The 1,149,295-nt window shown below is 43.1% G+C and overlaps 30 protein-coding genes, 3 long non-coding RNA genes, 7 other non-coding genes and 4 pseudogenes across 100 annotated transcripts in view; 14 read left to right on the top strand and 30 right to left on the bottom strand.

Moving 5' to 3' along the window:
* The window catches only part of B4galt1 (beta-1,4-galactosyltransferase 1), a 52,299-nt gene extending 3,030 nt beyond the window's left edge, over positions 1-49,269 (bottom strand). Inside the window, exons 1-5 of the mRNA XM_020156175.2 lie at positions 48,710-49,269; positions 21,323-21,558; positions 6,043-6,230; positions 2,146-2,268; positions 64-168 (exon numbers count right to left, since the gene is read on the bottom strand). Coding sequence (XP_020011764.2) covers positions 64-168; positions 2,146-2,268; positions 6,043-6,230; positions 21,323-21,558; positions 48,710-49,115 — 1,058 coding nt within the window. The 5' untranslated portion in view covers positions 49,116-49,269. The remainder of the gene's footprint in view (positions 1-63; positions 169-2,145; positions 2,269-6,042; positions 6,231-21,322; positions 21,559-48,709) is intronic.
* LOC141415913 (U6 spliceosomal RNA) lies at positions 8,524-8,626 on the bottom strand. The gene has a single exon (XR_012440865.1). It is a non-coding gene; the product is annotated as a U6 spliceosomal RNA (small nuclear RNA).
* Positions 47,617-138,926, top strand: Spink4 (serine peptidase inhibitor Kazal type 4). 11 transcript variants are annotated; one of them, XR_012440400.1, is made up of 5 exons: positions 47,617-47,880; positions 48,252-48,347; positions 126,481-126,521; positions 127,982-128,094; positions 138,720-138,926. XR_012440400.1 is itself a non-coding variant. In XM_020163856.2 (4 exons), exons 1-4 carry the CDS (start codon positions 122,079-122,081, stop codon positions 129,619-129,621), a joined length of 261 nt encoding a protein of 86 aa, XP_020019445.1. In that variant the 5' UTR covers positions 121,933-122,078; the 3' UTR covers positions 129,622-131,099. The 11 variants fall into 11 exon arrangements, 1 of the variants encoding a protein (XP_020019445.1); XR_012440393.1 differs by having other exon boundaries at positions 47,622-47,880; positions 48,252-48,415; XR_012440392.1 differs by having other exon boundaries at positions 47,623-47,880; positions 48,214-48,347.
* On the bottom strand, positions 132,232-141,300 carry Bag1 (BAG cochaperone 1). Its single transcript, XM_020163858.2, has 7 exons — positions 141,131-141,300; positions 139,535-139,663; positions 138,023-138,105; positions 135,972-136,085; positions 134,738-134,845; positions 133,734-133,796; positions 132,232-133,187 (listed from the first exon to the last, which is right to left on the bottom strand). The coding sequence occupies exons 1-7, from the start codon at positions 141,165-141,167 to the stop codon at positions 133,098-133,100; spliced, it is 624 nt and encodes a 207-aa protein (XP_020019447.2). The 5' UTR covers positions 141,168-141,300; the 3' UTR covers positions 132,232-133,097.
* Positions 141,301-142,040: 740 nt separating this feature from the next.
* On the top strand, positions 142,041-155,787 carry Chmp5 (charged multivesicular body protein 5). Its single transcript, XM_020163854.2, has 8 exons — positions 142,041-142,198; positions 142,928-143,032; positions 144,293-144,339; positions 147,304-147,397; positions 147,616-147,687; positions 150,433-150,541; positions 152,416-152,528; positions 155,099-155,787. The coding sequence occupies exons 1-8, from the start codon at positions 142,130-142,132 to the stop codon at positions 155,147-155,149; spliced, it is 660 nt and encodes a 219-aa protein (XP_020019443.1). The 5' UTR covers positions 142,041-142,129; the 3' UTR covers positions 155,150-155,787.
* A 3,080-nt stretch (positions 155,788-158,867) lies between these two features.
* LOC141415411 (uncharacterized) lies at positions 158,868-166,611 on the bottom strand. Its single transcript, XR_012440401.1, has 2 exons — positions 166,476-166,611; positions 158,868-159,033 (listed from the first exon to the last, which is right to left on the bottom strand). It is a non-coding gene; the product is annotated as an uncharacterized lncRNA (long non-coding RNA).
* Nfx1 (nuclear transcription factor, X-box binding 1) lies at positions 166,572-226,453 on the top strand. 5 transcript variants are annotated; one of them, XM_074051606.1, is made up of 24 exons: positions 166,572-166,735; positions 170,791-171,789; positions 175,737-175,895; positions 177,168-177,245; positions 181,189-181,294; positions 185,908-185,979; positions 188,485-188,624; positions 190,943-191,042; positions 191,123-191,340; positions 198,419-198,516; positions 202,347-202,377; positions 204,392-204,471; positions 205,729-205,837; positions 207,544-207,663; positions 210,195-210,274; positions 214,704-214,934; positions 216,305-216,378; positions 217,984-218,085; positions 218,705-218,746; positions 220,647-220,745; positions 221,147-221,213; positions 222,847-222,992; positions 223,727-223,831; positions 225,551-226,453. In XM_074051606.1, exons 1-24 carry the CDS (start codon positions 166,711-166,713, stop codon positions 225,621-225,623), a joined length of 3,354 nt encoding a protein of 1,117 aa, XP_073907707.1. In that variant the 5' UTR covers positions 166,572-166,710; the 3' UTR covers positions 225,624-226,453. The 5 variants fall into 5 exon arrangements, 4 of the variants coding, with proteins under 4 accessions (XP_073907707.1, XP_020019442.2, XP_073907708.1 ...); XM_020163853.2 differs by having other exon boundaries at positions 204,389-204,471; XM_074051608.1 differs by lacking the exon at positions 166,572-166,735 and adding an exon at positions 166,877-166,979 and having other exon boundaries at positions 204,389-204,471.
* Positions 226,454-238,993: 12,540 nt separating this feature from the next.
* On the bottom strand, positions 238,994-250,174 carry Aqp7 (aquaporin 7). Of its 6 annotated transcripts, none has more exons than XM_074051601.1 (8): positions 250,005-250,174; positions 249,051-249,101; positions 246,702-247,100; positions 241,402-241,528; positions 240,806-240,943; positions 240,481-240,599; positions 240,094-240,311; positions 238,994-239,763 (listed from the first exon to the last, which is right to left on the bottom strand). In XM_074051601.1, the coding sequence occupies exons 3-8, from the start codon at positions 246,840-246,842 to the stop codon at positions 239,478-239,480; spliced, it is 1,029 nt and encodes a 342-aa protein (XP_073907702.1). In that variant the 5' UTR covers positions 246,843-247,100; positions 249,051-249,101; positions 250,005-250,174; the 3' UTR covers positions 238,994-239,477. The 6 variants fall into 6 exon arrangements, with proteins under 6 accessions (XP_073907702.1, XP_073907703.1, XP_073907701.1 ...); XM_074051602.1 differs by having other exon boundaries at positions 246,702-247,052; XM_074051600.1 differs by having other exon boundaries at positions 246,702-246,816; positions 250,005-250,169.
* Positions 250,175-293,734: 43,560 nt separating this feature from the next.
* On the bottom strand, positions 293,735-299,550 carry Aqp3 (aquaporin 3 (Gill blood group)). The gene is made up of 6 exons (XM_020163830.2): positions 299,374-299,550; positions 296,319-296,445; positions 295,829-295,966; positions 295,387-295,505; positions 294,848-295,065; positions 293,735-294,759 (listed from the first exon to the last, which is right to left on the bottom strand). Exons 1-6 carry the CDS (start codon positions 299,479-299,481, stop codon positions 294,591-294,593), a joined length of 879 nt encoding a protein of 292 aa, XP_020019419.1. The 5' UTR covers positions 299,482-299,550; the 3' UTR covers positions 293,735-294,590.
* A 10,656-nt stretch (positions 299,551-310,206) lies between these two features.
* Positions 310,207-330,943, bottom strand: Nol6 (nucleolar protein 6). Of its 3 annotated transcripts, none has more exons than XM_020163850.2 (26): positions 323,846-330,943; positions 322,928-323,134; positions 322,726-322,842; positions 319,239-319,418; positions 318,819-318,987; positions 318,437-318,571; positions 318,184-318,347; positions 317,973-318,093; positions 317,695-317,753; positions 317,514-317,615; positions 317,286-317,401; positions 316,961-317,138; positions 315,954-316,076; positions 315,551-315,699; positions 315,325-315,400; positions 314,974-315,114; positions 314,639-314,756; positions 314,402-314,556; positions 314,115-314,278; positions 313,660-313,812; positions 313,336-313,433; positions 312,521-312,645; positions 312,326-312,415; positions 311,772-311,966; positions 311,579-311,680; positions 310,207-311,383 (listed from the first exon to the last, which is right to left on the bottom strand). In XM_020163850.2, the coding sequence occupies exons 1-26, from the start codon at positions 323,846-323,848 to the stop codon at positions 311,234-311,236; spliced, it is 3,390 nt and encodes a 1,129-aa protein (XP_020019439.1). In that variant the 5' UTR covers positions 323,849-330,943; the 3' UTR covers positions 310,207-311,233. The 3 variants fall into 3 exon arrangements, with proteins under 3 accessions (XP_020019439.1, XP_020019438.1, XP_020019440.1); XM_020163849.2 differs by lacking the exon at positions 323,846-330,943 and adding an exon at positions 323,635-323,816; XM_020163851.2 differs by lacking the exon at positions 323,846-330,943 and adding an exon at positions 323,670-323,801.
* Positions 330,944-331,040: 97 nt separating this feature from the next.
* Positions 331,041-418,344, top strand: Ube2r2 (ubiquitin conjugating enzyme E2 R2). Of its 3 annotated transcripts, XM_074051598.1 has the most exons (6): positions 331,041-331,798; positions 350,938-351,024; positions 389,198-389,284; positions 404,946-405,043; positions 411,276-411,410; positions 414,999-418,344. In XM_074051598.1, exons 1-6 carry the CDS (start codon positions 331,622-331,624, stop codon positions 415,216-415,218), a joined length of 804 nt encoding a protein of 267 aa, XP_073907699.1. In that variant the 5' UTR covers positions 331,041-331,621; the 3' UTR covers positions 415,219-418,344. The 3 variants fall into 3 exon arrangements, with proteins under 3 accessions (XP_073907699.1, XP_020019437.1, XP_073907700.1); XM_020163848.2 differs by lacking the exon at positions 350,938-351,024 and having other exon boundaries at positions 331,116-331,798; XM_074051599.1 differs by lacking the exons at positions 350,938-351,024; positions 389,198-389,284 and having other exon boundaries at positions 331,121-331,798.
* On the top strand, positions 367,297-367,432 carry LOC141415870 (U4 spliceosomal RNA). The gene has a single exon (XR_012440823.1). It is a non-coding gene; the product is annotated as a U4 spliceosomal RNA (small nuclear RNA).
* A 1,055-nt stretch (positions 418,345-419,399) lies between the features above and the next one.
* Positions 419,400-518,956, bottom strand: Ubap2 (ubiquitin associated protein 2). Of its 7 annotated transcripts, none has more exons than XM_020163842.2 (30): positions 518,821-518,956; positions 495,802-495,937; positions 490,298-490,334; positions 471,357-471,434; positions 469,273-469,383; positions 467,378-467,528; positions 464,537-464,614; positions 462,418-462,472; positions 460,504-460,607; positions 457,664-457,729; positions 455,755-455,810; positions 451,802-451,869; positions 447,311-447,500; positions 443,712-443,925; positions 440,524-440,798; positions 439,703-439,872; positions 438,202-438,415; positions 434,446-434,485; positions 430,936-431,119; positions 429,938-430,007; positions 425,250-425,475; positions 424,446-424,537; positions 424,093-424,140; positions 421,872-421,950; positions 421,469-421,674; positions 421,083-421,179; positions 420,892-420,999; positions 420,698-420,765; positions 420,425-420,616; positions 419,400-420,336 (listed from the first exon to the last, which is right to left on the bottom strand). In XM_020163842.2, exons 2-30 carry the CDS (start codon positions 495,879-495,881, stop codon positions 420,241-420,243), a joined length of 3,453 nt encoding a protein of 1,150 aa, XP_020019431.2. In that variant the 5' UTR covers positions 495,882-495,937; positions 518,821-518,956; the 3' UTR covers positions 419,400-420,240. The 7 variants fall into 7 exon arrangements, with proteins under 7 accessions (XP_020019431.2, XP_020019435.2, XP_020019432.2 ...); XM_020163846.2 differs by having other exon boundaries at positions 425,250-425,445; XM_020163843.2 differs by having other exon boundaries at positions 455,755-455,807.
* LOC141416038 (small nucleolar RNA SNORD121A) lies at positions 432,560-432,637 on the bottom strand. The gene has a single exon (XR_012440963.1). It is a non-coding gene; the product is annotated as a small nucleolar RNA SNORD121A (small nucleolar RNA).
* Positions 447,105-447,185, bottom strand: LOC141416037 (small nucleolar RNA SNORD121A). The gene has a single exon (XR_012440962.1). It is a non-coding gene; the product is annotated as a small nucleolar RNA SNORD121A (small nucleolar RNA).
* Positions 518,957-535,914: 16,958 nt separating the features above from the next.
* Positions 535,915-536,386, top strand: LOC109686495 (small ribosomal subunit protein uS9-like; annotated as a pseudogene).
* A 10,874-nt stretch (positions 536,387-547,260) lies between these two features.
* Positions 547,261-584,743, bottom strand: Dcaf12 (DDB1 and CUL4 associated factor 12). The gene is made up of 9 exons (XM_020163840.2): positions 584,341-584,743; positions 583,060-583,314; positions 562,266-562,472; positions 560,642-560,702; positions 555,417-555,610; positions 554,458-554,523; positions 551,297-551,459; positions 549,868-550,046; positions 547,261-549,336 (listed from the first exon to the last, which is right to left on the bottom strand). Exons 1-9 carry the CDS (start codon positions 584,416-584,418, stop codon positions 549,178-549,180), a joined length of 1,362 nt encoding a protein of 453 aa, XP_020019429.1. The 5' UTR covers positions 584,419-584,743; the 3' UTR covers positions 547,261-549,177.
* Positions 584,744-585,929: 1,186 nt separating this feature from the next.
* Positions 585,930-615,611, bottom strand: LOC141415410 (uncharacterized). The gene is made up of 2 exons (XR_012440389.1): positions 615,477-615,611; positions 585,930-586,261 (listed from the first exon to the last, which is right to left on the bottom strand). It is a non-coding gene; the product is annotated as an uncharacterized lncRNA (long non-coding RNA).
* On the bottom strand, positions 611,419-611,527 carry LOC141415942 (U6 spliceosomal RNA). Its single transcript, XR_012440887.1, has one exon. It is a non-coding gene; the product is annotated as a U6 spliceosomal RNA (small nuclear RNA).
* A 44-nt stretch (positions 615,612-615,655) lies between the features above and the next one.
* Positions 615,656-664,899, top strand: Ubap1 (ubiquitin associated protein 1). 3 transcript variants are annotated; one of them, XM_020163837.2, is made up of 7 exons: positions 615,656-615,868; positions 637,670-637,710; positions 648,121-648,245; positions 655,467-656,390; positions 662,211-662,393; positions 663,060-663,161; positions 663,777-664,899. In XM_020163837.2, exons 2-7 carry the CDS (start codon positions 637,677-637,679, stop codon positions 663,915-663,917), a joined length of 1,509 nt encoding a protein of 502 aa, XP_020019426.2. In that variant the 5' UTR covers positions 615,656-615,868; positions 637,670-637,676; the 3' UTR covers positions 663,918-664,899. The 3 variants fall into 3 exon arrangements, with proteins under 3 accessions (XP_020019426.2, XP_020019428.2, XP_073907695.1); XM_020163839.2 differs by lacking the exon at positions 648,121-648,245; XM_074051594.1 differs by lacking the exons at positions 615,656-615,868; positions 648,121-648,245 and adding an exon at positions 615,967-616,342.
* Positions 631,282-632,358, bottom strand: LOC109686501 (AKT-interacting protein-like; annotated as a pseudogene).
* A 62-nt stretch (positions 664,900-664,961) lies between the features above and the next one.
* Kif24 (kinesin family member 24) lies at positions 664,962-732,456 on the bottom strand. 4 transcript variants are annotated; one of them, XM_074051592.1, is made up of 14 exons: positions 732,308-732,455; positions 723,070-723,152; positions 704,986-705,624; positions 701,074-701,257; positions 694,819-694,916; positions 690,568-690,783; positions 687,336-687,423; positions 680,748-680,869; positions 679,816-679,921; positions 676,476-676,547; positions 673,615-673,724; positions 668,560-670,782; positions 667,849-667,942; positions 664,962-667,317 (listed from the first exon to the last, which is right to left on the bottom strand). In XM_074051592.1, the coding sequence occupies exons 3-14, from the start codon at positions 705,603-705,605 to the stop codon at positions 667,177-667,179; spliced, it is 4,074 nt and encodes a 1,357-aa protein (XP_073907693.1). In that variant the 5' UTR covers positions 705,606-705,624; positions 723,070-723,152; positions 732,308-732,455; the 3' UTR covers positions 664,962-667,176. The 4 variants fall into 4 exon arrangements, with proteins under 4 accessions (XP_073907693.1, XP_020019421.2, XP_020019420.2 ...); XM_020163832.2 differs by lacking the exon at positions 723,070-723,152 and having other exon boundaries at positions 732,308-732,456; XM_020163831.2 differs by lacking the exons at positions 723,070-723,152; positions 732,308-732,455 and adding an exon at positions 705,872-705,960.
* On the top strand, positions 696,057-696,247 carry LOC141415856 (U2 spliceosomal RNA). Its single transcript, XR_012440812.1, has one exon. It is a non-coding gene; the product is annotated as a U2 spliceosomal RNA (small nuclear RNA).
* A 195-nt stretch (positions 732,457-732,651) lies between the features above and the next one.
* Nudt2 (nudix hydrolase 2) lies at positions 732,652-746,684 on the top strand. Its single transcript, XM_020163829.2, has 3 exons — positions 732,652-732,806; positions 743,511-743,644; positions 746,090-746,684. The coding sequence occupies exons 2-3, from the start codon at positions 743,518-743,520 to the stop codon at positions 746,404-746,406; spliced, it is 444 nt and encodes a 147-aa protein (XP_020019418.1). The 5' UTR covers positions 732,652-732,806; positions 743,511-743,517; the 3' UTR covers positions 746,407-746,684.
* A 19,139-nt stretch (positions 746,685-765,823) lies between these two features.
* On the bottom strand, positions 765,824-773,633 carry Myorg (myogenesis regulating glycosidase). The gene is made up of 2 exons (XM_020170200.2): positions 773,488-773,633; positions 765,824-769,685 (listed from the first exon to the last, which is right to left on the bottom strand). The coding sequence occupies exon 2, from the start codon at positions 769,616-769,618 to the stop codon at positions 767,471-767,473; it is 2,148 nt and encodes a 715-aa protein (XP_020025789.1). The 5' UTR covers positions 769,619-769,685; positions 773,488-773,633; the 3' UTR covers positions 765,824-767,470.
* Positions 773,634-775,329: 1,696 nt separating this feature from the next.
* On the bottom strand, positions 775,330-796,956 carry Spmip6 (sperm microtubule inner protein 6). Of its 5 annotated transcripts, none has more exons than XM_020170201.2 (7): positions 796,422-796,956; positions 782,480-782,624; positions 778,674-778,795; positions 777,673-777,748; positions 777,203-777,437; positions 775,941-776,027; positions 775,330-775,479 (listed from the first exon to the last, which is right to left on the bottom strand). In XM_020170201.2, exons 1-7 carry the CDS (start codon positions 796,554-796,556, stop codon positions 775,374-775,376), a joined length of 906 nt encoding a protein of 301 aa, XP_020025790.2. In that variant the 5' UTR covers positions 796,557-796,956; the 3' UTR covers positions 775,330-775,373. The 5 variants fall into 5 exon arrangements, with proteins under 5 accessions (XP_020025790.2, XP_073907684.1, XP_073907686.1 ...); XM_074051583.1 differs by lacking the exons at positions 782,480-782,624; positions 796,422-796,956 and adding exons at positions 779,720-779,836; positions 779,942-780,285; XM_074051585.1 differs by lacking the exons at positions 782,480-782,624; positions 796,422-796,956 and adding exons at positions 779,720-779,836; positions 779,942-780,285 and having other exon boundaries at positions 777,673-777,745.
* LOC141415409 (uncharacterized) lies at positions 780,593-784,959 on the top strand. Its single transcript, XR_012440388.1, has 3 exons — positions 780,593-780,694; positions 783,281-783,416; positions 784,439-784,959. It is a non-coding gene; the product is annotated as an uncharacterized lncRNA (long non-coding RNA).
* Positions 796,957-797,090: 134 nt separating the features above from the next.
* On the bottom strand, positions 797,091-847,176 carry Fam219a (family with sequence similarity 219 member A). 8 transcript variants are annotated; one of them, XM_074051588.1, is made up of 7 exons: positions 846,805-847,176; positions 842,899-842,984; positions 803,774-803,873; positions 801,411-801,513; positions 801,107-801,187; positions 800,455-800,509; positions 797,091-799,929 (listed from the first exon to the last, which is right to left on the bottom strand). In XM_074051588.1, exons 2-7 carry the CDS (start codon positions 842,920-842,922, stop codon positions 799,771-799,773), a joined length of 522 nt encoding a protein of 173 aa, XP_073907689.1. In that variant the 5' UTR covers positions 842,923-842,984; positions 846,805-847,176; the 3' UTR covers positions 797,091-799,770. The 8 variants fall into 8 exon arrangements, with proteins under 8 accessions (XP_073907689.1, XP_073907692.1, XP_020025784.1 ...); XM_074051591.1 differs by having other exon boundaries at positions 803,825-803,873; XM_020170195.2 differs by lacking the exon at positions 842,899-842,984.
* Positions 847,177-847,403: 227 nt separating this feature from the next.
* Dnai1 (dynein axonemal intermediate chain 1) lies at positions 847,404-916,097 on the top strand. Its single transcript, XM_074051581.1, has 20 exons — positions 847,404-847,604; positions 875,521-875,553; positions 876,883-876,981; positions 877,163-877,243; positions 881,037-881,163; positions 881,432-881,547; positions 881,790-881,912; positions 882,897-882,956; positions 884,232-884,366; positions 888,796-888,880; positions 893,794-893,911; positions 894,211-894,254; positions 902,913-903,160; positions 907,818-907,907; positions 908,039-908,126; positions 908,733-908,812; positions 910,026-910,174; positions 910,263-910,362; positions 912,668-912,853; positions 915,777-916,097. Exons 1-20 carry the CDS (start codon positions 847,578-847,580, stop codon positions 915,873-915,875), a joined length of 2,088 nt encoding a protein of 695 aa, XP_073907682.1. The 5' UTR covers positions 847,404-847,577; the 3' UTR covers positions 915,876-916,097.
* LOC109690729 (bifunctional phosphoribosylaminoimidazole carboxylase/phosphoribosylaminoimidazole succinocarboxamide synthetase pseudogene) lies at positions 854,734-855,989 on the top strand (annotated as a pseudogene).
* Positions 887,740-887,903, top strand: LOC141416053 (U1 spliceosomal RNA). The gene has a single exon (XR_012440979.1). It is a non-coding gene; the product is annotated as a U1 spliceosomal RNA (small nuclear RNA).
* Positions 916,098-916,156: 59 nt separating the features above from the next.
* On the bottom strand, positions 916,157-918,217 carry Enho (energy homeostasis associated). Of its 2 annotated transcripts, none has more exons than XM_020156846.2 (2): positions 917,984-918,217; positions 916,157-916,970 (listed from the first exon to the last, which is right to left on the bottom strand). In XM_020156846.2, exon 2 carries the CDS (start codon positions 916,801-916,803, stop codon positions 916,573-916,575), a length of 231 nt encoding a protein of 76 aa, XP_020012435.1. In that variant the 5' UTR covers positions 916,804-916,970; positions 917,984-918,217; the 3' UTR covers positions 916,157-916,572. The 2 variants fall into 2 exon arrangements, with proteins under 2 accessions (XP_020012435.1, XP_073907683.1); XM_074051582.1 differs by lacking the exon at positions 917,984-918,217 and adding an exon at positions 917,656-917,969.
* Positions 918,218-931,777: 13,560 nt separating this feature from the next.
* Cntfr (ciliary neurotrophic factor receptor) lies at positions 931,778-975,350 on the bottom strand. Of its 5 annotated transcripts, none has more exons than XM_074051579.1 (10): positions 975,332-975,350; positions 966,572-966,684; positions 954,546-954,630; positions 950,084-950,317; positions 943,613-943,730; positions 943,274-943,440; positions 941,872-942,035; positions 938,459-938,639; positions 937,884-938,052; positions 931,778-937,794 (listed from the first exon to the last, which is right to left on the bottom strand). In XM_074051579.1, coding segments are annotated over exons 3-10 (1,119 nt in total). In that variant the 5' UTR covers positions 966,572-966,684; positions 975,332-975,350; the 3' UTR covers positions 931,778-937,793. The 5 variants fall into 5 exon arrangements, with proteins under 5 accessions (XP_073907680.1, XP_073907678.1, XP_073907676.1 ...); XM_074051577.1 differs by lacking the exon at positions 975,332-975,350 and adding an exon at positions 975,302-975,320; XM_074051575.1 differs by lacking the exon at positions 975,332-975,350 and adding an exon at positions 974,615-974,800.
* Positions 975,351-993,288: 17,938 nt separating this feature from the next.
* Positions 993,289-994,878, bottom strand: Rpp25l (ribonuclease P/MRP subunit p25 like). Its single transcript, XM_020176787.2, has 2 exons — positions 994,782-994,878; positions 993,289-994,116 (listed from the first exon to the last, which is right to left on the bottom strand). Exon 2 carries the CDS (start codon positions 994,075-994,077, stop codon positions 993,586-993,588), a length of 492 nt encoding a protein of 163 aa, XP_020032376.1. The 5' UTR covers positions 994,078-994,116; positions 994,782-994,878; the 3' UTR covers positions 993,289-993,585.
* Positions 994,879-996,201: 1,323 nt separating this feature from the next.
* On the bottom strand, positions 996,202-1,003,282 carry Dctn3 (dynactin subunit 3). 2 transcript variants are annotated; one of them, XM_020176776.2, is made up of 7 exons: positions 1,003,076-1,003,279; positions 1,001,401-1,001,485; positions 1,000,333-1,000,419; positions 998,303-998,386; positions 997,272-997,330; positions 996,685-996,744; positions 996,202-996,501 (listed from the first exon to the last, which is right to left on the bottom strand). In XM_020176776.2, exons 1-7 carry the CDS (start codon positions 1,003,169-1,003,171, stop codon positions 996,412-996,414), a joined length of 561 nt encoding a protein of 186 aa, XP_020032365.1. In that variant the 5' UTR covers positions 1,003,172-1,003,279; the 3' UTR covers positions 996,202-996,411. The 2 variants fall into 2 exon arrangements, with proteins under 2 accessions (XP_020032365.1, XP_073907675.1); XM_074051574.1 differs by lacking the exon at positions 998,303-998,386 and having other exon boundaries at positions 1,003,076-1,003,282.
* A 491-nt stretch (positions 1,003,283-1,003,773) lies between these two features.
* Arid3c (AT-rich interaction domain 3C) lies at positions 1,003,774-1,011,912 on the bottom strand. Of its 2 annotated transcripts, XM_020176777.2 has the most exons (8): positions 1,011,594-1,011,908; positions 1,010,437-1,010,820; positions 1,008,170-1,008,242; positions 1,006,185-1,006,368; positions 1,005,764-1,006,047; positions 1,005,021-1,005,203; positions 1,004,703-1,004,792; positions 1,003,774-1,004,265 (listed from the first exon to the last, which is right to left on the bottom strand). In XM_020176777.2, the coding sequence occupies exons 2-8, from the start codon at positions 1,010,746-1,010,748 to the stop codon at positions 1,004,165-1,004,167; spliced, it is 1,227 nt and encodes a 408-aa protein (XP_020032366.1). In that variant the 5' UTR covers positions 1,010,749-1,010,820; positions 1,011,594-1,011,908; the 3' UTR covers positions 1,003,774-1,004,164. The 2 variants fall into 2 exon arrangements, with proteins under 2 accessions (XP_020032366.1, XP_073907674.1); XM_074051573.1 differs by lacking the exon at positions 1,003,774-1,004,265 and having other exon boundaries at positions 1,004,390-1,004,792; positions 1,011,594-1,011,912.
* A 5,974-nt stretch (positions 1,011,913-1,017,886) lies between these two features.
* Sigmar1 (sigma non-opioid intracellular receptor 1) lies at positions 1,017,887-1,020,598 on the bottom strand. Of its 2 annotated transcripts, none has more exons than XM_020176780.2 (4): positions 1,020,338-1,020,598; positions 1,020,023-1,020,223; positions 1,019,797-1,019,889; positions 1,017,887-1,018,866 (listed from the first exon to the last, which is right to left on the bottom strand). In XM_020176780.2, the coding sequence occupies exons 1-4, from the start codon at positions 1,020,486-1,020,488 to the stop codon at positions 1,018,655-1,018,657; spliced, it is 657 nt and encodes a 218-aa protein (XP_020032369.1). In that variant the 5' UTR covers positions 1,020,489-1,020,598; the 3' UTR covers positions 1,017,887-1,018,654. The 2 variants fall into 2 exon arrangements, with proteins under 2 accessions (XP_020032369.1, XP_020032368.1); XM_020176779.2 differs by having other exon boundaries at positions 1,017,887-1,018,996; positions 1,020,338-1,020,595.
* A 5,826-nt stretch (positions 1,020,599-1,026,424) lies between these two features.
* Positions 1,026,425-1,040,694, top strand: Galt (galactose-1-phosphate uridylyltransferase). 7 transcript variants are annotated; one of them, XM_074051567.1, is made up of 22 exons: positions 1,026,427-1,026,595; positions 1,026,888-1,027,057; positions 1,027,295-1,027,370; positions 1,027,463-1,027,511; positions 1,027,634-1,027,763; positions 1,027,886-1,027,942; positions 1,028,065-1,028,187; positions 1,028,458-1,028,590; positions 1,028,691-1,028,774; positions 1,029,088-1,029,242; positions 1,034,780-1,034,879; positions 1,035,161-1,035,221; positions 1,036,273-1,036,442; positions 1,036,570-1,036,684; positions 1,036,834-1,036,866; positions 1,036,953-1,037,119; positions 1,037,679-1,037,842; positions 1,038,638-1,038,779; positions 1,039,098-1,039,223; positions 1,039,334-1,039,430; positions 1,039,701-1,039,783; positions 1,040,274-1,040,694. In XM_074051567.1, exons 1-22 carry the CDS (start codon positions 1,026,523-1,026,525, stop codon positions 1,040,288-1,040,290), a joined length of 2,325 nt encoding a protein of 774 aa, XP_073907668.1. In that variant the 5' UTR covers positions 1,026,427-1,026,522; the 3' UTR covers positions 1,040,291-1,040,694. The 7 variants fall into 7 exon arrangements, with proteins under 7 accessions (XP_020032358.2, XP_073907670.1, XP_073907668.1 ...); XM_074051569.1 differs by lacking the exon at positions 1,028,065-1,028,187 and having other exon boundaries at positions 1,026,426-1,026,595; XM_074051570.1 differs by lacking the exon at positions 1,026,427-1,026,595 and having other exon boundaries at positions 1,026,917-1,027,057; positions 1,027,292-1,027,370.
* Positions 1,040,695-1,040,696: 2 nt separating this feature from the next.
* Ccl27 (C-C motif chemokine ligand 27) lies at positions 1,040,697-1,041,448 on the bottom strand. The gene is made up of 3 exons (XM_020176781.2): positions 1,041,314-1,041,448; positions 1,041,047-1,041,179; positions 1,040,697-1,040,874 (listed from the first exon to the last, which is right to left on the bottom strand). Exons 1-3 carry the CDS (start codon positions 1,041,381-1,041,383, stop codon positions 1,040,718-1,040,720), a joined length of 360 nt encoding a protein of 119 aa, XP_020032370.1. The 5' UTR covers positions 1,041,384-1,041,448; the 3' UTR covers positions 1,040,697-1,040,717.
* Positions 1,040,697-1,044,903, bottom strand: LOC109694669 (uncharacterized). 2 transcript variants are annotated; one of them, XM_020176774.2, is made up of 6 exons: positions 1,044,797-1,044,903; positions 1,044,433-1,044,500; positions 1,044,156-1,044,215; positions 1,042,633-1,044,031; positions 1,041,049-1,041,179; positions 1,040,697-1,040,874 (listed from the first exon to the last, which is right to left on the bottom strand). In XM_020176774.2, the coding sequence occupies exons 1-4, from the start codon at positions 1,044,866-1,044,868 to the stop codon at positions 1,043,875-1,043,877; spliced, it is 357 nt and encodes a 118-aa protein (XP_020032363.2). In that variant the 5' UTR covers positions 1,044,869-1,044,903; the 3' UTR covers positions 1,040,697-1,040,874; positions 1,041,049-1,041,179; positions 1,042,633-1,043,874. The 2 variants fall into 2 exon arrangements, with proteins under 2 accessions (XP_020032363.2, XP_020032360.2); XM_020176771.2 differs by lacking the exon at positions 1,044,797-1,044,903 and having other exon boundaries at positions 1,044,433-1,044,790.
* Positions 1,044,904-1,050,042: 5,139 nt separating this feature from the next.
* On the bottom strand, positions 1,050,043-1,050,307 carry LOC109694670 (NADH dehydrogenase [ubiquinone] 1 beta subcomplex subunit 3 pseudogene; annotated as a pseudogene).
* Positions 1,050,308-1,072,010: 21,703 nt separating this feature from the next.
* Positions 1,072,011-1,074,063, bottom strand: Ccl19 (C-C motif chemokine ligand 19). Its single transcript, XM_020176782.2, has 4 exons — positions 1,073,793-1,074,063; positions 1,072,661-1,072,793; positions 1,072,355-1,072,448; positions 1,072,011-1,072,259 (listed from the first exon to the last, which is right to left on the bottom strand). The coding sequence occupies exons 1-4, from the start codon at positions 1,073,851-1,073,853 to the stop codon at positions 1,072,239-1,072,241; spliced, it is 309 nt and encodes a 102-aa protein (XP_020032371.2). The 5' UTR covers positions 1,073,854-1,074,063; the 3' UTR covers positions 1,072,011-1,072,238.
* A 12,158-nt stretch (positions 1,074,064-1,086,221) lies between these two features.
* On the bottom strand, positions 1,086,222-1,087,400 carry Ccl21 (C-C motif chemokine ligand 21). Its single transcript, XM_020176785.2, has 4 exons — positions 1,087,243-1,087,400; positions 1,087,021-1,087,141; positions 1,086,742-1,086,915; positions 1,086,222-1,086,663 (listed from the first exon to the last, which is right to left on the bottom strand). The coding sequence occupies exons 1-4, from the start codon at positions 1,087,307-1,087,309 to the stop codon at positions 1,086,630-1,086,632; spliced, it is 396 nt and encodes a 131-aa protein (XP_020032374.1). The 5' UTR covers positions 1,087,310-1,087,400; the 3' UTR covers positions 1,086,222-1,086,629.
* Positions 1,087,401-1,103,746: 16,346 nt separating this feature from the next.
* LOC109694677 (SPATA31 subfamily F member 3) lies at positions 1,103,747-1,110,316 on the bottom strand. The gene is made up of 4 exons (XM_074052637.1): positions 1,110,173-1,110,316; positions 1,108,847-1,108,892; positions 1,108,275-1,108,335; positions 1,103,747-1,107,590 (listed from the first exon to the last, which is right to left on the bottom strand). The coding sequence occupies exons 1-4, from the start codon at positions 1,110,314-1,110,316 to the stop codon at positions 1,103,849-1,103,851; spliced, it is 3,993 nt and encodes a 1,330-aa protein (XP_073908738.1). The 3' UTR covers positions 1,103,747-1,103,848.
* Between the last annotated feature and the right edge of the window lie 38,979 nt (positions 1,110,317-1,149,295).

The following is a 1,149,295-nucleotide window of genomic DNA, read 5'->3' as shown; positions in this document are numbered from 1 at the left end:
CCCTGCAGCCTGCACCACCCTAAAGGGGAAAGAAGAAGGGATAAGAATGAACACAGAATGTACCTCTGAGGATTGGGTTCATTTTTCTTGTCTCTTGAGTGGCGGATCATGCGACACTTCCCGACCAAAGCATTTGGGCGAGATATAGACATGCCTTTAAAAACTAATCTGCAAAGAGTAAAGGGACAAGTCTTTATTCTAGAGCTGCCATAAGGCTTGGATCCAATAGCCCCAGCTGTAAGACTGTAAACTGTAAGGCTGCCCCACCCATAAGCCTGCTAGCTGTTCTCAATCAGGGCAAACCCCAGCACCATGCTGGGACTCATGCAACCTTAGTTAAAACTTACACTCCTTCTGCTTGCCTTTTCACCAATGACTTGCAGTTTGTGGTGTTTGCCCTCACAGAATACAGTGTGGAAGCTCAGAACCTGGGGCCTTCAGTGCCAGGCTGCAGATGAGAAGGGGAAGTGGAGTGGGCAGAGAAAGAATAACTCATCTGGAGCAAGTCATGAGGATGGATGTGCAGGCAAATGCATAAAGGTGAAAGCCAACACAGTGCCCTCAAGGAATGTTAGCTTCCAGAGACTGATGGAAAAAGGGTGGGTAGGAAGTAGAAGGTGATGTGGATGGAAAGAAGAGCAAGGGACTAAGTCATGGAGGCCATCTCAGGTCATACCACTCAACAGTGCCAGTCTCTGGGACACAATGTGCAGTGCTTCCCGAATGGTTTTGGCCATGGGGACATCTCTCTGTTTCAAGAATGGAGGGCAGAGAACAAAACTGGAGGCAGCCAGACCAGGGTTGAGGATTCTTCGTTAGTCCAGGGCAATAGAATGAGGATAAAAAATTGAAGCCTTGACAGCAGGAACATCAAAGAGAGCAAGCAGGACTGGCTGACCTTGAATGACCTACAGGCTTGCCTTCCTCTTAGTGCTTATTCCAGTGCCTGGCATACAACAAGTAGCTCACAGTACTTTCATCTTTGAGAAAGTTGCTCCACACACCACACATCCCTTAGTTCCACCACCTTGGTGTGTCAATTCTAGATGTTTCCTTCCTCCCCAGCCACCCTGAATTTTTGAGGTTTGTGGTATCCTATTAACCCTGCACATCACCACAGTAGTGCAGAAGGTTCACGGAAGTGTGGTTCTGTGGAAGAGGGGTTGTTTCTGTTTGGACCTTTGTGTCCAGGTCTTCAGTGTCTTTCCCACTGGGCCTGCCTGGCACAATGTTATGTATGCAGCAGATTTCAGTATATGCATACTTGATAATCAGTTTGTATATTCTAAAACTAAAGTTTCCTTCAAGGCCTGTATTAAAGACTTGAGTCCACGTCAAGTTCTCACATAAAGGTAACGTTGGATGACACTGGGTGTTCCAGGGCTGGAATTGTGGCTGAAGCAGCAGAGCACCTGCCTTGCAAGTACAAAGTCTTTGGTTCAAACACCAGTACCACCAAAAAATAATAAATAAATAAATACATAGATGTACTCCAATTCAGGAAGGGTACACCTGGACATGTTCTGGAATCAAACTGAGTGACAAGTTCAGACTGCTCCCAGAGGGAGAAGACGCTTCTGATCTGCAGCTGGCGGGACTGAAGGCTCCACTGGCAGGGAGCACTAAATAGAATGTGGCTTCAAATGCCACCGACAGATGGCTTTTCACTACCTGCCATGACAACCCACAGCATACAGGTTTACCAGCTTAAAAAGAGTCCTGGGAGGTGGATAATTTAGCCATGGTGTGATAGCTGTGGAGTACACAAGGTTTATCTTCTTTCATGTATGGTAAAAATATTCCAAAATAAAAATATAGTACAAAAGTGCAGTGAAGAAAGTTAGGTTTCTAACCAAGGAAACTTGTTTCACACTGAAAGGGGACCACAATGAGATACTGAATTTTTCCTTCGGCACAAAATGGCATATACAATTCAAAGTAAGCATGCTCCTCTACTTGGTTCCCATTTTCCTAAAGACCCTGCTTAGCACCTGCAGGATCTACAAGAACACATGTCTAAGCATCTGGGCTGAATGGTGACTGCTTTCCTCCTAAGAGTCAATCCTTGATGAATAATTAAGTACTGATTTAAGAACTGAAAGTAAAGGTTGATAGGGCACAAAAAGATCTAAGTTGGAACATTACCTGTTAAATATGTCATCATCTTCTCCTCCCCAACCCCAATAATTATTAGGAAATCCATTGATGGCAAGAAACTGTTGTTTACTTAGAGCAGAAACGCCTCCAAAATACTGAACGTAAGGTAGGCTGGGGGAAAAAACACATACACAGAGCATCCGTGGTTAGTAAGTTTTGACAGCCCCAAAATAAAGCTTGATTAATGCATGAACACTTTTAGTTATTCTTCATTTCCTGAAAAAAATATTTATTTTGGGTGGTACTGGGGCTTGAACTCAAGGCTTCCCACTTGCAAAGCAGGCACTCAACTCTACTATTTGAGCCACACCTCCAGTGTGAAAAATTTTGATTTTTGGAGGTCTATGAGGATTTTCTTTATTTGGTTTACTTTTGTGTCATGGCTCAGATCATCCTAGAGAAGATACGAGTATCAAAATGTATACTTTTCCTCTTTCCAAGAATGCAGTGCTGTTTCTGTGGTTATCTGGAACACTAGCCTGTGACAAGAGTGGGGCATAAGCACAGTTCTTCTGCTGTGCTCAGAAATCTAATTCCCATGTGCTCTGCTCCTGCAAAGAATTCCTTATCCAAGAGGCTCTGAACCGGAGACTGCTTTAGAGTTTCCCTGTGACCACTCTACCGTGTCCTCTTTCCACCCGATCTACCAAAAGGCGTAAAAACAGCTTTAACTGTAACCTTAACAGCTGAGGCAGCATTTCTGGAAATTTGCTCCAGTAAAATATTCTTTGAAATTTCTACTTATCCTGACTTAGCAAAATGCATAATGATGAATCTATTATTATTATTATTTTTTTGTGGTACTGGGGTTTGAACTCAGGGCCTGCACCTTAAGCCACTCCACCAGCCCTTTTATGTGATTTTTTTTTTTTTTGAGAGAGGGTCTCACAAACTATTTTGCCTGGGCTGGCTTCAAACCTTGATCCTCCTAATCCCTGCCTCATGAGTACCTAGGATTACAGGCAGGCGTGAGTTACCAGTGCCCAGCTATGAATCTATTTTTACATATTTCCAAGTAGGGGACATCATCCTTCTGTACCTTTTTGTATTTCAATTATCTCAATGGTTATGAATGGTGAACTCCTGTGAGATAGAGCAAGCACTGATGAGAAACATCAAGAATCAGGATGTGCCTCAAATGCCACACAAAGGCCTTTCTGTAGGTCCTCCAGGACTTCAGTTTTGTGTCAACCTTAAGTGCAACTCCAAACCACATTCAGGCTCTTAATGAACCTCAAAGAGACTAAAACCCATCACATACGTTAAGGAAAACTCTAGTTCAGACTTTGAGAGGGAAAGTCAGCCAAACCATATAGAATATATGAAATTAAAGACATCACTGAATTATTTTCTTTTTTCACCTTTTTTTTGGGGGGTGGAGGGAACAAGGGGAATAGGGTCTTACTTTGTAGCCCTGTCTGGCCTCAAACTTCGGATCCTCCTGTCTCAGGCTCCCATGTGCTATGATTATAGGTGTACACTACCATACCCAGCACTTACTTGAGCATCCTCTCATCCTCTCTCTTTTCTTCCTTCTCCCTCTCCCTCTTTCTGAGACAGGGTACTGTATTGCATATGCTGGCCTTGAACTCATAAACCTTCTGCCTCAGCCTCAGAGTTGCTGGTATTATAGGCATGTACTACTGTGCCCAGCTTATAATAATTTTTTTTTTTTGGTGGGACTGGGGTTTGAACTCAGGGCTTTATGCTTGTGAGGCAGGCACTCTACTGCTTGAGTCACACCTCCAAGTCCCATTTTGATTTGGTTATTTTGGAGATGGGGTCATGTAAACTTCTTGCCCAGGATGGTCTTGAACCATGATCCTCCCAATCTCAGCCTCCTAAGTAGCTAAGATTATGGCCTGAGCCACCAGCATCACACCTTTAATGTGAGGATTAAATTAGAGGTGGCCAAACCAATAAATTCTTTTTTTGCTTGGTTTTTTTTTTTTTTTTTTTTTTTTTTTGAGGCAGTGTCTCTCTAGGTAGCCTAGATTGGCCTGGAACTCACTATATAGCACACTCACTATATAATTCACTATATATAGCCTTGAACTTGTAATCCTCCTGCCTGTGCTTCCTGAGTTCTAGGATTACAGAACTCAGACCAATTAGGTCTTCTGATAATTTAAAAAAAATTTTTTTTTATCTTGGCCTGGCACTATAATTCTAGCTACTCAGGAGGTAGAGATCAGGAGGATCGCGGTTCAAAGTTAGCCCAGGCAAACAGCTCCCCAAGACCCTATCTCCAAAAAACCCATCACAAACAAAAAGGGGGTGGAGGAGCTGGTGGAGTGGCTCAAGATGTATGCCCTGCGTTCAAGCCCCAGTACCACAAAAAATATTATTTTAATGCCTTTTTTTTGTTCTTTTTAAATACATTTTATTTATTAGCATACATTAATAGTACAAGGGGGGGTTGAATGGATAATAAATGTTTTTGTAGAAATAGATTCTTAGCCACTTTTGTGGAAGCACATGCTAAGTTGACAAGATTTGGTTTTTCTGTCTTTCCAAGGCCCCTAAACCTGACTGGTTCTCTGTAAACCACACATAGCACTGTGGTAAAAAAGTGGGTGATCACTTGGTCCCGATGGTGGAAGGGATGATTTCAAGTGAGGAATAATAGGTATCAGGTATGAAATTGTCTATTTCAAAAAGAAGACAAACAGAGAGGGAGGGAGGGAGGAAAGATTGGGTGTAGAGTAATTTCTGAAAAGTCTAAAAATGATGCTACATTCAAATGTTCTCCCCATAAGTTCAGCTCCTGAGTAGCTCTGACCTGGGGTAAGACTTATATTCTTCAAGGAATATAAGGCCTTCATGCCCCTAGGAGGAGGAGAGGAAGAAAGGATGAGAATGAGCCTAATAGAAAATAGTTGTATTCACACAAAGGAACTGCTGTCTGTACATACAAGCCACACTGGCTCCTCAGCCTAACCCAGGGTACCTAAAACATGGGTACCCTGCAGCACAGCTTCCTGGAGCTTCAAGTTCATTTGAAGTGAGGAAGGGAAGGTTATATTATTCAACTGATGGGTAATTAAAATCAATTTTATGTTATACAAACAAAAAGACTATGATAGATTATGGATTAAAAAAATGGACAACAAGGCTATGTTCCACATATGCCAAAGGTGGGAATTATACCTTTGCCCCTGAGGATGGGAATAACTGGGCCCTTCACTAGGGACACTTTGGTGGAAAGGTGTGAACTCCATGCTTCAGCAGAAGCCTGTGCTCTGCTGGGAAACAGAATCATGTTCCTTTTTAAAGTGCTACGGAACATCTACCAAGACATCCAACCTCAAAAATGCAGACTGAGGACTGGAAGAGTGAATCAAGTGATAGAGCAACTGTCTAGCAAGCCTGAGGCCCTTAGTTCAAACCCCAGTATACTGTCTAAAAAAAATCATTCCCTTTAGCCAGGTGCTGGTGGCTCACACCTGTAACCCTACCTACTCAGGAGGCAGAGACTAATCATGAGGATCACAGTTCAAAGTAAGCCTCGGCAAATAGTCTGAAAGATCCTACCTCGAAAACACCCAACACAAAACAGGACTGGTGAAGTGGCTCAAGTAGTAGAGAGCTTTCCTAGCAAATGTGAGGCCCTGAATTCAAACCCCAGTACTGCCTAAAAGAGTTCCTGAGTTCAACCTCTAATACCACCAAAAAAGCCCCCCAAACAAAAAAAAACTGTTCTCATCTGGATATGCAGTAGTTACAGGCATTTCTGGACTCTTCTTCCCTTCTCAAATAATATCTGACTTGGACTTAAACAACAGCCATTTCTCAGAGGCAGCATTCTCCTGCAGAACCTGGAGGCACACATTGGGGGAGGCAGAACATTTCCTATTGCACATATAAAAGAGAAACATCTCTTACCTAAATCCAAACTTGTCCATCGCAACAGAAATGTGCCGGGGCTGTGAAAAACACCTGTAGGCATTATGGTCATCCATTGGAATGAGGTCCACATCGCTAAACACAAAACAGTTGTAGTCATAGTCCTTCAAGGCCTCTTGAAAGCCAATATTGAGGAGCTTGGCACGATTGAACATAGTGTCTCCGGCCTGGTGAAGAAAAAAGAAGTTATATCAGATGCCATAAGGCCTTTAAGCAGACTACGAATGGACAGTGACCTGTCCATTATACATGGTCATTAGTCAACTGTTGGGCCTTTTTTTCTGCTCTTACTTCACAAACCAATCTTACGTATCAACTTGAGTTAGTAATCCTATTTCTAGGAGGATTTTGTCCTACAGAAGGACTTGCATGTGTGAATAACAATAAACAATGTTGTTCACTGTGGAGTGCACAAATGATAGAACTTTCACTGGACAACTGGTTAAATAAGTCATGTACATCCATACAATGGAACAGAGCTATTAAAGGAAGGAAGGAGGGAGGGACAAACAAGGTGGCATAATTCCAGCACTCAGAAGGCTGAGGCAGGAGGATCTCCAGTTTGAGGTCAATCTGGGCTACATTAAGAGACCCTGTCTTTAAAGAAAATAATAAAAGAAGAAGCTCTAAGGTAAAAAGGGCATTCAAACACATGTCACACACACACACACACACACACACACACACATATACACACAAATATATATATATACATACATATACACATTTATACAGATATACATTTTATACTATAAATGTATATATATACACACACATATACATATATATACTGTAAGTAGACTAACTCTAGGAAAGATACCCAGAAAATGGTGACAGCTGGGTGCCTCTCTATTTCTACCCTCTTTGTAAGGTTGACTATGGTTTTATTACCACATTGTATGCCTTCCATATGTCTGTCAGGCACTACACTAGGTGCTGAAGAAACACAGCAAACCCAACTCAATCTCTGCCTTCATAGTGCTCACAGTATAAGGGAGGAAGTAGCCTGATACACAGCATGACAGAATCAGGGTGTATGAGAGGGAAAAGGGGCACCTCCTTCAGGGTGCTGGCCACAGAGGGCAAAGTACCAAGTCTGCTGGTGCAAAGATACTTCATATTTTATTGACTTATCTCTTATTTTCAGCATCCCCTCTAAAATGCAATCTCAATGAAGGGTAGGATCTTTTGTTTCTTATTCACCTAGTGCCCCACTGTCATACAGTAAGAGCCTAATAGTTTCTGGCTGGCTAGATGAATGAATGAATGAACGAAGGAACTGATGAACTTCAAAATACAATGGCAGATGGCAACCCCCTCTGGGAAGCTCCAACCAAATGGCCCCTGTGGGAGTCACCATGGGGGGGAGGGGCTCTGCTCTTACCAATTCCCACGGCCCCAGATTAGTAGAGAAGGTCCAAACACTTCCATTCCTCCCCTGCCACACACACACACACACACACACACACACACACACACACACACACACACTTAGCAGTTCACAAAGCACTTCCACATGAGCTCTTATCTTGCTCTCACAGTATCACCATGAGGAAACAAGGCCTAACACTTTGGAATTGTCACTTGCTGTCCTTTTTCCCATATCTCTTAGAATCAACAGCTCAGAACCCTCTACTTTGGGTAAAAAATGTCCCACTGGGGCCTGTAATCCATTCATGGCCTCAGAAATGGTATGTGCAAAGTCCTCTCTGCATAACCATGAAAGAGGAAATTAGCATTCCACAATGCTTTCTGTGTGTGTACAGAGCACATGGATATACCACTCTGTTCACCTTCAGGTGGGCAACTCAGAAACAAACAACTTAGAGAAAGACAGGAACCAGGAAGTCAGAACTTGCAGCCAAGAGGATAGTGAACAAATTAAGAAAACATTTTATACACAAGAGCTCCTCTCTTCAACCCTGACAAAGCTCTCTAACCATGCACAGTAAAAGGAGAAGGTCACACCCAAAGGCACACTGTGTTCTTTAGCTGCCCTATCAGTTAAGAGTCTGTCTGTAATTCTGGGTTCAGCTGATTTCACGTAAGTCACAGAGTAAAAAGCTCAAAGTTTAGAAAGTGAATATGAAGTAATTGGAATTATTATTATTGTAACAACATATTGCTAATATTCAATGGGGTGGGGAGATATATACCAGGGCATGAGCTAGATGGTTCTACATGTATAACCTATTGTTTGATCATCTTTTTTTTTTTTTTTTTTTTCGGTACTAGGGCTTGAACTCAGGGCCTACACCTCGAGCCACTCCACCAGCCCCTTTTTTAATGGGTTTTTTCAAGATAGGTTTTGCCTGGGCTGGCTTCGATCCACGATCCTCCTGATCTCTGCCTCCTGAGTAGCTGGGATTAGAGATGTGCGCCACTGGTACCTGGCTCATTTTAACAGTCTTGTAACAACACTTGCCCCAAACCAGATTTACATTTCTTTCTTTTTTATTTTTAAATATGGAACACTTCACAAATGTGCACGCCATCCTTGCACAGTGGCCATGCTAATCTTCTCTATACCATTCCAATTTTAGTATATGTGCTGCTGAAGCAAGCAGCAGACTTTTCCTAACATGAAGCCCCACTGACCACTTTTCTAACAAGTAAAAGGGAGGTGGATCCCACAAAGACTTTTACACTTCAGTAGTAGACCCCATGATGGCTGCCCAGCTCACAACCTCTCTTGGCACACTCCCCAAGAACTGAGGCAGGAGTCCTTGGTGGTCATCTCTGTACCACAGGACCTGCTTGCCATGACTATTTGATCTAAGCAGATGCTTGACTGAAGTTTAACTAAGTAATGCTCTCCTTTTGGGAGCTAGAAATTTGAAACCATGAATGAGCATGAACAATGGCATCATGGAGAAGAATCCCAGGCAGGCAGGCTTCAGCCCCTTGCCTCATGGTGGCCTAAGAGCTCTATAGCTCCTTTAACCCAGAAAGGTACCCTAGCATCTGGCCCACATTTAGAACTAGTCAGGCAATTTTCCAAAATAACTTGCACTACAGATTACTCCTCCACTTGGGCCTCATCTGTGTGAACCGGTAGGGGGAAGGGCAGGGTACCATTTGCTAATGTTCCATGGGCCTCTAGGAATCCTAGCTGGGCAGGACAGATGAGGAAAGTGTGTCCTCCTCTTCCTCCCCAGGATTCCAGAAAACTGAAGCATTTTCTAGGCTTCTTTGGGTGAAATGCTTAGAAAGACAGCTTAGCAAGCCCCACACAATCTTTCACTAATAGAAGCTGTTCATCTTCCTCAGGTGTGGGAAGACCCCCAGCCTCATTCCCACCCCTCCTACCCGGCACATTAATCTAGTGCATCTGCTACTTAATTTACTCAAGTTCACTTTTATCAAGCACCTACTATCTACCAGACCAGGTCAAACACACAATCATGACAGATAACTTTTTTTTTTTAAGCCTTTTGAGAAAGGGTCTTGCCATGCAGACCAGGCTGACCTTGAACTCTCCATCCTCCTGCCTCCATTACTTGAGTGCTGAAATTTCAGACATACACCACCATGCCCAGCTTCAGACACATATTTTTGTCCCAGCAGTACCAGTTTCTTCACTATTAGCTACAATTTTGAGCAAATCACACCTCCAGGCCTTAGTTTAGTTTCCTCTTTTGGGTCATGGAGATAATACCAGGTGAATTTATTAAATGAGACCACACATGAAAAGACCTTAGCACACTGCCTGGTGCTAAGTCAGCTACTATTTCAATTGATAGAAATGGGTTAAAACTCCCACCCACCTTGAACCATCAAGACCTTTCAAAATGCCTCTCAGGGATTCATCCTGGAGACTCCACCTTTAGTGTTTGTATCCTTCCCGATCAGCTTCAAGATTCTTCCCCTAGGTCCTGCTTCTCTGAGGGCTGGAGAATTTCTCAAAAGGATTAAGGCTTCAGTTAATTAGTCTGTGGCTCACAATCATTAGGTTCCAGCAGCAGCAGAAAGTCAGAGAGCTTTAGAGCCTATAAAATAAGTGGGAAGTCACCTCTGTGAAGAGGAGCCAGCACACTGGGATAGGTGTCCTTTTGAAAGACAAGCTTTTATAGGTGGGCTTCATCTAATGTTGTTTGACCCTTTTTGCTAGGGTCAAAGGAGAAGGCAGGAAAAAAGAAGAAAGGCCAAAAAATATCCAAAAATCTCCAAATGACTAAACAGAGACTGCTGAAGGCAGAATGAGACCAGACAGACTCTGGGGACAATAATGGGAGAAGACAGTTCTAGAGGCAGAGAAAGGCAATGTGATAAGAGCATTTGTAAAGGCTGTGAAGAAAAGCAAAGGAACTACAAGAAATTCAGAATGGGTGAAGCCAGAATGAGACCTGAAGGTAGAGGCGTGTGTGTGTGTGTGTGTGTGTGTGTGTGTGTGTGTGTGTGTGTGTGTGTGTGTGTGTGTGTGTGTGTGTTTTTAAGCTTGTTAAGGCATTTAAAGGCTTTATCTTTATTTAGCCCATAGGGAGTCTTAAACTATGCTTTGCATGTCAAAGAGGAATTTGTGCTTCAATCCAAGTGAAGGTAGGAAGACCAGTTAAGAAGCTATTGTATAATGGGACTTCATAAAACTAAAAAACTTCTGCTCAACAAAAGAAATGGTCTTTAAACTGAAGATACCATCCACAGAGTGGGAGAAAATATTTGCCAGCTACACATCAGACAAAGGTCTGATAACCAGAATATGTAGGGAGCTCAAAAAACTAAACTCTCCCAAAATTAATGAACTAATAAAGAAATGGGCACGTGAACAAACAGAACTTTCTCAAAAGAAGAAATTCAAATGGCCAAAAAACACATGAAAAAATGCTTACCATCTCTAGCCATTAAGGAAATGCAAATCAAAACCACACTAAGATTCTACCTCACCCCTGTTAGAATAGCCATCATCAAAAACACTACCAACAACAGGTGTTGTCAAGGATGTGGGGAAAAAGGAACCCTCTTTCACTGCTGGTGGGAATGCAAATAGAACAACCACTCTGGAAAAAAATTTGGAGGCTACTTAAAAATCTAAACATAGATCTGCCATATGATCCAGCAATCCCACTCTTGGGGATATACCCAAAAGAATGTGACACAGGTTACTCCAGAGGCACCTGCACACCCATGTTTATTGTAGCACTATTCACAATAGCCAAGTTATGGAAACAGCCAAGATGCCCCACCACTGATGAATGGATTAAGAAAATGTGGTATCTATACACAATGGAATACTACTCAGCCATGAAGAAGAATGAAATTTTATTATTTGCAGGTAAATGGGTGGAACTGGAGAACATCATCCTGAGCGAGGTTAGACAGGCCCAGAAGACCAAAAATCATATGTTTTCCCTCATATGCGGACATTAGATCGAAGGCAAACACAACAAGGGGATTGGACTTTGATCACATGATGAGGCTAGAGCACACAAGGGAGGTATGAGGATAGGCAACAAACCCAAAAAGAAAAACCAAGATAGCACTTGATGTTCTCAATGCAAAGGAACTAAAGCAGAAACTTTAAGCGACAGAGGCCAATAGGAGAAGGGGACCAGGAACTAGAGAAAAGGCTAGTTTGAGAAGAATTAATTTAGAATGTAACACATATGTACAGGAAAGCAATGCGAGTAAACTCCCTGTATAGCTATCCTTATCTCAATTAGCAAAAACCCTTGGTCTTTTCTATTATTGCTTATACTCTCTCCTCAACAAAATTAGAGATAAGGTCAAAATAGTTTCTGCCTGGTAGCGAGGGGGTAGGGTGGGGAGAGGGAGAGGGCAGGGGAAATGACCCAAACATTGTATGCACATATGAATAAAAGAAATTTAAAAAAAGAAGCTGTTGTACAACTGTGTAAGTAGGAACCCAAGCAATAATATTGGGTAAATAGCCAGGTTGCCTGGTGGCTCACACTTGTAATCCTAGTTACTCAGTAGGCAGAGATCAGGAGGATCATGGTTTAAAGGCAGTCAGGATAAACAGTTTTCGAGACCCTATCTCAAAAACACTCAACACAAAACAGGGCTGGTGGAGTGGCTCAAGTGGTAGAGCACCTGCCTAGCAGGCACAAAGCTCTGTGTTCAAACTCTAGTACTGCCAAATAAATTTAAAAAGCAACAGTGCTTCCCCCTGGGCTCAAAGCAGATGCCTCACTTCCCTTTTCTGGCCTCCACTGCTCCCTGAGCATGTGAACTGTACCTGTACACAGCCTTTGGGGATAGGGGTGTTTCAGGACAGGTTCCCGAATCTGGTCTAATTCCTAAGAAAATCCTGAGCATAGGTAAGGAATGCAAGAGTGGCCTTCTCCTGATTGCAGTAGGGGACAGATGACCAACTGCAGAAAGCCACAGTCCAGCTTTTCCAAATCCTAAGTTTTTAGATCTGTTCTGGCTGGCTGGAGGCATGGCTCAAGTGGAAGAGTGCCTGCCTAGCAAGCACAGAGCTAAGTTCAAACCCCAGTACCAACAAGAGAGAGAGAGAGAAATGAATTGATCTGTACCGTCCAATCATCCCTTTATTGTCCAATAATTCTGCCTTCCCTGGATAGCAAATCCATATGTGTCACCAGCAGGCATATCCTCTGACCATCATGGCTTGGGAACAGACAATATTTGGCCTCTCCTCCACCAAAAGAAACAGCAGCAATGAGGATGCTTCTAAGATTCTCAGTGAATCACAGTTTTTATGATGGGAGAGTGCTGCTCCCACGCTTATGTTCTGGCCCCCATCCCCATGCCCACAGTTACCCCCAGGATCTCAACACCATAGATTCAGAGACAGGTCTGTAGCCAGTTTTTGCTGAACACCTCTGTGTGCCCCTCAGACACCAAAGAATATGGCCAAGTGAGCTGTTGAGAAGGCAGTGATAGATTGGGGCTGAGGACGCTCTGGCTGAGATTCCTGTAGGCCTAGGTGTGGATCTTAGGATAGGAGACAGGCCAGAGTTGATGCCCAGATAATTACTAGGAAGAACGTGGGATTACACAAATGCTGAGGGTTAATATCCATTTACTCATGAATTCGCAGCATTTGGGTTCTGGTTTTTAACCAGAGTAATGGTAGCCCTGGGCTTAGAAATGGCCCACAAATAAACCTGGATCTGGGACTTAAGTTTTTCACCCATTGAGTTAAAGAAGTAGGCCCTTCAGGATCAGGAACAGGCAGAGAAGCCAGCTATCTTCAGAGCAAAGTAATCAACCACTCAGAAGAGTGAGTACATCCTTGACCCCTTGTGCACAGGAACACAAGTCAGAGAAACTAAGCTCACAGAACCCCAACTCTTCTGGAGCCAGAACAGAGTGTCTGCCCCTCCTTAGGCCTTTCTGAAGAACACATCAAGAGGGGGGCTCTCAGCACTCCTAGAATATTTAAGATACAATTAGGAGAAAAGTACTCTAGCAGATAAACGCTTCTCTTTTTGAAAGCAATTTGGCCATTTTAGCAATAACTATAAAAATGTGTAAACCGTTTTTGAACCCATAATCCTGTTTGAAAATCTAGCCTGGGGAAATGATCCTAAATATGTAAAAAGCCAACACAGAATAAACTTCAGACTCAAAGATGTTCAGCATTGTATTATTTATAGTTTTCTAACAGAGGAAAGACGAATTATGGTAGAACTTAACGATCAACTACTATGAAGGCATGAAAAATAATGACTATGAAATAACATGGGAAGATGCTGATGATATGGAATTTAAGAAAAAAGCAAGATATAAATGTTTATATGCAAAAAATATGAGCTCAACTGTGATTTTATTTAAGATGACAAAAGTCTCTGAAGAACAAGCTGACTTCCAGTGATCCTGGTGTTTCCAAACGAGCCTACAGAGGCCCTGTGCTTGCCTGGGGGACCCCAGGACTGGAGGATGGCACACTCAAAGGATTATTCACACAGCTTCCCTTGTCCAGCAGGGCCTGGCTCTGGGTTGATGTGAGGACATTTACCAAGGTGATAGTGGTGGCAGCAGTGGCAACAGTAGTTAGGATGGCAGCAGTAGGTAAGTCTGCTTTCCTGTCTTTCTTTCTTTATAGGAGGCGAAAGTACAAAAGAGAAGGGAGGTGAAGAGGAAGAAGTGGATCACAGAGAGGAGCGGTGATCCTTCAGCTTGCTTCTTTTCCTCTAGAAGGAAAAGAAGAAGAAAAACAAAAGAGAGAGAGAGAGAAGGATGTATGCAAGGGAGAGAAGAGAAAGAGAGGCAAATGTCAAGGCTGCAAAAAGAAAAGGAGCCCATTCTGACCACCCTTGCTCCAGAGCAAAGGCAAAAGTCCAAATAAGCTGCATCGCTATGGTATTGATGGTAAAGTGGTGAGCATACTGCCTTCCAAATAAACTGTCATTCCTTGTCACAGAATCAAGGGTAAGCAGGGGACTGGAGGTGTGGCTCAAGTGGCAGAGTTCCTGCTATATAAGTGCAAAGGTCTGAGTTCAAACCCCAGACCCACCCAAAAACAAACAAACAAAAAAGACAGACTACGGCTGGCAGAGTTCAAGTGGCAGAGTGCCTGCTTTGCAAGCATGAGACCCTGGGTTCAAACCCCAGTACTACTGAAAAAAACAATTATAAAAGGAAACACTCTAAGGCATGACCACAATGTCACTGTTGCCGGGTGCTGGTGGCTCACACCTGTAATCTTAGCTACTCAGGAGGCAGAGATCAGGAGGACTGCAGTTTGAAGCCAGTCCAGGCAAATAGTTCTCAAGACCTTATCTTGAAAAACCCTTCACAAAAATAGGGCTGGTGGAGTGGCCCAAGGTGAAGGCCCTGAGTTCAAGTCCCAATACTGAAAAAAAAAGGGTGAGCAGAAAAAAAATGGCATTTCCCAGAATAATGTCCAGGGAGGCAATTCACCAGCAATGTGAGTACCATTAAATGATTCAACACACACCCCAGGAGAATGGAAAGGTATAGCCAGAACAGTGAAGAAGAGAGCACAGGAACAGCATTCAGACAGTAGTGAAGAGACACTCCCAGCCCTGCCATACCACCTTTACCCCTGAAGTGGATGAAGAAAGGGGAGAGAGGAACAAATCAGCCCTATTCCTCCTGAGCCCCATCCCATACACACCCATAAAGAAGGCAGAGGTAGAGCAGAGCGGCACACAGAAGACCGAGATAAAAGACAAATCAGTGAGGGCCACAAGCCCAGGTAACCATTTTCTCTAATGGGATGGTCCCATCAGGCTGCTTCACCCCAGCTAATCCTGACCCCATGAACCAGCTGCCTAGACCTGTGGTGGAGAGAGGTGTAGTGACAGATGCTCTTGCTCACTGAGGGCACAAAGGTCTATCTCCGAATACCCTCACAAGTGACCTGGAACTATCATCTAAAACAATACACACATGAAAAGGAAAGGGAGAAAAATTTAAAGCCAAAGACCCCTTAGGGCAGTGAGCTGGGCCCTCCTCCTGCTTTCCCACAGCCCTTTAGTCAGGGTCTACCTGGCAGCACAACAAGCAGCCAAGGCTCCCAGGGGCTCTGTGGCTGGTACTTGAAAGCTGCTGTCTCCCTTCTTGTGACCTAATGAGACCCACAGTGTGAGCAAGCACCATTCTGAGAATAAACATGGGAAGGTGGGGCATTCCTAGGCCTATGTGACCTCTGTCTAAGTCACAGCTCTGTTATAGGCCATCATGTACTTACCTTTGTAGCCTTCCCTCATCAGGAACAATGAGAAGTCCTCACTAGAGGATATATTGGCCAAAATTCAAAGGACCAGAGGTGGGTTTTATGACCATGAACAACACAGAGCTAAAGTAGGTTGTCTGAATTTTTCCCTGAAAAGGGAGTTACCTTGAGGGCTGAGTCACAGACTGCCTATGCCCTGGTCTGCAATGAGCAGTAAGCTTTAGGGAAAGAGTCTTCAAGGAGGGGCTGAATTTATCCGAGCCAGGAAAGAAGACTTCACTTCCAAGAGGCAGGGATCCAGAGGACTAGGAGCAAGGGGCCACGAGAATGGGTGTAAATAAACAGAAAGAGGCTTCATGTTCCAAACTTGAACCAAATCTATACTGAACTTGCATGGTCAAGAGGTGGGAGGGAATCTGGCCCTGGAGACTGGGAGTTCAGAGGTCAGGATAAGGCACACAGATAATCATTCCTTGTTGGAAAGCACCAAGTGGCCTGGGAGCAGTGGGGAAGAAGTCAGTGTTATTCCAGGAGCTCCTCAGAGCTAATGAGGTGAGAAGAGGCTGTAAAGGTGCCAAAAAGAGAATTGGGGGGAGGGGATGGGAGGGAGACATGAAGGCAGAGAGGACAACACAGACAAGGACACAGTCAAGAAAGGCAGGTGTCTACAGGTAGGTCAGGACCAGACCTCAGATGGTCTTAGATGCTAAGTTCAGGGCTTTGAGCCATTGAGGCCCTTGCCTGTGGGCAGAGAGGAATGACCTGGTCAGAGCAAGAAAGATCTCAAGCAGCCGAGTGAGGAAACCGATGGCACTGGAAGATATATAAATGGGATTAGAGAAACAATTCTTGGCTGCTGGCTCTGGGGTAAAGGATTGCCCCAGCTATGACATACCCATGTGGCCAGCTATGCCTGCATTCTTCCCCATTTTGTAATTTATATGACAGACAATCTCCAAAGCATCCTGCATTTCCTTATTTATAGCTAGTGCTGACAGGTGGAAACCAGCCTTCCTACACCTTGGGTGGTTTTATAGTTTCCTTTCCTGATTGAAGTATGAAGAAATACAGAGTGCATTCACCTGTGCTATGACGCCTTTACATCCACCTTTACATTGAGGTCTCAGTGCTGGACTTAAGACGACACTCTTAGCTCCAAGAGTAGGTTGTACTGGGACCCTAACAGGATCTCCACATAGTAGTGTGCTAAGGCAGGAAAAGGAATAGAGACCCTGAGGACAAAGAGCCTCACTTGCTCTTCTGCATCTCAAATGGTAAAGTCCCTCTCATGCATCCCTCTAACACATTTTTTTTGTGTGTGGTACTGGTGTTCAAACTCAGGGCCTCGTGCTTGCTGGGAGGCACTCTACCACTTGAGTCACTCTGCCAGCCCCAACACACTTATTTTGAGATACAAATTGTTACAGTGGTTGGAAGGACCTATACTGCATAGGGATAGTTAGCAGCTTCCTATAGACAGGAATCTGAGCTATAAAAACTTGTGAGAATTTGCTCCTGTTGGGGCGGGGGGGCCTTGAGACACAACTCTCCTCTGGAGAAGCTTATGAGACATGACATGGTCCCTGAGTCCTCTGAGATCCTGTCACCTGATTCACATCACTATTCATTATCCCCTGATCCCATAAAGGCCCTAACAAATGGAAGGGTCCTGATGCTGATACTGTGTTGGGGTGAAGCAGGAGGAAGGAAGAACAGTAAAGAATTTATCACCAGCCAGGTGCCTGTGGCTCATGCTTGTAATCCTAGCTACTTGGGAGACTGAGTTGGAAGACTGTGTTTTGAGGCTAGCCCAGGCAAATAGTTCATGAGACCCCATCTCCAAAATAACCAGACCAAAAACAGACTGGAGGCATGGCTCAAACGTAGAGTGCTCACTTTGTAAGCATGAAGCCTTGAGTTCAAGCCCCAATCCCACTAAAATAAATAAATTAAAAAAAATTTATTACCAAAGTATCCAGGAAGAATGGAGGGTAGAGAGGAAGGACACAAATCATGGCAGCAACAGCTAATATTTACTGAAGGTTTATCATGTACCAGGTGTTTTGCAGCCCAGAGAGGTAGATGGTGATTTCCTCTTCTACCTTGGAAGAAACTGAAGTCTGAACAGTTGACGTGGCCTACCCAAGGTCACTGATTGGGAAATGGCAGAGCCAGGTCTAAACCCAGGTGATCTGGGCATGGAGCTCACTCCTACCCCTAGACATCAGGCTTTGAGAAATGCTCCAGGGAGGCTAAATAGCCTCTATGAGAGCTACTGTGATACAGCGGAAGGGCATTAAACTTGCAGTCAGGCTGGGGTTTGATCTGCAGCCCTGCTATAATTTATGTGACTCTCTACTGGTCACTTTTCCTGAGGGTCAGTTTCCTCTCAGATGATATAGATGAGAAATTTTCACCGTCTGGCCTCTGGGGATCTGGGCAAGTCCTAGCAATCACTGAAGGGGAAGCTAAGGAGATAGAGATGGGGTATGACACCACTTTAAGAAAATAGAATCACTGTAACCTACTATAAATCGAGGACGGTGTAGCATTTCCATGAAATAGAAAAAAGTTCTCCACTGAAAAACCTGTTTTAGAATTCTGGAATAGATTTCCCAGAGGCCACTCTTACTTTAAGCATTCTTTCTCTCTAACCTCAAATGGGAGAGGGAGAAGAGTTCAAAAGGATGCAAGATGCATGGGGAGAAGTGAGAATTCTACTGAGGCTAGTAGATCATAAGTTTATTTGCTCAGCAACAAATAATATACAAAAGTCAAAGCCAGGGGCTGCATCTGCATAAAGCAGGTAACACAGGAAATTCCTAATTTGCAGGTGGGGTATGCTCTAGATGGAGCAACTATTTCTTTTCAAGCTTCAGGTTCCTATTACCACTTTATTATGTGTTAGATCATATTCTCTACTAGAAAGGTAGGGCAGACTTCAAGCTACTTCTTGACTTACCTGAACTCTGCATTTTCCCTAAAGGCTAACGGGGTAGAGTTGAAATGGAAGCTAGAGGATCAGTTGGGAAAGAGGAAGAAAAAGAACAATATCTTCCTAAAGTGGAATGCTAACCTTCTGAAGAAAAGAAAAAGGTGGCTAGGCATGGTGGTGCATGCCTGCAATTCCAGCTACTTGGGAGGTAGAGGTAGGAGGACCAAGGTCTGAGGGCAGCCCAGGAAAAAGCATGGAACTCTATCTGAAAAACAACACTAAAAGCAAAACGACTAGGTGAGGCTCAAGTGGCAGAGTGCTTGCCTAGCAAGCAGAAGACGTGGAATTCAGTCCCCAGAACTGGAAAGAAAAAAAAAAAAAGATGAAGAAGCTAAAGAACATACATAGTGGGGGGTGGTTCTGACCAAAAAAGGAAAATAAAGGACATATACGTGTTTGAAAAACTAAAAATAAAATATTTATTTTTTTCTTCGGCTTTTTTTTTTTCCTCCTTTTTTTGTGGGCAGTACTAGAGTTTGAACTGAGGGCCTGGTGCTTGCTAGGCAGGCACTCTACCACTTGAACCAAGTCCCCAGCAGACAAATGTTCTCTCTAGTTTCAAATAGGACAGGAAGTAGCAGCATCTCAGGCAGTGTTCAGTGTTCGCCAGCACAGTGGTACCACTGGGCCAAGTTGGCTTTGTTAGTTGTCCTGCCATCCTGGATTGAGCTGGGAAGGAGCATGAAGCTGTTGTGGGACATTAAGAAACCTATTACTTCACCAGGGCAAGTATCTCTAGAAATCATCTTACAAGAACTGAAGCTGATGGCTAAATTTTATTTAAACGGGAAAGTCTCACAGTCACCAAAAATTCAACACAGCCATATTAGCATCTTCCCCTCCAGTTTTCCTTGAACATGGCCACCTGAATTAAAAAAACAGCATTATCACCAACTCTCTTTTACTCTTTTTATCAAATATATACTTTAATCTAACTCCATGCCATGCAGTCCACAGCTGTCTGTCTTCTGCTCAGGCAGATCTATGAGAGGCCATCAGATGCCTTTCTGAATAAGATCTGATCACACTCTATCATGTATCACTGAGCTACTAGTAAAACAACTGTCAGAGAAAAACAGGTGCTGCTGGCATTGCTTATTCCTAGTAACCCTTGCTGGCCCCTGGTGCTAGTGGCTTCATCTAGGTGCTCACTGCCACTGCTCTAATAACGAACAGGCTCTTGAATCTTGCCATGACCAACATGTGCTCAATGGCAACAGGCAAGAGTTTTTTTGTTTTGAGTGTTTCTTCTGGGGGGCTTTTTTTTTTTTTTTTGGCAGTATTGGGGTTTGAACTCAGGGCTGTACTTGCTAAGTAGGTACTGTACCATTTGATCCAACTCCCCAGCAGACAATTGTTTCTTAATGTCTTGATAACTGGGCCTTCCTTAAACAAATGCCTGTTGAAGTAAGCATCCTATCTGCTCATGCTTATCTGTTCATGGTGAGGGGCACCAACAAAATAAAGGATGTTGCCTGGGAAAGTCCCACTTGCCAAAAATCAGTTGCAAGCTTTAGAACAGACGGGACTGAGACCTAGGAATTCTTTAGCACCTCCCCGCAGTAACAGACAGAGCATGCCATAGCAGTCCTCAGTGTGCTGAATGGACAGACTGCTATTTCTGGCTTCCCTTGTGGACCAAGGAAAGGCATGCAAAGCCCTTCAACTCTGATGGAAGCAGTAAACTGCCAATAATCTTTCTATCTCCAGCAGACTCAGAGTTTATCTTGAAATGATAAGTTCATTTGGGCCTTGTAGAAATGGACATTCTTTGTCTCTTCAAATGATTTCCAATGAAATTTAGAATACAGGTAAGTCAGATATGTCACTGTACTTAAGAAGTTACAGTTGAAAGGCATGAATTTAAGTATTTGGGATAAACTTGAAAGACCAAAGTTATGTTCTTGGAAAAATAATAATGTTCCTCAAGTAGACTAAAATAAACCAAGTTATTTCCGTAAAAATGCCTCTTAGAATTGTCTGATTCTCCAGACTGTGGTGATGAAGGCTGACAAGTCTTTATTACTAGTTTCCTAAGCAGAGCAAAAGCCTGACACACACATGGATCAGATATGCAGTGGGAAACTTTTCCCAGATTCAGCCCAGTCCACATGACTCTCAGATGGCCCCTGAATCAGACTTTCCCAGACATTTCACCAGGGGCTGGCATCCAGGCATGCAGCCTCAACTCAGCACATTGTCTCCTGTGGGTGCCCCAGAAGATGCTGTCTGACTGGACAAATTTTGAAGTTGCCTAAAAGTCTGACCTCTAAATGGGTAGTTCATTCTTTTAAAAGTAACAAGGAAAATACACAGCTACCAGAAGACAGGAAATAATCAGTGTCTTACTTTAGGCTAATTAGGGCTGTCTTTTTCTCTCAATTTTGGTGGAAGGCAAAAAACAAAAACATATCCCAGCAATTTCTCTTGGCTAACAGATGACATCAATAAGCAAGCACATTGTTTGGCATTTAGTTTACCTAAATGTTTAAGTAAGGATGTAGTGGTGGTAGGGCTGGCTCCTCACTGTAAAATGCCATGTATCCATGAAGTCACTCTCCTCCCCCTACCACTCATCATGCACATATTTGCACACACATACTCTCCCCCCCTCACTCCATCTTCCCAGACCTCACCTGGTTGATAACATAGATGCCATAGTCCAACTGCTGGCGCTGCAGGATTGGATGCAAGTAATACAGCCAATACTTGAGGTGCTCCTGCCGATTGCGGAATGGAATAATGATGGCCACCTTATGAGGAGAGATGCAGTCCTTGGGGGAGTAACGGCCACCCATCTTCACCTCTGGGTTCTGTTTTGCCAAAAGCTCCAGATCCACAGGAATATTAAACTCAATCAGCATGGGGCCAACTAAAGAGGTGGAAGAAAGAAGAAGTTAACAAGTCACAGGACACACCGATCCAGACTGCATCAGAAAAGCAGGACCTAGAAGCAGAGGAAACATCTCCTCCTTGGGGGAGGGATGGCTGGGGAAAGGATACACATGTCCAGCACTGGGTACCATGTCCAGCACTAGGGTAACCAATCACCTCAGAAAACCTCTCAGCACTAAAAGTCCTGCATCCCAGGAACCCATTAGTGCTGGACAAACCCAAAGGTTAACCTATAAAGCACTTCCTTGCCCAGGACCTTCCCCCTCAGGCTCCACTGTAAAATGGAAATAATTTCTACTCGGACTTACCAACAGGCTGTTGTAAAGATCAGTGAGCACAGATAAGGAAGCACTTTCTTGGAAATCCTAAAGTTGAGACTTAGCTCTGCCACCCACAGAAGTATGGTCTTAAACAAAAAACTGACATAGTATTTGAATATTTCCTAATTGGGGAAAGGGATGTGGGGGTGGCATCAATGTGGGGAGGTCAGGGTAGATGGAGGAAATCAGCTTCAAATCAGAAGGTAATAGGGAGTAGAAGGGACCTGATGCAGAGGTGAACCAAACTTGATGGGAAGGAACGGAAGCAATGAGACCCCAGCAAAAGAGACTGGGGTTGGGTGGGGGAGAGAAACATCTGGAAAGAGCATAAAAAATGCTGGGCTGGTGGAGTGGCTCAAGTGGTAGAGAACCTGTCTAATAAACATGAGGCCTTGAGATCAAGCCCCAGTTGAGAAAAAATGAAAAGCTTAGTATGGGCTGGTAAGAGGCTGGGGACATGGTTCAGTGGATAGAGCACCTGACTAGCAAACACAAGGCCCTGACTTCAAACCCCCAGTTCTGCTTTTAAAAACAATGCCTAGGAAGAGTAGGGGGATAAAGCAACCAAGGAGATCAAGAAGGATGATTCCATTTCTGGCCAAGCAGAACATGAATCCAGATTAGAGAAATGAGTCAGTAATAGAGCTCTTGGCTCAGAAGAAAACTGATGAGATGCGGACAATAGATTTTGAGATACTAACAGGTTATGAATAAGGGGGAAGGTCAAGATCCAGTTACAGGGCACGTGGCACACATGGAGTGGTCCAGGCATAGGGAGTAAGGAACAGAGCTAAGACTTAAACCTAGGTTTTTAGAACTCCCTGTACTTCGGACTTTCTCCAAATGGGTTCCAGGAGACATGAGATCCAGCAAGATGCTAAATGGAAAAACATACTCTCTTGTCAAGTCAGGGTGGGAGCCCTGCACAACTAAATTCTACATCTGGAAAAGCATGATACATAGCAAAGGTGCTGAGAAACAGGTTAACTTTATCTATTTCCCAAACTTGTTGATCACAGAACCATTTTGTTAGGGGACACATTTTGGGAACCATTCTTATAGTATAACCAGCTTTACTTGTGAAGCAAACTAGTCACCAGAACCAAGAAAGGGACCAACAGAATAGATGGGAAGGCTAATAAGCACAAGCTCAGATCAAAGTTTACCTGAAACAAATTGGTGAGAACCACCCATCTCTGCCCAGACCCAGTGTCCAGGTCCCAATCCATTCTGTTTATCAAGAACATGTGGCTCCCCCCGCACCAGGGAGCACTCCTCTTCTTGAAACAGAACAGCCTGAGACAAGGAAGCCTTGACCCTGCTCCTTTATCTGGCAGCAAGTGTGGCTCTGCAGCTGTCACTTTCTCTTCTTTCCCCAGGACCTTCCTACACCTTCCTTTCATCATCACTGACCCAGTGCTTTCATCCCAGAACCTGTTCCCATTCTTTCACTTTCCTCTAAGACACAGCTGTGATCACATCACCTTTCTGCTAAAAGCCTCCAATAGATCTAGGCTGTGCGGCCTTGTATAAGGTAAAGCCAAACCCCATAGCTAGGCAACCAGGTTCTCCAGTTAGCTGTCTGCCCACTCTTCACAACTATACACCAAAGCGATGTCCACACCTTCTACTTTGCCAGACATACCCTTTTCTCTCTCTGTCCTTGAACCAGCAAACTTTTCCATTGAAAGTTGGGCCTCAGTCGAGCTGTACCCTTTGACTCTTTGTGACCACAGGGTTCAGACAGCAGACTCCCTAAGAAAGGAAAGGGGATCCTCAAAACTCCAGACACTCTGCTTCCTTCCTGACAATGACCTCCCTTCTTGGAGGTCAGGGACCTTGCAGATCTGTCCCTCGTAAGAATGCCCCTAATCCAGTTCCCACCTAATCCAGTTCCCACCTTCAAGGATGCCCTCAAGTGAGCAGGTACAATGCTCCAGGACTAAGTCAATGGTCACCCTGAACCAGTTTTTCCCAATCCTATCATCAGAATCTACTGAGGCAACTGGTACAAACATGGAATCTCAGGTCCCTACCTTGGACAGTCCAACTCAGCAGATCTTGGGAGGCACCTAAGTGGATAATTAATAAGGAAACCAGGTGATTTTTTCCTGGGCAAGTTAAGCAGAAGGGAGCAGGGTGGCTCATCTTCACAAACCTTAGGGCTTTAGGGCAAGGAGGGTCCTCGGGGATTCCCTTCACTTCCGCCCTTCCCTATAAGGTCCATCAGGCTTAGGCTGCTCAACATCCCAACCCTGGAACAGACCTTTGAGAGACCCTGTGGCACAATGAACTTGTGAAAAACACACAAAAAAAGACCCATCACTGAGCCCTTCTCACTTTGGAGAGCCCTACATCTGCAACCCACCCCACCTTTGATTCTGAAGACACTGCTAAACATAACCCCATTTTCGGGAACCCAAGAAGCATCTGGACTGCCACGCATACCTTCTGAAACCTTAACCCAGATGACAGGAATTCACACATGGCCCACATAGACTTCCCGAAGCAGACACCTGCACACTGGAAAATGTCCTAGTGTTGCTTCTAGTGTTGCTTTTACTGAGGTAAAAAGCCTCAGACAAGGGAAGAGATGCCTGAGCTCTGCTACAGCTCTACCAGTGACTTGCTGGATGATCCTTGGACAAGTTCCATCCACCCTCAGGATACTGTGTTCCCTACTTGTAAATTGCAGGAATTGAATTAGATGAACTCTAAAGTCTCACAAAGATCTAGCATGCTCAGATACTCATTCTACTAGAAGGAAAACGGGGACCTGAACCAAAATCTGAGAATCCTTGCTCTCACTTTCTCTGCACCCAAAAGGGCATGAATAACCATGCAGACAGGAAGAAAAGAATGCCCTGTAGGGGAGACCATCACACTCACCCACATCTCCTCCTACCTTGCTTTCTTCACCTCTTTCCTTGATGTCCATCTTTGTTGACTTCTCACTGTTCTTAGACATTCTCCCATTTTGAACTCAGGTCTCTGCTTTAAACAATGACAGTTCCCCTCTGTCTCCATCCCACATTTTCTTCTGACCACACAGTCAATAAATAGGACATGGCTAGCATGCCCCAAGTGAACTCTTATTTAAGCCCATTGATAAAAACCTGGGTGGTCCATATTCCATTTCCTCTCCTCTCTCCCTAAACTAAGTCAGTCAGTCAGTCAGTCTCTCTCTCTTTCTCTCTCTCTCTCTCTCTCCCTCTCTCTCTCTCTCTCTCTCTCTCTCTCTCTCTCTCTCTCTCTCTCTCTCTCTCTCTCTCACACACACACACACACACACACACACACACACAGTGCCAACAGCATGCTGACAACCCATGGGAGCATACCAATTATGAAACCAGAGTCTTTATTCTAAAATATATACAAACATACAAACTCTCCCTGTGATGTGTGGGTTGAAGGAGGTAAGGAGGAGGGACAAGACAGTTCCAGCCTCCCAGGAGCTCCCTGTGGAACATGTAGCAGAACCTGAATGAAAACTGCCCTGGTTCACAGCTGGTCAAGAAACTTCTTCCTCCAATGGCTCTGTGCAGTTTTATCATTAGCAGCTCTTCTCAATTTCCTGTTCTGCTCTACACTTCTCTCACAACCCCCATCATGCCTCCAACATGAGAGGAGCGCCTGACCCCCAATTCACCCTCCTTGCCCAATCCGGCAATTCTTTCCCCACCTTCTCTCACTGACACCTCCACAACTTTGGGAATCCTGCAGCTCACATTTCGGAGACTGAAGAGCACACAGCAGCACCAGATCTGCAGTTGAATGCCTTCTAGGGTCCAGTGAATGCCCTGCACACCTCCTGCCAAGCTGCAGGGGCTAACCTCCAGCACACACCTAGCTTAGTCCCACTAAGAAAACCCAGAGTTCAGACTCTAAGAGGGCAACTATCAACACAGTTCAGAGTCGCGCAGCCCCAATACTAGGTCTCAGCGCCACTGCCTGGGGCCACAGGGAGTGGCAACAGGAGGAAGCACAGAGCTGAGAGCTATGTGCCAATCCTCAAGCTGGGCCAAGGTGCCCTTGCTGTGTGGCGCATGGTGTGTGCGACCACAGGCCCTCAGCCTTGCTGGGATGCCTTGTGTGTTTTCTTGGCTCTAGGAGCTAGGAAGCAGGGTTACATAAGCAGATGAGCAGATGTGAGCTGTCCTCGACTCCCCCAGCTCAAGCTCCGCCACGTGTGCCTCTCAGCTGGGAGTCTAGGTCATGGCCTTGCATGTAAGACGCTCAATAACTTCAATGTGTGAGCTCAACTCAGACAAACTCCACAACTCCCTTGCCCAGGACAGCAAACCCAAACATACACGTGCCCCTCTATCAAAAGCCGTGCTAATCTAAGCCAACCCCTGCATGGGCTCCTGCTTTGCTTTCATGCTGGCTGAGCCACTAGTTCAATCCTCTAGCCTCAGCGAAACAGGCTGGAACATCTAGTTCACTGCTTTCTAACTGATTGGTTAGTGAGTGGTTTAGGACCCAATCCTTGGCTGGGTCATGGCAATGCTTTGCCAGACTGAGAAGAAATGATTAAAGACCATGTAGGTGGTTTCATCAAGCTAATATAATCAGTGTATAGGAAAGCCCTTTCTTAAGATCAAGTGCTTCTTACTTTTTAAATGTTAAAGTGTCCTTTGCTTATGATTGTCTTAGATTTTCATATTGGATTGATTTAAAAAAAATTTTTTTTTTAAATCCTTCCAAACCAGGCACTGGTGGCTCATGCCTATAATCCTAGCTACTCAGGAAGCAGAGATCAGGAGGATTGCAGTTCAAATCCAGCCTGGGCAAATAGTTCATAAGACTCTTATCTCAAAAAAACTCATCACAAAAATAAGGATAGTAGAGTGGCTCAAGGTGAAGGCCCTGAGTTCAAACCTCAGTACCACAAAAAATTTTTTTTAATTTAAAAAAATCCTTTCTTGACACCCATAGGTCAGGCCTCTACATTTCTTCTGAAAATTTCCTGGGCAAGAAATTCCAACATTTGGGAAACATTGGGGAACATATAGAACTTGACTTGGCAGTGGACGGTAGTTCTGAGCAGTGCCCAGAACACTGTGGATCTAAAAGCTGGGATGCTGGAATGTGTTTTGGGGTCAGGTCTCAGATCTGACACATTACACAGTCCTCTTCAAAATATCTGCTCCATTGCAGTTCTGTTCCACAGGCTTATGTGGATGACCCATTTCAGCCAATACTGATTCCAAAGGGTAGGTGAGCACTACAAGCTGAACTGAGCTGAATCAAATTCCCTGGAAAAGATTCACTGGTAGTGGTCCTGTGAACTCATGGTATGAGTATCCTGTGGGTCTTTGAATAGAAATGAGAAACACCATCCATGCACAGGGCTCTTCCCAAACCCTCTCTTCAACCCTTTGGGGAAGTAAACAAGCTAAAAGTGTTTAAGGACTGTGATTATTACTGAATCCAACAGTTGCTTCACATATCACTTCTATCAGAAGTCTTCCCAGACTACAAGGTTGGTTCTTACTCTTTATCCACTTATCTTAAGAACTCACAGCACCATATCCACTCAAACATGCACACTATTAGTATTTGACCATGTGCCAGGTGGTGCCAGGCACACAGAGTGGGGACTGGGTTAAGAAGAGGTCTTTGGTGGGTGGTAAGGGAGGGGGTGGGGGCAGGGGGCAGAAATGACCCAAGCCTTGTATGCACATATGAATAATAAAAATAAAAAAAGGAAAAAAAAAAAAAAGAAGAGGTCTTTGACCTAAAAAACTAGATAGCATTTATTGTCCTCAACGCAGAGAAACTAAAGCAGATACTTTAAAGCAACTGAGGCCAATAGGAGAAGGGGACCAGGAGCTAGAGAAAAGGTTAGTTCAAGAAGAATTAACTTAGAAGGTAACACACATGCACAGGAAATCAATGCGAGTCAACTACCTGTATAGCTATCCTTATCTCAACTAGTAAAAACCCTTGGTCCTTCCTATTATTGCTTATACTCTCTCTTCAACAAAATTAGAGATAAGGGCAAAATAGTTTCTTCCAGGTAGCAAGGGGTAAGGGGGAGTAAGGGAGGGAGTGGGGGGGGTAAGGGAGGGGGGAGAGGGAAGGCGGGAGAAATGACTCAAACATTGTATGTACATACGAATAAAATGAAAACTAAAAAAAAAAAAAAAAAAGAAGAGGTCTTTGCCTTTCATGGAGCAGGGAGACCAGCAAAGCAGACAATGTTGGTATATGTGACAGTGGTAAGGTAAGAACAAGCTGAACTGGCATAAAAGAAAGGAAACCAACCTTGGGACCAGAGAAGAAAGTCAACGAAAGTTTTGCAGAGAAGCAGCTGCCTCAACTGGGCTCCTCAGCTCCTCTTGGGGAGGATTCATTATGAACATTTATGTCCACTTGCCAATGAGCTCCGTTGGCTGCCATGGACACAGAGTACAACAAAAATCTTAGCTGGGCAGACCTATTCTCCCTGCCTCTGTGCCGTTGCCACAACCAACACAGAGTTTCAATAAACTGCAGGAAAGTTTGATGATAGACCTTCAAACATCCCAAAAGGGACTTCTCAATTCCCATGTCAACATTTCTGAGTTTTAAAATCTAACTCATAAAGGTTTCAAAGGTTTCAGAAATGCGTACTTCTTAAGTCAGATGTTTGTGGTATTTTACTATACTTTTGGGTGTGTCTTTTAAATTGAACTATAAATAATTGAAACTATAACCCAAGGATAGGAAAGGTGACCTCCCTTTAGCTCTAGTCCCAGTAAGGAAGTATCTTCCAAAATAAAGATTTCAAATCATAGAACTTGGTTATCGAGAACAATTATCTATTCCTATTGCTGATATAATAAGTATTGGGCACACACACAAAATGTAAGTTTAACACCCACTATTCTTTCTGCCAATTCACCACTCATGCCCCCCTTAAGCCCTGGGGAAAGAACCACTTTTTCAACAGGAAATAGAACACTTCTGTGGTCTGAGAACCCTACATTTGGAGACATAGAAAAAAACAAAACATTTGCTCAAAAAATAAATGAGTCTGCCAAGGGAGATCTACAGAGCAAGGCCAAGTGGCCAAATGGGAAGCTCTATCATGGTGGGGCCAGTTGTTCTTCCATCCACCTCTGCACTCCAGGCAGACCTACTGTGTGCCTGAACTGCCCCATTTTGTAATCGTCAAAATATGACCTGAAAGTAGCCTCACCAGCTGTGAACCACCAGCCTCAGTGGGACTGCCATTTCTCATGCCTTGCTATCTATCTCATTAAAGTCCTACCCAATCTTCAGGCCAAGCACTCTAGTGTGCTTTCAAAGTGCCGGTGAGGCTTTCATCTCCCGCAATGGTTCTCAAACTGTGGCGTGCAAGAAGAATCATATGGGGACGTGTGTGAAACTGCAGTTTCCTGAGTTCTACTCACCAGAGATTCTGATTAGCCTGGGGCTGGGGTTCAGGAAGCTGCATAAGCACTCTAGGTTATTTTTAATTAATTTATTTATTTATGCTAAAGATTGAACCCAGAATCTCATGCATGCTAAGTATGTGCTCTACCACTGAGCTACACACCCCACCCCCAGTACTTTAGGTCATTTTAATGCAAGCCCCGGGAATATTTTTTGAGAAATTATTGATTTACAGGTTTATTCATTAACCACCACCTCCCTTCCGTGCCAGCAAGGCTCTTTAAATGAAATATCAAGAAAAACAACTTGGGGCTAAAGGTGTAGCTCAGTGGTAAGGATATGCTCAGCATGTCAAGGCCTGAGGTTTGATTCCTGGTACCAGAAAGGAGGAAAGCAAGGAAGGAACAAAGGAAGGAAGAAAGGCAACTTAAACACCGCAGAACTATTGTGTATTTCCCCTTTCTGACGATGTGTATCATGTAACAGAACATGTTTCATTTTGGACTTTTGCAAAGGGTCAGATGTAATAACTGTGTTGGGATCAATATCTCCTTTTTTTGGGCAGTACTGGGGCTTAAACTCAGGGCCTTCACCCTGAGCCACTCCCCATCAGCCCTTTTTTGTGATGGGTCTTTTTGTGATAGAGTCTCACAAACTAGTTGCCGGGCTGGCTTTGAACGGTGATCCTCCTGATCTCTGCCTTCTGAGTAGCTAGGATTACAGGTGTGAGAAACAGCACCGACTGAATATCTACATTTTAACTCTTCCTCAGTTTTAACTTTCTAAGTACCACTTATTCTTTTTCTAATTTTAATTTATTTATGTTGATTTCTTTTAGAGTATCTGTTCTTATAAGCCACTTCAAAAACTTTTATAAAAGTAATGATCCAAAGTTCAAACTAAATGTCATTTTCTCTTCCAAACTTTCTCCAAGCCCCTGGGGCTGATCAGTCCCTACTCCATAAGCCTTAACCAACTTTTCAGGCCTGCCCTAGAGCCTGCAGTGGTGACCACAGTATACCTGTTCCCCTCCTCCATTAGCCATCTCCTGAGGGCAGGGGTCATGTCCCATCCCTCTGTATGCATTGGATGGTTCCTGGCAGAGTAGGATCAGCACACACAGCACTTGCTCAGCTCAGAGTTACAAAGCTGAGCTAACAGAGCAGGAAGCCATCTTGTCTCGGATGTCTTATAATCCAAGGTTTTTGTCCTAATTACACATCTACAACCAAGGTGGGAACAAGCCCACTCATTTCTGGGTTCTAACAATGCCTTTTGTTTCCAGGTATACCACCTGATTCATCAGCTATAGGCACATCCCAATCCTCCATTTTAAAATAAGTTTTCTTCAGGCTATAGGCCTATAATTTGAGAGTCTGTGGCAGTGGATGGTCTAACCTCCTAATGAGAATGTTGTATTTCCTCATCTAAGCCTCAGACTTCCACAACAAGCAGGCCCTTCAGCCAATGGCACTCATTCCTTGAGAGAATAAGCTCAAAGCTCAAAGTCTGATGTAGGCTGTGAGATCACCAGAAAAGCCTCAGCTGCCCGTTCAGTCCAAGATGCTATCACAAAAGGTACCAAGGCCTAAATCTAAGGATGCAAAGTCATGATCAGATGCCATCACCTTGAAGGATCAGGATTTACCTCAAACCAAAGAATCATGGCAGACTAGTGCTAGAGGAGACCCCAGGGTTGCCTCCCATGAAGGAAACTGAAAGCCGAAGAGGCTGACAGAACTCCTCAAAAATAATCTCAGATTTGCAAAGAAGATGTCCTTACCTTTTCTTTAAAACCTCTTTAGGGTTCTGGTGTTCATTGATGAGTATGCATGGTGAATAGCAAATTGCAGCACACATGGCTCTACTGTCACTACACTGTGCCTGTGAGGAAACTGTCTCAGAATCTTCTCAATCTCAGGATCCAGGAAGCCAACTGAGTGAGGTGGCATAAAAGTGAATCTTATTTGTCATTGCTGAACTGAACCCTTAAGTATAATTTGTGTTTATGACTTTGGAATTCAACAGGGGAGTAGGAGCAAGGAGAGTGTAGGGAAACTTCTAGGAGACTCCAAAAATGAAGGTGGAGTTCACTTTTTTCCTGGGGTAACCCAAGGAGATGGTTTCCACCATTAGTGAAGCCACTGAGATGCTGGACACTGGAATCAAGAACCACAGCCTGGTCTTTTACAGCCCAGTTAATAAGCTTCCCAGTGTTTGGCTGTTGGGGGAATTAAAATCTCAGGAGGAATTTTAAGGCAGATTCGTCTTCACACTAGTTGGAGTCTGTGTAAGAAACTGTACCCTGCAGGAAAAAGATCTTAGAAACCCCACATTAGCACAAGAAAGATCAGCTCTACAGCAGGTCCAGGAGAGAGGAGAGGGCTTTTCAGAAAAGATGAGATCTGCATAGCCATCTAGTGTTTTACCTTCACCTTCAGGCTAAGATGGACCCCTGCCTCCTCTGGGCCCTCCTCTCTGCCTGGAGCTGGTCATTAGCAGGTAGCCCAGGGCCTGCCACTTGAGAACTCAAAAGCCACATGTACTTCAAATCCCTCCAGAGTCCCATCCATCAAGGACAAGTAAGGATGCTGGGGAGTATGTTTTGCTCTGCACCTCCTTGGCCCACCTATTAAAAGAAATGCTGAAACCAAGTGCAATTTCCAAGGGAAGCAGCATGGTGGGAAGCAGTCATAGACCAGGGCTGAAATTGCTACTTAATCTCTGAAAAGTCACAGGTGAGTTTTGGAACCTCTCTGACTTTGTCAATGATAACAGTGACCAAAACACAGTAGCTCTACAACATATATTTGCTGAATACTTGAATAACACTTATTGCAAAGCAGGCCTCACACTCCAAGTGGCTGAAAAGTCATTCTTAATGGAGAGAATCAACAGAGGCCACAGTGTCATAAAGCTGGACTGTTTACCTAGGACTTAGCTGAGTTTCACTATGCCAGCATACCTAAAACGTTATTCACATAACCTAAAGGCTATTCACGTAATTACAGAAAAATAAGAATATGCTAGAAATTATGCACAAAGGGAAAAAAAGAAGTTATGTTCTAATAAAATACAGCATTGACAAAATAAACAATATCTGAGAGCAGCAGGGATTAACCCAGGATGTATACACCACGGATATCATGATCATCAAGAAAAAAATAACAATATTGCCAGGCACTGAGGGCTCAAACCTGTAATGCTAGCTACTCAGGAGGCAGCAATCAGAAGGATTGCCAGCCTGGGCAAATAGTTCACGAGACCCTATCTCAAAAGAACCCATCATAAAGAAGGCTGGTGGAGTGGCTCAAGGTGTAGGCCCTGAGTTCAAGCCCCAGTACCTCAAAAAAACAAAAAAAAAAAGAAAGGAAAGAAAAGGAAAAACTTAAGAATGTCAGTGAAAAAACAGGCAAAGTATTATTTAAAATAAGCCATTTACCAAAACAGAATCTCAAAAGGCCATCAAGCATCGGAAGAGAATCTCAAAATCATTAAAAAGCAGAGACAAGCAAGCTAAAACAAGTCATCCCAGCACATGTATTGGTTTATTTGGGAGCTACAGAGCCATGCTCTGCTGGAAATGTGAATTGGGGCAGCCATTCTGGAGCCGTACCTGCACCCCCAAGTCAGCGTGAACACATGTTCATAAAGCACATGTATGAGGATGCCCACATAGCAGTATTTGGGAAAGTAGTGCTGGAAGCAGTCTGGCAGCCCCTTGTTACAGAAAAAAGAAAAACTGGGATGAGTGAACACCATGGAGTATTATTTGATAGTTAGACTCAACAGGATAACAAGGCACTGATGGCTCATGTCTGTAATTCTAGCTACTTGGGAGGCTGAGATTGAGAGGATCTCGATTCAAGGCCAGGCCAGACAAAAAATTCATGAGACCCCCACCACCACCCCCATCACCAAAGTAACCAGAGCAAAAAAAAAAAAAAAAAAATGAACTGGATATGTGGCTCAAGTGCTAAAGTACCTGTTTTACAGGTGCAAAGGCCTGAGTTCAAACCCCAATTCCCCCCCAAAAAAAACAAAAGTTCCATGTTACATCAAATGTTGGTGGTACTGGGTTTTGAACTCAGGACTTTATCTTGCTAGATAGGTGCTCTACCTCTTGAGCCATGCCTCCAGCCTATGTCAAACGCTTTAAAAAACAAAAATAAAAAATTAGATCAAAATGAATTATAAAATGCTATTTACATAGTTTAAAAATAATGCATGCACACACTCTCATTCCACTTACATGACATCCTCAAAAAGACAAAACAGCACGCCACTAGTGGCTCATGCCTATAAACCCTAGCCAGTTGGAGGCTGAGATCCAGAGGATAGTGGTTTGAGACCACTATCAAATAATTCATGAGACCCCATCACCAAAATAACCAGAGAAAAGTGGACTGGAGGTGTGGCTCAAGTGATAGAGCCACCTGCTTTGCAAGTGTGAAACTCTGAGTTCAAACCCCATTCCACCACTTCTGTAAATCTCAGTAAGGCTCAGTGGTGGAGTACTTGCCTGGCCTGCATAAGGCCCAGGTGTCAGGGGAGCAGAGGAAATAATTGTAGATAATAGATCAATGACTGCCTGAGGTTAAGGGTGGGAGGAGAATGTGACTTAACAAGGGGGATTTTGGGGGTGATGAAACTGTTTTGCATTTCATGATTGTGGTGGTATTTATATAAATGTTTAAATTCATAGAACTGTAGATCAAAAAAGCCAATTTTGGGGCTAAAGGAGTGGCTCAAGTGGTAGAGCCCTGCTTTGCAAGTAGGAAGCCCTGAATTCAAACCCCAGTATTGCAAACAAAACAAAAAAAAGTTAGTTTTACTGAATGTTAATCTAAAAAATAAGTGTCTTTAAGTTTAAAAAATTCACATGTATATATAAAGCAGTGGCTTCCACTTGACAAGAGGAAAAACAAATGCACACTCAAAATGACTGCCTATGGGGGACAGATGATACCTACCCAGTTTGATAGCTGGGTAGGAAAGAAGAAAGGAAGGAAAAAGTAAGGGAGTGATGGAGATGGATGATGGAGCTGGATAGATCCTTCAAGTACTGTACAGGGAAAGGACCCCTAGACCAAATCAAGGTCCCTGAAGTAGATGTGCAATATGGTATGGCATTGTCAGCCATGACAGCCTAACAACATCTGACATTAGAGTAAACTTACCTCCCTACTCTGGCTTTTGACTCATCAGCTCCCCTGGTTATACTATGGCTTTCCTTCTACAGCTGCCTGCAGTCACAGAATTCTAAGCCACTTCACAACAGTTCTATCTAATCTTCCCAGTAAAGCAGAAACTTAGCAATTCCCCAGCATGGAAGTGAGTCTCCTGGGGAGTTGTGTGACTGATTCAGCTAGTCCTTTGATCAGGTCTGGAGCACTGATGCAATTCTGAGCCTGCAATGCTAATTATAAGTACATCCTTCTCTCTTCATCTAGAACCAGACCTTAGATTACAGAAAGCCTATTGTCCCTGTGGGCCATCTGGGCAGTGAGCCAGCCTTGTATTCCTGGCAATACCTCTCTGGTATCAGAACCACTTTAAATGTAGCCAGCTCCAATTTCCTCCTTTAAGGGTAGGGGGTAATTATGTCTTCTTTCAAGTGGTAAGTGAGATAACACGTACATACTTATCACAGAGCTTGGTATTAATAGATGTTCAATAAATGTTATTTTACCTTCTTCCCTGACTCCCTGGAACTTAAAAGCTTACAGGTTATTTCAATTCTATCAACAAAAGTGGCTACATTTTCACATGATTTCAGCTCTGATCCACTAGCATCAGTGGCAGATTTGAAAATAGAATCTAGTGCCTCAAAGGGCCCCAAGAATATGATAGAAGGATATTGTAATACATAAGTGTTAAACAGTTATCCACTTGTCTTTTATTGTAAGGGACGAGTTCTAAAATATTAAGGAATCAACTTAGAAAAAAATACAGGAGAAAAAACACATAATCTTGGGATGGTGAAGACTTACCATATGTGAAAACAACCTGAAATCATAAAGAAAAAGACAGATTTAAATACATAAGAGCTTTGGGTCTCTTGTGCTAATACATGAATTTTAGGATTGATTTTTTCCTATTTCTGTGAAAAATGACACTGGAATTTGGGAGGAGGAAGAGTGAAAGGAGAAGGTGAAGCAGTGTGAATACGATTGAAGTACTTTATACACATGTATGAAAATAAAACAATGAAACCCATTAAATTCTTTTTAAAAACGAGGGTGGGAGGATAAGAAAGAGGGGGTGAATTTAATCAAAGTACATTATTGGCATATATGAAAATATCACAATGAAACCCATTTATATAATTAATATACACTGCTAAAAATGCATAAAAACTTCAAGAAAAGAAAAAGAAATTCAAAAATTCTATTGATAGCCAAAGATACCAGAGATAAAGTTAAAAGACCTGTGACACCTTCCACACATATACATATACCAAGAAAGATCAGGCCCAGATGGCTTCACAAGCAAATTTTATCAATATTTAAAGAATCAATACAAATTCACCACAGACTTCCCAAAAACAGAACAGAAGGGAAAACTCCCTTACTGTCATCAAGAGAGTATTACTCTGATACCAAAACCAGACAACGATATCACAAGGAAAGAAAACTATACATCAATCTCTTATGATTTAAAAAAAAAAAATCAACAGAACACTAGCAAACTGAGTCCAGCAACCAATAAAAAGCATGACCCAAGTGATATTTATCCCAGGTATGCAAGATTGACTTAATATCTGAAAAATCAATGTACAATACACCACCATATCAATAGAATAAATGACAAAAGCACATGACCATCTTCAACAGATAGAGATAAGCACTGGACAAAACCATCATCTTCTCATGAGAACAACACTCTACAGTCTAGAAGGGAACTTCCTCAACCTGCATAAGGGCATCTATGAAAAAGCCCCTGCTGGGCTGGTGGAGTGGCTTGAGTGGCAGAGTGCCTGCCTAGCAAGTGTGAGGCCCTCAGTTCAAACCTAAGTACCGTACCCCACCCCCAAAATAAAAGTCACCTCTAACATTATTCTCAATAGAGAAAAACTAAACATTTTCCTCTTAAGGAAGAACACAAGACTGTTCTTTCTGACCAAATCTGTTCAACAGTGCACTAGAGGTTCTAGCCAGAGCAAGTAGGCAAGAAAAGTGTTGCTGTAGGTATTCATGAAAATGATGCAACTTTTCCCACGCCTGGCACGTAGCAAGTGCTAAAACGAACATGATCTGTAGTGGGAGTAGATATGGTTGTCGTTGGAGCCTAGGACTCTGATTCACAGTGGCTTCCACTGACTGGGTTTTCACACTGACCAACTTATCTCCTGATCTACTGACTTCCTGTTTCTGCACTGGAATTATGAGGAGAGTCTAAAGTTTATGCAGGTGTGGATTTCCAGTTAAGGTTCAATCCTGGTTCTCAGGGTCCAATGACCCCAGCTTTAGGTGTCTGGCTCTAGTGGAGGCAGCAAGCATTCCAGTGTCCCACAGTGAAGCCACTTAGCCATGCACTGGGCAGAAGTGCATCACCACCCTCGGGCAGGAAAATGTGCCAAGGAGCATTCAAGCCAACACTTTCTCTACTTCATGGTAAACTGAAGCCCAGCTGAGATTACTCAGTAGTAGGTTGGCAACAGAGCTGGACTTTAGGGCTGGCCATTCTGAATTCCAACTCCAGCCCCTAGGTAGAGTACAGTAAGCTTAGGTTTTTTTCTACCAACACGCTAGACATAAACCACACACTGAATTCCCTACATACATCCTGCTGTTTTGTTTTGTTTCTTTTTCTTTTTTCTGGGACTGGTGTTTGAACTCAGGGCTCCAAGCTTACAAGACAGGCGCTCTACTGCTCGAGCCACACCTTCAGTCCATTTTGCTTTGGTTATTTTGGGGATGGAGGTCTTAGGAACTATTTGCCCAGGCTGTCTTCAAACCAATCCTCCCAATCTCAGCCTCCCAAGTAATTAGGATTACAGGCAAGAGTTACCACCATCCAGCTCTCCATTTTTTATTTTTAACATTACCTTCTTACCTTCTGAGACTCCATCAAATATCCAATGTTCTCTTCCAGCTTTTCTTGCTAACCACTCAGCTGTTTGTGGTCTGTAACTGGCAAATTGTAACCACTTAGAAAAGGGAAGACTATGTAGGGGGCCATAAAATTCTGGCATACCTGACGCATGGCAACACAGTTCAAGTTCCCAGTGTTGTGGATTCAACAAGATAGAGCCCTTCTACTTTAAAAAATAAAACAAAACAAAACAAAACCCTTCTTCTTGTGCCCAGTACCACAGGAATGAGCCAGGCCACTGGCTCTAGGCTACCCACTCACTGTCCCTAGTTCTGGTCACAGCCTCACACCTCTCCCTCTTGACTTTGCCCTGGGGCAGATGGAAAAAACTGCAGTTGGAAGAAATTTTACTGTGCAGCTTAGGGACTGAATGTATTCCTTCTGTGCCTAAGGGGATGGCACTGATCAAAAAGATAGCACACTGAGGCATATATTATATGCCTCATCTCATTTCTCCTCTTATCAACTCCTGAAGGTAAAATTATTGCCCTTACTTTACACAGGAAAAAAATTTTTCCCCAGGTCCCCAGGAACAGTAATGTGCTGAACATCGGCTCTGACCTGATTCAATGGACCCACAGTGTCCTGTTAAATCCCAAAGTGATCTGGAGACTCAGTAGAAGACGACACATGAAGTGGTAGTAAAATAAAGGGAGGAACTGTGGCAAATTGAATGTGGCCCCATCCACTGGATCTGTAAACATTCGGTTATTGAAATCACTGGCTCTAAAGTCATTCTACCATTTGTGCAACTCAGCAGGTTTCTATTAGTCTACAAAAGAGGCATGTGCTGGCATGCACAACGCCCTGGGTTCAATTCCCAGCACCTCAAAATAAATAAATAAAAGTTGGGCACCAGTGGCTCATGCCTGTAACCCTAGCTACTCTGAAAAAGAGAGAGAGAGAGAGAGAGAGAGAGAGAGAGAAAGAGAGAGAAACACACTGGAAATGTCTGTGAGGATCCAGATAAGATTCAACTCTCCCTTGGACTCCACATCTTTTCAAATCCAGGAATTTCCCATTTAGAACCTGTGAATGATTCCAAACCTCTTGGAAAGCAATGGAGCATTATGAACCAGTGCTGTCAAGATGACCATGTCTGGCCTAGAAACTCCTTTCCAGAAATTTATTCCAAGGAAGTAATTCAATTGAAGCAAATAGCTATGCTCTATAAAAATGTTCAGCAAGATTATGGCAGCAAAAACCTGGAGTGCAGAACGGGACAGGATTATCTGTTAGGAAACCAGACAAACCAGGTTGGTGGTAGAGCCTGTAATCCCAGCACTTGGCAAGGCTGAGGCAAGAGAACCAAAAGTTCAAGGTCGGCCTGGGCTACACAGTGAGACCTGTCTGAGAAAAAAAAAGAAAAGAAAAGAAAAGAAAAACAAAAAGAGAAACAAGTAAGATAGCCACAAACTAAAGGTTTGGAAGATAATGGTGGTCAAAATAACTGAATACAAAGTTTCATGTAATGATTGTAACACAGTAAGATAAGTTTTGTTGCAGCAGTAGGTAGAATTTTTAACATTTAATGTAACAATGCATTTTAAAAAAAAAAAAAAAAGGAAGGAAGAAATCCTATAAAGCAAAAGTCAACATCATAGCCGGACACCGGATGCTCACGACTGTAATCCTAGCGACTCAGGAGGCAGAGATCAGGAGGATTGCAGTTGGAAGCCATCCCGGACAAATAGTTCAAGAGACCCTATCTAGAAAAAAATCATCACAAAAAAAAGGGTTGGTCGAGTGGGTCAAGGTGTAGACCAAGTTCAAACCCCATACTGGAAAAAAAAAAAAAAAGCCAAAATCACCACAAATAAGAATGGTAGTCTCCTCCCCATTCAGTTTCATTACCCCTGGTTTCAGTTATCTGTCAACTGAGATCTGAAAATACTAAATGGAAAATTCCAGAAATAAATAATTCACAAGTTTTAAATAACTTTTGTTACAGTATATTGTTATAATTGTTCTATTTTTATTATCAACTATTGTTTCTTACTGTGCCTAATTTTAGAAGTTGTATTTTATCACAGTATGTATGAAAAGGAAAAAAACACAATATATTATGGGATTCAGTACCATCTATGGTTTCAGACATCCTCAGAATATTTGAAATGTATTCCCCATGGATAAGGGGGAATTACAGTATTACTATCATCAATGATAAATAACATATTCAAGATTGAGTATGGTGGCACATGCCTATAATTCTAGCTAATTGGGAGGTGGAGATCATGAAGGGAGGATCTCAGTTTAAGCCCAGGCTGGCCAAAATTTAGCGAGATCCCCATCTCAACAAATAGGCTGGGCATGGTGGTTTGCATGTATAATCCCAGCCATTTGGAAGGCAAAGATAGGAGGATTGAGGTCCAAAGCCAACCTTTCCAGGTAAAAGCTTGAGTCCCTATCCCAAAAATAACTAAAGCAAAAAAGGACTGGGAGGTATGGCTCAAGCGGTAGAGTACCTGCTTTGCAATCATGAAGCCCTGAGTTCAAACCCCAGTCTCACCAAAAACAAGACAGGAGGCACTGCTCAAGTGGTGGAGCACTTGCCTAGCAACAATATCACCAACAAAATGTGTGTGTATTAGCCCTTTCATGGCTACTACCTAAACCTCATGACCTCTATGAGGTAGATAGCGCTAGCCTCGCTTTACAGGTGAGAATATAAGGCAGAGAGGATAACAACCTTCTCAAACCACACAGCTAGCTAGTATGACAGAAACATTCCTGGCACCATTTCTGAGGGTCATCCCCTACTAAAACCTTTATTCTTCTTAGACAGCGATGAGAAAATCCTCAGAAGAAACCTTACCGCAAGTGCTCTGAAGTAGGTAGTGGGGGGCAAGTATTCACAAGGCATGTCAGAGGCCTTTCGTGTTGCAGATATACCCAGTTCTTTCATACATGCCCCAAACTAGAATCTAGGAGGTAGAGAAGGAAGATCAGAAAGGTTCCACAAACCAAAGGAGTCCAAACTTGTCTAAAGTGATGTGATGAATTAGGACAAGAACCACAACTCAGAACCCAGTGGCCTTCAAAGCTTGTCCCTACCCAATGCGACCATGAAACCCTTCTCTGCAGCTCTCTCCCTCCACCTGCCTTCCTTTGGTCCCTTGGCCTGCTGCCATCCAGAACAATCCCACCTTTACCACTTTCCCTTTTCTCATGTTCCCCTTACTCTGCCTTAATTTTCTTTCGTCTTCTGCTCTGTTGATAACTGCACGTAATAGCTGAGCCTTTGTCTGACAACCACTAGGGGAAACACAGGCTACTGTCAGCAGTAGCCCCATGCCCTCCCAACAAGGGACACTGTAAAACATGCTGAGAGACAGGGGTGCTCCAATCAGTATTTGGAGAGGCCCTTCACTTTTGACTCTGGACCTGGCTGAGACCACCCATCTGACTCCCTGCACCTCCTCAGTGCCTTCTGAGCACCCAGGCTTTCTCTTGCTGACCACGAGGCTGTCTACTGCTAAGGATTTCTCAAGAACAGGGGCAAGCCATGTTCACATTACGTCCTTCCTGTGTTTCTTACAATGTAGTTACCCATAGAAGTTTGCTTCAGTGGTCCATCACCTTCTTGGAGCTTCTCCTGACTTTAACATGAACACTCAATTCTACCCGTTCTTAGCCAGGCAGGGCCTCTGCTCAAGCTGCCTGAAGTACTCATTTGAGTGTCGACAGCTACCAAAGCAAGTTCCCATAATCCTGTAACACAAATACCAGCTTCTACCAGTCCCCCCTTAACTAGGAGTCCTTTCCTGTTTTTTTCAAGCTGGTGGTGTCTTGCCACACCAACAGCAGCTCTATGGTTTCAGGATGTCAAAGGCAAAAGGACATTATACAAAACAGGAAGAAACTTTTAAAGAAAATGTTAAAGGCATTTTTAGAATACACCCTGTCACGGGGCCAAGCAATTACTGCCAAGGCCCCTCCCCATGACGAGGCCCATGTGGTGGGGCAGGAAGGAGTCTGACTTCACATTGTGTGGGTCAGGCTGGTCAGATGAGCACTTCAAGCAGCCTAAGCAGAGGTTTTTCTTGGCCAAGAATAGGTAGAATCTTCATATTAAAGTCAGGAGGAACCCCAAAGAAGAGGAACCCTGCCCCTTCACTCAGTGCAGCCTCGCCGTAGCTCCCCAGGCTCTGAGCCAAATGACCCCTAGCAGACTGTCAACAGCAAACTGTCCCTCAGAAGAGAATTTAACTCCACTAAGGGCATTCAAAATGGAGTAACAGCAAAATATACTCCTTGGGAACAGCCATGTACAGCAGCCTGAGGTTTTATTGATCTAACCCACCCAGTCCTCACTGAACCAGGCTCTGCTAGTGTCTGACGTTCCCCTTAAGAGAATTCCCTGAAACCTAAATGATTCTCACTCCATGACCCCTCCCCAAAACTCAGGAACAAGTGGGAATGGAAAAGCTGTGCTGTGTGTTTTAAATCTGATTTGCTAGCTTATTTCCACTTCTCTCATGTGTCATATCTCAGTGATGTCAATAGCACTGGGTTAGCCCACTGGTATTCACCCAGCACTCAGCCCTGGAACCACAGTAGGCCACGTAAGCCTATCCAGAGAGTTGGTGGCTAAGAAAACAAATGGAGAAGTTACTGAGAAAGTTTTACCCTTACTGATTCTGTTCACAGCAGATCTCTGCCTAGCCAGATCCTAAGATCTGTCCTGCAACCTGAACCTCTGCCCCTGCCCCAGGCACTTCGTGGACCTAGTTCCCTTTTTAGTCAGAATTCTAGACACATCATTCAGTGTTAAGCAACACTCTTCTGCCAGCACTAAGCAAACCTATGATTTCCGGTGGGTCTATCCTTTGTAAGATTGCATAAAAACCTAGTGCTTCTTGCTGGGCACAAGAGGCTCATACTTGTCATTCTAGCTATTTGGGAGACTGAGATCAGAAGGATCACAGTTCAAGGCCAGCTTGGGCAAACAGCTGTCAAGACCCCATTTCTAAAATAACCAGAGCAAAATGAACTGGAGGCATGGCTCAAGTGGTACACTGCCTGCCTAGCTAGCAAGTGCAAAGCCCTGAATTCAAACCCCAGTCTCACAAAAAAGAAAAAAAAACTAGTATGTCTCAAAAACATTCATTCTTTCTCCCTTTTTAGAAAACTCTTGAAGAAGTCATCCAAAAAGTGCACAAAACTTTTTGCACAAGCCTCATCGCACACAGGGCTCTGAGGGTAGCTCACATCTGTAATCTTAGCTACTAAGGAAGCAGAATCAGGAGGATAATGGTTTGAAGCCAGTCCAGGACAAATAGAACCATCAAAAAAAAAAAAAGGTCAGGGCACAAGCAGTAAGAGCGCCTGCCTAGCAAGCATAAGGCCCTGAATTCAAACTCCAGAGTTGCCAACAACAAAAAAAGAAAAGAAAAAAACAAAAACTATTTACATATGTGTTTCACACAGTTGAGTGATAAAAATTATGGCATATTTGGTTGACAGGAGGTAATACTACTGCCATTGTGATTTCTTAAAGGCATAGGACTGATTGTAACAGAACGTTAAGTGAATAAGACTGAAAATGAGGCTTTCTACTTGAATTTATATCACTCTATCTGTCCACCATAAGGATATCAGCCATGCCAAGTGTGATAGTGCATGCCTGAGATCTCAGCACTAGAGAGACTGAAGCAGGAAGATCAAAAGCATAAGACCATCCTGGGCTACTTAGTGAGATCCTGTCTCAATGAAACAAAACAAATAAAGATACCAGTCATATTCTTAAACATATGTACAAGAAAAGGACTAGGGGAAACATATGATAACATGCTTCTCTTAGGTGACAGGAATGAGTGTGCACTTTCAACTCTACAAATTATTTTCAATGAATCTGCATTACTTTTTTTTCTTTTTGGCAAAACTAGGGATCAAATCCAAGGTCTTACCATACTAAACGAGTGCCCTACCACTGAGCCCCAGCCCCTGCATTATTTTTGATAAAAATAAGGAAGCAATTATCCCACCTCCCCAAAAAAGCAGAAGGCCCACAAGCCTTAGCCTTGACATCTCTGTGAAGCAAATCATTCTCCTCTCCCTGGGCTTTGCAGGTGTTTTGGAGAGGCCTCAGAGGGGCTAGAGAAGTAGTTTCGTAACACATCCAGACCAGACCTTAAAATCACTGTCAAAGAATTCAGCCACAGCCAATTAGATAGCCCCTGGCCTCCATTTGTGTCAAAAGGGGCGGGCTGAAGCCAAGTTGAAACGTGGAACCTGAAACACTGAGTGTGTGACTCACCCCTCTTCTTCTGAGGACGAATCCCTTCAGCACACATTCACACAGAACCAGCTCCCAGCCAAACCCTATCCCCCGCCCCCCCAAGCCGCCACAACTCTCCAACCTGAAGGTCTTTGACTTTCAGAACAGGACCTTAAAATCTCTCCTCAGACTTGTGACAGCTTCACTTCACCCTAAACAGACCCAGATAAACACAGAGGCCCCACAACTGACATAGCCACAATTAGCTCCCTGTAACTCTCACCAAGTTTAGGGACAAGAGAAGCTAGCTGTACGGAGGTCACGGAGTCCAGCTCCCCTAGAAGTCTGGGTCTGGCTGGTTGGCCTTTACAGTGACCTCGCTGCCCACGCTAAGCTATACCAGAACCAAATGTAAAATCATCACAGTACCAGACCCTCAAAGGATTTAAGTCAAAAGGCAGCCCTTTTGTCTTTGGACAACTGGAGTGCCACTCCAGTGGATAAGATAAACTGGAATTTCCAGGTGGATGTGGATTGGAGCAGAATTCTAGTCTGTCTCTTGACAGGAAGGGTCTGGGAACAAAGTATAGGAGGCACTGGATGAACAGGTAGAAATAACCAGGTTTAGCCAAAGACTATCTGGGCCCCTTTCATACACACATACACACACAGCCCAGCTAAGCCCAAGGGATAAGCCTGCTGACCTTGCTCCCAAAGTCTGAAAGTTCCCCAGAGTGGAACCTATGGAAGGTCTTGGACTGCCTGGAAATTAACTGCTCCATCACTCTCAAACCATAAATTAACCTAGTCCCAACCTGGAAATCCCTACCCAAAGACCGTAATATCCAGGCATGTGGCTGTTCCTGTCTCATTATACTCATTATAAAGCAGCAAGCTAAGATTATCCTGCAGAGCTAATGCCTGGCTTCAGAAATAGAGGAAAACTTTCACACAATCAAACAAACCCAGGGCTGAAGAAATTTAATATCAAATGTGGGTTTCTCAAAGAAAGGAAGGGAGCGTTAGTAAGAGGAAAAAAGATACACACACACACACACACACACACACACTCACTTTGGTTTCCCTAAATGCCATCAGCACTGTTTAATTACATCTCCACTGCCTAAAATGTGAGTTGCTACAGGGGAGACATTTTGTCTTCTTGTAGTTCTAGTGCTCAATACAGTACACACTGGTTTAACAAGTTACCTGATGCCCTAGTCAACAAGGATATCCAATAGACTCACAGAGACACTATGCAAGGATCTTCTTCCCACACTCTAGGCCATAGCAGGCCACCTGTGAGCCTATGCACTAGGGTTCTACTAGGAATCAACCTCAAGGAAGAATACTGGAGAGAACTATAGTTCCAACAAGCTGCAATCTGAGCCCAATTCCACTTTTGGCTCTTGTTCCCTGTGTCCCAAGGAGCTTCTACTTGGTCCACCAGAAACCCTACTGCAAAAGAAGTCTCCCACTCAGAGTCTGGGACAAATTCTTTTTTTTTTTTTTTTCATCCCAGTGCTGGGGATTGACCCCAAGGCCTTACACATGCTAGCCAAGTGATCTAACACCGAGCTACATCCCCAGCAGGTCTGGGAAATATTACAAACAGGTGTCACTTCTACAGCTATTATGCCATATGGGAAAAGGGACCAGGTTTCACCATGAAAATGAGCCATATAGTCAATCCTTTCTGAATCTCAGACTGTTAGACAAGGAGTGCCTGTGTGTGCCAATAAATTATTTCCCCTAGAAAAAAGTAATGGGCAAAGCTGGTTTTAACAACTAGTTACTTAAGCCTAAAGTTTCAAGATGTATATACAGGTAAGGATCCTGAGATGCCACCCTTAACCAGAAGGTGATGATGAGATTCCAAGACTCATCCCTGAACAGGTGGGTGAGAGAGAGCGCTTTCCCAAGCCTCACAGTATACTCTGTTCTGGGCAGCCTGCTTGTATCCACATGTGTGCATATGGAGAGAGGGATACAACATGCTTAAGAAAAATGCCTGAAAGCCAAGAGCTCCCAAGAATCTAGCAAGTGCTTCATCTTCAGTGGGCACAAATCATGGCAGAGGCTCAGCTGACAGTCCCCATAAAAGCCAGGAATATTGGCTCATGAACAAGTGCTCTCCTAGGGCCCTAACTACCTGTAGCTGCTGTTTGCTGGCCCAGACTCTAGATCAGTCTTTTCGTTTTGAACAAATGAAAGGGATCTCCTCAAAGCACAGCTAGGCAAAAGAGGGCTGTGAAGTTGAAGCAGTCCAGAATTCACTCCCTGCCCCCTCAAGAGAATTGTACTTAACTGTGCCAGGCCCCAGCTGAGTCCCCCAGGCCAGCCCTGCCTCCCCAACCAGTCTAGCCTGATGTGCTGCCCACCTACCACCACCCAGCCCTCTCTGGACTTGCCGGTGCCCCAGCCGGTCAAGGCATGTTGAGCTGTGCCAAATCTGAGCAGAGATAAACATTCCAGGAAAAGAAATGCATGGCTGCCGCTCCTCCCATCTCAGGCAAACACCCAGGTGGCCAGAAAAGGGAGACTCATTCCCAGGGTCAATAGAGGATATCCTGTAAGGCCCCAAGAGGGCCTGAGACAAGGCTATGGGGAAAGGTCTGAACTCCCTGGGAAGACTTTCTGGGGGCCTCACAATTGCCCACGGGAGAGAGAAGGGTGCCAACTATGGCTCCAAACACCAGGACCTACCTGCCCCAAGTCACACAGACAGCACACACAGAGGATTCTATCCCAAACCTATATGAAGTCTATTCAAATGCTCTGACAACCCAAGACAAATCACCAGCAGCCCATTCTGGTGCCTTACCATCTCAAACCCACCAACTAACCAGATGAGAGGGATCAAATCATCTGGCCCAGCCCTCTGGACACCAAAAAGCAGAGCCAAGTTGGCGAAAGGAACTGCAAGTAGTGAAAAGGCCACAGCTCTAAACCCCAAGGATGCTTTCTCCCACCAACCTCAAAACCACCCTGCAAGGGCTTTGACTGACACCTGCCCAGTTGAATGGACAGGCTCAACTCCCCCCCCCCCCCCGCCCACACACATACTCTAAGGCAGACTTTCAGGTGTCTCAAGACCCCTCAACCCCTCCTGGTCAGGAACCTCCACTCCAAGAGCTGCACCCAATCATTCAACCCTAAGGATTCAACTAAAATGGAGACAAGACCTCTATGCTCACTTCTGGGGTTGCAGCCTCAGTAGCAGCCAAATGTCACAGTCCCATGCAAGTCACAGATGGCAGCCAACCTAGATAAAGCCAGGGACCTCTCTCTCACTCTACCCTCTAAAAAGTTAGCTCTCAGGAAGTCCTTTTGAGCAGCTGATTTCAGAATCCATTTAGCAATGTCAATAACTGGTAACAAGCTTATCACTAGGGACATATTACAAAACAAAGCAGAACTGCAGTCACCACTGTGCCTCTCATACTTTAGCAAAAAGACCCTATACCTCAAACATCAATCTAATGAATTTTGGGAGTATTTATCTAATTTGCCAATTGATTTCTCTTCCTGCATAATGCACAGGCAACAAAAACAAAAGCAAAAAGCCTGGCTTCTCTGTGGTCTGCGGACTCACACTCTCTCTTCCTCCTTCTCTCTGTTGTTCAGAGCCATCTTCATGGGAGTATGAGAAAATGAAACTTCAAGGTCTCAAACAAATTGTATTACCATTAGCCACTGAAATGTACTGAGTACCTAGATGTGTGTATTTAAAATACACAATCTCATTTAGTCCTAAAACTTAACACTGTAAGGTAAGCATCAACAAGTCCATTTTAAATGAGGAAGAAACTGTAACATGCCTGAAACCATATATGTAGTGGTAGGACAAAGATTATACCTCATTTTTTTATAGGACTACTCTGCTTCCCAGATTAACCACCACATCCAAAGGAACTCAATTTTCTGCTTTAAGAAAGTCCCCCTCATGACCACAGTTCATGTTTGACCAATTCCAAGAGGTTCCTCCCAAACATGATATGAAAATATTGAAGTAATTACTGGAGAAATTGAGCAAGAGCATGTAGGGAGGCCTGCCTCTGCCAGGGCTCTACCGGAATGTGACAGAGCTATTGGCAGGATGCCTGCCAGCCTGCCAGGGCCCCTCACTCAGAACAACATTCTCTAAAACCTGGCATTAGAAATGAGCAGCCACCTGTCTGGTAACCCTGGAAGCAACCTGTGGCTGCCTTGGGCCTGCAGGCCTATGGGTTACAGGTGAAGGAGAGGTCCAGGCAGGGCTCAGCCTCCTCTTGAGGTAAGGAATGCAAACCCACCTACCGATCTCCCAGCCTACGCTGAAACATGCTGGAGGCCAGGGTTCAGATCACCAGGGCAAGGAGTGTGAGAAAGGGAAAGGGCAGCCCTGGTTACATTTTAGCCCTCCAGCTCCCAGGGTACACAAGCCCTCTGCCCCTGTGAGGGCACCAGGTTTTGGGAACCTTCAGGAGGAGGAAGTTGGAGGAGGGGGACCGAGGGTCCCAGGTCAGGGATATACACAGAAGAGGAAATGAACACAATAGTGACAACTTACTGAGAGTTTATCCTCATTAATCCAACTCTTATTTACACTGTTTCATTTACTCTTCAGCAACAAGCTCCTAAATAGGTACCATTTACTATCTTCAGAAGGGAGACCTTACAGACAAGTCACTTGCCCAAAGAAGGCTCAGGAGAAAACCCACATTCAGGAGAGTGGCTCCAAGAGAAGACATGAACGCACAGGTCAGATCCCTTCCGCACCGTCCACCCAAAAGCAGGGGAGTTACTCTGAGCTGCCTGTTCCCACCACGGTTAGTATGGCAAGGCTGCTCCAAGCCCTAAGCCGACTTAAACTCCAAAACTTCCTGATCCCTGAGTCACAGCAGGGACGTCTCTAAGAAGGGACTGCGGGCTTCCCTACAGGGCCCCAGTCAACCTCTCTTCCCCTATGAGGCCCCGAGCCTCTCTTTGGGCTTAAGTTCTCGGACCCCGAATAGGGAGACTGGCAGTCGTGTTACAGAGCACAGGGGAATGTCCCAGAGACCCCAGTCCGGGAAATCCGGGGGAGTCCCCGTCCTCGGACAGGCGCCGACCCGAGTCCTTACCGAGCAGCGGGGACTCCTCAGGGCAAGCGGGCAACGACAGTGCTGTGGTGGGGGACACTGAGACCGAAGTCAAGTTGCTCTCGGGGCCGGGGCCAGAATCCGCACCAGGGTTGGAGTCGCGACCCGGGCGAGGCTCAGAGGAGACGCCTATAGGAGGCGGCGGCCGAGCGCCCGGGGACCGGAGCTCCCCGGAGGACTGCCCGCTGGCGGTGGCGCCGTTTGAGCTGCCCTGCAGTGGCGTGGGGACTCCGACGAGCAGGCGGTTCAGGTCGCGGCCAGCCAGGTAGTAGACGAGGGTGACGCCGAGGTGCAGCGCGCAGACGGCCACGAGCAGGCGGCAGGCCCGCTGTAGGGTCGCGCCGGGCATCGCGGCGCTGCCGCCCAAGAGCGGCTCCCGAAACCTCATCTTCCCGCCGCTGCTTTAAGAGGGGGGGGGTGGGCCACGAGCGGGGTGGACGGCCCGCCCGCGGGCCGCCAGCCAGGCGCTACCCGACCACGGCGGCTGGGGGAGGGGCCGCAGGGGGGCGAAGGAGCAGGGCGGGTGGAAAGCCGAGACTCGGGCTGGACTCAGCAGCCACCACTAGAGCGCCGGAGGCGCGGGCGGGGGCGGGGCGGGGCCGCCGACGGGGGCGGGGCCGCGAGCGGGCTTTTCTGGGCGCTAGGGGAGGGCGGGGTCTCTGGGGCGCGGGATCGGGGGGCGGGGCACTCCGGGGGCGGGGCACTCCGGGGGCGGAGTCTCCGGAGGGGGGTTGCGGAGGCGGAGCTCTTGGGCCCGCCCTGCCGGGTGGGACTCTGGCTCTCACGCCCAGCCGGCCCGGCTCTCGTCTTCCTCAGCCTTTACCCCACGTGGGGCTTAGGTAGCCACCAAGCCGCGCCTCCTCCAGCGAGCGGCTCTCCAAAGGCCCGGCCACTTCCTGGGGTACCCAGGGACTGGGGTGCGGGCCTGGGACTGCTGCGCGGCGGCAAAGAGGGAGGAGGGAAAAGCTGGATGTTGTTTGAGGGGTTGGGGCCACGGCCGACTTGCTGCCGGTAGGACTAGGGGGTGAGAACGGTTGTCCAGGAAACAGGCTTTGACGCCCCGCGAGGACACGGACGGCGGCGCGGTTGTTCTCTGGGACGTTCGGAGCCCTCTCTCTTAGCCTAGCTGGGGCCGCGGTGTCCTGCGGTGAGTGAGGAAAGTGGACGTGTATGCCGGGTTAGGGAATCTCAGAGGCCGGCCCAGCTCGGTTCTGGGTGCAGAGGGCACCTCCAAATGCATACCATGCTGTGAGGATAAATGCTTTCAGGGGGAGGGTGACAAAAGCTTCAGTAACTCACGCTGGCAGCCGGAGAGCTGTCTGTTTTACAGTCTACACTAGGCTGGAACACAGTCCAGTCAAGTAGGAATTGTTCCCATTTTACAGATAAGAGTTCAGGAAGCCTGATGTGGTTGGTGGTGCACCCCTGCAATCTGAGCAGTTGGGAGGTGGAGGCAGGACGATCCAGAGTTGGAGGCCATTGTCTCAAAAAAAGAAAAAGAAAATAAAAGATTCAAGATCCAGAAAGTTAAGAAACTTGCCAAATATCCCACAGCTGATGGGAGGTAGAATAGAATTCTGGCTCCAAAACCCTTATTCACTCTACACACACACACATATTTGCACGCATACCCACTAACCCCCCTTTGTTGATTTGCAAATAAAGGCTGGAAGTTGTGTGGGTGAGAGACTTAAGCACTGAAGCCCCTGAACCTAAAGTTTACCCTAAGGGCTCAGACCCACCTGGTATTTGACTGACCTCAACGCAAAGAAAGACTGGTGGAGGTGCTGTCTTATGTGTGAATGGAAGCTGTGGGCTCTGGCAGCCGACTTTGAATAGGGAATGTTAGTTAACACTAGCTACTGTACTTTGAGAACTTACTATATGCCTGTGTGTGTCATAAAATAAGCATTGTTTCTGTCTCCATTTCACAGAAGAAAAAAACAGGTGGAGAAGTTGACATTTGGTTAGGATGATACAGAACCTGCTTCCTTCACTTGACTTCCCAAACGCCACGTCCTCCAGATCTTCCTCATTTCACTGGCCACTCCTTGGTCTCTTTTTTGGACTTCTTTACTTCCCAGTGTTGAAGGTCCCAGGCCATGGTCCATAATGCTGTTTCTTTTTTTTTTTTTTTCTACACTCACTTCCTACGTGTGATTTATAATATCTGTATGCCTGACAACCCCAAAATTTCTGTGTTTCGTCCCACGTTCTTGTACTAGCATCTCAAAGTCAATGCTTCCTGCCTCCAGCAACTTAACCCCTATGCTTTACTCCCATCCTTACCTCCTTCATTGTTCACCTAGTTCCCCAAGACCAGAATTTGACAAGTGTCCTTGATGTGCCCCTAATTCCAAAATGTCATTTCCAATTTCTCTGCAAGGCACCTCAGTGCTTCCTTCAAAATACCAGAATTCACCAGACATGGTGGCTCACACCTGTAATCCTAGCTATTTGGGAAGCTGAGATCAAGAGGATCATGGTTTCAAGGCCAGTCTAGGGAAATAGTTTGAAATCTCCATCTCCAAAATAACCATAACAAAATGGACTAGAGATAAAGCTCAAGTGGCAGGGTGCTTGCTTTGCAAGCACAAAGCTCTGAGTTCAAACCCCATTCCTGCAAAGTAAATAAATAAATAAAAATACACTGTTTGGTAACTCTGCTGTTAGTCATTGTGGACCAAGCCACCATTATCTTGGCCTGGGTATATGGTCACCCTACTTCCACCTCTTCCATACCCCTTCTCCAGTCTTCCTTCCTACCTGCCTCAGAGCCTTTGTACTTGCTATTCACTTAGGCTGAAACACTCTTCCCTCATTATTTCATTCAGGTCCCTCAAATGTCACCTTATGAAAAAGACCTTCATGGACTACCTTATGTAAATTAGTCTCTTGCCCAAATCTGCTTTTCCTGCTTGATTTTTTGAGACAGGGTAGCCCAGCCTGGAACTTGCTGTATATACCAGGCTGACCTCACTTGCAATCCACCTGCTCAGCCTCCTGAGTGCTGGAATACCCAGCAATATATACAATTGTCTTGATAGGAAGAGAAGGGAGAAATTATTGCAGTTATTTTAGGACAACAAAGTCAATAGTTAATCTTTCAAGGAGTTGGTAAAGGTGAAGCTGATCCTAACAACTTATATCCTACGGGAAAATTCTGCCTGGCCAATGAATCAGACTAAGGCAGATGAGTCCCCCATCTGAAAAATGAGGGGACGACTGAGGGGGGGCATGGCTCAAGTGGTAGAGCACTTGCCTAGCAAGTGTGAGGTCCTGAGTTCAAGCCCCAATGCTGCAAAAAAAAAAAAAAGAGGGGGAGAAAATGGAGATGTATATGTTGTAGTAGGTACAATGATGGCCAGGAGACAGGACTGCAGACCTGTCCCAGGACCATCTGTGGTTAGGCATCAAGGAAAAGGAACAGTACTTGCTAATTGTCTATAACTTAGGAAGATGCAGAGTCCACTGAGGCCAGAGCACCAGCTTTACCAGCCCCTGATCCAGAGGTATCTAGAATTAGTATATTTATTGCATCAAAAAGGTCCAGAATCCTCAGGACAACATTGTTCAGCTTCCAAACATGAATTAATTGGTATTAGAGAAAGAAAGACAACTTTCCCCACTGTCTCCAGATCTTTTCACTTTTTATTTATTTTTTTCTTTTGGCAGTACTAGGGTTTGAACTCAGGGCCTACACTTTGAGCCACTCCACCAGCCCTTTCTTGTGAACTATTTGCCTGGAGCTGGCTTAAAACCTCGATCCTTCTGATCTCTACCTCCTGTGTAGTTAGGATTATAGGCAAGAGGCACTGGTGCCCAGCTTCTTTTCACTCTTTGTTAATTGAAAAGTTAATCCAAATCCTTCAGGACCACATTGTTCAGCTTCCAAACATAAATTGGTATTAGAGAAAGTAACAGAGATAACCTTCCCCACTGTCTCCAGCTTTTTTCACTCTTGACTTTGTCAAGTGAAAAGTTAATCCCATCAGGTGAGACACCTGGAGAAGTTGCAGTACTGCTTGGCCAAAAGTTGGGGTCTAGGTTTGACTGTTGACCCATCCAGTGCTCATCTGCGAGAATCTCCAGCTTTCTGTTCCCTGCAGCTTGCCTTTGACTGCCGAAGTGGCTATTCCTCTTCCCTTTCATAGAATCTTCTTCTACACCTGTTAGTTTATATTTCTGTTTCACCCATATAAATCAGAAGAGTACACTAGATAGCAGTTATTTCACAGCTCTATTGCACATAGCATACCACCCAAAAATTTAGTGTCTAAAAATAGTTTCCCACAGTCATGTAGCTGGCTTGGCAGTTCTGCCTCACATGGTGTCAGCCAGCACACTGGCATAGTTGAAAGTTCCAAAATGGCCTCACATGACTGGTAGTTGGTGCTGGCTGGGGGCTGGGAACTCAGAATGGGTTGTGGGTCATGGGACCTCCATTCTCGATGTTGGCCTCTCCCCAAAGGCATTTTCATTGGCTGCTTGGGTTTCCTCACATACTGAGGGATGTGTTCCAAAAAGGAGCATTTCAAGAACAAGGCAAAAAAGATGCAGATCTCTTAAGGCCCAGAATTAAGCATCATTTCTGTGGGCATTCTTTTGTTATTAAAACAGGTTACTGGGCAGTTTAGATTTAAGGGGAGTAAAAACAGACTCCATCTATTGATGCAAGTTGGGGCAAAGAATCGGCAGGCATCTTTAATCTGTGGTTTGCCCTGTAGCCACAAATTATTTACAATCTTCCCATGGGCAAAATACTTTTTACTCTCCTCCCAAGACCCCCCGAAAGGCTCATCCCATTAAGACTTCCAGAGTCTCATCATCTAAATAGCTCCAGGTGTGGTTCCTCAAGTTCAGGGACCTATGAATTATAAAAATTAAATTGCCTTTTTCTTCTTCCTCTGTTCCCTATTCCTGAGCAATTCAGTTAAAAGTCACTAGAAGGACTCAACAAGGTAGGTAGTCCAAATGGCATGGGCAGCATGTCAAAGACAACCAGGATGAGAAGTTGGGGTGGAGACTAGGTGGGGAGGACAGCAACCAGCAAAAAGCACAACAGAAAGGTCGTCCGTGGAGTATCAGGATCTGGGCATGGTAGGTGGGGTTTCTGTGAAATAGGGCATTCCAGATCAGGCAGAGCCCAAGTGGGTTGAGAAGATTGTTAAAACAGGTAGACTGATTAAGAAGGAACTATGTGGGGCTGGAGGTGTGACTTGAATTAGGTAGAGCACTTGCCTTGCAACTGCAAGACCCTCAGTTCAAATCCCAGTACCTTCAATAATAAGTAATTAAAATAAGAGGTTTTTTTTTTTAAAGAAACTACATATAAATATGTGTATAAGGAGTTACCTAAGTCTCTGACTCTATCAGAGAAGGAGTTACAGATATAAACAGAGAAAACTAAAATGGATTATTTGGTACTTTTATTTGATTTTGAAAAAATAGCATAGAATTAATGGTTTTCAACTGGAGATATTACTCATTTATTTACTTTTGCAGTGCTGGGTGATTGAACCCAGGGCTTCACGTATGCTAGGCAAGAGCTCTACCACTGAGCAACACTTGTCAGCCCCTCAATTTAGAAACAGATAAAGAAATTAATACCGATGTAAGAGAATGTCTGTATGCCTGGAAGCAGAAACCTTCCAAAGCAATGAGCAAACATATTTAGCACACCCAAGTCTTCGTTTCCATTGTACAATAAAAGGACCTAAGTATTCTTGGAGAAAAGGCTAACTCCAGGTATGAGCCGAGGATATTATAAGGTGAACCTGGAAATCTTATGCCAAAAAGGAAGAGCTCAAAGAATAGAGATACATCAAAAGGACACAGAAGTCAGTTTGAAGGGGTTTTGCTGGCCAAATATACTACAATTTAAGCATGAAAATAAACATAGATAGGAACACTGTATGATCAGTTGAAAAATTAGGAATTTTTGAGTCCATAGTGACATAAATAATTAGAAGTTTAATGAGTAAAGGGACATGCACATAATTTAAAATTACCACTCTGTGAAATACTAATAATTTCAATGCAAAATTATTAGCAAAATCCAAATTGTTAGATGATTTATAAAATAGCCATCCTGAAATCTTCCAAAAATGTCAGCATCATGATAGTCAAGGAAAAACCATTCCAACTGAAGGAGAATAAAGAGAAATGACAACTAAATGCAATACATGGTTCCAAAGTGAATCCTCTGCTGTAAAGACTATTGCCAGGACAACCAGTGAAATTGGGCCAGGGACTAAGGGTAGGATAATAGCCACTTATTGATGTTAATTTCCTGATTTTGATAGCTGTATTGTGGTTATATTAGAAATATGCAGTAAAAGATTTTGGGATAATATGGCATCAGGTCAAACTTTCTCAAATAGTCCAGAAAATTATTTGTACTCAATTTGCGACTTCTCTATAAATTATCTTTCCCCACATCCAACATATAATGGGAAATCAGGGACAGGAAAACCACAATAGACACTCCCATCTAGAAAGGAGGTTATTAAGAGGCACATAACAGCCATTAGTAAATCTGAAAACTGATCATGTACTCATGGACAATCCTTCAGGATCCAGCTCCAAGGTCAGGGAATGAGATTGTCTATGGCTCTTATCTCTGTTCTCTAAACTCTTGGCTGAGGGAGAAAGGCTTGGAAGTTAGAGTCCTTCCTTTGTGTCATTCCTCCTTTTTCATAAAAAATAGCCCTTGTTTGCAGTAATTTCTTCAAGATGATTCACTGGGTACCCAATATCCTCTTTTCATGTGGAATTGTCTTTGATTTCTAAGGAGAAAAAAAAACTATAATCTTCCATGAATTTTATTGAATTGCACTCCATTAGATTAAAAAACAAACAAACAAACAAAGCAGCTCCAAATCTCAAGAGAAGGGAAGCCCTCCCTTCCTTTAGGCTTTGGTGAAGGATGCCTTAAGATTCTTAGAAATGCTTTTATCTAGATGAGAGGGTTGGGAGACACTGCCAAGAAAGATCTCTTTCTGAGATGTCTGCTTGCTTTTATGTTTTATATGTTTGTTTTTATTTTTTGAGTCAGTGTCTCACCAAAGAGTCCAGGTTCACCTTGAACAAGAGATCCTCCTGCCTCAGCCTCCCAAGTGCTGGGATTATAGATATTTGCCACCCAGTGGGGTCCCTATAGGTTTTAATTTGAGCATTTTCTTTTTGGTAGTACTGGGTTTTGAACTCAGGATCTCACACGTGCTAGACAGGTACTCTACCACTTAAGCCATTCCACCAGCCTTGTTTTTTTGTAAAGGGTGTTGTTGTTGTTGTTGTTTTAGATAGAGTCTCTCGAACTATTTGCCTGGGTTGTCTTCAGAACCACAGTCTTCCTGATCTTTGCCTCCTGAGCTAGTATTTATAGATGTGAGCCACCAGCACCTGACTACTTTGAGCATTTTTTTGCTGGCTACAGAGACTGTCCTGAGTCCTCTGTAGTTCCTCTAAATTTTGCTGGGAGCAATAGTTTCTTCTTCCTATACTTTTTCATAGGCAGCTAAAAGGAGTAGGATGGAACTTTGAATATGTGCTTAGAAATCTCCACTAAGGTCACAAGTTCAGTTGATACATTGTTTCTGGTCTATGTTACTCCATGTTACCACTGTGTAATTTAGGTGTCCAATAACCTTCAGTAACAATTCCTTCACTGAATTTGTATCCTCCTTACTCCTCATTCACTCTGCAAGCCTCCTGGTCCCAAAGTCAACACTATGTCTTAGGTTTTTGTTATGAAGCACCCCACTTTTGGGTACAATTTCTGTGTCAGTTATCTATGAAAGGGGTTGGAAACTAGATACCAACAGCCAAAGTCTATCTCTCTTTTCTTTCCTTCCTTCCTTTCCTTCCTTCCTTCCTTCCTTTCTTTCAACTCAGGGTCTTGCACTACCTAAGAAGGTATACTATCATTTGAGCCATGGGTCCGGCTACTTTTTTGCTTTTTAATTATTTTTTGGATAGGGTTTCTCATTTTTTGCAGGGGGGGACAGACTTGGACCCTGATCCTCCTACCTGTGGCCTCCTGAGTAGCTGGGATCACAGACACATACCACCATTCCTGACTTACTGATCAAGAGGGTCTCACTAACTTTTTGCCCAGACTAGCTTAGAATCACAATCCTCCTCTTCCCAAGCAGCTGGAATTACAGGAGTTAGAAAAAGGGTGCCCATCCCCATTTTTCTTTTTAAGTTGGTGGTGACAGAGAGCTGGCTAACATGTTCCCTGTAATGTGCAGGTATTGATTTTATGTGCCTTGTATTAATTATCCCTAGTAGGAGATTTCCACCATCATTACTATTACTATTATTATTATTATTATTTCAGTTTTCTGATCCAAAGTATTGTAGCCCCACTATGTAGCCCAGGGTGGCCTAGAATTCACTCACTATGTATCCCAGGCTGGTATCAAACTTGGGAACCTCCTGCTTCAGCCTCCCAAGTGGTAGGATTATAGGTGTACACCACCAGTTAAACTGTCACTCTTCTCTATATGGTTGGGTTAAGATAACCATGGGCTTTTTGGAGCCCATGGGGTTTGGAATAGACACAAATTTTGAAGGTACACTATTCAATCCCTAAAATCATCATGTGGAAAGAGCCTCCCTAAGAATTAAGGTGACTTACATATAGATAATCAGAGCACACTATGCCTCTGGTCACAATGATTGGTTCAGGGACCAACACGTGGCCCAGAAGGGCTAATGAGCAATGTCCACTCTTCCCCTAGAACTTCTACTAAAGTGCTTAGTAAGAGGCTCTCCCTTCCCTCTGCAGTTGCTGGTCTGGAGTGAGTATTGCATTGGGTTTCTAGGATTCCTGGGACAAATTACCACAGACTTGGTAATTTAGAACGACAGAAGTTTTTTCTTTCATAGTTCTGGAAGCTGAAAGTCTGACATCAAGGTGTCAGCAGAGCCAGGCTCCTTCTGAAAGCTCTAAGAATCCTTTCTTATCTCTTTTAGCTTCTGGTGGCTCTCAGCAATCCTTGGCATACCTTGATTTATACCTGCACCACACTAATCTAATACATGTATCTATCTTCACATGGTATTGTCTCTGTATGAGTCCTGTGTATGTTGATATGTCCTACCTTTTTCTTTTTCTTTCTTTTTTTCTCTTATTTTCTTTCTGACAAGGTCCTGCTATGTAGCCCAGTCTGACCTTGAAAATGTAGTCCTAATGGCTATGAACTCATCTTTACTTAACTAATTACATCTGCAAAGACCGTATTTCCAAATAAGTTCAATTCTGAGGTTTGGAATAGACACAAATTTTGAAGGTACACTATTTAATTCCCTACAATCATCATGTAGAAAGAGCCTCCCTAATAATTAAGGAGAGAGTAAGATGGATATACTCTGTTATACCATAGCTGACCTGCTCTGGACTGACCAGTAAGGAGCACTGTCAAATTCCTCCTTGATTTTATTTCCCTTAAGTTGATTTGAAGTAACAAAGAAACTGACTACCATTCCTCCTTTTGTAAAATTCAAAAATCATTTGCACATGACCAATGTTCCAAACATCTCCCTCTGCACTCATCCTCCAAAATCCTTTAACAGGGATTGAACAATTTCATTTGAAAGTTTTCTTAGTGCCTTGGATTTACTTCATTATGCTAGAAGATAAATTTGTTTTGAGCAGCTAAATGATCAATCTCTTATAATGTCTTTAGTCATAATTCCTTTCTTTTATTTTTATTACAGATAATTTTAAAAATATACAAATTAGAGAGAACAGTGTAATTCCCCCTGCTTCTACCATCCCACTTAAAATACCAGCATGTAGCCAGTTTGCTTTATATATACTCCCAACTTCTGTCCTCTTCCTATAGGATTACTTTAAAGCAAAACTCAGGTACCATGTAACTAGTCCACCCTCTTCAACCATTATTCTAAGCTTCAACTCCCCTTATAACTACACTTAATCAGTCCTGTCCCCTTCAAGAAAGACAATGCATGGTACTTCCCATGTGAAAATTGCCCTGAGAATTTTCAATGTCGTGGGAGTGATAAGAACCCCTCCTAGCTTTTACTGAACTTTAATGTGAATTACCTAGGGAGTTGTTAAAATGCAGATACTGCTTGAATAGGACAGGGAGGAATTCTGCATTGGGGGAGGAAAATATATATACTGGGGTTTGAACTCAGGGTTTCACTAAAGTAGACACTTTACCACTTCAGCCACACCTTTAGCACTAGTGCTTGAATTCTTATCCAGAGTAATAAGGTAAGCAAAAGAAATTAAGGAATACAAATAGGAAAGGAAGAGCTCAAATTATCCCTATTTGCAGATGATATTATCCTATACTTTTAAGAGTGTTATAGACTCTTACTTCTGATAAACACTTTTAGCAAAGTAGTAGGATACAAAATCAACATCATACAGAAATTAGTAGGTTTTTTGTTTTGTTTTTCTTTTTTCATGGTACTGTTGATTTAACTGAGGGCCTACACTTTGAGCCACTCCACCAGCCCGATTTTTGTGATGGGTTTTTTGAGATAGGGTCTCAGGAGCTATTTGCCCAGGCTGGCTTTGAGTAGCTAGGATTATAGGCCTGAGCCAATAGCATCTGGCAGCCAATTTTCTATATACTGATAATGAACATACTGAGAAAGAAATCAGGACAAAAATCCTATTCACAATAGCTTCAAAAAGCAAACTAATACCCTAGAACCAAACCTAACCAAGGAAGTGAAAGACATGTACAATGAAAAGGATAAAGTACTGAAGAAAGAAATCGGAAGAGGACACTAGAAAATGGAATGAATGCCCATGTTCATAGATCAGCAAAATTAAAAGATTCAATGCAATACCCATCAAAATTCCAATGACATTCTTCACAAAAATATAAAAATAAATCCTAAAATTCATCTGGAAGCACAAAAGACCCTGAATAGCCAAAGCAATCCTTAGCAAAAACACCAATCCTAGAGGTTTCACAATACCTGATTTCAAATTACACTATGGAGCCAGAGTAACAAAACAGCCAAGTACTGGCACAAAAATAGACACATAGACCAATGAAACAGAATAGAAAACCCAGAAATAAACCCATGCAGCTACAGCCACCTGATTCACAGCAAAAGTTCCAAAAACATACATAGGAGCAAAGATGGCCTTTTCAACAAATGATATTAGGAAAACTGGATATCCTCATGTGGAAGACTGAAACTAGATCCCTACCTTTCATATTGTACAAAAATCAACTCCAAATGGATCAAAGACATTAATGTGAGAGTGGAAACTTTAAAACTACTAGAGGAAAACACTTCAAGATACACACATAGGCAATGACTTTCTCAATATGACTCTGATAGCTCAGGAACAAGAGCAAGAATTGACAAATGGGATTGCATCAAATTAAAAAGCTTCTGCGCAGCAAAGGAAACAATTACCAGAGTGAAGACAGGGCCTACAGGCAAGGAATTAATATCTAGAGTATATAAATAACTCAAAAAATTAAACAAATCAAAACTACATCAAGGGACTGTCAGAGTGGCTCAAGTGGTAAGACTGCCTGCCTAACAAGCATGAAGCTCTGAGTTCAAATCCCAGTACCTCAAAAAAGCAAGACAAAAAGTGGGAGAAAAAAAAAAACTACATCAAAGGACTGGGAATGTAGTTCAGTTGCTTAGCATGTACCAGGCCCAAGGTTCAATCCCCAGTACTGAAAAAAAAAAAAACCTACATTGAGATTTTTGAGATTTTTACCCGAGTTGGAATGGGATGGAAGGTGAAAATGAACAACAGATGCTGGTGAGGATGCCTGGGGGTGGGGGATCCCTTGTATGCTCTTGGTGGGAATGTAAATCAGTCCATTCACTGTGGACATCAATATGGTGGTTTCTCAAAAATAGAACTACCATACAATTCAGCTATGCCTCTCCTGAGCGTATACCCAAAGAAATGCAAGTCGGCATACAATAGAGCTGCATGCACACCCATGTTTTTAACAGCACTATTCACAATAGTTAAACTATGGAATCAGCCCAGTGTTCAACTGATGACAGGATAAAGAAAACGTGAGATATACACATATATGAAAGAAATCATGTCATCTGAAGGGAAATAGATGGAACTGGAAAACATCATGTTAAGTGAAACAAGTCAGACTGAAAAAGACAAATATGGAAACTAGGCCTAAAAAAATTGGTACAAGTGTAAAATGGGGGACTGTTTGGGAAGAGGAAGGGGACCACTGGGAGAGCAGAGGAGGGACAAAAGAAGATAGTGGGGGGTGACTATGATCTACATTATATACAAGAATGAAAATGTCATAAGGAAATCTATTTTGTGCAATAAAATAAAAAAAATTCTAGAAGAGAAGGCATAGGTATGGCGTCAGTTCTAGAAAACGTGACAAAAGTTAGCAGCTCAGGATGTCTCCTTTGTCTAAAAACCTTCCTTTCTCAGGAAAGGGCCTTGGTAGACTTTTTTGTAGTGCTTCACCTCACCTAGGAACCACAGCTGATTGGACCAGGGATGAGCATCTGACCCGCACTGGGCAAATCAGATGGTCTCTCCTGAGTATTTGGATTTGAAATTCATGATAGCCTTGGGTGTGGCTGAGACTTAGATGATGTAAACATTATCCTTTCTGCCAATGCACAGAGAAGCAAAGAATGCTAGCAGAATGAAGCAGATCACAAAAAGAAGTGAACATAGAAAAGAAGACACTACCTACATTCCTGAGGCTTCCTTGTTCCTATTCTGGTCCTTCCTGAGGCCTGTTAACATTTCCGTCCATAAATTCTGTGCCTCAGAACCCAATCACCTCAGTAGCTCAGTGGTAGGATGCTTGCCTAGCATGGGTTTGATCCCCAGCATCACACCTACCCCCATCTCCTATTAAAATCTTCCAGATGTTGTACCAGTGAGTTTCAGATAATCTGGGACTGATAAATAGGCAGTTACACAATGAGAACAAAATCAAGAAAGAGGATATGGGTTTAGGAATACAAGTCAGTGTGGTCCCTAAGATAAGTAGGTAGGTAGGTAGGAGAATATTTATTACAGGAATAAAGCTTCAGACACTAAAAAAGAAACTTCTTTTCTACAGGTAGAGTGGACTATGCCTTGCTTCTAGGCTTCATTTGAGGCCACCAGGTTCATGCTGTTTTGCCTGCCTGGCAATCCCCACCTGGCAATTCTCCTTGGCCTTTCTGGTTATGTTAGAATCACTCATGCCAGAAGTCACTTTGTTCTCACCAAGAACTGAGGACCAGTGCCCCTGCTTACTGCCACATGAGGTAAATTATATTTCTGGCCCTCCTAAGTATCTGGGGAGAGCTGGTCCCACCTGGTTGTCACTCTGCCCATCTTCCTAATCTGTATGCTACCCTTTGAGTCCTGGGAGTGTGAGGTTTGATTGAACTGCAGGTGGGTCCTGAAGTCCACACCTAGTCCTTCATGTTACAGATAAGTGACCAACCTATCCTGCTTTGCCCAGAGCCACCATCTCATTTTTAAGTCCCACATCCCAGGAGCCCTCTCAGACTCTGGAAAGTGGGGAAGGTTACTCACCCTAATTACATAGTTCCCAGGGCCTGAGTACTGTATCCTAAGGACACCAAAACGCCAAGCCCCACTCTTCTAAGAATTCCCACTTATCTGGGTGCCAGGTGGCTCACAAACTATTCAAGAGGCAGCAATCAGGAGGTTTGCGGAAAGAAGCCAGCCCTAGGTAAAAAGTTCATGAGACCCTCTCTCTCAAACAAACAAACAAAAAACATTAAAAAAGGGCTGGCAGAGTGGCTTAATTGGTAAGAGCACTTGCCTAGCAAGTGTGAGACCTGAGTTTAAACCCTAGTACCGCCAAAAAAAAAAAAAAAAAGAACTCCTACCTAACTGATTTGTGTGTGTGTGTGTGTGTGTGTGTGGTACTGGGGATTGAACTCAGGGCCTCATGCATGCGAGGCAAACACTAAACCACTGAGCTATATCCCCAGCTGTAACTGAATATTTTTTGAACTGATTTCCTGAAGCCCTTGTATCTCTCCATAATTCCATAGGCAACAGTGAAGGTATAGCAGACTCGATTAAGGGTCCAGATCTGGCCAGGTGCTGGTGGCTGATGCCTATAATCCTAGCTACTCAGGAGGCAGAGATCAGGAGGATCATAGTTCGAAGCCAGCCTGAGCAAATAGTTCATAAGAACCTATCTATCTCAAAAAAACCCATCACAAAAAGGGCAGGTGGAGTGGCTCAAGGTATAGGCCTGTGTTCAAGCCTGAGTTCAAGTACTGCAAAAAAATAAAATAAAATAGAGTCCAAATTTTGGGGCCTTCTATTCTATAATTGAGTGACTTTGGGCAAGTTGCCTAACTTCTCAGTATTTTATCTGAAAAGTAGTAAGAATAACATGCCTACCCTGTTCTTGTGGAAATACTGCTTGGGAATTCCTCTCAGCCTCCTGATTGTGTTAGGACCAGCTATGCCAGGAGGCACCTTGTTCCCATTCAGCCCTTGAGGCCACATTGTCCCCACTTTTTTGCCACTTGAGGTTATAGTTTGGCCCTAAAGCAAGTTTCATTCTCTCAGTTTCAATTTCTAAAATATCTGACAATATATAATTCAGAGATTCTTATTTACCCTGCCCTAATCATTGGCTCCTCCTCCCAGGAGGACCTCTCCCCTGGGTACACTTCAGAGTGCCAGCGGCAAGGTACAGATCCTGGCACAGAGGACCAGGGGGAGGACCCAGGCTATCTCCAGAGACCTTCCCTAGTTCTTACTCAGTTTGGGCTCCAAAGGTTGGATCCTAGAGCAGGGCATGGTTTCTTTCATTACTGGGGAGAGTTCCTGATGATGGTTAGAAGGGTCTAAGAGAAAGGGGGTTTGAGGGGGCCTGGCCAGCCCTCTGGTATGGACAGAGAACTCCAAGTCTCTGCTCTTGCCACTGTAGTCAGCATGGTCCCTCAACCCACTGTTTCAGCAGCCACACTTTTACACCTGTCAGCCCAGAGCAAGGAGGGACTGAGAACTCTGAACACATTTTGTGTATGCTTGATGGGGGTAGCTGGTGAAGTCCTTGCAGCCAGCTATCCCGCCTGCCCATCGTTACCTGGGGGTAAGGTCTATCTGCCACAAAGGCAGCCTGGCTCATGTAGATTTCTTCATTGCTGTTCATTACTGGGAAGTGTATACACCAATGCAGGGTTTGTATAACAAGAAGGCAGCAAATCCCAAAGCCCCAGTGCTGGGTTTCAGGAGCTCTGAGGAGAAAACCCCAGGTGTACACAAAGGTCTCACCACCTCCCCTCAGGCCAGCCACACTGGGCCAGTTCTCAAAAGCCTCTTGTGACTGTCCTTTCTCATCTTTCCCCACTTTGATAAATGTCCTGGGATTAGCCCTTCTGTGTTTATTGGATGAGCAATTTGTGTCTGTCTGAAAAGCTACATCTGAATAATATTTGGCACGAGCTGAAGAAATGTGATCCATTACATTTCCCTTCAGCCAGCTTTCTGGAGCCAGCCAGTCTCCTGCCAACAGTGCTATACAGTTTGACATCTGAGTCTGGCAGCCTGAACATGCTTGCAGGGGGGACTGAGGGTGAGAAGCAGGGTCGGGGAAGTGCCTAGGGTGGGACCAGAAGGGCCTTAGTGAATTGGCCAAGAGTCCTGTAATGATGATTTAGGGATGTCACAGGTGCCCATGGTGGTCTCCTAGATCTGGAGACAGGAAAACCAGGCCCCCATCCATCTCAGGAGCCTGGGTGGTTACCTGAGCCCAGAGGTCCAGGTATGAACCTCAGCCAAGGGAGTCCCTTGGCATCCAGATCCCAAGTGTAGGAGGGCAATTAGTGCAGAGTTTTTCCTTGTGTATTTTTTTGGGGGGTACAGGTGGGGATGGGGTGGCAAGATGTACCAAGACTTTTTTTTGCTATACTGGGGCTTGAACTCAGGGCCTTTACCTTGAGCCACTCCACCTGCCCTATTTTTGTGAAGGGTTTTTCTTTTATTTAATTCTTTTTTTATCATTTTTACATTTACTCACGTTTATACATTGTTTGGGTCACCCCCCCACACCCCCTCCCCCAACTAAGTGTTCTGGTTTGCCTGGAGCAACTCGTTTATTCTTATTGTCCTGGTATTATCATGATTACTATTATTATTATTATTGGCAGTACTGGGGTTTGAACTAAGGGCCTCATGCTTTCTAGGCAGACACTCTACACTTCAGCCACACCCTAGTCCTGTGAAAGGTTTTTCAAGATAGGGTCTCACAGAACTATTTGCCTGGGCTGGCTTTGAACCATGATCCTCCTGAGCTCTGCCTCCTGAGTAGCTAGGACTCCAGGAGTGAGCCACCAGCACTCATCTATTGAAACTATGTAAATGACTCTGTTGGTATAGGTCCCAAAATTGGGGAGGACAGAGCTTACAGCTGTAGCAATCAGAGGGTCCAGCTGTGAAGTACTGAGAATACAGAGGAACAGGGAACTTACTGGTGTGGATGTGGGTGACCCAACAACCTCCACCACACCACATCCCCTGAAGTCTTCTATTGTGCCTCCTCGGCACAATAGAAGGCCCCATCCCTTCCCCTTGTATCCTATTACTCATGTTGCTGATTTTCTTCTACTTCTTTCCCACTCCCTGAAAGTCAGAGATTGACTTGAAGGCGGGACACCAAACCTATGTCCTTAACAAGGCGCACAGAATTGTACACTGAGGGGACATGGACATGGTTTCCTGAGTAAAGGAATGAATGAGAGAGACTGGGAGCTCAGCCATTGGTGGTTACATAGTCTCAAGAAGATAGCAAATAACACAACAGACAGAAGTGATCATGCAGAAAACAGATCAGGAGTGAAAACACGGCTGCAGTAACACCACCCTCAGAGTGTGTAGTGGGCAAAGGCCTATATGTAAAGGCAACTTTTTGTGACAGGAACCTTGAGGCACCTAAACAGCTGTGCACGCATCCCGTTGAAGATCAAATGGTGTTTCATGTGGCAGCAACTCGTCAGTAAACAGCTTGTTCCATACTCCACAGGACACCATCTGTCTCTCAAGTAGAAAAAACAAATGCACCCATAAAAGGTAAGAGCACCTGTGCTCTAACAGAGATATAGAGAGGGGGATATGAAAGTTCAGAAAAGGACAAGGTTAATTTCACTTGGAGGAGTAAGGAAGGCTTCATGGGGTTGGGGTGACATTAGACTGGCCCCTGGAACAAGGTCTACAAATGCACATGAGTGTTGTTTCCCCCTCCACACACTTGGTAGTTAGTTAGTTAGTTAGTTAGTTAGTTAGTTAGTTAGTGGTGCTGGCAATAGAACCCCGGGCCTCACGCATGCTAAGTAAGTGCTGTATGGCTGAGTTACACCCCCAACACGCACACACACACACACACACACACACACACACACAATTTGAAAATGGTTAAATTGGGACAATGCTGAATGTGAACAATGAAGGTGAGTGGGTTGGTGAGACTTGTGGGGGAGGCTTGTGAATGGGGAACAGTGAATTACATAGCTGGGAAAGAAGGTTGAGGAATTATCAGGATTTGAATTTTGCCAGGCTAAGGAGTTTGGACTCAGGCCTGCAGGGGCAGAGAGACTGGCACAGCTGTGTTCAGGAAGACATTCTGGCAACAGCGGGAGGACAGGCTGGGCTGGGAGAAGCTGGAGGCGGGTAGACCAGTCAGACAACCGTCTCCGGCAACAAGTGACCAAGGCTCCTCTAAGCTCCTGCAGCACTTGGCAAAAACATCTGTTCAGCACTCATTCCACCATCTCTCTTGGAGCTGCCTTTTGACAGCCTGACGGCCCCACAAGCCTGTGGCTTCCTTGACAGCAGGGACTGTTTGCTGCCCCTCTGGGGCCCCCTGGCTTGACATGGTTCTTGGCAGGTGCTCATTATACATTTGTGAAGTTACTGAATAGGGCAGTGAAAAAAAGCACAAGGGGCGTACAGAGAAGGGCACAGATTTCCGGGACAACATCCTGTTTAGCAAATGCAGTTCCTAAGGTCTGAGCATTGGCACAGCTGTCTTTTGGTGTGTGGAGAAGTAGAGTCATGTGCAGGCAGCACAGGCAGGGAAGCTCACTGTAGCTGGAGGGGGAGTTGTCTTTATTTTGTGTGTGCGCATGTGTGTTTGTGTGTATGTGCCAAGGAGGCATTTCAGAGAGGTGGACCTCATAATCTGTACTGTCCTAAGGTGCATTAGGGTCTACATTAAAGCTCTTTTTTAGTTGCAAGTGACAGAAACTCAATACAAGTGAACTTCGAGAAAATGGGATATTTATCGGCATATAGGGTGTATTTCAGGACAACAGAACCAGACTCTAACAGTGCTAGATTTTCTTTCCGCCTCTAATATCTGCTCCTTCTTTACACATCAGCCTCATTCTTGCAGCTGGGCTTCCTCCACGGGCTAGAAACATGACTGCCAGTTGCCTGGCCTCCCATCTGAGAGCTTTTCCACCAAAGAGGCACCAAAGGTTTCCTCTCCCGTGTCCCAATGTCAAAGATCCCAGGAAAGGCTACTGACAGGTTTTTTGTGTCAGGAGCGCCTGGCCTAAGACCAATCCTTAGCGGTGGCTAAGGAAGCAGGATTATGTAAGAAGGAAATCACCTCCACCAAAACCTCATAATTGGAATGGGGAAAAGGAGAATTTCCCAGAGAAAGAACTAAAAATAACCCTGTCTGAGTCTTTTGCATAAGTTAATTATTTTTGCAGCACTCCATCAGTATTACTTTTGTAATATGTGTTACTGTGGGCACAGAGAGGCTTAAATAAGTGCCATAGATCACTCAGCGGATAAGTGGCAGGGTTTAGTAAAGGTCTCACTAATAAATGACTAGGCAGAGATGGAGCTAAGCATGAAATCCATTCCACCCCCATTATGTTATAGCCCCATTCACTATGGAAGGAAAGCAAGCAAGGTATATGGCTGTGAGGAAGAAATATGGACAATTTCTCCTGGGAAAATCCAAAGTCTGAGCTGAGCCACCTGTGGGAAGTGATTGATCCAGTGTTGCCATAGCAAACAGGAGTGAGAAACCCCACCACCCATCAATCTCATTGGAGATATCTGAAAAGGGAATTTCATTTTGACTTCATCTTCCTTCTATTTCAACTTAAACTAGAATTCGATAAAGTCAAAAATAAATAAATGAAAGAACAATGAGGTCCCATTTTCACCTATTAAAAATTTAAGTAGTCAGTGGTATAATAGCCTTGCTGGCAATGCTGGAAAAATGGTTTTTCTTCTAAATGGCTGGTGACAGGATAAAGTGGTCCAACCTGTGAAAAACAATTTATTTGGTCATGGGGGTTGAAAGCGCTGTCTTTAGAAACAGCTCATAGAGACACAGAACCAAACCAATTAGTGCCTTGTACAAGAGATACATGTAAAGCAGTGTTCCTCAGGAAGACTGAAATTAAAAGTATGAGAAAAAATAGAAAACAAAAATGAATGCTATGTAAATAGAAGCAACAAAGGAACAAGGTTTGAAATGTTAATATTAGACAAAGTTGACTTCACAAAAACAGAAAACAAGTCACAGGAGCTTTTATTATAATAAAGCCTGACAGCTATAATGAAAATCTGTCATAAATATTTATGCACAAAATACAACAGCATTCGAATTCATAAGGCAAAAAAAAAAACAGGAAATACATGGAAAATGAACAGAAATACAATAATAATAGGAAATTTTAATTTGCCTCTCCTAGTCCATGATTGATCAATACGCCATACAATAGGAAAAAGAAATATAAAGGCTTGATTCATTAACTAGTGAAAAGGATTAAATTAAAAGATATTAAACTCCATACCTTAAAAATCTAGAATATACTCTTTTTATAAGTGCCCATGAGTCATTTACAAATGACCACATCAGGTCTCAAAAATCAAAACAAACAAAACCAAAACTTCAATACATTTCAAAAAGTAGAATGAGTACAGATAACATTCTCTAATCAAAGTGAACTAAAACTAGAAATAGCAAAAGTAGAAACTAAAAGTGATAGAAAAGTTGAAAATTAAACGAATGAAAACTGCTCTTGAATGGAATACTATTCAGGCTTTAAAAAGGAAGGGAATTCTGATCCATACTACCACATGGATGAAACTTGAGGACTTTATGCTAAGTGAAATAAGCCAGTCACATAAAGACAAATACTATATGATTCTACTTGTGAGGTACTTGTAATAGATTCATAGAGACAGAAAGTGGAATGTGGTTGCCAGGGGCTGGGGGTAGGGAGAAATGGGAGCTACTGTAATGGGAATAGAGTTTTAGTTTTGCAAGATGAAAGAACTCTGGAGGTTGGTTGCACAATAATATGAATATACTAAACCTTCTGAACTGTACACATGCAAATGAGATAGCAAATTTTGTGTTATTTGTATTTTACTACAATCTTAAATAACCTCTACCTGGAAATTTAAAAACTCTGTCTCTTTTTTTGGTGGGACTACAGTTTGAACTCAGGGCTTCATGCTCACAAAGCATGTGCCCTATCACTTCAGCCACATCTCCAGTCCATTTTGCTCTGGTAAGTTTGGAGATGGGATCTCAAGAACTACTTGCCTGGGGTGGCCTTGAAGGGAGATCTTCTTAGCCTCCCAAGCAGCTAGAATTACAGGTATGAATCTCAGGTGCCCAGCTAAGAAATTCTTTCTTACCTAGCATTCAGGAGGCCCTGGGGTTGATCTTAGCATGAGAGACAGAGAGGACAAAAAAGGAGGAGAAGGAAGAAGGAAGAAGAGGAGAAAGGAAGGAAGGAAGGAAGGAAGGAAGGAAGGAAAGAAAGAAAGAAAAAGAAAGAAAGAAAAAGAAAAGAAAGAAAGAAGGAAAGAAAGAAGAAAGAGAAAGAAGGGAAGGAGTGAGGGAGGAAGGAAGGAAAGAAAGAAAGAAAGAAAAAGAAGGAGAAGGAGGGGGAGGGGAGGGAGGAAGGGAGGGAGGAAGAAAGGGAGGAAGTTCTCTTAATGTTCAAAGTGAGAACATTTTGAAAAAAATGTTAGTTCCCAAGGAACTAATACAACAAACAAGTCAATGGAATGGGCACTTATGGTCTCGGCTACATCCCACATAACCTTCAGGTATGACTCAAAGGGTAGATTCTGGACAGTGGAAGCTCCAAGGCCAACATGCCGACCACATTAGAAAATGTCGCTTTCTTACTACACTTATTTAGGAAGTTTGGATATGCTTTGTCCCCAAGAGGTTCTGTGCTGGAGACTAGGTTCCCAGTGTGGTGGTGATGAGGTAGGGGACCTAGTAGGACCGAATAGTGGGTCATGGCAGGTAGGGAAGAGGCCACCCTCTGAAGGGATTAATGCAGGGCTAGTGGGACTGAGTTAGTTCCCCTGAGAATAGGTTTGTTTGTTTGTTTACAGTGCTAGAGATTGACCCAGGGCCTCCCACAGTCGAGGCAACTGTGTCTACCAGTGAGCCCTTGGTTTTTTGAGACAGTTTCACTATGTAGCCTAGGCTGGCCTCAAACTTGCAATCCTCCTTCCTGTGCCTCCCAAAGGTGTGAACCACCACACCCAGCCAAGAATGGGTTATTATAAGTGAGGATGGCATCTCCCTGAGTCCCTCTTTCATAAGTGTTGTTCACTGCCTTTCTTCATGCTCCACTGCCATTACCTGCTTCCACCATTGTGGTGCCATCTGCCATGAGGCCCTCATCAAAGCCAAGCAGATGCTGGTACCATGTTCTTGAACCTCAAGAATGACAAGCTACCTAAACATTTTTACTTATAAAGTACGCAGCCTTAGGTATCTTGTTATATCAACACAAAATAGACTAAGGCAACTATGTGTGCCAGACTCTATATTAGGCCCTAAAGATACCAAAAAGGGTCAAGTTCATGTCTCCTTTCAGGGAGCAATAGTTGGTGGAAGAGAGGACCCTGGAGGTGATATGAATGTGAACAGAGAAGCTAGGCTGACCTTGTCTTAGGAGCCCTGGGAGGGAAAGGAGGATGTCCTACCAGCCCCAGGACATTGGAGCTGGCCTTTAAGGGGAGGGAAGATTTTACTAGAACAGAAGGGCTGTGAAGGGCCTTGCAGTCAGAGAAAACTATAAGAACAAAGAGAACTAAGACAGAAAATCCTGTTCAACACCACTAATGAGTTCTAAGAATGAGGGTGGGGGAGTCAAAGATTAAGTCCTTCTATCTGAAGTTTACCCCTTCCTTTACCCAGGCTTCTGATTGTAGCTTCCTCTTTGTGAACTTAGGTAAATCATTTCCCCTCTCTGAGACTCAGTTTCATCATCTATAAAAATGGAACCAATAATGCCATGTGGCTTTTGTGAGGACCAAATGAGATAAAGTGTGTTAAGAGTTTAGAGTCTCAGACATCTTCTGCCGACAGGAGATACTGGCTCAGTGCTGTGGCACTTGTTTTATAGATGAAGGAGCATTCTCCAACCTAACTACATTCTTTGCTCTCTTTGAAAATATTGATGTGTATGACTCTTCTTTCCCCACAATTTTTTCCAAGAATCTCTTTACACACTTATACACCGGGTTATCAGCTTCCCAAAGAAAGAGACAAAGTTGACTTCCTGGTCTCCAGGAACTAATACTTAATCAAAAAGAATTAGGAGGGGCAGAGTTCCTACAAGGTCCCCAACACCAGTTGGGACTGTTGCCTGGTGGTGCAGTTTCAAGGGCTGGAACATAACCACAGTGGTAAAGTGCTTGCCTACCAAGGACCTGGATTCTATCCCCGGCACTGCAAAACAAACAAAAAATTTTTTTTTACTAATGTACATTTTTCAAAGATCTAGGTTAACTTCTATAAAGTAAGAAAAGACCATCAAGAAACATAGAACACACTGCATTACAGGGTTTACTATTAGGAACACAGCTCCATCAGCTTAAGAACACCGTGCTCAACATGTTTTAAGAGAAATGTTGACGATGGCCATACCTCCCTGAACGCACTCTGTCTCATCTGATCTCAGAAGCTAAGTTGTGTCAGCCTGGTTAGTACTCGGGTGGGAGAACTGTTGCTGCTCATATTTTCAATAGGCTGAAGGAAACTCATTATAAAAACCATATAAAAGCTGATGAGCTCATGCCTGTAATCCTAGCCACTCAGAAAGCAGAGATCAGGAAGATCACAGTTTGAAGTCAGTCTGGCAAACAGTTTAGGAGACTGTCTCTTGAAAAAAACGCAACAAAGGGCTGGTGGAGTGGCTCAAGGTATAGGCCCTGAGTTCAAACCCCAGTACCGGAAAAAAAAAAAAGACTGGGCGTGGTGGTGCACACTTATCATCTCAGCACTTGGGAGGCAGAGGTAGGAAGATCTTGAGTTCAAGGTCAGTCTAGGTTACATATGAATACCCTATCTCAAGATTTTTTCAAAAAATTAAAGAATAAGAGCTTCTTGACTCTAGGAAGCCCAATCAATGTCACAGCCAGGGTATAGTGCCAACTACAATGCCATTACACCAAGAGCATCACAGCCGAACACGTCAACTCCATATCCTATGGTCGGTTTTTTATTACTCCTGAAACTTGCAGATAGCATCTTTCATGCCTGAAAACTTTATCAACTAATGCATTCACCAATGATGAACCTACCATGGAATAATTTTAAAAGTTATTCTAGAGCTATGAGCAAAACTCAAGGGAACCCAGTTGGAGGGAGCATTTAAGCCTCACTGGTTTGGAACAGGATTTTAAGTCATTGGTAGAGAAAGGACATGAGGGTTTGAAGGAGGAAAATGCAGTGAGGAGTAGAGTTCAGGCCCCTGATGCTTCTTGTAAGGCTGAGCAACTGTTTCCCACAAGGTCATGCCCAGTGGCAGGAATACAGCAAATATTAGCTTCCTCTAGAGGGTTCTCTGCAAATCCTCCTCTGCTTCAGCCCTCCCACCCTTAAATCATTGTTAAGAGCTTTTTCCCTGAGGAGGACTGAGATTTGCCAGAGTCCCAGAGTGAGTGGTAACGGAACAGAAATTAGGAGCTGAATTATACTCTTAGCTTTTCTATTCTTAACTCCTAGCTTTTATGGAGCTTTGAGGGTTGAGCTACATTTAAAATGCCCACACATGGAAAACTCACCATTAGGAAAAAATAAATAAATAAATTAGAGCCCAAAGTCACAGCTGACATTAGAATAAATTCCAGATGGCTGAAAGATTTGCATGTAAAACATGAAATCATAAAAATAGAAAAAGAAGAAAAGAGGTGATATTTATAATATTGGAAGGAAGAGGGAGTATGAAAGACCATTCTAAGTTTAGTACCAAAGGCAAATAATAAAGAAAAAAATGACAGAAGTAAAAAAAAAAAAAAAAAAATCATCCATGAGGAGACCTGCAAAAGTAGAAAGGCAGGAAGGAACTCTGAAGTCAGAGTTACTGCATTCAAGGAAAAGAGTGCCCTGGATCATTTCTTAGGGTGGTTAACCGGGCAACTGCACTGGGTGTCTGGAGACACTCAGCCCTTCTGCCTCCTCACTATTGTATGATCAGCCAGCTGCAAGGAGGAATTTACTCCAGACCTAACCATAACAACTGACCCCCCACATAGGGAAGAGAACTATCCTACCCCAGGCAGCACAGGTCCTCTTTCTTCAAGACCACACCTCAAAATGGCATGTTTTCTCTCACATATGGAACCTAGATTTTAAAAAAGCGGGGCAGGTGGGGGGTGAGGGGATGGAGGGGTTGGGAGGCCGGCGGGGGGGGGGGGGACGGGTAGCAGCTGTTGGAGTGGCTCAAGTGCTAGAGCACCTGCCCTAGCAAACATGAGGCCCTGAGTTCAAACCCCAGTACTGCCAACAAATAAAGACATGAAAGTAGAAGAGGGACTATTTGGGAAGAAGGTGGGAACCAGTGAGAGGAGTGGAGGAGTACAAGAGAGGTTAATGGGGATAAACATGATCAAAGTACATTACATACATGTACGAAAATGTCATTGTGAAACCCATTATTTCATACAATTAATATATGCTAATAAAAAGAAGAAAAGAAAAAGAACCAAGAGAGAAAAGGAAATACTTGCCATGGTTTCAAATGCCAATCAAGCTCTTTGCCTGTCTGCTTTGATGGCAGGTCTGAGTCTGCACTTCCCCTGGACCACTGACCAGGCTCCTGTTTGCAGACTCACACATCCCCTGTCAATAAAGTCAGGCCCTCACACAGCCACTCCAATGAGAACTGGCTCTATTACAAATATCCCACCTCATCTTGAAATATTTTATTAACATCTATGCCCTCAATGACAAATATTAACTTTTTATTCTTTTTTAAAAATTTATGTTATCATTTTTACATTTACTCACATGTGTACCACCCTCTTGTTCTCTGATTTTGTTAAAGAGAAAATAAGAAAGATAAGGCATTTTTGCTAGTTTGAGCTAAAGATAGCTATACAGAGAGATTTCTAGCGCTGCTTCCATATTCATGTGTATTGCAACCCACACTGGTTCCTCTCTGCCAGACCTCTTCACTACTTCCCGGTCACCTTCCCATAGTGGCCTCTGGCAGGTTAAGATTACTTTATTCACTCCTCTACAGTGAGCACATTGTTAGGGCCCCCGAGAGACAGAGAGCCACGCGTGAATGCAATCAACAAAGCAGAGTTTATTGGACTGGCTAGCCAGGGTCGAGCTCCCACACGGACACGCAGGACCAGTTAGGAAAACACGACCCTGAGCCTCTTTAGGGGAGATCTTATATAGACCACTACCTGCCGTTACAGCAAAAGCCCGAGCGGCACATAGCCAATGATTTTGTAACACCACATACATTTCCAGCCTATCCATTTAAGAGTACGTGTACTTCCTAGCCTATAGAGTAAAAGGTCATTATTTGCGCGCGCATTTACGTTATCAACATTGAACAAGCAGGCAGAGCACATCTTGCACGTACACCCCGTCATCTTTCGCAACCTGCTCACATTCCTCACATTCTATAGGCCCGAGCCGAGCCCTGCTGCTCTGCTTATCTTATCTACATGGGGCATTTGGTACTGGTTTCTCCAACAGGGGGGTGGGGGTCCACTGAGACATCCTATTCCTTTCATTCCCCCCTTTTCTTATGGCCTAAATTGAGGAATCATTCTCAAGGGGATGAAGAGCCTGATATTGTTGGCGGAGGACCAGAAGTTGGATAGTATTAATTCGACTTTTGACAAAGGTCATAAGTCGGTTTAGAATCCAGGGTCCTATGGTAACAAGTAATAGGAGGACTATTATTGGCCCTGCCAGTGTAGATAGGAGGGTAGCTAACCATGGGGACTGGTTAAACCAAGACTCGAACCAGCTTTCCCCGGCCTCTTTTTCTCGTTTTCTTTGTTCTAGGCTCTTTTGAAGTTTAGACATGGAGTCACGAACAACTCCGGTATGGTTGGTGTAAAAACAACATTCTTCCCCTAGAGCAACACATAGTCCCCCCTTTTGGAGGAACAACAAGTCCAGACCTCGTCAGTTTTGAAGTACTACCTCTGACAGAGAAGTAAGGGATTTTTCTAGGTGGCTAATGGAGGTTTCTATTCTCTCTATATCTTCGTCTATGGCTGTGCGCAGCGAAGACATCCCTTTATGCTGGGTGGCCAAGGAGGCTATGCCGGTTCCTGCCCCCGCTAACCCTAGGCTGAGTAGGGTAGCAATAGTTAGTGCGGAAATAGGTTCTCTCTTTTTTCTTTTTTCAACCATTTTTGTATTCCAGTATGAGTATAGACTCTCCTCCGAATGATAGAGGATGCAGGGCAGCACAGCCACTATGACACAGAATTCTTTAGAGCTGTTAAACACCTTAGTTGATAGGCAAGGGGTGAGTCCGGACCGTGAGCATAGCCACCACCCCTCGTCCTTTGGAACTATCCAGTTAATAGTGCTGCCCCAGGTTTGATTGGCTTTAATAACAGTACATAAGTCTTGTCTACCCCTTGGCACCTTTCCTAAGCAGGTTCCTTGGCCACTTACCTGTTGTATGGTCAGACCTCTTTTACAGTTTCCCCAGGAACATTGGGTGGGGTTTTCACTAGTTGAGCTATTATAGGTGACATTTAGCCCTATTGCCTCATAGAATGGGGGCCTCACATCATAGCACAGCCAGCAGGAGGTAGTCATGCTAGGGTTGGTGTGGTTTAACGTCAGGAATGCAGCATCTACCAGGTCCCAGAGGGGGCCATGAGACTGGGCCTTACCAGGGGAGGGCTGGTTCCTGATGGTCTTGGAGTTGTGACATTAGCCTGGGCTAAGGTTGAGGGAAGGTGGTGAGTTGTGGAAGGTCGGGGAGGTGGCTTTACATAGGGCGGCCTAAGTACCTTATTAGGGCCTACTACTGTGGACGGTGGCCCTGTGGGCTCAATTTTCAATCTGACTACTATGGTCGAGCCAGCGTGTCTACCATATTTATAAAATACAATTCCCCATATCCTTCCTTGCATCCATCCTGAGGTGTCCTTTTTGCCAGCTTCAGTGAAAGTGACCTTGATTCTATCTAGATCTGTGGGCCAGCAACCGCGGTTGAAAATCGGAAGGCTTAGGCCCCCCCCCATCTGCTTCCCCATGGTGTTCCCCCCGGTGCCCCATTTACAAATGCAAATGTGAGCAGGTCTGGTTTTGGTACTTCCCATTTCCATTCACCATCGTTAGATGTGACGCATGCCCACGACTTACAGAAAGAGTATTGTATACCCCCACAGTCTTTGCGCTTTTGGTGGCCCGGGCAAGCATAAAAACCATAGCGTCGAGCTGAGTCCGGGGCGGTGGCCCCGTAGGCAGGATTGATGTCTCTGAAGCAGAATTGTAGTTCCAGCCACCAAGTTCCCAATGGGGCAGTGTGAGTAGTCTCGTTGAGGGTGGTATGTGTCTCCCCATCGGTGAGTATCCAGGTTTGTTTATAAGGCTGGTGAGGGTTGGTTTCGGCAAAGCTCCTGCTCTGGGCAATGAGCAGGATCAGGAAGATCATCCAATTCATTCGTGTCGGCTCCTGAAGACTCTGCATGTTTTTGGGGCTGCAAGAGCTTCAGCTTTAATGGGTTGTCTGGGTGCCGCCGTACAGTCCACTCTTTAGCCCCTTCTTGTTTTTGATGATTGGCTCGACGCACGTGGGAGTAATGGATCCAAGGTCTGATGCCGTCAACCTTGAGGGTGGTAGGGGTAGTAAACAGTACAACATAAGGTCCTTTCCATCTAGGCTCTAGGGTTTTGGAGTGATGCCTTTTAACCCATACCATATCACCCGGGACTATGCCATGTTCCGCGTTCGGGGTCCTCTCAGCAGTATGGTACGCTTGGATTAGGGGCCATATTTGTCGTTGTACTTTAGCTAGAGCCTGTAGCATAATCAGATAATTTGGGGCCAGATCATCTAGTCTCGGGCCTAAGGTCCTTTGAATGATGGGGGGTGGAGCCCCATACAGGATTTCAAAGGGGGTTAGCCCATGGACATAAGGGGAGTTCCAGACCCGGAAGATGGCCAAGGGAAGGAGTGTCACCCAATCTCCTCCAGTCTCCAGGGCCAATTTGGCTAAAGTCTCCTTTAGTGTCCTATTTATCCTTTCTACCTGCCCTGAGCTCTGGGGGTTATATTCACAATGTAGCTTCCAATTGGCCCCCATAGCCTGGGCTAGCCCCTGCAGGACTTTACTAACGAAAGCCGGACCGTTATCTGACCCAATTGCCTCGGGCACCCCATATCTGGGTATGATTTCCTCTAGCAAGGCCTTTGCCACTACCTGACTCATCTCCTTCTTTGTAGGAAAAACCTCCACCCAGCCCGAAAAGGTATCTATGAATACTAGCAAATATTTGTACCCAAACTTTCCTGGCTTTACCTCAGTAAAATCCACTTCCCATCTTCTTCCCGGAGCCCTCCCCCGTTCCTGAGTACCTGTGTGGTGCCCCTCCCTTCGTCCTGGTTTCATGACTGTGCAGCTGGCACAATCTTCCACAATTTGACGGACTGCCACGGTCTGGTTCGGAAATCGGAGCTGCGCAGATGTCAACAGGTCTAGTAATTTTCTCCACCCCAAATGGGTGGACTTATGTAAGTTAGCCAACAGGAATCGTCCGAGTTTTTCGGGCAGAATTAATTTGCCTTCCAAGTCGCTTCTCCATCTGTCTTCCCCTTCTCTAATGGGGGAGTGGGCTCTCATCCAGGTGAAATCCTCCGTGGAGTATTCTGGTCAGGGGGAGGTAACTAAGGGAGCTCTGGGACAGGCATGTCTACAGCCGTGACCATGGAAGGACTCACCATTGCTGCTCTCTTTGCTTCTTGATCTGCTCTGTTGTTACTGACAGCTTCTGGCGTCTTGGCAGACTGGTGGCCTGGGACATACATCACTGCCACTGCCTTCGGTTTTTCCACTGCCATTAATAGACGCTGGACCTCGGCCAGGTTCTTTAGATTTTTCCCTTCTGCTGTGCGGAATCCTCTTTCGCGATAGATGGCCCCGTGGACATGGATGGTACCGAAAGCATAGCGACTATCGGTGTAGATATTGACTCGCTTTCCTTTTGCCCTCTCCAGGGCCTCTGCCAAGGCAATTAATTCCGCTTTTTGGGCTGAGGTTCCGGGTGGGAGGGCGCTGCTCCATACCGCATTTCCTTCTTGGTCGACTACCGCCACCCCGGCCCTTCGGACTCCATCTTGGACAAAGCTGCTTCCATCAGTGTACCAGTTTAATTTGCAGCCAGACAGGGGGGTATCCTTTAGGTCAGCCTTTACCTGTGTGACTTCGGAGAGGAATTCTTTGCAGTCATGGACAGGTGTCTGTAGTTCCAGGTTAGGCAACAGGGTGGCAGGGTTCAGGGTTACGGGATCTGTGAATGTGATCCGAGGGGAATCCAACAAGAGCCCCTGGTAATGAGTGAGCCTGGCATTCGTCATCCATTTCCCAGGGGGTTGTTTAAGGATTCCCTCCACCAGGTGAGGGGCTGTGACCCAGAGGGACTGTCCAAAGGTTAATTTATCGGCTTCTCTCACTAGCACGGCGATGACCGCTATGATACGAAGGCAGGGGGGCCATCCCGCCACTACTGGGTCTAATTTCTTGGAAAGGTATGCCACCGGCCTCTTCCAAGGACCTAGTTGTTGGGTCAAGACTCCTTTGGCTACCCCCTTTTTTTCATCTACAAATACAGTGAATGGTCTTGTAGGATCTGGCAAGGCTAAGGCAGGGGCCTGTAAAAGAGCGTCCTTTAGCTGGTCAAAGGCCTGTTGTTCTTTCTCCCCCCATCTCCAATCTGGAGCCTCTTTGGTGGCCTCATATAGGGGTCTGGCTATCTCCGCAAATCCCGGAATCCAGAGTCTACAGAATCCTGCGGAGCCCAGGAACTCTCTTACTCCCCTAGTGGATGAAGGGGATGGGATAGCCAAAATAGTCTGTTTCATGGCATCAGTCAGCCATCTTGCCCCATCTGTGATCTGATAACCCAGATATGTCACTGACCTTTTACAGATGTGGGTTTTCTTGGCACTCGCCCGATATCCCAGCTCACCTAATTCCGTTAACAGGTGTTCAGTAGCCTCGTTGCATTCCTCTCGGGTTTCTGCCGCTAACAGTAAATCATCAACATACTGTAATAGAGTGAATCGCAGGTGGCTCCGGCGAAAGGGTTCCAGGTCCTGGCTCAGGGCCTCGTTAAACAGGGTGGGAGAGTTTTTAAATCCTTGTGGCAGTCTGGTCCAAGTAAGCTGTCCAGATTGGCCCCCACCCTCGTGCCATTCGAAAGCAAATAGCGGCTGGCTAATTTCTGACAATGGAATGCTGAAGAAAGCATCTTTCAAATCAAGGGTTGTATACCACACTTGCGAGGGGGGTAGGTGGCTGAGCAAGGTATAGGGATTCGGAACGGTGGGATGAATGTCCTCCGTCCGCTCGTTTACCTTTCGCAGGGCCTATAGTCCTTGCTTCCTGGCTTTTGGACGGGGAGCAGAGGTGTATTCCAGGCAGACCGACAAGGCCGCAGTATTCCTTCCTTTAATAGCCTGCGGATATGAGGGGCTATGCCTCTTCGAGCCTCCTCGGGCATAGGATACTGTTTCACCCGAATGGGAAGAGCAGAAGCCTTCAATTGTATAACTACGGGAGGGAGGTGCTTGGCAAGCCCAATTCCCGCAGTCTCTGCCCAGGCCGTGGGGAACCTTTTTAGTCATTGGGCTATGTCCCCTCTGGCTCCTGTCGGTCCTCAAACAGCCGATACTCGTTAGCCAATGATAGGGACAGGACGTGTATCGGGCTCCCCTCCTGATCAGTCACAATTATTCCATCTGGTTCAAAATAGATACGGGCCCCTACTTTGGTGAGTAAGTCCCGTCCGAGCAGGGGAGCAGGGCTCTTAGGAACGACCAGGAAGGAGTGTGTGACCTGGTGTTTTCCTAAGTTTACCTTTCTTTTGGTAGTCCATGTACATAACTGCGTACCGGTGGCCCCCTGAACGACACTTGTTCGTTCCTTGTTCAAAGGTCCATGTGCCTTGTTTAAGACCGAATACTGGGCACCGGTATCCACCATGAATCCCATCGGCTTCCCCTCCACATGTATTGTTACCCAAGACTTGGGGAGGGGGTCCGAGCCCCGTCTCCTTCAGTCCTCTTCTCTGGCTAGGAGGACTCTGGCCTGCTCTACTGCTCGTTCCTTTTCCCTGTTATCCCCCGGTCTCCTTCCAAACCCTCTTCTTCCCTTTAACTTAGGGCACTCTCTTTTCCAGTGCCCAGTCTCCTTACAGTAAAAACAGTGTTCCTTATCGGGGGTCCGAGCGTGGCTCCCTCCCCTGGGTTTGTCCCGGACACCCGCTAGGAAAATACGGGCCATTTCTCTTTGTTGCTTTCGGTTTTCCTTAGCCTGGAACTCCCTGTCCTCCTTTCTCAATTTCTCCTGGACCTCCCTGTCTTCCTTTCTCCGCCTTTCCTCCCTTTCTTCTGGAGTTTCCCTAGCAGTAAAGACCTTCTCTGCTATTTGTAGCATTTCCCTAATGGTCATTTCCCCTAAGTTTTCCTGTTTATTGAGTTTTCTCCTAATGTCTGGAGCTGCCTGATTAATGAATGAGAGTACCACAGCAGACCGGTGGAGCTCCACCTCAGGGTCAATAGGGGTGTACTGACGGTATGCCTCGTAGAGGCGCTCTAAGAAACTGGCTGGGCTTTCGTTTTCCCCTTGGACGACTGCTTTTACTTTTGCAAAGTTGGTGGGCCTTCTAGCGGCCGCTCGGAGACCGGCCATAAGAGTCTGACGGTAGATTCGGAGACGCTCCCTACCTTCTGCGGTCCCGAAATCCCAATCAGGGCGGCGTAGGGGGAAGGCCTCGTCTATGGCCGGTTGGAGAGTTGTGGGTCTCCCATTATCCCCCAAGACCTTCTTCCTTGCTTCATTGAGGATGCGCTCTCATTCCTCCATCATAAAAAGAGTATTGAGCAGCTGATGACAGTCATCCCAAGTGGGATGGTGTGTATGCATGATGGACTCCAGGAGATCTATGAGACACTTAGGGTCTTCCGAAAAGGGCGGGTTCTGCGTCCTCCAGTTATATAGATCACTGGAGGAGAAGGGCCAGTACTGAAACTGTTGTCCCCCTCCCGGTCCCCCTTGGCCTACCATCTGGACTGGAAGTGTAGGGACAGTTTCTTCCCCCTGTGTTGATGAGGAGGGCCTGTCTTCCCCCTCCCTTTCCCGGATCTCTTGGGGGCGAAGTCTTCGACCCATTCCTCCTCCTGCTACCAGTCCTGTTGAGAAGGATGAGGAAATTTCCTCCTCCGGGGCACTGGCTTGGCCAGGGGGAGTCACGTATGGAGGCGGCCGATCTTCCTCTGCCCCTGCAAGGGATGGGTAAAGGGGGAAACTCTCTGGTAAGACCGGAGATGGTAAGGGAGGTGCCCTATTCTGAGGACCGGTCAGGGTGGGAAGAGGAAGTTTCTCCTCCTCCTTTATGACCAAGGCAGGTGTGACTGGGGTTTTAGCCCCGGGAGCCGAACTGGAGGGGTGAGTCAGAAAAGCTGTTAACCAAGGGGGGGGGGTTCCTCGCCAGATCCTCCCAAACCAAAATGTAAGGGTCTTGGTCTGGATGGCCTCGATTGCCTGGCCGAAAAATGACTGCTTTAACCTTAGTGATCAGGTCTAGGGAGAGGGAACTTTGAATGGGCCATCCGACTCCGAAAGTGGGCCACTCTGCAGAACAAAAGGTGTCGAACTTACCTTTCTTGATGACCAGACCCGCATTTAAGGCCCTTTCTTTAACTTCTGAAAAGTGAGAAAGGATCAGAGACTTTGGGGTTGTTTGTCCCTGTCCCATTGTGGAAGGAGAATCAAACACCAAGAGAGATAGAGCAAAAAGGGTAAAGGCAACAATAATTCCACATACACACAACACTCTCCAGCACTCGCTTGGACCGGTCCTTCTCTCACACTGGTGCGCACCTCATTCAACCTCCTCACCGTCCAACTTGGATATCAGGCTGAAAGGCGTCCACTTGACAGGTGGTCGGTCGACTAGCTCAATTAGTTCTTCACCTGGCGCCAGGGTTCCTAAAATGCTCGAGCCCAAATGAGTGGAAAGCCTCTCCCAATAGGACCCTGTGGTCCTCCTAGCGAGATTCCCAGAATGAATCTCCCTGGGGATTGGCCGAATCCCCGCCACGGCCCAAATGGAACACTCAAGTTCCTCCAAATGAGGGTCTTGGATCCCCTCCCAACACCTAGGACTTGGGATCGCCCCTGCTTTCTCGCGGGCAAGTTCTGTCTCTCAAGAAAATGGAATCTCGCTGGGGCCTCCAAATGTTAGGACCCCCGAGAGACAGAGAGCCACGCGTGAATGCAATCAACAAAGCAGAGTTTATTGGACTGGCTAGCCAGGGTCGAGCTCCCACACGGACACGCAGGACCAGTTAGGAAAACACGACCCTGAGCCTCTTTAGGGAAGATCTTATATAGACCACTACCTGCCGTTACAGCAAAAGCCCGCGCAGCACATAGCCAATGATTTTGTAACACCACATACATTTCCAGCCTATCCATTTAAGAGTATGTGTACTTCCTAGCCTATAGAGTAAAAGGTCATTATTTGCGCGCGCATTTACGTTATCAACATTGAGCAAGCAGGCAGAGCACATCTTGCACATACACCCCGTCATCTTTCGCAACCTGCTCACATTCCTCACATTCTATAGGCCCGAGCCGAGCCCTGCTGCTCTGCTTATCTTATCTACACGGGGCATTTGGTACTGGTTTCTCCAACGGGGGGTGGAGGACCGCTGAGACATCTTATTACTTTCACACATCAACCACATTCAAGTTTTAGGTTTCCTTCCCTTTCCCTATTCTTCCTGTGCACATTCTCCCCTTAGTGTGTGACCCATGTCCAATAATATTACTACATTTGTTTCAGGTTTATAATCTGCACATAAGGGAGAACATGCAACTTTTAGCCTTTCTGAGCCTGGCTAACTTTGCTTAAGATGATGTTCTCCAGTTCCATCCATTTACTTGCAAATGACAAAATTTCATTCTTCTTTGTGGCTGAGTAAAATTCCATTGTGTATAAATACCACATTTTCTTAATCCATTCTTCAGTAGTGGGGCATCTTGGCTGTTTCCATATCTTGGCTATTGTGAATGTTATTGTGAATAACGGGTATACAGGTGCCTTTGGAACAACCTGAGTCACATTCCTTCAGCTATATCCCTAGGATTGGTATTACTGCATCATATAACAAATCTATGCTTAGTTTTTTAAGAAGCCTCCATATTGTTTTCTAAAATGGTTGTACTAGCTTACATTCCCACCAGCAGTGTATGAGAGTTCCTTTTTCCCTTGCATCCTCACCAACATTTGTTGGTGGTGGTATTCTTGATAGTAGCTATTCTAACAGGAGTCAGGTGGAATAGTCACAGGCATGAGATGTCACGGGGGAATCCACAGATGTGCTAGAGGGTTCTTGCTCTCAGAATGCTCTCAAGAATAAGAGGCTGGAGCATGGGAGTTACAGGAAGGAAAGAAACTTTATTGATAGAGAAGGGCTGAGCAGAGAGATGCACAGCGGGGTCCGGAAACCTGGTGTCCCCTGAGTGCTGGAGTGGGGGGATATATATGGCTTCTGCCCTAACCTAAAGAACAGTTCATAGTGGAATCTTGTAGGTCCATTCTTGGGGCACACAGGCCTTCTGTCCCTCCTGATCCTCTGGCCAAGCTGGTTCCTCTGCTTCTCCCAGTCGTGGGGGCTTCCGCATTCCTAAGATGTCATGGGGCTGATTTATGTTATGGGCTGCTACAGAATCTTAGTGTGGTTTTGATTTGCATTTCCTTTATGGCCAGGGATGGTGAGCATTTTTTTCATATGTTTTTGGCCATTTGGACTTCTTCCTTTGAAAAATTTCTGTTTTGTTCAGTTGCCCACTTCTTTTTTGGTTCATTGAGTTTTGGGAGAGTTTAGTTTTTTGAGCTCACTGTATATTCTGGTTATCAGTCCTTTGTCTGATGTATAACTACCAAATATTTTCTCCCACTCTGTGGGTGGTCTCTTCAATTTAAAGATCATTTCTTTTGTTGTGCAAAAGCTTTTTAATTTTATGTAGTCCCATTTGTCCATCCTTTCCCTGGGCTGCTGTAGTTCTACTGAAGAAGTCCTTGCCTATATCTATTGTTTCCAGAGTATTCCCTGCTCTTTCCTGTACTAATTGCAAGGTTTCGGGTCTGATATTAAGGTCCTTAATCCACTTTGAGTTGATACTAGTACAGGGTGATAGGCATGGATCTAGTTCCAGTTTTCTGCAGGTGGATAATCACTTTTCCCGGCAAAGCTTGTTGAAGAGGCTGTCTTTTCTCCATCATATGTTCTTGGCGCCTTTGTCAAAAATAAGGTGGGTGTAGTAGTGTTGATACATATCCGGGTCCTCTGTTCTGTTCCACTGGTCTTCATATCTGTTTTTGTGCCAGTACCATGCTATTTTTATTGCTATGGCTCTGTAGTATAGTTTGAAGTCAGGTATTGTGATACCTCCAGCATTGCTCTTTTTGCTCAGTACTGCCTTGTCCATTTGAGGTCTCTTGTGTTTCCAAATGAACTTTAGGGTAGATTTTTCAATTCATTCATTCATTTTATTTAGAGTACTGGGGTTTGAATTCAGGGTCCTGTACTTACTAGTCAAGTTTTCTACCACCTGAGCCACGCCCTCCCCCAACCCCACAAATATTTAATTGTACAATTGCTGACCAGAAAGTTCAACTCCGCTTGGCTGGTTGTACATAATAATCATAGTCAACCTCCATTCATTATTTCTGTGTGTTAGACATTGTACCCAACAGTTCATATAATTGAATCTCATTTAATCATCACTATTTGAGATAGTTATTATTATTTCCTCTGTTTTACAGATGAGGAAAGTGAAGTTTTAGTGAAACTTAAATGAGGTGACCAGAGTCAGTCAGCTAATAATTGTGTGGCCAGGACTAGATCCACTAATCTAATTCTAGAGGCCATATTAAATTGTTCTGTGATTCTCAGTCTGGAGGATGGGGGTTACAGCTAAGAGCCCGTGGATTATAGCAGAAGGACTTAAAGACTTATTTTTCAAACTGCTCATGTTGTATTTCCCTTTCCCATCCCTTCTCCTCTCCCAACTTTATCCTATTCTTATATGTTTTCCAGGTGGACTGTGATGGAGGGGAGGTCACTGCCTCACAGGGAGTCACTTTTTCTTGATGGTGTGTGCCATAGTTCTCAAGATGGAGAAATAGTTGAGAACCAGTAGGCTGAAGGGTAACTGAAAAATCCCCAAGCCATTTTTCTGTGACTTCTGCCTGAGGAACCCTTACTGTTCTGGAATAACTTCACATGGCACTATATAGCTGCAGAGTGCTGAAGGACAGAAAGCAGGCTACATATATATGTATGTAGCTATAAGTGTACATATGAAAGACGGATGCATATAAAAGTAGGAGAACATGTATATGAAAAATGTATATATACATGAAAACATGTGCAAAACATATGTACATGAAAAGTATGTGTGCTTATTAAAATATATATTTAAAATGAGTCTAGGTATACATACCCTTCTCTTCCTGTTCTAGCATCAGTGTTAGCAATTATGCAAGCTATTAAAAAAAAGACACCCCCATATATATATACCTAATCAGCATATTCTGCTCCTCCTGAAAAATTACTACATGCAGCTCAGTAAACAGAACAGAAAAGAAACAGAATGCACAATTAAAAGGTGAACAGGGGCTGGGGGTGTAGCTGAGTGGTATAGCACTTGACCATGCTCAAGGTCATGTGTTCGATCCCCAGCAACCCACCTACTTCCCCCTCCCACAAAAAAAAGAACAAGAACAAATGTCTAGAATTACTAGACATTTTAGTAAAAAAAAAAAAATCAACACTATGAAACAGACCATATAAATCCACTGTGGGACACCAGAATATGCCACCCCAAAATATGCCATTTTGGCATATGGACTATTTTGAGCTGAAGGTAACTGAGAAAAAGCATACATAAGAAAATCTCCCTGTTCTCCCCCTACTTGCTGAGAGATAGGACATAGATTCATAAAGACACAGATATCCTCCTCCCCATCTACCAGGAAGGTCAAAGATTAACCCCTGAGGCAGCTGTGGAGCTTTAACAGCCAGGAGAAGTCAATAGACAAATCTACATAGCAAGCTTTATTAACTAGTTTTTGTCATTTATTTGCCTTCCTATAATTTGCTGCCTGTAGAGACTCAAGGTCTTTTTTTCTCTGCCTTGTTGCTTCTCTAAAATTTTATTGTTTTTTTGTTAAAGATGATCTGGAAATCATCTTTAACTATTAGAGATGCACATTTTAGAGGTGAGGCCAAGGGGAAGGAAGTCAGATCATTGGAACTGCACCCTCAAATGGGATTGTGGGACTCTAGTCTCTTCCTCTTCCTCTCTTTTGCTTCCTCTGCCATGTACTCCCACCATGATGTGCTGCCTTACCACTGGCCCAAATGCAACAGGCCAACTGATCATTGATTGAAACTTCCATGAGCCAAAACCTTTCCTCTTTTTAAAGTTGATTATTTCAGGGCAAAATAGTTTCTGTCGGGTATTGAGGGGGTAGGGGGGAGAGGGAGGGGGTGGAATGGGTGGTAAGGGAAGGGGTGGGGTCAGGGGGGAGAAATGACCCAAGCGTTGTATGCACATATGAATAATAAAACAATAAATAAATAAAGTTGATTATTTCAGATATTTGTTATGATAGTGGAAAACTGACTAAAACAGGGACCAGGTTAAGCTAGAATTCAGAGCCACTTCTTTGAGAATTACTTATTTTCTGTGTACCTCCCATGTATGTTCGAAATATTCATGTTAATAAACTTTTATTTTTCTCCTGTTGATTTTTTAGTACAGGGATCCATTCCAACTAAAAGATAAATGGGGATTGAGGAAAAAAATTGTTTTTTCTTTACATCACCATCAGAAAAACTAAAAACCAAGAAACAGAATTATTAATAAGTACTAACAGAACAAGACTTTAGATCAAGTGTAATTAACATCTTCACAAGATAGGTGAAAGGATAGCTCATGTATTAAAAAAGAATCAGGTAGAAATTTTAGAAAGTTAGAACTTGACTTGTGACCCCTGCTTGAAACAACAAGTAATCAATAAGCTGAAGAAGAGGCAGAAGGAGCTGGGATTCGAGGCCAATCAGGAGCTACAATATGAAAGACTTCCAAGACCCTGGGTTTGGAGGAGGAAAGAAAAGAAAGATTATAATGGAGCTGAAATTTTTCCGTTGTCTAGTGACATCATGCAAAACTGTAGCCGGGCATGGTGAATCACATCTGTAATTACAGCATTCAGGAGGCAGGCACAGGAGGATCACAAGTCTGAAGCCAGCCTAGATCACATAGTGATGAGGCAGGCTAAATTAGGGACATTAAGGCATGGGAACTAAGAGCCAGGAGCTAAGAATAAACACTGTATTAATAGGTAACCTGAAGTCTCTCATTCTCCATTAGGCTACAAACATTCGACCTTGTTCTTAACATTGTACTAATGATTTGCCTGGAGCTCTGAATAAGTACACGCTGAGTGAATATCTCAACAAAAACATTTGGCAAAATTCATCCTTGGACTAAAAGGAGACTTTGTTAAAGGAGAATAAATATCTCCTAAAAATGGGCTTCTCTTACCTAAATAAACATCTTCTAAAAGAAAGCAACTGGAAGATTCTCAAACAAACATCACCTATGTCGGTTCTGGGAATCCCAACTTTATCAGCTTGGAGAACACATAAGATAGAATTAAAGGAGGGTCATCACAGCAAATGATTGAAAGGAAGAAGTATGCAGAGGTGAGGACCTATGGACTCCTTAACTGACTTGAGCCTTATAAATGTGCCTTACATAGAGGACTGGGTCTGTTTTCCCTGTGCCCACATTTCCAGTTCACTGTGATGTGTTTTGTTCCCTGTCTTCTGCTTTGTCTTCCTACTTTTCTGTCTTGCTAAATAAAACTTCTCACCTTACTAGACTTGTCTTAATTCTTTTCTGTGATGATGTCAAGAACTCATTCAGATCAGGGCCACAATCATGGCACCCCATGTCACAAGTTCAGCATCCTAAGATGAGATTATGTTCTGTGGAAACTTTCCTGGGTTTGAACTGGTCCTGGTTCCACTGACAGATATTATCTCAAAAAGGGGGGTGGGTTGCTGGGGATGTAGCTCGGTGGTAGAGTGTTCACCTAGTATGTGCAAGGCTCTGGGTTTGATTCCCAGCTCAGAAAAAAAACAAAAAAGGATGGCACACTACATGGACAATATTCTCATACATTCCATGGTTACCATATTTCTTGACCGTTTCAAGAGGCCGCTATGTAACTTGAATAAGTGTCCCCCTAAGGTCTATGTATTAAACAGTGATAGCCAGCCTGTGTCACTATTCAGAAGTGGACCTTTTAGAGGTGAGGCCAAGGGGAAGGAAGTCAGATCATTGGAACTGCACCCTCAAATGGGATTGTGGGACTCTAGTCTCTTCCTCTTCCTCTCTTTTGCTTCCTCTGCCATGTACTCCCACCATGATGTGCTGCCTTACCACTGGCCCAAAGGCAACAGGCCAACTGATCATGGATTGAAACTTCCATGAACCAAAACCTTTCCTCTTTTTAAAGTTGATTATTTCAGGTATTTGTTATAATAGTGGAAAACTGACTATCATGGGAACCAGGTTAAGTGATATGACCTATACCATGCAGGTTTATGTAAGTACACTCTATTTCTTGCACAGCAATGAAATTGCCTAATGATACACTTCGGAATTCATACACACTTAAGCAGCATACAACTATACTTTGTTATGGCAGCCATAGGAAGCCAATACACTCCCCTACACAAAACTTTATTCTACATCAGGTAGGAATTTCTGATTTCCAGCATGAGTTAATGAGAGACTCCCAGCTTAAATCCTGCAGGTCCAGCAAAAGAGTGAGGTGAACACAGTACCTAGGGCCCCAAATTTTGTCACTAGTTTTCTGCAAGTGCCAATCCCAAATGCCTCTGAGCAGTGAGACACCTAAGACTGTGTGGGAGTGTGTGCAGAAGTCCTACTTGAATGCTTCATCTAAAATCTTGAGTGAGTGATGCCTTGGAGCTGATTGTATTCCTCTCCTGATAAACTTTACTATCACTCTCACTGCACCCCCCCTAAAAAATGTACTACTATAAAATATAATTCCCAGCCACCTGAATCCAGGGCAGAACAAAAAGATATTTCTCACCATCTCAGAAGCCTTCTCTTTTTCTTAAGGTGGTAAAACTCTCTCTCTCTCTCTCTCTCTCTCTCTCTCTCTCTCTCTCTCTCTCTCTCTCGTACACACACCTGTCTTGTTCCCTTCCATCTATCAGTTAATAAGTTAATTCCTTATCCTATGCTGAATAAAAGGCCAAGGTGGTGGGGGAGACAGGTTCATTTTTCAAAAATCAATTGCCATAAAGTGTTATAAGTGCTATAAGAAAGACAAGGCCAAGGATCTATGAGAACTAACAGAGTAGTAGACTTGCAGGCTACAAAGGAGTTAGAATAAGAAGATAGTACCTACACCACTGCCTCTTCAACAATGAATAATTGTTAGATGAGAAGGAGAAAGGAGGAAGAGTGGCAGGTTGAATGAAGGGAGAAAGGAGTAAAGAATGACACCCAGATCACATGGGTGACGGGCAACATTGTGTAAGTCACTAAGACAGGGAAGCTCAGAAGAGAACTGATGAAAAGGACAAATGATCAATTCAGCCTTGGACATGGTGAGTCTGAGGTAACATACAGGGAAAGATGACAATACATTTCCAAAGTATGTTCTAGGAACCTTAGTTCCAGGAGATATGAATATTCCAGGAAAAAAGGGAGACCTGTTCAAGGTTGTTCTAGCCCAGGTTCCCTAGAAGACAGAGCCTGGGGCAAGGATTACATGCTGATGCTGTCAAAGGAGGTACAAAAACAGAGCATGGGAAACAATGCAAAGTGCCTGCAGGAGCTACAGGCTGCTGGCAGCAGCTAGTTAGCCTCAGAACTTCACAGTGGTCTACCACTACAGTAGTTAAGGAAAAGCAGTGTATGTGGTGGTGTGTGCCTGTAATCCTTTCTTTTCTGGAGGCAGACATAGGAGAATCAAGGTCTGAGGTTAAGGCCCCAGGCAAAAGCATAAGACTCTACCCCAAAAAACAAACTAAAGGGGTCAGGGTGTGGCTCAAATGGTAGAGCACCTGCCTAGTAAGCACAAGCTCCTGAGTTCAAACCTTAGTACTGTCAAAAAACAAAAAAAGCAAAAGGCCAGGGGACTAAGACTCAGGCAGAACTGGTAAAACCTTAGAAAAGCATACAAGAATGTGTCTAATGCAGATGTCAAATAAGTTTAGGAAATGCTGGATACTAGCCATCCCCTCTTGGAAATCTGCAATGTACTCTAGCACACTGACAGTTCTAGAAGTATCTCACCATCTGTGTCTGAGACTGGATCATTTATAAAGAATACAGATTGATTTCTAACAGTTCTAGAGTCTGGGAAATCCAAGTTGAAGGGGCTCACATCTGGTGAAGTGCTCCTTGTTGAGTTATCCTGTGGCAGAAGGCAGAAGAGAAAAAGAACACAAGTGAGAAATCAAGAGATCCAACTTACAGCCTCAAACTTTTTTTATTTTTTGGCTGTACTGGGGTTTGAACTCAAGGCCTCACACTTGCTAGGCAGGCAATGTACCACTTGGGCCACTCCACCAGCCCCCTCAAGCTATCTTATTTTATTTCATTTCATGGCAGAGTCTCACTGTATAGCTCAGGCTGGCCTTAAACTCATGATCCTCCTGCCTCCCAAGTGCAGGGATTATAGACATGTGCCACCAATAATTCATAAGGGTGGAGTCTTCAAGATCTAAACACCTCCCATTAGGCCTCACCCCCAAGTTCTTTTGCATTGGGATTAAGTTTCAAATACATACTTTGGGAGTATGTGTTCATACTGAAACTATAGCAATCCCATAGAAGATAGTAGTGGCCAAGAGAGAATGAAGGCTCCTGGCTCCAGGGAGGATTTTCTTGGCTTTTGTGTGCTTTTAGGACCAGAGCAGCCAAAGTGAGGGTGGTCTGGGTTATCAACGCCCTTCAGTGCTGCAGCGCTTTTGATGGCTTGAGACTTTACTACATTGGGAATGCTGATGCTATCTCAGAAACAAGGAGAGTGGGAGGAACAGAGGCTGGAGGGTGATCAAGGCTCAGCCAGTTGGTTCAGCAAAGTCCTTCCTCTTTGGATCCTGCACACCAAGGTGCCTCTGAGCATCCTTTAGAGAGTGGCTCTCCTCTGCCTCCTCCCTCCCCGTGTCTGGCATTCTGCTGTAGCTGGATGCCAGACCTGGAACCCACGTGCCTAACAGCCTCAGCACATCTGTGGTGCTAACGTCAGTGGCAGACCACAGTTTGTTCTCTGGAGAGAAGAGAAGGCAACATGCCCTAGTTTCTTTCGTAACCTGGAAGCTCTTTCGCCGTTTTCTGTACTAGGCCTTGGGCTGCTTTCCTGATGTGCCTCTATGCTTCTCCCTACCTACACCTCCTCAGCCCTATTCTGCCATACCAGGCTTACCCCTCTCTTGTCACCATGTGCTAAGTTGGGGGACTCTCCCTTCCTTTTCACATCCCTTACATCACTTCCTGAACATGTAAGTTGTTAACAGCCTCTCTTTCTTTACTTTCTTTCCTTTCAAATGATAAAACTGCCTTCCCAGGCAAGGATTTATTGTGCTGGGAACCCTCCCAGCTCTCCACAGTGGTGAAATTAGACAAAGACTAGTCACATGTGGGAAATTGGAGAAGGAAATGGCTCAGATTTACACCAGAGCTGCAGGACCAGAATGGAAGTGTTAGCCTATTGCAGAGGATCCTCCTGGAGGGGTGCACTCTGTAGGCCACAAAGTACCCATTTATTGCCTGTCTCAGGAGGAAGTGAGGATCTTCACCAAGCCTGGCACTTGTCAATTTGCCAATCATTGGGCCAAATTGAAGGTTTCAGTAGTCCCTCAGAGGTCTCAGGCATTCAGGGAGAGAGAGAGGGACCCAGTTCACAGTCTGAACAGGTCTTGTTCTCACTTCAGCTACTCCCACTCCACAGGATGTGTTCTTGCTACTCTGAAAAATGGCAGCCTCCAGAAAGGAGATTGAACTTCAAAATGGAAAGTGTCTGACAGAGGATATGGGGGAGGGGGCGGTAAGGGGGAGGGAAGGGACTCAGGGTACAAAGCTTGTCTAGCATACATGAAGCCCTGGGCTCCATTCCCAGTATTGTAAGAAAATTAAGAATGTCAAGCATGGTGGCTCAAGCCTAGCCTGTAATCCTAGCTATTGAGGAGGCAGAGTTTGGGAAAATCACAATGAGGTCAGCCCAAGCAGAAAGTTTACAGGACTTCATCTCAACCAATGGCTGGATGTGGTGGTGTATACCTGTCATCCCAGCTACTTGGGGAAGCATAAATAGAAGTATCAAAGGTCCAACCTGGCCCAGGCATAATGTAAGACCCTATCTCAAAAATAACCAATGCAAAAAGGACTGGCAGTGTGACTCAAGTGGTAAAGAGTCTTCCTAGCAAGTCTGAGGCCCTGAATTCAATCCCCAGTACCACAAAAATTAATAAATACATAAATAAATAAGTTCACATTGGTAGAAAGTGTCCACAGAACTTGTAAACATCCTACCAATACCCATCTCATGTCCCACACCTGGGACTCCATCAACCAATGGGTAACCATTGGTGTGAGTATCAACTCCCACCCCTACCCCAGCCCTGACTCCTTGGCCATAGCTCCAGGATTGGTACCTGGAGCCCTAGAGCCTCCACTGGGGCTCTCTAAGGCCCCTGCCAGAGTTCTCTGTGGATTCTACTATCTGGCTTTCAAATCTTTACTTACCCCCTCAAACCCTTCTCTCCAAAAATGGGCACTTGGACTTCACAGGAAGGAGGAGGCAACCGGGCCTCCTTGGTAGCCAGGAGATCCTGCTGGGCTTTCCTGTCTACAGAAATGAAAGTGGAGTCAGAAAAACTATTGAAAAACAGACTTCAGTTGGGGGTAGTTCTCGCCATGATTTCCCCTAGCTCACACTTTCCTCCTTCTCTTCCATCTGGCCATGATGCAGCTATCAGGGATGAGCTTTCATAACTACCTGACAAATGAGGAAACTAAAAGGAAAAGATGTGAGGATGGTCATTCAACAGATCAATAGCAAAGAAAACACTTTGAACTTAAGCCTCCTTTATTTCTACTCCAGCTATAGGGACTAGATGAGCTTAAAACTTCTTCTGCAGAGATAATGCTGTAATGCTGTGTTGGCTAGGGATGTAATTCAGTGGTACAGAAAGGTCCTGGGTTCAATCCCAGCACTGCAGAGAGAAAGAAGGAGGAGGAGGAGGAGAGGGAGGGAGGAAGAGAATGCTGTGACCACCAGACATAGAATGCATGTCCCAGCCCCCCTTGCATCAGGTATGGCATGTGCCTGAGTTCAACCTATGGAAGAAGGGTGGAAGAGATACACGCTAATTCAGCACCTGACCATAACATATCTGAAATACTGTAATCTTCCACAGTCTCTCCAAAGGGGAGAATTCATCTTTTATCTTCGTCTCCTCTTTTCTTTCTTTCTTTCTTTCCTTTTTTTTTTTTTCCTTTGGTACTGGGGCTTGAACTCAGGGCCTACACCTTAAGCCACTCCACCAATCCTTTTTTTGTTACGGTTTTTTTCAAGATAGGGTCTCGAGAACTATTTGCCCAGGCTGGCTTTGAGCCACGATCCTCCTGATCCCTGCCTCCTGAGTAGCTAGGATTACAGGTATGAGCCACCAGTGCCCGGCCTCATCTCCTCTTTTCACACTGGAATAATATTCCCAAGTACGTGCAGCACAAATACAATACAGATTTTGTGTGTGTTTGTGTGGTGCTCGGAGTTGAACCCAGGTCCTTGCACATGCTAGGTAATGCTCTGCCACTGAGCTACAGTCCAGTCCTTCATCTCAAGATCCTTAATTGCATCTGCAAAAATCCTTTCTTCAAATAAGGACACATTCATGGATTCCAGGAATCAGTATATAGATGTATTTTTTGTTGGGGGTTTGGGGGAAGTCTTTCCACCATAGCCACCTTCATTGCAGTGTTGACCTCAGGTTGAAGGATACAACCAAGGAGATCTCCAGATAAACAGATACCCCAATCTAGCTTTCCTTTCTTAGTCCATCTCCTGCTAGGGCTGCCATTGGATCAAACGCAACAGGAAACCAGAAAGCATGTGCATGATTGGTGGATTAGGAACCCAGAGGACAGCAGAATAGAGAAGGGCAGGAGCATGCATCCGGAGAGGCAAACAAAAGAGAGCAGCATACCATGTAAATCAAGGGAAGATTGTGCTATTTTATTTTGCACTTCAGCAGGACAGGTCTCCCTTGCAGAAAACCATAATCAAATGGCAACAGAACTGGTAGTAGTTGAGCCAATTATGTAACACACCTGTATCAGTCTGTATTTCCAACTGTTTTACACTCAGGGGAATTATGTCTAATTGCAAGCCCATGACTTCATTATATCTTCCACGGGGGTCTGTCTAGGCATTTACACTTTGAAATATGTATCCTTATGCTATAAATTCCTTTCATTTCATTTAAACAGTAATTGTGACATTTATGGTCTAATTTTTATGAAGTCATGGTATAGACTATATTATCTATAAATTACAAAATTCACTTATCATAAGAAAGGGACATTGGGTCACATAATGTTGAGACTACAGGTATAGATGAGCAAAAGTGCCAGCACTCAATAAATCGTACCTATTGTTACTAAGGCTGTTATCATCTCTCCCTCTTCACTTCCAGACACAATTAGGTTGTAGACCCTGGAGACCAGTCCTGCAGTGAGTCATCCAAGTAGAAAGGGTACAGCCCAGAGCCAGGTGGCACTGAGTGACACAAGCCTGGTCCAGTGAAACCTGGGCTCTGATGCCATGGCATTCTGTCTGGACTGGAAGTTTCCAAGGTTAGGAACTATCTCTCTGGAAGTCCCAGACGACCCTCTACTATGTATACCCACAAAGCTTCCTCTGAGCAGCCCAGCATCCTGGGCTTCTCCGCAAAGTTCTGGTGAACAGAGTAGACTTCAAAGATGCAAACATGCCCAGGCACAGCTGACATCAATGGGTCTACCAGGTGGGAGAAGAGTGGGTTGGCCCAGGAGCCAGGCTGTCGCACCCACAAAAGAAGAAGAAAGGAGGGGGAGAGGAAGAAGGGAAGTTAGGAAGGCAGGGGTAGGACAGAAACACAGGGAAGCCTGACTCAGGACAGTCAGAAGAGCTATAGGAAGAGAAGTTTATGTACTCTCCCTGTTTAATACCCGGCATTCAAGACACCTGTCTCAATCTCCATCTCATCGCAGACCATTCCCTGTCATGCTTGAGACTCTTTCCCTATAACTGCTTCCATGTTGATCCCTTCAAAGACAAGGCTAATCCATGCCTTTGTGCTTTGGGGTGTACAATTCTCTGCCTGAATTGCTTTTCCATGGTTTATCTAACTGGAAGCTTCCTGGAAAACATCACCTTCTCCATGAAGTATTTCCAGATTCACACAGAATTATACTTACCTCTGTTAAATCCATAGGTATCTAAGGTACAATAAATGGCCATTTGTTTTATTTTATTTTATTTTGTGGTACTGGGTTTGAACTCAGGGCCTACATCTTGAGCCACTCCACCAGCCTTTTTTGTGATGAGTTTTTTCAAGATAGGGTCTTGAGAACTATTTGCCCCGGGGGCTGGCTTCGAACTGACAGCCTCCTAATCTTTCCCTCCTGAGTAACTAGGATTACAGGCATGAGCCACAGGCACCTGGCACCATTTATTAATTTACCAGAGTTTCTGATTCTGATTCTGGTCTGGGTTGGGGCCAAAATTTTTAACTTCTAACAAGTTTCCTGATGTCATTGATCCTATGGTATAGGAATCACACTTTAAGAACTATTAATTTAGTACAAGAAATTATTATCCCTGTGTATGGTCAGTGTATATGTATTAATTCATTCAGTGATTGTCTACTGAAGACCTGAATGTGCTAGACATGAACTAGGTGTTAAGTATTCAATAATGAGAAAAACAGACATAAAATTTGCCCCTGTGGAGCTTCCAATCAATTGGAGAAGACATATAAGAAAATAAACATGCCATTAGTTATATAATGACAAATTGTGATAAGCTCTCTGTAATGAACAGAATATTATGAGAAAAAATAGTAAGTCAGAGGGTGTGGTGGTCACACCTGTAATCCTAGCTACCCAGGAGACAGTGATCAGGAGGATCACAGTTCGAAGCCAGCCCAGGCAAATAGTCCAGTGAGACCCTGTCTCGGAAAAAACCCTTCACAAAATAGGCTGGTAGAGTGGCTCAAGGTATAGGCCCTGAGTCCAAACCCCAAAATAAATAAATAACAAAAAATCTATTTCAGATTAGTTGGTCAGGTGAGGCCTTTAAGGGAAGGGACATTTATACAAGCATATTTTTTTTCTTGTTTTGAGTCAGGGTCTCACTATGTTGCCTAGGCTGGCCTCCAACTCCTGGGCTCAAGCCATCCTCCTGCCTCCGCCTTCCAAGTAGCTGGAACTGCAAGTATATACCACAATACCTGGTTTATTACAAGCATACTATATTTTTCCCCAATATTCCCTTCTTATTTATTTTTTCAGGGCAACATAAGTTATAATAAAAAACCTCACTAAGGGCAACATCTTTCAAGCATAATACGTTAGTACATATTGATATAATCTTCAATAATCTTTCTTTAAAAAGAAAAAAAAAGAAGGTTGGAGATGTAGCCCAGTGGCAGAATGTTTGCCTAGCATGTGTGAGGCTCTGGGTTCCATCCTCAGCACCACCCTCATTCTGTAGAACCAAAGAGCAGTCTCCGAGTTCACAGATTTCCTTCTGTTTCCCAGACACAAGAAGATCTATTTCAAGCTAGGTGTCTGTTATCTGAGACAATATATAAAGACACTACATGGCTCCCAGAAACACAGGAAGAATAAATGAGGTAATGCTTGAGAAAGGTTGGCTTTATCCATTACGTGCACAGTGTTATCCAAGAAGAGGTGCCAAACTTCTTACTTCACAGACAGATGGCGCTTCTGAAACTTGAAAGATGATAGGATGAAGATAGAAAGCAAGAAGATTCCAGAGCCTAAATCAATACAGGAAGGAGGAAAAAACAACCTTTGTCTGATAGAATAAAGAGAAGAAATTGAGTTAGGGCATAAGATGTTACAAAGATGAAGGACATGTAGGAAGGAGTAGGAAACATCAAGAAGACAGGAGCACAGCATATTTTAAAGACACTGCTATAGGGGCACCTGTTGCATTGTATTGCTAGTTTTTTTGTTTTGTTTTGTTTTGTTTTTTGTAATCCTTGAGCTCCAGGACTTGGGCTTGCTAGACAAGGACTCTACCACTTGTTATCTATTTTTAAGTTGTTTAGCTAACCATTAGGCTGTAGTGCCTTGAAAACTGGAATCTTGTCTTACTAATATTTGTGTCTTCAGTGTGCTGCAGAGTAGGGCCTTGGTAGATAGTGAAAGAGCAGATGGAAAGGTGGAGATATCATGGGAATAATAAATAAACGGACAAATGAATGAGAGAAATATCAGATGAATACATGCGTACATATATACATGCTATGGGTAAGTAGATAGATGGAGAGATGGAGGGATGAAGGGATGGATGGATGGATGGGTGGATGACGGTCTGCCAAAGCAACACAGAGAATCAAGGTTCCTGGTGGTACCAGTGAGACAAGAGTAGAAACTGAGAGAAACTTAGTTGATCCTTTACTGTATTTTAAAATCTTGTCCATCATGTAAAGTGACCACTAATGGCTTCTCCTCCCCAAAGTCCCCTTGATTACCATTGGTAAGCTCCACTGCACACATGAATTGCTGTCACCTCTTATACTTCCATGTGTGCCACAACACACTTATTTCAACACACACAACTGTCTTTTTATTTTATTTTGGTGGTACTGGGGTTTTAACTCAGGGCCTTGTGCTTGCCAGGCAGGCACTCTACCACTTGAGCCACTCCTTCAGCCCTCTTTTGGGTTGGATATTTTTCAAGATATGGTCTTATGAGCTAGTTCCTTTGGGTGGCTTCAAACCACAATCCTCATGTTCTCTGCCTCCCAAGTAGCTAGGATTACAGGCATGAGCTACTAGTGCCTGGCCCATACAATGGCCCTAAATGCTTGCCACCCACTAACTAACTGTGTACAAGCTACTCAGGGTAAGCTCTGCTCTGTGTCAGCCTTAGATGAAAACAGAGGTGGGGAAGGAAGACATGAAAGCCTTTTTCCTACCCCTCAGCCAGAAAAGGCACAGAGCTCAGGGGTGATAAGATTCTTGCTCTGATAATTTATCACATGACTTCAGAAAAGCACTTTAAATGCCATATTGTCTCTACAAATGTATCTTAGGCCTCATAAGAGGAGCAGAGTTTATTTAAAGACTCAATTTGAGACACAATGAAGAGAAGAACACTAGGGTCCCTCTGGGGTATTAAGAAATTGAAGGAGAAAAGAAAACCACGCACAGACCATTCTTTTCCCTTGAAAGGATCTCCACTTCAGATGAAAGCTCCTCCAGCTTTATTTCCTTCAGGCTTCCATACACTTGTCTCTAATCTCATCCAAGCACTTAGCCAACCCAAGCCCAGTTGACCTTGGCTGAAAGTACTCGAATTCAGTAGGGAGCTTCCAAAGAATTTAGAGGAGGGTGCAGAGCCCGTCTCCATCCAAAAGAGGCAGAATAAAGAATCTAGGACATGAATTTCCTCAGAGATTGAAATGAAATACTTCTTAATTGTAAAGGACCAGGATAGACAATTCTCAAAAGAGGACAAGAGATTAATGAATGCAAGCAAATGAATTTCTAACTCCAACAGTAACTAAAGAAATGCAAATAATGCAAGATTTATCATGTCTGCATGCATGTATGTATACAACAGAGAGAGAGAGACTTTAAACTCTAATTCACCGTGTGAGTTGAGATATCCTTAGTCTCAAGTGGGACTGAACTACTGTAATTCTTCTGAAATCACTGGACATTAGGTCTCACAGGTCTTTAAAATATTCATATTTTTCCCCAAGAAAAGAGGCTAGAACTTTACATCATTTTATTCTTAAGTCTGATCATTTATCCTAAGGGAATCACTTGAAATACAAAAACAGACAAAACAATAGCAAAATGAACACTGATCACCAGCACTGATCACATGGATGTTGATCCTTGTGTCATGTGCAATAGTGAAAGACTGGAAACAGCCTAGAAGTCCAGCAACCAAATGACGGTTGTTGGCTAAACATTTATAGAACACACTTTATCCAAGCCCAATTATGTGTTCTGCAAGGTTCTTCCCTGGGGAATGTGTTAGCAGAGATACTGTCAAGGGTACAGGCTCCTGGTCCTTCAGAAGAATACCTTGATTGAGTCCTTTGAGGCCAAAGCCTGCTTCTCAGCTTTTCAGTGTCAGAAACTGGCTTTTCTAGTACAACAGATAAGAGTGGTCTTTTGGGGACAGGCTTAGCTGATATAGCCACTGAAGGCCAATTTATTAGTTCATAGTGGATGACATCCCTTTCCAAACAGCAGAACATGTGTATCCATTGCCCAAGTCCTGCCCTCCTGCTGCCATTGGAGAAGATAGAATGAAAATCAGGAGGGTTCTTGGTGAACACATTTAAATAGAAGGTCATAGACAGTCTTGAGGGTTAGTTTTCAAATCATGGTTGAGGCCTGGGGAAATGTCTCTGACAAGTTCTCTAAGTACTGATATCCTTGCTTCTCTTGACCCAGTGTTCCTGATGCCCTGCACCCCCCACCACCACCACCACTGCCAGGAACAGGTGGGTGACCAGTTGCTTTTCTGCACTTGCTTTTCCATGTTCCATGTTCACTACTTCTCTTTTATCAAAGCAGTTTCATTCTAAGCACAGGTGACTGAGCAATTCAGGGGTAACACCAGCTAGGCAAGTCACAGTCCCTTCCCTGGATATATGGATTAGGCTTAAGATCAAAGCTCCAAATTACTCAGTTCCAAATTCACTACTTACTCTAGAGAAACACTGTGGAGAAAAGTGACCCTTCCTTCTTTCCTTCCTTCCTTCGTCGGTGTGCTTTGCTCTGCTCTGCAGGCCCTGCAGTGTGCAGCATCCTCTCCTACAGCATAGACAACTTCTTTAGTATCTAGTTCCTTTAGTGCAAGGAACTTTGTCAACATCAAGTTCCTGCAAGACAGCTGTTTTCTCCAACTTCTGATTCCTAAGAGTACGTGGTCATGGTCCAAAGAGCACATTATCCAAAAGCCAGTGGCTTCCCCTCATACCCTCCCTACCTGGTTTTGTAAAAGAGTGACTTAGGCAGATACCTCCCCAGCATCTAGAAGGTGAATTTCAAGCAAGTTCAAACAGTGTGATACCACAGTGACTTCTTTACCACCCAGTGGACCACAGACACATCCTCTTCACCAAAGTCTGGATCTTAGCTATGGGGATGGGAGAGCATTTCTGCCTTGCCTTGGTTGCTTTATCTTAGCCCTAGAGGTCGAGCTCCTTATAGATGCTCTTCCCATACTCCTTAGAGTTCTCTTTACTTCTTTGTTGGTCAATGCATCCTTATTCTAATCCCTGTTACAGTTCATAATTCTTTTTTTTTTTTTTTTTTGTGGTACTGGGGTTTGAACTCAGGGCTTATACCTTGAGCCACTCTACCAGCCCTTTTTTTTTTAATGTGATGGCAAACTATTTGTCTGGGCTGGCTTCAAATGGTGATCTTCCTAATCTCTGCCTCCTGAGTAGCTAGGATGACAGGTGTGAGCCACCAGTGCCCAGCCAGTTCATAATTCTTTATGTCAATCCTTCCTTATTCAAATTACTGAATGAATTCTCTCTCTTGCTTGGACCCTTAAAATGTAAGATTTTGTCCCTCATATGTGGACATTAGATCAAGGGCAAACACAACAATGGGATTGGACTTTGAGCACATGATAAAAGCAAGAGCACACAAGGGAGAGGTGAGGATAGGTAAGACACCTAAAAAATTAGCTAGCATTTGTTGCCCTTAAGTCAGAGAAACTAAAGCAGATACCTTAAAAGCAACTGAGGCCAATAGGAAAAGGGGACCAGGAACTAGAGAAAAGGTTAGATCAAAAAGAATTAACCTAGAAGGTAACACCCACGCACAGGAAATCAATGTGAGTCAATGCCCTGTATAGCTATCCTTATCTCAACCAGCAAAAATCCACGTTCCTTCCTATTACTGCTTATACTCTCTCTACAACAAAATTAGAAATAAGGGCAAAATAATTTCTGCTGGGTATTGAGGGGGTGGGGGGGAGAGGGAGGGGCGGAGTGGGTGGTAAGGGAGGGGGTGGGGGCAGGGGGGTGAAACGACCCAAGCTTTGTATGCACATATGAATAATAAAAGAAAAAAAAATGTAAGATTTTGGCTTTCTCTCTGAATTACTAAATTACACAGTGGTATACTTGGGAATATCAGGTGGCCACTTTTTCTATTGTATTCACTGAAAATGTAGCAGAAGCTGGTCTGTAGAGCAAATGACAAGAATGAAATAGGTATAGTGACTCCCTGGTATTCTAATAATCCTAACAATGTTCCCCCTCTTAATTTTCTCCCCAATTTAACCTAGCTCTACTATGTTTCTATACTTCTTAACCAGAAGAGACTTAACCTAATACAGTCTGAATCAGGGAGACACTGTGGTTCCTCTCAGTGTCTATTTATTTAATTAGAACATTCAGAATTTGAGAGATGTCTCCTTTTGAGACAATATTATTTATAAAAGTAAAAATGAGAAACAATTTTAAAGTCCAATAATGGATAAGTAATGAGAATAGTATAGGATTTAGGAATTCTCGGTGTGCTTGCTTCTTTTGTCTTTTCTCTCTTTAGCACTGATAGAAGACCATTGCATTGTACTAAGCTCCTGCATGAGGCCCCAGCAGACCAGACCAAACCAAAATGGAGTAACTTATGCTAAATGCGACATACTCAAACTGAAACTTTAAGGAAACAGATCTCCAAACAGACCAGTTTTTCTTGAAAGCAGAAGATTAGCACTTACCTAAGAGACTCTGGATTTAATCCCCAGCACAATGGGGTAGGGGGTTGGGGGGTAGGGGGGATGAAATTTCTAGAGTGAATTATCATAATAAGGAAGTCCCATCTAGTTTAACCCTTCCAAAGTAACCTCCTGATATAACCTAATGTTAACCAATCAGCTTTTTTTTCTATTGTTCTGTTTCCTAATTCCCACCTTACAAACTTCACTGTTCTTCTGCCCAATGGGAGCTCTTGTTCTATTTTGTAGAATGGAGGCTGCCCCAATTCGTGAATCATGAATAAAAGCCAATTTGATCTATAACTAAATGTGTAATTCTGTCTTTTTGTGGTGCTGAGGTTCTAACCCAGGGCCTTGGGCATGCTAGGCAAGTGCTCTACCACGGAGCTATATCCCCAGCCAATAATTTTGTCTTTTGACAGCACAAATCATATGGGATGTTTTTTTCCCATTTGCCCCTTTAGATCCACCATTCATTGTTTTTCATCCTTCTTTGTGCACTGGGAGATTGACCAGAGAAGAGTACTTAGCTCTCTACCTTCCAGTACCCTTCTGCCAACTGGACAGAGATGTGAAATCAGGAGACAGATGTCAGGGTATTAACTGCCCCAGCTCCCTCCCTGCCAGACCACAGGCCAGCAATAATGTGCTCCAGCACCTGAATTCCTGTCTTGCTGTTGTCTCTTCAGATCTCTGGGAAAGGCGTCACCATCCTAAGTCAGATGGTCTCCAGGGCTTCACCATTTCCCACTTGTTTGTTACCTTAGCCTTGCCATCACCCTTGCAAATCTCTTCACAGAACTCTCCAGTGACCATATCAAGTGAGCCTTCTGTTTTCCACTGAGCCCCAGCTGATAGAGCATCCACAGGCATTAGAATTTTTTACAGAGGAAACATGAAGAGAAAAACTGAGGTTTCTGACATGCAAAATGAGATTATGTAGAAAGACAAAAACCTTTGAAAGAAGGCTACTTAGATTATTGCTTCAGATTATTCTTTAGTTAGGCCCTTTGTTAATTTTCCCTATTAACCAATGTGTAGGGGTAGGGGAGAAAGGAGGTATTATGAAGGAAACTACATCAGTTAGAGATGAAGAATCGAGAAATGCCAGTTTCTCTGCACAGTCCCAGTCAAAGTGTGAGTGAAAAATTAGAACATGAAACTTACGGTCATTATGACCTTATGTTATAAACAATATGAAAATGAAAAATGAAAAAGTTTGAAATATGAAAAAACACTTCTAAGAAATTCAGCAAAATGTATAGAGGTATCTTTAGGTGATGGATATAGGAATAAGATTTTTTTTCCTTTTTTTTTCTTCTCCAAGTTTTCTGTAATGAGCATGAATTACTTTTTTAGCCAGTGTTTTGTTTCTTAAGAGCACACACATCATGTTCTGCTTATATTGTCAGGAACAAACCAGTCTGACCTTGGCAACTCCAGCCAAAGAATGTGCCTCCCAGTATGCTTGGCCTGGTAATTGGCAAGAACCTCAGCAAATTCTCAAGGTTAACTCTTTCTTCAGAAAGGAGAGCTGGAGGCACAGCCCAAGTGGTAGAGCATATACTAGTAAGAGGGAGGCCCTGAGTTCAAACCCCAGTGTCACACAAAAACAAACAAAACATGAAACACAAAAAGGAGTAGGTAGAGCTAGGCATGGTGGCACACACCTGAAATCCCAGAAAGCATTCCAGAGGTTGGAGAGTTCAAAGCCAGCCTGGGCTATATATATATTGAGACCCCCGTCCCTGCCAAAAAAAAGAAAGAATGGAAGTACTTACTCTGCCAGTCCAATGAGGTTAGGTTGGGTCACCCTGTGGTGGGCTGCTAGGAGATGGTCAGAGCTAGCTCGGTCTTTGGGAAGCAAGCATAGTACTCTGTCACCACCAATAAGCATAGGTGTCACTGTGGAAAGTGGAAAAGAACAAAAGGGCCAGCTTTATCAGCACTGTGTAGAGACATAATTTTAGTCCCCTTTTCCTCTCCAGGTGAATATTGTCCTGCCTCTAGGCTTTTACTTGGGCCTTCCCTCTACCTGAAATGACATCTCCCATCTCTCTGTCTACTAGATTCTTGCCTGACTTTCCTTCAGAGTAGTTAGGTAAAATAGCAAGAAGTCTGCCTCTTGCTGTCTTCTGGGCATTGAAGGGTCACTTCATCTTCTCTGGCTCTCTGGAGGGCATGGGCAGACACCACTGCTGAGAGAAGCCTCACACACTAGCCCTTCTTCTAGGGGCAATGGCAGGGAAAGTGCTTTAAGGAGGGTGTTGGCATCTCTACATATTTTGTTTTGTTCTGTTGTGGTTATTGATGTTGTGGTTTTCTATTTCCTTCCCTCTTAGTTACCCCCACCCCCATCAGTTATCCCCTTCATGCATCACAGGCCCAAGTCTGTGGAAAAAGCCTTCCCCGGGGTCCTTCTCAGGCCCTGATCTGAGCCCCAGCAAGCCTTCAGTCTTAGGGAGCCACAGCCTTTCCACAGAAGTGCTCAGGTCCAGACCTGCATAAAGGAGTGGCCTGTTGGGTTGGGAAGAGGTTACTCAGCCTCAAGGTGCAGATGCCCTGAATCTGCCCTTTCTGATGGGTCAGGCTGCCCTAAGTCCTCCCTGTACCTCTTCCTATGGCCAGTGTTGCAGATCAAGAGAAAAGTTTTAAAGATTCTATATACTCAGCTCTGGGCTCTGCAGCTCTGTGGCTGGCCACTTGCCTGGCCCAAATCAGAGCTAGTATCTTAGGAGGAGAGCAATAGGAAGCAGCCTATTCCTTTCTGAACCCTGCTCATTCAGGACATAGCTGGCCCTGTTACTCGTCCTTGCTTCCTGCATACCAGCACATCTGTAGCCTAATCTACTAAATCACAGTCATTGCTATGTGAGGGCCAGGACAGGAGACAAGACACTTGCTGCTGCTATCACTCTTCCTTTGTTTTCCCTTCCTGTTCCGCTTACCTGACCTACCACGGAGACCCCTAGGTTCGTCTATGTCTAAGAAACTACAAGCTTTCATTTTGGTTCTGTTTCCATTCTTGTCAAAGACTTGGTTATAGTAAGGCAGTGCCTTTCAAACCTGAGTGAGTGTAGAATCACCTGAGGAGCCTCCCAAGTATCTAGGATTACGGGTGTGAGCTACTGGTGCCCAGCTGTTTTAGAACAACTTTTAAGGCAAATTTTCTCAACAGTGTGACCAAAAAAAAAGTTGATTTTGCCCCCTGCCATTATTGGACATCTAATAATATCTGAGGACTTTTTATTTTGGTGCTGGTGATGGAACCTAGGGCCTATTACACATGTTAGGCAAGCACTTTACCACTGAACTGCATCCCAGCCCTGGAGACATTTTTGGTTGTCACAACCGAGGAGAAGGGGTACTATTGGCATAAGATGGGTGACAGCCAGGATGCTTCGAAGCAGCCTATGACACACAGGTCATCTCCCACAACAAAGAACCATCAAATGACAATAGTGCCATTGTTGAGAAACTTTGCCTTAAAAGTTGTTCTAAGGGCACCATAGCTCACACCTGTAATCCTAGCTACTTGGGAGGCTGAGATCGGGAGGATGGAAGTTTCATGCTAGTCTGGGCAAATAGTTCTTCACTCATCTCCAGAGTAACCAATGCAAAATGGACTAGAGGTGTGGCTCAAGTGGTACAGATCTGCTTCAAAACCCCAAAGCCCAGTGTTTAAATCTCAGTTCCACCAAAAAAAAAGTTCTGAAACATCATCATTAATTTAAAATTTAAATTATTGCTTAGTTTCAGCTGTTCTCCACCAAAGAATTGGGAGAAATTTATTCAAAAAAAGAAATCCACGATTATCAATTTGGAGATCCAAATCCTAGTCAATGATACTATTCAATGATGTTTAAACTACATCACAAACAATATCACTGTTTTGCAAGGAGACATAGAAGTGAAAGGAATTAGCAAATATTTCCTTTCATCTGAAAGTTTAGGACATTTCTTAAACTTAGCTGTGTTTATCACACACACACACAAGTGACACACACACACACAAGTAACACACACAAAAAAAACAACTGAAGGAAATTTATTAAGAAGAGTACAGTCAGGCATAGTGCACACCTGTAATTCCAGCACTTGGGAGCAGAAGAATGGAGCATTTGAGGCAGGCCTGGACTACAGAGTGAGTTCAAAGTTATTCTGGACTATACAGCAAGATCTTGTCTTTATATAAATAAATAAGCGAAGGATAAAGGGTATAAATAAATAAGTACAAGTAGGAATGGGGAGAATTCTGCTCCTGTCTGTATAACTAAGAGAAATTCTCACACAGGTCCATTAAGGGACTTGTAAAAGAATATTTTATCACTAGAAAATTCGTCATGGCTAGGGAATTGGATACAATGAGGTTTTCGTCATTGTATAAGTAAAATGTGATGTATGCACACTTTACAGGCTTTTTTCTTTTTACTTTTTTTTTTTTTTGTGGTACTGGGGTTTGAACTCAAGGTCTACACCTTGAACCACTGAACCAGCCCTTTTATTGTGATGGGTTTTTTCTTTTTTTTTTTTTTTTTTTTTTTTTCCAGTGAGATTTACATTGAACATTTCCTCATCTTTATTCTTTTATGTGATGGGTTTTTTCAAGATGGGGTCTTGAGAACTATTTGCCCAGGCTGGCTTTGAACTGTGATCCTCATAATCTCTGCCTCCTAAGTAGCTAGGATTACAGGTGTGAGCCACAAGCATGCCTGGCTACTTTATTTATTTATTTATTTATTTATTTATTTATTTATTTATTTAGAGATAGTGTCTCACTATGTAGCCCAAGCTGGCCTCGAACTTGAGAACCTCTGTGTCAGCCTCCAGTGTTCTGGAATTACAGGTATACACCATACCACCTCACTTGGCCTCCCAATCTCCTACCACAGCGAGGAGTAATGAACTAGATTTACTCACAGCAACATACACAGATCTTTAATACATGGTGCTGAATGGGGAAGGGGGAGCCAGGACAATACTACTGATTGAAACTAAAAATACCTACCCACAAAACAATGCCACCTGCTTTCAAAACACAGATAGAACAATTTATAAATCAATTAAACTCTTGTAAAGCAGGCACCATTGCCACCTGGTGGCAGTCACTCCAAATTCAGACATGATACAGCTCGTGTTTTAACCAGATATAATTTACATACAATAAATACACAGATCTTAAATTCAGTTATGCATTGCTGAATGAACACGACATGGTCCAAGAAATGTATCATTGGGTGATTTCATTGTTAGATGGACATCATAGGGTGTGCTTACAATAACCTAGATGGTATAGGTCAATCACACGATGTGACCTTGTGGGGCAGGCAAGAGACATAGTCGGATGTGGTGGTGCACATTTGTAATCCCTCCACTGGGAGGGTGAGGCAGAAGGATTGCCAGTTTGAGGGCTGCCTAAACTACCAGAAAAATCCTGTCTCAAAAGAAGGAGGGAGGGGGGAGAAAGAGAGGGAGAGAGAGAGAGAAAAGAGGATGCAATAAACACTAAGCATGTGAGGCTGCTACAGGCATCACATCACATAACACACTGCTTTACAGAAAACTTTCTCATAAGTAGAAGCAAAGCACTCTAAAATAACAAAGAGCATAGTCTGCTAAGTATATAAACTCATAGCATAGTTGTTTATTGTCCTTATCAAACATCACGCCCCATATAAATAATTGTATGTAGGAATGGCAGTGTTGGGTCTGGAGACCTAACGGGCAGATGAGTATCCCATCCCCCATGGAGAGCACTGTGATTCCTGCATCCTGAGAAGAAGGTGTAAACCTGCATTCCTGCACCCTGAAGAGGAGATACAGGGTCTCATAGATCTGCCCCAGGGCTGATGAGCAAAATGTCTCGAGATCGCTTCCCCTCCCCAATAAGGGACAAGCAGCCCAGTTCATCTAAGAAAGCCGGTGAATCCACGACCAATGAAAATAGCCCACCTAACCCTTACCCAAACCCAGAGTTAAAACGTCCATAAAAGCCCCAGCCTTCACTGGCCTTGAGCTACTGGTTTCCAGGCTCCACTGCATTTCTCTAGCTGTAGCCTTTCCTTTCTCTCTAATAAATCCTACTTCATATACCAGCTTTGGCTCATCAACCAGCTGCCTTACAAGCCAGTTCTCTGGCCCGTGAAGGCAAGGATCCTTGACACCGGTCTGCAACACTTCAAACCAGCACATAATAGCAGTACGGTAGGTGTGTACGCCAGCATCCATGTGAACACATGAGTAATGTGTTGTGCTGTGTTACTGTGGCTAGGACACCACTAGGTGATAGGAATTTTTCAGCTCCATTATAATTCTATGGGACCTCCATGGACTGTCTGTCTGTTGTTATGGAATACACAACTATACTCGATCTGATCCCCCCACCTCCGCAGTGCCTGGGGTCAAGCCCAGGGCCTTGCACATGTGAGGCTAGTGCTCTGCCACTGAGCTAGCCCCCCAGCCCTAATGTGATGATTTTTGACAAGTATATGCATCTGTGTAATCACCACTCTAAACAATATGGGAAACATTTCCATCACTCCGGAAGACTCCCGTTGGCCCTTTCTAGTAAATCTTCCCAAGCCCTATCATAAAAGTAGCCACGGATCTGTTTCTGTCACTGTAAATTATCTTTTCATGTTGTAGCTCTTCATACACAGTGTGTACCCCTGTGTTTACTTTCTTTTGGGACTCATATTTTTGTTGTCATATCAAGAGTCAGTTTGGGTGGGAGGGTAGGGAGAGGTGGTGGCCCTGCTTCTCCTAACCCTAACAAATAAGGGCAGGGTGGGGGGGCGAGCTTTTGCACCCCGGTGTGCTGGTTTTCTCACTGCCTTTCAGCAGGTGGAAAAGCCAGGGCCTACCACAGTTCACCATCCAGTCTGCCGCAACAAAAATTGTCAGTGGCCTCAGTTGGCCAGGGCTTCTCCTGAGGGTCTGTGTGTGTGGTGGGGGGTTGGGGGGGAGGCAGACGAGGCTGCAGGGACAGGAACCAACCTCGCCCTGTCCTGTGCACTTCCCTGAGCTGTGGGAAGTACATTGGGACCATTTCTCACATGCAATTCATTTTTATTCCTGAGTAGTATTCCACTGAATGGATGTACCACATTTGGTTTATCTGTACACCAGACATCTGGGTCATTTCCACTTTTTATTTGAAATAAAACTGCTATGAATATTCATGTATGAGCCTTTGTTGGGAACAAATGTTTTTTATTATACATCATGAGTGGTTTTTTTTTGGTGGTGGTGGTATTGTTGGGTTTTTTGGTGGGATTAAGGTTTGAACTCATGTGCTCTACGGCTTGAGCCCCACCTCCAGCCTGTGTGTGTAGGTTTTTAAGAAACTGCCAGAATAATTTTCCAAGTTAGTTGTATCATTTTACACATTCACCAGTGATGAATTTACATCAATAATAAAAAGATAAATAACCCAATGTATATAAAAAGGCAAAAAACCTTAAATAGACAATTGAAAATATGCAAATGGCCAAAAAAGCACAATGTGAAAAAAAAGTGCCCAACATCATTAGCTTTTAGGAAGTTGCAATTTAAATAATAATGAGATATCATCTGACACCCACTAGAATATTTGAGGTTGTTGTTTTTTTGAAATAGAAAGCTAAGTTCAAGATTTTGAGGATGTAGAAAAGCTGGAGGCAGTTGGGTATCACACACACACACACACACACACACACACACACACACACACACACACACACACACACCCTGAATGACAACAGCTGTCTCAGGCCAACAGCCTTCTACAAAAACAGGATTCCATGTGGCACTTGTGATTTGCACATTCTCACAATGGTAATTTTGGTCATACCTGGAAAGCTGAGAGGTCATAAGACAAACCTGTTTTCCATCAGATGGAGCTCCTGGGAGTGCCAGAGACATATCGAGGCAGGTCCTCATATTTGTTCCTTAACTTTAGTTTCTCATTTAGGAGGCCAACCTTTCAGAAGAAGGTGCCTGTGGCCCATTTAAGGAAGATAAGAGTACCATGAAGTCAAGGTGAATTAATGCCAAATGAATCCAGTGTAGACATGGCCAGGTTTTCAGTGGACCCATGTCTTCCTGGGACTGCTCACGACATGGGGTCAGCTATCATTTCACCACCCAGCCTTTCTCCACTTTTTGACAGTGGAGTTTGAACTCAGGACTTCATGCGTGCTAGGGTAGACGCTCTTACTGCTTGAGCCACTCTGCCAGCCCTCTTTTTTTTTTTATCATTAATCTTACATATATTTTTTCTAACATAATACATCAAGGTGGGTGTTATTCCTCATCACAAATAAGGGAATTGGGGTTGAGGAACTTGCTCACAGCTACATGACTAGAGAAGTAGTTTCCTGTTGCTGCTGTAACAAACTTCCACAAACTGAGAGGCTTCAAACATAGGTGTATTATGTTACACTCTGGAGACCAGAAGTCTAACATAGGTCAGTAGGGCTGCATTCCTTTTGAAGGTTCTGGGAACATATGTTCCTTGCCTCCTTCAGCTTCTAGGGGCCACTTAAGTCCTTTGGCTCATGGCCCCACATCATCTTGTCCTCTACATCTATTGTTATTACCTTCTGACTCTTCTGCTTTCCTTTTGGAAGAAACTGTGGTTCAAGCTCACTCCAATAATCCAAGATAATCTCTCCACTACAATACACTTAATTTAATCACAGCTGCAAAGTCCTCTTGGTCATATGAAGGAATATATTCCCATGTTTTTGGAGCATTATTCTGTGTGGGATGCTACTGAGTGGCCAAGGGATAATCCCAGTGCTTTCACATTCCCAAATCTGTGATCTCTCTCTAAACCACACTGCCCCTTCCTTCAGCCCTTCCACTCCTTGGAGAAGCCCTGGACTCTGAACAAGCACAGATTCCCAGAGATAAAGAGGTATTAGAAGACATCTGGCTGAACACACAGGAGCTCCTGGTGAGAGTCAGAAGACTCCTTTCCAAATCTTGAAGGAAGAAAAAGGCAGGAGGCTCCAAGGCCGGACAACATTCAGCATATAGAGAGGGCAATAGGGACAAGGGTGGCTTTCAGGACCAGGCGGAAGCAATTGGCTGGGGAGGAGGTGGTATCACCCCTGATACCTCGGCTGTCAACACACCAAGGCACACTGTACTAGAAGCAACTCACCCCTCTCTCTACCTCTGCTTGGCAAATGCCCAAAGGCTGCCGAAACTCCTTGCACTCTGGAGACAGGAGTCTCCAGAGTTTCTAATCTCAGCTATGTGGCTAAATCAAGAGTCTTCACCATTCAGTGCCTTAATTGCTGCACCTATAAAATGGAGCTAATTATACCTATTTCATAGGTTTTTCATAGGAATAAAATGAGTTTATAAGTGGAAAAGGCTTAGAACAATGCCCAGGACAATGTAAGTGCTATATAAGTGTTGATGGGGAGGGTGCAGGTGGCTGAGCTGGGTACAGTCTTTCGGGATCTCAGTGTCCAAACTCCGCCCGGCCATAGCAGCTGTAGGTGGTTGTGTCTGGGAAGATGTGAAGCTGGGGTCATGTGGACCACGCACGCTTAATCTATCATTGCAGCAGACCACATGCAGTGGTTCCTTTCACCTTTTGCCTGAACGTCTGGATTGACTGCCTTTGGGAAAGATGCTATTTTCAGGGACCTTAGCTGAGCCCACTGCTCTTGCAGTCTACCCCTGACCATTTTGCTAACTTCCTCCCAAGGCAAGGCCATAGAGACTTCTGAAAAGATTCACTTCAAATTATGTGACTCTTCTGCCTTTGCCATTTCAGTTTCTGGAACAAGGCTGGGCCACTGGGTGTGTACATTTGAAAGCAAAATCTCTGGTGTGGAGGAATCTAGGAAGAGTCTGAGATTTAAAGACAGATAGGGATTGAAAGACAGCTCTGCTGCTTATAACCCCGGAGACTTTGGATGTGCCATTTAACCTTTCTGAGCCTTAATTTTCTCATCTGTAGAATGAATATAATTACAAGGCTTACTTCATAGGGTTTTTGTAAGCATTATATAATACATGTAAAGCTTTTTTAGCATAGTACTTGGAGCATATGGTAATAAACCCCCGATATTTAATAACCAATTCTTCTGATCTAAGTAATCAAATTGCATGGCTTTCCCACATCATTCCAGTGACATGGAGAGACAAGGCTTCAGACTCATCTGTTCCAGCTCTTCCAGGGACAGGAAGACACCTCGTGGAGCCGGAAGTGTCTGTTTCATAGTGTCGGGTCTGGGCAAGGAGGCTAAGAGGAGAGCAACACTGGGAAAGAGGTCTCACTCAGTTCTTAGATCTCAGGAACTTGTTAGCAAGACAGCAAGGCACAAAGAGCAGGGAACAAAGCTGCAGTGAACACAGAGATCTCAGAAACCTTTGACTGTATCTGATGATCCCAGGTTTAGCCCTTTAGGATTGTGGAAACCTCTGTGGAAGCAAGTGGCTTCTTTTGACCTGGGTACATTTCTCAGACTTGGCAGAAGGTAGGGCTGGTATGAGGGGAACCAGGAAGAGATCTGATGCCTTCAAAGAACTCTACCTTCCCCAAACCAGCTCCACAAAGCATGGTGACCACCATGGCCACTGTGGAGATGTGCTCTCAGTGTGCCAGAAACTTGGTCACAGCATTTAAAAATTGTCCCATGAATCCTGTCCAGCAGCTGTTGATATTCACTACACAGGGAGGGCAGCAGAAAGAGTGGTGATAAAATAAGGGTTGGTCCCTGCTCTTTCCATCTCACCACTCCTCTCTTCAGTCCTGATAGGACCTGGAAATCCCAGAAAGGAATAAACAGCAGCCACTGGGCAAGTTAAGAGGAGCTGTTGCTGGGGAGGGTTCCAGCAATCCTTCTGTAGGCTGGGAAGGAAAAGACTCAGGCCTAAACCACACCCACCACCAGAGGGAGGGAAGCAGGGGTTACTGGGTAGCTTTCAGGCTGGGCTGGAGACAATCAGCAGGGAGGGGCCAACAAGACCTGACACCTCCCTCCTCCCGATCAACACACTGAGGCACAGTAAATATTTATTGAGAACTGTGGAACATGAGAACTGGGTCCTTCCCTCACCTGTCCCTGGACCAACGCCAACAGGCTGCTGAGAGCCACTGCCTGGAAATGAGTGACTACCTTGAAAGAATGTGTACCAACAGTGCCACCTTGAACACAAAAGAGGAGGGTCATGAGGAGGAAACAATTTCCAGAACTCCCTGGACAGATACTGAGGACTCTAGGGCTCTTGAGTCATATCTTTTGCTAGAGCACACAATTGCTAATTTTTTATCCTGCTCCTTTGTCAACAATAGTGTGCATGTGACCTAAATTTGACCAATCACAGAAGCCCAATTCCCTGACCACAATGATAGGTCCAAGAGATGAGCAGGTGACTTACCTAATCCAATCAGAGTCTTCTGGATTTTTTACATATTGAAGGAGGCTGTGGGAAGAGTAGAGCAGTCCTCTCTCTTTCTCTCTCTCTCTCTCTCTCTCTCTTTTTTTTTTTTTTTTGTTTATAACATTAGGATTTGCCTTGAATAGTGAGACTATAGGAAAAAAATTAAACTATAGAATAAAATAAAATTATGATTTGCAATGTGCAGCCATACCTCCTCTCCCCACAGTGTGGAGTAAGCCTGTCTATAGCAGGAGAACATGATTATGGCCTCAAAAGAGAAGTATGGGAGTAGAAGACTAGGAACAAAGATCTGGTGGATCCCAGTGCATGTCAGGATCCTGTGGACATGTCATATAGCCTGTGGAGGTTGCCACTAAATACCCTACCTGCCACCATTCCAATTCAGCACACACTGTGGTATCCAAGAAATATGATGTGAATGGTACCCCTGGAGATAAATAGAACACATTCCATACAACCACATGTGGTAACCCCCAATTACAGATGAGGAACTGAGGCTTAGATTTGAAATGACTTACCCAAGGTCACACAGACAAGATCTACAGACTTCAGAGCCCATGTTCTGAGGGCACCACTGTTTCATAAGGCACTGCACACAGGTCAGAGGGGAGGCAACACTCACATTCCAACTGGACTTCATGAGTCTGGGAGCTGTTTCTCTGTGTAGCACCCCTTTATCCAGAAGACATTATCACCTCATTGGGCCAGCCTTATGAAGCCCTGGGTTCTTGTGAATGAATTCATCCTATACATGAAGAATCAGCCTTTGGACAAGGAAGGTTTCATGACATATGTCACAAGCAACATTCGTTCTTCTGGGACCAGGGTCCCAAGTTGCTTTGGAGAACTGCTATCCTTGGACACAATCTTTGTGGGACTGTTCATCAAAGTGTCTCACCATCTCTGGTAAGAAAATGAACACATGACTCTAGGCTTTTGAAACTCAATTCTTCTTGGAGCCTAGTTCTTCAGATTTTTGTCTAACTTTTTGCATAGTGATGGTAGCATGCACTTTCAGTGTCCCACACAAGCTCCTTAACCACTTAATATTCCTGTGGATACCTGAGCTTCCATCCTCAACCCCAGAAGTCCTTTGCTTGGAGGTTGCCTTTGGAAATTCAAAGATATGAAAGGTCAATAGTGCCAGAAAGTTTAGGGTCTCTCTTCCAGGAGCCCTCATTCAGTGACTGATGATTCTGTCACACTCCAGTGGGAATAACACTGAAGTGAGTTCCTCAGTTTCCCATGTAGGACAATGTTTCTCACATGACATCCTTAGTAATGCATACTTTATTGGGTTACTTCTCTTTCCTGCCTTGCTTATCCCAACTCTCCTAACAGGGTTTCCTGGGATCACTACCCCCAAAATTATTTGAAATCCCATATCATTTTCTCAGGCTCTGCTCCTGGGTGGCAATGCCACATACTTTGTGAAATTCTTATTCTGTTTAAGTTTGCAAAATTCTGCTTCTGTTGCTTGCAACTCAAGTACCCTATGAGAATTAATAGCGGTCTGGAGCTGTGTCACATTGTACCTGACAGTGGTATCTCTGATATTTTTAAAGACCATGAAAACTGGAAGGTCTTGTTCTAGGCCCTTTTGTACGCATGTTCAGAGGACTTGGATTACTATTGATGCCTGTGACTGGAACTGTTAAGATGGCACATGGCCCAGAACACCAGGTGACTCATGCAGTCCAGTTCTGAGGTGAGGACTGCAATGATAGTTCTTCCTTGTTGGTGGTTATCAAGACAGAACTCAATGCACCAGCAGAGAAGATAGTACTAAAACTGCTGCCTGTGGGACCAGCAGACGGTCTTGGGAGATAAAACACCACATCTAGGTCTTAGGGAGATGCAAGATTCTTGGGTGCCAAGGAAGGTTGGCCAAGAACTAATAGAAAATGTGGTCTTTGGAATAGAGGACCATCTCTCATCATATTATATATATATAACATAAGATGGTCACTGGCTGGACCCTTGGAGATTTCCGAAGCCTTGAACCAGCTGACTGAGAATCTGTAACTGAGTCCATTGTTGTCCTGAGTTTTCATCCAATGCCATATGTATTCATAGTCAACATGGACATGCTAGAGCATTAGGGATATGATGTGAATTGGATGTCCCCTACCCTTCTCACTAAAGAAACATGGGAGATACTCATATAAGCAAGACAGGTTCATGGAACATTACAGGTGCTACAGGGATAGATGTCCCTGTGCAGATGTGGCACCCATAGTGAGGTGGACTGAAGGCCTGGGAAGTTAAGGATCTCTTTTCCAGGAGACTTCAATCAGTGACTGATAGGAGTTAGTAGATATAGGGTAATATAGGATCACAGGAGGCAGAAGGAGCAGAATGAAAAAAGGCATGGAAGCATGAAAGCCTGCAGTTGGTCTGTCTGATGGAGTGAAGGGCTACATGTCCAGAATGGAAAGAGAGGTCAATAATGGTCCATTTATGGAGGGACATGTATGTCATACCAAACAGTTTGTTTTTCATCTCTGAGTAATTGAATACTTTAATTGAATTGACTAATCATAATGGAACAATATTAAGGAGGGGGGTGACATAATGATTATTGTATTTCAGAAAGATAGCTCTGGAAGCAAAATGGAGTGGTGAGAGACTTTAGTAAAGAGACAATTATGAGTAATGGAGGCGAGAGTTCACAAAGGTCATAGAGGTAGTGATGGATCTGAAAGACTGTGATGGTGTAATCAGGAAGACCTGATTCCTTGAATGTAGAGGTGAGGGAGAAAGTTTAGGATGATGTCCAGCTCTGCCTCAGGTGCTAGGATGATGATGATACTGTCTGTCCAGATGGGGGACTGGGAGATAAGACTCTGGATGGAGAAGAGTTGGCAGATTGACTTTTGGACATATTGAACAACTGATCCATAGGATAATGAGGTGGAAGAAATATCTCTGTCACTATTTCCGTCACTGCTCTAACCACAGTATTTTATAACTAAATACCTGCTCAAGTGTCAGTCACCTCCCCATCGCCTCCCCACCACTGTGAACTACAAGCTCCTTGAACACAGAACTCTAAGTCTCACTCACCTCTGTAGTTCTAGGAGCTGGCACAGTGGCTAGTGCCCCACAACAGCTGCTCAACAGTGTCTGTTGTATGGAGGGGTATAAGCCACTCTTATTGTCAAGTCCTCCTTGGTGTCAGAACTCACATAAGTAGATGAAATTTCCCCTAACAGCAGTAGGAGGGGTATTCTTTCCTCCCACTAGCCCATGGAGGGGGCATGCAACTCAACAAGGCAGGAGTGGAGTGGGATCCAGACCCAGGATATGGAGTTGGGTGGCTGAGGAGCCCAGGACAGAACAGGCTGTGGAACTGGCTGCTTCCAGACCAGGCCCCCTTGGAATAGATGCCCACACGTAGGCTGCTCACAGAAGGTAGATGAGCAGGTGTGGGCACTTCAGGCTAGAGGAAGGGTGGAGCAGGATGTGAGCAGGGGGCCAGGGAAGGTGGTCTAGGGGAAAGCTGGCCATGCTGGCCTGCCATCTGGCAAGCCCAAGGCCTGCTTGAGCTCAGCTAATCTACCTTAAACCAAACAAGATCTTTGTACCCTCCATACCTCATCAGGACGTATGTCTCAGACCTAATGGATTCAGTGTTACCGTCATCAAGGAGTGGCAATACTGCTGGAGGAGCTGAGCCCAGGCCAAATATTAGCAGATAGCATGAGGTTCCTGGGTGAGGCTGGGAGTGTTGATCTGATCAAGGCGCATGCACCCAGTCTTCACTTTGATCAGCGCAGGAGATAAAGGAATAGCCAACTTCCCTGCCAGAGCCTGGTTTTAGGGCTTCTCTGTCCTAATTATATTGATCCTAGCACTTGGGTAGGCCTTGGTCTCTGCTCTCCTTCCAGGAATCTCGACTCTAGCCCCTTCCTTGGTATCACAGTGGTTGCACATCTCATCTCACATTCTTCTCTCTAGGGTTATCACAGCTGCTCTGGGAGTTAGGCTGGAGGTGGTATGGGTTGGCAAGCCCACTTCTCAAATGGAAGAACATGCGCGAGTCCAAAGAAGGGAAGGAATGGATTCATTCAAGTTCACCCAAAAAGTTGAGCAAGGACCTGTCTATGGCTTGGCTCTTACCTCCTGCCACTTACTTCCTCACTCATTTTGCTTTAGCCATAATGGACTCCTTGGTATTTTCTTCTTCTCCTCCTCCTCCTTCTCCTCCTTCTTTTGCAGTACTGGGGTTTGAACTCAAGGGCCTACACCTTGAGCCACTCTACTAGCTCCTTTTTTATGAAGGATTTTTTCAAGATAGGGTCTCACAAACTATTCACCCAGGCTGTCTTCAAACCACTATCCTCCTACTCTCTGCCTCCTGAGTAGCTAGGATTACAGGCGTGAGCCACAAGTGCCTGGCTGATATTGACTTCTTGCACATGCTGACCTTGTCCCCACTTCAGGGCCTTTGTACTTGTAGTTTCTCTGTGGCAGATGCTTCTTCCAGATCTCTGCAGGACGTCTTTCTTCTCTGCTCATAAAAGAGTAGCCTCCTCCCCTCCATCACTCTGTCCTTATGCCATTTTATCTCTTTCTTCTCCATAGCATGTCATATGTTTACTGTCATAATTCTCTGTTGTCTGCCACCAAGTAGAGTGTTAAGTGTGTAAGCTCCTTGAATCATGGACTTTCTGTCTTATTTATAGCAGAATCATTAGTAACTACAATAGTCATAAAGCATGATAGGCAATAAAGAAATTTGAATGAATGAACAAACTGAGACTACCTCTCTCCTGGTCAAGGACTATCCCCCTATACCTCTTTGCATCCCAGACAAGCCGGAGAATGGGGAGAGTGGGGGAGGGATTGGCTCAAGCTGGAGGGAAGCACCCTTTTCCTTTGCCAGAAACACACGACACTCTGACCCAGGCCATGCCACCTGGAGTCTGGTGTGTCAGGGACTAAAAAGCATGAGGGGATCAGTGGGGAAAACAATTGCCTCTCATTCAGAGCCTTTTCCTCAGATTGGCACCATCTCTACTCTAGGGATTACTGTCCTCTGCCTCCTGTTATAGCTGTCACTCAGCATTTATTGAGCACCTACTGTGCACCAGGCTCAGGACTGGAGCCAGGGAACTAGAGATAAGTAAAGCATTGTCCTCATTCCCAGGGACCTCACAGTTAGTCAGCAAGGTAGATGGCCAAACACCACCAGAGCACCTGTGAGGTGCTGACAGACAAGGAGAGGGGCAGCAGGAGTGGGACTTTCTGGGTGGGTGACAATGCTCATACTCAGGTTGACAAGGGCAGTTAGAGAAGTTTCCAGAAGAGGGGATGTTTGAGCTGTTTCTTACAGGACCAGGGTAGGGGAATGGAGAAGACACCCAGCAATGCCAGTAAAGAGAATAAATTGTGAGGAGAGTTCAGGTGAACTAAAGAAGTGCAGGAGGACCAGGGATGGTTCAAGAGCTATTCAGGAAGCAGACCTATATGCTTAGTGGGAGGGCAAACAAGATGGATGGGTCAGGGAGGGTGCTGGTGGCTCATGCCTGTAATCCTAGCTACTCAGGAGCAGAGATCAGGAGGATCGTGGTTCGAAGCCAGCCCAGGTAAATAGTTAAGAGACCCTATCTCAAAAAAACCCTTCGCCAAAAGAGCTGGTAGAATGGCTCAAGGTGAAGGCCCTGAGTTTTTGCCCCAGTATCACAAAAAAAAAAAAAAAGAGAGAGAGAGAGAGATGGATGGGTCAGTTTCCAGGATCCTCTGCTGGAAATGGTTGGGATATGGGGTGAGGGAGCAGATGTTAAGGCTGGTCTGGTCCCCAGTAACCATCCTAGGCTCATTCCATGCCCCTATCAGGCTTACTAACCTCACCTTACCCTCATGACTTCTTTGTTCTTTGGATGGGATAAATTTCTTCCTGCCTTAAAGCTCTCACATGTTCTGTTTCCTCTGCCTGCAACACTGTTCCACTAAGCTTGTCCCACCCTGCCCCTGGGTATTCTCTGACTCACCAATGGACCAGCCAATCTTAGTTCCTCTCACAGCACTGAGTATGTCTCATAAGTCCCTGGAACTCATCCCAACAGTGATAACACAATTCTGTAAAACTTTCTGATTTACTCCCTGACTTATTGATGCCCTTAGCATGGAGTTTAGCTCTTAGCTGCTCATTTAACACTTGTTGAATACTTGAATTGTGAATTGATGAATGACATTTATTCGGATGCACTGACACCTGTAGGGGTGCCGTCCAATAATAGTTGGAGATAGGAGTTAGGCTCATCCTTTGATGAGATGAGAGATTGGAAAGTTTATTACCATGAATGGATCTAGAAGGTGCTTGTCCAGTGAACGAGACCTTGGCCACGGGGATGGAGGGGCAGGCTGGCACTCAATGGATTGCCCTTGACTTCACTTTGTTTTTTTTTTTTTTTTTTGGTCTGTACTGGGGTTTGAACTCAGGGACTCACACTTGCCAGACAGGTGCAATACCACTTGAGCCACTCTGCCAGCCTTCTTGGTATTTTGAAGGACACAGAATTCAAGTGGCCTGGTCCCTCACAGCATCTAAAACCATAAATAGTCATTTCTGCCACATTGGTAGAGCTCTAAAGTTCAAAATAAGGGAGGAGACAAGTCTCTTTGCTTCCCCTCTGACCCTTTCTCACTCTACCATGGGACACTGATGGATAGCCAGGGGATCAGATGGGAAATTAAGACAGCCAAGGAGTGTCATTGAGTGCAAGTATAGAGGCAAGCAAGGGGCTAGACCTACTCAGTCTGGAGGTGCTCACTTGGGCTTCATGCAGGTGAGGAAGCCAGACACAAAACTGGTCCCCCCCTGCCCCCAAGGAATCTTAGGACCGCAGATCCTTTGTGTGAGGAAGGACTCTCTGTTCAAAGTCTTCCAACAATGAAACTGGTAGAGGTAGTGCGCTCGCTATCACTGGAGGATGAATGACTTCCTGGGGCTGCTGTAGGAAGACCTGGGTGGAACACAGGAGACTAAACTTAGATAGCCTTTCAAGTTCCCTTCCCTTTATGAGGGGATTTTCTTGCTTTAGGACCAGAAATCATCATTAACTATTTGCTTGGCTCAGCAATGGAAAGGTATGTGCCACCTGCCTCAGAGACATCCGTGGACCTGTGCAGGTACCTAAGGAGGAACAGAAGAATTTTGAAGCTGAGTCAAGGACCTTTGGGGACCTCAGGCTGGACTCCGCTGCAGATCTGGGGCCTCTGTGGATCTCTAGAAGTGGCTATCTGGCTGCCTGGTACAACTAAAGAGGCTTTTCTTGAACAAAACTCCTCCACTAATTCATTGTGTTAGTCTTACAACTTCTCTGTAGACTTCAAATCTTTCAAAACAAACAAATTACTGTTTCACAGTAAACAAAAAAAAATGTTTTAACACTGATTTTTTTTTTTTGAGGTGCTTAGGATGGAACCTAAGACCTTGTTCACATAGGCAAGCACTCCACCGTTGAGCTACATCCCCAGATCTTTAGTTTTGAGACAGGGTCTTGCTAAATTGGCTGTGGGGTTTGAACACAAGGCCTTGTGCTTGCTAGGTAGGCAGGCACTCTACCACTTGAGCCATGCCCTCAAGCCCTTTTCTGTTTTTAGTTATTTTTTCAGGTAGGGTCTTATAGTTGTGTCCAGGGTTGGCCTGGACCACAGTCCTCCTACCTATGGCCTCCTATGTGTCTGGGACCACACATACTCACCACCATGCCCAGCTTAATTGTTGAGATGCAGACTTCTTGCCTGGGCTGGCCTGGAACTATAATCTACCCTATCTCTGCCTCCTGAGTTGCTGATGTTACAGCTGTGAGCCACCACACCTGTCTTAGAAAGTGACTTTTCTGAGATCACACAGTTGGGTGGGCAAGGCACTGGCAAAGATATACACACTTCTCCAACCCCCTTTCTTTGCCACTTGCTGCTTTTTTTCTTTCTGTTGTGCCTCTTTTTATCTTTCTTTCTCTCTCTCTCTCTCTCTCTCTCTCTCTCTCTCTCTCTCTCTCTCTCTCTCTCTCTCTTTCTGCTTCAATTTCCCTTTCCTTGCTCCAACCCACAGACTGGAGTTAGCTTTGCAAGTTGTCCAAATCTTTTCTCACTCTGGACATCTGCCAGCTCCATAGCTGTCACACTTGCTTAGCATCCCTGCCTTGAACAAGCCTTTTCCAGATACCAGGATGCAGAGATTAACTTGGGGTGACGCTCTGGCCTCCAACTGGACCCAGATAAGATAAGGGTGGAGATAAGCGCTATAAACAGGATGCATACTCCCTTCCATCCATGGCCCCAGCTAGCTGAGGCCACACCAGCTCAGGATCAGCATGGCCATTCGCCTGTGGATGGTCACCCTGGCCTTGGTGGCCCTCCTCATTGTGGACAGGGGTGAGTGGTTGGTGAGAGTTGGTTTTGGTAGGTAAACTTGGGGGTGTGGGCTGAGGCAAGGTCTGGAGCTCCTTGTGAAGCCTCAGCTTTTGCATATGCCTTCCTTCTGCATGAACCCCCTCCACTGTGGTGAGCAAAGCCCTGACTGGGAGAAGAGAAACTTGGGTTCAAATCCTGACTCCAGCCCAGAATTGCCAAAGTTCCCTCCCCGTTTCTCCGGTTGTAAAGTATGTTGTTCCAGATGGAGGTTGAGGAGGCAGAAGGAGCAGATGGATCTCAGCTTTCAGAGGAGATAGACAAGTATGCTGGCTGTGGGGTGGTGGGTGCTAAGGCAGAACTGGCCTGGGTCCTCTGAGCTTCTGTTCCACTCTTGAGTAGATAGTTCTTCAGTTGGGAAGATTAAGGATCCTGCTTTGAAGAAGGTCATTGTGCACTTTTCAGATTCCTGCCTAAATTGAATGAGGGTCAAGATCAAGAGAAAACTGTAGGTAAATGCAACTTTGATACCATAGTGTTCTGAACGCTCCCTTCCCTCCATGCACTTTTTTTTTTTTTGGTGGTGCTGGGGTTTTAACTTAAGACCTCAGGCAGGCATTCTACCACTTGAGCCACTCCACCAGCCTTTTCCTAGAGATTTTTTTTCTTTCTTTCTTTTTTAGGCAGTATTGGGCTTTGCATGAGATGCTAATAATTTATTATGAGAGATTTCCAAGGCAGAGTGGAAGAAGGGAACTGAAATTGTCACCTCTCATGTGCTGTTAAGCCTGGCAGTAAGGCATCAAAATGTAAATCTAGCCTTGTCACTGCTAGCCATGTCATAATTTCTAAAACTGAAAATGACCCAAATGTCCTTCCACAGAAGAGTAGATAAATAAACTGGGATACTTCCCCACAATGGGACACTGCTAAACAATAAAAACAAACATCTGAACACACAACATGGTTGAATATCAAAAACATTTTGCCAAGTGAAGGAAAAAACACAAGAGACTACATAGAGTGGGATTCCATTTATGTGAAATTCTAGAACAAACCAAATAACCTGTGGTAGAAAACAAAACCAGAGCAGTGGTTGCCTCTGGGCACTGCATTGAGCTGTACTGCTCTGCTGCCTCTGAGCAGTGGGTGGCGGCCAGGATGGACTAGATTGGCATGAGGGAAATTTCTGAGGTGTATCTTGTTTTTGTTTTAGAAAGCAAAGATTTGTTAGGACTTAGGACACCACTGAACCCTTTCAAGGGTTGGTGAGCAGTTGTGCAAAGGAGCATAGCACCTGTTCTGTATCTTATTTTTGGTGGTACTGGGAGTTTGAACTCAGAACCTCATGCTTGTTAGGCAGGTGCTCTGTGACTTGAGCCACTCCGCTAGCTCTTTTTTTGTGTTGGGTATTTTGGAGATAGGGTCTCATAAACTATTTTCTGGGGGCTGGCCTCGAAACTTGATCCTCCTGATCTCTGCCTCCTGAGTAACTAGGATTACAGACATGAGCCACCAGCGCCCAGCCCCCCAAGGTACTTTATTGATCAATTCCTCAATACTCCCTGTGGGCCACTGACTGGGGGCAGAGATGAGAAGCTCCAAGCTCATGTTCATAAGAAGGTGGGGTTTTGTGATGAAGCCTAAATCCAAGTCTGCTCAGGGAAACTTGGGCAACAATCGGGAAGGCTTCTGAGACTTGAAAGGATGGTGTGATTCAATAGAAGGGAATGGAAATAGGGACATTTCAGGCAAGGGGAACCACGAAAGCAAAAGCACAGCCTGTTCCAGGAACAGTGAGCTAGAAAGTGAACCCAAAGAGCAAGGTCAGAGTCAGTTGATACAGTACCATAAACATAAGGCAGACTATGGAGCTCAGGTCCAGAGAGAGGCTGAGTGATCATGATGACAGCTAGAGAAGGGCTTTCTGTTTTATTCTTTTTCTCTTTGGTTTTTTATTTGTTTGTTTGAGACAAGGTCTCCTCAATATATTTCCTATGTTGGCTTCAAATTCTTGATCTTCCTGCCTCAGACTACCAAGTGCTAGGATTTCAGACATGTGTCATGACATCTGGCTTTTTAATTTTTTAAATTCTTTTCTTTCCCCTAAGAGTTGCATATCATGAAATGTACAATCTTTTCACCCAATGAATCTTATGAAGGAGCTTTGACAATGTATACACTTGTGTAACCCAAAACTCAATTAAGATACAGAACAGACCAGGAGCTGATGGCTCATGTCCATAATCCTAGCTATTCAGGAGGCAGAGATCAGGAAGATCACAGTTGGAAGCCAGCCCAGAAAATAGTTCACAAGACCCTAGCTCTAAAATACTCAACACTAAAAAGGACTGGCAGAGTGGCTCAAGTGGTAGAGTGCCTTCCTGGCAAGCATGAAGTCCTGAGTTCAGGCCCCCAGTGCCACCCAAAACAACAGAACAGGTGCTATGCTCCTTTGCATAACTGTCCACCATTCTATCCCTTTCAATGGTGTCCTAATAAATCTTTGTTTTCTTCTTAAAAAAAAAAAAGATAGACATTTCCACTGCCCCAGAAATTTCCCTCATGCCAGTCTAGTCCATCCTGGCCCCCATGGCTACCACCCATGCTCAGAGGCAGCAGAGCAGTACAGCTCAATGCTGTGCCCTGAGGCAACCACTACTCTGGTTTTTTTCTACCACAGGTTATTTGGTCTGTTCTAGAATTTCACATAAATGGAATCCCACTCTATGTAGTCTCTTGTGTTTTTTCCTTCACTTGGCAAAATGTTTTTGATATTCAACCATGTTGTGTGTTCAGATGTTTGTTTTTATTGCTTAGTAGTGTCCCATTGTGGGGAAGTATCCCAGTTTATTTATCTACTCTTCTGTGGAAGGACATTTGGGTCATTTTCAGGAAATTACGACATGTAATGGTTTTAAGCAGCACAGTGACAAGGCTACATTTACATTTTGATGCCACACTGCCGGGCTTAACAGTATATCAGGGGTGACAAGTTCAATTCCTTTCTCTCTCTGCCTTGGAAATCACTTGTAATAAATGACATCTCACAGAAAGCCCAGTACCACACAAAAATCTCTAGGAAAAGGCAAAAGCATATTGGCTGATGGAGTGGATCAAGTAGTAGATCACCTGTCTAGCAAGTGTGAGGCCCTGAGTTCAAACCCCAGTACCACCATCAAAAAAAAAATAGAAAACACAAAACACATTGCCTTGCACACCTCTGCTGATGGGGAACTCTACTTCTGGAGACAGCTTCCTTCACTGTAGCCTAATTCTCACTGAGAGAAAATTCTGCTTCACATGGAACCCAAAACCACCTCCTCCCTACTGCCTCCCTGCATGGAGGGTAAGAAGAGCCCATCTCTCCCTCAGCCCCTGGATAGCCCTTTAGAAACTTCAGGAAGCATCCTACCTTTCCCAAACTTACATGACCACCCTTCATCCACCTGTGCCTTTAGCTATAGCTCTAGTTCCCACATTGACCTGTAATGTTCACTGTCACCTCAGTGCTCATATCCTATAAGCAGTTCAGCCAAACTTCGAGGGGTTCAACTGTGTGTGTACAGTCAGGCTCTAGACAGAACCGTGTGCAAATCCTAGCTCTACCTTAACAGATGTGCCACTTGGTCTCTTTGAGACTTTGTAGGTCAGTTAAGTATCCCAGGAAATGGACCCTGAGATCTGTGTTCACCTTACTGGGGAGGTGCAGGGGAGTAACATCCATGAGTGATGAAGGAAGTTGACTGACTCTGTGAACCAAGATGACCCTGCAGGGAGCTTTGGACCTGGGTGGCTCTGAAGCAATGCTGTAAATAAACAGGAGGGTTGAGGCCTTTGTAGATACATCAATGTATCAATGATAAGGACTGTTCCAGGGTAGGGAACACTGGATAATTCCTAGGAAGGGAGTTGTGAGCAGACAACCCTCATGGCAGCTGGAAAATAAGTGCCTCAGTGCTATAGTGTGCTTTAGACACAGACCACAGCATCCACAACTACTTCCTTTCTCTAAAGAATGGCTAAAGTCATGTATTCACAATGCCTGGCATGTAGTTAACTGCTAAATTATTGTTTTGAAATATTATGGGACATACCAATTCCAGTGGGATGTGACTAATGAGAAGCAGACTGGATGGTCACCTCCCTAATTTCTAGACTTTCTGTCTCTATTCATGTAACCCAAAATGGTATCAGTTTTCTAGAGGCCCCATTGTGTGGAGACTCACTAGCTTTTCCTTAAGGAATTCCAGCATGGATCCTGTCCCTGGAGACTAGGCCCCCGGAGAAGAAGAAACAGTCCTCAGATCCTTGGACCTGGGACATAAAGCTGACATCACCTAATTTTGCTTTTTTGTCTTGCAGAAGTGCCAGTGTCAGCAGGAGAGTTCATTTTCTCGAGAATGGTAAGGCATCTGCTTGCTGTTCTTGCCTTCCCTCTGCAGAGCTGAGTCCTCTCACTCATGCTGGGAAACCAGACTTATTCTTCTCCACACACCTGCTCAGACAACCTTCAATAACCCAAACTGACCAGTGAGCCTGTGTGTTTCCCATTATCCCCACGGGGAAAAACATGCATAGCTCCCTTTCCAAAGTCCTGAGCCTGGCCTCAAAGCCCTCAGGATCTGCCTCAACCTGGTATCTAAGGCCCCTTTCCTCAGTGGGCTTTCCCCATCTGGCTCAGTGAGACTTTGCATATTGCAGACAGGCCTCAGGAGTCACGTCCAAAAGGGGACACTGGCACAGAGTACTGTAAGTCCCTACAGAGTGTGCCAGTCCTCCACTGCCCTCCCATCTCATCACTCATCCCTTCACTCTGACTGGGCAAATGCCAAGTTTCTGAATCCTGATTTCTTCTTGGCCCTGGTTCTGATGTCTCCAATGATCCCAAGGCAATGGTGCTGGAATCCTTGGGACCCTCAACACACACCTTCACATACAGCAGCCTCAGCATCTTCTCCACTAATTCCAGTCCCATTTACTTGGTGCCAGATAAAGAGTCTTTTTATTTTGTTTTTTGTGATTCTGGGGTTTGAACTCCAGGTCTTCAGCTTGCTAGGCAGGCATTCTACCACTTGAGCCATACCTCCAGCCCACGAGGCAAATACTTTACATACATTATTTCAATTAACCCTGGGAGAACATTATTATTTGTAATTTTTACAAGTGAGGAAATGGAGAGTCAGAAACTGAAAATAGCCCATCCAAGTTTACACAGCTTGTTAGTGGCAGAACTCAGGTCTCTAGAGCCTGGGCTTTCAGTGCTACGCTGCACTGCCTCCCAAGAACCTTGTCCCTGTCCCAGGCCTCAATACCAGTATTGACTTGGTTCTGATGCTTAGGCATGGCCTGAAACCCTTTCAGACTGGGCTTAATTAAGCTCTAAGCACTGTCTCATTTCCCTAGCCTGCCCATGCTGTGCAGCCTTCCTGCCAAAGGCCTGATCACGGGGACCAGCGTAAGTTCGGGAACCCCTGAGGAGTGAGACTTCTTGGCAATTATGAGTGGTTCTGTCTCCTGGGGTCAATTGGAACAGCAGCAGAGGTTCTAGTTGGACTCTCTGACAAGAGAGTCCCCAGGAGTTTGAGGGTACAAACTCACTCCAGAGACATACACATAAACATATGAACACAACTTGGATACCCACACACCTGGGCTCAGCAGACACACAGGTACATACTTGTACTTATGCACATACCCAGCCTCAGACACACGCATGGCCATGCACACACACATAAGCAAACACACCATGGGGTTCTGAGTAGTAGGTTTCATGTTCACTGGAAACACACTGGGGCCTCAGCATAGGGTCTGTCTCCACTGCTTCTCAATCCCTGAGTTCCCTTCCCTCTTCTCACTTCCACAGCCCATCTGTGAACACATGGCGGAGCCTCCAAATTGTGAACAGACACTTAACCAGGTCTGTGGCACTGATGGGGTCACATACGACAATGAATGCCATCTCTGCGTGACCCGGATGTAAGTCCCTCCCCAGCCCAGTTTGCTTGAGTGGGCCCCATCTCTGGTGCATGCAAGTCTAAAAGGAGCAAGACTTTATTGCTTCTTCCTTCACACACACTTGGCCTGGGAAGACTCTTCTGACATTTTTTCCTTACAGAATGAGCCCAAGTGTAATTGTAATTCCAGGAAGGCACATGGTTCCAAGTAGAAAGCCAGAAGCTGGTGGGGGTTGGGGTAGGGTCAGAAACTGTTCTTTTCCTTGCTCTTTCTTTCTTCTCACCAACAATTATTTATTGAGTACTTACTATGGGCTAGGCACTGAGGCTAGAACAGAGCGTAGTAAGTTAGACAGCATTGCTAGCATCCTGGAACATATAGCCAGGCCAAGGAGGAAACCAGGCTAATGGTCAGCCAACTGCAGCACAGAATGCTCATGACTCAGATGGGAGGATGTGAAGAAACAGGAACAGAGAAGACTACCTGGAGGAGGTAGCAACCTCCTTTCAGCTTTGAAAATAAATAGAAATTATCTAGAAAAAAAAGAAGGAAGAAAATTCCAAGTAGAAGGATGAACGTTCAGAAAGGCCTAGAAGGGAAAGAAAGTTTGAGGAACTGTAAGAAGTTGGATATGCTGGAGGGTTAAGTTTAAAGGAGAATGGAAAAGCAATAAATAGTAAGTAGGGTGTCAGAATATGACCTTGGTACATGAGGTCTTACTTAGTCTGTTTCCTCACCCAACGAACTCCCAAGAGTCTGCCTGAGTTGTAGATAAGATCATGGAAGAGACGAAAGTCCTTGGAAACTGCAAAGCTTTAGAAAGACGTGAGTTTGTATTGGAAGAAATATATGGACATCACCCTAGCTTAGAAAAAGGCCATGAAAATTAGATTCATGGTTAGGAGACACATTAGGGGTAGAACTTACAGGCTTAGTGTGTGATTGGGTATGAAGGTTCAGAGAGGAGGAAGGAGCACATGGTTTTCCTTTTCTTTTCCTTCTTTTTTTTGAGAAGGGGTCTTGCTCTGCTGCCCAGGCTGGTCTCAATCTCCTGAGCTCAGGTGGTCCTCCCTCCTAAACTGGGATTAGAGATGTATACTACCACACCTGGCCTTTAAGATGCTGGTTTCTAACTTGTGGACTTGGTGATGAGATGGGAATTATGGGGTAAAGAGGATAGGAGTTTTAGGGGGACAATGATGTTCACAGACAGTCTGGTATACCCTGGTGGAGATGTTCAATGGGCAACTGCACAAAAAGCAGGACAGAGATCCAGGCCAGAGACAGTTTTGGCAGCCATCAACTTGCAGTGTGGTTGAAACCCCAGGAGGTTGAAATTTCCTATGAGAAAGATGTGTAAAAGGCAGTTATGCAAGGATGTATTCATGGACTCCTGGGAACTGCCTTGCATCTGTATACTGGGAACAGACTGGGTTTGGAATGTGGAGGGTACAGTATGGTTCCTATCGAGGTGGCCTCATCCTTGTCTCCTGTGATCCTAGAAAAACCAAAAAGGACATCCAGATCTTGAATGATGGCAAATGCTGACTCCAAAGGAGCATCTCAATCTATGAAGCTTCAGGCTGGAAAACAGTAGTGGGCAGGGAGAGAATATAACCTGAAATAAAAGATTCAGCACAACTCAGAAGTGGACCAGTCTTTGGGGACTCTGGGGAGGTGATTACAGTAAAGGGTGGAGTGGTCTTTGCACTGTGCCCCCTGCTCTGAATATGATGTCCAGCTCCTCTGCATCCCTTTGGTGCTCCTCAACCTTGTCATATGTCCCCTCAAGGGTCCCAGTTATCTGCTGTCTACTTGAGAAGCCAGCCTATGGACAGTGCTTCTGCCTGCCCCAGCCTGGACTGTTATCCAGACCAAGCACATAGGTGATATTAAGATCCTCTCCCTGAGCACCAGTGGCTCACACCTGTGATCCTACTCAGGAGGCAGAGATCAGGAGGAACTCAGTTCGAAGCCAGCTCAGGCAAATAGTTTGAAAGACCCTATCTCAAAAATAATCAACACACTGGGCTGGCAGAGTGGCTCAAGTGGTAGAGTGCCTGCCTAACAAATGTGAAGCAGTAAGTTCAAACCCCAGTACTGCCATAAATAAGTAATCCTTTGCTACTAGCTACTATTAGTGTGTTTCAACCTCCCCCACCCCTTCATGGCTTTCTCCTGGGCTGTACCAGCACTTTGAAGCAAACAGAGGAATATGGCATAGGCACAACTGATATTCAGGTCTTGTAGACTATACAGTTGAATTACACATTTTAATAACAAACTAGTTCTTTTGGTGGTGGGGGGGATGGAATACTGGGGCTTGAATTCAGGACTTCACGCTTGCTAGGAAGTTACTCCACCAGCCCTCTTTTATTTTATGTTACCCAGGCTTGACTTCAAAATCCTCCTGCCTTAACCTAAGTGCATGGTGTGTGCCACCATGTCCAGCTTCAAACCAGGTCTTTAATAAACATTAAAAACCAGATGCTTCCCTAACCTACCCTGTCACCTGGAAATCCCTGGATCTCCCAGTGTCCAGTATCTAGGACAGCAGGATTATTTCTGGACCCTGCTCTTTAGGTCAACATTAGACCTGGTTAACATTATACACAATCCCAAGCACACATAACACCACGCATGCAAGGCCCAGAAGGATATAGCATCCAGAGGTACCACCAGGGATCCCAGCCCGTCTCCCTTTAGGCCAAAACCTAGATAGAGGAGACTCTCTTAGTGGTGGCAGGGGAAAGGAGTATAGAGAGGGTCCTGGCCAGGTAGGATTAGTTTCATACAGATTCAGATTTCTATTCTAGGGGGTTAAAAAGAGTAGGAAATGTTCTGGTTTACACATAACATCTGAGAGGAAAGCCAGGCAGGGAAGGTGGAAATCAATCTTCTGTGGACCACTGAAATGGGATCACTAGGCAGCAGTTGTTGCTCATAAGATTCACAGGTGGCAGGAATTGGGAAGTCATCTATAGGCTCTCTGTCACTTCTGATTAAATTTGTTTCCTACCTGAATATGAATGATGTAGATTTAAGTTTGGCTACAAGACAGAAAACCAAAATAATAGTGGCTTAAACATACAGAAGTTAGTTTCTTTCACAAAGATCTACGAAGAATGACAACTCCATGCTCCTTCTATATTGTTAGTCTGCCATCTTCATCAGTATCCACCTCAATATCTAAGTCACTGGCTCCAACCCTAGCCATCATGTCTGTGTTCCAAACCAGACAGGAGTAAAGTGTACATCACCAAACTCTAAAAACACTCATCACGAGTTGTACGCACTGTGCACAATCCAGTGGCTAAAATGTCGACTCTTGGTCATGCTTAGAGCAAGGAGACTGCTTGCTCTAAATAAATCTTTATCTGTGTTAAACTTGTTGTAGGAGGGCAAAGTAGATCTTGGAGACATCTAAAAGTCTTTGTCTTAAATGGGAAGTCTTTCTTACACCTAAGTGGCACAGATCAGCCAAGCATCTTCTCAGTGACTTTTCCTTCCCAGCGTTCTACTCATACTCTAAGGAATCATGAAGATTAAACCTGAATAATGTGCCAGACACCCCACTGGAAGAAATACCTAAATAGCCATTTATAGCTATGGACCACTCCAAAATATGTGTTGGTTCCTAAAGACTTATCTATGGCACGTGACCATGCTGTCCTGGCCAAAAGATTCTTCCCCAGGGTTTTTCAAGCAGGAAATAAAGAAACATAGGCAGTTCCTTTCTGGTAATGAAAGTGGAAGATGTGTGACATAAAAGCTTTTGGCAGCCATGTTCCTATTTTGTGGAAGAAGCAAGACCAAGAAAAAGATGAGTATGTGCAAGGAGAAACAACAGGAAGTGATTCTGGGCAACATTTGAGTTCCTAAAGCCCAGTTACATATATGTGACAATAGATAAGTGGCTAACTGCTCTGTTAAAAGTTGAGAGGGGTATGGGGTAGACCCTGAGCTTTGACTACTTGTTTACCTCTACCATTACCTGGTCTGAGGTCTTTCCCAGCAGTCCTAAATTCTGGGACTTCAGTGAATTTTTCTCAGCCAAATGATATGGGCCTTACAGTGGCCTGTTGGGAGCCTGTCTCCTGAGCACTGTGCTAAAGAATGAGGTGACAGCAGCTGACCAGTTTAAAAAGAGTTCTAGCATACAGGGCCACTCTCAACTTTATTAATCATAAATTCAGACTAGGGCAACAAAGGCTTTTCTTTTAACAAACAAATTTTTAAAAAGTCAGCATAGTGGCACACAGAAGTTCATGAGCCAACCACAAGTTCCATCCCAGGAATAGCCTCCTGATATCTCAGGACTTGGGCAAGGTAACTGAAATGGAGGACAGGGTCTTTAAACCAACAATCCAACCAGATGTTCTGGAATTAGGTCACAACAAGGGACAATGTAGACTGCCTGTGTGCCAAACAACTGTTATAAGCCATTCCCAACATTCCTGACTAGATGCAGCATTCTGGTGATTCTGGGTTTACATCGACGGTACTCTGTGATCACCAGGTCAAGAAAGTCCTATGTGTCTGAAGATCATGGTGTCCTATAAACCTGGAACTACTTCAAGACAAACAAGAGTTCTCACCAGCCCAAAGAAAACACTTGTATCAAAAGAGCTGGTAAAGAGCTTGGGGAGACGGGGTGGGGAGGGGGGTAGTTATGGCTCAAGTTGTAGAATGCCTGCCTAGCAAGCACAAGGCACTGAGTTCAAACCTCTGTACTGGGGGGAAAAAAAAAGCAAGTGAGTAAAACATGGGCAGGTAGGCCCTTGCCAGATAAGGTTACTGCTTGACAGCACAGCCACACAAAGACAGAATGAGAAAACGGAACTCTACTTAAGGTTGCAAAGACAGTACTTTTTCATTGAGAACTGGTGTAGGAGTAAGAAAATTGGCAATTGGCTAGTTGCTTCTGGTGGCTTAGAGAAATAGGCAACTTCTGTTCCAGAGAGGGCAGGGCTGTGGTGCTGCAATTCAGCTGAACTGGTAGAGAGCAGAGCCTCCAATGCACCTCACTCAGCAAGGGCCAAATTTGTAGACTGCAGCCGCTCAGTCTCCTGGCAGATGTTCTGCTCCACTGTGTCACACTCAGATAGGAATGCCTAAAAGACAGACATGGGTCAGTGAGGGTCCTCCCTCAGCGAACCAACCATTGTCAACACAAGGATCTTTGCTTAACCATTCTGGGAAACCTGTGGGAAAGACAGGCTGAGCATGGATGGAAATAGGCACCTAGTCTGGGCTCCAAGATAAGGGAAGCAAGGGAGAAGGAAGCATGGAACCAGTTTTGGACCATGCCCTAGACCAACAACTCCCTTAAAAGGTGGTACAGATAGGGAGCCTTGCTTCAGGGCCAAGGCACTGCAACTGCACAGCTGAAGGGGACACTGCACACATTAACCATGCCTCCTGGAATTGTGTGATATGCTGGCTCTATCTGCTGTCCAGTGAGCATCTTACCCTAACAGATTAAATTCAAATACACTAGATACATGAAGAGGGTCTTTTCTGATGTTCTGGTTTACGCTGATAAGCAATAACTAAAAACAGTTCATGCTAATTACCACATTTCTACATTATCCTACTTTGAACAGATAAACACACACACAAACACATTACAGTTTGTCATGCACTGCAACACAACTCACCTGAACCTTTTTCACCAAGCCTTTTCTTTTTAACCTACTGTCCTTGAAATTTTCTGGTAGGATCTATGGAAGAAAAAGTTGACACATAAACCATCTTCAGTGACAAAGACATGAGACACTTTGGAAACACATACAATAACATGAAACAGGTCATAGGTCACAATTATAACTAAATTATGCATTTTCAGGCATTATTTCTCCAAATTTGTATTTTACATGGACCTTTCCACAGCTCTCATTCCTACAAAAGCACTTTTGCTCTCAACATCTGGACCATAAAAACTGATCTGTAACATAGACTTCATTCATTTTTTTTTTTGGCAGTACTGGGGTTTGAACTCAGGGCCTTGTGCTTGATGGGTAGACACTCTACCACCTAAGCCATATCCCCAGGCCCTCAGACTTTGTTCTTTTGCTGTTTCCTAGGTATGGATACTATGTCCTCGCCAGATCATGAGCTTACTGTGCCAGAAAAAGTACCTTTTACTCTTCTTTTACAACACCCTCTCCCCCATAGAATTCCAAATCCAGGGTAGTTCACCCTCAAGAATGAAGCATCAGGCTAGAGATACCATTACTGTTATCTGTAAAAAATAACCTGGGGTCTATGATTCAATAGGCCACAAGATCCTGTTGTGCTTGAATTCTGTATAGGAAACGAGCTCAGTGGAATACCAGTTACCTGCATATTAGGGAAAATAAAGTCCTGTGTTTCTTTGACCGTGAGATCATGGAACACTTGAGTCCCACTTTCACGACTGCAGAAGCTCTTAGCATACATATACATATATACATATATATATGTATGTGGTAGAAGCCCTATATTGGTGGACTATGTCTTGCTATCTGTGTATTCACCCAGGACCTAGCACAGTGTCTGGCACACAGCAGTAGATGCTCAATATCCTCAAGTGATGAGTTTGCTCAGGCAATAGGAATGCATTACTGAAAGTAACTACTGAAGAATTCATAGAAAACTAGTTCTGAACTGCATATTTACTTACCATTGTGTCAATCTCCTCTAAGATCTTCATAAACTGCTCAATTGTACCCTTCACTCTCCTATCAAGTTTGCAGAGAGCTTCAGCTTGCAACTCCTTAGCCAGAAAACCCTGTGGGAAAATAACGCATTATTGTAAGGATTCCTTGAGGTGGAAGGAAAACTCCACACCACAGTACTGGTAAAGTGACCATACCCTGAGTTCACCATTTCCCTAAGAGACCAGACTACAACTCAGACCTACAACTTCATCTCTTGGAAAAAGAATCCCATCAAAATCAAGCTCAATTCAGACCTTCTACAAATCAACAAAAAGTCCTTTGCTGGGCTGGGGTTGCATCTCAGTGGTACAGCATTTGCCTACCATGCACAGGCCCAAGGTTTAATTCCTAGCACTGCAAAAAAAAAAGTTATTTGCCTTTCTAAACATAATATGACACCTGTACTATGAAAAGCCACTTGTTTTATTTCAAATACATGATCCTAACGTGGCAGGTGTTGCTCTCCAATGAACAGGAACAACAAAAAAAATGCTGGCTGGAGTTTGACATAACAATGACACTAACATTAGAAAGCACTTTTAATGCTCACAACAGTCCTAAGAGGGGCAATTATTCCTTTTTACAGATGAGGAACTTGAGACAAAGATAAACTTGCCCAGAGTAAGACAAAGGGTAAGGGCTTGGGGATATAGCACAGTGGTAGAGTGCTTGCAGTGATAGACAGCATAGCATGCATAAGGCCCTAGGTTCTAGCCCCAGCATTGAATTAAAAAAAGAGAGGACTGGCAGAGTGACTCAAGTAGTAGTGTGCCTGGCTAACAAGTGCAAGGCCTTGAGTTCAACCCCCATACTGCCAAAAAGAAAGAAAGAAAAGCTGGGCACAGGTAATCCTAGCTACTCAGGAGACAGAGCTTAGGAAGATTGCAGTTCAAAGCCAGCCTGCGGAAAACAGTTTGGAAAACCTATCTCAAAAGTAATCAACATATAAAAAGGCTGGTGGAGTGGCTTAAATGGTACAGCACCTGCCCAGCAATCGTGAGGCCCTGAGTACAAACTCCAGTAACACCAAAAAACAAACAAACAAACAAAACAAAGAGAGACAGACAGACAGAAAGAAAGGGTGGAGCCAGGATCTGAATGCAGGGAGTCTGACTATAGAGCCTGCCCTTGTAACCATATAAGACATCCACAATGTCCTTACAGAAGTAGAAAGTCAAAGTCTATGAAGGAAGTTACCTGCTGGATTCCAGTAAGTTCTTTAGTCAGTTCTTCTAGGTGGTCAGCAACCTTCTTCACAGACTTCTCCAAATCTTTCAGCTTCTTTAGTTCAACCTCTTCCTCTGGATTGTTCTAAAATTAAATTAGTAATCATTGGTCCTCTGTTGGGAATAAATCTGACCATGATTGTGCTAAACCACTTACCTGAAAAGAATGAACTTAACTCTGCTGCTTCTTAGAAAGCAAGTCAAAGGGTTATACATAAGGTTTTCCAGCTGGCTCACACCTGTAGCTACTTGGAAGGTAGAGATCAAGAGGATTATAGTTCAAGGCCAGCCAGAGCAAAAAATTCTTGAGGCCCCATCTCAACCAATAACTAAGCATGGCAGTGTACACCTGTCATCTCAGCTATGTGGAAAACATAAAGAGGATCGTAGCCTCAGCCAGCCCAGGTATAAACACCAGATCCTATGTTAAAACCAAAGCAAAATGGGCTAGGGGTATGGCTCAATTGATAGAATGATTGCCTAGCAAGCAGAAGGCCCTGGGTAGAAAACCCCAGTACTGCCAAAAAATCTCCCAAAACAACAACAAAACCTCATTTTCTAGCTACAAAGACTCTAGTCCAGAGAGAAGAAAACTGTTAGGAAGTAAACATAGTAAGGGTCCTGACAGCTTGGGTTCAGAGAATGGAGTCAATCCAACCTCAGCTCTAAGCTAATCAACAGCCAGATTCAAGACTGGAGGCCAAATAATCATAGCATCTTTGAGGAGTCCAGAATGGCAAGAAAGACAGAATTCAACTACTCCTATGTGGGTTTTCTGTTGTTGTTCTGAGACAGTCTTGCTATGTAGCCCAGTTGGCTCTGATTGAACTCTAGCTCCTTCCACCTCAGTCTCAGTTGAGATTAAATATTATTCCTTTAAATGGAATTCCTAAATGTTGAACTCTCCTATTTAATGATAGTGACAATGATGAACATTTTTATTGGACATTCCATACAAGCCTGGCATTATCCTAAGCATGTTACCTGTATTGTTTTTTAGCCTTAACCTAGAAGGGAGGGACTGTTTTACAGATGATGAAGCTGAGTAGTAAAGTAACCTAAGGTCACACAGCCCAAAGGAGGTGGAACAAACCAGATTTCAAATTTGGCTTACATACTCTGGGACAGTTTCTTATTGTTGTTTTGTTTTGGTGGTGCTGGGGTTTGAACTCAGGGCCTCATGCCCTCTAGGTGGGAATTCTATCACTTGAGTCAAACCCTTAACCCAAGAAATTTAGAATATTCTTTCTCTTACCTAAACAAGTAGCCAGGGCCAGAAGCTTCCTGCTTTGTTATACTATCCCCAATTGTTCATTCTTGAACAATTGTGGCCCAACCCTGAGCCCAGTCTCCTGGGAGTTCCAAGTTAGAACAAGTTAGACTTTGTTTGCCTCCACTTTGCTAATCTCTGCCCTTTCTCTACTTTGCCACCTCGAAGTAATGAAACTTCATACACTCAATAATTCCACCATGTCACAATGCAGGGCTGACCACAGCCCTCTCTCATCACCTCAGAGGCCACTGCCTTCACATGTCACCAACTGCCTCTTCCAGTCAGAGGGTTTTCCTGTTGTGGGAGATTTTAGTAAGAAAAAAGAAAAGGTAGTTAAAGGGAGACAGGTTCCTGGTACAGAGTTCTCATTTTTAATATCTATAGATTTATTTTAACAAAAAGTTGTCTTGTAAATTCCACTCCAAGTAAGGCCCATTCTAGGTACCATTTTATTCAGACTGAGAGTCTACCAACAAGTCAAAAGCCTTGTTACTGAAAAAGCACAACAGCTCCAAATTCACACCCTACAGCAAAAACTCACACCCTAAATCAACAGGAGAAATAAGGTACAAAGGACAACAAAACTGGTAAAACTGGTAATCCCATCAAACAGACTATTTGTTTAAAGAGGTGTGTTACCAATGAACAATCTGGGTTCTCAATTTGGTCTTCTAACTTCTAAATAGAAACACATATAAAAGACTTTAGTCATTTGATTCTGAGGAATTCTGGTGGAAAAAGCAATTTACCTTTTCCCCAATTAACATAAGCCGGCAACCATTTTGTATTCCAAGTGCTGACAAAGGCGTCTCCATTTCCTTCAGAGATTTTCCTGAAAAGAGAAGGTATGCCAAGTTTAAAACAGATTTCACAGGCAGGAAGATCATGAGGCCAGCCTGGGTTACAAAGTGAGACCCTGTCTCAAAACAACAAAAAAAGAAAATAGCTTGACAAAGATACAAGTGTGTTCACAAATGAGAAGAGGAGGAAAAAATGGTATAACTTTTTTTAGTGGATGTCTTGATCCAGTAATTTCACTCCCAGATATTTATCTTAAATAACTGAAAATGTACATAAACAATAACTACTATATAATAATATTCAAGAATAGGGGACTGATTAATATAATTTATATGGTACACATATTTCTGGACAGTAGATAATTTTATAGGCATAAAAGCTCATGTTTTTTCAGGATACTTCAATGTCATAATGAATGTTGATAAGCCAATGTTATAAGAAAAAAATGTTATAAGGGTTGGGGATGTAGCTCAATGCTAAGAGTACTTGCTAATGTGTTCAATCCCCAGCACTACCACCAATAAATAAATAAGTTAAAAGTTATAAGGGGTTTTAATCCAAGGGAACATTTTCCACTTTCTTCTTTTTGCTTTCTCCTATTTTGAAACATAAATTTATTTGTTTATTTATTTATTTATTTGACAGGGTTTCAGTATGTTGTTCAATTTGGTGTGGAAATCAAGATTTCCTGCCTCAGCCTCTGGAATGCTGGGATTGACATGTACTACCACCACCACGCCCAGCCTTGAAACATTAATTTCTACTGTCTTTAGAATTCAAAAGTAAAATGTTTTTAAAAAGATGAGTTGTACTGTAATATAAATACAAATAAAAATGCTTCCTATTACTAAATTCTTTATAATGACTGGCACCCTATGAGATAAATCTGCCCCTAACAGGTAAGAATAATGGGTTCCTATGGGAATGAGAAGTCAGAGGACAGGCATGGGGAGGAGGTGGGTCCCAGCAGAAATCAGCATCATCCATTGGACCTTTGATATCCAGGCCCCTATTATGTTTGTTTAAAATCTCTCTAAGTCGGAACAATGTCAAGCGCTGGCAACAGCAGAATCTCTGTTTTCACGGAGTTTGTTATCCTCACAGAGAAACCAGATATTAAGCAACTAAGAAAACTATCATTTAATAGTCATTTCAACACACATTATGCAGAAGCAGTGAGGGAGAGCATACAATGGGGGAGGGTCTAACCTAACCAGGGAGTGTTAGCCATGTGCTTCCAAAAATGGTAAGATCTGTACCATCATGTCACTTCAAAGCTGTTACTGTCCAAATGTCTGAAAAGTCCAGTACATAGAAGGTCCTTAATACATATTTGTTGAAGGAATGAATGAATAAACAAAAGTTCCAGTTTGAAAACTGAGTTACCATTATGTAGGATTAAGCAGTTTTAAATCTGTCCTTTAGCCATAAGGAATCAAAGCTGAAAGAGAAATGTCTACCCTTAAATATGAGCTTCTGAAAAGGCAGTGGAACCCCTGTGGCTTCTTCAACAACCTGGGCCAGGTCTTGGACAATTGGTTCACTGCTGCCCTCCTGTGGGGTAACATGAAGGTCGTGCTTCTCATTGCCTGGGGAGAGAAAGCAAAACATCTGATGATATGACTCTTTCACATAAACCAGTATTACATTTATTTTACTCAGCCTTCAAGGCACAGCTCATATGCTACCTACTCCAAAGTGCTTGCCCCCATCTGCCCAGCTTTCCTTTGGTGACCTGCTTAAGGATTTTTGTTTCCTCTAATATAAGAACTATTTCAATGATAGCTAACGTTTCAAACACTTATGCATAAAGGACTCTACTAGACTCATTTCATGCATTATTTTATTTAATTCTCAGAACCATGAAGCAAATCAACCTATTATTCTGTTTCATTAATAAGCAAGCAGTAGAGTTCAATCTAATTAACACATGTGTATGGGTCTAGTGGTATGGATCAAGTGGGCTCTGAGTTCAAACCCCAGTTCCACCCCCCACCCCCAAAAAAGACTTGTTTATGGAGACTGGACTGGGAGAGTCAGAATTTGACATTAGTGGCTGGTGGAGTGGTTCAAGTGGTAGAGCACCTGTCTAGCAAGCGTAAGATCCTGAGTTCAAACCCCAGTACCGACAAAAAAATAAAATAAAATTTGACCTTAGATCTCCCTGGTTCCAAAGCTCATATTTGTCTTCTGTGGCCTGACTGCCTTGTACCCTGCATTGTATTGGTCTTGTCTCCTTTGCTGTAATGGGTAAGGGACCTTTTCCTCCAAGACTGCCCACTGGGCACACCTAGGAACACCATAGCTGGTGTTTAGTAAAGACTAAGGAATGAACACTTTTCTGGAAGCACAGGTGTCATTCTTTTAGAGATAGGTGACCAAACCTTGAGCTCTCCCAATAGCTCCATGAAGTCAGTGGGGGAAGGGGTTATCAACTCTACTTCACAGACAACCAGATGCCTACAAAGGAGATATCGACCTCAAGGTCACTCAAAACTTCGATATAGAATCCTGGTTTCCAGATTCCAAGGCACTCGGGTCTCTCCTAGCTGGTTCTGAGGAAGCCTCATGGACTCAGCTTTCCAGGGTACTTTGTTAGTTCTGGAGCACCTCTAACAGGTGTCTATAGTGGAACGCTTGGACCCACGGCCCAACGGATATGCAGCACCCAACGCTGAGAAGGCAGTCAAATAATGAACAGCCCCGCCAAGCATGAAGTTCACATTCATCACACACGTAGGTGTCCAGGCACACAACAGTCGTGCCAAACACGACCCTGACACAAAGACCCACCGTAACTGCTAGGCCCATGATGTTCGGATACGCTGCTAAACCGAGGATCCAACAACTGGCCAGAGCCGAAATACACCGGCCACACGGAAAGGCGTGCTGACACCAGCCCAAGACAAAAACCCGCCAGCCCCACGGACACAGCCAAGAACCCATGCTTCCGGTCTCCAGGCCAAACAAGGTCACACGCTTCCGGAGGCAAGTGGTCAAACACACAGATCCCGCCGGACCTTGAGTGTCCCGCATCGAGCCCACCCGCCGCTCACTGTGGGTGACGGTCACGCTGAGCCCGGCTGCCGCCATTTCCTCGGCCTGGATCACCTCCTCCGTCTGGGTCACCTCCTCGATCTGGGTCACCAGCTCGGTCTGGGTCTCCTCCTCGGTCTGGGTCACCTCCTCGGCCCAAGCCACCTCCTCCGCCCTGGTCACGTCCTTGTCCCGGGTCGCCTCCTCGGCCTCGATCACCTCCTTGGCCTTGGTCACCTCCTTGGCCTTGGTCACCTCCTCGGCTTTGGTCACCTCCTTGCGCCGGGTCACTTCCTCGGCCTCGGTCACCTCCTTGTGCCGAGTCGCCTCCTTGCGCTGGGTCACCTTCTCGCTCCGGGTCGAGCGGGGACGGACTTTCTTCTTCACCCGCGGCTTGCAAGCGCCGGTGGCGGCGCCTCTGGTGGATCGGTCATATCCGCTGGCTGTACTCCGCAGAGATGAACGCTGAGAGGGAGGCGGGCCGCGCTCGGCTGGGCGCTCCGACTGGCGCAGCTCCCGGCTGAGCCGAGGTGCGCGCCGCCGGGGACCCAGCCGCTCCCGGTCCCCTCGCGGCCTTCGCGCGCCACCGCGCTCCGCCAGGCCCGCGCTTGTTGACCGCCCAGCGGTGGTAGCTGAGCGCGGCGTCTAGCAATCCCACCGGGTACTTCCTGGCCCCGCCCAGGCGCTCTGGCCACGCCCTCAGAGTTGCCCTCGCCCCTGCCCCGCCCATTCCGCCAAAGCCGCATCCAGGCCCTACCCACTCAACCACGGCCCCGCCTCATTCATCTGAACCCCCCCCCTCCACCAAGACCCCACCTCCATCAGTCCTCGTTCCCGTCCCTCCCCATGGTCCGTGCTACTTCCCCGGAAGGCGGAGCTGAAAACCCGGATAAAGGATCGGGAACTGTCAGGGAGCACACTGCGCTTGCGCTTGGAAGGGCCGGAAGTCGGAGAGGGAGTGACCCAGCTTCCGTTTCTGATTTTCCGCCAGTGTTTGGGTATCTTCGCAGTCGACCAAGATGAACCGATTCTTCGGGAAAGCGAAGCCCAAGGCTCCGCCGCCCAGCCTGACTGACTGCATCGGCACGGTAGGCACTTAACCATGCATAACTAGATTCAAAGCCTTTGACATTCCCGACCCCGCCCACCGCTAGTCCCCGTCTCAACCCCTTCACCCTGTTCCCTATCCCAGGCCCACAAACTAGGGACCTCCTTAACCTCATCACTACCTCGCCTTATCAGCACTCAGTCCGTCCACTCGCTCTCGCCCTTGGACCTGCACTGGGCCCATACGCCCTTCCCACCTCGTCTAGCCCGGCCTTTCACCCTTTTCCATCTCTCCTCCTTCGCCATGTCAGGACTTTTTTCTGTGATACACTAGAACACATCTGTAGCTCAGTCCTGGATCTCAGTAACAAAATTCAAACCTTGGTTCCTCGGATTAAGTCATCGTCCCCGATCCAGGGAAGACCAATTAGATTAGTCTTAATCGGTGTCCACTAAGCACAGGCTCATTTCACGTGCTTCCTTGTTGAGTCCTCAGCCTGACTAGTCACCGATTTAAGGGAAATCTGTCGGATCAGGGATTCTTAAATATTTTTTCTACCCCAACTTGAGGAAGACCTGATAGATCAGAATCTGGAAGTTGGAATATAGTTTTTAAAAAGTGCTCAGCATTTCTGACCAGGTCAGAAACCACTATTTTCCACCTTTCATCATTTGCTTCCCTTTGTTTTTCGTTCCTTCCTCCCCTCCTGCCTCTTCTCATTTGAGTATACTGCAATAACCAATCACTGTATTTGATATTTCCCCCCAAGGTGGATAGCAGGGCAGAATCCATTGACAAAAAGATTTCCCGATTGGATGCTGAGCTAGTGAAGTATAAGGATCAGATCAAGAAGATGAGAGAGGGTCCTGCCAAGGTAAGGTAGGAGCAACTGCTGCAGAAAGTACTGCGACAGCCTAATTTGAGCACCTATGAAATAAAGCCTGGTGGTAGGGACTGGTGAAGGATACACAAGAGATGCTCAGTTTGGTAAAGAGGATATGTCCTTTGGAGAGGAGACTTGACAGCTAGATAGGAGGGAGGGACTGGGGTTTGATCTAATGGAGAGAGGATGCTAATCACATGTGCAGAAGGTGCACTCTGGAGAGGTGGGCTGGGTCATGGTCAGGATTGATGAGTTGCCAGGCTGGTCAAGTTAGATAGGTATAATAGAGTGGTTTCCTGCTAGGAAAAAGTACTGAATTAGGCATGAAGGGCCAATGTTCTAAAACTAGTATTTACTAACTAGTATTACTACTTACTAGCTGTGACCTTGATAAAGTCACTTTATTTTCCACTTCTATTAGGTAGGAACATAAAATAATGTGTTTAGGCACATAGACTATGGATATAGAGCTATCTTGTTTTTTCCAACTCCATAGTTTAGTAACCACTGTGAGCCAGGATATCAGTGAACCTTGATTTTTCCATTGGTAAAGTGAGGATAATACATGTTTTATAGTGTGAGGATTAAATGAGGTAATTTATTTGACCTACATAGCATTATGTCTAGAACATAGTAGTATTTAATAAGTGTTAGTTATCATTGTCTGTGAGGTAATATCTGCTTTCCCTCCCTTATTGTAGGAAACAAATAAAATGATAGATGGACCAGTGTAGAAAGGGAAGAATTTTTCTAATCACCTTAGTTGATGGTGTAGCATGAAGAACAGAGGCAGGAAAGCCCATCTAGATTTGAGGAGATGAAAGCCCACACCATGATTTTGGTCATGAGACCAGAGAAGTGAGGTTGGTGGGGCCACTGTTAATTGTTTCCAAGCTGAGAAATGATGGGGGAGTTTGGGCATGTTATGTTTGAATTGATACCAGGATGTCCAAGTGGAGACTCTCCCTAAAGCAATGGGATATATAAAATGGGCACTGTTGGCACTGGAAGTGGAGATTATATGCATTAGATACAAGGAGAGTAGTTCAGAACTGAGATGTGGTATGGGAAGACAGACAGGACTAGACATTAGAGGTGTCTGTGCTTGGGAAGGGAAGAACAGAATCCAGGAGCCACTGTCTCCTCCCTTGAAGAAGAGAGTAACTATGCATGTTAGTTTGAGGATATGGGAGATTTCTCTTACCATATGTATGTTTTTCACTTTCTTTTTATTAAATCTGTTTTTCTCAGAATATGGTCAAGCAGAAAGCCCTGCGGGTTTTAAAGCAAAAGCGGATGTAAGTTATGTGCATAATCTCCTTCTTCTGGCATTTTTAACGAAAAAGGAAATAGTCTTCCAGCCTACCAGGTTTTTATTACCATTTTCTAGATATTCTTGATTTAATTACAAAATTTCAAAGTTCTAATTATTTTGTTTAATTTTGACAATTTAAGTTTAAGTAGCCACAAGTATCTAGTTAACTACTATTTTGGACTGGCCAGTCTATTTAGTATAGTAGACCCTTCGTATTCAGGAGTAAACGGTGCCAAGGAGACTACCATTGAAGAAAAACTGCACTATGTATAGAGTTCAGTACTCTAAAATTTCTCCAGTTTACCTATACTGTACATACAGTAGATCTGAGCATCCGTAACTCAAAACTGCATGGAGTAAGCCACATTACTGTCAAACCTACCGTCATACACATTGATACTGTTCACCAAACACTGGATCTTACGTTCTTTTTCTCTAGTACTGTGGGTGCTTGACTCATTTTTCCCATAATGCTGCCCAACTTCATTAGAGACAAATGTAGAATTTTTACTTTATCACTTAAATTAAGCACATTAACTTTTACCTTGTTTTTTAAGCACAGTTTGCTTTTTGAGAGGCATATCTTCACAAAATTAAGGACAAGGAAATAACAGATCATACAGCTGTTTAAACACAGCTTACCATAACGTAAGGCTAACTGTCTTTCCCCATGTTAATGCATGTGTGGGAACTTAAGATTTTTGTTTTTGAAATGTCTTTTAACTTTATTTTTGACTTTTCTTATTCAGATCTGCAAGTAAAGTGGGCTTACTGTATTCTCTTTTTGATCTTGTTTGTTTATAAAGTTAGGAATGCTAAATATTTGTTTTATCTCATCCGAATAGATTTTTTATTTTTGTAGTACTGGAGATTGAACCTAGGACTCTACCACTTGAACTATATACCTAGTCCTTTTGTTTTTACTTATTTTTTTTAAGACAGGGTCTCTCTATCTTTGCCCAGGCTGGCTTCAAACTTAAGATCCTCTGTCTCTGCTTCCTGAGTAGCTGGGATGGATTACAGGCATGCACCACCACACCAGCTTTATTCTAATTTTAAAATGACTTTTTATAATAATCAGATGCTATCTTCCTTTTTTTTTTTTTTTTTTTTTCTTAGATTAGATTACACTGGAAAGTGCCTAGCATGATCAGGGTGTGATAAAACTCTTCTTAACCAGTAGCATTGGAAGTTTTTTGTTGTCATTGGATTTTTTTTTTTTTTTTTTAATAAGTGTCTTTTTTTGGCAGTACTGGAAGTTGAACTCAGGGCTTCGCAGAGTGCTTGCTAGGCAGGCACTCTACTAATTGAGACATGCCTCCAGTCCTGTTGTTACTGTTTTGAGATAGGGTTTTGCTATGTAGCCTAGGCTGGGCTCGAATTCTTTATGGTCTCAGCCTCCTCTGAGTGCTCGGATTATAAACTTAAAACACTTTTCCCCCTTAGTGCTAGGTATTAAACCTAGAGCCTTATGAATACTAGGCAAGCACTCTACCACTGAGCCATACCCCCAGCCCAGTATTGCAATTTTTAAGTACTTTTGTAAGTAAAGAAATGATAGATTCATTAGAGAAACTTTGAAAATACATAAACATGAGCAGAAGAAAAAGACATTTACCTACATTCTTGCTACTAGAAATAACTACCTTTAAAGTGCTAAATTCTAGCCAGATGCCAATAGTTTACACCTATAATCCTAGCTACTTGGGAGGCTGAGATCAGGAAGATTGAGGTTTGAGGCCAACCAGGGCAAATAGTTCAAAAGACCCCATTTCAAAATAACCAGAGCAAAATGGGCTGGAGGTGTGGCTCAAGAGGTAGAACACCTGCTTTGCAAACTGGAATCCCTGAGTTCAGACTCCAGTCCCATCAAAAAAAAAAAAAGGCTAAATTTTAGCCAGACATTATGGTACATGCCTATAATCCCAGCACTAGGGAGAATGAGGCAAGAGCCCAGCCTGCAGGCATCTCCCCCTGCAAAAAGAAACTATTTTTTCCATTTTTCTTCTCTGCTTGTGTATGCATAGTGTATGTATACTATTATTATTTTTTAGAATAAAGCAAATTATAATGTATCTGTATAAATTATCCTTTTCTGCTTAATTTTATCATGAGCATGATCTTTTAAATATTCTATGGAAACGTCCTTTTTAATGGAATCATCTTCCATTTGGCTGCATTATTTTCTTTCTGACAGATGGTTTCCAAATATTGAATAAAGACCATAGGAACATAAGTCTTTGACATAGTGGTATACTTTAATATACGACTTGACTTTAAAGAACATATTTTGAGCAGTAGATATTATATTAAGTCAAGATAGATAGCCTAATTATGAGTATAAAATTAATAAATCAGTATACTGGGTAAAATATTTAGTTATATGTCCAAAGCTATATGTACATGGCTATATGTAATCTTACCAGCCAGGTGTGGTGGCTTATGCCTGTAGTCCCAGCTACTTAGCAAGTGGAGGCAGGAGGATCAAGGGTAGCACAGGCAAAGTTGAGAGGACTATCTCAAAAACAAAATCAAAACAAAAAGGCTGAGGGCATGGCTCAAGTGATACAGCTCTTTCCTTGAACTAGGGCCTCTCACTTTTTTAACAAGCACTGTACCACTTGAGCCATGCCCCCAGCCCAATAGTGATAAAGACATGTTGAGATATATAGCCAGGCTACACTCATGCAGGCAGATCATGAATTAGAGGCCAACCTAGGTTACCTCTAGCCTGGGCAACACTGCAAGACATTATTGCAAAAAACCCAAACATAATAGTATAACTCAGATAACATGCAAAGGAAAAAGGCTGGAGGGACTGTATTAAAGTGGTTAATTTTTAAAGTATTTTGGCTTTTTTTAAAGAAAATTACCTAACTTACTGTTAGGGATACTTTCTTCCAGTGGATTTCTATCTGGCTCACGTTATTCTCACTTGACTAAAAAGGTATGAGCAGCAACGGGACAACCTTGCCCAGCAGTCCTTTAACATGGAGCAAGCCAACTATACCATCCAGTCATTGAAGGACACCAAGACCACGGTACTCCCAAAGCACCTTTCCCATTTTTATTTTTTTACTTTCATACTTTTTGCCATGTTTTTTTTATTAGTTAATTTTTTGTTGTTTTGTTTTGTTTTTTGATAGTACTGGGGTTTGAACTCATGCTTGCTAGGCAAGGCACTCTACCACTTGAGCTACTCTGCCAGCCCTTAACCAACATGACTTTTTAAGACATTGTGTTTTCTACTTTTCTTTAGGTTGATGCAATGAAATTGGGAGTAAAGGAAATGAAGAAGGCATACAAGCAAGTGAAAATCGACCAGATTGAGGTGAGATGTGTGCAAATTTCTGCAAGAATGTGCACAGGTTTCTGAAAGGATCCAAATGAATGTGCACATGATGGGAAGAGCACAGTACCATTTACTAATGAGTAACTTAGGGAAGGGATACCAAAGGTTACCAAAGGTATCAATTTCCTCATTGTTGCATACCCGTGTAGTTATTATGTAGATGAAATAAATGAGCTAGTGTATCTGTACTCAATGCCTGGCACATAATAAGCACATGACAGTTACTTCTAACTCACTTAATAAGTATTAGTCTGTTTCCTCAATTGTAAAGTAGTGACATTGCTGTTTATCTCCCAGTTTCATCACAAATGTTAAATGAGGATACATATGTAAAGTGCTTAACAGAATTTCTGGAGTAGAGTTGGATCTTTTCCTACTAATTTACTAATTCTCTTTATACCTTAATAGTAAGTCATTAGTTCCTTAACGTTAGCATTTCTTTTGGGGATTAGGTTTTGGCCAGGGAGGTGAGCCTTACGAGCCTGGCTTTTCTCAGTTGTCAGGTGAACAGCCCAGATGGCAATCAGTGATGGGGGGTGGGGCGGCGAGTGGTGATCTGCCATAGGAAACAGCCTTCCTTTTTGCGTGTATAGTAGTGCTCTTTTCCTCTACCCTCTGACTTGAATGTCTCTTTCCTAGAGGGAAGGGACTTGATTTTGTTCACTGTTTATCCCCACTGCCTAAAACAATGCCTGGCCATAGTTGGTGCCCAGAAAGTTTTTGATGGTGGATGAATATGTGACTAAGAAACTGTTAAAGTTATACAACCCCATTCACAAGTGAGCAATTACTGTGTCCCAGGCATTTTACTGCCTACCACAGAAGTATTCTCTGGGAGTGCCAATCTCTAGTGGGAGTGAAGGGCATTCCTCCCATTACCTCTTTCCGTTACCCTCCTTAGACTGCCCATGAGCATTTCTTGTCGTCTGTAAGTCTCTGCTTGTATGGAGTCAAGCTTCATATTATCTTTTAGGAAATTCACTGAGAAAAATGTTAATGTATATTTGTCTTATTAGCATAATGCCATTTGGCAATAAAATTTGAGATGTAGTACACACCTGTAATCCTAGCACTCAGGAGGCTGAGGCAGCAGTACCACAAGTTTGAGGCCAACCTGGGCTATGTAGTAAGTTCCAGGCCAGCCTGGGCTACGTACATAGTGAAATCCTGTCTCCAAAAGAAAAAATAGTGATTGTTTAGTTTTAAGGCATCTTGTGATTTTTTGTTTGTTTTTTGGTCCCTCCTGCCCCTGTACTGGGGTTTGAATTCAGGGCCTTGTGCTCACTAGGCAGGTGCTCTACCACTTGAGCCACACCCCAGCTAGGGCTCCTTGTGTTTGAATTATAGCTATTTAATATGAGCAAAAGAGAAAATTTAGTCGTTCTAGTTGTTTTGTGTGTGCCTCCATCTTTCATCTGTGGTTGTCTGTCTCCCTTCTTTTTTGGGAGGATGGCAGGGTTGAACTCAGGGCCTCCTGCTTGATAGGCAGCTACTCTACCACTTGAGCCACGTCCCCCCGCCCTATCTCCTCTCTTAAATGTCCCTTTTCTGTCCCCTAATTGATTGCCAGCCTGATAGGTGGAAAGTTTTTTTAACTCCTTAGGCCAGGCTATTTTAATTTGTTTTGGTAGAATTATTTTCCTAAAATACTCATAAAACATTTTCGTTGGTTTGCAGCTCTTAATTTTTTAAATTTTGCCTTTGTGAATGTGTGTATAGCTATGTTTTTATCCTTTTTATTTTTAAATTTCTGTGTATTAGTACATCAATGTTCTTTTTAACTTAGTGCTTATATGTATTTGTGTTGCTGTTGTATGTTTATACAGTATTAATTTATATCAACTTAAAGACAGATTAATCTGATAATTCTTTGTGTGATGGTGATTTTTTGAGACAGGGCCTTGTTATATTGTCCAGGCTGGCCTCAAACTCTTGTGATTGTCTTGCCTTCACCTCTCAAATGCTAAGATTGCAGTTGTATGCCACCATACCTGGCTGCAAAGCTTTTACTTTACTTTTTTTTTCCCTCCATTTTACTTTCTGCCCTTTCTACTTTTATGTGGAAAAACACACCAGGAAGCTAGGAAGGAATTTTCAAATGTCTTGCATTGCTCTAAAAAATCCTGACGGAAAAATGGTGCTAATTTGGATCTTACACATTATCAACACCAATTAGTTTTGCTCTGTGTAGAATGCACATCTGCATATCCTTAGCACAATAGTAAATATATAATAGAGTGCTTAGTATTTCATAATAATTGCACTAAATCTTTATAGTGCCCCTATGAGATGGCTCTCAATAATCCCATTTTATAAATGGCCTTGGAGACATTACTTCTCATTAAGGAGTCCAAAATTTGGACTGGAGCAGTAGCTCAGTGTTGTGTGTGCATCACATGCACAATACCATGGGTTTAATTCCTAGCACCAAAAACAAAGACATTCAAGAATTACGGAATTATTCAAGCCTTTAGAGAAGTAGCTACTCAGTTGTTTGCTAAAACTAGTCACTAGCCAAGGACAGGTCACTGAGGTAAACTAACAGTTGTTGAGAACTGATTATATGCTTTGCATTTTATGTACATTATTATTTTTTAAATTGCTCATCTCTAAGGTTCAAAGGAGAATGTTGGGGAAGAGGGTAGTTAGAAGAAAATGGTTAAAAATAAAGGAAACCCTTTCTTACATACGTCATATGTGAAAATATATCCTGTATTTCTGTAGGATTTACAAGACCAGCTAGAGGATATGATGGAAGATGCAAATGAAATCCAAGAAGCACTGAGTCGAAGTTACGGCACCCCAGAATTAGATGAAGATGACCTAGAAGCAGGTAAGTTCTGAGAAAAGCAATGTATTATGCATAATTAGTTCTTGAGTCTGAAAGAAACAACTGCCTTTTCCCAAATGCTTGTGAAATTTCCTATCAGGATTACCTGATTGTTAATTTATGGTACAATCTCTGGGCAAAGAGCCTGTGAGGCAGCTGTGTATCAGACTTGCACCTGCGGGACCACTGGGGCGAAAGAACTCTGTAGGAAGGTTCAAGCAAAGGCCGATCTTCTGCTTGGTATCTATAAGTGTCCTCAACTTGGCCTTTCCCTGCTATTTTCCTTTTGATTTTGTCAATACTTGGAGTCCATTCAGAATAGCAAAGCAAATTAAGAAACAGTAGTTGACGCACACTCAGTATGGATCTAATACATGCTAGGCACCTAACTAGGTGCTAGGGATTCAGCATTGAAGAAAACTAATATCCCTGCATTTATGAAGCTTCTCCTCAAAGTGGGAGAAATATAAACTGCCTGCTGTAATTCTTAATTACGAGAACACACATAATAGGGAAGAAGTATGAGATATACAAACCTAGTCAGTAGTGGGGGACAAGCATGGGATCTGAAGGATGAGTAGGGATTAGCACAAAAATGTAGGAAGTATTGTTGAGTGGCCTCAGGGAGAGGAATCTAGCTATAGTCACAGTAGAGATGCTGGTGACTGAAACTATAATAGTGGTAGAAAATACAGAGAGAAATAGATTGAAGAAATTTTAGGAGGGTGAATGGATAAGACTTACTCCTTGCTTATATATGGAGATGTGTCAAAGATGTCTGTCAGTTTCTAGTATGAGTGTTTGGATAGATGATGGAACCACTCTACACTGGAGTTTTCTTTTGAATTTTTTTTTTTTTTCCTGGTAGTACTGGGGTTTGAACTCAGGGCTTCATACTTGCTACACAGGAGCCCTACCACTTGAGCCACTTCATCAGCCCTCTTTTTTTGTGTTGGGTTTTTTCAAGATAGGATCTTGTGAACTATTTGCCTGTGCTGGCTCCCACCTAGCGGAATCATCTGCCTCCCAAGTAGCTAGGATTACAAGTGTGAGCAACCAGCACCCAGCTGGATTTTTCTTTTGAATGATGCCCCTGTCAAGATACTGGTTTCTCCCTCTCCCTTCCTCTTCCTCTCCCTGTCCCCCCTTCCTCTCTCCTTCTACCTCCCACCCTCATTTTGTCTCCCTCCTATTTGTTACTGCCTTGAACCATTTTTACATATTCATTTGCTCTTTTATTTTGTTTTGAATTTCCCCTTATGAGGCTCAACCTGCTATTATCATTCCTCGCGTCTACTTCTAACTCACTTGCCATAGTTATTCATATAGCTTGATTTCATGTAATAGTTACATAATATGCAACAATCTCATGCCTCCTTTCACTGCTTTCTTTCATTCATTAATAAATGAAAGAGATGTTTTACTTTTATTATAGTCAGTTTTCTAGTTTAAACTAGCAAATTCAAACCATACTCTTCTCATCACATGTAGAACACTATAAACTTGTGAGGAATTGCTTGATTTGTTTTATTTTGCTTTTTATTTTTCATAAGATTTTATATGTCAATTTCCTTGACAATTTCTTTTTTTTTTTTTTTTTTTTTTTTTTTTTTGTGGTACTGGGGTTTAACTCAGGACTTCAAGCTTTATTTGGCAGGTGCTCTATCACTTGAGCCATACCTCCAGCCCCTCTTACTTTAAAAGTAGAAATTAGTAATCTTTTTCCCTGTGTATTTAAATTTTCATCTCATTACAAATAATTTGGCTAACTTTTAAGAAAATAGAAAAAATAACAAACTAATTTGACTAACTTCTAATCATTCGTTGCCAGTTTTCTTGCTTATATTTTTTTGAAATGTTGCCTGTTTGAATTTCAGAATTGGATGCACTTGGTGATGAGCTTCTAGCTGATGAAGATAGCTCTTACTTGGATGAAGCAGCATCTGCACCTGCAATTCCAGAAGGTGTTCCCACAGACACGAAAAACAAGGTGAATGCCTTTTCTGCTTATATTTCTATGTAACGTGGTAAAAGTTTTATGCTCACCAGTCTGGGAATCCAAAGGATAGTCATTTTTAAGATAGGATCTCACTAAGTAGCCTAGGCTGACCTCAAATTAATGTTCCTGCTGCCTCAACCTCTCAAGTACTGGGATTACAGGTGTGCTCCACCATGCTAGATTTTAAAAGTTATTCTTGCATTTAGAACAAGGAAAAGCAGTCCTGGTTATTATTTGCTCCCTTTTGTGTGTGTGGGATTGGGGTTTGAGCTCAGGGCTTCCCACTTGCAAAGCAGGCACTCTCCTGCTTGAGCCATATCTCCAGTCCATTTGGTTTGGTTATTTTGGAGATGGAGGTCTCATGAACTGTTTTGCCCAGGCTGACCTCAAATTTTGATCCTTCTAATCTCAGCCTTCCAAGTAGCTAGGACAACAGGTGTGAGCCACCAGCATCTGGCAGAGTTATTTTTGAGAACCCTTGAAAGCCTTTTTTTCCTGCATTAGATAATGAACAAGCTGTATAAATAGTGCCAATGAGGCTCAGGAATGTCTTTTTACAGTGATAATTTGTATAAATATACATAATCACCCTTGTGAGCTAGAACTGGGTACCATTTATGGAATGTAGAATTTCCTAGGGAAGCATCAACAACACATCTAGTATTGATTTGTTTTTGGACTTGCACTTGCTAGGCAGGTGCATCACCACTTGAGCCATGCTCCCAGCCTTTTTTTTTTTTTTTTGCTATGTTGCCAAGATGACTCAAGCAGTTGCCCAACTTCAGCTGCCCAAGTGGCTGGTACTGCAGGCATACATTACCATGCCTGTCTTTTGGGTGGCAGTGTTAAAGAAGTCCCACTCTTTAGACACAATAAATAATTACTGGGTGAATTTTTTAATCTCTACTTTTTTTAAATATAAATTTTAATGTAGAAAGAATAATTCAACAAGGTAAGGGAATCAGGATTTCTAGAACTAACTATAACAGACCACTTGTTTTGAGGTCTTCCTTGCATGTATAAAATGTAGATAATTACAAGTATGTCATATAATTGTTGTATAGAGCAACTTATGTCTTATATGTAAAGAACTTTGCAAATATCAAAGCCTGTCCTAATCTACATAGCTGTCATTATAAATATTTTACTGCTTATAACATTTTATTCACCTTAGTTCTTAGTGTAACTTCATTTTTTTCTATTTTACTAGACATTTTTGGTCCTGGTTTTGCTCATCGAGTATGCACAGTGAAGTTGACAGAATGTTGTTTTGTCTTGTTTTTTCTTGGCAGTTTTATAACTTTATTTTCACTCAGCTGTTAGTTCTCATCCACATTGACTGTAGATTTTTTAACATAGTAACAGGGACATAGGTCACCAAAGTATAGAGCTTGTTTGGCAATTCTTTATGCTTATTATGTTTTCTGGATAACCACACATAGATACGATATGGGACATTCCTTATTCCTTGGATCTAGACAGCTTTGTTGAGCCTGATATCGATGCACACATCTGGAGTCCCTATCTCCTTCATGGCAAATTTCCAGATCTCTTTGCATTTCTTAAAGCCCACTCCAGGGAGCCGCTTGTGAATGTTGATGGCAGAATGACCTTTCTTCTCGCCACCCTTCTTTGTGGGAGCCATTCTGCTGGACCCTTGACACAGTGTTTGAGTGGTAGCCAGTCTAAGCTCTGCCTTTATTCGCTATATAATTTTGAATAAATTAGAAATTCACATCTTATTTCTGAACATCATTCTTCTTGGTTGGAACAAGTAATCCTTAGGTCCCTTATAGCTGGTTTCTGTGAACATACATCTTCTTATATTCCTCCTTTCTACCTTATGCTTGGGGTAGGCAGTGTTAACTTTCTCTACTGCCCACCCATTCCATCCACCTTCTCCCACCTCTCTGGTCTCTTCAAGTTCCAAGTATGCTGGTTGCTTTAAAATAATTTTATAATTATTTAACATTTAGATGACTTTTTCATTTCTGGGTAACTCACCTTTTCAATTCCCTAGTAGATACTTTCCTAAAGCATCTGTGTTATTTCTACTTTTAGAAGATCACAGGTTCCTGGGTTTCTTTGTTGATAGTGGCATCAGTGCCTATGATTTTATAGTATAGCATGAGGTGAAAGTGACTACCCATCCAGTCCTATCTCTGGTCTTAGCACTGCCCCTTCAAGGATTTGGGAGGCTAAAAAAGGTATTATTCCACTTTAAAGGTCAAAGTGAAGATGTGAATCTAGAGGCAAGAACTAACTCTTCTTCCTTGACCCTTCCAGCCTCTTCTTTCCCTATTTAGGTTTACTCTTACAATTCTTTCTTTTCTTTCACTCTTTACCCTGCAAAGGATCACCTCTTTTGATTTTTTTCAGGTTCTTTTTCTTGTTCATCATGTCCCCCTTTACAACTTTCATGAAAAAGCTATTATTACTGTCTTGAGTGGGATTTGGCTTTCATTGATTAAACACTTGAAAATGAGTTTTGACTAATAAATGTAATTTTAAAAATATTCAAATGAATAATTTTGTCACTAAACCTTGATTCCTTTTCGCAGGATGGAGTTCTGGTGGATGAATTTGGATTGCCACAGATCCCTGCTTCATAAACTTGCATCAGTCAAGTTCATCATGTAAAACACATACATATTCTGGGACTAGGAAATGTTTCCAAATTTGCCGTAACAAATTTAGATTCCTTTTCTCTAGGAAAGGTTAATTTCACTGCTCCTTGATGATTACTTTTTCCGTTAAGAAACATTGCTTGGGGGAGCTTTCTTTGTACTAAAATTGGATTCTTTTTGTCTTAGGGCAGACTAACTTAAAAGTATCTTTGACTTTATATGACTTGTTTTCACTTATTAATAATAATCTGAAATAAAGCCAAGGAGATGAGAATCTAAGTTCTATGACAGTGTAGGTCTACAGTCTCATTGTGACCTAAGTAATTGATAATATAAAGATGAGATTTTTGAGACTATTCATATTATGACTCAAAACCATTTTCTGTTATATTATTGGTGGGTTAAAGTGGTGGCCCTTTTTGATAGATTTTCTTGTGTCTTGTGAGCAAATCATTACTGTGTCCAATATTGGAATGGAATTATCACTATTGTGTCATGAAGTGGATATTTTGGTTCTATGGTTTCCACAGTATTATAGCTTGAGTTGTAATCAATAATGAATATTTCTTGATATTTAATGTATAGGACATTTATTTATACTCAATAAATATTTTTCAAAAGGATATAGTTTTAATATCACTCCAACCTAAAATTTCTACTACAGAAATCAAATTTAACCAGTAGCATTGTCTGGGTTTGGGCCCTAGGTCTGCCATCTACTAACTATTAAGTAGTCTACTTGACTTCTGTAATGCCTGTTTCCTTATTAGTAAAATTGTGTCTTCACAAAAGCTTTTGTGAATAATAGTTGAGGTAATGGTCTTAAGAACAGTATTAACTACAATGTGCTATTTTTTAGGGGTAAACTCAGGGCTTTATGTTTGTTAGGCAAGCGCTCTACCACTTGAGCCACATCCCCATCCCTTTTTGAGTTGTAACTTTTTGGATAGTGTCTCATGTTTTTGCCTTGGGCAGGACTTTGGTCCTCCTGCATACACCTTTCTCATAGCTAGGATTATAGATATTTGCTACCACAACCTGTAGATGGAGTTTTGACAATTTATTGCTTGGACTGGCCTAGAACCACAGTTCTTTTGACCTCTGCCTCCCAATTAGCTGGGATTACACGCAAGTGTCACCAAGGCAAGACATTTGTAAGGTGCCTTGGATGGTAATATACAGCAGATCCAAACTGCTGCCCAACTTCAGGGTCTTTAATAATCTCCATTTATCATTCATTCTTTCACCAACAGCATTCTCCCTCTAACCTAGCTTGACAAATACGGTGCCACATCCATTGGCTTTTCATGTCTGCAAATCAGACTAAAAAACACTGAACATTTAACTGCATAAGTCTCTGTAGTACCCCAGAGAATACATAGTCATAGTTATACTCTTCAAAAGTTTACTCTCAACTGGGTGCCAGTGGCTCGTGCTTGTAATCCTAGCTACTTGGGAGGCTGACATACAGAGGATTGTTGTTTGAGGCCAGCCCAGGCAAATAGTTCATGAGACTCCCATCTCCAAAATAACCAGACCAAAATGGACTAGAGGTGTGGTTCAAGCAGTGAAGCCCTGAGTTTAAACCCCAGTCCCACCAAAGAAAAAAAGTTTACTGACTAGTTGTAGGTGGAGATGAGACATGTATTTAACCTTGTCCCACCCTCACTGACCTCACCCTCTCAAGAAGTGTTCCAATGGGAGCAGTGTTAAAATACTCATCATTATCTGCTTATTGGCTTCTCTGAGTTCTCTGAGTTTTTCCATTTGGCCATTAATTCTGTTTCATGGACTCTTTTTTACTTAGCCCCTTAAATATTTGTTCTGTTATAGTTCCAATTTATACTCTGCTTAAGATATCTCACACCCATTAATTTAGCTATTACTTATGCACTAATGATTCAAAATAACTATTAGTAGCCTTGGGGTTTGAACTCAGTACTTCATGCTTCCTACGCAGGTGCTCTACCACTTGAGCCACTCCGTCAGCCCTTTTTTGTATTGGATATTTTTGTGGTCAGGTCTTGCTTTTGTTGTCTGGGCTAGTCTTGAACTGCAATCCTCCTGATCTCTGCCTCCTGAGTAGCTAGAATTACAGGCATGAGCCACTCATGCCTGTCTGGTCTTGGGGTTTAATATATCAGTCCTAGTTTGGAGGTGTGGCTCAAGTGATAGAGTGCCTGCCTAGCAAGTGCAAAGACCTGGTTCAAACCTCAGAACCACCAAAAAAAAATGAACTTAATATATCACCCTGAGAGTTGGGCAGGAGTGGAAATGGTACAATAGAGAATAAAAATTTGGGGCTGGAACTTGGCTAAAGTGATAGAACGCTTGCCTAGCAAGAAAATAAAAATTCGGCACATGTACTGTTTGTTTTTGTTTTTATTTTTATTTTTTTGGCAGTGCTGGTGATCAAACCCAGGACTTCACACATGCTAAGCAAGCATTTTACCACTGAGCCACATCCCCAATCCCTGACCCATGTACATCTAGCACCCATATACCTTAACTCTGTTTTGGGATTTTTATTTTTGAGACAGGGTCTCCATGCGTAGCCCAGGTTGGCCTCAAACACAGATCATCCTGCCTCAGCCTCTTGATTAGTAGGATTGTAGGCATTTGCCATAATGTACAGCTGGTACTTGGATTTTTAAAAGCTTCCCAGGTAATTTTTTTTTTCTTTTGGTGTTCATTCTTTGAACAAATGGTAGAATTCACTAGTGAAGCTATCTGAGCCTGAATTTTTCTTTTGGGAAAAAGTCTTTGTTTTTTGGCAGTGCTGGGCTTTGAACTCAGGATCTCACACTTGCTAGGCAAACTCACCTCTATCCCTAATTGTTTTTTCTAAGAGAGTCTTACTATGTAGCCCAGGCTGGCCTCAAACTTGCCATCCTCATGCCTAAGCATCCCAAGTGCTGGGATAATAGGCATGCAACACCACACTGACTGGAAAGGGGTTTTTTGTGTATATTGTTTTGTTTTTTTGGTTTTATTTTAAGACAGGGTCTCATAATCTAGCCTAGGCTCCTATGTGAGCCTCCCATGTGCTGGGATTATAGGCATGCACTACCACACCTGGCCTTATTTTTTATTAATAAACTATTTGTTAGAATAGTTTTCAGTTCATAGCAAAATTGAGTGTAAATTACAGAGCATTCCCATATCCCATATCACCTCCTCTACTATCAGGAGAGTTGAAATCATATGGTTATATCCTGTTAAATTGCCTTCACTTGGCAATGTACATTTAATTTTCCTTCATGTCTTTTCATGGCTTGATAATTCATTCATTTTTAGCACTGAGTATTACTCCATCATCTGGACTTTTTTAAAATGATGTGTTTACAGCTATGAATCTCTGTCCAAGCACTGTACTTACCACCTGTCATAAATTTTATTGTACCATGTAAAGTGTTTTTGTATAGGACAGGCAGGATAAATGGCTTACTTACATTTATTTACAAGTTTGGAAAATAATGAGTAGGTTCTCTAGTGTGCCAGTGATAAATGTATTGCTTTTCAGCTCTAAATTCATCCTTTTTTCCTGCTCTGTGAAATTGAGTGGGGTACTTTAAACACTTATCCTTTGTCAGCTGGCACATATTAAGCTTGTCAGTCGAGGACACTGGAGAAATGATGCTGGAGGTAAGGGTTTTACTTCCTGCTTCTGGAGTGTCAGGTGACTAGGCTTCTGTGGTGCGAGCAGATTTTCCAGTGCCAGGCGCTCCTTCAGTGCACATGGCTTCTTCATTGCCTGACTGTTGCAGTGTATGGTGTCCAGTAGCTACAAACTTCTCCAACATTCCTTGCAGGTGAATTACAGTGAAGTTCCTCCACTGGGTGCTGGTGGCTCACAGCTGTAATCCTAGCTATTTGGGAGGCAGAGATGAGGAGAATCAGGTTCAAAGCCATCCCCAAGCAAATAGTTTGCAAGACCCCCATCTCAAAAATACTCAACACAAAAAAGGGCTTGTTGAGTGACTCAAGTGGTAGAATGCCTGCCTAGCAAGCATGAAGCCCTGAATTCAAACCCTGGTACCGAAAAAAAGTGAAGTGCTTCTGTGAGACACTAAGAATGACTTTCACCAGCACCCTAGAAGATGGATGTCTGGCCATTTCCTTGCCATTCTGTGAGTCCCAGGCATGTCCTTGACTCTACTCTGGGCTCTTCCTTGGACACTGTCAGCTGTCCAGGGAATGGGTGCTCCTTAGAGCTGCTTATCCTGTATTCTTTTAGAGTCCCCTTACTTGTTTACCTAGCCAATCCCCTATTACTACAACCCCTGCTTATTGTTAAGTTGTGTGTGTGTATATGTGTGTGGTACTGGAGATCGAATCCAGGGCTTCATCTTGTTAGGCACTCTACCACTTGAGTCACACCCCCCCAGCCCTAGTTGTCTTTAAATAAAACCTTTCCACAAAAAGAAAAAAATAACAAACTTAAATTACCCTATTTAAATTAATATGTGATTCTCCGTATGTTCTCCCTCATGCAGACATTAGATCAAGGGCAAACACAAGGGGATTGGACTTCGATCACATGATAAAGCGAGAGCACACAAGGGAGGTATGAGGATAGGTAAGACACCTCAAAAATTAGACAGCATTGTTGCCCTCAATGCAGGGAAACTAAAGCAGATACTTTAAAGCAACTGAGGCCAATAGGAGAAGAGGACCAGGAACTAGAGAAAAGGTTAGTTCGAGAAGAATTAACTTAGAAGGTAACACACACGCACAGGAAATCAATGTGAGTCAACTCCCTGTATAGCTATCTTTATCTCAACTAGCAAAAACCCTTGTTCCTTCCTATTATTGCTTATACTCTCTCTTCAACAAAATTAGAGATAAGGGCAAAATAGTTTCTCCCGGGTAACGAGGGGTAAGGGGGGGTGTAAGGGAGGGGGCGGGGTAAGGGGGAAGAAATGACCCAAACATTGTATGCACATATGAATAAAATAAAAATTTAAAAACAAATATGTGATACTCCTGATTGACCTAGACTCATACTCCTGGTATTTGTAAAAGCAATAAAATTTATTTGATAAGCTGACCCATCAAAATTAAGAATTTGTGGGTAGGCATGGTGGTGTTTGCCTGTAATCTTAGCACTTGGAAGGCTGAAGTAGGAGTAGTAGTTTGAGTTTGAGGCCAGCCTGGACTATAATAGCAAGACCCTGTCATTGGTGGCTTCTGCAATCCTAGATACTCTGGAGGCAGAGATCAAGAGGATTGAGGTTCACAGCCATCTTGAGCAAATAGTTTGTGAGAACCTATCTCAGAAATACTCAACACAAAAAACAGTGGCTCAGGTGGTAGGGTGCCTGCCAAGCAAGTATGAGAGAGGCCCTGAGTTCAAAGTACTACCAGTACTGCCCCTACCCTCCCCCCAAAAAAAACCCTGTCTGAGAAAAACAAGGATTTATGTTCACTAAAGGACAAAATTAATAGAATTGATGTGTAGAAGTCAACTTAAATGTCTGAAACTGCCAAGGAGTTACTGTGCACAATATACAAGAAACTGACCATAAGAAAAGTACAGCATCCCCAACAGAAAAATGGGAAATGGATATGAATAAGCAGATTAAAAAGAGGAAACTCAAAAGATCACCAAATCTTCAAACTCAGGCTGGTGAGTTTCACACCTGTAATTCCAGCACTCTGGAGGTTTAAGACAGAAGGATCACGAGTTTGAGGCCAGCCTGGGCTACATAGTGAGACCCTATCTCAAAAAGAAAAAGAAGCAAAAAAGAAAACGTCCAAACTCATTAGTGATTAGAGAAAAACAAATTAAAACAGGATACCACAATTTAGAAAAAGTTTAAAAGCTCAGTAATGGTTGTATCTCATATACATCTCAGGCAGTCCCATTCTCTCAATCACATGTGCTTTCACTCTAGTCCAAGACCACCATTGTCTTCTGCATCAGTGAAATGCAAAAACAAAACTGATCTCACTTTTTTTTTTTTTTTTGAGACAGAGTCTTCACTATGTAGCCCAACTGGCTTCAAATTTGTGATCCATCTTCATTGGCCTCACAAGTGCTGCAATTACAGCGTTGCAACACCAAACCCAGATCCCACTTCTGTTCTTGTTTCCCGGAATTCATTCTTCCCATGGGAGCAAGAGAAATCATTAGGTGTAAATTAGATACCACTTCTTTGCTTAGAACCTTTCCAGAACTTCCCAGTGCCCTTGAGATAAAAGCGTTAAAGCAGTATCTTCTCCCTAAGTATCTCTTCTGTTTCATAATGTGCCACTTTTCCTTTGCTCATTACTCTCTAGCCACTTACTAAGGAGGTTTCAGTACCTTGGACACTTCAAGCTCTTTTCCCTCCCCATAGCCTTTGCGCATGCTATTCCCTCTGTCTCAATCCTCACATGGCTTTCTCCTCATTCTTCATTCTACTCGAAGCCTGGCCACCTTTTCTGGAGCAAATCCAGAATGGCATTTGTTGCCATTACTCTCTTTCTTTCTTTTTTTTTGGCAGTACTGGAGCTTGAACTCAGGGCTTACACTTCGAGCCACCATCCCTTTTTTGTGAAGGGTTTTTTCAAGATAGGGTCTCTTGAACTACTTGGGCTGCTTTTGAACCTCAAGCCTCCTGATCTCTGCCTGAGTAGCTAGGATTACAGGGGTGAGCCACCAGTGCCTGGCCCTGCTCTGTTTATTTCTTTCATAACACTAATATAATTTGTAATTGTCTTGTTTTTACACCTTGGTTTTGTCTCCCCTATTGAACAGTACAATTTCATGAAGAAAGTGACTAAGTCTACCAGCCTAAATTTTCATGATAGTGCTCCAGCACTCAAGATAGTGTCCTAGACAGAGCAGACACTAAAACATTATGTGAATGAGCCCAGCACCAGCGGCTCTCGCCTGAAATCCCAGCTACTCAGGAGGCAGAGTCCAGGAGGACTGAGGCTCAAAGCCAGCCCAGGTAAATAGTTCTTGGACCCTATCTCGAAAAAAATACTTCACAAAAAAGGACTGGTGGAGTGGCTGAAGGTGTAGGCCCTGAGTTCAAACCCCAGTACCACTAAAAAAAAAAAAAAATTATGACTAGATCTATTTCATATTCTTGGAGAAGTCTTAACCACTAAATTACAAATGCAGATACTTCACATCTAAATGTGTTCTATTTAGTAATGCAAATATTATGGTACAGTCGGACAAAACTACATTCTATAGAATTTTTTCCTTAAATTTGTCTTTTAAACTGTCTTATATCTGAAAGTTACTTATTTCTCAAGAGTTGTGTGTGTGTTGTACCATGAGCATTTTCTCATAGAAGTTCAAAGACTGAATGACAGCAAGAGACATACACAGGTCTGATCTGAGAAGAGATTTTCTTCTAATGGAGATTGTGTCAAAATTGGAAAGAGCTTAGTACAACACTTCCTGAACTTTTAGTCTCCCACTTGTGGTATTAGGTTAAGATTAAGTTAGTTGCATTCTGGGAAATATCCTGTCAATTATTGTGATTGCTTTGTTTAGGCCACCCACACTGTGGGTGGAAGTACAAATTCTCCCTGAAGGGAGAATTCATTTGTCATTTCAGCAAAGCCTTGGATGAACAGGGAAGTAGGGAAGAATTTCTTTTTGTTTTGTTTCTGTTGTTTTGAGACAGTCTTATAATGTAGCCAAGAACTCTTAATCCTCTTGCCTCAACATTCTGAGTACTGGGATTATAGGTGTGCACCAACATGTCTGGCAGGGAAGGATTTCTTTTAGTCTCTGAGTTCATAGTAGAGAGTTTGTGAGAAGATTCTGGAAGTTTCCACTGGTAGGAATTAAGCCAATGCTCTGCTACACATGGAATTTCTAGGCCTAGAAAGAAATGAGGTCTTTTGGGATCCTAGGATGGTTAATTTTAGCGTCAGTGGTAATTGCTGTCTGCATTGCCTTTGTAATCCTCAAATTTTGTTAAACATTACAACTTGGTCTTCCTTTGCCTTGGGGATTTAAGGAAGGTTCTTGTAACTGTTTGAGAACAAGTAGAGTGAGGCATTCTGCATTCCAAAGAAGCCAGGTGAGAGTCTGCAGTAGTTCTCCCACAAATTCCACAGCAGCAAATCTTTTTTTTTTTTTTTTTTTTGCAGTACTAGGGTTTGAACTAAGGGCCACTATGAGCACTCCATCAGCCCATTTTTTTGTGATGGATGTTTTTGAGGTATGTCTTGCAAACTATTTTGCCTGGGCTGGCTTCAAACTGCAATCCTCCTGATCTCTGCCTCCTGAGAGCTAGGATTACAGGCATATGCCACCGGCACGCGGCAGCAGCAATGGTCTTAAGACAGTTAGCTTTGGAAACAAGCTTAAGCTCTGGGTCAGTTTCTTTTTTTCTTTCTGGTGTGTGTGTGTGTGTGTCTGTGTGTGCACATGTGTTTGTGCGTGTGCATGTGTCTCTGTGTGTGGATATCAGCGTGGGGGGGTGGGGGGGTGGATGTGTGGGTGGGTGAGTGTGTGTGAGAGAGAGAAAGAGAAAGAGACTGTTGCCCAGGCAAGCAACCAACTGAAGTGATACTGGCATGTAGCACCAACATGACTCAGTTCTTCTGGGTCAATGTTTGAAATAAAAAGAATTCCTAAAGGGTTTTCAGAAATGTTGGCACCTAGTAGAATGGACTTTTTATAGTCTTTGAGATTAGATATTAAAAGGAACTGCTAGAGAGTGTGAGTATGATCAAAGTACATTATATGCATGTGTGAAAAATCACAATGAAACCCCTTTGAAAACTTAATAGATACAAATAAAAAAATTTTTTTTAAAAAAGAAGAAACTATCCCTAAGACCAAAGGAGTCAGGGGCATCTTGGCTATGTTTGTTTTTTAATTTCTGAAAACAACAAAGCCAAAACTAAAGGAAAACCTTATTTTAAAAAAATTTAAGCTGCACACTGATAGCTCATTCCTAGTAAAAAGGCAGAGATCTGTAGGATTGAGGTTCAAAAACAGCCTAGGCAAATAGTTCACGAGACCCTATCTTGAAAACACCCAACACAAAAAAGGGCTGGTGGAGTGTCTCAAATGACCTAGCTAGGTCACACTTGCCCAGCAAGTGTGAGGCAGTGTGGGTTCAAACTCCAGTATAACAAAAAAAAAAATTGTGGGGCGGGACACTGTAGTTCACACCTGTGAATTCAGCGATCAGGAGGATAGCAGTCCAAGGCCAGCCTGGGCAAAAACTTCTAAAGACCCTATCTCAATCAATAAAAGTCCAGCATGGTGGTGTGCCATCCCAGCTACTTGGGAAGCATAAATAAAAAGATCAAGATCCAGGCTGGCCAGGGCATAAAATGAGAGACCTTATTAGAAAAATCCCTAAAGCAAAAAGCGCTGAGGGGCATGGTTCAAGTGTTATAGAGCCTCTGCCAAACAAGCAGGAGGCCTTAAATTCAAACCCCAATACCCGTTGGGAAAGGAAAGTTTTCTGGAGGAAACTAAACTCAGTCTTATCTATAAAGTTGGTTAATTAGGCAAAAGGAGGCTAATTAAGATTTAAGAGGTGGAGAAAGGAATTAGGGTGAAGATTCCAAGCCAAAGGAACAGCTAGGGCAAATGTACAAAGAACAAATAACACAGTGTGAGCCGGGAGATGGCTCATGCCTGTAATCCTAGCTACATGGGTGGCTGTGGTTGGGAGGTTAATGGTTTGAGGTCAGCCCAGGCAAATAGTTTGTGAGATGGCAATTCCAAAATAACCAGAGCAAAATGGACTGGAGGTTTAACTCAAGCAGTAGAGCGACCTGTATTTCTGAGCTAGGCTTTCAGAAGGATGTTCCTTCAGAAGGAAGCAGCATTAAAAGCACCCTGAATCAAGAAGAGTGGAGCAGTGGCAGTATCATAGCCAATGAGGTTTATCCAAGTGCGATTATTGCTAATTGAAAAAAAAAAAAAAGAAGAGTGGAAAACTATCCCAATAAACACATTTTGGATAAAAATTTTAAAAATGCATTTCTGGGCTACATAGAAATCTTCTCATAATTATTGCTGTTTTTTGTGGTATTGGGGATTGAACCCATGGCCTTGCTCATGCTAGACAAGCACTGTACCACTTGAGCTACACCGCTCAGCCCCCCCTCCTTGTTCTTATTTTTTTTTTGCAAAACTGGAGTTTGAACTCAGAGCTTTGCACTTGCAAAGCAGGCTCTCTACCCCTTGGGCCACACCTCCAGTCCATTTTGCTGTGGTTATTTTGGAGATGGGTTCCATAAACTATGTGCCCAGGCTCTCCTTAAACCATGATCCTCCTGATGCCAGCCTCCCAAGTGTCTTACAGGCATGAGCCACAAGCACCTGGCCCCAGCACTTTTTTAAAATATGTATTTTTAAATTTTCCTTATCAACTACACTGAATTTTATTATTATTTTGTTTTTGAGACAGTCTTACTGCTACCTTTGTCTCCACTAGTCTCAAACTCTCAGTACTCCTGCTTCTGCCTCCCAAGTAGCTGGGATTATAGGTATTCACCACTACACCCATCCTGCCCATTTATTTCCTGTTGACTTTAGAAGTCCTTTATCAAACCTGATTTGTGAAATGACACAAAACAACTCCGTCCATTCACTTAAACTTTTTTTTTTTATTGTGCTGGGGGTACATTGTGCCTCTTACAAACGTTCTTACAATATATCAAATATATCATACTTGAATTCACCCCTTTCTTCATTCTCCTTTATCTCCCCCCCTCCCCTTCCTGGAAGAGTTTCAACAGGTCTCATGTTTCCATTTACATGCATGTTAAACTTTTTTTTTCTTTAAAAACTATTAGTAACTCCAAATTTTCTCCCTGTTTGCCAATTTGCCTGGCCAAGTTCTTTATTACTTTTGATATATGACTTAACTGTTTTCTGACTGATTTATAAGAGCTGTGTACTAGTGCTGTATTTTGTTGTGTTTGTTTTGCTCTTTTGAGTGCTTTTGAGAGTCTTGCTGGGTAGCCCAGGCTGGCCTCAAAGCCACCTGAGTAACTAGAATTACAAACACTGAGGTTACATACGTGTACAACTACATTAGGCAGCCTATTGTTTTGCAGATTTCCCCCCCCCTTATACTGCTCTACTTGTTCTGTTTTGTTTGGGCGGTACTGGAGTTTGAACTCAGGGCCTAGCGCTTGGTACAAAGGTGCAGTTGCTACTCCACCAGCCCAAGGTGTTTTTTTTTAAAACCCTAATCCTAAACTATTAAGAAGGTGATGTTCGAGCTGACTCCTGAAGAGTACATGAAGTTGGTTGACTCGCGGAGCAAAACGGCACAGCTGCTGCAGAACACAACACGTCTCAAAAAGTCACAATTACGCAAGCCCCTACCCTCTCTCGTGAGATTCTCGCCACTTCCCTCTACTTGTCTCTTCCTTCCGCTCGGCGCGTGGCGCGTACACATGACGTCACGGAAGCGACGCAAGTAGATTCCGGCCGCGCAACCTCCGTGGCTGTGTACCCCACACGCATAGATGCACTTTGTCGGTGCCGGAAGTCCGGGGCACGTGACTGGGTGACAGCGCTTGCCTAGCTGCAGGTCTCGTTTTAGGTGCTGCGGCACGGGATGGCGGAGGCGCCTCCTGTCTCAGGTACTGTCCTGGCCCGCGCGGTACTGGGCCCCTCTCAGGGAGCGGAAAATCTGGTGTCAGGGAATGAAGTCTTGTGGCCTTCGGCTATGTGTATCGCGAGAGTAGGGCGTGCTAGAGTTGGGGATAGTGGCTCCGAAGGGCCAAGCCACGCGCGTTGCGTGTACGGAGACCTCCACCATCTTCAACTGGGTGGTGAAGCCTGGCAGCTGGGTTTCCGAGGATTGCGGGCTTGTCCCGGCGCCCCGTGAGTTCATGTGGGTGTCCCGTCCTTTCACTTGGCTCACTCTGGCCTTTCTGGGACAGCATTGCACCGACCCTGCCAGACGGGCGTCGGCTAAGTCCCCGTGACGGTAGCGGGCTCTGGATTCCATCGAGTTTGCGCGCTGCGCTCGGGGTGTGTTCCTAATCTCCTAGAGTGGCGGCGCGCGCGAGCCGAGCCCTAGAGGTTTAGAGTCTCAGTTTCCTCTTCTGTCAGTTGGGAGTAATAGGAATTCCTATAAAGACTCCTGCTCTGTCCTGTACCTGATCCGTGATCTTTAGTTAATTCTCTCTCCCTTCTGGAGTTGCCTCAGTGTATAGAGACGGCCTTATTTGACTGTTGATATAACGTCCATTTCCTTCAGCGTGTGCGATAGATCCGTGTTTTCCACACTTTATGGACAGTGACCACAAAGAAACATTTTGCACCACGATTTTAGTGCACACTTACATAAATACAGACGTGAACCACATGTTTCAGGAGCATTGATTTCTTTCAGTGTCAGCAATATATTATTTTGTTTGACTTTAAAAGATACTTGACACAAAAAGAAATACTTCTCACAACCCACTACATTGATTTGATTTCATGACCTACACTTTAAAAAAAAAAAAAAATCACAGCAGTTTCCAGCATGGAAACATTGGTTTGAGTCATAGTTTTGCTACTGAACAGCTACCAGTAAGATTGCATGTATTTGTGTACTGGGTGGCAGATAAGATGCATTTATTATTGTGGATCTCTGTTTTAAAAGCTGAAAAACATAATGCATACACTAGTCCTGATTTTGTTCTTGTTCCATCTAGTCCTTGACAAGACCTTCTAATTTTTTTTCTTTAGCTGTACTAGGGCGTTTGAACTCAGGGTCTCACACTTGTTAGACAGGCCATCTACCACAGATAGGGTCTTGTTTTTGCTGACTTTGGATTGCGATCATCCTGCCTATCCCTCCCCCCCATAGCCAGGATTACAAGAGTGTACCACCATGCTTGGCTTCTTTGTTGAGATGAGATCTCACTAACTCTTTGCCTAGGCTAGCCTTGAACTGTGATCCTCTCCGAGTATGATACCAGCTATTTCCACGTGGGATTACAGGGCACAATCACCTCTGGCTCCTTTACTGTTTGAAGTAGAATTGGGCAAGAGCTAGTACTGAGTCAAAAGTTTTTGACCAGTGGGATTGTGCCCCAGTTTTCTTCCTGCCCTCCATAGTGTATTCATTGAGTCCCCTTGTCTGAGACCTCCTCACTTCCTTTGATGTTTGTTTTTGCTCTAGTTCCTATTCTGTGTTATTTTAGCATATCTCTAGCTCTCACCTCCCCCCCCCCGCCCCCCCCCTTAAGGTTCTTAAACAGCAGCCTAATCAGGAGGAATCTTTTTTTCATGGGCAGATTCTCCAATGCCAACTTTGTCTCTGGATTTTATAAACTACCAGTTGGTCTTCCTTTATTCTGCTTGATTCACCTGTGTCCGCCTGCCTTGTTATCTTGGATCGCTGGTACTTACTTACATTAAAGCCATGCTGTACTGCCTCATGTCTACTGGAATGGCCCTGTCTAGATCAGTTCATTACTGCTCGATGTGACATACCCTTTTCCTGTAATTTACCATGCTGTTCCGGCCAACTTTACTAACCTTATTTCCACCCCCTCTCCAGCTTTGCCTCTTCAAGCAGGAGAGAACTGTACACCTCTTGGTCCAGTTTACCCACTATTTGAAATTATCTCCACCACCTTCTGAATTTGTCTAATCTTCTTGTTCTTTTTTAAGAACCTACACTCCACCCCCAGAACTCTGCCTGTGTGAAAGTGTTCAGGACAAATTCTAGATTAAGTGAGAGGTTATCCTGTGACCTTTATGATCTCATTCAATTCTTTACTATGTTTCTATGGTAACTGCTACCCTCCCTCTGTCAGTGTAGTGCTGTGTAAGAGCATGATCTCTAATGCTACACATTCTGAGTTAGAATTGTAAATCTGTCTTGAAATACTTATGATGATGTGGACAGGTTACTTTCTCTGTGCTGCTTCTCATTGGGAATGTAAAGAATAAATGAGTTAACACACATGAATAGTGTTAGAATAGTTTGTGCCACATATTAAGTACTTAATAAATGCTAGACGTTATTAAATCTGAAACTCACTGGCTCTGCACTGTACCCCATCTCAGCTTTAGTCTGTGTTTCACCTAATCTAAAGTCTAAACAGCAATAATAAAGTGTTGTTTTTGCCACTTTACACATGTCAGTTTGCTTTACTCTTCATAGCAACTCTTTGATGTAGAGATTATTGCTAACTCCAGTACATATAAGAAAGCTTGCATAAAGTAACTTGCATAAAAGCACAGTAAGGCAGGATTATAGTGGCACATAATTTTAATCCCACTGCTTTGATTGTTGAGGCAGGAGGATTGTAAATTTGAGGCCAGCTTAGTTAACATAGACCCTATCTCAAAAAAACAACAAACAAAAAGGCATAATAAATGATGGGCAGGCACTTAAACTCATGTCTTCCAGACTCCATTGATTCACAGTATTCTATATACTAGTTCTGATTTTGTTGCTAACTAGTTTTGTGTCTCTAGGCAAATCATTTCTTCTTTGGACTTCAGGAACTGAATTGGCTATACTAAGAATCACGGGGACAAAAATGAGTGGGTTTAAGTATGGTTAATTTTTGAGACTTGGGCATTCTAGAGGGGTTATGTGTGGAAAACCCCAAATATATTTCCAGGAGGAAGAGATGGAAATTGATACACTCAATATGCTAATATTTACTGTATGAAATTTTATTTAAATCACATGTCACTCCTTTGAAATAAGTACTGTCATCCTTTATTATAGATATGAAGGTTAAAAATAGTCAAGTGATATTCTCTCAGCTCATAAGTTGGAAAGTTAGACTTTAAACCCATTTTAGCTGACTTCAAAGTCTGTTTACTTGATGTTTCACAATGCAACTTTAGAGTTTTGAAAGACTATGTGGAACCTACTAACTGATATCTCATCCTTGTACTGTTAGCTGACTTTACTTTTTATTTACTTACTTACTTTTTATTTTTTATTTATTTAATAGTTGGATAGGGATACATTGTAATATTTACATAATGTGTTTACAATATATCCTAGTTAAATTACCACTTCCATCATTCTCCCTCATCCCCTCTTCCAACCGCCCCCCCCTTTTTTTAAAAGACAGGATTTTACTATGTATGTGATCAAGACGAGGCTGCCCTTGATCACAAAATCCTTCTGCCTCAACTTTCTGAGTGCTAGGATTGCAGCATGCACCACCATGCTTGTCCCTTTTTAACTTTTTTTTTGGTGGTACTGGGGTTTGAACTCAGGGCCTCAATACCACTTGAGCCATTCCACCAGCCCATTTTGTGATGAGTTTTTTTGAGATAGGGTCCTACAAACTATTTGCCCAAGTTGGCTTTGAACCACGATGCTCCTGATCTCTGCCTTCTGAGTAGCTAGGATTATAGGCATGAGTCACTGGTGCCTGGTCCTTTTTAACTTTTTGATAAAGTAAATGCTTATGAACCTAGTACCGGATGGCCCAGATGAGGCCAGCTCTAAACTGTCAATGGCGATCACTGTGACTGCTGGGCATGAGATTATCAGTTTTCCACAAGCACCTTGAATCCATCACCTTCACAAAGAACACAGATCTCAGTAAGAACCTGTTTTATACAGTGTCCTTAGGAAAATAATTTTTAGATGGTTCTTAGTCTTATAGACTTTATGGGTGGCACATGAATTTCTTTATTGGCATGTCTATTTCTTATGTCCTAGGTACTTTTAAATTCAATACGGATGCTGCTGAGTTCATTCCTCAGGAGAAAAAAAATTCTAGTCTAAATTGTGGGACTCGAAGACCGGACTTGAATAGAATTGGCAGAAGAAATTATAGTTCATCACCTCCCTGTCACCTCTCCAGGCAGATCCCTTATGATGACATCTCTGCTGTTCATCAGCACAATTATCCTTCTGGAAGCAAACCTAAAAGTCAACAGACTTTTTTCCAGTCTTCTTTAAATAAATCACTCAAGAACCATGGTCTTCAGAATCAACCTTGGCAAAAGTTGAGGAGTGAAAAGCACTATACCAGAGTCAAGAAAGCACAAGGGCTCAGTGACCAGACCTCAGATACAGCTAGTTTAGAAAGTGTGACTATATCAGAGAGTGGGACAAATCCCAGAGAGCACAGCCCTTCTGAGAATGAGAAGGAAGTTATCAGCGCAGATCCCAGGGGAGCAAAACCCAAAAAAGCAGCGCACTTTGTATATAGCTATGGTAGAGGACCAAAAGTCAAGGGGAAACTCAAATGTGAATGGGGTAACAAAATAACTCCCAAACCTGAGGATACTGGACCTGAAAATGCTAAACCTGTGGGGACCTCCCACCCTGATTCTTCAGATGCATCCTGTAAAAAAGGAGTATTGGATGGGTATGGAGCTAGACGAAATGAACAGAGAAGATACCCGCAGAAGAGGCCTCCTTGGGAAGTGGAAGGGGCCAGACCACGACCAGGCAGGAATCCATCAAAACAGGAGGGTCAACGACATATAAATACAGGACCCAAAAACAACATGGCTTCCATACCAAAGGATAATCTCAGTGAAAGACCAACAAAATCAGCCTGTGACAGGGGGAATTTGGCAGTCATCAACAAATCTTCCAGAAGGGTTGACCAAGAGAAAAATGCTGTAAGGAGGCAGGACCCTCAAGTGATAACCCCTATCCTTCGAGGCAAACAGAACCATGTGCTGAAGAATGTGGAAACACATACAGGTAAATGCCTAAATGGGTAAAAATATATTTTTAGATATTATTTTTAAGTAATATATTCACATAATTTAAAAACCAGAAATATTAAAAGGTACACAGTGAAGTCTCTTTTCTTCTGTTTTTAATTAGCATATTAAAAAGTCTTTATCTTGTTTTATTTTATTTTTTTTTTGGCTGTACTGGGGTTGAACTCAGTGCCTTAAGGTGCTTGCTAGGCAAACACTCTACCACTTAATCCACACACCCAGACTCTTTTTTTTTTTTTGGGCAGCATTGGGGTTTGAACTCAGGGCCTCACATTACTAGTTAGGCACTCTATTGCTTGAGCTACTCCCTCAGCTCTCTTTTTCTATCTTAATTTACCATCTGCGTTGGTTCTGCTACTACCCATTGTTTTCTTTCCTAGGAGGTAACCACTTAATTGGTGTTATATTTATCCTAAGCAAATAAAAACAAGGATTTTTTTTTCCCCCAAATAAGGTACTTTTAAAGAGTTTTTGAAAATGCAGATAATAGGTGCCAGGTGCCATAATCATAGCTACTCAGGAAGCAGAGATCAGGAGGATTGCACTTCAAAGGTAGCCCTGGACAAATAGTTGGTGAGACCATATCTAGAAAAAAACCATCACAAGAAAAGGGCTGGTTGAGTGACTCATGCATTAAGAGCACCCGCCTAGCAAGCATGAGGACCTGAGTTCAAACCCCAGATCTTCAATAAATAAATAAATAATGCAGATAATAGTTAAATGAGTTTTTTGAGTTGTGAAAGCAGAAACGGGATGATGATATGTCTACTGCTTCTGCTGGTTTCATTCTGCCTTGTCTTATCTGTCTGCTCAGTTGCAGCAGTTCCTAACTGTCTCACCATCTCTTAATTTCCCTTTTTCAGCTCATCTAAAATACATCTTGAACTCTGTGCTTGCCTTGCTTACTTCCATTTACTGGTTCTCATCACCTGCAGACTCTGGCTTCTACTTTTCTCAACAATCTCTCATCTGTTGCTTCAGTTTCTACCATTTTTATTTCCTGGATTCTATACTGTTTTGCCTTTCTGTGCTGTTGTATTCAACTCTTTCTGCATAGAGTTCCTATATTACTGGTGATTTTTTTTGTGGAGAGGGAGGCAATACTGGAGTTTAACTCAGGGCCTCATGCCTACAAGGTAAATACTTTACGACTTGATCCACATTCCCAGCCCTTGATGCCTTTTTTAGTTACTTTTCAGATAAGGTTTCCTGCTTTTTGCCCAGATAAATCCTTCTACCTATGCCTCTCCATGGAATTACCAGCTCGTTTGTTGAGATGGGGGGGTCTCACTAACTTTTTGCTCAAGGTCGGCCTTGAACCTCAATCCTCCTCATCTCCACCTCCCAAGTAGCTGTGATGGTAGGCATGTACTACCGTGCCCAGTTCCTCACTGGTAAATTCTTTTGATGTTTCAAAAGCTAGTTACATATTAATTACCTTTACTCATCTTTATAGATAGCGTTCATTTCTTCCAGCCCCTTTCTGTTATTTATACATGTTTCTGTTTCAGAATTTAACACTGGAAACCATAATTTATGTATCCCCTTGTCTATAAACCTCCCCTAGTCTATAAACCAGTTAGAAGCAAATACTGTATCTTTTTTTTTTTTGTAATCGTCCTGCATTTAAACAAGTAGCTGTGTCCTTTTGACTGTTGAGACACTACATCCTTACCTTGAACTGAAAACTTCTTTCTTATACTTTCTGTGCTTTTTGGGTTTTATCCTCTGGAGCAGCATAGCAACCAGTCTGTCCTCACAGTTTCCCTTCTCATTTCATTGCTTCTTTTTTTGGGGGCGGGGGGCACGGGTGGAGGGGACTGGGGTTTGAACTCAGGGCTTGCAAAACAGGTACTCTACCACTTGAGCCACACCTCCAGTCCCTTCCTCATTTCAAATCAGCCTCTTGCACTCTTTGAAGACATCCCTTATTTGCCTCTGCATGTAAATCATATCAAGGCTAAATAGCCAGGTGTGGTGGTGCGTTGCATATAACCTCAGCACTCGGAGGCTGAGGCAGATCAGCAGATGATTGTAAGTTGGAGGTCATCCTGGGATAGACATAATGAGTTTGAGGCCAGACTAGGGTGATATAGCATGGCCCATGAAGCTGCCATCCCCTGCTCAGTGCTCGTTCCTCTCCAGCTCCCTGAGTTCAAGTCCTGGAGCTTGAACTCAGGGCCTTGTACTTGCTAGGCAGCACCCTGCCACTTGAGCCACTCCTTCTGCCCCTATTACCTGTTTTTTGAGGGGAGGAGGGCGGCATTGGGGTTTGAACTCAGGGCCTCATGCTCGCTAGGCAGAAGCTCTTTTTGAGCCACTCTGTGAGCCCTTTTTCGTGATGGGTTTTTTTGAGATAGGGTCTCATGAACTATTCCTCCGGAGCTGGTTTTGAATTGCAATCCTCCTGATCTCTGCCTCCTGAGTAGCTAGGATTACAGGTGTGAGCCACCAGTGCCTGGCCCCAGTACTTGTTTTTAAACTCGTCTGTAGTTCTTCTAGTTGCTTGCTTCATCAAGCAATCCTTCTTGGGACCTCAATATGCATGTGAAGCAAAGCAATGTTGCGGCAGAGTGTTTTTGTTTGTTTCTTGTAGTACTGGAGATTGAATTTAGGGCCCTGCACTTGCTAGGCAGGTGCCCTACTGCTCTACCACTTGAGCTGTGCTACCAATCCCATGGCAGGGTTTTGTTATTTTAAGTTTTTGAGACAGGGTCTTGCTGTGTAGCTTAGGTTGGCCCCTAACTTGCAATCCTCCTGCCTTAGGCTTCTGAGTGCCAGATTACAGACAAGAACTGCCACACCAGCTTTAGGTTTCCCTTTAATCAGCTACACTAAGTGTCTTTATTCCAGGCATTCCCTAGGTGGGGAGAGCTATTCCAAAAACTTTGGTAAAGCCTTAACTTTCAGGACAAGAAGTTAGGAAACATACTAGATATCACTAGGAAGGCAGATGCCTTTATCCCTTCATTCACTTTGTAATTATTGGTAGACACTGGAAGTTCTATCTTGAACAAGGTCACTTGGCCTTGCCCTTGTCCACAGAATTTATAGTCTCAGGATGTTCCTTCTTTTTTCTTTTTTCTTTTTTGTACTAATCCAGGGCCTTGAGCTTGCCTACCAGTTGAGCTTGAGCTATGACTCCCTCCCCTAATCCCTTACTTTACTTTGTTTTTGAGAAAGGATCTTGCCAACATTGCTGGGACTGGTGATCCTTCTGTGTCCACCTCCCAAGTAGCTGGGATTACAGTAACTTAGAAGAAACAGTATTATAGAATGATTAAAATGTGAGTTTTTGAGTCAGATATTGATAAATTTGAATTTTAAAGTTTCTAGTTTTATGTGACTTGTGTAATCAGTCTGTGTACTCTGGGCTTCAGTAACTTTTTTTTTTCTTTGACTGTAGACAAGAAGTTTATTAAGAGCAAAGCTCCCACATGAAATGGAAAGAGGTTGCCCTGAACCTCAATTTCTTCACCTGTAAAATAGTACATGTGCTGCAGCCTTGTTAAGAGAATTAAGTAAACTGTATAAAGTGTTTTAACACAGTATTTGTATTTAAGTTCAGTGATTTTATTTATTTTTTTTAATGTGTGATTTTATTTTAACTTATTTGGACCTGAAAAACAATAGCATCCCAAGGATGCTCTAGCTGTGTTATGAGAAGTATATGTTTACTCTGATATTTTCCTGGGCAGGTTCTTGGGAATATTTCCTCAGTTATAGGAATCCTCACCTAAATGTCTCCTTTAGTTCAGCATATTCCTGCCCCTTCCTTGCCACAAAATCTGAATAGACATCTTACTCAGAAGCAAATATCCCTTAAAGTCTGCATTTAGATTCTCTTCCCAAATGACTTAATCCTTGATTAATTAAAGCAAGGAAAAGAGTTTCTTTCTCTCTTTTGTTCTGTCTTTTAAACAGGTTCTCTGATTGAACAACTAACAACAGAAAAATATGAGTGCATGGTATGCTGTGAATTGGTTCGCGTCACAGCTCCGGTGTGGAGTTGTCAGAGCTGCTATCATGTATTTCATCTTAACTGCATAAAGAAATGGGCAAGGTCTCCAGCATCTCAAGCAGGTCGTTATTTCTCTCTTCTTAAATACTTACATTCTCATTCGGGTTATAAATGTAGCCTTAAAGATACTATCTAAATCCTATTAAATACTTTATTTGCAAGTAGTGTATGTTGCCTTGATCACATGTTTCAGATGATCAGAATTAAACTGTAGATCTTAAACCATCTAAATATAACAAAATTAAAATATTTATGGAATATGGTAAAATTTTTATTGAAAATTATAGCTTTCACCAAAGTGTCAACTATAGAAAGCAATTATTATATAGTTCACTTTAAAATTTATATAAAGCAGTTGTTTAATTTCCCTCAGGATGTTGAAGTTGTTTTTGCCTTTCACAAATCTCTATAGTATATTTAGGCTTTTCCCAACATATACTAGTATTTACGGATGATGCAAATGTTACTATTAATGCTTCCTGACTGAACTGTGGCTCTCTAATTCAGAACATCTGGGTTTTCCTACATATACTCAAATAGCTTATTCTGGTTTTTTTCAAGCCAAGATTCAGATAATGTTGATACTAGGCATAGTTGAACATGGATATACCTACTTGATTCACTGTATCTTAAAGTCCTTTCAAATATAAGCCCAAATGCAGTATTTAAGCAAAACATTTTGTTTTATGAATTTGTTTCTTAAATATCTGATGTAATCGATGTTGAAATTATTGTCTCTGCCTCAATAGTGTGACTTCCTATAGAATTAAGTATTTAAAAATTTCTTGTGCTCAAGGGAGATATGAGGATAGGTAAGACACCTAAAACACTAGATAATATTTGTTGCCCTCAACGCAGAGAAACTAAAGCAGATACTTTAAAGCAACTGAGGCCAATAGGAGAAGGGGACCAGAAACTAGAGAAAAGGTTAGTTCAAGAAGAATTAACTTAGAAGGTAACACACATGCACAGGAAATCAATGTGAGTCAACTCCCTGTATAGCTATCCTTATCTCAACTAGCAAAAACCCTTGGTCCTTCCTATTATTGCTTATACTCTCTCTTCAACAAAATTAGAGATAAGGGCAAAATAGTTTCTGCCGGGTAACGAGGGGTAAGGTGGGGGATAAGGGAGGGAGGGGGCGGTGGGGGTGTGTGTGAGAAATGACCCAAACATTGTATGCACATATGAAAAAAATTAAAATAAAAAATTTCTTGTGCTCTTTGGGGCAGGGGTGCTGGGGCCTAAGCCTAGTAAAGCATACACTCTACTTCTGAGTCTTACTTGTGCATCTAGAAGAAAATTTATTTGACATACTCTCATTTTTATGACAGATGGCCAGAGTGGTTGGAGGTGCCCTGCCTGTCAAAATGTTTCTGCACATGTTCCTAATACCTACACTTGTTTCTGTGGTAAGTTTGTTTGCATACACTGGATTGTCTTTCACTTCATGCATTGTACTTCAGTGCTCAGTCCAGCAAAGGTATTCTGCTCATCTTGTTTTAGAGGTTACTAATAAGATTTCAAAGATATGAGTCTAGAAGACCATACTCATGTGGTCCACCACACAGTTAGTCATGGGCGTTTGTGCTCTTGCCATGCTGTTGTGGAGATGGGCCTTCTTGGTCTTAGCTTGAGACCACAGCTGACAAGGTGGCAGAGGCAGGTGTTGATGTGTCTCCCTTTTAGCTGTAACTGTAACAGCTTTGATATTTCTGATTCAGACAGTGTGAGTGAGCTCATTCCTACTGCTAGCCTATTTCCTGTATGTCTTTCTCATCTTTAATGACTAATCTTCATCTAGTTAATATTTCAGCTTTTGTTTCTTAACTATTTGTCTCCCTCTTTGAACCATTGAATTTTTTGCTTCTCTCCTTTTTGCCTCAATGAAACTGTATTCTTAGTCATCAGTGATCCCTCCCTGGCCTGCATGGGTCTGATTAACAGATTCTTAACCTTTTTGCAACATGTCCACCCTTGACAGCTTTGACCATTTCTTTCTTGACATGATTAGCATTTCCTATTCCTTTTTTACATACTTTCCTTAGTTTTCTAGGCATATGCTTTACAACCAATCCTTTCTCCTTGGTTTTCTAACCAATTTGCTTATATTCTTTCCATTATTTAACTAGTAGTTTTCACCAAAAGTTGGTTATTGACCATCAACTGTTTGTCTTCTAGATTCAGTCCTTTGTTGAATTCATTGACTGTCAAAATGTTCTTTCTTTTCTTATTTTTGGTGGTATTGGAACTCAAACCCATACATGCTAGGCAGGCACTCTGCTACTAAGCTGTTATTACCAGTCACCCTTCTTTTTGTTACCCTTTCTTATTTTGGCCTCTCTTTTGTTCAGAATCGGTTGATCTTATATGTTTTATTGCCAAAATCCAAGCCTTACTAGATACTAAATTGGTATTAGTTGAGAGAATGAATATTCTTTTGGGGGGGTGGTTGTGGTGGTACTGGGGTGTGTGAACTCATGGCTTTGAACTTGCAAAGCAGGTGCTCTACGGCTGCTTGAGCCACACCTCCAGTCAGGAATGAATAGTCTTGAATATAGTACCGGAAAGGCAGCATAAAACTGGAAATAAGAGATCAATAGAAAATTGGGCAAGTAGAAGAACACTAAGACTTAATTACTTTAAACAAAATTTAAATAAAGTACTGCAGTATAATTAAAAATCTTGTTAAAGGCTTATATAAAAGACTCTAAGAAGGTATAAAAGTGTGGAATGAAGGTAAAGATAATCTAGGAGGTAAAATAATGTGAGAATGCAGATAAAGGCTTTATTTACCTTATGCTTTGACCCATACTCTTCTTTCATGATATCATTAATTTTAATATAATTTCACTGAGAATTTATGAATGTACCAGGTGTTTTGAAGAAACAGGGAAATGGACTATTGATTGACTTCTCCAGAGCTTATAGTCTAAGAATTAAGATGTAGTTAATCCCAGTCCTCGGGAGGCTAAGTCAGGAGGATTATGAGTTCAAGGTCAACTTGTTCTTCATAGTGAGATCCTGTCTCAACAAATGAAGAAACAAAAAGACACAGTTAACTGATGTTTTACTAGAAATGCAAAGTACTATGGGAAGTTTTTGGGGTGAGTTATGACATCTGGCTGGATGATTAAGGGAAGCCATTGTGAAGGAGGTAGAATTGAACTGGGCATGAAAACTAGGTAAAATCTTGGTAGATACATTTTTTTGAAGAAAATAGTATAAGCAGAAGTTCAAAAACAGTAAGGCTTCTATTGGGAGAGAAGGAAGTTATCCAATTACAGAGCCCAGCCTGTATGATGGTGGAGGAGTAGGAAATGACTGGGAAGATGACTAGAAAGGTAAAGCCAAGCCTTCGATTCAAGGCTTAAATATTTTAACTTCATTTGAAGTCACTAAGAGCATCAATTTTCTTTCTCTTTTTTTAGTAGTGCTGGGTCAGGTTGGTTTTGAGCTCCTGGGCTCAAGTGATCCTCCTGCCTCAGACTCCCAAGTGTTGGAACTACAGGTGCACACTACCACACCTGACTAGAATGTCAGTTTTTGTGGAGATTAGTTGTTGGCCATGAGAGTATTTTGAAGCTTAAACAGTTTGGGGACATATAATCAAATAAAGAATAGTAAGAATCTATGATGAGTAGAATGGAAAGGAAAAGGTAAAGATTTCAGAAATAAACAGGAATTAACAGCAGTGAGAAGGGGACAACCTAAGTGTGAAAGGAAATGATTTTACCAGAGAAAAGGTAGGTCAAGAAGACTAGGTTCATTCAGCTCCAGTGGGTCATGCCTATGATTCTACCTACTTGGGAGGCAGTGATCAGAAGAATCAAGTTTTGAGGTCAGCATGGGCAAAGAGTTGGCAAGACCGTATCTTGAAAACACTCAACACAAAAAAGGCCTGGTGGAGTGGCTCAAGTGGTAGAGTGCCTGCCTAGAAAGTGTGAGGCCCTGAGTTCAAACCCCAGAACTGCCAAAAGAAAAAAAAGAGAGAGCGAGAACACCAGGTTTTGTGGGGACAATGGGTTCAGGTTATAAGTCAGTTTAAGGAATGGATGACATCCAGTGAGAGATGTCCAGTGGGCGGGTAGGGATATTTAAAGAGATGTGAGGACTTCAGGATGGTAGTTGCAGTTGAGAAGGAGTAGTTGAGACCCTAGTAGATAAAAAGGTAAGGAGTAAGAAACGGGTGTAACAGAATCCTGGCAGGGAAAAGACAACAAAGACATCATTTTGACTCAGGGAAAAGAGGTAGAACCATAAAAAATGTTAGGGCAAAACCAGATCACTTTATTGGAGTAAGAAAGAAAAGCAGCTTTTGTAATAGTCTGGAGATGAGGTTTTGGCTAGTAGTAAGGTAAGAGCAAGAGTAGGAGGGGAGATGAGGTAAGAGATACTGTAGGAAAACTTGACAAGACTTAGTAACTAAAAAATGTGGAAAAAAAAAGAGGAGTCAGCAATGACTATAGTTTTAATGAGCGTGATTGACAGTGATGGTGTCACTGACAGAAGTAGGGAACACTGAAGAGGGAGGGACTCTAGAGGAAAGATGTAAACTCTGGCTGTAGATAGTTTGAGGTGAAAGAAACCCCAAGCAGAGATATTCAGCAGGTGGTTGGACATGTGAGACTGAGACTGAAGTCTTAGGGCAGGCAAAGTAGAAAATGCAGATTTGGGAATCACTGATCTTTAGGTGTTTTGAAACTCCCAATATAAATAAAATTTCCCAAAGAAAGCATATAGAGAAAAAAGCAGAAGCAAAGGCTTGGGATGGCTATCATTTCCCTTCTAGAGTGCCTAAGTTAGGACAGATTCCTCAAGGGCAAGGAAGAGTCCTCTGACTTGGGTTTTACTCTTTCTACCTCTGTGCTAAATCCAAGGAGGATTTCAGTAAGGCTTTATGCAGTGACATTGATTTATGAAATAATATCCCTTTTATGACTTTATACCTTTAGAATAGGTGAGTTCCTACTGTTTAGGGGATTTATGTCCTTTCTATCTTACAGCTTCTTCCCTTTTCACCCAGTGCTTCCTCCCTCCCTTCTTTCCTTCCTGTGCAGGGGATCAAACCCAGGACATGGTGCATTTTAAATAAGGCCTCTACCACTGAACTGTATTCCCAGCCCTCTTCCCTTATTTCATTCTGATTCTTACCACAGATAATCCTTTATCAGTCCAGGGCTCATTTACAGAATTTTTATCTATTAGGTTTTTATCATAGATTAAAGACAGATTGTGTTTATTAATGAAAATGGCATTTTTACAAATAAAAATAACTTTTTGTCTTTTCTAGGTAATAAGTCGAGGACATAATTGAAATTTGTAGCATTAACTCTTTGATCTGATATGTTTTAGGCAAGGTAAAGAATCCTGAATGGAGCAGAAATGAAATTCCACATAGTTGTGGTGAGGTTTGTAGAAAGAAGCAGCCTGGCCAGGACTGCCCACATTCCTGTAACCTGTAAGTTGGAATGCTAGACCTCTGGGGATTCCTGGTAGACATGCTTTGCTGGTAGCTTTGAATAAACATACCTGGTTAGCATGTAACAGGATGGGGTGAAGAGTAATAAGGTAACATTTACTGAGCACTTACTCTGTACCAGGCACTCTACATAAGTTAGCTTGTTGAATTCATACCACAGCTCAGTGAGCCTCACTTTATAAATGAAACTCAGAAAGGCCAAGCATCTTGCCAGAGTCACAGTGCTAGGACATGATGGGACTGGAGTTTCCAAAACCAGTTCACTGTATTACATAGCTGACTTCTAAAAAGAAGATTCAACCAGGTGCCAGTGGCCCATGCTTGTAATCCTGACTACTCAGAAGGCAGAGATCGAGAGGATCTCAGTTCAAAGCCAGCCCGGGGAAATAGTTAATGAGACCCTATTTTGAAAAAAGCTTCATCACAAAAGGAGCTGGTTGAGTGGCTTAAGGTCCCTGAGTTACACATACACACAAAGATTCAGATAGTTTATCCCCCAGTGATATCCAGGTCCAAGAGAGTGTATAGGACAGCCTGGGAAAACGCATGATGTAGCATCCTATCTGACAGTATTTTTAGAATGTGAATTCTTCCCTATAATAGCCAGCATTTGAGTGTATCTTAGTTGCTGCCCTTTTTTTTTAGTTGGTGTTGGGGTTTGAACTCAAGGCCTGATGCTTTTGTACCACTTAAGCCATGCCTTCAGTCCCTCTTACTGGCTTCTATATGATAAGAAAACTGCATACTCATAAAAAAACAGTTGATCAGTTACAAATAAATTTCTACAGTCTTTGACTTCATACAAAGGTTTTAATCTTGGATTAGAGTCACTAAAGTAGTAATGTGACCCTTAGACAAGTTATTTAGCTTCTCTAAGCCTGAGTTTCTGCATTCGTAAAATAATAATGATCTGAATAATATTACCTCAGAAAGTCCTATGAAAATTAAATGAATTTAATGTACCTCAGAGGTTTGGTACAGAGTCTGCCAAGTAATCAAAACAGTGGTAATTCTTGCTTTATTACTCAAATCTAAGAGCAAAACACAACTTCTTCTATATGGAACTGGGGTGGTAGTGCTGGGGAATGGTCAGTGGAATTGGGCTATTTCATAGTAAGCTAACAAGCAGGATGGTTTGCAATCTGCTAGGCAGGTAGCTGCTCCCTGTCCATGGTTGCTTGCTTGGGTCCATCCTCAGGGACTTACTTACTTAAATTATTCCTTCCTATAGCTTGCATTTTAAGTAAATTTAGTAATAAGAAACACTCTTTCCAAAGTTTTTGCAGAAATGGACCCTGGTTGTGACTCGGAGAACATCAAAAGTGGTACAGATCAGATAGTACCATGTGTGAAAGGAATGGATGCCCTAAAACCTGCCCTTTTATACTTACCAGGACTAGAAGGCACAGTTGACCACTTTCTCCATTTTGGGTTGTTCCCCTATTCATAAAATTCTATAGCAGTAGTTCTTACCCTGGCTACATATTAGAATCATTTTAAAACACCAATACTGAGTCTCCATCTCTGAGCAATTGAATCAGATTCTCTTTTGGTAGATTCTGAACCTCCACAAGGCTTTTGTTTGTTTTGCTTTGTTTGTTTTTGTTGTTAGTTCTATGGTGCTGTAGATCTAACCCAGAGCCTTGAATATACTAGAAAAGTACTTTAACAATGAATTACATCCCACGCTGCCTCTGGAGTACTAAAAGCTCTCCAGGTGATTCCAGCCAAGTATTGCAAAACACTGCTAAAAGTTAAGAAAACCTTAGATTGAGTTCAAGTCTTAGAGATAAACTCTTTCCCTTCTAGAGTCTCTTTGAGATCTCCAAAGACACAAAGATTAGACCTGGTGATACTGTTGTGGTAGACTTGGGGACTCTGTCCATCTTTCCATCTTTTTTTTCTTTTCTCTCTCTCTGCTCTTCACATTTTTTAAATTCCACTGGAATTTTTTCCTTTCTCATTACCATTAGAGGCTGTTTTTTAATTGCAGATATTTTTCAGTTCCTAAATTTTTATTTGGTGATTTATTTTATTCCTGTATTTTTGCTGAGAGTTTATGTGTTGAGAGTATTAACTTCAGCTGGGCACCAGTGGCTCCCACCTGTAATCTTAGCTATACAGGAGGATCACTGTTGGGAGCCAACCTGGGCAAATAGCTCAGGAGATCCTATCTCAAAAAAAAAAAAAAAAAAATCACAAAAAAGGGCTGACGGAGTGGCTCAGTGTGTAGGCCCTGAGTTCAAACCCCAGCACTGCAAAAAAAAAAAAAAAAGTGTTAACTTCAGCCCAGCATGGTTAGCTCACTCCTTTAATTCTAGCTACCTGGGAGGATTGCAGTTTCAGGCCAGCCCTAGCAAAAAAAATTCATGAGATACCATCTAAACGGGAGGGGAGGAAAGCTGACCATGGCGGCACATGCCTATCAAACCAGCCATAGTGCAAAGCATAAAATAGGAGAATTGCTGTCCGTGCCACTGGCCTAGGCAAAAAGTGAGACTCTCTCTCCAAAATACCCAGAGCGAAAGTGTTAGCATCATCTCATACAGAATGGTTATAATGACTGCTTCAAAATCTTTGACAATTCCAAGACTTAGATCATCTTGTATTTGGCATCTACCATATTTTCTTTAAACGTTTGTCAAATTTTTCTGATTCTTATTATGTCACATATTTTTGAATTGTATTCAGGACACTTTAATTTATTTGGCAACTTTCTAGGTCCTACTATAATCTCCTGGAGAATGCTCATTTTGTTTAAACAGATAGTCAATGTGATTAGATTCAGACTGCCAAGAAATTTCACTTTCAATGTTGATGGTCCCAATCTCATTCTTTTTTCCAAGTCCTTTCCATGTTATATGGATCAGCATGATGTATGCTCCACTCAGAGAATAGTGTGAAATTTGAGTCATAATTTATATTGTCATTCAGTCCTCAAAGCCTTTACTGTGGTTTGGTGGAGCTGTTATATAAATTTCCAGTCAGGGGTGAGACCAACAGTTATGTCATTACATATCCAAAATTTGGAGATCCTTTTCTCCAGCTCTTCCTACTCTTAAGTCTTCTCCCATACTCTCCAGTTTCCAGTGACCCCTTTTCTTGGTGTAGAAAGATAGAGTCTTCTCAGTTTAGTCTTTCACAAAAAAAATGTGGAATACTTCATGAATTTGGGTGTCATCCTTAGACATGGACCATGAATCATTGCAGTTTTATAGTATGTGCTGCCAAAGCAGGTACTAAAGCTATTTAAATTGTTCCATCTGAAAAGGTTGAGGCATATCATGTGAAATAACCATTGAATAATAATACTCATCTTTAAAGAAATACTCTTATACTTATGTCTCCTATGGTTACTAGCTATGAAATCAAGTTACCTTAGAAGACTCTGCCCCTGTTTCTGGATTGTTTATACTGTTCAAACTTTGTTTAAACCTTCCAGAACTGGTTTGGGAGTTACATATAAAACTAAAAATCCCAGTCAGACTATGTAAGGCACATTTGGTTTTTTACATTAAATTTTATAACCTGTGTGATTAATTAGACTTGCCTCAGATTGATTTTAATTCCCTAAGGATTATACTTTGCCATCACTTAGAATGCTACCCCCTCCCGCAAAAAAAAAAAAAAAAGTTGCACAAGTTCAAAAATGTAAGTGATAGCATTTCTGAACCAGTGTGTAGTTTACCAGGGTGTCTGCTTAGAAGAAGACAGTATTTATCTGAATATATAAATTTCATTTTGTGATTTTTTTTTCTATTGGTCTCTGTAATATAGTTCCTATAAAAAGCATTCTCTTCAGAAGTCTACTTCTGACCCGTAGCATGTCACTAAGCTCAGTTTTTCCCATGATTCTTTGCCTCTTCTCTCCTTATGTTCCTTACCAAAGTTCCACCCTCATGTCAACCTTTTTAGTGTTCCCATTGCTAGCCTATTGCTGGTTGTTAGTTTACTAGCTGACAAGGAAGTATCTGTACTTCCCATGAACTTACTTCCTTTCTTCGTAACTTCCTAACTTCCTTCCTTCCTTCCCTCCCTCCCCCTTGTTTTTTTGTTTTTGTTTTTGTTTTGTTTTTTTGAGACAGGATCTCACAGGTAGCCTAGACTGAACTTAAAACTCATGATCATCCTGCCTCAGCCTCCCTAGTGCTAGGATTACAGATCTGCTTGATCATGCCCAGCCTCTCTTTTTTTCCCACCTCCGTCCTTCATCTTTTTAGAGGTGCTGGGGGTCAGACCCAGGGTCTACCACGTGCAAGCACTCTACCATCAAGAGAGGCAAGCTGTTTTTATCCCCACATTCTACTATAAGTGGATCAAGACCATATCTGAAAATGTCATCTTTGACTGTCAGACCCAAATAAAACCAGTGTTTTTCCTTAAGACTCTAAGATGATAATGCTGTCAGTTTTTTCTACATAAAAATGAATTGGTTTCTTTGTTTAAATAGTTTAAGCAAGTTTAGAGAAATACTAAGATATTTCATACTATGTTTATTTGTTGCCATATTCATAATAGGACCCAGTTGAGGCAGCTTTATTTTAATTTGAGTGCATGGGTGTGGTTAAGTCATTAAAATCTTTCTTTTTCAGCTTGTGCCATCCTGGACCCTGCCCACCTTGCCCAGCTTTTATGACTAAAACATGTGAATGTGGACGGACCAGGTAAAGTTAAAGAAAACCTCAGTTTTTACATGCATTATTAACTTGTGAAAAGATTAGTAAGTAGATACAAATAAATGTTAGGTGTAAATAAAGTCATCCCTTGGTATCCATGTGATTTGTTCAGGACCTCAGAGGATAAAAATTTATAAATGTTCCATCCTTATATAATGGCATAGTATTTGCTTATAACCTATTCATATCTTCTGAAGTATACTTTAAATCTCTCTATGTTATGTATATTACCTAATACAACGTGAAGGCTGTGTAAATAATTGGTACTCTATACTGTTTAGGGAATAATGACAAGAAAAATGTCTCTACATGGTCAATACAGACAATTAAAAAAATTGTTTATCTGCTTTTGGTAGAATTTAGTAATTTCCTATAAATTGTAGTTTCCTATGATACCTCTTTTGCAATTTTTTTGGGGGGTAGGTTACTGGGCTTTGAACTCAGGGCTTCACACTTGCAAAGCAGGTGCTCTACTGCTTGAGCCATGCCTCCAGTCTGTTTTTGCTCTGATTATTTTTGGAGACGGGCTCTCTAGAACTATTTGCCCTGACTGGCATTGTACATCAGTCCTTCCAGTCTCACCCTCCCAAATAGCTAGGTTTACAGGCATGAGCCACTGACGCCCAGCTACATTTTGTAGTCTTATAAGTTATTAAGTATACACAGTGAGATTGTAGCATTAACCTTTCAGGTGAACTGTCAAAATTACAGGGATTTTTTTTTTTTTTTTTTAATATCTCTAGTGAGTGACAAAACCAGGACTTGAACCCAGGCCTGTTAAGACTAGGAAGCAGGGACCATTTTTCTATGCCTAACATAGTATCTAGGAGGTTTTCAGTGAATATTTTTGCATGCAAAAGTAAGTAATCCTAGAGTCCACCTTCCTTCTGTTAAAATACACATTTTCCTGCATCATCAGTACAAGGATCACTGATGACTATGAAGTGCCTGTGAGGCCCAGGAAGGTCTTAAAATTATTTTTGAACCCTGAGACAAGATGGGATCATGCATATTTTCAGTAATGTGCATTTGTATCCTTGTGGCCTGAGATTTCTGAGTCAGAAGGTCATTATCTGAGTTCTGCCAGTTTGATCCTGAGCAAGTAAGTTGCTCACTAAACCTCATTTTTTTTATCATAAAATAGAAATAATTTTGTCTACCTCAAAGGCTGATGTTAAATAGCCATTGTTCTAGACATATTGTAGCATAATAGGCCAACAGTAGCCATTATGCTGAGTGCTGCACACTGATTATCCATGTATATAACAGTGACTTTTAAAAACAAAATATGAGCCGGGCACTGGTTGCTTACACCTGTAATCCTAGCTACTCAGGAGGCAGAGATCAGGAGGATCGTGGTTCGAAGCCATCCCTGGGCAAATAGTTCGAGAGACCCTATCTTGAAAAAACCCGTCACGATAAAGGGCTGGCGGAGTGGCTCAAGCTGTAGGCCCTGAGTTCAAGTCCCAGCACTGCAAGAAATAAATGTAGTTGAGATGGGAGTAAGGGATTGAATAAAACTCCTCCTGTAGGGGAGTAGACTTCAGACACTAAACCATTACCCTGGAAACAGACCTGAAGGCAGTGTCTAAAAGCCAATAAGTCTGCAAAATCAGGATGCTTATTAGAGCAAAGCTGGAATGATTTCCTTACCATGAATCAAATTCATATCTAGTATGTTCTAAGTATTATAGCTGCATAAAATATGAATGGGCTGAGTTTCAAGAAAATGCCATTGTGCTTTCAATCTGAGTAGGTCAGATCTGAGTATATTTTGCTGTCTTCCCTCTCCTGTCTATAAGGTACTGTGTACTGTGAGAGCTCTAGGCAAAGCTAGGACTAGAACCTGATCTTCTGCCTCCTCATCCCAGAGCTCTTTGCTCTCCTGTAGCTGCTTCTTTGAACTCAAAGGAAATCACATAGACAAATTCTCAGGAATAGCCTTCAGTTCATCAAGGATCAGAAAACAGAGGAGAGAGAAAAGCAGGGTGGGAAATAAGAGCAAAGAGGAAAAGAAAGAAAGAAAATGTGGAGAAGGAAAAAGGAAATAATAATTGAAGGAAAGAGCTCACACCCATAATCCTAGCTACTTGGGAGTATTGAGGTTGGGAGGATCACAGTTCAAGACCAGCTTGAACAAAAAGTTCACAAGACCCCATCCCCATCTTATCTGTCTTAGCTGGATGTGGTTGTATGCACCTGTTATCCCAACTGTCCAGGAAGTACAAGTAGGAGGATTGCAGTCCAGGCAAAAAGCAAGACCCTATCTATCTCCAAAATAACCAGAGTAAAAAGAACTGGAGCTATAGCTCAATTGGTAGAGCCTCTACCTACAAGTGTGAACCTCTGAGTTAAAACCCCAGTACCACCAAAAAAAAAAATTGAAGAAAGAAGATATAGAAAACCTTGGGATGGCTTGGAGTTCAGTGTTAGTTTATCTATACAATAGGAACTTTTAGAATGATGTTGTATTTATATCTACTATCTTTATAGGCACACAGTTCGCTGTGGTCAGGCTGTTTCAGTCCACTGTTCTAACCCATGTGAAAATATTTTGAACTGTGGTCAACACCACTGTGCAGAGTTGTGCCATGGGGGTCAATGCCAGCCATGTCGGATCATACTGAACCAGGGTAAGTGGTCTACACACCAGCTAACAATGCTTGTGAACTTTTCTGGAATTATATGGTATGTGAATTACCTTGCAATCAAACTGTCTTACAAAAATCCATAATAAGGAGGGAGGGTCAAAGGAAGGGGCGGGGAATCCCAAACTCATAATGAGGTATCTCATTTAGGATGGCTAAAATAAAAAGGACTAATGACAAAATGTTGGCAGAGGACAGCAACTAGAATTCTCATACATTGCCAGCAGATGTGTAAAATGGTAAAACCACTTTGGATATTTGTTTGGCAGTTTCCTTTTTTCGTTAGCTGGCCTGGAACTCATGAACCTCCTGTTCTTGCCTCCTGAGTAGCTAGGATTACAGGCATGTATCACCACATCTGGTGGCATTTTCTTATAAAATTAAACCTGTATGTATCCTAAAACCCATCCATTCCACTCTTTGGTATTTGCATACCTACATCACAACAGTACAGGAATGTGTGTTCATAAAAACTCCAAACTAGAAACAACCCAAATGTCCATCAACTGAAAAAGGGATCGGTAAGTTAGGGTGGGTTTTTGTTTGGTTGGTTGGTTGGTTTGGTTTGTTTTTTTTTGAGACTGGGTCTCACACAGGTCTTCCCCAGGCTAATCTTAAACTGAGTTGCTAGGCCTTAGGCATGTGTAAACTATTTTGGCCACATGTGCAGTTTATCTTTTTGAGTGGTAATTCTTCTGGGATCCCTTTCAGCCTTATCTGGAGATTTAATAGGCACTCCTTCTGGGTATTTACTCATATGTTGATAAAATGCTTAACATATTCATGCTGATAAAGTCATTCCTCCAGACAGTCTGGTTCCTTATTACTGTTCCATCAGCTCTAACTCATAATGCTGTTGACACCAACTCATAGTTCTGTCTCTTTTTGATACTGTACTCAGGTTATTTCCTTATTGACTAGGGACTCCATTTTGTTTTTATTGTCACAATTTTCCTACCTTTAATCAACTCAGTTCATAGCTCTCTGTTCATTACTTCTGACAAAAATCCCTCTGTTCTGTTTGAGCAGAGACTTGGCAAAGAAGCTCCCAGTTGTGGGCTTGGGGTGTGGCTCAAGTGGTAGAGCACCTGCCCAACAACCTGAAGCTCCTGAATTCAAACACCATTTGCTAGGATTCATTTACCAACTCATTGATTGGCAAATATTGTTTCCACTTCCTATATCTATATATTAATTCATCTAGTATCTTTTTATTGAATGGATGAATAAATTTTAGAACAGGAGATGAAATCAAAGGTGGGTTGTATACTTTAAAAATCTTGACTCTTGATTATGTCTTCAGTGACTTGAGACTTCTCATGTGTCAATGGACATTTTGGGTTCTGTTTAATACACTTTAATTTTTGAATATTATTTCTAATGTTTTATTAGAAACATTCTGTTTCATTTATTACATACGTGATTTTTAAGATTTGATATGTTCCTATACTATTACATTTATTCTGATGTTGATTTTCTGTGCTACAGTTTACCTAAATTGTCCTTGGAAAAAGGAAATTATCATTAGATCTATAAAATTTCAATTTAATTTCAACTCTTCTGGTCATCATTTATTATGTATTCCTGCATAGATTTATAAGCTTTCATTTTTAATAAATCATATAAAATGATACTTATCAGAAAAATTATGTAAATTGATGAAAATGAATCCTTTTTAGGACTGTTACATGTTAACACATTATAAACATAACTCCTTAAAAAGTTTCATTTTGAAACTTTTTACTTAGTATGAATTCCCAAATATGATTACTTCAAATTTAAATTAGTAGTATTTAAATTATTAAGGATTTTCTATTTTCATTATTTTTAATTTTTTTGTCAGTCACAGGGACCTTTTTTAACATTTTATGTGAACCCCAGTATATAAATTATCAAATCTATGCTGAAGTGAGGATAGGAAGTTCAAGTCTCAACCCCTTTACCACTACTACCAGCTCAGCTTGTCCATCCTCTATGGCGTCTTCCCAGGGAGCCACCCAATCCATGGTGTTCTGTCATGGCCTTAGGACCGGATTGTGTTCCCTTAATTGGGGGTTGCTTTACAATAATGCTGTTCTCAGAATGTGCTTCAGAGGCACTATGAGATATTGGCAGAGTAACAGGCCATTTTTAATTTATTCCTGTGTGAAGCTCTTAGGTGAGTCTAAGAGCTACTATATAAACCATCAGGTCTGATCAATACTTGAATGAAGAGCATTTTGTATTTTCTTAGAGATTGTTTGGAATATTTTAAGAACACATACAGGTCACTAATCTGTTGCTTTTGAAATTGTGTCTTTAAGTATGCTACTGTGGCAGCACTTCTCGAGATGTGTTATGTGGAACAGACACAGGAAAATCTGATGGATTTGGGGATTTCAGCTGTTTAAAGATATGTGGCAAGTAAGGTTTTACATTTTCCTCAGCTAGAATAAAGCTGTGTTTTATGTGACACTTATGTAATAGCTTGTTTTTCTTAATAGGGACTTGAAATGTGGCAGCCATACATGTTCTCAAGTGTGCCACCCTCAGCCCTGTCAGCCTTGCCCACGGCTCCCCCATCTGGTGCGCTTTTGCCCTTGTGGCCAAACTCCGCTCAGCCAATTGCTAGAACTTGGAAGTAGTAGTCGGAAAACATGCATGGATCCTGTCCCTTCATGTGGAAAAGTATGTGGCAAGCCTCTGCCTTGTGGTTCCACAGGTAAAAGTTGGCTTTAAAAATATCCATGTAAATGTTTGGCAGAAATAACATTTTTTTTGCAAAGTAGTATTAAATACCAGTTGTAATATCAGCAGTTCTTCTAAATATTATGATCATACTTATATGTGTAGTTTTCTTTTCCTCCTCAAAATATACTTATGAAAATACACACTTCCCCAAGTGATCTCTCCAATTCAGGTATTTTCTTGCCAACTCTGAGTAACTGGTGAGATACTATTCCATGGGGGACATTAGGATTCCTCTTAGCAGCTTACTCTGCTATAAACACTTAGTTTTATTAGTACTTTTACTAATCCAGGGTTCAGCAAGTCTTTAAGTGCCTTTTCCTCTAATAGAAACATACTAAGATAACGGGGTAGGATGTTTAAGAATTAAAATTGTAAAGTACAATAAAATTTCAGCAGTTAGACCATTCAAAGAATGTCATATAGCTAAGCTTCCCATATAGCTGAGGATAACACCTATTGAACATCATTTGGATGAACACTTCTCTAAAATTTAAGTTCGCTCCTTTAAGCAGAGGTTCATGAATGTAAATGTTTTCCCCAGTTGACTCAGAGTCATAATTTTCATGAACCTGTTTCACAGAATGCAATGATGCCTTCAAGGCCTGCTGAGATTTTCTTAGGCTCTTTGCGCCATACCACTTTGAATTGTTTTACATGCTTGTTGAAGCTTTTTGTTGTTTATTTTCTTGTCAGTACTTTTAGTATACCTGCTTGCCAGTCTTTAGTGTCTTCCCCCTTTCTTCTAATCTGTGGCTTTTGATTAAAATAGAAACCAGAAAAGGTTCGTTAGAATTAGATATAAAATAATAGACTGAGTTTCTAACTGAACCTATCTTAGTCAGATATGTACATGTGGTTTTAGCAACATATCTTCTGAGTGAGTTTTTTAAAGGCCATGAATTTAGAAAAATGAAAGTAGGCAACTGAGACTGAACAGGAAAGATACTTCTCTAACCATGTATGTTTTAGGTAAAACTAGACAGGTTTGGTTTGGTTTCCATTTTATTAAAAAGAGAGATTTCACATTGTTTTTAAGTACAAGCAGAAATCAACAGAGCACTCTAACTTTTTTCTCATCTGATTTTAAAATTATGTGTACAAGAGAAATTATTTGTTCTCATATTTTAATACTGTACTAATACAGTGAATTTTTTTCTTGGTTCTCTGCCTGTCATGAAAATATATCTATGAAATGGATATAAGATGGTTTCTAAATGAAGAATGTTAAAGGTCTTACCTTTTCAGAAAAAACAAGGGCCAGTTTTGTGAGAATTTCATATATAATGACTAGAAATTCTACTCAGGCTCACATGATTCTATTGGCAGTAAGAGAAAAGGGAAATGTGAAATAAGTACTGCAAGGACATTTGAATAAGAGTAGGGTAGTAACTGTCAGTTACAGACTTTGGGGATAAATACCAGATCAAGGAATTATAAGGTAATTCCTGTACCTCAGCAAATTTTTACCCCTGTGCTGGGGATGGAATCCAGAGCCTAGCACAGGCTGGGCAAGCGCTCTACCACTCAGCTATTTCCCCAGCCTCTAAGCAGATTTTTATTTATTCATTTTTACTTATTTTTCCTTTCCTTTTTAAATTTTCCCTTAATTGTTTTGATGAAAATGTAATGCATTCTCAGTATTAAAAACCTCAGACAAGAAAATTTGTTTTCCACACATCACCTCCTGTCTGCCCCCAGAGATAACTACTGATGAGTACAGAGCTTTCTAGCCAATCTTCTATGTATTTATATGCCTATATATTTATACTACAGATATCTAACTTTTGATTTTTCATAAATGCAATTGTACCATATGCACTTTAATTCACTTTTTTAGTTAATAATGTATCTGTTGCGGGCCAGTCGAGAGTTCTTGCCTTGTGAGGCAGCAGATTGACTCGTGGGACAACAAGGTCGGCACACAAAGTAGGATTTATTAGAGAAAGAAGGCTACAACTAGAGCAGTGCAGTGGAGCCTGGAAACTGGTGGCTCCCTGCTCAGGTGAAGGCTGAGGCTTTTTATGGACGCTTTAACTCTGGGTTAGGGTAAGGGTTAGGTGGGTTCTTTTCATTTGCCATGGATTCGCATATTGGCTTTCTTTGATAATCTGGCCTATTTGCCCCTTGTTGGGGGAAATGACCTTTAAAGCCTTCTGTTATGAGACCGTGTATCTCCTCAGGGTGCAGGGCTCATAGTGCTCTCCATGGGGGATGAGATATTCACTCACCTGCTTTAGGTCCCCAGACCCAGCATATTTTGTATAATATAATAATATATACTTCTGGTCAGTATTTTCCTAATTTCTTAGAAATTTAAATTCTTTTGGAAATGTCCAACCTTGTCTCTGTGAACAAATAAATTTAAAAACATGCACTGCATGCTGATGGCTCACACCTGTAATTTTAGCTACTCAGAAGGCAGGCGGATGGAAGCCATCCCGGGCAAACAGTTCGCAAGACACAATCTCAAAAAACCCTTCACAAAAATAGGGCTGGTGGAGTGGCTCAAGGTGAAGGACCTGAGTTCAAGCCCTAGTACCACCAAAAAAAAAAAAAAAAGTATTTGTATATGTTTGATTTAGCAAAAAGGATCAGAGTCTCTCTTTTTGGAAGTGTAAACATATCCATCTTCAGTGCCCAGAAAGTGTAATAGAGCAGGGCAATATCCTTGGGATTATTAAAAATTTTGACAGTGAGTTGGGGGTATAGCTCAGTGTCAGAGCACTTATCTACAATCCACAGCACTTCAGAAGTAAAACCAGAAACTTTGGTCAGGAGGAGTGAGTGTGTAGCTCAGTAGCAGAGTGCTTGCCTAGAATGTACCCACAGCAGATTTTTGTCATGAGAAACTGTGCTGAGTTGAACTAAAGAGCTTAAAGACAATATAAACATGACTAATGGTAACAGTGATGCTAGTTTGTTGATCTAATCTATCTAGAAAGCTTCTTTAAGTCTTTTAGTATCTCATCCAGTAGGAAATTTCTATCCCAGAGGTATAGCTTCAGTACAGGAAACTATGAGTGCAGTTCTACTCTCAGGATGGTTAGTATTAGGAGATCACCATGGTTCTACTCCCCAGCTGGATGAGCAAAGTTGAGGAAAACTATAATAAAGCAACCATTTAATGTCCCAGGGACTTGTTCTTAAGGGCATACATCAAAATGAAGAGAAATTTATTTAAGAAAATACACTGTACCTGCCAGACATGGTGGCAGATCCTTGTAATCTCAGCAGTACAGTTGCTGATGCGGGAAGACTTCAAGTTCTAGGACAGCCTAGGCTCCATATTGAGACCCTATCTGAAAAAAAAGAAAGAAAAAGAGAAAATCTACTAAAACTTAAGTAAACAACAGCAAGACTGTGGTATTTAGCCCCACTCATCCTCTCTTTCTTAACTTGACAAAACCTCCACTCAGGATGGGTTTTTTGTTTTGTTTCAGTTTTTTTTTTTTGGAGGCGGGGGCTGAGGGGGGTTGGTGGTCCTACAGTTTGAACTTAGAGCCTCATTCTTGCTAGGCAGGCACTCTTATCACTTGAGCCACTCTGCCAGCCCTCCACTCAGGTTGTTGAGTATGGCCAAGAAGATGGGACTTTCTCTTTCCTCAGCTCCCAGTCAAGGGTTATCTTATCTCACTAGGAGGGACAGACTACCTCAAATCCCAGTACCACTGAAAACAAAAAAATAAAGTCAAAGAAAGCCTCACTAAAACCACTGTGATCCTAGGGTGAATGTGCATCCCCGAGGCTATATTGTCCAAAGAATAATACCTATAGCTTCATACTATAGGATGGAAAATGGACTTCACTAAGGTAGTCTGGCCAAATCACAAAACAAATATATAACACATTTAAAAAAAAAATAAAGGTGGAAAGGGGAAACAATATCCAGAGTTGCTATAACATATTGGCTAAAATGTCTAGTTTCCAAGAAAAATTATGAGATATACAAAGAAACTGGGAAAAAAAACAGGCAACAAAAACTACTTGTAAGATTAACCAGATGTTAGACTTAGTAAAGACTTTAAAATACCCATAAATATGTTCAATGAATTGAAGGAGAAACACTGCTTAAAGAGGTAAAGGAAGATATAAAGATAGCAGAAGCACCAAATGGCTGGGTGTGGTATACACAGTTTGTAATCTCAGCATTCAGGAGACTGAGACAGGAGGATTGTGAGTTGAGACCAAACTGGACTATATAAAGATGCTATCTCAAAAAACCAAAACAAAACAAACAAAAAAGAACCAAATGGAAATTCTAGAGTTTAAAGTACAAAAACTAAAGTGAAAAAATTCATTAAAGGGCTCCTCAGTGAATTTGATCTGATAGAAGATATGATCAGTTAATCTGAGGATAGACTGATAGATACATAATCCAAAGGACAGAAAGAAAATAGAATAAAGAAAATTGAACAGCGCCTCATGTATGTGCACATAGACATACATGTGGTGGGAATATAAGAAAGAGATAGAAGAAGAGGAAAAATATTTGGAGAAATAATGGATACAAAATTTTGATACAGGTGTTTTGATGAGAAGAAAAAGCATTTGAATTTATAGAAAAAACATCAAGAAAGTCATAGAACTCCAAGTAGTCAGATACCTATATGAAACAGAACTAAGAAACCTCTTACAATTTCTTTAAGTGGGGTGGGGAGGGGGTGGAGGGGAGAGACGATGGGGGCAATGTAACTAATGTACAATATAAGACTAATAGGAATTGTCACTATGAATCCCCCCCCCCGTATAATGAATATATACTAATAAATTTATATATAAAAAAAAAACCCTCCAAGTAGGATAAACACAGAGAGATCCACACTAGACATGTAATAAAAATACTGAAAGCCAAAGACAAGGAAAAAATATTAAAAGCAGCAAGAGAAAAATGACTTATTACATACAAATGAACTTCTGTAAGACTGACAGTTGGGTTTCTCATCAGAAACAATGGAGAACATATTACAGACAGAAGATAGTGGGATGACATATTCAAAGTTATGAAAGGAAAAACTGCTGACCAAGAATTATATCTAGCCTGGTGCCAATGGCTCATGCATATAATCCTAACTACTTGGAAGGCTGAAATTGGGAGAATCACAGTTTGAGGCCAGCCTGGGCAAATCGTTTGCGAGACCCCCATCTCCACAGTAACCAGAGTAAAATGGACTGGCGGTATAGCTCAAGTGGTAGAGTGCCTGCTTTGCAGTCTCAAAGCTCTGAGTTCAAACGTCCCCTCTCCAAAAAAAAAAAATCTTATATCTAGGAAATGAAAGTATAGCTCACTTGCCTGGCATGCACTAGCCATGGGTTCAATTCTCAGATCCTCCAAAAAAAAAAAAAAGGCCAACAAAAACTTGAGAATTCACTTCTAGTAGACAGATATTTCTTACAATAAATAGTAAAAGAAATTCTGGAGGTTAAAAGCAAGTAAACCCAGATGGAATTTCAAATCTATATGAAAAAATAAAAGAGTACTGGTACAAGTAGTTATATAATTATAAAGGAGAGTATAAATATTTCTTTCTCTTCCAACTGATTTTAAAAGCAATTGCATAAAAGAGAAGCCCTTGTGTAATATATATACAGTAGTCCTATAACGTGCAGAAATATATCTGATGGTACTAGCACAAAGGAGGTAGAAGGGATCAAAATTTTATTGGAATAAGGAAATTATACCAGATGGTAACTCAAACCCCCGAGAATAAATGAGGAAAACCAGAAATGGTAAATAAGAACAACATAACAAACTATATGCTTGCTCTCTTTTCTCAGCATCTTTAATAGATACGTCCCTAAATAAAATTATAACAGTGTAGTTCTCAATTTGCAATATATATCGTATGTAAAATAATAATGGCACAAAAGGGAAGAAGGATGTAATTATTACAGGAGTAAAATTCCTATATCTCACTAGAATTAAATCTGAAATAGATTCTGATAAGATGATTATAGTAAGCCTTAGAGCAACCATTAAGAAAACAGCTCAAAAAGTGTAGTGAAAAACATTATTAAAGAAATAAAAATGGTATACTATAGAAAATACTGACTTAATGCAAAAGAAAGCAATAAAGAAGAATAGACTAACAAAAAGCATAGTGCATACAGAAATCTAAAATTAAAATGGCAAACATAGATCCACCTATATCAACAATAATACTGAATGTGAATGGATTAGACAAATTAGAAACAAGGGTTTTTCAGATTGGGTTAAAAAAAAAAAGCATCACCACCAAAATCAAACTAGATGCTATTTTTAGATAAGATCGGATGCGTTCAGAGTAGTATGGCTTTACAGACTACATGCTGTTTTTAGCAGACAGATGTTAGAGTCAAAGATACAATGAGTCTGGAAATTACAGGATGGGAAGAATACAGAAACCATAAGAAAGAGCTTCTGGGTGACCCCAGAGGCTTGTCCTAAACCTTGTTAGAATTACAAAGCTTGAGTCAGTGAGATTATGGATCATGACTTCAGTGATCTCAAATAACTTGCAGAGTCAAGAACATTTTGGTGCTGGGCACCAGTGGCTCATGTCTATAATTCTAGCTACTCAGGCAGAAATCAGGATTGTGGTTTGAAGCCAGACCAGGCAAATAGTTCGTGAGATCCTATTGAAAAAACCCATCACAAAAAAGTGTTGGAGTGGCTCAGGGTGTAGGCCCTGAGTTCAAACTCCAGTACCACAAAAAAAAGAATATTTCAGTGAAATCATCCATAGCTACATTTTTAAAAAGATCTGAATCTAATCTGGAGACTTGGGGCCTAAAGAAGGAATCAAAAGATCTATTCTTTGATTTAGGCAAAGCAGCATGCATGCCAAAGCATATTCCATAACTAATGCTGGGTTCTGACCTTGTCTGAAAAGGCCCAGCCTAATGGATGAAGGGAGGACAGGGGAAGAAGCACAGACTACTTCTTTCTTTCCTCAACTCTGATTCTGGAGTTGGAAAGAGTAGAAGTGAAAGACCATATGGATAGTGAATTTGGCAGTATAAAAATGAGTAGTGGCAATTTTCATTCCCAGCTTTTTTCATTTTTATTAAAGATTTCATTCATACCTGTGAAAAGCTCTGCCATGAAGGAGATTGTGGACCATGCTCGCGCACATCAGTTATTTCCTGCAGATGCTCTTTCAGAACAAAGGTAAATAATGCTAGACTCATTACCATCATTGCCCTTTAAAATGGTGATTATGGGAGGGAAGGAACCAAAATAACTTTAGTTTTATCCCTATGTATGATTCATTGAATCCCACTGATGTATCCTGATACACCTACTATGAGCCAGTTGTAGGATAGGTGTGGGATGGTTGCAGCACTCAAGGCTCAGAGGCTAATAGTGGGGATAAGCAGGTATTCAAATAGCTGTATTGAATGCAACTGTAAAAAGAGAAGCAATAACACTGTTACAAGGAGTTAGCAAACTTAGATGTTAGAAGGGACACAGTCCACAAGACTGTCTTCACTTCTGACACCCACTGTAAGAGTTTATTAGACAACTGATAAATTAGAACAGTCCACATAATCTCTTACTTCTAATACCAACTGCAAGTTCAGTGATCCCAAGACTACCTCAAGGCTTGATAATTTGGTAGAATGACTCATCAAACTCACTGAAATCTGTTATAGACATAGTTGCATTTTTATTATGAAGATACAATACGGATTAAAAATAGCCAAGGGAAGAAGCATGCAGGGAAAGGTCCCAAGAAACTATCAAATGTGGAGCTTCATTTGTCCTTTCCTGTGGATCAAGACAGCATTACTTTCTCAGCCTCAGTGAGCAACAGTATGCCAGTTATAGCCATCCAGAGAAGCTGGATGTTTAGAGTCTGTGTGTTTAGAGTTTTTACTGTGACTCCACTGTGTAAGTATGGATGACTACCCACATGGCCATTCTCAGTATCCAATCTCTCCAGCAGTCAACTGATACTGTGTGACACAAAGCCCCTACCCAAGACTATCCAGTGGGGTCAACCTGGTTTTAAATCATGTGTTTATAGACAATCTAGTAACCCAGTGCCATAGACAAATAATGACACACCTATCAGGAATGGTACTCCACTAGGCTTACAGACTATCTCTTAGGAGTCAAGTAAAAAAGCCAGAACTGCTGGGCACTGGTGGCTCATACCTGTAATCCTAGCTACTTGGGAGGCAGAGATCAGGAGGCTCACTGCCAGCCCAGGCAAATAGTTCGCGAGAACCTATCAAAAATACCCAACACAAAAAAGGGCTGGCAGAGTGGTAGAGGGCCTGCCTAGCAAGCGTGAGACACTTGAGTTCAAACCTTAGAACTGCCAAAAAAAATAAAAGCCTGTTATCTTTGGGTGAGGTTAATTCTTCACTGTACCACCGTCTTGTCGTTTTCTATTGTCTGCCCTGTGTAGTTATGATTGGATTGTGTGTTATAAAAGGAGCATCTAACTATTTTGGAGTTAGGCTGTAATGCCAAAAGAATCAGGAAGTCTTCCTATGAAAGTCTTTAAGTAGAGCCTCCTAAGTGATGAGCTGTCCTGCTCTTGACCTACTTCTGGTCATTTCAGAGCATGTCAGCACCTATCCCAGCCGAGCATAGACTGGGGTGGAGACAGAATTCTGAACAATTGGTTTTGTTTGTTAAATACAGTCAAGGTCTGGGCAAGAAATAATTCTGAGGATACAGTCCATAAGTTGGAAGTTAGCTTAATAGGTAAACTGCAGAATAAAAGAAAAAAAGTAGTATACTTTTTTAAAACAAAAGTTGTGCAAGCATGTGTGAGATTTTTTCTGAAAGAAGTGACAGTATGCATGAGAAGTGGATTGTTTTTTTCTTTGTGTGTGTGTGTGTGTGTGTGTGTGTGTGTGTGTGTGTGTGTTGGGGTGGTCTGAGGTTTGAACTCAGGGCCTTATCCTCACTAGGCAGGCACTCTACCACTTGAGCCACTCTCCAGCTCTGAACCACTTTTTACTTCATATATACCAAATTGAAGACTATGAGAGAGCTGAGGGTGTGGTTCAGTGATAGAGCATGTGTTTCATATCCATGAAGCCTTGAGTTCAATTGCCCTTAACCACAAATAGACAAAAAAACAGCTGTGAGATGCTGAGATTTAGTAATCACCAATTTAGCAATGCTCAAAGATGCTTTTTGTGACCTTTGTGAATTACAAGCAAGGTTAGGGCATGTAAGCTAGAAATAGCTGTTAAGTTTGCTCCTTCTCTCCAACAGTCTCATTCTCTGCTTTCTTTCATTTCATTTACTCTGTCCTCATGTGCTCTACAGTGGACCCATGGCAGTGAGTGTATTCTTGAAAGACTGAATTGATTTTTTGCAAATTAAATCTTTAATTGTTGAAGGAACTCACTATCAATATGAATTCTGTTCAACCCTTTTGATAAGGTTAAAAAAATACCTTCAGCAAGCTATCATACTCATCTCACTGTTTAACCAGATTTTTTATGAACATGGGTATTTTTCATTTTATGTATTTATTTATTGTAATGGGAGTGAATTCTCTAGATAAACAAAACTTAGCTCTTAAAACTTCAAAGATTAGTTTATTTTTATCCCTTGTAGGGAGTCTGAGAAATATATGCTGTATCTTACTACCTTTTAATTAAAAAATGCTGTATTTAAATTTTGGGAAGTTTTTTGTTGTTGTTTTTGGAGGTGCTGAGATTTGAACTCAGGGCCTTGCACTTGCTAGGCATATGCTCTACCACTTGAGCAGTGCTCCAGCCCTTAAGTTTTCATTGGTAATTGATTTGCAGGGATTTAGGGAGCTCTGTCTTTTACCCACATTTTGAGATACCACTCCAGCATATGGTTTCTTCTGTATAATCCAATGCTTGCTTTGACAAGAGCAAATACAGTTTCATGAATCACTCTTGCTTTATATGTTTGGAGAGCATATGGGGAGCTTTGACATATTGCTGATTCCAACCAACTCATGTTTTAATCTAAAACATTTATTTTCTAGCCGAGAACCTTCAATTTCTTAGATCTCTTCACATCTGTTATCAACTCCCATTACCTACTTTTTAAAATCCAGGTCATTTTTATTTACTAACAAAGAATTATTTAAAAATCATTTTGCTGACCTCTGAGTATGTGGTAACCTGTAAATGACATCAAAGCCAAATTCAGAGGTAGATGCTGGGCAACTAGCCAAGCTCATTCTACCCTAACTGTCTGACTCACTTCCCACACATCAGCCTCATCACACATTATTCAGAATCATGTCTCAACAAATAACATGTGAGAAACCTTTGGAGCTGCTTACACATAATTGAGGCCACTATAAAGATTTCCCGTATTCTACTTTGGTACACTTGAGCAGTGTTGACAGGGGCATAGGGTTGCATTAAATGGCAGCAGATTATTACCTATTTTCAGTTCTTTATTTTATTTGTCTGTTTATGTATCTATCTATTTATTTTGGCAGTATTGAAGTTTGAACTCAGGGCCTCACACTTGCTAGGCAGGGGCTCTACCAGTTGATCCATATGTCACCTCCAGTCCTTTATTTTTTCAGGCAGGGTCTCACTATATAGCTCAGGCTCGCCTTGAGCTAGAAATGTAGCCCAGACTGACCTAAAATTCACAGTCATCTCCCTCAGTCTCTCAAGTGCTAAGAGCCATAGGTATGTGCTCCTATTTTCAATTCTTAACCTACTTTTTATGGCTTTTTCTGTTGGCACCCTGATCAGGTGAATCCTTTTTGCTGTGAATACCTTCAGCAGCTCCTCTTTCTGTTCAGACTTATAATTCCTAATCTACTATGAGATTGGAGACCTGACCACAAAGATTGTTAGGATCGTATCTGTACAGAAAGACAATAAACCTGGGTCTTGTTGTGAGTAAAACACATTAATTGGTCTAGCTCTGGGCAGGTGAAGTTGGTGAATAAATGTTACAGATGATATTATTCTCTAGGCTATTGTTTCAATTACTCTTGGAGTAGCTATTGTTTCTTTTTCTTTTTTCCATAGGAGCTTCCATGTACCAGTCTCAAAAGTGAAGGTATGACTAGGAAGGGGCAGGAGGGGATTTTCTGACATGAATATAATGTTCTGTATCTTAATGGGGGATTGAATTATGTATTTGTCAAAGTTCAGTGAGGCTACCCTTAAGATTTGTGCATGACATTGTATAACTTTTACCTCAAAAGGAGAAAAATCTTAAATTGAATTCTAGTGGGTTTCTAAACAAATTTGAGCTAAATTTGCTAAAATACATCTCACTTTGAAATGTATTTTAAAAAATAATCTGATAGGTACATAGAAAAATGGACAGATATATAGGAAAAGTAATTATGTTAATGGTAGAAAGTGGACATATGGATGATTACTGTAAAATTATTTCAACTTTTTTATATGGTTGACCTTTTCATAATAAAATGTTGGGGGAGGACAAATTATACCTAATTAATACCTTTTTACACTCTAACTCTGATACTTGGTCCACTAAGGCCTGTTAGGACTGCTAGGTACCAGGAACAGGGATGCAGCCAATAACCTTCTTAACCTTGAGGCCTGGGACATTGTTTCTTCATTAGTCCTTGATCATGATTTCATGGTTCTATCCCTGTCTTGATAACCATTACATAACATAGTCTTGTTTGAGCCACCTTAAAATCTTTTTGGAAAGGTGCTAGAAGATAATATATGCAAAGTAAAAGCTTTTGTTCTAGTCAGGAAGAAAGCAGTATTGTTTAGGAAGGTTCTGAATGTTTTTTGTTTTTGTTCACTTTCGAGACAGGGCCTTGCAACCCAGGTTGCCTGGGTTGTGATTCTCCTGCCTCAGCCTCCTGAGACACCACTGTATCTAGCTTTCATTTCTTTTTATGGTAGAATAATATATTATTTCATCAGTAACCACATGTAATGTATCCATTCATTAGTTGATGGCTATTTGGATTCTTTCTGTGTTTTGGCTATTGTGAGTAGTGCTGATAAGAATATTTATACATAAGTATTTTTTGTATATCTTTATTCCTGGACCCTTATGAGATTACACAGTTTATAAGTATTTTCTTCCATTATGTGGGTCATCATTTCACTTTCATTATGGTATCCTTTGATGCACAAAAGCTTTTAATTTTTATGAAATTCAATTTATATGAGTATCTTTGGTTGTTCTAGCCACTTTTTCCCCCTTGGGATCAAAGCCAGGGCCTCACACATGCTAGGCAACTGCTCTACCACTAAACTTAACCTCTTAGCCTCCTAGCCACTTTTGAAAGTATGTATGTAAGAGTTCCTTAAAATGGAATTACCACTTAAATTATTTTTGTTGTTTTGTTTTTGGGAGTTTTGTTGTTCATTTTTTGAGCTCAAGATTAAACTCAGGGCCTAGTACGTGCTAGGTAGGTGCTCTACCACTGAGGTGCATCCACATCCAACTTAAATTTTTGAGATATATGTATGACCACCTACTAAGTATGAGAGCACCTTTTTTTTCTACACCCTTACCCATGCTGTTTGTTAATTGGTCTCACTCTTTACTGTTTTTTGACAATTTGCCAGGCAAAAAATTATACACACACACACATATATATATATCTTGCTCAGTTTTTGTTTTGTTGTTTTGGTGGTACTGGGATTTGAACTCGGGGATTCATGCTTGCAAGGCAAGCACTCTACCACCTGAGCCATACTTAGCCAGTTCATTTTCTCTGCTTATTTTGGAGATGGGGGTCTCACAAACTATTTGCCTGGGATTCAAACTGCAGCCCTCCCAATCTCAACTTCAAGTAATTAGGATTATAGGCATGAGTTTGTTTTTTGTTTGTTTTGGTTTGGTTTTGGTTTGCAGTACTGGAGATTGCACTCAAGGCCTCATGCTTAGTAGGCAAACACTTTACCACTTGAATCACACCTGAAAAATAATACTGTAGTATGCATTTCACCATCATTAATTTATTTACATTATTACATTTGTATTTCTTCAGCCTGTAGTAACTAAAAACGTGTGTTGGGTGAATATTTATATTCTTTGCATGTTTATTTTCTTTCTTTTTAATTGGCCATAGTAGATGCTACATTTATGTGTGACAAGCGGTGTAACAAGAAACGGTTATGTGGACGACATAAATGTAATGAGATATGCTGTGTGGTAAGTGGATTTATCATTTCTCAGTCTGAATCAGATTACATTCATCTGGAAGTCTTAAGGGTCAGGAGTGTGCCCAAATTTAGAAATCAATGGGAGGGCCCCCTAAGCAGCAGTCAGAGTGTTCTTGTAGTCTCCATACCCATTCAGAGATACTGAGCCTTTTCTTTTTTTTTTTTTGGCAGTACTGGGATTTGAGCCCAGGCCCTCATGTTTGCTAGGCAGGCACACTACTACTGGGCCACTCTGCCAGCCCAAAAGATTGAGCCTTTTTAGGCCTCATCCAGATCAAAAAGTCAGACAGTATCATCCAGTGGCAGTATGAAGGAAGAGAAAGAGGAAAGACAGAAGGGCTCTGACCCCAGGGCCCAAGACCACTACATGAGCACACAGTCCTGCAAGAGATTATGTGTTGTCCCAACACATACTGGCCTGAACTTTGCAACTTTTGTTGTTGTTTTTGTTGTTCATTTATTCACATGTGCGTACATTGTTTGGGTCATTTCTCCACCCTGCCTGAACTTTGCGACTTGAGCTTTGGATTTCGTATACTTGTTGGGCCAGGTCAGTAGGCAAATGAATATAGCATTTTTTAAAGGAACAAGTTTTTTATTTATTTATATTTCAATGTTTATTTCTGTGGAACTGATTACAAGAAGCACAATCTGACTATGAGTACTGTGTTATCTTGTTATTCATAATGTGTTTGTGTGTGTGTATGTGCATATAAGTATATATGTTTACGTAAATATATATGTATAAACTTGTATGTATATACAAGATAACGTATATATGTATATGTATATATTTATGTACAAACAAGATAACACAGTACCAATACAAAGGTTGTACATATATGTGTATATGTGTATATGTAAAATGTATCATTATTGTTATAAAAACTTACATATTGACAAGGTGAAGAGAAATTATGCTTTATACCAAGATGGATAGATAAGTCAGTGCTTGAAAGCCTAAAGACTTCCTGTGATAATCAAAACTTTCAAACATTTACAAAAGCAGAAACTAGTATATAGTGAGTGACATATATACAACATCCAACACCTATATGATCAACTCATGGCTAAACTTGTTTTATCCATATCTCCACCTGGCCCTCTTCCCTGATTATTTTGAACCATTTCTTTGCCATCATTTCATCCATAAATATGAAGAACTTTTTTTTGATTTATCTTATTTTTTTATGGAAAATATAAAATGAAAACCATTTTGTGAACAAGTAGAAATCTCTCCTCTTAGGATAAGGAGCACAAGTGCCCTTTGATCTGTGGGAGGAAACTCCGTTGTGGCCTTCATAGGTGTGAAGAACCTTGTCATCGAGGGAACTGCCAGACATGTTGGCAAGCCAGTGAGTGCTTTCACTCTATACTTTTCTTTTTGCAGTTACTGGGAATTAAACTGAGGTCTTCATGCTTGCTAGACAAGACCTCCATCACTTGATCTATGCCCCCGCCTCACTCTACACTATTTTATGAGAGTTTCCTAAGCTTGGCACAGTGGCACACACCTATGATCCCAGTACTGAGGAGACTGAGCCAGAAAGGTCTTGAGCCAGAAAGGTCTGTGTATATAACAAGACTGAAAAAAATAAAAATTTCCTAGAAATTCAAGCATAATATATTTTGAGAGATTCATTTACATAGATTAATGTGGATTACTGAACTAGGCCTTAATAGTGCAGCTATGTCGAGACTTTAAAAATGAAAAGGTTGTTCTCAGCAGGGCATGGTGATGCATGCTTGTAATCCCAGCACCTGAGAAGCTGAGTTAGAAGGGAGATGTAGACAATGCCTTGGGAAGAGGCCTCCCTTTAATATGTCCATTGCATGTTAACATAAATCACATCTTTTTACAAAAACTATTTAAAAAATAGAATATTAGATACCTAGTTTAATAGAAGGTAGATGGATTCTCTTATCTACTTCTGAATTCAGTCTATTGCAATATAGTTGAGGCATATGAAAGAATCCAGTCTCACATACATAGCTAGTTGAAAAACTGTTTTTAAAAATTTTTAACTAGCTAGCATTTGTTGCCCTTAACGCAGAGAAACTAAAGCAGATACCTTAAAGCAACTGAGGCCAATAGGAAAAGGGGAACAGGTACTAGAGAAAAGGTTAGATCTAAAAGAATTAACCTAGAAGGTAACACCCACGCACAGGAAATCAATGTGAGTCAATGCCCTGTATAGCTATCCTTATCTCAACCAGCAAAAACCCTTGTTCCTTCCTATTATTGCTTATACTCTCTCTACAACAAAATTAGAAATAAGGGCAAAATAGTTTCTGCTGGGTATTGAGGTGGGGGAGAGGGAGAGGGCAGAGTGGGTGGTAAGGGAGGGGGTGGGGGCAGGGGGGAGAAATGAACCAAGCCTTGTATGCACATATGAATAATAAAAGAAAAATGAAAAAAATAAAATAAAATAAAAATTTTTCAGATACTTTGAATGTTCTTTGATATTATATCAAAACTCAGGTTCATTTCAGAAAGGATGTGAGTCAGTGTTATTTTTCTCTGTCACATTAAAGTACATTGGTCTCTTTTGTACTTTGAATAGATCGTTTTACTCATACATAGTTTTTGGTTTTGTCTGGTTTGTTTTAGGTTGTTTTTTGCGATAGATTCTCACTATGTAGCCCAGGTTGGCCTCAAACTTAAAATCCTCCTGCTTCAACCTTCCAAGTGCTGGGATTACAAGCATGTACACCCAGCCATGCATGGTTTTATAATAACATACATTGATCATTTGGAAACTATTCACTGAGTTGTGCAGATCTTTGAAATATTGACAGACCTTGTATTACAATACTAAAAACTCATAGTCGTTAATATAACCTCCAAGCTAATCAGGCATGTGTTGGGAAAAGTATGAGGAAAATGTCAGGTTCAGAGTGATAATAACATATGTGTTTTTCACTAGGTGAACTTTAATAAAAGTTTAGTTAAAAAAACTTAACAAAAAAAAAGTAGTCCCCAAACCATGTATGTGTGTATAAACTTACGCACATCCCAAACTCATGAAGAATTCTTTTGTTTTACCTGCTATTCCACCAGGTTTTGATGAATTAACCTGCCACTGTGGTGCATCAGTGATCTATCCTCCAGTTCCCTGTGGTACTAGGCCCCCTGAATGTACCCAGACTTGTGCCAGAGTTCATGAATGTGACCATCCAGGTGAGTCCCATCTTGCCTCTACACCTACAACCTTATTTAGAAAGTTGCTATGCAACTGTTTTGAGTGCTCTGAGGTCATGCTGGGATAGCTGCCGCTTGTTCCTCGTGCTTTTATGAAGGTGGACCTATGATCTAGGCCCCAGGTAAGACTCACAGCATACTTGTTGCTTTACTCTGTGGATGACAAACACAACCCAGAAGACTGCAAGACACCCTAGCTACTCTTGTCTTCCAGGAATTTTTCTTTGTTTGTGACCTCCATTTTTGGTCCATATTTCAAAGTTGAGCATCTTTTTACAAAATTAAGAGTAACTTGGTTATTTTGTTGTTGTTATAGAAGTAATGTATGTTTATTAAATAAAAAATAAAGATTATATAAAGTCAGAAGACTGACATTAAGTCATCTGTTATTTTACTTTCTAAGAGTTACACATTTTTCAGGGTCTCTTTCCAAATTCAAATTTTTGCACTTTTAACCAAGAATGAACTAGTACGATCTTACTGAATGTAATGATTTTTTTTTTTTTTCTGGTGGGACTGTGGTTTGAAGTCAGGGCTACATGCTTGCAGAGGAGGCACTCTACTGCTTGAGCCACACCTCCAGTCCATTTTGCTCTGGTTACTTTGGAGATGGGGGTCTTGAACCCCAGTCCTCCTGATTTCAGCCTCCCAAGTAGCTAGGATTACTGGCGTGAGCCACAGGCACCCAGATGAATGTAATGATTTTTAGGTAGCATTTTTCTTTTATTGTTGTCTTAATTTTTCTTCTTACCAATTAACATTTTTAATACAGACTTTTAATTGAAATGGAGTGTCATGTTACATGGATAGGCCACAATTTATTCAGTCAGTCTTATGTTGCTGGACATGTAAGCTGTTTCCAGTTTTTCTCTAATAAACTGCTGTAGACATCAGGCCAAAAACATCTTGATATTGTTCATTTTCCCTATTTGTCCAATCTAGTTGCTAACTTGCATCTAAGACCATATTGGGTCCATCATTTCACTTTAACAAGCTCCAGGGACAAACCCAAAATAAGTCACCAGATTTGATACCTATAGTAAGTCTGCTGGCTGTGTGATTCAGACTTACAAATAGATGACCAGCTCTTGATTTTTGCCTAAGACTTCTTCTGTTTTTTCTTTAATTTCTAATTGTGAATGATAGTTTTGCTGGGCCGACTATCCTAGGGCTGAAGTTATCACTCCATGCCCATCTTATATATTCCTCCAGCTCTTGATTTTTAAGTTAATAGAATAAAACAGAATTAAACAAGTTCCTCATGAAGTGAAAAGTTCCTTTCTTCCTTGGGAACCTTAGGATGGCCCTCCGAGTGTAGTCTGTAAGTTCCTGCTGTGGTGTTCATACCAACATGAAGCAAATGTCCAGGCCAGTTCCCACCCAGCCCCTCTTTTTTCACTCACTTGCAGATGTTACAAATAAGAAGTCCAAATCCTGCTGGGCAATATCCTTAGGAACAGTACATTGTGTTTTGTTGGCCTACTTTTGTTCAGCATTTATTTGCATTGTCTTGAATGTCTAGTGTATATCCAGCATGGTGTCAGGCAGAGGAAACTTCAGAGGATGAAAAAAAAAGTTGCCCATGACCTAGAGGTTCTTTCTTATATTCTTGAGAGAAAGAGGAGGATGGTAGTTAAATACACAAGACATGAATAGCCTTTATGTGCGGATGGGCCAGATGGTGTGGCAACATACCTTCTGTGTGAGCACTAAGACATCAGGAGTACGAAGGAGCTCAGGGTAGAATGTGGTCAGTCAAAGAGTTTCGATGAACTGTGCTTTCTTATAGTAATGACATTGAAAGAAGTCAGCAGAAGCATTTTATTAATTTTTGGCAATATTGGGGATTAAACTCAAGGCCTCATGCTTGCTAGGTAAGCACTCTTACCACTTGAGCCACACTCCAGTCCTTTTGCTTTTAGTTTATTTTTCATACAAGGTCTAAAGCTTTTGCCTGGGACAGCCTCAGACTGCAATCCTATCTCCACCTCCTCAGTAGCTGGGAATATAGGCATGCCCAACTACTAAAGCATTTAGATGAAATAAGTGGCAAAGATATCTGAGCACCAGTGGACAGTTGCAATGTTGTAAGATAGGGCCAACAAAACAATGTAGCAGAATGGACACACCAGGTGGTTATCTGCAGATGAGGGGAAAGCTGCCCTTTCTGCTTCTGGAATTTGACATGTCTTTTCCCCCATCTCAGTTGGGTTTCTTTTTCCCACTCATGCTCATCTCTCAACGCTTGAATACAAAGCTAGGTACTTTTTATTGACCTGTGACCATCTAGAAAAAGTACTTCCAACTCCAGAATTTGTTGCATGTTTTCATTATTATTATTATATTACTAAGAATTGAAATCAGGGCCTTGTACTTGCTACCCAAGGTACACCCCTGTACCTAGCTCCAGAATATGAAAGTTCCATGTCATATGCCATTTGTAACATGCATTTGTTTTATGTGACCTTTACTTAGAAATTATTCCTAATGTTAGTCTTTTCTTTCTGCAGTGTATCATTCTTGTCATAGTGAGGAGAAGTGTCCCCCTTGTACTTTCCTAACTCAGAAGTGGTGCATGGGCAAGCATGAGGTAAGTTTTCTCTCTCACATGTTCATTGCTCCAGCTAAAATTTTTTTTTCCTCAGGCTGGGATTTGAACTCAGAGCCAACACCTTGAGCCACTCCACCAGCCCTTTTTGTGATGGGTTTTTTCAAAATAGTAGCTCATGAACTATTTGCCCAGGCTGGCTTCAAACCCCAATCCTGATCTCTGCCTCTTAAGTGGCTAGGATTGTAGATGTGAGCTACTGGCACCCAGCTCATGATTTAATAATGTAAGAGTTGTTAACCTCATCATTTCTCAACGTGAATATACTCCAAGAAGCATAATCTTTCTGTTGCCACTTTCTTTTATAGTAAAGTTTGCATACAATAATATTTACCCTTTTTAGTGTAAGGATCTGTAAGTTTCTTAACAAAAGCATCCATAAGGTCATGTAACCACGATCACAGTCAAGATGTAAAACAGTTCATTCTCCAAATATTCCTTTGTGCCCCCTAGAGTTACTCTTCCCCCATCTCTAGACCCTGACAACCAGTGATCTGTTTGTGTCTGTCCCGAGAATGTCACAGAAATGGAATCATCTCGTAGGTAGTATTTTGAATCTGGTTTTTTTTTTTTGCAGCACTGGGGCTTGAACTCAGGTCCCACACCTTGAGCTACTCCATCATCCATTTTTGTGTTAGGTATTTTCAAGATAGGGTCTTGTGAAATATTTGCCCAGGCTGGTTTCAAATCTGAGTAGCTAGGGTTACAGATGTGAGCCACCAGTTCCTGGCTCATTTTTAAATCTGAATATAGCCAAATGAAATTTAACCCAGCTGGCCTTAAGAACACTGCTGTGTTCAAAGACAACTTTTAGGTTAACTGGTATGGGGAAATATTACTAATCCAAGAAAAGGTTCTGTTTCAGTGAATATCCAAGAGTAGAGGTGACCTCTCCACTAGCAACTAAGTTCCTTCTCTCTAGGTCCTAGCTTCCCATCCTGAATGCTGGGACAATGTACCTTCCTCCAGTCTCCCTGTTAACTTTATATGGCCAGTACCCTGAAGGACTTTCACCTTTATTCTTAACCTCTAAGCCATGTTTAGCATTGTTGACTGTAAACCCTTGTTAAACACTTAATTTTTCTAATTCAAAAAGTGCAAATTTTGTACAGATAATTGAGAAGATGCATTTCTGTTGCCAAAAAAGAATTATTTGTGTTTGTTTATTTGTTTATTTTGGTAGTACTAGGGATCAAACCAAGCTAGAGAAAGAAATATTCTTAACATTCTGGTGTATAATCTACCAGGCAAGTGTGATTCATCCTTTCCCTTACCCTAAGAGTGTACTGTTTTATAGCCTGCTCTTTTTTACTTCATAACATGTTGGCCAGCATTTCTTGAAACTCTCTTGATATATGTAACATCCTTTCTCAATATAATATTCTTCACTTACCTTTGCATGGTGGTGGTTTTTTTTTTTTTTGTGGGGAGAGTTGTTTGGTTTTTTTTGGTTTTGGTTTTTTGGTGATAGTGGGGCTCACAATTGCTGGGCAGGTATTGTACCACTTGGGCCACACCTCTAGCCCTCTTTTCTTATCTTGATGGACATTGGACATATTTTTCTCCACTTATGTCCTGTGAGTGATTCTCAAGTCATAGTCCTCCATATTTATTCTTCCTCTATAAACCTCACTTTCTCTGCAAATTTATTCTAAGACATCTATTTTTAAAATTTCATTCAACAAATATTAATTTAATACCTGCTGTGTGCTAAGTAACAGGTTACTTGAAGTAATTAAGAACTCAGCAAGGCTGACATGACCCCTGCCCTTATATTGCCTTCATTCAGGTGGGAGATCCGTTATAAGTGCAGTAATGTGGGAGTAGAGTACTGAAGGGAATAAAAAAGGTTACTCTCGAGGGCATTTTGGAAGAAATTACACCCTAAAGGAGAGTAAGAATATGGATAAGTAATGTGGAGAATGAATAGTGAAGACAGATGATAAGCAAAAGTTATTCCCAGGACCTGATACAAGAATAGGTAAGTGTTTAATGGTTGAGAACTACATTCTACCAAAATACTCATCCCAAAGCAAACAGCATATATATCTTAGACTTTGGAGACCTCTTCAAAGGTAGACGTTATATCACTGGAGTGGAAGTATATTCCTCATTTTGAGGGCTCTTGAAAGAATTTGAATGACTACATAAGTATAACAATTAGGCTGAGTACCATGTCTTACAGCTATAATCCCAGCTACTCAGGAATTGGAGATTGGAAGGATCTCCAATAGTTTGAGACCACGCCAGGCAAAAAAGTTAACAAGACCCCATCCCAACCATAAAGCTGGACATAGTGGCATACACCTGTCATTCCAGCTACGTGGGAGGCATAAATAGGAGGGTCACAGTCCATGTCCACCCAGGCAAAAACATGAGACCCCATGAAAAATCACTAAAGCAAAAGGGCTCAGGATCATGGCTCAAGTGGTAGAGTGTTTGCCTAGCATGAGACCCTGAGTTCAAACCCCAGTACCACGCCCAAAATTTAAAAAGAATACAGAAGAGTAGTATGTAAGAGGCTGAGGCAAGAGGATGTCAAGTTCGAGGCCAAACTGGGCTGCCTAACAAGACCCTTTGTCAAAAAATTAAAAAGATGGCTGGGGATGTAGTAGAGTGTTTGCCTAGCATGCAACACTAGACACACAAAAATGAAGGGCACAAATCTTACATGACTTTTTCAGTTTTTTTCTTTAAAAGAAGTGAGTTGTGTACCAGGGAGTTAAATCCTTTACAGACAAGGAAAAAAAAAGAACTATGCTAGAAGCACCTTATTTATCATCTTCATCCTCCGCTTATCCTCTTCACCTTCCTCCTGTTCCTTCTTCCCTTCTGCTGCTTCAGGTTTTTCCTTTAGCCTAGTAGGTAGGAATATCATTTTCATATTTTTCCTTCAGCTGATCAACCTTCTTTTCATAAGCCTGCTTGTCACCACAGCAGTGTTGTTTCACATCTCTCCCGGTTTCTTGCAACATCACCAGGGTAGGCCAGCCTGTTCTCCTTGATTTTGGATGATAACAAGAACAGGACAAGGCCATAAGAGTCCTCTTGGGTTGGGGGGCATGGCTCAAGTGGTAGCATACCTGCCTTGCAGGCATGAGACCCTGTGTTCAATCCCCTATACCATTGGAAGGGGTGGGGGAGTAGAAGTCCTCTTCGGTGCATTGGGATCCTTGAACCTATTTTGTTTCCTTTTTAGGAGAATTACAGGTTTTCATTTCTCTTTCATAACAAGCCTTGTCCACCTTTGCTATGTCTTCATATTTTCTTTCTCTTCTACACAAAGAAGTCTTTTATTTCTTTGAGCACTTCTTAGAAAATTTTGAGAAGTTGACTGAAGCGTTTAGGCTTCTTGTGTTCCTCCTGGCAAGTTTGCATAAAGAATGCACATGGTGACATTTTGCCTCTTGGCTACTTAGGATGTCCCTTGCCCAGGTATAGTTGTGTTTCCTCTGCAGGAGCCAGGTACAGCCTCCTCACTCCACTGTAACATTACTTTCCAGCCAGTACAGCTCGTATTGGCTACTGTCAATTCACCAGGGCAGTCATAGAGTTTTTAAGTACTATGTAGTTGTCTGATTTCATTTGCTTGCTGCCGCCTTAGAAAGTTTATTCCTGGTCACACATGCCTACCACCACAAATCTTTTTAGATATAACAGCATTAAAGTTCAGGTTTGCTTTTTTAAACTAACCTCTAAAGCATTGAAAGTAAAACCAGTTGTTTTCAGAAAAAAATTTTGTTTTTAAATTGGGTATGGTTGTACAAGCTTGCAATCCCAGCACTTAGGAGGCTGAGGTGGGAGGATCTCAAGTTCCAGGCCAGCTTGAGCTATGTATCAAACCCCTGTCTCTAAAAAAGCAAGGCCTGAGGTCCAGACATGGTGGTATATGCCTGTCATCCTTCCCCTTCGAAAGGTGGAGATTGGAAGGATTGAAATTCAAGGTGAACCCAAACAAAAAGTTATCGAGACTCCATTTCAACAAAGAAGCCAGGAATGGTGGTGCACACTTACAGTCCCACCCTGCAGGAGGCATAAATAGGAGGATCACAGTCTGAGGCTAACCCAGGCAAAAAAGCAAGACCCTATCTGAAAAATAACTAAAGCAAAAAAGAACTGATGGAGAGCTGGCAGAGTGGCTCAAGCGATGGAACATCTGCCTAGCAAGTATGAAACTATGAGTTCAAAACCCAATACCACCAAAATAAAAGAACTGATGGAGTGTGATACAATGCCTGCCTAGCAAGTGTGAAGCCCTGAGTTTGAACCCCAGTACCACCAAAAAAAAAAGCTTTGTAAAAACATCATTTAATTTCAGAAATTACAATTTCAGAAATGTTTTAAGAAAAAGTAAAAATTCACCCCAGTTCCCACACGAAGATGAGAACCTGGCTACTTCTGTCTCTCCTAGTTACGAAGCAACATCCCCTGTCACCTGGTTGATATCTCTTGCGGATTGCCCTGCAGTGCCACGCTACCATGTGGGATGCACAAGTGTCAGAGACTCTGTCACAAAGGAGAATGTCTTGTGGACGAGACCTGCAAGCAGCCATGTACCATCCCCAGAGCTGACTGTGGCCACCCATGTATGGCGCCCTGCCACCCTGGCTCACCCTGCCCTGTGACTGCTTGTAAAGCCAAGGTGCGTATTGCTGGCTCCACATGGAGCATTTATTCTGAGGCTGCTAGTGAATCCAGAACCAACTGCAGTGACCCCTGAACATGCAGGTACCCACTGCCACCTGACCACAGTCCCTGCCTCCCTTAAATTACATTCCCAAGACAGTCTGATTGTCTACTCCGTTTATTCAAAAATTAATAAATGCATATTGTATACGAGATTCTGTGTGAGGTCCTGAGGCTGAACTAGTGAATAAGGCCAGTAGTCCCTTATAATTCAGTGGGGCATATATTGACTAAATAATTACTCAGACAATTCATAGAGTTGTCATAGAGGAGTTGTTACACCTCGTAGAGGTTGTTACAACAGCATGTAAGTGTGATGCTTAGCTTGGTCTGAGGGATCATAAAAGAACATCCCTAAGGAGGGTGAAAGATGAGGGATTAGCTAGAGTTGCCCAGACCTCAGTTGGACCTGGATCAAGTGTCCACCTCTGGTTCAATGGGAAAAACTTCTAGGCCTGGCCCTTTAGCCAAGATTGAGAACAGAATTAGCTAGGAATGATGGCACACACTTGTAATCCCAACACTCAAGAGACTGAGGCATGACAGTCATGAGTTTGAGGCCAGCCTGGGCTACATAATGAGACCCTGTCTCAAAAAACTAAACAAGCTGGACACTGGTAGCTCACACCTGTAATCCTAGCTACTCAGTATGCAGAGATCAGGAGGATTTTTGTGGTTCAAAACCAGCTTAGGCAAATAGTTCTCGAGACTCTATTTTGAAAAAAAAAAAAATCACAAAAAAAAGGGCTGGTAGAGTGGTTCAGGGTGTAGGCCCTGAGTTGAAACCCTGGTACCGAGAAAAAAAAAAATAGTTTCCAAGGAAACTTTTTCCATGTTGGAGAGTGGCCACTAATTGACTCTGTTCTCTGCTATGGTTTGATTTGAGAGAGACTTTAAAAGTGAAACCTGGGGCTTAACATAGTGGCTTACACCTGTAATCACAACTCCTTAGAAGGCAGAGACCTGGAAGATTGTGGTTTGAGTCCACTCCAGGTCAAAAAAGTTAGTGAGACCCCCCCCCCATCTCAACAAATGAGCAGGATGTGGTGATGCCAATCTATAATCCCAGTTATGAGGGAAGCTATAGGTAGGAAGATTATAGCCTGAGACTGAGGACAGATGCAAAACCCTATCCAAACAAAATTACTAAAGCAAAAAAGAACTAGGAGTGTGGCTTAAGTGGTAGAGTGTCTGCCTAGCAACAACGAGGCCCTGAGTTCAAACCTCAGTACTACCAAGAAAAGAAGTAAAGCCTGTTTCTTCATATGGTTTTCATGTGCTGAGTCTCTCCATGCTAAGAGTTATTCCATGCTAATCTGATTTCAGGTAGAGCTACAGTGTGAATGTGGGCGGAGAAAAGAAATGGTGATTTGCTCTGAAGCATCCAGTACTTATCAAAGGTTAGTGCTATAGAAATGTTAACAGCTGGTGGGTGTAGGTGAAGGCAATTCATAGATTTATTGTAATATCCTTGTGACTTTTCTAAAGTTGGAAAGTTTTCTTACTTGTTTTTGTTTTATTGATTTTTCTTTTCTAGTGCTAGGGATCAAGCCCAGGGTTTCACACATGCTAGGCAAGCCCACTACCATCAAACTATATTCCCAGCCTTGAAAATATTTTTTAAAATCTTAATTTCTTACTGGGTGCCAGTGGCTCATACCTGTAATCCTAGCTACTCAGGAGGATCGTGGTTCAAAGCCAGCCTAGTAAATAGTTTGTGAGACCCTATCTCAGAAATACCCAACACAAAGAAGGGCTGGCAGAGTGACTTAGGTGGTAGAATGCCTGCCTAGCAAGTGTGAAGCTATGAGTTCAAACCCCCAGTACCGCCAAAAAAAAAAATCTTAATTTCTTAGTTGGGCATGATGATTCACATCTGTGAGGTACACATCTGTGATTGTAGCCATGCAAAGAGGATCAGAGTTTGAGGCCAGCCCCCTGAAAAAACACAAGACCCTACCTAAAAAATAACTAAAGCAAAAAAAAAAAAAAAAAAAAGATAGAGCGGAAGTGTGGCTCAAGTAGAAAGAAAAGAAAAAGTGCTGCTTTGAAGTGCCTCTTCTTTCTTAACTTTAATTTGCAAAAGGATCATTTTCTTTTTCTTCTTCCTCCTTCCCCTTTCTCTCACCCTGCCCCCTCCATACCACATCACCCCATCCCACCTCCATCCCCTGTCTTTTTTTTTTTTTGTTTTATTTCCATAGTACTGGGATACAAACTCAGGGCTTCTCACTTACTAGGAAGCTGCTGTACCTACGCTTGAGCCATACCTCCAATCCTTTTTTTCTGTGGTTATTTTTAAGGTAGAGTCTCCCTTCATTTTTGCCCTGGCTGACTTTACATTGTGATCCCACTGATCTCAGCCTCTCAAGTAGCTAGGATTACAGGTGTAAGCCACCAGCTTCTCCTCCTTCCCCTCCTCCAAACCCCACACACACCCTTTGGAGCTGGGAAGGGAAGTTGTCCCAACTGAAGTGATGATTTGCTTTATTATTCCAAGACTTACTTGTTGGCACAGGCAAAGGTAAGTCCTGTGTCTCTTCCCCAGCGTGGGGGTTTCTAATTGTTCTTAGAGGTACCTTACAGCTTCTTGAAGTCTTAGGACCTGTGTGGTCATGCAAAGATCTGTGTACACTGATGGAGGTATCAGGGAATGACTTGCTGTTTGTATCTCTGACTTGATGTGAAGGTATGCCGTGGATGTAGGACCTTAAGAGTGTACAGACACTAGGTTGGCTTCATTTAAAAACCAAGAGTGGTGCACGTTGGCCTGGATGTTCAAGGGACCTCTGAGGAAATGTATTACCTCTTCATTTCCTGCGTAGCTGCTTAGAACCTAACTGAGGACATATGCCGTAATGTGTAGGTAGTTTGTAATACACAGACTTTCAAAGCTACACAAATTGTCTTCTGGTGGCTTGGCTTTGAAAGAGGTCTTCTGTATCCCTAGCATAGGGAGGTTCTTGTGAAACTGCAATGCCTCTTTTTCTTTTTTTGTATTTCAGAATAGCTGCGATTTCTATGGCCTCTAAAATAACAGACATGCAACTTGGAGATTCAGTGGAGATCAGCAAGTTAATTACCAAGAAGGAAGTTCAACAAGCCAGGTAATTTTGAAGTATATGTGTATGCTTTCTTTCTCCAGTTAGACTTAATTTCTCGAGGGCAGGGCTTATCATTTACCTCAATTCCCTCACACACACAGAAGGTATTCAACAGACTCTGATTTTTAGACCGCACACATTCCAGCCCTGAGTCCTATTCAGACATAGCTAAGACCAGAGGAGACTTTCCAGACCTCACTGCAGACAGTTAACAGTGGAAGATGTACCCAGCCCATCCTACAGGAGAACAGAGAACCATAGTGATGACTGTATCTGGAAAGGAAGAAGGGACTGTCAGAATGATATCTGCAGAGTACTTTGGCCACTGAGCTGCCAGAGAACACTCTGAAGCCCACTGAGCATTCCTAGACTCCCAGTAAGCCTGAGGACTGGTCCTTGAGAAGGACCTCATCCAGCCTCCCTGGATTGGAACCAAGAGGAGACAGTGAGATTCCTGAGGAGGGGTGCTAGTGAAACCTATAAAGTAGAAGTGACCTCATAGGCAGAAGTCCTTTGACAAGAGTTGACTGTGTTGTCAGGTAGTCTGACACCAAGACTTTATTGCTGGATAGGAGCTGTAGAGCCTGTGCCCTGACTTTGTTTTTTTCATTTGTTTATCAAGGTTGGAATGTGATGAGGAGTGTTCAGCCTTGGAAAGAAAAAAGTAAGTGGTTTCAGAGGCTTGTTATCTACTTCTTCTTGAGTCCTATAATTAATGGGAGGGAGCAGTCATTCAATCACCCATCATGTGCTCTGAATCTTTTATTGCTAACAGACAGCAGGAGAAATGTGATCATCAAGAGTTAAATTGTCTAGTCAGGTGTGGTGGCTCATGCCTGTATAAATGTCTTTTTCTTTTTTGTAGAACTGGAGTTTGAACTCAGGGCTCCACGTTTGCAAAGCAGACAGTATACTGCTTGAGCCATACCTCCAGTCCATTTTGCTGTGGTTATTTTAGAGATGGGGTTTCGAACTATTTGCCTGTGCTGTCCTCTAACCAAGATCCTCCCAACCTCAGCCTCCTAAGTAGTTAAGATTATAGGCATGAGCCACCAGCGCCCGTCTTATATGTCTGTTTTGTGTCCCATGTGTTGGTGTGTGTGTGTTGCTAGGGATTGAACCCAGGGCCTTGTGCTTACTAAGCATGTACTTTACCACTGAGCTAGCTACATCTCTAGATTATGTACCTTTTTTTTTTTTTGTAACACTGGGGTTTGGGCTCAGGGCTTCACGCTTGCTAGGCAGACACTCTTACTACTTGGGCCCCACTCCACCAGCCCTTTTTTTTGTAATGGTTTTTTTCAAGATAGCATCTTGCTAACTATTTGCCTGGGCTGGCTTCAAACCGCAAGCCTCCTGATCTCTGCTTCCTCAGTAGCTAGGATTACAGGCATGAGCTACCAGCAGCTGGCTTGTACCTTGTTCTTAAGTTAAGCCTCAGAGAAAGTCATCCCCCATTTACCATTCCCAGTGATCTCAGAAACCCAGCCTTCTCTTCTCCCAGGTAATCCAAGTCTCCAGTATTCAGCTTGCTCAGACTCATATAGATCTATTTTAAGTAGTTTCTTCTATGACGTCAATACCCATAGCTGGAGCCATGGCTCAAGTAGAGAACCTGCCTAGCAAGCATGAGACCCCTGAGTTCAAACTCCAGGACTGCCAAAAAAAAAAAAAAAAAATACCACATTTGTTCCAAGTTGTTCTTTCTTTAGTAATCTAGTTTACAGAAATGAGGAAATGTGATAACTAATGTCCACTTACCCTCAGTTTCACTCCACAGTTTTCATTATGTATAGTCAACTGAAAATATTAAATGAAGAAATCCAGAAATTAAGAAATCAAAAATTTTTAATTGCACACTATTCAGAGTAATGTGATAAAATCTCATGCCATCCTACTCACTCTGTCTTGTGAAGGATGTGAATCATTCCTTTGTCCAGTCACTTAGTAGCCATCTCAGTTACCAGCTCGACTGTTGAGGCATTACTTGTGTTTAAGTAACCCTTACACTTAGTAATGGCTCCAAAGCTCAAGAGTAGTGATGCTGGTACTTCAGATATATCAAAGGGAAGAAAAAGAGCTTTCTATAAGTAAAAAGGTGAAGGTTCTTATTTTAATAACAATCATCAGCAGCTGGTGATCTTACCTGTAAGCCTACCTACCAGGAAGCAGAGATCAGGAGATCATGGTTTGAAGCCAGTCTAGGCAAATAGTTTGTGAGACCCTATCTTGAAAAACCCATCAAAAAAAGGGCTGGTGGAGTGGCTCAGGGTGTAGACCCTGAGTTCAAGCTTCAGTACTGCCAAAATAAAATAAATAAAAACAAAAAATAAAGAACATCATATGCTGAGATTGCTAAAATCTACAGTAAGTTATTGTTAATCTCTTATTGTGCCCAAAAGTTAAACTTTATCATAGATAATGTATGCATAGGAAAAAACAGTGTTCAGGCATCCACTGGCAGTCTTAGGATGTATCCCCTGAAAATAAAGGAGGGCTACTGTGGAAGATATTTTCTCTCTCCCTCCTTTACCTAAATTTGCATACTTCTCTCTCATTTTCAGAAGATTAGCAGAGGCATTTGATATCAGTGATGATTCTGATCCTTTCAATGTACGTTCTTCAGGGTCAAAATTCAGTGATAGCTTGAAAGATGATGCCAGGTATGTAACTTGGGGGGTTTTTTGTGATTGTTGTTTTTATTATTTTTATTTGTTTTAACTTGTTATCTACTTTTTTAATTGAGGCTTATGAGAATGTTTAATAGTGTTCTTTCTGTAGTTAAGCCAAGTGAAGTTAATTTCTCTATTATAATAAATTGCATGTTGTTTAATAAAATTCATCCTTAGTTTCTCAAAACCGACACCTTGAAGAACTGAACTTGGGATTGAAGAGATGGTCCCTATGGTAGGAATGTGGGCCTACCAAGGGCTGTACTATATTCTGTAGGATTTTTTTTGCCAACATTGTCCCTCATCTGCACTTTATAGGCACAGGGTGGGTGGAAGGGGTTCCCAGAAGGACAGGAACAGATGAAATTAACTGTGATGATTTCTCATTTCAGGAAGGATTTAAAGTTTGTCAGTGACATTGAGAAGGAAATGGAAACTCTTGTGGAGGCCGTGAATAAGGTTGAAATCAAAATATCCAACTAGACGTTCCACTGAGGCCAGCCTTAGAGGAATTTAACCCAAAAAAATAAAGAAAGAAAGAATGAAGTCCAGAAACACTGTCAGCCTAGAGTAGTTGTAGGAAAAAGTCACAGCTTCCTTGAGAGTACTGATCTTTCCCAAAAGCCCAGCCATTATAACATCCATGGAACGTTCCTGGTCCAGTCATTACAGAAAAGTTAACTGCAATAAAATTAAATGTAAATTTAAAAATAAAAAAAATCCTAGCTCATGCTGGTGGAGTGGCTCAAGTGATAGAGCACCTGCCTGGCTGGCAAGTATGAGGTCTTGAGTTTAAATCCCAGTACCAAAATAAAAAAGTTGTTTAAGAAATTTTAAAATCCTAGCTCAGGGCCAAGCATGGAGGCTCAAGCCTGTAATCCTAACTACTGGGGAGGCAGAGATTGGGAGGATCATGGTTCAAGGCCAGCCCCAGCAAAAAGTTGATGAAACTCCCCCATCTCAATCAGTGACTGGGTGCAGTGGTTCATGCCTACCATCCCTAGCTATGTAGGAAAAGCACAAATAGGAGGATCAAGGTCCAAGCTGGTCTGGGTATAAAGAGAGACTCTGTCTCAAAAATAACAAACAAAAGGGCTGGTGGAGTGACTAAAGTATTAGAGCATCTGCCTAGCAAGTAAAAGGTCCTGAGTTCTACCCCAGTACTAAAGGGGGGGAAAAAAATCCTATCTCAGTGCTTACAAAGGGTGAAGAAACTCCGGACAAGGAGGGCTTACTGTGGTAATTAAATGACTGTGGGAAACTTAGAAGACCTGTGAGGCCCTCAGATCTCTGAAAAGTATGTGTGTGATAGTAGAACATACTCTTCCTTTGTTACCCCAAAGACAGGGCAGAAACTTTTGGAGAAAGTTAAAAAGCTGTATCACTAGAGCTGAAGAACAGTGACAGAGTGAGGCCCCTGTTATGGAGGCACCCAGGGATGTCACGAAGGTAGATTTATGTGAAAAAATCTTCAATTTAGGCGGAGACTGAGAGGGAAGACAAAATGACTATTTTAGCTTCATGTCTAATGATGGTCATTTTCCTTCCCATTATTTCCCTCACCCTCTTCCCATTCCCTTCCTTTCCCCCATTCTGTTACCACTTCCCAACAGGATAGTCACCTGAAGGACAAGTAGAATGCATTGTTCCTCTTCTAATCAGGAGACCTGAGTATATCTATATCTGCATACTCAGGGCTTTTAGTGTAGAACATACTTTTATAGTAAGTGAAATGTTCTTTGTTTTTTAAGTCTTCAATTTTTTTTAGTAATTTCTTGGGAATATCACTCACTCCCCAGTTACTAGCCTCCTCAGGAGGAATAATTAAGCTCTCCACTAAGTCTCAGTTCACTTATTTTTTGTCCTTAACCCTGTCTGTCTACTCATCACAACATAGGCAAAGAAGCACTTCAGCTCCCATCCACATCCCTCTGGGCTCGTGTAGCAGGTAGTAAAAGGCTATAACTGTGAACCTCTAAAATTCAGTCACCTCTTATTGGCCAAGCTACTCCTGTGGTGGTAAGGATAGTTGTAAGCATTTTTTGTTTTCAGGATTATGTTATCAATCAAGTCATCTCTTCCCTCAATACAGGGAAAGAATAATAAGAAAAGCCACTGCTTTCCTCCCATGAACAGAGACCACCGCCGGATCATCCATGACCTGGCCCAAGTTTATGGCCTGGAGAGCGTAAGCTATGATAGTGAACCGAAGCGCAACGTCGTGGTCACTGCCATCAGGTAGGTTGATCTTGATGTCGCAGGAGGAACTCCTCAGCAGGGCAGACAATCCATGAGGCAGGGTCTGTCAGTATTTGCTTTCCTTACTTCTTCTCCCTCTTGGAAGAGTAGAAGGAATTTTTCTTCTCTGGGACTGCCATTTCCTAATGATCTAAAGGTCTGAGCTAGAGGGCAAAGCTCATGCCTCATTCCAGAGCAGATACACCCCAGGTGCCCAAGTGTCATGTCTACCCTGATCCATGGCAGGTGCTGGAGGCAGCATTTCTGCAGGTGGAGGGAGCAGGCCCTAGGAGCCTTAACAGGATGCCTTCTCATCACGTCTGTCCTTTTTCTGTCTCCTGTTCCTGGGTGTGCCCTCCTAACATGATGAAAACAGAAAGAATGCTGGACTTCTCAACTCAAGGGGTCCTCTGAAAACTGTTTTGCCACTAACAGAAACAGGCGGTAGTGTGAACCTGGAGGGGACAAGGAGAACCTAGGGTCACTATCAGAACCTGAGGGAGTCAGAATTTCCCGATGAAGAGAAGTGAAGTGTGGCATATGAGGAAGCAAACAGCAGGTCCAGCAGAAGGGATGGGGTTGAATGCAAGTGACCACAACTGAGAGGATGCAGGTCATGTCAGGGAGTCCTCAACAGCATCATAGTGCCAAAGTCAAGGGCTGAGTTCTAGTTATCTGCCTATCTCTACAAGCAGTTCTTACTTTTCAGTACTCTGTGTTTTGACTCTTGTCAGAGGGAAGTCCATTTGTCCTCCTACCACGCTGACAGGTGTGCTTGAAAGGGAAATGCAGACACGACCTCCACCTCCAATTCCTCATCACAGACATCAGACAGACAAGTAAGGATTCTTCAGCTGCTTTCCAAAGGGATAGTCTGGTCAGAGAAGCCAGCAGGAGTGAAATGTCCTGGGCTGCACTAGCCATTGGTGGCCTCATTGGGCTTGGCCTTAGGGTGCTATGTTCAAATATGTAAGGTTGATTGGGGTGTCAGACACATCTGTTCAAGCAAAAGAGGCTTGATGTTTGTGATTTTAGTTCCACACCAAATGATTTAGGACTGGAATATCACATAGTTAACAATAGTTACTGTGGAGATGGAAGTGGGATTAGGGGGTAATAGTTGACAGTGAAGGTGAGTTGGGACTTTCGTGTTTTATTCCATCTGTCCATCTACTTCTATATGGTCTGAATGATTTTTACAGCAAAAACATATTCATGATTTAAAAAGAAAAGAACCTGGGCGCCTGAGACCCATGCCTGTAATTCTAGCTACTCGAGGCAGAGATCAAGAGGATCATGGTTTGAAGCCAGCCTAGGCAAATAGTTCTTGAGACCCTACCTCGAAAATCCTATCATAAAAAAGGAGGTTGGTGGAGTCGCTCAAATGTGTAGGCCCTGAGTACCCCAGTATTGCAAAAAGAGAGAGAGAAGACCCAAATTGATGAGCAGCAGGTCTGCCAGGTGTTTTCTCAGAAAGGAGCAGGGAAAGAGTACTATCCATCTGTCCCTTCCTGTTCCTTTTTGAAGGCGGTGCCCAGCAACTCTCCTGCAACCATGGCAGTGTGACAGAAAGTTGCTCTGCAATCCAGAGGAATCCTTATTTCTTTCTGGCCTTCCACACAGTCTTAGCACTGTGGAAGGCCAGAAGGATAAGGAGGACCATAATTCAAAGCCAGCCTGGGCAAATAGTTCATAAGACCCTATCTCAAAAATCCTATCACAAAAAAGGAGGCTGGTGGAGTGGCCCCTTCACTAGCCTCCTTCCTCTGTGCATCCTCCACAAAACCTGTAGAAAGGTAAACAGGGCAGTTTACAAAGTCATCATGACCGAGCAATTGGCATTCTGTGGGACTGGACAGAATAGCCAGGCATTGCCCATTAGGTACAGCCTTACTGAAGAATCTGGGACTGTGTAGCTCTACAGGACCAGTCCCTCTCTACCTATGGAAAACCAGATGACCTGGATTCTGGTTGGCATAGTCTGCATAACCACTTAGGCAGCAGTGTTCAAAATGTAAGGGATATTCCAAGACACTGCTACAGCTTTGTATAGTTCCACTTGGATACAACCATGTGGAGTCATTGGCGTCTTTATGCCATGGTTGGTTTTGTTTGTTGTTGGCGATGTTGGGGTTTAAACTCAGGGCCTCACACTTGCTAGGCAGGCGCTGTACCACTTGAGCCACTCCACCAGCCCTTTTTTTGTGTTGTGTATTTTTGAGGTAGGATCTCAGGAACTATTTGCCCAGAATGGCCTCAAACCAAAATCCTCCTGATCTCTGCCTCCCGAGTAACTAGGATTACAGGTGGGAGCCACCAGTTCCCAGCTCATGGTTGATTTGTATGGTAAACTTTAATAAGGAAACTTTTTTTGAAGTAGAGAGAATAGTATTAATGTAATGAATGCCTATCTGCCCTTACCAAATTTCAACAATTACCAGTTCATGTTTGCCAAAAAGCTTCACAAGTGGTCAATCAGCCGATTCTTAACTCTTTGAAGACTTGTTTCTGTTTCCCCCAGAGAAGAAAAGATTTATTGGTCTTTGTTTGCTTTTCAGGAATCCTGGGAGCAATAATTTTCAGAAGATAGCAAAGGAGCCAGTAATTGACTATTTTGATGTCCAGGACTGAGAAGATCAAGAGGCACTTAGATAAAAGAATGATTAGGTATAGTGGAGACTCATTTGCCAGCAGATAAATTCAAGCTTGTTTTTTACTGCCTGGCAGAATCACAGCCTCACATGCTGTCTTGTACTGATACATCCAAGGCATGAATGTGTCAGAAATTCCCTTGTCTATTCCTGTCTGTATAAAGTGTTTCTTTATACAGAATGTATGGCCAGATCTCTGATTGTATGGTCATTAGGTTTTTAGTCATGTATTTGAGGCTCCTCATACCATCACTATGATTGCTCTGATGGTTGGAGGAATATTGGACTTTATTTGGAAAAAAGAATTTTAGCCTCAAACTGGCCTTATGGCACCTAGTCGTAGTGTCAGTTGTCCAGTTGTTAATCCTGAAAATGCCTGCAATATCAAGTGGACCTCACTTTTTTTATGTGAAAAGTCACGAGCAAATCTCTCAGTCTGAAATACTGAACATTGACTTGGTACACTATATCTGGAATCACATGTCATCGTATGCTCAGTCACCTTATCTAAGTCTTTTACCAAAAGCTCTCATAAGTCTGTCTAGTTGAACTTCTTTTAGTGTTCCCCAATGCTGTCAGTTTGAGACCTAGGAGTGAGGGTCAGGTTGCTTTACAGAATTCCATTTTCTCAAGTCTGGCACCTCTCACACCACATCACCAAATCTGTCCAGTGACAGTTTGGCCATCTCCCATAATAATGGAAGACATGGAGCACGTTCTTCTTTCTACCAGGTTTGCACTGTGGCCTCTGTGTACTGACCAGTGTAGCCCTAACTCCTCTCTGGTTGATAAAGAGTCTCACATAGACAACTGTCCTGTGTTGGTTTTTCCTAGGCCTTTAGCAGCCATATTGGCTCTCCCTGTCTGAGCTCTGGACCTCTATTTGAATATTCAAAGAAGTATGTGGATAGACCAGAGCTTTGCCCAGCAGCCCACTGGAGGCATTCTTCAGCCTCCTTTGAGGAAGATGTCTCAACAGTTACATTAGTTTTACCCTCTTTGTATGGGTACCCCTTCATCATGGAAGCCAAACTTTCAGCAACTTCCTTCTGCTTGAAAACAAGCCTTGAATCCCAGAGCAGCAAAAAAGAAATTTGAGATGTGGAATGTCAAAAACAGACATACTTAATTTTTGTAGGAAGAGCAGGGCTGCCCTTTTGGTCCTCAGCCAGACAATCTGCTTTGGAAGTCATGAAGTACATACCATAGCAACTGACAAGAAAAGACAGCAACAAAACCTCTCCCCGGGCCCAATTAGTGCAGGTTCTGACCCTGACACAAAAGGACACCATACACATCTGTTGTGTCTTTCAAGCAGTGGGATCAGTGAGTAAACTCTATATGTGGGCATCATCTTAGAATTAGCGAGGTCTGACCAGATTCCAGCTTTTTCACCTAACTTGCCACTTGATGGAGTGGAGATTTCACCCTTCTCACCATGGTTGTGAGGATTGGATGAATAGCAGACATGGAGGTACCTAATCATCAGATATGGTCAGAGTTCATGAAAAGGATACTTGGTATCTGGAAAATATGTAAACACCTCCACAGCACTAGCTAAATAAAAGGATAAAATGCCAACCAGGTCTCACCTGGTGAATGTCTACATGCCTGCCCCATGACAGCTTGTGCTAAGGAAGTGTTAATCGTTTAGAATAGGCAGCCCACTGGAGGCTCAGGTGATGAGGTGAACAGGGTCAGCTTGTGAGACATGGGGGGCCACTGACAAATCCTAAAGCAGAGTGGCATGGCCAGGTTTATTACCTCTGAGAGGCCAGAGTAAGTAATTTAGACTTGTGAGACTTAGCAGTCTCTATTACAACTAGCCTTCTCTGCCATTGTGTCAACAGCCATAGACAGCATGAAATTGCACCTATGGACACTGAAATAAGACTCCATGTTTTTTACATGTCACAAAAAATATTTTGATCTTTTTGAGGGTGGGACATAGTATTTGGTTGGTTTTTTTATTTATATGATTGTACTGGGGGTACATTGTGACATTTATAAACGTTCTTACAATATATCATAGTCGAGTTCACCCCCTCCATCATTCTTTGTCCCCTCCTCTCCTACCATAGTACTTTTGTTCAGGTCCTTGTACTTGCTAGGTAGGCACTCTACCAGTTGAAGCATGCCCCCAGCCTATTTTTGCTTTATTTATTTTTCAGATAGGAGCTCACATTTTTGCCCTAGACCAGTCTTACACCGCTATCCTACCTGCATAGCTGGGTTGGAAACGTTCACTAGCACACCCAGCAACTTTTTTTCCAGCCACTTAAAAGTATAAAAATTATTCTGAGCTCATGAGTTGTATAAAAGCAGGCAACAGGCTAGATCTGACATGGAGTTAGTTTACCCAGTCTGTTCTAAGAGAAGTGCCTGATGGTAAAATTGTGTGGGAGAGATTGAGAGCTGCTTTGAGGCAAGACACTCAGCCAAGATGGTGGAGTGGCCCAAGTAGTAGAGCACCTACCTAGTATTAAGTTCAAACTTGAGTACCACCAAAAAAAAAAAAAGCCAAAAGTCTACTGAGGCAACCTGAGTGAAACGAGGAGGGTGGTGGGAGTTTGCACCACAAAGAGGAAAGAAACTCAAATTGGGGTGGTAGGGTAGGATGCCCAGGGATGAGCAGGGGAGCTATCCCCACTCTGGTCTCCAAGTAGACTCAGCAAAGGAAAGGTACTTCTCATGGCTTCTAGCCCTACAGCCTCTCAGCAAGAGTTCCTTTATGGTCCAGAACTCTTACCTCTGGAATTCCCTGTAAGTTGTCTGGCAGGGCTGGCTCCTCTCAGTGGTGGTGCCAGCTTGGTGTGGAACAGGTAGTATGTGCAAGACTGGAAATGAAAGCAGGTCCTCCTGATTCTAGGGCCTGGGAGATAGCTCTGGTTCCTGTGCTAGCTAGGACTGAAAACAGGGCAGAGGAAGAAGGAATGTCAGCCTTGAGGGGAGATGCAAAGTCTGCCAGTGGGTCCTGTAGATTTAGATTTGGGGACTTCTTCCTGTGGTGCTGGCAATCTTGTTTCATATCCAAAAGCCTGCATACCTTGTTTCTTAAGGAGAACCTGACAATGTGCCTTCTAAAAGGAGAGGCACTGCCAGACCAGGCCAGCACCTCCACTTTCACAGTTACCTTCTTAATTAATCACCCTCACTGTCATCCAAACTGGAGGGCACATTCTGCCTCCCAACCCCCACAGGGCCTCTGCACAGATTTCCCATACCATTTTCCATGGCCTTTTAGAGGTCAAGGATTCCCCCCAAGGGACTCCAGAATCCAGTCTGGTTCTTCAGCCTGCAAGGCCAAATTCAGAAGGTACAAGCTCCCTACAGTCACATAGTATATGCCACATCAGGACTGCAATCCAGGCCTGTATTCCTAACCTAGAAGTGCCCTGTACCAGGAGGAGGCTGAGTCCTCAGGGAAAAAAATGAGCTGTATCCCTCTCTGGCTTTCAAACAGCTCACTTGGAAGTTCTGCCCAGGGACCCAATCTGACCTCAACCTCAAGCTTTGTTGAGCTTACTTCCTGATGCACAGCCTCCTGGGTGTGGAGAACACACCTGAACAGGAAGGATGTCTCTTGCTGCCTCAGCTTTCTCTGTCCTTTGGCAGTTTGCTTACTGCAGGTGATGGTTTCTACATCTGTCAAGTGGGGTAATGGTTCTTGCCCTAAACCATCATGAGGAAAGTAGATAGACAGGATCAGAAAGGTTGGGAGAGTGTCCCTATGCCACATCAGCACAAGCAAGCCTCAAGCTCATACCAGAACAGTTTATAAACAGGTAACTCTTGGAGAGAAGGGAGCAGTGGTCAAGCTGCCTGCCCTGGAAAGGGCAAGGGCATTGTGTCACCTCCCCTTGCACTCCTCTCACCCACTTACCCAACACATGAGTAAGGGAGGCAGAAGTCCATCTGTGCACACTTTCCCAGGAATCTTTTCTAATGATAGGTAACAGAGTACCTAGTATACACTGAGCATGGTCTTCCACTCTTTTCAAAGCTCCAAAAGTATGTGTAATCACCCCCGTTTTACCATTGGGGATACTGAAGTTTAGAGATCTTGCCCAAGACCACTCTCTGATCTGTCTGTGTCCTCTCCACAGGGACACAGCTCATAAGAGCAGGGACAACTCATAAGGCTCAGTAGGAGTCACTGGGGCAAGGTGGTCCAGCCAGTCAGGTCAAGTGGGGAGGGAAGGTTATACAGGCTCCCCAACAGAACACATCAGGAACAACTCGGAAGACAGGACTTTTTCTACAATGGCCACTAGGGTGCAGTATGTATCCCCAAACCAGAAAGGGTAGGGGAGTGCCAGGGAGTGCACTTGGCCTCAAGGAAGCACTATTTTGATTTTTTTTTTTTCTAGTACTGGCATTTGAACTTGGTCCTACAGCTTGAGCCACTCTACCAGCCCTTTTTTTTATGATGGTTTTTTTTATTGTTTTATTATTCATATGTGCATACAAGGCTTGGGTCATTTCTCCCCCCTCCCCCACCCCCTCCCTTACCACCCACTCCGCCCCCTCCCTCTCCCCCCCACCCCCTCAATACCCGGCAGAAACTATTTTGCCCTTATTTCTAATTTTGTTGAAGAGAGAGTATAAGCAATAATAGGAAGGAACAAGTGTTTTTGCTGGTTGAGATAAGGATAGCTATACAGGGAGTTGACTCACATTAATTTCCTGTGCGTGTGTGATTGTGATGGGTTTTTTCAAGATAGGGTTTCATGAACTATTTACCTGGGATGGCTTCTAACTGCAATCTTCCTGTGCAATCTTCCTGATCTCTGCCTCCTAAATAGCTAGGGTTATAGGCATAAGCCACCAGCTCCTGCCTCAAATTTTTTAATAGCATTTACCACCAGCACTTAAAAACTCTGTCACATTTTCAACTCTTTATTGTTTCTATTTGTTGATATACAGAGTGTAAGCACAGGGGGAAAATACAAGTAATGCAGAAATCTGAAGGAAGACTACCCCAGCCAGAGGAATCAGTCATTGCAAAGGCTCTACAGTGGAAACCTGCTGTGTACCATGAAGGAACAAGGAGTGAGGCCTTTGGGCTCTAGAGGAGAGTAGCAGGAATCAGTAACAGGAAAACTTGGACTGGCAGCATGGCTCTGCCTGCCTAGCAAGCATGAAACTGAGTTCAAACCCCAGAATTACCTAAAAAAAAAAAATATATATATATATATATATATATATATGAGCTTGATGGTGTCCAGTTTTGTAGGCCACTGGAAGATATTAGGGTAAACGAGTAAATTATCTCACTTTTAAAAAGGATCACCCCCCCACTTCTGTTTTGACACTAGATTGTAGGATGCACAGAAGCAAGGGAAGAGACTGGAAGACCAGTCAGAAGACCACTGTTACAATCCAAGAGAGAGACAACAGTAACTTGAACCACAATGACAATTCGGGTGGTGAGAAGTGGCTGGATTCCAGATACACTTTGTAGACAATACCTAAAGGATTACAGACAGCTGGGATGTAGGATGTGAGAGGGAGAGAGGAGTCAGGGATGACGTCAAAGTTTTTGGGCCTGAGCGTTTAGAAGATTGAATTTGCCATTTACTGAGATAGGAAAGAGTGTGGGAGGAGCAGGCTTGGGGGATGAAAATCTGGCCAGTAGGCGGTTGTACATGGGAGCCTGTCTGGAGACAGGACTGGGCTCGGCATCTAATTTGGGGAGCTGTGGCACATAATGGTATTTAAAGGCTGGTGAGATCATGTTGGGAGGGTGGAAGTGGTTCCAGAACTAAGCCCTGGGCACTCCATCATCTGAGGGACAGGGAGCTAAGCACAGAGAAGAGGAGCTAAGGCATAGTACCTGCAGCCACTCCCTGCCTTGCCTCTTCTACCCACACTGAGCAGCCTGTGGTTAATCCTGAGCCTTTACTCCTGCTGTTCCAGTTGGAGCTGTTCTATTCCACGTCCCTAGTGAGATGTTCACAGCTAGAGATGATGGCTGAAGCTGCAGGACTCTGCTATAAGGAAGTCCTGTTTGGTGAGAGCTCTGGGGTTTTCTTCCAGGTTGCCTAGGGGAATGTGGGCTTCTCTTGCTTGTCCTGACCTGTGTGAAGCCCCTGAGAAAAAGGATTGGCTCCAATCAAGGCTCCACAGTTTTCAGGCTCCCAGAACTAGGGGAGGTGGTGAATCTTGACTACTTCCTTCCCTTTTCCCATCCCTTAAACCTGGGTGTTCTCCAGAGGTCCATAATCTCTCCCAGGGCCACCTTGTCCTGCAAACCTTCAACTGAGCTCAAATGCTATGTTTCCAACCTAGTTCCCAGTCTTTCCCTAGATGTTCCACAGGTGCCTCCAGCTCATCGTGTCTTCTTTTTTTTTTTTTTTTTTAATTGTACTGGTGGTAATGTGACATTTATAAAAGTCCTTACAGTATATCACAGTTGAATTCACCCCCTCCATCTTTTTCCTTTATTCCCCTCCCCCCTGGCATAGTTTCAACAGGTCTCATTTTTCCATTTACATACATGTGTAATATTTCCACTATATTATCTCTCCTACACCCTCTCCTTATATCCTCCCACACACACTGATCCCTACCCCCAGACAGGACCTGTTTTGCTTTCCTATTCTCTGTTTTTTGTAAAAATAAATTAATAAGACATTTTTGTTTAAGATCAGCTCAGCATCTTTGGTCTAACACCAAACACATCTTTTCTCCCCCAACTGTCCTGGTGTTTCTACCAACTTACCCAGGCCTTTAGGCAAAGACCCAGGCAACCCTCTCCCCACTTACCACAACCAACTCAAGATCTTGAGCTTTCAGCTTCTAAATCCTTCTCTTTTGGGTAATTCCCTCATCCTTATTCCCTGCCTCACTAGGTGACTCTCACTGCTCTCCTGCCTCAAGTCACTTCCTTTCTAAGCTAGCCTCCATAGAAGGCAAAGGGCACTTTCTCAGGCACAAATCTGGCTCTGCCATTACTTGGCTTAACATGTTTTGATTTTCTCCAGGAAGGTCCCAGCTGCCACCCTAGCTCTAGGCATCCCCAGCCACTCCCTGCCTTGTCTCCTGAACCCATACTGTGGATACAGTGGTTCACAACCCTGTGCCTTTGCTCCTGTTCCCTCTAACTGGAGCATCCCCTCCCTGTATCCTGGCGAACAAGACTCTGGCCTGGTGCATGTGAGAGATACTCTGGGAGCTGGGGAAGGAACACAAACTTCTAGTGAGGCTCTAGAGGGTCTCCCAGATCAGGTATCCCCTTCCCAGTCAGAAGGGGATGGACACAGGAGGGCACCATCAACATGCCTCCCTACCTCCCACCCCACAAACTGGGCCTTCCTTAATCTTAGGGATGCTTTTCCTGGAGCCAAGTGTGAGTGTGTTGGGGGAGGGGAAGGAAACCAAAGCAGAGTCTTTTTTTTTTTTTTTTCATTTTTCTTTTATTATTCATATGTGCATACAAAGCTTGGTTCATTTCTCCCCCCTGCCCCCACCCCCTCCCTTACCACCCACTCCGCCCCCTCCCTCTCCCCTGCCCCTCAATACCCAGCAGAAACTATTTTGCCCTTATTTCTAATTTTGTTGAAGAGAGAGTATAAGCAATAATAGGAAGGAACAAGGGTTTTTGCTGATTGAGATAAGGATAGCTATACAGGGCATTGACTCACATTGATTTCCTGTGCGTGGGTGTTACCCTCTAGGTTAATTCTTTTTGATCTAACCTTTTCTCTAGTACCTGTTCCCCTTTTCCTATTGGCCTCAGTTGCTTTAAGGTATCTGCTTTAGTTTCTCTGCGTTAAGGGCAACAAATGCTAGCTAGTTTTTTAGGTGTCTTACCTATCCTCACCCCTCCCTTGTGTGCTCTCACTTTTATCATGTGCTCATAGTCCAATCCCCTTGTTGTGTTTGCCCTTGATCTAATGTCCACATATGAGGGAGAACATACGATTTTTGGTTTTTTGAGCCAGGCTAACCTCACTCAGAATGATGTTCTCCAATTCCATCCATTTACCAGCGAATGATAACATTTCGTTCTTCTTCATGGCTGCATAAAATTCCATTGTGTATAGATACCACATTTTCTTAATCCATTCGTCAGTGCTGGGGCATCTTGGCTGTTTCCATAACTTGGCTATTGTGAATAGTGCCACAATAAACATGGATGTGCAGGTGCCTCTGGAGTAACAGTCTTTTGGGTATATCCCCAAGAGTGGTATTGCTGGATCAAATGGTAGATCAATGTCCAGCTTTTTAAGTAGCCTCCAAATTTTTTTCCAGAGTGGTTGTACTAGTCTACATTCCCACCAACAGTGTAAGAGGGTTCCTTTTTCCCCGCATCCTCGCCAACACCTGTTGTTGGTGTTGCTGATGATGGCTATTCTAACAGGGGTGAGGTGGAATCTTAGCGTGGTTTTAATTTGCATTTCCTTTATTGCTAGAGATGGTAAGCATTTTTTCATGTGTTTTCTGGCCATTTGAATTTCTTCTTTTGAGAAAGTTCTGTTTAGTTCACGTGCCCATTTCTTTATTGGTTCATTAGTTTTGGGAGAATTTAGTTTTTTAAGTTCCCTGTATATTCTGGTTATCAGTCCTTTGTCTGATGTATAGTTGGCAAATATTTTCTCCCACTCTGTGGGTGTTCTCTTCAGTTTAGAGACCATTTCCCAAAGCAGAGTCTTATACATGCTATACAAATGCTGTCCCACTGAGCTACATCCCCAGACCCATAAACACATTCTTGCTGACCCTGGCAGGGCTGTTTCAGGCCTGTTACAATCCCATTTTAGTAATCATCCTCGTTGGGCAATGAGGGTTTGAAGTCTCAAACACTCAGTTCAAGATTTATGGCCTCATCTGTGTGTCTGAGTGTACCTGGATCTAGACCATCTTCTCCCTCAGTTCCTGATCCAGCCTCCACTTGCCCAGGCCTCCCTGTAGGCCTAGAACATCCTCTCCAGAACCCCCGTACACCTCCATCATGGCTCCAATCACAGAGACAAGGATCTCAAGACCATTAGCTCTTGCACACTCCATCCAGCTTTGCTCCATCACAAGGAATGCTAATGGCAAAATTAAACCTGAAGCACCTCACTTCCTGTGAGCTTCATTCTTGTTTGTTTACAGGAGAGGAAACTGAAGCCCAAAGAGATTAAGTAGCCTGCCCAGAGTTCAGTGAGTAGACACTTGTTTAGTTTTTTAGATTTCGGGATTTTGTTGCTTTGTTGTAAAACAGAGTTACCCTATGTTGCCCTAGCTGGCCTCAAACTCCTGGCTCAAACAATCCTCTTGCCTCAGCCTCCTGAGTACCTAGGATAAAAGGTACCACTGCACCTGGCTGTTTTGTTTTTTAAGTACTTGTCTTGTTATTTTAACTGTACCTATATCTTATTTACACTGTTTACATGGTATACTCCACATTTAAAACCAAAAGTAGCCAAGGTTTCTGGGGTGCCTTATCTAGGGCACAGGCTTCAGAGGCACATCCACAAGGGCTAGAATCCCTACTCTAGCCCTGACAGAGCCCAGCTCCCTAATTTCAGTTTCCTTGTACATAAGGTGGAGGTGACAAGAGGACCATATGCTGTTATCATAGAAAAGTGTGCATAATCACTCCACGTAACAGATATAACCTGTCCTCACAGCAGCTCTTAAACCATCTCATCTCAGGTCATACAGCTAATGAGTGACACCGCAGGTATTTGGATCCAGGTGAGCTGACTTCATTATGCTTGTAAGTGCCGCAGTATGAAGCCCTGCTGCACATGGGATGGCTGCACACTCTAAAAACCACTGTTCCCTCTCTACAGTCAGTTCAAAGGTGGGTATGGAGCCAAGGTTCCACTACACAGCTGCAAGTGACTGTAGCCTCCTCATACTGAGGGTATCAGTACTAGGATTGAACTTGAGGTGGCTGCTCCCACCTCTTCCTAGATTGTGAGAGACTATCTGAGGGGACAGTAAGACCAGCCCAACCAGAGTGCTTCCAGTGTCCTTTGGAAGTCTGAGGAGTAATTGGGAGGAGGGAATAAGGGACTCTTCTCAAAACTGGGACCACCAGGCTGAAAAACAAACTTTTAATCTGCAAAGCCTGTCCTGTCCCATCTCTATCCTCATCTCAACTACAGCCTTGGCTGGAGAGGGAGCAGATTGAAGAGTTGGCTCAAAGTGCTGGTAGAAGTCAGCTGGGAGCCTCCTACACACACACACACACCAACAAATCCAAGTCTCATTGTGTAGATGGGAAACCAAAGCCCAGAGCCTCCTGCACACACACACCAACAAATCCAAGTCTCATTGTGTAGATGGGAAACCAAAGCCCAGAGCCTCCTGCATACACACACACACATGAGCCTCCTGCACACACACACACACACACACACACACACACCAACAAATCCAAGTCTCATTGTGTAGATGGGAAACCAAAGCCCAGAGAGGAGATGGATACTGTTCAGGTCACATTGTCAATCTGAGGGTAGGGAATTGGAGAGAGAGAGAGAGAGAGAGAGAGAGTGTGTGTGTATGTGTAGCCAGTAGTAAGATCCCACAGGGACTATGTCACCCACCCCACCCCCTTCCTTTCTCCATTCCAGCACAATGGCCCTTTGGCCCTTTCAGGGTTTTGTTTTGTTTTGCAGCAGTACTGGGGTTTGAACTCAGGACCTTGCACTTTCTAGGTAGGAGCTCTACCACTTGGAGCCACATGACCATTCACCACCTCATAGGCTTTGCACTGGCTGGTCTTCAACCTGGCATGCTCGTCTCTCAAAAATCCCTCACACTGCCCCCCCACGCCTTTCCTGTCACCTTCTCAGCAAGGCCTTCTGCTCTTCACAGCTCCCTCAACTTCCCATCTCCCCTTCCCATTTTTCCTTCTTAACACCACTAACACACCATATATTTTGCTCTTATATTCTCAACACTAGAATGGTGTCTGCCACATTGCAGGTTCTCAACCAATGTCTGCTGAGAGAATGGAAAGGCTTGCTCTGTGACTGAGGTCAGGGCCCAGCTGAGCCTGCAGGGACCAGAACCTGCAAAATGTTAGACAATAAGCCTAGTGCAAGTTGGTGACAGAGAAACAGCAGGCAAGGTTTCTAGATATATACATACATATGCTCAAAGAATATGATGGTTTTTGCTAATTTTTCATCTGTAAAACTGGAATCATATTGTATATAGTCTACTGTATTGCTTTCTACTCCTCCAAATTTTTTCCATGTTGTTACAGGTACCTGTTATGCCTTAATTTTTCTGTGTTGTAAAATATTCTTTTATGTGCAATTGAACACAAATGTGCATATCTATTACCCTCAATGGACAGTTGGGTTTCCATTGCCTCCTGATCACCCACCTTGCACCCTGCTCTCTGACCCTCCTTTCGCTCTTCCACATCCCAGCTACATCCACAAAGCCATGACTTCCATATCTCTGTCTTCAGTTCTCTGAGCTCTAGACCATACAAAAGGCTTAACTGCAAGACTTATTGAGCACTTACTCTTGGCCAGCCACAATTTTCAGCTTTTTAGGTGTTTTAGTATATTTAACATTCACAGCACTACAAATGGAAGATGATTTTTTTTTTCCAGGATTGAGGTTTGAACTCAGGGCCTCATCCTTGCTAGGCAGGTGCTCTACCACTTGAGCCACTCTACCAGTCCTTTTTTGCATTGGGATTTTTAAAATTGGTTCTTAAAAACTATTTCTCTGGACTGGCCTCAAACCTTGATCCTCCCAATCTCAGCATCCCAAGTAGTTAGGATAACAGATGTGAGCCACCAGCATCTGGCTAGTAGATGATATTCTTATCCCCATTTTACAAAAGAGAAGACCCTGGCCCAGAGAGATTGACTTATCCAAGATGGTAGGCAACTCAAACTGAACATGTCTGTAATATAACTTATCTTCTTCTCCAAACCAGTTCCTGACTGGAGGTGTGGCTCAGGCGATAGAGTGCCTGCTTTAAAGCACAAGCCCCAGTCCCCCCCCAGAAAAAATTATTCCTTTAGCCAGGCACTGATGGCTCATGCCTGTAATCCTTGCTACTCGGGAGGCAAACATCAGGAGAATCAAAGTTTGAAACCAGCCCGGGGAAATAGTTTGCTGAGACCCTATCTCGAAAAAAATAAATAAAACAAGAAAAGGGCTGGGGGCATGGCTCAAGTCGTAAAAGCACCTGCCTAGCAATCATGAGGCCTTGCATTCAAACCCCAGTACTACAAAAAAAAATTTTTTTTAAAGCCAGTTCCTCACTCATGCTCTACTCTCATTGGGGATCCCTAGCCCCCATGGCCAAGCCAGAAACTGGACATCCAACCCTGACTTCTCTCATTTCCTCTCCCTCTCCCTCATTCTCATCCATTGCTTCATCCAAACCAAGCCCAAGTTCTGCCAGGTGTATCTCCTAGGTATTGGTCAAATTCCATCTCTGTGTTCTACCCCACAGCACTGCTGCTCCTTCTGGATTATTGCTTCTCTTTACATTCTCTGTAAGCCCATCTCCCCATTTCTAGCATCCTGCTCACATGTGCTTTCTTTTTTTTTTTTTCCGGTATGGGGCTTGAACTCAGGGCCTTCACCTTGAGCTACTCTATCAGCCCTATTTTTGTAAAGGGTTTTTTGAGGTAGGGTCTCTCGCTGAACTCTGCCTGGGCTGGCTTCAAACCATGATCCTCCTGATGTCTGCCTCCTGAGAAGCTAGGATTACAGGCGTGAGACACCAATGCCCAGCTCTCATTTGTGCTTTCTAAATCATCTCACCTGATCCACCTCCAGAAGAAAGCCCAGCATCCTCTGCCTCTATCCTCTCAAACTTTAAAGTGTGGCTGTCAGCCTCAGAAAGGACACCTTTCACCTTCACTCTACTCTGCCTTCTCCTCAGGGAAGCCATCCCTAGCCTCAACCCCAGGAGGCCCCTCTGTTGGGGCCTCACAGCCTCCAAGTAGCCCACTTTCCACCACTTCACTCCTCCTCATGAGTAACTATCCTCCATCAGACTGCATTCCTCAAAGGCAGAGACTCAGCCTCGTCTATGATGCAGAGCCTGCACACAATAGGTGCTCAGAAAGGCTAAATTATAAGTGATTACAGGAACAGACAGGATAGGTGATACTCTCTTCTGAGTCCCGGAAAGCAGGATGATCCTGCTGGGTTTAACTGCCACCCATCCCTGAGCTTGTCCCCTTTGAGTCCCGTGAGGCCTTTTCTTTTCTCTTCATCTATTTGAAGGATTTTCCTCTTTGCATCTTCTTTCCCAACTCTAAAAGCTGTTGTTCCAAACCAAACCTCCCCAAGGGGATGAAAATTGATTTAGGTGTGGAAAAAGTCTTAATCTCTTATGTATAAAGCACAGATATAGTACATAAACAAATATATAGTACACATGTAGCTTTAATATGTGTAATTAAGAAAAAAGGCTGCTGAGGAGGCACTAATGAAAAAAAGGTTGAGAAATTCTGATCTAAATTCCTGGGTCTAGCCCACTCTAGTGCAAGAACTGTCTAGAGCTGGAGGAGGGGAGGACCCAGGGGAATCTAGAGCCTTAACCCAGGTCATCCTCAAGGTATCACCAAAGCTGACACCTACCACCACTACCATAGCTGTGGGTCCTTCCCTCTAATCACGCATTCCCTCCCCTATGCCTGAAAGTCCAGTATTCTGCCTGGCATCAGGTTTTCTCTCCTCCATCTCTTCCTGCCCCACCCTGCTAAGAAAGACCTGGAAGAATAATCCTAGAGTGTCCAAAAGAACCCAGGAGGGAAGTCCAACCACAGGAGGACCCCAGGAAGTGAGGGATGCTGTGGGACAAGGCTTTCTTTATTGGGGTAGTGTTGGGGGAATCACAAATAATCTCTACTTAGAAGCGCTCTAGAAGTATGGAGTCACATAAGGGTGGGGCAGGCTGGACTAAAACTGGGTAGGCAGGGGTGATAGAAGACTTGTATGAGACAGTTTTGGGCACTACGGTTGTCCTGCGGTCTTCCTGTGTCACGGAGTTCTCCAATCTCCGAGGCTCCTGTGGGATGCTGGAGCCAATGAAGACCAAATATATGATGCCACCTAGGTAAGCACCCAGGGGTGGTGCCACCAATGGCACCCACCACCAGTTGTCCCCGGCACTGCAGGAAAGAGGTGGAGGCCTGCTGAGGAGGACGATGCCTAGGATGGACTCTCATCCACCTTAGACCAAGATAGTGTAAACAGAGAAACCACCCCCGTCTATCCCAGGGGAACATTTTCACCTGGTGCCCTGGTCAGCCTCAGCCTGATTCCGGGATAGAGTTGACACACAGTCCCAGAACAGGATCTACATCCACTCTAGTCTGGGGAAACCTCAGAACCTACTCCTGCTTCCTGGGCCACTGAAGGCTCCACAGGACTCTCCCGTGCTGCTCCTCACATCACCCCCACCCCATCTGCATGCACAGCACCCCCACAAAGCTCGCAGGAGTGGGACCTGCCAAGGGCAGTACCTGAACACCTGTTCACCCCAGCCAGCAATGAAGGTGAAGAAGCGGGGAGGGAGGTCCCGGGATGGGTTGATAGCATATCCTGAGTTCATGCCTAGGGATATCCCAATGACACAAATGAGGATGCCAATCACCAGGGCCTCTGTCCCTTGCAGTGCTGGGTTGTTGTTCTTGTCCGTGATGGCAAAGAGACACAGCTGGAGAATCCCTGTTAGGAACACCTGGGGGGAACAGATTTCTTGGTAACCCATTGGAAACCTTGGTCAAGCCACAGGACTCCAAATCCAAATGCACTAGCAGAGACATGTCTTGGTTCACTCTATCCAGAATATTCTTATCCTCTTTATCATGAGGAGGCTTGGGAAAGGAGATCCACCCTGGACTACTGACCTCATCCAGGAAGCCCCGCCACAATGTCATGTGGTTAGGAAGGTAGGTGGCAAAAATGCCTGCAGTGGCTTTTGGACCAGTTACCATCAGCTCTCCATCTGCGAAGTGCTCGATGGCCGCTGTGGAAATAAAGATCGTGCTAAACCCCGATGGAGTCCCAAAAGGGAGGATATAGTGTAGAGGTTTAGGAGTTCCTCCAAGGAGTGCCTCCAAGGATTTTCTCTCTTACATGTTTTTACAGACCAAGACACCAAGATTTGATCTGCCCATATTTCAGAGGAAGAGACTGAGGCTGGAGGCAGATAACACAGAGGAAAATACTCACTGTAGAAGAGCATGTAGGTGGTGGCTGCAGCCAAGAAGGAGCCCAGGAACTGACCCAGCACATATGCAGGAAACTTCTTCCAGGGCATACGACCTAGTGCACAGCTGGTGAAGGTCACAGCTGCATTCATATGGGCCCCTGCATTCATGTGGGGAGGGAAAGGTGTAGTGGGAGAGCAAAAACAGGAACAGCAAAATGAATAATACTGAGAGCAGCAACAATAGTAAATAATAACAGCTAGTGTTTGTAGAGTATGTTTTCTGTGACAAAAACTCTCATTTAAACCCCTTACAATGACTTCAGGGACCACCATCTGCAATTTACCATTAAGGAAGGTGAGGAACAGAAGAAGGTGAATGATTTTCTAAGATGACGCAGCTAGTAAACATGATGGCTGAAAGGACCCATGAAGAGTCTTGGGAAGACACAGGCAAAGACAGGGGGTTCAGAGGCATTCTCCTTCCTCAAGGTAGTCAGCAAGGCACTAGTGAGGCACCTGCTGTGTCAGAAAAGGGACTAGCTGGAATCGAGCAGGAAACAGCCTGTGTCAGGAGGGCCTAGCTAAGCCCAGTCAGGTGAGATCTGGGATCACTCACCAGAGATGTTGCCTGCCATGTGCACTCCCATGGTGACTCCAAAGCCAAAACCCAAGTTGACACCGAGGTAGCTTCCAAGTTTTGTATCTCCTAGAACCATATGTGCCACAGAACCAAGGCCAAGTACCTGTGAGGGAGGACTTTTGAGGGGGTCTGCCTGCCCAGCAGCCCCAACCTCAGAAAAGAGCTCAGAGCTCAGTTGTAGGTCCTCGCCACTCTCCCATGCCCTCAGCCTCCCCAGTGTTGCCTTTAGAGCCCCTCTACAATGCCCTTGATCACCAGAGCACTCTCTCTCTCATCCCTGCATCAATGCCTCTCAGCCTGAACCAGGGACAGCTGGGTGGTGGGTTCAGTGATAGCCTGACAGAATCATAGGCTCTTCTGACATACCCAGGCATCTTGGTCCTAAGCCCACCTGAAGTTTGGAGTGGGAGCAGGTGTCTGGGGTGGATTGCACCCCTCAGAGCATCTCATACTACAGGTTGGCCTGAAGGAATTTTCTGATAGTATATCTGAAGGACGTACTATTATTCTCCCATTTGACAGATGGGTAACCCGAAGTTTAGAGAAACTGGCTTATTCAAGGTCACACAGCATGCAACCTGATGAGCCAGGACTGAATACCAGATGGCCTTAAGCCGAACCTTGCCTCCTGCATGCCTTACTTTCTCACGTCTTTGTGTTCTTGTAAGTGCTATTCTGCCGGGCAGCAGTGGCTCACGCCTGTAATCCTGGCTACTCAGGAGGCTGAGATCAGGAGGATCAAAATTCAAAGCCAGCCTGGGCAAATAGTTCTCAAGACTCTATCTCAAAAAAAACCCATCATGAAAAAAGGGCTGGTGGAGTGGTGCAAGGTATAGGCCCTGAGTTCAAACCCCAGTACCACAAAATAAATAAATAAAAATTTTGTTTTGATGCTGGGTCTCACTATCATACCCAGCCTGGCCTCAAATCCTTCCTCAGCCCCCCAAGTAGCTGGGACTATAGGCACATGCCACCCAACCCAACAATGGTGACTTTTTCCTTCTTTTTTTTTCTTTTTGTTCTATATTGTGTTTTAAGTTGAGAGACTGGTATGTTTATAGGCTGAGAGAGAGACAGGATGAAGATAAAGGAAAGAGAAAAGGACAGAGCTCAATACCTGAGTGGACTGGGGGATTGCTGGGCTGGGTTAGAAGTAGGAAGGCCCTCCAGGAAGGCTCGCTGAGGAGTGACTTGTGGTTGCATAAGTAGATAAAAGGTGGTAGGGCAGAATGGTGAGGAAATGGACACAAGATGCTACCTGATGATTTTCTCTGTGGAGCAGGTACTGATTGAAAAAAAAAAAAAAAGGCAGCGTACAGAGCAGCTTCAGGGAAGTCTGAGAAAATGTGGAATCGCCTAGATCAGAGGGATGAGGCAGGAGACAGGATAGGTAAAGGGGAATATGGCTGGGCTGGCTCAGGGTCCAGGAGAGAATCCAGCAGGAGCGGGCAGGAACCAATCAATGGTGGCAGAGTAAGGGCGAGGCAAGGTCAGGCCAGGGGGCTCAGGAATCAGGATGTGGAAGGTGTAAAGACTGAGGGCCCCAACTTTCATTCTCCCTCCGTGTCAAAACTATTTGCTAAAAGTAATGAAGTGAATGACCACACAGATCCTCTGTTCAGGGTTGCCAACTGGCAATACCAGCACACAGAATTAGTCTGGATAACTTGGCTTTGAAGACCAGAAGTTTCAGTTCTGAAACTTTAGAAAAAGGAGCAGCTCAGGGTAATACTGGCCTAGATTCCACCTCATGGCACCAGTCAGCTACAGCAGTGGCTACGTCCTTACACACTCTACGCTACACAGTCAGCCAAAGCCCCTACCCCTGAGTTAACTCTGCCCCTGTAGCATATGACCTGCAATCCTTACCCAACGGCTCAAGTGTACAGATGGGTTTCCAGGGCCCTGATGGCTCCTGCCCCTTCCCAGCCTGGACAGTAAATGTAGCCCAGCCCATCAAAGTCCCCTTAACAGCCAGGAAGTCAGCTCCAAGGACAACAACCTTGGAGGCAGTAGAGTAGAACAGTTCACTTCCTTCATCTCTGCAATAAACAGGGCCAAGGTCACACTAGCTTTTTTTGGCTAAACCTTTGCCCTGGTGATTCACTGACCTTCCTATCATTTGAAAAAGCTTCCACTTCTTGGCACAGGACGGGTAACTAAAAATAACAGTACAATGTCCTATATAAGCTTAAACCTTACAAAGATTTGTTATTGTTGTCCTTTTTTTTTTTTCTATACTAGGGATTGAACCCAGGGCCTCTTACTATTTGGACCATACCCCCAGCCCTTTTGTTTTGCATTTTGTTTTTAAGATAAAGTCTTGCTAACTTTGTGAAAATGAACTCAGGAAATTTCCTGCCTCCACCTCTCAAATAGCTGGGATTACATGTGTACACCACCATACCTGACTCACAAAGTTCTTTTTCAGCCATTACGTTCCTTCAATCCTCACAGCAAATCTGTGTAGCATATGTTTTGCTCCCACTCTATAGATGGGGAAACTGAGGCCCAGAAAAGGGTCTTGAACTACCTAAAGCCTGAAAATGAGGGCCTTACACCAGCTGGGGGAGAATTAACAACCAGAGTCTTAGAAAGCCCACCACCTCCAGGCTAAGGGACAGAGGAGAGAGGTTAAAAGTCAAGACTGTGATATTAGACTAGACTGGATTTAATCTTGACTTCCCCAAGTATGACCTTGGACAAGTGACTTGATCTCATGAACCTTATTCCCTGTGAGATGGGGATGAGAATAGTACCTACTTCACAGGGCCTTTGTGAGGATTTGGAAGATGCCTCAGGTAAGGCGCTTTTAACATCATAGTGCTTAGTACGCAGTAGATGCTCAATAGTAATCTAAATTTTAAAAAGAGGAAGCCAGGTAAGATGGCACAAAGATGTAATTCCAACACTTAGGATGCTGAGGCAGGAGAAATACTGAGTTAGAAGCCAACCTGGGCTACATAGTGAGGTCTGGCTCAAAAAAAAAAAAAAAAAAATCAGGCACGAGTGGCTCATGCCTGCAATCCTACCTACTTGGGAGGCTGAGATTGTGAGGATCACAGTTCCAGGCCAGCCTGGGAAAGAAAAGTTTGTGAGACCCCATCTCAATGGAAAGAAGCTGGACATGATCATTCTAGCCACACTGGGAAGCCTAAAATATGAGGATAGTGGTCCAGGCCGGCCTCTGCAAAAAAGTGATACCCTATCTCCAAAACTAATCGGAGCAAAAAGGGCTGGACGTGTGGCTCAAGTGGTAGAGTGCCTGCCTAGCAAGCACAAAGCCCTGAGTTCAAGCTTTTCTGTGTCACAAAAAAGGAGGAAAAGGAGAGGGGGGAGGAGGGCTGGGGATTTAGAGCACATACAAGACCCTGGGTTCGATCCCCAGCATTGAAAAAAAAAAAGAAAGAATGCAGATGCGGCAGGTATGAAGGGCTATGTCCCTCAGACAGCTCTCCAAGGAAGCTCCCTCCTGCCTCCCGGTTCCAAGGTTTAACAGCCCTCATGAGACTGGAATGTCTTGTCATAAATGAATTACTTTGTCCTGAATTAAGGAAGGACAGGATCAGGCTGTTATCCTCACAGCTCAGGAACCAAATCAGGTAAGAAAGGGAGGAAATAATAACTAAAAGCACCTGTCATTATGACAAGAGGCCAACCTGTGTATCACATGTGCTAGCACTTGGTCTTCTTCATACTCGTCTGTCAGCTCAATGCTAGTGTTCACCTTTGCCAGCAAGGGTGTTGGTTCTCAAGCATTAAAATGTTTGTGGATGTTGGGTGCTGGTGGCCCACGCCTATAATCCTAGCTACATGTAAACTGAGATCAGGAGGATCTCGGTTCAAGGCCAGACCTGACAAATAGTTCACAAGACCCCATCTCCAAAACAAATAGACTGGAGAGGTGACTCAAGAAATAGAATACATGTTTTGCAAACTCAAAACCCTAAGTTCACCTAGCTACTCAGGAAGCAGAGATCAGGAGGCTCAAGTTCAAAGCCAGCCTGGGCAGAGTTCGTGCGACCCTATCTCAAAAAAATCCATAACAAAAAAGGGCTGGTGGAGTGAATCAAGGTGTAGGCCCTGAGTTCAACCCCCACTACAGCAAATAAATAAATAAAAACCCTGAGTACAAACCCCAGTCTCCCCCTGCAAAAAAAAGCTTGTGGAACATCACACAGCTAGAAGACAGCAGGAACTCAAACCCAACTCCAAAGGCCATGAAGTCTGGATTCTATACTTCAGTATTAGGTGACAGGTTTGGAGCCAAGGAGAAACCTGCCCACTGCTGTTGACTCAGTAGCAGGGTCAGGATAAGAATCCAAGTGTTCAGAGACAAAACCACACACATAAATTCTCTCTGGACAATTTTTATAACCACCATCCATATTCTAATAAACTTCCCCTATTTCTTCCAGCCCAAGCACTTTGTTACCTCCTGGATTGCTCCACCTGCATTTCATCTGACTGAGTCTAAACCAACTTCACCTCTGGCTCTATGCTGAGCCCATGCTCCAGAATGGCCCCTCAGAGCTTACCCCCTATCTGTTGCTTCTTGCAGTGTCTCCTTGATCCATTGTCTACAACTCTTCCACATCCCCAGCTCCATCACCATCCTCTCTCTACCCTACGTCATGACAACAGTCTCCCTTTTTTTTTTTTTTTGGCAGTTTTGGGGTTTGAACTCAGAGCCTACACCTCCAGCCACTCTGTGATGGGTTTTTTTGAAATAGGGTCTCGCAAACTATTTGCCTGGGCTGGCTTCGACGGTGAGCCTCCTGATCTCTGCCTCCTGAGTAGCTAGGATTACAGAATGTGAGCCACCAGCATCCAGCTAAGATAACAATCTCTTAATTGGCTCTTTTCCCTCCAGCCTTCCTTGTCTTGCTTAGGTGCCACACTGCATATACAATTGCCTTCTAAAATCCAAATTCAGCCATGCAATTCCCCTGCTTATTATCCTTCAATGTCTTCATTGTCTGCAGGATTAATTCTCAAAGCCTGATATTCAAGGTTTTCATCAATCTTTTTACCCTCAGTTTTCCTTCTCGCCACTCCAGTCATGCCCCCCAGCCCCCCACCCCATGGTTTCACTCTATCCTGGCATATTATGATCCTTTTCTATCCCCAAAAATACTTGGTAAGAAAGGTCTCTCTCTTTACTTTCCTCTACTGCTTTCCCAGGCTCCCACATCAGTTGCAGAGGAAGGAATGACATGCCCATGTGTCAGAGGGATTCATGGACTACCCTTGCTGTGCCCCACCCACCCACTCACCATCATGACATATGTGCTCATAAACTCTCCCAGGAACTCTCGCACCATCTCCTTCTGCAGTATTGCTTGTATTCTTGCCAGCAGGGATGAGACCATCTTGGAGTTGTGAGTAGACCTGAAGCAGTAGCAGCCCGAGCCCATGAACAGAAAGAAGACTTAAGTCCGCCTATTGCCCATCGGCTGTTCAAGTCATGGCTGAGTTAATGGGTAACCCAGCAGCCTCTCACGTACACCTCCTCATGCCCAGAGCAGCTGGGAAAGCTGAGATGGGAAACTCCTGAATGTCACGGGGACATGGAGAGGAACTGGAGCAGTTGGTCCATCCAGGCCTCTTCTTCCTTCCAGCCAGGACTGGACAAGTAAGAAGGGAGCACCAATGCAGAGGGGGCAACTGGGGAGCTGAAAATGCAATGTGCAGTGATGGGGAGCCACTGGGGAGAGCAAGGTAGGAGAGAGCTCAGTTGTCTGTCTGCCTATCTGCAGAAGCCAGAGCTGGTGGTCACAGGCCAGGGCCTGGCAACACAAGGCATGCTGCAAACTGCATGGAATATGGCAAAGTCTGATTCCGGCCTCTATAAACAGTACTGAGTCTTGGAATGTATACCAGGCTCTACCATAGATGAGGGGAGCCAGCAAAATGCACCAGGTTCTGCAACCAGGTCAGCACAAAGAGACATTTTTGAGTGAGTAAGTAAGTGAGTGAATAACTAGATGAGCAAGAGAGGAGGGATGAAAGGAGGTACTCAGTCTTTCTTCCTGGTTCATTCTCAGTGCCACAGTGCCAGGCCTGTAGAAGTGGTACGGTAAAGATTGGTAAGTGAATGAGAACTGGGGAATCTGTTTCTTCCTTTCAACTAGATCCCAAAGCTTCCTACAGTGCCCGGCACTTGACAAACATTTGTTCAATGAATGCTTGGTTGGATGAACAGATAGATGAAAAGTGAAGAAGTGAATTTCAGGCCCCACCGTCATGTTGGGGAAGGTACAGAGGTCTGGAGAATAAAGAGGAAGAAGAGGGCAAGTGGTGGTTACATCAGCCATGGGGAAGTAGGGTGTTGATAGAAACAATGGAAGGAAGTGCACACATTCTATATTTTAGGATTAGTCTAAATGTGAGGTATGTTGGAGAGGGAAACATCAAAGATGTGGCCTTGACTTCTGGCTTGAGCAACTAAGGAGAAGGGAACCCCTAGCTGAGCTGAGACCACAGGAGAAGGAGTAGGCTTGGGGAGAACAGAGGAAGCTGTTTTCTACTGGAATCTGGTGCCTATGGGATACCAGCAGATCTTTGGAAACAGGATCTAAAACCCAGGAGGGAGATGTAGGTTGGAGACAGCAATGTCAACAGTATAGAGGGGAATCCACTTAGTCTCTCCATCCAAGAGGGCACTAACAGACAAATATTTCTGCTCGCATGGAGCTGACAGCAATGGAATGCAATAAGCAAGTGATAAGCCAAGTGCTGGTGGCTCACACCTCTAATCCTAGCTACTCAAGAGGCAGAAATCAGGAAGATGAAGATCATGGTTCAAGGACAGCCCAGGCAAATAGTTTGAGAGAGCCTATCTGAAAAATACCCACCACAAAAAATGACTGGCAGAGTGGCTCAAGTGGTAGAGCACCTGCCTAGCAGGTAAGGCCCTGAGTTCAAACCCCAAAAAAAGAAAGAAAAGAAAAAGGAAGTGTATGTAAATTTTAGAAGTCTTATGGGAAAATAAGGCAGGGAAAGGGAATTGGGAGAGCAGGGGCTGGGCATGGAATATGGTTTCAAATAGGGCGGTAGGGGTAAGCCTCATGGAGAAGGTGACATTCTAACAGACATGGAGGAGGTGAAGGAATGAGCCACATGGATAACTTCAGGAAGAGCACCTCAGGCAGAAGGATTAGTCGCTGAAGGCCTCTGAGCATGTCTGCGAAAGCAAAAGAGGTTAGTGTGGCCGGAGCAGGGAGAGTGAGGCTTTGGGCAGGGGGGCAGAGAGGTAAAGGGAACTAGACAAGCAGAGTGTTGGCCAGTGCAAAGATTTTGGCTCTTGCTTCATCCCAAATAGAGCTGCACCTGAGAAGCCAGGAGGTGGTGAGTTCAGTTCAGCTGTTAACCACCTCCACAAGAGCAGTCAGAATCCACTGACCAACCCTGGGCCCCCATCCAGGTCTTTTGCAGCCTCCCCTCTCCCCAAAGTCCAGCCTGTGCTTGGCTGTGCTATGGGGCACAAGAGACAGGTGGGAGGGGCCCTTCTTCTGGAGGGTAGGTGGGCTACTGGGTAAGTGGGAAGCAGAGGATCTGGGGGAGCAGCAGGGAAGTCACTGAGGTACACCAGGCCAGGGGGATGGATAGAGTGGGGTACTTACCGCTTTTTCCTGCCTGCTTGAGCCATATTTTATCTTTCAGGTTTTTAGATACTGTGAAGCCAAAGAGAGGTCACTACAGCTGGGGGATATAGAACTTGGCCCCACCTTCCCATCAGACCTCAGTTCCCCAGGGGAGACCCACCAGGCAGTGCCTGCTAATGCCATTCTCTCAACCCAGCCAAGTTGGCAGAGAGGGATAGGGAGGAGTGAGTGTGCCTCAGCCAATGGAGAGAGGCCCTAGAGTTCCACCCCCTATGCCCATGCTGGCTTCAGGACCCTGGACCCTGGATCAGACCTTTCAGAGTTCCCCTTGGCCTTCCCAAGTCTGCAAGCCACCCAGCTTTGGACAGAATGATGCCCAAAGTCTACAGTCCCACTTCTCTTTAAACTTCCCTTGTATACCCATCCTCCTCTCAAACCGACAGCATATAGGTAACCCTTGAGTTTTCCTCATCCTGTGTGTCCTCACTCTCTCGCCCAATTCCCTCTAGCTGCAGCACAAATTCACATCCCCAAAACTGAATGCAGACACCCTCCAGCCCAGCCCCAGCCTCTGAGTGGGAATCCAGGGAGAAAGCACTCCAGTGGCTAAACCAGCAGTTGACCCATCTCTGATTGGCCTCCTTCTGCTTGGTCCAGTGGAATTGGTCTTCAGTTCTCTCCTCCTCCCATCCCCATGCTCTGCTGACAACCCAGTCCAATACATCCTCCCAGTCTCTGGTCCTGCCAACAGCCAACTTACAGATAAGGACACTGAGGCCCAGAGAGAGGGTTAGATGTGCCTATGACACACAGCAACACAGGACTGAACCAGAACAGAAAGCTGAGTCTTCAACTTCCAGCTGGGGCTCCTTTCCTAAACAATCCCACCTGTACAATCTTCAGGGAATGGCCCTTCCAGGTTTGCACTCTGAAGAAGCCACCCTGCTCCAGCCTGCGTAGAACCCCACTCACTCTGCTGAAGTGTCTTGTTTCTCAGCCTCTGACTCGGAGACTCCTTGGTTAAAGCAGGCCTTGATCTTGTTCCTCCATGACTGTCCCAGGCACTGACTGCACCTCCAGCTGGGGCTCTGCTATCTCTGTGTCCTTAGTCTAGAGCCTGCCTCTCAGCCCTCCCTAGGGCGGGCCTGAGTGCTGCTTCAGCTCCTCCAGGGGAGAGGTCAGTAGGACAGGGGATTGGCCCGTGCCACTTGAGCCAAGTCCAGACACACGGCCCAAAATAGCATCTCTCTTCTGGCCAGTAGTGCCTTAGAGGCTGAATTCTGAGGCAGCCCTTGTGAGGTCAGAGGTGGAACTCCAGATGGGCGCTCTGGACCTCATAGTCCCAAAGACTGGTCTTACAAGCCAAGTGTTTGGCCTGTCTTTGGGGCCAGAGCCTGAGGTAGCCTGGGAAAGGTGACAGAGGCTTCTGACCTCTACCTACATGGAGAGGTAAGCAGAATGGGAAATAGAGGTAGAAATTTCTGGAGGTCAAGAGGCAGGTGGAGGGATGGGGAAGGAGATCCTGGGTCAGTCCTCAGGGAGCCCTCAATATGAAGAACCCTCAGTCTGAAAGGGGATAGGGAAACCCAGGCCTGGCCATCTGGGGCCTCTATCTGAAGCCGGAAGGAGACACCTTCCTCAGGAAAACACCTCCTCTGAGGAAGGCAATCAAGGGCTTTGCAAGGAGCCAAAGCTGACCCAGTGTGGGGCTCAGGCTCAGGGATTTGAGAGCTCAGTGACTGCTAAGGTAGGATCAGCAGGGAGCCTGAGGACCGGGTGTAGTCCAAGAGGTCTTTGTAGTAAGGGCCTGGCCAGTAGTTGAGGATTTGGGCAGGTTATGCAGGGCTGAGGCATGAAAGAGTTGTTGCAGGCCTGCAGACCGTAAGGACACCTGTAGGGATGGTAAGGACATCTGCAGAGACCATAAGAACACTTGTCACTTGTCACTGAAGTAGTGGGCAGTAAGTCGAGGGAGCTCCTGAGGCCAGCAGCCCCTTGATGGAAGAGAGTATAGGATTTGGTTGCTGAAAGCTCCCAGATGGGAATAAAACTGTCCTCTAGAGGGTGCCAAAGACCAGGCCTGGTCTGGAACCTGCACAGCCCCAGTCCACATTCCAGACACACTCAACCCAATCTACCCAGCCACTCACTGCAGGGAGAAGCCAGGGTAGGGTGCAGTGCCAGGGCTTCCTGATAAGGAACTTTCACTGCAGCCTCAGAGGCCTGGGGCTGTGCCCCTCACTTCCTGCGCAGATACCAAGTGAGCTCAGGATGCTGTTTTTCTCCCTCAGGAAGGGAGAAACAGCACATGGAAGAGGAGGAGACCTGGTTTTATTTCTGTCTATGTGTGCTGTCAAGGTCAGGGATAAGGTTAAAAGTGAGCTGGGAGGGCTGGTGGAGTGGCTCAAGCTGTCGAACACCTGCCTAGCAAGCATGAAGCCCTGAGTTCCAAACCCAATACTGAAAAAATAGTGAACTAGGAAAATAATATATATATATATATATATATATAATTTTTTTGAAAAAGAGCTAGAGGTGTGACTTGAGTGGTAGAGCACTTGACTAGCAAGGTAATACAGAAAATTAAAAAAAAAGAGAGAGAGAGAGCTGGAAGGAGCAGGCATGTGACTCACACCTGTAATCCCAGCTACTCAAGAGACAGAGGTAGGAGGATCGTGGTTTGAGGCCGGCCTGGGCAAAAAGAACCATGACATTTGAAACCACTTGAAGCCCAATGGGGTTGTGAAACCCTAACCTATTTTGGGGAACAGAGTGGCTTGCAGAAAACTGGGATTCCATGAAGGGCTTTGTCTGGTTTGGACTTTATGCTAAGGGCCAACAAGTCTCCAAAGTGTTCTTAGCAAGAAGTAGAGTGAAGTTTCCCAGCCGGGGTCCCTGAGGTCCCATGTGTCAGCAGGTAGGGACATGGTTGGGTCTGGGTTCTAGAGGAGGGAGGACCAAGCTAGAGAAGGAACAAGGAACAAGAGCTGTCATTCCTGGGCTTTGACCTCAGGAGTCCATTGGATTGATCAGGTCCAGCACTGGGAGCTGGTTAACAGACAGAGACAGGACTGGTGAAACAGGAGAAAGACTGAGGAACAGTGGGTGAGACAGACATGGAAACTCAGACACTGGGCTGTCCAGAGGCTGACAGGAGCCAGAAGGTAGCTGTGGCCCCAGAGTTGAGAGCTGGTAAGAGGCCAGCGAGACAGGTGAATGCAGAGAGCTGCCTTAATGAGCTGGTGAGCAGGGAGGGTGGCCATCGTGCTTAAAATGCAGAGGCTAAGGAGGCAGAAAGTTCAACGGTGGAGAGAGGAGAGGCAGCTACAGGGGCCAGGAGGGTGGGAGTGTCGTCAGAGTTAGTAATTCTGCATGTTAGTCTGGACAAGGCCAATGAGGATAGTGGGGGGTCAAAGAGGGGACAGCCAGGGTCCTGTCTTCACAGGATGGGCTCTGAGTAGCATTACCAGATAAAATAAAAAATGCTCAGTTAAATTTGAGTTTCAGAGAAACAGTATTTGCAATACTTAGGATATACTTACACTAAAAATTATTCATGTTTCTCTAAATTTTTTTGTATGTATGTGTGTGCTGGGGAGCAAAACCATGGCCTCTCACACACTCTACCATGAGACATACCCCCAGTCCTTGAAATTCATATTTAACTGGGCATCTCTCTCCCTCTCGCTCTCTCTCTCTCTCTCTCTCTCTCTGTGTGTGTGTGTGTGTGTGTGAGAGAGAGTGAGTGTGTATGTGTGTAATTTTATTTAGTTGGTGGTACTGGGGTTTGAAATCAGAGCCTTGCACTTGATAGGCAGATGCTCTACCACTTGAGCCTTGCCTCCAGCCCCACGTGTCTATGTTTTTATTTGCTAAATCTGGCATTTTCTCTTTCTATGCTGTAGTGAAGACCCCTCTGAGGCCTTGCATACTGAGCTGGGATTGAGTCCTCACTGACATCCAATTCTCTGTACAACCTTGGCTCAGTCCCTGCCTCAGGCCTGTTTCCCCATCTGTGAGACAGGGTTGGAGGACTGATTCCTCCACTCAGCTGCTCTGACATCAAGAAAGTATCCAGAAAAGGGATGTAAAGGCAGCAGCAGACCATTAGGTCAAAACTGATTTGGTGGTCTGGCAGAATAACTCAAGCGGTGGAGTGCCTGCCTAGCAAGCATGAGGCCCTGAATTCAAGTTCCAGTACTATCAAAACAATAATAATAGTAAATAAGTAAAATAGAAAAAAACTAATTTGGTGAAACTGATAAACTGGTTGAAAATGAGTGATAATACTGGTGCACACAGGGCAGTCTTCACAAACGTAAGCATGTGGCCGCTCCTTTACAAATGGTTTGGTTTTCTAATTCCATTTTTGTCTGCTGTGCAACTGCCCTTGCTGGTGATAGGTTGGGATCACCCAGTGCCCACTGACCTCTCACTTACTACTACACTGAAAATCTGGCAATGTGAACCAGTGATTGGGAACATTAATGTTTACCTAACCAAAAATTTAAATATTTGTGAATGCATAGCCAAACTAGTCAAGCAGACATAACTGTCTACCTTGGAGTAGAAATTTGTTAAAAATAGAAAACAAAACTTAAAATTTCAGATCCTTTTTTTTTTTTTGCAGGAGGGGATAGGATGGGGTTTTTGTCATTTTTCTGGGGGTACATTGTGACATTGACCAAAGTTTTTACAATATATCATAGCTGAATTCACCTCATCCATAATTCTCATTTTTTTTCCAGTACTGGGATTCGAACTCAGGGCCAGCACCTTAAGCCACTCCACCAGCCCTTTTTTGTGACAGGTTTTTTTTTTTTCCCTTTTTTTTTTTTAAATTCATATGTGCATACAATGTTTGGGTCATTTCTCCCCCCTCCCCCCACCCCATCTCTTACCCTCCACCCCGCCCCCTCCCTCTCCCCCCGCCCCCTTGATACCTGGCAGAAACTATTTTGCCCTTATCTCTAACTTTGTTGTAGACAGAGTATAAGCAATAATAGGAAGGACCAAGTGTTTTTGCTAGTTGAGATAAGGATAGCTATACAGGGAGTTGACTCACATTGATTTCCTGTGCATGTGTGTTACCTTCTAAGTTAATTCTTCTTGAACTAACCTTTTCTCTAGTTCCTGATCTCCTTCTCCTATTGGCCTCAGTTGCTTTAAAGTATCTGCTTTAGTTTCTCTGCGTTGAGGGTAACAAATGCTATCTAGTTTTTTAGGTGTCTTACCTATCCTCATATCTCCCTTGTATGCTCTCGCTTTTATCTTGTGATCAAAGTTGTGATAGGGTTTTTTGAGACAAGGTCTCGCAAACTATTTGCTGGGGCTGACTTCAAACCACAATCCCACTGATCTCTGCCTCCTGAGTAGCTAGGATTATAGGTGAGCCAACAGCACTCAGCTTGCCTAGTTCCATAATTCTCCTTTATTCACCCTCAGGACTGGGTTTTGAACTCAGGGCTTCATGCTGGCAAAGCAGGCACTCTACCACTTGAACCACACCTCCAGTCCATTTTGCTCTGGTTATTTTGGAGATGGGACCTTGTGAACTATTTGTGGGCTGGCCATGAACTGCAATCCTCTTGATCTCCTGATGGCTGCCTTCTGAGCAGCTAGGATTATAGACATGAACCACAGGTGCCTGGCTCAGATCCTTTTCTTTTAATATTCAATTACTTAAAATACAAGTAAGTCTAAAAAACCCTGAAGGAACCATTTCCCCTCCATGACCACTACTGTTGATATTTTGGTAGATTTCCTTTTAATCCTTTTTCTTCTTTTTTGTTAATGTAAACTAATTGTACAAAAGGGTTTCAATGAGATATTCCCATACATGCATATAATGTACTTTGATCAAATTTACCCCTTTATTACTCTCTTAACTCCCCTTCTCTATGCCCCAACCTTTTTTTTTATGAACACACAGATCCTTATTCCCTGCCCACTTTGTCAACATTAAGTAGAATGATACTTGTTGAAGTTTTGTAGAGTACTCTTTTCATTCAAATATTTATTGGAAAATTTATAGCCATGAGTGCATATATTAAAAAAACTGAAAGATCCCAAATCAATGACCTAATGATACATCTCAAACTCGTAGAAAAACAAGAACAAGCAAATCCCAAAACAAATAGAAGGAGAGAAATAATAAAAATAAGAGCTGAAATCAATGAAATAGAAACCAAAAAAAAACATACAAGGAATTAATGAAACAAAAAGTTGGTTCTTTGAAAAAATAAACAAGATCGACAGACCACTGGCAAACCTGACTAAAATAAGGAGAGAAAAAACCCAAATTAGTAGAATCAGGAATGCAAAAGGGGAGATAACAACAAACACCATGGAAGTCCAGGAAATCATCAGAGACTACTTCGAGAACCTATATTCAAATAAATTCGAAAATCTTAAAGAAATGGACAGATTTCTAGATACATATGATCATCTAAAACTGAACCAAGAGGATCTTAATAAACTGAATAGATCTATAACACAAAATGAAATTGAAGCAGCAATCAAGAGTCTCCCCAAAAAGAAAAGTTCAGGACCTGATGGATTCTCTGCTAAATTCTATCAGACCTTTAAAGAAGAACTGACACCAACCCTCCTTAAACTGTTCCACGATATAGAAAGGGAAGGAAAACTGCCTAACACATTTTATGAAGCCAGAATTACACTTATCCCAAAACCAGGCAAAGACACCTCCAAAAAGGAGAACTATAGGTCAATCTCCTTAATGAATATTGATGCAAAAATCCTCAATAAAATAATGGCAAACCGAATTCAACAACACATCAAAAAGATCATTCACCACGACCAAGTAGGCTTCATCCCAGGAATGCAGGGGTGGTTCAACATATGAAAATCAATAAATGTAAAAAACCACATTAACAAAAGCAAAGACAAAAACCACTTGATCATCTCAATAGATGCAGGAAAAGCCTTTGGTAAGATCCAACGCCATTTCATGATAAAAGCTCTAAGAAAACTAGGAATAGAAGGAAAGTACCTCAACATTATAAAAGCTATCTATGACAAACCTACAGCCAGAATTATACTTAACAGAGAAAAACTGAAACCATTCCCTCTAAAATCAGGAACGAAACAAGGATGCCCACTATCTCCACTCCTATTCAACATAGTACTAGAATTCCTAGCCAGAGCAATTAGGCAAGAAGAAGGAATAAAAGAAATACAAATAGGTAAAGAAACTGTCAAAATATCCTTATTTGCAGACGACATGATCCTATACATTAAAGACCCAAAAAACTCTACTCAGAAGCTTCCATACACCATCAATAGCTATAGCAAGGTAGCAAGATATAAAATCAACATAGAAAAATCATTAGCATTTCTATACACTAACAATGAACAAACTGAGAAAGAATATATGAAAACAATTCCATTTACAATAGCTTCAAAAAAAAATCAAATACCTAGGTGTAAACCTAACAAAGGATGTGAATGACCTCTACAAGAAAAACTATAAACTTCTGAAGAAAGAGATTGAGAACGACTATAGAAAATGGAGAGATCTCCCATGCTCATGGATTGGTAGAATCAACATAGTAAAAATGTCTATACTCCCAAAAGTAATCTACATGTTTAATGCAATTCCCATCAAAATTCCAATGACATTCATTAAAGAGATTGAGAAATCTACCGTTAAATTTATATGGAAACACAAGAGGCCACGAATAGCCAAGGCAATACTCAAAGAACAATGCTGGAGGTATCACGATAAATGACTTCAAACTATATTACAAAGCAATAACAATAAAAACAGCATGGTACTGGCACAAAAACAGACATGAAGACCAGTGAAACAAAATAGAGGACCCAGATATGAAGCCACACAACTATAACCAACTGTCTTTGACAAACGCACTAAAAATATATGATGGAGAAAAGACAGTCTTTTCAACAAAACTGCTGGGAAAACTGGTTAGCAGTCTGCAAAAAACTGAAACTAGATCCATGTATATCACCCTATACCAAGATTAACTCAAAATGGATCAAGGATCTTAATATCAGACCCCAAACTCTAAAGTTGATAAAGGAAAGAGTAGGAAATACTCTGGAGTTAGTAGGTATAGGTAAGAACTTTCTCAACGGAACCCCAGCAGCACAGCAACGAAGAGATAGCATAGATAAATGGGACTTCATAAAACTAAAAAGCTTCTGCTCAACAAAAGAAATGGTCTCTAAACTGAAGAGAACACCCACAGAGTGGGAGAAAATATTTGCCAGCTACACATCAGACAAATGTCTGATAACCAGACAAAGGACTGATAACCAGAATATATAGGGAACTTAAAAAACTAAATTCTCCCAAAATTAATGAACCAATAAAGAAATGGGCAAGTGAACTAAACAGAACTTTCTCAAAAGAAGAAATTCAAATGGCCAAAAAACACATGAAAAGATGCTCACCATCTCTAGCAATAAAGGAAATGCAAATTAAAACCACACTAAGATTCCACCTCACCCCTGTTAGAATAGCCATCATTAGCAACACCACTAACAACAGGTGTTGGCGAGGATGAGGGGAAAAAAGGAACCCTCTTACACTGTTGGTGGGAATGTAAACTAGTACAACCACTCTGGAAAAAAATTTGGAGGCTACTTAAAAAGCTAGACATTGATCTACCATTTGATCCAGCAATACCACTCTTGGGGATATACCCAAAAGACTGTGACACAGGTTACTCCAGAGGCACCTGCACACCCATGTTTATTGTAGCACTATTCACAATAGCCAAGTTATGGAAACAGCCAAGATGCCCCACCACTGACGAATGGATCAAGAAAATGTGGTATTTATACACAATGGAACTTTATGCAGCCACGAAGAAGAATGAAATGTTATCATTCACTGGTAAATGGATGGAATTGGAGAACATCATTCTGAGTAAGGTTAGCCTGGCCCAAAAGACCAAAAATCATATGTTCTCCCTCATATGTGGACATTAGATCAAGGGCAAACACAACAAGGCTATTGAACTTTGATCACATGATAAAGCGAGCTCACACAAGGGAGATAAGAGGATAGGTAAGACATCTAAAAAATTAGCTAGCATTTGTTGCCCTTAAAGCAGAGAAACTAAAGCAGATACCCTAAAAGCAACTGAGGCCAATAGGAGAAGGGGACCAAGAACTAGAGAAAAGGTTAGTTCGAGAAGAATTAACTTAGAAGGTAACACAGGAAATCAATGCGAGTCAACTCTCTGTATAGTTATCCTTATCTCAACTAGCAAAAACCCTTGGTCCTTTTGTTGCTTGTACTCTCTCTACAACAAAATTAGAGATAAGGGCAAAATAGTTTCTGCCAGGTATTGTGCGGGGGAGAGGGAGAGGCGGGGGACGGTAAGTGAGGGTGTGGGGGAAGGGGGGAGAAATGACCCAAACATTGGATGCACATATGAATAAAAAAAATATTTATTGAAGGACTTGGGGTCTGGTATAGCACTTGCCTAGCAAGCACGAGGCCCTGAGTTCAATCCCCAATACTGAAAAAAAAAAAAAGAGTAAGACTTTTTCCCCTACCAACTGGCTCACATCCCCCTGATTCTAGTGGCTTTCCAACATTCCACATGATAGATCTTCCATATTGTAGAATTCCTTACTGATAGGCATTTATATTGTCCCAGTTTTAAAGGCATCCAGCCGGGTGCTGGTGGATCACGCCTGTAATCCTAACTACTTAGGAGGCAGAGATCAAGAGGATCACAGTTCAAAGCCAGCCCAGGCAAATAGTTCACAAATCCCTATCTCGAAAAAAAATTTTTCATAAAGAAGGGCTGATAAGTAAAAGAGAAAAAATGATAAAAAAAAAAAGAAAGAAAAGGGCTGGTAGAGTGACTCAAAATGTAGGCTCTGAGTTCAATTGCCTAAAGCCCAATTAGGAATGAAATTCAATAGACATTTAAAAAGCCAGAATGAGAGCTGGCCGAGTGGCTAAGGTAAAGCAGCTGTCTAGCAAGCATGAGGCCCTCAGTTCAAACCCCAGCACCACAAAAACAAAACAAACAACAATAACAAAAAAAAAAAAACTTGAATAAAAAGCCAGAATGAAGAAACAAAAAGTTACTAAAGATGTTAAAACTTCTTGAAACTCTCCCCAAAATGCTCCCAAAAGCTTTGACACAGAAATGTAATTATTTCAACTAATTGTTTCAATAAGCATACCAGTGATTAATTTATCATCAAAACTGCTTTCTGTTAAATTGTTTTACACTTATAAGTTTTCAGATTCTTTAGAGCCACAGAACTCTTTTTATAACTAAGGTGCTGGTTTGGTGGAAGGAACAAAGATGGGAGTGGGACCCTGCTCTCTCTGGAATCACCTGAAGCCATGAAGATTTTCATTCCGCTCCTCCTAGCTGTTGTGACACACATCTGTAATCCCAGCAGTCAGGAGAATCATGAGTTTGAGGCCAGTTTGACCTAGTGAGACCCTGCCTCAAAAAAGAAAAGAAAAGGCAGGGGGATCTGGACACTGGTGGCTCATACCTGTAATCCTAGCTACTCAGGAGGCAGAGATAGGAGGATCTCGGTTTGAAGCCATCCTAGACAAATAGTTTGTGAAAGCCTAGCTCGATAAAACCCTTCACAAAAAAAGGTCTGGTGGAGTGGCTCAAAGTATAGGCCCTGAATTCAAGCCCCCATACTTAAAAAAAAAAAAAAGACCTTAAGCCTCACCCAGGCAAGTGTCTCCTGCCACTTGCCTCACCCAGGAGGCCAAGGTCCCCCCAGTGAGGGAACAGGACTAGGTGGCTAGGCAAGGGATAAGTTGGGACACTAAGCAATTGCGAGAATTGCTCCCCTCTCCCCCCCACCCCTAGACGAGAGACTCTCATCCTTCTCAGTCATAAACAGACCTCCAAGACAAAGTGGACAAAACTAAAGCACAGAATCAAGCCTGGCCACTGGCCCAAGGGCAAAAAAATGTTATAAATCAAGGAAGCAGAACTTAAACCTAGCCCTGCTCCACTCCAAAGCCCATGTTAAACTATTTAACTTAGCATCAGAAACAGGCTGGAGCTCAGAATTTTCACTTTCTAGTATAAGGTGACGTAAGAGCTATCAGAGAAGGCTTCCAGGAGGAGGGTGACTAGTGGCCAGAATCCCCAGCAAATTTGCATTTGTGAGAATCATGTGTATCTTTGCATGTATCTATGTGTGTGTGAATGGACACATGTGTGTGCACATGCACATATCTGTGTCTCTTTTTTTTAATTTTGGTTTTTGCTTTTTGTTTTTCTGAGACAGGGTCTTACTATTCCAAGCTGGCCTTGAACTCAGGATCCTGTTGCCTCCTCCCATGTGCTGGGATTACAGATGTGCACCACCACACCTGACTCTTCTGTATCTGGTTTTGCATGTGAAAGCCTCTCTGTGGACATGCACACATACACACACACACAACACAGTTGTGCACATGTGAGCATGCGCTCATTCTCCTGGTTAATATTTTCCTTCCTGCCTGCGTCAGCACAATCCGAGTCAGCAGGCAGCTTGCTGCAGGAACGTGCCCTATCTGATCCTGTCAGAGTCTGAGCGCCTGGTCCAGGGGGATTGGGTGGGCAGAGAGCCCATCTCAGCTCCCCGAAGGCAAGCTACACTCTTTCCACTCTCCTGCTCAGCCTTGAGAAGGAGGCAGGCCCAGAGGCCAGGCAGCCCCAGCATGGTGTGCCTGCCTCCCCACGCCCAACCTCCCTGCAGATGGACAAGGCCAGCTCCTTCCTGAGATAACCTTTGTCTTTGCCCAAATCCCAAGGCCTCCCACCCATAGCTGTTCTCCTGAAGACAACAAGGAGCGGAGACCTCAGGGAATGCTCACAGGGAGCCCCCCTGCAGCAGGAAAGCCACTTTGAAATGCTCATGGGAGCCAGCGGGAAGGTGAGGCTCCATGACAGCTTTCCAGGAACACAGTGGTTGCACCAAAGTTGCCTGTGAGAGTGTGGGCTGCCTCTCGGGCACCGCCATCCGCAGGCATGAGACTCAGCCAGGCAGGCTTGGTGGAACACAGGGACCCCAGATGTGTGTGTGGGAGGCCTTCCCTGTTCCTGAGCCTCTCCCTGTGTCCCTAGAGGGTCCTCCCACACCTGCACTGCTCCCTGGGGTGCAGGGCAAGGCCAACTGGCCAGGGCAGGCAGACACTATCTCTTCTGCTCTTGGCACAGTCCAAGATTCAGGGTGAGTCAAACCCAGGTGTCCTGGCTCCTAGCCTAACTTGAGGATGCCACAGTGCATCTCTGAACAGGAGGAAGAGCAACCATTCCCACTGGGTTATTCCTCACAGCACAGGCTCCGTGCTTCTTGTCCCCCTCACACTCCATCTCTGGCTAACCTCCTCCACACTAGGGCTGTATTCTGACTTTCATGGGTCCTTGATTTTTTTTTTTTCAGTAAAAATAGTTCAACTTAAAATTTGCCACCTTGCTATGTGCAGGTGGTTCACCTCTGTATTCTTAGCTACTTGGGAGGCTGAGATCAAGGAGGATTGAAGTTTGAGACCAGCCTGGGCAAAATAGTTTTTGAGACCCCCCCATCTCCAAAAATAACTAGTCTCTCTATATTGTGAATGTGGAGATGTGGAGTGGGGTAAAAAATAAATAAATAATCAGAGCAAAATGGGCTGGAGGTGTGGCTCAAGCAGTAGAGTGCCTGCTTTGCAAGTGCAAAGCCCTGAGTTCAAAACCTCAGTCCCACCCCCTAAAAAAACTGCCACCTTTTTTTAATGGTACTGGAAATTGAACTCAGGGCCTGGTATTTGCTAGGCAAGCACTCTACCACTTGAGGCATGCCATCTTTCTTTTGTTTTTTTGTTTTTTTATTTTATTTTATTTATTTTGTGGTTTTGGGGCTTGAACTCAGGGCCTACACCTTGAGCCACTCCACCAGCCCTTTTTTGTGTGTGCGTGTGATGGTTTTTTTGAGATAGGTCTCAAAAACTATTTGCCGGGGCTGGCTTCAAACCGTGATCCTCCTGATCTCTGCCTCCTGAGTAGCTGGGATTACAGGTGTGAGCCACCCGCACCCAGCATCTATCTTTTTCTTAATTCAAAAGATTTTATCAGATATAGACTAGATAATTTTTTATGAAAAAATCAGTCTGACTTCACAAGGAAAGCATAGCCACTCAAATGCTGCACATAAATTCCTGAAAAGATGGGAGGCCACTGTGCACCACTGGTCCATAGCGTTTACATATAAACATCTAAGGAGTCTCTCGTGGTTCAAAGCACTGTGGTCAGGGTGCCAGTCGGAACTGCTACAGACTAATGGTGTGTTTAGTTGAGTAAATGGAAAGCTATGCTCAGTCATTCAGAGTATCTTTGTCTACATTGATACTTGCTATGTCAGTATCTTCTGATTCCAAACTATACAAGTCTATTTCCAGTCTGAGCAAACTTTTTCCTTCTTTGTTGGCTCTTTGGAAGGCCATGATGACTGGAGTAGAAGGAGCAGGCGTCCCCTCAAGTTCCTGTCGAGCCACAGATTATTTTTAGCACCGGGAATCAAAACCTGGGCCTTGTACATGCTAGGTGAGTGCTGTACCTTTGAACTGTACCCCGGCCCTGAGCTGTAGAGGGGCTTGAGAGCCAAAAGCTTTTGCCTCTTCCATGACATGTCTGTCTTCATTTGGAGTGAAAAACGGGTAGGTTTTTTCCATCTCCACTTTTTGAATTTTTTATTTTGTTTTTTGTTTGTTTTTTTCAGACAGCTCAAGCTGGCCTCAAACTCAAGATACTCCTGCCTCAGGCTCCTGAATGCTGGGATTAGAGGTGTGAACCACCATGCCTAGACATCTTAACAATTTTTAAGTGTATAGTTCAGTAATGATAAGTATATTCACACTGTTATGTAAACAGACTTTTCGTTCTGAAAAACTGAAATTCTATACTTACTAAGCAACTCTACATGTCCTCCTAGCTTCAGCCTCTGGCAGTTACCATTCTACTTTCTATGATACTCAGGGAAGTGGAATCTTACAGAATTTGTTTTTTTATGTGTGCCTTACTTCACTTATCACAATGTCCTCAAGTTTCATCCATGTTGTATCGTGAATACTCTTCCTTTTCAAGACTGAAAAAAAATAACATAGCCTAATTTGATATACCACATTTTATTTATCCACTAATCCATCCAAGGACACCTGGGCTGCTTCCCCTTCTGGCTATTGTGAATAATGCTAGACATCTTAACTATGCTATGAAAACAAGTGTGCAAATGTCTATTTGGCTCTTTGGGATCCTGCTTTTAATTCTTTTGGAAAAATATACCCTTGCATTTTGCCTTCTGAGGTCCCTACCTCCAGGAAAAAAACAACAACAACAACAAAAAACTTGCCAGGTACCGGTGGCTCATGCCTGTAATTCTAGCTACTCAGGAGGCAGCGATCAGGAGGATCACAGTCCAAAGCCAGCCAGGGAAAACAGTTCACAAGACCCTACCTCGAAATAGCCCATTAAAAAAAAAAAAAAAAAAGCCAGGGCAAACAGTTCACTAGACTCTATCTCGAAAAAATCCTTCACACACACACAAAAAAAGGCTCAAGGCATAGGCCCTGAGTTCAAACCCCAGTACTGCAAAAAAAGAGAGAGAGAGAGAGAGAGAAGACAGGAAGGAAGGAAGGAAGGAGGGAGGGAGGGAGGGAGGGAGGGAGGGAGGGAGGGAGGAAGGAAGGAAGGAAGGAAGGAAGGAAGGAAGGAAGGAAGGAAGGAAGGAAGGAAGGAAGGAAGGAAGGAAGGAAGGAAGGAAGGAAAGAAAAAGAAGAAAACAATATTAGATAAATTGTTTTTGTGGGCCCTGGACCAGGCCTGCTGTGTGATGAAGATGTGGTCCCTGCATCTCTCTGATGTCCTTGTCCACCACACAGATGCTGCCCTCCCCAATCTGTTCCAGCCGAGAACTCACCCCATCACTTAATATGAATGATGCAGCACCTCTCGCTCCTGGTCTCTCTTTACTAACCAACATGTCTACCTTCACCTGCCCCAACCCAACCTCATCTCACCTCCCCACATCTGCCTACCTCCCAAGCCATCCCAAGTCATGCTGCTCACCGACACACCTCTGGAGCTTTCTCTCAAGAGTCTATCTGTTCCCACACCTTCCTTAGTCTGCCCTGAGGTCCTCTTCATACTTGCAGACCTGTTGCTAAAAACCTACATCTGCCTCTTCTCCAGACTGCAAATCTATCTTCAGGAGCCTCTTCGTGGGTCTCTCTGCCTACACCCCCTTTTCTTAGGAATAGTTCTCACTCCTAAGGTGCCATGATTATCCAGCTTAAAGTCTGAGCTTTCTCCATGATGCACAGAGGTCCAGCCTCACAGCCCCAACCTCCAGCACATTGCTGTTTCCACGCCTTTACACTTGTGGTTGCCCTCCCAACCTACCCGAAGAACTATTCATCTTCCTAGGCCAATCGAGCGTCCCATCCTCAGAGAGCACCAGTGCATCCTGGTTCCAGGGCACCTGTCTGCACCTTTGTCACAGCACTGACCTTCCCTCACATGCTTCTTCCTGCCTGCCTTTTCACCAAGGCTACTGAGGCAAGTGCTACATACTTGCACTTGAGCTCCCCAGAACATGGACTGAACTGGGGTTCACTGACAGAATAAGGGATAAATCACTGATGGGGGAGGTGATGGTACAAGACAATGATATGATTATGGTGTAATGATCTGATTGTGGGTAATGATCAGATGGAGGAAGGAAATGAAGACATGTTGGTGAATGAATTTACAGAGTCAGTGAGGAACCGGGCACGGTGGTTCACACCTGTAATCCTAGCTACTCAGGAGACAGAGATCAGGAGGATCGTGTTTCAAAGCCAGCCCCGGCAAATAGTTCTTGAGACACCATCTCAAAAAAACCCTTCACATAAAAGGGCTGGTAGAGTGGTTTAAGGTGTAGGCCCTGAGTTCAAATTCTAGTACCAAAAAAAAAAAAAGGAGTCAGTGAGGGTTGAGGGAAGAGACCCTTCTGAGACAGTCCATAGCTTGCTCAGCTTTAGGGTGGTGGTCTCAGTGTTCTGTTCTCCGGTGTTCTATTCTACACCCAGAAAGGCATCCAAAGACCTATTTTCCAGCTGCCACGACCCATCTTGGCTGGCTAGGGAGGGGTCCAGGTGCTTCTGGCTAGGTGCATGAGCTCAGCTCTCATCTTCCTGCCCCCTGTGGCAGGTACAAAGGTCTGTCTGATGCTCACATCTCTGAGTCTTCCTCTTAATGTTCCTCAGCCCCAAGATTGGGCATCTTAGGGCAGGCTTGGCCTGGCAGGGGAGATGAGGACAGAGGGCAGAGACTTGACAGAGCCCAGTTAGTGGAGTTAGAATGGGTAAGGGGCAATCAGAGATGCCGACTGTGCTGAGCTAGACTGACCTGAAAAGCCTTGCCTCCCTCTGAGGAATAAAGTCCCAAAGAAGGCTCCCTATCAGGTATGTGGAGGCCAGAGGAGCTAGAGCGATGGAGGTGGAATGAATAGAGTTGAGTTCCCAGTTCCCAGGTTCAGGCCAGCTCAGAAGGTGCCCAACACCAATACCTGGAGATATGCCCCACATCCCTTGATAGATAGCATTTCTAGGCAGGTGCTTTTTTTTTTGGTGGTACTGGGGTTTGAACTCAGGGCTTCACGCTTGTTAGGAGGTGCTCTACCACTTGAGCCATTCCACCAGCCTCTTGATAGCATTTCTAAATGGAAATTTCAAATGTGCAAAAATAGAGCATGGACTCCCATATAACCATGATCCAGATTCTAAAATCATCAACCTTTGGCATTCTAGTCTCATCTGTACTATTTTTTCTGTAGCTTTATTTTGATTCTGAGGTGCTGAGGATTGAACTTAGGATCTTGTACCTGCTAGGCAGGAGCTCTAACATTGAACTGTATTCCCAGTCCTTTTCTGAGGTAATTCAAGACAAATTCCAGCTACTCTGTCATCTCATTCCTACAGTGTTCATTCCTAAAATATAGAAACATTTTCTTACATAATCACAATGCCATACCTAACAAAATGAACAATTTCATGGAATGGTGAGACACCTGCAATAGTTTCAAAATGTCTTCTTGCATTGATTTGTCTTGAGTTGGGATCCAAACAGGGTTGCATGGCACATTGGATTAAATGTACTGAACAAGTGTGATTTCCCTTTCTCCATCTTTATTTGTTCATGTCACCAATATGTTGGGTAAATGTGGTCCTATAGGATGTGCCATGTTTGGGATTTTATCTGTTTCCTTCCTTGTAATGTCATTTAACTTTTCCTTCACCTCCAGTATTTCTTAGAATATATAGGAAGTTAGCTCTAATGGTATGATTTTTTACCCCACTGGGTGGAGCAGAGAGTCCTTTGTAGATGGTTCTGTGTACTTCCTTCTTACTTAGTGATTCCCACCAATCAGTGGGCTCAGGGATGACAGCCTGATCCATCCATTGTCAAGTTTCCCCATCAATCTTTTTCCTTCTAGTTTTGTTTCTGTTTTTGTTTTTTGGTGGTACTGGAGTTTGAACTCAGGGTCTCACACATAACAGGCAGGTGCTCTACCAGGCCTTTTTTGTGTTGGGTATTTTCGAGATAGGGAGAGTTTCGTGAACTATTTGCCCAGGCTGGCTCCAAACCTTGATCCTCCTGATCGCTGCTTCCTGAGTAGCTAGGATTACAGGTATGAGCCACTGGTACCCGGCTTGCCTTCTAGTTTTATCCTTTGATTTCTACCTAAATCAATTTCACAGTAAAGCATTTTAAAGAAGCTCCAAACAGCAATTTCTTAACCCACAGAAAAGAGTCTCAGGCATTGGGTTCACTGAAGCAGAGAGGAGAGACAAGAAGGACACTTTGTGAGAAGGATGAAAGAGGGCTGAGGAGTAGAGCTCAGTGGAAGAACACTTTCCTTACCTAGCATGTGAGAGGCCCTGAGTATAATCCCCAACACCACAAAGAAAAGAAGAAGAAAAAAAAGTTGAAAAGGAGTGTGGTAGTGGAGGAAGGAGCAGTGGAAAAACCCAGGAACCTCAAACCTGAGTTTGAGGCTGGTTTGAGGTTTCCTTATTCAGAGGGACTCCCCGGTCTGGATGGTGAACTGTTCATAGCTCAGGTTTTATATATAGGCCGATCTGAGCTGATCAGCTCAGCTTCTTAATCAGTGCTTGGTGATTTTAAGCAAGACACCTTGAGGGGGGGGAATGGAGAGGTGGCACAAACAATGTATACACATGTAAGTAAATGTAAAAACCAATAAAATAAAAGGAGGGAAAAAAAAAGAAGCTAGATACCTAACTGAGCGTCTTCATCTGCAAAATGAAGAGAGTAACACCTTGGACTTCGGTCCTCCCAGCGTTGTTTGGAGAAAGGGTTGATTGGTGAAGGGTGAGGCAAGTGCTTGGTAACTCCTGAGTGGTGCAGACTCCTGGGTGTTCGAGGAAGGGTCTGTAGTCCAACTCCCACACTTTTGCTTGACGCCAGCTAGAAGGGCTTATTTCACAGGAAGCAAGACCCAAGCCCAAGGGCTTCCACCTAGATCTCCTGCTGGCTGGGTCTGAGCTTCGAGCCTGGTCTTTGCAGCATTGACCGACAATACTATGAACTTGAGCTCCTGATGGCCCCTTTGGTCTGGACAATCCAGTCACCCTGTAATCGTCAGCTCAATCAACAGTCAGCTGGCTAGGGCTCACTGAGCTGCTGGGGGATCCAGGCGTGACAGGGCCCTGGGCGGGCTGCCTCCTGGAGACACCAGGCCTGCAAAGCCCGTTGGGAGCTGATTCCCAAACTATTCCTCCCTCACTGAAAACAGGTTCACAATGAGCGTGTCCTGAGAGGGACACTTGCCCTGAGTGGGAAGGCAACATACCTGGGGGGGGGGGCTTCTTGGGCCTCCCTAGGAATTTGTGACTTGAAGACCCTGAGGGGAGCAGGGGTGAGGGGGGTGGGCAGAGAGCAGGGTGCTCCTCACTCTTGTGTCAGACTGCGCCAGTCACAACTCAATCTCTAGTTGCCTCTTTCCATAGCAGCTGAAGCAACCCAGTCTAGGCCTTCAGTGCAGGGAGGGGGGAATTTGGGGGTGAAACTCCTAACCCCAAGACTCCCACCCACATTCCCTCTCACAAGGCTGGCACTAGCACCCCCTTCTGACAGTCTATGCTGACTCCTTTAGCCTAAGTTCCCTGGAGGCACCACTGGGCACCCTTACCTCCACTAGGGACTGGCAGGGTCAGACTTAGCTCCAATGTCCGGCTCTGAGGGAAGACATATAGCTCCATGCAGCCCAGCCCACACACCTTGGTGGCTTCCCAGTTTTCTTTTCCACGTCACCTATGCCACTTTCCTTTCTTGTTGTGTTGACTTTAGTGCTGTTTCTGTTTGCTCTGGCTAAGCCTACAGCTCCAGAGTGAAACTTCTGAACTCTGGAAGTACAGAACTTGAGAGGCAGCAGCTGGGATAGAGGTGGGGAGGTAAGGCAGAGGGAGGACTGTGGGCTAGTTCAGGCCTGGGGGCAGGGGTGGAAAGGACAGGACTCCTGTTCAATGCTGTTTTCCCACCTGTTGATTGGGGCCTAGGGGCAGGGATGGGTGGAGAGACTTTCTCAACTCCTGCAGGCAGGTCTTGGCCTGTCACATTGCTAATTGGTTTGAAGCCCGCCCCAGAACTCTAAACGCTTCACATTTAAAGGGTGAACACCTTGTAGGACAGAGTACAAGTTCTCTGGAGACTGCTACTTGCTGGCAGCCCCTAGTCCTTCAACTGAATGACAAAAGGAGCAACACCATCCCAGAGGCGAAGCCCTCAGAACTAAGTCTTCCTGACTTTCCATATACCTCCAATGCAAGGCTGTTGCCTTGTAACGTGGCCTCACGGGGATTACTGCCTCCTCTACATTTTACAGTGAGAAAACTAAAGGAATGTGTCAACAGTCAGTAAGTGAAAGCTTGGAGCAGCCCTCACTACCTGGCTCCTGGCCCGGACTCTTTACCCCACTTCAGGCATCTTTCAGATCACCAAGCAAGATGAGAAGGCAGCACCAGGCCCCAGGCACTGGAGAAGGGGCCAACACACTCAGCCATGGTATATGCACACAGCACACAGCACATGCCAACACACAGCCTCACAGTAGCCAGGTATATGGGCAACCTGGGCTGACATGCTCTCCCCATATTTCTGTAGCTCAGACAGCACCAGGATCCTTGCGTTTCCTGTCTGCACAGGAGGTAAGAGAAAGCTCTGACTCAATGATCACCTGTCACACTCACTGCTCCTGATCTGCCTGTGTTGTTTGTGGACTGTTCATGCCCTTTCAGTGCTCAGGTGGAGGAGCCACCCTGGCCTGCAGTTGGGAGCTTAAGGGATAAGCTTAGGGAAGCCACTACCATCACCACAGACAGGGTTCCCAGCTCTGCCGGCTGGGCCAGCCAAACCCTTCTTGGAGAAAATGAGCTGTCACCAGAGTGCACAGCACCCTCCCCCCACAACCACCACCCAGGCCTCCTCTCCCAGTGGCTCACAAGGCTCTAAAACTTCATTCCTCTTTCAGGGAGGCACCTGCATCCCTGTTCCTGTGTACTGTGCAGAGGTGGTGTTCACTCATACCATCTCTACCTCATGTCACAGGTACCCTTCCCAGCTGGGGCTTCCTATGCAGTCAGAGCCAGGCGCACATCTTAGACCCAGATGTGTAATGCAGCATATGGCCCCCCATATAGGGGAACCCATAGGAGCTATGTTCAGCATACCCCTGCCCACCCCAGAACAAGGGCCATCTGAGGTTAACAACTGATTCACCTACCAACTTATGTGACCTGCTGAGCCAGCAGGATGGGAAGCCCCAAGATCATAGCTATGGCCCCAGGGAACCAACACCTCATGTGGGGCCCACCTTACCACCAGCCTCAGGCCTTTCATCTCCACCCTTATTACTCCTTCCCACACCCTCAGCCAGGACTCCTACAAGAAAAGGCACCTCTGTTCCTTTAAAATATGCATCTGATTGGTTGGAGCTGTAGCTCAGTAGTATAGCATGTGCTCAGTATGCACGAGGCCCTGGATTCAATCCCCAGCATCAAAAAGAAGAAAAAAGGGAAAGGAAAGAGAGAGAAAGGGAGGGAGGAAGGGAGGAAGGGAGGAAGGAAGGAAGGAAATGTGGCTCAAGTGGCAGAGCACCTACTTTGCAAGAATGAAACCTGAGTTCAAACCCTAGCACCACCAAAAAAAAAAAAAGAAAGAAAGAAAACTGGGTGCCAGTGGCTCACATCTGTAATCCTAGCTACTCCAGAGGCAGAAATCAGGAAGATTGCAGTTTGAAGCCAGCCTGGGAAAATTGTTCGCTGAAACCCTATCTTGAAAATACCTAACACAAAACAGGGCTGGTGGAGTGGCTCAAGTGGTAGAGCACCTTCCTAGCAAGTGTGAGGCCCTGAGTTCAAACTCCAGTGCTGCCAAAAAAAAGAAAAAAAGTTGCAAACAGAGCTGCAACTAAGCTACCTAGTGTCTAGCACTGTGCCTCAAACTTCTGCTCAAACACAGATTTCCCAGAAGAAAGTCAGGGTCTAGCTGGACCCTGGCTGGATCTCTCTCCTCAGTCCAAATACCAAGTCACCTAACTCTGCTGCTTCATGGAAGCCGGGCCTGATGATGATAACTCACACCTTTAGCTCCTCTTAGCTCCACACACTTGAGCAGAGAGAGCAGAGAATCCCATTCTCCATCCAGATAGACTGTCCCCTCCCAACCTCTCTCACCTGTGTATTCCTTCTCCAGAATCTGTCTCCAAGAATGGAGATTATGAAGACAGAGGACAGTGCAATCTGCAAACATAGATGGAGCATAGTTCTGAGTGGAGCATCTCTCAGATGGAAGAAGCTGGTGAAAACTCCACTTGGCTCCAGCTTTGCTTCCCCAGCACACACAACCAGTCACCGAGTCAAGTCTTGTTGGGTCTAAAGAACATCCTTGCAAGCCGGGCGCTGGTGGCTCATGCCTGTAATCCTAGCTACTCAGGAGGCAGAGAGGAGGATCAAGTTTCGAAGCCAGCCCAAGCAAATAGTTCACAACACCCTATCACAAAAAAACCCTACCACAAAAAAATTGGGCTGGGGGAGTGGCTCAGATGGTAGAACATCTGCCTAGCAAGCGTGATGCCCCAAGTTCAAAGCCCAGCACCACCAATGCCTATGTGGTCAACTTTGAACATGCACTTAAATACAGAAGCAGCACTCCAATGCTCACTGTCTTTCTCATCTAAAAGTGTAAAGTGGTTTAGGGTCTGGCCTCTGAAGCTAGAATACCTGAGATCAAATCCCAACTCAGCTACTTACCTATCACCTAATCCCTCTGTGCCTCAGTTTCCTCTTTTGTGAAAAGCAACTGATACCTTCATGAAGCTATCATGAATACTAAATGAGTTAATAACACACATGAAGTGCTTTAGACAGTACTCTTAAACATTTTCTACAGTTATTCTTTCATCCTCCACTAATTTTCAGTTCCTTACAGTCTGTCCCCAGCAATCTGATCTTCACACAGTTCTCAGCATGATCTTTTTCTTTGACTGTACTGGGGTTTTTGAACTAAGGGTTTTATGCTTGCTAAGCAGGCACTGTAGCAGTTGAGCCACTCCCCCCCACCAGGCCTTTTTTACTTGCTATTTTTCAGGTAGGATCTCACGTTTTTACCCAGGACCATGGTCGTCCTATCCGGCTTCCCACTTAGGGTGAATGCCACCACACCCAGAATGTTTGCTGAGATGGGATCTCAATAACTTTTTCCTCTGGGCTGGCCTCTAACCTTGATCCCCCAGATCGCCTCCCAAGTCACTGGGATTACAGTTGTGAGCCACTGCACCTGGCTTTGTCAATGTGATTTGAACACAAATGAGATGAAGTCACTCCTGCACTTACAATATCCTGATTCCCCATGGCCCTCAGGATGGTGTCTGGCTCCTTAGCCCTGCTCAAAATACTCTTCACAACTGTCTCAGTGTTCCAGCCCCACCACTTCCCCTTGCGTGTTGCCTTGAACATCTGGACTCCCCTTAACCCTCTCTGCCTAGAACCCTCTTTCCTAAGTGTGCCAGTAAATATTTAACAACCAGCTTTTTATTTTAAACATATATGCATATGTGTGTATTATAAACTTTTACTGGAATAGAGAATAAAATTGCACATAATTTACAAACAATACTGAAGTACATAGTGCTCTGACTAGAGCATGAGGCCCTGATTTCACACCACAGTGCTGCCAAAAACCCCCAAAACACTGCAGTACCACCAAAAAAAAAAAATATGTGTGTGTGTGTGTGTATGTGTGTGTGTGCACACACACATACAGTGCTCTTTATTATAAGTTTTAGAGTAATTGCTCTGTAGAATGCTTTAATTTTTGCCAACCCTTGTAACGGCAGGCACAGGATTTTACAAAATCAGACCACGTACAAATGCATGATTACTATTCAATTCAACAAAGTCATTTATGTCATTGAGTGAGTATGGTTCCAACAACCATTGGTTGATATTTTCACTTACATTACAGAGTATTAATTAAAACCTGAAGATGCAAAATGGAGACGTAGCTCAGTGTAGAGTACTTATCTAACATATTCAAGGCCTTGGGTTTGATCCCCAGCAGTGACAAAACAAAAAAGAAGGATAAGGAGGAGGAGAAGGGTAATGATTCTCAGTTCACCATGGCCTTTTCCAGCTACCAATGTGATGTCACTAAATGAAGACCTGAGAAGGGAGGAGCAGCAGTGCCCCATTGTGTGGTCTCCATCTTAAAGACACAACAGACGCCAATACTTTGAAGAGCACAGATAATAATAAAATGTGGTCATAATTAAGAAGTGATTATATATTACCTTTGTTTTTAAAATAATTTAGTTAATTATACATTTGTATAATTTAATTTTTAATGGCAGCTGTGGTGTAATGAGCAGCTTGCAAAGTCCCTCAAGATTTCACATTCGGCACTGTGAGTCTGTCAGAATGTCTCCCCCATACACTGCCCATGCCCAAGCCGTCCCCACAGCTCTCCCTGGCAAATGCCAACTCCCTCTTAAAGCTCAGAATCCATGTTACTTTCACCCAGCTTCCCCTAGACTGGGTGTGATGACTTCTTTGGATTCCTATGGCTCTTTGCCTCTTTCATAGCCACACAAGCTAGGTTATCTCGCTGATTTTTCTTGCCTGTTTTTCTTTTGAGGCTGGGGGGGGCGGGGCAGGGGTGGTGGTGAAAGGGGAGCACAGGGAGCACAAGATCTTGCTCACTGTAGAATTCCCAGGGCTTAAAAAATGCCTGGCAGATAGGAGGCACTCAATAAATATATATAGAAAGAGTAGGAAGGGCTGGGGGCCAAATAGGGACTGTGGGGCAGAGACAGGATTAGGGAAGCATGAAAACTCTGATGAGAGGGGCTTAATCCATCCAGAGGGCTCAGAATATTTGAGAAGGCAGGATCAGGGTGTCCACCAGTTGCTGTTGGGGCACCACTTTGCCCCCAGCAAGACCAGGTGTTCCCCTCTCCCCTCCCCGACTCCGTGCAGACTGAAGCTGCGCTTCCTCTTAGCTCCCCAGGACTTCAGCAGGAGCATGTAGGGAGACTCCCCAGTTTTTGGTGACTAGATCAAGGAACACTTTGTCTCTGGATTTCCGTTGGACGCAGGGACCAAGAAGATTCTTCTCAGATGGGCGCTGGTGGCTCACGCCTGTAATCCTAGCTACTTTTGAGGCAAAGATCATGAGGATTGTAGTTCGAAGCCAGCCCAGACAAATAGTTTGTGAGACCCTTTCTCAGAAACAGGTACACAAAACAAGGCTGGCAGAGTGGCTCAAGGGTTTGGCTTAACCAAAGCTTCAGATGTCTCAGGGTTTCCTCCTCGGTTGTGAATTCCCCAGCCCTGGCACAGGGGCCATCTCTCCTGCCTTCTAACAAGGCAGCCCTCTCTCCCAAGGAGGGGTAGTTTTCCTCCTGCCTTCTCAGAAGCAGCCCAAATAAGGAGGCACCTCATTCTCCCTGATCCACCATCCATCACCTGCCCATCCTGTCAGGTAAAGCGAATCCATCTTATTTTCATGACAATGCCTTTCCTTCCCAGAAAGGGACTTTGGTTCCTACTCTAGAAGTGACCTCACCAAGTTCTACACCCTGCACCCCTCCCCAGCCCCGCGGCAGAGCCATGACCTAGCCCAGCCCAGTGTCTGTCTCTTCAGTTCCCGAGGCCATCACTTAGTAGGGCAGCCGGCCTGGAGGAGCCATTCTCCCATCTTTGACCTTTTTCTAGGATCCGCCCCATCCCCCTGCTCTCCAGGACACATACACACACCCCACCCTGAGGCCCAGACTCCACTGTCCACCTGTCCAAACTCGCCTTCTATCCTGTGGCCTGACACACCCAACCCAGCCAGTCCTCCATGGCAGAATGTCTTGTTCAGGTCAGGGAGAAAAGCAGGAAGAAGAGGCCTAAGGGAACAATTTCCCTGCATCTTCAGGGCTGACATCCCTTCTCCAGCACGGTGAACCCTGCGGCCTGGTCCATGGAACACCCTGGTTTTATGGTGGGCTCCCTGAGCGCTGGCCTGTGCCTGGAGGGATAGAGACAGAGGCAGGACTAGATCCCAGGCCAGATCCTATGCAGACTGCCCTCTCTGCACGGAAGTCTTCCTCCCACAGACAGCGTCAGTAGGAGACTCTGAGATTCTCCTGAGGACCAGGGGTGTCAGAGAAGCTACATAAAGGTGACCCAACTCTGGGAGAGGACATACTTGCTTGAAGAGTTTCAGGAGGTGGTGGCCCAGCTCAGCGCTGAAGGGAGGAAAACAGACCAGCTCACCCAGGAATCAGGGTTCCTTGCAGGTGGCATAGTAAGTATGTGTGTGGGAGAGGGGTGGGCCGTCCTCCCCTAGACTGGCAATGGGGGTGCATCATCAACAAAGAGCTCAAAAATAATAACCTGACTAATGTGCAAGGCCCTTGGTTTGATCCCATGACAAAAAAAAAAAAAAAATCCCAGAAACTAATAGTCAGTCTGTTCTCATTTGTCATCAGCAGCAGCTATTCTAAACAATACAGATGATAAAGTACACAGATGGGGTGGACTGCACCCACTGCCCCACCCGTAACTATATGTTCGTGTTCACCCCCACATTTCCGCCTGCCCAATCCACCCAATCCAACTATTTTTTTTTTTTTGAGACAGGGTCTTGTCTTGCTGTGTAGCCCAGGCTGTCCTGGAACTTGAAATCTCTTACCTCAGACTCCTGAGTGCTGAGATTACAGTGTGCCACCACCACACCTATTTCTTAAATCATAAGAATTTATTTGGGGGGGGGAGAATTTATAAGTCCTTTTTCTGAATGTCCACTTCTGAGCATCTTAAGAATGCTAAGCTGGGCACTAGTGGCTCACACGTATAATCCTAGCTATTCAGGAGGCAGAGATCAAGAGGATCGGGTTCAAAGCCAGCCTGGGCAAGTAGTTCTTGAGACCCTATCTCAAAAAAACCCGTCACAAAAAAGGGTTGGTAGAGTGGCTCAAGGTGTTGGCCTTGAGTTCAAACCCCAGAATCAGAAAAAAAAAAAAAAATCACTGGCAGAGTGACTCAAGCAGTAAGAGTGCCTGCCTAGCAAGTGTGAGGCTCTGAGTTCAAACCCCAGTACAGCCAAAAAAAAGTATTAACCTTTTTTTTTTTTCTTTCTTTCTTTCTGGTGCTGGGGATTAAACCCAGGATCTTCTACATGCTAAGCAAGTGCTCTACTACTGAGTTACATCCCTAACCCCAAGGGTACTTTCTTTGCTCATTAATCTTTCAGTCACTCACCAGCTGTGGAAGCTCTCACAAATGCTAGGTACTGGATGTGCATAGGAGAGCAAGTCTGTCTCAGTCCCGGAGGGCTTACAGGGAAGCTGAGGATGCAGGAATTAGAGGAATTAGAAGAATAAACACAGCACCTGTGGGAGTGAGAAGAGGGCAATGAATCAAACTTGGGGGTGGAGGACATCAGGAAAGGCTTCCTGAAAGAAAAGACATCCAATTTAACAACAGAGGTGAGAAGAAGTCAGCCCGGTAAAAAGGTGGGAGATATAAAGTGTGGTCCCCACTCCCCCACTTTCTCCCCCAGAAAAAAGAACTCAAGCAAAGGCCCAGAGGGAGCGTTTGAAATGCCAACAGTGAAATTCTGTGAGACGGGAGCAGGGTAGGAACTTCATGGTGCCCAGCCTGGGCCAGATCATGAACTGTCACTCACGAGAGCGATGGTGAGCCATTGAAGGTCTGTAAACGGGAGATTAGTGTCCCAGACACTTGTGAAGCAAGGCTGTGGCTGGGAAGGCTTGGGTTTCGGGTGGGCAGAGTAGAGCAGAGAAACTGGTTAGGAGGCAGTCCAGTAACAAAGGTGAAGGATGCTGTGACTGGAATAAAGCTGAGTCGTGTCAGAGATGGAAAAAGAGGCTGGGCTGGGGTGCGGTGGATGACTGACTGAGGGGTGCGGGCACAAGGAACTGTAACTCCTGGACTTCTGAATGAGGTGCCCCTCTCTGAGACCAGAACAAAAGAAAAGGAGGAACCAGCTTGGTGTGTAACTGAATCTCACTTCCATATGTCTGGTATGATTCTCTCAAATTCACGTTTCTTAAATGTGCCATCAGGTGTGGGAAGGATTTCTGGTTTTGTAAGTCAATGCAGCACCCCCCTCACCCCACACCGTCCCCCTGGGTAGGGAGGGGTTATTCGGGAGAATTAAAGTGAAAAGAGGTGAGAGATGCAGCAAAGAAGTGTGTTTAATAGCCGGGTGTGGTGGCAAAGGTCTGTAATCCCAGCTACTCAGAGACAGAGGCAAGACAATCGTGGTTTGAGGTCAGCTCTGGCAAAAGTTAGTGAGACTGGCTGGGGGCATGGCTCAAAAGATAGAGTACTTGCCCTGAGTTTAATCTCCAGCACCGGAAGAAGAAGGAAGAGGAGGAGGGGGAGGAGGAGGAAGAGAAAGAAAAGGAGAAGAAGAAGGAAGAGAAAGAAGCAGCAGCAGCAGCCAGGTACTGGTAGCTCATGCCTGAAATCCTAGCTACTCAGGAGATAGCAATCACAGTTCAAGCCATCCTAGGCAAATAGTTCTCCAGACCCTATCTCAAAAAACCCATCACAAAAAAGGGCTGGTGGAGTGGCTCAAGGTGTAGGCCCTAATTTCAAATCCCAGTACCACAAAAAAAAAAAAAGAAAAAAGAGTGAGAAGGAAGGAAGGAGGGAGGGAGGGCAGGAAGAAGGAAGGAGAGAAGGAAGAAGGAAGGAGGGAAGGAAGAAGAAAGGAGAGAAGGAAGGAGGGAAGGAAGAAGGAAGGAGAGAAGGAAGAAGGAAGGAGAGAAGGAAGAAGGAAGGAGGGAAGGAAGAAGGAAGGAGGGAAGGAAGAAGGAAGGAGGGAAGGAAGAAGGAAGGAGAGAAGGAAGAAGGAAGGAGGGAAGGAAGAAGGAAGGAGGGAAGGAAGAAGGAAGGAGGGAAGGAAGAAGGAAGGAGAGAAGGAAGAAGGAAGGAGGGAAGGAAGAAGGAAGGAGAGAAAGAAGAAGGAAGGAGGGAAGGAAGAAGGAAGGTCCACCCTTTCATTCAACACTTACCAGGTCTAGTGCTGGGAAATAGACAAGAATCCTGTCCTCAAAGACTTTACAATCTAGTAAATCTAAAAGTAATATGGGATTGTAAAACAGTGACACCTTCACATAAAACTTTACTTTTGCCTCTCTTTTGTAAATGCATAGCTTTTATTATAAATGTAATAATGCCCATCAAAGAAAATGTGAAAGCTATAAGAAGTAAAAATAAACTGTTCCCAATTCAGGAGTAACATAATGCCTGTGAATGCTGTCACTTATCCATTAATCACTCTAAGAACTCTGTTGACATAATTGAAAAGAATTCTGCATAAGCTTATCTGTATAATGCCCCTTTCACTTAATGGCATGATTCTAGAATAATCAACCCTTCAGGGCCATTATTTTAGTAACTAAGACACAAACCATACTTCACTTAGTCTGTTCTCTACTACTGGGTATTTCCTTTGTTTCCAGCTTTTCAATTTTATGTTTCATTGTTTTGATTCATAAATATACACTCACATTTTAATGTATCAATATTAAAAAAAAAAAACCTTGCAATGTAGCAACAGTAGATTGAAATGGGCAAAGGCTTTGTCTATATCATCAATTATTTTCCCACATATAAATTCTCAGAAATGTATTAAATGAAATGAACAATATGAGAACCAGCTAAGATTACTTTAATCCTTTATACAGTTACCTCTCGAATCCATCAGTTTTAGGGTGTAAGTTGAGGATCTTATTCTGCTTTCCAGAGATCAGAGGGGTCTTCTTCAGGTACCCCACCCCCCGACCACATCTTAGTAGCTTCTTCAACCTCCTCTAGAAAACAAAACACCAAGAGATGATGTGAAAGCTGGTATTCTCTTTGTCCTAATTAAAAGAAAGTGTTTTCCTTATTCGGTGAGTAATTGGATTTCTCTTAGAGTCCTCCCTTTCTGGTGAGTAACTGGAAATGGGCTTCTCTGCTTGAACTTTGTCAGAAATGGCTGTGCCCTGATAAGTTCTTGAAGTCAGGCGCCTGTGGCTCACACTTGCTATCTTAGCTACTCAGACGGCAGAGATCAGGAGGATCGAGGTTCAAAGCCAGCCCAGGCAACTAGTTCACAAGGCCCTATCCTGGAAAAAAAAAAAAAAAAAAACACCACAAAAAAGGGCTGGTGGAGTGGTTGAAGTGGTAGAGCACCTACCTAGCAAGTGTGAGGCACTTAGTTCAAACCCCAGTACCACAGGGAAATGCTCAGAAATACATAAAATAGAAACACCAAAAAAAAAGACAAAAATAAGTGTTAAGTACTTATCACAGTGCCTGGCACATGCTAAGGGCTCAATAAATGACCTTTATTCACTCAACAGAATTTACTGAGTCCCTACCAGAAACCAGGCAATGTGCTAGGCACTGGTGACCTGGCAGAGACCAAGACAAAGTTTTGCTCTCTCAGAGTGTCCTGTCTGGTGGTCAAGACACTTATCCAAATAAGTGATTATCAGAAGTATCAGGTACTAGGGGCTATCATAGGCAGATAAGTCATAGTCTGAGGGAACATTGGGAAATTCTATAAAGGGAAATAATAGTCAAAATAATAAAAAGAAATTTTAGAGCTGGGTTGGGCAGAGGCAACTGCCATGGGTGCCAGCAGAGAAGACTCAGAGCTTTTTGGCAGACTCTACCAGGGCCTAACCTAAGAATGAGGGCCTGGGCCCAGGACCCAGCCACCCTAGAGCTGAAATGAACCTTCCCTGCCAGGGCAGAAAGCAAAGGCGAGGGGCATGGCGAATCCAGGTAAGGAAGCCTGGCAGAGGCCAGAGGCCAGAAAGGCAGGAAAAATGACTCAGAGGTGAGCACATGTTATGTCCCATTTAGGAATCTAGGTGAAGGCCTGGAGACAAGGAGGATCTTTATGACAATGACAAAGAAGTAGCAAAGATGGGGAAGTGAAAGTGAGCTAACAGAGTGGATGAGAAGAGGTGGTGACAGTCAGAGGACTTAGAAGTGATAGGACTGGGACAGGGGCTAAGAGCTGGGAGAACATGTTGGAAAAGCTATGTATGACAGAGCTGTGGCAGCAAAGATGACTAGGATGATGTGGTCAGGTGAGGACAGTTCAGGTATAGGGAGGATAGGAATAGAATTAATAAGTGACTTGGCTCAGGTGGAGGCAGTTGATAGATTACAGGATTGGTCCAGATAGCAACAGCCTTGGGCATGAGGATAGGGCAGGGATGTGGTGTGTGCCACACTGGAGAAGGTAACACTGTGTTGGGAACTGGGTCACACAATAACATGGATACTTCAGGGATGATGGTGAAGGTGACAAGTGAATGACAGGGTCAGAGATAAGTGATGCACAACAAGGTGACCCAGGGTGACTGGAAGTGTGGGTGGTGATGATGTCTGTGCTGGTGTCCTCCCCTGAGCTTGTTTCACCATCACGACTGTTTCTTAGGCCGCCTGTCCCATGACTCAGGACTATGTATCAGTCACCTCCAGGATAAGATCTCCAGCCACAGCCAAAGCCAGGGGGGCTGGCCAGGTACCCATCCTGGCTGTGCCCAGCCCCATCAAGGGATCCAGGATTGTAACCTCAGTATTATCACTGCCTCCTCCCTCCTGGGTCCTCATCTACCCCAATTCAGGATTTATCAAGGTCCCCTAGCCTCCTTCTTTTTGGAGAATACGACTTGTGCTACAATTCTTCTAACCAAGGTTCTTCCATAGCTGGTCCCGTTAGACGTTATGGACCTTCAAAAGCTTTCTTAAAGGACTTGGGGCAAGGCTCATGTGGTAGAGTGCCTGCCTAGCAAGCGCAAGGCTCTGAGTTCAAACTCCAATACAGCAAATAAATATATAAATAAACAAAGCTTTCATATAATACAACCTATCCCTTGGGAGGAAAGCCAGGCTTGGTGGTACATGCGTGTAACCCTAGCACTTGCGAGGCTGAGGCAGGAAGATTGTGAATTTGAGGCTAGCCTCTACTACGTAGTGAGACCCTGTCTCAAAAAAAAAAAAAAAAAAAGGCCATAGTGGCTAATGCCTATAATCCTAGCTAGATCGGGAGGATCGCAGTTTGAAGTGAAGCCAACCCAGTCAAATAGTTTACCCTATCTCCAAAATACCCCACACAAAACAGGGCTGGGGAAGAGTGGCTCAAGTGGTAGAGCTGGTACAGCACCTGCTGAGCAAGCATGAGACCCTGAGGTCAAACCAAAAGAAAAGAAAGAAAAAAAAAAAAAGAAAGTGGGCTTTGGGAGTGGAGTCTGAATACTCCCGTTCATTCGTCCCACTCATATTTATTGAGTCACTTGCAACATTCTAAGGCTTTTATAATCGGGCTCATTTCCCTGTCAATAAAACTCCAACTGGGGGGCACAGACTCCTAGATGGCAGCCACCATCAGAGGGTTATTTACTTGTAACAGAGAAGGAAAACTGCTTTTTAAACCCTAAAGAGAGTGGATCCCATTAAAGGAACCTATGCCAGTGACCCTCTGACTCAGCTAAACTCGTAACCAAAAAATTTACATTATAGCGAGCAATCAGTAGGGAGAAACAAAGGAGGGGGTCACTGGAAGGATAAAGCCAGCCATGTGGCCAGAGGCCAGTCCTTCTACTTTCCAGAGCAGCCTTCTGGAACATTCTGCTTCAGCCACATCTCTGCCCCTTTGCTTATCCTGGATTGTCTATTTCAATGTCCCTCTGCATATTTTGTGTGTGTGTGTGTGCATGTGTGGTACTGGGGCTTGAACTCAGGGCCCTCATCTTGAGCCACTCCACTATCCCTTTTTTGTGAAGGTTATTTTCGAGACAGGGTCTCATGAACTATTTACCCAGGCTGGCTTCTAACCGTGGTCCTCCTGATCTCTGCCTCCTGACTAGTCAGGATTATAGGCGTGAGCCACAGGCACCCAGCATCCCCCTGCCTTTCTTCACCTGTTAGAATCCCAGAAAGAATCAGAGAATGCTAGGGCTGGGGAGAAAGTTAAGGCTCAAATTATCTCATGAAACAACATTTTGTACTGAGGGGGAAACTGAGGTAAAGAGTAGGAGTGGAACTTGCTCTGAGTCTTGGAGCAACCCGGAACACCTGACACCCAGGCCCCTCACCACACTGCACTCATCCATCCTGTATCCAAGGAAGATCTGGCCACCAGCTGACCACTTCCTGATTTCGTAGCCCGGAGATTGTTCTGCCCACAGTGGCCACTAAGCAAGAACACTAGGAGTCTTTGACTTCCCAGAACCTCCTCATCTGGATCCCACTTCACCTGGCCTCACCCACCTTCCCAGTCTCATCTGGCATTATAAGATCCAGCAATACTGAACTCCTTCTAGGTTTCCAGGGTATCCTGATCTTACTGCCTCTAGGCTTTTGCACAAGATGTTAACTCTTCCTGGTGCACCCACAAGTTAATTCTGTTTCATCCTTTAGGTATCACTATACAGGTTCAGGACCAGCTTCATAGGTAGGTAACTTGGGCCTTAGAAGGACACCCCTAATTTTTTCTTTTTTTTTTTTTTTTAAGGTATTAGAGTTTGAACTCAGGCCCTACACCGTGCACCATGTCATCAGCCCTTTTTTGTGGAGGGTTTTTCAAGATAGGGTCTTGTGAACAATTTGCCTAGGCTGGCTTCAACCATGATCCTCCTGATCTCTGCCTCCTGAGTAGCTAGATTACAGGCATGAGCCACTGGCACCCAGCTGACCCCAAACTTTTTTTTTTTTTTCCGGTACTGGGGTTTGAACTCAGGGCCTACACTTTGAGCCACTCCACTAGCCCTTTTTTGTTATGGGTTTTTTTCCAAGATAGGGTCTCACAAACTATTTACCAGGGCTGGTTTCAAACCCTGAACCTCCTGATCTCTGCGTCCTGAGTAGCTAGGATTACAGGTGGCACCTGACTCAAACTTTTTTTATATAAATTTTTTATTAGGATGTATTCGTTATGGGGGGGATTCATAGTGACAATTCCAATTAGACTTATATTGTACAGTAGTTATATCACTCCTGTCGTCTCTCCCCCTTAACCCCCTCCCTTCTCCACTTAAAGCAATTGATCTGTTTCATATAGGTATATGAAGTCCATCAACATATATTCTCACCGTAATCTCCTTCATTCACCCTCCCCACTCCCACCTGACCTCAAACTTAATTGAATGCCAAACAATTTTTGCTTTGTGTTTTATCTGTGTTTGTTTGTTTTGAGATAGGGTATTACTAAATACCTAGTCCAGGCTGGCCTTGAACTCTAGAGTCTCCTTCCTCAACTTCCCCAATGCTGGGATTACAAGTGTGTGCCACCAGAAGGAACCTTTATTTATTTATATTTTGTGGTACTGGGGCTTGAACTCAAGGTCTACACCTTAACCCACTCTGCCAACCCTTATTTGCAAAGGGTTTTTTCAAGATAGTGTCTTGAGAACTATTTGCCTGGGCTGGCTTTGAACTGCAATCCTCCTAATCTGTCTCCTGAGTAGCTAGGATTATAGATGTGAGCCACCAGCCCCTGACTGGAACCTTGTTTTTTTATTTTGCACTGGATCTTGCAAATTATGCAGTCACTTTTTGTTTTGTTTTTGTGCTTGGGATTGAACCAGGACCTCACACATATTAGGCAAGTGCTGCACCATTAAGCTATATCTCTCCCAATTTCCTTTGATTAATTATACTTGCAGTCTCTTCCACTAATTAGATTTTAAGTTCCATAAAGGCAGGACCACATCATAAATTCTAGTTTCATCTCTCCTAACAGTCTTCAGTTTCCTGAACTGAACAAAATGTCCAGAGGTGGGCATGTGACTTAGGTTAATCCAATCAAGATGGACATGTGATCAAGCTGATCCAATCAGATCACATCTCAACTTGTTTGCTAGAACACTGTGACAAAGATGTTCCCTCTTCCCTGCTAGACATTAACAAGGAAGCTTGTACCCTGAATACTACCACCAGGTATCTTCAAACCATGAGAGGATCCAGCCTCAGGATAAGACCGATAGCAGGGAAGGAAGAGAGAAGAGACATAAAAGATATGGATGCTAGATCAAGATTTGTCTGTAGTTTCCAGTTATGTAAAAATTTTAAATTTCCAGTTATGTAAACTAATTACCACTGTTGCCCAAACCGCACTGAATCAGATTTCCTCTTACTTACATGTCCAAGCTTCCTACTGAATATTGCTGTACGTATCTTGCTCATCGTACCTACCACAGCCTGGCATATAAAAGGTAGTTCAGTGGCGAAGTGCTTGTCCAGCCTGCATAGGAGCCTAGGTAGACTTACGCACCCAGCACCACTAAAAAAGAAAAAGAAATGCTAGAGGTGTTGCTTAAGCAGTACAGTGCCTGCCAAACAAGTGTAAAACTCTGAGTTCAAACCCCAGTATGCATAAATAAATAAATAAGAAAAGAAAAAGAAAAGTAAAAAGAAAAACAGCTGTCCATTTCTGTGCAGATATGAACAGAATCAGCAAAAAATTCCAGCTGGGTGCTGGTGGCTCACACCTATAATCCTAGCTTCTTGAGAGACTGGGATCTGAAGGATCACAGTTTGAAGCCAGCCCAGGCAAATAGTTTGTGAGATGCCATCTCCAAAATAACCAGAACAAGATGGACCAGAGGTATGGCTCAAGCAGTAGAGCACCTGCTTGGCAAGTGCTAAGCCCTGAGTTCAGACATCAGTCCCTCCAAAAGAAGTAAATCAAGTTAAATTAAAAAAATTAAAATTCTTTCTTAGAACTAGGCTTAGGCTATGACTGTAAATGAGTTATTAGTAAAATCAAGATACTGATGATACTCGTAATTTTGCTTAATTTAGTCATAAAATGCATAAGCTCTTTTGAGTTTACTTATGAAGTTTCAGAGATGAATAGTGGACAGTTTTCCAGGATATAGATTACTTCTCATTCTGCAGTAATAAAACCATGGTTTGGTTATGTAAAATTAATGGAAGAAATTTCAGAAATAAAAGACATTTATTCAAAAAATAATAATAAAAATAAAAAATTAAAATTCCAGGGACTAGCAGAGTAGCTTAAGTGGTAGAGCAACTGCCTAGCAAGCCTGAGTCCCTGGGTTCAAACCCCAGTACTGCCAAAAAAAAAAAGAAAGAAAGAAAAAGAGAAAAACATTCCAGCTTTGTAGAATTGACATTTAAGTGGGGAAAACAAAGTAAAATGTATAGTATTTTAGAAAAAACTGGAAACATTAAATGTCCATTAACTGGTGAATGGATAGACAAAATGTGGTATGTCTGTACTATGGATTAATGTTCAGAAACAACAAAGAACAAACTGATACATGGATGAACCTCAAAAACATTTTAGGTGCCAGGTACCGGTGGCTCTCACCTATAATCCTAGCTACTCAAGAGGCAGAGATTAGGAGGATCGCAATTCGAAGCCAGCCCGAGCAAATAGTTCGCAAGACCCTATCTTAAAAAAACCTAACACAGAAAGGACTGGTGGAGTGGCTCAAGGTGTAGGCCCTCAGTTTAAGCCCCAGTATAGAAAAAAAACAAAACAAAAAAAACACTTTAGGTGAAAGAAGCCAGGCACAAGAGGCCATATATGGTATGATACTGTTTATAGAAAATGTGCAGAAAAAGCGATTATAGAAACAGACTAGACTAGTGGTTGATGATAGCTGAGGGAGGGAACAGAACAGGGATTATCTGTACGTGGGCATGAGAGATCTCACTGAGGCCATGAAAATGTTCTAAAACTAATTTATGGTGACAGTTGCATCACTTGGTAAAAGTTATTAAAAAATCACTGAATTAAGAGCACCTGCCTAGGAAGTGCAAGGCCCTAAATTCAAATCCCAGTACTGCCACCAAAAGAAAAAAAAAATCACTGAATTGAATAAAAAGTGCTCAAAAGTACCTGGTGAACAAATAAGCAAATAAATCAAACCCAAGCCCTCTGGGAGACAGGCCAGGAGGCACTATTTGTTTACGAGACTTCCAGGAGCTCTTCCTCAGTGCCTACAGGTCTCCTTGATTCTTTAAAGGATCCCACATCCTCCTTCCCGGCCCAATTCCCTGGGACAGCCCAGAGCACTCACTTTCTATTCACTCCCATTCAGCTGGGCCAGCTGGGGCTTTTCTCTGCAGTCAGATGTCTCAGGGCTTAGAAGATGTACCTGAGACTGGGGATCCAAGCCTCGACTAGCCAGTGCCTTACCCAGTAGCTTCATGCAAGTCACCTGTGTTTGAGACTCAGGCTTCTGCTCTATAGAATGGCAGAAGAACATGGACCACTGACTTTAGAGGGTGAGATGGCCTGGCTGCCTGGTTGCCTAGGATTCTAAGCTTCTATGTGGCAGACAGCTCTACCACTTGCATATCAAGATATTTAGTCAATTCTGCTGTTTGCTTACCCAACAAATATTTGCTGACAGCTACTATGTGCTCCACCCAGACATTGAGACTCTCAGTCACAGTCTTGAAACTTCCAAAGCTGGGTGTAGTGGTGCACACCCTTGTAATCCCAACACTTGGGAGACTGAGGCAGAAGGCTTGTGAGTTTGAGGCCAGCCTGGGCTACATAGCAATCCCCTATCTCAAAACAAAACAAAGCCAGAGGTCGGTGACTCACACCTATAAGTAGCTACTTGGGGAGGCTGAAATCAGGAGGATCATGGTTCAAGGACGGCCTGGGCAAATAGTTTGTGAGACCCCCCCACCTCCAAAAATAACTAGAGCAAAATGGACTTGGAGGTGTGGTTCAAGGGGTAGAGAGCCTGTTTTGCAAACTTGAAGTCCTGAGTACAAACCCCAATCCCACCAAAAACAAAACAAAAAACCCTCCTGCCTCTGGACCCCTTGCTCTGAAAATCTGAATTATGACCTCAAAATCTAAAGACTTCTCAGCCTCACCCACATCTTGACCCCTACAACTCTTTCATAGTACTGCACCTCTTCTTTCTCCTTCCCCACACTTACACTCCCAAAGCACTTCCATCCAGTCGACTCGACTCAGTGCAGAGATGGGTGGCTTCTGGCCCCCGTGAGTAGAAGTGTGAGAGTGTGAGTGCACCTGAGAGTGTCTGTGGACCTGCAAGTGTACCAAGTATGCCTGAGTGTCCATCTGTGTGCATGTGTATAAGCTGATGTCAGGCTATGAGTGTGCACTTAAGAACGTAGGTGGATTGAGTGTGGAGTGAGTTAGTGCTGATGTGTCACTGAGTGAGCAGGGGTGTAAATGTGTTTGTGTGGACATGTGAACACACCAATCCTTCATCAGACACAGCAGATACACGCTCTCATTTGGGCACATGCACAGCTCCAAGAACTGAAGGTGGCTTAAGTTGTATAAAGCCTTAGTCTTATAAAGGGATGATGTTGTTCACTGGTCAGAGGTCACTGTCCCCTCCCCACCACTTATGTGAAACTAGGGATCCACAGATAAAAGTTACCTCTATCAAGAAAAAACTCCCTCAGTCTGGGGCCTGCAGCCTGCCTCCCTCTTCCCTCAGTCTGTTTCCACCCCAGCCTTGGCAGTGACCTGAGAAAAGAGGTGGAGGATGAGGGTAGTAGCTTTATATTCTAGGGGCCTCCTCAGCTATGGGGGAGCATCCCCATGGAGATGAGCAATGGGCCATGACCAGATGATTATCAGGGCTCCCAGAGTTCTCTCTCCTCCCCAACTTCTCCCAGCCAGTCCTCTTAGACTCTGAGCATAGAGAGGAAACCTGGCAAAGGCTCATCCTCACCAATCTCAGGAACCTTCAAAAAAGAGGGGGGCTATGGACCGGGGGTACAGCTTAGTGTTAGAGCACTTGCCTAGCATGTACAAGGCCCTGGGTTCAGTCCCTAGAATCTAAAAAAAAAAAAACACAAAGTGGGGGTGGTAGCTAGAATGTGGTGGGAGGGTACCAAAATAGCCTGCAAAGGGTGGGAGAAAATGTCCAGGTGATTAGGTCTGGTTTATGTCTTTCTCCCTAGAGATCCCTGAAGCAGGGAAAGGTCACACCCATCCCTTCTTAATTTTTTCATAATTTTTTATTTAGGTGTATTTGTTATACGGGGGCTGGGGAGATTCATAGTGACAATTCCAATTAGGCTTATATTGTACATTAACCCATGCCTTTTTGACACCACATCTCTCACTGTGACCTAGAGCTAGGATCAAGGAACTTGGTAGGTGGGGGAACCCAGGAGAGACCGGGTTAGTCTGTCTTCAACCCCACCCCACTGTCAATCTCAACTGTTTCATAAGACTCCTCCATTAGTGCCCCCAGTCTTCCTGTGCTTCGGCCATGTGGATGAATAAAGGTGGCACAAACCCTTTCCCTGCTCCCAAAGCTCCTGAAACTCCCAGAATGTGGATGGAAAATGTCCCCAGAATCACCATAATTGTCCTGGTTTCTGCCCCATTCTTAAGGAGCTAATGTAGGATGATCGTCAGACTATAAGAGAGACTTCATGATAGAAGGCAGTAAAACAAGAATAGAAAATACAAATTGGAAACTGGGCACCAGTGGCTCACGCCTGTAATCCTAGCTACTCAGGAGGCAGAGATGGGAAGGATTGCGATTCAAAGCCAACCGGGGCAAATAGTTCACAAGACCCGATCTTGAAAGAACCCTTTACAAAAAAGAGCTGGAGTGGCTCAAGGTGTAGGCCCTGAGTTCAAGCCCCCCTCCTAAAAGAAAAGAAAAAGAAAAAATACAAATCGGAGGGGGTGTCACTCGGAGTTAGAGTGCTTGCCTAACATGGGCCAGGCTCTGAGTTAGATTCCCAGTGCTACAGAAAAGAAAATGTATATTAGGGGGTTTTGCTTGTGCCTTCGACCTCCCTGACCCTACTCATATTACCGTTTAAACCCCTAATTCATCACTACCACCACTCTAACCTCTACCAGATCCTCTGAGATGATGGAATACCCAGCTGTCACTTTCTCAGGAGCCTGAGTATTCTGGAGATTGAGGGACGGACAGGGACTCTGGCCTCCATCTTCCCGGACCCCAATCTTCCCAGGGAAAACTGACCCCACTTAAGTTGAAGGCATTGAAGTCAGACTCCCAGGCTGACTAAAGCCCCACAGAAGCTCCAGCTCCTGGCACTGGAGGAGGCAGATGGTCTTGGGGACGCCTGGCTGCACACTGTCCCTCCTCACAGTACACATCCCCATTGCTATTGTCATGACCATCTCTTCCTCTCTAGCACTTACTCCTCCATCTGGCATTGTTCTGACACATGTGTTAACTCATTTAATCATCACCTTTGCAACTCAAAGAGGTAAGTGGTATTACTACCCCCATTTTACAGATGAAGGAGCCAAAGCATAGAGAGGTGAACACAGTCGGGGATCCAACAGGAACAAGTAGTAGCCTCAGAAGGTTTCACTGAGGACTAAGAGCAGCAACCACTACCCCCTCAACCAGATGCAACAAAGAGAGCAGTGTTCTGGAATGCAGTAGAAGCTGGTGTCCTAAAAAACTCACTAATACCCCAACCTTGCTCCCTCCACCCTCCTTGCCCTCTGATTGTTTAGCTATGCCACCTACTTGCAAACTGGAAGCCAGAGGTAAGAGGGTCCAGGAGATGCAGTCCATGAAGATTAGCCTCCTGGGCACAGAGCAGGGTGGAGACTAGAGTTGAGTAAATGGAAACTCTATCTGCCCCGGGTCCTGTGGCTGGCAAGAGCTGGCTTGGAACCCAGGCCATCTGGATCCAGAGCCCTGCCCCCAGAGATGTCACAAAGTGCTCTCTGAGGGGGGGGGGTGGTTCAGAAGACTGTTCTAGTATGGGATTTGCTCCTCTGCCCTGTGACCCTTTGTGAGCCTCTGAGCCTCAGTTTTTCCTTTGCACAAGGAGGACTCCTCCTTGGTACTAGTACTATCTGGTGCTGTTTGGTATGGTCTACAGCCAAAGTATTCAGGCCAGACACATTTGCATTACCACCCTTTCCCTTAAGTCAAATACACCTGCTGCCACAGGGACTCAAGTGGTAGGGTGCTTAACCAGCAAGTGTGAGGCCCTGAGTTCAAAATCCCAGTGCCACCAAAAAAAAATGCTTAAATTATGCTGGGTGCTGGTGGCTCATGCTTATAATCCTAGCTACTCAAGAGGCAGAGATCAGGAGAATCATGGTTCAAGGCCATGGCAAAATAGTTCACCAGACCCTATCTCAAAAAAAAAAAAAAATCACAAAAAAAGGCTGATGGAGTGGTTCAAGGTGTTGGTCCTGAGTTCAAACCCCAGTACCACAAAAAGAAGAAAGAGAGAGAGAAGAAAGAAAGAAAGAAAGAAAGAAAGGTGCCACACCAAAGGCCAAAGCCACAGACATGGAGACCTCCTTGAGTTCTTGAGGAGGTCTCTCTTAGCCGCTGGGCACTCAGGTGTTCTACTGGCAAGTGGTTTTTCAGTCTTCTTGGGGACCCCCAAATCAGTGTTATCTTCCTTTTCCCCAGGTCCACAGCTCAAGGGCCCCACCCTGGGAGGACAGACTCCCTCTTTCCAGTGAGGAGATGCAAGGTCATGCTTAAGACCAGCATCCTTGGGGGAAGGGGGGAGAAATGACCCAAACATTGTATGCACATATGAATAAAAGAAAAAAAAAAAAGACCAGCATCTTCCTAGACCCTCCTTTGGAATTCAGGCTGTCTTGTGCCTCTGGGGTCCCTGTACTGGGTGGAGTAGTGCCTTTTCTCTCTTTCCCACTCCACCCAACTCTGCCCCGCCCATGTTTCCCCAGGCTTAGGGGTGCCCCACCCAGATTTTCAGAAAAACAAAATCAAGGAGAAAGAGTTAGCAAGTAGGAGAGAGCTCATTACTAAGGATTAAGAAGGAGGTATGCCCTGGGGACTGGGCTGGCAGAAGTCACTTGCAAGTACAGGTAGGGATAGATACTGAGTACACACAGAGCATTGCTCCAAGTACACAGAGAGACGGACTCAGAGGTACGCACAAAGACCTGGCTCAATTACACAGGTCGTCCACTTAGCAGTTCACAAAGACTTAGGCAGTGACAGAGACATGGAAAGCCAGATGGTCAGCCAGAAGCTCAGACCTAAAGATATAACCTGATATACTAGGAGAAAGACAGGCCCACCAGAAGCGCTGAGCAATGCACATTTGCATGTGTGCACACAGATGCACAGAGGCAGGTGCACACAGAAACAAAAAACCTCAAGGTTTAAGGAGGCTAATTACAACTGAGCAAATCAGAACATTAAGAAAATATGGAGCCGGGCACCAGTGGTTCACGCCTGTAATCCTAGCTACTCAGGAAGCAGAGATAGGGAGGATCACAGTTCCAAGCCAGTCCAGGCAAATACTTCATAAGACCCTATCTCAAAAAAAAACATCAGAAAAAGGGCTGGTGGAGTGGCTCAAGGTGTAGGCCCTGAGTTCAAGCCCCAGTACCGCAAATAAAAGGAAAAAAGAAAGAAAAGAAAATATGGGCTCCTAGAGGGCTTGGTGCAGAAAGAAGGACACAGGCCCAACTCCAGGGGTTCCAACATGTCAAGTTCAGCCACTAGGTCAAATATGACAAAGAGATGATTAGTGGTAAAGGTCTGAGAAAGCCCTTGGGATGAAGGAATTAAGCATTTCAGCCCATCTTCCATGTTTAAACAGAGAAAGAATTGGGGGGGGGTAAGAAGTATGCAGTCTAGGTCAAAGGTATATCTCAGCATTGGTCAGGCTGGGGACTTGTCAGATAAGTCATTAGGGGTGGCTTCTACTCTTGTCTCAAGATTGATCAGTCCTGTCTTCCCATTTCTGGATTCCAATGTGACTGCAGAAGGGAATGGCTCAGAACAAAGGAGTTAAATTCAAACTGGAGGCAGAGATGCAGAATTTTATCCTGCTTTTTGTTTCCCTTTGGATATTTCCAGGCTTAAGCAAAGTTAGTACTTTTAAAGCAAAAGCAGTTTCTAAGTATCTTCTATTGGTGAGCCATGGGGTGTGGCTATCCTTCCATGGGGTGATTCTCCATGTCTACCCTGGAAAATGGATTACATGGAATGAAGAACATAGTTCCTGTAGAAGGTAAAGAGTTTTCCTTCTAGAACTTGCTAACACCCAGAACTGCTAATGGAGGGCTTGCCTGGAGGGGAGGTGGAGAGGCAGGAGCTTCCCTTCTGACCCTGGAGAGTTAGTTGCTGCATGGCTCAAGTATGCACTCACTGCTCCTGGTCTTGGCCAGGCCTTACTCTCTCTCTCCTGTGGTCTGACCCTCCAACCAATATACTCTCTTGGCTCCCCTGCCCTGGGCTTGTGGCTCCCTCTTGTCTGTCTTCTGTCCCTCCCAAGTGCCTTCTAGAGTCAGGCACAGCTACCATCCCAACTCTTCTTCCCTCCCCTTTCAGAAAATTCAGAATTATGGAAGGAATCTGAGGTGGAAGAGGATGACCTTTAAAAAACAGCCTTCAGCATCCCTCCTCCACCCTTTCCCCTACCTCTACTTCCCCACCTCATTTCTGGTTCTGGATGAAAAATTATGAGATGACATTTGGTTACCATGTGCTGGTCACTGTGTCAGGTCCTTTTCATGAATTATATTCCATTATTTTCTTTCATTAATCCCCAAGCCACAGATAAGGAAACTGAGGTTCAGGGAAAAACATGAGCCCACAAGTCACACAGCTTGAGAGAGGATATACTGGGCCTGGAATCTAGGTTCAACTTCCTATTAATCTCTGCATCTAGGCCCCGGTTGCTCACGCCTATAATCCTAGCTACCCAAGAGGCAGAGATCAGGAGGATAGTGGTTCAAAGCCAGCCCAAGCAAATAGTTCAAGAGATCTTATCTCAAATAACTCTTCACAAAAATAGGGCTGATGGAGTGGCTCAAGGTGAAAGCCCTGAGTTCAAGCCCCAGTACCGCAAAAAAAAAAAAAAAAAATCTCTGCACCAGAAGGCACTACCCCCTGACTGGTGCATGGGGCATGGGTGAGGTGGGGGCACCAAAATGGCTACAATGAAACTCTGCAGCCACATTCTCCTCCCAAGCTTTACCTTTCCTCCTCTCAGGGTCAGATTAGAGAACACTCCCAACATTCCAGACACACCTCTTGGGAGCTGAGGACAAGGAAGAGTTAGAGTTCTGAGGAGGACTTGCCTTCTTCCATCCTTATCTTCCCAATCAGAGTCCTGGCTGTGTGACCCCGGATTTGCCACCTGCCTTCTATGAGCCATGGCCTTCTCATCTGTGAAGGGGCTGGGAAGCAAGAGCAGGCTCTAAAAGTGTAGTTCTGTGGACCCAGAGATCCTCTGGCTCCCAAGGGGTTAACTCTGCAGGAGGGCTTGGGGGAGGGACACCTTTCCTTATATTCCTGGTGAAACTTAAGTTGGATCTGGTAAGGGAGGAGGAAATGAGAAGAGAAGAGCTTCCTGGGCGCAGGTGTGCCGAGCCCCTTACATCTGATACCCGTGCCTGTCAGAATAACCCCTTCCTTCCTGAGCATGGATGTGCCTCAGACTGAAGAAATGAAGCAGAGGGGGCCAAGAGTGAACACAGGAGTGGTTTCTGGGCTTAGGCAAGTGACTAGAGATGGTGGAAGAGTAAGGAGGAGCAGGAATGACTTACTTTCTGGAGGAGGAGGCATTAAAGCAGATCAGAGGATGTGAGTTGGAACTTCGGAGTGATGGTCCAAAGTAGGGAAGCCCAGGAGCACATAAAGTAGGCTGGGGTAGGGTAGATGGACAACTGTGACGGGGTGGACAGGGACAGGGGCCAAGTCCTGGAGAGCCTAGATGTGGGTGGAGGGCTTTAGACTGTCTCCGGATGGAAGGTGAGAACCCTGAAAAAGCCCCACCTTTGGCAGGGGAAGGAATCCCTCCGATGGCTGTGTGGAATGATTGGAACAGATCTGAAGACAGGGAGGCTGCTGAGGGGGTCATAGCCAAGGTCTAGATGGAGGTGATGGAGCCTAACAGCTGTGAGTTGTAGGGTTAATACACGTTCCACTCTGACTGGTCTCCTCCACAGAGAACTCACTTCTCAGTCCTCCTCTTTGGGCAGCTCTGCCTGGGGGAACCTGCCTTCCTCGGTGCAGAGATTGGGAAGATGCCCAAAAGGATGCAAGTTGGACACCTGGAAATTTGTGGTCAGATACACTGAAGCTCCTTAACCAGCCCCAGAAAAACATCAGAATGAGCAGAAATATTTGCACAATTGACAGTTTTAGGCAGATATTTTATTGCTTTTTTTTTTATAAAAGGCAAAAGAGTACATTATTGAGTAGATGATTAAAGGAGTGAAGACCCTTTTGAAAGTGGAGTCTCTCAATCTCCACCCTTAAATCTGTAACATTTTATATATATAATATATATATATTATATATATACATATTATCAAAAACAAAACAAAAGCAAACATGAAACTTATGACCTGAACTGCACACCCCCACCATGACTACATTTATGTCAGAAACATATTATACCACTCCTACTCAGGGATATCAGAGCTCCAGACCTGAGCTGTGGCCCCTTCCTCCCAGCCCCACCTCCTAAAAGCCTAGAGAAGCCCCACTTTAAAAAGGGCAGACACACATATACTCTAAAACACATATCTGGTTGGAGTCCCTGAAACATGCACACCCTTGTGCTTTCCTCATTCATATTGCTTTCTTCCTTCTTCTGGGCTCCCCCCACAACACCCCTGGAACCCTAAGCTCCTTTTCAAATGCTTGGTCCCTTGCCCTGAATATGTGGGAAACCACACACATGTATACACACACACACACACACACACACACACAAATAACTGCTGCCTTTTCTCTCCCTTTGAGAGACAAAACCACGTCTGGCCCTACTCCCTTCCTACCCAGACTTAAGGGTGGTGACCTAAGGTCCTACTGGGCAGGGTCCAGTGGAAATCCTGGAGCGAGCCATCCAGCAGGGTAGTGAGATAGGGAGCATCTCAGCCTGTGAGGTGGATCATGAGGGGGCTTCTAGGGAGTGGCCCCTACATAGTCACCAAATGCGCAAGGGAAGGGGTAGTGGAGGGAGAGGAGGTGGCCACTGCTAGCTCAGATCTGCTCCTTGTGTTTCACATGGGCCAACTTCACGTTCTCTTGCTCGGTGGAGGGTGGGGGCTGCTCCAGGTGGCAACCAATCATGAGCTGGTACACAAAGACACCCGCAATGGAGCCCAGGAGTGGGGAGACGATAGGCACCCACCACCAGTGCCGGCCGGTCCTAGAGGACAGATACATGTGATCAGAGGTTGGTGGAGCAGGGCTGAGGAGAGGCAGGCTGGGGTAAACTGGGTAGGGACTGTACTCACGTGAAGACTTCTGAACCCCAGCCAGCGAGTGCAGTGAAAAGGCGGGGACCAAAGTCCCGGGCAGGATTGACAGCGTAGCCAGAGTTGAAGCCCATGGAAGTGCCAATGACCAGGACCACAAGGCCCACAGTGAAGGCCTCCAGGCCACGGGGAACAGGGTTGTTGTATGGGTCAACAATGGCCAGGACACACACGATGAGGGAAGCTGTGCCTATGAACTAAGGAGTGGGGAGAACGGGGTGAGGTGTATTTTCCCTCCCCACTCTCTCATCCCTCCTCTGTCTTCAGCCTTGCTGAAAGCTCTTGATTCCTGTCCTCTCCTGTGCCCGGCTCTCCAAGCAGCAGAGCTAAAATATTTACCAGTAGAAGAATTCAACAGAGAAGCTACAGGCTTTATAAGGACCTGCCACCGTGTTCTGAGATCAGGGTCCCCATAAATTGAGAAATTTATGGAAATCAAGAATTGTGTCCCTCAGCCAGCCCATGAGCACTGGGCTGATCAGGGCAGCTTGGTCCTCCCTCCTGTATTCCCCTCATACCTGGTCAAAGAAGCCATTGACCATGTCCAAGTGTCCAGAGGGATAGGTTGCAAAGATGCCAGCTGTGCCATTGGGGCCCGAAACGATAAGCTCATTGTTGGCAAAGTTCCAGATTGCATCTGGTGACAGATCAGAATAGATGAGGGAAGAGCCTCCCCTTTCAAGCTGGGCCCTCCCCACTCACCCAGGGGTCACAGTGAGCAGCTTGACTGCATATAACTCTGGAGGCACAGGGGGTAGCATGAGGTAGGGTGGAGGGCCTGAGACCGTTGTTGCCCAACTTGCTTCTCACCCCTCATGCCCCTCACCTTGGGCCTGAGCACGAATCAGTGAGTCATGAGCCCTGGGCCTGGGCAGGCACCAGCTGTCTGTCATCAAAAGGCCTGGTGCCAAAAGGCCGAGGGAGGGGGCAGTGGAGGAGGGCAGGGCGGGGAATACATACCATAGTAAAGCCCAAAAACTATCCCAGCACCCAAGAAGGCTCCCAGTGTCTGAGCCAGGGTGTAGACAGGCAGCTTGATCCAGGGCTCACGAGCCAGGAAACACATGGCAAAGGTCACAGCTGGGTTGAGGTGGGCCCCTGGACAGAGAAGAGATAGAACCTATTATCCGTCCACCACAGTGAAGAGCAGGCCCCCCGCCCCACATATTCATTCTCTCTGGCCCCAGTGAAAAGGGTGCAAAGAATAGTCTCTCGTGCAGATAGCAATTGGACTATGTAACAGGCCAGCTCTGCTAATCTTTGTTCCAAGGTGAAAGTCAAAGGTTCTAAGTGTCAAGTCTTTTCTCTACCCTTATCTCCCAAGCACCCAAAGCTGAGGTCACTACTATGACCTACCCTTTCAAATGCCTCCTCCCACCTGCCTCTTCAATGGGATACCTGGTGGGGATACTGTGAGAAACAAAGACTGAGGGTAGGGTTAAGGCCTTACCAGAGACCTGGCCAGCCACGAGGATGCCCAAGGTAACAGCAAAGCCAAAGGCCAGGTTGATGGTGAGGAAACCACCATGGGTGCCCCGGCTGAGCACCACCTGTGCCACAGATCCACAGCCAAACATCTGTGTCAGGAAACAGAACAAGGCAGAGGGTGAGGCCCCCACTGAGGCCCAGCATTTTTCACTCCAGAGGGAAGCGGGGAAGTCAGAAATCTTGCTTGCTACCATCAGGAGGACTGGAGATCCTTCCTGGAATCCAAACCAAATCTTTTCTGCTGTGATTGCACACACCAGTAAAAGGAGACCTTCTCCCCTTATGTCCCAGCTGTAATATAACAGGGCCCCATGGAAGGGAATGGAAGCAGGTTTATGACTAGGAGCCTGGTTCAACCATATTCACTGATTTTTCTTTAATCTCGGAGGAAGGGAGATGCAGGAGAATAGCTTTCACTGTAGCACACAGTGAAGAGTGATGGGATCACACAGCCCCAGCTGCCTAAAAGTAGAGCTAAGGTGGAGGTGGGAGTGATGGAGTAACACAAATGAATGGGATAAGGCCAAAGTGAAGCCCAGTCTACTTCTGAGTCTAGGATGTCTGCCTGACCCTCACCATGTCCAGCACCTCACTCTCCTTGACCTGTTCCTATCCCAGTGCCTCCTCTCTCTATCTGCCCTGACCTCAGGGGTCCAGGTTTCCCACTCAAATTTGGAGGCCCCAAATATAAGGCTCTAAGAGGCTCCTCTTACCACCCCCAGTCTGGGACCCAAGGCAGGGAAAGTGAGGAGATCGGCTCTAAACATTCTGCCAAGTATGGGAGGGAGATTAAAAGGGACTAAGGTCCCTGATGTCCTGCAAGTACAGAATGAACTATATGTCAGCTGCCCTTGTTCAAATGTGAAAATCCTCTACAGCAGCTGGTGCCCTGAGACCCACACGACCCCCAAAGCTGCTCCAACCCAGCCCTGGGTCTCCTCTCCCACTTCTCCTTAATGGAAGGTGCTATGCTGGCACCAGCAGGCAGTTTCCGGGAACCGTGCTAAGGCCCTGTTCATTCTAATGGGTCAGTGCCTGTGTACTACATTGTTAAGAATTTTGATTATCATCCCTCAGAAGACCAAGAGATAATGGACAAGCCGGCAGTGGTGATGGAGGGCAAAGGTGTACAGGCAGGTGAGAGGAAAGATTGGAGATAGGGTGGGGGACGGGGCACGTGGAGGTCTGGGGCACTCTGCCAAGCCTGGCAGGCCCTGGCCTCAACTCTTTGCCTGCCTGAGGCCCAGACCTGGATCCATCCCAGGAAGCCTTGGAGGAAGAAGCTGTCAGAGCCAGTTCCACCACCTTGGAGCTAATCTTCCTCTTCCTTCTCCACCCCTCTGCCCCTAAGTTCTTGGCCAGCCCCCCAGCATGCACACACACACACACACACACACACACACTAGGTACCTCAGAGAAAGGGGCTTCCCTCATCCCAAAGTTCCCCAGTTCTGCCACTGTAGGCACTAAGTCCCCAATACACAGAGGTAAGCAAGCAGGCCCTCACCCAACCCTGGAGGGGTAGGCAGGCACCCAGGCCAGGCCCTTTCTGGTAGCCCTTGAGGTTCTGCCTTTCACTGACACCTGATGCCTCAAATCTACCTGAGCCTAAAAGCCTTAGTCACAAACCTATCACCCTCCTTTTGTGGTCTGGGATAAGGCAAATAATCCTGGGGCTCAGCATTAGGACTGGCTGCTCCTTTGGCAGCGGCGGCGGTGGGGGGGATTAGGCTGAGAGTTGGGAAGGGAAAAGGCTGTTTTAGCTGCTCCAAAACAGGTGACTGGACTCATGAATCAGGGAGTAGGGGCTCTGAGGCAGGAGGGTGATAAACACATCCCTCTATTCCTTTCTTGGCACAGGGGGGAGAGGAAGTAGAGACAATTATAGGGCCATTAGTTTTTTGAAGCCAGAAGTGAGATTGGGCCCTCCTCTCACCTGGAGAAGAGGGAATCTAACCTGCTCCACCATCACTACCATTTGGAGTAGGCTTCCCCAACCCCTACTTGCCTTAGGGGGCTGTCTGGTCCTAGGTATTACCTAGGACTGGGCCAGGGCCTGGAACAGAGTAACCTGCTCACTACAGTGGAGCAACAGAATCCAGAGGAAACAGGTGTAAACACATGAAACCACATGAGCAGCTGCAAATCAGAGTGACTGAGACAGGAAATGGAGACCACAATTGGTGCATTTGTCAGACCCAAGAAGTGCACAGACTCACCCAGGCGAAGCTGGTATAGCCAAAGAATAACTGGGACTGAGGAGAAACCCCTGGGAAGTATCTTACTCAGAGAGTCCATGGTGGGAAAAACTGTGAGAGGCCAAGGAGTAGCTCAGAGGGCCACAATCTTCTGCTCAAAAACTGACAGTCTGTCTGGGTGACTGGCCAGAGTGTGGGATCCCCTTAGCCAGAGGGGGAAGCAACTTTTAAAGCACCATGGCCTCTGTGTTAAGGCCCAGCTTCCTCCCACAGCCTCCTATGTTCAGGATCTTCCTTTCTTCCCGCTTTGCTTTTGCAGACCATGTGACCTACGCCCTCTGCCCCTACTCATGGCAAACTATCCTCACATCCCTGCAACTTTGGACTTTCTGAGGCTTAATTATTCATTAAGGGGCCAGACATTCAGGACCCAAATAACCTAATAGGGGTCCATTTGCCTCTGCCCCTCTGCCTCCTGGGGCTGGGACTCTGGAAACCTGGGGAGGCTATAGAAGGTAGAAGTAGGGATTGATGGTCCCAGACTGCAGGGGTGACCTTTCCCCTGGCCTGTGGGCTGGGTCACAAGTAGAAAGACAAAGGAGCAGAACTGCCACTAGGGAGTAACAGCTGTCGTTCTGGCGAGAGTCAGAGCTGGGGTTAGGACTGTGGGAAAGAAAGTCTGGGGGGCGGGGGTTAAGTCTGGGGGAAAGAGCTGAGGAGTCAGTCATGGCTGTCTTGAAACACAGAACCTCAGCTGAGCAGGGGACTGTGGCGCACGGGGGCTGGAGGGCGTGGGCTGGCCCAGCTCCCTCCACTCACCACTAAGATGAGGGTCCCCAGGCACTCTGCCAGGGCCTGACGAAGCAGCCGGTAGCGGATGTGGAGCATCTCCCCGCAGCGGTTCACCAGCTCCTTCTGTCGACCCATGGCGGGACAGGCGTTGGGACTGTCTGGCAGAGAGCAGGACGGCGGGCACAGCGAGCAGTAGCCTGGAGCGCCGGAGGCACCTTTTATAGGCGCGCGGAGGCCGGCCACGCCCAGAGAGCCCCGCCCACCTGTCCCCGCCCACTGCGCCTCGCGGGGTGGAGTGGCAGCCACCACCTAACCTAGGGGCGTTGGTGGGGTCTCTGGGTGGGAGAAGCTGGTGAGGACCGAGGAGGGACCTGGCGTGTGAGGAGCTTTGAGGATGGGTTGACCCTCCAAGGTACTTAGGGGAGGGAATGTCAAAAGGGCTGAGAGAGGATTGCAGAGGATCTGAGAGCAGTGGTGGCGATATAAGCAGAATCAGGACCGCACCTGGGGAGAATGGAGCTGCCAAGAAAGATTCCTCCTGAGCCCACTCACACTGAACCCTATGGGCATCCCACCAACCTTGGGGTCAGAAGGGAAAGCAGGCCCCATCCACTCCCTGCTCTACAAGATAAATGGACCCAGCAGACCCTCAGTCGCTGAAGGGGAGGAGACTGTGGGTCCCAAGTGAGAAGAGACCCTCTTGCAGTCCAGACCCAAGTAGGCACGCATGTGCTGACTGCCAGCCAGAGTTCCCAGGCCCTTTTCCTTATATTGTAAGGAAGATGTCATGTGTTGCATGTGTTGACCAACTATGTCCACAGCTGTGTCCGTACCTGGTGTATGTCCTTGATCGCACTTCTGGACATTCCAAATGGCTGTGCACATGCCTGTTGAATATGGCTGGGTTAACTGAGCTTTCACACGTGTACCTATGTGCACTGTTCACATGGCTCCAGAGTCTGGGCTGCAGTTGTCCCAACATGCCACAGGCTATATCCTGCCAGCCGGGTGAGTTCCAGCTGTTTTTAACTCTCTCCTCTCCACTTTGGCTGATCTTATGACCAAGGAAGTCTGTCCCTTTAAGAGATTAAGTTGGCCAAACTGTCCCGGTGTCATCAGTCCCATCTGTGGGCGACAGTGGGGCAAATTTGCCCTAGCAAATGCTGCTTTTTTTTTTTTTTTTTTGCAGTACTGGGGTTTGAACTCAGGGTCTACACCTTGAGCCATTCCACTAGCCCTTTGGGAAAAAACCCTGGTGGGTTTTATCGTGATAAACCAGCTGGAGCTAGCTTTGAACCCTGATCCTCCTAATCTCTGCCTCCTGAGTAGCTAGGATTACAGGTGTGAGCCATCGGCACCCTGCTTTTTGATCTGTTTTTTTGAGACAGGGTCTCTAAATGTACCACTGACTGGCCTCAAATGTATGATCTTCCTGCCTTAGCTTACTGAGTGCTGGGATTACAGGTGTGACCACCATGCCCAGCCCTGCATTTATTACTTTTTTTTCTTTTGCAGTTTTGGGAATTGAACCCAGGGCCTCACACATGCCTGAGCACATGGTGTACCACTGAGCTACACACCCAGTCTCTATGTTGCATTTATTTTTTAATTATTTTATTTTTGCAGTACTGGGGTTTGAACTCATGACCTTATGCTTTCTAGGCAGGCACTCTACTTTTTGAGCCACACCTCCAGTCCATTTTGTTCTGGTTATTTTGGAGATGGAGTCTTGTGAACTATTTGCCTGGGCTGATTTCAAATTTAAATCTTTCCAAATCTCAGGCTCCTAACTAGCTACGATTACAGGCGTGAGCCACCAGCACCTGGCTCTATGATGCATTAAATATCAGGAAATTAGACTAGAGGTATAGCTCAGTAGTAGAGTGCTTGTCCAGTATATGTAAGTCCCTGGATTTGATTTCCAGCACACACACAAACACATACACACAAACACACACACACACACACACACAGTCACTCAAATAACCAGGACACTAAGGCCTGCTGGTCTGGGGCCTGCTCCCACAAGACTGGGAGCAAATAACATGTCTTTACCCAAGTCTCCAGGGCAGCATTGCCTGAGGAGAACAAAGAAACCAATTTTCCAGAGGGACCTAATGCAGGTCGGCTAAGGACCCTGATGACTTGTCCCTTGAGGAGTGGCTTTCAGAAATGAAACGAGATGAAATTTTGCAAGACTATAGCATAGATTCACACTCATGTAGATAGGTGCGCACATATGTGTACATGCATACATAAACACACCACACAGCTTGCAGTCACACACTTGCCTATAGACATTGCTCACAAGATATGGGATCCCATTCACATGAGAGCCTGGCCATAGGCTCACACATATGGAGCCCATCCAGGAGGCTTCTCAAAGTCCTTGGCCCAGAGAAATGCACCTTCCCTATTCTTCCCCTTGGGCTGGGAGGCCCCATGGTGAATCAAGAAGCCATCACTGAGTGCTTGCCTGCTGGCCCTGTTTCCAACTTGTGACTCAAAGCAGAACCTTAGACTCTTGGTGCCAGAGCTCCAACCACAGGTTTGGGAGTCAGGGAGCAGCCCCTGCCAAACTATCCTCTGTGCTCTCCACCCTAAGGTATGCTTCCTCACTGCCTCAAATGGGCCTGCAAAGGCAGCAGAGGGCAGGAATTCCTCAATGTAGATAGAAAACTGGAACCCCTGCCCACAGCACCACCTTACTCTGCCTATCCTAGGGCAGCCTACTGGCAGTAGAGACTGGCCTGGGAACCAAAGCAGGAAAAAAAATTGGGAGCCACTCTGCCACCAGCCAACACACAGAAGGCATGTGGTTGTACTCAGCTCACATAGAATTCACATGGGAGGCACCAGGCACACACAGATCACACACACAACCATAGACTTGTGGTTCACATTATGAAGCATTTCTTTACATGTGAACATCTATATGGGCTCACCCATGTGTGCATGTATTTGTGTATCTGTCTATAATCCTGGGGCTGCAGCTCTCCATTCAGCATGTGTGACCTGCTCCAGTTAATGCAGCCCTACACCAAGGCATATGACTTTGCAAGTGAAACAAGGTCTGGATCTCAGTGTTGCTTCCCTTGTCCTCTCAATCAGAGCCAACATGCGGGACCATGACCCCATGTACTCCCATCAAACTCATTCATACCCATTAACCAGCATGCACACACATCTTCACATACACATCCATTAGGAAGGTCAGGGCTGGAGCTGGGTAGGTCTTCACGCCTTTTTTTTTTTTTTTTGTATGGGAGTTTGAATTCGGGGCCTACACTTTGAGCCACTCCACCATCCCTTTTTTGTGATGGATTTTTTCAGAATGGCTTCGAACCATGATTCTCCTGATCTCTGCCTTCTGAGTAGCTAGGATTACAAGCGTGAGCCACTGGTGCTTGGCTTCATGCTTCTTAGTAGATGTAAGAGGACCCTACCTGGAAGAACGGAAGGATGTACTGCTTTCCAAAAGCTTCTTATTGCAGTCAGCCTTTCTTAGGTCATCTGGGATGGAGAGGGGTCAGGGATGCCCATTCAGAAGTGCCAGGTTGGGGCAATGGGACTGCCTCATTGCTCACAAACTCCAGGAGGCATCATACTCACTGTAGTCAGTGCAAGTGGCACTCCTTGGAGCAGAAGGCAAAAGAAACATGGCTTCACAGAGAAGAGACAGCTTGATGAGGCCCCAACCCTCTGAGTCACAGCTTACCCAGAGCCCTCTGGGCTCCCTCTTGTGCTTGGGTAAGGACAGCCAAGGCTGAGTGTGGGCCAGGAGCCAGCCCCCCTTGGAGCTCCAGGAGGAGGCAGATGAGGAGGTCTCACCTCCTCCCAGGGCATCTTGAGCAAGGTCTGTGTCTCACCTGGGCGGGAGTTTGAGCCAGGGAAGGGGCCTGGTCCACACATCCTCCCGTGGGAGGCCATGACTCCTTTAAGGTCAGAGCTGGAGGAGTGGGTTCCCAGGAGAGGGAAGGGCTAAAGATGCAAGTTTCAGCCTGCTGGAACAGAGGGGCTGGCTGGAACCCTTTAAGGAGTGGGGGTGGCACACCCTTCATTTCCTACCCCCTAAACTTTTTCCTGCATGAATGAGAGCAACCTGAGTAGGAAAGGAGATATGAGCCTAACTGTCAGTGAGTCAGAGGTGTGGTGGAAATATAGAAAACAACCCCTCTAGAATCCCCTGAGGTCCCACAACCCTAACTTTTTCCAGAGCATTACAGTGCTTTGAGGGAGGAACCAGGCAAAACAGACATGCAGACATTTTCAAGTATAGAAAGCATTTCCTCCCACTTTGCAAAAGAAACTCCAGAAGTGGGTGTGTCCTCCCCATTTAACAAATGACCAAACTGTGGTTTAGAGAGAAGCTAAGTCCTTCAGCTACTACTGAGCTGAGATTCAAAATCCATGGGGTGGGGAGGATGAGGGGAAGAGGGTAGAGAGGCTAGGGAACAACAGATTCGAGGCACAGGGGAGCAGGGAGCCAGGACTCAAAAACCATTGATCCACTCCACACTCAGCTCTCTTTCCTGAGTGTGCTCCCACTCTTAAGTCATGGTCGGACATGATTCCTGCTTCTTGGTATCCAGGGTGGGGGGCTGGCTCTGAAGTGAAATGGGGAGTGGAGAGCAAAGATGAATCACCCTATTATAAGTATCCCCAGACTGGGGGTTGGGCAGGCAGCTCCTCCTCCTGAACCAACATAGTTACCACCACCCCCCTCCCATCTCCAGACAGGTGAGGTGGCCCAGAGTCCATAAATATAGACAAATATGAACCCCATCTCGGGCACCTTCAAGATGTCCAGCTGGACCTTGAGAAAAATCCACCTTTGCTCTATGTCCTAGGGACTCTAATTTCACCCCTGGTGTTGCTGAGCTGCCCTTAGCAGTCATTTAGGGTTAGGACAGTGGAGGGTCATGGTGATGCAGGAGAGGGATAGGATGGAGGCCTATAACCCTTGCTAGGCTGATAGGGACATAGAACTCTGGCAGACCCAGAATCTGAGCTCCAAGCATGGCTTGGCCTCTGACTAGTCAGGTGACCACCATCCCTGAGAGTCTGTTTCTTCATCAGTTACACAGAGGTTTCTTCAGTTGGAAGCACTTTCAGGAATTGAACAAGATTGTTTCAGGCTGTGCAGGATGTCAGTGACTCATACCTGTAACCCTAGCTACTTGGGAGACTGAGATCAGGAGGATTGAGGTTCGAGGTCAGCAAACAATTTATGAGACCCCCCCCCATCTCCAAAATAATCAGACCAAAATAGACTGGAGGTGTGGCTCCAGTAGTAGAGTACCAGCTTTGCAAGTACAAAGCCCTGGATTCAACCTCCAGTCCCACCAAAAAAAAAAAAAGTTTCAGGCTTTGAATACTGTACTACATTTCTTTCTGTCTTTCTTCCTTTCTTTTTTTGGTGATATAGGAGTTTGAACTCAGGGCCTCATGTTTGCTAGGGAGGAGCCACTCCATCAGCCCTTTTTTTTTTGTTGGGTGTTTTTGAGATAGGGTCTTACTAATTATTTCCCCAGACTAGTTTCAAACCTGGATCCTCCTGATATCTGTCTCCTGAATGGCTAGGCTTACAGGCATGAGCCACTGGCACTCTACCACAGAGCCACATTTCTTCATGTGTGAATATCCATGCAAATTCAGGGGCATACTTACCTCTGTGTGTGCATACATGTGCATACATGTGCCCATGGGTGTCCATGTGTACACAGTATACATCCGTGTGCCTGTGGAGGTCTATGGGAACACTCATGTGTGCCTGTCTGTGGGTCCAGTGTTTATAAAAGGCAGACATAGGAGTCAGGAATCTGTTGAGGGATCTGGAGATGATCTGCCAGACATTTGAACTTGTCCCATTCAGCCTCAGTGGTAGGGGAGTTAGTGACACTGAGTTGACACAGAGCAGGCCATCACCAGGAACAGGTCTCGGGTATCTGGAGGACTCTGGTTCACACCTCAGGGACCAGATTCCTAGAAGCCCTGCTTTCTGATTTCCCCCTTTCCCACTTCACTGGCAGGAAGCTTCTGGATCCAGGAGGGTTACTGTAGAACATGAGCAGTCAGAACTTGAGGTCAAGAAGGAAAGAAAAGCTCACAGGTTTCCTGGGGGCTCAAACTAGGTCTGAGTTAATCTCGGCCCCTGCAGCCAGGAAAGGAATGTGGAGTATCTTTTGGGCTAGGGTAATCGACAGGCTTCCTAGAATAGAAAACACTTGGCTGAGGATTTTGTGGAGGGTTTTCCAGGTGGGAGACTGTTGGGCCAGGCTCTAGAAGGATGAATGCCTGCTTGGGCATGAAAAGAGCAAGCAGTGGAGAGGTTAGGGAAGGAGATGTGGGTCTCATACTAAGGGCCTCGCTCTTATCCAGGAAGCAGGAGATATTCAGAGCCCCAGGGATCTGAAAAAGATCTCACTGAGACTGCTGCAGCCAGAGGAAGAGAACTGCTTCAGCATGTTTTTGTTTTTTGGGATTTTTTTTTTTTTTGCAGTACTGGGGTTTGGACTCAGGGCCTACACCTTGAGCCACTCCACCAGCCCTATTTTTGCGATGGGTCTTTTTGAGTAGGGTCTTGCAGACTGTTTTCATGGGCTTCGAGCTTCATTCCTACTGATCTCTGCTTCCTGAGTAGCTAGGGTTACAGGCACGAGCCACTGGTGCCCAGCTAGCCACAGCATTTTAACTCTTTTACATTGGGGTTCTGAATAAGATTACAGTTGGCAGGGGGCAGGGGGAAGGGAGGAGTAATGACCCAATCATTGTATGCACATATGAATAAAGGAAATTAAAAAAAAAAGATTACAGTTGGCAAATGTCCCCCACTAGGAACAGTACCTAATGGGAGCTCTGAAGGTTTTAAGCAGGGGAGTGACTCCATTTGCTATATGGAAGGATCCTGCCAGCTGCTGAGTGGAGGATGAGAAGAAGGGAAGACAGTGAGGCCAGGAAGCCATAAAGAAAAAAAAAATTAAAAAGAGTTCAGATGTAGGGCAGTGGCTGGAGGGAAGGAGGAAGGTATAAATTTGGGATTTAGGAGGCAGAATGATTGGGCTGGCAGAATGACTCAAGTGGTAGAATGCCTGCCTAGCAAGTGTGAGGCCCTGGATTCGAATCTCAGTATGGTAAAAAAACAAAACAGAAACAGTCAATAGGAGGCAGAATGAGGAAGGATGGACAAGAAGATGAAGAAGTTGAAGGTGGGCAGAAGTGGGTAGACAGGAACTGAAGGTTAGGGGCCTCTGGACAGTTGATCTCTGAAGGGCCTGTAGGACAGGTATTTGACAGAGGCTCTGCATCTGGCATGCCAGAAAGGTGACAAGTATGTGTGAGCCTCAGTTACTCTCCCCTCATCCTAGCCCAGCCTGACTGATAATTATAGGGCAGCCACTCCCTCAAAGGGAAAGGAGTCACAGGGAAGTATCCAGAGGAGAGGACAGGGTGCAGCAGAGATTCTGCAAAGTTCAGGAATGACTTCTTGATTGTCTCTAGTTCTTGGGTCACTGGGATCCAGGGAAACCCAATAGGTTTGGAGATGATGTGTATATGTGTATGTTTGTGTATTGGGAGGGTGTTGTGGAGGGAGATTAGGGAAAGGCCAGGATGCCATAACTTTTTTCATCCAAACTGCTGGTTGACAAGTGGAACAGGGGCTGGATCGAAATGCTTATTCAGCTAAAGTGTGATCTTGGTCTCTTCAGTCTTTCAGAACCCCAACCCTGTCCTGTGCAGGTTTCCTGTCTTGAAGAATAGAGTCCCAGGCCAGCTGCCAGGCAGGGGGCAGAAGTTTGAGTCTGAGCTGAGGTGAACCATTACTCATACTTCCACCCTGCCCTTTCCTTAACTCTGCTTCTTTGGGTTTTGCTAATAGCTGCATTCAAGGGGCTTGGGCAGAGGGAGAAGGCCAGAACAGAGCAGTGAGCCAGGATTTTCCCTCCTTCCCTGCTGTACTAGAGAGATGTGTAGCTCAGGCCTCTTCCTCTCTCTTTCTCCTTTATTCCTTCTCACCTCACCACTGGGCCCCACAAAGGCCAGGTTCAGCATCAGGTGGCATATCTGGAGCCAGGACACCACTGCAGTTTCACCCCCAGCTCCGTGTGCTTCCCTGGACAAGTTTCTACACCACTCAGCCTTATATAAATCAGAAAAACTATCCTCCCCATCCACTTCCCAGTTGAGGTGTGAGAGAAGCCTCCCTCTGGGTTTGAAACAACCCCTTGTTTAGGTTCTACTTAGTTCTCAGGGCATGCTGAGGGGCCTCCTCCCCTTCTGCAGCAGGGGGATGGGCAGATTGGCCTTTCCTGTGTAGAGTAGGGGTGACTCATGTGCCCCAGGCTTCCCCTCTTCCTTATCACTCACCTGAATTAATTTGTGACTCACAAAGCAAGTACCGGATGTCGAAGGTGGGGGGGGGTGTCACGGTGAGTCTGATTAGCTCAAATCTGACTTAATAGGTTAGGGACTGAGCAGGGCTCGGAACTTCACCGAATGTAGTCTGCTGCATGGAACCCTAGGCTTTGAGGTCTTGCTCTTTTTCCTCCAAAGTAAGGAGCTGGGTAGAAGAAAATAGGGTCTTCAGCTGTAAGGCTGAGAGGAGGTCATCAATTCCATAGCCATAAAGGACCCTTTGGGAGTTCATTAAATTGAACTAGAGAGGATTAGGTCAGAACTTGGGAAACTGGAACCACAAAAAAGGAAAAGTTTTATTTAAAGCCCTAGGAAGGAATCCAGGATTCCTATCTCCTATTTGAAAGCTTCTTCTCCTGATCTGTTCTCCAAAAACAGAACTTGAGGCAAAAACCTGCATAAAGACTAGCACATACTGATGTGTGCAAGCCAGGCACACACAGAACAGACAAATCATGCCATATGTCAGACTCCCACCCCATCTATGTCCACTACAGTTAAATGCAGAGCTCCAGAGACTCATCCATGGGGATGCACACCCAACATCAGCCTGAGCACACTGACACATGAGGCTTCCTCCAAGGCATCTCACCTCCTCCCCTACCCTCCTGCCCCCTGCCCAGGCCTTCAGTCAAAGCCTGAGCACCTCTCTACTCTAGAGCCCCAGTAGCCTGGGACTTGAATGGCTAGACAAGCATCATCTTGGATTGTAGTAAGGAGTCAAGGCAGAGTCATCTCAGGATTCCAGCCTCCTTCCGCATTTACTTCCCAGAGGAAATCAGGAAGGCAAGTTGGAGCTGCCATGTAAGGAACTTAAAGTTTGGGCAAGAACAGAGTACAGGAAGGGATGGTTGGTTTCCATGGGTTTATGAGATCTCAGCCCTCTTCTCTTGCCAAACTGGACACTAGGAACTTGACAAAGCCATTATTGTGCCCATTCTATAGGTGGGAGACTGAGCCCAGCAAGAGGAAGTGATTTGTCTAGGACCATAGTCCATTCTCCTGATTGGAACTAGTGTCTGTGTCTCATAGACTCACCTACTGTAGTCCTGCCTGTGTGTGTGGGGAGGAGGGGGAGGTGAATTCCATCTTTTCCCATACCAGGATAGTTCAGAGCTGGGTTTGTACAAGGACCTGTAGCTGCCCTGTGGATGAAGCAGGATGGTTTGAAACCAGCCACCCCCAGAGCCCACAGAAATGGGCCAAGGAATCAAGGGAAAGAGACAGAGGATGAGCCAAGGAGGACTGCAGACCATGGGCCATGGAGCTATGTAAGGGATTGGGTTACAAATCTTTTACCCAAAATAAGTGCTGGTGGCTCACACCTATAATCCTAGCTAGTCAGGAGGCTGAGATCAGGAGGATCGTGGCTCAAATTTAGCCCAAACAGTATGTGAGACCCCATCTTGAAAAAACCCATCAAAAAAAGGGCTGATGGAGTGGCCTTGTCAAGGTGTAGGCCTTGAGTTCAAACACCAGTACCACAAAAAATAAAGGAAGGTGACTTAAAAGAACCTCCTTTATAGGATTGGTATGATCCATATGACCAAATTTCCACACATAAGATATGGAAAGTAACATTTAATAGTGTCCCACACCTACTAGACAATAAATGTCAACTTTGAACTCAGAGTTCTCCTCTCTACCTCCTGAGTGTTGTGATTACAGGCATGTAATCATGGCCAGCTTAATTGCCATCCTTTTTTTTGGTGGTACTGGGATCTGAACTCAGAGATTCACACTTGCTAGACAGGTACTCTACCACTTGAGCCACTTCACACGCCATTTTTTTGTGTTGAGTATTTTCAAGATGGGATCTTTCAAACTATTTCCCCACGCTGGCTTTGAACTGTGATCCTCCTGATTTCTGCCTTCTGAGTAGCTAGGATTATAGGCGTGAGCACTGGCACCTGGCTAAATGTCAATTTTTATTATCTCTCAGGTTTTCTTGTTCACCCTCATCATCCTACCTGCTCTAGGCAGAGTTCTCAAGTTTGATTCCCATTTATTTGTGGCCTTCTGATGGTGCCTCTGGCCTCCACGTGCCTGAGTTTGCTGCTCCTTTTATGCAAATCTGTATTCTACTTTAACAAAGACCCATACTAGGTGCCATGAAAAGCACCTAGAAATCTGTGCTCAAATATGTTCCCTGAGCTGGGCACTGGTAACTCACGCCTGTAATCCTAGCTACTTTGCAAGGCTGAGATTGGGAGGATTGAGGTTGGAGACTAACCTGGGAACAGTTCGCAAAACCCCATTTCCAAAATAAGCAAAGCAAAATGGACTGGGGTGTGACTCAAGCTGTAGAGTGCCTGCTTTGCAACTGTGAAGCTAAGTTCCCACTAAAAAAAAAAAAAAAAAAAAAAAAAGTTCTCTGTCCTAATGAAGTTGTACATAGATCAGATCAGAACCATGCACAAAGGGAAAACAAGCCAGGTACATGGACAAAATTAGGCAGTTTAATTGTAAATCAGAGTTCAAGACAACAGAAGGGTTCACACTATTATGCCTACCAAATGAACTTCACAGGAGTAATTGATTTCACAGTTCACAGGAGTGAAAAGTATCTTTGGCTGGAGGTGAGGGCAGAGCCTAGGAGGGGCACTATTTGATCTATGTCTGTAACAGCCAGGATTAAGGGAGACAGAGAAGCAGGGAGCAGCTGCCGGAAAGGAAGTGTGAACTAGACTGAAGAAACAGCATCCTCCCTCCCTGGAGAACAGGACTTGGGTCTTGCTCATTTCTGCAACCCCACTGTGGGTGTGGGGCAGGGCAGTTTGTGTCATGAATGTGCAACTGCACAGAGCTCACACTGAAAGGCCAGGGGAAGCACACTTTCTTTATTTCTCCTGGACTGGGGGAATCACCAGTGCCCCTGACCCTTTCATCCACCAGCCCCTTCCTGCCTCTGTCCTTTTCCACTGTTCTCACCCTGGGAGGTAGCAGCACCAACACAGAGGGTATTGTGCCTCTTCAATGTGATCTATTCATACACAGTCCCCTTTCCACTTGAGTTCTGGTGCTGGGACCCTCAGGCAGAGCCACACCTTCTTTGGGTCTCTGCTAAAGGTCTGAAGTTGCAGTAAGGGCATATTAAGATCTTGGTACACATCCTGCCAGTGGGAGGGGACACGGTCTCCACCACAGGCATACATCCTCTTTTCTAATTGCTTCTAGAAGTCTAAGAGAGGAGAGGAAAAAAAAAAAAAAAAAAGGTCCAGACCAAGGGCTGATGGCAGATGGGTTCATTTCCTTCTGAGCCAGCTCCTACTCCTCAATCTTCTCCTGGGAATTCATGTGGTTGTCTTAGTGTGGGAGCATCAGACAGAAATTGGTGCAAGGCTTTCTGTGGGGATGAGTTAGTCAGCAGGCCATCCATGGAGGGTCCATATACAATAAGAACGGCCACCCCATCAACATCTTGCTTCAGAGCCCCAAAGACCTCTGTCTACTGCTTACTCCAGGGCTGGGATCACACAGTCCACCTTTCACTTTGGGCCTCCACAGCCTGAACAAGGCCTTCACCCAACACAGCAAAGTCTTCCAAGATTGCTTCTACATTGGGAACCATCACTAGTTCTCCACCTTGAGACACCACCATGCGCCCCTTTGTGCTGGAAGCCTGGGGGAATCAGAGAAGAAATGTAGGTTGAGGTGTCACAAAGGCATCTGAGATATCAGGTGGGATACACAGAGGTGTGGGTGGAGCAGAGGAAAACACATTTGACCCAGGGTCACTCATACAGCAGACTACACAGACAGGGAATTATGTATACACACTCAGAAATGCACATATAGCTATCACCAGCCAACACACCTTGAAAGGCTGGGGCTGGAAACTGGTGGGCTTCCACAGGACACCGATCACCTCTCCACCATGCTGGTCATAGAAGAAAAGGGCCAGATCCCCAAAAGCCTCCTAGGGAGGGACAGAACAGAAACAAGATTATGGGTGGGCACCTAAGAGCTTCCTTCATGGCTCTAGCTCCACCTGGAAGTCCTGGACCTACCCTGAGCTGGGTCAGATAGAACTGAGGAGGATCATAGCCCAGTACTGGCATCAGGGATGAGGGCCCTGGATCATTGAGCAGGCCACGGAAGAAGGAGGCAGCTGGAGCGTCCACAGCCTGGCGGTGCCGAGGAATGTGGCGGGGAGACAGGTGGATCAGTACATCATATATGTCCAAGGGTGGCCGGAACACTGTCTATGGAAGGGGGTAGGAAGAGATCAGCCTCCTGAGTTGCCCTTCCACATGTCCATTTTACTCCCCTCCTTCCCTTCCACCTGACCATCCATGACGGGACAAATGCCCATTTGAAGGCAAGAACACCAAGACCCACAGAGGGAAGCAGTTGGTGCCAGTTTCAGTCCTCAGAAGTGGAGGGTGGAAATACAGAGCCTGTGTCTTCCATGGTGCCACTACCAGGCACCATGCAGCTTCAATGCCTTCTCTGTATTGTCTCTCACCAAACAGGGGACTAGGTATCCTGTGAGGGTCCCTTGACTCCGGACTTTCAGAGTTGAAAGAACCCCCAGAGGAGATTCTGTAGGTCAGGGGCTTACCCTGATGTCCCCAGGCCCCCGGGGATCCATCAGCTGCTTCTCTAGGATAGGCAGGGCCTTAGCTGCTAGGATCACAAGCTGTTGAAGGATCTGAGGAATACAGAAACATAAGACCAGAATTGCTCTCCCAGCTCAGGCTGGGCCTGCATTCTTCTAGGGGAAGAAATACCAAATTTGGAGATAGGTATGGGGAACCTGGGCTGAGGGTCCATCCTGTGTCCACACAGAGCTTCTGCGGTCCTGGGGAGTAATGATGACCATGACTGGGAGTCGTGTCCGAGATGCTAGGAAGTTACTGCGAATCTCCACCTGCTCTTCCGCTAGAGACAAGAGAGAGTGTTGGGTTAGCCTTTTTCTCTCCAAAAGACACCTTTGACCATCCCAGGTCCTTCTACTGTATACCCAGCAGCTGCTCATCACAGGGATTTTCCAGCACCCCTCCCCCAAGCGGCAAAGATGATGAAAGGGACACCACATTTGCCTTAATGGGGTGGGGTGTTAATCTCCTAGTCTTAGCTCAGAGGCAGAATTTTCCACTGCCTGGCAACCCCCAGTCTAGTTTCTGGGCCTGTACAAGCTAAGGCCTGCCCCTGTACCACCTTGGGCTCCCACACACCTGGGGAATTAGGAATCTGACACCCTACTTTCTGCTGAGATCCAGAGCTCCTCAGATTACAACCGGAAATGGCCATTCCCATACCCAAGAGGTGTGAACATCTAGTTTACACTTCCTTGCTTCCATGAGCTCCCCTCTACTCTCCTCTGCCCCCAGGTAGCCTGCTTATCACATCAGTCCATTTTGTCAGTGATCACCACACAGGCCAACTTCTCCATAGCCAGACTTTAACCTGGGGGTCTTTCATCTGACAATTTTTTACTCCCAGATAGTCAGGCTTCAATATCTGGACTGGGGAAGGCACAGAGAAAACCTAACAGATGGACAGGGAAACCATGTCTATCCTAGTGTGCAATCCATAAAGGGGAGTTTCTGTAGCAGACCTACCACTTACCAGTGAGCTCACTGTTAAGGTTGACAATGAGGGGGTTGTTCTTCCAATCAAAGGTAGATACCAGGGAAAGGAACCGAAGGAAGCCAACCTGGGGAGAGCTGAGTAGAAAGAGTGAAAAAGAGCCCAGCCACCTCCACCCAAGCTTCCAAAACAATCTAGGGAGCCCAGATCTCTTATTGTGGATTACGGGAAGGAAGGATGTCTTAGAGGCCCCTCTACCACTTCCTTAGTTACCCTCTCCCATTTGACTAAAGGTGCAACATGAAGGATGAAAGCTGGCTCCAAAGAGAACTTCTTGGCTAGAGAAAAGGTGGAAGGAATCACCTGGGAGGAGTGAAGGGTTCAGGATGCAGAAAGAGGGCAGCAGCTACCAGGTCCAGGCTCTCATCAGTGAACCCCTCACCCAGAAGCTGGGCACGTACCCACCGCTTGGCCAGGCGAGCCACACCCGAGAAGGCTGGGTGCTGCTGCTGGAGTCTGGAGAGGAAGGTAGTACCAGTGAGATGCAGGCTCTCAGAGCCCAGGAATACCCCTACTGCAATGGTTACACGCGTAATTGCATGTTCTCCCAATAAATGTCCTAAGAGATTGATCCTAGTGTTAATCTCATTCTAGAGATGAGAAGAATAAAGCCCAGTGGAAAAGCCTGAAAGGGCCAGGATTCCAGAACTTGAACCCCTAACTATTGCGCCATCTGGCCACCCAGTGAGATAGGAAGTCAGAAGAGCAAAATGGGGCAGAAGGCTTATGACAGGAAAAGCCTGTGCAAAGGGCCTTACCCATGCAGGGCACTGGTGAGCAAGGGTAACAGCCTCGTCTCTCTCTCAAGGCGGAGAGAGGCAGGTGTGTCTCTGAGTGAAATCATCCCTTCAGGGCTCTGCACCTCTTTCAGGATCTGTGGCTCTCGCTGATAGGCCACTCGAATCCGGAACACAAACCCATCCTGTTGGAAGAGGGTATGGGATGGGAAGTGAACATTAGCCTAGGACCCTGAAGGTGTCCTCTCACATACCCTGACATCTCCAGACCCCTTTCCTGGGGATTCCCCACTCTGCACCAGCCTGACCTTGAGTACATCAGTGTGTGTGGCAGTGGCCCGGCACTGCAGACTATGCTGCTGAGTCAACAGCTCTGCCAGGCGCAGCTGGAAGGCAGCTCGGATCCGCTGTATAGCCTCAGCATCCTGAGGCCACTGACCACTGCCTTCTAGGTGACAAACCACTGAGGGAGAAAAGTGAGAGGTCTTATACTGCAGCCTAGAGCAGAAACTGCCCCTCCAACTCTCTCCCAAGATCCCTCTTACTGGTCATGGGCTCCACATAGGCAGGGCAGGGCTTATCAGGCCGAGGCAACAGAGAGGCCCGTTCCCGGAGGTGCTGGTAGAAGGAGTAGGCTGGTCGGACTGGGGTTGGTGGGAATACCTGTGGAAGAAGGGGGGCTGAGAGGGATGCTCAAGAGTCAGGTGGTTGAGCTGGAGGTGTAGCTCAAGTGGTAGAGCTCCTGCCTAGCAAGTGGCCAAGGCCCTCAGTTCAAACTCCAGTAACACTACAAAGAGTCAGGTGGTAGAAGGGAGGAATAATGGATGATTGGAGCCGGGGTGAAGAATACCGAGCAGAAAGGGCTTTCCTTATACCTCACCTCAGTGTAGCGTAGTACTGGGTGAGCTCCCTGAACAGCAGACACAGTTAGTGGGAGACCCTCCAGTCCCCACAGCAGGCGGCTGAGGTCATCGTAGCAACGAACTGCTACTGCCAGGGCCTCTTCACCTGTGCTGGAGGTCTGAAGGGAAGAAGACAGTCAGTCAGGCTGGACCCTATAAAACCCCAGCACCACATGGGATTCTGCCATGGCTCAGGCTGCAGCAGAACCAGAGAACCCCCTGCTGGACACCCTAGGAAGTGCAGTCTGGAGGGGGTGGAACAGACTCTCACCCCAGTCTTGCCACATAGATTACTTTAGAATCACTAGCTTTGACCCCAAGGCTCTTACCTCTTTCAGGCCTTGGATCAGTGCATCCAGGAAGCCACCCACATAGTGGACACATATATCTGGGATGTCAGCATGCCTGAAGGAGGGGCAGAGACACAGTGAGGGCATTAGAGGATATATGCTCCCAGCAGAAGGTAAGCTGCTTGCCCCAATCTCCTGGGCTAGACCCACCTAAAATGCTCCCCAACCCACAGATACTTCCTGGCACAAAGATGCTAACACTCACAGTGCCAAGAGGTGGGTGACCACCTGGTGGGGAATAAGGCGCTTCTGTGAGAGAGAGGCTGCCTCCCAGACGACAGCTTCCCGAATGGCTCCATCTTGGAAACGCCGAAGCTCTGAGCGGGATCCCCAGAACTGGCGGAAGTCAGCAGCCTGAAGAAAGGTAAAGAAAGGGTGGTGGGAGAGATCAAGAAGGAAGGAATAAAATTAAAAAAAAAAAGACTAGGCTGAAGACTAAGCTCAGTGGTAAAGTGCTTGCTCAGCATGCACCAAAGCCCTTGGTTTGATTCCGAGCACAGCAAAAACAAAAAAAGGACAGTCTCAGAAACTTCCATGGCAGGCCTCAACCCTGGTAACATGAGGATAGTCCCCCTACTCCTCTGAATGTACAGACTGGGGTTTCTCACCTCAGGCTGGTCCGCCTCTGGGCCGAGCTCTAGGACACTGGTTAGTCCCTCAGGCCGGAGGAGCAATCCCAGGGTTAGTGCCCCAGAGTCTTTGTGCTTTGGTGGATCTTGGCTGATGTCCCACTGTAGTGTGTAAAAAAGGGTGAATTCAACCCAAAAACTGCCACCCTGGCCTGGAAACTAACTTTCAGCTAGTTAGAAAGGTGAAGCACCTGCACACCCATGTTTATTGCAGCACTATTCACAATAGCCAAGTTATGGAAACAGCCAAGATGCCCCACCACTGATAAATGGATTAAGAAAATGTGGTATCTATACACAATGGAATTTTATGCAGCCATGAAGAAGAACGAAATGTTATCATTCGCTGGTAAATGGATGGAATTGGAGAACATCATTCTGAGTGAGGTTAGCCTGGCCCAAAAGACCAAAAATCGTATGTTCTCCCTCATATGTGGACATTAGATCAAGGGAAAACACAACAAGGGGATTGGACTTTGGGGACATGATAAAAGCGAGAGCACATAAGGGAGGGGTGAGGATAGGTAAGACACCTAAAAAATTGGCTAGCATTTGTTGCCCTTAACACAGAGAAACTAAAGCAGATACCTTGGAAGCAACTGAGGCCAATAGGAAAAGGGGACCAGGAACTAGAGAAAAGGTTAGATCAAAAAGAATTAACCTAGAAGGTAACACACACGCACAGGAAATCAATGTGAGTCAATGCCCTGTATAGATAGCTATCCTTATCTCAACCAGCAAAAACCCTTGTTCCTTCCTATTATTGCTTATACTCTCTCTACAACAAAATTAGAAATAAGGGCAAAAAAAAAAAGAAAGGTGAAGCAAAATAGTCTTTGTGTGGTCTTTGTGTCCCTGGGAACCCTGGGTTCAGCCCCAGCTAGTTAGAAAGGTCAGGCAAAAGGGATGGTGTGCCCTTTGTGTCCCTTGGAACTCTGGATTCAGCCCCATTCAGTCACATGAAATCCCAACCTACACCAGCTCACCTCTGGAACTGGGAGCCGAGAGTGAGCCAGCAGGTGCAGCCGGGACCCCAGGCCCTGCTCCAGGAGGGTGGTTAGTGGGCCCAAAGCTGCTGAGACATAGTCCCCACCATTGTCTTGCAGCTCTGGCCAGAGCTTTAGCCGGTGACATGCTGCTTGCAGGCGACTCAGTGGACGGAGACTGGAAAGGCACAGAAAGATGAAGAGGGGGAATCAGGGTTTGCTGCCCCTACACTAACCTCCTCCCTGGAAAAGCTGAGCACCTGCCCAAGGACTTTTGCCTCATCAATGGCCCCAGGGAGATAGGACCCTGTCACCCCTAACTCACTGTAGGATGTGGTCAAAAGCCTGGATCATGGGTTTAGGAGTCATCAACAGCAGCTGGAATCCATCATCAGCTTTGCTGTCCAATAATGCCATAGACAGCCGTGCCTCATGCTGAACCTGGTGCCACAGGGTAAGGAGAGACCACCACTGTACCCCTTGTTGGCATAAGGGCACTGACCTGGAGACATGCCTGACATCTGGGGGATGCAGGAGAAGGGCCCATTGGTACCTGGTGGTAAGTGGTGGCAGTGACATCAGCACAAAGGTTGAGACGGCCTGAGGAGTCCAGGAAGACAACTGGGAAGGCCTGGTGGAAGTCAGCCAAAGCCAGCTTTGGGGGTAGAGAAGCCAGTCAGGGTTGAGCCTTATCTTCAGGACTCCTGGCACAGACCTGCCCTTCTTCAACTTACCAAGGAGGGATCTGAGCTGAGACATAAACTGATCCCGTTGACTGTCAGATCTGTGGTGGCTGGAGTGAACCAAAGAAGGTGGGTATGTCAAAAGGTGCTCTTCCCTGGAGACCCAGCCTCAATGACACCCTCCCTCAGCCTGGGTGCCTACACCTCCCTGCCTCCAGGATTCCATTTGCTCATCTGTCTGATGGCAAGGAACTGAAGGATCCCTGATAAAATGAGAGGATTCATGGGATGAATGGAACTTTTAGCCTTTCTCAGGCTAGCTGTCTCACCCAGAAACTGCAAGACACTTCTCAGGACCTGGTAGCTGCTCATGGTGGTGTGGATCTTGTGCGTGGACACGAGGAAAGCAACCAGCATGGAGATAAGGAACCCACTAAACCCACCCAGGCCCTGAAAGAGAGATGGGGGAGAGGTCTGAGCTCAGAGCCAGTCCATCACACAAATGAGGCAGGAAGGCTGGGCCAACCCCAATTCACTCACCTTGTCTAGCTCCCGCTGACGCAGCCAGACCTTCAGAAGTGCCACACCATCCTTCAGCCCCAGAGCAGAGCCCAGCACAGTTGACAGCAACTGCACGTGAGACTCCAGAGCTGTATCCTGCAGGATCCAGGTGTTGTAGTGGGGAGTAGGAGGCTCTAGGCTACCTGTGAGAGGAAAAGAGAAGCCATGAAGAGAAGTCTCTATCACATCCCCAACCACCTTCCAGCAAACTTGGACACCAGTGCCTGCTCACCACCCTCTGGAGGACTCTGCCCTCGGTACCAGACAGAGCGCACATTGTTCTTAGTGGGCAGCAAGCGGCATGGACGAAAAAAATCAGTAGGAGGGCATGGATGCAGACGTACAGTGACCAGATGCTCATCCTTCCCTGGGTGGAGACAGAAAGTATGGAGACGTTACAGTTCCTGGAACCACATGGGTCCCTGCACTACCCCTCTTCTGCTGTGTGCTCCATGCCTTCCCACTTCAGAATGTGAGGTCCAACCTTTCTCCTCAAACTTGAGGCCTATGCCTCTCACCTGACTCTTTTAGCTTCTATTCCTACTCCTCTAGGCCTTAAGGACATTGTGCCTCCCCCTCCAGATTTATCACTCTGTACAGTGCCCTTAGCCCACCATGTGGCCGTAGCAGCAGAATGGGTTTCAGGTGGCAGCCATTGATGTAGGAGAAGCGAACACTGCCAAAGAGGGGGTCTCGGGCCAAGTGGTGAGCCAAGTGGGCCAGGTAAAGGGCACGCTTGCGGAAGTAGCGCTGGTTCAGCCCATCTTTATCCTGTAAGATTTCCTAAAGGGATCAGAGGAGAAAGAGGGTCAGGAACATGAGTACTTGTGCGGCTCAGAGGCTAAAAGAAAGCAAAGTGAGAATCCCAGAGCTTCTCTGCTGACTCTGGAGTGCCTGTGCCAGAGCTAGCAACACCACACCTGATTCTCAGACAAGAAACGCAAAGTTCCAAAGGGGCAGCAACGCTACCGAGGGCCCACCTAGGCAGCCTTTAGAGTAGTAGGCCTCATTTTTCCCCGAAGTCTAGACCTTACCCTGGGCATGGTTAGTGCCATATCCACATTGACGTCTGGCCGGATGCAGGTGCCCAGAAGGTAGCTGCCCACAATAGTGACCTGGGTTGGAGGCAAGAAGCGGAAAGAACCCTTCACAGCATAGGGCACTTGGTGAAGGGGTACTCGAACCTCAGCTGGGAGCCATGACTGGTCAGTGAGCTGTGGGGACAGAGATAGTGACACGTGTTGACTCTAATGTCTTCCTTACATGACCCCTTGATGTCTAGTAAGACATCTTAACACACCAATGTTTAAAACTTGAACTGTAAGGCAGTAGTGGCTTACACCTGTAATACTGGCTGAGATCCGGACAATCTCAGTTCAAGGCCAGTTTGGACAAAATAGCCAGAGCACAATGGACTAGGGGTGTGGCTCAAGTGACAGAGCACCTGCTTTGTAAGTACTAAGCCCTGAGTTCAAACCCCAGTTCCACTAAGGAAAAAAAGAGATTGGTTAATAATAACAATGCATTGCAAAGCTCAGGAGAGATTTTTTTTTTTTTTTTGCCATACTGGGGCTTGAACTCAGGGCCTAACCTTAAGCCACTCCACCAGACCTTTTTTGTGAAGGGTGTTTCGAGATACGGTCTGGTGAACTATGCCTGGGCTGATTTTGAACCACAATCCTCCTAATTCTCCTGAGTATCTAGGATTACATGCATGAGCCACCAGCGCCTAGCTAAGGAGAGAATGTTTTATGGACCATTTTTAAAATTTTTATTTTTTGCATGGTAGTTTTAATTATTAGGTTTTGTTTTCTAAAGAGACGGGGTCTCACAATATCACCCGGGCTGGCCCTGAACTTCTGGGCCCAAGCCACTCTCCTGTCTCAGTCCCCCAAGTAGTTAGATCTACAGGCATGTACTATCATGCCCAGCTTAGAGTTATTAGGGTTTTGTTTGTTTGTTTGTTTATTTGTTTTGTGGTACTGGGGCTTAAACTCAGGGCCTTAACTTTGAGCCACTCCACCAGCCCTATTTTTGTGAAGGGTTTTTCAAAATAGGGTCTTGAGAACTATTTGCCTAGGCTGGCTTTGAACTATAATCCTCCTGATCTCTGCCTCCTGAGTAGCTATGATTACAGGTGTGAGCCACCAGCACCCAGCTAATTTTTTAAATCAGTACACGTGTGTGTATGTGTGTGTGTGTGTGTGTGTGTGTGTGTGTGTCTGTCTGTCTGTCTGTCTCTCTGTGTGTGTTTGGCAGTACCAGGGTTTAAACTCAGGGCTCCAATCTGCCAGCCCAGTACCTTTTCTCCCCCTTTTCCCCCACCCTCTCCCTTAACCCTCCCCCATCCCTCACCCCTTATCCCCCCTTACTCCTCACTACCCAGAAACTATTTTGCCCTTATCTCTAATTTTGTTAAAGAGAGTATAAGCAATAATAGGAAGAACCAAGGGTTTTTGCTAGTTGAGATAAGGATAGCTATATAGGGAGTTGATTTCCTGTACATGTGCGTTACCTTCTAAATTAATTCTTCTCGAACTAAACTTCTCTCTAGTTCCTGGTCCCCTTCTCCTATTGGCCTCTGTCGCTTTAAAGTATCTGCTTTAGTTTCTCTGCACTGAGGGCAACAAATGCTATCTAGTTTTTGAGGTATCTTACCTATCCTCATACCTCCCTTGTGTGCTCTCGCTTTATCATGTGATTGAAGTCCAATCCCCTTGTTGTGTTTGCCCTTGATCTAATGTCCGCATATGAGGGAGAACATATGATTTTTGGTCTTTTGGGATGACCTCAAACTGGAGATCCTCCTACCTCAGCCTCCCAAGTGCTGATATTACAGGAGTGCACCATCATACCCACATCAGAACATTTATTTTTTTAGGGGGTGGGGGCAGGGGGGAGAAATGACCCAAGCCTTGTATGCACATATGAATAATAAAATAAAAAAAAATTTATTTTTTTTAAAGTTATGGTTTTTTTTGTTTGTTTGTTTTACCAATACTGGGGTTTTAATTCAGGGCCCTGCACTTTGAAGACAGATGCTCTACCACCTGAGCCATGCTCCCAGCCTATTTTTGCTTTAAGTGTTTTTGGGATAGGCTCTAGCTTTTATGGCTGAGCTGGCCTAGACCAAGACCCTCCTATTTACAGTTCCCTCATACCTGGGATAACTGGTGTGTACCATCATGCTCAGCCTTTTTATTGGTTGATATGGTATCTCACAAATCATGACCCTCCCGATTTCTACTTCCATAGTAGCTAGGATTATAGGTATGAGCCACTGTATCCAATCCAGATATTTATTTTATGATCAAAATATATTTAGGACTGGGGATGTAGTGATAGAATCCTTGTGGAGCAACATGAAGGCCTGGCATTCAATCCCCAGTGCCAAAAAAAAAAAAAAGAAAAGAAAAGAAAAAGGAAGTACATATTCAGTAACGAACCACTTCTCTGATTTCCATCCTAGTTTGAGATAACACCATTTTTTCAGTGCACAATAGGTATTCAACTATTTCCCCTGACTTTACCTTTGTCCCCTTCCATTCTACTGGGGTTTGAACTCAGGGCACTCTACCACTTAGCCACTCTGCCAGTCCCTGATTGAGCTTTTTAAAATAAGTAAACTTTTAAAAGGTAGAGTATCCTACTGTGCAAAAAATATCCATTAAAAAAAAAAACAACCCAAAACAAACAAATGCAGCAGTGGCTTCCACTTCACCTATAGCAATAGCCAAAGTCCTTTTTTTATTTCTTTCTTTTTCTGTAGTAGTGGGGATCAAACTCAGAGCCTTGCACGTGACAGGCAAGCACTCTATTATTGAACTACACCTCTAGCCCCCAAAGTCCTTACCTTGGCTACAAGGCCCTGCATAATGCCACTTTCTCCCATTACCTTTCTGAATTCATCTTCTTCTATCTTCCCCTCATTCAATCCAAGGAGCATTACCAGGCATATTCCCACCTTTGAGATTTTGTTTTGGTTATTTTCTTTCCTGGAATGCTCTTACTCAGATAGCTATATGGCTGACTGAACCCCTTCAAATCCTTATACAAATGTCACTTCAGTAAGGCTTATTCTGGCCACCCTATTAAAAATGCAAACCACTTCTGTCCCCTAATACTCCTTGTTGGCAATAATGGCGCTGATAGGTTTCGGTCCATTATTGCAAACACTCCTAATCCCCTTACCTTATACTACTTTTCCCATTTTCCATAGCACTTACTACCTTCAAATACTGCTATTCAGTTACTTTGTCATGCTTGTTCTCTATTGTCCATAACTCCAACTACAGAGCATAGGCTATTTTGTTTACTAATGTATCCTAAGAACACAAATTAATGCAAGACACCTAAGTGCTTATTGAGTGATGAACAGATGAATGACCATAGTCTCAGCTGCTTTCTTGCAGTGAGAATGAGCTCTCTAACATTGTGCCCCCTCAAGAGAATAGCAAGGCTCTGGCTGAGATGCCCCCATCAAAGGGCTTGCTTCCCAGTTCCCCAGGCCACTTGTCTTACCTCTGTTTCAGGGATTGAGGGCACCCTCTTGATCCGCTGGTTGACCTCCCTTAGGAAGGCATCAATCCGGTCCTTTTTCTTCTCTGACAGTCGCACTTCCTTCAGTAGCTCCTCTATCTTTAAAAGAGGGCAAGGAAGAGTCCATCAGCCGCAGAGTCCCAAGCAAGCCCCTCTAACCTAAGTCCCAGGCACCCAACAGTACCTGTAAACGAAGCAAGCTGGAGTGGAACAGGATCTCCGTCTCCCGAAGGCGATTCAACTCCTCATTGGTAGGTTCCTTGTACAGTTCAGTTCGGCTGAGCTTCACTGGCTGCAGGAGGCTCTCTGCTGGGGACCCAGCTACTGCACGCTTCCTGGAGGATGCCTTCCTTGTCTCCTTGCCTGTGCCTTCCAAAGCTTTTTCCATCACCTGTGATCATAGAGGTAAAAGACAACTAAAGTGCCACCATGGTTAAGTTGTGGGGAAAGGCTTAACCTGCTCCTGTCCCTCGTTTGAATGAAAGTCAGATTCTGTGAAACTCAGGATAACCATTACTTGGTGAATCCTGACAGCAAAAATAAGGGGCTCTATTTGGGGTACAGTGGGTAGAGATGAAAGTTTCCTGAGCACTCCGCGAAGCAATGCTCAAGCCCTTGTGTTTTCAGAGACCACTAATCGGAAGTTTCCTCTTTTGTTACAGCCTTGGGACTTCTCAAATACCTTCTTCACTCTTCCTCTATCCAAATCCTGCCAGGTACATCTCCCCTAGCAATCTGTTTTTCGGTGCCCTAAGCTGGAGGCACAGGGGAAACCGGCTCCTCCTGAATGAGCCACCCTCGTGTCCCTCCCGGACTAGCCGTCAGGCCCCGCTATCGAGGGCTCTCAAATTGAAGCATTGAGCCTCCCTTCCTCCAGTTGGCTCAACCCACCTCTGGCTTCCCCGCCGCTGCGCGGAGCTGCTCACCGGCTGGGGCTGGACCCATCATAGCAGTCTCCGGCACTTCGGATTCAAGGCGAATCTACATAGCCTACCTCCCCACGAGGACAGACATGTCTAACTCTAACAATCCAGAAGAGCCCATTCCCGCAGGACTCCACCCACCTCAGAGCCATTGGGTTAATGCCCGCTGTGTCGCTCACCATTGGTCAGACCGCCCACTGTGGGAGGGACTAAGCAGGGTTCTACGATTTACGGCCTCTTCGCGACGCTAGACCGGAACCCTGGGAGTAGTTTAGCGGTCGCCTGGTTTCTTCACTTCCCTTTCTAGGGGCCAAAGGGGAAGGGCGGAGCTGGTTTAGGTGCTCTGGTGCTGAGTGATTTCTTTATGCTAGTGATTTTTTCCCATTTTCTGCATCCATCACATCTTCTCACTTACAACTCCAAAATCTTGCATTGTATTTATTTTCGATCGTCTTTACAGCCAGGTTTAGTCCAAGTAACACTGAATGTTCTACATTGTTGTAGTAACTGTATCATTAAAAATTCAGGGCTGGCAGGGCTGGTGGCTCAAGTGGGACAGCGCCTGCCTAGCAAGCTTGAGATCCTGAGTTCAAACGTTAGTACTGTTAAAAAAAAAAATTGGTTATTAGAGACGACCCACTTTCAGTCCATTGAAAAATGTATTCCTGCCTGGCGCTCGTGACTAATGTCTATAAGCCTAGCTACACAGGCCTTGAGCTCAAACTCCAGTACCGCCAAAAAAAAAAAAAAAAACGTGTATTCCTGTCCTAATAAACTTTGCTATCATTTTCACTTACAATTTAAAATAATTATTAAATTTTGAAACACAACGATGATGCAAGAATAATATAATGAACACTCCTACCTATACCTTTCATTTGGATTCACTTAGGGTTAATATTTTGCCAAATTTGTCTTTATGTGTTTTATGTATTTTTTTTATTTACTTGTGATACTGGGGATTGAACTCAGGGGTTTTGAGCTTGAGGCAAGCACTGTACCACTTGAGCTATACCCCCCAGCCTTTTTGAGATAGGGTTTAGCTAACTTTGCAGGGGCTGGCCTTAAATACTTCTTTTTTTTTTTTTTTAACAGGGACTGGGGTTTGAACTTAGGTCTTCAGACTTGTAAAGCAGGTGCTTTACTGCTTGAGCCACTTCTCCAGTCACTTTGCTCTGGTTATTTTAGTGATGGGGTATCATGAACTATTTGCCCAGGCTGGTCTCAAACACCCATCTTCCCTATGTCAGCCTCCTAAATAGCTAGTACCTTGAACTCTTGATACTCCTGCCTCTGCCAGGATTATAAAGATGCCTCACCACATTTGGCCACTTTTACATGTTATTTTACAAAACCATTTTAAAATTAATTGCACAGAGCCCCAAATACTTGGCCATATATCTATTAAGATCAAAGTTTACCTATTACATAAGCATTCTCCATTTATAAAATGCAGGAAATTTAACTTGGTGAGTTCCAGGCCAACCTGGGCTACATAGTAATATTCAGTAAAAAAGAAAAAAATTAACCCAACCTTTTTCGTGCTACTCTACCCCTTGGTCTTGCTCACTGAGCTTCAGTAACATCAGCTTTCTTTTCCCACCATAGGGATTTCACCCAAGTTGTTTGCTCTGCTTTGTGTGTGTGTGTGTGTGTGTGTGTGTGTGTGGTATTGGGGCTTGAACTCAAGGCCTACATTTTGAACCACTACACCAGTCCTTCCTTTTTTATGATGGGCTTTTTCAAGATAGGGTCTCACAAAGTTTATTTGCCTGAGCTGGCTTTGAATTGAGATCCTCCTGCTCTCTGCCTCCTGAGTAGCTGGGATTACAGGCATGAGCCACCTGTGCCCCATGCTCTGTTTTTTTAATGCCTCCCTTCTCCCAACACACAGTGCTGGGAGAAGCAGTGCTAGGGAAAGCAGTCTACCACTGAGCTATATCCCCAACTTGTGAATATTATCTCATTAGTATTACCAGTGCCAGTGCCCTGGTCTTGGACTCATGGACTTAAGAAATCCTTCAAATTCAGCCTTCCAAGTAGCTGGGACTATAGCTGTATAACACTGTTCTGGCCCCAACATTTTTTTAGGCCCCCCTTTAATCATTTTCCCTGGTACTCTCAAAACCTGTATCAAAACCAGGTGCTGGTGGCTCATGCCTGTAATCCTTACTTCTCTGGAGGCAGAGATCAGGAGGATCAAGGTTCGAAGCCAACCCAGGTAAATAGTGAGACCCTATCTCAAAGAAACCCATCACGAAAAAGTGGTGGAGTGGCTCAAGGCAAAGGCTCTGAGTTCAAACACCAGTACTGCAAACAAAACAAAACAAAAAACACCTGTAACAATATTATTTATCTACTAACTATTTTTTGGGGGAAAGGGTTGTTGTTTTATTTAGCTTTGTCTTTTTGCAGTTCTGGGGATTGAACCTAGAACCTCAAATGCTAGGCAAATGCTTGACCACGGAACTGCACTCCTAGCCCTAACTACTTGTTTTTGGTTCTGCCATTAGAATGTAAGCTTTATGATGGCAGGGACCAATTATTTCTATCTCATTCATTACTATATCATTAGTGTTTATCCCAGGGCCCGTCACATAGGAGGCACTCAATATATATTTGTTGAGTGATGAATGAAAGAAATAATGAATGAATGGCTCTTTCACAACAGAACCTCACTGACTGGAAGAAGTAAACAAATAGCTACAGTACAGTGTGGGTGGTGCTGTGATGACACAGATTTCTTTGGCCACATTAGGCTGGAAACATTACAGTGATTAAGAACAGTCATGCTGAAGTTGGATGTGTAGTGGCTGACACCTATAATCCCAGCACTGGGGAGGCTGAGGCAGGAAGATCATTGGTTACATAACAGGACCCTTTTTTTTTTTTTTTTTTAAGGCAGCTGCAGGGTGCTGGCAGCTTATGCCTATAATCCTAGCTACTCAGGAGGCAGAGATCAGGAAGATCTTGGTTCAAAGCCAGCCCTGGCAAACAGTTTGAGAGACCCTGTCTTGAAAAAACCCATCACAAAAAAGGGCTAGTAAAGTGGCTCGAGGTGTAGGCCCTAAGTTCAAACCCTCATAACACACACACACACACACACAAATAAAATAAAAAACAAACAAAAAACCAGGCAATAAAACAGTAACAATAACAAAAACATGAAATGAGGTGGTTAACCTCCAGGTTCTTCCATTTACTGAATCTCCTTGGGTAACTTCTAAAAAATTTCTTCAAGCCTTATTTTTCTCAGTAATTCTAGTAATGACCATGGAATGGATTTTTGTGAGGACTAAATGAGATGCATGTAAGAAGCCTTTCACATGGTAATGCTTAGCAAATGTTAGCTATTATTATTAGAGAAAGATTGTGGATCCTAAGAGCAGTGTAGTCTTTACATATATTTTAACATGTTAAATTAAAAAAAATACTGGCCTCTTAAAAAAGAGTCATGAGCAGGGTGAGGGGTATTTGCTAGGGATTGATCCCAAGGTCTAGAGCATGCTAGGCAAATGCTCTACCAGTGACCTATATCCCCAGTCCAAAAGTTGTTCTTCAAAATCAAAATAACTCTTTCTCCATGTATCTTAGTGGATTCTATAGAAGTGCCCTGGTTGGTAAGTAGCAGGTAATGCCTTAGATTGAGGGTAGGTACTGTGTTTTCTTTACCACAAGAGGGCACCAATCAGTCAAGTCAATGTCTACCTGCCATTAGGAAACAACATAGAAATCTCTAGGAAGGTTTCTGCCATTCTTTGACAATTATCTTTTGATGTCCTAATATACAACAAACATTGGAGTAGCTGACATATGATTATGGAATTTCTAGTCTTGAGCACATACAATGTGCTTGAGACAGTCTACACATAGAGATGGAGGGTGGGGTTCAATGTGTTATTTTGTGATATGGATTGTCTTGGATTGTCTTGTCTTCCTGCCCTTAGCTGTAAGTCTCTGAGAACAATTACTTAGTGTCTACATTGTGTCAGATGGTGTGGTGGTTGCTGAGATACAAGGATAAATAAGATACAGTTGCAGTAGGCTAATAGATAATGTCTTTACAGGCTAGGATAAAAAGATTTGAGCTAGTTCTGAGGAATTGCAGTTCCTCTAACCTGAGAACCAAGAGCCTTGAGTATGATTCTCATTTACATATTAGACTGCCAGCCTTCCAGCTCAGGGCCATGCCCACAGTGGATACTTAGTACAAGTTTGTAAATTCAGCCCAGGGAGCAGCTACTGATCTGGGTGGCAAGTGTGTATTCCACTGGCTTAGGCAAGAGATCTATCATCCTATAGGTCAGGGTGGGGCTATGATGAGTTAATGTGGGCGAAATGCTTTGAAGATGAACTTTCTGCTTATTTGTCTACTCACAGCCTTGCTATTAATGGTGTCAACATCAACTCCCAGGTTTCCAGGTTAGCAATCGCCTTGTCCCTAAATTGAATGGTGGTGGAAGGGAAGCCTGAACTAGGCATACACCATCATTTTGGGACGAATGCTTTGACTAGGACACTCCTCTTCCTTGAGGGGAGCTCTAATTCCAGTGGAGTTTAGTCTCAAGACCTAGACAGGATTGGGGCTAGACAATGATGCTTTAAAGTACTGGGACCTCATTTATGAGGGGAAATAAGACCAAGAAAAAGAAAAAAAATGAAGGACTTCTTAGGTGGAGATTGTACATAGTGACTTCTTTCCAAATAATATAGTATAGAAGGGATGGGGGCGGGGAGGAAGAATAAGTTTACAGTAGAGGCACCTGACATACTACCTCAGCCAGGTAATTGAGGTCAACATCACATTGCTTTATTATGTGACCTTGATATGATGTGATAAAAAAAAGGCATGTGATCTTTCTCTTAAAAAAAAATCATGCCCTAAGCTGGACGCTAGTGGCTCATGCCTATAATCTTAGCTACTGGGAGGCTGAGATCAGGAGAATCTTGTCAAATAGTTTGTGAGAACCCCCATCTCCAATAACCAAAGCAAAATGGACTAGAGGTGAAGCTCAAGTGGTACAGTGCCTGCTTTGTAAATGTGAAGCCCTCAGTTCAAACTCCAGTTCTGCCAAAACAAAATAAAACAAAAACCTCATGAGGAAAAACATCACAAATCACAACTGAGGGACTGTCTACAAAATATTTGACCTAGCTGGGCATGGTGGTGCATCCCTGAAATCCTAGCACTTGGGAGGTGGATACAGAGGCTTGAGAATTTGAGCCAGCCTGGCTATATAGCAAGACTGCCTGAATTAAAAAAAAAAATCTTGCTGCACACTGGTGGTTCAGGCCTATAATCCTAGCTACTCAGGAGGCAGAGATGAGGAAAATCACAGTTCAAAGTTTCAGGGGGAGGGGTAGCAGGAGTAAATAGTTCTTGAGACCCTATCTCAAAAAAAACCCATCACATAAAATGGCTGGTGGAGTGGCTCAAGGTGTAGGCCCTAAGTTCAAACACCAGTACCACAAAAAACAAAAAGTCTAAGAAACTGTCAGGAGGAGTCTAGGAAAGCATGAAGACTAAATGTAATGGGGAGCTAGTGCCTCACATCTGTAATCCTAGCTACCTGGGAGACAGAGAGCAGGAGGATCACAGTTTGAAACCTGGCCAGGTAATAGTTGAAAAACCCAATGCAAAAAATGGCTGCTGGAATGACTCAAGCAGTCGAACCCCTGCTTTTTTTGATACTGGAGTTCAAACTCAGGGCCTACACTTTGAGCCATTCCACCAACTATTAACCCCAGCTGACTTTGAACCTCTATTCTCCTGATCTCTGCCTCCTGAATAGCTAGGGATTACAGGTATGAGCCACTGGTGCCTGGCCCCTGCTTTGCAAGCACAAAACCCTAAGTTCAAGCCCCAGTTGAGGGGGGCAGGGAGAGGATGATGGGGAGGGAAGGATTAGATAAAAATGGGAATAAAGCCTGAACTTCAGTTAATATTAATGTGTCAATACTGGTTTATTAATTGCAATAAATGTACTATATTTATGTTTACTTTAACACTGTCAGATATACAGAAACTCTACTATCTTCTCAATTTTTCTGTAAAACAGTTGTAAAAATAAAATGTGTTAAAAAAAGGGTGAGAAAGGAGAGAGTGAGATAAAGGGGGTGAATTTGATCAAGGGACATTGTATGCACATGTTGAAGTATCACAAAGAAACCCTGTTGAACAAATGATATATGCTAATTAAAAAAAAGAAAGGGTGGTATCCAGAATACAACTACGGCTTTTTAAAATTTTTTTAAACGTTCCTCTTCATGGATCATTTACCATGTATATTAAGTACCATACATAGATGATCTCATTTAATCACTATGACTGCTTGTGTTAGGTATAATTATCCCGCTTTTACTGAAGCTGATGAAACAGGGAGAGGTAATGTAAATGAGTTGGAACAAAGATCTTTCTGATTCCAAAATGGTGTGTGGGACTCTCACAGCACCCTAGGGGACTTTTCTAGGAAACAGTTCAGACAGTGATAGAATATGCTTTCCCTAAGAGAAGATTATTCTAAATTACAGGGACTGAACATGGTATACACATCCTCACTTCAGACATGATGATCTTAGAAGTTCTTCAGTTCGAGATTGGACCATCAAGCTGAAAGGCCAAAGTCCAACCACAGTACTTTTACAATAGGTAGAGCGAGGTACACCCAGAGCACTCGCCCCAAATCACACTGGGAAGGGCCAGAAACTGAAGTTGAGTCTATTATTTCTGTTTCCTCATAACTTCCCCTTTGTAGTTAGTGAGGGAAGTAGAAGCTGGCATATGTAGCCTCCTCCATTTTTCCTTCCCTAAGGTGGACAGTTGCCCAGGGGCACAGTGACTAGGGGACTAGACCTGCGGGAGACGTGTCGGGAAGACCCACATTCTCAGCATGCCCTATTCAAGCCCCTATTAAGTGCAGGGGCAACAGACTGGGTGTCGTGGAGAGGAGCCTGCAGAGTACTAGGGCTAGTCAGAGGATGGCTGCAGTGGACACACAGAGGGGAAGGGTGCGGAGCGCTCCACGACCTCAGGTCCCTTCCGGGACACGCCTCTGGAACCGTGGCGTGCAGCCGCACAACCGTCACTTAGGGGAAAAGACGATCCCTTGCGGCCTGCCCTTGGCCCCCAGTGCCGCTGTCGCCTTTAAGAGTGGGGGCACACGCGCCAGCGTCATAAAGCGCCGCCACGGTGCTGGCGGATAGGGAGGAGGCGGGGAAGTTGGAGTGGGAGTGGGAGGAGGAGGAGGAGGAGGAGGAGGAAGGCGAGGCGGGAGGCGGAGGAAGGAGGGAGGGGCGCGCGCACGCGCGTCGGGCCGCAGCCGCGGAGAGCCGCCCCCCTCCCGGCGCGCGCCCCTCCTCCCTCTCTCCCTCCCTCCTTCTCGGCTCCGGCGCTCCCGCGGCGTGAGGCGCTCTAGCTCTCCTCCGCCGCCCCTCCCCCCGCGCAGCCGCCGCCGCCGCCGCCCGAGACCCCCACGCACCGCGCTCCCCCTCCCCCTGCGGCCCCGCGCGCCCCCTGGCCCCGGCGGCCCCCGAGGAAAACAAGAGGGCGAGCGAGCGCGGCGCTCCCGGGCCGACCCGGCCCCCTCCCCTTATCATCGCCGGTCCTCTGCCTCCTTCCTCCGCTTCCACCTCCTCTCCCCCCCCCGCCGCCCCAAGTAGAGGCCCCCTTCGGGGGGGGGGAGGCCCCGGACCGGGAGCGAATTCCCTCAACTTCCCCAAACGCTCCCCCTCACGGCCCGAGTGTAAGAGGTGGGCCCGCGCCGGCCTGCGTCTGCTGTGAAGAGGACCCCGGGCGGGCCCGCGGGCCGTCTGGGGCCTGGTCCGGCCCGCCGGGCGTGTGGCGGCTGGGGCCCGGCCCGAGGGCGAGCGGAGCGCAGCGGAGGGGAGGGGCCTGGTCCGGCCCGGCCGGTGCGTGAGGACTGGGGCACCGGCCCCGCACGGCCGCCGCCGTCGCGATGGCCCAGCAGCAGATGACCAGCTCGCAGAAGGCCCTGATGCTCGAGCTGAAATCCCTGCAGGAGGAGCCGGTGGAGGGCTTCCGGATCACCCTGGTGGATGAGTCCGACCTCTACAACTGGGAGGTAGCCATCTTCGGACCCCCCAACACGCTCTACGAAGGCGGCTACTTCAAGGTACCACCCCCACCCCTCCCGGACCGGGCTCTCCCCGGCGGAGGCCTCGGCTCTCCGCCACTTCGGGCTGTTTTTGGGGAACCAGCAGTTTGAGCCGAGGGGGCTCCTCACCTCGCAGCCCCCTCCCCCACCTCGGAGGCTGGAAGGCCTCGCTCACCCAGTGCCTTTTCTTTGTCATGGGGCGGGGGCGGGAGGCCACACTGCATCGGGAAATGGGAAAGCCTCTCTGGCTGGGCTGCTGACTACCGGGGAAGGAGGACTGTCTTTGTTTTGTTTCTCCAGCTGAGGGTGTGTGGAAAGCGAGATGGTCTGTCTTTCCTTTCTCGACCTCCCATCAGAGCCCTCTCTGCGCAGGCTGGAACTGCCCCAGAGGGCAGGGTGACCTGCACTTTATTGGATTGGACTTTTATTTTTTGGGGGGGAGGGTGAGGATGGGGGATGGGCATTAGGCTGTCATTCCCGAGGCTGCCAGTGCTCTGACATTTTAAGGACTCGTTGGGCTTCTGGGGTAGTGGGAGTTCCAATTTTCCATTCCAGTGGGTGGTAACGAGGAAGAGGACCCTGGAGGGTGATTTTTTGTTTGTTTTGTTTTGTTTTTTTAAAGGGTACTGCGTTGTCTTGCCAATATCTACTTAAGGGAACTTTAATTTAGTACTCTATCTACCTTCCTTTTCTATTTACCTCAGTCATTGCTTTTTTTCACATGCCCTTTGTCCTCGCTCCGCCACCAAGTTTACTAGCTATGTTTTCTACATGGAGAAACATCCATAAAGGGTGGAACATATCTTGTAGGGAGATTGATAGTTTCTCCTTTAGGGCGTCAAAATTAAAAGATTTGCCCAGGTGGTTAACTACAGCAGAATGGGGTCATCTCACAGATGAAAAGTATCATCGAGGTGAGATGGGTTTTCTGGGTGGGATGGCTCCTTAGGCAGCCACCGTAGACATTTCTATTGTTTTCTAGTAATTATTCTGGAATCCAGTTTTGTTTTGTTTTTTTTTAACTCAAAGGTAGATAACAAGATACAAATACTGAGGGTGTTTTTTGTTTTGTTTTTTAACTTCTGTTTGGACTTAAGCATTTTTGTAGGGAGGAATCCCAGACTGAAGACTTAAAGTCTTTTAAACTGTGGAGGCAGAGATAGAGGAAATGAGTGTTTAGGAAACCATCTATTTTTTTTTTTTCCATTTCCAAAATTAAGTAAAATAGGCCAGTGAGTCAATTTTAGTTTGTTTTGAAGGGAGGGGTTATCTTGGCACAAGGCATAAATGAGTATCTTAGTCATGTAGTTGTGATGTGTATTTTTAGGACTACCCAATTACTTAACTCTTGTTTTCTTCCCTTTGCAAGGTAGAACCTCAGTTTCAGGTTTTAAATTAGGTCAACTTTGAAAATGGGAGTAACATGGATATGTTTAATATTCATGCCTGATAGTTACTGAATACCTAGCAAAAGGACGTTTAAAAAATATTATGTAAGAGTTGTATCCTTACCAACTATTTGGTTCTTTTGTGGTCAGCATACACTTACACTTTTTCAGATGCAGATATTTAAAATTACTTAGTAAAGATACAAGTTATTAGTGACAAATTGGAAAAGGTATTACTGTGTCCATGTTGAGGTACATTTTCTGTCAAGTGTAAGTGCTTATTTGGAGATAACTGGAAATATTGCACAAAATGGGATTTATGTGATATTTTTTCTTTTTATTTATTTAATTTTGTGTGTATGTGTGTAACTTTCTAACAAACCATTTTTTAGCAAACTATACTGGCTAACTTTAATGGATAAAGTTTAATTTCCAAGAAGTAATTTTGATTTGAGACAACTGATAGTTAAGATAAATGGGTACTAGTTAAATAATCTTTAATGAAATGTTAAAAACAAAACAACAATATGAGAAAGTCAATGGGGGTTGCTAATTGTAATATTTTTGCTTAGTATTTGGGAACAGAGTGTGGCAAACTCTTGGTTTAGAATTGGTAGTACAGAAGTATTTCCTGATCAGTATTCACTGTTTTAAAAATAAAGTCTTTGGGATGTTGGTGTAGCTCAATGGTAGAGTGCAGCAGCCAGCATGCATGAGGCCCAGTTTGATCTTCAGCATCACACGCACACACAAAAATAAAGGCTTTCTAACTTCAGACTTGTTAAAAAGAATGGCTTAATCTCCTATTTGTTATGTATTAGTGTTAATTTTCTTTTTTTTTTTTTTTTTTTTTTTTGGTGTGGTTCTGGGGTAGAGCTCAGGCCTCCACCTTGCAGTTGTTCTACCACTTGAACCATGCCCTCATCCCAGTGTTAATTTTCTTAATCTTTGAATGTGTTTGCCTTTAATTCTCCTCCCCACCAGAATTTTTTTTTTTTTTTTTGGTGCTGAACCCAGAGCCTCTAGCTCTCTCTCTAAGCTGTGTCTCTCTAGCCTCTTTACCTTTGATTCTGACTTGTAAAGTATGTACATTTTTTTAAAATCCAGTATTCAGTGGCTTTAATTTTTTTTTCTCCTTTTATTTTATTGTTTTTACATTTACTTACATGTGTATACATTGTTTGTGCCACCTCCTCCACCAGTTTTTTTTTTTCTTTTTTTGTGGTACATGGGCTTGAACTCAGGGCCTTCACCTTCAGCCATTCCACCAGCCCTATTTTTGTGAAGGTTTTTTTCAAGATAGGGTCTCTTGAATTTGAACCTTGGCTTCGAACCTTGATCTTCCTGATCTCTGCCTGTTGAGTAGCTAGTATTATAGGCGTGAACCACCGGTGCTTGGCTTTTTTTTTTTTTTTTTTTAAATTTAAAAAATTTTATTTTTTTATAGTTGTACGGGGGGTACATTTACAGGAATTACAAAAGTTCTTACAATATGTTATAGTTGAATTCACCCCAGTACACACATTCTTAAACAAGTTTTATGTTTGAGTGTTCTGTAAGAATTTGTTCAGTGCATTCTTTTCTGACTTTTATGTGATTAGTCCTTCATTGGAAAAAGGCAAATATATGGTCATTGTTTTTTATTTCATTGCTTTTGTCTTAAAACAAAGCTTTTAGTGTGTTCCACTACAGCTGCAGCTAAAAGTTGGCACAGAGCTTTCAAATGTTAGTCTTTGAAAATTTAGTGTAATATGTTTTGAAGTTAAACTTATTTTTGTAATTGACAATCCTTCCAAAGCAGTGGGACTGCCAGTCATTCTTTAAATTTTTCATAAAATAACTCCTTTAACATTTAGATGTTACAGGCTTCTGACTGATCTTTTTCATCATGAAGTGGTTGTCACCAGTCTGTTCAAAACATGAAACTGTGTTGGGAACTATGAGACCTGTATTATTTCTCAGAATTTTTGTTTTTTTGAGTCATTCTGCTTTTGCTTATTTAATATCTGTTATCTGTGTGATTCTTAGCTTTGCGGGGGGCATGAATGTGGGGTGGGCAAAAGTAGTTTCTTCTGTTTTTTGCATACTTTAAAATCTTTTTATTAGCAAATATTGTTTCATATAAAGTACATTTGCATATAATGTACTTTGATCATACTCCTCCTGTTACTTTTTCTTATCCACCCCACCCTTATGAAATTTTTTGAGGCCTTGTTTTTTGTCCAGTTTCTTGATCTCATTTTAGGGAATGTCTGAATTTCTTTGCTGCTTGAAATTTTTCCCTGTAGGGTGTCAGTCACTTAAATAAAAGACAAAATAGGAGAATACTTAGGACAGGGAGAATAGCTCTGACTTTATTTTGCTAAGGAACAAATTGAAATTTTTATTACTATGTTACTGTTGATCAAGGCAGCAGTAAATGAAAGTTTTAGCAAGTCCACTTCCTTTCCTTTAAAAGGAATCTTTTGAAATAATGATGATGATCATAACTTAATGTGAGTGCTTTGGTATAGAACCTTCCTGAAACACTTGAATTATTTTTCTGAAAGCATGGTAGCAGTGAGTCTAGAGTCACAAAATGAGAGTGCCTCTTTTATGATAAACACTAACATGAAATTTATGTGATTAAAAACTTAAAAGTATTTCAGGTTTTTAAATTTTATTTAATTATCTAATTGAGGTAATAAAATACAGGTGATAAAATATGTGTCTATATTTTTGTGTGTGTGACTGGGGTTTGAACTCAGAGCTTCATTGCTCTACCACTTGAGCCACACCTTCAGTCCATTTTGCTCTAGTTATTTTGGAGCTAGGGTCTCACAAACTGTTTGCCCAGGCTTGCCCCAAACCTCAATCCCTCCCATATCAGCCTCCCAAGTAGCTAGGATTATAGGCATGAGCCACTGCCACCCGATGATGAAATAGATTTTAAAATAAATGGAACACACCTGTGTTGTTTTTAAACTGACAATTTAGGAAGTATCTGTTTGGTAAGTTTTCCGTAATAACACTTTTTTATCATATTTTTTTGTGATGTCACTGGGACATGAACTCAGGACCTCATACTTCCTTGGTAGGCTCTCTACCACTTGAACCACTCCACTAGCACTTTATCAAATATAACACTGACTTATGCTAAGGAAACTCTTCAATAATATATATGAAGACAAAGGAATGTACATTATTTGTTAAGCTTCATTTGTTCTAGAATAAATGAATTTATTTTCTGCTTCTCTTCCCAAAAATCAGACTTAATCTTTGTGTGTGGGTATGACTTTTAGATAATAGCATATTCTTCTAAAATTATTATTATTATTATTATTTTTTTCGGTACTGGGAGTTGAACTCAGGACCTACACATTGAGCCACTACACTAGCCTTTTTTTTTTTTTTTGTGGTGGGTGTTTTCGACATAGGGTCTCAAGAACTATTTGGCAGGGCTGGCTCTGAACTACTATCCTACTGATCTCTGCCAACTGACTAGCTAGGATTGCAGGTGTGAGCCACTGGCACCCACCTTCCTTCCATTTCTTTTATTTTGAAAAATGTGTATTAGGCTGTTGCAGTGGCTGAAGTGGTAGAGTACCTGCCTAGCAAACTTGAGACTATGAGTTCAAACTCCAGACTGCCAAATGGGGGAAAAGCCAGAAGGAAAACAAAAAAATTAATTTTATTGTACTTTTTTTTTTTTGGTACTACCAGAGTTTGAACTCAGGACTTTGTGCTTGCTAGACGGTATACTACTGTTTGAGCCACACATTCAGCCCTACTTTACTTTTCTAAATGCACATAGAATATAAATAGACTCCTCCTCTGTCCTTCCAGACAAGCCACTCTTCCAACTTCTTTCTGGGCACATGCAGTCTTCTGCCTTGTCCTCCAGAATAGCTGGGACTACAGTCAAGGGCTGCCACACCCGCTGATTCTATAATTTTTTTTGCATGGGGGTGGTTTGGTTTGAGACAGGGTCTCCTTCTACATCCTGGCCTCTTAACTCACAATCCTCCTGCCTCCACTATCTGAGTGCTGGGATTAAATTGTGATATACCATGTTTGCTTTTCTGTATTTCTTTTCTTTTCTTTTTTTTTTCTTTGACAGTAGTGGGGTTTGAACTGAGAGCTTTGAGCCTGCTAGGCAGGCACTCTACTGCTTGAGCCATTCCTCCAGTCCCATTTTGCTCTGGTTATTTCGGAGGCCGGGGTAGGAGGGAGGTGTCTCATGAACTGTTTGCTCAGGCTGGCCTTGAACCTCAATCCTCCTAAGTAGGTGGGATTACAGGTGTGAGCCACCAGAGCCTAGCTCTACTGTCTGTAATTCTGTTTTTGTTTATTGTTTTTTTAAAATTTTGTCTCTAATTTTTTTTTTTTTTTTTTTGGTGGCACTGGAGCTTGAACACAAGGTTTCATGCTTGCTAGGTAGGTGCTCTTACCTCTTGATCCATTCTGCCAGCCCTTTTTTTTATGATGGGTTTTTACAATATAAGGTTTTGAGAACTATTTGCTCAGGCTGCAATCCTTCTGCCTCCTAAGTAGCTGAGATTTACTGATGCCTGGCTTCTGTCTGAATAATTGCAGAAATTTTTTTTTTTTTTTTTTTTTGCAGTGCTTTAAGAAAAGGCATTCCCTAAGAGATAGTAAAGGAAAGTACTAGGATACTGAAAACCTTAGATCTTTTATGAATGATATTCATAAAAATCTTTGTGTGGATCAGGGAGATGGTGGTACCCATCTGTAATCTGAACATTTAGGAGGTTTACACAGAATTTTGAATTCGAGGTCAGCATGGGCTACATAGTGAAATCTTGCCTCAAAAAATTTTTTTGTGTGTGTGGATTTTAAAATACAAAAATGTGGGGTATAGGTGTTATGGACACAATTGTAAAATGTTCATGAAAAGCAAAGCTTTTAAACTTTTAGGACCAATTAGAGCATTTGTCAGTATAACCAGTGTTCATCACGATAAAATGTCCTGTTCCATTTTTTCAACTCGGTATTACTGGTCCTAGTCTAAGGTTCCAGAATAACCTGTCTGTTGAAGACAGGTGAGATAAAGGAGGCCAGCAAATTGGTTCACTTCTAATTATAGGAAGGTAATAGGAAGCATTTGAAATTCAGTGTTTAGAACTACAGAACTCCATCTTGCTGGAAGACAGTATTTAAAAGTTTTAATTCTTACATTCCTCAACTACTTTTGGACAGTTTTATGTATAACTACATAATTGTCTGAGTAAGATTGAGCCTCTGTGTGTGTGCTGTCAACACAGAACTAACTTATTTCAGCTTATTCAGTGACATTATTATTCAAAGTTTATGTTAACATACTTCTAAATGAATTGATTCTGAAGTGAATGGAGTGATAGATACTAAATTGAAAAGATAATTTTAGTTCAGATTGACAGGGTTTGGTATTTAAATAATACTGCTATATGAGAATTGGAAAATTCAGATGTTTGAATATGTATCTAAGATGGACAGTAAACAGTCTACTTTAAACACCTTTACTTGATTTGTTTTGTAACAACTATAAAGATTTTGGGGGATTGGGGTTCTAGCTCAGTGGTAGAGTGCTTGTCTACCATATGAAAGAACTAGGGTTCAGTCCCCAGCACCATAAATAAATAAATAAATATATTTTGGTTATTGTCTTCAGGCTCCTATAACAAATTACTATAGGCTAGGTGGATGGCTTATTTATTTCTTGGTAGTACTGGGGTTTGAACTCAGGACTTGAGCCACTCCACCAGCCTTTTTTTGGTGTTGGGTATTTTCAAGAGAGAGTCTGTTGAATTGTTTGCCCGGGCTGGGTTCGAACTGAGATCCTTCTGATCTCTGATGGCTTATAAACAACAGAAATTTATTTCTCATAGTTCTGGAAGCTAGAAAATAGAAATCAAAGCGTCAGATTCTTATGAGGGCTGTCTTCTGGGCTCCAGATCACTTCTTGGATCCTCCAAATGGATCCTTCCCTTTTCTTGAAGGATGTGTCCTGAGGATTGAACCCAGGTTTTTTTTTTTTTTTTTTAGGGGATGCTGGGGATTGAACTCAGGGTGTTTTATGAACACTAAGGCAAGGGTCTACCACTGAGTTCACCCTCAATTCTTTTTTCTTATAAAGACACATTCTATGGGGGTGGGGTCGCTCATAATCTATAACTCCCCCAAGGGTCCACCTTTCTGCCATTTTCTGCCATCCTATTGCGGGGGGGGGGGGCGGGGGGGGCGGGGGGGCGGTTTAGTATTTCAACATATGATTTAAAGGGGGATAGGAACAGCAGTCCTTTGTAGTTTTGATACAAACAGTAAGTTGAACTGTGAACTTACTGGCAAAATAAATAGAATGAGACTTAAAGCATGCTACAACTTGGAATTTCATGTCTAGTGGATACATATATATATGTATATATACACTGTACGTATATATGTATATATATACTCACATATACAGTTACTCTCAATATAGTACTGTAGCTATTAGGAGCTAACACTTGTTGAGGGCTTACTATATACCATGTACTTTACATAGAATACCTCATGTAATCCTTCCATGAGATGTTTCCTTTTATTTATCATACTGGGGTTTGAACTCAGGGCTTCATGCTTGTCAGGCAGGCTCTTTACCAATTGAACCACTCCATCAGACTTTTTTAAAATTTTTGGCAGTACTGGGGATTGTACTCTGGACAAGTGCTCTACCACTTGAGCCACACCCCTACTCTTCATTTAGCATTTAGAGAACCTATGTTACTCAGAGGTCATTTAACTTGCCCAAGGCTAATCATCTAGAATGTTGTAGTGCCAACTTGTAATAGAGACTGCTTGTCTCTAAAGCCTGTGCTGTTCTATTAACTGAAATCCTTGACTAATTGGGGTGATGTTTGAAGTTGTAAAATTTTAAGAAAATCAAACATATGAAGGATTTTACAAGGAACTATTTTAAATTTTAGTTAATTCTAAGGTAATTGTCTGAATTAGAGGGAGAGACTGTTTTCATGACTTTAGCTTAAGTCTCCAATCTACTGGAAAAATTCAGTTTTTCTTTGATGATTTGAATAAGAGAATACTAAATATTAGAAGGATTTTAAATTAGCAATTTGATTCCTTTAACAGTAGCTTCAGAAGTTAAGTGTTAGGATTAGAAATGATCATAAAACACCTGAAATGACAATGATAGAAGCAGTTATAGTTCTCAATACAATATTGGTTTGTGCTTTTTTTTTTTGAGATTGTTTTTATTTTTTTCCAGGCTATTGTTACTTTTTGTAGTGCTGGGGATCAAACCCAGGACCTTCTACATGCTAGGCAAATGCTCTGCTACTGAGCTACATCCCCAACTCCTGGTTTATTTATTTATTTATTTTTATTGTTTTATTATTCATATATGCATACAAGGCTTGGGTCATTTCTCCCCCCTGCCCCCACCCCCTCCAATTCCTGGTTTATGGTTTTGTTTTTCTCACCTGAGTTTGAACTCAGGGCCTCAAATCAGCTCTACTACTTGAGCCATGCCCCCAGCCCTTGTTTGTGCTTTCAAAATAATAATGCCTTGATACATTTCCAAGTTTATGTAAGTATCATAGGGAAAAATTGACTATAGAAAACTTTTTTTTTTTCTTTGAGACAAGGTGTGGCTATATATGTAGCTCATGCTGTTGGCCTCAAACTAGCTATCCTCCTGTCTCCATCTTCCAAGTGTAGGGATTACAGGTGTGTACCACCATGTTCAGCCTGGAAAATTATTTTTTTGGTCAACTATTATCACTTAATAGTTGAGTCTGTTAAGTGATAGTTTATTTATTTTGGGGGGGTACTGGTGTTTGAATTCAGGGTCTTATGCTTACTTAGGCTTGAGCCACTTTTTTTTTCTTTGTTTTTTATTATTTATTTTTCTTGTGTTGGGCATTTTTGAGATAAGGTCTTTTAAACTATTTGCCCGGGGCTGGCTTTGAACTGCAGTTCTCTTGATTTCTGCCTCCTGAATAGCTAGGATTATAGTTGTGAGCCACCAGTACCTGTCTTTAAATTTTTTTTGGAGACAGCATCTTTATGTAGTCCAGATTGTCCTTGAACTGGTGATTCCCCTGGCGAAGCCTCCTGAGTGCTGAGATTTACCACCATGCCCACCGTCACCTTTTAAAAATTCTTTAGTTATCTGTTTTACTGCATGGGAAAACTGATGTTTAATTATTTTTTTCCTTGGTGTTATTGGGGCTTAAACTCAGGGCCTCACACTTGGTAGGCTGGTGCTCTACCACTTGAGCCAATATACCAGCCCTTTCTTGTGTTGGGTATTTTCGAGATAGGGTTTTCTGAACTTTTTGCCCAGGCTGGCCTCAAACTGGGATCCTCCTAATTTCTGCCTCCCTAGTAGCTAGGAGTACAGGTGTGAGGCATTGGCACCTGGCTGTGATGTTTAATTTGAGGTATAAATTCCTTGAAATAATTTAGTGTGCTTCATTTAGTATCATACATAGTAATTGAGACTTTTTTTTTTTTTTTGAGATAGGGTCTTATATGAGTTCACATTGGGCTGGAACTCGCTCTAAAGCCCATGCTGTCCTTGAACTTACTAACCTCCTGCCTCAGTTTCCTGAGTGTTGTGATTATAGGCATGTACTACTAGGCTTGGCTAGTAGTTTAGATTTTAAACAATGAATTGAGGGGCTGGCATAGTGACTCCATCTGTTAGGAGTGCCTGCCTAGCAAGCCTGAGGCCCTAAATTCCAACCCCAGTACCACCAAAAACAAAACAAAACAAAAGCCCAAAAAACCCCAGCCTTATTGGGCTGGCAGAGTGGCTCACATGATAGAACACCTATCTAGCAAACATGAAGCCCTGAATTCAAACCCCACTACTGCCAAACAAAACAAAAAAACAATGAATGATTGCTACCTAGTTGAAAATAACAGGGACTGGAGACATGGCTCAAGTGGTCGAGCATCTGCCCAGCAAGCATGAGGCCCTGAGTTCAAACCCTAGTATTGCAAAAGAAGAAAAAGAAAATAACCATTGGGCCATTTACAAGATAATATTAAGAATTGACATAGTCCAGCATGGTGCCATGCACCTATAATTACAGGAGATGGAGGCAGGAGGAAAATAAAAGTGTCTATCTTGTTACCACTTAACTGCTCTTTCCTCTATTGCCTAGATAGTAATATTTAAATTTAAGCCACTAGAGACTAACCACTGATGAAAAAATTTCAGTGCTGATGTTAAATAAGTATAATAACTTTGCTATGGTTTTAATAAAATTCTTCTCCCCTCTCCTCCCCTCATGTAGGAGTTTAATCTGCAGTCATATGGTAATGATATTAAATGGGTAAACATTTACCCCCTTTGGTAGTACTGGGAATTGAACCTAAGGCGGGCCCCATGCTTGCTAGGCAATCATACTATCACTTTAGTTACACTCCCAGTTTGAGGAAACTTTTGAAAGTGATTAAATTAGGTCTTTAGGGTGGAGTGTCCAGGTGGCTTTCTAAGGCGAAGGGAAAGATACCACACCACCACATAGATACAAGGATACATGATTCTCAGCTGGGTGCCTGTGGCTTAACACTATAATCCTAGTTACTTGGGAGGCTTTGATGGAGAGGTTCAAAACCACCCTGGGCAAATAGTTTAGAGGACCCCCCCCCAATTTCTAAAATAACCAGAGCAAAATGGACTGGAGATAAGGCTCAAGTGGTAAGAGCTGCTTTGCAGATGAGAAGCCCTGAGTTCAAACCCCAGTTCTATCAAAAAAAAAAGAAAAAAGAAAGAATACAGCCATGCACCTGTGGCTCATGCCTGTAATCCTAGCTACTTAGGGGGCAGAGATCAGGAGGATCAAGGTTTGAAGCCACCCTGTACAAATAGTTTGAGAGACCCTATCTCAAAAATACCCAATACAAAAATGGCTGGAGGAATGGCTCCAGTGGTAAGAGTGCCTGCCTAGCAAATATGAGGCCCTGAGTTCAAAGCCCAGCACCACACACACATACACACAAACAAACAAACAAACAAACAAAAAACCAGTGAGCTAAGTAGTCTGCCTCTGGCATTTTAGTATAGTAACAAACTGATACATACATGGTCAGATTTCTGATGCTGAGGTCTTTGGGCAAATAGTTCTTGAAACCCCATCTCCAAATATAACTAGAGCAAAATGGACTGAAAGTGTGGCTTAAACTGTAGGTCGCATGCTTTGCAGGTAGGAAGCCCTGAGTTCAAACTCCATTCCTGCCAAAACAGAAAACCCCCAAAAGATTTATTCATCTTCTAAAAGGGGCTTGAAATGAGAAGATAATTTCCTGAATTTCAAATTGGTAAGTCTTCACTGATTTTTTTTTTTTTTTTTTGTCACTGGAGACTGTACCCAGAACTTTGTGCATGCTAGGCAAACATTCTACCACGGAGCTACATACCCAGCTGAATTGCTCTTTTGTTATGTCATAAACTATGTTAGGAGAGGTTACTTAAATAAAAGCAGCCTAGTAAGTGGTAAACTGGAAAAGAAGTTATATGAGGAGGTATAAATATCATGTTAAGAGAATCAGTTATTTCTAGTTTTAGAAATGTTTTCTGGCTGGGCTCTGGTGGCTAACACCACCAGAGTAATCCTAGCTACTTAGGAGACAGATCAGGCACAGTTCAAAGCCAGCCCAGCAAATAGTTCACTGAGTAGACCTTATCTCGAAAAACCCATCACAAAAAAGGGCTGGTGGAGTGGCTTGAGGTGTAGGCCCTGAGTTCAAGCCCCCGTGATGGAAAAAAAAAAAATTTATTTTTTCTTTTTTTTTTTTTTGAGCTGTGCACCTGTAATCTTAGCTGCTCAGGAGGCTAAGATCAGGAGGATCAGGATTCAAAGCCAGCCTTAGGCGAATAGTTTATGGAGGAGACCCTATCTCAAAAAAAGCCCATCACAAAAAATGGGCCAGCAGAGTGGCTCAGGCAGTAAGAGTGCCCTGCCTAATAAGTTTGACACCCTGAGTTCAGACCCCAGTGCTTCCTTAAAAAAAGATTTTCTGTTGTGATTAAAGCTAGTAGTGTGTGAGTGTATACAAACTCTCTTAAGATTATTAGCTTTTTAAGAAATGTCACTTCAGTGGTGCCAGTGGCTCATGCCTGTAATTCTAGCTACTCAGGAGGATCATGGTTCAAAGCCAAACTATTTGCCCAGGCAAATACTTCTCAAGACCCTATCTCAAAAAAACCCTTCACAAAAAGTGCTGGTGGAGTGGCTCAAGGTGTTGACCTTGAATTCAAACACCAGTACTGCCAAAAAAAGAGAAAGAAATGTCACTTTAGTTTTTGTATTTTATTTTGTTGGTGTTACTGGATTTGAATTTAGGGTCTTGTGCTTGCTAGGCAAGTGCTCTACAACTTGAGACACACTCCAGCCTTATATTTTCCTTTTTTTTTTTTTTTTTTTTTTTTAGTGTGGTGGGGTTGGTAGTGGGGGTTTGAGCTCAGGGCCTAAGTGTTTGCTAGGCATGCATTCTGCTACTTGAGCCTCCCTTAAATCCCCAGCCCAGGTTGGTGTTTAGTTTTTTTTTTTAAACTGAGATTTGAACTCACGGCCTTGGACTTGATAGGCAGACTCTCTACCACTTGAGCCCTCCCCCAGCCCTTTTTGTGTTGTGTATTTTTGAGCTAGGATATTGGGAACTGTTTACCTGGGCTGGCTTTGAACTGTGATTCTCCTGAACTCTGTCCCCTGAGTAGCTAGGATTACAGGCTTGAGCCACCAGTGCCCCACAGGTTCACATTTTTTGCCTGAGGTTTTTCCTGGGGCCAACTTCTGACTGAAAGTCTTTTACCTGTGACTTCTCAAATGGCTGGAATTACAGATATGTATCACCATGCCTGGCTTATTGGTTGAGATGGGGTATCCCTAACTATTTGCCTGGGCTGACTTCAAACTTGAGATCCTACTAGTCTTTGCTTCCTGAGTAGCTAGGATTATATGCACGAATATTTTTTGAGTCAGAGTCTTGTTATATAGCCCAGGCTGGCCTTGAATTTTTGATCCTTCTGCCTTGGTCTTATGAGTGCTGGAATACAGGACTATGCCACCATGTGTGGTTCAAGACGTACATTTTAGAAGTAAAGACTTCCTTACAAAGTGGAATGTTTACAATTTTTTTTGCAGCTATGGGGATGAAACCCAGGACTCACATATCCTGGCTGTACTGAGCTATAGCCTCAGTCCCAAAGAGTAGGTTTTAAAAATGATGTATGTGTTTAGAATATTCTAATGGTTCTTGATACATTAAATGAGTTAGAATGATTAGAAAATTCTACTTTTATAGCTGAACTTGTGTTTTGATAATACTCTACATGCATAACTTTTATTAAAGAATCTCATTGAAGTTTAGTCAAACATGTATTTTTTTTCTTTTCCACCTGCAATATATATTGTCTTCTAATTACAGAGATTGATTTCATTTTGCCTGTTTTCTTCCATCTAGATACCTTGAGCAAATTAATTATTTTTTAGTGGCGCTGGGGATTGAACCCAGAGACTCAAACATGCTAAGTACACATCTGCCACTGGGGTACACTCCCAGACCTGAATTAATTCTTCATAAGGATCTATTTGTTGGAGGGAACTTTTTTTTTTGTTGGTGGCATTGGGGTTTGAACTTAGGGCCTCATGCTTGCCCGCAGATGCTTTTACCGCTTGAGCCACTCTGACAGCTAGAGGGAACTTTAGTTTGTCTTTTTTTTTTTTTTTTTTGGTGGTACTGGGGTTTAAACTCAGGGCCTTCACCTTGAGCCACCCCACCAGCCCTATTTTTGTGAAGGGTTTTTTGAGATAGGGTCTTTCGGGACTATTTGCCTTGGCTGTCTTTGAACCACAATCCTCTTGATCTCTGCCTCCTGAGTAGCTAGGATTACAGGCAGGAGTCACTGGCGCCCGGCTGGAGGGAACTTTTTAAATAGGTTAAAATTCCTGTGTGAAAACTATTAAGTTTACATCTCTAATTAGCTCTCTCTTGAGTTTTTGCTTTCCTATTAAACATTTCATGTAGCATGTATTGACGTTAAAATACAAAACTGACCTCTTTTACCATAAGATGCTCACTTTCCTGGATATTGGACATGATATCTGTCCAGTCACAGAAGCCTAGAATTTGAGAATCAGATCAAATGATTTCTGTTTCTTTTTCTATGCATCCAGTTATTTTTAATACTTTAAGTTGCTGGTATGGTATTTAGCCCCTGTTCTTCACTCCTACTCAGTTGTCACTCACCTTGACTGTGACAGTAGCCTCTTGGTCTTTTGCAGTTTGTTCCTGTGATGCCCCTAAACTAACCTTTCTTTTTTCTTGCTTCCCCCCTACCCCTGTGATACTGGGGATTAAACCAGGACCTTGGGCTTGTCTTGAGCTTGCTAGTCAAGTGCACTGGAGGTACTCCACCAGTGTTTCAAAGTAACCTTTATAAAGCTTTGGTCTTAGCTGTTTCTCCAGAAAAAGAAAAAGCTATCAACTCATCATCTTCCACAACTTTATTTTTGATTTTTTTTGTGGTGGTGCTGGAGTTTGAACTCAGGGCCTCATACCTGCTGGGTAAGTGCTCTACTGCTTGAACCACTCCACCAACCCTTTTTTGTGTTGGGTATTTTTCGAATTAGAGTCTCAGAAACTATTTGTCCAGTGGCCAGGCACTGGTGCCTCACACCTGTAATCCTAGCTATTCAGAAGACAAAGATCAGGAGGATTGACATTCAAAGCCAGCCCGGGCAAATAGTTCCTAGAGACCCTGTCTCTAAAAAAAAACCCTTCACAGAAAAGGGGTGGTGGAGTGGCTCAAGGTGTAGGCCCTGAGTTCAAACCCCAGTACCAAAAAAAAAAAAAGAAACTATTTCCCCATCTGGCTTCTAACCTCAATCCTCCTGATCCCTGCCTCCCTGGTGTAGCTAGGATTACAGGTGTGAGCCACCAGTGTCTGGTTCTTCCACAGCTTACAAAGTTCCCTTTGTGTGACATAGAACGCCCTCATTATCTGGTTCTTGATTACTGTTCCAACTGTATTTTCCTGTTGCTGCCCTCTAGGTGGTCTCTGAAGGTGCCATTGCCTAACTTGTCCTCTGTCTGGAATGCCTTTTCCTACTTTCCTTTCCTCCCTTTAGTCCAGTAAACTCCCAATTCACTGTGAATAATCTGTCAGAAAAATTTTTGGATTCTTCCTTCCCCCACCAATTACATTGTTTTAACACCCCCCACCCCCCGCAAGTCATATCCTTTCATCTCTAAATACATGAATCTTTAAAAGATAAGGACCCTTTAAAAAAAAAATGCATACTAGCCAGGCACCGGTGGCTTATGCTGGTAATCCTAGCTACTCAGGAGGCAGAGATCAGGAGGATCAAGGTTCAAAGCCAGTCCTGGCAAATAGTTCGAGAGACCCTATCTTGAAAAACCCTTCACAAAAATAGGGCTGGTGGCATGGCTCAAGGTGAGGGCCCTGAGTTCAAGCCCCAGTACCGCAAAAAAAAAAAAAAATCATTTTTACATTTACAAAATAAGCAGTTATTCCTTCATATCTAATGTCTAGTCAGTGTTCAGATTTCAGTGGTTGTCACATAAATACTAGGGCTTGAACTTAAGTGTTTCATACTTGTGAGGCAGGTACTCTACCACTTGATCTGTACTTCCAGCCTGAGATATACTTTTATTTATTTACTTTTTGGTGGAACTCAGTTCTGAAAACTTACTAATTGTGTAGTCCAGTGAATTCTCATTCATTTGGATTCTACTAATTTGAAGTTTATGACAGTTTTAACAACAGCTTGACAAGTTCTCTTTAGTATTACTTATAAAGTTCTCTCAATAATGTGAAATTATAGAGTTATTTAAACTACATTGATCATTTTTTACATATAATTATGATAGTTTTTTTAAATTGATTGTGGTAAAATACTTACAACCTCATTTTAACTTTTTTTTTGTTTGTCTTAACCATTTTTTCTTTTTTTTTTCAGTGTTGGGGTTTGAACTCAGGGCCTGTACCTTGAGCTACTCCACCAGCTCTTTTTCCTGATGAGTTTTTTTCGAGATAGGGTCTTGAGAACTATTTTGCCCTGGCTGGCTTTGAACCACGATCCTTCTTATCTCTGCCTTCTGAGTAGCTGGGATTACAGAGATGAGCCACTGGCCTCTGGCCCTATAAGTTCTTCATTAGCCAAAAGTACTTTAGAACTCCAGTTATGTTTATGTGGCCTTTATCTTCAACCATGAAAAGCCATACCCCTTTTGGATTGTTAACCAAGAATTTTAAACTTTGGATTATCTTTTATTTATTTATTTATTTTGGGGGGGCTCCTGGTGTTTAAACTCAGGGCATTGCTTGGCAGACATACTACCACTTAAACTGCACTACCAGCCCTTTTTGCTTTAGTTCTTTTTTGAATAAGGTCTCACTTTTATGCCTTGGTTGGCCTAGACTTTGATTCTCTTAGTAACTCTTCCCACCCAGCTGGGATGACAGGTATGTCCCACCATGCCCAGGTCTTTATTGGTTGAGATGCAGTCCCTCAAATTCTTTTTGCCTGGGCAAAACAGGTGCTTTACTGCTTGTAAGCCATACCTCCAGTCCATTTTGCTTTTTTTTTTCTTTTCGATACTGGGATTTGAACTCAGGGCCTATACCTTGAGCCACTCCACCAACCCTTTTTTGTAATGTTGTTTTTCAAGATAGGGTCTCATGACCTATTTGCCTGGGGTGGCTTTGAATTGAAATCCTCCTGATCAGCTAGGATTACAGGCATGAGCCATCGGTGCCCAGCCTTATATTTTCTTTTAACCTTCCTTTAGTTTAGTTCTACAAGTAATTACATAATTTGGTGGTTGGCATTATTTTTCTAAGAGGCTAAGTTGTAGATTCTTTAGATTTTGTAGGTCAAAAGGCAAAATCAAAGATAATGTTTATAGTTATTTATGAGATAGAATAAATTTGTAATAATCCTTACCAAGAAAATTCAAAATTATATATACGACAGGTTTACTAATGAAAAGAATGTATTTTCAAGGTTACAAATAATGTTTCAATTAATAAAGCTACTGTTCATTTTCATTAGAATGTGCTCATGTTGAGCACTAATGAAATTTCCTCTTTGGAAAAGGTTTTCCATACAGATTGGATTAGCAGTTACAGGTGCTAGTACACAGGCATCTGATTTTGATTGAGTTGCTTATTTTTGTGAAGGCATTTATAGAATTCTGTTAGATACTTTTTGAGATTTACCTTTTAGCATGCCATTATGGTGCAGATTAATCTCTTCCAGTTGAAGGTTAGGTGATACCTCATTACTGGATTTTAACTTAGGTAAATTTCTTTTGTATTTGGCTGAAGGTTTGAAAAACACTGCTGAAACTGCAGTTTGAGCTCAAAAGTATATCTGTAGCAAATTTGGATGGGAATGGGGACTTCGCTTCTTTTTTTAATTTTGACAGCACAGAAAGGGGATAAAGCAGTTTGACACTATTCATTCAGATGACCTTAGCTGTCTTTCACATCTTTGATGTTTATTGTGTATGTTTTGCACATGAGTGCTATTTTTTATAATTTTAGTTTAAATTCATTAAGAAGCTGTTTCATCAAAAGCTAATTTCCAAAGCCATTTAGAGTTCTAGAACAGTGCCTGAGAATGGTTCTTTTCTTTCAGAAAAATTTGTGTTGACCCTGAGCTCAAAAAATTATAGTAAGACATTATTTCTGCCAAGTCATTGAACTGCTGTGTATATGGACATACTGAGCTTCTATTTGAGAACTACTGATAGTTTAATACAGAAAAGAGAATGAAATTTATGTTTTTGTCACCACTGGAGATTATATATGATAAATTCAAATATTTTCTACAAAGTACCTGCAATGAATAATACAAGCAGTGACCACAAGCTTTTTGTATTTTCACATTTTGTATTTTCACAACTTTTGTCATACTGGAGTTTGAACTCAGGGCCTTGAGCTTGCTAGGTAGATACTCTACCACTTGAGCCACTCTGCCAGCCCTTTTTGCTGTGGGATAGTTTTTGAGATAGGATCTCTATTTTCCTGAGGCTGGCTTTGAACCTCAATTCTGTGATTTCTGCCTCCTGAGTAGCTAGGATTACAGGTGTGAGCCATAGGTACCCACCACAAATTTTATTAATTTATACAACTAACTCTTCTGTTCCACACATACTTTCACTACCATAGTCATAATGTTTCCTAGCATATTCTACTTACAGGTTGTACTGGATTAGGTTTTTTCAATTTTGAAAATATTCTTGCTGGTAGTTTCAAACATACATTCATAGAGGCTAATTCTTCAGTCACTGCAGATTCTGTGTTGACTGCTCAAATAAATAGCAACTGAGCAGTATCATAGTATTAGTAACATATGCTGACTCATCCAGAGCCAAGGAAAACTACTCAAAATCATTTGCTTTGTTTTTAATTGACTATTGATGTTTTCTCAATATCCTCAACTTCCTAAGCAACTTCTCACCAAAAAGCCAATAATGTTAAACAAGTTTATTTCCTCTGGACACATTTCTTTGACTGCTATAATCAAACACTGTTAATTAGTTCACCATGGCTTTCCTTGCTGAGGTAACAAGTCACTCATTTAGTTTGGTTGCAGTTCATTTTCATTATTTGTTTCATGAAGAAATTTTGTTGTGATAAGATACTCCATTTAAAATTTTCTAATTTTTCTGGCTATTTTTCTGTGAGTTGGGGACTGTAATGTGATATGATGAGTATAATCTGATAATGTCTGTATTCTTTTAAAATAGTTGGTGTTATTATATAATAAAGACAAAGCTTTGCCATCTAATTTGATGACAGAAGACATCATTGTGCCTAGAAGCGTGACATTTGAGGTATACTTTTTTGTTTTTGTTTTGACGTGATGGATTATGAAATGATAATAAGAACAAAGTAAAAGTGTGCCAGTGTAACAATGTGCTTGACACTCAAAACACTGGCGAACGACTATGTCACTACGATTTTGTAGTAAACCATACAGCAGTGTGAAGCAATGAGAAACTACATATGGTCCCTATGGCAACTACTAACTCTGTCATTCTAGTGTTAAGCCACAGATAAGTTATAAATGAAGGGGCTGCGATCCAATAAAACTTTGTTTATGGACATTGAAATATGGATTTCATACAATCTTCATTTGTCACAAATATTGTTCTTTTGTATTTAATCACATATATTCCTTTAGTTTTTATTTTTTTTAATCCTCTGTAGTGGTAATTTATTTATTTATTTATTTATTTTGTGAAACTGGGGTTTGGACTCAGGGCTTCATGCTTGCAAAGCAAGCACTCTACCACTTGAGCCACACCTCCAATCCAGTTTGCTCTGGTTATTTTGGAGATCTCATGAACTGTTTGCCTGGCTGGCCTCAAACCTCAATCCTCCTGATGTCAGCTTCCCAAGTAGCTAGGATTACAGGCATAGGCACTGGTGCCTGGCTAGTTTTGTTTTTGTTTTGAGACAGGACCTCCTTATGTAGCCTACCCTGTCCTTGAACTTGAAATCATCCTGCCTCAGCCTCCCATACAGGATTGTGACACAATGGTTGTTTTTGGATTTGTTTTTGAAACAAGGTCTGGTTATGTAGCCCAGGCTGGTGTGAAACTTGATATGTAGTCCAGGCTGGCCTCAAGCTTGCTATCTGTGATTGCTTCATCAAATTTAGGTTTTAAAATTAGATTCAAAGCCTGTGTGGTAGTGCATGCCAGTAATACCAGCACTCAGGAGGTGGAAGCAGGAGGATCAAGAGTTCAAGGCCAGCCTGAGCTACAGTAGTGCTACCCTGTCTTGAAAAACCAAACAACAGCAAAATAGATTCCAGTTATGTGTGTTAAAATTAATTTTAAAAGTTCATTTTGTTCATTTCCCCCTTTTATTTTAGCATATTAGTCACAGTCATTTTAAAGTTCTTGTTTGCTCATTCTAATATTTGCATCTTTTGTGGATATTTTTCTGTTTTCCGTACTTTTCTCAGTCATTACTCTTCCTCTTTGCATTTTTATTAGTTTTTTTCTTTTTCTTTTTTTTATTGTATAGCAGTCTTTGTGTACAAAAGAAGTCTAGAGGCTGTGATGATAACGTCCCCTGAAGATAGTTCCCCCTGTTCTCTGTTGGGTAAATAGGATGTGGGACTGTTCACCTCAAAACTAGTCAAGGATTGGTTTAGTTTGGGGATAAGTTGCAATTTTTGATGCTGTTATTTATTTGTTTTTGAGATGATGGTCTCAGTATGTAGCCTAGATTGTCTTTAAACTTACAATGTTCCTACCTCAACCTTCTGACAGCTGGGGTAGGTTCCAGTTTTCATAAGACCCAGTCCATCTCTGATCATCCTTGTGCTTTGGATGTGCACTTGTTGGGCTTTTAATCGAGAGAGATGATGTCTTGTCTCAGCTTTCAACAAGTGATTTTGTCACTGTTTTTTTTGTTTTGTTTTGTTTTTGGTGGTGGTACTGGGAATTGAACCTCAGGTCAGGACTTCTTTACCACTTTAGCCATGCCCTCAATCCCCTTTAGAGGTTTTGACATTATATGTACCCCCGCCACACACACACCCATTTTGCCTTCTTGTTAAGACTGGCCTTGAACTTCTGGGCTCAAGTTATCTTCCTTCTTCAGCCTCCCAAGTAGATAGGAGGTGCCTACTGCATCTAGCAGTTTAGCTGTTTAGGGTCAGACAAAGTGCTATAAAATCTTAAGGAGGCTATGTTTTATGTCAGTGTCCTAGAGTCAGAAAATTTCCTTTGGAGAAAAGTGCTCTCAAGTTGTAAGCATTTTTAAGTCCTTCATTTCAGCTCCAAACTTGTGCTAGCTAGTTCCTCCTTTTCTTAGTAGAATTCCTCTGCAAGTGCCCAGTCTGATTTTCCAACCTATGCTCCAAATTGGCAAATGCTTTTCAGAAAAAGAAAATGGACACACCTGTAATCCTAGAGATTGGGAGGATCGTGGTTTGAAGTCAGCCCCAGACAAATAGTTCTCAAGACCCTATCTCAAAAAAAAAAAAATCCCAAAAAAGGGCTGTCAGAGTGGCTTAAGTGTGTGAGGCCCTGAGTTCAAAAAACTCCAGTGCTATCCCCCCTCCCCCCGCAAAAAACAAGACAAGAAAATGGACCTCAATTTTAGTTCAAATAATTCTTGTTAGATTTCCAAGGTCCTTAAAAAGTAAGGTTATTGCAGTTCTTCCCCTCAACCAGTGTTTTATAGTCATTCATTGACGCATCAACTTTGATACATCATTATCCACCAAAGTCCATGGTTTACTTTAGGGTTCTCTCTTTGTGTTGTGCATTCTTTAGGTTTGGTTAAATGAGGAATGACAGGTATCCAGGATTATAGTATCATGTAGAGTAGTTTCACTTCTCCCTGGGTGTGGGGACTAATGCCTGTAATTCAGTTACTCTGGAGGATCAAAAGTTGAGGCCACCATGGGCAACCTAGCAAGATCCTGTCTCAAAATAAGGAAGGAAGGGAGGGATGGAGGGACGGGGTGTAGCTCACTGGTAGAGTGCTTGCCTAGCATGTTCACAGTTCTGGGTTCAATCCTTAGTACCGTTCATACAAAAATAAATAAATGAATTTTTCCCTTCTTAAAATCCTCTGTATTCTACTTACTCACATGATGCCCCAGACCTTTGGTGACAATAGATCTTTTTTCTCCAGTCCATAGTTTTGCCTTTTCCAGAATGTGTGGAATTATACAGCGTATATCCTAAATTCACTTTTACTTTGCATTTAAGTCTTCCCTATGTCTTTTTGTTGATTGAGAGCTCCCCTTTTGTGCTAAATATTCCATTGTTTGTATGAACCACAATTTATCTTTTCACCTACTGAGGTATAGACATCTTGGTTGCATCCAAGTGTTGGCTTCTGTGGATAAGACTGCTATAAATATTCATGCATAAGTTTTTTTTCCTTTTAATGCTTGGGGGCTGAATTCAGGGTCTTGCTCGCTAGACAGGCACTTTACCACATGAGTCACTTCACCAGCCTTTATACAGGTTTTTTTCTTTTTTTGGCAGGGGAGGGAACAACATAAATTTTTACCTCATTTAGGTAAGAGTATGTTTAATGAGTGAGAGTTCCAGTTGCTTCTCATTCACGCTAGCATTTAATATTGTCAGTTTTGGATTTTAACCATTCTGACAGGTAGTGCTATCTTATTGTTTTAATTTGCAATTTCAATGCCATTTGTGGAGAACCTTTTTATATACTTCTTTGTCGTCTGTACATATCTTCATTAGTGAGAATCTGTTGCCCATTTTATATTTTGGGTAAGACTCTTCTTTTTTGTTTTTTTTTTTAAATCAGATCTGTTTCTTACAAATAATTTCTCCCAGTTTGTGGCTTGCCTTTTCCTTCCTTTGGCATTGTGTTCTATAGCGCATGTTCTTTTTTTGGAGGGGGAGGGGGACAGGATGAAACTCAGGGCCTTTCACATGCTAGGCAAGCACTCTATCACTGAGCTACATCCTCATCTCTTGTACTTTTGAGACATAATACAGCCCAGACTGGCCTGGAACTTGCAATCCTTCTGCCTCCAACTCCCAAGTGCTGGTATTACAGGCATGTACCAATATCCCTGGTGAGCATGTTCTTAATATTTTTTTTTTTTTTTTTTTGTGGAAGGTGGGTATTGGGGTTGAACTTGGCCTCATGCTTGTTAGGCAGGCACTTGTTCTTATTTTTAATCTATTCTAATTTATTTTATTTTAAATCTAAGATACCACCAAACTCAAGTCATACTGATTTTTTTCTGTGTTCTCTTCTAGGAGTGTTACTGCTTCATTAGGTCTTTGACCATATCTGATGTAGTTTTTTGTCGAGTGTAATATCTGTGTGTAGGTACAATTTTTTTTTTTTTTTTTTGTAACACTACAAAGCACTTGCACATGGCTTTGCACTTGCATTGCAGGTACTCTGCCTCTTGAGTCACACCTTCAGTTCATTTTACTCTGGTTATTTTGAAGATGGAGTCTCTCAAACTCTTTGCCTGTGATGGCCTTGAAACATGATCCTCCCAACCTCAGCCTCCCAAGTACCTAGGATTATAGGCATGAGCCACTGGCACCCAGCTCTAGATACATTTTTATGCTTATGGTTAGCCAGTTCCAGCACTGTTTTTAAAAAATTGTCCTCCATTGATGTCCTCCCTCTTGTGCACAAATGAGTATACTTAATTTGCAGTACATTTCTTTTTTCACTTAATAAATATGAAGGAACTGTAAAACTACTAGAAGAAAACAAAAGGGGAATGCTTCAGGATATTGGTCTAGACAAGGAATTTTTGCATATGACTCCCAAAGCACAGGCAAAAGTAGAGAAATGGAATTGTAGTACACTAAAAAATTATGCAACAAAGGAAACAGTTAAAGTTGGGGCTGAAGATGTACCTCAGTGGTAGAGCTGGAGTTTACCATGCTTGAGGCCTGGTTTCAATCCCCAGTATCCTTTCCCCCCCCAAAAGCAAACAACAAGAACCAAAAGAAGAAAAAAAAAAAAGAGTCCATAAAATGGGAGAAAAGTATTGGGAACTGTATATCTGATAGAGATTAATAATCAAACTATTATAGGAGCACAAAGAACTCAATAGCAAGAAAATCACCTAATTTTAAAAATGGGCCAGGAACGAAAATGGATATTTCTGAAAAGAAGACAAATGGCCAACAAGTCCGTGGGAAAGTACTCAGCATCACTAATCTTCACACAAATGCAAATTAAAACCATAATGAAGCTGGATATGGTATCATGCGCATCTGTAATCTCAGCATTTGGGAGGCTGAAGCAGGCGGTTCAGAGATCTAAGCCAGCGTGGGCTACATAGCAAGAACCTGTCTCAAAAACACTCCCAAGGACTGGAGATGCAGCTCAGTGGTAGAGTGCTTGAGACCCTGGGTTTCCCAGCACCTCAAAAAGAATAACTGCAGCAATACCACAATGAGATATTACCCTATATCCATTAGAATGTCTTTTATCAAAAATATGTAATAAATCTTGGAGACATGAGGACAAAAGGATACATTTGGTGGGAATTTAAATTAGTACAACTCCTCAGCAGCTGGGAGGCTGAAGCAGGCGGTTCAGAGATCTAAGCCAGCATGGGCTACATAGCAAGAAAGAAAACTCCTCAAAAACTAAAAACAGAACTACCATATGAGCAGCAACTGGATACATATCCAAAGAAACTCAGAGTTGTATGTTGAAGGGATATCTGCACATTCCTGCTTGTTGCAGGATCATTTCACTAAAGCTGGATAGATAAAGAAATATGGTATGATATATAGTGTAATTAAATTCAGTCTTAAAAAAGAAAAAAATCTTGTCATTTGTGATATGGGGATGAACCTGGATGCTATTATACCAAGAGAAATAAGTCAGACACAGAAAGGCAAAAACTGTGTGATCTTGTTTGGATATGGAATCTTAAAAAAAATTAAAAAATAGAGTAGAATGATGGTTTCCAGAGGCTAGAGGAGGGAGGAAAGAAGGGAATGGGAAGTTGTGGGTCAAAGGATATAAAGTTTCAGATAGGAAGAATAAAGTGACTGTTTTTGTTTTTGTGGTACTGGAGCTTCTCCCAAGGAGGAATGTTTTGCAACCTGTTGGAAGGTGGAATGATTACAATCAGTGATGTATGTTTCAAAATAAGGGTACATTTCAAATGTCTGGATACAAAAAAATGAGTGAAGTAATGGATATGTTACTTAGCTTGATATAGTCACTTTGCATGGTATCCTTAGTATATCAAAACATCACAGTCTGGTCCTGGTGGCCTATACCTATACTCCTAGCTACTTGGGAAGATTGAAGTTCAAGGCAGCCCAGGCAGAAATGTTCTTGAGACCCCATCTCAGCCAGTAGCTGGGCATGGTGGTGCATACCTGTATCTTAGCTGCAGCAGGAAGAGTTAAATAGGGCTGCAGTTCAGAACTAGGCAAAAAGGAAGACCATATTTGTAGAGTAACTGGAGCAAAAAGGGCTGGATGCCTGGCTTAAGTTTTAGAGCACCTGCCTAAGCAAGCCCAAAGCCCTGAGTTCAAACTCTAGTACTGCCAAAACAAATAAGAATCACATCACATTAAGGGCTGCAGATGTAGCTCAATTAGTGTTTGTCCTTTATGCACTAGGTCTTGGGTTTGATGCCCAGCCCAGCAAGGGGGAAAATAATCACATTATACTCCAGGAATGTATGCAATTAAAAATAATGACTTTTGATATTATTAAAGAGTATCCTCATTCTCTCTTTAGTTACATTTTAAAGTTACTAATCTTGCTCATCTAAACTTGTTAATTTATGTTTATACCTGCTGTTTTCTCTAATTATTTAAAAATAGTTTTATTAGTAGGTATTAGTTGTACCAGGGAGGTTTCATTGTGACATTTTCATACATGCTTACAAGGTACCTTGGTTAAATTCATCCCTCTCCCTCATTCTCCCTCATCCCTTCTCTCCCCTTCTTAAAACAATTTCAACAGGTTTCATTCTTTTTTTTTTTTTTGGTGGCACTGTGGTTTGAATTTGGCTTCACGCTTACTACCCAGATGCACTTACTGCTTGAGCCACTCTGCCAGCCCTCATTATTCTATTTTCATACAAATAAAGTACATTGACCATATTCATTCCCCTTCCCCTTCTTTTTTCACCCTCCCCCTAACACTCCCACCTCCCAGCAAGACCTGTTTTACATTCCTATCCGTCATTGTTTTAAATGTATACCGATTGGTCAAAGGGGTTTCATTGTGGTATTTCTCTTTCCCTATGCTCTCTACCTCCGTATTACTCAGCAGCTTTCAGTATTTTGTTATGCCATCTTCACACACAGTGTGAAATGTATTTCAGTGTTATTCACTTTATCCTTCTCTTTTCCTCTTCCACCACCCCCTAGTGCCCTCAGACAGTCCCACTATTACAGATGTGTTGTATGTGTATATGCATATATGTGTGTATATGATCTTCTGTATATATGTTTATCTTTTAGGCCTGGCTTCCATATATGAGACAAAGCATGCAACCTTTGTCTTTCTGAACCAGGCTCTCTTCACTTAACATCTGCAGTTCCATCCATTTACATGCAAATGATGTAATTTTATTCTTTTTTATTTGTTTGTATTTTTATGATATTTATGAACACCCATGGAATCAGTAAATAGTATGTTCCTGGAATAGCCATTACAAAATGTGGGTCACTGGTGTTATCAAGAATAAATTATAGGGCTGGCAGAGTGGCTCAAGTAGTAGAGTACCTGCCTTGCAAGAGTGAAGCGGAGTTCAAACCCCAGTATCGCCCAAAAAAAAAAAAATTACTACAGTTTTAAGATCTTTATGATTCTAGAATTGTATATTTCCTTCCATAAAATAGTAGTATTTGTGTTCTAATGAGTTGAGCAGAAGAGATTGGTTTTATTTCTGAAGTTTGTTTTTTTTTTTTAAGGTACTGAATTCAGTGCCTTTACCTTGAGCCACTCTGCCAGCCCGTTTTGTGATAGGTGTTTTCTAGATAAGGTCTCTCGAACTATTTGCCCCTTCTTGGCTTTGAACTATGATCCTGATCTCTGCCTCCTGAGTAGCTAGGATTACAGGTGTGAGCCACCAGCGTACAACTGTTTTTGAGTTTTTTAAAACAATTATATTTTAGTTTTCTTTTTTTGATGGTACTGGGGTTTGAATTCAGGGCCTCACAATTGCTTGGCAGGCAGTTGCTCTACCACTTGAGTCACTCTGCCAGCCCTGTGTTACTTTTTTGAGTTGGGATTTTGCTGTGTTGCCCAGGCTGGTCTGGAACTTCTGAGCTAAAGTGCTATTTTGGCCTCAGTTTCTCGAATAGCTGTGGTTATAGGCTGTGGGATTATTCTTTATGGCTGAATAATACTATATTGTGTATATATGCTGTGTTTTCTTAGTCCGCTCATCAGTTGTAGGGCATCTGGGCTGTTTCCATAGCTTGGGTAATGTGGCTAGTGCTCTGCTAGCCACACTAGTGCACTACATGCACTAAACATGGGTGTGCAAGTGTCTCTGTTGTATGCTGACTTGCATTCCTTTGAATATCTGCCTGGGAGTGGTGTTCTTGGATGGTATGGTAATTTAATTTTTAGTGTTTTGAGGAGCCTCCATACTGCTTCCCATAGTAGTTGTACTAATTTACATTCCCACCAACAGTGTATGAGGGTTCCTCCCCTACTCCCAGCATTTGTTGTTCTTTATGTTCTTTATGATGTCCATTCTGACTTGAATAGATAAACTCTCACTGTCATTTTGATTGCATTTGGTCAGGAATGTTGAGCATTTCTTCGTGTATTTATTGGCCATTTCTACTTCTTTGGAGAATTATATAGTTCATTTGCCCATTTGTTAATTTTTTGAGCCCTCTTTATATTCTGGTTATTAATCTCTTGTTAGATAGGTGGCAAAGATTTTCTTCCAATTTGTAGGTTGTGTGTTCAATCTAGTGACTGTTAGCTTTGCTGTGTAGAAACTTTTTTTTGGATGGTACTGGCATTTGAACTCTGGGCCTCACACTTGAGAGGCAGGCATTCTACCAATTGAGCCACTCCACCAGCCCTTTTTGTGTTGGGTACTTTTCAGATAGGGGGTCTCAAACTCTTCACCTGGTCTCGCTTTGAACTGAGATGCTTCTGGTCTTTGCCTTCCAAGTAACTAGGATTATAGGCGTGAGCCACCAGTGCCTGCTGCAGAAACTTACTGGTTTGAGATAGTCCCATTTGTCAATTTTTTCTGTTATTTTTTGAGTGAATGGAGTTCTATTCAGGAAGTTATTACCTATGTCTCTATGTTCCATTGTTTTCCCTATTCTTTCTCCTAGTGGTTTCTAAGTTTCAGGTCTTACATTAAGATCTTTGATTGACTTTGTGAGAGACTGGGATCTAGTTTCACACTTCTACATGTAGATATCCAATTTTCCCAACACCATTTGTTGATGAGGCTCTCTTTTCTCTAATTTATGTTTTGGTCTCCTTTGTCAAAAAATACAACGGCTGTAGCTGAGTGGATTCATGTCTGGGTGTTCTTTTCTGTTCCATTGGTCTTTGTGTCTGTTTTTGTGCCAGTACCATGATGTTTTTTATTACTGTGGCTCTGTAGTATAGTCTGAAGTCAGATATTGTGGTAACTCTTGTAATGCTCTTTTCACTCAGAATTTCTTTGGCTATTCTAGGTCTTTTTATGCTTTCATAAGAGCTTTAGTATTGATTTTTCTATCTCTGTGAAGAATGTCAGTGGAATTTTACACAGGTCTGTATTGGGCATATAGATTGCTTTCAGTAGTATAGCCATTTTCACAGTATTGATTCTGCTGATCCATGAGCATAGGAGGTCTTTTTATCTTCTAGTGTCTTCTTTGATTTTCTTTCTTTGATGATTGTAGTTTTTGTTGTAGAGGTCTTTCACTTCCTTCATTAAATTTGTTCCTAGTTTTTTTTTTGAGACTATTGTGAATGAGATTGTTTTTCTTCTCAGTCTGCTCATTGTTAGTGTATAGAAAATTGCTGCTATTTTTAAATAGGTTATTTTCTTCTATGTTTTCTAAATTGATACTATATATGAGAATACTGTTGAGTTCATTGTGCTTAAATGTTCTCTAACTAGATTCTGTTACCACTTGAAATAATTTTTCAATTGACTCTTGTTAGGTTTCCAAGTAAAGCATATAATTTGAAAATCATGGTAAGGTCGTCCTGCTGCGCGCGTGCCCCCCCCCCCCACCCGTACTGAGGTCTTCACCTTGAGCTACTTCACCAACCCTATTTTTGTGAAGGGGTTTTCAAGATAGGGTCTCACGAACTATTTGCCCTGGCTGGCTTTGAACCAAAATCCTCCTGAAAATCATAGTAGTTTTAATTCTTCCCTTTTTTTTGGTGGTACTTGGATTTGAACTCAGGACTTTGGGCTAACTAGACAGGTGCTTGACTGATCTAGCCATGCTTCCAGCCTTTTTTGTTCTGATTATTTTGGAGGTAGGGTCTTGTTTTTCTTGCTTTTTTAGCTCAGGCCAGTCTTTTTTTTTTTTTTTTTCCTTTTTCCTTTTTGGTGGAATTGGGGTTTGAACTCAGGGCCTTATGCTTGCTAGGCAGGTATCCTACTGCCTGCGCCACAATCCAGCCCCATACTACTTTTGTGAGTCCTGCAGTCATTGAGATGACAGCACAGGGTTTTTTTCTGTTTGAGATGAAATCCTCCTGATCTCAGCCTCCCAAGTAATGAGGATTTCAGGTTAGTCATTACATTGGCTGGTACATACAGAATAATGTTAAATGATTATTGTAATAAAGGATGTTTTTTCTGGGCATTGGGTTTTGGGTTAGACTTATATGCAAGAATAGTTACTGAATTCTTTTGAATTCCTTTTCAGTATCTGTCAAGATGATCATACGACTTTTCACTCGATTCCATTAATGATCAAACCATTTGCTAAATATTGAGACCAGATAGCTTATGGGTATTACTTAGAGCCAGTTAAGGTAGACAGTGTCAGGCCATGTGCTAGACTTCCTCTCTTGGTTGAACTATGACTACTGGGAGAGCCAGCTTCACACGTAGAAAAAATATTTTAATCTTCTTTCTTTTTTTGGGTGGGTGGGGGAGCAGTATGATATTTGAACTCAGGGCCTCATGCTTGCTAGGCAGGCACTCTACCACTTGAGCCAATCCACCAGCTCTGTTTCTTGTTGGGTTTTTGTTGTTGTTTGTTTGTTTTGTTAGTATTGGGGCTTGAATGCAGGGCCTACACTTTGAGCCACTCCACCAACCCTTTTTTGTGAAGGGTTTTTTTTTTGAAATAAGGTCTCTCAAACTGTTTGCCTTGGCTGGCTTCGAACCTTGGTCCTCCTGATCTCTGCCTCCTGAGTAGCTGGGATTACAGGCATGAGCCTCTGGCGCCTGGCTATGTGTTGGGTATTTTTGAGATAGGGTCTTTAAAATTATTTGCCTGGGTTTGCCTCAAACCAAGATCCTTCTGAGCTCTGCCTCCTGAGTAGCTAGGATTATAGGCATGAGCCACCAGCACCTGGCAAATTGATTTTTTTGCGGTACTGGGGTGTGAACTCGGGATAGACCTTGAGGCACTCCACCAGCCCTCTTTTGTAATGGGTTTTTTCAAGATAGGGTCTCATGAACTGTTTGCTTGGGTTGGCAAGCAAAGCATAGTCCTGATCTTTACCTCCTGAGTAGCTAGGATTACAGGTTTGAGCCACTGGCGCCCAGCAGCAAATTGTTTTTTTTTTTTTTTTAAAGGGATGAGTCTCACTGTGGCCCAAGGTTAGCCTTGAACTCCTGGGCTCAATCAAGGGATCCTCCTGCCTCAGCCTCCCCATAGTTAGAATTACAGGCACATGACACCACTCTTGGCTGAATATAATGTTCAGATGAGAAAACTGCTTAACTCAACAGACAGTTACATAAATAATCAAAACTCTTACCTTTTCACTGAACTATACCACTAGTTTGGGGCACATACTGGTATTTATTCTAAGGAAAGAGATTGGAGTCTAATAATTAGACCATTCAGAACTGGATCAAGGATATAAAAATGAAGTCAGAATTGCTTCTGGAAGTTAGTGGCGCACTGGTTCTGTGGATGTGTTTAAAGTGCAATAACTGAAAGGAGAATTGCTGCAGAGACTAGGACCAAAAGTGTCATTAGTTGCTTCATTTCTCAATCACATTCTTCATCCCATGATACTACCTGTAACCCTGATAATCAGTCTAATTTTTGATTTAGATGTGCTTTGCAATACCAGGTTTCATCTGTGTCCTAATAGATGATGACTTAACTGACTTGCCTATCTGGATTCTTAACTTAACGGCTTCATCTTAGCTCTTAAAATTTTGCCTGCTTCTCCAAATCCTGCCATACCAGATTGCTTACTGTCTTTGCGTTACTGATTTTACGCTTGCTTTGTTTTAATAAGTCATAAGAAAGTCAAATATAGTACCAGATTTATAATATAGAACATTAGTCCTCTGTCACTCTCCATAATCCAGTAACAACAGCTTTCACTTTGTTTGTTTGTTTATAGTGGTACTGAGGTTTGAACTCAGGACCTCACACTTGCTAAGGCCATTGCTGTACCACTTGAGCCATGTCCCTACATCCCTAGCTCAGAATGATTTTTTTTTTGTTATTGTTTCTAGGATTGAGTTAATAATTAATTATATATCTCAATTTATGGTTCTACACTCCTTTTTTTTCCCCCGTGGTGCTGAAGATGAAACCAAGGGCTTAAGCTAAGAGTTCTCTCCTTCCAAGCCATGTCCCAGCCCCAGTTCATGGTTATTTTGGCCATTCTAGGCCTTTTCCTGTTTGTTGATATGTATGTATGTATGTATTCATTTCTTTTTACTCCCCCACCCCCACCGACCCCTGAAACCATTTCTAATAGTTTATCCTTCAGTGGGCTACTGTTTTAAAAAATTAGTAAAATATTTAAAAACAATTAAAAACTGAAAAAACAACTTCAGAGAACCTTTTTTCCTGAACTATTTGAGGGTGAGTTGCATCCTGCAAACAAGGGTGTCTACATAATCACTATTATCAACAATCAGGAAGTTAAATTGGGACATAATAACCACTTAATCTTCAGATCCCATTCAGTTTTGCCAGTTATTTTAATGTTCTTGGTAGCAAAAGGATCCAACTCAGTCATTTATTGCTTTTACTTGTCCTGTTGCCAAAGTTTCTTTTAGCCTGTCATTCTTTGGTCTTGTCCTAGACTTTCATGACAGGGATAGTTTTGGCCATTATAGGTCACTAATTTTGTAAAACGTCCTTCAGCATGGGTTTTTCCTCGTGTTCCTTATATTTCTTTCAGGTTAGCACATAATTTTGATTTCTCATTACTAGTAATATTCACTTTGGTCACTTTAAGAGATATCTGCCAGGCTTCTCTATTATAAAGTTATTGTTTTACTTTGCAACTAATAAGTACTTTGAAACTATGTAGACATTCTATTCCTACCCAACTTTCAATTTTTTATTATTTTTTTGATACTGGGTCTCTTGCCTAGGCTGGCCTGGAACTCACTATGTAGTCCAGGCTGGCCTCAAACTTTTGATATTCTTGCCTCAATCTTCCAAATGCTGCTACCATGCCCAGCTCAATTATCTATTTATTTGTTTATATCTCTAAGAACTGATTTCCTATTTTTAAATTAATTTATTGATATGGGGTCTTGCTATGTTGTGCAAGGCTGGCCTTGAACTCATATGACTCCTGCCTCAGCCTTCTGATTAGCTGGTATTTCAGATGGCCTATTTTATTAAGTGGATAATAATGATAAGTAAGGTTTTTTTGAGACAGACAGGGTATTCCTCTCTAGCACAGGCTGGTCTTGAACTCCTGATTGTCCTGCCTCAAATTCCCAAGTGCTGGGATTATAGATAGGTGTACACCACCATACCTAGCTGCGTATTGTTATATTGCATGCATATTACATTGGCATAAGTAGTAGTATTTTTATTTTTGTATATAAATATAACAGTACAAAAGTGTTAAAATGTGATGTAAATACATAGTTATATTCTAGAATATTATATGAGAGAGGTGGAGTTAAGGTAATTTAGGCAACAAAATATGAGATAATGTTATTTCTAGCCTGGAGTTTCATGAATCTCTGCTCTGATCGAAATCTGACTCAGTCTTGGATGTGTTGTGCTGCCACCTGGTGGCAGTTCTCTCCTTCAGTATAAATATAAACCGGGACAAATCTGGCTGGCTGAGAATTCTAAGCATTGGCAGCAGTTTCAGGTGAGGTTAGATGATGCCAGGTTCTTTGGCCCAATTCTGGGAGACGGGGCCAGGAGAACACTGGGGTTGAAAAAAGTCTTTCTCTACCTTCTTGCTTTCTAAGACAGGCGGGCTACTTTTCACTTCCAGGCCTTACCTCTGTGAGGGTGGGAGTGAAGGATAGATGTGTTAACTATTCTATCATTGATTTTTATTTTCTCCTTTTGAAGATTATAATTTCACTTTTTTTCAAATTTAATATGTGTGGATGAATATTTAAGGTTAATTTTTACAAAGAAAAATGAGGTAATATGGAAGGCCTACCTATCTTGGGAGTAAGAGAAACCGTTAAGTAGGTGGCTTATGTAGGAAATGTTTTCTAGCATTTCAAAAATTATTTTTTCAAGAAGTATTTGTGTAAGACCTACCAGCAGTACTTGTTCTGAGTATATAGAAAGATTCTTTCTTTCAAAGTAAACTTAACTTGGCTTACCTTTTCTGTTTTAATTTCATTGTGTACTCCTGCTATTTTAAAATTTCTATTGATTCATTTATCCAATTCATAAGCATTTTATTTTTGTTTGCACTTGTTTTGTTTTGAGATGGGGTCTCACTCTTTAGCTCAGGGTAACCTCAAACTTGCTGTCTAGCCCAGGGTGTCCTCAAACTGTTGATCCTTCTGCTTTAGTCTTAAATTTACTGGGATTATGAGTGTGCACAATCACTCCCAATGGCCAAAAAACATTTAAATTCTCTCTTTTTTGGGGGGTGGAATGGGACTGCGGTTTGAACTCAGGACTTCACGCTTGCAAGGTAGGCACTCTCCTGCTTGAGCCACAACTCCAGTCTATTTTGCTTTGGTTGTTTTGAAGAACTATTTACCTGATTTCAGTCTCCCAAGTAGCTAGAATTACACGTATGAATTGCCAGTATCCAGCCTAGCATTTAAATTCTTTTTTTGCTTTTTTTGGGTGGTGCAGTACTGGGGTTTGAACTTGGGGACTCACGCTTGCTAGGCAGATGCTCTGCCACTTGAGCCACTCTACTGGCCCTTGTGTTGGATATTTTTGAAATAGGGTCTCTCAAACTTTTTCTCCAGGCTGGCTTCGAACCTTAATCCTCCTGATCTCCTCTTCCTCAATAGCTAGGATTACAGGTGTAAGCCATCGGTGCCTGGCTTTAAACTCTTTTCAGTATCAAGTACAGAGAGTTAAATTGATCATAATCCTTAGTTTATGACCTATTTTGTTATTGATCTGTAAAAGCAAGCCATTTCTTTTATTTTACTTCCTTCGTTTTATCCCTATAGCCCACTTAAATTTCTTTCCTTATGCTGTAGGCAGTCATTCTTTCTTTCTTTTTTGACTACAGTTCATTTCTTTTCCCTACCCTCCCTTCCCTTTTTTTCTTTCTTTCAATACTGGGATTTGAATTATGCTTTGCACTTGGCCACACCTTCAACCCTCATTCTTTTTTTGTTTTTCTTCTTTATTATTATTATTATTAGTAGTAGTAGTAGTAGTAGTACTGGGGGTTGAACTCAGGGCCTTGTGTTTACTAAGTTGATGTTCTATCACTTGAGCTACACCCTTAGGCCATAAGCAATCACTCTAACGTGAACAGTTTTTACTTGTTCTTACAAAATGTGTATTGTTAATCTGTGCTCATATAATTTAGGTATTGTTTTCATACTCCATTCTATTTTTTCCCAGTAAGTATTATTTTAAAGATGTGTCTATGTTGTTAAATTTATACCTATATGTAGTATGCTTACATCACAATTCAACTGATCATTCTCTGTGGTAACTGCCCAGGTTGTCCATGTTCATTTTAAGAATCAGTGCTGCAGTGAACATTCAGCTATGGCTTCTGTTTGTACCTTTGTTTATTTACTTTTAGCTTTTTTAGTGGTATTGGGCCCTCACACTTGCTAGCCAAATACTCTTTATCACTTGAGCCACATTCCCAGCCCCATGTGTACCTTTATGAGAATTTCTTTGGAATATAGACCCAAGAGCAGAATTGCTGGATTATAAGTGATATGTATTTAATATGACTAAACAGTATAGAATTGTTCTGTAGAGTAGCTTTATCAACTTTACTCATAAAGTACATATTTCCCTTCTGCATTCCAGCTAATACTTGGCAATATGCAGCTCTCTCGTTTTTTCCAATCCAGTAAGTACAATGTATGTTAAGGTTTTTTGTTTATTTGAGATAGGATCTAGCTTTGTAGCTCAGGCAGTCCTCAAACTCTCAGTCCTTCTGCCTCAGCCTCCTGAGTACTGGGGTTACAGGCATCTAACATTATGCCTAGCTAAGTATCTCAGTTTTTTAAAATGGTGTTTTTCTCTAAAAATAACTTTTTCAATTTTGCACAGTGGCAGTATCTTAGCCAATGAGGTTTATCTGAGGTGCAGTTATTGCTAATTGAAAATTTTTCCCAATACCCCACCATGACGTCTTGAAATATAGTTGGCATTGGCAAATAAATAAATAAAAATAAAACAACAAAAATAACTGGTTTGAGCACACTTTCAGCATGATCATTATGGGATTTCCTTGTCAATCCTAATTATATGCAATTATTGTTGATTTATAGGAGTCCTTTGTATATAAAATATCTTCATATAACCCATTTATTTGAGATATCCTTCAAGAATAAACCCTTAAAATTGACATGATTGGTGTTGGGAGTATAGCTCAGTGGCAGAGTGCTTGCCTAGCATGCATAAGGCCCTGGGTTTGAGCCCTAGCACTGAAGAAATAAAAGATGTAATTAACATTTAAAAATTTTTTAGCGGCGCCCGGCTAGCTCAGTCGGTAGAGCATGAGACTCTTAAAAATTTTTTATTTTGTACAGTTCTGATTGAACTTTTTTTTTTTAACTTTGTTGTACTTTATACCTTTAATCTTTCTTAAAACCATTTATGTAGGTTTGACTAGGATCCAGTATTAATCTCCTTACAGGGAACTAGTTTTCCCAGTGCCATTTTAACCAAATAGTCTCTTTCCCAAATGATTTGTCAGGCTACTCCAAAATGGGTCTGGTGTCTCAATATCATGTTGTTATGCCACTAACAAATTATATTGTTATTTGGGGGACAATGTTATTTCCTGCCTCTTACTCATTTACACCCACCCCTCCCAATGTTTTGGTAAATCTCTTCTTCCATAAAAAATTTAGACTGTATTTTTTGAAGTATAAGAAAAACAGTCACAATACTTACTGGGATTTTGTAGATTAATTTGGATAGAATAGACATAAAAGAGTTCCCTGTATTGCTTACTTAAATTTTAGTTTTCTTTATAGATTTTTGTTTTTGACAATACTGGGTATTGAATTTAGGGTCTTAGGCATTCCCCAGCCTATCACTTCAGCCATGTCCCCAGCCCATTAATTCCTATAGTTTTAAAAGTATTGACTATGACAGTGGTCAGTCTTATTTACAACCTGAAAGGGAAAGTAGCTAAGTTTTCTCATTGTATTAATAGGTGCTAGGTTTTTGGTCTACATAACCATCACTAAGTTAAGAAAAATTCTCTTTTATTTTATTCCTTGTTTGTGACTTTTTTCTCTTTGGTGCTGGGGATAAAACCCAAAATCTCATGAGTGCTAAGTACTATTTCTGCCTCTGAACTGTACATGCCAACCCCTAGTTTGTGACTTTAAAAACTTAAAAAAAAATTGTTAATGGGTATTGAATTTTATTCAGAACATTTTATACAATGATAGAGATTTCATTTTTCTCCTTTAGTCTGTGTATGTGGTTAATTACATAATTTTTTTTCTGACAGTGATCCATCTTCGTATTCCTAGGGAGAAGTTTACCTGATAAAGCTTTTTGTTTTTTTCTCCTTTTCTTTCTTTCTTTCTTTTTTTTTTTTTTTTTGCAGTACTGTGGTTTGGAGTTTGAATTCAGGTCCTCACACTTGTTAGGCAGGTGCTCTGCCAATTGAGTCACTCTGCCAGCCCTTTTTTGTGTTGGGTATTTTGAGAAAGGGTCTGAAGAACTATTTGCTTGGGTGGTTGGCTTCAAAGTGTGATCCTCCTGATCTCTGCGTACTGAGTAGCTAGGATTACAGGCATGAGCCACCAGCACCTGGCTTGTAGTGTATTTCTCAGTTTTCTCTTTGGCAGTACTAGGGTTTCAACTTAAAGCTTTGCTCTTGCTAGGCAGGTACACTACCACTTAAGGCATGCCTCTGGTCCCTTTTTGCCCTGCTTATTTTGGAGATAGGGTCTGGGTTTTTGCCCAGGCCAGCCTGGACCTTGATCCTTTTATGATTTGCTTCCTGCTGCTATTGAGATGACAGGTATGCACCACCACACCCAGCTTTTTTCTTTTGAGATGGGGTGGCACAAATTTTTTTGCCTGGGGTGGCCTGAAACTACAGTCCTCCTGATTTCAGCCTCCTGTGTAGCTTAGGATGACAGGCATGCACTACTGTATCCAGTTATTGGTTGAGATAGGGTCTTGCAAACTGTTTGTCTGGGCTGACCTGGATCTCAGCCTCCCAGTAGCTCGGTTACAGGTATGAGTCACTGGTGCCTGGCTTCTTTTTTAACAAAAGTCATTTATGTGTTTACTTAATTTCTAAATATATGAGATTTATTAATCCTCTCCTTTTGATATTAATGCCTAATTGTCATCAAGCATTATGACATGATTAAAGAGCATAATCTCTCATATAGATTCTTTATATTTTATTAAGAATTTCTTTGTGGCCTGAATCACATGTGCTTGAAAATAGCTTGTTTTCGCTCTAAAGTTCTATACAATGTTTATTTAGTTGCTCAAACTTGTTAATTACATTGTTCAGATTCTATTTATGTTATTTTTGTCTACACAATCAGTTTCTGAGAAGGGAATGTTAAAACCTAAATGCTAGCTGGGCATGGCAACATATACCTATGATCCTGGCATTTGGGAGGATGAGGCAAAAGGTTCTGGAGTTTTGAGGCCAGCCTAAGTTACATAGTGTGTTCGCCTGTGTCAAAAAGACCTCCAAATGCAATTGTTAGTTTCTGTATTTGGCTCTATAGTACTCCCATTTGTTACTTGATACGTTTTGTGGCCATATTTGTAGCTGTATACATGTTTGTGATAGCTTGTCTTCCTGTTAGTCCTGTTACCAATGTATACTGTCTTTTCTTTGTACCTTGTCTTAACCAGTTCTGTGTTGCTGTATCTGAATAAAAAGACTGGGTAATTTCTAAAGAACAGATTTATTTCTTACAGTTCTACAGACTGGGAAATCTACCACCAAGGACTTGTGTTTATTCAAGGCCTTCCTACTGTGCATTCCATAGAAAGCGGACAGACAACAGTGCATTGGTGCATGTGGGTGCACACAAAGAGGAGGGGTGATGAACTCATCCTTTAATCATGTGTCCACTACCATGATAATGTCATTAATCTATTCATGAGGAAAGATCTCTCATGACCTAATCACCTCTTAAAGGATCTACTCATCAACACTGTCCAATGGGGATTGAGTTTCCAAAGTACAAACTTTGGTGAGAACATTCATACCACAACATCCCTTATGGCCTTTTTTGTCATGAATTCTTTTTCATTAGATTGCTTAACGGTTTTTCAGTTTGTCTTTTCCCTGTTACAGTCTTCTGTTCCTTTTTTTTTTTTTTTCCTTTTTTAGTTTATTTTGTATCTTGTAAATAACATATGATTGGATTTTGGAACAGATGAACCAAGAACTTAAAATAAGTATGATAATATATTTAAGGAAATAAGGGTTTCAGAGTGGTAGATGTTACATGGTTTTGGTCTGTCTCTTAATTTGGTTGTATGTACTCCTCAGATTATTTTGCTTCAGGAGTTTCTTTTATTCTGGGATATTTATTTATTTGTTTTTATTGTTTGTTTATTTACTTTTAGTGAGGCTGGGGTTTGAACTCAGTCCTTGCAAAGCAGAATCTCTACCACTTGAGCCATACTACCAGTCCATTTTGCTCTGGTTATTTTTGGAGATTAGGTCTTTTGAACTGTTTGCCCGGGTTGGCCTGGAACTGTGATCCTCCTGATCACAGCCTCTGAAGTAGCTAGAATTACAGGTGTGAGCCACCAGTGCCCAGCTGGGATTTTTATTTTTGTAGTGTTTGGAGTCAAACTCAGTGCTTAATATGTGCTAGGCATAGGCACACAGCTATAACCCCAGCTGCTTTCCTGAGATTTTTAGCTAATATGTTTGGAAAATGTTATGTTGGTGAAATAATGGAAAGCCAGGCTCAAGTCTCTGTCCATTTCTAGGGAAGGATGATTCCCAGGCCTGACAACATGTGTGTTGAGAATTTCTGTTCCATGCCACTTCGTCATGCAACAACACTAGACAAAATTTTACTTTGAAATTCATAGGAAGTAGTAGATGGAGGCCTAATTTTTAGACTACAACCCACCAGTCTTTGGGACTTGAAAGGGAAAAGGGCTATAAGAGTGCATGCTGAAGGTGACTCATTAGTCTGCACCTGTTGTCATCAGTGCCCTATAGTAGCAGGGCTGTTATACTGTCTAGATTTTACCTTGCACACACCTGCATACTGTGGTGTGTCTGTTGATTTACTTGGAGAAAGGGACAGAAAAGGATATTCGCAGAGTATCCTGGGAGAAAGGGGAGGCATGGACAGAATGCTAAAGCTTTTCTCTACCCTATCCTTTCACCTTTTTCTTCCAGGTAGCCTTATTCTAGGCAGTTTTCAGTAAAACATCATCTTCTAAAGTTTTTGTTGTTGTTAACTGTTGTCAAAGTAATGTGTGCATATAGTTTTAAAAATTCGGCCAGGAGCCCGTGTCTCATGCCTGTAATCCTAGCTACTCACTCTGGAGGCAGAGATCAGGAGAATCGCAATTCAAAGCCAGCTTTGGCAAATAGTTCTCAAGACCCTATCTCAAAAAAACCCCATCACAAAAAGGGTTGATGGATTGGCTAAAGCAGTAAGAGCTCCTGCCTAGCAAGCCCGAGGCCCTGATTTCAAACCCTAGTGCTACCAAAAATATAAATTAAAAAAAAAAATTCTCTTAGGCTTATAAGAGTAGTTTCCTGCTAATACTTCCCTTCTATGTCTATTCCCTCTTATATTTCCTCTTTCAAGTCTTAGTTATAACAGTATTTCCTTTCAGATTTCTAAATAGTGTGCTTATTACTGGTACTTAATGATTTTTGTTTTTAGTACTATTCTGTTGACTTACTATTAAGGAACATGAGTTTAGTCCTTTTATACCACTCTTCCTTACCACAATTTCTCCTTTATTTTTCTCAATGTAGTTACAACAGTATCTACTTTGTAAGTATTTTATTGACTAATTTCCTTTCTTGAAAAATCTTTTGTTTTTCCTGGAGTTAATAATTGTCTTGTTTTTCCATTTTATTTGGTTTCCTTTGTTACTCTCATTAATGATTCCAGATTTCCTAACAAAGCAACAAAGTTCCTATCCCCCTTTTAAAAAATGTTTTTTGAGATAGGGTCTTGCTATGTAATACAGGCTGATCTTGAACTCATGATCCTCCCTTCTCCTCCTTCCAGTGCCCTCTGCCTCCCAAGTGCTGAGATTACTGAGGTGCACCACTTCAGTTACCTATTGATGAACAGTTTGTTCTAGGATACTCTTTGCCCCCCAATACAGGATCTTTGTATATGTTCAGGCCCTTATATAAAATGGTTATAGTATTTGCATATGTCCCATATAGTTTAAATCATCTCTACATTACTTGTAATACCTAATAATGTAAATTCATTGGTGTTTAGGGAGTAGTGATGTCACCAGAACCAAAGCAGGCCAAGGAAGTCCTAAGAGAAAGAAGTCTTCATCTCTCTTGAACCTGAGTACTGGTTTTATGACATTGTTTCAGAAAAGAATTTTGGAACACATTGAGGTAGAGATCAGAAAAGCTGGAAAGGGCAGTACACACCCAGAAATGTGTGAATGCACATCTGGTAAATGGTGTATTGAGTGCTATATCTGGGTTATTTATGGTGAAAAAGTGGGTTGGGGTTTGGTTTAAATTCATCGTAGAATTGGTGGAGTAGGTGTTAAAATAAACCCTGAAGGACTGGGAATGTAGCTCAGTGGAGAGCACTTGCCTAACATGTGCAAGGTCCTGGGTTCAATCCCCAGTACTACTAAAAACAAAACAAAAAACCAGGAAACAAGTATCTGATCTACCTTTCACCAAGCTTAGTGATGAACATTTTTACGTATTTTGTTTTCTTCCGTTAGTTTGTGTTTGTTCCCCTCCCCATTGACAAATCCATGGGAGTATACCAGTTAAGTATGTAAGTAATTTCACATGCTTCTCTAATTTTGATTTTATAATTATTAATCAGAAGATACTCTTTTTTTTTATTTTTGTGAGAAGACATTGTTTTTCTCTTAGTTTTTCCTTTCATAACTTAGTGTTCTTGTTTTGTGAAACAAAAACTTATGGTATTGATTTCTAGTCTGCATTTGCCTCTGTTCAAGTTTCTTTTCACTTTTTTCTTTCTAACTTTTTTTTTTCTAGAGATTTTCCTCAAATTGTTTGGTTTTGTGTGGTCCTTTACTCATATTTAAGGGTGAGTCACTAAGGAGTAGAAATGGGAAATTGTGAGTGTACTTTGTTAGTGAATCTCAACAAATTGGGGAACTTCCAAGTATCAGTATCAATAGGCCTTTTTTCTTGAGTGAGCAGTTCATCTGGAAAAGAATCCTCTAGTCTTCCACTTAAGGGATAAAAGTATGGCTTCTGGATTTATGAATGACACAAGCCTGTGGTTTTATCATCCATTCAATTAAATACTTGACTCAGTATCTTCGCTTTCTAAAAATCTCATTTCTGCTCACAGCTAGAGGTTCTCATGTTTAACCTTTCCAGAATATAAATGTGTAGTCTTTCTGTAGTGTGGGAGCAGTCACCTGACTGCAGGGCTGGAGGAAAAGATCTGAGTATTAAATGTTCCTAAGCCTTTCCAGGTTTCTCTGTACACATAAACTTACTTCATCTCTTCTTTTCCCTCTCACACATTTCACGCATTTCCTTTACATCTCTCACACATTTAGGTTTCAGCCTTCTGAGGTCTACTAAATTCATTTATTTTTCATATTGCAAAATTCTTTTTGGTGGTACTGGGGTTTTGAACTTAGGACTTCATGCTTGCTAGGCAGGTCCTCTACCACTTGAGCCACTCTACCATCCCTGGTTTTTTTGTGTTGGGTATTTTCAAGACAGGGTTTCTTGAACTATTTGTCTGGGCTGGCTTCAAACTGAGATCCTCCTGTTTCTTGCCTCCTGAGTAGCTGGGTGTGGTGGTGCATGCCTGTCATCTCTGCTGTGTGGGAAATGTAAATAGGAAGATGAAGGTTCAGGCCCACCTGGGCATAAACATGAGCTTCCATTTCAAAGCTAATGGAAAAAGGACTGGGGGTGTGGCACAAGTGCTGGAGTGGCTACCTGGCAAGTGCAAAGTTCTGAGCTCAAACCCTACCATCACCAGAAAGAAAAAGAAAAAGAAAAAAAAAGCTAGCAACCCTTGCTGCTCCCTGCAATCTCAGTCAGCTGCTATGGTGGTGCATGCTGGAAGCTGTTGGTAGGAGGAATGTAGACTTAGGTCAGCCCCCAGCAAAAAATGTGAGACCCTATCTGAAAAATAACTAAAAGGGCTCAAGTGGTAGAGCACCTGCCTAGTAAGTGTGAGGCCCTGAGCTCAAACCCCAGTACTGTCCATTCCTCCCTCACCCACAAAAAAGGCTAAAGCCCTAAAGGAATATGTTTTTTTATTTCTTACATATAAGTTAGGAGGTCTTGGATCATATTTTAAGTCCAAGATGCTAACTTTTACTTTGCACTAATTTAGATTTTTTTTTAATTCAAGGACTAATTAAGTATAGTAAAAGTTAATATATTATGCTGGACTTGTAGCTCAGTTGGTAGAGTGCTTGTCTGGCATACGTGAGGTCCTGGGTTTGATCTGCATCTTAAAACAAACAAATCCTAACACATTCATTCTAGTAGAATTCACTGAGGGACAAAATTAACAATTTTTTTTGTTTTTTTGGTGGTTCTGGGGCTTGAACTCAGGGCCTCACACACTTCCTAAGCAGGTGCTCTACCACTTGAGCCACTCTACCAGCCCTGTATTTGTGTGTGTGTGTCTGTGTGCGTGTGGTTTTTTTTCCGAGATAGGGTTTCTCGGGAACTTTTTGCTCTGGCTGGCTTCGAGTCATGATCGTCCTGATCTTTGCCTCCTTGAGTAGCTAGGATTACAGGTGTGAGCCATTGGAGCCAAGCAGAATTAACAATTTTGATGTTTTGTCTTGAGGCACCTTGAGAATCCTTTCAGGGAGATTAGATTCTGAAGGGTACTTTGTTGTCATAATCACAAAATAGTGCTCTTTACTCTCTTGGAAGATGTCTTGTGTTTACATGCTAATCAGAAACTAAAGAAAATACAAAGATGATTACCAGGATAATTTAGCTTCGTTCTTTGAAAACTAATGTATATAATATGATGTAGATGTTTGTGTATGTGTGTGAGAATGGGGATTGAATCTAGGCCCTTATGCATGCTAGGTAAGCACTATATTACTGAGCTTTAGCACCAGCTTTTATTGTTTGTTTGTTTGTTTTGGTAATACTGGGATTTGGACTCAGAGCCATGTACTTGCTAGATGCTCTACTGCTTGAGCCATACTCCCCTTATCCACTCCAATCCTTTTAAATTTTATTTTAAGATAGAATATCCATAAATTGCTCCAGCTGGCTTCAGACTCCTGCTTTAGCCTCTTGGAGCACCTGGGATTATATAACACACTACCAGGCTGTGTTTAGATGTTAAATTTCTAATTAGAGTAATGACTAAACCATTGTGTTATACTCTGGGACTATGCCAGATGATAGTATATTCCATTTATTTTTATTTCCTTTTTTTTGGTACTGGGACTTGAACTGAGTGCCTACCCCTTGAGCCCTTTTTTGTGAAGGGATTTTTCGAGCTAGGGTCTTGCCAACTATTTGCCTGGGCTGGTTTCAAACCGCGATCCTCCTGACCTCTGCCTCCTGAGTAGATCCATTTCTTTTATTTTTTAAAAAATATTAAATAAATTTTTTTTGAGTCAAAGTCTCACTTTGTAGCACAGCCTGACCTTGAATTTGTGATACTTGGGAGGCTGAGTATTAATGGGCATGTATCCCTGTACCTGGCTAATGCCCAGCTTATAGTTTCTTTTAAAAAATACAGGTGCTCTTCAATATATGAAATTTTAAAGGATTATGTCTAGTGTAAACCATCATAAGGTGAACATATCACAGGTCAAGGACTGGTGGAGTGGCTCAAGTGGTTAGAGCACCTAGCAAGCTTGAGGCCCTAAATTCAAACCCCAGTACTACCAGAAAAAAAAATATATATATCGTCAGTGAAAATGCATTTAGGGTGTAGCTCAGTGTAGGCCTTGGGTTCAGTCCCTGGGAAAAGATCAAAGTTCAAAATATGAAGTATAGTTTCTACTGAATGAATACTGCTCTCACACTGTTAAATTTGAAAAAGTGTATGTTGAACACTTATAAGTCAGGGACTGTACGTATACTATGAATTATGGCTGTTGTATTTGGGAGCAGTAATGTAATACTTTGAGAACATTCATTGAGCTTTATACATTTTTGTTTCAAAATGTTCATTGTCTATGTTTGTAATTGCTACTATAGTTTATGTAATTTTTCTTTGGCAGATTATGATTGCTCTGATACTGCCCCAAATTGACACTGTTACCTATTTATGAAAACTGTGTCAAGGGCTTTTTAAGTTTTTTAGGCTCATTGCCCAAATTTACTTTAGCATCTATGCCTTGCCTCAAGGTTTAGACCCTTGAGAATATTCTGTTTTAACATGGTAGGTCATTATGTTCAAGGTGCACAGAAAAATAATTGTAAAGTATTAAAATGGACTGATAAAATCCTAAGACTAGGATGGACTCTATTTTCCTCCTTACATGTTTTTTTTTTGTTTGTTTCTGTTTCCTCCTCCCCTCCCCCTTTTGGTGATACTTAGGTTTAAACTCAGGGCCTCTGGCTTGCTAGGCAAGTGCTATATCACTTGTGCCACAACTCCTCTACATCTTTATGTTAGAAAATTTACTGGAACTAGGATTTTTTTTCCCCCTTACGTAGCCAAAGGGCTAACGTAAAAGCTTATGTGTCTTTGTACAACATCAAGACCCTTGAGACTTTGTTTCTTTGAGTACTTATAACAGTAATTTTGGATGCAGTAAAATACAATTTGGTTGTTTAAATGTAGGTTTAATGTTTGTGAGTTTATAATTTGTTTTTATAATTATATTTTTTAGAAAGGTGTATTTCCCACGTCATTCTGTGAAAGACTTTTTGAGTGCAAATAAAGCTTGCCCTGATAGGCTAAGTATTTTTACATGAACCTCTTTTTCTTCTTAGTCTTTTGACTTCTTAGTCTTTGGTGTAAGGTTGTATTGTTCTACTTTCCCTGTTTCTCTGATTCCTAGTGGTTCTCCTTTGACATTTTCTTGTTTTATTTTTATTTATTATATTTTAACTTTTGTGGTCCTGGGGATTAAACCTAGGGTTGATGAATGCTAGAGAAGAGACCTTTTCTGTCACCAGTAAGTAACAAATGGCAAATACCATTCTGGAAGAGTGAAGATCCAACGTGTTGTGATAATGGCAAGCCATATATTCCACATTACTGTGCTGTACCACTCTGGGTAAAATAATGCTGTCAATTCCTTTTCTCTTTGGTCATTCTTTTTTTTTTTCCTTTTCTTTTCTTTTCTTTTGGAGGTACTGGGGTTTAAACTCAGGACTTCATACCCAATTTGGTCCTTTTGTATGTTTGTATCATTTGTTAAATGATCTTGGCGCACTTGTCAAAAGTAGACCACAATGTTTCTGGGATATCCCCCCCCCCCCCCCCCCCCCCCCCCCCGGGCTCTTTTCTATTCCATTGGTCTTTATGCTTTTTTGATTACTGTGTAGCCTTTAAGTTTTGAAATCAGTGTAAGACTTTCAACTTTGTGATTTTTAAGTTTGTTTTGGCTACTTGAGAAATCCCTTAAAATTGCATATGAGTTTTAGGATGGACTATTCTGTTTCTGCAAAAACATTGAGATTTTGGTAGGATTGCATTGAATCTGTAAACACTTGAGTAGTACTAAAATTTTAATAATAATGACTTCCAATCCATGAACATATGGTGTCTTTCCATTTATTTGCATCTTGTCTAATTTATTCCAGTGATTCATAGTTCTTAGTTCTTGGTTATTTTTTAGATACTTTATTCTTTCTGATAATGTTATAAATGGAATTATTTTCTTAAGTTCTGTTTCAGATTCTTTGTTAGTATATAGAAATGAGCTGATTTTTAAATGTAGATTTTGTGTCTAGCCACTTTGTTGAATGTATTATCTTTGATAAGGTGTGTATGCATAGTCTTTAGGAATTTTTTTACATATAAGATCAAATCCTGCCAGGTGCTCACAGCTGTAATCCTAGCTACTCAAGAGGCAGAGACAAGAGGATCTCTGTTCGAAGCTGCCCGAAAAAAAACCCATCTCAAAAAGGGCTGGTAGAGTGGCTCAAGGTGTAGGCCCTGAGTTCAAACCCCAGTACCACCCCAAAAAATCATTTGTGAACAGATTTTACTGTTAATTTGGATGCCATTTATTTCTTGTCTCATCGCTCTAGCTAAGACTTCCAGTGTAAAAACATTCTTTTATTTTCTTCTAGAAACTTTATAATTATAGCTCTGCAGTTATCTGTGATTCATGTATAAATATTTTAGACAGGAGTCAAGTTTTTTTTTTGTTTTTTTTCTTCCCCAATGTGAATTATCTGGTTGCTTCAGTACCATTTATTGAAAAGACTGTTCTTTCTCCTGGTGAATTGCAATGGTGTCTTTATTGTAAATTAGGTGATCTTATCTATGTGTGTCTGTGTATGGACTGTTAGGGTACGAGGCTGGCCACCTTCTGAGAGGACAAAGGACAGTCGAGACAAAGGAAGTCACAAGGCGAGGTTTATTTTCTAGCTAGCTAGGGTGCGAGCATCTGCCTGATGCAGCAGGTTTCAACAAGGACCCTGAATGCAAAGTTTAAGCAGGTCTTATACTCTTTAAAGCATCAATCATTGTCACATAGGAATTCCTCATGCCCCTGGGGTCACATTTTCCTGATCTTGCCCTCATCCTGGTGGTGGGGTAAGATTATTTATTGGGAACTGGAGAAACACCAGAGGTTTACTTACCAGGTTACAAGGAATGTGTTCTCCCATAAATTAGGGGCTAGTAGTGGAATAGAAACCTAAGGTTTAGATAAGAACAGCAGGGGAGTCCTGTTTTGGAAAGTTTATTTACAAGTGGAGACAAAGAAAGGCAGGAATGGGTGCTTTTCTCTGCATGGTGCCTTTCATCTCGGTCCCGAACTTTTGCATGGCTCTAATGGGCAATTCCTCACAGCTCTGTCTGAGGTTACAGCTTTTAATTGACAGTTTACTGTGTTTTACAACTCTGTTTCAAGGCTATCTTCCTCTTCACGAGGTTACCCAAGGGTCATGCCAGTTACAGCTGATTTTTAGGCTAGGTGGGCTGCAAGTTAAAGTACCCCAACAGGACTTGCTCCCGTAACACAGTCTTAATTAAAGTCTTTTGGTAAGCCTTGAAATTTAGTAGTGCTTATCCAGCTTTACTTATTTTATTTTTTTCAAACCCAGGGCCTTGTGTGTGTTCAGCAAGTGCTCTACCACTGAGCTACATATCCAGCTATTTTTAAATTTCAAGATTGTTTTAGCTATTCTGTGTTGTTGGAATTTCCATGTAAATTTTTAGTGTCAGCTTGTCAGTTTCCCAGTGATTTTGCTGGGAGTTTTATTTCTGGGGACAGTGGACACCTTAATAATAGCTGTGTAGCCTGAGTTGACCTTGAACTTTTGGTTCTCTTGCCTCAACCTCCTGAGTGCTGTGATTATGGATGTGGGCCACCCTGCCCAGATCTTTTAAACTTTTCAGTCCCTAGTTACGGGGTGTAGGGGAGGGAAGGATTGTGGGGAAAGCAACATCCCTTTTGTATAGACCTTGTAGTTTGTGATGGAGCATAGTAAACGTGTGTTCATACATTTTTAACCAACAGTCTAAACATCTTTTTTTACTATCCCATTATCGTATTGATGGTGTTCCTCTGCCATTTACTTCTCAAGCTTAAAGAAATGTTTCTTTAATACTGCATTTAAAAAATACAGATGACAGCTGGGTATGTGTTTGTAATCCCAGCACTCAGGAGGCTGAGGCAGAAGGATCATGTGTTTGAGGCCAGGTTGGGCTACAAGCAAGTCCTGTCTGGGGGGGAAAAAAATCAGTAAAGAACTATAATTTGACTTTAAAACTTGTGGCACATTTTATAGCATCATTAAGGTATAACCACTCACTTTGTTCTTCACATACTATGAGTGAAGCGTTTAAAAGTTTTTACTGGTGGCTGGCAGACTTGACATTTTAAGCAAGTTCATAAGAAAATGTGTTTTGATTCCTTTGCTGATGTCATTGGAAACATACACTATGGCAGATGTGAGCAGGTGATATAGCAGGAAAACTCAGCAGTAGGAGTGTTCTCATTTCACACTGAATTCAGGCACAGATCCAAATACATAGGCAAACACTACATTTGTCAACTGAATTATTCCAAGTATAGTTGTTTTCTTGGTTTATTAAAAGTATGTTAAACAAATTGCAGGAATAATTTGGATACATTTCATTGTTCATATGTAACTGTTTTTTGTCATTGCTAAAATCTCATATGAAAGTGTTTAATGGAATAACAAAATCACTTTAATACTGCACATGGGGGTTATCATAGGTTTGTTCCAAGCTAATGTAGATTTGGCTTTACATAATTTTTTTTTTTCATTTTTAGAGACAGGGTTTTGCTGTATAGCCCAGGCTGCCATTGAACTTGTGATCCTCCTGTCTCAGCCTTTTGAGTACTGAGGTTTTAGGTTTATACCACCAGTCCATGCTTCTATTAATGATAATAATTATTATTATTTGGCAGTATTAGGGGTTGAACTCAGGGCCTTGCATTTGACTAAGCAGGTGCTCTACCACTTGAGATACTCCACCATCTATATTTGCATTGGTTATTTTTGAGATAGGATCTTGCTTTATGCCTGGGCCAGCCTGGACCATGATCCTCTTATTTTGCTATATAGCTAGGATGACAGGTGTCCATTTGTTGAGATGGGGCCTTGCCAATTTTCTGCCTGGGCTGGCCTCCCAACTGCAATCTTCCTGATCTCCCCCCATCTCCCAAGTAGCTAGAATTACAGGCTTGAGCCACCGTTGTGCCTGGTGTCCAGTGCCTAGCCTTATATTAATTTTCTAAAATGACTTTTTGTTACATATCTTTCTTGCCCGGAAACTTTTGGGTTTTATAATTTGGGAAGAATAGAGAACTAAGGAAAATCACGATGAGATCACATTAAATTAAAAATATGTTTGGAACTGGAAGTGTGGCTCAAGTGGTAGAGCACCTGCTTTGCAAACATGAAGCCTTGAGTTCAAACCCCAGTCTCACACACACACAAAAAGATGTTGGGAGAAGCTAAAGAGTATGAGAAAGGTTGGATAGAAAAGGTAGAGCATGAGGAGACAGAGGAATTGCAGAAGACCAAAAAATAAAGTAGTTTAAGAAAACAGTGCGTTGGGCATGGTGATGCACCAGGTGCCTACAGTCCCAACTTTCAGGAGTCTGAGGCACAAGGATCTCAAATTCCAGACCAGCCTAAACTACATGGCAAGAGCCTCTCTCAAAAGAGTAAAACAACAGGTGGAGTGGCTCAAGTGGTAGAATGCATAGCAAGTGTGAGGCCCTGAGTTTAAATCCCAGTACTGCCAAAAAAGGGAAAAATGATAAATAGGAAAATGTATTTTGATATCAAAGATGAGGACTAGAAAATAATCTGTTCCTCATTCAATCGGTCAAAGGCATTTGTGCCTATACTTAACTTTCTTATCCATTTAATTTCATAACTGAGTGATAAAATGTTTAGCCTAGTAAGCACTTTTCACCACTTCCTTCTATCATCATTCACCTATTTTCTCAATACAGAAGACTGAAAATTGTCCTTGATTATTGATTACACTTTGTAGATTTTATTGTAGTTTTTGATTATACTTATTAGATGTGTCAAAATGCATCTTGTGTTTAATCCTGTCTCTTCCTTTCCTCACAAGTGTAAGCTTTTTTATGTTCTTTTTTTGTTTGTTTGTTTGTTTTTGAGATGGGGGTCTCACTGTGTAGCTCAAACTGGTCTCCAACTTAAGGTCCTCCTACCTCAGCCTCCTGAGTGCCCAGATTCTCACGCCTGTCTGCCTGCTTTTTGGCATTCTTTTCTCTCTGCCTGTAGGGGTTCTTTTCACCTTGACCTCAATTTAGCTGAGGTTATCCCCCTTCTCTTAAGTCTTCCCTGACAATCTCAGCCAGCAGCAAGAATTTCTTTCACAGTGTTGCCTTGGCTTCCAGTAGGTTATCTCATTTAATGCATTTAATTTGTAATGCTTTATTTGCATGTCTATATTTTTAATTATACCAGAGCCTTTAAGGAGTAGGGATAGTGTTCTAAACATCTCTGTTTTCCACTTCTCATTGGTGTGTGGCACCATGGTTGGTTTTAGCAACGATACATCAAATATCTACACAAAAATTAATCTTCATTTATTCACATTCATTTACTTACATAAATTCCCAGTGTCTATATAACTAAAATGAGATGTTTAATCAGAGTTATCTGAAAAAGAATCAGAGTCTAAATTTACTTCTGTAACAATTGTCTTTTAGGTGTGACTTCTTGGATTTATTTTCTGTATGTCATTTTTTTTTGGGGTGGGGGGCAATACTGGAGTTTGAAATCCACTACTCAGGGCCTCATGCTTGCTAGGCAGGCACTCTACCACTTGAGCTATGCCCCAAGCCCTTTTTTGCTTTTAGTTATTTTTCAGGTATGGTTTTGAGTTTTTGCCCTGAGCCAACTTTAGACTGTGATCCTTCTATCTATGGCTTCCTAGATTATAGGCACTCGCCACCATGCCCAGCTTATTGATTGAGATGGGAAGATCTTGCTAATTTTTTGCTCAGGCTGGTATCAAACCATAATCTTCCTAGTCTCTGCCTCCCAAGTAGCTGGGATTACAGGCGTGAGTCACTGTGTGTGGCCCTTTTCTATATTTTTTGATGTAGTTATATACCAGTGAAATGCAAACTTAAACTTTTTTGACTGGTCATGGTGGTGTACTGCTATAATCCCCGCACTTAATCAGGAGACAAAGGCAGGGGAATTCCAAGTTTGAGGGCAAGGAAGACTATTCCCGGACTTAGCCTTTTTTAAAGACCCCCTCCTGTTCTCTATGCTTAATAAATCTCTGCTCTTTCACCAAAAAAAAAAAAAAAAAAAAAAAAAAGGGAGACTCTGCTCTGGATTCAATCTCCAGCAATATGCACCCATGCACACACACAAGACCGTGTTTCCTAGAGCTTTTTTTTTTTTTTTTTTTTTTTTTTTTTTTTTTTTAAATTCATATGTGCATACAATGTTTGGGTCCTTTCTCCCCCTTCCCCCCCGCCCCCTCCCTCACCCCCCCCACCCTAACCCCTCGCTACCAGGCAGAAACCATTTTGCCCTTATCTCTAATTTTGTTGAAGAGAGAATATAAGCAATAATAGGAAGGACCAAGGGCTTTTGCTAGTTGAGATAAGGATAGCTATACAGGGAGTTTACTCGCATTGCTTTCCTGTACATGTGTGTTACCTCCTAAGATAATTCTTCTTGATCTAACCTTTTCTCTACTTCCTGGTCCCCTTCTCCTATTGGCCTCAGTTGCTTTAAAGTGTCTGCTTTAGTTTCCCTGGAGCTGTTTTTTTGTTAACAGTTGGACTTCTGGTATACTTAACAGTTTCAGAATTAAATGGATATGGTTTAATGTTGTGGACACTACCTTAACTTAATTAAATGACTGAAAGTTTAAAGAAAATCATTTCTTGTTATCATTTGCTGGTAAATGGATGGAATTGGAGAACATCATTCTGAGTGAGGTTAGCCTGGCCCAAAAGACCAAAAATCGTATGTTCTTCCTCATATGTGGACATTAGATCAAGGGAAAACACAACAAGGGGATTGGACTATGAGCACATGATAAAAGCGAGAGCACACAAGGAAGGGGTGAGGATAGGTAAGACACCTAAAAACTAGCTAGCATTTGTTGCCCTTAACGCAGAGAAACTAAAGCAGATACCTTGGAAGCAACTGAGGCCAATAGGAAAAGGGGAACAGGTACTAGAGAAAAGGTTAGATCAAAAAGAATTAACCTAGAAGGTAACACCCACGCACAGGAAATCAATGTGAGTCAATGCCCTGTACAGTTATCCTTATCTCAAGCAGCAAAAACCCTTGTCCCTTCCTGTTACTGCTTATACTCTCTCTACAACAAAATTAGAAATAAGGGCAAAATAGTTTCTGCTGGGTATTGGGGGGGGGAGAGGGAGGGGGCGGAGTGGGTGGTAAGGGAGGGGGTGGGGGCAGGGGGGAGAAATGAACCAAGCCTTGCATGTACATATGAATAATAAAAGAAAAAGTAAAAAAAATTAAGTGAAATAAGCCAGACTCAGAAAAATAAAAATCATGTTTTCTCTCAAAAAAAAAAATCATTTCTATCTTTATTATTTGTGTGTGTGTGTGTGTGTGTGTGTGTGTGTATGTGTGTGATGAAATGTCTCCTATGTAATTTAGGACTGGACAAGTCAACTGTGACCACTAAGTGTTCTGTTTTTACAGTTTAAACAATAACATAGCATGTTTAAACAAAAAACATACTATATTGGTAACGTGAATAAAAAATTACTGCACAAAGAACCAGTGCTTGCAATTTCTTTCTTTTTTTTTTTTTTTTTTTTTTGCGGTAGTGGGTTTGATCTCAGGGCTTCATGCTTGCTAGGGCAGGCATTCTACCACTTGAGCTGCTCTGCCTGCCCATAACCAGTGCTTATGGATATACATCGAATGACTGAAAAGTGAATATGATAATTCCACATGTGATCCATATGTATAAGACTCCCCAAGGGTATCAAAATTGTTAGGAAGTTAGTTAAGGCTCATAGGTTTCATGTGTACAGAACTTGCAATTAAATTTTACTGTACTTTTCTATTATGTTTAAAAACTTAATTTTTAACCGGCACCAGTGTCTCACACCTCCAATCCTAGCTACTTGGGAGGCTGATAACGGAAGGACTGAGGTTCCAGGCCAGCACAGGCAAAAAAGCAAGACCATATCTCCAAAACAACCAGAACAAAAAGGGTGGAGGAGTGGAACTACATATGTGCACCACTGTGCCAGACAGTAATTCTTTTAATGTCCCACTTTCACTCCATTACTTCCACCACTAATCTGTTCCCCTGAGATAATCATTGTTAATGGTCAGAAATGTGTGTTTCTGTCTTTTTTGTATGTATTGCATACACATAATGTATATTAAAAATACAGGCTGTTTTTTAAAAATTATTTTGAAATGGTATCAACCTAGGTACTGGGGCGTATTGAGTGTCTGCCTAGCAAGCCAAGCTTGAGGCCCTGAGTACCAACCCTAGTGTACACACCTCCCCCTCACCACCCAAATAGTGTCAGCCTGTATAACTGCTATGCTTTTTTCACTGGTTTTGGATATATTTGTGTTGGTATGTATTGATCTGTGATGTCTTTTATAAAGATTACAGTGTAAGGATAAGATCATTTTATTAATACTTGGAAAACACAAAACCGAATTTACTGTCTATTTAAGAAAAGAGAGTTTGACTGGTTAAGTCAGGTGGTCTAAGTAGAGAACCCTTTTGGTCTTACATAGGGTTTTTGAGAAGCGTGAATTTCAAGGATTGATGAAAACAGGCATGATGGATTGGCATCAGCTGTGGAAGCAGTAGTTAGGCGAGACAGTTGTTAATTGGTAAGTATCCAGAAATGTATTCATTCTGAGTCAGTTGACTAACTCTCTTAAACAAGGGGCTATGAATGATAGATTCACATGCAAAAATACAGTTTCTAAGAGGCAAGTTTTTTTGTTGGGATTTTTTTGGTCTGTGTATATCATTAGGGATTGAACCTATGTGCATTCTAGCAAGTTGTTTTAGTAGATTAAAATTGTTCAGTGTTGTTTCATAGCTATAAAAACATCAGGTATTGATTAAGCAATTTAAAAACTAGTTATTTATTACTATGGCTACAGAGCAGTCAATCTTTTGCTACTGGTATGGGAACCCTTTAATACTTGGAGAGAGTTGAGGGTATAGCTCTGTGGTGTAGTGGATGTTTAACGTGTAAGGCCCTGGGTTCAATCCTCAGCATCAAAAAAGTATAAAGAAAAAAATAAACAAAACCCAAAACTAGAACCAAACCAAACAAAAAAATGCTTAAAGCAAGGATTGTCCAAAGGTGAACGTGGTAGCACATAACTGTAATCTCAGTTACTTGGAGGCTGAGACAAGGAGGATTGAGGTTTTAAGGCCATTCTGGGCTACATAAAAAAAGAATTGTCCAACAATTGTTGATTCTTCTTGAAGATGAGGTTTGATCTTTTTCTCCTTAAATTGAGGTCTGGTTTTAAATTAACATGTCCATAGCATCTTCATCCAAAGTAAGAATCATTTTTCCCAGCATTGTTATTTGAATCCTTTTGTTAATTAGTTGAAATGTCACTTTTATTTTCTGGATAAACCTGTTCTGCTCTATTTTACATCATTGACCTGACTGTGTGCTATAGTTTAGTCCTTTGACGTGTTTAAATGGCCAATTAGAAGACTTTATCCTAGTATATTCAATATCTGGCCTTCCAATTTCAATTGATTGCTTTTTCCCTATATAGAGAGCACATATATGTCTTGTAATAATTTTTATTGGGTATTTAAATAATTGGCAACTGTGGAAATCAGATTCTTCCCAGGTTTTATTCTTGTGGTTGCTGTTTGTTGTAGTGTTTGTGTGCTTGCCTAGGGATGTTATTTTAACCTAATTTTCTTATGTGCGACCAGTGATTTCTCCATTCTGCTTAGTGGTTGTCTAATGATTAAACAAATATTTTCTGGAACCAGTGAGCCACTTGGGTTTTGTGGAGGGATTCCTTTGTGTGTGTTGGGATATTTCATTAACATTCAGCCAGGTATTTGAAAACTCTGCCTTAACCTTCACTTCCTGCTTGTGTAGATCTTCAAGTTAAGGCAGACGTGTGTTCAGGTCTTTCTGAGCATGCATATAGCCCTACGTTATTGGCATGGTCTTGTACATTCATAAGATTTTGTCAGAGCTTTTCAAAGCTATCATGGATATCTCAAATCCCAGTTTTCCTTTTGCGTTTTTTTTGGTTGGTGTGTTGTTTCGTCTGTTTTCCTCTACCTTAGGCACCTTTGAACAGTCTTCTGCTGTTGTTTTCAACAAATGCCACCTGGGGAAATATTTCCATGATGACCAAGGTCCAAATCAGATTAAATAGACAAGGTTACAAGTGGGGTTTTGTAGGAAACAACTAGAAATGTCAAGTAATGACAGTTCTCTGTGGGTGATAGGGTTAGAGGAATTTCCAGATCATTGTGTCCTCTCCAGTGCCTGCCAACTTACTGGTTTTTGCTCCTTCCCTTTCCGTTTTTTAACTTTGTGAAATAATGTTTTAAGGTTACTACAAAGCTGGAGATTAGAGGATTGGACTAGGGTAGGTTAAAACTGAAAAGCTTGCTTTTCTTATTTAGGTTCAGCCATTTTTCTTGAATGTATCCTCGAACTGCTGCAAGCTTTTCCTTCCCTTCCCCTTCCCTTTCCTTTCCAAGACAGAGCTCACTTTATATATATATATAAAACCCAGACTGGCCTTGAACTTTATATTCTTCTGACTCAGCCTCCTGTGTGCTGGCACCATGCCTGGCTTTGGTTATTTTGTAGATTTCTGAAAAAGATGATCTTTACAATTTTTGACAGATTTCTCATTGCTTTTATGGCAGAGAACTTTTGAAGGCCCTTTTTCTGAACTTTTGCATATTTGAAATGAGATCCTGCCAAGGACATTAACTGCAACAGTATTTATAATAGCATAAGAGTGAGAACCAGAGCTTGGGGGTGTGGCTCACTGGTAGAGCTGGCCTAAGCATGCTTGAGGCCCTGGTTTCAATCCCCAGTGCCAAAAACCAAACAAACAAATACAACAATCTAAATGCCCTAAAATAAAATCATTTAAATAACTGGTTCATTTATATATTCATATGATGGACTATTATGCTAATCCTTATATATGACATGAGAATGTTCATGATAAAGGGTGATGAATATAAAATACAGTGTGTTCAAATTTTAAAAATTTTGCAAGAAAGCGAGCATATATATGTATAAACTAAGAAACTACTGAAAAGAACAAATGTTAGCATTCATGGACTGGAGGTGTGTCTCAAGCAATAGAGCACCTGCTTTGCAAGCATGAAACCCTGAGTTCAAACCCTAGTCTCACCCCCTACCCCCCACCCCCCAAAAAAAGTGGTAGCATTCAAGCATTCATTTCTGGGTGAGGCACTAATGTTTAAATTTTGTGAGTATAAAAGAAAACATAATTACCTTTTTATTCCCTATGCTGTACCATAGACCTCATTAATTTTTGGGGGGTGGGGTGGCTGGGGTTTGAATCCAGGGCTTTGTACTTGCAAAGCAGGCTCTCTATTGCTTGAGCCTCACCTTCAGTCAATTTTGCTTTGGTTATTTTAGAGATGGGGTCTTGAGAACTTTTTGCTCAACCCAGCCTCAAATCACGATCCTCCTAATCTTAGCCTTCCAAGTAACTAGAATTACAGCAGTGAGCCACTGGTGTCCAGCTGATTGGTTTTTGATAGAGACTGAATATGTAGCTCAGTGGTAGAGCACTTGCCTAGCATGTGAAGGGCTCTGGGTTTCATCCCCAACACAGCAAAATGAAAAACAACAATCTGTAACTTTTTAATTCCTGTGAGTTAAGAATTATAATGGCTGTCATTTTTGTTAATTTAATGTAGCCTTTAATAAGTATTTGAAGGTTCACTTAACACACTGTTAACTCTGGCACTAGGTATAACAAATTACCAATGAGTTACTTTGTTTTCAGGAGTGGTGCCTTATAGAAAGGAGCTTTGTTTCTTTGGGGTATAACAGGGTGAAGTAGTAGGTATGTTGTAGTTTCATTTATTAGCATGTCTTTTTTTCTTTCCAGGCACATATTAAATTTCCTATTGACTACCCATATTCACCACCTACCTTCAGATTCTTGACCAAAATGTGGCACCCCAACATTTATGAGGTAAGAGACGTCCTTCATAAACTTGTCTATAGATTTATTTTTGAGACTAATTTTTTAAAAATGGGCTGGGGATGTAGCTTAGTGGTAGAGCTTTTGATCATCATGAGCGAGGCCCTGGGTTCCATCCCAGCACTGTTTAAATTAAAAAAAAAAAAAAGTTGGGTGGGATCAGAGTTTAGTAATAAAACATGTGCTTAGCATGCATGAGGCCCTGGGTTCAATCCCCCATACCACCCCCCACACACACACACACTAAAACAAAAATAGCCAGCATATCTCAGCATGTCATGATAGTTTTGTTGTGACCATACAGAAGTATTCGTGATTTTTTCACTTTTAGTTAACTTCTGGTTTAATTATTTAAAATTGAGGATAGATTTGTAATACCCAGTATATATTCTAGTTATAAATTGAGGCTTACCCATAGTAGCTCATTGTTAAGATTATAATACACATGTTAACATATGCATTTAAAAAAATCTAATAAATGCATATAAATTTATTTGTGTACCTATCCTCTAACTTCACAGCAAGGGTCACCTGTTGCTATGATCAGAGAGATTCAGCTTTTTGGGGGGATTTATCCTACATTTGGACTGGCCTCCTTTCAGGAGTTGATGCTGAACATTTGAGAGCCTCTTTTGGAATAAATCCAAGGTGAGGTTCTTCTACTGGACAAATCAACATGCCTGCAGGAAGCATTTCTAGTTTTGTTGGTTGAAACATATTTAGCTTTGGGCTAATTGATGACAATGCTAGAGTAATGTGCTAGCACATTGGATTAGTTTGTTTTACTTTCTAAAATCTGCTTCTTCTGTAAGACAATTTCCTCTTCTCTTCTATCCTACCTCCCACTTTTCCCCTTCTCCTTTTCCTCCCCTTTCCTTCCCTTCCCTTCTCAAGACCAGGCTCTCATAATGTATCCTAGGCTGACCTTAAATTCAAGATCCTTTTATCTCAATTTTCCAAGGACTGGGATTACATGCAATCACCATATTATTTTGTTTTTTCAAATATAGGACAAACTGATGCTTAAAAAGGAGATATGTGGTTGCCTCTCCGGAAATAAGCTCCTAAGATGTTACTGCTTTTGTTTTTTTACTATTTAACATTAATAAACAGCAGTGAATATACTGTTCTCTATAACAAAGTTATTTAATTGTGGGAGAGCATCTGTAGAAATAATTCATTGTTTCATAAGGTTAAACTGAGGTTAGTACTCACAGAAGTATTTTGGCATCTTAGTCCATTTGGACTGCTGTAACAAATACCTTAAACTGAGTAATATATTAAACAAAAGAAATTTATTGCTTGCAGTGCTGGGAGTTGCGAAGTCCAAGATCAAAAGGCCAGAAGATTTGGTGTCTAGTGAAGGCTTGCTCCATTTATATGGTGCCTTGTTGCTATGTCATCATATAGCTGAAGGGACAAAGCACCTCTCTTATGTCTGTTTTATAAGAGTACCAATTCCCATTCGTGAGTGCGGGGCCCAAAGTCCTTACATTTCAGTATCATTGTCTTGAAAATTAAGATTTCAACACATGAATTTTGGAGGACACCAACACTCAGTCTATAACAGTTAAATATTGTTAAACACTACCAGCCAGGTGCAGTGGTGTATACCTATAATCTCAGCACTTGGGAGGTGGGGGCAGGAGGATTCCAACGCCAGCCTGGGCTACATGGCCAAGTTACAGTCCAGCATGTGTTCTTCAAAAAAAAAAATGGAGGGGAGAAAAGTTCTTTAAAACTACATAGAATGCAAGAGGAAAATGAGAAGGAACAATCTTTTCTCTTGTTGTGGGGTACTAAGCCTGAAAGCCATGCACTTTTATTTCCATCTAATTCCTAAACCCCTCTCACAAAGGAAACAAAACAGGATAAAGGAGTCAGAGGTGCAAAGGAAGAACATATAATAGGTTTTTAAATCACTTTTGACTTTTTGTTTTACTATGTAGGCTATTTAGTTCTTTCAAGATTTAGTGATATTTGAAAATATTTTTCATATTCATAATAAATTTTTCTACAATAAAATCATTCCTGTCTATACCATAAATGTTTTATTTGTAAAATGCTAGATCATAGGAATTATTAGTATTATTATTGTTGTTTTTGGTGGGACTGGGGTTTGAACTCAGGTTTGTGCTTGTAAAGCAGGTGCTCTGCCACTTGACCCACACCTTCAGTAAATTTTGCTCTGATTATTTTGTTTGGTCTTTTTTTGTGTGTCTGTGGCACTGGGGTTTGAATTCAGGGCCTCACACTTGGTAGGCAGGCACTTTTACCACTTGAGCCACTCTGCTAAACCTACTCTGGTTATTTTGGAGATTGGGTCTCATGAACATTTTGCCAGGGCTGGCTTTGAACCTGGATCCTCCTGATCTCAGTCTCCCACGTAGCTAGAATTACAGACATGAACCAACGGTGTCCAGCTTGCATTTTTTTTTTGCCCAATGTGGTACTGGGACTTGAACTCGGGACCTACACCTTGAGCCATTCCACCAGCCCCTCCCTTTGTGTGTGTGTGTGAGATAGGGTTTTTTCAGATAGGGTCTTGCAAACTGTTTGCCTGGGCTGGCTTTGAACCGTGATTCTCCTGATCTCACCTCCTGAGTAGCTAGGATTACAGGTGTGAGCTACCAGCATCCAGCTGCATTGGTTATTTTTGAGATAGGCTCTCACTTTTTGCCAGGACCATTCTGGACTTCTGAACCTTTTGCCTGGGCTGGCCTCAAACCATGATCCTCCTGATCTCTGCCTACCAAGTAGCCAGAACTACAGGCGTGAGCCATTCACTGCATCTAGCTTCAGAATGGAACATTTTGAGGGTCACTGCCAATATTTGTGATTCTAGAGATCTGGGACTAATGGGTTTTGGCCAAAGGGATGTTTTTGAGAATTGTTCTCTCCTTATCCACCTGTATTCTCACCAGTGGCATAGACAAAATGGACCTGGGTATCTGATTGCTGTAGTTGCTGAAATGTTTATTGCAGAGTTATGTACAAAGAACTGATGAGGGTAAGTGAAACAATGCTAACAACACAAAAATGTGAAAGTATAACCCTATTCAAATACCAAAATACAGGAATTGATGAAGGAATTTTTGGCAAATTAACTTCATGAGCATTTAAAAATAACATGACTTAACAGTAGAAAATAGTTTATTATGCCATTTTTATTAATAAACAGAAACTTTGATTGTAATTTATTAGATGCTGCAGCCCCAAAAGTTGTGATCAATGTTATATAAGTGAATTTAATTATTTTAGAATACTGCATTTGTGAAATTTGTACATATTAAGGGAAAATTTGCAGAATAAAAGAAATTTAGTGGGAATTTGTCATCAGTGACTGTACTGTACAATTGTTTCCTTTCTACTTTGCACTATGCTTAGTGAATGTTAAAAAATACAGCTTGCTGATTACACACTATTGTGTGCTTAGAAAAAGATAATTAGTCCCATTTGCTTCGTAAACTGTGTTAACGTGATGTATTCATACACCCTTCCTTCACTATAAGCTTCACAGATAAAGCTACTCAAGTAAAATCTTGCTGTTCAGTATCATCATTATTATTTTTATTTTGGTGGTACTAGGGTTTGAACTCAGGGCTTAACTCTTGCCTGACAGGCACTCTTATTGTTTGAGTCACTCCACCAGCCCTGCATTAAAATTTTAAAATGGTAGACTTTAATTTTTAAAGCAGCTTTATGTTCAGTGCAAAATTTAGTGGGAAGTACAGAGTAGTTAATGATCCTTTTAATACTAAAAACATTATAGGGTTTAACTTCAAAAAAATAATACAGATGGACAGTTTTTTATTTATTTTTTTTTCAGACTGGGGTTTGAACTTAGGGCTTCGCACTTGCAAAGCAGGCACTCTTCCACTTGAGCCACTCCTCCAGTCCATTTTGGTTTGGTTATTTTGGAGATGGAGCCTTGAGAACTGTTTGCCTGGACTGGTCTTGAACCAAGATCCTCCTGATCTCAGCCTTTCAAATAGTTAGAATTACAGGCATGAGCCATTGGGCCTGGTAAAAAATAACATCTTTTAAAGGAATGTACGAATAAGTTTTCCTGAATGATGCTCATAGATAAATGTCACTAATAACCTGGGTGTTTAGGCACACACCTGTAATCCTAGCATTGGGGGTTGGTTGAGGCAGGAGAATCTTGAGTTCAGGGGCACACAGCAATAGTCTGTCTCAACACATAGACACCACACACAAAAGAAAAGAAAGAAAAAAGAAAAAGTCACTAATACAGTCATGAAATAAAGGTTTTATATATGTAGTAAGATGGTATATTTTAGACTACTGTTAACTCATAGGAAAATATTTTGCTATTTCACTTTAGCCTCCAGTTCTGGAGAGTAATTCTTGATCCTCTGTGCAGTTGATTTCAAGACATTATACAAATCTGTATGGGCACCAGTTTGACTACTATTCCAGATTAGGATATAGTTAGTTTAGTTTAGTTGCTAGAGATTGAACCCAGGGTCTTAGCATGCTAAGTTTCCACTCTACTACTGAGGTACACCCAGTCCAAAAGCATGGTATTTTTAAGTGTTACTGGTTTATGCCAGGTGTGGTGTGGCCCATGCTGTTTGCGAGGATGACGTACAAGGATTGCAGAAATGTAGCCTGGGCTACATAACAAGTTGCAGACCAGCCTGGGTAGCTTTAGTGAGACTCTGTTCCTAAAGTTAGTGGTAGAGCTCTTACCTAGCAATATGTAAGCCCAAGGTTCAATCTCCAGTACCATGAGAAAAAGAAGTTACTGATTTAATAGTGGTTAAAAATAGATCCTACTGGGCTGGGATGTGACTCAAGTGGTAGAGCACTTGCCTGACAAGCATGAGGCTCTGAGTTCAAACCCCAGTACCACCAAAAAAAAAAAAAAAATCCTACTATTTTAATATGCTAGATGGTTTAGACAATAGAAATGTATTTTCTCCCAGTTCTAGAGACTCTTGAGGTGCTGGGGATTAAATCCAGACTACTGCTGGCAAGTAGTCCTTCTCAACTACACCCTCAGCCCCAGTAGTACTGACATTTTTGTTGTTATTGTCGTGCTTTTTTTGTTTTGTTTTGCTTTGAGACAGGGTCTTTCACTTGTAGCTAGTCTTGAACTTAAGATCCTCCTAGCACAGCCTCTGGAGTGCTGGGATTACAGAGGTGCACCACCATGCTCAGCCTAGAGTATTAAGTCGAAGATAAAGGTGGGAGATGGATTGAGGGTCTTTTTTTGGCTTATAAGTTGTCTTTGCTATGTCCTCCTGGTAGGGAGTTGGGTAGGAATTCTCTTGTCTGTTACTATAAGGGCACTAATCCCATCAGATATAGGCCCCATCCCTCACAGACTCATCTAATCCTAATTAAATTTCAAAGGCACCATCTTAAAGTAATGTAAAATTGGGAGTAAGGTTTTAACATGAATTTGGCAGGGTACATAAATACTCAGTTCATTACATGTCATTATGTGTGACATGTGAACTTCTTAAGAATTTGCAATATTCAAGAATTTTGCAAAGCCTGTAGACGACTGTTTTTCTTTTTTGTGGGGGTGGTGGTTAGAGACAGTCTTACTATTCACTATGTAGCTCACGCTGGCTTCAAATTCACAATCATGCAGCCTCTCCCTCCCAAGTGCTGGTCAGTTACTGCTTTTGAAATAAAATTTAGGCCATAGGCTTGGGGTATAGCTTAGTAATATAGCGCTTGAGGCCCTAGGTCCAATCCCCTGCACAGCAGGAAAAAAAAATTAAGGCTGCATAAGTTGTGCTTTGGCTCAATTACTCATATTTTATGGTCTTTGTACAGTTGACCTTCCATATCCAGGGTTCCACATCTGTAGATTGAACCAATATTTCTGGGTCAGAAATATTCAGGAAAAGTATCTCTGAACATAAATACAATTTTTCTCCCCTTGACATTATTCCTATTTACATAGCATTTAAACTGTATTGGGTATAATAAATACTTAAGCAATGATTTAAAGTATACGAGAGAGACAGGTGCTATGGCATGCAACTATAGTCCTAGCTACTGAGAGGCCAAAGGCAGAAGGATCACATGAGCCCAGGAGTTTGAGACCATCCTGGGCAACATGGTGACACCACGTCTCAAAAAAAAAAAAAGTATATGGGAAGAAATGCATAGGTATATACAAATAATACTCAGCCATTTTATTCTTTTTTTCCCCCCTCACACTGCTAGTAAGTGAATTCAGCCATTTTAAATTAAGGAACTTGAGAATCCTTGGATTTTGTTATCCTTAAAGGGTCCTAGAAGCTATACACTGAGAATACCAAGGACAACTGTAATTATTTAGATGGATGAGAACTATGATTAGTTCCTTAAAACCTAATACCAAATGTATCAGGAGATCCTAGAAAATAAAGCCATGTAATTATAATTTTTTCTTTTGACAGTACTAGGGTTTAAACTAAGGTTCTTAAAAGGCAGGCACTCTGCCACTTCTGTTAATATTTTTAAAATAGAACATATAGACATAAGAAATACCTATCTTTTTCTACTATCCTTCCTTACCATCCACATTATGGTCTTTCAGCACTCTTTGTAATACTGAACTGATTATTCCAGCTATTCAAGAGGCTGAGCTAGGAGAATCACGAGTTTGAGGCCAGCCTGGCAATTAAGCAGGTGTAATTCACAATTTACAAAAAAAACAAAAGGGGGGGGGAGGTCGGGGATGTAGCTCAGTAGCACTGGGTTTAATCCTAAGTATAACCAAACATTTTCCAAAATTATACATTGACAAGGCCTGTAATTTCGCACGAAGTATATTTGAATTCTAGAATGAGCAGGATTTTTTTTGTTGTTGTGTTGGTAGAACTGGGGCATGAACTCAAGGCCTACACCTTGAGCCACTCCCAGCCCTTTTTTGTGATTTTTTTTTGTTGGAGATAGGATCGTGGGAACTACTTTGCTCAGGCTGCCTTCAAAATGCAATCCTCCTGATCTCTGCCTCCTGAGTAGCTAGGATTACAGGTGTGGGCCACCAGCGCCCAGCAGCAAGATTTTTTTAATTTAATTTTTTAAATTTCTTTTTAGAATTTACTGTTGCATTTCCTTTTCTTCCTCTCCCCTCCCCATCCCTTTTTTTTTTCCTCTTTCCTTCCTTCCTTTCTTCCGTGTCTCAGTGTGGTATCAGTGATGATCAGGATTCTCAACTCAGCCTCTTGAGTAACTGAGACTAGATGCACAGCATTTGCTGTGCTTTTCTTTTTCTTTCTTTCTTTTTTTTTTTTTTCAGTACTGTATTCTTGCTATTAATCAGTAAAATTATTTTTGGTAATTAAATAAATAGCATATTTTTAGAGAGTAAATCAAATGGAAGCACATTTCTACTTCATTTCTTTTATTTACATATATTTTATATGTTTGAGTAAGTTGAGTTATTATTTTCTCTATTTAGTGGAATTATCTTAGAGCTTTTGTGTTGGTTCTTTGATTTCTCTGAGAGCTAACTTTAATGATTATACCAATCAGAAATTGAATAACAAATTTAAACAAGTCATACTAGCATTTATTACATAGAAGGTGATAATATTACACTATTATTTCATGTAAATTTTAAATATAAATTTAAAAAATTCTAGCATTTACCGTGGTATTTATTAAAATGCTTTGCTTTCAGTGTCGAGATATTGTAGGCACACTAAAAAATACTTAGATTCACTTTTTTTTTTTTAGTGGTTTGGGATTTGAACTCAAGGCCTTGCAGGTGTTCTGTCATTGAGCCATGCCCCAACCATAGATCCACTTCTTGAAAGAATGTGTATCAAAATAATTTTAGAGTTTAGAAAAAAAGTTTCAAAAGCAGTAAAACAAGTTCTCATATCCTCTTGGATTTTTGAGACAGGGTGTTGCTGTTTAGCTCAGGCCTCTTATCTTTCAATCCTCCTTCCTCAGCCTCCTGATTGCTGGGATTACAGATGTGCATCACTATGCCTGGCTTCCTATATGCAATTCACTTAGCTTCCTGTAATGTTAAGTCTTGGAGAATCATGGTACATTTGTTAATTATTCTTAGTAATTTCAGATCTTGTTTGGAATAAATTATGGAATGAGAAACTTAAAACACATATTAATTGCCCATAACTGCTTCATATTTCTCTGGGTATAGTACCTTGTTTTGTAGTATTAAATCACCAGAAACAACATGCTTCTGTGATCTAACTCCATGAAAGCGCTGAAGAATGTGTTAAGATTTTATTATCAGTAATAAAGCCGTTTGTTTTTATTGTTTGAATGATGCTAGGGATCATACCCATGGCCTCATGCATATTAGGTAAGCTCTCTACCACTGAACCACATACCCAGCACTGTTCATTTTTCAAAATGTGTAATCAGTGGACATTTATGTTTTTAGTCATAGATATATCTGATTGTCTATCTATCGTTTATGTGGTGCTGGTGTTTGAATTCAGGGCCTTATACTTTCTAGGCAGGCACCTAGAAACCACCTGGGCCACTCCGCCAGCCCCCATTCATATTTATAATTTGTATGTTTCTTTCTTCTTTTTTTCTGTGAGCTTTACACTTGCCATTTGAGCCATGTCTCCAGCTTTTTTGCTTGGGTGGTTTTTTTTGTATTGTTTTGTTTTGTTTTGTTTTAAGTTAGGGCTCTCTTTTTGCCCAGGCTGGCCTGGACCATGATCCTCCTATTTTATGCTTCTGGTATCACTGGAATGACAGGTCCACACAACTACACATAGCTATTGGTTGAGATGGGGTCTCACAAATGTTTTGCCCAGGGTAGCTTCCCACATAGCTAGGCCTACAAACTTGAGCCACTGGTGCCTGGCTATAATTTACATGATTTTATTCAGTGATTTTTAATAATGGTCCTAAATAAAACACTTCTCTTTGGATTTACTCAAAGCATTCTTCAAATGCACATGAATGCTTTCTTACCTCTTAACTAGAAATGTGTAGCCTAGTATGGTTTTTGTTTTGATATTTTAGCTACTAGAATAAAATTACAACTGGAAATATTTGGCAACTGGGGTAAATATTTGTTTTCTTTTAATTATTATTCTGTTATTTCTATTTCTATTATTATTAAAACAAGTCATTAGTTGACTTATAAAATATTCCTTAACACATTGAAAAAATGTTTTATAGAATCCCCTGCAGAGCTGTGAAAAATCTGTGTGTGCATTTCATCTTGGTTTATGTGAAACAAATGAATAATGGTCTGAGGCCATGGATCAAGTGGTAGACTGCTAGCAAGCAAAGACCCTGAGTTGAAACTCCCGTATCACCAAAATAAATATATAAGCGAACAGATAAATAAGAGGAAATCAAGAGAAAGTAGTTTTTTGCTCTAAGTTAATGTTCACCCTTGACTAACAAATGTGGTTTTGTAATACATATTATTAAAGGCTTGAACCCTGTGTTGTGCTTGTTTTGCCTCGTGTGTGTGTGTGTGTGTGTGTGTGTGTGTTTCTCTTTTCTCAGTGAGCATGCTAGGCACATACTCTTACCACTGGAGCCTACACTCTGGTCCCTCCCTATACTTTTTTTTTTTTTTTGAAGATTGAATTAGGACAAACAGGTTGATCTGTGAGGGTCTACATACTATAAGGCTCTTCAGTAGGTACATTAGCCACCATTTAGAACATACTAATTTGGGGCCACCAAATTTGGACTTTTTAGAGCTAGGTTGTGGTCTATAAATACTTTGCTACATGAAGCAGGATTTTCATGGAAGTTTATGTAATCATGGATTTGCATATCTTTGGTACTTTCTCCTAACTTTTTAAATTATGGGGAAGAGGTTTCTCTGGGCCTTAATATGCCCAGATTTGACTGTATATCAGAGTCATTTAATTGGATGGGACCTAGGCTAGGTATTTTTAATTTACATTTTTTGTTATTTATGCATGTGTGTGTGCATGCGTGCATGTGCGTGCTTGTGTGCATGTATGTGTGTGTATTTATAGATGGGTTCTCATTATGCTGGTTAGCACTTTGTTGCCCACGTTGCCCACGTTGCCCAAACTCCTGGGCTCAAGGGATCCTCCTGTCTTAGCTTCCAGTTGCTGGAACTACAGGTGTGCACCTCTTAATTGGGTCATTCATCTTTCTGATAATGAGTTTTTCAAGTTCCTTATGTATTACAGATATTAAATCTTTGTTAGATGTATGATTTGGAAATGTTTTCTCCTGTTTTAGATAATTTTTTTTCTGATAACTGGGATTTGAACTCAGGGCTTTGAACTTGCTAGGCCAGATGCTCTACTACTTGAGCCATCCTTCCGGCCCCTTTTGCTTTATTTTTAGGGTCTCGAGTTTTTGCCCTGTCTGGCCTGGACCATGATCCTCCTATTTATGTTTCCCATATGGCTGGGATGACAGGCATACAGCTGTGGAGATGGAGTTTTGAAAACTTTTTGCCCAAATTGGCCTCAAACTATGATCCTCTGCAAACTAGCCATCCATGTTTTCTTCTAAGAATTTATTATTCAGGCCAGACATGGTGATTCATGGCTTTAATCTCAGCTACTCAGGAGATGGAGATCAGGAGACCAGACCAGGAAGACTCCATATTAATCGATAAGTCAAGTATGGTGGTTCATGCCTGTTCTAGCTATGCAGGAAGCATAGGTATGAGGATTGCAGACTGAGGTCAACCCAGGCAAAGCCATGAGACCCTGTCCCAATAATAACTAATGCAAAAGGGCTGGGGGCATAACTCAAGTGGATTAGTATTTGCCTAGCATATGCAGGGCCCTTGAGTTCCAGAGCTGCCAAAAAAAAAAAAAATCAAGAAAAATTTTATGATTTTGGTTCTTAGATCCTTGGCCCATTTTTAGTAAATTTTTGTATATTTCTGAGGTAGGAGTCGAATTACATTTTTTGTTTGTGGAAATCCAGGATTGTGAGTTTGAGGCAAGCCTAGGCTACATAGTGAGATCCTGTCTCAGAAACAAAACCAAAACCAAAGCAATGTATTAACTATAGAAGTATGGGATTATTTCTAGACCCTCAGTTCTATTCAGTTTGTCATTACGGCAGCACTAAACTATCCTGGTAACTGTAACTTGTAGTAAGATTGAAATTACAAAGTGTGAGTTTTAATGATTTTTTTTTTTCCTCAGTGTTTGACTCTCTAGGTTCCTTTCCTTATACATTTTAGGATCAGCTTGTCAGTGTTTGCATTAAAGTAAGGTAGAATTTTGAAAAGTGATTATGTTGAATTTGTAGGTTAAATTGTTAAATAGTGCCATTTTTTCTTAAGTTTTTTACTAGCATATATTAATTTCATGAAGTAATAGGTTTCATCATGACATTTTCATGTATCTATATAATGTTTTGGTCATGCTCACTTCCATACCCTGTCCTGCTGGTTCCTTTCTTCTTCCCAATAATAGTTCCCCTTCTACTTTTCATGACTTTTTTTTTTTTCCTCCCAAATCAAATACCGCATATGAGAGAAAACAAGTGATATTTGTCTTTCTGAGATTGGCTTATTTTATTTAACATGATGGTATCCAGTTCCATTCATTTTCCTGCAAATGATAGATTTTCTTTTTTATGGCTAGTAGTCCATTGTACAGTATAACCTTAATATGTGCAGCTACATGGTTCCAAGGAGACTACTGTTTAGGAAAAATAGAAAATGCTCAGGATACATGGAGTTCAGTACTCTAAAATTACTCAAATTTACCTAGACTGTACATAAAGTAGGTCTGAACATCCATAATTTGAAACTGCATGGAGTAAGCCACATTACTGTTACAAGTACTGTGCACACATTTATACCCATTAATATTGCTCATCAAAAACTTGATCTTCATAATCTTTATTTGAATGCTGCAGATGTTTGATTCATTTTTCTATGATGTTGCCCAACTTCCACTAAAGACATGCTGCCTTTAAACAACTCTAAAATTTCCACTCAATCTTGCCATTTAATCACTTTGTGTGCCTTTTTTGGCTTGGAAGGATTTACCATAATTTTTACCTTACTTTGGGGCACTGTTTGCTTTTTCAGAAGCATGTTTTCACAAAATTAAGGGAAGGGAAACACTCAGCAGATCACACATGGTTACACAGCTGACAGTAATGCAGGACTGACCAAAAGTTTCTCCATATCAACTGAGCTGTGTAATTCACATGGGGGAATTTAAGAAGTTTTTTTTTCTTGAAATTGTTTTTGACTTTTAAATTTTATTATTTTTTTTACCAAGAGTGATCAAAACTGTGTAAGGCGGGGTGGGAGTGGTGACTCATGTAATCCCAGGTACTTGCTACTTGGGAGATGGAGATCAGAGGATTGAGGTTCAAGGCCAGCCTGGGCAAACAGTTAGTGAGACCCTGTCTCAAGGAAACAGCTGGGCATAGTAGTGCCACGCCTGTCGTAGAAGGATTGTGATCCAGCCCAGTCAGTTCACAAGACCCTACTTGAAAAACAACTGTTAGTAAAAAGGGCTGGGGATGTGGCTCAATTGGTAGAGTGCCGTCCTAGCAAGCCCTGAGTTTAAACTTCAGTGCTACCAACAAACAAACAAACAAACAAAAATAACAAGAAAAAAAACTCCACAGGTAATAAATCTGAAAGGCTGACTTGCTGTATGTACATTATTTTTTTATCCATTCATTCATATAATTTCCGGGTTGTCTCTTTGTAGCCTTTCTGTTTCTCCATGCTTCTTAGTTGTCCTGTCACCTTTTGATTCCTGTTGTTGTTTTCTTTCTCTCCTTAGTCTGTCCTTTGTTACCCTGAGTCTTCTCATTTATTGGAGTCACATGGATGAAACTTCTAGTCCTTCATCTTACCCAGATCCCAAATAGTGCTATCTCCACATAAGTCTTACTTTTTTGTATGTTGGCAGGTGGGGAGAGGCAGCACTGGGGTTTGAACTTAGGGCCTCATGCTTACTAAGCAGATGCTCTACCACTTGAACCACTCCCCAACCCTCCACATAAATCTTTATATTTATTTAGGTCTTTCAAAAGTTTTCTTTGAGCAATGTTTTGTTTTCAGCTTACAGGTCTTTCACTCTCTTGATTACATTGACTCCTTTACATGCCAATTATAAATGGAATCTGAAAGAATATCTTTTTTGGGCTTATTTCTTGCTGGTACCTAGAGATAAAACTGAATGGCTGCTGTTATCCTACTACTTTGCTGAATTTATTAGCTTTCTTGTGGATTCTTTGAAATTTTCCATATGTGAGATAAGTCATTTGTGAGTAGAGATGATTTTACTTTTTCCTTTCAACTCATATTCCTTATATTTCTTATCTAACTATGCCATCTAGAAACTTCCAGTACTATGGTAGATAGCAGTGTTGAAAAGAAGTTTCCTTGCCTTGCTCCTGATCATAGGATAAATGCTTTCAGTCTTTTACCATTGAGCACGATGTTAGCCGTAAGTTTTTCATAAGATAAAGATAAAAAGATAAAGATAGATAACTTTCTTTCTAGTTAAAGCTTTCAGAGTGATTTTTATCATGAATTGGCCAAATTCATTGTCTGCATCATTTAAGATGTTCTTAATACTTCATTTCTAAATACTTGCTATATGTGTTTGAAGTCATCTGAATATACTTAGGATTAAGTGTTGTCATTTATATAAATATAAATATATATTATAACTTATATAAATATATTAACAGCAGTTGGAGCATTTAGCACGTAATATTTTATTTCTAAATGCACAATATAACTCAGCAGGTCAGATGTAGACCTGCTGAAAAGCTTAAACAGCAGGGAGTATGGGCTGTAGAGGGTACATGGTCGGTGTCCTTGCCCTAGTTCATGCCATTGCATTGCCCAGAAATTTTATTTTTACACATATTAAACTCTGAACTAAGTAATATACTCCTCTGGTATAATACCTATGTTCTGTTCTTCAGCAAAACCAGGCTGCTTAATTTTTAAGAGTGGGTAGAATAATGGATCCTTCAAAATGTCCACATCCTGATCCTTCGCACCTGTAAATTTAGGTTGCAAAGCAAAAGGTAATTTGCTAAATCAGTTGACTTTAAAATAGAAAAATTATTCTAGATTATCTGTATGGCCTAATCACAAAATTTTTTGTTATTGTTTGCTTTGTGTATTGGGATTTCAACTTATGCTTGCTAGGCAAACACTCTACTACTTATGTTATACTTCTAGTCCTTTTGCTTTTAGCATTTTTTTGAGATAGGGTTTGGTGTTTTTTTTCTGGGCCATCTTTGGACTGAGATGCTATCTTCACCTCCCATGTAGCTGGGATTATAGGCATTCACCACCACACCTGGCCTATTGGAAAAGGTTCTTTAAAGTAGAAGAGGGAAGCAGAAAATGAGTTGGAGGGGATGTGACACTGGAATAAAGGTGAAGAAAAATTTTGCTTTGAAGGTAGAGATGTGAGGCTAAGGGAAGACTGGGCTTTAGCAGCACACAGCACGTGGAAAGAGATTCTAATGTAGAGCCTCCAGAAGGGAATGCAGTGCTGGGAGCACACTGATTTTAGACCTATTAGACTTCCATCTACAGAAATATAAAATAATGAATTTGTGTTGACTTGTACCTTGACTTTTGTAGTAATTTGTGGCAGTATCAATAGAAAACAAATAGAAGCATATATGTATATTTTATGTTACAATTTATGATATTGGTTTATTTCTCCAGATAAACTCATGTCTAAATTTCCTTTAGGTTGTTAAAGTTGTATTAATTAATAGAAACCCATCTAAAAGCTTCCACAACCACAGAGCCTTTCATTTTTTTTCTGTCTCTCTTCCAATGTATTCTCTGCCCAAATACACATAGTTTCTCTTACTCTGTTGTTTCTTTTACCTTCATTTTGTACCTAACTATAATCCAGTTTTAGAATATAGTATTTGATATTTATTTTCCTAGAACTTCATTCTTCAAGTGTTCTACTTCCTTTATAATGAATTATATTATTTTGTATGTGTATCTAAATTTGAGTTATATAAGGTTTTTGTACTTTATTTTCTTATACATATAATTTTTAAAAAAATGTAATTGTCATCTTCCATTTTAGATTCTGGAGAGATAAGTGTGTTTTATTCAGTGCTGTCATTTCTGTTGAATAGTACTCCATATGACACAATAGGCAGTCCATATGTGTTTGAGGTAATCTGAATGTACTTGTGGATTAGATCCTATAATTTAAATTTACGAAGCAAAATATAACAACCACAGTGGTCAGTTCTTCCGACCATATATTCTAACTAACCATATCATGCTTGTCTACTTCTTTCTTATGTAAGTTTATTTCAGAAGGATGTTAGTACAGTCATGGTGTTTCTTTTTCAGCTAAGAAATATATCTTGCAGATTGGTCCAAATGAATATTTATAATATTTTAAATGTTTAATTCTTCAACTTTGAATTTGAACACAAAGAATTGTTTTCTCCTTTAATGAAAAGAAAATACGATTCTACGAATGAAGGGAACTTTGGCAGAAATGATGTACCTTTATTGCCCACCATGTTTCCTCCCACCTCAGATAGGGTCTCATGATGCAGCCCAGACTCGCCTCACACTTGAGATTCTTTTGCCTCCGCCTCCGCCTCCCCGGTGCTGGGATTACATGTGTGTTCTGTCACACTTGGCATATACATCACTTTTTAGGTATTTATGGAATGTGATACTTGTGTCTTGTAGAATGGAGATGTATGCATTTCGATTCTTCATCCACCTGTAGATGACCCACAGAGTGGAGAACTGCCCTCAGAAAGGTGGAACCCTACTCAGAATGTGAGGTAAGGTGTTGAAAAGGAATAATACTTTTTGGTGTTTTTTGTTTGTTTGTTTTTGAGATTGACTATCACTGTTGTTGCCCAGTCTGGCCTTGAACTCCTGGTTCAAGTGATCCTCCTGCTTCAGCCTCCCAAATAGCTGGGACTACAGAAGTCTGCCGCCTGAATCCTGAATAATGTACTTTTTGTGTGAGTCTTTTAAGAGTCTCGTTGTATTGTCTTTTAATCTGTGCAGAACAATCTTTCCTATGTTCGGTGGTTTTATTTTTAGCTACAGCTTTAAGAAGTATGTTTGCTTATCACTTTGAAATGTCTTACTTAGCATTAATGTGTATAATTCTCCTTTTCCTAAATTCATCATGGAAGAAATTTTTAAGTCTGAAGTCTTCCTCTTACATTAAGCCTGCTTCCTTGGATTCCATGACTTCTGTGTTTATATATTGCTAATTTATTCCTTTCCTTCCCCTTCCCCATCTCCCTCCCCTTTTTCCTTCTTTTTTCCCTCTCTTCTGTACTGGGGTTTGAACTGAGGGCCTCACGCTGGCCTAGCTTTTTACTTGAGATGGGGTCTCACCAACTTTTTGCCCCAACTGTCCTTGATCTGGGATCCTCCCAGTCTCCACCTCCCAAGTAGCTGGGATTTGCAGGTGTGAGCCACTGTGCCTGACCTATATAGCTTTTTTTTTTTTTCCCCTGTGGCACTGGGTTTTGAACTCAGGACCTCACACTTGCTAGGGAGGCACTCTACCACTAAAGCCACTCCACCAGCCCTGTTTTATGTTGGGTGTTTTCGAAATAAGGCCTCAAGAACTATTTGCCTGGGCTGCCTTCAAACTGTAATCCTCTTGATCTCTGCCTCCTTAGTAGCTAGGATTATAGGAATAAGCCACTGGTGCCTGGCTTAAAATAACTTTTTAAACTATACTTCTGTATGTTTTTAAGTAAAATTTTCATCATATATTTAAATAATTTAAAAATAATTTTGTGGGCTGCGGTTATGGCTCAAGTGGTAGAGCCCCTGAGGAGCAAATTGCAAGGCCCTGAGTTCAAACCCAGAACTGCTCCCCTCCCCACTCAAATAAAAAAAAAGTTTGTGTTTGCCTCACAAGTGTGAGGCCCTAATTTAATCCTCAGCACAACAGGGGAAAAACAAAAACAAAAACAAAAAAAACACATATCCTCTTCCTCTTGGAATCAAATTTCCATGGTACTTCCCCTACTGAATTTTTTCCTAATTCTGAAATTTTTACACTTGATATAGGTAGTACATTTCTACCACAAAAATTTTTGTGTAAAGTTTTTTGTGAGTTACAGGCTATAAATGTCAAACTCTGTATCTAATTATTAACATTTATTAATATACAGTTGATTAAAAACATAGTACAATTGTGAAATTCTTTTTTTCCCCCCGATACAGGGTTTCACTATGTAGCTTGTGACATTTAGCTGAGATATTTTCTAAGCAAGATGTACAAGGTACAGTCTGGGTATTCCTTTCTTCTTGAACAGTGAAAGTGCTAAGTTAGAGAGTTGTCAGGCAGAAGGGAATAAGTACTTGATTTGGAAAATTCTCAGGCTATCCAGGAATATCTCAGGCTATTCACTGGAAACCAGAACCAAGAATGTGGCCAAGAACTTGTTAAGATTATTAGGTCTGTGATTTATGGAGTTACTCAACCATCTGACTGAAGTCAGGTATGTGGCATTATCTAGGTAGGCTCTGTACAAACCCATATGTATCAATGTTGTGGAGTCCCTTAAACATTCCCTGGAAGATCAACAAGGCTTTAGGATTTTATTGTAGTTGATACACTGTCAGCCTGGGCCACAAGGGACAGAAATGGGATGAAATGAAGGAAGAATGACTCTGTGACAGAGTCATGAATACAGAGGGCCCAGCACAAGAAGTGTTCTGCTTCTGTCTTGTTTTTACGAGACAGACACACTACTCAGGCCAAGAGTGAGTCTAAGCTACCACAGTGCACTGGTATCTAAAAGTGGTTTCATATTCATGTATTTGGATTTCTTGTCCATAGCCACTTATAACTCAAGTCTGTTGTTCAGCACCACAGTGGCATATTCATAAAATAAAGTGCATGGAGGGCTCTTGCAGCCTGAAGAAAAGTATGAGACTTTAGTTAACTTTTTAGAACACAAGTCCATATGGATCAGAGGCCTGGTGAGTGGGGAAAGAACAGTACTCATTAGTTGGCTGTCTTGCATGAGAAGTTAGTATACTTTATGGAAGAAGAGATCCAGACAAACAGTGGGGAGGATGGTGGTGAGGGTAGTTTATGGAATTGGGAAGGTTTCTTTTTTTGTTTTTGGTTTTTGTTTTGGGCAGGACTGTTGAGATAGGGTCTCGTGAACTATTTGCCTAGGCTGGCTTTGAACTGTGATCCTCCTGATCTTTGCCTCCTAAATAGGTTAGGATTACACGTGTGAGCCACTGGTGCCCAGCTGTAATTGGGAAGTTTTAAAAAGCGTGCATTAGTCAGAAAAATAGTGAAACTGGGCATTGAAGGACCTCTGACACTGCCACATGTCTGACTAGGAGTTGGTAACGCTAAGCCTCTTCTTTGTGAAAGAAAGGAAAAAACCTACCTTAATTCTTGCTCGCTCCATAACTAAGTGGGAGCTGGAGAATCATCCTCAGACTTTGCCATAGAGTTCACAACTGCTTTCTGTGAGGTATCATCTCCAAAAGTATTTGTCATTCCTGTTATATACTCTAGGATAGGAATGTCTTGGTGGGACCAGATTGATGGATCCAGTCTAATAGCCACTGATTCATAGAAAAGGAAGTAGAATAAGCGAGTTTCCTTTCTAGTCTTTTTTTCTTTCTTTTTTTTTTTTTTTTTTGGCTGGGACTGGGGTTTGAACTCAGGGCTTTGCACTTGTAAAGCAGGTGCTCTACTTCTTGAGCCACACCTGGATCATTTTGCTTTGGTTATTTTGGAGATCCAGTCTTGTGAACTATTTGCTGGAGCTGGCTTTGAAATGTGACCTTCCCCATCTCAGCCTTCCAGGTAGCTGGGATTATAGGTGTAAGCCACTGAGGCCTGGCCTTTCTAGTCTTCTTCGTTCCATTGAACGGGCAGAATGTCACGGTCTGCCCCAAACATTGGATGGCAGAGTAGTCAAGCCCAGAGGAAGAAGCTGTCCCATTCCTAGGGCTCTTTAAAACCTCACTCTGAGCTAGTTGATTTTATTTTCTCCCTTGATTTTCTTGAGTTCAGGTAACCTCAACCTGCCATTTTCTTTCTGTACAAGTAATACTTTATGCACTTGAATTTTTTACTTTTTAAGCTAAAAATGTATCAGTTATCAGCAGTTCCAGCACAGCACAGCAGGAACTGTTCAATTTCTTACTTGCTTTAGCAGCATAAAGAAAAGCTGCTTGTAATATGTGAACCAATTAAGCTACTATATTTTACCATTAGCCACCCTGTTTTCTCAATCACAACTTTGTCCTGATAGTCTCTTTAAATCTCTTCCATGTTGGAACATGTAATGAGGGCAGAGTTTTAACTGGGGAAGAGTGGAAATAAGAGATTAAATGGACCCAGGGCAATTAGAAGGATCAGGGTAGAATACAAAGTAAGTTGCAAGTGGCATCACAGTATGTGGGATTTACATTTGTTGCAAGAGAGCTGGGCTTCACTTATCCTCACATTAGCCTTCACCAAATTCTAGGCCTATGAAATCCAAAGTCTAAATCTCTGCGTGTGTGTGTGTCTGTGTGGGAAGAGTAAGGTTAGCTTAGGTTTTTAAGAATGAGTCCTCTCTAACTGCTCACATGTTGCCTGGAGGAATATATGTATACACTGGGAGAAAAATGTCAGTCTTTCATTCTGCAAAATTCTTAATTTTTCTGGCAAATTAAGATGGTAAGACCTCAACTGCTTCCCAACTGCTCATAGAAAGGGGGTGACCACTTAATTGGTTTTCTGCCTCCCTGAAAGAAAATTAGGTTTTTGCCACTGATTGAGCCTTTTGAAACACCTCACCCTTTTCTGGAAGTTGCTGTCTCTAACTTTTTATCAGTATCAATCTGTGTTCAGGGGAAAAAAAAAACTTTGATTAGTCTATGTACAAAACTTTAAAATCTACATTATTTTTAGACTTTGCTTCTTTGTGCTTGGGTGCATCATCCTGGCCACCCCAAGTGGTTGTGAGAGTTCTCTGCAGTCTGTGGGCTGGTAGTATGCTGATATTGCAGAGTTTCCTACCTAATTTTCATTTGGTGAGATTTCTCTTAGATGTACAAGTTTCAGCTTATTTATTGGCTTAAAAAATACTCCTTTGGTATGGTCCCTTTGGGGCTGTTTGGGAGAAAGAGAAACCAACAATGTAATTTTTTATATTAAACTGAATGTTGACTGTATTTTTTTCCTGAAATATTCGAACAGTGTTTATTTTTACTTTTTTAATTATATTATTGTTGTACAACTTTACAGAAGATCTTACAATAAATGAGCATGATGGAGGGGGCAAATAGAACTTAGAACCTCACACTTGCTAGGCAGGCACTCTACCACTTCAGCTGTGCCTCCAGTCCTTTTTGCTTTACTTATTTTTCAGATAGGCTTTCAAAATTTTGCTCAGACCAGCCTGGACTACTATCTTCCTACCTATGCCTCCCCCATAGCTGGTATCATAGGAGTGCACCAACACATCCAACTTACTTGTTGAGATGGATGTTTGCTAACTTTTTGCCTGAGAGGGCCATGAAGTGCAGTTCTCCCTGATATCTGCCTCCTGAGTAGCTGTGCCCAGCCTTATTTTTCACACATGCCTGAGATCTGTAGAATGTCACAACTTTCTGGTTTGCTATTTGCTAGCCTCTCTCTGTGTGTATGTGTATTCACAACCCCTTTGTATAATACTTTGTCATTATCTTGTTTTTCTAACAGGTTTTATGTATGTCTTCTGAAGAAAGCTTTGTATGACCTTTTACTCACATTTTCTTTCCCTTATAGGATGTTAAGTGAGTCCATTTCCCATTATTAGCAGTGATGAATTTCTTTGCATCTCTTTGATGTAATTACTGAAGAAATCAAGAAAACTCTTGGGGGAAGGGTGCAAAGAAGTTTTCTTAACCTACTAAGAAGGGTGTGTGTGACAAATGGATTTTAACTAGAGGGGGAAAGTTTTCCTTGAAAGTATCTTTGCCATAATCCTGAGTAATCACATAACAGACTCTTAACCTGTTAGGAAAAGGTTTCATCAATCAAGCCTCTACTTTTAATTTTTGCCTGGGGCCAGGAGCAAAAGACTGTCTTACAACAGTTAATGAGAAAAGGTAGAGACATGCTTGTTCTTCTCATTTTTCTCCTGACATTCGTGCACAAAACTTTTAGGGGAAAAAAAATCTAGGAATAATTTGGAACATTTTGGAGCTTATCATGCATCTTTGGTTATTTAACTAGCAGGAACTTTAATCCCTGTGATTAAATGAAACATTGAATTCTCATCTATGGGTAAAATTTGCCCGTGTGCACAGGGATGGAATCCAGCTTGCTCACTGTTGTACATAGGACATTTTACCTGGTGCCTTTGGCAGACAGTGCATACTTGGTAAATATTTCTAATAAAGATTTTGGTTACTCAGGCTAGTTCTTCCATATCAAGGCTTTGCTTTCCCTCTATTCTCTTTCTTTACAAGTATGACATATGTAATACTGTTTTTCAAATCTTTTAAATGGCTACAATAAAAACTGGATGTATAAAATAGTATCTTATCCTCTCCCATAGGGAAAAAATGCCTTAAGGTTAAATATTTTATACTTCTCCTACTCCTTACTTGAAAACTTCCAGATGTCCACTTCTTTGCAAGATGGAACATACAGCCGGTTGAGACTCTGCAGAGTTCATTTTATGCCCTGCAATATGACCTTTTTGCTATATTGTCTGCCTTGCCCCCTGTTAGCAGCTTGTTTTCTTTTGTTTGAGACAGGGTTTCACTTTATAGCCAAGGCTGGCCTCAAACTCATGGTTCTCCTGCCTCACCTTCCTGAGTTCTGGTATTGCAGATATGTACCAACACCCTGTTATTTAGCCTAGCCAGCTGAGTACTAAAAACAAAATTTTATGATGGTCCTTTTCTCTAAAGGCTCAAAATATAACCTCAAATTGTATCAGAAAAATTTTAAGGGAAGGAAAACTTAAAATCTAATTGTAATAACTCTGATGAACATTGGTATTGCAACTGACCCCTTTTTTCTGTTTTCAGGACTATCCTGTTAAGTGTAATCTCACTGCTTAATGAGCCCAACACCTTCTCCCCAGCCAATGTGGATGCTTCGGTTATGTTTAGGAAATGGAGGGACAGCAAAGGAAAAGACAAAGAATATGCTGAAATCATTAGGTAAGGTATTTAGTTTGTTCTACTACTTTAAGTCTTATAAACCCAAAATGTATTCTGGAACTAAGAGTTTAAATCAAACTTAAATATCCTTTCTAGTTCAGGGTAATTTTTCTCAACTAGATTTATAGTATGGAAAGGGAAGATTTCTTCCCTTTGAACTTGGCTATTAAGACAGTACCCACTAGAAGACAGTGCTGCAGTAGATCCAGTTTCCTAGAAGCCAGAGAGATTCGTTTTTTTTGGGGTGGCACTGGGGTTTGAACTGTACTTTGTGCTTTGTGGCACTCAGCCACAACTCCAGTTCATTTTGCTCTGGTTATTTTGGAGATAAGGGTCTCATAAACTATTCGCCCTTACTGGCCTCAAACTGCAGTCCTCCTAATCGCATTCTCCAAAGTAGCTAGGATTACGAGGTGTGAGCCACTGGCTCTCCCACATTGTTTTGAGACTGGGTAACCCATTGTTACCTAAGTCTCCTGAATACTGGGACCACAGGGATGTACCACCATACCTGGCTCAACATTCAGCTTCTTAACTAGTGAAATTAGCAGGCTCTGTTTCATAGCCATTTTGGAGGCCTTCTTTTGGACTTTCAACATGTTCATTAAATGTAACAAGCTTATCTAAGATATTCTAGACCTACCAAATATATGAAAGACAGTAATTTGTTTTCAGTGTTTTAATTAATGAAGCTCTATAGTTTACTGGCATTTTTGGCCATAGTAGCTAGTATCCACTGGGCATCCTCATTGTTAACACTAATACATAGTATAACTGAGACCTAGAATAAGAACTAGAAGACTGGAATCTACTGCTGGCTTTGCCTCATCTCATGTGATCAATTATCAGCTAACTTGGGTCTTTAGTTCTTCCTTCTGTATAAAAGTACAACATAGAAGGTATCCGGGTCAAACTTCCCTTTGTTAGTCCACACCTTAGTAAGACATAGGTGTACATAATAGTACCCAAGAATTTTGCAAAAATTTTAGCTCCCCTTAATACCTTAAAATAGATCCCCCAAATACAGTTCCAACTTGATCTGTGCATGCATTCAGTTACCACTCTCATAGATTTATAAATCTAGTTGTCATGATACCATGCCAGATGAAAACAAAAAAGTACTAATAAATCACATTATGTGACTGCTGAATATAAATCAGCCGTTGTTTTCTGTCCATTAGACCCTTCCTGAACCATAGCTATTTAGTGAGAGAACAAGGATAGTCTAGGTATCTGCACATACTGGGTTTTTGTATTGAATCATCCGTTACTACAGTGGTTGATACATACCAAAGATTGATAGTTATTAGTACAGACAGTAAGGACCTATAGGAATTTAAAGGAGCAGGACTGTACTGAGATGAAAGATGGGAATGCTTCACAGAACAGCATTGGAGCATTGTTTAAGGAAAGGTGGGATTCAGTAAACAAAGAATGCATGCAGGAGTATTCCCAAGGTACTTCTTTATATTTCTTAATTTGTCTTAAGGGACTATTTGTATAATTGTTGATTTTTTTTTTTCCCCAACAATTATGTACCAGGTTTGTGTCAGGTACTTTGCTAGGTCATTAAGGCAGGCCTTTCTCCTTAGGAATCTCACACCTGGCAAGCATTTATAAATAAACGACCATGTAATATGGTAAGTGCAACTGTAGAAGCCAAAATAAGATACACTGGAGAACAGATAATGGAGTTCTAATGAAAGATAATTCTTGATAACAAGGATTTTTCAGATAAGGAAAAAGCCTCTATAAAAAAGAAGCATGTTTACCAAAATACAGGTGTATGATATGGCATGTCAAGTGCATTATAATTTTATTTCAATAAACTTAAGCAACAGAGGCACTAGGTCTCAAGAGACAGGGAATCACAATAAGATTTTTTTGTTTATTTTTTGTTTAGACGGGATTTGAACTCAGAGCTTCGTACTTACAAACCAGGCGCCCTACTGCGTGGGCCTCACCTCCAGTCCATTTTGTTCTGATTATTTTTGGAGACAGGGGTCTCAGGAACTATGTGCCCAAGATGGTTTCAACCCAAGATCCTTCTGCTCTCAGCCTTGCAAGTAGTTAGAATTACAGGCGTGAGTCACTGCTGCCCAGGAAGAGAGAATGGTTCTAGATTTTGGAGATGATGGGGTGTCACTTTGGAATTTTAGAGAGGGAGTAGATGATCTTATTTGCAATCTAGAAGAACTCAGTTGACCAGAGAACCAGCATGGATTGAACCGAGGAAGTAATGGCAACTGGAATGAAATGCAGATTTGAAGTATTTAAAATATAAAGAAACAGGACTTTGAAGCAGAGCATGGTGTGCTCCTGAGATCCCAGCACTTGGTAGGCTGAGGCAAGAGTATGAGGCTAGCTTGGGCTACATAGTGAGACAAAACAAAAAAGAGGGCTGGAGGTGTGGCTCAAGCAGTAGAGTGCCTGTCCTCACATGCTTGAGGCTCTGAGTTCAATCCCTAGTACCACGAAAACAAACCTTTGGAGTAAGATTTACATTTTAGGAACCAGTACTTTTTCAGTGAGAGAAGAAAAACAAAGAGAAATTGGCCACAGAGGTAGAAAATAACAAAGTTTTGCTGAGTTAGTTAATATCAGCAGCCTGGAGACATCAAAAGGCATTTGGCTTTTCAAAGTATCTAGAGTTCAGAAGAAAGTATGGGAGGAAGTCTTATGACTTGTGAATTGTCAGTATAAATGGAGAGGTGAATAAAATCTTGGGAACCAATGAGATGTCTTAGGGAGAATGCTGAGATTGAAGCCTAGAAACCCAGTGTGCAAGGCATGGCAACATATTGAAGGCTTCAAGAGTAACTTAAAGTGCTCTGACTGGAAAGGATATAGTGAAGATCAGGCTTCCCAACCACTTTTCCTCTCCAATTTTGATGACTCAAGTTTTTGTATTAGGTAGTGGTGCTATTACTGAAGGATGATGTGAGTGAGCAGATGGCTACCTTAAATTGGGTTCTCTCTGGAGCTGGGTGTGTAGGTCAGTGGTGGAGGGAGGCAAGTAGATAGGGAAAGAACTGGTCCAGACAGAAAAGTCAAGTAAGTGTGGTCCAGGTACTAATAAAAGGGCTGGGGCTGTAGCTCAGTGATACAACATTTGTCAGGAGTAAGCTCTGGATTCCATCCCCAGCTTGCACTCACCCAAAGTGCCAAAACAAAACAAAAAACGTGTGTGGCCTGTATGTGTTGTTGGTATTGGAGAAAGCAGTGGGCTGTGAGAACCAAAGAATGGATTGTATAAGACTCTGGAATGCAGCATGAAGTATTCAGATCTTACTTTCAATGTAAAACTGTGAGATTGGTGGTAAGAAAGAACCAAAAAATTGGTTGATTTGTGGCTAACATTTGATAGCCACTACTTTAAATGTTTTCTCTCCAAAAGGTCATTGTTAAGCTTCCTCCAAAATGGTACCTGATGGGTTGAAAGCCTTAGGTATAGTACAGAATATCTGTCAGATGCTTTTAGGCAGGTGCCAAGATAGCAGAGCGATAAGGAATCTTAAGGCCAATTATTAAATCCATCTACAAAACAGATGTTTACCATAAACCATTTTTGTGTCATCCTCCCGTCAGGAAACAGGTTTCAGCCACTAAGGCCGAAGCAGAAAAAGATGGAGTAAAGGTCCCCACTACCCTGGCGGAATACTGCATCAAAACTAAAGTGCCTTCCAATGACAACAGCTCAGATTTGCTTTATGACGACTTGTACGACGACGATATTGATGATGAAGATGAGGAGGAAGAAGATGCCGACTGTTATGATGATGATGATTCTGGGAATGAGGAGTCGTGACGGGCTCCTTTACTGCCCCTGTAACTGCCCTGCCGTCTCAGGCCAAAGGGAGGGGAGCAAGTGGGGACCTAGCAGTGGCCCCTCAGCAAAAACTTATTCACAGGGGGTGGGGAAAACAAACACAGCTCCTGCTGGCTCCCCTTATGGATCTCAGTTTGCTCCTTTTTATGGACCTTTAATGGAGAGAAAGTAATCCTCCACAGAATGTCTGAATTCTTGCATTCTTTACCCTTCCATCACTGTATTGATTTTTTTTTTTTCTTCAAAAACCACCATCACCCAAACTCCTGCCTCACTTCATCTCTACAGAATGTTCACAGCAAAACACATTTGGTCTGTTTTTTAGATTCCTAAAGAATTAAATAGTCAAGACATTTAATGTGTTTAAAGCTGGGAACCTGTAGGGAGTTCACAAGTGCTGCATATATTGGGTAGCAAAAGGAAATGGGGGGGAAAAAAAACAAAAAAACCCACAAACCCACAAAAAAATTGCCAAGGTTTAGCTGCTTATTCACATTAGTGTGTGTGCATTTGTTCAGACCCATGGTGGTGACTTTTGTTTCTTTCCCTTCCTAAGGCTGGGAATCGGGGGGCATCAGGGACTGACTTCATGCTAAGCTTGATAAAGTGTGCTTCTTCTGCCTCTATGAAATCATCTAACATGGAGGCCTCAGCTACTCTGAGGAGAGATCAGATTTTGTTTTTTTTGAAATCGATTGGGATCTAAAGCCTAAAATAAATATTCATACTTTACATATAACTGAGCACTTGGTTGCTATTTATTTTAAAGGCAGGGTTGTTTTTTTTTCCCACCAAGGAGTGGGGCAAGTGGGGGAAATGGAAATTGTGTGAATTTTTAGTGACCAGAACAGAGTTAAAAATCACACCAGTTTTGATTGATGCTACTGAAGGGGGGAAAAAAAAGTCAAAAGTACTGGTGGCCACTGTTGGAAGAGGAAACATCGTTTTATGTATTTAACTTGGCCTTCCCCTCAAAGATGCACTCTCACCATGAGGTTTTTTGTTTTGGTTTAATTTAATTAGCCACTTTTAATTACTCAGTATTAATCCTAGGTGCATGTGTTAAGATTTTTGGTTTTCATTGAGCTGCTTATACTAATAATGATAAATGTGGAAGTGTGTGACATGAGTGACTGGTTCTTGCTTTCTTCATTGGATGTGATCTGGACTCTTTTTCTCATTTCAATGTACAATGTATGGAGTACAAGCAGAAACTGTGCATGGCACTTCCCACAGGCTTGCCTCTTCCGGCACAGGCAAGACGAGATTTTTCAGCCATGCAATTGTAGCTTTGTATTCCCAGATCTCAATTGTGTGTTGCTTTACTCAAGATTGAGATCCAGCAGCCTTCACCATCCAGGGACTTCTGATTTTGAAAGTGACTTTTATTACTGGGGTGTGTGAGTTCTTAGTGTTCTTTGAGTGGGGAAAATCAGATTTCAGAAGGAAAATACAGCAGGGACTGACTACAGTCGTAAATAAGATCTTTGTGCACCACTGTCATCTTTTTTCTTCAGATCATAGCTCAGAAAGAACCAAAGGGCAGATTAGGGACAAGGGTAGGACAGATCCTAGGATGTCCAGAGTAGGTGATTCTTACTTCCTTTAGCTCCTCCTTCCTTTCTGATCTCAGGGTTTTCATTCACTCTTCAAACTCCCATTTGCTATTTCCGAACAGCCTTCTCAAAAGTTTGGTCTTTTATTAAATGGGAATGTGTAACATGTTAAGTTCTTATGCGATACTGTGGAGCCTGGTCCCAGACTCTCTGTGTAATCTCCCCAGGACCAGGGCTGCTATTTGCACCCTAGACTCCAGTGATGTCACATTTAGGGAGCAGAGCAGCTGTGTATGACAGAATGTAAGTAAGTGTCTGAGTTCACATTCTCATCAGAAGGATGCTGGAACTGGCTTGTTGCTCCCCACACGCTTGAGTAACACTTCCAGATAGTCTGCAAACCCAGAGCCAAAGCCTCTCACAACGCTCTCCGACTTACTGCCCCATCTCTAGCATCGCACTCTCCACAAGTTTACAGCCAGTAGCTTGTTCTCACTGCTTGGAACCCTGAAGCTAAACCTTTCATTCCCCTTACTGCTAAAGCATCTCGATCCCAGGGCAGGCTACACACCTAAGCATTTTGGGAGGTGCTGTGCTATTCAGCTCTGTCCCATTAGATCCTGTTGGCCTGTGTTGCATGTTGACTCAGGGAGCCAGAGAGCTAAGCGGAGGTCGTACCTCTCAGCCCCTCTTGGTGTTACTTTTGTAGGCTTGGTTGCCTCTGGTGAGAGTACAATCAGTTCCAGAAGACTGGGGTATGTTGACCTGTTGGCGCTGGTAGACATTCTGGTAGTTAGACTGACTTCTAAAACCCAAATGCTGGTTCCAAACCTTCTATCCCTGAGAACATATCCTGTGGAAAGATACTTGAGTATGTAAGTAAGTTTTTTTCTTTTTGGGAGTGGATGGGGGTCTTAGACTCACACCAGAACCTTGGGAGTTGAACTGATTATTTGGTGTGAAATGAGCTCAAAAATCCTGCATTTTTAGATTCCTTTTGACTCTAATTGAGGCCTCACCACTGAATGCTCTTCAGTTCTATGTATTTTGAGGCTGAGTGGAGAATAAGATCATGATTCTGTTGCTTCTCTCAAAGTTCCCCCCCCCCCTTTTTTCTTACCATTCCAGAGTTCTTTTCTACTAGTCAGACTTTTTTTGTAGTCCTTTCTTTCTCCTTCCCTAGCAATTAGTTGCTTCTTTACTTGCTGGTTTCCTTTGGGCATATCTAGTATTGGAAGGGAATAATGTATAGTTTTCTCCTGAAAATTAACTCCCCACCCCTCCCATCCTGATTTAAAAAAAAAAAGGTTTACATTTACAACTAAAGATTCAGATGCAATTTTCAACTATTCTGAAACCAGCAGGACACACCTGACTTTTAATAGTTTTCTTAGATGAAATTGTAGATGTTTTTCTTCAGTTTAACTTATGAGAAAAGATTACCTGATGCATTTTGTGTTTACTTCCCCATTAGTGGTTTATTTTGTCTTTTTCTGCCCATCTGTCTACTAATAAAATGTGAAATAAAATATATCTGTATTGCTACTTCCCCATGGAATGACCCTCTTCTTTTTTTCCTTGTGTCAAAACTAAAAGGTGGTCTCAACATTTTCATTGTTACCTTGATTTTGCCCAGGACTCAGCTGAAAAATTAAAACCACCATCAGAACTGGCTGATCTGCCCTTATGACACCCCATCCAACTTACCTTCCAAGAATATAACCGTACCTGATGCATCTAAGCGTTTAAGGAAGACATGGTCATTTACTAAACTTGATTCTGAAACAAGGCGGTCTTTTCAAGGATGGAGGGGTACACTGCTGCTTTTCCTACGTAAACGTTTACATTGTCATCAGTATTCCCAACTTTCTGATGCCGATAGCAGGAATCAAGGAAAAGTACCTGTTAAGTTTTACATACTTGCCATCTCCATTGGTGCCGACTCTAGAAACCCAAAGAAGAAAAGGTAAAGAAAAACTAGCCCTTGGCTGATGGCTGTGACACAATGAGTTGACCAATACTCGAACATTCTTAATCCGAAACCTGATACTCAGTACTTCTGATACAGGCTTGACTTGAAGTAGCATTCATTTTGCTTATTAGCCTTGTCTGAAACAGTGATTAAGGACTGAAATTAGAGGCTGTAACACCTGGACAGCACATTTTTAGACCATAGACTGTTAGCCCCTGTCAATCAAGACTTTGGTTGATGAAAAAGCAAAGCATACCTGTTCATACAGTCTCTCAGGCCTTAAGCCCTGTGCTCACTTCTTGGCTTTACCCCACATTTTAAAGAAATTACCTTGCTCTGGCCATTCCTGTTGACAGGGCCTCGTAAGACTCCCTTATTCCTAAATCTATTAAGGGGTTATGAGAAAGCCCACATTGACTTTCATAAATATGACTTGGGTCCTGAAGAACATTGGCTATCTTTTCAGGCATATCATCTGGGCCAACAGGAGGTCTGGCAAAGGAGGAACTACCAACTCATGCCCCACGGTCTCTTATCAAAAGATTGTGGCCCTGTGAGGTTTTCTTTGTTCCTTTCAAGTCCAGGATGCCTCTCCCAGGGCCACCCCTCAAGCACACCACACAGAGACCATGTATGCTCTCAGAACTTTATTAGGTGTTGGGCAAGAGGAAACCCCTGAAACAGTTGCCCACCTGGTACAGGACAACTGGCATAGCGGAGCTTTTGCTTGGAGATGGGTGTTCACTGAAGTAGAAGCAGATCTTTGATTTTTTAAAGGGGAGCTGACTGGCTGAACATCTGAGACCCAGTTCAGATTCTTTTAAGGCCCAGAAAAAGGCAACAGGACCAGACCAGAAAGAGAAGTCCCTGCTCTCTGTGCAAACAGAGACCCAGTTTATGTTGGGCAGGAGATTATCTCTGCTATTCCCAGATCAAGATTTGGTGGAAGGAGGGCTGTGACAAATGACAATAGGAACAGGTTCTCAAAAACAGAGGTATAAAGTAATTACAGCGGGGAGAAAACTCACATAATGGTTCACAAGGGAGTGAGATAAATCGTGATTCTTCATTGGTACCTGACCCCAATACCCAAACTGCCTTGAACCAGTCCTTCAGTGGCTGCCCTTAGCAGCCCACTGAGCAGAGGGCCGAGTGGAAGGCCTAAGGGCAGAAGGGTTATGGGGGCCTTACTTGGCTATAGTGAGAAGGGGTCTGGATGGGGAGAGCAGACTTGACTGCCACCTGCAGCCACACCCCCTACTCCCCTAGGCTTCTATCACATTTACAAATACATACATAAATACATTACATACAATAGTGGGTCTGGGAGGCAGGCTCCCCACAGAGGCTCAGCTGACAAAATCACCTGTCTCAGAATTCTAGGAAAGGGCACTGGACTCCCAGAAATGTGCTCCATGTGCTCTGTCCTGTCCAGGGTAAGTCCTGCCCCAGAGCCCACCCTCTCTCTGGGGTCTAGTTTGTCCAGTATGGAGAGTTGCCATAGGTAGGTTTGGAGGCTTGAGACTTGGGTTGCAGGGAGCTGGGCTGGCTGCGCTGACCCGAGCCACTCTGAGGGAGAGAAGGAGAAAAGACTGTAAGGGCTGTCTGTAGTAGAACCCCAGCCCAGGCAGGGAAGCCACCTCCATCTCTCACTTACCTGGGCATCCTGTGGAAGGTGGTGGTGCAGCAGCTGTGAGTGAGGCTGCTGGTGGGCTGGCAGGATGTGTAGGAATGGTGGGGGTGCATAGCCAGGGGCTGCTCCAGGGGCCAGGGGCCCAGTGGAACCCAAGGCTGAAGGTAGGCTGAAAGGTGGAGGTGTTCCTGCATGAAATCCCTGCTTGTCAAAAGTCTGCCAGGCAAAGATAAAGGTGAGGGTCAGACTGAGCTGTACGTCCTACCAACCGACCTGCCCTTCTTTGTCCACCCTTACCTGTGTCTTGTTATACACAGAACCAGCCATATCAGGTAGGCCAGTGGTACTTGAAGACACCGATACCCCTAGGAGGAAAAACAATTCTTCCCTCAGCACTGGGTCCCAGATCAAAGGACACTGTGGAATAGCGCTGCCTGACAGAGTGTCAGGTCCTCCAGGCTTTTATCCTGAGGAGGAGGCATAAACACTACCTCTGCCTGGTCCAGAGCCAGCTGACTTGTTTGGCGCCTGTGATGATCCACCATAACCACCCTTAGTGTAGTCTCCTGCCGCTGTCCCCTGGGTCAAGTCATCATAACCTAGAATGGCAGGGTAGAAGATGCATGGGTAAGCTAAGTAAGCCTATCCTGTCACGTGTCTCTCTGCTGGGTGCATCCCTTACCTGTACTATAGTTGTGTTGACCATAACTAGCCTGCTGGAAAGGATTGGGAGGGGTGCTGAGGTTTACACTGTGCTGTTTCGCTGAGGCTGGTGGGACCTGGTGGGGCAGGCAGGTAAAGTATTAGTGTAAGAAAGTCAAGGTAGAGAACTTTTGAGCCTCAGCCATCAGGTGACATAGAACCAGAGAGGATCTGTATTTTCATTAAATGCAAACATCTGAAGGCAGAAGGAGAATGTAACCTCACCTACAGCCTGAATAACTCCTGAAGGCCAGATAAAACTTCAAGTGGGTATGACACTCCCCACACTCCCCACTTCTAATGGAGTATAGGTCCCAGGTTTCAACTGGCCAGGGTGAGGAACTGCATCCTCCGGGAAATACTCACGAACATAGGAGGCCCATACTGGAAGGCACTAGGCACGCCCGTGTAGTAGGGAAGGCCAGTGTAGCTATAGCCAGGTGGCAGCGTGGGATTCAAAAATGGCTGCTGGGCTGTGTGGTGGGCCTGGGATTGGCTCTGTGCTGGTTGAGCTGGTGCAGAGGGAGGTGCAGGGGATGCAGAGTCACCTCGGCCAAACTTTGTGATGTCACCTAGAAGAGAAACACTACCTGTACAACCAGGAGAAAAGCCAGACTGGCTTCAGAAAACAGGAAATGGTCTGGCTGCCAGCTTTAAGACTGGGCAGTTCAAAAGGCCTCTTATCACTTCTGTGTCTGCCTTCCAGCCTCCTAGGGTTAGCACCAGGCCAACCCATAACCTCCCACTATCACCCACTGAGCCAACTAACCTGAATATGGATTATTAGTGAGGCTCCCATCTCGGCTGGCAAGTGCTGTGGGTGCAGCAAACGGAATTCCGTAGTAATCCTAGGATGGATCAGGGAGGCTAATTGGGCAAGTGGTCTCACCCCACTCCAGGAGAGCGAACCCAGCAAGCAGGACAAGCACTGGGCACCATAGGTGTTCCATACTCCTGAAACAGGCTGCTCATCTCACAGGCAGAATTGACAACTAACTGCAAATCAAGGGTGCCCATGGAAGTATGCAGCTCAAGGGGCCCGCTTTACTGTCTGGCATGCCAAGACTGGCCATCCCTGCAGCTCATGCCACACAGAGCTATCGGGAGGCCCTATCTTCTAGCTACTATACATATCTACTGTATGCCAGGCAGGTGGCCTGATGAATACCACAGGCTGAACCACCTTTACTGGCTTTTCCTGTGTCAGAGACTCTAAAGACAGCCAGGCAAGTTGATAAAAATAGAACCAACCTGGAAAATCAGTCAGTAGGAGAGGAAGAGCCTAGAAGATTTAAAGTGGGACAGGGAATAGTACCAGGTAGGTACAGTCCCTCAACTAGCCTCTTCATACCCAGTCTGCCCTGACAACACTGACACTGCAGAAGACCAAGGGCAAGAATAACAGACACCAGTGTGGAGACAGGGGGCAAAATATGGTGGAGCTCTGTGGACAAGAGAGCCATGTCCTGGCCCTTACTCACCATGCAGAACTCAAGACAGACCTGGACAGACCTAGACACAATCCCTTAGGCTGCTCTAGCTCTGAGGGCACAAGCAGACAAAATGTGAATGGCACTCACATCTGCTGCCAATGTCTCTAGGTAATCTCCAGGATACCCACAGAATTCCCAACCTAGAACCCCAGGAGGTGGAAGGATCAGGTGAACTGTGTGGAGCTCATAGGAACACAACTGGAGACAGATCTAGAGAAAGCCCAGAAGGGGGTACCCTTTCACAGAAGATGAAATCCAAAGGCAGGAATCAGGCACAAAAATAGCAAAGACTAAAAATGACCCAAGAGAAAATTAAAAGCTATATATTTCAAATGTGGACACACTTAAGAAAAAGTAAAAGGAGTCCCATCTGAGAGTGGAGAACCAAGGAGCCTCAATGGTAGGCTGAACCCCCTGCAGGCACCTCACTTGCATTGCATGGCTGCTGCCCAGGGGCTCTAGGAAGACTTTCCGCTGCAAAGTCTTCTAGGAGGACCCACAGGCCTGCAGTCAGCCTTTGTCACTGAAGGGGATTCCAAGCAGGTAGAGAAATGGTTCTTTTCTGAAAGGCAGAAGTGGTACTTGCAACTCCATAGCTCTCAGTAGCTATGAGCAGACTTCCTTAGAGTAGACCTCTAAGGAAGGGCAGGTAGCACCTCACTGGGAGAAAGCCCCTTTCTCTGGAAACTGGAAAGACTACATCCTGTGGTCTAACAGTCTCCAACATATGTCCTGGAAAACAGACTGAGAACTAGCTTACTCAGAAGGAAATCCTGCCAATTTGCAGGCAGAAACCAGGCTTGTTCTACCACTTTCCCCTCTCTTCTTATGACTGTGGCTTTCCCAGATAAGGCATGTGCTTCATGCCCATACCCAGGGGGCCAGAATAAAGAGGCAACCCAGCTTGAGAGGGAGGCAGCAACAAAAACCAGAGTTAGCCCAAGGTGGGCATTCTTGCAATTAAGGATGTAGCCAGATCCAAGAGACACCTTAAAGACAGCCATCACCAAGTACTCACTCATCTGGGGACAGAAGTATACTAACAGCACACTGGTCACTATAGTGCTATTAGTGCTTTGAGGGAAAGACCTTATAAAACACCAGGACCAAAGATGAAACAGTTTCTATGTAACCAAGTTGGCCTTAAACTCACAATCCTCCTGCCTCAGACTCTCAAGTGCTAGATTTACAGGTGTGCACCACACCTTTCTTGCTTTTCTTTTTTTCTTTAAAAAAAGTGAGGGAAAAGGAGGAGCTATATTTATTAAGGGGCATGGCATACTAGGGTTCTAGGTCTCAAAGGCCCTCAAGTTCTTCAAAGACAAGCACTGTACACTCATCTGCCAAACTCAGGGCCATTAGAACAGCTTTTTAAGAAGTTGTGTTGAGGGAGTTCCACAGTCAAGGATCCTGAGGGCCAAGTGGGGTGGTAGTCAAGGCCAAGAGAGGAAGGACCCCGTAAGAAGAGGATCACCACTGCCTCACCAGGCCACTCACCATGGGCAGCCGTGACTGCAGCATCTGGAGCTCGTCATACCCATAGATCTGTATAAAAAACAAAACGGGCATGTTAGGGACCACACACCATCCTCTGTGAAGCCCAGGTCCACCTAGGGGCCAAAAGACAGAAATGGGACTTGGATGAGCTGCTATGGGATGAATTCTGCCTAGATGGAGTCTAGATGGAGGAAGACACATCAGGAATTAAGGGGCAGAGACAATAAGGCACGAGCAGCCCAAGGCAGGCACCTGTAGCCCCAGCCCAGGACCCCCCTCACTAGGTACAGACAGGAGACAGTCCCTGAGGCCAAGAGGGGTGGGGCTGGCCAGGAGTTCCACCATGCACTCACCGGGTATGCAGGAAGAAGACCTCCAGGGCCCACGAGGTACTGGTTGTGCAGCAGGGGAGGTACCCCCGGAGGCAGGTTTGGGGGTGCTTTGCCTGTAAAAGGAAACACCACATGTGTAAGATTCCTTAGCTTTGGGAAGAGGCAGAGATCTATGAGATCACTGCTGGCTGCAGTGCACCCCAGATGGACCCTTGGTCACAAAGGCAGGGCAGCAGCTGACAGACACAGTCATGCTAAGAAGTGACTTGGGGAAAGACAGAAAACAGAAAGCACATGCCATCACATTCAGAATGTCTCAATGTCAAAGGGTTCTGGGTCCAGAGAAAAACATGCTCTTGCCACCCAATCAAAAAGGACACAATGAACCGAGCAAACATGAACATGAAACAAACAGCAACTTCACAACAGGAGAAGGAGGCTCTACAGGGACAGGAGACATAGGCTGAGGCAAAGGTGTGTTCTAGGGGTTTCTAAAGTCTGATTGACTCACTAAAACAGCCTAGGTCTGGCTGACAAGGCAATCAGTCACTTAAAATGGCCAGGAGAAGCCCACGATAGTTCATTTCTGACCCCTTCAAGTCATTGTGTCAACTTAGCTCCAGGGATGAACAATGACAAAAAAATCTAAGGAACTAGAAGCATAAAGGTTGCCAGGAAGCCTTGCCCCCATCAGTCAGGGCCAGAATGAGCATGTGATCTTCTGGAGTTTACGTTTACCCCCTATGCCCTGACATAGTGGGAACCCTTGCTGTGAAGCCAAGTTTGTACCTTTGAGGGGGCAAGAAAGGCCCCTGGGGCACATACCTGAGGTCACCAAGGGTGTGGCCCTGGTACTGCTGCTGGGTGCACTCACAGTGGTCCCACCAAGGCAGAGGCTGCTCACAGTGCTCATGCTCCCAGGCAGACTGACACCCGAGGATGGGACATTCGAGGCAGAGCTTGCTGCCGCTGAGAAGGTGGCCGAAGACTGGTGGGAAGGGGTGCTCTCCACACTTGCATGCTGGCAAAACAAAAGCCAGGACACATGGATCTAGAGGCAAAGAAGAAGATGCTGGAAGAGCCTTGCCTGGCCTTGTCTATAAGCCTGCATTCTCATAGTTAGGCTGAATAGTTAGGTGAAAATGCCAAAACACAGGGACTCTAAGGTGATAGGCTCTATTCTCAGTGATCATTGTGCCTGCCTCACTTATGCATCAGGACTGACCACTGTGACCAAATCTCTCTTAACAATCCTTCAAATTGCTGATACTTCCATATCTGAAATGAAGCACAGAAGTACAAGGCAAACTTCAAATCATAAATGAACACGGAGTACTTGGACATGGGGAAAGAACCCACCTCAGAAAAGCAGAGTCTTATAGGTAACCCAGGTCAAGCCAGAGTCTCTGGATTTCCTTCTATTAGGCTTCTTAGCAATTCTGGTCTGGAAACCACAGGAGGCCATGAAAGGACTTTCATTGCAAACCTGGTAACAGCTTCTGATCTTAAAAGGACATGTCCTCCCACTATGCTTGCTCAACAAGATCTACATGGGAAGGAAGGACAAAATCCAGCAGAAAGCCCAACAAGATCCTGAGTTCCAGTACTCCTGGCCAGCAGCTCAATTATAGTAACAAGATGCCATGAAGGGAATCAAACATTAAGTGGATAGGTGGAAGAAATATGCCAGATTGGACAAAGAAAATCCCAAATAAGTAGAGAAAAGCCGCAAGACTGACACAAGTCTCCAAACCAGAGTATGTGCAGTAAACAGAAGCACAGAAACACCTGGAGAAGCCAAAGAATATGAAAACCTCAGGCAAAAGAAGACAACCTCTCAAAGTCCTTGCAGACATCCCCAAAGCCTTCCCTATCCATCTAAAGAACACCCAGAAATAACTCCTCAAGCTTAAAACAGTTGAAAACATGGTTTCCTGGAGCTACCAGGGACTCGAGCTCCTCCAAGTACAGAACCAGGACAGAGAGAGCCTGACAGAAAGAAGTAGGCAAAGGATGCACTGCTCTGTCCAGCACCTAAGCCACAGACCTCAAAAGAACCAAATTTCATCTGCCACAGAACCTGGAATAGCTCTGACCAAGGTTTCTAAGTGCTACTGGCCATACAACCTTATAGGAGAGAGAAGGTAAAAAAAGAAAAAAATGAACATTTGCCATCTATTCATAAGAGATTCTCTATAGAAAACAAATTCCTGACTTGCAGAAAAGAACTCAAGTCATCCAAAAAGTTTCTATTCCCTTCACTGACCCTAGTAAGGCTGTCTTTGCTTACCATCCTGCACTATAAGGACAAACAACAGTCTTAACTAGACCACACCCTGTGTAAGTGCTTTCCTCAATGGCCAATTCTATCCACTGGCACTTAGGCAGTAAGCTCCCCAGGAACAGGCCAAGAAAAGCAAGTGAAAACAATGAGATTTCCTTTTGAATGCTGGATGGGAAAGACCTAATTATGACAGACTATGAAAGAAGACATATTTGACTATATTTTAAAACACAAACTATAAAATGACAAAACAGATGTGCCTCCCACCACAAATGGCTACTAGTCTCCCTATTATAAAGGGTTCCTAGAAAGAGGCCAAAACAACACAAACATGAACCTAGAATATAAACAGCTCACAGAAAAAGAAACTCAATGTCTTTTAAAAGCATAAAAGAAAAAATGTCCAAGCTTACTCAATTAAAAAAAAAAAAAAATGAGCTGGGCATGTGGGATATCAGCTACTCAAAAGGTAGAGCTAGGAAGATTGAGGCAAGCACAGGCAAAAAGTTATCGAGACCCTAACCTCAAAAATAAGCTGAGCATGGTGGTTCATACCTACAACCCCAGCTACTTAAAGAGGTGGAGGTAGGAGAACTGTGGTCTGAGGCTGGCCTGGGTAAAAGTGTGAGACCTTACTGAAAAATAAACTAAAAGCAAAGGATCAGGCTCAAGTTCAATGCGCAGTACAGCCAAATCAAACATGGTGGAGGTGGGAGGAGGGAGGGCACCATGACAAAGGAGAATGGTGGAGGGGGAGAATTCAAGTATATTTGATATATTGTAAGAACTTTTGTAAATGCCACAATGTACCCCTACCCAGCACAACAATAAAAAAAATGAGTAGAAATAATTTCAATAAAGTAGTTCATTTAAAAATCTCACATTTTTTCCTAACATATTGGAAAAATACAAACATGTAATGAGGCCATTTTTAGGAGGTTTTCGGGAAATAAGGCATTCTATATATTGCCAGTGAAAGAGAAACAGGTTAAAATCACTCTGGAGAATAATCTGTATAAAAATGACAACTGCCTAACAATTCCATATCCAGGATTTACCCTCCTGACAGCTATAAAGCAAAAATAACATGTAAACTTGTGGCCTTATTCAGTAGACCTTTGGTATCCACGAGTACTTGGTCCCAAGGAGATTGCCAACAAGGAAAAACCAAGATTGGTCAGGATGCATAGTGTTCAGTGCTGCACTGGGGATGCTTGATTCATTTTTTTCCGATAACACTGCCCAACATCCAATAAAGATATGCCACCTTTTAACAAATCTTCAATTTTCACTTTATTACTTAAGCATATTAACTTTTACTTTGCTTTTGGGGGACCATTTGCTTTTGGGGAGGCACAGTTTCACAAAATTAAGGGCAGAGAACACTCAGGAGGTAACGGCTATTTAAACACAACTGGTGATAATGTGGGACTGAGTAGTACATGTGTGGAATTTAAAATTTTTGTTTTTGAAATTTCTTTTGGTTTTTTTCTGGGGGGTTGGTACAGGGGTTTGAACTCAGTGTGTCATGCTTGCTAGGCAGGCGCTCTATCAGCCCTGAAATTTAGTTTGATTTTTAAAAAACTTAGCATTATTTTGACCAGGCTTTTGTCAAAACTGTAATAAATCCATGAATAAGGCAGGCTTATTGTACAAGTCAGCATTAGCATCAAGACAGATAATGTTCCTAAATAAGAACCAATAAAGTCAGACAGTACAACTGTGAGAACAGAGCAAAGAGTTGTGTCAATATGGAAAGAGTGCAAAGACACTGGGTTTGGGTGGGGGGTTGGGGGCTGCGAGCTGAGGACCATCGTATAGAGTAGTCGTTAATGTCGTGAGAAAAAAGACAAAAGACAAAGGAAGATGCCTATCTGATGCATTTTCCCTTAGTATGGATTTCTGCTAAGTCTTGAAAGGATGAATAAAATATAGCTTTTTATCACTTTTAGAAATAATTATTTTGAATATTTTAGCACTGTCACACTGACAGTGTGTGGGGCTCACTGGACAAGGCAATTCTGGCCATGGCAGTTTGGATCCCAGAGTCTGCTAATATGGTATGTGCAGTTCCCCGTGAGTGCAACAGGGGCTGAGGCACAAAGGTAGCTCCCCAGCACTCAAGGCTCCCACAACCAGACGAAGAAGCTGGTGGGCAGACAGGCATGCAGCCACACTGTGCTCCATGTTGAAAATGGTGGTTGCATGGTGTTTTATGACAAAGGGTCTTATATAAGATTCCACCTGGAAAACTGGAGTTAAAAATCCAGTGCTGGGCAGATCTCAATGGAAACTATGGCTTTCTCACCACCTGAGCTGATTCTCTTCTCAGAGGAAACAAATGTCACCAATTACCTGCCTCTCCCCAATCATTTCCTCTCAAATCCTCACCTTGTTTGGAGCCTCTGGCACCCAGGAGCCAGGACAGAACAGAATTCTGTCCACAACCTTATGCTACAATCCATGAGGACACATCCTACCTGATACCTCAATTTTGAATGTCTCTTGGTCAGGCGTCCTCAACAGCACAATTCTGCTTCCATTTTTGCCTTTTTACCCTCCAGACTTCCTTCAAAGTGTCTGCCTTGGAGTGGGGTAAGATGGCATGAGGGTAGATCAAATGGGATACATAATGACTACCACTAGGACAGTCATAATGACACCAACAGAATGGAATGCAATTATATTGTCAAGGTCAAGCAAGAGTCAGAAGTGTCATTCTCAGAAATGCACAGGTACAGAGGATGGAGATTCCCCACTTAAGAGTGTCACTTTCCTTCAAATACTTTCTCTACACCAAGTAGTGGGGGCACGGAGGGGGTTTACCAAAGAACAATGCTCTTCACTAAAAATATGCTTTAGTGGAGGCCAGGCTGGAGTCAGCAATGAACCTATTTTTCTGCAAAAATAAAACAAAAAAACCCTTTCAAATGGGTAGGAATATCTGCTATGAGGAAAAGAGAGGATAATAAGTTCTTGGGAGCAAGCTCATAAATGTCCCTCTACCAAGAGGACACAGGTCTGAGGCAATACCTCCAAAAAGCCACACCTCAGGAAGCAGGGACCTGCCACAGAGTCCAAGCAATGAGTAGCTACATCAAGACACTTCAGCCAGATGATTCCATATTATCTCAGATCTTCAAAATTAACAAAGTAAAGCCCTAGCTGCACATGGAAAGCTCCTGGCATACCAGGCAGGTTGGTGGGGAGTGAGCCCGAGGACACTTACTGTGTGTGGCGTGCTCGAGGAACGTACTGTATGCGCAGAGGAGAGGCTGTTCTGGTGGCTGGAGAGGGAACTAGAAGACAAAACAGAGCAGCGCATGTCCACCCAAACAAGTTTCTCCAAAGCATCGAGACCCACTTGGGTTGAAGTGGCTACAATCAAGTTTGTTCCTCCTAACCCTGGGAAAGTCTGCATTTCAGTCCTTATACCCTCAAAACCCAGTGATAAAGTCCTGGTGGTTTAAAATGACCTAAAATGACCTCACCATGAGGTCTGATGCATCCTGGCCTGGCAACCCTACAGAGACAATTCAGTAAAGGATAACCGTTTAATCTTTTGACTATAAAAAAAAGTAAAACCAGGATTGTATTGCCATGCATGGAGAGCTCATAAAATTGAGCAAATTTACCCAACATGCCAAAATCAGAGCCTCAATTTTCTTCAGACCCAGAGTTCAAATCAGATGCTTTTGCTCCCAACTACCCTATTATTATTTTTTTTTTTTTCTTTTTTCCAGTTTGCACTCAGAACCTTGCACTTACTAGGAAGGCAGGCACTCTACCACTTGAGCCATACCTCAAGCCCTACTACACCCTGCTCTAACTTGATCTCTGGAGCCATGATAACAACAAGTCAAATACCTGCTCAAAAATGCAACATCATTCTTACTTCACAAAACAGTGGTATGGACAGAAAGCTGGGGACAAAACAGGTAGGTAGCACCTGCCTAAGATCAGAGGAAAGTAGCAGGGAACCCATGGCCCCATCAATGCCCAGGAGACCCAGTGCTCTATGGCAGCAGAGGCATTACAAACAGTCAAGGTTTTCACATCCGGTGTTTTAAGACCTGATGGGGCCACACCTAATTGAGTATTAACATAAAAGCCCAAGATGTTATGTCGGGGCAATAAATAGGTTTCGTTTGTGTAAACAACGCTGTATGTGGCTCAAGAACTTTGCCCCAGTGTACTTCTCACTCTGGGCCCACATTTCCCCCGTACCTGCTAAGCTGAGAGAGGGGACTGCTGGCCAGGTCACCAGGCTGGGACAAGGTGGGCAAAGTGGCAGTGTGCTGGGATGCAGAGGGCAGAAGCGCAGTGCAAGAAGTGGTGCTGGGCAGGGAGCCCACAGATGGGAGGGCGGAGGGAGGGTCTGTTGTCTTTGGAGCTGGAACACATGAAGTAGCTGAAAGAAACAGATCTATTTAGCTCGAGAACTAATTTTGATTATTGGAAATATGCTGAGTATCTTGTAGCACATCAGGCTTTGGTAAGACATATTACGTTACATTCCCTAGGACAATGCCTAAGCATGTCACCAGATGGTCCCATCTCTGGTCAGATAAAACTAAAGAAACCACGTGTGTATCTATACACAATGGAATTTTATGCAGCCATGAAGAAGAACGAAATGTTATCATTCGCTGGTAAATGGATGGAATTGGAGAACATCATTCTGAGTGAGGTTAGCCTGGCCCAAAAGACCAAAAATCGTATGTTCTCCCTCATATGCGGACATTAGATCAAGGACAAACACAACAAGGGGATTGGACTTTGAGCACATGATAAAAGCGAGAGCACACAAGGGAGGGGTGAGGATAGGTAAGACACCTAAAAAATTAGCTAGCATTTGTTGCCCTTAACGCAGAGAAACTAAAGCAGATACCTTAAAGCAACTGAGGCCAATAGGAAAAGGGGACCAGGAACTAGAGAAAAGGTGAGATCAAAAAGAATTAACCTAGAAGGTAACACCCACGCACAGGAAATCAATGTGAGTCAACTCCCTGTATAGCTATCCTTATCTCAACCAGCAAAACCCCTTGTTCCTTCCTATTATTGCTTATACTCTCTCTTCAACAAAATTAGAGATAAGGGCAAAATAGTTTCTGCTGGGTATTGAGGGGGTGGGGGGGAGAGGGAGGGGGCAGAGTGGGTGGTAAGGGAGGGGGTGGGGGCAGGGGGGAGAAATGACCCAAGCCTTGTATGCACATATGAATAATAAAAGAAAATAAATAAATAAATAAAATGGGCAAAGATTTCAAAAAAAAAAAAAACCACGTGTGATGGCTGGACATATAAGATCCAAACAAAGAGCAAGAAATGACACCTCTATAATCATCAACTCTCCCATGAGGTGGACGTTCTTAAACCACCTACAGAGCACCCAAAAAGGAAAACAGGTGCTTAGATTATTATGTTTAACTATAAGGTGAGGCAAACATTCCTTCAAAGGTACAGCAGGGGAGAGTGAAGACTGATGGGCAAGACACCCCAGTGTGCTTCCATTCACAGTCCACCAAAGCAGACAGGCAATGCCAGAGCTCATGGCAAGCTCAGAGCACTTGGGTGTAAGAACCTAGAGGGGATACACTGTGGAGAGGTCTGTATGCCTTCAATCTGCAGAAAGAACTACTTACTTTCAAATGCACAGTAAGAAATTCCTGGGGGAGGGGAAAAGATGGCCCAAATAAGGTATATACATGTAAGTAAATGTAAAAACAACAGGAAAGAAAAGTTGTAATAAAAAAAAAAATCTACATGTAAGAAATTTCTTAATATGTGCTTCAACAGACTGAAACAAGCTCATTAGGCTTCAGAAAAGACATGGAACCAATCAACCCAACCTGTGGAAAAGACTCAGCTTAGTTCTATCCACACATAAAACTCAGATATGTGCTTGGAAATACATCACTGTCTTTTCCACTTAAGAGACAGAAGCCATCTTTTCTCTTCTGCAAGGTTCCCTGCAAGCCCGGGGCAGAGGGAGAGGAGACTCTAGTCTAATAGTAACGGAAAGATAAAAACGAACACAGGCAAGGACAGATCAACAGTCAATTCTTACAAAGGCCTTTACATGTCCTTCTTCTCCTATTCTAAAGATGAAACTGGTTCTTAGAGAAAGTGGATGAAGATAAAACTGATATATCTCAACCAAATCTAAGATTCTAAAAGGTACTTCCTTGGGCCCATGGATGGCAATGATAACAAGCTCACAGTAGGTCTTTCCATCAAAGAACAAGAACCATGGAAGGAGGGTAGGAACTGGTGGAGAAGTCAGTGTGGGAAATAAAAACCTGTGTTAACAGAGTGCAGTGGCTCATGCCTATTATCCCAACTACTCAGAAGGTGGAGAGCAGGAGGTTTGTGGTTAGAGGCCAATCTGGAAAAAAAGTTAGTGAGACTCCATCTCAACCAACAGCTTGGTGTAGTAGCATGCACCTGTCACCCAAAGTTACACAAGAGGCTGAGATTGGGAGGACTATGGATCTAGGTGAGCCTAGGTAAAAAAAAATTTGTGAGACCCCCATCTCAATGGAAAAAAAGATATACATGGTGGTGTGCATCTGCCATCCTAGCCATGGGAAGAAGAATAAAATTAGAGGATCATGGTCCAGACTGACCAGAACACCCCATCTCAAAATGGAGGTAGTGGCAGAGAGCTTGCTTAGCAAGTGTAAGGCCCTGAGTTCAAAACTGTACTTAAAAAAAGCATTGAGCACCAGGGGCTAAGCCTATTATTCTAGGTATTTGGGGTCTGAAATTGGGAGGATCACAGTTCAAGGCCAGTCTGGGTGAACAGTTCATGAGATATCATCTACAAAAATAACCAGAGAAAAATGGACTAGAGGTGTGGCTCAAGTGGTAGAGTGGCTGCTTTGCAAGCATGAAGCCTTCCAAGGGAGGAAGGAAGGAAGGAAGGAAAACAAAATAAACCATCAAGAGTATGAAATTATCACAATGAAATCCGCTCATATTATTAATGTATGATGACTCAAAATTTAAAGAATCACAGACAAGCAAGAAACCACTAACAGGGATTCGCTTGCACTATCTTCAGTAATCACTGAACTGTTATGTGTATGGGACCGGGCAGTCCTCATTTTCCTATGTGACATCCACAGTGAACAACATTTTGACTCCTCCTAAGGAACAGTCCCTCAGGTCCTGGAAGCAAAGGAGCACATCTTTCCTGCACTAGAATAACAATTTTTTTTTTTTTGCTTTAAAAAGTCCTCATTATTATTGAAGTGACAGCCCTTTCACCAATGTAAAATCTGTCTCTGAGCAAAGGATCTTTTAAATGAATTTCATATACCCCCACAGGTGGTACAGCCTAATTAGGGCAATCAGCTCCTTCTTGCTGTGGCTACAATATTTTTAATATACTACCAGTTATCATGTGGTCACATGGGAATCTCTAGTCAAACTTTGCTAACTGTACCACAAAAGAGTTAGTTTCTATGAACTAATGAATCTGTTCCAATTAAGGATCAAAAGCATGTGATGGTGCATGCCTATAACCCTAGCACTTGGGAGGCTGAAGCAAAAGGATTGAGTTTGAAATACTCAATGAAAAAAAAACTACTCAAAGTAGTTTTTAGGGAAAATGTAAAAGGGCTCTTTTTGGAGAATTAGCCATTGGCCAATAGGTGTTTTCACCATCATGTCAGCCATGCTTTCTCTCTCAGAGTTCCTCCAATCATAACAAGAACAGTTAGAAGATATACTTACTGTCTAGTGTCTGTTGACTTCGACCACCACCATGTCCATTCTATAAGGAACAGAAGAGAAAGTAATAAGTATACCCTATATGGATCCCATGCTGGGATCATTACCCCAGTGACTTTCTATTAGGATTCAGCAGCAACCATAGGGTACAGATTAATGAAGGAACAATTGCCTGTTTTAGTCTTTTTTTTTTTTTTTTTCTTTTTAAGTGGGGATAATTCAACAAACTCTAATGAATTACAACAATCTGATGTATTTGAAAACCAGATTCAGTATTTGGGAAGTAAAAAAGGACAAAGTTAGAATGAAATAGTCCTAAAACAATTATTAAAATGTCCGACTTTATAAGGAACATAGAAAGTTCCATAATATTTAAATCATCAGGCACATTTCTGTTGCATGCAAGTTCTGTCTCCTAAGTGCCACATGTGAAAGAAAGAAAATGTTTCCAATTTTTTTTGTAATATCTATACCAAGAATTTGCATGCTTTATTTACATTTTGGTGTTACTAATGTTTGAACTCATCACATACACTTGCTAGGCAGATGCTCTACATTAGAGCTACACCCCCAGATATTTTTTGCTTTAGTTATTTTTTGGATAGGGTCACGGGTTTTTGGCCAGATCTAGTCTCAGACTGCAACTCCTCCTACCTAAATGTCCCTTATACCTGGGATTGCAAGAGAGACCATCATGCTCAGTTTGTTGAGATGGGGCCATGTTAATTTTCTGCCCAGGTCAGAACAGTTATCTTCCCCATCTCCATCTCCCAAGTAGCTGGGATTACAGGTGTGAGTCACCTCACGCCCAGCACCAACATGTTTTATGTCACTAGCAAATTGTTCTCAGAGAAAGTAGGTTAGGACACTGTGATATATGAAAAACACAGAACCTGAGAACTGGTTTGGATAATCACAAGACAATTCAATGGAGCTAACACAAAAAAAGGTATATTTACAAAATGACATCTGTCTTCACAGTATAAGCACGAAGTCATGGCATGGTGCAATGTTTAATCACTGTCCCAAGATAAAAGGAGGATAGATTTAAAAAACAAACAAAAAAACACCCTAAAACAGACTCTTACAAATGTCAAAACTACTAAAGAAAAGACTTTATGTTTGTTGTCTATGCATTAACCCAAATCTAGTACATCTTGTTCTATGAAGATTCCAAAAATAGGGATGACAAAGTGGTTCAAGTGGTAAAGCACCTGCCTATAAAAGTTCTAACCTTTTCTCTCTCCTTAAAGTATGGTCAGTCTCACTAAATATATTTTTTATAACATCTATATGTGTATCCTAAATAGCAGAAATCCTGCCATTTAAATAAGTCCTCCCAAAACAGCACCAGATTAAAAAAATCAGAAAGGGAAATAGGAACAGTTATCAGAAGGGAGAAACATTTCATTCCACCTTGAAAACTGTTTTTAAAATGCAAGATGATAAAGAGGACACTGGTGGCTCACACTGTAATCCTTAGCTTACTCAGGAAGCAGAGATCAGGAGGATCATGGTTCAAAGCCAGCACCAGCAAACAATTCGAAAGACCCTATTTCAAAAAAACTTCTCACAAAAAAGGGCTGGTAGAGTGGCTCAAGGTGTAGGACCTGAGTTCAAACCCCAGCACCATCCCCACCCCCAAAAAGGAAAAGAATTTAACTAAAACAGTTAACAGCTTAGAAGGTGCAAGCACCATGCTTGTTTCTTTGGTGCTAGGAAGGTTTTTTTGCTAAACTGGAAGCTTATCTACACCTTCCTGGGCACAGGCTACACAAAGTAAAATGCAGAGTGTGTAACAACGTGCAAATATAGTGGGAGGGGTTCCTGTGGCACATGGGTTTATATTTCACTCACTGAATTACCAACTACTAGCACTGTTACTGAAAAGTAGAGTTGGGTTTTTAAAATTCACTTAGAAATCTTATACAAAAGAGTTGTATAACTAAAATTCCACGATACCGTGTCATATTTACAAAATAATGTCTATGATAAAAGGAATACAGAAGTGAATACACACTGACTGTCCTCTCAATATATATATATTTTTAAGCAAAAAATTTCAATCATAGAGAAGTGGAAAGAATCATACAGTGAATATCTATATCCTATCGTCTAGACTGAATAATTAACATTTTACTTTTTTTTTTTTTTTTTAATTGAGATAGGGTCCTGTATATAGCCCATGCTGGTCTTGAACTCTCAATCCTCTTGCTTTACTGTTTCCAGTGCTGGGTATTTCCTTTTCATCTGTTTATCCATCTATCTGATGATGGATAAACCATTCCTCAATTGCTTTTTGCTGTTTCAAATTATGTTTACTGACACTAGTACATTTCAGCATATGGATCTTTAACTAGAATTCAATAGCTGATTATGTTTCCTAAGGTGAAATTTACAGAGAAATATATAAATCTGAAGGAGACTATTAAGTCAGTATCAACTAACATAAACTCATGTAATGCAGATTCTTATAAAGACATAAAACATCACCATCAGAACAGAAAACTCCTTGAGGTACACATTTTAATCTCATAAGAAGTCCAGACATAAGAAATAAGTAGAGGCCAGGAGCTGGTGGCTCAGGCCTATAATCCTAGCTATTCAGGAAGCAGAGATCAGGAGGATAACAGTGTGAAGCCAGCCCAGGCAAACAGTTTGTGAGACCCTATCTCAAAACACAACAACAAAAAAAAATCACTAAAAAGGGCTGGTGAACTGGCTCAAACCCCAGTACTGCAAAAAGTAAATAAATAAACAAACAAAAAGGCTAATGATGGGGCTCAATGGTAAAGCAACCGCCTACCAAGCACACAGCACTGAGTTATCCCAGTATCACACAAAAAATAATAATAATGAATTAAATTCTATTAAATAAAACCAGTCAAATTGACCTAGATGCACATTTTCTTTTTAAGTTTCTTTCTAAAACTTTCAGGAGACATTTGTATAGCTCAATGTAAGAGAAAGTCTGTCACTGACAGTGACATTAGATATACAGCTAGAAACCCTCTACAGGGAAGATTTAAAAATCTGATAAAGAAGCCAGGTGCCAGTGGCTCACAGTTCCAAGCCAGACTGGGCAAACAGTTCACAAGACCCTATCTGGAAAAAAACCTCTCACCAAAGAAGGCCTGGAAAGTGACTCAAGCATTAAGAGCACCTGCCTAGCAAGGATGAGGCCCTGAGTTCAAACCCAGCACTGCCAAACAATAATTTTAAAAAATAAAATAAAAAACAAAAATACAAAAGAGATCTGGTTTCTTTATAGTCCAAAACTGAGTTCAGAAGGCCTAATTTTTTTTTATAGTGCTGAGAATTAAAACCAGGACCCACTTTCCCCACACATCATGCTAGGCAGATGTTTTGCCACTGAGCTACATATGCCCAGCCCTAAGAAGGAATAATTATAACACAATAAATATAGCTAATGGTAATGCAGAACCACATTCACAGTGAATGAAAACGAATCAAAAGGAGAGAAGTAAAAAAACAGAGAGTAGGCAGGATCAGATCATGCAGGAATACCCTATACCAAAGCCAAAATATTTACACTACCTACAAGCCTGTTTTTCTACAATCAGTATGTGTGTCTGGATACTAGAGATGCCTGTTAGAAAACCCAATAAACTACAAAGATTCTACTCAAAAGGTTAGCTAATTTTTAAAATAAAAACTTGTGAAAAAAAAAATTATCACCAAACCACACACTAACTTCCAAATAGAATATCGTAAGAGAAGCCTAGAAACACCACTTACTGTGACAGTTCCTGGAGCTGACTCCGAAGGACTCACAGAGCTTTGGTATGCGACCCTGTTGTGCACAGAACTCTGGTCATAGGAGGAAGACGTTGTTACTGGATTATTGGAGCTCAGGGATGAACTGGTCAGACTGGAGGAGGTAATGACTGAAGTTGTATAGGTGGCATTCTGTACAGCACTGGTCATTGGTAAAGAGGTATTCAAAGGATTACTATAAAGAATAAAAAATTAGATGTACATTAATATTGTTTCACACAGTTTTATTGAACAGAACCACTTGATCAATTCATGGTCATATATATATATATTTTTTTTTTGCAGTACTAGGGCTTGAACTCAGGCCTCACACTTGCCCTACTACTTGAGCCACACCCCTAGCCTGATATTCTTAGTTAAAACTGTAAGTGTATCACCAGACAGACATAGACCAGACCCACCTAATTTAGCTGACAGATGGGGGAGACCTTTAAGAACCCTTTAGAGACTTTAAGGCTGGGCATGGTAGCTCATGGCTCACACCTGTAATCTCAGCTATTCAAGACACAGAGATCAGGAAGGCAAAAAGTTAGCGAGACTTCATCTCAACCAACAGAGGGAGGGGAAGGAGAGGGAGTAAGAAGGAAGAAAGGAAGGAAGGGGGAAGGGAGAAAAGGGGAAAGAAAAAAGGAAAAGGGGAAAGGGAAAGAAAAAGGACAAACCCCAGTCCCATCAAAAAAAAAAAAATTAAAGTCTAACACTTGAATTTGCATAACTGTAAATAAATTAAAAAAAAAAAAAAAGAAAGAAAGTGAAAGGAAAGGAAAGGAGGGGAGAGAACGGGAGAGGAGGGAGCAATTTTCCAGGAATCCAGGCCACTGGATCAGATTTTGTCTCTGAACCTGGAAAAACTAACTGATAAAAATCTCAAATCTGGCAATTGCTATTTATACGATATTCCATGGAAAGAAAATCAGTGTTGCAAAGATGTGGAAAAATTGGATCCTTCCCAGATTACTTGAAGGAATGTAAAATGCTACAGCTACACTCTGGAAAAAGTCTAACAGTTCTTCAAATGGATAAATACAGCAGTTACCATATGTCCCACTAATTTTTACTCATAGATACATATCCAGAAGAACTGAAAGCACACAAAACTTGTAACTGAATTTCCATAGCAGCATGTAGTACATCTGCACAATTAAAGGTTTGGCAATAAAAAGGATATGTACAACAGGATGAACCTTGAAAACCTTATGTTAAATCAAAGAAGAGAGACACAGAAGGTCACATTTTACATGATTCTAGTTATGTGAAATGTCCAGGTTAAGCAAATCCTGAGACAGTTTGTCAAGGGATAGCGAGGAACAAGAAAGTGGGAATACATGCTACAGGTATGGAGTTTTTCTTAGGGGTAAAGAAAAAAAAAAAGTTCTGGAATTAAACATCATTGACTAATTTGTCTTGTTTTACAAAGAAAGTACTAAATTTAGTCAAAACCAGAAAACTGGAAGCTTTATACCTTAAAGACTTCGGATACAAATTGATGGGAATCTGATTACTATTTTCATTGCTTGGAGCTGATCCAAACTCAGAGAGGGAGGGTTCTGTTCCAAACTCCAGGGCCCCAAACTGAACATTTAATCCTGTGATATCTGCTGAACCAGGCATTTCCACTGCAGAAGCTGGAATCTGAAAAAGCAAAGCTGTAATGTCAGAAACAGAGGTCAGGGACTCCAAGTCTCAAAGGATTATAACAGACCCAAATAAGACACTGGGTTTCCCAGACTACACTGGCAGAATCAATGAGAAACAGAAAGGAAAGAAAGAGCAATAGGAATTGTAAAAAGTGAGTGAAAAGAACAAAGGAAAATTAAAGGGTCACAGGGGAATGGTCAAAGTTAATACGACCAACTGCTTCTTAAAAGTACTGGGGATAGTGTTGTGGTAGGGAATTGAGGGAAAAGAGTGGGCACTGAGCTACTTTCAGGGACATGTCAATTATGAAAGTATTTTCTGTTTGTTTAAGGAACATACAAATTATGGGATAAAGGAGAACACACAAGAACAAATGCTTTGTCTACATCCTCAAATCTTTATCCTAATTACGAGTCTCTCGGCACATTAGCCTACTCACTCAAAAATGACCAAATCCTTATAAAGCAGTTAAGTTATATGCCATATAGCCCTATGTAATCCAGGCTGGCTTCCTACTCTCAGTCCTCCTACCTCAGCCTCCCAAGTGCTGGGAAAACACTGCCTCATAGTTTCTGAATCTCCCACTACTTTAGCTAGATATTAAATACACCATTTGGGATCATGACTTCAGGATGGAATGCCCACCTTAGAAGCTGGAGGTACCCGCCGCTTAGGGAGCTTGATGTGTTTGGGCTGTGGTTGGTGGGCAGAAACAGAGAGATTTTCAACAGCCATGTTAGGAAGCTGCAAGAGTTTGTTCACAGTGGAGGTACTCTCTCCAGGCACTGATTCTCGGTGTTTTGCCTGGGAAGAAAAGGACTCCAGACCAGGAGGTGGAACACTGACTGCCTGGGTCTGGTGCTGCTGTCGCTGGCTCAGCTGGCTTAGAACTGGGGATGGCTCAGGCTGAGATTTGAAATCTACGAAATACAGAAAGAAAAAAAAAGCATCCATCAATTATTCTTTAACAAAGGTTTTGAACTCCCTCTATACCTTCCTGTTCACGAAGGTTCATTCCATCATTACACGTTTCTTTTTTTTCTTTTTTTTTTTTTTGCTATATTGGGGTTTGAACTCAGGGCTTCACTCGTCAATCACTACATGTTTCTGTGAATTGTCTACTTAAATCTCTTAAGAAAGGAAATATACAACTGACAACTGGAAAGGATGCCTAAATAGGTTTATTCCTTAGTTCCTCACAGAGAAGGTATACAGTTTATGCTAAATCATATGGAGTAGGAACCTCTAAGAAAGTACTGAAGTGGTATAAACACCTGCCCATTAGAGAATTAGCTATTATTGTTTTAAGGATGTTGTATATAATATTTTTTTAAAAAGGTATTTACCATGTACCTTAATTTCTCAAGTCATTTTAATTTTCAGAGACTTCCATATTAATGTGCAAAGAACTACTTCCCTCACTTTTGACTATATCAAAATCCAAAGGACATACATATAATTTTTCTAAACTAGTACTGTATTAATAGACTTTTAGGTTTTCCTGTCTCGTATTATGAAAACAATGTGGTAATGAACATATTTGTATATAAGCCCTTTTCTCAAGTGTACTGATCCCTGTAGGATCAATTACTAGAATAAAGATGGTGATTTACAGGATAAATGTATTTTAAATTTTGACAAACACTTTCAAACACAAAATTTCAAAACAATTTCAAGACGAAATTGCTATTCATAGATAGGAAGCATTGTTTTTAACATATTGTAATAAGAATGATTTATGTTTCTGGGCTACAATAATAAATGAGTTTAACTATCATTTTGTTTATTCAGTGTTCTTTTCCTGCAGACTTTGTCCATGTCACTTAAGAGTATTTTTTTTTCATTACTCCTTTTTTATTAACAGAAGTAATTCTTTGTTTAGAGTATGATTTTAAGATGTTCACATTTTATTTGTCTTTTGACGTAGCTATGCTATCTTCTTTTATTCCTATAAAGGTCCTCCCCTACACAGAATATAATAAAAATCCTCTACAGCTGTTCTACATTTATTATATTTAAGTATTTAACTTATTTGGCACTTTGGTGTGTACATTCAACTTCCTTTTCCAAGCAGAAAACCAAATATAATAAACCATTTCCTCATCACTGGTATGAAATATTACCTCTATCATATGGGACAAAGGTAGGAAATCTTTTCCTATAAAGGGTCAGATAATATAAATATTAGCCTTTGAAAGTCATCTGTCAGCAACTACTCAACTCTGCCTATATTGGCTTAGTTTCAATAAAACTTTATTTATAAAAAAGTAAATGGCATTTCTGGGCATAGTGGTACTTGCCTGTAATCACACTACTCAGGAGACTGAGGCAAGGGGATCATGATTCTGAGGCCAGCCTGGGTTACACAGTCCAACAGGTCATTTCAGAAAAACCAAATTAGCACATCCAGTCTAAATGAATTCATTTTTGAACTTGATTAGAGGCATGTATCAAAAGAATTAGGCTTTTGCTAAGCACAGTAGCTCAAGCCACTTTGTTTGAAGGGGCAGGGGGAGGATTTACAGGATTACAGTTCGAGGCCAGCCCCAGCAAAAAGTTCAAGAGACATCGTCTCAACCGTTGCTGGGCACATAGCGAGTGCCTGTCATTTCCAATTACATGGGGAAACACAAACAAGAGGATCAAAGTACAGGCTGGCCTGGTCATAAAACAAGACCCTATCTCAAAATTAAAAGCTAAGAGCACCTGTCTAGTAAGCATGAGGTCTTGTGTTCAATCCCCAGTACTGCACACCCCCGAGCCCAAAAAAAAAAAAAAAGGAATGGGCTTCATAAAGAATATAGTAATAACATGCTTATATCTAAAAACTTCTTTCATTATTAAGAATGCAGGAAAAAGTTAACATACAAAGCCTACAACTACCATCAGAAAGGTCTGCTTGAAAGTTGGTCTTTAGCTGGCATCTGGGAAGTTGAATGTTGGTATGTGCTAGCCAAAGGATGCCAACACAGTAACTGTATGTGAAGCTCACTATGCCTAGCATATCTATACAAACAATGTGGTTTTTGTTCAACATCTGTTTTCCTTCAGAGAATCTGTAATTTTGTGGTCTGCTAGGCAGAAGGGTGGCTATGTTTTCAGCCCCCAATAGTCTCTTAAGGGCTATCCCTGGTAGATATTATATTAAGCCAAGTAATCCATTTCAATGAGCACAGTAATCCACTGTCTCTCATTATATCCTAAATACAAACCAGCCCGCACAACCAATTCTACAATTAAAGTAACCCCCTGCTGTTCCAAAACATCAAGCTCACACACACTGTCTTTACAATACAAACATTAGTAAGTAAAGCTTGACAACTCATGGTGGATTCATGCATAATATCAGAATGAGAAAGCATTAGAGTATGTGGATTTGTTTTGTTTTGTGCTGCTGGAGATTGAACCCAGAACCTCACACATGGTAGACAAGCACTCTACCACTGAGCAATACCCCTAAACCCATAAAGGGTATGATTTAAAATACTTTCCACATTCTACCTTCTGTTACCACCCTGTTATATAATAGAGTTTAACAAAACCTATCTATGTATTTACTGAAAATGTTATATACTAATATTTGCCTTCTCCTACCACACTTATACACAGTTCTTCTAGCCAGGATACTACTAGCAAGAATAGCAATAACAAATAAATGTAGGTCTTGTATAACACAAAAATGACTGATAAAAATTTTAAAACTCTGCAAGTTTTCTAAAAAGAAACATCTCTTCTTAAGTTTCATTTTTAGTGATCACAAGTCAACATACTCTGCTAATAATTTAGCATGTCCTCAAGTTATGGACAAACCACTACAAAAAATGTATACTTACCAAAATGATTAAGGACTGAAGACTGGGATCCTGAGGGCTTGAGGTCCCAAGAAGTAGTAGTTGTTGGGGGACTAGTACTATTCTGCTGTGAATTTGGGGCAGCAGTAAACTGGCTCAAAGTCGGGGCACTCAACTGTTCCAAAATCTGGGAGCCTGTGATATTGGCCATTTTTGATGGTGCAAGCTCTCCAAATCTTGAGCCAAGGACGGATGACTTTAAAGGGAAACAAAAGAACAAATCCTCAGCAATGTTTACTTCAGGCTTTAACAAGCCAAGTATTTTTAGAAGTGTTTTAAAAACTGTACTCTAGGAAATCTGAACTGGTAAGTTTTATTTTAGAAATACTAGATGAAAATTTTACTATGTCACAAGAACAAACTGGACAAATCAACAATCTTGACATGAGGTTCAAGGGATCAGAAATACCTACTATAGATTTGAAGGAATTTTTTTTAAGTGGTACCTCACATTCACAATTAATTGTCACCTTTTTTTTAACTGAAGAGGAATAAAAGTAAATGACAAAGACATGCTTAGCAAATGAAAACATAAAACTGTCATAATCTGTGAACCACAATGATCATCTTTAATGATTAGTAAAGGTCAGTCCTAAGGTTATGCTGCAAGATCAAATTTGGTAGTAAAGTTAAACAGTTAATATTCCAAAATCAGACACTGAAACATATAGGTCACTGAAGATGAGCAAATACCTTGGAACACAAAACATGTTCCATAAAAAAATAAAATAATGCCACTATTCCTCCATCTGTTCTCTCATAGGTCATACATATGTCAAGATCCAAAGAAACAGGTATGTTGGCACATACCTTAATTCCTAGTACTTGGCAGGCTGATGCAGGAGGATCAAGAGTCCAAGTAAGACCAACCTAGGCTACAGAGTAAGACACTGTCTCAAAAAAAAAAAAAAAAAAAAAAATCTGAAGAGAATAAAAAGCTATGACTAAAACATGCAGTGTAAAAGGACCAGCCTTTTTACATAGCAAGATCATTCTGACAAGTTCTTTGAAACAAGTAACATTTTAGGGCCTTGGGATGTAGCTCAGTGGTGTGATCTCCAACACTGACACTTAGTAGATTAGAATTTAAAAAAAAAAAAAAAAATTCTAATCTACTAAATTTCAAAACCAGAAAATACTTTGCTTTCCACAGAAGTTAGAGCAAGGAAACTGAAATAATTATTTTTTTTATCATTAACACACAAAGCAGGGAATATACCAGTTGTAAAGAAAAAAAAATTCAAATTTCTCCATTGTGAGGAAAATGTGGACTGGATGTACAGCTCAAGTAGTGGCACACTTGCCTACAAGCTTAAGGCCATGAGTTCAATCATCAATATCTCAAAAAAAAAAAAAAAAAAGAAAAGAAAAAAAAAGCCAGTTATGTTATGGGCAGTTGTAGCATATCAGTTGGATCAATCCAATCCTCTTTGAACAACTGTACAAATGGTGCTTATCACTAACTTCTCTAGTTTCACTGATGTGCTGCCTTCCACATCTCTTAGGTTTCCATCACTCCAATAATCCAACAAAACCTATCTCAAGCCTACTTATTCAACAGTGTCCTCTGAGATGTTGCCCTCTTCGTCTTCTTTCCTACATAATCGATCACACATCAGCTAGTTTTATCAAATACACTTATAATACCTTGAACTCACTGCATCAATGACTGATGCCATACACTAGGCAACAGTTCAGGGTCTCTTAATTTCATCACCTCAATGAGGAAGACATTTAAAACGTGTGTTAGTAGCATGTGTGCCTAATACACACACATACAAATACAGTGTCCAAATCGCAGTCCCAAAGATTTTGTCTTATGTAGACCCTGGCATTATTATTTTAATTATCATTATTAATGTCATTGCTTAATAGCCCAATGGTTATAAACTACAGTAGGGTTTAGAACCATGGCTCCAATATGCTAGACAAACAATTCTTTTTTTTCTCTTTTTTATTTGTGTGTGTGTGTGTGTGTTTGTGTATTTTTTTTGCCTGTACTGGAGTTTGACTCAGAGCCTCATCCTTGCTAGGCAGGTACTCTACCTCTTGATCCACTCTGCCAGTCCTTATTATTGTACCTTAATTGTATAATGGAGTTTCATTATGATATTTCCATACTTGTATATAATGTACTTTGACCAAATTTGATCTTCCATTACTCTTCTTATTCCACCCCCTTCGAACAATTTAATAGGTTTCATTATTCTATTTCATACATGTGTATGAAATACTTGAATCATATTTACGCCCCCTTCACTCTTTCCTTTTCAACTTCCTCACTCCTGTTGGTTCCCACCCCTTAAACTGCCCCCCATTTTACACTCATCTACACAAACAATTCCTACTCCAGTGTTTCAAGGTGTTGATCATAACACAAAGCAACATACCTAAAAGTCACTGTAAAAATTCAAGCTCTATTTATGAATTCAATGACCAGACTGAGATTCTAGTAAATCAGCAATGACATCATACCAGTAGCAAAGACAGAGAAGGAAAGAATATTAGTGGCTCAATCTAAAAACAGGGATTTTATTAGTTAGGCATTCTCAGAAGAGAAAGGGCACTATGCCCACTTCAATCACTGATACTTCCTCATATACCAATCACACTAAAAAGGCCAAGTCTCCAAGCCCAGAATGTGATGTGACTATGCAGAGGAAAAAAAAAAGAAAAATCTTCCTGCCTCCCTCCCTTTCCTCCCTTTGGGATTATAGTATGCACCACCATGCCAAGCAAAATTCTGTTTCTTGCAGTACTGGGGTTTGAACTCAAGGCCTCATACTTGCTAGGCAGACACAAAATTCTGTTTTTTGATGACAGATTTCAAACAAAGTACACAACAATAAAATTATCACTAATGAAAGCTGCAGGTTGGTGCTCTCTCTCAGCTCAGAACATTCTATAGGTGGGCACATACTGCAGTTCACTGTTCTGCACCTGCATTCTTTCAAAACCTTTCTTCTAATCTTCTACTCCCACCAGCCTACCGTTTCATTCTTCACTTGCAGTTTCAGAAGTTCTTTATGATGGGAACCTAATTCTCTTCAGAATTTAGAGTCACACACGCACCACTGAATGACATCTTTTCAATAAATGCTTTCAAATGTACAAATAAATTGTTTGTATTTTAAAAAAAAAAGAGTATTTTATGGAATAAAAGAACAAAGAAACTTACAAATTACAAAAACTTAGGTAGACTTGGAAAGAACTGTATTTTGCATGTTAATTTAAACACAAATTAAAATTAACATATTAAGCCTACAGACTTTGAAACAAACTACAATAAAATTAAGTCATTAATATCAATAATAATCATTTCTATCTATTATCTGATAAACACTCAACTTATCAAAAACATATATTTTTATCTTAGTCCAGTAAACTCAGTAGTTAAAGTCCACATGGAATCATCAGATATGTGCTTGGAAATTATCACATCATTGTTTTCTGGACTGAGATCTATTGCAGAACTTTTAATAATCACATTATTTATGGAAAAATAATTGTAAGGCTTGGGTCATATTCTAGACTGCCACTGCTAATGGGTGTAATCCCGTATGGAAATAAAAGTACATTACCAGACTCTGAGGAGAATAGGAGTTGGCAGCTGTGGTGTTGCCAGTCCCTGATGCCATCTGATTGTCGTGTTGAGAATTTGTGAAGACAAGGGCTTGGCCAAAGCTCTGCTGCTGGGAGGTTTCAAAGGTGTTGACTTCTGAGGTCTGACTGGAAGGAACAGGTTTCTGGAGCAAGGCTACTAGATCAATGCTAAGCAGACAAAAAGCAAATGAGAAACCACAAACAAATGAGAGGGATACTAGTCAGTAATCTTAAGGTAGAAAATATCCAAGTGAGCAGAACCTTCAGAAAATGAAGTTTAGGAAAGAGAAACGGAAGGCATCAATCATCAAAAAAAATGTTATAAAGCCATAAACCACTAATGCATGGCTTTGAGTTTTTTTGTTTGTTTGTGGGGTTATTTGTTATTGTTGCTATTGGCAGTACTAGGCTTTGAAATCAGGGATTCACACTTGGTGGGCAGGTACTCTACTACTTGAGCTACACCTCCAGCCCTTTTTGCTCTGGTTATTTTTAAAATAGGGTCTTGTTTTTTTGTCCAGGCCAGTCTCAACTGCAAACCTATTTTATGGTTTTCTGCTGTTGCTGGAATGACAGGTGCAAACCACCACACCCAGCTTTTTTCTATTGAGATGGGAATCTCACAAACTTTTTGGCCCAGGCTGGCCTGGAACAGTGATCCTCCCAATCTCATCCTCCCAAGTAGCTAGGATTATAGACATGAGCCACCTGCGACCAGTTCAAAGCATGGATTTGAAAAAAGAAAAACAAAAGGTGAAGCTGGGCACCAGTGGCTCATGCCTGTAATCCTAGCTACTCAGAAGGTAGAGATCAGAAGGATTGAGGTTTGAAGCCAGCCCTGGGAAAACAGTTCATGAGACCCTATCTTGAAATCTAGAAAAAAAAAAAAAAATCACAAAAAGGGATGAGGGTGGAGGATGTGGTAGTGGAGTGGCTCAAGCAGTAAGAAGCACCTGCTTTGCAAGTGTGAGGTACTGGGGGTTGAACTCAGGGCCTCACATTTGCTAGGCAGGTACTCTACCACTTGAGTTCCAGTCCCCTGGACCTCAGCAATGGTAGAAGATCTGGCAAATTTTATGTTTATTTTAAATACCTCTATAACTTTTACATTTTATCCTATATTTAGACATGTGTGTTTAATTTTGTCTCTAAAATATTTAATAAAGGCACAACAAAGTAACAAGCCACTGTCAACTACGACTTCTTATAACACCCTCAGAAACACAAGATACTCCAGTTTGAGAAACATGGCCTAAAACCTGAAAGTATGAAGTCCATTCAGATGAATTACTGCCTGCCATGTGAATGAGCTGCTTGCTTCCTGCAACCATTCTTCTCCAAACTTACAAAATACAGCAGAACCTGCAAGATGTTCCAGATTACCTAATAAGAAGCTCAATGAATTCCTTCCAAAGGCCTGTTCCCATCAGCTCTCTAACTGAAAACTCTCACTCAGGCAGACTCTAGGAGGACAAAAAATTCAGGAGTCACTCTTGAAGAACTTTGGCCCTGAGTTCCTTTCCTTAAATACTGCTGTTCCCACATTTCTATAGCCACAATGAATCCCAAACTAGTATTTTGGACCCCAAGATGATAATCTACTAATTATAATATCCTAAATTACAGAGATACAAATCAAGGATGGTTTACTGTATGTGGCCAATTACAAAAGTTGCATTACTACCAAAAGCCTGAGGAAGTTCTATTCCAAAGGGTTTCATATGCATAAAAACAGCACCATGCCATCTTCTAAAAAAATAAAATAAAAATACCACTAAAGAGTCCAGTTTTGTTTTTTATAAAAAAAATGAAAATCACCATGTAAATTCTGAATCATAAATACAATGGAAAACATTTATTTTATTTCTCTAAAAGGTTCTTATAACTATCTCATGAGGTTAGAGAATTGCTTTCTTTTAAGATGTCACTGATAATCCAGGTTTTTATCACCCTAAATCACTGCATTTTTAAAAACATTTTCAAGTTTAAAAAAAAAAAAAAATATGATGAGGCTGGAGGCATAGCTCCAGAGGTACAATGCATGCCTACCAAGCACAAGACCCCGAGTTTAAACCCCAGTGCTACCAAAAAAAGAGTTATAGAGCTGGCAGAGTGTCTCAAGTGAAAGAACCTGCCTAGCAGCAAGCATGAGGTCCTGACGTCAAATCCCAGTGCTTGCTAGGCAGCAACAGGCCTAGAATACTAAACTTGGGGCCTGGTTTGCCAGGTGCTGGTGGCTCAGGCCTGTAATCCTAACTAGTCAGGAGGCAAAGATTAGGAGGATTATGGCTTGAAGCCAGCCTAAGTGAATTGTTCACAGAGTCTAACTCAAAAAAAAAAAAAAAAAAAACCACAAATTAAGGGCTGGTGAGGTAGCTCGAGGTGTAGGCCCTGAGTTCAAACCCCAGTACAGAAAAAATGTTTATAGAATGCCAAGGCATTATTTTTTTTGTGGGGCTGTGCTGTTAATGTGGTTAAGGTTTTCTTGTTTTTATTTTATTTTTTGATTGATTAATTGATTGAAGGCAAGATCTCACAATGTAGCCAAGGCTGGCCTTGAACTGATCCTCCTGCCTCAGTTTCCCAAATGTTACAACTATAGGCATGTACCACCACACCCAACTACTTCAGTATACATTCTAAGAATGTTGACCTTATCCCCCAATGGGCCTTTTTGTGTCCTGTGATCTAGTAGAACCCATATAAAATGAAAAGTTTACTTTTGGTTGGAGATATTATTATATGATAAAAGCAAAGGATGGACTATACTAAGTTTATTCTGTCAAAAAACAAATTTTTACTCAAAATGGATCAAGTATCTTAACATCAGACCACAAACTCTAAAGTTGGTACAGGAAAGTGTAGGAAATACTTTAGAATTAATAGGTATAGGAAAGAACTTTCTCAATGGAACCCCAGCAGCTCAGCAACTAAGAGATAGCATAGATAAATGGGACTTCATAAAACTAAAAAGCTTCTGCTCAAATGGTCTCTAAACTGAAGAGACCACCCACAGAGTGGGAGAAAATATTTACCAGCTACACATTAGACAAAGGACTGATAACCAGAATATATAGGGAACTCAAAAAACTAAATTCTCCCAAAATTAATGAACCAATAAAGAAATGGGCAAGTGAACTAAACAGAACTTTCTCAAAAGAAGAAATTCAAATGGGACCAAAAAACACATGAAAAAATGCTCACAATCCCTAGCAATAAAGGAAATGCAAATTAAAACCACACTAAGATTCCACCTCACCCCTGTTAGAATAGCCATCATTAGCAACACCACTAACAACAGGTGTTGGCGAGGATGTGGGGGAAAAGGAACCCTCTTACACTGCTGGTGGGAATGTAAACTAGTACAACCACTCTGGAAAAAATTTGGAGGCTTCTTAAAAATCTAAACATTGATCTACCATATGATCCAGCAATACCACTCTTGGGGATATACCCAAAAGAATGTGACATAGGTTACTCCAGAGGCACCTGCACACCCATGTTTATTGCGGCACTATTCACAATAGCCAAGCTATGGAAACAGCCAAGATGCCCCACTACTGATGAATGGATTAAGAAAATGTGGTTATCTATACACAATGGAATTTTATGCAGCCATGAAGAAGAATGAAATGTTATCATTCACAGGTAAATGGATGGAACTGGAGAACATCATTCTGAGTGAGGTCAGCCTGGCCCAAAAGACAAAAAATCCTATGTTCTCCCTCAAATGCGGACATTAGATCAAGGGCAAACACACAAGGGGATTGGACTTTGATCACATGATAAAGTGAGAACACAGAAGGGAGGTATGAGGATAGGTAAGACACCCAAAAAACTAGATAGCATTTGTCGCCCTCAATGCAGAGAAACTAAAGCAGATACTTTAAAGCAACTGAGGCCAACAGGAGAAGGGGACCAGGAACTAGAGAAAAGGTTAGTTCGAGAAGAATTAACTTAGAAGGTAACACACATGTACAGGAAAGCAATTCGAGTCAACTCCCTGTATAGCTATCCTATCTCAACTAGCAAAAACCCTTGGTCCTTCCTATTATTGCTTATACTCTCTCCAACAAAATTAAGAGAAAAGGGCAAAATAGTTTCTGCCTGGTAGCAAGGTGTTAGGGTGGGTAAGGAAGGGGGCAGGGGGGAGGGGGAAGGGGGGAGAAATGACCCGAACATTGTATGCACACATGAATAAAAAAAAAAAAAATTTTTTTTAAACAGTAGTAAGAGTAACCAATAAGTAATACAATCTTTGGTCAACTGCTAAGACATCACAAAAATGGCTTATTATAACTCCAATTAGGAAATGAGTGTAGCTGTTAGCTGTCCAGGTAGAGGTAAATAAAGTTTTAATCAAAAACAGAAAAAAATAGAGAAAGACCTATAAATGCAAGCACTTGTCCTACAGCAAAAAATTTCAGTTATGCTGTGAATAAGAAACAAAAGATTGTCAAAGTGTTTACCTTTGCCCGGGTGTAATGTGATTCTCTGCTGGAACAGATGAGGCAGTGAAGACTTTTGTTTCAGAAAGCTGTATGGAAAATTTGAAAAGAAATGTTTAATCTACAAGCCAAAAAATTTACTGAATTCCTAATCATTTTCAGTCATCAGTACTCTTACAGGTTACCTAAAAGATGTTCTAAAAGAAATGAAATGTATGAAGGACCATAACAAGACATTTTCTTCAGGTGGAAATAATTTTAGATCAGTAAGTCTACAAGAATGACTTCACTACCCAGGTATATGGTGACACACAAACCTAGTTCCAGCACTTGGGAGGTGGTAGCAGGAAGATCACGAGTTTGAAGCTGCCTTAGGCTACATAAGGAGTCCAGAAAAGTCTGGGAAACATGGTAAGAGACTGTCTCAAGGAAAACAAAAAGCTTTCACATGAGGGAAATGGTAAGAATAACGGGAAACAGCACAGTGAAACAAAGTTAAACCAAGGTTCAAGTATTACTCTCATGACTCAATTTGTTACTGCATACCAAAAAAGCAAAAAATAGTAGAGAAATTTGAAAAGGTGAAACAACTGGCTTTTGTATTTCACTGGTTACTAATTTACATTTCACTTTTATTATCTTTTTTTTTTTTTTTGGTACTGGGGTTTGTACTCAGGGTCTCTCACTTGCTACTTAGGTGTTCTACCACTTGAGCTGCATCCCCAAGTCCTCTTTTTTTTTTTTGTAATTGATTTCATTGAGAGAGGAAACATAATAACCTCACATATACAAAATGAATAACTGAATGAGTGTTGGTACATATGTGTGTGTGTGTGTGTGTGTGTACATATATATACGTAAGTTTCTTATCTCCTTGGCTTAAGTGGTCCTCTTGACTTTGCTGCGATTACAGGTGTATACTACCATCCCGGGCTAATAAACATATTCTTTACTCCCAAAAAGTTTCCTCCTGTTCCTATATATTACTCCAACCATTTTTTGTATCCTCAGGCAACCACTGACATGCTTTCTGATGCTATAGACTGGGTGCATATTTTTTAGAATTTTAAGTGAGAACACTTAATATTGTATGCTTTTCTCTGCTTCTTACCCTCATTATAATTTTGGAATTTGCGCATTTTGTTTTAATACACTTTTGGGACACTTAGGATAAATTTTGTGACACTTCAACTGACATGAATGAAAGGTATATGTTCTCTATACTGTCAATGTCTAGAATGAGTTTCAGGGAGGGAGAGAAGGAGAGTGGGTGCAGCAGGGGAGGAGAGAAAGAGAGAGGGTCTGACAGAGAGATTGACTCACTCATTATTACTGTCCAGGTTGGCCTCTAACTCAAGATCCATCTGCCTCAGAGTAGCTGGTAATACAGGAAAGGGCCACAAAACCCTGCTTAAAAGTTTTGTTTTGTAGTCTTTTGGCAGCACTGGGGATCAAACCCAGAGCCACTCACGGCCTCAAGCACAATGAGTAAGTGTTCTACCACTGAGCTTCATGCCTGTACCTCTTTTAATTCTTATCAACACTAAACATTAAAAAAATCTGAAACACTGTACAAAATCAGATTTCCTGAGATAGAAACATGAAGCAGGACTAGAGAGTATACCACAATGATTATTCCTTTATTTGATGTTTGTTTGCAGTGCTGGAGTTTAAACTAGGGATGTGAGCTTACTAGTGAGGTACTCTACTACTTGGGCCATGTCCCAACCCTGACTTAACAAGGGCTTGGGTTGCATCCTGTTCCAAGTGTCCCAATGAATTCACTTTTGCCTTAAAAAAAACAAAAAAACCACACACAATTAAGAAAATTAAGTAGGCAGCCACTGGTGGCTCATGCCTGTAATCCTAGCTACTTAGAAGGGTGAAATCAGATGACTGCACTTGGGGGGAGAGAGAGTGTTTGAAAAACCCCATCTCCAAAGTAATCAGAACAAAATGAACTAGAGGCATGGTTCATGAAGCAGAGCACCTGCTTTATAAGCACAAAGCCTTGAATTCAAACATCAAAAACAAACAAATAAATAAAAATGAAATGAAAAACACTGAAAGAGTAAATGCAATACCCTATACATAGTAAGTTTTAGATAAGCCAGGCACCAATGACTCACACCTGTAATACTAGCTACTCAGAAGGCAGAGATTAAGAAGGTCACAATTCAAAGCCAGCCTGGGCAAATAGTTCAAGAGACCCTACCTCAAAAAAATAAATAAAAATAAAGGAATACAGCCTACAAAAGAAACCCCAAAAAAACAAAAAAAAAGCATCATTGGCAGAGTGGCTCAAGCATTAAGAGCACCTACCTAGCAAGTGTGAGGCTCTGAGTTCAAACCCAAATACAGTCAAAAACAAGTTAACCTTTTTTCCTTTCTGTCTTTCTTTTTGTTGCTGGGGATTTAACCAAGATCTTGTACATGTAATGCTGAAACCACGACTTTAACATTAGACTGACAACTACCCAGAAAATAGTGCAGTGTACTAAATGTCTGTGAAGTAAATATAAACAGTTTGGATATAGCTCAGTGGTAGAGAGTTAAGCCTAAAATGTATGAAGTGCTGGGTTCCAACTCTAGCACAGCAAAAACAGGGAAGGAAAAAAAAGAAGAAGAAAGAAGGCTTGGGTGTGGTGTCTCATACCTGTAATCCCAACCATTCAGGAGGGAAGGCCAGGAGGATGGTGATACTAGGCCAGCCCAGAGAAAAAAATTAATGGGGTTCCATGTTAGAGCAAAAAAAAAAAAATCTGGGCTTGGCAGCAAAGCCTATCATCTCAGCTACATGGGAGGCATAAATAGGAGAATCTGGTCTAGGTCTGCCTGAGCAAAAAACACAAGACACTACATGTAAAATAACCAAGGACAAAAAGGCTGGAGGTGTGGCTCAAGTGTAGTAGTGATGGGTTTTGCTGGCTGGTGGGGAGGAGAAGCAGCAGAATTCATCTAGTGAAAAGTGATGGGGTTGGGCATGGAATCAGAACAACCTCAATCAGGCTAATACAAACTGTGAGCCAAATACACACACTTTCCTTTAGTAAAAATATTCTAAAAAATAAGTAATACTCCACCAACGAGGGGCAATAGTATCAGCTGGCTATATCGGGTCAAAAAAAAAGCCAGTCACTGGTGGCTCACATCTATATTTCTGGCTACTCAGGAGATATTAGAGATCAGGAGGACCTCAGCTTAAGGCCAATCTGGGAAAATACATCATGAGACTCCATCTCTAAAATAACAAGGGCAAAATGGACTGGAGGTCTCGAGGCTTAAACAAAAGAGCACCTACTTTGCAAGTGTGAAGCCCTGACTTCTAATCCCAGTTCTTCTGAGAGAAAAAAACAAACCAAAAGCCTAAAAACACTTAACTTCTTGCTGGGCACTTCTAGTTCATGTATAATCTTAGCTACTCAGAAAGCAGAGATCAGGAGGAGCACAGGTTGGAAGACAGCCCAGGCAAATAGTATGCAAGACCCTATCTCAAAAACACCCATCGCAAAAAAGGGCTGGTGAACTGGTTCAAGGTGTATGCCCTGAGTTCAAGCTCCAGTAGTTCAAGCTCCAGTACTACCAAAACAAAACAAAAACCAAACAAAACACTAACTTCCTTCTGAGAAGCATCTGCTGAATAAGACTATAATATATATCTGTTAAGTGCTGTGTCTTTCCCCTGCACAAAATAAGGTTGTTTCTTAAGTATATCTATTTGCTATTCCCCTGCAGCAGCCAGGTATGCCTCGTCTCATACAGGTTGTAAAGGGGGGGGGGAGGGGAATCTGAAAACACTAACTTTCTTCTTCTGAGAAGCATCTGCTAAAAAAAGCCAACTCTCTAACAACATGGCTATGACAGACACCAGAAAAAGAGCTAAGACAAGATTAAGGGCATCAGATTTTCTCAAGCACAGATGCTCCCCAAAACACCCAAAGAATGAAGGGTCTGATCTGACATCAAACACTTACATCTTCAGCCCAGTCTTCTGTTGTCCATTCCTCCACAGAATTCTTCCAGGTACCTGCTGATAAATAAAAAAGTTTACAACACAAAGTCAAATATCATCTTATTCCTAATGATAATTTATTATGTACTATGCAAGGAAATAAAATCACCTCATTAACAATTTAGTTTACAATCCAAGAAATGAGGTTTTTAATCTATTCTCAATAAAATCAGTCATTTTCAAATGCAACTTAGCTAACAATATAAACAAGCTAAAATTAATGTCTCAAAATTATTTTTCCTCAACACAAATAATACCTAAGCAATCCTTCCATGAGTTTAAAAAAATATGAATTCGTCACAAACACATTTAACAATGGGTTAATGCTTTTGATATAATTTTAAATAGAGGGCTGGCAGAGTGGCTCAAATAGTAGCACCTGCCTATCAAGCATGAAGCCCTGAGTTCAAACCCCAGTACCACCAAAAATCTATTTATAAAATATTTAAAATATCCTATGTTAGGTCAAAACCAGCCTGGACTACATAGTGAGTTTGAGGCCAGCATGCATTATATAGTGAGACCCTTCCTCCAAATCAAAATCTCTCCCCAAAAAACATGAAAGCAGACAAAAGAAACACTGCATAGCCTATAGGGAAAACCGGCCAACAAAGATAGTTATAAGCAGAAAAAATACAACATAAAAAAGTGGTGTGTCAGGAAATAAAGAGAAAGCCCCATGTTAGGAGCAAGAGGCAAACTATTGTAGTGACCTGCCATACCTAAACATACTACAAAAACACCAGATATCAGCTATAAAACACGGAAGTTCAGGTGCTCAAGCTATTTTGGAATATTCAAATTTTCAAGTAACAATTAAGCCCACATTACTAATTTTAGACCTACTGAGGGGCTAGGGGTTTGGCTCAGGTTGTAGAGCAGCTTCCTAGCAAGTATGAGAACCCTGAGTTCAAACCCCACTACCTTCCCCTCCAAAAAACTCAAAACAGATCTATGGATCTATACCCCAAAGCATAAAGGAAAATATTAATGACATTATTTTCAACTTAAAGCAATAAATTTGAGATGAATGCTGCCTGAGGATGTAGCTCAGTACTTGCCTAGCATGAGAAAGGCTCTGAGGTTCAACCCCCAGCACTGCAAAAAAGTTAATATAAAATTTTGAGGGTTGGTGGAGTGGTTCAAGGGATAGAGTGCTGGCTTAGCAAGTGTGAGGTCATGAGTTCAAACCTAGTACAGAAAGAGAGAGCGAGAAAAGCTTTTGTGTCATGGAAGCACATGCCTGTAATCCCAGCTATTCTAGAGGTGGAGGCAGGATCATGAGTTCAAGACCAGCCCAGAGAAAGTTATTGAAACCCTAGCTCAAAAAAACAAAACAAAACAAAAAGCTGAGGCTGGCTCATGAGGTAGAGTACCTGCCTATCACATGCAAGGCCCTGGGTTCCATCCCCAGAAGCAAGAAACTAAAGGAAAAACAATGATAAAAACTCTGTGGTCCCTTCAACTCCCATCTATAAAACCCTTCCAAATGTTTATGAAACTGTTGGGAAAATATAGCTTATAAATTTCTCTTTTATTAACTAGTCTTTAATGAAACCCCTTTGTATAATCAATTAATACATGCTATTTAAAAATTTTTTTATTAACCAGTTTTTTTGCACATATTGTTATGTTTTTATCCAAAATGTGCCTCTTTACTTCAATTTCCTTTGGAAGACAAGGTAGAACAAATTAGTTTTATCTCACTATTAACTAGTTGTGATAAAAACAGGAGACATTGTTAAGAATTTTCTGAAGATTTTTTGTTGTTGTTGTTTTTTCCCAGTGCCCTGAAAATGGATGGTAAATGCCCTACATCCCAGCACTATAAATTCATAACTATGTAAAATTTTTAAATAAACCATTCATACCTTTCAGTCCATAAGAGCCTTTGTTTGGCAGATCCTGAGCTACAATGTGAGACTTAGCAGCCATTTCTGTGGATCAATGTAAAAGGGAAAATTTTAACACAGCAAAACAAAGGACTCATAAAAGCAATTGGCCAACATGCAAAACAGAGAAGCTGTCATAGCTAAGTACAGTAGTCCCTCATCATCCATGGTGGTTTCAATGTCTACAGCCAATCAAGGTACAAAAAAATTAAATGGGAAATTCCAGAGAAATAAACAGAAAAATGGAAGGACTACCACATTCACATGACTTTTACTATGGTACACTGTTCTAGTTGTCCCACTACAGTACTGTTAATCTCTCACCGTGCCTAATTTATAAATTAAAAGCCCTATCATAGATATGCATGTATAGGAAATTACTGTGTATGTATAGGATTAGGTACCAGGTACAATTTCAAGTATCCCCGGGGGGACATAGACAAGTTGGGAAACTCACTGCAGTACAAACTGGGACAAGACACTGTGACTGAGGCTATGAAGATTAAGACAGATGGTTTTTGCATTTCCCATGGTTATGAAGCTCCTTTCTCACTTGAGCTTCCCAAACTATTTTTAAAGCAAATTCATAAATTACCATTCTAATTCATTAATTATCTTTGTAGCTTGGTAATATGAGTCTCCTTTGTATTAAGAATGGATTTGAACCCTAATACTGAGGGAGGTTGGGAGGGGAGAGAGAGAGAAAAAAAGAATGGATTTTTGTAGGCCAGGCATAGTGGTTCATGCCTATAATTCCAGCAATATGGGAGGTACAGAATGGAAGGATCAAAGTTTGAGGCCAGCCAGGTCAAAAAGGTAGTGAGACCCCAGCTCAACAAATAAGTTAGATGTCTTGGTATACACCTGTAATCCCATCACATAAGAGGCTGGGGCAAGAGAATCACAAATTTGAGGCCAGCCTATGATAGAGTGAAACCCTGTATTAAAAAAAAAAAATCCAGCCATGGTACCACTATTTAAAAGATACAGATAAGGAGGATGGTGGTTGAGGCCTGCCACAGGCAAAAACACAAGACCATATCTAAAAAATTAAGCAAAAAAAAAAAAAGGGTGGCTGGAACATGGCTCAAGTGGTAGAGCACTTGCCTAGCATTCAAACCTTAGTACCATATTAAATTAAAAAAAATTGTGATTCTTACACTGTCAAACATAACATATTTCTGAAATTATAAGGCTGAGGACTGGGCTCAGAATTCTGTCAACAAGACTAATGTCTTTTTCTGAGGCTCCTGGATAAATGGCCAGAACTCTATCACCTGATGATACCATTCCACTATGTTTTAAGACAAACTCATTTTGGTTAACTAAATGTTTTTCCAGCAAGAAATCTGCTATTCCAAATAGGAACAAGAGATATGAAAGAGATAGAAGAGAGGGAGAAGAGAAAAACAGAGCAAGAAAAATGGTAGCTAGCTAACTAAGCATTTTGCTTCAACATTAGATTTTTAAAAAATCAGCAGAACACTAAAGCCACTATAAACAGCACATACAGAATTTTGTTTGGATGGGTTTTCATTCTACTTTCATATACACCTAGGAGGGGGCTTATAAAATCTTAAGGTAAAGATGTACTTCTGCATCAGGAATAAAAGGTCCAGTTAGTCCACAATTCTCATTAGCACTTGGTATTATCAGTTTTCTCTGAAAGTTGCTTTAATAATTGAGTGATGTAAGCTTATGTCTGTAATTTGTATTTCCCCAAGGACTAATGATAATGAGTACATTTTGAGGACTTACTATCCAGGTATCTTCCTTTGTGAAATGTGCATTTAAATCCTTTACTATTTTTATTATTTTTGTGATGGGTTTTTTCAAGATAGGGCCTGGTAAAGTATTTGCCTGGGCTGGCTTTGAACTGCAATCTTCCTGATCTCTGTCTCTCGAGTATCTAGGATTACAGGCATGAACCACCAGCGCCTGGTAAAAGCTCTCTTTGGGTTTTGTTTGTTTGTTTGTTTTGGGGGGGAGGGGCGGCAGGACTGGGGTTTGAACCCCAGGCCTCACTCTTGCTAGGAAAGTGCTCTACCCACTTGAGCCACTCCACCAGCCCGTATTTTCATTAATTTTTTTTTCCTTTGAAATGGTGTTAAGACTCATAAAGTCTCCCAGAATGGTCACATCTCATATAACAATATTAAAGGCGGAAAACTTATTTGCATAATGCATTATATAGTTCTATACGATTTCTTATTATGATAAAACATACATCACATAAAATCTTTTTTTTTCCTTTTTGTTTTTTGAGACAGGGTAGCTATATATAGCCCAGGCTGGCCTCAAACTCTCAATCCTCCAGACTCAGTTTCTTGAGTATGACCATGCCTAGCTAAAATTTATCATTTTGACTATCTACATAAGTGTACTGATTTATGCAGATTATCTTATTCAGCCACCTTTCAGACATAGAGAGGAAAATCAAACCTATGATTAATGAGGTTTTTGTTTTGTTATTGTTGTTTAATTGGGGATTAAACCAAAGATTTTAGAATGGTAGGCAAGTGCTATAATAATTGAGTCATGACTTAAGGCACTTCTTTGGGCTCATTTGTTTGTTGTATTTTTGTATCTGAGATAGGATCTCACTGCATTTGCCCTGCCCAAGCTAGCCTCAGTCTTGCAATCCTCCTGCCCCACTAGCTGGGATTACAGATGTGTAACACCACACCCAGCAATGAGATTTCTAAGCAAGAAAAGAAACACTGGTGTCAAGAAAAGAGTAGTCACCATCAGCACCCTTCATCTATGTATGAGAACATAAAACATTTAAAAACCAGCCCTGAGAGAAACAAAACACTTACCAGGTCCCTCAGCTGCACCGTTCTGAGCAGCTTCCCAAACTATGAGTTTTGTTCCACACCCATTTGTAGATGTAGAATCTGAAAAGTCCGCAGGATTAAATGTCCTGGAGTTTTAAACAAAGAAAAGAACAAAGGCAAATGAAGCAAGCCAAAAAGCTACAAAATTAACGAACACAATCTTCTGAACTAAATTAGCCCAGTCCCTTCAAACAGCCACTGTAAAAGGCTTCTCTCTGCTTCTAGCCATCAGAATGCAGATCTTCTAAAATGCAGAGGTTGCCTAGGGATCTCCCATACTTTCTTTCATTTCATCTGATCCTAGAAGTTCTTTATTTCCTCCCCAATTTCTTCAAGAATCTAGTGATCATTCAAAAGGGTATTGTTCAACTTCTGTGTTTATGTAGTTTCTCTTGCTTTCCATACACTCTTGTATTATGGCCTTATTTTCCCTAAATGTGGTACTATACATCCTAAAGCAGTTATGGAATCTTTCAAGCCAAAATAAGGGCACTAGTAGAAAGTCCCACTGAAAATGGAAGTATCAACAGTCAATAAGTCAGAATCCAAGCTTGGCTTTGAGCCTTTTCACCACAATTATACCCTCCGTTATATATGGAAACAGTACACGGAATAATAAAATGTTTTGTTCAGCACCTCTGCATATTTTCATTAACAGTGAAAATCCATAATGCGTCATGATTCAGAGGGTCAACACGGGCCAAGAATAAATAAATACTAAGTTCATACAAAAGAATATAGAGTAAACAGAAAAATCCACAAACCATCTATAGGCTGAGCTTAAGATATTTGAGTGCTTGTCTCAGTTTTCTCCCTGTATTTTCAGTCTTATTTTCTCCCCAGGAAGCTCAGGCAGATGGAAGAAGGCATCATTGCCTCTAGAAGAGACTCACTCCAAGAGTGCTGCCCAAAAGCTATGAAGAGACAAAGGGTTCTTGCCAGAGTCAACTCCCTTCCTTCCTTCCTTCTGTGACTATTTTCAAAATATGGGTTCTATACATCTTTTTAAAAACAATGTTTTCTAAAAATCTAGAGGAAACTAAAGTTTCACAGAAAAAAAGAAAAACCCAGAAACAATAATAACTACTATGCGCCAGGCATGGTATGGCAGCAAACACCTGCAATCCCAGCTACTCGGGACAAAGAGACCAGGAAAATCAAGACTAAGGCCAGCCCAGGAAAAAGTGAGTAACCCCCCAACACACACCTCATTTCAGCCAACAAGCTGGGTGTATTGGAGAAATCCAAGTTACAAGGGCCCTAAGAAAAACTACAGAAGCAATCTGAAAAAAAATAACTAAAGCAAAATGTGTTGGGGCTATAGCTCAAGTGGCAGAGTGCCTGCCTGGAAGCACCAGGCCCTAACTTCAAACCTAACAATCAAATCAATCAATCAATCAATCAATCAATAGCACAACATAACATAACTGCTAATTACAGCATATATTTTGTATGTGCCTCTTTCATTATTGTTGGATTTACCAGCTCTTGTGCAGGGGCTTTCAACTAGAAGTAATTAGGTACACACACAAATCCCCCACATCCCAGGAAACATTTGGCAATGTCTAGAGGCATTGTGATTGCACAGCTTCAGGAGGGGTGCTACTGGCATGTACTAGAAAGAGGAAAGAGATGATGCTAAAAAATCTACAATGAATAGGACAACCTACCACCCTGGTAAAGCATTATCCAACCCAAATTTTCAGCAGGGCCAAGGCTAGAATCTCTGCTCTAATGCCTACTGAAACATCAGTGTTGCTTGTACTATTTTACTCTTTGGTATATAAAACATCTGATTAATCAGGATAAATAAATTGGAGACAGAACAGAGGTAGAAAACCTGGAGTAACAACTAGGAAAGGAAATAACTACAAAAACAGGATGGCAGTGACTTACCCCATGCTCTGGGTTGAGAACCTTCCTGCCCCTCTCCCTCTGCCACGCCCAAATCCTTTAAAATAAACAAATAAACAATTGTAGTATTACTACTACTTATATCCTAAACAGTCATACTTCTATTAACATCTTCATCCTATTCTCACTACCCAAACAGAATCATCTTTGTTTCTAACACAACTACCAGGTGTACCTTTTCAAAGGCTAGCAAACAATCTAATTGTTAGTGTAATGTTTGTGGTATGTGGCAGCTTAACAATGGCAGGCTATATTATAAAATAGCTTGTGTCTTTTAAAATCAACTAGTGAAAACACCATAATAAGTCACCACTATAAAATGAAATAAATTTTCTTCAGCACCTCTCCATCCTAAACTAAGAGTCAAAGACCTAAATGTAAATATAAAAGCTAAAACTATAAAACTACTGTTGGAACACACAGAGCAAAAGCTTCACAATACTGAATTTGGCATTATGTGTTTGACAGTGATTTCTTGGATATGACACCAAAGGCACAAACAACAAATGAAACAAAGACAAACTGGATGTTAAGAAAATTAAAACTTTTGAATATAATCAAGTGACACTATTAGCAGAGTAAAAACAATAATCCATGGAGTGTAAACCACATATGTGCTAAGAGTAACATGTAGAATATAGACATACAAAGCTTCTAAAACTCAACAAAGTTGGGCACCAGTGGATCAAGTTCTAAGTCCTGAGTTCAAACCCCAGTACCACCAAAAAAAGACCTTAAAGTTTATGTTACCTTTTTCGCTACACTCTAACCTTACAAAGAAACCCCACAGAGAATTCTAAACAGCCCTATTAAGGCACTGTACCTTAAAGAAAACACATATTAAAATATCACCAACAACACAGAACATGTTTCTGTAGAGTAATAAACACCATGTTATGTGCCCTCTAGTTTTACTCTCTCACTGTCACACAGCATAAGGACAGGAACCATTAAATAAGATTCTAACAAGAGGATCCTCAAATAAGATTCCAAGAGTAAAGTCAAAATAAATAACTGAGCAGCCAGAGGGTCAGTAAAAAGAAAACCAATATAGATCAAAATCTCAAAGATGTAGCCCCAAAACATACATGTCTCACTAAAATTAAACAGCACCTCATTCACCCCACAATTAACTTATGTGAGTACGTACTGTTCTTGCTAATAAATTGACTTAAATCTCTCATCTGACTTGTCCTTAAATTCTTTTCTGCGGTGAAGTCAAAAAAGACTATGTCAACCTCAAGAATCCCCTTGTGACTCCCTTTATCACAGGGACAAAAAGAAAAGAAACTAAAAATGGTGGTTCATCAAAAAATTTTACATAGAATTACCATGATCCATCAATTTGACTTCTGGATATGTGTCCATATACAAAATTAAAAACAAGGTCTCAAAACCGTATGATCCCACATTTTTAACAGCATCATTTATAAAAGTCAAAAGGTAAAAAAGGGCTGAGGGGATGGCCCAAGTCTTAGAGCACCTGCCTAGCAAGTACAAGGCACCAAATTAAAATACCAAAGTTATCAAAAGAAAAAACAAAAAGTACAAAAATCTCATGTGTTCACTGACAGATGACTAGATAAGCAAAATGTGGTATGTCCATACAAAAAATATTAGTAAGTCTTCAAAAAGGCAATTCTGGCCAGGTGTGGTGGTGCACACTTGTAATCTCAGCTACTCAGGACACAGGAAGGAGGACAATGGTTCAAAGTCAGCCTGGCCAAGAAAGTAAGCAAGACACTACCTCAAAAATGAGCCAGAGCCTGGTGTCAGTGGCTTACACATGTAATTTTAGGTACTCAGGGGGCAGAGATCAGGAGGATCACGGTTCAAGGCCAGGCTGGCCAGTTTGTGAGACCCTGTCTCGAAAATACCCACACATAAAAGGGCTGGCAGAGTGGCTCAACTGGTACAGTGCCTGCCTAGCAAACGTTACACCTTGAGTTCCAACTCAAGTACTACAATCAATCAATCAATCAATCAATAACATCAGAAAGTAAGGACCAACAATTTTTTCAGAATACACTGTCATGCTTACTCAAGAGTTCAGTAAAGCAACAGCCTACCAAACATTTTCTCCTAGCTCATTCTAGCTTACCTCTACCACGGGCTCGCTTGCTGCGGTCTGAAGGCTTGTCCCCTTGGTTGCAGTCAATTCCATTCTCCTCACCTCTAACTAATGGGGGAAAAACGTAGAGAAATTTACTTTCTGTTTTCAAATCTTTGCACATAACCTTACCAGACACCTACAAAAACATGTACAGAACAGGAAAAAAATGAAAACTTAAAAACAGTTTAAAATTTAAACAGTGAGTTCAGAAACCAGAATAAAATGCAGCACAACAAGCTGAGTGGCAACATTATCTTATATAATTCACAGTGTACATTCTTAAAAGAAATTAAATATTATTTAACTATTCTTTCATATGGATATATGGATTTGCCTCTCCTAAAGCAAGAAAACTTGCTTCACAAAAGCACTGACAGCTCAGTCGTAGAGCATTTGACTGTAAAACACCACTTTCATTGTGTAACTATGTAATATATCACAGAATTTGTTCATTAGTTAAGTTCAAAGCCTGGAAAGAAACAATAGCAAAACAGCAATATCAAAGTAATACTGGTGAAACTGGGGTCTGAACTCAATACTTCACACTTTCTAGGCAAGTGCTGTATCACTTGAACCACAACTCCAATCACAAATAAGTTTTTCCATGATGCTATCCAGAAGATGCCAACATCCATCTCTTCTTTTTCTTACTATATTGGCATTAGTGACTCTATATATACAGAAATTCAAGAGATATTGACATCACTTGCTCCCTCATCTACTTTTGTGCCTCCTTCCTTGTAATGTATGTAAATATACTAGGTCATCCCCATAATCCTCTTTTCTCTTTCAGCCTTTTTTTTTCCTCAGAGCATAGTTTCTACATAACACTATTAAAGTAGTATATGAGAGCTGAAAAGTGTAGCTGAGTGTTAGAGCACCACCTTAGCATGCAAGAGATCCTGGGTTTAATCCCCCACACCACCAAAAAATATATATATTATAAAATACATATTTTATAAAGTATCAGGTTGGCAGAGTGGCTCAAGTAGAAAAGTGTCTGCCCAGCAAGTATGAGGCCCTAAGTTCAAATCCCAGTACCCACACCCCTCACACACACACACACACACACACAATTCATAAAGTTTAGGTACAATGTTTTGGGGGGAGGGCATAAAGAAAGGGTGAAGGAGGGCGAGTGTGATGGAAGTACTATGTATTCATTTAGGAAAATGGAATAATGATACCTGTTGAAACTATTCTAAGAAGGTAGTGAGGGGGGATAAAGAAGAAAGCTGGAAGGGGTGATCTAACTAAGAAATCATAATATACCCCCGGTAAAACTATAATATACTAAGAAATCAATAAAAGAGAAAAAAAGAAAATAAAGTATCTTACATCTCATTCTTACTGTTATATTCCACTCTACCTTCACTAAAAAATACTTGGTGCAATGGCACACACCTATAATCCCACCACCTGGGAGGTGGAGAAAGAATTGCCAGTTTGCCAGCCAGGGCCTCAGAGAAAGACCCTGTAACTCATAAAAAAATAAGAGTGGGGATGTAACTCACTGGTAAAGCATTGGCTCTGGGTTTGATCTCCAGCACTGAAAAGAATCAACAGACTAGTTTGTGAAGCCCTGAGTTCAAACCCCTAGTACCACACAAATACACGCACACAGAAAAGAGTATCATTATATGCAATGGTTCACATCTGTAATCCCAGCTACTCTGAAGGAAGAAATCAAGAGGATCATGATTTGAGACAACCACAAGCAAAACTTAGACCCCATCTCAACAAATAAGCCAAGCACAGTAGCAAGAGCTAATGATCCCAGCTATGCAGGAGGCTGTAGGAGGATCACAGCACCGGACAAAAACATGAAACCCTAGCTGAAAAATAATTAAAAGCTAAAGAAAGACTGGAGGAGGGGAGGAGGAGGGACATGGCTCAAGTGGTAGAAAGCCTGCTAGCAAGCAGAAGGCCCTGGGTTCAACCCCCAGTACAATCAAAAAGAGGGTATTTACTGCAGCTAGAATGGTGGCACATGTCAGTAATCCCAGCACTTGGGAGGCATTGTGAATTCAAGGCCAGGAAAGGCTACATAGAGAATCTGAAGCCAGCCTGGACTACATATTGAGACCATGTCTCAAAAAACAAACAAAAAGAAAACAAAACTGAGTATTCAGTACATACTCAATTATCAGTGGAATAAATGAGCTACCAAAAATCTCCAGTTTGAGTAAACAGTGCCTAAGCCTAGGTCCACTGGAAAGTATTCAGAAAGTCCTGCCAGCAACCTTCCTCTTAAACAAACTCTTGCTTATACTATGAATATCCCTAAATGGGTAAGGAAAAAAAGCTTGATTGTGAATCAACACCCCTCCTAACACATCATTAATTATAAAAAGTGCACCTGATTTACAATTGAAGGTAGTTTTAAGGCACACATACAAGCAACAGCCCAGGTAAGCACTGATAGCTTCTAATAAACGCTCAGTTGCAGCTCATTACTAGTATTAACTATCACATGAACAATTCTGCAATGAGAAAGTGATTTATGGCAATTCCTTCAAATATTCTTTCACTTTTTTCAGAATGTCTGAAAATTCACAAAAGTTGAGAAACCCAACACTGATAGTTCATACCTGTAACTGTAGCTACTTAGGAGGCTGAGATCAGAAGGACAGTAGTTCAAGGCCAGCCTGGGCAAAACAGTTTCCAAGACCCCATCTCCAAAAAGCAACCAGAGCAAAATGGACTGAAGGTGTGGCTCAAGCAGTACACAGCCTGCTTTTGCAAGGACAAAGCCCTTAGTTCAAGCCTCAGGCAGCAACAGCAGAAAAAAAAAAAAAAAAAAGTTGAGGAAAAAAAATAGGTACTTACACTCTCTGCCACGGTTGCCACCTCTTCCTTTCCGGTTGTTTCCACGTCCACGACTTGCTTCTCTCTCATTTCTCTTCTCTCTATTCTCTTTGTTTTCTGAACTCTCCTTTCCAAAATTCTTTTTCTTTCCTCCTACAGTCTCCCATGAAGTCTGTCAAAAACAAGAGTTCTTATTCAGAGTGGTCATTCAACATACGCACAATCACCAAGGACACACACATGACTCTTCCAAACCTAAGTACAACTTGCAGTTATTTTCAGTATCATTTTAATTTAATTATACTTTCCTGATAAGAAAAATAAACATTTACTAAATTTCATATATTGTGCACAATATACAGTGCACAAATAATCACAAGTATTAGCTGACTTGACAATTTACTATATTTTTCCATCACAGAACTTTTTCCTATGCTGACTTAGGAATAAAGTTAATGTTACTCCCTCAAACTCCTACTCTATGCCACTCTACCTACCTCAGTAGTAAGCCTTAATCCTACTTAAACACAGATTAATTCAAAGAATACCTCAAGAAGTAGGCCCATCCTACTCAAACATAGATTAATACGAAGAGTACAAAATTACTTAGAATGATGCCCTAAAAATTTCAGGAGTACAACTTGGTCTACTCAGTAATCTGAAGTAATTACCTACAAGAATTTAATGGTAGGTGAATAAAATTTGGTTAATTTTTTTTTAACATAAGCATTCAAAGAACTGTTCTAATAAGTGATTTATAAAACTTTCCTTCTTGGCTGGCAGAGTGGCTGAAGCGGTAAGAGCACCTGCCTAGAAAGCTTGAGGATCTGAGTTCAAACCCCAGTACTGCCCAAAAAAAATCTTTACTCTCCCACTCCTTCAGTGATGTCAACAGCTACCAACACACTTACTAGAAAGAAGTAAGTATAATAATGTAAAGAACTGATACCTTCAGACTATTCTGTAATGAAAACACAGCATTATGATGAAACAGAAAGTTCAAGTTGGGTGTCAATAGCTAACACCCAGCTACTTGGAAGGCTGAGCTCAGGAGGACTGAGGTTCGAGGCTAGCCAACGCAAATAGTTCCAAAGACCCCCATCTCCAATATAACCAGAGCAAAATGGAGTGACAGTGTGGTTCTAACGAAAGAGTGCCTGCTTTGCATGTGCAAAGAAGTCCTGGGTTCAAATCCCATAAATTAAACAAATAGTACAGTACAATTTCCATGTAGAATCTAAATTAGGGCTGACAACAGCCTAGTGTGGATTCAATTCCATACTTCCTAAAATCAAAGGGATGAATGCTAATGTGCCAATACAATCACCAAACTTATAACTAGAGTAAAATTTTTAAAAAGGATTGGGGATGTAACTCAGTGACAGAGTGACTGCCAGAAATGTATGAGGTCCTGGGTTCGATTACCAGTACCAGGAAAAATTATAAAACGTATTTGTTTACATCTGTGTGTGGTGGTAGTGGTGGTGGTGGTGGTGGTGGTGTGTGTGTGTGTTTATGTGTGTTAAGCTGCCATGACTATTCACACATAAGTATATGGACATACAAGCAAATCCTGGTTTTCAGTTAGTTTAGAAGTACAAGTAATAGTTAGAAGTGATAACTGAAGTGAAGAAACATGAGCAACGTGGAGCCAAAAGAAGTTTTTTAGGTGGTAAAAACAAACTATATAAGGCTATAAACACCAGGTTAGTGCTCTTTCTGGAACTTAAATATATAATGTTTGTTTACCATGTTAAAGTCACTGAGTCAATACTCAGCACCCTCATATACACAAGTGGAAAAAAATACAGATAAGCAGCCACAATCCCCTTTATCATAATCTCCATCCAAGGGGAAACTTGAAAACACAAACTGGAGATAAATCTTAGCACTGCAAATCATTTAAGAATACTTACGGTGTCTGAATTCCCTTCCAGCAATATATTAATAGCTTTGTTGACATCTCCATTACAATCATGTAGAGCCACTATTGATTCATCCTGATTTTTCCCAGTCACTTCCATAAGCTATTCAAAGTATTGGAAAATGGTTAGGGGGAAAACAAAACATGGCAGTTTATATTAATTTTGATATTATTTTTTATAAATACAGAAATTATACATACCTTCTACATAAAGATGACCTTTTCCAGACTCTAGAAGGTTTACAATCTGAGAATGTGTTAACTCGGATTTTGTTGGCCACCTCATGTCCTTTCACTAATACTGGTAAACTATGAACTATAAAGACACTACCTCCAGGCTGACCAGGTATCAGATTATTAATCAGAACCACATACATATACACATACCAACTTTCTCAGAATACCCAGTATCTGGCATCTGTCTGCTCAAACTTAGTTCAATGGCGTAAGATTCCCAACATTTTGAACTGCCAAACATGAAGTGGGACTACATAAACCACAGGGCTGCCATCCACAAAAACTCCAGTCCAAATGTTTTCCTCAGAGCCAACCTTCTATGTGCTGGTATCACTGCTTAGAACACGCCACACACAAACTTAACTACAGCATCTAAAAAGTAGATTCTGTTGCTGTTCACAAACTATCCTAGGCATATTTTCTCAATACAGAGCAGTATGTCTGAAGTAAACAAAAGAAATCTCAGTCTGTTTTTGTGTTTTGTTTTGTTTTGGGAGACAGGATCTTGCTATGAAGTCTAGGCTAGCCTCAAACTCACAATCCTGCTTCTGCCTCCCAAGTACCGACTTAACAGACATGTGCCACCATACCTGGCATCAGTCCATTCTCTTTAATAAGGAAAACTAACTATTTAGCATTCCCCTGCTGCCCCTGGAAAAAAAATCAGACTAGGCACAAGTCTCTCAAGTAACAGTAAACAAACCTATGATTTAAGTATCTATTCTGTTTTAATTTTATTAATTATTTTTTAACTAATATCTGAAAGACTGGCTCCCAACATTTTAAGAGATTCTTGCCTATTTTCACAATGCTAATTAATAGTAAAGCATGCCTAGAACTCAGGTCTCCTGACCTAATAATCATCACTGTATCATTTGGCCTCCATTTATTTTCTTCTGTTCATTTTATTTAGCAGCAAAAGTTCTATCTATCTATGGCTTCCCAGTGCTTCAATGTTTGGCTATCTACTAGTAATGCCATATTTTTATCAATTATCTGTACCAACAATCTGCCATATGCAATTGTCAAGATGCACAGTCAGAATCAAAACTTCACCACTGATTGGATGTGTAATAGAACTAAAGTTAGAATTTCACTCTCTGAACACCTGGACAAATAAATGTTCTATTTTGTAAACCTGCTATGATATTGAGATAACAGGCAATAAAATATGTAGAAGTACTCCTCAAGCTATACTTCGATCTCATTCCAAAGAGTAAGGAAAGATCTCTATGACCTTTGCAGGAAAGAAAGGGAGGGAGGGAGGTCAGGGTCTCTGTTGCTCAGGCTGTTCTTATTAAACTCCTAGGTTCAAGTGATCCTCCTGCCTTACCCTCTTTAAGTAGCTAGAACTATACACAGTCTCCAGTCCACTGCAATCAAATGAGTTCTACAATTGGTTTTTTTTTTTTTTTTTTTTTTTTTTTTTTGGTGTTACTAGGGTTTGAACTCAGGGCCTCACATTTGCTAGGCTGTTGCTCTACCACTTGCATCACTCCACCAGTCCCAAGTTCTACAATTTGTAGTAACTTATTTCCATGCCTTTCATAAAAATTACTACGAGCCTGTTGTCAGTGACCCTAAGTAAAAAAAAACAAAGCAACTTTACATAGTAAAGCAGTACACTGTGGGACATACACTAGTAACTCAAAAAGATTCTACTGTCAAGAGAATGAACATTTCATTTGGCTCCCAATGTATTTCATCACTAGTCTGAATGCCAATACACAGGTAAGATATCTAAGAAGGTATTTTAAAACCACAATCTCTAGTGAAAATCTTTTAAAAACAATAAGAATAGATTACAAAAATCATTAATATCCTTTGCCGGAAACATACCTGTTTAACTTTAGCTTCAAAATCTGAATCATTCTTATCAAAGATTACTTGAGCTAGACGCATCTGTTCAGCTGTTGCCTGGAAAGCACATACAATTGGTTAAGATTTGAGGAACAAAAATGTAAGTTAAATGATAAAATATGATTCAAATGATAAAGTTCTTAAGCAGCAAACACTATAAGGTTTATATTACTAGAAATACAGTAATAGAAATATTAACTAAAAACATCTAAAGGATTCTGAATTTAGGGCTATCAACTATATACAACCTGCTTCTGTAAGAAAAATAAGCATCAAATAAAATAGCAAAAAGCACCCATTCCTTCAGCAAAATGACTTAAAGTTCCAATCCTTCATTGGTTATGTGGCTTATTTGGATTTTCTTTCCCTCAAGGAGGTGGGGAAACCAGCAAAAAAGAAAGCAGAAGAACAAGAAACAATGGAAACTGCCAAAGAAAAACATCCAACAACACTCTACAGCTAACTCTAAAATGGTATCCTTATCAACTCTGATAAGTAAAGGCTACATTTATCTGAATGGAAAATGTTTTTAAAGTTATCCCTTTTTTAAAATCCACAATTTTAGAAGTTCTTAATTTAAAAAAAAAAAGAGAGAAATTTCATTCTTTTTTTTGTTGATGGGACTCAGTCTGAATTCAGGGCTTACTCATTACAAAGCAGCTACTCTACCTCTTGATCAACACCACCAGTCCCATCCTTTTTTCCAGTGGAAACTTTCAAACATAAAATTAGTCACCTCTATAGAAAATACTCTTACACTTACTTTCTTCATTTAAAATCTTTGTTTTCATAAATCCAATCACAGAATTTTTAAGGTCTCCTTTTATATTAATGGCAATGAAGAAGTAATACTATTTTGTGAAGCACTCAATGGTAATGTACCCACATTTGGGGTTTTTGTTGTTGTTTTTGGATGTAAGCGGGTTTGTCTTTTTTGAGACAGGGTCTCCCTATTAGCCCAGGCTGGCCCCCAACTCTTAATCCTCCTACTTAAGCCTCCTGAGTGCAAAAATTACAGACATGTGGCCACCACATCCAGCTCCCTTTTGTTATGTTAGGTTTTTTTTTTTTGGTTTGGTTTTTGCAGTGCTGGGATTTGAAGTCAGGGCATAAACCTTGAACCACTTCATCAGCCCTTTCTTGTGATGGGTTTTTTTCAAGATAAGTTCTCTAGGTCTATTTGCCTGGGCTGGCTTCGAACCACAATCCTCCTGATCTGCCTCCTGAGTAGCTAGGATTACAGGCATGGAGCCACCAGTTGCCTGGCTTGTTATCTTAATTTTGACACATGTACCATGAATGTTGCAAGAAGAATTTAGGCAGGAGATACATAGGAACTCTCTGTTCTATCTAATAAATCTTAAATTGCTTCAGAATAGTTTGTTTTTTAAGTTACCTCTCCTCACTAAAAGTCTGCATTAACTCCTAATACAAATACTTAAGAAGTTAAACAGTCAGCCAAATGTGGCATATGCCTATCATCCTAGCACTGGGAAGGCAGAGGCAGGTCAGTGAGTTCAAGGTCAGCCCAGAGGACAGAAAGGAGAAAAAGAAATGTCTACTAAATGCAGTAAGTAATTCCAGACTGGGGGCAGAAAACATGCTAACATGGATAGCACTGGAATAAATTACATTATTGGCATAATTGAAAAAGTGGAAATATGAACTGTAAAGAACATTGCAGCAATTTTGAATTTACTAAACTTGACATTTGAACTATGTTTATAAAGAAACAACCATGTTCTTAGGAAATATGTTAAGTATTAAAAGGTAAAAGGTTAAAATCTCTAGACCCACCAAAAAAAGGTAAAATCTAGCCTGTGGCTGTATATGCCTGTAATCCTAGCACTCAGGAAGCTGAGACAGAAGTATCCTGAGTTCAAACCTCGTCTGAGAAACACAGCAAGATTCTGTCTCAAAAAATAGTAATAATAATAATAATTAAAAGTAGAATATATTTAACATTCAAATGGTTTGGAATAATATATAATGTGTGTGTATACACAGGCGCAGGTAAATATTGAAAGGGAATATGACTGATGCTACACAACTTTAAAAATTTTATAAAGGAGACACATTATATTCTCTATACTGTTATATTATTGCCAAAACCAAACACCCATGGACAACAACACAAGATCATGGCAAGAGAGCTCTTATAAAAACCTCAAAAGTATAAATGTGTGAAAAGATAACTACAAAAAAAAATACAAGATCCACATGGTTTCAATTTGCACCAAGCGAACAAAACAAACACCAGTCTATCTGACTTGTCAAAGATCAGGAAAATCCCAAGGAGCCAAGAAATAGTCCTTGCAAAGAAGGGCCAATTTTAGGTTAACTGCTGGAACTCTACAGTTACAACCACCTCAATAGCAAGCTAGTGGTAATGACTGCGCAAAGATTTAAAGAATGAATGACAGCCTACTACCCTAATCCCTTCAAACTAACCAGCCAGAGTTCCCATGATGAGAACAGAATCAAAATTGAGCAAAATATACAGGAAAGATAAAAAACAGAAAAGAGCCAGGAAATCACAAAAAGCAAGCCAACATAAAGGCATGAAGGGAGCTGGGGGTGTGGCTCAAGTGCTACAGCACCTGCCTAGTAAGCACAAGGCTCTAAGTTCAAACCCCATTGCTGGGTTAAAAAAAAAAAAAAAAAAAACAAGAAATGAGGGAACTCTCTGAAGCCAACTTGAACAACTTGAAGGAAAAAAGAAAAAACCTTGAACAACATTGTCTAGTATAGGCCTATAAATACTCATCTCACATAAAAATGGGCAGAAAGAAAAAAGATCAAATCCCATACAAAGTTAACATACAGCAAAAGGAGCAAAGGCTAGGATAATGCCCCATTCCCAATGAAAGCACAAGAGAAACATGGTGAAGAACAAGATACACTGCCACCTTCTGTTTCAAATTGAGCTAAAAAACACTAAGCATCAAGAAAATGAAGACACTAATCAAGGAATCAAAAGACATCTGCTAGAAAAATAATGTAAATATTTTCCCAGGATGATCTCAAACCGCTGGCCTTAAGCAATCCTCCCACCTCAACTTCTTCAGTAGCTTCGACTACAGAAGCACAATACTGTACCCAGCTACTGGAGTAACCGTTAGGTAAAAAATGAAATTAACAAGAGGTAAAATAAAAAAGAAAGATCAGCCAGGCACTCGTGGCTCATGACTGTAATCTTAGCTACTCAGGAGGCCTGAGGTTCAAACCAGCCCCAGCAAATAATTAGCAAGACCTATATCAAAAACACCCACCACAAAAAAAGGCTGGCGGAGTGGCTCCCAGTGTATGCCCCAACTTCATACCCTACCATGGCCAAAAAAGAAAAATGAAAAAGGAATGTAAGAAAAATAAACAAGGAATCAAATATGGATGACAGGAAAATACAAGCTAACCTTGAGCTATAGGATAATACAATTCTCTGAAAAAGAGAAGTACAAAAACCAGTTACAAATTAACTAAAATTCAGGCAAGGCATGATGCCACATACCTATAATCCCAGCTACTTTGGAAGGGAAATTCTGGAGGATTATGGCATCATCATATGTACTAACTATAATTATAGTTTACAGGCCCTATTTAGATATCATGGACTGGTGCTTGAGCAAGGCTAATCTCACATATAATTCTAGCTACTCAGGAGGCAAAGAGTAGCAAGATCCCAACTCAACCAATAGCTGGACCTGGTGGGACATGCCTGATTTCCAGCTACCTGGGAAGCATAAATAAAATACCAGTTCATGGCTGGGCACTAGAGGCTCACGCCTCAAGGCAAGCAGGCAAATAGTTCAAGAAACTCCATCTCCAAAAAATAACCAAACCAAAACAGGCTGGCTCAAGCAGAAGAGTGCCTGCTTTACAAACATGAGACCATGAGTTCAAATCCTAGTCACACCCCCCCCCCAAAAAAAAGAGCAATCCAAGCCAGTCCCAGCATAACCTTGAGAACCTGTCCTAAAATAGTCAAAAAGAGCTGGGGGCATGGCTCAATGCCTGCATAGCAGCATTCAAACCACATTACCACCAAATAAAAATTTAGAAAGATTGAAATTCGAGATTCCAAGATGGCGACTAGAGGGAGGAAGCAGAAACCATGCTTCCTAAAGTAAAATCTTGGAGAGATGCTGGAGATACACCTTACAGGAAAAACCACCAAGAAGAGGCAAAACTCTGACTCTTGCACACCCCCAGCCCACGCACAGCATCCCCACTCCACGTTAAATGGAGAAACCAGGAAGGCTCCTGGGTTGCCAGATGCCAGCTCCTACCAGCTGGAGAGACGCAGACCACCAGGTGAGCTAAGCAGCATGTGGTACTCCCACAGACAACCCTGGGCCACATCAGCAATGGCCCCCTGGACAAACCGACCCCCACCCAGGGAAAAAAGAGGAAAAAAAAAACTGAATAATAAACAACAACAAAAAAAAGATATGTAGCAAAGACATGTAGCAAAAAAAGACATGTAGCAAAGAGGGCGGGGGCCCTGAACACCGAAGGGGGAGGAGGGGCAATCCCTCATGGAACTGTAAATAAACAAGCCTGCCAGAGAAGGCATGTGTGTAGCAGCACCTCCATCAGTGTGCTTGGAGAGGGGAAAACTTGTAACAGTGGTCATCTTGCCCAGGAGAACTGTAAATAAACAAAGCCTGGGGGGCTAGGTGAGTGTTAAGCTCACTCCTGAGATCTGCAATCAACAAAGCCTCCAGCAACAGCTGGCTGACCGCAGCAGGCAGGTGAGCCGCAGCCTCAGATAGACATTCACAGAAATGTCGTCTCCTGACTCTTTTTTTTTTTTTTCTTTTTTCCTTTTCTCTTCCTTTGATGAGATGACTAAACTACAAACTCATGCTGAAAGACTTACTGAAACTTTACAGCATTTGAACTTGGGATATTTTGTTGTGTTTTCTTTTTGTTTGGTTGGGTTTTTTTTGGGGGGGTGGTTCCCCTTTGATGAGACAATGACAAAACTACTTCTGAGACACCATCTGCAGAATTGGAGGGTGAGGACTAACACCAAAATTATTAAGACTGAAACCTTATTGCATTTGAACTTGAAGATTTTTTTTTTAATCCTCTCCCTGTCTCTCTAAAGCCTGTTTAGCTTACTGTTGATTAGTACACTATCTCTTCCCGTTTATTTCTTTGACACTGTTTTTTTTGTTGTTGTTGTTTGTTTTGTTTACTTGTTTTTCCCTTTTTCTTTACCTTCTTTGCTTTCCATCTCCTCTCACCCTTCCATTCTAGATATCACCATTGTTATTATTACAAGCTAGAAAATACTTAATTGCACACAGTACAGGGACAGTAACAATAGCAAGGGCAATGATGGGAAGACAGAAAAAAGAAGAAAACCAGTTTCCCCCCAGCAATAAATTAGTACAGGAACCAGAGGGAAATGAAGAAAACAGATACTCAGATCCAGATGCCAACAAAATGAAGATAAACTATGCCAAAGACCCAATGAAGCCCACAAGAACAACCTGAAAAAAGAAATACTACAGGTAATCAATGAGAATTTTTAGAGATGATACTGGATAGGGTCAACCAAAATGTACAGGAGACACTCAAGAAATTCCAAGACAACAAAAATAATTTCAAAAAGCACAAGAAGAAATAAAAGAAACCATAGAAGCACTGTATAAACACCAAAGTGAAACAGAGAACACAATGAATAAATGGATAAATGAACTCAGGACAAAAATAGACAACATTAAAGAGGAAACCACCCAAAATATGGAAAACCTCAGAAAAAAGAATGAAACAGAACTGCAAAACAAAACGGAAGGCCAATCCAGCAGAATAGAACAAACAGAAGACAGAATCTCAGAACTTGAAGATGAAATGGTAATTAAAGGAAAAACTGAAGAACTATTAGTTAAACAACTCAAGACCTGTGAAAAGAAAATGCAAAAACTCACTGACTCCATCAAAAGACCAAACCTGAGAATCATGGGCATTGAAGAAGGAGAAGAGGTGCAAGCAAAGGGAATGCGTAATATATTCAACAAAATAATAACAGAAAATTTCCCAAATATAGAGAAATCTATGCCCATACAGGTGCACAAGTACAGAGACTTGAGAAAGAATACTGAAGGCTGTAAGAGAAAAAAACCAAATAACATACAAAGGTAAACCTATCAAAATCACAGCAGACTTCTCAACAGAAACATTAAAAGCAAGAACAGCTTGGGATGAGGTCTTCCGGGCACTGAATGAAAATAACTTCAACCCTAGGATACTCTACCCAGCAAAACTATCATTCAAAATAGATGGAGCAATAACAGTCTTCCATGATAAGCGAAAACTAAAACAGTATGTGACCACAAAACCACCACTACAAAAGATTGTTCAAGGGATTCTGCACACAGAAAGTGAAACCCAACATAACCATGTCAGGGCACGCAGCACCAAACTACAGGAAAAGAAAAAGCAAGAAAGTAGAGAGTAATATCAATTTAGGTAAACATAATTAAACCTTCAAAAAACTAAGACAACTAAATGACAGGAATCACCACATACCTATCAGTACTAACACTTAATTAATTCCCCCATCAAAAGGCACTGTTTGATGAACTGGATAAAAAGGAAGATCCAACAATTTGTTGCTTACAGGAGACCCATCTCACCAATAGAAATAAGCATAGGCTTAGGATGAAAGGCTGGAAGAAGATTTACCAAGCCAATGGACCCTGAAAACAGGCAGGAATAGAATACTTATCTCTGACAAAATAGACTTCAAACCTACATTAACCAAACGAGATAAAAAAGGACATTCCATACTAATAGAAGGGGAAACAGACCAAAAGGAAATAATAATTATCAACCTATATGCACCCAATGTCAACGCACCCAATTTCACCAAACATACCCTGAAGGACCTAAAAGCATGTATTACCTCCAACACAGTGGTGGTGGGAGACTTTAACACCCCATTATCATCAAGATAGGTCATCCAAACAAAAAATCAATAAAGAAATCCTAGATTTAAAATACACCATAGATCAAATGGACCTAGTTGATGTCTACAGAACATTTCATCCAAGTTCTACACAATATACCTTCTTCTCAGCAGCCCATGGAACCTTCTCCAAAATAGATCATATCCTAGGGCACAAAGCAAGCTTCAGCAAATATAAGAAAATAGAAATTATACCATGCATTCCATCTGATCACAATGCAATAAAACTAGAACTCAACAACAAAAGTAAAGACAAAAAACATGCAAACAGCTGGAAACTGAATAACTCATTGCTTAATGAACAATGGGTCCTTGATGAAATAAAAGAGGAAATCAGAAAGCTCCTGGAAGTCAATGAAAATGAAAACACAACCTACCAGAACATATGGGACACAGCAAAGGCAGACCTGAGAGGAAAGTTTATAGCCATGAGTGCATATATTAAAAAAGACTGAAAGATCTCAAATCAATGACCTAATGATACATCTCAAACTCCTAGAAAAACAAGAACAAGCAAATCCCAAAAAAATAGGAGAGAAATAATAAAAATAAGAGCTGAAATCAATGAAATAGAAATCAAAAAACCATACAAAGAATTAATGAAACAAAAAGCTGGTTCTTTGAAAAAAATAAACAAGATCGATAGACCCTCCAGCAAACCTCACTAAAATGAGGAGAGAAAAAAACCCAATTAGTAAAATCAGGAATGCAAAAGGGGAGATAACAACAAACACCACAGAAGTCCAGGAAATCATCAGAGACTACATTGAGAACCTGTATTCCAATAAATTCGAGAATCTTAAAGAAATGGTCAGATTTCTAGATACTTATGATCATCCAAAACTGAACCAAGAGGACTTTAATCACCTGAATAGATTTATAACACAAAATGAAATTGAAACAGCAATCAAGAGTCTCCCCAAAAAGAAAAGTCCAGGACCTTATGGATTCTCTGCTGAATTCTATCAGAACTTTAAGGAAGAACTGATACCAACCCTCCTTAAACTGTTCCACAAAATAGAAAGGGAAGGAAACTACCTAACACATTACCCTAAACCAGGCAAAGACACCTCCAAAAAAGGAGAACTATAGGCCAATCTCCTTAATGAACACTGATGCAAAAATCCTCAATAAAATAATGGCAAACCGAATTCAACAACACATCAAAAAGATCATTCACCACACCAAGTAGGCCTCATCTCAGGAATGCAAGGGTGGTTCAACATACAAAAATCAATAAACATAATAAACCACATTAATAGAAACAAAGACAAAAACCACTTGATCATCTCAATAGATGCAGAAAAAAGTCTTTGATAAGATCCAACACCATTTCATGATAAAAGCTCTAAGAAAACTAGGAATAGAAGGAAAGTATCTCAACATTATAAAAGCTATATATCACAAACCTACAGCCAGCATCATACTTAACGGTGAAAAACTGAAACCATTCCCTCTAAAATCAGGAATGAGACAAGGATGCCCACTATATCTCCACTCCTATTCAACATAGTACTGGAATTCCTAGCCAGAGCAATTAGGCAAGAAGAAGGAATAAAAGGAATATACCTAGCAGCAGGCCATAATTTTTTAAACGGGCTATGACAAACTACAACAGGTAAATATAACATCTTCAAAAGTCAATAAACATATTTCCTCTTCTACAAAAAGAAAAAACTGGCTTTATCCTCAAGTATAAAAATCTCAAATTGTTATTACCAAAGAATTCTGGAAATAGCATTCCTATGTCCCTTCCCTGAAGAGTCAACAAGAACACTGATATCTGTTTGGTGGAGTTGCTCAAGTGGAAGAGCACCTGCCAAAAAAGAGTGAGACCCTGAGTTCAAACCCCAGTGCCACAAAAAAAATATGAAAGAATGAAAGAAAAGACTTACTACTCTGAATAGGAAATATGTGATTATTTGGTATGCTCCTTCACAGAACTTGATTTTCAAGTAAATATATTAAAAAAAAAAAAAAGACTGGCATGAGACTACCAAAATGACTAGACAAACTGACATTATGTGCTAGTGATAACCACAAAATAAATATATACCTGCAGTAGAACTAGAACTAGCCAAGTTCTATAATCCCAGCTCTTGAGAGGCTGAAGCAAGAGGAGTTCTAAGGAAACCTAGGTTATATAGCAAGACCCTGCCTTTAAAAAAAAAAAAACCTATGGTCAAATGAGAGAAAGTATAATACACAACATGTAAATCAGGCATGGTGGTGCACATCTGTAATCTCAGCACTTGGGAAAATCACAAATTGAAAGCTAACCTGGGCTACATAGTGACTTACAGGCCAACCTGGGTTACATAAAATGTCATAAAAAAAGAAAAACATTAAAAAATAAAAACAAATTTAATTTTAGATACATGCACACACACACACACACACACACACACACACACAGAGAACAAGTAATGAACATTTTAACATAGCTCATTATTTTAAAAAGAGGCCTGGCAAGGTGGTAAGCACCTATAATCCCAGCTGATGAGGAGACAGAGTTCGGGAGAAAAAAAAAAAACATTAGTGAGAGCCCATCTCACAAAACAGGTTGGTCATAGTGGCACACAATTGTGGTCCCAGCTGCGAGGGAGGCATAGGTAGGATTTCGGTCTGAAGCCAGCCCCAAGCAAAAAATGTGAGACCACATTCCAAAAAACAACTAAAGCAAAGCAAAAAAAGAAAAATTACTTGGGGGTAAGGGTGGAGAGGGAAGGGGTAACTCAGTGGTATGGTGCCTGCCTACAAAATGCAAGGTCTTAAGTTCAAACCCCAGTACTACCAAATTAAAATGAAATTAAGTAGAAAAGAGAGAATCTCTACAACTTCCAGAAGAAGCTAATCCAAGTTATGTGGGTCCCATAGGTTGTACCTAAAGCAACAGACCACCAGCCTGTTCTTTTTGTTTTTGTGGTATTGGGTTCTTGAACTCAGGGCATACACCTTGAGCCACTCTACCAGCCCTTTTTGTGATGGGTTTTTTCGAGATAGGGCCTTGCCTCTGAGTAGCTAGGATTACAGGTGTTGAACCACTGGTGCCCAGCCAGCAGCCTGTTCTTTAGTCTGGCCTTGGACTCCACATTATCACTACTGAATTGAGAGCGACATCCATCAGTAAAATATGCTTTAAAGGTCATTAATTGGGCTGGTGATGTAGCTCAGTGGTTAAGTGTTTGTCTAGCATGCATGAAGCCCTGGGTTCAATCCCTAGTACCACTCAAAAAAACAAAAACAAAAACTTCCCTTTAACCCCAATAAAGCTGGGACAGAAAAAATACTTGTCAATCCCCTCTCCAGGATGACCTGCCATCATCCCCTATAATACTGTATCCCTCCTTCCATTAATAAACCTATTACTTTAAAAAAAAAAAAAAGAAAGAAAGAAAAGTCATTAACTAAAATGGCCTGCGTTGAGGTTGTCTAAGATAAAGGCAAGCCTGGTATGGTAGTACACACGCCTATAATCCCAGCACTTGGTAGGATGAGACAGGAGGACTATCATCTCCAGGCTAGCTTGGGCTACATAGTAAGACATAGTAAGATCCTGTCTCAAAAAAACAAACAACAATGACCATTAAAAAAAAATGTGTATATATATATATATATATATATATCCTTTACTACTTGGGAGGCAGAAAACAGAGGAAGACTGTATCTCATAAAGAAAATAAAAGCAAAAGGGTTTGGTATATAAAAGCCAAGATTTATGTAGGTCTATGCCATGAATAAGGAGCTGCTTACACTAATTCTGTATTACTCACAACGGCACAGGGTAAAAGAGAACAATTGGGGTGAGAGTGGGGCAAACGATAGCATTAGCACTGGTATTCTTAGAATGTTCCATACATAAAGTGGGATACAGCAAGGAATAATTTTGGAATATTCTAATTCTACCATCTCTTGGTTCTGAGGAAACCAGGATTCAGTGTGAAAATGATACAGATTTAACATAAAAGAAATTAAAATCTATCAGCATTAACTCATGAGGTATTTTACCTTAAAATTATTTTCACAGTCCTGTGTCTTGAAAAGCCCTATAATAATGACCTAATTAGTATTAATAAACAGGCTCAGTTACTAGATTAAAGACATTAAATACCATTTCCCACTAAAATAAATTGTGTTCCTTAGCACAATGGCTGATTTCAGGTACAAAACAAGAAATGAAATATGAACCATTTTGTTATACCAGTTTCTAAAAACACTACCAATGATTACTAGGACCAAACTCAGTTAGTCAACTTGAAGAGATATGCATTAGCCAAAGATACATTAATCTTCCAAAAGATTAACAACTGAAAATAAATGAAGCTTAGCATTAACTGTGTTTTTAAAAAATACTGTTTATGGGCTGACAGAGTGGCTCAAATAGACAGTATAATGAAATCCATCAAACACTATTTGGAATAAAAGGGGGAGGAGGAAGACAGAGAATGAAAATATAATGAAGGTGGTGAACTTGTTCAAGGAACACTGTATACAACACATGCGAGGAAGCATCTCAATGAACTCCCCTAGTTTAATTAATGTACGATAATTCAAAATTTTTTTTTAAAAATCAGCTGGGTGCCAGTGGTTCACATCTGTAATCCTAGCTACTCAGGAAGCAGAGATCAGGAGGATGGAGGCTTGAAGCCAGCCCAGGCACATAGTTCAAGAGACCCTACCTTGGGGGGGGGAAAAAAATCATAAAAAAAAAAAAAGGGCTGGTGGAATGTATCAAGGTATAGGCCCTGAGTTCAAACCCCAGTACTGAAAAATAAATAAATAAATAAGACATGACCATTACTTGGATTTTTTGGAACAGAAAAAAAAAAAATACACAAACTTAACAAAACCCAAATAGTCTTTATTTACTTAATAACATTGTGTCAATGTTAACATCATAAAGTTGACAAGTGATTGTTACAGGTTAGAAAACAATGGCCTGGGGTCTGATTTTGTATGATGTGTCAGCTAAGAAAGTTTTTAACTTTTTATTTTTGGCAGTTCTGGGCCTTGAACTCACAGCATCATGATTGCCGAGACACTTGAGCCACTCCACTAGCCCTGTTTTGTGTTGGCTAGTTTTGAGATAGGGTCTCACAAACTATTTGCTTGGGCTGGACTCAAATTGTGAACATTTTGATCCCTAGTAGATAGGACTACATTTGTGAGCCACAGTGTCCAGCCATTATCATGATTTTAATATGGATTTATCTAAGATTAATGAAATTGAGGATATTTTCATATACTTATCTACCGTACTTTTGCTTTTATTGGTGAGGTATCAATTCATGTATTTTGTCCTTTTTTTTCCTTCTTTTGTCCTTATATTTAATGAGTATTTATATCCTTATTATTATTCCAAGAGTTCATCACATATTCTGGAAACAAGTTTTTAGAGAGTTTTGTTTGTCGGCTTTTATTTTTTGCCGTGTTGGAGATCCAACTCAGGGTCTTGTGTATGCTAGGCAAGTACTCGCCTATTGAGATACATCCCCAAGACCTGGATATAAGTTCTTTATCAGATAAATTCTTTGGAAGTCTTTCTACCAGCCAGTGCCTACTTTCATTCTCAAAATGTCTTCTTTTATGAATATTTTTGTTGTTCTATTAAAAAATGCTTAGTTTGTGAGACCCTTTCTCAAAAAACCCTTCATAAAAAGGGCTGGCAGAGTGGTTCAACATGAAGGCCCTGAGTTCAAGCCCCGGTACCACCAAAAAAAAAAAAAAAAAGAAATGTTTAGGGCTAGTAGACTGGCTTGAGCAGTAAGAATGCCTGCCTAGCAAGTGTGAGGCCCTGAGTTTAAATCCCAGTATTGCCAAAATATAAAAAAAAAAAAAAAAAAAAAAAGTGAAAGAGAGGATAGGGAAGACAAAAAAAAAAAGTTTGTCAGGAAATATTTACAATTGGTGGCATAGCTCAAGTAACAGAGTGCTTGCCTAGCAAGTTAAAGGCCCTGGAGGGTTTAATCCTCAGGACCAACAATAAGAGAAGAAAGAAATCTTTAGCTGGCACTGGTGACACATACCTATAATCCTAGCAGTTGAGAGGTTCAGGCAGGAGGATCACAAATTCAGCCTGGGCTACCTAGCAAGACCGAGTGTCATTAAAAAACAAAAAACAATTTAACTACTCCAATGTCACAAAGATTTTTCTGATGTTTTAAGACTATGATCCACTTTAAGTTCCTTTTTTATTTTTTAACATGGCTTAACATATAGAACCAAGTTCTTTTATCCACATGGATATTTAATTATTTCTATATCATTTATTGAAAGGTTAATCTTTCACCTATTGCACTGCCTTTACTAGAAGTAAAAAAAAAATCAGTATCCACAGCTGGCACTGTAACTCAGTGGTATGGGACTTGTGTAGAATGAGCAAGGGCCTGAATTCAAACCCAAACACCACACACAAAAAAAACTGTGTTACATCCATTCTAGTGAAATATAACTCATGAGGAAAAATAAAGAGTAAACTATTGATAAATGCAGTGACATCAAAGAATCGCAAAATATTCATGGTAAGTAAAGGAGTCATTTATATAAAATTTTAAGAAATAAAAACTTCTAATAAATAAAAATAACTAATCTAGTTAAAAAAAAAAAAAAAAAAACCAATCTGGCCAGGTGGCTCATACCTGTAATTGTTGCTACTTGGGAGTCAGAGATCAGAAGCATCTAGGTTTGAAGCCAGCCTGGGCAAAAAGCACGACCCTATCTCAAAAAATACCCAAAACCAAAAAGGGCTGGTAGAGTGGCCCAAGGGGTAGAACTCTTGCATAGCAAGCATGAGGCCCAGAGTTCAAATCCTAGTACTGCCAAAAAATAATGTGAAAGAGAGGATAGGGAGGACAATAGGGAGAGATTACTAAGGGACAAAAGGAATCTTTGAGCATTATAGGTGTATGTTCACTACTTAATTGTAGTGATGGCATATGAAAAGTTATCAAATTGAGCTGTGTGCGATGGTGTACACATATAATCCCAATACTGAGCAGGCTGAGAAAAAGATATTTCTACTTTGAAATCAGGTGGAGACTGCCATAAGGAAGGAAAAAAAAAACCAAAAAACACAAAGAGCTGGTGGAATGTCTCATGTGGTAGAGCAATTGCCTAGCAAGTATGAGGCCCTGAGTTCAATTCCCAGTACTGCCAAAAGAAAAAAAATAAAAGCAAACCATACACTTGATGCAGCAACTTATTCTGTGTCAATTTTACTTAAATAAAGCTGTTTTTTAAAATGACAGACTGGGTTCCAGGGAATGTAACTCACTGGCAGAACATTTGTCTGGCACATGCAAGGCTCTGAATTCAATCCCTTGTACTGCCCCACCAAAAAGCCAAAAACATAGATTAGCACCACTTGGCAAATAAATCCCAATGAATTATTTATTTAACTAGACACCAAACATTAACAGCTACAATGACTACAAAAGGGCAACCAAACATTACATGCTTACTTATGAAAGATCCTAAGAGTATCAAATTTAAGTCCAATCAAAAATATGGGTTACTATAGACACGGTGAATTTGATTAAAGTACATTATATGCATGCATGTAACTATCACAATGAAACCTCTCTGTACAATTAATTTATTAATAATTTTTTAATGAATATGGATTATGCTGTCAACAATAAATGCATGGGGCTGTGGGTGTGGCTCAAGCAGTAAAGTGCTTACTTACCAAGAGCAAGGCTCTGAGTTCAAATCCCAATACCACCCAAAATAAATAAATAAATAAATGTAGAGAACACAGTAATAAAACCACATTGTGTGATATTATATGTATTTTTAAAATTTTTTGTCCACAATTCCTGGTTCATAACTATCTCTCATGGCAGGCCATAGAAAATAGAATCTCTCTTCCCCAAGGTGAGACATACAAACTCTAATCTTGCCCTGGCTTTCTCACTTGAAATTGGCCATAAAGAAATTCTTGTACCTACCCTTGACAGATAGTAGGTTATAAGAGCCTCCTCATTCCAGAGCGGTCTTGCCCCATATCCTGGAGAGAAGAAAGCTGCATAGTGGCTAAGTAGAATGCAGAACTAGCCAGGTGCCAGCGGTTCATGCCTATAATCCTAACTACTCCGTAAGCAAAGATCAGGAGGATCAGTTTCAAACCAGCCCAAGCAAAGAGTTTGCAAGACCCTATCTCAAAAAAATCTATCACGTAAAAGGCCTGGTGGGGTAGGTTCAAGGTATAGACTCTGAGTTCAAACACCAGTACTGGGGGGAAAAAAAAAACCAGGAAAAAAGGGCTGGTGGAGTAGCTCAAATGGTAGAATGATTGCATAACAAGCATGAGGACCTTGTCAAGCCCCAGTATCACCAAAAGAGAAAAAAGAAAGCTGAAGCAGACAGGCACTACCGAGTTTCCCTACCCAATCTGTCACATCGCAACAATCAGGCTTCAATCATGCCCATACAATGAAGCCTCCAAACAAAAAGGACAAGGTTCAGACAGCTGAACACATGGAGGTTACTGGAGGGTGATGTGCCAAGAGAGGGCATTGAAGTTCTGAGCCCTTCCCGCAAACTTGGTCCTAATTTATCTCTTCATCTATTACCTTCATAGATGGCATTAAAGTTATTATAAAAAATATTTTTATAATAAATCAGTAAATCTAAATGTTTCCATTTGCTTCTCCATTCTGTGAGCCGCTTGAGCAAATTAATCAGAAGAGGATATAGAAACTGAAGCACAGGTGCAACAACTGGGGATTACAACTGGTATCTAAGGGCATAGGTTGGAGTGGTGACTTGGGGGCTCAGCCCTCAAACTGTGGGACCTAACAGTACCTCCAAGCATACAGTGTAAGAACTGAACTGGATTACAGAATACCCAGCTGGAGTCTGCTGTACACTTAACTGCTTGCTGGCTGGTGCAGAGAAATCCCCATAACTTTTTCTTCCCTTTTGAGTTTGGGTATATAATGCAAGCTGGCCTTGAACTTACAATCATCCTGTCTCAGTCTCCCAAGTGGAAGGATTATAGGCACTCAGCACCACACACCCAGCACCTCACACCTTTGGGGTCATAAAAGTCTTCTCTGTGGATGGTTGTTATGCGAAAATAGACGGAAAATGACTAGTCCGTTTATCCAACACACTTCTCTGTGAATACACTATCAGCAATAGCCAGATTATGGGAAGGTGTACAGGTGCAGAAACTTTTAGAAAAAAGCAAAGGATGAGCTGGGCATGGTATTGTATACCTACAATTCCAGCTAGTCAGGAGGTAGAGAAACAAAGATCTCCAGTTCAAGGCCAGTCTGGACAAAGTTAGTAAGACCCTACCTCAAAACCAAACAAAAGTCTTAACTCAAATTGCTTGAGCTTTAAGAAAAGTGACTACATAGGTGCAAGGACTGGGACACTGGGAGACACAATCCACATTAGTGACATGTAAAGCCTTTTAGAGAATGAAGTGAAAAGAGGCACAAAGAAAGATGGAAATGAGACTTGGCACAAGAGATTGACAAGGTGAAAATAGTCACAAGCACATAAAATCAAAAGAACTTTAAAAAAGCAGAATGTCTGTACAAAGAAACAGGGACCCTAGTCCCTGTGTAGCACAGTGGTAGAAAAACTGCCTAGCACATGCAAGCTCCTAGGTTCAATCCCTAGCACCAAAAAACCAAAACAAACAAAAAAGAAGTAAGCAAGTATTATGCTCTACTTAATGATATGAAAAATAAAATATTTTGGTATCTTTGATTTATCTTGAAATGAATCAAAAAGATAAAAAATACAACCATGAAGAAGAATGAAATCTTATCATTCAAAAGTAAATGAATGGAACTGGAAAACATCATACTGAGCGAGGATAGCAGGGCTGAGAAGACCAAAAAATTGTATGTTCTACCTCATATGCGGACTTTAGATCTAGGGCAAATACAGCAATGTTGTTGGACTTGGGTCACATGACAAGGGGAGAGCACATACAGGAAGTATGGGGATAGCTACAAAAACCCAAAACATGAAAGTGTTTGATGTCCCCACTCCAGAGGAACTAATACAGAATCCTTAAAGCGACAGAGTCTACAGGAGAAGGGGATCAGGAACCAGTGTAAAGATCAGTTAAAGATGAATCAACTTGGGTTGTAACACATTAGTACATGGAAGCAATGCTAGGAAATCTCTCTGTGTAGCTATCCTTAACTCAACTAGCAAAAACACTTTGTCTTTCTTAATTATGCCTATGTCTCCAACAAAATTAGAGATAAGGGCAGAACAGGTTCTGCCTGGAAGCAAGGAGGGGAAAGGATGGGGGCAGGGGCAGGGGGGAGAAATGACCCAAACAATGTAACAATGTACACACATGTGAATAAACGAATAATTAAAAAAAATTTTTAAAGATTAAAAATATTAAGATTAATAAAATTAAATGATGGTTGGCTAAACAAAAGTGATAAAGGAAATATAGCAAAAAGGTGATTGTGAGTATATGCGTGTTCAATATATAACTCTTTCAACTAACTTTTCTTTTTTTTTTTTTGAGATAGGGTGTCACAGAGAGAAAAAAAAAAAAGACAGGGTGTTACTATATAGCCCAGATTGACCTTGAATTTATGATTCTCCTGCCTCAGCCTCCTGAGTTCTGAGATTATAATTGTGCACCACCATGCCCAGCTTCAACTTTTCTTAAAGTTTAATCATTTTCATAATAAAATGTTGAGGGGTAGGAGGCATGAGAAAAGCCCTGAAGGAAGGTCAAAAGAAAATGGGGCAGGGAGCAGGCAAATATTAAACAGGAAATAAAACAGAGAGATGAAGCCAGCCAGAGCTACAAAGTAAGACCATGTCTAAAAAAGCAACAATGGACTGGGCTGTGGCTCAAGTGGTAGAGCACCTGCCTCGCAAGCATGAGGCTCTGAGTTCAAATCCCGGCACTACCCACCACCTCACAAAAAGACTCAATGATTAAAAAAAGAGAGAGAGAAAAAGGGGGTTGGGGTTTGGCTCAAGTGCTACAATGCCTACCTTACAAGTGTAAGGTCATAAATCCAAGCCCCAATATGAAAAAAGGAGATGAAAAAAGAATAAAATCTCAGAAAATGAAATCAACTGTGGACAATCATTCAATCACTCATTCACTGCATAACTACTGTTACAAGAATGTTCCTGTTTCAAGACACTTCAGTCAAAGACACTTCATGTAGTAATGTCAGAGTACAAGACAGACCTTATTTCCAACAAAAGATGTGCAAAAGTACTGGGGTTTGGGGGAAAAACCAATATTGGCTCTAAAAGTATTCATACTTTGTTGTGTGGTGCAACAGATGGAACCCAGGTCCTTGCATATATGCTAGGCAAGTGTCCTAGTCCCAAACTACACCTCCCAACCCAAAGCAAAGATATTTAAACCTGAAAATTGTCCATGCTTTGAAAATGTACACAACTTATAAAAACAAACAAAAACCTTCTCTGACCCTATTGAAATATTCTATAAAATAACAAAAAAGCATTTGAATTAACAACCTAAAGATTTTAAGCTGAAAAATTACTAATTACTATCATGCATTCTAACTAAGCACTAGCTCTACTACTGAGCTGTTTTCATTTTGATCCTGTTTCACCCACACATTTCTAGGCAACTATTTGTTGCCTTGTTCATGTACATGCCAATTACTGATTCAGTCAAAGATTTAGCTCTTTCTGATTAAGAAAAATATATATATTTAGCTCTTTCTGATTAAGAAAAATGACTCAAATATTCTTTTATTTCTCTTCAGTGATACCATTCCTATCAAGGCACAGTAAGGCAAAACTAGCAGCATGTTAATATAAACTTTTTAATCAGAATGTTAATATTTTTTACCTTTGTAAAATATCCTAAGTACCTTTTAGTCAAGAAGAAAATTATTCAATAAGCAATTCAACAAATACTCATATACAAAGCACCAAACATAAATTAAGAGTATAATAGGGAAGTTACCAGGCTGAGCTCTAGAAGTGTCAAGAGGTCTGTACAGCTTGGGGAAAAAAGAGGAAAAAGCAGGATCAACTGGTAATTCCAAGTTAAACAAGATTAATGTACCCTCCCCATAAGTGACATTCACCAAGCCAAAAAAAAAACAGCATTTCTCAATTGCCTTTCTCTGGATCTCTCAGCCATTCACATGGCTAAGTTGCTTTCACAATGAAAATGTGCTGTCAGCTTTTCTAGTAATCTAATTTTTTTTTTGTTTTGTTTTGTTTTTAAGATTTCTTTTTAGTGGTTCTGGGATTTGAACTCAGGGACTCACACTTGCTAGGCAAGCTCTCTACCATTTAGCCACTTTGCAAGCCTCTTTTTGTGCTGAGTAGTTTTGTTTTTAGCAGCAACGGGAACTTGAATTCAGGCCCTCAAACTTGCTACAGTTGCCTGGCTGGTACTCTTAGCACCTGAGCCACTCCACCAGCCCTTACCTTGGGTATTTTTGAGATGGGGGGGGGTGTCTCATGAACTACTTGCCCAAAGTGGACTTGAACCTTGATCCTCCCAGGTAACTAGGATTACAGGCATGAACCACTGGTGCCCCACCCTTCTGTTTTTATAATTGAATCTGTCATGCAGAAAATTTGGAAAATATAATGGAATGGTGTTTGTTATTTTTAACCATCATTATGCTTATCATCAACAATAAACATTATTAACATGGTTTAGCATTTTTCTTAATGTTCAACAGTTTTGCAATAATTTTTAAATGTTTTCTCAGTTAAAGATAAACCATGCATTTTCCATGACATTTTGCAGAACTTTTTTTTCTTTTTTTCTTTCTTGAAACGGGCTCACTCTGTAGTCCAGGATTGCCTAAAACTTTCTACATTAGGCCAGACATGGTGGTCATCTCTATAATCCCAGCATTAGGGAGGCAGAGGCAAGAGGATCTCCAGTTCAAGGCCAACCTAGGCTACATAGCAAATTTGAAGCCAGTCTGAGGTACAACATGAACCCCTGTCTCAAAAAACAAACAGCAGGGCACTGGTGGCTCATACCTGTAATCCTAGTTACTCAGGAGGCAGAGATCAGGAGGATCAGGGTCTGAGGCCAGCCTAGGCAACTAGTTCCTGAGACCCTATCTCAAATATATCCATCACAAAAAAGGGTTGGCAGAGTGGTACAAGTGTAGAGTGCCTGCCTAGCAAGCATGAGGCCCTGAGTTCAAACCCCAGTACTGGCCAATAAATAAATAAATAAATAAATAAATAAATAAATAAAATCACGTCTATGGTACTTCTAACAAAAATGCATAATCCAATTCATGAGGAAATATCAGACAAATCCAAATTGCAAGACAGTTTACAAAGTAAATGATCCATATTCTTCAATACATCAGGGTCATGAAATTGAGGAACATTTCCACCTTAAGAGAGACTAAAATGGTGATACATGCTTATAATCCTAGCACTCAAAAGACTGAGGTAGGAGGATCAAGAATTCTAAGCCATAGGCTGGCAGAGTGGCTCAAGTGGTACAGTCCTGACCTCAACCCCCAGTACCGCCAAAAAACCCAACAAAGATGACAACAAAGACTTTGAGACCACCCTGGCTACATAGTGAGACCCTGTCTCAAAAAACAATATAAAAGGCAAAGCTTGCTGGGTGCCAGTGGCTCACACCTGTATTCCTAGCTACTCAGGGGGCAGAAATCAGGAGGATCTCTGTTCAAAGCCATCCCAGGCAAATAGTTCTCAAGACCCTACCTTGAAAAAACCTATCACCAAAATAAAAGAAAAAGGAGGGGGTGAGCCGCTGGTGGAGTGGCTCAAGGTGTGCCCTGAGTTGAAGCCCTAGGGAAAAAATTAATGAAAGGTTGAGCTCAGTGGTTTACATCTGTAATCCTAGCTATCTGGAAAGCAGAGATCAGGAAGATCCAGTTTGGAGGCTAGTTCAGGAAAAAAGTTTGTAAGACCCCACACCTCAACCAATGAAAAGCTTGTATGGTAGTGTGGATTTGTCATCCCAACTCCATTCCAGCTACATGGGAAGTGTAAATATGAGGATCTAGGTACAAGCTGGGCAGGCCAAAAACATGAGACCCTATTTGGAAAGTAACTAGAAAGAAAACAGGACATGGCTCAAGTAGTAAAGTGCCTGCCTCCCATGCTCAAGGCCCTGAGTTTAACACCTAGTACCAAAAAACAAAGAGATTGAAGAGGCTGCAGGTGTAACTCAGTGGTAGAGCATGTGCTTAAGCACAGAGAGAGGGAGAGAAAGAGAGTGCAGCAGACAGTGAAGAGGATATAGAGACACTTGAAGAACTGACACCTAAATACAATGCAAGATCAAGGACTTGGGCTGGTGGAGTGGCTCAAGTGGTAAATCACCTGCCTAGCAAGCACAAGGGCCTGAGTTCAAGCAAAAAACAACAAAAAATTATAAAAAGCATCTTGTCTGCAACTTATTCTCAAAATGTTCAGAGGAGTGTAGGTCAGTGGTAAAGTATTCACAAAGCTGAGTTCATCCCCAAAACTGCTAAAAAAAGATTTAGGAAAACTGGAAATAATGGAGAAAAGGTTAAAATGCAGTAGAAATATTAACATTCAGGAGATCTAGAAAAAAGGGTTTTCAGTGACTATTTGTACTAACTCACAAATCTTTAAGAGTCTTAAAAACTGTTATTTAAAAGACTGAGATTCAAAAGAGAATCAAAAGCCACCTTAAGAACTGGTGTCTGGTTCAAATGGTAGAGGATCTTTCTAGCAAGTGTAAGGCCCTGAGTTCCAACCCCAGTACCCCCAAAAAGGAAAAAAAAAGAAGCCATTATGGTAGCAGTGCATACTTGTAATTCCTATAATCTAAGCATTTAGGAGGCTGAGACAGGAAGATGGATTTCAAAACCAACCTGGGCTATATGGTAAGACAATGTCTCAAAAGGAAAACAAAACAAACAAACAAAAACAAACTGGAGGTGTGGCTCAAGTGGTAGAACACTTGCCTAGCAAGCACAAGGTCCTGACTTCAAACAGGTGAGGGGGGGGAGAGGGAACACTGTGCACAGAACGGGGGGAGGGAAGACAGCTATATTATATAGTTAGTATAGTGAAGGATCAAAGATCCAAACAACTGCAACTCAGGTTTATACAAATTCAAAAGCACCTTCTGTCAGGGCTATTGCACAGTTCAAACAGCAGAGCACCTGCCACAAGCACAAGGCCATGAGCTCAAACCCCAGGTTCAAAGCCCAAGAGAAAAAAAAAAACCACAAAAAAGCATTGACTTTCAGCAGGCAACTTGATGAGTCATCTCAGAACATTGCTACCACCCAATATTTAGAAGTAAGCAATTAACATCTTACCAAATAAAGCCCTTTTGTTCACAATATAAGGTAACTTCCTCAGAAAATACTTCCTAGTATGGGATTAGTAGATAAATGAACATGAGCAATCTTTTTTGTAGTGCTGGGTCTCAACTAGGGCCTCATGCTGGCTAAGCAAGTGTTCTACCACTGACTTATACCCTCAGACTAACATGAACAATTTCTCTAATCCCCTAATACTGTCTTTTTGAAAAAATTCTCAAAGTACTTTTACAAAAGGAGTATGAAAATCTGAAGATCAGCTGGACATTGTGGTACATACATGCCTGCAGTCCAGCTACTCAGGAATCTACACCAGAAGAGAACCTAGGAATTTAAGGGCAACCTGAGCAACATTTTGAGAACCTATTTCACAAATAACAAAAAGAAAGAACCCTGAAGATCTAGGAATCCTTCCCACTGCTCAATAGGCAGTTTTTTCTCCTAATTAAACAACCTGAGCCATTTCCCCCAAATAGGCCAGGGAAAAATTATTAATGAAAACCCTTTGTGAGGAAAGGAATCCTCCCCCTCCTCCAGTCTGATTCTTTGGAAAATAGCTCAAAGACTGCTTAGGAGGCATGGGATAGGGTACAGTTTTCTTTCCCAACATTTGATTTGCCCATCCTTCAAAAGCTCTCACTTTATTTTTACTGATCTGATTTTCAAAAAATATACTTTGTTTGGCGTTATGCATTTCTCATTATTAGCAGAACCACACAGATGACTACTCTTAAAATATTTCTTCATTAATTAGATACCATTTATGAATAAACCTTTTCTTGAGCACTCATTTATAAAGGAATGACCTAGCCCCAAATCTGCAGTTTTCCAACACTTCAGAGTCTTTCTTGACTGATATATATCAAGCACTGAGTAGCAGAGATGTCTGCCTGTTAATACTAGGAAATTAACAAAAAGAATTTGTTAAATCTGTTTGAATTTAACAAAACAATTTAGTACAATCTACTCACTCAATATCAACAGGGAACTTAGGTATGAATGATTGTAAAAAGCACTTGTAAGAGATGGGGATGTAGGACAGGAGGTGTAGCTCAAGTGGTAAAAGTACATGCCCAGCAAGCATGAGTTCAAACCCCAGTACCACCAAAAAATAAAAATAAAAAAAGATGGGATGTAGCTTATTGGTACATTCAGTAGCACTTGCTACTCCTCCCCCCAAATAAGCACTAGTAATTAACTGTTAATAGTGGCACAATGCCAGGTGCTGGTGGCTCACGCCTGTAATCCTAGCTACTCAGGAGGTAGAGATTAGGAGGATCACTGTTCAAAGCCAGGCTGGGCAAATACTTTGAGAGACCCTATCTCGAAAAACCTTTCACAAAAATAGGAGTGGTGGAGTGGCTCAAGGTGAAGGCCCTGAGTTCAAGCCCCAGTACTGCAAAAAAAAAAAAAAAAAAAAAGTGGTACAAACCTATAATACAAACACCCAGAAGGCCAAGGCAGGAGTATCTTGAGTTTGAGGATACCCTGGGCTATACAGCAAGACTCTATCTCAAAAACAAACAACAACAAAAAGCAGTCAAGCCATTAATCTGAAATTAGGATAGACCAGGTAAGGTTTACTTATTCACTTGCATGCTGCCTCTGAAGTTTGCCAATCTAACCAATACCACACAGAATGCCAACTTTGTACCAGATACTGCGCTTAGTGCTTTACTTGGAATTGTCTGACTTCATTTAAAGTAATAGAGCTAGGGGTGTGGCTCAAGTGGTAAAGCATCCACCTAGAAGGTGCGAGATCCTGAGTTCAAACCCCATCCAGTACTACCAAAAATAATAAATGTAAGGGTTGAAGCTTAGTAGTAGAGCACTTGCCTAGCAAATCAGAGACCCTAGGTTCAATCCCCAACACTGAAAAAAAAAAAAAAAAAGAGAGCACTGAAAAAAAAGGGAGAGGGGATATAAGGGGAGAAGACAGCTTAAATTCAGGATTAAATAAATAGTTCTCATGAACAACAGTCAACTGTACTTGCTGAATCAACAATATTAACCTCTGTCCTATTATTTGCAATATACTTTTTAAACACACAAGGTTCAAAATCTTGAGGTTTCCTACAAAGGAGAAACATTAAACCATGTGTTCTCCCTTTAATTTCCTTAATTCTAAACAAGATAAAGTTCCACAAACACTTACCTGTACCACCTGTTTCTGTGGTTGTGTTGCCTGTGTTGCTGAAATCTGTGTTTTTTCCCGAGCACCTCGGCAACGATCATTGCTCACCGACGTCATCATACACCGTATATACAAAATAATGTACAAAATAGAAAATCTGCAAGAAAGTAGGCATAGTAAGAAAAACTTCCAAATCATGTTTAAAAAAAACAAACAAACAAACATATAATTCAGGGAAAAGAAGACACTTAAAATAAAACCTAAGAGTTCTCTGGAACATAAACTTTCAAGAAATAGTCCTTTAGGTTAGTATTAGCACTTTTTTCTTGCTTGCTTGCTTTTTAGGAGAAGGCGGGGATGTTGGGAATGAAATCCAGGGCCTCATGTATGCTAAGTATACACTATACCAGCTGCAGGTACCTCTAAAACTAATTTTACTAATGTAATCTAAAAGTCTATAGTTAAGCCTGGTTTGGTGGCACACAGCTATAATTCCAACACTCAGGAGACTGAGGCAGGAAGATCTCAAGTTCAGGCCAACTGGGCTATAAAACAAGGCCTTGTCTCAAAAATGTAAAAACTAAATTAAAAAAAAAAGTGTCCTGCTAAAATACTCAAAAATACAAAGTTAAAATAGAATGTTTAGGTCTGGGACACAACACAGTAGCTCAGTGAGAGAGAGCTTGCCTAGCATACATAAGGCCTTGGGTCCAATTGCCAACACTGAAAAAAAAAATTTTATTTTTTTTTAATGCATTTAATTTTTAAAATACAAAATTCAGATCATTTTTAATTTTTGGTGTAATGACATAATAAAGGTGAAAAATTCAAATAGGTTAGAGACAAACCCTCAAGTTTCTATCCAAGTCCATTTAAAATATTCCAAAACATTGTCAGGTGTAGAGACATATCTGAACTGTGAGACGAGGAATGAGCATTCAAGGCCAGCCTGACCTACATAATAAGACCTTGTTTCAAAAAACAAACAAAAAAAAACTAACAACGAAAATTCCAAAACAACAGACTATAGGTTTCTAGGATTATTTTCCTAGTACTTTTTTTTTTTACTTCTTGTTCTTTTGAAATGGATCTCAACTATGTTGCCCAGGCAGGCCTGGAACTACTGGGCTCAATCATCTTGCTCAATCTCCCAAGTCGACGGGACTATAGGCACATCAGCACCTTAATGTTATTATATATTACTTTCCTTTGAATTCTTCAGTACTTATATTCAACTTTTTTTTTTTTTCTCTTGGCAGGTCTGGCGCTTGAACTCAGGGTTTCGCACTTGCAAGGCAGGTACTCTACCGCTTGAACCATGCCTCCAGCCTCAACTTGTATTTTAGCTGACCTATTATTTCCTCTTTGACTTTCCTTCCTAAATTTAATTATATAAGACTAGAAATTCATTTTGTTTTGTTTCCTTCCATCAGTAGTTGCCCATACAAGAGACATTTAATAAGCCTGGTGAGCTAAGGACAGTGGCTCACATTTATAATCCTATCTACTCAGGAGGCAAAGATCAGGACGACTGCAGTTCAAAGTCAGCCCCAGATAAATGGTTCTTGAGACCCTATCTCAAAAAAACCCATCACAAAAAAAAGGATGGCATAATGGTTCAACTGGTAGAGCACCAGCCTGCCTAGTAAGCATGAAGCCTCAAGTTCGAACAATAGTCCTGCCAAAAATAAATACATAAATGAGTAAACCTGTTGAAACAACACATAGAAGGTGACAACTCTTATGAAACCCCAACTAACCTAAGAAAGCAAAAATCATAGGTAAGAACTATGATTTCAAACCAGAATCACCTGGAATTCTATTTTGTAGATCACTTATATAAACCTCAAAATATTCACATGATGTACAACAAAACTCCTCTATTTGCAAATCTAATACATTTCAGATTAGATGACATTATACCAAGCATCTCTAAGTATCTCTCAGATCTACTTATCATAAACGAAACTAAAGAGGACTAACCATGATTCATTATACTACGTTGGGTACCACAAAGTAAATTATATCCCTGAAATTTATTTTAGCTAGAAAATGACAAGATTTTTTTTATTAGTTGTTTTATTATTTACTTATTTTCAATAGGCCCTCTGTTAAGGGGGTTCTTGTAAGCCTAAAGTCCACAGGCATACTATTACACTGCCTTTAACAACAACAAATAGCCAATTAACTGCAATAACTCAAGCCCAAAAAGCTATTTTAAAACCTTTTATTATATGTGCAACTGTCTCTCAGTTAATGATAACTGGAGTTTATTATTTCAATTGTGGTACATGAAATATGCTTAACTATTTTGTTATAATATTATATTTACAGCTTTCAGTTAGAGTTTAGAGTTCTCAGGAATAAATGCAAATGAACAAATCCTTCTTTTTTTTTTTAATCATTAACCATTATAAAACTGTAAAGCATATCTGTATTTTTCAGTACTGGGGCTTGAACTCAGGGCCTTCACCTTGAGCCACTCCACCAGACCTTTTTGTGATGGGTATTTTCAAAATAGGGTCTCTCAAGCTATTTGCCAAGTCTGGTTTTAAACCAGGATCTTCTTGATCTCTGCCTCCTGGGTAGCTAGGATTAAAGGCATGAAACACCAGCGCCCAGCTCATATTTGTATTTCTCAAGTGAAGGAATCCACTTATTTCTAAAGTCACTTTCGGCATTACTACCTGGTAAGTGAATCTTTTTTTGTTGTTGTTGTTCTGGTTTTTATTTTTGAGGCAGGTTCTTGTACTAGCCTTGAACTCACAATACTCCTGCCTTACCCTCTGAGCGCCGTGTTCCACCATGCCTGGCTTTTTTTTCTATAAATCTATATTAAGAATTTAAAATTAAGCATCCAATCAAAACCTGTAGTGGTGCTCCTAGGATAAACCTTTAAACAAATAAGCAAATTAGTTTGCTTACAGATGCCAAACAGTTCTGCTCATTGAATTGATTTTTTCCCCCATTTTTTTAAACTTTTATCCCTCAATGCTTTGTAAAAATACTCTAAGTACACTAAGTATAACAAAGTGGGAAATTTTCCTTACAGGAGTGCCATCTGGTGATAAAATTCTGCTTCTACAGAGCTTAGCATATACTTACACTAGCTGAATGGGTGCTACAATTGAATATTTTTATTTACAAAAAAGGCTTAATTTCTATACCTTATTACTACTAAACATATTTTGGTGCAGTATACCTGAACCTTCACTTATCGATGAAGAAAATCATAAACTTTGTTATGATTAACAAAATGTTAAATGAATCACTATTCTACCATAATTAGCATACAGCAGTCCATAATGAATTTGTAATTAAGCTATAAAGGTCCCAGTTTCATGATTAAAGCAGGATAATTGATTTGCAAAGAATAAGTACATTGCTTACTTTATGCTTAAGTGTTGTTTGAAAATAATATTTTTCTTCTTTTAATTAAGGCTTAGTGCTCTGTTACATATTCACAAATTATCATTACTAGGAAAGGCCTTCAACTTAAAAATTAGCAGACACAGGGCTGACCCGTGGCTCAAGCAGTAAAAGTGCCTGCCTAGCAAGCATGAGGCCGTAAGTTTGAGGCCCTACATTCAAATCTCAGTTCTGCCAAAAAAAAAAAAAAAATAGTAGATACATCCCTTGGAAAAAAAACTTCCCCTGTCTGCCAGCTGGTGGAATGACTCCAGCAGTGAAGAACTCCAGCCTAGCAACCCTGAGGGCCCTGAGTTCAAACCCCAGTGCCACCAAAGAAACAAATAAGCGGGGCGCCAATGGCTCGCACCTGAAATCCTAGCAACTCAGGAGGCAGAAATCAAGAGGATCGCAATTCAAAGCCAGCCTGGGCAAATAGTCCATGAGACCCTATCTCAAAAACACCAAACACAAAAAAGGACTGGTGGAGTGGCTCCTGGTGTAGGCCCTGAGTTCAAACCCCAGTACTACAAAAAAGAGAAAAAAAAAGTCAAGGTCCAGAAGCAGTGGCTTACACTTATAACTCCAGCTACTCAGTAAGCAGAGATAAGGAATATCAAGTTTCGAGAAAGTGGGGAAAGGCAAGCTGGCGAGGCAAGATCTCATTTCAACAAATAAGCCAGACAAGGTTGCTCAATCCCGTGATCTCAGCTACCTGAGAGGAAGGTAGGGGGATAGTGACCTGAGCCCAAAACACAAGACCCTATATGAAAAATAACTAAAGCAAAAACAAAAACAAAAAATTAAAATAATAACAATGGCACTAGAACATGTCCTCAAGGATACTTACATCAACATACTCAAACTAGTTTGTTTTCTATGAATTATGGCCCTCCACACTAACAATGAAACGTCTATAGAACAGCTAACATGTTGTTCATAAAGAATGTCTTAAAAAAATGTCTTAATGATCAAGATGTCCAGCAAAAAATTTTCAGAACTGGTCACAGTGGTGTGCACCTACAGTCCTGGGTACTCAGGGGGATGAGACAGTAGTATTGTTTGAGATCAGGAGTTCAAAGACAGCCTGGGAACATGGAAAGACCCCATGTTTAAAAAAAAAAAAAAAACCAAAGTCCAGAGGTAGAACTGAGACTGCAGAACAAGAATAGAAAATGTGACTAAAATTCTCTGCAAAGACAAGCTCAGCTAATGGTATTTGATTCAACAAATTTTTCTTATTTTAATTTTATATAAAACTTCTGAAGGTTGGGCTGGTAGACTGGCTCAAAACAGTAAGTGGGCCTGCCTCGCATGCATGAGGCCATGAGTTCAAACTCCAGTGCCAAAAAAAAAAAAAAAATCTGAATGCAGTCAGTTCATAAATCAAATGAAAAGCACATTAAAGAATCAACATCTTCAACTAATATACTAAATGGTACATGGGGAAATTCTCTGTCCTCTCTTCTGGAAACAGAGCAGTACGTAATAAATAGAACTGTTTCTACAACAAGCACCCCGTTGCCAGATCATAGAAATTCATCTTACACTTGTGTTCTATCCCTTCTATCACACTCTATCCAAGAGCTCTACTGCTCTGGAATAGGCTCCAAGAAAATTCTTAGAATAGAAACAGACAAGAGCAAGTGTCTAAAAATAATCCAACAAAACTCATACATGCATCTCAGGTTCTTGAGTTGCAGGACATACAAGGTTACTCCAATCTATCCAACCAAATTTTAAAACCCATATTTATTTCATTTTATTCAAAGTGAAAATGTGACCTATTTTAATATAGGTAAGACCCACTGCTATATTTTTAACTTCTTTAAAAACAAAATTTCCTGAGTTCAAACCCAAATACCAAAAAAAAAAAAAAAACCCAAAAAACCAGCCAGTTATGGTGGTTGCACATCTTTAATCTAAGTATTTGGAAGGCTGAGGAAGGCCAGTCTGGAATAACAAGATTCTGGGGGTAAGGGGGAGAATTAGCAAAACATCACACAAATTTAGTATTATTTAAGGCATAAATATGGTCTAAATTATCTGTAATAAGAAAAGCAAACAAGCAGAATAAACAAACTTGATTACGCTACAAAGACTTTCTATAGGAGGGACACTTTTAGAAAGTTAAAAGTTTTCACTGCTATTTTTTTCAGGACTCCTCTGAAGATCAATACCTCAAACAATTATGTTTTCAAGAGCTGTCAGTTCAAAAAAAAAAAAGTTCATAAACTTTAAAATAAAATTTTAAAGAGATCTCAGTTTAAAATGAACAGAAAATGGTTATCAACTACCTATAGTTCTAGTAAAGTTCATATAAGAAAATATCATAAACATCACAAGGACACTAACTTTAAGCCATGCAAAAAATACTTGTTTTTTTTGTTGTTGTTGTTGTTTTAACCTAAAACCATACCCTAAAAACAAGGACAAACACATTTGATCGTTTTGAAAAGTTACAGAACACTTATTGGTAACATGCTGAGAACAGGAAGATTTCAATAGCCACTAAATAAGATTTTGGGGCCTATGGCATGGCTAACGTGGCAGAGCAACTGCCTTGCAAGCATGAGGCTCTGAGTTCAAACTCCAGTACCATAAAAAAAATAAAAATTAAAGATAAAAATAAAATAAAAATTTGAACAGCCCACTAAATCCCCAATTGAAAGTATACACTACATTTATTCAAGGTAGTGTATCAAAATGTCAGGATAAATGCTTACCCACATGCAATGTATCTCAGCTATTACATCAAAAACAAAATTTATTTATTTTGGGAATGGCAAAATGAATGCCTTTTTATCAAACAGAATATAATTAAACCAGACATGAGTTATTTAACAGACTAAGAACTCAACCACTAAAAATAGGAAATACAATTTATGTTCAAGCAGCAAGTCTCCACCAAGAATGCCCATAAAGGCCGGGTGCCAGTGGCTAATGCCTGTCATTCTACCTACTCAAGAGGCAGAGATCAGACCTGGCAAATAGTTCGTGAGACCCTACCTCGAAAAAACCCAGCACAAAAATAGGGCTCAGATGTAGGCACTGAGTTCAAATCTCAATACCAAAAAAAAAAAAATGCCCACAAAGATGGTCATGAGGCCAGTGTTACGGGACTCTCTTAGACTGGTAGAAATGGGCCCAGAAGTGTATTCATTCCCAAAAATCTAAAACCAGCAGGCAATAATAATAGCAGCAAACACAGACTGTTTATCATGTGCCAGACACAATTTTAAGGGCTTTAAATAGAAAGTATTAAGTCATTAACCTTTCTAACACTTCAAGTAGACATTACTTTTTTTTTTTTTTTTGCAGCGATGGAGTTTGAACTCAGGGGCCACATACTTGCCAGGCAGGCACTGTACCACTTGAGTCATTCTGCCATCCCTATTTTGTGTCGGGTCTTGGGAGAACTATTTGCCTGGGGCCGTCTTCAAATCTCAATACTCATGATCTCTGCCTCCTGAGAAGCTAGGATTATAGGTGTGAGTGACCAGCAGCAAACTATTACTTCCATTGTTACAAATAAAAAATTTATGTTATTCAGAGTCACAGCTAACTGAGGAAGATAAAGATTCAAACCAAGGCTATCTGGCTCCATAGTCAGTGCCCTTAATCACTATGCAATGTTGTAAAGTGTTCATTTACTGTATACATTAGTCTTCAACTTGGCTGCTTCTTCTACAAGGAGGCAGCCTACTATTGACACACTGGTATAATTGCTGATTAATGAGAAAAATCTGGATTGAACCAGCTCCCACTAAGATCCACAAGCCTTCCAGATACCAATAGGTACTCCCTTTGAGTCCTATATAATTTCTGACCAGTTCTTTTTAATTATTAATTTCCAATCTCTTTTTTCTTGCTTTTACTACTAAAATAAATACTCACATACATACATATGTATGTGAGTATTCCTCTCTGCAGAGGAATTCATTTAAAAGATTAAGAATTTCAACTGATTTAGGAAGCCCAGAGCAAGCAGCAAGAGGAACTGAACATGGCCAATCCAGGAGAAAATAAGGCAACTAAAGTGCTGAAGTACACAATTATGAGACCTAATTCCACGCAACTCAACTGGCCAAGAGCTGACCACGCTGACACTGCAAAAGGCAGGGTCAGGCCTCTAGCAGCTGGTGGACAAGGATGAACTTCTCTACACCCACTTGGCAGACAGAAGGACAATGTTATTATCAGCTGTCTTGTGCACATAACCTGCCCATGGAAAAGGTAAGTACCAGTGACATCTTTTTTTTTTTTTTTTTTTTTTTGCGGTACTGGGGTTTGAACTCAGGGTCGACACTTTGAACCACTCCATCAGCCATTTTTTGTGATAGGTTTTTCAACATAGAGGGTAGAGAACTGTTTGCCCAGGGCTGGTTTAGAACCATGATCCTCCTGATCTCTGCCTCCTGAGTAGCAAGGATTACAGGCCTGAGCCTGGCACCCAGCCAGGACATCAAATTTTATTTGGTACAGTCACATTTCTCTTTCAGGTTACCTAAATTTAGGAAGAATAAAGTATTTGTCTATGGCTGCTTCCATACATTCTTATTCTGCTTTCTCAGCTCTAAAAATCTTTTTTTAAATTGTTTTATTCTTTTTGTGGTGCTAGATACTGGACCCAGGGCTTGATGCATCCTAGGCAAGTATTCTGTCACTGAGCTATACCCCATCTTTAAACCTGTCTTTCACCCAGCAGCAACCTAGGGTTCTTTGTCCTCTAATACCTTAACAATTCCCCTACTGGATAGGGTCATGGCTCTAGTGGTAAAGTACCTGCCTAGCATGTACAAGTCCCTGAGTTCAATCCTCAGTATCACAAAAACAAAACAAAAATCCTTTACTATTTACAAACATTCTTTACTCCTACTTCCTCTTTTTGTAGTACTAGGAATTTCAAACACCCAGGGCCACAAGCTTGACAGGCAAGTGCTATACCACTTGAGCCATGCTATCAGTCTTTTTTTATTAGTAGTATTATTTTGTTTTTGAGATAGGGTCTAATTTTTGCCAATGCTGGCTTCAAAGTCAAGATCCTCCTGCTCTTCCTCCCAAGCAGCAAGGATGACATGGGCCATCACACCCAGTCTCTTCCCAGTCTCTTCCCCTAATTCTAACAATCTTCTCTGATGAAAAAAAAAAAAAAAAAAAAAAAGTAGGGCCTGGGGACATGCCTCAAGTAGTAACAACAGAGGCCCTGATGGTTGGTGGATTGGCTCAAGTGATAAAGAGTGTCTGCCTAGCAAGCATGAGGCCCTGAGTCCAAACCCCAGCACCTCCAAAAGAAAAAGAAAAAAAAAAAAGAAAGCCTGTATTATATATCACATTTCAATAAGATCTATCATGTTAAAAAATACTGTACTTTAAGGTTGGGAAGGTAGTTCAGTGACAGAGAGCTTGCCTATGTGTTCGAAGCCCTAGGTTTAATCCCCATCACCACCCACAGAAAAAAAATACTGTACTTCAGATTACATTCAAACAAGCACCTCTCAAATAACACCAAGATCATATCTTCACTAAAAGATTGCTACTCCAAGTCAAGCATGGCAGCACATATCTATAATCCCAGCAATTGGGAGTTTAAAGCAGAAGATATCAAATTCTAGGCCAGCCTAGACAACACAGCAAGTCACCATCTCAAAAACATATAGTTTAGTGATATCTTTCAAATGTTCTTTTCTGTATCATTATGATTCACCAGAAATGGCAATATCATGCTTTTGTCACTGAACATTAATGAACTATTATGTAGGGGCTGGGGATACAGTTCAATGATAAAAGAACTTGCCTAAGATGCACAATGCCAATAGTTGGGCAGGGCCCCCACCCTCACCCTCACCCCGCACCACAGTATTTTTTGGTTCCAATCCTGTTTTGATACAAGTGCCTTCTAAAATGCAGTACATACTTCACTTCCTTGGCATATAAGTACTATAAACACAATTTAATTTTTCTGATTCTACATCAGAAAACTTGTAACCATGTAACAGGTAATTGGAGAAATACTTAGGAAATTGCTTTCCTAATGTAAATTCACCCCATCACCTTACTTTCTTATCCTGCCTAACTTCTGGGCAGTATAACAGGGTTACTTCCCAAAAACAAAATTCTGAATACAAGGACAATGCAATCCTTCAAACTGTTTTCCTGTCATTATTTTTAAACATCTTTACTGTTTTTAATCACTGATTCACTGCCTTGCAGTACTGGGGTATGAATTCAGGGCCTACGCCTTGAGCCACTCCACCACTCCTTTTTTATGTTTTTTTTCAAGATAGGGTCTCACGAACTATTTGCCCAGGCTGGCTTCCAACCTCGAGCCCCCTGATCTCTGGCTCCTGAGTAATTAGGATTATAGGCATGAGCTACTGGCACCCAGCTTGCCCTTTTTTTTTTTTTTTTAAGGGAAATTTTAACCTATCCTTACACACAGCAAGCCTTCAAACATTCCTTGATTTTCACCACTTTGCAGAATGATTTCCAAGGTAGCTTGAGTGATTAAGGAACAACCTTACCACCTGCAAGCACCTACTGAAACAAACATGCATTATATTAGGCTCTCTAAAGAAAAAAGAAGATAAAAGAAAGAACCAATTACCTGGGCATTAAAAAGTGCTTAGGCTAAAGCAGGAGAATCAAGAATCAAGGCCAATCTGGGCTACACAGCTAGACTTGGTCTTAAAAATAAGTGTTAATGAATTGTCGACTAAACATTCCCATCACAAATTCTACCCCTAATCCTAGGTAAACAGCAGCTCTTCCCCAATCTTGTTCAGCCAGCAAGCGATCATAGCAAGATCTCAGAGAGTCATTCAAACAGGAGAGATTTAATGCCAACGACAGCCTTAGTCTGTGCTAAAGACTTAGGGCATGCTTTTCTGTCTTCATACACTAACACTCACTTTGTCTCCACCCCTCAGCTCTGCATCCATCAGATCAAGATTAACTTCTTACTAGTTGCTCTGTCCCAAGGTCTTTACAGCCAACTTCTTCCATTGGCTTATTTCCAATTCCAAAAAACCCAGTGAGAAGGGAAAGGACAGCAACCAACCATATAGGTCTCTCTCTCTAATCTACCCCAATTTTCTTAGGGATACAACTTCAATGAAAGAAAACTCCCACATAGACCAGTAATGTTGACCACAACCAGTCACAAAGATCAAGAATCTTTAAAGGGGCAGGACACAGTAGAGCATGCCTGTAATAGAGAGTTCCAGGGGCTAAGGTATGGCTCAAAGTTTACAGCACCTTCCCAGCAAGCTCAAGGTCCTGAGTTCAAAAATCAGCACTGACCCCACCCCAACCCCCCCCCCCCGCAAAAAAAAGGCATGGGCTAATGAAAGAGTTCTAAATCAGCCTGAGCTACAGACTGAGCTACAGATCCTGTCTCAAAAAAAACCAGCGGTAACTGATAAAAAAAATCAGTATGTTTTGCAGATGAGGAAGTTTTAGCTCTGTTCAATAGTAATATTGTCCATTTGTCAGGCCAAAAAAACAGAGAAAGAATAATCTTTGACTCTTGATAATATAAGCCAAAACATTGAACTCTTGCCTCTTATTCTCCAGCACAGAATAGTCACAATACTAAATGTAGGAAAATTGCCAACCTCCAAGGATAGAAAAGAACTTCACAGTGAGTCTGGGAGTATAGGTCTATAACAGAAAGCACGCTTACCAAGTGCAAGGCCCTTGGTACAATCCCCAACACACAAAGAATTCCCTGGAATATTCTACATATAGCAGCCTAGTTCAAATCATAATAACTTTAAGATTCCAAGGCATTATCTCATTATTTTTGTTTTGTTTTGTTGTTGCAGGGTCTAATTATGTACCCTCAGCTTACCTCAAACTTGTGATCCTACTGGATCAACCTCCCAAAGTGCTGGAATTATAGGTGTGCACTAGCACACCAAGCCATCTCACATTAATTTATTATTTTAGAATTTAGATAATGTGGATTTGCTAACCATTTTCATACAGTAAATTGGATATTACTGCTAAAAGTAGTTAAATCATAATTATATGTTCATGAGACAAAATTTTACAAATGTTCAATTCTAGACTAGGGATATAGGTCAAAGGTAGAACATTTCCCTAGCATATGTAAGGGTCTAGGTTTGAACCCTAGTTCTACCAAAAAAAAAAATATATATATATATATATGTGTGTGTGTGTGTGTGTTTTGGTTTTTTTTTTTTTTTTAATTCCCTGAAGATTGAACTCTGGGCCTCACACTTGCCAGGCAAATGCTCTTATCACTTGAGCCACTCCTTCAGCCCTTTGGTGTTTGCTATTTTTGAGATAGGGTCTTGCTTTTTTTTTTTTTTTTTTTTTTTTTTTTTTGCACTGGTTGGCCTCAAATTGCAATCCTCCTGATCTCTGCCTCCAGAGTAGCCAGGTTTACAGATGTGAGCCACCAGCACCTGGCTGTATTTAATTCTTACTGAAGATCAGATGACCTAAAATATTTTAAATTATTCTCATTTTTCACATCTCTGCATGAATCATTTAAACATTTATCACTTGCAAAATCACAGATATTTCACAATTGATTTACAAAAGTTCAGTATACACTGGGCACTGGTGACTCACACCTGTAATCTTATCTACTTGGGAAGCTGAGATCAGATCAAAGTTCCAGGGCCAACCTGGACTATAAATAGTTCATGAGACCCCCCATCTCCAAATAACCAGAGTAAAATGGGCTGGGGATGAGACTCAAGTGGTAGAGCACCTACTCTGCAAATGCTGAAGCCTAGAGTTCAAACCCCAGTCCAACAAAAATAAATAAATAAATAAATAAAATCCATCATACACAAAAAGTGGCTCAAGTGGTAGGTTGTCTGCCTAGCAAGCATGAGGCCCTGAGATCAAGCGCCAGTAGGGGGTGAATACATTAATACATAAAGCCCTTCTGGAACTCATCCAAAACCTTTGCATTTGAATACTTCCAGATTTTCCAATTGACCAATAAAGTATGCTAGATTTCAAAACCTTTTAATCCATTCTTTCAATGCCACAATTTCTTCCCAAACCCATGTAGCCATAAAGAATTTAAGGCCTTACATATGCTTTCCTTTACATTCTCTCAGCCGTAAACTTAGTACAAAGTATCTGAACTAGTAATCGTAATTTGTATTCCTAGTGCCTGCTCTTAGTCTTCTTAATAGGCAGCTCTCAAAATCATACTAGATTTTTTTGTTTGATTTTGGTGCCAAGGATTCAACCTTGTGCATGCTAACCATGTGCTAAGCAAACGTTCTACTACTGAGCTACACCCCCAACCCCTGTACAATATGGGCTCTTTTTGTTTTGTTGCCCAAGCTGTCCTAAACTCCTGGGTTCAAGCAATTCTCTTGCCTTAGCTCAAGGGATTATAGGAGTGGACCACAATGCCTGATTAAATGTCAATCGTCATATATGTAACAAAGATGTTAAAAGGTTATCATCAACTACAGTGTCTCCTCTCTACTGCACTCAAACCTCATGTCCTCATGACCTCTCAATTATAAAACTGATGCCCAAGTGCACTGTTTACTCTTCTAGTAACACTAACAAGACCTAACAACAAAATCAACTACAAATTCTTTGTTCCTTTATATTCCTCACACTTTGGTCAGTCTGGCCTTGCCCTTCTGCCAAACTGTACCTGCTTTTTTGCTTCCACCTTACTCAGGCGTATTTTCTCAATAGCATATTGAACATAACCTCCACTCTTTTTTTGGGGAGGGGGTGGGGGGGAGAGTGGTACTGGCATTGGAACTCAGGACCTCATGCTTGCTAGGAAGGCGTTCTACCACTTGAGCCACTCTGCCAGACCTTTTTTTGTTGGCTATTTTGAAGACAGGGTCTCAGGAACTACTTACCCAGGCTGGTTTCAAATCAAGAGCCTTCTGCTCTCTGCCTTCCAAGTAGCTAGGATTATAGGCATGAGCTACTGGCACCCAGTCATTCTCTCATTCCTCAATGTGAATACCAATTGCTATGTCAATAATAACTGGGGCATTTAGGCTTAGGGTATGTAATTTAATGGCATGCCTTGGGGTTTTGGGCTCAAGCCCAAACACAAAAAATAAACAAACAGATGAGCATTTGTGGATCACTTAACAATACACTAATGGCTGGGGATGTATCTCAGTGGTAGAATACTTGCCTAGCATGTGCAAAGCACTGAGGTTGATCCCCAGTATCACAAAAAGAAAAGGTGTATTACTATGCAGCTCTAAAACATAGCAGCTTGGTTCCTGAGTATAATTTTATAGCCTTCTCAGTCTCTTTTCTCAGTGTGAGAAAACAAAACATTTCTCAGTGTTGCATGTCTGATCTCCTCATAGAATATATCTAAATTGGCAGAAGATTTAGAGATCAGTTCACCAACATGAAAAAATCAGAAACAAAAAAATCAGAAGAAAAACTAAAGGAAGTTTTTTTTGTTTTTAAACCACAGAATTCAAGTATAATCATCTCTGACAAAAAACAACATACACAATAGATAAAAGTGAAACCAGTCTAGTAGAACTCCCACATAGGGGTTGATCAAAGGTGCCCCCTCTGTATGCTATCACTGTTCCACACTAGTACCAAACTCCAGTCTTTTACACTACAAAGGTGTTCATGTTCCTTTCTATTGCTTACATTGTTTATCAGCTAGCACCTGGCTGTGTTCCCAGACAGCTGTATTTCAGATAGCAAAGGAGTAAAGTAATATTATTAACAGCACAGGTTTAGAAGTCAGATAGACCTAGAATCTACAAATTTTGAGATTAGGTAACCTTGGCCTAATACTTCACTGTTTCCCAAGCCTGTGGGGAGCAACAAACAAGATAATGTACTGAAATGGCAGTGATTACAGAACTAATGTGCACTGGCTACTTCTCCTGTACAATCTGTTCCAAAACATTAAGTCCATTTATTCTAAAATCTATGAACAATTTTATTAGAGTATGGTTTAAATATCACAAAAATTCACACTTCAGTACAATTAAGGGGCTGGTAGAATAGCTCAAGTGGTAGAGTGCCTGCCTAGCAAGTGTGAAGCCCCAAGTTCAAGCTCCAGTACCACCAAAAAAAAAAAAGAGTACAATTAAGCCACCACTAGTGGCTTAATACTGGCTACTTGGGAGAATGAATTAAGGAGAATCACTGTTCCAGACCAGCCCAGGCAAACAGTTTGCAAAACCCTATCTCCAAAAATAGCCAGAACAAAATGGACTGAAGGCAGGGCTCAAGCAGTAGAGTGCCTGAAGCCGTGAGTTCAAATCCCAGTCCAAACAAAACAAAAAACAAGTACAAGGGCTGGTGGAGTGGCTCAAGTGGGGGAGTGCCTGCCTAGCAAGTATGAGGCCCAGAGTTCAAACCCAAGGCCGGCAAAAAAAAAAAAAAAAATCATTTTGCCGGGTGCCAGTGGCTTACACCTGTTAATCCTAGCTACTCAGAGGAGGCAGAAATTAGGAGGATTGAGGTTCAAAGCCAGCCTGGGCAAATAGTTCTCAAGACCCTATCTCGAAAAAATCCTTCACAAAAAAGGGATTGGTGGAGAAGCTCCAAGTGTAGGCCGAGTTCAAACCCCAATACTGCAAAAAGAAAAAAGTATAATTAAATAAAATTTCATTTGTTTACTAAACTGTGCAACTATCATCACAATCTAGCAATCACCAAAATAAATCCTGTGTCATTTCTTTGTTCCATAGCTGACCAGAGTATCAGAATACCTACCTTTGTTTAGGTACATTTCATTGTGCTAGCTACATCCCATTATAGCAGAGATCTGTCTTTGAAGTGAACACTCTCCTATGGTGATAAAATAGTGAAAGGCTTTTGTCTGTGTGTGTGTATAAGAGCTATTTGAATTAAAAAGGTTTCTCATTCCTTTAACACCTAGATTGTTCTACAGTACAAAGGGGTATTTTTCCGCCATTAACTTAATACTTCCAATCATAAAGTTACTCATAAGCTCAAGTTTCAAAACTTAAGAATTTTTAAGAGATCGTCTGCTCTCCAACAATTCAAAGAAAAACTTTACCAAGTAATTTATTTTTATAAAAGTGTATTAGAGCATGGTGGCACATATCTATAATCCCAGCACCTGGGAAGTTAAGTTCAAGACCAGTCTATGAGGAGGTGACCCAACAATGTGAGTAAATGTAAAAACTATTTAAAAAATAAAAAAGAGAAAGAGAGAAAAGAAGACCAGTCTGGGGTACAAAGCAAATTCCAGGCCAGCCTAGGCAACATACTAAGACCCCATATGAAGAAAGAAAAAAAAGTCAAAAATAGGATTGGGGTCAAGAGGTTGAGTTCTCATGAATTCCCCCAGGAACCCCAACTCTTGTCCTTTTCCTGTAAGTGACCTGTGAAAATGGTTCACTACTCTCTGACCCAGAAAGCCCCACAAAATCATGCACATCAAGAAGTTTAAACCTTTGTGTTCACTTTAAGAACAAGAAACTTCCCAGAACATCAAGGGTATGCATATCTAAAAAGTCACCAAGTATCTGAAAGATATCACTTTAAAGAAGCAATGTGGGGCAGGTAGAGTGGCTCAAGTGATAAGAGTACCTGCCTAGGAAGCATCAAACCCTAGTACCAAAAAAAAGCAATGTGTGTCATTTCAGAACTACATAGGTACAAAGGTGGTGTTGGCAGGTGTGTCTAAGCAAAACAGTAGGACTGGACACAGGCTGGTGGCCCAAAGAGAGTGAATTTTGCTGCACAGGCTTACAAATGCAGAATAATGCTGAACTTAAGGGTTTAGATCCAGATTCTCTGGTCACTGAACATTCCAGTGAAAAAAAACACCAAAGATGCACTGCTGTTACTTACAGAACTCATAGTCAGGTTAACCCATGCACAACCTCCCCATGCCACACTGGGATGATTCTTATTGAACTGGAACAAAGTGCTTCTAAACCAGAACAGGAGGTTGCACAGAAAAAAAAGATATCCCAGAAGAAATTGAAGAAGCAAAAACTTGGCTGGTAGAGTGGCTCAAGCAGTAAAAGCACCTGCCTGGCAAGAGGCCAATTACTCAAACCCCAGTACCACCAAAAAAAAAAAAAAAAAGCAAAAGCTTATAACATAGGGAAAAAATTAAATGCAAATAAAACAATGTTGGCTGCCTATATTAGTAAACATTTCAGATGCCCCCACAAGATGGATTGTAAGTTTACATCTGATTAAAATTAGAAAAAATTTTTCATTTAAAAAAAATTAGGATGCAGGTGTGGCTAATTTTTTTTTTTCCTCAAGATCCTGAATTCAATCCCCAGTACCAACAAAATAAATAAACGGGGTTGAGGTATGGCTCAAGTGGTAGAGTACCTACCTAGCAAGTATAAAGCCCTAGCAAGTTCAAACCCCAGTAATGCAAAAATAAATAAAAAGTCAAAAATAAAACAAAATCTTGTGGGGGTGGGGGGCAGCGTGGGAATTGAGATAGCATACTATTTAAAAAAAAAAATTGACCAGGCGGGGTACAGGGTACATCTCTATAGCCTCAGCCCCTCAGGAAGCTGACACAGGATAAATAGGGAGTTTGAAGCCAAGATGCCCTGGCAGAATGATCTTCAGCATTTCTAAAAAGAGTAACTTTGTTTCTCTTTTGCAAAGTTCTACAAACATACTATCAGTCAAGGCCAAAAAAAAAAAAAGATACAATTTTCATATGATAATTAAAATAGCAGGGCTTGGGTAGAGCTCAGTGGTAGAGCCCTTCCCTACCTTGCACAAGAAAGATTCTGGGTTCTATCCCGAACACCTCAAATAAATAACAGCAAATTCTAATAAAACTGAACTATGAATCCGTTTCAGGAATAACAGAGAATATACTACCTAAAGGGGTTTCATTAACGTAATAGTTTGGCTAATCTGGCCTTAGTCCCACACACTAAAAGCACCTTTCAACAGTGTTTCAAAACCTGGAATCTAAGGCTAGAAGTGTGGCCCAAGCACTAGAGCTTCCCGCCTTGTAACTGCTTTAAAAAAATAAATAAATAAATGAAAACAGAACTGAATCTGCAAGACAGTAGTAAGATACATAGAATATTTTTAGTCTCTCCAAGAACCCAAAAACATTCATTTAGCCTATAATAAATTAGCAATTTACTTAACATTGATAAAAATAATCTGAAGTATCAGCAGACGATCTGACAATTATATATGATATATAATGCAGAAAACAATTAAGAAATGACTTAAGATGGAAGTAGTGGTGAACTTCTGTAATTCCAGCACTTAGAGGTCTGAGGCAGAAGGACTGAGTTTAAAGCCATCTTAAAAAAAAAAAAAAAAAACCTGAGCCCTCAATCCTAGCTACTCAGGAGGCAAAGATCAGGAGGATCGAGGTTCAAAGCCAGCCCAGGCAAATAGTTCACAAGACCCTATCTTGAAAATCCCAAACACAAAAATGCCTGGTGGAGTGGCTCAAGGTATAGGCCGAGTTCAAGCCCCAGTACTGCAAAAAAAAAATAAATAAATTTAAAGAAGCCAGGCACCAGTGGCTCACACCTATATTCCTAGCTACTTAGGAGACAGAGATGAGGAGGGTCACGGTTGAAGCCAGCCTAAGCAAATAGTTCACAAGACCCTATCTCAAAAAAAAAAAAAAAAAAACACAAAAAAGGGCCGGTGGAATGCTCAAGGTGTAGGCCCCAAGTTCAAACCCTAGTAACCACAAAAAAAAAAAAAAAAAAAACCCCACACAAAAAAAAGAGCTCATGGAGTAGCTCAAGTGGTAGACTGCCTGCCTAGCAAAGGAGAAGCCCTCAGTTCAAACCCCGGTACCACCAAAAAAAAAAAAAAAAATTATCTTTCAGTAATGTACTTCAGTGATAATACATAAACAAAAGTATTTTGGGAGGATGGCTTAACAGTGCACTTCTGGGTACTGTAATGTTCCACTTCTTGGTTGTTCACTTACTATTTTTTAAAGTTCTATATGTGTTTTCATGCCTTATATACCTTTTATAGAATGTATGCTATATTTTTTAATTAAACAGTTAAGTAGGGTCCCACTTTTAATGAAAGTATAGGACTGGAGGTATAGCTGGAAAAATAGAATGCTTGCCTAGCACTCATTTAGGCCATGGGTTCAATCCCCAGTACTGTAAAAAAAAAAATATATAAACCGGGAGACAGTGGCTCCCCCTTGTAATCCTATATACCTGGGAGGGTGAAATCAGAAGGATCTCAGTTAGAGGGCAGCCCAGGCAAATAGTTCCTGAGACCCCCACCTCCAAAATAACCAGAGCAGGACTAGAGGCTTGGTCAAACTGTAGAGCTCCTACCAAGCAAGTGGGAAACCCTGAGTGTGAACCCCAATCCCACAAAAAAAAGGGGGGAGGGAGAGAGAGAACAAAGGAAAGAAGGAAAAAGGAAGGAAAGAGTAGAATTAAAAAAGGTACAGAGGGAGGGCTGGCAGAATACCTCAAGTGGTAGAGCACCTGCCTAGGAAACATGAATCCTTGAGTTGACACCCCAGAACCACAGAAGTTACAAAGGGATAAAGACATTAACTAACAAGAAGCAATTTTGATAGATATAATACTGTAACTGATTTGATGAGAAGACTAAGACATGTAAAAGATTTTGTGTGCAAATACTAAAAGTAATAGGCAGTGATCATGTATATACAACAGTACTTTAAATGAGAAAGTTTCTATGTGACACCTTAAAGACAAGTTAATAACACCAGCAAGAAACAGCTACAACAAAAGATTTAAATCCAAATGAAGCTGATCCTGTGGCTCAAGTGGTAAGAGCACCTGCCTTGCAAATGTGAAGCCCTGAGTTCAAAACTTCTAAAGAAAAATTGGAATACATAAAATCACAACAAATGAAATTCTCTTCCACAAACAATCATTAAAAGTATTCAACCAAACTTTTCAAAGATTTTGACCCCCTCATATACATCATCCCTATCCCTACCTCTCCGCCTCCCAACCACCCCCAGTGCTGGGGACTGAATCCAGTACCTCCTGCATGCTCCACAGCTCTACCACTGAGCTATACCTCCAGCTCCACATTCCTTACAATTTTTAAAAGGAGAACATTGTCTGCTCCTTAATTCAAGTCTTGTTTTATGCCTCAATTCCAAATACTTAACTGAGTTCCAACTCTTGAGTTCACTAAGTCCGGTATGACAGTATGAAAATGAGTTACCTGAAAATGTAAACACAGATACTACATCCCTTAACCAGAAATTCACAAACTTGGTCTTCAATGCCCGTATCAAGAAATTTCAAAACTAAAATGACTTCCTTTCTTTAAAAAATACAGGGGCCTGGTGCTGGTGGTTCAGGCCTGTAATCCTGGCTACTCAGGATGCAGAGATAAGGAAAATCTCGGTTCAAAGCCAGCCCTAGGCAAAAAAAAAAAAAAAAAAAAAAAGTCACAAAAAAAAAGGGCTAGTAGGGCTAGTAGAGTGGCTCAAGATATAGGCCCTGAGTTCAAACCCCAGTACCACCAGTATGTACTGGAGACATAACTTAATACTCAATGTTGCAGCAAATTAGCATTTGCAAGGCCCTGAGTTCAATTTCCAGCACCAAAAAGAAAACAAAAGGAAGTACAGTACATGGACGAAGTTTGGAAGACACACTGCCAAAAAAAAAAAAAAAAAGGAATATTAATAGCAGCAATTTACATTCTAATTGCAAAATCTGGTAAATTTGGACAAATTCAAAAAAAATGGCTATTTGGTATCTGGATCAAAATTATTTCAAAATTTATACAACAGACTTACATGGGGCTATTCCCTACAGAGATCTCTTTTAGGTTCATCTATACTTTCCATTTTACAAATGGCAAACAGTAACAGAAACAGCTGCTAAAATCTATCAGAGATTACTATTTTACCATCAACACCAGAGATGCCCTAACACTTGTTTTTTAAGGACACTCCATTTACTCAAATTAATAACTAAGAGTGAACTGGTATTTGCTGACACATGAGTTATCTTGCAAGGAGAAATAAACATAAACAAAATATGATTGTTTAAACAGATCTTCACAACTCGTGAATCGATGCGGACTGCTTCTTTGAGCAGGAATTAGCCCTTCATAACACATTTAACACAGACACAGAAAAAGTCTTATAAAAAAGGAATTTTTTTGTTTTTTTTGAGGCAGGGCCTCCCTATGTAGCCCAGACTGGTCACTGCACCAACTTTTTTTTAAATGATGAGTTTAGATTCTGCCACACGCCAATGGCTAACTCCCCTAATCCTAGCTACTCAGGAGGCAGAGATTGGGAGGATCTCGGTTTGAAGCCAGCCCATCCAAAATAGTTCACGATACCCTATCTCAAAAAAAGCACATCTCAAAAAAGGGCTGGTGGAGTGGCTTAAGGTATAGACCCTGAGTTCAGATTCAAGTACCACACAAAAAAGTGCATATTGAAATAACTCCATTCTTATGACCATGCTTTCCCACCATTTCTCCCCTGAACAGTAAGTCATCCAGACAAATACCAAAAGAGACATACCAGGTAAGCCCAGCACAGGCTCCACCAGTTACTGAATAGGGAAAGCAGAGGTGTTGTTCCAGTACAGACTTCTAAAGGAAGGTCCGTGGAACTTCTACTAGTCCAGCCCACATTAAAAGAGAGGCCAGAGGAAACCAGAGCAGCAGGAAACAGGTAGGAGAGGCAGTTACCACAATCCTTTTCCATGGTCTCATTCTCTCCCATGCCACTACTTCTAGTCATATTTTAATCACAACAAAAATCTTCCTTTTGGGGAATGTTTCTTAATTACTAAGGATCAGAGGCAGCAAGGAAGCAAATGGGGGAAATCACAGGTGGTAAAAACACCAGGTTAAAAAGAAAACAATATACCAGGTCAGGGGAGGGGATTATCTCCCAACACACGTGAATTACCAATCAGGTGGAGCACACAGACAGCATAAGGGTTGGGTGGGAAACTAATCATCTTTGCTTAAGAGAAACCTTCATAGCAATGGGAGGATGGCCCTAACTAAGAGGATCCCCAGGCAGGTAAGGTATGTTGGATCATCTGCAAAATTTATTCCCTTTCCTGAGACAGTTGTGGACCAGCTTACCCATCCAATACCTCAGACAGAGGAGAGGTTAAGAATGATGTTCACCTTCCTTCCACCTTTATTTAACAAACCAACACTAAAAAGGACATACAATCGTGGGGGAAGGTGAGGAACACACTAACTAGTAGCATACCCACTGATGGAAAAAGCTTTATCATAGTGGGGAAAAAAAAATATATGAACAGTGTTCACTGGAAAAGTTCACTCTAACCAGGCACCAGTGGCCCAAGCCTGTAACCCTAGTTACTCAGGAGGCAGAGATCAGAAGGTTTGTGGTTAGAGGTCAGCCAAGGCAAACAGTTTGACAGACCCTATTTCGAAAAAACCCTTCACAAAAAAAGGGCTGGTGGAGTGGCTCAAGGTGTAGGCTCTGAGTTCAAACCTCAGTACCACAAAAAAAAAAAATTCACTCTAGGGTGGGCATGGTGGTGCACACCTTATAATTCCAGCAGCCTGTAATTCCAGCACTCAGGAGGTTGAAGAAGGAAGATAAGTTGGAAACCAGAGTGTGCTACATAGTGAGGCTGCCCTGTCTTAAAAGAAGTAAAATAAAATAAAAAGAAAAACTCTGAATTATTAGGATACACAGTGCTGTACAAAGCAAACCTAAAAACTGGCAGACTATATATAACTATATACCTTGGATATAAGGTAGAAACAATAGCCAAAAAAGCTGGAAGTAAACTACAAGATTATGTCAAGCAAAAGATAACAGGAATGATACTAGGATCAACCCTTAGAAAAAACAAGAGTAAGAGAATAGAGTGATGACAGTTAAGATGTCTGGATAACTAATAAGACTGAAAACTCAAGGAGAAAGGTAAGGAAACCGAGTGGAAAGAAAGTGAGTCAGTAGCAAAGAAATCTTAGTTGTAATCCACCAGAGAAAGAATAGCTTTTTGAGTATGTAACAGCGCGCTTTACAGTTTACTAAGGGCTCTAAACCGACATTAAAGTAAACTGACACAAGACTACTACAAGATCCGGGATTGAGGAGGAAAACTGAGTCCCAAATGAGACCAAAGCCCTCCGGAATGAAAAGGACAAGCAGAACTCAGCCATGCCTTCAGGTAAAGCAGGGAAAAGGAAGAGAGCGCATAACTTGGGGCTCTAAAAGAGCCAGTCCCAGAACTAGCGCCAGGCGTAAAAGCAGAACGGTGGTCGGAATGCGAAGGACTGCGTGGCGGGGTAGCTCGGAGCGACCCAAAGGGACTGAGGTGGGGAGGGGGGAAAGAAAAAAACCACACCCTCCAGGACAGAAATCCGAAGGGGGAGGGGAAGGCGCCCCCTGGGGCTGGGTGGGGCCCGGCCAACTAGGATGGGGTAAGGCAGGAAAAAGCACAGGGCAAGCCGAGCGGGAGAGGAAGGCGGGTGTCCAGGCCTGGACATACTAGGGAAGCGTGAAGCCAGAGAGGGAAGCTCGGCCGGGTCCACACGGGTGGGCGGGCGCTGGGGAACCCTGAAGGAGATTGGGAGTTCAGAAGACATAGACCCACATCTAAAAAGCTCACACTGCAACGCTCAAGGTCCTGGAAAAAGAAACCAAGGGGAGAGGGTGGCAATTACCGCTGCTGCTCTCGCTGGACTCGGGACCCGCCGCCACCGCCGCTCGTTACCTGCCAATGTGCCTCTTACAAAGCGGCGGCGGCGGCAGAGGCGGCCCTGCCCGTCACGTGACCTATACGTCACGGGAGAGGGCGGGGCCACAGCCCATAGCGGGCGCGCGCAGATTCCCCTCCCGCCCACAGAGCGCACCGCCTCTTCGAGACACCAATGCTACTCGAATGGGGCGAGGCCAACAGCGCCAGCATGGTGGAGACAAGAGAAAGGAAGAGCAAAGGAGGCTTTATGGCATTTCTCGCACTCGGAGTTATCCGGGTAGTATTACCCACTAATACATGGTACCCACATCTACAGCTTGTTGTCGCGCTGTGATGACCTCATGAGGCACTACAAGCTGCTCCCTGCTGTCACGTGATGTAGGTCAACCACTGAAGGCAAGCTTGGCCTCCAGACGTTGCGGGACGGGACTACGGCCCCCAGCGTGCTGCACAGCAAAGGTACCTCCCATGGTTCGTTAGGTGTACGCTACTGCCGAGACGGAAAGCCGATAAGGCTAACTTCCGGGACTAATACCAGTGCGAGCCACCTGCCAAGTGTCCCAGTGTGGTTCCTGCTGGGAGGCGTGGTCCTGGCGTTGGTTGGGTTCTGCCACCACGTTGCCTGGCTCGCGCCGCCCTGCCCCCAGCGCGGGAAGACGCCAACGGATTGCGGCGGACCCGAAACACGGGGGACATCCTTCAACCTCGAGACTTAAGTGTGGTTAAATGTGGGTCGAGTTCGGCCTTCCCAATTTCCTTCTGCGTGAAAAGACTAACCTTTGCCGTTTATACATTTATTTTTATTATAGCATATAATCAATCTCTTTAGGCAAAGATTGGCCCTGTTTTGACGATAAAGAAAAAGGGGCTCAGAGAATTACTTCCTGGCATAAGAGGCCCAAATAGGTTTTGTGTATCCGAAAACTGAACGACCCACCTCTCAGACCTCCCTTGTTGTTAACTCCAGGAATTAAGCATAAGTGATTATAGTTTAAATACCATAATGTCTTAGAACTTTTTTAAGTATTTCCTCATTTACTGGTCTATTTGATCCTAAAAGGTAGTATCCCAAGAACCAGGAATGTAGTTCAATGGTAGAACACGTGCTTAGCATGCACAAGGCTCTGGGTTCCATTTCCAGCACCAAAACAAAATAATATGTGTAAATACACACACACAGACACAGACACACGCGCACACACACAAGTATCCTAGATTAGTTAGTACCACAGGCTTTATCTCAATTCGAACTCACAGGGTTGTGAAAATTAAATGACACATAGCTCAATTATTTTCACACCCTGTTTGTACCCACAGGGTCCAATAGGTTTAAGTAAGGTGGACAGGGAATTCGCTTATACTGAGCCTGATGCAGGGTATTGTACTAGTTACTAACTTTCTAGTAATATTAATAACTTGTTCTATGCTAAATTACTTTATGGAAATAATTAAAACCTCAAACAGTCCTGTCCAGTTCAAGGGAAATCTTGGTTTTTCATTTGAATTAGTCAAAGAATACTCAGACCATGCCTCTAAACAAATAGAACTTATTATTACTGCTATTCATACATAGATGATCTCTTTCCCCTTTTGCCAGTGAGCTATTTGCCTGGTCAGTTCAGTGTTCCTCCTATTTGTATTCTTGCATTACAAAAATATGTGGGAGAGTCAAAGATAAAAACCACTCAAGAGTCAGACTTAATGGAAAAGCCAGAGAAAAGAATTCTGAAAGAATATAGACAAACCTAAAAACAGTGGCTGGCTGAGGACTGGGGAAAAGGTTTGTGATTGGCACTGTCAGCCAAAAGAGACTCCTGTATTTTAATGTTTTGTTTTCTTACATGGAGAAGGTTCTGGTACTTCATTAAAGAAGGTGCTTCTTGCTGGGCACCAGTGGCTCACACCTGTAATCGTAGCTATTCAGGAGGCAGAGATCAGGAGGATCACCAGTTGAAGCCAGATGGGGCAAATAGTTCGAGAGACCCTATCTCAAAAAACCCATCACAGAAAAAGGGCCGGTGGAGTGGCTCAAGGTGTAGACCCTGAGTTCAAGCCCCAGTACCATAAAAACAAACAAAAAAACTTTGTATATATATATATTAAAACATCCTTGTCAAACAGGGCATGTGACATCCTACAGTCATAGTTGCTTAGGAGGCTGAGACAGAAGGGTCACTAGTTCAAAACTACACAGCAAAACCCTGTTCCAAAAAACATCCAAATAATCAAATAAACAAGCCTTGCATGGTGATACAGGCCTGTAATCCTAGCACTCAAGAATCTGAGGCAGGAAGACTGTGATTGAGGCCAGCCTGAGCCTGTATCAAAAACAAAACAACCAAACACCAGAACCAAAAACAAGACACCCAGTTAAAAAATACTTTGAGCCAGGCACCTGTGGCTCGTGCCTATAATCCTACTACTCAGGAAGCAGAGATCAGGAGGATCAAGGTTCCAAGCCAGCCCAGGCAAATAGTTTGCAAGATCCTATCTCAAGAAAACCCATCACAAAAAAGGACTGATGGAGTGACCGAGATGTGGGCACCAAGTTCAAACTCCAGTACTGAAAAAAAAAAAAAGATGCTCTGGAGGGGAGAGGGAGGTGGCGGAGTGGGTGATAAGGGAGGGGGTGAGGGCAGGGGGGAGAAATGACCCAAGCATTGTATGCACATATGAATAAAAAAAAAAAAAAAGATGCTCCATTTAAGATTAAGTTTAGGGCTGGCAGTGTGGCTACAGTGGTAGAACACCTGCCTGCCCTAAATTCAAGCACCAGTACAGCCAAAAAATGATTAGCTGGGCATGGTATTGACACACATGTAATCCCATTAGTGGAGAGGCTGAAACAGAAGGACCATGAGTTCCAGTCCAGCCTGGGCTACATAAATGAGATCTGTCTCAAAAAGGGAGGGCCAGGCATGGTGGCCCACAACTCTAATCCCACCATTCTGAAGAATAAGGAAAGGAAGGGAGGGAGAGGGGAGAAAGCCAGGAAGAAAGAAAAGGGAGGGGCTGAAAGTTACTCAGTGGTACAAGAAGTGATTACTCATGCCCAAGGCTTAAAAAAAAAAAAAACTGCCCCCACCCAAAAAAAGCAAAAATGTCTACCTTTTCTGTGTTGGCCACAATGTGTTCATTGCTTTCATTAAATTATCATTATCATTTACTAGGAAGGAATACTACTCAGGATCTAGGATCAGAGAAAATAAAGGCATCAAAGCCCTGAAACCTCACTGGTTATAGTTATTATGACCTAGATACAATAGAACTATGCTTTTACAGTAGTCATCCCCCCAGGAGATATCACTTCCCTTTTCCACCTAGTCTAAGTTTTAAGACATTAACTCTGAAATTATAATGTCACATCCTGTGGCTGCAAAGGACATCACTATCCCTTTTACAAGTTTTTTGTTTGTTTAAATCTTGGCTGAACTGAAGTGAAAGCTAATATGATGGAGAATACACTGGAGAAATTCTCAGAAGCCTGGGTTCTGAAGTCTATACACAGGGGAGACAATAAGGCAAGTACATAATCATTCTTAGATGAGACCCATGCTCAGAAACGATCAGTAATAAATGGCTGACATTTGAGAAGATACCATCAAGGTATATAAACTCCAGCAGCCTGTAATCCTAGCTACTCGGGAGGCAGAGATCAGGAGGACCAAGGTTCAAAGCCAGCCCAGGCAAGTAGTTTGCAGGACCTTATCTCAAAAAACCCTTCACAAAAAAGAAGTGGAGTGGAGGAGTGGAGTGGTTCAAGGTGCAGGCCTTGAGTTCAAACCTCAGTACCACCAAAAAAAAAAAAAAGTACATAAACTTCAAAGCAGAATTACCACAACCTAGATAAAACTAATCAGACTTAAAGTCTAATTTGCTCACAGGAAAATAAACATAATCAAATCCCACTTGAAAAACGATAGTCTTTATAGAATGACAGTCTTTATAGAATCTTGGAAAAAAAAAAGAGAAAAAGCTTTAAAAAGCAAAAATGTACTGTGTGTTGGGAAAGTGTGGTCTGACCGGCACATGGAACATTCTGGTCCCCTTACCAGCAATCTGCCTTAATAGATGGAGATGAGTATTCAATGTTTATTAGCCATAAAGATAAGCCAAGACCCCCTGACCTGGGTTCCATGCTGACAGACAACTTTCTGATTAAATTTTGGCTTCTCATTAAGACTTCACTAGAGGGACTGGTACAAGCCTTGAGTTCAAACCACAGTACTACCAAAAAAAAAAGACTTCACCAGAGAAATAAATGTATTATTGACCAGAGGACCGTATGTTATTTTGCTTGACCTAAAATTAGTATACTGTCAATGACAATTTGGAATATCCCATTAGTTTCTAGTGTTTATAATTATGGCCAGCTGAGTGTGAGAATGCTAATCTTTGAATCTGGTACCCAAAACACTACCACTCTGTGAGGCCTGTTTGGAATAGCCAAAAAGACTGTAGTAACTTTATATTGTCTCATTTCCCTAGAAGTCTACCAAGTTCCCATCTAACTCTACTAATTAATCACTTATCTTTGGGCTGATTAATTAGCCCTTTGGGGAAAGGCGGATGTAGCTCACTGAGAGGCCCTGAGATTAATACCCAGCACCAAAAAGAAAACAGGCAAACAAAAAAATCCTTTCTAGACCTATTTTTTTCATGTTTAGAAAGAAGCTAAATTCTGCCTACTTTACAGGGCAGTATCAGGTTCATGCAAAATAATGCATATCAGAAACTTCAGAAAATAAACTATAAAAATTATGGGTAGCTGAGGGTATACCTCAGTGTTAAAAGTGCTTACAAAGCATATAAAATCCCCAGTACAAAAAAAGTATATATATATATACTTTTATATGTATATACATTTTATATGTATATACATACATATATACATAAGCATTATTACCAAGAAGAATATTATTTGGTTATACCAGTATTTATATAGTCCTAGTCAATGGCTAAGGCTTAGGTTCCAGAGGAATTCAGGAAGACCTGAATTCTAGAACAGATTAGCAAACTGTAGCCAGTGAACCAAATTCAACCTACTCCATTTATGAATGACCCACTGGCTACGAACATTTTTTGTTGTTGTTTTGGTTTTGCTGGGACTAGGGTTTGAACTCAGGGCTTTGCACTTACAAAGCAGGCAATCTACTACTTGAGCCACATCTCAGTCCAATTTTGCTCTGGCTATTTTTTTAGACATGGGATCTCACAAACTATTTACCTGGGCTGGCCCTGAACCGTGATCCTCCCTATCTCAGCCTTCCAAGTAGCTAGGATTATAGGTGTGAGCCACCTGCACCTAGCTAAGAATGGTTCTTACATTTTGAAAGAGCCACGGGGGGGGGGGGGAATCAAAATAGTATTATTTATGACATACAAAATTTATATAAATTTCAACTTGTGTCTACTAAGTTTTGTTGGAATACAGCTATCTTTATTTATGTATTGTCTATGGCTGCATTTGTGCTATAACAGATTTGAAGCCAGGCTGCCAGTGGCTCACGACTATAGTCCTAGCTACTCAAGAGGCAGTGATCAGGATTGTGGTTCAAAGGCAGCCTGGGCAAAATAGTTCAGGAGACCCTATCTCAAAAAAAAAACTCACCACAAAAAAAAATGAATGGCTCAAGGTGTAGGCCCTGAGTTCAAACCCCAGTCCACAAAAAGAAAAAAACAGATTTGAGCAGTTGCAACAGAGACTGGGTGGCCCACAAAGCCTAAAACACTTACTGTGTGACCCTTTATACAAAACATTGCTAACCCCTGTTCTTGAAAAATGTATGTGTGTGACCTAAGGCAAAGTATTTAATCTCATCCTACCTCAATTTTCTTATCTGCCAAATGGAAGTAATAATTACTTTGAAGCACTGTTGTAGAATTAGAGTTGAATTATACCAGGCACAGAGGGAGCCACCTACAAATCAAGTTACTCTGGAAGCTGAGGCAGAAGGATCTCAAGTTCAGGGATAGACTGAGCAACTTTGCAAGACCCCATTTCAAACAACAACAAAAAAAAGTGTTGAGTTTTGCTTTGTCTTACTTTTAAATTTTTCTTATTAAATAAATTATGTTCACATTACCATGATCAGGTAAACACTATTGACTTTTTCTTTTTTTTTTTTTTTTTTGTGGTACTAGGGTTTGAACTAAGGACTTTGTAGCTTGGTAGGCAAGCAGTCTACTATACAAGCCACATCTCCAGACCACTGTTGACCCTTGAGTCAATTTATGTCTTCTATGGTAGCATTTACTTTCCAATCTCGAAAAAAAACCATCAGCAATAAAGGACTTGTGGAGTGGCTCAAGGTATAGGCCATGAGTTCAAACCCCACTAGTGTGTGGGGGGATCCTTCTTCTCAATTCCTTATTTTGTCTGTGTCTAAATTCTTTCTCTGATGATAACAAGAACCTGAAAACACTAGGGAGAGTTGTCTATATGCTCTATCTCTAAGACCGCCCTAGCCTTCACCATCAGCAATAATTGCACTGAAAAATACTAAAATAAATAAATAAAAAGCCAAGCTGGCACCTGTGGCTCACACCCATAATCCTCTCTATTTGAGACTCAGAATGGATGGTGGTTCCAGGCCAACCTGGGCAAATAGTTCAAAAGACCCCGTCTAGGGCTGGGGGCATGGCTCAAGTAGTAAAGAGCCTGTTTCACAAAAGACCGCACCTAAACGGAAAAATTTGGCGTTGGTGGCACGTGCCTGTGATCCCATCGATGGTGGTAAGCTTACAATAAGAAGATCGCAGACTAGGCCAGCCTGGGCAAAAAAGCTGGACCCTATTTCCAAAATAACCAGAGCAAAAAGGGCTGAAGGCATGGCTCAAGTATTAAAGTACCTGCAAAAGTGTTAATCCCTGAGTTCAAACCCCAGTAACCTTGAATTGTGCCCAAAGCCTTCATGGTGTCCTTGTCAAAGTTTTTAAAAAAACTTTTTTGCAGTACTAGGTTTTGAACTCAGGGCCTATGTGCTTGCTAGGCAGATGATCCATCACTTGAGTCATGCCCTAGTCACTCCTCAAAGTTTTCTTTTTTTTTTTTTACCCCCTCCATACCACTCTCAAAGTATGTTGTTTTTTTGGTGGTACTGGGGTTTGAACTCAGGGATTCACACTTTGGTAGGCAGGCACCCTACTAATTGACCCACTTCACTAGCCCTATTAATTTTTGCTATTTTCAAGATAGGGTCTACAGAACTATTTACCTAGGGCTGACCTGGAACTGTGATTCTCCTGATCTCTGCCTCAAGCAGGATTACAGAGATGAGCCACTGGTGCCTGGCTTCCTCAAAGCATTTTTTTTTTTTTTGCGGTACTAGGGCTTGAACTTGGGGCCCACACCTTGGTCACTCCATCAGTCCTTTTTTGTGATGGGTTTTCTTGAGATAGGATCTTGCAAACTATTTGCCTGGGCTGGCTTGGAACCTTGATCCTCCTGATCTCTGCTTCCTGAGTAGTAGGATTATAGGCACGAGCCACAGGTGCCTGGCTCAAAGTATTTTTTAACTGGGTGTTTTGTTTTTGGTTCTGGTGTTTGGTTGTTTTGTTTTTGATACAGGCTCAGGCTGGCCTCAATCACAGTCTTCCTGCCTCAGATTCTTGAGTGCTAGGATTACAGGCCTGTATCACCATACAGGGCTTGTTTATTTGATTATTTGGATGTTTTTTTGGAACAGGGTTTTGCTGTGTAGTTTTGAACTAGTGACCCTTCTGTCTCAGCCTCCTAAGCAACTATGACTGTAGGATGTCACATGCCCTGTTTGACATATATATATATATATATATATATATATATATATGCACAAAGTTTTTTTGTTTGTTTTTATGGTACTGGGATTATAGGCCTGGCTACCAGTGCCCAGCTATGCAAATTTTTTGATACTCCTTTCTTCATGAGGTGGAGCTTAATCCCCCGACTTAATTTCCTTAACATTGACTACTAGATTTAGTAACTTTCCACTGGTGAGATATGGCAAACACCACCTTAATGAAGTGATCAGATATAAACAGCATGGTAAAAACTCATGTTGAAGCTAGGCACCAGTGACTCACTCCTATAATCCTAGCTACTCAGGAGGCAGAGATCACGAGGATCACAGTTCAAAGCCAACCTGGGCAAATAGTTCACAAGACCCTATCTTGAAAACATCCTTCACAAAAAAGGGGTGGTGGAGTGTCCAAAGGCATAGCCCTGAATTCAAACCCCACTATCCTCCCCTCCCAAGAAAAAAAAAACAACTCATGTTGAGCTGGGTGTGGATGCACACACCTGAAACCCCAGCACTCATGAGTCAGGAGGATCGCAAGCTCGAAGTCAGCCTGTTCTATAGCAGACCCTTCCTCAAAACAAGCAGCTGGGTGCTGGTGGCTCATACCTGTAGTCATAGCTACTCAGGAAACAGAAATCAGGAGGGTCACGGTTTGAAAACAGCCTAAGCAAATAGTTCACAGGACCCTATCTCAAAAACAAAACAAAACAAAAAAATCACAAAAAAGGGCTTGTGGAGTGGCTCAAGGTGTATATCCTGAGTTTAAGCCTCAGTACCACAAAAAAAAAAAAAAAAAAAAGAGTGTTAGTGATGAAGAACAAGGAAAAACTGGCAATCTGTTACATAGAACAGAAAGAAGAGATTTAAGGAGACGGAGACATGATAACGCATTTATTATAAGAGACTGGCTCATGTGATTCTGGAGGCTAAGAACGCCCGCCCACCATTAGCCATCTGTAAACTAGAGGCCCAGGAAAGCTGGAGGTGGTGTTCCAGTCCAAAGCTGCAGGAGTGTAGATATCCAAGGACAAGAGAAGATGGATGTCCCTGCTCAAGCAGAGCGAGAGCAAACTTACCCTTCTTCCACCTTCTTACTCTGTTTAGATTCTCAAGGGATTACATGATGCTTACCTATATTGATGAAGACATCTTTATTCAACCTACTGATTCAACTATCTCTTCCAGAAACCCCACACAGATACACCAGAAATGTTTTATCAGCTGTCTGTGTGTCCCTTAGCCCAACCAAGGTGACACATAAAATTAACTGTCCTAGTTGTCATGCCTAAAATATTGGGACTGAGATAGACCAGATTCAAACTATATGTCTCCTATCATTAATATACTAGGAAGAAACTTCACAACAAGACCCAAGAGAGAAAAATTAATGAGATAATCTAAGCAGGAGCTGATGCTGGTGACTCACACCTGTAATCCTAGCTACTCAGGAGGCAGAGATCAGGAGGATCTCAGTTCGAAGCCACCCTGGACAGTAGTTCACAAGACTCTTTTTTTTCTTTTTTTTTTGTGGTACTGGGGCTTGAACTCAGGGCTTTCACCTTGAGTCACCCCACCAGCCTAGTTTTTTGTGATATGGTTTTTTTAATATAGGGTCTCGTGAACTAATTGCTCAGGCTGGCTTCAAACTGTGATCCTCCTCATCTCTGCCTCCTAAGAAGCTATGATTACAGGTGTGAGCCAATGGCGCCTGATGCAAGACCCTGTCTTGAAAGTGCCCAACACAATACAGAGCTGGTAGAATAGCTCAAGTGGCAGAATACCTGCCAGCAAATATGAGGCCTGAGTTCAAACCCCAATCCCACCAAAAAAAAAAAAAAAAAAAAGAGCGAGAAAGAGCAGTTCTCTTCTCTGACCTTGCCTGCTTGCCCACATAAGTATGTTCTGAAAATGGAGTGAGAATGTATTAAAAGCTGGGCACTGGTGGCTCACGCCTTGTAATCCTAGTGACTCAAGAGGCAGAGATCAGGAGGATCACCGTTTGAAGTCAGCCTGGTCAAATAGTTCCTTGAGACCCTATCTTGAAAAACCCCTTCACAAAAAAGGACTGGCAGAATGGCTCAAGGTGAAGGCCCTGAGTTCAAACCACAGTACTGCCAAAAAATAAGTAAAAAGCAAAATTAGCTGGGCATGGTGTTTCAAGGCTATAATCCCAGCTCTCAGGAAGCTAAGTCAGGAGGATCCAGAGTTTGACAACAGCCTGGTCTACTTAGTGAGACCCTATCTCAAAAAAAACAAAAGCTCAAAATTTGGGCACTGGGTGGGGTGGTCTGTCTCAATGACAGATGCACAAGGCCTTAGGCCTAATTCCCAGCAACTAATAGACCTGAACCTAAATGGAGGACTGCTTGCAGGAGAGAAACTAGAGGAAGGGGGAGGAGAACAAGGGAGAGTTAAGGGGGAGGCAGAGGAGCGTATGAATGTATGAATAGGATCTAAGTACTGTATACACGTGCAGAAATGTCATAATGAAACCCATTATCTTGTACAAAAACAGTTCTTAAAAAAGCAAAACTGGGGCACTGGGTGTATAGCTCAGTGGTAGCGTACATGCTTTCATATACAAAGCCCTGGGTTCAATCTCCAGCACCAAAAAGAACATTTAAAATTTGGGGCTGGACTGTTTGCTCAGTGACAGAGTGTATGGTTAGCGTGCATGGAGACCTGGGTTCAATCTCCATCATAATTGTCATTATTATATAATCTTTTTTTTTTAAATCCTGTATTTTAAGAACAGCATAATTACTCTGCCTATTTCAAGGCCAGAGCTCTTTATTATTAATTAATTTATTTAATTGTTTTATTATTCATACGTGCATACAAGGCTTGGGTCATTTATCCCCCTGCCCCCACCCCCTCCCTTACCACCCACTCCGCCCCCTCCCGCTCCCCCCCCTCAATGCCCAGCAGAAACTATTTTGCCCTTATCTCTAATTTTGTTGTAGAGAGAGTATAAGCAATAATAGGAAGGAACAAGGGTTTTTGCTGGTTGAGATAAGGATAGCTATACAGGGCATTGACTCACATTGACTTTCTGTGTGTGTGTGTTACCTTCTAGGTTAATTCTTTTTGATCTAACCTTTTCTCTAGTACCTGTTCCCCTTTTCCTATTGGCCTCAGTTGCTTTAAGGTATCTGCTTTAGTTTCTCTGCGTTAAGGGCAACAATGCTAGCTAATTTTTTAGGTGCCAGAGCTCTATCCTACCTGTCCCCCTTTATTTCTGTCTCCTACCCACTGGAGCATCTCTGCTCCTGCATCCAAGAACTTCATGACTCTGCATCTTTGATTTCCCATGATTCTCTCTCCCCCACACCCCGCCGCCCCCCCCAAAAAAAAACCTATCTACAGTGAGCTTTTTTTCCCTCCTGTTACTACTGAACATAACTGTGGGCGATTGGAGATGCAGAAAGGACAAACGATAGATGACAGACATGCAGAAAGTTGGGACCAGGTGTGTTGGGCGCTCAGATGGAAACGCACAACAGCCTCATTACTTCTTTTCTCTAGTAATTTTTTTTTTTTTACTTCGCTTCTTTATTCTTTAAGGCCTTACTTCTTCACTGTGCTTTAAAACGTTGCTTCTTTTCTGTTCTTTAAAGTCTCTTTCCTTAGACCTGGGTTGTCCCATGTTTTCTTTCAATCTCTCCTAAAGTCTTGGCCCTCAAACTTGCACTGTTCCATGTTCTCTCTTTAGCTTTCTTAAAGTCTCGGTGCTCAGACTTGCAAACAAACAACAGCAGCCTCGTTTAAAAACTGCATTAGCATAACTCTTAAAGTCTCAGTCCTTAGACTAGCACTGTCCCATATTCTCTTTAGCTTGCTTTTCTTTAGCTTTTCTAAAATCTATGTATAAAGTTCTAAGTGCAGAAAGCTGCTCTGGTGGAGACACACAACTGACACAATTAGTGGCAGCCAATCAAAATCCCCCATCAAAAACCCTCCCTTCAGCAGTCTTTTATATCCAGTGGTAAACAAGGAGATGGGGCAACTCCTGAGGGGTACAACATTGTAACAAGACGCTGAAGGTAAACAATTTAGGAAAAGCAGCTGTGCTAAATTTTGCCTAGCCTTCTCATAATCTGTTTCTCACACTTATCTCCCCACAGCCCAAATCTCACTTCCTCAGCAGGCTCATCTCTCCAGATAATCCTAATCTTCACTAACTACTGCGCCCTCACCATCATCTCACAATTGGAAACTGTACTGTGTAACTCTTCCTTTGTGTAGGTTTTGCCATTCAAACATGCCAGGCATGGTGGTTCAGGCCTGTAATCCCAGCCTTCAGTAGCCCGAGGAAGGAGGATCTCAAGTTCAAGACCAACCTGAACTATATATAAAGACCTTGTCTCAAAAATAAAGAAGACTATAAATTATTTTGGGAGCAGGAAAACATATTTTGTATTTGTTCTAAATTCCCCATGGTTTATCCTAAATGGGATACTTTCCTTCCCACAGAAACTGAAGGAGGTACTATCATCACCTTCCCCACCTTTCAGAAAGAGTTCGTTCACAGTCATACTGCTGCCAAGTAGTAGAGACAGGCTTCAAGCACAAGTCCACTAACTCCAAACATGTGCTTTATTTTCTCCAACACCATTTGTCTCGTTTTGCCTGTCTCTCTCCCCTCTGGACTCTAAGCTTCTTGAAGAAAAGGTCTATAACTTCATGTGTTTGTTTCTAGCACCTAGTATAGTATCTAGCTTGTAATAAGCATACTCAATAAATATTTTTTTGTTGGGACTGGGGTTTCAACTCAGGGCTTTGCACTTGTAAAGCAGGCACTCTACCTCTTGAGCCTTTGCCTCTAGTCCATTTTGCTCTGAGTATTTTTGGAGATAGAATCTTTAAAACTTTTTGCCTGGGCTGCTCTGGAAGTGAGATCCTCCTAATCTCAGTCCCTCATGTAGCTAGGACTATAGGCGTGAGCCACTGGCCTCCAGACTTAAACTCAGTAAATATTTTAAAAATGAAGAACGACGTGGCTGGGCACCAGTGGCTCACACCTATAATCTTAGCTACTCAGGAGGCAGAGATCAGGAGGATTGTAGTTCAAAGCCAGTCTGGGCAAATAGTTCTAAGAGACCCTATCTTGAAAAACCCTTCACAAAAATAGGGCTGGTGGAGTGGCTCAAGGTGAAGGCCCTGAGCTCAAGCCCCAGTACCAAAAAAAAAAAAAGAATGATGTGCTCAAAAAGCACATCAAAGAATGATGTGCTCTTTTGCATTTCTACATTTTGCATATGAGAGGTAGAAACCAATGGACACCCACGTATATATCTAAATTAGAATTTAGAAAATTCTAGAGATGGAAGGAATCTGAGGCAAGTTTGACCTCTGGTTTACTATATGCTTGCTATGTATTCAGCTGTGTTCTGCTTGTTGTGAACAATTTTTTTTGTAGTATTGGAATTTGAACTCAGAACCCACACGTCAATCTACTCCACCAGCCCTTTTTTTGAAATAGGGTCTTTTTTTGAAATAGGGTCTTGAGAACTATTTGCACAGACTGGCTTTGCATTGAGATCCTTCCAATCTCTGCCTCCTGAATAGCTATGATTATAGGCATGAGCCGCCAGCACCAGCACTCAAGTTCTGGAAACAATTTTAAAAGTGGGAAGATGTAGGGGTGTAGCTTAATGGTAGAGAACTGCCTCCCTGGCACCATACACATACACAAAAATTTAAATCCTTGACATAATGTTTCACAATGCTAGCATGATATACTAACAAAACCAAAGCCAAAACCAAAAAATAATGAAAGGAAGCAGGGCTGACTAGGAGAAGCTGGGTTGGCAGATATCCCATGGCAGAGAATTAAGACCAGTTTGGCTGAAGGGACTACTCTTTTAGAGTCAATATAAAGTTATAGAGGTCAGCAGTATTTGTGCAATGTCTTGCATGCCAGGCTAAAGAGTTTAAAAAAAAAAAAAAAGGCCTGGCAGAGTGGCTCAAGAGTTAACAGTGCCTGCTTAACAAGCATGAGGCCCTGAGTTCAAATTCCAGTGTTGACAAAAAAAGCTTCCTTTGGAAGCTGGGAGTGTGGTTCAGTGGTGGCAGAGCACTCGTCTGGCATGCATGAGGGCCTGGGCTCAATCCCCAACACCACGGGGGGTGGAGGGGGGGAGGTGGGGGAAAGAATAATTTATTTCCTCTTGTTAGTAATCCCTGTTAAAATGCTTTTTCCATAAGAATTCAAGTGTCAGTAGGCATGTCTACTAACAAGTAGACAGGAGAAGCAGAAAGGCCTCCTTAGAGACACTGAGGAATTAAGCTGTAATGGTGGAATGACAGGTGGTGAGGGTGATGTTTTAAATGAGGAAGCCACCCCCCTCAGATCCTCTGCTGCTCATATGGCACCACTTCTGCCAACTTGAGGGTGGGCCAGCTGTGGTCGCTAAAGAAAGAATATTTTCCCTTGCATGTCAAATTTATTAAACTTCAGCAAATCTTTTGTTGCACTTCCAAGAACATACAAATGGTGGTTGCGAAGAAACCTGCTCTGATGAGTCTGAGTATAATTCCAAGTCCAACTGTGGAAGAAAATATATCTCCCACAGCATACTAAGGAAGGCAGGTAGTGGGGGGTGGAGGTGGGGAAGTCACTCCACAACCTGTTCAGCTCAGGGCTGGTGGAGTGGCTCAAGCGGTAAGAGCACCTGCCTAGCAAGTGTGAGGCCCTGAGTTCAAACCCCAGTGCCACCAAAAAAAAAAGGAAAACCTGTTCAGCTCAGACCTTCCTTGACATTCCCCCAACCAAACGCTAATCTCCCAGCAGCTCAGGCCATTCCGGGCCAAATATAGTTCAGTATGGCCTTTTGTAGGAACAAAATGGCTACACCTGTTGTCTTCCTAAAGCAAGCTGGAATGCCTTTGGGTTGAAGGATATACCACAATACATTTGACTTTTCTGACACTGGGCACTGCTACAAGGAAAATTTTGAAGTCATCAATCTAGGAAATGATTCCTGAGCTCATCTTTGGCTTCCTGGCAGACAAGGAAATATTTTTCTTTTTTTTTAAGTTTAGCAAGGATATATTTTAGTAAAACAGGATCAAGTAGGGAGAAGTAGGAAAGGGAAGGAGAAGTATCTCCAGCTTTACATGCAAGAGATGGGAATGAAGAACACTCCCATTATTTTTATTTGGTGGTACTAGGATTTAAACTCATGGCCTCCCGATTGCTAGGCAGGTGCACTCTACCACTTCAACCACTCCACCAGTCCTTTTTTGTGTTGAATATTTTCGAGATGGGACTGATCTCTGCTTCCTGAGTAGCTGGGATTATAGGTATAAACCACCAGCACCTGGCTCATTATCTTTAATTTATTTATTTTTGTGGTGCTAGGGTTTGAACTCGGGGCCTACATCTTGAGCCACTCTGCCAGGCCTTTTTTGTGATGGTTTTTTCGGGATAGGGTCTCTTGAACTATTTGCCCAGGGTTGGATTGGAACCATGATCCTCCTGTAGCTAGGATTACAGATGTGAGCCACTGGCACACTGCTCACTTACTATCTTTACTTAAAGAGGAAAATCTGAGGCCCCAGAGAGGTTAGCTGTTACTTTGTCTCTTCTTGGCCTACCCCATCCACAAGCAACTATTTTTGTCTCCTAAATGCCTCTATAAAGTGAAACAATTAATTATATTAGAGACAATGAATCTTTAAGGCATTCATAACAGGTAAACATGTAGAAATTCTTTTTTTTCTTTTTTTTTTTGGGCAGTACTGATGTTTGAACTCATGATCTCACACTTGCTAAGCAGACACTATACCACTTGAGCCACTCTATCAGCATCATTGAAACTATTTTTCTTTTGGTGATACTGGGGTTTGAACTCAGGGACTCATGCTAGTAGGCAGACACTATCACTTGAGCCATTCTGCCAGCCCTATTTTTGTCTTGTGCTGGGGCTCAAATGCAGGACCTTATGCATGGTGGGCAAGCACTCTCTCATGGAGCAGTATCTCTAGCTTTATAAATTCTTTAAGTGTACACAAATAGAGGAAGCAGGGTACAAACTAAAGCTCAGAGAGGGAAAACTTTGCAGCATGTAAAGACTGAAATCTCTTGGTGAGGAATGAAAAGATTGAAGTTTTTCTTTTACCAAGTTCAAATTCCTGAAAGAATTTTTTTTTAAGTACTGGGACTTGAACTCAGGGCCTTGAGCTTGCTAGACAGGCATGCTACCAATTTGAGCCACTTAGCCAGCTCTTTTTTGCGTTAGGTTTTTTTAGAGATAGGTCTCTTGAACTATTTGGCCTAGATTGACTTTGACCCTCAATCCTCCAGATCTCTGCCTCCTTGAGTAGCTAGGATTACAGGTGTGAGCCACTAATGCCCATCCTAAGAGAGATTTTTAAAGAGCCTAGCTCAGTTTAAAAGGTCAGATAATGCTGTAGGCCTCTGATGCACCTCCAACAACTGTCAGGGCCTTAAAAAGAGACGCTTACAAGTTGGACTTGGTGCATGCCTGTAATCCTAGCACTTGAGAGGATTAAGATTTTGAGTCCACCCTGAGCTACATAGAGGGATCTTGTCTCAGAAAAGAGAGGGAGAGAGTGTGCTCCAGGACCAGGTGTGATTCTATTCATAACATCATTACTAGACACTTTTTAGGGCTTTGTGGCCTTTGGATTCCTGAAGGGAGGTCAAATAATACTGTAACTATCCTGTTTCCTGGTTCCTCTAGGGATCTCTTTGAGAGGCGTGACCAGGGTAAGAAGTGAAGACTATCAGGACTGGGTGTGGTGGTGCACATCTATAAAACTGGTACTTGGGAGGCTGAGGTATGATCATAAATTTGAGGCCAACGTGGGCTACATAGCAAGACCCTGTCTCAAAAAAAAATAAAAAGGAAGCCAGGAATTGGTGGCTAACAACTGTAATCCTATCTACTCAGGAGGCAGACATCAAGAGGATTACGGTTTGAAGCCAGCCAGGTAACTAGTTCACGAGATCCTATCTTGAAAAAGCCCTTCACAAAAAAGGGCTGGTGGAGTGGCTCCAGGTGTAGGCCCTGAGTTCAAGCCCCTCCCCCTCCAAAAAAGAAAGAAAAATTAAAAACAAACAAAAAAAAAACCACAAGCTGGGTGCCAGTGGTTCAAGCCTATAATCCTAGTTGTACAAAAGGCTAAGATTGGGAGGATGGAGGCTTCCGGCCCTGGAAAATAGCTCAAGAGACCTTCTCTCAAAAATACCCAACAAGCCTTTTCCGGTTGCAGAGCCGCACGGTGTGGAGTTCAAGTTTTCGTTCGCCGCCATGCCGTCCAAGGGTCCGCTTGCAGTCTGTGCAGGCCTTCGGACGCAAGAAGACCGCCACGGCCATGGCGCACTGCAAACGTGGGAATGGCCTCATCAAGGTGAACTGCGTCCCCTGGAGATGATCGAGCCGCGCACGCTGCAATACAAGTTACTGGAGCCTGTCCTGCTTCTGGGCAAGGAGCGGTTTGCTGGTGTGGACATCCGGGTGCGTGTGAAGGGTGGTGGTCATGTCGCCCAGATATACGCTATCCGTCAGTCTATCTCCAAAGCCCTGGTGGCCTAATACCAGAAGTATGTGGATGAGGCTTCTAAAAAGGAGATCAAAGATACCCTGATCCAGTACGACCGGACACTGCGACTCCCGTCGCTGCGAATCCAAGAAATTTGGAGGACCTGGTGCCCGTGCCCGCTACCAGAAATCTTACCGATAAGCCTTTCACAAAGATCAGGGGTCACATTTGTAATAAACATTGTGGGATTTTAAGGTTTAAAAAAATGAATAAAAATAAAAATAAAAATACCCAACAAAAGCCAGGCACTGGTGGTTCAAGCCAATAATTCTACCTACTCAGGAAGCAGAAATTAGGAGGACTGAGGTTTGAAACCAGGTGGGGCAAATAGTTTTCGAGACCATATTTGAAAAATACCCAACACAAAAAAGGGCTGGTGGAGTGCCTCAAGAGGTAGAGTGCCTGCCTAGCAAGCATGAGGCCTGAGTTCAAACCCCAGTACATTAAAATAAATAAATGAATAAAAAACAGAATTTCTCTACCAGAAGGAATTAGCCCAGCACTGGTGGCTCATGCCTGTAATCCTAGGAGTCAGGATGCAGAGATCAGGAGGATTGAAGCTCAAAGCCAGCCCAGGCAAATAGTTCTTGAGACCCTATCTTGAAAAAAAAAAGAAAAAAAATCACAGAAAAGGGCTGGTGACGTAGCTCAAGGTGTAGGCTCTGAGTTCAATTCCCCATACTGAAAAAAAAAAAACCAAAACACGGGACTGGGAATGTAACTGGAATCCTCCTGCCTCAGCCTCCTGAGTGCTAGGATTATAGACATGCAAACTGGGTACTTTTCTTATCTAAGCTATGTTGTTAGCATACAGGGTATTTCATAGTTGTTTTGTGGAGAACAGGCATGTGTCAGTAATAGGATGTCTCTGGATTGATGTGGGGAAAAAACTGTTCCCTTTTAGTTGAGGTTTATTTGGCATGCATTCATGCGTGTGTGAGTGTGTGTGTGTGTGTTGGGAATTGAATCTAGGGTCACCCTCATGCTAGGCAAGTGCTAAGCAACATATTCAGTCTTTCTAATTTTGATAGACTTCCTCTTGACTCCAAGATGGGGAATTTCTTGACATTGACACAGGTAGCCACCTTGGTACAAATGCCTTTTGTGGTATGGAAAAACTAAAATTCACTTCATATCTTCCTCTCCCTCTCTACCTTCAATATAGACAACTTCCTTAGTCCCAGACAACTATTGGGACTTGACCCAAAAAAATCAGTCACCAGAATGGCAGACAATCTGGACTTTCCAGTGATACCAGTGAGATAGCATCCTTTCAAAAAGAGCAGTGGTGCCTTTTCTGGATTGTAGATTTTTCTTTCTTTACTAGTGGAGATCGAACTCAGGGCCTCACACTTGCTAGATAAAAGCCTAAATTGTGACTCTTCAGACTGACAATTCTGCCATTTTTATTTCATTTCCTGAAGTCAGGATCAACTCATGAAAAGTTATTAAACAACATGCTGAATGTGAAATTCAACCTTCACTCTGAGCACCAGGGAAACTTTACTGGATTTTATAGCAGCTTTCTGAATTAGGTAGCCAACTGAAAAAAGGAATTTGAAAGTTGTGTACTATTTACAATTGTCTATACATATCCTCCTGAAATGTCAAGATTGTTTATGAAAAGAACTTTTGATAAAGGTAGAGAGGAGCCAGGTGTGGTGGCATTCACCTGTACGCCCAGCACTTGGGAGACTGAGACAGGAGAATCATAAACTGAAGGCCATCGTGGGCTACACAGTGAGATCCTACCTCAAACAAAACAAAAACTAAAAACCAAAAAAAAAAAAAAAAAAAAAAAAAAAGCCCTGAAAGCAAAGCCCAGCATTATGTACCTGTTAATTAGCTATGCTATTAAATTTTACTGTGTGGTCTTGGGTAAGATACTTCCTGTCTCTGGATCTTCATTTTGTAAAACAAAGTGGTTTTATTATAGTCTTTGAAGTCCTTCAACTCCCAAAATCTTAGGTCCTTTATGACTCTAGTTATAAAGAAATCTTAGCTACTTTCTCTAGTTTATAAGTATTTTTCTTGAAATCTCAGGTATAAAACACCTGGGTGGTTTAAGAGACAGCCAGGTGGATTCTGTCCAAAGTGGATTCAATTCAAAGTGTAAAGTTAAAACTTATTGTCAGTCTTGGCCTCCCTCAGTCTGGGAAAACTTCTCTGAGGCTAAACTTTCCAGTATGTGGTGCTCTTTGCCTCTGACTGACAGCTCCAGGTGCTGGTCAGTTCTGGCTGCTTTGTTTAGTAAATAGCCCAGATGCCTTTGTTTAGGAACTTACTGATTCTACCCTACTGAGCCCAGTGCTAGGGGGTGGGGTGGGGGCCTTTTGCTTTGCTTATTTATTTTTTATGTGGGACTGAAGTTTGAACGAAGGGCCTACACCTTGAGCCACTGCACCAGGTAGGCTTTTTGGAGATAGGATCTCCTGAACTATTTGCTTGGGCTGACTTCGATTCTCCTGATCTCTGCCTCCTGAGAAGCTAGGATTACAGGCGTAAACCAGTAATTTTGGCTGAACCAAAATTTCCAAAAACTAAGTGACCTTAGAGCACCCTTTTACTCCCTGCAAAATTTTTCATATGAGGGAAAAAAATCTCAGAGAGGTTGGGCAACTTGCCTAAGGTCCCACAGACACATGATAAAGCTAAGTTAGGTGACAATCCCTAGATCTCAGCAATATAGTATATGTCCTATCTATCAGGGCCCAGTAAGAAACTGACAACAAGATATGGCACAGCACCTCAGAGCCAGAGAGAGTGAAGAGCCCTGATTACTACTGGGCCAGAAGGGAACAAAAGGGAGTAAGTAGAGAGACAAAATGGAAAGCGTCACCTGGCAGCAGACTACAGAGCGCCTTTTAGGAAGATGGAGTGTGCAACGGGGACAAATAACCTCACGTACCTCCTCTTACTGCTGATGTCTGTTGTGTGAATCTACCAGGAGACCAAGGACAAGAAAGCCTGCTGTAGAGACCAGCCATAAGTACTGCTCAGGGCAGAGAGCAGACCTGGAGGAGTAGGAGGAAGTATACAAGTTATCACTTCATTGCCGAATTTCAAACACTATTGTTTTGCTGCCAGGAAACTAAGAGTCCAGAAAACTGCAAGGTAGGGCACAAGCTGTCATATATTGACAGAGGCAGAAGACTGGCCAGGTGAAGGTTTTCAGTTGTTGCTCTGTTCTGTGGCCCAACACTGACTCCACACAGATCTGACAAAGATTCAGATAAACGGCTTAGGCCTTGTCTCAAGGCACCTAAATCTACAGAGGCTGAGGCCTTATCCTTTAGAACTGCTTCTCCAGGAGCAGGCTCCTGGAGATTCACAATGGCAACTTTCTGGAAAACCAAAAGTAACACAAGGTCTGAGGGTGTATCTCAGTGATATAGCAGAATTCTTGCCTAGCATGTGCAAGACTCTGGGTTCAATCCCCAATGCTGCACACACACACAAAAGTGACAGTAGCCAGCTGTTGTGGCACATACTGATAGTCCCAGCTACTTGGAAGGCTAAAGCAGGAGGTGCACTTGAGCCCAGGAGTTCAAGACCAGCTTGGACAACATAGTGAAACTCCATCTCAAAAAAGAAAATGCTGGACTCTGGTGGCTCAGGCCTGTAATCTTAGCTACTCAGGAGGGAGAAATCAGGAGGATTGAGGTTCAAAGCTAGTCTGGGCAAACAGTTTTCAAGAACCTATCTTAAAAAAAAAACAAAACAGGGGTAATGGAAGGAGTAAGGGGGAAAAATGACCCAAACATTGTATGCACATATGAATAAAAGAAAAAAAAAACAAAACCAAAAAACCCCATCACAAAAAAGGGCTGGTGGAATAGTTCAAGGCCCTGAGTTCAAACCCCAGTAACAAAAAAAAAAAAAAAAAGTGACACTAACTTTATGCACATCATGGAGGACCTTGAGCCAGAGGTCTGTTCTAGTACCTGAGATGAGACAGTTTGGAGGGAGTTCAGGAAAGCCTCCTTCCTCACAGTAAGTCACTTCTCTAGGTTCCTCCTGGACTTCATAGATCTCTGGCTATATCCTGTCTTCTTCAGCCCCTCCATCTCCCTTCCCTGAAACCAAAGGAGTCTGGGATGGAGCCAAGCCTCGAGGAGCAAGTTAAACCAGTTTCTGCAGGTCTAGACGTGCCCTGCTAAGAAACAGCCCCTGCCAAAAATGCTCTCAACTGTGCCATAGTCAGCTACAGAGGTACAGGAGACCTGGGGAGGGGAAAGATCTCAGGGAAACCACAAATTAGTACTCACCTCCAGAGATGGAGTCAAACTGAACCTTTAGGTGCCAGGACCTTGCCTGTAGGGCAAAGCTAATGCTCAAGTCACCCTCCTCTCCTGGTCAGCAGTGGCCACTTCTGCCCAGTAGGGCATCTCCTTTGAGTCCCATCACGTATTTCTTGGGGCCTTACTCTAATTGTGTTGCTCAGAGTTCCCAGAGTTCTCTGAGAAGATGCCTCCCAGCAACATCTCACTGAGCCCAGCTTTCAGCTTCTCTTATCAGGTGACTCAGGTCCCCTGAATCCTGTGGAAAGGCCACATGTGGCTCTCTTCCAGTGTGGGCCACCTGGCTAGCCTCTTGCCTAGCTGTGATAATACAGGGTAGGTACAAGCAGGAGTTCGCAGGCTCCTGGTTGGGAGTTGGGATGAAGGCCTGGTGGAGGCTTCAGGGCTTGAAGCTGTGTGTCAAAGTAATCACCAACTTCTGCTCCTGGCTGCTCCATAGTCACAGTTATTTGTGCTGAGTTAAAGTGGAGATGGGCCATCTCCCTGAACTGTGAAATCTCAACAGATAACTCAGGAGCTCTTAGATGACTTGGGTGCCCTAAGAATTCCTTACAGTTCCTCTTGGTGTGCAAAGCACCTTCACATCCCTTATCAAAGTTCACAATCATCCCAGAGAGATTAGGTGACCTGCCTACAGTCGTACAGCTGACTGGGGGTGGGGTAGTGGTGGTGGTGGTGGTGGTTATAATACCAGTATTCAGGAGGATGAGGCAGGATGGGGAATGCTACACAGTGAGACCCTATCTCAAAAAACAAAAGCCAAACCAAACAAACAAAAAACAAAACCCAGATGGCTAGTGATTAGAGACAGGATTTAACGAGGAGAATCCACCTCAAGATCCAGTGCTGCTTCTCCAAGCTGCCTCCTAACTCCTCCAAAACCTGCATTTGGAGATCCAGTGGCAAAATCCCATGTCTGACAGAGTAAGATCCATTTGGCTTAATAAAGCCAAATGTATTATTTATTTATTTACTTTTGCAGTACTGGGGTTGAACCCAGGCCTCTGGCAAGCTAGGCAAGTGCTCTAACAGTGGGTTACAGCTCTGGTCACCATCTGGCTTGTCACTATACACACACACTTGAGAAGTTGTGTGCATACATATATACATCTTTGTAAATCAAATACACACATAAATGCACAAGGGTTCAAGGATTACTACTCTGAAAACTTAAAGCAAAACCAAACAAAAACCTCCGTCAAACACGGACACTACAGCCTTCCCCTACTCCCTCTGTTCCTTGTGTTTTATAGAGTTGGGGCTGTATCTCAGTGGTAGGGACCAATCAAGAAGCTGTGGGTTTTAATCCCACACAAAATAAACATATATTCTGTGCATATCTTTGCTTTCTCACAGTCCATATGGCATTTGTTGATGCAGGAAAAGTATTTCTAGAGTTTGGAAACTACACGCTGGCTCCCCCTACTGGATATGTGATGGATTCTTTGGTCCCATAAACCTGGGGTTCTGAAAAATCGTGTCCCTGCCTGGCTTGGTGTGAAGCTTAGAAGAAGCTAATAAGCTACACTTTACTCTTTTTTTTTTGCAGTACTGGGTTTGAATTCAAGGTCTTGTACTTGCTAGGCAGGTGCTCCTCCACTTGAGCCACACATCCAGCGCCTGTTGAGAGTAATTTTGACAAGTAAGGCACTGTGTGAGTTGACAGAATTGGGTGATCTGGCTGGTCTAAGTAGGTCCATGATGAAGAAGTGAGGATTTTTTTGTTTTGTGGTACTGGGGTTTGAACTCAGGGCGTAAAAACACCTTGGGTCATTCTACCAGCCCTTTTTTTGTGTGTAAAGGGTGTTTTTGAGATAGGGTCTTGAGAACTATTTGCCTGGGCTGGCTTTGAACCACAGTCCTTCTCATCTCTGCCTCCTGAGCAGCTAGGATTACAGGTGTGAGCCCAGCTCCTGGCCCTTATGATTTTCTTATTCATCACTAGCACATATTGGATAAGAACTGGAGGATATATTTTTGTTCTGTTTTGAGATGGTCTCACTATACATAATGAATTAACAATCTTCTTGCCTCAGCCTGCAGAGGGTTTAGGAATGTGCCATCATGCCTGGCTGAAGGTGGAATTTCTTTCTTTTGTTTTTGTTTAAAAAAATTTTTTTTTGTTAAGGTGGGGACATTTGAAGTGATACTAGTCAAAAATAAAGATAAGTAAAAAGAATAAAAAGTATCATTAAAACTCTGCTCCCAACTATTAACAAATCTAGTGATAACATTTTAGATTTCTCCTATGTCTACATGTAAGTATGTATGAATTTTACAAAAAGTTCTGGGGATGTGACTCAAGTGGTAGAGCTCTTGGCTAGCAAGCATATAAGCCTCCGAGTTCAAACACCAGTACTGATGGAAAAAAATCTTATTTTACAAAAAGAGATTCTGCTTCAGAAGGTGTTTTGTAACCATTGTATCTTTAACAACAAATCAGGATGGGGAGGTGGCTCAGTGGTAGAATCCTTGTGTAGTACGTAAAAGGCCTTGAATTTGATCCCTAGCACCCCAAATAAAAGGGAAAAAGATGCCAGCAGGGCCATGCTTCCCCAAGGCTCCAGGGCAGAATCTTTCCTTGCTTTTTCAAGCTTTTGGTGTGACGTCTGCCTTCATACTGTCTTTTATGTGTCATTTTCTGTCTATTATAAGGATACTCACTGGATTTAGGGCCCATTCAAATAACATTTAATCTTTTTTTTGTAGTGAAAGTGATATAAAGTTTATTAGAAAAGGAATATACTTTCAATAGACTGAAAGCGGGCTGTCTCTAGAGAGAACAAGGACTTTTTAAAATTTTTTAAGATAGGGTCTCACTGTGCAATGGAGGCTAGACTCAAACTCACAATCCTCCTGCCTCAGTCTTTCCAATGCTGGGATTACAGACATGCATCACCATGATTTCATCTCCATCTTTACCTTAATTACATCTGCAAAGAACCTATTTCCAAATAAGGGTTGCATTTTTTTTTTCCAGTCCTGGGGAATTGAACCCAGGGCCTCCCAAATGCTAAGGCCCATGCTCTCCCACTGAGATACATCTTTAGTCCCAAGGTCATATTCTAAGGTGACAGGAGGGATGTAAATTTTAAGGAGATACCATTCATCCCACTACAGTTTCCAATGTCATTAGGAAAATAAGACTCACATAAAAGTTACAAATCCTATCATAATGCTTATCTTCTTAGATTTCTCTCCACCAGTGTAACAGTTGTGAATATTAAGAATGCAGGAACATATCTCATGTCTAATCTGAATTCATTGTGTAAGATGAAAAACCTGACATCTGGCAAGGTGAAAAGACTCGTTCAAAGTCATATGGCCATGAGCAATGGACTGAGCCCTTGTCTTCCACACTTACCTGGAACAGTTGGTGCTTGGGGGTGGGATGGATCCTTTTTCCTTTTTCAGGAATTAGCTTCAGTATATTTAGGATTTTTTTCCCCCCTTGGGTGGTACTGGGATTTGACCTTAGGGCTTCACACTTGCTAAGCAGGTGCTCTACCACTTGAGCCATTCCGCCAGGCCTATGCAGTACAATTAAACAACATTCCCATGCTTTAAAAAAAAAAAAAAAAGCTGGTGGTGGCTCATGTCTATAATCCTTGCTACTCTGCTACTCTGGTATCTTATTTTGGCTCACAGTGTCAAAGGTTTCAGCCCATGGTCAGGTGGCTCTGTTTTTGTGCCTATGGCAAAGCAGATCATGGTGGGGATATAGCAGAGCAAAGTTACTCAGCTCATGGCAGCCAGGAAGCAAAGAGAGAGAGAGAGAGAGAGAGAGAGGAAGGGGCCAGGGTCCTAATAGCCCTTTCAAGTAATGCCACCTATCACCTAATTCCTTTCCATAAGGCCCCACCTCTTAGAAGATTTCATCACCTACCAGTAGCCCATCAGCTACGGACCAAGACTAATACATGAACCTTTGGGTGACCCTTAAGATACAAAGTACACACCTGGAGAACAAAGAAGCCTCATCATTATTTCCAGTAATCTGTCCAGGCTGTCACTAGTTAAGAAAAAAAAAAAATATAGCCACAAATGAGGGAAGTTTATTTTCTTTAAGACAATAGTTGATCATTTGTTTTCTTCCTGTCCATAGCACTAGGGTTGTTAATTGTAGCTCTAAGTACATTAACAAGAAGCACAGTAAACATGTGACTGTAAACTCAGTTAATTAGTATTATTATCCTTTAAAAATTCTTACTTCAGCAATTACACACTAATGAAGGGGAGTGTTCCAATGTGAAACCCAATCCAAAGGGAATCTGAAGGACAGTGCAAACCTGTCTTGGTGAGATGAATCATAAAAGAGCTCAAAGCCCAAACTTGAGCTCAGACCACACCTTTATTTCTGGTAGTTGTATTCCTATTTCTCACATGTATTTCTCTGCAGTACTTTTTGGAGCAGGTGAGGCAGAGGCCAAAGGAGTAAACTAAGAAACCTAAGCTGTGTTCCTGTCTCTTTTTTCTTTTGCGGTACTAGGGTTTGAACTCATGGCCTACACCTTCAGCCATTTACCAGCTCCCCCCGCTGCCCCTTTTTGTGATGGGCTTAAGATAGGGTTTGGCAAACTATTTGCCTGGGTTGGCTTTGAACTGTGATCCTCCTGATCTCTGCTCTTGAGTAGTTTTTTTTTTTTTTTTGACAGGGTCTTGTTATTTAGCCCAGACTGGCCTCCCAAGTGCTGGGATTACAGAAATGCACACCCACTGAAATCCAAGATTTCTATTGTCTTTACCAGTGGTTCCAGAATCAGAAGCCCATGTTTCTGCCTTCTCAAAGCCTCCAGGTGTCAGGCACAGTGGCTCATGCTTGTAATCCTAGCTATTTGGGAGGCTGAGATCAGGAAGATCACTGCTGGAGGCCAGCCCAGGCAAATAGTTCTTGAGACTCCATCTCCAAAACAACCAGAGCAAAATGAACTGAAGGTGTGACTCAACTGGTAGAGCTCCTGCTTTGCAAGCAGCAAATATGAGTTCAAACCCCAGTCCCACCAAACACAACAAAAAAACCCTCCATGTATCTCCACACATTAGCACAAAGTGAGATAGGAATTAGCATGGAAAAAAAAAAAGCAATAACATTGAGTGATCCCTCATTTCTACCCCTCATTATTGTCTTCTAGACACAATTCAACTGAAAACGAGGATAAAAACCTTTGAGTCATAGGCTGACTCCTGAGATTGACCTTCAATGCTGTCATGGCCTTGACATCCTGACTTGCTATTTCCAGGTACCTGCAACTAGGAACTGTCTGAATGGTAGCTGGATCAGAGGTCTGGACTAGGAGTAGTCTTAGCTCTACTAGGATCATTCTGGGGCCAGATCAATAACCTGTTAAGAGTAGCAGGGAGGCCTGGAGGCATAGCTCAAGTGGTAGAGTGATTGCCTAGCTTGAGTAAGGCCCTGGGCTCAATCCCCATGACCACAAAAAAAGGAGAAAAAAAGCAGCAGGGAACTGAGCTATTCTGGAAGTCTAAGGTGAGAGGATGACTTAATGAGCTCAGAAGTTTGAAGTCAGTCTGGGCAATATAGCAAGAACTCAAAGTGCCAAGGGACTAGGAGCATAAACGAGGCTTGAGGGCTGGAATTCCTTTTAGTTACAAGGCCATCTGCAAAAGAACTCAAAAGATGATGGGAGGAGCCAGAAGACTACTTGGAATGAGGCATGTAACATGTGACCTGTGAACAAGGAAGTTCTTTCATAGTCTGGGAGAAGGGGCTGCTGGTAGAAAGGGGATACCATAAAGTCCACAAAGTCCTTCTGGAAAAAGGACTAGAAAATCTGGCTGGAAAACGGGAGCACAGCCAAGATTCCATGGAGGCCAGAGGCCCAGGCCAAGTCCACCCCACATCGCCTAAGTCATCTCTCTCTGAGCATGTTCTGTGGAACATTAGTCTAACAGTAATACACAAAAAAATTTGAAAGTAAAAGAAGGTGATGTTTTTGTTTCATTCTACATTTCCCAAAACAGCAGAACTTTGTGCAAACACCAATGCTGTTTATAATTTGATATTCTAAACTCATTTTAGGAAAGGCTAGTTCTATTCCCTGTCTTATACCCTTTGATTATAGAAGTCATTGTGTGAGTCAGATTCTAAACCAAGTCTCCAAGGCAGGTGCAAAGAGCAGCTGTAGCAAACTTGCTCTGGAAAGGAACAAGGGCCATGTGGCAGAGGGGTAGGCACTGCTAGGTTCAGTGACAGCCTTGGTAGGTCTTCCAGAGACGGCAGCATGAGAAGGGTACTATGATTCAGCAACTTACTTTATGTTCAGGTACAGCCCCAATCTGGGTCTGGGAAGGGAATCACCATGTCCTCCCCTTACAAAGAACAGTGAGGATATATAGTTCCAACTGTAAAAAAAAAAAAAGACATCCCAGGGCACTGTGCAGTCCCTTTCAGAGTTACTCTCAGGGCACCATCCACTGAAGCAACTCTTAGTTATGACAGAAGAGTTGGTGACCTGAGTCCGAGCAAGGACTGAGTGAGAATGGTACTTTTTCTCCTCTCCCCATCTTCAGTCGGATTTTTTTTTTTTTTAAGGCACTACACTACTTCTCCTAGAAGTCGTAACCATCCTCTGGATTCCTAGAGCAACTGATCTTGGGCCAGAGCTGGGGAGCAGGAGTAAATAGGTCTTAGTATTTGTATCCCTGCCTTTAATCTTGAGCAATCTCAACACAAACATTTAGGGTCTTTTCCCTGCATCCTCTGGGCTACACATACTCACTCAAGGCACCGTGCACTGGAATAATATTTATTTTTTCCTTGGCAAAAAGTGCTACATTTTTAAAAACAAAAATCTCAAACAATCAAATGCATTACCCATTACAGAAGAGGGTCTGGCAACAGTACAAAACATCCTACTTAAGATTTTTTTTTTAATATACAAGTCAGTTTAAAATGACAGAAGTTCTGTGAGAACTAAGAAACCTACAGCCTGTAGTTTAATAGAAAAAAAAATTAAGACAAAAGATTTATAGCATCCAGCATTTTGCTTAATTCCCTGTTTATAGCACCTATTTCTCTAGGTTAAAAGATGAGAAGCCAGAACCTGTGGTATATGCTGTGTACCGAGTTAGGGTGGGCTTGCTATTTCCCCTCTCCAGCAGCCGTCCACCATCAAAATGCGGGTACTCTCTTTACACTTAGAGAACAGGGGAATGACTGGGAGAGCAACAAAGAAATTGGGGTACAGGAGTAATATGGCTTCCTTTCCCCAGAAGCGGACGTTGCCAGAGAAGGATTGTATGTGCTCAGAGGAAGACTGTGGATGGGGACAGCTGTTTTCTTCAACATGATGCATAAAAAGCAGGGAACAACTGGACATCATAGTCACCTGCAAGTTTAACAACTTCAGACTAAACTAGACAGTTCAAGGAAGGAACAGGAAAATCACTAATTACATCAATGCTGTTAAATACATAATGATGCTGGCTACAGGCAACCCTATCGTCATCCCAGAGCTGAGCCAAGAGTAGGAGAGATGGCTTCAACCCTAAGCCCCACTGCATTGAAAAAACAAATATTCCACACATGAAGCACTCATTACACACAGATAAACCCCCTGCTGATCCCCACACCCCCTAAACTAAACCCAATTTAGAAAACAGCAGCAAAACCCACTGGGGAGACTGGAAGAATGGCAAACGAGAAGTTTCTCCTCAAAGCCAAAGGAACTATGTATGGGAACCTTAGCAGACTTGAGAGACCAAGCCCCAGAGTCCTGAGCTGCCAGACCAGTCTTGTTTGAGGGGAGGGAGAAGGATATTGTGAAGGGGATTCGCTACTAAGTCCTGTGAAGCCTTCTGCAGCCTCCAGAGCTATACCAGATATTTAGAGAAGTGGCTCCTGGCTAAGCAGATGGGAGATTGGGAAGTGGTCAGGACACATACAGTGAGTGTTCTCACTTGGGGGACACACTTGTGGGAAGATAGGTTGATCTGGATCACTTCGGAGTCCTGGCATGGAAAGCCCCAGGCAGCCTGCAATCTAACTCAAAGGTGTTTTCAGTGGTGATTTGTTTCTCTTTTTGTTTTTACTTCCTACAATCATGTTGTTAGACTTTAAAAAAAACAAGACACAAGCTAGTCCCAATGCTGGACTCTGAATAAAGTTGTCTCTTTTATAAATATTTTAATTACAAGTAATCCTCACTCCAGGTAATTTCAGTGACACACAGGCACACAAATTTACACGCACGCGCACACACAAGGCTCCCAAACTTTCACAGAAAGTCTGACAGCTACCACATAATTATAAAGGAGCCCTACCTCTCAAGAGTGAAGTAAGGTGAGAATGACTATGTCATTTAAACCTAAAGAAGCCAGAGAGGGGAGAGTGTGTGTCACTTGAAAAAAAAAAACAAGTAGGGATTTGTAACAATGTTTGGTTGAGAACCAGAAAAAAAAATGACAGTAAAATTCTGATTACAAAAAGAAGAAAAAATGAAAACAAAAACAAAAAACCACTACCATCACAACAAAACACCCTTTGGATTTCTATATAGAGCTTCTTCCTATCGAGTGCTTAAACCACAGGCAAACTGGTGTTCCCACTAAAATAGGAAAACCTTATACACTGGAAAAAATCAAAAGAAGAAACGAAACTGAGGGTAGAAGTTAGTGTAAATCTGCATTTTGGGAGAAAGTTAGTTGTCATTAACTCCAGAGCCCAGCATAGTTTCCATGGAGCCCTGAAGGGAGGGGACCTCCTGCCACAAAGAGTTTCGTTCCTGACGAGTCGTAGCAGTGGGTGTAAACAGCATTGGGGAAGAAATCAATATCCGAAAAGTAATTCCTCCAGGTTTCGTCATGATTCTATGGGAAGAAAAAGACACTATTAGCACTTCTAGGCCATGGGGCAGGAAAGAAGGGATAGGAAAGCTTTCTGGCCTCCTAAGAGGAGAGGGTCCTACACCCGTAACTTAGTGTAAGAACACTGGTCCTCATGAGAATTGGGCTCTTCTCCAACTAAACATTAGAGAGGAACTGAGCAGGCTGAAGAACTGTTGCACAAAGCACAGGCTTTCACAAGGCAGCTGGAACCAAAAGCTGTAATAATCACTGGCACCCATGGCACAAGCTTCCTTATCTTACTTGCTCTAGTTCCACTTACGGGTAAATCTAGGACAACCAGTATATTTTACTAGGCTTCTATATTCCCCTAGGCAGTATGTAGACACAAAAGTAAAATCAAGGGAAAGAGCCTTTCTCTGCTCTAAGAAGTGCCTCTTACTAGTGAAAAAAATGTGGGTAAATAGTGTGTCGGTGGAGGGTAGGTGGGTAGGTAGAAGGAAGACAATTTTTCTATCACTGTCTAGCAGCCATTTCAGGCAGGGGATTACTCACCAGCCAGCCTTTGCCAGTGGTTAGTTTCAGATTTTCCCCTGCTAATCTGGGCTTGGACCCATAACAAGCTGAGAGTCTCTCTTCCAGAAATCTCTGAGCTCGGATATCATAGAACAACAGGGAGCCCTGCCCTGTGCCCACAGTGATGATGTGTTCGTAGAAGCTCACTGACCGGATCCCTGAGAGAGAAAAATAAAGGGCAATGAAGAGGAAAAATATGTGCTTCACAGTCTACTAGCCTGAGCTCCTCCAACACTGAGTTGGTACTCATCCCCAAATATCAGACAGAGCTATTCCAATGTAAGTGGAGCTTGTGTTCACTAGTAAGAACCCTTTGCTAGGCCAGATTCCTGAGAATGCCCAAGATGTTTTTGACCAAAGAACCCAAGTGTGTCTGGAACTTCTTGCCTCCCCTTGAGTCACTATGGAGTCATCTTTCATAACTAAGCTCTTCTCCATTGTATGTTTCTAATGTATACTGAAACTCAGAATTATTTGTGTATTTTATTACTAGGATAGCGTTACAAAAAGTCTTTATCTGGTATTAGGCGTGTTACGAGAGTGGTAAAAAGCTCAGAACTTAAGCATCCCAAAGAGTGAATTTATTGTTGCTGTTGTCTTTGGTGGTACTGGGGTTTGAACTCAGGACTTCGCATTTGCAAAACAGGCATTTTTCGGGTTAAGCCACTCCTCTAGTCCATTTTCCTCTGGTTATTCTGGAGATGAGGTCTCATGAACTATTTGCCTAGGCTGGCCTTGGACTGTGATCCTCCTGATCTCAGCCTCTCAAAGTAGCTGGGATTACAGGAGTGAGCTATCAGCACTTAGCTTATTTTCTTCAGTTTTATTTGAAGTATAATTGTCACAAATTACACTGCACATATTTTAAGTATACAATTTGAGATTTTTTTCATTTATATCTGTATTTCTCCATGATACCATTAACAGTCAAAACAAAAACATATTCTCCATCCCCCCCAAAGTATCCTCATTCTTTGTCAACTCTTCCTTACCCCATCATGCCATTTCTTTTAGTGTAAACAGAATTTTAGTTCAGGCAGAGCCCCAGCAAAAATTTACCACAGGAACTGGGGGTGTGGCTCAAGTGGTCAGAGTGCTTGCATTGCAAGAGGAAAGCTCTGAGGCCAAACTCAGTCCCACCAAAAAAAAAAAATCACCACAGGATAGAAAGTAGGCCTTTATCAAATAACAGAAACTTCTAATACCTTCACTAGTGGTTTATGCCAAAGGTCTCTGTGGTCAAACATTTGTCTGTGGTGTCTGAAACTCTGCTGCTACACACATAGGTATTGAAGATCCTTTCTTTTGTCACCAAATACTTGACGGATCACTGTGTGTGTTTGGAAGCCAACACAGAAACTAGGTATCGAAATGCATCCGCAGTATGCCTATAAGCACGGGCACTTACCACTGCCTCGCTCCCTGGAGCAGACAGATTTGACATTGTATGACGGCTGCCGTGGATCCAGGAAGGAGACATGAGCTTGAGAGCCCACTGCATACACCGACCACTCACTGCCATAGGCCAGGCACACATTCTCACGGCAATATGGCAATTTGGTGGACAGGAGCTGAAAGCAAAGAGGAGAGATGTAGCCAAAGCATCACTAGAGAGCATAAAAAAGGGAAGTTATGATGGTACACAACTGTAATCCTAGTACTTGGAGGCTGTGGCAGGAGGATCTTGAGTTCTAGGTCAAACTGTATTACAAAGTGAGACCCTATCTTGAAAACTAACAAAAACAAAAAAGGGGAGTACTGTTTTTGGACTCCCACTCTGTTGGCTTCCCTCATACTCGAGATAAAGACAAACCCCAGTTAAGAAACTGCCAGGCACCAGTGGCTCCTGCCTCTAATCCTATCTACTTGGGAGGCTGAGATCAGGAGGATCATAGTTTGAGGACAGACAGCCCAGGCAAACACTTCATGAAACTTCCATCTCCAGAATAACCGGAGCAGGGATAGGGTTCTGGCTCAAGTGGTAGAGCACTTGCTTAGCAAATGGAAGGCCTTGAGTTCAAAACCCCAGTACCACAAAAAAAGGAAAACAAAGCAGAATAACCAGAGCAAAATGGACTTGGAGGTATGGGTCAAGCTGTAGAGTGCTTGCTTTGAAAGTACAAATCCCTGAGTTCAAACCCCAGTCACACACAAACCCCAAAAAAAGAAAAAAGAAAAGAATTCCCTGATTAGGAAAAAGATAAATCTGGAATTAAATAATCAGAATAGTAAGAAAGGCCAAGAATTGCAGGTTGTTTCCAGGAATAACCTAGGCACTAAGGTCCCACCCTGTTCTGTGTGCAAGAAGAGCCACCACCCTCCTCTCTGCTCTTCAGATAAAGGGACTGACAGATTCTTCCTTTTACCTTTTTTCCTTCCCTCACTCCCTCCCTCCCTTTCCCTTCTTCCTCCTTCCTTTGTGGTACTGGGGTTTGAACTCAGGGCCTACATCGTGAGTCACTCCATCACATGCCCTTTTTTGTGAAGGTTTTTTCAAGATAGGGTCTCATGAACTATTTGCCCAGGCTGGCTTCGAACCTTGATCCTCCTGATCTCTGCCTACCGTGAGCCCAACTCCTCAGCTGAATGGAAATTGCACACTATAAAAAGAATACTCACAGGACTGGGTCCATACCAAATAACCTGAATCAGCCTTACTCCAGATGCATGTGACTTAGCAAATCTATAGTCAGTGCCTACTGCATGTAAGACACCATGTATGGTCAGTGGAGCTCAAAGTTGCTGTGACATAAAGGAATCAATAATTCCTAGGCCTTCCCTCCACTTAAGAAAAAATCTATCAGTAGAGTAACAAGCAGCAAGGACGTTTTTGGACAAAACATGGATAAATAAGCCACATTGTAGAGAACATAAAGCCTCACTTAACAAGCTGCAAAGTTTGTCTGAACTTTGGGTATAGTGCAATTCAGAATCAGTGAGCTACCAGACTCTGGACTATAGATAAACAGCTGTTGCCAACACCAGGACACCGTCTATATGGACAAGACTGATAAGGCATGTAAACAACATAGTGTCCAGTATGGCTACACTTACGCTAAGATGTGCTACAGCAGCACGCTGGGGTCTCCACTTTTGGGTGTAACCAATCAGCAGAGGACTAAGTGACATCAGAGGGGAACACCCTGGAGGAGAAAATCACATAAAAAGGACATGTGCTGAGGGCACAGCAGAGTGTGCTCTCCAACATCCTCTGACGCTCACGAGCAACATATGCTAGCATTTAGAAACTTTCTCCCTGCATGCGCCTCTCCTTGCCAGAGGGACTCTCTCTCCCGATAAGAGAGGCCTTGCAGTGTGTGATAGTTCTCCCTCCCAAGTGGACTGAGCTCCCAGCACACTCAGTCCAAACGAGCTGACTGCTGACAGCTGGTGGGGCTCCTCTATGGAGTGCTGGCTCTGCCTGACAACAGTCTCAGCATGAACAAACTGATTGCTTGGTGGGGCTCCATCTGTGGAGCACAAGCCTTGCCTGCCATGGTGCCTGTGAGGCGACTGACAGTGTGCTGTGATTCCCTCTTGGACCTCGTAAGTGTATACTAAAGTGTGAATAAATGTTGTTGCACTAACTTGAGTGTCTTTATGGTCTTTGAGGGACACTGCCATGGTTTCATTGCCTCTATTCTAAGTCTGCCTTGGGTCATATCCCAATTCCAACATAGGGATATTGACCCAGGTTCAGGTCATTGCTAACTCCCCCTGGAGTTCAAGACACACATGTAGGTTTAACTCTAAATATGTTGTTTGTAAATACTGTAAATTAAGTCCCTTCTCTCCCTAGGTGTGGTGTTATAACACCTGAAATCCCACTGCTTGGGAGGCTGAGGCAGGAGAATTTCAAGTTCAAGACCAGCTTGGGTTACACTGCAAGACCTTGTCTCAGAAAAAAGAAAAAAAAAAAAAAAAAACCCCAAGCCAACCCAAAAAAATTTATTTATTTATTTATTTATTTATTTATTTATTTTTGGCATACTGGGGTTTGAACTCAGGGCCTCATGCTTGCAGGTGGCTCTACCATTTGAGCCATGCCTCCAGTCCTTTTTTTGGGTTGGGTATTTTTCAAGTTGAGGGTGTCCTGATCTATTTTCCTGGGTTGGCTTGGAAACATAATCCTCCTGATCTGCTTCCTGAGTAGCTATTACAGGTATGAGCCATAGGCACCCAGCAAAAAACATTTTCTAATTATCTTACATGATTATTTCAGAGATGGTACCTTTTGACTGTTGCTAGTAGTTCCTAACTTTGATTTCTCCTGTCTCTACAACATGCCAAGTAGTGAATAATCTATAAACAAATGCTTAAATACTCTGTGCACTGGAGGACTGTTAAAGGAGCTTCTGAGGAAGCCCCTGCAATCTGAAAAGCATCACCTCTTCAGATCTCTTTAAAAGACTTTCCGTCAAGAGAAGCAGACCAGATGCAGAATTTCATACACTACACAAAATAACATGCCCAGACCTTTACAGAACAATGGCAAAACTTGAGGAGAAACTCACCATTTTAACCAGATGGTGAATTATCAGGTAAAATACTAAGTCATGTTCACCATACCTTAGACAGTGTATTTTCAGCCTTCCAGAGATGAAAGTAGCCATCCAGAGATACTGCTCCCAGTTCCTACAAAATAAAAAACAGGTTTTAGTTCAATCTATAGTAACTAAGGTATCACAATAAACAGGGGAAGACCCTGAAGGAGGGAGTCCTTTTACTCTCTCTTCCTATCCCATCATGACCCCAAGAAAGGCACCAGTAATTATCAGCCCCACCTCACCCTATGGACTATAGCTGAACAGCATATTAAACTGAAAGTAGCAAGTCCAGACTGTAGCAAAAACAGAAACCCATGGTTCAAAAAGTCCTTAATATGCCATCATTCCCCTGATATACTACTGGATTGTTAAAGCACACAAGTGAAGGGCAGTTTTCCTAAGTCTCAGTGTGAGAGCTGTAAGTGGAGACAAACATCTACTTCTAGACAAGAAATGTGGATGGCAGTAGGAGGCTAAAGGAACAAACCTCCAGACTGTGGCCTTGTTCAGATTCTACAGAAGCCTTTGTTTTTTTCTGGCTCTGGGTCTACTTTCTTGTACTCTACTTAAAACTTCAGCATCAGGAGACTTGATGCAATGATTATGTAAGATTTGGTAGCAGTGGGAAAGGAAAGAAGGCAGTGAAGAATGAGAAGGAACTTAATACTTACTTTTAAAGGCAAGTATGAAAATCACACCTGCAAAGGCAGGTTCAATGAGGAATAGTCAAGTCAGAGTGGCCCTCGGAAACTGTGAGGGTGACCCACAAATATTTCCACCCAAGAGAAACACTACAGAGATCAATCCAAGGGTAAATTTCACAGCCTCAGTGTTACAATTTCTCGCCAGCATTCCTTAGGTCTTTAAATGGTGCTCTATGGGTTCAGAACCAAGCTATGCAGCAAGCGCACCATAGGGAAGTAGAAATGGGAATGAACCTCAAAACAGAAGCCAAGAGAACAGGCTTCAGTGTGTTCATACCTTGTTCTTGTTGTTGAAGGCTAGAGCCCGGACCTTGCAGTTGTCAGGGTTTGTGTCCTCCTTGGGGATGTCCTTTAAGGCCTTGTGAGTGATGTGAGCATACACAGGGACTCTTGACACATTATGCCTTGCATCACTTTTGGTCAACACATCATCTGTCACCTCCCAGAGTCCCATAGAACCATCTCGAGAGCCTGCAGGGAAGAGAGAACACAGACATCAACCCTCTATGGGACAATCCCACAGAAGACATCAAGATGGGCTTTTCTTAGTTCACAGCACCATCCTCATATACTGAAGGTTGGCCAGGTGGCTCACTTCAAACACAGAGCTATATAGTTACACTAAGATGACAATTCGACTAAGACAAAAGAGTTAAAATATAGCCTTTAAAAGCTTAGCACGGTTAGTGGGACTTTTAAAGAGAATTTTGACACACAGTTTGATAATCCAGGTAATTTTCCAAGTTAAATGCTTAGGCCACTTGGCATGTACAATACCTGACTTCCAATGGGCAGTATGGTTTGGAAACCTGTGCATTAGATCAAAGGTTTTTAGCTATTTTTAAGCCTTGGATTCCTCTTAGAGACTTAGAAATGTCAAACATCTCTCTCTTCTCTCTTTTCTTCTGAGGTACGTTCTCACTACGTAGCCCAGCTTGGCAAGGAACTCACAAATCTGTTTCAGCCTCCCAAGTGCTGGGATTATAGGTGTCCACCAGCATCCCAGTTTAGACTTTTCTAGAAATTCTAAATAAATTTTACATTCAATTTCAGAGAGGTCATGGGCCTCCTTAAAGTTTTCCATGAACTCACAGTAACTATGATTCCCTTATTAAGACAGACTGTTATTGGACTGGGGGTGTAGCTCAGTGGTAGATCACCTGGTTAACATACAGATTGTCCTAAGTTCAATTCCAAGCACCACACACACACACACAGAGAAACATCATATTCCTTAGCAACCAATAATGAAGCACTTTTAAAAAAACAAGTATATACGGGGTGAATTTGATCAAAGAACATTATATATATGTATATAATTATAATTAATTTATGCTAGTAAAAACAAAAATACTTTTCTTCGAATTGAGCCCTGAATACATTGCTTGTGACAAGCTAAACATGGTATCATCTTTCTAGAGTACAACTGGACAATCTGAAGCAAAACCCTCAATGTTTATATTCTCACCTAAGAACAAGTCCACTACCATAAGACTGATATATAAAGATGTTTATTTAGAAGAATCTTTATGCATAACAACAGCGTTAAGTCATAACTATAAAACAGAATATTGCTGGGCATTGGGACGCACATCTGTAATCCCAGCATTGGGGAGGCTAAAGCAGGAGGACTGTGAATTCAAGGCCACTCTGGGCTACAATTGGAGACCCTGTTTCCAAATACCAAAAAAAGGATTGGAAGTATGGCTCAAGTAGCAGAGCACCTGCCTAGTTAACCGTGAGGCCCTAAATTCAAACTCCAGTACTCCCAAAACCAAACCAAACAAACAAAAAACTGGGGCATGATGGCTCATGCCTATTTAGTTACTTGGGAGGCTAAGATCAGGAGGATGAATGTTTGAGGCCAGCCTGGGCAAGTAGTTCTCAAGACCCCATCTCCAAAATAAGCAGAGCAAAGTGGACTGGAGGTGTGGCTCAAACAGTAGAGCGCCTGCTTTGCAAGCATGAAGCCCAGAGTTCAAACCTCAATCCCACCAAAAAAAAAAAAAAAAATCAAGAATCACAAAAAAAAGTATTAAAATTGCTTTCCTGGTAAAATTATTTGACAACTTTCCTTTGAGATCAGAAGATGCCTTTCCCACACTGCAAATCCTTGAATGAATTAAAGTAAAAACTACCTGAGATGGGAGAGACAGCATCTAATTTGTTTACATAAGGTTTATAGAAAGGGATTCAAAACAGAAGGTTCATCATGTGTGGAAATCTAGAAAAGGCCAAAGAGAGGAGGATTATGTAGTACAGGAGTGGAAGCTATAAGAGAGAAAGCTAGACAGGTGAGCAGAGGCCTTGTATGCTCTACTACAAAATTTACAGTTCATCATACAGATACTACAAAGTTACTCAAAAGATTTAAGCATAAGGGTGAAATAATCAGATAACTATGTTTAGAGTCTTATTATTACTTGGGAGGCTGACGCAAGAAGACCACAAGTTTGAGATCAGCCTGGGCTACATAGTATGAGGCCAGCATGGGATGCATAGTGAAACCCTGTATCAAAAGTTAAATAAATAGCTGGCCAACCGATGGCTGGCTCATGCCTGTAATCCTAGCTATTCAGGAAGCAGAGATCAGGAGGATCACAATTTGAAGCCAGCCTAAATAGTTTGCAAGACCCTATCTCGAAACTACCCAACACACAACAGGGATGGCAGAGTGGCTGAAGTGGTAGAGTACTTTCCTTGCAAGTGTTAGGCCCTGAATTCAAACCCTAGTATTACAAAAAAATTAAAGATTATTGTTACTTTCTAGTGTTGGAGATTAAACCCAGGGCTTTGTGTGTGCCAGGCAAGTGTATTACCTGCAACAATAGAAGATTATCATCATTAATTTATTAAAAAAATTTTTTTTGGTGGCACTGGAGTTTGAATTCAGGGTCTCATATTTGCTAGGCAAGACCTCTTACTGCTTGAGTGACTCCACCAGCCCTTTATTGTGATGGGGTTTTTCGAGATAAGAGTCTCACGAATTATTTTCCCAGGGCTGGCTTTGAACTGTGATCCTCATTATTTTTGTCTCTAGAGTAGCTAAGATTACAGGTATAAGCCACTGGCATTCGGCTATTATTATTTTTAATGCTTTATTTTGTGGTACTGGTGTTGTTTGAACTCAGGGTCTTGTACTCACTGGGAAGGTGCTCTACCACTTGAACCACTCCATCAGCTAGATTATTTTGTATATGATGTCATCTTTCCTCCTCAAAGTTTTACTTTTTATTTATTTATTTTTTGCAGTACTGGGGCTTGAACTCAGGGCCTACACCTTGAGTCACTCCACCAGCCCTTTTTTGTGTTTGATATTTTCAAGATAAGACTCTTGGCTCAAAGTTGTATTATGGAAAAATTTTGAGCCAGGCATGGTGGTACACGCCTGTAATTCTTGCTAATCATGAGACTGAGGCAAGAGGATCACAAGTTTAAGGCCAGCTGGCAACTTAGCAAGACCCTGTCTCAAAATAAAATAACAAAAGGACTAGGGATGTAGCACAGTGGTAGAGTACCTGCCTACCATGCACAGGCTCTGGGTTTAATCTCCAGCATAGTAAAATAAAAAAAATAAATAAATAAAAAATAAAAAAAGAAAGAAAAATTGAGGGCTGAGAGCATAGCTCAGTGGTAGAGCCCTTGAATAGTATGTGTAAGGCCCTGGGTTCAATTTGCAGCACCACCCCGACAAGTAAATAAATAAAATCAAGCATATTGAAATGCTGAGTTTTACTATAGTTATGTATATATGTACACTTATATTATACTTGCCTTATCATGTATTTGTCCATATATCCATTCCTCTATTTGATCCTTATGCAAAAAAAAAATGTGCCAAAAAAAGGATATATTTTAATATGTTCACAGTGAGTTATCTCAAGATCCTCCTGCCTCAGCCTGCTGTCATTACAATTGTGTATTATCACACCCAGTTGAACATGTCTCGTTATTAGATTTATTTTCAAAAGAAGAAATATTTATTTATGTTCCCTTAGCTTTGTAGCTTTGTAATCAGCAGTTCTAAGCACAGGCTCTGAAATCAGACAGACTTGAATTAAGATCATGGCTCCATCTCTCAGAATGTTGTGTGACCACTGGCAATTTTAACCTCTTAAAATCTGAATGTTATCTATCATCTATGAAATGAGGCTAATAATGCAAACCTTTTGGTATTCTGAGGATTATATAAGACAACATATGTACTTAGTTTAATGACTATAATGATGATTTCTCTCTGTAATCTGAAATAAAGGGGACTGTATTTATGGGTACACAGCAAGCATTTGTGATTCTCAAGGTTAATTTCTCTACATTTTTCCCCCCTTGGAGACATAAGTCTCCCTGTGTAGTCAAGGCTGGCCACAACCTTGTATCCTCCTTCCTCAGCCTCCTGAATGCTGAGATTACAGACATGCACCACTATGCCCAAATTAAAAAAAAGTTTTGTTTATTGATTTATTTGCTTACTTACTTAATGTATTTAGTGCTGTAGACAGTATTCAGAGCTTCATGCATGTTAGGCAAGCACTGTACCACTGAGCTACTTCCTCAGCCCCTTACAACTTTTTATATACATACACAGATAGATATGGCGATGGTCCTGGGGTCTGAACTCAGGACCTCACACTTGCCAGGTAGGCTCTTTACTACCTGAACCATTCCTCCAGCCCTCTTTTGTGTTGGGTATTTTTGAGATATGGTCTCTCTGCCCAGGCTGGCTTGACAGCAATTATCCTGATCGCTGCCTCCCAAGTAGCTAGGATTACGCTACAAAATTGTAAAAGAAATGGTAATTGTTTCTAGTACCTTGAAGAGCAAATCAACGTTTCCAAAACAATTTCAAAACCATTACCTCAATGAAGCTCTACAAAACTGTATCTAACATGCTACCACCCATGGTTTTTAGAAAGAGGCAAAATATGAATAATAAATGAACATGCCAGTACCTCCACTTCACAGATTAGGAATTTAAGATACAAGATAACTTGTTTATGGAAATGAGATCTTATGACCCTAGCCAGCGCTGTTTCTGTTTACTGAGCTGTTTCCTATCACTTTACTATCATCTCTTTTCAACCTCTACCCTTCCCTCCTGCCACAGCAAAAGGCTCTTTTAAAAGAGCAACTTTATTTTCTTTTAAAAATATTTTATTCTGGAATTCTTTAAGATAAACAGAAAAATAACAAAAAGACAGCAGAGGGTTGTTGTGTACCCTTTCTCCACCTTCTCTAAAAAAAGAGGAACTTTATCTGGGCACTGCTGGCTCATACTTGTAATCCTAGCTAGTTGAGAGGCTGAGATTGGGAGGATCACTGTTCAAGACCAGCCCAGGCAAACAGCTCACCAGATCTCATCTCCAAAATAACCACAGCAAAATGGACTAGAGGTGTGGCTCTAGTGATAAAGCATCTGCTCTGCAAGCATAAAGTCCTGAGTTCAAACCCCAATCCCACCACAAAAAAGAAAAAAAAAAAAAAAAAGAGAGAGAGCAACTTTACCAGACACTGCCATAGTATCGTTGATCCATGCAATGGAAAAGATCCAATCCTTGTGTCCATCCTTAGAGAGGAGAGAGTGACAGGCACAGGGAGGAAAAGAGATTAATGAAATAAGGGCTATAATGAACTCTCCTGAAGAGCATTCAGGTCTGACTAAGAGTATCTTTGTAAAATCACAACTGTGATCTGGGCATAGTGGCATATACCTATAATCCCAGCATTTAGGGACCAAGGGCAGGAGGACTGAGTTTGAGGCCACCCTAGGCTATAGAGTGAGACCTTGTCTCAAGAAAAAGAAAACTGGGGCTGGTGGAATGGCTCAAGCAGTAGAGTACCTGCCTAGTAAGCATGACGCCCTGAGTTCAAACCCCAGTCCTACCAAAAAAAAACAAAAAACCAAAAAACACCCTCCAACTGTGGTATTTGATAATCTCAACCCATTGGGTACAATGATCCCACAATCTTTGTTGAAGATCAAAGCTGGAAGAAATTGGACTATTATGGCTAATAAGTATTTCCACAAGATGCATAGCTCTGGCTTTATACTTCTAGTGTCTTATCTGAGACTCCTATATGCTGTCTGGAACATCCTCATGGCTTGCAGCCACATTTCTTTTAAGTTTTCCTGCTCAAACATCATCTTTTCAATGGGGTTTTCTCTGACTATCCTCTGAAATAGCATCTTCTCCCTTACTCTCTTATCTTTTTAGCCCACCATTACTCTTCTTCATGACACATTATCACATTCTGACATATTACTGATAAACAGTTATTGTTTTATATGGTTTATATATTGGCTTACATGCCACCCTGCACTATAATGCAGGCTTTAAAAAGGCAATGGCAAGTCCAGTGTCATGGTGCATGCCTCTAATTCCATCCAGCACTAGGAAGGCTAAGGTAGAAGGATCATGAGTTCAAGGCCAGCCTGAGCTATATATTCAGACCTTATCTCAAAAATCAAAACTAAACAAATAAGAAAGCAAGGGCTTTATCTGGTTCATTCACTACTGTACCCTCAAGGCCAAAAACAACCCTGGCCATAATATTTGGTGAAAGAATTGTTTAATAAACTTGCTCTCTGACTGGGAACTGGGAGACAGGTGGATTCTGTGGATTCAAAAGCAATCCACTGCTATTGTCCCTAGATGTATGGGGCTTATCCCTTTATCAAACACATGCCTTTGGCTGGAGGAATGGTTCAAGTGATAGAGCATCTGCCAAGCAAGCATGAGGCCTTGAGTTCAAACCCCAATACCACCAAAAAAAAAAAAAAAAAGAAAAAATTTTTAGCTGGCTAAGTGGTTCAAGTGGTAAGAATACCTGCTTAGCAAGCATGAAGTCCTGAGTTCAGACCCCAGTGCTACAAAAAAAAAAAATGACTTGGCAGAGTGGCTGACTGCCTGTTGGGAGCTCAAACCCCAGCATCACCTAATTAATTAATTAAATTTTAAAAATATGACCTATAGGAATCCAGTTCCAGTTCTGTTATCTCTATCTCACATTTCACACTCATGTCCCTAGATTCAGGAGAGATCTAGAGAAAAACACCCTTCCCAGGAGGGGAGAGGGTCTATGTTTATCTACTGGACCATATTTAAAAGCTACAATTGGGAAAACTTACATCACCCACACACACAGGATCTAGTGTAGGCAGTCGATAGATGGCAAGACTGTTAGGGTTGTCCCCTCCAGTGGCTAGCAATGTTCTAGAGGGATTCAGTTCAATTGCATGGATACCACAGCCCTGCTGGGTCACACCTCCAGGTTCCCGGTCTTTCAGAATGGGGATCTTGGTGATCCGGCTTGTCTGGACATCCACTACAAATAGCTACAAGACAAAAGGGATACACAAAGTGAACCCAGTTTCTGTTTAATGTGGCGAATTACAAACATTCATTTGTTCAATTACCCATCAAATATTTAATTAAAGCCTACTATATGCTAGACCCTGGGAATTATTAAAGGCAGTCAGGGCTACCTGTCAAATGAAACTTCAAAGTTTCGTGGATGGAGGCATGGCTGAAGAATGTCTTCCCAGCAAGCATGAAGCCCTGAGTTCAAACTCCAGTACCACCCCCCCCCCAATAAAAGAATGCATAATGTAATTTTAGAGATAAGTATAACATGCTACACAAACAGATTAAGAAACGGTAAATTGTGCCCAGGCTGGGTACGGTAGCACACATCTGTAATTTTAGCACTCAGGAGGTTGAGGCAGGAGAATTGCAAATTCAAGGCCAGTCTCAGCTACAAAGTGAAATCCTGCCTGAAAAAAAACACCAAAGCCAGGTACTGGTGACTCATGCCTGTAATCCTAGTTACTCAGGAGGCAGAGATCAGGAGGACTGTGGTTTGAAGCTAGGCCGGGCAAATAGTTTGCAAGACCTATCTTGAAAATACCTAGTATAGAGAAAAAAAAAAAAAAAGGGATGGTGGAGTGGCTCAAAGTGTAGGCCCTGATTTCAAGTCCCGGTACCACAAAAAAAAAAAAAAAATTCTACCCAGGATTCACTGAAGGCTTCAAAGAGGCCTTATTTTAGGTTATGGACAAAAAGAGCCAGACTAAAACAAAGCTTTCTGTCAGCATGGACATATTTTATACATCTAAGCCTTTATATCCACAAAAACTTTTAAATAAAACACAATTCCCAGAACATTTCACAAACCCTATTAAATATACTCATTAATAACTTATCTAGCATCAGACCATTCTGCCTTTGTTTATGTTGCTGCCTCTGCCTGAAGTACTCTCCTCCATCTCTTTTTTAAGCTAAACTCTTTTTCACCCCCCCCCCCAAGACTCAACACAGAGAATGTTTTATGGAAAAGATCAGTCTTAGAAAAATAGTATCCTTGATAGTCTATTATTAAATGGTTCAATCCTTCATTCACTCATTCATTTGCCAGTACTATTCCATTTACATTTATTTTATTATTTAAAAATAAATGTAACTATGAATAAGAGATAATCTCTGACTTCAAGTACTGTATGGCCTAGGAAAATCAATTAAAATACTGTCAATGCCTGGTACAGTGGCTTGTGCTAGTAATCCCTGCTATGCAGGAGGCTTAAGGCAGCAGAATTGTTTGAGCCCAAATTCAAGGCTGCTGGTGGAGGGGCTTACATGGTAGAGAGCCTGCCTCTCAAGTATGAGGCCCCTGAGTTCAAACCCCAGTAAAGCCAAAACAAAAACAAAACAAAACAAAAAATCCAAAAAACAAAACCTCAAGACAGCTCAAGACCAGCCTGGGCAAAAACAGCCCGACCACCCCATTCTCCCTGTTTCCCGAAAAAACCTAGCAGCAGTTTTTATGGTGAAGCTAAACCAGGTCAAATCTTTGTATAAGTACTCCTGATGCATGTACAGGATACCTATGAAAGAAGAAACTAGATGAGACTTAAGTTTAAAACATACAAAGGAGTAGCTAGAACAAGAATGCTAGAGACTAAGGAGGAGCAAAGAGAGAAGAGGCCAACCAGCCACAGATCTGACAAGAAGTTAAGAGCACAGACTCCCTGCCTAACTGGCACTATTGTTGATGTGTTCCATGGCATTGTAAACTCAATGTGTCCAAAACAAATGATCTTCCTCCCCAACCTGCTCATTCCCTAATGGTACCACTATCTGCCTTGTCATCCAAGACTTGGTTTCATCTTAAACAACTCTTTCATTTATATCATCTGATACATTAATTAGTAATGCCAAATCTACCTCCTACATAGTCTTCCAGCTAGATCCTTTTCTTATCACATCCTTACTCTTATCACCCCTCCCTTAGACAACAGCAATTGGTCTGTTTTCAGGCATGGCCACCATCAAAATTATTCCCTACTAAGTATAGTTGTTTTTATGCAAATGGAATTTTCCTATGTCAGTCTTCAGTTAGAAAACACCCAGCTTCCCTTTACCTAAACCCAAACTCCTTAGCTGATAGCATTAAGACTTCTCTATTCAGTCCTACCTCTCTCTCTAGCTTCATGTACTGCCATGGATTTATGCTCTAGAAGCAACTTTATTATACATGCAAGCTACTTCATGAAATATATTTTGTTTTATACTCACGTTGTTCACAATGTTTTTCCTGCTCTTTTCTTTACCTGGTCAACAGGTACTTATTTTCAACATTAACCTTAGAACTATCCTTCTGGAATAGTCCCTAAATACCCAGACTGATTAAGTATCTCTCTTGTAGGCTCCCAAGATACCCCTCTACCCAAAACATTTAGACAATATCATACCAATTTAAAATACTAGCTGGATGTGGTGGTACACACCTGCAGTCCAAGTTACTCAGAAATCTAAGTAGGAGGATCATCTGAGCCTAGGAGTTCAAGACCAGTCTGGGCAACATAGCAAGACCATGTCTCAAAAACAAAAATAAGCTAGGCATGGTGGCAGGTGCCTGTAATTCAGCACTTGAGAGTTTGAGGCAGAAAGATTGTGAATTCCAATCCAGTCTGGGGTACACAGACTCCATCGCAAAAAAAAAATAAAAAGAAAAAAAGACCAGGTATAGTGGTTCACACCTGTAATCTTTTTTTTTTTTTTTCTCTTTTTTTTTTTTCTTTTATTATTCATATGTGCATACAAGGCTTGGTTCATTTCTCCCCCCTGCCCCCACCCCCTCCCTTACCACCCCCTCCCTCCCCTCCCGCTCCCCCCCCCCAATACCCAGCAGAAACTATTTTCCCCTTATCTCTAATTTTGTTGTAGAGACAGTATAAGCATTAATATCACACCTGTAATCTTAGCTGTTCAGGAGACTAGGAGGATCCTGGTTCAAGGTCAGCTACCCAGGAGGCTTAAATTGGAGGATCACAGTCTAAACTGGGCCTGGCAAAATCTTCAGACCCTATTCTAAAAACAACTAAAGCAAAAAGAGCTAAGAGTATGGCTCAAGTGGTAGAGTGCCTGCCTCTAAAGCATGAGACCCAGAGTTCAAATTCTAGTACTGCCAAAAAAAAAAAAAAAAAAAGATACAGCTGAGTGCGAGTGGCTAATGACTGCAATCCTAGCTACTTGAGAAGATGAGTTCAGGAGGATTGCAGTTTGAGGCCAGCCTGGGCAAACAGTCCTTGAGTCTCCATCTCCAAAAATAACCAGAGCAAAACAGACTGGAGGTATGGCTCAAATGGTAGAGTGCAAAGCCCAGGATTTAATCCCCAGTTCCACAGACAAAAAAAGGTACATACATATATATAAAATATTGTTATTTACAAAATAAAAACACATATTTACTAGCTTATCTTTGCATTAGGCTAATGACACCCACCCAACTGCAAGGGCAAGATTATAAAATCTTGCCCTTGCAATCCCCAGCTACCTATACTTACAACTAGCCAGCTTTTAGCAGGTATGCCCAACAACTTTAGGAGGTCCCACCATCCCTGTGTACTTGTTTATCTGATGTAAGCCTAGACTCGCAGATCATAGGACTGTCTAGGGGAATCTTCCGGCTCAGGGACAATCAGTCCGAGGACTAAATTAGACTGAGACATTCAAATTCTCTCAGGAATGTGAAACTGGCTGGTGATACTAGACCAAACTACCTATGTGCCATTTTTAAATAAAATAAATATTTTATTAAAAATATTAAAAAATAAAAAATAAATATTAAAAAAATAAAAGTGAAATAAATATTTATTTTGAAATAAATCCCTAACCAGATAGCCCTTAAAAATTTTATCAAGAGCTGGCATGGTGGCATGCACCTGTCATCTCAGCTACTCAGGAAGCTAAGGCAAGAAGATTGCTTGAGTCAGGTGTTTGAGGTTCGTGCAAAACAACTTTTACTGAAACAAAATTAACTGCCCACTCACATTGTGTGTTGTATATATATGCATTCACTTTAGCTTCTAGACCAGTGATTCCCAAACTGATTACCAAAACCACCTAGGGAATCTTTTTTTTTTTTTTGGCAGTACTGGAGGTTGAAGTCAAGGCCTCTTGCTAGGCAGGCACTGTACCACTTGAGCCAGCATATTTTGTAAGTGCTCTACTACTTGAGCCAGACCTCCAACCTTTTTTTTTTTGTGGTACTGGGGTTTGAATCCAGGGCCTACACCTTGAGCCACTTCACCAGCCCTTTTTTGTGATGGAGTTTTTTTGGGATAGGGTCTTATGAACTATTTACCTGGGCTGGCTTAGAACCTTGATCCTCCTGATCTCTGCCTCTTGAGTAGCTAGGAGAACAGGCATGAGCCACTGGTGCCTGGCCTTTTTGTTGTTGTTTCTTCGAGATAGGGTCTCACCCTGTCAAGGCTGGCCTTGATGTCTTTTTGTGGGAGGCACTGGAGGCTCAAATTAGGGCCTCATGTTTGGTAGACAGACACTCTACCACCGAGTCATGCCCCCTGCCCTTTTTTGCTTTAGTTATTTTGGAATAGGATTGTGAGTTTTTGTCCAGGCTAGTCTGTACAATAATCCTACTTATGCTTCTCGCACAGCTGGAATGACAGGCATGTGCCACTATGCCCAGCTTTATTGGTTGAGATGGGAATCTCCTTAACATTTTCCTTAGGCTAGCCTCAAACTTCAGTCCTCCTGATCTCCTGAATATCTGGGATTACAGATCTCGGCCACTGTGCCCAGTCAGCCTTGAACTCTTGACCCCCCTGCTCCACCTCTTGAATGCTAAGATTATAAGTATGCTCCACCATGCTGGGCTGGGAAATTCCATTAAAACAAACAAAAAATCTCTGCAAAACAAAAACAATTCCTAGGTCCTATTCAATTAGAATTTCATTGTAGCCATCAATATAGAAATGTTTTTTCCAGGGCTGGGGATCAAACTCAGATTCTTGTGCAAATGCACACCACTAAGCTACACCCCCAAGCCTTAGAATTTTTTCCAAGGACCTCCAAGTGAATCTGATGAGTTCTCAAATTCAACAGCCACTGATTTAGACCCCTGATGCTAAAGTGAACACTTGAGAACTTATAAGAAACACAGAATTCCAGTGGGGAATGGTGGTGGGCACCTGTAATCCCAGCTGGGAGGTGAAGAGAGGAGGATCAAGAGTTTCAGGCCAGGGCTTGCAGAGTGGCTGAAGTGGTACAACACCCACCTAGTAAGCAAGAGGCCCTGAGTTTAAACCCCAGTACCACAAAAATAATAATAATAATAAAGAGTTTGAGGCCATCTTGAGCTACACAGTGAGACCCTGTCTACAAATAAAAAAAGAAAAACAATCTCAGTCCAGCCCCAGACCTACTGTATCAGAATATGTAGCTTATCAAGCTCTGTAGGTATATTAAAGTTTGAGCAATGACCCAGATAGCATGTGCTCCGTAATGCAGAGGGCAGTGAGTATAAGACTCAGAAAAGAAAAGACTCAGGTGTAAAGTATGACCCGGAAAGATCTGAGTTTCTCCTATGGACTGAGGGCTGACTAAAACTTTGGTTTCTTTTAGTCTGTTCCTTTGCTTTAAGGCAGGGATCCATTCAGAAAAGGTGAGAAGAAAAGGTATCATTTATTCATATCTAAGAAAATTTTAAGTCTAATCTTTCAAATTCATAAAATAGGTGTTTTACCAAATGATTGCTAATGGTAGTACATTATTATTGTTTTTTTGTGTAGTTTTTCAAGATATGGGAAAGGCTTTTTACACTGGGTGAAAAACATCTGATACTCGGAGATGGAAAAACTGAGAAGAGTTGGGTCTGTACAGGGTTCAGGAAACCAAGATCTTATTCCCAATCTGACCCTCATCCTAGCAGGGGAATGACCAAGTGCCTTGTGAAGGACAGAGCCTTCCCACTTCTTCAGGAGAAATGACAAGGATATGGATGACCTGCACAGAACTGTTCTCCATCCTCTCCAACAAGAGGTCAAGGCTCCATGCAGCTCCCTGTAACATTTCTCAGAATGGGGTTGTTTCACATTAGCCTACTGGGATCCCTGCCAGAAACTGGCAGACAGGAAGGGTGAGCCTGAGGCTCTGCCTTCCCTACATCTTACATTCCGGGACAGAGGGACAAAAGCAAAGTCTGTTGCTGAGGAAGATATAAGACTAGGGAACATGTCTTTATATGAATGTGTGGGTCTGTAGATACACGTAAATGGTATACACAAAAATTTCTGAATGTGGTGTCACACGCCTATAATCCCAACATATGGGAGGCAGAGGCAGGAGGATCATGAGTTTTAAGCCAGCTTGGGCTACACAAGAAGACTGTCTCAAACAAAAACAAAAATCAAAAATCCAAACCAACATTGCTTTAAAAAAGAACAGGGCTTCAGGCGCTGGTAGCTCCTTATAATCCTAGCTACTCAGAAGGCAGAGATCAGGAGGATCATGGTTTGAGGCTGGTCCGGGTGAAAACATAGACCTTATCTCAAAAATACCAAATACACAAAAAGAGGGCTGGTGGAGTATCTGAAGTGGTAGAGCACCTGTCTAGCAAATGTGAGGCCCTGAGTTCAAATGCCATTACTTCCAAAAAAAAAGGTTATGCAGTATATTATGTAGCATGCAGTGTGTAATGTAATGCTTAATAAAAAGAAAATTAAAAGTGCCTACCCCACAATCATGAGGCCCTGAGTTCAAGCCCCAGAACCGCCAAGGAAAAAAAAGGGTAAATAGATATTTAAAAAAAGAGAATATAAAATATAATTTAAAAAAATTAAAAAGGACATAGAGCCTCACAAAACTTCTAAAGTTCAGGGTGTTTTACAGTGGCAGCTAATGGAGAAAGGAAAGCAAATCCATGCAGATCTTCCAGACAGCAAGATAAACTAGACTGCAGTCAGACAGTAAAGGGCTGGTAGGTAGCCAAGTCTGTTGAAAGTTGGAGAAACAAAATGGGCGTGGTGGTACACACATGTAATCTCAGCTACTTGGGAGGCTAAGGCAAGAGGATCATGAGTTTGAGGCCCCGATAAAATTAGCAGAACCCTATCTCAAAAACAAAATATAAATAAAAGGGCTAAGGGTGTAGCTCAAGTGACAGAGTGCTTGCTTGAGTTTAGCCCCCAGTACTGGCCTATCCCCCACAAGAAGTGGGGGGGGTGGGAGAATACAACAGAAATCAAAGCAGATAAGTCTATCCCAAACTGAGAAAGTAAGGAGCAAAGAAGACAAGACCAAGAAACACAAAAAATGCTTGACAATATGTGTCAAAAATGAAAAGCAGGTATACTTTGCAATTCTGATTGTAGGAATTTTTTTTTCTTTTTTTCATTCTTTTTTTTTTTTTTTTTTTTGGTGGTACCGGGTTTCGTGCTTGCTAGGCAGGTGCTCTACCACTTCAGCCACTCAATCAGCCCTTTTTTGTGACAGGTTTTTTAGAGATAGGGTCTCTCCAACTATCTGCCTGGGCTGGCTTCAAACCATGATCTTCCTGATCTCTGCCTCCTGGGTAGCTAGAATTAATAGGCATGAGCCACCAGCACTTGGCTGATTTTAGGAATTTATGCCAAGGAAATGAGAGATGAACAGATTTCTTTCGGACAGAGTCTCACTATGTTGCCCAGGCTGACCTCAAACCCCTAAGCTCAAAAGATCCTCCTGCCTCACTCAGCCTCTGAAGAAATGGAGCTACAAGTGTGTGGCACTGTATCTGGATCTACGTAGTTAATACTTTTCCAAATTTATCAATATACCTACATAATTCTGGGGGGACAGTACTAAAAATGTCACCTTTTGTGACACTTCCACATTTAAAAAAAATTTTTGTTAGTATTAGAGTCTGAATTCAGGGCCTTGAGATTGCTAAGTAGGTGCTCCTCCACTTGAGCCATGGCTCTAGCACAGGTTTTAGATTTTTTTTGGTGGTGGTACTATGGTTTGTACTCAGAGCTTCACATCACTAGGCAGCCGCTTTACCACTTCAGCCAGACCCCTACCTGTCCACAAAATTTTTAATGGCTATAAGGTAGTTCACTGCATAGACACACTAGCACTTATTGAATGCATTCCTTATTACTGAAAACTTATACTATATCTAAACTTTTAGTAATATAAAACATATCACACTGGGCATGATGGTGCTTGCTTGTAATACCACCAATTGGGAGGCAGTGGCAGGAGGCAAATAAATAGCAAGGTCTCCATTAAAAAAACACACAGAAAGGAACATCCTCAAATTCAAATCTGGGTGCCTATGCTAGGCCAAGATATCTTACACTCTGAATCTAAGCTGGACCTATGAAAGACAGGATGCCAACCTGGGATTAGTCACAACCTGAAATCTGAAGATTTTCCAGCGGAACCATAATTTTGCAGGAGGGTTATATTAGGATTTATAATTATCCTGGATTTAAGTAACATTCTATTTTAAGTTTTGTCTAGAAGTAAATTGATTTCTAATCCCTGGGGTTGGAGGAGGGGGGGTTCTCTGTAAAAAATGGATTAAGTCCTGAGAATCAGCTTTGGGTAGAAACCTAAATTTTGTCTACTTCCCATAAAAGCCACCAAATAAAGAACCTTTGACAGCATACAACAGAGGTTTAGCTATCTTAAGTACCTAAACAAACACATGGTAAGAAGAAATTCTTTGGCTGGGGATGTAGCTGAGTGGCAGAATACTTTCCTAGCATGCGCAAGCCCTGGGTTTGATCCCCAGGAACCAAAAACCAACCAACCAACCAAACAAACAAAAAAATTTAGGCTGTACAATGAGAATACAATTTAGTACTGCTTTTATATGATGACAGATACCATCACCTATTTTCTAAGTGATACCATCCAATCAAGCAAATATATAAAGGTAAATGAGGACTGGGGATGTAGTCTCCAGTAGTGGGGCACTTCCTTAGTATGTGCAAGGCCCTTAATTCGATCCTAACACTGGAAAAAAAAAAAGTCCAAATAAAAGGAATAGTCTACTACTTTGATTTCACATAAATCCTTACTTCTTCCTCTTTATTTTTAATTTTCTTTTTTTTGGAGGTACTGGGGTTTGGACTCTGGGCTTTGTGCCTGCTAGGCAAGCGCAAGCACTCTACCCTTTAAACTATGCCTCCTGCCCTCTGCCCTTATTTCTTCCTATGGAAGACGGAAATCAATTCTATGGCACTCAGGATGCTAACAGCCAACACATAAATTATTCAGAAGAAAATTTCAATATGATACTCTCAGCACTGTGTTCTCAACATAAAGCTTTCTACGTGGCCAGATGCCGGTGGCTCACGCCTATAATCTAGCTACTCAGAAAGACCTGGTTTGAACCAGGCAAATAGCTCTTGAGACCCTATCTTAAAAAAGCCCATCACAAAAAAAGGGCCAGTAGAGTGGCTCAAGGTGTGGGCCCTGAGTTTAAACCCAGTATAGCCAAAAAAAAAAAAAGCCTTTTACTTTACTAAACTTACTTCTAAACTATAAATTACTGGAGAACAGATATTGCAATTATGTATTAATTACATATCTGATACATTAAGAGATTAAAAGCTTTAAGGACTGGTAGAAAAAGTTATCAAGACCTCATCTCAATGAATAAGCCAGGCCTGGTGGCACATATCTATGGTTCCAACTGTGTGGGAAGCATAGATCATGCTTAGAGTCTGGTCTTGACAAACACTAGATTCTATATAAAAATAACTAGAGCAAAAAAAGGATTTAGGACATGGCTCAAGTGGTAGAGTACCTGTCTACCAAGCACACAAGGCCCTGAGCTCAAATTCCAGTACTAAAAACAACCCCCCTGCCAAAAAAAAATCCCAGTAATGCAAAAACAAAAACCCCTCGTGTTTTTTTTTTTTAATTATTATTCATTTATTCACATGTACGCATTGTTTGGGTCATTTTTCCCCCTTGCTCCCCTGCCCCCACCCCCTCCTTGTGTTACTGAGAGGGAGTTCCTCTACTCCCTCTAACCATTGTTTTAAGCTAAGAAAAAACAAGGTTTATGTAGACAAAAACATTTCTAAAAATGAGTGATTAGACAAACAATACTTTACCAACTATAAGAGAAAATTAAAATCCAAGAAAGACCACTTAAAATCCTCTCTCTTGGCCAGGCATGGTGGTGCATGCCTGTGATCCCAGCTATTTTAGCAGGCAGAGATCAAGAGAATCTCAAGCCTGGTGAGTGAGTTCCAGGACAACCTGGAGATATATACCGAGACTGTCTCAAGAAAGTTTTGGGATTTTTGTTTTGATTTTTTTGGTGGAAGTGGGGTTTGAACTCAGGGCTTTGAGCTTGCAAAGCAGATGTTCTACTGCTTGAGCCACATTTCCAGTCCAAGGCTGTCTCAAAATAGATAAAATGAAGAAAAAAAAATGTTTTTCAGGTGTCAGGTTCCTGTTTGGTTCTCAACCATAAGCACATTGTCACTGTGCATACTTATCATCAGAGACAAAGTTTTGTATCTCATTTTACTTAGCATATCAAGTACTTTGCAAATTAATGCCTATATAATACCATTTGGACTTGATTTACCACAATCTACTTAGGTATTCTATGGTTAGCATTTAGATAAAAGTTTTTTTCTTTTTTCTTTTTTTTGTGGTATTGGGGTTTGAACTCAGGGCCTACACCTTGAGCCACTCTACTAGCCCTATTTTGTGATAGGCTTTTTTGAGATAAGGTCTGGCAAACTGTTTGCCCAGAGGCTTTGAACTGAGATCCTCCTGATCTCTGCTTCCTGAGTTGCTAGGATTACAGGTGTGAGCCATAGATGCCCAGCTGTTTATTTTCTTCTTCTTGGTTTCTTTTTTTTTAATAAGGGTTCTCTTTTGGATAAATATCCAGGTATGAAAATACAAACCCATGGAGCTGGGGCTGCAGCTCAGTGCAATCCCCAACAACAAAAACAGGATGAGACAAGAACAGGAAAATGTTAAGTTCAAAGGTGGTATATTTATAGTCTCTTCATTCAGCAAATATTAACTCAGTGGAGGTGCTATACCTTCCTGCTCATGTAGGAGGTCATGGCTTTGATCCCCAGCACCACAAAAACAAACAAATAAATGAAGCATAATGCCAAGTGCTTTTTCTCCTTTCTTTTTTGAGACAAGGTCTGAACTTTTAGCCCAAGCTGGCTTCAAATTCCTAATTCTCTTGCCTCTACTTCCCACCTCTGGATGCCCAGCCCCCAAACTACTTTTAAGAGTTTTAGTGGTAAGTATGTATGTTTCTGTTCTGCTACATCTTTTTGAGAACTAGTTGTTACTATTATCTAGTACACAGAAAAATATTTTACTTTTATCTATATACCTTCTATAGCAAAGTTTAATGTCATATAATTTACTAACTGTACTTCCTTGTATATAATTTATATATTTAAGTAAACAATTTCTAAATGGTTAGTTATTTAGGATGTAAATGGCAATATAGAAAGCAACCATTTACAGGACAAAGAAATGCTCCCATCTTACCTTAAATGTACTGGAATTTGGCCAGAGATATATCTAAAGCCTAGAACCACTAACCATTCCCTGTACTACCAACTACCACTATTAATTATATCAACAGTTTAAGCATTTACATATTTCTAGGAACTATGGATCTTATTTAATATTCTTTCTGACTCTGCTATCCAAAAACTACTCACTTTATGTATGTATGTATTTAATTTATATAATCCATCCACCTATCTATAAATCCATTTATTGATTGATTGATTGATTGATTTAACATAGGGTTTCACTAATGTAGCTCAGGCTGGCCCCAAACTGGGATAAGCCTGTACCATCCACCATGCCCAGCTACGAATCTGCATTTTTAAACTTTTTTTGTGGTGGTACTGGGGTTTGAACTCAGGGCTTTGCTCTTTGTTAGACACACACTCTATTGCTTGAGCCACACCTCCAGTCCTGGCAAACTGCATTTTCAACACATACATCAAGTGTTAGAGATACAGGTAGTTCATGGGTCATACTTGGGAAACAAAGGCCTAAGCCGCTAGAATTCAAATACCAATTTAAAACAGTAGATTGAACCGGGTATCAGTGGCTCATGCCTGTAATCCTAGCTACTCAGGAGACACAGATCAGGAAGATCATGGTTCAAAGTCAACCCCAGGCAAAGAGTTCCTGAGACCCTATCTTGAAAAAACCCATCACAAAAAATGTGCTGATGAAGTTGCTCAATGTGAAGTCCCTGAATTCAAATTCCAGTACTGAAAACAAAAACAAAACTAAAACAAAACAAACAACAAAATCCAGTGGATTAGTAAAAGAAGCCATGATTAGCTAAAGGAACTTTTTTATTCCTTTAGTGATATGAAAGCCATTTGAGTAATTCTGCTTGGGAACAGGGGAGGACAAGGACCCAAAGAAGGCAAGGAACCATCAGAAGTAACTAGACTGTCTTATTAACTTTCCCCAGGCAGAGGTCCTGTGAAGTACCTCCTAGAAAAGCACAGCTCTTGGCAATCCAGGTTTACTCATTTCCCACTATAGGGCTGCAGAAACAGACTCTAAATTTACCAGACGCCATGTTGCCAGGCATATGACTTCAATTCTCCATTAAAAAAGGGGATTAACAGAATTATTAATTATTAAAATAGTTATTAATTATTAAAGGGCAGACATGAACCAAAGGGGAAAAAAAAAATAAATCATGCGAGACACAACAGCCCTTGCCATCCAACTCCCAGTAACTGAGTCATAGTCTTTCTTTCCCTATAGTTTCGTTGTTTGGTTGGTTTTTTTTTTGGTGGTCCTGGGGTTTGAACTCAAGGCCTCATGCTTGCTAGGTAGGCACTCTATCATTTGAGCCACTCTACCAGCCTTTTCCCCATAGCTTCTGTTCTGCATCAGTCAAATGGGTCCACTTCAAGTCCCTTCACAGTCCTGGTACTTTCCCAATTCTGCTGTAGGACGGACCACCCATTTCCTTCCCATCAAATGATTTCCCCCTTAGGAAATCCTCTCTGAATATGCTAGCTGTGAATGACTTCTTCCTTGTAGGAACACTCATGGTTGGTACTGCTAATGAGGCATTTACATTGTAATTAACTTTATCCTAGGTAAGCAAAGTGGAGGTTAGGACTTATGTATATGGGTTGGTGCTGTGTTTTTTATACATTAATTTAATCAAGAGATGAACTTCTATGCCCCAACACAGTATGTGTAAGTGTTTCTGGGAATCAAACCAAGAGCCTTATGTATGCTATCTATGTACTCTATCATTGAGCTACACTGCCAGCTAACCCTACCCAGTATATTAACAGAATCATGAATACACACACACACACACACACACACACAAGATACACAAGAATATTTAAGATATTCTTGGAACTTCAATGAAATTTCACACTGGCTCAAATACACACTGATTCGTCTTCTGCCATTAGGGGAATTTCAGCAAAAAACTCTGAGAAGTACTGGGTAAAAAGAATTCTGACAAGGAATAAGGACCCAAATTTAACTGTGCTTCTATCTACTTACAGAATCTCAAGTACATCACTTTTCTCCTTTGGGTCTATTTCCCTCACTATAAAAGAAGAATTGGTTGGAGATCAGTGGTTGAGACCCCATTACCTTTACAGTTCTTCCAGCTCTTTCTAGGTGAGATTTATTTTTATATCCCTAAAACCCCACACCAGGCAGTACTTGCTATACAGACAAGGAATGCAAAAACTGTTTACAGATTTAATAAATGCAATGCAAACCACAAAATTGTCCCACTACATTCTAGACCAGATGTAAATAATAGTCCAATCTTTCCCATATTAAAAGATGTCCTGATGGGGCAGTGGATGTAACTCAGTGGTAGAGCACTAGTTTAGCATGAGCAAGGCCCTTAGTTTGATCTCCAGCACCAGAGGTGTATGTGTGTGTGTTGGGGAGGCAGACATAAACAGATGGACATCCTGATAGGAACACCTCCATCTAACAAATGAAAGGGATAGGGGATTCCAGATCCAAAGACAAATAGGGTAATTCAAGTGGAAGCCAAATGTTATTCAACTGGATTGAGATTATTTGCCAATTCTGGGCCAGTTTTTCCTTTTATCTCAAAAGGAGAAACAAAGCATAAAGAGTCCTGTGCTTAAGGTACAGGCAGGAAAGCAATACTCCTACATGTTACCAGAAAAAGCTCACAGTTATCTAATCTCTTACTTTATTTCAGGGTATTGCACAGGCTGAGCACATGCTCTACCACTGAGCTACATTCCCATCTGGATCTTAAATCAGATCCGGGTACTGATCTCATTTTAATAGAAAAAGGTCCAGTTGGGTGTGGTAGTACACACCTGTACCACCTCCCAGTCAGGAGGCAGAGGCAGGAAGGTCCTGAATTTCAGGCTAGCCTGACCTACATAGTAAAACCTCATTTCAAAAAAACCAAGGTCTAAAGAAAAAAAAAAAAAAGACCTAGGGCTTGACTAAAACATATAAGACTCTGGCTTTCATGCTAGCACTGGAAATACGCAAAGGAATATACACATAAACATTTGAAAAATAAATTCCTCTTTCTATGCCTATCAAGGATCCAGATAGAAAAAAGGTCAAGAACTCAGCATCAATGTTCCTCCCCTCTGTTGAATACTCAGCATCCTAAACCTCAAACTATACCTAAAATAAAGGGCTCAGATCACTTCAGATATGATCACTCAGAGCCCTTCAAGTTCTTCAGTGGTTGTCAACTGTAGTGCAAATGTCTGAAAATGCATGCAAGTGTCTGTGTGTACTTCTATGTGTGTCTGATTGTCACAATAACTGGCGATGTAGGAGGGAAATGGTGCATTTTCTGGGACCTACAGAACAGAGGTGAGCTAAGTGAAATATCTTGTAATATGTGGTAAACAAAGAAACCACCTGAAACATCACCAACCTCCTTATTGAGGAAAGCTATCCTACATAAAGTCTTGAATCCATCCATAGGACTGCTACTCAGCACTCTCCCTACCCCACTTTTTTTTTTTTGCTTTTTGCAGAGCTAAAGCTCAAACACAACGCCTTGCCATGAGAGGCAAGTGTTCTATCACTGAGCTATACCTCCAGTCAAAGCCCTAACATTCCCACCATTAGCTTCCTCACATATAGAAGCTAACCCTAAGTCTGAAAAGCACTATGCTAAATAGGATTCCTGGGGCCCACATCTATCTGAGTCAAGCAAGGCCTTCTCAAAGATAAAGACAAGAAAGTACTGAAGGTGTGGATCAAGAGATAGAGTTTAAATCCCAGTCACACCAAACAAAAGGAAAAAAAAAAAAAAAAAAAAGAGAAGAAAGAAAAATAACTCTAATGCCATCACATGTCAGGGGCACAAACAATTGCCACAACTGTTTCCAACCCAGAAACTTTTCTGCATGTGTGCCCCAGCAAGGAACTTGCCAACATCTAGCACTGCCACACCTAAAATCTTCCTCTAAATATAGTCAGATATTCTAAAAATAAGATGAAGATGGGAATCTGAATATCTTTTACTAGTTAACCAGTTAGCACAGTTCTAGCCTAACTACAATAAACAGGTAGATTGAATTGGAGGTGTGGTTCAAGCAACAGAGCACCTGCTTCGCAACTGCAAAGCTGAGCTCAAACCTCAGGCCCACCAATAAATAAATAAATAAACAAACAACCAAATAAACAAATAGGTGGATCATTTAAATAAGAATGCTGCTAACCTGTCAATGCAGGTAAGAAAACAGAGTATACCTGGAGGGGCAGGGAGTCCAAGAATTCTACAAGCATTTTTTTCCTGAGATGGTGTCTTGCTATGTTGCTCAGGCTGGGCTTGAACTCAGGATCCTCCCGAGTAACTGGGATTGTAGGCATGAACCACTACACCTGTTTTTTGTTGTTTTTATTTGAGGTGCTAGGGATCTAGCCCATGCCTTACACACACTAGACAAGTACTCTACCACTGAGCTACACCCTCCAGTCCTCTGTAAGTATTGCAAAGCGTTTTCTAAAAGATATCCCTTTGGGAAAATAAAATAGTAAAACAAGGAGACCTGAATAAAATATGGCCAGCGCAAAACTGTATGTGGTATTTTGCATCCCTATGTATCAAGTAGAGTTTAATATTTTGCTTTTTTTTCTTTTGGTGGTACTGGGGCTTGAATTCAGAGCCTCGCATTTATGCTAGGTAGGCACTCTGCCACTTGAGCCACACCACCAGCTCTTTTTTGTGTTGGGCATTTTTTTTTCTTTTTTTTTCCTTTTTTTCTTTTGTATTGTTAATATTTTTTATTTTTTTATTTTTTTTCTTTTTCTTTTATTATTCATATGTGCATACAAGGCTTGGTTCATTTCTCCCCCCTGCCCCCACCTCCTCCCTTACCACCCACTCCGCCCTCGCCCTCTCCCTCTCCCCCCCCACCCCCTCAATACCCAGCAGAAACTATTTTGCCCTTATTTCTAATTTTGTTGTAGAGAGAGTATAAGCAGTAACAGGAAGGGACAAGGGTTTTTGCTGCTTGAGATAAGGATAACTGTACAGGGCATTGACTCACATTGATTTCCTGTGTGTGGGTGTTACCTTCTAGGTTAATTCTTTTTGATCTAACCTTTTCTCTAGTACCTGTTCCCCTTTTCCTATTGGCCTCAGTGTGTTGGGCATTTTCGAGATAAGGTCTCACTAACTATTTGCCTGGGCTGGCTTCAAACCATGAACCTCCTGATCTCTGCCTCTTGAGTAGCCAGGATTACAGACATGAGCCATTGACACCTGGCTCATATTCTGCTTTTATGATTTCAGGAATTTGAGTATGTAATCTCAGGGATATAATATTATAGCTATTTTCTCAACCATGATGCTACCTACATTCAGAAATTAGGCTGCTTCAAAGTTCCCCTCCCATGTGACAGCAAATTGCAGTCAAAATTTATTTGTCTACTTTGTCTACTTCATTAGGATCCACTAATTCCATCTATGAATTTAACAGTATACCTACATTTGATAATTACTTTGGGAAATAGTGAAAAAACAAAAAGTGGCTGTATACCAGGGAGTACACCTGATACTATCAGGTATCAGGTGTCTGGTGAAAATAACTTCCCAGAACATCAGCATCAGACAAGGCCATTCTGTGATCATATTTGAACAGAGACCAAAATATGAATACTGTCTAAACAACAAAAGAATCAACCATCCCCTTAACCTAGGTAATGAGAGTTATTGTGCTGTGCGCTGGTGGCTCACATCTATAATCCTAGTTACTCAGAGGCAGAGACCAGGAGGATCTTTAAGGCCAGCCCAGGCAAATAGTTAAGAGGTCTAGACCCTATCTCAAAAATACCCAACACAAAAACAGGGCTGGTGGAGTGGCTCAAGTAGTATAGCACCTGCCCAGCAAACCTGAAAGAAAAAAAAAAAAAGATGATTGCTTCATCATTACCAATAACACCTTTAACCACCTTCTAGACAAGACTAAAATACCTAAATAGAGAACCAGCCACCTGTTTCCTGACAGTATCCCAATCCAGAGCAAAGCTCTGGATTCAAGTTTCAAGACTTCTCCCAAACACCTGACACAACCCTCAATCTTTTACATTCTTTCTAGCATCCTCTCACTAAGAGGGTTCCCCACCCCCACCCTATAGTGTAGATTCTCCCTAACTGGAATGAGCAATTATATATACTTGTTCTACGTTAGGCAGATCGCTGTAGTCTTTGGCTAGAGAATATCAATGATGGGAAGTGAATGTACAGTTAAAATCAAATACCTCACACTCTTCTTTTTAAGCCATGCTCCCCTAACTTCCCCCTTTCTTTAATTATTTTCTGTACTCTCCTGGTTTTCCTGAGTTCCCTGCTTCTTCTGAAGCAGTTCTTGCCTTATAAATAAAGGTGTTCTATACTTAGCCCTTCTTTCAGGATCAAAGGTCCTTAGTCACTTTTGGTTCACAGTATACCCTTTGAAAATCTATTAAGAATTAAGAACTGCTTCCCAAACCACCCCCACAATCCTGTCCAGGAAACAGATGTACAATACAAATTTTTCAATTTTTGGAAAGGTTCAAAGGATTCAAGTCAAGGGTGCCTTGTCCTCCCTAGTAATATAACAATTTCAGTAATCCCTTATATATGAATGACACCCAAATCACTTCAATCTTTACCCTCTCTCAAATGTCTACTAATTGGTGAAAGCACAAAAGTGAACTCATTTTCTCTTTCAGTCTTCTGCTTTCCCATTACCCAGGTTCAAGACATCAGTATCAATTTGACTTACTACTCTGCAACAGATTAAATCTGAGCATGTCATCATCTACAGATTCTACCCGTAAGATGTCTTACATCTCTCTCCTCCTCATCCTTTTCCTGCCACTGTCCTGGTTTAGTCCTTAATTATCGCTCATGGTATACCATGGCACTAACCTCCTATAATGGCTCTCCCTGGAGCATTACTCCAACCACATCAGCCCTGCTAAAAATTCTTGAGCCACTGTCTCTCCATTCACCCATGGAATAAAATCTTAGCTAGAGTTCAGGGGCTTCCACAATCTGATCTGTTCCAACTCTTTTCTAGACACCTAAAGCTTGTTATACTGGAATCTCAATATCCCTTATAAATGGTTCATACCTTTCACTACATACTATTATTATATTAGTATGTACTTACTAATATATTATTTCACTACATACTATATATTATTAAGTAAGTATGTAAGTACTATTACTTACATACTAAGTACTACTACTATTTTAAAAAACCTCTCCTGCCTCCAAACACTTTAGGTCACGAGGATGTGAAAAGTCAAAAAGAGGTAAATATTAAGACTAAGTTAAATTATTACTTAACACACTTCAATAAATTCAAGAAACAGAGGTTAAAATTCAGCAATATTTGCTAGGCAAAACACTATAGTGAATGTGTGGGGATTAGAATGAACCCTTCCAAATAGGAGACTCTTTCTACTTCAAGTGACAACAATGACAATTCTCTTAAACCATGAGCGGGCAGGCTAAGAAACGTAGGAAAAGAATATTCTGTGGAATGGCCAAAAAACACATGAAAAAATGTTCACCATCTCTAGCAATAAAGGAAATGCAAATTAAGACCATACTAAGATTCCACCTCACCCCTGTTAGAATAGCCATCATTAGCAACACCACCAACAACAGGTGTTGGCGAGGATGTGGGGAAAAAAGGAACCCTCTTACACTGCTGGTGGGAATGTAAACTAGTACAACCACTCTGGAAAAAAATTTGGAGGCTACAAAAAAAAAAAAAAAAGAATATTCTGTGGAGGCAAGCTTGCTACTACTACTTAGTTTGAAAGGTTTCTGTGTAAGACAGGCAGCCTTCATTGAAGAGGAAGTGAAAATGTGGCCCCAACCACCATGATATTTCCTTCTTCAAAACTGTTAAAATTTTTGCTTATGTCCTTTATAGACACCAAAGAAATTTATTTTGGGTCTTAAACTCAGGGTTTTGCATACTTGCAAGGCAGACATTCTATCACTGAGCCATGCCTCTAGTCCTAAGATCCCCACCCCCCAAGACAGGGTCTTCCTATATAGCCTGGGCTGACCTCAAACTCAAGATTCTCCTGCGTGCTAGGATTATATACATGTACTACCATGTTTGGCTAAAATGTTCTTGATATAGAGCAACCAGGTCCCTTTCAATTGATCCCAGATGTGTCTTGGTCCAGGGTCAATTTACTCAGTCATTATGACATTACGCATCTGTTCACATAGGGTGAGGTGAAAATGGAGGGAGAGGGTAGACCTAATCATTATCTACCTCCAAGTCCTGCCTCTTCACTTGCCATCCCTGTGATGTCATGCTATTTGTGCCCTTCTGTTCCAATCACATCCACTACTTAACTCAGTTTATCCTTGCCTATAATTCTGTTACATAACATACTGATTAATGTTCCATTCATTTTACTGTTACTCTAAAATTACTCCTCCACTCTCATGTCATACTTAATTTTCCTCTCTTCCAAATCCTTTTCAGAAGGTCCAAAGACCAAATGCTTACACCCTGAAATATGCCACCAGAGAGATATTCCCAGACTTTCTTATATGAAATAGCTGGGAGGCATGGCTCAAGTGATAGAGTGCAGGTGCAAGGCCTCAAGTTCAAACTCCAGAACCACTGGGAAACAAAACAAAGAAACAATTCATGACCTATACATCTTCAGATTCTATTCTATCTTTAGCTAAGTACTAAATACTTTTACATAAATTCTTACACTTAAGTTTTCACTATCATGTACCCTGAATGATGTTATAAGCATCATTATTTCTGAATCTTTTCTTTTTCTCTAACTTAAAAAGCAATGTAAACAGAGAAGGAAAACTCTCAGAAAAACTCTATAAGCAACAGTATATACAGAGGGTTAGGAGCCTAAAGAAATACATTCCTCTGTAGATATCAAAGAGGCAGAAGAAAAGGAGCAGAAAAAGAGGAGGAGGTTATTAGCAGGAAGGAATGAAAAAAAAAAGAGTAAGGCAATTCTTTCCCAAAAGTGATTGGGCAAAGGAGCAGTGAAAGGTTCCAAAGCATGGGGATCCATACATCTAAGACTTAGGGGAAAGTTCTCCAAGTCACAGACACTTACCGTGTTGCATTTTGTGCCACATACCACTTGCCTATGATTCAACCATTGAGAAGCAAACACTTTATTAAGGGTCCCAAGATGAAACTCTCTCTCCTTCAGTAGACTGGGAAGTTGCTGTGCTGCATAACCATGTAACACTCGAGAGTAGTTGGTTTCATTCTGTAGCCTGACTTCCCGGTTCTTCAGGTAGTATACTAAGGATCTCTTCACTGGAGGGAGTCTTTTCCTTTTGTGAAGCGAGTGATCCCAGCCAAACTGTGGAAATCAACATTAGAAAGCAGGGCACTGACTACCTGTCTTCAAAATAGAGATCCTACTGTATTATAAATAAATATAGCCGAGAACTCATCCTGTGTGATTTATATAAGACAGCAACACAACAGAACAAGAATTTCAATACAGAAAGTCCAACTTAATGCTTCCGCCATTGAAATAATGTTGCTCACAGTTAAAACCACATAGGGATTTGGAAGCAGAAATACAGGATAAAAGGTTCACTAGACCTTTTAGTAGTGAAGGACACTGATACCCTGTACCTATCCTTGAAAGGGAAGGGAATGAAAGACCCAATGATTCTCATTCTCACCTGGACTGCAGCAGCTCTACTCAGTCCCCTTTCCCTCTCTGCCGTACTCCCTGTAGAACATAGAGGGTGTAGCTCAAGGAGCCAGACTGGATCCCCGGTCTTCCAGGGCTATACTATCAATGGCCGCCCCTCTGTCATCACGCGCCCACTCTCCAGACAGTTGTACAATTCGAAAAACTAAAACCCCAACGGAGTGGGAGGCAGGGGAAATCAGTACGGATCCAAATACCAGAAGGCCTTCCCCTCCAGTATAGGTATGACACCTGGTAACTGTTTCAACTAGGGCTCAAGACTTTGGTATACAGACGGCGACTCCTTCCTTGATGGGGGAGACAATCAGTCCCGCTTACCGGTGCTCCTTCCATCTCCCTCTCAGTAACTCCTGGGAGGTTGGTTTTTGCTCCCGGGTTCTCCTTCCTCCAGGGCCAATATTCTGGTTTGTCCTCAAGCTCTATTCCTGTCTGCAGTACTCCCGAAGAAGGTCCCATTTCTGAGTTCCCCTCTAACTGCTCACCTATCCAGACTATCTGCACCCCAGTGAACTCTTCAAAGACCAGCCACGACTTTACAGGCACGAAATCCGCTCTCGTCCTGCCTGTGACTCACAGACACCCTTCCCCCACCCCATCTGCGGACCCGAACCCCTTGGTTGGTGCTCTGGCCTCGACACACAGGTCCCAGCCTCTAAGCCTCACCTGCGGGCCTTGAGCGTCGCTCCCAGCTCCTGGCGAGGCAGGCGCTTTCCGCTTCCTGCTAACTGCTTTCCGGGCCATAGTGGGCAGCGCCGCAGCGACCCCGCAGCCACATGGGGCGGGGGAAGCCACCGGGAGCAGGACGGCGGGTCATACACTGGGCCCCGGGGCCGCGCGCTTTAGTGCGCCTGGCCCGGAAAAATGGCCCGGACCCGGGGCGGCAAAAGAAACGGGAGAAGGACAGAAAGGAGGGAAGGAGAATCGGGGGTCAGGAAAAGAAAAAGGGAAGGGGAAGGGGAAGGGGAGGCAGGAACCAGAAGCTTTCCGACAGCAGAGTGTGGAAAGGACGGCGAGCCGCGAGAACCAAAACACCCCCTCCCTCCCCCGGCCCGCGCCCTACGTCACGTTTGCGCAGCCGCATTTCGCAGCGCGTCGCCACGGAGACACCGCCTGCCCGACGAGGGCGGAATTGGACTTAGGGATAGGTGGAGAATTCGCGTCTGTTGCCCAGCCGCAGCCTGCCCCTTTCCAACGGTCATTTAGTGTCGGCTTGCTGTCGGCGAGCTGTGGCCGAAGGAAGCTGGCTTCTGGCTGAGGGCCGAGGACCCTTACTTGCCCCTCCACCCGGGGTCCGGAAGTGAGGACGAACTGCCCTACTGGCCGAAGGACTCCCTCCTAGCACGCGTCTCCACACTCTCCCTGGTTACTTCCCATCTAGCACCGCAAACAGTGACCTGGCATCTTGGACCTGGACCCTGTCCGGCAGGCAGAACTTCCCTTCCCTCTACTTGAAGGTGGAGTCTGCTCGGAAGCCAAGGCAGCATGGCCAACTTACCCTTCTGGCACAGCCAGCTCCAAACCGCCCTGCGTCCCCACCCCTAGGGAGCCCTCAGTGTCCACTCTCCATTCCACCTATTCCCTCCCTCCCTCCGCTGCCCATTCCTCTTCCGAATCCTGTCGGAGCAGCCACAGTCACCATGCCACCTCGCTACTTTTTAGATTCCCAGGACCTGCCATCAAAGCCACACTGTCTTTTGTATTGCAGGAAACACACTGTAATTGTAGGTCTCACACTTAATTTATCTGCACTACCTGCCTCTCTCTTAAAACCCAGGTTCTGTTTCCATTAAGGAAGGCTGGGTTAAATTCCGAACCAGAGGAAAGAGTGACCATTTTTGGCGTGTCCTGTTTGGACTGGCATTGGTCACCAAACAATGGGGGGTCTTCAGGATCACCCTTGCCTCCATTTTCTGAAGATCAGCCTCCTCCTTCCTCAGGCAAAGAAACCCTTGGAGGATGTTCTTGCTTGAGACTGAGTGGTCTCAGGCTGTGGTGCCCAGTTACCTGCTGATCCCTTCTGGCTTCAAGCCTCATACCTCCATGGAGCTGTGTTGGCCCACCTGAAGTTCTGCCTTCAAGAAGATTTGGATTTGTTTTCCAAGCTGAACCAAATAACAGATTAAAACAGGGTCCTCCATCCCAAGTCAGTACTGCCACTAACCCGTACTACCACCTTGAGAAAGGTATCCCCATCTTTCTTGGTCAGGCCTGTCCCTTCAGAGACATGTATACAGTGAATAGGTCAGGAGTGGGTCAGTTTCTTTTTTTAAGTCTTGTTCTGTTTCTGTCTTGCCTCACAATGCTCTGGATGACACAGGAGCCCATTGGACAAGGGTCTGGAATCCTTTGAGGACTGGAGGCGTGGTTCAAGCAACACGAAGCCCTGAGTTCAAACTCTAGTCCCAGCAAAAAAAAGTGGAATCCTTTGAAAATCTAGACTCATGCTGAGTAGTACTGGGATCCTGCTCTCCTCAGCCTGTGTCAGAGGGCATACTGGACACTGCAGGCTCATTCTTGAAGTTGAACTTCATCTTGACATCCCAGGAAGCATCCCAAATGCGCTAAACAGCAGAGCTCAACATTTCTGTAGAAATAAAGTAGAATGAAAGGCTCATTTTGATGTTTAAAGCAAATAATTGCTTTTTGGGGGGAAGGGGTGTTAGAAAATCAAACCCAGGCCTTGCACATGCTAGGCAAATGCCCCCACTCCCACATTGGTGCTGTTTTGTTTTGTTTTGTTTTGAGGTCCTGGAGTTTGAACTTGAGGCCTCACACTTAGTAGGCAGGCACTGTACCACTAGAGTCAACCTACCTGCCCTTTTTTTTTTTTTTTTTGATATAGGATCTCTCAAACTATTTGCCTAGATTGGCTTCGAACCTCTAGCCTCCTGATCTCTGCCTCCTGAATAGCTAGGATTACAAGCATGAGCCACCAGCACCCAGCCCCTTCATCTTTGACATGATCTGGCTATGTTGCCTAGGCTGGCCTTGGACTTTTTGTTCAACAGGCACATGCCACCACACCCAGCTTCACACAACTGCTTTTAAAACACTGTTAATACTAAGCACTGGGGAGGAAATAAAGTAATGGGAACTATCAATTTTGTAAGTAGGCATGTAATTTAGTACAACCAATTTGGAGAAATCTGTTACCTACTAAAGCAAAACATGTATGTTCCCCCCTTATTTTTAGTATTAGGATTGAACCCAGGGCTTCATGCATACTACACAAGTGTTCTAGCACTGAGCTTCCCACACCACTCTCCCCAGCCCTAAATGTTTACCCTTTGATCTAGCTGTTCTACTTCTTGGTTATAAACCCAACAGAAATGTGTTGGGCTCACCAAAAGGTATGGAGAAGAATGGTCATGGCTGGGTGCCGGTGGCTCACACCTGTAATCCTGGCTACTCAGGAGCCAGAGATTAGGAGGATCGTCATTTGAAGCCAGCCTGGGCAAACAGTTCTCAAGACCCTATCCCAAAATGCCCATCACCAAAAAGGTGATGGTAGAGTAGCTGAAGGTGTAGGCCCTGAGTTCAAGCCCCAGTACTGCCAAAAAAAAACCCACATGGTCATAATAGCCCCAAATTAGGAATAATCAATTGTCGTTCACACAAGGAATATTACACAGAAATATTACAGTACATGCAGATACTGTATGGGTGAACCTTGAGAGAGAGAAACACAAAGCAGTAATGCCTAAATGTAATGAGTAAATGTAGGAGGCTGAAGATGTAGCTTAATCGCAGAGCACTTGCATAGCATGCACAGGGTTCCATCCCCACGCTGAAAAAAAAATCATCCTGGCTTAGATGAGCCTTCATGATCTGGCTCCTATTTTTTTTGTTTGTTTGTTTTTGGTGGCATTGGGATTTGAACTCAAGGCTTCAGGCTTAGCTAGGCAGGTGCTCTTACCACTTGAGCCATTCCACCAGCCCCTGGCTCCTATTTTAAATGTAGCCATATCAAATACCATCTTCCTCCTTTCTCAGCTTCAGCTGCACTCTTTCAGCCCTTTCTAACAAAAATGCTCCCTCTTGCTACAGGCCTTGGCCACAGCTTTACCTCTATTTGTTACACTCCTTCCACCCCTCTCTGCTGTTGTGATATCTATTATTCTCAGATCTCAGTTAAAATATTACTTCCTCAGGAAGCCAGGCTGGCCTGGTTGACTATAATTCACCATTATTTTATTAGGTTTCCTATAGCATTATATGTTTCTTTTTCTTTTTTCTTTTTTGGCAGTACTGGGGTTTGAACTCAGGGCCTTACACTTGCAAGGCAAGTGCTTTGCCAGACAGGTGCTCTATCTCTAAACCACACCGCCAGCCCTTTTTGCTGTATGTATTTTTTAATAGGCTCTTGAATTTATGCCTGTGTCAGCCTGGACCATGATCCTATTATTTAGGCTTCCCAAGTAGATGGGATTGCAGGCATTTACTACCACACCCAGCTACTGGTTGAGATGGGGAGGGGGGTTCTCAAAAATTTTTTGTCAACCACCATTCTCCCAATCTCTACCTCCCAACTAGCTAAGATTATAGACATAAGCCACCACACCCATTTTATGGATAACTTTTTAAGATATTGTATTATAATGGTCAACTTTCATATCTTTCCCTTTATCTTGGGAGGTTTTTTTTTTTTTTAATTTTGGTTTTTTGGCAGTACTGGAGTTTGAACTCAGGGCTTTGTGCTTGTGAGGAGGTGCTCTACTGCTTGAACCATGCCTACAGCCCTTTTTGCTCTGGTTATTTTGGAGATAGAATCTCATATTTATGCCTGGGACCAGTCTGGACCATGCTTCTCCTATTTTAAGCTTCCCACAATAGTTGAGATTACAGGTGCCTGCCATAGCACCCAGCTACTGGTTGAGATGGAGGTCTCAAGAACTTTTTGCCTGGGCTGGTCTCAAAATGTGATCCTCCCAATCTCAGCTTCCTAAGTAGCTATGATTAGAGATGAGAGCCATCAGCACCAGGCTTTTTGGGAGCATTTGAAGGCAGAAGATGACCCTTGTTTATCTCCAAATCCCTAATGCCTAGGAAGGCACCTAGTTTATTTTACATACTCCCTAAATGTAATGAGTGAAGAGTAAGTCAAATGTCCGTTTTGCAAGGTGCTCTAGGTATGTTAGCAGTAGGGTAACAAACTATAGGGAAGAGACTGTGTGATGAGAATAATGCAAAAACCTACTTCTGAAATCTTGAGCAAGTCTATTTACTTATTTAAAATAGCATTTTTTCTAATTATATAATATGTATTCAAAGTAGGAACTTGAACAGAAAAAGAAGACATGAAAAAGTTACCATAAGTCTACTCTCTAGAGATAACTACTGTTTACATCTTGATGTGGGATCTTCTTGTTTTTTTTTTTTTTTTTGTATGCACCTATATCTGTACCCATATGTCCATATGTAGTTGTTGTTGTTCTTTCTTTCTGTACTGGGATTTGAACTCATGTCCTTGCACTTGCTAGTTAGGTGCTCTACCATTTGAGCCATGCCCCCAGCTCTAGTTCTTTTTGAGACAGGCTCTTGCTACTTTGCCCAAGCTGACCTCAAACATAAGATTCTCCTGCCTTGGGCTGATGGAGTGGCTTGAGTGGTAGAGTGCCTCCCTAGCAAACATGGGATCCTGAGTTCAAACCCCGGCACTGCTGAAAAGAATTAATAAAAGATTCTCCTGCCTCAGCCTCCCTAGTGTTGGAATTGCACTATCATACCTGCCCTCCCATATCTACTCCTTTTTAAAGATGATTTCAAATACTATTTACAGCTTTTTTGTCTCATTAGTTTGCTCAGGCTGGTCTTAAACTCCTGAACTCAAGTGATCCTTCTACTTCAGCCTTCCAAGTAGCTAGGTTTACAGGCATGTGCCACCATGCCCAGTTTAGCTTTAAATGAAAACCCAACAGGCTCAGTTTACTCCACCCCTGCTCCTGCAAATAAATCCTTGTCACCATTTCATCATAATGCAGGGTGCTGGAGGCCCATCATTGAGCTGGAGACCCAGGATCAAAGCTGTTATCTTGAGAAATGATATAAAATGTTTTAGACAAATTTAATTGTGTTATAATTGCTTAGTAACAGTAATTCCTGTTGTTTATTTGTATTGGGTTTGTTTGTTTTTTTAACAACGCAAGCAAATGTTGCCTGTAGATTTCTATTTTCCATGAGGTGCAGCTAATGATCCTTGCTAGCAAAGGGGCAAGTGAGCGCTCAGAAGGAAAGCAATTGTTAGGAAAATGGATTTGGGGATTTAATTCACACAAACATAATAAAAAAATAGCAAAGAAGGAGACCTGGAGGATATAGGAGCATGAACTGTCATAGATGGTAAGCCCTCAATAACTGCTCCCTGATGATGTAAAGATGTTAGAGGTCTCGTAGGCATGGAGATAGTAATTACTTCACCCACTGTGGAAATAGTTCTGAGATCCTGGGGCATGGCATATGAAAGGGTGGGAGATATTATAGAAATAATAGTGTGCATGGTGGCACATGACTATAATCCAAACACTCGGAAGGCTGAGGCAGGAGGATTGTGAGGCTTTTGTTTTAGTCTCTAGATCAAAAAAAGAGGAAGGGGATGAGCTCTCTCTAGTATTTTTTGGTTTCTCAGAGAAACCCCAGTCTTGCTCTTAAGGCCTTTCAACTGACTGCATAAATTCCATCCACATGATCAGGGATAATCATAGACTGTTAACTATATCTACAAAATATCTTCATAGCAACTCCAATATTAGTGTTTGATTAAATAACTGGCACTAGCCGGGTGATGGTGGTTCACACATATAATCCTAGTGATTCAGGAGGCAGAGATCAGGCGGATCATGGTTTGAATCCAGCATGGGCAAATAGATCAAGAGACCCTCTCTCAAAAAAAAAATCATCACAAAAAGGTGTAGTTCAAGCCCCAGTACTACAACAATAAATAAATACTGGCACTATCACTTAGTCTATCAATACTCGTCATTAATTTGGTACCTCAGTTTGTCATGGTTCTTTGCCCAATAGGCAAAAAGTCTGGTACAAGTAGTCCTGCCTGGATTGGTCTAGTCTAATTTTCCATAGATTTTTAACCACAAGTAACACAAAGAGAAACCCTAAAGATCTCCTGCATTCTGTGCATATTCTTGATAATTGTCATTATGTAGTAGCACTTCAATTTGCCCTTGGTGATCAGGATCAATCACCCCAGCCAGTACAGTCACTTCCTTCTTTGCCTATTGATTCATAGACGTGAGGAGTTCAAAGTAGCTGAATGATGTTTTTAACTTCCAGCTCAATGGAATTGTTGTATGTCCAGTAAAAGCACTAAGATTTCTAGACAAGTAGAGCATAAGGCCTGGGAACAGAAAGCAAAAAAAATATTTTTTTCTTTTTTTGCAGCACTAGGGTTTAAACTCAGGGCCTACACCTTGAGCCACTCCACCAGCCTCTCCCCCTACCCTTTTAAAAAAATGTTTATTCAGATATATTCATTATATGGCAGGATTCAGAGCAACAATTCTGATTAGACTTATACTATACATTATTTACATTGCCCCCATAGTTTCTTCCCCTCAACCTTCTCTGCACCCCTCTTAAAGCAATTGCAAGAAGTTTCTTAGTTCTTTTTCATAAACTTTTTTGTGTTTTTTGTTTTTGTTTTTTAAGATAGGGTCTCTTGAACTATTTGCCCAGGCTAACTTCGAACCCCAAACCTTCTGATCTCTGCTTCCTGAGTGGCTAGGATTACAGGCATGGGCCACTAGTGCCTGGCCAGAAAGCAAAATTTTTGTTAATGGGCTCACGGATCACTCTTTTTTCTACCCCTTGATTTCTGGACCTAAGAATATTAGCTATTGGATAAACAGCTACCGCTTCATACATTAGATGCCGTGTAGGGCACATAAAGCCCCTTGGAGAAGTCATTACGTTTATATTTGCTGTCATGAGATAAATTTACAGAAGTTCTGTAATAGGGGTTCAGAGGCTGCTTCTGCTAAAAGTACTGACTCTTCACTTGAGTCTGCATATGTCTGATGGGTAACTGAAAGCAGGATAAAAGCTTGGTATCTCTGTCTTTATTTTGTACTGTCCTTTGCTAACTCCAATTTTGGGTCAGATTCTTGCTCAACTCTGCACTTAAACATGTTCATCAGTTAAGCAATATTCATCTAAAAAACTGATAATCCTCTCCCTTCAAGGCTAAAGACACCAAGATAAGAGTAAGACATATTCAAGACTTGCAGGGCAATCATAATCAATAGATTATTAAATTTACAACATCCTGCTCCAAACCACCAGAATGGTGCTTAGAAGTCTCCAGTCATTGTCTTAAACCAAACAGCCATTGCGCCAATTAAACTCCATTTTTGCTCCCCTGACCTGTTGGGTTTTTTTTTTTTTTTTTTTGAGTCACTGCCTCCTCAGCTTATCTCAAGTTCCAGGAATAATAAGTCTTGCAGGTATTTATCTCCTCTAGTGCCAGCAGGACCCCACGGAACTAGACCTCGGACAACACTCAACTAAATTACAATTTGACCAACACTGCTTGACTGCATGCTTCTTGCCCATCACTTTCATTTCTTCCCAATATAACCCCAAGACTATTGTTAGCATTTTGGAGAGACAGGCTTTCAGTGATTAGACTGCTGTTTTTCTTCCCAGTGTGGCCACACTGAAAATAAATCCCTTTCCTATATTTACCCACTGCTTGTCTCTATTCAGTCAGTTGGGGCAAGTGGCCATGCTAGCTACTAAGTCAGGCAGACATCTTTGGGACAAACTCCTATATTAATTCACCTTCAAGGTAACCTTTCCTTTATTTTTTATGACACAAGCTGAGCATGTCCAGAGGTGTTCCTGTCCATCATTTTTACCTTTCAAATATGTGCTCCATGATCTTTAGCTAAACATGCTCAAAATACATCCACCAATGTTCCTTCTTGAACTGTGACCTTAAACTGAGCATAAGCATGTTCAGGAATATGACTGTCCTAAAGTGCTTTCCTATATGAATTTGTCTACACTTCCCCAATAAGATACCCATGCTTCCTTTGCTCAGAAGGGCATTGCTTTGGAAATAACTCCCATGCTGTCCTAAACTATTGCAGATAATTCCTTCTCCACTCCTTTTGTTTTTTTCAATTTTTTTGTGAGACTGAGGTTTTGAACTCAGGGTTTTTTAGGTTTTTTTTTTTTTTTGGTTTCATTGTGATTATTTTAACAGTGTTTGGTGGGCTCCATATATATATATGTATTATATATATATGTATTTACATTATATATAACATACTTTGATCCTCTTCACTCCCCAATACACTCTTCTTACACCCTTCTCACTCCCGCTGATACCCCAAGAAAGTCTCCCTTTTATACTCATGTCCCATTATTATTATTGTCATCACAAAATTTTAGGGCTAGCTTCCACATATGCACACAAACATGCAATATTTTGCTTTTGAGCTTGGCTTATCTCATTCAGTATTATGATCTCCAGTCCCATTCATTTTCCTGCAAATAACGTGATTTCATTCTTCTTTATAGCTGAATAATACTCCATTATGTATATATGCTACATTTTCTTTATCCATTCATAGTTTGTTGGGCACCTAGACTGATTGCACAGCTTGGTTATTGTAAATAGTTCTTTGGTAAACATGGCAGTGCAAGTATCTCTCTTGTCCATTGATTTATACCCCCTTTTATATATGCCCAAGAGTGAAATAACAGGATTATAAGGTAGGCCTATTTTTAATTTTTTGATGAACCTTCATACTGATTTCCACAGTGGTTGTGCTACTTTACAATCCCACCAACAGTGTATGATGGTTCCGCCTCCCTGCCAATCTTCACCAGAGTTTGTTGTTTGTGCTTGGACCCCCCCACACCCCCATATTATCAGGACTACAGTAACAGTACTGTCAATGAGCACAAACATTTTTAAGTGTCTTGATAGATTATGTCCATTTTTTTCTCCAGCAAAGTTCACATCTTTTGTTTTTTTTTTCTTTTTGCGGTACTGGGGTTTGAACTCAGGGCCTCATGCTTGCTAGGCAGACATTTGACCACTTGAGCCACACCTCCAGCCCTTAGTTCACATCTTTTAACAATATGATTTTCTTTTCTGGCAGTACTGGGGTTTAAACTCAGGGCCTCATGCTTGCTCAGCAGGCACTCTACTGCCTGAGCCATTTGGCCAGTCCAGCAATATAATTATTGCCTATTTCAGCATACTATAATCAATACTGCTGTTGTATATTATCATTGTCACCTACTTTGAATAAACTTTTCTTTTGGTGGTAGCAGGGTTTGAACTCAGAGCATCACACTTGCTTGGCAGCCACTCTACCACTTGAGCAACTCTGCCAGCCATTGAATAAACTTTTCTCAGAAAGGTTTCCTGTTGAGAAAGTAAGTAAAATATCTTGAAGCTAACAAATGCTGTGCTTCTGTTTATTTATTTTGGTGTTGTATATTGATAGAAAAAGATTGACAACCTAAGTTCAATTCCCCAGTACCACCAAAAAAAAAAAAAAAAAAGGAAAAGAGAACCAATTTAGTTCTACAGGCAGCACATACCTGTAATCTCAGTACACAGGAGGCTGAGGCAGGAAGATCACAAGATTGAGACCAGTCTGGTCTACATAGCAGGACCCTGTCTCAAAAAAAAAAAAAAAAAAAGACAAGAATAACCCAAGTACCAGTTGGAAGAATTGTTGCAATTATGACAAAAGAGATTTCCAGGGGCTAGCACAGGGGCTCAAGTGGTAGAGTGGCCTGCTAAGCAAGTGTTACTGGATTCAAACCCCAGTACTGCCAAAGAAAGAGAGAGAGAGAGAGAGAGAGACAGACAGAGAGAGAGAGAGACAGACAGAGAGAGAGAGATTTCCAAAGCTACTTCATCCTTTACATCATCCCTTCCCATCTTCATTAGAAGATGGACTTGATCCATTTGCTGTTGACAATAATGTAAACTTACCACTGTTATCTTTATAGTTGGAAATTCCCATTCATGGGTGAAAACTGGTTTGTGATGAAGCAGGTAGTTCAAATTTACCTTGCAGAGCCCAGTGCAATGGAATATTGGGACAGTTCCTCCTTGGTGGAGCAGTGGTCTTAAAGCCAACAGCCTGTGTACTCTGTCTAAGTATGTGGTTCTGGAAGAAGGCAGCAGAGTGGATCTTGTTCCCAAGGAATAGTGTTTGTCTTTTATACCCAACTGGAGTTTTCCCAAAGGACTGATACAAAGGGTTTCCATTTGTTTCAGGAGGTACCTTGGAGCCAGGCACTGGTGGCTGACACCTGTAATCCTAGATACTCAGGAGGCAAAGATCAGCAGGTTTAAGGTTCATAGCCAGCCTGAGTAAATAGTTTGGGAGACCCTATCTCAAATATATCCAACACAAAAAAAGGCTGGCAGAGTGTCTCAAGCAGTAAAAGTGCCTGCTTAGCAAGCGTGAGGCCCTGAGTTCATACCCCAGTGTTGCCAAAAAAACAGAAAAAAAAAGTATGTTGGGACTCCACTAGAGCAGAGCAGCTATACAGAGGATTTTTCTCCCAAAACATCAAAAGACAAATGAACAAACTTCTGTGCCCCAGGCAGAAAAATAACAGTTGGGGAAAATTGACAGGCCAAAAGCCTGGCAGGGAAATGCAGAGAATGAGGTGTGGAAAGGACTTTGAAAGTTTCCTATATTTACCAAGGTTCTAGAAAGTCATATACATGATGTGGAAAAGACACATGGTTCTGGAAGAGTTGAGTAGACCATAACTTCTCACTTCTGGCTTATCCTTGGGCTCCATGCCAGAAGGAAGTGGAGGTTAACACAGAGTTGTTTGCTGAGTGTGGTAGCAAACAGCTGTAATGCTAGCACTTGGAGGATGAGGCAGGAGGATCAAGACTTGAAGGCCTAACTGGGAGCTGGTGGCTCATGTCTGTAATCCTAGCTACTTAGGAGGCTGAGTTTAGGAAGATCATGGCTCAAGACCAACCCAGGCAAATAGTTCATGAGACCCCCCCATCTCCAAAAAACCAGAGCAGAATGGACTAGAGGTGTAACTCAAGTGGTAGAGCATCTGCTTTGCAAGCATGAAGTCCTGAGGTCAAACCCCAGAACTACAAAAAAAACAAAAACAAAAACAAAACTGAGCATAGTGGGGCAAACTTACAATCTCAGGTACTCAGGAGAGACTGGGAGGATCATGGTTTGAGGTCAGCCCAAGCAAAAACGTTATTGAGACCTCCATCTCAACAAGCAAATCAGACATAGTTATTCAGTCCAGTGAACCCCAGCTACTTGGAAGCATAAATAGGAAGATTACAGTCCAGGCTGCCTGAGTATAAAGCAAGAACTTATCTCAAAAATAACCAAAGACAGAAGTGGAATTATAGAGTGCCTGTCTAGCAAGCATGAAGTCCTGAGTATTGCCAAAGAAGGAGAAGGAGAAGGAGAAAGAGAAGAAGATTTATTCATTTAACAATTTCTAAGGCCCATGTGTGATGGGTATGGTGAGGGACAGAGATGCTCATAGATTAGTAGGGAAGCCATCTAACTAAAATTCTAGAGAGCACAAAGAGGAGAGGATCAAGAATGGCTTCTTCAAAGAAGTTACATAGCTAACTCATGAATGCTATGGAGATTTTTCATGTAGAGAGATGAGTTCTAAACCATCTCTGGCTTTGATTAGAAAGGTGGAGAATGACTGCAAACTTCTCACCAACCTCCCTACCTTTCAGTTAGTAATGGATCTTCGCTCAGTTTAGCTGGGAGGTAGGCAGTTGGCTATATTCTCTCTTGCAGCTAGGTATGACAACACTCTGCCCAAGGGGAAGTAAAATGAAATGATGTTGACAACTCTCAAGTCATTCCCTTAATAGGAAGCTTCTTGCCCTTTGTTCTTTCCTGTTAGACATGCTAGAGGTGAGTCAGCTTTTATACTGTGGACAAGTGTAACACATGAGAGAAGGCAGAGTAACAAGATTGAAGAAATGAGTCCCAGGAACACCTTGGGGAACAGGACCCTGATTGGCCCTGTATGGTCTACCATATTTTTACCTGGAAGAGAAAGAACTTTTACTTTGGTTAAGCCACTGATATTTTTGTTTCTATCTAGCCCATACCTTGACTAATAAAAACAGGAAGAAAAGCAATAAGAATATGAAACCTACTAAGAAAGTCAAACTCAGAGCCGGGCTCAAACCTATAATCCTAGCTACTTAGGAGGCACAGATCAGGAGGATTTCAGCTCGAAGCCAGCCAAGGCAAATAGTTTTTGAGACCCTATCTAGAAAAAAACCCTCACAGAAAAGGGCTGGTGGAGTGGCTCCAAATGTAAGCCCTGTGTTCAAGCCCGAGTACCAGACACACACACACACACACACACACACACACACACACACACACACACACACAAAAGAAAGTCAAACTCTCTCCTGTTTTTTCTTCTCTACTCTTTTTCTTCCCTTCCTAGTCACACACACACACACACACACACACACACACACACACACATGCACGCAGAGAAATTTGCTCCTCCATATTCCACTGGTTTCAGATTTCAAAATCTGGATACATCAACAGATTTATGTCTTCTTTGTTTTTCCCACTAATCCACTAATTCAGCCTCCAGTGAAGCAGTCCTCAGGATGGAACCATTTCCTCCCTCAGAAGCTTACTGCAGAACACAGTGAGGCAAAAGGCAGCTGGACAGAGAAAGGACAGATCCATTTCCTTGGTCATGTGTGTAGAAGGATGTTGCTTCTTTTGTATAACCAGATATGTAGGAATAGAAGAGTTGTATTGTTCTTGGGAAGCTTTTTTTTTCCCTTTTTCTTTTCATAAGGGTATTTTGAAAATTGAAAAGTCTTCAATATGGGAATAAATGCTGTGTGTTCTCTTTTCCAAAATTTCTAACTTTTCTACATTCCCTTATAGGGTATGGTAGATGGCTTACATTTTGGACTTCCTAGTATCCATGTGCCCTTCTTTTGGTAACAGAATTCTGATTTATTCTTAATTTCAGTTCATGTGGTTTGATTGGGGCTGACCAGCCATTACTATAGGATTGGATCTGTGATTTAATTCCAACCAAAGTTGGGGCTACTGGGAAAAAGGCTGTCATATGTTGTAGTTATTACATTAGAAGAATGTAAGGTTGGAGTTGCTGGGACCAGTTTGCTACCCCAGAGGGTGGGAAGCAGCCTATCTAAGGATGAAGTCAAGGATTCAACCTCTAACACAAAAATAAAAAAAGAAAAGAAGAAGAATTAAAGAGAGAAAGTCAACACTGAGGAAAACAGAACCAAAAGATAAGGGCCACTCTTTCTTTTCTATTCTTTTTGTTTTTGTTTGAGACAGGGTCTTGCTATGTAGCTCACACTGGCCTTGAATTAGAGATCCTCCTGCATCAAATTCCTGAGTGCTAGGATTACAGACATACACCACCATATCTAGCCTGGAGATGAATTTGATTTATTCATTTTGGTGGTGCTGGATTTTGAACTCAGGGCCTTGTACTTGGTAGGCAGAACTCTACCACTTGAGCCACACCCTCAGTCCTGGAGATTTATTTTTCAATCTTCCAAACAAGAATCTGAAAACCTGCATAAAGAGAGAAAAAGAAAAAGAAAAGAAAAAGGGTGGGGGGGCCAGGTGCTAGAGACTCATGCCTGTAATCTACCTACTCAGGAGGCAGAGATCAGGAGGATCACTGTTTGAATTCAGCCTGGGGAAATAGTTTGGGAGACCCAATCTCTAAAATACCCATCACAAAAAGGGCTGGCAGAGTGGCTCAAGGTGAAGGCCCTGAGTTCAAGTCCCAGTACTGAAAAAAATTAAATAAAAAAAAAGGGAAGGGGGGAGTGTTTTCTACTCTAGTACCAGCTGATCAATCACTCATAGATAGCAGAGTTGGCCAGAGTCCTTTAAAAGCTATTCTGGCAACAGAAAAGGACACCTCCCTTCTACCTAATTTGCTATGTGAATGAAGGCATGCCCTCAACGAACCTGTGTAATCATGATCCAGTAACCTATCTCTTTAAATCCATTTCTGTCCAGACCATTTGGTGTCTTCTAAAATAATTGCATGATCCTGTTCAACTTCTTTCTCCTGGGAGTAAGAATCTTGGGTAAGGAAACTATTCATACATTTAAACTGTAAAGGAATGATTAGGGGAAAAGATGGGTACAATCACATTCAATTCAATTTTGTAACCCTTAACGCTTTTTAAAACACTGTCACAGTATGATTCTGCTTGAATTTTTCAAAAATTCTGAGAAATAAACAGTTATCATTGGCATTCTACAGAGCAGGAATTTGAGATAAGGCAACTTGCAAAAAGTCCCACAATAAACTGGTGACAGAGGCAGGACTAAAACCAAATCATCACTCAGTTGACTGGTCTTTCCTCTCCAACATCCCTTCATTTTATGTTGGGGTGGGATCAGTACTCACAAAGGCCCATCACACAGTAGGAAGTTCATCCTAGGCTGCATATCCCTCTGGCTTTTTTGTTTTATTTTGTTTTTGTACTGGGGTTTGAACTCAGGGCCTCACACTTGCTAGGCAGGTGAGCACCTGCCTACCACTTGAGCCACTCCCCAAGTCCTGTTTTGTGTTGGGTATTTTTGAGATAGGGTCTCTCAAATTGTTTCCCTGGGCTGGCTTCAAACCATGATACTCCTGACCTCTGCCTCCTGAGAAGCTAGAATTACGGTGTCCAGCCCTCTGGTTCTTTGTAATGCTCTCCTATTCTTGTTCAGGGTCAAGGGGTATCTCTGGCACTAGATCCTCCACACTTACCAAGTGTCTAGTGCTAGTAACCAAAAGGCTCCCTCACCCTTCACAATTAGATAAATATTGGATCAGAATCAAGCAGTAATCACTTGTCAAGTCTTAACATCATTCCCTTAATCCCAGGTCAAGTCTTAATATCCTTCACTATGCTGCCTAGTAGTTTTTCAACTATTAAAGGGAATTCAACTGAGTAATAAGCAAGAGTACATAATAGAAAAATTTCTGGCCTTATTCAAGGGATCTCACTTTAGCCAATTCTCAATATATGAGCCAGCTGTGTGTGTGTGGGGGGTGGTCACAGGAAGGGACAAAAGATAAAACATGATTTAGGGAACTATAAGAGAGAGATGGGAGGCTCTAGTACTTCTGGGAAGGAATTTCAAGTTGTAGTACTTTGCCAAAGCAAGACAGACCTAGAAATTCAAAGGGTCTCTCATACCTTCCATGTCTTTCTTTTCTTCCTTCCTTCCTTCCTTTCTTCCTTCCTTCCTCCCTCCCTCCCTCTTTCCTCTCTCCCTTCTTCACTCCCTCCTTCTCTTCCTCCTTTTGTTCTTCCTTTCTTTCACAGTATGGTTGTACGGAGATTTAAATATGCTACGGATTTAATTTCTCTAATTACTTGGAAGACCATCTGTGCCCTGTTTTGATGCATAAGGCCCTGCTCTGTCCAGTGAACCATGTGCTGATTTGAAAGCTTTCTTTTCTCTAGCCTTCCCTATTCCTCATCCCCTACCATCTGGCTAGAGGATCAAAGAGTAGGACTGGGAGTTGGAACTCTAGACCACCTGTTGTGTCCCTGATACCCTGGGGACTGGCAATCATCAGAGGACCATTTGACATCAGCCATCCTCGGGCACCAACCAATATCCAAGGGCTGCATCTGGGTGGAAACCTACCTTGGCTGAAGGAGTGAAGTGTTCCTCCCTCATCGGGACTTTTGTAGTTTTATCTTCCCTTAGCAGACCTGGGTTAAGTTCAAGGCTGAGTCATCAGTGTGACCATGGGAATATTTTTGTTATGCTTAAATACAAATGATGACATTATAGCAGAATTCTGGTAAAGAAGGCTGTTGATCCAATTCAAATGTAGTCTCTAGAATGAAAAATTATGAGCAAAAGTGGATTTTTGGGATGTCTATTTACTATCTAGAATGAAACAAGCTGTTTGGGAACAGGAGAAAGTTTATTTAAATTATTGTATCTTTTTTATTTATTTTTTGTCGTTGAGCAACAGTTTCTCTTCAATTTCACCTACTCCTCTCCACTCTCCCAACAATATGAGGAAGAAGAAAATAGCTCTAAAGAGGAGTAAAGAATGAAGGTTGCTAGAAAGGGTGGTCCGTTTTTCTTATCAAATTTCCTTCCTTGTATATCACTGTTCACTCCACCCAGCTAGTTCTCTGACTGACCTACAGCCTACCTCCACACCTCCAGACATCCAGGGAGCCTTCTTTACTGTAATAAGCCACACATCTGAGTTCAGAGATCCCAGCTGGTTGGGGCACGAAGTCCAATGAGAGAGACCTTGCTCCTCTATTTAACACAGAACTGAGCTCTTCGCCTTGCCATTAGGAGAAATCAGTGGTAGTGATAGAAGGGCCTTCAGAGATAAGCAAATCTGACTCCTTATTACATAGGAGAGGAAGGCAAGTTAACTGTCCTCTGGCCTCAGAGGCAAAAAGGCAGGAGAGCTCCAAATGGGGGTAGAGGGGTTCATTTAATAAGGTACCTGGTTTTGGAGTCAGATCAACTTGAGTTTGAAAGCCAGTGATGCTGAGTAATTACTTCTCTCTCTAAACCTGTTTCCTTCACTAAAAATTGGGGATAACAATATTGTATACCTATGAGGCTATTAAGAAAATTGAATAAAAAAATGAGTATAAAAGACAATGCTTGCCAAATGTAGTGGCATGCACCTGTGGTTCCAACTTCTTGGAAGACTTATGTGGGAGGACCGCTTGGGCTTTGAACACTTTAAAGTTTTTTGTTTTTGAGACAGGGTCTCGTCATATTGCCCAGGCTGGCCTGAAATTTGTGATCCTTCTGCTTCCTTCTCTCTAGTGCTGGGATTATAGACCTGCACTACCACACCCAGGTCTCTCTCTCTCTCCTTCTCCCTCTCCTCTTTCTTTCTTTCTTTCTCAGAGATAGGTATTCTCTCTGTTGCCAGAAATGACCATAAATTCCTATGCCCAAACATCCTCCTGTCTCAAGTCTCCCAAAGTGTGCTACCTCACTGGACAAAATAATTAACATTATGTGTTCCAGTATACTACTTCCTCTTCATGTCAATTACAGAGAAAAGAAAGAAAATGGGAAGTTACTCACTTACAATGGATCCTGGCCGCTCTGCAAACTTCAATTGGATAGGAAAATAGTTAGGAGACTGAGAGCAAGTCATTACTTTTTCCTACTATTGGAGAAACTGAGGAATAGTAGAAACACAATTTTCTGCCCTGTGTCATAGCATGGCAGGAAATAGGAAATATACATACACATGTTCCTTGATTTACAACGGGGCTACACCCAGATAAACCCATCACAAATTGAAAGTATAGTGAGTCAGAAATACATTTAATAATCTCAGCACTCTGATGGCTAAGGCCAAAGGATTACAAGTTTCAGGCCAGCCTGGGCTACATAGTGAGACCCTGTCTTACCATGTAACAAGCATACATTTAATACACATAATCAATGGGCGCCAGTGGCTCACACCTGTAATCCTAGCTACTCAGGAGGCAGAGATCAGGAGGACTGTGGTTCAAAGCCAACTTGGGCAAGTAGTTCTCAAGACCCTATCTTAAAAATCCCATCACAAAAAAAAAAGGGCTGGCGAAGTGGCTCAAGGTGTGAGGCCCGAGTTCAAGCCCCAGTATTGCAAAAAAAAAAAAAAAAAAAAAAAAAAGGCAAAAGATGCCCTGCTGCTCATCCAGGGATGTCAAACAAAACAAAATAAATAGATGCCCTGCTGCCCTGGTCCTGCTGTATAACCCAAGGTAGACTCCAGACCCTTAGTTCCTATAATTTGAATCATTTTCACAATGAGATAGTGATGGAAAATTGTTGGAGTTGATTTATCCTAGCTGTCACTCTGAAAAGACAAATAGTTCTTGTTTATTTTTATTTACTTTTTTTTTTCAGTGCTGGTGATGGAACCAATTGGTCTCATTCATGCTGGGCAAGTGCTCTACCCATGAGCTGCCCTTGGTCCAGTTCTTATTTTCTAAGGCCTGGTGGTTCAGCTGTTCTGAAGCCTTTTGAGTTCCTCCATATCCTTCCAATGAATTCCTTTTTCAATGTCACATTAGCCAGAGGCAAGCCCTATTGCTTGTGAAGCTGATCAGAATATTCCATTCTCAAATATACCACATTGGCATATGGATTATTTTGAACTGGAGGCAAATGAGAATCAACAGATGCAGAAAGAAGCCATCTTTGACTAAAAGATACTTCTGAGAAATGAAGACTGCCATAAATTCATTCTCCTGGGAGAGTTTTACAGCCATGAAGAAGACAGGAAATTGACATTGAGATGAATCTGCAAACAACAAACCTTACTAAAATAACTCTCTAAGGATTGGGGGTGTGGCTCCAGTGGAAGAGCACTTGCCCAGCAAGTGGGATGCCCTGAGTTCAATCCCCAATACCACAAAACAAAATAAAATCTCTCTGGCAAAATTAAAAAGATTGATAATATACAATTCTGGCACTAATACAGTAAAACAGGTAACTCAAACACTTTGGTTATAATATAAATAATTGATGAAGTTCCTTTGAGGAGTAATTTGAGGAAATGGTAAGCCTTGCTTAGTGGGAATCAATGGTGTTGAACCCACAACAAGCCTGCATTTCTGCCCCTATGGCTCATTGTTTATGTGTCTGTCCACTGTGCCTGGGGTGCCTAGCATGGTTGGTAGACAGAGCCTCATTGCTACGAACTGGCTGAGTTTATTTGGCTGTTTAGTGTCTCTTCTGTGGTGGGTTCTCTCTCTGGTATGCATGTGTTGTTATGAATGACATTGTGCCTTCACCAAAGTTTATATGGTGAAGCCCCTCAATAGCTCAGAATATGATTATATTTGGAGATACAGTCTTTAAAGAGATGAATAAGTTTAAATGAGGTTATTAAGGTGCACTCTAACTCCTATCCTATCCTTATAAAGAGAGGAAATTGGATACACACGATACTACGGTTAACAGTACACAGTAGACCATGTGATGATGCGGTGAGAAGATAGAAGAGAGGTCTGAGAAGAAACCAAACCTACTGACATCTTTTTTTTTTTTTTTTTTGCGTTGCAGTGCTGGGTTTTGAACTCAGGGCCTACACCTTGAGCCATTCCACCAGCCCTTTTTGGTGATTTTTTTTTTCAAGATAGGGTCTCAAGAACTATTTACCCAGGCTGGCTTCGAACTATGATCCTCCTGATAGCTGCCTCATGAGTAGCTAGGATTATGGGCATGAGTCACTGGCACCTGGCTGTGATGGCTTTTTTCAAGATAGGGTCTCAAAAATTATTTGTCTAGAATGGCTTTGAACCCTGATTCTCCTGACCTCTGCCTTTTGAGTAGCTAGGATTACAGGTGTGAGCCACCAGCACCCACCTAGAGTTGGGCACTCTAACTCTAGCATGGCCAGATGCTGTTTTTCAAAAAATTTGTAGCTGGGCACGGTGACATATGGCTGTAATCCCAGTAATTTGAGAGGCAGAGGCAGGAGGATTAAGAGTTCAAGGCCAGCTGGGTACTGGTGGCTAACATCTATAATTCTAGCTACTTGGGAGGCTGAGATCAGGAAGATCATGGTTCAATGCCAGACCAGGCAAATAGTTTGTGAGACTTCATCTCCAAAATAACCAGAGCAAAATGGGCTAGAGGCATCGCTCAAGTGATAAAGTACTTGCTTTGCAAGGTCTTCAAACCCCAGTGCCACCAAAAAAAAAAAAAAAAAAAGAAAAAGAAAAAGAGGTAGGGCCTAGTAGGAGGTCTTCAGGTCTTCAGGGTGTACCCTTGAAAAGGGAAGTGGATAATATTCCCTTTCTCTTTTTCTCTTGTGCTTCCCAGCCATTAGCAGAGCAGTTTTGTTTTATCACATGCTCCTGCCATGATGTCCCCTACCAGAAGCTTAAAAGTATGTGCCCAATCATGGTTTGGAACCTGAAAAACTGAGCAAAACAAACATTTTCTTTTTATAAGTTTTGATATATCCCAGGTATTTGTTACAGCCATGGAATGCTGACACAAACTCTCATGATGTAATCACCTCTTTACAGCCTTATGTTTTAATGCTACTGCATTGGAGGTTAAGTTTCAATATGAATTTTGGAGGAATAGGAACATTCAAACCACAGCAGTCACCACAGGTTCCTCTGGGTTTTATGGCCTAAATTGCAGGGTCATTTGTTTCTTGGCATAGACCTGCTGTTGAGCACTTCTTTGATCTGGGAGCCACTCACAGCTGGCAGCACTTTGCGTAACCCGGTCTATAGGTTGGAGTGGCATTTCCAAGTGAGGACTTATATTCTGCCTCCAGAACAAAGACATCTAGGTTGGGGGGAAGGGAACTGAGAAATGCAATAATTTGTTTCTTCAGAGGAAATTTCCCAGTATTCCCCAAGCCACTAGACTCCCCAAAACTTAACTGTTGGGGTGGGCCCCTAAATCCTCATAGTACTTCTTTCCCACTTTTGAAAGCATATGTATCTTTAAAATTTTTCTAATGAACTTTCCATTTTGAACACATCTTGTCTGATTAATATTCTGTCCTCGTTATAGGGATCAATGTATTATTTTGCAGTATGTCCAGATGGCCAAATTATATTGTGATAGTGGGCATGAAAGTTAATATAGCACTGTAACAAGACTATAAATGTGTACTATTATCTATTCCAAGTGACAACTAGATGTTTCTGACTCTCTTTTATCACAGAGATGGAAAAGAATGCATTTGCCCACTCATTGGTCACATCACACATACCATGTATTTGAAGTAGCTAATTTGCTGTAGTAAAGATACAAAATTTGGTAGAATTGGGCAATTTGCAATTGGGCTATTACTTTTTTGAGTTTGCCATAATTCACTGACATCCTCCAGAATCTACCTACGATTCTGCTAAGTCAAAAGAAAATAGGCATGGTGGTTCATCCCTGTAATCCCAGCAGAAGCAGGAGGATAGAGAGTTTTAGGCCAGCCTGGGCTACATAATAAGACCTTGTTCAAAAAAAAAGTGATACAAATCAGGCGCCTGTGGCTCACACCTGTAATTCTAGCTACTCAGGAAGCAGAGATCAGGAAGATCACAGTTTGAAGCCAGCCCCAGTCAAATAGTTCTCGAGACCCTATCTCAAAAAAAACCCTTCACAAAAAAGGGCTGGTGGAGTGGCTCAAAGTGTAGGTCTGAGTTCAAACTCCAGTACTGGAAAAAAAAAGTGATACAGACTGACCATATTTATTTGTCATTTATTCTGGTGCTGGGGACTGAACTCAGGGCCTTGTGCATGGTAAGCATGCACTCAGGCACTAAGCTATGCCTCTAACTCCTCTCTGCATCTTTGAAATCTTTAAGGGTATCACTTGTTTCTGCCATTACCCACAGATATGATTGCTTTTATTGTTATCTTGGCTGGGTTCAGAGGCTTCTACTTGGCCTTCCGTACTGATAACTTTTACTTCACAGATCATTGGACCAATGTGGTAGTTCAGTTATCTTCCAAGCATGACAATTTCATTTATATACTTGGGAACTGGGGAAATTACCACTGGGTATGTTTGTGTACACAGTGAATTCACCATGTGCTAAACCTGGGCCAGGACTGTATTCATTATATGGTCTCTATTTGCCCATACTCCAACTGGGGCACCCTGATCATGTTTTGTGTTCCCTATTATCAGTTTTATCTCAGACCCTGTATCCAACAGTCCTGCATTGATTGGATGATATTGCCTTTTCTCTTTGGCTGTCCAAATAAATGGGAGCAGGACCTCTCTGAGGAATGACTGGGGATTTCATTGCTGTATACATTTATCATTGAATCACAGGAGTCTTTCCTTCTGGAGTATTCACCTCTTCTTCAGTCATTGGGTTCTAGCTCTGAAAACTGGTTGTGGTCCGGAAACTGGGCAATGAATCATAAATCAGCCTTCTGGTCATTTAGCCTGGATTTCTTTTGATTTGTCCAGGTTGAATAATATCTTTTTTGGCCTAGGAACATCTATGTAGCTAAACTATTAGCCATCTCCATTGCTTTCTGCTGGTCAGATGTCTCTACTGCTGTTTCAACCTTATAGCTAGCTCATTATGATAACTGCATCTGCATTGCTTCTGATGGTTAAGCACTGCCATCTGGCCTCTATTATTTTTGGGATCATATTACTCTCCTTGCTATCAGGGACTCCTGTTCTGAAAGTGCAGAGGCAGCTACCATTTAGTTTCTCAGTTATGCCAATACCATTTTCATCAGAGCATCCCTAAGAGTCCCCTGTAGGAAATAGTCATTTGCTGAGTTTTTTTTGCTTTTTTTCAATATTTTTTCTTTCTTTTTTTTCTTTTTTGTGGTATCAGGACTTGACTTCAGGGCCTTGTGCTTGCTAGACAAGCACTCTACCACTTGAACCATTCCCCCAACCCAAGTTTGTTGGTTTTATATAGTATATCCATCCTAACTTTCCTTTTCTCTGAGCCCCCCCTTTTTTTTAAAGACAGGTTCTCGTTACATAGCCTACCCCAGGCTGGCCTTGAATTCATGATCCTCCTTCCTCTGCTTCCGTAGTGTTGGGATTACAGATGTGCACCACTGTACCAGCTTTCTCTGAGCTCTTTGATTTTTACTTTTACCATCTCTCATAGCAGTTCTGACACCTCTACTTCATTATTGAAGCCCATTACTTTTCTCTCTGTTTTAAAGCACCATTATAGGTGTTGGCATTATTTCCCAGAGTTTTTGTCCAGATATTAAATCTTAGAACTCAGGAGGTTTCATATTGATCATCTCTTCCTACTTTGATAGATTCAGAATCTCCAGGACCCAGCCCCTTTATATGTATACATACTCCTGATTTCTTTTAGTACATGTTCATTATGTTTTACCATTTCTTTAGCTATAGTCCCTTTCCTACTACAGTCCCTTTGTCAGGTCCTGGCCATTCATGCTATTTAATCCTAGTTATTGGTCTAATAGCCATGTTGGGATTTTGAGGTAGATCCTGGTTAGAAGGCACATATCTTGTAATGCAGAGATTTCTTCATCATCTTAAGGCAAGGGGAAAGCTAATCTTTAAGAGGGGAAATGGGCAACTTATAAAGTCCCAGAGGTACAGGGGAAAATGTATGCCAACCCAGATATTGCTATTAGATCCTAACCTTGGTGTGACCAACCTGCCAGAGCTGAGAATTCAACCTTCTCTGGAGTTCTGCAAATTTTATAATTATAGTGTAGGTCTGATCCTCAGGCGCTTCACCTTATAATATAGGAAATGATAGTATCTTTATATACTGCGCAGAGGGCTCTTGACTTTCACATTTTTTTTCTTTTCTTTTTTGTGCCAGTTATTGAACCCAGGGCCTTATAGCATTCTAGGCAAGCAATCTATCACTAAGCTGCACCCCAGCCTCCAAACTTTGTCTTTATTAACTTTCTCCAAAGGGCCTATTACTCCCAATAACAAACATCCGATTCTCCAGTCCTGATACTTGGTGCTCCCCATTCCCATGGATTCCTTTCATTGGGCAAAACATCCCAATTTACCACTGGTGAAAATTTTACCAATTGCATTCCTATCCCAAGCTAGGGGCTAACAGTGTTCCACCTATCACTAGTGACAGGAATGTTCTACCACTCCTTTACCTATAAGTCCTTTTCTTCCCTTGTCAGGTCCTGGCTATTTATGTTGTTATTTAATTCTCGTCATTGGTCTAATGGCCAGGTTAGGACTTCGAAGTAGATCCTGTTGGCACTAGACTCATTGCTAAGAGGCCATTGAGTGATCCCAAGTCCCATCTCAGAGTTTGCTTTCTTGGAATACTTCTGCACCAATTATTGTAAACTGGGTTTTCCAAGAAGAGAGATTTAAATTCAGTAAGTTTATCAGAGAATGCTTTCAATATCAACATCTGTGGGAGAAGGGAAGAAACAGGATTGTCTAGAGGGAGACGTTAGGTTGCAATGTATCCACAAAAAGTCTTGTCAGGCATGGTGGTGTACACCTGCAATCCCAGCATTTGGGAGGTTAAGGCCAGAGGATTTCAAGTTCAACATCACCCTGGGCTACATGGTGAGACCCTGTCTCAATAACAATAACAATGACAATAACACGCATTGTAATATTGTGAATGGAAGTTCTCTGATGAATTTGTATCTACAGAACCACTTGATCTTGGCTGAATAGAATACTGTGATTGTGGAGAGGAATGTTGTAGGTTGAGGGCCAAAATTATCTTGGGCTATATTAGGTCCTTTAATACCCACTTTTTTTTAAACAAGGTTTTGCTATGCTACCCATTCTGATCTTGAACTTGTGATCTTCCTGACTTTGCCTCCCAAGTGCTGGGATTACAGGCATGTACCACCTTACCTGGTTTAACTGACTTTTGTATCTGGCCTAACATTCTCATGATTATTATGTAAAGTTCTTCGAAAGTATCTTTAAGCTTAGTAGACCTCTATCCTCCATCAAGTCTAAAGCTAAGATAACATCTGCATAATAATATCTGGAACCTATCAAGGAGATTTCCCTGGCTTGCTGTGTCCCATCTACCTGATGTATGATGACTTTCTTTTGTTCTGTTACTATGCAAGTTCATGTAGTTTCTTCCACTAGAATATGTCATTCAGGATAACTTGAATCCATGTTCCCAAGCCATGGTCACTCAAAACAAGCTATTTTCTTATTTCCTTTAAAGCAAAATTATAAAATTAAAAAAAAGCAGAATTGTTATTTTACATCAATAATATTTTGGTGGGTGTCCTTTAAGAATATGAAATTCAAAATTAAATAGATATACAAAATTACATATGTACACACAAAAATTTTATAAAAATGAGGCTATATTATATATAGTTAGTTCTGTTTTTTTGGGTTTTTGGCAATAAACGGGCTTGAACTCAGGGTTTTGCACTTGCTAGGCAGGTGCTCTACTACTTGACCAAACCTAGTTCTGTTTTTTTTTAACTTGGTGACTTTTGATAAGCATCTTTTCCATATTCACAGACTTCTATAACATTCTTATTTATTATTATTATTATTATTATTATTATTATTATTATTTTAGTGGTACTGGGCAGGTACTCTATCGTTTGAACTTCTCCCCCAGTCCCACTTTACTACTTGAGCCAAATCTCCAGTCCATTTTGCTCTGGTTATTTTAGAGAATAACCAGAATTATTTTCTAGGGCTGATCTCAAATGGCAATCTTTCTGATCACCTCCAAATAGCTAGGATTATAGGCAGGAGCCATCAGCATCCAGCTCCATGTGCTCACATTTAATTGTGTATACTGACACTTCACCAACTTTGGGTAAAGAAGTCTTTTAGATCTTAGGCACCAGAAGAAAACACCTGGAACTCACTCTGATAGGAGACCCAAAGCAAACTATAAACACTGTCTCTCAATTTTTCTTCCCAAAGGAGCCTTTCTAAATTTCTAAGAGTTTTCTTTGCCAACTCCTGGTCACAATGGCTCCTGAAGCAAATGAAACCATGGAGTTCTCTCGTGATGTGCTGGGCTAAGGGCTGGGCTCCCAGAACTTCCTGATGCCCTGGGGACATCTCCATAGGATGCATCCACTCTCCCTCCATAGGTGCCAGTCTCTTTCTTCTGGAGCAAGGCAGCCATATACAGTGTGTACTTTGTGCTCTGCACGAAAATGCTCGACAGAGAGGTCCAACAGGTCTGTAATCCAGATGCACACAGCTTGCCAAGCTGCATACCCTGGCACTATATCCACTCAGAGATGGCTTTTCAGGTGCTTTTCAGACTAATAGCCTTGTCCTAGAGCTCACTGAGATTTAATTCAGGACTGGGGTTTGAACTCAGGGCCTCATGCTTGCTAGAAAGTTGCTCTACCACTTGAGCCATGCCCCCAGTCCTTATTGTTCTAGTTATTTTGGGGATAGGATCTCACATTTTTATGTGGGCATTCCTGGGTCTTGATCCTCTGGAATGACAGGTGTGCACCACCATGTCCAGCTCTAGGTTTAGATGGGGGTCTTGCTAACTTTTTACCTGGGCTTTGTTTGCTTTTTGTTATGATGATGAATACCTAAGAGAAACAGTTTAAAGGTATGAAGGGTTTTTTTGACTCATGGTTTAGTCTATAGTTGACTTGCTCTATGTTTCTGGGTCTGTGGCAGAAGGATGCGGTAGCTAGAGATGCTTACCTCATGGCACCCAGGAAGCAGAGAGAGTATAACTGTGTTCGTGGGATTCTTTCTTCTCTTTTTATTCCATCCAGGTACCCAGCTTAGGGGATGGTGCAGCCCACAGGACAGGTCTTCCCCTCTCAGTTAGTCATTTCTGGAAACATCCCTATAGGCATATCTTTCAATCCAATCTAGTTGACAATCAAGATTGACTATCCCATAGCCTTTGGCCCTCAGGACTTACACCAGTGGCCCCACTGGGTACCTTCTTTGGGTACTCAGACTTTCAGCCTCTGCTTCCCTGGTTCTGAGGCCTTTAGACTTGGACTGAGCCACAAGACTGGCATCACAGGGTCTCCAGCCTACAGATGGCCTGCAGAGGGAATTCTTAGCTACCATAATTGTGTGAACTGATACCTCTCATAAGGACCCTCTCATATGTCTATATACATATCCTGTCTGTCTGGAGAATCCTAATACATACAAATTCTTTCCACTCTGTGCTTGAAAACAATTCTTATTCTTTTAATATTTTAGAGTATGTTTTGAGTTTATATAATTATCCTTTTAGTATGTGAAATCATCTTTATCCATTCATGTATCAGAATAATTGTGAATTTGCATGTCATCCTTGCACTGGGGCATGCTAATCTCTGTATCATTCTAGTTTTAGTGTATGTGCTATCAAAGCTGAAATGAGCACTAGAATAACTGCATCTTCACATGATGGTCAACATATAGGGTTTTTTTTGGTGGTACTTGGATTTAATTTCAGGGCCCACACCTTGAGCCACTCCACCAGCACTTTTTTGTGAAGGTTTTTTTTTTGAGATAGGGTCTCATGAACTATTTGCCTGGGCTGGCTTCAAATTGTGATCCTCCTGCTCTCTACCTCCTGAGTAGCTAGGATGACAGGTGTGAGCCACAAGTGCCCAGCCATATAGGTCTTAATATTGGAAAGAACTCAGAATGTGAGTTCTTCATTGTAGCTATGAGCTTTTAGGGAAGGGTACAAGGTTTAAGCCTGATTTTTAAGGTTCTAAGGATTCATCCTGACTTTTCTCTTGATTTTCCCAGAATAAAAGATGCCTTTGTTAAGGATGCCAGTGACTTTATTTGTAGTTTCAGAATTGTTAAACCCAAGCCAAGCCTTCTCCCCCTTCCCTCCTAATTTCTCCAATCTGCTCTACTATACATAATCTTTGTTCTACTTGCAGATTCTGAATTTTCCTAGACCTTTCCTACATTAATGCCTTTGTTTAGACTACTTTGGGAGCTCTAAATTCTACCTGTCCCTTAAGCCTAAATTCAATGCTTCAACTCTCCATGAAGTCTTCCTTGATTTCTCAAGTCCACCTGAACTCCCTCTCCTCTCTTACTTGTCAGGCATGAAATGTACTACCTAGGAGCTCAGGTGATTTTCTGACAGATACCAACATCATCTATACACCTGTCTGATTCCTTCACTGAACCTCCTTGAGAGCACCTTGCAGACTCAATGCTAGATGGCTAAATGAACAAGATTGTAGAGATGATTGTTTTCCCTGACTCTTTTCTTAGACATCTCAAATGTCCACTATATGCAGTGAGAGAGAATGAAGGGAAAAAGAGGCAAAGGAACAAGGTGGTGTCCCTTGTTCACTCCCTTGGAGTGCTGTTGCAGGCCATCAAATGTATGGGGCACTGTCTGGTTAAGCTAGGATGGAGATAGGGCAGGAGCATCAGAGGACTGGTTATTTAACCTTTTCTGACCTTAGGTGAGTCGCGATTGGATTCAAATCATGTAATTTTCTTCTTATAGAAGTCTTCACGGCTCATTTCTTTCTTCTTTTGTTCTGTCTCTGTTTTTGTTTTTCTCTCTTTCAATATAGATGTATATCCCCAGCTGGCCTGAAACTTACTACATAGTCCAAGCTGGCCCTAAACTTGCAATTCTGCTCAGTCTCCTAAGTGCTGGGATTACAGATGTGTACTAACACTTGACGTTAATGGCTCATTTCTTTGCTTCCTTCAGGTCTTCTTAGATGTCACTTTTCAGTGAAGTTTCCTTTCCCACTTTCTAATTTTTTTTTTTGTGGTACTGGAGTTTGAACTTAGGGCTTTGTGCCTGCTAAGCAGACACTTTACCACTTAAGCCACTCCACCAGCCTTATTTTGTGTTGGGTATTTTTAAGATAGGGTCTCACAAACTATTTGTCTAGGCTGGCTTTGAATCATGATCCTCCTGATCTCTGCTTCCTGAGTAGCTAGGATTACAGTTGTGAGCCATTGGTACCTGGCACCACTTTCTAAATTTTAACCGTGGATACTTTCTATCTCCTTTTCCCTGCTTTATTTCTTCTTAGCACTATCACCATTATCTATTAGTTATTTTCCTCTGGAATGTGAGCTCCATGAGAACAGTGATTTTTTTTTAGTTTATTTATTTTTAATATTCTGCTGTACCCCCAGTGCTAAGAATAGTGCCTGGTATTTGTTGAATAACAAATATTTGTTGAAAGATTTGAGCAAAAAGTCTATTTGTTTAAGAAGTACCAATATATGGGTATACTTTACCTCTTTCCTCCATTTTTTCCTTGACATTTCTCCAGAAATTTTTTTTTTTTTTTGGTGGGACTGGGGTTGGAACTCAGGGCTTCATGCTTGCAAAGAAGGGACTCTACCGCTTGAGTTATACTTCCAGCAGATTTATACTCTGGTTATTTTGGAGATGGGGTTTCATGAACTATTTGCCTGGGTTGGTCCCAAACTTTGATCCTTCCAAACTTAGCCTCCCAAGTAGCTAAGATTACAGACAAGAGTCACCGCCTTTTTTTTTTTTTTTTTTGGCGGCTCTGGGGTTTGAACTCAGGGCCTCATGCTTGCTAAGCAGGCATTCTAACCACTTGAGCCACTCCGCCAGCCTTTTTTTTTTTTTTTTGCACTCAGGGCTTTATAGTTGCTAAGCAGGTGCTCTTGAACCATGTCTCCAGCCTTTTTGCTCTGATTATTTTGTAGACAGGATCTTGCTTTTTGCCCAGGTCAGCCTGGACTGAGATCCTCTTATTTTATCTAGTGAAATCACACCCAGCTTTTATTCTGTTGAGATGGGAGTCTCATAAACTTTTTCACCTGAGCTGGCTTGGAACCACAATCCTCCTCATCTCAGCCTAGCAAGTAGCTTGGATTACTGGTGTGAGCCATTGGCACTTGGCTGACATCATCTTAATCTCAGTTTGGCCAGCTGAACTCATGTCCCCTTAGTTAAGCATGGGCTCTATGACTGAGCTATATCCCAGCCCCAAGGTAATTCTTGTTTCTGTTAATGAGACTTCTAAGAGCGGGACAAGGTCACACATGCCTTTAATTTTAGCACTCACGAGGCTGAGGCAGGAGATTGCAAGTTCAAGAGCAGCCTGGGCTACTACATAGGGAGAACCTGTCAGAGAGAAGAGAGCTCCTATATTGCAGAGCTCTAAATCTAGTTGAGTCTATTTCCTAAATTTTGTTTCAGTTCATTCCCTAGTCTTCATTATTCATTGCTTCTGCTTTAGTCAGGTGTGAATCTTATTTTTTTGGCGGTACTGGGGTTTGAACTCAGGTCCTCAGGTGCTCTACTACTTGAGCCACTCTGCCAGCCTTTTTTATTTTTTTGTGGTGGGTATTTTCAAGATAGGGTCTCTAGAACTCTTTGCTCAGGCTGGCTTTGAACTTGAACTGCCCCTGATCTCTGCCTCTTGAGTAGCTAGAATTACAGTTGTGAGCCACCAGCACCTGGCTGGTGTGAATCTTTTACTCAATGTAGAAGTCTAATGTGTAATCACCATCCACTTATTCACTGCTACCATTTTGATTTTCATGATGAAGAGCTTTGCTCAGCTTACTGTTCTCTTCACAAACTCGTGGCTGTTGATTACATGCAGAACTAAGGCAAATAATTCATAATTGTCAACCAGTTCACTTTGAACCCCCCCTTTCTGTAATGCTACATCCAGAGTTAAAGCTGCCACATCCTTCAAAGTACCAATGTTAACTCCTTTGTTACTTAAGTTCCCGAAAGAAAACAGGGCTGGAGAAGAACACATGGTAGTGTACACATGCTATATGTACCTACAGTAGAGATGTACATCTTTTCTAATACCTTAAGCAGAATTAAAATTTTCCAAAGTACTAGATGAGAGCTGGAGATGCAGCTTGCCTAGCATGCAAGAGGCCCTTGATTTGATCTCCAGCACTTGTCACACCATTTATTACTTTTTCTAGAGTTAACTGTTTATTCTTCTATTTCTCCCATTAAGAATTTGTTTTAAATTTTGTTTTTCGCTTTGATTACGAATTTTTGAGAACAAAGATTCATCTAATTCAGTTATAAGTCCTCCATTGCACCTAATTCCAGCAGACGGAAATCAAACCTTGGTATTGGATTATCTGGCTTAAACGTGTTCAATGTCAAAATTGCAGAGATATTTAGAAGTTACCTTTCAACCTATTCATTTGTAAATGTGGAAGTGAGGGCTAGAGAGGGTATGACTTTGTTATTAGGTCGCTATCCGCGGAACAGAAGTTAGCCGTACCAATTTCCATCTAGAACCCACTGCTGAGTCTCTGTGTCCTTTCGCGATCCAAGATTGTTGGGTTTCCTGCTTTGGCCCGTCTCTAACTCTTAACCTTACTCTCTTAGTGAGTCTCTCTTCCTTCCCCTTGGATTGACAGGGTTCCCATTTCGATAGCAGTGCTGTAGGTTGCAAGACCTGCTCAGCTGTGGAAGAGGGATTAGTTATGTCACCGTCGGCTCCTCCCATTGGTCCGGGCGGGTGGAGCGCGGCGCCATGACGTCAGACGCCCAAGGGGGCGGAGCGGTGAGGGAAGGAGGAGGGAAGTAGGACTTCAACATGGCGGCTGTAGTACTGGCGGTGGCTACGGTGACGGCCTGGCCCGGGGTGGGTAGAGTTGGGAGAGGTGGCGTTCGCTTTCCCTAGGGGCATTGGGATTTCAGCGGGGACCGAGCCTGGGAGGCCGGCCGGCGCCAGCACCTTTCAGCTTTTGGGACAACAGCGGTGTTCAGGTAGGGGGGCCTCTCTTTGAGGGAGGAGGAGGAAGAGGGGCGGAGTTGGGGGAAGGGGCCGATACCAGGAGACTGGAGGTGAGAACCCCGGAAAGGGGCTGAAGGCCCAGCGGGATGAGAGGAGCTCCTGTAGAGTAGTGGGAGGGAGAAGGGGTCAGCCAGACCGAGACCGATGCCTTGAGGATTCTGGGAAAAGGGTCAGAGTGACGGGACAGAGTTGAAGGGGCGGAGGGCAGATGGGATGCGGGAAAATGGATTGGGATTAAGAGGACTATTACCGAAGTAGGCGGTGGGCACACCTATCCTGCTGGAGTGTGGACTGGGTGGGAACTAGAGAATGTACAGGAGAAGAACCCGGGTTTTAGTGAAGAAGCTGAGTGCTGGGAGTTGAGGGCTAGCTTGGAATGTGAGGAGTACATTTAGTTCTCTCTGAGGCGATGAGATCAGGGAGAAAGGGAGGAGGCCAGTCTAGGGGTGAGTACTGTTTGGGGATATCTTTGCCATTGTTTGCTTTCCTTTTTTGTTTGTTTCCTGAGTGGAGATTTACCTAGACTGTCCGTCTGGGCCCCGGAAACAGCACCAAATCTTTCTCGTGAAACCAAGTTACAGTTCATTTATTTGAGCTGTATTAGTGATCTCTGATCTTTGTATTATTGCCCCATATAATTGTTTCCAGAATAGAATCTTAGAAGTGTGGTGGGGCACAAAAATAGATTTTATGTTAAACTGGAATAAAATATTGAGACTTTTTAGACACTTAGAAACCTGAAATACTGCAAAACCAGATTTGGTAATTTACTGATTCAGTATATGCTGTTGTAATCTCACATGTTAGTGCCTTATCTCTTTACTCAGTTCTTAGTATTTGAGAATTTAAATAGATATGATGCATGTTTTCTTTTTGAATTTTGTCAGATTTGATGGTGGGAAAAATAAGGTACTTAATTTTTAGTGATAGCTTCTTGTAGTTAATGTTCCAACTTAGTTAAACTGAAAGTTTCTGTATTATGTAGCAGAAGACAAGAAATGTCCAAAGTCTAAAAGATACACACTGTCTGCATTAACTTTTCTTAAGTAGAATTTTATAGATTAAGTTTTTGTTAGAAACAAAACTATTCCTTGTTACTTACTTATTGAATGCCTACCGTGTGTTTCATTAATGAGACATTGTATTATGGAAGTAGGAAATTAATGTTGCTCCCTAAAGGAATGAATGCAAAGGAAGCAAACTAAAGTATGTGAATATAAAAACTTTCTGATTTTTGTCTTTTTAGTATTTAAGACTCATTACCTATTATGACATATTTTATGTGTGTATCTGATTTTATTTTTAATTCTGATTTTGAAGAAGATAGGAACAGTATCCTGATAAATATGTATTAGGTCTGTAGACAGGTGTCATCAATGGGTGTCGGTGCCCATCCTTTGGCATAGTCACTTTATCATGTGTGTCTTTTATCCTCTTGACTATGATATTTCTTTCTTTCTTTGGCAGTCCTGGGGTTTGAACTCAGGGCTTCGTGCTTGCTAGGCAGATGCTCTACCACATGTGCCACACCTCTAGTGACTATGATATTTAGGGTCTCTGAAATTTAATTTGGTCATTTTTTGGATATTTTTCACAGTGTTATAGAATGCATTACTTATGAGTATAGATAGATACCAATATTATATTTTTTTGTTATTGTCAAGTGCATTAAGATTATTCCAATGTAGATCATTTGAAGCATAAATTTTTCCCATTTAGTCAGAAGAAAAAGATATTCATTCACCATTAATCAAGTGGCTTTACATAGTCTTAAGAAATGCTTATTTGCAACATTAAACTTTTTTTTTTTTGAGGTAGGGTGGGTTTCCCTGGCTTGGAACTTGTGCCTCAACTCCCAAGTGCTGGAATAAATAAGCTTTTTCTTAGGATCAGAAATAACTTGAGGTGGAAGAAGCTTAGCAGTCATCTTGAGTTTTGTTTCCCACACAATGTGGAAATCCCTGCTCCTATACTGCAAAGATGAGTGAAGATTTGTTCTCTTTTCCAGATTTCTTAAGGAAATACGATTTTTAAGAAATTTTTTTATAGGAAAAGTACTTTGTGTTAGACAAAGAAGGGAGTATTGCTTTTCAACCAGTAGTTTGCTGTTTCCTATAATATTGGGAAATAATTTGAGGGTAATTAGTGTTTTCCTGCGAATTGGGAGTTACAACTTCAGGCTTTAAAAATTTTATGTGAGGCCTGGGAGTGTGGCTCAAGTAGTAGAGTGCCTGTCTGGCAGCAGCAAGGCCCCGAGTGCAAAACCCAGATTGGAGGGGGGAGGTTAGTCAAGCCAGGAATAGAAATAGCAAACACGACATAATCTCACTTTGGGTAAGTAGGTAGGTTGGTTGTCATATGCATGCTTTTTTGTGTATTGAGGAAACAGGATCAGAAAGCGTAATTAAAGTTACAGCTTTAAAATGGCAGACTCTGAATTTGAATTCACACTTGTTCAGTGTGAACACTAATGCTCACATGGTCACAAGGCTGTTGCAATTGCTATGAATTATATCTACTAGTTTTAAAATAATGTCACTTAGAACTACTTGTTCTCACTGAAATAGTGTGATGGAATGAAAATTGTTCATTGAAATTTTAGTCACTTATGTCATCAGTATTCTGGAAGGAAATGAATACCTGAATATCTTGTATTTCACAAAATACATAGTAATATCTGGATAAGAGACTAAAAGTTTTCCTTTTTGTATTGCTGAGTCAAATTGGACTCATTTTTATATTGCTGGGTCAAATTGAATCGAGTTCATTAAGGACCAAAATTTGTATTTGGCAGTAATCTGCATGTGTTCTCAGAACTGGATTGGTCATTATCAGTTTCTTAATGCTTACAAAACACTTCCAGTGTTTGAGTCATTGAATTGGCTCATGCTAATTGTAAATCTTGTGGTTACTGAGTCAGGAGCCTACAATATGTGTTTTGGTGGTTTCACTTCCTCCCCCACGCTTGATATTATGGGAATTTTTTTTTGTGTGTGTGGCTCTAGGTTTTGAACTCAGGGCCTCATGCTTACTAGGCAGGTGCTCTTACTGCTTGAGCCATTCCACCAGCAAGAATTATAATTTTTTTTAAACTGATTTGGTAAGTTTAAAAAAGGTATCTGTTTCACAAAAGCCAATTTTGAAAAAAATAAGTATTAAATATTTTAATTAGTATTTCCTGAAGCTGACCATATTTTCATATGTTCATTGGCAATTTGTGCTTTTCTGAAGAGTGTATTTATTTTTTTGTTTCTCATGTCCTTATTTAGAGTTCATGATATATTTTGGACATCAGTTATTTTTTACTTTGTGGGTTGCAAATATTTTCTTTGAATTTACTACTTGTCTTTTTATCTCATGTCATTTGGTGAGAATAACTCATAATTATGTAACTGTAATGAACTGAATTTTTCAGTCTGCTATAGCTCATGCTTTTTTTTATCATATTTAGGAAATTCTTTGCTACCAGGCATACTATTTCATGCTCTTTTCTTCCTCCTCTCTCTTTTTTTTTTTTGTGGTGCTGGGAATTGAACCCAGAGCCCTGAGTATGTTAGGTAAGCACTATACCACTAAGCTACATTCCCAACCAGCATACTATTTTAATAAATACAGTAGTTTATCTGTGGTATCTGAGCTGACATTTAGCTACAATATCTGCTGGATTAGAAAGACAACATCAGTAGTTGCTTTACTGTTATTATTGGAGATATAATACTAGAGTTTTGTTAGTAGTATTTTTTTTGGTGGTACTGGGGTTTCAACTCAGGGTCTCAGGCTTGCTAGGCAGCTACTCCACCAGCCCTAAGAGAGTTTTAAAAGCAGCTTAATTGTATCTTATTCACAGGTTACATACATTTTCTAAGACTGATATACCAATAGATTTATGAATGAGGTGTGTATTTAAATTTATGAATGAGGTTTAACATTTAAATGTTAACAGTGCAGTTTGATGATAAGAGATCTTTCTTGTGTGGGCAGTATTAGATAGAATTGATAATCTGTCACTCAGTCTAAGCTATTACCCAAATGTAATACTAAAATGTATTCAGAAAGATCTTTTTGATGTCTTTTTTTCCAGTGTTGGGCTTTAGCAAGAATAATTGTGTAGGGTTACTGTAGAAACATCTTGGAAGATTTTTTTCACCCCCAGTACCTGGGAATCAGATCCAGGGCATTGTACATGCTAGGCAAGCCCTCTTCCACTGAGCTGCATTTCAACCCCCCCCTACCCCCCAAGTAAACCTTATCACAAGTTATATCAGTTAGTAAATTTTTTTATCATATTATTGTGTGCTGGGGATACATTGTGACATTTATAAAATAGCTTACATCATTATATCTTTTTTTTTTTTTTTGCGGTACTGGGGCTTGAACTCAGGGCCTTCACGTTGAGCCACTCCACCAGCCCTATTTTCGTGTAGAGTTTTTTTGAGGTAGGGTGTCTTGGCACCATTTGCCTGGGCTGGCTTCAAACCTCGATCCTCCTGATCTCTGCCTTCTGAGTAGCTAGGATTATAGGTGTGAGCCACTGGTATCTGGTGCTTACATTGTTTCTTAAATCCATCTCATCCATTATTCTCCTCAATTTTTTTTATGGTCCAGGCTGGCCTGGTCATAAAGCAAGACCCTACCTCAAAAATAACCAAATCAAGCCAGGTGCTGGTGGCTCTTGTCTGTAATCCTAGCTGTTTGGGAGGCTGAGATTCAAAGAATCAAGGTTTGAGTTCAGCCTAGGCAAATAGTTCTTGAGATAGCACCTCCAAGATGACCAGAGCAAAATAGACTGATGGAGGTGTGGCTCAAGCTGTAGAATGCCTGCTTTGCAAGTGTGAAGTCCTGAGTTCAAAACCCAGTCCCACCAAAAAAAAAAAAAAAAAAACCCTGGAAAATAACCAAAGCAAAAATGGGCTGGGGATGTGGCTCAAGTGCTAGAGCACTGAGATTATACTCCAGTACAACAACAACAGCAACAACAACAACAACAAAAGAGGCCTAGTGAGAGGTGATTGGGTCATTGGGGGAAGGGATTAAGTAGTTCTCATGGGATCCCAGTTTCCCTAAGATGTATAATTTTATTTTGCTTGTATATTCTCTTGTGTAATTTTTTGGGGATTATATTTTTTTCCCACTCCACCCACCTTGGGGATTATACTTAACGTCCTAAATTTTTCTTTCTTTGTTCTTTTTTCCCTTCCCTCCCCTCTCCTCCATTTCCTTTCTTTTTTTTCTTTTTGTTGTACTGGGCTTTACACTTGCAAAGCAGCACTCTTTTGCTTAAACTACACTTCCAGCCCAGTTTTTTTCTGGCCATTTCGGAGATAGTGTTCCAAGAACTGTTTTCCTGGGCTGGTCTCCAACTGCCGTCCTCTTATTCTCAGCCTCCTAAGTAGCTAGAATTAACAGGTGTGAGCTACTGGCACCTGGCTACCTCCTAAAATTTTTTTTTTTTTTTTTTTTTGCGGCACTGGGGTTTGAATTCAGGGCCTTATCATGCTTGGTAAGCGCTTAACTCACTTCACCAGTTTTTTTTTTATGATGGGTTATTTTGAGATAGGGTCTCACAAACTATTTGAGGGGGATGGCTTCCAACCGCGATCCTCCTGAGTAGTTAGGATTACAGGAATGAGCCACCGGTGCCTGGCTTTAAATTTTTGTTAATGTAGTTTAAATTGATGCTGAATGAACTTCAGTGCCATACAAAACACTGCCCTTTTTTTTTTTCTTTTTTAAGGAGAAAACAAAGATTAAAAGGGAGATAATGGTGGGTCACAAAGGGGCATAGGGTCAAAAACACTGCTTTTATGTAGTCCATCCTATACCATTTTCAAGTTTGTTGTTACAAATTAGAGCTTTATAAACTGTGTGTCCAATAATATAGCCTTATAAATATTTTTGTGCATTTCCTTTTTAAGTTGTATGATATGAAAAGTGCAATTGCAAACCAAAAATTAATGCTCTCATATTTGACAATGACTATGTTTTTTTTTTTTTTCCCTTTTCCCTGGTTTCAGAGATTGAACCCAGGGCTTTGCACATTCTAGACAAACACTATGCTACTAAGCCACATGCCCAGCCCATAGCAGTTTACTTTTTTTTTGGTTGGTACTGGGATTTGATCTCAGGACTTCTGGCTTGCATCACAAGTGTTCTACTGCTTGAGCCACTCCTCCAACCCTTTTTTGTGTTGGGTATTTTCAAGGTAGGGTCTTGTGAACTATTTGCCTAGGCTGACTTTGAACCTTGATCCTCCTGATCTCTGCCTTCCAAGTAGCTATGATTATAGGCATGAGCCATCAGCGCCTTGCTTTACTGTAGTTTTGATATGCATTTGCCTGATGGTTAGTGATACTGAACACTTTTTCATATATCTGTTGGTCACTTGCCACTTGTATATCTGCTTTTGAGAAATATCTGTTTAGGTCTTTACGCCATTTTTATAAACTAGGTTTATTTAATATTATTATTTTGCTGTTGAGTTGTATTAGTTCTGAATATTAACCCCTTATCAGGTGTATGGTTTGCACATTACCTTTTCTCATTTCATAAGTTGTTTCATTTTATTGTTTCCTTTTCTGTGTAGAAACTTTTTAGTTTGGTGCAGTTTCATTTCTTACTTACTCATTTTTGGTAGTGCTGGGAATTGAACCCCCCCCTTTTTTTTTTTTTAGTTGTTATATCGTAAAATTCCTTGCAGTGAAAGTCAAAGAGATTTTCAAGTCTTACATATTAAGTCTATAATCTAGTTCAAGTTAATTTTTGTGAGTGGTGTAAGATAAGAGTCCAATTTCATTCTTCTTAATAGGTATATAAATGCTTACACACACACACACACACACACACACACACACACACTTTTTTTTTTTTTTTGGGTGGTACTGAGGTTTGCACTCAGGGACTTGAGCTTGCTAGGCAGGTACTCTACCACTTGAGCCATGCCCCCTGCTCTGTGGTTTTTTTTTTTTTGTTTTTTTTGTTTTTTTTGAGACAAGTCCTTGCTATGTAGCTAGGCTGGCCTCCAACTCAGTATCTAGCTTACGCTGGCCTCAAACTGTTGATCCTCTTGGCTCAGCCTTCTGAGTGCTGGTATTACAGGTGTGCAGCGCCATGTCCATTGTTATTTAATATTTTGTAGTCAAAATTATACACTCATGGCCTGTCACTCCAGTTTTATTTTTTTTGGCAGCACTGGGATTTGAACTCAGGGCCTCATGCTTGCTAGGCAGGTGCTTTTACCGCTTAAGCCACTCTATCAACTACATTCACGGCCTATAAAGTTTCTGCTGAGAAATCCACTTACAGTCTTACAGAGACTCTCCTCTTCTCTCCTCCCCTCCCTTCCTGGTCTTGCTATGTAGTCCAGCCTTTTGATTCTGTGCTTCCCAAGTGCTGAGATTATAGATGTGCCCCACCACATTTTTTTTTTCATTTTTCTTTTATTATTCATATGTGCATACAAGGCTTGGTTCATTTCTCCCCCCTGCCCCCACCCCCTCCCTTACCACCCACTCCGCCCCCTCCTTCTCCCCCCCACCAATACCCAGCAGAAACTATTTTGCTCCACCACATTTCTTTAGGTAGATGTTCTACTTAATCATTTGTTCTTTTAGACTCCCATAATGTACATACTGTTTTGCTTTATGGTATCCTGTAAGTTCTGTAGGCTTTCTGCATTCTTTTTTATGCTTTTTCTGAATGTTTTAGTTTTGGTCCTGAACCTAGAACCTTACGCATGCTAAATGTATCTTCTACCACTGAGCCACACCCCCAACCCCTTATGCTTTTTTCTTTTTGCTCCTCTGTATAATTTTAAATACTATGTGTCTAGTTTACTGATTTTTCTGCTTGATGGAGTCTTCTCTTGAAGTGCTCATCAGTTTAGTATTATGTTCTCTTCTCGTCTGTTTTTTTTTTTTGTTGTTGTTGTTACTGGGATTTGAACTCAGGGCCTCATGCTTGCTAGGCAGACACTGTCCCTTGAGCTACTCCACCAGCCAGATATTATATTCTTTATCTCCAGGGTTTCTGTTTTGTTATTTCTATTTCTTTGTTGAATTTATTATTTTGTTCATGTATTACCTTCCTAATGTTTAGTTGTCTCTTTGTGCTTTCTTGTAGTTCAGTAAACTACTTTAAGGTGATTGTTCTGAATTCTTTGTCAGTTAATAGTTTTATGGTTTTTAAAGTTTACTTTTAAGCTGGTATATAAAAATACAAATATTTATGGGTACCATGCTGATGGTTCAGTGGATGTATACATTGTGTGATGTTTACTTTTTTATTTTTTCTAGCATATATTAATAGTACAAGGACTTTTCATTTTGATGCCATAGATGCATACAGTGTAGTTTGAAGAAGTTCACCTCCTCTGTTATATTCCCTTAACCCCTTCCCTCCTTTTTCCTCTTTTCAGTGTTTAGTGGATTTCATTATTCTATCTTCACATATATGTGTGTGTGTAACATACTTCATCCCCAGTAACCTCTTATTCGCCCTACCTCCTCCTACTTATTCCCCTGAGATAGTCCCTCTTTTACACTTAAGCCCATTATCATCTTAATGATAATCATAATAATATTATCATTTTAGGTCTGGATTCCTCATGTGAGTAAAAAACCTGTGATATTTGTATGTAATTTTTTTTTAAAGTGGTACTGGAGTTTGAACTCAGGGCTTCGCTCTACTACTTGAGCTACTCTGCCAGCCCTGTGTGTAATGTTTTAAATCAAGTTTAACTTATCTACTCAAAGATTTTATCTATATGTCTATCTATTTATTTATTGATTTATTTATTTATAGAGACAAGGTTCTTATGTATCCCAGGCTTACCTTGAAATCGATCCTCTTTCCTCAGCCTCCCATGCGCTGGTATTACAGACATAGGATACCACACCCAGCTCATCTGTCATTTCTTTATGGTGAATATGTTCAAAATTTGAGCCTGACATGGTGGCTCATGCCTATAATCCCAGTTACTTGGGAGGCAGAAATTAGACTCAAGGCCAGACTGGGAAAAAAGTTAGCAAGACCTCCATCTCAATAGGCCTGTCAACAGTGGCACACACCTGTGGTCCCAGATACTTGAATGGCCATAGGTAGGAGAATTGCAGTCTGAGGACAGCCCTAGGCAAAAATGTGAGACCTTGCCTGAAAAATAACTAAAGTAAAAACGGCTTGTGGTGTGGCTTAAGCAGTAGGGTCCCTTTCTAGCAAGTTTAAGGCCCTGAGTTCAAAACGCTTGTACTGCCAAGTTAAAAAAAAAAAGACATTTAAAATCCTTCTTCTAGCTATTTGAAATAATAGTTTTCTGTTTATTAAAGGGTTGGTTTTGGAGGTTTACTAGTTTCCTTTGGTGATGTCACATTTCCCTACTTCTTCATGATTATTTATCATCATGTTGGTTTCCATGCATTTGTGGCTGTGGTCATCTCTATTGTCTTTACAGGTTCATTTCTCTAGGTTAGCCAACCTTGGGGTTCTGGACAGCCCAGCTGTTAATGACTGTGGGCAGGCAGGGCTTGCTCCTGCAATCTGGTTGAATACAGTTACTAACTGTACTTTGAGGTTGGGTGGAGCTGTAGGGTCTGAGGTCAATTGGAGTATTGACTGGGCTTCTCATTCAGGCGGGGCTACTGGCTGTACTCTTATTGAGGAGGCCTGTAAGCTGGGCTCCATAATCATGTGGGCTGCATATTTGCCCTCCCATTGGGTGGGGTCACTGACTGCAATGTCTTCCTGGTTGGGGCTGTTGGTAATGTGCACAGTTGGGTGGGGTTGCTGTCTGACTACCTGTTTGGTGGGATTTAGTTTGAACTGTGTGAGTGGGAGGCTGTAATCCACAGTCTGATATGATTACATGATGCTCCAAAAGTTTTGGATTTGGAGAATTTTGGATTTTCTGTTTAGGAATGCTGAATTGTTAAAGTCAATCCAAATATCCCCAAATCCCAAGAAGTCAGAAATCTGAAACACTTTTGGTTCCAAGCATTACAGAAAAGGAATATTCAGCCTGTGCCATGGTCCAGTTGTCAAAACTAAGCAACATTGGTGCATTAGTACTAACTAAACTCTAGACTTTATTTGGATTTCTCCAGTTTTTATACCAGTGTCCTTTTTCTGTTTCAAGGTTCGATTTAGGACAACTAAATTGTGTTTAGTTGTCATGTCTCCTTAGATTCTGCTGGTCTCTGATGGTGTCTTAGTCTCATTTGTTATAATTTAAAACTTTTGGGGAAAATTGGCCAGGTATTTTGTAGAATGGGCCTCAATTTTGGCTTATCTTATGTTTTCTTCAATTAGACTGGAGTTGTGAATTTTGGGGAAAAATACCCAGAGGTGAAGCTCCTTTCTCATATCATATTAGTTGTTACATGGTATCTATATGTACTTGTATATTTATTTTAGAATTTGGGTTAAAATCCTGTTCTACTTTGTTTCTCAGGTTCTTTTATTTTTGACCTTTGGGAGCTCTTTGAGATTGGCACTAGCCTAATCAGCTGTTTCCCTATCAGTTTGATCTTGATTGCTTTATATTTTAGTGGCAGACTTCATTTCTGGTGTGATAACTTAAGTGTTTTTTTTTATTTTTGTGGCCCTGGGGCTTGAATTCAGGTCCTAAGCCTTGAGCCACTCTGCCAGACCTTTCTTTTGTTACAGTTTTTTTTTTGAGATGGAGTCTCAAGAACCATTTGCCTGTGCATGCTTCAACTGCAATCCTCCTGTTCTCTGCCTTCTGAGTAGTTAGGATTATAGGCGTGAGTCACCAGTGCGCGGCAATGGAGACCATTCTTTTCTTACATGATTGTTGAGGAGGATCAGATGAGATGAGATGTTTAAGAGCCCCTTGAAATTTTGTTTTTGGCTGTATTGGTGTATGAACTCAGGGCCTCATACTTGTTAGGCAGGCGCATTACAACTTGAGCCACTCCACCAACCCCTAGTACTTTGTTTTTGAGATAGTGTTTCCATACTTTGCTGGACTACCTGGGATTGCAGTTATATACCACTGTGCCTGACTTTATATTTTAAATGTTACTTACTTTTGCTTAATTGAGACCTTATAAAAATGTTAAACTACATATAGTGTTAGATGACATTTTGAGACAGGGTCTTGATGAACTCTTTTTTGTGGTACTGGAGTTTGAAGTCAGGGCCTCACACTTGCTAGGTAAGTTCATCTTCCATCCCCCTCCACTTTCCCCCGTCACACTTGCTAGGCAGACACTCCACCTCTTGAGCCATTCCACTAGCTCATTAGTTATTTTTTGAGTAGGGTCTTGAGTTTTTGCTCAGGACAGCTTGGACCAAAATCCTCCTATTCAAGCCTCCCTTATAGCTGGGATGGCAGGCATGTGCCACCACGCTCAGCCTTATTGGTTGAAATGGGATCTCACTAACTTTTTGCCTTGGCTGGCCTGGAACCTTGATCTTTTTCTGTCTCTGCCTTCTGAGTTTTTGGGATTATAGGTGTGAACCACCTCTACTGGCTGGCCTTGAACTCTTGATCTTCCTGCCTTGAGTGCTAGGATTATAATGTTTAAACACCATGCCTAACTAGGGTGATATTTTTGTTTTATTTTATTTTATATTTGCAGTACTGGGTATTGAACTCAGGATTTCATGCTTGCTAGGCACAGGTGTTCTGCTGAGCCACACATCCAACTAAAAATGGATTTTTTTTTTTGATACGGGGGTTTGAACTCAGGGCCTTGTACTTGATAGGTAGGTGTCCTACCACTTGAGCCACACTTCTAGCCCAATTTTGCTTTTTTTAAACTCAGCATTGTTTTTAAGATTAGTCTATTTCGTTTTTTATAGCTGTAGTTCATTCATTTTAATTTCTTTATAATAATTCATTGTATGAATACACCATGACGTGTTTATGAAGGGACAGATTGTATCCACCCTTTTCTTCCTTTTGTTTTAAATTAAGGGAAAGCATAGTTTTTATATTTATTTCAAATGTAACATGCGATTAATTTAAGATTATTAATATAGAATATATCAGGCAAGATTGATGGATATGAGTATCAAAGCACTTGTAAAGCTTTTAAGGGAATGTATATTGATAAAATAATCAAAGAAATGAAGTGAGACAATAGAGAAATAAACAATGTGGTCATTAATGACAGTCTTCAGATCATATCAGCCTATAAAGTTAATAGTTATATATGTAACTTTTTACTTTTACCTTTACAGACAATGTTACTATGGACATCCTTGTGAATGTTTCCTGGCTTACATGTTCAAGAGTTTCTTTAATATTTAGGGTAGGGGATATCTAGATGTTCAGTTTTATAAGATGATGCTAGTAACTTTCCAAAGTGCTTGTAAATCTGATTTTTAACCTGTCAGTGAGAAAAGATTTGACCTCAAAAATAAGTGTTTGCCAAGCATGCAAAAGGCCCTGAGTTTGATCCCTGCATTGAAAAACAAAAACTAAAGCATGCTTTTCACTTTTTGCTGACTTTGGTTTTCCCTAGTTCTTTGTAGCTTTTTGTTACCAAATGAACCATCAGTATGAACAAATGCCAATAGAAGTGATTTGTTCTGGAAAATGAGAAAGACATGACTGTTTGGGAAAATTGACATGACTGGGGTCATTGGATTAGTATTGAATTAAGTGTTATTAAAACTAATCCAAGAGAGCCTGGTGTGGGTGGCTCATGCCTGTAATCCTAGCTATTTGGGAGGCTAAGATGGGGAGGATTGAGGTTCCAGGCCAGCCCAGACAAAAAAATTTGCAAGACCCCATCTTAATAGAAAAAAATCTGGGTCACTGTGATTCCAGTGACAGCAGAAAAGTTAAAACAAGAGAGTCTCTGTCCAGGTCAGCCTGGGCAAAAATTGAGACCCTATTTCTAAAATAACTGGAGCAAAAAGGACTGATGGTGTGTCTCAAGTGGTAGAGCTCCTGCCTACCAAGCATGAAGTCCTGAGTTCAAACTTCAGTACCAGTAAAAAATTAAAAATAATTAATGAGAAATAATAAAATTGTAGGATTGTATTTAGTTTTTGACATTGTCAATTCATGAGAATTTAATCAGCAATATAGCCTGTGACATTTATAATTGATTACATAGAGAAGTAGTTTTATAGTTGTGTTGGCATTAAATTAATACATTCAAATATTTGAGCACTCTTAGATGACATCTATATTAAGTTTTTTTTAATTGTAACTTGTAAACATTTTCATAAAATTAGTTTTTTCTGAATAGCTATTAATAGGGCATGTAATTCAATAGGAAGTCATGTTGGTGATGTCATGAAGTGTACTTAATATGAAGGATGATTGACTTTTTTTTTTTGGCTGCACTGGGGTTTGAACTCGGCTTCTGCTTGCTAGGCAGGGGTGCTCTTACTGCTTGTGCCGTTCTTCCAGCTCTATGTGAAGGATTATCAGGCATTACTTTTTTTTTTCCTTCTTTTCTTCAGGGCTGTGTTTATAACACAGGGCCTTGCATGGGTTAGGCAAGTGTTACCACTGAGCTATAGCTTCAGCCCACATTGAACATTTTGTTATGTTTCCTTTCACTTTATATATATATATATATATATATATATATATATATATGCATTTCAAAAATTACTGTTTCGTAAGCCTGTCTTGCATGTGTCAGGAGCCCTCCCTTTTTTTTTTTTTTTTTTTAAGGAGACGGAGTGGGAGTGGGGAGTCTTGATATTGTCACTAGGCTGGCTTTGAACTCGTAGGTTCAAGTGATCCTCTTGTCTCAGCCTCCTGAGTGGCTGGGACTGCAGAAATGTGCCACTGTGACCAACTAATTGGCTTGTATTATTGTTTTTTGTTTTTTTGTAGTGCTGGAGGTTGAACCCAGAACCTTGTGCATGCTAGCCAAGGGCTTTTCCACTGTGTCCTCAGCCCTGGTGAATGAAACAGGAATGAGTCTTATCCTTATGACAATTAAAGTCTAGTGATGAAGATAGACAATAAGTAGACAATTATAAACTGCAAAGTTATTTTTGTTTTTGTTTTATGTATTGAAATAGGTTAAATAAAAGGAATAACCTATTTCTTAAGGATTTAGTAGAACTTTAGGCTGAGCTCACACCTGTAAGTCCACCTACTTGGGGGGGCTGAGATCGGGAGGATCTCTGAATGAGGCCAGTCCAGGCAAAAAGTGAGCCCTCATATCAAAATAATCAGGGTGTGATGATGTACCCTTGTGATCCCAGCTATGAGTGAGGCTGGAGGCTGGCAGAGGATCAAGATCCTGAGGTGTGGCTCAAATGGTATTGTTGGTATTGGGCCTGCCTAACAAACTAGAGACCCTGAATAAACTCTCTAGTACTGGAAGAAAAAAAACTTTAAATAATTAAAGACATCTGTGTTCTGGTATTTAACATCATAATATATTTGCCTGTGAAATTACCTAAGAACCCTTGCCTTCTCTGCTTCAAATCCATGACACTCTTACAAGTTGTTCCATCTTTATATTGTTTCCTGGTACTCTACACTGTTCTCTAGGGGTTTGAATTTCTCATTTGGTGAACAAGGCTCTGTTACTTGTTTCAGTGGGAAAAATCATTCAGGTTTCACATGACTGGAATAGTCAGAATGATGTAATTCACCCAGTAGTCAGAGAGCTGTAGAATTCTGGAAGAACAGAAAAAGTGTGCTTGGGATTATTTCTTTCAGGTCAAATTAACCTCTAGTATGACAGTTGACTTCTTTATTTTTACAGTTAACCAGTTACAGTTAGCCCAGCTTGGTTGGTTGGTTTGTTTCTTTTCTCTCCTCTCTCCCCTCTTCCCCCTTTCGTGCTGGGGTTTGAACCTAGGACCTTGAACATGTTAATTGTGTACCTGAGCTATACCTCTAGCCTCCCTTATGTTAAACTGTCTTATGGATTAAATTCCTCTTGAGTATGATGTATTCCTATAATGTAATACTAAATGTGGTTTGCACTTTTTATTTTGGATTTTTGTATTTACATTCACATGTGAATTTTTTCGAAGTACTGTTTTTTCTGGCATCAACATTACACTTAGTAAAAGAAATTTAAAACTTCCCTTTTTCTATTAAGATTTCTTTCTTCCTCCTCCTTTTATCTATACTGCCCTGTGCCCTTCCCCCCATGAGCCCATGTGTGTATGGAAAACACTGTTATCAGTCACTGTTCACACTACTGTTTATTCTGAGTCAGCATCTTCTTTCTCTGGCTTTATCATGTACAGAAAGATTCCATGGAGAAAAGTTGATTGCATATGGGTCTTTTATTTATTTTTTTGACAGTATTGGTGTTTGAATTCAGGGTCTCATGCTTATTAAGCAGGAACCCTTACCACTTGAGCCACTCCATCAGCCCTGAATTAGGGGTCTTTTAGATTGGTCAAACAAACTGCACACCTAAACACTGTCAACCACTTTTAACTTTTTTTTTTTTTTTGTGGGACTGGGGTTTGAACTCAGGGCCTTCCGCTTGGTAGGCAGGCACTCTACCACTTGAGCCACTCTGTCAGCCCAACCACTTTACTTTTTCATACAGTACTGGAGCCTTTGTAGTTACAGGGCTTGCTGTGTCAATCTTCTAGAAAACTCTCCTTGCATAAATTAAAATCTGCCACAGTCTTGGAGGTGTGGCTCAAGCAGTAAAGTGTCTGCCTTGCAAGCATGCATCCTTGAGTTCAAACCCCTTGAGTTCAAATCTCATTAATGCAGATCAATACAATGACTTCACAAAGGCACCGAGAGATTTTTCTGCTTCACAGCCAGGGTAAATTCTATAAGAAGAGAGTATTCCAGGTAGAAGTGTCCATGAGAAGTTGGAGTTCAAAACCTTGTCAAATAATAATTACTTCTGTCCCCATTTGCAAATGTCTCTTGATAATCTAGTATACTTGAGGAGAGATCAACTAATGGGTGAAAGACAGGAATATCAGACACCAAGAGTGGATAGTCACCATCTGGATAGTTATCAAAGATAAAAGTGTAAACTTGAACATGCCATCTTGATAAAGCCCATGTTGTATAAATATTGCTCCAAATCACATTAATGCAGATCAATAAGATGACTTCACAAATGCACCCAGTGATTTTTCTGCTTCACAGCCAAGGTAAATTCTGTAAGAAGAGAGTATTCTAGGTAGAAGGGTCCATGAAAAGCTTGTGTGCTTTTTGTTGATTGTGCTGCTTGGGCAGGAGATGTAGGCTTTGTTATGGGCAAAGCATTTTGGGGAATAGAAAGCTACTGTTTTTTTTGGGTGCAGTTCACATCTCCTGTTAATTCACCATCAAATTGATTGAGTAGAGAGCTGGTAGCCATGTTCCACAAAGGGTTCATAATGTGTACTCCAAACAAAGAAATTTAGTGGTCTATGTCATCAGACTCTTCTGTCCTTAGCATTCACTTTTACCCGGTGCCTTCAATGCAGAGCTCCTGACTGCTGAGCATTGCTACAGCCCATCTTCTCTGGCTTGCTTCGAAGCCCTGACCTCTGCCTATTCCCCATCCCATCCCACCCCCACCCTTCCCTCTTAGGGTACCTTTGTCATAACACAAATTAGATGTACCTTACTCATTTGTATTTCTAATTCTTCTGTTTCCTATGGTTTCTGCTTTTTTTTTTTTGGTGGTGGTGTGGGCATCAAACCCAGGCCTTATGTATCCTAGTCAAGTGTTCTACCACTGAGCTGCCTTTCCCAGTGCTAGTTTTTGCTTTATGAATGGTAATATTATGTATTTGGGGTAGTTCATAACTGTTAGCTTTTCATCATGGATCAATAATAAAGTAAATCATGCATTATACCACCATGAAGTCTGTAATCTAGGCCTGCTTGTGGGTTTGTAGGTATTCTATTTTTATTTTGGCTGTATTGAGGTTTGAACTCAGGGCTACCCATTTGCTAGGCAGGTGCTCTACCACTTACCACTTGATCCATGATGCCAGTGTGTCTGTAGGTATTCTTGCAGCTCTAGAAATCATTGATTTATTCTTTGTTCTTTTTGCTCTCTCTGAGATCATAATTTTTGACTAGTTTTATATTGTTGTTCTTATAGGTACCTGTTTTTTTCATATATTGCTCAGTATGTTTGTGTGTGCTAAACAAGGGATAGATGTAGAGATAGGTACTCAGTACAGAAAACCTAGAAAACAGATAGCACAAAAGGAAAAGCCAGAAGACCCACCTTGAATCCCATTACCTAGTATTACAAGAATGCATCTTTTTTTTGGTTGTTCTGGGGTTTGAATTCAGTGCCTTGCACTTGTTAGGTAGGTGCTCTTCCACTTGATCCATGCCCCCAACCCTTTTTCTTTTAGTTTGCTTTTCAGATAGGGTCTGAGGTTTTTTTTTTTTCCTGGAGCTGATCTGGACTGCAGTCCTGCTACCTATGGCCTCCCATGGCCTCCCAGGCTTGCACTCCCACATGTGGTTTATCAATCGAGATTAGGTCTTAATAACTTTTTGCCTGGGCTTGCCTTGAACCCTGATCCTCCTGATCTCCTGAGTAGCTGGAATTGTAAGTATGAATATGTGCCCAGCATGAATATGTCTTAATCCCTTGAATGAGGTTCAAGGTCAACCTAGGCAAAATGTTAGCAAGACCCTACTTATCTCAAAAAATAAGCTGAAGGTGGTGGCGTATACCTGTTGTTCAGCTACTTGAAAGTTAGAGGAAGGAGAATCATAGGACCACCCTTGGGCTAAAAGTAGAAAACCCTCTCTGAAAAATAACTAAAACAAAAGAATTGGGGATGTGACTCAAGGGTACAAGTGAGGCCCTGAGTTAAAAACTCCAGTACTGCCTCCTCTTCTCCCACCCCCCAAAAAAGTCTTACCTTTTTTTGTTTCAATATCCATGTAAGCATACTCTCCTCTCCCAAATGTTAGGCCCATCACATCTTGTTTCTGTAGGTTAATAACTCAAATTTTCTATTTTAGCTCTCCATAAAACTATGGTGCTCAGGAAAGATCTGAACAAGCAGTATTCTGATGAATTGGAAGAAAAAAATTAATGAATAAAGAAAAGCTTACTGGGGCCATTGAAATGCTCCTCTGTATGAGTCAGTATATTGTTGACCTCTTTTATTGGCCTTCCATCTGCAGCCAAATATGCTAATGTGCAGCAGCATTTAATAACCTTTTAGTTTTGCAAACACAGAGCTGATGGACAGTGATAGATTATAAAAGGAGTGTCTGGCTATTATGAGACTTGAACAGACTGAAAGTAAGATCTTATAAACTCATTTTGGTCTTCACTGTTGTGTTTTCAATTCACAAAATTAAGATTGTAAAACTGTCGGGCTCAATTAAAATTTTGCATGTTGTATATAGGTATACCAGTTTACTGGTATAATGGCTTACTCTTTTTGGGAGGGGGTGGGACTGGGGTTTGAACTCAGGGCTTTGTGTTTGTAAAATAGGTGCTCTTGAGTACTACTTGAGTTATACCTCTAGAGCATTTTGCTCTGGTTATTTTGGAGATGGAGCCCTTGAGAACTGTCCTCTGAGATCCTCCCAATCTTAGCCTCCCAAGTAGCCAGGATTACAGGCAAGTTATATTCAATTCAACCTTTGTTGAGTTCTTCCTGCTTGTTAGGCAGTATGTTTTAGAGTTTCTTGAGGTGTTGTTTGATATGTGGTAGATGAAGATGGTTTCCAGACTTCTATCAGTGTAGTAACGTCAAGGCCAAGAAAAAAAGAAAGAAAGAAAAGAAAAGAAAAAGAGGATTAGCATTTGGTTGCCACCTTTTTATTTTGCCAGTAAAGACATTTTTAAAAAGTTACTGAGTGTAACTTTTAGAAATACGAATATTTTCCTCCATTTTATTCTCCCATTATATTTTTATTTTCTGTGTAGAGTTGGTTTGTAATTTAGGTTACTATCTTTATTTTACTGATAGAGGAAATGAGATTCCAGAGTGTCTCTTGAGATCTCAGAAAGAACGAAGAAATTTTTTCTCACAAATATAGTATAGCTTACATATATATTGTCATATATATGTTGATGTTAGTTATAAAGGTGTTAATTTTGTTTTCAGACTTGAAATGTGATTCCCCAAACCATCTTTTTGTATAAATTAGACAATTTCTTAGATTCATTTACTCAGGACTTTATGCTTGCAAAAAGCTCTACCTCTTAAGCCACTCCTCCAGTCTATTTTGCTCTGGTTATTTTGGAGGTGAGGTCTCTAAAACTATTTGTCCATGCTGGCCTTGGAGTTCAGTCCTCCCAGTCACAGCTTCCCAAGTAGCTAGGATTGCAGGTGTGAGCCACCAGCCCCAGCTTGGATCAGTTTCTTGGGAAATTCCTGTTTGCAGCTATCATTGTAGAAATGTGAATGATAGCTTACTGTGGTATTGAATTGCTACTGTGTATTCTGAAGCTGTTAGTAGAATGTAATTTCGTGTTACAGTAATTTGATGATATGTGGAAGGGAAGAAAGAGAAAATGAGACAGTTAAAACAGTTGCTCTTGGGCTTTCTCTTCCCCTTGTGAAAGGGCCTGAACTCTGCCAAGGTGTTCCTTTTCTTTCTCCCACCCCTACCCTCTTTACCATTTTTTTTTTTTTTAACCATTCCTTAACCTATCTCTGTTCTTTGTCTTCTTTCCATCTTCCTGCCTCAGCCTCTTGAGTTCTTGGATTACAGGCCTGTACCATCATGCTGGGTTTCTGTGGAACTTCTTTATAGTATTCCTGATGTAAGTTTATTCTGGGGCTGTTTGGAAAATTATTTATTAAATCAGAGGCTCAAGCAGTCTCTTCTAACCCATTTGCCTCTTAAAAAAAAAGAACATTACTTTAAACAACTGTTATCCCAAAATAGCAACACATATTAGGGATACAGAAATGAAGACATTTCCTGCACCTGTTTGTGAACATCATCATAGGTCTCTTTACTGCATGCCTAGTTACTGCTTCTTTTCCAACAGAGATTGAGAAAAACACATTTCTGGTATGTGCCTGTGTGGGAAGGTTAAGACTGGCAAGAATCTTGTTTTTGGGTTTAAAGTCTCACCGTGTTGTTGTGGTTTGTGTGCATTACTATGACCCTGAAACCCTGTGTGAGTTTATGAAATGCCTTCTGCACATATAAAAAGGTTAAATCTTTTTTGGTGTGGTTGGTTGGTTCTTTGAAAATTGATTGCCCACATATTTACATTTTTTTTTTTTTTTTTTTGCAGTACTGGGGCTTGAACTCAGGGCCTACGCCTTGAGGCACTCCACCAGCCCTTTTTTGTGAAGGGTTTTTTCTTTTTTTTTTTTTGCTTGCTTAAGGACTTTATTTATTTATTTATTTATTTATTTATATTATTATTATTCATATGTGCATACAAGGCTTGGGTCATTTCTCCCCCCTGCCCCCACCCCCTCCCTTACCACCCACTCCGCCCCCTCCCTCTCCCCACTACCCCCTCAGGGTTTTTTCAAAATAGGGTCTCACAGAACTGTTTGCCCAGGCTGGCTTTGAACCTCTATTCTCCTGATCTCTGCCTCCTCAGTAGCTAGGATTACATACATGAGCCACCAGCACCCGGCTCACATATTTACAATTTTAACTCTCCATTAACTGGAATGTTAACCAGATTACTTTATCCCAACATAATGCTGGAAAATGGAAACTTTTAGACCCTTAAAAGAAATTATAAAAATAATACATTTTTGCTGTAGGATGTTGACAAAAGTTTTTATGAATTACTGCTAGTCCTACCACATAGAGTTAATCATTTTATATATGTATATATATATTTTGAGGCACTGGGGTTTGAATTTAGGGCCATACACTTTCTAGGCAGGCCCTCTTACCACTTGAGCCACTCCTACAGCCCTTTTTTTGTGATGGGCTTTTTCGAGATAGGGTCTCTCGAACTATTTGCCTGGGCTGGCTTTGAACCAGGACATGAACCACCAGCACCAGTGTGGTTTTTTTTTTTTTTTTCCTTTTTTGATGGGTCTGGAGTTTGAACTCAGAGCTTTGTGCTTGCAAAGCAGGTGTTCTGTTGCTTGAGCCGTGCCTAGATCACTCTGGTTATTTTGGAGATGGGATCTGGCAAACTATTTGCCTGGGCTTGCCTTGAATCATAATTCTCCTGATCTTAGCCTCCCAATTAGCTAGGATTTCAGACATGAACCACCAGCACCTGGCCCATCAATCCTAATTTTTTTCTCACTTATATCTTAGGTAATTAAAGTTACAGATTACATATCAAGGGAGATAAACATTAGGTTGAAGAGCTCATATTACTTTATATGTGTACTAAAAGACTTCATGCTTGTTATATAGGGACTAAAGGTACAAAAATACAACAATAATGTAAAACTAGATGTGTGGCTTTAAGGGGTTTTCCTTTTTTTTTTTTTAATTTGGAAGCCATAATACAAAAGGTTATCTGCTGTTCACTCACCATTCCAGAAATTCCTGTCTTAACATGTATAATTAATAGCTTAACTGAACAAAGCGAGAGCTTTTTCTTACTCAATATTGATGCATTTGTCATTTGTATCAGGAAGGTATGTGCTCAGTAATTTTTTTCCTTTTGATAGCATATAAATTGGTCAGTACCTGCTATGCTTTTCCTCTAATATTTTTTTTCAGAACATGCAGACTTAAGAAATATTTACATTTTCTTTTAAAATCTCATTCTTCCTCCATTCTACCTTCTGTTTTGGAACTTTGGGAGTGAGAAGGGAAGACTGTGTCAGTACTGAAACTTTGGTCTTCTGTTTTCTTTTTTGTTGTTTCTATTTTCCTATTTGTTTATAGTCCCTCAAGGCAGCATGTACCTAATAAATATTTCCTTGTTTTTCAGGTTCTAAATGGCTTCTAAGAAGTTGGGTGCAGATTTTCATGGTAAGTAGATCATTAAGTGTGGTTTATAATTTGGTCAGGAGTTTGAAATCACTTAGCATAGTTTTAGTGTCCCTTTTTTGTCTCTTTACATGAACAGTTTGAGAAAATGAAAGTTGAACAACATGTGGCATATACAACCCAGGATCTCAGATAACTTTAAAGTATTTCTTCAAGTGGATATTAGAATCTCTCTGGTTATTGCGCTTGAAGCTACTAGAGATGTATTGGAAAGCTGATTCCCTGGCCTCAATGCCAGTTCACAGATAAGGAAAGCAGAGTTTTTGAGGAGAGGAAAATAAGGTTTATTATTCATCAGAGAAAAAGAAGGACCAGGAGAGTCAACCTCTCAAAGCTCTGTCATCTCACTTCTTAGAGAAAATGTCTGATCTTTAAAGGAGAGTTCACGGGCTTAACTGAGGCTGCTGGCCTTGGTTTTCCAGGTATTGGCACCTTATCTCTGAAGTTGTATGTCTTGGCTGAGAGGTGTACTTCTCTGATGGTCAGAGAGAGAGAGAAAAGGTAGAAGACTGCTTGCGTCCAATCCTCTCTCCCCTGTCCCTTCCCCCATACCCCGGTGGTACTGGGGTTTGATTTCAGGGCCTCATGCTTGCTAGGCATGTGTTCTTCCACTTGAGCTACTCTGCCAGTCTTTTTTTTTTTGTGTGTTGGGTATTTTCAGGACAGGTTTTTTCGAATTATTTGCTCATGGCTGGCTTTGTATTGTGATCTTCCTGATCTCTGCCTCCTGAATAGCTAGAATTATAGGAATGAGCCACCAGCACCCAGTTGACTGCCTGGTTTAATTGAATAGTAAAAGGAGTTAACTTTGGGCTCTCCAGCGTGTAGACTTAAAAGGGAAAAAGTGTCAGTTTGATTGACAAGCAGAGTTAGTTGGCCAGTGAGCAAGCTGGCTACACCAAAAGTTTTCCCTATTGTAGTACCAGTTACATTTTTCCCCACTGTCAATTTATTCCTTCAATTACTGCCTTTAGTTAATACAATGGGCCAAGAAAAGAGAGTACTCCTCAGCAAAAATAGCTTTTAAGCCCTCGTTACAGAGATGGATGAGGGGCCTTCTCGTTTTTGTTGTTCTTAAAAACCATTTTGAGGCAGTTATAATTCCCATTCCTGTTCCTTTATTATTGAGCTTCTCCATTGGTGTGTATGAAAAATACTTTAAAAATTTTTTTTTTGTTTGGTGGTATTGGGGTTTGAATTCAGGGCTTTGTGTTTGCTAGGCAGGTGCTCTACCACTTGAGCCATGCCCACAGCCCTATGTGTATGAAAAAAATCTAACCCTTTAATTAATACTATATGTTTTCATTTAGTACTCCTCTCCCCCCAAAAAAGGAAGTAATTTACTGTGAATCAATATATTACAGAGGTATCAGTAATAGTAATTATAATTTTGTACTTAAAACTAATAGTTTATCATATTTCCTTAAGATAATGATCTTCCAAATAGAATATGATAATTAAAGTTTATTATCTGTGCTGGGCATGGTAGTATATGCCTGTAATTCCAGTACTGAGGCAGGAGGATCTTGAGTTTGAGCTCAGCCTGGGCTACATAGTGAATTCCAGGCCAGCCTTGGCTGAACCTCTCTTGGCAAGAGAGGTTCTCACAAAAAAAAAAAAAAAAGAAAAAAAAGAAAAACCCCAAACCTATAAACCTTATTATTTGCATTTGGAGGAAATTGAGATGCCAGTATTTTCATGCAGTACAGGATAAGAATTATATACCAGAAATATTTAAACGATAAAAATTATTTTAAAGCTGATCTTTCATTTTATAAATCATATCATATTGCTATAAGAATCATTCTTACTCCTGGCAGCCAGTGTTGGTGTGCTTTTTTGAGCTACAAATGCTTGCTTGTTAGTATTACTCAGGTGTGTTAGTGTGGTGCAGTAGTCACTATTATTATAGTGACTTGCTTATACATTTTATACAGTAGCTTTGAAATTGAATTCACATTTTACATGTACCTACATATGTAACTTGCTTATGTTTTGTTAAATCATTTTGGAATTAAGTCATTCAAACTCATGAATTAGCATTCTGCAAGTCAGGCATCATATCTTATAGGTAAGCTATCTCCTATTATTTGAGGACCTATCATTAGAGGCACATCTGAAGTTGCCTTTGGGACACTTTTGTCCCCCTTCCCTGGTTTTTTTTTTTTTGTGTGTGTGGTGTTGGGAGTTGAACCCAGGTCCTCATGCATGCTAAGGAAGTGCTGTATCACTGAGCTTCACTCCCAGCCCCACTCTGGATCACTTTTTCAAGGGAAAAAGAGAGGACAGAGCCAAAGACAAAGGCAGAGCCTGGGAAGAAAATAGCATAAATGAAAATCCTAAATTTATATAGTCTCGTTTCAAAAGATAAGTGCTCTGTCTTTAGAAACTCTTTTTTAAATTTATTTTTTATTTTTTTATTTTCTTGGTACTGAGGTTTGAACTTAAGGCTTCATGCCAGGCACGTACGCTACTGCTTGAGCCTGGAAATTCTTTTTTTTTTTTTTTGTGGGACTGGGATTTGAACTCAGGGCTTTGTGCTTGCAAAGCAGGTACTAGCCACACCTCCAGCCCTGGAAACTCTTTTGATTGGAATGAAAATGAGTTGGACCCCCAGGTTATATGTTCCAGCTAAAGAATCCCAGGAGAAGATTATAATTTTAAAGGTGTCAGATCAACATAGAATTTGCTTTTGGCTTAATTCAGTGACTTTTGTTGAGTTTTTAGAGAAAAGAATTATATTTTTAAATATCAGGTAGCTTAAGGAATAGAATTTAAAGGAAATAAATAGGTAGAGAATATTTTATAGGCATCTGAGTACAGAAAATCAAGTATAGAAGTTTTTATTTTTTTAAATAATCTATGGTTAACTATAGATACTGTGCCATTTTTAAATGGTTTTGTGCTTTGAACTCAGGGCTTCAAGCTTGCAATGCAGGCACTCTACCACTTGAGCAACTCTTACAACCCAAGAAAAAGTCTTATGTGTTCAGTACAGATGTGTTCTCCCTTCCCGCATATATATAGATATTTTTGTTGTTTGTTTGTTTTTGAGACAGGGTCCTGTTGTGTAGCCCAGGTAGCCTTGAACACTCAAACCTCCTATCTCACCTTCTTGAGTGCTAGGATTATAGCCATGCCAGGCTTCCTTGAGTCTGAGTATTTTTTTTTATCTGAAGTGGTCGAATCCATGGATGAGGAACCCATGGATACTGAGGACTGGCTGTAAGGGGGGGGTGGTGTGTGTGTGTGTGTGTGTGTGTGTGTGTAGCTAAGAACACTTAACATAAGATCTACCCTCTCAAGATAGGCGTGGCAGTTCATGCCTATGATCTCAGTACTCAAGAGGGCAGGAGAATCTCAGGTTAAAGGCCAACCTGACTAGTACTGACTTTCAGGTCAGCCTATGCTACATAGCAAGGACCCTGTCTCAAAATCTAAAACAAAAGAAAAAAACCTACCCTCTAGCAATTTTAAATATGCAGTATAATATGGTTAACTATAGATACTGTGCTATATGTACACAGCAGGAGCCTAGAATTTATCTTGAATAATTAAAACTTTGTACCCTTTAACTGTCACCTTCTTAATTTTTTCTCCCTTCTAAAGGCAAGCTGTGGATTTATATCCAGTTAGCTAATTTATAGAGAGGTCCATTTTGCCCTTGATTTAATTTTTACTAAGAAATTTAAATACTTTTCCTTTTGATTGATAGAAAATAGCATTTTGTTTCAGACTGTGATCTGTAATTGCTTTATAGTTTAATTTAGAAAAGTTTACCATCATTTTAATCATTATTCTCCTGTATGTGTCATCCCTCCTTCTCCCTCTTCCTGCTTTCATGATTTTCTCTTTATCTTTTGTTTCCAACACTCCCTTGGTTTGCCCACCCTCCCTCCTTTCCTTTCTTCCTCTCCCTCTCTCCCTTAGTCTTTCTTCTATCCCCCCCTTATCCCTTCCCTTTCCTCCTCTTCCTCTCCCTTCTTTTCTCTCTCTCTACCACTTGAGTCACTCTGCCTGCCCCCTCCTTTTTTTTTTTTTTTTTTTTTGTGGTACTGCTGGGTCTTGAACACAGAGCCTTCACCTCAAGCCACTCCTCCAGGCCCGCCCCACTTTTTTTTTTTTGTGATGGTTATTTGCCTGGCTGGCTACTCTGCCTCCTGAGTAGGTAGGATTACAGGGGGTGAGCCACCAGCACCTGGCCTCCCCCGTTCCCCCTTTTTTTTTTTTTTTGAGACAGGGTTTCATTATGTAACACAGGCTAGCCTTGAGCTTTCTCTGTAGCCCACACTGGCCTCAAACTTTTGATCCTTTTCATCTTCCTGAGTTCTGGTATTACATGTGTATCCTATTACTCCTGTCTTCCTTGATTTGAATTTCTACATATGTATTCTGCCTGGACTTAGCTAGACTTCTTGCATCTATTGGTTGAAGTCTTTTTAAGTCACATTTGGAAAAATTTCTCATCCATTATCTCTATATTTCTTCTGTCGCATTTTCCCTCTATTCTTCTTTTGAGACTCCAGTGATATATGGTATTATATGTTGTTCCAAAATGTCTCTTTATACTCTTCCTTTAGTTTTTAAGTTTTAATTAAAAAATAAAAAATTTTAAAATACCTTTTTCCTCTTTGTGTTTCAGTTTGGTTAATTTCTTTTGGCCTGACTTTCAAGTTCTCTGAGTCTTGTCCTCTTACTAGTACAGCCTGGTTTCTGATCCATTAAGGTTTTTCTTTTCTGATAATGCATTTTTCACTTCTAGCATTTTCATTTGTCTCTTTATATTTCCATTTTTCTGCTGAAATGCATGATTATTTTCCCCATTAGATCTTTTAACATATTTACTATGCTGTTTTAAAGCTCCCAGTCTGATAATACAGTATCTTGACTAACTCTGTGTTTGTCACTGATGCCTGGGTCTTCTCTTGATGATGAGTCACATTTCTTCGCTCTTTATTTTTTATCGAATGTCAGCTGCCATATATTAAAAAGCTGATTTTGTAGATTACTTGACTTGTCTTCTTGTTAGGGTGTAGTATTTTCTTGTGACTTCACATCTATATATTTATAAATTTCTAAGTGTTCTTTGGGTTATGGTTTTAAGATAGTGATAATAATCATGGAGTTACAAGTTTTCAGTTAATTTTTAAGTTTGATCTGTCCTAGTTTTTTGTTTCAAAAACCTCAATTTGAAATAAGCATAGTTCAGTTGCTATACTCTAGGAATTTCTCCCTCTACTTGGAATTGTACTATTTTTCAGAAAAACAGGCGAGACACAGGATTGTAAGCATGTCAGCAATTTATAAAGAAGCAAAACAGAATGAAGACTTCCCTGATTTTATCCTGAATTATTACACAGTCAACTCAGTTTTCCCCCACTGTGGCGTAATGCAAAGTGATGTGCAGAATCTGGCATCAGGAAACTACTTCCACAGCCATAGTTATTAGGGTGTACTTGCTTTCTTTTTCTAAATTGAACTTAAGAAAATAGGCTTAGGAATTTAAGGATGTATTTCAATAGTAAGGACTGAAACTAAAAGGTCTTTGGGGTAAGCCAGAAAATTATTTGGTATCATACTTAATTCTCTGAACCATGTGGGTTATTAAGTTACTATTGAATTTTTTTAAAAAAATAAAATGCATTGAGAACCAAGAGAAGTGGATATCTTTAAGTAGATATTTTGATATATTGAGTAAAAATGGGTAATTCCTAAGTCGTAGTTGCTACATTTGGGAAAAAATTTTCTGTGCTCCTCACAGCATCATCATTAATAGTATGTATGTATGGTTGTCGCCATTATTCAAAAGGTTTCTCTTTATTTCCAGGTCTTTAAATACCTTATTGCCCTTTATGCCTACCTCTTTCTCGCAGTAATCACACAAGTGTTGTTCCTTCCCTGTTAACAAAACTTTAGGGGGGTATATGCTAACTTTGATGGAGATACAGATATAAACCTTGGAAAGTTAGGTCACGGAATTTGTTAGTGAGAGGAAACTGCTTTTATAAAGCAGGTCCTGTAATTGGTGCTAATGAAGGGAAGCAGCATTTGTTCAGAGATGTTCTATCTATCTTGTCTGCCCTTAAGCCTGGACCTAGTTCCATTTATAGAATGTAAATCTGTCAGTGTGTATTATACTGTTATAGTTTCCTAACTCAAAGGTAGGTGAGGAAACTGGACACCTTTCCTGAAGGACATTCTCATTTGGCTTAAATATCTTTAGCATAGCACCCTCTTCTTTAAAAGTTTTTTTTTTTTAATGTTTGTTTATTTGTTTGTTTTGGAGACAGGTTCTGGGCTTATAACCTTGGCTTGGCCTTGAACTCTTTATCCTTCTTTTGCTGAGACTACTGGCATTGCCACCATATTTAGCCCCGAAAAGTACCATTCTATAGATACCCACCCAGCTCCCACCACCAGTCTGCAGTAGAACATTCATTTAAGAAAATGTAGTTAGTATTAATGTGACTACATTTTCTTATATTTATAAACCATATTTTACTTATTAGTGTCTTTATGGATAGGATTTTTTTCCCCTAATCTGTGTGTCATCTAATCTCCCCACCCCCACACACTTTTTGGTGGTACTGAGGTTTATCAGGCCACTAAGCAAAGTTAGAATCTTTGAGTAACATTTTCTGTTTTCATAGAAAACGAAGAATTTTAAGATTAAAGGAGCTTTGCTTTTCATCTTTTTTTTTTTTTTTTTTTTAAGTACTGGGGTTTGAACTCAGGGCCTCATCCTTATTAGGCAGTCTCACTTACCACTTGAGCCACTCCACCAGTCCTTTTTGCGAATAGCTAGGATTACAGCTTGAGTCATTGCACCTGGCTTTCATCTTTTTTTTTTTTTTTCTTTTGGACAGTGCCTCATGTTTGCTAGGCACGCTACAACTGAGCCATTCCACTAGCTCTTTCTTGTGTTAGGTATTTTTGAGATAGGGTTTCTCAAACTATTTACCTGGCCTGGCCTCAAACCTCGATCCTCTTGATCTCTGCCTCCCAAGTAGCTAGGATTATAGGTGTGAGCTACTGGAAGCAGGCTGTTTTTAATCTTTTTAATATAAATCATCTTATAAGTGCCAGAGGGGTTAAATAGTATAACCAGTAGTTTTGTTGGCAAGTTGGTTGTCCTTTTTTTGAGTGGTGGTGGAGACCCTGGTACATTTTTGTATTTTGTTGGGAGTCTTAAATGTGTATGTATGTTTTGTATGAGTACTCTGTTCAAAAACACTTTTATGTTAGGTGCTTGTGGCTCACACCTGCAATCCTAGCAACTTGGGAAGCTGAGAATGAGAGGAGTGAGGTTTGAGGCCAGCTTTGGCAAATAGTTCATGAATCCCCATCTCCAAAATAACAAGAGCAAAAATGAACTGGAGGCATGCTCAGATGCCCTGAGTTCAAACCCCACAGTTCCATCAAAAAACCAAAACAAAACAAAACCACTTTTATAACTAGCATTGTCATTTTTGGTAAATAATTTTTAAAAATATTAAATGTAATTTGGGATAGGGGTGAGAGTTTGAATACAAAAAAAGTTTTAAAGCTATGCCTTCTTTATTCATTGAACAAATCTTATCTGCCAGATATGCTGAGCTTGGGAGATAACAGTTATGAAACTTTTCTCCTTTGTTAAGGGATGTTCATATTCTTCCTCAGATTGTTTCTGGGAAGAATAAGGAAGCAAATTATTAAATAGTACATAGTGGTAAGTACTGAGGTATTGGTTTTGAATTGAGTGTTCTGAAGTTGAGAAGGGAGTGTTACTGTTTATTTTAAAAATATTTTTGTTCTTTAAATTTTGAGCCAGGATATTGTAGAGGCTGGCCTCCAACTTTCAGTCTTCCTGCCTCTGCCTCCAGAGTACCTGGGATTACAGGCATGCACCAACACACCCTGCTTGTGTTTATTCTTAAAGGACTATAAATAATTATTTAAGTAAATAAGGGTAGGATTGAAATAGATATTGCCAGTTGAAAATACCACAGATAAACATATGACTATACTTGGAAAATTTCCTAGAGTATGAATAATTATGATTATGCCTTAGAAAAATTATTACATTGACCACATTGTGGATTTAATTGCCTGTGTGACAAACAGTTTAAATGTTTTAATTTGGAGCCGGATGCTGGTGTTTCACACTTGTGATCCTAGGTACTTGGGAGGTTGAGATTGGGAGAATCGAGGCTCAAGGAAAGCCTGCACAAATACTTTGTGTGACCCCATCTCCAAAATAACCACAACAAAATGGACTGGAGGTGACTCAAGTTGTAGAGTGCCTGCTTTGCAAGCACAAAACCTTGAGTTCAAACCCCAACCTGGGGCTGGCAGAGTGACCCAAGTGGTAGAGCGTCTGCCTAGCAAGCATGAGGTCCTGAGTTCAAACTGCAGTACCTCCTGGCTCCCCTCCCCCATAAAACAAAACCCTGTTCCACCAACAAAAAAAGTGTTAATTCTGGCCAGAAGTTAAGTGGGAAAGAGACCCTCTTCTTCCAGGATGGGAGAATTTTGGGTATATCAGAAGAGTACCTGCCCCAGGAAATGGGAACGATGACAAAGATAGCAAATATATTTTAACTTTAGTAAGTCTTGAGATCTGCACAATTCTAAGAATGAAAGATGTATCTGTGGAAAAAAGCATAATTGTCTTACTCTGTGGTCATGAACACCCAAGAAATTATAGTAGTGTGAGACCCACAAATAAGCCTGTTTTCTTAGTTGTTAATATTGAAAAAGCAAAATTTATTACTTAGATTTATTTTGCAGAGTAGGAATTGAATCCAGAGCTCACTCGTGCTATCTAAGCCCTCACCATTGAGCTCATTTCCCCATCCCTTTTTTTAATATTTTGAAACAGTTGTCCAGACTGGACGCAAACTTGTTACCTTCTTGCTTTGTCCTTCAGAGTGGTGGGTAGGTGTGTGCTACAGTGCTGGCTCTGCAACATTTATTTCTATGGTTCTACCAATAATTCCCCCAAATTAGTCCAGAAAAGAAATGGCCCAATTAGGGGTGTATAGATAATGAGAGCAATGTACAAGAGGCACTGTCTTTTTCTCTGCCCCTATAAGTTGGTGAGCATGTCCTGATCTTTCAGTATTGTTCAGTTATGATAGGTGAAGAACCTTCGGGATGAAAGCAGTTCCATTGTGTATGGCTTATGTCTGTTGATGATTCTATTCAGATTTCCATGATCTTGTCTGGTTATCCCATTTTCTTTCTTTTTTTTTTTTTTTTGGGTGGGGGAGGGTTTTGAACCTAGGGCCTCACGCTTACTGGACTTCCTAGGCAGGTGCTCTAAGTCCACATTGGGGGGCTGGGATTGTAGATAAGTGGTAGAATGAGGGCTTAGCATGTGCCAGGTTGTGGGTTTGATCCCCAGCACCAGGGGGATCAAAACATTGTTTTGGTAGAATGTAGTAGTTTTTTTTTTCAGTCTTAATTTTTTTGTATGAAAAAATGATTATAGAGTACTGGGTGCATAGCTTAAAAGTGGCAGAGTGCCTGCCTAGCAAGCCTGAGACCCTGGGTTCAATCCCCAGTACTGCAAAAAAAAAAAAAAAGGTTGTAGAGAATTCTTAAGTCAAGGAACTTCTTTTGTGAGGAATCTACTATCAATTCAGTAGTATTTATTAAATATCTGATATGTGCTAGGTGGTACATCTACAATCTAGCTACTTGGGAGGCTGAAGCAGGGGGATTGAGAGTTCAAGGCCAGCCTGGGCAACATAGCAAGACCCTGTTTCAAAACAGAAACAAAAACAAGATTTTGAGATGACAACATTGAATAAGGTAGACTTAACTTGGCTGCAAGGAGCTTACATTCCATTGGGCAAGACAGATAATAAATATAAATCAATTATATAATATGTTATAAGTAGTAAGTACTGTGAGGAAAGTTAGAAAGTAGTAATTTTAAGTTAAGTGGTCAGGGTAATGAAATGAAGGGATGAGTTAATGTGCATGTCTGTGGAAAGAGTATTCCAGATAGAAGGAACATTCAGTATAGAATTTTTTGAGGCCTGTTTAGCCTGTCATCATTGTGAACAGAGGTCACCATGACTTAAGTGCAGTGAGCCAGAAATGACTCATAGGAGATAAGAGCAGAGAGGTTGTGGGTCATAGGGAGGCCCTGTAGGCTGCTATGAGTACTTTGGTTTTTACTCTAAATATAATTAAAAACAAACTCTAATAAGATTAAGTAGATCAAAGTAGGATTTCTTTTTTTAGAGATCTAGGGTCAGAAAGGTAAGCAGTTGGAGAAGGAACTTTTAATCACTTCAAGTCTTAGCATAGCTAAATTAATGTGTATCTTACTAGACATAAGATTATAGCAAAACAAACAATAAAGTTCTTTGCTGATATTTTTTACTTTATTTTTGATTATAGGGACTTTCAGTTACCTTGATGATGTCCCATTTAAGATAGGAGACAAATTCAAAACACCAGCTAAAGTTGGTCTACCTATTGGCTTCTCCTTGCCTGATTGTTTGCAGGTTGTCAGAGAAGTGCAGGTAAGTGGTGATTTTTAGTAAAAGTTTAGTGCATTTAAAAATCTAAAGAACAAGAATTTGATGTGTAGTGAAATAGAAAAATTATTCTTACATCTCTATTTCTCATAGTTCCTGTTACTGTCTTATAATATTACATATTCCCACACCCACACCCCATTTATGTTTTGTATACACATACACAAATTGTGTTTAATCTGTTATATTGTATGTTTTTCTGATATTCTATGCCTTGTACAAAACAAATCTCCACTGTCCAGTTAACTTACCTCTTTTCTCTTTGTTAATGTCTCCTTATCTTCTTAGTCCACTAAAGTTAGATAATATTTTTATTTTGCCGTGTCTCACACTCCACTTCAGCCTTAATTTATGTTTCACCTTCTCTCTCTCTTTTTTTTTTTTTTTTTTGTTGTTGTTGTTGGGGGGCGGACTGACTGGGGTTTGAACTCAGGGCTTCACACTTACTCTACCACTTGAGCCACGCCTTCAGCCCCTGCAGTAGCCTCTTTAATTGGCCTTTTCCATATTGTTTCTAGAATAATATTGTTAAAGTTTTAAATTGTCACATCACTGTTGAGAAATATTCGAGAATGTACAGTTATTGAATGAAGTATAGAGACATAAGTTTATGGCAAAGCACCTTAGCTCATCTCTTTTGTTTTCTCCAAATCAGGTTATCAGCAGTTTGTTGAGTATACCTTATACATTACCTGCCTGTACCCTGGTTTTCCCTATGAACTGCCATCTCTACTTGAGTATTCCTCTCTTTCTCACTGTGCTAAAAGCTGTCTGTGTTAAAATGTTATTTATTCTTCTAGACTGTGTTAAATCCTGTCTCTTCAAGGGCTTCTTAACTCTTTCATCTTTAAAGCTCAGTTATATATAAATGTACTAAATTACTTTTTTGTGTGTGTGGTACTAGGGTTTGAACTTATAGCCTATCCCTTGAGCCACTCCACCAGTCCTTTTTTTGTGGTGGGGTTTTTTGAGATAAGGTTCTGCAAGCTATTTGTCTGGGCTGGCTTTGAATCACAATCCTCCTGATCCCTTGCCTCCTGAGTAGCTAGGATTATAGGAGTGAGTTACTGGTGCCTGGCCTGAATTACTTCTTAAAAGCAGGAAATAGCTGAGCATGGTGGCTTACAGCTATAATCCCAGCTTCTCCAGAGGTAGAGATCTGGAGGCTCACTGTTTGAGGCTAGACAGTGCAAAATGTTAGCGAGACCCCCATGTCAATCATTAGACCGTCTGTGGTGGCATGTATCTGTGATCCCAGCCATGCAGGAGACCTTAGGTAGGATTGTATTCTGTATTCTGTATTCTGTATTCTCCCTACCTGAATATAACCAAAGCAAAATGGCTAGGGGCATGGCTCAAGTGGTAGAGTGTCTGCCTAGAGAGCATGAGGCCCTGAATTCAAACATCAGTAACACAAAAGAAGAGAAAGAAAGAAGCATATAAGCAAATAGCCAGGTATCACTTCGTTTCTTCAGTACACATTTTATTGAATGCCTGCTTTTGAGAGGTACTCTGCTGATTACTGAGGAGAGATAAATGCTTTAACAACTGTTGTCAAAGTGCTTATAGTTTAGAGGAGCTATGTAGCAAACCAGAAAACTGTAGTATAATACTCAAGCTCTTCTTCCTGTGACTTCAGAAGGTTTTTTTTGTCAGTACTGGGGTTTGAACTCATGACCTCACGCTTGCCAGGCAGGTGCTCCACCGCTTGCGCTACTCCACCAGCCTAATTTCAAAAGATTTCTAAAAAAATACAATTTCTGGAAAAGTTTTGTTTCTGGAGAGTCACAAAGACATCACTGTGTTAATTTAGGAAGTATTATGTTGCCTGGTGCTGTGGCTTACGCCTGTAATCCTAGCTATTTTGGAGGCTTAGATCAGGAAGATGGTAGCTTGAGTCCAGCCTAGGCAAATAGTTTGAGAGACCCCCCATCTCCAAAAATAACCAGAGCAAATTGACTGGAGGTTTAGCTCAAGTGTTAGGGTGCTTGCTTTGTAAGCAGAAAGCCCTGAGTTCAAATCTCAGTCCCACCGAAAAAAAATTTTTGTTTTATCTTCTACAGTCTATATATGGTCAGTAATTACAGTAGCAGAACTTCAGTTACTTTTTAAAAACAGTTTCTTTGAAATACTCATATACTATGAAATTCAAGTATACAGTTTAGTGGTTATATTCAGAGTTTTGTAAAATCACTGCTATATAATTCCAGAACATTTTCATTTTCCTGAAAAGAAACCCAATACCCCTTAGCAATTAACTCCTCACTCTCCCAGACCCTGGCAGCCTCTAGTCTACTTTATTTCTCTTGTGGACATACCGAATAGATGGAATCCAAAAATATGTATGCAGCCGTTTTGACTGACTTATTTCACTTAGCATAATGTTTCTGTAACCAGACTCCTATGTCAGAGGCCTGACTCTGGGAGTCCCAGTGGACCAGGTTGAGGCACCCAGTCTTAAAGACCAATTGAACAGGCTAGTGGTGATGAAGACAGGAAAGCAATTTATTTTCAGTGTAGCCACACTGAGAAGAAAGACAATAGTTTATTGACTGAAAGTCTGCCTCTTGGAGGGACTATCAACAATCTTGGAGCTAGGAATTTGCATCCTGGAGATCTTGGTTTGCTTGATGGTTATCTCAGGATTGGGCCTTGTCAGTAATAAGAAAGTTGCTGCTAAGGGGAGAGGGAGGTATTTTCCCTTCTTGTTGCAAGATATTTATTCATCAGCCCTCTTGTTTGTGGAATTAAAGGTAAGTGCAAGAAAGAATAACTCATAAAAGGACAAATTCAGTCTTCTATCCTGGTTTTAGGTACCCATTGGACAACTGCAGGCCCAAGTGAAGAGGTATGGCTCAAGTGGTAAAGAGCCTGCCTTGCAGTTGGGAAGCCCTGAGTTCAAACCCCAGTACTGCCAAAAAAAAAAAAAAAAAAAAATCAGTGCTTTTAGACAACCAGCCTCTAAGTTCCTATTATATTTAAGGTTTACCTATTTCAATGATGAGTACCTTGTTTATTTCTATGGGATCAATAATATTCCATTGTATGGACATAGCACATTTTGTCCTCATCATCTGATGGACATTTTGGTAGTTAAAACTACTACTTTTGACTATTATGAATAATGCTGTTACAAATTTTATATATAGATTTTTTTGTGGAGTGTGTTTTTAGTTCCTTTGGGTTATTTGCAGGAGTGGCATTGCTGGGTCCTATGGTGTAACTATGTTTAACAATTTGAGGAACTGCCAGACTATTTTGCAAAGTGGCTAGCTGCACCATTTTGCATTTCCATCAGCAGTATAGGAGTTTTCCAATTTTTCCACATCCTTGCCAACTCTATTTAAAATTTTTTTTTACATACCATTTTTATTTTATCTTAAAGCAGATACGCTAATATTTACAACACTTGAGGTGTTAAAACCAACCAGGAGTCGGGCTTTAGAACACCTAGAAGTAAGACTTATTTTAAGGCTGTGCCTTTCGTAGGGCCCCTCGGCAGGGGGACTGTGATAACTCTGGTCCTAGCATCTTCCTTGCTAACTCTTGTTAACCATCTTTTTCATTATTTATATCTTTGTGGGTGTGAAGTTGTCACTCATTGTGGCTTTGATTTGCATATCCGTAATGGCTATTGATGTCAAGCATCATATGTAGTTTTGAATACTGAGTTGATATTCCTTTGGTATATGGAAACTTTATTGGACCAGAAGTGGTCTATTTGCTTGGTAATTTTTTATTGATAGTAATGAGTAAGTCATTAAATACTACTCTGTGTATAAAGTACTATTAGCAATATAATTTAAAATTCTTCCAGAGCTGGACATACAGCTCAGTGGTAGAACCTATGCTTTGCGCTCATTGAGTTTAATCTCCAGTACTGTGTGTACATACATGTTTGTGTTTTCACACATCCCCATGCACCCTCACCAAGCAAAAAACAAGGTGATGATTTTTGCCAGATGCAGTGGTGCATGTCTATAGTCTCAGTTGTTAGGAGGCCAAGGTAGAAGAATTGCTTGACTTCAGGAGTTTGAAGCCTGGGCAACATAAACATTCCAACCTCAAAACAAAACAAAGAAAACCTAAACACCTCTACCTTGTTTCTCATATTATTTATTCCCTCTCTGCTTCATTGATGTATTCAGAAAACTTGTTGAATGCAGAAGGGGCACATGGATAAAGAAGGAGAGATCACATGATGAAACAGGAAATGAGTGATTCTGAGTAGGTCAGACTTTTTTGTTGTTGTTTTTTGTCTTGCTGTGTAGCCCAGGCTGGCTTAGAATTTGTGATCTCCTTGATTCAGCCTCCTGAGTGCTGGGATTATAGGTGTGCATCACCACACCTGGCTCAGAATCTCTTAAAACAAGGCCCTCTCAGGAAATCCTGATAAGTTGAGAACATCCTCCCACAAGAAAGGCATTAATCTCTCTTAAAGCCTAATTACTTCTCATTAGGCCCTGCATCTTTTATTTTTGACTGTACTGGGGTTTGAACCTATGCTCACCAGATAGGTGCTCTGTGGCTTGAGATGCATCCGCCAGGTCCTACTTCTTAATGGTTATGCCACCTAGACACTGACACACTGGGAATTAAGCCTCCAGCACTTGAACCCCTGTGGGATGAACCACATCTAAACAATAGCATCCCTCCTTGTCTGTGGGGGAATATGTTCCAAGTCTCCTCAGTGATTGCCTAAAATCTCCTGTACTGCCAAGCTCTGTATATACGAGAGTTGCAATACCACAAAAGTAGAGCTGATTTCTAAGATAATACTAAGTGACTATAATAATCATATACAGCATGGATATTCTGGACAAAGGGATGATTCATGTCCCTGGCAGGACTGAGCAGAGGAGGTAACCAAATTTCCTTACACTACCCAAAATGGTACTCGAAGCTCATGATTAGTTTACTTCCATTTAATAATTTTGGACTATGGTTGATTACAGGCAACCAAAATTATGGAAGGGGAAACTATGGATAAAAGGAGACCTCTGAAATTCATTTATAATGCTTATTAAGGCTCCTGGTTCTCTAAAAGTGCTAGTTACTAATATTATTCATTATTTTACTCTCAAACCACATTCCTACTTAAAAAAAATCTTTAATATTTATTTCTCCCGGGTATTTCTTCTCTACATTCCATGTATTCTATATTATTTTTTGTTTGGTTTTGGCGGTACTGGGACTTGAATTTAGGGCCTCACACTTGCTAGGCAGGCGCTCTGTTACTTGAGTGACTTCGTCACCCCTCTATAGTACATTGATAACTAAAAAACAAAAGCTCAGTGAAGGTTACTGGAAAAGGAAAGATTTCCAGTTATTCTTTGTGTAACACCTATGTTGATGATAGCCTCAGTTTTTATTGGAGGAGACTGCAAAATTGGGTTTCCTCCAGTTAAGAAGCTTCAGAGTTTGCCCAGTCCTGATTTTTTTTTTTTCTTTACTCTCTGTTAGTGGTTAAGAGGAAGCACAGTGATCCCATGTGTCTTTTTGAGGAACAACAACTGGGTCAGAGATTTAAGTTCTTGACACCTTTATTTTTAAACTTCCATTGTGTTGTTTGAAGCTGAAAGACTTGGGGATGACTGCAACTCCTTATTAGGTGTCTTCCACTCTAAAATACTTTCCTCAGCATGTTAGTCCACTTTCTCTGTTTTCCCCCTTCACTGGCTTTAATGTGTCTCTAACCTTGAATATGCATGTAGACATTTTATCACTGGTGCTTTAGATGGAATGCCAAAGATTTTGTTTTCTCCTGTCCTATGTGAATTTTGCTTTATATAAAAGATGTATTTTTTTAATGTGCAGATGGAATTTGTGTAAGTTGAGCTATACTTTAAGTTATTGTAAGGGAACCATGAAATGAATTCTTGTTCAATTTGCTGTGTAAAAAAATCTTAGTCTGATTATTTTTTTTCCATGGTGTTGGGGCTCGAACCCAAGGCCTGTACATGCTCTGCCACTGAGCTACACCCCCAGTTCCATGTCTAGATTTCTTTTCTTTATCTCTTTCTTCTTCCTCTTCCATTCCAACTTGTTCTAGCTACGTAGCACAGGCTGGCTTTGAATTTGTGATCTTCCTGCCTCAGCCTCCTGAGTTCATCACCATAAATTGGCTTCTAGTTTTTTGTGGGCTTTTGAAGTCAGGGCTTTGCACTTGCAAAGCAGGTGCTCTACCTCTTGAGCCACACTTCCAGTCCTTTTTTTTTTGCTCTGGTTATTTTGGAGATGGAGTCACTTGAACTCTTTGCCCAGGCTGGCCTTGAACTGTGATCCTCCCTCTCTTAGCTTCCCATAGCTAGGATTACAGGCATGAGCTACCTGTGCCTGGCCTGCATTTTGAGTACAACCTGTTCATTATGATCTAATACATATGGCTCGAGAGCATAGAATCTGTAGTCAGATAGCCTAGGTTCAAATCCAGGCTCTACTACTTACCAACTTTATGATTTTCTGCATAGTCCCTGTAAGAGGGGTAACAATAATTACTATAAAGGATTGAAAATATCTGGAGAGTTAATTCATAAAAGGTACTTCTGGGCTGGGGTGGTAGCTCAGTAGGAGAGCTTACTTCCCATGTGCAAGGCCCTAGATTGGATCCCAGCACTGCAAAAACAAAGCTTACAGTCATGCATGGCACCTTGTGTTTCTTAAATGTTAAGGGCTGTCAGTACTGAGCATGGGATCTATTTAGGACATTGTGCTAGATAATAGAGACCCAAGAAGGGTCTGTAGAGGCCCAGAGAGGCTTGTGATTTTTTGGGACAATAGCACTGCTAGAGATTTCAGATTAAAGCTACATGTGGTTACATGTGTACACCATCAGATGACTCATGAAGACAAATACTATAAAATGTTAGAAGAAAGTGTGGGCCACCATCAAAGCTTCATTGAGTAGGTGAGCCAGGAAGAATTCTGGTGAGGGAAATAGCCCAAGGAAGAAGCAAAGGAAGTGGCAAGGTCCATTTGGACTGGTATGTAGGTTTAGAGTTGGTAGGAGCTCTTTCTAGTTAATTTCTAGAAATAATCTGGGAGCATAGTTTTGTTCAATTGTATAAGGACATTCCTGAGTGAGGATCATCCCACATGCCTTAAATGCTGCTTGGCCTACTTCTCTTGTGTAATAAGGAGGGAGGGAATTGGGTGAGGCAAGGGCAGCCTCCTGAGTTCACACCTTTCTCTGCTCTATCTTTGCAGTATGACTTCTCCTTGGAAAAGAAAACCATTGAATGGGCTGAAGATATTAAGAAAATCCGAGAAGCCCAGCAAGAAGCAGAGCGTAAGGCTGAGGAAGCAGAAGCTAAAGCGAATTCTAAGAGTGGCCCAGAGGGTGACAGCAAAATGAGCTTCTCCAAGACTCACAGTACAGCCACAATGCCACCTCCTATTAATCCCATCCTAGCCAGCTTACAGCACAACAGCATCCTCACTCCGACTCGGGTCAGCAGTAGTGCCACGAAACAGAAAGTTCTCAGCCCACCCCACACAAAGGCAGATTTCAATCCTGCTGACTTTGAGTGTGAAGAGGACCCATTTGATAATCTGGAGTTAAAAACTATTGATGAGAAAGAAGAGCTGCGAAACATCCTGGTAGGAGCCACTGGACCCATTATGGCCCAGTTACTGGATAATAACTTGCCCAGAGGAGGTTCTGGGTCTGTGTTACAGGATGAGGAGGTCTTAGCGTCCTTGGAGCGTGCAACCTTAGATTTCAAGCCTCTTCATAAACCCAATGGCTTTATAACCTTACCACAGTTGGGCAACTGTGAAAAAATGTCGCTGTCTTCCAAAGTGTCCCTCCCCCCTATCCCTGCAGTAAGCAATATCAAATCTCTGTCCTTCCCCAAACTTGACTCTGATGATAGTAATCAGAAGACAGTTAAGCTGGCGAGCACTTTCCATAGCACATCCTGCCTCCGCAGTGGCACAGCCCGGAATTCCCTCCAGCCTTCCACCCAAAGCAGTGCCAGTGAGCTCAATGGGGACCATACTCTTGGGCTTTCAGCTTTGAACTTGGACAGTGGCACAGAGGTGCCAACCCTGCCATCCTCCCAGATGCCTTCCCTGTCTGTCCTGTCTGTATGCACAGAAGAATCATCACCTCCAAATACAGGTCCCACAGTAAGTCTTTTAAATTACCCCCCTAAGTTACAGTTCCAAAAATTTCTAAATTCTACCTGACATACACCTCCCTCAAGGGTTTGGGCAAGATGGGACACAGCACATTGACTTGGTTATGTAATATATGTAATTCTGGTTATTTTCCTAAAGAACAGGATTATTAGTTTTGATCTGAGCCTAAATTTTGTTTTTGTTGTGCTGGGGATTGAGCCCAGTCCCTTGCACATGCTAGATAAGTGGCCTACCACTGAGCTACACCCCTAGACCAAATGGCTTACATTTGCTTGTTTGGTTCTCTTTGCATCTTTTGGGACTTTTCCTCTGTAAAGATAAGGCATAAAATGAATCTTGTGAATGGTGTTTCCTGTCTGATCACTTTATCTTACGGATTTCTTCTCTTTTCTTTTGGAGACAGGCTCTCACTTGTACCCAGGCTGGCTGGCCTCCTGCCTCTGCCTCCCTTGTGCTGGTATCACAAGCTTGAGCCACCATTCCTGGCTGTGTTTCATTTTTTAATGACTTATTTTTGTTACTCTTCCTCTTCCTCTTCCTCCTCTTATTCTTATTCTTTTCTTCTCCTCCTCCTCCCCCCAAAGTTGAATGATAAGGTAGAAATGTATCATTTAAAAAAATCTGCACATTTTAATCATATAATTCTCTTCTCTCACCATTAAAAACTGTACAGTCTTCTGCAAAGGAAGGGTAGAAGGAAGACTGTACTTGGAAGGCAGCTATGTTCACCACTATACCACCAGTGCCGCAATGGAAGGCTGTACTTGGGAACTCAGATTTAATGTAGAAGGATGGGTTGATACAAAAATTGCAGCTTGTATCATCCTGAAGAAAATATGATTTGTCATACAAAAATAATTGCAGATACATACAGTTTCCTTTATTTGTAGGATTTATAGGGTTAGCTCTTGATATGGTTGCTTCAGAATTCTAGAATATAAATTATAGAAATCCAAGAATCTTTTGCTGCACCAGCTTACATATTTTTTAAATGATAGAACCTAACCAAGAGACTACTTGAGTCAGAAAGGAGCCTAATTATATTGGTACGATGTTTATCAGAGACCGTAACAAGCCCCCAAACTGTGGGACAAGTGCAAAGTCCCACAGTAGCATTCTTGGTAAATGATTGAGTGAATGCTTCCATTGTCAGAGAGGTCCCTGCTTCTTATAAACTTCCTGGACCTTGGCCCAGATAAACTTGATAGAGTACAGAGTATCATTGTTGTCTCCTTGGAGTGGGCTTCATCCTAATTCCTTCTGGTCCCTTACTGGGCTCTGGTAAGCACTATTCTACTCTGCATGCTTTAGATAAATGGGAAGCACCCTGGAAAGATAGGGGATCTTCAGGCAATACTTCCCACCTCCATTTAAAGATAGATTAACCATTTAGAGTCCAAAGCCAATTAACTAACAGCAGAGCTCTTTCTCAATCCAGAGCACTTTTCCCCCCTCAGTATTGGGGACTGAACCAGGGCCTTGCTTGCACATGCTAGGGCAAGTGCTCTACCACTTGAGTCACACCTCCAACCCTGTATTTTATTTTCAAGATAGGGTCTTGCTGCCCTATCATGAAAATAGGATTATAGGCTGTGTCATAGGATCACTTTGAGAAGAACAATCTTGAAATGTGCCCTTATTTTTTGTCCAGCATACAATTGCCAGACTTGCCAGACTCTTCCTACTGCCTCCAGCCTTTCAGGGCCTTGCTCTGCTCTTGTGTTAGGCTGGTATTGCTGTTGGGCTGTTTCTCCGGGTATGGATACATTCCTTACATTTTGACAGTGATTCTGCCTTTTCTCTTACACTCCTGAATTGTGAATTTACTAGTCATGAATAATAAACAAAAAATAGCACCAAATTACCTCTAAATTTGTATTTTAAATTCTTTTTGACATGCAAAATCCCTTAGCTTTTAAGTATTCAAATTCATTCACCATTTTATGTTAGTGTTACTTTGAAACAAAGTCTTTTCTGTATTTTTAAAATGGACTTATTTTTATCAGTGTAATACGAGCATATTTTATGAAATCAAGTAGCTTTTAAAAGGCTTCTACTCCCAGGCATGGTGGTGTACAGTTGTAGTCCCACCATCACCATTTGGGAGGCAGGAGGACTGCTTGAGGCCAGCCTTGGCAACATAGGGAAACCCTGTTTCCAAATACCCCCCCCCAAAACAAAAACAAAAACAAACCAACCAATCAAACATGCTTTTATTGGAAAGTATTGGCTTCCTGCTTCACTGCTCCTTGTTCTCTAGTTGTACTTTTCCATAGTCAGGTACTTTCAGCTCATTAAGCTCTTTTTTTTTTTTTGGCTGACTAGGGTTTTGCACTTACAAAGCCACTTGAGCCACACCTCCAGTCCATTGTATGCTGGCTATTTTGGAGATGTGGTCTCACAAACTGTTTGCCCTAGCGGGACTCAAACTATCCTCCTGATCTTAGCCTCCCAAGAAGCTAAGATGATAGGCATGAACCACCAGTGCCCAGCTCTTTTTTTTTTTTTTTGACATAGGGGTGAGAGGGTTGAGAGAAAAGGTAAGAATAGTCTTACAATGTTACCCAGGCTGGCCTCAAACTCCTGGACTTAAGTGATTTTTCTGCCTCCATCTCCCAAGTAACCGGGACTACAGGGGCACACCACTGTGCTTGGCTTTTTGTTACGCTATTTCTTCTGGGATTTATCTCTGTTTTTCTTCTTACTCTTTTTCTTTCTTTCTTTCTTTTGTGTGTTTTTGAGACATGGAATCCATCCTTCCGTCTTCCCTTCCTTCTTCCCTCCTTTCCTTCCTTTCTCCTTCCCTCCCTCCTCCTCCTCTTCTTTTCTCTCCCCTCCCTCCGTCCCTTCCCTCCCCTGTCCTATCTCATTTTTGAGACAGGGGTTCACTTATGTAGGCCAGTCTGGCTTCTAACTTGTGACCCTCTTGTTTCAGCTTCCTGAGTACTGGGACTATAGGCATGTGCTTCTGCACCTGGTTTATTTCTGTGTTTCTAAATAAAAAACAGAGAAATATGTTGTCTTTTTCTAAAGATGCCCAAATTTAGACAGTTTTATTCTTCCTGTTTAATAGTTGAGTGTCCAGCTCTTGTCATAGCCTCTCTCTTCCTTCCCTTATTCTTCACATTTATACAGAATTTGGGTAAATTAATGTTATTGTTCACATTACTATGTTTGGGTAAATATTCAGAGTTCAGAAAGTATACTGCAATTACTTTTTTTTTCTTTTTTGAGACAGTGTCCATTTGTAGCCCAGGCTGGTCTCCAATTTGTGATCCTCCTGTATCAGCCTTCAGAGTGCTAGAATCATGGGTGTGCACCTGGGTATTTTTCCTGTATTCTTTTTTTTGGAGCTTTTTGTGTCTTATAAACTATCTGGTTTTGAATTCACTTAGTTTTTTTGTATTTTTTTTTCCTCCAGTGCATGCTAGAAAAGTGCTTTACCACTGAGATACTTCCCCAGCCATTCTTTAATTTTTTTTTTTTTTTTTGCAGTACAGGGGCTTGAATTCAGGGGCTATACTTTGAGCTACTCTGCCAGCCCTTTTATTGTGGTGGGTTTTTTGAGATAGGGTCTTGCAAACTATTTGTCCAGGCTGGCTTTGAACCGTGATCCTCCTGATCTCTGCCTCCCAAGTGCTAGGATAACAGGCATGAGCCACTGGTGCCTGGCTAACTTTTAAATTGAAGTGTAAACTCTACTGATTTCTAGTATTTCAGTGCTATTGCGAGGTTTGTTTTGTTCCTTCACCTCCACCTTTGGTAGCTTTGGGGATTTTTTCTTCATCTCTATATAGTTTGAAATTTAACAGTGATATGCTTTATTCATTCATTGTGGAGGCCTTCTTAAATCTTTCCAAACTGAGGGTCAGCCTAGTTTCTAAATCTTGGGAATTATTTTTTAAAATGAATTCCTAAATTAGATGTTTGGATCTCCTTGACTGAGGCTTCAGTTTTCTATCCTTTTCTATTTTCTATCTGTTGTGTTTTACTCTCTGGGAGTTCTCTTTTTTCCTTTTTGTGGTACTGGGGTTCAAACCCGTGGCCTTGCACATGTTAGGAGCATACTCTACCATTGAGCTATATCCCTAGCCCTATTCTTGACTATACTACAATTTTTTTTTTCTTTTGGTGGGCCTAGGGTTTGAACGCAGGACTTTGTGCTTGCAAAGCAGGCATTCTACCTCTTGAGCCACACCTCAAATCCAATTTGCTCTGGATATTTTGGAAATGGGATCTTGAGAATTATTTGCTCGGACTGGCCTCAGACTGCGAACCTCCTGATCTCATCCTCACAAGTAGCTAGGAGTACAGGCATGAGCTACTGGTGCCTAAATATGTTTTTTGTTTTTAAATCTTTATCACTTTTTAAATTTCTAACTGCTTTGACTATTCCTTCTTATGGTCATGTTAATAACTTTGGCTTTCTGTTCATGTTTAAGAATGAGGAAGCACTTTTTAAAAAAATCAAAAGCTAAGTGTGTTGGAGTGTGCTGCTGATCACTGAAGGGAATTCCTCAAGATGTCAAGATGTGAAGGTCTTGGGAATTCTGGTTTCTTCAGAGAATTCTACTTGGGAGCTAAAGAAGTTTGGGAGAGGCTGGTATAGGCTTTTAGTTAATCCTCATTCTGCTCTGTACTGTGCCTGGTGTCCTAAGCTCTTTTTGGTCTCTGGTTCACTTCTTCTTTCTCTTTCTAACTTACATGAGGCCCAGGTAATCTGTTTTCTTTTTATGGGTCTTGCTTTTTGGTGGCAAGTCTAAGAACTCTTTGGTTAACTCTAAATCCTGAAGATTTTCACTTTTTTTTTTAAAGCCTTTGTAATTATACATCCTACAGTTAAGCCCATGATCCATCCTTTTTTTGAGACAGGGTCTCTCTATGTAGCCCAGGCTGACCAAGAATTTATAATCCTGCCCACCTTCCAACTGCTGGGGTTCAGGTATTCGCCACCACACTTGGATTATAGGTATTTGCCACCCCAGGCTCTGAGTTAATTTTTGAATAAGGTTGAGGTAGCCATAGGCATGAGCCACCAGTGCCTGGCTAGCAATATATTTCTGAGTGTGCTCTCTTCTGCCTTAACCCCCACCTCTCCATTAAAGAAAATTATGAAACATTTTCTTTGATTCTTGGGAGCTGAACCAAGCTGTAGAAGAATTTGTGACTTTGTTCCCATGGTAGATGGGTCCTTTGGTCTGGCACTGAGCTGCCTTTGTGCCTTAGACTTGATTCATTATCAGGGGTGGTAGGAACTAAACATAGGAATCTGTATACTAGTCAGATGAGTTAGTAAGCTCCAGTGGTAGATCAGGCTGCTTGTAGTCAGTGCAGTACATTATGACAGGGCCTGGAGTCTATAATCCAGTCCAGCCTGATGTGGCTAGTACTCCTCTGTCCAGACTCTGTAGGACAGTGGCTCTGGCAGGAAATGTGGTGTAGGGTAAAGGTGAGTCCCTCAAAACCCTGAGGCCCTGGGCTGGCCATGCAGGTTACAGCACTCAGCCTCTGCCCAGACCAGTGATAGAAACAGGCAAGACTTTGGGATAGAGTCAGCTCCAGAGTGGGATTGTTTCAAGTAAATAATACCTTTAGAACTCTGAGCTGCATGGCTTTTCTTTCCCCTGGCTGGTACCCCCAGCCCCTCTTCATTGCCTCTTGGTGATGTCTGGCCTTTTCTTCCAAGAAGACTGCTTGGGAGCTTGATTAGTGTTAGAAATGGGAAGCTTCTGGATCAGGTCACCTCATTGCCATGTTTCCTGTGGCCCAGGTCTTTTTGCCTTGAACTTTTTGTTTCTCTATTATCAGGTCACCCCTCCGAGTTTCTCAGTGTCACAAGTGCCCAACATGCCCAGCTGTCCCCAGGCCTATTCTGAACTACAGACACTGTCCCCCAGTGAGCGGCTGTGTGTGGAGACAGTGGTCAACATGGGCTACTCATATGAGTGTGTCCTGAGAGCCATGAAGAAGAAAGGAGAAAATATTGAGCAGGTGAGCAGATGGTCTGCAGGGGGTGGTGAGTCAGCTGAGCATTCTGACTCTGGAGCCAGACTGTGTCCTAGAGACCCTCAGACTTGTAGCACCAGCCTCCTCTCTCGTGGGTTTGTGTGGACTCAGGGTGCTTTATTAGGAAAGTCAGCAGTCTCAGCAGTACTCCTTTGGGTGCTGGTCTGGAAGGGGGGCTGATAGAAAAACCTTGGGAGTAGTGGAGCTGCTAAGCAGTCATTTACCTACCCCCTTGTCTGCCCTTCCAGAAAGGGCAGAACTAAAAGATGTCTTATCTCCTTCCAGACTTTTTAGCTTGTCATGGCTGCCCGGGGAGTTCTGAATAGGGTACTGGAGTCCTCTGCCTTGGGGAACATTTTCTGACTTGCACTGTTTCTTAGACAACTATCTTGCCTGGGCTGTATAGCTGACATTCTGGAAGATGTGCATCAGCAGTGGCAGCACCTTCTTTGGAAAGTAGCTACTCATGCTTAGAAGGGTGTGTCTGTCTGTTTAACAAGTAGCTACTGAGGTCATGCAGTGTTGGACACAGTTCAAGTCCTGTCCAGGATCTGATCACTTGGGTGTGGCAGGGAATAGACACTGTGGTAGTTTAATACAGGAAGCACCTGAGTCACAGTAGGTGCTCAAACATCTTGTTTTGTTCCTTAGATTCTCGACTATCTCTTTGCACATGGACAGCTTTGTGAGAAGGGCTTCGATCCTCTTTTAGTGGAAGAGGCTCTGGAAATGCACCAGTGTTCAGAAGAAAAGGTGGGAACTTTAACACTTTCATGGGAACAATCTAGAAAGGAGGGACAAAATAGTCTTTCCTGGTTTTCTAACCTGGTCCACAACCCCCTTTCCTTGCCAGTGAGTGCAGGCAGAAGTGCTGAATCTCTTGTGTCTAGATGGGCTGAGGCCTGAGTTGGATTGGATCAAGCATTGGATTGAAGACTATCTAGAATCCAGTGAAGTAAAGTCAGAATTGACTTGGGCTAAAAGCCAAACTATTGGATGACTTAGGACATTGCTAGTGTCTTTGCTACCCTGTCCCTAGAGAGTATTCTGCCTTAGTGGGAGAATACTCCCACTAAGGAGTATTCTCAAATTGGGGAAGATTTGATGTGTGAATGATGTGGGCAATAGGACCCAGAGATAAATTAGGACTGGTAATGGCTCCTGAAGGATGATGGGCTATGACATCAAACCTGTTTGTCCTGGTTTCCTCCACAGCCCCCCTCTGCTGCTTGCTGGATGACCTCATGGAGGCTCATGAGGCTCTGGTTGAAGGATTCAGACCCCTTCACCCCAGTACCCCTCTGCACCCTTAGCTGTGCTGTACAGCTGGACACCTGTCTTTAATCTGTATTTTCTTCTGTTCCTTAGATGATGGAGTTTCTTCAGTTAATGAGCAAATTTAAGGAAATGGGCTTTGAACTAAAAGACATTAAGGAAGTGTTACTATTACACAACAATGACCAGGACAATGCTTTGGAAGACCTCATGGCCCGGGCTGGAGCCAGCTGAGACCAGGCCCTGCCTAAGCCCTGCCACGGAACCATCACCCCCCCAGGAAGCCCTGAAGAGCCCACCTGTGGGGAAAGAGAAGGGGCACACTTCCAGATTTTCTTTTGGGGGTTAGAGGTCAGGTGTAGAAACTGCTCAGCAGTCTCTCTGAGCCTAGGCCCTGAGCTGGGGAGAAATTGGGGAAGATTTGATATGTGAATGAATGCCCCAGACCTGTCCTGGCCCCTTCCATATTAAATGTATTTGTATTTTGAGAAGTGTCCTTCCCATCTTGGCCTTCCAGAAAGAATACTTAGGTCTTTCTGGGGTCTCTGTGTCCTCAGCCAAAACCTAGCCTGGCTGTCAGGAGGAGTGGGGAATAAAAGGGAGAGCCAGACTCAGTGCTGCTTTGGGGCTAAATGCTTCCCAATCTACCTGCATGGGTAGACTGAACTTTAATCCAAGCTGAATGCAAGTGAAAGGTTCTTCCAGGGTTCCCCCCTCAAACCCCCTATAACAGTCTCTTAGTGTTACACTGGTTCTGCAATATTTCTAGGGTGCAAATGATGCACTTTTCCCCACAGGGCTGAGTTTGCCTCTTCTGCTAGGCAGTTCCCATGCTTCCCTCTCTAGTCTCTTTCTTTCGGCTTGGTTTGGACTACAATCCTCTGCTGCCCAGGGCTTTAAAACCCTGCTCTAAAACTTTTGTCAGTCTGACTAATCATTGGCCTCTTCCCAGCACATTGAATGGGTGAGCAAACAGGCCACAACTTAGTTGCCCAGCACTAACCTCCCTGTTCTACTTGAACAGACTCCTCCAGCCCTGCTTTAGGATGACACAATGAGTAACACCTAGGCATAGAAATTAGTCTTTTTGGTTTGTTTTGTATTATGTTGTACATCATTAAAGATCTAAATACAAAGTATATACAGTCTTGATGAATCTAATTTGCTAACTATTTTGATTCTTCAGAGAGAACTACTAATAAAAATCTAAAAGGTATGTCCTGTTGTGATAACTTCTTTATTGGCAAGAGCTGTTTTACTTAGGAGGATGAGGCTGGAATGGGACCTAACCATTTTCTGTCATTTCAGTACTTTCTACTGTAGGTTCTGTGGGGCCCCTCTAGTTTTTGGTTTGCAAAGACAGGCACAGATAAGGACCTGTTTGAAAACTTGACCTAGCTGGGTGCCAGTGGCTCATGCCTGTAATCCCAGCCACACCTAGCCACACACACACACCCACACACCTGCCAGAGTGGCTCAAGGCAACACCTAGCCACACCTACACCCACACACCTACACACACCCCTGCCGGAGTGGCTCAAGGCAACACCTAGCCACACCTACACACCTACACACACACCTACACACACACACACACCACACCTACACACCTACACACACACCTACACACACACACACACACACACACACACACACACCTGCCAGAGCGGCTCAAGGCAACACCTAGCCACACCTACACACACACACACACACACACCTGCCAGAGTGGCTCAAGGCAAAGGCCCTGAGTTCAAGCCCACGTACTGCAAACAAAACGCCACCCCCCCCCCAAAACCCAAGTACTGCAGAAAAAAAACACCAAAACCAAAACAGTCTTGGTCTCTGGACCAAAAACCTAAGCCCTCTTGCCAGATATGGAGGGTGAGCAGCTGGGGCTTTAGGGAGTCCTTCAGGAGGTATGGAAGCCTCTTTTCCTCTGCGTAGTACCAGGCATTGACGTACTCAGCCTCAGGCAGAACTGGATTTAAAGTGCTTCCCCATTTCTCAGTGGTGCTGCTGTGTCTGAAAGAATTCATCCCTAGTTTTTTGGCCTTACACTTAATACTATACCATCATCCCTTTGGGGTTCTTGGCTGGGAGTGGGCCTCTAAATTTTCATTTACTTTTTGAGGGACTGCAGAACCTTAAGCTGGGAGTAGGATGCCCTCTGGTGGTTACATTAAGCACCACCTGAGGCTGACAGAGGGTCTCAAGACAGCCATTTAGCCCTCTTGGCTTTTATTTTTTTGAGATAGTGTTTCACTATGTTGTCCAGGCTGGCTTCAAACTCATGATCCTTCTTTCTTAGCTTGTCAAGTGCTGGGATTACAGGCAAGTACCAAGGGCTCCTCTTAAAAGTTATCCTACAACTTGAAAAAAATTAAAGCTTACATGGTAATGGGCTTCTGAGCCAAGGCTATGTCATATGAATCTCAGTTAGACTCAGGGTGACCTTCAGAAGTGATGGGCTCTGGAGGCTGCTTTGTTTGCCTTGCCTTGAGCTTCTGTCTGCTAAAAAGATGATACAGCAAGCAAGCAAAACTCAGATGAAGGGGGGAGGGGTGTATCCTGTGTCAGAGGCCTCAGACTATTGACTATAGCACTTAGTGCCAAAATAAACACAGGCTAGCCTGGAAGAACAAGCCTAGGTGATAGACTTGCCTGAGCGCCTCCAGTTCTTCATTCATTCCATGAGTGGTATAGGGAGTGAAGAATCACAGATGGTAGCCAAGAACTGCCACAGAAGCATTAGGGTTAGCAAACATTGACCAAAGGCCTGTCACTTCAGCAAAAGGTAGAGATGGAAAAAGAAAAATGCAGTGACATGGGCACCCTCTTGTGTTTCAAAACTGAATTGCAGGAAGGGAGGGGAACATGTTAGCATACAGCCTGCCCTAATCTGCTGTTAAAGACACATCAAAAGTTTATTCATTTTACAATTTCTCAAAAATCTCCAAGGGTTGATGGAGCACTGCTCACCTCACTGCTGCTCTGCTAGCACCAATGTTTTAATCTTTAACCAATGTTGTAGTCTTTGAAGACAGAAAGGTACAGAATTCAGCTCATCAAGCCTCTTTCCTAATTTACAACCTCTGTGGATTTCTCCAGGTTACCACTGACCATCTCACTCTGATACTCAAACTTAGGAACATCTACACTTGTTAAAACCAGATGTATTTCCACAGACACAGGGTGAGTAAAGCAAATGCTTCTTGAGCCCCACCCAAAGAAAAGGAATGGGCATTAAGGTCTTCAGACTGGCACTTCCTTTCTTGTGAATGCTCCTGAGCTTGGAACTGAGGAGGGATAGAGGCCTTGCCCTGAGGGGGAAGCTGGGGCCCATCTGAGGCTATATGCAGCTGGGGTAAGGCTAGCATAGGTAGGACCAGGGAGTGAGTGATGGACAGAGAGGACCTGGCAGGGGCCTCTCCCAAACCCTGAATACCTGACACAGGCTCCTACACTGTCCCACCATCCAGGGTAAGATCTTGCTCTAAGATACCACTGTTCTCTCAGGGGCTGCATCTGGCCCATGGCAGGTGAGGTACAATTGCAGCTGATTCCTCAGACTTTGGATGCACTTGGATTTCAGAGCCAAGATTTCATCCAGCTGGGTCACAAAATCTTCAAAATCCTGAGAAAGGAAACAAAGGACAAGTAGAGCTTTTTTTATTGCTGGTCCTTTGCCAGATCATCTTTTCTAGTTCTTCCTCTTACAGAAAAATTTCAGAAATCAGGCCCCTCCCCCAGGGGGAAAACCTACAGGAGAGTTTCTGTGGCACTGAGTGATGCTCACTCCTCTGCATTTTATAGGTAGAGGGGGTATTTTGCAGAGCAGAGAGATATTTAGCTAGAAATACCCCATTTGATCTGCATGTTGTCACTGCTACAGTCACAGGGGCTCTAACAAGCTACTAGGAAGGCTAAGTGGCTAAGGACAGGCTGGAAACCTTTTAGCTTGGGAATGGCAATGTAGCCATTCCCACCTGTACCCAGCCCCTCTCCAAACTGTCTCAGGAGTGACAAGAGGCACAAAGCCTCAACAGCAGTTGGGATGTGGCAGCAGAACCTTACCCTACACATACCACAGCAACTACAGGTGACCATAAAACTAGCCACAGACTAACTTCCAACAGCCCCTGAGTGTCCAGCCAAGGCTACTTACGTTAGAAGCCAGCTGGCTCATCAGGGTCTCCTCCTTGAAACCCAGCTCAGCCATTTCATTCAGTTGTTCCTGGTGTGCACGGATGACCACCTGCCTGGGAACACCAGAGAGGAAACTGAAACTCCTGGCTGCCCATCCTCTCAGGAAGCTTTCTGAAACTGAACCTCATTGAGGCTGGGAGCTGCCTCTGCCCATATGGTCAAAGCTTTGAACAGGGCTGACTCACTGCCCTTGTCCCCTCCCCTGTTCTTTTCTCAGGACTAGTTAAGGAATTAGAGAGTATCAACAAGATGTAGGAAAACAGATGGGAGCTTCTCAGGCTGTCCCTGCCCGCCTGCCTACTCCTACTCTGAGGAGCAGAGTGGGTACTGCTTTTCCACAGGAGCTGCCTGTTTCACCCACCTTCCATGAGAAAGGCTTTCAAGGCTGTAACCACTGCAACTGGCATACGTGGCACAGGTCTGCTCTCATTTCTACTTCCTGTGGAGGGTCCAGGACCAAAGTAGGTGATCTGAGCTCTGAAGGAGCTACTTCTTGTCAAACTAATGATAAGTAGAGAGCATGGGAGCAGCAAGATTGTTCATCCAGATAGGCAAGCTCCTTTCTGTGCATCCCTGTGTGGCATTCTCTTTGTGCATGACAAAACATTAAGCTGGGGAGGGAGTGGAGGGCCAGAAGGGCTTGGAGTCTTAGGGAGAAAGTCCAACTTACTGTGCTTGCTTTAGGATGGGATGATGGGGTGTCCCTGTAGTCTTTGGAGAGCAGCTGGAAACCAGAGGAAAGTCTAGTGATGCTAAGCACCTTGAGACTGGCTTGTGTTTGAGCCATGTGCTGTCCTCATAACAAGGCAACTTGATGGGGTCTGTGGACAAACCAAGCTCTTGCCAACTGAGTCCTGAAGGATGTTTTCTCTCCTGCATCCAGGGCTGACCAGCTATCTCAGTGCTTCCTGTACATGGGGTGAGTATAGGTCCAGAATGGGGTACCCCAATATGTAGGGTAGAGATGGGCCTTCCTGGGAAATCCCAAGGGCCACCCAGTTCTGTTTCCTCAGCATCAGCATTATACTGCTCGCCACCCACATGTTCTTGGGAAAAGAGTACAGACTTTGTGCTTTGGCAGGCTTCCTGAAGGTCAGCCTCCCTGTTGACCAGTTCATCAGCTGGGTGCTGACGGATGGGTGATGGTGACAGAGTTGGAAGAGCACCAGGCTTATTATCAGGAGATGAGGACAGCCACAGGTGCCCAGTTGCTGAAGACAATGGCAAGGCTGCCTCTTGACCACTAGATGATACTGTGTCACCCACAGCTGGTCCCCCTGTGATCTCTGCCACTAGACTGTGCACAGCCCCATCCTGGGCCAGCTGGTTCAAGGGAGAAAGGTCTTCATCTGGAGTCTCCAGGAGGGATACAGTGAGAGGAGCCATTAGTCCAGAAGCATATTCAGAGCATGTGCCTAAGTGCTCTCTAGAGTCTTCTCCTTGGAAAGGATTACTATTTTTCATTATTTTCATTGCCTGAGTGTCTTCACTGACTTCTTTCTGTGGAGTGTGGACTGTGTCTCTTTGGTCTAGGGACACAGGAACTGCAATGTGGGATAGTGAGAAAGAAAAACCAACTTCTGGGGATGGTGAACTGCCTTCAGTCTGCCCAAGAACCCCACCTCTGCAGGTCTCCTGTCTCAGGTCGAAAGCTGGGGCTCCACCTCTTTTCTGGTTGTATACAAACTCCACCTGTGAGCAGGAAGACTTTTCTGCCAGGTTGTCTCTGGGAGAAGGCCCTGAGGAGGAGGAGTCATCTTCTCTGTTCCAGTCCAAGTGCACCTTACTTGGGTTATGGCTACAACTGAGTGCTGCTCTTCTGTGACTTATTATGGGGTCCCTGGAATACATCCAGCTTTCAGTTAGACCCTTTTCATCAGCACCTGTCCTGGAGTTAAAAAACAGACACTGCCGTCTTTCTGTTGCCTGCTCCTCAGGAACTTGTTCCCAGTGCTGATGAAGGAAGAACGAGCTTTTGCTCTTCAGGGTGTTTTTTTGCTTCATGGTCCTCTGACTTGAGACATGTGAAAATGAATCTTCACTGAAATCACTGTCATCAAGGTCATCGGCTTGGGCTCCATCATGGCTCTCAGAATAAGAGAAGAAGGGAGGAGTCTCACTCTGGACCTGACCCTCTATGGACCTGTGTTGGCATAAAAAACTTTCCAGTGGTTGGTATTTTAGCTTCTGCTGGAGGAGAGGTGGCTGTTGGAACTGCTGGTGATAAAAGCGCAAATGTTCCTCCCTCTCCTTCTGGTGTGGAGGAATGTTTGTCCAAGCTTCAGAGGCAAGCCTGGCAGGCATGTTCATCTTGCTGTCCTGACTGTCCTCTGTTAAACAGCTGTTGCCAGAGGAGAGCTCAACTTGTGACACAAGCTGCTTCTGTACTGGCTGCACAGTCTGCACCTTCTTACACCTGGCAGGTTGCTTGCCACGCACCAGGCCTTCTCCTGAGCCTGAGGCTCTGCTTGTCCACCCAACAGCAGTCTTGTTGCCAATTTGATTTTTCTCAGAGCACAGTGGTGCTTGTTCTTCTAGTCCCTTTTTGGCTACATGTCCAGACCGTATGGCTCCTTTGACAGGGCTAGTCTTCATGACCCATTCTTGGGGAGGACTCCTTCTGGAGATACCCCTTTTGCCAGGGACTTTAGGTAGAGAGGCAAAAGGGATGTTGGGTGGATGGCTAGCCAGAGGATGGCCCTTCTCTCTTGTGGAGCCAGGTGCCGCTATGAGTGACTGCTGAAGCCCCAGCTTAACCTTTTTTGGAGAACACTTGTCCCCTGGCAGGGGTACAGGGGAGCTCTGTATTCGTTTTGGAGAGGAGTTTCCAGATGTCTGATTTTGACTGGTAGCTGAAGTACAACACTTAATGCCTTTCTTCAGTTCTTTGACCCTGTAAATAACCATTTACTATAAAAAGTGTATTTCTATATGTCTGTAACTCCTTTTATATAGTTTTTAGGGAAAACAATACCCAACAAAAATATGACAAGAACTGGGAGGTTTTTTTTAAATCTGGGAGAGAATAAGGGGGAAAGGGTACATCTACTTTAGTATGAGATATCCTGGTGTACTTGAATAAAAAAAAAAAGCAGTATCTTCTCTGCGAATATAAACATGCACTGAACATTCCATGATCAGAAGAATTTTGTAAATTACCACGAGCCAAGGATGCAAGTCTCAGAACTACACTACTCACAAGGCAGAGATCAGGAGGATTGTGGTTCAAAGCCAGCCTGGGCAAATAGTTCACGAGACCCTTCACAAAAAAGGGGTGGTGGAGTGGCTCAAGGTGAAAGCCCTGAGTTCAAGCCCCAGTACCACCTCCCCCTCCCCCCCCACCACACGCAAAGAACTATACTATGTTCATGCAGGATGCAGGCTGTACTTCCTGAAGATGGGCAAACTCAGGAGTTCACATCTACTACTCACCTGCAGTTCTACAAAAAGAGCCCTCTTTGGGGGAAGAACCCTCTTTTCCTGCAAAAACACCCCTTCAAGTTTTGGGAAGATGACTTTCCTCAAACATGACGGGCATTTCAAGAAGTAAGCAGGATTGTGCTACTTCATAAGGGAAAAAATGATTTGTCTATTCCCAGGTTTCTTAATCTTAGTGCTATTGACATTTTGCATCAGATAAAATTCATTTTTCTTTTTTTTGTGGGGGTGGGAATGGTACTGGATTTGAACTCAGGGCTTCCTATGATTGCCAGGCAGGTGTGCTCTACCACTTGAGACGTGCCCCCAGCCCTTTTTGCTTTAGTTTTGTTTTTGGATAGAGTCTCATGTTTTTGCTTACTGTTGGCCTCAGATGACAATCCTCCTTCCTATGCTGCCCCATGGCTGGGATTACAGTTGTGAAATACTTGGCTTATTTGCTGAGATGGGAGATCTCATTAACTTATTGCCAAGGCTGGCCTGGAACCATGATCCTCTCGATCTTTGCTTCTTGAGTAGCTAAGATTACAGGCTGGAGCCACTGTGCCCTACCCTAAAATTATTATTGTAGGGGCTATTCTGTGTGTTGTAGGATGTTTAGCAGCATCCTTGCTCTCTACTTACTAGATGCCAGTAGTACTTTTCTGGAGTCATGACCATTAAAAATGTCTTTCCCACTGTAAGAAACTCATGTGACCACAGGGTAGAAATGGTAGGGATGGTAGCAGATACCAAAGTCACTCCAAAAATGAAGCCTGAGCAGGCAGTCAAGAGATGCTACTGCTGGGCACTAGTGACTCACACCTATAATCCTAACTACTTGTGAGGTTGAGATGGGGAGTACTGAGGTTCCAGGTCAGCACAGGCCAAAAGTTCATGAGACCCCATCTCAACCAATAGCTGGGTGCAGTGGTATGTGCCTTTCATTCCAAGCTATCTGGAAGGCTGAGATCAGGAAGATCACAGTTCCAGGCCAGTCCAGGCAAAAAAGTTTGTGAGACCCTCATCTCAATGGAAAAAAGCTGGGTATAGTGGCATGTACCAGTCATCCCAGTAACAGTGGGAAGCCTAAAAGAGAAGGATCATGGTCCAGGCCAGCCTGAGCAATAAGCGAAACCCTATTTCCAAAATTACAAGAGGAAAAAGGGTTGGAGGCGTGACTCAAGTGGTAGAGTGCCTGACTCGCAAGCATGAAGTACTGACTTCAAGCCTTAGTATTCCTTCTACCTCTGCAAAAAAGAGGTGTTAGCTTTCCTCCATCAACTTCTGAGGAGCCCTGGGAAAGTTCCTGCCCTTCTCTAGGCCTTAGGATGTCCTTCTAACATGTCCAGGTTGGTCTCTTCTATAGCTACACCGCTCCAAATAATTCTGCCTTGGCAAGTAATATATGCATTCTATCCTTTACAAGTAGGGCTTAGGCTAGCAGGAAGAAAAGCTCATTAAGCCTATCACACTAGGTTAATATTTCATTTTCAGTAGCCATTGAAAAGCCATGGATGGATTACACTGTCCAATTTTGTTGTTGTTGTTTGGTGGTACTGGGTTTGAATTCAGGGCTGTGAGCTTGCTAGACAGGTGCCCTATCACTTGAGCCATGCCACCAGCTAGAGTCCACTCTTTTTTTTTTATTTTTTTATTATTCATATGTGCATACAATGCTTGGGTCATTTCTCCCCCCTGCCCCTACCCCCTCCCTTACCACCCACTCCGCCCCCTCCCTCTCCCCCTCACCCCCACAATACCTGGCAGAAACTATTTTGCCCTTATCTTTAATTTTGTTGAAGAGAGAGTACAAGCAATAATAGGAAGGAACAAGGGTTTTTGCTAGTTGAGATAAGGATAGCTATACAGGGAGTTGACTCACATTAATTTCCTGTGCGTGTGTGTTACCTTCTAGGTTAATTCTTTTTGATCTAATCTTTTCTCTAGTTTCTGGTCCCCTTCTCCGGTTGGCCTCAGTTGCTTTTAAAGTATCTGCTTTAGTTTCTCTGCATTGAGGGCAACAAATGCTAGCTAATTTTTTGGTGTCTTACCTAGCCTCATATCTCCCTTGTGTGCTCTTGCTTTTATCTTGTGATCAATAGAGTCCACTCTTGAACAAGGGATTGTGTCATCTTCCTCGTCACACTTGCAAAAGCAGGGCCTACTAGAACACAGTCTATAAATCACTAACTGCTCCAAGAAGAGGCTTGTGCAGTTCAGTGTCAGATCTGTATGTGTGAGAGACATGCACAAACACATGTCACACACATTACCCCCCAACTCCCCAATCTGGGAGCTGACTTACCGGTCAGCATAGCGCAAGGTATTCAGAGTGTGTTCGGTGGCCACATGGCTTGGTGAGATGTTGGCAATCATGCAAGTTTTGGCATTGCCAATGAAAGAATCTTTCAGGACCTGTTCAAACCAGAAGACAGATGAATGAGTGAAGTCAACTGACAAAGGGCATACTGACTACTTACTATGTGCAGGATGTGTCACAGCTCCCCTCTGTTCACAAAAGGCATCTCACAAAAGAAGAAACACAAATAACCAATAAACACAGAAAAAGTTACCTCATCACTAATCAAGAAATGCTAATAAACCACTAGAAAAAGTTATTTTTAACCCAGAAGATTAAAAAATTCAAGTGTCAGAGCACCTGCCTAGCAAGTGCAAAGCCCTGAGTTCAAACTCCAGTACTACCAAAAACAAAACAAAACAAAACAAACCCCAAAACATTAATAAAAGACTGATGGTACCCTGTCCTGGTGGGAGTCCAAAACAAGGGCACTTCCCTTCACTGCTATGTACCATGACAGCTTTTTGGAACAAAAGGAAAAGAAGATGCACAACACTGGGATGGCAATCACATTTCTAGGACTTTATCCTAAGGAGATAATGTTCAATTGACAAAAAGCATGCACAGAATATTCATTGCAACATTATAATAAAATTTAGAAACAATATACTAATCTATAAACAAGGAAACTAAACAATCATAAATTGAGTACAATGATTAGGTATATCTCCACTTAAAAATAAGGAAATAATAGTAAATGTTTAAGTAACAAAGCATATGATCACGTGACTGTAAAGAGGGGCCATGTGTGGATATAAAGGCACAGAGGATGTTACCACTGGGCAGGATGAGATTTTAAGATAATGTTTTTATCTTTTTTGTACTTCAAGTATTGTTGGAATTGTTATTTTTAATTCAATAGGAACACATTTTCTGGGGGTAACTTTTTTTATTTTTAAATGTGGTCAATGTCAGAAGCAGGACTACCTACCTGTAAGGATTTCCTCAGTCCCAGGTTGAAAATCCCTGTTTGAGAAGATACCATCTAACCCACAGATCACCAATTCTGACTACATGGAGCTGCGTTACTATAGGTTGTACCCCAGGTCCTGTAATGCGCAGCATATGAGGATCTTCCCCTAGGCCTCCTTCTACCTCACCTGTCCTCCACTGTACATTAGGACATGGTGCTGAAAAGACCCAAGAAGACTTAATTATCTTCACAGAGATTGATACTTAGGCACACTCCTTCCCATTCTGCTCTTCTGCAACCAACATGAGTGCTGATTTAATATCTAAGTTACTTATATTTCCACTATTCAGAATAATCACAGTTAAGCTAGTAGTGGTGCCACATGCCTGTAATCACAGCTGCTCAGGAGGTGGAGATCTGGAGGATCACAGTTCAAGGTCAGCCAAGGCAAAAAAAAAAAAAAAAAAGTTAGCAAGACCCCATCTCAACAAACAAGCTGGGCAATGGTGGCATGCTCTTGTAATCCAAGTGCTTTTGTAATCCAAGTCACATGGGAGACATAGGTAGGAGGATCATAGACTGATGCAAGCCTAGGGCAAAATGTAAGACCCCTATCTGAAAAATAACTAAAGCAAAAAAGGGCTTTACATAATCTTATAATGCTGAAAGTTACTCCCATTGTTACTCTCCAGTTGTATCCAATGCTGTTTCTTTTCCATCTTTTTAAACTTTTTTCCTTCTGTGGTTACACATACAATAGGAAACATGCTTTAAACTCACACAATCCGATTATTGCAGGGTTTCATAGTTTTGTTTCCCCTTCCCCTAAGTACCAGGGATCAAACCCAGGGCCTTACACATGCTAAGCAGGTGCCACTGACCCCTGATGGCTTGTTTTTTAAACATCATAATAGATCTTTCTTTGTCATCTTTCCTATCAGTACATACAGAAAATCTATCGCATTTTTAAAATTTCAGCCATTATTTTTTTGTACTGAAACATCAGTCTATGCCTTATTATTAAGAAAGTACCAACTCAGCTATACCAACCCTTTCAAAGGGTCAGAGACTCCACTAAATTAATAATATTACTTTTTTTTCTCATGGTGGTAGGTATTGAACCCATAGCCTCATGCATGTTAGGAAAACACTCTACCACTGACCCCCCAGTCTGTAGTTTTGTTTTTGTTTTTTTGAGACATGGTCTAGCTATGTAGCTCAGGCTGGCCTCAAACTCATGATCCTTTTGCCTCCTGAATGGTGTGTACCACCACACCCAGCTTTTGCTTGTTTTTGTTTTGTTTTGTTTTGTTTTGAGATGGGGTTTTGCAGTGTTGCCCAGATTGATCTTGAATTCATGAGCTCAAGTGACACTCCTGCCTCAGCCTCCTGAGTATCTGGAACTCGGTCACATACCACCATGCCTGGCAAAATTATTACTTATTTTTACTTTTTATGTTTTTGAGATGCAGTCTTGCTATGCTGCCTAGGCTGGCCTTGAACTCCTGGGCTCAAGTGATCCTCCTGAGAATGGACTTTAGGTAGGCATGTGCACACTTGGAAATAAGGTTCTTAACATTGGAAATAAACAGAAAGGTAGTGACCATAAGAGCCAGCTGCCTCCTTAGGGCCCCAGCTACTGCAGATATCTCTGCCTGAGTCACCTTCTGGAGAGACCTAGTTGACTGAGAGCTCCTGCTTCTCTTCTCTCCAGTACAGCTAGCATCATGCCTTGCTGGCAATGGATTTTCTACGAAATGAACAAAGAAATGGGCGGACAAATACACATTATAAAACATATTACATAGATTACATCCTGTTTAAATAAAAGAAGAAATGGAACAAGGAACAATGAAAGAACCAGAACAAACTCAAGGCTCATGCTTTATTTTACCTGAGTTAATTTGCTCTGCCTGAAAGGAGTATGGGTATGTTCCTGGTCCAGTGCTCGGATACATTCCTTCAGCTGCAAGGTGGGAGAATACCAAGCATGTCAAATAGCACATATAAAGCAAATAACAGATCAGATACTATATCCATGAAGTCTTACTTTTCTTTAAAAAAAAAAAAAAAGAACACTCAGGCCATTCCCCCAAAAGGAAGCTGAAATGCCCTACAGTTTTCTGTTCAACAACTAAAACCAAGCAAAACTGGGAAACATTCTGTCCTGCTTGCTAAAGGCCTCCCAATTTAGAGGTGGTGATCCTAGGATTAGCCCTGAGTCAGTAGTGAGGGACAGACAAACCCAGGAACCCACCCTCAAGTCCCAGAGTCCAGGCTTATATCTGGTTTGCCTGCTGCCTTTTCTCCTCACAATCTTCCCAACTATTGATGTACCTAGGTAGAGCCACTTCTCCCTCTCTCTGACTTGTACATACACACAGGTGTGAATTGTCTGGGGCAGGAGAAATTCTAGAGTCAGGGGTGAGATGGCACTGAGAAATCATCTAGCTCTAGCCCTCTGTTTTTTTTTCTTTAGCAGTACTGGGGTTTGAACTTAGGGCCTCATGCGCTCATGTTTGCTAGGCAGGTGCTCCACCACTTGAGCCACTCTGCCAGCCCCCCCCTTTTTTTTTTTACATTGGGTATTTTTGAGATAGGATCTTGTGAACTATTTTGCCCAGGCTGGCCTCAAACCATGATTCTCTTGATCTTTGCCTCCTGAGTAGCTAGGGTTAAAGGTGTGAGCCACCAGCACCAGGCTTCAACTCCCTCACTTTTGAAGAGACTGTGGTAGGGAATGGCATCTGCTCCTGGGCATGGCCTCTGAGTGAGAAGTCCTCATTGGACATCAATAGGTTGGCAGAAACCCAGATATGTGCACCTCCAGGGCAATGTGCCCATCAGAAACAGTGGCAGGGGAGGGGAGGACAAGATGATGGAGAAGAAATCTATTTCTGAGTAATGTATCTAGGCTTAAAGACAGTAAATGAAAAGGAGGGGAGGGAAGACAAAGGAAGCAATCCTTTGAAAGTATCAGTTCAAGGGTCTACCAAGAACAGGAAAGTAGTCTTGAGAGTTTGCTGGGGCTATTCTTAGCAGCAATCATAGAAAGCTATCATTGCCCCATCTCTGAGAGGTCAGTATTCCCACCTCCTTTTTTTTGAGACAGGATCTTGCTACACTGGGATTACACTCAGAAATATCTTCCTTTATTAAAAATCAATCCAGGCTGGAAACCAGTGGCTCATACCTATAATCCAAGCCACTCAGGAGGCAGAGATCAGGAGAATTGCAGTTTCAAGCCAGCCCAGGCAAATAGTTTATGCCCAATCTCGAAAATACCCAACACAAAAAAACAGGGCTGGCGGAGTGGCTCAAGTGTAGAGTATCTGCCTAGAAAGCATGAAGCCCTAAATTCAACCCCAGTACAACCAAAAAAAAAAAAAAAAAAACCAAAAACAATCCAGTATCCCCCCCCCCAATTTTAGCAATGGAAAGATTATTCAGAGGGGATCAAAACATTGCCCCTGAGTTATACCTGCCCTTACATACTCCAATCCAAGTATGGCCACTAATACCTATGAGCCCTTGGGTCCTTTTTGGCTTTGCTGTATCAGAATGGAATGGTCAATAAACTCTACTAAATACTAAGAAGGAATCAAGGGAAATATTCAGGAAAGAAATAAGGGGCACTTTTGTACACCTAAGATTTTGATCCTATTCTAGAAGGCTTATTCCTAGGTTCCTTTGCATGTGCTATGGTGATGTGCCATAGACAAAGTCAAGTCCCAAAGGGCTATATGACTTCTTCCCAAGTTTCACAGTTGATTCCTGGACCACAGTTTAAAATATTAGAATCATAGATTTTTGGTGAGAAGCTTTGGCCCTTTGGTCAATTCCTTTAGCCCACTGAGCTTGAGAATCCTAATCTATAAGGTTGGGATGACAGAACTTGCTTAACTTGCCTCACAGTGGAGGAGAGGAGAGCTGATATAGGATATGATTTGCATCTTGATCTGAACAACTGTAAAAAAAAGATGCTGATGGGACAACTGGAGAAATTAGAATACTAGATAATAGGTAATATCAAAGGTATAACAATAGTATTATATGTTAATACCATTAAAATAAGAGTCCTAGGCTGGATATGGTGGCTTACAATTGTAATCTCAACTACTTGGAAGGCAGAGTTCAAGAGGACCCAGATTCAAGGTGAGCCTAGGCAAAAAGTTTACAAGACCCCCATCTCAACAAATAAGATGGGAATGGTGGCATGTGCCTGCACCTGCAATCCCAGGTACACAGGAGGCATAAGTAGGAAGATCACAGTCCAGGCTGCCCAGGGGAAAAACACTGAGAGACCCTACCTGAAAAGTAACTAAAGCAAAAAAGGCTGGAGGCATGGCTCAAGTGGTAGAGCATTTGCCTAACAAGTATGAGGCCCTGAGTTCAAACCCCAGTATCACCAAAAAAAAAAAAAAAAAAAGTCGAAATATCTGTAGAAGAAATAAATTGATGACTAGAATTTCCTTTAAAATAATCAAACCAAGGGGAAGGATGGGATTGGTTAGTTTTTCTTTTTTTGTGGTCCTGGAAATTAAATTCAGGGCCTCACACATGCTAGGCAAAAGTACCCTGCCACTTGAGTCAGACCTCTACCCTTTTTGTTTTATATTTTGTTTTTGAGATAGGGTGTCTCCAACTTTTGCTCAAGCTAGCCTCAACCTCAAGTTCCTCCTGCCTCCCCCGCCAATGAGTATCTGGGATTACAGGCAGGGGCCATCACTTCTGGTTAGGTTTTTCAATTATATTGTAGCTTGGTGACAGGTATATGAGAGAGCATTATATTATTTGTTTTCCTTTTGTATGCTTGAAGAATTAATACAATCTTTTTGTTGGTGTTTTGAGACAAGGTCTCACTATGAAGCCTAAACTGGCCTGGAACTCACTATATAACCTAGGCTGGCCTCAAGCTCACCATCTTCCTTCCTCAATTAATACAATTTTAACACTTGGAGAGAGGAAGAAAGCTTACTAAGTTAACCAGTTAGCAACTGCAGAAATATTTCAATTCCTAATTGGCAGGGACTAAAGACAAGACAGGAAGAGGGGAGAAGAGCTGCCTAGCACTGTTGAGAGTTGACTGGGCAGCTTCTATCCAGCCCTGGAATCCCACTGTCAGATAAGAGCCTGCCTGATGCTGTGCAGATTCCATCCTGCCCTTACCCAGTCTGGCTACACGTAAGGGGCAAAATTTCTCAAGAAGGATTTTTAGATTTCAAGCAACTTACAGCCAGAAGACTTTGGTTTATTTCTGCACCTTCCATCTTTGTCTGTCTATCTGAGTCCCTGGCATCCGCTGCTCTTTCACTGCCCGCCAAATCAATAAAAGAGATCCTAGAGAAAAGACACCACAGGGATGACTTCTTTGGGGCTTTGGTTTACTTGTACATTAGTTGATATTTTGTGACCTCAGGAAGAAATCAACACTGGCTTATCCTCTGGAAAGAAAAGACATTACTGTCAACTTTCCAAAAACATCACAAGTTTCTGATCTGTCAGCTGCTACTGGCATTGTTCACTCAGAGATTTCTGTTGGTTCTAATAACTTGTGAGAAACTATGACTGAAATTAATAACGTATTCTTCCCATAAGGCTAAATGATCATAATGCAAATCACTTAGGTGACCACTTAGAAAATTAAACAGAAACTTTTGCGGGCTGCTTTCCAGAGGGAGATTAAAAAAAAAAAAGAAAGGAAGAAAAAGAAAAGAAAGACTCATTACTCAGAGGTGAGATAGGCTCATCCATCAGCATGGCAGAGAGTTTGCTAAGAAAGCACCAGAGAAGCAATGAATATATCCAATTGTCTTATTGCTTCTTTCAAGAAGAATGGATTAACTCCCCCTCACCCCCTATTTATGGCCTGCAAGCTTTCTGAGATGCTTTCCTTGCTGTTTCTCTGCTGATACTGTGTTTCAAGTTAGAAGCAATCAATGTCCCTTTTAATAACTTAGGGTTGACCAACAATAGGTCATTACTTCATGGTTAATCAACTGATGGCACTTTAGTATAATGATTTATTTCAGGGTTAAAAACTCTACTCCATATCCCTGAAATGAAGACTCCAAGGTGAAAGAGTGTCCTGTTGTTGATAACACATACTTTGAAGTCACATTAAGGAAAGGCAGACAATGCAATTCCCTCAGTAGTTCCAGCTCACCTGCCAAATGTCCTCTTGGCTGAATCTTTGATCTGAATTTGGATAATAGCATGGGAGCGGGAGGAGTCTGCATTAACTCCAGTAGCCCCGGTGCTGCGCTCCTTGCTGCCCTTTAAGATTACCTGGAAATAAAAGCCATAGGGTGACTTCGCCTAGGAGCAAACAAAGCCCTCTGGCTCCAAAGAGTTGCCTAAGTAAGAAATAGATCCCAGACATAATTTTGTCAGTGTACTTCAGCTTTTTTTTCTGTCCAGGTGGAAAGCTGCCCAGACACTAAATCAAACAAAGTAAGTACCCAACGGCAACGAAAACAATGTGGAATACTAATCTTGTGGGAGCACATTCACTAGCTCAAGAGCTAATTTACTTCTTCATCTCATATACTCTTTTTAATATCTTTGATGGATTTACCCTAACTAAAATCCCCAGGGTATAACTTGGCTCCAAAGCAATGTCTCATAATACTCATTTATCTTAGTAACTGAAGCCCAGGACAGAAATGTACATAATGGAATGACTGATCACATCCACCTGTTCTATCAGGATGCAGAGCAAGAAAGAGGCCAGGCCTGAACTGTAGGAACAGGGAAATGATGAGTTATTTTGATTATCATAAGTCCATGACTTCCCTTGAGACTGATATTCCCCCTAATCCCCTGCTTGGGAGTAAAGACTAACTGGGATCCCTTTGACCACAAGGGAATGGAGGAGGGGGAAGTAAAGCCTGAAAACTGGCCTACAGCCACTGAAAACACATGTATGCCATATATGCACATTCTGCCTGGGCTTTTTTAAGATAAGGTCTTGCTGTGTAGCCTAGGCTGGCCTTGAACTTGTGATCTCCCTGCTTCAGCCTCCCAAGTACTTAGGTTTGCTGACCTGATTTTGGACAAGATGAGGAGTTGCAGATTACTGAGAATCAAAAAAGCAAACATCTTTAAACATTATTTCTCATAATAGCCTAACGTGAAGTAAGTATGATTATTATCCCCAGTTTCCCATTGAGAAACAAAATGATAGGCTGATTTGCTCATAGTCAAATAGCAGTTGTGTGGCAAAACCAAATTCCACATTCTACATTTATGACTCCAAAGTCCATATGGTTTGTACTACACTGTGGGGTGCTTATAATAATCATTTATTTTGCAATAAATTAAGGGTATGAAAGTCCTATCTCATTTTTTCTCAATCTCTCATAATTTTAATTTATATTATACTGAACATAGCTACAGTTCCTAAATTAAGAGTCCAAAAGTTGACAGAGCCAAACTTCAACAACAGGCCTCAAAATATTTTAATTAGGACAGGTGGTTTAAAAAGTTGTAACCAATTAAATAAATTACAATTTATTACTAATGGTCTAAATTATAATTATGTTTCTAAATGTTATCCATGAGATTTGAAAAGCAGATTTTTGAATCTTTATTTGGCAGTACTGGGGTTTGAACTCAGGGCCTTGTGCTTGCTACATAAGCACTCTACCACTTGAGTCAAGTCCCCAGTCCTTTTTGCTTTAGTTATTTTTCAAATAAGGTCCTGTGTTTTTGCCTGAACCAGGCTGGACTTTGATCCTATTTATGCCTCCTGTGTAGCTGGGAAGACAGGCACATGCTACCATGCCCAGTTTACTTGTTGAGATGGAATCTTGCTAACTTTTTCCTGAGGCTGGCTTTAAACCAGCAATCCTCCTATTCTCTGCCTTTTGAGTACCTGGGATTAAAGACATGAGCCACCATGCCTGGCCCAGAAAAAAATCTTGATTCCAAATGTGAGAAATGTGATGAGGTAATGACTCCTCTGTGAAGATGGAGAAAGAAAACCCCATATGGAAAATGAAGCTATTAGCTATGCATGCTCACTCATGGCCCTGCCTGAGTGAGCGTGAGGGTGATCTGAGGCTAAGGCTTGAAGATGATACTTGAGAAAACACATGGGTGATACCTGAGTGGGTATGAACAGTGACACATGAGAGAGTGAAAGTGTGATGATACCTGAGTTAGACAAGTGTTGTTTCAAGTCAATAAATGTTTATGAGGGTAGCTGCGTCAGATATCTGATTCATATCAATTTTCCATCTTGATCTCAACTGTCTTTCTGCTTGTACAATACCACAAGGACTGGAGACTGAGGATATCAATGACAATAAAACTACATGTTGACTAATAAGAAACTTCTTTATGCTTTTCTTAGGAGTAATACTTTAGGATAGAACAGTACCATAAACTTTTCCAGGATAGAGAGACTGGTTCAACGCAGACTGTTCATAAAGCATAGTTGTGGGAATAAGGATATAACTCAGTGGCAGAGTGCTTGGGGCCCTGGGTTCAATCCCCAGTACCACACACACACCCACAAAAAGGCCAGACACTGTGGCTCACACCTGTAATCTCAGCCACTCGTGAAGCAGGGATCTGGAGGATAGCTGGTTTGAGACCAGCCTGGGCAAGAAGTTAGTGAGACCCTGTCTCAACTTATTTGCTGGGTGTGGAGACACACATCTGTCATCCCAGCTATGTGGAAAGTATAACAGGAGGATCAAGGTCCAGGCTGGCCTAAGAAGAAATGCAAGATCCTTTCCCACAAATAACTAAAGCTTGGGCTTAAGGTGTGTCTTAAGTGGTAGACCCTGAGTTCAACCCCACAGTACTAAAAAAAAAAAAAAAAAAAAAGCAAAATTAATAAAAAACAACAACAACAAAAAAATGAGTGTGGCCTACCGGCAAAGAAACAAGATTTCCTCATAGTATTTGCTCCTTTCCCATTTAACTGGCCTTTGTCTCTTTAAAGACAAAGGAAACATGAGGACCAGCAGACTCACCAGAAGCTCCTGGCAGTAACACAGCATGGGGGGAAGCCCTAACAGTATGACCCACATGCCTTTGTTCCAGCTTTGTAATCTCTAGAAAGGGGGCCTTAAGTGGCCTTCTAAAATGGCCACACTCAGGTTTTAGATCCTAAGACAAAGGAATCTTGCTGGCACAGTAACTCAAATGGTAGAGTGCCTGCCTACCAAGTGTGAGGCCCTGAGTTCAAGTCCCAGTGATGCCAAAAAAATTACTAAGACACAGAAATCTATAATCACACAAATATGAGGTGTCAGCTCTCATAGATAAGCAAAATTTACCTACTTCCCCAGAAAAAAGAGACTATTAGGAAAAAGACACATGCTGATGGTGGGCCACATTGACATTTCACAACCCAATTCTTTTTTCTTTTCTTTTTTTTTTTTTTTTGAGACCATGGTCTCACTATTTAGCTCTATCTGGCTTAGAACTTGTGATCCTCCTGCTTAAGACTCTTGAGTGCTGGGATTACAGATGTGAACCACCATATCTAGTGAGTTTTAACTGTTAGTTTTGAAAAAGCAACAATAAAAGTTCCTACAAACCCTGTTATTTGAGGTTAAACACAGTCCTTTAAACATCCAATTTAAAGTAATCACAGAGGATATGCCATAAACATATTGATTCAGTGAATGCCTCTTTTCTTTCTTCAGAAGAACAACTGATCTCTCATGATACACCATGGGCAGTGTAGTACAGTGAAAAGGGTTTGGCCTTCCCAATCTGGAATCTGATCTGTGAGCCATTATCTATCTGATCTTTAGTTGTCAATTTTAACCTTAATTTTCTCATCTGTAAGATGAAATTAACAATCTTTACTTCATTTTATGATGATTAAATGTGATAATCTTTGCAAAAATCTGTAGCTAAGTGTTTAGTAGATAGTTAGGTGCTCAGTAAGCATTGGCAGTTATTATTACAACATGGTGAGAAAGCAGGAAAGTCTGAGAGTAGAATCATCTACAGAGGTTTTAACTTTCATTGACGGCAATGTACTGCCTTCCCTCTTCCCAAAGGCTCAGACACTTCTCCCTGAAGGGGTATGCTTGAATCTGTACTATAGGTAAAGCATGTCAAGCCTGTGCTCGTCTTTTCCCTTTTATTCTAGCTTGGCTCTCTGGATGTACTAAAATGACAATGCAAACTGCACATTATTGTCATCTGGAGGAGCTTCTAAAATAAACACTCACCTTCATGTTTTGCTGGTGGGAGTGTAAAATGGTAGTTACTTTGGAAAGCAATGTTGCAGTCTCTCAAAAAGTATGACCCAACGATTCCATTCCTGGGCATATACCCAAGAAAACTGAAAAAATATGGCCACACAAACTTTTGTACATGAATGTTCACAGCAACATTATTACTAATGTCTAAAAATGGAAACAACTCAAATGTCCATCAACTGATGGGCAGATAAGTAAAATATGGTATATCCATACGTTGGGCTATAAATTGGCCATAAAGAGGAACTTCCATAGAAGGAAGCACTGATACATGCTACGGCATGGATGAATCTTGAAAACTAATCGAAAAAAGCCAGAGCCAAAAAGTTGCATATGGTATAGCCAGAATAGGCAAATTCATAGACAGAAATTTAGTGGATGATTTGGCTCATGCCTGGAATCCTAGCTACTTAGGAGGCAGAGATCAGATGGACCATGGTTTGAAGCCAGCCCGGGCAAATAGTTCCATGAGACCCTACCTCAAAAACCCCTTCACAAAAATAGGGCTGGTGGAATAGCTCAAGTTCAAGCACCAGTACCCAAAATAAAATAAAATAAATTCTGGAACTAGATGGTAGCAGTGATTGCACAACTTTGTGAATATACTTAAAAATTATTGAACTGTGAAATTTAAAAGGGCAAATATGCTGGGTGTGGTGACACAGGCCTGTAATCCCAGCATTCAGGAGGTCAAATCAGGAGGATTGTGAATTTGAGGCAAGCCTGAGCTACATAGTAAGACCCTGTCTTAAAAAAAAAAATCAAAATTAAAAAATCAATCAACAGAAAGTGTTAGATGAAGGGCAATGGAACTGTTCATATACTGTCTGTGGGAATACATACCTCTTGGTATCATTTAGTGAAGTTGACGATATGCATGCCCCTTGACTCAGTCATTTCACAAACAGTGAATCCATGTACTCTGAACTAAAATATATGTATAAAGAAACTCCCAGCTACATTGTTTAGAATAGCCCCCAAACAGACGCAATCTCAACCACCCATTAACAGGAAAATGAGTTAAAAATTGTGGCATATTCCTATAGTGGAATACTATACAACAAATAAAAACAAACAAGTACATACAGAAGTTTTGCTATATGTAAAACATAAATGGAGCCCAAAAGCATAATGCTGAATAAAAGAAGAAACAAAAGAATAGATACAATGTGGTTCTCTTGATACAAAGTTCAAAAACTGGTGAAAACAAAGTTACATAGTTTAGGGATGAATATATAGGTGGTAAAACTGTAACAAAGAATAAGAAATAATTAGCATAAAAGTCAGGATAACAGGGATGTGTGGTTGGAAAGTTACCCCAGGGGCTTTGGAGTGATGTAGAGTTCTATTTCTCCATCTGGGTAGTTGATTCTGAGGATGCTTGTTCCTTTATACTGTACACATTTAGGTCTCAGGCATTTTTCTGAATACCGCTATTTTTCACAATAAAAAGGGTTGAGCCTTTTTGTTTGTAGTTCTGGGGCTTGAACTCAGGGCCTACACTTTGAGTCACTCCACCAGCCCTTTTTTGTGATGGGTTTTTATGAGATAGTGTCTCAGGAACTATTTGCCTGGTCTGGCTTCAAACTGAGATCCTCCTGATCTCTGCCTCCTAAGTAGCTAGGATTACAGGTGTGAGCCATCGGCCCCTGGCTGGTTAAACAACTTTTTAAGCAAGGAATAAAGGCCCATGATCTAAAGGAAAGCCAGGGTTGCTGGGGACACAGCTCAGTAGTAGGGTATTTGCCTAGTGTGTGTAAGGCCCTGAGTTTGATCACCAGCACCACCACTAAGAAAAAACAAAAGGGTCAAGATTAAAGACCATTAAAAGAAAGTTAACCAGAAATATATGTGTATGTAGGTTAATAAATGTATCCAGAATAAAAAAATGTAAAGTATTAACAGTGGAGGGGGAGAGAATTGAGGACAGTAAGTTAAAAGGACCTTTATTTTCTGTCTTCTTAAATATTTCTGTAGTGTTTAGATTTAATAATGAGCAAATATTACTTTTGTTTTAATAAAATGATACTTTTAATAATGGAGCAAATTCTAAAAGTCCTTTGGAAGAATACAAAAAAAAAAAAAACTAACAAAATTAGTTGCCTTGGGAAAAGGGAATGGAAAGGGATTTTCATTGCACTGGTTGAATTTTGAGCCTATGTGAAAGTATTATTTATTAAAATTCTTAAAGTATGAATATTTGTCCCTAGCAGTTTTCCCCAGAGCCCACTTCCACAGAAAAAACCCAACAGCAGCTTTTGAAACAGCAAGAGCGTCCTTGAGCCATGCTTTAGCTTCTCCCACACGGCCTATGTCCCACTCCATGGCACTGGGCCATCATCACTCTGTGGAGAAATAAGCTACCCTCTCAGAGAGGACTCACATTCCCAAACATGAAGTAATGTGCTTGTCACTGCCCTTGCCTAGATCCAAGTCCACCATACTTGCTTGTTAGATAGCAAAAGGAATTCTTTCCCTGAACTTAGGCTACTATAAGCCTATAATAAAGAAGGAAGATTAATTACCTCTAAGAGGAGTTTCACACTATCCACCTGGAGCTCTCGAAGTCCCACTATCTGTACCACATGCTTGCTATCTTCTCTTGCGAAGAGCCTGCAGATGCACAAATGCAAGTTCGTTGACAGTCAGTGCTGCTGAAACAAACTTGGTCCTGGCCTCCCCCAAAACCATTCCACCACTCCCTCAGCACACAGCAGTTCTACCATTGGGTGGGATGGATATGCTTCCTCTCCCCAACCCAGCCCTCCTGACCTCAGCCTCAGACTTCAGCAGTGGCTTATGATTTTTATAAACAAATCATTATCTTTGGCCATAATTAAAAAGAAAAGTCAATTAGTGGACCGCATATTCCTGGCTACAGTGATTGGTTTGGAGAGATCTCTGCTGTCCAATCAAAATAAAGTCCTGATGTCTGGTTGTTAGATGTTCTCCCTTTCTTTCTGAAAGAGAAAGCATGTGGTCTTGGGAGTGGTGGCAGCCATTTTGTATCTACAAAGAGGACTAATTTCAGGACGAAGCTAATAGCATAGTAATAGAGTAGAAAGAATGCAAAGGAACTGGGTTGTTAGAACATTCTTGAGCAGCTGGAGTAAACTAACCCTAAAGCTAGACTGCCGTCTAGGCTTTCTAGATATTTCAGCCAATAACTTCCCTGCATGCTAAAAGTCATGGGATTTTCTCTTATTTGTAACAGAAGGAGTCTGGCTATGTGTTTTATTATTATTATTTTTTTAAGACATGATCTTGCTATGTAGCACAAGCTGCCATGTACTTCTGCCTCATCTTCCTAAGTGCTGGGATAACAGATGTGCATCGCCATGCCCAGCTCTGATACATTTCCTAAGAAAACAAGAGCTGGTGCTGCATCTGAATGCCTCAGGCCTGCAAATAAAGTAATAAATGGTTGTGAACTATCATCATCATCATCATCATTCAACCCAGGATGAGTTGAATCTATCAAAGACTCTTAAAAAAGTAGCTTCCTCCCTTAATAAGAGACTATTACGGTTAAAAGTAGAATTCTATTTTACAGCTTCCCCCTCTACCCACCCCTCCAAAAAAAATTACTTTCTCAAAAAAAGTATTTTCTCAATCTGGACTTCGTCCCAAATTTCCTAATTTTTACAGAATGATTAGAGGAAAACAATTTTATCAACAACACCCATAATCTCTCAGAAAACAACTACTATAGGCTACATGTGGTGATACACACCTGTAATCCCAGCAACTGGGAGGCTGAGGCAGGACAATCTAGAGTTCAAGGTCAGCCTTGGCTATATAGTAGACCTGTCTCAACACTCATAAACAAAAGAACCAAGGTTGGGTTGTGGCTTAAGTAGTAGAGTACTTGCCTAACAAATGCAAACCAAGTTCAAACTCCAGTATTGCCGAAAAAAATTAGATTTACAATATATATCTTGTCAAAGTCCCATTATTATAGAACACATATTTTATTTAAAAACAACAAAATAAAGCATAACAGCAAAAACAAGAAAGGGTACCATCAAAGAACCAGAACATTAGAAGTCCTAGAAGGGTAGGAAACAAAAAGATCATATTAGCTAATAACCAGAGATATAAAAACAAACCAAGTATGGTCTGTAAGTACGGGTTTTCCTAGTGAGTCTCAGAAGCTTCAAACCCAGGAGTTAGTGTATTCCTATCCCCTACCTCCTGCTATAATTAAAGAACGCAAATATTTAAGTCAATAATCTGGGTAATTCATTAAAGAATTTCATTTAGAAACACCTGAATACCCTGTCTTTTCAGCCAAAGAAACAAACATAAAACACACACACACACACACACACACACACAAAATAGTGGTTTTTATCCTATGCTTCTTTAAAGGCATTCTAACTGGAAAGGACTTCTGTTTGTTTTGAGACAAGTTCTTAATATGTAGCCCAGGCTGGTCCTGAACTCAAGATTCTCCTGCTTCAGCCTCCTGAGTGCTGGGATTATAGGCATCTACCAAAGTGGCTGGAAAAAAATTGTGTGGGGCGTTACTGTGGTTTGAACCCAGGGCTTTTCACATGCTAGATAAGCACTCTACCATTCAGTTATATCTCCACAGTGGAAAGGACTTCTAATTGAGGGTGTTGAAGCTATCTAAAGGCTTCAATAGCAGCACAGAGAGAATGAAAGAGAAAGGCAACTCTTGCCCAAAACTTCCATGCAGTAGCACCCTTCTTCATGTGGCAGTTATGTTTCAGGACTGAACCCTGAACTCCTCTTTCAACTGTGCCATACCGGAAAGCTCCCTTTTTGCTGGAATAGTCCACAGGACAACGGCTTGTCTAAACCCACTTGCTGGTTTCCTCAGTTATGCTACTCAGTACCCTAGTGCCCCTCTATGATGGAGGCCTCCCACCCCACATTCCACTGCTTGCCTGAAACACGTGGAAGGTGATGCCCTTGTATGACAGCTCCTTAGAGGCTTGGGTACCTTTGTTGGAGAGTTAGCACACCATGCTCAGTCCCCCACATGCCTCAGGTCTGGTTCTTTCTTTTATGGTAATCTTTCATCCTTCTACCTCCCCTAGTCCATCTTACCCTCTATTCTCCAGTTAGTTGCTCCCTTCACAACTTTATTGCTTCCTACTCATTTTAAATCACCTGTTTCAAACTAAAAACTTTATGCCAGAAACATATATTAGGAATTTAAAAGGAAAGTTACTACATACATTTCCAAATTAATGTATTATGCTGCAAGTGCAATAGTTTAAGTCTAATAGCAGTTAAGTGTAATGTCTAATAGTAGTTAAAAGTCTCATGTGAGGAAAAAAATGATTTTCTTTTCATTTTATCAATTAAAAAAACCTATCATTAAGTTTATGTTAATATTACTGAAAGGGAAAAGAAGAAAAAGTAGGAAACATTGTTTTTAATTCTTCCAGTATAATAATAGTTGAAAAGAATAAGAAAAGATTTAAATACATGTTGATTTCCTGACTTCCTGAAATTATGACCTTTTTCATAGACAAAAATAAAAGGGAAAGTCTTTTGATAAGACATTATAATACTGTTCATTAAAAAATTAATGGAAGGCTAATTTACATTTCTCTCTAGCTGAATAGACAGTGTAAAAAATATGTATCCGGTATTAAGAGATTCTCATTTTACAAAGGAGCACTAATACACCAAAGCCTCTCACTAAAGCCCATGTGATTAAAGTGATTCTATGGAGTTCTGGCTTAAAACAACAATTTACAACCTCCCACTCATAAGCAATACCTTTTTCTTCTATTTAGGAGGTCATAAAGCTGTCCACAGTAGATTTCATAGAAGCTGATCCACACAAAGAGGCGCCTTCTTGGCTGAGACACTTCTAACTGTCTAAAGATATCTTTGGCAGCCAGAGCATACAGTCCTGGGTTCTGATGAGTTCCTATCATGGTGTAGGTCTTTCCAGCACCTGTTTGTCCATATGCAAAGCAAGTGGCATTGCCTCTGAGAGAAGAATAATTTGAATCACTTATGCATATTTTTAAAGTGCTAATTTACATACAGAGTTTTTAATGACAAGTCAGGCAGAAACAGAATCCTTGGCAAAATTTAACTATGAGTATATAATTCTTTAAGGAGAGGAGGGCTTTACATTATGAAAATATAGTTCAGGCAAAAACATTTTCAAACCAGTATGTTTTTCTTACAGGAGTTTTCTACAGAACTGGTAAGACTACATAAGACAACTCTGGAAGGAAACAAGGACTTTTAAGTAACCATTTGGCCAACAACCATTTACCAAGTTCCTGCCCCATGCTAGGTGCTTTAAATGATCCTAGATAGATTTCATTTTAATCTGGAAAGATAAATTTGGTAAAAGAAGTGATAGAAAATGAAAATAAATACAATAATAGAAGATCCTATGATAAACAGAATGATAGTGACTACTCATATGAAAAGTAAGTAAGAGTAAGCCAATGTAAGCAGAGCATTGGAGGAAGGATTTACAAGGGTAAGGAAGTGGGCTGGGTGGTAAAGGCAGAAATCAAGAAGGCAGAGAGCCTCTAAAATGTTGAGGGAAAAAACTTGGGTTCTTTTCTCTGTCCTGCTATTACCTAACTTAGGCAAGCCACTTCACTTCTCTCTGGGTTTTTATTTTCTTTTCTCTTTCCCCTCTTTCTCTTCTTCTTTCCTCCCTCCCTCTTCCTCTCTTTCTTCCTCTGTTTTCTTTTTCTTTAAATGGAGCCTCTCATGAAGCCCACACTGGTCTCAAACTCATGATCCTTCATCTCCCAAGTGCTGGGATTTACAGGTGGCTACCATAAATGGCCTGCGTTTTTACTTTCATCAGTAAAGAAAGGGTTACTTGGTTTCAAAGACCCCTTCCATCTCAGCAATTCTAAGTGACAACCCCTATTTCTTTTTGGTTGGATTGGGACTTGAATTCATGTCTTCACATAGGTACTCTACTGCTTGAACCACACCTCTAGCCCATTTTCCTCTGGTTATTTTGTAGATAGGATCTCTCAAACTATTTGATGGGTTGGCCTTGAACTGCATTCCTCTCAATCTCATTTCCAAATAGCTAGGATCATAAGTGTGAGACACCATCGTCTAGTGACAATCACCATTTTGCATCTTGGTTATGTGTATGTACACACCCTATATGAATGTGAAAAGCAGAGAAGATGAGGTGCAGAAGTTAGCTGGAAAACCAAAGTGCCAATCACAGTATGTTTTAAGAGGAGCTGGAGAACAAGACTACCTGAAGATTAGGAGCTCCAATTGGGCAGTTCTAGGCAGAGAATGAATATAGTGTTAGGGGATGAGTAGCTACTAAAGACTCTTAAACATAAATCACATGGATTAATGATAAAAGTAGCTGTCTGTAACAAGAAAAAGTATCTATGATCCCCATACTCAGGTGGCAAGGTAGGAAGATCATAGATTCAAGGCCAACCTGGGCTACATAGTGAGACCCTGTCTCAAAAAAACAAAACAAAAAGTCAATGTCAGGGTTGGGTAGAAGACTTTCGCAGTGTGTGCAAGGCCCTGGACTCGATTCCTAGCACTGCAAAAAAAAAAAACAAAAACAAAAACAAAAGAAGGGGGGTGTGTCTATGAATGAACAGGAGTGGCTGAAGGTGGACAGAGAGATGAGTATACAGAAAGGAGCTTAAAGCCACATATGAAAACAAAGAAAGAGTAAAATGACAAGAGCAAAGGAACCATAGAAGGGTGAGAATTAGGAGATGGGAGCTAGTCAGATTTAACCTCCTTGAAGCATAGAGAAGTTATTTCTTGTCTTTTGATCCCTGTCCCCGAGCAGTATAGGTACTTTAAATACTAGCAGAGACATAGAACAGGAGGAAAATCTGAACATACTAAAGAAGATCTAGCAGAGTGAAAGTAAATAGTATCTCGCTTAAATTCTGAACATTTTAGGGATTTTTTTTAAGCAACAAATATGGGCACTAAAATCACACTACACTTTACAGAACATGTGATTTTAAGTCACAACTCTTTATTACTAAGTTTTTAATACTGAAATTCTAACTTATTTTTAAAACTTGCTCTCTCAAAAAACACTGTAGCTTTGGTGCATCAGAAATTGAACCTGAAAGATATTTTGCTATATTAGCTTGCTCATAAGAAATTTTAAATAACTTCTACAAAACAAAAATTAAAAATCACAAAAATGGGCAAATGAAGATATTCAAATGGCCAATAGTCACATGAAAAGATGCTCAGTATCATTAAGCATCAGGGAAGTTCAGATTAACTCAATAAAATACAATTTCAATACACATTAGATTTACTAGAATAAAAAGACTGACAATACCCAATATTGCTGAGTTTGCAAAACTGTAATTCTCATAAACTGCTATCGGGAGTATAAAATGGTGTGACACTTTAGAAAATTGTTTGGCACTTTCTTATAAACATTTACCTATCCTAACACCTAGCAATTCCATTTCTAGGTTTTTCTTTGTTTCTGTTTTTTTTTTTTTTGGTACTGGGGCTTGAACTCAGTGCCTATACCTTGAGCCACTCCACCAGCCCTTTTTTGTGATGGGTTTTTTCATGATAGGGTCTCATCATGGAAAAAAAAGTTCAAAGTCTGGACTGGCTTTGAACTTCGATTCTCCTGATCTCTGCCTTCTAAGTAGCTAGGATTACAAGCATGAGCCACAAGCACTTGGCTTGTTTTTGTTTTTGTTGGCTGTACAGAGGTTTGAACTCAGGGTCTCAAGTTGAGCCACACCTCTAGCCCTTTCTTGTGTTGGGTATTTTTGAGATAGGGTCTTGTTTTTTTGCCTCAGCTAGCCTCCAGCCATGATCTTCCTGATCTCTGCCTCCTGCATAGGTAGGATTATAAGTGCATGCCAACAGCGTCTGGCTAATTTCTAGGCTTTTGACTAAGGTAAATGAAAACATATCCATAATAAAATTTGTATAAGAATGTTCATACAGCTTTATTCATAACAGCCCCAAATTGGAAATCCAAATGTGTGTCAACAGAATGGATAAACAAGCTGTGATAAATTCACAGAATAGAATACTACTCAGCAATAAAAACTAGACATACACGAAACATGTACTAATATAAATATAATAATATAAAACAATAAAAATTATGCTAAACAAAGAAACTAGGCATAAAATAATATTTTATTATAATGATTCTGTTTCTATGACATTCTAGAATAGGCAAAACTGATTAACAAAATGCAGGTCAGTGGTTACATAAAATCTGGAGTGGAGGATTAACTAAAAAGGAATGTAAGAAAACAATCTGGGGTGATGGAAATGTTCTATACCTTATTCGAGTATTAGTCACTTGTACAGATACAGCTATCAAACCTGAATACTATTCAGGGCTGTGAATGTTGCTTAGTGGTAGAGAGGAGCACTTGCCTATCATGTTTTAGGCTCTGAGTTCGATCCCCAGCACCACTAAATAAATAAACAAGTAAGAAAGTCAAGATTCTTTGGAATCAGCAACTGTAGCAGGCTGCTTGGCATTTTTTTCTAGTCCAAGCCTACATTTTAAATATAAAAGTGGCTTCTATTACCTTTTCTGTCCCATTTAATGTTTATTAAGTGTGAATAATAATTTTAAATAAAATACACCTACGAAAAGTTAGTAAGTGGCATTATCAATCCTATTCTAAAGAATTTACTGAACTAAAGCCAAAATACATAATGAGACTTCAGGCTAATTACAGCCATTTAAATCTTTGAATTTTGAAGACTTTGATAAAAGTACATTGTTGACAGCTTACATTTTTCCATTAAACACAGAAAAACAATATCATCAGTGTGAAGGGAAATTTTGCTGCAAATTTATGAATGCTTGGTAAGTTCTGTAAATAGAGACATTGCACTTTTTCACAAGAGTCTAATTTAAATTTGTTGGGTCGAAACACAAATTCATGTTTAATTCAAAAGAACTAAAAAGCATAGATGATGTTTATAAAGGAATATGATTTATGGAAAGCAGAAAAAAAAGCAAGAGAAACAAATAATTTTTCTCACCCATTGAAAATGTGCTGAATGAGTGGGTGAGCAGTCTTCATGTAGACATCTCGATTGGTACAAGCCTCACCAAAGACTTCATCAAAATAAAAAATGTGCTGAAAAATAAATTTAATTTTTATAGGAAGAGATACCTTCTGGAGTTTCTTCACCACTATTCTAGTTAACATAAGATAAAGGCTTCAATACATTTCTAAATAATCATAAATGACCACAACAAACTCAAATAAGTAGTTAGTAACTGTTAAATGACAGGGCCCTGTTTACTTTGAGATCTCTGTAGTCATGTTCTTAAAATGTAATAATAAGGCATACAACTTTGTTCTCTCTTAAGGGAATTAAATTGATGAATACAGGAGTAAGCCAATTCTAGCCAGGCACGGTAGTTCATGTCTGTTACTTGGGAGGCAGAGATAGGAAGATCATGGTTGAAGTACAGTCCAGGCAAAAAGTTAGCAAGACCCCATCTCAGCAAACAAACTGGGCTTGGTGATTCATTCCTATAATCCTAGCTACTCAGGAGGCAGAAGAAGGAGGATCATTGTCCCATCTGAGGCTGCCTGGGCAAAAGCATGAGATCCATTTAAACAACAAACTAAAGCAAAAAGGGCTGTGTGACTCAATTTTATAGGTATTATATTTGTAGACCAGGTAAGGCCAGTATATTTGCAAATTTGGGCAAACTCTAGAGGAAGATTTCTATTCTGTAGGTTACACAGCTTAACTTGTAGCTCCATAAACATTTATTGTTCAGCTGGTAGAATGTATACTACAGTAGGTGCTTGAAGGGGTCCAAAGGTATAGAAAATACCTTACCTCACCCCCTTAAGATATTAATCTACACAGTACACAAATGACTACAAGATAGTAGAGAACTTTAAAGAGAAATAATGTGTGGAATTCAATGGGACAAATATTCCCTCTGATTGGAAAAGACATTACAAAAGACTGTACTGAGAATGCACCATGGGGGAAGAGGAGAAATTTGAGAGGTGGAGATAGAGGGAGGGAAGGTGTTCAAGGGATAGAGGAAGTATGAACAAAGAGTCAAAGCAGGAAAGCACAGGAGTTACCAATTTAATGTCTAGAGGGTTTTGGTAAGTAGGAAAGTGAGATACAAGGCTATAATAATGAGTTAGGACAATGTTATAGAGGTCTTGGGACAATAACCTTAAGGGACTTGGCAGAATGTCCATTTTTAATTCAGAAACAGTGGGGAGACAGTAAAGAATTTTGCAATCGCTTCTCGGCCTTTTGGCTAAGATCAAGTGTAGTATCTGTTCTTATCAGTTTAATATCTGATACGTCCTCTATCCGAGGACAATATATTAAATGGATTTTTGGAACAGGGAGATGGAATAGGGGCTTGCTCCGTCCACTCCACGCATCGACCTGGTATTGCAGTACCTCCAGGAACGGTGCACCGAAAAAAAAAAAAAAAGAATTTTGCAAAGGAGAAGGATAATGTGTGTCATTTTACCAGAAGATTAATCTGACTTCACAATGTGAATGGATGGGGAATAGAGACTCCAGGAATTCAGTGCTGAGGTAAGAAAAGTCTAAATTAGGTGATGACAATGGAAATAAGGAGGAAATGAAAAATGTGAGAACTGACTGGTGTGAGGAGAGAAAGGGTTCCAAGCTGACTTCCAAATACAAATTAATGGTAGTCTGAAAAAGGAGAGATAGGAGCCCCTGTTATATTGGGACTGGAAAACATTAATTCAACAGCTGTAATTATTTGCATAATTTAGATATAGCTGGCAACCCAGCTATATCTGAGTTAAAAAATCTTAATAATTTCAAGCCTGACTGTAGCATAATGACAATCCATATACAAGGAATGAGTGATAAGGCCCTATCTTCTGCCACTAAATATCTGGTTAAGAAAAATTTGTATAGACTTATCTAGAAAACTGGACTTCAGCCAATTTAAAGGCGATCACTCTACACTGGGTTCAATTCTGTTTCGTGTACTGTTATTAGCATGGAAATTTGTTAGGTCATCTGAGAAGAAACTGGAACCACAAAGCCAAGTCTATCAGTTAGAAATTGTCTCCAAAAGTTAGGAGGTGAGAGAATAATAAATCTGTGTAGAATGATAAAAAGTGGACTTTCACAGTGCTTTGAACAATGTGATAAGGTTTTAAAAACACTTAAAATGTTAATAACTACTGGGATTCATTATACTTTTGATTAAGCTTTAAAAGGTCAATACTTAAGAATTAAACATATTTGTAAACTTTGGCTTTAATGAAAATTTATCTAACTCACATCTGGTCTCTAAGCAAGGACAGAAATTAATTTGTTTCTCAAATATCACCATAGATTATTTTATCACTAAGTACGTTGGCAAAAGCAAAAAGAAAAAAGAAAAGAAAAGAATGAATGAATGGATGAAAGGAACAAAAGGAAGGAAGGAAGGAAGGAGGGAGGGAATGAGGGTGGGAAAGAAAAAAAACACATGAGGCTGGGGCATGCCTGAGGCTCTGAGAGAGAGGGAAGAAGAGAGGGAGGAAGATATCAAGAAAAGAAAAAAGAAAGAAAGAAATGTGGGAATATACTTTTTGTTTTTTCCTTTTATTTCACTATGAATATGGCAATTTTTTCCTCTCTATAAATGCTCATGAGTAACTTTAGCTCTTGACTAAGCACCTGACAAAGCAGCTATTAATTAAGAGAGTTAGTGTATTTCCTTCCAATAGGATTTAGATACTGGTTTTTCAGATGCTTTTGTAAACATCCTTCATGAAAGATGTATGACTATGAGAAGTTATTACTGTAATTAATATGTATAAATTCACAAAATCTTTTGCATCATATACACTGTGTTCACTTGAACATATTTTATCAATGAGGTTGGAATAACACCTACTTTGAACCTCACTTTAGCCTTGATATGAACAGAGTTCCATAGGTTGTTTTATTTTTGTGGTACTGGGCTTTGAACTAGGGCCTACACCTTGAGCTTCTTTGAGACAAGGTCTAGCAAACTGCCCAGGCTGGCTTCAAACTATGATCCTCCTGATCTTTGCCTCCTGAGTAGCTATGATTACAGGCATGAGCCACCAGCACCCAGCCATAGTTTATTTTTTAAATAAGCTCTTTTTCAAATTATGAAAGTACTATAATATATATTTATAGAATACCTCTGGAAAGATATATATAGAATGGGTAACACTAATCTTCAAAGATGAAATAGGATTATAGGGACACTGTTTACTGTATACTCTTTAGTACTATTTGCATTTATTTTTTCCCTTGCATTTTTTAATTTTTTTGGGAGAAAAAGATTTTAATCTTATTTTGTAGGCATTTAAGATGTAAACACACACCCTTTATAGTGCTTAATTATAGGTGCTGAGCCTTCCCATTTGATTTTAAAATAGGTGAAACTATTCTATTCAAAAGTACTTACCTTTTTATATAAAAGTACCATAAAGATTGTCGAAAATATCATAAATATGGAAAATAATAAAGAAGTCAAATTGTCTATAAATCTTGCTATCCCGAGATAGCACCTGTTGACTTTTTGGTACACTTTAGTACAATCTTTTTCCTCTATTTTTTAAGAAATTGGAAATTGAGTTAGGCATGTTGGCACACCTGTTATCACAGCACTTCGGAGGCTAATGCAGGAGGATCATGAGTTCCAGGCCAGACTGGGCTACGTAGTGAAACCCTATCTCAATAACAAACTACCTACCAAAAATGGGCCTTTTAGGAGAAGAGCATACATTCCTTTTTGCGATCTGAAGTTCAAAAAAACCACATCCCTTTTGTTCATATGACTTATGCTACAGTCCCTATAACAATCGAAAAGGGCAAGCTGCGTGTGGTGGTACATGCCTGTAATCCCAGCACTCAAGATGCTGAGGCAGGAGGTTTGCAAGTTTGAGGCCACCCTAGGCTACATAGTGAGACCCTGTCTTAAATAAAAACAGATAGATAGATAGATAGATAGATAGATAGATAGATAGAAAGAATAGAAAGTAGGGCAGGGGATGCAATTCAGGGAAGAGTTACTTAACCTGTGTGAGGTCCTGGAATCAATTCTCAATACTGGGAGAAAAACATACAAATTTGTTTTTTCACTTATTATGTTGATATAATAAAATTTAATGGTTATGGTCATATTTACTAAACAACAAGATTTGGAAAGACAGGAATTTAATTAGATATATAAACCTAAACAAGTTAAAAATAAAACCCAAAGAATCTAGAATCAGTATTTCACACCAAGTTTGTTTTGTCTTCTTTCTTTTTTCTCTTTGGGAAAGGCAAAAAAATCTTAACATTTTTATATTAGAGCATTGACAGGTAAGGACTTTGACCTATGAGAACAAAGGTCCAAAGTTCAAACAGCAGAGAAAATGCCATGGAAACTATGGGTATTCAATAAGTACTGATCAATGGTAGTGACAAAGAAGTAAGGTTACTGTGTTTGGGGATAATGGAAAAATACAAAAGATAAGATGATGCCTCCTTGAGGGAATTACTGTGATTGAAGCATCATTAAGGAAGTCTTGGGTAGATGGTGATTGGATAGCGCTACTACTGTGGCTATAAGTAGCTATGGAACTAGATAGCATTACAACTAATTGGTCATTTAGACCATCTTCAAAATAAATACCTCCCACTGAAACCTAATAGACTGTGCATTGATCAACAATCAATGAGGCTGTTAAAGTGATTGGGTTGGTTGTACAGCAGCCAAGTAATTCATTGCCCATAGAAAGACTCAGTGGATTACTCTGAATGTCTCTGTGAAATCCAATTTTGGTAACCAAAGAAAGAAAGAACAATGCAAGTTTGAAAGAGGGGGAAAGTTTTAACAATTTGACTTCAGTGTTAAAGGCTTTATTCTAGTAGAGTAAGATCTCAACTGATTAAGGTGAATTGACAGCACACTAGATTATTCACCACTTTTTTTTCTTTACCAATTACTGGGTTTTAAGGCAAGACAACAAGACAGAGCATGCAAGAATGACTATAATATGAATAACTAAGGAGGTAATTCAGAATAACAAACTCTGAATTACAAAATCTTAACATCTGGTAGATTGTCTATCCTCTATTTTAGGATATTCACAATTATTTCACAACTTTAGAAGTACCTAAAGTATGATCTCTCTGTGGAGTTTGCTGCTTCCCCATGAGAATGAAGAATTATTGCAAAGGTACCTATTAACTTTGAATAAGTTCTTTCCACTACCAAACTCTCTTCATAATTATTTTAGCAGGTGGTGATTATTTTTATGTGTCTGAGCAAACAGTGTTTTATTTAAACTCTTATATGTTAGATGTGAAAACATATCCCTAGGTTATATTTACACATTGCAATCTACCTTGTACAAAGTGGCCTAATCAGAGCCCAATTTCCAACAATTAAGTCTAAGTCCAAGACAACTCAGAATCAAAATGAGCAGTTGGCTGGCAATCTGGTGCTTTGTTGCCTCAAAAGATACTGCGCACCATTAAACTCAAATTCATACTCAAGAACTGGACATAGCTGGTGGAATGGCTCAAGTGGTAGAGTATCTGCCTAGGAAGCATGAGGCACTGAGTTCAAACCCCAGTACTACAAAAAAAAATTGTTCAAGAACTGAACATAGTAGTACATATCTATAATCCCAACACTTGGGAGGCTGAGGCAGGAAGACAGTGGTGCAAAGCCAGTTTGGGCTCCATGGCAAGTTCCAGACCAGCCTGGAATGCAGACCCACATACTGTCTGAAAAAGACTCTCATCCAGCAGGGCGAGTTCACATTGTAAGATGCAGAGGCAAGTCGGGTGCCAGTGGCTCACGTCTGTAATCCTAGCTGCTCAGGAGGCAGAGATCAGGAGGATTGCGATACAAAGACAGCCTAGGAAAATAGATCATGAGACCCTATCTCAAAAACACCCATCACAAAAGAGGGCTGTTAGGGTGGCTTCAGTGGTAAGAGCACCTGCATAGCAAGCATGAAGCCCTGAGTTCAAACCCCAGTACTGCAAAAACAAACAAACAAACAAAAACATGTCAAGTGAATGTATGATGAAGCTCCACTGCACAAGAATACAAGAATTATGCTTTTGTGGACCCCACTGTCCCATATATTTTTTAAATGAAGGCCTAAGGTATTAATGATTTAACACTATGCCACATCAGGAATGAGAAAGTGGATTTTAGAATTTGTATACTACCACTCAAACAAAAAGCAGAAAATTGACATATTTGATAATATTAGTTCCAAGCACAAAAGAAAAACGTACCTGAAGAATATACTGTGTGAGGTCAACTGCTTCTTTCTTCTCATGCAGAAGTAGAGTTCCTTGGTCTTCTACAGTAATGATATTAATTTCTCCACGGCGTGCCTCTCTTATACCCAGAGGGCGTTTTCGAACACAAACTCTGATTTTTTCCATCTCGGTCCAAGGATTCTCTGAGGTGTTCTGTCTGATAAATATTTATAAGTAGGCTTTAATTATTCATAGGAGGATAAGGTTATTTAAGTGGTCAAAATATAAGAACATTTCATTGTATGCCAAGTATAATGTATTTTTTAAAATTACACATTAAAATGCCAGCAATGAGACAGTTCTTTAATTAGTAGTCCTCCTGATTACTTCCCATCTCCATCTCTACCCCACCCTACAACCTTGCCCTGAAAAACAAACAAAACCCTAAGAATTACTTTAGACCTAAGATTTGTATGTTTGGCTTCTAGATATGATCTTCTAGCGTTGTATGCTCTGTATATCCCCCAAACTTAGACTGGTTAATTTTCAAAATCTAATGCAATATGTGCTACTCCAAGGCCTTTACAAAATTCAAACCCACATATTTCTTTTGATTCAATTATTCTTGTATGTTTAACATTTTGTTGACCATTAATCTAAATTACTTTTTATCCTACTGGAGTTTACTTAATGTCTTGAATTAGGTAGTAGGTTTCAATATACTTTTTCTCCTGTTCTAGAAGATATATTCTCTCTCTTCCTGTGTCCCATTCCCTTACAACCTCTTTTTGCCAACTGTGATATATATTCATTCATTTGTTAGAACACAATCATTTTATTTCTTTTTCCCAGGACAATGGTTTTTATTGGTATTGGGAGTTGAACTCAGGGTCTTTTGCTTGCTAGGCAGGCACTCTATCTGCTGAACCTTGTCTCTTTTTTTGCTTTAAGTTATTTTTCAGATAAGGTATTGTGCTTTTGTCCAGGGCCAACCTCTGACAGTGATCTGCCTACATATGCCTCCCATGTAACTGGGATTACAAATGTACACTACTATACCCAACTTGTTTGTTGAGATGGGGGTCTTGCTAACTTTTTGTTCTGGGCTGGCCTCAAACTGTGATCTTCTTAATCTCTGCCTCCCAAATAATTGGGATTACAGGTGTGAGCCATATGCCTGGCCTTTGCAGGACAATTTTATGACTAATCTACTACTAACTCAACTTTTTTTTTTTTAAAAAAAGGTAGTGTACATCAATTGTACAAAAGAGCTTCACTGCAACTCAACCTTTTATTCAGAGTATTCCTTCACTGACTTCATTAAATTACGTAACACCCAATATTTGAGGCAATATTCCTTGCATTATAGACACAAAATTTATCAGGTTTACTTACTGAATCTAATGGTGATATATCGACTGCTTGCTTTATCAAAAGTCCTCTAACACTAGGTAACAATAGGGTTCTTGAAAGCAGGTGACTTTTGGTCTACATACTAAGAATACCTTAGCAAGACAAATTAATTATTTCCTCCTTCACACTTTTGAACTGGCCTTATAGCCCCTAAAAAGCCTTTCATAACAGATTTTACACAAGATACTATCCTACATAATTGTTTCATATCAATTCTGATTTTCTGAACCCTCCAAATGGCTGGAAAATTATTTTTTTCCAGGATCTAATTAAAAAAAAAAATAAGGACAAGCAGAGTGGCTCAAGTGGTAATAAGGCCCTGAGTTCAAACCCCAGTATTGCAAAAAAATAAACAAAATGTCTAATGCTTATAAACCATTGTACTTAAGGCATCTTTTAATTCTTGTTTTGTTTTTACTTTTTAAATGTGTCATTTTGAGATGTGAGAAAATATTGGTAATTATTAAAACTGGGTGACTGGCATGTGGGTTTCACTGTTCTATTCTCTTTTGCATGTTTTATTTTTCATAAGAAAAAAATTAATTTTTAATCCATAATTTTAAAAGGGTTTTGGGTCAAAGTCCCTAGTTGTTAAGTATTAATAACTTACTCACATGAAACTAATCAAAGAGGGTAGAAAATATTTAGTCTTATTTATTTATTTTTAGTTGTCCTCACCCAGGCTGGCCTCAAACTTGTGATCCTCCTGCCTCAGTATCCCAAATACTGGGATTATAGGTGTGCACAACCATGACCAATCAGTCCTTCTTAAAATTGTACAGGGATCCTAAGGTGGGCCATATGAACAAAAGGCTGTAGTTCTTAAGATCAAAAGGTAAAAAGGAATGCACGTTCTTCTAAAGCTGTGTGGTTTGTTTTTTGTTGTTGTTTAGTTTGTTTGTTGAGACATGGTCTTGCTATGTAGCCCAGTCTAACTTGAAACTCATGATTCTCCTACTTCACCCTCCTGAGTGCTAGGATTATAGGTAGGCACAACCATGCATGGTGCATATAATTTATGTCTGTCATCCCACTCATCTAAGAGCCTCCAGATGTCCTAATTATCTTTACAGCAAGAGTCAGTCAGGCCTAGGAAATAGTTCTTAATGTTTGTTAAATAAATGTAATGGCAATATTTAAACTAAAGTGTGCATTCAGTCCATGAAAGTGTTAAATAATGAAAAGTGATATTTTCATTTGTAAATAATTCTAATTTAGATATTTTTGTGTGTTGTTCAATTTGCTCTTTTACCACTTAGGTAACTGACAGGACAGCAACTATCCTGGCTTTCATAGTCATGGAACAATCTAGTACTCTCACAACCTAAAGAAAAAAAAATCAGTACTAAATGCTGTGCTGATAGACCAAACCAAAAAACAAGTAAACAAAAGTTTCCAAAAATTATAAAATTCACCATGTATTTCAAATTACTGTAGGTACTTTTACCTTTAAAATCAGTTCTATTTTGGGGGTTGTAAAAGAACTGATTATGAGATCCTCTGGAACTTTAGCAAATATAAGACCAAAGTAAATACTTTATCTTAAGGTATTTATAACAGCATTTTTTATGAAAAGATATGAATTAAGAATGAATTCTATTTTCCCATAACTTGCATATATTATTTTTAAAAATAACAAAATAAGCAACATAATTTTTTAAAGAACATATTTCCTGCTTTATCATTCTTAGTATTAGGGATTACTTAGTGTTTCACTGTATTTCAAATTCTAACTTGAAGCTCTAGGTGGAAGTATCTGTCATTCAGACTCAAACTCTAATCTTCATCAAGAAGTGTCTTATTCTTCATAATCACTAAAATCATCTGTTTTTCTAGGGCTGGGATTGTAAAATAAAATAAAAAGCAGTCAGGGTTGGCAGAGTGAATCAAGTGGTACAGCACCTGCTTAGTAAGCATGAGGCCCTGAGTTCAAACTCTAGTTAGCCCCCTTCCTCCCACAAAAAGCAGCCAAAATCTGGGTCACATTTCAAAGTATACAAATGATCTAACTACTCCAAAGACCTACTTAATTTAACTACCTGATTTTTGTTTTTAACTAAGCCGTAAGTCTTCTGGTTGGTTTATGTGAACTTAATAGCCTTAAAAAAAAATCCTGTAAAATTGTGTAAATTTTATTCCATTGTAGAAGGCCAGTTAACTAATTATACTTTCACAGATATACAAGATGCATCATGTTACACTATAATAAATAACAGAAATAGGTCTGCTGTAAGAATAATAGCAGATTCTGGCAAGTAGCTGCAATTTGATGCACATGAACAATATCTTTCTCCCATTTGGAAAGTTCCAATCCCTTATTAATTTACTCCTCATCACAGCATTTCTATCGTTTCCATGTTACATTCATCTGTATCATTTCTATGCTATATTCATTTACAGTAAATAAGTAGTTGCTTTCCTCTGGTTCTGAGAGGTTTGCCCTTCCCTGAGCCTACTTTCCCTCAAAAAAAAGGAAGAAAGAAAACAAAAGAAAGGAAGGAAGGAAAGAACAAAAAAGGTAAAAATAATTACCTGACACAAGAATGAGGGATTCCATAGTTATACCCGGAAACATGAGAGACTCTTTGAATAATGGGAATATCACAATTTCCTAGTATTGGAGAAAAATGATTTGATGAAAAGAATGAAGTATTACTTTGTGTTTGCACATAGGAATCAGCAGCAGTGGCATTCAGAGTTCTGGTTTTTGTATGGTACTGGGAATCATCAGGCAGCATGTGTTCCAACTCTTTCAGGTAGCTGAACTTTGGTTCATTTGCAGAAAAATCTGACAAATTGTACATTTCATTGCTGGCACTTCTGTCTTTACTGTCAACAGGAGAATCAAAATGCAGTTGTCTGCGAGGGCCAGACCTGAATTCCTGAGGCTTGATGTATAGGCTGCTTGTCTGAAAACAATGCTTTGGACTACTGACTGCTTTATCTTCCTCCTGCATAATCTTAATGATTTTGATAAGTTGGAAGAGACGTTTGCGGTCATTCATGTCATAGACTCCCAATCTGGAGTAGTCCTTCATGGTAACCTTGGCCAATTCATCTATTTTCTGAAGGCCAAGGGCAGTAAAATGAGGATAATACTGTCCAAGTTCAGCTTCACAAAGACATTCATATAACCAGGAAGCCATTTTCATGAATAAATTTTTATAAACTCTGAAGAGAGAGAGAGAAAAAGGCATTTACAAACTAAAATTCACAATAAAAATGTTTTATCATCTTGTTTTCAATATATTTTTCTTCTGAAATGATTATAAACAGCACAGTGTATAAGCAAAGATGTTCTGAATAGCATATTAAAAAGTTGTAATAACATGTAATTTGTTCATCTGCTTAATAAAGAGTTTCCTTAATTACATATTTAAAGATGTACATGGACATACACATAACATAAACCACTTACTTATTTCTTGGGAGTTCCTTCTAACCATGCACTTGCAATCCTTACTTAACACAGGCCACAAACTACTGAAACCTTGCTCTCAACCACTGATGGTAGCAGGACTAATTTTAGATATTCAAGTTAATGTCAAGGCATGTTGCACAACTGTTTCCCATGATTAATAAACAAAGGCTAAGAACTGTTTCAGAATAGAAAGCAGAATAAAATAGCAGACCATGAGGGACTAGAAACTAATATAACTCAGAGGAAATCACATTTGTATCTGCTGAATACTGGCAAAAGTTAAACAGAATTTAAATCATGATCAATTGAGAATGAACTAATTCAGTGTACTAGATCATTCAAAGAGGTTGTCTCAATGTCTACCTGTACATATCAATCAAATAGTTTACCTAAGAAATTCTTAATATAGTCAAGATTTAAATGGTTGTACATTAAAGTGCTTAAAAAATTAACAACAAATAGTTAATTAAATACTAACAGATGATGTGGTAATAACACATAATCTTGGTCTATTAAAGTCAAGACTCTGAGTAGTTTTCCATTATCATTGTTAGTCAAGTTCAAGTTCATAAGAATGTTAAAAATGTAATTTAAACTGTATTTTCTTTTAAAAATAGTTTTATAGTTCAGAGTTTTCAAAATTCAGTTAATATTAATAAAACTTTTTTTCATTTTAATTGACATTTTGTCTTCTAAGAATTACTGAAAAAGAGTTGAGGGCAGGACACAAAGAGCCTTGAATAACTAACTTGGGAGGAAATGCTACTTAGGCTAATGAAAAGGCCAAAAGGGCTAAGTAACACATCCTAAACTCATCCTGCCATCTTCTATTTGTGGAAGGTTCAAAAAGAGGGGTGTGGGGAGGCCACAAATTCTTTGCAGTCCTCCCATCAAGGGGTGGAGTGTAACTCCTCCCATAGGCTGGACTTGCAACTTATTTTAGCCATCAAAATATAGTGGAAACAACATTGTGTGACTTCCATACCTAGGTCTCAACAGTCCTTGCAGTTTTTACTGCTCTCGTGGTTTTCTTCTACTATGTGAAGAAGCCCAGCCAATAGCCAAAGATTATAAACAAATAGAACTTTGGTGACCAAAACCAGACATGCAAGAGAAGTCATCTTAGACTATCTAGCCCCAGTGGTGTCACTAGATAATTGCAGCTACATGAGTGACCCTAGATGAGACTAGATGAAGAACTACCTAACTATAAGCCCAGTCCACATATCTGACTCACAGAGCTGTGAGCAAATAAAAGGGTAATAGTTTTAAGCCACTAAGTTTTGGGATAGTTTGTTGTACAGCAGTAGATAACTATAGTAACTCTCTATGCCTGAAATGTTTTGTTAGACTTTTTAAAGGGTAGTTTTAGGTTCACAGCAAAATTGAGTGGAAGGTACAGAGATTACCCAAATATCTCCAGCCTTTCCCATTAATGAAACCTAACTGATACATTACCATCACCCAAAGTCCATAGTTTACTTTAGGGTTCACTCTTAATGTACATTATATGAATTTGGACAAATGTACAATGACATGCATTCACGATTTGAGTACAACACAGTAGTTTTAACTGCCAACAAATCTTCTTTATTCTTCTTTATCCTTCTTACCCATCTACCTTCTGATAACCATGATCTTTTCACTGCCTTTACAATGCCTTTTCCATAATGTCTACTAGCTTTTATGTGGTGCTAAGGTGTGAACTCACAGCCTTGTGCTTGCTAGGCAGGTGCTCTACCACTTGAGCCACTCCATCAGCCCCATGACACCAGAATGTCATATACTTGGAATCACACAGTATGCATCCTTTCAGATTGGCTTTTTTTACTTCATAATATTCATTTAAATTTTCTCCAAGTCTTTTCATGCGTTGATAGCTGATTTCTTTTCACTGCTGAAAACCATTCCACTGTCTGAATGTATCACTGTCTGTTTACCCATTCACCAGATGAAGGATAACTTGAACACTTACAATTTATGACAATTATGAATAAAACTTCTATAAACATCTGTGTGTAGGTTTTGTGTGGACCTAACTTTCACCTTCTTTAGGTAAACACCAAGGTAAATGATTGCTGAATAGTATAGTTAAGAGTAGACTTGATTTTGTAAGAAATTGCTAAACTGTCTTCCACAGTGACTGTACTATTTTGCATTCCTACCAGCAATGAATGAGAATTCCTGTTGTTTCACTTGCTGCTGTCAGTGTTCTGGATTTTGGCCATTCTGATAGTGGTATCTCATTGTCTCCACTGTCTTTCTAAATGCCGACCACTTAAAAATAGTGACGCTTTTGCTTGAAATATTCCCCAATCCCTCTACCTACTAAAATGACAAAGAGCCATCCCTTTAAGATTGCTTATAAGCTTTCCCCCCAATATGAAGCTTTCTTTCATCTCTCAAATTGTTCTTTCATTTTACCCCTGAGAACCCTATGCAGTAGCAAAATTAGGCAACCAATCCCTTTACCACTGTTTCTTCTACCTGGAATACCGGTCTTTCCCAGAAAAAAGCACTCTATTTTTCTACTATGACTAAGATAGGCCCTAGCATGGTATTTTTTTCTGTGTTTCAGTAATAATAATAGCAACTAGTATTTATTGAGTATTTAATACATACAAAGCACTGTTGTAGACACTATATTTGTTAACCTCCATACAACCGTAAGAAGGAGATAAGTGACAAATTACTTAACATGGCTGAAACTGATTTTTCTCAATTTAAGACAGAATGCAATAGAGTCTCTATAGTTCTTAGGATTAGGATTCAATGAGAAAATACATGTAAAATTATAAAATACTTATAAAATCAGCATAATGTCTGGAACATGGGGATATAGACCAGCAGTACAGTGACGCATAGCATGTGTAAAGCCCTGGGTTTAATCCCCAGCACCACAAAAAAAAAAAAAAAAAAAAAAAGCAAATGCACTGACCCAGCAATTCTCTCCAACAGATATTGTGTACAAGTACATAAGTATAAAGTTATTCATACAGCACTGTTTTAATAGCAAAGGAATGGAACAGGAACCATTTAAATAAATTATGGTTGTCCCTTAAGTGGAATATTATTACGAAGCAATTACAAAGAGTAAGTGAACACTACAATATATTATTGAAGAGAAAGAAAGCTTTCCAATATATTGTTAAGTGAATAAAGAAGGGTACAGAACACCATTTGTAAAAAGGTACCATTTGTTAGAAAGAGAGAAACAATTGATCTACAATCGAGCTATATATCTGCTTCTCAGGCATAAACTATTTTGGCACATTGCATAAGTAATAATAGTCTCTTGGGGGAGAACAGTAGAGGGTTATTATAGATAGTAAACCATTGCATACAATTAAGGCTGGTAGTTATTATCTGTCCTATTGTCATTTCTATTTCACTGCTGTCTCCATCACCCAACAGTATTTAGAACAGTGTTTTGCTTGCTTAATTTTGAAACTATGTGACTATATTACTTATTTTTTTGTTTTGTTTTTTGTGGTACTGGGGCTTGAACTCAGGGCCTATACCTCGAGTCATTTAACCAGCGAGGTGATGGGTTTTTCGAGATAGGGCCTCTCAAACTGTTTGCCTAGGCTGGCTTTGAATCACCTGATCTCTGCCTCCTAAATAGCTAGGATTATAGGCAAGAGCGACCAGTGCCCGGCAAATATATTTTTCTACTTGGGAGGCTGAGGCAAGAGGATTATTTGAGCCCAGAAATTCAGAGCCAGGGCAGGATTCTGTCTCTTAAAAAAGGTAACACACACACACACACACACACACTTTTCCTTCCTCCTAATCTCCCAAAATTGACCTAATACTTCTTACCATTTGGGTGGTTTTCTCTCTTTTCTTTTTTTTTTTTTTTTTTCCTTTTTCTCCTTTTTTAGGCAAGGAGATGAGAAAACTAGTTTGAGCCATGCTTCCGGTCCTTTTTGGTCTGGTTGTTTTGGAGATAGGGTCTCACTTTTTGCCCAAGCCAGCTTTGCCTATTTTTCCCTGGAACTGGATCCTCCTGATCTCAGCCTCCCGTGTAGCTTGAGATGATAGACACATGCCACTACACCCAGCTATTGGTTGAGATGGGGTCTCACAAACTGTTTGGCCAGGATGACCTCAAACTGCGATTCACCCATCCCAGCCTCCCAAGTAGCTAGGACTACAGGTGTGAGTCCTGGCACTTGGATAAAAAATGGAAAAGACCTACATTGTATATAACACTGTACTTGTAACTATATTACGGTATCTACTTATCAATTTAACAGAAGCATTTTCATATGCTATTTGTTATAGTCATAAAAATATTCCACAAATGTTTCTTGAATAGATTAATTACCCCAGGGATATGTGATGTCTCTCTAAACTACTATAGCATTTTGGTTATAAAACTGATAGGATATTTATTACATATTGATTCATTTAAAAAAATTTATTGCCAGTCTTACTCCAGAGATGATGTAAGATGGCTTTTCCTCAAACTATAGTGTGAATTCATTCATTCTTTCTTTTTTTTTGTAATATGGCTTCTTTTTTATTTATTTTTGTGCGGATTGATTTTTATATTATTATCATATTATTGTTGTATAGGGGATAGATACACTGTAATATTTACAAAAGTTCTTATAATACATCATAGTTGAATTTGCCCTCTCCATAATTCTCCTTTATCCTCCCCTCCCCATAGTGTGACTTCTTAAAGACAAAAGCAGTATGATCCAACTCAGCCAAGCACTATATTAGATAGGTATGCAACAAATATTTTAGATGAATACAATCTGCTTAAATAGGACAGAGGATAAAATTTCTATCATTATTTCTACCTTTTTACCCAAGGTAATCAAGTGACTAAAAGATTCCATGCCTGCTTATGTAGGATATACAGCCATTTTCTCTGCATTTCATAACTCCAAGTCCCATCATCAAAAGTAATGGAGACAGCCTCAGGATCTTCTCAACTTGAAGGAATCTAACATCTGCAATGTTGTTACCAACTTCAGCCTGAACACTTCATGTAGCTCAAAGAAAAATCTTATACAAGGCTAATTCTAGCACCTGCACACCAATGTTTATTGCAGCATTATTCACAATAGCTAAGCTATGGAAACAGCCAAGATGCCCTATTACTATGAATGGATTAGGAAAATGTGGTATTTACATGCAATGAAATTTTATTAAGCCATAAAGAAAATGAAATTTTGTCATTCACAGGTAAATGGATGAAACAGGTGAACATCATCTTAAGTGAAGTTAGCCAGGTTCAGAAAGCCAGAGACTGAACGTTTTCTCTCATATGTGGAATGTAGACCTAATACAAATACAAGCAATATTGTGAAAAACAGGTGATGCCACATATGAGAGAGGGAAGGTAAAAGGAAGTTAAGAAGGTGAATATGGTTGATGTATTTCCTATACAGGAATGAAAATAGAATTTTTAAACCTGTTGAAGTCACCATAAGGGGACTAAGGAAGAAAGGAGAAAAACAGAGATGAACCAATTCAAGTTATAATGCATAATATATACATGGAAACATCACAAGGAAACTCTCTGTATAGCTATCATAAACAAACAAAAATGTCATTTTTTTTCTTTTACAAAATCAGAGAACAGGTCCTGTCTGGGGAGTAGGTACCAGTGAGGGAGGAAGGATGTGGGGAATGGGTATAGGAAGTGAATATGGTGCAAATACTGTGTACACATGTATGTAAATGAAAAAATGAGACCTCTTGAAACTGTTGCAGGAATGGGGGGAGGGAGAATAAAGGAGAACGATGGAGGGGGTAAATTCAACCATGATATATTTGATACACTATAAGAACTTTTGTAAATGACACAATGTACCCCCACCACAACAATAAAAAATTTTTTTAAAAGGATAATTCCAGTATTTCAGCAGATAGTCCAAGTCACCTTAATTTGATGATATGATTGAGCTAAAAATGATGAGTTTTATTTTATACCAAGCACTCTGTTATGTACTTTGTGTAAACAATTTCATTTAATATGGTTAAGCCAGAATTTCATTTTTAAAAAATCTGTAGTAGTAAACAAAAATTGTGTTTACTGGTTGTCAGTTTGGATATACGATTTTATGTAAGTTATTCTTAAATCTTAATATTTTATTTAAATTGTGTTACTGGGTTTATTTCTCATTTTTTAGAGGAGGCTAGGAGCAAAGGATCATTTCAAGATTATTTCCTCAGCACCTAGAGGTCTGGCTGGATAATTAGGGAGGAGAATAAACAAGTCCAAGGCTGGTAGATTATCAAGAGGATAAAAACATGAATAACTATGACTATAAACTACTGTATTTAGCCAGAAAAAAGTTGTAACTTTTAAGTAGCGACAACCTTCCTTGGGAAGATAGAGAGGGATGAATTAAGCTACATTAAAATTATTTTTATATTTATACAAATTATTTAAGTAGATTTAGATTTAAGTTGCCAAGATATCACCGAAATGAACTATTTTATCAGCGGTACCCCAAGATTCTTGCTCTAGATTTCCTTAGACAGGCTTACTGGGATAATGATCATTCTCTGTACATTGGTCCATATCCTGCATTGTCCAAATTGCTCCCCACCCACCAGTGCTGGAGGTTAAATTCAGAGCCTCAATGCACACTAGGCAAATGTTCTACCACTGAGCTATATCTCTAATCCCTGTGCATTTATTTTTATTTGCTGTTTTCTTTGTAGCTATGTATTTTATTGAGATTGAAGGTATCTTTATTGTAAGACACCTTCAATCTCAATCTTTTTTTTCTTTAACCTTCTTAAAAATAGATTAGGCATAATTATAACTGGAATGTCAGTAGATCTAGTACCTAACAAAATAATTCTAAAGGGAAAAAAAAGAAGGTAACTAACACATTATACACTTAAGCATAGGTCTAATGTATTACAGCCAGCCAATAAACGCTGACCCTTAAAACTACAATTACCACTGAACACATTCTTACCTGTAGGTAGAAAGTTAGAAATGAACAGAGAACAAGACAGCTACACATTTTTCTTTTTTTTTCTATTTTAAGATGTCAATTTATTTATTTACTTAGGTTTTTTGAGGCATGATTTCACAATATACCTAGGATGGCCTCAAACTCTTGGTCCCCTTGCCTCCACCTCTATAGTGCTGAGATTATAGGCCTGTGCTATAACACAGAGTAAGATCTTTATTTTAAATGTCAGTAGACCACTAAAGAGTTTGTTTAGTAGTAACTAGTGTAACAGAAGACTGACTTTCTTTTCTTTATTTCCTTCCTTCCTCCCTTTTTCCTTTTCTCTCTTTCTCCCTTCCCTTCCTTCTTTTTTCTCTCTTTCTCTCCCTCCCTTCCTTTGCAGTTCTGGGGCTCAAACTCAGGACCTTATATATTCTAGGCCAACACTCTACCACTGAGCTATAACCCCAGCCCTCTTGGTTTCTTTAAGTTTAAAACTAGACTAATAATTTCAACATGTATTAACAGTAAAATTGTATATGTTAAAGAACTCTACAAATGTATTGAATGTGCATTTGCAGCAGACAGATCCTTTTTTTTTTTTTGGTGGTACTGGAGTTTAAACTCAGGGACTCATGCTTTCTAGGCAGGTGTTCTACAACCTGAGCCACTCTGCCAGGCCTGTTTTGTGTTGAGTATTTTCAAGATAGGGTCTCTCAAACTATTTTCCTGGGGTTGGCTTCGAACTGTGATCCTCCTGATCTCTGCCTCCTAAGTAGCTAGGATGATAGGTGTGAGCCACTGGTGCTCAGCCAGATTCTTAAAGCACCTACCAATGCACAATGAGCTGCTATAGCATTAAAAACATTATAAAAAAATTTTAATTATCACAAAAGCAAGTAGAAGTATACCATGAATTCCATGTTATCCACTCCTAGATTCTTTAATTATCCAAAACTGTCACACTTGCTTCCTATCCTTTTTTTTCCTTTGCTGAAATACAGTGGACCCTTGGTATTCAGGTGTATATGGTTGCAAGGACAGCTCCACTAAGGAAAACCCAAGAATGCTCAGGATGCATGGAGCTGAATACTATACTTCAGATACTTGGATTCATTTTTGTCTTAACATTGGCCAACGTCTACTAAAGACATGCTGCTTTTCAAACAATCTAAAAATTTCACTTTATCACTTAAACTAAGCACATTAATTTTTACATTGTTTTTGAGCACAGTTTGCTTTTGGGGGGACATATTTTCACAAAATTAACGATAGGGAAATACTCAGCAAATTATGATATCAAGTAATGATAGTTTCAACACAACTGATGATAACAGAAGACGGACTGAGAGCTTCTCAGCATCAACTCATGCACGTGCAGGAATTAACAATTTTTTTTGTTGAAATTTCTTTTGATTTTTCAATTTACTAATTTTTTTTTTTTTTGCAGTACTGGGGCTTAAACTCAGGGCCTTCACCTTGAGCCACTACACCAGCCCAATTTTTTGTGATAGGGTTTTTTTCGAGATAGGGTCTCACAAACTATTTGCCTGGGCTGACTTCAAACAGAGATCCTCCTAATCTCTGCCTCCTGAATGGCTAGGATTATAGGCATGAGCCACTGGTGCCTAGCAATTTATTATTTTTTTTTGACTGTGCCTGATCAAAACCACACGTAATAAATCTGCAAATAAGCTGGGATTGCTGTGTTAAAGTAAATCACAGATATAACTTCATTTCACCCCTAAACTTATTTTTTAAAAATAGACATTTTCTTATATAGTCCATGATGCCATTACTATGTCTAAAAAAGTTTTTCAATGCTTCTTTGATATCTTATGCCTAGTTCATAATCTAGTTTCTTAAATTATCTCAAAAATCTTTGTGAAATGCTATTTTTAAATATAGTTTTATAAAAATATCTTTTTGGCTAGGCACCAGTGGCTCAAGCCTGTAAACCTGGGAGGGTGCAATAAGACTGTGGTTTGAGCCCAGCCAGGGCAAATAGTTCATGACACTCTCCTCTCCAAAATAACCAGAGCAAAATGGACTGGAGACATAGCTCAAGCAGTAAAGCACCTGCTTTGTAAGCTTGAAGCCCTGAGTTCAAACCCCAATCCTATCAAAAATTTTTTCAAAAGAAAAAAATCTTTCTGTTCAAATCAGAATCCAAAAAGTACCACAAATTTGATTGTTATGTTTCTTAAGTGCTTTTTCTTAAAAGGCAGTTCCACACCCTCCTTCTCCCTCCCCCTTTCCTTTCCTCTCCCTGAGCCCCTAATGCCTTTTCTTTCTGTTCCATTGACTTGTTACAGAAACTAAGTATGTTCCAAGCACAGGACATACTAATACTAAAAAGTCACTCACTGTTTACCTGAAATTCAGATTTAACTATCTTATTTTGTTTTAGCCAAATCTGGCAACCCTCTATTAGAATTAACTTTTACATTTCTAGCAAAAATACTTCATAGGCTCACGCTGAGGCAGACTAGGTTAGGGACAGTCTGGGATTACGCTCCTTGACTCAAGAGCTCCTCCCCCAGCCCACAGGTGAGAGAAGCCAGGTGATGATGTATTGTCTCCCCACCTCCAAGTTCAAGGTGGTATAAAAACGACTTACCAAAAGACCCCCGCCCTTCTTCTTCTCTTCCCTCACCTGGTGGAATGGGTGACTCCCCTTCTCTCAATAAAGCTATTCTGCTTCACCTCATCCATGTGTTCTGCTTGGGTTCTTCCATTTGGAACGCAACAACCAAGATCTTCTGGAAACAAAGCCTGTAATCCTAGCTATTCAGGAGGCAGAGATCAAGAAGATTGCAGCCCAGGCAAATAGTTTACGAGACCCTATCTAATTAAAAAAAAAAAAAAAACCCATCACAAAAAAGGGCTGGTGTAGTAGCTCAAGGTGTAGGGCCTGATTTCAAACCCCAGTAGTGCAAAAAATAATAAGTATAGAGCCAGGTGTAGTGGTACACAACTATAATCCTAAGAGCCAGGAGACTGAGGTGGGAGGAGTTCAAGACAGGCCAACCTAGGCTACATAATGAATAACAGGTCAGTCTAGACTAGGTAGTGAGACTATGTCATGTGCTCTGTACAAATTACATCAAGATATATACAAATGGGGGTTTGAGGGACATGGCTCAAGTGGTAGAACACCTACATAGCAAGCACAAGGCCCTGAGTTCAAACCCCACTACTGCCAATAAATAAATAAATACATTGGGGAAAAAAAAAAAAGAGAGAGCAAAACCAAATGTCTGCTAGTACTTTAGCTTGATTACTTCATTGTGAAGTTCTCAGATTAACCAAATTAATCTAATATTTCATCCACCAATGATAGATACCTATCTTAATTATTTCATATGGGTTGCAAAATGGTGATTTTTTGACCCTTTATTTGTGGAATTCTGCTGCTTAAAAACAAAACAAAACAAAAAACACCTTTTTGTCAACAACTAGAACTAGTTACCCAAAGTAGAGTTTATACATGAAGGCAGGTATAAGTGCTTAATTCTTTCCTTTTAATTTTCAATTCACAAAATAATAGTGTACTAATTGTTTTTTAATGATGGTAGATGACTTCTTTCAGGGGTTTTATGGGATTTTTTTTGTTCTTTTCATAAAATTCATTATAGTTTTATATTTTATTCTGTGTTTCAATTCAATTGCCTTAGTTTTTAATAGCTTCATCTCTTAAATTTCCTGCCCAACCCTAACCAAATACACTTTCCTCCAATGAACCACATGGCTCTGTTTTACAATAATCTACTCATAGTCCTAAACTCAGATCAAGATTATGCATTCCCAGCAGAGAGGACCTGGATTAGGGAAAAAGTGGTAAGAATGAGTGCAACCACCCTGGCCCTACTCCTTTGGAGCTCAGGAACAACTCTATACACACACAAGCAGGTAACCCAGAATGATCACTACTCACTTCATATGGAGTTTTTGAACATTCTCTCTAGGTCAACTTTTACCTTTAGTGTTACCTCCAAACAATCAGATGCAGCTTCTACGGGGATTTTATTAAAGAATTTGAGTTATTTACTAGCAAAAGAATTCTGTATTAAAAGAATATAAAAGATGAATTTTGAGGATGAATCAAGTAATGTTCATTTTATATCTTGTGCCCCATTTACACATTGGAGAGGATATAATAATCACTAAGAAATAAAATAATCAGTTATATGGAATGTAAGACAAAAAATTTTAGTAAACTATTTTAAATATTTTAGAAAATATTTCTGAACTCATATACCCTCTACCACAAGTAGTTCATGAAAAGTTCAATAAAAATGATAAAAAGGTAAAGGAAGAAGTTGGAAAGCTTCTGCACAGCAAAGGAAACAATTTTTTTTTTTTTTTTTTTGCAGCATTGGGGTTTGAACTCATGGCTTCACACTTGTTAAGCAGACACTCTTACCATTTGAGACACTCTGCTGGCCCAAAAGGAAACAATTCTAAAAATGAAGAGACAACTTACAACTTATATTTGACAAGGGGTTAATATCCAGAATATACAAGGAATTCAAACAATTTAATAGCAAGAAAATAATTTCAAATTTTAAAATGGGAAACAGAGCCAGACATGGTAGCACACAACTGCAATCCCACCACATGGAAGGCTGAGGCAGAAGGATGAAGAATTACAGTCCAGCCTGGGCTACACAGTGAAATTCTATCATGAATGAATGAATGAATGAATGAAATGGGCAAAAGAGTCAGGTGTGGTGGCACACACCTATAAATGCAGCACTGGGGAGGCTAAGGCAGGCCTGGCCTACATAGTGAAACCATGTCTCATAAAAGGAAGGGAAGGAAGAGGAAGATGAAGAAGAGGAAGAGGAAGAAGAGGAAGGAGGAGAAGCAGAAGAAGAAATAATACAAATGGCCAACATGTATATAAAAGAGTTCAACATCATTAATTATCAGAGACATACAAAACAAAAGCACAATTAGATATCACCTCATCACAGTTAGAATGACTATTATTCTAGATAGGTGCTGCAAGGATATGGAAAAAAAGGAACCCGTAGACACTGTCAGTAGGAATGTAAATTGGCACAGTAATTATGGAAAAGAAAATAGAAGTTCTTAACAACCATATGATCCAGCAAACCTACTACTGAATATATATCAATAAAGGATATGAAATTAGTATATCAAAGAGACATGTGCACTCTCATGTTTATTGATGAATGTAATGTACAAGGAAATGTGGCATATATACACAACAGAATTCCATTAGCCTTATAAAAGGAGAACATCCTGTCATTTGCAACAACATGGATGGAAATGGAGGACATTGTTAAGTGGAATAAGACAGGCACAGAAAAACAAATACGTCATGGTCTCACTCCTGTGTGGAATCAAAAAAGTTAATGTCATAGAAGTTGAGACTAGAAGATTGGCTACCAGAGGCTGAGGAGTGATGGTGAGGGAGGCATAGAGAAAGGTTTATCAGTGGTACTAAGCTACAATTAGAAGTTCTGATTTTCTATTGCACAGTAAGGTGACTGCAGAGGATAACATGCTACATATTTTTTAAAAAACTAGAAGCTGCAGGGCTGGCAGAGTGGTTCAAGTGGTAAAGCATCTGCCTAGCAAGCATGGTGCCCTGAGTTCTAGCCCCAGTACTACCAAAACAAAAAACAAAAAAACAAAACATGGGTGTGCAAGTGTCTTTTGCCAGGTGCCAGTGGCTCATGCCTGTAAGCCTGACTAGTCAGGCTTGAATTGATCAGGAGGATTGCAATTCAAAACCAGTCTAGGCAAATAGTTCATGAGACCCTATCTTGAAAAAAAAAAAATCACAAAAAAGGACTGGTGGAGTGGCTCAAGGTGTAGGCCCTGAGTTCAAACCCCAGAACCACACACACCCCCAAAAAAACAAACAAAACTAGAAGCTACTGGGTGCCATTAACTCACACCTATAATCCTAGCTAATAGGGAGACTGAGATGGGGGCAGGGATCAAGGTTCAAGAACAGCCCAGGCAAAAAGTTCCCAAGACCATGATCTCCAAAAATAACCAGAGCAAAATGAAATTAAGGTGTGGCTGAAGCGGTACAGTGCCTTCTTTGCAAGTACAAAGCCCTGAGTTCAAATCTTAGTCTTATAAAATACAAAAATGGTTTTTTATAATTAACATATAACAGTTGTACAGGGAGGGGGAAGGGGGATACATTGTGACATTTATGTGTGTGTGTGTGTGTGTGTGTGTGTGTGTGTGTGTGTGTGTGTGTGAAAGAGAGACAGAGAGAGGCAGAGAAAGAGAAAGTGAGACAGACAGAGAAAGGCTAGGAATGAAGCTCAATTGCTGGAGTGCTTGTCTAGCATGCATAAAACCCTGAGTTCAATCCCCAGTACTGAGTGGGGAGGGGAAGGGGGAGAGGGAAAGGGAAAGGGAGAGGGAAGGAAAGGAAGAAAGAAACATAGCATTGGAAGAGATCAAATTGGCAGAATTGGCAGAAACTCAAACTTTCTTATCTTAGTGGCAGAGAAAAATCAATTGGAAGGGGAATACATACAACTCTGCACACAATTAAGAAAATTAGTCCGGGAGTGTGGCTCAGTACAAAGCCTTGATTTCAAATCCCAATAAAGCCAAAAAATTATTAACAGTCTAGGATATGGAAAAGTATAACTATTTAACATGCTTCCTCAAACTCTACACTTATCTGCCTAAACTATGTAACTCTACCTGTGGGGAGTGGATTATAAGAAGCCTATGAGAACTTGACATAAGCACAGTTGTGCTCTACAGGCTGAGTTTGGCACAGCCCCAACCACAGAAGAGGAAGAACAAAAGCTTTCGAGAAAGCTCTCTACAGGTGGCGCCCAAACAGGGACCTAACTATGGGGGAACTCAAAGCCTGAGATGAGGAGACAGTCTCCAGGAAGTGCATGCATAATAGAGAAATGAAAAATAAGCAAGGAATAGAAAAATAAGCAAACTGAGAGGGAGATTAAATTGAATATAGTCAGGTAAAAGCTTGGGAAACTCAATATAGGCTTTAAAAAAGCTATGTTAAAGAAGTTAGGTAATAGAAAAAAACAAATAGAAGTATAGTAGAAGAAAAATAGAAGAAGAAATACAGTAGTAAAGAATTATGGTAGCAGAAGAAATGTAAGGTAGAATACAGTAGAAGAAGAAATATAAAGTAGAATATGTTATAATAAAGAAGTAAAAGATTTTCCTCTTTGGTAGCTGAGCTGGGATGTGGGACTCACCCCTTACAACCGGTCATACAGGAGTGTGACAGTCAGTAACAAGATGCCATGGGAGATGGAGCTGCTGAGCCCTCAGCCTCACCTTAAAAGTAAAGTTCAGTCCAGAGATGATTCTGATTCAGTGTCAGATGAGGAGGGTCAGGAAGACACTCTGGCCCATAAGTATTGGGGCCCATGCATTTGGGATTACCTCCATGGGCCAAGAGACTGCCTACTCTTGTGAAGAGTCCCCTATAGGCTACCTTGCAGGCAGCTGATAATCAAAGAGGTCTTACCTTGTGCTTGAGAAACTGGACCCTAACAGCCCTGGCATACAACAGAGGTTTCAAGACAACTCCTTGAATTGGAGGACAGGTTTCATCCCGAGCATTTAAGAAATAAAAAAGGGGGAGATGTGGGGAGCCTATGAGAACTTGACATAGGCACAGTTGTGCTCAGTGATCTATAGGCTGAGTTTGGCATGGCCCCAGCCACAGAAGACAGCAAGAGGCAAAAAACAGCACAGCTGCTTTTCCTAAGTTGTTTAAGTTCAGAGAAGTAGACAGCAGGTTTCTTGGGATCCAAGATGGCAACTAGGGTGAGGAAGCAGACAGCGTGAGCTCCGTGACTCCAAAACCCTGATGAAACACTGGAGCTAAAATTAGCAGAAATAAAGCACCAACGAGAATCAAAACTTCTACACCCTGAACCCGTAACCCGTGGAAAGCTTCTCTACACCATGTTACACTGAGAAAATTGTGGGCTACCATTGCCACTGCAGTTGCCACCAGCACCGGCTCAGAACCTGCCTGAAAGACATTCAGCAGACCAAACAGATGAGCTCCACGCATCATGCAGAATTCCGCCAGCCACCCCCAGAATAAACCAGCACAGCCCCCTGGGCATACTGACACCCCTCCCAAAAGAAAACTGAACAATAAACAGGGAACTATAATCTAGCATACAGCGGAAGGGGCGGGATCACTGAAAGTGCACCAGAGAGGCAAGGAGCTACTCTCAGCAGAACTATCAGTAAACAAAGGCTGGAAAGGCAGGAAGGCTTACAGTGGGTGGTTGATAAGCCAATCCCTGAAGCAGAGCAGGTAGCAGATCACAAAACTCATCTCTTGAGCAAGTGAATAGCACCCAAAGTCAAACTGCCCCACAAATTTGAAAAACAAACACTGAGGGAACACTGACCCTGCCCCAGAGAAAGGGGACAGGGCAAAGAAATAAGCTCCCATCGCAGAAATTCCAGTAAACAAGCACACCAAAAAGCCACCTCCAAAGCAGGATAACTAGTGGATTACAGAGATGATCTCCTGAACCTGAGGACAGCATGCAAACTTAAACCACTACTCCTTACTTGGGGATGAGCTGACCAAGCAGCCACAGCTGAAAGACAGAAGAACAAAACACTACTCACAAGCCAATCACCTGGTGAGACCATGACAGATCTTCTGCTTATATGCCAACACCAGGACTGGATGCTGGAGGAGTAACTCCAGAACTTAAACTAAGACTGAAATTTTATTGTTCCTGAACCTGGAGGGTTTTTGTTTGTTTGTTTGTTCATTTCCCTATTGATTTCTTTGTTTTTTTTTGTTGTTAGTTTTGTTATTGTGTGTTTTCTATTTTTACTTTTATTCCTATTATCTTTTTTCTCTCTTTCTACACTATCAACTTTACCATCATCATCCTCTCAACCCTACTCTCACCCCTTCACTCTCCCTTCTTCTCCTATGCTAAAACCCATTGCTCCTCTCTCCAACAACTCGTTCTGCCCCTTCTCACCCACTCTCTTCCCTAGCCCTCGCCTTCTCCTCCCATTCTCCTCCAACCTGTCACCAGACTACCCCTCCCTCCTTCACACTCATCACCCACTGACCAACCTATTATGCCAACTTTATACAATCCCAAACCCCTGCAATCCCTAACACAAACACCCTCTTCTGCAACAGTAATACACCCAAACACACACAAGGACTACAAAAACAGCAGCCCCCACACTGCTTTCCCCACTCAACCCACCCCACTTCCCATCTTCTCCTTTACTGCCACCCTATCCATCTCCCCAAATTTCTATAGCTAGCATCACAAATGTTAACCCCCCCCAACTCCCACTGCTTATAGATATTATCACCAATGGGTCCTCTATATAACACATAACATATTTAACACAGGGTATTAAACCTGTGAATTAGTTAATAATAAATTACACCCAGACCAGGGACAGAAGTAGCATACCACCTTAGCTAAAAACCCAAGATAGCCACAAAACAAAAATTAAATTAAGGGTAAGAAAACAGGTGACTGAAACCACCAACTAGCCTATCAAGAACATAGTTGCACAGTACCAAGTGGAACAGTGGGAAAAAGAAAAAGGGATGGAAACCATTCTCCCCTCCAAAATAATTTAATACAGGATTCAGAGGTAAATGAAAAAAACAGATACCCAGTTCTGGACTCCAACAAAACAAAGACAAATGCCACCAAGGAACCCAACAATGTCCACAAAAACATCCTCAAAGAGGAAATCCTGCAAGTAATCACTGAGAAGTTCATGGAGATACTAGACAGTTAACCAAAACATACAAGTGGCACTCAAGAAATTTCGAGAGCAGGTTTCTCTTGTTACAATGTCATGCCCCTCCCAGAACTGTTGCTCTACCTCCTTGTTTATAACAGACTCACTGAAGGAAGACGGGGGTTTTGTTGATTGATTGGTAGGCAGCTTGTGAGAATGACACTGCTGCTGTTGTTGCTGCTGCTGCTGGCTGTTTGTATGTCTGCAAGTCTGAGGGCCGAAACTTTAAAGAACAGAAAAGAAAGACTTGAGAAGTAAGGTTTTAAAGATAGAGAAAAGAAGCAGAATAAAGAGAAGTAAAAATGCAACAAGGCTGTTGTGTGTCTCCATCTGAGCACCCAACACACCTGATCCCAACTTTCCGCATGTCTGTCTTCTATTATTTGTCCTTTCTCCATCTCCAGTCACCTCCAGTTAGGTCAGGAGGACAAGAGCACAAGAAAGTTCGTGAGATCTACTCACCTGAAATCAGATAACTCTCAAGTCTTTTAGCTGTGTAACCTCAGGAAAGTTACTTCAGTTTCTCTTTCTTCTCTTAGAGGTTGCTGTGTGGTTGGAATAAGATAAAAATGCAAACATAGTTTGAAAACTATAAAGTACTCCATAACAATGGGGCCATGCTGGCTCATGGATGTGCCTGGCAGGTAGGAAGTGTTTGCTGCCTGACATATTAGAAACAAACAGATACACCTTATGAAAGACTTAACACTATTAAAGGATAGTTTCTGCTAGAGGTGTAACTCAATGGTACAGCATGAGGCCCTGGGTTCGATTCCCAGCACCCCCTTTCCCCCACAAAATAAAGATTGTTTCTACTATTCCATTGAGGAAAACCTGAATATATAGCATAGAATAGAAAGGTAAGGGATTAGAGCTGTGGATATAGCTCAGTGGTAGAGTGCATGCTTAGCAGCCTCAGCCACCACAAAGCAAAACAAAACAAAAAAAACCCTCAGATTCAAAAAACAAAAAAGTATATATATCACACTGGCAGAATATACTACTTTTAAATATTAATATTGTACATAACCTTCTACTAACTTAAAACTGTTTTATCAGCAACAATTTTATAAGTACTTTTGCATAGTTCATTCAAATGCCTTGTTACTATGTAATATGGAGACTTTAGATGATTATACATTTCAAATGGCAAACACTTGATGCAAAAAATGTGTGGTCTTGATTTTGCTTTAATCAATTTTATTGAGATAAAATTTACAATAAACTACCTATTTTAAGTGTATGGTCCTATGAGTTTTAACAAATATATACTTGCATATTAAAATTCAAAAAAGAGCTGGGCGCTGATGGCTTACACCTATAATCCTAACTACTGGGCAGGAAGAGATCAGGAGAATCAAGGTTTGAAATCAGCCCAGGAAAACAGTTCGAGAGACCTTATAAAAAAGGGTTGTTGGAGTGGCTCAAGTGGTGGAGCACCTGCCTAACAATCATGAGGCCCTGAATTCAAATCTTGTGCCACTCCCCAAAAAACAAATAAAACACACAAAAAAAATACAATCAAGATAGTTCCATCAATTATTCCTTAAAGTTCCTAATGACTTGTGATAGTCAATCCTGTCCTCTATTCTGCCCCAGGCAATCACTGACCCACGTTCTGTTACTAGAGATAGGCTTATTATTTAGTAGAATTTCACATAAAATAAAATTATAGAGTCATTATTTTAAATTTATGTAAAATATGGAGACTAAAGAGATTCTCTGTTTTGTGAAAATTTTACTTTGTGTGATTTTTTTCCCCCTTAGGGCTTTGGAAACATTTTCATAGCTCTCTTTTTTTTTTCACTTAGCTAAAATGGTATCTTGCTAGTGTAAAGGAAGAAATTTCTGAATATTTAAATCAGTCAAATTTTTATGTCAATCTGAGAAAAAAATTTTGTGAAACAAATGTACAAATAGTGACTAAGAAAAAGTAAACTGTTCAAAGTAGTTCAAGGAGTAAATAAGGTATTTTTGCTAAAAAGAATTTTCTCTTTGTCTTTAGCTGGACACAATTCAGTAATATGAATCAAGGAGAAGGTACTGTAATTTCAAAAACTTATCAGAATCCTGCTGCAAGCTTATATTTTTAATCACCATAAAGAAACAAAGTAGCCAAATTGGTGGGGGATGCCTATAATTCTAGCACAGAGGCTGAGGCAGGAGAATCCAGAATCCAAGTTACATAGTGAGACTCTGTCTCAAAAAAAAATTAATAATGTAAAAAAAATTTTTAAACTACCCTGGTATGGTGGCTCACATTTGTAATCCCAGCTACTTGGAAGAGGCAGGAGGATCATGGGTTTAAGGTCATCCCAGACAGTTAGCATGCCCTTATCTTAAAAACAAAAACAAAAAAAGGTTTGGGGGCATAGCTCAAGTAGAACACTTCCCCATATCACAATAAATTAATAAATCTAAAAAGCCTATATAATATTTGTGACAATCAGAAAAATGGGAGAAAATGGAATTCAAATTTTTAGTTTCTCAAATTCATGCCACATCCCGAATACTTTAATTACAAGAGATGAAATGGGGGGAAAGGATTAATAAAGTCTTCTAGGCTAACATTAAAATTTTAACAACTTTATTGAGATATAATTCACACAGCATAAAACTCACCCATTTAAAGTATACAATTCGGGAAAAAAAACAGCCAATACACAAAATAACGAAAAAAAATAATAAAGTATACAATTCAGGGGGGATGAGGGAAAATTGTGGAAGAATTGAATTCAAGTATGATATATCTGATATATGGCAAGAACGTCTGAAAATGCCACAATGTACCCCCACCAAGCACAATAATAAAAAGTACACAATTCAGTAATTTTAGTACATTCACAGAGTTGTGCAACCATCAATCACCAAAATCCAATTTTAGAACATTTTTATCACTTCAAAAAAAAAAAAAAACTCCTACCATTAAATTTTAGATGCAGCTGAAAAGGAATAGCTCTTCCCCTAAAACACTTAATTCTGTAACTATCAAAAACAAAATTAACCATGGAAAAAACTTGAGAAGATATATTAACATTTCCACAGAAATCTGAGCTGTGGTTAGAGTTGTCAAGAATGCATATGCACTGAGGTTAATCCCCAGTACCAAATTTTAAAAAATGAATACATATGCAGAATGTATTTTTAGACTCTTTAAGCACAGAATGAAAAGCTCAAAAGCTTTAGTTAGATAAATGAGAAGAGAAAAATGAACCTGTTCTAGTTGGGTACAGTGATTATGTAACCAGTTGAATTGGTATGAAACCAATTCAACACAAACCTAACAGTATATAAACTAAAACCTATTGCATTTTATTAAGATGTTTGGGAACCCTATCATTATTTTATTTTATTTTTATTTATTTATTTTTTGGTGGTATTGGGGTTTGAACTCAGGGCCTTCCTTATTTTAAATAAAATAAGCCCACCTGTTTAAAAAGAAAAAAAGTCAGGCACAATGGCACATATCTGTAATTTAATTTCCAGAAGTAGAGGCAGAAAGATCGAGAGTTTGAGGCCAGCCTGGGCTACATACCAAGACTCTGACTCAAAAAATAACAAAAACATGTAACGGATCTATATATAATTCACATGCCATACAATTCGCCCTTAAATTCAGTAGCATTTGTATGTTGACATAGTTGTAATATCACAATCAATTTTAGAACATGTTTCTCATCCCAAAAAGAAGTCCTGCACCCATCAGTGATCACTCCCAATTTCCCTCCAACTCATCTAACCCTAGACAACCACTGATAGTGATTACTTGAAATCCTCCTGTCACTGTCTCCCAAGTACTAAGATTACAGGCATGTACCACCATGTCTGGCATAATGGTCACTTTTTAAGGAATTAATCCCAAAGTCACTGTGTCCACTGTACTATCAAAAACAGATTCAATAAGCTAGGCATAGAGGTATACTTCTATAATCCCAGTACTCTAGGTGGCTGAGGCATGAGGACAGCTGGTCCAAAGCCAGTATGAGTAACATACTGAGTTCAAGGACAACCTCAGCTACATAGTGAGATCCTGACTCAAAACAACAACAGCAACAGCAACAAAAAACAGCCGGGTGCAGGTGGCTTAGGCCTAGAATCCTAGCTAGTTGGGTAGCCGAGATTGGGAAGATCAAGGTTCAAGGCTAGCCTGGGCAAATAGTTCAAGAGACCACATCTCCAAAACAACCAAAGCAAAACAGTCTGGAGGTGTGGCTCAAGTTGTAGAGCACTTTCTTCATAAGCGCAAACTCCTGAGTTCAAACTGCAGTCCTTCCCCCCACCCTCAAAAAAAAGAAAAAAACAAGTAAAAAACAGATACCATATAAATTCAACATTCTCAATCAATTTTCATGAAAATGTTTCTGTACCTTGGGTTAGGCATTAGATCCCTAAGAACACAAGAAATTCAATAATATCAGTGGCAGATTAAAAGGTAAATTATATTATTTACACACTTCCCCCTACAAGGGTACTAACTATTTCAAACTTCAGGGATTATTCTACCTATAGACTACTGGTCCACAGAAGACAAGTGACAGTAGACAACTGCTTAAAACAACAGCTGCAAAGGAATTACAATATATGATACTTAATGGAATTCTTAAGGCAAGGTATGATCTGGGCATACCAATATGTGAATTATTCCTATATATTTTTTAAAGAGTAGTTTGTTTCTGTTTGTAACTGAAAAAAAAGTTTCAAGTTCATTTATGGTTAAGTAGCAATTACTGTGCAATTACTACAATTTCCTTCAAAAGCCACACAGAGATTTATTAAGTTTTTAAATTTGGTAAAAAGCTTGGGGGTAATCACCTAAAAATAAACATAACAAAATAGTTGAACCCAGTTATCTTTAAACAGTGCAAGTATTTCTACTCTCTAAATACAGAAGTTTAATTTTGAAAGAATTCCCAGGAACAGGTGGGAACCAATGGGAGGTTTGAGTTCAGTGGTTTATTTTTAAAATCTTGGTCTAATCCAAACTCAGGAAGTTGTCACTTGCAGATTTTTGCCACTTTTCAGTCATAAAATACTTTGAACAAATTTATTTTGCTGGGCGCTGGTGGCTCATGCCTATAATTCTAGCTACTGAGGAAGCAGAGATCAGGAGGACCTTGGTTCAGCCTGGGGAAACAGTTCACAAGACCCTATCTTGAAAAATCCCTTTACACACACACACATACACCCCAAAAGGGCTGGTGGAGTGGCTTAAGGTGTAGGCCCTGAGTTTAAGCCTTAGTACCACAAAAAAAGAAAAAATCATTTCATGTCAGTTTTTATAAATCTCCAAGATGATGTAAATTATTCTAGTTAGGTTTATAGCCCTTTAGAAACAGTTGCCATTATAGCACCCAGAATTATTTCCAAAGGAGTGACATTGAGAAAGCAGTAAACAGCTTAGAAATAATAATTCTAGCTGGGCACCAGTGGCTTATGCCTATAATCCTAGCTACTCAGGATGCAGAGATCAGAAGGATTGAGGTTCAAAACCACCTGGACAAATAGTACATGAGACTGTATCTTGAAAAAAAAAACCTATCACAAAAAAGGGCTGGTGGAGTGGCTCAAGGTGTAGGCCCTGAGCTCAAGTCCCAGTACTGAAAAAAAAAATTCTAACCACTATGAACTAAATTATCAATGTTTAAGTAATGTGCTACTAATTAATCTCCAAGATATTTTATGATAGATAACAATTATCATCTCTTTTTTACAAATGAAAAAACTGAGGCATAAGTTAATTTATTCAAAATGACTACCTGAATTGGTTTAGAAAGTGAATTGATAGTCATACATTGGCTACACAATTCTATGCTACTAGTTTTAACCAATCAAATGTCACTATAAACATGTGGCTAACTTGAAAGACTATAGCAGGTACAGTATTACTCCTCATTGGTAGTGAAATTTCACCTAATCTTTTGGCCTGGATTTGTGCAGTTATTAAGTGGGGTACTTCCAGAATCCAAATGTTGGCTGGGGGGATGGCTCAGGTGGTAGAGTACCTGTCCAGAATCCAAGGGCAACTTAAGTGCACTTCACAATAAGATAGACAACATCACAGATATGTGTTGTAGCAAAAATATGCAGATTTCACTGTCAAAATATATGTGATTAAGCATATGAAATCCTTGTCAATAACACAATTCATTACCTTCTGACAGAAGTCTGCTCCTCTACCTTTCTCTTCTTTGGGATGAGTGATGATAGTACCATCCATGAAGCCACTCAAGAGCTAAACTGGGAAACATCTGAGATGCCTTCTTCTCCTTTAATCTCAAATTTAATCACCAGATCCAGTCAATTTAATCTAAATATTTGTCAAACTTCTCCTGTATTTTTTTCTACCACCACTGTCTACAGTTCTCACCTACAATATTACATGTCTCTTAGGGGTTCTCCATACCTCCGGTTTTGCCTACTTCCAAACCACCCTCCAGACTGCTAAGCCAAATCATTCTTTTGAAAACACAGGTATAACCATCTGTTACTTTATTTAAAACTCTTCAAAGGCATTTTTTTCATTTATATACAGGGCAAAGTCCAAGCTCCTTGGCATGTCCCACAAAGCCTATAATCTAGTTCCTCTCTCCAGTTTATGCAATATTTTAAACTGCTTTATTTCTATGTGCATATATTCATGGTGTGCTTTTTTGGAAGAGAGAAGGACTGGGTTTTGAACTCAGGGCTTCACACTTGCAAAGCAGCCACTCTACCACTTGAGACAAAGCTCCAGTCCATTTTGCTCTGGTTATTTTGGAGATGAATTCTCTCGAAGTATTTGCCCAGACTGGTCTTAAATCTTGATCCTCCCAACCTCAGCCTCTCAAGTAGCTAGGATTACAAGCATGAACCACTGGTGTCCAGCTCATAGTTTGTTCTTAACTGGCCTTCTCCCACTCTCATCAAACCTGACTTTACCTGTCTACCTCTTATTTACTAAATAAAACACAAATGGGGTCTTTTTCTGAACTCTTCAGATATGATTAGGTGCCCCTTCTGTGTGCACATCGTACCTTTTGCATATCTCTATCATTAGTTATACTATGTGATAATTACCTATAAATGTCTATGTTCCTCCACAGAATATGATATCCTTGTGGTCAAAGAATGTATCCTACTAATCTTATTATCCTCAGTATCTAAAACAGTGTCTGGAAATACACATTCAATAATTGTTTAATGAATAAATATCTCTAATATTATGTTTAAAACTATAAAAGCATTTGATACTATTTGTAACCATAAGTGGTAGAAACTTTGGTATCTGTTCCTCTTATACTGGCAGAATTGGTGGTGCCCTGATCACTGCTTTTAGCATCAATATGAGGCAAGGTTGTATTACATGAATGAATATGGACACAGTTGCAACAAGAACCTTTATCCAGTCATTCAAGAAATATTTTTGAGAACTTTTTATGAACTAGCCATTGGGTATACAGTAATGAACAAAACAGACAAGGTTACGATCTTCACGGCACTATTTATTATCCTAGTGAGGAGATAATAATCAAATAAGCAGGATAATTTCAGATGGTGACAGTGCAATGAAAAAACAAAGCAGGCCTACTTTAAAATGAAAGGCCTACTTTACATTGCATGATCAGAGGAGAATTAAGGTGAAACCTGAACTCAAACAATCCTGCCTCAACTTTCTGAGTGGCAGGGATTATAGATGTGTGTCACTGCACCTGGCTCTTATTCATTTAACAAAACTTGTTAGCCAGGCATGGTAGAGCAAACTAGGCAAAGTTAGCAAGACCATATGTCAAAAACAAAATAAAAACCAAGGGCTGGGAGCATAGCTTAAGTGATAGAGAGCTTGCTAGCAGGCTTGAGTCCCTAGGTTCAATCACCAGTACTAAGAAAAATGAAACTAAACAAATCCTTGTTGAGGATCTGCTTTGTACAAATTATGAACAGGTTTGCTGAGCCAACATGGAGAATATGGGTTAACAGATCAATCCCAGAACACTACATCTGGAAAATATCTGAGAAAAGTTCAACCCTTCATTTTGCAAATAACAAAACAGCAGACCAAAGAAACTGCTCCTCTTATACTGGAATATGAGAGGACCATAATATATTTTTTCTAAGGACATTCTATGAATAGCCAAAGGTTTTCATTAACAACATAAAACAAAAGTTTTTAGTGAAATTCTGGGCAGCCACTTACATGCTATACTAATAAAAATATAGTACTCATACAAAGCCTTTGAAATAGTGGCTTGCACAGGGTTAAGTGCTCAGTAAATGGTAGCTACTAATTTGGAAGACTGAAAGTGATGTTTATTTGATATCAATTATTGACTAAATTGATAGGACAGCCACAGGAATTCTAATCTAATTCAACCCTTTCATTTTCCAGGTAGGAAAAGTAAGATCTAAAGGAGTAAAGGCACCAGTGGTTCACGCTTGTAATCCTAGCTACTCAGGAGGCAGAGATCAGGAGGATGGAGGTTCAAAGCCAGCCCAGGCAAATAATTCATGAGACCCTATCTCAAAAAAACACATCACAAGAAAGGGCTGGTGGAGTGGCTCAAGGTGTAGGCCCTGAGTTCAAACTCCAGTATCACACACACACACACAAAAAGTAAATGACTTGCAAAATGGTTGGGGACTAAACCTTCAACACATTAGCCTTTGGGAGACATTTCAAATCCAAACTACGAAAGCTGCTATACCTAACTTTTTCAGTCCTTTCATTAAAGTCACTATTGAGCTGTGAATTTGATATTAGGAAGAATCATCAGCAATGAGACTGAATATACAGGCCATGAATTAACAATGAAACAGTCTTGGTGATGCAATTCTATTATGGACACCTGATGAATGGATAGGAGCCTAACCGAGCTGTTAATTGCAATGTTTTGTAGAGAGACTACAAACCTCTCTATAGAATACAAATACAAAGGAAAAATGTCTTAAAACATTTTCCAAGGCACATTTAAAACATGACAATAGCTGTGGGTCACTAAGAAGCTCAAAGGAGATTAACTCTCTGGCATAAAACAACAGAATACTTTTAGGAGTCTACTAAAACATTTTAAAACCCTACCAAAAAGTATTAGTCGACCAAAACTAAAAGTCAACGCAGGAAGTTACAGCAACCAATACAACAAGTTTCGCCTTTCATAAAGAGTGGAAGGGCCAACCTTGAATTTTCAGGCCCTTTTGCACGTGAGATTAGGTGTCCTCCCCCGCTCCCCAAAATTAAAAAAAAAAAAAAAAAATCTCTGAATGGGAGAAAGAACAGGAACAGGGCAGGGAATAAGGGGGAATTAAAAAATCTATTTGTGATGAATTAAATTCAACTGAGTATTTCCTGGAAACTTACTACATGTAAGAGTGTGTGTGTGTGTGTGTGTCGGGAGAGATTTGTCTTACCTCAAAGACTTCAAAATTATATGGAAGAATGGGGTTTACGCAGGGCACAAGTAACCCAAAGCCAAATGGAACCTCCGGGAGAGTCCAGTTCGATCACGGTTCAAAGGCAAGGGTACTTTGGGACTCAGAAAAACTTCAAGATAATTGCTAAAGAAGAAGCAGAGATGTGGGGATGAAAAGCAGGAAAGTGGGTGAACGTTTGGATAAACAGGAAGAGGTCCCGCACAAACGCCGGTCTCCCCATGCGCTCGACGGGCGGCTGGCGCACCCTCTTGCGCGGGGCAGACGCCCCTGGGGTCCCTCTGCCCTTTCTCACCTTCGGGGCTTCCGAACTCCTCCTCGGTCAGCCCTGAGTACAGGAGAAAATGACCCCACCTGGAGGGAGCCCCAAGGCCCGCGGACCTGAGTGTCCTGTCAACCCGTGAGCCTCCGGCGGCGGCCAGGCCGCATCCCCATGGCAACGCCGCCAAGCGCCAATTCGAACAGCCGCGCTGTCGCCCGCCCGCCGGTAGTCCCTCACCGCCCACCAATGGGCACTCAAGGATCCAGATGTCGTTCACCGCCTTCTCCCCTAGAAGACCAATCAGAGATCCAAGTCAGCAGCGCGCTGAGCGCCTAATTTCCGTCTTTCAACCAATAGTTCCTCTTGAGCGAACATCTCGCGTGACCTCAGTGAGAGAACGGCACCTCCTAGATGGAGTCCAGCTTCTTCTGCTCAATTCTGTTGGTCGCGAGTTGTGCAATCGAACTCTTCTGATTGGCTGGTGTACTAAGAGTCTCCGTTCAAGGCCCGCCTCCTGCCTCCCTGGCTTCGGGTGAGTAGCCTTAGGTCCCACCTGGCGTTAGCTTTCTGTGGAGAAACCCGGGCTTGTTGCTTTGCAAGTCTACAGCTAACCTCTTGTCGCTGCAGGGTGGACACGCGGTCCTCCCAGCTGGCAACCAGGCATGGGCAGTTCATGCCCAGCCTCTCGAAAGACCTCAGTTTTTCTATCTGTAAGGTTTCGTGGTCCTATGATCCCTGGTTGCCTCCATGCAAGTGGTGATAGGAAGTGTCGTCGGAATCCCAGAGACCGGCAAGGGCTTAGGACCTAGGGGACCAGACACCATTCCTTCTCCTACCTAGGCCTCATTTTCACTTTGTTGCTACCCTTTACTGGTTTTCCAGAAGAGACTTTGTAATTGCTTCATGTACTGAATGAATAACATCTTGGCAACAATAGCAGAATTAAGGTCACACGAGAGTCCCACCACCTTCATGAAAGAAAAAAAAGGCGCAGCAGCTTAATATAAACTGGATACAATCAAATTGTCAAGTGCAAAGCGTTGATATAGAGTAGAGGTTAAGATTAATGATGCTGGTAGTCGGGGCAGACCTGTTTGAATGGCTACCAGACACATCTCTGAGTCAGTTTCCTTTTTCTTTGAAAAGTGGCAGTAATGTCCCAGCGGGTCTCAGTGAAGATAAGTGAAATAATGATAGTTAGACATTTCACACAATGCCTGGCAAGTAGTAACTTCTCAAGAAAAAAAAAAAGGAAGCTATCATCTCATAAGAACAAACCAATATACTAACCAGCTGTGTACAGTTTGTGGTGTACTTACTGTAACTGAGTACTCAATTTAGCTCAAAATTTGTCAGTTAAGGGGAAAAAAAAGGCCATTCTTAACTGGTAAACAGGGCTGGAGGCATGGCTCAAATAGTAGAGCCTAAAGGGGGGCCCTGAGTTCAACCCCCAGTACCACAAAAAAAGAAAGAAAGTGGTGCTGGAGGGAGTCCATTTTCAAAAGAGAAAAAAATCTACATCAGGAAGAATTTATCTTGTTGATTTCTTTTTATGGGACTGGGGTTTGAACTCAGGACTTCCCTGTTACAAAGTAGGTGCTCTACCACTTGAGCCACATCTCCAGTCCATTTTGCTCTAGTTATTTTGGAGATGAGGGTCTCTTGAACTATGTGCCAGGGCTAGCTCCAATCATCAGCATCCCAAGTAGCTAGGATTACAAGTGTGAGCCACCAAAGTCCAGCTTATCTTACGGATTTTTACACATAAAATACTTAATGTGGTGAGCAGTTTCACCAGCTGTTTTACAGAAAATTTATTGATTCAATTATCAGTAAAAGCTAAAAGGGTGCCATTAAAACAGAGAAGGTTTCAGATGACCTTTTACGACAAAGGATAGGAATGACTTACATATTAAGCACCTCTGATAGGTCAAACCTGTTTTAACTTTTACAACCATGAAAAGTAGGTGTTATCTTCATTTCATAAATGAGGAAGTATGTTTCTGCAAGTAACAATGATTTAATTCAGTAACTTGTTCTTTATTACTGCAAACCCAGCCATACTTTCCTGTTTTGTAATGTTTCTGATGAAAGAGGATGAAAATCCTTGTAATACTAGATTACATGGGCAGGTTGGAAAGGTACATGTACCAAATTGGGGGAAGGTGGGTTGCAGAAGTACCTATGGTGTTTTTTTTTTTTTTCTAGAGAGTCTTAGTATGTCAGGCTGACCTTGAACTCTCAATCTTCCTGCCTCAGTCTCCTGAGTACTAAATTTTACTTGAACTATCTCTCACTTTCACCCCCTCCTTTCTTTTCTGATAGGCTCTGTATTCCATATTATTTGTCACCTGGACTAGGCTTGTAACTGGTTTCCTTGCCTCTAGTCTTTCCTTCTATTTTGTTCTCTACTTGCTGTCAGAATGTCTTTGTAAAATGTCAGTCTGACCACATTATAGGCCTACCTAAAACAAGTCAAAGGCCTCAATTGCCTACAGAATATAAAGTAAGCTTTGTGCCAATGGAATGTTATCTGTGCTAGAAAGGTCTTCACACTTGTTCTTCCCTCTTCCTGAAATGCCCCTTGCCTCTACCTTTATTCTGCTTGGTAAAAACTCCTAGTCATCCTCCAGAATCCTTATGGAGTACTTCCTTGTCCTAAAGATTCTTCTTTGCTATCTTTCCATCTTACATATACCATTATAGTGCACAAAATACACTAACTTGTCTATTTGAATGCCTTCCACTTTCACAACACTGTGAACCTCTATAAAGTCAGGATTTTGTAGTATTCAGCCCACATTTACCCTTCAATCCTGCAACACAGGACACACTCAACAGACAGATAAGTAAAGGAATCCCTTCAGGCTCTAATGTTAGAAGTCCCCCAAGCTTGCGTTCTAGAATTGAACAGCAGATGGCACTAATAGTCCACTTAACAAATCTTCCTTAAGAAAAACTTTTGTTCCAACCTTTTCTGATTTTTGGCCTCATCCTAGAAGTCAATATGCCATTAAGGTAAAATCTCCTGCTTCCTCCTTCAGCCAAATAAGCAAAGATTGAAAAATGACTCAGCAGCTTGTCTCTGATGACAAAGAAATGGCAGTTGTGAGGGAATATTTGTGTATTCCTATAGTTAGGTGCTTTTTCTTTTTTGTTTCTTTTTTTCTTTCCTCCTTTTGTTATTGTTGTTATAAGACAGAACCTTATTTGTGGATGGATGCTTCATTACTGTCCATACCAAAAGGAAAGAAGAAAAACTGGCAAATTGCAGCAAAGGTTCTTATGATGTGGGAAGTGAGGGAAATGTGAGTAGTCACATGGAATTGTTTGTTAGCAGACAGAGATGGCTTCCTCTTCACAATGGAGTGACCTGGGAAAATTTTCTGGTCACCAAGTTAAGACGCTTATCTGCTTGCCCAAGGCTGGCATCAAAGGTGTGCCCAGTACTTAGTACTTTTGAATCCCTAGGCTTTGGGTGTGGCTTTGAATTTAGGGTTTTAGGTTCCTACCTTGTAAAAGAGAGCAGTGGAAGCAAAGAAACCCTTTTCAGATCGGTACTTTTAGGGGCTGTAGGCTATACTTTCTCCCTTCCAGAGTCGTCTTTGGGTACCAGGACCTTCATCTACTGTTCTGTCCTCCCACCTAAAACCTGTTTGCTGGAAAGGATTCCAGCTAGACATCTTAAACAACCTCCACATGAATATACATGAAATACTAGGAATTCTAAAAACTGAAGTGATTTTATAAACCATTTGTGTGTCCTTAAGCCCTATTCTTTCATGATGAGCAAAGCTGTGAAAGGGGAAAAAAGATACAAACTTTGGAGTTAGACTTATTTGAATCAAATCCATATACAATTTTGCTATGCCTTTGGGCAAGTATTTTAACCTTCTTAATATCTCAGTTTCCTCATAAACTGGAGAGGATAATGATTGTCTTTTTTTTTTTTTTTTTTAAGATGCATCTTGCTGTGTAGCCCAGGCTGGCCTAGAACTTGAGATCCTCCTCCCTTACCCTCCCAGGTGCTGGGATTACAGAAGTGCATCACCATGCCGGGCCTTAAAAGATTATCTTGAGGGTTAGAAACAATAGTTGTACAGAACTTTATACAGTGTAAGTCTGATACTTAATTGATAACATGGTGGTGTGAAACACTACTTAAAAGGATTTTAGACTATGAGGAATGTCAGGAGGAGGAGCTGAGGAATCCTTTCTGTATGTAAAGATATATTCATGGGGTTAGGGGTATGGCTCAGTGATAGAGTGCTTGCCTAGTAAGCACAAAGCCCAGGGTTCAATCCCCAGCACCACAAATAATGATAAATAAGTAAATAAATATATTTTATGAGGACTTTGGGGGTTGAACTATGCCTGCAGTAGCACTCTGATTAATTTGATAGATGCATTGAACCACATCAGCATAGCCATTTATCTGTAAATTCTTTTTTGGCATGTAGGTCCTAAACCTCCTGGGCTATAAGAGAATTCTATCTATAGAGAAAGCCAAGAACACTTTTCCTTAGCTTCTCGAACCTTCTGATGACATTGAGGGGTTTTTTTGTTCAGGTTTTTTCTAAGCACCTCAGGCACTCTGCCACTTTTCTTAAGTGTGAATTGCCTGCTGTCAGCCTGGAGTTCTCACCTCCGCAATCCTGGCTGCAGGCATATTTGCATATTGGATGCTGTGTTCTTTAACCCCCTGAGGTTTGAATCCACTCTGAGTCTGTGTGTGAAAGCTGGCTACTTCAAACCCCTGTACAGTTTCAGTTCCCTCATCTCCAGAAAAACAGAAAACCTCCAACAATGGTTCCATTGACTTTTATGCAAATGGCACTCTTCAGGAAAATACTGGGCTGTTTCCCAGGGCCCCAGAACATACTCAAACATTTGTTTGAGTGGGGAAGTGGGGAGTGAGTTCTGTTGAGTCAGTGAACATCTGTTGAGAGCTGCTGTGCTGGGTCCCAAAGAAACAGAGCTCATAGTCTAGCTCTTTCTGCCAGAGGTCCCAACAGATTTATTGTACTAGGTATGCATGCTTATGGTGGCTTTGTAATGTGTCAGTTTAGCTAAACTTAAACTGTGTTTCCCAGGATTCCCTTCTTATGATCCCAGGTTAGTGATAACCACAAGAAAATTTTGTGCAAGATTTGAAAAGTTGGGGCTGGGGATATAGGCTCAGTGGTAGAGCACTTGTCTGCCACGTACCAAGTCCTGGGTTCAATCCCCAGCACTGAAAAAAAGATTTGGAAAATTGAAGTGAAATGGCAGCCAATACACTATGAAGGGCTGGGTAACAGGCCCAGTGGCAGTGCATGTACTTTGACACTGACATGCCTATACTTACGACACCTTGCTGTTGATGGATAGTATTCAGGCCTATAGCTCTTCCAACTCCTGTAGAATCCCCCTTTCAGCTCCTCTTAAGTCTTGAGCCAGGTGTGCATTCAGCTTTGTGGCAGGGATCTTCAGCTTCTCCTGAAGGTCACCCATGTCAGTGAGCCTAGAGACAGTTAAACGAAGTCTCTGGTTGTTGTTTGTCTTCATGAATTCTAGTTGATCTCACAGGTCCCAATTTGTCCTTGTTCTCCACTTCACATCCAGCTTTTTTCTCCCAACTATTGGTTTCACAGACATATACAGACTTCAAGCCCAATAGCAAATGTGTAGGTGATAAAGTTGCATGACTTTCTCTAGCAACTTCCAAAATCATACAAGAAATAATTCTTAGAATAAATCCTTAAATTTCTGTCACCCATTGCCTTCTGCTTCTCTGATTGAACCCTATAGCAGAAGTTTATGGAGTGATTAGAAACCAGAAGGTTTCATAGCGAAAGTGATATCTTAGCTGCTTCAAAAGGGATAAATTGCATGTATAGAGTGGGAGATGAGGCAAAGGGGGTGGGAATTCTAGCAAACAGCCAAAGCAATTGAAAGGGCAGTAAGGAGTTCTACATCTCTAGAAGCATGTCCTGTCGTGATTTTGAGCTTAGGTAGAGATGAGAGTCAGCATCTGATCCTAGCTCTTCTTGTCTCATTGAGATAAACTGCTGGCCAGTCTGGTTTTTAGATGTGGTCACCCTTATATACTGGAATCCACTAAGATACATTCTTGCTAAGCTATATGCTTGTAACTGGAGTTCTAGTTCACAGGCCCAACTCCAGGGGTTCCACATATCAGGTCTGACCATTCACTCACCCCAATATGCCAAATAGAGAAGAGCAGTGGTGAAGGGCAGAGGAAGGATATTTATTCATACGGCATAGGCATTCCATGGGAAGAGGCAGAGTAGCCATGTCACCTGTCTTCAGGGCGCAGTCTTGAGCTGTAGGTTTAAATAGGAGAAGAATCAGGGCGGGGCGGGGGGGGGGGGCTGGTGAAAGGTGTGCATCATAATTAAACAGTGCAGGCAGAGTGTGGCCTGGTTAATCATTATCCCGGTTCTGGCTCTGTGAGGGGTTCCAGAGACATTATTATTGTTGTCATTACTTAAAGAGGTCAGTCTGGTTCCCATGAGATGTTACTCCTGCTCCAGGGTACAGCCTCCTCATTATAGGTAATTGTCTTCATTTAGGGGGCAGGGTGCTTCATTTGGAGAACCCGCTGATCCTTTCCTTGGGGGAGGGGGGCTAATTTTGTGATCTGGTCATAAAGATGTTACTGATCAATCCAGTCTTTCCTGGAACCCAAGGTGATTGTAGGGGAGAAACTCAGAGTAAAGGAGACAGATACAAAATGGAGACAGGAATGCCAAGCTTTTCTTCTGCTTTTAGTTAATTCATGAGCCCAAGTGAGGAGTCAGTGCTTTTCAGCAAAAACAGTTTCTGAGTACCTGCTACACTGTCAGTACCCTGAGATTCTCCACCTCCGCCTTTCCTTGTCCTCTTCCCAGTGACTCCCCTTGGCCACTCAAGGCCTATCTTTCAAGTCCCTCATCAGCCATCTTTGTTTTCTCATGAGGTATCAGTTGTGGTAGTGGTATGGAGGCATACTCAGGCTTCCTGTCTTTGGCAGGGTTCTGTGCCTTCTAGTCCTGTGCCCTCTACTAATCTAGTATTTCCAATATTCATTCCATAGGGTTCCTCCAAAGCCATGAGCAAGGTACCCTAAATCTATCACTTTTTAACACTTTTTGATCATCTTTTTAGGAAAGTCATGGGATCAGTTTCTGTTTCTACCTGAACTATGAGCCAGAAATTTGAAATCTTTGTTCACCAGTTCTACAGTGACAAGTTGCTTCCTTCTGGTTTCCAGAATGGGGAAAGTTCTCAGCATAAATAGAGAATCCGGGAAAATAGAACACGGTGTTTAATAAAAACCTACTACTGCTTTACATATAAATTTTGTGACTCAAAAAAGATCTCATTATATATACTATTTTGAAGCATACTTTTTTTCCTCTTAAGATGCCTGAAAATCTATTGTTACAGGGAGCACATTCAGTTCTAACACACACACACACACACACACACACACATACACACACACGCTACACTTTAACCATTCCTATATTGATGAATATTTGTTTCTTCTTTTCTTTTTGATATTGCAATTTTGTAGCGAACATCTTTGTTTAAACATCTTAACATGTATTTCTGTATGTTAGCATGCCTAGAAATGAAATTGCTGGGTTTAAGAGAATGTTTGATAATTTTTACTGAATTGCCTTCCTTCAGGGATATGCTAATTTACTCTTCCACCAATAACATATGAGAGGCAGACCATTTCAGAACCCCTCTTTGAGTTCATTTCTAAGCATTAAAAACTCTTTTTACAGATTTAGAAATATTTGGGTGGCTGGGGATGTAACTGTGTGGCAAAGCACTTCCCTAGTGGTTTCAATCCCCAGTACTACAAAGAAAGAAAAGAGGTTTAGGAAGGTCTTTGTGTTAGATTTTTGGTAAGAAACTTCTCTTCCCTAAAGTAACATTACCATCTGTTGGCTGTCCTGAGAATTGCCCTCAAAGAGGTTTCAGTTTGGGTCTGAGTTTTATGCCTTTGACTGTCACAAGCTCATCTTGACTGAGCACCAATAAGGGGGCTGGAGGAGGACAGCAGCTGTCTTTTTTTTTTTTTTTTTTTTTTGGCTCCACCATCACCATCCCACCTTAGGCCTTTGCCCATGGTGTTACCCTCCACCTGGAACACATTCTTGCCCCTTCTTCCTTTTACTGACTTACTTTTGACTCAGCCTTTACTCTTCTGCTCAAACATCCCTTCTTTCAGGAAGCCTTTTGTGTTTCCTCAGACAAAGTCGGGTTACCTATCACATGTTTTTCTTCTGTAGCATGTTATCTTGTTTGTAATTACTATTATTTTATTATTGTTTTATTATTCATATGTGCATACAACGCTTGGGTCATTTCTCCCCCATGCCCCCACCCCCTCCCTTACCACCCACTCCGCCCCCTCCCTCTCCCCCCTGTAATTATTTTTAATTTGCTTTTTTGACTAGAGTCTGTCTGTCCTTTGAGATTATTAGTTGTGTGAGGGCAAAGGCATAGCATGGTACTTACAGTAGAGTCAGCCCTCCTTATCATAGATTCAATCAAACACAAACCAAAAGTTGAGAGGGAGTGGTTGTTTTTTGTTTGCCTTTTGGTAGCATGGGAATCAACTAAATTGGGTCTTTTCTGTCAAACAGCTAGTTCAGTCAATAGAGACTTAATCTCAGGATTGTGGGTTTGACCCCATTTCCTCCCCCTAGTATATGGAATATGTCTGTCATTGTCTGGATATTGGCTAATTTTCCCAGTTGTCTATGTGTTCAGTGGCATGTCACTTAGCTATAAAGTTTGTCTTTAAACAAAGAATTGTTTGTCATCGGATGTCCTAAAACTCAAATACTACTTTTGGATAATCATTGTCCAAAGAAATCTCTGCTTCTAGGTCCCCTTGGCACACAGGTTAATTATACTTGGTGCTGCTGTTTCAGGTCAAACAGTCATTTCAGGCCTCAGTTTCCCCAAAATCCTGAAATTCCCGCCTTATGAGTCACCTCTTTGTCTTTGAGTACACCAGTCAAATTAAGTTTCATGTCCATGTTCTCCAATCATGTCTGTTCTTCCCCTAAGCCCTCCCCTAAACCTCAACCTTAGACACAATGACTGTGAACCCGAGCTTCCTCCGTTAGAGCAAAGGGGCAGTCCTGTGTTAGGGACAAAAACTGAGGTGGTTCTGCCCAGTGTGTGCTGGCTCGCCTGATTTAGGTCGGAACCATACACACACCCTTCTACAGAAGTAAATTTTGCCTTGCCCATCAACTTTAGAGCACGTGTCTAATTTGTGATCGCAGCAGTGTCTCTGATGTTTCTAACAGTGGTATGGGGGTTTGAACTCAGGAGCTCCAGCCTGCTCTGCACTTGAGCCACCCACCAGCCATTTTGGAAATAGGGTCTCATTTTTGCCCAGGCCGGTTGAGATAACAGTTTTCCTATTTATGCCTCTTGCATAGCTGGGATGACAGGAGCCTACCACCATACCCAGCTTTATTTGTTGAGATGGGAGAGGGGGTCTCAATAACTTTTTGCCCCAGCTGGCCTTGAACCACAGTCCTCCTGATTTCTGCCTCCAGACTAGCTGGGATTATAGGATGTGAGCCACCATATCCAGCTCAGATCAAAAGTATTTTTTTTTAAAGTTGTGTCTGTACTAAACATGTATAGACTTTTTTCTTCTCATTGTTCCCCAAACAATACAGTTCAGCAACCATTTACATACCATTTATACTGTATTTTATATTATTAGCAATCTGGAGATGATGCAAAGTATGAAGGAGGATGTGCATATGCAAATACTAGGTCATTTTTATATAAGGGACTTGGCATCTATGGATTTTGGTATCCCCAAGGGGATCTTGAAACAAATATCACTTGGATATTAAGGAACAACTGCACACAGTAGGTGCTCAGTAGTCATTGAATGAGTGAATGACAGGGTCTTACATAGAAAATGTTGCACATTTTTGTTACCTTGATTACATGTGCCCCTTCAGGTGACAGACATTCTTTTCACTTATGCAGGTATTCTTTTCTCCCTTTCTTGCCTTTTGATGTTGTCTTTTTTAATGGAAAAATATTACTGATTATAAAATAAATGTTCTTTGTAAAATTACAAACAGTACAGAAATATGTGGGATAGAAGATGAAAGCTTCCCTTCTTATCTTCCAGAAACCACTATTAATGAGCTATATCCTTCTAGAAATTTTTCTACACACACAGAAATCTATCGAGTGCTTATTATGTATATGGCACTGTTGTAAAGCACTTTACAAAAACTAAATCATGTGATTCTCATAGCAGCCCTTTCAGGTAGAACTGTTATCGTTCCATCTCAGGTAAGGAAACTTGAAGCACAAGAATTCACACAGCTAATGAGTGTCAGCTAAACCTAGGCTCTGCCATCCTAGCTTGCCTCTGCTAGGCTGAGAAAGAGACTTCCTACTATTTTTTCCCTTTTGTACTTTGGATTTGGACCATATGAATGTATAACACATTCAAGAACATGGATAAAATAAACAACAACAAAAAAATAACAAAAAATGTTTTGGAGCCAGGCGCCAGTGGCTTACACCTGTAATCCTAGCCCCTTAGGAGGCAGAGATCAGGAGGATAGTGGTTCGAAGTCAGCCTGGGCAAATAGTTTGCAAGACCCTATTTCAAAAAAACTCATCACAAAAAAAACAGCTGGTAGAGTGGCTCAAGGTGTAGGCTCTGAGTTCAAGCCCAGTACTGTTAAAAAAAAAAATTGATATACCAAGCTACTTGTCCAGTTGACTTTTCTGAATCATCAAAAATCACATTGTTGGGGTCTCTTAGCTTCAGGGGTTTAGGATATAGGTTAAGGAAAATACAATTGTGGGTTTGATAATAATACTTGTACTCCATCCTCTCTCAGGTCCAGCATCTCTCTTGTTTCATTAGAATTGCTTCTGAGGTTCTCCAGTCTCATAACAAATATACACAAACCATGAGTATTGTAGGGAGACCTGGAGGCTTGAGGTAGAGGCCACACTGACTGAGGGTAAATGACAGGGTCCTGCAGTGACACACAAAGGTCTGTCTCTGGTTCTTGGAGTCCCTCCATTGGCCCTTGGTATGCTGCTTTTATTATGGGTTATTAGATCACTGTTAGCTAGTCTATGCTACTGCCCAGCACCAGAGTGCTACCCCTCAGCTTGGATCTTCCTGTTTTGTATCATTTCCCAATGTTCTGCTTCTTTGTTAAATTCTCAGATAGACCATGGCTCTGAGAGCATGTGGCTTGATCATCTTCCGAAGACGCCTTATTCCCAAGGTGGACAACAGTACAATTGAGTTTCTACTGCTGCAGGCATCAGATGGCATTCATCACTGGACTCCTCCCAAAGGTGCAAGGCCAAAGGGGTTGACTCTCGGGGAAATGCCAAGTGTTGCTCATAAATCCACTCTGCCAGTCCCCCACAAGGCTGTTTTCCAGTGACTGTGCAGGGGGAGGGGGCGGGGTAGGGAGGAGCCCTTGATTCTTTCTCCAGACCAGAGCAGAGCTGGAAATAGAATTTTGTGACTGAATCCCAGGGCAGAAGCAGTACCTGATGTTTTTGTGACTATCATTCACCAGAGCGCCAGCCTCTGTGGTGAATGACTGTATGGGAGAAAACCCACTGGACTGGGTATTAGGGATGTTGAGGTTGAGTAATGACTGGGTCATATGCCATTATTCTGGGTTTTGAGTATTTATTCTGTCAAAGAAGGGGTTGACTAAAAAAAATCCCAAACTTTCTTCCAGTCCTTTCTCTGATTTCATTTAATCAAATTCCTTAAGGGTTCAGTATTACCATCACTAGGTTTTTTTTTTGAACTACATACTCAGAGAGTATGACTTCTGGAGTATACCTGAATATGGTTGTGTTTTGTGTTAGAAGAATAGAGAAGGCGGGTTCCATAGATTCATCTGTATGCTCTGACCAGAGTGGAGGAGTGAGAGACAGGGGAAGGCCCTTCTCAGACCAGGAGGCTGTGAAGATCATAGAGACCTTTGGGTTTCAGTTTGAGCAGCCACTTATTGCCCTGAGTCCATTACTTAGAACCCAGGGTGGAGTTGGTCAGGTCTCCAGAAGGCAGAACAATGAAGACTAATAGCTTGGAGCCTTAGACCAGGCCAAGATCTGTTTGTAGGCGCCAGCATTCCTGAAACCATCTCTGAGAGTAAGAAAGATCCCCTCAGGTTGTCTTGAAAAAGAAACCAAGCTGTGTAGGGAGAAATAGGGGAAAGAAGCCATCCTTGGCTGAGGTCATTGGGATGGTGTCAGTGGGTAGGGACCTACTGTGACTTTGATACCCGCTGGGATAAGGACCCCAGTGTAAACAATGCCCAGACGAGATCAGGAGGTAGACAAAGATTCAAGGTTGGAAGAAAACAAGGAAATGGGAACAGAAAATAAGTTTTTGCACATTTGAGTTGCACTGGGGAGAAACAAGGTGAAAAAGATAGAAGTGTCACAAATAGTATAAATAGGAATATTCACACTTATCTCCTGATCACCTAAGTCACACTGCATGGTTCCTCTCACTAAAAGATGTCAAAGGACCTCTCCTAATCATTTCCCGCTTGGGCTTGGGGAAAAGTTACCCTGTTATCATACATGGGCAGAAAACTGAATAGTTTCTCTTGGGAGAGTGTGCTCAGATACTCCCATCCTCCCCACATTCTCCAGTGCATTACTTATTTGTCTTTGTGTACACGATTGGAGGTGCTATGCAGAGAAAACTCCCCAAGAGCCATGAGCTAAAATGGGTTAAGTGCTTAGTTCCTGGTTGTTTTCTGTTCAACAACAACTGACTTAGGGCCCTGCTATCCAACTCCTTAGGAAGGAGAACTGCTAGGGTGTAGCTTCATCTCCACACCAAGAGGGGAACAGTTTTCCAACAGTTCCTGAACCAAGAGGCACGAGCAACTTGCCAGAGCCATAAATAGACAGAGGTTACCAGAACCCTCCCCAGTGCTCCTGGGCGTTTCTGGGCAAGCTAAGAATTTTGGGGAAAGGCCTTAGGGGTAAATCTGAGGTCTGCTCTACACTGTAGAGCTTCAAGTTCTCCTACAGCAGTTTCTTGGCAGCTTGGATTTGAGTCTTGCCAACAAATTTTCTTAGAACTGGCTCTCAGCTTGTCCTTAGTCTAAGTTCCCATCAGTACTTTCCCTATGAAACTGAAATCTGGCCTTGCTCAGTTAAAAAGATGAAAACAATTTGAAAAAGCCTTGATGGCTACTTGGAAACAGCTGCTGGTGTAGCAGTGCAGGGTTTCGAGCCTGTCTATTGGCTGTGGGGCTTCTGGGCCCAACTGTAGACAGTGTTAAATCCTCACTGTATTGTAGGCAAAGAACTCCCTGTGCAGCAAGCCCCCACCCTGCCAAGAAAGGTCTGGCCCTCCTTGGAAAAATTACTTTAAGATTTCCAAGGGCAAAGTATTCCCTGAGAACATGAGAGGAAGAACGCTCTGAAGAGTAAGAAAGCCCAGGGGTTTGTGGGAAGCCATCTCATTTACCGTAGAGAAGCAGTACTCTACACCTGACTCGCCAGACAACATAATCTGTTCACTCTCTCTAGAGAAGATGAAGTGGGAAGGGGTTGCTCAGATCCTGAGAACCAGATCTTACCTGTCTTGCACCCCTTCCTGGGCCTGTTAGGATATTGCTAATCTCCGGACTTCCTTTGCCCAGGAACTCCTAGAAAAGTCACCTAAGACCCTATCTTTAAATCATCTAATCTGGAAAAATACAGCTCTGAGTACTATTGAAGACTTCCTCCTTTTTCTCACTCTTTTCTCCTAACCAGGCCATGTGGACCCGGGAGAGAATGACTTGGAAACAGCCCTGAGGGAGACTCAGGAGGAAGCAGGCATAAAAGCAAGCCAGCTGACCATCATTGAGGGGTTCAGAAAGGAGCTCAATTATGTGGCCAGGGAGAAGCCTAAAACAGTTATTTACTGGCTGGCAGAGGTGAAGGACTACAACGTGGAGATCTGCCTCTCCCATGAGCACCAAGCCTACCGTTGGCTAGGGCTGGATGAAGCCTGCCAGTTGGCTCAGTTCAAGGAGATGAAGGCAGCACTCCAAGAAGGACACCAGTTTCTCTGCTCCACAGTGTCCTGAGCTGAATGGAGCAGAGTCATTTGTTTCCCTAACATCCTAAAGGGCCTTCTGAGGTGAACCCACTCTCCAGTCTGGGGAAGGATGTGCTTGGTCTTTGGCTCATTACAGCCAAGAGCAGAAAGATTAGTGAAATCATCCCAGGACTCTCAGATGAGAGCATGAAAGAATTTTAGCTTAGCAAAAAGACAAGGAGAAATCATAATTTAAAAAGGCCAGCCCTAGTAAGTGCATCTTTGTACTTTATAAATAAATCTCAAACAGCTTATCTATCCTTCTAACTTGTTTGTTTATTCCTTGGACTCTTGCCATTGGCAGGGAGAAGGAAGCTAAAGTGAATCAGAGCTCTGAATTTAACCAGAGAGAATCCTGTGCCTAAACACTATACCCCAGAAAAGCTAAGGAATGGTGGTCAACTGGGAGAGACCTAGTACTGCTAGAGTGGCCCTCCTTCCATGGAACCCAAGCATCCCACCCCCACCAAGTGACCCTAAAACTACAACTTGTAGTCAGGATTTCCAAGTGAGTGGGACTACAGTACAGAAATTGAGTTTGTCCTACTCACAGATGTATCCTTCTCTAGCACCAGGCACGTATCTTGTAGGTATTCAGTAAATATTTCCTTAAATGATTGGAGATTAAGGAACTCTGCTGGTAATCCCAGTTGACCTTTGCCAAGCCCTTACTCTTTCAATCTTCTGCACTTCATTGGACAACAGTCCTCTAACAAAATCCACATGCAACCAGCTGCTAACAGCTTCTGGCTCCCCAGGTCACAGAGGCCGAAGAACTATTAGGTCAGTAACATGCACTCTGATTTCTCAGCCTAGGCCTGTTTCAGAGTGATAAGTCTTGTCAACATGGTTAAGGTTACTGGGAATGAGGCAAGCCCAGGCTCACAGAGCTCTGCTGGGCCACCCAGCATCACGGCACTACAACTGTGCATTCCTTACCTGAAGCTGCCTTCCGCATCTTCAGCAGATTCTCATCGTTTCTTTCCCCATGCCTACTCCCTTTCTCTACAATTCCACTAGAAGACACAGAGGTGCAAGAGTTGGGTCTCAGCCCTCTTTTCCCTTGCTACTAGGGCTCAAGGAATGCAGGGGCAGGTGTTAGATCTTGTAGTCCTTCCAGAAGCTGTTAGCAGCTGGGTTCATGTGGATTTTATTAAAGAGTTGTTGCCCAATGAAGTGCAGAAGATTGGAAGGGAAAGGGCATTGGCAAAGGTCAACTTGGATTACCAGAGTCAAGAACAGCCACCCCAAAGGAAGGAGAGAGAGGTCGCCTGTCTTAAGCAGGATTCCAGATGTTTCCAGTCACTGGTTCTCCGTGCAGACAGGGCAGAAGTACTAGCAAACAGGATCTTGGAACACAGCCAAGGATCTAAATGGTTTTGTTCCTCGCCCCTCTGAGCAGCACTCTCCAAAGGAGGCCGCCTGCTGCAGGAAGTTTTTGGAGCTTAATGTTCTCTTCCAGGCCAGCAGGGACCACATCCCACTGATTTAATAAATGCCTGCTGGGCAGTGGTGCCAAACCACAGACAAGTTGCCTCCTAACAAGAGCTGGCCAGCCCTGTGCTCTCAGAATGGGAGGCTATAGATTCTCAAAACTCTAAAATCTCATACATCAAAGTTGGAAGGAACTTGGAAAATAACTTGATTTTGCTGCTAATTTTTATTGCTGGGGAAATTGAGGCTTAAATGGGTAGATGTCCTGTCTATGTGTGAGGAGCTTTGAGGATGAGGTGCCAGAGGGAAGACTGCTTTAGAATACCTTACATAGCTTTGGGGTCATTCCTCTGGGCCTTACAGACTGTTCCTTTAGAATATAGGTACTTAGTGAGAGAGATCTCCCATAAATTGCATTCTTTGTAAAACTAAATGACAGCAGGGTGGGACCCCAGGGGACGTTATGGAATGTGGATGAGGGTGGAAGAGAGTGGAACTAAGATTGGGATGTGACAGGTGAGTAAGCTTTGCCTTTATTACTACTTTGCTTTTGGCCAGCTGTGCTTGTTCAAGCTGAGGTAAGAGACCCCAAAGCATTACAAAGCCCACTTGTCTTCCCCCCAGCACTCTCCATTGGCTGAGCAGCACTCTGCTGATGCCACATTTTGAAATGGGCCAGACCTCAGCAGAGCTATCCCAGCTCAGGAAATGCTTCCATGTTGAAAGTTTTCTTCCAGAGGATGGGGCTGTTCAGAACTTAGGTGAAATGAGAGAAGACCCCTGCCCCAGCCCTTCTGAAGGAGTGCTTCCCTAGGATCCCAGCCAGTTTGCCACCCTTTGACTCTCAGAGTCCCGAGTTCTAGAGTCCAGTCCTTTCTTCCCAGGTTCTGTGGGTGAAGTATCAGCCTGTTACATGACAAGGGTAAGTAAAGAGATTGCTAATGTGGTCATCCTTCCACTCCAAAGGGATCTCCCCAGGGAACGAGTCTATCGTATGGGCTCTGGAAGAGGGCCCTGCTCTGTCCTGAAGTTGGCTCTGTAGGGCAGACACTGGAGTCTCGTTCTTTCTAGAGAGATAATCAGTCCTTCCTAAGGTTGGCTTGGTGAAGGAGCCCAGACAGGACCACAGTTCAGAGAGAAGCAGCTTCTGGCTTGAAATGCTTTATTTCTAAAGTCCTCCTTCAAAAGGCCTTCCCAGGATACTCAGAAATTTCTGGGTTCCCTTCACCTTATGGCTGCTTTTCCTCTCTCCAAACTCATCTTGCACATTAGAAACTTACACATTAGAAAGGTTTTTTTGCGGTTGTTTTTAATTTCTGTCATGTATTGCTGCATTACCTGTCCCTCAGGGCTACCTCCCAGCCTTTCTCCAAAAATGACCAGTGTAGGGGGGAGGGGGAGAAATGACCCAAACATTGTATGCACAGATGAATAAAAAAAATGACCAGTGTCCTTGGCCCTCTAGTTCAGAACTCTTCCTCCCTCCTTTTCTCACATGCACTGTGTCCAGACACCCTCTCAAACACCATCCTCGGACATGCGCTGAGGCAAAGGCGCACACAGGAGTGTGGTTCAGTGGTCTGGTCAGACCTCGTTCTGTCACCACCTTGATATGTAACCTTGGATAGGCTCTGACCTCTCTGGGCCTCATTTTCCTTATTAAAACAACAGAGATGAACCAGATGGCTCCTTCCAGACCTGACAGTATACTCTGTTGGTTTTGAATCCTGACTGCCAAGATTACTACGTAATGGTCAAACTTCTAACAGTTTCACTATTCAATTGTTCTCCTTTTCTAAGGCACTCTAGTTTTCACATTGTAAGTTCAAAATACCAAGTATAAAATCATTTGTGTGCCAGGAATGGTGGAACACACCTGTAATACCAGCACTCAGGAGGATAAGGCAGGATGAGTGCAAATTCTGGACTAACCTGGGCAACACAGTGAGAATGTCTCAAAAAAAAAAAATGCTGGTGGAGTAGCTCAGGTAGTACAATGCTCACCTAGCAAGTGTGAGGCCCTCAGTTCAAACCCCAGTACTGACAAAAAAAAACACGGATTAAAAAGTTATTCAGTAAGTATTGTTTATAATATCATAATGTAAAATAATCTGAATATTCATTAGTAGAGAACTATTGAATAAACTTTGGCACATGGCACATGCATGATATAGAATATTATGCAGCCATTAGTAAAAAATAGAGTGATTCTTATGTACCTTTGTGCCTACTATATGTTTAAACTAAATAAGAGTAAAAGCAAATGCCATGTAAGGGGCTGTAGGACCACCAGCTCAATCCATCCTGACACAAGATGGAAGATGCAGCCATTAGCCATGCTGGGCCTTGAAGCTCACCTCAGTGGTTTGGAGGGTGATGGTGATGACTCCCAGGACAAATGCTAGGCCAGGGGGCTAAGGCCAACATGGCTGTTTCTGCAACTGAGTATCAGTAAAGGAAGAGAATGACATTGCACTGCCCGCTCTACCTAATCCCACTTGCAGTGGAGCCAGCATGTCTAGTTGGATGCTGGAGTATAAACATCCTTCCTCCCAAAACTGTCTCCTTCACATTTCTTCCATTGCTTCTACTCAGGGTCAGTCATGGTGTTTAGTCCCAAGGTCAGATGGGAACTTATCCTTTAGTTTGTTGAATATCCTTTCAGTGATAAGCTTCCCTGGTGGTAGTCAGGTCAGAAAATTACTATGTTAAGAACTATTGTGTAGCACATTTTTTTTACAGTTAATTATTGGATCTGGGTGTAGTGGTACATACCTGTAATCCCAGTTTACAGGGGAGGATTGTGAGTTCAAAGCCAACTGGGGCAAGGTTAATGAGCTCCTATCTCTGAAACAAAAACAAAAGGTCTGGGTGCCGGTGGCTCATGCCTGTAACCCTAGCTACTCAGGAGGCAGAGATCAGGAGAATCGAGGTTCAAAGCCTGGCAAATAGTTTGAGAGACCCTATCTCCAAAAACCCACCACAAAAAAGGGCTGGTGAAGTGGCTCAAGGTGTAGACCCTGAGTTCAGACCACAGGACCACAAAAAAAAAGGTCTGGGGGGAAAAGCTCAAATGGTAGCTCTTTCCTAGCATGTGTGGGAGGCCCTGGGTTCAATCCCCAGCATTGCAAATATAAAAATTATGAGAACTGGGGGTAATTTTGATATGAGCTGGATATTACAGACTATTAGAGAATTATTATTAGGAAGTACGTGCTGAAGAATTTAGGATGATGTGTCACAGTGTCTGCAATTTACTTTTTTTTTAAATGGGACTGGGTTTTAACTCAGGGCTTTGTGCTTTCAAAGCAGCTGCCCTACCACTTGAGCCATACATTCAGCTCTGCAACTTACTTTAAAATGGTTCAGAGCTGGGGGCATGGCTCAGTGGCAGACTGCCTACATAGTAAGTGCAAAGTCGTAGATTCAGACCCAGTACCACCACCCTCCCAAAAAAAAAAGTTCGGGATTAAATGGGCTTAGTTTAAAAATAAATAAGTAAAATGATTCAGAAAAAATAAATGCATACATATCTAGTTAAAGCAAATATAGCAAACTAACAACTATTGACTCAAGATGGTGACATATGGGTGTTGATTATGCTAGACTTTCAACTTTTCTGTACATTTGAGATTTTTCATTGAGAAAATTTGGGAAGCTAGACACATTTGTGTACAACTATAGTCCCAGCTATTTAGGAGGCTGAGACAGGAGGATACTTGAGCACAGGAGTTCAAGGCCAAACTGGGCAAAATAGTAAGACCCCTCTTATTAAAAAAAAAAAAAACAGTGGCCAGGCACAATGTCTCAAACTTGCAATCCCAGGTACTTAGGATGTAGAGATAGGAGGATTGTAGTCCAAGGTCAGCCCAGCCAAAAGGTTGGAGAGATGTCATCTCAACCAACGGCAGGATGTGGTAGCATGCTCCTGTCAAAATCCGATCTACACTGGGAAGCATGAATAGGAGGATCCTGGTCCAGGCTGACCTGGGCATAAAGCAAGACCCTATTTCAAAAGCAACCAATGCAAAAAAGGCCTGGTGAATAGCTCAAGTGGTAGAGTGCCTGCCTAGAAAGCGTGAGGCTCCGAGTTCAAACTCCAGTATAGCCAAAAAAAAAAAAAAAAAAGTGCTGGATGTGGTGGCACATGCCTTGTAGTCCTAGCACTCAGGAGGTTGAGGCAGAAGTATCTCTAGTTCCAGGCCAGCCTGGGTCTGTATTATAGCCAAGTAGTAAGACACTGTCCAAAAAAAATTTTTAATTAAAAATACATAAATAAAAAAAATAAGCTTTGTGACAATGGCTCACACCATAATCCTAGCTACTTGGGAGGCAGATATTGGGAGGATCAAATAGTTTTCCAGACCCCATCTCCAAAATAACCAGATCAGCTGAGCACCAGTGGCTCACAGCTGTAATCCTCGCTACTCAAGAGGCAGAGATCAGGAGGATCGCAGTTTGAAGCCAGCCTTGAGCAAACAGTTTTCGAGACACTATCTTGAAAAAATCCAACACAAAAAAGGGGTGGCAGAGTGGCTCAAGCAGTAACAGCATCTGCCTATCAAGTGTGAAACTCTTAGTTCAAACCCTAGTGCCACAGACAAAAAAAATAAATAAATAAATAGCCAGACCAAAATGGAATGGAGGTGTGGCTCAAGCAGTAGAGTGCCTAATCCCTGAGTTCAAACCCCAGTCCCATCAATAATAATAATAATAATAATAATAATAATGATAATAAAACCACATACAAAAAAAAAAAAAGGAAAACTTGGGAAACAGTGAATATAATCCCAACTAGGCAATAAAACTGCATAGAAAAATTAAGAAGGGAATTATGAGTGTTTGTTTCTGGATCTATTGTAAAGCATAATAACTGTATTTAATGACAGTATATTATATTTTTGAAAAAGGCTAAGAGAATGAATATTACGTGTTATCGCAAAAAATAACTGTGAGGTAATGCATATGCTAATTAGATAGATTTGAACACACACACACACACACACACACACACACACTTTAAAACATCATGTTGTTGATCCTATACCTTAAAGACCCAAAAAACTCTACTCAAAAGCTCCTAGACACCATCAATAGCTATAACAAGGTAGTAGGATATAAAATCAACATAGAAAAATCATTAGCATTTCTATACACTAATAATGAACAAACTGAAAAAGAATATATGAAAACAATTTCATTTACAATAGCCTCAAAAAAAATCAAATACTTTTGTTAGGTGTAAACCTAACAAAGGATGTGAACGACCTCTACAAGGAGAACTATAAACTTCTGAAGAAAGAGATTGAGGAAGACTATAGAAAGTGGAGAGATCTCCCATGCTCATGGATCGGTATAATCAACAGAGTAAAAATGTCTATATTCCCAAAAGTAATCTACATGTTTAATGCAATTGCCATCAAAATTCCAATGACAAAATTCCAATGACATTCATTAAAGAGATTGAAAAATCTACCGTTAAATTTATATGGAAATACAAGAGGCCATGAATAGCCAAGGCAATACTCAGTCAAAAGAACAATGCAGGAGGTATCACAATACCCAACTTCAAACTATATTACAAAGCAATAGCAATAAAAACAGCATGGTACTGGCACAAAAACAGACATGAAGACCAGTGGAACAGAATAGAGGACCCAGATATGAAGCCACACAACTATAACCAACTTGTCCTTGACAAAGGTGCTAAAAATATACGATGGAGAAAAAGCAGCCTCTTCAACAACAACTGCTGGGAAAACTGGTTAACAGTCTGCAAAAAACTGAAACTAGATCCATGTATATCACCCTATACCAATATTAACTCAAAATGGATCAAGGATCTTAATATCAGACCACAAACTAAAAGTTGATACAGGAAAGAGTAGGAAATACTCTGGAGTTAGTAGGTGTAGCCAAGAACTTTCTCAATGGAACCCCAGCAACACAGCAACTAAGAGATAGCATAGATAAGTGGGACCTCATAAAACTAAAAAGCTTCTATTCATCAAAAGAAATGGTCTCTAAACTGAAGAGAACACCCACAGAGTGGGAGAAAATATTTGCCAGCTACACATCAGACAAAGGACTGATAACCAGAATATAGAGGGAACTTAAAAAACTAAATTCTCCCAAAACTAATGAACCAATAAAGAAATGGGCACGTGAACTAAACAGAACTTTCTCAAAAGAAATTCAAATGGCCAAAAAACACATGAAAAAATGCTCACCATCTCTAGCAATAAAGGAAATGCAAATTAAAACCGCACTAAGATTCCACCTCACCCCTGTTAGAATAGCCATCATTAGCAACACCACCAACAACAGGTGTTGGCAAGGATTTGGGGGGAAAAAGGAACCCTCTTACACTGTTGGTGGGAATGTAAACTAGTACAACCACTCTGGAAAAAAATTTGGAGGCTACTTAAAAAGCTAAACACTGATCTACCATATGATCCAGCAATACCACTCTTGGGGATATACCCAAAAGACTGTGACACAGGTTACTCCAGAGGCACCTGCACACCCATGTTTATTGCAGCACTATTCACAATAGCCAAGTTATAGAAACAGCCAAGATGCCCCACTACTGATGAATGGATTAAGAAAATGTGGTATCTATACACAATGGAATTTTATGCAGCCATGAAGAAGAACAAAATGCTATCATTCGCTGGTAAATGGATGGAATTGGAGAACATCATTCCGAGTGAGGTTAGCCTGGCCCAAAAGACCAAAAATCGTATGTGCTCCCTTATATGTGGACATTAGATCAAGGGCAAACACAACAAGGGGATTGGACTTTGATCACATGGTAAAGCTAGAGCACACAAGGGAGGGGTGAGGATAGGTAAGACACCTAAAAAACTAGATAGCATTTGTTGTCCTCAACGCAGAGAAACTAAAGCAGATACTTTAAAGCAACTGAGGCCAATAGGAGAAGGGGACCAGGAACTAGAGAAAAGGTTAGATCAAAAAGAATTAACCTAGAAGGTAACACACATGCATAGGAAATCAATGTGAGTCAACTCCCTGTATAGATATCCTTATCTCAACCAGCAAAAACCCTTGTTCCTTCCTATTATTGCTTATACTCTCTCTTCAACAAAATTAGAGATAAGGGCAAAATAGTTTCTGGCGGGTATTGAGGGGGTGGGGGGGAGAGGAAGGGGGCAGAGTGGGTGGTAAGGGAGGGGTTGGGGAGAGGGGAGAAATGACTCAAATATTGTATGCACATATGAATAAAAATAAAATAAAACATCATGTTGTACATAATAAATATATATCATTTTATCTGTAAATTTAAAAGTTTAAAAAAAGTGTTCATTTTTGGGTGAAGAGACAATGGATGGTATTGTCTCTTCTTTCTACTTTTACAAATTTTCCAAATTTTCCATAATTGTGAAGCATCACTTTGTATAATGACTTTTTAAAAAATTTATTTATATTTACTGTTTCTGTAAATTAAAGGCATGTTGTGAAAATAGGCTTCTGCCTCTTAGGAAAAAAAAATGGGTTTGGGGATGAGCAAAAAATGTTCAACCAGCAAAGTCCTTTGTGAGCAGATTTTTGTTGTTGTATTTTGCAGTACTGGGGATGGAATTCAGGGCCTGGTGTTTGCTGGGCAAGTGCTCTATCACTTCAGCCACACATCCAATCTTTTTTGCTTGAGTTATTTTTCAAACAGCGTCTTGAACTTTCGCTTGGAGCTGCCTCAGACCGTGATCCTCCTACTTCTATCTCCTATGTAGCTAAGCTTTTTCTTTAAGATAGGGTCTCACTAACTTTTTTTGCCCAGACTGACCTCAAACCAAATCCTCCTATCTCTACCTCCCAAGTAGCTGGGATTATAGGTGTAAGCTATTACACCTGGCCTACAGGTATAATTTTTTAACAGGACTTAATCTTCAAAAAACCAGGAGATAGGAAAGAAGAGACCAAAGAGAAGGTAAAATCTGTTTCAATTGGAAAAGGACGTTCAAGTCACAGTTATTCCTCCCCCAGTTAGATCAAGCCCCACACAGAAACAATAGGTAAGGTTGACTGTAAGGATGAAATAAGTAAGGGTGACAAGAGTCATCTAGTAAGTGCTGCAGCCAGAACATGAATTCTATTTTTCTGTTTATTCTGGAAGGCTTTTGAAATTTTCAAGATATAATTTATGTCATAAAATTCTTCTTGATTTTTAGTTTATTCACAAGGCTGTACAATAATTACCACCAATCTAATTCTAAAAGACTCTCAACATCCCTTAGCAATCATTCTCGTTTCCCCTTGGCTACCACTAACCTACTATCTGCCTATAGACTTGCCTATTCTGGACAGTTCATATACATGGAATCATACAATAGTTGTTTTTTGTATCTGGCTTCTTTCACTTAGCATAACGTTTTCAAGGTTTATCCATATTGTAATATGTATAATTACCTCATTCCATTTTTATTATTGCAATAGCTTCACTATTGCAATAATAGTGAATACTTATACAGAACACCTATATTAAAGTGAAGTATAAAATTCAAGGGGTTTTAATATTTTCACAGAGTTGTGCAGTCACAATCAATTTTGACATTTTCATCATCCACCAAGAGAAAACCATACCCATTAGCAGTCACTCCATTTCTTCCACACCTTCCCAGTGCTGTGCAATCACCAATCTACTTTCTGTCTCTATAGATTTGCCTATTCTGGACATCTCATGTAATGAAATCATATAAGACTTGGCTTTTTTTGAATGGCTTCTTTCACTTAGCATAGTATTTTCTTTTTTTATTGTTGTGCTGGGGGGTACATTGTGACATTTACAAAAGTTCTTACAATGTATCAAATATTTCATACTTGGATTCACCTCCTCCCCTCATTCCTGGAATAGTTTCAACTGGTCTCATTTTTCCATTTACATACAGCTGTACACAGTATTTGCACCATATTCACCCTCCCACACTCTTTCTCTACCTCCTCTCCCTTCCCACTGGCACCAACCCCCCAGGCAAGACTTGTTCAGCCCTCCTGTTCTCCAGTTTTGTAGCATAGTATTGTCAAGGTTCATTTGTATTGTGCCATGTATCAGTACTTCATATTCCATTGTATGGCTGTACCTTATTTTTCGTTTGCCCAATTTGAGTTGTTGCCAGTTTTTTAGCTATTATGAATAATGCTGCTATGAGCATTTTGTACAAGTTTTCATTTCCTGGGTTATACACCTAAGAATAGAATTGTAGTGTCATATAAGTAATTGTGTGTTTAGGCTGTTGAAGTATTGCCAGATTGTTTTTAAAGTAGCTGCATATTTTATATTCCCACCAGAGATACAGGCTCAGATATCTCCACATCCTCAATGTCTGTTACTATCTGTCTTTTTCATTATTGTCATCTTAATTGGGTGTGTAGTGGTGTTGCATTGTGATTTGATTTGCATTATCCTGATGGTTTATGATTTTGTGCATCTTTTCATGTGCATATTGGCTATTTGTTTAACTACCTTGGGGAAAGCCTGTACAGATCCTTTGCATGTTTGTTAGTTATTTGTCCTTTTATTACCACATTGTAAGAGTTCTTTATGTATTCCAGGTACAAGTCCCTTATCAGATACATAATTTGCAAAATTTTTCTTCCATTCTGTGGACTTCTTTCGCTTTATTTTTCTTTTGGTGGTACTTGGTTTTGAACTCAGGGCTTTGCACTTGCTAGGCAGGTGCTCTACCACTAGAGCCATACCTCAGTTCTTCCTTTCACTTTTTTGATGATGTCTTTAAAGCATGGAAGTTTTTAACTTTAATGATGTTAAATTGCCTATTTCTTGCTTTTGTTCCTTGTGTTCTTCATGTCCTATCTAAGATACCATTGCCTGACCTAGGTCACAAACATTTACATGTTTATGGTCTTCTAAGAGTTTTAACTCTTACTTTTAGGTCTGTGATCCATTTTGAATTAATTTTGTATGCTATGGGAGGTAGAGGATCCAACATCATACTTTTGCATGTGAATATTCAGCTGTCTTGGCACCAATTGTTGAAAAGTGTGTAGAAATACAATTGATTTTTATGTATTCATCTTTTTTTCCTGCAGCATTGCTGAGCTTGCTCATTAGTTCTGATAGTTTTGTAGTGGATTCTTTAAGACTTTCTATATACAAGGTCATGTCATCTGCAAGTAGAAACAGTTGTACTTCTTCCTTTCCAACTTGGATACCTTTTATTTCTTTTTCTTGCCTAATTGTCCTGGCTAGCATCTCCAGTACAACCTTGAATAGAAATAGTGAGAGTAATAAAGAAATGGGCACGTGAACTAAACAGAACTTTCTCAAAAGAAGAAATTCAAATGGCCAGAAAACACATGAAAAAATGCTCACCATCTCTAGCAATAAAGGAAATGCAAATTAAAACCACGCTAAGATTCCACCTCACCCCTGTTAGAATAGCCATCATCAGCAACACCACCAACAACAGGTGTTGGCGAGGATGCGGGGAAAAAGGAACCCTCTTACACTGTTGGTGGGAATGTAGACTAATACAACCACTCTGGAAAAAAATTTGGAGGCTACTTAAAAAGCTGGACATCGATCTACCATTTGATTCAGCAATACCACTCTTGGGGATATACCCAAAAGACTGTTACTCCAGAGGCACCTGCACATCCATGTTTATTGCAGCACTATTCACAATAGCCAAGTTATGGAAACAGCCAAGATGCCCCAGCACTGACGAATGGATGAAGAAAATGTGGTATCTATACACAATGGAATTTTATGCAGCCATGAAGAAGAACAAAATGTTATCATTTGCTGGTAAATGGATGGAATTGGAGAACATCATTCTGAGTGAGGTTAGCCTGGCTCAAAAGACCAAAAATCGTATGTTCTCCCTCATATGTGGACACTAGATCAAGGGCAAACACAACAAGGGGATTGGACTATGAGCACATGATAAAAGCGAGAGCACACAAGGGAGGGGTGAGGATAGGTAAGACACCTAAAAAACTAGCTAGCATTTGTTGCCCTTAACGCAGAGAAACTAAAGCAGATACCTTAAAGCAACTGAGGCCAATAGGAAAAGGGGAACAGGTACTAGAGAAAAGGTTAGATCAAAAAGAATTAACCTAGAAGGTAACACCCACGCACAGGAAATCAATGTGAGTCAATGCCCTATATAGCTATCCTTATCTCAACCAGCAAAAACCCTTGTTCCTTCCTATTATTGCTTATACTCTCTCTACAACAAAATTAGAAATAAAGGCAAAATAGTTTCTGCTGGGTATTGGGGGGGAAGAGGGAGGGGGTGGAGTGGGTGGTAAGGGAGGGGGTGGGGGCAGGGAGGAGAAATGAACCAAGCCTTGTACGCACATATGAATAATAAAAGAAAAATGAAAAAAAAAAAAAAGAAATAGAGTGGTTACCCTTATCTTATTCCTGATCTTAGGAGGAAAGTTTTATTTGTGTGTGTGTGTGGGGAGAGGGGACTGGGGTTTGAACTCAGGGCTTCATGTCTGCAAAGCAGGCAGGCAGTCTACTGCTTGAGTCTACTGCTTGAGCTACACCTCCAGTCCATTTTGCTTTGGTTATTTTGAAAATGGGGGTCTCAGGCTAGCTTGAGCCACTCCACCTTATTTTTATTTTTATCTTTTTAGAGATGGGGTCGTGCTGTGTTGCCCAGGCTGGCCCTGAATTTCTGAGCTTAAGTGATCCTCCTACCTCAGCCTTCCATGTTGCTGGGACTACATGCATGTGCCACTGTCTTTGGCTTTATCAGATTTTTTATTATTGTTGTTGTTTTGGTGGTACAGTGGATTGAACTTAGGGCTTCCTTCATGCTCATGACACAGGCACTCTACTGCTTGAACCATGCCTCCAGCCCTTTGTGCTCTGGTTATTTTGGAGATAGGATCTCCCTTTTTGCCCAGACCAGCCTGGACAGCGATCCTCCTATTTTAAGCTTCCTGCCTTCACTGGGATGACAAGCATGTACCACCACACCCAGCTTTTTTCCTCATTGAGATGGGATCTTGCAAACTTTTTTGCCCAGGCTGACCTAGAACTGTGATCCTTCTAGTCTCAGCCTCCCAAATAGCTAGGATTACAGGCACAAGCCACTGGGCACCCAGTTCAACTGTTTTTGTTTTTGTTTTTTCATATATCTGAGATGATCATGTAATTTTGTCTTTTCTATGTGTGTGTGTGTGTGTGATGTGGAGGATTGAGCCCAGGGCCTCAGCACTATATCACTGAACCAGAGTCTTACTATTTATTCCAGGCTGGCCTTGAACTCGCAATTCTCTACTAGTGCTGCTACTAGAGGTGTGTGCCACCATTCCAGCTAGAATTCCTTTCTTTTGAAAGGCTAGTAGTGTTGGGGATGTCATACCTGCCTCACAATACATTCTTTTTAAAACTATAGTCACCATGCTATAAAGAGGTTCCCACAACTTATTCATCCTGTCTTAGTCTTTGCACCCTTTAGTCAATATTTCTTCATCCTATTTCCCACACACACCCTTCAGCCTCTGGCAACCAGTGTTCTACTCTCTGCTTCTATGGGTTTAACATATAAGTAAAATCATGTGTTGTTTGTCTTTCCATGCCTGACTTATTTAATTTAGCATAATGTTTTCTGGTTCATCTATGTTGTCATAAATGACAAGATACCTTCCCCTTTTTTTTTTTTTTTTGCTTTATTTTGTTTTTGTTTTGAGACAGGATCTTTCTATGTAACCTCAAACTCAAGATCTTCCCAACTACACCTCCATGTGCCACCGTAACAGCTAGGATTCCTTTCTTTTAAAAGGCTAATGGTGGGCTGGTGGAGTGGCTCAATTGGTAGAGTGCCTGCCTAGCAAGCATAAGGTCCTAAGTTCAAACCCCAGTACTGCCAAAAAAAAATGGCTAATAGTGCTAGGGATATAGCTCAGTGGTAGAGCACTTGCCTACATGTTCAAGGTCCTGGTTCATTCCCCAGCACCATATACACACACACAAGGCTATAGTATTCCATTGTGTTCATGTGTGTAGGGATGTATTTTTCTTTATCCATTTGTCTGTCAATACACACTTAAGTTGATTCCATATCTTGGCTATTATGAATAAATGTTTCAGTGAATATGGAAGTACAGATATCTCTTTGACAAACTGATTTCATTTACTTTGAATATACACCCACAAGTAAGGTTGGTGGAATATTTAGTAGTTCTCTTTTTAATTTTTTTTTTTTGCAGTACTGGGGTTTGAACTCAGGGCCTGCACCTTGAGCCACTCCACCAGCCCTTTTTTGTGTTGGGTATTTTCAAGATTGGGTCCCCTGAACTATTTGCCAGGGCTGGGTTTGAACCATGATCCTCCTGATCTCTGCCTCCTGAGTAGCTAGGATTACAGGCATGAGCCCCCCAGGCCCAGCTCTCCTTTTTAAATATACGTGTTTACAGCTATAAATATTCATCTACGTAATGGCTTTTACTGCCTTCCGTAAGTTTTAGTATAGTTTCATTTTAATTCACCTCAAAGTGTTTTCTAATTCCCCTTGTGATTTCTTCTTTGACATTGGTTATTCAGAAGCATGTTGCTTAAATTTCACACATTTGTTAATTTCCCTCTGTTACTGATTTCTAATTTCATTCTGTTGGGACCAGGGAATATATTTTGTATTATTTAAATCCTTTCAAATGTATTGAAAGTTGTTTTATGGAATAACAGATTGTCTATCTTGACAAATATCAATGTGCTCTTGAGCCAGGTCCCAGTGGCTCATGCCTGTGATTCTAATTGCTTGGGACGCTGAGATTGGGAGGATCTTGAGGCCAGCCTGGCCTCAAAATGGATGGGAAGTGTGGCTCAAGCAGTAGAGTCCAAGCACAAAGCCTAAATTCAAGCCTCAATATCCCACCCAAAAAAATATCAACGTGTTCTTAAGAAGATCATAAATTCTGTCATTGTTCATGGAGTATACTATAGATGTCTGCTATGTCTAGTTCGTTTGTATTGTCCAATTCTATTTCTTTGTTGATCTTCTGTCTAGTTTTTCTATGCAAATTATTAAAAGTGGATATTGTTAAACTGACTGTGGTTGTGCATACCTGTAATCCCAGCACTAGGGAGGCTGAGGCAGGAAGATAGTGAGTTGGAGGCCCACATGGGCAGCACAAACATGTTGAGAGCCTGTCTCAAACAAAACAAAACTTCAGAAAGTGTGTCAAATAATATATGTGTTTACCTTGTTTAAATCTTGATGGAAAGGTTGGGTGTGGTGGTGTATGCCTGTAATCTCAGGCGCTCAGGAGGCAGAGATTGGGAGGATAGAGGTTCAAGACCAGCCTGGGCAAAAACTCTAAGCCCTATCTGAAAATTAACTAAAGCACAAAAAGGGCTAGAGGCATGGCTCAAGTAATAGAAGATCTGCCCAGCAAATGCCAGGCCCTGAGTTCAAACTCCAGTACCACCAAAAAAAAAAAAAATGATGGGGAATGTAGCTCAGTAGAAGAGCATCTGCCTAGCATGCATGAAGCCATGGGTTCTATCCCCAGCACTGCAAAATAAATGAATAAAATCTTGCTTATCATTGTATATTAATTTTAATAGAAAATAATAGAAATATAATAGAAAATAATTGCTGGTGGTAGAGTGGCTGCCTAGCAAGTGTGAGGCCCTGAACTCAAGCCTCCAAAGAAAAGAAAATAAATTACTTTGTCCTTTTAATTTTTCTAAGGCACTTGCTTTTGAAAAAAAAAACACAACTTTAATAGAATTATTTTTTCCATTCCCATTAGAATAATGTTTTAATGTAGACCCCAAGTCTCCCTGCTGCTGCACAGGGGTCATGAAATCCTTGTCTAGCTTCTGTACCATGCCCAGAAGACGTAGAGCCCAGACAGAATCATCAAAGGTCAGGATTAGGGCTCAACTATGAGTCCAACATGGTTATGCCTAGAAAACTCAGTGGTGTAGTTGAGAGTGGAGTTTAAACACAGCACAAGTGGGAGGCCAATCATGAGGAGGGAAGAGGAAGCAAGTATGCTAAGTGAAACAGACTAAGTCCTTGGTTTGAATAAACTGGAGCTATCCAGGGTTTGGCCCACAAGGAAGTGGAGAGGTAGGAAGTAACCAATATCTCTTATAATATCTGAGGCAGAAAGATAAATGATCAGGGAATTACATGCCTCTTCTCATCCTCTGCAGGATGGACTCCTGCCAGGTGATCAAAAAGGTAACTGGGTAAGTACTGTTAGAGGCAGTGGTGGTAGAGAGTTTAATTCCTTGTTTTCGGATGTGGTTTCACCTATGAAGAAACAGAGACATAAGATGTCTCCTTCAATCTGGGGCCCTCCAAGTTCTGGAACACCAGCTCCTGGAAGCTTTCCCTAATAACCATACATCCTCACCTGCACCCAAGGAGGCCCCTCCTAGAGCACCACCTGTTTCTCTACCACCCCTACCCCACTTAGGGTGAGGAAGCATCTGATGGATTTATCTCTATTCAGATAGGCTTAAGATTTCTGTTCCTAGGGCATAATAATAGAGGCTCTAGAAAACAAAAATACTCTCTTCATCTTGTAGCAATGACATATGCTGGGTGTGGTGGTGCACATCTATAGTCCCAGCACTTGGGAGTGTGAGGTAGGATGATCTCCAGTTTGAGGCCAGCCTGAACTACCTAGCAAGATCCTGTCTCAAACAAGCAAACAAAAAGAAACAATGACTTAGGCCTCCACAGAAGGCACTTCCTTGCTGAAGAGTTTCAACTGAAATTCCTGTGCTAGTGTGGTACTCCAGGTGAGAGTGAGTACAGACTGACCACTCCAGTCATCTAGCCTTTGGTCCAAATGTTCCTTCTTTTCTAGAAGAGGGCTGGAGAGTGGTGCCAGCTCCTCTCTGCTGCCCCCTTGAGACTGTGCTATAGGTACTCACCCAGACCTGCTTTCTACCTCCCCACTCTGGTTCCTATTCCCTTTCCACTCACCACCCACCCCATCCTGCTCAGGATTGTGTAATAGGGAGTTCTCTGCTAGACTCTCTGGGGATGGGACAAGGGGACGGGCGAGAGACCCGGAAGGGAAAAACAGTCCAAGTATACAGAGGTTAGTCTCGTCCTGTTCTCTAGATTGGGAGCTCCCAAGAACAGGGCTTCCTCCATCTTTTCCCCTATCTCCCCCAACACTACCTTTTCGCCACCCCCCCCCCACCAACACCATCCCTCAAGCTGCTATAAAGATTCTTGGGCATGATGAAGTAAATGACACAAGCAAAAACAAAACAGGCTGTTCCTTGGGAGCTGGGGTGTATACTGGAGACAGCAGGGTGTCAGCAGAAACTCACTGAGTCAAACAATGGCAGGAAAGGAATCCACCCAATTGCCACTACATTTTCAAGGCTAAATCTGCACAGAACTCTCTTGGCAGGGGCAGTTGTACAGCTGTTCTCAGAACAGAAGGTAGTGTTTCTTCCCATGCTTTTCAAAGTATGCTTGTGCGTGTGTGTGTGTGTGTGTGTGTGTGTGTGTGTGTAACAGAATATGAAAAGGACCTGATCATAGAGGCCTTGAACAACAGAGTGTGGATTCCCCCCCAAACACCCCATCCACAAGGGACATGATTGAATTCCAGAAAGATTTCCTTGGCTGCTGTGTGGATTGAACTGCAGAGTCCAAGAGTGGAAAGGGATAGGTCACTGTGGTAGTCCAGGCTAGAACTGATATGGTCTGATGTAGGGTAGTGTTGCCAGAGTTCTACTGCCCACTTGCTCCAAAACACAAACAGAAAAAAAACATGGTGAAAATCAGGAAACGAACTTTAACCAGTATAACTCTACCAGGAACAGAAGATGACCGGTGTCCTCAGCCCTGTCTTCTGAGGTACTGGCATGAGCTCCCAGATTATGTAGGGAAGAAACTGAAGCTGCAGCAGAGGTGGTAGGGTGGTGGATAAGCAAGAAGCAGGCACAGTTAACCAGTCCTCATCAAACTGTGATCTGGTTGATCATTATCTCAGGATTGGTCAGGCAGAGCCTTTTCCACAAAAGAAAGTTGCTGATGCCTGGAGGAGGGAGGTTTGACTCTTGTCATAAGATGTTTATACATCAGACCTGTTGTTCCTGGAATCCAAAGTGACCGAAGGAGACAATGACTCAGAGCAAAAGAGAGCAATGCAAAATGTAAGCAGTGAGGCCAAGTTTTATCCTGCTTTTAGTTAACCATTGGACATCTGCAGGCCCAAGAGTGAAAGGTTTTAGCAAAAGCAGCCTCTGAGTCCTTATTACAGTAGTGACCAGGGGATGGAGAGGCCAACACTGCCCTTGGACTTAGGGAGGCAAGAAGGACTGCAGAGTGTGTGGTAAGAACTAGTGGGCGAGGGGGGAGGTGGTCCAAATAATGTATACACATGTAAGTAAATGTAAAAATGATAAAAAATTAAAATGTCTACACTTCCAAACACAGCCCCCAACACATCTGAAAGCACAAAGGCATCTTTCAGTTTAAAAAAAAAAAAAAGAACTAGCAGAAGACTTTCTGGAGACAGAGCAAGGGTCAGAGACACTCTACACAGATCTAGGAGAACAAAGGCAAAAATTCTCTCAGAAAGTCCACATCTTAGGCTCTGAGAGAAGGCTTGGCTAGACTAGCCCAACCCATTCATAGGCAGTTGGAAACTGAGGCAGACTCTCAAAAACACAGGGTCATAGAGTGGAAGCCTAGGCCTCAGTTCCTACCCATTATCTCTAAGAGAAGGGAATTCCCTGTTAGCGTATTTCCCTTCCCCCTCCAGCCAAAAGAAATCCCAGGTTCAGGGAAGAGCAATGAGGAATGGTGATTATGACTAGGATACTGGAAGCTCCAAGGAGCTTCCTTGGAGGATGTGCAGTGAGAGAGACAAACTTGGAATGCACAAAAGATATTGGCAGGATTGGGTATAAAACAGGGTTAGAAGGGGCTAAGGGAGCTGGGGTCTCAAGGAATCCTTGTTTTTAAGAAAGAACATAAAAAAACAGTATTAAATAGTATTACAACAGCTATCTTTTATTGAGCACCTACTTTGTGCCAGGCACTTTACATACATCTGTGCTTATATTTCTCACAATGACCTTAGAGGTAGGCATGATTTATCATTTTTACATATGAAGAAACTGAGGCTCAGCGAAATTAAGCAGCTTATTCCCACTGGAGGCCTAGGGATGTAGCTCAGTGGTACAGCCTTATTTAGTATGCTTGGGGCCCCGGGTTCAATCCCCAACACTAAAAAAAGAATTGGCACTGGAGATGGGCATCTGAGGGGGCCCCAATACTTTTATCAGGTATTTTCCACAGAGAAAATAAAGGGGATAGAGAAATGGGCAAAGGGAAGCTCCTTCTAGAGTATAGGACACTAGTTCTGTTGTCAGACCTGTTAAGAGAAGCTGAGCTCCACATTTCCCACCCGCCGCCTCTGGCAAGCCACTTCCTCCCCAGACTCAGTTGCAAAGTCAGAAAAAACTCAGGCTGGGTTGATTTCTTGGAAAGGAAAAATGGCTGAGATAAAAGACCTTACCAGGCTTGTGTACTGGTAGGTGTCAGTGTGTACATATAGCTCATGTGCCAAAGTACACCACTGCCAGAATAAGAACATTGCTCACTTTTAGGCCACACCCCAGCATGTGTGCAGAGAGTTAAACAGATATGGAATCTTCAAAGAGCTGTTTATTTCCTTTCCAAGCCCCAGGGAAACCACCTGGGGAGAGGCCAGTTCAAAAATGAAAACCTCAATTTGTTCCCTGTGCCCTCCCTCCAGGCTTATCTAGCCTTAGGGATGTTGTGTGCGTTCTGTAGATTCGGGGACCCATGGTGTATGCCATTCTCTCTCTCTCTCTCTCTCTCTCTCTCTCTCTCTCTCTCTCTCTCCACACACACACACACACACACACACACACACACACGTTCTTGAGTTAAGGCACCAAGTCTGGCCTGCATGGCCCTGCACATCTGCCCATCAGGCACACCTGGCCCAGGGCTGAGCCCATGTGTGTATACAGATGGGTGAGTGCAGTGTTCGGAGTCAGTCTTTTCACAAATAAGGGGACAATGGTGATCACACCAGGCTGAGTCCAGTCCTCATTTCCTGGGAGAGGACCTCCTGCCTCTTTGTCAGTTGGCTAAACACTTCTACCCCTTCTCCCCAGCTGGAGTAAGACCAGGTCAGCCACAGTTCAGGCAGGTGCTGGAAATTTAGGGCCTAGCTTCTAAACACCAAGAATGTACACTTTGTTAAGTGTGGCAGGGACTATTTTGGACTTTTAAGAGGATCAAATCTCCACCTCCGAAGGGCAAAGGTTTTTCTTTGTGCTTTTAAAACCACACCTTGGATAACAGATCTTTCTCCTTCCCTGGGCTTCCACCCCAATGAAGAGGTTTCTGCAGACTGAGGTGAATGTGGAGGAAAAGGTGGTTGTTAGGACTATGCATTGGAGCAGGAGGTTGTTGCAGTGTCCCCCTCTTCCAGGTCCCACCCGTAGCAGTTGGCTCCAGCACATTTAAGTCAGCACCCACTTAATGGGAGGTGCAAAGGCTGGGGACTCCCTGGGAGTACATACATGGTTTGGGTATGCTGAAGGATTGAAAGTCTACGATGGATGTGGTTAGAGCAGTGGGTATCCCAGGTCCTAGGCTGGGTCAGGATGCCCACGTGAAGTAGGCGACCTCGTCCAGGTCCACTGGGTAATCGGTGAGCAGCACCGGCGTCTTGTCGAAAAGTTCACCCTTGTAGCTGCGCCACTTGCCGGCGGGCAGGTAGACATCGCGCTCCTGCTTGCCTGGCTCTAGTACTGGCGCCACGAGCAGCGTGTCTCCGATTAGGAACTGCGAGTCAATGCGGTGAGCTGTCTCGTCTCCGGGCGCGATCCACCAAAGGGGGCGCACGATGGGGTCGCCGGTGTCGGTGACCTCACCGGCGAGCTCAAGCAATAGCGGCGCCACAAGCGAGGCCCTCAGTGCGGCGAACTTGTGTGCTATGGCCACCACTTCTGCGTCGTATTGCCAGGGCGGGATTGAGAACTGCATGGCTGGCATGAAGGCGGCCACCTCCAGCCAGCGCACGTAGAGCTCCCGTTCCGGCCCATAGCTGTTGCCCGCAGTGCGCTCGGGCACAGCGTTGCCGCCCACCATATCCGGCAGGATGAACGGGTAGCCCAGCATGCTGACCGTGAGCACGGCGGGAATAAGAGAGCGCAGCCCCAGATCGTAGCCCCACACCGAGTCGCGGTCCACCAAGCGGAAGAAGCACGAGATGTTCTGCGACTGGTAGCCCACGCGGACCTCGGCCAGGGAGAAGAAGGGCAGCGCCATCTCCGTGTATCGTCGACTCCATACGCTGGGGTCGGGCAGCGGCCTGTAGGTGCTGAAGTCCCGCGGCAGGTAACTGACCTCACCCGCGTCGAACTTAAAGGATGCCACGGCATAGCGGGAGCGTAGCTGCCGCAGATGGCCCTGGAACCAGTCTCGAGCTTCTGGATTCGTGAAATCTAGCACCGCGCCGATGCCATTCCACCAGCGCACTAGTGCGGGCAACCGGCCTGTGGGTTCACGCACAAACAGCTCGCGCTCCACGCCCTCGCCAAAGCGCGATGAGTTGTAGTTGACAAAGGGATGCACCCAAAGCGTGACGCGGAAGCCAGCATCACGCAGGCGGTGGAACATGTCGCTGGCGTTGGGAAACTTGGCCTCATTGAAGTCGAAGTCGCCGTAGGCAGGCGTGTACATGTCGTCGATTTCCAGGTGGCTGCTGTTGAAGCGGTGTTGGCGGATCTGCTGGGCAAAATGCAGCACCTTCTCCTGGTCCACAGCACGTCCGTAGAGCGCCCACGTGGACCAAATGGGATCTCGGAAGGCCTCGGGCGCTGGCACCCTCGATGGCTTGTTGAAATAACGCCGCACCATGTACTTGTGGATGGAGGTGACATCTGAGCCCACGCACACTCGGTAGCTGAGCTCAGGTGCTGCGGTGCCGCCTGCGGGAGGCTTATAGGGCGTGTCGTGATAGCGTGCCTGCAGCCTCATCGAACGCTCCGTGCTGTTCCAGCCCAGGTGGAAGGGCACCGAGTCGTTGACTTTGATGGCGGCCGCGCGCGACGATAGCCAGTAGCGCTCGAGGATGCCCCCGAATGCGTCGTCCGAAGAGTAGACGTCGCTCGTGACGAAAGGCTGCGGCTCCTGCTGGCCCTCCAAGCGGATGGGCCAGTGTTGGGTCTTCATTTCTGCACCGCCATACCAGTGCGCTGCCGCGTCGCCCAGAAACATGGCGTGCTCCACTGCACGCCCGGGCGCTGCTTCCTCCCAGCGCACACGGTAGCACATGACCGTGTCCTTGGGCCTCACAGTCTGGATGAAGAAGTGAAGTGGGCGTCCATCGGCCGTACGCGTGCAGCCAAGCAGGGCGCCGTCGCGGCTGCAGGAGTCAAGGTCCAGCGCGCCTGAACGGAAGGCCAAGCGGAAGACCTGCTCGCCCTTCTGGTTTCGGATAGAGAAGCCGCCACGGTTGAGGTCCAGCAGCTCGGCGCGCAGGCGTTCCGCTTTGCGTAGGGAGGCGCTGTAGTAGCACCAGGCCACAACCGCAGCCAACACTAGCAGCAGTCCCAGGACCGCGGAGCCCAGCAGGGGCCTCAATTCTTTGGTTGGTTTGGGTTTGGCAGGAGAAAAGTTGTCGGGCAGGAAGGTGTACATGGCTGCTGCCGCTGCAACAACTTCGGGGCTTTTATGGCCTGCTTGGCAACCTGGGCGGTGTCGGGGGTAGGTGTGGCTCTTCTCTGGAAGGTTTTGGGGCATCAGACACCACCTAAGGAGGGAGCACGCAGTGGTGCGCCTGGACCAAGCCCATCGGGCCTGCTGGAGTCTGAAAGGGATGGAGAGAGGGAACTGAGCTTTCTTGTTCCATAGTATTAACATTTGCTGTAGTATGATGCAGAAGGTGTATACTGAAACCTAAGGGCTTGATGAGTGGCAAAGGACAATCTGTATCTCATCTTTCTCATGAGCCCCAATACTTGCCAAAATTAATCAGGACTCTGAATAGGGGAAGAGTCACGTGATTGAGAAATGGCATGCTTTTCCCTTTCCCCAGTGGAGAAACAAACCTAGAGAAGGTCAGGAAGCAGTCTAGGATCAAACACAGTTGGAAGAGCCTAGTCTATTAAAGATAAGGTCATGGAAAGAGGTGAGAACAGTCCAATCAGTTCCATGAATTTTTTTTTTCTCATGCTGGGGATTGAACTCAGGGTGTAGTGCATGCTAGGCAAGCTCTCTACCACTGAGCTACATCCCCAGCCTTTGTTTGTTGTTGAGACAAGGCCAACTGGCCTTGAATTTGCTCTGTAGCTCAGTCTAGCTTTAAACGTCCAATCTTCCTGCCTTTACCTCCTAAGTGCTGAGCTTACAGTACACCACCACGCCCCACCTCCTTGAGACTTTTAACAGGGCAGTAGGCTGGCTTTCCTGCCCCAAAGCAGCAAGGAGGGAGCAAGGAGGGGGTTGGGGGGGAAGATCAGTCATGGAATTTGATTAAGTCAGAAGCCAGATGACACCTGGGAATTAAAGACACCTAAAGCCAAGGCCTAGTTTAGAAGAAGGCAGGGCTGAGTTCAGACATTAAAGCTGGGATCAGGAGCCTGTCGTGGAAGCCTGCTTTCTCAGATCTGCCCCTCTTTGCCTTCAAATTCTCCTGGCTCTCAGCCATTAATCACCAAGCCCATTTCCCTGCCCATACTCCTCTGCCCCAGCACATCTGTGGGTCACCTACCTCCTAGGCTCTATCTCTGCCACTCATCTACTGTCCTGCTGCCCCTGCCCTGGTTTGGGCACTGTCACTTCTCCCCTGTACTGTTGTGACATTTTCCCAATAGTCCTGATAGCCCCCCAATAGCCCTCAACTTCTGTCCCTCCAGCACCTTTTTGTTTAGTCCTAAGAACTGAAAATGCCATGTCTTTCTTCCTTTTTCTTTTTCTTTTTCTTTCTCTTCTCTCTCTCTCTCTCTCTCTCGTTCATGCTATGGGTTGAACTCAGGTCCTTGTGCTTGCTAGGCAGATGCTCTACCCACCCGTTAAGCCACTCCACCAGTCCCCTCCAGTGTCTTTTGCTCACAGCAGCCAGAGTGATCTTTTCTTTCTTTCTTTTTTTTTTTTTTTTTGGTATTGGAGATTGAACGCAGGGCCTTGTGCATGCTAGGCAAACACTTAACCACTGAGCTACATCCCCAGGCCCAGAGTGATCTTTTTAAAGCACTTATCAAACCAATGTAAGCCTCACAATCAAGGCTTGAGAGAAGGCTACCTTTCTTTCTTTTCTTTTTTTGACAGTATTGAAGTATGAACTCAGGGCCTGGAGCTTGCTTGGCAGGTGCTCTACCACTTGAGCCACACCTTTAGCCCTTTTTGCATGAGTTATTTTGCACATAGTCTTGCATTTTTGTCCAGGACCAGCCTTCAACAATGATCCTCCTAGCTATGCCTCCCACATAGCTGAGATCACAGACTTGAATTACCATGCCAAACGTATTTGTTGAGATGGGCTTTTGATAATTTTTTTTGCCAGGGCTGGCCTTGAACCTCCATTCTCTGCCTCTTGAGTAGCTGGGATTACAGCTGTGAGCCACCAATCCTGGCACTCAGCTACCTTTCTAATTCCATTTCCAGCCACGTCCATCCTGTGAATACCAAGCTCATTCCCTCCCCAACCAACATCCTTCAGGCCACCTGCTTTGAGATTTCACCCACTCAGGCTGGTATCCTCTCCTCTTCTCGCCCTACTAGCTCTCTAGGGATCAGATGCCTAACCATTACACATATAAATTCTTACACACTGTATGCTAAACATCCAAAAATGTCTGCTGGAAAACTTAGGCTTGGGGAAGGTATGTGTCACAATCTGCTCCTGGAGGTAGGTCAATGACCCTTTCTATCCCCACCCTCAGGGCAGAGTCCAACAAAGAAACAGCACCTGCCAGGTGTGCACACAGGCAGACACACAGCCAGCCAACCAGTTGGTTGCCTAACTGCTCCAGCTGGGGGAAAGAAGAGAGGGAGACTGGCAAACTGTAATTAGCCTCTTCCCAGATGCCAGTGTCTGTCTCTGTCTCCAGTGACTTCCAAGGAGATGCTGGAATGATTCAGGTTCTTCAATCCCTCAAACTCCCCATGCAGAATCCATCAAGAATGCCAGGTGCAGATCAGAATCTTCATTCTAGATGACAATACACAGCACCTCCTTCCCCCACAAGTTCCTTCCTCCCCTCAACTTCTTAAACTTTCATCCCTCCTGCCCCCCAGTCTGGAACAGCTTCTTAGTCACTTCCTCTCAGTCCACACAATTTAGCTTTCCTCCCCTTCCTATAGGTAGAAAAGCCCTCCTGGAAAATGCAGGCTTTAGCTGATATTCTCAAAGCTAAGTGGAACCCAAAGAAGACTTTAGGGGCCCAAGTCAGATTTGCTCTACATTTATATTTACTCATTCAAGACAACCAAGGCTCCATCCCGGGTATTAAGGAAATAAGGGGAGAAGCTTTGTATCTAAATAGAACAGAAACTCCCTCATTCTCAAAACTTTCATATTAAGTTAGCCTTCTGACCCCTGGAGACATGAAGAGGCCACCTTGTGGGCCTTCAAAGCCCTTTCCAACACATGGGTTCTGAGAATCAAACTTTTAGGATTCTAAGGATTTTTGATGAAGGATGGGAGACCACAGACCTGGGCACCCATTCCACTGGAGTGTGTCTTCGTCTCCCAAATGCTACCACAGCATCCAGTACTAACAGCAGTATGAAACAGAGGTAGCTACGTATGTCCATTTTAAAGAGGCTTGTCTTAATTCATACAGGTGGCAAGTTTGCTCCCATCCAAGCTCCTACCTCAGCATGTTTTGGGAGATGAAAGACACTTGTCTAATCTGGCAGCCTGAATGCAGAGGCAGAAAGCAACTGTGTGGCTGACAGGGTAGGACAAGCTTCTATCATTTGGGCGTGGGCTGGTGCTGCTGCTTGATTCAGGCGGACCAGGGAGACCTTGGGGTGTGAAAGGGGCAATTTTAATGGTATGTGGTACGAAAGCTAGGCAGGAGGAACTCTGTGGCTCAGGCGTTAGCAGTGCTGTTAGAGACAACTGTAACGTGCGGCCTCTGCCATCTGGCCAACCATGGGTTAGTGCAAGCAGGTTCGGTCTTGCGGGGCCGGCCTCCTTGGGCTCTGCCCCTGCGCAGCTTCTTCCCGCTTGACACTCAAGCTCAGTCTTGGCTCCAGCCTAGCCTAGTCTCGTCTAAGGGACAGGGTCCAGCTCGGTTCAACTGAGGAAAAGCCATTCTGAGCAGAGTGGTTTGTCCGACACCGTGGCGGGGCGGTGGAGGAGGAAGAGTGCTGGAGATGTCAAAGGCAATTCGATCCGACCCATCTCCCTCCCCTGCCCTGGGACAAGATCTGCAAGGATCGAGTGACTGCGCCTACACAGCCTGGAATACTCCACACCCACCCTCGGCGCCCCACCCAACAGCTACACTGTCCAAAGGGGCAGACGAAGGTCAAGGGACCTGTCGCCCGCTGGGAAACTCGGGCCTTAGGAGGGTCATATCGGAAGGGGCGAAAGTTCAGAAATCGTGTTCCTTCAGCCGCTCACTCGCCCGCCCCAAGGTCCTCCCGCTGGGCTCACTCACCACAGTGACGGCCGGGCAGAAGCAGGGGTGAAGAGACCCTCCTGCAGATCCTCACCAAGATAGCTAGAGTTGAGCCACCACCGCTCGGCGCCCGGCGCAGCCTGGCTGGGCACAACTGGGCCCCTCCTCCGGCCCCGCCCCCAGGCGACCAGGCCACACCCCCTCCGTGTAATATCTCCTCGGGCCTCTGCTTCTAGCCCCGCCCCTGGCGCCTGGCCCTTCCCCCACGGCATCACGCGGACCTCAAGCTCCACCCCATTAGCCCCCACTTTCTCTTCAGTGCCCTACGCTCTGTGCTGCCTCTAGCCCGGCGCCTCGTGGCTCTGTCGGGCGTGACTCGGCCCCAGGTGTGATGGGAAATGTAGTTCTGGAGGAAAAAGCAGCTGCTTAATGTTGGGGTTCTTATGCCTCCAGGGTAGGTTTGGGATGTATATGAAGGCGAGCGAGCCGCAGGGTAAAGTGGCAAGGCAGGCCTTTGGGATTCCTTACCCCTCTGGGTTTGGGCAGATGGAGGCTATATCGGTACACAATTTTCTCATATGGAAAAGAAGCAAGCACAATCCTACTCCCACTGCGGGGTATTTTCAATTAAGAGTTTCATGGAGGGAGCTTGTAGATCCAACAGGACGGGTGGCCTAAGCTGTTGGTTCCCACTGGACCAGACCAGCAGTGTTAAAGGTCAGGGACTGAGAAGACCGGTTTGTGCTCAGCATTTTTCATTGCCCCTCCCCTAGTTACATAGGGTCCAGCCCTTCCTCCAAGTGACTGCCTTTAGTTGGAAATTCCTGTCGGGCATGGGCATTGTGGTGTATACCTGTAATCCCAGCACTTAGGAGACTGAGGCAGGAGAATCACAACTCTGGGTTCCCAGGCAAGTTCAAGGCCAGCCTGGGCTAGATAGTAAGACTTTGTCTCAAACAACAAAAAATAAAACAAAAGAAAAGAAATTCCTGTATTGCTGGGTGCCGGTGGTTCAGGCCTGTAATCTTAGCTACTCAAGAGGCAGAGATCCAGAGAATCAAGGTTTGAAGTCAGCCCAGGCAAACAGTCCACAAGACTCTATCTCAAAAAAAAAAAAAAATCCATCACAAAAAAGGGCTGGTGCTGGTGTAGCAGCTCAAGGTGTCAGCCCTGAGTTCAAATGCCAGTACCACCAAAAGAAAAAAAAAGAAATTCTTCTTTACTATGAAGAGATGGGTGTGCTCCCTGTCAGACCCCTAATCCTGTATCATGGGGTGGGGCAAGATATCTTTGATGGAGAAAGGAAAATACTGAAGATCCTAGAAATTCCAGAACACCCCACCCTTTGCTCCCTTGAGGAGAAGAGAAATAGGGCTTTATTTCACAATTTGAAATTTCTTGGTCATGAGACCCTCCAAAATTATGTTTTGGATCCCTTGGACTTGGGTTGGAAAGGCAGCAAGGATGTCAGAGTAGAGATTTTTGGGAGGCTCTAATGGAGACTCTGGGAGCAGGGAGCAAGCCTTTTGGGTGTAGGGACATGGCTTTTACTGTGGAAGGGAGGATTCTGGGTCCTTTTGAGATGTGAGAAGCATTTAAGTTTGGGGCATGTTGGGGAAGTGTCAGTTTTGGAGGGTCTTCATTGGGATAGGAAGTAAATGGATCCTCCATACAAGGTGAGGCCCACCCAGTAGTTTACACTCTGGGATGCAGGGAAGGAGGACACCAGCTAGATATAGGGTTACTGGTATGTGTCAGAACGGCACTCAGATAACTACTGAGAAGATAGGAGTGGGAGAGTTCAGGACTGGGGAACTGAGACACAGTCCCCCCATTTCCAGATCTTGCTGGGTAAGGACACATGAGGCAGACTTTTGGGTGAAGAATTTATTGTTCCACCCTTTTGGCCTGGCCAGCCCAGGCTTTTACCAGCAACGGTAGTCAGGATAGGTCTCTGACACAAACTCAGGGTGGACAACATAGTTGTTTCTCCGGGGACCACCAGTCTTCTTGAAGTGACTTGTGTCCCATCTGCAGGGAGAGACAGGTCAGTCCTTCCAGAAACTCTTAATGTCAAGGTGAACATCTGATTCCAATTCCCAATGCTAACCTTACCCCAACATTTTGCTGCTAACACTGACCTCTTGAACCTCAAGTTGTACTGTTTAATTTCTGACATACAATATATACTCCATTAGCTTGACTTCTTACCTTTTACTCCAGGCCCTGAACCCCAGCGCCCTTGACTCAAGTCCACTGCCAACTATAACTCCTCAATGCCTGGCCTTCTTGCCCTCTAGGGTTCTCCATTCCCCTACCAGCGTTGACGTCCCATGGCCCTAGCGCCCTCTGGTGTCGTCTTCCTGTCAGTGCATTGCAGAGAACACCCCCCGCCAACTAGCAGCTTTCCCTGTCCGCCTACCCAACCCCTCGCTAAAAGAACAGTCTCCAGTGTTCGTGTGCAAAAGTGAATGTGTGTGCGCCGGATTTACCTAAGGTTCTGATACGGGTAGTATGACGGCGGGGGAGTTGTAACAGCACATTGCATTCCGGGCCGGTGCTCGTAGGGCAATATACTCCTGGAGAAGGAAGCGAATGGGCTGGGAGAGGTCAGGTCTTTTCATACCCTCGTATTCCTACAGTCCAAACCAAGCACCTAGGCGGCGCTTCAGTTACCGCTCCGGGATCCTCTCCTTCCTTGCCCTTCAAGACTCCAATGCGATACGGCCTCTGGGAAGCTCCCCCTCCCCTCCCCCAGGCCTGGCCTCAGTCTGCACAGGGCAGACTGTGGAGCTTGCTGGATTCTGGGGAGGGTCAGCTGTAGTCGTTGAGAACCTGCAAGTCCCTGGATTCTCGCCGTGGGACAGCGATTTCTCCAGCGTGATGGAAGAGGCAGTGTTTCTGAGCCTCCTAGAGGCTCAAGCACTTTTCTACACCCCTATACCCTTTTGAGTGAATAGTACTCAGTCTTGTACAATGAATCAGGGTCTCTTGGCTTGAGAAAAAGGGCGGGGATCACTGTGAGGTTAGGGACAGTGTTTAGAGCCCACTCTGCACAGCTCTCTAAACTGCCTCAGCCTTGGGGGTTCTCTCAGACTCGGCCGCCTTGTCTGTGGCCAAGGTAGAACGAAGGCTGCACTGCTGCAGTCTGGGCTCCGGCTGGGCACTCTAGCCTTAGTTTTCTTAACAGTAACACACAAGGACGTCTATCCGCAGGGGTGGTGCGGGGCTATGAGACGGTCAAAGTCGCTGTGGTAAAGCGGTCACCATTTTCTCGCTTAGACAGTTCCCAGTAATGACCCCACCCACTACTGACGGTGACTCCAGGCCTAGAAAGAGAGGACATTTCTCTGAGAACACACGGCACTCTGCAGGTTAGGGCCTGTGTCTCCAGAGCCAGGTGTCCAGATAGGGGTCAGGACTGGTAGGTGTGGAAAGAGGATGCGACTGATGGGCGGAGTTTGGGCAGGACCTCCAGAACACAAACAGTTGCTAGATTGACCTTGAGCCCAGTTCAGAATGGATAGGGTCAAGGACTTGGAGTAATCTGGTGCTGGTTCTCCACCTTAGTTGTTAGTTTGCGCTCTGGGGCTTAAGGACTACTGCATACAGCCGACCCCGTAAGTCCACAGAACACGGCTGGAGGCAGGCGCAGAGAAATGGGGCGGGATGGAGCGCATGCACCCCAGAAGGGCGGGGAAGGCAAGGAGTTTTGGGGGCGGAGCCCGGCGGAAGCGGGCGGGTCCCTGCGAACCTTACAGTTGGCTGCTCTGCGCACAAAGGCCGCAGGCTGCGTTCGGTGCCAGGCACCCCAGAGGCGTGGTAGTCCATCCCTCGCAGACAGTAGTGGCGGCCGGAGCAAGGGCTGTTATAACCTTGGAATGGCAGACGGCCCGGCAGCGGGTCGAGGCACCCGTATCGGGGCGCGATCTGCGGCAGCTGCTGGTTCCGGGACAACGAGTTCAACATGTTCATCACTACCTCACGCTCTGAGCTCGCGGGTCCAGAACCCAGAAGACCCAAAGATAGAGTCACAGGAATGGCAAACGGCAAGAATCAGAGACAGTGAGAGGCAGAGACAAAAACAGGGACAGATAGCAGTACAGTTACATCCTCTCCAGGAGCCTCGGCCTCCACCCTGTTCCCCATGTTCCCATCCCACCCTCCTCTGGCTTCTCCCTCCCTCTCAATAACCATTTTCTCCACTGCCTCACCACCTCTTACCGTAGGCATTGAGGAGCTCCGGCTTAGGAGGGTACTCCAAGGGCATTCCTCGAACTACTGTCTCCATCCCGGTCTCCTGGAAGTGCCACACATGCTACCTCAAGCAAGCTCTGACATGGAAAAGTTTCTCCCTTTGGAGGGCCTCCCAGAATACCCAGACCTGTCCCTGGGAGGTGCCTATTCCCATCCCTTAGCAGCTTCCCTACTCTCCCCAGCAGAGTGTTTGGGGCTGTTGCTGGGCAACGCGTTTACTCCGCCTATGGGGGCGAGGCTAGGTGGGGATGGGCTGTGATGTGAAGGGGGGGGTTGACGTGGGTCTCTGACAATTAATGTTTTAGTATTTGCCTTTGATTTTACCCCTCTTTGTCTAACTGGATGTCTGTCTAATAGGGGGCTTTCAATATTGCTTGCCCATCAGAATCACCTGGGTGAACTTGTAAGAAGTTCTAATTTAAAAGGGTTCAGTCAACCATCAGCCTGCAGTTAAGCACCCCTGCTGTAGCCTTGGGCTCTTTCACCTTAGAAAGGCTTGGGCCTGGGACAGGACTCCCTCCTATCTCCCTGTAAGAGTCTCCTATATTTGCAGCTTGTTGTTCTGCTGTTTGCCCTTGCTCACATCACAAAAGAGGGGAAGGTGGAGCAGGGAGACCCAGCTTATTATTGATTCTTTTGCAGCCTGTGTGTCACAGTGGCTAGACCAGATGGGGAGGGGCCACTTGGCAAGCTTCAAGAGGGTAGTATGTCAAGTGCACACCAACCATGTTAGTCACCACAGAGCCAGGTCAGCGATTGGGACTCAAGGGTCTATCACAGCCCCAATCCTCGGCTCTCTTTTCAGCTAAAAATTACAAACCCTAGATTCACAGATGGGGAAAGTCTTGGAGCATTTTTGGTGGGAAAGGACTGAGGAGCTGGTGGTGAAATACAGTCACCACTGTAGGATGTGGTGGTGGTGGAGTGTACCCCAGACTCTAGGCATTTGTAGTGGGTGCAGTAGCTACCTTAGGCCGTCGGGGAAGGCAGATGGCGTACTTGTTCCAGTGGGTGCTGTTATATGGTGCTGTCCTCGTCCTCCAGGGGCTGTATCGGTCATTGCCCAGGTAGCTTGGGCAGTACGTGTCTTCTTCATAATAGGAGTGGAGATGTCAGATAATGTTATTCTTTTCTCCACCCAAGGTCTGGGACCCCCTAGATGTTTCTTCTCTGATCCCTAGCACAAAGCAGATCTTACTGCCCTTCCTCAGGTCAGTGCCCACGCCCAGCCTTACCCCTCAGTACTTGTTCTGTTTTGTTTGATATATAGGCTTACCTCAGGCATGTGTTATCACACCCTGCCTATCACACTTTTCATTTGGCCTTGAGATGCAGCCCATGTCCCACCTAAGGCAGGCTTCTGAGTGAGGTCTGGATCCATTGTGCTAAGCAATTTTTGTCCTGGCTTTACTCTGAATTGGCCAACCTGGAAATGGGTCCTCCTGCCATTTTCTCTCTCTTTCTCTCATTTTCCACATTTAGGTCCAAGGTTTGCCTATTCTGCCTTCTTAAAATCACTTGAATCTGTCCCTTCTCTTACTTCTTCCCCCACCCAGTCATCTTACTCCCTTATCTTTGTGGTGCTTTAACCAGGAGACAATATAATATCATGATTAATAGAATGTATTATGCAGATAGGCTGCCTGGCTTCAAATGTTAGTTCTGCCAATTTATTAACTATGTGTGACCAAGTTAATTTTTCTGTTTCAGTTTACTCAACTGTAAAATGAGAGTGACAGTACTATCATAGGGTTTTTGTGGGTTGGGGATGTAGCTCAGTGGTAGAGCACTTGTCTAGTGTGTGCAAAGCCCTGGATTTGATCCCCATCAATACACACACGCACGCACACACAATATGAACAGAGTTGTTGTGAAGTTTAAATGAGTTAAGCTCTATAAACAAATTAGAACAATGCTTGGCAAATGACAAGCAATTATGATTAGACTACTAGTCTCTTTGCCTTATGTTTGAAATCCTACAATCCAACATCAATGTAGAAGATGTGGTACTTACCCACAAATGGAGATTTGATCAAGACACTACCCGAGTTAAAGCCTTTAACACTGTCGCTTACTCCTAAGCCTGTCATACAAGGTCCTCTGTGATCCACTCCCCAACAGTCTGAAAGAACTCAATGTGAGAGACAAGATGAAAGAAGCCCAAGAGGAAGAGCAGGTGGGTGCGGGGGGCGATGGAGTGTTAGATTTGTAGTTCTGAGTTGTGGGTTCAACATACTGAGTTTGAAGGGTTTGGGTACAGCCCGCTGAAGATGACCATAATTAGATGAAGGAGAGTAGAGTTCTGGTGAGAGGTCAGGCTGGAAATAAAGATTTGGAGTTACAATAATTAAAGCCATAGGTGGGTTAGATAAAATGGCCTTGGAGGAGGGACAAGGAGAGAAGACAGCTCTGGATAGCACCCTGAGGAGCCCCCATGTTTCTACTGTGAGTATATAAGAGACCCAGGAAGGTGAGGCATCAGAGGAGCTGAGGAAAGAAGTAGTTTCAAGGAGTAGAGAGTGGTCAGAAATGTGTAGGTCAGGTCTCAGAGGGTGAAGGCTGAAGAGTCCCAAGGACATGTGTGTGATGATCAACTAAAGTTAGGTCTTTTCTGTCAAAGGAGTTAATGTCTAACTATCATAATGTAGATGCCAGCTAACCTCCCTGAATTGCTGCCTACATGCTTTGTGAAACGTTGCTTGACCTTACAAGGTTCTTTCGGTCAAACAAAGAGCTGTTTACAGCCAGATGTCCTGATCTCAAACTGCTTGCTTAAAGATAAATATTGCCCAAAAGAATTGTTTTGTTCTCCTTGCTTCAAGGTCCCCCTTACCCCACTTGCCCCCTTTTCTAAGTAACCAATCACAAAGATTGTGAACCCAAACCAGTCCATCAGGGTGAGGGGTAAAGAGATAAAAACTGAGCTGATTCCCCACTCAGTGTGTTCCACCTATCAGACTATGGTCTGTGGCTGCACCCTTCTGCAGAGGTAAAACTTTCTTTGATCATTTGGGGATGGCGTTTTTAACATATGGCAATCAGAACCACACAGTACAGGTTTAGTGTTTGTGTGTAGGAGATGAAAACTCCCAACTTCATTCAACAAATACTGATGAAGACAGGTACTTAGGAAGTCCCTTCATAGAAGGGACACAGTTGTAAGTAAGAAAGACTGTTCTTTTGAAATGGACAGGGAGACAGATAAAAAACCTTAATGAAAGGGGAAGGAGAATTGTTCACAAAGTGTTTGAAGGGGGTGAGGAAGTAGAGACAATGAGTACAGATTATGTTTCTGTTATCTTGGCTATGAAGGAGGGGCAGGAAGAAGTTAGAAAGTATTCCATATTAAGGGGAAAAGGTGTGGTAGGGCAGAGGGATGCAGGAGAGATGGAGACAGCTGATGGAGCAGGGTTGCTAAGAAGATGGGAGGAGATGGCACCTGGACCACTTGGAGGAATCTGTCTGGGAGAGGTTAATATTCTCTCCACCTTTCTAGGGCTCTTCCAGGTTTTTTGGTTGGTTGTTTTTGTTTTGGTTCTGTTTTGAGACAGAGTCTGAGTTGAGGCCAGGCTGGCCTCAAACTCCTGGGCTCAAGTGATCTCCCTGCCTCGCCCTCCCAAGTAGCTGGGAGTCCAGGTGCATGCCACTATGCCTAGCTATCTTCCAATTCTATTTTCAGTCAAGGAGCTCCCAAAAGTCTGGGCCTAGGTTGTCTCATTCAGGATGAAGGTCAAGATAGGTGTTTTGGAGACAGTTTGGAGTCAAGGTTGATTAGAGAAGAGGCCTAGGTCATAGGTAGAGATAAGGTTGATGGAGATCAGGATCTAAATTGGATTCAAGTTGGGTGTCATTGTTGGGGGTCACTGCTGGGTGTGGAGAGCAGATTATTAGAAGCCTAGGAGAACTGGACAGAAGCAAGGTGAGATACAGCTTAGTTGCTTTTCCTAAGATGTTTATCTGTAGGCTAAGATTGGCACAGCCCTGGCCACAGAGGAGGAAGATGCAGGACAGCTGCTTCTCCTAAGTTGTTTACGTTACAATGTCACTCCCTTCCCCGAGAACTGCTGCTCCACCCTGGATACCACTGGGTATAAGAGAGTCACTGAAGGATGGGAGGCTTTTGCTTTTGCTTTGGGGGCTTTTGCTTTGGGGAGCTTTTACTTTGAGGCTTTTGCTTTTTGCTTTTGGCTTTTTGGTCTGGGAGGCTTTTGGAAGGGAAAAGAACTGCTGAAGGGAATTGCTAAAGGAGAATTGCTAAAGAGGAATTGCTAGCAAGTCTGAGGGTCAAGACTTTAAGAAACCTAAAGAGAACTTTATACTATACGTAGGCTTTAGAAAAGCTAAGCTAAAGAAAAGCTAAAGAGAATATGGGACAGTGCAAGTCTAGGGCAAAGACTTTAAGAGAGATTATGCTAAAGAAAAGCTAAGAGAAAACATGGGACAGTTCGTGTCTAAGGAAAGAGACTTTAAAGAACAGAAAAGAAGATTTTAAAAGCAAGGTTTTAAAGAAGGCTTTAGAAGCAAGGTTTTAAAGAACTGCAAAGGAGTAAGGCTTTAAAGAATAAAGATAGAGAAAAGAAGCAATGAGGGTTATGCATCTCCACCTGAGCGCCCAACACACCTGGCCCCAACTTTCTGTCTGTCTGTCTATCCTGTGTCTTTTCTGCATCTGCAGTTGCCCCCAGTTAGGCCCCAGTTAGGTTCAGTAATAACCAGGAGCAAGAGAAAGCTTGCTCCAGCTAGGGTCACAGTTGGGTGAAGGGTGAGGCCCTACCTTCATCCTGAGAGAGCCAGTACTTCTCAGGAAAGTAAGGGTGGCCTGATATGGAACTCTTATAGTTGTAGTCCTGTGTAGCACATTTGGCCATCTTCTGTAGGGCGTCTGGATCCACACGGCGCCGCATGGTCTGAGTCAGACCCTGTGCAAAGGGAGAGAGGAACAGTGGCTAGGTGGATGGAGACCCCAGTCTTGGAGCATTGCTTGACCTAGATCCAGTTAGCTAGATAGATTCCTGACCCCCTCCTGATGCCAGAGGATTCTCATGTCAGAACTTGTTTTTTTTCTTTTTTTTTTTGCATAGTCCTGTTTGTTGAATCCCACCCCGACCCCCTTTTTTTTTCTTTTCATTCCAAGGCTAGCACTTGGAGCCAAAACCACTTAGACAGAGTGGTTTTCTGACCTCATTTTTGTCATTTCCTGACTAGGAGGAAACTCTCAGAGGTCAGAGTTAAGTGTTTCTGTCCTTTTTTTCTGGGCTGTATGCTGCCGGTGAGCAGGGCCTGGGTCTCCTCCAACAGGGCCAATAGATCCCTGGCACAACAAGAGCCTTAGGAAACGCTGGCTGTCCTGGGAGTTGTTTCTTGGACTGGGAGGGCTCTCTGGTAATCTGACACCTTGAAGTTGCTGAAGGACAGGGCTGATGGGAAACTTACTTTAAAATTTAATTCCCTGTGTCCAACCTGAGCCTGATTTTGCTGTGGCTCTGACCCTGACACCAGTATTACCCTTGACCCTGACCCTCACTTTTCTCCAATCCTCACCCAACCTTGACTCTTTTTCTTGCCCTTGGTCCAGGTGCTGGGCTTCTCTACTTCTTGGGGTTTACCTCATCTCAGTTCCTCACCCATTGTTCAGCTAGATCTGTGGAACCACACATCAAGGCCTCACTTGAGGCCTCCTTGTCCTCTGATGAGGGCAAATTCCAAATAAGGTATGGACCGATGGGTCTCTGCTGGGAATGGAACTGAAAAGGCAGTTGGGATCACTCACACTTGCCCCTCATAATCTTTTTTTTTTTTGTGGTAGTGGGACTTGAACTCAGGACCTACACCTTGAGCCATTCCGCCAGACATTTTTTTCAAAGGTTTTTTTTAAGATAGGGTCTTGTGGAACCATTTGGCCAGGCTGGCTTCGAACCTCGATCCTCCTGATCTCTGCCTCCTAAGTAGCTAGAATTACAGGCATGAGCCCCTGAGCCTGGTACCCCTTATGATCTTAAGGGCACAGGTTTCTTGTGGCCAGGGCTGAAATGAGATCTGGCTGCTGTCCGTGTTCCAACCACCCTGAAAACTAGTTAGCTCAGGGGTTTCTGAGATCATCTGTGCCCATGGTGTTCCATGGACAGATATGGCAGTCGCACTCCTATAGGGGTAGGGGGTAGAGTATGGAAGGTGTGGGGACAAGAGTCCTGTGACTTAACACTTCCCTGGGGTGCATATACATACATGGGTGAATGTACACACACCCCTATTGCCCAGTTACACACAAACACACACAGATGTATATTCATACATATACAATCAAATATATCCACTCACACACACATACACACACACAAGTATAAAAACAGTCATTCAGAAGAACTAATAAACTTTTCTCTTAGAGGCTTCCCTCAGATGTCTGCAGTTGTTGCTCTTGTTCATGAGTAGGAGACTGAAAGAGCTTAGCTAAGACCCGCAGCCGTGGGTGGACTTTGTCAGTTGTGGGATGATCTGGTTGGATTATTATTATTTGTACAAACTCTAATGTGAGTCTCTGCACAGCTTTCCCTTGGGTTAAAAAGATTCTTCAGAAAAGACTCCTTTGGCCTGAGGGCGATGACCTGTCAGTGTTCTGAGAACATGTATAGAACTGGGTGCTGGGGGTTTTAGCGTTCCGAATTTGGAGATTTCAGTGTGGTACCCAGCCATCTTGTATCCCCAGTTCTGAGATCTTTTTTTTTTTTTTTTGCAGAGGTCAGAAAGATTTTATATGTACAGAAGAGAAGAGAAAGACGGCATATTGGAGAATGCAGGGGGACCCGGAAACCGGTGATCCCTGAGATCTTTGACAAAAAATAAGCCTTGTGACTTTTACAGAGACAGAGGCAGGCAGTCACCCTCTGGTATGGAAAAGAAGAGGGGATTAGTAGGTTTAACTGCTTCTTAACGGGCTTTCAAATAATCCTTACTTTAGCCTTGGTTCTGTCCTATCTTCTGTTCCAGAGAAGCCTAGGATTATCAATTCCTGAGCCTTTTGGAAATTCTGCAGTTTTCAGTTGAATTATATCTTGGATTTCCCATTGCTGGCTTTCTAAGATCTGCTATATCAGTTACTACTTATACTTTCCAGCTTCCAAAATTTTCTTGCCATTTGTCCTTCTTTCTCACCATCCATGTGAGTCTATGTCTTAAATATCCATTTACTGTAGGTTTAGAGGAGGTCTAAATACACATGTGTTCAATTTTAACCCAGAGATTTATAATTCCTTATGTATTCTATATACTAATAAATTACATGTTGCAATCTCTCCGTGTATGCCTTCTTTCTTTAATTTTCCTTATGGTGTCTTTGATGAACAGAAGTTCTTAATTTAAACAAGTTCAATTTATTAATCTCTTCTTTTATGCTTAATGCTTTTTGTGCTCGTTTAAGAAATCTATGCATATTCTCAGATTATGGAGATAACATCTGTATTTTCTTCTAAAAGCTATACAGTTTTACTTTCTATATTTAATGTGTTGGGACTTTCGTTTTGTGTTTGGTGTGAGTTAGCTATTAATTTTACTCTCATCCATCTGGATAATTTCCCCCTGAGTAGTATATCTTTCCTCACAGATTTGTAATGTCAACCAGGCTTGATGTATCTTTTTCCATACCTTTATTGCCCACCATCTTTGTTTAATATTGTTTCCAAATATTTATAGATCTATTTATGATATGTCCTATTTCATTAGTCAATTAGTTTATCTCTACATTAATGCTATGCTTTATGAATTTCCATAACTTTGTAATTCATATATGTTTGGGTAAGTCACCTTTTTCTTCAAATTCATTTTATCTCTTTCTTGGGCCTCTGTTCTTCTCTACAAATTTTAGAAATATCTTGTTACATTCCTCAAAAAATTCTGATGAGATTTTAATCAGATTGCATTGAGTTTTTGTGACAGTAACTCTTCTTATCTCTGAGCATGTTATATTTCTCCATTTAAGTATTTAAAAGATATTAATAAATTTTGTTTTGTTTTGTTTTTTGAGACAGGGTTTCACTATGTAGGTCAGGCCCAGGTTGACCTTGAACTTTTGATACTCCAGCCTGAGCCTCCTCCAAGTGCTGGAATTATAGGCATGTGTCACCACACCGACTCTCAGTAAAGTTTTATGATATTATCCATACAGTTTTGCCCATATTGGTGAACTTATTTCTACTCTTATTTTTTGTTGCTAGAATAAATACTTTTTTTTCCTTTTTTGTGGAGACAGGGTCTCACTGTGTATTCTAGGCTGGACTCAAACTCATGATCCTTCTGCCTTAGCCTCCTGAGTGCTGGGGTTGCAGGTATGTACCACCACGCTTGGCCTAAATTCTCTTATTCTAATAATTTGTATGTTCTATATACATGCATCATCTGTAAATAATTATAGTTTTATTTCTTATTTCCTATCTTTGTATCTTTTTCCTTTTTCTTTTCTTGATGTTCTGGCTAGAACCTCCAGTACAACGTTGACTAGAAGTAGTGATAACGTACATCCTTGACCTGATCCCAATTTGAAAAAAAATTCTTTTAATGTTTAACTAATCTCAGTGATGTTGGTTGTATGCTTTGGGTATATTCTTTATCAAGTTAGGGAAGTTTACTTCTATTTTATGTTTGCTATACTGTTTTTCATTTTCTTTTTTTTTTGCATTACTGGGATTTGAACTCAGGCTACACCTTGAGCCACTCCACCAACCCTGCTTTTTTGTTTTTTTTCCTTTATTCATTTATTCATATGTGCATAAATTGTTTGGGCCATTTCTCCCCCCTGTCCCCCACCTCCTCCTTCTTCCCCCACCCCCTTGCTTCCAGGCAGAACCTGTTCTGCCCTTTTCTCCAATTTTGTTGAAGAGTAGACATAGCAATAATGAGAAAGACATAGCATTTTTGCTAGTTGAGGTAAGGATAGTTATACAGAGAGATTCCTAGCATTGCTTCCATGTACAAGTGTATTACAACCTGAATTGATTCATCTTTACCAGACCTCTTCACTATTTCCCGGTCACCTTTCCATAGTGACCTCTGCTATTTTAAGGTTACTATATTAGCTCCTCTGCAGTGGGGACATCAAACACTTTCAAGTTTTGGGTTTCCTACCTTTCCCTATTCCTCCTGTATGCATTCTCCCCTTAGCGTGTGACCCATGTCTAATAATATTACTGCATTTGTTTTAGATCTAAAGTCCGCATATGAAGGAGAACATACGATTTTTGGCTTTCTGAGCCTGGCTAACTTCGCTTAAGAAGATGTTCTCCAGTTCCATCCATTTACTTGCAAATGATAAGATTTCATTCTTCTTCATCGGTCCTGCTTTCTATGATGATTTTTTCAAGATAAGGTCATGCAAACTATTTGCCCAGGCTGACTTCGAACCTTGATCTTTCTGATCTCTGCCTCCTGGTGTCTGGCTTTTTTTTTTTCTTCTTCTTTTTTAAATCATGAATAAGTATTAAATTTTAGCAATACTATTTCTGCATCTTTTTTTAAATAGCTTTATCTGTGGGCTGGTGGAGTGGCTCAAGTAGTAAGAGCACTTGCCTAGCAAACGTGAGTTCCTTAGTTCAAACTCCAGTGCCTCCAAAAAATAAATAAATAAATTTGTTTTATCCATGTATACTTTAAGTAGCATAAACTTTACTGTTTAAGTGTGCAATTCAAGGATTTTAATAAGTTTATAGAGTTCTTCAACTATCACCATAACCTAGTTTTAGAATATTTCTTTCACTCCTTAAAAGATCTCTCTTACACATTTTGAAATAATTTTGTGGTTTTCCCTTTAAATCTGTTAATGTTATAAATGATAATTATTTTCCTAATGTTAAACTGTGCTTGAATTCATGAGCTATAACTTAACCATCATTAGTTATTTTTTTGAAGATTTTAAAAACTTTTTATTACAATCCATTAATAGCACAAGGTGCTTTCATTTCATTGGTTATTTTTATGCACTACTGCATACAGATTGCTAATATTTTATTTAGGATTTTGACATTTATGCATGATTTCCTTTTGTTATACTGTTGTTGATTAGTTTTAAATCAACTTTTACTGGCTTAATAGAATGAGTTGGGAAGCACCCTTTTTTCTCCTGATTTCTTGGAAGAGTTTGTATAAGATTGAAATAAACTGTTTTTCTTTCTTTTTTTATTTTTTTTGGTGGCACTGGTGTTTGAACTTAGGGCCTCATACGTGCTAGGCAGGCACTCTACCACTCGAGCTAGTCCACCAGCCTTTTTTTTTAAAAATTTTTATTTTATTCATATGTGCATACAATGTTTGGGTCATTTCTCCCCATTTCCCCCACCCCCGTCCTTACCCCCCCCGCCCCCTCCCTCTTCCCCCACCCCCTCGCTACCTAGCACAAACTATTTTGCCCTTATCTCTAATTTTGTTAAAGAGAGAGTATAAGCAGTAATAGGAAGGAACAAGGGTTATTGATGGTTGAGATAAGGATAGCTATACAGGGCAATGACTCACATTGATTTCCTGTGCATGTATGTTACCTTCTAAGTTAACTCTTCTTGATCTAACCTTTTCTCTAGTTCCTGGTCCCCTTCTTCTATTGGCCTCAGTTTCTTTAAAGTATCTGTTTTAGTTTCTCTGCATTGAGGACAACAAATGCTATCTTGTTTTTAGGTGTCTTACCTATCCTCACCCCTCCCTTGTGTGCTCTTGCTTTACCATGTGATCAAAGTCCAATCCCCTTGTTGTGTTTGCCCTTGATCTAATGTCCACATATGAGGGAGAACATACGATTTTTGGTCTTTTGGGCCAGGCTAACCTCACTCGGAATGATGTTCTCCAATTCCATCCATTTACCTGTGAATGATAACATTTCGTTCTTCTTCATGACTGCATAAAATTCCATTGTGTATAAATACCACATTTTCTTAATCCATTCATCAGTAGTGGGGCATCTTGGCTGTTTCCATAGCTTGGCTATTGTGAATAGTGCTGCAATAAGCATGGGTGTGCAGGTGCCTCTGGAGTAACCTGTGTCACAGTCTTTTGGGTATATCCCCAAGAGTGGTATTGCTGGATCATATGGTAGATCAATGTTTAGCTTTTTAAGTAGCCTCCAAATTTTTTTCCAGAGTGGTTGTACTAGTTTACATTCCCACCAGCAGTGTAAGAGGATTCCTTTTTCCCTGTATCCTCGACAACACCTGTTGTTGGTGGTGTTGCTAATGATGGCTATTCTAACAGGGGTGAGGTGGAATCTTAGTGTGGTTTTAATTTGCATTTCCTTTATTGCTAGAGATGGTGAGCATTTTTTCATGTGTTTTTTGGCCATTTGAATTTCTTCTTTTGAGAAAGTTCTGTTTAGTTCACTTGCCCATTCTCCCATTAGTTTTGGGAGAATTTAATTTTTTAAGTTCCCTCTATATTCTGGTTATCAGTCCTTTGTCTGATGTATAGCTGGCAAATATTTTCTCCCACTCTGTGGGTGTTCTCTTCAGTTTAGAGACCATTTCTTTTATTGAGCAGAAGCTTTTTAGTTTTATGAAGTCCCATTTATCTATGCTATCTCTTAGTTGCTGTGCTGCTGGGGTTCCATTGAGAAAGTTCTTGCCTATATCTACTAACTCCAGAGTATTTCCTACTCTTTCCTGTATCAACTTTAGAGTTTGTGGTCTGATATTAAGATCCTTGATCCATTTTGAGTTAATATTGGTATAGGGTGATATACATGGATCTAGTTTCAGTTTTTTGCAGACTGCTAACCAGTTTTCCCAGCAGTTGTTGTTGAAGAGGCTGCTATTTCTCCATCATATATTTTTAGCTCCTTTGTCAAAGACAAGTTGGTTATAGTTGTGTGGCTTCATATCCGGGTCCTCTATTCCGTTCCACTGGTCTTCATGTCTGTTTTTGTGCCAGTACCATGCTGTTTTTATTGTTATTGCTTTGTAATATAGTTTGAAGTTGGGTATCGTGATACCTCCAGCATTGTTCTTTTGATTGAGTATTGCCTTGGCTATTTGTTCCACCAGACTTTTTTGTATTGGCTTTTTTGAGATAGGGTCTCTTGAGCTATTTGCACAGGCTGGCCTTGAACCGTGATCCTCCTGATCTCTGCCTCCCAAGTAGCTCGGATTTCAGGTTTGAGCCATCACCATCTAGTTCAGTAAACTGTTTCTTGAACATTTGGAGGAATATAACCATTTATTTATCTATACTGGGAAGTTAGGTAGTTTCTTTGTGGAATGTTTTTAAATTATTGATTTAATTCTTTAATCTTTATAGGAACATTCAAGTTTTTCTAGTTTTTTGAGATGGATATCGATTTTGTAGCCCAGGCTGGCCTTGAACCCATGATTCTCCTGCCTTGGCCTCCTAAGTAGTTGGGAGTACAGGCATGCATCACTACACACACCTTTCTAATTTTGTTTTTGGTGATACTGGGGTTTGAACTCAGGGCCTTGGGCTTTCTAGGCAGCTACTCTACCACTTGAGCCACTCCTCAACCCTTTTGGCTTTAATTATTTTTCAGAGAGGGTCTCACATTTTTGCCTGGGCCTACCTGGACTGTGATCTTCCTATTTAGGACTCCTGCATAACTGGGACCACAGGTGCTTACCACCAGCTTATTGCTTGAGATGGAGGTCTTAATAACTGTTTACCTGCCTGGCCTTGAACCTTGATCCTCCCAATCTCTGTCACCTGAGTTGTTAGTTTTGTAGACATGAGCCACTGGTCCCAGCCTGTAATTCTTCTTTAACAGGGTTGGAAAATTTTATTTTTCTAATACTTGTTCATCTGTTTTCAAATTTGTTAGAATAAAGTTGTTCAGAACATTATTTTCATTTCTTCTAGATTCATGATTAGAAACTTCTTTTGTCTGTGCCTTATCTTTTTTTCTTGATTAATCTACAGATTTGTTTATTTTATGAATCTTATCAAAGAATCAACTTTTTGATTGTTGGTCTTGTTGAATCTTTGCTTTCTAGTTAGCTTTTGCTCTTATTTTCATTATAATTTTATGATTTCTCTTCACTTATTTTGTTTTTACACCCTTGTTTCTTAAGTTTGAAACTCTTCTCATTAATATTTTGCTTTTTTCCCTTTTCTTAAAGGATTTAGGTTTATATACTTTTCTTTTCAACCTCTGTTGTACTCCACAAATTTTGATACGTACTCCTTTCAGTTTTGAGTATTTTTCTATTTCTGTTTAGATATCTTATTTGACCTGTTATCTAGCATGGTAGTCTTGTTGTATTTTGTTTTAAAATGTCTAAGTGTCCTACTTATCTTTTTGTTGTCCATATGTAACCTAAGTGCATTGAGGTTAGGAACAGTTGTGTTGTATGAGGTCAGCCTTTGAACTCTGCTAAGGTTTTCTATATGGCGTCTGCTTAATCAGTTTTTAATCTTGTGATTTAATCAGTTTTTAATCACAAGCATTCCTTGTGTGCTTCAGCCTGTAGTCGTTGGGGTGGAGGTCTGAATTCTACTTATGTTCCAAATACCAGGTGTATTAATTATGTTTTCAAGTGTTTTAGGTCTTTGCTCTTTTTTTTTTTTGAGGGGAGGGGTGTCTGGTTGACCTATCAGTGATGTGTTGAAATCTAATTGCCCTGATTTGATCACTACATATTATACTCACCTATTGAAATATCACACTGTACCCTGTACATTTGTCTCATTAAAGTAATAATCCTAAAAAGTCCAAAAGAAAAATCAAATGTGGTGATTTTGTCAACTTTTCTTTCTAATGATTCTACTAGATCAATACAAATTTAGAATTATATCTCCCTGGCAAATTGAAGCTTTGTCATTTCTGTAGTGATTCATCTAATAAATGTGAGTACTACATCTGAAAGTCTCTTATCTGTTATTTAGTAGCTTACTCAGATTTTGTGTGTGTGTGTGTGTGTGTGTGTGTGTGTGTGTGATACTGGGGTTTGAACTCAGGGCTTACACGTTGAGCCACTCCACAAGCTCATTTTTGTGAACTTTTTTTTTTTTTTTTGAGATAGGGTCCTGGAAGAACTATTTGTCTGAGCTGGCTTTGAACCATGATCCTCCTGACCTCTGCTTCCTGAGTAGCTAGGCTTACAGGTGTGAGCCACTGGTACCCAGCCTTCAGATTTTTGTTACTGTTATCTGTATCAATCAAATTTGGATCAGAGAAGCAGAACCACTGTGAGTGATACAGCATAAGGAATTTATTTGGGGCATTATATTTTACATAATAGTGGGAATTCGTTAGGAACTCTGCAAGGCTGTTATCTTTGCAGCTGTTGTGAGCCTAGTCACTAAATGGAAGTCAAAAAGAACTAGACGTGATGTGGGGAAGAAGGCAAACTGGCATCCATGAGAACAACTAGAACCAGTCTACAACCTGTATGATATGGATGGGCCTAGGAGAAGCTGATGCCCTTTGCCATGGAGCCGCACACACATCTGTCTCGGGGCCCAAAGTTGAAGGAGGAGTTGCTGAGGGAGTTGTGGGAGATGCTGCCCTGTGCCATTAAGGTGACCTACTAAATCAGCAGCATTGTGCGTAAACTGACCACAGTGCGTGTACGCTACTCTACATCAACTTCCTCCATCCGTCCCTCCCTCCTTCCTTCCCTCCCTCTCTCCCTTCCTTCTTTCCTCCCTTTCTTCCCTCTTTTTTTCTTTTCTCTCTCTTCTTCTTCCTCCCCCACCACCTCATCCTTCTCCTGTCCTCCTTCTTTTCTCTCCTCTCCTTCCTCTCTCTCTATGAAACTAGGCTGGCTTCAAATTCATGATCCTCCTGCCTCAGCCTTCCAAGGGCTGGAATTCCAGGTGTGTATCACCACACTCTCCTGACCCTCTGTCAAGAGTTAAAATGGCTGATCTTTCATTTATGTCTATAAATTTCTCTTGTAGCCAGTTGGGAGCTACTTAGGGAAGTGAAGTCTGGGGCACATAGTTCCAGCTAGTTGACAGTACAAAAGATACAAAATCTTGTACCTTCCTTAGGACAACGTGAGGATCTTGGAACACCTTAACTCTGTCCTGTTCTAACTTATATATGACTTTTTTCTAATAGATAAATTCTTTCTTTAAATATTACAAATGAAAAGCCACTATAATCATTTTCTAAAGACGTTTGCTTAAATTTGGCTGCTTATCAGTTTCTTACAATTCCTTCTTGCATCTTGAACTTTCCTGCTGTCATTATTTTTCTTCTCCTCAAAGTATATACATATTTGGTGGTACTGGAGGTACCCTGGAGCACTCTACCAGTCCTCAAAGTAGGTAGTTTAGAAGTTCCCTTATTATAGAGTTATAATTATTTTCTTTTAATTTTTTACTGCACTAGGGATTGCTAGGCAACACCCTCAACCCAAAATTTTAGTCTTAATCTTTCTTCTTTTATTTGGCAGGGAGGTTGAGACAGGGTCTTGCTATGTAGCTCAGGCTGGTCTTGACATATACAGATGTAGCTTAAGTTGGCCTCAAACTCACAGTCCTCCTACCTTAGCCTCTTGAGACTGGATTATAGGTATGAACTACCATAGCTGACTTCCTTTCCTTTTGTCTTTTTTCTTTCTTTCTTTTTTTTTTTTTTTTGGCAGTGTTGGGGATCCAACCCAGGGGCTCATTCATGCTAGGCAAGTGCTTTATCACTAGCTACACTCTCAACCCTGTTTCATTTTCTTATATCTCTTATTGTGAGCTTATGTTTGGTCGGTCTCACTCTGCAGGATACCTAAAAACTTAACATTGAGAATGTTTTTTACCATAGAAGACACACATTTGAGTGTGTGTGCGTTGGGGGTGGCAGGGAACCAGAGACGCTGAAACATTCTTTTTCAGTTTGCAATTCATAGATTTAGTTCCTCTACCTTGCAGCCAGCTTATTTGCTTAAACTCTGACTTGTAGAGAGTGGCTTGGCATCTGTCCTCAGGCCAGTCTTGTCTTCTTCAATGTGTTTGTTACCTCCATGACAGTCCAAAACAAAATAAAAATTAATTTTTTGCAATACTTAGTTCTGTGGGGTTTTGTTTGCTTTTGAGACAGGTCTTGCTGTGTAGCTCAGACTGACTCCAAACTTGCATTCCTCCCGCCTCAGCTTCCTGAGTGCTGGAATTACAAGCATGTACCATTAAGCTCAGCTAGACCTCATTGTTTTGAAGCAGAAGGGCCTTTCAGACTGTCAGTCACACTACCAGTGCCAAGAATGCAGAAGCTTTTCCCTCCTTCTTATTTCCATTGCCATCCGACTTTCACTCCTTTCCATGTATTATCCTGCCGGGTTAGCAAGCATTCCTGCATCTAAAAGATCTCTTTCTGTGTTGGCAGTGTTGACACTGACCTTTGTCAGTAGTACTGTCTTTACTGGTTCCTCTTTGCTCTTTCCTCCTTCTTTTTGGTCATAGTTCTGTCTCCTAGTATGGTTCTTCTTGCCTTATTTAGTGTTTGAATATTGATTTTTTTTTTTTTTTGTGGTACTGGGGTTTGAACTTATGTGAGGCAGGCACACTATTACTTAGTCACACCTCCAGTCCATCTGATCTACTTGTCAAAATTCCCTCCCATTGAGTATAGAAATGTAGGCAGGTATTCTCATATTTTGCTTGTGGGAGTATAAATTATTATATATATTATGATAGCAATTTGGGTTATATATCACAAGTTTTAAAAATGTTCACATGCTTTCTTCCAACAATTTTATGTCTAGGAATTTATCCTAAGGAAATAGTTGAAGGTATGCACAAATATATATATATATATACATACACACACAAGAATGATTATACCGGCAAGTTTTTATAAGCAATATGAATTTCTGATAAAATTCCTCAAATAATTATGGTACGTTCATAAAATAGAATACTATACAGTCAGTAAAATTACATTATAGAATATTTTTGATGTAGGAAAATGTACCTGATACATGGCTATGTGAAAATACAAGATTGAACACATTAGCACAAGGTGTTCCCACTTTTTCAAAAAGAAATTGCTTCCTAAAAGGCATATAAGGATATGTTATGGGCTTGGGATGTAGCTGCGAGGCAGAGTACCTGCCTGACATGTGTAAGGCCCTGGATTTGGTTCCCAACACTGCAAAAAACCTAAAGGAATGTATTAAATTTTTTTGCAGTACTGGGCTTTGAACTCAGGGCCTTAGTGCTTAGTAGGCAGGTGCTCTACCACTTGAGCTATATCCCTAGCCTTTTTTTGCTTTAATTATTTTTCATATGGGGTCCTGCATTTTTGCCCATGACCAGCCTGGACCACTTCCCTCCTATTTATACCCCTTGTAGTGCTGGGATGATAGATGTGCACCACTACACCCAGCTTACTGGTTGTGTGTGGGGGGGGGGGGGTCTTGCTAACTTTTTATCTGGGTTAGCGTTGAACCACTGCCTCCTGAGCAGCTGAGATTACAGCTGTAAGCCCCATGTTTAACCTTAGTAGTTATTCTGAGTAGCGGGATTGTGGCCCTTTTTTCCTTATGGTTCTCTGAGTTACTGCCATTTTCTGCCTTTTCTGGTTTGCTTATTTTATTTTTTAATTTTTGAGTCACAATCTCACTGGGTGGTGCAGTTTGGCCTGGAATTTGCTGTGTAGCTCAGGCTGGCTCCAAACTTGTAATCCTCCTGCCTCACCGGAGTGCTGGGATTACAGATATGCACCACTGCATCTGGCCATTTTCTGAATTTGGCATATATTTATTTTGTTGTTAGATAAATTCTATTACTTTATAAATTTCCTAGTCACAAATGCCTTTGTCACTGCCACAACCACTTATTTCCCATCCTCATCCTCCTTCCTTTTTCACCCCTCACTGGTCTTCCTGTCCTCAGCCTCAACTGCTCCAATTCCAAGGAGCCTTCTATCCATGCTCCTCACCTAGCCTGAGGGTCCTTCTTGGTCCACAGGCACCTGTCCTAACAGTTTCAGCCCCAAGGCTGCCTTTTCTCAGGACTCTTTGTGGGAAGTCCCCTTCCCTTGGCCACTCATCCAGCAGACCTTTCAAGTCCTGAAAGTGCTCCTGTCAGCATGTGCTCTGTTGCGTGCATGGTTCAGGCTGGGGGACCCAACTTTATCTGTTTGCTGTGAGCTCCTCAAAGATGGGGGCCGGCCCTTCTTTTCCTTTCTACCCTGGGTGCCTACACATGAAGATACTCAGCAAAGTTTTGTTGGCTGTACACACAGGCAAATTCTCTTAGGTAGAATCAGTTAGACTCCCAAATCTCCTCTCCCTTTGGTGAAAGCTGCACAGACCCTCTTGGCCACTCGTCTCCAAGCACAGACACAAGGAGATAGTGCTACATGTGCATTAAGATGTGCTATGGAATGTTTTCTGGTATATTCCACAGGCAGTCAGAGGGCCTTTGCACTTTCTCATCACTCTGTCTGGAACTTTCAGCTCTTTACAGTGCTAGTTCTCCTGCATCTTTCCAGTCTCAGCACAAGGTCACCTTGAGAGAAAGAGGTATTCCATAATCTATATAAGCAAGCTCTCCCTTTCCATCTCTGTATTACCCTGTTGATTGCTTGTTTATTACTACCTTCCTATCTGGTATAGTTCCAGGAAGGCAGGAGCCTACACTACCATTGTAAATTCTGTGCCTAGGCAAATGAATAAAACAGACAGACAGACAGACACACACACACAACTACAAATAATTACAAACACATAGTGACAACCACATCCCAGTCATCCAGACACAATTACACACTTTATCCTGCCCTGCCCCCAACCCCCACTTACCGGGGTCACAAACTTGTTGGCCTCCCAGGCCCACAAAGGTGGGTCCTTGTAGACCTCCTTAATAGAGGTGGGAGCCCTGTAGGAGTCACTGTAGGTACTGATGGGGATCTTGGTCTTATGGGAGAAGAGGAACATGGTGGGGTCTTTGGGATGCTGTGGTGGGCTTTATCAAGGACTCCTGCTGGACATCAGTGATCTCCCTCTGCAGCCCACACCTCCAGCTGACAGCTGCCCCTGGCTGCTATGACCCCCTTCTGTGGAGGAGCGCTCAGCTGCCCTTTCCCACAGCCTTCCTGCTCCCACCCGACCTGGCTTCCCCCTCCAGGATGGGACTGCCCATTATGATATCACCCAGTCAGCCCCATCCCTGGGGAAGGTGAGGTTGTCTAATTTCCTCTCTACCTCCCACTCCTTCCTACCTGAAGCCCCTAAAAGAGCCCAGTTTCCAAGAGCTCAGAGGTCCCCTACAGACCCAGAGGCCAGGCTCCTCATTTTGTTGGAGAAGCAGAGGTTCTGCGGGGTTTTGACTCACTTAGGATCTCACAGCAAGTCAGTTGCACTCCTGGGAACCCACAGTGGAGGTAGAGTGACATGTACATTCAAGGATCAGCTCTCCTCCCTTCCCAACCCACTTGCCCCTGGCCCACACCCCAAGTAGGGAGCCGAGACTGGCTTGTTTGATGCTTTTAATATCATTATTTGTGTTACACGATACACAACCAAGGATGATGGTCAATACTGCAATGGAAATGTTAAAAAAAATATTATACACGGCTCATGTCTTCCACACACCTTCCTGGAAATAAATTAGTGAGCGCGGAGAAACCTGGCTGGGTGGCAGCCACAGCCGAGGGTGGGGAGAGTGTTAAGGCAGTATCTACAAGGGGGCAGGGAGCAGGGGCAAGCTAAGGCTGTGGTTCTTTCCCTCCAGCTCCCAGACAGGGAAGGAGGGAACCACGCTCTCTCCCGAGACACAGAAGCTGCTGGCTGCCAGCGTCTTACCTCTCCCCACCATATCTATCTATTTATATAGACTGCCTCTATATATGCAAGAGTCAGAAGCTCTTGCGTGTTGGGGAACTAATATGTCCTGTGGGAGGAAGCTTTTCTCTGGTTCCTCAGGGCCACAGAAATTGAACAATGGGCCAGAATCACACAGTAAGTCAGCAGCAAAGGCAGGAGTCTGAAAGAGAGGAGTTGCCCATGTTCTAGAAAGGTGAGTCAAGGAGCCCCGGGTGGTAGTGGAGGTCTGATTCTGGGACCCAATGACAGGGGCTAGGATGCTGAGCAGGGTGGGAGAGAGGGGCTCAGATGGGGGCCAGTGGACCTTGTGGCCCTGCAGATACCTTCCTTGCCTTGCCTCCCTTTGGCAGTTCTCATTATTTAACTAGGCTCCCTGCAGTAGAGGAGGTAAGGTTTGGTTGGAAGTGTGGGGCGTTGGCAGCTCCTGGGTGCAGTGCTGGGAGAAGTGCTACCTTTCTGAGCTAGAAGCCCACTCCCTCCTCTCACTAGCCCCCTCTTCCAGCTCCCACCTCCCAGGACTGTCACCCAGAGAGCAGCGTATAAGTGGCATTCATGATGGCAGATACATCAGCATGTGGGGAAGTCAGCATGGAGCACTAGAGCAGCATACACCTTGGCCCCATGGGAGGAGGTTTGTGGGGCATAGGTCTGATCAGTCTGAAGCTACCTGTGCTTTCATTTTTCTTCACATGGGGGCAGGTCTATGTTGCCAGCCCAGGAGAGGGCCCTGTTTGCCTCCTCCCTCTTGATTTGCAAACTCAGCTTTCCTGCCCCCTCTGCAGCAGAAAGAGACCCACAGACACTCCACACAGCCACACACTCACAACAGATACCTGCACACACATTCACACACACACACACACACCCCTCTTTCCAAACAGATCCCCACACATTTCACCCTCCCCTTTACGCACAGACACACACCTCAGGGCATCCCCTAGGCATACTTACAGAAAGACACACAGAGATCTCTATACCCCTCCACAGAAATTCTTATTAAAAATTCCCTTCAGGTAGGAAAGAACCTTAAGATAATTTTAGCTGCTATTTCTTTTGCAGGTGAGGGAACTGAAGTCCAGAGAAAGCTCATGGCCTGCTGAAGATCACAGGGAGACTGCCAGAGCTAGGACCCAGACTTCTGACTCCCAGGCTAGATCAGTCTCGCACTCTCACACTGTAAACAGACAAGTCACTTCTCCACCACGGACTCTACATCTGCCTCAGGAAGATACCTGGAGAGACAGGTCCAATGCAGAGATGCAGACACACACCCTGACAATCTCATCTTAGTGTCCTGCTCTCTCTCTCTCTCTCTCTCTCTCTCTCTCTCTCACACACACACACACACACACACACACACACACACACACACACACACACTGTGCCAAGCACAATATACTTGCAGCCACTCAGCCCACTGTGTTCTCCTATCCTTGCTCCTTTAAGAGTCTTACAAGGAATCAGCTTCCCAGGTTTTGGGCTGAGGTGAGATGCCAATGGGGCATTGGAGGTCAGCCTTACCCCCTGCTTCTAGCCTGGAACCAATGAACAGAAGAATTGGGGGTTGCAGTACTGGGGAGGCAGAGAGATACCTTAGTGAAGGACCAGTGAGAACAGGTCATACCTCTGCAACTTGTGTCTCTCTAAAGCCCACCTGACCCTTCCCCACACCCAGACAGTAAGGAAAGAAGTGAATGGTAAAAGAGGATGAAGGCAGTGATCTGATGGGTAGGGCATAATATCCCCTTGGGCAGTTTTGCCAAGCTTCCCATCTGGAAATGAGGGGAAAAACACATACAGGTACATGGGCTGGCAGGGGGCACATGGAGGGGGCTTTAAGGTGCTGGGAACTGCCCCCACTGCCTTGGGCCTTTCTCCCTCCAATCCCTTTCCTTGTCATGCTGGGCTGGAGGATTTACAGCTTCCATGGGGTGAAGCCAATCCTCTGGGTTTGTCATCCCTCTCACCTCACTTATTATTGTTGTCCTCCCTACCCTCCAGTTTCCCTACGCCCCCAGACTTCAGCCTTGGGGAAGGCGGCAGAGTGCTGGGTGAGGTCTCCCAAGTAACTGAACAAACAGCCCCCACTCCTCCTCAGTCCCCAGGGTGGAGAGAGACCCGGTTTTGGTTTCTCCGGCTCCATGAACACACAGAGGTACACGTCCTACCATAGGAGGAAGCAATGACTGTTACGAGGTTGGCGGCTGTAGGGGCCACGGGGTGGGAGCAGGCGGACGGACAAGCTGGGGAGGGCTAGCTCCACCCCTGCCCAGTCCAACCTGGCCCAAGTTGGCCCTGCCCAGTGCGGCCGCGGAGGCCCCACCCGCTACTGAATGTGGCAGGCGGTGGAGGACGTGGCCTGGCAGCACATGCAGGTAGGGTTCACAGACTTGGGGGGGATGAGGTCTAGGTCCTCGTCATCGGGGATCTCGTCTAACCGGTAGCCGTCCTTCAGCAGCTGGATGTTCAAATCTTGGTTGATCTGCTGTAGACAAAGGGAAGGGAGGTCAGGCTCGAGTCACCTGAAGGCATCAACCAGGAGCAGGTCATTGTCTGTCAGCTCAAAACCAGATTTCTTGGCAACCCCATGCCTGGGGTTGGCCTAGACTTGGCTCAGACCTCACTTCCATCAGGGAACCCATCGTGGGGTCCAGTCCTCACTATAGGCCCCTGCACATTCCAAGGTCAATTTCTCACCACTAGTCCTACTTCTATTTGGGTTTTGCCTTGATTTCAGGTCCACTCCTTTAAGGTGTCACCTGAATTTCACACCCACTCCTATTTAAAACACCTACTTCAATAACTCTGGCCTAACCCTTAGCTCCCAGCACCAGAGGGTGCTCTCCCACCCAGGCCCTGCCCCACACCTGCAGGTGGAACTGAATCTCTTCCACTTTCTCCAAAGCCTTGGAGTTGCAGCATTCCTGCTCCTTGGCAAGGGTGGTCCTGCTCTGTGTGTGTGTGTGGAGGCGGGGTAGTGCCAGAGAGGGCACAAGGGGTGGGGCCTCACCTCAGCAGATGAGTAGCCAGAGGAGGAGTATCTGGACATGTCAAAGTCATCATCACTGGTGTGGAGAAGAGAACAGAGAGAAAGTGATCCAGACAAATTAAATAGAAAACTCCCTGCACCCCCACCCCCACATCAATCAGTACCACACTTGCCCCCATGGCTCCAAACAAACATCAAGGTCTAAATAATCTGTGCTGCTGTGCAAATGCAGGTTTCCAAAGACAGATTCTCAGTACCACTCTTCCAGATGAATCACCACCCTTAACTTCCTTCTAGAGCTGCTATTCCCTTCACCTTCTCCACCACCCCCCACTCCCCACCCCCAAGTATTCAAATCATGTTGACTTGTTGGGTTTTCCCAAAGGCTAGGTCTGGCCAGCTATTTTCCCAGGAGTAAGGCTCTTCTCTTAAGAGGGGACAGGGCATTAAGCTTCCATCTGGCCAGAGACATTATCAGCACATTACTATGCTGGTCCCCCTTTCCTCTCTCTGCTCACTCCCCTTCGTGCAAAAAGTAAAATAAGATAAAAATCCATTCCCTGGAAGAGGAATACCCCACTTCTGGCAATATAGCAGGTGTGGCCTGTAAAGCCCACTTGTGCTCACATAGGTTCATGTGGCTTGCCCAGCTGCCCCCAGACCTTGTACACACCTGTCCGTGTCAAGAGCTACCAGCGGCTTCTCATCTGGGCTCTGGTCAAGAGAGGAGTAGCCTTTATTGGGGACGACCAGCCTGGGTGAAGAAGTTTTGGGGTTGGAATGCCAGTTGGAGCACACAAACCTGGCAGGGGACTGGGTTGGGCTCCACCCCACTGCTTCCCTCCCTTTCTCCCTCCTTCCCTCCCTTCCTCCACACCTTGAATCCCACCTGAGGAGGGAGGGAAGGGGGGATGCTCAAGACCAGCAGAGACAGGTGCTGGCTGGCAGGGTTCAGGTGGGGCAGAGAGGGCCTCTACCTTGTTCGGGCCATGACATTGTTCTTCTTGGGTTGCTGGTTGACTGGGCTGCCCATGCTGCCATTCTTCAAGGAGCCCTTCCGGGCCAGATCCCGCTGCTTCTCTGCAGGGAACATGGGAAAGAAGCTATGTCCTGCCCCAGGGCCATCCTGCCTTACTGCTTGGGGCAGCCTGAGCTGGGCTCTCATTGTGAAACCCTTGATCCTCTACAGACTGAGGCAGGGATTCGGAGTCCAGGCCCTTGATGCTTATGGAGAAGCTACTTGAGGCAGATAGTGGGGAACAAACATTGGTGTCACCATGTGTCAAGTTCTGTGTTAAGGACTCCCTTGGTTACAAACTCATAGCATGAAGGCTTTGTACATAAGACTGTGATGTTTGGGATTAATGCAGAAAGAAGAAAGAGCCAATGATGATTGTGGAGTGGAAGAAGCAGAAAGGGGCTTGCAGGGTAGAGGGAAGGAGGCTGGGGGAACCCATCTGGTTGTACTGCCTAAGTGATTTCCTGACTCCTGCCAGCCTCTGTGCTCTCCAAGGGTCCAGAGCCTACCAGGCTCATGGGGTTGGCCATGAGTGACCCACTGTTTGTTTATGACCATTGTTATCACCAGTAGCTTCCTGGGTCCTGGAAGAGGCCTATGTATTCTTTCCTACTTGTCCAAAGTAAAACCCAGATCTAGGAGAAAGATCTGTTGCGTGAAAAAATAAAGATGAGCATAAGGATGGGAAAGGCCTTTACTACTGTGACTCATTTTGTATTTATTATTTCTTTTTATATTATTTACTTATTTATTTTTTGTGGTACTGAGGTGTGCCTCATTTTAAAATGTCTCCTGACCTCCATATCTCCGAGTCTTATCTCCTGCTCTCTGACCATCTTTCTCTGCTCATTTGACTCCAGTTTTTTTCAGACTCTTTCCAGAAGGTGGCAGCTGCCATTACCACTCTAAACCTCTAGGGGGAGCAATTTGCCTTTAAAGTTCCTGGCAGTGATTTTCCTTAAGGTAACTAACTGGAACAAGTTGTGCATCCTCTTGAGCTTTGGTGGTAATATAAGGAAATGGGGGGAAAAAACGTTATTTTAAAAGCATGCTAAAATTGTTTGACATAGTGAAAAATACAAACAACAAACTAGCAAAAACCAAACTATGGACTACTATGCAACCATTTAAAAGAATGAAGTCATTCTCTATATACTGATATTGGAAGGGGCTCTAAGACGTAATATGGGGTGGCAAGTTTCATAAAATGTGTACAATATGTTAAAATACAAAATAAAATTACATAAACTACAAAAGCTTAGAATGATAATCTCTGGGGAAGAGAATGTGATGGGGAAGAATAAAAAACATACTAGTTAAAATACTTTACAATAATAAACAAAACTGACTGCCATTTGAGTCTGATGTCTTAGGAAGATGAACAATTCCACTGAGAGAACATCTCGAAGGGCTCCTGGATGTGGTCTGGAAGGAGAAAAGATTTTTTAAAAAGTAGACTAAAAGAACAGGACTCTGTGGAAAGGAGCCCTAGTAGCTACAGAGGGAGAAGGTTTTGAAGAGTTGGGAAGTGATTTTGAGGACTGAGAAAGGACCCAATATTTGGGGCAGCTGGAGCCTGAGGAGAAAAATGGCTGGATGGTAGAAGATTTTAGAGGGATAGTGACAACTGTATTTGATTGTTAACTCTTATTTGTTAACTCTTCCCTGTGTGCACCATGTTACAATTTTTCTTCATAGAGCCCATTTGTAATAAAAGTCTGTTATCTACTGCAGCCTTGGCTCAGTGAAACCGTGATCCCTAAATGCAGAGGGTCAGTAATTAGCAGAGGGTGGGGTGAGAACCACAGTTGCAGGAGCCAGCTGTACAGTAAACAGACATCAAGTGGACATGAAATAAATCCTCAAGGGAAAGGTGATGAGATATCTGGAAAAGCCGGAAGATACTAGGGTTTATTGAGAGAATAAAGCACAGCTTCTCCAAACAGGAGTGAGATGAAGTTGAACTGGGAAAGGAGCTCAACTTGTAGGCTTTGGAACCCTCATTCAGACTAGCAACTGACACCACCTTTCTAAGGCAGCTTTCTCTCTGCCTGATTCAGTGTCCTCTCCCTGGGGTTCCATGCCTTTACCCCTGCAGCTAACCCTTGGAATATCTGCAGCCTTCTTGGCCTCAGGTATGCCTTCTAGAGTTTCAGAATTCTGCAAACAACTGTAACTACCTTTTTACCTTAAGGCAAAGATGTGCCAATAACATGGTGGCTTGAGTCCTGAGTTTTTAAAGTTTGTGGCATCTCACTGTAGACCCAGCCCAGAGCACAATGTCCATTCCCCACATCTCCCTCATCCCCCAGACACACTCACCCAGCTTCACTTGGAGCGGGGATGGTTTGTAATTCATGGCTACTGACTCACCCTCCCGGGCATCACAGTCTCCGTCTGAGATGGAGGCGGCGGCTGGGTCCTGTGGGGAGAAAGCAGAGAAACGGAGTTGTTAGCAAGTGAGCACAGGGATTGCCCTCAACCTTGAAGCAAGCCTTCTCACCCGCCCTCTGCGTTTCTGGGAACATTTGCCCCTGGTAGCAGGCCAGGTATTCAAGGAGGGAGGGACAGAGTCACCCACCATGGGACAAAGATGTTGACCTGGGCAGAAGGGCCAAGGTTCTTGGTCCTGCACCCAGCTTGATGTGTCTTCAAAGACCTGTGTGATCCAGGCTCCTCCAGCAGTCCCACCACAATTTCCTTAAGTCCACAGGGCTTCCTCTCCTCCTCCTACTTGCTCTACTCCTCTGCCCTTCTTGTATAGTTGGTAGGAAAAGTTGTTCCAGGTCCCTATGAGCTTAAGGTCAGTAGGTACTTCCTGGGATGGGTCTTTTCCCTTCATTTGCCCTACTGCTAGATGGGTCCAGATAACTAACTGTCCAAGTCAGAACTGACTTCAATACTTCAGCCACCAGGAAAAAGAGACTTCTTGAGTTCCCAGATGAGTCTCAAAGAGCATCTCCTGGGAGAACCTGAGAGGTTGGTTGGGTATGGTAAGTGAGAAGATAAATAATGACAAATTAGCAGATGGCCAGTTAGTTTTGTTGCCCAGAGTGAAAAGCTGTTGCTGCTACAGATGAGAAGGAAAGCAGGGAAGCATATATTGTTTGTGTGCAGGCTTTTCAAAAATTTTTTTGTGAGACTGAGGTTTGAACTCAGGGCTTTGTGCTTGCAAAGCAGGTGCTATACTATTGAGGCCCAACTCTAGTCCATTTTGGTCTGGTTATTTTGAAGATAGGGGTCTTGAGAACTATTTGCTTGGGCTGATCCTCCCAATCTAAGTCTCCCAAGTAGCTAGGATCATGGGTATAAGCTACCAGCTCCCAGCTCACTAACCCACCCTCCTCACTAACTTGTCCCCAGGCTGGACCCTGTGCTGTCCAGAGTCCTTATCTAGCCTTACAATTCCTCCAAAACACCCTTCTCTGCTCAAGATTCAGGGCCCTGACCCATGCTGCCTCAGTCAGGTAGAAGAGGCTGCAGTCATCTATATTTTCCCTGAGAACTTGACCAACCCTTGAAATGGGCACTGCCATCCTAGGTGTCTTTGCATTTTAATTAGGGACTGCACAGTGGCCAGCCTAAGGTCCGAGGATTGCAAAGAGGATCCAAGTCTTCTGCCTGTTCTGCCTTTGGGGATGCAGAAAGTAGACAGACAGGCAGGTAGAATGCTCCAGGACTGGCTTTATGGTGTAAGTCTCAGGGATCTGTGTGGCTGTTGGTGACCAATCAAGGGAAGGCTATATAACCATAATTGTGGCTCTGTTCCTTTGAAAATGAGGCAATGGGCAGGAGCACATGCTTTTCACTAAGGGGAAAGGGAAAAGTCTAGGATTTTTGGGTTGTGTTGTTCCAGTGGTGGTTTGCAAGTTTCTGAGGGCAGAGCCTGGGCCTTCCCCTCTGCATTAGGCCTCACTGTCCTCTACCTGAAGCTAATTTTAAAATACAGAAACCCTTAGGTATTTAGGGCTAACTTTTTCTTAGTGAAGATAAAGTCATAATTTCTTCTCTGAGTAGAAGGTGGTAGCATTAGAAGTAGACTGCACAGGAAGAACAGGGCCTGGAATGAGGGCTGGGATGCTGTTGAGCTGTTCTGGTCACAGCAACCCACATGTGGCCCTTGAGACCCGATGGGGAGTTCCTGGTTGTATTTGATTTTGAGTGAAATTGCCAGCTCTTTCAGGCATTCACCAGATTGCAAAGCTCTAGGCTGATAGGTCCCCTGCAAAACCCACCATTCATCATCTCTTCTACCACTGCCAGTGGTAGAAGGCCATCTAAGGGGCAAGTACAAAGAGCTCTGGTACTGTGCTTACAAACTCAGCCTTTACAGTAGACTTTCTGTATGTGTTCCCTGAGAAACACAGCCAATGTACTATGACCATTATGTGGCAATATAATCAGGGAGATTAAATGTGAAATATTCATGAATAGAAGTATCACAGAGGACTTGGCAGAAGGAAGTATCTGGCTCCAAGAAATCAGGAAGAATTGAAAATGTCCCCCAAGGACATCTGCCAGGGGTTAGCTAGATCTGGGAACTAGAGTGGGGATTAACAAGATTGTTAATAAACACTCAGCACAGACAGACATTGAAATGCATCTCTCATAGCAATCCATGTTCTACAACCATTCAAACAAATGCTCCAAAGACTGTGGAGATGATTAATAGCCTAGGCTCACTATTTCTGAGACAGAATATATAGGCTAATGGCCAGCGCAAAGCTAATATAGCTGTAGGGAGGCAAAAATGCCAGAAGACTCCTTAGAGTTAGTCTGACCTACTGATTTTCATTAAGCTATATTCTCCGAACCCCATGCTTTGGGTGGGACTGAGTGTGTGAGTGTGTGGGGGGGAGGGGGGCAATATGTATGCAGGTCTGGCTTCCCTTCAGCCAGTGGAAAGTCACCTTTATTTCACTTATATACCAGTCTTTCTGAAAAGTTTAGTTAGAGAAAGGGTTCTGTTGTTTTTTTAAAAAAAAAGGGTGAAAAATCCATTGATTTAATCCAATTTGGTTTTTAAAAATGTTTTATTATGGTTAGTAAACAATACTGTGAGATCCTGAGTTCCATCACCAGTTTATATCTATTCTTTTTAAAAATAAGGAAACCTGGGGTCAGAGGGGAAGTCTTACTCAAGGTTACTGATGAATTCAATGACTTTTTAAAGCATGCAAGAAGAGTCACAAGGAAAGGGAGTATGACTGGGACTTGTAGCTAGAGCAGGCCTTCTGGGAGGCTGCTCCGTTCCTGTAGGCCAAAGCATCAGCCTGCATGTTAATCTCTACCCTTTTCTCCCTACACAAGGCCCAGCTCATGGATGGTCTCCAACTGGCTGACCTTGCTTCTTATAGTTGAGGTAATGCAGTAGATACAAAAGTAGGCTGGAACCCAAGAATTCTAACAGATGAAATTGGATGAGGGAAAAATTCAGAGTGGAGCCTTCAAAGTCTCGGGGAGGGTATTAACAGAGAATGGCCTAGGGAATAAAAGAAGGTAATGCTTTCCTGAATGACCACCAGAACTCTAAATTCTGTTCTGGCAAGATTCTGGATGGAAAAAAAGGCACACAGGGTTTTGTGGTTTCTAATGCAAATCCAAGAGCTCAACTGATTCTCATTCTTTCATAGGTACCCAATGGACATTGTGATTTCCTCCCTAACATTCAAATTATGCCTCTTCTACTCTGGGCAAAGCTCCATGGCTTAGTTGGTTTGACGTCACTCTTGGTGCTAAGGGGATGTTCAAAGAAAGGAATATAATGCACACAATCACATCCTTTTTTCCATACAGACTGAAGATTATAAAATTAAAAGCACAGACTCTGGAGTGAGTTCCTAGGTTCAAATCCCAGCTCCTCCATTTACTCCAGATTTATGCGATCTGGGCTTCAGTTTCCTTAGTTATAAAATGGGACTAATATTAATATCTATGTCAAAGGTTCCTGTGAGTATAAAATGAGTTAAAATGTGATAAACACTTAGTGCTTAGTATAATACATGCTGAGCATTATATTTGCATTAGCTGCAAAGTTGTTTTAAATATAAGTTCAGTGAGGCCTTCACAATCATGGACAATGTGCCCTAGGAGTAACTTGCCCACAGATGCAGCCCTGGTACCACATAGGTTGAGGCCTGGCTTATATGTGAAGGTTTCCATGGCAAAGAGAAAAGATGCTTCCAACACAGAATGAGAAAGGGGGTATCCTGACCCCCTCCTGACCAGGGGGTATCCTGTTTCATGTCTTGCCTCACACCACCATGCTATGTTTTCTTCATTTGTTTAAGAATACTAGTTCTGGGTCTCACAAAGATAAATAGCTGGGTTGTGGGTGTGGCTCAAATGGTAGAGGGCCTGCCTAACAAGCATGATGCACTGATTTCAAACCCCAGTACCATAAAAAAAGGTAAATAGCTGGATGTGGTGGTACATGCCTGTAATCCCCGCACTTGGGAGGCTAAGGCAAGAGAATTTCTAGTTCAAGGACAACACTACATAGTGAGTCCCTATCTCAACATCCCCTCATCCAGTAAAAAGTTAAGATAGATAGAAAATAGGCCCATCTTTAAGGAGCTCCCAATAATTATCAATGAAGATAATATGAACAATAAAAGTAGAGGGAATAGGACAAAGGGAGTATAGTTAGAGGAGACACTTGAAAATTTTTCTATTCATTTATTCACATGTGCATATATTGTTTGGGTCATTTCTCCCCCCTGCTCCCCTCCCCCAGAGACACTTGAAATTATCTCAAAACATCAGCTTGCCACTTTAAGAGCAAGGAGGAAGGACATTAGGAAACATGTGCAAAGGCTTATGAAACTAGCCAAGTATATTCATGGAACAGTGAGCATTTTTTTTTTATAGTTGATGCCTAGAAGGTATGATGAAAAGTGGCAGGAAAGCTGGATACTAGTAGCTCACACCTATAATCTTAGCTACTTGGGAGGCTAAGATCAGGAGGATCATAGTTCCAGGATAGCCCTGGCAAAACATCTTCCAGACCCTTTCTCAATGGAAAAAGTTGAGCATTGGGATGCATACCTGAGCAATGGTAGGAAGTCTAAAAAAAGGAGAATTGTGCTCCAGGCTGGACGAGGCAAAAAGCCAGACCCTATCGCCAAAATAATCAGAGCAAAAAGGGCTAGGGGTGTGGCTTGAGCAGGTGAGTGCCTGCCTAGCAAGTGCAAGACCTTGAGTTCAAACCCTAGAACTGCCAAAATAAATAAGTAAAATAAATGACAGAAAATTATGTTGGTGTCTCAGATCATGATTGAAGGTGGACCCTGACTTTTTTTCTCAGAAGATGATGGGAGGCAATGAAACCTTAGGCAGAGGAGTAATATGATCAGATTTGAGATGGAGAAGGATTCTCTAAAGTCATATGGGAGATGGGTGGGAGGTGAATAAGACTACAAACAGTGCTGGCAAGATAGGAGGACCCTGAACCAAGCACCGGCAGAAGACAGATGAACAGAAAGGGGGATGTTCAAGAAGGTAGAATTAGCAAAATTTAGAAATAGAATGTAAAAGAATCCACACTTCTAGTTTTCTGTCTGGAGAAACTGGGAAAGGAATATTAATTACAAGACAGAAAATTTAGGAAAAGGCACAGAAAGAGCCCTACGGAACATCCAACATTAGGGAATGAGTGGAAGAAGGAGACTGGATAGGAGCAGAAGATGAGATGTGGGAATAAAACTAGGAAGCTGTAGAGTTTCAAGGTGGTAGAAATGAATAGAGCACATGGGTCCATAAGCTAAAGACAAAATTTAAAAATGAGGAAGTCATAGGTAGCCTTAGTGAACAGTTTTAATTGAAGGGTAGTAACAGAGCCCAGATTACAATAGATTTAAGATGGAATAAGATATGAGGAAGTAGAATCAGTGAATAGAAGCTATCCTTTCAGGAGCTACACTGAGAAAGAAATGAGAATGGATGACAGCCAGGGGAAGTTTTAGAGTTGTAGGATTTCTTTAAGGGTAGGGAACACATGACTATTGTCCTACACTAAGGAGAAGGAAGCTGGGTATAAAAGGAAATGTTTGATGGGTCTTTGAAGAGTCAAGAGCAGATAGAACCAGAACCTTGGACCAGAGCAGGGAAGCTCCTTAATAAAAGGATGGAGGCAAGGATGTGGGGGATACAGATAACATGGAAGCAGAAAGGTTAGTGGGAAGTCAAGGGAGTTTATTTCTAGTGGTCTTATTAGGTAAAGGAAGGGGTGAATACTGAAGAGTTGGGGAAGAGAAGAGGGACACTTGGCTGGATATCTAAACAAGTTTTTTCTACCCACTGCCAAAATATATTTTCAGGAAGTATCATAGCTCTTAATAGGAGGACTATGGCAGAATTTACCTTCCCTGTGGGGAAACTAAAATTGAATCATGCCTCTGCCCTGAGTAAACCAGGCTCTGTCCAGAAGACACAAACAGGACTGTTCAGAACCATGGAGAGCGCCTTTTGTCCTTGTGACTGGATCAAGGGCTGGTGAAAGATGAGGACTGGAGCTGGGATATGATCTTTTGCCAACTCTGTTCTTATTGCAGTTTGTCCAGAGAGCATTTCAAAACTATCTGGGTGTAGTCCTCCCATTCAGAGCTATACTATTCCCTGAAAACATCTCTTAGCAGTGGGTAGAATAAGCATGTTTAGACATCTTATTTAAGAGGGGGATCTGGGAGCTAGGCATGGTGGTTCACACCTGTAATGGCAATACTTAGGAGGCTGAGCCAAGAGGATTGCAAGTTTGAGGCTAGCCTGGGCTACATAGTGAGCTCAAGATGAGCCTGGGCTACAAAGGGAAACTGTCTCAAAAAAAGGGAGATCCAGCAAATACACCTCAACTTCACTGAGTGCCACAGCTGGGAAGAAACCTTATCTCTTGTCCAAGAATATTCAGTAGTAACCTAGGCATTAGTTAGACCACCCCTATTTCCCTGAAAACAGCTGTTCATCCAGCCTGTAAGGTATTTCCATTTGTCTTGGACTCTACACATGAACATGAGAACCCCTTGGCCCTTGGCCATTGTCAGCTCTTACTCTGTGGTATGAGCTGAAGTCACACCTTCACATATTGACCCTTTCCTGAGTCCCATTGTTGAGCAGTTCCTGCTTTTATTCCCCATTTCCTCTTCAGGATTTCTTCAGGGGCTGCATTCAGTGCTAGCAATTAGCCAGGACCTCTATCTTTTTGGGACATAGTAAGATCCTTAGGAGTCCCACTTATAGAGAAGGACGAAGACTTCTCATGGGATAAGGTCTTTAGGGGAGATCTGAAGGAGAATCAGGGAAACATCAGGAGAATCAAGAGAATAAGGGCTCTTACAAAGATGGGAAGGAGAATAGGAAATCTGGAAAGTTTGTGAAGCCTGAATTTGGGAACATGGGCTTAGGAAGCTTCTCTTATGAAATTTCTCTCATTTCCTCTATTTTTCTTAAGTAGAAGTCTCAACTCAAATAAAGTTAACACATTGACTCTCCAACTCTCAACTCTCTTTCCAGCTTTGGACTACATGCTAGCAGTGGGATAAGAAAACACTCTTTCTTTATATATACCACACTCTGCAGAGTAAAACAAAATTCACACACATACACACACACACACACACACACACACACACACACACACACACACACACACAAGTGAGAAGGATTTTCATGCTAGAACTAGAGTCTGAGAACCTAAGCTGATTCTCTGAGTAGCTGAGGATTTTCTTCTTCTTAAACTGCTCTTAGCATAGAATTCATTATCAAACATAAACACCACCAAACCTTAGTATCTTTATGGTATCTGTCATTAGGAGAACCAAAATTGAGGAGGGTGCTGCTAATGCCAGGGCCTGGTAACAAGTGCAGCCAGGGAAAGTTTAATACATTTTTCTATTATAAAGTAATTTGTGTTAATTTTTTTAATTGCCTTTAGTTTCACCTTGAGATGACCTGTTAGCATCCTGGTATATTTAGTCTTTTGTGCATACTATTGTTAGCAATACTCTCACTCTGGGGTTTCTCTTCTCTGGGGGCTGGTTCAACTACCATCCTCATGGTCACAGTATTGGACCTTCAGTGTCCCACCCTTCTGTATTTATGTTTGGGCCAGGGAGAGCCAACCAGTCTCCCCCAGAATTGGGAAGTGGGACTAATAGAAAATGTAAAGTTTAAGACTGTAGAACGGATCAGCAGAGGAAGCCTGTGGGCAGGGAGAGAGGGAGAGAAGAATAAGTCCAGAAGAAAAGGAGAGAATGCTTCCTAGGGGTAAGCTTCAGTTCTAGGGCCGTACCCTTCAAAGGTTTGGCTGCCTGCTGCCCTTAGACACTATAAAAAACCCTAGTTTGGGGTTTGGGGGTATAGCTCAGTGGTAGAATGTTGCCTACCAATGTGAAAAGTCCTGGGTTAAATCAGAGAAAGAGAGAGAGAGAGAGAGAGAGAGAGAGAGAGAGAGAGAGAGAGAGAGAGAGAATGAATATCCCCATGTTCTTTTAGTCTAATTCTCCATTTTAGCTTAACCAGAAAGCACCAACTAACACATATGCATAGATCATTTATAGAAAAACACTGTATTCTATTCTGTATTTAAAAAAATTAGTATCAGGACATAACTACATTCCATACTTTTAAATAGCTTATGTATTATCAGCTTAATCAGCTTAATGACTGAATAATATCTATAGAGAAAATGTACAATAACCTTGTGATCCTTCAGTTTGACATTCAGGTTATTTGCAAATTTTCACTATTATGAATTATGCTACACTGAAATCCTTTTAGGATCACTTCATAAATAAAGCAGAATTACTAACTCAAAAAGCATGAGTGTTTTTAAGATTCTTGATATGTATTGCAAACTGTTTCCCCAAAGGATTATTGTCATTTACAATGCCCTCAGTCATGACTGAGGGTATAGCTGGGTTTTAGTATTTGATTTTTCACTGTGCGCCAGGGAATTTCAGGCCATCACATCTATCTATCATCTTCCGAGAGTTCTGCTCCAGTCCTCATTTACTTGATTCTCTCTGGGGAAGCTTCTTTTAAACAACGGAATTTCCCCTGGGCATCACCTGCCAGATGAAATACTCCTGACTTGAGGCCACCAATACAGAACAAAAGGAAGGAAGACTTTATCACACTGAAGCTTGTAAGGGGATCTAAGTTGATCACCAGTATTACCTGGTAGCTGGCCACTATGAGTTAGCCAGTCCTTTCCTGGGCCAGCATATCAGATGTAGAAACCATGACTGCAATTGCAGAGCCAGGAAGCAAACCTTACAGGGCATCTTCCTTGCTTTCAGACTTGGCTGGGAGAACTAATCAAAATAGTTTTGAAGTTATTCAAGCTATAGTGACAGCTCTTACTCTTGCCTATTATTTAGTTTTCAGAAATAGCTATCCAAGGGTTGGTGGAGTGGTTCAAGTAGTAGAGCGCCCACCTTGCAAGTGTGAAACCCTGAATTCAAACCACTGTCAAAAAAAAAAAGTTATCCATAAACAGGGAGAGAAAAAGATGAAGCAAGCAGTGAGATTTGTTTTGTTCTGGTTTATTTTATTTTGTTTTGAGACAGGGTCTTGCTATGTAACCCAGGCTTGTCTATACCTGTAGCCCAGGTTGACCTTGAACTTATAATCCTCTTGCCTCAGCCTCCTTAGTACTGGGATTATAGGCATGCATCACTATGCCTGGCATAAAATTTGCTTTTGAAAAGGAAGGACAAGGGGCTAGTTGTTTTAAAGAAGATTTAGAATCCTGTTCTTCATGGTTAGGACTGTGCCTCTTCCATATTGATTCTCTGCTGTTTATTCCCATTCCCACTCATATGGAGCCCCTATGACCAAAGAACCTTTGTTGGGGAGATAGGACAAATGCTTCAACTCAGAAACATCCACTGTAGCAGCTGTGGCTTGCAGGAAGCCTGTGGATAAAGGTCTAGGACCCAGGAGGTAAGGGCCAGTGCAAAAAGAAGGTAAGAATCAGAATCTGAGAAGCCTTGGTTTCTTCTGGGAGGCCTGGTTTGGCTTACCTCTGACCCTCACCCATGCCCTTAATCACATCCTCTTAGCCAAATATTGAGGAGGCTCCTGCCTTACCCTTGGAGCAGCTATACACACAGGTAGTAGCTTAAAGCAGAAGAAATGCCAACAGACTCTGACATTTGTCTGGGTCAGAATGGCTTGAGGGTTCTCATCTAAAACTTGGCCCCAAATCTTACTTAAGAAGATTTTTGGTAGATTTCAATTACTCAAGGAACTGAGCCTGGCCTTCACCTGCTGAGTCTATCTCTGCACCTCTGGGCATTGATTCTCCAATATAAATGTGCATACAAATCTCCTGGAGATATTGGTTAAGTGGAGAGTCTGGTTCAGTAGGTCTGGAGTGGATCCCAGGTGTCTGCACTTCATCCCAGGTCCAGTGATACCAATGCTGTTAATACAAGGACCACACTTTGAGTAACATGAGGCTAGGCCAGCCCCTCTACATCTATACCATCCCCAGACAGCTCTCTCAAAGAGCCCTCTACACAGCTTTACCCTGGTTATATTCTTAGTGCCAAGAGGGACAATCTTCTATGAGAGGAGGTGAAGAGGGACTACCCTAAGCTCATGCTGGGGAGGCAACTCTAAGAGCTCCTGCAATTGGGCTCTGTCAGGGAATTGTTCAGAACAATTTCCTTATATGGTTCTTCTGTAATTTAGAAAATCATTTGGTTAATGTTATTCAAATACCTGCTATATGTATAGCCATGGTGCTAGAGGCTTTAATATATATTATCTCATTTAATCCTTCCCTGAACAAAGTAAGGCAAATAACATTCTCATTTTAAAACTGAAGAACCAGGTTGTGCAAAATAATATGTTCAAAGTCACATCTTGAAGGTGATTTGAATCTAATTTGTTCATCTTTTTCCCTTAGTCCTTCTCCTCAGAGACATTGAATAAAATCATGAAAGTAACACCACAACAGAACTTACACAGTGGTAGGGCTGTTTTTTTGCAAAACAGTCACTTGGAAGGCTGGTACCTAGTCCAATCATATCTTAGTACTCAGCACATGCTTAGAGTCTTTTCTTTAGAAAATGGCATGGATGCTTTCTGCTCACCAACTTGCTGCTCAATGAGTTCTCTGCAGGAAGGAAATATTGCAGCCACTGAAGCAGTCAATGACTCAAGATGGAGAGAAACTGGGAGGAAGCAGCAGGAAAGAAAAATCACTGGGAATGGAGACTGCTCAGCCCAGCAGAGAAAAGCAGAGGGCAGTGCAGGACAAGAAGATGAAAGGAGTCTCAGGCACTACATTCAGTTCTGGTTCACATTTTAGGGGCACCTATATTCTAGGCATGAGGCTAAGTGCTGGACATGTAAGGTAACATGGTCCCTGACCATGAAAAGTTTATAGGTCAGCGAATAAAATAAATGAATAAGCAGATACTTTAAAAATATGCTAAGTGCTATGACCGAGGTTTATATAGAATTGTAAATGCACAGGATAGAAGTATCTATCCCAACCTGGGAAATTAGGAAAGACTTCTCCAAAGAAAGCTCAAGGATGAAGTATGAATAGTAAATAGAAGTGAATCATATAGAGAAAGGAATGGGGAACAAAAAGAAAAGAAAGGAGTAGGGAGGAAGACTGCATGACTATATAGTAGGCCAAAAGGTTAGCTCAATTTTGATAGAATGTTCAATTTTAGGAAGTGTAGTAATAGGTGATGAGACTAGAATGGGAGGAAGACTTGCAGTCATGAAGGGCTTTGTAAATCATGCTCAAGGCTTTGGACTTTAACTAGAAACTGTAGGGAGCCGTGGAAGAATTTTCCACACACTGTCAGATTTATATGGGCAGATTTGTCAGAAAGTATTGTCAAGAGAATGGGTAGGAATGATTAAATTGGAGACAGGAATGCCAAATAAGAGCCATTGTAAGAGGTGATGAGAAGCCAGGAACTGGAGGCTCAAGCCTTAATTCTAGTTACCCAGGAAGCAGAGATCAGGAGGATCATGGTTCAAAGTCAGCCTAGGCAAACAGTTTGGGAGACCTTATCTCAAAAAATATCCAGCACAAAAAAGGACTGGCAGAGTGGCTCAAGCAGTAGAATGCCTGCCTAGCAATCATGAAGTCCTGAGTTCAAGCCCCAGTACAACCAAAAAAAAAAAGAAAGAAAAAGAGATTGAAAAGGGTAGTATCTGTTGGGTCGGAAAAAGGGGATGGAGAAGAAAAACATATTGAGGTAAACTGCTGGGGCTTGGTGGTTGGTTGGATCTGGATTTGAAGGAAATGACTTAGGTAAGGATGACCCCAGGTTCCCTCATGACTCAGGAGACTTGTTGAATTGTGATGCCACAAAACAATACAAAGGAAAGAAACAGAAGTAAGTTTTAACAGATTTTATGTATGTAGGGTGTGTATCTAAACATATGAAGGGCTGGAGAAAAAACTTGAGGAACACCAACATAGAAGTGGTGCACAGAAGCTGTGATCAGAGGGGCAGGGAACCAGGGAGAGAATGTCAAGGATGTTTTGGAAGGACAGGGTTTTGAGAAGAATAGTATAAGACAGGAAGGAACCAGAACAAGAGTCCTGGAGGGGCTCTTGTTATATAACAAGAGAGACTGGCAGAGAGTGAGGATGAAGGGAAAGAGCCAGCAGAGAAGGGCCAGCTGTCTGAAGATGTCAAGAGACAGAACTCAAGTTGGGCACTGGTGGCTCGTGCCTGTAATCCTAGCTACTCAAGAGGCAGAGATCAGGAGGATCGCGGTTCGAGGTTAGCCTGGGCAAATAGTTTGTGTGACTCTCTTGAAAAAAACCCATCACAAAAATAGGGCTGGTGGAGTGGCTCAAGGTGAAGGTCCTCAGTTCAAACCCCAATACCACAACAGAGAGAGAGAGAACTCAAGACACACTGTTTATTCTTGGATTTGCTGACATTTCAGCAAAAAACTTTATTTGGTTCTCAAAAAATATGGGGCTGATCCTTAGAAGACTTGAGACTCCCAGAGGGAAGAAGCCCTTCAGTACAGAAGTATAGTAATGGTCCAGAAATCATGGCAGGTTTGCTGTTTCTGAGGAAGTGTGTGCTGAAGTCAAGGAAAGTTGAGTAGGCTCTAGCCAACCTAGAAGTAACAGCAAGCAGTGGTGTAGGTATTTGCCCCAAGTTCTGGCTGAACCAGAGCCCCCTGAGTTAGACTTGGGCCATCCTCTAAAGTTGTGGCAAAAAAGCAGCAAAGATCTTGGACTTTTAGTTCTTGGGGTAGAAAGCCTGCAGATATTTAACAGGAATAGTCTGGGAATCTGAACATAAGAGTGGAGTAGTCTACATTGAGACTTTTCCAGAACCCAGAACACTTGTTCCACCAACTTTCAACATCCAGATGGAAGCTCAACCTTGGAACCTACATTCTGTTATGTGGTGATCATGATTTTTCATTTTTAAAACCTCCAGTAATACCTTTCTGTAAAAACAAACAAATTTAAAAAAAGTACAAATAATGACTTAATTATTAACTTGTTTTCAGGTACAGTAATGGAGTCAGTAAGCAGCATGACTCTACTATGCCCAGAGAAGTTAAAAAAATGTGCAGCTGAAGTTAAGGTGGTGGATCTTTCTTTGTTCAAACATTGAAACCTATGAGTTACTGGGCAGAGTACTAAGGTGCAAGAAAGTCAGGCTTGTGCTAGGGCTGGCAACCTCAGTGAGGTTGAACTGACTTCTCCCAAAACCTTGACCTTGGAGATCTAATGCACTTTGGAAAAAAAATCATGTTTTGCATGTGATTTGTGTTTGGCTAGTTACAAAAATAGGTCTATGAATGCTGCTGGAATTGAATGAGTATATTATGATATTTGATGCATTTGAAATAACTCAATAAGCTGAAATTTTTGCTATGACAGGAATGTTTGTTCTGCAAAATTAAATTTTGGTTACAATTATAAAGGAAACTCCAAAAATTACTATGATCTCTGGCAGGAAAACAATACTTTCTCTTTACCTACTCTACAACTTTGGGACCGTTGGAGAATTACTTACAAAATCTTCATATTTGGGCTTCAAGAAAGTACAGAATAGCCATTTCCAGGAGTATTTTGACTTTTAAATGGACACTTAATTTCATAGGCAGTTGGAATCTGTCTTGTTACATTATAATACTCTTTCCTTTTCTCCTCCTTCCTATCTTACACTCCAATGAAAACTACCTGCGTGTTGAATTATTGGTAATTTTATCCTATTCAGATGTTTAAGAGCGTAATTTTCAGCTATATGGGACTAAAACGAGTTCTCTCTTTCTACATAGGAGAAATGATGGTCTATGGAAAGAATTCCAAAATCTTGGGTGCCAGTCTACCGTAGACACTGGGCTGGTTTGGATTCTGAGAGGATTTTGCACCCTCATTCTCACTACCTCTAGCCTAGCTCCAGCCAGTTGCAAATTGTCTGGATCGAGCTGCTTCAACATGCTGATGTTATCAGCCTTATGGTGCCTGGAGCATGCAGATAGGAACAGGCAATGGCGCCATCTCACCGGACACAGTAATGTAATTTAGTTTCTGAAATCCAAGTATAAAATCTTGAAAGCTGATTTTTTTAAACTACCTCAGGAGGGGGTGGTGGTGGGGTAAATTCCCAGTGGAACCATCTAAATAGGAAAATGGCTTCTGTCATGTATTAATAAACAGTTCAAAAGCAATGGAAAAAACAGAGGATTTACAGGGAGTGTAAGTGCCTAGTCTTTCTTCCTCCTCCTTCCTTCCTCTGAGTTTTGCTGCTAGGCAAGGCCACTCCACTTATATGATTCCCAAGCTACAATTAGAAGTATCTCTTCCTGAACATTCCTGAGAATCTCCTGTGCTAGAGAGATGGAACAGGTACTCACCTTCCCCCAGGGTTATGCTATGGCAGTTTGAGTGGACTTCAACTAGCACTTTCTTTAGAAAGAAATTATTCGGATAGGGCTAAGAATGATGGCAAAGGAATAGTTACTTGCCTTCCCTTCTGTCTCCCCAAACTCATCCTGTGCTACTCTTTACTGGGCCTACTGCACACTATATCACTGATCTTTTGGTCCAGATAGGCACCAAGATTCTTCCTACCTTATTCTTGTTAGATATCACTTATCTTCCAGGTCACATTAAGGCTGACACATCACCTCTTAATGAATGCCAAGCTAGGTTAGATCCCTTTCTATATAATATATTCTCATGCCCCATACGTTTTTTTATGCACTTATCAGATTTTACTTAAATTATTATTTTTATAACTTATTTGCATAATACATATTCATGAAGGTAAGGACTGTGCCTTTCTCCACTGTGTCTCCCCATTGTCTAGCACACAGAACTAAGGACTGTAATTTGGTAGCATACAAACAATGCCCTCTACTTGATTTGGAGGCAGGGTGAGGGTCTTTTTGTAACAGAGAGGTGGCAAAATGTTAGTGGTCTATGAGGCTGTGCCAAGGCCTTGTCTAATGGTGCCCCAGGCAGATGTTGCATTGTGTGTTCTTTTAGGACCTTTCTTCCACATTAGTCTCTTGCCAGGGCTGAGAGGTTGTCTTCCTTGACATTACTTGGAGAAGAATTAAAGTAAGAGTCCCCTGAACACTCACTCATTCATTCTTCACCTAAAGGCCCCACAGGTCAAATTCTCATGGGGACTGTCCCCCGGCTGAACAGATAAGAGACTTCTTTGTGACTCAAGGACTAGATACTGCTATTTGCTGGAAGATATTTACTTTCACAATCAAATGATGAAAGCCCAATTCTTCTTGTTGAGTTTTAGAGGAATGGGAAACCAGCTTGGAATTAAAATTATCAGAAAACAGGTTGGAGAGAAACTGGAGTGGGGCTGCTCTCATCATCTGCCTTTTCAAAGTAGTTTTTGACAAACTGGCATGTTTGCCAGGCCACAAAGTCACCCAAGGCAGGGAAGCTCCTGGGAATTTAGACATTAGGGCAGGAAGATTATGGAGGAAAATGCAAGAAACCTCCCAGACCAGCACATACATCCCTTGGCTGGAGAGCAGGGCCTACAGATTCTAATTTGCCTGTGAACTACACCAACTGAGAGTCCAGACAGGTCTTTTCGCTGTCTGGGAGACCAGGTCTGTTTTTATTCAGACTCTGAGATCCTAGAAATATCCTTCAGGGCAGAGAGTAAATGAGCTATCCCAGGTCAATGCCAGATGGCAGTCTTGGGATTAGAATTCATGGGCCCTCCTTTCTAGCCAGCTGCTCCCTCCCCTGGGTCCTGTACTGTTTCTTTTTCTGAATGCTCAGGATTGTATTCAATTTAGTAAGGTTTGTGGTCACATAATCATAGCTTCTAAATAAAACAATGAGTACAGAGCATCCACTGTGAGGAAGACAAACACAGGGGTGCCTTTGGCCCTGAGAACAGAACAAGAGCAAACTGTAGCTGAGATTAGGCCTGTTCAACTTGAACAAAAACCAACATTAACAGACCGCTTGGGATCTGGCAAAGTCCTTATCTATTCTTGTTTCTTCTCCAGTCGTCCTGTGTGTTGAAAGAGCCTAAGTTTAGTCCCACAGTAAAGGCCTCTCCTGAAAGCTGGAATGTGCTATTTCCAGGAGCAACAGAGTGGCCAGGCTGAGGGATAACCTGGATCTCAATCCTCTGAGCATCTTTCCAGCCATAAATCAGTTACTACATTGTCAATGTCCATTGGCCAGTGCTATCTGGCAACACCTCTTCAGGTGAGTTAGGGGCAGCTCTAGTCATTCAAGCCTAAATTCTGCTGGGTCTATTCATAGCTCTGTGAACACCAAATGTTTTTTTTCTCCTTGCCCTTCCCTGTCCCATTATAGTTGGTTGGTGCTAAGAGAGAGTGTCAATAGCTGTTTTTCAGGAGTTTTCCTATTACACTGATTAGGTCAGGTTTTTTCTTAACAGTTCCTTTAGGTATAATGCATACAATGGCCTTTGAGCTTGACAGTTCCTTCAATAAAGGACCCAGGAACCTATGAGAATTAAATGAAAGAGGTCTCAAAAGGAGGAGGAGATTGCACAAAGTTAGAGCAAGACAGATTGGGAGGAATGGGATCTTGAGTGTTTTTGCTCAGCCTTAATCCAAGCAGATTTACCTTCGTTCCTCACTCATCAGCCCAGCAAATTTCAGATAACCTCATTTGCTGGCTCTGATTCATTTAGCCATGGAAGAGACCTGGAGGTAGAAGAGAAACTTTTGACCTGAAAATCAATGGTTATATGACTCTTCTGCCCTTTTAGACTCCTCACACTCCATCTACATGACTTGGGAAATAGGGGAAATAATAGCCCCTCTACAGTGCTAATTTAACTCTCCACTGCCTGTAAACTCTGGGGGTCATGTGCATGGCTAGGGTGGGGTTGGCAGTCTGTGAGCTCCAAGACTCACTAGTTTCATTTCTGCTTCTACTTGCTACACATGACCTTCCCATCTCACATCAATGCCCTTCCCCCAAAACTCAAGTGTACTCTCTTGAGTACACTCAAGAGTAAGTGTACTCTTACTGCCAGGCTAAAGGTATAGTGATGGACATGGAAGGCTTCTGTTTCAAGCTGTGAAATATAGTCAGTGTCTCTCTGTAGTGTCTTTCCCCTATGCCCCTTATGCAGGGACAAAGGCCCTTTTAACACTTTCTTGTTCCACTAGACTTCCCCCACCCTCCAGAGAGCCCTACAACCTTGAGGTATTACAGCATCAGGCCCTGGCCAGGGACAGCTCAGGAGATGACATGCAAGCTGTCAAGCTTCCTTCAACTTCAGTGATGATGACCCTAGTCGAGAGCTCAGTCAGGTTAGATGTGTATCAGGGGAGGTAGGAAAAGGACTGGAGGGAATAGGGGAGAATCTCTGGACCCACAAGGATGATCTTGGAAAGAGAAAAGGTCGAGTCCTGTACAGATAGAGACAGATACAGAAAGGCTATTCAAAATTCAATAAGAACAGGGACTTAAGGACTTGGGCATCCGGGCCTTTCAGGTCTGGCAAAATAGGCAGGGCTCCTCTGGGAGCTATCCAGAGTTCTGAACTGTTTCAAAGACCTTGGAGGAGCTGGACAAGAGCCCCGCCTGCTGGTTAGTGCCGACCTTAGATGCCACTGGCTCATCTCTGCCCATCTCTGATACCAACTGCCTATTTGGCCTGCATTGCCCAAAGCAGTTCCAGAATGACTCCAATAACTCTCTCTGGAAGCAGCCTGGGCTTCATGCCAGCAGCTTGGCTCTCTGACCAGAACTGCAATAAGGGTGAGGTTCAGGATCTTGATGTGTGTGAAAAAATATCTCCCAGTCTCTCTGGAAACTCAGGACAAAACAGGCCTGGCTCAGGGACAAAGTGGCCATAGGGGAGAGAGAAAGCTCTTCATGTGATACATTCTTTGGCAGCTCATCAGCTGCTCCCCTCCCCTCAGCAGCTACTGCACACATATAAGCATACACTGCACACACACACACACACACACACACACACACACACACACACATCACATTCTCTGTCCTGTCACTGCGGAGTCTGTTCTCTGTAGAGAAGGTAGAGTCTCTTTTGTCTGTACTTGAGCAGAACACACTTGCTTTGTTCTCATCATAGATACAGCAGAAATTTGGCAAAGAGCACTAAAAACTTATTATTTCTTTTTCTAAATTCAAGAGGAATATAGTCACTAAAAAAGTCAAGATAAGCAAAAAGAATAAAAAAATCACCTTTAATCTTACCATAATCACTGGTTACCCAGTATTAACTTCCTGGCACACAACCTGGGTTTTTGTGTGTGCACATGTTTATATTTGTCTGAGGATCAGTAACAGGCAGTGTAGTGTGGTGTAAAATCATTGGTTTTGGAGTAAGTTCTACCTCTGCCATCAATTTACTTGTGTGATTTGGGGTGAGGGAGCATGCTGGGGATTGATCTTGCACATGCTAGGCAAGTGCTTTACCAATGAGTTACATCCCCAACCCTTTCTATGTGATCTTGACCAAGTTTCTAACTTCTCTGGGTCTCTGCTTTTCATCTTTAACATGAAGAAAATAATAATACCTGTCTTAGAGTGCTGTTGGGAGGATTAAGTGAGAGAAATACAGGATTAAGTGAGAGAATATACACAAAGTGTTTACCACAGCCTCTGCCACATGATAAGCAGTCAATAAAGCATACACATGGTAACTGTATATTTTATTATACATACACACATGCACACACAGAAACCAGTGTAATACTGCTTAATGCCTATTCTCCATCTCAGACAAAATCTGGGGAGATTTGCTGTCTGATATAACTTTAGTCCATGGGGGGATAACTTGGGACTTGGGTAACAGACTGGCCTCTTACCAAAGGAGTTAAAAGGCCAGTGCTTCACAAGGGAGGTATGAGGATAGATAAGACACCTCAAAAACTAGATAGCATTTGTTGCCCTCAACGCAGAGAAACTAAAGCAGATACTTTAAAGCAACTGAGGCCAATAGGAGAAGGAGATCAGGAACTAGAGAAAAGGTTAGTTCAAGAAGAATTATCTTAAGAAGGTAACACACATGCACAGGAAAATCAATGCGAGTCAACTCCCTGTATAGCTATCCTTATCTCAACTAGCAAAAACCCTTGGTCCTTCCTATTATTGCTTATAGTCTCTTCTTCAACAAAATTAGAGATAAGGGCAAAATAGTTTCTGCCTGGTATCGAGCGGGTAGGGGGGGAGAGGGAGGGGGTGGGGGGGTAAGGGAGGGGGATGGAGGAAGGGGGGAGAAATGACCCAAACATTGCATGCAGGTATGAACAAAATAAAAATTAAAAAAAAAGGCCAGTGCTTAATCCATGGCTTCTCACTTTTAGCCTGTGTTCTGCAGTCATAGTCAGGAAATGGCAGTTTTTTTTGTTTTGTTTTGGTTTGGTTTTTTTGGTCAAGGTTGCCTCATCTTCTGGAGCTTTGGGCCCAGTCCTTTGGGCCATTGTTCTAGTCATCATTTTCTGCCTCTCTGTCCATTTTTCTCCAGGGAGCTTTCCTCTAGGGTCTACTTGCCTGGCAAGGGCAAACCTGCTTCCTCAATCTCTGAGTCCTGGCAATTCAGTTCCTTTAACTATCACACCCTACCTATCTTCACCTGCTGTACTAATTCTGTTCTCTAAGAGGTCAGTACCCAGCCCTAGATAAAATCTGATGGCCTTTTGTCAGATGATCTTCCATTAGCTTTCAGTATCATTGGACAGTGTTAACCAGATCTTTCTACAAAGCCTCTCCCTCCCCCTTTTTCAAGACAAGGTTTCATGTAGCTCAGGCTGGCCTGGAACTTGCTATGTATCCCAGGCTGGCCTCAAATTTATGATCATTTATCTCAGCATCCCAAGTGTCAGGATTATAAGTATGAAACACCATGCCTGGCTTCTCTTGAGGTTTGTGGAAACAGTCTATCCCTACCTGTTCTGACCACCCTCCTTACTATTCCTCCTGTTATGTTCTAGTCATAGGTGCTTCTTCTCAGTATACTTTTTGTTCTCCACCCCCACCACGTCCTCTCTTGGTACCCTATATAAAGTTATTATTTCAAGTAATATCTATCAGTGTTATTCCCAAAGGTGTATTTCTATTTCTGACCTGTTAAGCTCCAGACCCACATTTCCAACTGCCTGCTACTTCTACTGATGTCATGCTCCTCCTCAGCATAGTTCTTCCTTTAATATCCTTACCTCAATAATGGTGAACCACTTTTCCAGTCAAATACAGTATTTTAAAACTTTTATTTTTGAAATAATTTTATATTTACTTACAGAGAGTCATTGCATATCCCTAATATGCATAATCATAGTAAATTTATCAAATATAAGAAATTAACACTGGTACAATATTATCAGCTAAACTATAGACTTCATGCTAATTTCTCCAGCTTACCACTAATGTTCTTTTTCAGTTCCAGGATCCATATTATACTTATTTAATTGACATGTCTCCTCAGTTTTTCAGACTTTCTTGACCTTGTCTTTTGAAGAATACTGGTCAGGTATTTTTTAGGGTGTCTCTCTAATTTGCTTCATGATTTTTCATGACTGGATTCAGGCTATGGATTTTGGAGAATCATGGAGGTGATGTGTCTTCTCATCATGGCATATCAGGGGTACATGTCTTACTACTGGTGGTACTGATTTTAACCACTTATGGTGGCGTTTGCCAGGTCTCTCTACTATAAAGTTACTAATTTTTTTTCTTATGATGTTCTATTCATCAGAAGCAAGTTACTTGGTCCAGGGAAGGGATACTCAGGGAAGGGATTCCCCTTCTAGAGGTTCCACTCTAGAGGAGAAAAATATCAAATAACTTGTGGACATATGTTAAAAATTACCACAGTAAGTAATACAGATTCTGGAAGAGATTCTTATATGCTATGTAGATATCTTGATTCTCCTTAAAGTTTCACCCACTAATTTTAACAATCAGTGGATCCTGACAGCAGCCATTATCACTACAGTGTTCTAATGGTAAGTTTTTATTTTCTCATTTTTTTTCTACAAACAAATGTAAAACTTTAATAAAGTAAAAAATAAAAATATATAAAAATTAGAATTCCTCTGAAAGGAAGAGTCCCTTCTCCTCCATGTATTTATTTAACCATTTTATCTACGTCAATATTGATTAATATATTTATTTTATTATCCAATATGATTATTATTTATTTTCTTGGTTATATTGTTCTAGGACTTTCAGGTTGGGTCATGTTTCCTTTTGATCTGCTTGTGGGGTTCATTTTGATCTCTCTCTTTCCTGTTAGACTCCTGACAAGACAGTTGTGAACATATGGTAGCACTTTCTTCAAAATCAAAATATCTAACATTCCTCTTCTTCTTTTTTTTTTTTTTTTTTTTTGCGGCACTGGGGCTTGAACTCACAGCCTTACACTTGCTAGGCATTCTTACCACTTGAGTCACTCCACCAGCACTTTTTCATGATTTTTTTTTTTCAAAACAGGGTCTCATGAACTATTTGCCTGGGGCTGGCTTTGAACCTCGACCTCCCTAGTCTTTGCCTCCTGAGTAGCTAGGATTACAGGTGTAAGTCATCAGCGCCTGGCTATTTGGCTATTCTTTTTTTTTTTTTTCCTTGTTGTTTTTAACCATTCCCTCAGCCATCATCCTGTTTCAGGTCTTTACCAATTTATTTCTGGATTACTGCAGTGCTAACTCACTCATCTTCCTACCTGTCTCTTCCTCCCACTCATCTTGCACATTACTCTTAAAACACTCTACTGAGAATTAAATGCTGCTCTGAACACAGTAACTCCTTTGCTTAAGACCCTCAAGTGGCCCCCACTACTTAAAAACTCATTGGCCTGACATTCAATCGTTTTAAAAATATGGCCCCAATTTGCTACTCAAGCTGTTTCTTTCCCCAATTGCCCTCTATAGATGTGGATGACTTCCAATGTCTGTATCTAGTCTAACTATATTATTTTGAGCCATTAAAAAGTCTTTATAGGTTTCCTTCACTTACAAAAGTAATGCATGTTAAATGAGGAAATCAAAACAATACATAAACAGATGAAGTAGAAAACAAGTCTAACTCTCCTCTGCCCCCATCTTCCTCAGGCTGGTTTTAAGAATGAAGTGGCCTTTCAAGATTTTTCATTATTTTTCCTGTCTTCCTATTAAATTGTTATACCATAATAAACACATTTAGGGGCATGCTTGTTGACATAAGAATTTATTATATAAATCTGAAAAGCTTAAATCAGAAAAATAAAAATCATTATGTTTATATTGCGACTTATGCTTTCAAAGCTTTTTCCTTATTATCTCATTTGATTTTTTACAATGAGATAGAAACAGCATCTATTATTTATCCAATTTTTATAAAGAAAAAAAGCCCTGAAATCTTATAAGGCTGAGCTTCTCCCCTGACTTCAGCTAGCTAGCTAGGACTAGGCCCCAAGTTTCCTGGCTTCTTTCCTACTTTGCCACATAAAAAGGCCATTCTGAAAACAACAACACAACAAGCAGCAACACTAATGTGAGGGAGGCCAGAAGCCAAAGAGAACCACCCAGAACATTCAAACATGAGAAAATCATGGATTTACCTTGGAGAAGCTGAGAATAAATTTGTATCCTTGCTTCTCTTCTATGGTGAAGGTGAAACTGCAGGAAATCTCTCAGTAGGGAGGTAAGAGGCAGGAAAGTATCTACTCAATGTTGATCATTTTCTATTTCCAAAGCAATGCCTTGCTTCCTGAAACCGCAGGGCTCTGCGGAACTTGAGAAGGATGTGAGATGATGTGAATCAGTTGTGTTAGATCAAAGTTGAGGGTGCCCAGCAGGGAAAAAGACTGGCCAGATAAGTGGCATACAGGTATCTAGCAGCATTCCCATGATCAATGCATCTTACCAACTTGTCAGTATACATACCTGGTTCTAAAAATATGGGAATTATGGGACAAAAGCCTTATTATCTGGGTAGGCATGAGCCACTGGATAGAACATGATTTCTGACTATTTGTTCCTCAAAATAGGAAAAAAATCAAAGAAGACAACACTGATTTATCTTGACAAATTCAAACACAAAGGTGAATAAAGAAAGTGAACGTTCTCCTGTAATTAAATTAGAACTATTGCCAGTTTATTTTATATCTCAACACTTTTAAAGTGGATGGCCATACGTACAAATTTAAACATAGATGGAATCAGGCTACCCATATTCCATAAAAAATGATCATAAACATCTTTTCATATTGATCCATATCAGATCTTTACCCTTTTAAAAGGTATGCTGTGAGATGAATGTTCCATGATGTTCCATCATGGAGACTTAGGTTCTTTGCTTTTTTTTTTTTTTTAATGATACTGGGGTTTGAACTCAGGACTTTGCACTTACTAGGCAGGTTCTCTAACACTTAAGCCATGCCATGCCTTCAGCCTCCCCGCTGCCCTTTTTTTTTTTGCCCTGGTTTTCTGGAGATAGGGTCTTGGTTTTTTGACTAGGCCAGCCCAGACTGCAATCCTCCTATTTTATGCTTCTGACTATTGCTTGGATGAAAGGTGTGAACCACCAGTCCCAGCTTTTTTTCCTTTTGAGATGGGGGTCTCAGGAACTTTTTTTTAAAATTTATTAGCATATTTTAGTCGTACAGGTTTAATTGTGATATTTCCATACATGCTTGTAATGTACTTTAGTTAGGTTCATCCCCACCATCATTCTCCTTCATCTCCATTGCCCCTGCTTAAAATGATTTCAACAGGTTTCATTATTCTATTTTTATACAAGTATATAAAGTACCTTGACCATATTCACCCTCCTTTAACCTCTCTATTCACCTTCCCCTTCCCACTAATACCCACCCCCTAACAGGATCTGTTTTACATTCCTGTTCAGGAAGTTTTTCCACCCCCCAGGCTGACTTGAAGCCTTGATCTTCCCATCTCAGCCTCCCCTGTAGCTTAGGATGACAGGGACATGCCACTGTGCCCAGCAATAAGTTTCTATGACGTCTTGGGAACTATTTGCCCAGGCTGGCCTCAAACCACAATCCTCCTGATCTCAGACCCCCAATAACTAGGATTATAGGCATGAACCACCAGCACCTGGTTGGTTCTTTGACTTTTAATTTTGTTTTCTCACTATTATGATGTTGTACCTACTGTAACTACACGTTTATTATAACTATTTTAATGATGGATTATAAAATTCTATGTGTGTTTGTAGTTATTTAAAATCATTATAATGTGTAGTAAAAGAAAGTCTTAAAAAAAAAAGAAAGCCTTTATACATTTGCCTATTTTCTTAGTTTAGAAGTGGAATTGCTAAGGGGGGAGTTAATGGGCATGCAGGCATTATTACTATTTTTGGTAAGGCATTATGTGTTGAGCCACATTGCCAGTTGTTTTTCCAGAGAGGCTGTGGCAATGCATGCTGTCACCAACTGAGTGTGAGGGATACTCCAGTTTTGAAGTCAGAAAGACTAGGGTTAGCCCTAAGGCCAGCTGATTGTCTGACCTTTGGTAAGTTACCTTTCTTAATGCTCCTTTCCTTGTGTGTGTGTAATGTTACCTAGTTCACAAAGTTGGTGTTAGAATGAAATGAAATAATGTATGTAAAATACTTTATAGAATGCCTGGTGTGTACAACATATGGTAGGTGTTTTTTTTGTATTTGTGTTGTTTTTTCCTCATTTAAAAAATTGTTTCCATCTAGTCTAAACTATTCATAAGTTCCAATTTCCCTGCCACCAAAAAAGCTTGGTTTGCTGACTATCTTGAGCTTTTCTAATCAACAGCAAGAGGTGCTGCCCTCTTACTGGGTCTGAGCTTCCTAGGAAAGCCAGTTTCCAGAGCTGTCTTCAGTGACTAAATCATAAAGAGACAAATATTCATTTCTCCCTCTCAATTATCTTTATTAGGATCTTAAGTAGGGCATGCTTACTCCCCAGGACACTGCACATGAGGTCATTCCAATAGCTGGCACTTCTTTGCTTTAAAACAAGGCACACTACATTACAAGCTGGAGACCACAAAGGGCTCATGGAAAACAATGGGAGACAGATCCTGAGACACATGCACCTGGAACACTGGGGAGTCCAGGCTGAATTCCATGCCCTGTGTCCTTCCACAGCAGGGCCCAAAAGAAGTATCTAGATCATGGCTTCTTGGGGCTTTACTAAAAATACTCTAAATTTAAAGTAGAAATTAACCAGGGCCCAGTGACAACTCTCTGAAATGCCAAAAGGGGGCAGTGTAGCGTTATGGCTAAAAGAATGGTTAAGCCACACACATGGTTTGAAATGGCTTTGCCACTTCCTAGCTATGTGACCTTGGGTCTCACTTCCCTCTCTATAGATTAAGAGAATAACTCCTTTACACAGTTGCATGGTGGCAGACATATAGTGAATGTTCACGAACAGCACCACACATGCAGGGTGCATGGTGGAATATGATAACCAGAATGACATGGGGTTACTAAGTAAAGAAGATAAGAAGGCTGAATTCATTCAAGTCATTCATTCATTCAGCAGATATTTTGTGAACATCTACTGTGTAACATTTGCAAGGCACAGGAGACGTAATGAGAAGTAAAAACAGATATGGTCTTTGCCTTTGTGAAACTTAGTTTTCACCATATCTTTTATATTCTTTTTTTTTTTTTTTGTGGCACCAGGGCTTGAACTCAGGGCCTACACCTTGAGCCTCTCCACCAGCCCTTTTTGTGTTAGGTATTTTTGAGATAGGGCCCAGGCTAGCTTCGAACATCAATCTTCCTCATCTCTGCCTCCTAGGATTACAGGCATGAGCTACTGGTGACCAGCTATTTCTTTTTTTTTTGGGGGGGGGGTTGAACTCAGGGCCTATGCTTGCTAAGCAAGTTTTCAGAATATTAATAGAATAACTATACATATATTTGTAAAAGTATAACTATGAAAAGTACAATACAAAGGCCACTGACTGAGTTCAGGGATTAAGAGAAGCCCTTCCTGATAACTGAACTAAGAACTGAAGCTGAGAAGGAGTCAACCAAAACAAGGTAAAAGGTGCAGGAAAGGCATCCAGGCAGAAAGAACTTTATGTGCAAAGGCCCTGAAGCAAGAGGGAGTTGAGATACAAGAAATGGAGGAAAAACCAGTGAAGCTGGATGCAGTGATGGTGGTAATGTGTATGAAATCAGCTGGAAAGGAAGGCAAGAGGCGGACCACATAAGGTGTGGTCATCTGAAGGATTTGACTCTTTATAGTAAGAGTAAGTGGAAGATGTTGAAGTGTAAGGAGCTGTGCTAGGCATCCCTGCTACTTGGCAACACTTTCCTCTGATATCTCTTTTAATTGGATGAAATAGATAAGGTTTCACATAATTCCTGCAGTGACCATTCAGGAGAGGGGAGTAAAGAAATAATCTGCAACAGGCTCCTTGTAACAGAATGAGGCCCTCCAGATTCTCACTGTCTAAGAAAGAGCTAGACATAAGAAGGAATATGGGTGGGGCTTCCAAGATTGTCAGGCTTTCACCAGAAATCCTATACATTTGGACTTCCAAATCTGTGGGTTCTGCATCTATGGGTTCAACCAACCTCAGATTGAAATATTAGGGGAAAAATCATGCCTGTTCTGAACACAAACAGGCTTTTTTTTCCTTGTTGCTATTCCCTCAACAATATAGTATTACAAATATTTACATGACATTTAGATTGTATTAGGGCTTTTTTTTTCCATTACTGGGGTTTGAACTCAGGGCCTTGTGGTCACACCCTCAGTCCTTTTTGCTTTAGTTATTTTTTTTGAATAGGATCTTTGTGTTTCCCTGGGCTGGCATGGACTGCAATGCTCTTACCTATGCCTCCTAGTAACTGAATCACATGCTAAGCTTATTTGTTGAAATGGAGTCTTACTAACTTTTTGCCCAGGCTGATCTCAAACCGCAGTCCTGAGTAGTTGAGATTATAGCATGAGTCACACGCCTGGCCTATATTATGTATTAAAAGTAATCTAGAGATTATTTAAAATATATAGAAGCATGTGCACATATTATATGCAAATAAAAACCTTTTTTTCCCCTTTGAGATGTCAAGCTATGGGCTGGCAGTGTGATGCAAGTGGTAGAGCACTTGCCTAGCAAGCCTGAGGCCCCTAAATTCAAACCCAAGTACCAAAAAAAAAAAAAAAAAGCCATGTCATCCAGGCTGGTCTTGAACTTGTGGACTCAAGCAATCCTCCCACCTCAACCTCCCAATTGCTGGGAATACAGGCACATGCTACCACATCTGGGTATGAAATGCTAAGTCATTTTATATAAGGGACTTGAGTATGCACGGACTTTGGTCTTGGCAGGGGGTCCTGGAATCAATCCCTTATAGATACTGAGGAATGACTGTACTGGGTGATCAGCTGCAACTAATGTTTTCTGGCTGCTGAACAGCCAGTCCCTAGCAACCTCCACCTCTCGGACTTCCTACCCTATCAGAGGCTCTACTGTGTTGGACATAATTTTTTTTCCTTTTTTTTTTTTTTTGCAGTGTCGGGGTTTTGAACTCAGGGTCTTGTGCTTACTAGACAAGTGCTTTACCACTTGGGCCACACTCCCAGCCCTTTTTTACTTCAGTTATTTCTCAGATAGGGTCTTGACCTTTTTGCCCAGGATGTGCCTCAGACTACTATCCTCCTTATCTCAAGCTCCTATATAGCTAGGATTATAGACACGAGACACCAGGCCTGCCCTTTGTTAGACATAATGCTAAGGGGCTAACAGCTCTTAGGCTGAGTTGTGGAGATACAGGACTTGTGTAGGCAGGGACAGTGCCAGGGGTGGGTACAGGTTTGTAAGAAGAAGGTCCCAATTTCTGTGTGCTTCCAATATAGCTGGCTCACAGTGCCTGTGGTGCATTTGCTATATTTGTCTGGGATACATGTGTATACAGAACATACAATCTCCATAGTTTTGCCGTGAGGAAAGGAACGTAGAGTAGAGATCTTGGGGCAGCATAGGAATGCCCAAGTACCATAAGGTGGTAACTGTGTTCCAGCCCTTATAGGTTTTTTTTAACTTGGCAAAAAGGAAAAAAGGACCTAAGAGTGCTAGAGCTGCCCATCCTATCCCTCCCCCCAACCTCTCCCAGCCTTCAGCCCAAGTAAACAGGAAACCAGACTTGGGTCCCTGCCAGGGCCCAGGCTGGGGCAGGAAGCTCAGGAAACAAGTGAGAAAGACCCTCCTCAGCATAAAAGGCTGCTCAGAAATCTCTGTGAAGGTAAAATAAATCCAGCCCCAGCTGAACTCTCTCACAAAGGAGGAAAAGACTAGAGCTGCTTCTACTCCCTAGTCTGGGTCAAATAGGAACCTAGCAGGATTCAGAGAACAGACCCAGACCTTCACACCCAGGGTAGATACTGCTGTCTCAGTGAGAACAGATGCCAAGTTAGGACCCTCCCCTCAGGGAAGCCCAGACCACCAGTGAAGCAGTGGCATACTTGAGGTATGAAGATACCTGAGGGCCATATTAGGTCAATAAGGAAGGAAATGATGGTGCAGGATAAGGGGAGTGGTAGAAAAAGTAGATCTAAAGGAGAGAGGGCCAGAGACCAGGCAATACTGAATAAGGATGAAGGCAGAGAATTAACAGGGATTTTTTGTCATACAAATGTGAAGGAAACACCTAATGAAATAATGGACTAAAGCAATGACCATCAAGGGCTACTAAAACCATTAAGTAAAATGAAGGGGAACTCTGTAATGGATTTGTAATCAGGCTAACTACACCACTAATCAATCTGAACATCACAAAAAGTAGGACAAATGCATGTCTCATGCCTCTTTTGTGAATGAAGTACTCATTACACCTCAGAAGGCAAGCTGGGAAGTATGCAGTGCATTCTTCACAAAAAGTTGACTCTGAATCTGATCAAGCTGAGATTTAACTACTAATTTGCAGAAATATAAGAGACAGAGAATAGGATTTTAAAAAACACAGAGATGCAATCAACAGCATTATGTCTAACAACAGAGTGGAAAACTCTATAGCACAAAGGGCTGGATTTCTTTAAACAAATAAATTACAAGAAAAGAAAAAGTAGTAGGAAGAACTACAGATGAAAAGAAACATGTCAACCAAATGCAATGTGTGAGCCAGATTCAAACAAACCAATTAAAATTTTTGTGATGTTAAGGCTGGTGAGATGGCTCAAGTGGTAGAGTGCCTGCCTATTGAGTGTGAGGCCCTGAGTTCAAAATCTAGTACCACCAAAAAGAGAGTATGTTAAGTAATTATTGCTTTTGGGTGTGACAATGGTGTTGTGGTTATGTTAAATGTAATCTTTTTAGAGAAACATACTGTAATATTGTGTATGAAATAATTATTCAGAATAACCCAGAGAGTGGGTTATGGGTGAAACAAGCTTAGACCTGTGTTGATAACTGTTGAAGTTGTATGATGAGCACTGCATTTTATCTTTTCCTCTAGTTTGTATATGTTTGGAAATTTCCATGACAAATGTTGAAAACATCTGATGAAAGTCAACAGACTGGAACTATCTCCTTCTCTAGTCTACTGGCATATTAGGTGGAAGTAATAGCAACACAGACCTTTTTTGAATGTTTCTTCAGCTCCTTTGGAGTTGGCCGAAATAGCAGCAGGACAACCTCCCATATCATCAATAGTGGGCACTCCAGAAAGGTCCCACTGTGCCAACAGGACTCTGCCACAGGCATGGCAGGGAGAAGAGGCAGGGAAGGGAAGGAGCAGGGCCTCAGCTACCCTCTGCAGCTCTCCCTCTTGATGAGAGCCTCCTGGGAATCAGTGGAAACACAGAGCACTTCTCTCTTTAGCCTAGCCTCACAACAGTCCTGTCAAGGAGGCCAAGGACTTTCTCATTTGGTGAGAAAAATAAACCTCTCCTCACCCCCTCCCACAAAAGTTCTCTTGGGAACCACTGATAGGAAAAAGGAAATCATTAACCCATTCAATCACCATCAACCCTAGACCAGAAATGACATAGTAATTTGCAGTTCATTTTCACATGCATGATCTTATTTGTTTTACAAATAGCCTGAAAGAGGTGAGGAGGCTGGTCAAAGGTCAGATAAAAGTGGTAGCTAGGATGTTCCTAGATGACTTCCCACCACTGCTAGGCTCAGATCCTGTTCCAAGGCTTTTGTCCTCCACTAGCTCATCCTTAACTCCCCACCCCTCAAGGATACTCAAACTAATTTCTCTTGAAGGAGCTTCCTGAGACTGCCTCTCTGGTGTATTTTAGTCCCTTAGGAACCTTGGGTTCTATAAGAGTCTGATGCATGGTCAAATCTTGGTTCCTGACTGGTTCTCTTTGGTGCCAATGTTGCTACCTTAAATACCAACTTGATCCAACATGATCTCACTTCATGATATCAAAAACTCTTCCTCCTCTTTTCAAAATCACTAGACATCACCACTTTCCCACATCATTATACCTTCTTGGCCTTTCTCTGAGTCTATGACCTCCTCTAAGCCAGGCCTAGGAAGCAACTGGTCTACTGAGAGAGGACTTTCTGGAAGCTAAAATTTTCAGGGAATAGCTTTAAGATTCACAGGGAGCTCAGTGGAAGCCCCTTTCACCAGCTACTGCAATATGCATACACATGTGCTACTACTGGCTTTCCCACCAGACACAGCTTGTTTTTAGATAGAATGGCCTATAGCATTTGGTTTCTATGCTAAGGAGAACACGAACCTGACATACTAAGAACAGGACATCCAGGTTAGTACTTTTCCCTCTCTCCTCCAAGATCTTAGATACTTTTTCCATCTCTAGGAGAATATATGCAAGTCACATAATGTTTGAAGACCCAGGTAAGAGCTCTTCATCAACAAAGCTGATTTTTGCTCATTAAATATTAAAGATCACAGCTCTATTAATAGCTTTTCTGGTCCTACTACAAAGCTGGTAGCACAGTTATCAACTCTGCTACTAATGAGAAAAGGGCTAGATTGGCCCTCCTATGGCCCTTACTTCTGAAAACATATACTGCTGCAAAGAGAGAGGATGGAGAAGGGCCGATTTAGAAGGGACTTGACTACCAACATAGAGCCCCTGTCCTAATGGAGAGCAAAAAGCAAGTCATTCTTTGTCAGACATTCATGGTCCTTCTCATCCTGTGGTCTGAGCTCAAGAATGAGTTTCTCATGGGACAGCCCATATTTCTAATATGGTAGAAGAATTTATTATTCCCTCTCATGCTACCTTGTTCTTGTCTTTTCTATCACTTTTCTATCATTTTTTCACTTTTCACAACTTGTAATTATAAATTGGTTTTTTTTTTTGTCGTTGTTAAGTTCTTTTAAACATTTTATTGGAGGCTTTATAAATTGTAATTACAATTTTGTTTGTGTCCTTTATTTGTTTTGTATCTGTCTTTCCCACTGGATTTCTAGCTCATAAAGGCAGGGATCATGTTTGCTTTATTCATGATTTTATCCCCTATGTCTGGTACAGTATCTTACACATAGCAAATGTTCAGAAGATGGTTTTGAATAATGAATGAATGCCCCAATCCATGTGTCCTCCTGAATCTCCCACAATTCTCCAATATATACTTTTCTACTTCCTAACTCCCACTTACTCCTTCCTCTCTTGTTCCTCTCCTTAGAACTGCCCCCAAACTCCTCTCCACTCTTACTCATCCTTAAAGGAGCCAGCTGTATTCTTCTTAGTTATTTTCATGACAGCAAATTTCTTCTTTGTCAGATTATTAAGCTCTGGAGATAAAAGCTATCTACCATGGAAATTAAAGGGAGATTTGGGGGGTGAAACTGACAACACATCAGATCAGTCACACTAATCACTTGTGTCAAGTTATGTGCTGACGGTTACAGAGGCTTTGAAACAAGCTGAGAGCTCACAAGAATAGTCAAGAGAAAGTTTCTTGGATAAAGGGAGTTTATATTGCTCTTGAAGAATGGGTAAGAATGGAGTAGTCAGAGGTGATGGGATTCTTAAGAGCAGAGAATTCACAAGGTACCTTAGATGAGAAGCGATGAAGGACTTGGCTGGACTTTTAAGAAAGAAACTTCAAGAATGTTGGCATGAATGGTAGAAACAACAGCTTTGAGGGGCAAAAGCCTAGTGTGTGTAGATGCCTCAAAGACCAGTGGAAGTCTGATGTAAAAGAACTTTATTAGGCCCAAGTTATACATTGTCCCAAGGAAATATCATGAGTCTGGGAGTCAGCATACCTGGGTTCTAGTCTAGATCAGACTAGTTTTAGTCTAGTCTAGTCTGGGCCAGCTGGGTAAAGGCCACACCTCACTTGGAATCTGCTTATATAGCTATAAAATGAGCAAAAGTGATTTTCCCAATATACTTCACAAGGTGGTTCAGGTGCTTTGGAAATACCTTTCATCTCCATTAAAAAATAATTTAAGATAGAGTTAAGACAACTGTATTTAACACAAAGATGATGCATTAGGACCACAGGACAGGTGAAATGGAGAACTTGCATCTCATTTAAAGAAAAAAAGGATGCAAAAAAATGACATTTTGGTGATAGGCCTTGAAATGCAGGAAAGATAGGCAAACATGTGTTACAGAAAACTAGGAAAATGCTGCTCATGCTAAGTTCCATGGTGGATCTTTGGAACATGTTTATATTGCCCACACAAAGACCCGTGTTTACTGCTTGAATATTATTCCTGTCTCCTATTTTGGAAAGAGTAAAACATTTTTCAAAGAACAACACATCTTCCATGTCCTGGGCTCTGGCCCAATTTAAGAACTGCTGCCTCAGGGTAGAATAGGAACACTCACCCACTGGCTCTGGTTCTTCTTTATGAAGCCATTGGTAACATGAATTCTAACCTCCTTTCCTTTCCTAATCCCAGTCCTTCAGGTATTTGAAAACCTTAAAATGCTTTTTCTGAGACTGTTTATTCATAGGCTGAATAATCTCAGTTCTTCCAACTGAGTCTCTGTTCTTCTAACTGTTCTCACATCATATGGTTTTTACTTCTTTTGATATTCCAGTCACTCCCTCTCTTAAACGATATCAGCACAGAATGCAGGGCTTTAGGATGGTGCTGACCCAGCAGAATAGGGCAGAGTAGTATTATCACCTTCTAGGACCTGAACTCCATACTTCTATTAGTGCAGCTGCAACAACACATTAGCTTTCCTGGTGACTATCTTATATAAGATAAGCTTTCTGTCCACTGAAGTACTATCTCTCTTTGAAGGTCTACCCTAGCCTACCCAATCACAAAACCTCACCTAGATTCTTACTTAAATTCTACCTTGATGAATTCAGACTCTTCCCTGAAGAGTTACATTACACACATATGATACAGTTCCTAATAAGTATGGAAAAATCATCTCACTAGCCCCAGTGGACCCTTACCTGTATTGTTAATCAGCCTAGCTCAAGATGTGAGTCCAGGTTCATGCCTTGATTTTATATTGCTAATGCAAAGTGATATCCTACTTTAAAATGTCTCATTTAATATATATAACAAAAGGTACAACTATTAAATATGATCATGAAATCTCAACTGACAATAATAGAAGTATAAAATCAGCATTATGTGTAGTGGCAGTTTTACAGTAATCTGTGGGGTTCAAATCACATGGAGTGGTCTGTGTCTAGTTTCAGGAACAAGAAAAACTTGAACGTATCCATGAGGGTAGCTAGGACAACTGGGGATTTGGAAACTAGTCTCCAGGAAATGGCAGACATTGAAAATGGCTTATTTAGCTTGGGAAGGTGGGAAGACGGTTGAGGCTACACAGCCTATGGTAGGGCCTTGCATCTCCAGTAGCTGCTGACTTTAAGGGACTCTTCTGGTAGCCTACTCCTTCTTGCTCCTTTGGTCAAGAGCTAATAGTTTCATTTTAAGCATGGCCGGTCACTCATATGTTATTCATGAGATCTTTGCCTGAATCTGCCTTTTTCTCCCTCTTATCTGCTTAGCAGAGTCAAGGTTACTCCTTCTTACCTGGCTCATCTATTTCCAAAGGATTGTTAACTTTATATTAATCCATTCTTCAAAAACCAGTGCTGAAGATTAGGTTAGGAAAGGTCAATTTTCAGTTCTTAAGGAGTCATATCACAAGACTCTGGCCCTCAGTGAAACAACTTACTGAGCTGGCTAATATCTCCCAGTGTTCTTTGTCCAGGATAACTACAATGATTCAGGGCTGCCAGGATTGCAAGATGAACACTGGAACTGTTGTTGTTCTTCCTGTTGAACACCATGGTACACATGGAAAACCAACCATGTCACTCTTCCTTACCAGATGAGAACTCTGCCTCAAAATCCATCTCAACACAATGCTCTAGGCAGCCACCACTGATCAATGGGTATTGTTATAGGGATGAAGCCTGGTTATCATCCATGCTTTATGTCACCTATGCAGGAGGAGGGTGTAAAACAATTATGAAGGAATATTTCTTGAGCCTTTGTGAACAGTGAGGACATTTAATAATACTGCAGAAGTAAAGGCATCCCCTACGTTCAGAATCTGTTTTTCATTTTGAATCCCAATGGAATTCTTTCTGACGAAATATTTGGACTATAATCTTCACTACTACTTGGTAGAACACAAAAGAACAGAGCACAGTTACATGTTAAAAAAAAAAAAAAGAACTAAGGCATGGGGTAGCCACACCAGGATTAAAAGTAAAGTTTAAAATGATGAATTCATACAATGTATAAATTATATCTCAATAAATCAGTCAAAAAACAAAACAAAACCAGGCATGTGGGAAGTAAAACTCTTCTAGAAATATGAGAAAAACAAGTCATTTAGTATCTGCTCCTCTAAGTTCACTAAGAACTTCTGACTGATAGCATTAAGTTCAGGCTCTGAACCAAATCAGCAATATCCCATTAGAGGCTAACATTGGGTAAAATGGTGTGGGTTATAAAAAAGGCTCAAAAAAACTGGGAAGAATATAAATCTAGTATGGGTCAGAACACAAACTAATTTCTAAGACAGAATTTTCTAAACAGTATTATTTCATGAAACACATTGGTTCTATAAGATGTTAGTAGATGTAACATGAAAAAAGTTTATAGTTAAATAAACTTGGGAAACATTGAGTTAAATTCCGTTGAAAAAGTTTCTTTACTGCAGGACTTCTCAATCTTTACAATGCTAGTGGACACTGTGGCAGGATAGACTATGTAGTGTCTCCCAAGAGAATTTGCCTATGGGAACTTTTTCATTAAGCACCCCAAAGGATCAATATTCCTAACAATATACTGTAGAAGATACAGGTCTAAGCAAAGAGCTTCATCAACTCCTTCATAAAGATACAATTAATACGGGAACTATAAATCATTTATAGCTTTTACATAATTATAATTAAGTTAACTACATACTTATATATGGCTTTCACTAAACAGTTTAGGTGTAGTTAATTCAATAATTTTTTTTCTTTGGTGGTATTGGGTTTGAATCAGGGCTTCATGCTTGCTAGGCAAGTGCTTTACCACTTCCAGCCCTCTCTCCCTCCACCCTTTTTTTTTGAGACAGGGTCTCACTACAAAGCTCAAGCTGGTTTGGAACTTGCTATGTAGCCCAGGCTGGCCTTGAATTTTAGATTCTCTTGCTTCATCTCCTAAGTGCTGGGATTATAGGCATGTGACATCATACCCAGGAATTCAGTAATCTAGATGAATGGAATGGAATTTTTGTGATAGTCAAAAGTCTGGTGGCCAAAACAGGCAAAACCAGGCAAGGAGCTATAGTAGCTGGGTTTGTTTCTACCTGGGTGTGGCCTCTTGTCATTCTTATGCTGTGCTCCTCAGGACTAGAATGATAATTTTGAGAACACCTTCATGGTCATTAGTCCTCTCTTGTGTCCACATCCCCATAGGTAACCTTTAACATAGAAATTTAAAACTGACTCTCAATGATCACAGACACCTGATCCTCAACCTGACAATTCTAAATAACAATAACAACAAACCCAACAACATATTTGGTTGAAATGGATCCTAAGAAAGTGGCCTAGGGGAACTCTAGCAGGCATGTGTCAATCCCCTCTCCTAAGCCTAACCCTCTGGGCCTCCACCCTAAAGGACTTTCCCACTTCAGTCCTTTCCTGCACCCCAGGAGTTCACTTGGGTGCCCCACAGTGAGGTCTTTAGGTCATGTGCCAATTTCCAAACTCTGTGTCCTTCCTTTCTCCAACCCAGAAAGCCTGACTCCTATCAGTCTCACTAGGAAACAATGACTTGGAACCCTGCTGAGCCATACCTCTTGTATTCTTCAACTCAAACCTCTGAGTATCTGCCTTAGTCTGACTCTATCTCTCCTTTCCACCTCCTCTGAGGCTCCATGTACCAGTTCTCCCAAGACCTGCTGAAAGGCACAAAGCAGCTAGGTTCAAGAAGCAGTTACCACTGTTGCCTTTTCAGACACAAGGCTCTATCTGCCCTTTAAAGGAGGAGAGAGAGTCCCTGAAGCTAATCAGATTAAAATGGAAAAGTCTCTTTTTCCATTTCTGTTCACTCTGGGCTATGGGTAGTCAAGGGCAGCAAGTACCTACGACCTGGGAATGACAACCTGAACCCTAGCTACCATGAAAGCACCTGCCTGCAGAGCCACACTGGCCACCTCTGAAAAGTTAAGTCACCTCTGAGTGATCTACCCCAGAATCCTGTTCCTCTGGTACACCTCACCTAGAAGGAAGCAGCACGCAGGCTTCTACTTCAAGTATAGCTTTTAGGGTGGTCTCATAAAAGGGAGGTACCTGTCCTTTTTCATTCTAACTATTGAAGATAATGCGATAACATGCAGAGTCCATTCTAGAAGAAATCAATGAAAGGGTCCAGAAATAAAACTGTAGGTTTGACCAGAAATATGGTAAGAGGCCAGGCCAGAAATTATAGCATAAAATATTCAGACAACAAAGAATTTTGTTTTCCCTTCATCTATATGCAATTGGGAGAAACAAAACAAATCAAAACAAACAGAAATATATTATGGCTCCTTGCTGCCACCAATTCTCTTGCATTCACCAAAACATGTTGCAAGGGAAAAATTCACAGCTCACTGACAGGTGAGCACATTTCTCAGTAGCCTTTTGAGGCTGTGCAGTCAGTGCCATTCCCTTGTTTGATTTTCTAGGATTTCTGGGTTCCCCGTAACCCCAAGAATGTAGCTTCAGCAGCTGAGGAAAGGAAAATAGCAGCCTTCTCTGGTATAAGCAGTCTCTGAGGCCAACAGGTACACAGGCCTTCAAATTTCCTCAGGAAATTTGGTTCCTTCCTCAATCCAAGTGTCCATACAAGAAACCTAGGTATCATCTCTCTCACTCTCTCTCTCTCTCTCTTTTTTTGGCAGTACTAGGGATTGAACTAAGGGCCTTGCACTTGCTAGGCATGTGCTCTACCACTTGAACCACTCTGCCAGCCCTTTTTGCATTGGTTACTTTTGAGATACGGTCTCACTTTATGCTGGGGCTGGCCTGGAGTGCAATCCTCCTATCTGTACTCCCCCTTAGTTATAATGTCAAGTGCATGCCATAATGTCACCATTAGTTATAATGTCACCATGCAGCCATTGGTTGAGATGGGGGTCTCATGAACTTTTTACCTCAGCTGGCTTCAAACCTTAATCTTCTTGGTAGAGGGGATCATAGACTTCAGCTATGGTGCTCAGCTGTAGGAGTCATCTTTCACTATCTCTCCACTCCACCTCCAAATAGATATCATAATCATATTCTGCTATTCTGCCTTATTAGTATTTGTGTGTCTGTCCTTTCCCCTCTTTCTTCATCTGCTTTAGAGTAGGCTTCTTCATCTCTTGGATTATTGTACTTGTCTCTTGTCTCTGATCTCAACTTTTCCAGTCTTTCATTAACCACTAGAGTAATAACCTAAGCTCAAATTTGATCATATTATTCCCTTAATTAAACCTTTAATTCACTCCAAATGAAACCTTTTGTGTCTTCCTCCATTCTCTTTCCTGAAATTCTTTTTCTTTTCTTTTTTTTGTGATATGGGGTTTGAATTCAGTGCTTCACACTTGCTAGGCAGGTGCTCTACCACTTGAGCCACTGTGCCAGTCATTTCCTGAAATTCTTGCCCTTGCCTCATCTTGTTGGTTTGCTAAACTTCTAATCCTCTTCTAAGAGCCAGTTCAGCAGTGTCTCTCTGTAAGGCCTTCTCTGATCAATTGATAAGAGCCCATCTTATTTGCTTTTGGGCTCTACTGGACCTGTTTCTTAGATTTCTTGCAGTGTTCACTACCTGTAGTGCTTCAATCTGTTCTGTGCTGTGCATATCCCTGGAGTAAGACTGTATTATTGCACAGCATATAGCAGAAAATAGGTTCTTGCTTGGCATTTGTTGGATGAGGATCTGAGTAGATAAGGGTTGAGGGCCTAAACAAATCTGATGCTCAGTTTGCAATAAAGGAAGAGAAGGAAGGTGTCCTCCCCTCAGGAGCCTAACAAATACTGTAGGACCACAAACCACATGGACCCACTGGGAGAATCTATCCTTAAACTGAAAAGTCATCTGAAAGTGCCCAGAGCACAGGATACATGTAGGTCAATTTTCCACTGTGGCTATTTGTTATCTTTATGATGTTCTCTTTGCCACTTTCAGGAGCTGCTGTGGCCCAGTCACTGAATTAATGCTCTGACCACTCCCATCCATCAGTAGATGTCTGAAACCCCACTTCCAACTCCTATAGTCAAAGGGTCAGAACCTCAGCATTCTTCACTTTGTCCCAAGGTGTTACTCTTTCTCGAGAACACAGCCATTGATCTCTACTCTTTCTGACATGTATCTAAAAACCTTCCTAAGGCTGGGCATGATGGTGCATATTCTGTAATCCCATCTATGCAGGAGGCATTAACTAGGAGGATCAAGGTTGGAGGCCAGCTCTGGGCAAAAATATAAAAAAAAAAACAAAACTAATCCAAAAAGGGCTAGAGGCATGACTCAAGTGGTAGAGTGCCTGCCTAGCAAGTATGAGACTGAGTTCAAACCTCAATACTGCCAATAAATAGATTAATTAATTAATTACCTTCCTGTCATCATTGGAGCCCATCCTTCTCCTGGCCACCCACTGAAGAGATCTCACTTCTCTCTGTATCCTTAAAGAATCTGGAACTGAATAGACATACAGCAAGTACTCATGAAGTAAACAAATGAGTAAACGGATAGTCTGGTTTCAGTGAGACCAATCTAGCATCTCTTTCAAACATGCAGAGACCCTGTCTATTGTCATATGCCATTCTTTAAGTATCTCTGGCCTCTCAGAGCACAAGAGACAAGGTGTTGCCTAACACAATTAAGTACTTAAAAGCTCTGTTCTTTTTCTTGCAACAAATCTCTCCCTCTCTGATTACAGCCAAAGAGAAGATGCAGACTGGCTGCATCAACCAGCTGAACAGACAATAGCACCAGAGAGTCTGTATCTGTTGCTCATACAAACAGCCGACCAAACTCAACCCAATTGGTCAACAGAAAGCCCTGGGCAACTGGGAGTTTCTGGAGTGTATGGCTTAAACACAAAGCTGACACACAAAGTGGGCCATTCCAAAGTTTCTTGGGGAGATTCTATGCACTAATATACTCAGGATTGCCTTGGAGACAGACACAGCAGGCACGGAGCCTGGGGAATAGGTCACCAAGAGAAGCTCTCATTTCTTTTACAAGGAGACAGGAAGAGACCCTTGGGGAGCTCTGAGATAGGCCCAGGCCTGGTTCAGCAGCTGAGATACAGCCAGGCCAATTAAATAATTGGTGTGATGGGGAAAGGAGGGAAGCTACTCCTTTCAGGCAAACTCCCATCCCACACAAGAGGTTCCATGCAGCTGTGGCAGTAACAGCATTAACAACAGGGCAGGGATCTTGTCCTCTTCCTCCCACTACCTGAGAACTAATGCTTAAATTAGCACCTTGGAAACACCCAGATCTTCTGGCTGCACTTGCTCAGCTCTTGCCACTCCCCCAAGCCTCCTTTTCAGGCCGTGGAGTTTCTCTCTTTCAAGTAAAAAAAGAAAAGAAAAAAATTAAAAAAATAAATAAATAAAGGATGACTCCCCCTACAGCTCATCTTCCCAAGTAAGGAATGGCCTTTGGATTCTTCCTACCATTGTAAGGGGGGAAGATTATTTGATGATAGACCAAATAACAGGCCTGTATCCATACACTAGGTCCTGAAGGGGGCAATGATGCTGACACCAGCATGTCCCTCTTTCTCTTGGGACCTATGAAGGCAGCTCCCACTCTGCCCTGGGGGGAAAGAGGGCTCACTCAGAAAGTAAGCAAGAGACAAACTTTAACTGACTTGTGAGCTCCAAGAGATCAGGGTCACATCTGTCTCTGCACTGCTAAGCACTCTGTCCCTGATATCTAGTGTAGTATCTGGGACAGAGCATATACGCTCAATAATTATTTGGTAAGTCAATTTGGTAAGTCAGTAGTTCTGTCTTTATGATATTCTTTGGAAAGGAGAATGAGGAGCTACTGTTTAAACTTTAAATGGATAGTTTCTCTTCATTTCATAAATGGAAAAACAGTCCAGGGAAGAAGAGAGAGGAGAGATTCCTAGAGGTCTCCATAATAGCAAAAAAGAAGAAGAAAGAAGAAGAAAGAAGAAAAGAAGGAGGAGGAGGAGGAGGAGGAGGAGGAGGAGGAGGAGGAGGAGGAAGAAGAAGAAAGAAGAAGAAGAAGGAAGAAGAAGAAGAAGAAGAAGAAGAAGAAGAAGAAGAAGAAGAAGAAGAAGAAGAAGAAGAAAAAATATCTTCCCAAAGACCCCTAAAAAGCCACTTTGCTCTTTCTTCTGCCTTTTACCTCTGTGGTGTGTTTCTTGATTTCTTATGTCCCTGGGGAAATGCCATATAAGATTCTGTGGGTCTCAACAAAATAGAGGGCATTTAAAGAGTTTTGAGGTGTCTCTACAGTACAACCTAGGGATAGAAGTCAAGAAGCAGGGCAATATCTGTGACTCCTCCAAATGGGGATGACTATATCACTATTTCTATAAGACTCACTCAACCTCAACAAAATATTACTTTGTGAACAGGGCTACTTTAGCCTTCAAGAAAAGAGTCCGCAGGCAGCAACAGCTATTCTAAGTACCTCCTTGCCAAAACACTTCTATTTCAGGGCTACACAGACCAGAAGCAAGAAGCTCAGGAGTCTTCCCCTAAAACAAATCACTATTAAGAACATCAGGCAATAACAGAAGCACCAAAGACAACAGAGATCCTGATGACCCTACTCCTTCCCTTTCCTTACACAGCTATTACCTCCCTTCTCAGGAACCCCAGATGGTCGTCAAGAACCAATTCACTGCTTCTTTCTGACTTACTTGAACCTTCCCCTCTTTTGGTTCTTGAGTAGAAACTTAGAACTGGAAGGCAATCTAGTTTGACTAGATAGGGAACCTATTAAGGAAAGTTCTCCTAACCCAGCCCAAAGTACTTTAAGTTCATGGGACAGACCTTTCTCCAGGATTTCCTGGCTCCCAAATAATCCAATAGTGGCACAGGGCTAGGAAAAAGTCCTACATCTCTTTTCTTAGTTTAATATTATACATTTCTATAAAGCTGCTGTTTTGACTTCACAAAAGAGGGGAAAGCCACTCATTTCCAGCTAGGTAGCCACTAATCAAGGTCTCTACCATCCCCCAAACGATGTGGCATAGGGATGGTCATTCATCTAGTCAGGTTCATCTTGACTACTGTAATGGGCAAGTTACTTGCCTAGGAAACCACAAAGCTTATCTGCCAGTCAGAGGGCTGCCTGCGCAAGGGTAGAACCTGTTCCTGGCCAACCTGTCTAACACAGAGGGAGGAGATTTAGAAAGCTCCAGAGCTTCAGCACTTGGAGAGCTCAGGTTAGCTCAAAGAACAGAGCGCCCACACCTTCAGGTTCCTGACTGGAAGTCTTCTTCCAGCTCCTGCTAATTCAGGCTCCAAAGAGGGTAAAACCAACAGGGCTGGGAGCTCTCTCCCTTCCCCCATCTCTAGGCCAGAGAGCTAGGCCTCTGTCTGTGGCCAGACAGGTAGCCCCTCAGGCAATGGCCAGCGGACTTGGTCTCATTTAGGCCTGACCACCATAAACCCGCGTCACCCTCCCCCTTTCATCCCCTCGGCGCCGGCAGCGATGACATCATTCCTGCCTGACTCCTGGACCGCGGACAGGCTGCAGGACCGGGGCCCAGCAAAGATCAAGCACGTAGGCCTAGGATGACTGGGGCTCTTCAAGAACAGATGGGCCAGGCCGCTCCACAACAGCCGCGCCTCCTCTCCCGTCGGTACCCGAGCGCTCTAATCTACACCCTTGATTCTCCATCTCGCCGCGCCACACACTTTCCTTTCCGGTTCCGATACCCCCAGCCTGGACTGCCTGTGCTCCCCTCCCGAACGGAATTCCCAGGACCTGCACAGATCCCCTTTCCTCACTGGTCTACCGCTCAGGGTTAGCGTTTCTATCCTTATCCAGCGGACTGGCGGACAGGCAGGCCCTTCTTCCTCCAGCCTATTTCCAATCCCTCTTGCCCTGGCTGTCCCCGGCCCCCTCCCCCGCCCTGAGCATCACAGGCCTCTACGGCTAAACGCCCCCCGCCACCTCTTCTCTTATTCCCTTGGGCCTACTGCTGACGGTGCCCCGTGACAGCCCCCTTGTCATCCCCTTCTATAGGCCTCCACTAGCAGTGTGCACTATTGTGCCCCCCTCCGTCCCAACCGAGGTGTTCTGCCTCGGCCAACGGTGCCCTCCGTCCTTTCAGTTCTCCTTGCTCGTATTCTCTCACGGTTTTCTTGCTGTGCAAGTCTCCCTCCCCCGGCAATGCATTTTCAGGGCTCTCTTTGCTTCATACTATGCGCCCCTTTGCACAATCCCCACGGCCTAATTCCCTCCCTCCCCCTCAGCTGGCGCCCCCTCCCGGTCCTGGCCTGCCCGCCGCCCGCCCCCTCACCAGCGGCTGCATCTCCGAGTGCGCGGTGGGCACCTGGAACCGGTCGATCTCCTCCATCATGGTGCCGGCGGGCGAGCGGGCCAGGGGCCGGGCGCGGCCGGGGACGCCGACGGGACCGCGCGGGGTGGCGGCCCCAGGAGCCCAGCAGGTGGTGCAGAGTAGGCCGCCCCGGACAAGTGGGGCGGACAGGTGAATGGAAGGGTGGACAGAGGGCGAGAGGTTTGCGGGCGGGCTGAGGCCGGCGTGGCACCGTGGGTTTGCCTAGCGCTACGGCGGCTGTGGCCCAGCAGAGCCGCAGGTCTTGCCTCGCCTCCTTCTCCGCCGCCGCCTCCTGTCAGCAGCTCAGCCACTGCGGTGACTCGGCAACTCCACTTCCGGGTCCGGGACACCGCCCGGAGCTTGCATTATTCATGAGGAGGCGGTGTCAGGGCGTCCAGCCCCTCCCGCATGCCGGAGCTACGAATGCGCGAGGTCGCTAGGCGAATTATTCCTGAGGGGGCGGGGCCCCGACTCCTCCCTGTGCCCCGAGGGGGTGCCGGACGCGCCTGCGCCTTGGCTGCCTGTCGGTTGCTGGGTAACCGCGTCAGGGAGGAGCTATTCTAGCCCACAAGAGCATTGAGACCCACGATTGCTGTACCCAAAGCACCCCTGCGACTGGAAATTGAAGTGGATTTCCTGTGCATGGTCCAGAAGACCGACACCCTTCTTGTTCTCAGGCGAGGGAGCGTTTTGTAGGCTTTTCAGGGTTTGAGGTGCTCCCTGCTTTTGCGGAGATGCCCCAGAAACAGACTCGTAAGCAGGTAATGTATACTGTGACCTGCTCTCTTCTGATGACCTCTGATCATACCTCTCCCACTGATCCTTGATCTTCTTTTCCCTGTTGACGCCTTTCTTTCCCCTGTGACCCCCTATTATGTGCTCCCACTGACTTCTGATTTGGTCCTGACCTCTCTCACTAATCCTGTCTTCCTCTCCCATACTTTCCCTTAGTTTTTTAGTTTTTTTTTTTTTTTTTTACTTCTCTCCCATCTGTTTTTCACTCATCATTCTCATCTCCTCACTCCACTCACTCCACAGACCCATCCTGGCCAGTCTATCCTACTTTACCCTCCTGTCCTCATTCCCACCAGTCCCCTCCTTGTTGCCTCACATTCTCATCCCAAAGGAATTATTTGTTCAATCTTCTGCTGTGTGCCCAGCGCTGGGCTAGGTGGGGACACAGTTTGGAGCCCACAGAGGAGACACAAGAGAACTGTACAGGAGACACAGAACACATTGTGTGCAAGAGTTGGGTTTAGATTTTCTGTGCTAAAAGGCTTGTGAGGAGGGAGAGGTCAAGCAGAAAGGAAGCACACCCCCATACACAGCCCCTCATATTTCACACTTGTCTCTCTTCTCTATCAGCCTCTGGTCCACTCCTGTGACTCATGCAACATTGGAACAGAATGTTCATCTTGCCACCTTGTCATCCCTTCTCACAGAAAACTCAAGAATTACCCTCCCCCACACACATGCCTTAGCACACCAAGCAGAATTATGTTTTCTTCCTCAGCATCACCGTGGAAGTAAAGTAGTCCCAGCTGCTCAAGAAGCCCTCTGTGATGTTAACGACTGATTCCAGTCCACATTTAGGGCTAATGTGCAGTTTCTAGAAGGACTTCTATTTATTTTAAATTTGCAGCACTCAAGCCTGGGTATATTGAGGTTTGGAGAGTAAATCTGTGTCCATGTTATGTATGACTTTACATACTTTGGTCTGAACTCTTGTATGTTAACCTTGGCTCTTCTGCTTCTTTTATGTGGCCTTCTACAGCAGATGGACCTATCTTTCTTAGGTGTCTGCAGCCATAGGGAGGTAACCATTCCTGTATGGCCATGTCCTAGTTTTATGCTGAGGTCGCGATGTGTTTTGAAGTTTATGAATTGTCATGTTGACCCTTAATTTATAGGTAGTTTACTTTAACTTGACATTATTGAGGTCTAGTTACATATAATAACGTTGTTGTACATGTTTCATATTTTGACAAAGTTATACACTTGTGAACCACTGCCACAATCAAGATATAAAATACTTCCTCTATTCCAAGAAGTTCCCTGGACCTCAGCCCAGTCAGTTCTCCCTAACTCTTCCCCAGGCCCCAGGTAACTATTGATCTGCTTGCTCTTGCCAGAGATTAATCTTTTCTAGCAACTTGCAGTTTGAACAAGTTTTGGGGTGAGTTTCTCCATCCCATTAGGGGATACATTAGAGAGTAGTTACTTTGAGAGCAGAGGAAGGTGAAAGCAGATAGGAAGGAGAGAAACACATTAACACTGTCTCCTGAGGGAAAGGTTATTTTAGTACAATGTAACTATGGGTGTGTGGAGTGTAAGAAAAGTCTGGGTTGTGTTTATCATCATCTTGTCTCAGTCTTATTTGGATCAGTGCTAAGCAAGTGTGGGACGACCTAATTATGTTGGAAAAGTTGTCCCTGTCTCCTGGGAAATCAGTGCAATGGGGGAGACAGAACACAGGTGTACAAAGAAGGGAGGATGGGATTCCTAGGGCTGAAAGGGGGAGAAGCATGCAAGTTGCAACAGCAGAAAGCTCAGGGAGGAGGCAGGTAGGGCTTGGATGCCTGCCATAGTGAGGTAAGGTCAGGATTGGGCTTGTTAGGGGACAGAGAGGAGATTAAACTCCATTTGTTTATGTCATTCCCCTGATCAGACTTTTTTAATGGTTCTCTGTTGCTCTCAAAATAATGTCCCAAAAGTCCGATTTGGTTGATGTGGCCTACAAGGCCTCCATTGGTCTGGTCATCGTTGCCTATCCTACTTCAGGCATCACCATTGCTCTATGAAAATTCCACAATCCCAGCACACTGACCTCCCTCACTTCCACAAAGTGATATGCACACTCTTTCCTCCAGGCCTTTGACACTGCTATCTTCCCTACCAACCTCATACAATCTTTTCTGTCTGCTACAATGTGCTCCACTCCACCCCGCCCCACATCTTCTCTTCATCTCTTGTTTATCTTTCAGGTCTCAACATGGGCTTCATATTCTCCTATAAGAGAGTGAGTTCATTTTCTGGAAACAGAACACAGTAATATCCCCACTACTCTATAAACTCTATTGTGTCTTCTTTTTCATTACTGATTCCCCTGTACCTAGCACAATGCCTGAAATAAGTTAAATTCTGAGAAGATAAGGTAAATATGAATTCCAATTGCATGAGCTTCTCTTTGGAAATTTTCATCTGAATGTGTTCAAAGGATAGGAAGGAGTGAGCCCGGGATAGGGAGAGATAATAAGGGGGAGCCTACTGGGAAATGTTAAGTAAATGCACTGTATAAACATGTTTTTCTGGGTTCGTGTTTGTATCTGCTTTGGCAGCAAGGCTATTCAGATTTAAACTACATGTATCCATGGCTTAAGAGCTGTTTGTTGGAGCCTGGCATGGTGGCTCAAGCTTGTAATCCTAGATACTTTGGAGGCAGAGATGGAGGGGGATGGGAGTAGGGGGATCATGGTTGAAGGCCAGCCTGGGTAAAATGTTCTCAAGACCTCATCTTGGCTAGGTGTGGTGGTACATGCCTGTCATCTCTAGCTCCTCGAGGAAGCACAAATAAGAGGATTACAGTCTAGGCAGGTCCAGGCATAAAATGAGATTCTATTTAAAAAATAACCAACACAAAAAGGGTTGGTGGAGTAGCTCAAGTGGTGGTGTGCCTGCCTAGCAAGTGTGAGGTCCTCAGTTCAACCCCAGTACTGCCCCAAAAAGGATCTGGGTATTGGAGACTAAGAGGTTAAAAAATATTCATGATGTAACTATTCAATCTTATTCGATATTCAATAAATATTTAGGAAGTACATACTCTGTATCAGGTATTGTTCTATGTATTAGTGATATAACAAGGAACAAAACAAATAAATCCTTGCTCTCATGGAGCTTATCTTTTAGTTGGAGGTAAATTGTCAATAAGTAAATAAGTAAAATATATAGTGTATCAGACAGTTATAGGTGTCAAGGAGAATAATAAATCAAAGAAATATAGTAGAAAATTCAGGGAACCAGAAAACTATAATTTAAATAGGATAGCCAGAAAAGTCCTCACAGAGATGATATTTGAACAAAGACCTGAAGGAAAGATGAGAGATATGTGATCTCTGGGGTGGGAGAGGGGAGCATTCCAGACAGATGGCATAGCAAGTGTAAAGTTGCTGAGGTGAGAGCCTGCTACATATGCTCTAGGTCAGCAAGGAAGGGAGGGAGAAAGTGGCAGGAGATAAGGTCAGAGATGTACATCCTTCTACTCCATAGAGTTAATCAAATAATCTATGGCATATTAAATTGGTCATGATGGAGCTCCATGAATCATAATTTGTAATTAAAATGCACAAATGTCAGGCACCATAAACCATGACCAGCTCAAAACATCACTGGTAATGCCCCAATAACAAAGTGTCCTTCCTGAAAATTGCAAGAATGCCAATTGGCTGCATGTGTACATGTGCAGGAGGAGCTTTGCAGCATTGCCAAACATTGCTTGGCAGCCAGACTTCTTAGTAGGAAACAGAATTAGAGTCTTCTGTGAGTTCCAGTTAAAAGCTAATTTTAGTTTATGACTAACAAATTTTAGTACCCCTTTATAACTCAGTTGGTTACCATAAAAAAAAAATCAAAGTCTGGAATTTTGCATCATTTGCCTATAAAAACCAAAGGAGGGGAACCCCTTACATTTTGGATCATTTTGTGGTCTCTCAAAACTGCCTTCTGGGACAGTACATTTAGGAATACTATCTAGAAGAAGGGTGACTAGGGTAGGGATGAGGAGAAGAATTGGGTATAAGGCCAAAAAGAGTCTTGGATAATTCACAAATTTGAGTGTGGTAATGAGACCTGGGATCCATAGAAGAAAGGACAGGAGGTAAACAGGAGAGGGTTTCTGTATGTCCAAAGTAAGATAGCCTCACTTTTGTGACTTTTCATTTCAATGTCAACCTTACATCTATCTTCCTCAAGCCCTAAGTAGAGTCTTTTCCCCCTTTACCTCCTACATATCTCTCAAATAAAACCATTGCCACCTACCTGGCCCAATCTACAACCTCTCTCACCCAGAGTTCTATAAAAGACCTTTCTACCCCATCCCTTCCTAATCCATTCTCTATACCATATCAAGAATGATCTTTTTACTGGGTGTGGTGCATCTGGGTGCTATGTGCACACGTGTAATACCAGCACTCATGAGTTCAAGGCCAACCTGGACTACATAACAAGACCTGGTCTTTCGAAAAAAAATCTTCTCAAACTGTTAATCTGATAATGCAATTTCTCTTTCAAAACTCTTCCCATTGCTATTAGGATAGGGTCTAAATGTTTAGATAACCCTTCAGGGGCCTGTATGGGCAAAGGCCTGCTCAGATCTCTACTAAAGCCTCAATAAAACCTTCATTATTATTGCACTTCAGTTCTATGTGCTATCCCTCTTTCTGAATCATTCTTCATATCCTACCACAGACATGTACTCCTAAAATTTTAGCCCAAACACCAATATTTACCACCTGTTCCATTGATTCGTAGCCTGTTATTGAAGATAGGGTTAGGTTCCTCTGTTACATAGTCTCATTATGCTCTGTGTTCCTTTCTTCCATGGCATGTATCATAGTTTGTAATTATTCACTTACTTGTATAATTATTTGATTATTGTATGCTTCTCATTAGTTTGTGAGCTTTATGAGAGTAGGGCCTGTGGACGTCTTTGCTTACATTTCTGTTACCAGCTCCTAACATAGTGGCCATCATGTCAGACACTTTCAATGAATGATTGATGTTGAATGAATAAGGGAATATGGTGGGGGGGAGTAGCATTAGGTATTGCTATGGAAGTGTGTGGTAGGGTGTCCTAACACTGACTCTGTGGAAACTTGGGAAAACTTCTGAAAGGAATGCCAGCATTTAAGGTGTGAATAGAGGAAGAAGAGTCCCAAATGGAGAATATGAAGAAGTAACCAGATAAGTAAGAAGACAACAACAACAAAAAAAAAATAGTGTCCTTCTCAGAAGCTAGAGGATGGGTGGATGGTCATCTATGTTGTATGCTGCATGAAGATAAGCACTAAGTAAGACATGCCCTTTACATGTAATAATTAGGAAACCATTAGGGACTTTGGGAGAACAACTTCAGAGGTGAAAGCTGTACTGAATTGAGCTAAGAAGGCAGTGAGACCATATGGGCAAGGATTTTTTTTTTAAGATCTAAGTAAGATTTGAATATATTAAATGCTGTGGGGAAGGATCCAGATGAAGAGAGAAGTTGAAGATAAAGGAGAAAGATTAAGTAAGGAGAAAATCCAAGTTTCTGAGGAGGTAGTAATGGATCAACGTGCAGAGAAGGAGGAACACTTTGAAACAGGAGAGGAAAAAGGATTGATGCAGATGATGATAATTTTGAGGTTTAGTGGCAGGAAGCTGAGAGAGTTTTCTCTTTCCCTAATAGTGTTATAGAATTCCTTCTGGAAGTGATAACTAGAAAACAAATTTTGCCAATAGCTGTCCCATTTTGTTATGATTACAGTAATACTATTTTCAGAGTTATGGTCTGAGGTTTGTCATGCACAATTATCAAATTACAAAACAGCTGTGAGCATTTGAAGCCAGCATTTGGTCTCCTCCCCAATGCACTGTGGAGCCTAGTACATTGTTAGTGCTTGGTACACGCCAGGTACTTGAATAATAATGACAGAGGGCTCTTGTGCTTATCATTGAGCTTTGCAGCATGCAAGCTGATGCAAAAGACTAATGTTGATTCTCTGGTTCCAGCTGTGAGTAAGCCACATGAAATTGTTTTCCACCAGTTAGGAATTTATATGGCATATTCAGTCTTCCCAGTTACTAAGCAGTGACAGAGTTGTATGAAAGAAGCAAACAAATACAGCTGTTGATCAAACTTTACTTTCACTGCTTTGAGTGTCACACACCTTTGAGTCCCTGGATTCTAATGTTCTCCATTTATCTTACCTCCCAGATTTGAGAACCTTGGGAGTGGGGACCAACTCAGCTTTGCCTCTTTAGGAACTGCATAATAAATACTGAATGAATAATTAATGAGTTAGTGAATTAGTTGGTGAGTGACCAAGTAAATGATGGAAAGGTATGCACTGCAATATTCTGAGCAATAACTCTTCTTTCTGAGCCTACAGAAAAACAGTTCATGTCCCTTTAACCTAGTGAAAGCAGCCTAATCCTATAAAGTATGTAGGAACTGATGTTAAGCTAATTTTCCTAGTTTTAATTTTATCTCACACCCATTTTTTTTCATGTACTTGTTATTTTAATGTGTCTTGTATTCAGCCTCAAATTTTGTTAGGGGACAAACTAGAGTATAAATGGATAAAATCTGCAGATCTTTGGATAGACATTTCTTTCTATCCTTCTGTATCTTTGTTAATGATTTTGTTCCCTCTCCCCAGAATGCCCAAGTCTTCTCTATTTTTCCTCTCCTTTATAGACTTAGCAAACGCTAAGGCAAATTTTCCTTGATTTTCAATAAGGTTATATCAGATAAATCCATTGTAGGCTGAAAATACTGTAAGTTGAAAATTCATTTAATGACATAGTACACCATAGAGTAACAGTGGTTTATCTTCAGGATTACACGACTGACTGGGAGCTGTGGCTGACTGCCACTGCCAAGCATTTTAAGAGAGTAACATACCATATATTACTATCTCAGGAAAAGATCGAAATTGAAAGTATGGTTTCTACTGAATGCATATTACTTTCTGTCAAGGATCACAAAGTTGAAATATTGTAAGTTAAAATATCACAATTCAGGGACCATCTATATTTCAGGTAAGCTCTTTAAGTTGAAAAGAATAGAGATTCATTTAAGTTTTTATCTCAAAAAAAGGACGGTACCTCTAGATTCCAGCCTCTCTTTCCAGGATGGTCAGTGACCTCAGCCCACTTCTCAGGATAATGGTGATAGAGCTGAGGTTCTGAATATTGGTTTGTTTGTTTTAACTTTATGAGGGTAAAAACTTTATGAGTTGTTCCAGGAAAAGTCTTCCTGCAATGCAAGGACCAGATTACAGCACAAAATGTAAGAATTACATGGAAGGAAAATCTGCAATCTTCAGTAAAATTGCCAGCTGTATTTTTCAGTTGTTATAGGAAGCAGGTATCAAAACTGCTTTCTCTGAAAATATGAGGAGATAGCTTTCATTGTTTCCCAGTGTGAAACGATTCCAGTTGAATGAGTTTGCCGAAGAATAGCAGCTGGTTCTTTTCTCGAAAGAAATCCTGGCATCAAGGAAAGATCTAAGTTTTATCTAACTAAAGTGGAGATGTTTTTAAAAAATGATACCATAATGATCCACAGTGGTCTGAGGAACAACCAATTGCTGCAATTTTTGCTTTGCTGGACTTGTTATAGGCCAAATTGAAGTGGATATTGTGAGTCACACTACACAATCTATTTTTGAAATACTAGAGAAACTTGGTTGCCCCAGATTTGTACAGTGGATGACAGGAAGATTTAACTTGATATTGATGTAACCACCAAAGAAATTGTTGCTGATGTTATTGATAATGATTCTTAGAGACTCTGAACATCAGGAGATCGGGGCTAGCAGAAAGGCAGTCTTATTGTGATGTCAAAGAAGTAACTCCCAAAGGGGTCCAGATGGTAAAGAAAAACATTGAGAAGGCTGCAGAGAGTAGAGTTGCTTCTGAAATCAGAAAGTCAGTACAGGGTTGTAGTACTGATGGCTCAACTTCTGATCTTGGTCACAGTGAGAAAGCTTGTGGAAATGTTGGAATGCCATGTGAACTTCAGGTAAAATCTGCCCATAAAGGACCAGAAGAAACTCTGGGGATTAAAGAAGAGTATGAAGGGGATGGCATTCCTACCATATTTGTGACAGTGGCAGACAAAAGCAATGGTTTGGGCCTAGTGATGCCTGTTAACACTGCATATCCAGTTATCAGTTGTCCTTCCCTCAAATCAGAGTTCAGGATGTGTGGTCATAGCCTCAAACTCCCAATAGTCTGGCTGTTTTCCAGAAGGATCAGCCTAGTTTGCTGCTCAGATACTTGGATTAAACAACTACTTCGTATGAGCCAAACTCTGAGCAAACATATTGAACACATGAATTTTCTTCAGGCAGGCTGACAAGAAAATTAGAGAATGTGATTTATAAGAAAGAATGTCATTTCAATGTTTTAGAAGAAAAACCACAAACTTCTAGTTTAGTTGTAGGAAAAAAAATCAGACAAGATAAAAAGATGATTTTAAATCACAGAAAAATTTATTAGTGAAGAAAAAAAGGAAGGTGTAGAGTGGGAAAAGTATTTCTGTGGGGCATTGTAAATGAGTATTATAAATATGTAGGTAGATAGCCTAGAGTTGGCGTTGGAAATCTATTCATTATGAAACAGGTATAGGGACCAACAATTTTCTCCATATTTCTTATGGCTTCTATATTTCTCTTAGCAGCTGTATTGTGTTCCTTATTCTCATTTCCCAACCAGCCAGCTTTCCCATGGTCTCTATTCCTTCATAGCTTTCACGTGTTTCCATCATGCCTGCTCTGGCATCTCTATACCTCACAAGCATTTCCATCAATATCTCCATCCAAATACCAGTTTTCTCTGTAGTCCTGGATCCCACTCTTAGAGACTCTATCTCATTTGTTCATGTTAGGCTATGTAAATGGCAAGGGACAAGGCTCTCCAAGCAACCAAAACTGTGAGCAGGGCAGTTTCCATTAGAAGGAAGTACTGTCTTTCATTGGCTCCTCTAGTGAAAAATATAACTTGCCTTACACTAAAGTAACTTCTATGTTGTTTCTGGTAAATCTCTTTCTCATGAATTGTGCAGGAAGGGGCCTCAGATTTCTTCTAGTCCAATGCCTTCATTCAGGGCTGATATTTACATTACAAAGGGTTCTGTCCTTTATAAAAAGACTTTACTGTAAGGTTTTACATGTAGCATGTTTCTGCAATTAATTTTAAAATACAGTCTACTTTATATATAATTCTTAATAATGTTGATATAGGAGACTTCAAATTCTAGTGATGATGATGCAACTAATACTGGCCCTTGCTCTCACAATAACTGTATTTATAGTAAAGAACTGTAAATATGGGCACAATATAAGAGAAGTGTTTTTAGTCATTGGACAACAGACAACACAGGATAGTGCTTCCTGAGGGGAGGAAAACACTTAAACGTGAGTCACACATTTACCCTTGCTTTCCTCTGAGGGACATTTCTTGGCTTGGGAAGATAGTACCAGTGAGATACCCTAGATGTTGGAAAGAGCAAGAAAAGACTTTAAAGCAGCTGTTATAAATATATTTATGGAATTAAAGAAAATATTGTTTTAGTGGGTGGACAAGTGACAAATCTAAGCAGAAATATAGAAACAATAGAAAGGCACAAGATTTGAAATGAAAACTTAATTGGATGGGACTAACAGCTGAATGTGAAGGATTCATGGAAATTATCCAATTTGAAGAACAGAGAGAAATAAGATTTTTTAAAAAAGAAACCTTAGTAACTTGTGGTAATAGGTCATGTATGTATTTGGAACATGTAAGTAGGTGGAACACTAGAAGGAAAAAGACAGGAGGAAAAAAATACTAGAAGAAAAATATTTGAAGAAAAATTTGATCAAAATTTTCTAAAACCTAGCCTGGCACCAGAGGTTCACATTTGTAATCCTAGCTTCTTGGGAGGCTCAGATCAGGAGGATTGTGGTTTGAGAGTATCCTGGGCAAATAGTTTGTAAGACCCCATCTCCAAAGTAACTACAGCAAAATGAACTGGAGGTGTGGCTCAAGTGGTAGAGCTCCTGCTTTGCAAATATGAAGCCCTGAGTTCAAACTCCAGTCTCACCACCCCTAAAAAAGTCCCAAACTTAGTAAGATTATCAGAAGCTCAGTGAGCTGCAAGCAGGATAAATACAAATAAAACAAAGTCTAGGTTCCTAATAGTCAAACTATTGAAAACCAAAGGAGGAAAAACATCTTTGGGAACTGGGGTGAGACTCAAATGGTAGAGCGCTGTCTAGCAAGTTTAAGGTCTTGAGTTTAATGCCTAGTACCACCAAAATGAATGAATTAATTAAAATAAAAACAAATATTTGGAATTAGAGAAAAATGACACATTACGTATAAATTGTGGCTAACATCTCATAAATAATGAAGTCCAGAAGACAATGTAAATACATATTTAAAGCTGAAAGAAATTGCTGTTAACTTGAACTCAAAATTCAAAAAAATTCCTCTCAAAGAGGAGGGTGAAATAAATACATTTTCAGATAAATCAAAGCTGAGAGACTGCCACCCATCACCACACATCAAGACCAAGAAGTATTGTTAATGGTAAATAGGCAGTTAAAGACAAAAGACTAGCTTTTTTTTTCTTCTATTAATTTTCTTAAAGGGCATATAATTTTTCAGTGCAAAACATAATGTCATTGCTAGGTGAGGAGTATAATATATGTACAAATAAAATATGTGACACCAATGTGTCCAAGGATGGGGTAGTGGTGGTAAATGGAATTATGATGTTGTGAAGATGAAGTATGAAGTAGTATGATATTTATTCTTAATAGATGATGGTAAATTTAGGGCATATTGTAAACCTTAGAATGTATGCACGCATACACACACACACACACACACACACACACACACCCCAGGATAATTTTGAGTGTTAGTGACAACCACACACAATACAAAAGGCACATCTAAAAAGCTAACAGAACAAATAAAATGAATACTACAAAAATTTAATTAACATGAAAGAATGAAAAAGATAAAATCAAATAGAAAAACAGCAAAATGGTAAAGATAAAACCATACCAATCATTACCCCAGAGGTGGAGTTTATGAGACTAGGCAAAAAAAAAAAACCAAAAAAAACCCCAAAAACCAAAAACAACTGTATGTTCTTACAAGACATATAGTTAAACATAAAAATAGAAATATTGAATATAAAAGATATACCATGCAGATAACAAGCATAAGTAGCTACCATTGTTAGACAAAATAGGCTTCAAGACAAAAAGTACAATGGCGGGGCACCAGTGGCTCACACCTGTAATCCTAGCTACTCAGGAGGCAGAGATCAGGAGGATTGAGTTTTGAAGCCAGCCTGGGCAAATAGTCTGCAAGAACCTATCTTGGAGCCGCGGTGGGGTGGGGGGGTGGGGGGGAGCCAAAACAACCCATCACAAAAAGGCTGGTAAAGTGGCTCAAGGCGAAGGCCCTGAAAAAAAAAAAAAAAGACAAGAAGTATTCCCACAGATAAATAGCAATGCTTTATAATGATAAAAGCTCAATTCAATAGGGAAAGATAAGGGCTGGGGTCAAGGCTCAAGTGGTAGAGCACCTGCTCAAGGCCCTGAGTTTTAACCCCAGTAGCACAAAAGGAGAGAAGGATAGAATCACAATATCACAAAGTATATGCACCTATTAATAAAACTTCAAGGTATATGAATTAAAAACTGAAAAACCTAAAAGGTATCAAAACATTCACAATGGTAGAGATTTTAGCACTCCTCTCTCAGTAATTGAGATAGAGAAAATCCAAACAATACTGTCAACCAACTTGACCAAATTAACACTTATAAAACATTATATCAAGAATTGCAGAATGAAAATTATATCCAAGAGCTGCAGAATGCTCACAATGAACAACCATATTCTGGGATATAAAATAAGTCTTATCTGGTAGAGATGAATCAATTGGGGTTGTAATACACATGTGCACGGAAGCAATGCTAGGAATCTCTCTGTATAGCTATCCTTATCTCAAACTAGCAAAAACGCTATGTCTTTCTTAAAAAAAAAAAAAAAAGTCTTAATATATCTCAAAAGATCAGTCTCTTACAGATTTTAATTCAATCCAAATTCAACCTCCATTCATGGCAAAAAAAAAAAAAGAATTTCAGTTTAAAGAAAATAGAATTAAACAATATGTTTAAAATCTCCAAATATTTAGAAATTAAAGAACACACTTCTAAATGACACATGGATCAAAAAATCACAAGGGAAATTAAAAAATATGCCCATTGAAGTAATGGAAATATATCAAGAGTTATGGGGTGCTGTGAAAGTGAGGCATCGTGGAAAGGTATTAGAAGTCTAATACTGTTTCAGAAAAGTAAGGTTTAAAATCAATGTTCTAAGTTTCTACCTTAAGAACATAGAGAAGATAAGCAAATTAAAGTAGTAGGATTTATCTCATTAACTCTTCATATTTTATTGATTTACTTATTTATTGTTTCAGAGAAATAATGAAAAAAAATATAGAAAAGTAATAAAGTCAGAGTTGGTTCTTTGAAAAGATTAAGGAAATTGATAAAACCTAGCAAGGCTTATCAAGATAAAAAGAAAATACAATAGCCAATATTAGTGATGAAAAATAAGATATTACTACAGATCCCACAGACATTAAAAAAGATAATAGGGGAGCACTATCAACAATCTTATGTCAATAATTCACCAACATAGATGGAATGAACAAATTTCTTAAAAAAAAAAAAAGACACCATTTACTTCAACTGACACAAGAAGAAATGGAAAATGCCCCAAACATATTAAAGAAATCAAATCCATAATTTAAACACTCCTACAAGAAACTCCAGGGACAAGTAAATTGTATCTAGTGTGTAATGAATAAATAACAGCAAACTTGTCAGGTGTGGTGGTGTGCCTCTATAATACCAGTTACTTAGGAGGCTGAGGAAGGAGGATCATTGAGTTCAAGGCCAGCATATACAATATAGTGAGACCCCCATCTCCAAAAAAGAAGGGGTCGGGGGTTCTGGTGGATTGGCTCAAGCAGTAAGAATGCCTGCCTAGCAAGCGTGAGGCCCTGAGTTCAAACCCCAGTGCTGCCACATGACAAGGTGAGAGCACACAAGGGAGGTGTGAGGATAGGTAAGAAACCCAAAAACACGATAGCATTTGATGTCCTCAAGGCAAAGGAACTAATGCAGAAACTTTAAAGTGACAGAGGCCAATAGGAGAAGGGGAACAGGAACTAGAGAAAAGGTTAGTTCAAGAAGAATCAACTTAGAAGGTAACACATATGTACATGAAAGCAATGTGAGGAATCTCCCTGTATAGCTATCCTTATCTCAACCAGCAAAAACCCTTGGTCCTTCCTATTATTGCTATACTCTCTCTACAACAAAATTAGAGATAAGGGCAAAACAGTTTCTGCCTGGAAGGGAGGGGGTGGAGGGAGAGGAAGGGGACAGGAGGAAAGGGGGGGGCGCGAAGGAAGGGGGAGAGAAATGACCCAAATATTGTATGCACATATGAATAAAAGATATTAAAAAATGCTGCCAAAAAAAAATGTCTTATACAAAGTCTTTCAGAAATAGAAGATAATGCCTCAATAAGCCTGATATCAAAATCAAAACTACTGGACTGGTGGAGTAGCTCATGTGGTAGAGTGCTTGTCTAACAAGTGTGAGGCCTTGGGTTCAAACCCCACTACCACCAAAATCAAACAACCAACAATAACAATAATCAAAGCTATTACACAAAAAGAAAATTACAGGCTAATATCCCCCATGAGCATAAATGCAAAAATTCTTTATCAAAATATTGTTAAATATATTCCAGTAATATATAAAAAAAGAATAACATGTCATACTAAGTGGGATTTACCCAAAGAACATGAAGTTAGTTTAACATTAAAAAAAATCAAAGTATTTCTTCACATTAACAGAGAATAAAGGAAAAAAATCATAGAATGGCATCTCAGTAATTCAGAACAGAATTGGTAAAGTTCAACATATATTCACAAAATATTGTTGTGAGGGTCAAATGGGATTATATACTCAAAAAATACCTAATAAACTGAAAGATGCTATATAAATGGAAAGTTTTTTTTTTTTGTCATCCCTCTGCTATGACACCCCAAGATTTACCGATTCCCTTTCTGACAAGAGCTTCTCGGGTCCTGGACAACACACTTTCAATTATTCATATTTTTCCTTTTATTGCTGTGCTGGATGAGGGTACATTGTGGCATTTACACAGGTTCTTACAATGTATGAAATATATCACACATTAACTTACCTCCTCAACCATTCTCCTTTATCCCCTCTTCCCCGATTCCTGGAATAGTTTCAACAGGTACCATTTTTGCATTTACTTACAAGTGTACACATTTTATTACACTGTATTCACCCTCCTACCCTCTTTCCCCAACACCTCCCCCCTCCTCTGATGCCAGCCCTTCCCTCTGGGCATGACTTGTTCTGCCCTCCTGTTCTGATTTTGTAGGAGAGAAAAGAAAACGAAAAGCATGACATTTTAGCTTGTTTGAGATAAAGATAGCTACACAGGGAGTCTCCTTGTGATACTTCCATGTATGTATGTATTATAACCCCAATTGGTTTATCTCCTCTAATTTTCTACATTCTGCCTTAATCCCTTTGTTATGGTAGTTTCAATCAGTTTAAGATTTCTATATTCATTTTTGTTATAGTGAGTATATTGACCCTATTCAAGAGGGTTACCCCTCTCGTGCATGACCTCCCCTTAGTGTGACCAGTGTTTCATAATATTGCTGCATTTGTAGTAGGTCTAGATTCCTCATATGAGAAAGAACATGTGACTTGTGGCTTTCTGAGCCTGGCTAACTTCACTAGGATGATGTTCTCCAGTTCCATCCATTTCCCTGAGCATGACAAAATTTCATTCTCCTTTGTGGCTAAGTAAAATTCCATTGTATATAAATACCACATTTTCTTAAACCATTTGTCAGTAGTGGGGCATCTTGGCTGTTTCCATAGCATAGCTATTGTGAATAGTGCTGCAATAAACATGGGTGTGTAGTTGCTTTTGTTGTGACCTGACTCACATACCTTTGGGTATATCCCTATGAGTCATATTGCTGGATCATATGGCAGATCTATTTTTAGTTTTTTAAGGAGGCCCCATACTATTTTCCATAGTGGTTGTACTAGCTTACATTCCCACCCGTAGTGTATGAGGGTTTCTTTTTTCCCACATCCTCATCAACATTTGTTGTTAATGTTCTTGTTGTAGCTATTCTAACAGCAGTAAGGTGGAATCAGAAAGGAGCTCAACTGCTTTGCATGGCAGACTATGATGGAGTAATAAGTAATGGCACAACCATAAAATCTACATTGTCACTGGTACTTGAGGGCTTACTGTGTGCTGAGTTCTGAATGAGTGCTCTTTCTGCATTGTTTTTACTGTATTCTCACAGCAATTTTATAAGGAGGACATTGTTTTCCTCCACTTCATAGATGAGAGAATGAGGATTAGAGAACATCATGGCTGGAGGCATGACTCAAACCATTTAGCACTTGCCTAACAATCACCAAGCCCTGAGATCAGAACCCCAGTGCTGCCAAAATAAAAGCTTTGAAAGAGAAGGTCTCATATATAGTTTGTAACAGAGCCAGGAATGGAGCCAGGGTTTACTCTAGACAGGCACTCTTTTTTTTTTAAGCTTTCTTTTTGGTGGGGGTGGGTGCAGCACTGGGGTTTGAACTCAGGACTTCGTGCCTGCTAGGCAAGTGCTCCTATGCTTGAGCCACTCCACCAGCTCCCATGGCTTACTCTAGAGTTTTGTGTTTTAAACCTTACAAAGCCTTGGGCTGGAGATTCATCTCAAATGGTAGAACACCTACCTAGCAAGTGCAAAGCCCTGAGTTCAAACCCCAGTACCTCCAAAAAAAAATAATAAAAAGTAAACCTTATGCTGCCTTGCCTTCAGCTTTATCTGTCAAGGAGTCCATTGAGTTGGCGTCCATCCCACTGGAGTTCCAGGGAGGCGTGGAGAAGGCTCGAATCCCTTTTCCTGCATTCTGAATTCTGTACTAACATTGCATTAATAGAAAAATCACTTTTCTTTCAATTTATTAGCATATAATAGTTGTACAGGGGGATACATTGTGACATTCACATATGTGCTCACAATATATCTTAATTAGAGTTACTCCCTCCATCATTCTTCTTCATCTATCCTCTGCATCTCCCTACCTGGCTTCTTAGAACAATTTCAACAGGTTTCATTACTTTATTTTCATTTACATACACAAAGTACATCCACCATATTAGTCCTCCTTCACTCTCTCTATTTCCCTCCTCCTTTCTAGTGGTACCCACCCCTGGACAGTACCTGTGTGTGTGTGTGTGTGTGTGTGTGTGTGTGTGTGTGTGTGTGTGTGTGTGTATTTATGTATTCATTTATCTTATAGGTCTAATTTCCACATATGAAAGAAAACATGTGACCCTTGTCCTTCTGAGTCTTGCTTACTTTGCTTAATGTGATGATTTCCAGTTCCATGCATTTGTCTGCAAACAACATAATTTCATTCTTCTTTATGGCTGAATAATACTCCATATACCACATTTTCTTAATCCATTTATCAGTTGTAAGGCATCTGGACTATTTCCAAATCTTGGCTTTTGTGAATAGTGCTGCAATAAACATGGGTGTGCAAGTCACTATTGCATCCTGGCTTACATTCCTTTGGGTATATGCCCAGGAGAGGTATCAGTGGATCATATAACAGGTCTATTTTTAGTTTTTTTGAGTATCTCCATGCTATTTTCCATAGTGGTTGCACTAATTTACATTCTGATCAACAGTGGATAAGAGTTCCTTTTCCCCATATCCTCACCAGCAATTGTTGTTTGTGTTCCTGATGACAGCCATTTTGGCTGGAGTGAGGTGAAATCTCAATGTTGTTTTGATTTGCATTTCCTCTAAGGCCAAGGATGTTGGGCATTTCTTCATGTATTTACTGGCCATTTGTACTTCTTTTGATAATTGTCCATTCAGTTCATTTGCCCATTTATTCAATGGGTTGTTGATTCTTTGTAGGGTTAGTTATATGATCTCTCTGTATATTCTGGTTATTCAACTCTTGTCAGATGTATAATAGCTGGCAAAAATTTTCTCCTATTTTTGTGACTATTGACTGTGACTATTGACAATCTATTGACTGTTGTCCAGAAGCTTTTCGGTTTCATACAATTCCATTTGTCAATACTCTCTCTTAAATGTTGAGCTATTAGAGTTCTATTATTACCTATTATTACCTATGCCCATATATTCCAGTGTATTCCCTATTCTTTCCTATAGTAGTTTCACAGATTCAGGTATTACATTAAGATCGTTGATCCACTTTGAGTTTATACTAGTGCGAGGTGAGACACTGGGATCTAGTTTCTCCTAGATGCAGGTGGACATCCAGTTTTCCCAGCACCATTTGTTTTGGACTCCTTTGTTGAAAATCAAATGGCTGTATGGGTTTGTGTCTGGGTCTTCTATTCTGTTCCATTGGTTGGTTCCTTAGGCTTGTTTTTGTGCCAGTACCATGCTGTTTTTATTACTATGGCTCTATAGTATAATTTGAAGTGATACCTCCAGTGTTGCTCTTTTTGCTTAGAATTGCTTTGGCTATTTTTGAGGTCTTTTGTGCCTCTATATGAACTTTAGGACTGATTTTTCTATCTGTGTGAAGAATAATGTCATTGGAATTTTGATGGGGATTGCATTGAACCTATAGATTGCTTTTGGTAGCTTAGCCATTTTTGCAATATTGATTTTGTCAATCCATGAACATGTGATGTACTTCCATCTTCTGATGCCTTTGTTGATTTCTTTCTTTAGTGATTTATAGTTTTCTTTGTATAGGTCCTTTCCTTCACTAAATTTTTAATTTTAAATTTTTGATTCTATCATGAATGGTATTGTGTCCCTGATTTCTTTCTCAGACTGTTCATTGTTTGTATATAGAAATGCTACTGTTTTGGGGTTTTTTTTGTGTTGATTTTGTATCCTGCTACTTTGTTGAACGTGTTTATGAGATCTAAGAGTTTTTTGATAGTGTTTTTGGGGTCTTTCAGGTATAAGATCATATTATCTGCAAACAAGATAATTTGATTTCTTTCTTCCCTATTTGAATTCCTTTTATTTCTTTCTCCTGTCTTACTGCTCTGGCTAGGAATTCCAGTACCATATTGAATAAGAGTAGGGAGAGTAGACACTCTTGTCTCATTCCTGACTTTAGAGGATATGGTTTCAGTTTTTCCCCATTTGTATGATGTTGGCTATAGGTTTGTCATATAATGTTGAGGAATGTTCCTTCTATTCCTGGTTTATTCAGAGCTTTTATCATGAAAGGACATTGAATTTTGTCAAAGGCTTTTTCTGCATCTATTGAGATGATGATGTGGTTTTTGTCCTTGATTCTGTTTATGTGTTTATTGATTTGCATATGTTGTACCATCCTTACATCTTTGAGATGAAACCTACTCTATCTTGGTATATGGCCTTTTTATTGTGTTGTTGGATTCTGTTAGCAAGTATTTTATTGAGGATTTTTGCATCTATGTTCATCAGGGATATTGGCCTATAATTTTTTTTTTAATATGTCTTTGCCCGGTTGTGTTATTAGGGTAATACTAGAATGAGATTAGTAGTATTCCTTCCTTTCATATTTTATGGAATAATTTGAGGAGCAGTGGTATATTTTTGGTGCGAGTTCTTCTTTAAAGGTCTGGTAAATTCAGCAGTAAATTCATTTGGACCTGGGCTTTTCTTTGCTGGGAGGTTCTTTATAACTCTCTCAATCTTATTACTTGTTATAGATCTGTTTCAGATGTTAATGTCCTCTTGGTTCAATTTTGATGGGTTTAATGTATCAAGAAATTTTTCTATTTCTTCTTGATTTTCCAGTTTGCTGGAGTATAGATTTTCAAAATATTCCTGTATGATCATTTGAATTTCATTGGTGTCTATTGTAATATCCCTCTTTTATCTCTGATTTTATTAATTTGACTCTTTCCCTTTTCTTCTTCTTCTTCTTCTTCTTCTTCTTCTTCTTCTTCTTCTTCTTCTTCTTCTTCTTCTTCTTCTTCTTCTTCTTGGTTAATTTGACTAAATATTTGTCAATCTTGTTTATTTTTTTCAAAGAACCAACTTTTTGTTTCATTGATTCTTTGTATCATTCTTTTGGTCTTCAATTCATTGATTTCTGCCCTAATTTTTATACTTTCTTTCCATCTACTACTTTTGGGATTGGCTTGTTCTCATTTTTCTAAGAGTTTGAGGTGCATCATCAGATTGGTTTTGTTTTTTTTTTTTGAGATTTGTCTAATTTTGTGACGTGGGCATACATGGCAATAAACTTCCCTCTTAAGCCTGCTGTGAGAAACCTCATTTACTGTGTTTTGTTAGCCTTACAGTTAGTATTTTAAATTATGTAAGGAATGCACAGTCACATTAAGAATTAAATCTATCACAGTGAGTATGAGGTGAACAATCCTTGCCTCTTCTTCCACATAATTCCTAGCTTGCAAGACCATTGTCAACAGATTCTATACAATAGTCCAAAATAATTTGTATGTACATGCAAATATACATGCACACACATATTCTTAAACTAAGCAGATGGGTCTGTATTCCTGTAATTCACTTTTTTTTTTTCAGTGCTGGGGATCAAATCCAGGGTCTACACATGCTAGGCAAGCACTACCACTAAGCTACACCTTAGCTCCCATATCTTGTTTTCCACTTAACAGTTTGCCTTGGAGAATCTTCCATAACAATACATGAAGGTTTACCTCATTCTTTTTTTTTCCAGTAATATGCTGTTATTTTTATTTGGCAAATATTACATATATTTATCATGTACAACATATTTTGACATATGTACATATTGTAGAATGACTAAAATTGGGCTAATTAGTATGTATTACCTTGGTTGGAGGTCTGGCTCAAGTGGTAGAGCACCTGCCTTGCAAGTGCAAAACCCTGAGTTCAAACCCCAGTACTGCCAAAAGAGGGGGAAAAAAAGGTACATCAACTATGTATTACCTTACATAGTTATCTTTTTCTTGTGGTAAGAGCATTTAAAACCTACTCTTTGGGCAATTTTCAACAATATGATACAATCTGGGCAGGGTGGCTCCTGCCTGTAATCCTCACTACTCAGGAGGCCATAGTCCAGGCCAGCCTGGGCAAAAACATGAGACTCTACCGGAAAAATAACTGAAAAGAAAAAAGGGCTGGGTGTGAGGCCCTGAGTTTAAATCCCAGTACTACAAAATAAGGCTGGGCACCAGTGGCTCACACCTGTAATGCTAGCTACTTGGGAGACTGAGATTGGGAAGATCTCAGTTTGAGGCCAGCTTGGGCAAATAGTTTGTTAGACCCCATCTCAGAATAACCAGAACCTTCCACCCCCCTGAAAAAAAATGGACTGCAAGTGTAACTCAAGTGGTAGAGTGCCTGCTTTATAAGCATGAAGTCCTGAGTTCAAACCCCAGCTCACCAAGAAAAAAAGATATATGTGCATATATAGTTATTAACTATAATCACCATGTTATACAATATTTTTTTTGGTAGTGTTGAGGACCAAATTCAGGGCCTAGGACATGCAAGGCAAGTGTTCTATCAGTGAGCTGTATTTCCAGTCCAGTAATTCTTCTTTAAAACATGTGTAATATCACGTTGAATCACTATAACTTATCCTATTTATTTAACTAAGCCCCTATTGATAAATATTGAGGTATATTTTCCTCTTAAAATATATTACAAATAGTGTTGCAAATAAATTTTGTTTTCGAAGTTCCCAATGTTTTAGCAAGCAGGATGCATGAGCTATGTGTACAAATTTCTGTCAAAAAAATGAAGAATGCAGAGTGGCATATACATTTTAAATTTTGGTACATAGTCCCAAATAACCACAAAAAAAGTTTGCATCAATTCGTATGTGCAGAACAGTGTATAATAGTTCCTGTTACCCTGCATAACACTGTTTCAAAACTTCAAGCTCTCTTTTAACTACAAACACTTATTGGTGCCTCTGTGTGTTTTGGACATTGCAGTAGGCTCAGGGATTTGAAATGCATTCATTGTAGCTGGAGGAAGGTTTGTTGGTGAATTGTTGTTCCTGTGGGACTAAGAGCTTCTACTCTTTTAGAAACTGAAACTGCAGGCTGGTGAGGTATTTAGTTTCAATTTAGCTTAATGGAAACCTGTTAGTGAGTTTTAGAGTAAGGACCAAGACAACGGAAATGGTAAACACAGTCTCCTGGGCCCTAGGAAGGAGGAAACAGCGTCTGTGGGTTTGTATGCTTCAAAGAGCCCCTCTTTCCAGGAACAATCTTGTTTCAGTATTGAATTCTTCTGTGGAGATGTGAGCTGCAGATGACTGTTCAGCCCTAAGTGTGAGAGCTACTAGACAAAGGGCCACCTGGCTGAGGTCAGAGCAGGGTCAAAAACGGGAATGTGATGCTGACATCACTTATAGGGCACAACACTATGCGCTTTAGATGCATCGACTCACTTCTTCCTCAGAAGAGCCTGTGATTGTCTGAGAGGGGTCTTTATGATGCCCATTTGAAAGATAAGGATACTGAGGGTTGGAGAAGATAACTTACCTAGGGTCATAGAATTGGCAAGTAGCTAGGTATGGTTAACTTCAAGGCCCACATTTGAGTTCCATGGCTCCATCTGATCACGTATTCATTTTTTTCTATTTTTGGTGGGACTGGGATTTGAACTTAGGGCTTCACATTTGCAAAGTAGGCACTCTAACACTTGAGCCACACTTCCAGTCCATTTTGCTCTGGTTGTTTTGGAGATGGGGTCTCATGAACTGTTTGCCCAGGCTGGCCTTGAACCACTATCCTCCCAATCTCCACCACCCAAGTAGCTAGCATCACAGATGTGAGCTGCTGGCACTCAGCTACATATTCATTTTTTTTAAATATTATATCTTCATGATAGGAAACAGCTTAAGAACATTTAAATTCTACTTACTTACCTCTAAAGTATGTTATTTATACTGTACAATGAGTCATGAAGCAAAACAGCTCTAAGAACTGTAAATGCCCAGTAGGTGGGAATAATAATCATCTCTTAAATAGACTACGAACTTTGTTTTCAAATACTCTTCCATTTTCAAATACTCCACATTATTTGGAGTGAACAATTCTCAGTCGCGTTGTCTTTATTTTATTTTCATTAATTAATTTGTTTTTTGAGACAGAATTTTACTATTTATATCAAGCTGACCTTAAACTCACAATTCTCCTGCCTCAGACCTCCCGAGTGCTGGACTACAGGATGCATTACAAAACCCGGTTCTAGCCTTGCCTTTAAGATGGGAAGCATTTCCTTACTTTTTAGGGAGGCTCTGAGGATTGGGTATAATGACTATACAATGCCTAACAGAGTGCCTGACCACCAAGAGTGCTCACTAGAATGCATCTGGGATGGTGATAGTGGTCAACTTGTCTCCTAGCCCCTCTGGACTGGGCCAGGTAAGCAAGACTTCAAACATCTACTCTTAGGCGGGTTGCTAATGGTTCACACCTGTAATCCTGATCTACAAGATCATGGTTTGAAGATAGCCTGGGCAAATAGTTTTTGAGACCCTTGTCTCCAAAAAAACCCAAAGTAAATGGACTGGAGGTGTGGCTCAAGTGGTACAGCACCTGCTTTGCAAGCCTGATGCCCTGAGTTCAAACCCCAGTCCCATCTCCCCCCAATTCCCCCCAAAAAATCTGCTCTTGGTATGTCACTGCTATAAATGAGAATGACTCTTGTCTGCTATTTCATTCTTTTTCAACTCTTCTCCATTGCTTTCCAGACTTCTGGAACCTACTCCACCCTCAAGTCCTAGGACAGACTGAATGGGGCTGCACTGTGGACAACTTTTGGAAAGGGACAGTCCTGAGGGCTGGGACAAGCTAGGAGAGATGTTAACCTAAAGATCATCCCAAAGTGCTAAGCCAAGGAAGTGGTGACCCACAACTGTGCCTGAAGAATGAGGTGGTTAGAGGTCCAGAGAGGCAGGATCTTAACAGAGGATATAGAATCACAGAGTCTGACTTGACAGAGGGTGTTAATTATGGCTAGATATCATGGTTGGTAGTATCGAGGGAAGGGAGCAAGATGCTTGGCAGAGAGCTGTGAAGTCACATGACTCAGGAAAGAAGTCATGTGAACATGGAGAAAGAAAGGAGATATTTTACGTGAACAGCCCCTCCGAGTCTGCCACTCTCTCCTGCCCAAGGCTTAGGGAGCAAATCTGACCACCAGACACACAGGCTCAGTCTCCTGCTCATGTGGCTCTTTCTACATAAATTTAGGGACAATTGTAAGTGACTGGGTGTGGCTGTGGGAGGGAAAGAGCAGGAATGAGGTAGATGCCATGATAGTGTGCTCAGGCTTCCATCTCATAACTGATGGGGAGTCCTTGGAAACTTTAAATCAGTAGAGCAACATAATCAAGTTTATGTTTTAGGAATATCATTTATAGATAGTGTCTTAGAGTTTGGTTCCAAAACCCATCAGTTTGGGGTCAATTGCTTCATCTCTCTATGCTTCAATTTCCTCATCTATTAAGTAGGAATAATGATAGCTCCAAATGCATAGGATGGTTATAAAGATTAAATGAGATAATGTACATAAAAAGCTTAGTAAATAACTAGCCCGAACTGAGTACTAGTCAATAGCTGAAAATGATGATAATGATACAATTATTAGAGTGGAAAGAAACTGAAACTGGAGACAAGGAGATCAAATATGATTAGGCAAAAGATAGCAAAGGACTGAATTAAGGGGGATGTAAATGGGTGGATAGCTATGAAAGATACTGAAGAAATTGAATTGTTAGACTTTGAAATATAATGCTAACAAGACGGTGAAGATAAGCCATGCTTCCAGCCTGTGTGACTAAATGGATGGTGGTACACTTGAATGAGTAAGAAATACTGGAGGAAGTAGCAGTTTGGGGTGAAAAAAAAAAAGAACATAGTGAGGTTGTTTTTCAAGATATTGAGTGCTCTGCGATCAATTCGAACATGAAATACTGTGAAATCTAAACTACAGAAATATATTTGACCTTTATTATATATGGATGGGGATAGGAACACCTAAGGGAAGTATATAGAGTAAGAAGGACCAGAGAGTCATATATATATATATATATATATATATATATATATGGAGGGAGGAGTCAAAGATATTGAGAAGGAGCTATTGGGTGAGATTAGTAACATGGGAGAGAAGGTAGAAGAGAGGTTTCAAGCAATGTTACATCCTATAAGAGAACTGAGAAGCAACCACCAGTCATCTGGATTGTTACTGGTGACATTTATAAGGGTAGGTGGACTCCATGCCAGTGCTAGGCCCTGTGCTAGTGATCCAAAGTAAGACATAGTTACTGCCCTCAGGGTGTTCACACTGAAACCTGTAACAATGAGATTAGGGTGCTCAGCTGTGAAGGAGTTTAGGCATTGATGACCAGGGTTAAGTTGTCTGCCATGGTGGGTTGAATGGGTTTCCTCTTCCAGCCTCAGTCCTTCATAGACATCCTCCCTTGACCAAATAGAATGACCTGCAGAAGAGAAGAGTGACTTCTTTGGTCAATAGCATAAGAATGGTGGGCCTAGGATGGCGAGTGGCTCAAGTGGTAGTGCCTGCTTAACAGGCCCCAGTACTGAAAAAAAAAAAAAAAGAATGGTGGGCTTCCGTTGCTGGAACTTCTGAGTCACCTCCCATATATATCGCAATATTATGCTTCTTTTCATAGTACTTTCCACTTTTGTAAAGAAAACCAAAAGACAACAGAGTATCTACTTGAAGCTACATTTGGTTCTTAATCTTAAAACAGCTGGTTCTTGTGGTGGTGGTAATGGAAGGTGGAGGTGAGCCTGCTCAAAGTGAGGAAAGAAACAGTAGAACGTGGTAGGAGAAAGGTGATAACATGTCAGGAGGAGTCAGATAAAGGACTAGGAGAGGGATGGTGGGTAGGGTTTTGTTAGGCAGAGATATCAGGAACAGGAAGAGGGAAGGAAAAGGCAGCATTCCTGGCAGAAGGAATAGTAAAAGCAAAGGTGGAGAGTGAGAAGGACAAGCCAGGTTTGGGGACTGTGAATAGCCTTGCTGGATTGTACCTCACCATCCTAGCATGTGAACGGAGGGAGAGCCAACTGGAATGGAGACTTGAGGCAGATGATGGAGTTCTGAGGGTCTGGAGAGGGAGTTGGGCTTTTTCTTCTGTGGCTTGATGGCTTCTGGAAGAAACCATCAAAAGCTTTTCAGGAATTCAGGCTTGTCTGTCTCAGGCTTCTCCTGGAAGACCAAGGGCCCAAAGTGGCAGCCTGACATTCAATCTCCTTTGCCATGGTTGGGAAGTCAGGGCTGTAGCTGATTTCATTGGCCTGTTTTGCATTTATTATAGTGTGGCTTTTATAGTGTGTTAATTGAAATATTTCCAACTGCCAAAAACAATTACACTCAAATTGCCTTGTCAGTTCTTTTATTGCCAGATAAATGTTTTACAGACATATTTACAGGGGGCAGTGTAACTGGATCTCGTTTTCTATTTAAGGCTGGTGGTCTGGGTTGGAATTGGCCCTCCAGTGTTCAGTTGTGGGCCAGAAGCTGTTGGACATTATGATGCTTCCATCCTGTTACCTTAAGAATCAGAGGCTCTTCAAAGGAAAGTTTTCTAGCTCATGTGGCTTAGCCTCAGAAAAGGGTTCCCATCACTGGAAACCTTGGCAACCTGGCAGAAATCTGAATCCTGCTGCCTTGCCTCCCAGCAACATTCCAACCCAAGCTGAGATGTGATTTTCTCTTTCCCTGGAATCCTTTCTCCTTTCCCCCCATCCAAGTCTTTCCCAAAGACTGTATCATTTTAAGAGCTGTGGGACCCCATCTAACTCCCTCACTTGCATTTGGGAAATCAAAGCCTAGAATCTTCCCCAAGATCAAAAAGATGGTCAGTGACAATGCTGGGAGCAGAGATCACTTTCCCATGTGCCATGCTGCCACCAGCGTTTTCCCTTTGGCTTGGATTCCTTTGTTGCCTTGACTCCTTCTTCAGTGCTCCAGGTCGACTTCTCCCAAGGACCCCCTCCCTCATATCTCTAACCACACTGATTTCCGTCTTGCTTGATCACCTGAAACACCTATTGGTTCTCTCTCTATATATATACTGCGGGATTTGTGTTTAGTGGAACATTTCACTGCCTCTGTCGTTGTTCTTCTCTTGCCTTTGTACGTGGTGTTTTCTCTTTCTGAAAAACATCTCCACCTAGACAATTCATCTTGTCCTTTGACGCCGAGCTAAGAAATGGCCTCCTATGGAACATTTCCTGAGCACTTCAGGCTGGGTGGATTCCCCTGTGCAGCCCTACAGTACCCTACCACAGAGGCAGGTTTCAAAGGAACATATACTAAGTGAGTGAGTGATGAACACTGATCACACTCACCTGTCCTCCATAGATCCTGAGAAAGCTGGGGTAGGGAATTTGTCTTTTTTTGCCTATGTTCCACTGCTTAGGTTAGTAACTGACACATAAATAGATGCTCCACAAGTGTCCATCAAGTTGAATTGAGCATGCTGCCTCTGTTAGTCAGCATTTTGTAACTATAACAAAAATACCTAAGACAGGCTACTTTTGAAGAAAAGTGTTTCATTATAGCTCACAGTTCTGGAGATTTAAGGGCATGGCTCCTGCATCAGCTTTGATGAGGACTTCATGGTGGTTGGCAGAACTTGTGCAGGAGAAAGGATCACATCTTGTACTAGGAAACAGAGAGAAGAGACACCAGGCTTGCCCCTTTTATAACCACCCTTTCTGAGAACTACCAAGGGGTCAGAGAATTAATTACCTTGCTCTCTTTGAAGGCTATGTCTTAATAACTCAAGAACTTCCCACTAGGCCCCACCTCTGAAAAGGTTCTATCATCCCCCAATACCACCACCCTGGGAACCAGACCTCCCAACACATGAATCTTTGAGGGACACTCAAACGATATCCAAACCGTAAAATTTTAGCTTGTTAGAATTGGAAGATCATCTTATCCAATCCTATACATTTTACTCACAAGGAAACTGAAGCCCAGAGAGGAAAAACTTTTTCCAGGGTCATGATCACTAATGGGTTGTGATGGCACTCATTCATTTATTCTGTAAGTACTTTGAGCACCTACTATGTTCTGAACATTGTTCTAGATGCTCGGGATACAGCAGTGTACAAAGCAAATAAAATATCTGGTTATAAGAAGTTTATATTTATCTCAAACAAGTGTTTATGATCATAATCTGCCTTTGAGATCCCCTTATGGGCCAGTACAGAGCTAAGCACTTAGAATATGCTTTAAAATATTTGATGAACTAGTTATAATTAAGAATGCCTAGTGCTATCTGAGCACCAGTAATCTTAGTTACTCGGGAGGCAGAGATCAAGACAACCATGATTCAAGGCTATCTCAGGCAAATAGTTGGTAAGACACTATCTCAAAAATACCCAACACAAAAAAAGTGCTGGTGGAGAGACTCAAGTGGTAGAATGCCTGTCTAGCAAGCATGCACCCTGAATTCAAACCCTAGTACCACCAAAAAAAAAAAGAATGACTAGTGCGAAGTTTACCTGATTGCTGTTCATCAGTTAGTCTCACTGATGCTAAAGCAGGGTTGCTTTAGCAACCTAGGTCAGAATCAGGACCTTCATGGCTGGGCTGATAAACACATGGTGCCACTGAGAGTGGCACAGAACTGTTTCTGAGACTTGGGAAAGCTCAATGACCTTTATCTATGAGGTTATTTGACAGGAGCTTTCCCATTATCCTGCTTATGAGAGTCCCATGTCAATTTGCTTATGACTTGCCTTGTGTTTCTCTTCTTCCTTCAGAGCATCAATGTGAGCAGAGGAGCCAGAAAGAGAGTAAGTGCTGAGACCATCACAGTCTCTTCCCAAGATGCTCATGTCACTTTTTTCTGTTGAAAATATTATCTATCTATCTATCTAGCTCATCTATCAGTTTATCTATCCACATTTTTTTAGAAAATTCAAAGAAGCTAGAAAAACATTAAAATTACCCTTAAGCCTACCACCCTGGAATAACCTTTTAGTTAATATGTAATGTTAAATCCTCCCAGATATTTTTCTATATATATATATATAAATTACATGTATTTGTTTTTAAGTGAAATCACACTGTATATATACTTTATAACCTGTTTTTCACAAAAAATATTTAGAGTATCTTCCATATTTAATAAATAAACTTTTATAGCATTGTTTGAAATTACTACATAATATTTAACCATATGTTCCTTTAGGCCATGCCATAATTTGTTCAACTGTGCCCCGTTGTTGCTTATTTAAATGATTCCTCTTTTTCACTATAAATTATAACTAATCCTCTAACAAATATTCATATACCTAAGTCTTTGGGTATATCCTTGGTTATTGCCTTAACATGAATTCACACAGAAATTTGAGTCAAAGAATATAAACAGTTACTGGGCTTTGTTGAACCTTTCCAAATTGCTCTTTAGAAAGGTCATGCCATTTATGGATACCTGCTTTCCTACACCTCACCAACACTGACTGATAGTTTTGTTTGGTTGTTTGTTTTATAACTTGCCAGTTTTATAGTGAAAATTGCATAGCTTTTATTGCTAGTGTGGGTGAATATTTTTAATGTCATGGCCACTTTGGCAAGGTGTTTAACTGTCTATCAGGGAAGGTAAAATTTCTAGTCTTAGAGTTTTGGCTTAAGGTAAACAAGTATAAGGAGTATTATTTGAAGAGTAACTGTAAGGTGGCAAATTGGAAGGTAAGTATAACTTAAGAACAGAAGTATTTAAGGAACAGCTTTGTATCCTTTGTGGATATCTAAACCACTTTGCTTAAAGCCCTGCCTTTGACAGCTGTTCCTGATCTTTAACTTCTAGGCTTTAGGGAAGGCTTTAGGGAGAAGTGAGTTCTTTGGTCCCACTACTAGGGCTAAAGGCCCACTACAATGTTTCAACTAAGCTGTGACCCCCAGGGCAGAGGTGGTTGTGATCTTGAAGACAATGAGCACTCTGGCCTGAGCAATTCCTTTGGACTCTTCCATGAGTGGTCTTTTGTACTTTTTGTGTTCCATGTACAACAGGAAGAACTTGACTTCTGGGAGGATTTGTGAATGAAGGGGCTTGTTGCAGCATCCCTTGCTTATCCAGGTAAATCAGGCATTCCCAATACTCATGTGAGGTTTTTGTCTAGGATGAAGATTCAGGAACTGAAGTGGGAGAAGGGACAGATGAATGGTCCCAGTCCAAAGCCACAGTTAGACCCCCAGACCAGCTGGAACTGACTGATGCGGTGAGTGAGCAACCTTCTATCCTTGTTCCTTCCTCTTCCTCAAAAGTACAGCTTAGAAACTTGCATAGAGTCCCAGTGTGAGATGTCTACTGGTACCCTGGGTTGGGGGGTGGTGGAATCTAAGCTTTAAGGGAGGTTGGGGGAACTTCACACATGACCTCTTGGTATTTCTCTCCCTCAGGAGTTAAAGGAGGAGTTCACTCGGATCCTGACAGCCAACAATCCACATGCACCCCAGAATATTGTCAGGTACAGCTTCAAAGTAAGTCATCCCCTCCTAGGCAGGACCTCTCTACCTCCTTGGCAAGGCAGTGACTTGCCACATTGCAAAAGCCTCTTGGATATTCTAGAGGAGGTTTTTTTGGTTTGGTTTGGTTGTGGTACTGAGGTTTGAACTCAGGGCCTCATGCTTGCAAGGCAGACACTCTACTACTTGAGCCATTCCACCAGCCCTTTTTGGTTATTTTCGAGATAGGATCTCAAGAATTACTTGCCAGGGCTGGCATTGAGTGGTGATCCTCCTAATCTCTGCCTCCCAAATTGCTAGGATTACTGGTGTGAGCCATCAGCACCTGGCCTAGAGGAGATCATTTAAAAACTGAGATCCTTGGCCACAATCCTGGGATTTTGCATGGAGTTTTCAGAGATTATTGAAATTTCTTTATGAATATCACTGTAGCCTTGCTAATTGCAGAGTCTTGAGTACCCTGCAGTCACTTTTTTCTGTGTGTGCTTGGTACTGGAGATAGAACCCAGAACCTTGCCCATGCTAGGTAAGAGCTCTGAGCTATATCCCCAGCCCTTCAGAGTCACTTAAAAAAATCTCGAACTGAATCATTTGGTTAGAAAAATACTTTTCTAATATGTAGAACACATTTTTCACCCACACAAGCGATTGAATATTTAGAAGCTGTATTTTCCTGTAGCCAGACACCTGGTTGGCATATAGATTTACCTTTGGATGAGACGATGCTGGCCTCTCTCCCACCAGGGTCCTCCCATCTAAGAGGAAGCCCCAGGAGGCTCTGGAATCAACATCTTTTAACATCATGGCTAGGAAGGCAGGTGACCCTGCTAGGGCCTTCCATTAATGCCCATGGTGTGGGAAAGTTGTCACTTGATAGACACATCTATGGCATGTCTTTTTGGGAACAACACTGTTTTCAGCCATACAAGGTCAGCTCCTGTGAGTAAGGGCTAAGGAAAATTTCAGAGTACCATTTGAACTACAGCAGAGGTGATGTCTCTGTTTCTTATTTCATCTTCAGGCCTATTTGTTCTATGCTTACTATGTACCTATGTCAGAGCCTACATTAGATATTTCACAATAGGTTATCATATAACCCTCATGTTACTTTGATAGGGAACTATTATTGTCTTCATTTTATGGAAACCAAGGGTAAATTAGATAAAACAAGTACAAAAGTCACAGAGCCAGGATTCAAAATTATATTTGAACTAGTTTGACTCCAAAGCAACACTATATTGCTTCTTTAAATACAAATGTACACAATTTTGAATAGATAATAGAAACCCATACTACAGATTCAAAGAAGCTACAAATTCAAAGAAACAGTAAAAGATTGAAAAGATTTTTTAAAAAACAGTGAAAATCAAAACTTCCTCCATCCTATGTCCTTTTCCCTCAGACAAACAGTTTCTTTCTGACTAGAGGTGTGGCTTAAATGGTGAGTGCCTGTCTTACAGGCATGAAGCCCTGAGTTTAGACACCAGTACTCAGTACTGCAAAAAATAAAAGAAAAAAATCTTTCTCCTTTTTTTTGAGACAGATTTTAGGCCTGCACCACTATGCCAGTCTTCTTTGTTTTTAAAAACAGTTTTAAAGTATATAATTCAATGGGTTTTAGTTTATTCACAGATTGTACAGCTATTGTCATAATTTTAGGACATTTTTATTTGCCCTCCTAGCTGTCACTACTCAGTCCTCTATCTCTGTCTCTATAGATTTGCCTATTCTGGACATTTCATATGATGGAATCATACAATATGTGGTCTTTTGTGACTGGCTTTTTTCATTCAGCATAATGTTTTCAGTTCATCTATATTGTAGCATATGTCTGTACTTCACTTCTTTTTATTGCCAAAAAATATTCCATTGTTTGAATATACTGTTTTATTTATCTATTTGTCAGTTGATGGATGTTTGGATTGTTTCTGTTTTGGGCTATTATGAAAAATGCTATGAACATTTGTATATAAGACTTTGTGAATTTTTTCTTGAACACACTGCTTCTTAATCAGATTGTATAGTCAACCCCTCTACAAAGGGGTTGAAATAAATCTAGATGTGTTTTCTGAAATGTGATCTTTCATGAGTTTTGCTAATGGCCTCACTTGAGCAGTCTGCAAATATCAGAGGGAAGCTACCTTACCCTACCTGATGTTATGCTGGTGTCTGGTACACCGTCTGGCACCAGAAAGAGGGCCCCTCTGGGACTCAGTGAGCTGCCCGTAGAGATGTGCTAAAGGTGACAAGTGGCATTGCCTTGTTGGAGTTAGTGATCTCCTCTTCCCCCTCCTTAAGTCAACTGCCAGCTGGGTAGCCCTGGGTTCCCAGGAAAGCTCACCTCATCCTGTCTTCCAACAGCCTCCTAGGCCTGCCCAGCATCAACCCACAGAGCTGATCTCCATCTCATTGGTCCTGAGAGATCCAAAAAATGTAGGACTCCGGAGCTGCTACTTTCTCTTGATGTGCTGGAGAGGGGAGGCAGATGTTTTGATGTAGGCATGCATCCCCCTCCTTTCACAGAAGCAGTGGATTCTGACTTCCCTTCCTAAAGGAAGGAAGAGGAAATTACCAGTCAACTGCTGGGGACAGGATGGAGGTGAAGTCTCAAATAACAACTTGTTGCATAATTTATTCCCATGGTTACCTCTATCAACATAATAATAGTTACTATTTTAATGGGCATTGACATTGAGCATTTGTTATGTGTTAGGCACGTGTTAATAGATTTTTTCATTATTTTCTTACTTACACTATCTTCCAAATTAGATATCATTATTTTATTTGATAGATGAAGAAACTAGGGATTAGAGAAATTAAGACCAAAGTCATACAGATAGTAATGGGCAGACTAAGAATTCAAACCCAATTCGACCTGCCTCCAAAGACCATTCTCTTAAGCACTGCACTATCCCATCTCCCTACCCATCAGTTACTGAGTGAGGAAGGGCTTCATGGAGTCCATGGAAAGGTTTCCTCTGCTGTAAGCTTATCCCAGTGGGCATACAAATATAATTTTCCATATGAAAATAAGATTGGACAGAACTTTTTTCAAAAGAAAGAAAGGACCTCAGGTCTCCAAGTCAATTTTTATTGGTTGCTAGGATGCTAATCAATGAGGAGACATCTATAGGAACCAGACTAAAGTACTATGAAAGCAGGGATTGTGTCTGCATTTGCTCAGCTTTATATCCCTAGGAAATACTTGGCATATTGTGGCTGCTCAAAATTTATTTGTTGAAGAATGAATGAGCAAGGTTTCCCAGGCTTTAAACCTAACCCTGCTTCTCATTTGCTGTATAACCAGGAGAAGTGCCAAACAAAAACCTTCTCTGGATCTCTGTGGCCCTCTTGGATGGACCTAGTGGAGATGGGGATTTAATTGTCTCTGATGATCAGTCCAGCTCTGGCATCCACGAAGAGCAGTGGAGATAGGGCCATGCCAGGTGCATTTGATGATTATATCTGACCTGTCCAAGGTCTGTGGTAAGGCAGGTGAACCGGGATCCCTTGCCATAGACATGGGAGACAAGGTACTTGAACCACCAGTAGGCAAATGTGGAGCTGCTCTCGGTAGGAAGAAGAAGGTATTTAAAAATAAATCTCTAATGAGTACTTAAAAATACTTATTTCATTTGCCTCTTCTTTAAGTCAAAGTGCAGTAAAAAACTCCAAGTAGAAGATTTGGTGAGTTATATTTCCTTTAACAAACTGGACTGACTGCCTAGTTTTAGAGAATGAAAGCATTTTATTCTGAAACCAACTCTTTTGGGGACTCCTGGTCTGATTCAGCGTCCTCTCTTCTTAGGAAGGCACATATAAGCCTATTGGCTTTGTGAACCAACTGGCAGTTCACTTCAGCCAGGTGGGGAACCTGATTCCCAAAGACTCAGATGAAGGACGGCGGCAGAACTACCGCAATGAGTTAGTGGCAGGTAGGACTATGGGCCAGCCTGAGGCTGCAGCCCTGAACCCAGTCTCCGGTTTCTGGTCTCTCTGAGGGGTGGAACTTTGCAAAGCTTCTACTTACATAGAGTTGCATAGCAAGCTGTCCTGAATAGGAGTAGAAACTCACCCATGATACTCAGGCCAAGAATCCTAGGACAAACAAGGTCTGAAAGGCAGGAACCAAGAAGGCCCTCCCTGCCAGGTAATGGGGGAACAGGCATTGACCTTGAGCTCATTAGCAATGTCCTACCCAAGGTTCCCAGGAGTCCATCAAGCAGGTAGTTTCAGAAACAGAAATCAATGAAGAAGAGGAAGAACCCAAGGAAGCAGAAACTGAACCTGGAAGTCAAACAGATATACCTGCAGCTGAGGTATGGATGGTGTTCTCTATCCCACCCCTTCCAGCACAAGTTTTGGAAAGAGGCTTTAGGAGTGATTTGGAGCAGAAAGAGGGAGGCTAAAGGGAAGAAGGTAGAGGCTGCAGGTGCCAATGCATCTGGCAGCATCCTCTCTCCCATCTCCATCGTAACCAATTTGGGCTTCCCCCTACTCCTGATCACCCATTACCTTCCTCTCACAGCTGAGTCCTGCTCCTTTGGATGTTTGTTTTCAGACAGCTGAAAAAGGGCCTGAAGAAGAGGAATTGATGGCTCCTAAGCAGCCCAAGGAACGAAAGCCCACTAACCAGTTTAACTTCAGTGACAGAGCGTCACAGACCTTCAACAACCCTCTCCGGGTACAGCCCCCCACTGCAGTTCCTTTTCTTGGAAGCCCTGTGCTGTGTATGAAAGGGAAGAAGCAGGCCTGACCTCAGTCTGAACAGCCCTCAGCTTGGCAGGGTAACAGGACAGACCACAGTTTATCTTTCCAAAGAGAGGTGGGGCACACCTTCAAGTCCCTGTAAGCCATACAGGCAGTTCAGGGGGAGTTAATAAGAAGATAGACCCCTCCTAAGTCCACTGAGAGGCTAAACCTTAAGCCAGGCTTTTAACAGGGAATAGAAACTGGAACCTGGGGAGAAGAGAGAACACCCCCAGGGCATAGGGGCCTAGGAACCAGTTCAACTGAAGTTGGTGATTTCTGTGGTAGACCAGCTGTAAAAAGATAGAAGGTTCCCTGACTTATGGTTCCTGAGAAACAGACAAGGGAACCTCACAGGGTTTTAGGTGAGAGACTCTCAAACACAAAGACAGTGTTCTATAGAGATGAATCTGTGATGGAGGGCAAGGTCTATAGGGTAAGTTTTTGGCAGCACCTCATCACTATGTGGTCCCTATGCTGACATTGGGTAACCTGGGTGATACATAATGGGCAGAGGGTGACTTCCCCTGGTGGAGCCAAAGACCCCAGGGTTAGGAGGAAGTCTTCTCAGGGTAAGGGACATTAGTCCCAGAGTCCATGGGAGGTTAGAGATAGATGGACACCTTGTAGATCTGTCCACCCCCACTTGGAATTTATCTTGGTTAAAATGGGCACATTGAAGCTTCACTGCCCTTGGTTTTTAGCTTGGGCTTCTTCTGAAGGAGGCCAGAATGGAAAGAATGTGGGCTTTGAATGCATTCTCCAATCCTTTGCCCAGGTTTTTCTTTATACTTTTCCAGCTATTTATCCCATCCCTTCCTCAACTCCAACCAAACAATTCTCCTAAAAATGTACCACTGGGTTAAGTGAGAAGGAGTTGAGGGCTTTCTGTGGGTTTCCTGTCATCTTTGTTTTCTAGGATCGAGAATGTCAAATGGAGCCTCCTCCCAGGGCAAACTTTTCAGCCACAGCCAATCAGGTAAGACCCTGGGGCAGCCTCACATACATTACTAACCCCCACTCCCATGTATCCTTGTCACATTTAGCAGCAAAAGAGACTGGCCTGGTTAAGGACTCCTCTGGTAATCTGCTTTGCTCTTCTACCTCATTGTCATAAACACCCAGTCCCTGAACATTGGGCATAAGACACAGTAGGTCCCCGCACAGTAAGTGTTGGACCAGCCACATGACCCTAGGACAGGGTTGGCCCAGCTGGAAACACACATGGCTTCTGGAACTTCCTTCCAGACTAGGGGAAAACAGTTGTTCCCATGGACTCTCTGGAGCCTGTGGCACCCTGTGGCTAACTCTGAGGTGTTAGCACTTTGACTCTGTCCTCTCAGAAGTCTACAGTATTCCTGTAGCCCCTCTTCCTTTCCCCTCCTGGATGACCAGGATGATTTGTGCAGGACTGGTGCTTAGAGACCTAAGCTCAGACTCCACTCTGTTGTTCCTACTATAAAATCCTGTGCAAAACATGCTTAAGTTTCTTTTTAATGCCTAAGTTTCTTTTTCTCATAAGAGAGGATGACAAGTTGCCTCACAGAGTCATTGGAATCGCTGAATGAGATAAATGCTGAAGTATTCTGCAGTATGGAATACTGGCCTATGGGTGAATTTTTAAATGTAAGGTGTGCCTGTTTGGCCTCCAGGTGGCAGTGACTGCCCAGTCTGGGGAGAACTCAATGTGATCTGTGCCATTTATCCAGCCCCAGATCCTTCCTGTTTACTCTGCTGCTGTCCTTGGGCTTTCTTTCCTTCAGGTCCATTTGCCATGAGTTCCCTTACCTTTTGTTTATCTCCTTCTAATGCTGAAGTAGACAGCCAGTGCTGTAGACACCCAGCCTGAGGCAGTATGTTTAACCCATCTCCATGAGGGAGAGACATTTTTAATTTTCAGTTTTCTAATTCAGGCTCTTATAAGTCACCAACAAAAAAAAATGTGCACTAGTCTGATGTTTGTTCATTTGTTTTGTCTAGTAGAGGTAGCAGGCTAGAAAAATGTTGATCTCTAGCTGAAGACTCATACACTGGGCTTCAGGGTAGATAAGCCTATCCCAGAGGTGGCCTAAGAACTCCTTCATCCCAGTTCCAGACACTGAATACATACTTACAATGGGCTGAGCAGAAGATGCTATGGAAGAATGGGACAGGGGTTAACCCAGCCAAATCTTCAAGCCCTAAAAGCCAAAGAGGAGCTGGCCAGGTGAAGGTTGTGTGCCCTGTGATGACCTTTCATCTTGCCCTTGCCTAGTGGGAAATTTATGATGCCTACGTAGAGGAACTTGAGAAGCAGGAAAAGACCAAAGAGAAAGAGAAGACAAGGACCCCAGTGGCTAAGAAAATGGGGAAGATGGCCATGAGGAAGCTGACATCCATGGAGTCCCAGGTTTGGTTGTAGTGCCCACAATTCTGTCACAGAATGTCTGAATTGTACCTTGGCTCCTGGGTCAACAAAAGCCTAACATTTTAGGAGGGCTTCACAAATACTTAAAAGGGGGGAGGGGATAGTGTTGAATAGTTCTTTTCTTTGGGGAAGATGTGAGGAGAGCTATAATTGCTGTTGATATTCCACACCTCCCCCCAATCTGATGTAGTTCTGAAGTCTAGCAGAGATTCAGGTTCATTGGCCTAGGGGGCTACAGAAGACATGAATTTCTTGAAAGCATTATATATCTGGGTAGAGCTGTGGAGTCTTCCTACAGTAGATGTGGGATGTCTGGGTAAGGCACTACCTCCCTGGAGTTTGGGGTGGGGGGAGAGAAGCTCTTTTGCTTTTAGTCCTTGAGTTTAATTGTGCTTGATACTTAAGGTGAATCTTCAGGGCCAGGATCTGTGTCAAAGATGATCCCAGCTACTATCAGTGACAGGCCAATAAATATGGCCACCTTGAGCTGGGTTTACCATGAGTAGGCATGTGGGAGTCATTGTAGCCATGTGGGGGTGTAGCCAGCATAGGTTTGGGGACCCACACCAGAGTACAGTGATGCAACTATAGGGAGTCTCTACAGGGAGGGTCATCACAGGAAGATGCCGAAGGGCTGCCTGTATCCCTTTAGCAGAAAGAAATCTGGGTCAGGAGCCAGTTCCACTGTGGAGATCAGAATGGGTATGGCCTGCATCAAAAGAGGGCCACAGGAAGCTGGGGTTTGGTTTCAGCACCTTGGACAGTTCTCTGGGACGCTTTCTGCTCTATTCCAGAATAAAAACCAGATCAGTTAAAAGGAGTTCTGCTTCCTTTGTCTGAGGTGTGCCCACTTTTTCTCAATTCTCTGCTCCATGATCCCGATGATGTCACATTTAAGGGCAGGTTTGAGGGTCCCCTGCCATGGCTTAATAGAAACTGTTCCAATTATGTTCATTCAATCGCTGACCAAGTTCCTCAGTGCTTGGAACTCCAAGGTGAAAGACAGAGTCCATGCTCTGAGGCTGGCTCTGTGCAGACCCTTGGCTTCTCCTGCACCATACCCCAGAAGTCAGGGCTCACGAGACGCTCCATCAGGATTTGGCTCTGGGCTCTGTGCTGGGACCCATGATCGCAGAAACCCCAACTACAATCATCACGACCCAGAAACCAGGAGGAAATTTTTCCCTGTGGCTAACACTGGAAACTAATCTTGGGTCTAATCTCTGCCAGAGTTGGTGTACAACAAAAACCTCAGGGAGGATAGACCCTGCCCCTCTATTACATTGGGATCTTTCAGCTTGACTGACAAATACAGACAAAATCCAGTCCTCTGGACCAAGAAGCCATGGTCAAGGCAGGACACTGAGGGTATAATGTATACTCATTCCCTAGTGAGTGCCTAGGCATGCAGTCTTTCTCCAAATTAATTGAGCTCTAACTGGGACAGGCTCTGTGGAATAGAGTGGGAATGGCAGTCACATTCCTCTCTGCCCAGGCCCAGTGCAGAAGCAGAATAACACTTTCTTCAAAGGCCTGTGTCTCCTTAGGTTAGTATAAAAGGCATATAGCTGGGTGCAGGGGCATGTGCCTGTCATTCCAAGCTATGTGGGAGGCTGAAATCAGTGATTAAGTGGATTGTGGTTCAAGGCCAGCCCAGCAATGGCAGGAAGCTTAAAATAGGAGGAACACAGTCCAGGCTGGCCTGTGCAAAAAGCAAGATCCTATCTCCAAAATAACCAGAGCCAGACTATAGTGGCTCACACCTGCAATACTTACTAGCTACTTGAGAGACTGAGATTGGGAGGATTGCAGTTTGAGGCCAGACCAGGTAAATATTTTGTGAGAACCCATCTCCCAAAATAAACATAGCAAAGTGGGCTAGAAATGTGGCTCAAGTGGTAGGTTGCCTGCTTTGCAAGCACAAAGTCCTGACTTCAAACCCCAATCCAATCAATCAATAAAATAACCAGAGCAAAAAAGGGGCAGTGCTGAACATGTGACTCAAGTGGTAGAGCACCTGCCTCCTAGGTGTGAAGCCCTGAGTTCAAACCCCAGTACCACCAAAACAAATACAAAAACAAAAAAACTCATGTTTTTATTTGAATAAGTTCAGATCTCAGTCTCATTAATGACGGGAGTTGGGGAAAGCACGCTCAGAGGCCATTACTTCAGTCAGAAACAAAAAAGATAATTTGGCTGCTCTGGTAGCATGGCATCTAGAACAAAGGGGCAATAGTCCATGGCACTCTTTTCTTGGAGTCCTGAGTCTCCAAGGACCAGGAGAAGGTGGTCAGGCTGAGGAGGGGCTGATTCTCTAAGTGAGACAAGAGCAGGGATGCTGTGGAGTCCACAGACCTGGGCTTACACCCTGGCCTTGACACTTACTAGGTTTTCCGGAACCTCATCTGTAAGGCTATCCTAATGATAGCTACTTTGCAAGATATATCTATATATATATTATAGAATATATAATATAATATAATATAATAATATATATCAGGTATAATTTTATACACATATGTATATAAAACCCCTACCACAGCTCTTGCCTGTGTGCCTATGACTGTTCAATAGGTAGTGGCTATTGTTATTAGGGTGCTGTGGTGATGGAGCTATGGAGAGGTCACCTTAGGAAGTGTTGACTCTACAGAATGAGGCACACCAGTTCCTTGTGGTCAAAGGACAGAGTTAGGTCTATAGCTAGAAGGCCCAGGGAGGCAGGTGTCAGCTAATTGGCCATGTGAGTGCAGACAATGCTGCCTCACATGAGGAGAGTCAAGCCTGCCAGGAAGCTGCCATGAGATTGTGTTTTGGGTCAGGGGTTGGAGGAGCAGCTGGGACCAGATACACTCTGAGGGCTATGATTGTAAACCCCCACTATTTGTCCTCCTCAGTCCATTTTCTGTAGAAATTTGGAGTCAGTTTGAGATGTGGCAAAAGGTCTTCAAAGGGCCATTCCCCAGATGCAACTTTCTAAGCCTCCACCTCATGACTACACATTTCCCTTAGCACCACTTCTATACTCACACCAGGAAGCAGGTCAAATCAGATAACGTGTGCATTGTTGCATCTAATCCTCACAATGGCCCTATGAGACAGATGCTGTCATCTACCCTTCCTTTGTCACAAGGACTCTACGACTCAGAGAAGTTAAGTAACTTGCTGAAGGCAAGTTAACTAATCTATGGGATAGGACAGAAATGCAGGTCTGTAAACCAGGCATGATGATGCATGCCCATAATCCTAGCACTTGGGAGACTGAAGCAGGAGAATTTCAAGTTCGAGGCCAGTCTGGGCTACATAATGAGATCCTGTCTCAAAATAAAATAATATAAAATTTAAAAAGAAAAAAGAGATACTTACCTGGCAGGGGAGATACCATGATCACGAAGGTGGTTTTCCCAGGGCGAGGCTTATCCATTGCACTCTGGATGTGCTGACCCCTGAGATTTCCCCAAATGTGGGAAACTCGACTGCATAATTTGTGGTAGTGGGGGACTGCGTTCGCGCTCTCCCCTTTAAAAAAAAAAAAAAAAGAAATGAAGATCTGTGTGGCTCTAGAATCTATTCTCTCAACTATTGCCTAGCGCTGCCACTTCTGGAAAAGCTGATCTTCAGGAACCACAAGACTGGCTCCTTGTATGCAAGGACACCCACTCAGCTGGTTCAATCCTTCCACCTGTCCTAAACTCTTTGGGACTTTCTTCCCAGCCCCAAACTCTGCTACTCTATTAGCTTCCCAAGTGGTTCATCTCATGGATTTATGGAATTTCACACAATGATACTCTTGCTTCTTGGTTTAAAATGAGTCATTTTCCCTGATGTCAAACTTCCTGCTTCCTCTTTGGTCTGGGCATTGGGCAAGGCCCTAGGATTAGTTTCCATTCTGCTCTGTAGTTTGTGGGTACAAGCATAGCTCTCCCCTCTTTGAGCCTCTATGATTTCTTCAACTTGTGACTAAATAAGAGAGTTGAACCAGAAGATCTCTGAGGCTTTAAGTGGGAATCTGTCATTCCCTGAGCTGGCGAAACCTCTATGTACCCCACCAAAGAAGCCTCTAATCAGTCCTCGTCTCTTTCCCCTCCAATAGAGCAAGGGGCTCTCTTTAATGCTTTATCTTGTGCTCAGGACATGCTTTTTCCAAAACAAGCTCAGAATGAAAAAACATGGCGCAGGATCTATGCAGGGCCAGATATGCCAGCTCAGACCCCTTATTCTGCCTGTGAGGGAGGGGTTCCTGAAGACAGTGGTGGGGTGAATTGGGCCTTGAGCCTTGTAGAGACACCATTATAGAGCTATCTGGGGTAGGCTATGTCAGGGCGGCATTGCTGAACCAATTGTAGGTCTGGCACTGGCGTATGACCTTACCAGATGCTGGCTGTGAAGACCTGTGGCTTCTGTATCTCCACAGAGTGATGATATCGCCAAAGTGTCCCAAGCTGCTAAAATTGTGGAGCGGATGGTCAACCAGAACACATACGATGATGTTGCTCAAGGTAAGATTTAAGGTGCTAGAATTGAAAATTCCTCATAAAAGGCTAGTATTGAGTGTCCCATGCTAGGTCCTATAGGTACAAGGGAAGAAAAAAAAAAAACTCCCTCCCTCCTCTGAATGTTGTTCAGGAGACAAGATGTATGCAAGTCAACAATGAATGATGGCATAAGAAACAATGGGTGTAGTGATGAGATCTGACAGTAGTGTAGCACAACCGTCTGCCCATTAATGATCTAATGTAATTTTTCCCAGTGGTCCTAGGAAGCAGGCAGAACAGAGATGATTACCCTGATGTATACATGAGGCAGTGAAGCCAAGGCTCCCTGGCTGAGTGGCTGAGAGGACCCAAATCTAGGTCTTAAGCTTCCTCATTCTGTCTTCCATTCTCTACTCAGCTGGTATGATGCTAGAATGTACAGGATAAACAGAAACTGCTCTGGGGCTCCTCAAAAAGGAAAAAAAGAAAATAAGGGATGAGCAGGAGCCATCAAAGAAGGCTTCAGGGAAGGTGAGCTATATGCCAAGGGATAAGCAGAGTCTGAATAGGAGGATGGCAGAAGGGAGGATGAGCAGTGACTTGGCAGTGAGAAGGAGTAGGAACAGACTCTGGAGACAAGGAGCAGCAAACTCATTGACCCAAACAAGAGCTGTTGGGAAGTAGTGAGAGTTCAGGCTGGAGAGGTGATTGAAGCCAATTTGTAAAGGGTCTTGAATACCAGACAGTTCAGAGACACCAGCATCTGTCAGGTTGGGAACACAGCCCAGTGAAAGTAGGGCTGGAGGGGAGAATGTGATTGGGCAGAATCCAGAGACAAAGATAAAGGTATGGTTTAGAATGGGCCTCACTACAATTGATCATCCTGCATCATAGAGGATGAAGAAAAAAGGAAAGTTATGATAGTGAAAAGCAAGCACCAGCATTCATTGGGAATGGCCTGTGTGTCAGGCATGGTGCTGTGCAACTTAAACATATTTTATTTTCCCTGACAGATACACTGTGAATATCATTACTATCTCAAAAAAATCAGGGATGGGGGGGAACCACTGGGGATGTAGCTCAGTGGTTGTGTGTTTGCCCAGGGCTCTGGGTTCAATCTCCAGTACCACCAAAACAATTTTTTTTTTTTTTTTGCAAAGCAGGCTCTCTACCACTTGAGCCACACCTCCAACCTTATTTGTTTGTGTTTGTTTGTTTGTTTGTTTGTTTTTTGAGACAAGGTCTCACTATGTAGCCCCAGGCTGACCTTGAACTCATTATGTAGCCCATACTGGCCTCATATTCTTGATCCTCCTGGCTCAGCCTCTGAGTGCTTGGATTACAGGCATACACTACCATGCATGGCAAAACTATCTGGCATTTGTATATGTATGTGTGTGTTGCTAGGGATCCAACCCACAGCTTCATACATGCTAAGGCAAGTGCTCTCCCACTAAGCTACCTCCATAGCCCATTATCTCCATTTTTTTTGTGCTGCTGGAATTTGAACTCAGGGCCTACACCTTGAGCCACTCCACTGCCAGCCCTTTTTTTTTTTCGACATAGAGTCCCACAGACTATTTTCCCAGGCTGGCTTTGAACTGTGATCCTCCTGATCTCTGCCTCCTGAATAGCTAGGATTACAGGTGTGAGCCATCAGCACCCAGCCCATTATCTCCATTTTATAGATGAGAAACTCAGGTTTGGATGTTGCTACTTGTTCAAAATCACAGCTAGTGGGAGCTATGAGTGGTGGAACCAGAACTCAAACACCAGCGCCTTGGATCTGTTGCCTAACCACTTTACCACTAGGCTACAGAGCTATTGAGTGGGAGGAGACATTTCAAATAAACATACTCAATAGATCTATCCTGGTGATTAATTAGTGATGGGAAGAAGAAAGAAATTGATTCAGAAATGCTTAAATCCTGGGGGCCTGGGAAATTCTGGTGTCTTTGAAAGTGCCAGGGAAACGGACTCCTTCCCATGGCATGAACAGCACATTCCCAAGTGACTTGTAGTTCCCTAAGAGGTTGCGCATTTATTTGGAGCAGCTGCCTCCCCAGAGTTGGCAACTCCTTGCTGCTGGCTGGTCTCCTTTGGTGACAGCCTAGGGCCCTTCTTGGTGACTTGATGCTCATTGCTCACCCATGGGACATAGAAACTAGGGCTGCCAAGACCAGCAGCCTAAACAAGCCCCCTCATTATCATTCAGGCAGGAAAACGACCTTGAGTGCTTTTCAAAGCTGTCAAAGTACACAGCAGCTGTGAATGAATTTGTCACTCACACAGCTTGGCTTCCTGAAATTCAGCCTCTGCAAGTGGCCCACCAAAAGGCTGCAAACCTGATTAATATCCATGGAGAATGTGGCCTTGTGAACTACTTTCATTTATAAGAACACAGTCACATAAAAATGCATTGAACTTTGATTTTTTTTTTAATTGTATAGTCTTTTTCCTTTGGGAAAGTGTAATCATGAAGGAGAAGTAAAAATAGAGAATTGTTACCAATTAATCTCCTCTCTGAAATGAAATATTTTTAAAGATACCCCAAGCTCAGGAATCTCTGATGTGATCAAGGCTCACGCCTTTCTGACCATGCAAATCTTTTGTGTGTGTGGTGGGGGGACGGCAAAGGAGGCAGGACTGCTTTGAGTTTGAACTCAAAGCTTTGCACTTGTAAAGCAGGAGCTCTACTGTTCACTACTCAAATCTTTTTTGTTCCAAGATGTTTCTGAGATTTCAATGTAATGCCATAGCTTTAAGGTGTGGGGCATTGTGAGTAAGGCTGAGGCAAGGCCTGGCCATTGTCCTTGACCATGTTAGATGAGAGGGTTTGTTTTCTATTTGGTCACCCTTGGTTGGAAAGAGGACGAAGAACAATTTCACTTCTGTTGCTTTATTCCCTGCATTATTTTATTTCTTTCTTTCTTTGTGCAATGTTTTATTGAAAAGAAAAGGAAAGTAATAGGCACCACAAAAGAAAGAGCAGTGGACTCTGGTCAGGTAGCACAGAAGCCTCCCTTGTATTCTTTAAAGAGTCATTGGTTGTTTGCCATGTGGCTGTCCCTATACTAGGTGCTGGGGACCCAGAGATGAATGTAGCACACTTCCTGCCAAGAGCTGTATGGTAGGAAAGATAGACAAACGGACAGTGTGATGGATGTTTCAGTAAAGGAGTGGTAAGGCTGAAATAGAGGAAGAAATTAACTCTACTCAAGAGAAAACAACCCAGTGCAGTAGTGTGCTCCCACAGTCCTGGCTACTTGGGAGGTTGAGGAAGGAGGATCCCTTGAGCCCAAGAGTTCAAGACCAGCCTGGGCAGCATAGCAAGACCCTATTTCAAAAAGAAACAAGGAAAGAAAAGGAGAGGATAAAGGAAAAAGGAAAAAGAAAAGAACTAGGTGTTGGCAACTCACACCTGTAATCCTAGCTACTCGGGGGCAGAGATCAGGAGGATCGCAGGTCGAAGACAACCAGCAAATAGTTTGTGAGACTATATCTTGAAGAAAACCCATCACAAAAAAAAAGACTGGTAGAGTTGCTCAAGGATTAGACCTAAGTTCAAACCCCAGTACCACAAAAGAGAGAGAGAGAGGGGAGAGAGAGAGAGAGAGAGAGAGAGAGAGAGAGAGAGAGAGAGAGAGAGAGAAAAGAAGAAGAAGAGGAAGAAGAAGAAGAAGAAGAAGAAGAAGAAGAAGAAGAAGAAGAAGAAGAAGAAGAAGAAGAAGAAGAAGAAGAAAAGAAGAAGAAGAAAAGACAATGAAGACCTTACAGAAAAGGAGGAGGAGCTTGATCTGGATCAGAAGTGAGTTAACACTCTAGAAATAACCTGCTTTTAGTCTATTGAAAGTGTACTCCTTTCTTAATAAACTTTACTATTACTTTTGAAAGAAAGAAAGAAGAAAAAGTGAGTTAGGACTTTGTCAGGAAGAGCAGAACATGTTAGAAAATTATGTAGAAACACACCAAAACATGAAGCAACTGGACTCGTTGGTGCTATTTGGTACAGCGGGTACACAGAGAGCTGGCTAGAAATGGTGTGGCCAGGAACTGTGTTTGGCCAAGCCTTCCCCAGGCGAGGGGAGGGTGGCGAAGGTATCATTTGCTCTCACTGCACTAGCTTTGTGGAACGTGGGCTGGAGGAGGCAAGGCGTTGCAGAGGTGTTACAGAGGTAGGGAGACCAGTTCAAAGGCTGTTGTAATTATCAGGTGATGAATATTGGGACCTGAATCTAGGCAGTGGCTATGAGTTTGGAAATAAATAAATGGGCTAAAAAGATGATCAGGAGGAAAATATGAGAAATGGTAGGAAGATATAAAAGATTACCAAGATTTCTGATGTCGACAGGTGGAAAGATGGAACATCTACCTAGCTGAGGGAAAATGGGAGGCAGAGACAATTTTGAGGATGGATGAAGTTGAGTTCGGGAAATCCATGGGGGATCCAGGCGGCTTCATTATAGTGAGGATTGGCAGTGGAAATGAAGTTGGGCTGCATTTTAGGGATTTAGGAAGCAGAATGAATAGAACTATTAATCAGCCTCTGGCAGCTGAGCCCTTGAAATCTGGCCACTCCAATCTGAGCTTTCTGAAGTGTGGAGGAAACTCCTGAGGACAAGGGCTGCAAACTGGGAGTCTGTCCATGCGCACATGGCTGCTTTATTGTAGTGTGCCCACAACAACAGCAATGACAGTAACAATCAGTAACACACAGAGGGAACTCACTGCATGCCAGGCATTTTTTCTAAACACTGCATATATTAACTCAAAATATATTCTCACGACAGTCCTTTGAGATAGGTATTATTCCTGCCCCCAAACACAAAGAGGTTCCTCATACTGCCCAAGGAGAAGCCAGTAAGCGATGGACCTGGCAAAGTGGGGGACCTGCAAAGTGGCAGTTCCGAGGCTGACTCTGCCTGTGTGTGTTTAAGATTTTAAGTATTATGAGGATGCTGCGGACGAATACAGAGACCAAGAGGGTACGCTGCTGCCGCTCTGGAAGTTCCAAAACGACAAAGCCAAGCGCCTGGCCGTCACCGCCCTCTGCTGGTGAGTACAGGCATTGCAGCAAGTCCAGAGTCCCAGAGTGTCCTCTATGTGCCAAGCCCTGAGCTGCCCCTTTCTACTGCACTTCACCACCTTAACTATGACACGTGACAATATGGGAAAAACAGGACTGGGGTTCTTATTCATTTTCAGGATCACCCAAGGTCTCCTGGTGGTAAGGGCCTAAAGCTAGACAATAAATGTCTGCTATGTAGTTAGGCACCAGTGCCCACCAGAAGGCTCAGGATCATGGAAAGGTCATGTCCATTTCCTGTGCCAATGGGTTCATATTTCTTTTGCAGGAATCCAAAGTACAAGGATTTATTTGCAGTGGGACATGGTTCCTGTAAGTGATCTGGCTATTCATTCATTCGTTTGTGCAAAAAGAAGACACTAAGTTCTATTCTGTACAGAACTCTTTGCCAGGTGTGAGAAATACAAAGACAACTTGAGGGGTATCTCACAGTCTGATCTGGAAAACCCATAATCGTATGGGCAATGAGTGCTGGGTGTAGGAATATATTAAGTTGAATATGAAAGCTGATTATGCCAATTGAGCCTCAAAAAAAGAGGAGAGTACTCTGGCAGAGGGGGCCAGCATGGGCTAAGTCTGGAAGGATGAGAGATATGACAGGAAAACAAGCTGTCAAAGGGGGGAGGGTCAGCTCTCAAAGGGCTTGGTAAGCCATTACAAGAAGACTGGACTTTCTTCTGAGGGGAAACCACCGAAGGAAATGGAGAAAGACAGGGACATGTCCCTGCAGGGAGGAATTGCAGGCCTAAGACTAGAGGCTGCGTGATGCCCAGGAGAGATGGAAGGACCTTGATCACCCTGAATAGTAGGTTGGAGGCCGTCTCCCTGCCTCCTCTTATCTGACCAGGCCCTGGGACAGGACACAGGTGAGGATAAGGTGGGGGCAAGTGCTTGAAGTTCATGCATCTGCCTCTGAAAAACCACTGTTTTCCAGGTGTCCCTGCACCTGCCAGGAACCCACCAGAGGCAGGGAGGTGGCCCACGATGGTAACTGTGTCTGGGCAATTCACTTTTCCCTCATGTAGCAGAAGCTTCTACCGCTGTGCTGGCCTGCACATTCCCCCTTCCTAACAGGAGAGGGCCCTACACATTACGTTACGTTACGTTCAGCACACCTCCCTCATGCTAACAGCTTGTTTTCTGGCTGGGAGGATCAGCTTCTGTGAACAGAAAAGCCTCTCCATTCTCCAAGCTGCTGCTGGCTGGCAGGCATACAAGCTCCTGGTCGCTGCCCCTTAGATCGCCTGTCCGCCCATTCTTTGACCCGGGTAGGGGAGACAGAGGTGGGGGATCAGGGCGGAGTTGGTGTTTGTCATTCCTCTCAGGGAGACCTTGGAGCTGCTCCCAGTCTTGTGGTCTGGGCTGCCTTTGAGGACGCCCTAAATGCCTGCTTTGTGTCCCCACTCCTGAGGGTGGGCTGCTGCCAAATGGGAAGCACCCTCCCCCTCTGGCAGGGAACTAGCACATTCCTCCCCCTCTGTTGCAGCTACTGGGCCTGGAACAGGGCCTGGGGGTTGGGCAGGCCCTCCCAGGAGTGGGTGTGGAGCCCCCTGTGAGGCTGCTCTCAGCCCAGGCTTTCTGCCCAGGACTGAGGTGGAAGGGGGGGAGGCTCCCCAGAAGGTGGGAGGAGAAACTGTCAGTTCTAGCCCCATCCTCCTCCATGCAGGGTTAGAGATTAGAAGCAGTGTCAGCTGGTCAGGGTCATGTGGAGGCTGTCCATGGGGGACAATAGAGGACCTCAAGATGACAGGCCTAGTAGCTTCCTTCAGTTAGGCACTTACCTGGGAAAGGTCTCTTTCCTTCCTTGGTCTTTTTAGTCCCAACCTGAGTGGTACCCACAGGCAGCTACATATCTTCCCCTGGATGATCATTTCTCTCTGGTGTACCTTATTGGTGACACAGAAAGTCTGACACACTGCCAGGCCTCCATCCCAGAGCCATTGTGAGGCACATGAGAGAAAAGAAGTAAATATGTCCAGTGGCACCTACACATGAAGGACCACCCTTGCTAATTTGTCAGTCCTTCTTCCCCCTGGCTTCCCTACAGTACCTTCACAGGACTAGATCAGAAAAGTGGAGCAGGGGGAGTTTCTAAGGGGGCAGGACCCAGCAGCAGTGGCAGTAGTATTTACAGTGGCTATAACTGGAGTTGCTGGCCTGCTTTCAGACCAACATCTATTACAGAGCCTTCTTATGTATCTCAGTACCACCTGCAGAGGCCTGAGGCAGGCAGAGGTCCCCGTAGTTGCTAGTTGGAGTCACTGTGAGGAGCAGCTGGTCTCACCAGCTTCCACCACAGTCTTTGGAAGTCCCCAAAATACCACACCCCATTAAAAGATTTTTGCCTGCTGATGTTGGTGGCTCACACATGTAATCCTTGCTACTCAGGAGGTAGAAATCAGGGGGAACCACAGTTTGAGGTCAGGCAAATAGTTCGCAAGACTCTATCTCAGAAAAACCCAATATAAGACAGGGCTAGCAGAATGGCTCAAGTAGTAGAATGCTTGCCTAGCAAGCATGAGGTCCTGAGTTCAAGTTTTTTCCCCAGGGGTGGGGGGGAAAGAAGAAGAAGAAAAAAAAAAGATTTTTGCCTCATGAGAACAAAACTGGGTTTGTTGCTAGATTTGAACCTCGGAAGCTCAGTCCAGAAGACCTCATAACCTTCCTTTGCCTGGAGTTCCCAGATGCTTATTCTGTGACTCTGCCACATAAAACTTTGGTAGGCTTAGGCATATGCCCTAGGAAGAACTGTGGCCTAACTCCCATTTTTGAAACAGGGAAGGTTGCCTGGAGTCAGGAGCAAGTAGGTAGAGAAAAGGGAGTCCAGGCAGCTTCCTGCAGCATCACAGAGCACCCACACCGTAGGAAAGGCTGTCAGCAGGTAAAAGCAGGTAGAGGGATGTTGGCGGACAAAGGGAGCTAGTCCAGGAAAAGATGGCCTCAGAACAAAGGCTGGGATGAAATTAGGTCAGCCTGTTACACCAAAGGGGTCCTTTCCAGCTCATTAGTCAGTTCATAGCAGAGAAATGGGGACTTCTTATGGTCTGTCATGCAGGGATGGCAGAACAGATCCTAGAAACTCTGTGGTCCTGATACTGTCACACAGGAGATTGGGCAGGAAGCTTCTCAGCATGTCACATATTGAAAAGAAGAGGAGCCAGCTTTACCTCAGCCCAGGCTCCCTCTGGAAGCATCCTCAAAAAGAGGCAATGCGGGGCTGGAGTGTACCTCAAGTGATAGAGTGCCTGCCTAGCAAGCATGAGACCCCAAGTTCAAACCCCAACATCACAAAAAAAAAAGTGTGAGGGGGAGCCAGTGCAGGCTCAAGTCCCAGGACTAGACCCATTCCTGTTCTGTCCCACCACACTCTGGTCTGTCCCTCAGCCTGTCGAGGCCAGAGATACAATTGTAGGGATTTAAATCTTTCCTGATCATTTATTTGTCAGCTGCACTAATTAAGCAGTGTTAATTTCATTTACTGAAAATGGAAATTCCTCCACCTCATTTCTCCCTGTTCATCCTCCACACACAAATCCATCACTCCTCAGCTGCAGGCTGCGTAAAATTTACAGGAGTAATTATGTTGTCATGTCTCTTTGTAAATACAGTCCATAAAGGCCACTGTGCTTGCTGGATTATAGTGCGAGGGCATTCCTGTTGTTAGTTTAATTACTGGTTAGTTATTTAGGTTCTCAAATGTTTGCCTCATTTTCCCTAAATCAAATTAAATGTCCCGCTTGATGTATTCTGTCTCCAAGGCCTTGCTCTTATTTCTCACACTGTTTAAATATGACTTCTAACCCAATGAGAGGGCCTGGAAAAGCCCTACTGTCTGGGAGCCTGAATCCAGCTTGGCTCTGTGGCCTCTGGCCTATGCTTGAGGTTTGGAACCCTCTAGCAACCAATATTCTTTTTCAGGCCAGGTTTGGGTTGGTCCCCTTCATCTGGAGTCTGTAAAAATCCCAAAACGGGGTGGCAGGGAAACTGCGGGAGGGTTTATTATTGTCATCAGAAGAGCTGAGTTGCATCTGTCCCCCTGACTTGAAGAACTGCTTCCAAACTGTCCCAGAAAAAAGTGCTATCTATGGGAGCTTGTCTCTCCTACTCCTAAATGTAGTTTGAGTCAGCCTTTCCTGAATGCCTCAAATATTCATTTCCTGCTGCTGCTGTAGCAAATGATCACAAATATAATGATTTAAACAATACAAACTTTTTATCTTATAGTTCTGGGGGGTCAGAAGGTCAAAATGGGTTTCGCTGAGCTAAAATCAGGTGTCAGCAGGACTGCATTCCTGCTGGAGGTTCTCCAGAGCACCTGTTTCCTTTTCTTTTCCAGCTTCTAGAGGCTGCCTGCATTCCATGGATTGTGGCCCTCTTCCAGCCAGCAATCGCATCACTCTGACATCTGCTTCTGTCGTCACATCTCATTCTCTGACTCGCCTGCCTCCTCCTTTCCCTTATAAGAACCCTTGTGATTACATTAAATCCACCCAGATAATCCAAGATAATCTCCTATCTCAAGGTCTTTAACTTAATCACATCTGCAAAATCCCTTTTGCCATGCAAAGTGACATATTTATAGGTTCTGGGGATTAGGATGTGGACATTTTGGGGGGAGGCATTCTTCTGCCTACTGCATGTCCCCTCCAAGTGCCTCTTGCATGACTTAATAAGGGAGTCATCAAACAGCTGCTGCCTTGGAGCCAGGCCTGGGCTGGCCTTGTTTAGGATGCCGCAGTATGAGAGGACCTGCTAGTTGAGGCTGGCACGGTATCCTTGTCTCTGCAGTTTGGCATCCACTTCCTACTGACTGCTGACCTGGCTTTAGCCTCATGCCCCAACATGCCCTCTGCCTGCGTAGGTGCTCAGGGTTCTCCAGAAAGCCAGAATGCTCTAGAGTGGCCCCTTATGATCTAGAAGTGTTACCTGCTGGGCAGGAGTGGATTGTGGATCTGAGGCCCCCATTGATGGTTGCCAGTTCAGGGAGACATCAGAGTCCTTCAGTTTTGTTGTTGTTGTTGTTCTGCCAGGGCACTAGCAGAGGAAGCTGAAGATAGTCAGAGCTTTGGTCTGACTGATCATTCCCTTGTCTGAAATCATGACTTTCTGAGAACTGCCACATCAGACTCTGCCTAATCAGGAGTTGATTCTTCTCCCTGAAACCTTATAGATCATTGAAGGGTAGAGTCAGGGAAGCCTTAGTGAGCAAAGTTAGCAGGAGGCAACTCTGTCACCAGAAAGAGCAAGCCAGATGTGCTCCCTGTATCTTTTATGGCAGGCCAAGAAAAAAATATCCGCTCATGGTTCCTGATGGTGTGGGGGGACCTGAGTCACTGTACTTTCCATTCCTTCTCTAAGGACCTAGGAAGTTTGTGGCATTCAGAACAAAGTACCCTCAGGACCAGTCCCAAGTCTCTGCAAGCCTCAAGTCTGACAGGACTCTAGACCTCATTGGTAACTGAGGCAGTGTAGATGACCTTGATGCTAATGTTATACTGGCACTGCTAGAGACCTGGTTGATGGGGTTATACATGGAATGATGGATGACTGAGCAATGATATCACTAGTGTGATGGTTTGCTGGTTGGCGATATCATGCTAGCAATGTTGGAGGATTAGAAAATGAGGTCACTGAGTGATAATATCACATCACAACCATTATTGGTTTGAGTAATGATGTCATTGAAGGGCTTTTGGAAGATAAGATAATGTTATGTTGGGCTGTGATGTCACACTGGTATACCTGGAAAATGGAATAGTGAGATCTCAGAGTGGGGCACTAGAGTCAGGGATGAGGAATTCATAGCATAAGAATCAAGAAGAAACCCCCCCCCCCCCCGTTAAATGAGGGTTTTCTCTACCTTCCTGGTGTGGTTTGACAGAATAATCTCTGAATTAGAATTAATGAAACACACAGTCCAGCCATGATTAGGAACTATAACCTCTATGTCAACAAGGACTCATTTAGTTGCGAGTGACAGAAACCACTAAAGCCAGGTTGAGGAAGTGGAGCTTCATAGCATGCACACGGCCTCAGAACTAGTGTGACTGGTTGCTGTCTGTGTCCCTCTCTTGTGAAATCCCTGCCTTTCCCTGCATGGTCATTTCTTTTATCATGTTTGCCTTCCATGGAGAAACCATGGAAGAGAAAACCAGCCTAGAAGAAAAGCAGAGGTAATAAGTCTATGATAGAAATCCCAGGATGAGAATAACCAGTCCAGATGTTTTGGAGGGTTTTTTTGGTGGTGGTTCTGGGGTTTGAACTGAAGGCCTTGTACTAGCTAGGCAGTCACTCTACCACTTGAGCCCCCTTTTATCATGTTTGATTGCCCTGTCCTTACACAGTCTGTACTCTAGAACCTGGAGTGACTGGATTGGCTTTGCCAGTAATCACCACCCTGTTAGGTCTGGCCCCTTTCTCCTTTGTCCACATCCATGTAAAGACCAGATTTTTAGAGCAGGGCAATTTTAGCTATGAAAAGGATATTGAGTGTGGCAAATACCATGTGACACATATCATGCTCCTGATCACACTATTTGTTTCTGGGCTTCAATTTCCCTACCTATGAAATTAGAAGGCCGTAATTTTAACTTCTAGTCCCAGTGGCTCTCAATTCAGAGTTATTAAGCCAATGTAGGGCTTCTACGCTATTTCCTGGCTTCACTGGTCACGGACACTGTGCATATATGTAGGGTTTGTGTAGAGAAAGTGGATCATCACTGCTATCTCTCAAGGGGCCAGGCCCTGTGCATAGTAAGGGCAATTATGAGGGCTGTGCCCACCTCAGCCCCTTGGTGCAATAAGGATAACATCTCAGTCCTTTGCTTGAGCACCTATTCCTTCTCTCTCATTCACCCTCTTACTTACATGCCTGCCCACTTGTTCACCCTCCACTGGTCTTGACCAACACTGGGGACAGATTGCAGTCATGTGTCCCAGTGGCTTCCCTCTGGCCTACTGGAGGGCCTAGCAGTGGAGTGTCTCTGACACTGCAGGGGGCAGCCCAGGGGAGGTTCAGATCAGGTGCTCAGGATTTGCTGGATTAACAAAAGGAACTAAAGTGAGGATCACACTGCCCAGTTCAAGCCTTTCATGTTTTGGGCAAGAAAGACAATACCCTCAACCAGTAGCAGATCTCTCCCTTGGAGAGTCAACCCTTGTGGTCCAGCCCCACAGTATGGGGGCACTTCCAACCCCTCCTCAACCTTTTACTGACTTTGAGATGGAGCCAGGCACAGGGTGATCCTGCCTTGGCTCCACGGGATCTGGAGCCCTGAAGTTCCTCCTCTTCACTAGGAGGCTCACTTTCCCCAGAGAAGTGAAGCATCATCCTTCCTAAACCACAGGGTGCCCTCTCCACGGCTCAGGCTGAACCCTGGAAACTTCCAACCCAGGTAAAGCCCTCCTCATATATGTGGCCTCCCTCACAAGTGATTCTGGGAGGGGTCCCCGAGCAGTCTCAGAGCTGGTAAGGATTAGCTTTAGCAAGGAAAGGTGGGCTTCCCCATAGACAGCTGCTCTCGGGGGCATGCCAACTTGCCTCAGCTTCTATTGCAGGCTCCCTTCTCCCAACAAGAACATAGATTGGTCTTTGCAGAATGCCTGGGGTGGGGATACCTGGGATGTGGTAGTAGCTGAGGTCATGCCATGAGTTCAGGGACCTGAGTTCAGATTGTCCTTGAGCTCAACTCAGACCGTTACTCTTTTGAGTAAGAGGCAGCCTTAGAAATAAGAGAGAATGACTCAACAAAACTAGCCAAGTTGGAGCCAGACACTGGTGGCTCACGTCTGTAATCCTAGCTACTCAGGAGGATTGTGGTTCCAATCCAGCCCAGGTAAATAGTTTGTGAGACCCTATCTTGAAAATACCCAACACAAAAAAAGCCTGGTGGAGTGGCTCAATCAGTAGAGTGCCTGCCTAGCAAGCATGAGGCCTGAAGTTCAAACCCTAGTACCACCAAAAAAATAGCCAAGTTGGGGTTGCCTTCCTCTCTCTCCCACCCATGGGCTCCACATCTCAAGATTGGCTACTTTGTCATGAGGTCCCAGACACTGCAGTTGCCAGGAACAAAGGAGGTAGCCTTGGAGTAAGAAAGGTGAAAGGGCTAAATGGATGCCTTGATATAGGGTACCCAAGAAGAGGGGCTGTGCTAGGCTTCCACCTCTCTGAATCTGGCTCCTCTGTGCTTGGGAAGGGACTTGAACATCTGGACTGGTGCAGGAGAGCTGGACTCAAGGTTGGGACTATGTGCTGCTCAATGACTGTACATCAGGATGAGCACCAAGTGTGCAGAAAATGAAGGACAGGGGCTCTCTTGACATGGACAATCGGGGAGGAGGCCCTCAGCTGAGTGGTCCACTATTGATTGCCAAAAGCTGCGCCTAGGCTGAGTGAACCTATGGAAGCCCGACAGGCTGGCTGAAGACTTCTGGATATAGGGAGCATGCCCAGAGCCAGAGCACGGGTTGCAACTGGGGATTCTGGGGCCTGACAGGGTGAGAAGATACTCACTTCTCACTATAGACCATCATATTCAAGCTTAGCCCCTCTCCTTGGCTGAGGAGTTAGGGAGAGATGGGCATTGTCCAGGCATGTATGGGACAGCAGCCTGGCCCTCGGCGGGGGTGGGGGGGGATATACGAGGGTACTCTGAGGATACTACTCCTTGTCAAGTCCACACACATTCTTAACAACTCTTTGAGCCTCTGTCCTATTTCCTGTGCCCCAGGGAGAATAGAGAATGTCTATCTGTCCCTCAAATAAACCTGGTCACTTTTACTGTTACTGGATCCTTATGTTATGCGTGGTAGGCCCCTCATAATTCCAAATCAGTCAGAGAAGAATCCCATGCTCTCCGACAGGCAGAGCAGGGCAGAACTTGCCCATCTGGTAGGATAGCTGCAAGGAGGCTGGCTCCCTGGCAGAGCAGTTGGATCCTTCAGCCACATCTTCCCATCTTCCCTGGACAGATGACTTTATGAAGCAGAGTCGGGGCATGCTGCTGCTGTACAGCATGAAGAACCCCAGCTTCCCTGAATACATCTTCAGCAGTGACAGTGGCATCATGTGTCTTGACGTGCACGTGGACCACCCCTCCCTGGTGGTGGTGGGTCACTACGACGGCAACGTGGCCATTTACAACCTCAAGAAGCCCCATTCCCAGCCCTGCTTCCGCAGCTCAGCCAAGTCTGGCAAGCACACGGACCCTGTATGGCAGGTCAGCCTCAAACCAGGGACCAGGATGGGAGCAGTACATGGGCCTAGGAACCTCTGGAGAAGGGAGGAAAGGGCCATGAGTGAGCAGCTAGGGATGGCAGGTACCAGCTTAGAGGCCAAAGAGCTTGACGTGGGAAGGGGCAAAGAGCTGGGGTCTAATGCCCCTGAACTCCCAGTAGGAGGGTCCCATCCACTGACCAAGGATCTCCTAAGTATGGTCATTAGTAACTCAGAGGCCACAGCTGGAAGCCTCCAGGGCTTGACAGGCTCTGGCTGAATATGTTAGAGTTTAGACCCTGCCTACAGGCTTCCTCAGCTCCCCATAGGGGCTCTCTTCTACAGCCTGGGCTAGATTTTGGGGAGCTCCTGACAGGTGGGTTCTGCCTGTTGCCTATCCTCTGGGTGAGGATGGAGGCCCGGTGGGCAAGGTCTGCCCTTGAGCCTCTCATAGCACCTCTTTTCTCCAGACAGTTTTAGAGGGACAGATAGGCCTCTGCCATACTCTGAGACCAGCGGGAACTATTGCCAGGACATTGAGAGTGGATTTCACCTTGACTCTGTCTCCCATCTTATTCTACTGGGAACAAATCTGTTTCACTCTCAGAGAGCTCTTGGCTCTGGCTTTGAAGTCCCTCCCTTACCAGAGTAAGGGAGGTCTCTTCCTCTGAAGCTGTGCCCACCATGGGCAGGTCAGGGAGAATCTTTAAGAATGAATTTCTGCCTCAAGTTGCCCAAAGTCTCTGAGCTCATCAGGCAGCACTGGGGCTCTGTTTTCTCAGCTTTCCCTGTCTTCCAGGCCTGATAGTCTTTAATCTCTGTGCCCCTACCTCTCCTGGCCCGGAGCAACCTGAGACAATGATCTGAGCTCCTAGACAGGCCTGAGCAGAGGGAGGACTGACCAGGAATGGGGCACATGGAGCCCTCTCTGCTTCAATCTTTATCTAGAGCCTGAGACAGATGTTTGGAGGAAGGCAGTCCTCCTGTATACATCTTTCTCCTACTTTCCACAAAGTTGAGACCAGAGGCTTCAACCTCAGGAGTTCTGTCCATCCAAATGTCCCCCCCACCCCACAGTTTGTTACTCTAGGTGTGTGGAGATCTCCAGACATGAGGAGGATATCTACAGAGACTTTAAAACCCAAGGCGAGAAGAAAAAACCTGTCTTGATCAGACTGAGCCAGTGCTATCCCTGCTGTGTCCCTCCCTGCCTTCCCAGTTCAGATAGCCCAGGGTCAAGCACAGAGCATCTCTGGCCCACCTGACCACCCTCCTCAAGCCCAGGAGAAGGAGAGAGACCCAGGCCATCTACCCTACTCCTACTCTACAGTGTTCTGTAAATCAAATAGCAGGTTGGGGAAAAAATAAGGTATAGAGATGACATGTCATCCCTTCCACTGGACAGGTCCCCGGAAGCCTGCAGCTTCACAAAACAGAAGAGTCAGGGTTCTTGGCTGGAATCATTGCATGTGACCTGGGAGGACTCATCTGTCACTCATTCATCTACTCACTTCCTATACCCTTCTTTTCCTCTCACTCCCTATCATCTCCCTTCCTCATTTATGAATTAATTCATCCACTCGGTAATTCCTCCCTGTTTGTTACTCTGGTTGCTGAAGATGCTCAAGGGCCTAGTCTCTGGAGTTCTAGTGGAAATATAACCACAGCCACAGGCTGACCAGGGCAGGCCAGAGTGCTAAGTGCCAAAGACTTCATGTGTATGGAAGGCATCTACATTGTTCTGGGTAGGGACTAAGGGGAGGGCCAGGCAGGTCTTCCTAGAGGAAGCAAACCCTGAACTGAATTGTGAGAGGATGAGTGTTAGCTGAAGGAGAGCACAATGACACAGGACCTCAAGCACAGTAACTTGTTGGGAAACAACACATCATTCAGAGAACGTGTGAGAGACGAAAGACTTGAGGAAAGGGCCAGCACCCAGTCATGAATGTGCTGAGTTAAGAAGCTTGGACAGTGTAGGGGCAGTGGTTCTAAATGAAATGTTAATAGAGAAGCATAATGTATTAAAAAGATGAGAGTGGAACTACTCTGGAAGAATCATGACTCTGCTTGGTTAAGAGTTCCCTTTTATCACTCCCCCGTCCCCTAAGATTTTCCCTGAGCAGAGTTTGAAAATTGCTGCCCAGTCATCAGAAGGTTTGGGGTGGAAGCTTAACGGTTGTGATTGAGTTGTGATTGGGGTGCTGCAGCATGAGAAAGTTAAAAAGCTGAGCAAGGGTAGGGCAGAGGAGGTGAAGATGTAGACATAAGAGGGAGAGTTGTTAGGACAGTGAAACTGATGGAAGGAATTGATCAGATGTGGGGAAAGGGAAGAATTGATGTTGCCTGGGTTTGGTGTGCTCACTAGGACATCCACAGAAGTGGGAAATAGCAGAAAGGAACAGGTTTGGCCAGAAGTTAATATAAGAAGCCTGAGAGACACTGGAGGGAGGTCTCCTCCAGGCAGATGGCTATAAGAGCCTGGAGCTTGAAGGAGAGCCAGGCTGGTAAATGAGATGCCAGAGACATCAGAGTCTAGGTCCTTCTTAAAGGGACTATATTTGGGGGAGATAAAAGAGGCTAGTTTGCACCTCAAATGCCAGGCTGAGGCAGAAGGAGTTTATTCTGTTGACAAAGAGGGGCTTTGGAAGGTTTGGAGCCAGGGAGAGAACTATCTTTTGAAGAAGACTGGGCTCCTGTCCCATAGCACAGGCTACTTCCCTAGGGAGCCTGCCTGGGTGGCCCAGCCCTTTTCAGGCCCTACTGTGAAGCCTTAACCAGCAACACTGTGTGGGCTGTATGTGTGCTGTGCAATTCTGAGGCAGGGAGCAGGAAGGATGCAAGACAGAGACTGGGGTCAGGCTAGTTTGTCCTAATCAGATAAGGCAGAAGAGGAGAAATCAATTAAGCAGGCTCCAGCTCCAGCTCCTCCCTACCACCTGGTCCCTGGGCTTCCATTCATTCTTTTAAGCTCAGTTCCTACCCTCCTTCTCTTGCTTTATTCCTACCCTCTCACCTCCACTCCAGGAGCACTGTGACTTGTGCGCACACACACACACACACACACACACACACAGTCATTTGCAAATATACACACTCCACCCCCCATCGGGCATCAGGCTAAGTGGGGTGTGAAATACAATTTCCATGAGTGCTGGCATCTGCTTATTAAACACTTCCCTTTGCAGCTCCCTAGCGCCTCTTACAGCCTGGCCTTTGACACTCCTTGTCCCCTCCCCCTTTAAAGACACAGAAGGGGAAGCGGTCTCAGTCATCTGACTTGTGCCTTACAGGCTTTGTGGCATTCTGGCCTCCCCAGTGAGAGCACAACAGAGCCAGCTGACCAGACAGGCCCAGGCAGGATTCAGCCTGCCCTCCTTTGGCTCTGACCCATGAGGCCTGGGGGTGGGGGGTGGAGAAAGAAAAACCCTTCTCCTATCCCCCAACAGCCATGGTGACAGCTGCGGTTACAGGCAACAGCCCTGGGTTCTTGGCCTCCCTCACTGGGCCTCTGCTTGTGACAGGGGGAGGGGACATGCTGGACGGTGGTCCCAGCATGGGCGGTCTGGAGGGAGCCTGAGGATGGAAAGCTCTGGGCACCCAGCCCCACCCCAGCTCTCTGGGACTTGGCTTGGCCAGGCCTCCACATCTGGCAACAGAAACTTGAGCCTCAAGCGTGTCATCTTCATAAGACAACAGCTCTGTCTCCAAAACACTTTCCCATATGTTCGCTTCCAGCCCTGAGAAGATGGGTGGGGCAGAATAATTAACCCCGATTTGCAGATGGAGAAATGCAACTCAAATTTGGGATTTGGGAGCAAGATTCTGGGAGCAGGAGCAAGAGCTAGTGTGGATATGAAGGTGGGAACCAAGGATACACTTACCAGAGAAAGGGCAAGCCTGAAAGAAGAGAGCAAGGGGTTGGGGCCTGCTCCTCCCTTCTCCCACCCACCTCCCAAGCAAACAAGGAAAAGGCCCTTGCAGAAGTTTAGAATTCACATACCTAGGATGATGGTAATAATGAGGCTATTAGCTAACATCTTTTTATTTTTTGAGACAGGGTCTCATTAGGTAGCCCAGGCTGGCCTCTAACTTGTAATTCTGCCTCAGCTTCCTGAATGCTGGGATTACAGATGTGAGCCACCAGGCCTAGCCTCATTATTTAGCCTTTATTGAACAATTAATATGTGCAGTGTTCTGATCTAAGAGTTTCACATATAGTATCTCATTTATTTTTTTTTTACAACAAGCCTATATTATTATGACTCCCATTTTATAAATGAGGAAACTAGTTGCTGGGCCCTGTCTTTTCCAGGCCATGTCTATCTACATAAGAAGGCTGAACCCAGAACTGTGATTTTCTTCCTACAACTAGGCTTCTAGAACCCAACCCAGGAAGGAATTGAGCACCTCCTAGTTCCTCCCACAGCTGAGCCCAATATTAAGGCAATGCTCTGACTGGCACTGTTGCTGCATGTTGGTCAGGGAGAGAGGGATAAGAGAAAGTCAGAGCTGAATGGAAGTGGTAGAGAGGACCAATTGGATTGGGAAATGGGTTCACAGAACTTGCTTCTGAGACTTGGATGGGTGCATGGGGAGCCCTGCTCACAGCCCTAGTTCAACAGAGCAGAGTCCAGAGCTTATTATGGTCTGGCATGTTCCAGGTCAAGTGGCAGAAGGACGACATGGACAACAACCTTAATTTCTTCTCCGTGTCATCTGATGGTAGGATCGTGTCTTGGACACTTGTAAAGGTGCCTGTTTCCCAGAAAGGGTGGAACAGGGATGGATTGGGAATGGGGGCGCTAAATGGCAAAGGGTACCCTCCAGTCCTGGTGATTCAGCTCAACCTTCATGCCCCCTCCCCCTCCCTCTGTGACTGCAGAGCGAGCTGGTTCACATTGATGTCATCAAGCTGAAGGTGAAAGGCAGCACCACGGAAATTCCTGAAGGGTTGCAGCTGCATACAGTGGGTAGGAACCCCAGCCCTCTTCCCTCCATTCAGGCCCTCGAAAGGTTCCAGAACTCCTCCGGCTTGTGCTGGAGTCCAGTCAGGGATGGAAAAGCCTGACTGTCAGCTGGGCAGTTGGCCATTTGCAAACCCTCCCTAGATAGGCCGGTCCCTTCCGCATTTGCAGACCCAGTTCTTGTTTATGCATATGAGGTGCTGTTATGCAGATCCATTCCTGTTTATGCAGATCAGGGCCCTGTTTACCCAGATCCTGTCCCTGTTTACTCAATTCCCACCCTGTTTATGCAGACCATATCCCTGTTTGCACAGACCATGTCCCTGTTTGCAGACCCCATCCCTGTTTACCCTGACCCTGACCCTGTTTAACTCAATCCCTGCCTTGTTTACCCAGGCCCCCATCCTGTCTGCAGAAGCCCTGGCCATTTGCAGAGTCCTAACTGCCTGGGACAAGCAGGCCAGAGGGCGGGTTTCTGTTTGCCTGGCCTAGTCCCAGCCCTCACAGTTGCCCAGGTTCTGTCTGGCGGCACTAAGCCCCCCTGCTGAGCAGGACAGTGCTGGGAGGCTCCCTCTGAGAACTGGACTAAGGCTGCCTCCCTCTTCTCTCAAGGATGTGGCACCGCCTTTGACTTCCACAAAGAGATCGACTACTTGTTCCTAGTGGGCACAGAGGAGGGGAAAATTTACAAGGTGAGGCAGTGCTGCCCCTGTCAACAACTTGCGGGACTACTTGGACCTGAGCACCTGGGGAGTTTATAGTACTCAACAAATCCTGTTCTGACAGATCTTAGTGCTGGTCAGTTCTGGAAAGCGTCTCGGGAGAGAAGAAAGGATTTCTTAATCTGCTTGGGTGGCAGGAAGCAGGGCTACATGCAAGAAAGGGGATGGGAATTTTGGGGATGATTTTAGCCCAGCCTAGTTTCTCCCCTTCTCGGCTTTTCTTCCTCTCCTAGAAGTAGAGACAGACTTGGGAGTGGGGACTGGGAGAATTGGAACATTTTGGGCAGACTTCCTGGAGGAAATCTGAACTTGAGCTGGGCTTTGAAGGCCAGGTAACAAACAGATTGATCTCTGAATACTGGTGCATCCCCACCGGCAGGACACAACCTCACAGCCAGTTTCTGCAATGTCTCAGTGTTAGTAGGTGAACATCCCTCAGAACCTCCATCCATCCAGAAATAGCTCTGCTGCAAGCTTTTCTTAGGCTCAGAGACTCAGAATGTTAATTACAGGCAGCCTCCCGGGAGCCCCTGAGGCCCAGCCAGAGCTGGTCTGAATGCAAAAGAGGTCCCCACCCCCTTCCTACCCCTCCCAGTGGCAGCCCCAGCAAGGCGGAAGGGAAAGAGACTAGTCACTCTGTCTCCCAGAGGGAGGGGGAGAGGCTTGCTTGTCAGGCCAGAAACTGAATGGGAAATATGAGGACCTGAGTCCGCTCCTGGCTCCACACCCGCTCTTACCTGCACAGGGTGGGATATTTTTCACTGTTGCAAGGATGATGCCTGTACTGCTGTGGACCCTGAGCTGTGTCTATCAACAGGCCATGACCTGGAGAAGTAGCGAGGCCTCACCTTGCTCAGGGCCTGAGACCACTCTGCGCTGGGACTGGGAAAGGAGACTTTTTCTTCTTGGCCTAGCTCAACCACTTTCCCTCCACTCACCCTCCAGGAAGTCTCCCCTGCCTAGACCAAGCTGCAACCCCTAAGTGCCTCCTTTCTTTTAGGGGGTGTGGAGGGTGGGGAGAACAGCCAACAGCTTGGCCTCAGCTCAGCTGTGACAGTGATGTAGGGTAAGGACATAGAGAAAGCTCAGGTTCTGGTCCTCCAGGGCCCCCAGGGAAGGATGGCTGCCAACTCCTCTCTCACTGTTAACCCTGATCTTTCTCCCACCTCCATCCTCATTCCAGTGCTCTAAATCCTACTCCAGCCAATTTCTGGACACCTATGATGCCCACAACATGGCAGTGGATGCTGTGACCTGGAACCCATACCACACCAAGGTCTTCATGTCCTGCAGCTCCGATTGGACAGTGAAGATCTGGGACCACACCATCAAGTGAGGGGTCCTCCTGCCTTGTGCCCTCCCCAGAGGTCTGGCACTGTGAGCCCCTTATGTCATGGGCTTCCCCACTCCACCACTGCAGGACCCCCATGTTCATCTATGACCTGAACTCAGCTGTGGGTGATGTGGCCTGGGCACCATACTCTTCCACTGTGTTTGCAGCAGTCACCACAGATGGGAAGGTGAGTGGCCCCTTTCTCACCCTGCTGAGCCTCTACTTGAGACAGGCTGAGTATCTTAGGGTCTCCCTCCTGGAGAGCCCATCCCATGCCCAGGTCAGTAGGGTAAGGTGGGACATAGGATTATCCTATGCAAGGCCCAGTGGAAAAAGGGGTCATTTATGTCAGGAGGCCTTAAGGAGGGAATGGGGCTGTTGGTCTCCATGGAGAAGGCATGGGGGATGGGATGCTATCACGCAGCTATTTCTCTCAAGTCCTGGGAAGGAAGCTAGAGGGTGGCAGGGGTCAGCTTCACCTATAGAAATACTTAAGAGCCAGAACTGATCGTGACCACGATAGTATCTATAAGGTAGTGAGGTCCCTCGACGATAGTATCTATAAGGTAGTGAGGTCCCTGGCTGTTGGAGGTACAAGCTAATTCTGAGAAGGTGCTTTAGTGGAGCCCCTTCAACACTGACAATAAGTGAAAACTCAGAAACAAAACTTTTGTGAGCATACTCTTAGATGTGAACCCATTTTCCTTATGGACTTTGATAAACTGCAAGCACTGCTGCTCCAGGAGAGAATATAGTGATTAAGGCATCACCCTAAAGTCAGTCAGTTATCCAGTCCCTGGACAGATGTTTATTAAGGGCCAACTGTTGTGCCCAGCTTCAAGCTGGGCCCTGGTGATTCAGAACTTGCTCTTAAGGAGCTTACATTATAGTGAAGGGAAAAACAAAACAAAAAAAAAGCAACAATATCAAAATTCCCAGTGTTAAGAGCAGAGGATTAAAAGTGGGTGATATATGAACACAAATGTTTACAGTAGCATTATCATAATAGCCAAAGAATGAAACAACTCAGTATCCTTTAACTGATGAACAGATGAACAAAATGTACTGAGTATGTGAAGGGATTATTATTCAGTAATAACAAGGAATGGCATATTGATACATAGGACAACATGGGTGAAGCTTGAAAACTGTTACATAAAATAAACCAGACACAAAGGACAAACATTGTATCACTCTATTTACATGGTATACTCAAAATAGATTTGCCTAGTATTCCTAGGTTTTATTATGTTCAAAAAAGGCAAATCTACAGAGATGGAAAGTAGATTGGTAGTTGACTAGGCCTAAGAGAAAATGGGGAGTGAGTGAGTGCTAATAAGTATAAAGTTTGTTTTGGGGTTGATGAAAACATTCTAAAATTAGTTGTGTTGATTTCACAAATGTTAATATACTAAAAACCAAAAGCTGTATACTTTAAATGGACGAACTTTATACATAGCATGTGAATTGGCTCACATAAAGCTGTTATAAAAAAAGAGAGATAGCCAGGTGTGGTAGGACACTGCTCTAATCCCAGCACTCAGGAGGCTGAGGCAGGATAGGGAGTTTTCAGCCAGCTTGGACTATGTAGGGAGAACCTGTCTTTAAAACAAAGAACAAAAAACAGAGAACTAGAGACAGAGATAGAAACAGAGAGAGAGAAAAGGATTGGCTGGATGGCTTCTTTGAGAAGGTGACATTCAAGCTGAGAGCTGCCTTGTAAAGACAGGGTGGGGGAGCAGTCCATACTGAGGGAACAGATGGTGCAAATGTCCTGAGGTGGGAATGAGCTCGAGGAGTTTCAGGAACAGATAGCAATGTGGCTGGGATGTAGAGAGTGAGAACTTGACGTGAGAGTGAGAAGACTCTGGGAGGAATTTTAATGTTTTAGAAGGAAGTCTGGATGCTGTGCTGCATGGGGGATGAATTGTAGAAGGGCAAGAGTAGAGGCAGGGAGACCAGGTAAGAGGCTGTCTGCCACTATTGTCTGGGCAAGTGGTTTGGAGTTTAGGTAGGGCAAAGAGAACATAAAACATTTATTGAGCACCCACATGTCAAGGGCGATCTGAGCACTTTACATCTATAAACTGGGATAAACCTGGCTTTGCCACTTATAAGTTAGCTTCAAAGAGCTTCTACTTTCTCATTTACAAAATAGGGGTAATAGAGTGGTTATGAGGAGCATAATTAGATGATGCAACACATGTGCCCAGAGTCTGGTACATGGTAAATACATTAGACTAGATAAATGGTAGCTGCTATTTATTCATTCTGCACAGATTTAAAATTTCTCCTAAATTTTTATTCTCACTCACTCGAACACAGGAAAAAATGTAAACAGAGACACACGTTTTCTTTCCACTGCCTCCAGCTCTGGTGTGCTAACCATTAGCCTTCTTTAGTGTCTCCAGAAAGTCCAAGGACTGGTTCTTCTGAGGTAAGGGACAGGGACTTCATTACCCTTGAGTGTGATGACACCAACCTCTCCATAGGCCCACGTGTTTGACTTGGCAGTCAACAAGTATGAAGCCATCTGTAACCAGCCTGTGGTGGCCAAAAAGAAGAACAAGATCACCCACGTACAGTTCAACCCCATCTACCCTATCATCATTGTGGGTGATGACCGGGGGCACATCACCTGCCTCAAGCTGTCCCCCAACTTGCGCAAGATGCCAAAGGTATGGGCTCCAGGCATTTGGGCTGCTCCAAGAGATAAAGATGCTGGTGGGTATGACCAAAAGGGGAGGATCCAGGGGTGCTCCCAGGTTTCTGGCTTAGACGACCAAGGGGAAGGATGGTATCATTGCTTGAATTAAGAGTCTAGGAGGAAATAGAAATCAGTTTTGACATGCTGCATCTAAGTTAACTGTGGGGCCAGGATGGAGGTACCCAGTGAACAAGTGGGCCTGATTTGGGGGAGGCACAAGTGAGGGCATGGTCTTATTGCAAAAAGAAGACGTTATGGGGATGGCAGGCTGGAAGGGGACTTCAGGCTTAGCCAATGCTTCATCCCTGGGCTTACGCAGTGTTAGCTCAGTGGTCCCAGAGCTAGGAGCTGTGAGTCTAACACAGAGAAGGAGGAAATGGACCGTGAGGCGGGTAACTAGGTCAGTAGCTATGTGGTTTTCTTTTTGAGCTGTTTTCTGTTTCTGGGGTGTCTAATGGGTAGGAGACCCTTCCCAGAGCTCAAGTGCCCCAAATATTGACCACAGAACCCAGAGCCATGACCTTAAAGTCTACACCCCAGCCCAAATTGAGACTGAAGAACCCAGACCTCACAAACCAGGATATAGAATCCAGAGCCCCAGGGTCCAACTTAAAAAAATTCAGAGCCTAAGAATCCAGAGTCCAGTCCTGCCCATATGCGGTACAAAGAGTGGAAATGGCTCTTTGCTTTCTGTCAGATTCTGGGCAAGGGTCAGGGTTAGGCCAAATTGCCCTGATGACTGTTATCTCCTGGTTACAATTGGAGGCATTTATTGCAATTTGAGGCAGGGGCAGAGGCCTCTTTCAGCTACTGACTTCTCCCCCACCATGTTCCTGTCCAGACAGGGCCGTATACCTTTCCTCTGGTGATGGTTTGGTCTATTCCCCACCACGTCCAGGGAGGCAAGGGTTTCAAGCATGGCCGGGCTGTAATTGTAGCCAGCTGGGGGAGGGGGTGGACTTGGCTATAAATACTCAGAAGGCTACTAAGCGCCTGCAGCTGTGGCCCAGAGGCTGCGGTGGGCTTTGGGGGTGGGGGAATTCAGCGTGGTAGGAATCTCTTTGCTGAACCCAGCTAGTTGGCCTTGGGAGGGGGAAGGAGGCAGCTAGTTTGTGGAACAGATAAAAATCTGTTCTTAATTTAATGAGAGAGGGGCAGGCTTAAGCTGACAGAGCTGGACAGTCCTCTGAAAGGATAATGGTCAGTTTTAGGAGGGCACAGCCGAGACACCCATCGTGAGGATGGTTGATATGGATGGGAGCCCTGCTCTGATCTAGGAGGGCAAGGATCTCCTACAGTTCCAACTCCTCATAGAGAAAAGGTCAATCATAACTGGAGGGAGTGCTGTGCTCTGTGTATCTAGGGACTTAGATCACTGAGGACCTGCACAGGGGAAGGTTGGGGCTGATTCTTGGGTGGATTAGAAGTTCCTATGAAATTGCCATCTGACCCTAACAGCAACCAAGTGATTCATGCAAAAGGAAGTTAGTCCTCTGGGTAGCCCCACAGCCCTTCCCAAGAGGGCTGACTTCCCACAGAAGCCCTGATTTCCCTGCCCAGAGAGCTTCCCGTGCTTGCTGTTAGACTAAGTCAAGGATTATTTTTCCCTAACTACTGTATAGATGGAAAATTGAAGCTCAGAAAACCAAGGGACTTACCCAGAGTCATATGGGGAGTTAATGAGAGAGCTGGAACTAAAAACCAGGTCCCCTAAATCTCAGGGGATGGGGTGAGGCCAAGAAGAGAAACTGAACTTTATTTGGGAAACAAAAAGATGTCTTTGTCCTCTACCTTCAGAGTGTAGAGGTAAGCTGGGTAATGGCATAAGCACTGGGATGCAAGGGGCTGAGGGAGACAGTTCTGAGAGCAGGTGCCAGGATCTAGGCAGGGGAAAATTTGAGCTCTGTGTGGTGTCTGCAGCCAGGATGGGTCTGATTGACTGCACTTTCCCCCTACCTTACAGCCCAGGCCAGACCCAGGCTGGGCCTCAGCAGGCAAGACTGGGGTAGGTGCCAGTGAACAGTGGGCACAGGTGGCTAAGAGAGTAGGGGTCCAGGAGCAGAGGGAAGGCAGGAAATGGCAGCTGTCCAGCCTGCCTCAGCATAGCCCACATCAGAGTCTGGACAGTAAGGAAGATACTACTAGTGTGTTCTGCCAAGGAGTTCTCAGGGTGCCTATGAGTGACATCCCTTCTTCTCAGGACCCAACTTACCAGTGGAAGCATTACAGTGCTTTGCAGGTGGGCATTAGGGTCATAAACTCAGGATCTTCTGTTCTGAGGGTTAGTCCCAGCTAGAAACATCTGGAGTCCCATCTGCCCTCACTAGTCTCCTGATACCTTCCCCAGTCCTGGGTATGTGTAACACGGCAGGTCTGGCTTCAAACATTAACACATTTCCAACATAATCTGAAGGTATTAGGAAAAAGCACTAAGTGGAGTCCCCTGTGGCCTTGTCTATATCCCCTCTCCCTCCTCCAGCACACACCTGTTAGCTCTTTGATAGGACTCAGCCCTTCCTGTGGGAAGGGTAGTACCAATAATCAGCACTGTTCCTCCCCAGAACTACGGCTCTCTTGACCTGAAAGCCTAGCTCCTCAGAGTATCAGGAGATGTAACCTTCTCCCACTCCTGCCAGCATCAAGATCCTGTGTCTATTGAGTTTGAGAGTCAGAGCCAGATGCCTTCTCGTAGGCCCTCAGCTAGGCTCCTGGGTCACCTGAGTTGGGGGGAGGATCATGGGGGAGTAGGGTGGGGCAATGATCCAGTGTTTACTGGGCAGGAGAGGGCACGGCACAGCTGGGGCAGGCTGGGCAGAGGAGTCAGTGCTGGCACCCAGAGAGAGGCAGCCCATCCTTTACCATTCCTCCCCTATCAATATTTCTCCTCTCCCTAGGAAAAGAAGGGGCAGGAAGTGCAGAAGGGTCCAGCAGTGGAGATCGCAAAATTGGACAAACTGTTGAACCTGGTGAGGGAAGTGAAAACTAAGACATGAAGCTCTGGCCTCAGTCCCTTCCCCATTTCTTGAACCCAGTACACTGGGTCGGATGCCAGGAGGCCTAAGCATCCAGCAAGTGACCCCAACCCCTGATCAGGTCCCAGTATTTGCCCTTCTCATTCTGCTCCTGAAAGTCCTGACACTTTTCTCTAGACTTGACCCTCAACCACCATTACTCCCTCTTGTCTTGCACAAATAAACCTGATATCTAGAAGCTCATCTCATACCTTTAATTTTGCTACCATGGGGCTGTCAGGAAGAGGAGAAAAATCTCAGGGTAGAGCCACAGTTCTGTTTATTATCCAGCAAACAGTGGGAGGACCAGGGGAGGGGCCAGGCCTGGACACCCTCCCATTATTGCCATGGGTTCCAGTTTGCTTCCCCAACCTAGAGGGCCTGGAGGCGCTGAGCCTAGGGAAAAGGTAAACCCAGCCCTTGGCCCTTGGGATGGAGCAGAGTCCAGATGGCCCTGGCTCTAGCACCAACTCCTGAACTCCCACTCCAGGTCTGTCTCTCTAAGACCACCTGGGGCCTCTCTTGGAGTCAGGTTGGCTAGACTCTGGGCTGTTGGGTTTAGCTCCAAGCAGGCTGGACTCGAGTTCTGAACCCCAGGCTGGCTGAACTCTGGGATCCTGATTCCAGGCTCTGAGTGGGGCAGACTCAGGTCCCAGGCTCCAGGGTGGGCCAGGGGCCTTCAGGGCTGCAGCAGGTAGCTGCCTTCATGGCTAGGCTTCTGGGGTGGTGGTGCCTTCTCAGGACAGGGGCCAGGGCTGGAGTTGGGAGTGGATTCAGAAAGAGAATCGACGTCGGCAGAGCGAGAGTGGCAGGCCCAGCAGAGAATGACCCAGAGCAGCAGCAGCAAGAAGCCTACAAGGCCGTTGCAGACGATGGCGATGAGGGCCCCCTGGGAGATGGCTGCCCCCATGACGGGCAGCACCCTCAGACCAAAGCAGACAGCAGAGCTGCCTCGATGACAAGGCCCATGCCGAGGCAGAACTCTGGTAGGGCCGGCTCTCCAAGGAGGCTGTCCTGTGCACACACGCACACTTAATGATTCCTGGGTGGTGCAGATGCCCACCTGCAGTCCTGAGCCTGGGGGGGTACAGAGCAAAGGAGAGGATGGTGAGGAGGGAGGAGTGGGTGAGGATCTCTCATCTCTGATCTCCCTTGGCAGAGGACCTTGGGTGCCAGCAGGCTCATATACTCCACAAAGCCAACACCCCCATCCTCAGACCTGACTCTGGGCACCTAAATGCAGGTATAGCCATAGTGGGGAAGCTAGTATGGGCAGGTAGCCTCTTTTTTCTTTTTTTTTTTCCCTATGCTAGGGACTGAACCCTGGGTCTTGAGCATTCTAGGCAAGCATTCTACCACTGAGCTACACCCCCAACCCAGGCAGATAGCCTCTATTTCATTCTCCTGGTGGGCAGAGTCTGGCCCTGCCCATCAAGCTTCCAGCTCGCAAAGGCACACTGTTGGTGGGTGGGACTGAGGTAGCCCAAGGCCCAGGAGGAAGGGGATTGTGACCAGTTTCAGAGTAGCCAGGACACCACCTCTCTTGAGGACTGCAGCCAGCCAGCCCAGGAGACCTGCAGAGGCATCAGCTCACACAGAGGGAACTTTGTGGTGGCCCTGGCAGGCATGTATGGGTTTTGTGTCCCTAGATGTGCCTCTCCCTGGGACACTCTCTGGGTCAGGTGTGTGTGTTGGGTGTCTGGCTGTGCCACTGTCTCTCTGTTCCCTTGCTGGATGTGTGCCTCTGTCCCTGCATACCCACCTCTGTGATTGTGTGCGGCTGATTGCTTGTCTGTCCGGGTAGCTCTTTACATTTGTCTCTCTGTATGTCCTGAGTGTCTGAATGTGTCTCGTTTCTCTCCCAGTCTGTCGCTGTGTATCTTTGTATCAGTCCTTGTGTCCCTCTGTCCTCGTGGACGTGCTTCTCTCCCTTTTACCATGGGGTCTGTCTCGATGGTTCTGTGCGTCTCTCTGCCTTTGTGTCTGTCTCTCCTCCGCGCTGTGTATCTCTGTCTCGGTGCGGGAGTCTTTGTCTCTATCTTCGTCTCGGGTCTCTGCCCCCGTGCCCGTGGGGGGAAGCCCCCCCTTACCTGAGTTGAGCCCGGTTCGCGCCCGCGGGAGGGTCCGGGGCAGCGAGATGCTCGGCGCAGACTGAGGCTTGGGAGCCTGCGGGCGGGGGGCGGTGGGAGACAGGCAGGGGCGACGTCCACTCCCCCAGCCCTCCCCCTCGGCCGCGCAGCCTCCGCCGGCCGCTCCCGCCGCGGGGCGACCGGGGCGGCCTCTGCCGCTGGCGGTCTGCGGTGAGCCGGCACCTCCTCCCCCTGGGGCGGTGCCTCCTCCGCTGCCGGGGCCGCTAGCTCGCTCGTTCGGCGGCACTCGGGCGGCGGCGGCGGCGGGAGCGGCGCGGAGTTCGGCTGGGCTCGGCTGGGTTCGGTTGGGCTCGGCTTTGGCCGGCGGTAATCGGCTGAGCTCGGTCGAGCTCGGCCGACAGCAAAAACAGTGAAGAGCCCCGCCTCCTGGGTGGCCGGGGGCGCGGTCCGTCGGGGGCGGAGCCATAGCATTGATGCTGCCGCCACTCGATTGGCTGGCGGCGCCAAGTTCCCGTGCCATTGGTCTAGCTCTGGGGTGGAACCGGACCGCCCCAGTTCAGGCGGAGAGCTGGAGAAGGACTGTAGGGGCTACTTTGTCTTGATCCATCCCGCGAGAGATACTGTAGCGTGAAGGCGAGGCCCACTTTCTTGCAGGGTTTTTTTTTTTTTTTTGCACCTTCCATTTCTGGAAGAGCTGCATACCCAACATCTGTACAAGGCCAAGGCCTCTCAACCCCCTACATCTGAAGATCTGAGGAGACCACCCCCCAGGCCTATATCATCATGTAGAAGTCCCTGTGTCTCCATACCTGGGAGATGATTGAACCTCTTCATCTAGGAAAGTCCCTATCATCCTGCACAAACTACTCCCACTGGGTGTGGACTCTGCATCCCCACTTTAGAGGGTGGGTAGTTGCGTCCATAATCCGACTCTAGAAGGTAATGTGAAGCTCTCTGGGAACACCAGTTCTTTGGATGCATTTACTGAGTTCCCACCCAGAGTTGGTCCCAGGCTTGTGCTTTTCTATGCTGTAAGGGAGCTGACAGAGAGTGAAGTGGGGTACCCTGAAAAATGGCTCAGCCCTGACTGGAATAGGTGCAGGCCTGGTGGAGTTCTTGACTTTATATCCTAGAAGCTGTCCTAACAGGAAGATAACTTGGACAGGAGCAGTCAGGTAGGCCTTCCTCTCTGACTTCACATGCCAGCGACATCGTGTGTGTGTGTGTGTGTGTGTGTGTTGGGGATTTAACCTAAGGCCTCTCACATAAAACCTCACCACCTGCACCAGCTTGCCCCTCCTCCCCATTTGGGCCCTCATCTCCCTTACAAATTCTCCATGGACAATTACATCCCTGAAGCTATACCATGAAGACTCCTAGTCTTAATTTATCTCTTAACTTGACTCCTATATTGCCATGTGCCTACTGGAATCAGGTTGGTGGTGGTTCTGTCACTAACTTTGTGACCTTGGGCAAGTTTCTTACTCTCTCAACTTCATTTTACTCATGTGTAAGATGGTTATAATAATAGCTACTTCTTTGGGTTGTTTTTCACTAATTCATTTATACCAGATCAACCATATTTTAGCAAATGCCAGCTGACATAACCCCAAGGACCATGTGGCTAAGGGGTCTCTTCCTTCATAGGCCATGAAATTCACATAAGACCCCTAGAAATCCAGATGCTGTCATGAAAAGGAGAAAGGGAAGGTTAAAATAATCTGAAAGGCTGAGTCATCCAAAGCTACTGAGTTAGAGATTGTCTAAAATAAACTTTGGACCCTGTGGAGTTAACCAGAATGGATTAATTTTAGTTTTCCCCTGTTACCCAGCAGGGTGAAGGCATTGTAAGAAAGATCAGATCAGTTATAGGAAACAGAAGACATCATTGCACATCTGAGTATAATGTAAGTGAATTTTGTGACCCAGCTGTAGGAGTTCATATTTTATCCTGAAAACAGTGAGGAGCCACTGAAGAATTTGGAGCAGAGAAGTTATGTGATCATATCTAGAAACCAGATGACTTTTTTCTTTTGGTGGTGGTATTGGGGTTTGATGGTCTCATTGCTTGCTAGGCAGGCACTCTACCACTTGAGCCACTCTACTAGCTATATTCAGAAATCAGAAGGATGATTTGGACTGCTGGGAGTAAAAGTGTATTGAAGGGATATTGAAGGCATTTGAGAGTGAAAGCAAGGGGTAATGACAAGGGACTAAAATGATGGTAGCAAATGGAAGGAGAGAGCAGGACAGCATTGAGTATATTTGGGAGCTTCAGCTGGCAAAACTTAGAGACCTACAGGATAGGGGAGGTATGAGGGAGGCAAAGTCTGGGATAACTCTCTGGTTAGTGGCTGAGGACTCTTCAGTGTTATTTCCTGTGATAGAGAACACACAAGAAGAAGAGACTTGGGCAGGGGGGTGATGAGTTCAGTTTGGGAAATGTTGAGTTTGAAGTAACCAGTAGAACACCCAAGTGGAGATGTTCTGTAGGCAGTTGGATAAACAGGTCTGCGGTTCAAGAGAGAGATACACACTAAAGATAACACTTTTCTAGTTATCTACAACAGGGTGGTAGATAAGCCAGAAAATTGGATGAGCTCACCCAGAGAGAGTAAGAACTGGCTTAAGCAAAAAGATGCATTTAGAATCAGATCCTGAAATCTAAAGACAGGGATGACTGGACTGGAAGAACAAGTGGAACAAAGAGACTCAAGTCATCCAGGTTCTTGTTCCACTTCTCATCTCTATTTCTTTTTGCCTATCTCCTTCATTTCCCTCCCCTACCCACTGCCCCTGCCACCTCCACCCCTAGATTGGTTTCCAATGCCCTCCTGGTCCATATGTTGAAAACCAAGACTTCAAACAATTCCAAACATTGAAATCTCATTGTCTAGGTATCAAAGAGGGATGTGTTGGTTGTGTCTGTTGCTGCTACTTTTTTTTTTTGTACTGAGACTTGAACTCAGGGCTTTCACCTTGAGTCACTCCACCAGCCCTATTTTTGTGAAGGGTTTTTCCTGATAGGGTCTCATGGAACTATTTTCCCGGGCTGGCTTCAAACCGCAATCTTCCTGATCTCTGCCTCCTGAGAAGCTAGGATTACAGGCATGAACCACCAGCACCCAGCTGCTGCTGCTACTTTTTGAATGCAGTTTGCAAATTCTGAGGAATTGGCTCAAATTAGACGGTTAACTTTGGACCAATCAGTGGTGGTCAAGGGGATGAGTGTCAAATTAATTAACATGGCCCATATGATAACTCTATGGACAGTGGGTAGTGGGGTGATTTCCAGAAGAGGACCCACGAATAAGGAAAATGGCAAGTGTCCACCCTTTGTTTGCCCAACACATCCACATCATTTTCTATATATATGATTCCAAAAATGCCCTCTCCTACTGCTATAGTTTTTGGATCTAGAATGTTTCTGAAAAGGCCTATGTGTCAAAGGCTCAGTTCCCAGCTTGCTGCTATTGGAAGGTAGTAGAACCTTTAAGAGCTGGAGCCTAGTGGGAATTTTAAGTTCATTGCAGGTATGCCCTTGAAGGGGATTTTGGGACTCTGGTCTCTTCCTCTTTCTCTTTTTCTCATCTCGGCCATGAAGTGAGCAGCTTTGCTCTGCCACAGCTGCGTTCCTTGATGTGCTGCCACAGCTGCGTTCCTTGATGTGCTGCCTCACCATAGGCCAAAAGCAACCAGGCCAACCAGTCATGTATGAACACCTCCAAAACTGTGAGCCAAAATGAACCTTTTCTCTTTATAAGTTGACTACCTTAGGAGTTTTGTTACAGTGAGACACATTCTGCTTCCATTCTTGGAGGTTAATCATAGGATCACTGTTCTTCAAATACAGACTCTCTAGGTGATGTCCCATCATGCCTTAGTTAGCTCTCTTAAGAGATCTGAATATGGCTTCTAATAATTCCACCACCTTTTAGCTGCCTTGGTACTACCTTTAATCTCCCACCTTCCCCCCGCCCCAAAAAATGTCCTAATATTTAGAGACAGAATAGGAAGTAAGATGTAATAAAAAGGAAGCACTGGCTTGGCACCAGCAGCTCACCTGTAATCCTACCTACTTGGGAGGCTGAGACCAGGAGGATCACCATTTCAGTTCAGCCAGGATAAACAGTTCAAGAGACCTCATCTTCAAAATAACCAGAGCAAAATGGACTGGAGGTGTGGCTCAAGTGGTTGAGTGCTAAAAGCAGGAGCCCTGAGTTAAACCCCAGTCCTACCAAGATAAATAAATAAATGAATGAATAAATAAATAAGCACTATTAGTCACTAATCCATAGATATATATTTTGGCCATAAATAATGATGAAAATGATGGGACTAGAAAACCTCATGGCATCTGACTGTTGATTTACTTCCTTGGCTGTGAAGTTTCTCCGTTAGCCAATGTGACTGCCTCAGGTTTTGCCCACAATGATAAGCTCCCTTCTCCAGTGTTCTGAGAGGGTGGTTGTGGGGCACTGCACTGATTAGCACTGCACTTTCTGGTGTTATGTTAGGGACTGTCCTGGGATTAAGCACGTGTAGATCTCTGCATTTATGAGGACTGGGTATGGAGGGGCCCCCCTCCAGATGATTATAGTTCTTTGGGGTGGGGTGGTGTGGGTGTGTGTTGGAGATGGGACCCAGAACTTGGTGTATGGATACACTTCGTTTAAAACCATAATCAGCTGCCCATCAACTTCATTTGAGGGGAATTTCATTTGCTGACAATACATTTCATTAGTTCTAAGGGGCAATGTTTTTTTCTAACTTAAACAACTTTGAAATCAGAATGTGCTTTTCAAGTACTGGCATGTAATAGTTTTCAGTCTCTTTTTTTTTTCTTAGGAGTTCATGAAATAACCTGCCTCTTATAATTGATAGAATCTGAAATTTATTAAATATAGTAATTTTGTCAGTCAGGGTTCTCTTTCACAAACACTAGAATCCACTCTGGATAGTTTAAGCAGAAAAGGGATTTGTTAAAAGAGATCATTTAGCTCAGAATTGTTAGGAGGGCTGGGGAAATGGGCTTGAGTCTAAGCTTCTAGGAACAATATCCAAACCATACCACACAACTGATGAGGAAACCACAGCCATTGCCTCTCTGAATACCGAGTATCAAGCGTTCAATTTGACTGCTAATTTTACAAGCTCCATAGCACTCTGTGGTAGGAACTCATTATTGCAACCTCTGGGAAACCACTGCTGTTGCCACTACCACCCCCAAAGTTGGACACTTGTGTTGCTACCAACAACAATAGAAATCGAAGTCCTGTGTGCAGCCTGCTTCCTACCTCTATCAATCAGGATTAGCCAGGTGGCATAGTAATTCCAAATAACCCCAAATCTCACTGGCTTTGAACAAAGATATATTCATGCTCATGGTATAGTTTCAGCATGGGGAGTGTTACTCACTGTGGTCACTGAAGGATCCAGGCTGTTGGAGGCTCCACCATCTTATGATGATGTCACCTTCTTAACATGAGTTTCAGGGTCTGCTGTGGCAGGAGAAGGGAATGAGGAGAAGCATACACTGACTTTTGCTCACATTGCATTGATCGAAACAAATCTCACAGCCATACCTAACATTAAGGGACATGGCAAGTCCAGTCTTCCTAGTGCTCTGAAGGAGAGGAGAACCAGAAATATCAGTGAACTTCAGTCATTTTTGCCTCACCTGTATCTCACTTCCACCTGGAAGTCTAACGTGGGTGAGAAATAATGCCTATAAACAAGCTGCAAGAGATGCTGGGAATTTTATTTTTGACTTTTATACTGAAGAGGTAGGATTTTAAAATGGCAATTTTTCCCATATAGAAAAATTGAGTAAAAGATGAAGGGTATCCATGAATATAACAGATTTCCACTGCCACAATGAATGCCAGCATTTTGTGGAACCATACTGTCTGAACCTCTAAGAAGATCCAGGGCCTGAGTAAGCTTTCCAAGTGACTTCTCTTTTTCTGCAGTATGTCTGGGGGCTGCAGTATGTCCCTTGTGCCTTAATGGGAAGCCAGAGACTGGACTAATGGGGCTGGAAGCCTGTCTTCCAGTCATGGAATGGTACTCTTGCCTCATCCAATTCCAGACAATGCACTGTATGATGGAGATGACATCACATTTGCCTGGCATGGTAGGGACAACAAAAAGGGCTTCCCAATCCCTCTGAATCTTCCAGTGTATCTCCATCCTGGTTGCTGCTATCTCACATTAAAAATAGCAAATAACAGCTTCTGAAATTCAGCAAGGCACATTATCTAACTTCTAGCAATCCAAGGTCAAGGGTAACACAAATTTCCTTCTCCAAGTTAAATGTGTACTCTGTTTTCCCCTAACTGCTTACAGACTACCCATTCTGGATAACTCTTATATTTATTTATTTATTTTCAAATTTTCTTCCCTCCCTCCCTCCCTCTCTTTCTTCCTTTCCCCTCTGCCATTTGAGGCATGCCCCCAGCTCTTCATTTTGTTCTCTTGACTTTTTATTGTATCTTCAAGTGCTTTAGCTTCAGTGGCATGGGATCTAAAACAGAAGAGACAATGGGCTGTGGTTTAACTAATTGCTTTGCTACCACACAGAAAGGACTTCCAGATCCTCAGGCTGAGATTAGGACGTCCTTACTGAGATTAGGACATCTCTATATACCTCAACTTAGTTCCTCATTTTTAAGTCTGTCATTTAGACTATTTCAGTCCTGGTATCTGTTTTCTGTGGTGTGAGAAACCTAACTTGAACTAGCTCAGGCAAAAGAAGAATTTATTTTCAGAAAACTAGTGTTTTGTGGAATCCTAGCATAAGAATATGACTAGAATTTGGAAATAATTGGATGTGGAACTTGAATATCATTGGGACTCTATACCTGTCATTTCAGCACTCTCTCTTTCTCTCTCCCTCTCCTCCATCTCTCTCTTTCCCTCTCTTTATGCTTCACCCTCCTTCCCTCCTTCTCTCCTTTTGTCTCTCCAGATAAGCTTCCAATTTTTCTCCATTCCTCATCATAATAAACCCAGCTTCCGGGGCAGGCACTGTGACTCAAACCTGTAACCTTAGCTACTTGGAAGGCTAAGATTGGGAGGATTGCAGTATGAAGCCAGCTTAGGCAAAAATTTGTGAGATCTCATCTCAACTAATGGCTGGGCACAGTGGCACATACCTGTCATCCTAACTAAGCAGGGAAGCACAAATAGAATCCGAGGTCCAGGCTGGTTTGGGCATAAAGCTAGACCCTACACAGGGCTAGGAGTGTGGCTCAAGTGGTAAAGTGCCTGCCTAGCAAGCACAAGGCCCTGAGTTCAAACCCTAGTACCACCAAAAAACCGATCAAACAAACAAACAAAAACCAGCTTCTGACAATACTTAAACTTCACAGTTTATAATCCAGATAACCATCTTCTACAATTCCAGTTCTGGTATTATTCTCAGTTCCAGTTCCAAATTCTTAGGGACTTGCTCTCATTAGCCTGGCTTTGGTCAGATACCACTCCCTACAACCAATGATCTGTTGTGAGGGTAGAGGTGGGTGTAGTGGCTCCCATGATAGTCACATTGAGTGAAAGGCAGTTCCCACCAGAATGGAGTGCCATCCACACCAAACAAAGGAACCCACCATGCTAATTTTTATGGATGTGGTGTAGGGGAGACAACTCTGCAAAGTAGGTAGGGAAGGATCTGTCAGGAAGGCAAAAGGAAAACCAGGAAGGACCATATTTTAGAGAAGCCAAGAAAGAATGGAGATTCAAGAAAAAGGAGAGGTCAACTAGGGTATGATGGCATGTGAGTGTAATTCCAGCATTCAGGAGGCAGAGGCAGGAGGATCCTGAGTTTGAGGCCGGTCTGGATTGCATAGCAAGTTCCAGGCCAGCTGAGCAACATAGCAAGACACTGTTTCAACAATGGAAGGAAGGAAGGAGGGAAGGAGGCAAGGAAGGAGGGAGGGAGGGGACGAGGGAGAGAGGGGGAGGTGGGGGAAGGAAGGAAGAAGGGAGGGAGGGAAGAAAAGAAGGAAGGAAGGAAGGGTCAACAATCTAAATTTTTGAGAGAGATACAGTACTTTACAGAAAAGGGACCACTGTGTTTAAGAACAAGGAGGTTGTTGATTAACATGGTGAAAAGTAGTTCCAATGGGCAGTAGGAAATGGAGACAAAGTGTGTAATGGAAGCCATATTTCAAGAATGAGTGAGGACTGGGGATGTAACTCAGTGGTAGAACATTTTCCTTTCATGTTCAAGGCCCTGAGTTCAATCCCAGCACTGAAGGAAAAAAAAAAAAAGTAGGAAGAAGGAGAATAGATACAAGTAGATGTGAAAGTATGAGGATTTTTTAATATTTAAAAATTTCTTACATGTTTCTTTCATGAATGAATACTGGTGGGAGGGACCCAGGAGAAAGGATATCATTGGTAGCTGTTTTTATTACTACTGACCATCTCCTCTGCACTGTGCAGATCCAGGCAGTCAGGGTCAGGGACAGAAGCTAAAGCTGGAGCAGAAGATAGGGAGTCTTTTCAACTTTTCCCAGGCCACACTGGAAAGTAGGGCAGAGAGATGAGGTAACAAGCGTCAACAATGGATGACCCCAGCTGTGGCCCAGGGAGCACCTAGGAGCCTGGGATTGTACCAGACAGAGAAGCCTTGTGTGGAAAACGAGTTCCAAGCCTGTCCTCCACAGGCAGGGGAAAGACAGAGGACACAGCAGTTCCATTCAGGGATGGACAAACTCACCATGTACTCTGATTTCCCCATCTCAAAACCCCGTTTATGACTGTCCCTCACCCACCTACTCAGTCTTCATCATCTCTGCCAAGCTGTCACCTTCTTTTCAGCTCTATTTCCCCCCCCTCCCAGCACTCCTCTGCTGCTGTCCCCGCCTTCTGCTTTTCTGCTCTCACCATCCCTGAAGCTGGTTCACCAAGGTCACTTTCACCTCCTTGTTACGTCCAATGAACATTTCTTAGCCTTATCTTTGTTGACTTCTTGGCAGTATCGAGGCTGTTGATCTCTTTTTGAAACTATCCTCTTACCTTCCATGCAGGCACTTTCTCCAGGAACATTTTTTTCCTTCTCCTAAAACAACAACTCTTGTTTATGAACTACCTAAACCCGTTGGAGTTTTACTTTTCTTTTTTTTTTTTTGGTGGTGGTACTGGGGTTTGAACTCAGGGTCTCATGCTTACTAGACAGGCACTCTACCACTTGAGCCATACTTCCTAGCCCTGGAGTTTTATGTTTCTTATAAGTAATCCTCATCTGCATGGAAGACAGGTCCAGGAACAGATGAGCAAACCAAGGTGATATGCAGCCAAGGGGTGTTTCTAAGGCCTCATAGCAGCAGGTGATACAGTCTGGATTAGAACCCAAATTTGCTTCATTGCCCTCACCTCCAGCATGTTGTCTTCCTCACCTCCCTGACCCCTCCTTAGCTCCTTTGTGAGCTGTGCTGTTTGTGCCCATCTTCCTCTCCTCCCCTATCTTCTCCTCTCAAGTGAGCTCCTCTGTGTGCTTCAGTGCCATTCCTATGCCAATAATGCTTTAACACTAACCCAGATCTTGCTTCCATGTTACAGATACTGTTTATTGTTGTTGTTGTTGCTGCTGTTAGTGTTATTAAGAACCAAGATTTATGCAGTGTTACAATACAGCAGGCATTGTGCCAGTTTTTCTTTTCTCTTTCTTTCTTTTACAGTATACTGGGGTTTGATTTGTTAGGGTTTTGGATTTGTTAGGTAAGCACGCTACTGCTTGAGTCACACCTCCAGTCCTTTTTGCTCTGGTTATTTTGAGATTGGGTCTTGCTTTGCAAGGACAAAGCTGTGACTTCAAACTAGTCCCAGTCCCACCACCAAACAGAGAGAGAGAGAGAGAGAGAGAGAGAGAGAGAGAGAGAGAGAGAGAGAGAGAAGGAAAGAAAGAAAGAGGAGGAAGGAGAAGGAAGAAAGGATGAAAGAAATGGTTACCTCTGAACCATTCTGCCTCTTACTTGCTGTCTGCCCAAAGTCTGTCCTCCTATGATGTTAATATCTCCCAGTCAACAAGATTATACAAGTCTTCCCTTTTCCTCCTTACCTAATCCTCATTCATCAAGCCAGAGGGGTCCTGTGCTCTAAAAGGCACTGTTCTCACTGTTCAACTCTAGTCCTTCTCCTGCCTGAACACAGCAAGAAACTGCTCTTGAACCTTCCCTATCATTCACTCAAAGTACCTCCTTCAGACTCTTAGCTATCATGGACTCCACATTCTGTTCCCTCCTTGTCCTCCTCTGCACAGCCTCCAAAACAGTCACTCCAGAATACAGGCTGACCAGATCTTCCCAGTCCCCTGGACCCTTAACTATCAGGAAAAGTTTCAGAAACTCAGCCTGGCTTTCAAAACCCAGAGCATGATCCCACCTTCTCTGCAACCCCAGCTCCCACCCAGCCCACTACTGATCACAGGAGAATCTGCACCAGATATTCCTGCCTTTGCCTCCCGGCCTTCCTCATGCCCTTTCCTCCAGGGCCAGGGGGTGTCCTCTGCCTCTTCAGGATCCTAGTCCCCCTCCCATTGGTGTATGTTTTTCTAGTTATCCTGAACCCCCTGAACCCAGTGTTCTGTGTGCAGAAGTGTGCACACCAGTAATGTTTCTCTACTTTATAAAACTCAAATATATGGTTGCCTACAAATGTGAGTATACTTAATGCCATAGAATTTTATATTTTTTAAAATGTTGAAATGATTAAACTAAATATAACTTCTTTCCCAGATTCCAGCCCCTGGAGCCGGTAGGAAGGGCATTACTGGAGCCCTTTCAGCCCATCCTCCCCAACTGTGCAGGTGTCCTGGGTATTTTATGCTGTGATTCACATGGTCTCTGCTGAGATGCCCTACATTGGGAGCACAATGTGCAGGATCCTTGTCCTGGCCCCACTCCATCATTAGGGAGTATGTGTGGGTCCTTCCTATGCAAACACAGACCCTTCTGTTTTGAAGAATCAGTTTCTAGGTTGCTTTGCCTCCTCTCCCCTCTCTACGGTTCATTCCCTCAAGAAGAGTAGGCTTGCCAGGTACACACCTGTAATCCTAGCTACTCAGGAGGCAGAGATCAGAAAGATCGAGGTTCAAAGCCAGTCTGGGCAAATAGTTCTTGAGACCCTATCTCAAAAATACCCAACACAAAACAGGGCTGGCAGAATGACTCAAATGGTAGAGCACCTGCCTAGCAAGCATGAGACCCTGAGTTCAAACCCCAGTACTGCCAAAAAAAAAAAAAAAAAAAAAAGCGTAAGCTTCCACAGGGCCAGAGATGGGGAGAAAAAAGGCCCCAGCCTTCTGCATGAGACAATAAAGGGAAGACTGCAACTGGGACGAAACTCAGTTGACATCTAGCACAAGTTTCAGGCAGTCAAAGCCCTTGAAGGCAGAAACCAAATGGCATCCTTACCTGCATATACTGACAGATACAAATACATAAGTCCACAGAGCACACACACACACACACACAAATATACAAGTATAAACAATAATGAGTCCACAGGTATAGGCATGAACAAGAAAACACACATTTACACAGAGGTGCACGTTTAACACTCACTACACAAATACCACATATCTAGGGAAAGAAACAAAAATGTTCACAGGCATCCAGGCATGGTGGTACACTCCTGTAATACCAGTATTTAGGAGTCTGAGGCAGGAATATTTTGATTCAAGGCAAGCCTGGGCTATACAGCAAGACCCAAAAGACAGAGAGAGAGAGAGAGAAAGAGAGAGAGAAAGTATAACAGGGTGGCAAGTACTTCAGTGAGGGACACTCATCCTGCCATCCTCCTCTGGGCAGCAGCAGAGGGTGGGAAATGTCAGGGAAACTTGAATCAAATGTTGAACAAGTAGGAGTTGGCTGGATGAAAAGAGATGGATGAGGTTAACTTGGGCCAAAGGAAGAGCACATAGGAAAGTATAAATGTTAGTTTCCTGTTACTGCTGCAACAAATTACTATAATAAACTTAGTGGCTTCGAACCACACAGATTTATTCTCTCAAAGTCTGAAAGGTTGGAGGCCTGAAATACATTTCACTGGGCTAAAGTCAAGGTGTCTACAAGGCTGGTTCCTTCTGTAGGCTTTGAAAGGAGAATCTGTTTCCTTGCCTTTTCCCTTCTACTGGCTGCTTGTATTCCTTGGCTCATGGGCCCTTGCTCCACCCTCAAAGCACATCTCTCCAATCTCTTCCCCCATCATCCCATCACCTGCTCTGACCCCTTCCTCTTCTTTCCTTTTAGAGTCATTATGATTAAATCAGGCTTATCTGGATAATCCAGGATAACCTTCCCATCTCAAGATTCTTCATTTAATCACATCTGCAAAGTCCCTTTTGTCATATAAGGTAATATTCACAGGTTCTGGGAAAGTAGGACTTGGACATATCAGGTGTTATTCAGCCTAACACAAGTAGGGTGGCATATTATCTCACAATCTTCAAAATGCCCTCTAGTCTAAAGTTAGTTATCCTGACATTAAAGATGAGGAATCTGAGGCTCACGGAGGCTAAGTGATTTGCTTTAGACCTAGATAAGTAGACAGGTAGATAAATAGATGCAGACATTTTAAAAACATACTGAAAAAGATACATACTATTATTAACATTATCTATAAGCCATACAAAAGAATACATGAAAGATGCAATGAATCACTCAGTTTCACCACCCAGAAATGACTGGTGTTATGATTTAGTACGCATATACATATGGAGAAAGAGACAGAGAGGTATAGAGTGAGAGCCAGACAAACAGAAAGATATCTAAGAGTAGCACTATCTTACAGTTCTAATGGGACATGCTATACAGGCTATTTTTTAAGCCAAAAGTAGAAAATGTCCTTCTACTTGAACTTAACAGAGGCAAAAGAAACTGAAAGGGAAGGAATAACTGAACTTCAGCTAAATTACTTCCTCACCTCAAAAACTAGTCATTCCTAAAAGACTTCTCTCAAGTTAGGAAAATGATTCCAAATAAGAGGTCGGAATAGGATTTTTACCATTATGTTTCAGTTTTATACACTATTAACTAACTGGCTCTGCCCTCCCACCCACCACTCCTCTCCACCCCAGATTACGTTGTCAGTGTTGCTTTTACTTCATCAGGATTTATAGTATTTACATTCTGCTTGCAACTAAAATTCCCATAGTTTAATCTTAACCTAAGTGGAATGAATGTCACCACCAGTCCTTTTACCATGAATCTCCCTTCCTCAGTTCCTGGTTTTGATTAATCTCTTGGCTGACTGGATTTCATCGAGTCGTTTTTGTTTTTGTTTTAGAAAGGTTCATGAGTTTTCTAGCCTCCAAATTCAAGATTGAGATCAACACTTTTGGTTATGGGTTTGGGTGACACTTTTTTGGGGGAGGGACGAGACTGGGGTTTGAACTGAGGGCTTGCGCGCTTGCAAAGCAGGTACTCACAAAACTGGCACTCTACCACTTGAGCCATACCTCGAGTCCATTTTACTGGTTATTTTGGAGACCAGATCGCATGAAATACTTGCCCAGACTGGCCTTGAACTGCAATCCTCCTGAGCTCAGCCTCCCAAGTAGCTGGGATTACAGGTGTGAGACACCAACACCTGGATTGGGTGAAACTTTTTTACCCTCAGAACTTTGTAAATATTGCTCAGTTATCTTTGTTTTTCAAATTTGCCTTGAAGAAGTCTGAGATCAGATTGATTTGTGACTTGCTTCTGTCTTGGTGCCTGCAGTATTTTTGAAGTTTGGTAACTGAATCAATGTCTTAATGTCAATTATTTTGTGTCAGTATTCGGGTATATGGTGTGTGTGTGTTTTTTTTTTTTTTTCTCAAGTTGAATATTCGGTTCTTCCTTCATTTGGGGATTTTTTTTTCCCCGTATTTCATACCTTAATATCTTTTTTGTGTCCCAGCTTTTGAAGACTTAAGACTGCTAATAGTTATGCTTTATGGTTGCTCTCTTTGTCCTATTATCTTCTAATTGCTTTAATATCTTTATCTTTTCCCACCACATTTACTTGCAGTATCTCATGTGCCTTTCCTATACAACGTTGCTTTGATTTTTAGCCATATCCACTGTGTTTTACTGTTTCTAGCTTGTTACATATGTAATATTATTATTTTGGTCTTCATTATTTTCTCTTAGTTCTCTAATCTCCCTGTTCACTGCATTATGTTGTTTTATCATCTTGTCCTTGGGTTCTTTGTCATATTGATTTCATACTATTAATAAGGCCTTCAACATCAGGAAGAACTTGCCAGGAATCTGCTTTTATTCCTTCAGTTTTGTTTGCTTCTAGATTGGGTTCTTCATCTATTTTTTGCATTTTCTTCCTGGATTCCTTCCTTCTCTCTTCTTACTTTCCCTCTTTCCTTCCTTCCTGACTATAATCTGGTTTTGGTGCATGTGCCTAAAGTTCATGCCATTATTTGCTTCTCTTACTGTTGTCTACCATTGCTTTTATTTAGTAGACCTCTCCTTGCCCTAGAGTATGGATCCTTGAGCATTTCCCATCTTGTCTGGACCAGTTTATCTTCCCTGGAAATTGACTGTTGCTTTCCATCTCCACCCTCCCAATTCTATGGTCTGAGGGTGGCTTGGCTAAGGCTTCTTGTTGACCTTGATGGCACCTAAATACTCTCTCTCACCTGAGGCCCTTTCGTACATCTTATCCCAACTGGAGGACAGCATATTCCATTTCTGTAGCTTTGGCTTGGCCTGGGCAACCTCAGACCCACACTATGAAAGATGCCAAGCTCTTCTTCCTCTGCTGAGGTGTCATGGAAGAACAAAAGGGCATTTACTTAAAAAGTTTTTTTTTTTTCAGACTCTCCCTAAACTTACCTACTCATCTGGTGGTTCACTTCTCTCAGATTCTAGGATATTAATGAAGAATCCTTGGTATTTTTTGTTGGTTCACCTTCTCAGTGTTACTTTGGGGAATGGAGGTAGGAGGTGTGTTACTTTCTTCTGCTTATCATATTTAAGGGTTTATATTTAAAAGATTTATTTGGTTAGAATTGGTAAGTTTAGAGCAGTGTTTTTGTTTTGACTTCCGTTCATTTTATTAGTGGAGATACAGTGGGGGATTCTGTGATAGCTTCACTTTTGTTGTCCAATGCCACCTTTGCCTTTCTGTACCTCTTCCCTCAGGTGTCTTCCTCTGGGCAAGATTCTGGCAGCCCTAGCCCCCAGCACTTTCAGCTCCCTGGGATGACACAGGGTCCACAGAAGTAGGCCTCAGCACAGTGGGTGTCTTGGAGTCAGCAGAGAGCATTTCACAGGGTAGCAATAGAGGGACCACATAGGATTCACAGGAAAGTGTCCTGGGCAGAAGCGCAGCACTAGCCAAGGCATGGAAGTAGGAGAACATAGGAGCAAAAATTAGGGAACGGGGGAGTCCAGCTGGAGGAGCTGAAAAAGTAGTAGAGAAGCTGGCGAGTGGGCAGGTAGGTGTGGTGCATGCAGACTGGTCGGGGGACTGCCCTGTGTGTGACCAAATGCTTGTGTCTAGAATCTCAAGGAATCCTCTGGTGTTCAGGTCCTTCCAGGTCTCTTTTCCCATCCTCAGCCCCTCCCAGGGAAGCTTGTCTGCTGTTCCACTCCACTGCCTCCTTGTCTTGTTGAGTCCCAAGGTACTCCTGCTGTCTTCTCTACAGCCAGAGGGAAGGCCTCAGCCATGGCCACACCAGCATTCTCTAACATAAGCCTTTCACTCATGGGCCACCAGTGGACTCTGGTCACATAGCCATGCGAAAACACAAACGCAGTGCTCAGCTGCACGCCATCACCACAACTTGCGCACAACAGCAGTGGCACTTGCTATTGTGGACATTGGTTGCACACAGCCCCATAGTCTGGCTGGGGCCATTGCCTCAAAAATCTCCTGAGAACCTGCCCTGCCCCCTGGTGGCCACTCCCAAGCTACTACCCCACAAGAACTATCCATCTCCTTTTTGGCCTGGTCCTTGCCCAAAGAAGCCTCCCCTCAAAGTGACCTGTAAGACCAAGAACTCTCAGATATCCTACAGACGAGTCTGCCCACCCAGACTGATGCAGTTAGCAAGACCTTCTCAGGGAGAGTGATCACCTGTCCCGATTTTCCTGGAACAGAAGGATTTCCCAAGATTTGAGGTATTTAGTGCTTATAACTGAAAAAGTCCCAGGCAAACTAGGACCAGTGATCTTGTCCCTTACACGCACGTCCTTCAGATGAGTCTCCTGTCTGGACCCATCAACCGACCCCATAGACTGATCCTTTCAAACAAGATCCTTTGCAAAGCATGTCCCACACCAGCCCTCCTCAGGCTGATCCTGTCATACAGGTCTACCAGACCCACTCACCTTTGGGTTAGCCTTCCTCATCATAGTGACAATAAAGCCTAGCCTATTTCTTTCCTCAGACCTCATCTCTTTCCCCTCCAGAAGAGTGGGGAGCCTGGGAGGAATTGTGCCCCAATTCTTTCTGCCCCCAGGGCTCTCCATCCCTGCATTCCCAGACAGGTCCCTTCTGAGGGTCAGTGGCTCTGGGATGGGGGTAGAGTGGACACGTGGGCCTTAGGACATAAAGACACACAGGTGGAGGACACACAGCTGGGATATGGAGCCAAGCACTCTGTTCTCTGCATGTGAGAATGAACTTTCTGAGTCCCAACCTATAGAAGTAGTGAGCTCCCTGCTCTGGAGAGTTGTCAGGGCCAGCAGCTGCCCAGAAAGGAGTTCTGCCTAATGGGTCCCTTTCTCCTGGCTGGCTGCTGGGAACACAGATGTGGGATTTCTGGGCTGACAAGTCACCAGCCTGGGAGCAGGAAAGAAGGGCAGGCAGGTGGCCGAGAGGGGGCAGCAGAATCCAGGACAGCCCCTGGCTCAGGCCTGGGAGAAGCAGTGGCCACGGGCTGGGGTCTGGACCAGGGTGGGAACACACAGAGGGAGGCAAAGAAAGAAGGAATGGCAGAATCAGTGAAGAGAGACTGAGACAAGAAATGAAGTCAGTGATAGAGATGCACACAGAGAAAGACAAGGATGGTGATAGAGATATACACAGAGAAGCACAGATAAGGGATGGGGATGGAGATACAGAGATAAAGACACAGAAATGGGGGAAGGGGGAAGGAGAGAGAGAGACAAAAAAGAGAGATTGACAAAGCCCAGGAAGAGGAAGATACAAAGACAAGGATGGAAACGAGGAGAAATGGAAACAAAGGGAACAGACTGGGTAAGAGATAACAGATGGAGATGTACAGAGAGACAAAGATGGTATAGAGATATACAGAGAGATACAAAGACAGGGACCAGGACGAAGTCATATTCTGAGAATGGAATGGAAGAGGCAAACACAGGGTTCAGCAAGAAAAGGAGAGGACTATAGGAGTCTGGAGTTCTAAGAATGGGAATAGAGATCAGGTGGCCAAGGACCTCATAGAACACAACATAGAGAGGTTGTCCCCATCTCCAGTGCACCTTGGGGTAACATAAAGAACTAGTGGGCTGGAAGGCTGGCCTACTGTGCACATTGGCTCTGAGATCCAACCCTCTCATTCCCCCTGGCCCCTCAGTAGTGTTTTAATTTTCTGGGTTCTGTTCTAGCTCCAAGAACTGAAGTCTATTCTTATCCCAGGCTCTTCAGAACCGCCATGGGAAAGGAAGGTGGAGGGACAGTACTCAAGGGAGTCAGCAGTAGACAGCATCCAAGACCCTCCAAGGTGATCTTTGTGACGTAGAAGGACCAGGATTTGCAAGGAAGGATGGCCACCCCTAGGCCCAGTCTAGAGGCAGTGACAATGCCCAGCAGGGCTTGGGAGGGGGCTGGATTTCTCTTAGGGTTGTGGGCAGGGAGATACCCCAGTCCTCCCCTCCATCAGCCTCTAAGGCTCCAGCAGGCCCCCTCCCCTACTTTTGCTCCCTCCTCCCCAGGCTCCACATAATTGCTTTCCCATGTTGCTAATGGAGGCCAGATTGCTGATGCCCAAGCCCTGGGTGGGCGGTGGGTGGGTAAGGGATGACCAAGGTAGAAAGGCAGCAAAAGTCAGAGACCCTCTAACTTCCACCAACCCACTCCAGAAATACAATGTCCGTGGGCAAGACAGTTGCCAATCCCTTACTCTCTCTTCTGCTGGACCTGAAGTACAGGTTCTGCCCTGAGCCACACTACACAGGGACCAAACAGATAGGCAGAACTGGGAGTTCAGGGCACTTCTCAGAATGTCCATCCTGGGATCACTCTTTCTGTGAGTGAGGGGCCATACACTCCCACAGTTGGGACTATTCAGCTTGAAAGCTGCAGGTCTCACTGGTGACACATCTTTGCTTCACAAATTTCTCACCTGGAACACACTCTCTTCCAGCCTGGGGAGAGCCAGCCACCTTATTCTGCAGTCCCTCAGAGACTGTGCCTTGTTCAGGCCCAATCACTAGTGCTCTAGGCACTGTGAATCCCCCTCTTTCAGGGGAGCTAGATCTTAGCAGGCCTGGAGCAGCTAGAAGTCAAAGGAACCTTGGACCCCAGTTTAGGTACTGGAAGGGCATAGATCTGGACTAAAGACTGTCTATCCAGTAAATCAAAGCCCTTCCCCTCCTCAGCTCCACACTGAGTCCTAACTAATCTAATCCTGGGGGTCAACCTATACTCCGTAATTCCAGGCCTGAAGTACAAGTTCACCCCTAAGCACACAGGATCTGTGCTCTGAGACCTTGTGGCCTTGCTGAGCCCTAGGCCCAACCTGCTGACCCCTTTGGTCTGTTTCTATACACACACACACACACACACACACACACATGCACGCACGCGTGCCTGCCCAAAGGATGAGGCCTAGCCTCCCCACTATCTTCCATCTCCTCCTGGAAAGCAACTCTGGAAATGATCCTTGAGAGGCCTCTGGCCCAGCCAGGACTTCAGAAACTTACAGGACTGACCCAATACCCCAAATACCCCCGTGTGGGACCAGCCCCCACTGGGACCTGTTTCTTCCAAGTTTGCTCTGGGCTGCATACTCCAGGGAAGCCCAAATCCTGAGGCAGTAGAGAACACTGTGCCTAGATACATCTGCCTGAAAGCTGAACTGTCTCCCCATCTTCCCCAACCATCTTCCCTTTCCTCCTCCAGGCCTTCAGGGAAAGGGTCCTTGGAAGAGGAGTACCCTCCCAAAGTGGCTCTGTTCCAAGGACTCATGAAATGGTGGTGTTTAATGAGAACCCCCCCCACAACCTCCCACCCCTGTATATACATCTATAAAAAATTCAAATACAGCAAGTTACCATTGAGTCAGACTAGAAGGGACTGACAGGGCATTAAATACTGGGGGGTAGGATAGGGTCAGGGGAGGGTTGTACAAAACAGGGGCAGAGGTTAGGACTGAAAAGCGTGGGCACTGGGAGGAGGGGGATGGCTGGGCCCCCCCAGTGTCAGGAGCTTATAATCTGATGGTGGCAACAGAGACCCTGGGACAGACAGGAGGCTGGGGCAGGAGGAGAAAATATGGATGCGAGGGGCTCCCCTCAGGCCCCCCAAGGGCTCCTGGGAGTCGCTGGCGTTGGAGAGTCCAGCCCCAGGGGGCAAGGTAAGGGGGGAGGGTCTTTGGTGGGTGGGTTAGCTGCATGGTCCTCCTCCCCTGAGAGAAGGAGGGGGGGGTAGCTTGGTGTGGCAAGGCTAGGGGACGGCAGGCCCGGGCCCGCCGGGGTCTCTACAAATTGTGTCTGAAGAGAATGCAAAAGGTCCTCCTGCCCGTGTGCAAAATAGAAACCGGGGTCTGCAAGCTCAGTTCCGGCCTCCTGCTCCTCTGCAGGTGCTCTGGCATGTCCTCATGGGATGCCGGGCTCTGGGGAGACAGGGTATGGGGCTGTGAGGGATGAGACTGGGATGGGGGTCCCTCAGGCTCCCCCTCCTGCCCAGCCCCCCTCAACCTACCATATCAGGAGACTGCTGGCAGTGGTGGCAGCGGCAGCCAGGGCCAGAGTGACAGGGACACTGATCAAGAAGGGTACTGAGGGTCCTCCACCGCTGCCCAGCTCCTCAGGGTCACAGATCTTCGTGGTGGGTGGGGGTGCCAGGGAGCTGGTGGTGCTGGTCGTGGTCTCTAGGGAGCATGGGGGAAACTCAGGGCAGGGCCCAAGGCTAGGGTCCCACCTACATTTGGGAGTTCATGAAGAACACTGTTTCTGCTTATTGCATCAGACTGGTACTGCCTCCCCCAACAGACAGCCCTGTCTCCTTTCTTTCAAATGTGTCCTGCCTCCCCCATCAGGAAGATCCTGTTTCCTAAAGCTCATAATGATCCCTACACCCAGTAACCCTTATCAAGGATGTCTAGATAACAAGGACCAGGAACAGAGAGACTGGACAGACAGATGAGAGCCTAGCAACTACAGAGAGTATGGAGTAGAGGTTCCTATTCCTGGAAGGAGCTGAAGGGAACAGGAGAGGGCCAGGTGACAAGGCAGACCATGACAGCCACAGGGAGCAGAGGCAAAGGGCAGGCTCACCCGGGGCCTGGGCCTCAGTGGTGAGGTGTCGTGGTTCCTCAGTCCAGGGTGTGGCATGGGCAGCCACACTCCAGTCGCTCCATGTCCCAATCTCATTGTCCTTGGCTGCAACCTGAATGATGTACTCTTTCCCAGCGTAGGCATCTGTGATGGTGTGCGCTGTGCCATCTGACAGCTCCACCTGCAGCCAGACCATGGGATGGAGAGTAAGATCCCTCTGGAGGTCAGAGAGTGAGACACACCCAGAGGAAGCAAGGGCACCTCTGGGGAAAGGAGAGCAAAGGCACCCCTCGAGGGAATGAGGGCCTCCCCAAGGAAGAGGGGACACACTGAGCATATCCCTGTGGGAGAGTGAAGACATCTCAGGGAGGAGACCCTAAGGGACTTCAGCCTTGATGGACAGTACTGCAATCTTGAAGGAGACTGGAACATCTCAGGGGAAATCAGGATGATTTCCCTCAGTGGTTATGATGCTGCTATTGTTCCAACTCACAATCCCAGTGTGCCTGAACTCTGACCTCAGTCCTAGCCTGGGGGTACCAAGAGTAAGAGTAACAGAGAGAGAGAGCGCCCAGGGATGGTGCAGTGCCCTCCTCTTCTATCAGCAAGCAGCTGAAGCACACTGACACTGGGGGTAGGCTGCCTGAGTTCAAATTTTGGCTCCATCCCTTACTAGCTAGGTAATCAAGTTACTTAGCTCCCATGGCTTTGCAGCCCCATCTGTAAACTGGTGTTAATGATAGTATCTACCTCTTAGGGTTATAATGAGGATTAAGCAATGGGGAAAGTACCAAATGGACTTCAGCCAGCACTGCTGTGGGTTCCAGCACAGAGTCTGAGTTCCCAGATACCCAGTACATCCACCCGCCTGGCTGGGGCCTCCCCAAAGTGAAGGCCTTCACGTGGTTATCACACTGCCTAAGGCAGAAAAGGGTGGGGGCAGCTCTTGGGGGTGGCAGGACAGCTGCTCCATTTCTTCCTCAAGGCATTGCCACCCCACCCCAATGGCTGGCTCCATCCTGCTGGTCTCCCCCCACCCTCCAGGCTGCCCTGCCTGTCCAGCGCCCCTCCCAGGCCCAGGCTGGGCTCTGGTTCATCTCAGCGGCACCCGCCGCCTCATTAAGCCGCCTCGTAAACAGGGGCAGCCGGCGGGGGCGGAGGAGGGGGCCGCTCTGGGCCATGTCTGGCTTTAGGGCTCTTTTGGTCCCTGTTCTAATCTTCTCCCCCAGAAAACTGGGGTCTGGGCTACCTGACATGACAAGTTGTACAAGTTGACACATGTGCATGCATGTGTGTTTGTGTATTCATGCATGTGTAGTTAGATCCAAAGAGAATAGAAAGCCCTCTAATTTTTGCTGAGTCTTTGGCCTTCATGTGGGAGGCCCTGGTAAGGGTCAGGGTGACTCCTATTTCTGGCTCCCCAGTCTCTTTCTGCAAAGATCTCGGCTCGGTAGGCCCCTTCTCCCTCCTTCCTAGCCTGTAGACCACATCTTGTCTTTCCCCAAAGACAAAGCAGAGAACCAAGGTGAGCAAATCGAATTGCCACCTCACTGGTGGGCTTGTGGCACCATACCTCTAGGAATATTGCCCAGCAGCCAATGATCTCTTGGCAGTAACAGCCCCTAGGCTGGATGCTTTTTGCTAACTTGTCACTGACTCCTTAATCTACCCCCTTAAGACAGAGACTTCTCAATTGCAGGAACTCCCTACTCACTGCCATCCACCTTGCCTTGGAGTCCTCTACCAGCCAGCTACAGATGTCAGATGAATCCCCCAGGCCTCCTGGCTTAGTTAGGTCCTGAGCAGGTGATGCAAGGAACCCATGCTGGGTCCCAGTACTTGCCTCACCCTTGTCTATGCTGAGACAGCCCCTGATAGACCTCCTGGTCTCTATTCTTTTGCAATTCCTGGCCTCTATTTTCCTCCTAAAAATCCAAGTGATGTTTTTCTCTGCTTTCCTCTCTTAATCACACACCTGCCTCTCTCCAAGATCAAAGATAGTAGAGAACAGATTCTGTTCAGAGTGAAATTCAAGTTGTAAAGAGTCATAAATCTAACCAACCCCGATGTCTATGAGGCATGGTACAGGGCTAGGACGTGTCATGGGCCACACATGTTTTTTTGCCACAGAGCCTGCATATTTTCTCTGTCCAGGTCAGTGTGGCGGTCAGTCCTACACAACACAATGCATGGTCTTGGCATGTTAGTCCTGTGCATGCATGGAACATAGTTCCTGCTGAGAGGCACGTGTGTGTGTGCATGTTCCCGTGTGTGTGTGTGTGGTGGGCAGTGTGCCAGGTCCACTGTAAGGCGTGTGCGCAGCGACGCGCAGGGCTGCTGCCTGTAGCTCGTTAGCGGGGGAGGGGGGCTTGTGAAACTAGACCCTGGTTATTAGCAATGCATTAGGCGCGGGCAGCTGGCCAGGCGGGAGGGACTCCGGACTCTGTCAGGGAACACGTTAGCATGTGAGCAGCCTTTGTGGGGGCCAGGCCCATAACCTGGACAGGCACCCAGGAATCAAATTACGTACTTTAAAGACCAGACAGGAGGGGGGCATAAGGAGATGAAGCTGGAGCCTGGTAGAGACAGTAGGGGTACAGGCTGACCCTCAGGAGCCAGCCTGGCTTACCATATGAAGTACCCTCCCAACCTTGGTCCTAGACCACAGACCTCATGGGCCACATAGAATACCCTCAGCCTAATAGGTTCTGAGCTCTCAATATGAGAGGAACCCCAAGTCTGCCTAAGCCTCTGGCTGCTCCCCAGGACATGTCAACATAGCTTGATCAATATCCAGACCACAGTCTGACCCTATACTGACCCTTGTCCACCTCTTGGTTCCCAGCCCAGGCCGCCACCTGACCTATACCCTTAAGCTGACCTCCAAGCTAGGTCTGACTTTGGAGTCCCTGAACCATGCTTGACCACAGTGCCTAGTCCTAACCCCGTAAGCCCATCTGTGAATCCTTGAGGACAGGGACTATCCTACCTTCTTGAGTCCAGCATGCCCAGAGGCTAGGCCAGAGTATAAAGGGAGATGCCTGGTCAGGTCCAACAGCAAGAGGTAAGGAGAGGTAAATACTGCTCACCCCACCTGCCAGTTCCCTTCCAGCACTTCTCTCCACTACCACGGGAGCCACAAAAACCAGATGTGTTCCTACTGCACTGATGTGGGCATAAATGGGATCCCGAAAGGGCACCTCCCTTAGCACCATCCATTCTCCCAGGCCTCCTCCTCCCCTGAAAAGCCTCCCTTAGCACCATCCATTCTCCCAGGTCCCTCCTCCCCTGAAAAGCCTCTCTGACTGTTACCGGGTCCCATATTGGAGCTGCTACCATTGGGGCATGGGTACCTCTCATGCTTTGTGGCTCTGATTCAGGCACCCAGTATCTGGGCTGGGCAGGGCACTCACATGCTGCCACTGGTCCAGGATGAGGGGTCGGTAGCGCAGAAAGAATTTGAGAGGAAAGGACTCAGGATCAGGCCAAGTTGAGGGGGTCTGCCATGTCACCTCCAGTCGGCGAGGGTTGCTGGGCACTGGCCGGGCTACAACGTTTTCTGGAGGATCAGGCTTCACTGTTTAGGAGACATAGCTTCATTAGTGTACTAATCTCTGAAAACAAACCCCGGTTGTCAAACCCGGCCACCATGTCGACTTTTCCTATTGCTAACCATTGTCACCATCATCATGGTAACCATCCCTCTTCTCTGTTGTTAGTTCTGGCAAGCACAAGTAACAAACATCTTATTACTTCCACCACATCTCTGACATCCCCACCATCACCAATGAGTTATTACAGTCAGGGTCGCCAGCAATTTGTATCAACATTCCAAATTTCATCCCATCATCTCAACCCCATCCTCATACTGACCAGCAATCCAATGACAAAGCCTGTGTGATGCCTCCACTATGAACACTATCACAACCCTCATCACCTGGTCCACCCCTCCTACATTAGCATCACACCCTCCCCGAAGCCTGGTTTTCCCTCAGATTTTCCAGTTCCAAACTGAGACTTGACCTCCCTTGGAAGTCTGAGTTTAAAGCTTCTCTGTGGGTCAAGGTTAAAAGACAGTCCATAGGTCTTGCAGACTTAGGAGAATCTGATGGGAGCACATATGGGTCCGGTTCATGCAGAAATAATCTGGGTGGGAATACAACCATGGAGTTTGGGGGAAAGGCAAGGCAGGTGAGGCATCTGGTGAAGATGGAGCAGAGGAAGGCAGAGGGTGTACCTAGAATGGAGCAGAGACTAGCTGGGATGGGAAAGGAGGTAGCAGAGAGTCTGGCTGGGATGGGGATGGGGTAGAAGCAGACAAAGCCTGCCTGGAATAGGGCAGGGGCAGGCAGAAGGCCTGGCTGGGTTGGGGGGGACGGGTTGGGGAGAGGGCGGTATCTGTCCCAGTCCTGTCTCCTGTTCTGACACCTCATTCATCACAGGCCGTAAGGAAGCCATTAGCATGGAGGTGGGGAGGGGGGTGGAGGCTGCAGCTGTGCAAGGGTCTGGCCCAGCCTGTTCCCCCTTCCTCCTGCTGCATGCTCTGGGAGCCAGAGAGATGGTGGAAAGTGCTGCTGGAGAGCTCTTGACCCCACAAAGGACATTCACTTGCATGGTCACAGGTGCATGCCATGCCATGCACACACATGCACATGCATGTATATGTCACACATACTGGTGCACAGGCATGTGGCAGATACATACGTTCACACTCTGAACTCCCCACCAATGCTCATGTATATCTCTTAACACACTTCCACTTCCACACTCCCAGTGGAGTGTGCAGTAAGGAACCCCTCTCCCAGTCACACGCACCAATGGTGAACTCGTCGAAGGTGATAGCCGTGGCGTTGTGACCCAGGGCATTGCTGACACTTATGGAGACCTTGTACTTGATGGTAGAGAACAGGTGCATGTATCGGATATGGCAGCGGTTCTTGAGGGCCGGGTCCTTCTCACAGACCATAATTTTGGAGCCATGCCTGGGGAGGGATGAGACCCAGGTAGTATTACCAACATCAAGGGTCACATGGGGGCAGGTTGGAGGAAGGTCAAGCCCAAAGATGGGCTTGGGTCTGGACTCAGGGCACTGATGGGGAGCCAGGGGAGGTCAAAGGTCAGGGCTGGAACCAGGACATAGGTGCAGCTACTCACAGCACGGTCACATTGAAGGTGTTGGGGATGTAGGTAGGGGTAGGCAGATGCCAGCTGCAGTAGAAGCCTTTGGGGTAAGTGTTGGAACGGCAGCTGAGCACAGGTTCCCTCGGCGGCACTGGAGGTGAGGATAACAAGGTCAGGGCCTTCTTGGAGCCCCCAGTCCCCTACACTAGTGTGGGGACAGGTGGGCCCCAGAGCCCCAGCTCTCCCCCCTCAACCCATCATCGATGCCAAAGATGAGGGAGTGGGGGCTGTCAGCGAGGGCCTGAGGCTTCCCAGGCCACAGAGAGCCAGATGTTTAATTAAAGAAAAACAAGGGCTGTATGGAGGAACAACCCTCCCCCCACCTGCTCAATGGAGGCAGGAACTGTGGGGAGTAAGGGGCTGCGGGCCTCAGCTCATCAATCACAGGATGGAGGTGATGTCTGAGGGAACTGGTCCCAGCCGTCATCTCTTGCCACACTGTGTCCACTCCCAGAAGAAGACAGTGCAACATAGACTGAAAAGGGTCTTGAATGAGTCCTCTGGTTGCTAGGGTGATCAAGTGCTCTTTCTAGGGAAGAGACACCCTAGGTTTCCCCTCAGTAGAGACTGAGACACAAGTACAGGCCTAGTGGCTACACTGGAGCAGCTGCACTAAACGGGTAGTCATACGCCTATCTGTGTGCATAGGTGTCCTCCATGTACGTTTCATGCATGGCTCTTATGTTTGATTAAAGAAAAACAAGGGCTGTGACATGGAGGAGCATCTATCTGGATGTGCCTGGATATGTATGTGTCCGTCTGAATGCATGCCCATGTATGATTGTGTGGAAGGAAGCTGCTGTTTGTCCCTTTGCTGTGTTCCCTGGCCCCTAGCCCTCAGTACCTCCATCATAAATCCATTAAGAAGACTATGACATGGTCAGCAGCTGCCTTCACTATGGAATAAAAAGGCCCATAGAGGGATAGGGACCTACAAACCAAATCTGGCAATAAACCCCAGAATGGAGTTATCCACCTACATGACCACAGTTGGTAAGTCCTTTCTGCTGTCTAACCACATTTTGCTGCTGTGAGCACTTAGCCCAGCTGTCCTGCCCTCAGGCACTGGGCAAGGCGTGAGGACAGGCGGCTCAAATTCCTGGAAGGAGGCAACTTCTGTGATCTGACCCAGGCAAGGAATGTCCGTCTGTGGCTCCAGGGACACTGACACCTCCTTTCTGTACCCCCCCCACCCCCTGCCTGACAGGTGGACAGGAAATGGGAGGGGGCAGCTCAATAAGCCAGGGATGGGTGAAGGGGAATGCATGTCTGTGCTTGTACAGTGGCCATGGTGACCAACTGTGGGCTTTCATCCACTGTACGTTTGATTTTTGAGTGACTGACTGTGTACACATCTACTGTGTCCAGTATGTGTGAAGAGGTGGAGGGGTGGGGGAGCCTGGAGCATAACCCCCAGAGCCCAGATCTGGCTTTGCGGCAGAAGAGGGGCAGAGGCATCAGGAGCACTGCCATGCAGCAGGTGGAACTGCAATGCTGCCGGCAGAGGCAGCTCTACCCTTGGCCTGCAGGGGAGAGCCAGACACCAGCGGAGACCCCACAAGAGCCACCCTGCATTCTGTTCACTGCTGCCTGCCTTCTCAGGAAGCTTTTCTACTCTGTGTCCACCTGTATCTGCTCCATGTTCATCTGTGTGCGTTTAGTGTCCCTTCCCTGTCTGCCCATGGGTATAGAGCTCTGCATGGGGGAGGGGTGGGAAGTGGCCAAGGACACAGGAAGTACCTTCTGGGGGCCTGTGGGCCAGGCCAGAGTTGGCAGCCACTCCAGAAGGAAAGGACATTCCGAGGTCGGCCGAGAAGCCTCCACTCCCCCCTCCTACCACCACCTCCCCGCTTTACCCCCAGCTTCAAAGGAGAAGGGCACACTGCGGGGGAGGGGGATGTGAAACTGCAGAGTCAGCTCCCCTGCTGCCCGCCTGTGACTCCGGAGGGCAGAGCAGGCCATGGCACTGGACTCACAGGCCCCCCTCCCTGGGCCAGCCTGCCCACTGACCAGTATATTTTATTTCCCTTCTGACTGTCCTCCCCTTTCAGACCAGGCTCCTCTTCAAACCTCCCCCTTCAAACCAGGTTCCCCTCTCTGACTGGGAAGGTCACAGGGGGCCAGGGTGGGGGGGGGGGCCGGGTAGGGGCTTTGTCTGTCATTTGGCTACTCTTGCCTGGCTCTGGGCCCTGAGCAGGGAAGGGCTTGGGTTTCCTGACAGGGACCAGGTTTCTCAGAGGGAAAAGGAGGAAAGAAAAACAAAGAAAAGGAAGAAAAGGAGTGACTTGCTGCAGCTGGAGCCCAGCTGAGGGGCCGGGTGGGCGGAGATGGGGGTGCTGTGAGAGACCAAGTGTGAGATTGTGGGACAGTGTGGGATTGGAAGGCCTGTTGTGAGTTGGGGGAAAAGCTGTTTTTAAGACACTGCTTGTGAAGCATTGTGTGTAACTCTTCAAAGAGGCTTCACGTGTGAGGCTCTGGCCAGCCATGTAACTAAGACTGGCGGCTGTGTGGGACTGTATGACTGTTTTGTTTAACTTGGGGTTGGATTGGAGGCTATCTATATGTGTGAGGTTGTGTTGCCCAGGTCCTCTGTAAGAGTGCTGATGTGTCATTGTGTCTGAAACACAGTGACAGCTACGCTACACACAAGACACAGGATATGTGACAGAGCCTGAGTATATTTTTCAAACTGGGTGTGGGAAGATGCCCTGAATTTCCAGCATGTCCACATGTATAAGCTGGACACTGTGAGAGCATGTTACAGGGACTGTGTGAGCAAAAACTCCTACAAATACATACCACAATACAGGCATAATCCTAGATGCCCAGGCATCCTGCGTGTCCCCTCGTGGGGGTTCCTGAGATGCCTGGGTGACTGCGTCAGCTGTGGCAGGGTGTCCCTGAGTCGCATGCATGGCTGTGTGTGAATGTGCATGTGTGCGTGTGCCCCCACTGGCCTGAAGTTTGTTTGTTTTCTTCCTAATTGGCTTGTTTTTCCATGTCCAGCCCACCAAACCGCATGTTTTTCCTTTCATCTCGCCAGCCCGCTTGGGCCGGAGCCCCCGGCACGCATAAGGCCTGCCCGCCGGCCCAGAGAGAAGGAGGGGCAGGCTGCCCACACCCTGGGACAGGCCAGATCAGGCCAGGGCAAGGCAGCATGACCCTTCCGCTCCAGCCCTGCCCACACCACACCCACACTCCTCCTCCTGCCTGGCACTTGAAGCCCATGGTTTGTCTCAACCTTATCTTGTGATATTCCTTGAGGCATCCCAAATTCTGGACTCTCAAATATCTCCTCCTGCCTCCCACTCACAATTTCTCCCGATATCTTCAATCTTTCCCCATCACTCTTTACTTCCCAGTCAAACAAGGCTAAAGGGAAGGAGTGCTGAACCAGGGGGTATGAAGTTTCTCTCATGACTACTCTTAAAAATTAAATGGAGAAGGAACTGTCCATTTAAAAATTATTTTAATCTCTGGTTTGTTTTAGTTTAAAATCAGAATGATACTGAATCAGCAGTATCTAGTAAAGTAAACAAAAGGATGCTACTAAAAGGAACACTGTAATCTTGTTTCCTAAGGTGGGAGGTCCTTTCATCATCCTCAGTAGGAGAGTCCTTAGAGCTGTGTGGGGATCTACCTAAAGGCAGGAAGGTGGATAGGGAGAAAATAGTTCAGACAGGCCTGGTTAAGGAGTCTTCTAACAGAACACCATTATGACCAGGATCCCTTGAAAACAGACATAAAAGAATTACATATTTAGCATAAATATTAAATAATTTGGGATCTGAATGACCCACAAATCAGAAGTAATTTTATCCTGTTCTTTGACAGCTGGTAAGAAGGACAATTTGATATTAGTGTTGCCAAACCTAGTCTCTTGTTACTAATATAAAGTGACTGAGATGATCATGATTAATATCCCCTGTTCCTCTGACCAAGTCTTTAGGAGGAAATAAGGCAGTAAGAGATAAGTACCTGTTATGAATGCTACAGCCAATTCATGGCCAGCCCTCCCATGAAAAGTGAGGCCTAGGGAGCAGTGAGCACTGTATCTAAGTGGTCTGAGCTCTGGTCACAACAGGGCAGCTGTGGGCATGTCCTGTTGGAGGTAAGGACTATGGACATTCGTCAAGACCCAATTCCACTCTCCCCCCTCCCTCCCCACCAATGACCTCTCAAAGAAGATCCAAGCACCAGCTCCATCCTGGAACTTTTGGGAGCCTGACAAGACAGAGATGTGAGTGACTGGTGTTTGAGGTAACCTCATCCTTCTTCTGTGACACTCAGTAAACAGCCTTTTCTGTGTAAGGTCCTGGGGTGTGGCTGAGTGCTCCACTGCTGATGGACCCTCATGGTGGGCCAGGGAAGATTGTTAGGCTGGTCCTGCATTTCTCAATATGGCCAACAGGGGTCACTCCACCCTTGGCTTGCAACTAAAACTTTTGATTTGAATGCCATCTCTTCAATTGAAACACGTTTTAAAAAAGCTTTTCCACTGGAAAGGTACATCCCTGCCAAAATCTATTTTCCCACCTCATTAAGCCCTACTTGTGGGTTAATTTTTTTGTGGGGGACCCTGAACAACTCTTCAGACTAACATTTCACATGGTTGTCCATACAAGTGTCCTGACCAATGGGCAAGGACCTGTTCCTAGATACGCTAGGTGTCTCCTAGACACCCTAGGTGTCTCCTAGACAGCTTCTAGTGAATAAAGGAACTATCTTCAGGCTGTGGGGTAAATCACACCCAAATTGGACCAAGCCAGAGGAACTTCAATCTTTGGCTCAGGAGAAAAGAAATGGAGGGTTCTCAGAGCTTTCACCCTGTTGGTAGGTGCCTCCAGTAACACTGATAACTTCATCATTATGCCTTCTTCAAACCCCTTTTCCAAATCACACTCACCTGATCCCTCTACCTTCCTGCTGGCTCCTTCTCTCTTTTGGTGACTTATTTCTCTTCATCAACCCCTTACGTGCTGATGGTCTTCAGGGTTCAATTCTGGGTCCTCCTCTTACCCCACAATCTCTCCTTTGCCTGTCTAACCCCCTTAGCCACAGCCTTAATGCTAACAACCACCTAAATTTCCATCTCCAGAACAGGCCTGTCCCTGAGCCTAAGATCTTCTAATCCATGGTTATCTGCCACCAACTCTGGGTTGTCCCCCAAGGACCCCGTCTCAACATGACTGTAGCAGATCTCTTGCCCACACCATTTCCCACACTGCCAACTTCTGCACTTATTTTACCTAAGAGATTTCTCTGGCCACTGAAACTGCTTTCCCTGCTGGGGCATCAGGCCAAAAGTTCTGGGGAATTAAGGCACCCTCCCCCCAGGGCAAGAGAATCCCTCCACCAATGATAGCATGAGTGAGTGTATAAACATCCCAGCTCCCTCACCCTTCTGAGGTAAGCATTCTGTATCAGCACCCAGAGATCTTTCAGTGGTGGGTCTAGTACCAAGAAGCAAGGTCTTGATAACTCATTCCTCATTAGCTAACTTTTTTTCTGTGTCACTTTCCCATTTCTTTATGGGGGGTTTTCATCACCTGCCAAATAAACTACTTGCCTACAAATTCTCATCTTGGGATTGGATTCTAGGGAAATCCAAAACCAGCCACTAAACAAACAACACACTCTCTTTTCCTCCCATTATTCCTTGAGTTGTGACCATACCTCCAGCCCTCTTGACCCCTCCTACTCCTACTCTTCCTATTCTCCAATCCTTTACCCAGCTCCTGGAGGCCCAACACCCCCAGCCTCCCCAGCTCCATGCCAGATTCTTACTATCTCTCCTGTATCCTACTACAGCCTCATTCCTGCCTTGACTTTGCCCCATTCAACCTCCCTCTCTTCACTGCAGTGACAGCCATCCTGTAAGAACCTGATTCAGACCATGTCACTCTCCAGCTTTCAGGATGATGACCTGGGCCCTGCCCCTTCCCTCAGCTCCCTCCCAACATTGATGCCAACCTAACTGGCCTTTGAGGCCTAGAGTGGTATTCAGCTCTCTGTCAGATATGATGTTTCAATACATCTTCTAAATCGTCTATGTCTCCATTTGCCTCCTATTCCAGGAAGCCTTCCTTTTTCCCTGGGGCTTTCCAGTGTTCCTGCTTGTAACTGCATAACTATCTATCCCATTTCCCTCCCACAGGCCCTTTGGCCAGCCCCAGAGGGAGCAGACACAGTGAGGCCACTCCAGCTCATAGCTGTGACCTTAGAATATTCCCCACCCAGGCCCTACATGGTCCAGACCTTACCAGCACTCCTCTGCCCACTTTGTCATGGGGAACAGGATTTAAGGATCTCAAAGGCCTCCACGGGGGTGGGATGTACAGGCAAAATGTCCAGGGGTCTCCCCTGCCCCCTAACAGGAAGGGCACTTGATCTGGGTCTCAGGAAAGTTGGGAGGTCAGATATGGGGTTGGGGGCAACACTTACAGCCCACATGTAGCAGGATTTGGTGGCGCAGGTGCCAGGAGTCACGGTGGAAGCAGGCATAGAGGCCACTGTGGCCCAATTCCAGGCCACGGAGCACCAGCTGAGAGCCGTTGAGCAGGTCAGGGGCCAGATCTGTCCCATTAACCCGCCATGTCACAGCTGCATCCCAGTTTGCTGTTCCACATGGCAATGTCACATCTGAACCCAGGCGCTCGTACTGCACATGGGGTGCCTCTGTGGGGGCAAAGAGGGCACAGGACAAAATTCACAGTCACAGCTTATACATGAGGGTAAAAGCTTATACATGAGGGCTGGGGATATGGCTCAAGTGGTAGAGCACCTGCCTAGCAAGTGCAAGATCCTGAGTTCAAGCCCTAGTACTGGGGGGGGGAGGGGGGCAGAAATATATATATATATGTAGGCGAGACTCTGTGAGAGTACACCAGTGACAGTCATCAAGATGTTCAGTGTCTGACCATAAGAGTGTCTCGGAGAGATGGGGTGTGTGTAAAACTTCTCTGTGGCTGTATAAAAATGAAGATATGTGAGTGTCTCCATTTTTGTATGTGTATGCATGTACAGGGACTGTGTATAGTGTATGTGTTTATGTCTGACAGAAAGCGGGACTTTGTGTAGTGCACGGAAGGGTCTATTAGTGAAAATCCGGTTTACTTCCACTCTGGGTCCTCCTAGTCCCTGAGTCCTTTATAAAGTTTCTTCACCCCTATGACCTCTCGCCCAGCCCATCACTGACATCCATTATCCAGGCAAACTGGAGCCAAGGGGAACCACTCCTGGACTTCCTTCTCTGTCGCTCATTCTTATCTTTCCGTGTTCTCTCCCCCTCCCCCACCCTGCCCCTTCTCTCCCTCTCCCAACTGAACTGTGCTACTTCCCACAAGCTCTGCCCCACCTCGCCCATCATCCAAGCTTGGGCACCAGAAGAAGAAGACTGTGCAGGCCTTGAAGTGAACCCTAGGGAACCCCTGGCAACTGTCAACTTTGTGAGGCAGAAACTGCTTGGCGGGAGGGGGGACAGAGGAGATACAGGATCAAGTGAGCACTCTGACCATTCCTCTCCTGTCCCCAGGAGGGGCCTGTCAGAGCCAAAAGCAAACCCTAGCCCTGGCCTCAGCAACCCAGGCGTGATGAACTGAACCCAGGAGACTGGAGATGGAAGGGTGGAAGGGAGCACCTGTCCAGAGGCAGCGCCAGGTGGGGGAGGCAGGGAGCAGGACAGAGAAAGTCAGAGAGGTGGATTCATAGATAGCAGTAGAGAGGCAGGCATGCAGAGAAGGGAGATCAAGATCTTAAAGATCTTAGGACACCCCCACCCCACACTTCTCATCCTGCCCCCTGAGCCTGGAAGGACAGATGCTTCCCTTGTCCAGGCCAGATCTGTAGAGTGGGGGTGGGAGGGGAGAAGGGAGGGGGAAGGTGCAGCAGGGGTTGGGGGGGGCCTGTGGGATCCCTCGTTAACACTCACTCACATCTCCCCTCCAGAAAGCCACCCCGCTGAGTTGGGGGATTTTCAGAGGCAATTCCTGTTAACGAGCCAATTAAGTTGGGCCAGTGGCCTCTTAATTAGACTTGTTAACACCACCAGGACTAGGGGGGAACAAGGATCTCCCTGGGCCCCCCAGCTTCCCTTCCCCCTCAGCGCAGCCCCCTCCCCAGGACTGCCTTTCTCTGTGCTGGAACATCTGTCCCTGTTTGCTGCCTCTGTCATCCTCCCTAAGCCAGGGTGTCTGTGTCTCCAGGTCTCTCTCCCTCTCTGCCTGTCTCTGTCTTGCCCCTCTTTGAGCCTCTCTGTCCTTGTCAGCAGAGAGGGAAGCAGGAAACTCAGCCAGCCCTGACCACTCATTTGCGGGGCTTGGGACCAGCCGAACTGAGGATGGGCGGAAGGGCGGTGGCTGGGGGCCTTGGAGGCCACAGCTGTGAGGCTGAACCAAAAACTGAATGGGGGCCTCCCCCTGACCACAGGTCCAGTGTCCAAGACTCAGGCCATTGAGTCCCCCCCACCCTGGTCCACCAGCTCCAGCCACTGAGCCCCCTTCCAGTCTCCCTTCCAAAAACCTGGAGCTTCCAGGAAACATGCCAAGCCCCTCTCTCTGCATCCCCCCCCAGCAGAGACTTTATATCCAGCTGTCTGAGGAAGAGGCTGAAAACTGACCGTTGGAGAGGGGGCGTGGCCATCAGGGTCCCAGTTGCAACACATTAACACTGACCAACAGCAACTCAGAACTAAGGTGGACCCAGTATGGCCTTTTAGCAGTGGGAGGCAGGTACAGCTACAAGATGAGGAAACAGCAACCTAACAACACAACAAATACAATGGCAGCAGAATAACACCACCTGACCACATTTTGTTAGCCTTGAAAAAGAAATGGAAACAACCTGACAGTAATGAAGAACCAAGGATGGAAGGGCAGAACAGGGAGAAAAAAATGACAACACAATGACAGAAGACAACTACAGGCCCCAATGCAGAGGCAGAAGTAGCAACATAACACAAAATCACAGTATCACAACAGCTAAAATAACATAAGAATGACAATACACACAGCCATACAACAGCTTCAAAGATGGCAATGGTTTAATCCTTTGTCTCTGTGGACAGCTCTCCTCCCGCCCCGTGGGTGCCCCTACTGATGTGCTGTCCATTTCAGAAATTAAATCAAGCAGCAGGGGGAGGATGGGGTTCTTGGCCCTGACACGGGTGACAAATGCTCCAAAGGAATCAGCTGTGAAAAGGTTGTTAGAAGCCAGGATGGGGGGTGGAGAGAGAGAGAGAGAGAGAGAGAGAGAGAGAGAGAGAGAGACAGGATGAGGTCATGGACATGGAGAACACAGAGGGACAGAGCTGACAGCTCCCTCACACCTGTGCACACAGGCTCACATGGGGACCACATGCCGGAAACATTCCCCCTGGGTGTCCTAAGCAACTTCACATGATCACACACACAGGATGAGGACAGTCGTCCATAAAGAAGAAGCAAACATAGGACAGTCATCCATCTACAGTCATACAGATACATTCTCCCTCTTCAGGGATGGTAATACCTGATATAAGATCACAGGCATGCACAAGAAAGCCACCTCCACCCAAAGGCACAGTTATACATGGGGAGGACATGGTATCACACATGGGCAGACGGTTCGACAGGGACACAAACACACAAAGAGAAAAGGAGATACCTATCATACATGGGGTACTGGGGTACAATATCGAACATAAAGACACAGCCCCTAAAAGGGCACAACCAACCAACCAGACAATATCATACTCAAATCACAGCCTACAAGGATACAGCCACATGGAAAAACCCCCTCAAACAGGGACATGTTTTCCCTACAAAAGAAACCAGTTTCACACACTTACAGATGTGGCCTTATGTCAGGGCCTTGGCCATATGCAGCACTATCTTTATACACAGGTAGAGACCTTTGCACACAATGGTAGATACTACAGGCAGACCCTGGGTAGGTCCAATCAGCAGTCCTGGGGCCAGCCAGGGTCTCTCTGGACATCAGTGATCTCATAAGGAAAGGGCCACAGAAGTCTCAACCCAGTGCCCTCCTAAACCCATGCCTTGAGGGTGGCAGAAGTCAGCCATCAGGATTTGCTCCACACCTAGGTCCTGGAAATGTCCCCCACCCTTCCTGCTTCTACCACTCCAGCCAAGGTGGACATGTTAAAGGGGACAGGACCCAACAAATGGGGGAGCTTAGGGAGCCTCATTCAAGGCAAGTTCCAAGTTCAGAACTTGTATGATGTAGCCTTTGAGAAGCTGCCTCAAATGCAGTGGAGAGGCTGATGGTCATGGGTAGGCTATGGGAAGCTCTCAGCCCTCACTGGACAAACAGGCTGGAGAAGGGAGGGAAGGCTGCCAATAGCCCATCCCCTGAATAGTCCCTCCCCCTTCTAGCCATTGCAGCTGACTGGGCTCCATCCTTAGTACACCAGCCCTCTCTCACCTACCTCCATGCCTGTCCCATTAACTGAACCAATTTTCCTCTTAGGATAAGGCTGAGGATAGAAAGTGACCAAAGTCTTGCCCATTGTCTCCTACAAGTATCCGCAATTGCATCCCCACAGACATGCTGAAGATCACCCTTTTGAACAAATACTGTACATGGGTCCTGCCCCTAGATACACTCCAACCTCCTATCCCACCTGTCTGTACTCTATACCATCCCTAATGGGAAGGACAGATCATTTCAAGTTAGACATGATTGGCATATACCACCCTGGTGTGACTGCAGAGGGCTGTTCCTATGAGACATCAGTAGGTCACCCTGCATATCAATGTCACATGACATGTCCCTGGGAGTACCTATTGTGACAATGCCATTGAGTGCCAGTGTGACTCTTGGATAGTGTCAGTTTGTAGCTATGCCATTGAGAATTCATGCACAATTCTGGAAAGGGATCACTAGGCAGCTCCCCCCAAGCACTCACCCTGTGGACTGTGTCTCTGGGTGTAGACAACAGCAGCAGCAGCAGCAAGCACAGCACAGCAGGCCCATGGGACAGGAGCAGCCATCTGTTGGGAGAAATGGTGGGGGAAGAGGTAGCATCAGCCCAGGCAGGAACTTCCTGGGGAGACCCCCTCTTTGCAGGCAAGACTGGGAAATCCCAGCCCCAGGGCCAGGACACCTTGACCCCAAACACCCTTCTTAATGGAGCTCAGGATCCTCTTTTAAGCAATGGAAAGCAATGTTACTGGCATCTGTAGGCAAAGGTTTACTAAGATGGCAGAAGACAACCTATAATGGTTTATTGTTCAATATGACTGCTGGCTACAAAACATAGTCAACCATGGATGAATTATAGAACACTGGTAATGCCAGGGTCATTATTTCTAATATATATGTATGTATATGTATATATATATATATATACATATATATATGTATATACATATATATATATATATATACATATATATATGTATATACATATATATATATACATATACATATATATATGTATATATATATATATACATATACATACATATATAACGTTACTGGTGAGGCTGGCTAATTAGTTATAAGCATCACAAACTGAAGGGGTAATGTTTTAATTTAATTGAAGGTCTGTACTTTTCCAAATTGCCTTAACTGTAAGGTACCCTGCAGTGTTTGTGGGGAGAAAGCTTAAAAACCTAGATGCTCAGAAGCCCCTTAGATCTGTTGTTGCTCCCTGCTCACCCTGCCATGAGCCTGGCCACTAGGCTCTGGGAAACATTGGGCACCAGGGTACCGGAGCAGTGGTACATGAGCCAGGTCAGATGCTGCTTTTGCTTTATTGTACACCAGTGATCAAGAGAAAATGAGGAATTTTCATATCTAAGTCCCGTCAGGGACCCCAGGCCACCCTTCACTGTAGAAGCCTGGTACTCCACTCCAGATGTGTGTCAGTGTCTACATGCACCCACGTACACAAGTATACTCAGAACATGTCCTCGAGAAGCCAGGAAGAAGCCAGTGGCCCCAACCTGGTCTCCTGCTTCCTCGGAGGGTCTAACTCCTCCCACTCAACCCCTACCCTCACCCAGTATACACTAATACCTTAGTGCAAGGAAATAACTATTTCCTGCAATAAGAAAACCTCCCATTCCCAGTCAGAGGGGATAGGGAGAACTGTCAACCACACAGAAGCACAGACCCAAAGAGAGACACTGAGGGACACTACAAGATACACAACCAGGGCTACTCTCAGATATAACCAGCCTTATAGCAAAGACAATGGCCAGAGACATGGCCCAAATAACCAGACAGAGCCCCAAAGAATAAACTCCACATACATACTAGAGACTGTTAGAGGAACCATCAGAAAAAGGTGGACATAACCAGATAACCACCCAGAGAAATGATCAGAGAATAGCCAATACAACCAAAGGAGCTGCCAGAAACACTGTGAAACACTCAGCCAGACCTGAGCAGATACACTGCCAGAGGAAAAGCACAGGCCAAAAAGCCATCAGCAACACAGCCAGAGAGCTAGAGACACTGTCAGAAACAGTGCCAGAGAAACTGTCTGACATACAAGCAGAGAAATACCAAAGAAAGCAATAGATACAAACAGGCATACAGCTAGAGAAAGAGCCAGGGTCACATTCAGATGCACAATCAGGAAGTATCTGCACCACTAAAAACACTGCCAGAAACACCATCAGACACACAGTCAGACACCCTGCCAGAGACACTGTCAGTGACACAGCGAGAGACACGGCTAGAAATATTGCCAAAGAAATAGCCAAACCCACAGTCAGAGACACTGACAGAGACATAATGCCACATATAATCAGAGAAAGTGCCAGAGACACAGCTAGAGACTGTGAAGACAACAGCTAGAGACAGTGCAGACATGGTTATAGCAGGGAGAGATGAAGAAGGGTATCAACGTATAGCAGTCAGGGTGGGGAAGTGGAGTAAACTTTCTGGAGCTCCCCACTGCCCTTTGCTACCTACCTTCTACCCTTCATAGGAAAATTCTCTCTTCTGAACCTACTTGTCTTCATGGACCAGAGCTACAGGTGCTCTGATTACCCCTTCGTGGCACAGCTCCTCCTCTCTACCCATGTGGCTCCAGCCACTCTTCCCACTTCAATGATTCCTGGGGTCTTAGCTACCTTTGGCCTAGCTCCATCTGACCTTTAGTCACTACCTATCTTTAGCTACTCCTCAGGCCTAGGGGTTAAGACAACGATCAAAGTCATATAGTCAGCAAACTAGGAAACTAGGAACCCAAGTCTGTCTGAATTCAGAGCAGGTTCTGGAGAAAAAGAGAGACAAAGGCTGATGCCTACCTGGTTCCCCACTTTAGTCCTTGCCCATAGCCCTCCCCTTCCTCAGCCATCTGTCCTTGTCTTTCTTCTCACAGCCAGGGAGATCCTCTGCCAGGCCTACTGCCCACCACACAGGAGCAGGAACCAGGGTATGGGCAGCAGACAAGCAGGCAAAGTGGATGAAGATTAGCTCACAGGGTGGGAGTACCAGAGGGAGAAAAGGAAAGCACAGCCTCTGCTCCCTGCTCCTTCCGGGTCCCAGCCAGGTTGGAGGGGGGAGGTAGCCAGGCATGCACACAAGCCCATACCCCCATGAGTGTGTGTACACACACACACACACAAGCACACACACACAATGCTCAGGCCCCTATAGGGGGAGGGGTGGCTTCTTCATCAAAGTCGCCTCCATCAGCCCGATGAGTTACTGTAAGGGCCGGGCCCTGGGCCAACAGGGCTGCAGCCACAGGAGACGGCTCTGCTGAGAGCTAGTGCTGCAAAGTGGGGGTGGGGTACCAGACAGGGTCAGGGCACCCAGAAAAGGGAGAGACCTGGGAAAGGGAAACAGAAGAGGAAGGGAAGAGAGGCAGAGTGCTGAGCAGACAGACCCAGGGGACAAAGAGAGACAGACAGAAGTGGAAGAAGAGATTCAGGGAGGAAGACAGGGTGCATGGATGGCAGGCATTCCAGGGCATAAGGAGAAACTGATCCAGAGGTTTCTGTGCCCACCCCAGAGCATATCTGGGAGTCCACTGCCTAGATGGAGGGAAAAGGGTGGTCACTGGAGCAGAAAGGACCAAAGTGGGGCCTTCCTAGGGCTGGAGGAATTCTCACTGGGGATCTTGGAGCCCAGCACCCAGGGAACAAGAGTAAAGTGAAACCTTATCCCTGCCCCTGTTTCCCCAATCCAGGAAGTCCCAGGTGTTTTATTTATTGCCTCTTTTCCTCATAGTCCTAGCTGGGTCCACTCCCCAAGTGGGGAGGCTGAGGCATCCAGAACATACCACAGCCCTGCCCTGGCTCATCTCAGGCACCCATCCCAGGGCAAAGAGCATCTTTCCCAGGAATTTTCCAAGTCCACGCCCCGACTCTGGGATAGATCTGTATGATGAGTGCCATAGAACCCCCCAGATAAGGACTATGCAAATGGGCCAGACTCCCTGTAAGCCCCTTGAAAAGGTCAGCCCCAGAAATGAGGAGGGAACAGAGAGTACTCCACCAGCAAGAAAGGAACCTAGTAGCACAAGGGTCCCAGCACTTCTAACATGAAACCCCAGTGTAGTTACATATGTAGGTGACATGTAAGACAAATCTTGGGGCTACAGCTTACTGCCACTGAAGACACCACTACCCCGTGATAACACTGAGTTAAAATGTTACAAAAGCACTGTTGACAATGACACACATGGATGTTGATAATCACCACGATGACAAGGATGCAGTGAGTGACAGTCACATATGATACCAACAAACAGGTCAATGACACCTGTTGAGACTGACACAGCCACAGTGATAGTAACCACAGATCAAAGATGCAATGAGACTGGTAATCTCACAGAGTAACACTGATGGTAACATCAACACAGTGACACAGGAATGTTGACAGACTCAGTGACACACGGAATGACACCAGTCCACAGTACCACTGTACCATGGAGGCTGACAGACACCATTAGCAACACTGCCAGACACAGTGACAAGTTTCAGATCAGAGACCTCAATCATCTAGTTCTGGAGTCTGGTTTAGGATTCAGGACCCATTACCCCTCTTACTAGCCCCAGCAATGTCTCAGTTACCCTGTGCCCCCACCTGCCCAGTTAAAGGCAAAACCTGGGGGAGGCCCAGAGTTGTGAGTTTTGGAAAGCTCGTTTATCCCTGGAGAATCATAGACAGCAGTTTCGCTTACCAAAGCTAACTCTGAGGGATCCCTGCAGCAACCAGATTGGGGTGGGATTATGAACACTATTGGCTGGGTCTCAGTACAACTGTGTAAGTATCGATCTGCAATAGTGTTGATCAGGAGGCGGGGGAAGGGCGGGGGTCAGGTAGTCTTATTCTGGCCTGGACAATAAATGAGCAAATTAGCCCCTGTAGTGATCTCAAAGCAAAGTTACCAGTCCATCTCTAAGATGGGGAATTAAAATTTGAACATCACTGGTCAGAACTTCCCACCATTGCTTGGAAAGGGGATGGGGTCAGGAGCATTCACCTGATGGAGGACCTCTGAGGAGTACAAGAGCCAGGTGACTTTTCACAGCTTCTAGTCCCCTTCCACAACCCAGACTCCAGAATTGCAAGGTCTGAGGGGAAATATACCCTTTGCCCTGAGACCTCATCTCCTTCCCTTCTCCCCACAGCTGCCCTACAAAGACCATTCTCTGGGAATGTGGCAAGCAGGCAGGACATAGCATGGACTAACTGATTCAAAAACCTGGGGACCTCTGCAGGTCTCAACCTTTAGAGGAATTAGGTTGGAATAAGGAAGAGAGACTTGTACTTTTGGAGATGGAAAGAGAAAGCAAGTAGTAGACCAGGGGCAGATATGGTGACAAGGACAGTGGTGGGCAGAGAGGAACAGTCCTGGCCTCGCCTGGCCTGGCCAAGGGGGAGCCTGAGAGAGACAGTCAGGGCAGATGGGAAGCTCCAGGAGAGAGAGGAGTGACTGAGGCTGGGAGGCCCCCAGATCCCACCAGGCCTAGGCAGCCTGGACAGCGTGGGTGGTGGGGGCGGGGGGCAGAGGCCTTAGCAGTCCAGAGGTGGTGGTGGAGGGGGACAAGGCAAGGCGGATGAAGGAGGCCTGGCCCCTGGCCTGCCAGGCCCCCCACCAAGGAGGGAGTGGGCCCAGGTCAGAGGCCAGCTCCTGGACTAGGGCAGGCCCCCACTCCCTGGAAGTCTCTCGCTCCTATCTCTTTGACTTGACTCTCTTGTCTCTGGCTCTTTCCTTTTCCCTCCTCTCTGAATCCAGACCTGTTCCTCCTCTCAGTTCTTGGTGCCACCACCTCAAGTGGCTTAGGACCCAAAAACTTGACCTCAGGTTAAGATTTAAGCTTTTTTCTCCTTCTGAGCTACACATCCCCTCCCACCAAAGGGCAAGCCTCAGTGCTCAGGGGAAAGGACCCCACCATAGCACAGGCCCCCTCCTTCCACTTAGAAGGGGCAGGATAAGCTGAGCACCAGTGGGAGGGGGGCCAGGAGGGAGGCAGGGCCAGCGGTCCCCTAGCTCCAGCCGCTGGCTGAGGTTGTGGAAAAGGAGGCGGCCCAATATGAGTGAGTTGGGGGGGTGGGTATCCGCACCTGCTATTGTGACCTCCACAGCCGGAGATGGGGGCCGAGGGGGGGCGGCGGGTTGGGGGGAACAAGATTCCGATGGATTTTGGCAGCAGCCTGGACTCTGAGTGCTCAAACCCCCACCCCCAGCCTCTTGCACCGTGGGGACCCTGAGTTCAGCATGTGCGTGCCCTGCTGCACGTGTGTGCATGCATGTTGTGGGAGGGGGAAGCCTGGGGCCCTCCCATGATGGGCCAGGCTGGGCAGCTGGGGAGGTGTCCTGGGGAGATGGGAATCTGTCCCACCAGCCTGTGCCCACATGTGGAGGCCCACTTGGGGCTTTGCAAGCTGTGGTGACCCAGGCATGGAATTGTATATGCATAGACACATAAGCCTGTGCTCATCCACAAGGCCTGGGCTTTTTCCTCAGAATTCATCTGGTCCAGCCCCTTGCCTCTTGAATGGGGAGCAGGAAGGGGCAGATAAGTTCATATCCTCTCTTTGGGTACATGGGCTCTGGACAGCTTCACAGAAGATGAGGCACAAGTACCAAACCTGCTGTTCCCTAACCCCAGTCCAGAGTCTTCCTGGCTTTCAGAAGCAGGAAGACCCTTCCATATGGTACGAGGGCCTTTCCTTGTACCATACCAGTCAGGTTAAGTGCCAGGGGCACAAAAGGCGCGCTGCTCTTCGCGGAGAGACAGATGCTGCAACAGCTTAGACAGCTGGAAGAACTCATGAAAGGCGGGGGATGGGCAGAGTAATAGAGTTGAATGAGACCCTCCCTTAGTTGGGGTGGAGGGCAGGAAAGGGCCCACAGTAGGTGAGGGGAGCAGAGAGGAGGCTGCAAGGTAGGGTCTTCCATGGAGACAGAGGGCAGACAGAATGGCTCTCCAGACTCAGAGGCTGGTTCAATGACCTATTTGCCTCAGCATCCCCTACCACAGCCACCTCTCCACACCATCATTGCTATGGTTCAGACACGCCCTTGAAAACACACAGAGGCCCATGCATGCAAGCTTGTATAAAACACACACACACAACGCGCGCACACACACACGCACACACAATAAGGGATAGGGACAGCAGTGCATGTGAAGCATGAGTGTATAACAAAAAGAACTGAAGATGGTCTTTCTGCCAGAGTTGAATGGGGGGAATTAGAAGTTTGGACTGTCTTCGTGGAACAGTAATTCTGTTCCGTTCTCTCTGCCACCATAACATGCATGTTCACCCTGCATGCTACTTCTGAGGAACCTCTGGTCTGCTGGACAAGAGCAAGCCATCCTTCCTCCCCCTTCCCCCTGCTGCTCACAGTGGGGAAGCCAGAGCAATCTGTTCCTGATGGGTAAACACTAGCATGAATATGCACACACACATGCTCATGCACATGCCAGCAATTCAGGGTCACACAGGACCCAGTGCTCACTTCACCCCAAGATGGAACACATGCTTAAGTTTTCACTGCCACTCAGCAGTTCCCCAAAGCTCCCCATCTTAGTTAGAGCACCACAGACATATCCAGGCAGTCTCTCATACACACTGGCAATTCAATCTACCATCATGGCGTGAACACCACTGCCACAGCCTCACACACGTTGGTGTGCATGCACACAGGCATTATAGTCACACACACATTCCCTTACACAAAACAGTCATGGGCTCACATATGGATACCATCACACACTCAGAACAGTAAACCTTCAACACAGACATTATACACCTCCAGAAAACCAAAGTCCCCCAGTCGCCCTCAGCCTCTCACGCATGCAATGGGAAATACACAGATACACACTCAGAACAATCACACCAAGCTGGGACCTCAGGTTGCCTAGCTGTGCTTGAGGAGAGGGGAGAAAACCAGGTGGCCAAAAGCAGTTAGGGAAAGGAAAGGAGAAACTGTTGGTCACTAAAAGGTGAGACAATAGACAATTATACCTCAGGTAATTCCTGCTTCCCCTAGCCCTGCTCTCAACAGCATTCCGAGGCAAAGGGAGACCCAGGCCATAGAGGAGGGGTGAGGAAGCCCTTGAATAAGAGAAATGGTGACACTGGTAGCAGCAGGAGCCAGAAAACTTCAGAACCAACCCACTCTGCAGGCCCTTCTGCCTACCTCCCTCTCCCACTCTTCTCTAGAATGAGAAGGGGCAGCTCTCAGCCTAGCTATCTGCTGTGTGACCCTAGGCCTCTTTGAAACCTCTCTGTGCTCCTAACTTTCTATAGGACACCCAGATGTCAGGCCTCCATGCAGAAGGGACAGGGGAGGGGAAGATGAGGCCTTGCCCTCTACTCCCCCTCCCACCAAAGCCCTGTCATTACTGTCAGGCCCAAAGAGAGGTAAGGACAGATACATAGCAGTAGGCAAAGTATGTGCTCCCCTAACTATCCACTGAGGACAAAAGTCCTAAGGCATACTTGGACCCTACAGCCCTGTCCCCCATCACAGGAGCAGATGCTGAGTCCTGAGTCGCTGTCCAGGCAGAATGAAATCCAGGCTGTGCTGGCCAGTCCCCAGCCAAGGAACAATTGGCAATGCTGTTGACATCCTTACCACTTGCCACTCCAGGTGTTAGCTGGGGCCCTGATGACCCCATCCTAAGAGGAGCCTGATATGGCTCCCTGGAAGCAAGAAAAATCACCAAACTCACTTCAGGAGACAGGACCTAAGAAAACCAGGCAGGGGTAACCCCATAAAAGGTGACAAGGACTTGGGGAAAACAGGCATGGGGCAAAAGAAACGAGGCAGCAAGGTGTAAGGAAACTAAGTGACAGGGCCTAAAAGAAGGTAGGCTGTGGGGGCAAAATGAAACCAGGCTGTGGGGACTGAAGTTAGCTAGGAGGTGTGGACAAATGAAGCCAGGCTTCTTCAGGGATCAAATGAAACTAGGCAAGAGGCCCACAGGATGTGAGAAAAGAAAGATATCAGGAGCTCATCCCCCTGTCTAAATGTCACCCCCACACCCTGGGCCTCTCTCTCAATAGCCCCCCTCCCACCCAGGCAGTGGTCCCCTCCCCCAGGCCGATGGACACAGCCAGAGCCCCCTCCTCTCTCAGAGGCCTGGTCCGACTGCAGCCAATGGGCCCCGGCCCCATCCCTGGGACCTCAGGAAGTCCCAGTCCCTCCCACTGGCTGCAGAGGCAGGGGGGTTGGGGGGGTTGAGAAAGAGAAGAGAAGAGAGACAGCTTGGCAGGGGGAGCGCCGAGCAGCCGCGGGGGGCGGGGGCCGAGAAAGGAGCGGGAAGCGCCGAGGCGGGCTGGCGGGCCGGCGCGGGCGGGGGCGTCTCAGCAGCGGCGGCGGGGTGACAAGTTCTCTGGCCCTGCGGCCGTGCGGCCACTGACCTGGGTCCCAGCGCAGGCGCCCCGTCGGTGCCTTCGGCGCTCCGTGGGTCCGCCCGGCCGCCCGCGGGCATCGGGTCCCCGGCGCTCGGAACTGGGGCCCGGAAAGCCCTAGCCGCCCCGGAGGGAGGGAGGAAGAGCAGGCCCCCCACCCGCGAGAGTCCTGGCGGGCGAGGGGCCGGGCCGGGAGCAACGCGGGCGAACTGCGAGCGAGCCAGTGAGCGAGGCGGCGAGCGAGCCGGCCGGGAGGAGGGGAGGAAGGAGCGCGCCGAGAGCGAACGAGCGAGCGAGCGAGCTAGCTAGCGGAGGGAGCGAGTGAGGGACGGCATGCAGTGAGGTCATCCTTTGAATCTAATTGTCTGAGTCAGGAAGAGATGTGGCACTTGATGCTGGGGGAGGGGAGAGGAAGGGACCCTTTGGCTCTGGCCGGGCCCCTCCTCACCCCCAGGGGTGGCCAGGCCTCCCCCGCCCCCAAGACTAAGTTGCCTCAAGCCAACCTGGATGGACCACTGTTGTCTCAGAACTGACCACTGTTGTCTCAGAACTGACCTCTGCTGCATAGGGTATCCGCAAGAGCAAGATGCAGGATCGGGTCCCAGCTCCTGACCACCTTCCTGCTCTCTTGGGTTGATGCGGACCTCCCCAGGCCCAGGTCATCTTCTCACATTTTTTAGGGTATGGAAGACTCCCAACCCACCCCAGGGTTATATTTCTGCCCTCTGAGGAAAAAGGGGGCAACTTCAACCAGCCTTCCAAGATACCTTTGTGCATTTTAGGAAAGTGGGGCCCTGGGGACTCTATTCCCCAAGTTTACTTCCTGCCCAGGGAATTTAGTGGAATCTAGAAACTGAGCCCCAGTTCATCTTTTGCCTTCTGGGAATGATAGTGCAAATGCCATCCAGTCCTCCAGTTACTTTCTGTATTTGGAAACAGATGAGGACCCTCAACTAACCCCAGGATTCTGCTTTCCAGACTCCCAATCAGCCATTCAGGAGGGACAAAAGCAAAGCCAGACTTCTAGGGTCCCTAGTAGCTGCCCAAGGGACAGATGATAAGAAGCAAGTTAGTAGCTGGGCCTGTCAAGTTTGCACATCTATGCATGCACACACACAAACACACAGGGTGGGGGGTACCAGGCAGACAGGGATGCTCACACCAAGGGCCACACACCCCTCCCCTTGCCCTCGTGGAGGAGGGGTGATAAATATTTAAGGGGCTTTTAGCTCAAAAGGGGCTGAAGCTGGGGGAGGGAGGGGGATCCACGCTGCCTGATTAATGGGGTTACGGGCTTGGATCAATCCGTCCGCCCGCCGTTCCCTCCTCCCTCCTCCTCCCTCCCTCCGACTAATGCGCTTTATCAGGAGACGCTTTTCTGACTTGGCAGCGTCGGGCGTTTTAAATAGACCCATTTAGAGCTGGGGTTGGGGGAGAAGGAGGGGGATGGAAGGAGACAGAGATTGAGACAGGCTGGGAGACAGAGACAAATCAGGGGAGAGAGACGCCTGGAAGAGAGAGACTGGGAGAGGAGAGATAGAAGGAGATACAAGAGAACTGAGAGAGATTGAGACTGAAACTCCAATGGAGATGGGGACGGAGAGAGAGGTGATGGGAGGCCAAAAGGAAGGTGGGGGGGGTGGGGGCTATGGAGCAGAAACAAACAGAGAAAGAGACAGAGAGGGAGGAAGGGAGGTACCAGCATCAGGGAGAAACCCAAAGAGAGGCTCTCTGCAAGGGCTGAGTGCTAGCCTGGGAGACAGCAGATATCTTTTATTTCCAAAAACAGTTTTTCATCCACTTTGTTAAATTAAAAAGCTGTTTTTAAAGTGATGCTGGAGGTGCTGCTGGGGGAGGGTGGATCCAACTGCCAAGTCCTCCCTCCTGGGCCTCCTCCTTGGCCCCCACAGAAGCTGCCTCAGCTTGAGCCCCTGGGGTGTCTCCAGCTCCCCTGCTCTCTGCGATCCTCTGAGATCCCTAGGGACAGGGTCAGGGCATCTGAGCTACTGTTCACTGGCAGGAAGTCCTTCCTGCTGTCTGGCCTCAGTCCCTCCTGCTGCAGGGAGCTCATTCTCTCCCCTGACCATTACCGCTCTTATCTAGCCTCTGTTCTAGCTCCCTATAATGTTCCCAGTTTGGGGGAGGATCACATGCCCTCACAACTCAGTAGCCCACTTGCCCAGTAGGCTATCAGACTCCCAGATATGCCTCCAATAAATATCACCTATCATTCTGTAAATCCACTTCCTAGCCCCATCCCAGTCTGAACTTCAAGTATATACCTCATTTCATGTCCTTGGGTCCTCTGGGAACTGAGGGGTAGAAAGCTTAACTCTCTATAGCCATCCCTTCTTCCCTACAATCCGGGGCCTTGGCTCCATCTAAGTTCCTTTTAAGGCCATGTGTCAGCCTAGGGTACCCCACTCCACTCTCAACAACACCCCACTCCTAGTTCTGAAGTGTTAGTGCTCCCCCCTACAAGGCCGGGAAAATGGCCAGTCTGTTTGGGAGCTGAGATGAAAAGCCCAGCCGGCCTTTGTGGGCCTCTGGCGGGTTTTGGACAATAGGCCCTTCCGTTCCGCTCCAGTGCCTCGATTCCTTGGATGCCCCCACCCCCTGGCTGCCAATCCAGGGGCCTTGCCTGGCCTGAATGAGAGGCAGCCCCAGAGCTGGCCCCAGAAGATTCTGAACCTTCCAAGAAGATTCTGGACCTTTGGACCTGCCATTCCATCTCCTCCAAGCCCAGCTGCTCCCCTAATCAAGCCAGAGAGATGTTTTAGAGGGAAGCCGAAGGCACCAAAACCTAAATGTATTCCCACATCTGAGACTCAGCTCTTCTCATGGTAGAACTGTTTCCTGACCTGATTTTGCCTTTGCCTGTGTGACCATAGGTAAGTCTCTTTCCTTCTCTGGGTCTATCATGGGGACATGAAAGCCTCAAGCCAAGATGAGCCCAAAACCTCTACAGGAAGAAAGACAGGGGAACAGAAGGAAAGGATCTCAAGTCCTTCACTCAGATCCCCCAGACCCACAGCCCCAATGCACCTGCCTGATGCTCTGAGATTGACCTACCTCACCTGGGCCCCCAGCACCTACCTCTTCACTGACAGCCACACTCCAAGCACATCAATATCCTCCTCTTCCTCCAGACCAAACTCTTCCCAGGACTTTCAAAACGAAGGGGGCGGGATGATGTGACAGGCTGGATTCTACAAGGGCAAAGGGCACAAATCAGAGGTCACAGAAGAGCCACAAGTCTTAGTTCAGCTCACGGCTCATTCCATACTCACAAGCCCACTGTGAGAAGGGGAGATTGAGGTGGGAAGCAGATAAATGTCTGGAAGAGAAAAAGTTAGTACAGTACTTACTTCCTCCAGCACCCCTTGCTGTTCTGGACCACAGGAACAAAATGGAGGCTAGAAGACAGTGGTCTGATACCACTCAGAGGCAACTTCCACAAACAACCCCAAAGCAGTTTACAGACAGACACCTCCATATTACGTACATTCTCACATGCCCACTCACACAGAAACAGGCTCACAAGCTTGGCATCAATGCCCACCATCGTAACATCCTCTTCCTTATCACCATTATGACTTACTGAACATCTGTCATATGCCAGGAACTTTTTTAGGTACCTTATATTGTATTATCTCATTTAATCCTTATGACTCTTCTATGAGGTAAGTTCTATTATTCTTCCAGTTTGACAGCCAAGAAAACTGAGATTCAAAGAGGTAAAGTAATTTACCCAAGACCACAGAGCTGATCAGTCCTAGAGCACAGATGGGTCTATATCTTGCTCCAAAGTCTTTCTGCTGCACCACTGCTTCTATAGCTCTCTCATAGTGCCTTTCCCAATAACAGCTAGAATAGCAATTATTTTTGGCTGTGCTGGGGACTGAACCTATGCTAGGCCAGCACTCTACCACTGAGCTATATCCCCAGCCCAACAGCTAGCACCTGTTCAGGTCCTTATTAACCAGACATTGCAATAAGCTCTTAACTTACAGTTTTGTACTGAATCATCAAAACAACCCTCAGATAGAATGCTGTTTCTATTTTTCAGATGAGGATTCTGAGGCTCAGAGAGCAAAAGTAGCTTGCCCAAGTTACACAACTGGCAGCTTGTAAGAGGTTAGCATTGAATTCAGGGGTATCTTGATGCTCCGATGGAATCCAGCCACTCAACAGATCCCTCACTTTCTTCAAGTCCCCAGGAGATTATCAGGGTCCAACTGTCCCCTGTCCAGGTCCCAGATTTATCTGCCAAAGATATGATTAGTTACCTAAACACATGCTCAGGAGACTCCATGCCATCCACTCTTTCCCACAGATGCAGAGACACCACTACTGAGAGAAGCAGAGCCAGAAACTAAAACAATGTGTTAAGAGATAGGCTGGCTGATGGTGACAGGTACACACTCACCAAGACATAGGCCCAAAGAGAGGGGAAGCCCAAGAATGACAGGTAGTTGGAAAAGGAGACAACAAAGATAGAGTACAGGCTGACATGAAAACACAAATACACACTGATACGCACAGCTACACAGACACACATAGATCCATGTGACCTTCACAAGAAAATAACTGTGGAGCAAGCCAGGCTCAGGCTGCGTGTGGCATGTGTATGTGTGCGTGCGTGTTGGGGGGAAGCATGCAGCATCACTATGCACATTACACCAGCTGCTTCCAGCAATTTCATCTGATTAATAATAAATGTCTCATAATTACAGCTGTTCCCCTATCCCTTCTTCCTGTTTTTTGTCAGCTGCCGCCAGGCCAGACCCCCATGGACCCCATGACCCACTCTACCCCACCTGCTGCCATCTAGGAAGCTGAGAGAATATGAGCTGACAGGAGGCCAGATTCCCAATCTGAGGGGGGATACCTATCTCTCCATCTTGGATTAAAGTCCTTTGGCTTCAAGCAAAAAGTCATCTCACTTAGCTCTCACTCAGAACTCTCTCCCCCTACCTGTGTATAACCTTTGACCTCTAATATGGCCTAGGGGCCCAGGCTTAGGATGCAGAGAGATGAATTCCATTGACCATTCCTTGACAAAAGTAGTCTCCATCCACAGACCACCTAGCCTTGGAGGGAGGGACCCCCACCCCATGACTTCAACCCCAGACAGCCTAGTCTCTGCCCACTCATGCACCCTCAAGCTTTGGACACTGGGTGGCTCCGCCTCCCCATTCCTGAGCACTCCTCCCACCCCCCCAAGGTCCACCTCCTTCCAGGCTTCCTACCCTAGAGCTCCAAGGCAGCTCTATCAGAATCAGCTGCGGGTTTGTGCTGATCTGTTTCTAATCGCTGGGGCCTGGTTCACGCTTGCCCCCCCCCCCAATATTGATTCCATTATTTGGAGAGTCATTGACGTCAGGGACTTGGATAGGTGCCAAAACCGCCCTCTCTCCAGGCCTGGGCCAGGGCCCAGCCCCCCCATCCTACAATTTCACAGTGGGGCCCAGAAAGGTCAGCACATGGGCTAAGGTCACATGGCATCTGCCCTCTGATGTTGGGCTCTTCTTCACTTTTTTGGACCACCATGCACTCCCTTCTCCTAGGGAGAGGGGCTACATAAGGACCTGGAGTCAGAAGTGAGGTAGAAGTCTACAAAAAGGGAATCTGAAAACCTGCATTGGGACTCTGGCTGCAAGGAATGGTTCTGAGGAGGCAGGGATCAGGCAGTGGCTCAGAAAAGGGCACTTGGAACATCCTGAAACTGGGCTTGAAAGGATCCCTACTGGCTAGTTGATTTTTACGTTTGGTATCAGATGAATCTCCAGGCTAAAAAGGAAATTCTCTGCAGTGTAGTACAACCACCAATTTTACCCTGACTTTTGGCATAATTTGACTAATTGTCATCATTAATTTTATAAATCTTTGCACCATATAAATATAAACTGTCTTCTGTGCATTTCCCACCCATGCTTGCCTCAGTTTCCCCACCCTCACATGTACTCCCAGTCTCTCCTGGGACAGCCTCACTGTAGTCTGGATATCTGTCTTCTTTCTCTCTCTCTCTCCCCACCCACCCCCACCAAGATGCAGCCACTGCTACATGGGCCTCTACCAGCAACTCTTGGGCTCTAGCAGAAAGGAGTATTTTTAGGATCTGAACCTAAACTGTATTGTCAGTAAACAATACAGACAGTTCATGCTACCCATAGGAGTCACACAGTCTCAGAGCCCAGCCTTGGAGCTCAGGCACGGGGTGTATTCCTTAGCTTGAGTCCAAGAGCACCAGACCTAGAGATGATGAGGGACATGCTCACAATCACAGGGAATAAAAGACTTTCCCACCTGAAAAATCCTGAAGATGGAGAGAAGGCAAAATGATCTCCATCCTCTGCCACAGAGTCAGGTTACTGCTCTGCCTATTTGCCCTGATCCAGATCTTTTTCAGGAAGAAAGTACCCATCCTCTGCAGTCCTTCCCTGAGTGAAGGGAAGTCCTCCCTGTATTTAGCCAGCATACCACTCAGGGTTCCTTTGAGCCAAACAGAGGTATATAACAGGGGCTGTTGGCTCTCAGGTTGTAAATCCCAGGGGCTCCCCCTCCCTATGTTCATTCCTCAACATATACTGAGCACCTACTCCCTGCTAAGCACTGTGCAACAAGCCAGGGACACAGACCTGCACACAAGGAGCACAAAAGTGCATCAGCACTCTCCTGATGGGAGAGAAAATGAGGCATTGCTTACTCAACACTGCCCTCCTACTGTGTACCAGGTCTGCGCTGGGGCAGGATTCAGTGATGAAGGAGGCAGACTAATACCAGAGTCCCACTGAGCTCACTGGCAACCTACTATGCCACCTTGCTGAATAGTGTAAGGGGGAAAGAATAGGTTCGCAGAAATCGGTCCTCCTGCAGGACTAAGGACTCTTCAGTCCATCCCCAACCCCCAGATGGGCCCTCGAGCTGACCACAAGACACCGTCATCATCTAACTTCATTTGCTCCTATTGTAGCTTTAGCCCTAGCCACTGGGAGCTGGTTCCCCACTGCCGCAGGCTTGAACTCTTCCCCTACATCTGCTCTAGTGCCTCTTTCTTCCCCTTTGGCCTCAGAGTTCCTGGCTCTAGCAACCCCCAACTCAGCACAGCTCTGGATTGTGGGGACTCCTGCCTGCTGCAAAGGTGAAGGGGACAATGACCACAGGCTCTCCACCCACAGGGACCACTTGCCTCCCCAACCCGTCCCCACAGGAAGCCAGAGCCCTGTGTGGGTGTGGTCACCCAGGGCCACTGGAGTTTACACAGCTGAGTTCTCCCTCACTCCCCCACCCCATGGTGGGTCTGGAGGAGGGGTCAGCTCTCTTCTTAGCCTCCTTGCTTTCCGGGACCCCCCCAACCAGGCACACATGGTCCCCCCCAACCCATCTGCATTTCAAAGAAAATTCACTCCATATGTTTCCGATTCATTTACACTTCAACTCGCCATGGGGGGGCAGAGAGCAGGGCGCCTTGCATCCAAGCCCCCCACCCCCATGGGGGGCTGGAGAGCATGTGTCCGCTTCAGGGATAGGGAGGAGTTAAAGCCCAGCCATTTCAGCTTAGGGGTGGCAGCGGTGCTGCAGGCCAGGTCTCATGGGAGCTCCTGTGGGAGGGGGGATAGAATGCCTCAGGTGGCCCCACCCACTGATCTCTATAGCAGGAGGGCAAGTGGACTCCAGGGCCCTGTCTCTAAAGCAGGTGAAGCCCCAGGGATGGCTGCAGCCTACTCCTCTCACTCCCACCCCGACCCCCCATGAGAGGGAGTAGAGGGAAGATCCCTGGGAAAGCCCTGAAGCTGGGTAAGGGCTTAAAGGCATTACAGGAAACACTGTGAGAAATAACATAACATGGTCCCTACCCCTTCTCCAGCCTGGGCAAAGAAGAGAAGAGAGGGTGTGCTCCAGTCTCCTCCTCCAGTTAAGTACAGATTTAAGGTTGCCATCTCTCTTAGAATCACGAATTCAGCACCCTGAAACAGCCTCTGGAGCCAGAGGTCTACTCGCCAGATCAGTCTTCACTCCCCTTCATTCTAAGGATGATTGGGAAAAATGGGGAGATGTGTTGTAAGGGGCATGAGTTTTATTTCCCCACAGTTGGCCCTTTGTACCACAGAAGAGTCGTTTGGTGGATTCTGAGTGCTCATGTCACCCCTGTTCCAACAAGCCACTCAGACATTCCTGCCAAAAACCTAGTATCCTTGTGGAAGGCAAGGCAGGGAGGTTTGACTAGATCAATTTCCCACCACCCCACAGCCCAAGCAAGGGACATAATGAAATGTGTATTCCTTCCCTTCCCATCTTTGAAGGGGGCAGATCTTGTACCAGTCTCTGTGCCTTATCTTGATTGCCCTAAACATAGCACGAGCACATATGACTGGTGCTCATTTGTGATGCACTGGGGTTGTGTACATCACAATTTTAAGTGCATCTGAACGTGAGCCTCTAGACAGAAGTATGAATTTAAGTGCCAGGGTCTAACTCAGCCTGAGTATGAACTCCAAGATGGAAATAAGGAGTTTGTTGTGTTTGCTTGTTTTATTTTGGGGAGTGCTGGGGATCAAACCCATGACTGTATGGGTTTGAGTATAAACCCAGGTCCCAGGATGTGTCTGACTGTAAGCCCCAGTGAGTCAGAATGTGAGCTCAAGGACTGAAGTGTGAGGATATCTGTGAGTCCCAGGATTCTCAAACAAGTCAGTGTAAGCATTAGAGTTGCAGAGTACATCTGAGTGTGAGTCTCTGGTCTAAAGGGCATTTGAAATATGTGCAGTGTTCCATATGAATCCAGGTGTGAGAACTGGGCTCCCTTTTTAAGTCTGAGTGTGAGCTTCACAGTGCCAATGTGAGTCTGAATGTGAGGATCCTAGTGTAAATCTAAATGATCCGAGATGGAAGTGAGCATTGTGAATATGAGCACTAGAGTCCTCATGTGAGTCTGAGTGTGAATCACAGGATTTCATGTGAGTCAGAGGGAGTCACCCAGATCCTGATATGAACCTAAGTGTGAGCTGGAGGTTATCCCTGTGTGTCTGATTCCTAGACACTTCGCATGAATCTAAGTGTAACCCAAAAGGTCCCTGTGTGAATCTGAGTGAGCTCCATTGTCCCTGTTGGATCTGAATGTGAGACCTAGTGTGGAAATGTAAATCCGAGTGTGATGAAGTATTTGAGTCTGACTAGGGACTGCAGTGTCCTGTATGAGTGTCCTTGAATTCAAATGTGAGCCCTACGCCTTCTACATGAGTCTGAGTGTGAGCCTCTAGTCTCAGTGTGACTCTGAGTCCCAGAATTTAAGTGTGAATCTGAGGGCACTCCCGGCTCTGGGCTCTATGAGTCAAAATGTGAGGCAGGGAACCCCAAAGAGCTTCTGAGCACAAGCTCTAACTCTCCATGTAAATCTATGAACTAAAGAATAGAAATGCCTAGGTATGAGCCTACAGTCCCACTGTGAGTTCATGTGTGAGTGCAGAGCCCCACTATGAGTGTAAACTCTGGGACTAAAGTGCGAATCTGGATGAGCCCCAGAATGTAAGTGTGAATAGTGTGACTCCCACTGTTCTGCAGATAATTCTGAATCTGAGCCTATCTGAGTATAAAACCCCAAGACCCTGGAATGAGTTTAAGCGCCCCAGTGTGAATCTGAGAATGAATTCCAGAGCCCCAGGAAGCCTTAAGTGTGAGTTTTAAACTCCTAACTCCTAGTCTTTGTGTAGGCTCAGGGTCCCAGTTGGCGTTTCAGCTCTGCCATAATATGAACCATCTTACCAATCTTGACCAGAGCCCCAGAAGTCAGCTGAGAGGATTTGTGTAGGTTGTGAGCGTGGAAACAGGGACATAGTTTGAGACACACAGCCCTCTCCATCCCACTCCCTAAGTCCAGGCTAGCCCTACCTCCCTAGGAATATCCGATTGTTGAAGCCTCATTCCCACACAAGCACCATCACATACAGAAGTAGACACAGTGTTTCAGAGCCTCTGGACACACAATTACAGATGCACAAACACACCCAGCATTTCAGACTCTCAACACCTCAATGATTACAGCTTCACAAACACCCCCAGTAACACAGTACAAATATACCACGTAGCACAAGCAAAACAACTAATGTTACAGACACACTCCTACAGCGGCATGCAGACACAACCCAGTGTTGTAGACAAGCTGCCAGCCACACAGACACACACAGACGATTCTAAAAGAGAGAGACTAGACGGAAAGAGAAAGAAAATCCTGAATTTTCAACAAGGCGTGAAATAGTCCTGCCCGCCTGAAGCTACCGGAGGGGGAGGGGGCCCAGAGAGCCAGGGAGCGAGTGAGCGAGCTAGACGCTGGAGCAGAGGCTCCGGAGAGGAGAGGAGAGGAGCAAAGAAGAAGAGCTGTCCGTCTGGTGACCTCCCTGCGGCCCAGCCCCCCACGCACCGGGAGATCCACTACTCTGAGCAACATAGGGACACCCAGGCCAGCTCACACGGAACCGCACCAGAGGAGGCACACACTGGCAGACTCACAAAAAGACACTTGGGGATACACCACAGGCGGAATCACACAAACCAGAGGACTTACAAAGAGACATGCTGGAGGAGCCCCACTGCGTGGAGATACATCTAGGCGGACTCATGAGAAAACCACAGGCAGGCTTACACGGACACACATACACAGGCAGATTCACACGGACACACAAGCACAGGCAGACGCGCAGCCGTCCGTTCACACCCCGGGGCGCTTTGAAGTCCAGATTTGTGCCCAAGAAAAAAAGCAGCCTTTGGATGCGCGGGGGGGGGGGGCGCTGTGAGCCCCCACCCCCAAGCTCTGGAATTTTCCCAGACCCAGCGCGTGCGGCTGAGGGGTGGGAAGACCAGGGACACTAGGACAAACCGCCCCGGTCACCTCCAGCCAATTGTCCAGCCCCACCACCACGCCCAACCCCTGGCGCGCCCGGACGTGGGGGGCCGCTTCTCCTGCGCCCCCGCCCCCGAGTTTGCGGGCAAAGTTTCTTGTGAACTTTCCCGCCTCCCCCGGCCGCGGGCCCACGCGTGTCCTCTCACTCTTCCCGCGCACACGAGGGCCGCGGGTCCGCGGGTCCGCCTGCTTGAGGGTTCGAGGGTCCAGCTTCGCGCAGCCCGCCGCAGGGTACTCACCGCGTCCTCGGGCCACCAGGGTTCCGCACCGTACCCTGCGTCCGCCTCCGGCAGGGAGCGAGGCTGGAGTACGGAGCTAGCACTGCTGCCGGATCCCACTGCCGAACCCCGCGCCGCGCAGGCTGGAGCCACCGCCTCCGCTGCTGCCGCCGCCGCCCGCTCTGCACCGGCTCCTCTGCTCTCCGCGGCTTTAACCCCCCCATCCTCCTCCCTCCCTCGCGCGCTCCCTCCCTCCTTCCCTCGCCCATGTGACCGCGGGCGCCCGCTCGGCCGCGCGCGCCCTGGCTCCCCTCCCCCTCTCGCCTTGTCTCCCCGCGCCTCCGCGGCCGCGCGCCACGACCCCCTCCCAGCCATGGCCCCCGCGCGCCCCCGCTTTGGCACGCTCCCGCGCCTGGCATGCGCGGCCCGCTCGCGGGGGCACGCTTGCCTGCGCAGGCCTGGGAGCCCCCACTGCCTCTCGCCCAGCGTAGGCACGCGCCCTCCCCCACGCTGGCACACTCGCCCGCACTGGCACGCGTGGCCCCCTCACGTTCGCCCTTTCTCGGGTGCGCCCTCCAGATGGCTGTGTCCCGCGTGCTTCACGCGCAGCCCAGGCCTTGGCTCTCACCAACGCGCGCGCACCCACACCCACACCCACACCCACACCCACTCCGCCCGCTTCCCTAGGGAGGCCGGGCGCGCACCCACCCCCGGGGATCGTTCATCCCACTGTCTCACTCAGCCTTGGCCAGGTCCCTCCTGGGCACACGCCCGTATGTTCAGGCCCTGAGTGTCTCCTTAGCGACACCCTGGCACTCTCTGGGCCAACTCTGGGGTCCTCCTTCCAGCATCATCGAGAGGAGAGCGAGGCAGTGCCCCCAGCCCCCACTTTGAGTAGAAAATGCTAGCCGACTCCGCTCCACCCCTATTCTGACTGCCCCCAGCAACGATCCCCCTCTTAGTCACATACAGACAAACCCCTCACGCGAGGTGAACCAGGCTAGGAGCCCAGGCCTTCGCCTCCCGCCACGTCTCTGGTGACACCACCACCACTTCGCTTCCTCAGTCCCCAGGGACACCCGGCCTGGGGAGCAGCCTCTATAGGATGAAAGGGGTAGGGAGTCTGGCTGAGCCTTCAATGCCAGCTCCGGCAGTTCCAGAGCGCTGGCCATCTCTCTCCACGACCCTGGAATTGGATATGCACCCCTGGAGCCTTCCTTTCGCAGCCTAGGCTTCTGAGGGGCGGGAGTGCTCACTTCACTCGCCCTCGGGCCTCTGGTCTGGCTACAACATGGGAGATTAAGGTCAGACAATCTGGTCAACTGTTGAGGCCACACGAGAGCCCAATGGAGAGTTGGGATGCCAGAGGCAGAGGAGAGGTCCTCCCCCATCTCCACCCTTGGATTTTTCACCTGGCCTTTGACCCGTAATCCCTAAACCTTGCTCCTGCAGGGAACTGCTCCGTGGCAGAGGGCGAGGAAAGGGAAGTATCTCACTGTTTCTTCACACCCTTCCCCAGCAGGCTGCCGACAGCGCCTGGCCCCTTTCCCAACAAATGCCTCAGGGACTCCCATTGCGAAGGAAAACCCTTCTCGCCAGTGCGGGGGCTTTTCACATACACAGTTACAGAAAAAGTCCGCAGAAGTCAGGGATGAGCCGGGGCTGAAGCTCAGAGACGGCCGGCCAGGGCTTAAGGACACACAGCGAAATAGCTGCACTCAGCTAAGGTCCAGCGCACACCCACACGAAGGAGATGTTCTCTAACTGGCCTCTCTGGGCTTGTCAGCCTCAGGTCCCCAGGTCTTGGACTTCGATGAGATAGTGGCCACGGGGTAGGAGGGCAGGCGGTATGACTAAATCTGTGAAGGAACAGAAATTGCCCTTCCCTCTATGCGGCAACTAGGCCTGAGCGAGGTTAGGCGGCCCTTCGGCTAGGGGGCCCCTGAGGGGCTGATGAGCTCGACGCTCACACCGGGTTGGGGACAAGTGTAAGGGCGTGGAGATCGGCGGGTCGCTTGTAGACTGACTTGACTTCCGGATACTGCCTCTTTCTGCAGGTCGGGAGCAGCCAGGAATTCCGCCCCAACAAACCTCCCCTTGCCACCCACCCGGGGATGCGGATGCTGCCATCGTTACTGCCGCCGTCCCCGGGAGCGGGGCAAGGTCTGTACTGGACGTCCAGAGTCCGGGAATCGGAGCGTGCGTGTGTGGGAGGATGGGGGATGAGGAGAGGCGCACGTCGGACCCTGTCCGGGGATCTGTCGGTCAGCAGCTCCAGGAGCTGGATCCGCAACCTCACGCGCTTCCCCAGGGTCGCAGCGACACCTGGCGGGGAGTGCGGAACGTGCGTTGCCCTAAGGCTGCGGCTCCCACTAGGCGCTAAAGCCTCTGTAACCTAGAGAACAACTAGGGTGTTGCCGGCCTTCTATACTACGGTTATTTGACTTAAAACCGAATTTTCTTCCCATCCCAGCTGGGACTACAGACTACTCGTGGGCTTCTGCTTCTGCCACCTCCAATGTCTTATCTATGCACTAGCACTTGTGCTTCCTAAGAGTCAGTGTTGAACCCTCTCGTGTCTTCCCACGGCCTCGAGGGTGTAGAGCTAGACTTCTTACACAGGGCTTCAAAGCCCTTCAGGATCCTGAAGGATTCTTCTCTCCAGCTTCCCTCACACTCCTATCGCTGGACCTCTCCATCTCTGTGGCAGCCCCCTTCTCTATCATGGCGCTTTTATCCTTAAGCCAAACCCCACTTCATCAACACCTTCTTCCCAGACCCACCTCAGCACATTCACTGCCTCCCCCATCCTCACCATCTGCCTCTCCTATGAGGCAGGAAGTCAGGCATCCAGGCTGGAGCTCGTGCATGCAAGAAACAGAGATCCCAAAGTTCTCCTTGACTTTGGGTTCCTGGAGGGGCTTGTTTTGGGGGGTTTTTTTAGGGGGGAGTTGCTTGCCGGGGATTGAACCCAGGGCCTCTTGCATTGCCAGGCAAGGGCTTTACCACTGAGCTACATCCCCAGCCCTCCCTCTCCCCCTAGTTGTATACTGACCAGGAAAGAGGACTTTGTGGGCCAGGGCAGGACTTATGACTCCACCCTCCACCCTGGCCGATGCCCTAAACTTGTATCACCTCCCACTCTAAGATTCAACTGTGCCATCTCAAGCCTTTGGGCAGCAAGGACCCTTCTCCATTCATACTGATTTGTCTCCAAGCCCACATCCCATTCCTATGGTGTGTCCTTTCCAGTGCTCCTTCAGGAAATGATTACCCATTTCTAACTGTGGAGCACAGGCCTGGCTACACTCACACACAGGCTGTCTATCCTACAAGTGCCAAACATAGGGTCATGTAAAGTCATACACCCGGTTTCAAACAGTAAAATGTGTTTATTCAGTCTCACTACGGTGCACTGGGAATCCGGATCCCCAGCTTGGATTAGGAGCTGAAGGTCGAAAAGGAGTTTAAATTACACACACGCACAATCACACATACACATGTACACTGTGTGTCACACAGGCACACATGCAGTCACACACGCTCTCAATCACACTGGGGTTTGGCGGGTCGGGGCGGGCTCAGGAGGCAGTTACGTAAACGCCCTCCTAGCCCCCCCTCGCTCCCCCTTACCCCCCCTCTCCTGCTTCCTCGTGCAGTGCCAGCGCCCGGGGCGGCTTGGCTGGGGCCCGGGAACAGCACGGCCTCGCGGAGGCTCCAGGCGCCGAGAAACCCGATCCTGACACAGCCCCGGGCCGAGCCAGGGAGGGGGGCCCAGAGCCCCACCAACTCGGGGTCCAGCCCAGTCTCCCCCCACTCCAGAGACGACTAACTCCCCCATCCTGAGATAGCTCCCCGCACTGTCGTGGGTCAGCACCTGGGGCGCACTCAACACCCACATTCTGCAGATGTCCTCCTGGAATCCTATCACCTGGACCTCTGCCTCTGTGTGCCCTGACCCTTCCAACCTCTGGCACCAGAAAAGGGCAAAGATTCCCTAAAGGTAGAGACTGGGAGAGAGCTGAAGCCACAAATGGCTGAAGTTAACTATTCAACGTGAAATTGCCCCCAATTCCCTGGAGCTATTTCCTCTTCCCTCCATACTAGAGACCTTAATTCTACTTTGGTAGAGGGGCTTTGGAAGCTCAAGACTTCTCTCAGATTTCTGCCTACCAATTTCAGAATATTCCATCAGAATTCTAAGTTATTCAGATAGGTCCGAGGCCTCCCCTCCCTCTCTTTGATTTTCTTCCTCCTCAGTGGGAAGTTCTAACTCCAGTCTCATCACAGTTCCTCCAGTTTTGCTAAGAAGGAATGTTAAAGGCAACCTGAGGCATTGGGAACCAAATCCCTGAAAGGAGAGAGGATTAAAGATCAGGGATCAGGAAACCCCTGGAAGTCAGCAGTCTGAGAGGAGAGGTCTCTTCTTACCCTCCTCCAATATAACCCTCACTCCACTCCTCAGCCTAGACTACATTTTTCACAATAGATTTTGAGTGTCCGCTTGGGCTGCCCAGACCCAAGCAGAAAGGGAATTTCCTTCTATGTTCTCTGTTAATGAACAAAACATTTCATGCTCAAATTCCCCCTCTGCCCTCAGTCTAGAGTCTCTAGCCCACCCCACCCCGCAAATTGACCAAGCAGGGGGACCAGTAAAAGGGGGTATCAGAGTGGAGGAAAGTCCCTAGGGTAAGCATAATTTACACTGGGGAACATCTTTTAAAATAAATAATTAGGGTGGCTTTTTTTTTCTACTTTTGGCTAAAATTACCCACTCCTGTGGCAGCTGCCCAGAAAGGGCGGCGGGAGGCGCCTGAGCTGTCCCAAGGCCCAGGACACGGCCCCTGCCCTGGGCAAGGAGCCCTCCCCAAGTTGTTCTCTTGGTCTATTCCTCTTGGATGTTTTGGGCTTTTTTTATTTTTTTTTTTGATTATTAATCACATTTTCCATCCACAGGCTCAGTCCAGACCCCCTCCTCCTAGGGTCAGGGCTGAACAGAAGGGAGGAAGAGTGGGTTCTAGGAAGATGAGTTGGGGACAAGATAGGCAGTGACCTCTGGCCCTAACTGTGGTCACAGATCACACCCTCACCATCCTGACACATAGTAGGCGGCATCCTTAAGCAATACAAATGGAGTAAATGAATGAAAAGGTATCTAGCTTTCATAGAACCCAGCTGGCACTGGAAGGCAAAGCCCTTAGTGTTGGTCTTCTTATGCTACCAACAGGGAACTTCTCAAAGGGGAGTCACCTGCCCAGAATCACTGAGCAAGTTAGTGCCAGACCCAGGGCAGTGCCTCAGGAATGCAGATAGCTCCTTCTGTTCATAAGTCAGTCAATAAACACACATTGAACACTTAGATCGAAGTATAGCAGTGAGCCAGACACTGCCCTCTCAAGGATGAAGAGAACTAGATTCCACACATTGCTCATGGTGTATTAAGTCGGAACAACCACTTTGGAACACTTTGTCAGGTTCTACTAAGTTAAACAAGTATATCCTAGGACTCAGCAGTTCCATTCCCAGATATATGCCCAAAAGAAATGTTGAAATATGTGCAGTCATAGTGGCTTTCTTCATAATAGCCCCACACTGGAAACTACCCAAATAGGTAAGTAGACTGTGATACAGTCACGGCAATAGAAAAGAACCAAGTACACAAGACAACATGGGTACCTCTCACTGACAAAATGCTGAGCAAAGGGGGAAAAGACAGACACAAAAGACATACTGAATGATCCATTTATATAAAGCTCCAGAATAGGCAAAACTAAAATTTGAGCTGCAATTCAAGTACCCTTAAGATTTGTATGCTTTACTTTCTCCTTTTTGGGTTTTGTTTTTTTTTGGGTGGGGGGACAGGCACTCTACCCCTGAGCCACAACTCCAGCCTGCTTTCTACTTTTTGCTTCAAAAAATTTTTTTTAAATCCCCTGTCCTGGACTGGACTGGAAGTGTGGCTCAAGGGGTAGAGTACCTGGTTTGCAATTGTGAAGCCCTGAGTTTGAACCCCAGTCTCACCAAAAAAAAAAAAAAAAAAAAAAGAGAGAGAGATCCCCTTATGGAGCTCACATTCTAGTCAGGGAATATGGGAAGATGGACACTTAAAAAATTATACAGTTTGTTCATGCAGAAGTCCTATGTCTATCTCTCTAGTCTCCTCACCAAAAGGTGACAGCTTAAATGTCTCCTAAGAGACAGCTACAGTAAGTCCCTTTGTCATCTCTCCTGGTGCCATACATTTTTTTTTTTTTACATAATAATGATTAGTACAGTAGAGGGCAAATGGGGCCCTGAGTTCAATCCCCACTACCGCAAAAATGAAAAAATAGTATCTATTACCTAGTTAGCTGCGTGGTACCTGTGAGCTCCATGAGGGCAGTTCTGTGGCCTTCATCTCTAGGTGCTAGTTCTGGCATAGAACAGGTGCTCCTAACATTTGAAATAGATTTAAATAAATGTGGAATTAATAAATAAAGCAAGCAAGTAGGATGACCTTGACCTGTGAGAAGTAAACCTGAGCTCCAGGGCACAGGGAAGGGAGCCTATATGAATGTGTTTTAGTCTTTAGGGACAGGAAATGGGATTTAGTAGCGAATGAAGAATTTAGCAGAGGCCTACCTTCTAGGCTGAGGCAGCACAAGTGGCTCAGAGATCACATCGTAACTAAAATGCCTTTGTTGCCAAGGTCATGGAAGTCTGGAAGGGCAGAAAGTAAGTAAGGAACACAGCACACTTGAGTTTTAGTGAGATCATTGAGGCTACTGGGTAGGTCAGATTTCCAACCTGACCTGGCACAAGGCTATGGAGCTCAAAAGAGAGGACTGGTCCTTGAGGGAGAGGGGTCACTCAGACTAATCTCCATCTGCTCCCATGAACCCTGGGGAAACCCCTGTCAAGTATACACAGAGAGGAGGTCTCCTAGACACCTCTTCCTGTGTCTGCTTCCCAGAGGACCCTCCCCCTGGGTGATCCTGGGGTCAGTGTTAAGTTTGGAAGAGAAGCAGGTAGGAGCATGGGATCCAGGAGGAAAAGGACAGGGAGGACAGGGTAACTCTGGACTCTGTTTTTGAAGGCAAGAGCAGGGACACAGACTTACAAAATCACAGATGCAAATTTTCATCTTGCAAAAAATCGCACGAAACTAATTCTCTGCCGAGAAGCACATAGTCCCTCCCTGCCTTTCCATCCCAGAGAGTTCTGATCCCCTCCTTATTCTTCACAGTGGATGCATCTGTCCTCAAAGGACTGTCCCCCTTCTAGTGTCCCCTTGCAGTCTGACTTTGATCTCAGCTGCTGATAACAGGGCTGGGATTTCCAAGGACTGAAGGTTATGTACCAAGATTGGTTGTCTCTCTTCACCTCCCATGCCTCTATTCCTGGCTAGCTTGTGATTTCCTGGGGTTGGGGAGAGGAAAAAAAAAAAAAAAAAGGTCCAAGAAACTCAACTGTGGTGACTGGGAAGACAGAAAATTCAGAAATTTGGAGAGTGAATGCTAGAGACACCAAGCCCCAGAGAATCAGACAGAGGCAGAAGGGAGTCCAAGAGAGAAAATTGAATTAAATTCAGCCCAACAGACATTTATTAGCGCCTACTGTGTGCCAGGCCCAGGGGGAACATTGTGTACAAAAGCACAGAAGACTCCCAGGTTTTTGGCATGAGAACTGGAAGATGGTGGTGCCATTCACAGAGTTGGGAGAAGAGGGCCTTGACATGTACAGCTTTGGGGTCTGTGGAATGATGGCTAGTCAGGGGCAAGAAAGGGGAAGAAGAGAAGTCCTCAAACAACTGAGCAAGAGCTAGCTGTCTGGATATATGCCATCCCTGTTCAACAGTTCCCAGTGTCCTATGCCTAGGACATGTGGAAGCTTGGGCATTCATCAAAGTCCTAGTCTGACCTGGGCATTATGACAGTACTGGAGGAGGGGGGATGATGAGATAGACATCAGGGAGCAGGGAGGGAACATGACAAAAGTGGGAGGGGAAGGGAGGATTGAGGTGGGAACCCTGGGAACCTTGATTAAAAGATGGAGCAAGAAGAGGAGAGACTACCCTGAAGACAGGGAAGGTGTGGTAGCCCCTGAGGCAGAAAAAGAGCCTTGAATAAGGGTTGTCATACTACTAAAAAGGAGCATGGTGAGACCAAGAAAGCCCTGGGCTTTAGCAGGCAAGAATGGGATGGAGCCAGTGGGACCAAACTGGGGCCATGCAGCTAGCTGGCTGCTGTAGATCCCCTCCACGGAGGTTTATGAGCAGAGTATAGAGCTCTCCTTCTCCAGCCTCCCTGCTGTTCCTGGGAGCCCTGTTTGGTCTGGAGGGCCTCTCTCAGCCAGGGGCAGAAGAGAATAAAAAGGCTCCCCCCAGGCTTCTAGACTTCCATCCCTGAACCCCTGGTTTCTGGTCTTCCCAGGAGGCTCCTGAGCCTTCCTCAAGCTCAGGAGCAGTGGTTGGGGAACCCTGGGGACCCTCAGCGTAATTGAAACCAGGGCTAAAACATTAGAAACCATAACGCCAACTCCCTGGCTCCCCCAGGATAGCTCCTGGTTTTCTTCTCACCCCTATCCTCCCTGCTGTTGACAGCTTGGCTTTCCCAGGCCTCCACCAGCTGCACCACTGACCCTCCTCCCCAAACCAACTAGATGGGGCCTCCATCCAGAAGGCACCCAAAGTCAGCCCTTGGGGACCTCTTCTTTGTGCTCAGACAATCTGAATACTAGATCAACCTCCTCATTGTCAAGTGCCCCAAATTCTAATCTTAATCCTTTTCTGCAGTTTGAACCTATCCTAAGGAGTAGAAGTTAGACAATTACCTCTTCTTTTCTTGGTGGTACTGGGGTTTGAACTCAGGGCCTCACATTTGCCAGGCAGGCACTCTATCCTTGAGCCACTCCTCTAGCCTGGGAAGTTAGACAGTGGAAAAGATTTCTCAGAAAAGTGGGAGGTAGATGTGAGGCAAAGTGCCCCTCAACTAGCAGTTGCTAAATAAATGCATAAAGAATAAAAAAATAAATCTCAAAACGTGGATTCAGGTATTGGCTGGCCAATCTGAAGCAGTGGAGGGACAACGTACATACCAGGGTGGCAGGAGGAGGGTCAGATAAGGAGTTCTGTGGCTTGGGGTACCCTCCCATCTCTCACTTTGCTCTAATCTCTCTCTCCCTTCCTCCCTCTGTCTCTAACAGAAAGACCGGAAGCTGTACTTTTGTCAGCCTGATGGGAAGGCCCTCCCCCTGCACAGCTGCCTGAAGATTCCAGGATTTCTAGATTTCTCAAGAGGGCTGATGTGGGAATCTGTCCCCACCTCTGTCTCTATGTCTTGTCTCTCTCCCTGGCTCCTCAGTCAGACTGAGGGGTTGGAATACCTACTCCACCACTTACTGGCTTTGGGGCCTCAGGCAAGTGACTTAATGTCTCAGTTACCTCAGCAGTAAAATGGGCCTCAGTTACCTCAGCAGTAAAATGGGATCATAATAGTACCTATGTTGTAAAGATTAAGTTAAACAAGATAATCCAGTCAAGTGCTTAGCACTAGACTTGGTAGGTATTATAGCATCTTCAAATGCTGGCTTTGTCTTGTTCCCAATTCATGTCTCTGTCTCCTTCTCTGTTAAGTCTTTCTCTCCTCTTTATCTACATCATTTCCTAGCCCTCATTTTTTTTTATTGTCTCTCTCCATCTTACTCTTGATCTTTTGCTCTCCCTGTGTCTGACTCTGGAGAACTGCAACCCACCCCACCCCACCGCCCACCGACTTCCAGACAGGGTCTGCTTGACTTTGCTCCAACTCCTTGACACATTTGGGGTGGGTTGGGGTAGGGGTATCCAATGTTTTTCATTCAAACATGGGATTCCTGGCAGCAGGATCACGCCTGAGCCTGAACATGGGTGAATCACAGTTAGTGGGAAGAGTACTTATGTCTGGGGACCTTCCTGGCTAGGTGGGAGAGCTGGGGGCTTGGCCCCACAGCCTCTTAGAAGAAGACTTGTCCTGACTGCTTCAACCACCCCCACACCTGGGCCCAGGCCAGATCCCCCATGACTAGTGCCTGTCTGAAGGTAAGGCAATCTGCCCAAACTCAGGACCAAAAGGGGAAGCCCTCTACCTCTATATAGGATAGCTTATCTTCCCTCAAAAATCTCTGGAACCTCCCCTACCCCATCCCAAACCTAGTATGAAAGAATGTTGCCTACATAAATCTAGTTTATCTTGTCTCTGTCCCTCTCAAATTTGATCCATAACTTTGGTAGCTGCCTAAGTTTGTACTCCCAAACTGGAGATCCCAGGGATAGAAAACCATGGAGTTCTTCACCTAGCCAAAGAGCTCCTTCTTTGTATGTAAGTGTGTGGAGGAGATGGGGGCTGAGAAATTCAGACTTCATTTCATTTCACAGGTCATAATGGACCTGTGAAGGCAGAGTGCATGATGTAGAATAGGTGCTCACCAAATATAAACCAACAGATACAGAGGCAAACAGAGCTAAACAAGGAATTGGATGGCTGAGACTGTGGCAGGTAGGAGCACAGACCAAAGAAGTGCTGATGCTCAACTGTGTGGTTCAGCAAGGAGTTTCTCTGGGGGGTCAGGATTAGTCTCAACTAGTCCCAGACACCCCCACACTTGGGCTCCAGCCAGACCCCTCACGTCAGCTCTTGGGCAGAGGGCCAGATAGGTGAGCAACTAAGACTCCCCTCTCCTTTCCCTATTCCCACATCATTGCCTCAGGTGCCCACCAGCTTCAAGGAGAGTGAGCTAGGAGTACAAACCCAGAGAGAGAGAAATACTGGGCAGGGTCACACAGCAGGCAGGGCCTGGGATAGGAGCTCTGGTGTCCTGGCAGCCAGCCTGGGCTTGTCATGGGGATCCTCTGCCAACAATGTGACAGGGGCCAGATCCAAAACAGGATTTTATGTGAGGAAAGTGCCTAGGAACCCTTGAACATGTGGGCAGCTGGGTCAGGGCTGGAGCATCCCATCAGGCGAAGACAGATGTGCAGCTTCCTGTCCTTCCCATCAGATAGAGAAGATTTGGGACAAAAGGTTCAGAAAGACAGAATTAGAGCAAAAGAGAAGAGAGAGCCTGGGAGAGAGACCAAGAAATAGAAACTCTCAGAGACACAGTCAGACAGAAAAACAGTGACATGGAAAGAGATGTGAGCCAGAGACAGAGAGACAGGGAGATGTAGAAGGAGGGAAGGACATGGAATTAAAGACACAGAGAAAGAAATAGGGAGAGGCAGGAAATCAGAGACAGTCACAGTGGTATGGAGTTAAACAGGCGCAGAGAAACTCAGAGACTGGGAGAAAAAGAAGAAACAGGAAGAAGAAAGAGGAGGAGGACAGAGAGGGAGAGGGTGAGGGAGAGAGAGGGAGAGGGTGAAGGAGAGAGAGGGAGAGGGTGAGGGAGAGAGAGAGAGAAGGTACAAGATCAAAAAAGGGATAGAGATGGTGAGATAACCAAGCAGGAAGGCAAAGACAGAGTGAGGCAAAGAAAGATCAAAACATTGAGACTGGGGAAAACAGGGGAAAGGGGTGAGTCTCCTGGTCTGTCTCTCCAGCCTGGTCTCCCCAGGGTGTGCCCCCCCATTCCCTGGTTTCTATAACAACAAGGAGAGCTGCACCAAATCTGCATACACATTTACATCCTTTCTGCCTGCATAATTCAACAGGTTATTGTGCATATTCATGAGATTGTGAATGAAGGTGACTTCCCCAAGCCCTGCTGAAAACCTGGTTCTGGTGCCCCCTGCTTGCAGTATTTGATCATGGTACTAGGCCTGGCTTTGCAGGCCCTGACCTGACCCTGCAAGACTCTGCTAACAGCATTCCCCCCTGCTCCCCAAATACCCCTGTACTCTCTTACTTCCAGGCCCTTCCCTTAGGTTATGCCCCTCTGCCTGCAGGAGATACCCTTCCCTGGACATCATTCCTGCCAATGGTACACACACACACACACACACACACACACACTCTGGTGGGAGGTGTGGGGCAGGGGGGATGGCAGGGAGTGGATAATACTCATCCTGGCTCCCTGGTGGAGGAGGCCCTTCAGTCACACTTCTGAGGACACATGAAAGGGTCACATTGAGAGAGGCTGTGATATAGGATGAGCTGAAAGCTGACAGATCTACTATCAGAGAGGAACTGACAGAGACTCTATTTCTAGTGAGAATAATCAGAAGAGCTACACAGTGTTAAAAGGAGCCCCAGGAACAGAGGGGTTACAGTGGCTCATAGGCAGAAAGTGCTAGAGCCAAAAGCTCTTTTGGAGTGCCAAGCATTGAATGTCCTTGTGGCCTGGGAGGAGCTTGTCCAGAACCTGCTCTGGTCATAATTTTGGCCTCACCATCTCTCCCTGGATTCTTACAGCAGCCTTCTCACTGCTGTTTCTGCTCTGTGTTCCCAATTCACTCTGCATGCTGTAGCAACCAGAGTTCTCATTTAAAACACAATCTGATATTCCACCTCATTCCCTTCTCAGAGCCTTTAGTGATTCTCCATCATCCTCAAGATAAATTCCGAGCACCTTGGCTGGTCCAACCCCCACTCATCTTTGAGCCTTATTTCTCATACTTCTCTTACTTGAACTCCACGTGCCAGGGATCATCTTTATGTTTCTATACAGGCATTACTTCCTCTTCTCTGAAGATCTGCCTATTCCTAAGACTGGACTGGGGCTATAATGCCTGCAGTAATGAGCTTCCTGAATTTATGTACCTATCACACTTCAGTCACACTCCTGTCTAAGGGTGAAATAGTAACATGATCTATTTAAGAGCTATATCCTATATGGGGGTTGGAGGTTGTGGGTCAGTGACTAGCTTTTATCATATCATGGATAATCATTAGCTCTTTGTTGAATAGCTGAGAGATCACTGAGCTTACTGAGGGTCAAATTTCAAGCCTAAACTGTTTCATCTTTGTGTCTAGGGCTTCTAGGAATCTGCAGTCCGTGCAAAGGGGAAAAACAGGCTATCCCTTTGTAGATGCTGCCATCTTGTGGCCAGAGACAGAAGTGCAGTCAGAACATCACCTATCCAGTGCAAGGACAAAAGGGAGACATCCAACAAAATCAAACCCAATTCCAGAGCTCCAGGCTGATGACCCAGTCGACTAAGTAGTAGGGAGTGGGGCACTAGACCGTGAAGGAGTTCTCAGAGATTGACACCGGTGTCTTTTGAACACTCTTGAAAAATTGCAAGACAGAATGGCAAAGGCAAACTCAGAGAAAGAAAATCTTATAGCATTTTGGAGGGGTGAGACAGAGGTGTGGTCAGAGCCCAAGATCTAAGAATAACAGACCAAAGATGGACTTGAGTCATGGGTAGCAGCCAAGCAAGGGGGTCCTTTACAGCTGTTCAATAGCTGGGTGCTGGCAATTCAAGCCTGTAATTCTAGCTACTTGGCCGAATTTGGGAGGATTGAGGTTTGAGGCCAGTCAGGGCAAATAGTTCACAAGACCCCATCTCCAAAATAGCAAAAGCAAAATAGACTGAAGGTGTGGTTCAAGTGTAGAGCACCTGCTTTGCAAGCACAAAGCCCTAAGTTCAAATCCCAGTCACACCAAAAAAAAAAAAACAAAACAAAACTGTTCAGTGAATAAATTTGGATCTTGTCCTCTTATCCTGTGAGTGGGAGGCTAAAGAAGGCAGAGAAATGACAGGGTCAGATATGGGTGTGACCACATACTTGAAGGTTCAATGAAAAGTCTTTCACTAATTAAATACTTAGTGAACAGCCAAATGCTGTTCAAGATTCTTAGGTTACAGGAGTGAATTAAACAGACTCCTGTCCTTTTGGCACTTATATTCTCATCAGGTGGAGACAATAAATAAAATTTATTTTAAAGAAGTACATTATATTTAAAAGGTAAAAAAAATACATGAAAAAAAGTCAGGGTAAGAGACTTTTAAAAATGCTAGCCTGCAAATTTAAATGGAATAGTTTGAGTAGGTGGCATTTGATCAAAGACTGAAAAGAAAAGGGGGAAAATTATGCAAGTGTATGGAATATATACCATATATATTCTAAACAAAGGAACAGGACCTGGGGGTGTGACTCGAGTGGTAGAGCACTTGAGTAGCAAGTGCAAAGCCCTGAGTTCAAACACAGCACCACAGAACAAACAGAAAAGGAATAGTCAGTGGCTTGGTTTGGAGGAGAGCTCAAAGGAGAGTAAAGAAGGGAGACCAGTTAAGAAGACTATTGCAAGATGAGGAAGGGCACAAACCAACACAGGCTGTGGGAATGGAGAGACCTGAGACAAAATGGCAGGACTTGATGCCTGCTTGGATTTGGGAAGTACATAATACTTTCCCAAAATACTGTGTTCTGATGTCCCCATTTCAAGAGTAACAAATATGAGGCTATACATGCCACCTCTAAAGCAGGTATGAGAATGGACATTACTTTCTATCTTAGATGATTCCATTCGCCTGGATGCTCCTCTCCTGTCTCTCAATTCCTGGACTTGATCTTCACTGACTTTTTCCTCCAAGCTACCCAGCTATCAATTCTCATGCTCACAAAGAAATCCTATCAGCTTCTAAAACTGACTGACTCTTCCATCCAATCCTTTGGCTGTTGTAAATTGAATTGTGTCTCCCCCCGCCCCCAAGAAAGAGATACATTGACATCCTCTCAGTATCTCAAGATATGACTTTATTTGGAAATAGGGTCTTTACAGAGGTAGTCAAGTTAAATGAGGCCACCAGGATGGGCCCTTATCCAATACAACTGGTGTTCTTACAGGAAAGGAAATTTGGACTGACACACAAAAGGGATTATGGTGTGAAGACACACAAGGAAAATTCCTTGTGATGACAGAGGATTAGTGCTGCATCTATAAGCCAGGGACGTCAAAGATTGCTGGCAAAACACCAGAAACTAGGAGGCAAGGAAAGATTTCCATACATGTTACAGAGGAAAAATGACTGGGTTGACAACTGTTTTGGACTTATAGCCTCTAGAATTGAGACAATAAATTCTGTTGTTCTCACCCAGCTTATAGCACTTTGTTACAGGGATAGGAATCTGATATAGTTACTATGTTCCTACCCCTGGACAACACTCCATCTCACCCCACCCAGACATCTTCCTGAAGACCTCTAGGCCACTGATCCCCCTGCACTTCCTCTCTTCACTTCCCTCCCAACCCAGTTTGAATGCCTTTGCCCTTTCTCTACATGTACTCTTTTTGCTAGTCTCAATACTCTTCAACTGTTGACTTCAGTTTGGAAGAATGCAACAGTGCTTTTTCTGTGTCTTCACTTGTCTTGTGGGTGCTGCTAGAGCTCACACATCCTTACTGATGATACAAGTCCATAGTCACCAGCCTGCATTGGACTTTTATAACCCTCTTGTCACCTCTCCCAATACCAACAACTATCTCACACTTCCTTTCCCCAGCTTCCTTGCCTCATTCTCAGCTGTAGAGCTGGATTCCTGTTTCACAAATATAGAAGACTCTTGAACTTCAACTCCTACCTGCACCTCCACACCTATCTGCAAACATGCTCAGCCTCATCTCCAAGTTACGGGATTATCTCCTCCAACTTCTTGAAAGAACTGGCCCCACTTCTTTACCTTTTGTGCCAAGGTACAATTTCTAAATTATGGGAGAAGCCACATTTCAGTGGAGGTGAAAGCAGAAGTAAAGAATCATACCCAACTCTTGTGTTCTCTTAAATGGGCAGGCTTTCTTACTCCAAAGGCCTTACTTCTCTCTGGCTTCCTCCATGCCATTCCTCCTACAGACTCCAGCTGGGCCCTGTGGAGGACAAGGGGAAGGGAAAATGCCCCAGAATAGCTAGTCATCCCTCCCTCAGTCTATAGCCTGTTTCTTGATTCTCTGAGCTGTAGATCTGGGTTTCTAAGTGATTTTTGTCCCAGTTCTTCCTTTCCACAGTACCTGTCCTATCATCCTGAGGAACTCAAGTGGTGCCTCAGTGATGAACAGCCCAATTTGGAGTCCCTCTTGGGGTTCCAGAGTTTGCAATGTCACCTTACTGAATCACTCCTTCAGCACAGTTCACCATGCTCATTCCATGTGATCCCTTCACCTTAGCCACAGCAAAATGGATCAGGCTAGGATAATAAGTAAAGATAGTCAAGATAGTCTGCAAGATAGTCTGACCCCAAAGTTCTGAAGACCTCATGACACTAAAAACTGCTGCTGGCAACCCAAGTGCCAGTGGCTCAGGCCTGTAATCCTAGCTACTCAGGAGGCAGAGATCAAGAGGATCAAGGTTGGAAGCCAGTTCCGAGAGACCCTATCTCAAAAAAGGGCTGGTGGAATGGCTCAAGGTGTGGGCCCTGAGTTTAAACCCCAGCCCCAGTCCCCAAAAAACAAAAACAAAAAACTGCTGATGGCAGAAGACACAAAAGAGAAGTTCAGAGGAAAAGCAGTATGAGTCAGTTGTGCCCACCATGCTTGTAATCTCAGCACTTGGGAGGCTGAGACAGGAGGATCCCAAGTTTATGGCCAGTGTGGACTACATAGTGTCTTAAAAAAAAAGAAAAGAGAGACAGAGAGAAAAAGAGAGAGAGAGGGAGAGGAGAGGAGAGGAGAGGAGAGAGAGAGAGAGAGAGAGAGAGAGAGAGAGAGAGAGAGAGAGAGAGAGAGAGAGAGAGAAAGTGTTTAGAAGTTGAGAGGGAGTCAAAGCCCTGAATTAGCTAAAAGGAGAATGGGACTCAGGCAGTTGCTAGCAATAAGACACCTGAGTTGCTGGTGGAATGGCTCAAGCAGTAAGAGCGCCTGCCTAGCATGTATGAGGCCCTGAGTTCAAACCCCAGTGCTGCAAATTAAAAAAAAAAAAAAGACAGCTGAGTCACCACAGCAGTCTCAATGGCATATGGTGTTAGATGTACAATGGGGTGTGTTAGATGCTTCATGGCCCTCTGTTTGAAGGCTGGAGATCCTCATAGAGCAGGTTTTATCTCTCCTAATATCCTGAATCCTTATCACCTGTCCCTGCCTCAGGGTCCTCCACACCACTCCAGGCTGACTTATCTTGAAAACAAAGGACACAATATTAAAAAAAGTTCTGACCACAGCCTACTGTGGTCACCTCATCCCTCCTTGAAGCCTATTTCAAGATTTTCAGCCCCAAGTTCTCTTTCCTAACTAATCCCAAGCCCTCTGTCTGTTCTGAGGGAAACATCACTCCAAATTGCTGGGCCCATCTTGCTACAATGTGAGCCCAGAAGGGCCCCACCTTTCTCCTTTCCTCCTAACTGGACATACAGGATGCTGAACACATTGGAGAAATTTGCATGAGGCTTAAACTCAGGGCCTCATGCTTATTAGGCAGGCGCTTACTGCTTGAGCCACTCCACCAGCCCTTCTATTGTGATGGTTTTTTTCGAGATAGGATCTGGTGAACTATTTGCCCAGGGCTGGCTTCAAACCATGATCCTACTGATCTCTACCTCCTGAATGGCTAGGATTACAGGCATGAGCTACCGGCGCCAGGCAGGAGAAAATCTTGAAACCCGTTGGAGACCCAACTGATTCAACTCTTCAGAGACCACTGCTGCCTAGTCCTGCTCTAGTGCCTATAGCTCCCTGGCTACTGATGCAACCATTTACCTTGTTCCTCACACTCAACCTTACCATGGTCAATCTATGAGTCTAGAGCCAAAGTGAGGTCAAAAAGAGAGCAACAAGGAGTTAAAAGGCAATGAGACCTAGAGAAAAATATTATGAGGTTATGCTTTTAATATAGGAAAAAGCATGTTTGAAGCTGGCATGGTGGTGCATGCTTGTAATCCCAGCTACTCAGGAGGCAGAGACAGGATCAAAGTTCAGAGCCAGCTCTGGCAAAAAGTTAGCAAGACTCCACCTAAACAAATAAACCAGGTGTGGTGGAGCACGCCTATAATCCCAGATACACAGGAGGCATAGATAGGAGGGTCTTGGTTGGTCTGAAGCCCACCCTGGACAAAAAGTATCTGAAAAATAACTAAAGCAAAAAGGGTTGGGGGCAAGGGTTCAAGTAGTATAGTACTTGCCCAGCAAGGCATTAAAAAAAAAATGTTTATAATCTGAGCCATTTATAATGGCAACTAACACTTATATAGCCCAGTTGGCATCTAAGTGTCAAATATGTACATTTCCTTAATCCTCATTAACAACCCCATGAGATAAACATTCATATCCCAATTTTAAGGATGAAAGCATTAAAGACCAGAGCAGGAACTAGACTAAGATCACAAGGCAGTAACTTGCAGGAGGCAGAACCCAGGCAAGTTCTATGATCCCATTATACCATAACATATGGCACAGATAGGGAAAAATGTTGACCTGGCATAGTCCCTAAACCAGCCAGGGGCCCAGAGAGATTTAGGTCACTACTTTTGAGGGTTTTTCTTTTTTTTTTTTTTCCTGGTACTGGGGTTTGAACTCAGGGCCTACAACTTGAGTCCCTCCACCAGCTCTTTTTTCTGATGGGTTTTTCCGAGACAGGGTCTCATGGACTATTTGCCCTGGCTGGCTTCAAACCTCTATCCTTCTGAGTAGCTAGGATTACAGCCGTGAGCTACCGGTGCCTGGCTGAGGTTTCTTATTGCTACTAGATCCTCCCAGCATCAGTCAAACTTATTCTTCCTCTGACTCCATTCCCCTAGCTCCCAGACGGGGAGACAGAGACTCCCATTCCTTTAATCCCACGTGCACATAGCAGGCCAAGCAAAGGCTCATCAGTCAAACTGAATCTTTATTTCTAACTCCCTTTCTGGACCTGTCAGAAGGCAGATCACATGTACTGTAGGTAGAAGCAGAGTAGACCCTTCTCAAGCAATCCAGAACTCAGCAGAAACCCCACACCTGTCATTCTTCATAGCAGACCCTCCCCACATTCCAGAGAAAGGGGAGGCAGGAATTCTGTGGATCCAAGCCTTGTTGAGGATGTTGAGCAGTCACAAGTGCTCTTCAGAGAAGGCACAGCCATCCCAGATAGTCAGGTCTAGAGAACAATCAGGCCCAGCAGATCTTCAGGATCGTGTCTCTCGGGCTCTTCTCCGGGGCCGGGGGCCATAGCTGGAGCTAGGCATGGAGCCCAGACCAGGGGGTGCTCCTGGGGGCTGGTAGCCACACTCACTGGGGTCCAGGGGGTCTCGACTGAGCAATACCCACACTGCAGGCACATGGCGGCGCACTGTGAGGGGGTCTAGACCTGTATCAGGTGAGGTTGGGACCCAGCTGTCCTCTGTCTGCAGGAAACGCAGTTTGGTGAGCTGATGCAGGCCTGGGACTCGCCGTTTGACAATCTCAGCGCAGCTGACAGCCTTCCCTGCAGCCCGGCCAGAACCTGAGAACACCACATGCCTTGCGCTGCCGCCCTCCAACCGACCCAGTGCCAGCCCCAGAAGGTTTCGAATTTTGCTGCCATCTCGGACTCGCATCTCCAGGGTGTCCGGAGGTAGCTGGGGCATTGGGGAAGGTGCTGGGAGCTCTACTGAGCCAGCTTTCCGGTAGTGCTCCATCCTGCTTGCTGTGGCCTCCGTGAATCTCTCTGGTGCCCACTGCAGGAAAGTGTCAGGTGAGTGCTAGGAACATGCCCGGGGCTATCCTCCACCTCCGTTCAAGATATTGCCCCGTACCCGACCCCAGACTTCCCAGGAAGAGGATCTCATCCCCTCACCCCAGGTTCTCACGACAGGGGCCAAGGCTTGCTAACCCCTCGCAACGCCATTCTTCTAGACTGGGCCATAAGATCCACCCCCACCTCCCGAAAACAGGACCAAACTCCCCCCACACCCGGCTCTTTGGGATAGGGCTAGCCCCTATCGCCTCAAGCTTCCCCCCCCCCCAATCTGGGGCTCCTTGAGACAGGGCCAGACTCCTAAGTTCAGGGACGGGCCCCACTCTGTGCTCCCAGAGGATAGGGCCGAGCCTCTTTGCCCCAGGCTCCCGGGTTCCCCAAAGACAAAACCAAAGCCCTTGCAAGGCCCAGCAAAGGGCCACGCAGCCCTCCCCCCGAGGCGACCTGGTCGATCTGCATTAAGCTAGGCCACTCAGAAGCTCGGGAGCCGAGAGTCGCACAGAGGGCTGCTTGAGCTCCTGGCCAACCCCAGCTGTGTCCATCGCCACCGGCCGCTTCTAGGGCCCTGCGGGTCGCTGCACTCAAGAGGCAGGCGTCCCGCTCCACAGCTCTAGGTGCCCTCACTCGGGCGGACCTGACTCTTACCGCCACAGTGAGCTCTCGCTGGACCTTCAAAATGGCCAAGATGGCGCGCGTGCCGCGAACGCGCCGAGGCCGCGGGGGCGCGCACGCCGGAGGGGCGGGGCCTGAGGGAAACCCAGGACTAGTCAGGTTGTGCCTGCGAGCCCAGCCTGGACCAGCAGCACGCAGGTGGGACGGCCAGCCCAGGAGTCCCGCGTTTCAAGGATGTGGATTTGGCCCTCAGGAGATGGGAGGGCGGGAGTTACCTGTAGACACGCCCAGAAGCACGGGTGAAACTGCGGGGTTCACCGTGAATGACAGCAAAAGGTCGTTAGGAGTGGCGGCGGCTGCTGCTACTGCGCGGGCAAGATTTTTAGTTACCGAGTTCAGGGCTTCGACCTCATCCTGTGGGCATTGCCAAACCACATCTCGTACACAGCTCATTCTGGCTGCAGCGGAGAATGGTGTGTAGGGGGGAGGAAGGAAGTGATGGGGCGCAGATGCTGGTGACCCTGGGAAGAGGCTGTACCCCATGCAATCCTCACAGCGCTCCTAAACACAGGGGCGTGTCCACAGAACCTAGCACAGCGCCTGGCCTAACAGGCGCTCAAATATTTGTCAAATGATTTGTTGAATGATCTGGCAGTGGAAATGGAGAAAAGGAGATTAAATTGGGAGCTACTAGTAGTGAAGAGTTAGAAACTGTTTGGATGGAGAAGTAGTCTAGGATGGCGTCCAGATTTCAGACCAGTTTGGACATGTTGAATTTGAGGTGCCAGTGAGACCCCACAGGTCGGGTGGTCAGCTGGTAATTGGGAGCCAAAGCACTCCCTGAGGCCACAAGGGGGCAGCAAACACTTGGTGGTGTGCAGTCCAATCTCCGTTTCTCTGGGCCCTTTCTCATCAGGCTCTCCTGCCCCTCCCTCTCAACTTCCCACATCCAAACCTTTTGGGCTCCTTGGCTAATGGCACCAGGTAGGTGCCAATGTCTCCCCCAAAAGAGACATCTCAAGGCACCTCTCTGCCTTCCCACACGCTGCTCTCTGCCTTCGTTCTGAATATCCCCACATCTCACGTCCAGCACGGCTATTCCCTCTCAAATCCCTTGTCTTCTGTGCCTGAAAGGACTCTGAATCCACCTGATGGGACAACCCATTTCCTTGATTGTCTCCCTAGCTAGCCTGTGCAGGACAAGGATTAGGTGTCCTCCTTTACTTGGCATGGCACCTAACATTTACATGGTACTTGGTAAGTGTGGAATAACTGGATACATAAACATCCCACTCACATCAATCAAATGATTTGAGAGCTCTACATCTCTCGGAAAGCTAGACCAGGATGAGTGTGTTCCTGGTCCCACTGCTAAGTAGATTCACTACTCTGCTTTCCATCACCTCCCTTCTCATCACCAAGCCCATCCTTGACTAGAAAACTGACACATTCCTCCAGTAATCTCTACAGTTTATTGTCCATGGAATAAATACACTGATGGGGGTGCAAATGACAATGCTCAGATAACTCGACTTCAGAGCCTCATCTGAGTGCAGACAGGTGGTCCCTGAATCCAATAAATACAAAATTGCCTCTGCCTTGTTATAAAGGCAGGTTGGCACATGGCCCTGGAACCTGGCTGCCCTGGGATGGAGAGCAGCTGTCATTCTTCTGCTGGCTTCACTTGCTTGGCGGCCTCTAGCTGACAAAGTAGCTCATCCCACTGCACAAATTGCTTGGAGAGAAGCATCGTCTGGTCACAGGTCAAGGTGAGAACAGGACTCTTAGTGAGAGAGTGGGGATATTTTGCATGTGCCAAAAGGGGCAAGAGTTGGGGAGGAAAGAACAGACAGGCTGGTTGGAATGGGATGAGAGACAGCTAGAGGTGGGCTTGGGGAAAGCACCCATTAGGAGCCCAGCTGAGCACAAAGGATACAGTTTTGTTGTATTCCTCTAGAAGAGCCTTGGACTCCTCGGTGATCTCCACACACTGGTCCTGTAGGGCAAAGTGTAGCAGAGAAAGGAATTGGACAAAGTCTTCACCTCATCATTCTACACAAAGCCTAGAAAAGGTGATGTTTAAACTTAGTGCAAAAAGAGCAAATTGATAAGGGGGCACTTTCAGGTCCCAGGATGGGTGCCCTAACAGCAATCCAAACTTTGATGGAAGGGGAAGTAGGTACATATTAAATAAACATTCCCTGTAGTATCTGTCTCCTCCTCCTCCACCCCTAGTTTTGAACCCTCTTTAAACTTGAAACCAGAGCCTGGAAATAGCAAACAAACCAAAACAAAACAAAAACCCCAAAAAGAGTAGCCCTACTCTGGGAGGCAGAAGGCCTGGATATGGCGGTAGGCAAGTCCCTTCCCCTTTCTAGGGCATATGAAAGATAAAGAATAAACCTCCAAACTTCCACTGAGCTGACAACAGAAGGGCCTGAGGCTGCTTCCCCAGGAGGCAGGAGTAGGGATGAGGTGCCTTACAACCTTGACCTTCCCTTCCAGTCCTCTCCCCTCCCATACCTGCTGCTGGATGTGGATCTGGGCCAAGCGCTGCAGGCGGAGGGCATGCTCAGGAACGGCTGTAAAACACAACGCACACTGCCCAATGATGCTTGCGCCCTCCCCCGGGACTGCTCAATAGTCTATTAGGTCTTCGGCAGGATTAGAGTATTGAGTGGAGAAACTAAACAAACGCCAGCCTTCATCGACCGCTGTAGCTGGAGGTGGTGGTGGTGGTAGTGGTGGTGGGGGCTCCCTGCCCACCCATCTTGCTCCAGAACCCACAGGGGAAGGGAAGAACAGGTGCCAAGGAGACAAAACCTTGGAGTCCCCAGTGCTACCCCACCCCATCAAAGTGCTGTGAGCAAGGCCAGGTAAAGACAGCTTTGTCTATTTTGGAACCTATTCCTTTGCTCTCAACCCATCAGGGTTAGTCTGTCTGGCATAGGGAACAGGGAGCCTGCAGGTGGGCTAAGGGTAAATGCCAGGTCCCTAAACTGTCCACATGAAATTCAACACCATGGCTACCATGATGGGCCTGCAGCTTAAGGCTGTCAGATACTCAGTGGGTAACTGATCAAGGGCAGGGAGGGGGAAGCAGGGAAAAATACCTCCAGAGACAGACAAGATGGATATCTGGATTCAATTAAAGTCACTGCCTACTCGTCAAAGCTCAGGCCCAGGGACTTTCTCAGCAGTGCAGCAGGAAGAATTCACACATCTGGCAGGGGGCTCTAACAGTGAAATTTGGGCTCTGCAGCACCTTGAAAGGGGGAATACTGAGGGGTAGGGTAGAAAGCAGAAGGAAGCTGCAGAATCAGGGGCTCTGAAAGCTTATGCTAGTATTCTTAGGCCCACATTGACTGAGGTCCTAAAACTAGGCTCCCTATCCTAAGAATTTTAATCCCAGTTAGGTGGCAGGTACCCCCAGGTGGGAATAAAGGCAAGGAACAGACTCAGCCTGAGCCCAGGGAACCTGAGACACAGTGAAGACTTGCCCATCCGCCCACTTCCCCAAGTACAATAGTGGAGCTACAGCCCCAGAGAGGTACCTTTGATGGGAGCACTGTCCAGCATGGGCACCAAGGCATCTACCTGCTCCAGGAGTGCAACCTGGGAGAGGATGAACTGCTCCTCTGAAGCATAAAGACAAGACAGAGGCAGTGAAGCAAGCTGGGCATTGCTATCTCCAAGAAGGGGCCGAGCATCTCTTTTGGCAGAGGAGATCACTAGGCCTTGGAGTTTTGGGCAGCAAACCTACCCACTGCCCCCTTCTCTGGGGCAGTGCACATTCCCATCCTGCCCCCACCTCTTCTGGATGCCTTTGTTTAATCTGTTTTGAGCCCAAAGAGCCTCCAAATCCCTCCTTTCTCTACGTGTTAACCCCAAGACTTCTTCTAGCCTCTTATCAACAACTTGCAAGTGTTCCTAGGCCACAGGAGACAAAGTACTTTAAAGGATGCCTGGAAAAGTCTGTAAGAGGAGATTACACCAGGCAGACTACACCAGATAGGTTCTGCTCAGTGGTTCTCAGAGGCACATATAATTATAAATACATGAGAGCTGAGGACAACAAGGGAAGAGGCCAGTGAGAAGAGTAAGAGTAGGATCTGGGCTAGGCTGTGTATGCACAGAGGGGTTTGATGCATTGATATCCATAGAGTGAGCATTCAAGAGTGAGGACTGTTATGTGCAAATGACTGAGGCAGGAATGCTTGCCTCAATTGGCTAAACTAGAACAGGGAGACCACAAGAAATAGCTGGATGGGACGGCAGGCCCAGTAGACTGGAAGGCTTTGAATGGCATGCTGAGGAACTGGGACTTTACCCTAGCAAAGAAAAGAGAACCTGAGGTTCAAGGGTAAGCAAGTAGCTGGGTGGTGGCTCATACCAGTAGTCCTAACTACTTGGGAGGCTGAGATTAGGAGGACCGAAGCTTAGGCCAGCCTAAGCTGGCCTGGAGGTGTGGCTCCAGCAGTAGAGTCCCTGTTTTGGGAGAGTCTGCTTTGAAAATGTGAACTCCAGTTCCCCCCCCCCCACACAAAAATAAGTAGGTAAGTGACATGTTTTGTGAAGATGAGACTAGATTACATTCAAGATGGGACAGGTTAAAGTCAAGATGATTTAGGAGACTATACAACCGTTCATGTGTGAGTGGATATGCACTCCCTAAGGCAGTGCATGGGGAGGAATGGAGAGGCTGGGCTCAAGAGGCAGTGCAGGGGAAGATCTCCAAACTTAATGCCTATGTCATGGCAACTGATCAGGAGCCCTGACACAGGAACTGCCCCTCTTCATCCAGTCCTCAGTGTTAGATATCATTCATTGATCAGTCTCCTAGGAGTCTGATCTCCAAGCAAGGTTACAAGTTCAGGTCCCTAAAGCAGGGACCTCGAGCACTAGCTCTAGTTGTGTACATGAGGGCAAGGACTACTTCCTGTATATCTGACACCCAGAATAAGGTCTGATGACAGTAGATGATCATTTGAATGTTTTCTTTCTTTTCTTTTTTTTTTTTTTAAGATACAGTCTCATTGTGTTTCCCCAAGTTGACCTCAAATTTTCAATCTTGCCTTAGCCTCCTGAGTAGCTGGGACCACAGGTGTATGCCATCTTGACCTGCTGAATATCTTCTGGATGAATAAATACAGTTGCTCAGAAAACTATGAAGTAGCTAATATTCCTGCCCAGCACTCTGAAATCCTAGCTATTTCTCACATGAAAGATGTTGAAACTCATGCCAATACTCTCCCTTCTTCCAAATGACAATATTCTCTACCCCTCTTCCCCTATCCTAGAAAATCCTCTGTCCAGTGAGCAGAGTGAGGAAGATTCTAAAAGAAAATCCTACAACATTGAAGTAGCTTCCACTGTAGCTAGCAGCATGCCCTGAAGCTGGCCCAGACGTGTACTACACCCAGTGCCAACTACAAACCCACAGGATCACCTTGGGCCCCAGCCCCAAAGCCAGGCCAAAATACCAGACAGCAGCTTTCAGGACTGTATATATAATAAGATGAGAGAGGGAGACCATCTCTGTGCCAACTTCCCCACATCCACAGATGCACATGCACAGCATTACCTGCTAAAATGAACTGCAACTTAGAAGCATCAGGTATAGCAATGCGATCAATGTACTCAGGATCCAGGTATTTGATCAGGTCTTCAACTAGAAAAATAGCAAGATGGAAAATAAGGGCTGAAGAGTAACTCAGTGGTAGAGTGCTTGCCTAGCATGCCCTAGATTTGATTCCCCAGCGCGTGTGCGCGCGCACACACACACACACACACACACACACACACACACACAAGTACCTTATAATTTAGCAAGCTTGAAGCCCTGAGTTCAAACCTCAGTACAGCAAAAAAAACAAAAGGGAGTACTGGGAGGCATGGATCAAGTGGCAGATGCCTAACAAGCACAGGCCTTGAGTTCAAATCCCAGTACCACCAAAAAAAAAAAAAAAAGATGGAGTGGAGAGTGTGACCATGTCTTATAAAGGAAGTTTGGGGGTGGTCATCCTTGGGGAGAACCTTGATTGAGGAGCTGATACTCACAGTACCCCCTTAGAGGGCACCTACCAGGTTCCCTATCCCACTTCCCAATTTCTCCATTCTCATAACCTGCTGGCTGACCTCCTGCTTTGGAGCTGGAAACACAATCACTGTCACCACTCTGAGGCCCTCAGCATTCTCACCAACCTATTCTCACCAAGGGTAAAAGGCCCCTCTCCTCTTCAATGCCACCAAGGCAGCCAGGGCTTTGTCTAGTTTTTAGTTACTGAGCAAGTTACCAGCTGTGACATAATTAAAAAGGCTTGGCTGAACCAAGGCCAGGGTTCTCAGTGACTAATTTCTTTCCTGCCTTTTAACCTTGCCTAGAGAAACACCACAGCCTCATCCTTGACTTCATCAAGGAAAATTGTGAGGCAGAGCTTTCATTCCATACTTTAGAACACTGACATGGACTTGTGGTTTATCCACAAGGTAGAGAAGTCCATCTCTATTCACCACTTCAGCAGGGAAATGTCTTCTTCACATTCTTTCTATCCTATGGGGCTATTCCAGTGACCTACTAATTGAAAGGTCAGGGTCAGGTCCCAAGAAGCATGGGAAGTAGGTCAGGCAGACATTCCATGAAACCACTTACTCTTTTTGTACAGAATCTTCACCCTTTCCCTCTTACTGGCAATGTTCCCCAAAGCCACCTGTACTTTGACAAGACCATCAGTCACCTGTAAGGGGAGTAGAGATTAATTCCAAGATATATCTCAAGCATTGGAAGAAGTAAAGAACACTCATTACTCTAGATTCTCAAGCCTCTGATTCCCAATAATCTAAGTTGGTCCCCTTCTCTCACATAAAGAAGATGCAGCCCAACCTTTGAGATCCTGAAGTGGAAGGAAAAAGAATAATGTACACCTTGGGGAGACTCAAATCTGGGGAGGTAATTTAGAATTTATGGGGTACCAGTACACACTATATACGCCCTAGTTCCTAAACCCTGGGTTTGGTTATGAGAAATGAAAGTATCTGCATCCAGGACGTCATTACTTCAGGACGGAATGATTTTGCTAGCAGCCACACTGGCTGGCCTACTTTTAGCCCCACCCCCTCAACATCAACTCTAGCATGGGAGATTGAAGAGTCTAGGATAACCTCTAAGATCCCAGTGATGGTGCAATCCCTGTATTAGGGAATACAGAAGAGAACCAGGTTAGGGGAGAGATAAAGTAGAGTTAAGAGCAAATGGATTAAGTTTGAGATATCTGTTCGATATCCAAGTGGAAAATACCAGTAGACAAATGAACATATAAGTCAGGTTCTCAGAACAGAAATTTGGATTAAAGATACACATTTGAAACACAATGACATGTAAACAGTAACTGAAACTATGGAAGCCAATGAGATAATCTAAGATTTAAGGGCAGAAGGTGAGGAATTCCAATATTCAAGGGTCAAATAGAGGGGGAGGTTTTAGGGTAGAGGATAAAGAATGCTAACATTCAAGGGACGAATATGTGTGGAGACAAATAGACTGAAAGCAGCATCTACAAAGGTAGAAGGAAAATCAAGAGGATTAGAACCATAGATGCCAAAGGAGAGAATGTTTTGAGAAATTGGTTCTCAAATGGGAATACAGTCTGCTAGTAACAACTAATTTCACAATCATTACCTCTGATCCACTGGGCTTCAGGAGATGCCTGGCACCCTACCAGAAGTTCTTCAGGAAATGCTTCCAGGGGATTAGAGGGCACCTAAGTCTCATAATTGTCAAAATTCAATCACTGGTGTGGGATGCCAGTCACATCTATACACCTAGTGCTAAATCCCTAATTTACCAATCCAAGCCTTCTCAGAGCTCACCTCTCATCCTTGATGCGTTCCTATCCACCTGTGCCCTGCCTCCTCTAGGGTCCCACGGACCTTCCCCTGCACAATTAATTTAGCAATTAATTACACAGGACTCCAGAACGGCACTTCCATTGTGGACTTCAGCTCTTATTGAAATTCTCATTAGTTAACTTCTAAAGTGTGTCAACTCTCCCCCGACTAGCCTGCGACGGCAGGGGCGAAGTCTTAAGTCACAGTTGTCACTGAACCCATCTCAAACAGGCCTAACCGTCTGCAGATCTCCTCCCACACTCTCGGGGATGGACCCCGAGGGTCCAATCAGTTCCGGGAGCTCCCAGATCTTTGTCATTTCAAAGGGTGGGCTGCGGACGCCGGGACTGGACTGAAGCTGTCGCATCCATTCCAAAGGCAAAGCCAATGGACTGCTCTGGCCCTGCCCCAGAAACGAGGCATGGGAACAGACTTCTCACCTTCCGCGAGCCTAGCGCCCCGCCCGGCCCGTACACCCAGCGCTCCAGCTCCTCCACTCGGGCCTGCAGCCGCTGCAGGTCCGTCAGAGCAGCCATCGCTACTGCTGCCAGGACTCAGATGCGGAACAGCCAGAAGCTGGGATGTCCGCCTAAATAGGAAGGCCGACCAATCCAAGTGCTTCGCCGGCCTTTTCCGCGCCGGAAATGACGTGTGATCTAGCCCTTCAAGGCCGGAAGTGATTCGTTCGGAAGAGTAAAAGGTGTCAAAAGCGGTCTGGTTCCTAGGCAACGCACTGCGTTGGGATCGTACCCTGGCTTCCAGCTCCTGTTTGTCAAGACTTATGCCTTTCTTCTTCTAATTCCTCGGTACCAAAGAGTTTTTCTCACCTATTCCCCGAGGGTGCACTTATAAATACGCCCACTATTCCCAGACACAGAAATCAGTAGGAAGCTGTCTGAGGAGTCTTTTAAGGTTTTAAGTGATTTGTAAAAGGACACTCAGCACTTCTGTGACAGATTCATGATTTGAACCCAAGCTATCTGATTCAAGACACCATGCTCTTCCATTCTCATGGAGCTATTCTCATGAGGCGTCTCTATTTTGCCTTCCCCTGGGAGAGCTCCTGGCCTAAGGCAGTATCACATCGTTCCTTCCCATCTCCCACACCCAAACAAGAAGAGGAGGCACTAGAGAGGGAGAGAGCACAGCTTTATTTTCCAGATGCGACCAGAGGGATGATTCCATCACAACACCCCAATCCGAGCCTTCACCTGGCTCCTGAAGAGAAGCAGGTTGACCCTAATAGGTGGGGTGCCAAAGATGATGTTGACACAGAGGCACATGAGGAAATGATAGGGGTTACTGGGGAAATTCTTTGGTAGATGCTGCTGGAATTTGCCAGAAGGAGGTGTCCCCCTTTTACAATGAGGTAGATGGAACAGCAAAAGAAATCCCTTTGGCATGGAGGTGGAGTGCTGTCATCTCCCAGGGCTGAATCCCAGAATAGGCATCCTGAAAGAATCAAGGTGGGAGGGTGCCTCCTCCTCCTCAGCAGTGGGTCTGGGACTCTTAGTTCTGAGTAGGAACTCTCAAGGCAAGGTGCTGGAAGGGGGTCCTGCAGAAGGTGGGGGTGCAGGGTTGGTTGGGCCCTGGGAAGCTGGCACAAGCTGGCGACGAGCAAAGAGGACGCCTAGCAAAAGGGCAAGGAGATTGTAAAAAGCAATCACAAGCGGGATTGGAACACAGAAACAGAAGGAAATAAAAATAAGTGTTCTGATTGTGAGAGCACTACACACCATTGAGGATAAGCCCCTCCAGTCAGTAAGAGATTCCTATGCCAATGTAGATACCCTCAAACAGGTAAGCAAGAAATATTGATACTAATACACAGGCCTATGACAAGGCAGATATCCCATAGTAACCATGCTACAGAGACCTTGCCTCGGATCCCATGCTATGTAGATATCCCCTTTAACCCATGCCAATGCAACAATCCTCTAAATCCCAAATTATCCATGCAAGTTCAGATATTCCTAAACCTCATGCTAGTAGAGAAAGTGTAAAGTTCCCATGCTAGTCTAAATCCTGACTCCATATGCCAGTGTAGACAACCTACAGTATCCATACCAGTGTAGACCACCCCGTTGATCTCTAGCGCCATGTTGATACTGCTGATGCCACTGCCTGCCAGATTGAGAGGCCCATCCAGGCGTTCTTCTGTCCATGGTGGGGAGGACAGGAGTCACAATTTGTGGAATCAGACTTCAGATTTAGAAGCCCCCCCATCTCCATTCCTATAGATAGCCCTCATTCCACTTCAGCCCTGTATCTGTAATCACACAGTTGTCTACAGAAAGATTTGTCTGTCCCACTTCCAAAACCTAATAGATCTATCCTCCCTCAAGGCACAAGCCCAAAGCCCTCTAACTTTAAGCCCCTCCTCACCCCTCAGAGGAACCTTTCCACGGGACAGGAAACTGGGAGGTGCACTGATTCGAGGTGGGTCCATGGGGCCCATCAGTACAGCCCTCTTCTCTGGAGGCTCCTCTGGTGCCAACTTCTCCCGTGCAGGCCCCAAGGCCAAGCCCACAGGTAGTGCCAGACGAGGGGTTGGAATTCTGCTTTCCTCTGGAAGAATAATAGGTCATTCAGCATCTCTGGCCCAACCAACTTGTCTGCATTTGATTCTCCCCTAAGCCTGGGACCAAGAGAGCTCATCCTAGGCCTGGGACCAAGAGAGGTCATCTCTACCTACTCAGAGCCTCAGCCTGGAGGCTCTGAAAGTGTAGTGCCCAAAGGACCAAAACATACGTTTAGATTGGTCTAAGAGAATTTGAAGGGTTCTCTTGTTTTTGGTTGTTAAATAATTCAAGTCACAGGAGGCACATGCGAATAGGACAGGTGTGCCTAAACTGCTATGGATTAAGGACCTTTTCTAAACTTCAACCCCCACACTGTAGTAACCGGTACCCCAAAGTTCTCAAGGCTTTATTAATCCCAAACCTCAGGATCTTTATACCTTACGGATCCCCAAACCTTAGAGTCCATCAGATCTTGCTGCTCCTATATCCCAAAGCCTCCTGGACCTTAGAGTCCCTACATTTTAATGTTTCCAGTATCTCAGTGCATAGATCTCAGAGACACTCTTCCCCCATCCCCGCCAAACTTCTGCCGGTTTTCCCTCGCACCTTTCTTAATTGGGCTTGGGCTCAGCTGGGCGCACGCGTGAGCCGGCAATCCAGAGGCGGGGACCGGACCCGGCGCGGGCGCAGGTGTGGGCGCGGGCGGGATGGGGCCAGGACCTGGAGCGCCCCGAGGAGGGGTTGGGCCCGCTACGCCGCCGAAGAGCGGGACAGTGGTGTAAGCTTGGCGACGGCCCTCGCGCCGATTGCTGTCTATGGCGGCCTGGAGCTCCCCTGGGGAGCTGAGCGCCCTTGTCTCGCACTCGTACGGATACAGGTACTTCATGTACCTAGGGATGGACGGGAGACGAGGTAGGCTGGGCCTGGCTGATCATGTCCCACACTCCTCCCCCGCCCCGCCCTTCTCGCCCGTGCCCCAACCCCTGTTCCGCGTGCCCTTCGGTTCTGCCAGAGCCCCTGGCCTCACTGGGTGCGAAGAGTGAAGGCGGCCGAGGTGATCGTGGTGGGCAAACTGAGGCCGCGTGTGACCTCTCGCCACACTTTTCGGTTGATGACCTCCACCAGGCCGCCCTTGGCCGTCACCAGGCGAAACAATGCATACAGGTCCAGCACCTGCTTCGCCATGATGGGCACGCGGTTCACAGGTGTCCCTGGTGTGGAATAGGTAGAGAGTCAGGACACTAACACTAGGCCCTGTCTGCTGTCATCCCTGGGGACTGAAACAGTTGGATGTTTGCACAAGGCTTGGGTACAGGGCAGGGTCCCTGAGGAGGGAAGGAAAGATAGGGGAGATGAGGAGGTGGGATTACAGGAAGAGCCTCCAGAATCCCTAGGGCCTCTATCATAGCAGGAAGGACAGGAAACTAAGATCAGAGGTCAGCAAACTTATCCTGTAAAGGGCCAGATGGTAAATATTTAGGTTTTGTGGGCCAAGTGATGTCTGTCCCGACTACCCAGTTTGCAATTGCAGCCTAAGAAGCCTTAGAGGATACTTGAGGGAATGGACATGGCTATGTTCCAATAAAACTTTATTTACAAGCTCTAAAATTCCAGTTTCACAGTCTGGAAATGCAATGCTATTCCACTTTTAATTCTATTTTTCCAAATGTGTAAAAATGTAAAAACTATTCTTATCTAGCAGTCACTGGATTTACCCTGAAAGCTTTAGTTTGCTGACTCCTGGGGTAGACTTTAGGAAGGACTTGCAAATAGTGCTGAAGAGCTGGACTCTCCTAAGCAGCAGCCCCCAATGGCTGCCTGAGGCCAGGGGATGTCGGCAGAGAAGAATCAGCTCCAGCCTGGGCCTAGCCAACTGCACAGCCTGCGCCACCCCGCCAGCCAGTCCTGACAAAGGGGCCTGTCTGCACTGAGCGATGGGCCCCAGTTAATTCCTTACCGATCCCGTCCCCTTCCACCGCCGCCTTTGGACCCGAACAATTAGCTGTGGCCTGATTAATGGGGGGAAATTATCGGCCCTATGGGACCCCCCTCCCCCTCAGCACAGCAGAGGGAGGCAGGGACTGAAGGAAGGTTGAGATGGGGATGTGGGCAGTGCTGGGATCCTCTTAGAATGCCTTCCATTCCCTGAGGAAGGGACAGAGAGGGGACACTGGGACCAGAATGACCAGGGCTCCCTGGGGAGCAAGAGAACCTGGGATCCCACCAAGGGTCTCTGGGAAGGAAGAGACCAGAAAGGGATGCTGGGCCTGGGTTGGGGCCCAGGACTTGGGCCAGAAGCTGCACTAAGGCGGGGAGGTGGGGGGGCAGGCAGTGCAGCCAGTTAATTAGCAGCTTATCAGGCTGCGCTCTGAGTGAGTTAATTAGCTTTGTAGAGAGAGATAATGAGTCAGTATTCAGTCCCATGAATCTGGGGAGAGGCAGAAGTGATGGACTGCAGCCCACCCTGATCCCCTCCTGGACCCTACTTGCATTCTTCCAGCACTGAGATTCCTGGAAAGGAATTCCTTCTCCATTGCCCCACTCACATGGCCCCCAGCCCATCCCTTGTGAAGTCCTTCCTTCAATCTAATCCCAATCCTTCCTGCTACAGGGTGCATGGGAGCCCCCTGGCCTAAAGCAAGGGGAAACTGAAGAGAGAGAAGGTTGGAGGAAGAGCCCACCATAGACAACCAAGGCATTTCCAGCCCTCCAGTCCTGGGACGCTTCTACCCCAAGCTAGCTAGCCCCCCACCAGTTCCCCTCTCTCACCCTCCCAATTGATCCCACACTCATTAACCTGCCAGTGGGTTGGCCACTAATTAATCCCGGGGTGGAGAAGGGGGGGCAGGGTCAGAGGTTAAAGACACTATTGAGGGCCCAAAGGACAGGTGCTGCCAACCTCAAGCCTCTGCAGGGAGGACCCCCACCTGAGGACTATACTTGGGGTCTCCCTTCCTCAAACCTGGTATGTGGGGGCAATTCCAGGCTCCTTCTCCGCATCACCTCACTCACCCCTCTTCTGCATGAAGCTAAACAGGTCATCCAGAAATTCCTTCCTCTTGGGGTCTGCATCGAGCTCATATAGCTGGGGAAGAACAAGGGTCATTCCCCAGCTCCACTGACCACTGGCCTCCCTCTCCCTGGGACTCCAGTTCAGGTTTTACCCTGAACAAGAGTCCTTAGCTGAAGAGGTTAGTAAGGTCTGAACACAGACTCCCTGACATTAGGCCTGGACCCAAGAGCAGATAGGGGTGACTTTTTCTTTTTCTTTTTTTTTCTTTTTTTTGTAGTATGGGGGTTTGAACTCAGGGCATACACCTTGAGCCACCTTGCCAACCCTTTTATGTGATTTTTTTTTTTTTTTCCGAGATAGGACCTTGCAAACTATTTGCCAGGACTGGCTTTAAACTGTAATCCTTCTGATCTCTGCCTCCTGAGTAACTAGGATTACAGACATGAGCTACCAGCACCCGGCATAGGAGTGACTTTTTCTAATACGCTCAGAGACCCAGCCTGGCTAGTGGTGCCCTGGGTAGCTCAAAACATGCAACTGGTAAATATGGCAAGAGAGGAAGCAGGGAGGAGCTAGGACTATTCAGCCCACTCTCTAGTATAGAGTCTTGCCCACCCTGAGGGGACATTCAGAGCCACAGGAAGAAGCCAGGCTGGGGCTGTACTACATACTGAGAAGACTGACATGTATATCTAAGGCACTTATTCACTTCCTGTAAGGGCTTCATGCAATTCACATTCCTGTGTGCCAGGATTAGGGTAAGGAAGGATACTCAGGAGCATTGATTGATACTTTCTGGTCTGATCTCCTTCCAGAGGCAGTTACCCCTACCACTACAGAGGCACTGGCTACGTGCCACCCATGACCTGAAGGACTAGGGCATAAGACCTACCAGTCACCCCACCACTTCCCAATCACCTCCGGTATCACCTTCTAAATCTAAGACAAACAATCCCCAGAGTAATGGAGTCATTGACCCAGAATAACAGTCCCCAAGTAAAACCTAGAGGTAACACTCCATTCCCCAGTAAGAACTCTCAGAGTAGCCAGGCACTGGTGACTCACACCTGTAATCCTAGCTACTGGGTAAGCAGAGATCAAGAAGGTCGAGGTTTGAGGCCAACCCAGGCAAATAATTCACAAGACCCAATCTCGAAAATACCCAACACAAAAAAGGGCTGGGGGTGTGCCTCAAGCAGTAGACACCTTCCTAGTAAGTGTGAGACCCTGAATTCAAACCCCAGTACTGTACCCCTCCAAAAAAAAGAACCACCATGAGTAGCAAACCCCAGAGATCCAGCTTTAGAGCCACATACCCATAACACAGAGCCCTAAATCTTAGACGGATATCTACAAATAATGCCTATACTCTCCTAGTGATAAGTCCAGAATTATGCCCAGGAGAAATAGTCACTAGAGTTGTAACTCCAGAGTAACAGGGGCTTGAGTAACTCCCAGTCTTACATTAATGGCACAAAGCACTAGCCATAAATTAATAATTCTGGAAAATACCCAAGATCAACATCCTATGAATAACACTGCCAGAATAGCACACCTGGACTCATGGAACACCTTCACTGTGACAGCCTGGACTAGTATCCTTAGAATAACACCCATGAGGTTTACACAAAGGGGAAGAACCTTGAATTAAGGCCATGTGAGTAAGGTCTTGTCATTCCCAGTTGTATAGGGGCTCTTCAGTTACACTGCAGCTTAGTGGCCAACACAAGATGGGAACTGTCACCTATGGAACCTAGGCCAGGGAGAAAATTTGGATGGTAGAGCAGTGTGAAAGGAAAGAAGAGCGGTGTACCAGCCTGCAAGAGAATAACGATCCCTATTCTACTCCCAAAGACAGAAGTAAACAGCTTGGGACACCCCCATTGGTCTTTGTGCCTTGATGTGTGAGAGGATAGGTGGGGTGAAGCTGGCACTGGAGTCCCCATACTGCAGATTACCCTCCCTCAAAGGCATCTGTATGCCTCCCACCTTCCTTCCAGACTCACCAACAGCTTTCATCCCGTCAGTCCTAATGTTTCTGGGCATCTTCTATACCTCTTAGAGCATTTCTATGCACTCTCCACATATCTGGGAATCTGTCTCTCCTTCCCTATATCTATCCTCTAGTCTTCCCACTCTCTCTCTAGGTCTCTGAGTCTGTCTTTCCGACAGAGGGATGGTGGATGGACTACTGACCACTTAGGTCTCTTTTGCACAGGAGGAAAAAGGTGGGGGTGGGGGGACCTGAAAGTGCGGAGAGTCCTACCTGCTTGAACTGTTCCTCATAGGTCCACTCATGAGGATGGGGTCCAGAGGGCTGGCTGGAAGGTGAGCTGGGGCCCTGGGCCCCTGTTTGGCTCTCCTCGGCTGCTTCCTCCTGTGCTCTGGCTTCCTCCCCTTCCTCATCCTCTTCAGCATCCTCCTCTTCTTCAACCCCAACCTTCCCCAAGGCTCCCTCAGGAGCCTGCAGGGCCCGGGGTCCAGGCAGGGGAGGCTGTGGCAGTGGTAGGCAAGGAGGGGCCAATGGCCCCACCCCTTGGGCCAGGCGAGCTGCTTGCTGCCTCTGCAGGGCCTCCATTACAGCTTCCAGGCGCAGTCCCCCTGCTGGGGGGGGCCCTGGTACCAGGTGGGGCCCTGAGGAAAGGGCCGTCTGTGGGGGAGGGAATTATGGGTTCTGGGCCTTGCTGTTCCCATACACCCCAAGACAAGGGGACATGGTCATGGATTCAGGGGCATGCAGGGGTCATAAGGAAAGGGTAAAAAGATAGCTTTCCCATAGATGACCATACACAGAGATGTAGAAAGAGCAGGAGAGAGCGATCAGACTCAGGGTGTCAGAGACGGCCATTGACTGAGGACAGAGAGAGGCTGAGCAAATCAGGGTGACAGGGACCAAAGGAGGAGAGCAAGAGAGATGCGACACAGAGACAATAGCAGATTTATGGAAATAGAGATGCAGATGGGACAAGGAAGAGACTGTCTCAAGGAAGATGGAGAAAGAAGGAGAGTCAGAGATACCAGGCAGAGGCAAGGGTAGAGACAGACAGGGAAAGATGAGCTTGATAGAGATATTGGGTAGAGAGACAGGGAAGGTAGGAGAGAGGAGCAAGAGATAAAAGACCAGAAAGAGAGACAGAGACAGAGGTGGGGAGAGATAAATAGTGACACGAGTTGAGAGAGACTGAGAAAGACCGACGCAGCAGGAGAGAAATTAGAAAGAGAAAAGGCGAGACAGAAAACACAGCGGCACAGTCAGAGACATAGACAGGGAAAAACCGACGGAGAGACGGGTCAGAGAGGCAGAGGTACGGGAATCGAGGGCGGTGGAGCAGAGATGGGACAGAGACGCGACCGGACGGTCAGGAGGCAGCAGGGTCGCTGCGCCCGGTTCTCTGGCTCCCGGTGCCCCGCAGCCGCACTCACCTGCCTGGCGCGGCCCGCTGCCCCGGGTGTCTCCACGGCGGCCCCTCTGCTTCGCCCGCGTCCCGGGCGGCCCCTTCCTAGGTTCGGTTCCCTGTGTAGGGTCCCCTCCGTGCGCTCCGGCCGCCTTGCGCCCCTCTGGCCGCGGTGCGCTCACTCGCAGCAGCTCTGCTGGCTGCGATCGCGGGGGGCGGGACCCGAGCTGGGCAGGGCGGGCGGGGGCGCAAGGGAAGAGCCCCTGTGAGCTCTGCCTCTCTCAGCCCCCAACAGGTGTCTCCCACCTTCCTTACAGCCAGACTTCGGGGGGAGGGGGCGCTGGAGAGCTATGGGGAATCATGTGAGGGAGAAAGAGGAGTCTACCTCCACTGGACTCTGGATCGGGGCCCCGCCCAGAGTCACAAGTCATGCCCCCCACATCCACACTGAGTGCCGGCCAGTCATACACAAATAGCCGCGTTCACACACCAACACACCTTATCACAAGTTCAGGCACACAACTCCCTAATGTCACTCTGTTTACAGGGCTACTAGCACTCACTAGAGGGCCAAGGGCCTGGGCAGGTTCTGATCACAATCTCCAGGGGAATCATTCTTTAGGATGCTAGGGTGAGTGTGGAGCATAACAGAAGCTTCTCCTTCCCTGCCTGTATGCAGTCCTCAACTGCAAGTGTACTGCAGTTTGTGTACAGGCATGCACATGGTAGTGGACCCACACCCACACCCAGAGGTCTATAAGCTGACGAACACCTGAAGCAGTGTATACACACCACATGCAGATACACAGTCCCATACAATTTCGTCTTTTTTTTTTTTTATCTCGTTTAAAGCCTGGTGTGGTGGCTCTTCCCTGTATCCCAGCTACTCTGAGGCACAGATCAGGAGAATAGATTCCAGGCCAACTGGGGTGTGTGTGTGGAGGGGGGAGGGGTAGTTATCAAGACCCCATCTCAACCAATAAGCTGAGTGTGGTGGCTAGCACCTGTGATCCTAGCTACCAGGAAGGCTGTAGGTAGGAAGATTGCTGTCTGATGCCTTCCCCTGTCAAAAACACTATACTCTACCTGAAAAATAACTAAAGCAAAAGAGGGCTGGGAAGGTTGGAGAAGTGGCTCAAATGGTAGAGAGCCTGCATGAGACCCTCAGTCCAGGCCCTAGTACCTCCAAAAAATAAAATAAAATATCTTTTGACATTCTCTTATGGGTATTACCAAACACATAAGGAGAAAAGAGTGAAGAGTATAACGAACCTCAGGTTCAGCATTGTGTCCGTCTTTACACACGTTTCCCATCCATGTGTCCCTGACTTCCAAATCTCTCTCTGCAGATGCCCCCCAGCCCCTACTCCTGACCAATTGCTTTGGGCCTACCTTAGCCCCACTGTCCACCAGATGCTGTTTCTCTTTCTTGAGTCCTGAGTGGCAGGCCACAATTTCTCCTCTGAGCAACCTGGACCCTATTCTTCTCAGGCAACTGCATACATCCCCAATTTCTTTCCGTGTCCAAGGGAACCTACCTACCACAGGCATGAGGACCACCCTAATGTTAGTGAATAGCAGGTGTATAGGGGTATGGGTATGAAACTATGCCAAATCTTTTAGCACAAAGGACCATTCTTAGGCCTCACACCCATTGAGGCAGATATGTCCCAGGGTCATCATTCCTCTAGAGGGCAGGAATGGAGCCTGACCTATGTCTCCTTCCTCTCCCTCTCCCAGTCAGCTGGCTCTTCTCAACCTCAGCTTGCATGGCCCAGACCATCAGCTCTTCTCACCAGAATCCCCTGTTGGGTGCCATACTTCTGCCTTCCCTGCCTCCATCCTCCACTCTATTTCACAGCCCAGAACTTCCCACTGTAGAACTAAGTCCTTGTTCTCTATGGCCATCCCTGGCCATGCTGAAACTCAGTCCCACTCTGACTAGCCTTAGAGGCTTTCACCTCAGACATCAGATCTCACAGTCAGCCAGAATCCCCTGCTCCACCCTGTACCAGTGAGCCACCCCTTAATACTGATGCCCTCCTACATGGCTGTTGGAGGATGTGAGTTCTCTGGCAGAGCAAGCCCCCTCTTCTCCCTGCCCCCACCACCATGTTGGGTACACAGAATGGCAAATTAATGAATGCAAAGAGGCAGACAGTCATGTCCTGGGGGTTTCATGGATGATTTGAAAGGGAAAGGGTGGAGATTTGCAAAACTCTGGTGTCTAGCTTGCCCACCTCTCCCTCAGCTGCTCAGAGGAGGTAGCTGGAGAAAGATGGTTGGATTCCTTCTGCAAAGGTAGAAACTGACTTTGGGGAAATTCTAGATTCTCAGGATCTGGAGATTGCTTCCTTTTTTTTTTTTCTTTTTTCTTTTTGTGCAACTGGGGTTTGAACTTAGGGTTTCACACTTGCAAGACAGGTGTTCTATTGCTTGAGCCGCACTTCCAGTTCATTTTGCTGTGGTAATTTTGGAGATAGGGTCTCTTATTTGCCAGGGCTGGCCTTGAACCTCGATTCTCACAATTTCAGCTTCCCAAGTAGCTAGGAGTATAGGCTTCAGCCCCCAGCAACTGGCTGGAGATTACTTTTTGTAGGGCTTGGGTTGGGGGAGGAGAGGAGCATGAGGCTGGGCAGCTACCCCTCCCACCCAAAAAAGAAAAAGAATCAAGAAAAGTAAATCCGGCTTTGATGTCTGGGCTAGGAGGTCTATAACTGGGAAGGGCTAAAGGGAAGGAATACACCTGACTGGGACCTGGTTTATCTCTCTCCATCTGTGAAAAGGAAAGGCTACTTCCCACACCCACATATAGCCTAGTCCTAGACTTCACAGAGACAAAGATGAGACAAACTAACCTAAACCTCCAGAAACTAATGCTTGATTCATCCAACACATATTTGTTGAGTACCTACTTTATCACAGGTACTGTTGTATGCAGGCATAAATATAACAAAGTCTCTGTTATAATGGTATAATTCTAGTGGGGGAAATATATATATATATACATATGTCAGCTGGTGATATGAACCATGGAGAAAAATGTGGTTTGTTGGGGGAATGGAAAGAGGTGAGCCTATTGGTTATCTATTGCTGTGTAGCAAATTACCCCTAAAACTTAGCAGTTTAAAACAACATACACTTATTTTCTCACCTTTCTGTGGGTCAGGGATACAAGAGTGGCTTAATTGGGGCAGGAGATATGGCTCAAGCTTCAGAGCACCTGCCTCGTAAACACAAAGCCCTGATTTCGAACCCCAGTGTCTGGGGCCAGAGGAGCCACTTCTAAGGTGGCAAACTCACATGGCTGTCTGCAGGAGACCTGTTTCTATGAAGGGCGTCTACACAGGATTACTTGTATATCCTCCTAACAAAGCTGTTGTTCTACCCCTGCCCCCCGCACCCCTCAGTGATCTAAGAGAGACTAAATAGGCAGCAATACTTTCTATGGTGTAGTCCTAGAAGTCACACACTGGCACTTCTGCAATATATTATGTGTTAAAGTATATAACTAAGTCAAACACACATTTAAGGGAAAGAGAATTAGGCTTCACCTCTTGGAGGGGAAAGTATCAAATATTTGGGGAAAGGAGCTGGAGATGCAATTAAGTGGTAGAGTACTTGCCTACTTATGTGAGCACACACGCACATACAATTGTATATTTGAAAATCATCACAGAAGGAATGCTGTAATGTGTTAAAGGAAGGACTCACCAAGCAGGAACTGAAAGAGGGGAAGAGGACAACTGTTTGGATACCTAGAAAAGAGCTTTGAAGATAGAATAATCAGTGCAAATATCCTGAGGTTAGAAGGGTGCTTGATGTGATGGAAGAGAAGTGATGAAGTCAGTAGACTGGAATAGGGTAGCTAAGAAGCTGAATGGTTGGATGTTTGATCAGAGTACCATAGGCCTTGGAGTAGACCTGTGGAAGGAGTCAAAGGACCAAACAAGATGGGATGCCACTGGAAATGTCTCAGCAGTGAAAAGTCTGCCTCCTGCTGTTGTGTGAAGCCTCCAGATGAAGCAAGCATGAGGATCAACTATTTAGGTGGCCATCACAGTAGTCCAACCAACGAATGTTGTTGTCTTGGACCAGAGTGATAGCACTTGAAGTGACAAATGATTTGTTTTGAATTTTTTTTTTGTGGTGGTGGTACTGGGGTTAGAATTTACCTTACCCTTGCTAGGCAAATACTCTGCCACTTGAGCTACACCTCTTGCCTCTACTTTCCAAGTGCTGGAATTATAGGCATGGACCACCATGCCTGGCTCAAGCCTGGATATATTTTACAGATAAAACTAAGGATTTGCGGTTGGATTGAATGTGGGATATAAGAGAATGAGACTGAAGTTCAAGAAGACTCCAAGGTGTTTGATCTAGGCAGCTGGACAAATGGAGTCAACCTTAAGATAGAAAAGACTGTGGGGGGTGATGAGTGAATACAGGATTGGGAGAGAAATTGGTTTTGTTTTTGACATTTTAAGTTTGAGACACCTATTAAGCAACAAAGTGGAAATGTCGAGTGCAGATGGAGGCAGTAAGATATCCAAAGCTGGAACTCAGGGAAGAGATTTAAGCTGAGGTGAAGATTTAGGAATCAAGACATGTAGATGTTATTTAAAGTCACGAAAGAGTTGCGATCACTTGGGAGGGTGTATAAACTGAGAAGAGTTTTAGGACTAGGTTGTAGGAAATCAGAGGTAAGGAGATACAAATTGGTAAAGGGGCTGGAGGTGTAGCTCAAGTAGTAGAGTACCTGCCTAGCAAGTGCAAGGCCCTGAGTTCAAACCCCAGTACCACCAAAAAGAAAAAAAAAAATCAAGAATTGGCAAAGGAGGCAAGGAAAAAAAAGTGTCCTAGAAGCTGAAAGTGTTTTAGGAGTGATTACCTGTGTCAGAAAAGTTGATGGTTGGAGTCATAGCTCAGTGGTAGTGTGTCCTTGGCATGCACAAAGCCTTTCTTGGGCTCTATTCTCAGTATCAACAAAAGGAAAAAATAAGACAAGAAGTAGGAAATGACCACTGAACCTAGCAACAGAGATGGAGAGATACTCAGGAGCTTCGTTGCTTGTGAGATGACAGGGGACACTTGGGCATCCCTGACAAATATGTGATCTGAGCCTAGAAGCAGAGTTGGGTTATAAGAGGGAAGTCCTCAAAGAAGGCATGATTTTGTAAGCCTTGATTGAGAGGACCCAGCCAAGGCCAACATGGTGGGTCAAGATGGCCAATTTGCCTGGACTTCACTCAGAGTCACACATTTAGAAACACACACACATTTTTAGCAGTACTAAGTTTTGAACTCAGGGCCTTACACTTGCTAGGCAGGTACTCTACTGCTTGAGCTACACCACCAGCCCCAGCCCCTTTGCCAATTCTTATTTCCTCAACATCTCACTTCAGTGGTGCTATTCCCCACAGCCCTTTCAGTTTTAGGATAGGGTCTCAAGTTTTTGCCCAGGTCTGACTTTGAACCTCAATCTTGATCTTTACCTCCTGAATTGCTGGGATTACAGGCCTGTGACACCATGCCCAACCCCAATGTTTTCAAGAGGTTATATATGTAGTCTTTTGTATTTGTTTTTAAAAACGTAATTTATAACCTTGTTTCTTTCACTTTTAATACACTAAGAGTCCCAAGAAGTGGTAGTGGTCTTGATCTTACTCAACCTGAGAGTAAGGTTAGAATGAAGGTGAGGCAAGCTTTACGCCTAAGGTGCAAAATCTAAGGCAAGGGCAGGATCCTTGGGATGGAGGACACTTCAGGTCTCTCTTACCTCTACCTACTTCACATACCAGGTAGAGTATTTGATTTCCACCCCAGAACCCCCACAAAAGTGCTAGATCAAAAGGCAGACCATAAAGTAGAGGAATTCTTGTTCTGGGTGGGGGTATATCTCATAATCTTGAGCCCAGAGAAAAACTGAGAACAGTGATGCTTCTTTCAGCTTAAAAGCAGGAGCACACTGCCATCCTGTGGCCACCCAGGGCTGGATTCTCATGACCGTCCCCAGAATTGCACTGGCAGAGTAAACCCAAAACCTCACTCAGGACTGCAGAATTCACAGTTGTTGGGGGAAATCTTACTGCGTATGCTGATCTCAAGGCTTTAACCCAGAAAAACTTCTCTCCAAGGATGGAGCCCAGTAACCTCTAGATTCAAGGGGCCTCCTAGGTAATTCTTAGGTACACTTAAGTATATAGTCCTGAACACAGTCCAAAGTGTCTTATAAACTGGATCACACAGCAAGATGCCTTCTTGAAGTCCCCCAGGAGGTAGCAGCTTTTCCTGCTGCTCAGACACACAAACAAAAGAAACTATTTGACAAGTTTTTATTATCAGAGACAAGACAGATGAACAGAGAATGCAGCAGGGCAGTGTGTGGAAGCTGTGATGGGGGTGTGTGCACACGTGCAGAAAAAAATCTTCTCTAGGCCAGGGATGGCCTCTTGGACCCCAGGCCCACCTCTTCAGTTTCTCTCCTTGGTGGTGGGTCCTGAACTGAGTGAGGCCAGGTTTCCCATCATACCAACAAGGAAGGAACAGGGTCTTTCAGAGATGGAGGACCTTCACTTCATCATTCTCTACAATCCTCTGGTTCCCCAGCTGAATTGGTTGCTGAGGAGGTAGGGGGAAAGCCACAGGGGGCACTTGCATAGCAGGGGAGTAGAATGGGGATAAGGCATATGGTGAGGACAGGGAGATGAAGAGGAAGGGTATCATAGCTTCAAGTAAAGGAGGCTTCTGAAAGGAAGCCCCTCTTCTCCCTTATCCCCTAAGCTTACTGCTGGGTTGAGGAGTCAGACCGAGGCAGTATGTAATACCCACCCTCATCCTTAACTCCAGAGCCCTGGATGCCGGCAGTAAACTCTGGGAAGGCCTGAGTTAGTGAGTAAAGCTTGTGATATGTGTGTTCAAACATGACTGGCCCTCTTGGTATAATGTGGGGCTCCTTCTCTGGATGGATGTGAGTGCATGATCCTTGCAGTTCACACAAGTCTTGACATCTATATATTTTATGTTCCATTTGTTCCCAAGAGGTTCTGGATGTATAAGCATGTATGTCCCTCCTCATACAGCAAGAACTCAATTATCTCCATGGTGTATATGTCCCTGTCTGTGCACATGGGCTCCAGCAAGTGGACATGTGCGGGCCTGCCCATTTCTGTCCATCCACAGGTCTTCCTTCAGGCCTAGCTGGTCAGGGGTCTTGGCCAAAGAGGTAGGTGGTGAGCTCAAGCCGGAGGCCCCGGGCATAGGAGCGAAGGGTATAGAAGAGGGTGAGGAAGTCCTGGGTGCTGAAGACAGTGTCAGCCAGTGCGAATGCCAGGGTAGATGGGATGACACCTCGGCCGTACTCCACCATCCATGTGTTTGGCCCCCACTTCACAGCCGTTGCCTCGCCAGGCCCGTGCACAACTGTCTCCCCTGGGGACAGGGAGCACCCATGTGAGGGGACCAGCTCTGTCCTGTACTTCATTGTTGTGTTTCCCTGGCCCATGATATCCCGGGATGGGGAATGAAGAGACAGCTTCAGGAAAAGAAAAAGCCCTACCTCACTAGCCTGGCCTATTACCTGGAGGAGTAAGAGACCCAGATGGCCACTTCTAAATATTTTGTGCCATCACCTGCCCATGTCCCCTCTCGGGGGAAGCTTGGAGGGCTACCCCACCTGGCCATTGTATGGACGTCTGTATTCTCAAACCTCACTCATGTCTAAAGGAAATATAACTAAACAGGCTGGGCTGGTGAGATAAAAGGGATGGTTCTAAGAGTTATGAGGCTGAGGAATGTATCTGTCCAATCCGTGTGCTTACTTACACTCAACCTCAAACTGAATCTGAAGTCCAAACCTCCATTTTTTTCTTATCCACTTTAAAAAAAAATGTAAACTGTTCACTATTTTAAAAGAGAAGGGAACAGGTGAAAGACAAATGTCTCTCAACTTTTGGGAATGAGTGCATTTCTGATTACCAGCTGTCTTCCCAACAATTGCTGGAATATTGTCTGGGTAAAAGTATCCAGGCAAATAAAAATCCAACAGGAAGTGTTCTGTTTCCCTTTAAAAGAGGAAGGCAACAGGGTCTCTCAGCTCTGCCCCAACCAGTCACCTGTGGCTTATAAGGGTGGGGAGGAAGGAAGGGCTCTTAATACTCACTCCCTTTCCAAGTCCTGCTCCCTTCCCCAACTGTAGGGCCCCACTTCTGTGACAGAGCCTCCTTACTTACCTGGATAGAAGACCTCACTTTTGGTAGTGCCCTCTCTCCACTGGTGGAAGGTGCCAGAGATGATGGTGTCAGAAATCTCAGCCCAATAGCGCCCTGAGTGACAATCAGATGGACACCAACTATCAAGGTATCCTCATCATCACATGACCCAGCTAAGCATCAGATAGAAGAGCATGGGCCCTTGAACAGCCCCAGCCTCCCCGTCTGGCCCGCCGCTAGCACTGACCCGAGTGGCCGCTGGAGCCCAGGGCGGTGCCGAATAGCAGCACGTACTCAGACAGGGAGGCGTGCAGAAGGCACATGGCGCCCATCCAGCCACCCGCGTTCACAAACACCCACTGCAGTTCCTCATCGGGCAGCACGTGGCCTGGGTGCAGCCGCCGCAGCTCCACGATCAGCCGAGAGAAGGCCAGCTCATGGTCCAGCCCTGATGGAAACAGAGGAACGGCGGAATCAGAACCAATCCCGGTCCGGCGCCCTCAGAAACCGCGGCCAGGCTCCGGGGCCAGCCCGCCCCACTGCCCGCCCTCAGCCCGCTCACCAGCGTACTGCCGCGCGAGCTGCGCGATCTCTTCGCGCTGGAAGACGAAGCTCTGCGTACCCAGCCAGAGCCAAACGACCTGGGTCAGCACCGCTGCGGCAGCCAGGAGCAGCGCGACCCACGCCCACCGCCGACCCACTGTCCACTGCATCCCGACAGGAGGCCTGGCGCAGCGCAGCGTAGGCGTCTAGGTCAGAGGCGGCGCACTCACACGCTCTGAACCCGCCGCTGGCTACCCTCGACTTGCTCCCCCGCCAACATCGTGGTACGGCTCTCCCTGGCCAATCAGAATGGTTTAAGCACCCTAGCACCGCCCCCATCGGTTGAACCATTTCGTGGTAGGGAGTTTAGGGGGTGGGGCGGCGCCTCGCACGTGAGGTGAGGGGGCGGGGCCAAGCCGCCCTAGCGGCTGGTGTTGTAGGGATTCTCGCGCAGAGTTTCTCTCCAGCACCGAGGGGATGGCTTTGGACCGCCAGGGAGACAGAATCGACCGGTCGGTCTGGGCTCCACTGACTGGTAAAGTTGGTGAGCCTAGAAGTAAAACCTTCTGGGACACTTCTGTGATTATTAGGCTCCGCCTTTGCTAGCGCAGAAGCAGGGAGGAGGTAGTGCAACCTGAAAGCGTTTAGGGAAGGTTTTCCAGGGGGATGAGACCAGAGTAGTTTCTTTAAGAGAAAAGACATTCCAGCCAACGAGACCCATTCCAAGAGTAAAGGCAAAGAGGAGTCTTTAGGGATTTACAATTCATTCTTTGTTCTGAAGCACAAAATGTGAGAAGAGGGCTTTGTGAAGCAATGGGAGGGTTATCCACAGTGGAACCATGGAATTAGATTTTGCCACATATTGGCACAGGGCTACACAGTGGAGGGGGAGGAGAGGGACAAAATGAAGACCATGACTAGGGTCCAGGTAAGAGTGAAGATATGTCAGTGGAGGTGGAAAAATAAAATGAGTTTGAGGACTCTAGAGATAGAGTTGGCAGGGTTTGCTCTCTTCTTCCTGGAATACTTTTTCCCCATCTTTTCCCCACCCTTTCCCCTTACTAGCTAAATTAAGTATTCAGATTTGGAGCTCAATCCAGTTTGGAGACAGAGGATTAGGAATTGTCATTCATTGAAGCAACAGATATTTTATCACTTGTATGACCAAGTTCTGTGTGACCACTGGAGGTAGGGCTCCAATCTCAAGTATGGTCTCATCCCAGTTTCTAGATCTCACTGGAGATCCCATTTAAAAATGTGGTAATTGCTAGGTGCTAGTGGCTCAAGCCTGTAATCCTACCTATTTGGGAAGCTGAGATCAAGAGGATCATGAAACCCCCATCTCCAAAATAAATGGAGCAAAATGGACTGGAGCTGTGGCTCAAGCTGAAGAGTACCTGTTTTGCAAGTGCAAAGCCCTGAGGTTCAAACTGCAAAAAAAAAAAAAAAAAAAAAAGAAGAAGAAAAAAAGTGATAATTTAAACCTCATAGCCTGGTACTGGTGGCTCACACCTGTGATCCTAGCTACTCAAGAGGCAGTGATCAGGAGGATCCTGGTTTGAGGCCAGCCCAGGCAAATAAGTTTGTGAAACCTATCACAAAAATACCCAACACCAAAAAGGGCTGGCAGAATGGTTCAAGTGGTAGACCTCCTGCCTAACAAGAGTGAGTCCTGAGTTCAAACCCCAGGACTGCCAGAAAAACAAAAACAAAACAAAAAAACCCCACCACACACACAAGAAAGACCTAAAAATGGAACAGGGCATAGTGGCACATGCTGAAGGATAAGCAACAGAAGAGAAGCGAAAGAGAAAAAGGCGGCAGCATAGAGAGGTTATTAATAAACTCCAAGCTGGGAGCCAGTGGCTCACACTGTAATCCTAGCTACTCAGGAGGCAGAGATTGGGAGGATCTCTTGGAAGCCAGCCCAGGCAAATAGTTCTATGAGACCCTATCTGGAAAAGACTTTCACAAAAAAGGGCTGGAGTGGGTCAAGGTGTAGGCCCTGAGTTCAAGCCCCAGTACTGTAAAAAAAGAAAGGAAAAAAAAAAATAAGCTACAGGCTTGAGTGTAACTCAGAGGTGAGTACTGCACTTGCCTACCATGCAAAGGCCCTAGTTCAATCCTGCACATCAAGAAAATACAACCATGCATGCAAAAAAAGAAGAAAGAAACTCTGGAGTTGGACTGCCTAGATTCCTAGGTTCAAAGCTTGACTCTTGCCATCTACAAGCTGTGTGATCTTCAACAAATTAAACTCTCAGTGACTTCAGTTTTCTTATCTGTAAAATGGAATCAATTAAAGTACATTATAGTCTTCATTGTAGTGAAGCTTAAAACAGTTAATTATTTTTTATTAAAAATTTTTTTAAAAAAACAGTTTATTTTTAAAGCAATTAGTGTCTGGCACATAATGATCATTATAGGTGTTAGTTATATAAACAAAACATAAAGGAACTAGAATGAATAGCCTCCCACGTGGGAGTGATGGAATAAAGGATCAAACATAATTGAAATGTTCAATAAGATGATAGAAAATGGTCATTAGATTTCTCAGTAGGGGCACGTGGCAGAGACAGTGCTATATTTGCAGATCCATTTCCTTTTGCTGTTGGACAGCCAGATTACATTCCATAGTCTACTCTACAGTAGTTAGATGGTATTATGAGATTGTATTGTGAGCAATGAAACATAAGCAGACAAATGCCACTTCCAGGTCTGGCTCCTCACATTTCCTGTGAATTATTATTATTATTATTTTCCTTATTTTTTATTTTTTTATTTTTTTTTATTTTTTTCATTTTTCTTTTATTATTCATATGTGCATACAAGGCTTGGTTTATTTCTCCCCCCTGCCCCTATTATTATTATTGTAGTGGAACTGGTGATTGAACCCAGGGCCTCATGAATGCTAGGCATTCTACCATTGAAATTCTTTACATTTCTTTTTTTTTCTTTTTCTTTTTGGCAGTACTGGTTTGAACTCAAGACCTTATGCTTACTAGGCAGGTGCTCTACCACTTGAACCATTCTGCCAGTTGTTTTTTGTGTTGGGTGTTTGTGGTACTGGGATTTGAACTCAGGGCCTACACCTTGAGCCATTGCACCAGCCCTTTTATGTGATGGGTGTTTTTGAGATAGGGTTTCACAAACTCTTTTCCCATCTGGCTTCAAATTGCTATTGTACTGATTTCTGCCTCCTGAGAAGCTAGGATTACAGGTGTGACTCACAGGTGCCTGACCCTTTTTTTTTTTGACAGTCTTGCTATGTAGCCCAGACAGGCCTAAAACTCAGGATCTTCTGGCCTCAGCTTCTGTAGTGCTGGGATTACAAGAGTGTACCGCCACTCCCAGCAATAATCCCTTTTTAAAAATCTTTCCTCTTCTCCAAGTTTCTAGATAGGAGGCCCCATTTAGGATATTCCCCTCTTCCCCCAAAAAGTGATCTGGGGCTAGGCATACTACTGAATGCCTATAATCACAGCTACACCAGAGGTGGAGGCAGGAGGATAGAGAGTTCAAACCTAGCCAGGGCAAAGTTAGCCAGACCCTATCTCAAAAATGAAAACAAATAAAATACAATAAAAACAAAAGGGCTGAGGATGTGACTCAAGTGGTAGAGCACAGGAGTGGGGGCCAGGGTTCAATTCCCAGTGTGTGTGGGTAAGGGGGAGGGAGGAGTGTGTGGAATGCCCTGGGGGAGACACAGAGAGAGGAGAAATATGGAGACGTTCCTGAAAGAGGGAATCATTTGACATGATTTAGGGAGTAGCATTGAAATATTGGTGTTCCTAGGAAAATGGAGTAGCCTCCAAAATCCTGTCACTCAAAGAGTAGAAAAGCAGGTCTCCTACCCTCACTCGCCCCTCCCCCTGCCTTTTTTTTTTTTTTTTTTTCTTACCAGTTTGCAGCCAGTGGGGCAGGTAAAATTCTCTTCTCAGTCCTGCTCTCTGCCCCTTAACTAGTAGCCTCTTTGGATTCCAGACTGAGGACTAAGGGCAGAGATCAGGTAAATGACCAATGACCCAATTTTGCAGCCTGGCCTGGCTTGTGGAAAGGGGCTTCCCTACTACAGTCCAGTTCCTAGTTCATGAGGTTTCTGTCCTGAGTCCCTCTGAAGTCTTACAGGCATCTCACAAAACTGGGAATTTTCTTAGCAATCTGCATTAAAATCTCAGTTGAGAGGGGCGCCAGGGGCTACACCTGTAATCCTAGTTTCTCAGGAGGCAGAGATCAGGAGAATCTTGGTTCAAAGCCAGCCGGAGCAAATAGTTCACAAGATCCTCTGTCAAAAATACCCAACATGAAAAACAGGGCTGGCAGAGTGGCTCAAATAGTATAGCGCCTGCTTAGCAAGTGTGAGGCCCTGAGTTCAAACCAAAAAAAAAAAAAATCTCAGTTGAGGGGCTGGGGGTGTAGCTCAGCAGCAGAGCAATTGCTTAGCATGCATGGGGCTGTGGGTTGGATTCCAGCACTGCAAAAACAAACAACTCCCCTATGCCCTCCCCCCCAAAAAAAAAACCCCCAACTCTCAGTTTAGACACTCATTTTCTGGGTAACATTAAGGCCTCTGTTCCCCACTGTGAAGTGGGGAAGAAGTTTAGACAATATTTAGATGACTCTTTAGAAGTGTCTGGGGAAGCCAGGTGTCAGTGGCTCACACCTGTAATCCTAGCTATTTGGGAGACCGACATCCAGAGGATTGCAATTTGAGGCCAGCCTGGGCAAAAAGTTTGTGAGACTACATCTCCAAAATAACCACATAAAAATGGACTGGAGTGTCGTTTGAGTGGTAGAGCACCTGCTTTGCAAGCATGGAGCCCTGCAAACCCCAGTCCCACCAAATAAATAAATAAATAAATAAAGAGAAAAAGTCCCAGGGAAGGAATTAATTTGAATTCTATCCTAGTGTTAGCTAATTGGTCCAATGGAAGAATAATTTGGAGAAGAGCAGGATACTTCCCAGATAGTGGTCAGAGCTCCTGATGTCCTCTCCTCTCTACATTTTCAAACTCAAAATGCACTTGACTCCACTACTTGAGCCACAACTCCAACCCCTTTTGCTTTTAGTTTATTTTTCAAATTGGGTCTCATGCTTTTTGCCTAGGGCCAGCCTCAGACTGTGATCCTCCTACCTTTACCTGTCGCATACCTGGGATTATGGATTTGCACCACCATACCTGGCCCAGCCTTCAGAGTTTCCAGAGTAACTGGGACCACAGACAAGAATATCACTGTCTGGCACATATATACCAGACTATATATTATAATTTGCTTATTTATTTATTTATTTATTTATTTATTTATGAGGTAAGGTCTTGCTGTATCGCTCAAGCTGACCTTGAAGTTATGATCCTCCTGCTTTAGCCTCTCCAGTCCTGGAGTTAACAGGCATGTACCACCATGTCCTGATCTCGTTATAATATTTCTTCTAGCTCTCTGACTCTACCCATTTCTTGCATCTTTGGTCTGTGAGTTATACGTGTGTGTGTGTGTGTGTGTGTGTGTGTGTGTGTGTGAGTGAGTGTGAGAGAGAGAGAGAGAGAGAGAGAGAGAGAGAGAGAGAGATGAAAGAGAGATTAGCTCTTTTTTCTAACCTGTTTCTGTTGGTGAGGATGAGGTAGTTATGGTGAAGTATCCTTTCCTCCAGGCAGGCAACACCTGAGGGTTCAGGGCTCAACTATAGCAGATCCAAGTTTGCTTCTTATCCACCATAGTCACTAGCAGGTGACTGAGGTAACTGTGGGTCCAGATCCAGGATCATACTTTTACTTATCCTAGACTATAAACTCCGGGAGAGCAGAGACCATGCCTGACTTGTGCGCCCAGGGGCATCCCCAAGCTCTTCATAAAGCCTTAGTGTCCCGCAGATGGTAGAAGCTCAGTAAGTATTTGCTGAATGAATGGGCAGATGAATGACTGTGTGCAGAAGCGAAGTCTTGTAAGCTACCTGGAGCAGAAGGACTCTACAGTTGGCAGTTTTGTCAAAGGTTTTTCTGGAGCAGTGGGGGGACTTGAGATCATGAAAGTTATCCCGCGTGGTGTTCCGCCTTCTTGAGTCCCGCCCCCAGGTGGCCCGCGGCCCCTTCAGGCTGTCACGTGCTGGCGGCTGACCAATCATGCGGGCGGGGTGAGGGCAGAGCTGACTGAAATGGGTGAGTCGCGGGTCTGGCAGACATTCCTGACGATCTCCAGAGCAGCCTCATGTCTCGCAGTGGAACTGATCCTGAGCAACGCCAAGAGGCGGACGCCACGGCACCAACCTTCCGGGCGAGCGGTAACTAACTGCAGGACGGCCGGGACTCGCTGTTACACCTAGCCGAGCCCTCGGTTCCTTTAGGAAGTTCTCGATCCCAAGTCACGGTCGCCGCGCACACCCCAAGGAGGGCTCACGGGGCGAGAGAGGGGCTGCAGGCCGTTTGGTGCTGGGAAAATTAAGTCCTGGGCCTTTTGCTTCTGAGCAGGGGAGGGCCGAGAGGACGCCCTGAGCTTGGGCCTGCTAGTGGGTGAGAGCAGGGAGGGGGAGCCAGAGAGCTTTGCTGACTGATCGTGACTGTCTCTGTCCCTAGAGCATCAGCATATCCGCTACAACCCGCTGCATGATGAGTGGGTGCTGGTGTCAGCTCACCGCATGAAGCGGCCTTGGCAAGGGCAAGTGGAGCCCCAGCTTCTGAAGACAGTGCCCCGCTATGACCCCCTCAACCCTCTGTGTCCTGGGGCCACAAGGGCCAATGGTGAGGTAAGCCTATAGAGCCCACATCCACAGGGTGGGCCAGGGAAGAGGAGTTTCCTCTCAGAGCTGCCTTTCCACCCACAAGAGGGAGCAGTGCACTTGCTTTTGGGTCATATCCCACCAAGCCTTTTTGTTCCCTGGGGTGGTCTTTCTCTCTACCCCTTGAAGCTTGTGCAACCCTTGAAACCCACCAGATGATGGTGGTATGGGGTAGTGATGTTTCTAGCTTATCCTTGTCAGTAGGTGAATCCCCACTATGATGGCACCTTCCTGTTTGATAATGACTTCCCAGCTCTTCAGCCTGATGCCCCTGATCCAGGTACGCTGATTCTAACCACTTTGGGGGAGGAAGAAGGCCAGACCTATTGGGGAACTTCTGCTGCAGAGAGTGATGATGTTCCTTTATCTCAGGACCCAGTGATCACCCCCTTTTCCAAGCAGAGGCTGCCCGAGGAGTTTGGTAACTACTGATTTTTTCTTTACTACCTTCATCCAGGGTTGAAGACTAAATCCTGGGGTTGGGCCCCGCCCCTAGCACCTAATCCCTATCCCTCTGTTGTCCCTTCCTCCCTCACCACCTAGTAAAGTCATGTGCTTTCACCCCTGGTCGGATGTGACACTGCCACTCATGTCGATCCCTGAGATCCGAGCTGTCGTCGATGCATGGGCCTCAGTCACAGAGGAGCTGGGTGCTCAGTACCCTTGGGTACAGGTCTGTGAGATTGCCCCTTTCCCTGGAAGGGCAGGGAAGGAGAGGTGCAACTGGTTCAGGGGGTCGGGAAGGGTTGACTTGATGTCTTTTCAACTATAAAACTCTCTCCTCCTACCCAATAGATCTTTGAAAACAAAGGAGCAATGATGGGCTGTTCTAACCCCCATCCCCACTGCCAGGTAAATGTGTGAAGGACTGCAATGACTTTCTTGGCTGACTCCAAGACAGCACTGTGGGCTGGATTAAGGATGGGACAAAAGAAATATGCTAGTGATGTAGTTCTGCTCCTACCTCTTGACAGGTATGGGCCAGCAGTTTCCTGCCAAACATTGCCCAGTGTGAAGAGCAGTCTCAGCGGACCTATCAGAGTCAGCATGGAGAGCCTCTGCTAATGGAGTATGGCCGCCAAGAGCTCCTTAGGAAGGTGGGAGACAGGCAGGCCCTGTGTCCCCAATGAGTTCTTAGCCTTCTTACCCCAGAACAGAAATGTGTGAAGGATAAGGGCAGAAGAGAACTAGCAAGAGACTTGCTAGAAAGCAAGTCTAATAATTTAAAGGAAGGTGATGGTGATTTTAGAGTAGGGTGGTAGTGATAAGAATCCATCAGATTCTTTTCTTCTGCTTCCCTTGCTTATTTGCTGGCTCCTTCCCCTCACACTCACTTTGATGAACTCATTTTTCTTCTGTGTGGCCAGGAACGTCTGGTACTAACCAGTGAGCACTGGTTAGTACTGGTCCCCTTTTGGGCAGTGTGGCCCTTCCAGACTCTACTTCTGCCCCGTCGGCATGTGCGGCGCCTCCCTGAGCTGACCCCTGCTGAGCGTGATGGTGAGTCTCCCAGCTGGGATACTGGGGTGAATACTGGGTGGAGTGGCTCTGGTAGGGCCAGCATTTGGTTCCCAGACTGAGAGTCAGGCTCTGATTTCAGATCTAGCCTCTGTCATGAAGAAGCTCTTGACGAAGTATGACAACCTATTCGAGACATCCTTTCCCTACTCTATGGGCTGGCATGGTAAGATTTTTTGAGGGCCTGTATCTCACCTCAACACTATTTCTGAGCCTCTAGGTTGCAGCTCAGGGGACTACAACCCTGAACAGGTATTGAAAATTTTAGTGGGAAGTGTCCAGAGCAGGGATGATAGGACTGAGGTTGGAGCAGCAAACTTGGTAAGACTGTCACCTATGTATTTTCTAATGCTTGGGCTCCTCACTGGCAGAGATGTCAGGAGATGTAGTTTTCAGGTACTTGGCCTGGTTTGGGGATAGAGGCTACAGTAAAGACCAAAAAAGAGCCTTCTCCACCATCTCTGTCTTCTTTTTGTCAGGGGCTCCCACAGGATCAGAGGCCGGGGCCAAATGGGACCACTGGCAGCTGCACGCTCATTATTACCCTCCACTTCTGCGCTCTGCTACTGTTCGGAAATTCATGGTTGGCTATGAAATGCTTGCCCAGGCTCAGAGGGACCTCACCCCCGAGCAGGTCAGGACTTGGAGCATCCCAAGTCCTCATGTCCTCTTTTCACCCCTACTTCCTCAAGGGATCTCAGTAATCATGAGCCTAAAAATCCTCATGAAAACCTGGGCTGCTCAATTCCACCAGAGGGTGGCTTCAGCCATCCTGGTTACCAGTCTCCCAATCTAAAAGCCTTCCCTAAGTGTCTCCTGGGTGTTCAGAAGTCCATTTCACCATTCTGGATGGCCTTTACTCTCCCTGATTGCCTTCTGTCCCTCTTCCAGGCTGCAGAGAGACTAAGAGCACTTCCTGAGGTACATTACCTCCTGGGACAGAAGGACAGGGAAGCAGCAGCCATCGCCTGACCATTCTGACCACAGGGCCCTGAATCCTGCCTGAGAACTGGGACCTGGTGTTTGGGCAAATGTGGCATCAATAAAACTTCTTCTTGATCTTTATTCCCACACCAGAGGAGTGTGAACTCTAATCTTTAGGGATATTGGGTTAAAGCCCAAGTGTGGTTTTAACCACTTTTCCTTGCCTACAGACCTACAAAAATTTAATGCAAAAATTCCATCCCGGTCAGGTATAGTAGCTCATGCCTGTAATTCCAGCACTTGGGAGGCAGAGGCAGGGGGATCAGTGCGAGTTTGAGCCCAACTTGGTCTATATAGTGAGTTCCTGGTAAGCCTGAGCCTGGGCTGCATAGCAAGACCCTGTCTCACACCACCCCCACCCCACTCCCCCCCCACCCCCCGCCCTGCCAAAAAAAAATTCCACCTCAAACCTCTGAACAAAAGTAATATTTGGCATCACATCTGGTCTATAAATTCTCTTATTCATGGTATATAAACATCATTACAGTTTACCAAAGTGTTTTAAAATCTTATGTTCTTAGCTATGACTAGGGTTTGGGAAGGCCAGAGCCCTCTTCACTGCTAAGCCTGGTGTCAGCTCATTGAGCCCAGGCCTCAGGGGTTGGTTGGGAGAGGGTGAGCAGAATTCTGATCCCAGTGGTCAGTGGCCAGACTCTGGGCTGCTAGCCAGAACCCTGACTTTGTGAGTGGCTGCAGCTTGGCTCTGCTCCAGCCCACAGGGGCTGAAGGGGCGGGTAGGGAGCGTGCATGTGGCTTTGGTGCATGTGGCTTTGTGTCCTTGGCTTCCTCAGACTTTGAAGTACAGTATGTGCAGCTTCGGTACACCTGTTGCCCCCATGCTCCAATCATTGCACAAGGCAGAAAACAGCTCTGGCAGGGAAGGGGCAGTCAGAGGTAGGAGCCCCAGGGCCTAGAAGGAAGCTGTGGTTCTCAGAATGAACCTGGGTCCACCCCTTCCCATCTAGATCTGTTTTCCCATGTGACAGTGGGGAAACAACAGATAATGTGACTCAAAAAACTAGATGCCATTTGGTGCTTTGCAAATTTCAAGGTGAAGGTGAGGCTTGTGAGTAGTGCAGGAATGGCCAGAACACTTTTGGTCTCTTTTCTTTCCCATGGAAACTGAATCTCTGGGTGAGGAAATTAATAATAAGTCTGGACAGTGACTGGACCTGGCCCAGAAGAACCTTGGCTGTCTGCCTTCCAGTCCTGAATCTTTTTTCTCGAGACCTTGGAGGGGTGATGTCTAGCACTTAGACATGTTGCTCTGGTCTGGAAGATGATTAGATAGACCTAGTAAGCATTTTGTAGGCATCTCCATTGAGCCCCCCAGGATGGGGAATAGATGGATTAGAGGACTGGGTAAGTGGCTGTTTCCTCTTCTTTTTTTTTCAGTACTCGGGCTTGAACTCAGAGCCTCAGGCTTGCTAAACACTTGAGTCACTCTGCTAACCCTTTTTTGTGTTTGCTATTTTGAGATAGGGTCTTGCAAACTATTTGCCCAGGCTGGCTTCCCATGCACTCCTTATCTCTGCTTCATGAGTAGCTTCCAGGATACAGGCATGAGCCACCAGTGCCTGGCTCTGGGTGGTTGTTTCTTAAGGCATACATAAACACACAGACACACCCTGACCTCAACCTCTGCTTTGGCTGCATTTTGCACGGTCTTAAACAACACTCATGTCCAGGTTCAACCTCCAGATACTCGGATTTAACTAGTATGGGATGGGGCTTGGCAGTTCTAAAACCACAGTACTAAGTAAAGTTTGAGAACCACTGTTTAGACCAGCCTACCTCCTTATCTTATCTGGAGTCAGAGGCACCTTCAATTTCTCCTGTCACCTGCCCAGTGGCTCCTGAGCCGTGGACCTGAGGCTTTGTTTGTGGACATGTGGGAGGGGGAAGAGTTTGGAGGGGGAAGATGGGGCTTTCAAGCCAAGTCTCATGAATCCAGCTTCAGACCCAGTCAGGGCATCCTCTTCAGGCACACTCCTCCGACCCAGACGGGACAGGAAGTGTCCGGAGGAGGTGGGGGTGGAAGTGATTGGCAGTTGGAGGCTCCAATGAGTCCGGAGCCCCCCCTATTTCACCTCTCTCCTTCCATTGGCGCCTGGGCGGAGCCGCCCCCACTGCGGGAGCCCAGGGCGGGAGGGAGTAGAGGCCGGGGCAGAGGGCGAGGGCGAGGGCGCTGGCGGCGGCGGCCGCGGAAGGTGAGGCCTGGTGAGGCGGGAGGGTGTTGACGACAAAGTCCTGGCAGGAGGGGGCGGGGCAGAGTGGTGTATGATCCGGAGTGACCCATGGACTGTTGTCTGTGTGACTGTGAGCTGGTGTCTGTGTGCGAAGGTGTCAGCGTGTTGAGACTCCTTAACCGAGTGTCACTTGGCGCAACTGTCAGCTAATGTGTGGGTGGGTGGGAGTGCCTGTAGCTGAGTTTGCATGTGGCGGTGCAAGGCTGGGAGTCTGTGTCTGTCTGTCAGTGGGTAGGTTGGTGGGATGTGGCAGTGTGTTTGTGTGAGAGAGGGGTTGTGACCACATCAGGGAATGTGTTCTGGGAAGGTCTCTGTGGGGTTTAAGATTGTGTCTGCCAGTGTGAGAGTGGGTGGCTGGGTTTGTGTGTGCCAAGGTGTGACTTCAGCAGTAGCAGAGAAAGAGTGAGACTTGTGACTATGTGTGTGTCCTGTGTCCTAACATAGACCATATGGGAGTATAGCTGTGTTCATAAATTGGGAACCCGTTTTCATAGCCAGTGCAACTAACCTTTCTACTTAGCCTGCAACAAGGACAGCTCCATCCCCAACACACGTGGCTTTCCTTTCTTTTTCCTCTGTTCTATTCCATGGGGCTAGGGATGTAGCTCAGAGGTAGAGAACTTGTCTAGCATGAGCCAGGCCCCGGGTTCCATCCAGCACCTCCAAAAAAAAAAAAGTTTCCATCCCTGGTTTATTATTTTCTGTTTTCCTGTCTGACTCAGTTTCCTTGTATTTCTTCCCCTCTCTGCATGACTATCTTCTTGGAGATATTTTGCTCTGGGTTGCCACAGTTTTTTTCCCCCAGGTGTCTCTGTGTATCTGCTTTTCTAGTTCTGCTCTCATGCTCTCAGTGTCCCTATGTTTACCTTCCCTGTTTACTCTTGTCTCTAGCTACCTGGGGGCCTGTAACTATGACGAGATGCTGATACTCCATTGCTAAGAGCTCCTGGGAGTTTCTCATGATCAGGAGCTAGGAGTGTTGCCACCCCAGGGGCAGAGAAAGAGAGAGAGAGAGAGAGAGAGAGAGAGAGAGAGAGAGATGTTAAGTATATGAGTCCCAGTGAAGATGCCTGACAGTGTAACTGTGAGTGACAGTATCTGAGAGTGTGAGTGTGAGGGTAAGTGTGAATCTTGTGTATCTAGCACCAAGGGACCAAAGGCATTTCCTGGTGTTGGGGCCGAAAGGGTGAACAGGAGGTGAAAAATGATTGGAACTTCCAGGGAAGGGGGAACTGGACTCTGGCCTTTCCTTTTTCCCCTAGCCTGGGCCTCCCTTCTCCTGGAAATACAGTCAGCTGTGCCCTAAGGAAATATTTGCTGGAGAATGAAAAGAATGGGAACAGGAGTTTATGTCTGTTTTGTTTGTTTGTTTGTTTGTTTATGTCCACGTGTGTTCAAAGGAGGTTTTTTTTTTTTTTTTTTTTGTGAACTGGTGGCTGTGTGAAAATACAGGGAATCTCTTACTGACAGGGACTTAAACATAAACAATCCTCCTCTATCCCTTGCTGACCCAGGTTGTGTCTGTGACTTCCACTCTAGCCTGGGGGAAGGCTTCTTCCTTTCCCAGGGGCTGGGGTAGTAGGGGAGGAGGGAGGAAGAAAGAGGAAGGAGGGAGAAGGTGATAGGAGGGGAGGAGGGGGCCTGGCTAGGGGTGGCTAAGCTCTGGGACCCAGAGGGGGCGGGGCAGGGAAGGGGGAGGGGAAGGCTGGGATGGATCTGGGGTCCCAGAACTGAGTGGAGCAGGAGCCTGTGGTGTAGCTGGTAGGAGGAAGTCCTGGAGGCTATGGACAGTCAGCCACTGTGATCACCGAGGTATGCCGGGCCAAGCAGGGTAAATGTGGCTGGGGGACCAGGGGAGATCCAACAAGACCCACTCTGACACACAGACACATGGAAGCTCTCCTCCTCTGGAGGGGTCCATGTCCTTCCTTTTTTTGGCACTCTTGTCAGGGGCTTTCTTTCCATCTGCCCCTTCCCCACTGCCTTTGTCTTTCTCACCCCCTACCCAAATCCTCTTTCCTAGCATTCCTCCCCACACCATATACACACACTGTTAGCTCCTGCTCAGGCTTTTTGAGTTCTCACTGTCCCCAAGTCAGTCCTCACCTCATCGACCCTCACCGCCTCCTGTCCCTGATCACAGTAATGAGGACATTTTCTCTTGGTGCTGTGGCCCGCACACCAGGCCCCCGTACTTGCAGGCTCCCAGCCCCCTCCCCCCTCCGCCACCCTGTCTCCATTTCCATTTACTGGCTTCTCGCCCACCCCCAGCCTCTGGCGCAGCCAGGGCATCTGGATCCGCTTAACTCTGCAGCCCCAGCCTGCACCCTAGCCTCATCCAGCTTCACAAGCTTGAGACCAACAAAATTTCAAGCCAGGCCCAGCTGAATGAACCAAGTAGCCAGAACAAGGAGCCAGGCCCAGGCCAGAGGCTTGGCAATCAGAGTAGGGCTGGGCCTCATGGTGGGATTACAGGGTGGGTTTGTACCCGTCTATTGCCCCTACCTCAGGGTGATAAGGTTTGCCCCAGGTTAGTCAGAGGCAGTGATTAGCCCTGGACAGGTGGGGTGAATGCCAGAATTTCCAACAGATGCATTGGAGGGGTTAATGGGAGTGGCTGAGCCAGTGCCAACCCTTGGTGCCAAGGGTGGGCGCCAAGGGCGGTGTGTGTGTGTGTGTGGGGTGGCTGCTGCTGGCACAGTCTGTTGCCTCCGGCTTTTGTTCTGGGCCCCAAGCCCAGGACTGAGATGGAGAGAGAGAGAGAGAGAGAGAGAGAGAGAGAGAGAGGAGAGAGAGGAGAGAGAGAGAGAGAGTGTGTGTGTGTGTGTGTGTGTGTGTGTGTGTGTTTCTGTAGCATTGGGTATATGGTGGGAAAGGGGACCTTAGAACCTCAGGTATCTCAGTGAGGGGACCCCTGACCTTCTGTCTTTCTCCACAGATGAGCTGCAGTTGCTTAGGGCTGAGCAGGGTTCTGGTGGCTGTGGCTACAGCCCTTGTGTCTTCCTCTTCTCCCTGCCCCCAGGCCTGGGGTCCCCCAGGTAAGAAGAATGCTGCTCTGTGACCCCCCCCCCACAACTTTGAGACTTGCCATCCTCACTGTAGCCCCCTCCCATGGCTTAAATTGTGGACATTCCCGCCCCCACTGGCAACTTGGGTCCCTTCTCTACCCTGTCCTCTGAACTCTTTGTCAGAGTGTAACTTGATGCTTCGACCCAGTGACCCCACCCAGAACTTGACAGTCTGCTCCTTACCCTGTCACTTTTCCTAAAGTGAGGGTGGGGGAGGAAGAAGAACTTCACCTCAGAAGTGCCCTTCACAGGGGTCCAGTATGGGCAGCTTGGCAAGTCGGTGATGCTGTGTTGCCCTGGAGTGAGTGCTGGGTAAGTGCCCTATCTGCCTGTTGATCTGACACTCATGACCTTTTTGTAACCCTGCTCAGACCTCCCATCCTTGCCCTTTCTGACTATAATCCTCACCTTTCCGTCCTAACCCCCTAATCATCCTTATTTAGTAAAAAATTCAGCCAGGGCTGGGGCTGGGTATGTACTTTGGTTGTAGAGCACTTGCCTGGCATGTACAAGGCCCTGGGTTTGACCCCCCAGCACCACACACACACACACACACACACACACACACACACAAAACCAATATTCACTGGGCACCTGCTAAGTACCTGGTCTATTCTAGGTTCTGGGATGCAGCAATGAACAAGCCATACAAGTTGCCTGTCTCCCAGAATTTACGTCCTCATAGAGTAGACAGACAATAAGCAAACAAGAATCTTGCCATGTAGAAATACCTGCAAGGACAGAAAATCCAAAGAGCACAATTATGGAAGAGGATAGCTGGTGTAATCAGGGAAGGTCTGTAAGGAAGTAACATTGAAACTGATTTCTGAAGATCAGGAAAGAGGCAACCTCTTTTGGGTAGAAGCATTCTTGACAAAGGGAACAGCTAATGCAAATACCCTGAGGTAGGAAGGAGTGCAATTCTTCTGAAGAATAGAAAAAAAAAGCAGTGTGGCCAGAGTACAGTAGGTGAAGGGGAAGGAGGGAGGAGCTGAAAAAGTAAAGAAGGCAAGGATAGATCACAAGGGATTTTGTAAGCCAATGAAGGGATTTTGGATTTTTTTTTTTTTTTTTTGTTACTGTGGCTTGAACTCAGAGCCACTCCATCAGCCCTTGCCCAGGATGGCTTCGAACTGCAATCCTCTTGATCTCTGCCTCCTAATTATAGGTGTGAACCACTGGCATCTGGCTCAGGATTTTGGATTTTATTACAATTAATGGCTTTTGTTTTGGTTTTTGGCAGTACTGGAGTTTGAATTCAGGACCTTGTGCTTTGCAAATGCAGTTAGAAGCCTGTGGAGAATAGTGGCATGGTCTGACTTATACTTTAAATCTCTCTGTCATTGCCTTATCTCATCTCTAGGACCCCAGTGTCCTGGTTTCGAGATGGGGAGTCAAGGCTGCTCCAAGGACCAGACTCAGGGCTAGGGCATGAATTGATCCTGGCCCTGGCAGACAGCACTGATGAGGGCACTTACATCTGCCGGATGCTGGATGGTGCACTTGTGGGCACGGTGAACCTGAAGCTAGGCTGTAAGTTAGGGGAGGAAAGCAGTGATGAGACCTGGGATTTCTAAGGGAACCTATAACTCAAGTAAGCCCTCTGCGATAGGGAGGAGCTGGGGAGTGCTTGGTCTTCAGCTGTACCCTCTGCCTCTAGACCCCCCAGCCCGTCCTGTAGTCTCCTGTCAAGCAGCTGACTATGAAAACTTCTCCTGTACTTGGAGTCCCAGCCAGGTCAGCGGTTTACCCACCCGCTACCTCAGCTCCTACAGGTGTGTGCACAAAAGGGTGTGTATATCTGTGCAGTTGGGTGTGTTGGCATGATGTGGGGATGGGAGTCAGGGAGGCAATTTATGAGGAATTCCTCAGAGGGAGTAGAGGACCTCTTCTTCCTGACCTCAGATGGCCCTGTCTCCATCAGGAAGAAGACTATGCCAGGAACTGATAGTGAGAGGTAAGTTATGAGAGAGAGGCTGGGGACTCCAACTTGTATTCCACAATAAGCATTTCCAAAGCCCATGACCACATCCTCCCTCCTAGGGTGAGTCCATCCACAGGGCCCTGGCTATGCCCACAGGACCCCCTAGGGGCTGCCCGTTGTATGGTTCATGGGGCAGAGTTCTGGAGCCAGTACCGGATTAATGTGACTGAGGTGAACCCACTGGGTGCCAGTACACGCCTGCTGGATGTGAGCTTACAGAGCATCTGTGAGTACCCTGCCCTGAGACCTCCCTCCAGACCCTTATCACAAAGATCCCAAACAGACTCAACCCACCCCAGCTCCCAAACAGTTCCTTCCAACATAGGCTGCATTTCACACAGAGAGACAAAGAAGTCAATGAGATGGGCTCCATTACTTCTGCATATGCTCTAGAGGCTACTGCCACTACCCACAGGTCCTTCCTGGTGGCTGCCTACTGTTTCTAGGCTTTGTGCTGAAGGCAACTGACCCCTGTTGGTCATTCCTCCTGTGTATGTGTGTGTGTGTGAGGGGGGGGCAGTAAAACTGCCTGGAATTTGGGCCATTTCATCTTCTTTGGATGGAAAGAAGAATCTATCTTTTATTTACTCAACAAACATTTCAAAACCTTTGCCCTCAGATTGAAGCTTATTTTATAACAGAGATGTCAGATGGGTCCTGAAGCTAATGGGTAATCAAGTTGAGATTTCCCCACCCTGTCCAAGGTGCCTTTCAGCACACACCTTGGGATGGGGAAGGGATGGGTACCTGTCATCTATCCTGACTTTGTGTCTGGCTGCCCTTAGTGCGCCCTGACCCACCCCAGGGGCTTCGGGTGGAGTCAGTACCTGGTTATCCCCGTCGCCTGCGAGCCAGTTGGACATACCCTGTCTCCTGGCCCCGCCAGCCCCACTTCCTGCTCAAGTTTCGGCTGCAATACCGTCCAGCACAGCATCCAGCTTGGTCCACGGTGAGGCTTGGAGTATATCTCAATCTTGGTCTGTGGGTCCTGTCTCTGGTTTCCTGATCCTGGGTGTTCTGCATAGCTTCTAGGAACTTTCAGATCTCTGAAGATGATGCCTTCCCACTACAGAGTGCTCACCTTGGGTCAGGATATTCGTTGGGTACTGTAGTTGCAGCTGTAAAGACAGACTGAGACTCTGCCTGGAGGGACCTTTAACTATGATATAATCCCATCTGTGGGAAGACAGTAGTGACTTTAGGAAAAAAAAAAACAAAAAAAACCTTCTAGGAAAGGGAGTATCCTTCACCCAGAGATACTGCCTCATATAAACACTCATGTACCATCCTGAGGATAGTAGTGAATTCCCATAATGGTACATGTCAAAGATTGGCTGGCATCTGGCCTGGAGCAGCCGCATCAGATAACCCATTTTTAGTGCTGTCTACCTGCTGGGTGCTACACATTTTCAAGAAATCTCAGTTAGATGTATTTACCCCTATTTTACAAATGAAGGAACTGAGGCATAGAGAGGCCAAAAATTCATCAAGTAAGTGGTATAACAAAGATTTGAGCTTAGCCAGACTGACATCATGGCCCCATTAAGTAATCACTACACACCACCACCTTCCAAACTCTAGGTGTAGACTCTATACCATCAGTCACCCCTAGTGAAACCCAGCTCCTCCACCAGGCTGACAGGGCTGGTAATGGAAGGAAGGGCGGGCTCTTTGCAGACCTGGGCTGGGTGGGTTCTATGCTTACAACCTGGGTAATGCCCTGAGGAACCATCTTCACTCCCAGGTGGAGCCCACTGGTTTGGAAGAGGTGATCACTGATGCTGTGGCTGGGCTGCCTCATGCAGTGCGTGTTAGTGCCCGGGACTTTCTGGATGCAGGCACCTGGAGTGCCTGGAGCCCTGAGGTCTGGGGAACTCCTAGCATTGGTGAGAGACAAAGCCAAAGAAAAAGGTAGAAGTTCAACCCCAAAGCTTCTACCAGGTGGACAGCTTCACTGAAGGTGGCCAGGTGTTATCTCCCTGCCCCTCATGGTCAAGCAGGCACTGGTATTGCTGTCCCAGGCCTCTATAATCCCGTCGAATCTTAAGTCCTGCACCTGGCCTCCACTCCTGCAGTTCTATAAGTCCTCAGAAGTTGGCCATGCCTTTTCAACTTCTGCCTCCTAGGCCCCAAGTCTAACCCAGGCCCTGGCCCTGCCTCCATAGTGCATGCATGGACACTTCTCAGGTTTCACCTTCCCTCAGGTCCCCTAACAGAGGAGATGCCTGTTGGGGGCCACCTACCTACACAGCAACAACTGGAGACGGTAGCTCAGGTGGACAGCGCTGCTCCTCCAAGGCCCTCCCTGCAGCCAGACCCTCGGCCACTTGGTGAGCTTTGGCAGATAAGCAAAAACTGTAAAGGATGAAAGTCCCTGAGAGAAGGGGCACTGAGCTTGGTTAGGCTTGTTTTCACAGTGAGTTGTGACCCTCTCCCTCAGATCACAGGGACCCCTTGGAACAGGTGGCTGTGCTGGCATCTTTGGGAATTTTCTCTTTCCTGGGACTGGCTGCTGGAGCCTTGGCACTGGGGCTCTGGTAAGTGACTGCCTTTGGTTCCTCAGTCTCAGACCTTCACTGATGCTGTGATGCCCAGAGACCACATCCAACCCCACCCCTCATAACTTTCTGCTGACTTCCCACTGAACCTGCCTGATTGTGGAAATACCTCTCCACTACCTGAACCCTCACCCCCTCCACCTCACTTTATGATTCACACTGATTCCTGACCCTTAACTAATTAAGTAATTTGGAGGAGTTTGAGATGCCCCACATTATTGGGAAAACAGCTGCCTTTTTATTCCCTAGGCTGAGACTGAGATGGGGTGGAAAGGATGGACCCCAAAAGTCTGGGTTCTTGGACCCAATGATTCCAGTGGACAGGCTTCAAGGTGAGTAGGACCTCCAGCTGTGGATTTGATGATGTATGCTCCCGTTTTGAGAATGTCTGGTTTAAGAGCCAGATACTTTCGTAATTTTAAGTGTTTTTGGAATCTGAGTTGGTCTCTTCATTCTTATAATGCTAGGCTGCAGGCTAAGCCTTTCATTTTTGAGTACTTGGGCTCAGAAGTGGAGCTCCTCCCTCTCAGGGTGCTAGGGATTCTAGATGGGCTCCCTTCATTTTTAGGGTGTTGGACTCAGACCTGGATATCCATCCTTTTTCTTGGGCTGTCTTAGATCAGTGCTTGCTCCCCTCCCTTATTTTTAATGTACCTGGACCCACAGCTATATCTACTCATTGGGTGTGGGGCTCCCTCAGAGTTGGGCTGGTCTATTCCTTCTCAGAGTGTTGGGCTTGTAATTGATCCCCCCTACTTCATTCTCAGGATGTCTTGGCCAAGACCCAGTCCTACTGTGTCTCCTGATTTGCCTCTTGTCTAGGTGCTCCAAACCTGTAGAGGACCCAGGAGAACTTCATCTGATTCCACCTGTAACTCTTGTCTTGCTGGTGTGGCTAGATGGACAGAACCAGGCAGGACAGTAATCCCTATGGATGGAAGTCTCAGCTGGAAGTTCTGTTCAGAGCCCATTTCCTTGAGATCCTGTATTACAAACTTGCTAGCTGGAAGATGTCTGGATCTCTGATGTCATCCCAGAGGTGGAGGTCCACCTGAGCATGTGTGTAGATGTGTATGTCTGTGTCCATATGTGACTGTATATATGTGAGGCAGGGAATATGTGTTTTCTGCAAGTATGTATGTAAGTGCCTGGAGAATGTGTGTGGGTTCTTGGCTGTTGGCCATGGCAGGGACTGTGAAGACTCAAAATAAAGAGAATGAGGATGTTTTGGCGGTCACACTCAGATTGTTGTTCAATGCTGCTTTATTATTTTGGCTGTTGGGGGCTGTATGCCATTTTCCCTTGCAATCCCAGATTCAAGTTGGGGAGAGTCCCCTGGAGTCTTTTCCCTTGGCGCTCAAACCACCGAGCCAAGCTGCGGTTTTGGGGATGGATGCAAACACTGCGTCGAGCCAGGTGAAGCCTAGGAAGGGAAAGGTCCAAAGCTGTGCCCATAGCTTGGGGATAAGGTTAGAGTCCAGGAGGGGCAAAGGCTAGATGAAAACCTCAGTAGGCATCAGAATTAACAGTTGGGGGCTGGGGATTGGGATCAACATCAGTAAGTCAGGGGTGTTAAGGGTAGGGGCAGAGCTCACACGAAAGCCTGTAGGTGACAGTCTCCATCAGCTTCTTGCAGTTCCACCTGGATGACCTTTCTCAGTAGCTTGTTGGAGAGTGGTTGTCGGTAGAGCTGAGTACAGCAGGTAGTGCTGGGTGACAGCGGCAATGCTATAGAAGAATGGGACCATTTGTTCAGAAAGGTTGGACTCAGAACTGCTCCATCAAATAGCTAGGGGTTGGACTTCCTGGGCTCCTTTCCCTCTGGCCCATTCACCCAGCCTTCTATACCCCCAAGAACTTACCCACTCCAGGCTCTGGAATTAGGAGCAACAATAGCAGAAGGAGGCCACTGGTAGGCAAGAGTCCCTTCATGCTGCTCAGCCTAGATACTTCCTTCTCCTCCTCTCCCCTACCTTTTATCTGAGTGCATTTTGCCTGGGGCACCAGGTGAGTCAGAGACAGGTGGAGATGTATTGCTTATCTTGTGATGCTACTGAACTCTAATTTTTGGTTCATTGCCATAGACCCCTTCCTCTTCTAGGACCACCATTTACCATAGGTTCCTAAGCCCTGGTCAGAGAAGCAGGGGAAAGGAGTAATGCATGATGTGGGGGCTGACAGTAGTGATTAAAGACAGCTAAGGATCCACAATGGCATCTAATGATAGACATTCACACTCATATACCCATAGCCACACACTCATAGTCACACCTTGGTCAGTCAAGACTTCAAAGTCACACCCATGATTGAACAATCATAGACAAAATCGTGAATCCAGTTATTCTCAAAAGTCCCACTCCCACTGTTTTGTTTCCACAGGATACAAAATCGCACTGCACACACACATTCTGTGGGGAGTTGTGGGTGGAATAGGAACACGAGGCAGGCCAGCACTAGCCTGCATCTTTGCCTCCCTACTTCCTGCCCAGACCTGCCTGTCTTATCAGGAGAAACAGATGGGAATGGGCCCTAAGGCAGACCCTTCTGGATCAGGAGAGGTGATAAAAGTTCTTTGGTGACAGATTGCTGGTGTCAAATCAGGTGAAAAATCTCAAGAAGTCTTATGTTCTTGTTTTTCCCTAATCCTGTCCCAGGAATGTCAACTTTTGAGTCTGGGGTTTCCAGGCTGTCCTTGGCTTGGAGACATTCAAGTTACCTTCTTTTGTTCTACTCAGATACTAGCCTCTACACTCGGCCTGGAAGATCATCCCTGCTCCCTACCCACTTTTCCAACCTATACTCCCACCGCATCCCATTCTTCCAGTGTAGTCCTGTCCAACCACATCGAATCTCCTTCCTGTCCTCTCCTAGTCTCATACCCAGGCCTACATCTCCTCTTCCCCGCTTCCTCAATGCTAAACTCCTACCGCTCCTGATTCAGTCTTTTCTGGGAAACTGGAAACTGCGTAGGGTGAGGCATGCTGCTGGGTTTGTAGCCCAGACTCCTACTAATCTGGGGATTTCAATCCTCAAATTCTGCTTAGTATTTTAAGTATCAACACAGTCATAAGCCAACAATGCAGCCCTTATCTGGATATTGCAGGGGTGCCTTTTGCAGTTTTCTGCTGTGGGGCCAGTCACCCTCTAAAAGGTGGGCTTTTTCTTGGCACAGAACTCATACCTTCTCTGGGCAGGCCTTTTCTGTTACAGTGCTGCTTCAACAATCAGGAAGGAGGGACTTCAGCTCCCAGAGTAGGAACTAGCCCCCTTCTAGGCTGAAAACCCAAGCCTCTCTTCTGTCCAAGGTAAGGCTTGAAGGCCCCTTCCTGGAATTTGTCTGAGGCCTTCTGACAGTATCCTAGAGAGGTATGGACCCAGGGATGGATAGAGCATTAGACATTTCAAGGGGTCTTTGAGGTAGAAATTGTAAGGAAATGGCTTAAGGACTTGGGCGCTTTTTTTTTTTTTGTGATTCCATTTATTTAAAGTTCAAAAACAGTTGTCTAGCATGCGCAAGGCCCTGGGTTTGATCCCCTTAGGTGCATTCTTGAAAGTGATCACAACTCAGAGGCTGCTTATCTTCAATTTTTGGTACCAGAGGCCTTAAGGTCTCTCTCCCACTCTCAGTCTGGACTTGTGCCCCAGACACAAGTCCAAGAATTTCTACTGAAGAAATCTTCCAGGTTCCATCATCTTGTCACAGATCTCCATCAGCTGGTTGCCTGCCATAAGCTTTGTGATCTTTCTTGGACTTGTCAGTCCAGAGACTGACAATTCTAGAAGGCAGAAAACAAATTCTCTTAGGTGTGTACTCATCTCTTCCCTTTGGTTTCTTCAAAGATAAGGCCAATTCTTCCTCCCAGCCACAATCTGTTGTGGCTGGGGGCAGTCCCAGGCTAAAATTGAGATCAAACTGGAGAAGCCAGGTTGGGGTGTTAAATGTATGAAGGTCCTCAATCCGTATCACTCTCTTGAGGCAGGATGGTGCCAGGAGCAACTTCTAGTAATCCTCCCTCTCACTGCCAGCCTACAACCTTAAAATGTTTTAAATCAACTTCTTGGAAGAGAAGATTCTTCAGACAGTGGTCAAGTTCTCGCTAGAAAGAAGGTGGTAACAGAGATGGGGTTGTGGGAACATATCAACATGGGGATAAGGTGGAGAGGTAGATCAGGCTAGGATTATTTAGGTTTCTCCACAAAGGTTACTACCAGTGATGGATGTTTTTGGGGAGTGGGGTGGGGAGGCAGTCACTTGAAAGTAACAGGCAGCTTGACACTGATGAGGGACCTTTAGGAATAACAGGGACCTTGACACGGGGGGGGGGGGGGCCCGGTAGGGAGGGAAACAGCAGGTGCGGAGAGGGACTCCCCGCCATAATGGCGGTTGCGGCGGCAGTCAGGAAGGCAGTGTGTGGGCTTCGCTTTAAATCTTTAATGCACCGGCTGGCTGGGCAGCGGTGGCAGAGGTGCGGCAGAGAAGGCTACGACCTGAGCGCTGGGGAGCAGTGCCCAGGCCACTTGACAGACAGCTCATCAGGTCACGCAGAGGCTCCAGCTTCTGCTCCCGCGGGTGTGCCGAGCTGTAGGGCGATCCAAGAATGGCATGAGGCGGTGCGGGGGTGGCTGGATTCCCCCCCGATCAGTCCTCCAAGACTGAGCCTCGATCATGCCCCTGGCGGGCCCGCGGTATTGCAGCCCCCTCACCTCCGCTCCCTGCGCCACATTCGCAGCCAGGGGAAAAAGTAGAAACAGCCCCAGTAGATCCTGCGGAGAGAAGGCAGAGCCGGGCCGGGCGGGGCGGGGCGGGGCGGGGCTGACCCCACAGACCCCGCCCCTCGGACGCCTTGACCTCGAGGAAGGCCCCGCCCCGAAAAGGCGGTTCCATTTGTAACCCACGCCCCTTAGGGGGCTTGCCAGAGAACGCACCCTCCCCCACCCGGAGCCGCCTGGCCCCTCCTCCGCGCCAGCCGCCTCCACTTACTCCTCCTCCGCCTCCAGCGCCACTTCGTATCTCCTCAATCCTGACATGTCCCGGGCTCCGAACGTGTCCTGGGGAGTAGCATGATTGGGATAAATACTCCCCAGCCCCAAGTCCCCTTCTCCGACATTCTCCGGACGAGTCTGATAGTTCGCAGATAATCTGAGGCAGGTGCCCCTCCCCCCGGAAGCCAATTGCCACATCGAGATAGGGTGGGACCGAAGATTTGGAAGGCGCTAGAACTAGCGTTAGGAGGACGGTTATCTCGGGGGCCTGGGGCATGTAGAAGATCAAGGCGAGAGGTTTGGTGGCCTTGGGACTGGGAGATTTGGGACTTTGGGTGAAGATTATCAGGGGCTAGGGTCACCTGGCGGGGGGCTGAGGGGTCGGCGCGGCCTAAACTCCCGCCCTCCCTGGCTCCGCCCCGGAAACTTGTCATTCCGTCACAGGGACGCGGTCCCACTCTAGGGGTGGGGCTTGCCTATCAGCCGGAAGGGGTGGGACCAGTAGTTCTCAGGAGGCGGAGTCAAAGTGTCACGCCCTGATGAGCTAAATCTTGTCACCGAAGGGGCGGAGTCACGATTTATTAAGATGCGGGGCACAGGACTCTCTTATAAGGATGAAGTCAGATTTTGGAGCTCCACCTTGGTAGGCTGAGGCCTCAGCACGAGACAGCAATAAAAGTACTTTGGAACGCTCTAGTTCTAGCCCTACCTGCCCCCTCCCCCACCTTCCTGGCTTCTGCCCTGCCAACTGCGTTTCTTACCTGCCGTGCTTTCCTTGTTTGAACCTAGGCTGAGAAGGAATAGAACCCCAGAGAGAACTCAGCCTAGAGCAGGCTAAACTGTGGAAATATTTATTAACTGAGTGACTTGGCCAAGTCACCTAATAGCCAGAGGGTTATTGCCCTTTCTCTCTTGAGCTGAGACTGATCTTCCTGTGATTTTTATTTTTTAGGGTCATTCAACCAGCAGCTATTTACTGAGTGTGTACAACATGCCAGGCACTGTGCTAGACATGGGTATGTAGTAGTAAAGGATACAGGCAGAGTCTCCACCCTCAAAATCCTATTGTATGGGATATAGATAGGGAGACACAACAGAGGACAATCAGATTGTTACAATAAATGGGGGAGGTACAGGGTGCTGCACCAGAGCCAAAAAAGGACAATCCATTATAGGGGGTTGCAAATAGCAAGGGCCAAACTTAGCCAGAATTAATTTGAGGGGAAGGGGATGGTGTTAGAAAGAGGACCTTAGGACTGAACTGATGGATCTGGTAGAGAATGACCAGAAATAAGTGAGATGAATGTTTCTTGAGGCTGAAATGGGAAGAATGGATACTACTACCCACCATCTTTTATATCCCTCTTCCCCAGCCTTAACTACATCCAGACAGCAGACAGGCAGATCCATGGGTGCCAAGTGTCTACTGGACATAGAGAGGCTGTGCTCTTGCCACACTCACCCTCTTAATTGCACTCATGTTCACACACTGACACTCCAGGCTCCGTCTTGGCTGGGTCAGGTCTAGTGCAGAGCAGCAGCAGGATACCTGATTCTCCCTTCTGCTCTTTGGTTCCCCAGGCCAGGGTGACTCACATACCTTCACTCAGACACAGGGCCTCCTCTGTTGCTGGCATGGACTAACTGCTTTGGTGCTTGCTCTGAGGAAGGAAGGAGGCAGAGTCATGGGCTGGAATTGCACAGGGGCTTGGAGGATAGAAGCAGGACTGGAGAGGGCCAGGCTTGCGTTGGCAGGGGACTTCTTCAGTCTCTTGATGATTCATGTTACCCAGGGCTGGTCTGGGGGTGTGAAGAGCTGGTGGCTTCTCATTGTGGTGAATCTGGAATCCGATAGAATGGAGCCTTGGAACTCAGCTTTCTTGAAGGCTTGAGTGTGAGGGACAGAAGTTAGGGACCACATCTGGGAAGGCGTTTTTAGGGGCTTCCTTATGGAAGGAACTGTGCAAGAAGGGAAGTGTATAGTTAGTTTTTCAGTACCATGCAAAATACCTGAGAACAACAACTTAGGAAGGATTTATTTTGGCCCACAGTTTCAGAGGTTTTAGTTCATGGTCACTTGGCTCAGTTGTTTCTGGGCTAGGGTGAGGCAGAATATCATGGTGGGAAATGTGATTTAAAGCTGCTCTCCTCATGGTGGCCAGGAAACAGAGAAATAAACAGAGGAAGGTATTGGGCCACAAAATATATCCTTCAAGAACATGCCTCCAGTGACCAATTTCCTCCAAAGAGGTCCCACCTCTGAAAGTCTCCACCGAATCCCAATAATGCCATCAAATTATGAATCCATCAATGGATTAACCTATTGATGATCAGATCCCTCATAATTCAATCACATCTCAATAGCACCACCAGCTGGGAATCAAGACTTCAAAACATGAGCCTTTGGGGACATTTTATGTCTAAACTGTAACAGGAAGTAAGGTGATGGCTGTGTGGCTGGGATACTGGAGAAAGGTATTGGGAAGGGAGGAGCCTAGACACTCATAGAACAACGTACCTTGCAGCCGTCCTTGAGAAATAGATATCAAAAGACTCTAAAAACATTCCCAGGAGCTGAGTGTTGGTTTACTGAAAAAACAGAGTCCTCAGAGTTACTGGCATCACTCAGAGCTTGGGGGGTGGGTGTTAGCATTAGGGCTTAAGGGACACGGAGGTGGGAAGGCCACAGCCCTAACAGATTCAGGATGTCTGTGCCCATAGCTTTAGTGTTGCTCTCTCCTCCACCATTATGCACTGTCCCCTTTTTCATATGGGAAACCAAGACTAAAGTAGACAGAACCTATAGAGACAAGAGCAGCCAGTGACTCCAGGACCCACCTTAGGCAGTAGCACATCTAGGAACATCTGGAACACAGGCATGTCTACATCACAGGGGTTGTACACATAGGACATGGGCATACTTGCACTACTCAGGCACACACATAGACAATGCACAGATATGCCAGTGTCACACAGGGACATACAGTCACCACAAGAGCACAGCTATTTGGCACAGGTACAGTCTAAGATTAATTCTCAGACCTGGATGTTGACATGAACTCAGATTCCTTCACAGGCTCCCTGATACTTGCTGTGCCTCTCTCCATAACCATTTAAACCCCTTTACTGTCCCACTTTACTCCTTTCTGGCAAGAACATCAGTATGCCAGGAAGAGGAATGATGCTACTTAGGAAGCCATGGAGGATGGGCAGAGATGGACAAATCAGTAGAGTCCCTGGAGCAACAAGTGTTTGATTTGTAGGAGTTCTGCTTGTGTGGTCAGTGTGAAACTGTGTGTGAGAGAGTGGGCAGGAGGGTGATCTGAACGTGAAGGAGTTCATATTTCCCTAGTGAGTGTGTGTGAGCCTGTGGGAGGTGGTGACTGTCTCCTGTTTATAGCCCCCAGAAGTGTTCATTTTATTTTCCTCCCTCCCTTCCTTCCTTTCTTTTTCACTTTCTCTCCTTCTTTTTTTCTTTGTAGTACTGGGGCTTGAACTCAGGACCTTGCACTTGCTAGGCAGGCACTCTACCACTTGAGCCACTCCTCCAGCCCTGGTTATTTTTTTGAGACAGGGTCTTGCTGTGTAGTCCAGACTGACCTTGAATTCTTGAATTCATGATCCTCCTGTCTCAGCCTCCCAAGTGCACCACCACACTTGGCTGAAGTGTTCATTTTCTGTGTCCAGAAATTTCTTCCCTTCTGGTGTATAATAAGAACTTGACCATTTAGGTGTGTGTCGGGGGGGAAGGGCTGAGGGGGCAGAGATGATGGGAGCGAACCTAACCAATGTACAATGTAAGCATATTCAGTAATGTCATCAATGAACTCTCTTGTCCAACTAATGTATGCTAATAAAAATGCTTTGAGAAAAAAAAAATAACTTGACAGAACTTTTATCTCTCTTCTGGAGTCTAATAAAGTATTTGGCACTTGTGACTTGTTCCTGAGAAGACTAAACTTTTGGACTTAAGTTTTCTTTAAAAATTTTATAATGGTGTGAAAGTGATATGAATTCACTAGAAAGAATACTTCAAATTTTTAATTTTGGCCTTTTCCCAGCCATGTAATCTGTGGTACAATATTTTTGAGATGCTGGGAAGTGACATTGAGCCACAGTTCCCAGCCATTTTGTGGTCATGAGGATGTACACTGATACTCTAGTGTACTGTGTTGCTAAGCTGTCATGTCTAGTAGTCTAAGTGGGTTAAATGCAGTTTTGACTTAGGATATTTTCAATGGGTGTTTAAGAACATAACCCCAACATAAGTTGAGGAACATTTGAAATAAGAGTGTCTTTGGTATTCAGGAGCCCCTTGGATCATACCTGAGTTTCTGCTGAAAGATGGGGGTTGGTTACCAAAAAGACCAAGATAAGGTGAAAGGGTTGGGACTTAGGTCATCCTGACTTTGGAGGCTGGAGATGGAGTTCTAATATGTTGCCAGCAATCCAATCATGCCTATGTAATGACTTTTTAACAACTAGAGTTAAAGCTCATAGAACTTCCTGGTTGGTGAACACATGGATATGTTAGGAGGGTGATGTGCCTTGAAGAGAGATGGAAACTCTGCATTTGGGATTCTCTCAGATTTTGTTCTATGTGCCTCTCATTTGGAAGTTCCTGATTTATACCTTTTTTTTTTTTTTCCAGGTCAGGACTTTGTAGTTTCTAGGCAGGCACTCTACCATTTGGGCCACTCCACCAGCCCTTTTTTGTTATATATATATATATATTTTTTTTTTTCTTCCAGTACTGGAGCTTGAACTCAGGGTCTTCACCTTGAGCCACTCCATCAGCCCAATTTTTTGTGTTGGGTGTTTTTGAGATAGGATCTCGTGGAACTATTTGCCCAGGCTGGCTTCAAACTGTGATCCTCCTAATCTCTGCCTCCTGAGTAGCTAGATTACAGGTGTGAGCCACTGGCATCTGGCAATATTTTACTTATTTTATTAAACTGTACTAGTTTTTTTTTTTTTTTTTTTTTTTTTTTTGCGGTACTGGGGCTTGAACTCAGGGCCTTCACCTTGAGCCATTCCACCAGCCCTTTTTTGTGAAGGGTTTTTCGAGATAGGGTCTCGAGAATGCTTTGCCCAGCCTGGCTTCAAACTGATCCTCCTGAGCTCTGCCTCCTGAGTAGCTATGATTATAGGTGTGAGCCACCAGTGCCCAGCTTATAAAGAATACATTTTTTTTTTTTTGTCGATTCTGGGGTTTGAACTCAGGGCTGGCTTCATACTTGCTAGGCAGGCATTCTACCTTGAGCCATTCCACCTGCCATATTAGTATTCTTTAAGGGACAAACACACGTAGTAGGCAAAAGTGAAGAAATCTTGTTTTATGACAGAGTTAAGAAATTATAACCTAGCTGGGCACCAGTGGCTCTTGCCTATAATCCTAGCTATTCAGGAGGCAGAAATCAGGAGGATCATGGTTCTAAGCCAACTCGAGCAAATAGTTCGAGAGACCCATCTTGAAAAAATCCTTCACAAAAAAAGGGCTGGTGGAGTGGCTTAAGGTGTAGACCCTGAGTTCAATCCCCAGTACCATACACACACACACACACACACACACACACACAAAGTTATAACATACTTCCAGGTACTATCTTCAGTGGTACTTCTTATCTTTATGCTGGGACTCCAAGTAATACTTAGCCCCTGCAGCTACCACAAATGCACACATTTACCACAAAAATTGTAAAGCCACCCATGTATCTCCAAGCTTCATTGTGGCCCCATGGATCCTTCAGCTCTCGTAAAACCAGTTTCTAATGGTATCCCTTCTATTTTCCACTGTTTGTAATCTGGAAGTTCCAATTTACTATGACCATGTTCATGTCCATGTCCATGGGCCATGCCTGACCTCTCAGGACACTCAATATCAACCTTCCAGCCAGAGCCAATGGGTAATGGTGTGATGGATGTTTTTGAGATAGGGTTTCCCTAATTATTTGCCTGGGGCTGTCTTTGAACTGCTAGTCTTCTGATTTCTGCCTCTTGAGGAGCTAGGATTACAAGTGTGAGCTATTGGCACCCGGCTGCATTGGTTATTTTTACTTATTTATTTTTTGGTGGTACTGGGGTTTGAACTCAGGGCTTCATGCTTGCTAGGCAAGCACTCTACCACTTGAGTATTCTGCCAGCCCTGTTTTGTGATGAGTTTTTTCAGGATAGGGTCGGTCTTAAGAATTATTTGCCCAGGGCTGGCTTCAAACTGCAATCCTCCTGATCTCTGCTTCCTAAGTAGTTAGGATTACAGGGGTGAGCCACCAGTGCCTGGCTGCATAGGTTATTTTTAAGGTAAGGTCTTGCTTTATGCCTATGCAAGAATCTGAACCACATTCTTCCTGTAGTAGCTGGTGTGAAAGGCATTAAACACTGCACCCAACCATTGATTAAGATGGGGTCTCCCAAACTTTTTTGCCTGGATTAGCCTCAAACCACAATTCTGATCTCTGCCTCCAAGATCAGAGCTAGTATTATAGGCTTAAGTCACTGTGCCTAGCCTGCTTTGGTTTATTTTTGAGAGGGTCTCACTTTATGCACTGGTCAGCCTGGAGAGTAATCCTCCTATTTACACTTCCCAGCATAGCTGGCATGACAGGGATGCACCACAATGCCCAGCTTTTATTGGTCGAATTGGGTCTCTTGAACTTTTTGCCATAGCTGGCCTTAGACCACGATCCTCCCGATTCCACCTCCCGAATAGCTAGAATTATAGGCATAAGCCATTGTACCAGGTTTATATACTTTATAAAAAATGGCAACCATAACACTTTCTTGAGTTGCATGAGTCATTTTAGTAAATTATCATAACTTTGGGTTTTGGGAACCTCCCAGACTTACTAGAAATGTAGTGTTAAGGGGTTGAGAGTGGTAGTGCATTCTTATAAGCCCAGCTGTGTAGGAGACAGAGGGGAGGATTGCAGTTTGAAGCCAGCCCAGGCAAAAAAGTTAGCGAGACCCTATCTCAGAAAAACGAGTCTGGCTGGTGGAGTAGCTCAGGTGGTAGAACACCTGATAGCAAGAGTGAGGTCCTGAGTTCAAATCCCAGTACCCCAAACCCTCCCAAATAATAAATAAATAAAGTAAATATGATGACATTAAAAAAAAAAGTCTGGCATGTGGTGTGTAACTGTAATCACAGCTATATGGGAAGTGGAGGTAGAAGAATCATGGTTTGAGGCTGGCCCCAGACAAAAGTGAGACCTTATCTGAAAAATAACTAAAAACAACAAGGTCTGGATGTGTGGCTCAAGTGATGCAAAGCCTTGAGTTCAAATTCTAGTGCTATCAACCCCCCCCCCACCAAACCGAAAAACAGGCGCTTGGTGGCTTATGCCTGTAATCCTAGCTACTCACAGTTCAAAGCCTGTCTGGACAAATAGTTCTTAAGACCCTATCTTGAAAAAACCCATTACAAAAACAAAAAGAAATGAGCTGGTAGAAGTGCTCAAGTGATAAGAACACCTGCCTGGCAAGCATGAGGCCCTAAGTTCAAACCTCAGTTCACCAAAAAACCCCCAAACAAACAAACAGGTGACTTGGGGACCCTACTTGTAGCTGGCATCTAGAATGGGGCTGTCTTTTTTTTTTTTTTTTTTTTGCGGTACTGGGGCTTGAACTCCGGGCCTACACCTTGAGCCACTTCACCAGCCCTTTTTTGAAGAGTCTCTCGAATTATTTGCTGGGACTGACTTTGAACCGTGATCCTCCTGATCTCTGCCTCCTGTGTAGCTAGGATTACAGGTGTGAGCCACCAGCACCCTGCTAGAGTGGGTCTGTCTTGTTGGAGACCTTCCCCCTAAAGCTTCGGGGTCTGATGCTAACTTTGGTTGATTGGTGCCAGAAATGAATGCACTACCTGAGTTACTTCTCACTGAATGTTCCCCACCAACTTCCTCTTTGTGGAAAACCTTTTTTTTTCCCTCTTACATCTCTTAATAGATCCCTGCACCAATTTCTTACCCTTTGGTTTCAGCTTTGACAATTTCCAGAAATCAGCAGTTCAGACAAGGTATGTGGGTGTGGGGGGAGAGTTTGCATTGTTACGCTGGTGGTATTTGAACTGTCAGTGTCAAGGCTGGGAGTCAGGGTTTTGCTCAGGATTACAGGTCAGAGTAAACACTGCCCTCCCTCTTCCCCAGGTTTCTCATTAACCGCATCTCTTCTCTGTAGTCATAAAATACTTGGAGGTTAGAGGAATGAGAAAAATTGGACATAGCTAGTCTTTCGGATACCTTGAGGCACTCAAAGGAGCATGTAAGACTGGAGAAGGGCGTTTTCGAAATTCTCCAGGTCTTTCTCAGCCCATCAGAGTGCTTATATATCCGTTATCTGAGGCCTACCCTTCCCTTGTACCAGTAAAGCTGAAGGAAGGTTCTTACTTACTTCTTATTTATTTAGGGGGTATTTAGGTTTGCACTCAGGGCCTCACCCTGCTAGGTGGGTGCTCTTCTACTTGAGCTGCACCACTAGCCCTAAAGGAAGGTTTTTTGGAAGTAGATCCAGTTTCCCTATCTCACATTTCTGAAATCTGGAATTTCAGCCTCTTTGACCAGCCAGCAGTGTCCCTCTCCTCTGTTGACCCATTTTCACAGGCTCCGTAGCTGTTAGAGGAGTAATGAGAGAGGAATATGGCCTAGCACACTGCTTCCTACCATGCCTTCCTTATCTTGAGAATTGAGGGATTTCTGTTTTTCTTTTTTTTTTTGCAGTGCTGGGATTTGAACTCGGGCTAAACCTTGAGCCACTCCACCAGCCCCTTTTTTTGGGGTGTGTTCGGTACGTTTGAGATAGGTTCTTACAAACTATTTGCCTAGGCTGACTTCAAACCTCACTCCTCCTGATCCTCTGCTTCCTGAGTAGCCAGGATTACAGGTGTGAGGCATCCAGCACCCAGCTAATAGCTGTTTTTCTGAATCGAGGGTTTCTGAGGAGAGGGGCTGGTTAGTGCAGGGATGAGGAAAACCTGTGAAACAGGTTCACTATCCATTGGTTCCCAACTTGTACGCGTCTGGTGAGGCAGAACACACTCACATGCAACAGGTTACACGAAGTAGATTTATTACTTACAGATAGGCAGCAAGGGACAACAGAAGCCTAGGTTCATTGTGAGCCATATCTCCAAGGTTCTGGAAAGCTTCCCAGGACAGATGAAGTCTAATCTTGTGCTCCACTTGCACTGAAGCTGAGGGACCCTGAAAAGTAGCCCAACCAGGATTTTATAGGGCAATGTGATTTGCTATACTTTAGTTTTGAAGGATCTCCCATTCGTGAAGGGGACTACAGCAGAGTCTGGACTGTTCCAGCTCCCCTTATCTCAAGATGCTGCATTCCCAGCATGTTCTACAATTATTCTGGGAAGCAGTAACAAATTGGGGGTGAATGCGGTCAGTTCACGGCCTCTTGGAGAGCTGTCCTGCAAGACCCAAGAGACAGACCGAAGGGAAAAAACTTCTTAGGACAGACCATTATGAGGTAGTATTCTGTTTCTTATTTCCAGTCTTAGCATATATAATGTGACAAAATGGACTCTGGGCCTGCTTTTTCCTGTTTGTCCATCCATCCATCCATCCATCCATCCACATGTGAATATGTCTACCCATCTTTGTCTGCTAGCCCATTCTTCATTTTTCCATCCTTCCTCTCGTCTATTTTTTGCATCTTCATCTCCACTTATTCATTTGTATGTTCAGCAATTATCTATCAAATAATCTGTTTATAAGTTACGGTATTAATTAACATTGATACTTAAGTGCCAGGTACCATGCTAAGTGCTTTAAGTTCATTGTCTCATGCCAACTCTATGAAGTAGATTGCTGTGGCTGTTTTTGTTTAGGCAGATCAGTTTCCTATACTCCTTTTTTATGTTCCTTTTAGGGAACTCCTTTCCTAGTTCATGTGGTCTTGGGGCTGTCAACCACAGTTCTCTGATCTGACTACCCCATTTTCTAGATATTGTGATAGATGGAAGAACTGAGTACAAATATAGTTAACTAGAGCTTTTCATGAGACTTGAAGTTTGGGTGCTAGAGGAAAGTAGGCTGCTGTTTTATATCAATCACTTTAAAAATTTAGACTTGAGTGGGGCATGGTTCAAGTACTACAGTGTGTGCCTAGCAAGCACAAGGCCTTGAGTTCAAACCCCTGTATTGCCAAAAAAAGAAAAGAAAAGTAGATGCAGCTCTTTTGGATCAGGTGGGTGTCCATTTACTTGGGAGACAGAGATTGGAACGATCAGGGTTCAAGGCCAGTCCAGGCAAAAAACAGTTAACAAGACTCTATCTCTACAAATAAGCTAGGTGTAGGAGTCATACTTGTACTCTGAGTTTATGCCCGTAATCCCAGCTATGCAGGAAAACAATGTAGGAGGATCAAGGGCCTGAGCCAACCCTGGGCAACAATGAGAAACCCTATATAAATAACCAAAGCGAGAAGGGTTGGAGCCATGGCTTAAGTGGTAGAGCACTTGCCTAGCAAGCACAAGGCTCTGAGTTAAAACCTTGGTAATACAAAAAAAAATTTGTTTTAGGCTTGAAGCTTCCAGTGGCAGTATTTTCTATGACTAGAAGAGCATCTGTCTATGACAAGAAGGAGGTCCTACACAAAAAGAATTAGAAAGGAGTTAAGGTAAGAGACAACACTTGAGCCCCTAGGCTGAAGACTAAATTTCCTTAACAGATCTAGTTATGTGATAGCACAAACTTAGCTTTTTAACTTTTTGCTTACAATGCTTTTTTTTTTTTTTTTTTCATGATCCTGGGTTTTTTGAACTCAGGGCTTCACACTTGCTAGGCAAGCACTCTACCATTTGAGCTGTGCTCTCAGCCTTTTTTTAAACATGCTTTTTTCTTTCTTTTTCTTTTGTTTTTGGTGGCACTTTGGTTTGAACTCAGGACTTGCAAAGCAGGTCCTCTACAGCTTGAGCCACACCTCTAGTCCATTTTACTGTGGTTATTTTGGAGATGGGATTTCTTGAACTATTTGCCCTGGTTGACCTCTAACTGCCATCTTCCTAATCTCAGCCTCCCAGGTAGCCAGGATTCCAGGCATGAGCCACCTGCATCTCCCTCCCCACTAGCCCTTTTTAATTATTTTTCAGGTAGAGTCTCATGATTTGGTTTGGTTCAGCTGACCTACCTATGCCTTCCTACATAGCTGAATTACAGTCTCCTGCCATTCTTTTTTTTTTTTTTTTCAGTACTGGGGCTTGAACTCAGGGCCTTCACCTTGAGCCACTCCACCATCCCTATTTTTCTGAAGGGTTTTTTGAGATAGGGTCTCTCGAACTATTTGCCCAGGCTGGCTTCGAACTGTGATCCTTCTGATCTCTGCCTCCTGAGTAGCTTGGATTACAGGTGTGAGTCACTGGTGCCTGGCCCATTCTTTTATTTATTTTAAAAATGGTGGGTTTTCAAGATTAACTCAAAATGGATCAATGATCTTAATATCAGACCCCAAACTCTTAAGTTGATACAAGAAAGAGTAGGAAATACTCTGGAGTTAGTAGGTATAGGTAAGAACTTTCTCAATGAAACCCCAGCAGCACAGCAACTAAGAGATAGCATAGATAAGTGGGACCTCATAAAACTAAAAAGCTTCTGTTCATCAAAAGAAATGGTCTCTAAACTGAAGAGAACATCCACAGAGTGGGAGAAAATATTTGCCAACTATACATCAGACAAAGGACTGATAACCAGAATATACAGGGAACTTAAAAAACTAAATTCTCCCAAAACTAATGAACCAATAAAGAAATGGGCAAGTGAACTAAACAGAACTTTCTCAAAAGAAGAAATTCAAATGGCCAGAAAACACATGAAAAAATGCTCACCATCTCTAGCAATAAAGGAAATGCAAATTAAAACCACGCTAAGATTCCACCTCACCCCTGTTAGAATAGCCATCATCAGCAACACCACCAACAACAGGTGTTGGCGAGGATGCGGGAAAAAGGAACCCTCTTACACTGTTGGTGGGAATGTAGACTAGTACAACCACTCTGGAAAAAAATTTGGAGGCTACTTAAAAAGCTGGACATCGATCTACCATTTGATCCAGCAATACCACTCTTGGGGATATACCCAAAAGACTGTTACTCCAGAGGCACCTGCACATCCATGTTTATTGCGGCACTGTTCACAATAGCCAAGTTATGGAAACAGCCAAGATGCCCCAGCACTGACAAATGGATTAAGAAAATGTGGTATCTATACACAATGGAATTTTATGCAGCCATGAAGAAGAACGAAATGTTATCATTCGCTGGTAAATGGATGGAATTGGAGAACATCATTCTGAGTGAGGTTAGCCTGGCCCAAAAGACCAAAAATCGTATGTTCTCCCTCATATGTGGACATTAGATCAAGGGCAAACACAACAAGGGGATTGGACTTTGAGCACATGATAAAAGCGAGAGCACACAAGGAAGGGGTGAGGATAGGTAAGACACCTAAAAAACTAGCTAGCATTTGTTGCCCTTAACGCAGAGAAACTAAAGCAGATACCTTAAAGCAACTGAGGCCAATAGGAAAAGGGGACCAGAAACTAGAGAAAAGGTTAGATCAAAAAGAATTAACCTAGAAGGTAACACCCATGCACAGGAAATCAATGTGAGTCAATGCCCTGTATAGCTATCCTTATCTCAACCAGCAAAACCCCTTGTTCCTTCCTATTATTGCTTATACTCTCTCTACAACAAAATTAGAGATAAGGGCAAAATAGTTTCTGCTGGGTATTGAGGGGGGGCGGAGAGGGAGGGGGCGGAGTGGGTGGTAAGGGAGGGGGTGGGGGCAGGGGGGAGAAATGAACCAAGTCTTGTATGCACATATGAATAATAAAAGAAAAATGAAAAAAAAATAGTGGGTTTTATTTCCTTCCTGAGCCAGCCGCACCTTCCAACCACCAGTGGATAGACAAGGAAGTTTTTGGGAAAGAGCAGGTAGGTAAAGGTCTGGGGCGTTCTGGGTTCCAGGGCCTGGGTCTAACCTGAGAAGTCAGGGCTGTGGGAGACTGGGGGAAGCTCAAAAACTGCATATTATCTTTGGGCAAGGACCATGCTAGTTGCTGTAGGATTCCAGTTTTAGTGTATGTGCTGCTGAGGTGAGCACTTTTTTTTTTTTTCTGAGACAGTGTCTTGCTACATAGTACAGGCTGCCCTTGAACTTAGGATCCTCTTGCCTCAGCCTCCAGAGTGCTGGGATAACAGGTATGTGCCACCACTCTCAATGCAAATTTGTCTTTTAAAATACTTCTACCCCAACTCTTTTTTTAGGGGTGGGCGGGTTGGTGTTGAGACAGGGTCTTCTATGTAGACCAGATTGGCCTCAAGCTGACAGTCTTCATGTCTCAACCACCTGAGTGCTGGAATTATAGATGTATATCACAATGCACCCCCACCCCGATTCTCTACTCCTACTCTTATCTATACTGTTCCAAACCTAAAACCACCCTAGTGCCTAGAAAAATGAAGGTCTTTGCAGTCAACAGGCTCTGTTAGACCACTTCTTTTATTAAGTCTACTACTCAGCATATCACCCAGATCTCCAGTGGCTTTTCAACCTATTTCTTCCAAATATGCTTCTCTAGGAAAAGACATTTGTTCTTTTGTGTTTGTGTATTCATGTGTCCATGATTGGGTAAGTGTGTAATCATGTACATGTCCGCTTGTGCTTTGTGTCTGTATTGCGGTTATATGCTTAAAGATCTGTCGTATTGCTGTGATATATGTGAGTGATCATGTGTGTGTGTGTGTGTGTATGGGACATACACAGGGTGACTTGAGTGTGTTGACACTTGTATACTTGTCTTTCTTCCTCCCCTCCCCTCCCCTCCTCTCCTCCTTTCATACTCGTAGCAAGGGTTACTATCAAGCAGCATTCACTGGGACAGAATGGAGTGTTAGCGAAAAGCTTGCCACTCATGTAGCACACTACTTACACTTGGGAGTTCATTGCAATTAACATTTTTGCCTACATATTAATTATACAAATTGATGGGATTCACTGTGATTTTCCGTACATGTATACATTGTGCATTGATCAAGTCAAACCACCCTTCTATCAAGGCCCCCCTCACCACTCCCCCTCTCCCTTCACCAGCATCCTCCTTCCCTGTCCCTAAAAGTTCCTCTTAATTTTTCTTCTGTTTCCCTTTTCCCTTCCTCTTCCCTGTCTCTAGTGGCAGTATTCCATTCTGTACTTCTACAAGATTAACTTACTGATTTCCATAACTGAGTGAGAACATGTGGCATTTATAATGTCTGGCTTGTTTTGCTGGAGACTTTTTCAGTCCATTCTTTTGTGACAATGTCACAGGATCTTCAGGGGATGTCCTATGTCTAGGAGAAAGAGGATGTGGGGCTCCTGGCCTGAGACCTCAACCTTTTTTTTTTTTTTTTCATTTTTCTTTTATTATTCATATGTGCATACAAGGCTTGGTTCATTTCTCCCCCCTGCCCCCACCCCCTCCCTTACCACCTACTCCGCCCCCTCCCTCTCCCCTCCCCAATACCCAGCAGAAACTATTTTGCCCTTATTTCTAATTTTGTTGTAGAGAGAGTATAAGCAATAATAGGAAGGAACAAGGGTTTTTGCTGGTTGAGATAAGGATAGCTATACAGGGAGTTGATCCACATTAATTTCCTGTGCGTAGACCTCAACCTTTTGAGGCCTGCAGAGGGCGTCTAGTGTATAGGCAAAATGGAGTATGTGGTTGATGGCCTGTGCAACTGGGGCTCTGGCCTGACCATGCTGGGATATCTTGTTTTAGAAAGGGGCTGGAAATGAGCAAGAAACCAAATGACTCAGCTTCTGAAAGTCCCTGATCCTGGGAAGGGGTCTGTTTCACTTCTGATTCTTCTCCTTGTCTTCTGTCCATGTCCAGAGGGTCTTGGCCCAGCCAGAGGGGCAGAGCTTGGCTCTGTAGTCCCAGAGTGTGGGTGGAACATTGCACAAAACTTCTGGAAGTGATGGAACATTAGGATGGGGGATATCTTGAGCAATAGTACAGCCCCCTTTCCCTGCCTCCTACCCTCTGGAGCTTGAAGTAACCCCACAGCCAGACATTATTTCTTGATTACTCAATGTATTCTTGGATACTTCTCTCCTTCATTCCCTATTATTTGGGCCACTCTGAGCCCCAGGGTGCCTGAGTCTGGGCTGAGTTTGCTTGGGAGAAACGCAAGAAGCAAATACCCCTGAACATAAAGCAGAAGGTTTCTCATGTGGCTGGAGATGGGGACTTCTGGAGAGTCAGAGGGAGGCAGGGGCTCTGCATGATGAAAGAAGCTTTGCAGGATCTTGAGAATGAGTGAGGCAGGAGGGAAGATAATACTAGAGAGCATGAACGGCAAGCACAAAGCCTCAGAGGAAGAACATAGGGGTTTGTGATCAATCCCAATGTAGATGAGTAGGGAAGGGCTAATGGGGAGAGTGGGGAGTGATGCTTTGTGTGTATGTGTGGTATGGAGTGGTAGTGATATGAGGGACTTATTTTTGGTCGGATTCCTGAAGGTAGAAACTGTGGAGATGGCCAGCCTAGCTCCTGAGAAGGTCCATATTGGCTGAACCTCCCTAAGATACAAGGGAGGCTGAGAAAGTAGGTGAGTACCTGACTTTTATGTGGGAAGAGGGTTCAGTGCTGCATTTGCCCTGAGGTGGGAGGCTGAGGCCAGGGCTGGACTATAGCAGGGGTACTGAGGAAACTGTACAGACACCAGAGACATTAAAGAGGCAGGAAGCCCATGACCTGGTAGACAAATGGAGCAAGGGAAGAAGCAGATGGAAGAGCCACAGATGAAGTACAGATCCACTTCTGGTTCCAGGCTGCAGAGCCAAATGCTTATTTGGAATTTCTTCTTGGCTGTCTCACAAACACCTAATTCCAGAACCACACTTTAGATCCCCAACACCTCCCTCTCAGCTTGTCTTTGTCCCCATTCACCCGTTTCCAGGAATGTCACCATCATCCCTCCAGTTGCTCAGGCCTGAAGTCTGGTGTCATCCCTGGATTTTCCCTGTCCCTTATGCTGCAAGTATAATCTATCAGCTCAGTCTGTTGTTCTGTTTCATAAGTTAGTCTAGAATCTTTTCTTTAGTCCAGTTGCCACCATCTGGGTTAGGCTAGTGGGAAGAGTGACTCTATCTTTTCTACTCTTTTCTCTACGATCTGTTTTTCAGACCACCAAGAGGGCCTTTTTAAACTGTACATGAGGTTATGTTACCCAACTGAAATCCTTTACAGCACTTAATATAACAAAATCCACATCCCTTCCCTTGCTCTGCAAAGACTTGGATCACGTGACTCTGATCTCCCTGGCCTGCCTCCCCTTATACTCTCCACCATGCTCCAGCTACACTGGTCATTTCTCTCTCTTTTTTTTTTTTGTTGGTACTGGGGTTTGAATTCATGGCCTTGTGTTCTTGTATTTGCTAAGTAGGCCCTCTATCGCTTGAGACACTCCATCAGCCCTATATTATATTATATATATATATATATGAGTATATATATATTTTTTAATATGGACTGCTTCATGGATTTGCATGTCATCCTTACTAATCTTTTCTGTATTGTTCATATATATATATATATATATATTTTTTTTTTTTTTTTTTTTGTATACTGGGGCTTGAATTCAGGGCCTTCACCTTGAACCATCTGCCATCCCTTTTTTGTGATGAGTATTTCTGAAATACTCATTGTCTTGTGATCTATTTGCCCAGGCTGGCTTTGATTTACGAGCCTCCTGATCTCCTGAGTGGCTAGGATTACAGGTGTGAGCCACTGGTGCCCGGCGCAATTTTTTAGTATAAGTGCTGCTGAAGTGAGCACACACCTGTCTTATTTAAAAAAAATTTTTTTTTGAAACAGGGTCTCAGTGTGGGGCTCAAGCTGATCTGGAACTTGCTGTGTAGTACAGGCTGGACTTGAACTTGTGATCCTTTTGCCTCAGTCTCCTAAATGCTGGAATTATAGGCTTTTTTTTTTTTTTTTTTTTGTGGAACTGGGTTTGGAATTTAGGGCTTTGCACTTGGAAAGCAGGCATTTTACCACTTGAACCACAAGTCCAGTTCATTTTACTCTGGTTATTTTTTGGAGATGGGGTCTCTCAAACTATGCTTGTGTTGGCCTTGAACCTTAATCCTCCTGATTTTAGCTTCCCAAGTAGGTAGGATTATAGGTGTGAGTCACCAGCCCCTGGCTGGATTACAGGCATTTGCCAACACACCCAGCTCGGTCATTTCTCCTTGGATGGATGGCTGCTTCTCCTTTAACTTAAATATCCTCTCCTCAAAGAAGCCTTTCCTAGGCGTTCTATTTTAATGGCAATTGTAGAATTGGTGGCAAAGCCACTGTCTTGGCTCTTTGACTCAGTGGTGTTTGAAGTTTTTGTGGCCAATTGCTATGCAATAGAAAACTAATATAAGAAGAAAGTAACAAAGGTCAGCTAAGCCTGAGGACCAGTTTCTTTCACCTTCCTTTGTTCCTGACATCCCTCCTCCTCCCATCCTCTCTCTTCTGCTTCCCTGAGTGCTAGGATTAGAGGTGTGTACCCACCACGCCTGCCTGGCTCTTATGTATCTTTTTTTTTTTTTTCGTTTTACTTGAGCCACACCCCCAGACCTTTTTTGTTTTAGTTATTTTTTGGATAGGGTCTTAAGTTTTTTCCAGGGCTGCCTGAACTGCAATCCTCCCATCTATAGCCTCCTGCATAGCTGGGAACACAGGCACACACCACACGCCTGGCTTATTGGTTGAGAACGGGGTCTCAACTAACTTTTTGCTCAGGTGGCTTGGAACCTCAATCCTCCTGATCTCCACTTCCCAAGTAGCTGGGATTACAGGTGTGAACCACCTTGCCTGGCTCCTTTGTTCCATGCTTGAATGTAGGTTGTTGTGGTATTAGTACCCCAAACATTATGATTTACTTCTCTGCCTGGGAAAGAAGGCAGAGAAATTATCTCCTTAAAGTTAGGTATGGCTGCTTGTCCTGCATTGGCTAAGAGAAATGTGAGCAGAAGTGACATGTGTCACTTGTGAATAAAGACATTTAAGCAAGTGTTCCTTCTTGCAGTCTTTCATGGCTGGAATGATGATTGAAGCATGTGTTGGGATGAAGGGGCATGCCAAAAGATCAAAGCAGCTTGGAATGCTGAGCTACCACATGGAATACAGCTGTGCTAGAAATTTCCTTAGACCCATAGTAGCAGGCTTGTTATGTGTAGGAAATAGAATATTGTTGTGTTAAGCTATTCAGATTTGGGTGTTATCACGGCATAATTGAGCCTATCCTGACTAATCAGGTATGTTGGTGGTGGTTACCAGGTGTTGCAAAATAGATAAGATTACAACAAAACTAGAGAAGGAATGACTGTCACCCTGAGATCTTGGAATTAGAGTTGATGTTGCTATGGACTGAATTGTGTCTGCCCCAAATTCATATGTTGAAGTCCTCACCTTCAGTGTGACCATATCTGGAAATAAGATCCTTAAGGAAATAATTAATCTCTCTCTCTCTCTCTTTTTTTTTTTTTTTTTGCTGTACTGGGGTTTGAACTTAGGGTCTCCACCTTGAACCATTCCACCAGCCCTAGTTTTGTGTTGGCTTTTTTTGAGATAAGGTCTTGAGAAAGAGAACCATTTGCCTGTGGCTGGCTTCAAACCTCAATCCTCCTGATTTCTGCCTCCTGAGTAGTTAGGATTATAGGTGTGAGCCACTGGCGCCTGGCCTCTTCTTCTCTTTTTGTCTCTGTCTCTGTCTCTCTGTCTCTCTCTCTCTCTCTCTCTCTCTCTCTCTCTCTCTCTCTCACACACACACACACACACACACACACACACACACACACTCCAGCTGGCTGGTTAGCTTAGTTGGTTAGAACACAGTGCTAATAATCATGGATCATGGGTTTGATTGCTGTACAAGATTGAAATTTCAGGCTGGCAGAGTGCTCAAGTGGTAGAGTACCTGCCTAGCAAACATGAGACCCTGAGTTTGAACCCCAGTACCACCAAAAAAAAAAATAAATAAAGTCTCTCTGTCTATGTCTCACACATATACATTCACACAGTGAGAATATGGCAAGGTGGCTGGCTGGCTGCAAACCAGAAAGACAACCTTCACCAGAAACTGACCATGCTGGTACCTGGATCTTAGACTTCAGTCTCTAAAACTGTGAGAAAATAGAGTTCTGTTGTTTAAGCTGACCTGTCTGTGGAATTTTGTTATGACAGCCTGAGCTGACTAAGACAGATATGCTAATTGCTAAGGTGCTGAGTTGTCTCTCTTTGAGGAGGAGTGAAATTTTTTGATTGTATAAGTAAAGGTGATATTATGTAAGGTGGTACTGTTAATTATTGTTATTATTGGTACTGGGGTTTGAACTCAGGGCCTCACACTTGCTAGGCAAGAGCTCTGTTACTTGAGCCATTCCCCCAGCCCTGATAGTGTTAATATTTTAAGTCTAGGGTTTGGTTAGAAGAATATATAATGATGTTGAACAGCAATAGAGTGGACTATGGAGATATTTTATCTTCTTTTTTCATTGTCCACAGACTTAGCCCCTTTCTATGTTTGAGGAATTCTTTATTATTGGAAATGTAATGCAGTAACCAGCAATCCAGTCTTGGTTGCTCGGAGAGATTGTTTCACGTCATAGAATCCCAAAGGTGACATACTAATTTCCCCAGCTCCCTTTAAAGCTAGGACTCAGACACTAGGCTTCATTAATCATAAACACCTTTGAAGGACTGTGAATCAGAAACCAGTAGTGATGGAAAGGAACAGGGTTATCAGAGAATCTATTTTGATGTCGGTAGGAGTGGTGGAGGAAGTGATGTCTGTTTTACAGCAGCTGCAGCTGTGATTTCAGAAGTGGCATCTGACAGGCTGACTAACATTTGTGTGGAATACAAATAGAAGACTATCATCTGAACATTTATGTATTTGGTGCTGGGGTTTAATCCATGCCTCATGTAAGCTAAGTACAAGTTCTACTATTGGGTTACACCCCTAGATCATCTGTTTATTTATTTGGTGGTACTGGGATTTGAACATGGCCTCACACTTGCTATTCCCTTTTGCCCATTTGCTTTTTATTGATTTTTCAGAAGGGGTCTTGCACTTTTTTCTCAGGCCAGCCTTCAGTCATGTTCCCATGACGTTCCCAACTCCCAAAGTTGGTATGAGCCACCATGCCTCATCTATTTAAAGGCTACAAATTAAGCTAACAAGTTGTCAAATAAAAATATGTGTGTTCTACTGTCTTGAAAAAGTACTTTTAGGTCCACATCAGTCCTGAAAGGAGGCATGGTGCCTGGTTGCCACAGGACCTCTGCTCTGCTGGAGCCTCAGTCACTGTTAAAGGAGTTAAACATCTGTTGAACTAGGCATGGGGTCTTACTGTCACTAGAAATAAACTTCCTCTTCTCCACTGCATATAGGATGTTTGCTTCTCAGACTGACGGGGAGCTCAAAGTGACAAATTCTCAAGGAAAATTTCTTCAAGCTACGTCTATCAGTTACTGACATTTCAGGAGGCTGTGGGGCGATGTATGAAATTAAAATTGAATCAGAGAATTTAAGAAGAGGACTGTCCAGCAGCACCAGATGGTTAATCAGGCACTAAAAGAAGAAATCAAAGGATATTTATCTATCTACAAATGATGATATGCCCTTGTTGCGTAGATGCTACTGCTTAAAGCTTTGGATGCACTTCACTGATAGCATTCTTTCTGAGGCATTTGCCAAAAAAATTTATTTTTGTTCATATACATTGCCATATTATAATTTTAAAGATATGTTATCTATTTAGATGTTAATTAAAAGACATAGACACCTAGTATAACTTGGAATCCAGATTTGAATTTAGAATTCTTGGGCCCCTAGGAGTTCAGTGATGAAATGAGGTGGTTTCTTAGTCTATTTTTTGTTGCTAATACCAGAGTACCACACACTGGTTATGTTATAAATAAAAGAGGTTTATTTTGATTCATTGTTGTGGCCCAAGGTCAAAGGTCTGAACTTAGACATGGCTTTTTGGTTGCTAGAGTCCTGAGGTGGTGCAAAGCATCACATGACAAAAAATGTGTCCTTTCTGGTCTCTGTCCTTCTTATAAAACTACCAGACTTCAATCATGGGACTGTACCATGATGACCTTAGCTAATCCTAGTCACATCACAAAGGCCCCACCTCTAAACACCTTAGTTGGATTGTTTCCATCCTCTCACCTCACGATCAGGATTAAATTTCAACATGAGTTTCAGAGAGGCCAAACCATATTCAAGCCACTGCAGGTGGTAAGGGAAGAACCAAGTTTCCATCCCCTACTTTCTGCTTCCTGCCCTCAGTCTTATCTTGGACCATGAAGGATCTCATATGCCTGAGTGTAAAGATTCCAGCCACATACATACATACATACATACATACATACATACATATAAGCTCCTTCCATTTATTCATTTATTTGTTCCCTACAAATAGCTACTTCTTGGCCACCCTCTGGACCTAGTAGTGTGTGTATCACTGTTGTGGTCCATCCTAGGAAGAAGAGATCTGAGGACGAGGCTCAGATGGATACTGGAAGCTGCTTCCCCTGGGCAGGGAATTTCCTGGGTTTCAATTTTTGAATTGTGGTCAAAAAGGAGAAACATGAACTCTGAGTGGGCATGCCCCCATGGCTCTGGGACTCTTTCTCTGGGTCTACAGATGTGATTGGAGGAGGGCCAGAGCAAGGTCTTTAAAACATGGAGTGTGGCATAGGTGCTCCAGTTGACTGGGTAGTCTAACTGGCATTTGTTGTCCCCCTCTGGTAGTTCCACCAGGCTGTCTTGGAGGGCTATCTGGATTGTCCTGGCTCTCCCACATGACTTTAGTGATCTGGTTGCCTAGGCTCTCTCATTCTTGACATTTTTCTGCACCTTTCCAGGGTCTTTTTAAATAAACTGCTTTTTAAAATTTATTTTTTTATTGTGCTGGGGTACATTATGGCATTTACAAAAGTTCTTACAACGTATCAAATATACTTGAATTCACCCCCTCCCCCATTCCTGGAATAGTTTCAACAGATACCATTTTTGTATTTACATACATGTATACACAGTATTTACACTGTATTCACCCTCCTACACCCTTTCCCCATCACCTCTCTAAACTCCTTTTTTGGTTGTTCTTTAAATCAGACAATGAGTTTCAGTGTCTTGCAAGCAGGAGTCCTGATTAATACATTTATATGCCTTTTTAGGAAGGGGAGCACTACAAAGCCCAAGACTATATTCATCTTTTTCACTATTGCATCATTAGAACCTAGAATAGTATCTGGAATAAGTAAATTTCTGGGTTGCAGCCAGTAACAGGCCGTCCCTTTAGAAACAAAAAGGTTTTGCCCTTTGTGTCCAGGACCCTATATGATGGCAGCCCTGAGACTGACTACCAGAGGCCCTAATCTAACATACATAGCCATACTTTGTTGTTTTGCACTGCCACACTGGGAGAGGCCATGTACATAGGCTACAGAGAGAATGGGCCCCCCCTGTAGTTGTGCATTGCTGCTGTCAGTCTGACAGGCTTCTTACAGTGATAGGATTTCCTGAAAGAAATGGTGGCCTGATAGTAATTTGGGTAGCTTGACATTAACAGCAGTTCTGCCAGCAATGAAGACATAATAGGTATAAGGATATTCTGTCAGGGTTTTACAGTGTTGGGACCCTAATAGGAAAGGCTGGCTTCCTTTAGTGAGGATCCTTGGAATGATGGTCTGATAGGTATGGGCTTACATGGTGATTGGGGTTTTGATGGCAATAGGCTCAAGCTTCAAGAGACCAAGATCCTGAGATCCAAAACCCTGGAGGATCCAGTTGTCCCAGAACTGCAGTGTTACTGCCCCTAGGGTTAAAGCTTTCCCACTTAAGCCAGGTTGGAGCCCGGAGTGCCTTATGTATTCTACCTCCCCACTGGATCCACAGGGAAGACTCTAAGGTCCCAGGCACAAAAGCAGGGTGAGCTCTAACTCATCTTTCCTGATCCTCAGAGGTTCTATACTGTTCTCTTTGTCCTCTGCTCCTGCCCTGCCTGCCTGTGACCCCTCAGGAGATGGAAGTGGCCCTCATAAACAGGTCATTCAGGAATCTGGTCCCTCTGCTATTCCTAAGTGCTTTACCCTTCAAACTGGATCCTGCTCAGGTTAGCTTAGAGGCCCTTAGTCACCTGCCCATAAAAAGACTGGTTCCACCCTTTCTAGAAGCCCTATCCACAGGACCTCTAGTTTAGCCTCTGCCCCTACCCTCTTAATCCCCAGCCCTGCCCTTCCATTCTTCTTTCCTTTTAGCATCACCATGTCCTGGCCTCTATTGTCTCCTGGGAATGGGCATAAGGGGGGCATTGTTGTAGCCTGGTTCCTTACTCCATTGCTGCACTGTTGAAAAACTGAAAAGAGCCTAAGCTGACTTCCTCTTTGAGGCTCTGGAAAATCTTGCTCTCCTTCTGCTAGAGAGGCTCAAGAGCCTGGATGCTCTCCAGGGGGCATTTCTGTGTCTGAGTTCAAGTGCAGAGGTCCTGCCTGGGTTTTGCATCTTTCCCTCTTGTTTTTTCCATTCCGACTCTTCCTAGCAAGCCAAGTCTTTCTACCCTAATTAGACATCCCAGCCTTCCAGCCCTTAGTTCAAGTACTACTGGTTAGGCAGACTTAGTCTACAGTTCCAGCTTTGCCACTTACTAGTTGCATGGATTTGGGAGGCCACTCTACCTCTCTGTGTCTCTATTTCCTTATTCATAAAATGGTACTAATGGTACCCACCTTATAGGGTTGTTTGAAGATGCAATAATGGAATGCAAATAAAGGACCCATCTTGGAGACTGCCACATGATCAGTATCACAAAGTAATGGCTTTCTCTATTTTTCTGAAGGCCACACCTCAGACCTGGCCCTTCTGCTCTGCATTTTTACATAGGGGATGGGCCAACTCAGGTGGTATATGTAGTAGCATTCTGGAGTCAAGATACCCAGTGGGAACCACACCTCTGCCATTTTCCTAGCTATCTATCTTGGGTAAATTACTTCACCTCTGTGCTTCAGTTTTTTCACCTGCAACATGAGAATGGTCACAGTACTTAAAGCCCAGCACCTAAAAAGCTCTGGTGGTGAGTTAGCTAGTATGCAGAGCCATGTCTTTCCAGTTGAAAAAGTCTCAGGGCTATCTAAGTTCTCCAACCAGAGAAGTGCTAGCTTATTCCTACAAAGGAGCTCTTGAAGGAAAATCCACCCTGGGAATCCTGTTCTTTTGTGAGACTGTTTCCAAAATTTTCAGGCCATTTCTGAATTTCCCAGAGGCTAGAAGAAGGGTGCGACATGGGGTGGGAGCTTGCCGAGAAGTCAAACATGAGATGATAAAAACACGATCAAAACCTTATGGAGCTGGCTCTGACCAAACACTCAAACACGCAACAGAGATGGTCCCAACTGTCTTGAGAACTGGATTTGCTCCAGGTGTGTGTGTGTGGGCATGGTAGAAAGGGCCATGTTCCATCCGATTTTTTGTTAATCAAATGTGTTTTGGGATTTATTCTGTGCCAGCCACTGCAGAGCAATGTTGGCAATTATCCTGAAACTCTGTGGCCTTGAACCTATAATAGGTGATATGTGCTTTAGGGAGGAAGGTATCTATATAGAGGCAGGAAATAAGGCCTCCATATCCTGGTTGGGGGGGCTAGGAATTCATGCTGGCTGCTCAACAGCTAGCAGCCTTGTCATTATCAGAGAGTTAGTAAAACTTGGGACAAATGAGGATGCAACACTCATCAGTTAATTGTTGAAAAACGGGAAACAGATGATGATTAGATGGAGTCACAGTGCTGAGAATGTTTAAGCAGGAGGAGGGAAGCCTCAGATTGCTGGGCTTATGTGCCAGTCAGGGAGATGGAGGATAAGGTTTAGTGCCCAGGAGGGGTTGGTATGGCTGGATATTGGGAAACAGAGGAAGGGAAACAATTAGGATGGAAAGTAATGGCTGGATAATGAGACGGGGAGGGTTGTATGTTGCTCCCTGTGGGGGTGTCCATTTCGTCAGACTTACCCTAGTTTCTTCATTTCCCACGCTTCCAGAGCACATCACTAGCTCTTAGATTTCTCTCTCTCTCTCTCTCTCTCTCTCTCTGTCTCTTTTTCCCTCCCTCCCTTCCTCCCTCCCTCTTTCTCTTTTGTGGAACTGGGGATTGAAGTACTAGGCAAGTGTTCTACTACTTAAGTCATGCCACCTTTTGTTTTTATTTTGTTTTTGAGATATAGCCTTGCTAACTTTGCTCAGGCTGGCCTCAAACTCGTGATGGTACTGCCTCCACCTCTGGAGTAGCTGAGATTACAGATATGTACTACAACATCCGGCTTATTTTCTCTCTTCCTGAGCCTAGGCCTCTCCTTTGTTTCCAGAGGATGGGACCTGGAAACCAAAAAGCAGGAAAGTTTCTGGATGTGCCAGACTTTGGTGGAGCCTGTGCAAATACTGAGGGTTTAGTATGAGATTCAAAGATGTAGGAGCCAAGCCTTTGGAAAGACTCCCAAAAATCAAGCTCCTCCGTGCCATCTGACAGAGGGGAGAACTGAGGCCAAGGGGGGCAGAATGGTGAAGGAACTTGCCCAGAGTCATTCAGAATAGGGGCAGAATAGGACCATGAGACCACAGATCCAGGCATATCAGGACTTGCACTTTTTTTTTTTTTGGTGGGACTGGGATTTGAACCTACTGGTTGTAGTCCATGGAAGTAGTGTCCTGGTAGCACCTTAGCCAGGGATCCCACCCTGATCCCCTGTATTCTAGCTGTATGTTCCTCTGAATGTCCAGAGGGAGGGTATGTGTCTGCTTGTGAGGCAGATGGACTTCATCTTGGTTTCCCTGAGACCTTAGGAAGATTTGAGGCAATTTATCCCCCACCCCATATGTGTTTGTTCTCTGCCCATTGGGTGCAGAGCACTCTGGCTGGTTGGCTTGATGGATAGATAGGAGGGAAGTGGGTAGACAGGTGGTGAATGGATGGAGGTCTGATGAATGCAGGGACAGCTGGGGGGATGGATGCATGGATGCATCACTGGGTGGGTAATTTTTCCCAGGCAGCAGAGACAAACATTCAAGTCATAGCAGCTATTCTTGAAACCTAGCCTCATCCCTCCCACTCTGTGTGACTCTGACACCTGGGATACCTGAGGTTTTGAACACCTGCCTGTGGGAGCAGAAAAGAGGAAGAGACTGCTAAGTTTTCAGCTCAGTGGGAAGGGCTTGGCATACCTCCTCGCCACCTCGCCACTGCTCCCCTTCCAAGGCTTGCCCAGGCCTGGCTTGGTTACTGGCTGAGGTATAGATAATATAATGGTGGTTTACCTTCTCAGGCAAGGATGCTCAATCTGGCCTCCTAGCTGTGACCTGACTGCAGGAGCACAGACTTGTCAACCCTGACTAGACAGCCCTTAGAGGCCACAGTTTGGAGGCCAGCAAGCTTCCCCAGGAGATTCCTGAAGCACAAGAAGTTTACTCCTTACAGAGCAGCTCTTTGGGATGTTCCAAGAGCCATAGTACTTTTGTCCTCCAGACCTGGGACTCCTTCTCTGAGTCTTCCCTGATCTTGGTGTTGCCCTCAAGCCCTGGAGCCCATGTGCCCTGCAGAGGTGATAGTGGGATTCCTCCTTGAACCTCCTGAGCGTCTCTGCTCCTTCTTCTACCCTGTGTGCCTCTCTCCAATTTCTGATCTCTGGCTGCCAGGTATGTCTGTCAGTTGTCCCTCACAGGTGCAGTCCCAGAATTGCTCAGATGGGACTAGAGCTTGCTCAGAATGACTGAGAGAAAGAGGTCTGGTCTGAAGGTCAGATTTTGTATGTATGGACAGAATGGACAGATGAAGCCTTCACCTATGGTTACTGAGCCTTTCCTCATATATTTATTCATTCTCTAAACAAATATTTATTGAGTGACTACCTAGTGCCAGGCAGTGCATTGGAAACCAAAATAGACATGATTCTTGTCCAGGAAGGTGGACAAACTAGCAAATATAGGTCAGGATGATAAATGCTGTGAGGGAGGAGGTACAGGGGGCTGTGACAGGAATTGGGAGGGAGTGAAGCTACCTAACCCAGCCTGGGGTTAGGGAAGGCTTCCCAGAGGAGGAAACATCCAAACCCAGATGGGAAACCCTAGGGCAGGGGAGGGAAGAAGAGTGTGCTGGAGGGAATGGCGTGGGTGGGAGATTACTTTCCTCTAGGCAGTAGAGCTCTCTACCTTCCTCCCACTGACACTTGATGCCTGAGAAACCTGGATCCTTGAACACCTTCCTGTACATCAGACATGTAGATCCAAGAGACTTAGCTGGCTTAGGGAACTGACCCAAGTTCACTATGGCTGAATGTGGAAAGACGGGTGTGAGGAGAAATGAGAAAGGGCCCTAATTGTGGGGCTGAACCTGAGAGCACCAGAATGTTAGGTGGAGGTTAATGAGATTACTCAGGTCTCAGGGTAGAAAATAGATCCTGCCCTTCCTTCTCCCTTCCTACTCTTGTCCTCCAGGGTAGAGAGCAAACAGACAGATCTGTGAGGGCAAGGTGGCTTTATTGGAAGCACTGCAGTTTGACATGGAGAGGCGGTGTTCTTGCCACACTCACCGTCTCATTCGCACTCACACTCACACTCCAGCCCTGGCCTGCCTGGGTCAGGTCTGGTGTAGAGCAGCAGGAGGCCTGACGCTCCCTTCTGGTCCTTGGTTCCCAATGCCAGGGTGAGTCACATTCATTCACTAAGACACAGGGCCCCCTCTGGGCTATCCTGGATTAATTGCTTTGGCGCTTGCTCTGGGGGAGGAAGGAAAAGAGAGGTCATAGGCTGGAATCTTGGACAGAATCTTGGCTTAGAGGGTGGAGGTAGGGCTGGGGAGAGCCAGGCTTGCCTTGGCCGAGGACTTCTTCAGTCTCCAGATGATACGTTCTACCCAGGGCTGGTCTGGGGGTGCACAGAGCTGGTGGCCCCTCAGTGTGGTGAACCTGGAGTTAGAAGCCAGACAGAATAGAGCCTGTGAACACAGCTTCCTGGAAGGCTCTAATATGAAGGACAGAGACTGGGGTCTGCTTCTGGGAACCTGTTTCCGGGACTTTCTTGAGGAGTTGGACTTGACCAGGAGAAGAGGAATAAGATAGTAGGGGTACCAACAGGGACTGATGAGAGGATGAGGCTAGACGCTCTTCCCACTACTCACACAACAGCAGGTACCCTGCAGCCATCCTTGATGAGAAGGTAGCGAAAGGCTTTCACGATGTTTCTAGGGATGGGGCGCTGGGTCACAGACAGGCAGCAGTCTTCTGCATCATTAGCACCACCCAGAGCTGGGGCTGAGATAGGGAAAAGATAGGACATAGGGACTGTGAGGAGGAGAACCCCAACCTCACAGGGTTAAGGACTCCTGTGTGTATATGAATTCATCAGTATGCACCAATTTGGCCCTACTGGTTGATTAATATATTGTAACACTTCTAAAATATTTAGCAAAGACCATTGCTCTGAGCCCTGAAAATGCTTGCTGTGTCCCTGATCCCCCCAATTTCTCACCCAGGTCTTCTCAACTTCCCCTAAGGTTTAGCAAATAAAGAGTTAAAACTATGGCTCAAGTGGTAGGGCACCTACCCCAGCACCCAAAAAAAAAAAAAAAGTTAACAGTTACAGGGCTGGACAGAGACTGGTAATAAGTGCTTTATGAATTACTAATAGCCAGGCTAGTGGCTTCTGTAGTCCAAGTTACTGGGGAGGCTGAGACAAGAGGATCACTTGAGCCCAGGAGTTCAAGGTCAGCCTGAACAACATACAGAGACCCTATCTTAACAACAAAAAAATTAACAAACCAAAAAACGACAGCAACAACAACAACAACAACACACACACACACACACACACACACAGAGGGAGAGAGAGAGAGAGAGAGGGAAAGACAGAGCGCGAGAGAGAGAAAAAGAACTGAATTACTAAATATTTGGACTATTTGACTACTAGTGCTGCCCCCAATATCTCCCATTCTCTCTTCCTGAAGCAAATATATCCTTTTTCCTCCTTCTGCTCAAGCAACTGAAATAGTTGGACATAGAGCTTTCAGAAAGGGCATTCACAGACTGCAGGATATGGCAAGAGTTGAGCACATTGGAATTCAGGGGTGACAGTATATGCATACCAACAGGCACACACACAAAGCACAGGGAACCGCCAGGTTCACTGACACATGAAGACCTAAGTATTCTTCTGAACTTGCCATGTCCCTCATGACCATTATCCAGCAGTCTGAGATCTAGTCATTTCCCCACTCACTGCCACTCCCATTTTGGCCACCCCCTCTGTTTTACCTGAGGAGGTCCAAAGAACCAGCAGGCTGAGAGCCAGTAGTGGGGCCACACCGGGTGCCATGGAGAGTGAACAGAGGCAGGCTGATAGCAAGTGTGTGAGCCTGACTAAATCTCTGAGTGTGTGCCGGAATCCGTGAAAGGCTGAGCCTCTACTGGGTGTGTGAAGAGGGATGGGAAGCACACAGGCGTCCTAGCGGAGTATGAGGAGATCTAGGAGTGTGAGTCTGTGGTTGCCTCCTATTTATGAGCCAGAGCTTTTACTTTTGTTATCCAAAAATTCCCCTCCATTTCCCATGCTGAGGCTTCCCCTTTAACCCCTCCTTCTGGCAGAACCGGTCCTTGCCCTCCCTCTTCCCCCCTCATTGGCTTCCCCACTCTTTGCTTTCCTTGGCTTCATCTCTGAGAACTTAAGTAGTCTGTAGCCTGGCCATGAAGAGGGGGGGCTGTTGCTCTTTCAGCTCCAGCGTTCCCATCTCATTGGAGGCATTTGCATTGTCAACCATAGGGCTGGGTTCAGAAGTCTTGGGCAGGGTAGGGGGACCAGAATGAAGAGGTGAATCTGCTTCTCTAGGTTCACCCCAATCCTCACTGGTGAGGCTGGTGATGAAGTCTCAATGGTGCCCTCAGAACAACCATGAGATCCTGGGTGGCCCCTCCATGTCATCCACCATTTGGGGACCAGTCCCTCCCTTGGGACAAACAGAGCTGAAAGAGAAAGTTCCTTGTAAGGAGGACTAGGACCCCCACCCCACATCTCAGGCCTCTGGGATTCAACTTCTTGGCTCCACAAGCATTGCTCCTTTCCCTGCTCACCATTTTCTCAAATCTAATGCCCAGGTCATAGGAACAGCTAGAGTTAAGCCTGGTCTGGAATAGCCCCCTTCATCTTTCCTTTCTCTCAATCCTGGGAACCAAGAGGGGATTTCTAAGGAGAGGGGCTGGCCAGATCATATTCAGATAAATCTCCAAATTTCAAGTAATTGACAGATAGAGGAGGGAAGAAGTAATTTCCCATCTTTATGGAAAAGTCCAGAAGAGAAGGCATCAAACCCTCCCTACCCAAGCTATGGACCCTCTTTTGATGGGGGAGGAGTGTTTCCTCCCTAAGTTTCTGACTTATCTTTTTTTTTAACCATCCATAAATTATAACAATAGTATTTCTGATTGTCTTCTATGTGCTAGGCTCTGTATTAAGGACTTTACCACTATGGCCTTGCTTAACTTTCCCAACAATATTGAGAAGTACTGTTTATTATTTTCATATTATTATCTCAATTTTATATTTAAAGAAAATGAGGTTCAGATCACTTAGTAATACAGTTAGTAAGTGCTGGGGCATGATGTGAACACAGGTGTCTTTTGTTGTGAGGTTTACCACCACCCCACACTACCAGTGTACCATCTGTCTGTTGATTATAGTACAGAGTACATAGTACACAGTACAGAGGTTGGGACTCAGATTCTACCACTTACTGCTGTGTGGCCAGGTGAAAGCTATCCAGTCTCTGTGTCTGGTGTCCTGATCTGTGAAATTAGAATAGTAATAGATCTATTGCTTAGGATTAAAAGAGGTTTACTCATTTCACTCTGAGTAAAGCCTTTTTAGCTTAGAGGCTGGCACATAATACAAGCACTCAATGGTTAATAAATATTAACCATTATTATTCTATCCTTCTGTTCAGATATCTGTCCATTAATTCACCTATCCACCCATCTTTCCATTCTTTTGCCTACATTTATTTTGTTTATTCTGTTTTCCACAACCCTGTTCTTTCCCATTCTTCTCTGTCTTCCTTTGTTTCCCAGAAGGCTAACCTCAACAAATTGCGTTATCCAGTGTTACCAGAGAAAGGGGAAGTGTGAGGGGAGTCAATCGGGAGTCAATCAGTTTCCCAATTGTGCTATGACCATATTCCTATACTTCTACTCATGTCCTTTGAAACTTCTGAGGTCTAGTCTCTCATATACAATGTCCATTTAATGATGAATGCTGCTTTGCACATTCAACTAGATGGTATGCAATAGATAACACCTACAGGTTGTATAGTGACTGCATGAACTATAGTCTGAGTTTCAGATCAGGAACTTAGTGGCAAATCAAGAACTGCTCTGTAAATAGAAAAATAATTGTTAGTAGAAGAGGCATGGCTTTACTCCAATACTCTAAGGGTCTTTGCTATAATTCTCCTGTAGGGGTTCCTGTAGTAATATTATCTGCCACAAACAACTTAAAATTTGTTGGGTCTATGAGTCATTAGGCCCAAGGAACAGGGAAACTTTCCCTGGGGTTTGGACCTACAGAGCCCTTCTTTGCTCTGCTTTTGGCCATAGTAATGAAGCACCTTAGCTGCTTTGTCTCCAAATGTCTTGTCTTTCAATATTCCATCCTCTATCTCTCTGTGATATTCTAAGTGATTTTGATGCTTCTGCATCTTCCTAATTCCTGTGTCCTCTTTCCCCAGCAAGATCATCCATGGATTCATCAAATATATTAGCAACCCAATCCTAGAACTCCACTTGAGGAATCTATTTCCTGGGGTCTCTTGCAAATGTTGATTGCATATGTTACCTGTTTCTCATTGTGTTAGCAAAATTACATTAAAAAAAGACAGTTAAGACTGTATTTCTGACAGGGTTGGGTAGAGATCCAAATAATCTCTATGAAAGTCTTAAGAAATCTTTATTTTATGTGGCCAGGGGGCAAATATGGCTGAGGGTCAAACCCAAGACCTGATTGTATGAACTGTACAGTTGCAACATCAGAAAAATGTCCAAGCCTACCATATCCCTTATGTCAGAAGAAAGGTACTGATGGGAAAGAGCAGGATGTTGAGACTTAGGATGGAGGCTTTGTAGCAGGGATGAACAAAGTTTAGAATTTTGGACCTCCAAATCCTCCTCAACCTTCCTTGTTGGCAGAACACTATTTCTTTTTCCCTCGCAAACTATGAAGGATCCAGTCTTTTCTTCCATTAGAAAATGTTTTTAATAAGTCCCTGAAAAGAACATGCCTTTTATCCTCAGGACCCACTAGGACCACCCCTCATACCCTCCAGGCCCATCATAGTGAGAGTTTGATCTGAGCATTTTCTAGACAGGAAAGTGTAAGATGCTCCAAGTACAAGTTGTGCTCCCAGAGCAAGCACATAAATGCTGAGGGATTTGCAGGAACTTGCCAACTTGGGAGACTCATGGGTTCCAGTGAAGATAAATTAATGGAGATAGGTGCACTCATCCAGGATTTGGATAGTATTATATTAGCTGATTGCCTGAGAATGGTGTTAATATTCTGTTGGGTTGGTTACTAAAAGCCTGAATTCAACAGTGGCCTTTAATATATGTATGATTTACCTGGGAGTTGGGAGGGGGGAGTCTCACAAAATTGTAGATTCTATTCAGTAGGTCTGGGGTTAAGCATGCTTAACAAGCTTCTAAGTGATGCCGATGCTGCTGGTCGTTGAACTATACTTTCAGTACCAAAGTAAAGGAAGGACTACAAAGGTTAGAGAGATGGAAATGTTTGAGTGCACCTATTACGTACACCTGTGGGTGGCTCAGAATGACACTTCTTAGCGGTACTAGGTTTGTTTTTTGTTTTGGCAGTATTGGTGTTTGAACTCCCCCCTTTTTTTCATCACCAGTCCTTTTTAAATGTTAGATATTTTCGAGGTAAGGTATCTGAACTATTTGCCTGGGACTGGCTTCAAATCATGATCCTCCTGATCTCTGCCTCCCGAGTAACTAGGATTACAGGCATGAGCCACTGGCACTGGGCTGATACTTTCTTCTTTAAGGCAATAAGAATGCATGGTGCCGGGTACCAGATTGATCAATCTGCCATCAATCTGGCAGCAGTGGCTGCCTACAACAACCCTGTCCTTACTTTTGTAAGTGATCCTTTCGCTAAATTCTTTTCCATTAAGCTTTTTTGAATATATATTTGCTTCCTGCCAAGATCCTAAGTGGCACAATAGTACAGTGCAAAGCTGGCATAGAAGTCTCAATTCAATTTCAGTACCATCTGCCTTGAGTGCCTGTTGGGAAAGAACCTGAGAGTCAGAAGGAAGGAGCAAAACAATAAAATAATAATAAACAAGGCATTTGTGCCACATTCACTCCATAAATGTGTTAGTGAGGGCCTCCTATGTGCAGGTACTGTTCTTGGCACTGAGGAGCGACAGTAAACAAAGCAGATACATATTTCCACTATTGTAGAATTTTTATTCTAATGGAGGAGACAGACAACAAGCAAACAAGAAAAATTTACAGTATATTGGATGGCAATAAGTGTTATGAAGAAAAATAAGGCAAGATGGGTAGGGAGTGCAAGGGCAGGTGTCACTTTATTTATTTATTTTGTGGTACTGGGGTTTGAACTCAGGGCCTACACCTTGAGTCACTCCACCAGCCCTTTTTTTATGATGGGTTGTTTTTGAGATAGGGTCTCATGAACTATTTTCTGGGCTGGCTTTGAACCACAATCCTCCTGATCTCGGCCTCCTGAGTAGCTAGGATTATAGACGTGAGCCACCAGTACCCGGCTCAAGTGTTACTTTAAATAAGGCAGTCAGGGAACCGTTTACTGATAACTTGTGAGCAGAGAGTTGATCTGGAGGCTGGGAAGAGAGCTGGGGAAGATGTACTAGGTAGAGGAACAAGCAGATGCAAAGGTCTTGAAGCAAGAGTGTGTTTGAGGAGTAGCCAGGAGGCCAAAAGGGGAAAGTGGTAGGAGATAGTCAGGTAAAGGCAGCTAGACAGGGCAGGGCTTTTTCAGCCTTTATAGGTTTACATTTTACTGAATGAGATGAGGAGGCATTGGAGAGTTTGAACAGAGGTGTGACATGATCTGACTTATGTTTTAAAAGATTCCCTGTAGCTTTTGAATGTAGAAAAGACCAAAGTGGCTCAAAAATAGAAGCAGGGAGGCCTGACTGGAGGTTATCACAAAAACAGGGGGCTGATGATGGTGCTTAGAGTTGATGAGCTGTGGTCAAATTCCAAAACCAAGGTAGAGCCAGTGGGCTTTGCTGAGAGGTTCAGCATATATATGAAAAAAAGAAGAGGCAAGAATATTGCAAGATTTTTGGCTTGAACAACTCAGTGGATGGAATTATGTTTACCAAGATGTGGATGACTGCAGAGGAGTGGGTTTCTGGGGAGACCAGGAGCCTGGTTTTGACTTAAGTGGAAGCTGCATGTTGGATATATAAATGGAAATCTTAAGTAGCTAGTTGGCACAAGCCTGGAGTTTGGAAAGAAGATTCTAGCTGAAAATACAAATTTGGGAGCATATGGATGGTATTTAAAGTTCTAAGACAATGAGATCACCAAGACAGTGAGTGTAGGTAGAAGAAGTCCAAGTTCCAAGTTCTTAGGCTTGCCAACATTTACAGACGAGCAAAGTGACCTCCAGTCAGAGAAGGAAGGAGCAGTCGGGAGTGTTGTGAAGGTACTCATTATTATGGCAAAAAAAGGGACACGACTGTGGGGTGGAGTGGGGGCCTAGAGGTCAGGGCAGTAGGTTTGAAACAGTCTCTGGCTGCATACAGAGAGCCCTCAGCACTACTGCTTCCCTGAGTTCATCTTCTACCCAGCCAAGTCGCCTTTGTGGGGCTCCTGGTTCAGTGTGAATTCTGGAAGTCTTGTGGCAGCTCAGAGCAACTCAGCCCGGCTCAGCTCGGCCTACCCCCATGGCCCCTCCAAGCAGCATAGTCTTCATGCACCCTAGTCTGACCAAATCCCTGCCCTAGAAGTTGAAAGGTGAACCCCTTAGCCTTTACGGTAGGGTAGGGGTCTGGGAAGACAACCAAATTCGTGGTGAATGAAGGGTGCAGGGTGTAGGGGAAGGATATCGACTAGATGGTTAATATTTGTTGAATGGAAGAATGTGCCTATGCCTAGCAGTGCTGGTGGGGCTGTGAGCAACTGGGACGAGGCGGATAGGTGATCTGTGTCCCCTCCCAGGCCTGCAGGGGGCGCTGCGAGCCCGGGAAGTGAGGTTCTGGCAGGAGGCGCGGCTCTCGAGCACAGCGGGAGGTGGATGTGGCTCTGATCCCGTGGGGAGGGAGGGGCGCTTGCGTCCAAAGTGCTGGAGCCTCCAACATCTTCTTGTCTCCCTCCCAGCTCTGTTCTCCAGCCTCAGGGCTTCGAGTCCGCCCCAGGAAACCTGCGTCCCAGGGTCCCTGCGCACGCAGTACAGGTGTGCTCGGGCTGTGGGTGGCACCCGCACCTCCGGCGACCTGTGCCAGCGTGGGCACTCGTCCCCGGGCAGCCGCCACTCCGGCATAGGACACCCTTCTCCCTGCCAAATCTCTGGGTTCAGGCCCCCGAATCCCGTGGGTATTCAGTGGGACCGGTCTAGACCCTTGGGCGGGCGAAGGCCCACGTCTGTCTGCTAACAGGCATCACATCTCCACGGTCCCCACCCGAATACCACCAGTTCACCCCGAGTCCAAGGCACTTGCCTTCAGGGCTGAAGGAAGCTCATATCACCTCTGGCACTTCCTTAGTAGGATCAATAATCCGCGGACTGATTCCTAAACTACTTCCTTCCCGTGCCCACCCTAAGCAAAGTCTTCATTATTCCCTGGAGATTTCCTGAGAGCCCAATTGCCTGCTCGGGGCCGGATGGCGAGGGGTTTGAACCCGAAAGTGGAAAAGGAATTTGTCCTGTTCATAAATGGACACACACACAAAAAAGCTAGACCTCTGGCCTAGCACGAAACACATTTGAGGTCAAATAATAAAAACAAAACAAAAAGAAAACAAAATGGTCCCAGAAAGAAGAAGGAAATGAGAACAGAAAATTTAACCCACGAACACGCTGTTTGCCTTTGGCAAACATCCGGGCGCTGACGCCGCCCCCTGGTGGCGGAGCCCGGCAACGAGGCTGTCGCGGCTAGTGGCGTTCCTCCTCCGCGGGAACATTCAGAACAGAAGTAGGGTGTTCCCAAGTGATGTCAGGATATTCTCTTAATACTGAATTGAAATCTATTATTACCACAGGCCAAGAATAGAAAGCAAAAGTCTAAAAAATAACATGTCAACAGTATTGCTCTGGGACGTTTTAGTTTGTCACCAACTGAGAAATGGGTATCTTGAAAATGAAGTTTTCAGCTAACCATCTTTGTACAGGAATTATAGAGCAGATAGCACTAGAAGAATTACAAATACAGACTTCAGAAAAAGAGGCTTGGCAATTTCAGCATTTATAGAAATGGTAATTCTTTGGTCAAGACGATAGAAGTGTTAATGATTTCAACAGCGTCATTTTTAACAGTTGAATATGAGAGAGAGGGAGAGAGAGAGAGAGAGAGAGAGAGAGAGAGAGAGAGAGAGAGAGAGAGAGAGAGAGAGAGAGAGAGCCCACACAAGAGGCCAGCTAATGCTAGAGTTATGTTTCACAGGTAAGTGTTTAAAGCTTGGAAACAAATTATTTTGAGCTTTCATAGATAACAAGTGACAGTCCTGACCTTCCCTGGACTAAACAGCAAGGCAGAAGATGCCATGTGAGCCGTGGGTGCTGGGAACCTCATGCTACCCCTATTTTCATTTAAAAGATATCGAAACTAACCATTACTGGTGATTATGTCCCTGTAAGAAGTTGTATTAATGAGTAAAGAATGAAATTGTAGCCAGCCAAAGTGTGGTCCAGGTGTCACTGGGGGCAGGGTTAAGAAACTTATTTTTTCTTGGAATTAGCTTTCAGGTTCATATAACTGAGATCGTGTAGACCTTTCTATTAGCTTTAATTTTAATTTTAATTAATTAATTAATTAATTTTGGTCAGGATGATTTATTGTTGCGCATGATTAAGGACATTAAGGAGGGAACAGCACAGTGGGAGCCCTCACCAGTGCAGGGCTTGCCACTTTAGCTTTAATTTTTAAATTAGCTCAGTTTTAAAGCAAAATGTTTCAGTGTTAAGGAAAAGCAGGGATTCCAGGGATTACAATGTTTTCATGTTTAGGGGATGATGATTTTGTAAATTTTGGAAATAATTTATCTTCATGATTTTTAAAAAACATTTCTAATAGAAGTCATTAATTAGTTCCCTGTTGACCACTGGCATACTAATATTCAGTAAAATATGTATTTTTAGTGTATACAAGAACAAGACATTGGAAAGCCTTCAAATTTATGGTTTTGTTTTCTGTTTTTTTATACCCATCTTACTGAAATACTTACTTTTCTACCCAGCATGTTTTGGAGATTTACTCTTATCTCTTCTTTCATTTGGGTTCTTGTGTGTCCATGCCCTTATATGCACAAAAACATTTACTGTACTGTAGTTTCAGTGGGGGCTTAGGAAGGAGTGAAAATAAAGACGTGTAATCTGTAATTTTTACACTGACCTCCCACTTGCCTGTGAACTTAAGTGTTATTTTCCCATATGATTTTTATATCTTATTTATAAGTTCTTTTCTACCTTAAGGTTAGAACATACTCATCTATATTTTCTTCCGTTACACACACACACATACACACATACACACACATTTTTTTGCTATACAGAGGCTTGAACTCAGGGCTTTGTAGTTGTGAAACAGGTGCTTGAGCCATAACTCCAGCCCTTTTTGCTCTGATTATTTTAGAGATAGGGTCTTGTTTATTTTTGCTCAGATTGGCCTGGACAGTCATCCTCCTATTTTAAACTTCCCACTGCCACTGGGATGACAGGCATATGCCACCATGCCAGCCTTTTTTTTCCATTGAAATGGGGTCTCACAAACTTTTTTTCCCCATGGCTGGCCTGGAACCATGATCCTCCCAAGTAGCTGGCATCACACACATGAGCCACTGGTGCCAGACTTCTTTTACATATATTTTAAACATTGGGTCTTTAATATACCTCATATGATGAAGGAATTTAAAAGCTATGATAAAGTCAAGATGGAGATATTAAGCCAGACATGGTGTAGAGGCCTATAATTTCAGCAGTTGGGAGGCTGAGGCAGGAAGATTGAGAATTCGAGGCAAGACTAGGCTATATAATGAGACTTGTCTCAATAAACAAAAATGGAAATAATTTTGTAAAAGGGAAGAGCCTTTCAAATCTTTAAGAAAAACAGAAAGTAAGCATACTACACTAATTTGTTCTGTAGTGAACCATATTTACATAGCTATAATAATGTAAACTGATCATGATCTAAATGTTGTGGTCATGGTATTTGCATTTAGAGGATGGAGTAACAGAAGATGAGGGTTGATAAGAGAGCTAAATCTTCACTTTTTATAATAGGAAGGCAATTGCTAACACTTGACTTATCTAAATAAATCAAGAAATAGGTAGAAGTAAGATAAGTGTTGTGTCTGTAATCCCAGCACTCAGGGAGACTGAGGTTGAAGGACTGCAAATTCAAGGCTAGCCTGGGTTACATAGTGAAATCCTGTCTCAAAACAATAAGCAACAACAAAAAAGAAAAAAAGAAAAAAGAAATAGGTATAAGCAGATTTTTTGGACATATGGTACTATGTCCTATAAGAGATAGCTTAAGAGTGAAAAGTTGTAGAGATTGGTGGTGTTCAGAAGATTTTGGTACTTTTGGATATTTTTTAAAAAGTATTTGTTATGTGATATCTTAAAATTATGTGTTTTATGGGAAGAAGATAAAGCAGAATAACATTGTTAAAGATGAAGACAGACAAGGAGAGTGGCCATTCATCTGATGACATAAATAATAGTTGGCATGCCTACTCAAAACAGGGCTGGAGGCAAATACCCAGGCATGCAAATGTGGCAGAATAATTTGGTGAGCTATGAAGTTTTGTTTGTTTTGCCTGTTTTTCCTCTCACTTTAGAGCAGGCAAGAGTTTTGACAGAGCAGAGAGTAGAGGCATCCTGATGTCAAGGGCCTTTCTGCCTTTTGTGAAAGTCTAAAGTAAACCTGGGAAGAGGTTAGACCCCACAGGGGCTGTGGAGGGGATTGGTGTGAGGCCTGGCCAGCATGGACACTGGGCTGTAATCCCTGGCTGTGATGGAACAAGTGACAGGACTCTGAGTATATGGCTTTGAGGGTGTGGCAGGGAGGCTAGGTCTGAGCCTAGAGACTCTCATATCTGAATTTCCATATTTCAAATTTGGCAAGATCTGAAGACACATTACCTGCTGGGACTACAGGGATCACAGTATCCATTGGTGGTGTCCAATGATAGGATGGTGTTGTGGAGGAGGGTAGGTAGGAGGCCTTCCTTGGGTATTGGTGTCTCTATGACCTTAGGTAGCCTTTGGCAGACAGGATTCCATAAGAGCACCTGATGTTGAAGTTTTCACCAGCATTCTAGTGCAGGAGCTTGGAGTAGGAATTAGTTTCATCTAAAGGACCTTTTAAAATGCAGTATTTCTTGTCTCTCCAAGTTTGCATGCTAAGATCACACCTGATACAGGGGTCAGTAGGGAGAGGCCCTGTCTTCACCCACCCTAAGAGGCGTGAGGCGTGGATACTGTAATGATTTTTTGGTAAGAGGTAAATGCCATGGCATACTCAGGTTCTGTGGAAAGATAAGGTGGGGGCATGGCAACTTATTTCCTAGGTCCCTGCCTTCCTTATCCTTCTTCCTGGATCTGTCCCCTCTCTTTCCCACATCACCTCATCTAGTCAATGGTCTTTCTCCCTGCCTGGGGAATAGGAGGTCTATGAGAAGGTAGAGATAGAGGAGAACCAGCTAGAATCTTCTTGAATTGGAGAATAATTTGTCTGAATCTTGGGCTTCTAAAACCTGCCCCGGAGATTTGCTCCTTGGCTTCAAGAGTTTAAACGAGCTTGAGTAAACTGGGTCCAAGCCTCCAAGCCTGGAAAGAAAGGAAAGGGCTCCAAGAGGTAAGGAAGCTGAAGGGATAGAGGAGGGAGATGATGGGAGCCTCGATCAGCACCTCACATGCCTCTCCAAAGGGAGAAAGGAGGAAAAACAGGAAAGGGGAGGAGGCTTTCCTAACTGGAAGGAAGCTGAGGTCATTGAGGAGCCCAGACAGGAATAGGAAGAGATCCCAACAGCCTCGTTAAACAAAGGGAAAGGCTAGGGCACCAAGCTTTATTGAAAAGGGCAGAAGGGGATTCGCTTGTATCTTTGAGAGAGGATGAGGGCTCTGAGAGAGTTCTGGGATTGGGAATGTGCCTAGGGTAAGTTCCGGTAGTGAGGTAGAATAGATCAGAGAAATTGAGGCATGGGAAACAGCAGCCAGAAATAGCTCTATTAAAAACATAGATATTGCTTTCTTTGATTTAAGCCTTATATTCCTCAACAAGCTGCAACATTTAGGAAAAAAAAAAAAGGGACACACAGTATCTTTCTCCCTCTGACCTTGTCCACTTGCCCAAAAATAACTAGTATGCTGTGAGAACTGACAAGGTTATCTTAAAGAAAGACATTTATCCTGGGAAAAACACCCGAAAAAATGACTCCTCTTGGCACAAAAAGTGGCTACAAAGTAAAATACTTATTGCAAGGATGGACAGCTGTCTTGAAGGCAGCATCTGACAGGACCCAGCCTTTGTTTAAGGGATTTTCAAACATCTATGTCATCATGACCCAAATGTAATGAGTGGGCTAACCTTTGCAACTTTGGGCCCAATTGATAAGACAGTGAAACAGCAAAAGCAACTAATTGCACCAGGTGTCAGAACAAAGGGAAGCACTTTTCTTAAGGTAAATTCAAGCCAACCCCTGACCCACTTTTTCACCATAAATACCTTGGTGTTAAAAAACATTAATTGCACTTGTTATAAGATGTGCCCGCCCCCATATCTGGGCTGTGATTATTTTTCCACCTTTCTTTTGCTTTGATTTACTAATAAACTTTCTTGGTCTCTACCTTGATGTGTCCTTAAATTCTTTTCTGTGACATCACAAACGTGGTACCCAAGGGCCAGGTGGAGGCCTCCTCCCTTTTGGAGACCTCCTCCCAGGAGCACTGCTAGTTCTAATAACAGTAGAACTTGGGTTTTCCTGCACTACTAGGGTCCCAGGCTACAGTATCACTCTTGGGGACCTTTATACTTAGAGGTCCCAAGGAAAGGGGGGCGGTCCCTGGTAGATCTCGGGGAAAGATCTCAGGACACTTCTGGAGTAAGAGAGTGCTGAATAGAATTAGGGAAGGAATCTCTTAAGGGTTCCAGAGACCTGCAGAGCCATGGTGTGTGTGTGTGTGTGTGTGTGTGTGTGTGTGTGTGTGTGTATGTGTGTGTGTGTGTGTGTGTATAAGCACTGGTGCTCTGGTGGCAGAGATTCCTCAGAGACCAGGTACCACCCTGCCTATCAGCCTCTCTGCAACTGCCCAGGGGTTGAGCACCTGGCAAACAGTGAAACTGTTGGGAAAGGTAGGAACATAGAATTCACGGTCCTGGGTTCTTACCCGGGACCCCGGAGTATGTGACCCCACCCAGTAGTGACATTGACTTCTCTGTGAATACCAACACACAAGAACAGGTATTTGAATAGAGGCTGGAATAACTTTTTATTCACTTAGGTATAAATCACATTTACAAGGGAAAGGTAGAGTGCAATGGGGAGCAGGGACAGGTCTTGGATCCTGGGTGACCTCCCAAAGGGGACAGTCCTGCTGTCTCCTCCCTCACTCCCTGGGAGACTTTCTTTCTTCTGCCTCTCTGGACCTGGTCCAGCATGGGCAACTCAGCCATACAAGGTCAAGATGGAAATGCAGATAGAATGGTTGAAGCAGGAAATGGGGTGTAATGAGGCCAGCAGGGGGCTGTGTGTGACTGCTCTGGGGCTCCTGAGTCCTTCCTCTCTTCTAGCCCCCTTCTTGCCCCTTGCATTGGGGCTCCAAGTCCTGGTGAGGTTGGTAGGGGCTTCCTGGGCTCCAGGTTGGTCACTGGACTATGGTCCTTTTGGGGTTTGTGTCTGCTTAGTCCTGGGAGGACAGAAGAGGTATGTGTGGGGCTGATCGAAGCTCCCACATTCTCCTCCCATGTCCCTTCATCTTTCTTACCTCTTACAGCCTTTTCCTTTCTTTCCAGATTTGGAGGCTCCCCTGTTCTTCCTACAACCCTGATCTGGTTTTGGTGGGGCTGGTGATTTGGCCAGACGCTGCATCAGCTTCTGCACCCAGTCCTCCTTAGGGTCTGCACACAGCTCTGGCTGAGACCGCTTCCGGGGCGAGAACCTGGGGATTGGAGGTTAGTAAGTCTTCTTAGTTTTGCCTGCCATGCCTTCCCCACTCATCCCAACTCCCCTTGCGCCTATATCCACCTCCCTTTTGTCCACTCACAGGATCGCTGGGATGGGGCAGCCTAAGCTTGGTTCTTGCTTCCGGTAGCTGCGGACAATGTTGTAGGGAATCTTCTTTTGGCTGTACTTGAGGCAGCAGTCCTGAGCACCTCCATCACTGCCTGTAGAGTGGGGTTCACAGGGAGCCAGGGGTTGCTTATGAGCTCTTGCTCAGGTCTCTCCAACCCCTTTCTCCTAGCTAAAGCTCCTCCCTCCTTGGTACCTTGGATTTGAGGGATGCAGAAGGCCAGGACCAGGATAAGGGGGCTCAGAACCAGCATCTGAGCCATGGCCGTGGCTGAGGATGAGGATGAGTCCAGAGTTGTGAGCGAGATGGACAGCTGCAAGTTGGGGTCTGTGTGTGGGCTGGGACTGGCCCTCTGCCTATTTATGCATTCAGAGACTTTCAGTTCCCTTACTCCCCCTCCCTTTCCTTCCTGAAATCTGGTCCTATGCTTGTGCCCAACCCTCTAATGCCCAAACTAAAAACACACAACCAATCAATTCCCCAGCTGCCTGACTCTACCTCCTCAACAGCAGTTGAATCCATGAGGCCTTTCCTTCTATTTCCAGCCCCATCTGGGCGCAAGCCTTGCTGCTTCTCCCCTGGAACACTGTGCTTCCTTACTGTGCTCCAGGCTCTACACTGTCCCTCTCTTTCCAGCAACCCATTATTGAATTGTAAGTGTTCTTTATATATCTTCAATAATACACACTTATCAGATATATGATTTGCAAATGTTTCCTCCCACTTTATTATTTTTTAAAAATTATTCTGTTAATAGTGTCCTTTGATGAGCAAAATAAAAAAGTTTTTTAAACTTTGCCTTCAGATTTTTATTGATATTTCTTTTTGGTGGTGTCATTTGCATGTGTGAGCCCATCTTTCTAACCCTTCTTAGTTTAACAAGGTTTGGTTGTTTTTTGGTGAGACTGGAGTTTGAACTCAGGGTTTTACACTTGCAAAGAGGCACTGTACTGCTTGAACGACACCTCCAATCCATTTGCTCTGATTATTTTTGGAGATGGGGGGGTGGGTCTTATGAACTATTTGCCTGGGCTTGTCTTGAACTGAGATCCTCCTGATCTCAGCTTCCCAAGTAGCTAGGATTATAGGCATGAGCCACCAATGCCAGGCCCAGGTTTAAATGGAAATTCTATTCCAGAGGTAGTTTGTTGACAGCAAGAAGGCTTCTGAGAAGTGTTTGGCCTCTATTGACCTTAATCAGACCAATATAAATTTGGACATCTCAAGGTATAGCTGTTGCTCATTTACACCTGACCCATGTACCTTCTGCCATTTCTGTGCCATGTACCATGGCATGATTTGTGAGTCCCTTTTCCAAGTTTTCTTCAAAACTGGGCATCTGAGTCTTGGCTTCAGAGGGTTCAGTCTATATCATTTGGTTCCCTGTATCTGGGCCTGTCATGAGGCAGAACATCATGGCAGTGGGAGCATGTGGCACAGCAGAGCTGTTCACATGCAGCCAGGAAGCAGAGCAGAGCCAGAATTTTACAATTTTTGTGAAGTTCAATTTACCTTTTCCTTTTTTCCTCCTGATGCCTGTGCTTTTGATGCCATATTTAAAAAATCATTGTCAAATCCAAGCATATGAAGGTTCTCCTATGTTTTATTTCAAGGGTTGTATAGTTTTTTAACTCTTACATTTAGGTATGATTTTGTGTGTGTGTGTGTGACTGGAGTTTGAACTCAGAACATTGCAGTTGCAAAGCAGGAGCTCTACCCCTTGAGTCACATCTCCAGTCTATTTTGTTCAGACTATTTTGGAGATGGGGGTCTCATGAACTATTTGCCCAGGTTGGCAAATTGAGATCCTCCTGGTCTCAGCCTGTCAAGTAGCTAGGATTACACTGAGCCACCAGTGCTTGGCTTAGGTCTGATTTTTTAGTTAAGTCTTGTATATAAAGTAAGGCCCAACTTCTTTTGCATGTGGATATCCCATTTTCCAGCACCACTTGTTGAAAAGATTGCAAACTTGTTCAAAATAACTGACAATATGTGTGAAGATTCATTCCTGTGTTTTCTCTTTCTATTTCTGGGAATTGAACCCAGAGCCTCATGCATATGTTCTACAACTTGAGCTACAACTCCAGCCCTTTATTTATATTTTGTTTTTGAGACAGGATCTTACCATCTTTCCCCTAGGCTTGCCTCAGACTTTCAGTCTTCCCTGCTTCTGCCTCCCAAGTAGTTGGAATTACAGGTGTGCCTTACCAGGCCTGGTTTCTTTATTCTGTTGCATTGGTCTGTGTGTCTACCCCTATGCCAGTGCCACACTGTTTCGATCATTGTAGTGTTGCAGTAAGTTTTGAAACCAAGAGATGTGAATCTCCATCTTTGTTCTTTTTAAAGATTGTTTGGCTGTTTGGGTTTCCTTGAAGTTCTATGTGAATTTTAGGATGCATTTTTCTGTTTCTGAAAAAAAATGCTATGGGATTTTAATAGAGATTGCATTGAGATCTGTGGATCACTTTAGATAGTATTGTCATCTGAGTAATATTGTCTTCCAATTCATGAACAAAGGATTCCATTTATTTAGGTCTTCTTTAAGAAGCACTGTTTTGTAGTTTTCAGTGTACAAATCTTAACCTTCTTAGTTAAATTTATTCCTAAGTGTCCTTTTTGGTGCTATTTTAAGTGGAATTATTTTCTTAATTTCCTTTTAGAATCATTCATTGCTAGTGCAAGGTATCCAACTGATTTTTGGGTATTGGTTTGTATCCTGAAACTTTGATGAATTCCTTTAGTTTAACAAGTTTGTGTGTGTGTGTGTGTGTGTGTGTGGTTTCTTTATGGTTTTCTACATATAAGATCATTTTTCATACATGAATAGAGACAAATTTACTTCTTTCTAGTTTGGATGCCATTTATTTCTTTTTCTTGCCTTAATTGCTCTAGCTAGAACTTCTAGCACCATGTTGAATAGAAGATGCCATCTTCTATCTTGTCTTGTTCCTTATATTAGGAGGAAATCTTTCAGTCTTCCCCACTAATTATGGTGTTACCTGTGGGCTTTTCATATATAGCCTTTATCATGTTGAGAAAATTCCCTTCTATTTCTAGTTTGAGGGTTCTTTTTTTAATCATGAAAGGCTACTGAATTTTTTTGTTGTTGTTTTGGTGGTACTGGGGTTTGAATTCAGGGCCTACACCTTGAGCCACTCAACCAGCCCTTTTTTGTGATGGATTTTTTCAAGATAGGTTCTTGCAAACTGTTTGCCCTCCGCTGGCTTCAAATCCCAAGCCTCCTGATCTCTGCCTTCTAAGTAGCTAGGATTACAGATGTGAGCCTCTGGTGCTCAGCCAGGCTATTGGATTTTTTTCAAATGCTTTTTCTGTATCAAGTGAGATGACTATGTATTTTTCCTTCATTCTTTGATGAGGTATATTAAAAGTTGATTTTTTTTAGTATTTTGTACCACCATTGCATTGTGGGAATAAGTCCCATTTGGTCATGGTATATTATTATTTTAATATGCTACTGAATTTGGTTTTCTAATATTTTGTTGAGGATTTTTACATTTATATTTGTGAGGGATATTGGTGTCTTTCTTTTCTTGTAGTATTTTTATCTAGCTTTGGTGTCAAGAGTGAGTTAGGGAGTGTTACTTCCTCTTCAGTTTTTTGGGAGAGTTTAAGAAAGGGTGATGTTATCTCTTCTTTAAATATTTGATAGAATTCACCAGTGAAGCCATCAGTACTGAGCTTTTCTTTCTCAGGATTTTTAAAGATTACTGATTCAATTTCCTTACTTATTATAGATCTATTCAGATTTTCTATTTCTTTAGTCAGTTTTGGTAGTTTGTGTGTGTTGGGAATTTTCCATTTCATCTAGGCTATACAAATTGTTGGAATATAGTTAATCATAGCATTCTCTTACAATCCTTTGTTGTGGTTGGTGGTGGTGATACTAGGGTTTGAACTCAGGACCTTGTGCTTATGAGGCAGGCCCTCTACCACTTGAGGCACAGCCCCAGCAAACCTTTTTATTTATGTCAAATTGATAGTGATGTCCTCACTTTCATTCCTAATTTTAATAATTTGAATCATTTTTTCCCTCAATTTAGCTAAATAAAGTTTTGACAATTTGGTTGTATTTTCAAAGAATCAACTTCTGATTTTGTTAATTTTTCTTTATTGTTTTATCTCTGTTTTAATCTGTACTGTTTCCATCTTTCCATTATCTTTGGGATTAGTTTGCTCTATTGCCTCTGGTTCTTTAAAGTGTTTTCATGCAGTATTTCAACCATAAATTTCCCTATTGTCATTCCATTGTGATTGGGAAAGAGTCTCTCCCTTCCTGTCTCCCTCTCTCTTTCCCTCCCCTCTCCTCCTTTCTTTCTTCTTCTCCTCCCTACCTCTCATTGCTGGGATGCTGGGAATGGAACTAAGGGCCTTGCATATACTAGGTAAGCACTCTACCACTACATTGCACTCCCAACTCTGTTTTTCTGAGACAGGGTTTTGCTATGTAGCCCAGGCTAGCCTCCTGCCTTCACCGCCTGAATGTTGTGATTACAGGCATGCTCCACTGCACTAAGCTGTTCCAGTTTTTTCATACACTGTTTTCCAGATTGCCTTTGCCCAAAGTTTTACTGTTTTCCAGATTTCCCTTAGTTCTTTGCCCAAAGTTTCCTTCAGCTACTGAACATATTTAAAACAGTTATTTATTTTTTTAGTGGTCCTGGGGTTTAAACTCACTCTTGCTAGGTAGGTGCACTCTACCACTTGAGCCACGCCCCCAGTTCCCTTTTGTTTTAGTTATTTTTTAGATAGGGTCTCACATTTTGCCCACAATTGGCCTTGAACTTTGATCTTTCTACCTATGCCTCCTGCATAGTGGGGCTTATAGGCATATATCACCAACCTGGGCTTGTTGACCACGATAAGGGTCTCACTAACTTTTTGCCCAGGCTGGCTTTGAACCATGATTCTCCCGATCTCTGACTCCACACTTTTGTGCCACCATGCTCATCCCTGAAACAGTTAAAGTCTTCATTTAGTATGCCCAATATCTGGGCTAGTCTGGAATAGTTTGTCATATTCTTTTTTACCTATAAATGGTCTATACTTTCCTATTTCCTTTTAGGCTTTGTACTTTTTTGTTGAGAACTGGTCATTCTGAATATTATAATATGGAATCTTTGGAAACTCAATTCTTATGCTTGTTAGAAGTTGCTGATGTTTACTTGTTGAGGACTGTGTCATTCATCTGTGACTTTTCCAAAGTAATTTTGCAAAGTGTGAATTCTTTGTTGTATAGGGTCATTGAAATTTCTCTTTTGTATATTTGTGGTCAGCTAGTGACCTGAGAAATATTTTTTCCACCCCACCTCCTAAATAAAATGTTCTGTTTTTTTAATCTGTTGATATATTTTTGTTGGGGAAGCAGCTGAAGCCCAAGAAGGTTAAAACCAAAGCAAGCCTGTCCCTTAGAGAAATACCATACCAACTAAAATCCACAACCCCAAATTTTGGGGGGACAAGGTTCTCATTGCCCACCCTGCCACAGTGTCAGCTGGTAACTAGTTCATGCGTTATGCTCTCTTATGAAAGACCTGCTGCTCCTTTCATCAAGCACTCTCTCACCCCCGAAGTGCCCAATCAAGTTACAGAGTTCTGAGATAGCTGACTTCAATCACTTTTTTCACCTCAGGAGTTGTTTTGATGGATGGACCAACCCTCCACCAAAGAATGATGGCTTCTTACTCTGCCATTTTGTATGATATCATTCCCATAGTTTAGTTTTTACATTTAAAATCTTTTATCCACTTGGAACTTATCCTGGTGTATGGTGTGTGGAGAATTATTGGGTTATAATTTAGAATCTTTGTTTAAAATTGGACTGAGACCATCTAGTTGTGATTACCAGGACGGAACTGGAAAGTCTACCTGGTTCCAGGCTGCTAAACCCAGCAGCAGGCCAATAGTTTTCTGAAAGGATGGCTTATGAGGGGACAAGGAAGCCATAGGGAGTTGGAGAGGAGAATGTGGATTGGGACAGATGTAGCTGGATGGGGATGGTAAAGGACACAGGTGTGACAGAAATATTGGGCCTGTGAGACAGGGATTGCTTTTGGGAGGGGGGTGATGCAGAGACATGGGAGATAGAGACACTGTTGGAATGGGAATGAAGAGATGGTATTTTATCCCTAGGTTCACAGAAGAGAGGGGTTGGAATCTGAGGGGCCTGGAGAAGGAGAGATAATTGGGCCTTGAGTCTGAGGTTTTCCAATAGGCTGTGACCTTAAGCGGGGCATGGAATGCCCCTGCTGGTAAGAGGCAGACGTTCTTGGAACATGACTGGCAAAAACAAGGAGATAAGATTTCTTGGCTTTTACCTGGTCTGAAGTTAGATCCTGGCACTAGAAAATGTTAAATTTTAACTCCACCATCTCCCTACCTGCATCTGTGGAAGTGACTAAGAACACAGTCAACAGTCTATCTCTTAAGTTTTATCAAAAGCGGGACAGCATGGGCCTGGAGGTGGGGGAGGGTGCATAGATAATAGAGTCACATTGTATTAGGTTGTTTCCAAATGTGGTCCTGCTTCAGAATCACCTGGGGAGCTTGTTAAAAATACAAATTAGGCTGCGTTTGGTGGTGTACACCTATAATCCTAGCTACTTAAGAGGCAGAGAGCAAGAGGATTGCAGTTCGGCCTGGGCAAATAGTTCGAGAGACCCTATCTTGAAAAAAATCCATCACTAAAAAGGGCTGGCGGAGTGGCTCAAGGTGTAGGCCCTGAGTTCAAACCCTAGTACCACACAGGAAAAAAAAATACAAATTAGGTTGTGTACACCTGCAATCTCAGCTATGTGGGAGATACAAGTAGGAGGATTATGGTCTGAGGCCAGCCTGGGCAAACACATGAGATCCTATCCAAAAAATAAACTAAAGCAAACATGGTTGGGGTGTGACTCAAGTGGTAGAGTGCACACCTAGCAAACACTGTCCTAGTCAGCTCTATCCTGAGCTCAAACTCTAGAACCGCATCTCCTCCCAGTACAGAATTAGTGAATACCCCAGACCTTCTTAAATAAAATCTCAGAATAGAGCCAAAGACTCTGTATTTTTAACAAGTTGTCCAGGTAATTCCAAGTATTTGGTTGGTGGGGCTGAAAGAGCCACCTGGGTCAGTTCTCCACTTCTCACACTCCAGATGGGCATAAAGTTGGTGGGAGGGGATAAAGGTGATATGGGGAAAAGGAAGGTAGAGTGAGGAGGGAGGGAGACTTTTTGGCCTGATACAGTGTATGGAAAAAGGGGATAATGGAAAGTAAGAAGGGGGCTGTGCTGCTCCCTCTCCTAAAGTCCCAGGACCCACCTTTCTTCCAAGATACTCCCCTTTTCCTTATGTATGACATTGTGGGAGAGAGGGGCTTTGCTTGAGAAGGTGTCCACAGCCCCCTCAGGTCCCATCATTGCCCACCTTACATAGATTTAGGAAGGTTTTTCTAGCATAGACTCAAGTACCTTCCTTGGAACATGAGCCTCAAAGAGAGGTTCCACCCTGGAGATTTTGGGGCCTCCTTGTTTGCTCCTGGGGCTAAGAAGCTAAATTATGGACCTGGATGGAAAGGAGGGAAACAATTGAGGTTTGCTAGAGCCAGAAACCTGGCTGGACAAAGCTAGAGCAGAGGAATTTGACCTTGAGAGCAAAAGAGATGACAAATCTCTGCCCCTCCCTTGTCTGTAGATGGACTTGAGGACATGAGAAGGAGGCACTGAGGCAGCCTGGAAGGGAATGAACCCAGGTGTAAATACAGTGCCCAGGACTGAAATGATGAGCAGAGATGCTATCCTTCCCTTAGGCCTCTGATGCTGTCCAACTAGCCATTCCTCTGACCTCACCTTGCCTGGGCTCATCCCAGCCCACAGTCTCACTTGAACCCTAGCCTGGATGGATGCAGGAGTCTAGTTTGAATCCCAGAACAAAGGCTTTGGGTCCTCAGGCCAGGCTGCATGTAGACAGTGGGAAGGAACACAAAGTCTCCAATGGTGGCACATCTGAGATGTGAGTATCCACCCAGGAGTCCTAGTTTTAGGGTGAAGGTTTTGGCTCCTGAGTGAACATGGGTACTGTTTGACTTCTGGGGAGGCCAAGGAACAGGGGATGATGAAGGATGGGACAGGTACATGTGGCTGGTGTCAGCTCTATCCTGATGATAAATGCAGAACTAACAACCCATCACCAGACTGAGACCCTGGAATAGGGAGAAAAACTGTGTATTGATGCTCCCTCAGCTCAGTATCAGCAGGTCCACTACCTGTTTGGGACAGGCACCTGAGCCAGTTCTGGGGTAATACTCTAGGTGTGGGTGTTGCAAGAATCTGGAAATCCCCACTTTGGAAGGGCCGCATTCCCCAAGTTGCAGACTTGCGTGCTCCTGCTGCTGGGGGTTCCAGGACCGCAGATGCTCCCAGCTTGGCAGACAAGAGCCAGGAGGGGTATGGCGGGAATTTGAGCTCAGGGGCTGGGTTAGTCCTGGAACAGGATTTGGTGGGGGGGCATGTTCTATGGGCCTCTATATCCAACAAGGGTCAAAGGGCCTGGGTGCTTTGGTGCTCGTGGGTTCCCAGCAGAATGTTGAACCATCCAGGAACAAGATGCCCTGTGGACAGAGCAGCTGTTCCTGAAGAAACCACTGAGTCTCTGAGAGTGCAAGTGACACAAACCTTCATACATATGTGAACTGCATGTGCCCAGTGTAGAAACATACCCAGTGTATGCCTGCCAGGGCTAGGGCTAGAGTTAGGCTTATTCTTGGAGCAGCATTGATGAGGTTACAGATTGGAGTTGGGCAATGGTAAATGCAGAGATGCAATCCCAGTGACGTTAATGTAGGGTTTGGCTGGGCACTGAGGGCTCACACCTGTAATCCTAGCTACTCAGGAGGCAGTGATCAGAAGAATCACTGTTCGAAGCCAGCCTGAGCAAATAGTTCGCAAGACCCTATCTTGAAAAAATCCATCACCAAACAGGGCTGGTGGAGTGGCTCATGGTGTAGGCCCTGAACTCAAATGCTAGTACTTAAAAAAAAAAAAATCTGAAATAAACTGGGGCTGGAATTCAGTTTGGAATTGGGTTAGTAGGGTACTGCTTACGTTTAGGATTGAGATGAACACTGGCCCAGGAGTTAAATTTTATGTTACAGATTAGTTTTAAAATTCTAAGACAGTCTGGAGAGGGATCTAGGCTTCTGCATGTTGTAGGCTGTTGGTCTGGTACAGGTGAGGACCTGCTATACTCCAGCAGAACAAGTGTCCCCACAGTTATCAGACCGGAGCAGGTAGGCATTCAGATCCTGGGGATAGGGAGCATCAGAGTTTTCTAGGACAAACGTATTTGGCCATGTAAACAAATTTTGTCACCACCCACCAACATTACCTTTCTGAGATACGCTTGTTCCAAGGGTTCCACTTAGAGTTTACTCTGGGAATGGGATTAGAGTCACGTTGTAGGAGTGGCATTGCAGTTAACATTAAAATGTGAGGATTGGAGGTGTAGCTCAAGCAGTAGAGTGCCTGCTTTGCAGGTGCAAAGCCCTGGGTTCAAACCCCAGTCCCACCAAATACAACAACAACAACAAAACCTCAAGTAACTCCACATTATGCAGAAGTTTGCTGGGTGCCAGTAATCACACCTGTAATTCTAGCAACTTGGAAGGCAGATATCAGGAGGATTGTGGTTTGAGGTCAGCCAGGGCAAAAAAAGCAAGACTCTATCTCAAAAATACCCAAGGGCTGGCAGAGTGGTTCAAGTGGTAGAGTGCCTGCTTAGCAAGTATGAGGCCCTGAGTTCAAACCCCAGTACCACAAAAAAATTTTTCTTAAGGTAGAGCTACACAGGGGTCATGTTTTGTGTTGGGGGGAACTCCTTCCTGGGAATGGTTCTTGATGGTTCTCTGAGGGTAACCTAGACTAGGTGTATCTGTCTGGTTTGTCCTTCTCTTGTGTCTGCCTTGTCAAAATCTGGGAGTCAGGCCCTGCAGGCATGAAGCTCTCAGTAAACTGAGGACCCTCATGGTGTTTGGTGTGTAGGTGAAGATGGGATAATGAATAGGGAAGTGGACTCATTTCCTGACTTGACAGTTCTTTAACAGCACAGAGCCAAGTTGTTGAGGTCAGGCTGATATATGTGAATACAAGTCTGTCCTATTAAAGGACACACAATAGGACAGAAGTTACAAACCAGAATTGAGAGGAAGACAGAGAGGCCTCATCAGCAGTGGCCTAGAGGCTTACTGAAGGAAATGGAGGAGAAAGGTTTGAAGGATGAATTTGACATTTGTATCTGTGGGTCTGTGCAGACTTGCCTTTGTGTCTGCATCAATGTTGGTGCCTGTGTGCGCTCCAGCAAGTCTGATGCAGGGTGTTCACGAATCTACGTAGTTGTGTTTCCTAGACACATTTGTGCATGCTCTAAATCAGTATCTGTGTGGTGTGTGATTCTGCTCCAGCCTTTCACTTTGCCCTCCCCCTTTCCCCGGCACACCCCAGCTGCCAGCACTATTTACCGCAAAGAATGGCTTCCCTTCCCGATGTCTGGAGTCCCATGGGTCAGGCTGCCTGCCCAGGGTCCTGGCCGTTTGGCCTGTGGAGCGGGCCTGACCTTGGAAGTGATACACTCTGGAAATCCCCCAGTGTGCACCTTTGGCTGGGAGCCGAGAGAAGAAGTGGTGGAGGAGAGGGACAAGGCAGGAATGGGGGCAGTTGGCAACCCACACCCCTCCTTCTGGAAATGCGATCTGTCTCTGGCCCCTTCCCAGGCCCCCTTTCTCTCCCCATGCTCTCATCCAACCAAGGCTCAGGGTCGTGGCCTCACTATCTCTGGGCATGGGAATGGGTGGTCCTTTGCAAGCTCAGTCAGACCTGGTGGGGCTGTTTCTTAGTGTCCCCGCACCTTACAGGTCTGCATTACACTTGCTTCTCATATCCCCACAAAAGTCAAGGCTGTATTTCCTCTCTTTCTCACTTATTGTTCTTTGTTTTTTCTTTTTTGAGACAGCGTCTTGCTATGTAGCCCAGGCGTGCTTCAAGCTTAATATCCTCCTTCCTCAGCCTCCTGCTTGCTGGGATTACAGATGTGCACCACCATATCCAACCCCTTCTTCCTTCTTGAGGTGGACACAGAAACCATTCTTTTTTTTTTCTTTTTTGTGGTACTAGGGTTTGAACTCAAGGCCTCATGCTTGCTAGGCAAGCTCTTTACCACTTGAGCCACTCTGCCAGCCCAGGAACCATTCTTAACTTTCCTTCTATGCTTGTCTGGTCTAGGCTATGGGCTCTAGAGTGCTGGTGGAGCATTAGGCCTTGGTGGGCTGGTAAAGGAGCAGAGGCCCCACCACCTCCCATGGTGCAGGGAGCAGCATCTCCATGTGGTTTACTCCTGTGCTCATCTGTGTTCTTTGCCCTCACTGCCTGGGCTTCAGGGAGCAGGTACAAAACTGAAGTGGCCATGGTTTCTGACCTCTATGACCCAGCATTTAACAGAAGTGATGTTGTGGAGAGGCTGTTCTTCACTGTCTGTTCATGTTCAGTTGCCAGATATTGCTTGCAGACAATTCTGAAGTGCTCCTTTAGAGGGTCAAAGGGTCAGGACCATTCACCATGACACAATGAGTTAGAGGTGAACCCCAGCATTCCCTAGCAAGCTTGATATATTCCCGGCATCTACCCTAAATCTGGAGTTGCAAATTCTTGAAAGTGTGCCCTCATGAAGTTTTGCTTCTTTAGATTTTCTTCTCTTGAGCTTAGGGAAAGGTGAAGGGTGGGATTGTCTATGATTATGGGATGGGATAAGAAGACTTCATTCTCCATCAGCATCCTGTATCAACATCCTTGATCCTGTCTTTCCCTTGTTCTTGATTCTACCAAGAACTCAGAATCCTAAGTCTCAGTTCCAGCTCATCTGTCTGTCCCCAGCTCTTTGTCAGGGTGCTTTGGTCAGCAGCATGAGCCCAGGTTGGCCTGTGACAGGTAGGAGCCTGTGGGGGGCATGGGAAGGGCTTGTTCCACCCTAAAGCAGGATGTGTGCACGCTAACCCTGCTTCCCACCTGAGGCCACTGTGACTTTTCCTAGTCAGTTCCCTTCATTCTGAAGCTCCCTCTAGTCTCCCAGCTCTATGATTCTCTTCCCCACTCCCACTAGGCAGAAAGGATGTGCCTGTCACAAGACCTCCTTTGATCTTTGGGATGCTTCAGGAAAACACCTGGAGAATGTTGGCTCAGCAGGCCTGGGTTTTGTGTGTTTCTGCCCTGGGGACCAATTAGGGGCTGGGCCTCCCATTCTTCATACACAGAATCACCATTCACAGGATCAACACGTCCATACTACTTGCTGTCTGGGCTTCCTACATTTTTGTAAAAGGGGACACATAATGCTAAAAAGTAGATCCTATCAGAGGAAGGAAGTCCTGCCACTACTTCCTCATAGTTTGATGGGATGGTGACTGATCCTAGTTTTCCTTTGAACAAAGGGCACCTCTTGTCCCTCATACCACATCATAAGGAAACCCAGCAATTTCTACTCTTACTCCAGCCCTTGGCTCCTCCGTGGTAGGTTGGAATCAAACAGCAGAGGTGCCACCTTCTGAAGAATATTAGGGTGGTCAGTTGGGTCCACCTACCTACTCTGGGCACCCTCTTTGTCTTCCTGTTTCCAGGTCTCTCCTCCTGCACTCAATCCCCCAGTCCCTTGCTTAGCATTTGGATGCCACTCCTGTCTTGTTACTATGTTTCCAGCCCCATGTTCTTCTTCAGGCTTCATACATTTAGAACTTTCCCTGGGATCTTTCCTGCTGCTCCAATGTTCCAAGAACCCATGCTTTAGTATACATGATCAGCAACTTCAACTACCTTTTCATGCCCATCTCTGCTCATACTGCCACCAACCCCTTAGGTCCTAACAGAAATTTTCCATTATAACTTCCAGAATCCCTCTCTACCTCCCATTTTTTTCACTTTGGCTCTTCATCCCTGTGGGGGGAATCATGGGCCTTCCCTAGATTTTCATTCACCTCTCTGGATTTTAGCCCACAATCTAATTTGAGAGAAAGAGTTCTTCTTACCCACAAAGCACTCTTATTAACACTATTGTCTTCACTTACCAGTGCAAAGCCAACACTGGCATGCTCACTGAGGACTTGCTCCCATTCCTTCACTCCTACACCACAATGTTGTTTCAGCAGTTCTTCCCTTTTTGTCCTTCATTTATCCCTCTCAACTGCATCTTTTCCATAAGTTTTCAACATCTATATGTCCATACATTTTGAAAACACCCTCTTAGTGGCATTGTCTCATATTTCTGTACGTTTTTGTGTAGTGCTGGGGATTAAATCCTAGGCCTTGTGCATGTTTGACCAAAACTCCTTGAAAGAGGTGATTACACTTGCTATCACTAATTGCTCTTCTCCTCTCCTATTCTCTTTCTCTCTCTCTTTTTGTTTTTGTTTTTTTGAGACAGGCTCTTGCTCTGTAGCCCAGGCTGGCTCAAGATTTGGGATCCTCCTGGCTCAGCCTCCTGAGTGGTGGGACTATAGGTGTGTGCACCACGCCCAGCTCTCCATTCTCAGCCTCCCTCCTCTCTTGAGGACATAATATCTTTGTGACTAAATCTGATTGTTCTCATCTTACTCCGGCTAGTTGAAAAGTTTTCATGTGATTGATCACTTTGAAATTTTTTTCTCTTTTGGCTTCCAGTATACCACACTCTTCTGGTTTTTCCATTATTTCATTGACTGCTGATTCCTCCTATATTTTCTAATTTTTTTTTGTTTTGGTGCTAGTGATTGAACCTAGGACCTCTTACATTCTAGGCAACTGTTCTACCACTGTACTACCCCTTACCCCTTCAATTTCTTTTTTCTTTTTTTTTTTGTGGTACTGGCACTTGAACTCATGGCCTATACCTTGAGCGACTCCACCAGCCCTGTTTTCGTGAAGGGTTTTTCCAGATAGGGTCTTGTGAACTATTTGCCTATTTGCTAGGACTGGCTTCGAACCAGGATCCTCCTGATCTCTGCCTCCCGAGTAGCTAGGATTACAGGCGTGAGCCACCAGTACCTGGCTCAATTTCTCAAAATAGAAGCCTATCAGAGCCCAATCCTAGATCTTTCATTTTCTTCATTTACACTCAATCCCTTTGTGATTTTATCTGGTATCATGGTTTTATATACACCTTTCTATCTCTATATCTATCTATCTCTGTATCTACCTACCTATCTTCCATTATATGTAGCTAGAACTCTCTCAAAGGCCATCATGTTTCTGTGTTGAGGATAGACTGTTGAGAGTATGGTCTCAGAATAAAACAGAGATTAGCTATGATGTTCTCACAGTAATGATAACAGTAGGAGGAGGTAAAAGTGGTCATAGTCTTGATGCATATGGGTGCATATTTGAAGGTAGAGACAACAGGATTGGCTGAGGGATTGGATGTGGACTATTGGTATAAAAAAATCAAGGATGCATCAGTCTGAACAACTGTGAAGATGGAGTTGCCATTAAATGATGTGAGAAATACTATGATTGAAGGTTTGGTATGGGTGAATGGGTGTTGGGGGCAGGGATTCAGAGTTCAGTTTTATATAGTTTGTAACTTTTTTTTTTTTTTTTTTTTGGTACTGGGGCTGGAACTCAGGGCCTCACACTTGCTAGGCAGGCACGCTACCACTTGAGCCCCTCTGCCAGCTTTTTCATTTTTATTTATTCATTTATTGATATGTGCATACATTGAGCCATTTCTCTCCCCTGCCCCACGCCCCCTCCCCTACTCCCACCCCACACACTTCCAGGCAGAACCTGTTCTGCTCTCTTTTCCAATTTTGTTGAAGACATAAGCAATAATAAGACATAGCATTTTTGCTAGTTTGAGATAAGGATCAGCTGTTTTTATATAGTTTGAGATAAATATTGGACTTCCAAATGTATATGATGGTTAGATATTTGGGCATGTGACATTGTTCACTTCATGAGATCATATGCTCTCTTGTGGCAAGGCCTGTGTCTTGTTATCATTTAGTATACTACTTGACACATAGTTAAATACTCAGTATTTGTTGAGTGTAAGATATTTCTTAAGGTCATTTTCATTGTAACACTTCTGGGGACCTCCTCATTAGCTGAGTACTTCTGAGGCAGGATAGATAGTACTATGTGAAAATATCACAGGAAATCTGAAAATATCAGGAACTAAGACTAAAAGAAATCACTAGAGTAGCAAAAGTTAATCTTTTTAAGAAAGTACATGTATGCATTCCTTCCATCACTCTCCTCTTCCTTAGGTGCTACAAAAGTTGCAATTTCCTTAGATGAGTCCTGGTTCAGTGATTCTTTCACCAGAAAGGAATGCTCAAGGTCACAAGAAGACACCCATATAATCAAGACGCTTTGATTATAAAGCCACCCTAGACCCATTGTCTTCATGTTTGAGTGATGACATCAAAACAGGAACTTAGCAAATGGTTGAAGATTTTCAAGTCACCACTTTCCCTAAAGTTTAAACTGGACCTCCCCTCCCCCCACCCCATTTAGGTTAGGTCATATACTCTGGGAAGAGAACCACCTATTGAGCCTCTTAGCGCCCACCCTGTGCATGTCAGAGGGTGTTTCCTTTTGTCCTTTTTACTTCTCCCTTACCTTGTGAATCATGCCCATGAATCTCTTTGAAATTCTTTTAATCATTGAATTAAAGGGCCTTGATTGGGTGGGCAATTGAGGACCTGAGTTGAGGATTCCCCTTCTCTTATCTCCTTGTCCCACACCCTTCCCTCATGATACTTCCTTCTGTGTAAGGACCCCCATACCTCACAGCATTCATCACACTGATGTAATGCTTTGTTTAGACTTTGGATGTGAACCAAAACTCTATGGGCCAAGGGATCTCTGAAATGAAGGATCTATTAAGCCATTACAGATACCAGCCAAAAGGAGGAGGAATTGGTTCCTGGGACAAATTTTCACAATTTCCAGCAGCAGGGCTAGGTAGCAGTTGGAAAATGTCACTTGGACCAGAGCTAATTACATTTTTTATAAACTTTGTGGAAAGAAAGCACCATATAGTGGTAGATAAAAATAAGTACTTGTTGCCTCTGGATTGATTGGGGTTAATGATTTGGAAAATTTATAATAAACAGAACATGGTAACACTGGTAATGATGGGATTAATGTCAAGACTGACATAAAGTCTTTTTGTGGGTGGTTTGCAGCGATAAGGCAATTAATTTCCCTTATCTCGTCTTCAATCCACCCTCAGGCCTTTGTAATGAAATCTAGACATATCTCAGAATTTTCCCTAAAGTTTCCCAGTGGATATGAGAGATGCAAAATTTGGTGGGAGTGGATGTTTGGAATTTAAGCCTGACCTTTGCCATTCTTTAAAAAAGTCTTTTTTTTTTGATTCGAAGTACTGGGGCTTGAACTTATAGATTTACACTTGCTATGCAGGCACTCTACCACTTGAGTCACTCCAAGAGCCCCTGACTTTTACCTGTATTGTATTTTACATAAGGGACTTCCATCCTGTACTAGTCCCTTTACAAACAATCCAGGGTGGACTAGGAATAGTGTAATTCTGACCCATCTGAAATGTGAGTTAGAGCTCCAACCCTAGATGGGGTAGACTTACTGGCTTCCTTCATTCCTTCCCTTAACAAAGTACAGCAGATGCAAGGAGCAGACAGACAACTCTTTAGAGGTCTAGAGTATATTTCTGGTGGCGCTCTGCCCCACCTGTTTGTTACTGGAAATGACAATAGCAGTGCTCTTCAAGGGATGCAGAGCCTGGGGGGCCCAGAAACTCTTTTCATTGCCCTGAGTGTAATCCTTGAGCAGGATGATGTTTCGGAGGTGAGGGTTGGGAGATAGGCTGAGTTCCCTGGTTGGGTGGCAAAGCCATTCGAGGACAGTGCCGAGGGCAGTGGCTGGGGTGGACCTGAACTGGGGCAGATCCTTGTCGGGAGCGTAGCCCGAACTTATTGTCTGGGGAATGAGAACCAGCTGGCTTCTCACTGGGGGCAGACCGGACCTTGGGGTACCCTATTGGCTTCTCTGGCTTAGTTCTCTTCATGGGGCTTTTGACTGGAGCCACACTCTTTTCAGCAGTTTCTTTTCTGGGTTTGGCCTCTTTGCCAGCTGTAGAGGGCATGGATTCCACTTGCCCTTTGCCTTTCATCTCGGGGTTAATGCGGCTCAAAAAGGATTTCATCTTATTTCTCAGGCCAGACTCTGGAAGACTGGGTCTCTTGGGAGCAAGGGCTGGCATCACCTGCCCCTGCAAAACTTGACCTTGCAAAGTTTGTCCCTGCAAAGGCTTACCCTGAATTGGTTGGCGCAGGACAGGCTGGCCATGGGAAGCCCAGCGTACCACAGACTGAGTACGCTTGGGACTCCTTTCAGATGAGAGGATGCCTTTTAGCTTAGTTTGACTGTCTTGCCTGTCACGATCAGTTTCTTTTCTCCTGGGGACTCCTGCAAGTGGCTCTGGAAGCTGAGGCTGACGACCATGCTGGGAACTGTGTTGACAGGAATCTGTAGGATGAAATCTATGTCTCCATCGCCAGGAGTCTTGGGGTGTCTTACTCAGAAACATAACTTCTGGCCTCTGATCTTCAGCATGCTGTCTATTTTCACTGGTTGAGGACAGCCCAAGGCCTGCATCCCCTCCTCCGAGATCCCCTGCTGCCTTGGGTTTCCCTGGGTCCTCTCTCTTTTCTGTCAGTATGGGGCCATGGGTTGTGTCTTTGTTCTTGCCAGGGCTTTTGGGCTTAGGGCCCCAGGGTTCCTCCAGGCTGGAGTTTTTCATACTGGCCTGGATCTGAACACAAAGCGCCTGGGTCTCACTCATGTCCCCACTGGGTGGTGAGATTTTGGAGGCCCAGTGGTCAGAATCAAGGGGCACTGTTTTAGAACTTGGTTGTTTTTGGTTGTGCTGCACTGTCTTCAACTCAATGGCCAGCTTTTCTTTAGGGTTGAGCCACTCAGAATCTGGGGCAGGAGGAGGGTCTGGTGGGATGGGCAGTTCCTGGAGCACTGTTCTTCCTTGGTTGTTTAGATTCTCAAGAGTCTGTGTGGACTTGTTCTCTGCGGCTGCTGCAGTTGGGTCCTGGGACTCCTTTGCCCATTCTGGAATCCCCAATTGTATCTCTAGGACTTTTTTTCTCAGGTGGAAATTTAATTTAGCCATGATATATGTCTTGAGTGAGTAGGGGCTGCCAGGACATGTCTGGCTTTCTGGAGGCGCCATCTCAGTCATTTCTTCCACTTGCACTTCATGCTGGAACTTTTCTGTAGTGTCTTCACAAGTCTCATTGTCATCTTGAGAGCATGGCTCAAGCCTCTTACAGGGGTCTTCAAGTGAACTCATCTGGGTCAGAGTCTGCTGTGGGATTTCAATAGACTCAGGCACCTTATCTGTCATTACAGATTGGCTAGTGGTGGCTGGGGACATGGCCCTAGAGAGAGCCACACAGTAGAGTGCAGGCAGGCCTGACAGGAAGACCAAATACTTGTGCTGTAAAGTTGTCTCCAGTTTCTCAATGATTTCCTTAGACAGGGCTTGGGGCAGCTTATGGTGTTCAATGACATCACCTGCTGAGGCCAGGTGCTGCTGCTCAAGGGCCATGGGCACACAGGGCAAAACTTTGTGATGTGGGCCAGGGTCATTTGCTGCTTGTAGCTCCAGATGCTGGCCTTGTGGAATGCAGGAGGGGGGAGCCACTGCCAGGCCCCCAGGAATTCTCCATTCCCAGGAGCTATATACACGGTCAGGGATCTTACCCTGGAGGATCTGTTCACATTTGGTGTCAATGTGGCTCTGTAACATTGCCTGGACCTGGACAAACAAGTGTGGCATGGGAATCGACACTTGGGTCACCATAGGTGAGGAGAGGTAACCATCCCCATTGGCCTCCAGGGCCCCAGGCTCAGCAATGCTCATGCTCGGTAGAGCTGTGCTGCTCCAGGACAGGGGCTGCTGGTCAGGGGAGGAAAGGAGCAACTGGAAGGACTGTTGAATCTTCTGGGGCAGGCCCCAACGAAGATGAATCAAGTGCTTCTGGAGGTGGAATTCCAGCAGCCTGCGGGCATGCTCCGGGAAGAAGAAGAGCTCTCTGGTGAGGACTGAGAAGGGCTTCCCTGGCCAGGAAGTTTTGTCAGTCTTGGGAGACTGGGCTTTGTTACCAGGGTCACAGTGAATGGGGATCTGGGCATGCCGAGATCTCTGGAAGATGGCTGGTAGGCCCCATTGAAGCTGGAGCTGCCTCTGCAGCAGGTGCCATTCCAAGGCTTCACACTCAGCCAGAGTCAGAAGTGGGACAGTGATCTGAGCTCCTTGATGCTCAGATGGAGTCTCCCCACTTGGGAAAGATGGAGAATTTGGTGGGACTGAGTCATTGCACGGCTGTCTCAGCAAGGGGAGGAAGGCGAGCTCTTTGCAGAGACCGTCCTTCAAGGGGGGCTTAGACGTGTTCTCGGAGGGGCCTTGAGAGCCCAAGAGAGTGGCCACCAGGGACTCACTGTGCAGAGAAGGGAGGCCACAGAATAGCTGTTGGTATTCCTGCTGCAGATTGCTCCCTGGGTCATTAGTCTGCTGCTCAGGCTGTGAACAGTGGCCACTTATGAGTTCAACTTGAGAGGGCAAGCAATTTTGGTTTTGCTGCCACTGGTTTCTTTGAATCATGTCTATAATAGACCATTCTGAAACCCAGAGGACCTGTGTGGGCTGGCCAACTAAGCATGAATGCCAGGAATGGTGGGATATGGTCCTAATTTTGTCAATAGTGACCTTAGAAGTAATATTCAGTATGGGGGAAGTTTGTGGGTATTTTCTGTATAGTGAAAACAATGTTGGGTCTGGCATAAGCTGCTTGAGGGAATCCTTTACACGTCTGGGGAGACCCCACTTCTGGAAATGCATCCATTTTTTTACATGTACTTCAAGAAGCCTCAGGACTTTAGGACTGAGAAATGGCAGGTGGGCTGAGAGGAGTGAGTCCATATCCAAAGAGACAGGATTAGTGATCTCTGGGTTCAGGGATAGTGAAGAGACTTGGGGCTTCAAGTGATTGTGGCATTTGTTCTCTTGGACAAGGTTATGGTTGTTCTGCATCATCTCCTGCTCATTCACTAGAACCATAGTCTCCTCAAGCCTTGAAGAAGTCATAGTCACTGGGTCCATGGGCGTGTCTGGAAGTTGAAATTCCTGCCCTGTCTGGAGGTGATCAGTCCAGTATTCCTGGATGCTGACTGCATTGGCTGAGTGGTCTAAGTGCTCTGTTACTTGTGTCCGGGTTGGGATTATAGATGCCAGTGAAATATCTCTGGAGTGTCTGGAACGAAGCTCCAGATTCTGCTCTAAAGACACACTTGACAACATCTCTAGGCAAGAAGAGCCCTGCGATGGCTCCAATAAAGTGGGGGAGACTTGGTTGCTCTCACCACTGTCCAGCAGCTGCTGAATCTCCAGAGCCACAGCATTGCAGATTTGGCAGCAGGGATCTGCACACAGGAGCCGCCGTACACTTCCCTTCTGAGGAAGCCAGCCCTGGCTGGGAAGAGAAAATGGCAGCCTTTAACAATGGAGGGACATCTGCTTCCTTGGAAGTGGATTGTTAGAGATTTCTGTTCTGCCACCCTCCCCCCCATTCCTACAAGATTTAGGCCTAACACTGGAAAATGCGGTCCTTGTGGGAATTCTTCATTCTGAGAAGTGTAGGGTATCCCTGCTTCTGTACACATTATCTGTTAGGAGTCAGTCCCATTCTCTAGAAATCTTAAGGAGAGGACTAGATAATACACTGAGGCTGCCCCAGAACATGGCCTCCCTGGACAGACCAGAGGTAATGTCAGCAGGGTCAGCTAGACCCTGCGGGTGTAGCTATAAAGAGAATGTGACAGTGATGACTTCTTCATGAAAAATTCATTCTCTTGGCTGAATAACTTGTCCCATAGCTGAGTTCCACCCATGTTGTGACCCTTATGAATTATGCACTACTCAACTCCTGAATTGTAGAGCTACTGGGACCTTAGCACAAAGAATTGGGTGACTGACTCTTCTCTGAGACACCGGAACTGCACTCTGTCCTGTTAACCTTCTCAGCCAGTCAATCATCCTCCACTGTGTTATCTCCCTCCCAGCCATGATCCCCTTCTCCTCATCCCTGTCCCATACCAGGCCAAAAAAATCACAGGCCAGGCTGGGAGTTGGGAGATTGTAAAGAGCAGGAGGTCACCTTTTCATGACAGAGAGCAGCTTCCATGGCTTCTCAGCTTCTTCCTGGAAAAGTCTCCTAGCTGTAGAATAGGACATAGTGTTAGGTTCCATAGGAGTGTTTCAGGGACATTGTACAGGAAGACTTTGACTCAGTAAGAGGAGACTAAAAACCCAGAGTCAGTGTTCTAATGCGTGCTGGGTCCAACATCACAATCTATAAATGCTGTCCCTTATCCACTTTCATTTATCCTAACAACTACAGTGTAATATATTTAACATTAGGCCTATTTTATGGATAAGACTAGAGATTAATTCTCCAGGGTCATAAAACTAGTAAATGATACAGTTAAGGGCGCCTACCTTATTTCCTCAATTCTTTATTTTTAGGAGGATAAGGTAGACAATTTTGGAACATTTCCATGTTCTGATTTTCCACCCACAGCACTCCCCTGCGAAAGTGGTTAATTTGTAGCACTGGAGGCTTCAGTGTTTAGAACACCTGGCTCCTGGCACCAGGGGTCATAGAGGGATAGGAATCATGGGATGCTCTCCCACAGTGGTAGGGAATCAGGGAAGAGACTGGGGTTTTACCTCTTGATGCTGCATCTCTGGCCCTTTGCCTGACTTTCCGGTGACGCTTAAAGAGAAAAATATTAGAATGTGAAACTGGGACACCATTTTCTTTTCCATGTCCAAAAGTGAGATAAAGGTCATATACATCTCCCTTTCCCTTTCTATGTATGTCTGCATTTATACACTCTCCTACATTTCCTTTACCTATACTCCACGTTTTTTTCATCCCAACATTTCCCTTCTTTATATGTTTCTGATTCACATTAAGGCTCCCCATTCTGCTTCCTCCTGTCCCCAGTCTCTCAGGTTCTTTTATTATTATTATTATTTTTTTACAGTCCTGAGTCTCATGTTTGCTAAACAGGCACTCTATGACTTGAGCCATTCCGCCAGCCCTTTCTATGTATTATTTTTTAGATAGGGTCTCATGAACTATTTGCCCTGGTTGCGTTTCAGCTATGATCCTTCTGATCTCTGCCTCCTAAGTAGCTAGGATTAAAGGCATAATCTCACTAGTTCTGCAGGGAACTGAGGATGACTCAGGCAGAAAAGCTGAACAGATAAAAGGGAGAGTGTTTCTGATAACCCAAGAATTTCTGCTTATGAAGTCTGCCTGGTTAGACTGGTTGAGCCCAGAGTGGTGGTGCATGCTTGTAATCCTAGTACCAGGAGGAGGAGATTAGGAAGGTCACAGTTAAAGGCCAGCTGAGGGTTGGAGGGCTGGGGGTGGAGTCTGGGAGAGCCCATCTCAGCAACAATAAAAAATACTGGCATAATGACACATGGTTGTCATCCCAGGTACATGGGAAGCAAAGATAGGAGAATTCTAGTCCAGGTCCATTCAGGCATAAAAGCTAGATGGTATCCAAAAAATAACTAAAGCAAAAAAGTGCTGGGGGCATGGCTTAAATGGTAGTGCAACTGCCTAGCAAGAGCCAGGCCCTGAGTTCAAACCCCAGTACTGCAAACTAATCAGAAAAAACCCCGAAGCCCACCAAAAAGAAAAGTCCCCCATTTGGGTGGTCTTCTCAGATCCTATGAGATAGTTTTTATATCTAGTTCTAAACCCAAGCCACATAGGGAGGATCTTGACTTTTTAATTAGTATATATTGCTGGGAAGGCCTGGTAAGCACTTAAAGATTCTGAGAAGACAGATAAGTACTATGTGGTTTTCTATCTTTTCTAAGTAGTTTCCTTCATTCTTTTCTAAGTACTTCAGTTACAAATTAACTGAATGCATATTATAAAAATGGGGGAGGAAGAAAATACAGAGAAACACTGAGAACGTAAAAGCTTCTTGTGAGGCTTAAAGTAGCTCAGTTGTGGTCACAGTGTTTTCCTACCTGGCAGCAGCTCCTTTTAGGTTCCAACCTCAATCCATAGTAACTCCTTTTCACTTGCCAGATTATTAGGATAATGGCAAAAATGGAGCCATAGTAATACAAGGGATATTTGGCATCCCAGAGAACACATGAAGCACTCAACATGGTCTAAACCTCATTAGCATGAGGAGACCAGCCATCCCTATATGTAGGCCTTCAGGGTCCTGGAGCCTAATAACATCCAGCCCTGGGCCTTGTCATGTCTACCTCACAGAGGACAGAACCAGGCCACCAGACAGCATCACAAAGCCCTTCTGTCTCATAAGGGATGCTCATGTGGCGATTCAGTCTGCAGATGAAGGTGTGTGGTCACTTGTCAAGGTTACATAGCCTGGGCCTAAAGGTGCCATGCTCACAAGCTATGTTTGTTTCCCACTTTCTCTTAACCGCGCCCCCCACCCCCCGCCCCCCAGGCCATTGACTGTGCTTTCTCCTTCACAACAACTATCTGGTCACCTGTCCTCAGAAACCTAAGGGCTTTGGCACACAGAGTACCTTGTGAGAAAGTGTGGCTGGGACAGAGGAACCTTCACCAACTCTCCTCCCTGTCCTGGAAGTGCACCTGAGAAGCACACGGGAGTTTAGGAGGCAGAGCATTGTTATGGCTTAGAAATGGAGAGCTTTGGTGTTTCAGGCAACATGTGACCATAAATCAGAAGTGCAAGAAGGTGTGATGATGGCCCACGCAGCAGGGGAAAGCCAAGGTGGCAGTACCTTTAAATTGTGGGAGGAAGGAAGAGAAGCCCCCCAGTCTTGGTGGGTGGGAAGAGAATGTAAATACTGCTTTCCATGGAGACACATTAATGTAGCTCACTTCTGGAGCTCTGTCCAAGACTTGAGAAGCTACAGCTGTTTCTACCTGCATTCTTAGCATCCTACATGCCCAGGGTGATGTACCTACAGAGGGGTTAGTGGCCACTTTTGACTATAGTTCACAACTTACTTGCTGCTCATGCTGTTTTCCTCAAGAGATTTTTCCTCCCTAAACATTTAGGCAGGGCAGATATTTTCCAATTCAGTCCCAGGACCTATCACTCCCAGATCCTGACACTAGACATTTGGGTAACCTGCTTGGCCTGTAATATGTAACATGCCTCCAATATCCTAGTGTTTCTGAATTTCCTTAGATGCTTTCCCTGGTGACAGTGGTCTCAGTTCAAGAAATCTCTGAAGAGACACTTTTGGTACATCCTCCAGCATCCAGTCTTTCACCTGACTGGTATGGTGAACACTCAGTGTGCTTATCCCTAATCTGGGAGGGTCAAGGGTATGAAGGCATTTGAGTTGTTTAGTTGTGTTCCCTGCTTGTTCTCAAGAAACTTAAAAATCTTGCTGGTTGTTGGTGGCTCATGCCTATAATCCTACTCAGGAGGCAGAATCAGGAGGATCATGGTTCAAAGCCAGCATAGGCAAATATTTTGTGAAACTCTATCTGGGAAAACCCTTCACAAAAAAGGGCTGTTGGAGTGGCTCAGTACCACAAAAAGAAAGAAAGAAAGAAAGAAAGAAAGAAAGAAAGAAAGAAAGAAAGAAAGAAAGAAAGAAACTTAAAAATCTAGTTCTACATATTTGTAATAGTGGAACTACTCTATGAAACTCAGGGAAGGAGGGAAAGGAACAGAGAATGATAGAGCATCAACAATATCGTAAAACAACATCTGTAAAGGTAGAGGAAATAAGGATATGTGTTAAAAGCTGTTAAAAAATGGGGGTAGGAGGTAAAGGGTTAAGGGAGAGTAATGGGAGGGATTGAACAGACCAAAGTAAAGTATACTCACGGTGGAGATACATTGAGAAACACTTTTGAACAGATAGGACTGTAAAATAGGTACAGTGTGTATGTATGTGTGTGGGGTGTACTTGTGGAAGGGGGAGGGTGAATGGAGGAGATTAAGATGAGGGTATATGGTAGGTGGACTTCATATACCTATATGAAATAGAACAAAGAAACCTCTTGAGGGGAAGAGATAGTGGGATCTAATCAATGTACCACATCAATCTATGTGGAATTGTCACAATGAATCCCCCCTGTACAATGAAATACCCTAAAAACTTAATGGAAAAAATAAAATAATAATAAAGACTGAAAAAAAATCTAGTTTCAAAGAGAAGATTAAAGTGGAGAGTGGTGGTACACACCTGGGCTCACTCAAGAGGCTGAGATAGCAGGATACTGACTTTTGGCCTATCTGAACTACACAGAGAGAACCTGTCTCAAGAAACAAAGCCAAAACATCTTCCCCAACCAAAAACAAACATCGCTACTTAACTCAGTCTTTTTTTTTTCTTCTTTTTGGAGTTCAAGAGATTGAACCCAGAGTCTTGGGCATATTAGGCAAGCAGCTCTACTACTGAGCTACATCCCCAGCATCCAGTTTTTTTTAAGACATGGTCTTACTATGTACTGCTGCAATTATAAGTGTGTACCACCACATGTGGCTTTAACTCAGTCTTTAATACTTTACAATAGCTATCTATCTTTCAGCAAATATTACTGTGAGGCAGCCTTCCTGATCAGAGTTGGAATCAAATGGAAATTCTGGAACTAGAAAACATAAAATAGAAATTCTGGAAATAGAAAACATGGTAACAGAAATAAAAGGTTTTTTTTTTTTTTTTTTTGGTTAGGCTCATCAATAGTCTTGACACAGAGGAGGAAAGAATCAGTGAACCTGAAGATAGTTCAGTAGAAATTATCCAAACTGAAAAACAAAGATAAAAGTGAGAAAATAGAAACAGAAACAAAACCAAAACAGAACAGAGCATCCAAGAGTTGTGACACAATATCAAAAAGTCTAACATAGGCCAGGTGCTGGTGGCTCTCACCGGTAATTCTAGCTAATTGGGAGACAGAGATCAAGAAAATCGTGGTTTGAGGCCAGCTCAGGCAAAAAGTGAGATCCTATCTCAAAAATACCCAACACACACAAAAAAAAATGACTGGTGGAGTGTTTCAAGTGGTAGAGTGCCTGCCTAGCAAGCATGAGGCTCTGAGTTCAAACTCCAGTACAGTAAAAAAAAAAAAATCCAAACATATATATGTAATTGGCATTCTAGAAACAGAAGAGAAAGGCATTGGGACAAAAATATTTGAAGAAAGCTGGGTGCTGGTGGCTCACTCCTATAACCCTAGCTACTTGGGTGGTTGAGATCAGGAGGATTGTGGTTCAAGGCAAGCCTGGGCAATTAATTTGTGAGAGCCCCCCATCTCCAAAATCACCAGAGCAAAATGGAGTACAGGTGTGACTTAGGTGCTAGTGCACCTGCGTTGCAAGTGCAAACCCTGTGTTCAAACCACAGCCCCAGCAAAAAAAAATTTTGAAGAAATAATATCCAAGAAATTTTCAAAATTAATGACGTATACCAAATAAAAAATGTAAGAAACAACCCAGCTTTGGTGATTTGCTACTAAGTAACATTGTTACAAAATCTCCAAATGTTTTATCTGATGGAAAATAAAGATTTAAGTTTATGATATGCCACTTTTACTCACTTCCATTTCACACATGCTCTGCTGTGTGTGAGAGAAAGAGTTCAAGTTACAGCACAGATGTTGGAATTGTGCACTGGAGTACATTGAGCTTTTGGAAATCATTTGTCACGTGTATCAGAACAAAAAGGAGCTTGAGAACTGGTGGTGTAAAGCACAATTCTTGCTAAGGTCAGGCACAGGGACATTCCCAGTAGATGAAGGAGGGGATATCATCTGTCCTGACTTGGGACTGCTTGTTTTTATCCAGGTAATGATGTTCTCATTAATCATGTGCCTGACAGCCAGACAGGTGTTCAACAGAAAGTTCTGTCAAGTTCTAACTTGACAGAACACTTTAGCACAGGGAAGAAGACAAGGTCATCTCCCCCCTGCAGGCTTGGGCAGAAGCTGGTGTCACTGCCAGCATGATGCTAACAGAGCATGGTAGGGTACTGAGCATATAGAAGCAGAGGTGGGGTTACAGCAAGGGGCAATCAGCCATCAGACTATCCTCTGTGAGGAGGGGTCAAAAAGGAGTGGAAAGTGGTGAATATCAGGTTCCCATGCTTAATTCTTGTCAGACCTTTTCATCCTGCTCCCCCATCCTAGCTTCTTGGATTCAAGGCTCCATTGGCTAAGACTGTGAGCCATGACCAAGAAGACCAGCAGAAAGGGCTACTCTATTTCTTCCCCATCAGTCAGCTTCACTGACTGATGATAGGATAGCTGATTCATTGTCATGTACGAAGAAGTGGTAGGTCTTCCCTTGGGAGAACAACAACAACAACAAAAAGGAGATTTTAATAGCTTTTCAAAATTTTTACAATAAGAAGTACCTATAAAAATGCAATTGGAATAAGGTTATGGAATAAAAGAGCATGTTTCTCATGTACTCATGAGAAGAAAAGACCAAGAAGAAACACCTCAAATTGAAACAGGTGTGGTGGTATGTGATCATAATCCCAGCACTTCACAGACTGAAGTAGGAGGATTGCAAGTTCCAGGCCAGCCTGGAACACAGCAAGACCCTATCTCAAAAAATACCCAAAACCACAAACCAAAACCAAACAAATGCCTCCTCCCCTTGACTGATAGCAGTGTTTGTTAGTGGGGTTAAGTTGTGAGTATATTTTTTCTGTTTTTTTTTTAAATATGTCACTGTAGAGCTATACTTTAAAAAGCATTTCTTAAAAAAAGAATTTTAGAAGTAAACAGACAGCTTTCAATTCAATGATAGAATAAGTTGATTCAGACTACCCTTTCTGCTCATAACAAGAAAAAATTGACAAAATATATCTTAAAAAATGTGCTTTAAGTATTGCAGCACTATTCACAATAGCCAAGTTATGGAAACAGCCAAGATGCCCCACTACTGACAAATGGATTAAGAAATGTCGTATTTATACACAATGGAATTTTACTCAGCCATGAAGAAGAATCTACCATTCACAAGTAAATGGATGGAACTGGAGAACATCATCTTAAGCAAAATTAGCCAGGCACAGAAAACCAAAAATCATATGTTCTCCCTCATATGCGGACTTTAGATCTAAAACAAATGCAGTAATATTATTAGACTTGGGTCACACGCTAAGGAGAGAACACATACAGGAGCAATGGAGAAAGGCAGGAAACCTAAAACTTGAAAGTGTTTGATGTCCCCGCTGCAAAAGAGCAAATACAGTAACCTTAAAACGACAGAGGTCAATATGGAAAGGTGACGGGGAAGTAGTGAAGAGGTCAAATAGAGATGAATCAATTCGGGTTGTAATACACTTGTGCATGGAAGCTATGCTAGGAATCTCTGTATAGCTATCCTTATCTCAACTAGCAAAAACACTGTGTTTTTCTTATTATCGCTTATGGTCTACTCTTTAGCAAAATTGGAGAAAAGGCAGAACAGGTTTTGCCTGGAAGTGAGGGGGTCGGGGGAAGAGGTGGGGAGAGGCAGGGGGAGAGAAATGACCCAAACAATGTATGCACATATGAATAAATGAATAAAGAAAAAAATGTGCTTGTTGGCATTGAGCAATTATGGGGCCAAGACTCAGAGAGAAGGGAAGCTTACCTAGGTGAGCCTGACATTTGGGTTGTCTTCACCCTTAAAGAGCTAAGAGGCTGAAGAGCAGAAATTTTGACATTCACAGGATAGAGGTATTACAGGTAATCTAGAGGGGATTTAAACTACAAAGGGGGATGTAGATAGTTTCTATGCAAATACCAAACCATTGTATGTAAGGGACTTGGGCATCTAAGATTTTGATATCTGCCAGGAGTCCTGGAACCATCCCCTCATGCCATGGGATGACTTATTTAAAGGAGAAATGTTGAGAAGCTTTACTTCTGAGACAAAATGAGACAATTATGCCTGCTATCACTTTTTGTATTTGATATGTATTATACCAGGGGTTCTAACCAACATAATAGCTTCATGAAAAAGAAGGAAAGTCTAAGGATTGAAAAGGAAGAAGGGCTCGTTGAGTGGGTCAAGTGGTAGAGCACCTGCCTAGCAAGTGTGAGGCCCTGAGTTCAAACCCCAGTACTTCCAAAAAATTGAAGAAAGGAGGAAAAAAAGCTGCCACAATTCACAGATGACTTGAGTTATATGTTGAAAATCAAAAAGAATCTACAAATACAAACTATTAGAACAAGTAAGTGCATTTTGCAAGATTACTAGGTAGAAGATCAATATACAAAAGTCAACTGAGTTAGCAATGAACTATTAGACAATAAACTTAAAAAGATACGATTTACAAAGTCATTAAAAATAATCACCAGGAATAATCTAACAAAAATTGTGCAAGAGCTTCATGCATAATTTATAAAACATTCAGTGAAATTAAGGAAGACAAATAAGTGAGGAAAACATCATGTTCATGTATTGAAAAGTTCAATATTATAAGTGTCAATTTCTCCCAAATTGATCTGTGATTTCAATGCAATAAATCTCACTTTTATTCTCCTATTTATTTATTTTTGGTGAAAATTGACAATCGGATTCTAAAATGTATATGGAAATATAAAACAAGCTAAGAATAATTGAGACAATCTTGAAAAACGAGCAAGGAGTATCATCTATCAGATATAAAAGTTATAAATTAGTGTATTAACAATATTACTGGTGCAAGAGTAGACAGACACAATGAAGAATAAACAGAACTACACATGTATGAACACTTGATTTATGACAAATGAGGCACTACACTATGGCAGAGAAAGGAATAATCTTTTAAGTACACGTAGGCAGGTCATTTGGATATCCATAGTGTACCTGACACTACCAAAATTCAACTACAGATGAATGACATGTTTAAATAACAAAAGTAAAATGATATAATAAAAACCTGACTTACTTTTTCTTTTCTTCTTTTTTGTTTTGACTGCCATCCTCCTATCTGCACCTTCCATGTAGCTGGGATTATAGCTATGAATCATGGTGCCTGGTCCTCTGAGTCACTTTTTGATGTTTGCTTGTTATTTATTTTGTTGCAGTACTGGGGTTTGAACTCCAGGAGGCAGTTGCTCTACCACTTGAGCCATGCCCCCAGCCCTTTTTGTTTTAGTTATTTTTCAGGTAGTGCTCATGTTTTTTGCCTGGGCCAGCCTTGGACCACAATCCTGCAATCTAGGGTCCCCCCCAGCAGCTGGGATCACAGGTGTGTACCACCACGCCCAGCTTATTGAAATTATCTCACTTTTTTTTTTGCCCAGGCTGGCCTCAAACTGATCTTCCTAATTTCTGCTTCCTGAGTAGTTGGGATTTGCAGGTGTTACCCGCCGTGCCTGACCCTGTTGACAGCTTTCAAAGCCTTGTCCTTCTCTCTTTGACTTGTCCTCCACATTTGGGCAAGCTAATAAGAAAGCCCAGGTGCTCTCTCCTTTGGCATTGGTGGGAGATTCAATCTACCTAAGACCCTGCCCAGGCATAAGAACTCTTACTCTGGCCCCAACACTGAATCCCTAAGAAAAATCGAGCCTGTCTCCTTTCCTTGTTCACTCAAGCCATTTTGAGGTTGCTTGGGAGTGTGCCCTGCTCTCTCCAGAGACCTCAGTTATGTAATAAAAAGTTTCATACCCTCTTATGTGTTGCATTATGAATTTTGTCATTAAAACCAAGTCGGGGGGGGGGTCCACTGTAGTTTGAATGTCTCCACCAAAACTCATGTCGAAATCTACTTCTCATTGTGAGATCCTAAGAGGGGGGCCACAAAATAAAGAAAAAAGGGGGTGGAACTTTAAGAGGTGATTGGGTTATGAGGAATCTGCCCATATAAACAGATGAATCCACTCATGGATTAATGAGTTATTGGCCCAGCAGCTTTGTTATAAAAACAAGCTCCGTCTGGCTAACCCTCTCTGCCTTGCCATGTGATATCTTCTGCCATATCACTATCTGGCCAGAACGCCTTCACCAGATACCAAACAGATGCTGCTAATGTTATGCTCTTGGACTTCCAGAACCATGAACTACATATACCTATTTTCTTTATAAATTATTCAGTCTGTGGCATTCTGTGATAGCAACAGAAAATGGACTAAGACCCATCCTTGTTTCTTTAGGGTGATTACAACAAATCATAAAGCCTCTAGACTATAACACAGAAGAATGTCTTCATTCAGATGTTCTTGAGGATAGGAAAAATCCTTAGAAAACAAAGAATAATAATTAAAAAGGAAGATTGATGCATTTTACCACATTTATAATCAAGATCTTTCATTTGTTAGAAACACCATAACAGTTGAGTATGGTGGTGCATGCCTTAAGTCCCAGCATTTGGAAGGCTGAGGCTGGAGGATTTCAAGTACAAAGGTCAGCCTGGGCTACATAGTAAGACCTTGTCTCAAAATACCAACAACAATAAACACCATTGGGGGGGCTGGCAAGTCACAGAAGGGGACAAGAAATATTATGTAAAATACTTAGCCAATGAAGGGATTGTATCAAGACTATGTAAATAAGTTCTACAAATCAATAAGAAAAAAACCCCAACTAAATAGACAAATTGGCAAGGGACCTGAGCAAGCCCTTCACAGAAAAAGAAAACTAAATGGACTCTAAACAAATGAAAGATTCTCACCACATTAGGAATTACAGAAAAACACATAATTGAAAGCACAATGAGATACTACCATAGGCTACCAAAAAAGAGAAAGTTATAACTATTGACAATGCCCAGTCCCTGCTCCTCAGTCTCAGAGCTGAGGAGTTAGAAGTGTGTGCTGAGTCCTTTACTGATTTGGTACTTGTTGTTGGAGGGTGCCTGTGTGGATAGGAAGGTGAGCTCAGAGACTTCCTAAACAAGGGCACATTCACACAGAGCACAGCAAGGCCTGTCATTTGTAATCATGAGGCAGGAAGGGCAAGTGTGATGACCCATAGCTGCTGTGGACCCTGAAAGGTGACACAAGTGTGAGAGTCTTACTTACTTGTTTGTAGAAAATGTGTTTAAGCCAGCCCCTGCTTACATTAGGATGATACAGTGCCACAATTATTGTCATACAATTTCTTCATGTTTCTGTTCATGGCTGTGTTAGTCAGTTGTTCATATTGTGATCAAGTATCCAAAAAAAAAAAAAACTTAAAAAGGAGGAAGACTTTATTTTGGCTCACCGTTTCATGATTTTCAGTTCATGGTATGCTGATGCCATGTTTCTGGGCCTGTGCTGATGCACTACATCTTGGAGACAGGAAGAGGTCAAGGCAACATATGCCCTTCAAAGACACACTCAAGCTGGTAGTGTGGCTCAAGCAGTATAGGGCCTGCCTAGCAAGCATGATGCCCTGGTTCAAACCCCAGTACAAAAAAAACAAAAACAAAAACAAAACCCATTTCAAGTGGCCAACTTCCTCCAACCAGGTGCCACCTTCCGAAGTTCCACCACCTTCCAATAATCTATTCGAATTTTGAATCCATCAATGGATTAAACCATTGATTAAGTCAGAGCCCTCATGATCTGATAATCTTTGGAAACACCCTTACAGACACACACAGAGGTGTGCTTTACTAATTTTCTAGACATCTCTCAATTCAATCAGTTGACTGTCAAGGTTAACCATCACAGTGGCTATGAATTCATGTGTTATGGATCATACAGCCTTGTAAAGAAAAATCGTGACAGACATGCCACTGATGTGAGTATTGTCTCTCCACACAAGCCTGTGGAAGGAGTTTCTCTGTCTCATACTCAGAAAATGCTAGTGAACACTAAGATGTTGCTGCTGCTTTTCAGTAGCAGCATTTTTTATACAAAGGCCAAAATTCCAGGGAGTTCAACAGAAAGCCCCAGAGTAGTGTCAGGCAGTAAGACTGCCAGAGCTAACAAACAGGTTAGTACACCATGCGCCAGTGTCATGGGTAGCACCAGATGGCAGCCAGAGGCACTAGAGGGCAGCACCTGCCCAACCCATGCTCCTAGTCCTTCAGTCTCAGTGACAGAACTTTCTAAGGTCATCTGCTCCAGCAATTTGCAAGCCTGACCTTATGTAAGAATCACTGGAAGGCTTGTTGAAAACAGGACCGCCTGCATTATTTTCAGGGCCCAGCAGAAAGTGAAAATGTTAGCCCCTTGTTTAAAAAGCAGGGAATACCATTAAAGGTATTAAATTATTAAACTTTTCCCTTTTAACTGTTCTCGCTCTCTCTCTCTCCCCCACCTGCCCTTGTCCTTGTTCAAATATATAAAATTAAAACTTTAAACAGTCTGCATGAATTGTACTGTTCTTAACTCTGCACTGTCAGTTTTAAGTGCAAATATCAGCATTTAACTAAATTTTATGCAAAATTACCAGCATTAACTCAGGGCCTCCACTTGCTAGGCAAGCACTCTTACCACCAGCCCTTTTTTAGTGATTAGGTTTTTTTTGAGATAGGGTTTCATGAACTATTTGCCTGGAAACTGGCTTCAAACTATGATCCTCCTGATCTCTGCCTCCTATGTAGCTAGGATTACAGGCATGAGCCACTGGCTCACAGTGGAAATACAGAATAAAACTAAGTAAATGATTTTTATTTTACTTCTTGATTTGTGCACATGTACCACTATCTTGTGGAAGTCAGTGGCTTCCACAGCATGCTTATCTGCTTATCCTGTACTCATTTTGAGTTCTGCTGAATTCTCACACATTAGGGGTTCACCAGAATTCTGTGTTTATGAGTATTGGAATGCTACATCTGAATGATGGACAGACATATTGCATGGATCCGCTCTGCCTGTGCAAAGTCTCCATTATCCCATTGGACACCACCTACAAATGACAAGTTCAAAGTTAAAATTATACTCCACACTCAAAAGTTTGTTATATTTTGGAGGTTATGGGCAACTAGAAACCCATTCAGGGATACCCTAGGGACCCCCTGTAATCTGGTTAAAAAACTTGGATCTGGATCCTGCCAAAACTACAGACTATAATTCAGAGATGCGGGTCCTGGGGTTTGGTGGTTGTAGCTCAGTTAGAATACCTACATAGCATGCACAAGACCCTGGGTCAATCCCCAGATCCTCAGCCCTAAGAGAGGGGAGTTACAAGACCAGGTCCTTCATATTCTGGGGATTCACAGCAAAGACTGCCTAATGTAATCCTCAGATGTACCCAAATAACATTGTTCTTAGGCATGCTTTTCTTGGAATTAAACAAGCTTGAATTGGAAACTTACTTTTACCACTTTCTTTGTGACCTTAAGTGAGTTTTTTTCCTCTCCATGTCTTTGGCAGTACTGGGGTTTGAACTCATGACTTCCCACTTGCTAGGCAGGCGCTCTACCACTTGAGTCACTCCCCAAGCCCTTTTTTGTGATGGGTTTTGAGAACTGTTTGCCTGGGCTAGCCTTGAACTACAATCCTTCTGATCTCTCCCTCTGAGTAGCTAGGATTAAAAGCATGAGCCACTGGTGCTCAGCTTCTTGTTTGGGGGAATTTTTTTTTTAATGTGTAAAATGGAGCTTGTAGTAGCACAAGCATCAGAGAATGTTGGGAGGATTAAATGGGATTTTTTAAATTAAGAGTTTAATATTTGCCTGGCACAAATTGGTGGCTATAATGAAAGAAAAAAAATGAAAAACACAAACCTCAGGGGTACCCTCATTGAATGCCTCTTCTGGTCCCTCTGATTAGCTGCTTGCCTTGCTCTTCATTGCTTTGGTATGTGTGTGTGTTGGGGGGCATTTACTGCCTAAGGGTATTGTCAAAAATATTAGAGATCTTGATGATTAGCAATTAAGAGCAGGCTGCAGCTCCATGATGCTAACAGTCACACACAAAATGGTAACTCAACTAGAAGTTTGACAGAGAGAACCAGGGAAAGAGACAGCTAAGAAGTTGGGATTAGAGCAAGCCTCAAAGACTGATAACACCCTGTCCATGCAAAGGCACCATACACAATCAGAACAGATTTATGCCTCAAAAGAAATAAAGCAACCAGCTAATAATGGGTATTGGTGGCTAACAGCTTGGGTGACATCAGTAGAAGCATGGCAGTTTAGATACTCATGGAAACTATGTACTTCTAGGGCTGCTTTTACTGAGGAGTGACATCAGAGATTGTACACTGGGAGAAAGACAGTCAATGAATCGGTCCAGTCATGTCAGTAAATAAATAAGAACTCAAGCAAGCAAGATCTTGTCTATGAGATCTTACATCTAGCAACACTAACTGTTAGGGTTTAGATCTTAAATGTTCTCCCAAAGCCCATATGCTACTGACTTGGTTGCCAGTCTGGGGTGCTACTGGGAGGTGTGGAATGAGCAAAACCTGGGACCTCCTTAGAAAAAGCTTGGTTGTAGGGGTTGTACCCTTGAAGGGGATATTGGGGTCTTGGCCCCTTCCTCTCTCTTTGTTATTTCCCAGCTGCCATGAGGTGGGTAGCTCTGCTCTGCCATGCTGTCCCCACCATGATGCTCTGCTTGGCCACAGGCCTCAAATCAATGGAGCCAGTTGACTATAGACAGAAATCTCTGAAACCATTAGCCAAAATAAACCTTTCCCCTTGTAAGTTGTTTTTTTTTCAAGTATTTTGTCACAGCAATAGAAGGCTAACACACTAACTTTCTAAATTAAAGGTGAAGTAAAGACTTTTCTAGGTAAACAAACAAATAAAAAAAAAGGAGAGAAAATTCACTGACAGCAGAGCTGCCTTACAAAAACATACTAAACATATGAATGAACAAGCAACAGAAATACTGAAAGTAAGTGATGCCAGAAGAAACTCAAGTCCACGTGAGAAAACAAAGAATGGTGAAGGAATTATTTATGTAATTTATTTATTGGTTCTGGGGTTTGAACTCAGCTCACACCTGTAATCCTAGCTACTTAGGAGGCTGAGAGCAGGATGGTCATGGTTTGAGGTCAGCCCAGGAAAATAGTTTGTGAGACTCCATCTCCAAATAACCAGAACAAAATGGACTGGAGGTTTGGCTCAAAAGGTAGAGTGCCTGCTTTGCAAGCATGAGGCCCTGAGTTCAAACCCAAGTCTCATCAAAAAAAAAAGGAAAAGAAATAAACAATGGTTCTGAGGGCTGGCGACATGGCTCAAGTGGTAGTGCACCTGCCTAGCAAATGCAGGACCCTGAGTTCAAACCCCAGTATCAAAAAAAGAATTGGTTCTGAGAAAAATGTATCTTCATGTGCAAAAAAAATGAAATTGGGCCTTTACCTTACATCACACACAAAAATTAATTTATACTGGATCACAGACCTATATCTAGGGGGAAACCATAAAACTCTTAGAAGAAAACACAGTAGGAAATCTTCATAGGCTGGAACTTGACAATTGTTTTTGTTTTTGTAGTACTGGGGTTTGAACTCAGGGCCTTGTACTTGCCAGGTAGGCACTCTACTACTTGAGCCACACCTTTAGCTCTGACAGTTGTTTCTTAAATATGACACCCGAACCACAACCAACAGAAGAAAACAGGTAAATTGGACTTTGTAAAAAAATTTAAACTTTGTGTATCAAAGGATCTTATCAAGACAGTGAAAAGACAACCCACAGAACTCAAAGAAATATTTGCAAATCATATCTCCAGTAAGATTATAGTATCCAGAACATAGAAGAAATTCTATAATTCAACAACAAATAGCCGACTTTTAAAATGAGCTAAGGATCTGAATAGACGGGTCTCCAAAAATGATACACAAATGGCTGACAAGCACATGAAAAGATGCTCTAGATCATTAGTCAAAAATGCAAATCAAAGCCACAAGAATGCACCAGTTTCATAATGAGATTCCACACCATTCTTACTAGGATGTCCATTATAAAGCAACAACAGGAAATAATTGCTAACAGGGGTGGAGAAATTGGAACCCTTGTGCATTACTGGTGGGAATGTAAAATGTTGGAGCTGCTGTGGAAAAGTTTGCCATTTCTCTGAGAGTTAAAAACAAAATTACCATATTCCATCCAAAATAATTGGGAATAGGGACTCAAATAGGAACCTGTGTTATGAGTATTTATAACAGAATTATTCACAACAAAGCCGGGTATGGTGGTACACAGCTGTAATTCTAGCACTTGGAAGTCTGAGGCAGGAGGATGCTGAGTTTAAGGCCAGTTAGGCCTACATAGTGAGTTTGAGGCCAGCCTGGGAGACATAGCAAAACCTTCCCTCAAAAAACAAATGAAACAACAAAAAAATGGTTAAGATAAGTCAGGTATGGTAACAAACAACTATAGTCCTAGCTCAGGAGGGACTATAGTTTGAGACCAGTCTAGGTAACATAGTGAGACCCTATCTCAAAGAGCAAATAGATCATCAAAAATAAAAAAGCTGGGGACCTGGCTCCAGTGGTAGAGTGCCTGCCTAGCAAGCTCAAGGTTCTGAGTTCAAACCTCAGTACCACCAAAAAACCAACCCAAACAAACAAAAACCCTTCTGGGCCCCAGTGACTCATGCCTGTAATCCTAGCTACTCAGAGATCAGAAGGATCAATGTTTGAAGCCAGCCAGCACAAATAGTTCATAAGACCCTATCTCGAAAATACCGAACCCAAAACAGGGTAGGTGGACTGGCTCAAGCAGTTGATACCTGCCTAGCAAGGGTGAGGCCCTGAATTCAAATCCCAGTACCACCAAAATAAATGGTTAAATGGCAAATTTTATTCTCTATCATCACACTTTTTTAAAACCTCAATAGTAAATATATAAAAACCCATTGACTTGTACATTTTAAATGACTGAATTTAGTATATGAATTGTATGAATAAAGCTGTTAGAAAAAAAGCATTGTAGGGCTGGCAGAGGGGCTCAGGAGGTAAGAGCACCTGCCTAGCAAGCACGAGGCCCTGAGTTCAAACCCCAGTGCCTCAAAAAAAAAAATAAAAAAAGGAAAAAGGAAAAAGCATTGTAGGGGGAAGTCTGTCAGGTCAACCCACCATTTCCTACAAGGGAAACAGGAGCAAGAAGGCATGTGCTGCCATTCTTTCAGTTAATAGGTTGATAAGCACAGCAGTTATCTGCATAAATCACATTTTCTATCCATGCTACATTTCCAGTGCACTGAAAGAACAGAATTGCTGAAATTGCATTCACTGTCTCTAGAAGAGAAGATCTTCTTCAAACATAGATCCTAGGCATAATGCAACAGGAAGTGGGTTCATGGTAGGGATACAATGCATAATAATTCATTGGAATATTCCACTCAAAAATCTTTCTAGTAATTTTGCTCCCCAAATTCCCTTACGAAAAGATGAAGATTATTTCTTGGACCGACTCAAGTCACAGATATTTAAATGCCAAGTGGCTACAAGTATAGATCCACACCCTGCCTTCCAGTCCAAAGACTTGGTATCAATCAGAGATGGGGAGCCTGAGCATAAGGTAGAAGAAGCACTGGACTTCAGCAGCAACGCAGATTACTCCAATCCTGAGATGGGGGAAAGGTTGGTGGGAGAATCACTTATGAATTCATGGGAAGTAGCTCTTCCATATTTGAAAGAACTTTCCAAACACACCAAGCTTTGTACAAAACCTGGGAAAGCCCCAGACTCAATCTGCTGTTTGATTGGGAGAGGTGGTGGCAGGATTTAGGGTTCAGATGAGATGAGAGATGGCTTTCTGCTTTAAATCTGCACCTTTAAACTAATCTGACTTACACAGGCAATAAGTGAAACAGATGGTAAAGGACCCACCTCTTCCTGGGTCACCAGGACAGGCATTGAGCAATTGTTAGTTAAGTACTACCAAAAGCACTGTTAAAGTTGACTTTAACCCTTTATGGTAAGCATCAGTTATATTGCTTATTTTTTTCTATGAATGTGCTGAGATGTTAGGGACTAGGGAGATTTAACTCCCTAACTGACAGATGTTAGACTGTCAAGGGCCCTGACTGCCTTGAGTGAAGGACTGCCAGTCAGGTAGCCAGACTACCCTCATGCCAACACTAGCCACTTTGAACTCAAAACATGATGCTGGTTTCTGAAGGTACTGTCTTAACAAACAGCTTATACCAGAGTTATTGCCACCACAAGGTTCAGGGAACTGTAGAATACTCTGCAGCCATTTCTACTCAGGCAAGAGGGGAGCACTTCTTGGTAGCCCAGCAGAAGACCTGTGATTGGTATAGACACAATTCTTCACATGCATGAAGAGATGGCCATGCTTGGTGCAGACATCCTTGTCACACCCCCTTTCTGGCTATATAAGCAGGTTGTCTGGCTCACCTATCAAACATCCTCTTCCTGTGCTGCCCTCTGGTGTAGCAACATTAGATCCAAATAAAAACTTCTCTCAAGTGGTCCTTCCTGCTTACCTTTCATTTTCATCATTAGCAGAGTGGCTGAGCTTGTAACACAAAGCAAAGAGAAGTGGCAGCAGAGATGGCAGCAGTGGTGGCAAAATTGAAACTTATATCGGGGTAGGTGGTGGTGAGAGACTTCCTGCTTCAGGTCCCCACCCTGAGGTGTGAGATCCTGAGCACCTTCCCAAGGCATGAGGTCTGTAACACTCACCACCCTTGGACCTGGCCCTGAGGCATGAGAGTGGCAACCCTTGATACCAGCACTTCAGCTGCTCTAGGTACCAACCCTAAGGCCAGTGCTGTCATTCTCTCTGGACCCCAAGATCAGTTCTGTCACTCACTCTAGGTCCTGCCCTTGAAGTGAGCCCTTACAGATGTACTCCAGGTTCCAACTCTGAGGGCCGTGCTGTCAAGAGAGGGAAACACCTGCTGCTGCCTAGGCTGTCTAGGATTAAAAAAAACACTTGGGGAATAACTGAAGGAGGCTCTCCTCACCTACCCATGATGTCTATCCAGATAGAGTAGAGGATTCCAGTCAGCTAGCTTGTGACATAGGCATCTGAAAACCAATGAAGAAAAAGTGCCAAATACTTGAACTTCAATTCCAGCAAACATCCAGACTCTTCCTGATTTAGCTGTGAACTATGTTCTACTAGGTTGCATTTGTTTCTGTCCAGTTTTGAACCTGTTTCTTTTCTTATTTCTAACCCTGCTCCTGTCTCCAGAATGCCTGTTTGATCTTCATTGTTCAGCTTGAGTCTCAACTTTAAAAGCTTTGTTGTAACTCTTTGGATCTCTCTGTTCCTTGTGGGCCCATCCCAGCTCAGTCTCTGGACATTAAATCTTATCAGTGATATACTTAGTTGATGCTTCATCCAGGATTAATTGGTTCAGTCATAAGCACAAAATCAAGCAAGCCACATTGCTGTATCTTGTCCACAAAGATTTTATGAGAGCACTTAATAGCCTACTGAAATCCATTTTCCTTCTCAGAACTCTTGATATTAATAAATGAAACTATCTATCATTACCCAGCTTATTTTCTATGTTAACATGACTTTAATATTTAATTGGCCTCACAGCTTCATGACTTTCATATTTAATTGTCTTCACAACTTTATTATTTCAGGAGATTCTTGCCCATGGAGATGAAGGTTTATTGTTCGTTACAGGAAATAATTTTATTCTTCATTTTAGGAACTTCCCAAAAGGCCCATGAACTTGTCAACAGAAAACAACAATAGCTCACATCCCAAGACTCTTTGAACTCTGATCCTCAAAGCCATCTCTTTTCCCCAAATACTCTGTCATCATCTGTACACAATCCTAATTATGCCTGCTCTTTTGCCTCCATCCCTGCACTGATAGACCTGACTTAAACTAGACTTCAAAATCTAAGTAAATTCAAATATTGTCTTTTCTCCTCCAAGAAACTATCAGATTCTCTGTACTTTTTTTGTTTGTTTGTTTCCTTTTTGGCAGTATTGGGGTTTGAACTCACAGCCTTGTACTCAGTAGGCACCACTTGAGCCACACACCCAGCCCAAAACTATCAGATTCTGTCAAGGTAGGGTTCTTCCTTACAATTGTAAGCAATAAATTCACCTTTGTCTTACCAACTAGATGTTCTGGTGATATTAAAGGAATTGTAATTTGATAATTTTATTTTTTGGTGGTACTTGGGCTTGAACTCAGGGGCTTGTACTTGCTAGGCAATTCCTCTAACACTTAAACTACTCCATCCTTTTTTGCTTTAATTATTTTTGGAATAGGGTCTCATATTTTTGCTCAAGCCAGCCTGGACCATGATCCTCCTATTTATGCCTCTTATGTAGCTGGGACAACATGCATATGTCACCATGCCCCCCTATTTACTGGTTGAGATAGGGTCTCACTAAGTTTTTGCCCACACTGGCCTTGAACCATGATCCTCCCAATCTTAGCCTCCTAAGTAGCTGGGGTTTAAGGCATGAGCCACCATGCCCAGTGGAATTTAATACCTTTTATCAAGTCCCTACTGATTTTTTCCCCTACTGATTATAGAAAATGGAATATGGCACTGGGAGGGTACATTAGTTGCTTTTCTCATTGCTGTAACCAAATACCAGATAGAAACAACTTAAGGGGAGGAAGGATGTGTTTTGGTTCATGGTTTCAAAGGGTCACTTACCTCCATGTTTTTGGCCCCACAGTGAGGCCGAACATCATGGTGGTGGAAGCAAATGGCAAAGACTACTCACCTTATGGTGGACAGGAAATAGAGAGAGAGGAATAGACTAGGGATCTGTTATAACGTTAAAAGGCATGCCTCTAGTGACCTGCTTCCTCCAACTAACCCGACCTCCAAAGTTTCTAGAACCTTCCAAAATAGCACCACCAGCTGGGATCAAACATTCAAAATATAAGCCAGTGAGGGACATTATATATTCAAACCATAACAGAGGGCATTAGACTTGATAACCTTGAGGTTCATTTATAGAGAATACCAAATAAAATAAATAATATTTTCCAGAATACAAGTGAATTCCCACTTAACTTCTTAATTGATGTGTATTGTTGCCATTTCTCTTCTAATCTGCAGACATCATTAAAACTTTTCTTTGAGGCCTGGTGTGGCAGCTCATGCCTGTAATCCTAGTGACTCAGGAGGCAGAGATTTGGAGGACAGTGGTTTGAGGTCTGTCTGGGCAAAAAAATAATATAAAGTTGGGAATGGTGTTGTGCACCTGTCATCCCAGCTACGTGGGAAGCATAAATAGAAGGATCACAGTCCAGGCCGGCCCAGGCATAAAAGTGAGAGCCTATTTGAAAACTAATTAAGTTTCAATAATGAAAAAATTTTTTAAAAAAAGAAAAATAATTAAATTAAATGGGCTGGGAGCAGAGCGCAAGTGGTAGAGTGAAAGCTTGAGGCCCTGAATTTAAGCTCCAGTACCACAAAACCAACAAACAAGCAAACAAACAAAAATTCCTTTTCTTTCAGACCAGTAATACTTTCCATCCACTTACCGAACTTTTAATTCTCTTTATTTTTTTTTTTAGCACAGCCTTTGAGATAGTTTTTGAACACTGCCTCCAAGAAGCAGCAACCAGTGGGTTTGACAACTGTTTCCTCTATGTTCGAGTCAGTGCCAGAGCAGCTTCTGTGGGTAGTTTCCTTGCATGGCTGGTAATCTCATTTTCCTAAGGAAGAGATCCATAAATAGACTTGCTGCTACAGCTGGTGGAAGCATCTTGTCTTGTCCTTAGGTTTTCTTCTACAGGCGTTACATGATTTTGTATGTGCATAAGTGAAGGTGCATATGACACACGTGGACAGGTGTGCATCCAGCTTGTCAGTCATGTTCTAAACTAGGAATTCATGCCTCAGAGAGGAGGAAATGGTTGCTTATTCTACCAGATGAGAAGACAGAGTATATTTGGAGGAAATAATTTCTTAAAATACTATGACCCTTTAGTCTTGTAAGGAGTTATAGGACTGGAGGAAATTTTAACAAATTTGAACAAGGTTCAGGAATCTACCAGCACCTTAAAATAGTAGGTAGTAGATACAAACTCATAGTCATAAAAATTCAATCTTCTGACTTTTAATTTTCTTCATCTAGGATAGGGTTCCACAATTGCTATTCCTTAAAATAAATTTATTTGTTGACTCCTACAATCCTACTTTTGTGCTCCAGATTTAAAAAATTTTTTTTATTGTTTTATTATTCATATGTGCATACAACACTTGGGTCATTTCTCCCCCCTGCCCCCACCCCCTCCCTTACCACCCACTCCGCCCCCTCCCTCTCCCCCCACCCCCTCAATACCCAGCAGAAACTATTTTGCCCTTATCTCTAATTTTGTTGTAGAGAGAGTAGAAGCAATAATAGGAAGGAACAAGGGGTTTTGCTGGTTGAGATAAGGATAGCTATACAGGGCACTGACTCACATTGATTTCCTGTGCGTGGGTGTTACCTTCTAGGTTAATTCTTTTTGATCTAACCTTTTCTCTAGTACCTGTTCCCCTTTTCCTATTGGCCTCAGTTGCTTTAAGGTATCTGTTTTAGTTTCTCTGCGTTAAGGGAAACAAATGCTAGCTAATTTTTTAGGTGTCTTACCTATCCTCACCCATCCCTTGTGTGCTCTCGCTTTTATCATGTGCTCAAAGTCCAACCCCCTTGTTGTGTTTGCCCTTGATCTAATGTCCACATATGAGGGAGAACATACAATTTTTGGTCTTTTGGGCCAGGCCAACCTCACTCAGAATGATGTTCTCCAATTCCATCCATTTACCAGCGAATGATAACATTTCGTTCTTCTTCATGGCTGCATAAAATTCCATTGTGTATAGATACCACATTTTCTTAATCCATTCGTCAGTGCTGGGGCATCTTGGCTGTTTCCATAACTTGGCTATTGTGAATAGTGCTGCAATAAACATGGGTGTGCAGGTGCCTCTGGAGTAACCTGTGTCACAGTCTTTTGGGTATATGCCCAAGAGTGGTATTGCTGGATCAAATGATAGATCAATGTTTAGCTTTTTAAGTAGCCTCCAAATTTTTTTCCAGAGTGGTTGTACTAGTTTACATTCCCACCAACAGTGTAAGAGGGTTCCTTTATCCCCGCATCCTCGCCAACACCTGTTAGTGGTGGTGTCGCTAATGATGGCTATTCTAACAGGGGTGAGGTGGAATCTTGTACCCCAGATTTTTAACTGGTGGCAAAGGAGGCAGGACCTTTCTTGGCAAAAACAGGTTGATGAGACCCAAAGAAGCCTCTCCAATTTTCAATGATTATTAGGTAAATATATCTTCCCTTTAACATAGTATTGTCTTAGCAATGTAAAATTTGAAGACAGTGAAAGGAGTAAGACCAATTGTGTAGGCATATAAAATGTTCAAAATGAATTACCCTAAGAACTATTTATTATTTTTTCACATGTTTTTCTTGTTTTTTGTTTGTTTGTTTTGGTGGAACTGGGGTTTGAACTCAGGGTCTCACACTTGCTAGGCAGGTGCTCTTACCACTTTAGCACTCTGCCAGTTCTTCAAGTGTTTTTCTGTAAAATTCAGCAAAAAGTTTCAGGTGCTTCACAAATGTCTGGTTCTTATTTCCTTAAAACATTTTTTTGGCAGTGTCTGGGCTTGAACTCAGAGCCTTTCATTTGCTAGGCAGATGCTCTACATACCCCTAGCCCTTTTTTGCTTTAGTTATTTTTTGAATGGGGTCTGTATTTTTGCTTAGGCCAGTCTGGACCACAATCCTCCTATTTATGCTCCCATGTAGCTGGGATGACAGGTACATGCCACCACTCCCTACTTTATTAGTTGAGATGGGGGTCTCGCCAACTTTTTGTCTGGGCTGGCATCAAAGTATAAGATGTGATCTCTACCAAAAGATGTAGGCTCTAGGAATTCTGAGACTCCCTTGTCTGTTTTCTTTACTGTTTTATGTTCAACATCTACACTGGGCCTTTTATTCAATAAGCAAATGTGGAAAAAAATGAAGGAATGAGATGAGCCAATGAATGATGAGCATTTTTTTTTCTATTGGCACTGGGATTTTGAGCAAAGGACTGAAGAGAGCAGATTTTCAGGTTATCAAATGTCTTGAAGCTGTCACAGTCATCATAAGCAACAGTCTATATTATCTCAAGAAACAGCCATTAACTATCAATTGCTATACTACAGTAGAAGAATTCACTACTGTAAATATTCAAAGCTGTGACAAGCCTCCTGAGGGAAGCTGAGGAAATTTTATGAAATTTAAACTACACCCAGATCCTAACATTATGGCACTTTTACTCTCTCTTCCCTAAGAGTAGGACTCTGCAGTCAGCTGAACGAGCTAGCCATAGGGACCCTTTCAGATAATTAAGCTGAATTTGGAGACTCTGCCCACTCTGCTGTGATATTTGCATATCATACTAAATTTGTCTATAACATTACAAATTTCACACTCCTACATTTCTGTTATAGCATCATAATCATAAAAAATGACATTTTGGTCTTCTCTTTTGCAAGTGAAATGAACATTTCTGCATATAAATAGAGAAGCAAATTGTTGGCCATCTTCCTAAATGGTTTGGGGGCTTGATCGAAGCCTACAGTTGAAGTCCTCAGTGTCTGGGAGGAGCCCTGTGTTTGTGCATGTTTCTCAGCCTTGAGTCTCTTCATGTCTAGGATGAGATAGTGTATTTTTCTTTCACTAAAAACAAAGGAAACTGAGATTTGATACACCATTTGAGAGTTGTTTTCTGAAATGTTTACCATCTCTTACACTTTATCCTTGTAGGATTTCTACCCAAAGTACCAAAGTCTTCTCACTAAAGGATGTACCTGGAATCCTGTGGGCCTAGAGTCCAGAATAGAACTGGGGATTTGTGGCTAGTGTTCATAGCAGAATTGATGGATATGTCAGGAAAGGAGCTAGAAAGAAACAAAAGAGACTCATGACTTTTCATAAAGATCAGGCACATTTATTCCTGGTATTTATGAAGATTTCTAGTATCACTGTTATTTTGTAGAATCTTTCCATCAGGCAACTGATAATTTAAGAGGGCCAAAGAACTTTTCAGACAGGGTCAAGGACAAAAAGATGAACTGGACAAGATGAGTTTGATAGCATCATTTTCAATTTTGTAATTCCAATGCTTAAAAAAAAACGTTCCTAACTTGCTTCAGTGTCTGAAGAGTGAGAACTAAACTGGGAAACTGCATCCCAATCAGAAATGTATCTAGGCAAGAACTCAACCTGGAAAGACATTGGCAGAAGCTGGAAAAGAGGACAAGAGGCCAAACTCTTACCCTCAAATGAGGCTAAAAACTCAAAATGAAATTGTTTTAAGGTTATCTTGAGGAGACTTTGGTTTTGGTCTTAACCCATAAACTAAGCCATAAAAGAAATGAAAATATAGGTGTTTATGGTGTGGTGTAGGGGCAACTATTTCTCCAGAAATCCCTTGAGGGTGAGAAGGCATCAGTGAGGACAAAGGGCTCCTCTCTACTTCCAGGACCTTCTCCCTGGTCTTCAGGTTCCTGGTATATTTCCAGGATTAAATTCTGCTTTAGTCTACTCATCTTGACTTACTTTTTCTCAGCCTGGCCAATTACCCCTCTGTCTTAGTCTATAACAAAATGTCTTAGATTAGGTAATTTTTTTTTTTCAGTACTGGGGTTTGAACTCAGGGCCTCACGCTTGTTAGTCAGGTGCTCTACCACTTGAGTCATGCCCCCAGCTCAGGACTATGTAATTTTAAAACAACAAAACTTTACTGCTCATACTTATAGAGGCTGTGAAGTCCAAGATTAAGGTGGCAGTATATTTTGTGTCAGGTGAGGCCTCTTTCTGCTTAAGGGTCACCTTGCTGCTATGTTTTCACATCGCAGAAGGTGCAGAAAAGTGACCTTGGTCCTCTTACTTTATTTTTTACTTTAAAAGGAGTCATTTTAATGCTAAAAGCTACAATTCGCAAAGGTATAACAGTTATGAATACCTATGCATCAAGTAATATAGTGACCACCTTCACAAAGCAGAAAATGTAAGCAATACAAAAGAGATGTAGGAACACTCTAATAATGAGAGGATTTGGTATTGAGTCTCTTTTATAAGGGCAATAGTCCCACCCATGAGGGCTAAGCCCTCATGACCTAATCATCTCCAAAAGGCCTCACTTCTCAATGCCACCACATTGGGGATTAGGTTTTAGCTTTCAAATTTTGCAAGAACACATATGTTCAGACCACAGCACCCTCCTTTAGCTCATCCCTTCAAAGCGGACCCTGAGAAGGGAGTTCAGCATGCCTTTATGTGTTACTCCCACTGAAGCCATCCTGCATGCTATCTGCAACCCCATGCCATGCCCAAATGTCACGACTCAGCCCCGTTTTCTCATTCTGGAGAAGCAGGAATGCTGTAAGAGTTTTATGGACAAGAAAGAGTTGGCATGAAGACTGTGATTTCTTCCAGCTCTGTGCTTCTATAGGGGACAAATAGGCAGACTTTTGGTATCTGTATTTCTCTGGAATCCAACTGTATAGAATTCTAGGGAAAGGGTTATTGTAATTGCCTTCTGCTTAATTTTATCCATAATATCAGGAGCTTCAGCGAAACACTATTGAATTTCTCCTGGATTAGGTGCCTGACACAAAATAGATGCTTAAATGAGTCCTGGATAAACTGTGTAGGTATATGCAAAGTGATTTAAGAGAAATAATATGAGCAATGAAATTTTTAATACTTTATTTTTCAAATTTTCAGTGTGGTTGTACTATAATTTATAAAATATTTTCTTTCAACTTTATAAATCAAAAGGTATATTGTGTTTTAGAATTATTATATGATCTAGCAATGCCACTTCTGGTCATATACTCAAAAGAATTGAAAACAGGGTCTTGAAGAGATATTTGCACACTGATAGAACAATAATGTCACCATTTCTAAATCACGGCCATTTTACCCTCAGACCTCACTTGAGATACTCCCAAGGACCTACCAGAGACTACCGCACATGCGCTAACTTCCTTACCCTCCCCCTTCTGCACCATCTTTCTCCCGGCCAGCCTGGCAGTTTGGGCCTGCCATTAAACCTTGCTCTATGGACATGAGACTTTTCTTGTGAGCTTTCTTTGTGAGTGGCATTTTTCCTAACACACACCCAGGTTCATAGCAGCACTATCCACAATAGTTAAAGCAGGGAAGCAAGTCAAGTATCTGTTGATGGGTGAGTATCAGATAAGTGAAATATGGCATTTTGATATAATGAGATATTATTATCTTAAAAAAGAAGGAGATATTATAGTATGTTACAACATGGATAAACCTTAGGACATTATGTTAAGTGAAACAAGTCAGTCACAAAAATATAAATAGTATGTGAGTCCACTTGTATGAAGTACATAGAGGAGTCAAAATCAGAGACAGAAAGTGGGATGGTAGGAGGTACTAGTGACTGGGGTAAAGGAGGAATGTGGAGTTATTGTTCAATGGGTATAGCTTCAGTTTTATAAGATAAAAGTTCTGGAGACAGATGGTGGCTATGGTTGTATAACAATGTCAATTTATTTAGTTTCACCAAATTACATATATTTAAGAATGGTTAAATGGCACATTTTATATGATGTGTATTTTACAATAAAAAGCTTGAGGAAGCAAATTAAGTTAATTGTCTTAAATCCATTTTGCTACTATAACAAAATATCTGAGGCTAGCTAATTTATAGAGAAATTTATTAGATTCATGTTTCTGGGGCTTGAGAAATCCAAGAGCAGGGACTGGCATGTGATTGGCATCAGGTGAGAGTGTTCTTGTGGTATCATAACGTGATGGAGGGCATCTCATGGCAAGTGTGACAGAAAAAGCTTACTTTTATAAAAAAGCCACTCACTTCATTACCCATTAATCCCAAATGGATTACTCCATTCATGAGGGGAGCCCTTATGAACCAATCAGCTTCCAAAAGTACCATCTCCAAATATCATCTATGCATGAATTCGGGGATAAAACTTGCAACACATGAAATTTAGGGGACACATTCAAATTACAACATTAATATTGTCCTTGGGTACTTACATATGATATCTTTTCCAATTTAGCAAAGCACTGAATCACCTTCATGAGTTATTCTTCATAGTAAAATTATAGTCAATGTTCAGTTCTCATCATTGGGAGAAGAGCTGCAATGAGGATAGTTGATGCTCTGTCTTTTTATGTGGCCACAGCAGCTCAGATTCTTCCCAGAAGACAATATGCAGTAACATTGCCATGTCATAAGGCTGTGTGTGTGTGTGGGGGGCAGAGTTAATAAGTGATTACAAAATTCTTTGTAAATACTGAGTGCAATAGAGATGCAAAACAGCTACAAAAATAGTAATTAGTTCTTCTAATCACTACTTCTATACTCTGTGTGCAGCTGTCTCTCAGTATTCACTTTGGGAGTTTAATTGCCCCATATCAAATAAAGTAACTTCCCACTTTTTTCAGACCTATTGAGAGGCTGTACCTTATTCCTTTCAGCTGCTGAATCCCTCCCCCATCCCCATTCCTACCCCAGGTAGTCAGCAAAGGCCAAATATTGTAAATTGAAGTTCTCAGAAGAAGCTGCATCTATATTAAAGAACCTGTGGACTACTTGACCTTGACTGAACAGAACATCACGATAGTGGATGTTACCAATCAAGAGTGATTATTACCTTGGGCTGTTTTTAGCCCCCTTTAATAGCCATTTACTATTGATCTTTGTATCAGACCTAATATCCATGACTTCTAGATAAAATCCTTGGAATGTATAGCTAAGCCTGATAGAACAATGGCCTCCCCAGCCCCCAAACTAAGAATGTGAAAAGATAACATCTAAATCCTATACAGATTTCCTTACCTTGTTTAGTCTCTGCCACCTGATGACCCTACCTATGAATTTTATAGACACATTGATTTATGACCTTCCTTTGTTATATTATTATCAAAGAAACATGGTGGTACATGTCACTCAGGGTAACTTGAGTCCATGTTCCTAGGCATGCTCACACATATTTGGCTCAGAATAAACTACCTTCTTATTTCTGTAAATCAGAGTTGTTATTTTATGTCAGCAATATTGATTTTAATAGGAAAAAAAGAGGTGTGCCTGAGTCTGAGCCTTTGAAATCCCTGATTTTCAAACAAGATTTGGGACAAAAGCCTGGAGAAGTATAGAAAGCCTTTAAAATAGAACTCCCTGCCTTCCCCTCCATAGGATGGGAACTTTTCCTTCCTCTGAGCTCTAGTAATGCTCAGGTAACTATGGTGAAATACCAGCTTTATGAATCATAAGGAAAAACTTCTGAGATGTTCTAAATTTAACTATAAAGGGAGGCAGATAGAGGGGAAGAGCGAGGGAAGATTTAACAGTACAGGCCAAAAAAGAACACAAGACCAGGCTTACGTTCTTGAATGTATGTGAAAGCACTAACTCAAATTCTATCACCCTAGATGCTGCCTCCTGCTTACAGTCCCAAACAACCCAGAGGCAACAGCTGCTTCTCTTAGGGACTGTGCTCCTGTTCCAAAGCTTTCCCTGCTACAAATTATCCTGCCTTTCTTATATATAGCCAGTGTAGGCTCAGTGTAAACAATTTATGTCTTCCTTTCCCAGCCTTCCTCTCCTCCCTCCCTCCCTCCCTTCGTTTTTCCTCCTTCCCTCCCTCCTCTGTCTCTCTCATTCTCTCTCTTTTCTGTGTTCGCTCTCTGACACACACACACACACACACACACACACACACACACACGCACGCACACATGCACTCAAACTTGCCGGGTAACTGGGTGTATATTACGTTAGCATTTGCAAAGCCCTGGGTTCAACAAACTCCCTGCCCTCCCATACTCTGGCTTCTTTTCCAACAGATACCTAGCCTTGCTATTAGTATCTGAGAGGAACTGTCCCAGAACTGGTTCTTTCTGGTTAGCATCTGTAGTTTTGACAAACCCTCTTTTTAAAATTTTTTTTTTTTCATTTACAACATCTCTCTATCTCAGGAGTTTTGGTTTCAACATAAATCATTGTTTCATTTTCAGGGGTACTGAGATTAAAAGAAAAATACACAAAAGCAAGATACCAAATATCCATGGCCATACTACTTACCTAAAAAAGCTAACATCAAGCTGGGTGTCAGTGGCTCACACCTGTAAGCCTAGCTACTCAGGAGGACCAGGGTTCAAAGCCAGAAAATAGTTCATGAGACCTTGTGGAGTGATTCAAGGTATAGGCCCTCTAAGTTCAAGCCCCAGTACTGAAAAAAAAAAAAAAAAAAAAAAAGAAAAGAAAAGAAAGAAAGAAAAAGAAAAAGCACCACACAAACTTCTCCATCCCTATTTAAGCATTGTGCGTCCATCATGGAAATGCAGGGGCTCATCCCATCCCTGTAGCACAGCCAAGAGAAGAAGGAGCTATGGGAGCAGCTGGGCTTTGACTCCTACTTCAAGATTCTCTTGAGTAGGTCAGGTCTAGGAGTTTGGTCTTCATACTTGAGGGTCTCATAGGACAGTACAGCAAAGGAAAGCAATGACTTTGTTTTTCCAAGCTTGGTTTCTGGTCTGTGAAGTAAACAAGTAAGCAAATAAAGAATTTAGCAACATAAGGTGCACAGTATGAGCTAAATAGAAGACAATGATCAATCCAACATGTTTATTAAATGTCTACTTTCTAATAGACATTTTTCTGAGTGTTAGGGACATTGCAATGAACAAAATGAAACCTCTGCCCTCATGGATCTTTGTCTCAGGAGACAGACAATAAAAAGTAAGGTACTGTAAATGTGAAACTTGAAATAAGATGTAAAATAGGATAAAGAAGAAGGGAGAAAGAGATTGCTGTTTTATGTGGAGTGGTCTTCCTGAGGAGGTGACATTTGAATAGAGACCTAAGCGAAGTAATACAGAGAGCAAGCAATGCTAGTGCCTTGGGCAAAAGAAGAGCAGAGACTACAGAAATTGCAAAGGCCTTGAGTTAGGGCAGGGATAGCCAGGAGACCTGTGTTATTGAATTAATAGATGTCCTCAAGAAAGGAGAAAGTTCCAGCCCTCGGAAGGCTGAGGTCAGAGGATCTTGAGTTAGAGGCCAGCCTGGGTTACATATTGAGACCCTCTCTCATAAAAACAAAAACAAAAATGAAGAAAATTTTAGATGATTTTGAGCTACTCAAGGCCAGATAATGTAGGGATTTATAAGCTAAGCTTAAACTTCAGATTACTTCAAATTTTATTCTAAACATAATGCAAAACCACAACACAGTTGAGAAGGATGTGACATATATTTATATTTGGAAAGGGCTACTTTGGATGCTCTTTGAGAACTGACTGTAGGAGTAAGAGTGAAAGTAGAACAATTAGTACATAGATTTATGCAAGCAAATGCAGGTGGCTTGGACTAAGGCATGTGCACAGGGACAGGCAAAAAGTAACAAACTAATAGAATTTGCTGATGGATTAGAGAAAAAGAAGTCAGTGATGGCACCACAGGCTTTGGCCTGAGCAACTGGATAAAACAAGGTGCCATTTCCTGAGATGGGGAACTTTGAAGAACAATCAGTTCCTAGAGGTAATAAACTTGAGAAAGCACAGTGACATCCAACTGAAAATACTGATTAGGTAGTTGCAAATATTAGTATTGAACTCAAAGAAGAGGCTAGGTCTGAAAATATAAATTTGATTCATTCGCATATGGATAGTACTTAAACTCATGGGACAATATAGAGTTAAAAAAAGAGAGACAGAAAATCCTGGTGTGTCCGTACATGCTTATAATCCTATCACTTGGGAGGCTAAAGCAGGAGGAGCTCAAGTGTGAGGCCAGCCTGGGCTTCATAATGAGACTCTGTTGAGAGAAAGAAACATGTAGTGATAAAGAAAACTAGGAGAATGAAATGTATCAGAAGACTTATTAAGAATATTTTCAAAGTAAAAGGTAGTGATCAACTATCATAGCGTTGCTCAGAGCATGGAAGATGTGGGCTGAATTGAATGTTGGCTTTTATAACCTGAAGATCATTTGTGAGCGTACCCAAGAACATTCTAGATGGAATGATAGGAATTGATGTGTGGGGTCCAAGAAAGAACAGGAGGAAAGGCAATTGGGGACAGCTGGTATAGACAAGAGCTTTGCTTTTAAAGAGAGATGTAACAGAAAAGAATCTTAACTGGAAAGGCATGGAATAAAGGGAGCATTTTTGTTTTATGTTGTTAAGAAGGTTTTTTACAGCATGTTTGTGTGCTGAGGGAGTACTGGGATGATCCACTAGAGATTAGGATGAAGAGAGCATTCTCAGTTAAATAACGATATACATACATAGTTGGAGGTCCATCCCTATGGGCAAAGGGTTAGGGTTCAGATGTAGGATGAAGTGATTCTCTGTGTGAACCATTCAGGGAACTCAATGGTCTTCGAAATAGAAACCTCACATGGAATCAAGAAGGTAAACTACCTGATCTTATTTGATACAAATATGGTTGTGTTTACAAGATTCCCATCTTACAGAGGCAGACTGAGTACTAGAAAGAACTAGTGTAAGGTTACCTAAGGAATGCAAGACTCCTGCAAACTCTTAAAAACAATCTCTGATTTACAAGCTATATATTTTGCATTCTATTTGCTCTCTGTGTTTATTTCCCATTTGTTATCTCAGAACATTTATAATGCCTCATCCAGATATTCTAACCTTACCTCGGTTGTGCTATGGAGAATCCTGTGTCCACATGGGAGTCAGAATGGTAAAGGGCAGCAGTTTCCCTATGAGGTAGAAATTATGACCAGGGAAGCTGAGCAATTGCCACAAAAATGGTAACTGGACCACAAATTCCAGGTAGTCCCTGCTTCTCATTCCAGTGTTAAACTGAAAGGGTCTATATTTTATTCAGTTAAGAAGAATATAACATTCTTACAAATTATTGATTTTTTAATTATAATTCTAAAAATCATAAAATATTATATTTCTAAAATAATTGAAGATTTTTGCTATAGTTCTAATGAGATCATGTGTATACTAGCCCACTGACTCTGTTGCAAAATGAAACTCAAAACTTTCAAGATTTAACTCTGGAAGGAGACTTTCCAGGTAGGAAGGGGGAAGCTTGTCAAAGCAGTCCCAATCCTCTCCTCTGGAGAGGATTCTCCCATCCTTTGGGTCAACTTTACCTCAAGAAAGTAACCAGAAAAAGTGACACATTCATAAAGAAGAATGAGGTTTCAATGACTGAAGATTTCTCATTAAAAACCATACAGCCCAGAAGAAAGTGGAACAATACTTTTCAAGTGCTCAAAGAAAATAATTACCAAGACAGAATTCTGTAACTAGTGAAAATATTCTTCAGGACGAAGGCAAAATAAAACATCATCAGAGCAAAATGAAGGAAAACTAAAGAATTCATTACTGGCATACCTGGTTTATGATTACTGCTTAAAAGAGACAAGATAATAGAATGAAACTTAGAACATTAGGAATGAAGGAAGAATATTTATAATCTAAATATAAATAGATTTTTCCTAAGAAATTGGTTATTGAAAGTAGAAAGTACAATATTGCCAGATTAAAAAAAAATAATGTTGGGGATTAAACTCAGGGCCTCAAGCATTCTAGGCAATCACCCAATGGGAGCTACAACACCAGCCCTTGATGGGGTTTTCAATGCACGTAGATGTAATAAATAAAACAGCAACGTAAACGGGAGATAAAGGAACCTATGTAGTGGTAAGCTACATGGGTAAGCTCCTCTCCCTCCCTCCATCCCTCTCTCCCTCCCTGATTCTAAAAAAGAAAGTAGATTATCCAAAACATCTTTCATGTCTTTTTCCTTCCCTTTCTTCCATCCCATCCTCCCTCTCTCTCTCTCTCTCTCTCTCTCTCTCTCTCTCTCTCTCTCTCAAGTGAGAGATCTGGCTGTGCTGCCTAGGTGGAGTATGGTGGGCATTTATAGGCACAATCCAGCTACTGATCAGCAGGGGAATTTTGACCTGTTCCCTTTCCCACCTGGACCAGTTTGCCCTCCTTAGGCAACCTGGTGATCTCTGCTCCAGGGAGGTCACTATATTGATGTTGAACTTAGTGTGGACACCTGAGGAGCATAGCACACTGTAGCACAGAACTCCTGGACTCAGCTGATCCTCCTGCCTCACCCTCCTGAGTAGCTAGGACTACAGACATGCACCACTACACCAGACTCCAAATGACTTTTAACAAGAGGGATGATGTTGGAGGAATCATATCACCCAATATTATGACTCACTATCAAATGACAGTAATTGAGATAGTAGACATAAAGACACAAACATTGATGGAACAAAATAGAGACTAGAGATAGACCTATATGAATATGGCCACTCAGTATTTGAATTTGTGCCAAAGAAATTTCATGAAGAAAGGATCAGTAGTGTTGATCGTGCACATGCATTTGGTCACCCATGTGAAAAAAGTGAACCTCAACCTAAATCCCACACTTTACATAAAAATTAACTTAAAACGGAACTAGGGATGTAGCTCAGTGGTAGAGTGCTTGCCTAGCATGTGGGTCCTGGGTTAGAGCTCCAGAACTGGAAAAAAAAGCAAAAATAAGCAAACAACCCTCCCGCAAAAAAAAAAAAACTCCAAAAAACTTAAAAAGGGACATAATCTAAATATAAAATATAAAACTTTTAAAATAAAATCTTTGTGAACATGGGATAGGAAAGAATTCTTAGGCAAGCTGTTAAAGGAATGGCCCATAAGCCCGGTGCAGTGGCTCACACCTGTAGTCCTAGCTATTTTGAGAGGCTGAGATCAGGAGGATTGTAGTTTGAGACCAGCCTAGACAAATAGTTCTCAAGACCCCATCTGTAAAATAATCAGAGTAAAATGGACTAGAGGTGTGGTTCAAGTGGTAGAGTGCCTGCTTTGCAAGCATGAAGCTATGAGTTCAAATCCCAGAGCCACCAAAAAGAATGTGCAAAAGACACTGTTAAAAGAATAAAAAAACAAGCTATAAACTGGGAGAAAATATTTGCAAATCAAACATTGGACAAAGGATTTATATACAGAATATATTTTTATAAAACATTCCAAACTCAACAGGAAGAAAATACATGATTCAATTAAGAAAAAACCTCAAAGACTTGCAAAGACACTTCACCAAAGAGTTTGTATAAATGGCAAGTGAAAAGATGTACAACATCACTGACCATTAAGAAAATTCAAGTGAGAAAGACTAACTATACCAAGTACTAGTTAAAAAAATACTGAAAACTTTCTCCATCCCAGTCTAACCTGAAGAGAAAAATATTTACAGATCTGTAGACCCTCCTCCAAATAAACTTATTTCTGTGTAAAAATGTCTGACTTGACTCCATTGAGGTCACATGACTAGGCAAGTCTAATTTCAAATCTGCAAAAACTGCTCAAGGAATCAAGAAACCCCCTGGCATGGATAGGATTTTTCCATCCTTCCCTTGTAGGATGCTAAATGCTAAGAAGGCTGACCTTCTGATTTTATTCTTTGCATTTGGATATCTAGTTGGCCCAGCACAATTTTTTGTTTAGGCTGCTCTTCCCCATTAAATGATCTTGTTGAAAATCAGTTGACCACAGATACATAGGTTTATTTCTGGACTCTAATCTCATTGTTATTTATGTCTACCCTTGTGCCACTATGATGCTGACTTAATTTTTTTTGCTTTGTAGTAAGCTTTTAAAATGGGAAGTGTGAGTCCTCCTACTTTACTCTTTTTCCGGATCTTTTGTCTATTTAGAGTCCCTTAAAGTTCCATGTGAATTTCAGAATCAGCTTTTCATTCTTACAAAGAAGTCATCTGGGACTCTGGTAGGCTTTGCATGGAATGTGTACATAAATTTGGAGAATATTGCTATCTTAGTAATGTTAGATCTTCTAATCCATGAATATGGGATTAAAAAAATTTTTTACTTTAGAACTTCTTTAATTTTTTCCAACAATGGTTTGCAGTTTTTAGGGTATAATTTTTGTACTTTTTTTGCAAAATTTATTCCTAAGTATCTTACTCTTTTTGCTGCTATTAAAAATGATTATTTATTGCAAGTGCATAGAAATAAAATTGATATTTTAGATTCAAACCCTAACAGTTGGATATCCTAACTGGATTAGTCTTCTCACTCAACTAACTGTCCCTGTTCCCTGTTGGTGGCAGTGTAAGGTAGGAGCACAGTCAACAATGAAAGATGTCATTCTAGAAATGAGTGAGTGTTGTTTAACAAAGTCAAGAAAAGAATGGTGAGAATGCATGTTCTACATTTACATTGTAAAATTCCATTGGGTAAATTTAACCATCCAGAAAAATTATCATTCACATTTGATGTATTCTCTGGATAAGACTTGAATTTATGGTCACTATTAGTGAAATACAGTAATAACCATGGAGTCTTTAGAAGTCAATTTCTCAGGTGGCAAGGTGTATGATGCAGCATAATAAGCAATGATATAATTACCGTTAAATAAAAGATATCAGGAAACTACAGAGGCAAGAAGGTCTATACTGTTTCTAGACAAATAGGTTCAAAGAGCCATGGCTTTGTGAGTAATAATAGCATCTTATTTTTTCTTATGTGGGAGATGTGAAACTAGTCAGGAATGGTGAATCTGACTATAAATACAGGAAGAGATGGAATTCAGACTTGTATAGGAAGAGACAGTGCCTAGATACTACCAGGAATCTTTAGGTGCACCGATATGGCAATAAACAAATATGTATCACTTTTCTAACCATTATTTCAAATCTTCATTACTAAAACACTGTATCTCACATGGATCCATGAATTATATATTTTAATCAAATTGCTTACACAGTCAGGGTCCTTGCAAAAAATTTTATCTGGGATCCTGTATATCCTAAAGGTGGTCCTGGAGGCAGTATGGCAAACTTAATTATGAATTAGAATACCTAGATTCTACATATTAGCTTTGTGATCTTAGGCAGGTATCCAATCCCTCTGTGCCTTAGTTTCTACAGTTGTGTAACATAAGGAATGAAAGTATGATATCTCATAGTGATGAGTTCGGATGACTTTATGTATAGTATATGACATTTATGGTTACAAGTGATAGCAATATATCAGGCGTCCTAGCCTACTTTATGCTGCTGTAACAAAATACCTGAGATCAGATAATTTATAAACTGCAGAAAGTTAAGATCAAGAGCTGACAGTTTTGGCATCTGGTAAGGGCCCAGTCTCTGCTTCCAAGAAGGCACCTTCAAGGTCTATATCCTTGAAGAGGATATATCCTTGGAGAGGAAGAACTCTTAAGTCCTTACAGGACGCAAGAGGAGAAGCGCCAAGAAAACTAATTCATTCTGGAAAGTCCTTTTAAAAAGAGCATTAAACCCATCCCCAAGGGCAGAGCACTTATGGCCTAATCGCATTTTAAGGGTCCCAACTTTATTTTTTTGAAGCAAAAGAAAACTGAAAATTTATTACAGAAAAGTACAGCAGAGCTAGAAGCTACTGGCTCCCACTTGTAATCCTAGCTACTTGGGAGGCTGAGATCCAGAAGATTTCAGTTTGAGGCCAGCCGGCAAGTAGTTGGAGAAACCCCAACTCCAAAATAATCAGAACAAAATGGACTGGAGGTGTGGCTCAAGTGGTAGAACACCTGCCCAGCAAGTGCTAAATCCTGAGCTCAAACCTCAGTCCTCCCCACCCCCAACAAAAGTACAGCAAACTATTCCAACGCAGAGCAGCTATCATCTTTTAATAGTGCTACAATGGCAATTAAATCTCACCATGAGTTTTGGGGGGAGCAAGCATTCCAAACATAGCAAACACTATATTTACGACTATCTTATAGTCCTTAGTGGTAAACTGCATAAAAGTCAGGACAAAAGGAGCTCTTTTGTATCCCTCACACGATGAAGCGAATTGTTTTACTTTTTGTGACACAGAAGTTGAATTTAAGGCCTAGTGTGTAGCTGAAATAGTAGAGTGCTCGTGCGAGACCCTGGGTTCAATCCCTAGCACGGCAAATAAATAATAAGTTCATCTGGAAACATAACACATGCACATAAAATACATATAATTTAAGTTAAAAAGCCACAGCATGTCATTTGTAATGTTTCACTTATTGCTTTATAATTAGCTACTAGAGTCTCAGTAACTTATATTTTTTGTCATCCTCAGTTTCTTCCGAGCACCTAGTTTGGTGTAACGCCTGCTAGCCTTCAGAACTGCCGCCTGCACAGTCAGTACGAGAGGTGAGGTTGTTGCAGAAAAGAGTGGATTATACTACGGGGCAGCGTGGCTGTTGGCGATGAAGACCAAGCATCTATTTCAGACCCGCACACGGACCCGCAGGAGGCCAAGCTTGGAGTCCTTGCAGTGCCGGAACGCCAGCGCTTGGAGTCCTGTCCTGGGCGGGCAGCTTGGCTAGGTGCTAGAGAACCAAGTGGACTTGCGGGGAGAGTGGTTCTCGCCTCGCCCTGGTCCGGGCCTAAGCCGACAGCGGTCGCAGCCCCGGCTGCATCCCTCAGGGCCGGCTGCATCCCTCAGGGCCGCCTGCTGCGGGCGAGCGCTGACCCGGCCGTGCGCGGCGGTGCTGCCGCAGTCCGCGCGCCGCACTGCCCGCCGCTCTGCGCGCGCTCCCGGCGCCCTACGCCCGGGCGGGCTGAGCCACAGGGCCGCGCCGCAGGGCCGCCCCCGAGGCTCAGGAGGCGAAGCGGGGAAGGGAGGGGCGCGCGCTCACCCTCGCGCCGTCCGCGCCGCCCGCTCCCAGCGCTAGGCCCAGCACGTCCGCTCCCGAGCGCCTGTGGGCAGCGTGGGCCCGCGGACTTGCGTCCGGCACCCGACTGTCCCGGTAAGCAGGGGCCGGTGGTGGCAGGGACCTGGCTCCCCTAAGGGGCGGGTCTGCGGGACCTCCAGGACTCAGGTGCTTGAGGGCGAGCCGCTCCCCAGGGGCGTGTAAGTAAATAAACTCGAGTGACTGCTGCGTCCACACCTTGGGAGAGTTCCCTGTAGGAGTGGAGATGCCCAGGGCGCTCTGAACTTACTGTCATGGGGAGTCCCAATGTGGAGGGCACTGTCCCCAGGGAGACCTGTGTAACTAGAGGGGTGGGCACCAGTAAGGCCATCTGGGAACCCAGGAGAGCTTTGGGAACCTCCTCAGCGGTAGTGCACCCCACAGAGAAGCCCCCAGCTAAAGGCGGACCTCAATATCTATACACAATGGAATTTTATGCAGCCATGAAGAAGAACGAAATGTTATCATTCGCTGGTAAATGGATGGAATTGGAGAACATCATTCTGAGTGAGGTTAGCCTGGCTCAAAAAACCAAAAATCGTATGTTCTCCCTCATATGTGGACACTAGATCAAGGGCAAACACAACAAGGGGACTGGACTATGAGCACATGATAAAAGCGAGAGCACACAAGGGAGGGGTGAGGATAGGTAAGACACCTAAAAAACTAGCTAGCATTTGTTGCCCTCAACGCAGAGAAACTAAAGCAGATACCTTAAAGCAACTGAGGCCAATAGGAAAAGGGGACCAGGAACTAGAGAAAAGGTTAGATCAAAAAGAATTAAGCTAGAAGGTAACACCCACGCACAGGAAATCAATGTGAGTCAATGCCCTGTATAGCTATCCTTATCTCAACCAGCAAAAACCCTTGTTCCTTCCTATTATTGCTTATACTCTCTCTACAACAAAATTAGAAATAAGGGCAAAATAGTTTCTGCTGGGTATTGAGGGGGGGAGTGGGAGGGGGCGGAGTGGGTGGTAAGGGAGGGGGTGGGGGCAGGGGGGAGAAATGAACCAAGCCTTGTATGCACATATGAATAATAAAAGAAAAATGAAAAAAAAAATAAAGGCGGACCTCAAGATTGTGCCCAGAAGGAACCTCTGCAAGGACTTTGGTCTTGACCTCCTGTAGGGCTCAGTGTGCCCTTACTTGTCCCACCCTGCTACACGAAGAGGTGGGAATCTTGTGGCCTCTACTACATTAGAATTTCTCGTCTTTTTGATAACCTAGTCGGCTCCAAGCTGAACTGTAGTGGAGGTAGAAATTGCTGTAAGAGCATAGGGCCCAAAGGAGAGGAGGATCTTTGAAGCAAAGATAGGAGACTAGGGGCTGGGACTTGACTGACCAGAAGGAAGCAGCAAGGTAAGGTCCAGGAAAGAAGAAAGGATACTGAGCACTAACGTGCTAGGCATATTAGGTATGTTTAAACATCTCATTTAACTCTTACAGTCGCCTTGTGAAATTATTTGCTTCTAAAACGAGACTCAGATTAATAGCAGTTGACCAAGGTTGCAAAGGTTATAATCATGAACTCTGTTTTTCAAATTTTATTTGGGAAGAAATATTAAGGAGAGGCAGAAGCAAGAAGGTACATTTCCTTATACTTAAGAGCTGCAACTATAAATCTCTTAAAAGAAAATATAGGGGAAATCTTTGCGGCCTTGGATTTGACAATGGTTTTTTTAAATTATGACACCAAAAGCACAGGTAATGAAAGAAAAAACATAAATTGGACTTTAAATTTTAAAAATTTTGTGCATCAAATGACACCATCAAGGAGTGAACAGGCAGCTCACAGAATGGAACTAAATATTTGCAAGGATTAATATCCAGCATATATAAAGAACTCCTACAACTGAACAAGAAACAACCTAATTCAGAAATGATCAAAGGAATGAGTAGACATTATCAAAGAAGATATATAAATGGCCAAAAAGCATATGAAACATACTCAGCATTATTAGTCATTAGGAAAATGCAAGTCAAAACTACAGTGAAAGGGCTGGAGACATGGCTGAAACAGTACAGTGCCTGCCTAGGAAGCTTGAAGCCCAGAATTCAAACTCTAGTACCACCAAAACAAACAAACAAACAAACAAAAAAACCAAAACCTACAGTGAGAAATCACTTCACACCCACTAGGATGGTTATCTCCCTCCAACAACAGAAAGGAAACTAGTGTGTAGTGAAGAAGTGGAGCAGTTGGAACCCTGTTGCAATGCTGGTGAAAATGTTTCATGTTTCCTCAAAAAGTTAAAAAGAATCTTCATATGACCTAGCAATTCTCCTGCTGTACATACCACTATATACCAAAGTATACATCCAAAAGAAATGTGATGTGACATAGAAACTATTGAAATTCCAAAATTTAGTGGCTTTTCCCTATGGTCAGAGAAATTGTCCATTTCTGTTGTGTTGGTTAACTGTCACCATCTCTGCTAAACTCAATTCATCATTTAGGTAAACTGCATCTTTGAGGAAGCAGAGTGGAGATGATGAGGTCATGACTCCATAGTTTCTAAAAATAAGTTCTAAAGGTTTGGTTTTCTCAACCCCCTCTGCCCCTGCCCCATGTTGAATTAGAGAAAGAGCACTGACACTGTGATGTCAAGTAACCTTTGCTTTCC

This window comes from Castor canadensis, chromosome 13, assembly GCF_047511655.1.
Source record: "Castor canadensis chromosome 13, mCasCan1.hap1v2, whole genome shotgun sequence".
NCBI lineage: Eukaryota > Metazoa > Chordata > Mammalia > Rodentia > Castoridae > Castor > Castor canadensis.
The sequence above is the reverse complement of the archived record's forward strand: the minus strand, read 5'-3'. Positions and strand labels throughout refer to the sequence as shown.

Bases quoted from the DNA above. Each gene is read 5' to 3' on its own strand.
- Spink4 (XM_020163856.2), top strand. From the start codon at position 122,079: ATGGCCATTCGCCTGTGGATGGTCACCCTGGCCTTGGTGGCCCTCCTC. The intron at 126,522-127,981 runs GTAAGGCATCTG...TCACTTCCACAG, and splicing joins AGTTCATTTTCTCGAGAATG to CCCATCTGTGAACACATGGC. The intron at 128,095-129,575 runs GTAAGTCCCTCC...CTGTGATCCTAG, and splicing joins CATCTCTGCGTGACCCGGAT to AAAAACCAAAAAGGACATCC.
- Bag1 (XM_020163858.2), bottom strand. From the start codon at position 141,167: ATGGCGGCAGCCGGGCTCAGCGTGACCGTCACCCACA. The intron at 139,664-141,130 runs GTGAGCGGCGGG...TTCTCTCCCCAG, and splicing joins CAGCGTGACCGTCACCCACA to GCAATGAGAAGCACGACCTT. The intron at 133,797-134,737 runs GTAAGTAAATAT...TTTCTTCCATAG, and splicing joins TAGAGGAGATTGACACAATG to ATCCTACCAGAAAATTTCAA.
- Chmp5 (XM_020163854.2), top strand. From the start codon at position 142,130: ATGAACCGATTCTTCGGGAAAGCGAAGCCCAAGGCTCCGCCGCCCAGC. The intron at 142,199-142,927 runs GTAGGCACTTAA...TTTCCCCCCAAG, and splicing joins TGACTGACTGCATCGGCACG to GTGGATAGCAGGGCAGAATC. The intron at 143,033-144,292 runs GTAAGGTAGGAG...TGTTTTTCTCAG, and splicing joins TGAGAGAGGGTCCTGCCAAG to AATATGGTCAAGCAGAAAGC.
- Nfx1 (XM_020163853.2), top strand. From the start codon at position 166,711: ATGGCGGAGGCGCCTCCTGTCTCAG. The intron at 181,295-185,907 runs GTAAGTTGGAAT...TTTCTTTTTCAG, and splicing joins TGCCCACATTCCTGTAACCT to CTTGTGCCATCCTGGACCCT. The intron at 205,838-207,543 runs GTGAGTGCTTTC...CTATTCCACCAG, and splicing joins CCAGACATGTTGGCAAGCCA to GTTTTGATGAATTAACCTGC.
- Aqp7 (XM_074051601.1), bottom strand. From the start codon at position 246,842: ATGGGCTCGGGCTGCTACTGCTTCAGGTCTACTCACAACTCCAAGATG. The intron at 241,529-246,701 runs GTGAGTGGGTGG...CCTCCCTCACAG, and splicing joins TGAGCACATATGTCATGATG to GTACTTGGCCTTGGTTCTGT. The intron at 240,600-240,805 runs GTGAGTATTTTC...TTATTTCCACAG, and splicing joins CACCTACATGCTCTTCTACA to CGGCCATCGAGCACTTCGCA.
- Aqp3 (XM_020163830.2), bottom strand. From the start codon at position 299,481: ATGGGTCGACAGAAGGAGCTGGTGAACCGCTGCGGGGAGATGCTCCAC. The intron at 296,446-299,373 runs GTGAGTGGAGGG...TTCCTGACACAG, and splicing joins TGGGGACCCTCATCTTAGTG to ATGTTTGGCTGTGGATCTGT. The intron at 295,066-295,386 runs GTATGAGGGGAA...CCCACTCCTTAG, and splicing joins TCAATGGCTTCTTTGACCAG to TTCATAGGCACAGCTTCCCT.
- Nol6 (XM_020163849.2), bottom strand. From the start codon at position 323,691: ATGATGGGTCCAGCCCCAGCCGGTGAGCAGCTCCGCGCAGCGGCGGGG. The intron at 318,348-318,436 runs GTGAGCAGGCAC...TTCCTCTCACAG, and splicing joins GCAGAGTCCTCCAGAGGGTG to GTAGCCTAGAGCCTCCTACT. The intron at 313,813-314,114 runs GTAAGGCCCTTT...CTTCCTCTCCAG, and splicing joins CTCACCAGTGCCCTGCATGG to ACTCCAGCAGCAGCACCCAG.
- Ube2r2 (XM_074051598.1), top strand. From the start codon at position 331,622: ATGGCCCAGCAGCAGATGACCAGCTCGCAGAAGGCCCTGATGCTCGAG. The intron at 331,799-350,937 runs GTACCACCCCCA...CTTTTAAAATAG, and splicing joins ACGAAGGCGGCTACTTCAAG to TTGGTGTTATTATATAATAA. The intron at 405,044-411,275 runs GTAAGGTGTTGA...TTCTGTTTTCAG, and splicing joins AACCCTACTCAGAATGTGAG to GACTATCCTGTTAAGTGTAA.
- Ubap2 (XM_020163842.2), bottom strand. From the start codon at position 495,881: ATGATCGTTGCCGAGGTGCTCGGGAAAAAACACAGATTTCAGCAACAC. The intron at 430,008-430,935 runs GTACGGGGGAAA...TTTGTCTTCTAG, and splicing joins CCCCTCTCTCAGCTTAGCAG to TTCCCTCTCCAGCCACCAGA. The intron at 420,766-420,891 runs GTAGTGTTTATG...TTTTCCTCCTAG, and splicing joins TGGCTCTGGACCAGGCAGAG to GGGTATCGGTGTCTTCAAGT.
- Dcaf12 (XM_020163840.2), bottom strand. From the start codon at position 584,418: ATGGCCCGGAAAGCAGTTAGCAGGAAGCGGAAAGCGCCTGCCTCGCCA. The intron at 583,315-584,340 runs GTGAGGCTTAGA...TGATTTCCACAG, and splicing joins GCGACGCTCAAGGCCCGCAG to TTTGGCTGGGATCACTCGCT. The intron at 562,473-583,059 runs GTAAGTGTCTGT...TTTGTCTTGTAG, and splicing joins GTGGCACAAAATGCAACACG to CTATTTGTAGTGGATGTCCA.
- Ubap1 (XM_020163837.2), top strand. From the start codon at position 637,677: ATGGCTTCTAAGAAGTTGGGTGCAGATTTTCATG. The intron at 637,711-648,120 runs GTAAGTAGATCA...TTTTGATTATAG, and splicing joins GTTGGGTGCAGATTTTCATG to GGACTTTCAGTTACCTTGAT. The intron at 656,391-662,210 runs GTAAGTCTTTTA...CTCTATTATCAG, and splicing joins CTCCAAATACAGGTCCCACA to GTCACCCCTCCGAGTTTCTC.
- Kif24 (XM_020163832.2), bottom strand. From the start codon at position 705,605: ATGAAAATGGCTTCCTGGTTATATGAATGTCTTTGTGAAGCTGAACTT. The intron at 690,784-694,818 runs GTGAGAAAAATT...TTCTTCTCTCAG, and splicing joins ATTCAGCACATTTTCAATGG to AGGCAATGCCACTTGCTTTG. The intron at 670,783-673,614 runs GTAAGTCAGCTC...GGTTATTTACAG, and splicing joins ACCTTGCGCTATGCTGACCG to GGTCAAAGAACTGAAGAAAG.
- Nudt2 (XM_020163829.2), top strand. From the start codon at position 743,518: ATGGCTCTGAGAGCATGTGGCTTGATCATCTTCCGAAGACGCCTTATT. The intron at 743,645-746,089 runs GTGCAAGGCCAA...TCTCCTAACCAG, and splicing joins TCACTGGACTCCTCCCAAAG to GCCATGTGGACCCGGGAGAG.
- Myorg (XM_020170200.2), bottom strand. From the start codon at position 769,618: ATGCCCCAAAACCTTCCAGAGAAGAGCCACACCTACCCCCGACACCGC.
- Spmip6 (XM_074051583.1), bottom strand. From the start codon at position 780,284: ATGTCCTTGGGACTCTTCAGCCTTCACCCTCTGAGACCTGACCTACAC. The intron at 778,796-779,719 runs GTAAGTACCACA...CCTATTATGAAG, and splicing joins GATCAAATCTCCATTTGTGG to AAGACACGTACTGCCCAAGC. The intron at 775,480-775,940 runs GTAAATCCGGCG...CTCTCCCTGCAG, and splicing joins TACCCGTATCAGAACCTTAG to ATGGGACACAAGTCACTTCA.
- Fam219a (XM_020170195.2), bottom strand. From the start codon at position 846,864: ATGATGGAGGAGATCGACCGGTTCCAGGTGCCCACCGCGCACTCGGAG. The intron at 803,874-846,804 runs GTGAGGGGGCGG...TTCTCCCCACAG, and splicing joins ACTCGGAGATGCAGCCGCTG to GACCCAGCCGCCGCCTCCAT. The intron at 801,514-803,773 runs GTGAGTGTGTCT...TGTTCCCTGCAG, and splicing joins CCCGCTCCAAGTGAAGCTGG to AGAAGCAGCGGGATCTGGCC.
- Dnai1 (XM_074051581.1), top strand. From the start codon at position 847,578: ATGCCCCAGAAACAGACTCGTAAGCAG. The intron at 907,908-908,038 runs GTGCCTGTTTCC...CTGTGACTGCAG, and splicing joins TGTCTTGGACACTTGTAAAG to AGCGAGCTGGTTCACATTGA. The intron at 912,854-915,776 runs GTATGGGCTCCA...TCCTCTCCCTAG, and splicing joins ACTTGCGCAAGATGCCAAAG to GAAAAGAAGGGGCAGGAAGT.
- Enho (XM_020156846.2), bottom strand. From the start codon at position 916,803: ATGGGGGCAGCCATCTCCCAGGGGGCCCTCATCGCCATCGTCTGCAAC.
- Cntfr (XM_074051579.1), bottom strand. From the start codon at position 954,630: ATGGCTGCTCCTGTCCCATGGGCCTGCTGTGCTGTGCTTGCTGCTGCT. The intron at 943,731-950,083 runs GTAAGTGTTGCC...CCTCACCTCCAG, and splicing joins AATCCTGCTACATGTGGGCT to TGCCGCCGAGGGAACCTGTG. The intron at 938,053-938,458 runs GTGAGCCTGCCC...CATGCTCCCTAG, and splicing joins CACTGAGGCCCAGGCCCCGG to AGACCACGACCAGCACCACC.
- Rpp25l (XM_020176787.2), bottom strand. From the start codon at position 994,077: ATGGAGCACTACCGGAAAGCTGGCTCAGTAGAGCTCCCAGCACCTTCC.
- Dctn3 (XM_020176776.2), bottom strand. From the start codon at position 1,003,171: ATGGCTGCTCTGACGGACCTGCAGCGGCTGCAGGCCCGAGTGGAGGAG. The intron at 998,387-1,000,332 runs GTAATGCTGTGC...TTTATGCTTCAG, and splicing joins GTTGCAGTTCATTTTAGCAG to AGGAGCAGTTCATCCTCTCC. The intron at 996,745-997,271 runs GTATGGGAGGGG...TTTGCCCTACAG, and splicing joins AGATCCACATCCAGCAGCAG to GACCAGTGTGTGGAGATCAC.
- Arid3c (XM_074051573.1), bottom strand. From the start codon at position 1,010,748: ATGGAGGCCCTGCAGAGGCAGCAAGCAGCTCGCCTGGCCCAAGGGGTG. The intron at 1,008,243-1,010,436 runs GTAGGACTCTCC...GTTCTTCCCCAG, and splicing joins ATGAGGAACAGTTCAAGCAG to CTATATGAGCTCGATGCAGA. The intron at 1,006,369-1,008,169 runs GTGAGTGAGGTG...ATTCCACACCAG, and splicing joins TAGCTTCATGCAGAAGAGGG to GGACACCTGTGAACCGCGTG.
- Sigmar1 (XM_020176779.2), bottom strand. From the start codon at position 1,020,488: ATGCAGTGGACAGTGGGTCGGCGGTGGGCGTGGGTCGCGCTGCTCCTG. The intron at 1,019,890-1,020,022 runs GTCAGTGCTAGC...ATTGTCACTCAG, and splicing joins GGGCTCCAGCGGCCACTCGG to GGCGCTATTGGGCTGAGATT. The intron at 1,018,997-1,019,796 runs GTAAGTAAGGAG...CCCTGTCCCCAG, and splicing joins AAGTGAGGTCTTCTATCCAG to GGGAGACAGTTGTGCACGGG.
- Galt (XM_074051567.1), top strand. From the start codon at position 1,026,523: ATGTCTCGCAGTGGAACTGATCCTGAGCAACGCCAAGAGGCGGACGCC. The intron at 1,039,224-1,039,333 runs GTGAGCTTTGGC...CCTCTCCCTCAG, and splicing joins GCCAGACCCTCGGCCACTTG to ATCACAGGGACCCCTTGGAA. The intron at 1,039,431-1,039,700 runs GTAAGTGACTGC...TTTATTCCCTAG, and splicing joins GCCTTGGCACTGGGGCTCTG to GCTGAGACTGAGATGGGGTG.
- Ccl27 (XM_020176781.2), bottom strand. From the start codon at position 1,041,383: ATGAAGGGACTCTTGCCTACCAGTGGCCTCCTTCTGCTATTGTTGCTC. The intron at 1,041,180-1,041,313 runs GTAAGTTCTTGG...ATTCTTCTATAG, and splicing joins AATTCCAGAGCCTGGAGTGG to CATTGCCGCTGTCACCCAGC. The intron at 1,040,875-1,041,046 runs GTGAGCTCTGCC...TTCCCTTCCTAG, and splicing joins TGTCACCTACAGGCTTTCGT to GCTTCACCTGGCTCGACGCA.
- LOC109694669 (XM_020176771.2), bottom strand. From the start codon at position 1,044,632: ATGTGGCAATTGGCTTCCGGGGGGAGGGGCACCTGCCTCAGATTATCT. The intron at 1,044,216-1,044,432 runs GTAAGTGGAGGC...TTCTCTCCGCAG, and splicing joins GCGCTGGAGGCGGAGGAGGA to GATCTACTGGGGCTGTTTCT. The intron at 1,044,032-1,044,155 runs GTGAGGGGGCTG...ATCGCCCTACAG, and splicing joins ATGTGGCGCAGGGAGCGGAG to CTCGGCACACCCGCGGGAGC.
- Ccl19 (XM_020176782.2), bottom strand. From the start codon at position 1,073,853: ATGGCACCCGGTGTGGCCCCACTACTGGCTCTCAGCCTGCTGGTTCTT. The intron at 1,072,794-1,073,792 runs GTAAAACAGAGG...TCCCTATCTCAG, and splicing joins GGTTCTTTGGACCTCCTCAG to CCCCAGCTCTGGGTGGTGCT. The intron at 1,072,449-1,072,660 runs GTGAGTAGTGGG...TTCTAACTCCAG, and splicing joins TGCAGGGTACCTGCTGTTGT to GTTCACCACACTGAGGGGCC.
- Ccl21 (XM_020176785.2), bottom strand. From the start codon at position 1,087,309: ATGGCTCAGATGCTGGTTCTGAGCCCCCTTATCCTGGTCCTGGCCTTC. The intron at 1,087,142-1,087,242 runs GTACCAAGGAGG...CCCACTCTACAG, and splicing joins CTGCATCCCTCAAATCCAAG to GCAGTGATGGAGGTGCTCAG. The intron at 1,086,916-1,087,020 runs GTGAGTGGACAA...TCCAATCCCCAG, and splicing joins TGCCCCATCCCAGCGATCCT to GTTCTCGCCCCGGAAGCGGT.
- LOC109694677 (XM_074052637.1), bottom strand. From the start codon at position 1,110,316: ATGTTGAGTGCTTCATGTGTTCTCTGGGATGCCAAATATCCCTTGTAT. The intron at 1,108,893-1,110,172 runs GTAGGAAAACAC...TTTCTCTTTAAG, and splicing joins CTAAAAGGAGCTGCTGCCAG to CGTCACCGGAAAGTCAGGCA. The intron at 1,108,336-1,108,846 runs GTAAAACCCCAG...CCTATTCTACAG, and splicing joins CAGAGATGCAGCATCAAGAG to CTAGGAGACTTTTCCAGGAA.